General features: G+C 39.1%; 5 protein-coding genes and 4 pseudogenes across 11 annotated transcripts; 4 read left to right on the forward strand and 5 right to left on the reverse strand.

The window, feature by feature from the left end:
- On the forward strand, window positions 47,740-48,301 carry LOC102170556 (annotated as a pseudogene).
- On the reverse strand, window positions 98,518-102,361 carry NKX2-1 (NK2 homeobox 1). Of its 2 annotated transcripts, XM_018065907.1 has the most exons (4): window positions 102,162-102,237; window positions 101,570-101,714; window positions 101,077-101,462; window positions 98,825-100,144 (listed from the first exon to the last, which is right to left on the reverse strand). In XM_018065907.1, the coding sequence occupies exons 3-4, from the start codon at window positions 101,447-101,449 to the stop codon at window positions 99,405-99,407; spliced, it is 1,113 nt and encodes a 370-aa protein (XP_017921396.1). In that variant the 5' UTR covers window positions 101,450-101,462; window positions 101,570-101,714; window positions 102,162-102,237; the 3' UTR covers window positions 98,825-99,404. The 2 variants fall into 2 exon arrangements, with proteins under 2 accessions (XP_017921395.1, XP_017921396.1); XM_018065906.1 differs by lacking the exon at window positions 101,570-101,714 and having other exon boundaries at window positions 98,518-100,144; window positions 102,162-102,361.
- NKX2-8 (NK2 homeobox 8) lies at window positions 162,856-164,930 on the reverse strand. The gene is made up of 2 exons (XM_013973096.2): window positions 164,554-164,930; window positions 162,856-163,878 (listed from the first exon to the last, which is right to left on the reverse strand). The coding sequence occupies exons 1-2, from the start codon at window positions 164,708-164,710 to the stop codon at window positions 163,322-163,324; spliced, it is 714 nt and encodes a 237-aa protein (XP_013828550.2). The 5' UTR covers window positions 164,711-164,930; the 3' UTR covers window positions 162,856-163,321.
- LOC102184846 lies at window positions 210,007-210,561 on the forward strand (annotated as a pseudogene).
- Window positions 252,345-273,215, forward strand: PAX9 (paired box 9). 2 transcript variants are annotated; one of them, XM_018066320.1, is made up of 6 exons: window positions 252,345-252,668; window positions 253,635-253,849; window positions 256,788-257,181; window positions 257,924-258,550; window positions 261,459-261,601; window positions 269,996-273,215. In XM_018066320.1, the coding sequence occupies exons 3-6, from the start codon at window positions 257,178-257,180 to the stop codon at window positions 270,248-270,250; spliced, it is 1,029 nt and encodes a 342-aa protein (XP_017921809.1). In that variant the 5' UTR covers window positions 252,345-252,668; window positions 253,635-253,849; window positions 256,788-257,177; the 3' UTR covers window positions 270,251-273,215. The 2 variants fall into 2 exon arrangements, with proteins under 2 accessions (XP_017921809.1, XP_017921810.1); XM_018066321.1 differs by lacking the exon at window positions 253,635-253,849.
- On the reverse strand, window positions 273,220-801,675 carry SLC25A21 (solute carrier family 25 member 21). Its single transcript, XM_005695244.3, has 10 exons — window positions 800,354-801,675; window positions 490,113-490,161; window positions 424,727-424,810; window positions 335,031-335,097; window positions 326,931-326,990; window positions 322,848-322,955; window positions 304,309-304,473; window positions 278,468-278,649; window positions 277,517-277,569; window positions 273,220-274,505 (listed from the first exon to the last, which is right to left on the reverse strand). Exons 1-10 carry the CDS (start codon window positions 800,421-800,423, stop codon window positions 274,444-274,446), a joined length of 900 nt encoding a protein of 299 aa, XP_005695301.1. The 5' UTR covers window positions 800,424-801,675; the 3' UTR covers window positions 273,220-274,443.
- On the reverse strand, window positions 573,839-574,872 carry LOC108638516 (annotated as a pseudogene).
- On the reverse strand, window positions 810,218-821,973 carry LOC102171381 (annotated as a pseudogene).
- On the forward strand, window positions 821,746-1,121,546 carry MIPOL1 (mirror-image polydactyly 1). Of its 5 annotated transcripts, none has more exons than XM_018066479.1 (13): window positions 821,746-821,978; window positions 878,468-878,605; window positions 879,180-879,258; window positions 896,418-896,649; window positions 898,340-898,472; window positions 899,727-899,832; window positions 913,685-913,814; window positions 926,842-926,875; window positions 927,135-927,305; window positions 963,808-963,915; window positions 1,016,057-1,016,151; window positions 1,071,670-1,071,900; window positions 1,120,782-1,121,546. In XM_018066479.1, exons 3-13 carry the CDS (start codon window positions 879,240-879,242, stop codon window positions 1,120,846-1,120,848), a joined length of 1,326 nt encoding a protein of 441 aa, XP_017921968.1. In that variant the 5' UTR covers window positions 821,746-821,978; window positions 878,468-878,605; window positions 879,180-879,239; the 3' UTR covers window positions 1,120,849-1,121,546. The 5 variants fall into 5 exon arrangements, with proteins under 5 accessions (XP_017921968.1, XP_017921967.1, XP_017921969.1 ...); XM_018066478.1 differs by having other exon boundaries at window positions 898,325-898,472; window positions 1,120,782-1,121,538; XM_018066476.1 differs by lacking the exons at window positions 821,746-821,978; window positions 878,468-878,605 and adding an exon at window positions 874,438-874,519 and having other exon boundaries at window positions 898,325-898,472; window positions 1,120,782-1,121,538.

Raw genomic sequence — 1,153,433 nt, forward strand, 5'->3', positions numbered from 1 at the left:
AATCGAACTCAGGTCTCCCGCATTGCAGGCCGATGCTTTACCCTCTAAGCCACCAGGGAAGCCCAAAAGTCATCACAAAGAACATCAGTTATCATGGCTTATGATCACCACACCTAAGAGGGATACAGAAATAGCCGAAGGCAAAATGCTTGCTCTGTAAGAGTTAACAATCCAGCTAGTGATGAGGAATACAGCAGAGACCACAATCTAGGACCATGTAAAGTCAATGCAAGGGGGTTTCCCAGGGGGCACTAGTGGCAAAGAATCCACCTAGCAATGCAGGAGATGCAAGAGATGCAAGAGGTGTGGGTTCAATCCCTGGGTTGGGAAGATTCCCCTGGAGGAAGAAATGGCACCCCACTCTAGTATTCTCGCCTGGGAAATTTCATGGGCAGAGGAGCCTGGCGGGCTACAGTCCATGGGGCTGCAAACAACTGGGCACGACTGAGCAACTGAGCGCAAAGTCAGTGCCAACAGTGCAAGCAGGCTAGTCCATACATGCAAATACGAAATGAAGCAAATCACAGGAGAGTTCCCTCGAAGGTGTAAGTTCTGAGCCATGCTGTGGAGGAGGACTCAGATGGGGGCAGGGGACTTCTTGGGGCCAAAAGGGACATTGCCAGCATGAAATAGAGGAAAGCTGGGGGTGGGGGTTCACCCTGCCATGGCACAGAGCAACTGCTTCTGGGGAGGAATCAAAATGGACCCTAGAAATAAAGCTCCAGCCCTGCTGACCACAGATTCACAAGTTGAAGCCAGAAGCAGGAGGGGTCTAGGCAGAGTGAGTATCACCCAGCATTAAGCATAAATAAGAGTTCTGTAGCTCTTTTTGGCCTGGTGAAGAGGGAGAGAGGTCTATGTTAAGAAGCAATAAAAACGGAGGTCACTGTGCAGTTAGAAGGCAGATCTGGTTAGATGAATCTTGATTTTAAATGATTGACAGCAGGAAGCCCCTGGAAGTTCCTGAGAAAACAGTGATATGATGCAAAGGGGTTTAAAGAAGACCATTCTAGAGACTGTGTCCAGTGAGTCACAGAGGAGAGACTATGTGTGGGGCTGAGGTGAGGGGGCACCAGTTTACAGGCCATATCTGTAGCTCCAGAGTACTGCTGTCTGATTCTAAGGCAAGTTTGCTGATTTGGGACTAAAGTACAGTATTAAGCTTCCTGGTCTATTACATTAGGTGTCAACATTTCAAGTTAAAAAAAAAAAAGAGATAGATGCAGTCTATTAAGCTTTTGTCTCAAGATATAGTTCACAATAAAACAAACAATACCAACAACAAAAATCACTGAAATTGTGGCCTTTCGGTGTTATCTATCCCTTAGGTCAGATTAAATGTTATTATAGGGCTTGAGTTATCCAGAGGGGATAAATGACCTCACAAAGAGATTACAGGCTTGAATTAAGACAGAGTTCTACCTTTGCTGGTGTTAGCAGTATTTTGGTCAAAAGTAGTATTATTTCAGGAATAAACCCTGAGCAGAGAATTTACAGACCCAAGAAAGTGACAACTATATTCTGTATATGCAATCAACTAGTCAGATACCTTGTCCCCATGGCGTGGCACTCGGCTCATTGACACTTAGCAGGCCGCAAAAGCCAAGGATATTATGATGAGGGCATTCAGTGCCTGGTTTTGCTTAGACTAGTGATTCTCAGCCTGACTGGGCATCATAATCTCCTGGGAAGCTTTTCAAAGAGGAAGGATGCACAGCTTATACCAAAGGATGGAGCCAACATTTGTCTCTATCACTTTTTTCTTAGCTTCCCCAGATACTCCAGTTGTGAGCCACTGGTTTAGATTGTGAAGCTGAAATACGCTCACATAAAACACACGTGTGTGGGGGCACACACATAGACACACACACCTTCTGTGATAGCCTGTCAAGCTTACACATTTTATTTTTTTCCACAGACAGAAGTGGTCACAGATACTTTGGGATTATCAGGGTATCAGAATCTCTAAATCCGTCCATTAATAATAAGATCAGTCTCCAGGGTTTTCTTAAATCTAGTCCTAATCGATTATATAGTACTTTCCCAACTACCATGGTGTCTTAAAAAGCAGTTTTCCTAAGTGAAGATGCAGTCAGCTAAAAACAAGACCTGGAGCTGACTGTGGCTCCTTATTGCAAAATTCAGGCTGAAATTGAAGAAAGTAGGGGAAATCACTAGGCCATTCAGGGATGACCTATATCAAATCCCTTATAATTATACAGTAGAAATGACAAATAGATTCAAGGGATTAGATCTGATAGACAGAGTGTCTGAAGAACTATGGACAGAAGCTCGTGACATGGTACAGGAGGCAGTGATCAAGACCATCCCCAAGAAAAAGAAATGCAAAAAGGCAAAATGGTTGTCTGAGGAGGCCTTACAAATAGCCGAGAAAAGAAGAGAAGTGAAAGGCAAATGAGAAAAGGGAAGATATACCCATCTGAATGCAGAATTCCAAAGAACAGCAAGGAGAGAGGAAAAAGCCTTCTTAAGTGAACAATGCAAAGAAATAGAGGAAAACAATAGAATGGGAAAGACTGAAGATCTCTTCAAGAAAATTAGAGATACCAAGGGAACATTTCATGCAATGATGGGCACCATAAAGGACAAAAATGGTATGGACCTAACAGAAGCAGAAGATACTAAGACAATGGGCAGGAATACACAGAAAAACTATATTAAAAAGTTCCAATGACCTGGACAACGATGGTATGATCACTCACAGAGAGCTTGGCATCCTGGAGTATGAAGTCAAGTAGGCTTTAGGAAGTATTACTACAAACAAAGCTAGTGGAGGTGATGGAATTCTAGCTAAGCTATTTCAAATCCTAAAAGATGATGTGAAAGTGCTGCACTCGATATGTCAGCAATTGGAAAATTCAACAGTGGCCACAGGACTGGAAAAGGTCAGTTTTCATTCCAGTCCCAAAGAAGGGCAATGCCAAAGAATGTTCAAACTACTGCACAATTGTACTCATTTCACAGGCTAGTAAGGTAATGCTCAAAATCCTTCAAGCTAGGCTTCCACAGTATGTGAACTGAGAACTTTCAGATGTACAAGCTGGATTTAGAAAAGGCACAGGAACCAGAGGTCAAATTGCCAACATCCGTTGGATCATGGAAAAGGCAAGGAAATTCCAGAAAAACATCTACTTCTGCTTCATTGACTATGCTAAAGCCTTTGACTGTGTGGATCACAACAAACTGTGGAAAATTCTCAAAGAAGTGGGAATACCAGACCACCTTACCTGCTTCCTAAGAAACCTGTACACAGGTCAAGGAGCAACAGTTAGAACCAGACAAGGAACAAACTGGGAAAGGAGTACATCAAAGCTGTATATGCCACCCTGCTCATTTAACTTACATGCAGAGTGAAAAGTGAAAGTCAAAATCGCCCAGTCATGTCCAATTCTTTGCAACCCCATGGACTATACAGCTCATGGAATTCTCCAGGCCAGAATACTGGAGTGGGTAGCCTTTCCCTTCTCCAGGGGACCTCCTCAACCCAGGGATTGAACGCAGGTTCTCCCGGTAGATTCTTTACTGTCTGAGCCACTAGGGAAGCCCTGTATGCAGAGAACCTAATGTGAAACGCCAGGCTGGGCAACGCTCAAGCTGGAATCAAGATTGCCATAAGAAATACCAAGAACCTCAGATATGCAGATAGTTCAGTTCAGTTGCTCAGTCGTGTCCACTCTCTGCGACCTCATGAATCGCAGCACGCCAGGCCTCCCTGTCCATCACCATCTCCTGGAGTTCACTCAGACTCACGTTCACCGAGTCCATGACACCATCCAGCCATCTCATCCTCTGTCATCCCCTTCTCCTCCTGCCCCCAATCCCTCCCAGCATCAGAGTCTTTTCCAATGAGTCAGCTCTTCGCATGAGGTGGCCAAAGTACTGGAGCTTCAGCTTTAGCATCATTCCTTCCAAAGAAATCCCAGGGCTGATCTCCCTCAGAATGGACTGGTTGGATCGCCTTGCAGTCCAAGGGACTCTCAAGAGTCTTCTCCAACACCACAGTTCAAAAGCATCAATTCTTCGGCACTCAGCCTTCTTCACAGTCCAACTCTCACATCCATACATGACCACAGGAAAAACCATAGCCTTCACTAGACGGACCTTAGTCGGCAAAGTAATCTCTCTGCTTTTGAATATACTATCCAGGTTGGTCATAACTTTTCTTCCAAGGAGTAAGCGTCTTTTAATTTCATGGCTGCAGTCACCATCTGCAGTGATTTTGGAGCCCAGAAAAATAAAGTCTGACACTGTTTCCACTGTTTCCCCATCTATTTCCCATGAAGTGATGGGACCGGATGCCATGATCTTCGTCTTCTGAATGTTGAGCTTTAAGCCAACTTTTTCACTCTCCTCTTTCACTTTCATCAAGAGGCTTTTGAGTTCCTCTTCACGTTCTGCCAGAAGAGTGGTGTCATCTGCGTATCTGAGGTTATTGATATTTCTCCCGGCAGTCTTGATTCCAGCTTGCGTTTCTTTCAGTCCAGCGTTTCTCATGATGTACTCTGCATAGAACTTAAATAAGCAGGGTGACAATATACAGCCTTGATGTACTCCTTTTCCTATTTGGAACCAGTCTGTTGTTACATGTCCAGTTCTAACTGTTGCTTCCTGACCTGCATACAGATTTCTCAAGAGGCAGGTTAGGTGGTCTGGTAATCCCATCTCTTTCAGAATTTTCCACAGTTGCTTGTGATCCACACAGTCAAAGGCTTTGGCATAGTCAATAAAGCAGAAATAGATATTTTTCTGGAACTCTCCTGCTTTTTCTATGATCCAGCGGATGTTGGCAATTTGATCTCTGGTTTCAGCGAATTCACACTGGGGAGAAGCATTATAAATGTACAAAGTGTGGCAAAGCCTTTAATCAGAAGTCACATCTTACTGAACACCAGAGAATTCATACTGGAGAGAAGCCTTATAAATGTAAAGAATGCGGAAAAGCTAACACCACACTTATGGCAAAAAGTGAAGAGGAACTAAACAAGCCTCTTGATGAAAGTGAAAGAAGAGAGTGAAAAAGCTGGCTTAAAACTCAACATTCAAAAAACTAAGATCATGGCATCCGGTCCCATCACTTCATGGCAAATAGATGGGGAAACAATGGAAACAGGGACAGACTTTATTTTCTTGGGCTCCAAAATCACTGCAGATGGTGACTGCAGCTATGAAATTTAAAGATACTTACTCCTTGGAAGAAAAGCTATGACAAACAGCATATGAAGAAACATAGTCATCACTTTGCCAACAAAAGTCCAGATAGTCAAAGTTGTGGTTTTGCCAGAAGTCATGTATGGATGTGAGAGCTCGACCATAAAGAAGCCTGAACATCAAAGAACGGGTGCTTTCATACTGTGGTGTTGGAGAAGACTCTTGAGAGTCCCATGGACTGCAAGGAGATCAAACCAGTCAATCCTAAATGACACCAACTCTGAATATTCACTGGAAGGACTGATGCTGAAGCCCTAATACTTTGCTCCCTGATGCTGGGAAAGATTGAAGGCAGGAGGAGAAGGGGGTGACAGAGGATGAGATGGTTGGATGGCATCACTGACTCAACGGACAAGAGCTTGAGCCAACTCCGGGAGACCCTGAAGGACAGGGAAGCGTGGTGTGCTGCATTCCATGGGGTCGCAAAGAGTCGGACACGACTGAGCGACTGAACAACAACGAAGTGAAGAAGAGCCCTCCCTCACCACCCAGTGGAACACCTGGAAGCTCTTTTCCTTGCTGTCCTCATTTTAAAGCCAATACTTCATTTGCTTTCTGTCCTCCACTCAGCAGTATTTGCTAAGATTCACATTCCTCGTTGATTTCTTCCAAAACATAGAAAGGGGAGAAGGGAATTGTTTCTAGAGCCTGTGGGGAAGAAGTTGCCTCCTAGGAATGAAATCGCAGAAGAGCCCCGGAATTCCTTGAGTAATCGCCATTGAATAAAAACACAGAGGGAAGCTAATTTAATTAGCAAGTGATGCCTTGTCCTAGAATAAACTTCTTGGACAAGAAAAGGCACAAGACCCGTAAGGGCTGGTGCCCAGACTGCCAACAGGGAAAACATTGGCAAAGCTTGCAGTCTGCCACCCAAAGGGCAGTAGTTGCTCACTTGAGTATTTTTTTATTGAAAAAGAACCAAAGTGTTAGGCTCTTTTAGGACACAGAGTTGTGTTCACAAGATAAACTACACTGATACAACACGGAGAAAGAGAAGGGATAAAAATATGCTTCAAGGAAATGGAAGTCTAAAATCCAAAGGTGAAGAGCTTTAGAGAAACATTTCACATTCTGACTTTTAAGTGAATTGAAAACAATTCTTGAAAGAAATGCATCTTGAGAGAGCACTCAGTGTAGAGCAAAGAGTTCTTACAAGACAATTTTGGAGGGAAGGTGGGGTTGCTTCTTCAACTTCTAATGTGGTATCTTGCATGTGATCAGTTCAGTTCAGTTCAATTGCTCAGTCATGTCCGACTCTTTGCGACCCCATGAATCACAGCACGCCAGGCCTCCCTGTCCATCACCATCTCCCGGAGTTCACTCAGACTCACGTCCATTGAGTCCATGATGCCATCCAGCCATCTCATCCTTGGTCATCCCTTCTCCTCCTGCCCCCAATCCCTCCCAGCATCAGGGTCTTTTCCAATGAGTCAGCTCTTCGCATGAGGTGGCCAAAGTACTGGAGTTTCAGCTTTAGCATCATTCCTTCCAAAGAAATCCCAGGGCTGATCTGCTTCAGAATGGACTGGTTGGATCTCCTTGCAGTCCAAGGGACTCTCAAGAGTCTTCTCCAACATCACAGTTCAAAAGCATCAATTCTTCAGCACTCAGCCTTCTTCACAGTCCAACTCTCACATCCATACATGACCACAGGAAAAACCATAGCCTTGACTAGACGGACCTTAGTCAGCAAAGTAATGTCTCTGCTTTTGAATATACTATCCAGGTTGGTCATAACTTTTCTTCCAAGGAGTAAGCGTCTTTTAATTTCATGGCTGCAGTCACCATCTGCAGTGATTTTGGAGCCCAAAAAAATAAAGTCTGACACTGTTTCCACTGTTTCCCCATCTATTTCCCATGAAGTGATGGGACCGGATGCCATGATCTTCGTTTTCTGAATGTTGAGCTTTAAGCCAACTTTTTCACTCTCCTCTTTCACTTTCATCAAGAGGCTTTTGAGTTCCTCTTCACGTTCTGCCAGAAGGGTGGTGTCATCTGCGTATCTGAGGTTATTGATATTTCTCCCGGCAGTCTTGATTCCAGCTTGTGTTTCTTCCAGTCCAGTGTTCCTCATGATGTACTCTGCATAGAACTTAAATAAGCAGGGTGACAATATACAGCCTTGATGTACTCCTTTTCCTATTTGGAACCAGTCTGTTGTTCCATGTCCAGTTCTAACTGTTGCTTCCTGACCTGCATACAGATTTCTCAAGAGGCAGGTTAGGTGGTCTGGTATTCCCATCTCTTTCAGAATTTTCCACAGTTGATTGTGATCCACACAGTCAAAGGCTTTGGCATAGTCAATAAAGCAGAAATAGATGTTTTTCTGGAACTCTCTTGCTTTTTCCATGTACCAGCAGATGTTGGCAATTTGGTCTCTGGTTCCTCTGCCTTTTCTAAAACCAGCTTGAACAGCAGCGAGTTCATGGTTCACGTATTGCTGAAGCCTGGCTTGGAGAATTTTGAGCATTACTTTACTAGCATGTGAGATGAGTGCAATTGTGCGGTAGTTTGAGCACTCTTTGGCATTGCCTTTCTTTGGGATTGGAATGAACACACGTTTTCCAGTCCTGTGGCCACTGCTGAGTTTTCCAAATTTGCTGGCATATTGAGTGCATCACTTTCACAGCATCATCTTTCAGGATTTGAAACAGCTCCACTGCAATTCCATCACCTCCACTAGCTTTGTTCCTAGTGATGCTTTCTAAAGGCCCACTTGACTTCACATTCCAAGATGTCTGGCTCTAGATTAGTGATCACATCATCATGATTATCTGGGTCATGAAGATCTTTTTTGTACAGTTCTTCTGTGTATTCTTGCCACCTCTTCTTAATATCTTCTGCTTCTGTTAGGTCCATACCATTTCTGTCCTTTATCGAGCCCATCTTTGCATGAAATGTTCCCTTGGTATCTCTAATTTTCTTGAAGAGATCTCTAGTCTTTCCCGTTCTGTTGTTTTCCTCTAATTTGCATTGGTTGCTGAAGAATGCTTTCTTATCTCTTCTTGCTATTCTTTGGAACTCTGCATTCAGATGCTTATATCTTTTCTTTTCTCCTTTGCTTTTCGCCTCTCTTCTTTTCACAGCTATTTGTAAGGCCTCCCCAGACAGCCATTTTGCTTTTTTGCATTTCTTTTCCATGGGGATGGTCTTGATCCCTGTCTCCTGTACAATGTCACACACCTCATTCCATAGTTCATCAGGCACTCTATCTATCAGATCTAGGCCCTTAAATCTATTTCTCACTTCCACTGTATCCATAAGGGATTTGATTTAGGTCATACCTGAATGGTCCAGCGGTTTTCCCTACTTTCTTCAATTTTAGTCTGAATTTGGTAATAAGGAGTTCATGATCTGAGCCACAGTCAGCTCCTGGTCTTGTTTTTGTTGACTGTATAGAGCATCTCCATCTTTGGCTGCAAAGAATATAATCAATCTGATTTCAGTGTTGACCATCTGGTGATGTCCATGTGTACAGTCTTCTCTTATGTTGTTGGAAGAGGGTGTTTGCTATGACCAGTGCATTTTCTTGGCAAAACTCTATGAGTCTTTGCCCTGCTTCATTCCGCATTCCAAGGCCAAATTTGCCTGTTACTCCAGGTGTTTCTTGACTTCCTACTTTTGCATTCCAGTCCCCTATAATGAAAAGACATCTTTTTTGGGTGTTAGTTCTAAAAGGTCTTATAGGTCTTCATAAACCCATTCAACTTCAGTTTCTTCAGCGTTACTGGTTGGGGCATAGCCTTGGATAACTGTGATATTGAATGGTTGGCCTTGGAGATGAACAGAGATCATTCTGTTGTTTTTGAGACTGCATCCAAGTACTGCATTTCAGACTCTTTTGTCGACCATGATGGCTACTCCATTTCTTCTGAGGAATTCCTACCCACAGTAGTAGATATAATGGTCATCTGAGTTAAATTCACCCATTCCAGTCCATTTTAGTTCCCTGATTCCTAGAATGTCGACGTTCACTCTTACCATCTCTTGTTTGACCACTTCCAATTTGCCTTGATTCATGGACCTGACATTCCAGGTTCCTATGCAATATTGCTCTTCACAGCATCGGATCTTGCTTCTACCACCAGTCACATCCACAACTGGGTATTATTTTTGCTTTGGCTCCATCCCTTCATTCTTTCTGGAGTTATTTCTCCACTGATCTCCAGTAGCATATTGGGCACCTAATGACCTGGGGAGTTCCTCTTTTGGTATCCTATCATTTTGCCTTTTCATATTGTTCATGGGGTTTTCAAGGCAAGAATACTGAAGTGGCTTGCCATTCCCTTCTCCAGTGGACCACATTCTGTCAGACCTCTCCACCATGACCCGCCGTCTTGGGTTGCCCCGCAGGCATGGATTGGTTTCATTGAGTTAGACGAGGCTGTGGTCCTAGTGTGATTAGATTGACTAGTTTTCTGTGAGTATGGCTTCAGTGTGTCTGCCCTCTGATGCCCTCTTGCAACACCTACCATCTTACTTGGGTTTCTCTTACCTTGGGCGTGGGGTATCTCTTTACGGCTGCTCCAGCAAAGCACAGCTGCTGCTCCTTACCTTGTACAAGGGGTATGTCCTTACTGCCGCCATTCCTGACCTTCAACGTGGGATAGCTCCTCTAGGCCCAGAAAAATGTTTACTGAATAGAACATTATTTCAGTATGGATTGGGGTCATATTTTCACTCTCTTGAATTTGAAAAAGATACTCAGAATATTAGAGTTGATGCTTTGATCTTGATATTATAAACACCTCATCCAGAGTCCCAGTGTTACTCTATTTAGATGGGATGAGCAGCTCATGGTGGGGATGGGGAGGGTGACTCTGAGTTTTGCTGCTAAAGTTGTCCTCTGTAGTGGGCTCTGAACAATCTTGAACAAATCCAAGGGTTTGGGGGGCATGGTTTGGAAGCCTCCAATCTAGCACCTTTTTCTTTATAGGTGTTTCCAGTGTTAATCGCTCAGTTGTGTCTGATTCTTTGTGACCCCATGGACTGGAGCCCACCAGGCTCCTCTGTTCATGGGATTCTCCAAGCAAGAATACTGGAGTTGGTTGCCATTCCCTTCTCCAGGGGATCTCCCAACCCAAGGATCGAACCCATATCTCCTGCAGTGCAGGCAGATTCTTTACTGTTTGAGCCACCAGAAAGCCCATTTTTATAGGTAAGGAAACAAATTCAGAGTGTTGGAGCTGGAGCCAAGTGCTCTTTCCACCACACCAAGGTGAAGTCCTACTAGGAGGTCCATTTCTTTTCCATGCCTGTGAATGTTTTGTCCTGGGCCTGTGATGCACAGTGAAAGAGCACGAACTGGGGGTCAGACATACCTGGGTCTGAAGGTTGACTCTATACTTATTCGCCCTGTACTCTTGGCAGATTACTTAACTGCACTGAGCTTCCAGTTCACTTACCAAGTCGGGACAAAATGCACATTTTAGATCTTAGCCATGTACAGTAAGTGCCTGGTGTATGACCTGGGCTCAGTATATGTTAGTGCCCTCTTTCAGGCAAGCAATCGAATATTTGAATAAAGTGACAAGAGAGGTGGAAGGCACTGTCATAATCATAATACCTAGCACCAACTATTTGTCACATGCTATTCTTGGTACATCACTTATGTTAACTCATTCAATCTCAAGAACATCCCCATGCTGGAGGTACTATATTTTATCCCCTTTTTACAGGGAAGGAATCTGAGGCACAGATGGGTAAGATAAGTTGTTTAAGGTCTCACAAAACTAACACATAGGTAAGTTAGTATTAAATCCCAGCAACACGACTCAGAATCATGCTCTTAATCAACATAACATATCTGGGCAGGATAGGAGACAAGGGAAGACCAGAGTAGAGATATATGGGAGGGGTTTGGTCCATTTAGGTAATTGAACCATGAAGATCTGGCATTGAAGGGCGTGTTTACATGGAAAGAGATACCTAGGAACAGGTATCTCAAGGTTCTAGAGCGAGAAACTGAGCTCTCCCTCTTTATATATACATAAAATTTGGGCTATTTCATATAAATATATATATGTATATAAACACACATACCCACACACACACACACACACACATATATATATATATGTTACACTTTCATGCATTATCTAATCTCCACAACAGTATCCTATGAGACAGGGCTGATACCCAGAAGGTAAAATAACTTGCTCACAGCCATATGCTTTCTAAATCATGTTGCTATTAAGTGAAACAGCTGGTGGACCCTTACTGCTGCATGGGTTCCCAAGCATTTTTTTCCTACACCAGTTATGAAACTACTTTTTATAACCCTTCTCTACCTTCAAAGGATTTGTTACCCACCAGCATTGAAGTCAACTATAGTTATCAGTGGGCATGTAATTCTTCACTTGTGGCCTTTCAGGCTCTTTTCTAAGTTCACAAATGACATCTTGGTCTTTTCCTCTGCAAGAAGAGCCTCTCTCAGGGGCCCACAGCAACAACTCTTTAAACATCTGACCTCTGCCCTGTCGTCACTCTTTCATATAGCACCACAGTGGTGCAAATCAGCTCCCCTGTCCATAAACAACTGCACTTGTGAGGCAGAAATGACTACTAAAAAGAATGGTGGAGACCCCCTGTTGAGCGCTCTAATAGGCTCTGCCAGGGACCAGGGAGAATTTCTATCACATCCATATGTGTCCTCTTACGGGGTCAGCCTCATGGAAACAGGCACAATACCAGCTTCAGATAAAAGCCAGGGGTGATACTAAACTCTTTATCCCAGGAGAAGCCTTTCTCAAAAGGCCACCATATTCTTGATTAGGGCCAGCAAGCCAAAGGGGAGGGATGGATTTGAGATTTTTTTTTTCATTTTTAAAACTAGTGAAATTAATTTGCATACACTCCCCCAGGTTTTTTGTGGTTGTTGCTGGCTTTTTTTTTTTAACTGGGCATTTTAATTTGGAGACTCAAAGTGATGGGATCGTCTTTACTCACAAAGCCTCTTCCTTTCACCACATAGAGTATAGCAGGAAGTGTCCCTGCTGTATATTTTCTGAATGAGGCAGTCAAGCTAAAGCCCTGCATGTTTCTGACTCGAGTGATCAGAGGCCAGGTTTCCAAAAAAGTTTTTGAAAGATAAAGCAAATTTTTTTGCAGCCTGGTTAAAAAGAGTATTTTAAAAAGAGTATTTGTTTGCTACGTAGGGTGTTAATGGTGATGACAAATTGAAACCCGAGTGACATCTCCATTTCTATGGAACACATGAAGCAATTCCACAAGGGCATTTTCTATGTGGATTCAGTTTTCTTTTCTGTTGCCAATGAGTGTAATTTTAGTTGTCGTGTGTCAAAGTTTATACTCTTGCTTTAGAGCATCTCTTCAACTTGAACAGCATGAGTGAAATCACCCAAGTGTATGGCCTCACTCGTAATATGGCTTTTAAAATATAAGCCCTTCTCCTTTATACCCCTTGTCATTAACTGGTAAATTACTAATTTATTTCCTATTAGAATTTATATAGTTTTCAGCAATTAAGGAGAAAGGCATAATTGCTGACAAACCCAGGGCACTATTTAAATCACTTCCTTGTTGACAACATATGTCTCTTTCCTTAAACTGAATGTCACTGAAATCTGATTTGTGCAGAACCCTTGCGGACGAGCGCACTGCACCTGTCACCTGGGCGCTAGCATTCTGCTGAGGATCAATTTACATAACCTCATTTAATGGTTCATAAATCATACCCATTAAGCCCAGCTAACAGGAACCGAGGGTTCTAATTTATGCTGCCTTTCATAGCAGAAAATTGGGAGGCTGGAGCCTGTGGATAAAGAACCCAGGTCTTGCCTTTGATTGTTGATTGTGATGGTAAATGTATGGATGATGAGAACAGATTTTCACTTTATTGATTTCCTGCCAAAGCACAGCATGCTTTATTGTGAAAAGGCGCCTTTTGGCAGCAATGCTAAAAGTGGCAGTTGTTTAGGAGCCCTTTGCCAAGATGAGGTCTAAGACAATACAGAGTGGTAAATACTAAAATAACATCAAGCTGAAATGGTATTCTTTGGAAGGAAAAAAAAAGCATCTCTAACCTTTTGGAAATCAGTGACCTTTTCTCCTCAGGAGCACCTCCTCCCATCACTGACCCCCCAACCCCAAAGCACGTGAAGCCAAGAATTGGGACAAGATGCTTTTAAGAAAAGGAAAAAAACAATGCTTTTCCTCCCCGCTCTCTTAAGTCACTTGCGGATGGAGTCTCATGCAAAATAATGCAGATGTCTAGAATCCTTCAGATAATGACATTTCAGCCAGCATGCTCTACTGGGCCAAGTTTACAGCCTCTGCACTCTCTCCTCTGCCATGTACTGCTTTTTGGTTGAATACCCAGAAACACCATTTTTCTCTCTATTTCATTTTTCCCCTTTAGGTCAAGATATTGTATCCAACTATATATAGTTCTCTGCAAAATGCAATATATAAAAGGTCATCTCACAAGTGCTTGGGCTGGATTTCAAAATAGCAAAAGTGGTCCTAAGATCATTTCCCAGATGAAAAACATCTCTTAAGTATTGTTGAGGCATATTGATTCCTTTCTCTCATCTTAGTTCTGCCCTATAATGGACATTGTATACTCTTATTATACCTCGTTCTCAAAATCTTTGCTAAACATGGTGATTTTTTTTCCCTGTAAAATGTAGTCTCTTCTCCCCACCCCCTTCAACTCTCTCCTCAAGGCAGGGTTTTCTGAAACACTTGTATTTTAAGTTGTGGGTGTTGCTGTGGAGGTTTATTTAGCATGAATTAGTCCACACTATGGACTCCTCTCACTCTCATCTCTAAATTCTAAAGCTGCCATGTAGAAAACCAGTCAGAGCTAAGCGAGACAGTCAAAAAGCTTGGCAATCATTCTGTCTGCTTCTCCATCCAACATGAAATGTCTCCTGCTTTGTTACTGGTCCTTCTTCATAAGGGGAAGAAAAGAAATCAATAGCATCAATGTCTTTTCTACTACCTGGGAGGGTTTGTCCACAGTTAGATACACAGTGCTACTAATAGAATGTAAGTGGACATGGTTCTTTGCTCTCCTGGCTATAGAATTCTCCTTTCCCAGGGGAACCCATCCCATATGATGATGGGGTTGACCCTGCTCCCAACTCTATCCACAGGGAAAGACTCACAATGTGAGCCAGGCCAGAAGGAGGGTAACTGTGCCCCTTGGACAGCAATCAGTTCAGGAATGGTCACTGGACACAATGCCAGGAGTTGTCTGGAGCTGTTGTCAGTAGAGACTCTCTCTGTTCTCTAGAGGTATTAATCCATGGATAATATCTGGATAGAGTGTCCAAGAAACAGAGGGAGAGTGACCGAGTTTCACAGATGTCCTTTGGGCCCCTGGATCCAGCCATGTCTGAAGCCCTCCTCTAGGCTTGTACATCATGGTGCTGCCACAATATCGTTATGTACCACCATCTTGGCCATATTTTTAATCTATTATAGGTTGCCAGACAAGGCCCCACTGAAAAGATGATATTTATGTAAAGACCAGAGGGAATGAGCTGTGTGTGTCTGGGGGAAGAACATTCCAAACAGAGGAAATAAGTGCAAAAACCCTGAAGTGGCAGGAGGAGGAAACTCAGGAAGCAGGAGGAAGGGGGCCCACGTGGCTGAAGTGGGATGAGCAGGGTTGAAAGCACGGAGTAGGTGAGCTCAAAGTGATCATGGGGAGCAGGGCCTTGGAGAGAGCTTTGAAGGCCTCTGACTTTTACTCTGAGTCAAAGGATGGTCCACTGGGGTTGGGAACAGTTGAGCAGAGGAGTGACATCACTTTACTTACAGACTAGAACAGGCTCACTCTGACTGCTGAGTTTTGAATAGACTAAAGGGTCAGGAGGAGAAGGGAGAAGAGTGAAAAATAAGCCCAGAAGATAATTTGGAGCCAGTTTGTGAAAGATCTAGAATGCCCAACAGTAGGCTGGGATAGTAGTGAGTTCTTCCAAATTGGAACCCAGCATTTCTTACCATCCATAGCGGAAGTAAAAGAGGACAGGAAAGGAGGACTAGTTTCAGTCTGTGAACCATATTCACTGTTTCAGAAAGTTAAACAAAAACATTAAGTTTCTTTGCTTTTGCTTAGAATTACCCTATTTCTGAGGATAGATAATCTTGGCGGCTGCTGCCACTGCTGCTGCTGCTAAGTCGCTTCAGTCGTGCGACTCTGTGCAACCCCATAGATGGCAGCCCACCAGGCTCCCCCGTCCCTGGGATTCTCCAGGCAAGAACACTGGAGTGGGTTGCCATTTCCTTCTCCAATGCATGCAAGTGAAAAGTGAAAGTGAATTTGCTCAGTCGTGTCTGACCCTTAGCGATCCCATGGACTGCAGCCTACCAGGCTCCTCCGTCCATGGGATTTTCCAGGCAAGAGTACTGGAGTGGGGTGCCATTGCCTTCTCTGATAATCTTGGTTAGATCATACTAATAGGCAACTTGGCTTGATTGTCGCTGGCATCTTAGGCATTTCTAGTATGTGGTTGGGATACTTGGTTCTTTATCAAACCTAGAGGCCAGGCAGTCTCTGCAAAGAGACCATTTCACAAAGACAGGGATGGTGCGGCCACCACAATTACGAGATATATATGAACAAACAGGACTTAACTATACCTTCTTAACTTCATTGCTTTTTCACACTGCAAATTGTTAATCTTATAATATTACTGTGCAACCCTTATAACCACTGATTACTGATGAAACTTAATACTGAAGTGCAAATTATGCTAACACTTACAAAATGCTGTTTCGTACATAGGCAGGGTGAAGAAGAATTGCTTTTAGTTTAAAAGTAATAATGAAAGACATAGGTCTTGTATTGTAACTCTTTTTGGACTTGGATTTGGTACAAGTTATAAATAATAATGTTCTATATTCTGATTTTTTTAGTTGACATATGGTTCTGGCATCATAGGGCAAAAAATGAGGGAGAAGAAAATTTTCCCAATTTTGAATTTTGAGCTTTTCTATAACCTATTTCTTAGAGTCATTAATCTGGAATTATTTTTCAAGCAAATGAAATTTACAAGGGTCATAAACATTCAACAATCAGAGATTAGTTGATACATTATGGAACATCTGTAGATGGAATATTATGTAGCCATTAAAATGATATTGTAAACCATTTACCGAGTGAACAAATTTAAATTGTAAAACCACAGACATGACATGATTACATTTTTAAAATATATGTGTGTATGTAAATATACACATGTGCTTATCCAAAAATAGGAAGAACAAAGAAAAAAATCTATTAAATTATTTCAGTGTGGTGCAATATAGGGTCTATATTCTAAAAGTGCATCTACATTTTATATTTTATATAATTAGCATGTGTTGTTTGTATGACTTTTACTGCTTGACATAGAATCAAAGGATACATAAATACGGCAAAGTTACTTTTTAGACCTGACATCCTAATTTTGGCTCATCAGACAAGATGGGTTTTCACAAAAGGCAGCCTGAGATCCTTCCAAGAGTTTCCTTGAACTACTCTTTCTGTTTGGGGTTTGACAGATGTCTTTTGGTCATTTGGAACACCATTTAACATCATCAAGGACTGGGGTTCCAATAAATCTAATTTGTAACCTGATCTAAACATTTTCAAAATTATAAATCATGGCCGTCATTAAGAGCCTTCTAGAAAGTGTCTTTTTCAAAGCCACTGATTCAAAACATTAGAGTGGGTAAGGAAGGGCTGACAGTGATGAAGGAGAAAAAGAATTGTTAACGGAAATTATAAATGAGCAACTTGGGAAATAGAAATCTTTTCCTTCTGATCTTATATGTTATAAACCAGTGTAATAAAATGTCAGTAAAAATATTTGGCTGCATCTAGATTAGAACCCTTCAAAACTTTTATTTGGGAGGACTTTTAGTAACAAGAATTCACTTACATCCCATGCTTTTGAATTGGAAGAATTAAAGTTAAAATGGCCATACTACCCAAAGCAATCTACAGACTTAACGCAATCTCTATCAAATTATCCATAACTTTTTTCACAGAACTAGAACAAATAATCCTGAAAGTTATATGACCACAAATGATCTAAAATTGCCAAAGAAATCCTGAGGAAAAAGAACAAAGCTGGAGGTATAACCCTCTCAGGCTTCATACAATTTTACAAAACTACAGTAATTAAAACAGTGTAGTACCGACACAAAACCAGACATATAGATAAATGCAACAGAAATAAATCCACCCACATATGCTCAATTAATCTCTGACAAAGGAGGCAAGAATGTATAATGGAGAAAAGACAGTCACTTTAGCAAATGGTGTTGGGAAAGCTGGACAGCTGAATGTAAAGCGGTGAAATTAGAACACTCCTTCACACCATATACCAAAATAAACTGAAAATGGCTTAAAGACTTAAATATAAGACATGACACCATGAAACTCCTAGAAGAGATCATAGGTAAAATATTCTCTGACATAAACCATACCAATGTTTTCTTAGGTCAATCTCCCAAGGCAATAGAAATAAAAGCAAAAATAAAAAGTAGAACCTAATCAAACTTACAAGCTTTGCACAGCAAAGGAAACTACCAACAAAACAAAAAGATAACCTACAGACTGGGAGATGATATTTGCAAATGATGAAACAGACAAGGGATTAATTTCCAAAATATACAAACAGTTCATACAACTCAACAATAAAAAACCAAACAATCCAATCAAAAGGGCAGAAGATATAAACAGACATTTCCCCAAAGAAAACATCCAGATGTCCAGCAGGCACATGAAAATGGTCAACATTGCTAATTTGTGGTGTTGTTCAGTCACTAAGTCAGGTCTGACTCTTTGCAACCCCATGAAGTGCAGCACACTAATTACTAGGGAAATGCAAATCAAAACTACAATGCAGTACCATGTAACATGGGTCAGAGTAGCCATCATTTAAAAGTAGATGCTTGAGAGGGTGTGGAGAAAAGGAACTGTCTTACACTATTGGTAGGAATGTAAATTGGTATAGCCACTGTGGCAAACAGTATGATTTTAAAAACCTTAAAGAGAGTTATAATATGACCCAGCAGTCCCACTCTCAGGTATAAATCCAGAATAAAACATGGACCAAAAGGATACAGGCACTCCAATATTCACTGCAGCACCGTTTTACAATAGCCAAGACATGGAAGCAACCTAAGTGTCCATTGATAGAGGGATGGCTAAAGAAGACGCGGTACATATATACAATGGAATATTTGTCATTGTTTTTTAGTCGCTAAGTCATATCCAACTCTTTTGCAACCCCACAGACTGTATCCTGTCAGGCTCCTCTGACCATGAGATTTCCCTGGCAAGAATACTGGAGTGGCTTGCCATTTCCTTCTCCAGAGGATCTTCCTGACCCAGGGATCAAACCTGCATCTCCTGCTCTGGCAGCTGGATTCTTTACCATTGAGCCACCAGGGAAGCCCCTCAGTGGAATATTACCCAGCCATTAAAAAATAATGAAATAATGCTATTTGCAACATGGATGGACCCAGAGATTGCCTTACTGAGTGAAGTTAGCCAGAGAAAGAGAAGTATCATAGGATATCACTTACATTGCCAAATCTAAAAAGACATGATACAAATGAACTTATTTATGAAACAGATACAGACTCAAACTTAACAAATTTATGGTTACCAGGGGGAACGGATTGTTAAGGAGTATGGGATTGACATGTACACACTGCTATATTTAAAATGGATAATCAGACTTTGCTGGTGGTCCAGTGGTTAAGAATCTGCCTGCTAATACAGAGGACACTGGTTCGATCCCTGGTCCAAGAAGATTCCACATGCCGTGGGGCAACTAAACTCATGTGCCACACACTACTGAGCCGATGTTCCAGAGCCTGTGAGCTGCAACTACTGGGCCCACGTGCCTCAACTACTGAAGTCCATACACCCTAGAGCCCATGTGCTACCAGAGAAGCCACCACAATGAGAAAACTGCCCGCCCCAACTAAGTGTAGGCCCCGCTCCCTGCTTATCACAGCTACAGAAATCCCGCACACACCAACCAAGACCCAGCAGAGCCAAAAATTTATAAAATTTTTAACTTAAAAAACTAAAATAGATAACCAACAAAGACCTACTATATAACACAGGGAAGGTCAATACTGTGTATTAATAACAGCCCAAATGGGAAAAGAATTTGAAATAGAATGGATACATGGATATGCATAACTGAATCACTGTGTTGTACACCAGAAACTATCACACCATTGTTAATCAACTATACTCCAATACGAAATAAAAAGTTGAAGAAAAGGAAAGTTACATGCACACTAATGTTCATAGCGGCACTATTTACAGCAGCCAAGCCACGGAAGCAACCTAAGTGTCCATCAGCAGGTAATGGATAAAGATGCAGTATATATATACAATGGAATATCACTCAGCCATAAAAAATAATGAAGTAATGCCCATTTGCAGCAACATGGGTCAACCTAGAGATTATCATACTAAGTGAAGTAAATCAGACAAAGAAAGACAAATATTATATCACTTATGCATGGAATCTAAAAAATAGTACTTGTGCTTAGCCGCTTAGTCACGTCTGACTCTTTGAGCCCTTTGCACTGTAGCCTGCCAGCCTCCTCTGTCCACGAGATTTTTTTTAGGCAAGAATACTGAGTGGGTTGCCATTTTCCTCCTCCAGGGAATCTTTCCAACCGAAGGACTGAACCCACATCTCCTGTGTCTCCTGCACTGCAGGTGGGTTCTCTACCCGCTGAGCCAGATGAACTTATTTATAAAACAGAAACAAACTCACAGACTTGGGAAACAAATATACAGTTACCAAAGGGGAAGGTGGGGAGGGATGAATTGAAAGTATGGGATTAACAGATACATACTACCTTATACAAAATAGATAATCAGCAAGGATTTACTGTATAGCACTGAAAACTATAGTCAATATCTTGGAACAACCCATAATGTAAAAGAATATAATTACATATATATATATATGCATAACTGAATCACTTCACTGTATACCTGAAACTAACACAGTATTGTAAATCAATTGTACTTCAATAAAAATAAAGTAAAAATTTACTTCCCTTTCCCTTTGCAATAGAAGCACATTTTTAGATTTAGACTTACTGATGGCCTTCTTTATTCACAACCCTGTTCTCTTCCCATCTGCCAGATCTGGAGAGTATAGTCATGAGGTCCTCTGGGCAAGAGGCTAAAGAAGTACCTGTAGGCCTGAGGAGCTCAGCTGCATTTCAGGAACAATGCAGAAATGCTTCATATGCTTCATTCTCACTCGTGTGGCTTTTACTTGGAGCATTAGCAATATGTTTGATATTATCAAATAAATAAGATTCTATCAATATATCAATACGGATGTTATTTCATTAGTGTTGATTCCCCTTGATCATGGAAATGCATTCCTTCTCTTTAGGGAAGGATTTTGGTCAGCTGATCTCATCAGAATGTAGAAGTCTGACAACAGTGAGTTATCTGTATTTCTTTTTTTAAATCAAAGTAGCCCTGATATCATTTAGCAGTTGGATTATATGAAAAATCCCAACACAACATAGCTCTTCTATTGAAATTGGATTGATTTCTTTAGAGACCATCTGATCTCTAAAGCAGTCTGTAAAAAATCCTCTGGACCTTGAAAGAAACCAAAATTAATGGATTTTAAAAAAAATCTAAGCTTTCAGTTTTTTAGCATAAAGATTTCTACTCCCAGTAATTTGCATCTAAAAGCAAAAATCAAAGTGTACGTGTCTGTACATATAAAAAAACCTAGTACTCTGTTCTTATGCTGAACTTTTTGATTTCTCTATTTACTAAAGAGAATCACCATATTTTAAAACATGCTAAAATTTTCTTTGAAATATCTCATCAACCTATAAACCCAAAGTTCTCCCAACTGCATACACTATTTTTAAATGTGCATAGTTTTTGAAAAAGGAATTGCCATGTGCTTCCCATGTTTACATACAGAAACTCATTAACTATCTCTCCAAAACTGTGTCAGGGTTCTCAACTTGAATACATATGTCTTTATCTTAAAGCAACTTGAAACCAAAGCATGAAATTTTGAGATCTTTACAGTACAGAATGATTATATTATGGTGATGATTCAAGTTATGAAAAGACTTCTTTTAGGTTTTTTTTAAATTGGTGACTTTCTCTAAAAGTTTTAAAGCAATTTAATTTGCAAACACGTTGTACTTTTTAGAAATACGTATATTGTATGGAGCTGCTGCTGCTGCTGCTGCTGCTAAGTCGCTTCAGTCGTGTCCGACTCTGTGCAACCCCATAGACGGCAGCCGGCCAGGCTCCCCCGTCCCTGGGATTCTCCAGGCAAGAACACTGGAGTAGGTTGCCATTTCCTTCTCCAATGCATGCAAGTGAAAAGTGAAAGTGAAGTCACTGAGTCGTGTCCAACTCTCAGCAACCCCATGGACTGCAGCCTACCAGGCTCCTCCGTCCATGGGATTTTCCAGGCAAGAGTACTGGAGTGGGGTGCCATGAGCAACATTTCCCAAATCTTGAACTTTTGTATACCATATTTTGGGCTATATCTACACATCATTTGTTCATTATTTACTTTATGGTTCTCTTTAAAAGGACTTTAAACCAAATTAAAGTCCTAGTTTAATCTAGGACTAGTTTAATCTAGTTACTGCTTCTTATCTAAGACTTAGCCTAAGAAACAATATTCATGTTTAATATATTGATCATTAATTTTTCTGATACAAAATAAAGTTAGAGCCATTAAAATAAATATCTTTATGTATATGTCCTTGAAGACCGGTGGTAAATGCATCCCAGTTTGAGAATATAGGCATCAAAAAGTTACAGTATCTCTTTGATAGCAAATTGTATGTGCCAGCTTGCCTGGGCTAAGAAATGCCCAGATTATTGGTAAAACACTAGTTCTGAGTGTATCTGCGAAGGTGTTTAAGTAAAGAAGATGTCTCTTACCAATGCAGGTAGGCGTCATCCAATCCATTGGGAACCCAAGTAGAATGGAAAGACAAATTCTCTCTCCTTTAGTGAGCTGGCACAACTGTCTTTTCCTGCTCTCAGATGTTACACATCAGTGCTCCTGATTCTGAGGCTTGCAGACTAGCACTTGTAACAGCAGCACCCTGCTTCTCAGGTCATTAGCCTCCAACTGAGTTATACCACCAGCATTTTCGCTTCTCCAGCTTTCAGACGGTGGGTTGTGGGACTTCTTAGCCTTCATTTTGATTAAGAAAGGGAGGAAAAAAACAAAATTAGATATACATTTGCTTACACTTCTCTAAAGAAACTATAAGAAACTAATCAAAGAATTGATCAAAAAGGGAGATGGGGAACAGGGTGGACAGAGATGAAGCGACGATCAAGTCTTTTCAAGGAATACACTTTTATTTAATATTTATTTTTGAGCTATGTGACTATACTGTCTACTCAAAATGAACAAAATCCAGCCAGAGATGAAGGGAAAAATAAGACTGTGTCTTTAAGGGGGGTGGGAGACAGGAGGCAGCACAGTACTAGTCATTTCATCACAAGGTGAGGGAATTTTCAGACAGCCATTTTGATGGGCAAGTTGTGGCCACTTACGATCTCGAGGTTAACTTCAAAGTTTGATGAGAACCTATTTGGTACATTACCAGATGCTGATTCTTGTTCCCAGTCAGGCATTTGGGACACAAGATGGCATTTAACATCTGGGATACAGGTTACTGATCTGCAGCTCTGGGATGCATAGAACCTGGGCCCTTTTAGCACCTGTAGTTGGTCCCAAGTTACAGTTCTAGATTAAGGCATCATTACCTATGGTTCTCCCTGTTAACGCAACAGCCCTAGGGGGCCTACTACTACTGTGGCTTATGTACTAATACATCTATAGGCATAAAGGGGTTGGAAAACATGATTCATATCTGTAGGTGTATATGTTATAGATACATACAAGTCTTGATTATCCACAAGTAGAACTTCCAGGTGGCAAGGACAGGGTCAATCAGGAGTCTGGGGCTGGGTACAGAAAATTTGGATTCATGCACGTAAAAGACAAAAAAGTGAGCATACAGAGGACGGAGAGAGGAAGAGGGCCAAAACCAACCGGAAGTGTGCTGCCTCTCCTTTCACTAACCTGAATACAGAGAGATCAATCAGAGGCCAAGAAATTTTAGGGCTCAGAATGATATTAGAAATAAATTAGTGGGACTGCTTTAATTTACAAATAAGAAAACTGAATATAAAGCCTCTGGGTGGTAGGTGGGGGGCGGTGCATATATGTACACAGATGTAACATGTATGTGTTATCTACTTGCACAAAAATACACCTTGGGATGCTTTTCTGTTTCTCAGGCTTCATCTATACTCAGGTTTCTTTAAAATTGTATTATCAGCTCATTCTCTTTGCTAAAATGAGCCAAGAACAGCAAGCATCCATGTCCATTTATTATGTTGAAGCAATCACTGTGAAAATGGTTTTCTTTACCTCCAGAATTCACCCCCTCCCCTCCAAAAAATCTGATGATGACTGAAACCAGTAATGACTATTTTCTGTTTTCTTTTCCCTAAGTAATTGACCATTAATTATAATATCAATAGGCAGTGGGTAAGGAAAGCAGACCCATGTTAGGGCTATATTTCATTTGTAACTGTTTTGTATATATCATAAATCTCTAATATTGGGCTATTGTCACCCATGATGAATTATTGTAAGCATGTCAGCACATGGTGGAAGTCAAGTACATTCAAATACTACTCAGTCAGAATTGAATTTGGCATGATAGTCTCATAAAAGGGGGCTCAATTGAGAGTTTCCACTTGCCTGCTCTAAACTTGTCACTTGTAGGTGCTAAAGAGCTTGTTGTGTTGGTTTAATTAGTCAACAAATCGGTCCTTACTTGATTGCGTGGTCGTATCACATATGTTAACACTTCAGTGTTTGATGGAGATATTAACAAGTGACAAGAGTCTCTTGGTCTGTGGACTTTAAAGAAGAGAAGCTCTTCTATATTATTTCATTTGGCCCTGCCAATATTTATTAGATCATGCAGCCCGCAGGCTGCCAGTTAAAGAAAGACAACACAAACATTTTTCAGGGTTATGCTCATCAGTATCCCAAAGAAGGGTCACTGAACAATCGATGGGAGAAGAGCATGAGTAAGATAAGTGTTTTCTTCCACCGCTTACAAATTCATTATTTGATACAGTTTGCTGCAGACCTCCTTTGAGCTTTTTTCACTTAAAGATAATTTATGACAAGAACAGAGAGGTTCTTGAAAATGCTATAGCAACTGAAGCTGAATGATACCATGCTGGTGCAAGACGCCGAGTCACCAGAGGCGGGTAAAGAGGAGGGTTGCATTTATATAAAATAAAATTTTAAAAACTCTATTATTTAACATTCATTCATGGTGGATAAAATTATCCTATTAATGGTCAATAAGAGATTCAAGGAAAAAGATTCAATGAAATGATTATTCCCCAGAGTGGGAGAAGGAAATAAAAAGTTGGTACCCTGAAAGTTTGCAAAAGACCCGTCTATTCACTTTTTCTATAGCAGAACAAACAAAGAGCCGTACTTGCTTTGAAGGACGGGCTTCACTTGTTCTGTCACCATTCCGTTATGGCTTTTATCTGTGCCCTGGCAAGAATCAGTCTCCACGCCATGGGCAGGAATGATGTAAAGCCTATGAAACAGAGCCATCAGGTACTTCATTTTGGTTGGACGCTGGTTTGCAAAAAAGTATTTAAATAACTGTTATCAGTTCAAAAATTGCCAGCAGTGACTTAACCAGTGAATATGGCAGGATAAACAATTGTGAGTGAAAGGTTTTCTGTGAAGACTGTCTAGTGGGAACTTTCATAATCTATTTTTAGCTGTCTTAGGAAACTGAAAACCCAAAAGATCCTTGTCTCTTTGCCTCACAAAGGCTAAAAGTTGCCATTTCTCTCCTTAGAAGAGCTCATACTGATGTATGATACTGATATTGATGTGTTCAGTATCTAATTATGTGGTGGTCACCATCTTGGTTCGGCTTCCCAGGTGGCGCTAGTGGTAAAGAACCCACCTGCCAATGCAGGAGACTTAAGAGACTCAGGTTCGATCCCTGGGTCGGAAGATCCCCTGGAGGCGAGCATGGCAACCCACTCCAGTACTCTTGTCTGGAGAATCCCATGAATGGAGGAGCCTTGTGGGCTACAGTCCACAGGGTCACAAAGAGTTGGATGTGACTGAAGCAACTTAGCACGCACGCACAAACTTATTTGTCAGAGAGCAAGCCTATCTCTTCCTTAACTACCACCAACTGAAACCCCATGGGCCTGGCCTAAGTGTTCATCTACTAGTCAGCTGACAATTGTCTCGAAGCTTTGGCACAACTCAGGCAGGGGGTGGGACGGGTGGGAAGGTCGGGTGGGGTTGGGGGTTGCAGTTAGAGTGGTGGTGCTACACGTGAAAAGCTGCAAATTTGGAGAGCGTGAGCAGCCCTGGCTTAAGGAAAATTTAATCTAAATAATTAAAAATACTCTTCAGATAGTTATAGCATCTTCCTCCCTGAGGCTCTCCATTTTCAGCCAAGCCCTGGGGCTGGAGTAGCTGCAGTGTCCATGACAAAGCCTTTTCCACTCTAAGGTCTGTGCAAGAGAGTTGAAAAGAGGAAACGTCCTCTTTCTTGCTTACTTTCGCCTCAGCTTTTGCTTAGCCTGCGCGCCAAAGTCACCTTTAGACTGTGATTCAACTTCATAACTTCCTCAACCCATCCCCCACCATCACAAATGCTTTCTCAGGAGAGTTACAAATCCATCCTCTCCCAGAACCAGCCAATCGGGTTTTGCTGGGAAGCGGGCCTTCAATGAATGCTCGTTGATTAATTGATTGATTGACTAGGGTAAATTATGAGTGTTAGTCTACCCAATAGAAACAAAAAATAATCTGACAGAGTGACAGTGTTAATAGTGAAAGGTTAAAGGGGGCAAGATGGGGTGTGCTGTGGGTAGCACAAATTGACGTTCCGAATGTGAAGGCTTTGACAGACTATTTTCTTTTGAGGAGCTGGAGATGGGAAATGGGTTGGGTGGCTTGCAAAAGACATGGGTGCTCTCAGGGCAAGAATTTTCCTGCCTGAACTCTGAAGGAAAAAAAAATAAAAGAAGGCCAAGGATGCAGAGAATGAAAAGCCATTTGATGTGAGGTGAAGAGGAAGGGTTAGGAGGAGAGGAGGCGGTAGTGAAAGCTGTTACGAGGGAAGCAAAGGAAGCATGAAGGGAAGCAGGACCACGTGTGACTTAATTTAAGGCTCAAACTCCCGCAGCTTCCAAGTTTTGCTATTACCACAATGCTATAAAGAACAGCCTTTTGAAAATTATTAGGAAGAATGGAAACACAAGGACATTCCTTCTTACTTTTTGTAATTCGGTAAGATTGGGATGTCATATAATCAAAATGGATTGATTTTATAGCTGGGAAAAAAATTCAGAAACAGAAAATTAAAAGATAATCCTTGGAGCTGTGACTATTTTCAAAGAGGAGGAAGCATCAGCCTTTGAGGTCTAATGATTTAATAATGAGTTGGGACTATTAAGATTTTTTCAGTTCAATTAGGAATTTTCACCTTGGCTTCTGAAATGGTTTGATCTCCTTAAGGGTATCTACTTTCCCAAAAGTTGTCATCTTATTCTTCAGTTCTGAGAGATTGTTACTTGCTGTTCTGGTCATATAAAATCATTTCCCCCTGTAATGGCAGAAAAACCTTATTTCAATTATTTTTCTAGTCCCATACCTTCCACAGGATGGGAAACTGTTCCTAAAAGTGAAATGGGCTGATAGAAAGCAGACCTATGTTGCCTGGGGCCAGGGATGAAGGGCAGGAACCTTCTGCTAAAGGGGACATGGGAACTTATTGGGGAGATAGAAATGTTGTATATCTTGATTGCGGCGGTGGTTATATGACTGTACACGTGTCAGAATTCATCAAATGTACATTTTAAGTGGGCGAATTTTATTGTATGTAAATCATATTGCAATAAAGCTATTTTTTAAATAGCTTTATAAATGAAGTGAACCAGAACTTTTTTGAGTGATCCAAAGAGTATTCCAAATTCTGGAAGGTTTCAGGAGGCTTCTCTTTTCAAATGTCCTCAAACTGGTATCAAGAGATGTGTTAGGTTGAAAAGCTAAAAAGACTTTATCTACTTAAATGTCGTCTTTACATGAGGCTTAGTAGAAAAAGAAGAAAAACATTTTTAAATCACAGATTCTTGTTCAGTAATTCTTGTGGTTCTTTTCTCTTTTAATTTTCCTTGGAGGGAGGTATCGTCATTTGGGTACTGATATTTTGATTAAGACAAATATCCGCCCATTCATTAAAAGTTTCTCTCATATAAAGGAATTCAATTTTTTTTTTTTTTTGATTGGTGCTAGACAGACAGAAATAAGCTGCCATTCTTCCATTTGATAGCCAGACGCTGCCAGTTGTAGCCAGGGCAGTCATGCTGTTAAATTAGGTCTAATGAAGGAGTAATTGCTTTAGATATAGTGAACCATTTCAAAGAAAACAAGGATTCTAATTGATTTGCAATTTGTTTGGCACATTGCATTGTCTGCGGCTATTGATTAGTCTTCTGGATTTCACACTGCATGTGTTTCCCTTTATTAAGGGAATAACAGGTTACTGATTACTTACTTTCTGGGTTTAATGTAGCGGTTAATGTCTACTTTGTTCTTGTGTCATGTCACAGGCGAGAGAGGAATAATAGGCAAGTGGGTGGCCCTTTGCTAAGCGACTCCCCTGCTGCTCTGAGCTGTGTGCTCCGAGACAGGCTGAAAAGCAGATCAAGAGAAAGGGTTAGAATAGCAGGACTCACAAGTTAGGGCCTGAGTCAGGCTAGACCCGGCTGGCAACTTGGCTTTCCCCTCCCAGTCAAAGCGGAGCAGGGGACGCAGCAGCTGGTGGTAGATTTGTTCTTGCATCATTCGGTCATTTGGAGACAGGATATGAATCTATGCCCGTCGTTTTCTCTAATAGGTGGGCTCACTAAATGGGCGCAGGAGGAGAATATTTGAGGCTGAGGCCTTTGGGTTCATTTAACCCTTTGCAGAGTGACATTTTGTTGGCACCTGGAAAGCGCTTGCTGCCGAGGTGTCGATATGATCATCAAAATGGCTCTTATGTTTATACCAACTGCAGGGGAGGGAGAAAAAGTTCTCAGGGCTGCAGTCATTTCATTGCCCTTAAAGCACAGCGGGAATTATTAGCTTACCCTGGCGCGCCCCTTTGTTTTCCTAGGGCTTTGCTCCTCCAGCAGATACTCATTTAAGGCGAATCCACTGCTTTCTGAAATGTGTTTAGCAATGGTGCACAGAGCAGGCTCTCACTTAGCGGATCTAATCCTTTCACGGCTCAGCTTGTTAATGTAGCAAACTGCTGAAAATGGGAAATGGATTCTTTAATGAGACCGGTTCCTTCGTGGCTTTATTCTCCCAGTTCAACCCTCAGGCATTCATTCATTCGAGTCCCCCCTCTGCCCGGCCCCACCACCACAGCCCCTCCAAGCCAGGATCCCCACTTCCCACCCAGCAAGGCACCTGTTTTCCAGCATGCAATCCCCCATCTCGAGGCCCCTTGCCTCCTTACGACCTTCCCAGAGCCCTTGGAAGCTCACAAATAACAAAGGAGTGTGGGCAGTGAAAGGTTCCCTTTTCTCTGCAGTGGTTACCTCCTTCCTAAACCAGAGCCCATCTTTTCCTGAGCTCCCAAGCTCACCAACAAGGTGGGAGAGGGGAGCAGCATTCACAGGAGCAAATGCCCAGGGATTGCCTCTAACATACCAAATAAACACAGTTTTGTTATCTGACCCGACATATTTATACACTTAGTATTTTTTATGTTGAAGAAGGAAATGGCAACCCACTCCAGTATTCTTGCCTGGAGAATCCCATGGACAGAGGAGACTGGTGGGCTACAGTCCATGGGACATGACTTGGCGACTAAACAACAACACTTTTATGTAATATAGTTTTTGTGCCCTATTGGCTTTTACAGTGATCCTAATTACAAAGGGTTTGAAAATGGAGCCAAGAAGTGAAGGCAAACTTGGGCTCTGGTCTTAACTCTTTTTCTTTTACCATTTATACTCCCCTAGGTCTTCCTAAAGACTTCATACTTAGCAATCACACTTCCTTGAAACAATTCTAACCAACCAAAATTCAGGTTAAGAGGAATATTAAAAGCAACTTGGAATTCATAACAAGTCAGTCTTCAGTTGGAAGCAGGCATTGAGAAGACAAAGTGAGGAGAGTTCTGCCTATTTTGCTCTGGAGACCACTGATGTGGGAAAGTAAATTATATCTGCATGAGCTCAGATCTTCCTTTAGTCCAAATTCATAACTTTTTCTTTTGTGTGTGCCATAGAATCCTCTGGCAATCTGATGAAGCCTGCGGATCTCTTCTCAGAATGCTTTTACATGCATTAAATAAAACACTCAGGATTACAAAGAAAATCTATTATACTGAAATAAAGTTATCAAAAGATTTAAAAAGCAAATTTGTATACAAGCAATTCTATGATGATTTAATGTTAATGAACTTACTGCTTTAAATATTAATAATAAGGTCTATGCACAAAAGTAGCAACTCCTGTAATTTTTTAGTCATAATGAGTACTGAAGTTTTGAATATCGATAATAACTTAAGTGTGTTATTTTTAAAATCCTGTGATTTCCATTGGTGACACAATCGCAGGTGCTGATAGTCATTACTTTTGTTGCTTGTATCTATAATTGAAAAGGGTAACAAAAATAAAGGTTCATTTTTTCCCATCCAAATTAACAGACTCCTGTATTCTATCCACAAACCCACAGGAGCCCTGCCTCCTGCAGGAATGGCCTCTTTTAACGCTCCATTAGGTGCCCAGCAGCCTGCCCTTGTAGCTGTGGGGACAGGAAAAAGAGGAGAAATGGGCCCAGTTTGTGGTGCTAGGATCTGACCGCACCATATGTATGACTATATGGAATTTCATGGAATATAGACGCCCTCCATGTCTTCCTTGATTTTGGCTCCACCCCTGTACCCGCCTCCTACAGAACTCACGTCTAGGCCATACAGCAGAGACACATGGAAAGAGAAGAGCCGGCAAAAGCAAAGCAGAATAAGCACGCAAATGGTGCCTCTCTGCACTATACGAGTCTGATTATAGACATGCAAATTTATAAGATACAATTCAAGAAATACAATCTGGGGATTGGTAAGATGTGAAAGTAACAAAGTCAAGATATTATCATGGAGAACTTAGCGCACATTGAGTTAACTAGGGTTGACAGATTTAGCAAATAAAAATACCAATATTATGCAGAACATACTTAGACTGCAAATTTATTTCTTGCTTATCTGAAATTCAGATGTAGCTGATTGTTTTGTGTTTTAGCTGGGAATCCTGAATTAAGGTTTTGTCTAAGGCAAGTAAGGAAAAATGTAAACAGTGACAGATTTTATTTTCTTGGGCTCCAAAATCACTGTGGATGGTGACTGCAGCCATGAAATTAAAAGACGCTTGCTCCTTGGAAGAAAAAGCTATGACAAACCTAGACAGCATATTTAAAAGCAGAGACATCACTTTGCCAACAAAGTTTTGTATAGTCAAAGCTATGGTTTCTCCAGTAGTCATGTATGGATGTGAGAGTTGGACCATAAAGAAAACTGAGCACTGAAGAATTGATGCTTTTGAACTGTGGTGCTGGAGAAGACTCTTAAGAGTCCCTTGGACTGCAAGGAGATCAAACCAGTCAGTCATAAAGGAAATCAACCCTGAATATTCATTAGAAGGACTGATGCTGAAGCTCCAATACTTTCGCCATCGATGCTGGGAAAGATTGAGAGGGAAAGGAGAAGGGGATGACAGAGGATGAGATGACTAGATGGCATCATTGACTCAATGGACATGAGTTTGAGCAAACTCCAGGAGATAGTGAAGGACAGGGAAGCCTGCAGTGCTGTAATTCATGGGGTCACAAAGAGTCAGACACGAGTTAGTGACTGAGCAATAACAAGGCAAGTAAATCCAAGTGTAGATTATAATTGAGTGACGGGAGAGAACTTTCATTTTACTGGTCAAAAAAATCTTGAAATAAACAGTGGCAAGTTTTGGGTGATTTGTTTTCAAATCAAAGAAGATTTTCAGGATGGAGAGGGGAATAAAGAGAAGGAGGAAATTCTCTGGCAGTTCAGTGGTTAGGACTGGGCACTTTCAAGCCCTGGTCAGAGAATTAAGATCCTGTGAGTCGCATGGCATGGCCAAAAGATAACTGGGGGAAAAAAAAGTTAATAGAGGAAGTTAAGAAGTGAGGAGGAGGAGTGAGGATGAAACAGGAGGCAAGGCAGAGTTATCCTGGCTGAGAATCCAGGGCCAGGTGGCTTCTGGCAGGACCTTACTCAATGACATCTTCCTGTCTTATCTTTTGAAATCAACAAACAAAACCAACACGGCTTGGGCTTGGGCTTGGTCTTCATACTCATAAGACATAAAGGAACCAAGGCTCTTGGAGGTCAAGCAACTTGTAGGCAGCTGTAGATCTGGGATTCAAACTCAGGGCTGACACAGCGAAGACCTCATGCTTGCCACCAGACCCCACCACCTCTAGCAATTAATACCCTGGGATTTGGTACCTCACTGCTCCTTCCACTTCTGTTTCCTATAGAGGATTGACACAGTCAGGGCCAGGAGGCTTGTGTCATGTGTCAAATACCATGAAAGCCCCACTCTCTGGGGGTCCTTCCATTGTCCAATAGGGAGTAATTAAATGAACCAGCTAGAAATCACACTTCCTGAGAAGGAAAAGACAGGCTTAGTCTAGTTCCTTATTAACAACAGCAAATGGCAGCAACACCACACAGAGTCCCATCGCGACAGCATAACCCAGACTTCGCTTTACTCTCTGGTCATGGGAATTCTGGGGGCTTCCCCTGTGACTCAGTGGTCAAGGATCCGCCTGCAATACAGGAGACACAGGTTCTACTCCTGGGTTGGGAAGATGCCCTGGAGAAGGAAAGTCAGACCACCCGCTCCAGTATGCTTGCCTGGAGAATTCCATGGACAGAGGAGCCTGGCGGGCTACAGTCCATGGAGTTGTAAAAGACTTAGTGACTAAACAAGAACATGGAAATTTAGACTTTCTTTTTAATTGGTGGATCCATCTCCTTATGATTTTTTGGCTTTTATTGATTTATTTGGCTGCACTGCGTCCTAGTTGCCTAATGTAGCATGTGGAATCTAGTTCCCTCAACAGGGATCGAACTGGTTCCCCTGCCTTGGGAACCAGGAGTCTTAGCCACTGGACCACCAGGGAAGTCCCTGGACTTGGAGTTTTTAAATTGAGGAGGGTGCACATTCAGACTCCAAAAGCAGCCTGTGGACCTAGGTGCTCTGAAATGGTTCACCTTTCCTAGGCTGGTCCCATATCCCAGAGATGTCCGGCTGCCATGTTCTGCAGTCCTGAGATAAAGCCTCTATAAAAGAACGTGTTATTACATGAATTCCTTTTATGCTGCAGAACACAAGGGCAAAGGCAGTCACAGGCACGCCTCAGACACTCTCTGTGGAAGTCCACACTTGCTGTAAATCACCTGTGGTGGTGATGCTGGGTCAGCCCAACCAGGGCCCGCCGTCCTTGCCAGGCAGCACGCCTGTGTTTAAAGCTGCTCCAAGGAAGAGCTTCCCTGAGGGAAGTCTCAACCATCATCGCATGCTGATACTCAGATATTTCCCTGCTTTTAAAGGCATTTTCTTTCACTTTATCACAAGTGTCATCAATAGGTTATTTATATTTTGAACTCTATTGAAAAGGGGATTATATCAGGACATTTAATTTTAGTTAAGAAAATATAGAAATTACTCCCATGTATGAAAAGCAGTGCTTTAAAATGAAAGAAAATAGTTCACTTCTCACTGTCACAGCAGTAGCACTGGTAAGTACTTCTAAATTGCTCCACTTTGCTATTGTCTGAGGTCCTTGATAAGCATTCCGCATTTTAAGCTTTATCTATTTCCCATCATTAAAAAGCTCATTAGTTAGTCAGCATACTGGTACTTTCTTTACAGTTCACAAATTCAGATTATAACCTTATGGCCTATAAATGGTGCCACTCGTTAGATCATCCAAAACACTAGTGTAGAAACATTTAATGGGTAAGATTTAAAATCAGATTTCCACATTTAGAAGTCTCAATAAAATCCTGGACTGCTTAATGTTTTATTGAGAGACATAAAATCAATAGTATTTTATTGTATGACAGGACTCGGAGTCTCACTGAGCTATTGCAATGTTTAGCCTGCGATCAACACTGCCCAGATAGTACCTAAATTAGGATTAGGACATATGGACTTAGTGAACCCAAGCCTAAAGTTTTGATGCTAGGTTCTTTTTTCCCTGCTCTAATATAAGTGGTATTTCCTGTTTCCATAGTGGTCAAGTTTTGCAATGATGTCTCCCCTCGTATGGCTTTATTGTGAAGTCAACATATCTTCAGGATTTGGGCAGTCTATAAGAAGCAGCCCACTAGTCACTGACTGATAAGCCATGGATCAGGTAAGAACCCAGTGACCGCCATACCTAGGGAACCTCAAGATGTGCAGAACATTACTAAGCATATGACAGAATGCTGGCTATCTTGACCTGAGATCAGTAATTGAGAGGAAGGAAAGAGAGTGGCAAAGAGTGCCTTGGAAAAATGGAACCCATAGACAAAACATTGTTCTGTCACCCTGGCTTGAAACGAGGGGCAAATGCAAACTTACTAAACTACGTACTGAATGAAAGAGGATGCAGCTAAGTGCTGATGAACACTGGGAACACCACCAAATGACACAGAACCAAGAGCAAACATTTTCTGAGGGTCCCTAGAAAATACAGACACACACCACACCCCTACATCCCCTTCCATGCTATTCTTCTTTCTACTTGACATTTTGTCCTGAAGTGGATACCATCGATCTCAATGGACTCATCATACATTTCTACTGCCATCATTCCCTAAGGTGACCTACCCGACTTCCACTGCCACCCCATGTAATAGTGAACTACATCCCGGTGTACAGTGTGAGAGAATGAGGCTGAAGGATGATGGCAGAGCCGCGTGCAGGTGGTGGGCAAAGGTGGGGTGGTTCTGGTTACAATCTGTGAGGCATGGCATTCCCCGGTGAAGTGCTCTAGGCTGGGTCTAAAGCTTCTTATGCTGGAGAACTTGAGGAACTATGATTTCTGTTCTGTGCTGCACTTGACAGATAGGCGCATAAGTAATTTTACCAAAAATAAACTTGACTGCTTACCTCACTTACAAATCTAAATTGAGGTGAGTAGTCTCTTTCTTGGCTACTTAGCTCCCTGTTCTTCCATTTTCTTTAATCATCCCTGAATATTCATTGGAAGGACTGATGCTGAAGCTGAAACTCCAATACTTTGGTCACCTGATGTGAAAAGCCAACTTATTAGAGAAGACCCTGATGCTGGGAAAGATTGAAGGCAAAAAAAAAAAAAAAAAAAGGAAGCGGGTGGCAGAGGATGAGATGGTTAGACAGCACCACTGACTCAGTGGACATGAATTTGAGCAAACTCTGGGAGTTAGTGGAGGACAGAGGAGCCTGGCATGCTGCCGTCCATGGGGGTCACAAAGAGCTGGACACACATGACTTAGTGACTAAACAACATACTGACTCTTAACAGTTTCCCTTTCCTCAGCTATCCCTCACCACCAGGTAGCACTGGTTCAATAATTTTTATTCACTGAAGCCTGTCTTTAAGAATCTTCTGTGATGCCCAATCCCGGGGTTGCACGGGCCCTCACCCCTTGAGAAGCATATATGACTGTTTTCTAAATACCAGCCTCTCCCTTGCCATATCCCTCCCTGCCTACCCTACCACCTTCTGCACTCCACTCTCACCCCAATACTGTGCACACACAGCCCAAAGACACCAGCTTCAGAGTACAATTCTAGGAAGTCTAGGTACTATTCCCAAGTCTACGGGGCCTGCCTCTGGGAACTTAAAACTATGTTCTAACACAGTGTGGCTTGGCATCTGTAAATCAATAATAATAATAACCTAAATACTGTTAAGAAGCCAACAGTGAAAAACAGTGGGGGTCATGGAGAATGAAGGTGGTCCACCTGCTCTAAGCCAGTGTAGCTCCTCTATGGAAGCTACAATTGTTCTTGTGTGAAAAAAGGACAGTCCTCTGGGGAGATGCCTCCTTATTAGAACACATATTTCCTTGAACACATATTTCCTTATACACATAACTTTATTGCTATCATTCTTAGGACCTTGCTACACCACTGAAAACATCATCTCTACATCTTGGCCAGTCTCTCAAGCTGAGGCAAACCCCTTAAAATCTTTAGCAAAACATTCTTAAGCTCTGGCTCCAAATTTCCCTTGGTCTGCTATTTTTCAAGAATCTTAGCTTATGTGTGAGGCTCGCTTTATACAACAGCTATGTTTTTGGGAGTGGGCAGTACAATTTCTGTGGTTAGAATTCTGTTTCAGGTATACCAGAGGAGCTCACTATACCAACAACCAATTTGATGAATTATCTTGTAAAGCAAAAAATTCAACGCCTTTCTGTTTTGGAGAGGAGATTTTCTTAAGCCAAGGTACATCTCAGCACCCCCACCTCTTTTGCTGCCTGACCAGGAACATCTGGGACTGGGTGAGGTCTCACCTCAGTTCAACTCGGTAGCAGGTTGTTCTCTGGATGTTTGATTCCTGCCTGCTTCACTCTTCTGGGCAGACTCTGCTCATTCCAATTTCCTCCCATTTAAACAAACAACACGTTGCTATGTTTCATCACCACAAGTCTGGCCCCAGTCTCTGCCACTGCTCACCTCCCTGACCTCTCCGAAGCCTGGCCCTCCTCAGCCTCTGCAGCCCACAGCCAGCCCCAAGGTCCGATTCCCCAGGCTTATCCTCATGTCTGCAGAAGCCCTTCTGAGCCCCAACAACCAGCTCATACCCTACACAGATGGGGTCTCAGCACTTCCCAGAAATCTGCCTGTTGGGCTGCACCCTGCAGGTCTATCAGGCCTGTCCTTGCCCAGCTCCAAGACCAAAGAACAAGCTTGGCAACCAGTGACAGAGATATCAGTGGTTTAAAACTTAGGGGGAGCTTACATGTCAGAAGCAGGTCCTGAAGCAACACCTCACCACCCCCGTGTGCTACAGGTGGCCAGCCTGCGGGCAGAACATGGTGGCCGTCCTCGCTCCTCGCAGCATGGGGCGGTTACCAGTTGGGGAAATTGATATCAGATTGGCACATCGGTTACTGTGGAAACCAGCAAGCTGCATGCCCCTCACCAACCCTTTGATAAGCATTGGAGAGTTCTGAGCTAAAGCTAGGATAATCACCAGCTGAGGCAGGGGCAAGGGGCAAATAGGTAAGGGCAAATAGGTGAGCAAGGTGTAGGTGAAGCAGGTTCTGGGCAAAGCAGGGATGCACAGAGAGCAAGAGAACAGCCATCTTGGATGGCCTGAACTTCCACCAGAGTTTTGTCTCTCCCATCACTGCATTTTAGAAGTCAGGGCTACAGCAGGTGGTGTTTCTTCCTATTATTCAGAGTTTCTGTGGACAGCAATCCATGTCACTCATTCACACAGTAAAGCAGCATGTTACAGCTCAACACCATAATAAAGCACAGAACACATGATGATAGCTCTTAGCCTAGCCATGTCCGTGCTCTAAGAGGCAGCCCTCTTATCAAGAGGCTGAAAAGGCCCTCCAAACTCAGGAGCCTAGGAGGGAGGGACAGGACAAAGCCTGACCTATGCTGGCTCTGTGTTAGTTAAGACACCTGGCACAGAAGGGCCATACAGAGTTATTGTCTATGGAAGCTATAGAAATCCACTGCCCTCGGCCTCCAACACCCACCACTCCTCAATAATCTAGTTCCCTGACATTAAATGTGCAATGACTCACAGCTGTAGAGAAATAGAAACTTACCTACCGTATGTATATTTTGCATGGGTTTGCGTGACAGGCAGAATAATGCCCCCCTCCCCGCCCAAATATGTCCCCTGACCCTGTGGATGGGTTACCTTACACGGAAGAAGAAATGCTGCAGATATGACTGAGTTACGGATTTGTGATGAGGAGATGATCTTGGATCATCCAGGTGGGCCCAGTGTAATAACATAGATCCTTAAAACTAGAGACTCTTTCCCACTCGTGGTCAGAAGGAAACGTGACTACCGAAGAACAGTGAGAGAAAATGTGGCCCTGAAGAGACACAACCCAAGGAGTGTGGGTAGACTCTAGAAGTTGGAAAAGGCGAGGAAAGGAATGTAGCCCTGGTGACACCTTGATTCTAGCCCAGACCTCTGATGAGAAGAGCCAACTCACTGGAAAAGACCCTGATGCTGGGTAAGAGAAGGGAGCGACAGAGGATGAGATGGTTGGATGGCATCACTGACTCAATAGACAGGGGTTTGAGCAAACTCAGGGAGATCCTGCAGGACAGGGAAGGCTGGAGTGCTGCAGTTCATGGGGTTGCAAAGAGTTAGACATGACTTATCAACTGAACAACAATAGGAAACAAACACAGTCTGGAAGAGTAGTACGCTGAAGTCGTTGCCACAGTTTATCTTACTTAAATGCTACAAGAGCTTTCATCACATCTCACCTCCCAGAGGTTTTCTGGAAACAAATTACTCCCTTGCTGTTTAATTTTTCTTTTTCCCTTCACATGTAGGCTGAGGCTTCATCAGACTTATTCCACTGGAAGGCTCCAGCAATACTATCTCAGTGCATAGCCCCCCAAACAGGAGATCAAACCAGTCCATCCTAAAGGAAATCAGTCCTGAATATTCGCTGGAAGGACTGATGCTGAAGCTGAAACTCCACTACTTTGGCCACCTGATAAGAAGAACTGACTCATTGGAAAAGACTCTGATGCTGGGAAAGATTGAAGGCAGGAGGAAAAGGGGATGACAGAGGATGCGATGCTTGGATGGCATCACCAACTTGATGGACATGAGTTTGAGCAAGCTCCGGGAATTGGTGATGGACAGGGAGGCCTGGAGTGCATGGGGTCGCAAATAATCAGACACGACTGAGCGACTAAACTGATAGCCCCCAACAAGAACAATCCACACAGGATGCTACATTTTCTCCCTCAAAAAGGGGAGATGGAGGGTATCATGTGGGGGGCAGCGAATGTATTAACCAAAGACACGCTCCAGGGAAGAAGAATTAAAAGAAGATGTTTTGACTAGCTTGACTGTGGCACTTCATCCCCGGAGTCATTCCCTTAAGTCTAAATTGCCGCTGACTGGGTAGTTTTCCCTCTAAAAGCTCCGGGGATGCCGCGTGTGCTGCCCTGGAGGAAGGCCTGAGGGGAGAAGACAATAGCTGTGAAAGAATCAGAGCTCTCACCCCTAACCACTCCCCTCCCCAACCAGGAAAAGTTAAGAAAACCACCAAATGTGGCCTCAGAAAAATGCCTAGTCAAGCAGTTGTTTCGTCCCTGCCTGTTGAACATTTGGGTTGCCCAATGCAAATGTTAAAGCTGTGTTCAAACCAGAAAAAATAAAAATAATAAGCTGTCAGAATAATTACTAAGAACATGCAAGGATTATACAAAGTAAACTGCAGCCTGCAAAAAAGAGAATTGCATGTTAGCTAATTGTTAATTTTAGCAATCGCAGTGGCTAATTACCACGGCTCACATTGACTATTAGCTTGATGCCCCAGCACCTGCTTTCTCCAATGAACAGATTTCTTCATCTCTAGCACAGGAGCAAAATGTGTAATTATTGGCCATCATTGGGGCGATTTTTCAGTGATTCTTTTGTGCAATGTGAATAAAGCATAATGACATATTTTATTAGAGGGCAAATAGCTGTTTGTTAATGGAAATGATTTGAAATCCAAAAAAAAACTAGAAGCTAGGAGCATGTTTTCGGTATCAGCATGAATTCAAATGTATTTTCTTTTAACTCTTTATAAAAGGAGCATAGAAATCAAATCTAAACTGAGTATAATATATTTAATGATATGTACAAACACAGCATTGATTAATTACCTCAAATGCTTTCACTGGTACACCATTTATTTTGTTTCAGTCATGTGTTAAATTTTAGTATTTCATATTTAAATTCTTATTTCTTGGTCCGAGAGTCTTGGCGAAGCTGACCTGCGTCACACCTCATTTCCTGGAGAACTCTTTTCATTGGTATACATGGCACTTTGGGAGAGCTCTGAAAACCCAGGCTCGTTGCTTTGAGAGCTGACGTACCGGCATCTCCCTAAAAGATGGCCATGAATTAGGTTATCAACACCCAACTGTCAGCCACTGGGTGGATTGTATGATGTAAATAAGGTGCCCTGAGGATAAGACTGGAACGCTTTCAGACTTGGAAATGACCTTCTTTTCCCTTTCATGACAAAATTAATAGATCTACTACTGGAATCTATTAATAAAAGCAACGTCCATCTTCAGCTAAGGGATATAAATGACCATATAAGAGTACGCATGTATGTGTGTTTACTTATCTACTGGAAAACAGTACTTCCATTGGTCATAATGCAACATAGCAGGGTCTTTTCTTTCAACTCTGTCCCCGACAAGGTTCTCAAACCTCTGTCTAGCCTCTGTTTTCTTCTCCTACCCCTACTCCCAACCAATTTTTATGTTCTTATAATGGATAATAATTCTAATTATGGTGCTATGAAGTTTGAGTATAAAGTCCTCTGAAACTCTCAAATGCAAAAAAAAAAAAATTCATTTAAGAGTGGATTCATGAAGAATTAATACTAACATGATCAGCTTACCCTGTTGGTTTGATCAAGCTCAGGGGTAAAAAGCTGGTTTGGAGTGTTTAATTCCACCACATATTTATACCTTATTTGTGTGTCTAACTCTGAACACCCTGTGCTGAATTCTTCCTAAACCATGACACAAGAAAAGGCGCCTCTCGTTCTCCACAGCAAAGATTAAAGGGCTGTGCTTGAGATGTGTTTGCCGAGCTTTCGTCACTCCATTCCACTCAGGTTGGATTATGAAAGTTGTGTATTTTCAAAGGTCACTGGAAGGCAACCCACCTCTGTTTCCTGAGTGTGGAGAACTGGCTCCTAATTGCCAGGCTTATTGTTTTATTACCACTGTTTACAAACAGGGAGAAACTCCCTTGAATGGGCATGTCCCTTTCTTACCACAGGCCTCCCCACTAGTTTGAGATGTAGATAAGTTCAGTATTCAGGTTCACTGTTTGACCCATTAAACTGGTATTGAGGTATAATTTGTGTGTTTTCCCAGTACCGTTGCACATAGAATGGGGTTCATTTCCACACGTTTGAATAAATTTATCCAGTTCAGTGAACCTGTTGTGAGGCTCAGCAAAACTCAGTAGGTGGCTTTAAAGTCCTGTAATTAGCCCATTACAGAAAATCTGTACTTTGGATTTTTGCACATTGGTTAATAAGCATAACATGCTTCATATATAAATAACATTACATTAAATGATGCAATATAAAGGAATTAAAGGCCAATGGAGTTAAACAAAATACTTGAAAGAGACCTCAAATTAGCATGTTTAATTCCAACTCACTGCACAGGAAAAGCCTCTGGCTCTTACTGTACATCGCTCCCCACGAGCTCAGGATGACGCCGGCTGTGCGCGAGGGGCCGGGCTCTCTGTCTGCGTGGCCTAGAGTCATCTGTCGACTCTGTTAGGTTCGGGGTGGGTTTACCTTTACCTCATTTCCTTTCACTTCTAATTATGGACAAGGAGACGAGTTGAGGGGACAGAAGAAAAAATAAACATTAAAAAGGAAAAAAAAAGATCTTCACCTCTCTGTGGAATGAAATTCTATTTCCATTTAAACATCAAATAAAGTGTAACAGTAGGGTAAACCTGCTCCAATGAATCAAGAACAAGTACGACACAAAGATGAGGTCACCCTATAGTCATATAAAGAGTAACAGGAAAAGAGTTGAACTACCGCTCCACAGAGAAGGTAAGCTTCCTGAAACCAAGAACCCTGATGGTCTTTGCCTTTATATTCCCCCTCCCCTCAACCTCCACCAGCAGTTCCTTCATTCATTTATTCACCCCACTGTTTATTGAGCACCTTCTGCATATCAAGCACAGCAACAGGTTTTGGGAAATGGTAAATAAAAGAAACTGTAGAAAAGAAATTGACTAGCTAGCCAAAAATTGATCCTGCAAAATTAATTCATCAAATGATCAAATACTGAATCACTAATTTGTCAGATTTACCAAATGTAATGATCAAAACAAGTTTAACTATTTATACAATTTACACAATTTTTATAGGATAGTCTTAGTTGGTTAGTTTTTATTGGCTTTTTATAGCAGCATGTTGAAGAACCATAATGTATCAAAACCTATGGATACTTTAATCTTCTCATAAATTTTATATTCATAAAATGTCATATTTTACCCAAAATTTTAGTTATTTTTTAAAGCAATATTTAGCCTTACACAGATTTCTTTAACTCATCTACAGTTTTGTCAACTCTTTAGCATTCTAGGATTATTTTTGTCAGTTTCCTAAGACGAATATTGGCTTCAGTGTATGATGCTGTTTCTTCATTATTTCCAAGCTCATTTCTAGTTTTACCTACCATTTTAGTTAGAAATTTTAACCAAGGTTTAAATCCTTTCTTGTAAACTTCAGTTTTATGGTAACATGTAAATCAAATTTAAACTTCTGCCATTCATTTAATCTTGCCAATCCCTTATGAGCCTCTTGACCATTTATGCAACTTTGAACACATGTGCCCTCTTATTTTAGATTTTTTGATGCATTACAACCATGTAAAAGTACCCTAGTTTTCCCTTGCTAGAAAATAAAAATTGAATCTTCAGTTCAGTTGCTCAGTCGTGTTCAACTCTTTGTGACCCCATGGACTGCAGCACACCAGGCCTCCCTGTCCATCACCAACTCCCAAAGTTTACTCAAACTCATGTTCATTGAGTCGGTGATGCCATCCAACTATCTCATCCTCTGTTGTCCCCTTTGCTTCCTGTCTTCAATCTTTCCCAGCATCAGGGTCTTTTCCGGTGAGTCAGTTCTTCGCATCAGGTGGCCAAAGTATTGGAGGTTCAGCTTCAGCATCAGTCCTTCCAATGAATATTTAGGACTGATCTCCTTTAGGATGGACTAGTTGGATTTCCTTGCTGTCCAAGGGACCCTCAAGAGTCTTCTCTAACACTGCAGTTCAAAAGCATCAATTCTTCGGCAAGCAGCTTTCTTTATAGTCCAACTGTCACATCCATACATGACTGCTGGAAAAACCAAAGCTTTGACTAGATGGACCTTTGCTGGCAAAATATTGTCTCTGCTTTTTAATAAGCTGTCTAGGTTGGTCATAGCTTTTCTTCCAAGGTGCAAGCATCTTTTAATTTCATGGCTGCAGTCACTATCTGCAGTGATTTTGGAGCCCCAAAAAATCAAGTCCGCCACTGTTTCCACTGTTTCCCCATGTATTTGCCATGAAGTGATGGGACCAGATGCCATGATCTCAGTTTTCTGAATGTTGAGTTTTAAACCAACTTTTTCACTCTCCTGTTTCACTTTCCTCAAGAGGCTCTTTAGTTCTTCTTTGCTTTCTGCCATAAGGGTAGTGTCATCTGCATATATGAGGTTATTGATGGGGATCCCCGGCAATCTTGATTCCAGCTTGTGCTTCATCCAGTCCAGCATTTCTCAGGATGTACTCGGCATATAAGTTAAATAAGCAGGGTGACAATATACAATCCTGACATACTCCTTTCTTGTTTTGGAACCAGTCTATTGTGGCATATCCAGTTCTAACTGTTGCTTCTTGATCTGCATACTTCTAATTTCCATAACTGTTTAATTTTTTTCAAATATAACCATAATTAATAATCTTTTTACAATTGCTCAGGCTTCCCTGATAGCTCGGTTAGTAAAGAATCCACCTGCAATGCAGGAGACCCCGGCTGGTTGGGAAAATCCCCTGGAGAAGGGATAGGCTACCCACTCCAGTGTTCTTGGGCTTCCCTTTGGGCTCAGCTGGTAAAGAATCTGCCTGCAATTCGGGAGACCTGGGTTTGATCCCTAGGAGAAGATTCCCTGGAGAAGGGAAAGGCTACTCACTCCAGTATTCTGGCCTAGAGAATTCCATGGACTGTATAGTCCAAGGGGTCTCATAGACTGAGTGACTTTCGCTCTTACTATCACTTACAATTGCTTGGGGGCATGGTAGACTTTTGTTTCTAGCGATTAAATTTTTAAATTTCAGCATTACACATAGGATGAGATTGTTTCAGTTGACTTAGTTTCCCCATCTTTCTGAATATCATTTAGGATTCCTCTTTAAACATTTTTACATTCTTTCACCAATCCTTCAAATGGCGTATTACCTTAATTTTATATGACTAGCAATTAGTGTCTAAGATCCCTACATTTCATGTGAATTCAGTTACTCTGAATTCCTCTTCAGCAATTTCATACTTAAAGGAATGAATGTCAGATTTGGGGTACTAATCTCTAAGTTTTGGTTACTGGTTATTAATTATTCTTTCTTGAATATTTGATATATACTCTAAAAGGCTAAACCATTCTATAATCCTTAGCTTTTAACAATCCAATATTCCTTAAAATGCTTAAAATTCCTTAAAATTCCCTAGAAAATTAAAACCAATCAACTAAATCTTCATGAAAATCATCAAAAGCTTTTAAAATATTCTCTCCAATACAACTGGCTGTATAGTTTATAACAGAAAAATAACTTACTCTGTTGAACTGGTACATTGCTAAATGTAGCAATAACTCCAAAAACTGGACTTCAGCAAATTATTTTTATAAGTGACTCAGAACTAAAAATAATGAAAAAACAACAATAAAACAGCCTGGCCCTTGCCCTCATGGAGCTTACAACTGAGACAGGCATGAATCAAGAATCCTATTTCCCAGGTTAATGATATCAGGAAGGCATATCGTGGGGGACTGCCTCATTAGGGAGGCCAGGTCTGGAAGCAGAAAATTAACCAGGCAAAGCTGAGGGAAAGTGGCCTTCCAGGTAGACAGAAAAGTGTGTGCAAGGCCCACACCTACAGCATGGATCCAGAAGAGGCCCCTATGACTGTCGAATGAATGATCTGCTGTTTGAGACTTCAGATTTGATGAGCCCTCCCTCAGAGAATGATCCTCCTCGAAGCTAAGGGGTCCTTTGACCTGCCTCCAGCAGAGTGTCAGGGAGGCCTGCCCAGCTAAGATCAGCCAGGGCACAGGTGTGTGCCCTCTCACCCACACAGGGAGGGCTTCTGTGTCCCTCACCCCACCCTTGGTTCTGTCTCAGAGTTTCCCTAGAACAAGTTTTTCTTGTTGAAGAGCGAGAACCTTACTGGCAGTAGCTGAAGGCATTGTCAGCCGTCACCAATTCTCCAAAGACAAGCATTCCTAAAGACTGTTATTAATTAGCTTCATCCTAAATAACCTCACAGAACATCAGCTCCTGCAGCACTTGCCTGATTTTCAGGCTTATTTTCTTCTCTGATGAGGGACACGAGATTCCCTTCTGGGGGTGGTCTGAAATGCAGAGTGCAGGAACTCACCCCAAACCCACAGAATCAAAATTTTACAGGAAAAGGATCTGGGTCTTTTCATTTTAATAACCACACCCCCTCCAGGTGTTGGTTCAGCGGGTAAAAAATCTGCCTGTGATGCAGGAGACACAGAAGATGTGGGTTCAATCGCTGGCTCAGGAAGATACCCTGGAGAAGGAAATGGTACCCCACTCTAGTATTCTCGCCTGAAAAAAATCCCAGACAGAGGAGTCTGATGGGCTACAGCCCAAAGGGTCTCAAAGAGTCGGATACAACTGAGCAACTAAGCACACATACAGGTAATTTTACATCGTAAAATTTGAGAACCACTAGTATGAATTTCAATAAATAAAACTTGAAGAAAATATTGTGGCAGGGTTTACCAGATGGGTTTTTACCTGTTACTTTGAGTAATTGTTGGTTTTTCTCTTGCCTTCATGTTGGAAAATTTGGGTTGGGGAAAGGGCATTGCTGGTCTTTCTTAACACCAAGCCAAATGCTTCTCTGGGAGCTCTGTTCTGGGCTCCATGTATCAGCACCAATTTGCTTTGCACACACACTGGGGCTTAGGGCGTCTGGATCTCGGCATATCCCAGGCTGAGAGCCACAACTCCTAGGCGGGCCAGGGGAACATCTCTTTCACACCTGGGCCCACCTCCCTGCGTCAGCTATCTCCATGCTCAACTGTGGGACAGCACCTTCCCAGCAAGAGAAATGTCTGCGCCTTCACTCAGCATCCTTTCATTTCCTAACTGCCCCCTTGGACCACCCGCAGTGTATAGAAATTAGGTAGAAATGAGATTTCTAGGTAAGCTATTTTTGGTTGACATCCATAGCATTATTGCCCAGAGCCCCTAGAGTTTGGTTTGCTCTGGGTAAGCAGTTCCCATAAAGGTGTATAAACACCCACTGAGTTCAAGTGTTCCATGGGAAGTTCACTTAGGAGAGGAGTTTAAGAAAACTGTGAAGCTAGAGAAAAGGAAGAAGTATTAAGAGCTCAGATTATGGACTGAAACAGAACTTGGTTGTCCTCCTGCTCTTTCCCAGAACTGTAGTATATAACTGGGAAAGCCATCCAGCTGCTCAGCTTAGTTCCCTCTCAGTGACATGGGGGTAATAATAGCTTCTCCCTCATGTCATGTTGAGATGATCAAATGAGACAATGTTTATAAAGTCCTCAGGACATCTGGCACACAACCCTCAAACATTTTCAGTTAGCCTTCATAATTTTTAAAATAAACTGACTAGTCCTGCCTGATAACCTGAATGGCAAATAGACATTATAGAGTTTATCTTTAACCAAACAAGAGTACAAAGTGAGAAAGCCCATGATGTCACCTATATTACACACAACCTTCTTGCCTTAGAAAGAGGGGCACTTGTAGGAATCTGGTTATTTCTCAAGGAATGAGGCACAACAGAAGCACAAGGGACTTGCTGTGTGTGTACCTGAAAGTTTGGGGCTCTTTGTTTACAGCTTTTCGCCATCAAAATGGGCTTTCCTGGTGGCTCAGTTGATAAAGAATCCGCCTGCAATGCAGAGGACTACCTGCAATGGAGGGGACTGCCTGCAATGCAGGAGACCTGGGTTCTACCCCTGGGTCGGGAAGATCCCCTGGAGAAGGAAATGACAACCTACTCCAGTATTCATGCCTAGGAAATCCCATGAACAGAGGAGCCTGGCAGGTTACAGTCCATGGGGTTGCTCAAGAATCAGACACAACTTAGCAATTAAATCACCACCAATGATAGATCAATAACAAGGATCTTGCAGGTAAAATTTATTCACTCAAGAGGTATTTATTGTATACTCACAATGTGTAAGGCACTAAATTGGTTTAGACTGGATCCTCCCAAGATGTCTACAGTTACTCAGGGTGACGAAATATATAAAAACAACGGAGAGGCTGAAAGACAAGTTGCTTTCACAGTTCAGAAGAGGAACAGATTCCTTCTTAGTAGGACAACAGAAAGCTTCATGGAGGAGACAGCATTTAACCTAGGACTTGCACGAGGAAAAGGAATTAGACAACCGGATGTGGGAGTGAGGGGATCCCCAAAGAGAAGGCCCATTGAAGTCAGGAGGTATAGATAGAAGTCAGAACAGATACAGAAAACAGAGTCATCTATTAGTCTGAGTGAACTACAATGAGATACTTTTCACTGAAGTTTCCCAAGGAAACTCGAGGTGTTTACTTGGGAGTTCTCTAGGGAAACAAGAAAGCTTCTTTATTAAGGTAGACAGTTAAAACAGGAAGCATCCCCTACATATGTATTCTACTCAGTTTTTAAAAGAGGTTATCCCTTGGTAAGGACTTCCCTGGTGGCTCAGATGGTAAAGAATCTGCCTGCAATGCGGGAGACCTCGGCCCAATCCCTGGGTCAGGAAGATTCCCTGGAGCCCCGGAGAAGGGAGTGGCTGCCCACTCCAGCATTCTTGCCTGGAGAATCCCATGGACAGAGGAGCCAGGCAGACTATAGTCCATGGGGTCACAAAGAGTCAGACATAACTGAACGACTAAGCATGCACATGTCCCTTGGTAAATATTCCAGGTGAAAATATCGTCATTAGATTTTTACAGCGATGATATAAATCCTCCAATGATCCAGAGACTAACAGTTTAACATACAACAGATTTTCACCATTTGTGCCATCCTTTTTTTCTTTATTTGAATTAACTATAAAGCACCCCCCCCCCCCCCCGCCCCAGCATGTACCTCTCAGGATGTGGTGAAGATTTTGTTAGATGATCATGGCATGAACTATCTCATGAAAAGAATTATCCAGTAGCGCACTCATTTGTCCTGCAGCTCTGTCCTTTGTTTCAACAATATATGGACAGAACAGACCCCCGGGACACCCCTTGCTCCAGCCTCAGACCACCCTCCATCCTTTTCAACAGTTGCAACCTTCAGAATCAGCCAATCAACCATCTTTGGCCACTGGAACCAGCCAGTTCTCTGAGCTATGTTCCTTATTACCGATCACCATGAGCTTCCAGGTCGTCAGAATTATTCCACCGAGGTGGAGGCCACCGTCAATATACACGTACAGGCCTCCCATACCTACCTCTCTCCGGGCTTCTGTTTCCACCGGGAGGATGTGGTTCTGAGGGGCGTGGGACCACCTTTTCCGTGAACTGGGCGAGGAGAAGCGCCAGGGTGCCAAGCATCTCTTGAAAATGCGAAACCAGTACTGCTGCGAAGCAGTCTTCCAGGACGTGCAAAAGCCATCTCAAAATGACTGAGGTAAAACCCAGGACACTATGGAAGCCGCCATGCCCAGGCAGAAGGGCCTCGACCAGACCCTTTCAAATCTGCGTAGCCTAGGTTCAGCCCACCCGACCTCCACCTCCGATTTCCTGGAAAGCCGCTTCGTGGTAGAGCAGATGAAACGCATCAAGAAGATGGGAGACCACGTGACTAACCTCTATAGGCTGACTGGGCTGGTCAAGTATCTCTTTGAAAGTCTCAGCCTTAGCCAGGACTGGGAGCCTCCAAGCCCAGCTTCCTTCGGGGAGACCCTCTGATGTCAGGGCTTCTGCTTGAAGCCTCTCTGTGCAGCCAGGAGGCAGTCTTTTTAACCACCCTGGAGCTCTCTCCGAAGCCGTGGACCAAACTGAAACAAGCTTTTGCGGGGGGAGGGGGAAGAATTACCCAGGTGATCACCATGATTAGAACATTTGGAATTCCCAGGTGGCGCAGAGCTAAAGGATCTGCCTGCTGATGCGGGAGTCGCAGGAGATGCGAATTTGATCCCTGGGTCGGGAAAATCCCCTGGAGGAGGAAACGACAACCCACTCCAGTATTTTCGCCTGGAAAATCCCATGGACAGGGGAGCCCGGCAGGCTGCAGTTCACAGGGCTGGGAAGAGTCAGACATAATTTAGCGACTGATCACGCACACAGTATGAAAATGCAGTTGACATGTCTGTGTTCTAACATACTAATATATTACACTGTTATATTTATAACCCTTGCATATACCCCACAAAGACAGGAATGAAATTTTACCCTTAGTCCACTCCGCTACATTGTTCTTTAGGAAGTCCAGTAGAAACATTTCAGGAAGGAATAATACAAAAGAAAAATGTTAGAACTCAGTCTTTCATTTTATATATACAATTTTATTTTATTTTATTTTTATATATATATGCAATTTTAAAATAGATTAATTCTTGCAGTCAATTACCTGGGTCAACTATAAATCATCTTGAATGGTAAAGCTCTAATTGTGACTTGTTATTTGTTCCATTAGTTTAAAAAAAGAGTGAAAATAGAACAGAAATCAGGCACAATTCTTTCTGGGCAGCGGCTATGCAGTTTGTTAAAGTTCTTAAGCATGACCTTTGGGCAAAGGCAATAATACAATGACCCAGTACCCTCCCTGGGGCTTGTTGTGAGAGAGTGTATCAAACAAGCCTTGTTTGTAAAGTGATAGAGGCCTGGTATCTGCTGCTCTGTGAGAACATCATTTACCCAGATTAGATTAACAATAACTAATTGGGGCTATTTCTAATTTTGCAGTATCACAGGTTGGATTTAACAGATGAGCTAGGTCATTTGCTAATGAGTTGCCTTCATTATAGCATTCGGCAGAGGAATTTTTGGCATCACTTGATGGTCTGAGTAAAAAGTCGTGTGTGCTTAGGTCTTAGGTAAAATAAAAATTAGGAGAGACTGTTCTTTCCTTTAGCTAAAAAATAATCCCAAAACATAATTTTAAAGACCAAAAAAAGTTATTGAGCTAGAAAAGGTGCCTAGGAAAATAATAAAATTCTTGAAACTTATATTAATTATATTATATTAATTATTCAAACTTATATAGAATACTTAGAATATGCAAATAAAATGTGTGAAGGATGGAAATAAGAAGAAAGGACTCAGAAGTGTGAAAGAGAACATATAAGAGAGCTGCTAAAGTAGTTAAATCTGGTCAGAGATCTCAGGACACTGGTCAGTGGGTAAAAGAAACTTCTTTGTTTGAACAGCTAGGCTTTAAATGATTATATATTATCTTAAAAATTTATGGAATAACTTTTGACACATTGTTCAAGTGTTCTTGTAGGGTTTGCTTTATTATTATTTTTATTCATGATGAGCTTACTTCAAATCAATTTTTGCAAGCTGTTGGATTACAAATGATAAGTGAAAAAAATAAATACATAAAACCGCATAAGAAAGCAGTTGGAATGGGGTGGGCTAAGGGGGATTAAAACAAAATATTTCACTGCTCTGACTTTTACTCATTCCTTTTTTATAGTCTACATCCTAAACCTCTTAGAATCTCTCTGCAGATTTCATAATTTCAGTTTTACCAAACTCATCCACCTTGTAATTATGAATATATGGACGTAATTAACTGAATCACTTTGAGAGAAGGAAAAAAATACCCTATTTAAGGCTAATTAGATGAATCATGAATGCCTGGAAGAATGCATTTCAATAAGGTGAAAAACTTTGGATAAAAATTTAATGAAGTTTCCAATTGCATTTGACCACAGAGAATATTGATAAACATTCATTCCATGCAGATGATTAAATTGTATTGATTTAGAAACTCAAAAGTATCAACACCACCATTGCCTCCAGAGGAGACCTGATTGCACTTACATGTCACATTCATAAAAAACATGGTGCACTAATTGGGAGTCTCCCGCCATCTGCACACTTGCTTCCAGGCGCACATGAAATGATCAATGGGAAAGCAGGGTCAGTCCAGGCAGACTGTGAGTGAAATTAAAATAATAAAATGTCTAAACATTTAACTGCAAATAGGAAATCTTTATACCCACCCACACCCTATTCTGTAGCATAAAGCTAAGGCACAATTATTCATATACCTCAAGTAATTTGCAGGCTCCATACAAAATCTCATTTAAAATAAGAAATTGCTATTTCTGCACATTTATTCTACCAAATGCCAGCTAATTGCTGCAATGGCCATTATAAAGAATAATTTTCGCTTAGTGAAAAAAAAAAAAAAGGAATGAAGAGAACATTTTCTGGTTTTGTTCCACTGCGAAGGCTCTATTCAGTGAATGCTGAATGCACAGCGTTTCACTGCTACATTTATTATGCTAAGAGGTCAAGTATTACACAGCATCTTGTATTACGCTTTGCATGCTAAGTATTTCACTTCACAAATTGACCCTCCGGTGTACTTACTACATAATGCTTTAAAAACCCAGCTAAAACGCAGGACAATTAGCAATACTTTCACTCCCAGTGAACAATGGGAACACCAATGTAGGTGATTGCATTTACAGTGTAGCTTTCTTCACAAAACATTTTTGACACATTAAGGTACTTTGGAATTGTGCAGTACCAGTCCTCTCTTGTGAATGGCTTTCCAGCATTTGCAGAGAGAAACAGTTACTGTATGTTAGCGCTTAATTGAAAAGAATTCAGCCACGGCCTATGAAGCACCAATTAGGGTGATATTATATCATAAAAAGCTGTAATATCCATTTTCAGACTTGTGCATCAGCCAATACAAAGTAGAACACAATTAAAAAGGTATACAGTTTAAACTCTTGAAACTGTTAAATTTAATTAGGAGTTCAGTATGGGGGAAAAAAAAAGTGGGGGTGGGGTAGAGAGAAAAGGAAGTTCTCCGCAGAGCTGGAGGGCCCACAGGCACTAGTTGCCCAGGAGGACGGCAGAAGATGGTCCTTCCTGTTTAAAACACCTTTAGTTAATACAAGGTATTTGCTTTGCCCCGTGACTATTTCTTCAGGTCAGATGAATATTCATGATTGTCGTTGGGAAGTGCTGCTTTCCAGTAATTCTGGTATCTGCTGGTGCCTGCAAGGGAAAGAAGGCAGAACCTGCTCTGGCCAGGGAAGTGGGAACCCGGTATTGACGGGTCTCTTGCCCACACAGATCAAACACAATTAAAAGGGAGTTAAATGGATTGCTTTTCACGAAGAAATTCACAGATAATTGTGAAATAAAATGGACATGGCCAGATCGGTATAAGTATCTTTGCAGGCTTGGCTCCGAATATAATGTTTAAATATAGGAACCTGCATGAAATCCCACGTTGAGGTGACAGCCGGCAGGTAATTATCAGTAAAACAACATTATCAAAGTTCTTGTGCATAGCGTGTTTGATGGACTGGAGTGCTTCTCCTTACAAATCCCACTAATATCCATTTCAATCTGTTTTAATATGTTCACAAGTTGGGGCTTATTTTGAATTCCACTGGGTAAATGAGGACAGTACACTTTGAATTTGCATACTATACACTTTTCTTTCATTTATAGAGGGTTTCCCGGGTATTTTTTTTTTTAAAGGAAACTGCTAACATCCAAGATCCAAAAACATTCCTTCCTTATAACTAGATTGAAAATATAAAGTAGCTTGTTTATTCATTGTATTTATTCCATTTGAAGGTATATAACAGATCTAAGAAAAATGGTCTTTATTATGTTCAAAGAAGAAAAAAGTGATTTTAATGATTTATCAGTGATCATGCAATTTTCTAAGGTTTCAAAGTGTTGAAAGGTTAATTTATTATTTTTCAAGTCTGTGTTTGAAAACTGCTGGTAAAAAGTCCTCATCTCTGATTTGGGGAGGTTTCTCTTCAATCCACAGGTCACTCCAGGCCTTTTTAAAGTTCCACCTCTATCCTGTCCAACAAATAAGCAAACCTGAAGTGACATTTTATTGATGAGACAAGTTTGGGATGATCTAAAACCAGATAGTCTATGTTCCCTTCTTTCTCAATCAACTCTTCATGACCTTTAAAAAAATCAGCAAACAGAAAAGAGGTATCCATTAAAAATCCAAGGATGCTCCCCCTCTCAAACCCACTCTGAGTCCCAGATAATTCAGAAGACACAGTCACTACTTTGGAGCAATATCTGATATTCACTTTTGTTTCTAATGCTTTGAATTAAATTAAGACATTAATAAAATAGTGATAGTATTGTGGAAGTCTGCAGTAAGGTTACATTAAATTGTACACGCTGGTTTTGTTTTATTGGTTGTACATATAAAGAGAGATATTTTTACTGGAGATTCTGCCTTTGAAAGCTGGGTCAGTCAGCAGATTCTAAGGTAGTACTGGTATGAAGATGTCTTCTCCTTTAGTGAAAGTGGAACCAACACATTTGATGAATGTGAGTAACATGTAAGGAATTTTAAGGGATGTGATAATGCTTGAGCAACTACCTAGGAATTAAATACTGAACAGTCTAGATTCTAGACCTCTCTGCTGCTGTTAAGTCGCTTCAGTCGTGTCCGACTCTGTGCAACTCCATAGACCGCAGCCCACCAGGCTCCTCTGTCCACGGGATTCTCCAGGCAAGAACACTGGAGTGGGTTGCCATTTCTTTCTCCAATGCATGCATGCATGCTAAGTCACTTCAGTTGTGTCCGACTGTGTGTGACCCCATAGACAGCAGCCCACCAGGCTCCTCTGTCCACGGGATTCTCCAGGCAAGAACACTGGAGTGGTTTGCCATTTCCTTCTCCCTAGACCTCTCTACCCAACCCAATTTCTGTGTTAGATCTCCTTCCAAAATGAACAAGATGGGAGGTTCAGTTCATAGGTTTTAATGACAGTTCAGTAGCTTGTTGTATTAAGATTCTTCTGAGATGACAAGAGATTTTACAAATGTTTTCCTGAGTTCATTTTCTGACTAACGGTATTTCCGAAATTCTCACCCTCTGAGGGGGCTGATAGAATTAAGTATCCTATGTGGTCTGAAACTGACTTGATGATGAAAATTGCTATTGAGACACTGAAAATCTTTTTTTTTTTTTAATGGAAGATAAATGTCTCTTCTTCCACTAATCAACTGTATCTAAAAAGATACAAAATGGCTTAGGTGCCTGTACCTCACTTTTCCTTTCATTGTAGTGTTTTATCTTTATGTCCAGAGCTCATTCTACCCTACTACTCAAGAAATCATCAAATGTTCATTCACTATAAGTGCCCATCTATACTATAAAAGTAGTAGGAGAAATAGTATACCAGTTGACTTGGGAACATCTTCTGGAGGCATTGCCCAGTGAGAGGAGTATATAATATGATCCTATTTTTCAAAAAGGAAAAAAAAAAGGCCCCCAGAAGCCCATTCATGGGAATGTATATATATACATATTACTGTGTACCTATATATCCTTACACAGGATTACATGATCGTAGATTAAAAATATGTAAAGATGTAAGCTAGTTTGATAGCAAGGGTTGTGTCACAGGTAAGGGTAGCAGGAAAAGAGATGAGAAGGAAGGAGGTATGAAAAGGAAAAGGAAAAAATAGTCTGCACAAAACCCCAACATTTGTGCTGTAATCCCATTCATTTGTTAATGCAAAGATTTACATATAATGTATGCATGCATGCTAACTCACTTCAGTCATGTCCGACTCTTTTTCCAGGCTCCTTTGTCCATGGAGGGCTTCCCGGCTAGCTCAAATAGTAAAGATTCTGCCTGCAAAGTGGGAGAACCTGGGTTTGATTCCTGGGTCGGGAAGATCCCCTGGAAAAAGGCATGGCAACCCACTCTAGTATTCTTGCCTGGGTCGCAAAGCGTCAGACACAGCTGAGCAACTAACACTTCACTTTTGTCCATGGGATTCTCCAGGCAAGAATACTGGAATGGGCTGCTCCAGGGGATCTTCCCGACCCGGGGATCAAATGTAGATGTACATATAATTTCTAATTATAATAAAAATGCAAATTTGATGGTATAAGAACAAATAAAACATTCCAAACTAATGGCACTGACTATGATTTAGGCTTTTAGATTGAGGGAAGTCAATCAGAAAAGTCCTCACCTAGCTCAGTCTCCAAAGTTCATTACAGTTGCTATTAGCTAATCATTGCTTATTAATGGCTCATTTTTATTTAAGGGCTCTCTTTTTTTTTTCTTTCTGGCTGTGTCAGGTCTTAGCTGTATCAAGCAGGATCTCCTGAGTTGTGGTGTGCAGGTTTAGTAGTTGTGGCACATGGCATGTGGGATCTTAGTTCCCCAACCTGGGATCAAACCCTCACCCCCTGCATTGCAAGACAGATTCTTAACCACTGGACCACCAGGGAAGTCTGTTCGTAATTTTAATAATGATGCTTTCACTTGCGTTTTCTTCTAACTGATAAGCCAAGGCAAAGATTTGTAGCAGAAATTGACAGACATCTGGACTGGATCTTCCACAGAAACGTTAAAACCACTTGTTTTGCAGCAAAGCAGACTCAGCGAAGCTGGGAACCTGGTTGTGGCCTAGAAATTTTAATACAACTGTTTTTCTTTAATTGTGGACTTTGTTACCCCTGCAAACCATTTTCAGCCTCTAGTCAACCATACTGCAAGCAGAGATGCCCTAAAACAATTATTTTTAAAAATTGTTACAAAGCAATTTTCAAAAACTGGAAGCTCTTATTCTTAATAACAGGTATCTGATGTCTCTCAAGGTTGCCCAACATTTCAAAGTAGTGAAGATGCCAGTAAAGAAACTCATCGATTTCTGGTTCCCATCACTTGCCCCTGATTATTTGCCTAGGCTTCTACAACCAAACGGGTGAGACGGAGAGAATACGTGACAGACGAATGCCCTCTCCTCAGTGACTTGAGGCCAGTCACTTTCTCTCCCTCCAGCCTCGTGTCTCATGTGTTCGCTAACATAAGACCTCAGAGAAGCCTGTTCTTTTACTTAATAGCATTTATAATAACTTGTAGTTATATTCTTACAGGTTTATTTGTTTAACCAACAGTCTTCTCCACTAAGACATAATCTCTATACAGATAGGGACAATATCCTAATACCCCGATATCCAGCATAGTAGCTGACACATTTGGTTAAAAACTCACTGATTTAATTGGTGACTGAATATATGAGAAAAGTGATCTTAAAGTATCCCCTTGACTTTTATAGTTTATGATCCTCTAAATGCATGAAACTGATTTTTTAAATTGGACCATAATTTCATCATTCTCCCCAAACATCATCTAGTAGATTAAGCGCCTAAGTGAGCTTGGTTCTTTTCTGCACATTTGCTCTGAAAAACAAAAAAAGAAAACAAAAAAACCTAGACCTATTCACAGTAGTCCCATATCTCTGTAGGAGGTCAGGAAATACCATTTCTGCTGACTTTTGTTGTATCTTAACAGAACTACAATTAGTGCAAGATAGATATTTGTTGTATGTCCAAAAAAATGCTCCATCTTCTCTTGTTATTTTGTTTCTGGATCTTAAAATCCTAATAGTAATCAAAGCATTCCTAGAAGGAAAGGATTCCTAGAGGGAAGAAGACTTAGAATTATCTAGTTCAGTGATTGCAAGCCATATTTTAGAAGTGGAACCCTATTTTATGAAAAGAAATTGTCTGCATAAATTCAATATTTCTATGTGTTAAGAGAAGGGAGAGAAAAGGAAAGACAGAGAAGGGAGAAGGAAGAGAGGAAGGAAGGAAACAAAGAAAGAAATGCTCTGTCCTGGTTGCTGTGAGAAAGGGAACTCCTAGCCCTGCCCCTCAAACTGCTTCCTCCACCACCTTGGGCTCCTGCTGTACCACCCTCTCTGCCCTCTCCACCTGCCCTGCTGGTCCACAGTGTCCCTTAAGGTACCATTAAGACCAGTCATTACAAATAGCTTGAAAGCCACTAGTTAGAACAAATACCTCCTTTTGTAAAATTTATTTTTAATCGGAGGATAATTGGTTTACAATCTTGTGTTGGTTTCTCCTTTTAACAAATAAGGAAACTAAGACTTAATGGCTGTCACTTTCCTCTTTAGTATTCCAAATCCTCCCTTCCAAAAGTCAACCCCATTTTCTTTTTGTTTCTTGTTAGCAAATTACTCTGTACATTTATCCCCAAGATAATTTTAATGGACTCCAGATCATCATGGTTCAGCAGATTCTTCCTTTTAGGTAAACCACCATAATTTAATTTTACTCATATAATTTTATTTCAATGAAATTTTCAAAAATGAAAAATTTTTACATCTCACAGGCACTGCTTTCCTATTACAAAAATATAAAGTTTGTTTTCAAATAAAAACAACATTGACCTTTATAATCACAAGTCCAAATTTTAATCATGTTCATTATGAAGATACAGAGAGAATTAAAAGAAGATATCATTTAATATTGTCAAATGAAACAAAGATCTCCTTATCCAAATAAAGTAGATGTAGATATGGTTACTTAACAAAGCAAAAGCTACGTCTACCAAAGCACAGACATGAAGTTATTGATCTGGACTTGGCACAATGACAAGCTACTCTCAAATCTTCCTCTTCCCAATTAAGGTGTCTCTCTTGAACTGATTGAAAGCTGTTTGATAAGTATACTTTTTTCAAGATGGTGTGCTCGGTTGGGGGTCTTTTTATTAAACTGAAATTCCATCATTAGCTTTGACTACTACCAGCTGCTGTATAAATTCTGTGTTGATGTAGACCTCCACTGGTATTCCAAATATTGCAGGTGAATCTCTGACTCCAAAATCCTCAATCATGCAGTATGAATAATTAACAACTGATAAATGCAGAATAGAAAGAGCTCTCATTAGAAGAGACTGTGCTAAGTCGCTTCAGTCCTGTCTGACTCTTTGCAATGCTTGGGCTATAGCCTGCCAGGCTCCTTTGTCCTCTGTCCATGGGATTCTCCAGGAAAGAATACTGGAGTGGGTTGCCATGTCCTCTTCCAGGAGAAGACACTGTAGTAGGGTCTTAATCCCATCTCAGCTCCTCAGAACATTGAACTAAATAGGACTTTAGTTGTCGGCAGGGGAGGGGGTGGAAAAGGCATTTCTAAATCTCTCTACTTCCTAATTTTGCCCTATACCTGACCAGAAATGGAAACATTAGGACACAAGATGAAAGGTTTTAGTTTTGCAGCAAATTTAAAGACAGAATCCAAGATTTAGCACGGTCCAACTAATGCTTATGTGAGCATGCTAATTCCTGACCAATTCCAAAGAATTTAGGGCTCATACCAGCCATAATTGTTTACCCTTCTAAATAGTTTACAGTTTGTCATTATTTTAACACAAAAGTGAAACTTTCCCATTGATGAATCTAATAATATATTTATGAGATAAATGGTAATAATGCAGGACAGAAGAATTTTAGGAAAGTTCTTTGCAATGATGAAATTATAAAAAAACATCTACTTTATATATGAGGTGTGCCTAGTGAGACTTTTCCTAACTATAGTTGGTATGTTCAGGAGATAAGTTTTAAGTCATGATAAACTTGAATCTGTGAAATAATAAAATATATTAAAATGAACCATGCCATGACAGTACAGTGGTAGACAGCAGACTATTCTGGAGCTCAATTTCTGAGCCCCAGTTTCCTCATCAGTAAAATGGGAAAAATATCAGTATCAGTCTTATGGGGCTTCCCTGGTGGCTCAGATGGTAAAGAATCAGCCTGCAATGCAGGAGACCTGGGTTCAATCCCTTTGTTGGGAAGATCCTCTGGAGAAGGGAATGACAACCCACTCCAGTGTTCTTGCCTGGAGAATCCCATGAACAGAGGAGCCTGGTGGGCTACAGTCCATGGGGCTGCAACGAGTCGGACATGACTGAGTGACTAAGCATGCGCACGCGCACACACACACGCACACAGAGGCTCGTGAGCTTCCTTCAAGCACTGAGAGAGTACCTGTGTGGTAGTTAGCATAGCACAGTGTATTCATGATTATGTAATTCATGCACAGAAATATAACTAATAAAACAAAGTTGAAAAAAGTTTAAATCTAATATGGATGGACAAACAAAAAAATGTTAAGTACCAATCCATAAATTGTGTTTTACTAGCTAATCATTCTGAGATAGTAACCTGTAAGATAAACTGCATTAGTATTATTCACCAAACACCTGACACAACTTGTAACTCCCCCTCAGTGGATGAGTATTTGATGATAATTACCTCTTATTGGTCAGTGGTAACGATGACTGCATACCCAGATAATCAAAAAACTCCTTTTCAGACCATAGGTTCATATTAACATGAAGCCAATATAGAAGAGAAAAAAGTTCTTTCTAACTTACTTCTACTACACTCATAGCTGAAACACAGTAAAAACAGATATAGATTAGACTCAGGAAGAGCAAGAAGACTAGGTAAAAGGATTCACTGTTCCACGGGAAGAGAATCTGCCCAAAAATGAAGCCAGTGCGTTTCTTTCAGTGAATATTCTTATTGGCAACACCTCGGCTTCTGATGACTGCCTTATCTGTGACGGGCCGCTGGAAGCAGTAGGCAAGCACCATCTCTGGACTTGGCACAGACAGTGAGACAGGGAGGGGTCTTGCTTTTCCCTCTCCTTGGGCCTGTTCTGGGTAGATGGAATATCAGCTTTCATGCCTGTGATAATATGCTAATATGTTCATCCACACGTGTCATCAGATCTCTTCAGGAGTGAGTTATAGCCTGTCTCCTGTCACGGCCAAGAATGGAAGGGCCAAAACCATTAAATGAATAATAGTAAGCACTCACTGGAGCTTCCCAGGGGGCACTAGTGGTAAAGATCCACCTGCCAATGCAGGAAACGCCCTGGGTTTGGGAGATCCCCTGGAGGAGGAAATGGCAACCTACTCTAGTATTCCTGCCAGCAGAATCCCATGGACAGGGAAACCTGGCAGGCTTCAGTCCATGGCAGGCTTCTCTGTCCAGGGGATCACAAAGAGTCGGACAGGACTGAACGTCTAAGCACCATCGCTTCAAACACTCACTATATGTTTTTTGTTACTATCAGTGTTATCTTTATCTCTGGCAGGAATGAGGCAGACCAGCAAGAATTTGTTCCTAGAACCAAAAATGGGCTCTCTCATGTCAAAGAGGTGGACCATCATAGGATACCTGCAGCGGAGGGTGGTAGGCGAAGGTCTGGTCCCATGAACATAGTACCTGCAGTTGATGATGACAGACAGGCAGCAGATGGTGTCTGGGAGGGCGGATAGCCACAGGCAGAGCCTGTGCTTTCCAAACACGACTCCAGGGAGACAGGAGATCTGGTAGTGCCACTCATTACCCCTGATGATAAAGGGCAGGATTAGTCTGAGACCTGAGGCTGGGAGACAGGAAAGTGACATGGGAAAGGTGGGTCAAGAGGGAAATGGGGGAAGAAGTTAAGGAACCAAGAAGGGGGTTACAGTGCATTTCTGTGGGCAGTCGCTTGGTATTATGAACTGGAAGAGAGGAGGAAGTAGGTTATAATATAGAGTTTTAGAAGGAATGAGCAGGCTCCACGTTTGGTCCAGGTGAACACTGGATGTCCCAGCTGGTCCCCACTGATCTTTTCTCCCTTCAGTCTATGTAATAAATGTTAATTCGGTCCTGATCCTTTAAATGTGATTGCCCTAAACTCATTGGAGGTCCATCCATATTGTAGTTTTAACAGTTTGGGTAAATCTTAAGTATGCATGTCTCTCTTAGACCATAAACCTTAAGAATATAGGGATCAAATCTATATAGTTCTTTCTGAATGGTGACTATGTGAAAGCCCTTGACTGTGTGGATCACAACAAACTGTGGAAAATTCTTAAAGAGATGGGAATACCAGACCACCTTAATCTGTCTCCTGAGAAACCTGTATGTGGGTCAAGCAGCAACAGTTAGAACCAGACATGGAACAATTTGGACTGGTTCCAAATGGGAAAGGAGTACGTCAAGGCTGTATATTGTCTCCCTGTTTATTTAACTCACTTGCAGAGAACATCATGCACAATGCCAGACTGGCTCAATCACAAGCTGGAATCAAGATTTCTGAGAGAAATATCAACAACCTCAGATATGGAAGTGATACCACTCTAATGGCAGAAAGTGAAGTGGAACTAAAGAGCCTCTTGATAATGGTGAAAGAGAAGAGCGAAAAAGCTGGTTTGAAACTCAACACTAAAAAAAAAAACAAAACAAAAAAAAAAAAACACAACTAAGATCATGGCCTCTAGTCCCATCACTTCATAGCAGATAGAAAGGGAAAAAGTGGAAGCAGTGATAGGTTTTCTTTTCCTGGGCTCCAAAATCACTGTGGATCATGACTGCAGCCATAAAATTAAAAGATGCTTGCTCCTTAGAAGAAAAACTATGACAAACCTAGACAGAGTATTCAAAAGCAAAAACATCATTTTGCCAACAAAGATCCATCTAGTCAAAGCTATGGTTCTTCCAGTAGTCATGTACAGATGTGAGCTGGACCATAAAGAAGGCTGAGTGCCAAAGAATTGATGCTTTCAAACTATGATGCTAGAGAAGACTCTTGAGAGTCCCTTGGACAGCAAAGAGATTAAATCAATCAATCCTAAAGGAAATTAACCTTGAATATTCATTGGAAGGACTGATACTGAAGCTGAAGTTCCAATCCTTTGACTACCTGATGAGAAGAGCTGACTCATTGGAAAAGACCCTGATGCTAGGAAAGTTTGAAGGCAGACGGAGAAGAGGGTGGCAGAAGATGAGATGATTAGATAGGATCACTGAATCAATGGATATGAATTTGAGAAAACTCTGGGAGATAGCGAAGAACCAGGAAGACTGGCATGCCACAATCCATGAGGTTGCAGAGTCGAACATGCCGTAGCAACTGAACAACGACAGGAAACAACTGAACAGTGTGTAACATTACAAACAAATAGATGATTAGTATTTTAAATATAAGGAAGAGGATGCTACTCACAAAATATAAAGGATGAATGAGTCAAAAAGCCCCCCACTTTGGTGATAACATCAGTGGGACTTGAAAAGTTAGTACTGTGCTGGTGAGAAAACAGCTGTATCACGTTCAATCGTTAATATGAAACTAGCTTTCTTCTTCCTCTGAAAATGTTTAACATTGTAGTCTCACTTCTAGAAGCCTGATGTAGGGAAATGATCAGCAACAGGAACAAAGATTTGTTTGTAAACACAGGAGCACCTAGATGCCTAACAGTGGAAAAATGGCCAAGTGAAGTTTGGTATATCTGTAAGGTGGAACTGTCTAGCAGTTATCAAAAATCATAGTCAAAATAGTAACATTAAAATAGCAAGTGAAAAGAATATATACAGTATGTTTTCAACTATATTTTTCCAAAAGCATAGAAATATTGGAAAGAAATATACCAAAATGTCTTAAAAATCAAAAAAGTAGGAGACAGAGAGGAAGTGATAGCAGAGAAATGTTTTGAGGGTGAGCGGTGAGCGAACGGGCGCTAGGTAAAGGTAAACTCAGGCTTTAAACACCTACTGTGTGCTGATTCAGCTTTAGGGTCACATGTCTAGCTATTCAGTGGACACTCCCAGCTTCTTCTAACCTCAAATTCAGTATGTTCCAAAGTGAACTCATCTTCCCCCCAAAACTACCCTAGTTTCATGTCTGTGTTGGTAAATGGGACCACCACCAAATCCAGACACTTTTGAGCTTTTATGACTTTTTTTTTTTTTGGTCAGTACTGCGCAGCTTGTGGGATCCTCGTTCCCCAACCAGGAATGGAACCCAGGCCCGCTACACTGAAAACATGGAGTCCTAACAACTGGATGGCCAAGGAATTTTCCAAGCTTTAACCAGTCTTTCCTCTCTCCCTCACCCACGAGGCACTCTCCTTGCCCACTGTGGCAATACGTTCAATTGATAACCTACCATCACTCTCCTGTATGCTCATTCCCCCACGGCCCCACCACTGTCTCTAGTCTATCCTTTGAAATACAGTCCAAGGGATCTTTCTGATGTGCAAGTCTAATTATGTCAGTCTTTTCTTTAAGGCTTTTTCCATAGATTGCTACTTTCCCTAAAATAAAGTCTAAACTTCTTAATGCGGCTTGCAAGATCCTCTTCAAGTTCATTTTCAACACGCCCCTTCTGCACACCCCGGCCCAGTGATACTTCCTGCTCTTCCCCCCCATAGGTACCCTCTTCTCTCTCTGGCTGTTTGTGGGACTTGAAACACCATCTCTTAGCTTTCTGGTTAGACTATTTCAAACCTTTAGATCTCAGCTTATCACCATTTACCCAAGCTCAGGTTAATAACCTTCTTATGTTTAAGCTGTTCTCCATGGGTCTGCAGTGCCTGGCAAAATCTGGCACACAATGTGCTCTGTATTTGTGTGGCTAATTCACATCACCAAGAAGTTAATTAATTTATCCAAGGACATATAGCTAGTAAATGGTGAGTCACAATTTAAGCCTAAGTCTCTCTCTCGTAGCCCACTGAACAGAAAATGGGGCCTCTTGGGGAGGTGAATTTAGACAGCAACCACTCTAGAGTTGATACTGAGGAGGGCTCATCATGGGCCTGCCCAGTGCTATTCTAAACCCTTTCAAAGTATTACCTCATTTAATCCTCCAACAACCCTACAAGATAAATAGAACTATTAACCCAGAAATTCTGGAGGGGGAGACAGAGTTGCCTAAGCCCAATCAAAGAATCAGGGAGAACCAGAGGAAGGCTTTTAATCCAGGAGTACTTTAGTCAAAGGCCAGGAATTAACCATCATTTTATCACTTTAGTGTTAATAACAAGTTTTAGGACTGGTTTTAGAGAAAAGCAAGTTAGGTAAGATGACTGCAATAGAGCCTTCTCTAGAGCGTGCCATCCTATTACACATACACACACGTGCACACACACACACATGCACGCACATGTCTTGGGTTGTGTCTCACATGTGCTTGGTTATAATGCTTGTGGAAGATGCCACTGTTGTGCTTTTTGGTTCTGTTGAATACAGCAGCACCTTACAGGTACAACCACATCTACTGTACACTGGAGGGCAGAGTTAGGGATACTTGTCTTCTTTTTGCTTATCCATATTCTCTAGTTTCCTATAACACATATATATTGGTTCAGTTCAGTTCATGTCCGACTCTTTATGATCGCATGAATCACAGAACGCCAGGCCTCCCTGTCCATCACCAACTCCCGGAGTTTACCCAAACTCATGTCCATCGAGTCAGTGATACCATCCAGCCATCTCATCCTCTGTTGCCCCCAATCCCTCCCAGCATCAGAGTCTTTTCCAATGAGTCAACTCTTCGCATGAGGTGGCCAAACTGTTGGAGTTTCAGCTTCAGCATCAGTCCTTCAATGAACACCCAGGACTGATCTCCTTTAGGATGGACTGGTATTGGTTACAGAGTAATAAATGAAGCAAAATTAAACAAGGATAAATATCCCCCAGTCAGAGTTGGTACTCAGAGCTCTGAGGGCTCAGTCCTCCCAAAACCTTCACCTTCCTTGAGCATAGGATGGAAATGCTAAAAAAGAATCAGAGGAACTCTGGTACAATTTTCCTCTTTTGCATCCTCTGCTTTATCACTGAGCAAATGGATAGACTCAATACCTCATGAAAGCTTTCTCTGTGCATCAAAAACTCCAAGCTATAATGTTAAATAGTAACAACAATAATAATGTGTCTGAGGCTTATACAAAATAAATAGATTGGTTGTTGAGTGACTATTGACCCAAAATAAAAGGCTTTAAACAAAATGCTTCTCAGAATGTCACTCTATTTTCCATTTCTTCAGTGTAATCCTAAGTAAATTATACTGTAAAAATCATATTTTTACTACATACAAAAATAAATGAAAAATGGATATATAGACCTAAATATAAGACCTGAAACCATAAAACTCCTAGATGAGAACATAGGCAGAACACTCTTTGACATAAGTCATAGCAATATTTTTTGGCTATATCTCCTCGGTCAAAGGAAACAAGTAAAAATAAACAAATGGGACCTAATTAAACCTAAAAGCCTTTGCACAGCAAAAAGGGAACCATCAACAGAACAAAAAGACAACCTACAGAATAAGAGAAAACATTTGCAAATGATATGACTGACAAGAGGTTGACAACCAAATTATACAAGCAGCTCATACAGCTCAACATTTTTAAAAAAAATTAAAAATGGGCAGGGGACCTGAATAGACATTTTCCCAAAGACATACAGATGGCCAACAGGCACATGAAAAGATGCTCAACATTGCTAATTATTAGAGAAATGCAAATCAAAACAAAAAATAAGATATAATCTGACACCTGTGAGAATAGCTATCATCAAAAAAATCTACAAATAACAAATGTTAGAGAGGATGTGGAGAAAAGGGAACCCTCCTAACATTGTTGGTGGAGATGTAAATTCATACATCTACTATAGAAAAATAGTACAAAGGTTCCTCAACAAAGTAAAAATAAAACTACCATGAAAGTGAAGTCGCTCAGTCATGTCCGACTCTTTGCGACCCCATGGACTGTAGCCTATCAGGCTCCTCCGTCCATGGGATTTTCCAGGCAAGAATGCTGGAGTGGGTTGCCATTTCCTTCTCCAGGAGATCTTCCCAATGATCCAGCAAATCCACTTCTGGGTGTATATCTGGAAAAAATGAAAACTCTAGTTTGAAAACATACATGCATCCCAATATTCATAGCAGCACTATGTACAATAACCAAGACATGGAAGCAACCCCTCAACAAATGAATGGATAAAGATGTGGTGTGTATGGCTGTCATAGAATATTACTCAGCCATAAAAAAGAGTGAAATTCTGCCATTTGCAACAACATGGATGGACCTTAGCGAAATGAGTTAAAGACAAATACTGTATGATATCATTTACATGTGAAATCTAAAAAACACTACCAATGAATGTATAGTAAATGCAAAACAGAATCAGACTCACAGATATAGAAAACGAACGGTTACCACCGAGGAGAGGAAGCAGGGAGGGGCAAAATAGGGGTATGGGATTAAGAGATACAAACTATGCAAACTACTACGTACAAAATAGATGAGCAATGAGGATATACTGTATAGCACAGAAAATTGTAGCTATTAAATTTGAATGGAGTATAATCTGTTTTAAGACTGAATCACTATGCTATATACTGAAACTAATATAATATTGTAAAGCAACTATACTTTTTAAAAATTTTATTCTTATACACAAAAGCTTTTAGTAAGTTTTCTTTTAAAGGCATATAGAATTGGGCTTTTTTGGTTTTTTTCTTTCTTTCTTTACTCAACCCATATACGAACAATACTCATGTAGAATAATCTTGTGAACCAAGTAGGTATTAAAATTTTTAGGGTCTGAATTAAAATCTCTTTAGGACTTCCCTGGTGGTGCAGTGGATAGGAATCTGCCTGTCAATGCAAGGGACGCAGTTTCCATCCCCGGTCCGTGAAGATTTCACGTGCCGTGGAGCAACTAAACCAGTGCGCAACAACTACTGAGCCCGTGAGCCACAACTACGGAAGCCCACTCGCCCAGGGCCACAAGCCACAACTACTGAGCCCATGTGCTACGGCTACCGAAGCCCGCACGCCTAGAGCCCGTGCTTTACAGCAGAGAAGCCACCAATGAGAAGCCCATGCACCACAACAAAGAGCAGCTCCTCACTCGCCACAACAAGAGAAACCCCCCGCAAAAGCAACAAAGAGCCGCAGCAGCCAAAAATAAATACATAATAAATATTTTTAAGTCTAAAAAAATAAAGTATCTCTTTAACAAACGACCTCCTGTGCGTCTCTTTATGTCTTGGCCATCATCTTCATCTTCATCATCACTGCAAACGTCTAGATGGAACTTGAAGTTTACGCATCATTTCTATACAAGTATCTCTCTCCATACTTGCCCCACTAAGCCCTCCTTGTTACTTAGGAAGAAACTGAGGTTCATGGAGGCCGAAGGACTTGCTTAAAGTACACAGCTGCTTCAATTACAGAGCCAGACCTCAACCTCAAATCTGACAGCTCTACATTTGTTCTTTATTCTACCACACTGCTGTTCATTTCCTTACCATAACATGCTGTTCACCATAACATGCTGTTCATGCTACCGGTGGTGGCCTTGGGCTTGACCTGAAAATTTTAAATTAAACCTTTGAGAAACTGCCTTTACCACAATCCCTAGAAACCAACCCAGTCAGGAAAAAAAACCCTCCTATCTTATTTCATATCTGTCCACCCTTTTAAATCTAGCGCTAAACCTTAAGGACCTGCCTTTGAAAATTCAAAATTGGCAGAGAGAGAAAAAGAAGAAAGTAGGTTTTAGAGAGTTTTCTCTGTATTACAACTGATGGGAAGGCAATGTTTATCTCTTTCCAATCACTAACATTTAAAAAGTTCTTTGAAAACAAGCAGTATGAACAAAATGTTCTTTTGGGAAGAGGCTAATACAGTCTTGTCTGACTCTTTGTGACCGCATGGGCTGTAGCCTGCCAGGCTCCCCTATCCGTGGAATTCTCCAGGCAAGAATACTGAAGCAGGTTGACATTCCCTTCACCAGGGGATCTTCCCAACCCCGGGACTGAACCCAGGTCTCCTGCATTGGAGGCAGATTCTTTCGCTTTTGAGCCACCAGGGAAGCCCTTAGGAAGAGGCAAGCTTCGGCAATAGGGGGTAAGGCAATACACAATAAAAGAAGCAGACTATGCATGGTGCTAGAGGGAAAGTTTGGATTTCGGGGTTTCAAATGTGTGAGGCATCTTGCCTGAAGAGTCAGAACATAAGAGCTACAGCATATGTCTGCCTAAGCATGTTGCATGTAATGTTTGGGGCATATTTATACTAAAAATTACTCAGTGTTTACATGAAATTAAATGTAATTGGGCACCCTGTATTTATCTAGCCACCCTACCCAGGGGCTGGTCCCCAAGGCAGCCTTGAGCCAGGTACAGAACATGCTTGTTTGGAGACATTCCTGATAAGCCAAGAGCTAGAGCTCAGCTGACATGAGACATCTGAATTAAGTCCTTGGTTGTATATATACATCTATTTCATGTGTTTTATCATCCACTTGGACCTTTTATCTTTGACTGAAAGTCTCTATAAACTGTGCCTGAATACCATGGCGTTAATCACAGGCCTCCTGAAGTATTTTTATATTGTGTGAAATAAATGCCCATATACTTAGAAGTTGAAGTAAGAAATACTCACCACAATATTTAGCTAAAATTACAAAGGGAGTATAAATTAAGCCATCATTTTGTTAAAGTGTATATTGTAAGTCTTAATTCCCCCATGTTCTTAGATGTGTGTTTGTGTAACTGTTGTGTCAAGACTTTCACTGATAAAGTATTTCAATTAGCTGGTAAAAGAATACATTTAAGGAGTTACAACTGATGTACATTTGGGCTAAATACCTATAATCAGAGTTGTTTCTCACCTGAGTTGCTCTTACTGATGCTATGTTAACAAGTGGCCCTGATTGCCGGCAATAGCTCGCTTAACATGTTGATGTTTGCGTGGTAATCACATAAAAATAGTGACTCACTAGTACTTGGAAAAAGAACCTGATACTAGGTTTAGGCTGAATAAGTTATAAGGCCACTTTGTCATCTCCGGAAGCCTTATTCCCAAGTCACCGGGATTCTAACATGGGACTGATTTGAGGTCAATTGAGAGATTAAATGATTCGGGGTGGGCAGAGGGGCGTTGAAATAAACTGGTGAACTGAAGGTGCTGAGTCACCTGCTTTCACACTCACCCACCCCCCCATGTCTCCAGCCACTTGCCACTAGCTCCCGGGGTAGCCAGGGCTTATCACTTGGGTGTAATCTTACAGATGAAAATGGCTGAAATGAGCCAAAAAGGCAGGAAGAGGGGAAGCTGTAGTAGTCATCGTCATTGACATCGTAGTGAGGAAATTGTAGGGCAGACATGTACAAGGAAGTAAAATCTCCTTCATCCACCAGCAGTCTTTTCTGTCCCTGGGTGGTTTGTGTGATGATTATATCACTCTTCAACAATCTCCTACCACTGTCTTTTATAATCATGAAATTACCATCAACACTTTTTTCCTCACAAGCTATTTATTCTCTACCTCATTTTTTCATAACCTCATAATCTCAGTTCACAGAAATGACCAAAGAATTCTCAAGATCTAATTCTATCCTGCTGCTTTTCCCCAAATTACCTTAATGTGGTATTCTGGGAAATTTAGGGAGCACATGCTTGTCAAAGAAAAGTAGCATTTCTGTGGCAAGGCAAGTACTCTCTCTTCTTTGTAACTCAGCATAAGACCTGTATTTAAAAATTCAAGAAGGAAATGTTCACATGGCTCAGTTTCATGACTTCAGCAGGTCAACTCAAGGTATGGGCAAATTATGTCTTTCCTACAAAGCCATCACGGGAAACCTGAGATGGCCACTCTGAACAGCCTGGCCTCTAGAAAGTTTAAAGAATGAAATCTATTCCATGTCTTACATATGTTCCATGTTTACAAGAAATTTCATCACTGAGAACTTTGTAGAGAGTGAAGTTCTTCCTCCTAGCTCTGCTGAATATAATTTCCTTGAGGTAGTGGGTCTAACAATATGGTAAGAAAAAGTCAGTGGTCTCTAAAAAGGCTACTTTCTCTTGTTCAGGGTCTCCTTGTCCAGTCCCAGGTAACAATCTTTATCCCAAATCAATGTAGCTAAGCACTCCCATGTACCTCCAGAGAATGCAGAGCTTTGAGAGGGGGAATTTTATCTTATAATACAAATATACTTAATATAATTTTGAATAGACAATACATTCACATTGTACAAAAGTTGAAATGACAATAAAAAGGCATGCATTGAGAAGCTGTGCTTCACCCCTTTTTCCCATCCACCCTACTAAGCATGTGCATTAGTTTCTTTGGGGGTCTTTAAATATTTTTATGCATATTCAAGCAGACATTATTAATTCTCCTATATTTTCCTATATTTCCTATCTCATTTTCCTATATTTCATATACAAAAGGCAACACATGCTATACATATTCTGCAGCTTGCTTCTTCCATAGAGAAATACACCCTGGAGATCACTTCCTATTAATAGATAGTGAGCATTTATTAAAACCCCATAAAGTGTCCTTGTCAACAGACACTCAAAATGTTCCTTAACTCTTACCATCACAAACAATGCTTCAGTGAACAACGCATCTATGTGTCCCTTTCATACACATACAGATATATCTGTAGGATACATTTCCAGAGGTGGGACTTCATAGAACTTTTATTAAATACCTCCATCTTACTTACCAAAGAGTAGTCTGTACTTCAGTTTGTAATCTTTTCACTATTTTATGAGCTTTTGGAAGGCATGAGCTGTGTTTCATTCGTCTTTGTATCCACAGCCCCTCCATAGTACCTAGCATGTTAATGCAGAATACAAACTAAACTTCCTCATGTAACTATATCCTTAAGAACGTTAAAGTAACCCTCAACTTAAAAGGCTGAAATCTAGGGTGTAAATTAAGAGGCACTTCCAAGTTTCTATTTAAGGATAAAAATGGGACTTACAAGATGCCAGGCCAGATGAAAATACTGAATAAGGAGTAGAAGTTTCAAGCATGAGGATGTGTCTTCAAATCCAGTGACTGGGACATGTCATATAAGTGTTCTGGGCTATTTGAACACAGAGACGCTGAATAGTAAATGTGGAGGATTTCTGGAGGACCCCTGCCTGCTGAAGGCCAGTCACGAGTGACTGAGACCAGCCCTAACTTAAAAGCCCTGCCCAAGATGCAAAAAAAGAAAAAAATGTTAAGTACACAGCTGGCTAAGAACTGAGCAGATAAAGCAACTATACTCCAATGAAAATTAATTTAAAAAGAATCTGAACAAAAAGAGAAGTTGTGTTACGGGGTGTGTGTGTGTGTGTGTGTGTGTGTGTGTGTGTGTGTGTGTATTTGATGTGATTCTTATTCTCCTCCATCTCTTGATAGCCTGTGTGAATGACTCCTGATCCTACTCTGTGACCCCTCTACATTTGTCAGGAAGACTGCCAGCAAGTTTTGGTGAAAGCTCAGACCTGGTCCTAATGATGGCAGCTGTACCTGCCAGCTCATTCCCTCACCATCCCAGGGCTGCCCCCGCCCAGCCACCGCTGCCGCGCCAGCACACGGCCCACAGGAATGTTTTCCTTCTCCACTAGGCCTTCACGTACCATCACAGCTGCCATTGAACGATGTAGAAAAGCCATGCCTGAAGAGACAGGATGGCGGGCGAACGTGCCACACACAGAACTCCCCTCAGCCCTTGTCCAAGTACCTGCCTCTCAACAGTGAGTGAAAAGTAACTTGAAAGACCTCTCTGGTTGTATCAATAATGTAACAATATCATTCAAAAGTTGTAAATGTGTTTTTATCTAGCACTTTTACTTCAAACAAGTCTACCAACATTTATAAAAGTTCACAAAATACACGTTTGCTAAACTATTATTTGAAAAAGAAAAAAGCCTAAAAGAAAACATTTTAAATATGCACCAATATGTGTACATTAGATCCATAATATCATATTATCTGACACCCTGTGCAACTGCTAGGAGAATGGGGTAGACCCATGAATAGGGCAACATACAGCCAAAATACATTGCCAAATGAATAAAAGGAAGTTCAGAAGAGAAAATATATTGTATGATGTTACTTGAGATTTAAAAGAGGATACACTTGCTTGCAAATAAAATAATGTCTGTTAGAGGCCTCCCTGGTGGCTCGGTAGTAAACAGTCTGCCTGCCAATGCAGGAGACACAGGTTCGATCCCTGGTCAGGGAACTGAGATTCCCACATGCTGCAGAGCAACTAAGCCCATGAGCTGCAACAATTGAGCCTGTGCTCTAGAGCCCTGAACCCACATGGTGCAACTGCTGAACCCCACTTGCCCTGGAGCTGGAGGTCCGCAACAAGAGAAGCCACGGCAGTAAGAAGCCCAAACACCATAGCTGGACAGTAGTCCCCACTCTCCACAACAGAAAGAAGCCCGAGCAGCAACAAAGAGCCAGCACAGCCATAAATAAATATAAAAGCATTGTTTTAAAGTGTCTGTTAATATATATGAGAGGGAGTTTCCTGGAAGTCCAGTGGTTAGGACTCACTGCTTTCACTACGAGGGCTGAGTTCAATCCCCCGTCAAGGAACTAAGATCCTGCAAGGCATGCAGCAAAGCCAAAAAAGAAAAAAAAAGTATGTATACATATATAAAACTATTATTAACAGTTATTCACCAGGGAATGGGGCTTCCCAGGTGGCACTAGTGGTAAAGAATCCACCTGCTAATGCAGGAGACATAAGAGATACGCGTCCAATCCCTGGGTCAGGAAGACACACTGGATTAGGAAATGGCAACTCACTCCAGTATTCTTGCCTGGATAATCCCATGAGCAGAGGAGCCTGGTGGGCTACATTCCATGGGGTTGCAAAGAGTCGGACACGACTGAGCATACCAGGGAATGGGATTGAGGGGGCTAGGGGGAAAGAAAGGAATATTTTAAAACTTTATATCCTGTTTGTATTGTTTTCATAAGTAAAAAGTTTTCTCACAACCAATCTATTATTTCTTAGGTTGCTATGGTATATAGATTTGATGGGGTTTAGCGATCATTTTTGAAATTTTGGTTATAGTGAATAATGACCACTTAAAAAATCCTCCAAAAGAGTTCTGTGTGGCTGAGGGAAAAGCTATGGTTGATCTCAGTTGAGGCTCAGAGACACAACTACACGTTGTGGACGTACACTCAAATCCAAGTCACACAGAGAGGTGAGTGAAATTTCCTGCGGTTTCAAAAATCCAGGTGTTGAGCTTTCAGATTGTTGATGAGATTAGCAGTAATTTTAATACAACTCGATCACCCCCAAACTTAGAACTGACACTTACCTATACTCATCTTTCAAGGGATGCATTTTAGCTTTTACATTGTGTTTGCAAGGAGATTTCCCATGAAGCTAACTTTAAAACTTATTTTTTAAAAATTGATCACATTTTACAAAATCAGGGAGAAGTGAGGAAGAAAAGATGCTCCCATATTATGCAAGTGTCCTGTTGCTAAAGAAGAGACTGCTCAAGGCAGTCATACACCAAGCAGTAGTTTCTGCGGTTTGGTTTCTCAATTCCTGATCAGTGGAGCCATTCAATCAGCTTCTGTGTCTGATCCTGAAGAAAGAAAACCTGAGATGAAACAAGAAAAAGAGAAAACGTCAAAGCAAGAAAAAAATTGACAGTACAACTGGCAGTAGATCCAAATATAGGTTCCCTTGGGGCAAGGCTTTACTCAAGAAGCTTGAAAGTAGCAACATTCCATTTGGAATATCAATTTCCAGGTAACCTACCTTTTCCAAGATTTTCTGTTGCTGAGATGATGACATCTTTGGTTACTAATCTAACCAAGTTTTCCAGTGTCAAAAGTTTTATCAATTAGTCTTTCTCTCTGCAATATAGAAAAAGGAAGTTGTAAGGTATACATTAATTTAAATGCTTTATATGATTCTTCTTTTCTCTGGAATAGTATTTCGTGTTTGCAAATGTACCTACTTCTCTTGGTACTAACATGGTAGGTCTATATTAGAAGCTAAATAAGACAGACAAACCAAGCAAACAGACAATTCAGCTTGCTGTAATTATAACCACATCTAGTTTATGGAAGTAATGCAAGCCTGAAATTCACAAACAATTTTAATAGATCTTTAGAACCAAAGCATACTTTTGAGTTTAGCCCCAAAACTAGCCCAAAATCTTGCCTTGTTGCTCAGTCAGTAAAGTATCTGCCTGTGATGCAGGAAACCCAGCTTTGATTCCTGGGTTGGGAAAATCCCCTGGAGAAGGAAATGGCAACCCACTCTAGTATTCTTGCCTGGAGAATCCCATGAACAGAGGCGCCTGGCAAGTTACAGTCCATGGGATCACAAGGGTTGGAAACAGCAACTAAACCACCACTACCAAAACTTTTGAGAACTTTCATTTTACAACTGAATGCTAAAGCACAATAATAACCTTTGAGATTAAAAAAAAAAAAAAAGGCAAGAGACAGGTTGAAAGAACTCAGGAAGGAATAATAGAAATTAAGAGAAATAAATAAAACAGTAAATATATCAATAATTGTACCTTTGTTTGCCTAATTCACTTATTACCAAGCAATTGTGTATGCATCCTCAGTTACTCAGTCATGTCTGACTCTTTGCAACCCCATAGACTATAGCCTTCCAGACTCCTCTGTCCATGGGATTTGCCAGGCAAGAATACTAGAGTGGGTTACCATTTCCTACTCCAAGGGGCCTTCCCGACCCAACGAAGCAAATAATCTTCAATTATAAAAATGAGTGTAACTATTTGAGAAATGTTTACTTCCACAAAGTAGGTTCTAAGCATGTTTGGTAATTTAATTTTAAATATATGTTATTGTATTTTGGGGTTTTCAGGCACTGGCCGCCAAAATTTATTTATTTATTTATTTATTTTTATTTAGATCAAGAAATAAAGTATCTTGATAACTAATATTAAGTTGTCCAAAGGCACATTGCTCAAATTATTAGAAAGGTACGGCTAAAAGTATATTTTTGAACTCAATTATCCAGATAACTTGCGCATAAATATCCAACCCAAATCCACAGAGTTGGGATATCTGTATATTCCATATACACCTGTTTTGATATACAATGTTTTTTCCTTTGAACCACTAATCAAGTTTATTATGTGCAACTTCTACAATACAAGTCTATTTGCCCCAATGTCTTAGCATCATAGGACCCTCTCATCAGAATATTGGTTAGATTCCCTAGTGTGAATCACTTATCCAGTTGCTTGCCTGATTATTCATGTGTTTTTGAGATTTGTGAAATGCGGCAGATAAACAGGTTTATGCTGTGTGCAGCTTGGAGGGCAGCCAATGTCTGTCTGACTATCCAGTGTATTGACTCTCCTGCCTTAAATCTCTCTCATACAGAGAAGCTGTATTTTAAGTCTAAAATCAGTGTAGAATGTAATCCAGGAATGTCACTGCAGAAAACAGCAGGTGCTCATCCACTCATTTGCAGTGATTCTTGCAGAGAAGAAAGTGAATCAATGATTCACCCAATGGACAAAGAAACATCACAGTGAATATTTGGAATAGAAGTCAAATGTGGGAAAAGAACATTCTCATCTAAAAATGTGCTCTTATTTTAGAAGGGAAAACCTCCCACAAGAAAATCAGGAATTCTGCTGAAGTGCTCTGATTGTACCTGCAGTAAGCAATAGCTCCCTTCTCCCTGCTTCTCCTGTTTTATTGCTTTTGTGTTGTACTTCTAAAATAAATATCAATAAATCATTGCAGTTAGATACTCTAATATAGACAGAAATGTACTTGACTCCCTACAGTCATTACAATTGGAGGGGACTCTGATTAGGATGCTTTACTTAATTAAGTGATATCGTCTAAAGAGAGTTCTTCCCTCCATTTTCTGTTTAACAGTCTTATAAAACACCAACAGAGGAAATTCATTCTGTTGTTTGCTTTCCTTATTGTAAATGGTTTCTTCTCATTCATAGTTTACAGAAGATGTTGTGTTAATGAAACGGCTAATAAGCCAAAGGCTGTGGTTCAGCTACACACAGAGCCTTGTTCAAAGCAGCCCAAGCCACACTAGACTTGAGAACATTTTCTCTCTCAGCCCTAGAAATGTATTCTAAAATTTATTTTTACAGCATTTGTAACCTAAAATTAAGATGATTCAAAAGAACATTTTTTCCTGAGAAATCACACTTCATCTGGTCTATATAGGGTTCAGCAGAGATCTTCAAAATCTGTTTCTTTCGAAAAATAGAAAAAAGATGGGCAAACAATAAGCAGTCCTTATGTATAAGATGCTATTTGTGAGGCACTTTAATTTTACTGAAAGAAGTCATTAAATTTGGATTGCCAATACAAATATGATTATATATGTTTTCTAAATAAAATGTTATTATGTTGCAACTGAACTCATCCATTTATTGTTTGTTTACCTAGTGCTCAAACACATGTTTTATTCATAGATGTCTGGGAGGAAAAAATTTTGCTTGATAATCACACCAAGCATATTTAACAAAAGCGATTCTCCTTTTATTAGTGAACAAGTTTAAGCAGAATGATTTCATTTTTTTTTTTCCATTTGGTTAATTCAGACTTGCAGAATCCTCAGTATACAGCTTTTGTTTCTCCGCCTGCTGGCTTTTATGCCTTTAATGTATGCATGCCTATCCACTGATGGGAAAATATCATTTCCTCCAAGTCTTCCTTTTTCCTTCTTGACTATATTCTCAGTTGATTTCTGGTTTTGGTTAGATTTCACTAGCTACTTCTGTCAAATCATATACAAGACAATCAAACTGAATCCCAGTAAAAAGTTCACTATCCTGTTGGAGATTTTAAACTCTCTTTCACTGAAGCAAATGAGAATTCTAAATATATTTACTTATCCCTTTAAAAATAAATATCTGTATTCTAAAATAAATTTAAAATGTTAGAAAGTAGCCAAGGAAGTGAAGATTTATTAATATCTATGAAATTGTTTTCATTAACAAATAAAACATATTAACAAATGTTTTTACATTTAGCAACTTTTTATTAAAAAGCAACATAAATGTAAACACTCTCTTAAATGAAAAAGCTTATAATATATATTTTTTGCCATAACACAACATGTAGCTAAAATCACTTAATGATCTTAAATTTTTAAATTCATTTGAGTCTCAAAATATAAATATGAATATTAATGAATCACATACAAGGGGCTTTTAATTAATTTCTAATCTATTAAAGAAACTTTAAACCATTGCCAAGAACCTGAATTTATTCCTGGCTTGTATACAGTTTGGTCATTTCTCAGGCAAAATAATAGCAGTAATAATAATCCACAATTAATAAATGAGTTAAATGACTCTAAGGTTTTGGTTTGAAACTGCATAACACTAGCCCTGCATAAAACCACTACCTGAAAACATTCTCAAGATATATAGATTTTCTTAACTCCCAACTTTAATCAGCTTTACCATAGAAAACCAAAGAAAAACAGTAAAACAATGTGTCCCTGGACATGTTACCCAAAATGAATTCTAGAAGTTGCTTGTAACTGCTTTTATTTTTTTTAAGGAGGCTCTTTATTAAAGATTAACCTTACATTGTTCTAAAGTTCATTAGATATTATTTTCTAATTTTGTAATGTAGATAATTTTTATAACCAAAAGTTTAGTTAGCCTATTAAACAAACTTCTTTATAGATTTTCTTAAAGCTCGTCATTTGAAAAGGTGCCTTTGTGCTGAAACTAAACATATGACATTCCTGTCCCCTAGGAAAAGGTTTAAAGAACTGAATAACAGTAAGTAAATTCTGTTAGAAATTTTATTCCATCTTCCCTGCATTCGTTTACTTTTTAAAAAACAAGTTTTAAAAATAAAGAAGGTGGCTCTTTTCTTAGGACTTTAAGATGAATGAGGATTGCATCTAATGAAGTGCCACTGAAGAGTAGCTGCTGAGTCTGGCAAAAGAATGTGAGTCCCATTTTACATGAACCAATTATTTTTATCAAATGACATTTCTATCTAAATTGTTTGCTTTAAGAAATAACAATGTTAGAGATAAACAGAGTTATTTTAATATGCGTTTTACAGCATTATTATTCTAATTCCTATAAATCAAATTGACTGCAACGGAGCCCATTTCAGGCTGTTATTTATTGAAACTGCTTTTCATGGAGCAGTGAACATTTGCAGCAAATGCTCCAAAGCTGACAAGCAAATAGATCAGATTTTTAAAATGTAAACACAAATATTGCTATGCGTTTAATAGGCTCTATAGTCAGAAAAAAATTTACATCCTAACATAGTCTTTTCCTGTACTTGTAAGATGAGCATTCTAAAGTATTTCTCATCAAAGCTATCTGTCTCTGTAAAGCAGTAGAAAGAGTAAATTTCCTGGAGAGAACTCAGCTAAGAGACACCCTTGGTCGATCAAATCTGTACCAAGAAGTGTACAAAGAAAAACGAGAAGATAATTATTTGAAACTATTTTTTTTTTCTTTCTACAGAAATAGGTAATGAATGCCCAAGAAAGGAAATATTCAGCAAAAAGCTTTTTGGGGGGAACAGAGAGAAAAAAAAATCTTGTGTGATGTGATAGGAGAAAGTATAGAGATTGAAACAAAACAAACAAAAACAAAAAAACAGTCAAACTCGGACTGTATTCTTCTAAAGCATGTTTCCTTTCTGCAAGAGATGACTGCAGTCTGAGGAGTAAATTACTGCTGTCAGCGAGTTGTACTTTATAAACACAGGGGAAGGGATCATCCGCTCCTTTGGAAGACAATTCTCTTATTAATAGCACCAGTTTCAGAGCTATTTTTGCCTCTAAACGGGGCACCTGCTAGACATTTACAAATTACCTTTAATAAGGGAGAAAAACTTATAAACCGTTGTCAAGATGTATATATTTCTGACCCCAGTTAAACATTTTTAACAAGCCATCTTACCAATGTTTTGAAGCACCTCAGTGGCCTGGAGGGAGCTCTACCTTTAATGTAAAAAGACAACAAAGAGCCGGACACACACCCAAAAAACAAAATTATAAAATAAAATCAAACATAGGACGCACAGGGAAAACAAAAGGGAAACATGTTGTTTATAATGAACAAACCATGAACTTCATGAAAATATGGCAAAAGCAATATTTGTGCCTTCCTGATATATAATAAATGAAAGAAAAGTAAAACTTCTGAGTAGAACCAAGCATTGAATAAGCTGTAGAAATATAACAGTGTTAAGTACTGCATATTCTTTTAAGACATAGTATAATATAAATGTTAATGCAGTTAACTTATTTCAGCATTCTGTTAATATAAAAATAGCCATAATGTAGTACTTCATTATTTGTAATTAATCATAAAATAATGACTCAACAGTCCAGGAGAATCCCAGTCATGTTTCACAAGTACAGTAATCATACATAAATCATATAAAAACTCAAATTCATGTTTTAAATGTTACTTTCAAAATCTATATTTTTACTCTGTTTAAATGCATATACACTCAAACTCCCCCAGCTTAAAAAAAAAAAAAAAACAGTAACTAAGATTATCCTCCTAAAACACTTACAGCTCAACATTTGGGAATTTTCAAATCTTATTTTCATAGCAATAAAAAATAATCATTGAAAAGAGCAACTGAAATACATCATATACTTTAATGACTCAAATATTTATTTCTAGTCCTTTTTGCATCAAGGCTGTGGGAAATTTGTATTATGAAGATCAGATGGTGCAGTGATGTGAGAAATGTTGGAAAGCATTCTGTTGATTGGTTCTAATTAACTGCAGTGCTCTTGTGTTCTCAGTTTTAGCCGGCACACACTACACAATGCCTTTTATTTTGCTTTGAATGGATTTTTACTTAAAAACAGCTGATCTCAATATCCAAAGCATTTTGGCTTTTTTTTTAAAATCTCTTAAAATTTTCTTGCAATATTTTCTTTTCAATTTTAAAAGATAAATTTGAAAATATTTCTAAAGCAGAAAGTATACTCAGTTAAATTAACACCACTCGTGTGGTCTTTCACATGTATTTTGCATGTTCTATAGTACGTGATTACATTCTCAAACCACATTTCAATTCCTCTTTAAAAGTTATACATCTGAGTGATGGTTTAAGCAGGAAATTCTGAAAAGCAGTTCAGAGCATGCTGCTGATTTTTAATTTTTTTATTTTTGTAATCAGTCTACTAAATAGAACAGAACTAAAACATGGGAGCATGAGCAAGAAATGGGAAGGATTCCAGAACTAAAAGTATTAAACAAAATTCTTTACACTCACCTTTCTCTGATGATTTAAGCTCAAGCAGCCCTGACAGAGAGTGTCATGAATTTTCATCAACTTCACACATGTCATACATTTAAAAACATTTTGATTTGTCCTGGGCCCCCTGCATGTCTCTGGAGCACAGTAACAGTGCTGAGCTGTTTGGTAGGTACAAACCCTATGAACTCCCAGAGCCCTGGAAGATATATTACTAATGTAAACAGGCCCTGAAGTGGGGGAAGAAAAAGATCATTAAATAACTGGAAGCTTCCAAGGAAATGCAGAATTTAAAATAAGGAAAGTATTACTAGAAGCAGTGCATTTGCTATAATATTTAAGGGCCACAGGGTTATCCATATGTTAGTTTTCTGAGAATATACAGTTATCTGACCTGAGAATCATTTTGGAAAGGAAAATCCACAACCTAAAAATCAAGCTAAATTATTAACTTAACCTAGTAGACATTGAAAGTGATTAGCCATCTTTTTGTTCACATGAGGATAAGATGTGATTCATTTGAGCAGAAAGTCCACAGTTTCAAAATGGCTAGCAATATCCTGCTATTTCTAGGAGGAAAGCTGTGTTAAATGCAGTAAAATAAAAACAGAATTTTGCCCTAAACAACACATCCGGGATTATCTTCCAAATATTTATGTTCCCTTTAAAATTGTGAAAAATCATTCAGATGAAGGAAGAAATAAACAGCAGGAGAGGTTAATAAGCGTGAACAAAGTCACAAGTCATAGAACAATATAAATATAGTAGCATTACAAATAACTTACACTGTGCCCTCACTTTATGACTGAGAAAGCTGAGGCTCAAAGAGAGTAAAGTGACTCCCCCAAGGTCTTACAGAGACTAGGAAACACAACTAGAGACACAATGGGCAACACAATGTCTATAATACCATAGAGCCTTTCAGCACAGTAACAGGAACGGCAGCTCAGGCGGATGTCAATCATACAATCAAGTAAAACAATGAGCAAGGCATCCTTGACCCTAAAAGGAATATGCAATGCATACAAAATTAACCAACCATCTTTACCCAGTGTCAACAGTTATTTTTCTTTAAAAGGTGCCTCTTTGGAAGCTATCTTTATGCCTTTATTCTTTCCAGGGTTTGAAGGTTTCTATCTATTTAATGAAAGGTAGTTCTCGTTAGCACTCTTACACCAAGCAGGCAGGTAAAAACAATTATCATATGGTCTCATTGTCACTAATTTGTCCCCACTTCCAATCCATTGTCCAGTCTACTGACAAGATGGTCTTTCTAAAATGCACAGCTCATTATGTCAGAATTTTTTCTGTGGCTTTCCATGTGCTACAAGATAAATCTACATTACTTAGTCTAGCATTCAAGGGTCTTCAAAACGTTTAGCCGGAACCATCCCTTCAGTTTTACTCCTGACACTCTCCTTACACTTTCTGCTTCAGGAATACAAACTAGGTATGACTCCCTAAACACAACATGCTCTTCATTGCCCCCAAGCCTTTGCACATGCTGTATCCTCCACCTGGGATGCCTGATAAGAGTGAGCGCAAGTCTTACTTTTTCTCCTCCTGCTGAACATAGATGCGTCTTCCCATGGGATTCCACTGCAGTTTTGCACACACCTCACATTACTCCACTCATCTCATTGAACTCTGTCTAAATATATGACTGTTACCCCAAACACATTGTTTTTGAGGTCAGAGACATAGCTTTTTCTCCATGCCTAGTACTTTGCCTTTAGTGAATATTCATTGACTGAATGAAAAAAATCAATAAACAAACCATCTTATTTTTTTCTTGTCACAAATCACCTAGTTCTTCTATATAAGGTCTAAGCTGGATGTACAGTGACAACTGGATATTTGTGTCAACCTCTGTTTTTGGTTTCTATCCACTGTTTATTTTAAGCACAATTTTATAATCACCCTCTCACCATGCTGCTGCTGCTAAGTCACTTCAGTCGTGTCCGACTCTGTGCAACCCCATAGACGGCGGCCCACCAGGCTCCCCCGTCCCTGGGATTCTCCAGGCAAGAACGCTGGAGTGGGTTGCCATTTCCTTCTCCAATGCGTGAAAGTGAAAAGTGAAAGTAAAGTCGCTCAGTCATGTCCGACTGTTAGTGACCCCATGGACTGAAGCCTACCAGGCTCCTCCGTCCCTAGGATTTTCCAGTACTCTTTACTGGAGTGGGCCTCTCACCATAGAAAGCTACTTTTGGCATGAAGGTGGTGACAAAATATTAACTCCTATCTAACTGTGAACCAAGAGGAGAATTCTTGGGTAAACAGTGGGTCACCAATATTCAAGATATGGCATAGAAGAGTTGGTAAATGACAATTCCTTTCATGGCTCCTTTTCTTATTAGAAGCACAAGTTGAAGGACTATCTGTCACCCCCTAAAACTGAAAATGCTCATTTGGATAAAAACTGGAAGTGATATCAGTATCTTCATGCCAAGTGAGTGCTTTAAAAGAGGATTTTTAGTCTGAAACAAAGGGAATTTAAATCTGAGAGTCTGCTTATTCAGGGTTCTATTACTGTTTAACTCCTTCCAGTCTTCCTCATCTTGAGAGAAAATGCTGTCCAGATACTAATGTCCTCTCCAAGCCTACTCAGCTGAAGTGGGGGACGTCCTTGGTACATAAGCACATATTTTGCACTTGAAATAATACCCTCACACTCATTGATAAAAGGCTTCATATTCAAAATAGAGAAGAATTTGCCAGTATGGTCTTCCCTTAACATGTATAACATCTTGAGCAGACTCCAAATCAATGAAGACCGACTCCAGTAGAAGCTGTTTGGACCAATAAAAGGCACAGAGCATCCCAACCCTGAACCTACTTCCAATGTTTTCATTATTGCCCCCACTGACTTCACTACAGGGTTCCATTTTGCCCCAGAGCTACAGTCACTACTCAAACATGAGGGGTGCTCACTAAGGACTAGAAGTTGGGAACACAGTTAACAGCAGCCATTGTGCCTGCATAACAGATTCCTCCTGGCCTTTGACCACCTTCCTTAGAGCAGCCCTCTGTGGCATTAATATTAACAACCAAAGTGAGTTCTTGAATTATTTTCTGGTAGGTAAGACCACAATGGCCAGTTCCTACCCCCACCCTTTAACGAATGATAGGATTTGTGACCTTCTGGTCTCCTCACCACTTCAGAAGATGACTACTCTTTAGAATTGTAAAAGTCTTGAATGGCGGGTGTGCCACAGAAAGTTTAAGGCTGGAATGTAAAAAAGAGATTAACTCTGTGGATTTTCCAAGTCATTAATTTTTAGGGTTCATCTTGTGTTATATCTAAGCTTTGGGGGGTTGTTTGTTTTAAACATTACAGCATTACCTAAAACAGTTTTCCTGTGAATAGGCAGAGAACTGTGTGAGTCAGAGATTTCTCTCTTGCTAACTGGCATAGAATGGGGACACTTTTCTGTCATTCTGAGTCAAACCCACATAGAATTTTAACAATTTTCTGTTCACATTTATAAAAAGGAAAAAAAAATGTTAATAACACGCCTTTATTTTTATATTTACATATATCAGAAAAAATTACAACCAGGGATATAGTTTCATACATTTATTCATTTAGCAAACTTATTGAATAACTATTATTATTCAATAACTATTATGTGCCAGAATAACTATTATGTACACAGGTGTTGACTAACAGCAGATATACAAAACGAAAAAAAAGAATATGATTGTTTTGACTTTCCCGGTGGCTCAGCTGGTAGTCTGCCCGAAATGCAAGAGACCAAGGTTCGATCTCTGGGTTGGAAAGATACCCTGGAGAAGGAAATGGCAACCCTCTACAGTATTCTTGCCTGGAGAATCCAATGGATGGAAAAACCTGTTAGGTTACCATCCATGGGGTCACAAAGAGTCGGACACAACTGAATGACTTGACTTTTGCTTTCACTCTACAGCTCTAAATTCAAGAATGTGAATTGTGACTGTTATCACATCACATAAGCTTAAAATTTCCTTTTGTCCACTTGCTATCTTTTCTCTTGGAAGAAAAACTTCTCTGGCAAGAAGTGTTAGTCAATATGGAAAATACTCTTTGGCATAAATTCCAACTTTTAACTTAGAAAGCAAGAAAAAATATATCTATGTCTCCAACCTGGGTGGGACCAGTTGAAAGTTCCTCATAAACCCATAAACGGACATAGGCTTTGGTTTCCTTGAGGGTTTCTGAAATGAATCCATTACATTAAAATGGCTCTTAGTAGCAAAAGCAAGTAATGATTTGCATTATAAGCTAATAAAATGGGGGATTAGGCATATCTGTACAATCAGATCTTTTTTATTCACTTTTATAGAGATTCTCTCCCTATCCCTGCTTAAATGAACTTGGAAGATTATTCACCATTCAGTATTGTTTAAATTACAAGGCACCAAGCTGTCATCTGGTTTTTAAATATTTTTCCCCTTTGGTAATATAGGTGAGTAATGTCTACCTCCATTCTTTAAGAATACACTAATATAATGACAGTCTAATTTTGAAAAAAAATTAGTTTTTCTTAATATCTCACAGCTAAAGATTTCCTGACATATTAGAAACAGAATATTCTTCCAAAATACACTTTTCCAGCCATCTTGAACATTCATAGTTCAGTGAATTGTACTTTTCATTCCTGTTCAATAAGTGCTACAAGTCCTCTCACATAAGCAAATCTCCTGGAGAAGACTTCACTGATGAAGTCAGTGTACTTGTCCCGGTGTTAAGTCACTCAGTCATGTCCAACTCTGTGTGACCCCATTGACTGTAGCCCACCAGGCTCCTCTGTCCATGGAATTCTCTAGGCAAGACTACTGAAGTGGGTTGCCATTCCCTTCTCCAGGAGACCCACTAGCTCAGCCATGGTACTCACCAGTAAAAGTGATGCCTTTATCGTCAATCATGATACTTATAGATCCCAGAGTCATTTCCAATGTAAAAGTATGAAAAAAGGGCCTATCCTGCAGACAAAGGGAACCTAGAAAGTTTTATTTCACCCTTATGACTCTTTCACGCTGTACTCCTAGATTTTACATCATCAAGGAAAGAAGGAGAGAGATGTATTTTGCTTTTGCAATTTTCCTATATGCCAAATACCTGCTTGTTTCAATTTAAGAAAGCAAGAAAATATTTTTATATCTTTCAATTTCACTTTGCTCTGAAAGTTGAGTACTTAGATCTTATTAAATTAGCGACAATTTCTCTGGTAAAACAAACGTGAAAAGCCAGAGGTTTGTTCTACGGACAGCAAATTATAATCCTGCAAATTTCATTAAAAGATCTTGATTTATTTTCCCCTCTACCATCTGATAAGGGACACTTTTCCCAATTATTGCTCCCTGTTAGTAACGAAAATCCTATTTCTGTCTGTGGCAATTTTCAAACTGAAAGAATGCACTTACAACTTACTTTCCAAGGAAACTGCTCAAGAGTTCCTGTACCTAAGTCACTTCTTAATATTCCCCTCCCTGACCTTCCTACAAGTGAATTTTCCCAGAGGAATTTATCATATATATGAAGAATTTAGAAATGGACCTGCCTGCTGCCACTAAAGTTTTCCTGGTTCCTTCTAGCTACTAAGGGATTACATGACTGATTCACTCCTCTCCTTGTCTCCTGGCAGCTAAATGGGAATATTGGAGAGCTGCCAGAAGGGTAGGTAGCCAACCTGCTTGCCCTTGATTGAGCCTGCCAGCTTTTTAATAACAGAAGTAGGGTCAAGTAAGTGAAATCACAAACTGAGGAGAGTATTCTGAGAATGCAAAGGCAGTTAATGTCCTTCCAAACCTCAGATGGCTGGCAACCCTTGGCAGAATAATCTATGATTTGTGGCACCTGACCCTTCCACTGTGACTGTTAGCTGTGTATTCACTAGAAACATATTTACAGAATCTCTCCATTAGCAAAGATGCCTAGTGTGTGATTACCCAATTGTCATGGTCACACTAGGATTTTGATACAGTCCCTATTCACAAATGAAAAACTGCACTAAACTGCACACAGGTCTCATTTAAAGCAGGGATCCTCAATCAATAGATCAAGACTTCTGGTAGATCTCAAAGAGATTATCACAGTCTGGCTCCCCCTCCCTCCCTACCCCAAGACCACATTCCCACCTCCCCCAATCCAATGGCAAGAAAGAATCTCTTTTATTCCTTTGAACCCTGAAGAATTCTTAATAAAGTTAAGAATAATTAGCTATAAGAATTATCCAAAGAGATGAGACTGTTTAAAATAGACTCCACCTCAGAAAATACCAGAAGAGAAAACTACTTGTTTAAACTAGCTATCACTGCTCACATTTATGTAGTACTCTCAGCAAAGTACTTTTTCCTCATTTAAAATGTTTTATTTACAAAGGCAGAGCCAGGCTGTAGGCTGGCTTTCCTTCATTACTAGAATCAAATACAAAGAGCATTAAAAAAAATTTTTTTTTGGTCTGCGGCAAGTGACAATGACAGCACTTGCCATTAAAAAGTTTACTGGAAAGTTTCAAAAGTGGTATCTCCCTGCTCCCTTTGCAGATATATGCATTGAGGTCTAGGTACCAGAAAATTCCTCCTGTTTATATCCTACGTTGGCCGGCTCCAGGGTGCATGAGACAGGTGCAGCAGTCAGTTAGGGAACTGAATCAGAGTCACTGGGAGCAAATCTGTGGTCGTGAATCAAAACAGAAAATTCCCGATAAACAGAAGTCACTGGTATATGTCTCCCAGATGAGATAATCTGAGTGACAAAGTCGCAACGGATAAATAAATGAAGGCGGTAAACTCACCACAGATCAAGAACTACTACTAAGGTGACCTGATCTGACAGATAGTAACCGCAGGCGACCCTGGGGGACCGCAGCGGGGTGAAATGCCCTGAGAATCGCTGAGATCCTGCCGGCCCGGCAGGGGATGCCCGGAGCCCCGCGTTCTGGACCGAGCCGGCCGGAGAGAGGCTGGAGGCCGCCCGGGGCGCTCCGGGCCTGGACGCTGGCCGGAGCCAGGCAGCGAGGCCCCACGCCGGCCGGGCCGGTACGAGGGCGGAGGAAGCCGTGGCGCGTTAGAGACCACCATCCCTCTCCCACGTCCAGGCGCTGAGGGGCCCAGTGGATTCCGGGGAAGAGGGGGTGAAGGAGCGCTCTGCACCACGCGGCGGTTGCAGTAACCGCGCCGCCTGGCAGTCGCACCGGGCGCCGTAGAAGCATCGGCTCCACCTCGGGAAGCCGGACGCCGAACGCCGGACCCGACCCGCGCCTGCTGCCCGGAGCTCGCGCGGGGACCAGCAGGCCAACCGGCGCGGGTGGGAAAGCCCCGCGCTCCAGCGGAATGGAGGAGCCCAGTCGGGAACTTGGGGACGCCCCAAGAGTTTGGACGCCCCTGGAATCAGGGAGTCATCTCCACGCGGTTCTTCCCAGGCGACCTGAATTCAGCCCTGAGAAGCAGCTCCGGGCATTAGCATGGCCACAGGGGAAGAAACAAGAGTTATTTACATGGGGGGAGGGGCGGGTGGGAGGACTAGGAGGAAACCTTGCCGAAAAGAAATCTCCCATCACCACCAAAACCGATCCTAAGAAGTCCTGAGGTTCTTCGCCTGGAGATTTCACTTTAAAAGCTGAAGAACAAAAAAAAAAAAAAATTATTCCACTGCTTTTAATTGAAGTAAACAAAGTGCAACAAATCCTAACTCAAATATGATTGCAGTGAGATTAGGGTCTAATTGCTTAGGGTTCAGGTGGAATCTGCGGGCTAAATCCTACAGGGCCAATCTGAATTTCACAATCATTCTGTCAAAAGGAGAGCGATGAGAGCCCACACGCTTCCTAACAAGTCATTTTTAACAGTTACAAGCTTCGCACAAAGACCACACAGGGCGTCTAAGAGATGCAAATCTAATCCCTGGTCATTCTACAGGCCTTCAACAAAGATGTGCTAAACCCTAATAGAAAAGAAATCAGTTCTCTGTCACCAGCCCCTGGTAAAATCTATTAGAGAATGGACAGAGCCGCATCTACAGCAGTTGCTGCAAAGGTTAAGGACAAGTACAAATAAGAGGGACCCAGTTTTGTTTTCCGTGTGAAATATCGGTAGAAGCTAACCCCAAATGAGTGACGGGATTCGATTCGTGGCTTCGCATTCATTTGAATGCTAGAAAATAATAATAATAAACACATACGCTTTAAGACTTTTGAAGACTCCATTTCTGAATTTTAGGAGATGAAACAAATCCCTGCCCCCACCCAAAATTGGACGTTTTTGCCTCAGAAATTATCGAAGAATATTAACGGAGGAGAGAGGGAGAGCGCGCAGGTCCAGGAGCGAGGACCTGGGAGTCTGGAGCCGGCTGGCAGGCCTTTGCTCGCATGCGGTGCCTCTTCATTCGCAGAAAAAAATCCGACGGCGGAGCCGCAGTGGGGCCGGGGTCCGGGATGCGCCACGCCTCCGGCCGCTGGGGCCGAGCAGTGGCCGCTGACCGCGGGAAGACTGGGCGGCCGCGCTCGGCCTGGGTCCCTCTCCTCGGTCCCTCTCGAGGGCTGGGGGAGGGAAGGGACGGAGCGGCCTGGTGCCTCACAGGCCAGGAAGCATATCAAATGTGCCCTTCTGCGGTCACCGAACACATGAGGTCCTCACAAACAGTGTCATCACGCTGATGTATTAAAAGAGTTAATACATTTCAGCTCAAATGTATCACACTGTGCTCGAGACCCTTAAAAAAGGGAGGGCCCCGGGGAATCCAGGGCCCCGGGAGAAGCCCGCAAGCCGGCTGGGCGAGGGGAGGAGAGCATGCCGGGTCGGTCACTGAGGGTTGGGGGGATTCCCTTCTCTTCCCGGCGGGGCAGAGACCCCGGGGGACCCGGCCAGCCCTGGCCCCTTTCGCTGGCTGCGAGCGCCCCGTACAGCCGGGCGCGCCGGGGTAGAGCCTGGGGAGCGCTCTCCTGCACAGAAGTGGTTCTGCCCGCAGCGTGTCCTCCGGGGTCACGGGGAACCGGCCGTCCCCTGCGGCTCCGCCTTCCACCAGGGGAAGCGGCCCAGGACCCGATGGCAAGGGTTGCGGGGCGGCCTGGGATCCGAGTCCCAGCAGAATCGCCCTGCGGTCCTCCCAGGTGGCTGGGACTCCCTCCACGTGGCGCATCCTTCGAGGCTGCGACGAAAGGGGGCGCTGTCCAACAGTCAGGGTCGGCAAGCATCAATTTTTCGGAAGTCCCTTCTTCACTTGCAGGGAGGAGGGCTGGGGCACTTGTGCGAAAGAAAAGATTTTTGTATGTTTCCACGGAAGTTTCCAGAAGCCGCTATTTCTTCACCGGGTGGTTCCGCCCTCTGCCACCACCCTTCCCCACAACCTCCCCTCGCCCCCCATCAGATCTCTCGGAATTTGCTCCTCCCCGGGGTTCACAGCCCGGAGGAGCTGGCCAGGTTGAAGTTGGGAGGCGAACTCCAGTCCCTAGCCCCTCCGCTCCGTAGCCCTTTAATTGGCTTTGAAGAAAGTCTCCATTCGTAAGATATGCCTGCAAGGAAGGAAAGGGTTGGTTGCTAGATTCGCCCCTCAGCTCAAAGACGGAACACCATACACAGACCCGTTCCCTCCTCAGCCCATTCAATGCCTGCCCAGGCTAGGCGTACGTAGGGCTGTATTCCTTCCTTCCCATCTACTGACATTAATTGAATTTCTCGGCGCTTGCTGTTTCTCTTTGCTTTCCTCATTTTTCTCGCTAGTCCTCTGATAGGCTGACCTTGGCGGTTCTCTGATCTCCTTACCCCCCAACTGGCCTCCCATATGGGTCTTGCTGGCTTTCATTCTTCATGACTTAGCGCATCCACTTTATTTGCTTTTCCTTTTAGTACTGACATTAGGAAAATGATACCGGATTGCCTATGAAGTAAAACTGCATCTGTAAGGCTGGAATTGGGCAAGTAAGCAAGGAAACTGTAGGCACTGAAATGAAAAAACGGAAAACGAGGAGGATGAGGAAACATGGAAAAGCAGATACTGAAGTCACTTTGGGCTATAAATACAAGAATATGATGTTTCCACAGGTGATCTTTGGGTCCTAAGGAGAGTCTCCCACATCAGCTTTGCGAGTTAGGGACAGAACTTCCTGAGTAAGGCAAGCTGAAGTTTCTTCCCCTGACTAGGATTGCTGCTGAAGATGGGCCAGCAGTTCTAAATGTATGCTTGGTCCCCAGGGAGGTCCAGGAGGCTGGGAAGGAATTATCATTCATAGAACAGTGCTCCTAGAAATGGTCTGTAGTCAGCGTATCTCTATGGGGCTGTCAGGTGGCTGAAACTTCTGGCCAGGAGTCTGCTCTGGCTCTCTGATTCTTTGGAGGGCCATTCCTGTGCTTTCCTTCTGACCACCCAGCCAAGGCCCTCAGGTGGATGAGCTACTCCCCTGTGCTGTACTTAGTCACTCAAGTCATGTCAACTCTTCGTGACCCCATGGACTGTAACCTGCCAGGCTCCTCTGTCCATGGGGATTCTCCATGCAAGAATACCAGAGTGGGTTACCATACCCTCCTCCAGGGAGCTATTCCCCTACACCTAGCAGATTGAGTCCTACTAGTCCAGCCCCACCCTCCCCTCCTGTCAGTTGTATGAGTTCCATCCTTCTGTTTTGCAGAATAGGGAGTGTGGAGGCTCCCGGTTGTAGGAGGCCTGTCCTGCCCCCCACCCCTTGGCTCAGGGTGAACCTGTGCCTGAAGACCACTCTTGCTTATCCACAGAATGAGTCCTAGAGAGATGGCAGAGTAGGGAGGAACCTACAGAGTTTACAGCTGGTGTGTGTATGTGGGATGTCTTTAGATCTGTGTGGTCCCTATAATTTGACATCTGTTAAAGAGAACATTTCCCCTAGAGGAGGGCACGGCAACCCACTCCAGTATTCTTGCCTGGAGAACCCCCATGGACAGAGGAGCCTGGTGGGCTACAGTCCGTGGGGTAGCAAAGAGTCGGACACGACTGAGCAACTGAGCACAGCACAGCATAAAGAGAACACCCAGGCTTCTAGGATGAGTTTTGCAGAAAATTGAGCAAGCCAGCAGGAGCTGTACAGAATCTCCACCACACACACAGCACCCCCCCCCACCTCCTTCTATGGGTTCTCCTGAGATCTTCCCAGAGGCGAAAATGCTTTGCAAGGACATCTAAAAACACAAATCCTGCCTAAGAAGCACTATGTTGAGGAAGTTAATAAATTATCTCCTTGCAACATAAAAATGGAATCGACATTAAACATGCTATTATTAGACCGAGTTTCAGCCTAATAGAAAGTTCGTTAGATGTTGGTATCTGGGCAGAGACGACGGAATCTCTTTTCCTTAGGAACACTCATCAGGGAAAAAGCAGCAGTTCGCTGGCTTTGTTTGATTTCACTTGTTCAGAAAAAGGTTGTACGTAAGATCGTTTTAAAAATCCCTTCAGGTTAGGATTTGGATCATCGTCGTAACCCAGTGAAGCTAATACATTCACTATATAATCTGGGGTCAAAATACACGGAAAATTTCTTCTCAGCCGCACACCAGACTTCTTGGAGAGCTTTCCAGAAGGGGTTGGGGGCCGGGTGGGCAGGCGGCGCTCAGGTCCTCAGCTAGGAACCGGGTGGAGAGTCACACAGGCTTGGGGGTGGGGGCGAGGCTGGGTGGGAGGAGAAACTGGGGCTTTGGGGTGGGCCTTGGGGGTGGGGGAGGCCGCAGTGGGCGGGGTGCTGCTTTGCAACCGGGGTTGGAGGGGAGACCTGGGGGGTGGGGAGAGCTGAGGCCGCCGGCGGAAAGGGGCGGGGGGTGGGGGGGCGCGGTTTGCGGACTGCTGCTTCAATTGAGCCTGGAAACCAAAACTTTCTACAACGAAAGACCATAAAACAGCTTGAGATTTTAAGTGCCCACCCTTCTAGCTGAAACCGCTGACAACCAATACGAAACCGCGGGGTCGGGATGGGGGGGCTCGGATCTCTGGCGGTGAGGTTGGGAGGCCGCCGAGCCTGTCCCTGGGTTTTGGTGGCAGCTCACCGCCCCCGCCGCGCTCGGGAAAGACTTCGTGGCTCCAACCCGCGAATCTTAGCCCCAACCTCTTCAGGCAGCCCTTCCTTTAAAAACAAGGTTGAATTTTTCATCAAATCTTTTACCCGTGTACTCTTCACTAAATGGTTGTTAACCAGCACCTAGGAAAAGCACTAACATGGTTTTTCTCACCTTTCTTGCCGGCTCCCAGCCCCGCCCCCATCATGGAATCTCGATATTCTAAGCAATTAAGCTATATATTCAACAGGAATATTCGATTAAAATACATCGGGACTAAAGGCTGATGCATAAGGTCTGAGGCTAGAAGAAAATATTTAGTGCTTGCCTGCAGATTCTGTCACCCATCATCCGCTCAGAAAGCGCTCTGAATCTTTCAGCGTGTCCGGCTCTTATGATTGCAAATGGCCCTGTTTTCAAATGGAAATAAGACTTGCAAACTGATTATGTGTATTGAATCGGAATCACCCACTAGATCCTCTTGTTTAAAATGTATTGAAAAAAGGATGATGGCTGCAGACCTCTGTAACCGGCTCCCTCTCTTCTCAGGGAGGTCGATCTATTTTGCAACTTTTTGCCATTTGAGCATGTTTAAGCTGGATAATTATGTTGCCCTTGTGTCACTGGCCCAACGCAAAGACATGGTACACACACTATCTCCTATTCTGCTCCTTAGCCCTGCTTACTAAAAGCATCATCCCCTAAACACCAGATATGCCAAGACACACCACACACTCATCCACCCTGCCCCAACGCTTCCATCTAAAGACCAGCTCTAACCAGGGAGACTCAGCTGTCACAAACACCAACAGAACCTCACACACTTCCACTGGGCACGGTTGTTCCTTTCCTCTCCCCTCCAGTCTCCTCTCCTTCCTCTCTTGTCTTACCAGTGAACAAAACCACAAACACACAAAGCCCCAGCTTCCACAGACAGCCAAGCAACAGAATCTAAGTACTCAGCCATGCTGAGAATTTTCAACAACTAATTTTAGGTTGGCATGACATTAGAGTTGATAGAAAACAGTTCATACAGGAAGGTTCATGTCAACTGTTAGGGATGCATGATGGTCCTTGTATGGGACCATCGATGGCAATGATTTTCTCTTTACACCCCTTCCCTATCCTGTGCTAAATGATGGCTGTGGGTGAGTTGGCTTTTGTTAAGTATTTGCAAAGGTTCCCCTGTCTGATTTGCAGACAGATATCAGAGTTTTACCCACTGTATGAGTTGTAGGTATGATACACTACAGCTCTTCCAAAATTTACTACACCCTGGCCTCAGCCTCAACAGTCCTACCAGGGAGCAGTAATCAACATTTCAGTGACTATTATTGCAGCTCAGTGAGTAGTAAGGAACTGGCTACAGTTTCTATTTGCCCTGGCCAAAGGCACAGATGTATGCTCTGTGCACACCTGTGGTGCAAGAGTTGCAATTCTTTCTGAAGCACACTCTCACCGGAAGGAAGAAGCCAGTCACTGCCCAGAACCACCCACCCTTCTTTAGACTCCACCCAGAAAACAGTGCCTTGCAGACCTAAAGTCACCAGAGTGCCCCAGAGGGGGAGAGGTTTAACCCTCTAGGCTTCAGAGCCTCCTATGAAAAAAAAAAGTCTGTTTAGAAATCTGGTGCTTTGGGGGTATCTCAGGGGACCCTAACTTGGGAGTTCTCTCTATACACAGCCATAGCCAGATTTGTTAAACCATTGCCTTGGTCTCCTAGGGTAGAGGAATCAACTTACTGTTAGTCCTTTTCATATCATTACAGTAATTCCCAGTTTTACATCTGTGCTCGAACACACACACCTAGCCTTGTGTGTGCCCAGATCAGGTAAATCGGTAGCACACAGACCAAATAAACTCTGGTTTTCCTAGAGCTTTGGACACCTTCACACAACAACACTGGTGCTAGGTAAGGTGGAGGCTGGGCCATTCTGGGTGACTCTTCCACAGAATGGTTCCAGGATGTAGCACCCAGAAAAGGGTATCCAAGGACACTTTTCAGGTCCTGACACCTTTCATAGAAATGACATCATCAACAATCACCCCAAACCCTAGAAATGCAAAGTTTAACACTACACCGACAGCCAGGTGTTACTGACAATTCCATGTAGCAATCAAAGACTGGACTACTGGAAACGTACAAGATGTACAAAATGGGGGACAGGAGGAGGGAAAGTTTGTCTTTCTGTTGTCAGACTCAGACCTGCCCTCTCATTTCCAGTGCTCTGTGAAGGCCAGAAGAGGGGGAACTGCTAGGGGCAGCAAACTAAGGGCAGCAACATTTCCATCTGTTTTTGTTAGCTAGCAACAGTGTTCATACTAACGATTTCTACTAGTGGATAATGTCGGTGAAGCACATGACAACAATTTTTGTTGTAGATTGCTTCAGGAAGTCTCATTTACCGCTATGTGTCTCAGGCAACAAGTTCATTTTCTTTAAGGACAAATTTTAATATTTCCCCCCAAAATAATTAGTTCTGTGACATGAAAATAAATTAATATTCCAATTTAAAGTGGGAAAAAACTAACAAGGGTTTTTGTTTATTTGATTTTCTTAAGGAAAACTCAGTTTCATGTGACTTCTTCCTTGAGATAGTAAACACATTCAACTTTCTTACATCTAATGGGTCCTATAAGATCTCCTACTAAGAAAATCCTATGTTAATTTTTTTCTTTTTGAAGATCTTATTAAATAGATATATAAGATACATACACATGTACATATATATCTATAATACATACATAGACAGGTGTCTTCTTTTTTCAGACAGGTTGTCTTATGTAGCCTACATCCAAGTGGACAGTCAGATGTGAATATTGTATTGGATAAAAGAACCCTGTTTAACAAAGTCTGTTACTGCCTGTGACTTTTTTTTTTAATGTTTGTTTCCGTTTCAAGCAGAACACTAACAGTGTCCTGCAAATAACTAAAAGAGAAATAAAACAAGAAAGTCCATTTAAATCTCACCCTTTCCAAAACTTTGTTACGACTCAATTAATAACAAAGATGATACACTTTTAGGAAGCAGAGACCTAATGGCAAACATTATCAAATGAGAAACCTGGGGCTGTGCCTAGATGCCCTCTGAGTAGGGCATTAGGTCACTATCAGAAAGAAATGCATCCAGCCACTCCAAATGTGGCTTCAGAGGAGGCAGAAGCTGTGCGGTCAAGTTGCTGAGCCTGGCTCCTCCTCTGTTTCTTTGAAAATCATCGAGGAAAGTTTAGAAACACAACTACTTGGAGGGGCGATGACATTCGGACTCTGGACTCTGGTCCTCCCCTTCAGTAAACACATTCTGTCCTCTCCTCCCATCCACACCCGGGTCCTTCAGCGACTTGGACGGACAAGCTTGCCACAGAGGGTGATTGGTGAATAGGACGCTTTCCTGAAGCTACCTGCCAAAGAGACACCAGAAAACTTTCCGTGCTCCAAGTTGAGGTGGAAGCCCCAAACTGAGGCCCACAGAGGGTGGCCCCAAGTCACAAGAATACATTTGCACAACCACAGGCACATCAGTCAGAAGGACCAGAGGGAGGTGGTATCCAGGATTTTCTAACAAGGAACTGCTCAAGGAACACATTCAGTGTCATCCCTCCCAGTACTCGCGGCTGTCGCTTTCCATCCATTCTGAAAGACAGCAGCATTTGAAACAAACCAGCTGGCAAACCATGCCCAAGAGCCACATCATCTCAGATTCACATTTCTCAACAGGCTTTCTAGTTCTCAGCAAATAATATCCTCTATCACTTGGCTCCCCCTGCCACCCCCCAACACACACACCAATCACTGGGGGGAGGGACAGCAATGTTAGAGAGACCGGTGGCATCAGATCAGAATTCAAGGCAGCTTCTCACAACTCTCTTGTTTATAGAAAATGAATGTCTGCCTGGCTTGCTTTTAGTTCAGGAAAGGGGTCAGTCTTTATCAGCATGGTTCACACAGATCCTGGATTCTCCCCTCCTCCTTATCTTAAATTGACCCGCTTTTAAGATAAAGCCATAATAGAGAAAGCATTGACCTTACCTGGTCCCTAATGAGTTGAAAGTCAGAAAACCCCGCTCTCCTTTCCTCTTAGCTCGGGTCGCCTCAGAAGAGACTCGGCGCTACCTTTTGTACACTCGCGACTGGAGAAGGCCCCTCATCCGCGTCCAGACGCCCGCAAGCGCGCTCCGAGAGTGTGCGGCCTCTAACGTCTGAGACTTCTTCCACTGGCGTCTCAAAATCGGACACCTCAGTGCCAGCCCTGGGCCTGTCCCCGCCCCGGGAGGATTTCAAATCCCTTGGAAGGCCAAGCCCTTTAAGCAGTGGGAAGAAGAGCTGCCTCTGGCGAGGCCCTTGGAACTGGAGCACCCGGGGCCTCCCCCCAGCCTCCAGGAGTTAGGGAGCGTTTCTCGCGGAGTCGGCTCCGGCCTGGCTCTGATTTCGCTCCTGGGCCCTCGAGTTACTTCCCAGCGAGCCGGCCCCGGTCCCAGAGCCTGTGTCCGAGCTGCTGACGCATTCCCTGTCCCCTCCCGCCTTCTGGGCCTGGAGGACTCCAGCTGTACCCGCTTGTGTCCCTGTTGTGGGGTGGCGGCAGGCCGGGCTCCCCCTTCTTTCCTGCTCAGAGCATCTCTGTCCCAGTCTTCACGGCCGCCCCCGAGCCCAGCCAGGCCAGCTGAGAGGGTTGCTTTCCTGCCTCTCCGACCCACAACTCCGGGCTCCCAGGCTGGGGCAGGGGTGGGGGAGTCGCTTTGGGATGCTAAACATCAAACAAGCCAAGCCTGGGGTTTCAGACCCTGAAGCCACTAGAGCCGCTCTCCAAGACTCTCGAGAAAGTCCTCGTGTTTACATGGCGAGGTTGGGGGTGGGGAACAGGAGGAAGGGGGGGTGGGATGTCGTCTGCAAAATCTCCCCCATTTCCCGCAGCAGCAGTTGGGACCTCGGGATGGATAGGGTGCTTAGGTGGCGGCGCTCAGCTTCTCCCGGATCTGGGGGCAAACTGCGCGGCCCCCACGCGTGGGGAAGTTTCCCCATTAGGGACATCCCCAGAAAGCTGAGTTCTTCTTAGCGGAGACCAGAAGCTCCCCGGGCCAGAGATGCTGGAGACTTGGGGGAGGTCCAGGAATGAAGAGGACAAAAGATCGCAGAGGCTGACGGGGTGTGAGGGTAAAGTGTATCTCCAGTCTTGGGTGTTTTACTGCGCCCAGCGCTCACCCCTTTCCCTATCGAGACGCTTCAGATTGCCTTCCAGGGCCGCTTCCTGCAGCTACAGCAGTCTCGAGGCCAGGAAAGGAGTGAGTGGACCCCGCGTGACCGACGGAGAGAAGCGGCCAAGGCCCTGTTCGTCTCGGCCCCATCTGCAGACGCGGCTCCGTTCGCCTTTTTCCCGGGACCAGTAAACAGACTTCCAAATTAAGTCAGGTCTAGACGGCGAGGGGCGGGGAGGGGAAAGAACATATTTGGTAGTAACTCCATCCAGGGCAAGGGTGATCAGACCGAGGGTGCCATAGCTCATAGAATTGTGACTCTCAGTGACCCGCTCCGCAGCGAGTTGGGGTGGGGTGGGGCAGCCCCCTTTGGCAGCGCTCAGGCGATGTCTGCCCTTCCCCTTCCACGCTCGTGTGCTGGGCGTGGGGCCAGGTCGAGCGGAAGCTCCCACCCCACAGAATTCAGACCTTAGCTGTAACATCTCCCCTGCCCGGCGGGGCCTGAGCTGGGTGATTTAACCACCTTCACAAACTGCCCGGTGTTGGTGGGGGGGGCGGGGAACTGCTGCCCATTCCAGCACAAGTGTTCAACCTTTCCAGATTTTCCTTTGTTTTCCAAAATGTGAGGCCTACTGAGAATTCTCCCAACCAGCACACCCTCTAGATCCAACCAGTAACCCTCTTGAAATCTCTGAGTCTCTTCTAGATACTGAAAACAGTATCTCAGCAGCCAGACACTAGAGAGGAAGCTGGCCGTGTCCACAGTTAGGGCATCACGGGAAAAGAGTCCCCAGAAAGTCAACAGAGAGGACTGCTGGTGCCAGCAAGCACCTATATCCCCACCCCCCCCCCTCCATTTTCCTTACAAGTTCCTGGGGCTTGAGGGTGTTGATCCAGGAAGACAGAGATGGAGTCAGAATGAGCTGAAAAGAAGAGGAAGACAAGGTAGAGGCAGGCGAGACAGGAAAAAAGAAAGTTGACATTCTAGGCAATAAATGAGTACATGCCAAATACGAATCAATCCCCCCTGCTCAAACACTTTCAGGCCTAGAGAAAAGTGCTGGGAGAGGCTCTGTCCATAGTGTACTCAGCCAATTTTCCTGTAGGTTCATCAGAGATAACAGAAAGAGCAACAGATTACCTAGGGACTACGACTTCTGTCTACACCTCTCTTTCTTCCTCCCCTCCCCAGAGCAACTAAGAGTTCCCCAACAGCTATATCAGGGTACCAAAGAGACTGAGAAATTAGAGGTAGGAACAGAGGTCAAAGATTTTTTTTTTCCTCCCAGGGGTGGATGTTGAGGGGGGATGCGATGGGGGAGAGGCGGAGAGTTGGGGACAGGAGAAAGATTCCTTACTACAAAGATTTAGGAGGCCAGGAGCCCAGAGGTGAAAATCTTGGAACAAAGAGCAGAAAGTCCTGCCAGGGGTGTTCCCAAGGCCAGCAGCCCAGTCAGACACCTTCCCGGGCCCAGGAAGCCAGAAGAAGCCGCTGCGCAGCCTGTGCGGGGGAATAACTATTTCAGAGCAGAGACGAAACCCACGACTTCTCCACTTTCTCAAAAACAGTCTCCCACCACATCCTAGTCCCAAGGAGGCTCAGCCAAGGATTAGAAATAAAGAATTAACGTTGAAATCTACAGGGACAATCCATCTATAAAAATAATTGTTTATTCAGGGCTCTTTAAAAATGGAATGTCCAAGGCCGACTGTTTTAAAACGTTGGCTCAGCTGTGTAAGACCACAGTAGCTACTTCTGCGGTTTTAAGACACAGAAGTCTGGCTTTGAAAACTACTCCTTTGGTGTCTTTCTCTTTCTTTTTCCTCCTGGTAGAAGTAGTTAAGCTTTTCTACTCTCTATTGCCGAATCCCAAGACTGCTCAAGGTTTGGTTCTACTTAATTCAGAAGCAGAACAAAACTCTCTCTTCCTGTGGGGCAAAGACTCTGGTCTCAGCCTCCTTCGCTGGTTCAGGATCCTTTGAGCCCCCACACAATTCGAATCCTGTCAAGCCAATGCTGAGCCACTCCCCTACCACCAAAAAATGCCATTTAAAGCCAAATCAAAACCAAACAAAAGATGGGGTTTTTAATCAGAAAAAGAATCCTTTTAATTTGTATAATTTATTAGAAGCCTCTTAGGAACTATATTTAAGCCAGATATCTACATAAGTTACAACAGAAAAAGACTGACGCTGCAAATACCAAACTGCCAAATAATATACACAGATTTGTCTTGGCCCATAAAAAATATGATGGGCTGGGGAAGGGGAGGGGGACTGCTTTTTTTGTTTTTGCTTTTTACAACAAAATGTACAGATTACTAAAAACTAAGTGTTTAGTCCAACTTTTGACAGCGTTTTACAACTACAAGTTCACATCAAACATAAAACGATTTTAACCAGGGCCGATCTCAGCTGAGCCTGGGTGGCCAGGGGAGGCAGGAGGGGGCATTTCCTTTGTGTCAGTGGCAAGCGGGTTCTGTCTTTTCCTTTCCCCAGCCCCCTGTCGCCCCTTCAAAGAAATCCCCGTATTTACAAGCGAGTCCACTTTGCTGGCACGGTGTACCCAGAGTGACGATTTCGATCTTAAGCGTCCAGAGCCATGTCAGCGTAGAGCCCTCTCCAAACTACATCCCGCCCGAGCGTGGGAAACCCATTTGAATCACCCCCAAAGACACCCCCAAAGCGGTTCTTGTTATGTCCTTCTCTGCTTAAAGACTCCTTAGAAGAATTGGATTCGCTTGGTTGTTTTATTTTCTTTAAAAAAAAAATCCTGCACATTTTAGAAAAAAAAGAAAAGAAAGACGTCCAGCAGTTTGGTCTTTGTGGTTTTTTTTCCCTTGGTCTCAACGGGACAGGTTCTTAAGAAAAGTCGAAGCGCAGGGTGTAGCGGGTGGTTGGTGGTGTGTGACCGGGCAGGAGGGGGAAGCGATGAGGCAGAGCGCTGGGCTAGGCCCGGCCCGGCGTCCTCTCACCAGGTCCGACCGTATAGCAAGGTGGAGCAGGACATGGTGCCGTAGTCCGAGCCCGAGGAGTTCAGGTGGGGCAGGCTGGAAACCTGGCCCTGCAGCGCCGCGGGGCTGGCGGCGTGGTGCGCCAGGTCCGGAGACTGGCCCGCGCTGCCCGGCTGGTGGCCCGGGTGGGCACCCAGGCCGGGGCCACCGCTGCCCACCGAGATAGCTGCCGCGGCAGCCTGAGCGGCCTGCGCCTGCTGCTGCGCCTGCTGCTGCGCGTGGCCTTGCAAGCTGGCGGCGCCCGGAGCGGGGGCGCCCGCCTGGCAGGGTTTGCCGTCTTTCACCAGGACCGGCACGGCCACGCGGCGCGGGGACTGCTGCTGCGCTTGCTGCTGCTGCTGCTGGCACCCCGCGCCGCCGCCGCCGCCGCCGCTGTCCTGCTGCAGTTGCTGCTGAGCCGCCTTGTCCTTGGCTTGGCGCTTCATCTTGTAGCGGTGGTTCTGGAACCAGATCTTGACCTGCGTGGGTGTCAGGTGGATCATGCTGGCCAGGTGCTCGCGCTCCGGCGCGGACAGGTACTTCTGTTGCTTGAAGCGTCGCTCCAGCTCATACACCTGCGCCTGGGAGAAGAGCACCCGGCGCTTCCGGCGCGGTGCGCTTGGAAGCGGGGCCATATTCTTGCTCACGTCCCCCAGAGAGCCCAGGCCGCCCATGCCGCTCATGTTCATGCCGCTCGCCGGGCCCATGAAGCGGGAGACTGTAAGCGACAAACGCACAGGGTCGGCAGGGGCCGGGCCGGGCCAGACCACCTCTGCCGCCTGCGCCCTTGGGCCAGCCCGGCCCGCCCCGACGGCGCCCTTCTCACCTAGGTCGCCTCCACCCTGAGAGGCCCAGCCGCGGCAATCGAAGGCGCCTGCCTCGAGGCCGCGCCGTCGAGGGGGTGTACTGGAGAGCTCCCCGCCTCAACCCCGGCTACCTCCCTCTGTCTCAGTGCTTTACCCATAAAAGCAGAGTGGAGAAAACCTTCCCTGTTCCTTTCCTGCCCAGCCCTCCGGATTCGTGGGGTTAGCCGGCAGCAAACCGGGCTCACGTCAGGAGCCGGGGTCTAACGGTAGACACCCAGCCGTGGGAGCTTGGGAGAGGGAGGTGTTCACTTTCGAAAGCTTGAGACCCCAGACTCTTTGTGCCTTGGCCGCTGGCTCCTGTCAGCCCGCTGAGGGCACTGGCTTGGCCCATTTAGAACCCCGTCTGGAGCCGCGCGCCCTCCCACCTGCCTAGCCTGGAGAGTGGGCCAGGCCCGGGGCCTGAGCGCGTCCCAGCAGGGCACCCTCCCTCCCGGCCAGGCCGCGCCCCTCCGACCTCTGCTCATCCCGGTTCTCTTAGCTGGGGGGACGCCTGCCTCCGCGCTCTCCCGCGCCGGAGCAGAGCGGCCAATTGGCCGCATCTGGCAAACGCCAAATACTAGTTCCTGCCCTCAGGACTCCAGGGCTACCGAGTCCCTCTTCTTGGACTCCTCAGCTCAACCAGGGCAGACTCCCCAGCTCCTACACCCGACTCCTTGGCGCCACTGCCCGGCCGCCCACCTCTGATGCCCAGCGCGCAGCCGGCAGGCGCCGCGCCTTCCCGGCAGGTCTTCCCCGCGCCTCCTGTGCTCAACCCGCGGCCCCGCGGTGGGGCGGCCTCACTTACTGGCGGGGAAGCGCGGGTCTGGGTTGGCGCCGTACCATCCGGGGCCCGAGGCGCTGTTCCGCATGGTGTCCTGGTACGGCGGCAGCTCGCTCATGTTGCCCAGGTTGCCGTTGCAGTAGCCCCCCACGGCGGAGTGCGAGAGCTGGGGCACCCCCGCCGCCGTCATGTGGTAGGCGGCGGTGACTGCGCCGTGGTGCCCCACGGCGTGCTGCTGCATGGCCGCGGCCGGCGGTGCCGCCTGGCCCTGCCTGTAAGCCGCCAGCGGAGCCCCGAGGCCGCCGCCCTCCATGCCCACTTTCTTGTAGCTTTCCTCCAGGGGACTCAAGATGTCAGACACTGAGAACGGAGTCGTGTGCTTTGGACTCATCGACATGATTCGGCGGCGGCTGGAGGAGGAAGGAAGAGGAGGAAAAAAAAGGGAGAGGGGGAAGGCGAAGCCTCGCTGCTTTTTTTTTTTTTTTTTTTCTCCCTTTGCCAAATATTCTGGTGTTACCTTAACGCCGATCTTGTTGGATGTACACGTAACCGAGTGGACCGAGTCCGCCTTAATTGGCTTGAGTGGAGGCTCGGGGGCTGCCTCGCGTTTGTTTTAGCCCGGCGCCAGGTTTTAGGCAGCCACCAGAGGCGGGGCGTAAGCGCTAAAGCAACAAGACAATAGAAGCCTACATCTTGCCCGAGATAATTAGCTTACATGCTGATGACAAGGTAAACACCTTTAAGTTTCACTTGTCAGGATTTTTAGGTCTCAAAGAGGGAGAGAGAGAGACAGAGAGAGAGAGAGGCAGAGACGCGACCCAAAGCATTTCTCCCCCGGACCCCCTACCCTCATTTTTGTGGGGTACGCTGGCGCGCGGGAGGGGGGGGTGCGGAGTCGGGGGGAGGAAAAGGAGGAGGGAACCGAGAGAGGGGAGGGCAAGAGGTGGGATGGGGAGTAGCCGAGGAGGAGGAGGGCTGCTGGGGAGGAAGGAAGGTGAATGCTGCTTTGCAACCAACTTTCGGAGTTACAAAGTGAACCACTTTCCCATTCGGTCGGGGCTCCCGGGGCGGGGACAGGGAGTGGGCCGAGGACGGGGTGGGGGTTTCACCTGAGCCTGCCGGGGCCGCTCCTCCCTCCCGCCGCGGCCTCCCAGCCCCGCGCCTTCCCACTGCCTCCGGACCACATCTGGCTTCGCGGCGCCGAGCCCCAGTCGCCACCAAAGGAGCTCGGGAGTCAGGGGCCGCACCCCGGGGCCGCACTGTTGGTCTGCTTGTCTGTCAGTCTGTCTGCCTCTTCTGCCTCCGTCAGAAGGACACCTCTGCTCCCCGCCCCCTTTCCCCCCTACCCGAGAGAGAATCCCCGCGGGTGGAGGGGGCGCTGAGCAAGGGGGGATCGGCTGCCGCCGACAGGCTGTCCCAGATCCCCGCGCCCCCCCCTTCCCTCCAGCTCAGGGTCTTCTCAGAGGCCCAGGGCCTTCGGCCTCATGCCCACCCCGCCCCCCAACCCCCACACGGCTATGCTTCCCCACCCCCACCCCCAGCTAAGGCAAGGACCCACCACTGGCCGCCCGAGCTGAGAAGCTGCGGGAATTCATGCGAAGGGACATCGCTGAAGTCGCTCCACCTCGAACAAACCTGGTGTCCCCGACCCTCGCCCATCGTCCAGACACGGGGAGGTCTGGGACGGGAGGTGACTTTCCGAGGACATCACAGCCCAGCACCCCAGCCCGGGGTCACACTGTTTTTCCCCCTCAGTGCTTCAGGGAGGCCTTGGGCAGGGAGCGGCGTGAGAACCGGCTCGCCTGTTGCCGAGTGGGACTGAGCCTGAACCCCGGCTGGACTAGGAGGCTGAGCAGCCCCGCTGGCGGGAGGCTGGGCTGAGGCTTGCCTCCACCCGGAGCTCAGCCATGCAAAAGTGCACTTGCTTCCCGGGAATAACCAAATATCTTTGTTTAAAGTGGCGGCGTAAATGGCCAGTCGCTTTGTGGCCACGCTGGATATTAGTAGATGAGGATCATTCTGTTTCAATTGGGCGCCTCTCAGCCGGCTAGCAAGAAACTGCTTAGGAGGAAGTGGGTTTCCTGTCTGCGCGTTCCCAGGCTTCAAGTGTGAGCCCCGCGCCTTGAGGGTCCTTGGGCGCCTGGAGAGGAGGAGCTGTAGGCTGCGCTTTCCGAGCGGGCGTGCGGACCGGAGGAATCCGCCGCGCGGCTCCGGCCAGGCCCCGGCCTCCAGCAGAGTGGACCACGGAGCCGAGCCCTCCGCTGTGCAGATCCTGAGACCCCCTCCGACTTTTCCTCTTGGATTTTAAACGTTTTGTTTTTATTCTGTTTTCTTTTCTCCTTGGCTGTTTCAGCCTCCTTCTCCGCGCTAGGGGTTGGGAGGGCGGAGCGCTCCCTGGTCGGGCAGGGGCCGTCAAGACACTGTGGGGGCCGGTTAAGGAGGCTTCTCGATTTGGGTTTTTGTTTTCATATTTTCTTTTCCTTCCTTGTAGAGGAGCTCCTGATGATGAAAAGGCGCTTTTGAACGATTTAATTCAGCAGGTTAGATGCCTTTTCCATTAATAGCAATTGTACTAAGGAAACTTGTTTATTGGCTTTTTATTTCAAGATTTCAATCCTCCCCTTTAGAACTGCACTCCCTCAATACAAAGCCAACTTACATGCTAACATTCAGTTTCCTCGCCACCTTATTTAAGTGGGGAGAGAAAGCTCAGGGCACCCCATCTCCTGCCTACTGCACAGGGCCATATTTCCCAGCCCCCTTGGCCGCTTTGGGGCAGGCAAGCAGGAGTTTGAGGGTCGAGACAGCACTCTTCAGTTATGCTTCGAAAGACGGGTGCCAGATCGGCTCATTGCCTTTCCCACCAGGAGACTTCTCTGGGGGGCGCTCTCAAGAAGGACTCAGACTCCCATCGAGGGCGCCTTGGTCAAAGTGATGCCTAAGTCCAGGGAGCAAGGAGGGAAGAGGATGACGCTGGGTCCAAGTGAAAGGACAGAGGACAATACTGTAGAGAGCAGACAAAACTGAATATAGGTCTTGTGTGCAGGCCAGCCCCCAGCCCTGGGCCTGCGCCTCAACTAGGGTCTTTATGCCAAGGTGGGAAGGGTCTCCGAGTCTCGAGTCTTCTCCCTCTCCATTACTTTATATTATTACTAAATGTAAGAAACACTAGGTGTAGACGTTGTAGTCTCTCCTGGTTTCAATGCCATTTAGAAATGGAGGTCATTCTTCACCAGGTTTTTGTAAGGTCCAAGTAAGACAGGGCGCATGAAAGTACTAGCGGGGTGAATCTTCCGCAGTCCTTGAGCCATGCCTCCTCGGCCTTCGTCCCCTCGCAGCTTTCAGCTCCGGAGCAGGCACGTGGCTGACAGTTCCCCGCCCCCACCCCAAGCTTACTGTAGGGAAAGGACTTGGAGCCACTTAGGTAGCTGGCTAGCGTTGGGTTCAGGCACTGAGCGGAGCGGGAGCGGGAGCTCGAGGGAGGGAGTGGAGGGTAAGGGTCCCTGTTCCCCGCCCCCTCCCTGCCGCAGCCAGGATTGGGCTGCGCGCGCTAGCACCAGTTCTTGTCTCGACTTGGCGTGGGCCAAATAAGCCGTCTTGTGGGGAAAAGGCGGACATCCTGATCTCCGGGCTGGTCCAAGTGAAAGCCTTGAGAGTCCCTCACCTGGCCCCAATACCTCTTTCTGACCAGAGGGTTCTCTTTTAGTCGGCCTCCCCACTCCCCCGACTCATTTTAAACGGCGGGCCGCAGGTACGCCAGCAGTTTCTTTAGGGCATACTTGGGAACCCGAGTTCACCGTGTAGGGCCCCCTCATCTTCCCTTATCTTTCATCCAAGTTGGGGCGGTGGGGCAGGCTTAGAGCAAGCGGATCTCAGGCCTCTCAAGGAGTTTTTCCCTGGGGCGGCCGCCGGTGTCCGCCTCAATCTCGACCACGTTCTGCTTTGTTGCCTGCGGCTCAGACCGGGATCTAGGAGCCCTGGGGGTGCAGGCCCAGGCGGGGCCGGGGACTGGCGAAATTGCCATCGGTCTTTGCTCACCACCAGCCTGGCCGAAGAGAAACGCCCTTCTTTCCCTCTTGCACCACTTCTTTGAGAACTTAGGACAGAGGGCTCATACAGAAGGCTAACCCCGGCTCTATAGCTCTCACCAGGTTGGGGATGATGAAATAGGAAAGCCTATCTTCTCCCCTCCCCAAGTTTTCTAATTCCCTTCATGGTCCTTCCGGCTTCCCTAGGGCAGGGAGTGACCCTCTTTCCTGATTGGGCTTATTCCGGATTATTTTGCCCCGAGTTTCTACAATTTGTGATTCATTCAACAAATAAATTTATTGAGTGTGGGCTCTGTCCCAGGCTCCCTGCTACGTTGGAAAATTCAGCCTTAAATCAGCTAGATGAGGTTCCTACCTATAAGAGCTTACAAATTAACAAATCCCTCAAATAATATGTAGTTACTTTGTGCCAAACGTTACTTCCGGCTTCCACCGAGATAGACAGGGCTGTAAGGAAGGTTTGTGTGCGTGTGTCTGCACCATTTCCCTATCTTGAAGGGCTCAGGGGCGTGGGCAAAGCTCTGGAATATAAACTCAGAAGTCCTGGTTCCAGCCCGTTTTGCCACTTTCCAGCCATGTGGTATGGCTATTGTGGACGTCTGGAGCCTTTACCCTCAGGGCCAAAATAAATAGGGTGTTGTTTTCAGCTCCCCCCACCCTCCTCAAGGGCAAGTCCTTGCTTTATTTATCCTCCAGTCCTTCAGTGCCTCAAAAAATGTTGAATTAAGGAAATAAAGCATTTTCGCACCTGGTTCCTGAGCTGCAAAAATGGTCATAACCTGTCCGATGTAGCTCTCAGGTTGTGCTAGGCATGCCCGTGAGTCTGTAAACTGTAAAACTCGCTAGCACACGGAAGGAGTTATTACTTCTGGTTCTGAGTCCTGGGTTTCTAGAAACAGTCTCTTGGCATGAAGTTCTCGACCCCTTGTCTGCTCCCGAGCCCAAACCCGAGGCGAGCGAGTCTTCCTTAGCCAGGTGCAGACTCCCGAGCCAGGCTGGGCTGGGTTCCCATGTGCCGTCGAGGCAACCCCGCCCAGGGAGCAGAAAGTAGGAACGCAGCCGAGCGCTGGGGGCCGCTGGTCTCCAACTCGGAGGTGGTGCAAGGAACCGAGAAAGGATCGGGAGCCCCTTGGGGCGGGGGCGTCTTCCTTTCCCTGAAGGATCTCACAGGGCCCCTCTGCCCCGTTTCGCCAGGCACCACAATCGACTACCTCTGGAGAATCTGCGCAAAGCCCCAGGGCGCGGCAGTCTGGCGGCTTTCCGCAGGCGGATTTCGCAGACGCCGGGCGAAGAAGAAATCTGGAGATTTCTCTGTTGCTCTCCATCTCGCCTTGACCATCTAGGGTCTTTGAGGGTAGCCTTCTTTGGGGGAAGGCTCTCTTCAACCGTGGCCTTTGGGCAGGTCGTGAGGAGAGAGGAGGTGGATGACCCTAGGACGTCCCGGCGAGGTTCCTGTGCAGCCCTTCCCTGCATACCACTCGGCCTTCTGGGGTGGGAATGGGAGGCGAGTGTGCGCCTGTGAAGGCCTTGCACCTGCCAGGAGAAAAGGAGATTTCCACCCTCAGGTCTTTGGTGTGAGAGAAACCTCTCCTGTTAGGTCTGGCCCTCCTGAAGTCGACACCAGTGGTCTTGAAACCGTCTTACGTTCCCGTCACACAATTCAAGCCTAGATTCATGTCAGAGCCCCTGACCTCTCCACTAACTTCGGGGGCGCCCCCTGGCGGGAAGGAGTCTGGGGTAAGGAGAGAATTGGGGTCTGGTTTACAAAGCAGAGGCGGGGGGAACCCAGCGCTAGCAGCACCCTTTGAAAGGAGGAAAACCGAGATGCTGTGGGTGGGATGTGGGGCCGCGGGCCCGCAGCTGCTCGGAGACTCCGCAAAGCCGACGCAGGGCGCGCAGGTGTAAACTCAGGAGCGAGCCTGAGCTCCACATCGAAGCGGCTTCCGTTTCTTCCCATTTCTTCGTTACTCTTTAAAAGGCCTCTGAACAGGCAGAGAGAGGATGGTGGTGATCCCACCACACTCTGGACCGACACGGGAAGCCCCCTATTAAGCTTCCCTTAGTGGGGAGAGGGACACTCGCGGGCTCGCTCTGGGGCGCGGGCAGCTCGAAGGAAAGTTTTGCAGTTGCTGGTGAGACCAGAAAGATTCGGGAAGGGTCCTCATGGCGGCACCGCTGATTCGCCCCAGGCCCCCGTATGCAGCCGCAGTCAGCTTAGATGGCCGAAACCCGCAGCTTTTTCCACCTTCTGTCTCCCAACCAAACAGCAGCCCCAGCGGTGTGCTCCCTTCGGCTTTGAGCGTTCGCGTTTCCCGCGGAGTCACCAGCAGCGCCGGCGTTCCTCCCTCTGGTCCTTTCTCCTCTCCGACCTCCCACCATTTCCCCGCCCCCAACACTTGGCTCAGGCAGTTTCGGGGAGCCGAAGCACCAACCCCAGGCGCTCTCGGGGAGATGTCTGCAGCCCTGGGTTTTTCCAGGACCTGACCACGCGGGCTTCCCCTTCGCGTCCCAGGACTCTAGGTCTGTCTCTGACAGTAGCAGACCGAGACGATCCGCAGCGCCCTCTTCCGTCCATCGGGAGAACTGTATCCTCAGGGCTGTCCTGGGGACGCTTTGTTACTGTGGATGCTTTGTTACTGTGGATGGTTCTGCCCAAGACTGGTCGTGTCCAGAGACTGATAGTGGTTCGTCCGCCACGAATTTGTCTACCTAACTATTCACTGTATTATCTATCTGACCACATATCTGGTTGCCAAAGCCGTTGCAATATGGGTTAAAAACGACTCTTGGGATCACCCACTATTTGAAAGGACCACGGAAGGCACTTTGATACAACAAGCCCTCTTCTTATTAAGTTTTGCCTGGGAAGCTCATTATGAAAACTCCCCCTCCATGCACGACAGCAGTTGGACACATATTTGGTGGCATGTCTGAAACCTGTAGAAAGCAGTGGCCCTACTGGCTGTTGCAGCTTAGCGTGCAGCAACAGGTGCTTAGGCACCAGGCGCTTAGTGACTAAAAAATACTGGAGCAAGAATACTTCTGAGACAAGCTATGATAGGGTGGGCACTTCCCCTCCCCAGCCTTCTCATCTCTGACACAAACTCAGCCAGCCAGGCTTTCTCCCCTATTATTCTCTCCTTGGACACTTGTCAAGACTGGATCCTCTCCATCACTCCCTATGCACCTAAATTACTCTGCTTTCATTTTTTCCATTTATCCAGAGTATCATTATCCACACCGCTGTAACTTCTTTTTATCAACAAAAAGCCCAATTGCCTCATCCAACAGCTAAAGTCAGGTACACAGTAGGAGCTCAACATGTTTGTAGGATAAATGGATGAACATTTATTGCACTTCTCTGTTACACTAAGACAATTTACCCTAGTTGAATGATCCCCTAATTGTTTCATATGCATTTGTCTTCTCTTTTTCAGCTAGACTGTAGGGTCCTTGGTTTTAAAAGGGTCATGCCAGACACAACAGAAGCAGCAGTTAGAACTGGACATGGAACAACCGACTAGTTCCAAATAGGAAAAGGAGTACGTCAAGGCTGTATATTGTCACCCTGCTTATTTAACTTATATGCAGAGTACATCATGAGAAACACTGGACTGGAAGAAACACAAGTTGGAATCAAGATTGCCGGGAGAAATACCAATAACTTCAGATATGCAGATGACACCACCCTTATGGCAGAGAGTGAAGAGGAACTCAAAAGCCTCTTGATGAAAGTAAAAGAAGAGAGTGAAAAGGTTGGCTTAAAGCTCAACATTCAGAAAACGAAGATCATGGCATCCGGTCCCATCACTTCAGGGGAAATAGATGGAGAAACAGTGGAAACAGTGTCAGACTTTATTTTTCTGGGCTCCAAAATCACTGCAGATGGTGACTGCAGCCATGAAATTAAAAGACACTTACTCCTTGGAAGAAAAGTTATGACCAACCTAGACAGCATATTCAAAAGCAGAGACATTCTTTGCCAACTAAGGTCCGTCTAGTCAAGGCCATGGTTTTTCCAGTAGTCATGTATGGATGTGAGAGTTGGACTGTGAAGAAGGCTAAGCACCGAAGAACTGATGCTTTTGAACTGTGGTGTTGGAGAAGACTCTTGAGAGTCCCTTGGACTGCAAGGAGATCCAATCAGTCCATTCTGAAGGAGATCAGCCCTGGGATTTCTTTGGAAGGAATGATGCTAAAGCTGAAACTCCAGTACTTTGGCCACCTCATGGGAAGAGTTGACTCATTGGAAAAGACTCTGATGCTGGGAGGGATTGGGGGCAGGAGGAGAAGGAGACGACTGAGGATGAGATGGCTGGATGGCATCGCTGACTCGATGGACGCGAGTCTGAGTGAACTCCGGGAGATCGTGATGGACAGGGAGGCCTGGCATGCTGCGAATCATGGGGTCGCAAAGAGTCGGACACGACTGAGTGACTGAACTGAACTGATGCCAGACACTTAACATGTCCCCAGAAATATGTCAAAATTTTCTCGTTGGCTTTAGAGTCAAAATTATCTCATTGGCTTTAGAGTCACCACTCAGTCATTGTTATACTCCTCTGTCTCTGGCCATTTCCTCTCCCTTGTTGGCCTTTCTGCTTGCAACTGCCACCGATTGCTGATGGTTCCTAAATATGTGCGTGCTATGTGCTAAGTTGCTTCAGTCATGTCCGACACTTTGTAACCCTATGGACTGTAGCCCACCAGACTCTGTCCATGGGATTCTCCAGGCAATAATACTGGAGTGGGCTGCTGTACTCTCCTCCAAAGGATCTTCACAACCCAGGGACCAAGCCTATGTCTCTTATGTCTCCTGCATTGACAGGTGTATTCTTTACCACTAGCTCCACCTGAGAAGCCCGTCCTTAATATGTACCTCTAGCCGATCTCTCTCCAGAGCTTCAGGCCTATATCTTAAATGGTTTATGTCCTCATGTGAATACATATCCCAGTCTGAACTCATAACTGCACCAACTTGCTTCACCTTCTGTGTTCTTGATTTAGGTGAGCGGTATGAACATATCTACACTTCCCCCACAAGCTCACAACCCCCCAAAAGCTTGTGTTAGTCTTCTTGGGCTGCCATAACAAATACGATAGACTGACTGGCTTCAACAACAGAAATTAATTTCCTCAGTTCTAGAAGCTGGAAAGTTCAAGATCAAGGTTCTGCAGAGTTCAATTTCAGGGGAAGACTCTTCCTGGCTTGCATCCAGTTCCTTCTCACCAGGCTCTCACATGATGGAGAGAGATTTCTATTTATTCCTCATCTTAGAAGGCTATAGTTCTATGGGGTCAGGGCTCCACCTTAGTTAACATATTTAACATTAATTACCTCCTAAATACCCTATCTCTAGATGTAGTCACATCGAAGGTCAGTGTTTCAGTATGTGAATTTAGGGGAACAAAATTCAGTCTAAAGCAGCTTCCAAGCCAGATATCTGACTATGTACCTTTTCCTCTCCCTTATCCAATTGGTCATAAAGCTGTATCAATTCCATATCTGAAGTGCCTCTCAGATCAAGCCCCACGTCTTCATTACCAGTTCTCTCCTTTCATTGCCTTCATCAACAGGGTTCATCCTCTACTGCCAAATCACTTAGCTCTTGTCTCTACCATCAGGCTCTCTCTAGTCTGCTTAAGTTCTCTCTGGTCTACTCATGGGCTTCCCAGGTAGTGCTAGTGGTAACGAACCAACCTGCCAATGAAAGAGTCATGAGATATGGGTTCGATCCCTGGGTTGGGAAGATCCCCTGGAGGAGGGCACAGCAACCCACTCCAGTATTCTTGTTTGGAGAATCCCATGGACAGAAGAGCCTGGTGGGCTATAGCCTGCACGGTCACAAAGAGCTGGACACGACTGAAGTGACTTAGCACAGCGCTGCACCACAGTCTACTCCATAAACCTGTCCACAGGACAGAGGCCAGCCTTTCTCTCCAGACTAATTTCTCTCTGCCCCTTCACATTCTAGGCTCTCTAAACTTTTCACAGCCTTATTCATTTTATATAGTTTTATGAGGTATAACAATAAACTGCACATGTATACAGTGTAAAATTAGATGTTTTGATGTATGTATACACCTATGGAACCATGATGACAAGATAATAAACATGTATAACACCCCCAACATTTCTCATGATTCTTAGAGTAAGCCTTCTCTTTTATTCCTCCCTGTTTTCATACTGATGACTAGGCAAGCAGACCAGTGGCTTTCGGTCCCTATAGGTTAGTTATCATTCTCTAGAATTATGTATAAGTGGAACCAAACAGTATGCAGTCTCTTTTATCTGGCTTTTTTCACTTCGTGTAATTATTTTGAGATTCATCAATGTTGCTATATGCATCTATAGGTTGGTTTATTATTATTGCTATTGTTGTTATCATTGCTGAGTAATAATCATATGGATATACCAAATGTGCTTTATCTATTCACCTATGGATGGACGTTTGGATTATTTCCAGTTCAGGGCTAAGATATTATAAAGATATTATAAACATTTATGTTATACATGATGTTTTCATTTGTCTTAATAAATAGGTAGGAGTGGAATAGCTGGGTGAGATGTCAAAATGACATCTTTTGTCAGTGAGCATGATGTAGATGCCATTCAACAGTTTAAAGGAGTCCTTTTCTGTTCTTGTTTGCTGGAGAGTTTATGTCAGGAATGGATGCTGGATTTTGTCCAGTGCTTTTACTGTATCTCTCGAGATAAGACCATTTGACTTTTCACTTTTGGTCTGTTAATTTGTTGCATTACATTAATTGATCTTGTGATCTCGGAATGTTAAACCAATCTTGCCTTTTTGCCATAAATTCCACTTGGTCATCATTTGTTACCCATTTTATATGTTGCTGTATTTAATTTGCTAAATGTTACTTAACTTTAGTATCTATGTTCGTGAGCATGTTAATCTGTAGTTTTCTCGTAATGGTTTTGTCTATTTTTAGTTTCAGAGGCTGGCTATACAGAACAAGTTGAAAAATACTCCTTCATCTTCAGTTTTCTGGAAGAATTTGTGAAGAACTTGTATGTCATCCTCAAATGCTTGAATGTTTGGTAGACATCACCAGTGAAGTCATCTGGCCCTGAAACTTCCTTTGTGGGAAGATTATATATGTGTATTATGAAAACACATATTTGAATTACCTACTTCCTCCTGAATGATCTTTGTTTGGTAGTTTTGTCTTTCAGTGAACGTATCCATTTCATATAAGTTTCTTAAGTAAAATTGTTCATATAAGCTATTTCCTTATTATTCTTTTAATATCTGTAGGGTCTATAGTTATGTCATCTCCTCTTTTATCGTTACTGGTAACTTGCGTCTTCCCTCCATCTCTCTTTTTTGAGGAGTCTATCAATTTTACTGATTTCCTCAAAGACTCCACTCTTGGGTTCATTGATTTCCTTATACTGATTTTTGTGTTTCCCATTTCAATGATTCGTTCTCATCTTTTATTATTTATTTTATTCTGCTAACAGTGTGCTTCCAGTTTCTTAACATGGAAAATGAGGTCAGTAATTTGAGACTATATTAGTTTCCTCTTGTTGCTGTAAAAAATTTATGACAAACTTGGAGGCTTCGAAGAATAAAAAATTTTGCTGTTACAGTTCTGCAGGCCAGAAGTCTGAAATCAAGGGGTTCGCAGGTTTGTGTTCTTCCTAGGGTTTCTAGGGTAGATTCCGTTCCTTGCCTCTTCAAACTCCTGATGACTGCTGGCATTTCTTGGCTTCTGAATACATTACTTCAAACTTTGTTTCAGATGGACTTCTCCTCTGAATGTGCTTCTCTTTGCCTCTCTATTATAAAGATGCTTATAATGGCATTCAGAACCTACCCAAATAATCATATCCTCATCTCAAGATCCTTAATTATATCTGCAAAGATTCTTTTTCCAAATAAGGTAATGCTCACAAGTTCTTGGGACTAGGATGTGAACATTATCTTTTTGGAAGTCACAATTCAGAGAACTTCTTTTCTAAATAGGCGTTTAGTAGTACAAATTTCCCTTATAAGCACTGCTTTACCTGTATTCTATACATTTTGATAGTTTGTGTTTCTTCTTTCATTATTCAAATCAGTTAAAATATTTTCTAATTTCTGATTTGAACCCTTCTTTGACTCTTGGGTTACATAGATTAATGTTCTTTAATGTCCAAACATTTGAGGATTTCCCAGCAATCTTGCTCTTGCTGATTTCTCTCGTAATCTGCTGTGATTCTGTGTACTCTTGATTTGACTGTGATCAAAGTCGTATACTTCCTTTGTGTGACTTGAATTGTTTTTACTGAGATGTTTAATGGCTCAGAATATGGTTTCTCTTGGTAAATCTATGAGTACATTTGAAAAGAATGTTTATTCTCTTAAAGGTGAGTGCAGTGTTCTATAAAAGTCAATTAGGGCAATTTGCTTCATAGTTACTATTTAAATCTTCTGTGTTCTTATTATTATTCCAGCTACTTGTTCTATCAGTTATTAAGACAGCAGTATTGAACTCTTCAACTATAAGATTAGGGGGGTTTCTCCTTACAGGTCTATCAGCTCTTGCTTCATGTACTTTGAAGATGTGTTATTAGGTTCAAAAAATTTTGGATTTTGCATTGTATGTCCTCTTGAATTCAACCTTTTACCCTTATGAAATGAACGTTTTAAATCTCTGGTATTATTCCATGTTCTGATCTCTTCTTTTTCTGATATTACTATGGCTTTACTTTGATTAGTATTAGCATCATGTATCTATTTTCCTTCTTTTACTTTTAGCCTTTATAGTTATGTGGTTTCTTGTAAGCAGCATATAGTTGAGTCTTCCTTTTAGTCCAACTCCACAATTTTTGCCTTTAATTGCAGTATTTAGAGCAATTGCATTTAATGTGATTATCGCTATTGTTGGGGCTAAATTGACCATCTTACTGTTTGTATTTTATCTGAGACTGCTCCTTTATTCCCCTTTCCCTCTTTTGGTCTTTTGGACTAAATGAGTATTCTCTATGATTCCATTTTATCTCCTTCTTTTGGCTTTCTTAGCTATAATTTTTGTTGTGTTATTTCAGTAGCTGATTTAACAGTTAACTTACTGCAGTTTATTTTCCAATGGTATACCACTTTATGTGTAGTATAAGAACCTCACAAATGCATACTTCCAGCCCTTCGCCTTCTAGCCTTTATGCTATTGTCATCATATGTTTTACTTCTAAGCATATCATAATCTCCATAGTAAATGTTTATTGCCTTTGTTTTACACAGTCCATTATCTTTTAATGAGATTTAAATACTAAGGGAAAAAGACTTTGCTATTTCACACATAGTTACTATTTCGGGTACTCTTCAGTAGATCCATACTTCCACCTGGTATTATTTTCCTTCTTCTTGAATAATTTAAACATATTTTGTAGTGCAGGTCTGATGGTGATAAATTCTTTCAGCGTCTGCATACCTTAAAATGTCCTTATTTTAATCTCCATTTTCTGAAGATATTTTCATTGGGTGTAGAATTATAGGTGTGTAGTATTTTTTTCTTGCAATATTTTAAAGATGTTGCTCCACAATTTTCTGGCTGCCATTGTTTCCAAGGAAAGCACAAAGTGAGAAGCCTTGGCAGGGCCTCACCTATTTCCCAACAATCTCTAAAAACTCCTTCCAGCTTTTGATATGGCAAGTTGATTTTTATTACCACGTGTACGTGTACCATAGCCCTGCCTCCCATCTGCTTGAAGGCACACAGGATTGTCCTCTCTCACTGAATCCTATGTGGAAATTATAGACCTGCCCCTGATTGTTTCCAGAATAGCAGGTGGTATATATCAGAGCTAGACATTCTATAATCATTATTTTAAGCCTTTTCCAGAATGTAATTGTCAAGATCATGGTTATTCTTCTGTTGCCAAAGTCTCTTATAAATTATCCATCAAGTTGCATTCTTTTGGGAAAGTGAGCAAGAAACTCTATGTTTTCAAAAAGTTACTATGTGTTTAAGTTGCTCCCTTTAAAAACAAAGTATTGGGGCTTCCCTGGTGGTTCAGTGGTGAGGAGTCCACCTGCCAACGTAGGAGACACAGGTTTGATCCCTGATCTGGGAAGATCCCACATGCAGTGGAGCAACTAAGCCCACGTGCCACAGCTTTTGAGCCTGTGCTCTAGAGCCTGGGAGCCACAACTGCTGAACCCACATACTGCAGCTACTGAAGTTCTCATGCCCGAGAGCCTGTGCTCTAAAACAAGTGGCACCACTGCAACGAGAGGCCCAAGCACCACAATTGGAAAGCAGCCCCTGCTTGCTGCAACTAGAGAAAACCCGTGTGCAGCAAAGAAGACCCAGTGCAGCCAAAAAGAAATAAATAAATAAAAGTATTTTTAAGAAGTTTTGGGAGAATATAGATTGAATCTAAACCAATCAGAAATGAGTTTGCCTGGGTCTTTTGAGAACAAAGCTTGTGGAATACTCTTAGATAAACTGAAAGTCCTGGACCCTCTCTTCTGAAATATCCTGAGAAATGTTCTGGACAATTTGGCATTCATATTCCAAGAGAACGGTTCCCAACTTTTATAGATGAGGAAACCAAGGTTCAGAAAGTTTAAGTGAATTGCTGAAGATTATATAGCTAATAAGTAGCAGAGCTAAGTTTTGGTTGCCAGCATGTCACAGCCTAAAGGGATTCCCTGATAGCTCAGTTGGTAAAGAATACACCTGCAAGGTAGGAGACCCCAGTTTGATTCCTGGGTCGGGAAGATCCCGAGAAGGGAAAGGCTACCCACTCCAGTATTCTCGGGCTTCCCTTGTGGCTCAGCTGGTAAAAAATCCACCTGCAATGCAGGAGACCTGGGTTTGATCCCTGGGTTTGGAAGATCCCCTGGAGAAGGGAAAGACAACCCACTCCAGTATTCTTGCCTGGAGAATTCTAAAGGGTTGCAAAGATTGGGCACGGTGAGTGACTTTCACTTCACTTCACTTCACAGACTAAAACACAAGAGAAGTCACAGCCTAGACAAACAGGGAGTTTTAAGAATTCTCTACCTGCCCCTCCATTTATATCTCCTAATTTTGTAGTTATTTTGATAGCAGGATAATTTGAATGTCTACTCAATGCTTAGAGAATTTTTTCCAATTACCCTTTTTGTCTAGCTCAGTAGTTCTCAAACTTTAATGTGCATAAAAATTATTGTATCAAGTTACATACACAAATTTTTGTCACCATTTTATAAGATTTTCTAGGGCAATTTTGATATTAGACCTGTACCATAGGCATTACATGGGATCAATCCCTGGGTCAGGGAGATCCCCTGGAAGAAGTCACAGCAGCCCTCTCTAGTATTCTTGCCTAGAGAATCCCATAGACAGAGGAGCCTGGCTTGCTACAGTCCATAGCATCGCAAAGAACACAACTGAAATGACTTTGTGCACACACCATAGGCATTATCACATTTAAAACCTAACAACCAAGGACCATGGTATTCTTTGCACTCTCCTACCATGCTCTCTGATTTTTAACAAACAGATTCCAGTCCTTTTGGGAAAATGTAGTAACAAGGAACACGTTGTGGGGAAGAGCACAGTTATGTTTGTAGGACTTTACTTTCACCATTAAAGGAGTGTGACTAATGTACCTAAGGAGTTTAAATTCTTTTTGGCAGTGAAGATGACTTTTTAAAGGATAAGTTAAACAGAAGTTTATCTAAGACAGCAGCTCCCAAATGTTACCGTATAAAAGAATCATCTTAAAAGCTTGTTTAAGTGTATGTTCTCGAATAGGAGTTCTAATTCTGGTAATGGAAAGTAGCTTATATCAGACTAAGTCTCAGATAACAACAATAAACTCTTGACAGTGCACACACACATACACAAATACACACATGTAATTATATTTGAAGGCACTGGAAAGTGATCAAAAGCAGGCAGAAACTGAAGGGGGTTCTAGTCCTTAATGGAACCACTCACTGCATGAAATCAAGTTTACCAGTCTAGTTTACTGAGCACTACTCAGATCACACACAGGGCTGAAAAGCCTAGTGTTTTCAGATTGAGGTATTAGAGGATGAAGTTAGAGGCTGCAAAAACATCTGGAAAATTACATTAGAGAAATTCCAGGACAGAGGAACCTTGCAGAGGATTTGGGGTATGGAGAGGAAAGACCATAATTTGCATTTAAATGCTATTCAAATCACAACCCAATACTCAAAATGCTGATGCATGGGAAAGATTCCTAGGAGCTGAGCAGAAAACAGTACCTGGAAAGAATGTAAAAGCAGGAGAGTTTGGAGGTTTGTTCTCAACAAGTTCAATAGATTCAGTGGACACCGCTGGCTTTCTATCAAAGGAAAGTTTGCCTTGGAAAAAAAGGCAATGTCACAGGACTAAAAGATTGGCCTTCCCAGGTGGCGCTGCTGGTAAAGAACATGCCTGCCAATCCAGGACACATAAGAGATGTGGGTTTGATTTCTGGGTTGAGAAGATTCCTTGGAGAAGGAAATGGCAACCCACTCCAGAATTCTTGCCTAGGAAATCACATGGACAGAGGAGCCTAGCAGGCTACAGTCCATAGGGTTGCAAAGAGTCGGATACAACTGATGCAACTTAACACTCATGCACACACGAAGGTAACGTTCAGTCACTCAGTTGTATTCAACTCTTTGTGACCCCATGGACTGTAGCACACCAGGCTTCCCTGTCCTTCACCAACTCCCAGAGCTTACTCAAACTCTTGTCCATCAAGTCAATGATGCCATCCAACCATCTCATCCTCTGTTGTCCCCTTCTCCTCCCACCTTCAATATTTCCTAGCATCAGGGTCTTTTACAACGAGTCAGTTCTTCACATCAAGTGGCCAAATTATTGGAACTTCAGCATCAGTCTTTCCAGTGAATATTCAGGACTGATTTCCTTTAGGATAGAATGGTTGGATCTCCTTGCAGTCCAGGGGACTCTCAAGAGTCTTCTCCAACACCACAGCACTCAGCTTTCTTTACAGTCCAACTCTCACATCCATACATGACTAGTGGAAAGACCATAGCCTTGACTAGACGAACCTTTGTTGGCAAAGTAATGTCTCTGCTTTTTAATATGCAAGTGGTTCAGACGGTAAAATGTCTGCCTACAATGCAGGAGACCTGGGTTAGATCCCTGGGTGGAGAAGATCCCCTGGAGAAGGAAATGGCAACCTACTCCAGTACTCTTGCTTGGAAAATTCTATGGACGGAGGAGTCTGGTAGGCTACAGTCCACAGGATCACAGAGTTGGACATGAATGAGCAACTTCACTTCACTTCACTAGGTTGGTCATAGCTTTTCTTCCAAGGAGCAAGCGTCTTTTAATTTCACGGCTGCAGTCACCATCTGCAGTGATTTTGGAACCCCCCAAAATAAAGTCTGTCACTGTTTCCATTGTTTCCCCATCTATCTGCCATGAAGTGATGGGACTCGATGCCATGATCTTAGTTTTTTGAATGTTGAGTTTTAAGCCAACTTTTTCACTCTCCTCTTTCACTTTCATCAAGAGGCTTTTGAGTTCCTCTTCACTTTCTCCCATAAGTGTGGTGTCATCTGCATATCTGAGGTTATTGATATCTCTCTCAGTAATCTTGATTCCAGCTTGTGCTTCATCCAGTCCAGCGTTTCTCATGATGTACTCTGCATATAAGTTAAATAAGCAGGGTGGACAATATACAGCCTTGACGTACTCCTTTCCCAATTTGGAACCAGTCTGTTGTTCCATGTCTGATTCTAACTGTTGCTTCTTGACCTGCATACAGATTTCTCAGAAGGCAGGTCAGGTGGTCTGTTATTCCAATCTCTTTCAGAATTTTCCAGTTTGTTGTGATCTACACAGTCAAAGGCTTTGGCATAATCAATAAGCAGAAGTAGATGTTGTTCTGGAATTCTCTTGCTTTTTCTATGATCCAATGGATGTTGGCAATTTGATCTCTGGTTTCTCTGCCTTTTTAAATCCAGCTTGAACATCTGGAAGTTCACGGTTCATGTACTGTTGAAGCCTGGCTTGGAGAATTTTGAGCATCACTTTGCTAGCATGTGAGATGAGTGCAAATGTGCAGTAGTTTGAGCATTCTTTGGCATTGCCCTTCTTTGGGATTGGAATGAAAACTGACCTTTTCCAGTCCTATGACCACTGCTGAGTTTTCCTAATTTTCTAGCATATTGAGTGCAGCACTTTCATAGCATCATCTTCTAGGATTTGAAATAGCTCAACTGGAATTCTATCACCTCCACTAGCTTTGTTCATAGTGATGGTTCATAAGGCCAACTTGACGTTGCATTCCAGGATGTCTGGCTCTAGGTGACTGAGCACACCATCGTAGTTATCTGGGTCATTAAGATCTTTTTGTATAGTTCTTCTGTGTATTCTTGCCACATCTTCTTAACACCTTCTGCTTCTGTTTCTGTCTTTGATTGTGCCCACCTTTGCATGAAATGTTCCCTTGGTATCTCTAATTTTCTTGAAAATCTCTCTCGTCTTTCCCATTCTATTGTTTTCCTCTATTTCTTTGCATTGATCGCTGAGGAAGGCTTTCTTATCTCTCCCTGCTATTCTTTGGAACTCTGCATTCAGATGGATATATCTCTCCTTTTCTCCTTTGCCTTTTGCTTCTCTTCTTTTCTCAGCTATTTGTAAGGCCTCCTCAGACAACCATTTTGCCTTTTTGCATTTCTTTTTCTTGGGGATGGTCTTGATCACTGCCTCCTGTACAATGTCAAGAATCTCTGTCCATAGTTCTTCAGGTACTCCGTCTATCAGATCTAATCCCTTGAATCTATTTGTCACTTCCACTGTATTTGATTTAGGTCATACATGAATGGTCTAGTCGTTTCCCCTACTTTCTTCAATTTCAGTCTGAATTTGGCAATAAGGAGTTCATGATCTGAGCCACAGTCAGCTCCAGGTCTTGTTTTTGCTAACTGTATAGAGCTTCTCCATCTTTGGCTGCAAAGAAAAGAGCAAATAAATATGCCTATTAAGTGTAAATCAATACTTGACAAGTTCAAAGGGGATCAGCTAGTAACTTAACTTCCTGGGAGAACAAAAAACTAATACTCTTCAAGAAAGATTAGCAGAAAGACAAAGGAACTCTAAGATGTATTATTCATAATAGCCAGTTTGTAATAGAAAACTGCTAGGCATGTGAAGACATAGGAGATAGTTTCCAAGGTCAAAAGAGAAAGCAGTTGATAGAATTCTATATGACCAAGATGTTGGAATTTGCAGAAACGTACATTTAAAAAGGTAAATATATATAATAATACATATGTATATATTCAAAGACAAATTAAAGCATTTTAATAATAACTAAACCAAACAGGGAACTTTAGGGAAATGAAAGCTATTTTATAAGTCAAGTGAAAATCCTGAAACTAAAGAGCTACAATATATGTAATGAGAAAAATAGTCACTGGATGAGCTGAGGAGAAGATTGGAGACAGAAGAAGAAAGGGACAAAGAACTTGAAAACAGATCAATAGAAATTATACAATCTGAAAAGCAGAGAAAAAAAGATTTTTTCTTTTTTTTAAAGCAGACCCTCAGTGACCTGTGAGACCATAAGTGAGCAAATAACACAAAGATTTGTTTTCATGCTCTATTAGATCATGAAACAAGCAGAAGTGAACTTTCCATTTAAAATTTTTTTCTGTCATTCAGTGAAGATTATTATTGCTTCTGGCATGACCACCAAAATGTTTCCTCTTGAATAATGTTGTTTCTTACCATTAGATTGGTTATAGCATTCAAGAGGTCCAACCACTCTGACAACAGAGTGGCAAACACCTTACCAGCATAATCAGTCCATTAATTTACAGACGCCTTGATTAAGTTTCAACAAAATAACATACTTCTTGACAAACTGTCTCAACAGAGTTTCTTCTACCTGTCTCAATAGCTAACCAAACACAGTTCATTATTGCTTGGCTTGACTTCTCCCTCCAGCAGAACCTGGGAAGCCTGATTCAGACGGTAAAGAATCTGCCTGCAATGCAGGAGACCTGGGTTCGATCCCTGGATCGGGAAGGTGCCCTGGAGAAGGAAATGGCAACCCACTCTGGTATTCTTGTCTGGGAAATCCTGTGGACAGAGGAGCCTGGAGGGCTACAGTCCATGAGTTTGCAAAGAGTCGAACATGACCGAAAGATTTTCACTTTGTTAAATAGTTAATAATATGTTCCTCATTGTTCCAGGGGATTAGGGAGAGTGCTGTAAAAGGAAACCATATCATCTTTTTTTCTGATATCCTTTAGCTGAATCTCATAGTTTTGAAATCAGCAAAATGCTTCTTTTACTAGTTTGTCTAGATTTACCTTTTGTCTTGGAAATCAGGCTGAAGATTACTTTCCAACACAATGAGTACAGACATTAATAACTCCACGATGATCCCTCTGTTCTTTGGCTAGCTGCTATTTTCCAGCATGTCTTCAAGAAGGAGAAAGAAGTTCCTCTCATACATGATCACGTCTGACAGATTGGTTGCTATGGTAAACGCTTAGGTGCAATGATACCATTCAGTGTTTTTTGCAGGGCATGTAATGCTTGGTCAGAGAACCCAGGGAAAGTTCTATTCAAAGACGAAATCAATTTGATACCTATTTAGTCAGCATCTTCCATGCTGCTGAGGCTGCAAAATATCCAACAGAAGTTGCTTAACTTCACTAGGCATTGGGTTGGTCAACTATTGAACATTAAATTATCATTCTGGTGCCTGTAGCAGCAGAAAATAATCTCAGACATTTTATAGCCAAGTTCATAGATCCTTCTCTTGTCATAATCATAGATCCTTCTCTTGTCACAATCAGTGTGACTATAGGTAAGAGTTAAAGGCACAAGCCTTAGAAGCACAGTCCTGGTATTATAGTTATCATCACACCTTTTAGTGGAAAAGAGACCCACTGTTGGACCTTGAAACAGCAGCAACGTTACCTTGACATTTCTGTAATAATGACTCAATTTATCCCATCTTAGAATATTAATGTTTTTGAGAGGTTCATAAGCAGAGAGGAGTCTTAAGAAATTGGATGAAGAGGACAGGACTGCATCAGGTGAACCTGCAATTGCAAATTATTGATTCTTACAATAAGCATCACGAGCTAAACTTAACACTTAGCCTGGACTCCCTCTGCTTCGGGGCTTTCCAGCTCACTTTGTCCATAAGCCCCACAACCTTACCATGTGCTCAAGCTGCTGCTTTGCCATTTGGTTCTTATTTGAAGTTTCTACTTGTTCATTTGTTACAGGCATATTCATTTACTACAAGCATATTCATACATTATAAGCATACATCCCTGAGCATAGTTATAAAAGTTGCTTTAAAATCCTTGTCTGCTAATTTCAACATCTGGATCATCCTAGGGTTAGTATCCGTCTGAGTGAACTCCAGGAGTTGGTGATGGACAGGGAGGCCTGGCGTGCTGCGATTCATGGGGTCGCAAAGAGTTGGACATGACTGAGTGACTGAACCGAACTGAGGGTTAGTATCCACTGCTTATCTTTTGCGTATGAGTCTCATTTTCTTTTTTCTACATGGTAATGTTGGATTTCATTCACCATCAATGATTCCTTGTAGAGGCTCTGTGGGCTTCTGAGCTTTATTTTCCACTGTGGCCTCTCTTTAAGAAAAAAAACCCATAAAAGTCTGAAACTTTTCCAGTGATGTCCTCTTCTTCCAAATGTTGACTCCCTTCTAGGTTCTGCCTGCTTTTGTTACTCTCTGGGATGCTTAGGTAGATGTTTTTATATTTTGTCTAGAATTTATAGTTATCTGTGGAAGATTGATTACATAGAAACTACTTTGCCATGACAAGAAGCAGAGCCCCATTTTTATTTTTTTTTACTTTTGATCTATTTGTGACTATATAAATCTTTTTCTTATAGATAGCATGTAGTTAGATCTTGCTTTTTCATCTGGACTGATGACTTCCGCCTTCTTATGGGGATGTTGTCTTCTTGTTTAGTCTCTAAGTCATGTCTCACTCTTGCAACTTCAGGACTATAGCCTGCCAGATTCCTCTGTCCATGGGATTTTTCAGGCAAGAATACTGGAGTGGGTTGCTATTTCCTTCTCCAGGGCATCTTCCTGACCCAGGGATTGAACCCAAGTCTCCTGAATGGTAGGCAGATTCTTTACCAACTGAGCCACCAGGGATGTTTAGACCATATCTATTTGAAGTAAGTTTTTAACAAACTTGGTTTAATTTTACAAGACTGCTATTAATCTAATATTTGTTCTCTTTATTCTATGTTCTTTTCCCCCCCCTTTTTTCAGCCTTCTTTTGGTAGTTGAGCATTTTTAAGTATTTCATTTTAAAATCACATTGTTTCATCTACTTTAATTCTTTATAAATGGTTTCCCTAAAGTTCATAACTTATAAATAATATCATTTATAATGCATGTTTAACTTACCATAGTTTACTTTCAAATATTATAATATGTCATACACAATGTAAAGAACTAACAATAATATAATTCATTTTTTCTTTATGCTATTTCTGCTCTTGTCATACATTTTACTTCTATATATTATAAATAAATAGTCTATTATTTAAAAATAACATGTTAAACCAGGGAAATTATCTTTTATATATACTCCCATCATTACCATTTATAGCAGTCTCTACTCTTGTGTAGATCCTATTTTCCATCTGGCCTTCAGTGTGAAGAACTTGTTTTAACATTTCTTGGAGTGCAAGTCTGCTGGCAATGGAGTCTGTCATTTTTTTAAATTGGTTTGAAAATGTTTTATTTTGCTTTCTATTTTGAAGAATATTTTTTATATGGAATTACAGGTTGATAATCTCTTTCTAAACTACTTTATTGCACTATAATTATCATTACAAAAAACTGTACATATTTAATGTATACAATTTAATGAGACAATTTCTTTCCATTCAGCATTTAAAAGATGTTATTCTAGTGTCTTCTGCTTTGCATTAATTTTAATGGGAAGTCTCCTACTTGAGTGAATATATCTGATAGTCCTTTTTTCTTCTTTGTTTAGAAAAGGTGACCACAATTCCAACATCACATTTAATAAGATCAATACTACCTTAGTACATCTAATATCCAGACCATATTCATATTTCTTCAATTGTCTCAACAATTTCCCTCCCCCTTCAATCTGGGTGTGTCTTATAATGGCCATCAGAACATGATGGAAGTGATGCTTTGTGAGTTTTGGACCCTAGGCCTTAAGAGGAAACCCAGCCATGAAAAGAATTCAGTCTAATCTAATAGGGGAATAAGAGGCTGCATGGAGGAAAACTGAGACTCCGCAGCTGACAGCCAGGACTAACCGCCAGACACCCCAGTAAGGTCACTGTGCATCTTTCAGTCCAGATGACCATCCAGCTGATTGCAGTTGTACCACAATGCCACAAGAAACCAGCAAAGAGACTGTCTACCTGCCCCATGGATCATGACAAATAATAATTCATTGCATCTTTAAGCTACTATATTTTGGAGTGTTTTGCTAAATATTGGACTTCCCTGGTGGCACAGTGGATAAGAACCTGCCTGCCAATGCTAGGGACACAGTTTCGATCCCTGGTCCGGAAAGACTCCACACGTCATGGAACAACAGAGTCCATGCACCACAGCTATTGAACCCACGAACTTCAGGACCTGTGAGCCCCAACTAATGAGCCTTTGAGCCACAGCTACTGAAGCCTGCATGCGCTGGTGTGTGTGTTCTGCAACAGGAGAAGCCACCCCAATAAGAAGCCTGAATACTGCAACAAAGAGTAGCCCTCCTCATCACAACTAGACAAAGCCCAAGGACAGCAACAAAGACTCAGTGCAACCAAAAATAAATAATAATAAAAGAAGACAAAAATATTTGCTAAATATAAAACATAAAAATTCTAGAAGTATTTAGATAGAAGAATTAAGTTGCCTTTAAGGAAATAAAAATTATGTTAATCCAAGATATAAAATATTAAATATCAGAATGATAGTTCCACAATTTAGTGGAAAACAGTAAATGTTAAAATAAAAATTTTAAGAAGTATCTTAGAATCAATGAAATACAGCAAGTCTGTGAAAAGCAGGATCCACGCAGCTCTGAGAATATGAGTAAATGTTTAAGGACTTTCTCTGTGGGGTCTTTTAATTTGAATATCAGGATGTTCTTGTTGTCTAAGAGAAACATACATACTCCTGTTTACTTAAGGACATATCAGATAAAAAATAAAAATGTATTCTTTAAGGATGATGAACAGCTTCAAAGTAGTACTGTACATGTTGGCAAGATTTAAAGTTAAAGCAAATTAAAAAGAAGTCTCACTGTGAATATATTTTCCCTAAAAACCTAGTTTTATTTTTAAAAGATGGAAACAGAATCTCACAGCTCTAATTATTTTAATATTTTGCTTTTCTTTTGTACATTTAAGAATCTATCTGTGATGTCTAACAAACACATGGAAAGATGCTCAACATCACTCATTACCAGAGAAATGCAAATCAAAACCACAATGAGGTATCATCTCACACCGGTCAGAATGGCCATCGTCAAAGTGTTTACAAACAATAAATGCTGGAGGGGGCGTGGAGAAAAGGGAACCCTCTTACACTGTTGGTGGGAATGCAAACTGATACAACCACTATGGAAAACAGTGTGGAGATTCCTTAAAAAACTAGGAATAAAACCACCATACAACTCAGCAATCCCACGACCCTAAGGAAACCAGAATTGAAAAAGATACATGTATCCCAATGTTCACTGTAGTACTATTTACAATAGCTAGGATATGGAGGCAACCTAGATGTCCCCAGTAGATGAATGGATTAAGGAAGTTGTGATACATATACACAATGGAATATATTACTCATGTATAAAATAGAACACATTTGAGTCAGTTCTAATGAGGTGGATGAACCTAGAGCCTATTATACTGAGTGAAGTAAGTCAGAAAGAGAAAGATAAATACCATATATTAATGCACATACATGGACTCTAGAAAGATGGTACTGACAATCCTATGTGCAGGGCAGCAAAGGAAACACAGATGTAAAGAACAGACTTTTGGACTCAGTAGGGGAAGGAGAGGGTGGGATAATCTGAGAGAATAGCATTGAAATATTATCATATGTAAGTAAAACAGATAATCAGGGCGAGCTTGACGCATGAAGCAGGGCACCCAGAGTCAGTGCTCTGTGGCAACCTGGAGGGACAGGGAGAGGAGGGAGGTGGGAAGAGGGTTCAGGCTGGAGGGGACACATGTACACCCATGGCTGATTCACACTGATGTATGGCAAAACCCACCACAATATTGTAAAGTAGTTATCCTCCAATTAAAATAAATAAATAAAATTTTAATTTATTTATCTGTTTTAATTTTTAGAATGCCTCCAACACACCAAACGGAGAAGGCAATGGCAACCCACTCCAGTACTTTTGCCTGGAAAATCCTGTGGATGGAGGAGCCTGGTGGGCTGCAGTCCATGGGGTCACTGAGAGTTGGACACGACTCAGTGACTTCACTTTCACTTTTCACTTTTATGCATTGGAGGATGAAATGGCAGCCCACTCCAGTGTTCTTGCCTGGAGAATCCCAGGGATGGGGGAGCCTGGTGGGCTGCTGTCTATGGGGTCGCACAGAGTCGGACACAACTGAAGTGACTTAGCAGCAGCAACACACCAAACAGATTATAAGTGACAAAGTGATAGTTAATATCAAGATTAATAAAGTAAAGAAAACTTGTTTTAGTCAATATAAAAGGTTTATTTGTAGCCCCAAATTTCTTTTTCTTAAAGGAATATTTTTTTTTAAGGAACATAATTTTTTCCTAAAGGAACATTGTATTGGAGATATATAAAAGCTTAATTAATCTGATGGTTTCTTAATCTGATGGATAAACAATTAATTTTATTGTCTTCCTACTTTAATAGTATTTTATCAAGTTAATTTTTGACAGTTTATTTTTAGACAGTTTCAAACACGGTGCCATATTTTTGTTTTATGAAATTTTGTATCATAGTGGTATGTAACTCTGTGAGAACATTCCTTGTTAACCAGAATATGGGTCATCAATTATTCATTCTTAACTTGCAAAAGCATCAAAAACTGAAAATATTATACAAAACCATAAAAGAATTATATCACTCAAAATAGATTATGCAGTGGTTAACAAGCAAGCCCCATATCTCAGTGGCTTAAAACAGTTTGCCCCTCATGATCAGCAGGTGGCTCTGCTCAAGGTCGTCACTCAGGGATCCAGGCTGTAAGCAGGCTTGTCTCCGATACTGCCCATCTCCATGCCAGAGGACAATTCAATACTGGGTCAAGATGTGCCTCAATTAATTTCAGCTCACAATTCATAAGCCAGGACTAGACATGTGACCAGACCAAATCAAACCAGAAAGGGGAGGATGGACATTCCTAACACATTTCAAGAGGTGTGGAAATATTTGGTGAACAACATTAATGCCTATAGGCTTCCCAGGTGGCACAGGGTAAAGAACCCGCCTGCCAGTGCAGGAGACATAAGAACGTGGGTTCGACCCCTGGGTCAAGAAAATCCCCTGGAGAAGGGCATGGCAACCCACTCCAGTATTCTTGCCTGGAAAATTCCACCAACAGAGAAGCTTGGTGGGCGACAGTCCGTGGGGTCACAAAGAGTCACACACAACTGAGCTATTGCGCACAAACACACACACTACTACTACCACAGACATTCTTTCGTCCAGGCTCTGGGATAGAACCTCAACTTAAACACTGCTCTTATTTCATTCAGGTCCAGTTCTACTCCATGAGGGGCAGGTCAATAATAGAGACTGATGGAACCCCGGGAGAGTTGCCTGGAAGACTGCAGCTAAAAGCAACTCAGATCTTTACATGGCAGACAAAAACATTCAGTCACAAAGTTTATCATCAACTTGACCCCTACTTTTCTCCAGGAATAAAAATGGGGATAAAATAGGTTAGAGAGGATGACTCTGGCCTGGATGTTAATTCACCAAATTGATTAACCAGAAACTTAGCTTTTCTATGGGAAGCAAACTCTGAAATTCTAACACAGTGAATGCATGAGACGAACAATGAGAGTTTCCTGGTGGTTCACTGTTTTATTTCATTGCCCTTACCCTTATCATTTCCTCAAGTTTTTTATCCGTTGCTTCTTCCCTCCTGGCTTACTCATCCTGCCTCCCCAGACTCCAGAGAATCTGTCTCCCAGATATACCAGCTGAAATTCTCATCCATGAAGCCAGAAGGAAAGTAGGCTACAGGAGATGAGGGTGGTTTATAGAGACAGGCACCATGATCACTTACATGTGAGGGCAGTCAGCACCAAGAAAATACTCCAGATCCACTATTTGCCCATATAGCGGTAGGGGCCCGTGCACTTTAGTCATGTCTGACTCTTGCGACCCCATAAGCACTTTTGCGCAAATTAGAAAAAGACACTTACTTCCTCCTTCAAAATAGATGTAGCTTCGTATTCAGGGTATAGATAAATCTTGTGACTCTGCAACAGGAAAGAAAAGGTAATAATAAGTCTATGAGTCAACTGTGTTCAAATAAGTTGGGATCCAGTTAAGTACAGAGGGTTTTGAGTTTGTTCTCAGTGGATTACTTAATCACTTTGAGCCTCAGTTTTCTTGTGTATAAAATGGGAATAATAATATCTTGGCTTAGAAAACTGTTGTGATGAGAAAATGAGATAATATATGTAAAATTTCTTATTCTCATATTTCTTCAGGTACCATGGTTAGAATTCATTAAAAAGTTAGTTTTCCTTTTCTTCCTTAGAGGAGAAATCCGAATGCAGCAGCAGCTGGGGCCTATTGTCTTCCGTTAAGAGATCCTTAAGAGGGAGAAGACACCATTTAAACGACCTCCAAATCAATTCCTCCAGGCACTCTAAACCCACTAAACCATTGTTGTTCAGGGTCATTCTTTCCTCTAGTCATGTGGGAACCATGACTCAACAAAATGTATCTGAACTGAATTGAACTGGCTTGTTGGTGCCTGAAATATCTTTAGAGTCTAAGGTAGAAAGAGGGTAGAGATGGAACTACTCAATATTGGAAACAATGCAGACTAGTCTAATGACCTTGGGAAAGTCACTTAATCTTGTCACATGGAGTAAAACCTACTCTTTTTAGCACGCAGGTCTATAATTTTTGCCAAAGTTACATATAGTCTTGGAACCACCGCTAGAACTCCACCGCAGCGCAGTTCCATCATCTCAAAAATTCCCCCCTGCTGCTCTTTTCTTGTCAACCCTTGTCACTCCTAAGCCCCTGGCAACCAAGGACCTGTTTTCTGTCCCTATAACTTTCCTTTTTCCAGAATTCCATGTAAATGAAATCATGCAATATATAGCCTTTTGAACGTGGCTTCATTTATTTAGCATAGGGTGTCTGAAATTCATCAGTTTTGTTGCATGTATGAGTAGCTCCTTTTTATTGTTAAGGAGTAATCCATTTATATGGATGTATCATAATTTGTTTATCTTTCACTCAATGAAGAGCATGTGAGTTGTTTTCAGTTTGGGGGCTTTTGTCTTTGTAATTAGGATTAAAGCTACTAAATGCATGCAAGTAGATTTTTTTGTTTATGAACTCTGGTGTTCATTTCTCTTAGGTACATCTCTAGGCATGAGATTACAAGCTGGATCATACGATCAGTTCAGTTCATTTGCTAAGTTGTGTCCAACTCTTTGCTACCCCATGGACTGCAGCACACCAGGCCTCGTCCATCACCAACTCCCAGAGTTTACCCAAACTCATGTCCCTTGAGTCAGTGATGCCATCCAGCCATCTCATCCTCTGTCATCCCCTTCTCCTCCTGTCTTCACTTTTTCCCAGCATCAGGGTCCTTTCAAATGAGTCAGCTCTTCCCATCAGTTCGCCAAAGTATTAGAGTTTCAGCTTCAACATCAGTCCTTCCAATGAACACTCAGGACCGACCTCCTTTAGGATGGGCTGGTTGGATCTCCTTACAGTCCAAGGGACTCTCAAGAGTCTTCTCCAACACCACACTTCAAAAGCATCAAGTCTTTGGCACTCAGCCTTCTTCACAGTCCAACTCTCACATCCATACATGACCACAGGAAAAACCATAGCCTTGACTAGACGGACCTTAGCTGGCAAAGTAATGTCTCTGCTTTTGAATATGCTATCTAGGTTGGTCATAACTTTTCTTCCAAGGAGTAAGTGTCTTTTAATTTCATGGCTGCAGTCACCATCTGCAGTGATTTTGGAGCCCAAAAAAATAAAGTCTGACGCTGTTTCCATTGTTTCTCCATCTATTTCCCATGAAGTGATGGGACCAGATGCCATGATCTTCGTTTTCTGAATGTTGAGCTTTAAGCCAACTTTTTTGCTCTCCTCTTTCACTTTCATCAAGAGGCTTTTTAGCTCCTCTTCACTTTCTGCCATAAGGGTGGTGTCATCTGCATATCTGAGGTTATTGATATGTCTCCCGGCAATCTTGATTCCAGCTTGTGTTTCTTCCAGTCCAACGTTTCTCATGATGTACTCTGCATATAAGTTAAATAAGCAGGGTGACAGTATACAGCCTTGACGTACTCCGTTTCCTATTTGGAACCAGTCTGTTGTTCCATGTCCAGTTCTAACTGTTGCTTCCTGACCGGCATAAATTAAATATTATCAACTTTTCTTAGATAAAACTGTTAATTTTTTAAGAGTCTGACTGCAGAAGCTGCTTATCTTTGGTGGATTGTTCCCTCACCAAGTTGAAGAACTATTTCCTTATATTCTAAGTAAAACCTTGGAATAGACTGCCTAACTCATAATTCATATTATTGGAGGACTGGTTTTGGCCATAGAAGCCTGACTATACTGCATTTGACAGACCACAAAATTTGGTTCAAGTTCAAGGATGGGCAAGAACAGCAATTTAGACTTGGTTCAAAGTTGCTACTACTTTACTCCTAAAGCAATCAATAAGCACACGAAGTTTATGCATGTGATAGAGATGCAAGTAGATAGATGTTGTTTTTCCACTGTCTCCCTCGCATCTCTGGGAGGCACACCAAAACTTAATACCTCTTGTCAGCCTGCCCAGAGTCAGGTATTCCAGCCAACTAGAGAAGTGTGGACCTTTATATCTCTAGCCACTAGCACACTATGTTCTATTGCAAAGAGTGATAACTCAGCTACACCATCCACGCCTAATGTCTAGGTTCCAGGCCTGGAAGTTCTTTCTATGAGGACACCAGGGAAAATCCCCTTATCAACCTTTGTTCTAGTGTCCGTCACCTCTGTTGGGCTAATCTAGCCCTCAGTTCAGTTCAGTCGCTCAGTTGCGTCCGACTCTTTGCGACCCCATGAATTGCAGAACACCAGGCCTCCCTGTCCATCACCAACTCCCGGAGTTCACTCAGACTCATGTCCATCGAGTCCGTGATGCCATCCAGCCATCTCATCCTCGGTCGTCCCCTTCTCCTCCTGCCCCCAATCCCTCCCAGCATCAGAGTCTTTTCCAATGAGTCAACTCTTTGCATGAGGTAGCCAAAGTACTGGAGTTTCAGCTTCAGCATCATTCCCTCCAAAGAAATCCCAGGGTTGATCTCCTTCAGAATGGACTGGTTGGATCTCCTTGCAGTCCAAGGGACTCTCAAGAGTCTTCTCCAACACCTCACTTCAAAAGCATCAATTCTTTGGCGCTCAGCCTTCTTCACAGTCCAACTCTCACATCCATACATGACTACTGGAAAAACCATAGCCTTGACTAGACGGACCTTTGTTGGCAAAGTAATGTCTCTGCTTTTGAATATGCTATCTAGGTTGGTCATAACTTTTCTTCCAAGGAGTAAGCGTCTTTTAATTTCATGGCTGCAGTCACCATCTGCAGTGATTCTGGAGCCCAAAAAAATAAAGTCTGACACTGTTTCCACTGTTTCCCCATCTATTTCCCCTGAAGTGATGGGACCGGATGCCATGATCTTCGTTTTCTGAATGTTGAGCTTTAAGCCAACTTTTTTGCTCTCCTCTTTCACTTTCATCAAGAGGCTTTTGAGTTCCTCTTCACTTTCTGCCATAAGGGTGGTGTCATCTGCATATCTGAGGTGATTGATATTTCTCCCGGCAATCTTGATTCCAGCTTGTGTTTCTTCCAGCCCAGCGTATATTGTCACCCTGCTCATTTAATCTAGCCCTAGGCTAACCCATTTACCCTGTCCCACCCTGTCTGTCTCCCCTAGCAGATAGTGAGCAGCTTAAAGGGACCATAAACCAAGTCTTTTTCTGGACTCTCTCTTGGGATATATGTACCTATTTAATGTATATGAGAGTGCTTTCTAATAAAAAAAAATTCAGCAAGCATGTAGTGCTGTTATTGTTAGACATAGTTATTTTAATTTATCCTAGTTCTGATACTGATTTGGATAAATCTCTTTTTTTGTACCTCAGCCTCTTCTAAAGGACTGGGAAAAATCTCACTAGATTTTAATAAATATTATGTATAATTCTTAATCATTTGGAAAATAAACTGAAACCAGTTTATGAACATTACTTATTTTGAATTTCCTATACATGAGGGTTTATTGCAGTCGTCTCCTTTGTAACCCAGTCCAATGGCAGAGATTTTAATGGCCTCATCACATCCTAGATTCAGCATAGTTAAGTGTCACTGAGTTTATTTTTGCAGCCACAAACCCTGCTAGTTTAAATGACAGTCTTTCCTCAAATCATATCCCTAAGTTCAGAAGCTCATTTCATTCACTCATCTTTTTATTTTTTGTAACATTATTTAAATTTAACAAATTGCTGCATGTGATTTATTTTGAATTTAATTACAGAGCCAAACTGCCACATATAATTACGGATGTAAGTAGCAGTCAATTCTTTACCCTGATGGCTTGAGAAAGGCTGAAAAGTGTAGCACAGTCTTTCTACATAATCTATGAGCCTTCTCTGCCTGCCATTGAATCAGTGCTGACAAATAAAGTATCAGAATAGCAACTAATAAGAGGTCATGCTTTTGTGCCAAGCCCACCCCTCGCTCCTCATTCATGATGATGCTAATGGGATGCTATTTAACAGAGCTCAGTAAAATTCATAAAATCGGACTGCTTGGAAAGAACCTTTGATCCAACATGTACAAATCGCAGCACTCCAGGGGTTAGTTTAAACTAAGTTGTAATATGACATACTTCCCTTTGTTATGGGTTAAAGCTCTAATGTGCATTTTTATACTCTGGGGGAAGAGACTTAGCAATTTGGAACAGCACAGGCCACATATGAAGAAAACAAATACATCACTGATGATAATACTAGTTTCAATTGTATACAACTAGTGAATTCCAAAATGGGTAAGTAGTAATAATTTTCTGGAGTTCTTTACTCAATGAGGTTTTTGATATCTTCTGTTTTTATATTTGTTTATTTAAATTATTGACCATGCTGGGTCTTGGTTGCTACATGCAGACTTTCTCTAATTGGGGTAAACAGGGGTTACTCTCTTATTGTGGAGCACGGGCTCTAGGGTGCACAGACTTAGTTGCCCTGTGGCATGTGGGATCTTAGTTCCCAAACCAGGGATTGAATCTGTGTCCTGTGCATTGTCAGGTGGATTCTTAACCACTGGACCATCAGGGAAGTCCCAGGTCTGATATCTTTTTAACACTACATATACAGAGATTAGTTTACAGCTGTGAAACCTTGGGCAGGTTATTTAAGTTCTCTGAGCCTTAGTTTCTCTACTTCCAATTTGGAAATAGAATTGTGTGGATTAACTGAATGTGTGTAAAGCACTCAGCACAGTGCCTGGTGCACAGTGATGGCCAACAACGGCAGCTGTCATTATTCTTTATATTTGGCCTTCCTCTACTGCTTTTCTTTCAATTTCTGCAGCCAGACAAATAATATATGTTTAGGGACTGCTTATGTAGCCAAAATTTGGTATTGGCAGCAACTTTGTCTCAATGGCTGTGAACCCTGGGGTTCTTGGATCTGCTGACCCTAGGACTCCCACTAAGCAGCTGTCTTAGTTCAGGGTTCTATAACCAACACATCATAGACTGGATGGCTTAAATAACTGCTTCTCAGCCTCAGTTCTGGAGACTGCAGCATCCAACATCAAAGTGCTGACAGACCTGGTGTCTGGTGAGGTCTGCTTCCTGGCCTGCAGATGGCCATCTTCTTAGTAAAATCTCACATGGCAGAGAGACAGGAAGTAGGTTCTCTGGTTCCTCATAAGGGCACTAATCCTATTCATGAGGGCTCCACCCTCATGACCTACTTACCTCCCAAAGGCCCCACCTCTGAATACCATTAGGGATTAGGGTTCAACATATGAATTTGGTGAGGCCATATTTAGTCCATAGCAGCAGCCCTATTTTCAGATAGCTCCTTCTCTAACCTTGCCTGGATACTTTTTCACAAAACAAGTAGAACTTTCCTAAGAGCTTAAATAAACCTACCATACATATAGGCATATTTAAAATTTATTAGGCAAGTTTGCTAATTTAGGTGAACTAGGGAAGATTTCATAAAACAAATCAAAGTTTTATACTTTAGTAATTGTCTGCTCTGATTTTTTCTATATTTTTAATGTATTTCTTTTAAAAGAGAATTTGAGATGTTCCTGGTTCTAATAACAGGATGAATTTTAGAAGGCTACTCTAGAAGGAATAAAAATATTGGATTGGCCAAAAGCTCATTCAATGTTTTCCATAAGATCTTATGGAAAAAGTCCAAGTGAACTTTTTGACGAACCCAATAGAAAATGACAAAAGGAGATGTGAAAAACCGAGAAAACTGGAATTAGATGCATATGTTCAACAGAGGTTCATATCCACTGATTTTATTTTTAAACAACTTAATTGAGATATAATTTCCATACCATAAATTTCCCACTGTAAATTATAATTCAATAATTTTAATTTTAGAATATTTACAGAGCTGTGCAGCCATCACAGCAATGCACTTTAGAACATTTCATCAGCTCAAAAAGAAAGCTCCTATCCATCAGTATTAATAGTAACACCCAGCTCCTCCACTCATCCCAAGTCAATCATTAATCTACTTTCTATCTCTACAGATTTGTCTGTTCTGGACATTTTATATGAATTGAATCATATGATACGTTTATCATGTCATAAGATATGATATCTTTTGGGTCTAGTTTCTTTCAGTTACCATAATGTTTTTGAGCTTTGTCCATACTGGATCATGTATCACTGAATTTTAAAAAAGAACATTTTATAATTTTATTTCATTTTCAGGTGAAACTTCTCATTTTAGTCTCTGTTGAGAATCGTAAGACATGAGAAATAGTTACTTATAAAAGAATAACTTATTAAAATGGAATATTACTCAGTCATAAAAAGGAACGCATTTGAGTCAATGCTAATGAGGTGGATGAACCTAGAGCCTATTATACAGAGTGAATTAAGACAGAAAGAGAAAAACAAATACCATATTTTAACACATACATACGAAATCTAGTAAGATGATACTGATGAACCTATTTGCAGCACAGCAATGGAGATACAGACACGGAGATACAGACACAGAGAACAGACTTGAAGTGAAGTGAAATTGCTCAGTCATGTCTGACTCTTTGTGACCCCATGGACAGTAGCCTGCACCAGACTCCTCCATCCATGGGATTTTCTAGGCAGGAGTACTGGAGTGGGTTGCCATTAGGGACACAGATTAGCGGGGGAAGGAAGGAGAGGGTGGGACAAATGGAAAGAGCAGCATGAAAACATACATACTACCCTGGAGAAGGAAATGGCAACCCACTCCAGTATTCTTGCCTGGAGAATCCCATGGATGGAGGAGCCTGGCAGGCTACAGTCCACGGGGTTGCAAAGAGCCGGACACGACTGAGCAACTTCACTTACTCACTCACCATATGTAAAATAGACAGCCAGTGGAAATGTGCTGTATGACTCAGGAAACTCCAGGGCTCTGTGGCAACCTAGAGGAGGGAGACGGGGTAGGAAGTGGCAGGGAGGTTCAAGAGAGAGGGGACATACGTATATCTATGGCTGATTCATGTTGATGTATGGCAGAACCAACACAATATTTTAAAGCAATTATCCTTCAATTAAAAAATATACATTTTTAAAAGAATAACTTCTAAAACCTGCACACTAGTGCATTTCAAGCAAGCCCTAGTGACTTGTATAAAAAAGAGAAATAGTTTCAAACAGCAGAATTGACCATTAAAGGGTAAACAGGGTTGTTTGAGACTAACATTAGTTGAGAAAAAAATACCTTAGATAGAGGAATTAGAAAAGTTAAAAGACAGAGAATCTTTCGTTGGACAATGAAACACAGCTTTGGGAAACAAAGTCCTCCTTACAGGTGAAATCAGTGCTGAAAGTTTCTAAGGACTCTTGAAAGAAATGTGATAAATCAATAACTAATATAAGACACAGCTACAATCTACCCAAGGAAAAATGATGGGCAAATCTGTCAAGGGGACAACCTCATGTCCCTTTAGAAAAATATTGGACTTTATCTTTTAGAGCAGTTTTAGATTCACAGCAAAATTGAGGGGAAGATCTAAAGATTTCCCATACTTACTCTATCTCCACACTTAGTCCTCAGCCTTCCCCATTATCAACATCCCCCAAGTGAGGGGTACATTTATTACAGCTGATAAACCTACACTGACACATCATTGTCACCCAGAGTCCATAAATTATATTGGTGCACACTTGGTGCCTATACAATCTATATGTTTGAACAAATTTATGATGATATGTATCTACCATTATACTATCATACACAGCGGTTTCATTGCCCCAAAATTCATCTGTACTCTGCCTATTCATCCTTACCTCCCCTCCCCAACATCTGGCAACCTCGAACCTTTTTGCTATCTCCAAAGTTTCAGCTCTTCCAGAATGTCATATAGTTGGAATCATATAGTAGATAGCCTTTTCAGATTGGTTTCTTTCACTTTGTAATATGCATTTAAGTTTTCTCCATATCTTTTCATGGCTTGATAGCTCATTTCTTTTTAATGCTGAATAATATTCCATTGTCCAGATGTACCACAGTTTATTTATCCACTCACCTACCAAAAGACATCTTGATTGTCTTTGAGTTTTGACAATTATGAATAATGCTGCTATAAACCTCATAAAAACATGTAGGTGTTTGTGAACATAAGTTTTAAACTCCTTTGGGTATACACCAAAGAGCTCAAAAATGGCTGGATCAGATGGTAAAACTATTTAGTTTTGTAATGTTTTATATTTAGTACTTTCCTGCTTTTTTTCCAGCATTTTTGCCCTGGGCCTGCAAATGACACAGCTGCCCTGCCAAGAACTCATTTAAGAGGCAAGGAGCTGGGCTGGTGGCTGGGAGCCATATCTTGATTGGGAGGGAACAAAATAGCCAAGTAAAGGTCAAGCTTGGAGGTCATGATGCCTAAATGATGAATGTAGGAAGCACATCTTGTGAGATACGAGCTGATGTGTGGACACAAACTTATAGGAGGGATAATATTGCCGGGAACCTAGCATCACATGGGCGGAGAGTTCTTTCTTTACTTTGAGGGTGTATTTTACTTCATTTTCCTTTTTACAACTAAAAGATAAAGAAAAAAGTTAACAAAGGTATACAGGGATAAATTATCCCCAGTTTACAGATAAGGAAGTTGATAGCCAAGAGTTAAGTATGTATTTCATAGTCAGGGTTAGCCAGTGACAGATTTGGCCTCAATTCAAATATTGATGCCCGATTCAGGCACCATTCATTGTTTGCCACTGTTAATCATGGCATGTACCTTACTAGTTTCTGATAACCTTCCACTTGCCAGTGGTTTATATACAATGTCATTTGATTCTCACACAATTCTTTCAGATGGTAGGTATTACACACATTTTAAAAGGAAGAACCTAGAATAAAAAAGGCTAAGTAATTAACTCAAGTTCACAAAACCAATAAATCTGCCTCACTTCAAACTGAAAAATTTTTCTACTCCACCACAGGTACGCTTCAACACAGAGCTGGCTTAAGGTTTGATGATCCAAAGGGAAAAGGAATCTGTTTTAAAGTCTATGATAATGTATATGAATTTTTCATATTTTAAGAATTAAACCTCAACATTTTTAAATTATATGAATAATAACGACAAGCTGAACACTGAAGAATTGATGCTTTTGAACTGTGGTGTTGGAGAAGACTCTTGAGAGTCCCTTGGACTGCAAGGAGATCCAACCAGTCCATCCTAAAGGAGATCAGTCCTGGATGTTCTTTAGAAGGACTGATGCTGAAGCTGAAACTCCAATACTTTGGCCACCTCATGCGAAGAGTTGACTCACTGGAAAAGACTCTGATGCTGGGAGGAATTGGGGGCAGGAGGAGAAGGGGATGACAGAGGATGAGATGGCTGGATGGCATCACCAACTCGATGGACATGAGTTTGGGTGGACTCCGGGAGTTGGTGATGGACAGGGAGGCCCAGCATGCTGCAATTCATAGGGTCGCAAAGAGTCAGACATGACTGAGCGACTGAACTGAACTGAACTGATAGGCTATAAAAAATTAAGTAGATAAAAACAATAAAGAAAATAGAATTTTTCAAAAATTCAAGGTAAAGATTTGGCATAGACTGATATATCACTCAACTAGCTACTTAGGTTCTGGCAAGCTGGCAGCTAATGCACACCAAGACAGGAAAAGCAATCAACAAATTCATGAAACTTGATTATTTATAATTATCATTTGTTTTATATCGTCACTTGTCACATATCTCTGTCAGTTAAGATGGCAATTTCATGTGCGTACTTGACTGGTTTTCTCTACAGGGACCAAGATTCAATATTTCACATAGTGCTCTAATTCACATAGGAATTAGAAATTCCTGAAAATGATATTTCTTCACATTAAAAGTCTCTTCAAAGTTATGACTCAATAACTTCACTTTTTTTCCTATTACTACTATAGTTTGTCTTAGCTTTTAGCTTACAAAAGAGAAGATCTTTTGTAGGATGACCAACTGTCCAGTTGCCAAGGACTAAGGGTTTCCCTGAACACACAGGGCTTTCAGTGAAAAAAACAGAACAGGAGGAAATATTAAAACAACAAAGTTTTGCATAATTGAGTACTGGTTTTAAATATGGGACTCTAATCTCATTTTTGTCTACAATTATCTGCATTATTTAGAATAAGATAGTTTAACATTTAATCTAAAAATGAAGATATTAGTGTCCATCTTTTGTATCTTTTTTATAAGATATAAAAATATAGTTTTTAATGGAAAGGGAGATTTCAATTAGCAACTTTATACAGAGGATTCTCCTAGTCCTCTCCTGATATAATCTATACATTAAAAGGGGCTTCCCAAGTGGTGCTAGTGGTAAAGAACCTGCCTGCAGGAGACATAAGAGACTTGGGTTTGGTTCCTGGGTTGGGAGCATCCCCTGGAGTAGGAAATGCAACCCACGCCAGTATTCTTGTCCTGGGAAATCCCATGTACAAGGAGTCTGGAGGGCTACAGTCCATGGTGTCTCAAAGAGTTGGACTAAAGTGACTTAGCATGCGTGCAAGCATACACTAAAAAGGGAAACACTGAAACTGGGGATTTCTGGTGATCGATAATTAATAAAATAATCTTAGACAAATTTAAACAATTTTTTCAGGGTGTTTGATGGAGACCTAACTTCATTTTCTTCTGCATGGGAAATGATTTTTGCTGGTTCCATAAACTACTCTTTTCTCACTAAACTGAAATGACACATTTATCATATGAACTTGGACCCATGGTTAAGTTTCTAATGAGTTCTTTGCCTATTCTACCTATGCATCATTTTCATACTGTTTTCACTCAAGAAAGCAGGAGTGTTAGGACTGATGTCAAGCAAAGACGGAATGTGAGAAGAGGTAAGAATGGCCAGAGAAGGAAAAGGAAGCCCTCAACTCTCTGCAGGGTGAACAGATAAGTCTGTGGTCGGGGTAGTTACAGCTTTTGATGGATAGAGAAAAACAAGCAGTATAGAAGGCAGTGGGATCAGAAAGGAACCATATTTATCAGGAAACTCCATCTTAGGGAGCACGATTTAAGAGAGGTAAAAGAGGCCACAATCTCTCCTTTTGAGTCTAACATATGGATACCAGGTTCCCTAAATTTCAAGGAGGCAGCTGTATGCAGCTGTGTGAAAGCCAGTGGGTGGAGGTAGCATAAGCATTTCTCTTCTAGTCAAGTGATCAAACAGCCATTGTCCTGACTTTAGCACAGACTTCAGCCAAGCTGTATTACCTCTTAATTTATATCATAAGACTTGAGACCATCATCCTTTCTGAAGAATGCTTCTCGGCCTGGCTAGAGACCTAGGATATTTCATTACTCATGCCAGACAACCAGAGTGCAGTGTTTTAAACCATATCCACCATCCTACCAGTGTCCTGTCAACCTAATAACAGAGATATCTGTGAACTGTGCTCATCAACCAGTATAATAATTAGCCACTGAATTCTACATTATTCTATCCTGTAATACTTAGAGAATTTTCATGTTAATTTAAGTCGTAGTGTTAGCATCAAAATATGTGTAGAATCCCGAAATAGCTGAACCTTAGGGGGAAAAAAAAAGCCGCCCATTTACTAAGATGTGCTTTGTGTCCTGCAGAGAACAGTCCCTTCCACCAGGGGTCTCTAGCTCACTGACATTATCAGAATCTTAACTCCCATGGACAGAGGAGCCTGGCCAGCTACATGGGGTTGCAAAGAGCCAGACATGACTGACAGACTAAATAACAACAGCAAGGAACTATTCCATGGGATGTAATAAATCTGCGCTCTCCAATACCATAGCCACCAGCCACACGTGGCTATCTAAATTTAGTTAAGAATAAATAATGAATAAAAATAAAATTTAAAACTCAGTTCCTCAGCTGCACTAACTACATTTTAGTGATCAATATCTACACATGGCTAGTGATTTCCATATGGGACAGTGCAGCTAACTAATGGGTGCAGTATGAATTCCTGTATGTATAATTCATCAATGTAGGAATACAAGTTTAGGATTTCTCTGTTGAAGGAACAAAGAGGCAGTGCCTCTCCTGAGCGCCCCAGCTAAATCTTCAGGATGGTGTCTGAATCCTCCCTTTATCCCAGTATCCTGGGTGGACGATGAAAACATTCTTCAGGATCACATTCAACTTACTCTCCCCACACAGCCTGCATATTCTATCTCTTTAATAATGCATAGATTCTTTTTTTTATATATATGGAGAAAATCAGGGCCAGCAAATTATAAGAAATACATGTGGTTTAAAAAAAAAGAAGAGTCACTCACCTCTGTCCCTAGGAGCTAAGAGACAGAGTTGCTGAACTCTGGGCTTGCAAATGCTCCTGGATAAGATGAGTAAGGCAACTACATGCCCTCTTAAGACCTAAGACACCCAAGTGCAGCAAGACTAACATGTGTACTCCTTACAAGTAAAACTAACCTCTGGCCCATACAACAGGTTCCAAAATGCTTAGACTGTGTGTGCAGCTTCTGCCTCATGTCACAGGTGAGTTTTAAAGTCACAGAATGGTGTGGCTTCAGAGCAGTTTTGGTAAATAGCCTCAGCTAAATATTTAGACCATATGAGATGATAATTGCTATTTTTAGTATATATATATATATATATATATATATATATATATATAAGTTTTCCTTATATTTAAAATGAGATCTGACCTTAAGATAATTGTGATCTCAAGAGATAATGCTTATTCTTTATTGTGAATGTATCACAATGAGTATATCACTAGTCAGTGAGAATACAATATTTCAAAATAATGATGCACTTTATTCCCAGGAGCTCAATGACAGACTTAATCTAACATTGTGGTCATTAAAGAAAAAACCCTTCCTAGGTGGCCCCCTGAATTATACCTCTCTGTAAGATGCCATTCTTTTAATAGATAACAGAGATTGCTCTTTTAATAGAAATATAGGCATGGGCTCTATTCTTTGTTCTATACACTTACTTTTTGAACAAGTGGATGAATTTTTTTTTTTTATTTTAAAGAAAAACATGAGCTTCTTTTCAGGCTTAATGTTGTCACTTCTCTCAAACTTGAGATGAAAATATTAATATGTTTGTACCTGGGATTTCTCTTACAGGTAGCATTTATCCTCAGAGCATGGGCCAAACCCTTGCCTGTCTGCATATAGTTCACTGCTTATCATGGCTATAAGTCATAGAGTGTTGAATATGGGGGAAATGAGTGATAAAATGAAGTTTAAGGAGAGAAAATTGTGGGCAGGAGGAAGCAGTGATTAAAATAGGAATGTTGGTCAGGAGTGTCAACCTGAAGCGTTTTCTCCAGGGGCTTTGTTCCCAGAAATTGAAGGGAAAAAAAGCAACTTTTCTATTAAACTCCACCTGAATTCTTTCAACTACAATGATGCAAAGAAAATACACCATAATTATGAGCAGGAACATTATCTATTAATATGTTAATGAAGCAGGTTTGCTAATGGTGAAAGACCTGAATTTTAATAAAATTTTAAGAGCTTCTTGATTACGTGTTTGTTAGTCGATATGATCGTTTAAAATTATCTCTAGGTGGCTTTACATGGAATAAAACCTACATTAGAACTGTATTCTAAACAGGCCTTAATGAAGCAGGTGAGGATACCATCTGTGACATAAACACTGTCAGCCAGAAATTCACTTCAAAAGCAATGTAAACTAGTTAACAAGAAACGTGTTATCATATCTGCCAGTAACAGTTTTCAATGTAGGTAATTTATGCATTTACTTGCTAATTTTTTCAAACATATTTGCTTATGAAAATACTGTTCAATTGAATTAATAGATACTGCCTTTTAATACTAGAAGGGTTATTTTTCATTAAAAAAGAACCAACTCTAGTGTCCTGTTTTGACAACATCCCATACACAGAGGGAAAGTGTTTTATCCACCCAAACCCAGACGCTGTTTGAGAAAAAAACGTGGAGAGTCACCCCAAATCCAAGTCACACAAGAACCTGTATAGAGAGCTCACTGATGCGTCTTGATGAATAGGAGAAATTGCATTACCTGTTATCCAATATGATTTTGGCGTCAAAGTGACTGGTAACCCCCATCTGCCTCTCCAGGATGTGGGTGAAGGTGCTTGGCGTCATTCCCCTCTCTGCGCATTTGGGGCGAGAGGCCTGGGTTAGACGTTGAGCCTGGATTACAAGCCAGGGCTTCTGAAGAAGGCAGGCCGGAGGAGGCCGTGGGGAGCCCCAGCTGCAGGGGCCTAGCGCGACGATCCAGGGCGGAGCCCGCGAGAGTCAGAAGGGCCTGGGCCACGGGCCTGGTTGTATCGCTGGGGGGCTGTGGTGTGGGTGTGGGTGGGGCCCGCGTCTTCCCGCTATATGTGACGCAAAGATGACGGTGTTAGCAAGGAAAAGCACGAGTTAATCCTAGAATCCTAGGAATCGCGGCTAAGAACGCGCGTGTCTCAAGTGCTCTGCTGCTGCTACTGCTGCTAAGTCGCGTCAGTGTTCGACTCTGTGCGACTCCATAGACGGCAGCCCACCGGGCTCCGCCGTCCCTGGGATTCTCCAGGCAGGAGTACTGGAGTGGGTTGCCATTGCCTTCTCCAATGAAAAGTGAAAGTGAAGTCGCTCAGTCGTGTCCCACTCTTCGCGACCCCATGGACTGCAGCCTACCAGGCTCCTCTGTGCATGAGGTTTTCAAGGCAAGACTACTGGAGTGGGGTGCCATTGCTTTCTCCGCTCAAGCGCTCGAAACGCCCTAATTCTTAACCCAAGAAAGAAGGGAAGCGAAGCGGGTGGGTGGGCAGAGACCTCTTATTCCCTCCATGTCCCTCTGAGACACCCTGAAGAGAGGCTGCAGAGGAGAGCTTCTGATGGGAAGTCGCTGTCGAAGAAGCAAGCCCGTCTTAGAACCCGGAAGTGCTTCCTCCTGAGCAGCCTTCCTTCAGCCAAGGTGGTGGGGATTCAACCAGGTTTCTTAATTTCCCAGGGTTTGCAATGCTTTTTATTTGATGATGTCAATGGAACATATATCTGTGGCAGTTATCAGAAATCAATAAGTTCTCCTAAGTTCTTGGTAGGGTTTCTAATGAGATTTTAGAGGGTCTTTCGTAAGGTTCAGTTCAGTCGCTCAGTCGTGTCCGACTCTGCGACCCCAACGGTTGATGAGACAATTCAAGAAGATGATTGGCCCTTTCAGCGGCTTCCAATTGGGCCCTGGGTGAGTTTCTTTGAGGGCATGCTGCCCTCTAGGGGTTGAAGCACTTGCCATCAAGGAGGATGTCAGAGGTTTAAGAGCCTTGCTAGTTTGAAGGAATGAAGTGCTTTCCTAGGATTTTCATAAAAATGATTCACTCTTTTCATCCAATTGTATTTAAGCTGTAGAAATATTTTATTCAGAAAGTATCACCTATTCTAAAGGCTATTTAAATACAACAATATTAGATTCAATATAGCGCTTTCTCTCCTCTCTCCTCTTTTCAAAATTCAGTACATGCCATCATGTGAGGTAGGTGGGGACAGAGAGACAATGTGTAGGCATTAAAAACCCTAATACTCCAGTTCCTGATTATTCAGTGCAAAAGTCTCTCTTAGCTTTTATTGGTGGCTCCTCTCAGTAGGACCTTCCACACGCGGCCACATTAAATTCAGACTTCAGTTTTACTGAGCCAGATGTCAAGAAACAGCGGAATGTCTATTTGAACTCAAGTTTTCCTATTCCAAAATCAGTGCAGTCTCCATTTTACCACCAGAAAAAATACAACTGGCTATCCCTTAACTTTTAAATAATTTGTAATTTGATGCTTTTCTTTTTATGCTTCTCTGGTTTTGCACAATAATCACAGCTTTCATTGTAAATGAAAGGATTTACAGATAGATAAGTAAATATGTGACAACCATACATTTTATCATTTGGCAGTACATTCATCCAAAACCTCAATGTTGCTAACATAGCCTTGAAAGAAAACTGAATATGAAAATTATCATGGTATAGACCAAGAGCCAGAGAAAAAGGCATGTTCTAAAGACCTAGAGAGTGAGCCAGAAAAACATAAAATAGCAATAGAAAATGAAACTAGAGGCACAGAGTAAATGAAAAGAAAAATGGGATAGAATATTAATAAACAGTAGAATTCTGACCTCCTTTGGCCGGGGTGCTTCATACATCGCAAATGGACTGCTCAGAGAATCCAGCCCTTTCTAGGCAGGATGTGTGCTCCCTCCTTCTGAGGGGAGCTCCCAGCTGGACACTTCTGTTGCTTTCCCCTGTAGGCCCCGACTACTCCCACTCTAAACAACATCAGCAACAAAAAGGTCAAGGCAGGCTGTAAAACCGTTCTATAGTTACTGTGTTAGTGGAGAGGGAGTTTGTGGAGTGGAAACCACAGCACAGAGAGGGGTAATTCTCAGAGTTATAAACAGCTGCAGATGGTACTTTACACACTATGCCCTGTACACACACACACACACACACACATGAATAAATAATAGCGTCACAGCATAAATTTGAAAAGGACTTTACCCATTGGTTTTCTAACCCAATTACCTAAAATGCACAACTCACCTGAGCTCCTCCACGAATCCTCTTTCAGCAGGTTTTTGTCCAAATTACATTTATTTAAATCTGCCTTTATCTTGAAATCCACTAGTCCTAGCTCTGGTGGATTTGATAACAAATTTTTACAGTCGGGTACATCTTTCCAAAGTTCTGGCTCAATACATCGATACATAATAACAAGGAAGAACCCTGTCCTACTCCTAGTCTTGGTGACCACCCTGCCCCATTCTCACCGTCTACTCTATTCCTAATATACTGTACAGAGAGCATACATACCAGCGTGGTTGCTTTTCTAATGATGGTGTTGATGTTATCAGTGATTTTCACTCCTTTTTCCTAATTTCTGAAAATGACGGCTTGAAGTGGAGAAAAACAGTGCTCGGAATTCCCTAATGGTCCAGGGGTTAGGACTCGGCACTTTCACTGCCGAGGGCATGTGTTCAATCTCTGGTGGGGAAACTAAGAACTACCGCATGGCCAAAACAAACAAACAAAAAACAATGCTGACAGGGCTCTAAACAAAAGAAATCAAACAGTGTAGGGTCCTCTTCTTTCAGGAAAGGAACTACTATAGAATGGCGGGGGCATCTGTTATTTAATGCTTGAAGTTGCCTTAGAAAGCAGTCTGGCATACCCTCCTTTCTTTGAAAAAGAGCTGCTTTTAAACAAAGTTTAAATTGATCTGCTAGTGTGTGTGTGTATGGAGAGAGAGAAGCTCTGTTGCCCACTACCTCTGCTGTCTAACTGAATACATTTTGCTACAATGGCAGGCTAGTTTCTCTAGTTCAGCCCTCAAATGGACTACAGACCTCAAATGACTACTCAACTCCTCCTCTCCCTCCTCCTCATCCTTTTCCTTAGTAGGCATTTGAATAACTTCTTTTCCTTTAGAAAGTTTTCTTTAGCCTTTGAGGATTTCTTTCTCAAATCTTTTATGAGCTTAATTACCTTTCTCTGGATGGCTTAAGTTATAAGTTGACAAAAATGGAGATGTAATATTCACCACCTCTCTCTAATGCCGAAATTAAAGAGGACAAATCACAGAGGTAAATAAGGTGTAAAAAATTTTATTGTTTCTTAACAGCACTGGGTTTCTTATGACTCATCTTCTTCTGTCAAGTATAGTCATCCCTGTCCTCATTTTAAACCAGCTTAAGATCACAGTGCTTGCTATTACTGACGGATGGATGAACTTGTTCAGGCATAAACAACTAAATGACCCAGAATGAACTTAGAAGAAATTTCCCAAGAAAATGCTGTACTTCTTCTTCCCCTGGAGACCAATTTGGTTCTAATTTAGGGTCAGAAATGAAGGTTTCTGATCTTTCCAACCCAGGCCCAACCAGTAATCCCAGCAGAAGAAGTGTCAGAAGCCTGAGGCATTTCTCAAAACAATGTCTCAGCTTAGACCCCTCTGGGAATACTTAGATCTCCTCCCTGCCCAGCTCAGGCCTGGGCCTAGAGCTCTGCTGTTTCGCTCATCCATATACATTTTACACACATTTCCTGAAAGACTGTCAGATGCCAAGCACCATACAAGGTGCTGGCACTGCAGAGGCAAAGACAATTTATACGGTCCCTGTCCTCATGCCAAGTAAAGAAGTAAGTAGGCAGCTATAGAAGTGTGGTTAGGGCTGTAATGGGAAAGCAGAGAGTGCCATGTTTAGATGGAGTGAGTCCCTGAAGCTGGCCTACACTGGGCCACAGACAGGAAAAACAAAACCTCTCTGAGGAGGATATGCTTAAATCAAGGTTGGAAGGTTCCTTTGATGACAGAACAAGAAGAAATAAATGGGAAGAGCTTGACGTCTTCAAAGAACTGGACTAAATTAAGTATAATTGCCTGTACAGTGTGCAGGATTGGGTGAAGCGGGAGGCTTTGGTGAGTGAGTGTAGGGCATTAGGAGGCCGGAGTGGCTCACAGCAAGAAATGAGACTAAATAATAACCAGAGCCCATGTTTGGAAGTTTGGGCTTGACTCCACAAGTGGTAGGAGCCACTGCAGGGTTTTAAGCCTATGAGCAAACATAGGCTTGCATGCATCACAGAAATGTATTCACGCTGTGAATACAGTGTGGAGGAAAAAAAAACAAAGTAAAAGGAGATGCAAGGAGGAGACTGCAGGAATCCAGCTGAGACAAGACGGTGGTCCGGACACTGCGAGACCAGAGTCTCCGTGAATCACTGTATCTCCGTTTTCTCGTTCCCTGATGAAGAAAATCTGTGTGAGGTAGGTTGGCTTGCTATTATTGCGTGTTAAAAATGTCTTTTATGATTTGTACTTTTATGATGCTTTGGTATCTTGGGGCCTTGTGGACAGGGGAGGGATAGCCCCTCCCAGGGTTAGCTAATTCCTAGAGACAGCAAGCAACCTGCCTGTATGCCTTCCGTATGCAAACTAACCAATCCAGTGTCCATACTCCAAACCATCTCCCCCATCTGACTTTCACAGTCTAGGAGGCAATATCCCTCTGTTCTGTTCACCTCACAGCCAGGTGCTGGATAACTAGGGACCTCCCCTGTAACCCAGAGCCCACTGAAATTATTCAAACAAAGCAGCCCTATGATCAGCTGCCTACCCAGCCTTGCTCATTTCTTCCCATGAAACACCATAATAAAGTCCTTTGCCCATGCTTTCTCCTCATTTCTTCTGCCTCCTGACCGACCTTGGTGCTTCCCTAGGTGGTCCTGTGTGGTGTGGCATGCCGCCCATTCTTGGAAACAGTAATTCATAAACTGTCTTTCCAGTAGCAATCATCTCCTGATCTGTTGTCCTGACCATGTTGTTGTCTAGTCCCTAAGTCCTGTCTGACTCTTTTCTGACCCCATGGACTATAGCCCACCAGGCTCCTCTGTGCATGGGATTCTCCAGGCAAGAATAGTGGAGCGGGTTGCCATTTCTTTCTTCACGGGATCTTCACAACCCAGGGATCAAACCTGTGTCTCCTGCTTGGCAGGTGGATTCTTTACCACTGAGTCATCTGGGAAACCCTGTCCTCACCATACCTGAGTAAAACAAAATCCCAGGTACATTTTAAAACAAGTTGCATTTCACCTAGGTGAGCCCATGCTAAGAAAGACTTAAGAATCTATGACTAATTTTCTTTAGACCTAGAGTGCTATACAGTTTTACTTAATGCTCTTACATGTCACCCTACTCATATCTTCTACAGTAGTTTCAAAAGTTCTAGAGGAGAGTTAACAGTCTTCTGTGAATCCTAAATACAAATGGTATTGGATTTAGTAACCAGGAAGTCACTGGAGGGCTTGATGCAAGGAGTTTCAGCAGAATGGTGGAGCAAAAATTTATTAGATTAATTTTCTAGGAGACTGGGGGATTTCTTCTCTGACCATGAAGAATTAGCAGCAATAGGAATTATCTTTCAACTGTAAGCAACTGTAAACTTGATAAAATAGATGAAGTAATAGTTTTCAGACACTGGACAGTAGGCAGTATAAGTGTGATCATGAAAGAGGGAAAACAAATGAGATGAGCTTTAGGATTTGCTAGCTTGGTAGCAGCAGCAGCAGCTTACTGTTTAGAGCCAGTTTCAGGCTACACTGCAGGGCAGGGGAGCTCAAAGAGCCTAACACTCCTACTAAGTTAAAGAGAATAAAATAAAAGTTTGAGGATACCAAGATGGCTAGAATTTATAAGGCAAAGTATTGAAAAGAAGAGTGCTTCGCAGAGAAAAAGCTCTGAAGATCCTTAGAGGAGTCCTCTTGAATCTCTGGCTGAGTACTGATTTACATGCAAATGAAAGAAAACTCCCCAAGGCTGGGAAGAGTAGCCAGAACAATTCCCAGAGATCACGCAGTGCTAGACGGAGTTCACGCCCTGAACCAAAATGGAGAGATCCCATAATATATTGGTTAAAGTTCTCAGAAGGCTCATGCTTCCATGATGGAACTAAATTAAGTCTTACTTAAGAAGGCTGTTCTGAATTCAACCTAACAAAGCTTAAAATCAAGCTTCACAAGGATCAAAATGATTCATAAGTACTTCAACTGGATGTCAGGGGAAAAAAAAAATCAACAATCTTTAAAGGCATACAACAAAATCCAGTAGCAAGTAAAGCAAATTCACAATTCTGTATCCAGTTAATTTCCTGGACTGTGAGGGAAGGAGAGGGCGGGACAAATTGAGAGAGTAGCATGGAAACATACATTACCATATGTAAATAGATAGCCAGTGGGAATTTGCTGTGTGCTCAAACCAGTGCTCTGTGACAACCTAGAGGGGTGGGCTGAGGTAGGAGGTGCGAGGGAGGTTCAAGAGGGAAGGGACGTATGTGTGACTATGGTTGATTCATGTTGAAGTATGGCAGAAACCAACACAATATTGTAAAGCAATTATCCTCCAATTAAAAATAAATTAATTTTTTAAAATTACCAGGACTTTAAAGAAGCAGATAAATATGACCCATAACCAGAATAAAAAGTATTTTACAGAGATGGAAACAAAAATGAAAGAGATCATGGATTTCATAAACAAGGCCCTTAAAACAAGTATTATAAATCTTATGAATACATTCTAGGATTTCAAGAAAAATATAAACTTGATGAGGAAAGAAGATATAAAGACCCAAATAAAACGTGTAGAGATTAAAAAATAAAATAGCAGAAAAGATAAGTGAATTTGAAGACACTGAAAAAGAAACAAACCAACATGAAGCACGGAGAGAAAAACACACTAAAAAAAAGAGAAACAGAATCTTAATGAGTCGTGGGACTAATCAAAGGGTATGATATGCCTGTAATTTGAGTCCCAGGAGGAGAGGAGACTTAGGGAAGAGAAGGGACATAAAATATAACTGAAGAAATAAAAAAAAATTTTAATGCAAATTTATTCAAAATTATAAACCTATTTATCCAAAAAAGATCAAGGAACCCAAACAGAATAAACATAACTTAAATCACTTCAAGGCACATCACAATCAAATTGTTGCAATCCAGTGATAATGAGAAAAATATTTAAAGCAGCCAAGGGAAAGAGAGTCATTACCTAAAGAGGAATAAAAGTAAAGAATGACAGCAGACATAATATCAGAAACCACACAGGCTAGAAGATACAACATCTTTAAAGTGTTGAAAGAAAAAAACCTTCCACCCCAAACCCTGTACCAATGAAAATATCTTCTAAACATAAAGGTGATCTATAAGCTCAAAGTAATTCAACCAAAATTCAAGAAAGCTTTTTTAAAAAAAATACAAATTGATAAGCTGATTCTAAAACGTATTTGAAAATGTGAATTACCTAGAATAGCCAAAACAATTTTGAGAAAACAAAAGCAAAGTTTTAGGACTCACACTACCTGACCTCAAGACTTACTATAAAATTACAGTAATCGACCTCAAGACTTACTATAAAATTACAGTAATCAAAAGAGTGCAGTGGTACTTGTCTGACTTAGTATGAATAGAATCCTAGATTTCTAATTTATATTCACTAAAAACTTTGATATAGTTCCATGTATTTTGGCATCTAGTATCACTGCTAATGGGCTTCCCTGGTGGCTCAGATGGTAAAGAATTTGCCTGTAATGCAGGACACCTGGGTTTGATCCCTGGGTTGGGAGATCCCCTGGAGAAGGGAATGGCTACCCACTCTAGTATTTGCTTGGAGAATCCCATGGACAGGGGAGCCTGGCAGGTTATAGTTTATGAGGTCACAAAGAGTCAGACATGACTGAGTGACTAACACTTTCATTTTCATTACTGCTAAAAGTCTAGAAAACTTATTATCTTAGTGATTTTTTAAAATTTTTGAATAAAGCTTGAAACTTCTAATCCAATTCTGAGAATATAAAGAAACACCATGTTGTAAAAAAGATGACAAGTGATACAGGATTATTAACTAAAGTACAGCTTATGTTCAAATTTCACAAAATTTTATGCTAATGTCCATTATTTATTTTCATACATTATTTAAGACTCCACACTGCATTTAATTGCATTGATCAGCTTCAGCCATATGCAATAAATTCTGGTAAATTCTCTTTTCATTTTTATTCTATTGCATTGCAGATATTTTCTAATTTTCCTCATTATGACTTCTTAGATACACCCATCATTTAAAAGTGGACATTTAATTTCCAAATACATGGAATTTTGTTAAAGTACCTTTAATATTAATTTCTTATTTTCTATTCTTTAATTATTAAATTAAAGATTAATTTAATGTTAATCTTTGAGAGTTTGATATTGAAACTTGAAGTAAAAATCTTAATTTATCTACTTAAAAAATAATTGTAATATAGAGTGGAACTGCATCTACCATGTTCAATATTTTTCAAATCTTTCATAAATGTACTACCATACTTTCATAATTCAAAAAAATACAAATAAAAAAGTTAAAAGAGTGTGGTACTGATACACATCAATTGGTATTTCACAAAGGTATCAAGTTAATTCAAAAGAAAAGGATAGTCTTTAATAACGGTGCTGGCACCATTTATCTGTGGTAAGAGCTGGGAAAAGAGAGTATAATGAAACACTTATATTAACAAAACAACTGGACATCTAGATGGAAAAAAAAGAACCTTGACCCTTACCTCTCAACAAAAGTTAAATTTAAGTGAATCACAGACTTAAGAGCTAAAAGTACAAAGCTTCTAGAAGAAAATCTTCTAGGAAAAAATATCTTCATGACCTTGGCTTAATAAATATTACTTACAGCAGATAAGCTTGAATTGAAAAAGAAAAAAATCAATAGACTGGACTTCATCAAATATGAAACTTTCACTCTTCAAAAAATATCATTAAAAAACAAATGTGCAAGTCACTGACTGAGAGAAAATATTTACAAAACTCATGTCTGATTGAATAGAGACTTCTGTCCAGAATACGTAAAGAACTCTTATAACACAGTAACAAGAAGACAAACAGCCTGGTTTATTTTTTTCAAATGAGCAGAAGATTTGAAGAGGCACTTGGCCAAAGAAAATATTTATGATGTCAAATAAGTACATGAAAAGATATTCAACACCACAAGCCGGTGGTGGTGGTGGTTTAGTCCTCAGTCGTGTCCGACTCTTGTGACCCCATGGACTGTAGCCCACCAGGCTTCTCTGTCCATGGGATTCGCCAGGCAAGAATACTGGAGTGGGTTGCCATTCCCTTCTCTAGGGGATCTTCCTGACCCAGGCATCGAACCCCTAGTCTCCTGCATTGCAGGGAGATTCTTTACCAACTGAGCTATGAGGGAAGTCCCCGCAAGTCATTAAGTGAATGCAAATCAAAGCATCATGAGATACCTCTACAACTCACTAGGATAACTAAACTGTAAAAGTCTGAGTAACCCAGTGTTTTTGAACATGTGGAGGATTTAACACCCTCAGTCTGCTTGAATGCAAAGTGCTACAGCCCACTTGGAAAATATTAATAGTTTGGCAGTTTCTTTTACAGTTCAATGTATACTTTTACATGACTCATTGCATTTCTAAGTATTTACTCAAAGAAAATGAAGACATATGTAAACTCAAAGACTTTTTAATGAAACAATAAGGCCCTACTATGCAGCACAGGGAATTATATTCAATATCCTGTGATAAACCATAACGGAAAAGAATACAAAAGATAATATAAATGTACAACTGAACCACTATATAGTACAGCAGAAATTAACACAACGTTGTAAATAAACTGCACTCCAATAAATATATATGTATATTTTAAATCATTTAAAGAAATAGAGCCTTAGAAAGGACTTGTTCATGAAAGTTCATAGCAGGTTTATTCATAACAGTAAAATAATTGATAGCAAATCATATGCCCATCAACTGGTAAATTGGTAAACAAATAGTGTAGTATTATCAATATAGTGGAATAATACTCAGCAATTGAAAGAAACAAAAGATTACATAGATAAATCACAAAGTATTATGCTAAGTGAATGAAGTCTTACAAAAAGGCTACATACTTTAGATTACATTTATATAAAATAAAATTACAGAAAAGCAAAACAATCACTACAGAAAGCTGATCACTGGTTCCCAGAGTCTTAGGGTGAGGCAGGGAATTGACTACACAGAGGTGGTGGGAATACTTTCAGAGTGATGGAAATGTTCTTTATCTTAATTGTAGTAGTTGTTACATGACTGTTTACATTAGTCAAAACTTGACGTCAAACTGATGAATGCTGTTGTATGCAAATTCTAACTCAATGATTATAATGAGAGAAATTGAAGACTGTGAGTTTAGGCAAGTATTTTAAGAGTTTTGCTTAAAGGGATGATAGTTGTCAAGGGAAGGAGGGTCAAGGGAAAATACTTTCATTTTTAAAATGGGGGAGATAATGGCATATTTGTATGCTCAAAGGAATGGTGCAGGAGTAAGAAAAAAAATTGATAATGTAGATGCAAGAGAGCAAAATCACTGGAGTGATATCCCAGAGAAAATCAAAGCGAGGACCACTCATTTGTGGTAACAGCAGGGAAGACAAAGCAGAAGGAAACACTAGCTTTTAAGGCAATGATGTCATGGGAGACATCTATGGACGATCTCTCTTCTATTACTTCAGTTTTCACAGTGAAGTAGGAACCTGAGTGTAAGAATGAGGGAGCAAGGGGGAAGTTGAGGAGAAACAAAATGGTATGAAACAGTCAAGGAGGATAATGGGAAAATGAAGGGTCTAGAGACATTTAACCTGATGGCCTGGCAACATTAGGGGCTCATTTGAAGTTAACAGTCATAAATTTAAACTCAGATCAGTCAATGTGATCTGAGCCATACTTTGCAGCCTGGATGCAGGTGCAGAGTAGAAGGAGAGCTGGATTTAACAAGAGTTATATAGTCTTGCCTCGTGCGAGGAGGCTGAGGGCATGTTCAAAGGCATGATTATAATGACTGGTCATGGAATTTAAGCTGGGTAAGTAGGGAAATGAGGGTGCCAGCGGACAGTGAAGGGCGGGAGAACTAATGGGTTGAAATAAGCCTTCAAGATGTACATACCACCTCGGTCAATGATGCATTTTTAGGAATTTATCCTAGAGAAACATCGAGGCAGATGCACAATGCCTATAGGAACATTCATTTCAATCTTTTATATAACAGTAAAAATTACACTGTATATAATACAATTATAAATATTAATTGAAAATTGGTTAAATAAATTATGATTCTATGTTAAAAACAATTTTGTGTGATTGTGTGTTTATCTGTCAGGTAATATGTGAGGCTCTGCCATGGCTTTATCTGGACATTGGACTAAGAAACTTATATTCTGACATTTCAAATAACTGTTGTTTGTCCTTCCATTATTCTGATATCTATTTAAGTGAACTTCCTGGAATGACAAGTAACAATTGCAATTAATCCTTGCAGTGGTTTTTTATCACCTGTAATGAGTCATGGCAGAAGAGGCTCTATAGGAATAACCTCACACCAAGCAGTTAAAACTGTATTCTGATGATGGTTGCTCACAGTATCTTCAGATGTTCTCTTACCTGCCTGTTTACCTGAGTGTTGACCATTCTCCTAAATGTCACCAAGACATGTGGCACAGGTGCTATTCAAATAATGGAAAGAGACAGAATTCCTATTCTTATACTATCTGTAGTATAAAATGTACTTTACAGTGTGAAATAGCACACTGTGACATTTCTTCTTCTGAAAATTTAAAGGAGTAATTAACACTATAAGCATGCATAGTATGTGGTCATAAATTAAAAATTGAAGAACCCATATGTAGCAGATTGTATTATTATTCAAAATAACCACCTTCCCTTCTGCCCAGCTGGTATTAAGCTTGCTCAATTTGCTTTAGCCAATTAAATGCAAAAAATGATATAGATCATTTTCAATTGGAAGTTTTAACAGCCAATGGCATGTTCTCTTTCTCCTCCAAAACATCCTATATAACGGATTTTTCCTTCTGCTGAAGATTCAGGATGAAAATGAAATGATGCAGGCTGTTAGGGACATGTCATACAAATAAGAAATGACCCTTTGCAGCTAAGGCACTGAGATGTTGGGGTTGTTTATTTTCTAAAACGTAGTCCTAGCTAATTGTTATGATAAGCTAAACAAATTGAACATCATATTGGATGTATGTCCGTAATATGGAGTAGGGACTATGTTGATGCTAAGCTGACCAGTAGATGTTATTCAGGCATTCAATACTCTTATTAATCAAATGTAGTACGTGGTATTATCTCTAGATGATGGTCTAAGGCACGGAGGTGAAAAGTATTCTCACGCAATGAATGTGACAATTCAGTTCTCTCTTCCCAAATTAAGTCTCACTCAATTCTCAACTCCTGTTCTTGCCACTCTGTCTTGCTGTGCTTGGGATGAAGGGGTTCTAAGTTTGTTGCAGCTTTACACAGCACAGATCTATGTGACATATGCCGATCAGTTAGGGAAAGCTTTAGAGATAAGGTAGGAGTTCTGCAACTACAACCATGTGCAAAAAGAAGAAGAGGTAGGACATTGTAGACTAGGACATTTCTGAGCCAAACATTCTTCTCAAAAGAGTTCTAAGGCACGAGGATGATGGCTGGGTGATGAAGCACAGTGGACTTAGGAGATGATAAAAGATCTCCAAGCCTTACTGTGTAAAGGGATGCAGGAAGCACATCACCAAGACTTCACCAAGACCTCCTAGAAACAGGATGAAGGAAAGTCTTCAAAAAGAGTCAGGAGGTTATGGAAAAGAAAGATCTTGCTACAGCAGCCATAAATAGCTATGCTCATAGGAGTAAGGGTCAATTTAAAGAGAATTAATTTGGATTTTTTGGCACATATTTTGGCTTTCATCTTCCTTATATGCAATGATGTGCTGTTATCACAGTGGGCCCCTGTGTCCCCACGGAGTCCTTAGCTGGTAAGAAGTTGGAGTTTTCACCATCCTGGGAATCTCTGCACCGAGATACCTCCAGTTGGACAAGTTTCTCAGCCTCCCTCTGTTTTCTGAAAATTAGCTGGCTGACACATCATATAGTGGCAAAGATGGAAGAAAGTTAAACAAACTGCAAAAATACCTTTTCAGAGGGACTGGAGGTAACTAAAAATTCTAAAATCAATTCCGAATTCCTCTACCTTCTAAGGCTTCACAGACATGGGCTTTGGGTAATGGAGTTTTCATAATTTACCAGAAGCTGGTGAACAGCAGCTCCCCTGGAAACCATATCGCCCTGTTTGAACTCATACCAAGTAAGAAACTAACAGCCAGCTCCTCTGTCATGTCCTTCTGACACACTTCACAGTCTGTTTTTACCTTGTTAAAGGCAGAAATGATTGTGGTTCCCATTGCATGACTCTAGGTAGAGGGAACAATTTGAGGCTGAAGAAAAAAGGAAACTAAAGGATAGAGGAGAATTGTTCTTTCCAAACCAATATGATCTCAATCATTTCATTGTAACTTACAGTGATACAAATGAAATGTACCCTTGCACTTTCAACAGCTCACCTGAATCTCCTATTCATCACATCACAATTAGTGAGAAACCAAATGTCATATGAAAGTAACTATCCTTAAGACCATAAATTATTTATACATTTCAGTATTTTCCATATTATCTTACAAAGAAAATATTTTTAGAATGAGAATAACAAACTATCTATCCTCTATGGGTCTGAAAAGTGAGACTATAAATTAGAGGTTTTCTTTCTCATTAAAAGAACTGAACACTTCCAAAATCTGCTTCATACCTATTATATGTGTATTATATGCATATTTACAAACTTAAAAGAACTTTTCAGTGTTTTGTTTTAAGGTTGCTCAGCTGTTAGGCATACCTGAAGAATTTGAGCATGTGTTCACTTTTCTCTCAATGAGTGACGAGTTAGGTGAAGAAAGAGAAGATTCTTGTTTTCTGGATGACAAAATTCTGGAAGCTCCATTTCATTCTGTTAGTTGCCTACACTCCCACACACCCCCAAACTGATAAAATGATTAACCTTAAGATAATATTTTATCCAAAAATACGGAAAATAAGAAAATTCTACTCTATGTTTTAACTCAAGTAGGAAATGTTTCCCACAATGAATCAGGAACTCTGCTGAACACCTGGCTGGACAGATGATAGAGTCCATCCATGTGATTAGGCAGGAAAAATAGTTTCTCAGAAAAGTGGTTACTTCTTTACTCATGAGGTTTCTTTTGCCTTCTCCTGGTCTTCTGTGTGTCTCTTGCTCTGAATTTCAATTTTGTTGTTTAAAAAAATAAGCTTTCTTGTTATTTCACTTTTTGCTGAAGCTTGTGTCAGACCCTGATATGTTATGACAACTCAGGGTTGCCTCTGGTTGAGAATTTGCCTCCCAAGAAGTAATTTAAACCTAAACTGGTAAATTCTTTAGGAAGAAGCACAGCTTAAAACACTATCCTTGAGCAAAGCTGGAGAAGGAAGTTATACGGGACATCTCAGGTGAGAGAGTCAAGGGCCTTTTTAATGGGTTATTGGGCACTTTTGTCCCTGGTTTAATTTGCAAACAGCCTCCACTCCTCTTCCTAGTGAATTCTGCCAAGTATCCTATCCAGCCCCTAGGAAAAGAGAAGGGGTGGCGGGGGGGGGGGGGGGCGGGGGGGAGATGGTATTACAAGGAGAGAAAAGGGACAGTCCAATTCAGAGCTTTTAGCTGGGGGAATGCATTTGAAAACCCGTTGACTCATAAAGGACCACCCAGTCAGAACGCAGGAGATTAAGCATGACCAAGGTCCCCTCAGATGGTCTTTCCATAACTTACCCTCCTCATAGCAACTATACTGAAACTAGGGCAGCTTTTGTAACTACAGGACCTCGATTAAGAGCTAGAGACTTTTATTGGTCCACAGGGCAGGGTATTAAAGAGAGTATGATCTTCTGCTTCTAAAATCTGATGTTATTTTTCTGGATAAACAACAAGAACTCTACGCAGGGTATAGTTGGGAAAAAGAAGAACCCCCCATGCTTACAAATTTGGGGAGGACGTGAGACTGTTTAACAGCCTGATTCTTCCTGGTTGAAGAAAAATATTGCTCTATGGATCAGCACTGATGGGAATACTGTTCACATTTTTGGTGAGCTTACAGACTGAGTGACATGAATGGTGGGAACACAGGAGAAAGGGGACTGTCACATACCTTTGGCTATTAATCTGAGCAAGGGTATTGGAGGGGTGTTAACAGGTGCAGAATTGGACTTCTGAAAGTAATTAAGGTACCATTTAGCAAATCCACTCCCACATCACAGCTTGGAGAGATGATGAGTGACCTGGAGGGATACAATTCCTCATACAAATTTTGAATATCAAGTAATGCAATCATATCTATAGAAATGATCATGCCCTGGGGTAGAGACAGTACTTTCTTAGCATTCCAAAAGCTTTCTTGACTGTCTGTTATTCATTTTACAGATAACCTGCCTAGACCGGTTAACTGAAATAACTAGAACAGATAAACATGGTTAATAAACAATTAATCATGCAGTGTCCATAGTTATCCTGCCTGGACATTTTATCCCTAAGTCTAAATGTTTTAAAGGTAGTGAAGTGTGTGTGGGTTGAAGAGGCAACAATTAATTGTGTGAATGCAAGAGAATAATAAACAACTAAACATCACTGTTAGAAAGGGAGGTATACATTAACCTGAGCTCAAATAACTTCCTACTAAGCCATCAGTGACATGTTATCTACGATTCTAAAGTGCTAAATTGGTCAGATAACAGACATGTTAAGATGCGAGATCCTCTGAACAATGAGAGAGAAAACTGAAGTGAAAATTGCAATCTCCACCCAAAAGGGACTTAAGTGAGATGAAGTGAAAATGTTTACAATGGCAGGAGAGTAAATGTGAAGAGGATGACATTTAATCATAAAGATAACACTGGAGACCTAGGAAGGAAAAAGATGACAGGGGATAGGGCAAGGGAAGCCAAAGTCATAAAGTTCCCCAGGGATCTGGGCCTGGGGGTTGGGGAAGCTTAGAGGAGCTTATCAGAGTCAGCAGCAACCAAATGCTGAGTGGACAATTGGTGTCAAGGCAGCAGCAGCAGATGTTTTTCTGGAAGAAGAATGGTGGGACGATAGTCACAGGAAAATATTGTGACCTGCAGACAAGAGCTGTGTTTCATTGACAGCTGGGCAAGAACGCATACAAACAGACACAGGGCAAACACAGAGGCTGTGTCCAAAAGCTCGAGCTTTGGTAGATGGAGGGAGGGGTGCGGGGGTGGGGGGTGGTGGGGGGAGAGATTGAGAGATACAAAGATGCTAAAAACACGTCTCTTAAAGAAGTGTCTATAACGTAACCAAGACTGTTGACTGCTGCCCTAACTCACTTCAGTCGTGTCCGACTCTGTGCGACCCCATAGACGGCAGCCCACCAGGCTCCCCCGTCTCTGGGATTCTCCAGGCAAGAACACTGGAGTGGGTTGCCATTTCCTTCTCCAATGCATGAAAGTGAAAAGTGAAAGGGAAGTCGCTCAGTCGTATCCGACTCTTAGCGACCCCATGGACTGCAGCCTACCAGGCTCCTTCGTTCATAGGATTTTCCAGGCAAGAGTACTGGAGTGGGGTGCCATTGCCTTCTTCGAGACTGTTGACTAGGAAGAATAAAACATAAACAAAGAATGGAAATAATTGCCACCATGTAGTTAAAGGCGTGAGATCTAACGTTAGGCTGCTTGGGTTCAGATGTTCTCTGTCACTTACTAGCTGTGTGATCTGACCAAGTTACTGATAACCTCTCTGGCCTTCAGTTTCCTTACCACTTGTAAAGTAGGAACAGCAGCATCTTACGGGATTGTTATGAAGTTAATCTGACTTAAAAACTTAGAATATTGCCTCATACACAGGAACATCAATAAATGTTAGCAGCTACTGTGATATGCCATGGTCAATTTCTCTAAGTGGCCTTAAGCCATGCATGGTGCTTTTCGCATGCTCTTCCATCCTTCCGGATCATCCATAAAGACAATTTTATGGTGGCTGGGTAGCATCTATGTTGTCATCACATTAAGATTTCAACTGTCCACTTTAAGGGCAGTTTACAGGGTGGCTTAAGTAAGGGCTAAGCTAAGGACAATGGCAATATTCTGTGAAGTTAATGACTGCTTACTCCTACATATTAAGCCTCAGTTTCTTATCTGCAAAATGGGTGTATTATATATGCAGTGGTTTCTGTGAGACCAGCTGTGAAAGTGCCAGAAACAATGCCTAGAACAGAGCAAGTTTCAATGAAAGTTTGCTGGGTGTGATTCTGCCTTGCGATACTGGTGATGGGTGACATTCTCATCTGGGGAGAGAGATCCCAACAGTTCTCACAGCTGCTGGGAGAGGCCTTGGGTTTAGCTTCTCTTGTCAGAGCCTAGGGGAATTAATCTTTTAGGTCAGAAAGGAAATTGACATTCATCAGTTCCAGCTGATTGCAGGTGTGACCAGAAGAAAAATGACAGCCTGAGTTTCTAAAATGGGTGGGTGGTGATGGGAGTACATTAATAACTCTCCTCTATGGCTTTTCCTCTACAAAGGAAGGGACCTAAAGGAAAAGGAGCAAAAAGAAGTGGGTAACTGTAGACATGAGAGATCCTGATGCTAGAGCTGGAAGAAATGTCTGCTCTTCTCCACAGGACACGGGCTGGCCACCTATGGCTGTGACCACCTCTCTGGGTCCTTCACATGGGTGGGACCTCTGGGCGAATCTGGTGGAAGACGCTCTCCCATAGATCTTCCTAGGAAGAGAGTCTTTCCACAGTCAGATCCTTTGTCCTATGGGCCTCATAGCTAATAGACTCTCTGCTTTGCATACCTCAAGTCCTGCTTTTTCAGCTCCAGGAAAGAAAAGGCAAGAAACTAAACAGGTGGTGATTTTGCACTTTCACGAACGTTCAGGTCTTCGTCACCACCAAGAACAGAAAATGAGCTATGAGTCTTTACTTCCATTATTGGAGAAACAACCTTTCAGAAGAGCATGGAAGAGCCAGGCTCCCAACCAGCTGACTGCAGGGACAAGTTCTGAGCAGGGCCTTCCCTCCTCTTCCTTCCCATCCGCTCTGCCAGGGCTGATTCGGAAGCCCCAGGGCAGTTTCCAATATATGTCTTACAATATCCAGCTCCCACCCCAGCAATCATTTATTAGAAAGAGGTTTTCTGATACAAATTTGATAATCTCCCATGCACACTGACACTGTTCTAATTGAAGTTGTAAGCCCATGAAATTCAAGCCCTTTGTCTTCCCGAAGGCCACAAGGTTTAAAAAGATACTATTGTCCTCCCTAACACCCACTACATTGTCACCAGGGACTGATTAAACAGAGTCCTGAATCGAAACAGTGCGGATTTTGTCTAGGTCCTTTTCAGGCCTGACAATGCTCTTTTCAGTTCCCAAGACAAAAGGAGGTTTAAGGATAGAGATTCTTCTAAGATAACTGCATCCATATGGAAGGCAAGGTGGCCAGCAGCTGAGACCCAAACACCCCCTCTCTTCCCCCTCTGCGCTCCTGTCTCTCCCCACCCCCCAAATCCCAGGTGATAACAGAACCTCAGCTATCTACCCTCCGGAAACCTCCTCCTCCTTTTCCTCCTGGGACAAAAAAGCTAAATCCCAAAAGAGGGCCAATGCCTACTTCTCACAGGCCTCATCAAGCCCTTGCTCCCAGCTCTGGATCTGATGCCTCCAAACTGCTCTTTAAACTCGAATCTCCCTTCACTGGGCGCCAGAGAGAAAGGTCCTCACTTCTCCAGCAGAGTGAACACTGCACTGCATGGGAGGCCCTGTGACTACAGATACTGGGGGATGCCCAACGAAGAACAGTTACAAACCCGGCGGGGTAGAGCCCTAGATCCCGCCCCAGGCGGTACACTGGGGCCGTGGGTGAAACGGGGTGAACCAACGGGTCCCACCCCTGTGTCAGGCCCCCAGAGCTCTCCAGGACTGTCCTTCCCCAGCGGGCAGCCCTGAGCTGCGTCATTCCCCACCACACCACCCGCTCCCCATCCCACCCTGGCCAGGTGTCACGCCAAGAAGAGGCGGAAAATCACAGCTGCCCAGTGAGGCGCTCGCAGGCGTAACTGGGGGTTCCCCGCGTGGTCCTCGGGACCCCGAAACGAACCGCCAGCAGCGCGCTCAGCCCAGGTCCCGCTGGCATTCCCCGAGCCCTTAGGAGAAGCTCATTATGCCCTCTCTTTATGCCCTGCCGTGGCCGACTCGGTTGACTTTCGGAGTTAGAAGCTCCAGCGCCGCTAGGGCCTCCGTCTCACTTTGGGAGCAGAGCCATCACCCCACACTTACAGGACCCTCAGAGGTGCCTCTGCCCCCCCTTCTCTCCCTTCCCCTTGTTTCTTCCTAAAGGCGTGTGGGGACTGTGCTCTGCCCTTCTACCCAGCTCGGGTTGGGCCTTAACTTGGCCAGTGAGGAGTGGTCCGGCGCCCCAAACTCCGGATCGGGAAAGCACTGTTCCCATCTCCGTTTCCGGCAGACACGCAAAAAGGGGACCCAACCCTACACATTTTATTCTCGCACCACAAAGAGGAAAAATATTCTATTTCTTTTAAAATAAGTTGCTTCCCATACAAATAACTATTTCAAGATGTACAAATAAGGTTCAAGCAATAAAATCTAGCTCTGGGTCTGGCGGTCGAGGGAAGAGGAGACGGGGTGTTTTGGCGAAAGTTTCCGGAGTGCCGGCGGGTGGGGGCGCCGGAGAGGACCCCCGCGCCGAAGGAGGTGGGGCGGCGGGACGCGCTCCAGGTCTCCGGCTGTGGGCCGGCCCGGCCGCAGAGCTCACTCCGAGTCCGGCGCAGCCCCAGGTGCCCGCGCCCCTCGGCTGCCTCACCAGTTCCAGGAGACCAGGGCGGGGGGCGCTAAGTGCTGGTAGGCGGGGAAGAGGCCGAAAGCCGAGCCAGGCCCGAAGGCGGCGTAGCCTGGCACAGGGCAGGCGGCGGCCGGCGGCGCCGCGCTCTTGTCCCGGGCGGCGGCCGTGCCCGCCTCGGCGCTGCCGCCGCACGGCTGCCCGTCGCTCACCAGCACGGGCACCACCACGCGGCGCAGCAGGCCGGGCGCGGCGCGCACCTCGGCAGCCACTGCCAGGTCGGGCGCCTCGGCGACTCCCGGCGCGCGCGCGCGCTTCAGCTTGTAGCGGTGGTTCTGGAACCAGATTTTGACCTGTGTGGGCGTGAGGCGCAGCAGGCGCGCCAGCTGCTCGCGCTCGGGCGCCGACAGGTAGCGCTGCTGCCGGAAGCGCCGCTCCAACTCCAGCGTCTGCGCCTTGGAGAACAGCACCCGCCGCTTCTTCCTCTTCTCGGCGTCCGAGCCCGGAGACGCAGGCCGAGCGGACGGCCGCTGCGACGAGTTCCTCGGGCTGGCCTCTGGGCTGCTCTCGTCCGAGGCTAGGGACGCAAAGGAGACACGGCACCGTGAGACGCCGGCCGCCTCTGGAGCGCGGGCGCCTACCCACTCGGGCGCCCCCACTCGCCCGCGGCTTTCGGGATGAGGCCGTTTCCTTTCCTGGACCCATGTCTGGACAACCACCTCTCTGAATTCGACGACCTTTTAGACCATAGCCTGGGACTGCGCCTCCAAAGAAACCCACCCCGGGGGGTCTGTTAAAACCAATCCGTCCTGGTCGCTGCTCTGGCAGACGAATTCACTGCAAGCTGCCTCACCACAACGGGCCACTTTGAGGTCGACTGCACTATGGTTTGCCGACGTTTGCAAAGCCCTGAATCCAGGCTCGCCAATACTGCTCATCCCAAACCGAGGCCAGACGAACGTGGCCACTTTTTCAGGCATTTAAGGGTGGCGTCTTATATATTTAAATATTCTGAGCCCTAGAAACGGAAACCCAAATCCCGGGCGTTAGCGCCAGGCCCAGGGATCTGCTCTCAAGATGTGCCAACTGGCATAGGGATTTCAGGAGGACAGCGTCTGTGGGTCCAACACTGAGGAAATCCAGACCTTGGGCTGGGGTTTCCGCTTCCCATCCCCGCGCGAGCCGGGGACTTGATTCTGAGCCCGCTCACTTCCCCCGCCTCCACCCCCGCCGCAGTCCTCTGCTCACTCACAAGGGTAGTGGCCGCGTTCGGATTCCAGCCAGGTGGCGCAGGGGCCGGGCGCAGGGGCGCGTAGCTCCGGCTCCCTCTTCCGCAGGTGCTGCGCATCCTGCTCCGGTAAATCCAGGAGCCTGCGCACGGTGAAGCTGAGGCGTCCAGAGGTGGCCATGGCCGAGCAGGGGAAGGAGGCGGGGGCAGGGTAGACCTGGAACCGAGGGGCGGCGCGGGACGCCGCTCCTATAGGTGGGCGTGAGAGGCACACGCCATGCACTGGCTGCCGAGATATTAGCGCGTTTACTGTGGAATCCCAGTTTATATAAACAGCTCTTCCCACCCGGGACGCTTTCAAAGCCGAGGTCCGGGTCTCCCGGGTGTTAAGTACCTGAATGAGTGCTGCACCAAAGGCCCGGCGAGCCCGGAAGGTGCCACCTCCGCCCCTCCCGCCCCGCCCCGCCCCGTCCCCCGCCCCTCGGGCGCCCCGTTACCTCCCAGAGGCGGCAGGAAGCTGCCCTCCGCATTAGTGATTCTGTCTGATTAGCCCCAAGTGGGGACAGATAATGGGGATTGTTACCAAAGAATAACATCTTGGGTGGCGAGCGGTGGCCACCGCCCGCCGGTCCCAGCTTCCTCCTCCTCGGAGGCTGACATCGAGCCTGGCCCCGCGGGAGCGCCGGGAAAGGTGGGGGCGACCTGGGTGGGTTTATGAGCACCCAGGAATTTATTCCTTGTTTGCTTTATTCCTCGAGCTTGTTTGCTGGAGTGTTCGTTTCCCGCAATTATACGGAAAGTGATTTACAAGGCGGCGTTGAACACTGGCGCGCTCTCTCTTCTCTTTTTGGCTGGGCTCCTGTAAGGATTCATAGGGGAGAAGTTGCAGGCGGGCGCAGAGAAGAGGCCTGGCACCTGTGCAGAGGGTTTCGAAGACCGCTAGGAATCTCCCACACCCCAAGCGTTCTCAACTTCAGCGGTGCTCGGGAAGGGCTGGGAGCATCTGGGGAGCCCCAGCTCTGCGCGGGTTGCCCCAGGCCAGCAAAATGGAGGCGGAATCAGGCCAAACTGCTTTCCTATGAGGCAGTAGGCTCGTTTTCCCACTCTGCCCCGGTGGCTGGCCCAGGCCCACTCTAGGCCTCACGGACGGTGGCGTTTCCAAGGGCGCTCTAGGAGGCATTGCTGCCTCCTTGGCGTCTGGACACCGCCTGGGCTCCGTAGACTCAACGTCAGGCCGGGGGCTGGAGGTGCGTCCTCTGCCCCAGAACAGGCCTTGGGTGGCTCGGGCTCTCCGCTCCACCAAAGCTGCCGGGCCTGGTCTGGTAAGGGACCAATTGCGGGAGTTAGGAGTGCGCCTGCCCGGCTGAAAAGATGGTCTGTTCGGGGTTTCCCAACATCTTCTTGTTCCCTACCCGAGGAAATGGTCGTATAGAGGGTGCAAGGAGCCGGGCACATTTTCTTGGCCCATGGTTTCACGGTAGCCGCGCTTCAGGCAAGGGCCGAGCGAGCGCGCTCTCAGAAGCCTCTCCTTCTGTAGCCAGTGGATAGGGTAGTGGGTTGTTAAATTTCGGTGCGAGCCGGCGGTACTTAGGTGGCCGCACCTGAAATCCTGTCTCCACCTGATCGGAACTCGGACCCGGCTCCCGTGCAATTGGGGCCGCCCCACCCGGCCCGGCGCACCCTCCCCAGTAGCGTCCCTGTCATGCGTGCCCGAGGCGCCCGGGACTGTGCAGCGCGCTGGGTGGTCGGGCGGAGGCAACCCCAATACAGGCCAACTGGTAGGCCTCGGACAAAGGGGAAATGGAGCTCGACGCCCCGGACCTGTTGGAAGCATTTGTTCCAGTCAAGATTTTGCATTTGTTCAGTCCGAAATAATGCGTGATTGACGCCTGCTCACAATGCGCTTTAGCGCGCCGGGATAAATCGGAGCTTGTCCTGTGTTGTCATGGTTTTCAATGCAGTTCAATGGGATTGGGAGCACGATCCACTCTGCTGGCCGTCTCTCCGAGGTCTCGGCAATAGATTTATTAGTTATGTCTTTTTAAAGAAGATTAAATTGAAATGACTTGGCTGTCCCCTCCGAGCTAAGGCGGAGGAGGGAGCTGGGGGTAGAGAGCGGCAGAAGCCGGAAACCCTGCGCGCACAGTGCCCAGCACCTAAGTTCCGCACCCTAGAGGTTGGGCAGGTCATAGACTGACCCACGGCCGCGTGGCCTTCTCTCTGGCTGGCGCCCGATGCCTAGAAACCTCTGTCAGCCCCTCTCCTGGGAGAGGTGGAAGGAAGGTACCGACAAAGACTGTCCTAGGCCAGTATTAGGACGGACTCCCAAATTCGAGGCTGAACTTGGAGGCTGTGTCAGGTAGAAGAAGCTCTGACCTGGAAGCCAATTGGGATCCTAGCTCCGTCCCTAGCAAGCTTTAATCACCTCACCACTCTGAGGCTCTTTTTTCATCCGAAACAGAAGAGAGTAGATTTAGTAATTTCTAAGGACCCTACCAGTTTTATGATTACGTATCTCTTGAATTTTTCTAAAACTATCTTCATCGCATTAACTAGCGGACTTTGGTCTTCCTACCCTTCTAGACCTCTCATCCCTAGGATCCTGGCCCCACATTTTCCAGAATGTTCTAGAAGAGGATGTGCCATCTTTTGAGTTTCCCAAGGACCTCCCACAAGAGTGGGGAGGGGTAGGTAGATAACAATTTTGCCAAGAGAACCAAGTCAAGAGAAGCAAAAGAAGCGTCTTTCCTGGAGTGACTGACCTCTCTTAGCCTTTTAATCTATTTAACATCCTAAGCCCACACTGACGGGTAGAAATAAGCAAATGGCACTCTTCAGTTCTTAAGAGCTCTTCAGCATCAAATATTTGCTTTTACTCTTAGTATTTGGCTCCCAAAGAGGAGATACATCCCCCATCCAACAATTGTGCTCTAGGAAGGACCTCGCTCTGGGATTAGCTCCAAATGTTACTTCTAGCCTCACCTCCCCGATCTGGGAACAGCGTTCCTGGGCCCCAGTCTGTGTTTTGAATACCCCAAGGAAACTGTACCTCCTGGTTCTGGAAAGCACTGTAACTTCCCTACCTCATCGTGGATTCTGCACTAGTCCAGTCCTCCTTTCAGCTCTTCTCTGGGACTTTACCTAAATTATCTCCAAGAGCCAGAGCCGGAGGATTCTAGGAGATAGTTCCACTTAAACTGTGACTTCTGAAGAAATGCAGAAAAAGGGAGAGCCAAAATTATTAGATGCAGGTGCTTTTTAAAATTGCTTCTTCGCATCAGATAAGCTCAAAGACATGGGGGGAGAAAATAATTTTGATATTGGGTCATTAGAAAAAAGGTCGTCATGATATTAGGTTTTATACATATTAAAAATATCCTAGAAATCACTGGTAAACAAATGACTGGCTATTCTTTTCCAGTTTTAAAATATTCTTCGGGGCTCTGGACACTTGAACTTATTTTGAAACTCAACATAGCTTGTGAATATTATTATTTAATTAGATAAGTATTTGTTTCCCTGTAATTGGATGTAGTACATCTCAATCCCAGTAAGAGTTTTTAATCTTAAAGCATCTGTGCTATAGTGAGTATACTTAAGCAGTCTGCACTAATCACCCTTTCAAAAGTATTAGCCAAGATGGTCATCACTGCTGCGTGCTTGAGAATTTAAGACTAGAAAATTCTGAAATAAAACTAAAGTATCTTGATTTAAAAAAAATGATTGCATCTATATCTTGCATTCTGCTTTTAAATCCTTCCATTTTGGTTAAGTGTTTCACAAAATCCTGCAAATCTATACAGTCTTGAAAAGAGGCAACATTGCAAATTCCCCTTGATAGATGGAGGGCCCTCAACTGCCAGGACATTTTTCTTTGCCTCATAGCAACTGCTCTCCCCTTTTTATCAGTATTCTGGTTAAAATAGCAAAAGGAAAATAAAAATGGGCTTTTGACATTTCCAAGAAAAAGTGAATGATCTTCATCAGCCTTAGGATGGAAAGAAAAGGCAGCATTTAAAATCAGACCTCTTTGCCTTTCCTTCTAAAAACTACTTGCCATGAATAAGTAAACATTTCCCTTTTAATGACTAATAATCAATTGCTTGGCGGTGGTCCAGGCCTGGCTGCAATTCCTTCTTAGTTGTGCTGATGATATATACACATGGGACAAGGAACAGCAATTACTTTCAGATTGGGAATTTAGTACATCTTTGAAATGGGCTTTAGATTTTATTGTTTAATGTCAAATGACAAGATTTGAAAGATCCCACCTTAAATTCCTTAAAATATTGACTTTACATGGACTTTTTTATTGTTGTGCTTGATCACTAGAAGAAAAGTTTTTCTCTCCAAATATGTTTAAAGAGTTATCTTTGTTTAGTTATATACATGAAAAAAATGTAGGGAGTAAAATGGTTCAATGAATTAAAAAGCAAATGTATTTCATTATAGTCTCCATTTCCTAAAGAGCCAGCAAATAACTTTGTATTTTTAAACTAGTTTATTAAACATGTCTGGTCTTTCTCATGCCTTTCCATGGTATAAGAGTAGCTGTGATAGCATGGAGTGTAAATTGTCAGAATAAAAATAATACTACATTTGGTGGAGGGTGCTAAATCTTATTTGTCCAGAGCTAAACTGCTCAATTTTATCTAATCTTTTCTTTTTAAAAAGGTAACAACTTATAATCCTTTGTTTGACTGATATAGATGTAATTTATATCATACTCTTATTGTGTTTAAAGGTCTAGGTCCTAAGTCACACTTAATGTCACACCCAGACACTGACAGAGTAGACTGACCCCAGGGACATTTTGTAATACTTGCCCTGGTACATCACAGAGAGGCCTGCCTACAGGGTATGCATATAACCACCAGCACTTCAATTCAAGTCAGTGATTATTTTTCCGTAAGTCACCCAAGCAATTATGAGGTCTTTTTAAATATACCTTTACTTAGTCTCCTATTAGGGATTTTTAAAGGGTTGCATTATTAAGATGAGATACTATTTATTTGACAGCAATTCAAACTCTAAACCAGGTATTATTCTGGGAGAGTATTTGTTAATACTTGCTGAAAACAAGGACCACAGTCTCTCAGAATCATATATTCCATTTTCTTATCAGTGATGAGGATAGCGTTAGTAATATCACATCATATTTCATACATTTGAGAATGTTTGCAATGTGCCCTCACCCTTGTTATCACAGGGCAGACTGCCTAGAAGAAGCAAAGCTTAAGGAGAGACTTGAAGGCAGATAGACTGTGATATCCCTAGAACTGAAGAAATTAGGGAAGAGAATGAAGAGGACCTAAAGAGGAGAAAGAGAGTCTATTGTAATAGAAGGTATTAGAAAAGAATGATTCGAAGGTGAAAGAGAAAGAGAGCCTGTGCTAGCTTAGAGCTATAGGTTCAATTTGATCTCATCAACTCAAAGAGAAAAAAATGCCTGAGCCGAAAAGTTCCAGTCAATAGGGGCTTCTATCATATATTCTCCCCCAGAGTCTTTATATTTCTAAAAATTAATGACGATAGCTTCCAGTTGTGAGACAAATAAATCCTGAGGCTGTAATGTGTAACATGAAGACTATAGTTAATGGTACTGTTTTGTATATTTGAGAGTTGCTAAGAGAATAGCTCTTGAAAGTTCTTATCTCAAGAAAACCAAATCTGTAACTAAGTGTAGTGATGGTTGTTAACTAAGCTTATTCTGGTAGTCATTTTGCAATATATCAAATTATTACATTATACACCTAACACTAATACAATGTTATATGTCAGTTATATATATGTTTTAAATGACAATAGATAAATGTCAGCTTTTAAATCATTTCAAGTTTTTCCAGATTTGATTTAGCTTACTCTGAAATGTTCCTTGGGAAAAATCTTTTTCCCTCTTCTAAGAGGAGGCAACAGTGCACAACAGGAGCATGAAATGACAACCTCACAGGAATTTCCTCACAAAAAAAGGAAAAGAGCTATATATGTTTACTGCAGTCTCTGGAACTCCCTTAGCCAGCAAAGGTGGCAGTCTTTGTATTCTTGATTAAATGGGTATTTGCACTGAAGTCAGATACCACACAAAGGAAACAAAACAAAATAAAAATGTCCTTCGTGTTCTGGTTTTCAATCATTTGTGTGAAGGAGGTTCTTGGCCTTTATCACTGTCAGTGAAAAGTTCTTCATTGGCAGGAGACATTCCACTCACCCTGCTTCTTGTGCACAGGGAGCTTACCATGGAAACTACCTCTGGAGCCATCAGACAAATATACAAATGACAAAGCTCAACACTGGGCATTTTAGGTTTGGCTTTATTTCAACAACAGGATATGAGGAAGGGTGCTTGGAATTTCTTGAGAAATTTATTGTTCTAATTTAACTTGCTCTGAATCTTAAAACTCATGAATTGGACTTACTCAAGTTAGGAAATAACTAAGAAGTGACTTTAAGGGATTCTAATATTAAAATATGTATGCTGTGTATTTAATATAACTATGTACAATAAAGCTGAACTTTTTTAGGTGATTTTTTAATGACAGCTTGCGTATCTCCAAGATAGGAAATTTAATATATATATTTTAGTTGCTTATGACCTTTAATTAAGTGAAGGAAAGAAATGTATCCTGCTGAATGAGTTTTTTGTTGGTTTGTTTAACAAGATCTACACTAAACTGTTGTTGGCTTATCCTTAAAATATAACATTTTGCTTTACAACAGTAACCTGAAGAAATTTAAAAGAGTGCTTCACAAAACTTACATTGTATTTTTTCCCATTCCATCTGCTTGTCAAGTTCTCATTTAATTTAAAATTTCCACAAAATTTGTGTCCAGTTTCCCTCAGTCCATGGTCTCATGAACCAACTGTAAAGACCACCTGTGGCTGACGCTGTGTTTCTATTGCTTGTTTTCCTTACCAGCTCCTCACATCAAGGCAGTTCACAAAAACTAGACTGATATAAATTCTTGGATGGCTATGGCATCGGGACCTGCATACATAGATTTGGATACGTAACTGGAATTCATTTCCTTCCTTGGGCAATGGAGCATGGGTGTGTTTAGGTGGTTTGTGGTGGAAGAAAGCAATGGACGGCTACACACTGGATTTTAGTTGCTCTTTGGCTTTGTCTACTTCAAAATAAAAAAAAAAAGAAAAAAAACCTTTTCTTCCTTAAGGAAAAGGATTGGTCTGTAAAGCAAATTTAGAGGGGGGAAATCAAGGAAATAATAATATGTATGCCTACAAGCTGTACATTCTATTTCTTACATATTATTAAAAGGACTATTAAAAGTGATGAACTTTGTGAAAGCGCAGGTGCCAGAATGCAGGGGGGTTATGCAGTGCAATTGATAGGTTATCTCTGATCTCTGGTGAGTTTAGTCCTCTGGTTCTTTCTGTAATAAAAGATAAAGCCACTCAGGTTTCAGGAATTATCATCTTAATCATTTCTTTTATAGAACCATTAGGTAAAGTACATGAATATCTCTTTTTATCACGTACACTCATTTCTCTACTACTGAGATTTTCTATTATGCAAATCCTATAGAAGCCAAATCCTAGAGATTTTCTATTACTCAAGTCTTAGTAGGTTCCTGATTCCCCCAACAACGGATTGGTTGCAAGAACATTCCCAAAGGGCAGGCAGCAGAGAAGGGAAACTGCTAGTGTCTCAAAAGGGAATGGAGATGTTTGCCATGAATGGAGGTGGAAGCAACTGGGTGAAGGGAAGAGAAAGTGAGTGAGGAAAGAGAAAGGAAAGAGAACAAGAGAGTGTCTGGTCAGCTTGGTGATCACCCGTTTCCATCTAGCCCTGGCTTTTACCAACTGGAGGTGGGTAAAGGGCCAGCCAGTGGCAGGGAGTGGGTTTTACCACCTCTGGAGTAGCACATAGAGGAGAAAGGGTGGTTTTGTTCAGATGCCAATTAAGGGACCAGAAGGCCTGCAGCATTTCAAAAGTCCTTGTAGGGAACAGAGACTAATTTCCAGGAATCCTTTGTGATTTGTTTCAGCAGCATCTCTTAGTGACTAGCAGAGTGTTATTTCATCTTGTCTAAGTTGTATTTGTTTCCAAACTGCTTAACAATGCTAATTGGGGGTACAGACACTCTTTGCAAGTTGCATTTTTTGAAAAAGATAACTCACCCTAGCAATGAACATAGATTGAAAACCAGTTAAAAGCCTGTGAGAACAAACGGGTCTTAAATCGAGGATGGAACAAAGGGAAGGTGGGGGCACATCCCCTAATGTCAACAGGCAGAAAGCCGCACGTGCATAATGGCCATGGGAGCGACCACCCACGGGGATCCGAGTCACTTCCGGAGACAGAGACCTGGAGCCAACGGCCAGGCCAGCTACCCTGAGTCCTGCTCAGGAGGCAGCCGGGGTGGCCAGGATTGTCTTAGTCCTGTTTCATGCCCTGCGTGTATCCACAGCCCGTTTTCTTCCTCCAAATATATCCCAGAGGCAGGAGGGGGACGCTCTGGCAGCTGTGGGCAGGAGCCACACTGGTGGTGATCCAGACGTTGTTAATGAGAGTGACTGGGCACCAGTTAGAGTCCGCTGAATTACACTAATTGATAACCCTTTGCACTGCCCACTGAAAGGCTGCCCACCCAGTCAGCCTTATTATCATGCAAGGCCCTCATGAGGAAGAGATTTTGCTAAAGTTGTAATGCACAAATATACGGTTTCATTCCAATCCCAAAGAAGAACTGTGCCAAAGAATGTTCAATCTACCTGACAACTGTGCTCATTTCTCATGCTAATAAGGTTATGCTCAAAATCCTTCAAACCAGGCTTCGGCAGTAAGTGAACTGAGAACTTTCAGAAGTACAAGCTGGGTTTAGAAAAGGCAGGGGAACCAGAGATCAAATTGCCAACATTTGTTGAATCACAGAGAAAGCAAAGGAATTCCAGAAAAAACATCTACTGCTTCATTTACTACACTAAAGCCCTTGACTGGGTGGATCACAACAAGCTGTGGAAAATTCTTACAGAGATAAGAGTACCAGATTATCTTACCTGTCTTCTGAGAAACCTGTATCATGTCAAAAGCAATAGTTAGAACTGACATGGGACAACAGACTGGTTCAAAATTGGGAAAGGAATACCACAAGGTACTCCTTATATATTGTCACCCTGCTTATTTAACTTATATGCAGAGTACATCATGTGAAATGTTGGGCTGGATGAATCACAAACTGGAATCAAGATTGCCAGGAGAAATATCAACAACCTCAGTCGTGCAGATGATACCATTCTAATGGCAGAAGTTAAAGCGGAACTAAAGAGCCTCTTGCTGAAGGTGAAAGAGGAGAGTGAAAAAGCTGGCTTTAATCTCAACATTCAAAAAACTAATATCACAGCATCCGGTCCCATCATTTCATGGCAAATAGAAGGAGAAAAAGTGGAAGCAGTGACAGATTTTCTTTTCTCGGGCTTTCTTTCTTTTCATGACCGCAGCCATGAAATTAAAAGATGCTTGCTCCTTGGAAGGAAAGCTATGACAAACTTAACAAGCATTTAATATGGCAAGCATATTAAAAACCAATGTTATCACTTTGCCGACAAAGGTCCATATAGTCAAAACTATGGTTTGTCCAATAGTCATGGACATGGGTGAGTTGGACCATAAAGAGGGCTGAGTGCCCAAGAACTGATGCTTTCAAACTGTAGTGCTGGAGAAGACTATTGAGTCTTTTGAACTGTATGGAGATCAAACCAGTCAATCCTCAAGGAAATCAACGCTGAATATTCACTGGAGGTGTTAGGGGAGCACACTGATTGAAACCGCCCACCCTATGGCCAGGCACCATAGTAACCATTTGCATGAGTTGTTTTATGGCAGGAGATCCTGATAAGGAATACAGAACTAATAAGCCACCGCCAACCGGAAGAGTCTGGGAAAGGTCAAAAGGAGACACCGCGAGTCCGTCCACTTCCCAGAATCCCTCTCGTTAGCATCCATCTTGGCTGAGCCATGCGTGTGCCACCAGGAAAGAGTCTGAATTAGAATGATTGGCCAAAGACCACCGAGAAACTAATCCCATCACCACAAAACCCAAGACTGCGAGCCATGTGGCAGAGCTGTTCTCCTGGGTTCCCTTACCCTACTGCTCTCCACCCAGGTGCCCTTTCCCAATAAAATCTCTTGCCTTGTCAGCACATGTGTCTCCTCGGACAATTCATTTCCGAGTGTTAGACAAGAGCCCAGTTTCAGGCCCTGGAAGGGGTCCCCCTTCCTGTAACAGAGGGACTGATACTGAAGTTGAAGCTCCAACACTTTGGCCACCGGATGCGAAGAGCTGACTCATAGGAAAAGATGCTGATGCTGGGAAAGATTGAAGGAAAAAGAAGAGGGCGACAGAGGATGAGATGGTTAGATAGCATCACCAACTCAATGAACATGAATCTGAGCAAACTCCAGGTGATAGTGAAGGACAGAGGAGCCTGGCAAGATGCAGTCCATGGGGTCTCAAAGAGTCAGACATGACTGGGTGACTGATCAACAACAATAATTATGTCATAAGCACCATGCACTGAGCTGGTGCTGAGGCTGATATGGTCAAGCATAAGGCCTAGTGCAGAAGACACAACCTGATTTTTCTTTCCAAAATGCGCCAGATTTGGGATCAGAGAGACAGACCAAACCTGGGTTTGAAGTCTGGGTCTCCCAGTAATACCCGAGTGACCCAGGTCAAGCTGCATGATTTCTCAGAGCTTCACTTTCCTCACCTGTAAAATGGAAGTGACCATTTCTATAGGTATTGAGATGACTGAGATATTTTGTGTGAAGCGCCTGGAACAGTGCTTACCATAGTTAGTAGGTGCTCAGTTAATGGTGGTGTTGTTGCTGTGATAATAATGAATTGTTGGGAGGAGGGATTCCTGTGGGGAGGCTGCATTCTAGCCTCATATAGCCAGTGGGGAGCTTGGCTATACGTTTAGGATCATCAGTCACAGAGCTGATGTGAACTTTATCCAGTTCACAGAAGAAGAAACTAAGGCACGGAGAGAGAGAGGGTGACTTGCCCAGTGTCTCCCAGAGTCTGGCTTGGAGCCTGGACTTTCCTCATCTAGGGTTCTTTCTACTTCAGCACATCCTGCATTACTAGTCCCTGAAGTAGCGTTTCTTCTCCTAACAGAGTTAGGAAAAAGCCACATATAGAAGAGATTTCCTTAAACTCGGCAGCATTACCCAGATCCTCCAGTTTCAGATTTTCAGGCTCAGGTCTGCTTGCTGCTATGGCTCTCAGATATCCGCTCAAGATGCAAACGCTCTGATTGTACTTAATGGAAGGATAGAGGCTTGGCTTCTATCCTTAGAGTCCTAATGTTTTCATTTCTGGGTGCTTCTGTAGCTGCTTCAGGTGTATTTCCCCCAGTCTCTAGGCTTCATTCTTCCTGGTGTGTGAATCCCTGAAGTAGCATTTGAGTCCTCTCAATTCAGCCCAAGCATCTTGCAGTAAAAATTCTCTCTCTTCAGCACATATGAAACACCACATAAGAACAGAATCAGATGGATCAGAAACAAATGCATTTGCCAGGAGAGGAACCAGAAACAGGGCAAATGTTGACTGCCTTAAGAAACAAGGGGAAATGCATTAAGATTTTTTTAAAAGGGGGCAGTGCATAGAATTCTTCTACCCGGAAAAATGGAGGAGAAAAGGGTGCTTCGCAGCCTCTCTCACAAGGGTGCCTCTCTCACATCAGGACCTCTGATTTCCCTGCGGGGCTGTGAGTGAGTGTCCTGGAAGAAATATGTGCATTGGACTGCCCAGGTCCTACCTTCCACATCTCCGGCTGCCTTCCAGAGGCTGGACAGTCCTCATCCACTCTGCAGGGAGGAGGGGGCTAGCTCCAGAGTCCTGAAAATCCAGGCCACCCCACCCCAGGCTGTATGTCCTCTTGCCTTCTTTTCTTTTCTAGACTCCTTTAGCTCTTACAGTCTACACCACCTGCTTATCCTCTTAATTGCTTCCTGAACATTTCAAAGTGCTCATTTCATCTCCCTAATTTGACTGTCAGCTTCTTCAGGACAGGCACTGTGCTCTCTAGTTCTTCTGTATTTTCAGAAGAAATACTAAAGTTTTTAAATGGACACCAGAATACATTGCTAACTATTAGACAACTGGACTTTTAAGGTTTAGAAACATTTCATCAGAAGGAACAGCTTTCTTCTTTGCCACAGGTGTAGCTAATGGGACAAGAATCTGAGTCGGGATTAATTTCCCACCCAACCAAAGTGATGTAAAATAATTTCCTGCTTGAGGTATTGTGGGATGCCACAGGCTAGGGGTATGTGGAGAGAGGTCACGCTTAATTTAAGAGGACTGGTTCTGATCTCAGACCAATTAAAGGGGATTTCACTGTTTGTATGAAAAGTTCTCTTCCCTTGGTCTGTATATGACACAATAGAGGATAACAGCTGATTCAGAACAGTTATACTCTAGTGTATAAATATGTAAACATGGGTAAGTATGTATTTAGACAATTTAAAAGTGTGTCTCATTTACCCAATTATAAACAGCTGTCTGAGAGCAATTACGATTTATCATGTAAATGCTTATTTGCATAATTCAAAATATGAATATTATTTGCTCCATAAAGACTGTAAATAAAAGGCAACCTGAACTTTCTCATGCTTAGAGTTTTATGCTAAGTTTTTACATTATAGGAGAAAAAAGCATTTTGTTCAAAATGGTACTTAAGTTTGTTAGTTTTAGCAGGTCCAGATAATAGCTAGTTTAACAAGAAGAGAGCAAGAGTTTTAAAGTGAAGGTGAGTGGCTCAGAAATAATGAAGAAGTCACTCTACTCTGCTATTTTCACTCCTGGAAATTTACTATGTAGGGATGATGACTTGCCTTACAACTGTTTTCATTGAACATGGATGTTTAATGGTGAATTCTTTCAAGGTATTTAGCATATTATTTTATATACTATAATTTGATATAATATTTCAGTAAGATATCATTATTTTGTAAAGTGTAGAATTATTTAATGAGTATGTTTCCAAGTGGACTGAAATTCATATCTCCTTAAAATATAACTTCTATATTTATGAGAACAAGTAATAAAATGTGGACATCAAAACTTCCACTCAGGTATTGCCTAATGCATTAGCTATTTAGGCTTGCCATAACCAGTTACCACAAATTCAGTGGTTTATAACAACAGAAATTTATTCTTTCCTCACTACACTCAAAGAAAGCTAATATCCAAAGTAATGTACCAGCGTCCTTCAGTAAAAATGAAAGGATCTTAAAATATTATCTGAATTATCCTTGTTTTAAGAGTGATTTTTATGTTGCATGGTTTTGATATTACAGACAGGATATTATATTATTTGAAAAACTGAGAATTCATATGTGATATATGCCATATTATCATATAGTATATTTAAGGAATATTTATAGAGTTTCCATAATGTAAAGAATAATGTGATAAGAACTCTCTCTTAACCAAATTATTCAGTGAGTCAAACATTGCTTTCTTCCACTATTTTTGACAAGGAAAAACTCATGGTCTTTCTTTGATATTAAGACTCTCTCTAAGGACATTATTGCTCCTATTGTACCACTAAGTGTGGACAAGTCTCCTCAGATGAATTAAATCTCTCTCTGCAGCCTTCCTTTGAGTTGAGGGATCAATCACTGCCTTCTGTATGCAATTCTTTTCACGCTTCCAGAAAAGAAGTATGTCAAGCATAGTGCTAAACATTTTATAACATGCAGCTCATTCAGACCTCATAATCCTGGGAATTATATTTCATGACATGCCTGTGTTACAGATATAAATACTGATACTATGATGGGGTCCAAAATCAAGCAGCCATTAAGTGACAGAACTAGGAGACGAATCTGAACGATGCGTCTCTAATGCTATACCTTTGCCATGCATCTTTAGAGGTATCACAGTGCTCAGATGCATGCTGTCACTGTCTTGGCTGTCTCACGCTCCCAGACCTGTCCAGGAATATTTTCTGTGCTGCTTCAGCTTGGCTGGTTTTGCCGTGTTGCTGTGACCCTAGTTAGTGACTTCTGATTCTTAGGAGGATGCATTGCCCAAATGACTGAGTTAAGAACCTGGAAACCTGCCTGGATCAGGAAAGAGAAGACCAGATCATCTCTTAAAAGACCTTTATTGATTGGTCCCCTGAGAAAATCAAAGCAAGAGAAATCAGGGCATGACAGTGGTTCAGATGTGAGAAAACAAGCCCTGAAGTCCAAGTACATGCACAGGAGTAGGTTACAGACTTCCGTAAGCAAGACCAAAAATTTGAATTAGATAATCAGAACTAGTTAGATTATTTCCAATCAGAAAAAAAAGGTGAGTTCACATTAGTGGTGAAAAAGTCAGGTCATAAAAGTGCACCCAGCCAGAGGAATTTCCACACTGGCATAAGCTGTGAATTTCCCTTGGGTCCTAACTGCTCCTAAGTTAAGCAAGAACCAAGAAATCCACTTTGAATCACCAGCCTGGCTCAGTACTGTATAAAGGTTATCTCCTTTACCAGAAAGCCAGGTATAGTAGGTCCCACCCTTCTCTGCTGCTGCTAAGTCACTTCAGTCATGTCCGACTCTGTGCGACCCCATAGACGGCAACCCACTAGGCTCCTCTGTCCCTGGGATTCTCCAGGCAAGAATACTGGAGTTACTGGTGAATCCTGAAGTTACAGAGAGGGCCAGTTCGTAGGAACCTGACTCCTTCGGTCACCTTCAGTCATGCTTTGGTCTCATTTACCACCATCCCTAATATTTTTTAATGATTTATTTCCTTTCTAGTAAACAAAGGATGATATGGTTGGATGGCATCACCGACTCAATGGACATAAGTTTGAGCAAACTCCAAGAGATAGTGAAGGACAGGAAAGCCTGGCGTGCTGCAGTCCATGGGGTCACAAAGAACTGGACACGACTTAGCAACTGAACAATGAGTCCTCACAGTAAGCCTACGGGACACATTCATTTTGCTATTGTATCTATAGATCAGCTTCAGGGTAGGGTTGTAAATCAGTTTTGATTGCTATGTATAGCATTACAATTTAAGTAGAATTGATCCTCTCCCCACTGAGGGTTGCTAATTTATTACAAGTTATTCACTCTATTCATTCAACTAACAAGCACTTATGGAATGCTTACTATGATGTGACGAAAGCTGTGTTAAGTTCTAGAAAATGACATTGCATAATGTTTCAAAATTTCTAAGACATAAAATCACTGTTTCCTTTTACCTGTTTGCAGTTCTAGAAAGTAAGTAATATCATATCCATTGTACAGATCATTTAAAAACAGGTTCAGATCCCAGGGCCTTTCAGAGGGCAGGACAGTCATCTAAGGTTAAACTATAGAGAGTACAGAAGACTATCAGCTGCCTCTCCTTGGCTGTGTGCTGGAGATTTAATAATAATAATTGACCCAGTCCCTGACCTTGAGGGACTGAATGTCTGATATATATGTGACCATAGAATTTGCACATAATTTATTATCCAAACACGACACTTCTGAGAGAAAGAAAAGAGGCACTATGATAATTATGCTGGGACAACTGTGCAAATTGGGAGGCATGGTTATTCCCTTTCTCCCAGCTCCCAGCCTGTCTGTCCAAGGAGAAAACAATGTATTCTCTGGTGACACATTTGCCCTCATAGAAGCTGGCATAGCTAAGGAGCATGAACGGGCCTGGGAGTGGGGGGGAGGGCAGACAGGAATGAAGTGGGCAGGGAACAGTACCTGGGCTGACTTCATGAACCAACCAGGTAATCCGAGATGAACCCAACTGGGGAGGCAGGGCCACCAATGCGGCAGGCAGCCAGACCGTGGCTGTCATCCTGCTGCTTAAATTTAAGCTGCAAGAGAAAAGAGGGAAAGTGAGCAGAGAGGCTCTATTCTCCGGACAAAATTAGTCCATCTTGTTTCACATTTCATTCCAGTAAAACCAACCCACAAAGTGGGTGAAAGTCCCTAAGATCTTTTTCAGGGGGGAAAAAAAATTGGCTGGATCTTTTTTACACATTCTCCACTGCCAGGAATTTATTCTCTAACTAAATAGTTCGATATTAAAATAATTGTTCCCACTGGGTAGATGTTAATCATTAAAAGCCCCAGAAGGCAGGAAAGATACCTTCCTTTGGTTATTGATAAGCTAAGTGGAGGGGGCTGTGTTATTTGAGATGGTGTTCCCAGGACTGAGACTGAATTCATATGGTCTTGGGTGGGAATCACATCTCAGAGCTGGAAGGAACCCATGGAGATTATCCATTCAGCCTCCTGCTTTCAGATAGTCAACTCCAGACAGCTACGAGGGAATTACAGCTGTTGGGGTAAAAACGGTGCTATTCAAAACAGTAGAAAGGCCTTTGTGCACTGACCCTTCTTCTGCCAACCCCACATCTCCCACCATGCCCTCCTCATCCTGCCTCAGTGCTTCCCCCGGAATGATAACTGTGGTGATGGTATGACATCTCCGGAGGCTCTGACGATGCACCAAGAAGTTTTCTACCTATGTTATCTCAGTTGTCCTTCACAGCCCCATGAAATAGTTTATATTAGTGGTGTCTTTACAGATGAGGAATCTGAGGTATAAAGAAGTTAAGTAACTGTCCCAAGGTCACCAGTCTCTGAAGGTGACTCTACCGTGAGCAGTTTGCTTCAGGTATTTCCTACTGGGCAGATTGTCGACACCCCAGGTCTCCCATCTGGCACCTCTTTGCCCTTGAAGGTACAATCTAAGTTCTGTATCTTAAATGCTTCCTGTGCTTGCAAAGGCTGAGTTCTGTGCGCTTGGGCTGGGCTGTACACAGCTGGTACAGACATCCTTTACAGCAGCAGCATCTAAAACTCTGTTCTCCCTGCTGGCTTCCATGACTGTCTCCCCCTCCACATCTAGAACTACCCGAGGCCACAAACCCTGTCTTTCACCTCTGCTCTTGAGCACACACACATGGCCTACCATCTGTCACTCAGTAGGCTTTCCAATACATTTAACACAGTAACGTGTACATAGTCAGAAAGCAGCCAACTTCTCTTTGCAGGACAGGGTGGGGATGCTGCTGACCCAACAGTCAAAAGGAACACAGTCACAGAGAGGGCTGGGAGTCTGGTTGGCAATTTTAATTTACAGCTGATGTTTGGCAGCAACTACTTGAACCTGTGGACCTGTCAAGACTGAACTGATAATAAAATGAGATGCATTTTGGGAAAAATACCCTAAAAAGTACCACAAAGCCTGTTGGTAGGTGTGTCAGTTGGCATCACCTACCTGAAAAGTAATTGAGTAAAATGTATCATGGGCCTTAAAAATGTAAATAGGTTTTGACCCACTTTTAGCAATTTTTTCCAAGGAAAGATAAGAAATATATATAGAAACATGTATGCATACCAATATATTGCAACATTGCCTTAAATATAGAAAGTTGGGATGTGCCTAGATGTCCCATGTTTAAGAGCACTGTATTATCATCAAAGATAGACTACATGCAGATTTTATATCATCTACACAAAGAATTTTTCATGACACGTGAAAGTCTTATGATCTGTCAAACAAGTAAACAAACAAAACATCTTAGAATATGAAACTCTATATACAGCATGATTTCAACACTGTAAGAAGTATATGAAACTAGAAAGAAATATATTAAAATATTAGTAGTAATTTATCTCCAATTGGTAAAATTAGGTAATTTTTAAAAATTTGTTCCATGGGTATCCTTTCTTTATTTCCCAAGTTTTACACATTGAGCATGTATTACTTTAATGTTTAGGGGGTAAAATACTGTATGAGATATAACATGTTTTTGCTATCTGAAAGATGATACTTAATGTCTTAATTAAATGAAAAATAGGCCATTATCTCTAAAATTTAAAAAATGATTGGAATTAGACAAATATCATTAAAAAGGAGCTATAACAAGTAGAAGAAGGATGGTTTGGATGGTTTCATGGGAGGAAAAAGAAATTTGGATATCAGAAGATCTGGTTAATAGTATTTATGTCAGTAATTACATAACCTAGGAGAGTCATTTAACCTCTTTCTAAGTTTCTTTATCTGTAAAAATAAGTTTGTTAAATCAGATGACTTCTATATCCCCTCCTGGCTCTAAATCTCATATGCACAAAAACCCACATATAGGGGTGAGGTGACTGCACTAGATGAGGTGCTGAGTGCGAATCCATGGAAACCTCCCCTGGTCAGCAAAAAGCTGGTGACTAAATCCTGAGATTAGAGTCAGTGTGACTATAAGGACCAGGGAGTAAAAAAGGAGGAAAACACGAGAGAAGAATGGTGGGAAAATACCCTCATGGAGGTGCTGGGAGAGGCCAGATGGGTTGAAGAGGAAGATTCCCGTTTTGACAGAGTCAGCGAGCGCTGCAGTAGGCAGTCTGCCGTCGGGGTTGATTGATCAATGGTTGAGAGGCTGCCTGACAACTCGCCAAAGGAAGAACAGGGGCTGGAGAAGGGGATGACCTTTCACCCTCAGGTTCCCAGCACAAATTCCCCGGGAGACCCAGTGTCTTATCACCCCGTGCAGTTAGAAGTGAATGACTGAAAACAAAGTTCCACCCAGGAGATGGCCAAAGGGTAGGTTTTCTGACTTGTGGTTAAAAACTAGTGAAAGAGATGCTTTTAACCAGAAAGAAAGCAAGCATTTGGCCCAAAATGTAAAAGAGGGGTAAAGAGAAAGGGGAACTACTATGGAATTCAAAAGGCCTGTGTCCTAATCCTGGCTTTGCTGCGGTCTTGCTGGGTGGCCAGGGAGCCATTTACCCTTTCTTGCCTCACTTTCTCTCACTAAAAAGGAGCTGACAAGTCCTGTTTCCAACACCATGGAGGGTGTTAGAGAATCACAGAAGCCAAAAGTAATGGTGCTATATAAATCCTGAGCGTCTGAAGTCCTGGTTTTCTTTTTCCTTGGACCAGGTGAGTTTGTCAAGGGCTAGAGGGGAAGAGACAGAGATGGAATAACATAAAAGAGAGGACCAGTCTCCTGTCGGCCTAAAGAACCAAGGCTCTAATCACACTCCTGAAGACGGCAGATGTTAAATAATGGAAATCCTACAACCTAAATTGTGCCCCAAATTATCTAAGCTCTTCTGAGTCAAAGAAGATTGAAATTCTAGGAGAAACACTGAATACTTGGAATATTCACATGATCTGTACATTTGGCAAACAGTAATGCTATTCATTTCCTTCTAATGTTATTTTAATCTGCAATGCGGTTAGTCACTGTTGCATTTTGTTGAGCCTGTAAAGGCTTCTAGTTTAGTGCTTTTGATGTTGTTGTGGTTCAGTAATATTTGACTAACATGTCCTCAAGGGTAGAGGCTGTCTTCTGCTCCTCCTGTATTTTTCAAAGGGCAAAACAGATATTCAAGTTCAAGTTTCACTTAAAACCCAGTGCATCTTCTTATGATCATTACTCTCAGTATTTGCATGTAGGTCTGCCCCTTCCGGGGCAGCAAGCCTGTCTATAACTCCAGCCTGACACTGGAGTGGGCCAGGTGAAGATGTTGGGATATTATTCAGGGGATAATGATGGCGGTTCATTTCTATTTCTGGATTTAATTGATTCTAATCCAGAAGCTCTAAAATCACACGGATCCTGTGCCAAGTACCTCCCATGAAGGATAATGGTTTATAGACCTCTGTCAATCACCCAGCAGAGGAGATGAATGGGCCAAGTATTTCTGATTTTAAGGAGCCCTTTTAATCCAATCAATTTCAGAGAGTCTTACTTCCTCTGAGCCATGCATGGATTAATTCTATAAGAGAGCCTTTTCCATTAAATAAACTGATTGCAAGCTTCCCTTCTAATTGTGAAAATGCTCACCTGCTCAAAGTAAACAGTTCTGGAAAGATACCTTCATTTTGCTTCAGTTATTTGGCTGAGGAGAGTGGAGTTTCAACAGAAATTTAAGAAGTTAAAATTCAACATCCATCTTCACTCATAGAGCAATTCGTGAGTGCAGAAACCACAAAATGACCTTGATTCCATCAGCCCCTTTTTAAGGACCTCAATTATTCAGCTATGACAAAAAACCAATCCCTAAGTAAGGGAGCAGTGGGAACAATGAGTGTAGGGAGCCACTGAGATGATCTTTAAAAAGGAACAATTGATAAAAAAATTGAAAATGGGATTTCCCTGGGGTCCAGCAGTTAAGACTGCACTTTCAGCGCAGGGGGGATGGGTTCTATCTCTGCTTGGAGAACTAGATCCCACATGCGACATAGTGCAGCCCGAAAACAAAAAACAAAAAACTGAACACAACCTAAATATCCAATAATTGGAGAATTATTGATTTTAGTATGTTTAATGCCGGAATGCTATGAAATGATTAAAATCGTGTTTTCTGAAGAATGTATAATAAGGCGGAAAAATATTTACCACATATTTGAAATGGAAAAAGTAGTATGCAGAATTAAATGTACAGAGCTTCTCTGATGGCTCAGACAGTAAAGAATCTGCCTGCAATGTGGGGGACCCAGGTTCAATCCCTGGGTCAGGAAGATCCCCTGGAGCAGGAAATGGCAACCCACTCCAGTATTCTTGCCATGGAGAACTCCATGGACAGAGGAGCCTGACAGGTTCCAGTTCATGGGATCACAAAGAGTTGGACACAATTGAGTGACTAACACTTTACTATGAAATAATTAAAATCGTATTTTCTGAAGAACATATAATGAGACAGAAAAATATTTACCACATATGTGAAATGGAGAAAGTAGTATGCAAAATTATGTGTACAATTTTTTAAGACTCTCTAGTCCTAGAGAAAAGGCTGTGCCCTGCAGCAGTTCAAAAGGACTAAATGGATTTAAATGGGCTAACATGGAAAGACTCCTAAAATCTAACATCACTTCATGAAAGTATGTTTTGAAATGACACAGAGCACAATCCTACTCGGCTAGGCTTTTGGATTGGGAAGGTTAAAGGGGATTTTAATCACATCTGTATCATTTGAGTATCTTTAATAACAATATATTTATCATGAACTTTAAAATCATATTTTTAAAACTTAAAGTGAGGGAAAAAAATGCAAAAAAATACTGGAAGAAAATATTCCTTAAACCCTAACAGTTGGCTATATCCAAACGGTCGTGACTGTGTTAACTGATGAAACTGAAGCCTTGCAGGGGAAGTCATCTGACAATTGAGTCAAGATTCAATCCTGGTTGTCTGTGGCTCCAAAGTTCATGTTCTTTCCATCCCACATCACCTTTCTGGTTATGTGTCTTTAGGTGTTATGGAGTCAGGTTATGATAGGGGAAAAGAAGGGGTGAGCAGGTACTGGGAAATGGGGGTCTATCTTTATTCCTGAAATTTAAGCCTTCAGTTCAGCAGCGAAAATCTGGTACCAGGCCAGTAAACCAGAGGCAGCAAAAGAGATGGAAATGGTACCACCAGCTGTTCAGAAACCTCCCCCATCCCCAAACTGCAGCTTCTTTGCCACTGTGGCCCACTGTACAGTCTATTTAGGAGCTAACAGACAGGTTCCAGGAGCCATCCCCAGAGATTGTGGCACAGCAGGTCCGGAGTGTGGCCCAGCAATTCTGCATTTCTCCAACCATCCCATGTTGTTCTGAGACCATTTCTCAAGAAAACCTACTCTAGGGATGTTATAGATCCAGAAAACAAATATATGAAGTGCCACTCTCCCAACTCAGACCATTCTCTGAAACTTTGTTCTTTCAGGATGGTCCCTTATGCCCATTGAAAGCTGATTCCACTGAGTTAAATGGTTGGGTAGGGCACCAGGGTGAGAGCAGGAGGTAGCTATGACTGGGCCGAGGAACATGGGGAAGGGGCAGGGGCTGTTCGGTGAAGAGGGGCAGCAGTCACCTGAATGTTATGAAGTTTAAAAATCAATAAAAATGCTCTAATCTCTAGATATGACCCTGCCAAACAGATGACATAAGGGAGTCTGATCTATTAAATAAGTCACTGTCAGAGGATCATAGTGAAAATAATTTTAGCATCTAAGAAGTGAGCATCCGAGCCCTGATCGTCAGCTGAGCCAAGAGAAAATGCCATTAGTCTACTGGGGTCAAGAAGAGCCACTAATCAAGTTTCTTCCTCAACGGATTTATCTAGACTGCCGCTGCTCCTGGAAAGCAAACCAAAGGTCCTATGTTGCCACCTAGAGTCCAAAGCCTGGAAGTATGGGCAGGGGAAATTTGAATTGATCTGGCTCTTTGGAAAAATCTAAGTTGAGTTAATTACAGCACTTTAAAAGCACCAGCTTCAGACTTAGGAATGTCCATCAGTCCTTTTTTAATAGGACATGAATGTGTGTTTGAACTCAAGCCTCCAAATGAATGGAGAAATACTTTCTAGAATCTTGATTAAATGTGTGAGAGAACACATTTGTGAGTTTGTGGGGGGTGCGGGGGGCGGGGGACAGTCCTAACTGCTGCTATCACTAGATGACCTGGGGAAAATCACTTAACCCCTTGGGGGGGGGCCAAGGTCCCCTTATGTAAAATAAGAGGACTGAACTAACCTGGCAATACTGCAAGCCTTCTAAGGCCTAAATTTCCATGTTTCTATAATAGTCTAGACTCTATTTAAACCCAGACATCAGTCAAAAGGAGCTTCCCAGGTGGTACAGTGATAAAGAACCTGCCTGCCAATGCAGAAGACGCAAGAGATGTGGGTTCCATCCCTGGGCCGGGAAGGCCCCCTGGAGTATGAAATGGTGACCCAGTCCAGTATTCTTGCCTGGAAAATTCCATGGACAGAGGAACCTGGTGGGCTACAGTCCATGGGGTTGCAAAGAGTTGGATGTGACTTAGCACACACACACACATCAGGCAAAAACAAAAATTAGCATCATATGCAAAAAATGTTAGTACCTTGCAGTTTTGAGTGACCTTCCTCATTAAGGAAACCATATCTCTGCTGCCCTCTAGAGCTCTACCTGAAATCTGCATGAATTTAATGCGAAAGTCCCACCAAATGAAGGCCCAGCCTGCTTGAGATTTAGAGCCTGCCAGATCCCTGCAGTTTTTTGTCTTTTGGGACAACATATTTATTCATTCTTTCCATTCTTGTTTCATACATCTTCTGAAACGATTCAGTTCAATTCAACCATTTATTCCAGAATTCTTTCCTAACTCTTCCTGTTTACAGATTTTGGCTGTTGGAAGTTAAGCCCACATCATTTTTTTAAAAGAAGGGGCCAATCTTTCTAAAGGATTCTCCATTCCATAGATATGTCTCCTCTGAGTAAGTTGTGCAGTGGCACCAGGGAGGATTATTGGTTCTAATTTCTGCGAATCCCAGGCTCTTTTCTTGTGTCATTTCCAAGAAACCTGTGCAGCAAGACTGCTACTGAGCTGACAACACAAGAATTCTGCTATGCAAGTGCCAAGGAAACATGGGGCTGCTAAGTGGATATTCTCCAGCCCGGTCAGCAAAGGAGCCCCATTTTCAGTCTTGTTTTGGAATTATAGTTCAGTTCTGACTCTTTTCAGAACTGCAGCCAATCTTTGATCCACACAATCTGCTAGTTGGTGGACTGCAACTTAGAGAAAAGTGGAAAGAAGGCCTCTTACCAGTTGTATCTTAACGCTGGCAAAATCTCCATTAAAGGCAAGAACGTTCCAGTTCAGTTGATATTTTTTACCCTGAGTGGGACTGCCACTCTTGATAAAACAGGAGTGACGTATTTCAAAATTTATGCCAGAAATCCAACTGTTGATAGTGACTTATTATAAACTCAAAGACCCAGGAAGCCAGTTCTAGGATTCCTAGAGGTGATGCAATGTCCCTTTCAGGGTTACTGCTGCAGAGGAGACACAGGATCCCTCCTCACTTGATTTACAGCCTTTTTCAAAGTCTAATCCACTCCAGGGTCCAGACCTCTGCAGGGTGTGAAGTCAGGCACAGTAGGGACTCCACAAAACTTTTTGGGCACTACTGTATCAGGAAGTAGATGGTGCACTGGGGAGAGATTTGCAGAGCTGAAAAATGTTCTTCACTGTTCACAGTCATAAAGGATATCCCAGTGGTTAATCTTAAGAGATTATTAGTATTTATTAAAACCCTTAAAGTTTATTAAAACTCAAAGAGAGGGACCCTGTGACTTGCTACCGCCAAGGCAATGTGAGAGGAAGTGAAGACTGTCACCACTTCCATGCGGAGACATTTCAGAGAATCCCTGTGCCCCTCAATCTCCGTGTGGAAGCACAGGTCAAAGTCACAGTGCCACAGGACCAAAGTCACCTGTCATGTTGAGTCAACACACAGAGGACAGCTGCCTAGAAAACTGATTGAACCTGTAAAGGACTTTCCCTAAATGAGAATTTAACCTTTGTTGTCTTTTTGGCATTGTTTGTTATTGCAGTGTATCCAGGCTCTCCTGCTGATACATGCCTCTGTGCTACTGAAAATTCAGTCTTTTCAGTCTGAGCATCATTTTCCTTGATAAGGGAGATGGAAACAATCAGGAGTTCATATTTCTCTCTGATCTTCATAAATATGACAACAACAAGCTATATATTTAGTTGGTCAAAGGTTCACTCAGCTTTTTTGGTAACATCTTACAGAAAACCCTGAATGAACATTTTGGTCAACCCAATATTTAGCCTATCACCCTTGCTCTTTCTTGCTCTAAGACTAATTTCCTTACTCTCAACATTAATTTCCCTATTAGCTATCTTTAATATTTTTTGCAAGACTTGCTTTATTTGGGACATCAACTTTTCTAGCTCTGCCACTGCATATCTTAGAAGAAAATGTAATGGTAAATCCTCATGACCTTGGATTTAGCAATATTTGTTAGATATGACACCAAGTGAAAGTGAAAGTCAGAGTCACTCAGTCATGTCTGACTCTTTGTGACCCCATGGACTAAACAGTTCATGGAATTCTCCAGGCCAGAATACTAGAATACTGGAGTGGGTAGCCTTTCCATTCTCCAGAGGACCTTCCCAACCCAGGGAGTGAACGCAGGTCTCCCACATTGCTGGTAAAAATGGACCAGCTGAACCACAAGGGGAGATATGACACCAAAAGTACAAGTGAAAAAAAAAAAGAAAAGATAAGATGAACTTTGACAAAATTTTGTTCATTCAAGGACACTATCAAGAAAATGAAAAGACAACCCACAGAATCAGATAAAATATTTGCAAACCATATATCTGCTAAGGGTCTGGTATCCAGAGCATATAAAGAATTCTTACTGCTCCACGGCAAAAAGGCAAACATCCAATTTAAAAATGGGCTGATGACTTGATTAGACATTTTGTCCAAATCTACAGGTAGCCCACGAGCATATGAAAAGATGCTCGATATCATTAGTCATTCAGTTCAGTTCAGTTCAGTTGCTCAGTCGTGTCCGACTCTTTGCAACCCCATGAATCACAGCATGCCAGGCCTCCCTGTCCATCACCAACTCCCGGAGTTCACTCAGAGTCGCATCCATCGAGTCAGTGATGCCATCCAGCCATCTCATCCTCGGTCGTCCCCTTTTCCTCCTGCCCACAATCCCTCCCAGCATCAGAGTCTTCTCCAATGAGTCAACTCTTTGCATGAGGTGGCCAAAGTACTGGAGTTTCATTAAGAAAATTCAAATCAAAATCCAGTTAAATATCACTTCATACCCAGAGGTTGGCCATAGTGAAAAATAGAAAATAACACATCTTGGCAAAGATATGGAGGAATTGGAACTCTCACTCATTGGTGATAGGAATTTAAAATGGTGCAGCCATGGTGGAAAACAATTTAGCAGTTTCCCAATAAGTTAAACATAGAGTTACCAAGTAGTCCAACAATTCCATTTGTGTAATAGTCACAAAAACCATTAACAATGCCAATGTCCATCAACTGATGAATGGATAAACAAATGTGGAAAATCCATAGAGTGGAACAGTATTCAGACATAGAAAGGAATGAAGTACTGATACATGATACAATGTATATGAATCTTGAAAACATCAAGTTTATGTGAAAGAAGCCAGATCAAGATATGCGACCACAAGATCACATATTGTATGATTCTATTTATAGGAAATATCCGGAATAGCTATATCTATAAAGACTGAAAGCAGTCCAGTGGTTGCCAGGGGCTGAGGAAGAAGAACTAGGGAGGGACTGCTTAATGGATGCAGGACTTACTTTGAAGTAATAAAAGTTTCCTGTAACTAGATAGAGGTGATAGTTTCACAGTATCATGAATGTATTAAATGCCACAGAATTGCACATTCTGAAATGGCTTATGGCTAATTTTATGCTATGTGAATTTTATCTCTATTATACATACATTTATTAAAAAGCATGCTCATCTTCTCCCAAGATTTCTGTAACTTCTGTTCTACCAGCAATTCCCACTTGCTGGTAGAATTAGTTAGGGTCATTGTATCAGGGATCTTAGTTATCTTTCTACCTTGTAAGACAGGTTCTTAACCTTCAGTTCACCTTCAGGGAGTCAAAGTCCCCTTCAAAACTCTATATAAGGGAGCAGAGCAGCCAGGCACCCTGGTGGAGGTGGTGCAAGTGTCTTAGGAAGTGAGCTGTGCACACTCCCAACCCTAGAAACCAGGGGCACAGGGCTCTCACTCAGGGACCCCCAAGGAATGCTTTGCTTTTAGGTGTGTGTATCTAGCTCCCAGGGTCCATCACCACAGCCTCCTGCTGGCTCTTGGTGTCAGTCTGTGGGACAGTGGAATCCTTTAGCCTCTCCTGAAAGGGTCCTCAGTATGGCCTTGAAGGCCTGACCAGTGAATTAAAGAGTTTTTTTATCCCACTTTTCCTGGACTGTTAAGCTTGGGGTAGAAGGTGAGGGGCAGGCAGCAAGTGGGTCCCCAGGCATGGTACAGAGGCCAAAGCTGTGCCAGGAACATCCCACCTGTCTGCCCCGGCCTTCCTTTCATGAAGCCTCGGGTTTGCCTTTAGCCTGTGCTGTTGTAAGTTGTGGTGTGTTTCTTTGTGAGTTGTTTTTATTTAATTGTGTAACTTTGTTTTTCCTGTTACTGTGAATCTAAGTTGTTGTGTTTTTAATTTTTTCAAACAAATGTTACCATTTTTAAGACAATAAATTCCAAACAAACAAACAAACAAAAACTCTACATGAAATTTTGTGTCCATATGTAAAGGGAGAAGGTACACCAAAATGCGGTTGCACAGAGGTCTCAGCCAGTCTCACAGGGGGTTGTGAAGCTGGGATGGTCTTCAGGTATACCAGAGGGTCCAGCATTGCTTATAAAGGAAGAGAGCTCAGGCTGCTTCAAGGAGAGGACAAAACCTGCCAAGAGCAGTTTCGGGAAAAGGACTCAATGGTGAGCTGGTGAATGAGCACCTTGGTCCTTAAAGAGGGATCCAAGAGCACGCAACAGCATCCACAACTGATACAGTTGCAGTAGGACATTAGTACCATCTGGGTGCAGAGTTTCCAGAGGCGATTTGCTTCTCTTGCCTGGTGCTTCTTGATTCTGGATCGTCACTGGAAATCTTGACTTGGGTGATACCTCCTCCGATGAAGTCACCCAACAGCTTTCCTTCCAGCTCCTAGTTTCAGTGTGAGTCTCTGTTGGGGTCTCCTCACCCCTCCAGGTAGCCTTTTTGGGCTGAGCCCCTCTCGATTGACCCAGTCCAGCTCCCTTCCAGAGACTTTTCTAGCATGTACTAGAAGTAGTCTCAAAAAAAATTTTTTAACCCTGTTATCTAAATGTTACCAGAAAGAAAGATCAACTTCTCCAAACCAAATTCATTATCCTTGGCAGATGTGTTCTGTGTTTCGTGTGGCTTACATCCAACAATTCTCTACCACTGGTCAAATCATTTTACTATCTGAGAATCTGATTTGCAACTAATTCATCTTGAAGTGTGTGACCAGAACCTACACTGCTTAAAATTAGAAATGCTATGTGTATTTTACTGAGATTTTTTTCAGTGCCCATGGTGGGTGATTGCTAACATCTGCTTTGAAATTATTCCAGACTAAAATCATTATAGCCTCACACTATAGCTTAGAACTTTGGATCTCAATTGCCTGTTCCCCTGTGCGTCAGAGCAGGCTGTGGGACTGCTTCTTGGGAGTATTTTCTTCCCTGCCCGTAGTTTGTCCCTTACCCCACTGCTCTGCAGAGGTGGATTTCAGTTAGCCTCTGTAATTTTCAAAGGATCTTAACTCTACTCGCAGCCTGTGACTGTCTTTTCTTTTAATTAGCAAAATATTCACCTTTGAAATTCTTGCCAGAAATTACAATTTTGAACTCTCTGCTCTCCAACACTTACCAAAAGTTTCAAGAACTATTTAGAAGGGCTGGCTTGAAAAGCCACACAAACATTCCCTTAGATATTTAAAATTTTTACCTTAGGATTACTTCAAACCATGTGAGTCTCCTGCTTTTTACAGAGGTGTAGATCTGTGATTTGGCCAACACTGAGGGATTTTATAAGAAACTCACTTCTGAGGTTATGGGGGTTGTGGTTGGGAAACCATCCACTTCACGACTGTGCTTCCTCTGTTTGAGGTCTCTGGGGTGAAGGAAAATATGTATTTCTTCTCATGACCGAGCTTGTTGGTAGTTAGTGAAAGTCTGAACCTTGAAGCTAAGCATATCTTCCTTTTTACATTGAATTATTAAAAATTTCAAAGCCAAATTAGTGATTCATTTCTAGCAACATACCAAGATCATAGGATATGCGTTTTCCTCACCACCTAGCTTGTTTGTAGCTGGTGGAAAGAATGAATCTTGAAACTCAGTGTATCTCCCTCTTTATATTGAATTATCAAAGTCAAACTGTGTGACTCATCCATAGCAACTATCAAGATCTTCAGAATATGCATTTCTTGGTATTAATATTATAATTTTCTGCCCATTTCCTTGTCATAGGCTCCTTTGATTATTTTTATCCTTTTGTTTATATATAATTTGCCTTAAAGCCATCATAGAACAATGCTTAGTTATAAATGAAATAGCCATATCAACTTCAGGTTGACCTCTTCCTTGCCTAACCACACATTCTGATTTTTTAGAGCACGTCTAATCAAGTCTAATTAAATAATGAGGCTACACATGGACATCACCAGATGGTCAATACTGAAATCAGACTGATTATATTTGCAGCTGAAGATGGAGAAGCTCTATATAGTCAGCAAAAACAAGACCAGGAGCGGACTGTGGCTCAGATCATGAACTCCTTACTGCAAAATTCAAACTTAAATTGAAGAAAGTAAGGAAAACCACTAGGCCATTCAGGTATGACCTAAATCAAATCCCTTATGATTATACAGTGGAAGTGAGAAATAGATTCAAGGAATTAGATCTGATAGACAGAGTGCCTAAAGAACTATGAACAGAGGTTCATGACATTGTACAGGAGGCAGTGATCAAGGCCATCCCCAAGAAAAAGAAATGCAAAAAAGCAAAATGGTTGTCTGAGAAGGCCGTACAAATAGCTGAGAAAAGAAGAGAAGCTAAAGGCAAAAGAGGAAAGGAAAGATATACCCATATGAATGCAGAGTTCCAAAGAATAGCAAAGAGAGATAAGAAAGACTTCCTCAGTGATCAACGCAAAGAAATAGAGGAAAACAATAGAATGGGAGAGACTAGAGATCTCTTCAAGAAAATCAGAGATACCAAGGGAACATTTCACGCAATGATAGGTATAATAAAGGACAGAAATGGTATGGACCTAACAGAGCAGAAGATATTAACAAGAAGTGGCAAGAATACACAGAAGAACTATACAAAAAGATCTTCATTACTCAGATAACCATGATGGTGTGATCACTCACTTATAGCCAGACATCCTGGAGTGTGAAGTCAAATGGCCCTTAGGAAGCATCACTATGAACAATGCTAATAGAGGTGATGGAATTCCAGCTGAGTTATTTCAAATCCTAAAAAATGATGCTGTGAAAGTGCTGCACTCAATATGCCAGCAAATTTGGAAAACAACAGTGGTCACAGGAATGGAAAAGGTCAGTTTTCATCCCAATCCCAAAGAGAGGCAATGCCAAAGAATGTTCAAAAACACACAATTATGCTCATTTCACATGCTAGCATGCTCAAAATTTTCCAAGCTAGGCTTCACTGGTACGTGAACTGAGAACATCCAGACATACAAGCTGGATTTAGAAAAGGCAGAGGAACCAAAATCAAATTGCCAACATCCTTTGGATCACAGAAAAAGCAGGAGAATTCCAGAAAAACATCTACTTCTGCTTCCTTGACTATGCTAAAGCCTTTGACTGTGGATCACAACAAACTGTGGAAAATTCTTCAAGAGATGGCAATACCAGATCACCTTACCTACCTCCTGAGAAACCTGTATAAAGATCAAGAAGCAACAGTTAGAACCAAACATGGAACAATAGACTGGTTCAAAACTAGGAGAGGAGTGTGTCAAGGCTGTATATTGTCACCCTATTTAATTTACACACAGAGTACACCACGCTAAATGACAGGTTGAATGAATCACAAGCTGGAATTCAAGACTGATGGGAGAAATATCAATAACCTCAGAAATGTAGATGATACCACTCTTATGACAGAAACCAAAGAGGAACTAAAGACCTTCTTGATGAAAGTGAAAGAGGAGACTGAAAAAGCTGGCTTAAAACTTGATTCATTTCTAGTTTTTTAAGGAATCTCCACACTGTTCTCCATAGTGGCTGTACTAGTTTGCATTCCCACCAACAGTGTAAGAGGGTTCCCTTTTCTCCACACCCTCTCCAGCATTTATTGCTTATAGACTTTTGGATCACAGCCATTCTGACTGGCGTGAAATGGTACCTCATTGTGGTTTTCATTTGCATTTCTCTGATAATGAGTGATGTTGAGCATCTTTTCATGTGTTTGTTATCTATCTGTATGTCTTCTTTGAAGAAATGTCTATTTAGTTCTTTGGCCCATTTTTTGATTGGGTCGTTTATTTTTCTGTAATTGAGCTGCAGGAGTTGCTTGTATATTTTTGAAATTAGTTGTTTGTCAGTTGTTTCATTTGCTATTATTTTCTCCCATTCTGAAGGCTGTCTTTTCACCTTGCTTATAGTTTCCTTTGTTGTGCAGAACTTTTAAGTTTAATTAAGTCCCATTTGTTTATTTTTGCTTTTATTTCTAATATTCTGGGAGGTGGGTCATAGAGGATCCTGCTGTGATGTATGTCAGAGAGTGTTTTGCCTATGTTCTCCTCTAGGAGTTTTATAGTTTCTGGTCTTACATTTAGATCTTTAATCCATTTTTAGTTTATTTTTGTGTATGGTGTTAGAAAGTGTTCTAGATTCATTCTTTTACAAGTGGTTGACCAGTTTTCCAAACACCACTTGTTAAAGAGATTGTCTTTAATCCATTATATATTCTTGCCTCCTTTGTCAAAGATAAGGTGTCCGCAGGTGTGTGGATTTATCCCTGGGCTATTTTGTTCCATTGATCTATATTTCTGTCTTTGTGCCAGTACCACACTGTCTTGATGACTGTGGCTTTGTAGTAGAGCCTGAAGTCAAGCAGGTTGATTCCTCCAGTTCCATTCTTCTTTCTCAAGATTGCTTTGGCTATTCGAGGTTTTTTGTATTTCCATACAAATCTTGAAATTATTTGTTCTAGCTCTGTGAAAAATACCGTTGGTAGCTTGATAGGGATTGCATTGAATCTATACATTGCTTTGTGTCGTATACTCATTTTCACTATATTGATTCTTCCAATCCATGAACATGTATATATCTCCATCTGTTAGTGTCCTCTTTGATTTCTTTCACCAGTGTTTTATAGTTTTCTATATATAGGCCTTTAGTTTCTTTAGGTAGATATATTCCTAAGTATATTATTCTTTTTGTTGCAGTGGTGAATGGGATTGTTTCCTTAATTTCTCTTTCTATTTTTTCATTATTAGTGTATAGGAATGCAAGGGATTTCTGTGTGTTGATTTTATATCCTACAACTTTACTATATTCATTGATTAGCTCTAGTAATTTTCTGGTGGAGTCTTCGGGGTTTTCTATGTAGAGGATCATGTCATCTGCAAACAATGAGAGTTTTACTTCTTCTTTTTCAATTTGGATTCCTTTTATTTATTTTTCCGCTCTGATTGCTGTGGCCAAAACTTCCAAAACTATGTTGAATAGTAGTGGTGAAAGTGGGCACCCTTGTTTTATTCCTGACTTTAGGGGAAATGCTTTCAATTTTTCAAGTTGACTTTTATACATGATGCAAGGTAAGGGTTGAAATTTGTGGTTTTTACATGTGGTTGTCCAATTTTTTCAACTGTCCAGCACAATTTTCTAAAAAGTCCTTTTTTTTTCACCCAATTACCTTAGTATCTTTGTCAAAATTCAGTTGACTATACTATGGGCTTTCCAGGTGGTGCCAGTGGTAAAGAATCAACCTGCCAATGCAGGATATGTAAGAGACGTGGGTTCGATCCCTGGGTCAGGAAGATGCCCTGGAGGAGGGCATGGCAACTCACTCCAGTATTCTTGCCTGGAGAATCTCATGAACAGAGGAGCCTGGCAGGCTACAGTCCATGAGGTTGCAGAGAGTCGGACAAGACTGAGTGACTTAGCATGCATACATGTGTGCCTCTGTCAGTTAGCCAAAAAATTCATTCTGGCTTTCCCATAATATCTTACAGAAAATCCTGAATGAACTTTTGGCCAACCAAGTATTTCTAACTTTCTATTGATATTAGTTCAGTTCAGTTCAGTCGCTCAGTCATGTCCGACTCTTTGCGACCCCATGAATCACAGCATGCCAGGCCTCTCTGTCCATCACCAACTTCCGGAGTTCACTCAGACTCACGTCCATCGAGTCCGTGATGCCATCCAGCCATCTCATCCTTTGTCATCCCCTTCTCCTCCTGCCCCCAATCCCTCCTAACATCAAAGTCTTTTCCAATGAGTCCACTCTTCGCATGAGGCGGCCAAAGTACTGGAGTTTCAGCTTTAGCATCATTCCTTCCAAAGAAATCCCAGGGCTGATCTCCTTCAGAATGGACTGGTTGGATCTTCTTGCAGTCCAAGGGACTCTCAAGAATCTTCTCCAACGCCACAGTTCAAAAGCATCAATTCTTCAGCACTCAGCCTTCTTCACAGTCCAACTCTCACATCCATACATGACCACAGGAAAAACCATAGCCTTGACTAGACAGACCTCAGTCGGCAAAGTAATGTCTCTGCTTTTGAATATGCTATCTAGGTTGGTCATAACTTTTCTTCCAAGGAGTAAGTGTCTTTTAATTTCATGGCTGCAGTCACCATCTGTAGTGATTTTGGAGCCCCCAAAAATAAAGTCTGACACTGTTTCCACTGTTTCCCCATCTATTGGCCATGAAGTGATGTGACCAGATGCCATGATCTTCGTTTTCTGAATGTTGAGCTTTAAGCCAATTTTTTTGCTCTCCTTTCTCACTTTCATCAAGAGGCTTTTGAGTTCCTCTTCACTTTCTGCCATAAGGGTGGTGTCATCTGCATATCTGAGGTTATTGATATTTCTTGTCCCTTTTTATACCAATACCATACTGCCTTTATTACCATAATTTTATATTAATTCTTAAAATCAGATATTATGAACACCACATCTTTGTTCCTCTTTTTCAAAATTACTTTGGCTATTCTAGGTCTTTTGCATTTCCATAAAAATTTAAGAATCCGCTTTTCAATTTCTAAAAAGGAGCAGCTTCCTGGAATTTTCACTGGGACTTGTTCAGTCTGTTGATCAATTTGAGGAAGAACTGATATCTTAAATAATATTGAGAATTCCAATCCCAAAGCACAGTGTATAGATCTATTTCTACAGATCTTCTCTGATTTTTCTCAGCAATGTACAGGTATTATAAATAGTTTGTTAAATTTATCTTTGAGCATTTTATTTTCATGGTATCAGAAATTGTATTTTTTGCTTCAATTTCCAATTGCTCATTGATAATACGGAGAAATATGATTCACCTTTTATATTGACTTTGTGTTGTCTCAACTCACTAAATTCACATAGCAGTTCAGTAATTGTTATGATTTCTTGGGATTTTCTATGTAGATAATTATGTTACTTGCTAATAAAGACAGTTTTCCTTTTTCCTTTCCAAGATATATGACTCTTATTTATTTTTCTTCCCTTACTGCTGGCTAGAACCACCAGGACAACCTTAACTATAAGTGATGAGAGCAGACATCTCCACTTTGTTCCCAGCCTTTGAGGTAAAACATTCAGAATTTCACCACCAAGTATTGTGTTAACTAAAGCCTTTTGTTGATTCCCTATTTCTAGTTTGGATGTGCTCGGTCACTCAGTCGTGTCCGACCCTTTGCGACCCCATGGACTGTAACCCTCCAGGCTCCTCTTGTCCATGGGATTGTCCCAGCAAGAACACTGGAGTAGGTGGACATTTCCTTCTCCAGGGGAATCTTCTTGACCCAGGGATTGAACCTCTGTCTCCTGCATTGGCAGGTGGATTCTTTACCACTGTGCCACCTGTATATACATCTCCTTCCATTGCAAGCCTGTATAAAGTTTCCATTATGAATAGATTTCGGACTTCATAAAATGCCCCCCCCCGTATTGTTTCAAACAATAATATGATTTTTCTTTTTGAGCTTACTGATATGGTGAATTACATTGACTGATTTTCAGATGCTGAAGTAATCTTGTACTTCTTTGATGAATCTCCCTTAATTGACAGTCCTGATTTATTATTTTTATATATTACTGAACTTGTTAAGGATTTTACATAGATGTTTATGACGATTTTGGTTCAGTGATTTTCTTGTAATGTTCTTGTCTAGTTCAGGGATCAGGGTAATACTGACTTAATAAAATGGGTTGCAAAATATTTATTCCTCTTCTATTTTCTGGAAGAGCTTGTGAAACCAGTAATTTTAAATGCATCTGTTTCTGTTTATTTTACCCCTCACCCTCTAGCCTCACCTCAGGGCCTTTGTACATAATTCTTTGAAGTATTAGGTTGGCTGAAAAGTTCATTCCTATAACATCTTACTTTAAAGTTGTCTTTATTGAACTAAGAAGGCAAGGATTTAATACACACAGAATGGTTCAAAGGCCCTTAAAATGTCATGTATATATGTGTCCCTGTGCTTCTTTCCAATAATTATGGTGGCTCAGACGGTAAAGAATCTGCCTACAATGCAGGAGACCTGGGTTCAATACCTGGGTTGGGATGATTCCCTGGAGGAGGGAGGGCATGGCAACCCACTCCAGTATTCTTGCCTGGAGAATCCCCATGGACAGAGGAGCCTGATGGGCTACAGTCCATGGGGTTGCAAAGAGTTGGACATGACTAAGCAACTAAGCACAACACAGCACATGAGAGAGAAATAGGAAAGAGTGTTTTACATCTCAGAAGAAACTAACATAAGGCCCATGTGTGACAGCCTCACGTGACAATGGCTACTTATCAGAGGGAAAGGACACCAAAATCTACTCCTTCAAGCAAGCAAGGGTGTACAATGCCAAAGTAAAAACCTTCTCCTTGCTAAGTGTGGTTCCATCTACTCATGTTACCCTCCAGAGCCTTCTGCCTTGAAATCCAAAACCTTCTGGTGAGACCAAACCCTTCAGGCCTGGAATAAACCTACATTTGAACATGGTTTAAACACACAGGCCAGTTCTTTTGAGAATCCATATGTTTTTGCTATCATCTCCTAATTTGCCAGAAGCTAGACAAGTGATAGAGAGCCATCCAAGAAGATGGAAGAAGAAAAGGCCTTGTGCAGGCCTGTGATTTTGCCCTCCTTTCCCTTCAGCCTTTTTCTTGTGAGGCCCACGTCCTCCAGGGGCTCCTTCTGCATTACAAGAGAAAGGCTGAAGGGGAAGGAGGGCAAAATCACAGGCCTGCACAAGGCTTTGTCTGCACACAGCAGTTTAGGCCCGTCCTGGCTGACTCTCTCACTGCTCCCCAAGAAAGGCAATTCTGGAAGATCTGGTTATCAGTCCATGTTCTTGCAGGAAATAGAGGGCACACTCAAACAAGGTTAATGGAGGGTTGAGTAAGCAAACTCTTTGCCAAGGTGTGGGCAGCAATGGGCTGGCCGTGGTGGGGTTCCATTACTGCCCCTGCTCTGAATGGAAGAGGTGAACCTGGCTTCTGGAATCTGAACGGAGCAAGCTATGTGAAGAGGCTCTCCTGACGAGAGCTGTAGCCCCATGGCACGGGGCCAGGGAATGACGCATCCACCTCCATCTCCTGCTGGTGTTCCACACTGGCCAAACCCCAGGGAAGGCAGAAAACCAGGGAGCGGGGGAGCTGTGGTTGGTTCACACAGGTGAGCCTTGTCAGGTCCTGAGCTGCAAGAGGGGGGTAAGGAGTGAACCTGGATGGACAACAGCGAGACACCCAGGGATATCCCAATACCTCAGAGCCTTGCCTGACTTCTCAGCCCCTCGTCACTGGGCTGATGGACTTCTCCACGCCCTTCTTGGCATCTAAGCCAGGGAAGGGAAAGCTTACCATCTCCAGAGGGGAACTGAAGGGCCTACCACTCGGTTCTGGCTCTTGCCTCAGCAGCTGGGCCACCAGCTGGGGGCAGCCGGAGAGCAGCCAGAGCCATGCTCATTCCCTCCCCCAAATAGAAGAATCCTGGGAAAAGGCTCACTGGCCATGAACAAAGTTCAGCCCTACTTAGGCCTGTTAACATCTTCTGGCAGCCAAGGGCAATGGAAGGAGGCAGAAGTCAGGAAAATTCCAAGCAGCTTTTACTAAAAATAAATAGCCGCCTCTTACAAGATGCCCAGCCATTAATTAGCCATAGTACTTCTGTAAGAGGAGAGGCCCTTTGGCTACAGAATATGGATTTTTAAAACTAAGCTTCATCCAAAGTGGCAATTAAGGGCTTCACCCAATCATAATAAACCTTGGTCTTCCTTTCCTAAGTGAGCCCCGCATCTTGCTGCCAGAACAAACCCATCAGCTCATTCCTGGTTTCCTTCTTAAAACAGAGCAGAGCCACGACACTCCGCAGAGCGAAGGCTCACGGGCTGCCCTCGCCAGGTTCCCCGTGTCACTGGAGCAGTGCTGACACGGGTGCAGCAGACCCTGCGTGTCCTTCAGCCCAGGCCCACAGGACTCCTTCCACAGAGGCCGTGCCGCTTCAGGGGTTAAGGACACAGGCTTTGCAATCATCATCTTGGTGTTGGCAGGAACTGAACAAGAATCTATGCTCTTTTCCTTCACGGCATTTATCAGAGTTTGCAATTTTACATGTTAACAGGGACAAGCTGTTTTATCCTGTGTATATTCTCTGCCTCTTTTCCTTCCTGCATTCTGCCCCCTAAAGAAAATCCTAGCTTGTCCACTGGGCACACCCCTTTCTCTTCCATCTCGGAGTCAGCGTGGGGAGCTGGGTGTGAAGCTGGAGCAGGAGGCACAGAGCGAAATGCTGGCAGAGCAAGGCAGGGGTGCAGTGGGCGAGGCCGGTGGAGGAGAAGCGGCAGAGAGTTGGGGCCTGTGAAGCCAAAGCAGGTGAGATGCAGGACTCCACTCTGCCAGGCCAGAAGGGAGCCCCCTTGTGGTCAGATCTAACCCTTTATCAAATTAAACCAAATTTGGATTGTTGTAGAAGCCAAACGTTAAGAGTTGGACACGACTGAGCGACTTCACTTTCACTTTTCACTTTCATGCGTTGGAGAAGGAAATGGCAACCCACACCAGTGTTCATGCCTGGAGAATCCCAGGGACGGAGGAACCCTGTGGGCTGTCTATGGGGCCACACAGAGTCGGACACAATTGAAGTGACTTAGCAGCAGCACAATCCACAGGCAGTATGGCCCTACCCGCCTGCCGGCATGTGACTTGTGGACAAGAAGATGCCCATCAGAAAGAAACAAGAATGAAGGGGAGGGGCATGGGAAAAAGCTGGTTTTAAAAAGTCCTAAGGACCTCCCTCGGAGAAGGCAATGGCACCCCACTCCAGTACTCTTGCCTGGAAAATCCCATGGACGGAGGAGCCTGGAAGGCTGCAGTCCATGGGGTCGCTGAGGGTTGGACACAACTGAGCGACTTCACTTTCACTTTTCACTTTCATGCATTGGAGAAGGAAATGGCAACCCACTCCAGTGTTCTAGCCTGGAGAATCCCAGGGACCGGGGAGCCTGGTGGGCTGCTGTCTCTGGGGTCGCACAGAGTCGGACACGACTGAAGCGACTTAGCAGCAGCAGCAGCAAGGACCTCCCTTGGTGGTCCAGTGGTGAACCCACTGCCAATGCAAGGGACATGGGTTCAATCCCTGGCCCTGGAAGATCTCACATGCCATGAAGCAGGTGAGCCCCTGTGCCACAGCTACTCAGTCTGCGCTCTGGAGCCTGGGAGCTGCAGTACTGAGCCCACGCACTCTAGAGCCTGTGCTCTGCAACAAGAGAAGCCACGCAATAAGCCTGCATGCCACAGCTGGAGAGTAGCTCCCAAGGGCCGCCGCTAGAGAAAGTTTGGAAGCAGCAGTGAAGACCCAGTGCAGCCAAAAGTAAATAAATAAATTTTTTTTAAAAAAGAAAATATTTAAGTTTTTAAAAAACAAAAACAAGAAAAGTCCTAAATTGGGAGTTGAGAGGGAATGAGGAGGAGCAGCTGCCAGTAGTGAGGAGGAATTTGAGAGTGGCTGAAACTGAGAGAGGCGATTCTAAAGATGTTTTAGGGCATTAAGAATGGACTCCTGCAGCCACTATGCAAAACAGTATGGAGGTTCCTCAAAAAACTAAAACTTAAATTGACATATGATCTAGCAGTCCAACTCCTGGTGTATATATATATATATATATATATATATAAACAAAACTATAATTTGAAAAGATACATATGGCCCTATGTTCATAGCAGGACTATTTACAATAGTCAAAACATGAAAACAACATTAATGCCCATCAACAGGTGCCATTTGCAGCAACATGGACCTAGAGATTATCATACTAAGTGAAGTAAGTCAGACAGAGAAAGACAAATACAATGTAATATCACATACGTGGAATTTAAAATATGGTACAAATGAACTTATCTACACAACAGAAATAGACTCACAGGCATAGAGAACATACCCATAGTTGCCAACAGAGAGAGATGGATTGGGAATTTTGGATGAGCAGATGCAAACTATTATTTTAAATTATTTTTTTATTGAAAGATAATTGCTTTACAGAATTTTGTTGTTTTCTGTCAAACTTCAACATGAATCAGCCATAGGTATACATATATCCCCTCCCTTTTGAACCTCCTTTCCATCTCCCTCCCCATCCCACCCCTCTAGGTTGATACAGAGCCCCTGTTTGAGTTTCCTGAGACATGCAGCAAATTCCCATTGGCTATCCATTTTACATATGGTAATATAAGTTTCCATGTTACTCTTTCCATACATCTTACCCTCTCCTCCCCTTTCCCCATGTCCATAAGTCTACTCTTTATGTCTGTTTCTCTATTGCTGCCCTGTAAATAAATTCTTCAGTATCATTTTTCTAGATTCCATATATATGTGTTAGAATATGATATTTATCTTTCTCTTTCTGACTTACTTCACTCTGTATAATAAGTTCTAGGTTCATTCACCTCATTAGGACTGACTCAAATGTGTTCTTTTTTAATGGCTGAGTAATATTCCATTGTGTATATGTACCACAACTTCTTGATCCATTCATCTGTCAATGGACATCTAGGTTGCTTCCACGTTCTAGCTATTGTAAATAGTGCTGCAATGAACAATGGGATACATGTGTCTTTTTCCATTTTAGTTTTCTCAGAGTATATGACTAGGAGTGGGATTGCTGGGTCATATGGCAGTTTTATTCCTGTTTTTTTTTAAGGAATCTCCATACCATCTTCCATAGTGGCTGTGTCAGTTTATATTCCCACCAACGGTACAAGAGTGTTCCCTTTTCCTACACACCCTCTCCAGCATTTATTGTCTGTAGACTTTTTGATGATGGCCATTCTGACTGGTGTGAGGCAATATCTCATTGTAGTTTTGATTTGCATTTCTCTAATAATGAGTGATGTTGAGCATCTTTCATGTGTTTATTAGCCATCTGTATGTCTTCTTTGGAGAAATGTCTGTTTAGGTCTTTTTCCCACTTTTTGATTGGGTTGTTAGTTTTTCTGGTATTGAGTTGCATGTGCTGCTTGTATATTTTGGAAATTAATCCCTTGTCAGTTGTTTCATTTGCTATTATTTTCTCCCATTCTGAGGGTTGTCTTTTCACCTTGCTTACAGTTTCCTTTGCTGTGCAAAAGCTTTTAAGTTTAATCAAGTCCCACTTGTTTACTTTTGTTTTTATTTCCGTTACTCTAGGAGGTGGGTCATAGAAGTTCTTGCTTTGATTTATGTCATCAAGTGTTCTGCCTATGTTTTCCTCTAAGAGTTTTGTAGTTTCTGGTCTTACATTTCAGTCTTTAATCCATTTTGAGTTTATCTTTGTGTATGGTGTTAGGAAGTGTTCTAATTTCATTCTGGACATGTAGCTATCCAGTTTTCCCAGCACCATTTATTGAAGAGGCTGTCTTTGTCCCATTGTATATTCTTGCCTCCTTTGTCAAAAATAAGATACCCATAGGTGCATGGGTTTATTTCTGGGCTTTCTATCTTGTTCCACTGGTCTATGGTTCTGTTTTTGTGCCAGTACCATATTATATTGATGACTGTACCTTGGTAGTATAATCTGAAGTAAGGAAGGTTGATTCCTCCAGCTCCATTCTTCTTTCTCAAAACTGCTTTGGCTATTTGGGGTCTTTTGTGTTTCCATATGAATTGCAAAATTTTTTGTTCTAGTTCTGTGAAAAATGCCATTGGTTATTTGATAGGGGTAGCATTGAATTTTAGATTGTATTTGGTAGTACAGTCATTTTCACAATATTGATTCTTCCTACCCAGGAACATGGACTATCTCTCCATCTGTTTATGTCGTCTTTGATTTCTTGCATCAGTGTCTTATACTTTTCTGTCTACAGTTCTTTTGTCTCCTTAGGTAAGTTTATTCCTAGATATTTAATTCTTTTTGTTGCATTAAATTTGTTAAGTTCATTTGTTGCATTTAATTATTTTTGGTGAATGGGATTGATTTCTTAACTTCTCATTCTGAATTTTCATTGTTAGTATACAGAAATGCAAATGATTTCTATGTATTGATTTTGTATCCTACAACTTTGATATATTCACTGAATAGCTCTAGTAATTTTCTGATACTATTTTTAGGGTTTTCTATGTACAGTATCATGTCATCTGCAAACAGTGAGAGCTTTATTTCTTCTTTTCTGACCTGGATCCTTTTATTTCTTTTTCTTCTCTGATTGCTGTAGCTAGGACTTCCAGAACTATGTTGAATAATAGTGGTGAAAGTGGACACCTTTGTCTTGCTCCTGATCTTAGGAGCAATGCTTTCAGTTTTTCACCATTGAGAATAATGTTTGCTGTAGGCTTATTATATATGGCCTTTACTATGTTGAGGTAGGTTCCTTCTATGCCCATTTTTTGAAGAGTTTTAATCATAAATGGGTGTTGAATTTTATTGAAGGCTTTTTCTGCATCTATTGAGATGATCATATTGTTTTCATCTTTCAATTTATTAATATGATGTATCACATTGATTGATTTCTGTATATTGAAGAATCCCTGCATCCCTGGAATAAACCCAACTTGATCATGGTGTATGAGCTTTTTGATGTGTTGCTGAATTCTGTTTGCTAACATTTTGTTGAGGATTTTTGCATCTATGTTCATCAGTGATATTGGCCTGTAGTTTTCTTTTTTCGTGTTATCTTTGTCTGGCTTTGATATCAGGGTGATGGTGGCCTTGTAAAATGAGTTTGGAAGTGTTCCTTCCTCTGCAATTTTTTGAAAGAGTTTCAGAAGGATAGGCATTAGCTCTTCTCTAAATGTTTGATAGAATTCTCCTGTGAAGCCATCTGGTCCTGAGCTTTTGTTTTTTGGGAGATTTTTGATCACAACTTCAATTTCAGTGCTTGTAATTGAGTTGTTCATAATTTCTATTTCTTCCTGGTTCAGTCTTGGAAGAGTGAACTTTTCTAAGAATCTGTCCATTTCTTCCAGGTAATCCTTTTTATTGCCATATAGTTGTTCATAATAGTCTCTTATAATCCTTTATATTTATGCATTGTCTGTTGTAACTTCTCTTTTTTGCATTTCTAATTTTGTTGATTTGATTCTTCTCTTTTTTTCTTGATGAGTCTGGCTGAAGTTTTGTCAATTTTATCTTCTCAAAGAACAAACTTTTAGTTTTATTATCTTTACTATTGTTTCTTTCATTTCTTTTTCATTTATTTATGCTTGGATCTTTATGATTTCTTTCCTTCTACTAACTTTGCGGGTTTTTTGTTCTTCTTTTTCCAGTTGTTTTAGGTGGAAAGTTAGGTTATCTATTTGATGTTTTTCTTGTTTCTTGAGGTAGGATTGTATTGCTATAAACTTCCTTCTTAGAACTGCTTTTGCTGCATCCCATAGGTATTGAGTTGTCATGCTTTCATTGTCATTTATTTCTAGAAATTTTTTGATTTCCTTTTTGATTTCTTCAGCAACTTGTATTTAGAAACATGTTGTTTAATCTCCATGTGTTTGTGTTTCTTATAGTTTTTTTTTCTTCTTGTAACTGATATCTAGTCTTATAGTGTTGTGGTCGGAGAAGATGCTTGATACGATTTCAATTTTCTTAAATTTACTGAGGTTTGATTTGTGACCCAAGATGTAGTCTATCCTGGAGAGTGTTCCATGTGCACTTGAGAAGAAGGTGCACTCTTTTGCATTTGGATGGAATGTCCTGAAGATATAAATGTGATCCGTTTCATCTAATGTATCAGTGAAGACTTGTGTTTCCTTATTAGTTTTCTGATTTGATGATCTGTCCATTGGTGTGAGTGGGGTGTTCAAGTCTACTATTATTGTGTTACTGTCAATTTTTCCTTTTATGTCTGTTAGTGTTTGTCTTTGGAGAAGGCAATGGCAACCCACTCCAGTACTCTTGCCTGGAAAATCCCATGGATGGAGGAGCCTGGTAAGCTGTAGTCCATAGAGTCGCAAAGACACGACTGAGCGACTTCACTTTCACTTTTCATTTTCATGCATTGGAGAAGAAAACACCCATTCCAGTGTTCTTGCCTGGAGAATCCCAGGGACAGCAGAGCCTGGTGGGCTGCTGTCTGTGGGGTCACACAGAGTCAGACATGACTGAAGTGACTTAGCTGCGGCAGCTGCAGTGTTTGTCTTATGTATTGAAGTGCTCCTATGTTGGGTGCATAGATATTTACAATTATTATATCTTCCTCCTGGATTGATCCCTTGATCATTATATAGTGTCCTTCCTTATCTCTTGTAGTCATCTTTATTTTAAGGTCTATTTTGTCTGATATGAGGGTTGCCACTTCAACTTTCCTTTTCTTCCCGTTTGCATGGAATATATTATTCCATCCTCTCACTTTCAGTCTATATGTGTCTTTAGGTCTGAAGTGGGTTTTTTTGTAGACTGCGTATATATGGGTCTTGTTTTTGCGTCCATTCAGCCAGTCTGTGTCTTTTCCTTGCAGCATTTAGTCCATTTACATTTAAAGTAATTATTGATAATGTTCCTATTGCCATTTTCTTAATTATTTGGGGTTGATTTTGTAGATCTTTGTTCTTCTCTTGTATTTCTTGACTATATAAGTCCCTTTAACATTTGTTGTGAAGCTGGTTTGGTGATACTGAATTCTCTTAACTTTTGCTTGTCTGTGAAGCTTTTTATTTCTCCATCAATTTTGAATGCAATCCTTGCTGGGTACAGTACTCTTGGTTGTAGATTTTTCCCATTCAGTACTTTAAATATATCCTGTCATTCCCTCTGGCCTGCAGAGTTTCTGCTGAAAGATCAGTTGTTAAGCATATGGGGTTTCCCTTGTATGTTACTTGTTGCTTCTCCCTTGCTGCTTTTAATATTCTTTCTTTGTGTTTAGTCTTTTTTAGTTTGATTAGTATGTGTTTTGGCATGCTTCTCCTTGGGTTTTATCCTATACGGGACTCTTTGTACCTCTTGGACTTGATCGACCATTTCCTTTTCCATGTTGGGGAAATTTTCAACTATAATCTCTTCAAAATTTTTCTCATACCCTTTCCTTTTCTCTTCTTCTAGGACCCCTATAATTCAAATATTGGTGCATTTGATATTGTCCCAGAGGTCTCTGGGACTATCCTCAGTTCTTTTCATCTTTTTACTTTATTCTGCTCTTCAGAAGTTATTTCCACCATTTTATCTTCCTGCTTATTGATTTGTTCTTCTGCTTCTGGTATTGATTCCTTCTAGAGTATTTTTAATTTCAGTAATTGTGTTGTTTGCCTCTGCATGTTTATTCTTTAATTCTTCTAGGTCTTTGAATTGATTCTTGCATTTTCTCCATTTTGTTTTCAAGGTTTTTGATCATTTTTACTATCATTATTCTGAATTCTTTTTCAGGTAGCTTGCCTATTCCTCTTCATTTATTTGGACTTCTGTGTTTCTGGTTTGTTCCTTTATTTATGTAGTATTTCTCTGTATTATCTTTATTTTTTTTAACTTATTGTGTTTGATGTCTGCTTTTCCCAGCCTTCAGGGTTGAATTCTTTCTTCCTTTTGGTCTCTGCCCTCCTAAGGTTGGTCCAGTGGTTTCTTTAAGCTTCATATAGGGTGAGATTTCTGCTGAGTTTCTTTTTTGTTGTTGTTGTTGTTTGTTTATTTGTTTGTTTCTCCTCTGATGGGCAAGGCTGAGTGAGGTGGTAATCCTGTCTGCTGTTTATTGGGTTTGTATTTTTGTTTTGTTTTTTGTTTAGATGAGGCGAACTGCACAGGGTGCTACTGGTGGTTGGGTGATGCTGGGCCTTGTAGTCAAGTGGTTTCCTTTGTGTGAGTTCTCACTATTTGATACTCTCTAGGGTTAGTTCTCTGGGAGTCTAGGGTCTTGGAGCCAGTGCTCCCAATCCAAAGGCTCAGGCCTTGACCTCTGGTCAGGAAAGAAGATTCCACAAGTGGTTTGTTATGGCATTAAGTGAGATTAAAACAAATACCCCAAAACAATAAACCAAAGATGAACCTCAGACAAGTGGCAGTTACAAAATCAAGCAAATAATAATTAAAATAATGGAATATACACATATACATATATACCCATAAGTAAAGTCAAAACAGTTCAACAAAAATAAAGTAGAATAGATTGATCTGGTGAACAAAGGAAATAAAAAATTTTATTTACCAGTTAAGAGTAAAACTAACTAAGCACAAACTGGAAAACAAAACTAAAGCAAGGTGCCAAGTGGGGAATAAAGCAATGAAAATAAAGCTAACACATATGTTGAGAGAAATGGGAAGAAAGAATAGATATGCAAAGTTAAACAGAGGTAGATGAAGATTTATATGCATTAAAGATTAACTGCAAGGGGAAAAGAACAGTAGGAAAGGCAAAGGAATAAATGTAGAAAAAAATATAATAGGTTAAAAAAATTAAAATTAGGTCAGAGCACAAAGCGAATGGTGGGGAGTGGCAGTGGCAGCAGCAGGGCCAAGGTGATGTATGGGCGGTAGCGTCACCATGTCGCACTGCCACAGCCACGGTGGGCTGGAGGCCGCTGTCGCCAAATGGGAGGTGCCACCGAACGGGAGGAGCAGCCAGAGCAGCACAGCCTAGCCTACAGCCCTTACCTGCTTATCGACCTGGAGCAGCTGCAGTGCCTCAATGAGAGCTGCAAGGGCAGTGGCCTCCTTGCCCTCAAGCCGCGGGAGGAGCAGACAGACAGCTCCAAGTGTGTTGAAAAGGATGCAGATGAACAGCTTCTGTTTAATATTCCATTTACAGGCAATGTCAAGCTCAAAGGCATCATTATAATGGGAGAAGATGATGACTCACACCCCTCTGAGATGAGACTGTATAAGAACATTCCACAGATGTCCTTTGATGATACAGACAAGGAGCTAGATCAGACCTTTAGTCTGAACCCAGATCTTACAGGGGAATTACAGTATGCTACAAAAATGTCTCGTTTTCCAAATGTCTATCCTCTCTCAATTCATATTTCAAAAAACTTTGGAGCCGATACCACAAAGGTCTTTTATATTGGCCTGAGAGGAGAATGGACTGAGCTTCGCTGACATGAGGTGACCTTCTGCGATTATGAAGCATCAGCCAATCCAGCCGACCGCAGTGTCTATCAGGTTACCCCACAGACACAGTTTATTTCCTAAGGGCTGGCTGAGACTCTCACAGAGGCGTTGTGTCAGTGAAAAGTATGACATCCTGCTGGGAAGGACAAAGAGAGATGGGGCTGCAAAGAGAGTTGGCTGCCACAGCCTCTTTCAAGCTTTGTCTTTGGGGCTTGCTGCAGAAACCTGGCCTATGGAAGACACCACACCCCCAGGAAGGGTTGTGTGGGTGCCGAGGGACAATCATGGTTCTCTGGGGCCCTACAGAAATTGGGCCTTGGGCTGGTCGGTATCTGGAAGCCATGGATAATGCCTGCCTTCCCAGTTTATGTGGCCATGGGATCTCCAGTGTCTTGTCGCTTTGCGGCAGGATTACTGTGTGAATTGTTTTTTAAAATGGAAACTATTCCTGGGCTGCAGTAAACTTTTTGAAGCCTCAGCATTGTGTTTGTATTAACCATCAGGAGGGTCTCCAACTAGAAATACTTGTCCCTGCTTGCTTTTTCTCCCTGTCATCTTTCAACATTCTTGTCAAATTGCCCAGCTTGGAGTTGTCTGTCATGCACCAGTGTCCCATGTTATAGCTTAAAGAGCAGGAATCTCCTGATGTTGGTTTATAGCTTGGGAGGGTCTTTTTCCCCTATTGCCCAGGTAAGCAGTCTGAGAGCATGGGCATTGTTTCCGTGTTTGTGGGTATCCTGGTTGGGGTAAGATGGGACTTTGATATGCTTCTCTTTGGGGCATCCTTAATGTTTATCAGCTTCTAACTAGTGTTGTAAGCCCAACGGCAGAATTTGGAGATCTCAGTTCTTCTGTTCATGACTTTTTATTCACTGTGACTAATAAGCTTCCTATAAATCCTTGCCAGATTAAAAAAAATTAACATTATAAAAAAGAGAAAAGAAAAAGAAGGAAGAAGAAAGAAAAAAGGAAAACTGCACAGAACTGCAAAAGCCCAACATAGAGGCAGAGGTTTATAGCAAAATATAAAGTGTGACTTAATATACACATATACATTTATACCCATAAGCAAAATAAAAACAGTCCAACAAAAATAAAGTATAACAGATTGACCTGGCAAACAAAGGAAACCAAAAATCATATCTGCCAGTTAAGAACAAAACTAACTAAAGCACAAACTGGAAAACACAATTAAAGCAAGATGCCAATTGGGGAATAAAGCTATGAAAATAAAACTAACAAATATGTTGAGAGGCAAGGAAAGAAAGAAAAGAAAGAAAGAATAGATATGCAAAGTTAAACAGAGGTAGATAAAGAAGATTTATATACATTAAAGACTAACCTGAAGGGGGAAAGAACAGTAGGAAAAGCAAACAAAGGAATAAAGGTATAAAAAATAATAACAGGTTTAAAAAATTAAAAATTAAAATGAGAGAAATCTTTTTTAAAACAGGAAAACTCCAAAGAAATGCAAAAAGCTCAACGGAGAAGCAGAGATTTATAACAACAATAAAAGATGTGATTGAGGAGGAAAAAAAAAAGCTCAAAAGCTTAATTAGATTTCATAGTGCCAATAAAATCGACAACTACAACAGAGAGGGGAAAAAAAGGACAAAAAAAAAAAAAAAGAAAGAAAATTCAAAAGAATCTATGGAACAAATCAAACCATAAGAATAATAAATGTTTTTCTTGAGTACAGCTGTCAGAGTCCTTTCCCTTGCTGGGAGTTGCAGTCCATCTCACCTGCCTAGGATGCCCTCTAACACTGTGCTGATCTCTGGACCTGCTGTGGGGGCAACTCAGATTCTAATCTGGTCCTGCTCCTGTGTGTTCTTGCCTCCAATGTCCACAGCTATCAGAACTAGTGCATTTTCTTTTGTGGGAGCTCTCAATGTCCTTTTATATATTCCATAGACACAGAGTCTGCCTAGTTGATTGTGTGGATTTAATCTGCAGCTTGTACAGCTGGTGGGAAGGTTTTGGGTCTTCTTCCTTAGTCACACTGCCCCTGGGTTTCAATTGTGGTTTTATTCCTGCCTCTGCACATGGGTCGTCCACTAGGGTTTGCTCCTGAAGCTGCCCAGGAGGACTTGGGTTTGCCCCTGTGAGGGCTAGGTGTGGAGGTGGTGCAGCTACTTGGGTCGCAGGGGTTCTCGCAGCACCAGGTACTCAGGGGAGTTGGCAGCTAGGGCAGCAGGAAATATAGTGTTCTAGAAGGGTATGGCAACCAGTATTGGCCAATACGCTCCAGTATTCTAGCCTGGAGAGCCCCCTTTCCTGACAGAGAAGCCTGGAAGGCCACAGTCTACAGGGTCGCAAAGAGTCAAACACGACCAAAGTGACCCTGCGCACTTAGATGCAAGACTATTTTTGCCTGTGGCAGCTCTGCCCCAGTAAGAGTTGCGTGTGAAGGTGGCGCAGCTGCTTGGCTTGCAGGGACTCTGGCAGCACCAAGTGTGCAGGGACCTGGACTGCCTCACCGCAGGAGTTATGGCCCTATCAGAGTCTTTTCTTGAGCCTCTTGTAGCTGGTGCTAAGAAGGCCTCTTTGGCCAGTCTTTCTCCGTAGCTTCACCCGTTCAGGCACTTAGAGGGCTCCCTTGCTTGGGTCCTTCTCTGTTGTTCAGCATATCAGGCACATAGAAAGGTCCCCCTGGCTGGGGTCCTACACTGTAGATCAGCAAATCAGTCACTTAAAGGGGCACCCTGAGTGGGATATTACTGTATAGTTGGGCGCACCAGTCACTTAAAAGAGCACTCTGAGTGGGGTTCTACTCTGTAGTTCAGTGCATCAAACGTTTGATAAGCCAGTGTCTCTATTGTTCAGCTGCCGATGCTGGCATGTGGGGAGAGAGACAGGTTATGATGATGGTTCTACCCGCTACATGTAACTTAGCACTATCATCTTGCTTCCATGGCTGCCTGGCTTTCCTCCACCAGCATTTCCCACCATGATCTCCTCCCTCAGTTCAGTTCAGTTCAGTCGCTCAGTCGTGTGCAACTCTTTGTGACCCCATGAATCATAGCACGCCAGCCTCCCTGTCCATCACCAACTCCCGGAGTTTAATCAAACTCATGTCCATTGAGTCGGTGATGCCATCCAGCCATCTCATCCTCTGTTGTCCCCTTCTCCTCCTGCCCCCAATCCCTCCCAGCATCAGGGTCTTTTCCAGTGAATCAACTCTTCCCATCAGGTGGCCAAAGTATTGGAGTTTCAGCTTTAGCATCAGTCCTTCCAGAGAATACCCAGGACTGATCTCCTTTAGAATGGACTGGTTGGATCTCCTTGCAGTCCAAGGGACTCCCAAGAGTCTTCACCAACACCACAGTTCAAAAGCATCAATTCTTCAGCACTCAGCTTCTTCACAGCCCAACTCTCACATCCATACATGATCACTGGAAAAACCATAGCCTTGAATAGATCGACCTTTGTTGGCAAAGTAATGTCTCTGCTTTTCAATATGCTATCTAGGTTGGTCATAACTTTCCTTCCAAGGAGTAAGCATCTTTTAATTTCATGGCTGCAATCACCATCTGCAGTGATTTTGGAGCCCCCCAAAATAAGTCTGACACTGTTTCCACTGTTTCCCCATCTATTTGCCATGAAGTGATGGGACCAGATGCCATGATCTTTGTTTGCTGAATGTTGAGCTTTAAGCCAACTTTTTCACTCTCTTCTTTCAATAAGAGGCTTTTTAGTTCCTCTTCACTTTCTGCCATAAGGGTGGTGTCATCTGCATATCTGAGGTTATTGATATTTCTCCCGGCAATCTTGATTGCAGCTTGTGCTTCTTCCAGCCCAGCGTTTCTCATGATGTACTCTGCACAGAAGTTAAATAGCAGGGTGACAATATACAGCCTTGACGTACTCCTTTTCCTATTTGGAACCAGTCTGTTGTTCCATGTCCAGTTCTAACTGTTGCTTCCTGACTTGCATATAGGTTTCTCAAGAGGCAGGTCAGGTGGTCTGGTATTCTCAACTCTTTCAGAATTTTCCACAGTTTATTGTGATGCACACAGTCAAAGGCTTTGGCATAGTCAATAAAGCAGAAATAGATGTTTTTCTGGAACTCTCTTGCTTTTTTGATAATCTAGCAAATGTTGGCAATTTGATCTCTGGTTCCTCTGCCTTTTCTAAAACCAGCTTGAACACGTGGAAGTTCATTGTTCACGTATTGCTGAAGCCTGGCTTGGAGGATTTTGAGCATTACTTTACTAGCATGTGAGATGAGTGAAATTGTGCAGTAGTCTGAGCATTCTTTGGCATTGCTTTTTTGGGGATTGGAATGAAAACTGACCTTTTCCAGTCCTGTGGCCACTGCTGAGTTTTCCAAATTTGCTGGCATATTGAGTGCAGTACTATCAGCATCATCTTTCAGGATTTGAAATAGCTCAACTGAAATTCCATCACCTCCACTAGCTTTGTTCGTAGTGATGCTTTCTAAGGCCCACTTGGCTTCACATTCCAGGATGTCTGGCTCTAGGTGAGTGATCACACCATTGTGATTATCTGGGTCCTGAAGATCTTTTTTGTACAGTTCTTCTGTGTACTCTTGCCTCCTCTTCTTAACATCTTCTGCTTCTGTTAGGTCCATACCATTTCTGTCCTTTATCAAGCTCATCTTTGCATGAAATGTTCCCTTGGTATCTCTCATTTTCTTGAAGAGGTCTCTAGTCTTTCCCATTCTGTTGTTTTCCTCTATTTTTTTGCATTGATCGCTGAGGAAGGCTTTCTTATCTCTTCTTGCTATTCTTTGGAACTCTGCATTCAGATGCTTATATCTTTTCTTTTCTCCTTTGCTTTTCACTTCTCTTCTTTTCACAGCTATTTGTAAGGCCTCCTCAGACAGCCATTTTGCTTTTTTGCATTTCTTTTCCATGGGGATGGTCTTGATCCCTGTCTCCTGTACAATGTCATGAACCTCCATCCATAGTTCATCAGGCACTCTGTCTATCAGATACAGTCCCTTAAATCTATTTCTCACTTCCACTGCATAATCATAAGGGATTTGATTTAGGTCATACCTGAATGGTCTAGTGGTTTTCCCTACTTTCTTCAATTTAAGTCTGAATTTGGCAATAAGGAGTCATGATCTGAGCTACAGTCAGCTCCCAGTCTTGTTTTTGTTGACTGTATAGAGTTTCTCCATCTTTGGCTGCAAAGAATAGAATCAATCTGATTTTGGTGTTGACCATCTGGTGATGTCCATGTGTAGAGTCTTCTCTTGTGTTGTTGGAAGAGGGTGTTTGCTGTGACCAGTGCGTTCTCTTGGCAAAACTCTATTAGTCTTTGCCCTGCTTCATTCCGTACTCCAAGGCCAAATTTGCCTGTTACCTCCAGTGTTTCTTGACTTCCTACTTTTGCATTCCAGTCCCCTATAATGAACAGGACATCTTTTTTGGGTGTTAGTTCTAAAAGATCTTGTAGGTCTTCATAGAACCGTTCAACTTCAGCTTCTTCAGGGTTACTGGTCGGGGCATAGGCTTGGATTACTGTGATATTGAACGGTTTGCCTTGGAAATAAAGAGAGATCATTCTGTCGCTTTTGAGATTGCATCCAAGCACTGCATTTCAGACTCTTTTGTTGACCATGATGGCTACTCCATTTCTTCTAAAGGATTCCTGTCCACAGTAATAGATACAATGGTCATCTGAGTTAAATTCACCCATTCCAGTCCATTTTAGTTTGCTGATTCCTAGAATGCTGACATTCTCCTCCCTCACATCCCCTCAATCCATCTGTCTGCAGTCAACAGCAGCCCTCGCCCTGGGCTTGCTCCACAATCCCTAAACTCCAGCTCCCAGCTGCTGTGCCTTCTACGAGACCCGTATTCCTGTTCGGGGTATGTATGGCTGCAGCAAGGACTGTCTGATTCTCATTCCATTTAGGCTGCCACAGATTAGCTGTTTCACTCTCAGCCTTAGATCTTTCTCCTCTGACTCAGACAATTGCCCCAATGTGGGGATCAGACCCCTGCTTCCGTTCCCCCACCCGCCGAGGGCAGGTCCAGTTCTACTAACACTCCTGTTTTTCCCCTTAGTTCCTTCATCCTACCGAGTTTTGCGTGGTTCTACATATTGTTTCCCACTGGTCAAGAAAACCACCACAGGAAACCACCTGTTGTCCATGCTCAGCTGGTGTTTCGGTAGCAGTTCTGTGTCTGAAGGTGTATTCCTGATGTATCTGTGGAGAGAGATGTACCCCACGTCCACCTACTCCTGTGCCATCTTGTTCTCCAAACTATTTTATATATATATAAAATGTGTATTAGTTTCTGAATCACCAGGAACTAATACACATTATAAATCAACTCTACATCAGTAAAGTAAATTTTAAAAAGAGAGACCTGTGAAATCTTGGGCTAGTCATCTAGATAAGTATAGGTTGCCTATAAAATGGGACTCAATAATATATATTTTTTTAATGTCTTGGAGTTGTGAATTTCAAATATGATAAAATTATTTGAATCCTTTAAAAAGAAAAGAATGAACTCCCTACTTGCATGTTACCCCGAGAGACTGAATAAAGAATCTAATTCTTTGCGTTGTTCTTTGGTTGACAGACTTGTTTTGTGGTGCCTCCATATCATGAACGGTCACGTGGCTGCAGGCCTTCGCCAAGGATGACTCACACCTGTGTGTGAGGGCCTGGGAGCCACTTGAGGGCAGGATGAGGGCCTGTTAAGCTTCTATTTGCTGAGTGAGTTCCTCTGCCTTAGACCTGGTTCTTTTTTCAAAAGCTACAAATTTAGTTCAATTTCACTTTGCCCTGGGCTAATCAGCACAATCAGTCCTGATATAATAAGTAGGCTGGAAGAAAGCAGAGCCGTTCACCCGTCAACAAAGAGAGAGTAGGCTGCTCCTGAAGCTACATCCTGGCTCCAGCTGGGCTGGTGTTCCAGTGACAGGAAATGGCCTGAAGAAAACATTTTGTGCCCCGTTCCTTGGACCAAGGTTCTTGATTAGTTCGCCCAGAGGCTACTCACAAGAGGCAGGCTTACTGTCTTCCCTTCACCTGTAGTAAGCATACATGGTTATCCATGTAGAAAGCTACTCCAAAACTTAATGATCTAAAGCAACAGTTACTATCTGAGTTTCTAATTGTCGGGAATCTGGGAGCAGCTTAGCTGGGTGCCTCCGATTTCAGGTCTCACAAGGCTGCAGTCAAGATGTCAAGCTGGGGCTGGAGGCTTCTCAAAGCTTAACTGGGAGAGGATCTACTTCCTAGCTGAATTTCCTGGCTGTTGGCCAGAAACATCACTCGCTAGCCAAGTGGGTCTCTCCTTAGGGCCTCTCACAGCATGGTAGCGGGCTTCCTTTAGAGTCAACCAGCGAGAGAGCCAGTCTTTGTGACCCAATCTCAGCAGTGACGGCCCATCAATTGTGCTGTATCTTATGTATTAGAAACAGATCCATCTCACACACAAGGGGAAGGAAATCCACATGGCTTGAATGCCAGAAAGCAAGGATCCTTGGACGTTTTAATCCAGCCTTGTTATTTTGGGGCCCACGGGGGTACGGGCAGTGATGTAATGGTCATATACCTCTGGACAGAACTCTGGTATATCTCTTTTAATAAGTTGGAAAGTACACATAATTGTATCAACCATCTTCCTACAAAAGCAAGCACTGATGTAGTTACACACCTGCACCATGGACATAAACCAAGTACATATCCTGGGGAGAGTTGAGTTATACTGTAGTCTGTTGAGGAGAGTAAGCCTGAAACATACATGCAATGTATTTTCTCCACATTCTCCTGTGACCCCCTGGGTTTGAGTTCTGGTTCTATCTTATACCAGCTGTGTGACTCTGGGCAAGTAACTTCCTTGAAGCTCCATTTCCTCATCTAGGGACGGAGGGGTAATAATAGAATTCATGCCACTGGGTTTGGGGTGGGATTAAATGAAAATAATTGTACATATAAAGGGGCTTCCCAGGTGGCTCCGCTTGCCAAAGCAGGAGATGCAGCTTCGATCCCTGGGTCGGAGATCTCCTGGAGGAGGAAATGGCAACTTATTCCAATATTCTTGCCTGGAAAGTCTCATGGACAGAGGAGCTTGGCAGGCTACAGTCCATCGTTCTCAAAGAGCACAGCATACACACACATACACATAAAGACCCAGCACTGTGCCTGGCACATGAAATGTACTAAAGAAATCCTGGGGCTTATCATCGTTATTATTCCATTGCTATTCTTTAATCTAACGTATTTTGTTTCAGACTTTCTGCTCTTAAAGCCTGGCTTGGCTCCCTATAAAATTTAACAAAAGCTAGTCAATGCTAAGAACCCATGGAGTTTTTTATGATACCAATAGGTGTAAGTTATAATCAGTCTTTGGATATCTGATGCTGGTAGTTGGCATCAAAATACAGCATTTCAAAAAAAAAAGAAAATACAACATCTCAAGAATAGGTTACTGCAGAAATTTTAGGAGACCAAACAGTATAGATTGGGAGAAGAGGAGTTGAATTTTCACATTTCACCTCCTTAATCTTTGCCTACATTTTGAATGGGTGATTTCTGAGGGAATCCACACAGAAAGAAAATACGGTCTGATATCTTGTTGGTTGGGTTCAAGGCCCTGAGTGTCTCAGACAGAAGATGGCCCACAGACACTCTGCTTACCAAAGTTATAATCTGGACTTGAGCAGAGTAAGTGTCTTTTACTGCTTGCCCCAGGCAGTGTTCGTTGCATTCCAAAAGTTTAGAAATACATGGGTGGACACATGATCTATGAAATAACTGTTGACTTTTCCATGTGCTTTGGGAAGGGGCTAAGGAGGACAAAGGCACTTTTTTCCCCTTTCTCTCTCAACTTTTTTTTTTCTCTGAGAAGCCGCAGAATTTTGACCCACTTCACATCTGCCTCCTGCCTCTGGTTTTGAAATCTGCAGCCTGATGGCTTGTTTGCTTGTTAGCATGAAAGGCTTGCTCTGGGTCTGTGCTTGCTTGTTAGTAAAGAACCAACAAGCGTTGCCGTCCAAAGGTAATCACAGACTGAAATCACTTCCAGATGCCAAGCCCCACCGCTGATGGTGAGAGCAGACTTTACGATTGCAGCGGACCAGGTACTTGATGGCTCTCACCCAATCCTGTTAGGGTTTTGAACATGCACGTGTGTTCCCCTCCTTTCCTTTCTCTCCCCTTGCCCCCTCTTTTTCCCCTCTCTGCCATTCCTTGCTTTCCTCAGTCGTGAATCAATTTTAATCTGAAGAGCAAAATCAAAACTGGATACAGCCCAGACTCAATTCTGCCGCAAGCATCTGAACTGCTGTTACCCTGGGACCTGTTAGGTGATGAGAGCTCCCAGTTACAGCTGCAGCCGCCAGGGAGAGGAGTAGCTCTTTCTTCCAGCCCCATCCTCACAGACTTCTAGACAGCCTATCCCAGGCAAAGTGCAAACTTGGAGAATACTGTTCCTCGGGCAATTAGTGCAGCTGGGACCAGAGGGATTATCCTGCCTCCAGAAAAAGGTTCACTGCTCACATTCAACTCAGAAATAAGGCTGGTTGGCAGAGCTGGAACTCACACTGGTGGACTATGTGGGACTCAGCAGGGACCTGGGAGACTCTGGTTTCAGTCCCTACAAGCTGAGACATATGAGAGCTTTCCACAGAGAGTTTGAGAAAAGAAAAAGGTAGAGGAGGAGAGGGAGAAAGCAAAGGTAAAAAAGGAAAAAAGGACTCAGTACTGACAACATTCTCAGAGTTATGTAATTAAAGTACTGAAGTCTGAGAAAGAACAAGCCAGAAGATTTTCAGACGAGGAACTGATCATAGACATATTGATTTTCTTCCCTCAAAGAGTGAGTACCATGAAATTCAATTTCAAGTTCCATCCCAGTCTACCCACTGAAAGGACATAAATGGCAGAATCTTTCCTTCATTCACTAATTAGCCTCCTTCTCCAAAGCTCCAGGTAGACCTGGCATTTGTGAAGACAAGAATCTGTATGATTTGATTATATGCACACAGATAATACCCAAAGAAACATTTGTATATTAGCCAGTAGAAAATCTTAAAAAAAAAAAATCCCTCATTTTGGCTTATGTGTAGTTAGTATACTTAAGTTATTACTTCCCTTGTGAATAATTCATTAAAATTTAAATGTAACACAAATGTATTTCTTCCCAGGCACAACAGCATACAGCTTGCACTCAACCACTTATTCCCAGATGTTTATACCAACAGGGTCCAAGAACTCCATAAAACTAGGATAATAGCACATTGAAAATATCTGGCCACAACCCATAAAAGGACGTGCATAATAAAACTGCTCCCACCCACCCCCATCCACCCACCGATGCAAAATTTCCAAATGTTTCAAAGTAATTTTCTAAAGGTGTAGTGGGGGTAGGTGCCCCAAATCCTATATTCTCATATTACTGAGACCTGAGTTCAAGATCAAACTGAAGAAGTACATGTATCCAAACCCTTTAAACAGAATCTCTTAAAAATGAGCCCTGAAAAAAATAATCTTAAATGACTGGTGAGCAGTTTGTTTCACTGTAAGGAAAAATAAAAGGGAGGGGTGTGTGTGTGTGTAAGTAGATGCCCAAAGTGATTAATGTATTCTCCAAATGGCCAGGTTTTCACCACCTTATTAACATCTACGTGGTTAAAAGTTTAATTAAATAACAAAAGAAAACTGTTTGTTAATGCTACTTTTCCCCTTTATTTTGTTTTGGGAATATTAATTATTTTATGTCAGTCCCCCCAAGCAGCTACTCACCTTAAATGCATAATACTTTACACCAAACAAATAGCAAAACACTCTAGTTCATTCATTTCTGGATTCCTGTTAGAAATAAGGGGCATCTGAAAATTGACCAGTTCAGTGTCTGGGCAGTCAGCTGTTGGGCCTTATCTACTTAAGAGGATAGAATTAGGTACACAAAGGAGAAAACTCTGCTTCTGTATCAAGGGAGGTAAAAGGGCAATAATAGGAAACTGGTTAGAATGATAAATAGGAGGAAGACGTGATAAATGAACAAGTCCATAGCATATCTTGGCCACCCAGAAAGGTATGAATAGTAATGTACTCAGGGAGCTATAAAAGATGACGGACCTGTGTCTGACAGTGAAATAAGGCAGTGGACAGACAGAGGAGAGGTGTAATCTGCCATAAAGTAGAAACAAACTGAAGTTGATGTCAGAAAATCTGGGATCCAGTTAGGCTTTTCCTGTTAGTAGTCATGTGGCTTAGGCTTAGTTACCTCATCTACAATCTTGTGATAATTGCTTCTATTTTGGATGCTTGCTGAAGAGACCAAGGGGGCTAAGAGGCTTTGCAAGTTGCAAAGTATTCTATGTATCTGCCCTACCAGAGTGGGTGACATTGTATAAAGAGGCAGCTGACGAAAGAAAAGTTTTTATTTCGTCAAAATCTGGAACCCAGTTTCACTTTTATTTATACCTTACTGCTGCTGCTGCTAAGTCACTTCAGTCGTGTCTGACTCTGTGCGACCTCATAGACAGCACCCCAACAGGCTCCACTGTCCCTGGGATTCTCCAGACAAGAACACTGGAGTAGGTTGCCATTTCCTTCTCCAATGCATGAAAGTGAAAAGTGAAAGTGAAGTCACTGAGTCCAGCTCTCAGCAACCCCATGGAATGCAGCCCACCAGGCTCCTCCATCCATGGGATTTTCCAGGCAAGAGTACTGGAGTCGGGTGCCATTGCCTTCTCTGATTTATACGTTACATATACATAAAAAGATTCTGTCCATCTCTCTGTTAAATGAGGGTGGCAATATTTGTCTTATGTGGTTGTTGCATAAATAAATGAGAGCCACTAGAGATTTGTAGAGGATAAAGTGCTCCCCAAACTCAAGGTTTCATTACACTTTGGTGAAACACAACATATGCTCATTCACTTATTCAACAGACATCATTCTTGAGCATTAAACGACACCAGGTTCTGTCACACTCAACAAATATTATGGTGAATAAGACCTGACCTTATCCTCATAAGACTTTAGTCAAGTTTCTTAAGCAAATGACTTGCAAAGTAGAAGACCACATTTTTAAACCACAAATATTTACAATATCTCACCATACATATACTTTAACACAGAGTCAAGAATATTTAGTAGAAAAATAACTAGATAAGAAATTAGGAGATGAGGATTTGGTTTCAGATCTTTAAAGGTACATCAGTCAAAGTCTTTGTACCCCTGTTTTTCCATCAATAGGAAATCCGGGTCTATGTGCTTCAAAGGCATTCTCTTAAGTGGGTAGGTGCCTTTATTCCAAATCTAACAGATTAGACTGTTGGACAATGGATCTGATTTCTTTAACAAGTCAATGGCATGAAGAAAAAAAGAAAGAAGGGGGTATTAAAAGATACCTGAGAGATATAACAACCAAATCACATGTAGACTTTAAATAACCACCTGTAACACAGTTTCTGATATAACTGTGGAAATTTAAACATTGTCTGAGTTTTGGATGATACCACAGAAATACTGATGGTTTTTTGTTAGGTATGATAATAGCAATATGAGTTTAGAAGAAATGGCCCATAATTTTTAGCATATGTAAGAATGAAATGGCTTAACACCTGGACTTATAAAAAATAAAATACTAAATAATCAAAAGGTTAATTGTATAACAAAAGAAAAGAAACAAAAATCTTCCACAAACATGTGCATATACAGACTGATCTTATAGCCAGCATTACCCTCATTTTTTTCTCTCACCTGATACACAAAATATATTACCAAACTCACTGAGGTGGAAATACTTTCCTAACTACTTGAGTTAAATTTGGTGTGGGGAAAGAACATAGGAAAGAAAGTTTCCAAACTTACTTCTTTGTGATAAGATTTCATTAAAGTCATGGGTGCTAGACTCGAACTGGGTATCTGGCTTTGGTATGGTTGCAAAGTTGTGGGAGGGAGGGTAAAAGCAGTCAAATTCTTCCACAAATGCCTTTTGACTCAGTAGATCAAAATTAGTAATGCATTTTTTGAGTCTGTATATTTAAACTAGACATATGTATGTCTTTGCCTATCTAGGACCGACTGGCTGCTGAAATAGGGTAATTTGCATTGTCTTACACAGTCACGACTCCAAGTCTAGGCCTTTCACCAGCAGTGTTGGCATCACCTGGGAGCTTGTGAGAACTGCAGTAGGTCTGACTCCACCCCGGACTTACTGATTTAGAATCTACATTTTATCTAAAAGAAAACGATTTAAAAATGGGCAGAAGACCTGAATAAACTGTTCTCCAAAGAAGACATACAGATGGCCAACAAGCACATGAAAAGATGATCAATGCTGCTAATCATCAGAGAAATGCAAATCAAAAGGAGATCACTTCACACCTGTCAGAATGGCTACCATCCAAAAGTGTACCAATAACAAATATTGACAAGGATGTAGAGAAAAGGGAACCCTCACACACTGCTGGTGGGAATGTTAATTGGTTAACTATGGAAACCTATATGGAGATGACTCAAGAAACGAAATACAGTACTACCATATGACTCAACAATCCCTCAGCTGGGTATATATCTCAAGGAAGTGAAAATATTGATTCAAAAAGATACACGTACCCCACTGTTCATAGCAGCATCAGTGACAGTAGCCAAGAGATGGAAGTGAAGTGAAGTGAAGTGAAGTGAAGTCGCTCAGTCGTGTCCGACTCTTTGCAACCCCATAGACTAGGGCCTTCCAGGCTCCTCTGTCCATGGGATTTTCTAGGCAATAGTACTGGAGTGGAGGAAGCAACCTAAATGTCTGCCAGCAAATGAATGGAAAAAGAAGATGTGGTATATGTACAATGGAATACTACTCAGACAGACATTCAAAAAAGAATGAAATTTGCCATTTGCAACAACATGGATGGATCTAGAGGGTATTATGCTTAGTGGAATTACAGGAAGACAAATAGTGTATGCTATCACTTACATGTGGAATCTAAGAAAATAAAACAAAAGAATGAAAACAACAAAACAAACTCCCAGGGAACAAATAGTGGTTACGAGTGGGGAGAGGGGAAAAAGGAGGGGCAAGATAGGGTAGAAGATTAAAAGGTACAAACGACTATGTATAAAATAAGTAAGTTACAAGGATATATTATATAGCATAGAGAATATAGCCAATATTTTATAATAATTTTAAATGGAGTATAATCTTTAAAATTTGTGAATCACTACATTCTACACCTGAAACCAATACCAGTAAATCAATTATACCTCAATTTTTAAAAAGAAAGGTACATTTTAACAAGATCTCCAGTTATCTTATGGTCATTAAAGTTTGAGACCCTTTGTCTTAAAATCTAAGACTTGGATAATTATCAAAAAGAATACAAAGAATACATGTCATTATTGTTATTTGTGTGAAGCAGCTTCCAGGAGAATCATATCAAAATAGCATTCAGGTTTTGAGAGAGTGACGCAGTGGAAGAGTTTGCCTTACTTGCACAGCCTCCACAAATTATCCACCTATATTTATAGATGCAACTGCTGTCAGTAGTTTCCCTGCCTGATAAATATCAAACCACCTCAGCGTTCATTACTCCCATCCCAAGGGTCTCTCTTTTTAATGTCTGAAATCACTGACTACTCTCAGAATTTAAAGCAGAAGCACCAATAGTCTTGGGAAAAAACAGGACTTATCTTGAAGCCTTATCTCTTCGTAAACTTAGAAGTTCCCCAGAAGTGCTCTTAAAATATCCTGATCTTGATTTACTCAACCTTTTCAGTGTTCAAAATTGTGTTCCTTATGGATTTTTTCCTGCACTATCGCAGGCTGAGAGCAGAGTGAGAAGGGCCTGCTGTGGTCACACACTGGGCACACTCCCCCCACCATGAAAATGTCACCACTTTCTCCTTCACCCACCACCTCTGGGCATTTTGTACATTGCTCCCCCCAGCAGCACAGCTCCTCCCTGACCTTTTGTCAGAGAGTATGGCTGTGAGGATCCCCCAGACTTGATGTATAGAAGGGAGGGCCCTCTCTGCTCCACACCAGGTTATCCAATTTCATTTATCCTGCTAAGCTCCACTGTGAAAGTTCTACATGTTATTCTTTGTCTGGTGACATTTATGAAATGAATCAGTTAGTTACTAGATTGCTACTCCACTTAAGGCTGCTCAAAGGCCCTTTCTGATTTGGTCTCTCTGTATTAAACATGGGTGAAGCATCCTGAAAGTAGAATTAATGCCGAGTCCAAAATTAAATGACAACAGTGCAAACCCAATCATGTGTGTTATAGGGAAAAGCATATCCCATTTTAAAATGTCTCAAGTCTTTCATTTTCTGTGGTCCTGGAAACCTGGAGCTTCGAATAGTGAGTATAATAGGAACATCCTAGGCGCCATAACAGCCCCATAAATATCTCCTGAGCAGAGTAGTGCATCTCTCCCTGGACTCCAAGAGCCTTCTTTGAAGTCGCAGGGCAGAAGTTGTGCATGTGAAAGAGGTATGCAACTTATTATCATTACTCGCCAGTGCTTTAGAAGCTTTTAAGTAATACTAGATTTATCACATTTTTCTTACAGCAACTTTTAGTTTCATCTAGTGTTTCTTCTGAAGCCTGAACCAATAAACTGGTTTGTCTTTGTAGTTGATCCGCCACAGTAGTTCCCATATTTTTCTGCCAAGAAGCCCTTTTGGAATCCTATTAAATAGGTAACATGACATTTATAGTCTCAGAAATTAGAACACCTGGAAAGAGGCCCAGAACTCACCTGGTCTCATGGGGGACCCTCTAGTACAAAGCAGGCTGGACCTTGCTGCTTTGCTGCTCTTTCCTCCTGAGGCCCACCCTCATCTGGAGCAGCCCCTTTAGGCTGCATTGCCGAGCATTGTGCAGAGTAAATATTTCATATTCTTGATTTGATTCTGCTGAGGGACTGATGTAAAGTTAACATATTCAGCTAGAGAGGCCTTCTCTGATGGCTTAGCGATAAAATATTTGCCTGCAGAGCAGGAGACCCATCAGACGTACAAGACGCAAGAGACACAAGAGACGCAGGTTCCGGCTGTGGGTTGGGAAGATCCACGGGAAAGGAAATGGCTATCCATTCCAGTACTCTTGCCTGGAAAATCCCATGGATGGAAGAGCCTGGAAGGCTGCAGTCCATGGGGTCGCTAAGAGTCGGACACGGCTGAACGACTTCACTTTCACTTTTCATTTTCATGCATTGGAGAAGGAAATGGCGACCCACTCCAGTGTTCTTGCCTGGAGAATCCCAGGGACCGGGGAGTTGGTGGGCTGCCGTCTATGGGGTCACACAGAGTCGGACACGACGGAAGCGACTTAGCAGCAGCAGCAGCAGCTAGTGTTCTTGCCTGGAAAATTCAATGGACAGAGGAGCCTGGTGGGCTACAGTCCATAGGGTTGCAGAGTTGAACATGACTGAGCGATGGAGGACTCACGCAATCAGCTCGCACTGCACTGTAGGGGAGGAAAAGGAGAAGTCACACACCAGCTGAAAACCACCATTCCTGTGTAGGCTTATACCCTTGCTCTCTATCTGTATATGACAAAACAATCATTTCCTTCTTTAACACACACACACCTCACTTTCTTTCTCATTACAAAAGGAAATCATGCTCACTGTAAAAAAATTAATAAAAATAAATAAGCATTTATTTTTAAAATTTATTTAAATAAATAAGCATTTTCCTACTACTAAATACCCGCTGTTAAGTTTCAACTACAAAACTATTATTCCAATACTTCTCTGTATGTACACACTCTTCGATATGTTTCAGTTAACACATGTCTTGCATTTCTACACACATCGACCCTCTCTGTTCCCAGAGGTCCCACTGAAATGATAAAAAGATTCTTTTTAAAATTCAAACCATTACAGCAATGAAAAACAAGAAAATAAGACCAAGGGTCTTCAATAGTTTGCAGGGTTCTAATCAATAGAAAAGAAAAGGCAAATGGTAAGTGGAGGAGTTACCCTAGAGGCAACAAAAGCCCAAATTCAGACACAAAGGAGGAGTCCCTTAGATGATGCTAATTTGAAATTGACAAGTTAGTCTGGGATGTTAAAGAACTGCATTTGGGACAGCTAGGGTGGTGGGGCTCGCTCTCTTTCCTTCTCTAAATAGAATGGCTAATGAGGCCGCTTCTGTCTTTCAGAGAAGGAGGGAGTATGTCTGGAGGGGCTACTGGTGAACAAGATGGGGGCTAACAAATGCAACATCAAGTTGGAGATAGATCTGTACTTCCACAGCAGCTCAAAAAAGAGGGAGAGCCGCCCAGGAGTGGATAACTCTGAAGGCCTCCACCCTGCAGAAAAGCCCACCTGCCTGTGGCAATTGTCAAGGAACGGACTCAGCCCAATTGCAGACTCACACTAGCATCAGGGAGCTCCAGACAGCAATGGTGGAGTGTCTCCAAAGTCCTCAGGGAAACTACTTTGAACCTAGCTTTCTACACTCAGCCAAATTTCAAGCGTGAGGGCTAGAGAAAGGTGCTTGCTACTATGTAAGAATTCAGTATGTTTAGTAATCACACAGCCAGGAAGAAAAAGTTACTTCTGAGGTAACCCAGCAAAATCTAAAACTAAGCCAAGAAAGAAGAAAACATGAGATATAAGAAGCTGCAGCTACCTGATATGACCCAAGGAGGTTTACAGACATGAAAAAGAACATTAAAGGTGAGCCCTTAGACAAGGGTGTGTAGAAGGCTCTTGTTTGAGGGACAAAAGTATTCAAAATTGAGGATTACATTTGCATCTCTAGAGAGATTTGTGGTGGTGGTGGTGGTGTAGTCGCTAAGTCGTTTCTGACTCTTTTGCAACCCCACGGACTGTAGTTCGCCAGGCTGCTCTGTTGATGGGATTTCCCAGGCAAGAATACTGGAGTGCCATTTCCTTCTCTAGAGGATCTTTCTGTCCCAAGGATTGAACCTTCATCTCCTGCCTTGGCAGGTGGATATTTTACCGCTGAGCCACCAGGGATGCCCAGAGGGATTTGTACTCAGGTATTAATTTTATAAATGTTTCACACTGGTTTTAATAGTATAATCAACCTTCTGAAAAAGGACATAAGACTAAATTATGGTTTAAGAGCTTCACTTTGCTGACAAAGGTCCATATAGTCAAAGCTATGGTTTTTCCAGTAGTCGTGTATGGATGTGAGAGTTGGACCATAAAGTAGGCTGAATGCCAAAAAATTCACGCTTTTGAATTGCAGTGCTGGAGAAGACTCTTGAGAGTCATTTGGACTGCAAGGAGATCAAACCAATCAATCCTAAAGAAAATCAACCCTGAATATTCATTGAAAGGACTGATGATGAAGCTGAAGCTCCAGTATTCTGGCCACCTAATGCAAACAGCCGACTCATTGGAAAAGATCCTGATGCTGGGAAAGATTGAAGGCAGGAGGAGAAGTGGGTGGCAGAGGATGAGATGGTTAGATAGTATCACCAACTCAGTGGTCATGAATTTGAGTAAAGTCCAGGAGACAGTGAAAGACAGGGAAGTCTAGTGTGCTGCAGTCCGTGGGGTTAGAAAGTGTGGACACAACTTAGCAAGTGAACAACAACAACAAATTGCATAAATACTAATGCAATTTAAAAATAGGAGTTAAATAGAAGGAGAGCTGAGAAGACATTCAAACTACAAATTTCTCACATTTTTTACCTTGAAGCCAGTGTATATGCCTGAATTTGATAAAAAATAAGGAATGGAAGAATAATTATATATTTTTAAATTAAAGTGAAAACTGTTAGAAGCAGAAACAGACATTGTTAGTAGAATAGGAGGACACTGGGGATTAAGGAAAGGGAGATTTTACTTTTTATTTTAAATATGCCTATGTGGTGTGATAAAAAACAAAACAAAACATGAGCATGCACCAGCTTTATGCTTATATATCTTGAACATCTTTCCAGGTGTAACCCAAATGTTACCAGCCTGCTGATATAATTGAGATCACATTTATATTTACGTTTGAAATGTGTGTGTGCTCAGTTACTCAGCCGTGTCCAATTCTTTGCAGCCCCAAGGAGCCCCAACAGGCTCCCTCTCTCCATGGGATTTTTCAGGTAAGAATACTGGAGCGAGTTGCCATTTCCTCCTGCAGGGGATCTTCCAGATCTAGGAATCGAAGCCAGGTTTCCTGTGTCTCCTGTGTAGGCAGGCGGGTTCTTTACCACTGAGCCACCTAGAAAGCCCAGGAAGGCAGAGATTGTTGGCTAAAACAGCAAGTACAGTGTGATCTCATTTAGGAAACACATGCACATAGACATACAGAAAAGGATCTGGAAGAATATATACTGAACATTGATATCAACCACTGAAAATTGATTGTGGTTCTCTCTGGTAGGAATGTTTTAATTTTTGTTAATTGAAGTATAGTATTTTTGTTAATTGAAGTATAATAACATATTATATATATAATACATTATTAGATCATTATATATAATACATTGTTAAAACATTTTTATATAATGTTATTAAAACATATTATATATATATCATATATGTATAATAATATGTTTCAGGTTATTTTCATTATAGGTTATCACAAGATATTGAATATAGTTCCCAGTGTGATACAGTAAATTCTTGTTGCTTATCTACTTTATACATAGTGTTTTAATTTTTAAATCTATGTTTATTTTCATGTTCTAATTTGTTACCATATGTACTGCTTTTGTAATAATGAGACTTGATTTTAGAATTCCAGTCTCTGTTTCCTGAGCCTGGATCTTGGATTCCCTTTGTCCTCTATCAATATCTAACTCATAAACAACATAATGGCTCCTCCCCTCCATATCTTCCCTCCTCTCTATCAACAATTTTACTCTTGGAAATACAAAGGCTATATAGATAAGTAACATGGAGAATTAAGGTGGTGAGTCACACCACTGGGATTCTTCCAAATTCACACTGGTCTAGGTAGACTCGGACGTCATGTGCACACCTTGCGTTTTTAATTTCTCAACTTCACCATGGGAAATGAATGAATATCTGCAGGTCAAGACACAGCACATTCATGCCTCAGATTATAACAATGCACCCGAGTTAAGGTGGACTTTAACATCTCTGTGCTGTTGCTGACAAATAGCTGATGGAAACCTTAAGGCTTCCTCTGTCAGAGAAAACAGCACTAGTTCTGAATGGCACATGAGACTTAGTAAGAGGCCTTTCTCATCTCACAGTGTGAGCTGCACATGTGCACCCATGCTTGACTCTGACCCCTAAGCATTTCCAACACCAGAGATGTTAAGGGTGTACTTTTTTGAAACAGCTCTTTCCCAGATATTCACAAAAGACACAAAGAACAATGGTGTGTTTATAACTCTTTGAAACCAATAAGTGTTCCACATGGGGAGAAAAAGGGGGAAGATCACAAGAGTAATCGGCAACCTTTTATATTGTTCACAGAAGTGTTTGGTCTTCTGGGACAGTGTGTAAGTAAAGCCCCATAGCTGAAAGCAGCAACACATCATAAGTCCTGGGAGATGTGCGCTGGATGGCGGGAGGCTGGAAGGGACAGAAAGGATAGGAATGAATTTAAAGTTTTAAGAAAATTGAGGTCTAAGTGAAAATAGTCATTCTATATGAGAAAAGTGATAATAAGAGAAAATAACTTACAGGTTTTCCAAATCCTTGCATTTAGAGAAAAACTCATACTGTAGCCTTCCTGTATAAATGTAATGTACAGGTCCAAAGAATTAGGACCTAGTCGAAATATAGCTAGCCATTGGATTCTTTTATAGCATCTCTGTCTTAGCATGATTCAGGTGCATCCTGATCCAGGCTATTACAACTAGATCCAAAAAAAGATTTTTGATGGAACACTTAAGCAATAGCCTGGATAGTAACCCTGATCTCCAACATCTCCATATTTTCCTCCATTCTCGACATTAATAGTCAAATCTAGGGACCTTACAGGATAAAAATGTCTTTCAAAACATCTCCTTTCCCCCCATTTTTCTCCCAAGATAATCTCAAGGCATTGGAGCTTAGAGGGTCCTTATGAATCATTTATTTAAACCTCAGATTTTTACAGATGATCCAGAGAGAGAATGTGGTTTCCCAAAGCAATTGGTGACAAAATCCAGACCTGTATCTGGCTCTCTTAAATCCCAAGCTCAGACCTACTTACGATGAACCCCACATAATTCATGATCACTTACAGACTGGATATCTTACATTGTGCTTAATTTAGTTCTCTTCTCAGCAAAGCAATACAAAACAAAACAAAAATGAATGAAAATCCCAAGAAGTGCACACCCCTTCACACACACCCTTCTCTTAAGAACAGTCATAAGATTCTGCCACAGTGATATGTAACCAACAAATACTTAAATGTGAGAATATCCTTAATGTATAGACTCCTTTGATTTTAGCCTGTCAGAACTAATCATGTCTTTCTATAGCTTCTCATAGAAATGTTTAGCATATTGTTTGTCTCTTCAGGGTAAACTTGGCATTCTTTATCATCCTAAAGGTTTGCGCTCATTCCATTATTTGTAATTAGCTGCTTGCATGGCCGTTCCTTCCATGTGCTGTAAGACCTTGACTAACAGGCATTTGTCAAGTCCATCTCTTTGCCCTCTTACACCTGCACAGAGGAGAAAAAATGAATGAATTAGATCAATAAGTAAACCAACACAGTCACATGTTTGGATGGCTCTTTCTTCTTTTTCAAGAAGACAATCTATTGTAGTCATCAAGAAATTATGTTATACACAACTCTAATTTCAAACCTGGAGTTTTTGCCACTTAAATACTTCTAAAATAGGGAGGATTTAGTAGAGATTTTGCAACTACTGGCATTTAAAAAACTAGAGGGTGTAGTTAATTGTCAACTGTAAGTTTTTTCTATCTTGTGGACTGTAAAATGTTTTTTAAACTACCTTAATTTAACTTTTACCCTGCCTAGCTTCTAGCACAGAGTAGGACTTCAAGATGCTGAGGCCATGAATTGGCTTCTTTTTTTCTTTACAGCCAATAAGTGATCAAGCTATGATTCAAATCAGGGAGTCAGTCACTGGAAACCACACTTCTAAAATATTATTTTACTTCATCTCTTTCCACATCGATTTCTCAGGTTCTGTGCTTATAGCATTGGGGCTAGAGGTCTACTTAATAATATAGACCTGGCTCTCTAGGGGACGAAAAGCCTTGTTTGAACCAATTGCTGCTTTCTGTAGTGCAAATACCCCACCGTAGCGAATTTAAAGCTACTAACATGATGTCACTGAACACAGAGTTGGAAAGAGGTAAAAGGTAGCACACCATTATATTAACATAAAGTATTATATGATATTCCTACCGTATGTGCATAGAAGACACAAATAACCACCCAAACAGTGATAATAGTAAAATACAAAAATATAATTAGAAAGTAATAAATATTAAACATTTATTACCTGTTTTTAAACTATTTAATTTTAAATTTATATAATTTGGTTGTAAATAATGGCTGAGTTTAGCAATTGCCTCATTTAATTTCTAAAAATGTAATAACTCTCTCTCCTGAGCCCACCGCACACAATTGGGTCTATCCCTAAATTGCCAAAATGTATCTTGTGTGAACTTAAGCTTTTTGATCTTTATTACCTCTTTTTTCTCACCTGTAAAATGGGACTAAATAATGATAATACCTACTGTGTAGGTTTTTTTAGGATTAAATACATAAAGTGCTCAGAGTTGTGCCTGGCATAAGGTAAGTACTGCGTAAGTGTTATCTATTATTGCTCTTATTCCTGTTAGTAATAAACCAAAGGCACAGATTTTAGGATTCAGAAGAATAAGCGGTTTGGCTGTCTGAAGACTGCTGACACTCTGTGATGATCGCCGAGACAGAAAACAGATACAAAATGTGATCAGCCTGGATATTATTTCATCACATCCAACACTCTCTGGACAGAATTACATATTATAGAATGCGTCCTCTATTCTGAGTAATTGAAACCAGCTGAAAAAAATATGAACTCTGCAAAAATATTTTTTAACAACAATAAATTTTTAAATAAAAATAAAATGATGGCTAAAAAACAAGGTGCACTTCTTTTTTTTTTATTTTTTTAATTTTAAAATCTTTAATTCTTACATGCGTTCCCAAACATGAACCCCCCTCCCACCTCCCTCCCCATAACATTGCTTTCTCCATGATATCATAAAATCATCATCATTTTCTCCATGATACCAGCATCAGTAAAGGATGATAAACAAGGTAACTTCACCTGGTGATGAAGATGCTTTGAATTATTAGTCTACCGTGTAACACCTAAGTCACCTCAGATGAGTTACTTAGCTTTCCTGCATGTGAGTTTCCTCATCTATAGCAAGAAGTTCATCAGAGTCTGTCCCTCATGGCTTTGTTGTAAGGATTACATAAGAAATGTTATGTGCTTAGCACAATGCCTGGCACAGGGGACATCCTAATTATACTAGCTTTTATTACTATTTTACTAGCTTTTATTACTGTGTGCCTTCTCATTGCTGAGACAGTTAAACAGCATCTAAGCAATTATTTTGATAACTAATTCTGTGCATTGGGGAAGATGGGAGGGAGAGGACGATAACATACTTCATCCTCAGCAAAATGGAGCTACTGATGTCTTTTCTTTCTCTCCTTCAACTGTAATGTTAACCCACAAGCATTTTAAGATGCTCAATAAAAAGAAAATGGTACTGCTTTAGGAGACAGACAGTGGGGGAGCTGATGTCTGACACATTTCTTGACTTTGGTACGATGGAGAAATTAAGTAAGTCAGGGATTAGGCATTCCTTGGCACCTGAGGAACATTCCTCATCACCCCTCCTCCGACTTCATAAGCATAAGAACTAGCAAGCCCCCAAGATCTACTGGCCAACTACAACGTATTTGGTTAAGAGGGATATTATTTGCTAAAACTCTGAATAAAGACCAGTATAGAGAAAGTAGCAACATATGAGTATAAAATTGACAGTTGGGGGTTTAATAAGAGCTAGAAGTTCATTTCACCCAACCTGAATTTCATACTGTGGTTTGGTCAGGGCATATGGCCATAATATCTGGGGTAAACTAGGCCTGTGGTTTACAGACTGAATTCTCTAGAACGCTAGGGCCACTTATTCTTCTATGGTTCCACAACCAGCATTTCTTGCTATCTTTTTTATACAAGATGCAAGTTGTCCCTTTGAAAATGGTTTAATACACTGAATTAACAGATAACAAAGCCAAACCTAAACAACTCTTTTCCTAAAGGACCTATGTATGCTTGGGACCGCTACTTATGGGTTGAAATCACAGCTAAAATCAAACAAAAACTAACTGAGGCCTTCCCTATGTTCCTCCCATTCTCAGGAAGAACCTACATAGTGGTATGTCCTCCAGTATCAAGGAGCTAGAATGCCTAATAAGGGCCAGTAAGGCCATTTACCTATTCTTTAGTTAACATCTTTTATGGAGAAAAAGTTTAATGACAATAAAATTTCTTTTCCAAACAGGTGAGTGCTGGTTGAAATTAAAAATCTGAAGCATGCATCTTTACTTACATTGATGATCCTAACTAATAGTCAAATTAATTGACTTCATCTGTCACCCTATTGCACTCAATTCACATGCTAGCAAGGTAATGCTCAAAATCCTTCAAGCTAGGCTTCAGCAGTATGTGAACTGAGAATTTCCAGACGTACAAGCTGGATTTAGAAAAGACAGAGGAACCAGAGATCAAATTGCCAGCATTCATTGGATCATAGAGAAAGCAAGAGAATTTAAAAAAAGAAAAGACATCTGCTTCATTGACTACACTAAAGCCTTTGATGGTGCGGATCACAACAAACTGTGGAAAATTCTTAAAGAGATGGGAATACCAGACCACCTTACCTGTCTCCTGAGAAATCTGTATGCAGGATAAGAAGCAAGAGTTAGAACTGGACATGGAACAATGGACTGGTTCAAAATAGGGAACAGAGTATGTCAAGGCTGTATATTGTCACCCTGTTTATTTAACTTATATGAAGAGTACATCATACGAAATGCTGGGCTGGATGACTCACAAGTTGGAATCAAGATTGCTGGGAGAAATATCAACAACCTCAGATATGCAGATGATACACTTTAATGGCAGAAAGCAAAGAGGAACTAAAGAGCCTCTTGATGAGGGTGAAAGAGGAAAGTAAAAAAGCTGACTTAAAACTCAACATTCAAAAAACTAACATCATGGACCATGGCATCACTTCATGGCAAATCAATAGGAGAAAGTGGAAACAGTGACAGATTTTATTTTCTTGGACTCCAAAATCACTGTGGATGGTGACTGTAGCCATGAAATTAAAAGACACTTGCTCCTTGGAAGAAAAACTATGCCCACTCTAGATTGATTATTAAAAAGTAGAGATGTCTCTTTGCCAACAAAGGTCTGTGTAGTTAAAGCTACGGTTTTTCCAGTTGTCATGTATGGATGTGAGAGTTGGACCATAAAGAAGGTGGACTGTCAAAGTATGGATGCTTTCAAACTGTGGTTGCTAAAGAACACTCTTAAGGGTCCTTTGGACAGCAAGGAGATCAAACTAGTCAAACCTAAAGAAAATCAACCCTGAATATTCATTGGAAGGACTGATGCTGAAGCTCCAATACTTTGGCCACCTGATGCGAAGAGCCGACTTATTGGAAAAGACCCTGATGCTGGGAAAGATTGAGGGCAGGAGGAGAAAGGGGTGACAGAGGATAAGATGGTTGGATGGCACCATTGACTCAATGAACATGAGTTTGAGCAAACTCAGGGAGATGGTGAAGGACAAGGAAGTCTGGCGTGCTGCAGTTCATGGGGTTGCAGAGAGTCAGACATGACTTGGCCACTGAACAGTAACAGCAATTGACTTCGTTTGTCACACAACTTCACACTTTTGTCCTTGAATCTCAGCTCTGTCCTTCTGAGTCACATGGAATAATTCATTCATTTGTTCCTACAACAAAATTTCCTGGCTGCCCTCCAAAGAAAGAGACTGGAGTCACCAGGAGAGTAAGAAAGTCATGGTCCCCATTCATGGACTGTCAGGCTCATAGAGGATGGCTTGCTCCATCAGCCTCTGGATTACCAACTGAGAAAACCTTGACTGCATTCCTTTGATATAAGTTCAAAAGAATACATTCAACATCTTTTCTGTATGACAGCCTTGCAGGTATTTGAGGACAACTATGCTGTCTTTCCTCAGTCTTCTGGTCTCCATCAATAACCCCATTTCCGTCAACCATTACTAGACTTGGCTTAGGGCCTCTCACCATTCCAGGAGTCTCCTGTGCCCAGACACTGCCATGTCAACCTCCCTCTTAGCTGTGTGGAGACCAGAACTGAGATATGTTCCAGCCCCACTGGAGCAGAATAATCGACCTTATGCTGGATAATCTACGTCTTTAGCACAAGTCAAGAACATTAAATTCTGGGTTCATGTCAAGCTTGTAACTAACAGTTAATATGACCCTGAGTTTAACTATGCTGCCATCCTTGACAGTCCCTTCATACATCCATCCAATTATTTTGCATCTGAACATAGAATTTTATAGTTACATTTGTTAATCTTAGTCATAGTCAATTATTCCTGTCAATGTAAAGTATTTTTATATACAGATTATGTCTTCTTCCAAATTTCCTATTCTTTCTAAGTGTCGTGTTTTTAACAAATATGAAAGCATGCCAACAGGCCTGAAGATCAGCTCTGGTGACTTCTTGCATTCCCATAGCATTTTGTGTCTAACTCAACTACAGCATTATTATTGCCCATTATATTCTGACGTGTCTCTTTCCTCACTTAACTGTGAGCTCCCTAAGGACAGGGTCATCTCTGTCTTTGTGTTTTCAGTACTGAGTCCAGCTCCTGACATACAGATCCAGCTCCTCACATATAGAATATGCTTAAAAGAAAAACTCTTTTGTTTTGCAGAATGAATGAATGAAGAATGATACATTCAACCAATTATATTCCTCTATCTTAGCCTCCAGGGCTGCCATACAGAACTTGGTCAAATGCCTTATTGAATACGAATCTATATCTGTACTGACTCTGCTACCTTCCATTCTCAATAAAAACTGCAGTGTTTCTCTGAGCCTCAAATTCCCCATATGCAGATTATCAAAGCATATCACGATTAATAAATGAAATAAATCATGTAAAAGTGCTTTACAAAACTGCAAAATGTGCAAATGTCAGATGTAAGCATTCCCTCATTCTAGTAGCTTTATCAAAAAAGGATATTATGCTTACTGACCTTGCAAGGGCTTGTGGCTTGTGGCTTCCATTTAGGGGCAGGAAGTGAGGTCTCTTAAAAGATAGGCAGGGAAAGGTTCAAAGGATGAAGCCTGGAGTCAAACTCATCACAACCCTCCTGCTCCCTGGGGCTCTGCGGGAAAGCTGTGGCCTCTTGTCCGTAGCCTTCCCTCTTGGCTGGTCTTGGGGGCTTTTCCGAATTCCATGTTGAAGGGTTCAGGCAGGACTCCTGCAGATATTTGTTTGGGTGGGCCTGTGGAAAATCTCTAGTAAGCTACCAAAGTTTACACTGTGTGAATGGGGAAACTGTTCTCTGCCCGAGCAAAGAAGGAAGGGAGGACAGCAGGGAGAGGAGCAGGGAGGTGCTCCTGCCCTGCTGAGTGGGTGCCTGCATGTGCAGTGTCTGCTCTGTTACAAGGATATCATGAGCCACCAGCTATGGGCCACCACCTGGGGTATCTCTTTTTCTGTCTGGGCATTTCACTGCCTTTGATATTATTGTCTTCAGTTCAGTTCAGTTCAGTCGCTCAGTTGTGTCCGACTCTGCGACCCCATGAACCGCAGCATGCCAGGCCTCCCTGTCCATCACCAACTCCCAGAGTTTTCTCGAAATCATGTCCATTGAGTCGGTGATGCCATCCAACTATCTCATCCTCTGTTGTCCCCTTCTCCTCCTGCCCTCAATCTTTCCCAGCATCAGGGTCTTTTCCAATGAGTCAGCTCTTCACATCAGGTGGCCAAAGTATTGGAGTTTCAGCTTCAGCATCAGTCCTTCCAATGAACGCCCAGGACTGATCTCCTTTAGGATGGACTGGTTGGATCTCCTTGCAGTCCAAGGGACTCTCAAGAGTCTTCTCCAACACCACAGTTCAAAAGCATCAATTCTTCGGCACTCAGCTTTTTTTATAGTCCAACTCTCACATCCGTACATGACCACTGGAAAAACCATAGACGGACCTTTGTTGGCAAAGTAATGTCTTTGCTTTTTAATATGCTATCTAGGTTGGTCATAACTTTCCTTCCAAGGAGTAAGCATCTTTTAATTTCATGGCTGCAATCACCATCTGTAGTGATTTTGGAACCCAGAAAAATAAAGTCAGCCACTGTTTCCACTGTTTCCCCATCTATTTGCCATGAAGTGATGGGACCAGATGGCATGATCTTCCTTTTCTGAATGTTGAGCTTTAAGTCAACTTTTTCACTCTCCTCTTTCACTTTCATCAAGAGGCGCTTTAGTTCTTCACTTTCTACCATAAGGGTGGTGTCATCTGCATATCTGAGGTTATTGATATTTCTCCCGGCAATTTTGATCCAGCTTGTGCTTCCTCCAGCCCAGCGTTTCTCATGATGTACTCTGCATATAAATTAAATAAGCATGGTGACAATATACAGCCTTGACGTACTCCTTTTCCTATTTGGAACCAGTCTGTTGTTCCATGTCCAGTTCTAACTGTTGCTTCCTGACTTGCATACAGGTTTCTCAAGAGGCAGGTCAGGTGGTCTGATATTCCCATCTCTTGAAAAATTTTCCACAGTTTATTGTGATGCACATAGTCAAAGGCTTTGGCATAGCCAATAAAGCAGAAGTAGATGTTTTTCTGAAACTCTCTTGCTTTTTCGATGATCCAGTGGATGTGGCAATTTGATCTCTGGTTCCTCTGCCTTTTCTAAAACCAGCTTGAACATCAGGAAGTTCATGGTTCACGTACTACTGAAGCCTGGCTTGGAGAATTTTGAGCATTACTTTACTAGCGTGTGAGATGAGTGCAATTGTGTGGTAGTATGAGCATTCTTTGGGATTGCCTATCTTTGGGATTGGAATGAAAACTGACCTTTTCCAGTCCTGTGGCCACTGCTGAGTTTTCCAAATTGCTGGCATATTGAGTGCAGCACTTTCACAGTGTCATCTTTCAGGATTTGAAATAGCTCAACTGGAATTCCATCACTTCCACTAGCTTTGTTCATAGTGATGCTTCCTAAGGCCCACTTGTCTTACCTAAGTTACTAAAAAGAAGACCACATCATGTTGGCTGAATCATCCAAACAAGTGGTAGATGCCCAGCCACCTGGGTTTGGAAATTTGAAAGCTAGGTTTCAGCTTGGCTGGAGAATCCACTTGTCTTGCAGCCTCCCTCTTCTTGACTTACAAAGAGGAAAATTGTATTTGAGGACACTTGGACAAAAAAAAATTGTTTTTCCGGGAGAAAAGAGCCAGCCCTATAGAGAATCCCAAGCTGAGAGCAGTATTTTATCAGCCAAATGGTCCGGTTAGGAGGCCTTGCCTTTCTTTGTTATTGTACCCCTGAGAGCTAGCACAAGGCCTGACACAGAGCAGATGCTCAATAAATATGTGTTGAATACATGTGTGCCATTCTCGGGGCCCCTTGGCCAGAGCTTTGAAAGGGAAGCAACACCTCCCAAGGCCAGTGGTAAGATGGCAAGATCATTACACCAAGGACATGACCCAGAGCAGCTCACCAGAGAAAACCTGGACAGGAAGATTCAGCCTGGGATTCCACCTTGAGATTCTCCCTTCACAGCCATCCTTGGTTGATTTTAATCAATGGGTGTACAGTAGCTATTGCTCATGTGTAAAAAGAAATTGATGCTTTTGAACTGTGGTGTTGGAGAAGACTCTTGAGAGTCCCTTGAACAGCAAGAAGATCCAATCAGTCCATCTTAAAGAAAATCAGTTCTGAGTATTCATTGGAAGGGCTGATTCTGAAGCTGAAACTCCAATACTTCAGCCACCTGATTCGAAGACCTAATTCATTTGAAAAGACCCTAATTCATTTGATGCTGGAAAAAATTGAAGGCGAGAGGAGAAGGAGATGACAGAGAATGAGATGGTTGGATGGCATCACCGACTCAATGGACATGAGTTTGAGTAAACTCTGGGAGTTGGTGATGGACAGGGAGGCCTGGTATGCTGCAGTCCATGGGGTCGCAAAGAGTCGGACACGACTGAGCGACTGAACTGAACTAAAAGAGAACTTACCACTGCTCTGGTGTGGTCCTGTTCTAGTGACAAGGACTAACTAATAGAGAAGCCCACGTTTCTAAAATAAGTCAAGGATGAAGCTAGAAAAAGGAACTCAGGAGGAGTGTGCCTCTGGAAGGCGTGTGTGTGTGTGTGTGTGTGTGTACGTGTGTGTAACTGACGTCAGAAATCTAACTCTGAAAACTCTTCTTTCTCTATTTCTCAATGTTTTGTTCCCATCTTCTGACTTAATCTCTTTTAAAAAAATATTACTTTCAAAAATTCCTATCCAAGTTGGTGGAAGTGGAAAGGAAACGCTTTCTCTTTTTCCGCGGTGGTGCAGAGAGGCTGGGTAGTCTCGGGGAGGGTGCGGAAGTGACCGCAGACCGGCTGGCTCTGCGTGAGTCCCGTGAGCAGAGCTGGATCTCTTCCAGATGGCTGGACCCCACTGTAACCCGGTGTGAGCCTTGCGGTGGGGTCGGGGGCACAAACACCCCCACCTTGAGCCATCTCTTCCTATTACTTCTGGCTGGAGACTTGAGGACCCGGCTCTGGTGGACTTGCTACTCAGTCATATCCGACCCTTTGTGACCCCATGGACTTTAGTCTACCAGGCTCTTCTGTCCATGGGATGCTCCAGGCACGAATGCTGGAGTGGGTTGCCATTTCCTTCTCCCTGGTGAACGTGAGGAGGGTCCTATATCCCTTGGAAGCTGATAGAAGGTCGTCGCGCCCCCGGGAGGCTGCAGCCTTCTACGCCTTCCTCAGGCAGGGGCACAGGAACTGGGCGCCTGAGTGAGCCTATGTAGAGCATCCCGTGGAGCTAGGGCCTGCCTTTCGCCATTTGCGGAGGTCACTGACCAACGGCTTAGTAATTGTTACCGCAGGCGTTTCTGGAGGCATTTCGGCGAGTTATTAGGGGAAATCGCGCCGACTGGGAGGCGGAGGACCCTCGCTCTCCCTCCAGGAGCCGCACTTCCTGGGAGGTTTCCTCGGGAGGTGGCGCCACAGCCCGCCGCTGCGCCGCAGCTGCCCGCCTTTCCCCAGCGGAACCCGGGCAGCGCAAACACCAGGTGGAGCGAGTCGGTGGCCCGGGCCTGTGCTGCGGCCGGACCCCAGCAGCGCGCTTCTCCGGCGCCCTGAGCTTTGGCGCGTGGCGCTCGGAACCCCACCCTGCGGCTCTCCAGCGCACAGAGGGCGCGCAGGGGCCCGGGACCCGCGAGCCCTCGACTTGGGCCAGCTCCCGCCCTGATGACCCAGGATCCTTTTGTTAGGCCACGGCTGCTCTTTATGCCTTGGCGGGAGCACCTCGGTTGGTGACTGGGAACCAATTCCCCCACGACATCCACCTGCCGTGGGGAGCCCCAAATCTGCTCGCGAACACCATTAAAAAAAAAATCTTTAGAGATTCGGAGCAGTCAGTTCCTAAGTCCTAAAAGTCTACGGAGTTTCCCGCTTGCGGCGCAATTAGACATCGGTCCGGCAGCAGCAGCCTTGAGCGAAATGCCGAGCAGCTTTGGGGAACATTTCCCCGGGAGGAAAGACGCGTGTGGCCACCATCTCTCCGCGGCCAAGCTACAGGTTTCAGCGGGGGCTCGGGCCCTCAGCTCCGCAGATCCGGTTCAGGACCCGGTTCCGGGATCCGAGGCTCTGGCATCGGAGGCTCGCGGGAAGAGGACTCGAGGCCCGCGCGGTCGCTTTGGGCTGGAGGTCCCCCGCCGCTGCGCCTGCGGGACGCCGAGCCTGAGAAGGAGCCAATTCAGAGCGCTGGAGAGTTTCCAGAGATCCGGGAGAGGGCGATATTCGCCAATCCCTTCCCCCCAGAGCAACCTGGCGGACTGGGGGTGGCTGGGGTGGAGGACCTGCACGTGTCGGTAACGAAAGTATGGAACCGAGGGCCTTCCCACCCGCTGGCCTGCTAGACAAGGGACCCGGAATGGGACTAGAGCGTGCGGCCAATTGTCCAGGTTTCATCTTGCCTCTCCTCCCGACACTGTTCTGATCAAACTCCAGCCATTCTTTCCCAGGGTCACAACCCTCACCCTTCTATGAAGGAGAATAGCAGTCTGAAGAGCGCACTACAGCAGACGCCTCGTTTTCAACTTTTCGTTACAGCTCTCTTCATCCAAATGCCAGGCCATTTTTCTCGGTGTCGTGTCCACAGAATAGTTGATAGCAGACAAGGAAGCACTGTAGTGCCGGACTTGAACCTGAACCTGAGAGCTGACGCTGTGAATTTGATTGTAATTCTTGGTTCGACCTTCGGGAGCGTTTCTGGGAATGTGTTTGGGGACAGTCCAGCAAGCAAGAGTCCTGGTTCAACCTTTTTTCCCTCCTTTGGGACAGTTCAGAATAGGACGACATGTGAGGTCTCCTAAACCATTAAGATCCTCTGGTCGGCCAGAAGAGTCTCAAGTAACTAGTTACTTTGACTTTGAGAGCCACTATCCATTTGTAAGCACCTACTTAATGTCTGTTCTCTGGGGTATGCAGATATCCATGGCGTAGCATTCAAAGACAGCCCCCCTCCCCTCCCCCCCACCCAACACACACACACACACACACACACACACACACACATACACACAAACACACATCCCACTGCCATTTATCTTAAGTCCATTTAAAATCTAATTTTAGACGTTGTTTATTCTGTACATCATTTTCATCATGAATAAATAATTTCCATATAGTCCTTGAACTGCCAGCTGATGGGGGAGAGCAGACTTGAGGACTTTTCAACCTTCAATAAAAAGAGGAGGACTTTATGACTGGGGTGAAAAGGGGCTGCTGAGCTAAGCCAATGGGGCAGCCGGCCTTTACTGTGTGCAAAAGCATTCAGACACATGGAGACCCTTTCGCAATAAAACTTTATTGATGATCGTTTGAAAGTTATGGCAACTCCAAGGTTATAAAACCTGCCATAAAATACCAAGCAGTCATTAGTTTACCTGACCTCATTTCAATATAAACTTCCACAAAACATTTTATTTTGTTCCTTCCTATAAGTGGGGAAAAGAAATTGAGGAGGCAAGACACAGTGGCCCATTATTGAGGACCCAAGATCTGCAGTTTGACACTCTGACCTGCATCCCCACAAACAAAGCAGTGAAATTCACACTTTGTTATTTTCTATGACTATTATTGTAGAAAAGATGATAATAATAGCAATGTTTTTGTTCAATCATCTGTTTTTAGCACATATCCAGGTTCTAGTTAGGATGGAGAGTTGTTCCTCTTTGGAAGAACTTGCGAGATACCTTTAAAAGTTGTTAACGTGTATTTACTCCCTAACCTAGGTGTAAGAAGCCTAAGGGTAGCGACTGTGGGAAGCAACATGGAACTTCCTCAAACAAATTAAAAATAGAACAATTATACTACCCAGCTATTCTGTGTCAAGCTATTTCTCCCCCAAAAACACTAACCCAAAACACTATTCAAAAAGATATATATGCCTCTATGTTCATTGCAGCATTAGTCAGAATATCCAAGATATGGAAGCAACCTAAATGTCCACAGATATATATACATCTCATATCTTGTTTATGTAAAAATTCCATTATATATAGCAGAATATTAATTGACCATAAAAAGAAGGAAATCTTGCCATTTGCAGAACATGGACAGACCTAGAAACAGACTCTGTTGGAGAGAACAAATTTCTGGCTGCCAGAGGGTAGATGAGTAGGGGAATGGGCAAAACTGGTGAAGGAAGGAAATTATGACAAAATTTCAGTCATAAAATATATAAATTGCAGGGGGGAACAGAGTCAGTAACATGGTCATAACTCTTCATGGTGACAGAAAGTAACTATACTTATCATTGTGATGAACTGGTAATGTATAAAATATTGAATCACTGTGTTGTACACCTGAAACTAATACAACATTGTAAGTTAAGTAAATTTCAGTATAAAAAATTTTTTTGTCTTCCCCCCAATAGTGCCAAATCCACATTGAGGGCACAGATTAGGCTGTTTTTGCTGTTTTACAAATAACATTCTAGTGACACAAGGAGGAGTAGCTGAAAAAGAAGAGGGGAGACGAGGGGAGCTCTGGGTGGGAGGAGAAGAAGCAAATAGCCACACATTATTTGGCAGGTGACCTGAAGAAAGAATTGTGTAAAACAATCAATTTGTGTTTAGAGTTACTGAAAGGTCAAATGAATAATGAATTCCCCACCGCAAAATCATGAGCTTAAAAGAATGCATCTACTTTAACTGAGATCAGCAATTTGAATTATACTGCAGAAAAGAACTCGAAGTAGTGCTCCAGGAAAGCTCCAGGAGGTAACTAGCTCAAGCTCTGTCATCATTGTTTCCAATACAACTGTGTAAGTGTACCAGAAAGTATACTAACTGTACAAGTGTACCAGAATTACACTGCTGATCAGAGGAAGAATCAGCCACAAAACAGCGATAATTTTGAATAGTTTCTCTGTCCAGATTCCAATTTGGATTGACTGAGGCAGCTATTCTCCTAATGTTGTATAACTAAGGTCAGTCTACCTGCTTTTAGGGTAAAGAGATTTGTAAGCATGCACAGTTGGCAAAGGTTGACCTTGTATTAACTGTGTGCTAATTTTCCCCAAACATGTAACAGTCTGGATGTACTTTTCATGGATTGTTTAAAATATAAGCACCAAGATAGACCCAGGCATATATGCATTTATGGTGGTTTAGAAATCTAATATGAAGAACGCTAACTGCTTTATGACCTCACTGGAACTCATCTTGGTAATGTTATGCTTAGTTTCCTGGTGTGCCTTAAAATATTTCAGGGATTTCATGGAATTTTAACTAGAAAAGAACATTTTGAAAATAAAAATCTTATGTGAAATGCTGCTTTCTTCTAGAGAGTGTAAATGGTGTGTGTGTGTGTTTAAGAGAGAGAAGTCATATATCAGAGAAAGGGAAAGAGGTGGAGCTGGAGAGAGAAGTATAGGATACAGCACTAATTAAAGGGCAAATTTTCCTGGTATCCACAGCTTTCCCTTGTTGGTGGGTACAAGTTCCAGTAATTTGGGTTACCATTTCATACTCTCAGGCATAGTGATGCCAGGCATCAAAAGAAAGATTCTATTTTCCCAGTTTAGCAATGACTTCCAGGAAGAATAGAAGAAAGTGACCTTGTGGACCTATGAAGCAGTCCATAGGCTGAACATGATGTTTTTATTGGACTTGAGAAGCAAATAAGAGATCTAAATACAGATCTTTGAGCTTAGGACATTTTCAAAAGACTCTTGCATTTATAAGAGATAACTTACTCAGAGATAAGTTGACAAACTGTTCTTATAATTGAGTTCATTAAATTTATTTGTTGAGATACACACAAATGCAATACTGTATTATCAATGTGTTGTAACAATAATAGCAAAGAATTTAATTTATAATGTTTGTATTAATATCTCTCTGCTATTAATCCCATTATTCATTTGTTTTTCCTAGATGCCTTAAAAGACTGATATTAATATAAAGGAGAAAAGTATCTATGTTAATCTTTTATAGAAAATATTTCTCTCTTATTCTGTCTTCCTTTTCAAAACAACTATTCTTCATCCAAAAAGGTCATTTTGACTCTCTTGAGTAATGTCACCTAACTTCACATTCATATGAATGATCTCCATTCAGCTCTTGTTTAAGCATATTTACCAAAGAAGTACCCATTTGGACTCACTTTTCTGAACTCTCCCTTATACCATATTCTGGAAGAGGCATGGAAATTACCCAAGGATTTTAAAAATAGTTTTCATGTCAAAAAAATTGTAAAAGGACAACACATCATACACACAGTTCTTTTTCTTATATTCTCCTGTTTAGAGACACAGAGGTCAATAGAAAACGTTCCCAAGATGCTATGTACTCCTTCAAATTCCACCCACCCTTGTTTTCCTAGGTGATCTGGTTCATTAAGGCTTAACTACATAATGAGATGTATGTCTTCAACAGCGTGGCAAGGTGGGGGCTTATAAATATATTTGTTTGAAGTTTTGGGGACAGCTGGGTGGTAGGATTGTGAAATCCTCAATTATGCCTTGAGTCCTGTACAGATGACATGTACAGACTGCATAGCTCTGCCCTCATCATTTCTATTGACACAAGAAACTTTCCCTTATGAGGAAAAAGCACAGCTTTTATGTAGCATCATCCAAATAGCATTCATTCCTCTTATAGAATTTAATATATCTTACCCCAAGGGCATATTTTCCACAATGAAACTAATTTGCTCTAATAGGAATAATAATGCCTCCATGTACCTAATACCTTTATCCCCCCCAAAACCCTCATGTGACTTAGCAGTTCCATGATGAAACACACAAGTTGTGGTTCATCTTACATACAAATTTATGGAGTTAACTCTCTAATTTCTGTTCACTTTTCTCCCTCTCTCTTTTTTTTTCTTGGTCCTTTTTGACGAAGAGAACCCTTGAGAAACAGAAAATCTTTTTTTGGATTCACAGTTAAAATATAAAAAGTCTAATTTCAAAGTATATTTTTTGTTTACCTTCATTGAAAGAGGACAATTTAGAGAAGACTCTGGAAGTCATAATTCATATGTAACTTAGCAATGTCTGAACTTCTAGCACAGAATTTAAACAACACATCTTTCTACTGTGTATTCTCTTGGGGGAAAGAGTGGATGCATACACACTTTCAGTTCTAAAATAAAAATTGAAGAAATGATAGGTACTCACACAGGTTACCACTTGAGGACTTCATTTTATATCAGAGTTGAAGAAATGTATAGAGCTGGTTTTGAATGATAAAACTTTCTGGATTGAGTATCTGGGAGATCTGAGAGGTATGTAGATACTTGAAGCTTTTCTCTCTGTTGTTTTGAGTTGGCTTTTTGTTACCTACAAGTTGGTTTGCTTTCTTTAATCTTTAAATCCATTTATTAATACATGCAGTGCAGCACTTACACCTACCAAGTAAGCACTGAAACCTACTGGCATAAAACATTCAGACTGCAAATGGAAAATCTACCCAGTTAAGTACCACACTCCTTTAAACACAGCAGTGGCAGTGCTTGGTTGACCTTTCAGGGAAGGCTTGTAAAAGTACCCTGTATTGTAAAGCCTGCACAGCAAGGGTGATTTAATCCAGCTAAAAGAATTTTAACTTTTTTTATTTCCTGACTTTCGGGGGTTTAAATTTTTAGCCTTAAGCTGTCGTTTTTGAAGGCTTTTTTACGTTGAGTAATGGAATCACTATTTCTCCCCCCACTGAAAGGGGTATCTCCATGAAGCTAGGCAGAATGTACTCCCAAAAGGAACTATGCAAGAATTGTTCAACTAATAAAAACTCCCAAGGGAATTTATGCTGTCAGCTTACCAGAACATCCAGTTCACACCTCTGGTCCTGCAGGAAGGGGTTGGGGGCTTTTTAAAGGTCCCTTATTGCCGTGACCTTGGCTTTCTATCCTTCTAAGAAGTGGCTTCCAGCCCAGCCACTGTCATGGGTTCACTTCTTGATCCTACAGAAAACGGAACCCACCTGTTCTCCCAACCTTCTACACCCTAGAGTCCATCAAGAATGGCAGCTGCATTCCTGTAGTCTTCACATCACAGCATTTCTAGTGCTAATTCCTGGTTGGTGCAGTCCTCTCCCCTGCCCCAAAGACTCCTAGAGGCTGGATATGATTCAGCAACAGAACCAAAATTGTAATGCCTTTATAGGTCAGACAGAAATAACACAAAATCGTAGGGATTGGGATAAAATCCCTACCAAAAAAGTAATTTTTATTAAGTGCACTACCAAAATAGATCCACATAAGATAGGTGCTTAAACATCTTTGCACACATTTCAAAATGTGTGAGTCGCTTTCAAATGTGCAAATTCCTTAACAGCATTAAAAAAAAACCCTTCATTGTTTTTCACATTTGCACATAGGATACTTGTGTACAACAACACTTACTTGGGTTTTCTTGAAAAAAAATTGGACTAATTTATATGAATTTTAAAACGTATCATTTGAATGAAAAAGTCAGTCATATAAAGGCAGTAGTTCCCTATCCCCTTCTCTTCTCAGAAAAAAATTTTTTTCTTGAAGTTTGTTTACAAAGACGCAGGATGTGTTATCTCTTAGCTTAGAAAACAGGAGCTTTTGAGAGGTTACTTTCTTTTTTTAGCTTTCTCTTCCTTAGCCTCTAGGTACTCACCGAAAACCACGTTGTTAGATCGAGCCTCAAGTTCCCACGAACTACTCTGCAGTCCTGTCTGCAGAGAGGTGGTTACCCTCCCTGTTCCCACAAAACTGGTCTCAAATGCTACTGCCATAGGGGAGGAGGTGAGAGGCCGGGTCTTTTCGCTAGTCGTGGTGAAGGTCGAGTTTTTAGACTGACCAGACCGTGAACTGGCAAAGGGAGGAAGCGAGAGAGCGCCCTGGATGCTTCAAGTGGGCCTCTTGGGACCGACAGCCTTCGAGTCGAGGAGCCTACCTGAGCCTATCCAGTGGAGAGGACCCAGAACAGCCAGGAAGATTGCGGTGTAGGACCTTCGTGCCCCACGCTGAAGATTTGCTGAAATACCAGGTCTTGACGCAGGAAAAGGCTCCTGGCCTGTAGAGCTCTGGTGGTCCTAGCAAAGACAGATCCTACTGTGGATTGCAGGTTCTTTCCAAAACCTGAAAGCACCAGCTAGGGATTTCGCAGACCAGGTCTGCGGCTGGGAGGCGTCCTCCCTGTCCGCCGTTACCCGCCACCCCCCCCTCCCCCGCCCCTCACCCCTCACCCCTCACCCTCTTCGGCCCCGCGCGTCAAATCCGCACTCAAGGGACAAAGGCAGAGGCAATTATGTGAGGGCCACAGCTAGACAGCGTTTCCCCAAGCTAGTAAAAACTTGAGCCCTGCCCATAACAACGTGGGGGCTTTCTCTTCTGGTTATCACCTTTCCTAATGTGCGCTGAAGTCCTTTTATCATTATTATTTTTATGAAATGATTTATTTCTCCACTCTAAGATGACGAAAAGAGTTGAGCCGGACTCCAAGATGCACTCCAGAGCAAGGAAAACCTAATTATAACCCGAACTCCCGCGAGCGAGCGAGGCGAGCTGCCACGTCTATTTCCCACGCACTTGGGCCTAACTAGTTAATTACGAATTCTAATTTTATTGCATCTCAGCTCCTCCCGGTTTTCCCCACTATAGTGGTCCTAAAAAGAAACACCCACAGGGGCACGACAGAATGAATTCCCAGGAAAGCCGAGCGTGGATTTCTCTGCCTGTAGATAGATTTGAGAGCACACAGGGAACCAGATGGGCGCATCCTGGCAGCCGGGGAACGAATCCCAGGGAAGAGCAGCTCTTTCCCCATTCCTCTGGACCTCGCTGTGCGCGTCTCCCTGCGGTTCCGCCCGGGCGGTCCCCGGGGACGCTGCGGATTCCCGCGGTCGCTGCTGTTTCCGCCTCCAAATCCTGCTTTTTAGCCTGGGCCGGAGGTAGGGGTGGGGAACAGAGTACGCACCAAGCCTGGTCCCGGTCTCCCGCTCTCGCCCAGTCAGTCCCGACCTCCTCGGCCGGCGCGGGGTCCGTGCCCACAGTGAGGAGTCATCCATGCGGGTGCTCTTTCCCGCAGGCTCTCTGCGCGTGCGGCCTGGGGCAGGTTTGTCTCCTTGAGGTCGTGGAGGGGGCAGGCACCTACAGTAAACGGGCTTCTCTTGGGGCTTCGACGTGAACTGTCCCCGAAGAAGAGGGAAATTCGGAGAGCGACGACAGAGACACAGTGGGGTTTATACACCGTGGGATCTCATTTAAGTGTCTTGTATGCTCTTATATAACCCAAGTCTCTGATTTCCCTGAAAAAAAGGAAAAGAAAAGAAAAAAAGAAAGACGGTAATACTGCCTTTGTAAGTTTATCGTGAATGCTTGGACGTTGGGAGCCCTGAGCAAATAGTAAGATGGGTTGGGCAAGGGTGGTCCCAACACTCCCCTTCGAGGCGCGGAGTCGTTTGCAGTTTCAGGCTTTCCCGCCCAAGTGCACGGTTCACAGCCCAGGGCTCCGAGTACCTCCTCGGGACAGCAAAAGGATCCAGCCCGAAACGTGCAGATGGGCTCTCGGTGAATCATGACAAGAGTGATGCTCAGGATTGCCTTGGACCATGATGGGGAAAGGTACGGAGGTTTGGAACTCAGTGGAGAGTTGAGGGTGGAGGAGGAATTGGAAGGGAGAACTAGAATTTTCGGGCTATGACAGTTTCGTGGGTTTTCAACCTTGCCCAATCGTGGTAAAAATTTCGCGAGCGCAAGCAAATCTGCACCTGTAGGTGGCGCTATGATGAGGCGACTGTCTGCAGAAAGGTAGCTAGGGACTCAAAGAAAGCCGGAATTTTTTCGCGAATCCGACCCTAACTTTCTGCTCTTAAACCTGGATTCCTGTTTTCGGAGAGGGAATGCGAGGACAGTGTAGCGTGAGTCTCCGTTCTCGAGGTCAGCGCGGGGCTGATCAGTGGTAGGATTAGGTTGGAGAAGGCGACAGGTTGGAAATCCCGCATCTCGACCGCACGGCGCCAGGCGGTCCCATCACCCTGTCCATTGCCTGGGTGTGAGGACTCACGGGATCCGCTGCAGGGGATCCGAGGCAATTCGTGCGGACACTGTGGCAACTGCACCGCATCCCCCCCTCCCCCCGCCCCGCCGACGAGAGGACCGAGAAGTGAGCGAGTCCGGGTTCTCTGCATCCCTGAGAACGAGAAGAACGCAACTGCTTAGCGCCAAGACTGGCGAGCACATTGATTGCAGTCCTTTGAAGCCAGCAGGCAACCCCAACCACGCTGCGTTCAACAAAACCTGGACCCTGGTGGGGGACCCGAAGAGTTTGTATGTGCTTGAGATCCGAAACCTAGGCTTACAGGCACGGCCTGGTTCTCGTTTATCTTTCCTAGGAACCTTTAGGCCAATCGGGTCTTCAGTATAAGGCAGCCCCACTGCCTTCTTAAAGACCCCCAAGGCCTATTCTTCCCACAGGCAGCAGCAGTTCTCTTTAGCCAGCGCTGCTCAAGGCTGTAGAGTAACCTCGGACAGTGTCCTTGTCACCGAGCTCTGTGGCTTCTACAGATGCTTCGAACCAGGCAGGTCGAAGCGTCCCTTGGGCAGGACGCTCAGCCCGGCGTCTCTGCTGGACTCCGCCCTGCTCGTGCCCCTAGCGGGGATCCGATCCTCGATCGCACTTGCCACTATGCAGCCAAGAGTTTTGCCCCTTGCCCCCCAAATGTGTTCTCTTTCATTTGTGGATTTAATAAACAAATATAACCATATCACATGGGGGCAACGCGCCGTCCTTCTGAAAACAATTCCGCTGTTGAAAACTGAAAAATGGGTGTAATTTGCGTTCAGAAAGTGATGTTGGGGTCACAGCAATTTCCCGGGCCGTTATTTATTTTTACTTTAAAGTCTTTAGGGAAGGTTTGCTTATATACTCAGGAACCTTCCAATGCGAGGGCACCAGCAATCCCGCTTGCCTTCAAAGCGGGGGGAAGAGGGGTGGAGAACAATTACTGAGTGACGCTAATGTGGGGAAACTGAAAAGAAATGTCGATTGTTTTTATTGTAACAGAAGGAGTGTGCAAACAGAAAAACCAACCCCGGGTGATCGGAAACAGGCAGGCGGAGAATTAAAAGCGGGTTTCAGGCGGCAACAAGCCCCTCCCCTGCCCTCGGAAGGAGAAAGCGGGTGAGGAGCGCTCGCAGCCCCAAGGCGGATCCCACGGCCAGCGGCGGGATTTCCGCGCTCCCGCAGGACCCCGCGGGCTACTGCCCTCTGGGAAAAGGGTCTCGAACCGTGAGCACCAGCAGCCGGAAGGCAGCGAGAACGCGGGGAGGCCTTAGAGACTTTCGGAGAACTTTCCAGGTTCCTCTTGGGAGCCCCAGCGGCCTCTACTTGGGCGGGTGCGTCCGGATGCGTCCGCAGCCCGGCGAAGTACAGGCTGGCAGGTCAGTGCCTGGACACCCCCTCCCCTCATCACCACCAGCACCACCACCACCACCACTACCCTGGCCTGGCTGAGGCTGAGCGCCCGGGCAGGCGGTCTCTCCCACTCCCCCTGGCTCTTCCCTCTAGCCGCCGCCTCCGACCCCGCCCGCGGTCCCAGGCTCAGATAGGGTCCAGCCCGCGGCCCAGGGTGGACCCTCCCTCTCCTTAAGCACCCGGTGCGCTTCCGGCTGCCACGTGCGGCAGCAGACACTGGGAGGTCCAGTGGGCGGAGGGGCGGCCGCTGACCCTACCGGCCGGAACGTAGCATCGGGCCGATCCGGGTTGGAACCCGCGGCCCGGGCGTTGACAGCGCAGTTTGGTGAGGACCGAAGTCTGGCCTCTTTTTCTCTCTACGAGGCGTGCAATCCTTCACTTACCAGGAAGAGGAGCTCCCGTGGGGAAACAGGATCGGAGATCTTGCCTCTACCGTATTCTCCCTCAGACGACTGGAAGAAGTAACTGTGTTTTTAAAACCCATCCCCGAACTCAGACTCTGGCTGCTTTCGATCCCCGAAACTCCCCTGGGCAGGGCGAGAGGCGGCAGTAGTTGCCTGGGCCTCACTCTTGGTCCTGTCTTTTCCCGGCAGAGGGGCAGGTTGGAGGAATCTCTTCTTAACATTCTCGTCGGCAACTCTAGTCTCCCTGAAAGCGCCTGAGAATAGCAGGACCCCTCTCCCGCACATACACACGCCCCTCTCAACCCACCCTCGCGCTCCCGTCCCATCTGCGGTCGTCGCTGACCTGCAGGACCGGGAAGCGGGGGCGAGGCGGAGCCGCCCGGGACGTCGGTCCGGGTTGGAGAGCCGGGGGGTCCGCACTCCCCGCACAGCCTGTGGCGCCTGGGTCCGGGCGCGGTCTGCCAGGGCCACGCGGGGGCGGCCTCGGAAGGATCCAGATTCCAGTTCCTTCCCCGCATCTCTTCCCAGACCCCGCTGGTGCCAGGAGAGGCACGCCGCAGGTGATCGCCCGAAGCACTGGGACCGCTGACAGATTTATGAAGATTTTACGGCATCTGGCCGGGGCCTGCAAGGGCAGGGAAGGAGTCCAGCCAAAGGGGCGCGCTAAGTTCCCCAGCCGCGCGTCGGGACCCGGCCGTCTCTGAAGTTCCCGGGCCCCGACTCCCCTCGGGGCCCGTGCACAGGTCTGTCCCCGCCAGTGTCGAGCGTACGGAGTCTCTCCACCCCTCGAAGCCCCCTCCTTCATACGCTCCCGTCCAGCCAGCTTCTAGTCTCCCACTGAGTAAATATTTACCCGGAGGACGGTCGCTCCTCTGAGAACTAGACAGCGCCCTGGGAAGGGCTTTTGGCTTCTTCCCGGCCTGTGTCAGCTGCAGGACTTACTTGTGTTTTGGTCTTAAATTTCTTTAGCCGAAATTCCTCCGATCTCTGTGTGATCTCCTGGGTTCGGAGGGGGCAGTAACCAGAGGGCGCTGACCTCAACTGACCCTTCCTTTTTCTCTGCATCCCTACGCTCATCATCAGTCGAGGCTTATTGGCCCTTACTGTTTCTCTCTTTCTCCCCCTCGCCCCACACCACCAAACCCTCTTTTCCGTTTTAGGTCACTGTCTCTCGCCGGGTCTCAGGCTACCTGGCCACAGTGCTCTGAGTGCGTCCGGGCAGGGAGGTGGGGAGGGAGGAGTCTGCATCAGCTCCTTCATCTAGGGTTGGGCGCCTCTGTCTGTCCCCTGAAGCTTCGACTCCTCTTGCCCCCGAGCCCCGGCCTCAGGTTGCCGCTGAGAATTAGCGCTCCCGAACAAGATTCTTCTCTCGTTCTCGGGAATGCGCTGAGCTGAGAGTGTCGAAGATCCGCTCTCGCCAGCGTTAGAGGGCCTGTTGGGCCGAAAGAGACGCGGAGCAGGGGGCCGAGACCGCGCGCGACCACAGGTGGAAGTGGAGAGGCAGCAGCAAGTTGTTGGCGTGTGTGTCAGTCGCTCAGTCATGTCCGACTCTTTGAGACTCCGTGTAGCCCGCCAAGCTCCTCTGTCCCGAGAATTCTCCAGGCAAGAATACTGGAGTGGGTTGCCATTTTATTCTCCAGGGGTCTTCCTGACCCAGGGATCGAACCCAGGGCGCTCGCATTGTGGCAGATTCCTCATCGTCTGAGCCACCAGGGAAGCCCAAACCGGTTGGAGAGTCCGGGGAAATATGAGGAAACTGAGGGATTTGGGGGCGAACGAGAGGGTGTTGTGTGTTAGGTCCTCCTAGCCAGAGTGCCAAACAATACGAGTTTCTGGATCACGCCAGGCTGGTGCTGCAGAACTGTTAAAGCCCTGTAAAGAAGAACACTGCGGCACTGGATCTTGGCCAATTAGAAGGCGATCGGCCTTCTAATGTTTATCGACATTACAGCCCAGAAAAGTCCGAGAAGCCCTCACTGGACTGGGCATAGAGACTGCGCAGAGGTCGCTACTCGGTGTGGTGAGAGGGAAGAGGAGTCAGAGGAACTCTGGATCAAGATGACCAGCACGTTCATTCCTTCGCACAAGCTTAAGGCAAAATCGTATGCTCCCCTCAGATGTCGCAGACTCAAACTGCCCCACAGCGATCTGCTGCTTTTCAAATTTGGGATCCACAAAGGCCCTCCGAGTTGTAGAATACCTGTACTACATGTAGATGCCACGTAACAGGTATTGGGGGATCAGACCCTGGTGAAATGGCTGTCAAGTCAAACTTGGAGCTTTTAAACAATTGAAACAGAAACAACAACCGCAAAGGCAGACAGGTTCAAGTATGTCTAGTTGTGGGACTTTCCACAAGAAGCTGGTTGTAAAGAATTAAGGATGTTTGACTTCACTGTTCCTTTATCTTTCAAATCCTTCATACCTGTACATTTCAACTAAGAGTGCACCCCTGCTATGGAAGTGTGAGGATCTGGAGATTACTGCTCGTTTCAAAAAGCACAGCTGATGATGAGTTTTCCTGGGCTCTTGTCACTTACTGGCCTAGACTGGGGCCCAGTCAGCTTCCCTATGTGTAAACCAGAGCCCATCCCTCAGGACTGAAACTTTTGCGCACCAGAGGAGGTAACCTTATGGCTGTCAAGAGGCAGTGTCAATAGCCTCGACCCTGCAGCAGTGCAAACTCCCAGGTTCATTAAAAATGTTTCCCGCCTTGCTTTTAATTTTGATTCGCATTCTCCATAAACCCATACTCAAAATGTGAATAACTTTGACTGCTAAAAAGACTACTGTACACTTTACATTAGACTTAGCATGAATTAGGAAGGTAGGCTTAACTGCAGGGCCTCTGGCAGCTAGTGAGATGAGGGAATCACATACATGCACGTGCAGGTTCGGTGTTCACGTTCTTAGGAACGAGTATGTTTCATATTTAAACACAAGCCCTTTGCAGTGGTTCACTGGTGGGGGAAAACCGGCGAATGTCGTTGGCACCAAGGGCCAGCGAACCAGCAACATGGCTGAGCTCTCCAGCGCACTGGGTTCCGCAGAGAGTGCCCCGTGCCTGTCAGTGGTTGAAGTTGGCTATGCGCTCGCTGTAGTCTCGTGTAATTACGTTCCTGCTTGGAGCCTAGGCTAATGTTTGACCCCCTGTTCCTGGATGAACTCTCTAGAGACTGTTGTGGGGAGTTAGTCACCAGGCGAGGAGAGCGGTGTCTACCTGGAGTAACTGGCTCCTGCTCGTGTTTAGTCGCTCAGTTTCGTGTCCGACTCTTTGCGACCCTTTGGCTAGGTCTCCCCTATGCTCCTTGTCTCTCCGACGGCCTACATTCTCACACCTGCGCTCTGGTCTCCCGGCGTAGGATGTAGTACTGTAAGATCCGCTGGTAACAGCCATCCTCTCTTGACAACCTCTTGAAGCTTGCATGACAGGCTATTCTAAGAACCCTCACCATGGCCACCATGAAAGACGGTGGCGCTCACCTCCCACCTAGAGTTTTAACTTAAATTCTGAGATGTCTGCCTTCCCCCCAAAGAACTTTTCTCGGCCCCTTCTCCCTTCGAGTCTCTCGTATTCAGACCAAAAGCTTTCGATTGCTTATTCAGCATTTTTAAGAGCCCGATTTTGCTGTTTGCGCTGCCCCTGGGAAGGTGTCAAACACCTCTTTTCATTGTATTTAGTCACCCAGGTGCAGAGCGAGATTGAAAGAGACAGCGGAAGAACTTTCCCGGACTGTGCTGTCGCTCAACGGGCCAAACCAATCATCACGCAGGTTGCCTCCGGGCCCTCCTCTTTGGGGGCGTGCCCCTAGTGAGTGATAGACGGAGCCGCCCGGCCCCGCTCAGCCCAGCCCACGTTGCTGCTTAGATTGAAATGCAGAACTCAAGCCTCTTTCAGCGGGGCACAGACTTCCTTTTACTCCTTCCTTTTGCACTCTCGCCGCCTCCTCCCGGGGAGAAGCCGAGGCACCGGCGGCCCGGGGCAGCAGCACGACGGGCCTCTAAGGCCACACGAAGAGTTTCTTTCTGGGAGTGCGGAACTGGGGCCCGGTTGGTGTACTGCTCGGAGCAATGGGTGAGTGGCGGCGGGGTACGCTGTCAGAGCCGGGAAGGGAGGGAGGGAGCGAGCGGGCGAAGGAGGGAGGGAGGGAGCGCACCACTGAGCGCTCACACTCTCCTTATTGACTTTGCTCGTGTTCCTACAAGTTGTAGGAACACGCTAAGGGTCAGCGGCTCGCAGCAGTTCAGTCTGAACGCTGGCTACTGGGTTGCTGCTGTTGATGCCATTTTCTGATTTCAAGACTAGGGAGCGGTGGCATCAGCAAGCCCCGCGCCCCGGTGGCGGACCAAATTTTGTTTCGCGTACACAGGGTAAAAAAGCCAACCAGAAAAAAAAAAAAAAAAAGACCTAGACTTTGTCTAATTGCGCAGGTCCCTAGGCGGGGCGCTGGGGATCAAGGGGGAGCGGCCCAAGGACATTAGCGCCGAGTGGGCGAGAAGGAGCCGCTTTGCAGCGTCAAGACCGACTTCCTCGCCTGCTTCGGAGGCTTCTGAACACTCGGAGAGGCCCTGCGTCTCACCACTTTATTTGCTTGTATCGGCCGCAGGCACTGCCGTAATGAGGGAGGAGGGTCTGACTCAACCGCGGTGATTTGAGGCCGTTCCTCAAGGCTCGGAGACCTTATGGTTTTGGTGAAAGTCCTTAGTCCCAGGCGGGTGCCTCCGTCTTGCCCCCTGACGCGCGCGGAGGCCGAGTGGCAAGCGGTTGTCCCAAACTGTGGGTGCGCGTCCCCGCGCGCCGTGTGTTCGTTTTGCAGAGCCAGCCTTTGGGGAGGTAAACCAGTTGGGAGGAGTATTCGTGAACGGGAGGCCGCTGCCCAACGCCATCCGGCTTCGCATAGTGGAGCTGGCCCAACTGGGCATCCGACCGTGTGACATCAGCCGCCAGCTACGGGTCTCGCACGGCTGCGTCAGCAAGATCCTGGCTCGCTACAATGAGACAGGCTCGATCTTGCCAGGAGCCATTGGGGGCAGCAAGCCTCGGGTCACCACCCCCACCGTGGTGAAGCACATCCGGACCTACAAGCAGAGAGACCCCGGCATCTTCGCCTGGGAGATAAGGGACCGCCTACTGGCGGACGGCGTGTGTGACAAGTACAACGTGCCCTCGGTGAGCTCCATCAGCCGCATCCTGCGCAACAAGATCGGCAACTTGGCCCAACAGGGCCATTACGACTCCTACAAGCAGCACCAACCGGCGCCGCAGCCGGCGCTACCCTATAACCACATCTACTCATACCCCAGCCCTATCACGGCGGCCGCCGCTAAGGTGCCCACGCCGCCGGGGGTGCCAGCCATCCCCGGCTCAGTGGCCATGCCGCGCACCTGGCCCTCCTCGCACTCCGTCACCGACATCCTGGGCATTCGCTCCATCACCGACCAAGGTAAGGGCACGGGGCCCGGATATGGGATTGTGCAGAGCTTCGCTCCGCACCCTCTCAGGGGTTACCGCATCTGCGCCTCCAGGGGCCCGCGTCTGTCCCACCACCTGAGACGTTTCCCTTTGGAAACGTCAGGAGTCCTCCCAGGGGGTGTCCTGATCTCATTAACGTGAAATTCATGCCCTTCGTTTCCTTGCCACACACAGTCTACTGCCTCATCTCAAACTACCAGACCCATAACATCCCCCATCCCCAACACATGGTTCGCATTTTCCACCCTCCCCCGCCTCTCGCGCCGCGGCAGCCTCGGACCAGCCCGCTCACTTGGAGAGCGCGGCCGGGGCCGGACTTGGGGCGCAGCCTGAGACGCCCGAGCGGGCGTGGAACTGCCGCCTGCAGACACGGCTTCGGGCAGCTTGTTTGGGGAGTCGGGGACTCTGTAGAAATTGCAGTATTCTTGCATTCTGGCAATCAGACCAAATTTGCTCAGGCAGGAAGTTCAAATGTCACCTAATTGGTTTCATTCTTATGCTTCACTTCATTTTCCTCGGAAACGGAGGTCCCGAAGTTACTATTAGTAACTTGCATGTTAGAGCATTGCTCTTTCTGGGACTAATTTTCTGCTTTATTTCTCTCTTTCCCCCGCTCTCCTCCTCCCCGCCACCGGACACTTTTTACCTTAACAGATTTTAGCACATGTATATCCTAGGAAGTGACGCCAACCACCGCTATAATGAAGGGAAAATGCACGGCGATTCCACGCTGTCCTCTCTTCTATTCTTTTCCGTTTTCCCCGCGCCTGCCGCTTCTCTTTAGGGTCCGCCAGGCCCAGGGAATGCTAGTGGACATCCCGTCCCTGCACGTTTTCAGTGGTGCCACCCCACTGTTCCTTTCCTTTCTCACCCTTGACCTTGCGTGTTGTGTCTTATTCTGCTGCTAAGGATGATTCCCCGCGCCCTTATGCTCAGTCGGGCTTCCGCAGGAGACCCGAGTTTGTTTTCTTTTACTGCGTTGTTAAAACAGAATAAAACAAAACACAAAACAGCGTTAACTTCTTTCTCAGTAGGGAGAAAACAAAGTCAAAAATGCCCTAGACGCAGAATTTAAATAATGCAGAGATTAAGAGCCCATCTTCTTAATTTCTCAACCAAAACTTTAAAAAGAGCGGGGCGGGGGGGGGGGGGAATTAAATAGGAAAAGGGGAAATAGTTCATTTAATTATTTCCTGCCTTCCTCAGTTGCCACCACATTGGCACAATTATCTTTTTAAATAATTAACCATAGCCCTGATTTCTCATCTTCTTGTTTTCTGTGACTTTACAGGATCCTTCTAAGGGCCCAGTTTTTTGTTATTTGGAGCTGGCTGGAGCTTTAGTTGGAGAGAGTTTGCCCTTGATTTATAGGATAAACTGACCTCACTGACATTTAAAGGAAGCCCCTGTTCATGGGAAAGTGTGAGATCAGCAGAAATGGGGGCGCGCAGGGGGATCTCAATTTCTTAAGATAACTTCAGGCTTGTGCCCACCGATTGCCTTTTGTCTGGGAAGGCAAGGAAAGACTGGCAGTTCTGGGCCAAAATACTATTTCCTGGTGCAAATTGGAACACAATCTTAATTCTTTGGCGAGGGGGAGGCATAGTGAAAAAAGACTGACAGAGTTGAAAAGAAAACCTTTCTTCCCTAGGGAACCTACAATCAGACCAGATGTCAGTTGGAAAAGTATTAGATTATGGAGAGAAGCAACTCTTCATTCTACATATTGTTGATTCTGGGTGCCAGCTTTAAACAACCTGTTTTCTGACAAATCTGTGAATATAAAATGATTATTTCTACAAATGATCTTCCCTCAAAATGATTGCCCTGCTTTGAAGCTCAGTATCAGATGGAAGTGTTTAAGATCGTAGTAGTAGCTTTGTCAAACTTCCGACCTCCACCCATGGGTCCCAAAGACGAACTGCTCCTATTTTTCAAATATCTTCTCTTTAAAATTGTACTTGCTCACTTAAAGGTGCCGATGATTTAACATGCACACCTGTTGGTATTGTGGTGATCGGTTTACATCATATAATTTTCTTTGCGTCTCTATAAAGAGCATAAAGCATAGTTGACAGCTTTACCTCTTTTCCGAAACACTTAATTCCTCTTTAATTTTCCTAACCTTTTGTTTCATTGAAAAAGTAAACCTATGACCTTACCTCTGACACTGGTGGCACTTACAGTGGTTAATTGTGCTGTTTGTTTATTGAGTCATATGCACATAACCTCAGTATTTAATGTGTAGAGATAGAGCACGAAGGGTAGTCACACACAAGGTAGGCACACACCTATGCACTCATGCTTTGCATGTATATTGTGGGCATCCTTTAGTCATTTGTTTGCAGAAGACTTTACAGGTCTTTTGTTTCATCTGTTGACTTAAGTACTAGATCCGCACAGCACAGTGAACACTTTCTGGACGTTTCTGAGCGCCAGAACAGGCATAGTTAGGCCAGCACGACCCTTTCTCCCCCCAGTCGACCCTGGGTTAGTACTGGGGAGAACGGGGAGTCCAGTTTCACGCGTTCTTTCCCCGATTTAAGAAAATTCGGGGGAAACTTCAGATTCCTTCCACTCGTTTCCCCAGGGGAGCGAGGATGGGAGGACGTAATCAAAGGCCGGTTAAAAAAAGAAAAAAAAAATGTCTTCCCGCGGGCGTGGGGCAGAGAGCGGGGAGAGGCCTACTCCGAGGCGTCACCTGGGCCGGGCCCTGGGCTGCCGGCCGGAGAGGCGGGCCCCGCACCCCCTGGAGGCGGAGGGCAGGGGGCCGACCGAGGTCGCGGCCCCGGCGCTCGCGGGTCGCGGGTTCCGAGCAGGTCTCAGGAGGGGGCGCGTGGTCGGCCCTCCAGCCTGACGGCCTCTCCTCCTCCCCCCAGGAGTGAGCGACAGCTCCCCCTACCACAGCCCCAAGGTCGAGGAGTGGAGCAGCCTGGGCCGCAGCAACTTCCCCGCCGCCGCCCCGCACGCGGTCAACGGGCTGGAGAAGGGGGCCTTGGAGCAGGAAGCCAAATACGCGCAGGTGAGGAGGCGGGGGCCCCGCCGGGTGGGCCGCGGGGGTTTGGGCGACGGAGGCCCGGGCTCCTCTCGGAGCCTCGACCGAGGGGAAGCCCTGGCCGCCTCCCCGTGACGGCCACGAGCCCCGGGCCAGGGCGCCGGGGGCGGGACGACGCCCAGACGCGCGAGGGCGGGGTGAGGCCTCGACCCCGCGGCCGGGGCCCCGGAGCGGCGGCCCAGGAAGCGCCTCGGGGCCTGTTGGCCAAACTGCTTGCGCCCCGAGCCCTCTCCGCGGCTCGAGTCTGGGCCACATTCACCCGGGACGGGACCGCGTCTCCGAGGGGCCAGGCGAGCGGCCGTGGGTTCCCAGCTGCGCGCGGCGAGCGGCCTGCACGCCCGAGGGCGCGGCGCCGCGGCTCCTCCCGCACGGACGGTCCGCGGCTCCGCGGGCACAGGCGCGCGTGGCGGGCCCCGCGACCGCGAGTGGAGGGCAGCCAGAGAAACTTCAGACAGTTCCCGCGCCCCGATTAAAGGTCACGTCGTCATCTCTCCAGGGAGGTTAGTGAGAAAACCTCAAATTATACGGACTGGCTGTCGACCGTTTAATTTTTCTTTCCCTCTGTCCCTCCCTCGACTCTCCAAAAGAAAACTTGAAACACCCCGTGTTGTTGTTGTTGTTTTTTCTTTTCCTTGAGAAAAGCTAAACAACCATAACAACAAAAGCCCCAGAGTTTTGAGTCTAAATTCATCACCACGGTGGAGTCAGGAGTTCAAAGCTCTCAAAAAACCAAACAACAACAAAGCCGGACCTTCTCTCTGAACAGACCTATGTAGGTTTGCAAATTTATTCATGCCAAACTCCTATTCCAGAGTCTCAAAATACCCAGTTTTCGTTTTATTATTTTGAAATCTTAAAACTTTCAATGTTTTCATATAATCAGTTTTTTCCACTCAATGGAACTTGTAGCTCTTATTCACTCGGGAAAAAAAATCCTAGTCTTTATTTTCTCTAACAAACACCATTTCCACTTTCTCTTCCCTCCTTTATTTTGTTAAAACAGAATGCCGTAGATATTAGTACCTCTCCCATGACAAATATCACAGAAAATAGCAAGGAAGGAGGGTCCCTTTCCTGACTCTCTATTTGTAAAGCATTCGAAAGGAGAAATGATAAGAAAGTTTGTCATTACCACCTTCTGCAAAAGAGCAGGTAGTACAGAAGAGGCTTTATGTTCAATGGCACCACTGCCACCTAAGCAAGTTATTTAACCTTTTAGAGTCTCTGTTTTTTCATCTATAAAACAGGGAAATAATAGGCCCAACCTCAAGCAGTGTGAAATTTCAATGTGATAATACAACCAGGGGGCACATAAGTCTTCATTAAATATTGCCTATGGATAGAATAGGCATTAAATATTCATTAAATATTTAAGTATTCATTAAATATTGCCTATGGATAGAAATGGCGCTTAGATATTGATTTAAAAACAAGCAGTTTTTTATTTTGTCACAATATACTTTGATCAGGGAGTTCATAGAAAGTGTCAAGGTATTTTGTTACAAACAATAGCGTGTCTATAAAGCACCCAGCATATAGAGTAGTAAGCATTTAATAGGTGCTCAGTAATGTTTATTAGGTCATCATTTCCTGAAATAACATTGTGAAGTATAGAGCTGAAAAAAAAAATCTCCCACATAGAGTTGATGAACCTAGTTTATAAATAAAGCAGTGTCATAATCCAAGAATCTTTAGGGTTACTTTTATTTTTACTCCCTTGAATTAGAGACCTAGTGTTTAATCTTGTTTAGAAATGGTTAATACACACACTTCAAAATGAAACCAGTCAATTTAAAATAAAAATAGAACAGTGTTAAGTAGTCTACTTTGTATTTTCTGAACATTAAAAATCCATTACATTTTATGCAGTGACTATCAAATCACTAAATGATCAGGTTTATAAGAATGAGTAATTTAAACAAGTGGCCAATAAGCATTGTTCTAAATGCTTGAGAAAAAATAAAAAATTTTTGAACAAAAAGACATTTGTATCAAACTTTCATTTGGAAAGTTCTTAATGGCAATCTGCTAACCTTCTGCATTGCTATGTTGTAAGATACTATAAACGATGTAAAATTTCAAAACTTGAAAAATTTCCATGCATAATTAAGTCAGTTCAGTTCAGTTCAGTCAGCAGCTACTCTATTATAGCTGTCAAAATAGTGCTTAATGCTGAAGGTGTGCTAAGTAGACACATATACTTAGAATGTATCATTTTGTGAGCAGTTTTGGAGTTTAGACATTAATTTCCTTCAGGGTAAAGTTATACATTAAAATTTGCTCATCAACAAACTTGGAAATGTAAGGTGTGTTGTGTGTGTGTGTATTCCATATATATATATATATGCATTTCTCCTACAAATATTTGAAGGGTAATTTTATTAAGGTAATTTTTCAAAGTGTTATCAGCATATGTATGTTTCTACAATCCTAGTGTAAACCTGGGTAATACTTTTCTCTGTGTTATGAACAAAAATTGAAAGTCTTTGACAAAAAAAAATTCTCAAGATTTTTGCCCATAATACTTTTATGGTATTTATGGTTGTTATTAAATAGCACACTATTATATGATCTCGGTTTCATTTTAGTTAATAAAGGAGGAAATTGAGAGTTCAGGATCATAGGACTTAGAGCATAATCCTTTGTCAGAATATACCTGTAAAATTACCAACAATTGATCATAGATTCTATTGATTACTATAATCTAGAGTTTCTGTTTTCAGCTTAAACTGCAAAGAAAGTTGCCCAGTTGCTAGTAATTAGAACCTTATGCACACATCTATCTTGTTTTTAAAACATTAGAATATTCAAACTTGTTGTACACATTACTGTTATATTGCAATTGATATTTTATATTGCCATTCAGAAATCCTTATTGTCTATCTTTGAGGATAGAAGAAAAAGGATATTTATTTTTACTTTTTTCACCTACATTTAATGTTGGGCTTGAACTCTTTAATCTCATTTAACTCTCAATGACAATAATGTTTCTCTGGATCCTAATGGCTGGTTCTTTTCTGTTGGAAATATAAAACTCTCTTGAATGCAACTGCATGGCAAAAAAAAAAAAAAAAAAAAAATACAACCCAACAACAAACAAAACATATAGAGAAACATGAGGTTGGACTATATCTACCCTTTTATATAGTACTTAGTGAATTACTGCCTCATTCTTTTTAAAGAGTTCATAAGCAGTTGTATAGGTGTTGAAATTTTCTTTGTATTGTTAGGCATACTTTCTCAAGGGAAAAAAAAAAGAATATCTGGTACTCTGATTCAAGTAATCTGAATGGTGGATTTATAAGCTTTGAGTATCTTTATTTTGGAGTAGTGAAATCAACTCAGACAGTAAGTTTAATATAAAATTAGCTACAAATTGAGATATCAGGAATGGAGAATAGTCTATAAATACTTGAACTTAAGAAAAAGTTCAGAGTTAAATGAGATGTGAAAAGAGTTTAATTTGGAGACATAATCTGAAATTCTTATGAAACATTCATTTGTACATTATATTTAAAATATAGTATTGCCTGAGTATAATTTTCTAGTGCATTATTTGACAGACTGTCCTTGTAGACATACTGTTCTTAAATATAATGAAGTTGCCCTGGATTTTTCTTCATTTTAAATAAAGTTATTTTGTGCTAAATAGTTTATAAAGCCAGCGTAAGCTCATTTTATCATAAGAGAAGGACCAGGTAGGGCTGATGAGTGGATGAAAGATTGTGGATTGAAGACTTGGCACTACTATTTGCATTTTCTTCAAGAAAGAAAATGTTGAGTAGACAACTCCCAGAATTTGAGGAATTGTCTATAACCTCTAGTTGCCAGACAGTTGTCATACCAGTTTTTTTCATGGTTGTGAGTGTTTGGAAACTAATGCATTTCCCCTTTCTCTGGGGTCAGTGGTGGGGGGAGGGGAATAAATGCAATGACCATAAATTAAGTAATGAAATAGCTAGGTTACAACTTTTATGTACCTTTTCAACAGCTTTACTCATTTTGCTTATTCTGTGATAAAGGGTGCCCAGTTTTTTTGTTTATTTTTTCTTGTTTTTAAAAGCAAGAGCATCACATTGTTTGCTTTCAAAAGCCTGCACTAACTTAAGTATACAAGTGATTGTGAAACACCTATAATGTGTCCCATTTTGTAGGGATGTGAGATGATTAAAGGCAAGACCCTGTCCTCAGACTGTTTATAGTCTAACTCTTGGCCAATACAGCTTCTCAACATAGTCATTTGAAAATATTTTTTAAAACTGGCAAATCTGTGTAACATTTTAGAACACAATGAAAAGTCATACTTTCATTCACTCTTGTGATAACCGTAACTAGAATACATTGCATATTAACATATTTTTTTCCTGGACTCTTTTGTTTAATGTCAGTGGGATAAAATCTGTCTTTTTCTGGAAACATTCAACAAAACAAGGAACTTACTTTTTCCAGGGTATACAATTTGGTCTATTTTACTTTGTATTAGTAAATCTCATTCTCAAAATTAGGTTGAAGATAGTTTGCCTTAGGGAGGACCCTTGTACAGTTCTTTAGAGCAAAGGATTCTCGTGGCTTCCATGGAAGATCCACATGATCCACATGAAAAGGGGGTTGATGGATTGAGGTCTTATTTATGGAATCTTTAGGTAAAGTCATTTTCAGAAATGAGATTTCCATTACTTGCCCATTGCTGGGGTTTCATTTGGAAAATTTGTTTACTCTTCCCTGGGGATTCCATATGTTGGTCGATTTATAAATCATATTTACAATCCAATTAAATAGAGTAATTTAGCATGTTTGCTCCCATGATATTTATGGTGTACATTTGGTAGTCTCTACTCAGCCTAACTAGCTTTTCAGATTAATTACATGCCCTTCACTGAAAACATTAAACAGATTTGGGAAGTTTAAGTCATGTACTCTTTTACTGGAAAGAATAAACAAACATCAATGCTACCTGTAGTTGTTTTCCTTTATGGTGGAAAATTTTACTCTTTCAATTATTGCTTCATAAATAACAATTACTTTACCTGGTAGAGATTTATATCTTTTACTAATGTCATGTTTCAAAATAAATAGTGAGAAAATTGATGTGTTTATTGGGTCACTGGAATGAATGGTGACGGTGGCAGGTACATTTTATTTAAAGCATATTTGTTCTCTCATCTTGATTATGCCGTTTAAAAAAATTTTTTTAATATGAACTTTAAAAGTAAAAAGGGAAATTAAGACAAAACTTTTCCACCCCAAATCTAGGTCATAATTTAACCTGAGTGAAAGCTAAGAGCTATTTCTATACTGTTTAAAGATTTCTGGTTTTTTTTAAAGCAAAATCTTGAGCATTCCCTTGCCTCCTTCTAACGATGAGGAGGTCAAACCTCTCTGAGGTTTCCTTCCCAACCTTCCTTTCTGCAGTATAGCGGGGCCTGCATCACTAAAATGACTCTAAAAATATTGCAGGTTTTAGAGAACTTTGAAATATTTAACATAAAAAATAAATTTGGTGCCTTAATAGAAAATGGACAAATCTGGAAAGAATTATTTGTGGGTTTTTTTTTTTTTTACAGTTGATGAACAAATGTAGTTATGGAATAAATAAGGCACCTGATGGTAACGTGAGCTTAAATCCAATGTTTTGACTTCCCACGAATCCTAGGAGCATTATCTAAAATGAGAGTCCACTCCAGCCTGGCTTCTTAGGAGAACATCTCTGGGTAAAAAGAAGTGGACCCACGTCAGGGATTGTAGACATGACATTCGAGGAGCTGAAGCGCCCCCAATAAAGGGGTAACATCAGTGAGCAGTGGTTCTAGCAGCAAGGATGTACGGAAAGGAAAGGGGAAAGGGGAATATGATAAAGCAAGTATTTCACAGAGATCTATAAAGTTGAATGATAGAAAAAAATATATAAAGAAAAAAGAATGAGTAGGAAAAATTTAGCTGTGATGAAAAACAGAATTCACCAATACATTTTTTTTCTGCTGTGTTGCTAAATAATATGTTGTTTCTGTATAATACTACATATCTAACCCATGTATTGGTCAAATGTTGAGCAAAAGTATTGGTTAGTTTTAAAGTAATTTTAACCTTAACACTTTAGTCTTAACATTCTTATTTTATGATTCTTGGTGTATAAAATATTAATTAATGCTAGAAGAGAAGAGACCAGATACAGATGCAGACACCTTTCCATAATTGAGCTGGAGCAATTCCTTTCCAAACTAATTTCTTTTAGGTTATTGGGAAGATTCTAGATAATGATGATCAGAAATGTAATCTGTGTGCAATGCTAAATTTCTTCTGCAGGTTGCCAGTTCTTGATCTTCATACTCATTTGCTGAGAGAGCCTTAAAGTGTTTGTCCTTTGAGCCATTTTCTAATGAGCCATTCTCAGAAAGCAGGAAAAAGAGGGGTTTTTTTAGAAGTTACGAAACAGAATTAGGGCCTAAGACTGAGTGTCAGGTTCTAGAAGAGGAAAGAATCTTTTACCAGAAAAGATGCTCTGGTTTGAAATGAAATCGTATCTCTTAATTGTCCCGGATAAACAGTATGATTTGCTGCAGAGAATCCTGTATCAGAAGGGGTGATGACTTCTTTTAACACATGGCCATGGACTTGCTGATTGATTGACCTAGGGTAAATGGCTAAACTCCTTAATCTATATTCTCGTATAAAAAGAGGATAAGATTTCATTTATATTCAACAATGATGTGCAGTGGCTTCTTTCTTAAAAATCAGAACATCATCCTTTGTAACACATTTTAATTGCAATTAAACATAGAGTTTTACTCATTATAAATTATCTTGTAATTATTATAAACTCAGGTTAAAATGAGCTACAGTTTATCAGTTCTAATTATTTGATAAAATACGTTGGGTATTTCTTAGTGCCTGAGCCATAAGACAGATTCAGTAAACCTCAGTTTCCTTTCTTCTTCCCCATTTTTCAAAGAACAAGCACTCTGACAAAAAAAAAAAAAAAGAACACGAGGTGTGTGTTCTTATAGAACCAACTACATAAAGTTAACCCCTCTACTTTTATTCTTATTTTGACAGAAATTCACAAGCAGTGTTAAATCACATCCATGTATATATTTTACTCCATGCATTACTCTACATTGAGAAAATAATTTTTGAGACCCCCCCACTGTTGCATTCTCATAGACATGGAAGTAAAAATAATAACCAAATGAATTACAGTGGAAAACAATTTCTGTGTTGCTACTGAATTGGAAATAGTATCCAACATATGTCTGCTTTTCTTACCTCTAAGGATTGATTGGTTTTATGAATTATATTTCTATTATTTACATTATATTTTCATTAGGAAATATGGCGATATGTTTATTTATTCAGATCACCACCAGGAAATAGCATTTTCCTTATTTCTAAACAATGTAGAAATTGAAGGGGGAAAATTAAGTTACTTGAAGAAGGGTGCTGAGTATTCATGCCAGAATCAGGATTAGAAATCAGGGTGTTTTTGGTGTTGTTAATAGTAACGATACCAACAATAATTTATCGCATGCCAAGGTTTCTAGGCAGACTTGCCTGCCAGAGTTGCTGTGTTTTGTTTGCAAACTAAGATTTTACATTTAAATTCATTTCAAGAGATTTATCCACGTGGCTTCTAAAACTTCAGATCACAGAGCCGTAAAACTTTTGCAAGCAAATTTTCCAATTTCAAAACCATGCATATGTAATCCTTTCATATTCTGACATTTTCCTTTCTAATAAAATAACTCTGGAAAAAATACCTCCCTCATCTTCATTAAAAAACCCTTATAGACAAACTGCCTGATCTTTGCATGTCCTTTGTCCAATAGGCATTTTCAACGTGATGTTTTAAAATATGGCCGTGTTTTATTCAACAAAGGTCATGCTCATTTTGAGTTTCTAAAATGACAGCCCACACTCTGCCCTTCTTTACTGGAAATGAAAGTACACCAACCAGGCCCTTCACAAAGATCTCAACAAAAGAGCCAAACAAAACTGGAGTGTGGGGGAAAGCTGACAAAGGCAGACAGGGAGCTGAACGGATTCTAAGAGTACTTAATCACAATTAATTCTTTCCTCACCTTGTGTTTCCTTCCTATAATTCCAAGTAGCAAAAGCAAATACTGTGGATTTTCTGGTTTTAGCCTCCTCAAAATCTTTGTGGAAAAAATACATTTAAGTAGCAAGACTGAATGCATTTAGAATATAAACAGAGTCAAATCTTAGAAAAAAGAAATTAGAAGGTAGAGTCAGAATATTGTCGGTTACTACTCAGAACTTACATTCTGCATTTTTCTAAGAACTGGGGAAAAGTCAGCCACTCTAATGTGATTATTTTCACCTCTTGTCTTTTCCGACTCCTTTTAGGCACCAAACGGTCTCCCAGCTGTAAGCAGTTTTGTGTCAGCAGCCAGCATGGCTCCTTATCCTACCCCGGCCCAAGTGTCGCCCTACATGACCTACAGCGCTGCTCCTTCTGGTTATGTTGCTGGACATGGGTGGCAACATGCCAGTGGCACCCCACTTTCCCCCCACAACTGTGACATTCCTGCGTCGCTGGCATTCAAGGGAATGCAGGCAGCTCGAGAAGGTAGCCACTCTGTCACAGCTTCCGCGCTCTGATGGGAGATTCTGTCTGCAGCAGCTTCACCGTCTGCAGCAGCTTCCCCCAGGAGTCTCCCTCTCGGCACACCCTCCCCGCCTTCCCTGGTCTCGGATCCCACCCCTCTGCCCTCCAACCCTTTTGCCGGAAAGCTGGCTTTATGGACTCACCTCCTTTGTGCTGATGACACTTAAATATTTCTCGCCATAACTTCTCTCTCACAGAAAGCCTGACATGACTTTAGGATTTAAAAAACAGAAGCGATGTTCGGGATTGATGAGACGTTCGTGTTGCCCACGCACTGTTCTTAACGTAGAAACCTGCACCCCTCAAAGGGCTTAAGGAACTTTTCAAACTAGTCTTTGGTAAAACCACATGTGTATATTTATTCTAAATCAACCTGAACTTCTGAGACGTGCAATTGTTGAGATTCTGCAAAATCAATAAAAGAAAATACATATAGAAAAAGTTATGCTACACCCTCTAATCAAATAAGGTAATAAAATAAGCCTTAATTCATCATTAGGAAACCAATCAATAATTGACTTGAGTGATCCTTTATTTTTAACAGATGACCTATTTTGTTGGAAAATATATGTATAACTTAAGCAATATCTGAATTTAGCTCCTCCTGGTGTTTTGACTTGGTTCCAAATACAATAATGTTTATATTTTCTATTAGCTTGTAAATACGGACTCTGGATGGTGCATTTGTGTTTTCATTCCATGGGATAACCCCCTCCCCATTACTACCCACCCCCCCCACACCGCCTCTCTTTTTTTTCCCTTTCTTTTTGCAAAGGTGACTTCCCGGCAACGTCTTTGTCTCTGTTTGGTGGTGGGCTGCTCAGGCTCCTGGGCCTGGACTCGCCCCAGATTTTGTGTGTGCAGTGAAGGCTTCGACATCTCATGAAGGACATTTTCTTTCTACAACAGAGGACTCAAAAACACAGATAAAACAAGCCAGTCTCCCATTCTGTATCCCAGTCAAACAATACACATGCCAAGCATATAAAGACAAGAGGGTGGAAATATCTGAACGAGGCTCTAAAGGAAGTCACTTAGAAACTTAAGTTTAATGTGAAATGCTTTGCAAAGACACTTAAAATGAACTTTATGTTAAAGAAAACCACTGTGAAACTAAATTGTACTGTTATTGTTGGCTTACCTGTGTGTTCAGCAATCGCAGCCCAAAATTACATTGTAATTTAAAGAAAATGGAAAAATTCCGCTCTAATGAATGTAAAAACGGCTTGCTGTGAAGTTTACATTGTTGTACAGAAGCATGTGTCTCGTGTAGGTAAACTGGTGATGGTATTAGAAATACAGATGCTATTTAATTTTTAAAAATTCCCTTTATTCATTTCTGGAGCTACAGGACATGGTTTAACTGATGGATCTTTTGAAATCAATTTGCTTTTCACTTTAATGTTAATAATAGAACTGAGGGGTATATGTTTGTGTGTGTGTAAGAGAGAGCATGTGATTATGTTTCATATTTTAAAACAACTGATTTTCTTGGGAAAAAAGTCTACAGTTTTAATCTCTTCTGTTTTGAACGTTCTTCCTGCTTGGCAATATAGGCTTGAAAATATGTTTTTAAAACGTTGGTACAATTCATCTGTTGGGAAATTAATATATAGTGGGGCTCTTTTTTTGGTGTTGATTCTGTGCAATAACTAGCAGGGCCCATCGCTAGATATGGATGGTAGGTGGTTTTGCTCTCTTCCTGTCCGGGCTGTGCGCAGCCCACGGGGCAACCCACTTCTGTCACATTGGGTTCATGGCCTCATTTACAACTCAGATGGCTAGATGAGCCAGGTTTTCAAATCACTGTGATATAAACAGTAAGCAGATTTCTGACACACAAGTTATGTTCGAGGAACTGCTTTTTTCAAGCAGCAGATATCTTGTAGAGAGCTTTGAACTACATTTATTTCTAAAGCAACCGAAATTCAGTGCTACAAACAGAGGATTATAACTTCAGGAGAAGAATAAGCAGAAGGAGCAGATGAACTCTCAGGGCCCTAGTCTTCCTTTGATCTTGTAAAACTCCTATTGACATCTGGAGTTCCCAGTCTGGTGAGAAAATAGAACTATAAACCAAATGGAACAAAATACCAGTCCAATATTTGGTGGAAACTTTAAAACCACACGGTACAAGGACTCTCCTGCCATGCAGAAAAACTGACACAAGGTACAGAATTATTCCTTATCAGATGTTTTTAGGAGGCTATTAGGAGTCTTTAAAATATATCAATAATTTGTATGGAAATACAACTAAATGTTATTTTCCTCATCTAAATTAAGAAGTCTCTTGTTAATATGCTATTTATAATTTTTTCCTGATTTCTTGTATCTTTAAAAATCTAATATTAATACTATAAAAGGTTTCCTTTTCTTTTTCCCCCCGGAGGCCTTTTCTTAGCAATGGTGAATTCACATGGAGTAAATTTTTAAAAGATAAGAGAAAGCCCAAATACAATTTGCTATTCAAAGCACACTATGATTTAAAACTACTTTTAAAAATGAGAGAAGGAAAGTGGGAGGGGAGATGAGGTTGTTCGATTTTTAAAAACATTATTATTATTGGTTAACATTGACTTTTTTCCTCTGTTTCTTAGGGGATAAAAATGTTGTTTTTAACCTGGCAAATGCACTCTTCAGATACTTTTCCATCCTATCCACATGGAGAGGTTAAAGGTTCAATTTCATGGCCTCTGTGGAGGCAGTGCTCTCTCTCACAGGATGCAAGAGATAGAATCACCTGCAAGGATAGAATGCAGTTGGACAATAGACACACTCTTACTTCTCTTGTTTTGTCCTACTTTTAATGACCCTCTTATTAAGTACTGGGCTGAAATATAAATTAAAGAACACGTTGGAAAGGATGTACAAGTGAAGGCTGTGTATGTATATACAGTATGTCAAAAGCCTTTATTTTTATACTTCAAATGCTCTAAATTAATAAAAAGTAATAATTACCATGTTATCTTTCATTTTTTTTCAAAATGTTTTAGTGACACAGCTTCATGGTAGACAGATCTCCTGGTTATAGTTACGAACAGGTGTCATCCTAGAACAGGCAGATATTTTTGTTGACTCAAGCTACTGAAGGAGCATCACTTCAGGATGCAGATATAAAATTAAGCTTCGTTACATCAACGTCAAGGAGATATTTTTTTGAGTGCATGTTAGTACAGGCATCTTTGGAAATGCCAAGAATGTACTTCTCTTTTGAAACATTTTCTCCTTCATAATACATATTTTAACATTGAAGTTAGTAGACTTCACATCTGAAACCATCACTTAAAAATAGTAAACTAGAAATATAGTTTATTCTAAACATCCTTAAAAAAAAAATGGCATAGGTAAGAATTCTGAGAAAAGGTATCTGATGCAAATACAGCACAAACAGGCCTAAGGAGCAGTTCAGATTTGTGATTCAACATGAACATATTTCAGCATTAAAACTTGTTTTCAAAGGGAACTATGTGAAGAAAAGTAGTTTCGTATAGTTTCATGTTTTATCTTTGTCACAAAAGACTTCAAATATCAAAATTTTAAAATATGATCTGCTTTAACCAACAGTGCAAAATATAAAGTAGGTTTAGGAAAATACAGATGAGATGTATATTATTACTAAAGGAAACCAACAATTCACATTTTACATGAAATTTTAAAAAGGCCATTTTAGTACCCTTCAGAAACATTTTCCATGTATATGATTAAATACTATTTATGGAAGAATTTAATTCCTTATAAAAACTTTAAATTTTGGCATCTTTTTTCACTTATAAGCACTTCTTTACCTTTTGGGAAAAAATAATCATCAATACAATGAATTTTTATTGCAAAGCCATGTAAGAGGAACATAGGTCATAAAATTTGTATTGTTTTTATGGAATATATCTAATTTCCATGCTACTTTTCTATATTCAGTTTATATATTTCATTGCTTCACAGTATTAATTTTCTCCTCATAGTTTTAAGGATATGATTAAAACGACAGTTTCAAATTGTCTAGAGATAATTTTTGAAGTATCAAATAGGTTCTGTTCTTGAGCACACTGTTTTACCCTTTACAATTGTATCTAAGTGTATAATTATAATTTATCATTGTATGGGCTTAACTGATAGATATTCTCGCCTCCTGATGGTGCTGTGTAATGAAAATCCATTTTCACAAGGGGGGAAAATACACCGTAGGCAATCACCAGTTCTCCTGAAGCCATGAATAGGTGTATTCATAAACCAGCAGCATCACTGCACCACCTAGAAAAGAAAAGAGCAGTTTTAACCCTGTGAAATTGTGTTGTCTTTCCCACTGGGTTTCTGAATCCCCTTGAGTCTTATGCAGCCTATCAGGCAGAAGCCATTCAGAATCATCAGTTCTCAAGCTCCAATGCATAGACTTCAGAAAACTACTGTGGAAAATTCTCAGAGCAAAATCAAGACCATCTTGAGCCTCCAAATACATTTTTTCCCCATGAGTTTCTGTAACCTTCATCATTTCTCATCAGATTCTTTTTCAGGCACTTTTAATTTTTAAAAGTAAATAAATACACATTTAGTCATGTAAGGGCATGTGACTTTCCCGTGAACAGAAACCTTCGGATTTGTCATATGTAGGCAAAGGATTTATTTTTTCCAGTTTATAATGAGCATTGTTATAGCTGCATTCAACAAGGACATTTCTAAGATGGTGCTTGATAGATGAGCCTGGTTTTCTCTTATAGCTTTCAGATTGGATTGTAATGTGAAAAATAGCTTCTGAGTCCTTCTAAAATCTGTATTTCAAAATGTAGCCAGCTTTCAACCTCCTTTTGTTGCCGTCATTCCTTTCATCTATGGATTGCACTTGAAAATCTGGTAGTTGCATTGAGTGTCATAAGACCCCTCATTTATCTGGGAAGGGAAGAGTTATATAATTGGCTGCAAAAACGCTTGCTATATAATATGTCAACAGGAATACGATATAGGAAGACAAACACTGAGGCTGCTGGATACCTAGACGTTAGAAGCACGTGTATGTGAATGATTTTTGTGTTCTCTCTGATGCGGTAAACAGCACACATCCTGTGCCCTTTAAGATGTTCTCTGTCCTTACGTGTCTATGTGAACAGCATTACAAAATCAAAATGTGGACAAATATCCAGAGCACATCTTAGAGAAGACTTGGCTATGTGAACAGAAGACCGACTTCTGACAGAAAGAAACAGAACTTGATTTTCATCTTATTTTGTACGCATTGCCATATGCTTTTTTTTTTAATCTACAGGCTGCACATGTTTGTGTAACCTTATGCCAAAGATAATTATCTGCCTGTAATTTTCATTTTTAACCCATGAAGATACTCTATTAGCCCCATCTTGGCTGCTGTAGCCCTCCTGGAGCTCTGGCAAACAAAAAGGGATGCACTACAGAGGGTTGTCATACGTATGTAATTGCTGTATTTCCTCTTATTAACTGTTTGCAGTGTAAGACAAGAACACACAGAATTGAGTAAGTTTTCAGCCTAGTGATATTTGGAGTCTGAACCACAGACTTTAAGATTCTCCTATCCTGGGAGATCCTGATCATTAGCCACAGAGAGCTGCTAAGACTTATAAAACTAAGTTGTTTTACCCTTTACAATTGTATATAAGTTGGGATGTTTCTCCAGAATGAAGGATGAGAATTCCAGGTTCATCCAGCTTTTCTTTTTTACTGTCTCTCTCCTCTCAAAAACAAGACAAAACAAAACTCTTATCTTTAAGTCTTACCTTCCTCTCTACGACTTTCTTTGCTTTGAGGTTGGTAGGACTTGCATGTTTTGGATGACAGTGGAGACCAGTTATTCACAATTCTGTTTAGCCTGGACAGTATGTTCACAACAACCCTTTTCATTGGATTTAACACCATAGCAACGCAGGACACCTCATGCAAAAACATTTAAAAAGCCAACCGAACATTTGTAAGCCTCTAACAAAACTTGGGGTCAGATTATTTAAGAGTTTTGGATTGAGGTTCCAGTCAATTACCATTTTAGCTAAACTCTCCCTGATCACTCTCCCTTTTCAGGCCCATGGCCTCCTGAGAATGCTGGAGGAGGGTCAGTCCTATGATTTTCTCTAATACTAGGTCTAACTAGCAGGTTTTTACTGTGTGGTGAAGGAAAAACACCACATTCTTGCAGAGAGAGTTCCACAAAATCACCAATATTCTTTATGACTGAGTTCATTTTTATACATGGACCAATAAGACGTCTGAATCTCAAATGTGAAGCAAAAATCCATGCTTAAATGCCTAGGAAGTCTGGGATAGATGGACTGGGAATTGTAAAAGTGTTTTCTAAATATATGAAAGTATGAACTGCTCACCAGCTTTAATTTACAGACTGCTGTTCTCTATCTCAGGTTGGCAGAAAGGCTGAGATTTCAACGTAAATATGCACGTGTGCGAGTGTGGCAGGGAGGGGCACATCGGGTGTTCAAAGGGAAGGGGAAAGGGAGGGGGGGAGGAGCAGGCAAAGGTTTGGGGGAAGATTACCAGGATGTCTAAGTAGGTGAGTGTGGCCTGGTAAAAAAAATCTGTGTGGTCTAGTGCATACTTCTGTACTTATTCACAAGGTTGCTTATAATCCAAGACTATTTGCCCAGGTGGTAGAGTCTGCAGCAGTTGCTTTCTTATCTATTTACATAGAGGCAGCTGACTCTCCCTGTGGGAATGGCAGCCGGCTTTTTGTGGGCTGGCATCCTGAGGTAAGGCCCCGAGCCAATCCCCTCCACCATCACGCCGCCGACAGGAGCCAGGAAGGTGAGAGCCGGGCTGCAGTTTCCCCCGCTCCCCTCCCCAGAGGCGACTGCGAGGAGAGTGGCCCAGGCTGTTCATGGAGTAGTCCTCCTGCTTTTCTCTCTGTCAAGCGAAGTTGAGGCAGGAGCAAGAATGAACTAGAACCAGGGAAAGGTTTATTGGGCTGTTCCCTTACTCAGTGAAAATCCTCGCCTTTAGCCAGAAACCACTCAAACTCCAACTGACTGTGGATCCTTTCCTATTGACTTAAGCTGGGCTTTGGCTTCTATCAGCCTCCAGCAAGACCATAAATAATACCTTATAACAAAAGTCCAACACATCTAATGGACTCCCTTAGTGTCTTACTGCTACACAACTTTTTATTCTTAAGATTTCCATGTTTCACAGTGTGACAAACTTTTATTGTATTACAGATAGACACAAATAAGAAAATGAAAAGGGATACTAGAACAATAAAGAAGGAAGGATATAAGTAATGAAAACATCATTACCTGGTCCGAGCCTCATAATCTTGGGAAGCAGGCCTTTATACAAAGCTAAAATGCTAGAACCAGAAGAGAAAGAGCACAAACATTCTTATTCTGAACATGCAATGGATTTGCACCTCAACTTTATAGAGATATTGACCCAGCGTTTACCCAAACAAGTCATTTGAAAACAAATTTCAAATCTCCAAACAGATAGTATCTGCCCAAGTATTCCCTGCAGCAAATTGGATGAGAGGAAAGAGTTAATTCTTTATTACTCAAGGTATGCTGATCTCATCCCATCAGAAATAGGATTTTGATCAGCGAGATAGTTTTTGTGTTCAAGACAGGCCTTACTTTTAAGACAGCTGTGTATATGGACAAAATGACTCTTGTAATTGAGTTTAAAAGACTTAGTCTTCACAAAAAGAAATATGATGCAGTTTAGATCAAAATTGTAAAACATTACTTGCCTACTTGAGAATGAGACCTGGTGAGGAGGGGCAGAGAGACAAAAACAAGACTTGAAAAAAAGACCAGCAGTAAAAGGCGCATACTTTAAAAGAAAACTACTTTCACAAAACTCTCATGTTTAACTCTCCCAGGAGAATATAATTAGGTGACATTTTGATTAGGTTTATAGTCAGAGGACACTCACTCTCCTGCCCATGTGGGAACAAGGCATATTATATGCAGTAGCGTATTATGCAAACTGTCAAGCGGAAAGTTCACCTTGGCATTCTAGGACAAACACACTGCATACTGAATGATCGTGGCTCATGTTTCTTGGTGTAAGAAGGTTTTTGCCAACATCTCATTACTGTGTTATCTCACAAAGTTCCTCATCTATTCCCTAAAGCTTCCCAGACACAGACCCAATGCAGGAGGGCTTAATGGCCCTCATCAAAATGGAAGTACAATACGGTTTTAGCAATGCTTTAGTTTTGCTCATTTATTAAAATAAGAATGTGTTACCCTTCTTCCTGATAGACCGTGGCCATTGTTTTAAAACAGGTTCTGTACTTGATCTCTCCAGGAACTGGCTGAGGCCCTTGAATCCTACTTTTGGCAACATCAAAAGGGATGTTAATGACTGAGGCTATTGTGCCTGAGAGAAGACCAATCCCAAATTTTCTCAAAAACTCCAAAGTTGGATCCTAAAAGAAAAGAAGAAGAAAATAACAGAAAGGGAAGCGGAAGCCCCTAAATCGGTTAAACACGATAAAGCAATATGTATTTAAGCAGAGCATTGCGCTGCCTGGCACCCTCCTGTTATTCCAGCGGAACACATTAGGATTTCCTAGGCTGGAACTTGTTTTCTTGACAATCCCATTGGCTATGTTTTTACACATGGTCTAAATTGCTGAAGTACACATTTCCTCACACAGGATTTATAAACACAGTTCATAAAGAAAGACTGGTATGGCATATGGGGATGATTTGTATAATTGGGCTTCACAATGTACTTAGTATTACTGTATCAAAACAGGAGAAATCCAAGCACACTATTAGCTAATTGGCCAGAATATTTTACAAATGACAGCAACTTCCACCATGAAGCCTACTAAAATGCTCATTTGTGTGTGGACCCCCAAATGTTAAATTAAATCAAGGCTACTCTCGGTCTGCTGCTATTCCCCTCCAGGTTTTTTGCATTTATTTTCACGTGTAGCTGATCCACTGTACTGAGAAGTGCTAGCTTCCTGTTATTAACAAACCAACTTGGGGAGGCTGCAAAACAGCCTGTGACATTCTGTGCATTAGAAATAGTAGTAAGTCACTGGACTAATTGGCTGAAGAATTTATAGCCCATTGTTCCTCAATCGTATTCTTCCTTCATGGCAAAGGAAGAAAAGGAGAGAAAGAGAGAGAGAGGGAGAAATATTTCTTCTTTCCATTTGAATTTAGGTCCTTCACTTTGGTCTGATTTGATTTTCCACCCCTGCCTGCTCTGCTTTCTGACATCAAAGTATTTAATTAGGTCTGATGTTGAAGTTGCTTTCCTTCAGCCTATTTTTGTGCCCAGCGAGCTCACATAATGAATTTGCTGGGAAGTTCTCATTTTGCTCTCAGCCTCAGTCTTTACCCTAAAGAAAGGTCATCTCACACACCGTAAGTTGCTGACAGAGACTTCCCCCATCCTCCCCCTGCCCTCTCTTTTGGTTAGTACTTCAGAAAGGTCTTCAGAGAGGAACAACACCGGCTCATGCCATGATGCTATTTTATCTAGCAGGAGAACTTAAGGGGGGAACCATTCTCTGCTTAATTAAAAAAAAAATCAGGTCTGAGAATTGCATGCTTCTAGCTTTGATGAAAGAAGAAAACTTCTGGAAACCCTGAAATTTTCAATGAAACCAAGAGCCAGATACCATCACAGAAACTCCTACGTGTTTAAATATAAAAAGCGAGGGGTTCGATAATAATTCTTGGATCTGGGCCATACAGGTGCCGAGTAGGTTTAAAGGGATTTAAAAACCAACAGGGTGTTTCAACAGGAAAAACAATGCTGTGATTGCAGTATGAGTGAGGTGTGTTTAAATAATTCCCCCTCCCCCATTTTCTTCTCTTTTACAAGGAGAGAAAAATGCCTTTATGTTACCCTCCTCCATGCTGGCACAGGAGCAAAACGAGCTCAGGAGGGCGGTGGATTCAGGGCCAGTTCTGGCGTCTGACCATGCACTGGCCACTGCATCCCATGGAGCCCAGTGGACATAGGGGACACGTTTAACACGTACCCTTGTTTTACCCTACCCTTGTACTGTATGGTTTCTCTGAAAAATAAAAACAACAATGATAAAAGTGCTATGACGATTGTATGAGCCTGGCAGAAAACGGATAGTGTTTTTATGTAGCCTGTTTTCTAAAGTCTCCTAATGCCTGTAATGAGACCCTCATGGTGCCCCTGCGACATGGCCAAGGACAAAGGTGAAAGTGATGACTTGTATGCACACAGACCTTTTGGGACATCAGGGGATCCTGTCAAGCACACAGCTCTGCCCCTCTCCTGATGTGTTTGCTGAGGATTGGAGTTGAGGAGGGAGGGGTGTCTGAGACACTCAATGAGGGTCATTATGTTTGAGACAGTGTTGGAGACCAAATACTAAGGTCTTCAAGCCATCATAGTGTTCACTAGCACAAACTTACATTGAACCCATGGTTTCTACACATTTCCCAGCTCAGCAGTAAGGTCCCACTGCTACTGCCAAGTCTGCCAAGTCGCTTCAGTCGTGTCTGACCCTGTGCGACCCCAGAGACGGCAGCCCACCAGGCTCCCCCGTCCCTGGGATTCTCCAGGCAAGAACACTGGAGCGGGTTGCCATTTCCTTCTCCAGTGCATGAAAGTGAAAAGTGAAAGTGAAGTCGCTCAGTCATGTCCGACTCCTAGGGACCCCATGGACTACAGCCTACCAGGCTCCTCCATCCATGGGATTTCCCAGGCAAGAGTACTGGAGTGGGGTGCCATCGCCTTCTCTGGTAAGGTCCCACACTAGTTCCCAAATCCAGCTATGCATCAGAGTCACCTGGGAGCTTTACAAAATATGGATGCACAGCCCCACCTCACACCCACCTTAGATTCCCAGATCAGAATCACCTGGGAAAGTGCCAGAACGTTGATTTAAAAGAACTTCAGGACTTCTCACCTGGCCAGAAAGAGGGCCCATGTCTGAGAACCACTGGTTTTGATTGCTATTCCACACAGGCAAAGCAGATGGCCAATTGCTACCCCTCTGGGCATTCTAGGGAGGAGAGAAGTCTTTGCAGATAGCCAGGAGGTGCCCCTCACCAAAGGCCTCTGGGCCCCCCAGCCTCTTCCTCTGAACCTATGGTCTGCAAGAGGCACCAACCTGGCTGGGAATCAGGTGCGCCAAGGACAGCCCGGCCAGCTCACCTCTGCTTTATTTGCTGCATGTCGTAGCCAGCCTTGGATGAAGGCAGCCCCTCAAATGTCCCTCCCCTTCATCCCCTCTGGCTACTCTCACTTCTCTGGCTTTAGCTCATGCCTGTGACTTTCTAGGTCTTGCTTTCTTCTTGCCTCTGTCACCTGTTCTTTGCAGTGGCACCCAGGTTCTCTTTTTATAAAAACAGATCTGCCTCCCTACTCAAAGGCCCTCAACCCTTCCCCACTCCACGGAGAGAAAGGTCAAAACTCCTTGTTGGCCTTTGCTTTCTTTCCCATGAAATGCTTCCAACTTAACCTTTCGAGCCTCAAATTCTACAGCTGTATGCCCAACCCATAGTATAGTCAGGCTGGTTAAATCATAATCATGCAAATTTTCTACCAAATACTTTTCTAACTCCACATCTTTTTTCAAACAGTTCACACAACCTAGAATACCATTCACCATCATCTTCATGGACAGCAGCCCCACTCTTTACAGTCCAGCTTAAATCCCAGCCTGCCCAAGAGACTTCTGTGGATCACCACTGACACTGATTTCTCCCTCTCCTGTGCTCCTGAAGCACTGTCGCGATCATTGTTCTTGCTACGCTTCTCTTTGTGTCTGGCTTTTGTTTGTAGCCATCTTCCCTGTTGGACTGCGAGCTGACACTGCATAGGCGCATATATTACGCCTCTTTGTGTCACCTACTGCAAGTGTGCACAGCAAGTGCTAAATAAATGTCTGCTGATTAGCTTATCTCTGCACTTTTTTTTTTTTTGGTAGAAACAGTGAGGATCAGGCTTTACTGTTAATCACTATTTCTCAAAGCTCAGTATCTTCTACCCTGGAAATGAGCCCCTATTAGGACTTCACGTTTCTTTCTGCCAGGAAGCATTAACATGGGGACTTGACAAGGCATCGGACATTTGCAAAGTGGAGTATTTCCAGGCAAATGAATTGAGACTCTCAGGTCATGGAGCCAGGCCTGGGCTTGCCAGACCCCGTTACTCAATGACTCACAGAGAGAACCATGATATGGCAACCTGTGACCAGATTTTAGCAAAAGAATGCAGTGAGCATTGAGTAAAGTCTTGAAATATTACTCTTTGGGCTCTTTTTCTTATACTTCCTGATCTTTCCTCTACTGGGGAGAGGCATCCACTTGCCTCAAGAATGAGGATTGTTGTAGCAGGACTATAAAGAGAGGGCAAAAGGTAATATTTAGTGGTTTTGGTTTTCAAATTAGGCTCTTCAGTGTGCTATATCAATTAATCACTCTTTGAGGTAAGGACTATTATTTTTACTTTTATTTTACAAATGAGTGAACTGAAAGGTATAGAAGAAGTATAAGAAGAGCTTGAGTGAAAATCCAAGTATAAGAAGAAAATTTTTGTTACATCCAAGTGAACCCAAGACTTTTCCTTAAGGGGATAGTTTTTCTACTGATACTCTTATGGGTTGGTAGGTGGGCTGTGTGGGGAGGTACCTGAGAACCTCCTGAAATTACAAGCAATGCTTCTGTGTATGTGTATTTGGGTTTTTCTGGAGAAAATATCAATATATTTTATCAGGCTCATAAAAGTTAAAAACAACTTCATCAAATCATTTTTCCTACCAATAAATTTATAAAGTAAGAAAAGGACAATGCAGTGTTGAAAACACTGGGGTTGAAAACAGGAAGCCCTCATTTTCATGGGAGTTATCACGCAATTCACTGTAGTGAAAATATTTCTGCAAATATTCCCACTCTGCAGTCGGGTTACTCATACCTCAACCGTATTGGTGACCTCAATGGTTCTCAAAGTGTAGTCCTTTAACTGTCACCATCCGTATCATGTGGGAACTTACTAGAAATGAAAATTTGGGCTTTACCAGGACCACAGTACCCAAAACTCTAGGGATGGAGCACAACCTATTTAGACAAGGCTTCCAAATTATTCTGATGGATGCGTAAGTCTGAGAACCACTGCTTAACTGAAGCTTATGGTTCCTTTTTTTGGATCCTTGGCTAGATAAAGTTAAAGAAAATGAAAGTGAAAGTCACTCAGTTGTGTATGACTCTGTGACCCCATGGAAAATACAGTCCATGGTATTCTCCAGGCCAGAATATTGGAGTGGGTAGCCATTTCCTTCTCTAAGGGATCTTCCCAACCCAGGGATGGAACCCAGGTCTCCCTCACTGCAGGTGAATTCTTTACCAGCTGAGCCACCAGGGAAGCCCAAGAATACTGGAGTGGGTAGCCTATACCTTCTCCAGGGGATCTTCCAGACCCAGGAATTGAACTGGGCTCTCCTGCATTGCAGGCAGATTTTTCACCAGCCAAGCTACCAGGGAAGCTTGGCTAGATAAGCGATGCGCTAAAGGGATCTAGAGGTACTGTGGAGCATTTTAAAGCCTGCTTTGGTGGAAACAGGTCTTTGTTTCTTTAAGGCTGCATAACTGACTGCAACACTGTTAACTCTGTTCACCTTTTCCTACCCCAGCTCCATCCAAAGCAAGAATGCACATCTGTGAGGTCGTTCGGTTTGAGTGAAACCTATGACATAGTTTGAATGGGTCATTCTGTACTGGCAATCAGTAAACCATTCTTGTCAATAACCACAACAGGAAATAACAATAAAATGGTAAAATCGGTCTGAATGAAACCTGACATAGTTCGAATGGGTCATTCTGTACTGGCAATCAGTAAACCATTCTTGTCAATAACCACAACAGGAAATAACAATAAAATGGTAAAAATCAACAGAAGTAATAAAATAATATACCTTATGATATTTGTGCTATTTTTCATAATTTTCAGTAAGAGAATTAATGGTACTGTTAATAGTTACTTATTTCTAGACAATTTTATATGCAAAAAAAATGTATAAAGCATATATAAGAACTCTATGAATTAACCCCTTTTTATAGATAAGGACATGAAACTTAAAGAATTAAGCCAGTTGATCAAGACCGCATTGCTTATGAGGTTGAGCTTGCATTTGCACTCAAGTTCTTCAGACTTCCAACCATTACATTTTATTACAGTTCATTCACTATGTTATATTGCCTCTCATTCACCATTCATTTGTTGTATATTCATCCAACCTACATTTACTATACGTTACAAGTTGCTGTGCATTAGCTGAATGCCTAGCCTTCTGGCTTGATTATCGTATTACTTGAGATGTCATTTTGCCCTGTTAGTTTATTTTATTAAAAATTGGAAAAAGCTGCTGATGATAATGATAACACACAACCTGCTAGGCACTGTGTTAAGCACTTTCTGTATATTTAAGCCTCACAACATTGCTGAGTAGATGAGGCAACTGAAGCTTATAGAAACTGTCTATCTTACTAATGAATATAATTTTAAATTAACCAAAAAAGAGCCATGATTCTATTATTTGGAACTGAAGACATCAAAATACTGAGAAGCTCTGAGACTGTCAGATACCAACAGCAGAATTAGAGACATACACTTGCCTCTCAGGAATGTACTCCACTTCAACAGTCAAGGAGATCACCTCTCAGTCCAACAAAGATTTAAGTGGTAGAAAATAAAATCACAAGAGAATGTCCCCTAACCTAAACAGTGACATCAACAAGGTGGCAGAGCCGGAAGACTTGAATTCTCCTTTCTCACACAAACCCAACAATTCATGGATAGATTCTCTGTGCGAGAAATCTAGAAATTAGTTGAAAATTCCTGTACCCTGGGTCCACATGAACAGACTTATAGAATTCAGTAGGGAGATTCAGCACACCCTCTCACCAGAGTCCCTGCCCCTAATATATTGCCGTATAATCAGGAAGACTCCCTAACTTCCTGCTTCTCCTAAGGGAGGGAAGGGATTAATTTGCATGTCCACCTTCTCTGGGGCTGAATGAGAAGAACTGGTATAAAGAACTAGTATGTTCCTTGCCTATCTTGGAGTTCTGATGGCTCCAGTAGAGTCTAGCCACCTTGGGGCGAGCTGAGATGAAGGGTTGGACTGCTAGAGACCATATCTCTCCTCTTGCTCAGTACATAGTAAGAAGACGAAAAAGACAGCTGCCTGCTTCTCCTTGAGGAGGGAAAGAGTTAGTACAGGTCCCCAGAATCTCTAGCCACTCTGAACTGTGGGGGTCTTCTCCTGCATGAGGCTAGTCTATGAAGACTGCCTTGTCTAATGCACAGACACCAACAAAGAGAGTTAAGGAAAATGAACAATCAGGCAGAGATGTTCCAAATTAAGAAACATGATAGAGCTCCAGAAACCGACTATAAGGAAAAAGAATTACTTGATTTACCTGACACAGAATTCAAAAAAACTGTCATAAAGATGCTCACTGAGGTCAAAGGAACATGTGTGAATAAAGTGAGAATTTCAATGAAGAGATAGAAAATATAAAAAATTACCAGACAGAAATCATGGAGTTGAAAAACGCGACAACTGAATCAAAAATTCTCTAGAAGAATTCAGTAGTAGACTAGATCAAACAGAAGAAGGACTCAGCAAGCACAAAGACAGACTATTGGAAATAATTCAGCCAGAGGAGCAAAATGAAAAGGAAGGAAAAAGAGTGAAACTAGTCTAAGAGATTGTGGGAGACTATTGTACAAACCCCAAAACAGAAAATTAGAAAATGCCTCAAGCCAAATGAAAAAGAAAACACAACATACCCAAACTTATGAGATTCAGCAAAGGAGTACTAAGAGGGAGGTTTACAGTGATAAACACCCATAATTTCTTTAAAAAGGAAGATCCCAAACAATCTAATTTTATAGTTCAAGGAACTAAAGGGAACACTTATCCAAAGTTAGAAGGAGAAAGGAAATATTAAGATTAGAGCAGAAATAAACAGAAAAAATAAATGAAATTGAGTTGGGTTTTTTAAAAGATAAAACTGACAAACCCTTCAGTTCAGTTCAGTCGCTCAGTCGTGTCTGACTCTTTGCGACCCCATGAATCACAGCACACCAGGCCTCCCTGTTCATCAACATCTCCCAGAGTTCACTCAGACTCAGGTCCATCGAGTCCATGATGCCGTCCAGCCATCTCATCCTCGGTCATCCCCTTCTCCTCCTGCCCCCAATCCCTCCCAGCATCAGAGTCTTTTCCAATGAGTCAACCCTTCACATGAGGTGGCCAAAGTACTGGAGTTTCAGCTTCAGCATTATTCCCTCCAAAGAAATCCCAGGGTTGATCTCCTTCAGAATGGACTGGTTGGATCTCCTTGCAGTCCAAGGGACTCTCAAGAGTCTTCTCCAACACCACAGTTCAAAAGCATCAATTCTTCGGCACTCAGCCTTCTTCACAGTCCAACTCTCACATCCATACATGACCACAGGAAAAACCATAGCCTTCACTAGACGGACCTTAGTCGGCAAAGTAATGTCTCTGCTTTTGAATATACTACCTAGGTTGGTCATAACTTTTCTTCCAAGGAGTAAGCGTCTTTTAATTTCATGGCTGCAATCACCTTCTGCAGTGATCTTGGAGCGCAAAAAAATAAAGTCTGACACTGTTTCCACTGTTTCCCCATCTATTTCCCATGAAGTGATGGGACCGGATGCCATGATCTTCGTTTTCTGAATCTTGAGCTTTAAGCCAACTTTTTCACTCTCCTCTTTCACTTTCATCAAGAGGCTTTTTAGCTCCTCTTCACTTTCTGCCATAAGGGTGGTGTCATCTGCATATCTGAGGTTATTGATATTTCTCCCAGCAATCTTGATTCCAGCTTGTGTTTCTTCCAGTCCAGCATTTCTCATGATGTACTCTGCATATAAGTTAAATAAGCAGGGTGACAATATACAGCCTTGACGTACTCCTTTTCCTATTTGGAACCAGTCTGTTGTTCCATGTCCAGTTCTAACTGTTGCTTCCTGACCTGCATACAGATTTCTCAAGAGGCAGGTTAGGTGGTCTGGTATTCCCATCTCTTTCAGAATTTTCCACAGTTTATTGAGATCCACATAGTCAAAGGCTTTGGCATAATCAATAAAGCAGAAATAGATGTTTTTCTGGAACTCTCTTGCTTTTTCCATGATCCAGCGGATGTTGGCAATTGATCTCTGATTCCTCTGCCTTTTTTAAAATCAGCTTGAACACCAGGAAGTTCACGGTTCACGTATTGCTGAAGTCTGGCTTGGAGAATTTTGAGCATTACTTTACTAGCGTGTGAGATGAGTGCAATTGTGTGGTAGTTTGAGCATTCTTTGGCATTGCCTTTCTTTGGAATTGGAATGAAAACTGACCTTTTCCAGTCCTGTGGCCACTGGTGAGTTTTCCAAATTGGCTGGCATATTGAGTGCAGCACTTTCACAGCATCATCTTTCAGGATTTGAAATAGCTCAACTGGAATTCCATCACCTCCACTAGCTTTGTTCATAGTGATGCTTTCTAAGGCCCACTTGACTTCACTTTCCAAGATGTCTGGCTCTAGATTAGTGATCACATCATCATGATGATCTGGGTCGTGAAGATCTTTTTTGTACAGTTCTTCTGTGTATTCTTGCCACCTCTTCTTAATATCTTCTGCTTCTGTTAGGTCCATACCATTTCTGTTCTTTATTGAGCCCATCTTTGCATGAAATGTTCCCTTGGTATCTCTAATTTTCTTGAAGAGATCTCTAGTCTCTCCCATTCTGTTGTTTTCCTCTATTTCTTTGCATTGATCCTTAGCAAAACTAATTAAGAAAAAAGGAGAGAAGACTCAAAATCAGAAATGAAAGAAGAGAAATTATAACTATCGTTATAACGGATGCCACAGAACTAGAAAGGATCATAAGAGGTTATTGTGAACAATTATATATGAACACACTGGATAATCTAGAAGAAATGGACAAATTCTTAGAAATAAATAACCTATCAAGACTAAATCACCAAGAAGTAAAAAGTCTGAATAGACCTGTAACTAGTATGGAAATTACATTAACAATCAAAAATCTCCCAAGAAAGGAAAGCCCAGGACTAGATAGTTTCACTGGTGAATTCTACTAAGCATTAATTCTTCTGTTAATGCCAATGCTTGAACACATCCACCTCATTTTATGAAGCCAGCATTATCTTGATATCAAAGCTGAAGACACCACAAGACAAGAAAACTATAGGACACGATCCCTGATGAATATGATGTAAAATTTCTCAAAAAAAACTAGCAAATCAAATCTAACAGCATGTTAAAAGGATCATACATTATGACAAAGTGGGATTTATCCCTGGGATAAAAGGATGGTTCAACATATGACAATTGATTAATATGATAAAGCACATTAAAAGAATAAAGGATTTTAAAAAATCACATGATTCTCTCAATACATGTAGAAAATGCACTTGATAAAATTCAGCAAGTTTCCATGATAAACTCTCAAGAAAGTAGAAACAGAAAGAAAGTACCTCAATGTAATAAAGTCCCAACATAAGTAAAGCCCATAGCTAGTATCATACTCACTGGTAAAAAACTGAAAGCCTTTTCTCTAAGATCTAAGTAACAAGACAAAGATGCCTGCTCTAATCATAGTAACATAGTAATGGAAGTCCTAATCAGAGCAATTATGCAAGAAAAAATAATAAAAGGCATCAAAGTCAGAAGAAATAAAATTGTTGCTGTTACATATGACATGGTCTTATATGTAGAAAGGCTTCCCTGGTGTCTCAGACAGTAAAGAATCTGCCTACTATGTAAGAGACCCAGGTTCTATCCCTGGGTCGGGAAGATCCCCTTGAGAAGGGAATGGCTACCTACTTAAATGTTCTTACCTGGAGAATTTCATGTAGCCTGGCAGGCTACAGTCCATGGGGTGTCAAAGAATTGGACACAACTGAGTGACTAACATTTTCACTATATGTAGAAAAACCTAAAGACTATAATAAGCATTTAGAACTAATAAATTAGTAAAGCTGCAGGATACAAATCATCATATAAAAATCATTCATGTTTCTACACACTAACAGTGAACTATCTGAAAAGGAAATTAGAAAAGTAATCCCATTTACAATAGCACCAACAATAATAAAATACTTAGCAATAAACTTACCTAAGAAGGTGAAAGACCTGTATACTGAAAACTACAAAACATTGGTGACGAATTTTAAAAGACAAACACAAAGATAGTTCATGTTCAGGTATTGGAAGATTTAGTGTTGTTAAAATTTCCATACTACCCTAAATGATCTTCAGATTCAATGCAATTCCTGTTCAGTTCAGTTCACTTGCTCAGTCGTGTCCAACTCTTTGCAATCCCATGGACTGCAGCATTCCAGGCCTCCCTGTCCATCACCAACTCCTGTTGCTCAAACTCATGTCCATTGAGTCAGTGATGCCATCCAACCATCTCATTCTCTCGTCCCCTTCTCCTCCCACCTTCAATTGTTCCCAGCACCAGGGTCTTTTCAAATGAGCCAGTTCTTCGCATCAGGTGGCCAAAGTATTGGAGTTTCAGCTTCAGCATCAGTCCTTCCAATGAACATCCAGGACTGATCTCCTTTAGGATTGACTGTTTTGATCTCCTTGCTGTCCAGGGGACTCTCAAGAATTTTCTGCAGCACCACAGTTCGAAAGTATCAGTTCTTTGGCACTCAGCTTTCTTTATAGTCAACTCTCACATCCATACATGACTACTGGAAAAACCATAGCTTTGACTAGATGGACATTTGTTGGCAAAGTAATGTCTCTGCTTTTTAATATGCTGTCTAGGTTGGTCATAACTTTTCTTCCAAAGAGCAAATGTCTTTTAATTTCATGGCTGCAGTCACCATCTTCAGTGATTTTGGGGCCCCCCAAAATGAAGTCTGTCACTGTTTCCACTGTTTCCCCATCTATTTGCCATGAAGTGATGGGACGAGATGCCATGATCTTCGTTTTCTGAATGTTGAGTTTTAAGCCAACTTTTCCACTCTCCTCTTTCACTTTCATCAAGAGGCTCTTTAGTTTTTCGCTTTCTGCCATAAGTGTGGTGTCATCTGCATATCTGAGGTTATTGATATTTTTCCTTGTAAATATTTCAACAGCATTTTTCATAGAAATAAAAAAAATACAACTCATATGGAATCACAAAAGACCAAAAGTAGCCAAATCAACCTTGAAAAAGATGAATAAAAGAGGAACACATTTCCTAATTTCAAAATATATTGCAAAGCTACAGTTAATTAAGACAGCATGGTACTGACACAAAGACAACACAGAGACCAGTGGAACAGAACAGTAAGCCCAGAAACAAATCTAAGCATGTAGTAAGTATAAGTGCAAATGTTAATCGCTCAGTTGTGTCAACTGTTTGTGACCCTGCCAGGCTTCTGTGTCCATGGCATTCTCTAGGCAAGAACACTGGAGTGGGTAGCCATTCCTTTCTCCAGGGGATCTTACCAACCCAGGGATGGAACCTGGGTCTCCTGGACTGCAGGCAGATTCTTTACTGTCTGAGCCACCAGGGAAGCCCAAGCATAAATGGTCAATTAATCTTCACCAAAGGTGCCATTGGTCTTGGCAATGATTTCATCAATATGACACTGAAAGCACACAGACATGTGGGACTACGTCAGAAAACTTCTGAACAGCTAAGGAAACAAAAGAGTAAAATAAAAACTTATGGAGTGGGAGAAAATATTTGTAAACCATACATATGAAGAGATGGTACTATTAAAATATATAAGAATCTCCTATAATTCAATACCAAGAAAACTAATAACCTGATTTAAAGATGGGCAAAGGACTTGAATAAACATTTTCCAAAGAAGACTTACAAATGGCCAGCAAGCATATGAAGAAATGCTCAATGTCATTAATAATCTGGGAGATGTAGATAAACTGGGAAACGTAAATCAAAAGCACAGTGAAATCTCATTTCACATGTGTGACAATGGCTACTATTAAAAAACACAAAACACATGTGTTGGTGAGGACACCAACCTCACCAACCTCTCCAATGTGGAAACATTGGAACACTTGTACGTTGTTGATAGAAATGCAAAATGATGTAAGCTTTATAGAAATCAGTATAGAAGTTTCTCAAAAATTAAAAATAGAAGTATCATATAACCCAGCAACCCCACTTCTTAGTATTTCTCCAAACAAAATGAAATAAAAATCTCAGAGGTAATAGTAGCACGCCTATATTCATGATTGGAGCTTCCTGGGGGCTCAGTGGTAAAGAATTCGCCTGCAGTGCAGGAGATGTGGGCTTGATCCTGAATCAGGAAGATCCTCTGGAGAAGGAAATGGCAACCTACTCCAATCTTCTTGCCTGGGAAATCCCATGGACGGAGAAGCCTGGTGAGCTACAGTCCATGGGGTCGCAAAAGAATCAGCTATGACTTGTGACTAAACAACAAGAACAAACTCATCATAGCAGTATTCACAACAGCCAAGATATGTATACAGCCAAAATGTACATTGACAGATGAATGGATTAAAAATGCGGTATATATACACAGTGGAATACTATTCATCTTTACAAAGAAGGAAATTCTGCAATATATAACAATATGGACGAACCTTGAGGGTACCATGTAAAATGAAATAAGCTAGTCACAGAAAAATACTGCATGATTCCACTTATATGAGATACCTAAAACTGTCAAATTCATAGAATTGAAGAATGGAACAATGGTTGCTAGAGGTTGTGGGAGGTAGAAATGAGTTACAAATCAACAGGCATAAAGTTTCAGCTAGGCAAGATGAATAAGCTCTAGAGATCTGCTGTACAACACTACCTACAGACAACAATAATAAATAAAGCATTTAAAATTTGTTGTATGTAGATATCCTGTTAGGTGTTTTTACCATAATAAAGTAAATATTAAAAAATTTTGGTAAAAAAGGTTACCTGGCCTAAGTAAAATATTTTTGATGGATCACATCTTAATTATGTAAATAGATATTAATGTTGATAAAAAATCTATTCTGTTATTAAGCATTTTCAACTAACTTCCATAATTTGTTCCAACTGTCATCAGTCAGTAAAGTTCTTTTGTTCCTAACCCACATTCCTCATGCATATGCCTAAGTTATTTCACTCCAGTTTTTTGCTCCCTTGCAAGGGCAATCAACTGTCACCATTCTCAATGTAATTCCTCATGACTTAAAAGCCATTACTGCAATAACCTTTTATTCCACATGGTTAAAAATTATACTTCCTCTCAAATATTTGAGTAGTAGTAGTATTTCCCTATCTACAGATGAGTTTTATTCTTTTCCTCTAAATATTTTCTAATTTTCTCATAAAATATGAGACTGGAGCTGAGTACCCTGCCATGTTAGTGGCTATTATATGCATTGACTTCATTTTGTGACAGCAATGCAAAGTCCAACATTCATAATTTTCAAACATTATTTAATTCCCTTGCAAACCTTTTAAGGATAATGTTAACATTTCATTTCACAAATAAGAAAACAGACACAGAGACAGGTATAATTTGTCAAAGAGACATGGCTAACTAGTAAGTATCAGAATTGGGAATTATATTCAGGTCTCTTATTAGAACTCTCTGGCTGTTTTCATCACATTGCAATCTCGGAGTAAGTGCAGAGTTAAAGAAATGTGTTTACCAGCCTCTGGGAAGATCAATGAATTTTCCTGACAGGACATACTGTTTATAGACTCCACAGCTTGACAAGAGACACTAATTTAGTTGTTTAGTTGTTGCTCATATCCGATTCTTTACAACCTCTGGAATGCAGCACACCAGGCTCCTCTGTGCTCCACTATATCCCAGAGTTTGCTCAAATTCATGTCCATTGAGTCAGTGATACTATCTAACCTTCTCATCCTCTGCCATCCCTTTCTCTTTTTGCCTTCAGTCTTTCCCAGCATCAGGGTCTTTGCCAACGAATTGCATCTTTGCATGAGGTGGCCAAAGTATTGGCGCTTCAGCTTTAACATCAGTCCTTCCAGTGAACACTCAGGCCTGATCTCCTTTAGGATAGACTGGTTGGATCTCCTTGGAGTCCAAGGGACTCTTAAGAGTCTTTTCCAACACCACAGTTCAAAAGCATTAATTCTTTGGCACTCAGCCTTCTTTATGGTCCAACTCTCACATCCATAGATGACTACTGGAAAAACCATAGCTTTGACCACACAGACCTTTGTTGGCAAAATGATGTCTCTGCTTTTTAATACACTGTCTAGATTTGTGATAACTTTCCTTTCAAGGAGCAGTATCTTTTAGTTTCATGGCTGCAGTCACCATCTGCAGTGATCTTGGAGCCCAAGAAAATAAAATCTGTCACTGCTTCCACTTTTTCCCCTTATATTTGCCATGAAGTGATGGGACCAGATGCCATGATCTTAGTTTTTTGAATGCTGAGTTTCAAGCCAGCTTTTCCACTCTCCTCTTTCACTCTCATCAAAAGGCACTAATAAGTGATCCCTAAACATTGGTGGCAGTGATGTTCCACAACCAAGTGGGAACATAAGACTCAAAATAGTTAACAATCAGCACACTACCTATTTGTAACTAATTTAACCATCTAATCCAAACATACAGTAGTAAAGACTGTACCAATAAATTAAAGCAATGGCACTTAAGGAGTTAATATGCAGAGAGGCAGAAAATATCTTGATCAAGAGAAGCATGTGCCTTCTTTTTTACCTTCCCTGGCAGGGACTCTGCTGCCTTGGTTAGTGACTGGCCAACTGGCTGCTAGCTTGATAAACAGAGAACCTTCACCCATCTCACAGGCCTTTATGATTAGGGTCTGGCATCTTCAAGAAGACATTCCACACAGAGGTATGCCAGATGGAGGGGGTTAAGGAAGATGGGAAAAGCAGCATTTGTTAGCTAGTGAGAACTAGGGGTGGTGAGGGAGACTGGCCAGGAAGCCTGCTGCTTCCTACAAGGCAAGGCTGAGCAAACTGCAGTGATGGGCTTCTCATTTAAGGGAGTTCAGCATGAATATATACATTCAAGCCCACTCTCAGAATCCTCCTACCTCATGTCAACCCAAATCACATTTCCTTTGCTGCAATTCACTCACCCTTTAATTCCTCTTGGTGCCACACCAAATCTGAGTTCCTCTCTGATTTTAGTTTGAGTCATTTTTACAGAGTCCCTAACAACTCAGCTTAAAGTCACTATACCCTGCTTCCTCAGACAACCTTAGAAGGAGCATACTGACAGGACCGTTCTCTGTTCAGGACTGGCCTTGGATGATCCTAGAGTGGCTTTCATGTTGCTTGTCAAAAGTTGCTAAACTGAGTTTGCCATTTGAAGAACCAAAATTACTGTTTCGAAGTGACTAAAAGAGAATGCTATAAAATGCTTTGGATAAGAAAATTAAAGACAATATGCTAGTCCTACGAGGAGTCGCATGATTTTCAGGGTATTGCAAAGTATTTCTCTGAAGAACTCTTTCATTCACCTCCCTCCTCCTGCAGTTGGTAAGGAAACGTTTTGATGATGTGAATGTTATGATCATAACAAGAGCAATTCAAAACGAATTAAATATTTTGATAAATCAATTAGTAATTAGATTACATATAAACATGTGGTCAAAACCAATTTTAATAGAATCCATTTCACTATTTCTATAACTTTACAGATGGTCACATTAATTTTCTGCTTAATTCTATCCCTTTCATAGCACATCATCATCAATAATTGAAGGGTGATCATGATGGAGTCCTTCATTTGTCAAGGCCACAGGTAAGAGGTAATACAAACGTAAAGCTCATGATGTATCCTCATACGAAGAAACAGCAGAAAACCCAGTCTGGTAATAAATTTCGCTCCACAGCCCAGAGTCTCTTAAAGGAACAGGCTGTGCCATGTCACATTCATTCACGTTTATAGGTGTGCTGGACCTGACACATCATAGGTGTCTAATAAATGCTGTAGCTCTCCTCTATAAAGACATAAGACACAAAGAACCAGGGTCTCAGAAGCAAATTGCAAAGGAGGTACCTACACATGCTGGTTAAGCACCTGCACAACCACAAGGCAAATAATAGCAGCTTAGCACTGCCTTTCCCACAGCTGGCTGCAGTTGTCATGAAAATGATGTGGTATATTGAAATCATGGTTGCCTCCTGGTAACTGAGCAAGAAGGCAGATTGAGTGAGAGTGAACTGCCTTTTTTTTTTTTAAAGAAGAAATTTGCATGTTAGATATTGTTAGTTTCAGTGGATCCAAGTCAACTAGTTAAAGTCAGCTCTCAGTATGCACCTTTCATTTTCTCTAATCTTGGCTCTGTTTTGTTGTTTTGTAAACAACAAACTTTGACAAAAACATTTTCCCCCCAATGTTATGGTATCCTGCTGTCTTGTCCCCCAGTGAAAATACCTCTACTGGAGCTTAATTAAAAGTTACAGTTGTTTCCATTCACAGCTATCAGAAGAATCTATTACAATGTTTGTTTTTTCTCCATGTGAGATAATTTGGGGAAATGCTAGCTCCTCAGTCCACAGAAGGTCACTAAAATGAGATGGTTTAATTGATAAGCATTCTTTAAGGAATGTGGACTATTCCCAAGATCCTATCCTTGTAGGGCTCTGGGCTTTGGAATGAAATCAAAGTCTTGTTAACTCAGCATCTGAATGTAGCCATTCAGAAAATAGCCATGAAAATTCCTTTCCCCTCCTAAGATAACTGTTTTTTAAAGGGTTGTGATTTGCAAAATAATTGTAAAATAAAGGTCTTACACACGTAGCCATAATTATAAAATACATACAATGTCAAAATGGGTTTGGGTTTAAGAATAACAGTTATCACTTCATTATTTCATATATACATATATGTATATACAGACACACATATACATACCTCTAATATCTATTATTTATAAGTATCTCTCTATAAATAAATGTAGAGAGATAATACCTTCTGAGAGTCAATTATATCACTGAGTATTATCATACAAAATGCAGGAAAGTATTAATATGTTTCCTTGGGAACCCAGTAGGATTTTTCTGTTTTTGTGTATTCTATTCCTTGCCTTAATAAAAGCACTGACCCAAAGGAAAACCAAGGAAAACTAACAAACCAGGATCCCAAAACAAAATTCCAAATGTTGAGAAGTCAGGACAAGGACACAATGAGATGCTTTGAGGTGGAGTTGGGCACATGATCAAGAAGATGTCTTTGAACCAAGTTTATTTCATGAGGCTCTACTTCTGGACTTCGATACATGAGACTTTCCCATACCCGTTTAGTTGCACTAACGGGACATGCCCCCTCAGTTAAATCACTGAAGGGGGCTCAACTGCCTTACCACCATGACTCAAACGTTCTGGCCAGCTACCCTCTGCAGCTTCTACTGCCTCCCTCCCCCGGGTCCCCCGACACCAGCCACCCTCCTCCTACCCATGCCTCTTTCTGCTTCTGCGCACTCACACATTCTGTTCTCTCTGGTGTCTGCTCATCCTCTTCATCTTGGCCTGACTAAGCCTCATCCTTGAGCTCCAGCCTAAACATCTCTTTTGAAGGAAAGCCTTTCCTATATTCTCACCCTACCCTGCCATGGGTCTAATTGGGATCTTTGGTTAAAAATTCCCGCAGCTTCGCAGTTGTCTTTCATGGCACTTATGATAGTTGCCACAGTTCAGTTCCCTGTGTAATGACTTGTTTATCGTCTGTCTCCTCGACTAGAATGTAAACCCCATTAAGGCAGGAGCAGAGCTGACAGTGAGATGGTGCCCGGTCTCCAATGATAGATGTGCCATGAACACTTCTGGAATGAATGGATAGAAGGCACCCACTGAGAATCTAAAGCCACTTGCACCTCATTTCCATCCACTTGGGTGGTACCTGACGGGAAACTTTGGGGCCTGAGGTTTATTTAAGAAAGTGCCTGAACCCCTGCCCTGCTCCCCTCCCCCAGGCCCTACTCCCCCTACAACACATACACCGCCACCGAGCCCCCCCCAAGGGAGTCTGTGAAAACTGCCAATGAAAGATACCACTTTTTACCACAGAATCTTGTCACATGTGCTGGAATTTTCTAGATAATATATACTTGTAGTTTTACCCCAGTGGTTACCAGAAAGGAGAGTTGTTCTTAATGAAACTTTAATGCTCTTGGCCTTCCCATTACCGGATGATTGGTAAGACTAATGATCAAGTAAGAGAGAATCAGAAAAATAAATGGTCATAAATTAAATCCTACTATGATCTAATCCTACTGAGATTCTTCTTTTCAAAATATAAACAGCTCTGTCTAAGTTCTCCTCTGGAACCCAGAGGAGCATTTGTCATTCTGCTCAGTGCACACCTTGGGGAAGGGCAGAGCTCTAAATCATGAAACCAACACATTTCCCACATTTCTTCTGATAAACTGAAGTGTGTCTGGCACCACCCTCAGACTTCCTACAGAATTTACAAAACAAAGAAAATGGTAAAAATCAAAAGAGAAACATTTGTGTTGCTTAAAAGGCAATCTTTTATGAATATTACACCTTATGAGAAAATAAAATGTTTGACTTAATGCTGTCCGTAGTAAAACGACCACAGGGACAGGTCTAAATGGTTTATTAAGTAAGAAAGATTGAACTTATGAAAAATTGTTCTCTCCTAGAATATTTCTAACCCACACATGTAATTTATATCATGGCAGAATTCAACACAAAAGGTCTATTGTTTTTGGCAAAACAACCTGCAAACACGCTTAATTAGGATGCAAACCTAAAGCAGTTCATACTGTTGGCAGCCATGCGCTTTAGACAGCAGTTTGTACTCTTATCATTATTTTACTTATGGAAACATAGGAAAAGCAGTAAACATGGAACTAGAAGACAAAAGTTATCAAAGCAATGTAACATTTAAATCTGAGGATTCCCATTTGTGTGCCACCATCACAAATGCTCTGAATACCCTATCTAGGAATGAAAATGAAATAAATTGGTTTTGCAATGAAAGCTTACCTTCATCAATATTTTAAAAAGATGTCAGTGTTTAAGGTAATCAGTATGTATTTCTAGAAGGCTTTACTTTGAGACGTGATGGCCTCTTTCTGAGAAGGGATAATTCTTTATACTGACATTGCATTCCATTTAACTGAAAGATGAAAATGAATGTCGCCATTAAATGAATTCCATGGTCACTTCCTATTCGAAGCAAACTTTTCTATTGCAGCCATCTATTCACTATCTTATAGGAACGTCTAAGTTTTCAAACTGGTAATGCCCAGTTCTTCCAGGGTTATGTCTTGTAATTCTTTGTTTCTATGGATCAGAGACTAAGGAGTGAAAAGGGAGGACCAGTTTCCAGGTCTGAATGGGGTAAAAGTGGAATCTGGTTACACTGACTGGATAGTCTACCAAGTTCACTTATTTAAATTTTAGTAGCCATTTTATTGTGACCGTTTATGTGTACTGCAAGTCAAGGTGAGTTGCACATGTAGCGCTACAAGGCGGAGCAGGACGAGTTCTCCCTCTGGCTCTTTCCTTCCCCCTGCTGCTGCTGCTGCTGCTGCTGCTGCTGCTGCTGCTGCTGCTGCTGCTGCTGCTAAGTCGCTTCAGTCGTGTCCGACTCTGTGCGACCTCATAGACGGCAGGCCACCAGGCTCCTCTGTCCCTGGGATTCTCCAGGCAAGAACACTGGAGTGGGTTTCCATTGCCTTCTCTGCCCCCTGCTGTATACCTTCAGATAGATTATGTCAGTAACTTTCACCTCTGGGCCTTTACTTCCTGTTTCTATTTCCTCACCTGAAAATGGCAGTTATTGTGACAAGGATCAGGCAAAATCATGGAGTTTACAAAAATGATTTTAGTAGTACAGAATGGCATAGGAGGTCAGGATATCTCAGTGAAACATGAAAAAGGACTCTACCAGAGATCATCAATCTGAAGAACTAAAGTTAAAAACTTCAGGGTGGATATCTGACCCGAGTTATTTGAACTCACCGTTTCAAGTTCTTATTTTAACTCTGTAACAGACACAGAGTTGAATAAAATGTGAAAAAGTTAACTAGGTACTCTATAAGATTCTATTAAAATTTTCACCGATTTATTTCCTATTACAAAATTTATACAGGCTTCTTGTAGAAGCTTCCAACAGCTCAGAATGCTATAAAGAAAAAGTACTTTTTCTGCACTGCTCCCTGCTTTTTCTCGCTCTTCCCTCCTCCCCACTTAACACACACACACACACACACACACACACACACACACGGCTCTTGATTTCCACTCCTCAGATATGATCATATGGACAGTTTCTTATAAAATCAAATACTTTGAAAATGGAAAATATTGGCAGACAGTTTATAAAGTTTAGAAAATATTAAAGAAAAATCTAGAATTATCTCATGCCAGTCAGAGTTGGTGAAATCTCAAATCCCCTTAGGACAACAGAATGAACAATTTCTGGGTGAGGAAACTGGAATGACAATCCTGTAAACAAACTGTCCGGAGTGTATGGCTGGAGCTGGCCTAGAGCGCAGATGCAAAAAAGCCTTTGAGGAGCACCACCTCCTCCTCGTGGTTAACAACTTGATGACGTTCTTCAACATGTTTTAATGATTATCATACCTTCCCCTGCACAAAGCATTGATTTATTATGGTTTAAATTTAAAGAGTACTGGGTTCCCAGTTCTGAATCAGGCTTAGATTACAGGACACATAAAATCAGTGACTTTGTTCTGGGCGAAAAACCCCTAGAAAACAAAACCCTCAACGAACCCCACAGTGTTCATTTAGGTGCAAAAGGAACAGTTTTGGGGAAAAGCTCTTCACACTACCCTCCTCGCCACCTCTACTCCTCCCCGTCCCTGTCAGCAGCAGCCCCCACGCCTAACACTTCCATGGCACCTTAAAATTCACAAACGTCACTTGCCGTTTATTTTAATCCTCAAAACCATTTTGTCAGGTAGAAAGAACACTCGTAGGTTTTCAGTTTACAGATTTAAAATACTCAGATGCTCAAAGCGTTAAAGTGATTGGCCCCTAATCATTCCCCAGAAAATGAATGTTCAAGTGTCTGTGTCTCTGTTTCTGCTTTGCAAATAAGATCATCTATACCACCTTTCTAGATTCCACATATATGCATTAATATATGATACAGATGGATACCAAGGGGAAGGAGGGCAGGAGGGATTGGGAGACCAGGACTGGCACATACATGCTATTGATATAAAATAGCTAACTAATGAGAACTTGTATGGCACAGGAACTCTACCCAGTGGTCTATGATAACCTAAATGGGAAAGAAATCCAAAAAAGGGAAGATACATGTATTCATAGAGCTGATTCACTTTGCTGTACGTATAGTAGAAACTAACACGACACTGTAAAGCAACTACACCCCAATAGAAACTAAATTTTAAAAAAAGTACGCTCGCCTTGGGGATACCGATGATGTCTGGATGTCTGTCTCCATCTTAGGGCCCTCCTCTCAAGAGTCCACATGCAATCACTGCCTCAATGTCTGTCCTTTGGAGTTCAAATGTGGTTAAATCAGTTTTCCAGGCTCAGGAAATAATATTTCCCCCAAATTTGTTCTTTTTCAATGGTACTCTTTCCCAATCAATGGCACCATTATCCTTCCAGTTGTTCAAACGCCAAACCTAGGAATCATCCCTACCCACCACTCTTTTATCGGCTTGCACACAGACTCCATCACCACATCCTGCAGATTCTGCCTTCCAGACATTCCTCAAATCGATCCACTTCTTCTTGTCTTCACCGTGAACACTAGTTCATGACCCCTCCATTGCACATACCAATCATTTCGATGTTATACTCTGTCTTTTGCTCACTACCCTACTCTACCCATTTTCCACGCTGCAGCCAGAATTATCATGTAATTCCCCTGCTTAAAATCTTTTGTTGGCTTCCCAGTGTTCTTCAGATAAACAGAAAAATCCTTAGTGTGGCCTATAACGGCCAATACAATCTGAACCCTGTAAACTGGCAAGATAAATGAGCTCTTTCCATAATTTCAGAACACTATGATGTCTTTTAACTAATAAAAAAAAATTTAAGCTTCTGCTTTTTCACAACGTGTAAAATTTAATAACTTAAGTGTATTGATTAATTGTTAAATGAAGTTCGTATTTGTGGACTTTTTTTTAAAGCATTAGTAACATACAATCAGGCTTCCCAGATGGCTCAGTGGTAAAGAATGTGACCATCAATGCAGGAGACTTGGGTTTGATCCTTGGGTCAGGACGATATCCTAGAAAAGGAAATGGCAACCCACTCCGGTATTTTTGCCTGGGAAATCCCAGGGACAGAGAAGCCCGGCAGGCTACAGTCCACGGGGCATCAAAGAGTCAGACACAACTGAATGACTAAACAACACAACACATAATCATATGTAAATCTTACTGATCTTTCTGAAATTCTTCCTTAGATATAACCAAATTCATATTCTTGTGATAATATATGCATTAAAATAATGCACAAATAAATGTAATGAAATATATATTATTTATATAATATTTGTAAATTATATCATTCATTTCATTATGTGTAATTTCTATTTGCTTCAAGCCTTTGGATGGCTAGAGAAAGAGGTATGGACATTTCTCCCACATTGCATAAATCACTCAGCTCAGAGTTTAAAAAAACATCAGCTTCATGAGTGTGTGACTTGTGCAGTTGCCCAGAGCCTGCACTTAGAGGAGCCCCATGCTTGGTTTATTGCTCCACAATTTTTTGTATGCATGCTCAGTCGTGTTTGACTCTTTGCAATCCCATGGACTGTAGCCCACCAGGCTCCCCTCTCCATGAAATTTTTCAGGCAAGAATACTGGACTGGGTTGCTATTTTCCTCTTCCAGGGGATCTTCCCAACCCAGCGATCAAACCAGAGTCTCTTGCATCTCCTGCATTGGTAGGCAGATTCTTTACCACTAGCACCGCCTGGGACACTACGGTTGCTGTCTTGAAATTTTTTTTTTTTTTTTCTGTTTTTTGTCCTTACCATGCCAGTATGCAGGACCTTAGTTCCCTGACCAGGGATAGAACCCATGCCCCTTGCAGTGAAAGCATAGTGTTTTAACCACTGGACTGGCAGGGAAGTCTCTTGAAATTCTTAATTTTAAAAAATTAATTAATTAATTATAATTGGAGGCTAATTACTTTATAATATTGTACTGGTTTGGCCATACATTGATATGAATCAGCCATGGGTGTATATGTGTTCCCCATCCTGAACCCCCCTCCCACCCCCCTCCCCATCCCATCCCTCAGGGTCATCCCAGTGCACCCGCCCTGTGCACCCTCTCATGCATTGAACCTGGACTGGCGATTCATTGCACATATGATAATATACATGTTTCAATGCTATTCTCTCAAATCATCCCACCCTTGACTTCTCCAACAGAGTCCAAAAGGACTTAATTTTTGAATGTTTTCATTTTGCCCTGGGTTCCACAGATTATTTAGCCTGTTTCTGCTAAAAGCATTTTTTTAATGTATTGAGAGTTGAACTCTCTCATGTCATCAAGGACCAAAGTATTTATTGCACTTTATTCCTCTTCTCCTGAGCTCAATAGGAGAAGAACACTAAGGACCACCGGTGTCAGAACTGCCACTCAATGGGGAAATCTATATATTCTGTGGTTATCCATTGATTTCAGACGAACAAAACATGAGCTTATGCTAAATAAGTGAGATTTCTAAATACAGTGAAACCTGGTTAACAATTTTGGCTAATGAGTGAGACAACATCAATGGAAGGTTAATTGGGAACATGCCTTGGATTTAGCTGTTACTTGGAAGATCCCCTGAAGAAGGGACTGGCTATCCACTCCAGTATTCTGGCTTGGAGAATTCCCTGGACTGTATAGTCCTTGGGGTCACAAAGAGTTGGACACAACTGAGTGAATTTCACTTTCACTTTTTGAGAAAAGTACTGACCTAGATTAAAAGGGATAACTGGAAAAAAACAAATACAACTAACATTACTTTACCAGATCAGGTGACAGCCATATTAGGAATATTTTTATGCTTTATAAAAAGTTCTTCAATACTTTTGTACTAGGCAAAATGAAGAACTGAACTCCTGTGGGAAAATGCCTGCATGTGAAAAATGTTTCCCGAGTTGGTGCTTCCAGAATTACACTTTTGATTGCAGGCAAGCAATATGGTGGTGGGAGAAAAGTTTGTGATGCTCTAGTAAAAGAGGCTCATTTTAAATCACATGGTGTGCTACTTTTATCTTATCAAAGTGGAAAGGCTGCTGACATATGTGAGTTACTGTTAAAAATTATTGTTATTTCATGTCAAAAGTGAATGATCCTAGAAGAGTTAATTTATTGCTGCTGCTGCTGCTGCTGCTAAGTCGCTTCAGTCGTGTCCGACTCTGTGCAACCCCACAGATGGCAGCCCACCAGACTCCCCCGTCCCTGGGATTCTCCAGGCAAGAACACTGGAGTGGGTTGCCATTTCCTTCTCCAATGCATGAAAGTGAGAAGTGAAAGGGAAGTTGCTCAGTTGTGTCCGACTCTTCGCGACCCCATGGACTGCAGCCCACCAGGCTCCTCCGTCCATGGAATTTTCCAGGCAAGAGTACTGGAGTGGGGTGCCATCGCCTTCTCCGACCCTAATTAACTTAGGTAAATTTTAAAATTACTATCTATGTAAGATTTAAATTTTAGGATGATAACTTTCTTTTATAAACTCAAAATGTATTTAGACTATGAAAATTTCAACTTTAAGAAAGTTATACTTCTGAGATAAAAATTAAGTTAATAACAGTTTATAGAAATTCCTATTAGTGATAAATGTGAAACATTCAGGTATAATGGTGTATTCTTCAAGAAGAATAATTTTGGTGTCAGACTTGATTTCAGAGGTCTGCTTTGCTCTTTATTATGTGACTCTGGGCAATTTACTTGATTTTTCTAATTAAGTTTTAGTTTCTGAATTCAAAATAAAGATAACAATACTCAGTGAACAAGGCTGATGCGAGGATCAAACTAGGTAACAGATGTAAGAGTTCAGCACAGTGACTTGGAAGGATAAACACTCTACCTATGTAGCTACCATCATTGATAGGATTTTTCCTCCAGGATTTGAACCTATGAAATAGTTACCTTATTGACAGGAATAATGTTTTTGACATTGAAGTAGAAGCCAAAATAAACCATATTGAAAACTCCATGACGTCCCAAAGTTGCTGTAAATCCTTTGTTGAGGCCTTGGAGTCCCAAACCTTCCTTCTTAATGATGTGTCTTGCATAACTCATGGTGGATGGTTGCTGCAGGAGAGAGGAGCAAAGCCAGAAAGGTCATCTTTGGGACCATGAAACAGAGAAAATTACCATTTCAGCTTCCCTTCAAGCCCAGAATTTTTAGGGATCTCCTCCTCCAAACATGAATTATCATGCCTAGATTCATGCTTTTTAAAATTAGGAAACCCCAAATGTAAACAAAATTGCATGCATGACAACAGGACTTAAAAGGAAGATTGTTGGCGAAGAAAAAATACCTTTGGTGGAATTAGTGAAACTAATGTCAGATAATGACTAGCATCATTTTCAACATGTCAATAGTTGCATCCAATTCTGGATCATCCACACTAATGGAGGGGATTAACCATGAAGATAAACTAGAAATCCATAACTGTGCATAATCCAAAAGGAATGTATATTTGGCTCCTGAATCCAGTATATTTACCTTCTTAATTATGTTTTTCTAAAGCAAATGTTACAATTAGTCTTGATTCCATTGCCTCAATAGTTTAAACTGGCATTAGGTTAGAAATCTAACCTAACAGATAAACAGCAGTTGATTGTAGACTTCCTCAAGAAAGTGGGCAATCAGTGTGTGTAACACTTGCTGTGATAAATGATAAATCAGCGGTGTTGAGAGCACTGGGTTACTTTTAATTTACTTCTTTCTAGCCTTTGATTGATTACTCAAGGTTGAAATACCTTGACTGCTAGAATCCAGTCTATGCTCCTTTTGGAAATTGCTAAAGAAATCACTGCAGTTTGCCCTGAGGTTTATAATTCACTACATTACAATGACAACAATTCACATGAGTTTTTAAATAAGGTTGAATGACTGTTTCCTTTTTTGGAGGTACAGCACAAAGGATATCTCTCCCTCTTAAATTTTGAATACTGAATAGCAAATAAGGGGAAATGTTCAGCATTTAATTTTCTTCTTTTTTCCCTATAAGGCAAGCACTGACACGACATTTGTTTGAAATTTCACTGGAGCAGGTTGCTGGAGTGGTCATGGCAGTCTGATGTACTTACTGACTAAAAGTGTTTTCTTACCATGTGCAATTAAGGCTGTGTCAGCCAAACAGAACAGGACAAATTCAATCAAGGCTTTTCATCCAACTTGTATTTGTAGCTTAGGTAATTAACCTGATACATTTAAATGAGATTGTTTACAGAGTAAAATCCTATAGCTTTTACTGGTAAATGTTTTAGAAACTCTAGCTACAATTCTACACTCAACTTCTTCTTTTCATTTAAGAGGATTAATGACAATATGTTAATCCTAAGAAAGCCCTTTTTTTGTGACATGAAGGAAAAAAAAAAACATAGGAACACATCTTAAAGCAATAAAAGCATTTCATAGAGGAGGAAAACCAAAAATCTCAGGTTAAAATTCATTCTCTCTGCTACAAAATGAGATTTTGTTGTTGTTGTTGTTTGTGTTCTGGCACACTAACTATTAACTTAAATTATTTATTTTGGTTTTCAAAAGGGACTTGAGGACAAGTTGAACCACAGTTCGTTTCTGCTGGAAAGACTCTGAAGGTGCTGAGCAGGCTTCTGGGCACTGTGCTTGTGCTCTGAGAAAGGCAGCCTAGAGGGCTGAGGAAAGGAAAGAGGCAGTTCTCCTGGGGATGGGAGAAACAGGGCAGAAGTGAGGCTGCCTGGGTCCAGACTGGCCAACACCAGTTCTTCCTGCTTCTGGCCTAAGCTTTCTCTCCATCCTCACCCACTCTCAGCACCTGAGAGCAGGAGAGACGGGGAGCTTAGAGATCGTCTAGATTCTTCAGCAACAGAGGAACCAATGGCTTTAATTGAAAGTACAGATTAACATGTTTTCTAAGATCATGGCATCCAGTCCCATCACTTCATGGCAAATAGATGGGGAAAAATTGTAAGCAGTGACAGATTTTATTTTCTTGGGCTCCAGAATCACTGCAGGTGGTTACCAAAGCCATGAAATTAAAAGACGCTTGCTTGGAAGGAAAGCTACGACAAACCTAGATAGCATATTAAAAAGCAGAGACATCACTTTGCCAACAAAGGTCCATATAGTCAAAGCTATGATTTTTCCAGTAGTCATGTATGGATATGAGAATTGGACCATAAAGAAGGCTGAGGGCTGAAGAATTGATGCCTTCAAACTGTGGTGCTGGAGAAGACTCTTGAGAGTCCCTTGGACTGCAAGGAGATCAAACCAGTAAATCCTAAAGGAAATCAACCTTGAGTATTCATTGGAAGGACTGATGCTGAAGCTGAAGCTCTAATACTTTGGTTGCTGCTACTGCTGCTAAGTTGCTTCAGTCACGTCTGAGTCTGTGCGACCCCATAGACAGCAGCCCACCAGGCTCCCCCGTCCCTGGGACTACCTGATGGAAAGAGCCGACTCATCGGAAAAGACCCTGATGATGGAAAAGATTGAAGGCAAAAGGAGAAGACGGTGGCAGAGGATGAGATGGTTCGATAGCTTTACCACCTCAATGGACACCAATCTGGGCAAACTTCGGGAGACAGTGAAGGAAGGGAAGCCTGGTGTGCTGCAGCCCATGGGGTCAAAAAGAGTCAGACACAAGTTAGCGACTGAAAAACAACCAGGATGTTTCTAATCATTTTAAACTCTAGTGTGCTACACCATCAAAATTAAGAGAGGAATTCTATTAGGTCTTTTTAAAATGAATTTTTATTGGAGTATTGTTGATTTATAATATTGTGCTAGTTTCTGTTACACAGCAAAGTGAATCAATAATACATATATCCACTCTTTTTTAGATTCTTTTCCCATATAGGTCATTACAGAGTACTGAGTAGAGTTCCCAGTGCTATACAGTAGGTCCTTATTATCCATTTTAAAAATAGTAATGTTGATATGTCAATCCAAATAACACTTACTGATGGCTAACTGCCTGATTTCCACCAGTTTGGGTGTTAGGTGGACATGGGAAAATGTAACACATGGATTTTGACTCAAGTGCTTTGCTGAATTTGAACTCAGTTGTGAATAATTAAGCAAATCAGAGGGTGGTACTGTAGTTAGAAATATGGGTCAGGGCCAGACTGTCCCAGCTTTGAGTCCCAGCAATACCATTTGCCAGGTTAAGCAGGTATTTTATTCTCTGGTTTATTCTCACTTTACTCATCTGTAAAACATGGATAACAATAGAATCATCCTCATAGGATTGTTGGGATGATAAATAAGTCAATGAACTTTGCCTTGTGTAAGCATTTACTATACATTAGCTGTTAATAATAATGGCAATTATGATGATAATAATAAAACTAGTTATCATAGTAAAATAACAGGTAATTCCTTTTGGTGGCTGAAGACAGTGACAGTCAAAAGGCGGAGGCTGATGTGAGGGAGGGGAAGCTAGCTTCTTCCTGTTCATTCCTTCTGGCTGCTGTTTCCTTTGGCAGAGCCCTGAACCTTTGTGAGAAAGTCCTACAGAAATGTATCCAGAGTGCAAGATTATAGGACTGCTTCCTCTGAGACCCAACCATACCTACTCCTGGGGTAGAGATCTCTTTCAAGAGATAGTTCCTCAACCCAGGAAGCAGAAGATCCTGTAAACTGGTCTCTTCCCTACCACTTGGTAAACATCCTCAGTAAGAACTGTCCACTGGACAGGTCTATGGACAGTAGAAGCAAGGCCATCACACGGGAGCAGACTCTGAGAATGGAGAAGCGCACTGACTGGTCCCCCACCTCGCACAGTGTATTTACACCCTAGAGGGCACATACACGCAGGTTACCAGGCAGCTGCAACACAAGGATTGCTCATTAGTGTCAGCCATTAGCATAGATGCTTGATGCTTTATGTATATCGTCTTATTTAATCCTTTCAACAAGTGTATGGGGTGGGTATTATCATTACCTCCACTTAACAGATGAGGAAATTAAGCTACTTGCTCAAGATCACAGAGTAAGTGGAGGTTCCAGAGCTCAAACTGAAGCCCTGCAGACTCCAAGTTTACGTTTTAATACTCTGTGTGGTTTTGTCTTCTGAACATATCCGGGTGCCCCTCTTAACAACCTGTAAGATGGGCAGCAGGTATATTCTCTATATTTTACAGGTGAGAAACCACGGACTGAATAATATTTTAAGGGGAAAGGACTGAAAAATGGCTTAAGCAGAATTCTACATCTCAACCAATGGTGCTGTCATCCTTGCTGGCTCATTCTTGTTACACATATGCTGTAAGATTTTCAGAGTTTGCTAATCCAACTGATGCAGGTAATAGATAAAATACAAATATATATTTCTGGCAACTTGGGACCTTGAGATAAAGAAAAATTTAAACTCTAATTCTCATAAGAATTAGAAGTGCCCTTTTTGTTTCATTCAGAGACATTGTATCACACATGTAAGCAAATATTTAATTAGAAAGGCAAAACCTGACTTCCACTAGGATGCTTAAATAGGAAAATATAGAATCATTTTGACTAGATCTCTGTAAACACAAGGAATTTTACTAAACTTATTTGATTACTGGGCTTCCATTTCAAAACAAAATGGCGACTGATTAGCATCATCAGCCAAATGATTCCAATACTATCCAACCCAGCAGGTCACCCACCAATTCAGTTTCCTCCCAATATTTAGATTCAGTACGATTTTCATATTTAGTTACCAGCTGTGGGCCAAATTGCATTCTAAGTTTCCTAGATATACTTTTCATTGACTGCACCAGAGCTGCGACTGTGGAAGAATAAGTGAGTCAGAATGTAGCTAATATTACCATATCACACTGCTCTCCACATTGGTTTAGAAAAATCTTCAGTTCATTGGTACCTGCCAGAAGTATTCCCATTTGAAGGAACTCAGAGACTAACTCTGATGTCAGCTATTGCCAATTGCTAGTTCTGGGAACTCCCTGTTCTTTCATGCATTCATTTACTCAACAAGCACCTATACAGCCCTACAAGGTACCATGCACTGTGTTAACTATCTAGGATGGTACATTGCTCATATTCTGGAAACAAAAATATTTTTATCTTGCTTTTTATTTGGAGAGATATACTAAAAAATATTATATCTATCCATGAGAATATTCTATGATGATTATAAACTATGAAATAGAATTTCTGTAATTGGTGCAATACTATGGAAAACAGTATGGAGTTTCCTCAAAACACTAGACATAGAACTACCACATAACCCAGCAATTCTACTCCTGGGAATTTATCTGAAAAAATGAAAATAAAAAATTGAAAGATACATGCATGCCAATATTTATAGCAGTACTATTTATAACAGTCAAGATATGGAAGCAACCTGTATCCCTCAACAGACTAATAGTAGATAAACAAGACACGGTATACACTGAGAAATCACGTCATACCTGTCAGAATGGCTAACATCAAATAGAACACAAACAGCAAACGCTGGAGAGGATGTGGAGAAAAAGGAACCCTCATAAACTGTTGGTGGGAATGTAGATTGGTGCTGTCAGTATGGAAAACAGTATGGATGTTTCTCAGAAAAACTAAAAATTGAACTATCACATGACCCATAAATTCTACTCCTGGGTATATATCTGAGAAAAACAAAACACTAATTCGAATAGATACATGCACCCCTTGTACACAGCAGCATTGCTTACAATAGCTAAGGTATGGAAACGACCTAAGTGTCCATCAACAAATGAATGCATAAACAAGATATGGTGTGCACACACACACACACAAGCAAATGCAATGGAATACTACTCGGCCATGAGAAAGACTGAAAGTGCTATCACTTATATATGGAATCTAAAAAATAAAGTAAAAAAGTGAACACAGAAAAAAGAAACAGATTCAGGTACAGAGAACAATCTAGCGGTTACCAGTGGGGGAAGGGGAGGGGAGAGGGCAAGATAGAGGAAGGGGATTAAGAGGTATAAACTATTGTGTAAAAGGTAAATAAGCTACAAGGATATATTGTATAATACAAGGAATACAGTCAATATTTTATAATAACTATAAATGGAGTATAACCTTTACAAATTGTGAATCACTATGTTGTATACTTGCAATTTATATTGTATATCAATATACCTCAATTTAAAAAAAGATGTGCTATACATACACAATGGAATATCACTCAGCTGTAAAGCAGATTGAAATTCTGCTATTTGCAGCAATGTAGATGGATATAGAAATTACCATGCTTAGTGAAATAAGTCAGACAGAGAAAGACAAATAATGTATGATATTACTTAAATGTAGAATTAAAAAAATGGTACAAATGAATGTATGTAACAGAAACAGACTCACAGATATAGGAAACAATCCAATGGGAATCTATGGGGAGAAGGAAGGGGAAGGGGTAACATTAGGGGTATGGGATTAAGAGATACAAATTACTATGTATAAAATACATAAGCAAAAAGGATGTATTGTACAGCACAGGGAATTACAGCCATTATCTTGTAATGACTTTTCATAAAATATAAATTGTAAAAATACTAAATCACTATGCTGCCCACCCGAAGCACAAAGTAATATTTGAAATCAATATGCTTCAATAAAAAATTCTTTAAAAAATTAAAAGTCCTTGAAAGTATTAGTTGCTCAGTCACATCCAACTCTTTGCAACACCATGGATGGTAACACGGAGGCTGCAACACCAGGCTCCTATGTCCTTGGGGATTCTCCAGGCAAGAAAAGTGTGGAGTGGGTAGCCATTCCCTTCTCCAAGGGATCTTCCCAACCCAGGGATTGAACCTGGGTCTCCTGGATTGCAGGCAGATTCTTTACCATCTGAGCCACAAGGGAAGCCTAAAAGTTCTTAAAAGACTAAAGTAAAAGAGAAGATCTGGTGCTTAAACAATGCTCCCTGGCACCACCCTAGGGCACTGATTCCTTCCTGAGAGCCCAGAATCACCAACATATCACTGAGATGACTTATGGCAGCCCGAGATATTTTTCCTGGAGTTTTTCCATCAAAGACTGACCATAGTTGGCTCTGATTACCTTGTGAGATCACGGACAGAGGTTTCAGGCATTGTTCCTTTGGTAAATAGTTATCAGAGCATGGCCAGTAGGCACAGGCATGGGGTGTGTGTCACAGAGAGATTTCCTCTCCCTCTAAAGTGAGAGAAGAGTGCTAGGCACACCGTGTCCAAAGACAGCATACTCCACATGCGGCTCTTACCTGCTTCCCACGGCAAGGGGAACTCGGGTGCATTTTAGAGCCAATGGGATATGGATGTTGCACTGGACTTCATCACATGACTAGAAAGCAAACCGGATATCTTTATACAAAGAAGTGAGTGTCCATATCTGGCCTTAAGAAAAATATTGCTTTGTTAAAAAAGAGGAGATCCAGTTGCTACACTTAGGTAGGAAAAATACCTTCGCTCAATTAGGAGATAGAAGATCACATAAGCCCTTTGTTCCTCAAAGTCTTGAAGCATTTTCATAAATTAAAGAAAAAAATAAAAGCCCCTTCCTTTTATTTGAGAACAAAATGTAAAAGAAGAGGAATTGGGCTCAAAAACCCCACAGTTACACATCCCTTTTTGCTTAGGTATTACACTAATTCGTCACTGCAGTTTATTTTACTAGGGCATGATTATGGACAAAAAGACATCCAAAATATAATTACATTCTTTCTAGAATTTAGATTTGATGAGCAGGCCTATTTTTCAACAATCTGTGAGTGGAAAATAATTTGCTTTAAACAAACTCTTCCAGATGCTGAGCTACGTCAACACCATGCTGCTGCCCAATAACTGTCTGGAGGAACACAGGGCCTCCAGGTGATGAGATGTTGACCCTGTGTTTTGCCCCAGCATCTCTGGGAGAGCAGGATGGAAGGAGGCTGGACTGTGGGCACAGGCAGCATGGAAGGACCCGTTTGCTTTCTCATGGTTCCCCAAACATTTGTGATTTCCCCTTAAGCGTCTTCATTACTCAGATTTCTTTATCCCAAAGAAAACAGTGTTGTTTCTTGAAGGAGACCTCTACGTTAGTGCTTAGTTCATTGGAGCTAATAACTGATTAGGTTTTATTTCCACTCCCTATAGAGATAAAGTCACCAACCTTACAGGGTAATGGGAAGATTTGATATCAGGTGTGTATGAGCACTGGAAAAGGTGGAAGGACCCACAGAAGTTACCAGAGTGATTGGACTGAGGGTGGTAGTGACAGAAATCATCAATTATTTTTTCTCAATACAGCTCTGTATTGCATAATTTGTGAAAAAAGTTACTTTGTTAATTTATAAAAATTGTATAAATTTTAAAACTCAAATAAAGGAAGAAGCATGAGAGGCATCTAGCACAGTATCTGGCATCTAATGCATGCTCTGTAAATGGTAGCTATTATCATTACTTCAAAGTCTCAATCCTGAAAGCAAAAACCTAGGGTTTCTGGCATAGCCAAACCTAAGACTGAGATCTATTTTCTGTAAATGATAATAGAGAGGCAACTTGGCTGCTGCCTTAGGTATTGCTGAAAGATAACTATATGAAAGGATTCATATACATAATTCACTTTTCTGCCCACAAGAATCATAGACTGGAAAGAAATAATTTAGGTACTGAACAGCTTCCAGGCAGGATTTCACAGAGTAATGCAGGAAAAATTTGAACTTAACTCAATACATCATCACGAATGTTGACATGCCCTTGAAGCTGGCTTCTCACACTATCTGAAAACAGAGCCACACGTTTGCTCTCTATATAACTCAACTCCTCTCTTTCTTGAAAGCGAGGATGACAAAGTATCATCCTATTCACTTTGTGTTGTGTCTAAGCTTAAGCGTGTGTTCATTGCCTATGAAGAAAATAATCGCTAAGCTTTGTGACACTGTACCTGACCTAACTGGTCTCTAACAGATAACTAGGCTTCCCTGGTAGCTCAGTGGAAAAGACTCTGCCTGCCAATGCAAGAAACACGGGTTCAATCCCTGAATTGGGAAGACGCCCTGGAGAAGGAAATGGCAGCTCACTCCAGTATTGTTGCCTGGGAAATCCCAAGGACAGAGGAGCCTGGTTGGCTATATAGTCCATGGGGTTTCAACAAGTCAGATATGCTTAGAGACTAAACCACCACAGCAGATTATTAAGTTCCCAGGATACAGTGTATAGAGCTATATTTAATGGTGTTATCCCAAACCAGAATCAAAGCCTGAACTAATTAAAAAAAAAAATCCCTATCTTTGGAGTCTATCATTGATGACACATTTGCTATCAGTTCCTTGATCCTTAACTTTTATCACAGAGCTTAGGTGGAAGACTGTTCTCTTCTTGAGCTGAACATCTTCAAAGACTAAATAGAGGTGAAGCAGGCTTTTGCAATTTCCTAAAGGCTGAGATTCATACTTGGGGTGAGAATGATTATGCTCATATGAAACATAGATAAAAATGACAGAGTAGAAGGAAAACCTGTGCCCCATCCACACATCAGAGGCAAATCCTATAGACCTCAAGGGAAGGAAAACATAACCCGTTAGCCAAATAATAACTTTGAAGTAGATTTCAAAGTGGAGAGAAAGACTGGGAAACAATTCATACAAGATTTTGCTCCTGGGGAGAAATTCACATTTTCCAGGCTAGCAGAGAGCATGCCAGTCAAACACCACTTGGCTTAGCAAAAGTGATAGGGGACTTTTTATATGTGTACAGAAAAGAAAAAATGATACACTAGTTAGGAGGGAGCAGGGTCTTATAAGGACAATAAGCTATAAAGTCACACTTTTGGCAAGACTGGGTATACAAACCCTCTCCAATAGAAAGATCCTCTGGCAAGTATAATCCTCAGCCAAAAAGACTACAAACCAGAACAACACTTTGCTTGGGTTTAGTTTGAAGGACGGGGGGAAATTTGGGTCTATCCCGATTTTATCTGAACATGTTTTTACACCCACTGAACCAAACCAGAGCATGACAAAGCTGTGATTACTTTGCTCCCCACAGAAGGTCAAGCATATTTAAATTAGAGACCGGTTTTCTTTATTCACTGTGAATTTTAAGATGCTGGCCAAGATTCTGGTATTGGAATTGAAAGAAGTGTGGCAGGGATTATAGTCTTTGACTGATACGGTGGTAATTTTAAAAGTGGAGGCAAGACAAGCACACCTATTGAAATACTTTATACAGAAGCTGGAAGGATATGAGGGAAATATCAGGAACCGAATTAACCACAATTTCCTTGAAATTTCTAGAATAGTTTAGGGCTAACCGGGAGGGAAGGCATATTTTATGGATAACATACCTCTGGCTGGCTAGAAAATCAGCCCTAGACCACAGAGAGGGGGAAACAGGGAGCCGAAGCCATAAGGTACCTACAATTGCTCTAAGAACCCAGCGCTGGCAGTCTGCTCTCAGCCGATACTGTCCTTGGACCCCAGCAAGAGGGGCCCTTTTCCTGCACCCCATGCTTCAGGGGGCCCATTCTGGCCCTTTGCCAGCCATGTCCTCTCCACAAGGCCAAGTAGACATCTACCCACACCCCACGATCTCCTTCTAGACCGTGCTCTGCACACCTGGGACCGTGGCAGTCCTTTTGCTCTGTCTTTATCAGTCCACCATTGCCCACAATACTTTCAGTGTAATATTACGAGTAATATTGACTACTGTTACCCTGGCTGTCTTCCACTGCAGACAACTTCTGGGAAAATTTTTATGTTTAAAGGACCGTGCGGACTCGTGTTTCCTAGGCTGACAAATTAGGAAAATTCACGATTCCTGTGTCGGAATCCATGGTGGTTAAAATATAAGGCAAGGAGGTAGAAAGGCTGAGCCACAGAACCAAGGCCTGAGAAACTCGCACTATTGGTGGAACAGCAAGAGTTACCTTCCTGTGAAATAAGCCTCCTGGGAAACTGCTCTGCTCTTTGTAACGGCGTTGTCAAGCCCTCTGGCAGTTCCACGAGCAACTCATCCATTTAGTGTTTCCCCACAGCTGGTCAGTCAGTCAGTTCGGTAGCTCAGCCGTGTCCGACTCTGTGCAACCCTATGGACTGCAGCACACCAGGCTTCCCTGTCCATCACCAACTCCTGGAGTTTGCTCAAACTCACATCCATTGAGTTAGCGATACCATCCAACCATCTCATCCTCTGTCGTCCCCTTCTCCTCCTACCTTCAATCTTTCCCAGTGTCAGGGTCTTTCCAATGAGTCAGTTCTTCACAAGAAGTGGCCAAAGTATTGGAGTTTCAGCTTCATCGTCAGTCCTTCCAATGATTATTTAGGACTGATCTCCTTTAGGATGGACTGGTTGGATCTCCTCACAGTCCAAGGGACTCTCAAGAGTCTTCTCCAGCACCACAGTCCAAAAGCATCAATTCTTCGGCACTTAGCTTTCTTTATAGTCCAACTCTCACATCCATACATGACTACTGGAAAAACTATAGCTTTGACTAGATGGACCTTTGTTGGCAAAGTAATTTCTCTGATTTTTAATATGCTGTCTAGGTTCATCATAGCTTTTCACCCAAGAAGCAAGTGTCTTTAAATTTCATGGCTTCAGTCACCATCTGCAGTGATTTTGGAGCACCCAAAATTAGTCTCTCACTGTTTCCATTGCTTCCCCATCTATTTGCCATGAAGTGATGAGACTGGATGCCATGATCTTAGTTTTTGCAATGTTGAGTTTCAAGCCAACTTTTTCACTCTTCTCTTTCACTTTCATCAAGAAGCTCTTTAGTTCTTCTAAGCTTTCTGCCATAAGGGTGGTGTCATCTGCGTATCCGAGGTTGTTGATATTTCCTCTGGCAATCTTGATTCTAGCTTGTGAGTCATGCAGCCCCACATTTCACATGATGTACTCTGCATATGAGTTAAATAAGTAGGGTGACAATATAGAGCCTTGATGTACTCCTTTCCCAACTTGGAACCAATCCATTGTTCCATGTCCAGTTCTAACTGTTGCTTCTTGACCTGCATACAGATTTCTCAGGAGGCAGGTAAAGTGGTCTGGTTTTCCCATCTCTTTAAGAATTTCCCACAATTTGTTGTGATCCACATAGTCAAAGGCTTTGGGGTAGTCAATAAAGCAGAAGTAGATGTTTTTCTGGAACCCTCTTGCTTTTTCTATGATCCAACAGATGTTGTCAATTTGATCTCTGGTTTCTCTGCCTTTTCTAAATCCAGCTTGAACATCTAGAAGTTCTCAGTTCATGTACTGCTGAAGCTTGGCTTGGAGAATTTTGAGCATTACTTTACTAGCATGTGAGATGACTGCAATTGTGCAGTAGTTTGAGCATTCTTTGGCATTGCCTTTCTTTGGAATTGGAATGAAAACTGACCTGTTCCAGTCCTGTGGCCACTGGTGAGTTTTCCAAATTTGCTGGCATATTGAGTGCAGCACTTTCACAGCATCATCTTTTAGTATTTGAAATAGCTCAACTGGAATTCCATCACCTCCACTAGCTTTGTTCATAGTGATGCTTTCTAAGGCCCACTTGACTTCACATTCTAGGATGTCTGGCTCTTAGGTGAGTGATCACACCATCATGATTATCTGGGTCATGAAGATCTTTTTTGTACAGTTCTTTTGTGTATTCTTTCCACCTCTTCTTAATATCTTCTGCTTCTGTTAGGTCCATACCATTTCTGTCCTTTATTGTGCCTCTCTTTGCATGGAATATTTCCTTGGTATCTCTAATTTTCTTGAAGCGATCTCTAGTCTCTCCCATTCTATTGTTTTCCTCTATTTCTTTGCATTGATCACTGAGGAAGGGTTTCTTTTCTCTCCTTGCTATTCTTTGGAACTCTGCATTCAGATGGGTATATCTTTTCTTTTCTCCTTTGTCTTTAGCTTCTCTTCTTTCCTCAGCTATTTGTAAAGCCTCCTCAGACAACCATTTTTCCTTTCTGCATTTCTTTTTCTTGGGGATGGTCTTGATCACTGCCTCCTGTACAATGTCATGAAACGCTGTCCATAGTTCATCAGGCACTCTGTCTATCAGATCTAATCCCTCGAATCTATTTGTCACTTCCACTGTATAATCATAAGGGGTTTGATTTAGATCATACTTGAATGGTCTAGTGGTTTCCCCTACTTTCTTCAATTTAAGTCTGAATTTTGCAATAAGGAGCTCATGATCTGAGCCACAGTCAGCTCTAGGTCTTGTTTTTGTTGACTGCATAGAGCTTCTCCATTTTCAGCTGCAAAGAATATAATCAATCTGATTTCGGTATTGACCATATGGTGATGCCCATATGTAGAGTTATCTCTTGTGTTTTTGGAAGAGTGTGTTTGCTATGACCAGTGCATTCTCTTGGCCAAACTCTGTTAGCCTCTGCCCTGCTTCATTTTGTATGCCAAGGCCAAACTTCCCTGTTACTCCAGGTATCTCTTGACTTCCTACTTTTGCATTCCAGTCCCCTATGATGAAAAGGACATCTTTTTTGGGTGTTAGTTCTAGAAAGTCTTTAGGTCTTCATAGAACAGTTCAGCTTCAGCTTCTTTGGATTAGTGGTTGGGGCATAGACTTGGATTACTGTGCTATTGAATGGTTTGCCTTGGAAACAAACAGAGATCATTCTGTTGTTTTTGATGTTGCACCCAGGTACTGCATTTTGGACTCTTTTGTTTACTATGAGGGCTACTCCATTTCTTCTAAGGGATTCTTGCCCACAGTAGAAGATACAATGGTCATCTGACTTAAATTCACCCATTCCAGTCCATTTCAGTTCACTGATTCCTAAAATGTCAATGTTCACCCTTGCCATTTCCTGTTTGACCACATCCAATCTACCTTGATTCATGGACCTAACATTCCAGGTTCCTATGCAATATTGTTCTTTACAGCATCAGACTTTACTTCCATCACCAGTCACATCCACAACTGGGCATTTTTGCTTTGGCTCTGTCTCTTCATTCTTTCTGGAGTTATTTCTTCTCCAGTAGCATATTGGGCACCTACTGACCTGGTATTTCATCTTTCAGTGGCATATCTTTTTGTCTTTTCATACTGTTCATGAGGTTCTCAAGGGAAGAATAAGCGAAGTGGTTTGCCATTCCCTTCTCCAGTGGACCTGGTGGCTTAGATGGTAAAGCGTCTGCCTACAATGCGGGAGACCCAGGTTCGATCCCTGGTTTGGGAAGATCCTCTGGAGAAGGAAATGGCAACCCACTCCAGTACTGTTGCCTTGAAAATACCATGGACAGAGGAGCGTGGTAGGCTACACTCCATGGGGTCACAAAGAGTCCCACAAGACTGAGCAACTTCACTTTCTTTCTTTCTTTCTCTAGTGAACCACATTTTGTCAGAACTCTCCACCATGACCCGTTCATCTTGGGTGGCCCTACATGGCATGGCTCATAGTTTCACTGAGTTAGACAAGGCTGCGGTCCAAGTGATCAGTTTGATTAGTTTTCTGTGATTGTGGTTTTCATTCTGTCTGCCCTGGGATGGATGAGGAGGCTTATGGAAGCTTCTGATGGGAGAGACTGACTGTGGGGGAAACTGGATTTTGTTCTGATGGGCAGGGCCATGCTCAGTGAATCTTTAATCCAATTTTCTATTGCTGGGTGGGGCTGTGTTTCCTCCCTGTTGTTTGACCTGAGACCAAGCTGTGGCAGGGGTAGTAAGATAGTGGGGACCTCTTTCCAAAGGTCTTGTGCACGCACTGCTGTATTCAGTGCCCCTGACCCTGCAGCAGGCCACTGTCCACCTCTGTCTCTGCTGGAGACTCCTGGACACTCACAGGCAAGCCTGGGTCAGTCTCTTGCGGGGTCATTGCTCCTTTCTCCTGGGTCCTGCTTTGCAAAAGGTTTTGTTTCTGTCCTCCAAGAGTCTGTTTTCCCAATCCTGTGGAAGTACAGTAATCAAATCCCACTGGCCTCCAAAGTCAAATTCCCTGGGGATTCTCAGTCCCTTTGCCAGATCCCCAGGTTGGGAAATCTGTTGTGGGTCCTAGAACTTTCTTAACAGTGCCAGAATTTATTTGGTACAATTATTCTGCAGTGTGTGGGTCGTCTGCTTGCAGCTCTATGGTGGGGTTAATGGAGACCTCCTCCAAGAGGCCACATGCTGTGTCACCCAGATCTGCGGCACCCAGAGCCCCTGCCCATGTGGCCAGCCACCAATGACCCGTGCCTCCATGGGAGACACTCAAACACTTAAAGGACTGGTCTAGCTCAATCTCTGTGGGGTCTGGGTCCTGGCATGCACAAGGTTTTGTTTAACCCTCCGAACTTCTCTGGTGCATATGGGGTTTGATTCTAAATGTGATTTCGCCCCTCCTATTGCCTTGCTGGGGCTTCTCCTTTGCCTTTGGCATGGGGTATCTTCTTCTTCTTTTTTTTTTAAATCATAGCTAGTAATTGACTGAAAAGGCTGAAAATAAGCTTCGTTCACAACCTCCAGGTGAGGTGACCATGAAACATGATGAAGAATATATGCTTGCTTGATATGACTCTTCTGAAGGAAGAACATATCGATTGAGGTAGAACTCTTTCCAAAGTGGCTTCAAATGTTTTTAGTTTCCTCTCAAACTTCTGCTGCTACACGCAAGTTATTTACAGTAAACAGATAGCCAACTACTACTGTTTATGATAACAGACCTCCTTTGAGTTTAAAGACCTCAGTAGGTACTGCAACTGGGCTGCCTTCCCTTAAGAATTTAGCTAAATGGATTGTATTGTCAGTTGGGAATGACCTAAGGGAACCATTGCCCAGTAAGCTGTTTTTACACCCACAACTGGAGTGGGCTGTTACTATTAACTGGAACATATCTCAAGATAAATCTATTTCTTAAACCTTAAGGGTTTATAGGATCAATTTACATCTAAGAAATTGTTATTGGTTGAGTGCCTATAATGTACCAGACTCTGTTAAGACCTTTGTATATATTATCACATTTGCTGTTGTTCAGTTACTAAGTTGTGTCTGACTCTTTGTGACCTCATGGATTGTAGCACACCAGGCTACCCTGTCCTTCACTATCTCCTGGAGTTTGCTCAAACTCATGTCTATTGAGTCAGTGATGCCATCCAACCATCTCATTCCCTGTCATCCCCTTCTCCTCTTGCTCTCAATCTGCACTTGCCCAAAATGGCACTGCTAAGCTGCAAAGTCGCTTCAGCGGTGTCCAACTCTGTGCGACCCCATAGATGGCAGCCCACCAGGCTCCCCCGTCCCTGGGATTCTCCAGGCAAGAACACTGAGGTGGTTGCCATTTCCTTCTCCAATGCATGAAAGTGAAAAATGAAAGTGAAGTTGCTCAGTCATGTCCAACTCTTTGCGACCCCATGGACTGCAGCCTACCAGGCTCCTCTGCCCATGGGATTTTCCAGGCAAGAGTACTGGAGTGGGGTGCCATTGCCTTCTCTGAAAGGGTAGTTGGTTTTAAATGACTAGATCTGAAATATGCTGTTTTTATCATGTCACTTCTTTCTCTCAGTTTTTTTTGGTAATAGGCATAGCCCCAAAACTTTATGTTGGGTGACTATGCATTACTTTTCAATTTGATCAATATTGCCTACAAAGTGTCACCTCTGATCAGCTACTGAATCCTGATAACTGCTGGAAATAAATGCTGACACCTGTGACCTACGTGATCCCTCTGTTACTACGTTCTGACTAGTTGATGTAATACGACAAACATTTTATAAGGAACCCAATAGATTGTATTTTGTCTAAGTAAATGAATTCTGAATGCAGTTTAGTGAATTCTGCAAAAGAAACAACACCAAACAAGTTCTTCTCTCTCCCCAACTTAAAAAAAACAGTTGCATATACACCAACAATTTACACAGACCACACTCGGTCAATGAACCAGGAGCACGGGCACATGCAGCATTCTTGTGTCGGGCTGCAAGGGCATTTAATGTGTTCTAGCAAGGCCTTGGCACATGCACAACATAACCAGGGCTTACATGGCCTCAGTGCAGAACCTCCTTGAAGGCAGAGCAGAGAAAAAGAACATTAGGTGAGAGTAGGCGTGCTATGATAATTCATTATTTTCACTCCTGTGAATGCTTCTTGGTGCTCTGTCCCATTTTGTGTTTCTCTACTTACATGCTGTCTTGATGAAGGACTGCAGTTGGAAGACCTGTGTATTCTTTTGCTCACTCCTTCCTGCCCCAAGACATGCTTCCCAATAGGTAAAATAGGACACTGAATGGGAAGCTCCAATTCTCCTAGCTGGTAATTCTCCCCGTCTAACAAATCAAATTTTCCTTGAGCAGATTCCATGGGGGCTGTCTTAAATGCTCCATATTGATAGGACATTGGAGAAGTGTTTCTTTTTATTTCCTTCTGGTCCCTGCCATCTTTCCCATCATTCAAGGAAGAATAGAGAAAAAGCAGAACAGAAGCAGAGTAGGGCAATACAGGAATTCTCAGCCTTTTCTAAAGTGCTGCGTATCTCTGCGATTAGGACAACCTTTTGAAACTTAAAAAAAATATCTCCCTTAATTAGGACTGACCTCATCTGAGGAGCTGTAGTAGCCCAGCCCTGTCCTCCGTAGGCCTTGGCAGCTAAGGTGAGTAGGGCTCTCTCTCTTTCCCATAGCTCTGCTCAGGAAGCTGCCAGAGAGCTCTTAGGCAGTATCAGCAGACAGGAAGTGGGGTGGGAGTGAGTGGGGTCTCCACCCATTAGCAGCTGCTTAAGTGGTAGGCAGGGGAGCTTTTCTACAGAGAAATTCAGGTCAGCAGAACCTCTAGACCAATTTATACCACATGCTACCCAGTTGTGGAAGTAAATTCAAATGCTAAGAAAGGACTTCAACTGCCAATCTCCTTATTTTTTTCCTACCTTCGGTTTGGCACCCAAAAGAATAAAAGAAGAGCAATTGGACTTGGTGGTTTAAAGGGAATTATTAGGCAACTGGAAGGAAGTGAAGGCAGCACAGACCAAGGGAAGCTGTCTTCATGGAACATCATGTACCAGTGATTAAATGCCAAGACCCATCATTGTCCAAGTGGTGACGTCTACTCAGGTTTAGTAACCCGCTCATTCAGATTTAACCAAAAGACAAGCTTGACAGATTATCAGAATCTTTGGGGGAAGGCAGTGGGTGGAGTAGGGAATGAAGTAATTTTGAAAAAATGATTTCATAATTTTTATTTAAAAAAGCACAACAATATTATCACCTCAGTGGTTTTTTTGCTACAGTCTATTCTAGTAAAATGTGAAATAGAGGTTTTGCCAAAAGCAGAGAAAATATTTCCAAATAAGTCATTATACATTTCATTACAACTCTAAAATAAAAATGTCTAAACGTGTTTGTCCATCAGACTTTAGTGCTTTTTTGTTAGCACTTTCCTGTGGAAGAAGTTTGACTTTTTCTTATGCTACTTCCTTAACAATAAGCTAGTACAAAAAAAAAAAAACAAAAAAAACACAATAAGCTAGTATGGCTTTAACAAGTGGCTAGGAGAAGGGTTCATAATTTTATACTATATACTGAAAAATAATTTTTTACATTCCCTCAACAATAGGAAAACGTTAAATGATTACCTCTGTAAATTTGTTCCGATTGGCTTGCAAGCCAACTTTTACTACCTCAAAAGGGTTGACCACGATGGCTTCTGTTAGTCCAGATCCCAGTCCAGCAACGGCAAATGTCTAGAAAAATTAAGTCAATCAATACTTTAAAACAAGTTATCATGTGTATGAGGTTAAACATCTTACTCATTACACTATGCAGCTGAATGTTATAATGAGAATGGAGAAACTCACATAAATGCACCATATACCATTACTAAACAGCTTTAGATCTTGATTCGATCCTGACAATTCGTGAAGCAGAAATTACAGAAGCCACAAACCACATCCTAACAATTCAAAATAAAACGTCAAAGCCCCATCAACAATGACTTTGTCCTTTAATGAAAAGCAAGGTTGTTTTATGTATTTAAGGTGGATACTAAAACATCTGCGCATGCAACAATTAAGAGTTTGACTTAGTAAAAGGAGAGCTTCATTTTTAAACAACTGCTTAAACACATTCAGCGAGCATATAAAAAATTCAAGGAGCAGAACCAGCAATAAAATGTTTATAAAAAGTAAATTTCAGGTAACCAAAGAGTATGGTTGAAAATATTTAAATATATAGCCACATTCTTAGAGTCACTATTCTAGGAAGTTAAGAAACAAAAAATCATTTTAAAATTCTTCCTTTATCTGTTTTTTTAAATTGAGCCCTATTCTTCCAGACCTAGAAGCTGAGGGATAAAAGTTGAGGTCAGAAATTGCTAGGTTGTCTTGAAGGGCTCAAATGAAATCTAGAACATTCAGCAAAAGGTAACTGAGTCTCGAGTTATTTTCTACCTGTTAAGAATTTCTGCACTAGGAAAGAACAACTTTTAGAATTTTCTTCTGAATAGAATGCTGAAGGGTTTTTTTTCAGAAACTTAAATAACTACAACTATTAAAACACAACACTTGGCAGGAAAACAAAATAAAACAAAGTTTCAAGCCTTCAAACAGATGTTGGAAAAAATAATTCTTTAGTGCTGAAGCTCAAACTCCAGGAGAAGTTATACTATATACAACTAGGAGAAGAAAGAAGTCAATGAAGAGTAAAGAACAGAAGCTCTTATTAGGAGTCTGTAATAGGAGACTAAAAGAGAAAAGGGAGAAAACAATGTTCTATATCCTTAGAAGGGGAGGCAAGACGGAACCAGGGCAGGATCCAGGGCCAGGGGGTCTGGGTTTAGGTTGTGATTCTGCCATCTTATTGGCTGTGTGACCAAAGCTGCCATGTACAGTAGTTTACGCACATAGGTGCATGTGGAGGCTGAAATCACCCTGCACCCTATTTGCCAAGTGGGAGTTCTGGAAAGCCATTAGTCAGGAGAAAGGAGCACCTTTTCATAATTCACACAAAAACAACACGTGTGTCAGCGGCAACTCTGTATAAATGAATCTTTTAAAGGCAGTGTGGTACATACAATGGAATATGACTCAGCCGTTAAAAAGAATGAAATACTTCCATTTGCAAGAACATGGATGGACCTGGAAATTACCACTAAGCGAAATGTGTCAAACAAAGACAAATCTCAAAGGATATCACTTATATTTGGAATCTAAAAAAAAAAGTGATACAAATGAACTTATTTTCAAAACAGAAACAGATTCACATACTTAGAGAACAAACATTATTACCAGAGGGGAAGGGAGGAGGGGAGGGATAACTTGGAGGTTTGGGATTGATGTGTACACATTACTATATTTAAAATAAAATGCCTTTTCATGAAAAAAAAACAATGAATTTTTTATGCCACAGTTTTCTCATCTATAAAATGGAGACTATAATATCTAATCTTTGTATTTAATAAGATTATTATGAAGGTCAACATCATGTGTGAAAGCCTCTTGTAAATTGCTGTTACTGTTACTAAAAACCACTGTCACTGTTGCACAAAGAGGAAGAACAAGATTTTACACAGATTTCAGGAGAGAATAACTAGCAATTTTTCTTTTAATGCCCCTTCATCACAATTTTAAACATATCTGTATAGGGTAACAGACCAAATACTTTATTCATTTATCTCAGACTCCCATCATGGAAGCCAAAAGCAGAAGAAAAAGAAAAAATACTAGTCCCAAACTCCTCTGACTGAAAAAAGCTAAAATCCAGATGTTCAGGTTTTTATTACTACATGCAACCTTCCAAGTAATTCACTTTTTTGTTCTTCTATAAAACTCAGCTACATTTGCTGTCAGAACTAGTGTTCAGCGTCCCTTGTCAAAAGAATTGATCAGCTATCAGCATATCATGTTACTCTGGTTGTTCCAGAGACAGCGCTAACTGTCAGGTTCCCAGCCTCCCAGGCTTTTCACGGGAGAGCACCAAGGGACATTCAACGGCTGTTTAAGTGTCTAGCTGTATCAAAGAGAAACTGAAACAAATGAGGTCAAGAAAAGAGAAAAACCGTATACAGTTTGCATGAATCCAGTGAAAGGATCTGGAGTGGCCAAATGCTTTTCTTTTTGAGTTATCAAGAGAGAAGCATGGTCTCTCACATGCTACAGGTGCTCTACCCAGGAACACCCAGCTGACCGTCTGGAAACCATCCTCTTCTTAACAAGATGTTTCCAAAGTGAAGGGAGACATTCAGGGAAGACACTGAGGAATTAATTTTAGGACTCATGCTACCACTTCTCCTTCCATGAGAGGCCTCCTCACAGCCCCTTTGTTTAAGCAGGAGCCTGGACCAGAGGTTTCCTTGTCGTAACACAAAGCAACACTATTGGGTTTCTTAACTGGAGCCTTCCTAGAAAGGGAGCATGTATGATTTTTTTTTTTAATAGCAGCTAATTCTTAATCAATCTTTGGTGTTCTTTAGTTGCTCAGTCATGTCTATTTTGCAACCCCACAGACTGTAGCCTGCCAGGCTCCTCTGTCCATGGGATTTCCCAGGCAAGAATACTGGAGTGGGTTGCCATTTCCTTCTCCAGAGGATCTTCCAGACCCAGGGGTAGAACCACGTCTCCTGCATTGCAAGTGGATTCTTTACTGCTGAGCCACCGGGGAAGCCCAGTGAATTACCGCTTCCCCGGTGGCTCAACAGTAAAGAATCCCCCTGCAATGCAAAAGCCGTGGGAGGCACAGTTTTGAATTCCTGGATCCAGATGATCCCCTGGAGGGAGAACATGGCAACCCTCTCCAGTATTCTTGCTTGGAGGATCCCATGGACAGAGGAGCCCGGTGGGCTAGGATCCATAGGGTCGCCAAGAGTTGGACACTGAAGCATCTGAGCATGCAAAGTAACTAAAGAGCTGAAGCTCAGAATGCCGCCCCTTTGGCTGGTAAACTGCCAGGTAAACTGGAGGATGGAAGGTACGTTGTAAGGTACATTCGTAGAGGTTGGAAAGCATGTTGTCACTTGGAGGGCCAAGGTAGATTTAGTTTAGTTTAGTCTTGTTTTGCAGACTTTGAGGAGAAATTATTGCACTGGCTCTTTCTGGGGTTCTCACTGTACTCATACAACATACTTGGCCAATATAATTTAACTTGTTTTGTGAAAAGCAACAAAATCACTAAGAAAGAAAGGAGTGGTATCTACAAATGTTCAAATCACCAAGTGACTTTTATGTAATAGTTGATCTGACATTGTAAGATCACTCTTCTCCCCAACTATAAAAGGCCCCTCAAAGTGCATCTGACCACAGAGTGACCTGAAGTCCTAGACTTACTACAGCTTGAGCAAAAGCTGGAAAAGTGACCTGTTAGGAAATAATTTTAGGTACATTGACTTTCACATAAATAGATATGTGTAGTATGTATGTAAACACATGCATTTTTGGGGGTTTAAAGGAGTCTTTGACAAATGTACCCTTTATTTTATATTCTTGACCATATCTCATATGGACCTTTCCACACATATCATTATTATCATAAATTCATCACTGGGAGCTATAAAATAGCTAAATTGTGAGTTATTAGGAAGATGGCTTTCAACAAGTAGCTGAACATTGAATAACTCAAATCCATATTTTAGTAGCTGAGCTTGGGGAATCAAAAGGGTTTTTGTTTCCAGATTTTGCTTTATGAAATAACACACACACTTAAGTATAATAAATACTCTCACTTACCAATGCTGGTGACAGAGACACATATCCAAGCAATTTCTTGTACTGCTCAAAGGTGAAAAACTGTGAAACAAAACCAAACTCAGAGATTTATAACAATTTCCTGCAGCAAACCTTTAAATTGACTCAAATTTCTTTAGTAAATCTATTCACTAGTGACTTAAAAAATGATAAACCATCGAACACAGTTTTTAATCCAGTCTCGGGTAGTTGCTATTGAATCTTACTTGAACATTCACATTTTTAAATGCAGCTATAATAACCTACAGAAGAGCTGATGGAATCCTTTATAGAAGTAAATGAACCATACAGCTGCCATTTACCATGACCATTTTCAGTTTCCCTAGACATCAATAGACTTCTTTTTTATGGCAGTGATTCAAAATTATAGGCATAGAGACCCGAAGTCTTCAGTGTCCTATGTTTTCTCTATGACCTGCTTTCCCAGTGAATGCCAAATTTCCTAACCCCGTTATAAAAGACACCCACTTCTAGGCTGTAACTCGCATTTATATTGCTGTGTATCTCTACTGTTCCATTGGATTTCTAAACACTCAATAATGATGAAGATGCCACGATAAACTAGGAAAGGACCCAACAAGGACACATCTAATCTGTCCCCTGCCTGAAAGTAAAACTGTCCTCAATCTGAATGAAGAAAGACAGCTGTTTAATCTTCCCTTTAAAATCTGATGATGATAATGAAGATTTTGTTGGTTCTTTCAATAGTTGATGTTGAATATAATTTTCTCTGTGACGGGATTTCTATGGAGGCAAATCTAATCAGTCACTTTGTATAATATGCCCCAAATAAATTTTTCTCCTCTCTTTCTATGCTATGCATTTTGGACAACAATCTGGTTGAACATGATGCTTTGCTCCTGGATTCTCTGTTAGGTACCCTGCCAAAATCACCGATAAAACACACTCTTAGGTCCTGCTAGGGTCTGATTCTCAAGACTACAGAAATGGCATGTGCATTTTATGGTCTTAAATGTCTTCTACTTTATTACTTTATAACCCGGTACAATGGAGCAAGAAAAAAAATGTAGATTTGAAAGCCAGATAATATTCTGTTGTTAGAGAGAGGTAGTTACATGTAGACACGGCTCTCATGAATCTTTGGGCAGTTCAAGGGTCTTTACATCATCAGACAGATTGATTCTTTTAAAGACTCAGGAATGATTTTTGTGCTATGGTCCTTTAGATCACCTATGGATGTAGACGTCCATAGAGCAGGAATTCATTCTTTCACTGATTTGACAAATATTTCTTGGTTCACACACTGGGGATGCAGCATAAACAAGGAGAAACCCCTGCCTTCTTGGTAATAACCATCTAGTGGGTGGTAATAACCCAGGAACTATCCTGATGTTCAACTAGTAACACCAGGAGCCATCACAGTTTTGATGAAAGATGTACTAGAAATGATTAAAAGGACAAGGGTTATGGTCTTGGGTTCAAAAAATAATTTAGGTTTTTCTCTCTTCTCATGGTCATCATGATAACAATTCTTTGATAATCACTTTATATGGATTTTGACATGAGCAGTCCTAGGTTTGAATCCTGACTGAGCTCTGGAAGCATAGCTTGACCTTTCTGACCTCGAGGACACAAGACTTCACTTCTAGAGTAGTCTTTAAGTAAAAGAACTTGAGGAAGATTTCTTGACAGTGCCGGCACGCAGGAGACTTTCAGATAATCTTAGTTTCCATTTCCTTTCTTCACTTTGGGACTAAAGGAACCATAGATTCCTCACTGACATGGATCATTCACGAGAGCCTGCTGTGGTCCAGGAAACATGCTAAGACCTTTGCACAGGCTACTGCATTTAATCCATATGACAGGTTATATGGCAATCATGATTCCCATTTGTAGATATCTGTCCTGCAGCTAGGGAGTCAAAGGATTGAGGTTTCTCACTACGTCTGACTCCAAAGCCTGAATTTGCTCTCAACCACTATACTGCACTACTCACTGCTGAGCCATGATTTTTAGTGGTTTGGGAAGAGATTCTCTGTGCTAGAATTTTTTTCCTGCTGAAATCTTGCCTTCCCTGACCCTGGAAGCTGAGTTCCTTAAGGCAGAAGATTTCAAACTTTTTTAAAATTTAAATTTATTTATCTTAATTGGAGGCTAATTACTTTACAATATTGCATTGGTTTTGCCATACATCAGCATGAATCCGCCATGGGTGTACACGTGTTCCCCATCCTGAACCCCACTCCCACCTCCCTCCCTGTACCATCCCTCTGGGTCATCCCAGTGCACCAGCCCCGACCATCCTGTATCTTGCATCGAACCTGGACTGGCGATTCGTTTCTTATATGATATTATATATGTTTCAATGCCATTCTTCCAAATCATCCCACCCTCTCCCTCTCGCACAGAGTTGGACCACAATCTAAGTAAAAATTATTTACCCAACTCAGGTCCATACATGCATGCCGCACACACTCACATTTATAACTGGAACAAAACACTGCCGTAAAACAATGTTTACCCCTTCACTATGTGTAATGCATTCTGTTTCTACTCTATTTCATCAGAAATTTTTTTCTGGTGACCCACTAAATTGATTTCAGAGCTCACAGGTCATGGCCTATATTTTGGAAACATGCTCTAAGGGGTCCATGTGAGTTCAGGAAGTTCTGGGAGAGGATGGACCTCGTAGAATGCCTCATTACCTTGTTCCCTTCCAGGGTGAGTATGCGTTTTTCCTTTCTGACTTTTTGTCATGAAAAGAAATGATAGACCAAAGAGATCTCGAAGAAGTGTGGGAACATGGACTTGATGTGCTGGGCTGTGCTTAGCCGCTCAGTCATGTCCTACTCTTTGTGACCCCATGGACTGTAGCCCATCAAGCTCCTCTGTCCTTGGGGATTCTCCAGGTAAGAATGCTGGAGTGGGCTGCCATGCCCTCCTCCAGGGAATCTTCCCAACTCAGGGATAAAACCCAGGTCTCCTGCACTGCAGGCTAATTCTTCACTGTCTGAGCCACCAGGGAAGCCCAAGAATACTGGAATGGGTAGCTATCTCTTCTCCAGGGGATCTTCCCAACTCAGGAATTGAACCAGGGTCTCCTGCATTGCAGGTGAAATCTTTACCAGCTGAGCTACCAGGGAATCCTGGATTTGACCTATAACTCTAAGCAGTTTTCACAGGGAATTCCAAGTCTACACTTTGGAGCAATTCTAGGCTTTTCATGTTCCCATTTCTAAAACTGTTAAAAAAAAAGAGAAGCTACCACTATCTGGTTGGTACTCATCAGCAGTCTGCCTGGAAGATTCTGGTTATGGCTGGGATGAAGTAATTCAGGTTCCTGGCAGTAAAGAAGCCTCATAGATCAGTGATAAGTTGCTAATAGATTAAACCAAAAGTAATGAACAATATATATTACATATTCTATGAAAGAAATAGTGCTTTGAACTTAAAAAAAAACAAACTTGTTTTAATTTCTACCTTTGCGATCAAAGTCTAAATTACTGAATATAAATACAACAATATCTCAAGAAAGGAAAAGTTAAAATCTTTTAAAATGGATTTCCAACAATATTAAAATAATGTAATGTCATTACAATGTGAAACCCATTATTAGCTAAAAATATTCATTCATTCAACAGATATTCATTGAATGTCTCCCATGTGTAAAGTTTAAAAGATATTATACTAGACTATATTCTTAAGAACTAGATTAATTATTGTTTTAATTCCTTTCTATGCAGCACTAATCCTTTATTGCCTCCATAATATTTAGTCAGAGAAGTGATAAAGTTACCCTATCACATAAGATATGAGATTACACTCTTCAAGGATGAAACTAGGAGAGTCAACATGTTGAAGCCCCAATACTTCGGCCACCTAATGTCAAGAGCTACTCATTGGAAAAGACCCTGATGCTTGGAAAGATTGAGGGCAGGAGGAGAAGGGCCTGACAGAGGATGAGATGGTTGGATGGCATCACTGGAAATAGTGAAGGACAGAGGAGTCTGGAGTGCTACAGTCCATGGCATTGCAAAGAGCTGGACATGATTTAGCAACTGAACAATAACAACAACATGTAGTAATGTTACCTAGTCAAAGTCATGCAAATGTGTAGTAAAGAGTTTAGAAAACCTTTATAGTCAGTCAGGGTTTTGGGAATCTTGAATATAAAATCTGAAATCCAGATTACTATGGTATACATAATCTATCTACTGGAACCTTTAAATTGGTAGTCTGGTTGGGAGAGGGGTTGGACCTGGAGGACAGGCTGTGTGGTCCCTGGAGAAGTGTCAAGCTGTGGTTGGACAGGGGAGGTGAGCAAGGTTTACCTGGGTGACCCAGCCCTCTGAAGGGTACTTTCATTGCTCACTAAACATTCTGATGATTAAGCTGACCTCTCAGATCATCTGTTCTGAGAGGCAGTTACATTACAGGGAAACAGTCTGATCCATTTGGGTCATACTTTTAACAAGTAGGCCTTGAGAAGCACCCAGACTAGGACTGACTATTCCCCATCACAGAAGCAAACCCTTCTGGGTACCGCTCTCAATGTCCTATACATTTTGAAGCCTCCCAGTTTGGTTGGTGGTAACAGGCACTATTCCCAGTCCTGTGTGACTGCCCAGCACTGTTCCCGCGAATCCTTCTGACCAGTCTTTCCAGGCCTCGCTAGTTTCCTCACGTGTGCCCTGGTCAGCTGGATCCTGGAGGTGTCCCTCTGCAGAGCTTAGGTGTCTCTCTCTATGCAGATCTCTCTTTGTCTGGTGCTCTGTCCTGCGAACTCTAGATGCCTTTCCCTCCTAGCTTCTCAGCTCTTTCTCAAGCCAGGGAGTCCAATGGTTGAGGCAGTCAACTGGATTTCTCCTGTGTATTCGTGAGCTGAGAACTCAAGGCAGTGAGTTGGGGCAATTTGCAGGGCACATCTCATCTGTTTTGCATCTCAGGTATGACTCTCCCTCTTTGTTTCATGTCCAGTGTCTTAAAAATATTCTGGTTTCATATATTTTGTTCATTTTCTGTTTTTGCTGTTTCAGGCAGCAGAGTAAATCTGGTCCCTGTGACTTCATCTTGGCTGGAAATGGAAGTCTCGGCCTTTCGGAAACTCTGAATAGTAGATGTGGGAATTTGGGGGAACAGGACAGGAATTCTCCTGTTATAAAGTAATAAATTTTCTTTCTGTTTCTTGTTACATGAAAGTGAAAGTGCTATTCGCTCAGTTGTGTCTGACTCTTTGTGACCACATGGACTGTAGCCCTCCAGGCTCCTCTGTCCATGGGATTCTACAGGCATGGATAGCCATTTCCTTCTCCAGGGGATCTTCCCAACCCAGGATTGAACCTGGGTCTTCTGCATTGCAGGCAGATTCTTTACCACTGAGCCACCAGGGAAGTTCCTGTTACACATGTTTCATTTATTCATCTAATATCCATGGAACATCTACTCGTAGGCACTGTGATAAGTATAAAGGATACAGTGGTGAACAAAAAGACTTCACAATATATAATATTTTGTGAGTTTGGTTGGCATTAAGCAGTCCTTGAGAGTCTGACCATGAACTGATGGTGTTTCCAGACCTGTGATGCTCAAAACTAGATCCTGGAATCCAGCACGCAGTGCCTGCCATCTCTGAGCAACCAACTGGTCTCTTTCAGAGTCTTCATTTCCTTTTGCTAACGGCAATACTAATTCTGTCTCTATTTGTGAAGGGGAGTTTCATTTATTTAGCATCAATGAATATTATTATTTTAATGCTGAAATTCATTCAAAGAATAAAGTACAGACAAAAATTATCTGTTTCTAGACCTTATCTATTTCTCTCTCTATACATACACATATATATACATAATTTCAGAGACCATATATACATATGTATACATGTGTGTATATATCTATGCCCTGAATATTTTTTCAAAGTAAACTGTGATGGCATACAATAAAGCAGTTTATGATGTATGAAATCGTTGCAATCAGATGATCATTTTCCTCACAAATCCTAAGATAAATATCTATAAAAGGAATGTTTTCATAAATTGTGTTGAAAAACTGGTGCTATCCATCTGGCAAAGATACACTTAACTCGAAGTCATACTTAAAAAGCCAACATACGTACCATATGTCTCAATAATTTTAAGGTAAAATCTACTTGAAACAAGATGTCTGGGACACATACACCATATCCAGTTGCCCAAAAGTTCATCTGTTAACCATTGTTCTGGCAGGGAGCATTGTTTTTTTAAAGTTGAGACTAGCTCAGTTTTGTAAAGCTCAATTTTTTTTTTCTCCCATAAAAGACTGCTCAACATTGATAAACGTTAATCCTCTAAAAGCTTAAATTGTCTCCAACATATAGTATTAAGGAAAAGTATTCCAGGAAAAACTGTAATTACAGTTTACTTTATTTATACATGTAAAACTCTGAACACATGAATATATTATTCCGTGGAGACAAAGTGACTTTCCTTGAACAGGAAGTATGCTCTGTTTGTTTACTTGGGCAATCTTTTATCAAGTGAAGCCATTTCATAATTCAATTCAGCCCTCTTGCGTACTTTGGTGAACTTTTTCCAGATTCTCTATTGCGATTCAGATCCTTATAATGAAATTTGTATTGAAGTAATAATATAAAATCACAAAACTATAGCAATGAAGAGGTGAATTTATACAGGAAAAACATTTTAAAGCTTTGCTTTCTGCACTCTAGACAGGAATGAGATCCTATTAAATCTCCATTTTCACATGAGTAAAACTTTGATGTCTGTGTATATATGTTGGTTTTTTTTAAATCATAATTTTTAACCCAGTCATCTTGATTAACTGAGTATAAGCATATAAGCTGCTTTCTCTTACCTTTCAGGAATGCTGGGCATACAAATTGAGTAATGTGTGAGAAAAAAGCTTTATGTCATCAGTTGGAAAGGAAGTCTTTAAGTTTATGTTATCTTTATTATGGAAAGACAAAGCTGTATTTGGTGATGGCGGTGGTGTGGGGGAGGGGACAACGCCATCAGAGTCACTGTGATCAGGACTTCAGTCTGAAAGAACCTAGAAAAAAGCATGATCAGATTTATTTCTTTTTCCTTTGGAGGTCCTGCTAGATCAGGAGGCTTCCCCAGTGGCTCAGCTGGTAAAGAATCTGCCTGCATTGTGGGAGACCTGGGTTCGATCCCTGGGTTAGGAAGATCCCCTGGAGAAGGGAACAGTCCATGGGGTCACAAAGAGTTGGACACGACTGAGTGACTTTCACTTTCACTTTCCCCTGGAGGTCCTGCTAGATCTCCATGTTCATATCCAGATACTGAACCAGCAAGGAGTACATAAACCTCCATAGGAGGGACTTCCCTGGCTGTCCAGTGGTGGAGACTTCATGTTTCAATGCAGGGGTTGCGAGTTTGATTCCTGGTCAGGGAGTTAAGATCCCACATGCCTTGTGGCCAAAACACCAAAACAGGAAACAGAAGCAATATTGTAACAGATCCAGTACATTTAAAATGGTCTACATTAAAGAAAAAAATCTTAAAAAAACTCCATGGTTCTGTGATTAAAGAATGGAAATCAATGTAGTGGAAGGATTGCTAGTAATTTTGTAAAAACAAGTATAGAATAATTTAACAGAGGAGACCAGGGTAGAAAAATGAAGTTAGCACACCAAATAAATGGGTTATATAAGAACCACACACAAAGAAATATAATGTATTAGTTCACTCTGTATATAAAATGAGAATGATTTAGGGAAGGTTTTTCTACCTCTCCTCCCTCCTCTCCTCTCTCTCTTTACTAATTATTGCTCCAAAGGCAAGTTTATGAATTGCCTTGAGAAAAAGTCCAGGCTCTTTTGTGCCTGCTGTGGTTTGATTACATGAATTTCATTTACCACTGTGCTTTCTGTGTAACTTCACCATTAGAAGGGAATGCTTTTACCTGGAGAAAGAAATCCACAAACCAATATAGCAATATTTGAGAGAATGACCAAGTCTAATTATGATAAAAATATGATTTCTATATAAAAATCTCAGTATTTCACATTTAATTCCCATTAATGTCACATAACTCATTGTGGGATGTGCTAATGCTGAAGCACTAAGTCCATTCTCACTTGATGGGAAGGCATATGTTGCTTACCTTTACTGCTCTTTTCGGTGTTTCAGCCAAGATGGGTGGTAGAATCCCCTTGTAAAAACCGAACAACCTATTGGAGAAATGAAAAGATTTATGTAAGTAAGGAGGGCTTCCCAGGTGGCACGGTCTCCTGCCAACGCAGGAGATGCAAGAGACGCAGGTTCAATCCCTGGGTCAGGAGGACCCCCTGGAAGAGGAAATGGCAACTCCCTCCAGTGTTCTTGCCTGGAAAATTCCATGGACAGAGGAGCCTGGCAGGCTACAGTCCATGGGGTTGCAAACAGCTGGACATGACTGAGTGGCTATGCAAGCACACACATATAAGGAAGGGAATTAGGATGGATAAAGCAACTTATCTAAAGTATTCCCAACTATTCAGTATAGCTCATTAGTCATGAAATCTTCCTTTGTTTTAATGCTAAAGCGGAGAGACTATGAATTCTACATTTATATGTTCTATGACATTCAGAAGAGGAATAAATGATGCTGAGACTAGAACCCCTTGGGTAAGCTGCTAAAGATAATCATGAGTTGTACTTTAAAGATAAACTCAACCCTCCTTAATCTAAGGAATCTTTATTTCCTAAGTTGTGTGGTTGGTAGCCTTGAGCTCTCTACCATCTTGTATCTCTTCCATGTGGTCACCAAATGAAGTTAAGGCTACACCTGAGCCCACTAGACTAAAACTTCAGAGGCTAACCAGGTGATGAAACCCTCAATTTTAGCTTTACTAACATAGGGGAAACTAACAAACTATATGGCTGTGGAACTAGGGCTCTTAGCCCTGTCCCAAATCAGTCATAATTTCTTTAACTTCCTTGATGGAGATGAAAGAAGGTCAGGGAGGGCTAATTACAGAGACATGCTCCTGGCAGTAGAAGTACCAAACTTTCCTGGAGGTGGTGCATGCATGCTCAGTTGTGTCTGACTCTGTGACCCTATGGACTGGAGCTCACCAAACTCTCCTGCTGACATGCAATCTCACAGGGCATGGGACAGCTGTTGTTTTCAATATTGACATGTGGTCACATATTCAGACATTTTTAGGAAAAAAAAGAATGAGTGCCATATGCCTATAAGTTTTATAAAAAGTCACCATTTATTTCTCATTAAATTTTTTTTAATTTTTATTTTTACTTTATTTTGCATTACAATACAGTATTGGTTTTGCCATACACTGACATGAATCCACCACAGGTGTACATGAGTTCCCAGTCCCGAGCCCCCCTCCCACCTCCCACCCCATATCATCATATTTCTCATTAAAATTTAAGATTCAAAATCTTAAATTTGTCTGCCCTGGGATCTTTACACACTCATGTACACATATATATGCTACGAGGGTATGAAAGTAAAAGTCGCTCAGTCGTGTCTAACTCTTTGTGACCCCATGGACTATATAGTCCACAGCATTCTCCAGGCCAGAACACTGGAGTGGGTAGCCTTTCCTCGAGGGGATCTTCCAAACCCAGAGATCAAACCCAGGTCCCCACACTGCACATGGACTCTTTACCAGCTGAGCCACAAGGGAAGCCCAAGAATACTGGAATGAGTAGCCTATCCCTTCTCCAGCAGATCTTCCCAACCCAGGAATTGAACTGGGGTCTCCACCACTGCAGGCAGATTCTTCATAAACTGAATTATCATGAAGGTATAGTGTAAATACACATACAGTATGAAAATATTTCAATAGGAAAGAATATTCTGCATCGTTTTCTGAGATAATCAATTCCCCTGGTGAACCGGTAAGTGGATACAGATAAAGGTAGGACTCAACCAGTCCCTATTTTAGGACAGCCACTTAATATCCTAGAGAAGACTGGACTCTGATTAACTCATCAAACTTCACTCCAGCACCCTTAAGTTGGGTTCTGCTTCTAGCTGTACTCTGGCACAAAAAAGTTAAGAGTTTATTCAGACTAACCCACTGGGGCACTCAATCCAAGATGGCAACCTCTTACTCAACACACTGGCTTACACAGCGCCTTCCAATGAAGGGAGCCAAAGGCTCGTCTTACAGCTTCTAATTGTTAGTCCCTTGAGGGCTGGTGTTCCCTACAGTGCTTGTGTGTCTTCTGTGTGTGTGTGCGCATCTGCACGTGTGTATGTAAACAGGACACAAATATTTGTTAAGCTTACAGATTTTATGAAGAGAAAGAAAGGAGTCAAATGATCCCTTAACGCGGGCTTACTCTGCCTGCTGTTTTCGACTCAATGAATAGCACTAGCATTTGTGTTAATATAAAGGAAGTAAAGCAGACGTGCTTTGAAGAACTACAGGAATTCATGAATTCCCCCACTTCCTTCCCATTTCAACTATTGAGGCCTGAAATTTACTTGGAAAATTTTAATACTCTTTCTAATCTGAATTTCATTATAAATTATTATATAATTTTCAGCATGAGAATGACTCTGCCTAGATTGGATCTTCCTAAAAGATAAATGTGATTTTCTTGACTAGAAGTTCTATATTTATAATAAAAAACAGTATTAGTTCTGTTCTTTTTGTGCTGCTTTTTTCACACCTGGAAGATTATGCCTGGTTATGGGGGGTGGGCAGGAATGAAGAAGAACATTTAAGTAAAGAAAGCTTCTGGAACAGAGTGTCCCTGTTAATAGAGGTACTTGAAAGCCCATGCAACAGAGAACAGATATAGGACGAACAGTAGCTCAGCTGGAGAAGAAAGATCTTAGGGACAAACATCTGATGAATCTTTTGAAAAGTGAGAATATAGGAAACAGATTAGACTTTTCTGTTGGTTTCCAGGTGGTAGAACTAAGACCAACAGGTGGAAGAAACAGAGAAAGACACATTTTGGGCTCAGTAGAAGCTTGATACCAGGAAGTGCTTCTAACAGTCAGACCTATCTAAACACAGACTGGACTCTCCTGAGAAGTGGTGTGTTCCCTTTGGAATGTGACCAAGCAGTGTGGATGACCACTAATCATGGATGCCAGAGACGGATGTACACAACACTGCAAGGACTTGATGTGTCTCAAGGTTGGTTTACTCCAATCCTCAGATTTTGTTATTCTAAGAAAAAGAACAAAAAGACACAGAACAGCACATTTCTGAAAACAGACACTCTGCATTCCTTTAAACTTTTGCCTAAAGTGGAGCACTACTTTGCTGAAGGAGGACAGAAGTCCTATAAGCAACACAGAAGGTCTTCATTTTAAAAATGATGAAAGAAAATATTAAAAAGAGGGGTAAGGCAGAAGGGAAGAGAGGCAGTCGGGACAACCATAAGGGTTTAATCTGAAAAGAGCTGGGAGGCCCAGAGCCCTCTGCTTCATGTTGGGGATGCTTCCGTGTGCCCTCTCTCTGCTCTGCTCTATCGTATGCAGTCGTCCCCTGCTCCTCACCAGCTTCAGCAGCTCATCCTCCTGAACTCTCTAACAGTGAATGAGCAACTTTAATGGGAAATTCTCAAGGACCATAGGCAGCATTTGCTGACAAATGAGAAGTGAGGATCGTCTACTTCCTTGCATTATTTTTACAGTATATCCATGCAATAGTGGGTATCTATGGAATAGCCAGGCTGGCAACTCTTCTGTTGAGAACTGTCCCACCCAATTTTTTTAAACTACTAGAACCCATATATTAGTATAATATGATACTGCTTGTTAGGCAGTGGTTGATCAGGCAACTTGCTGAATGGATCCAAATGGTACTCCATTTCTTTGTTCCTGTTAATCCAAATAGAGTTTTCCTCCAGGATTTTGGAATTGGAACTGAAAAGGTCAGCCTTGCTCTGTGTGGTTGAAGTTCTAAGATATAAGGCCAGACTATTAACAGTAGTCATGTTTTCCGTCATTCAGGGAAAGTCAATCTGCAGTGCTACGGAAGAAGGAAGCCGTCATTCAGGAAGACAGAGGAGCAAGATGCAGAAGTTCTGGTACTCTAAGTGTGATTCTGTGGCCAGGATTTCTTTAAGCCTCGTTACATCTTGACCCTTCTTGAATACTGACATTTCCCTTTGCTTTTGATTCTTTGAGATACCCAGTAATATCCATAATAAATCCCTTTATTTACTTACAAACCAAAGTCCTGGATCCAGAAATTGGCCTCTACAGTCAAAGTGACTGTTGCTGTTCCTCCGTACTGTGGCCTCTCCTGTGAAGAGCCTTTGGTCAGGTAACAGTGGCACTTGGGCCAATTCAAAGAGTCACACCCAAAATGTGAGCAAGAATGCAAATCAAAACTACCATGAGCTACCACCTCACACCAGTCAGAATGGCCATCATTAACAAGTCTACAAATAACAAATGTTGGAAAGGATGTGGAGGAAAGGGAATTGGTGGGGATGTAAGTTGGTGCAGCCATTATGGAAAACAGTATGAAGGTTCCTCAAAAAAATAAAGATAGAGTTGCCATATGATCCAGCAGTATATCCAGACATAGCTATAATTTGAAAAGATACATGCACCCCCATGTTCATAGCAGCACTATTTATAATAGCCAAGGCATGGAGACAACCTAAATGTCCATCAACAGATGAATGGATAAGGAAGATGTGGTACATAGACAATGGAATATTATTTAGTAACAAAAAAGGATGAAATAATGCCATTTGCAGCTATAGGGATGGACCCAGAGATGATCACGCTAAGTGAGGTAAATCAGAAAGAGAAAGACAAATCCCATATGAGACTGTTTACATGTGGACTTGAAAATATGACACAAATGAACATATCTATGAAATGGAAACAGACTCATAGACAAAGAAAACAGACTTGTGGTTGCCAAAGGGGAAAGGGGGTAAGGAACGGAAGCCCTGGGAGCCTGGGATTAGCAGAGGCAAACTGTATATAAAGGATGGATAAACAACATCTCACTGTGTAGCACTGTATTCAATATCCTGTGATAAGCCAGAATGGAAAAGAATAAGAAAACAAATATATGTAACTGAGTCACTACGGTGTACAGTAGAAATGTAAAACCACTATACTTCAACAATTTTTTTTTTAAGTCTGAGCAAGAGAATGTGGGCAAGGCCTTAAGCTGATGACTTATTTTCTTGACTTGATTGATAATTACTGGAAGTTTTCCTAGTGTAAAAGTATGACATACAGATTCTAAAAAACAGAAAGGACTGGTAATGTCTTATGAAGAAGATACTCTTTTTGGCTAAAAAACTGATGTTTATACTCACATGCACTGTTCATTCTGCCAATTTTTTTTTTTTTTTCTGTGCTCACGTAGTCTTGGTTTGAAATACAGGGCACATAGCTTATCAGGACAATAAGCAAGGAAGTTAAGAGATTTGCAACACTCATATCAACGTGCTTCAACCTGCTTACTTCTCAAGAACCAGATTGACACATTTCGTCTACTCCCTGAATGAATGGGAAGTGAGATTCTAATGTCTGCTGAGAAGACAGTAAAGCCACTACTGTGGTTTTAAGTTTTGACCCATATTAAGCCAACTGGGGAACTCTTCAGAAGAGACACAAGAACCAGTTCAAGACCTCCTATAAAACTGCAGTATGAACTGTACGGAAGACCTCATATTTTGTTTCTCAAAGTTGTTACTTCTAAAAGTTATGAGTTTGATATTAACTACCCTGTGTAGGAAAATGTTAGCTTGGATGTGTATCAACTTTTATTAATACTGTTGTAAGTAAAAATAGTCAAATGCTTAATGTGGACTTGCCACTCTGTTAAGAAGAAATATATGAGGCATGTGGACATATTTTAATGTCATTCAACTGTCACAATAATCCTTCCTTTGAAGCAGCAATGATTATTTTCTTCATGTTGCAGATGAACCCTGTCCTCCCAGCCTCTTGTCCATGTCCACAGTCCTTCGTGCTTGTCCACTGAGATGTAGAGGTACCACAGTTTTTCTTAAAACTATTTTCACAAGCACATTTGAAAAGTCAAGTTATTTCTATTGCAAAAATGTCTTGTCATTTCTTATTTTAGGAGAAGCAGTTAAAAATCAGATTTCTATTCCACTTCCATTCTCTTTTAAAGTCAAATGGAACACTTCCTGCATAACTGATAGAGCTGGGCTGAGATGAACAAGATTATTTTCTGGAAAAACTTTTGGGTTGTTTATAAAATATTTTCTAGGTGAATCAGATGAGAAAAAAACTTAGGCTCTAGGATAAATTTTTTTCCCCATAGGATACAGTTTTGCCCTTAAGACAAATATCAGGATAATTCTGTGTGGGAAAAGACAACGCAAAGTTTAGCAATATGATAAAACAATGAAATATTCATACTAAATATTAATATAAAAATAGTGTTGTCCAAAAAGTCAGTGGGGAGCACTTTTAGCTGTTGATTTAACAGATACCCTCTTCAACCGTCTTTGTTCCTGGAGGTGCACGTATTCACCATTTCCTGCACTTTGGGAAGAGAGCCCTTTGCCAGCCCAGGGGGTGAAGCTGAGTTCTTCAAGCCAATCATGGTGGTCCCATTCCCTTCCTAGCCTCTTGGACCAGCAAAGAGGGAGGGATGCATGCTGGAAGTCTTGAATTTCTGGCCTAAGGAAAGGAGTACATGGGAAGAAAAGACCCTCTTTTTCACTAGATGTTGTCCGCACTGCATGATATCCCTGTGTACTGCGGTCAAGTGAAATATCACCGCCCACAAGCTGAGGATGTCCAGCAAAAAGAAAAGACCTTGATCTTGATGACATCATCGGGCTGCTCAATGAACCAATCCTGGCATCCTACCTCCAGATGTCTGGTTACATGAAATTAAAAATAAACCTTTACTATTTGAGCGCTTTCAGTTACATCTTCTGTTAACCTACAGCTAAAAGCATTCTGATACAAATAGCTTTAACATTCCTATTTTTGAAAAAGTCCCAAATTCTTAAATCATAATATAATGAAGATAGTTGTTAAATGTTAAGCAAAGCACTTAGAAGGAGACTGTGAAAAACAATTTTAAAGTGTTTTTAGATTCTTTCTTTCAGGAACCATATCATACACTAAAACTCTATCCCATTAGAATGATTACATATGACAGAGCCCCCACCCCAAAGACAGAATGTGGGGAAGTTCACAGGCAAAAATGAAGATGGGGTTCCAGTCCTTCGAAACCATTAGATCATGATGGTTCACATCCTGATTGAGAGTTGTTATTCAGGAATACAAGGAGACAGAGTATTACAACATTGGATCACATTTGTTTTTAATTGTATGATCAAAACAGGCCTTGTATTACTTATGTACATCTATAAAGTGAAGATCAAAACTGCACTGCACGTGTTCTTCTCAAAGACACAGCTCACACATAGTTTATTTGAAATATAGATTTATGCCAAGCCCCACAAAATAATTTTATCCCTCATTTCCCCCACCACTTTTTTAAAGTGTGAAGTTATTTAACATATTGGGTGGCTCCAAGGTCGTAGACAAGCCAATAAAAAGATGTTGATTGTACAAATCAAGGAAATGCAGAATTTTCTTTGAGTTCCAGTTGGTGGTTCATTTACAAACCCTGGAGGAAGCCTTCCTGCTGTCTCTCATTAGTAGGGACCAATCTTAGGTTACCTTCTTTGGGGCCCAAACTTTAGAATCCCTGCCCCCAAAGGAGACCAGATAGATCCTTAATGAAACATCTTGTACCTGACAACATCTTTAGTCCATTTGGATGGCTGAAAAAAGTTACCTGCTTTAAGTCAGCTACTGAAATTAGAACACTTTGTGGTTAATAGTGGGTAGACAGGAGAGGGCTTAACATTCTCAAAATTCAACCCAGATAAAGAAGCCAGAAAGGAGTGGAAAAATGACATGTCCCTTCTGCCCCTCCTTTTTCTCTCTGAGTCACCTCTTTGTTGATTTTGCTGTTATTTTTCTAATTTAGTATGTAGAAAATATTTGTTTGAAAGTAATTTGTACTGTAGAGCTGGACTACTCCTATAGGCAGGCTGGGAAATTTCTGAAGTTGCCAGCCTGGTAAGCAGGATTTGGGCCTTAGAAGCCACAACATGGAATCTTTTCTTCTTTGCAGTTCCCAAGGAGAAAGGGAAACAGCAGAGCTGCTTCACCAGTGACCTTTAGAGGGAGTTATACCACGTTGTCCATCAGAAAGGTTATCATAAAACTCAACTGGTAGATTACTGAGAAATGAGTGCAAGGAAATGGTGAATAAATTATCTTCCCTTCCTAAGAGAGGAAAAGATCACTGTACAAATCTGCTGCCTGGGGAAACCAGGCTTTCCCTGGTTGTTGGAGATGAAGGCTTTGGGGGCCCAAACTGCTGAGATTCATAACCTGGGCCCAGCAGCCAGGATAGCAGCGCACCTCTTCCAAGCCTGAAAAGGCCAATTAAAGAGATGACTTCAAAGTTGAAAAGCCATTTTCAAAGCCACCTGCAGCATACTCACATGCAGCAAGAGACGGACGTTTTCACCTGGATCCCACTTCTTTGCCAAAAACCTGGCATTCAGTAGAAGTCCAGAGCAGCAATAATACTCATTGGTGAAGCATGAAATAGGAGAGACAGGGAAAGTGACACCAGATCCCCAGTTGGGGAAATTGGAAAGCATTAACGTGTCTGTGTACCTAACAGAGCACAATTACTACATTTTACTTCGTTTCAACAGTCAGGACCTAACTGAACATCACCATTCAGTTCTGTTCTGGGCAATGATCCAAGCTCATCTTTGGTACAGTTGATTTTGAAGCCTTGCAGTCAATCATATCTTCACAATTTGTTCTTCTTTCAGGCTTCAGGCATCCTCTTGATTTCCATTTCTTGTTTGGAAGCCTTGAGTCATCTGTTCTGGCAACATGACCAACCCAAATCAGTCATTTTCTCCAAATTATATTGAAATAGGGATCTTGCTAGTTTGTTTTCTTCCTCCTCCTTTCTTTCACATAATTTCCCCTTTAAAGATCTTCTAATACAAAGCTGATTGAAGGCATACAATATCCTCTTTCTTCTGCTGTTGTCAAATCCAAGTTTCTTACCCACATGCTATAGCTCTGTAATTAAAACAATGAGGGTGGCACTCAGCCCTGGGTTACGAGGGCATGGCTTCCATTGCTCGATGGGTCCCATCTCTCAGGGCAGAATTTTGGCCTTGACACTACACCTTTAGGGCAGAATTCTGACATCATTTACGCTCTGCAGGTCTCAGCGGTTCACAGAATCCAAATGAAAGACTGCAGTTCCATGGCTCTGTTATTTGAATTATGTAGAGTCTGCAATCTGAAGTTCTCGAAATTGCACGCATATTGGGGCCATTTAGGCAAAGGAGAGAGGGAAAACTAGGTAGCCTTCAAAGGAGAAGGAAAACAGCTTACAAAGAGTAAGTGACACAGATTCCTCTTTCAAAAGCAGCAACTGAACTTTGAAGAAGGGCAAGAAGCATAAAGAAAGTTTTAGCTAAGATTCTAACAGAAAACTCAAGAAAGTTTTCCTTGCTTCAACTCCTATCAGGTCTTTGGGCACAAACAATATAGTTATTATTCTTCATTATAGAGAATTTAGTGAATTGAGTTTCTGCATATGGTCCTCAGATCTATTTGTTATCCCAAACCATACCACTTTCATTACATGCTATACGGAGGAATTCTTTAAAAGTTTTCCTTGACACACGTTTTTAACTGAACTTTCAGTATGATTTTACCACCACAATTAAACTTTCCTGATGGGTCTAAAATAAACTACAACCTTGATTTTCTAAGATATGAAAAATTAGTTTAGCTGTCAGTATCATTTAGGAGGTAGGTCCATGGCTCCATTCCCTGGAAAGTTGGCAGGATGCTCAATGCACCAAGCATGCAGCACAGGGAAGGCATTAGCGTGATATAAGAACCAGAACCCCGATGGAAAACCCTAAGGAAAGAAAAAGCAAAAAAGATATTTGAGAAGCAACTAATATGGTAAATAATATGGCTAGAATGTGGTATTAATTGCAGCATTAATCTATAAGTGAAGAGACTTATTTAGAACTGAATATGCAAAAAGTACAGTAATTTTCAGTGACAGCAGATTACCTTGCTTATAAAGATGAACACATTTCCATTAGAAAATAAGAATCATGTAAGGGCAGTCTTTCACTCATGCGGATGGTAACTCTGAGAGAAAAAACGCAAAAGAAAAAAAAAGAAACGAAAACCAAAACAACTCTATTTCTTGCACGGGGACTGAAAACCCGGAAAAAAGGACCTGACTGTGGAGTCAACAAGTCCTTTGCCAGCCGGCTCCCTGCTGCTGCTGCTGCTGCTGCTGCTAAGTCGCTTCAGTCGTGTCCGACTCTGTGTGACCCCATTGACGGCAGCCCACCAGGCTCCCCCGTCCCTGGGATTCTCCAGGCAAGAATGCTCTCTGCTAATCAAGTCCTGCTGAAGAAATTCCTTGCTCCATTCTAGTCCCCCCAGCCACTCACCCATCCCCCTTGTCTTATTTCCTCTGTTTCTAATTTCTGTTGTTCCCACTCATGAAGTCACGATTCATTTGCTCACTCACTTACTCTTTCAGTATATTTTGTACCAAGCACTAAGCTAAACACTTTTTCTGGGGTCAAATGTTAATAACAGAGTAGTTCCGTTGTCCCCAAATCAACTAAGACCTTAACTTTCTCCAGGAAGCCTTCTCTGAGATGATAGACAAAAAGCTTGATATTGCACCTGCTTGCAATATTTGACCAAGATGTTGTCTTCATATGTGCTTGGCACATAGCAACATGCAGATAACATTATATTGAATACACTGACATTCAAATAAATGTATATACTTAAGCATATATGTGTATACGTATCATGCACGTGCGCTGAGTTGCTAAGTCATGTCCAACTCTTCTGCAACCCCATGGACTGTAGCCCACCAGGTGCCTCTGTCCATGAGATTTCCCAGGCAAGAATACTAGAGAGGGTTGCCATTTCCTTCTCCAGGGGATCGTCACAACCCAAAGATAGAACCTGCATCTCCTGCATTGGCAGGTGGATTCTTTACCACTGAGCCACCTGGTAAAGTCATGTATATACATATACATACATACATACATACATACATATATATATATATCTATAGTCCATATTCGCAGACATGACTTGGTATCCATATAGACAGTCTGAATGACTCACTTATTTTTAACAAGAGTATGTATTATTCACATGATTACCATATTTAATCCAGGTTATAAATTGTTTGACAATGGTCACTCCTGTTCTTCATCACCAACCTCTAGCATTTAGCATTCATTTGATTCTACCTGTCAGGAAAGGCAAAGTGATGTAGTGGGCAGGAATGTGGGCTCTGGAGCCACACTCCTTGGGTTGGAATGCTAGGTCAATTGTGTGTTAGCTGTTTACGTAGCATGAAAAACTGTTGGCACAAAAGGTGAGTAAATTAATTCCAAAAGATAGCTGCCAGAATCAAGATTTTTTAAAATGCCAGCTCCCTCTGCAATTGCTTATGGAACTAAGTTAGTACATTGTTGTAAGTTGCCTGATTTTATAGTTTGGTCTAGCTGCAAGGCTGCATATGACCACAGCTGGGGCAAAAAGCCTCAGAATTCAGAGATGTCCTTTACAAATGGAACCTTATTTAAGTGTGTGACCTAGGGCCTCAGGAATTCACACCCCATTGTGGAATTCTGCCACCACCAATGCATATGCGTTTGAAACCAAAGATGCTGTGCACTAAGTAGGCTGCTCCCAAAGTAAAAGTCATATTTGGAAATGCATTAACTGTTTTTGAAAGCCGCTCAGTCGTGTCCAACTCTTTGTGACCCCAAGGACTATACAGTCCATGAAATTCTCCAGGCCAGAATACTGGAGTGGGTAGCCTTTCTCTTCTCCAGGGGATCTTCCCAACCCAGGGATCGAACTTAGGACTCTAGCATTGCAGGCGGATTCTTCACAAGCTGAGCCACAAGGGAAACATTAACTGTTTTTAGTCACTAGTTATTACAGTAGCAGCCAGATTAATTTTTGAGGTGCCCCCTAGTGGTACCAGAGTTAAATGCAACTCAACAGCTGTCCCAGCCCTAGCTGCTGCTGTTCAGTCCATACGTGGTGTCCCACTCTTTGTGACCCTATGGACTACAGCACGCCAGGCTCCTCTCCTCCACTATCTCCCAGCCTTTGCTCAAATTCATGTCCATTGAGTCAGTGGTGCTATCTAAGCATCTCATCCTCTGCTGCTGCTCTTCCTTTTGCCTTCAATCTTTCCCAGCATCAGGGTCTTTTCCAATAAGTTGGCTCTTCCCATCAAGTAGTCAAAGTACTGGAGCTTCAGCTTCAGCATCAGTCCTCCCAGTGAATATTAAGGACTGATTTCCTTGAGGACTGACTGGTTTGATCTCCTTGTAGTCGAAGGGAGTCTTCTCCAGCACCGCAGTTTGAAAGCATCAGTTCTTCGGCACTCAGCTTTCTTTATGGCCCAACTCTCACATCTGTAAATGACTACTGGGAAAACCATAGCTTTGACTATATGCACCTTTTTCAGAAAACTGATGTTTCTGTTTTTTAATACATTGTCTACATTTGTCATAGCTTTCCTTCCAAGGAGCAAGCGTCTTTTAATTTCATGGCTGCAGTCACCGTATGCAGTGATTTTGAAGCCCAAGAATATAAAATCTGTCACTGCTCCCTCTTTTCACCCTTCTATCTTCCATGAAGTGATGGGACCAGATGCCATGATCTTAGTTTTTCTTAATATTGAATTTTAAGCTGACTTTTTCACTCTCCTCCTTCACTCTCATCTAAAGGTCTTTAGTTCCTCTTCACTTTCTACCATTATAGTGGTATCATCTGCATATCTGAGGTTATTGATATTTCTCCTGGCAATCTTAATGCCAGCTTGTAATTCATCCAGCCCAGCATTTCACATGATGTACTCTGCATAGAAGTTAAATAAGCAGGGTGACAATATACAGCCTTGTTGTATTCCTTTCCCCATTTGGAAACAGTCAGTTGTTCTATGTCCAAACCCTACCAAAGAACAAAGCCTTGGACCAGAGCAATTTGTAGGTTACAAATTATAGTCTGACCTACCAGACTTTCAGTTCATCCAATGAGGTGCCAAAGGAATAGTATTTTAACAGCTTGGACTGCTCATGGAATTGAGATTACTGACAGAAACTTTAGACACAAAATCAGCAATTACTGTGCTGGATGCTTTACAAAATTATCCCATTCAACTTTACATGAAATAGATTCTACTCCTTTCATTTTATAGAGAAGGACACAGAGATTTAATGAACCTCAGCAATTTTCCTACTGGTCAAACAGCTTGTAATACTCTTGCCTGGAAAATCCCATGGACAGAGGAGCCTTATGGGCTATAGTCCATGGGGTCACAGAGTCGGAAACAACTTAGTGACTGAGACCACCAAGTGGGAGAGTTGTTGTAAGAATGAAAGTGTATTTGAATCTAAACAGCCCACCTCTGAATGCTGTGCTTGACTCCGGTGTCCTCAGAGTCAGAGCCAGGTCGGTGAGGAATGTCATTCCATCGCCTGACTCCTGTGCTTCTCTCTGCCGGTGTCTCCAGTACTTGGGCCCCAGGTGCTGCTTGGCTTCTGAGAGGGGCTAAAGTGCAGGCTTTTGAACAAAGGAACAGATGAGCCAGAGTTTACAGCCCCTTTTGTCATCCACAATCTTCTGCACCAGTTTTTTTAAAAAAGGGCCTGAGTTCTTACTTAACTGATTTAAACAGAAGATGAATGGGTAGTAACCGAACTTTCTGGATTTACTTTATGGATGTCCACAGTCTTCCAGGTCACTTTGAAAAACTGTTTCCTTCCTATCACATTATTATCAGTGAACAGTTAAGGGTTAACTATTTTCTTAACTAACTCTTTCAGTCAGTGTTCTAGAAAACTACAAGTTGGATAAACTACATAGAATTTAAGACATTTGAAAAACAGTGCAGAAGCCAACCCTGGGGCTTAGTTTCTGGACCTCATCTATCTCTCCCTGGTGATTTCATCCAGCCATATGACTTTAATTACCATCCTTACTCTGTTAACTGCCATCCATCTCCAGTTCATCCAGTCACCTAGTCAACACCTCCACTTGGATATCTAGGAGGCATCTCATAATTAGCATGTTCAAAAGAAACTCCTGATTCTTCCTCCACAGACTTGCTCCACCCACAATATTTTCCAAATCACTTCACGGTAAGTCCATCTTTTCAGTCACGCAGGGCCAGAAACTCCAAAAGCACATTTGAGATCTGTCTTTCTCTTACTCATCTCTATTACCCTGGCCCAAGCCCGAATCATATTGCACTTGAACCTTTGTGCTAGTCTCCTAACTAGTTTCTCTATACTCTATATCCTCAAAGCCATGATAGAACAGTCCCATTATGATAAAAGGTAGGTCATGTCACTCCTTCGCTCCCATCCTGCCAGTGTCCGCCCATCTCCCTCAGGACAAAACGAAAATCCCTTCAAAGGCCCCAGACAGTCTGCTCCTACACACTGAGTCACACTTTTCACCTCATCTGCTCTGCCTTCCTTGGTTCACGCCCCTCCAGCCCCACTGACCTTAATCCTCAGAGCAGGCATGATCCCACTCCAGGGTGTTTACTTTTGCAGCATCGCATCTGAGGTCCTCTCCCCCGCTTATCCCCATGTCTCACTCCTCACTTCCTTAAACTGCACAGATGTTACAGTCTCAGTGAGGCTTGACCTCACCTCTCTTCTCTTTACTGATGAAACTGCAACACCCTCACTGGCACACTACCTGTTCTTTCGGCCTGCTTTATTTTTCTTTATTGAATTTATCCTTTTCAAACATGTTTATAGTTTACCTGCTTGTTTGATTTACTGCCTGCCGCTCCTACCAAGATACCAGCTTCATGAGGACAGGGCAGGCATTTTTGTCTATTTACTGTTGTATCCCCCAGTTTAATATGGGAACTGACATATAACAGGTGCTCAGTAAATAACTGTTGAATGAAAGAATAAACGCATTATATTCCTCCTGACCAGTGTGGTGGAGTTGTGAATAGAAAACTGGACCTGGCATTTTTCACTATTTCAAGATCAATCTCTCTTTTTTTGGTCATTAATTTTTATTGGAGTATAGGTTCCTTACAATGTTGTCAGTTTCTACTGTACAGAAAAATGAAGCAGCCATACACATACATATATCCCCTCATTTTTGGATTTCCTTCCCATTCAGGTCACCACAGTGCATTAAGTAGAGTTTCCTGAGCTATACAGTATATTATCTTTATGTTATATAATTATCTTTATACACAATATCAGTAGTGTATATGTGTTAATCCGAATCTCCCACTTCCTCCCAACCCTATTATCCCTTGGTATCCATATATCTGTTATCTACACCTGTGTCTCCATTTCTGCTTTGCAAAAAAGGTCACCTATACCATTTTTCCAGATTCCACATATATGTGTTAATATATGATATTTGTTTTTCTCTTTCTGACTTACTTCACTCTTACTTCACTCTCTAGGTCCATCCACATCTCTACAAATGACCCAACTTCATTCCTTTTTATGGCTGAGTAATATTCCATTATATATATATGTATTTTCTTTATCCATTCCTCTGTTGATGGACATTTAGGTTGCTTCCATGTCCTGGCTATTGTAAACAGTGCTGCAATGAACATTGGGGTGCATGTATCTTTTCCAAGATCAATCTCTTTCACTCTCCTACCAAATGTCAATTTTTCCCTATTTCTTTGGAGTCACTTAGACTTCACCGAAGAGCTTCCCTGGTGGCTCACATGGTAAAGAATCTGCCTGCAGTGTGGGAGACATGGGTTCAGTCCCTGGGTTGGGAAGATCCCCTGGAGGAGGGTATGGCAATGCGCTCCAGTATTCTTGCCAGGTGAGCTGCAGTCCATGGGATCACAAAGAGTTGGACACAGCTGAGTGACTAAGCACAGCACAGACTTCACCAAAATGGCTACCAAAGAGGAATGTTTTGGGCATTTGATCCAGTGAACATGAGTAGAATTCAAGAAATAGTAACTGAGGAAGCCTAGATTTCATGTGAGTTGTTATCCCTCATCAGCTTGTAAGCCACGATAGCAAATGGTATTTTTACCCGCCAAACCCACTCCATCACTCTCCTTGCTGGCAGGACCTAATTCTAGGGTTCACACCTTTGAGGCCATGTGGAACTCTCTCCAGCCTTGCCATGATGGAGTAAATCACCTGGTCTTATTCTCCTGGCTCGTAATAGTATGAGAGATGAGCGTGCAACTTAATTTTAGCCAATAAAACTTTAGGGGGTTTTTGAGAGAGGATTTTTTTTCCTTTTCTAAAAAAAAAAAATAGGATTCTTGTGCCTCACCTCTAGAAATTTGGATTTGGTAGGTCTGAGCTGAGGTTCAGGTATTTGAATTTTTAGTACCACCCGCAATTCTGATGCAGAAGGTTCAGGAACTACATATTGAAAAATAGAAAGAAAGAAAGAAAAAAAACACTTCCCTATAAGATTAATGACCTGGGGCTGTTCTTACCCAGTTATCTCTTAGGAAGCCAGCCAAATACTCATTTCCATTATCAAGTTATTCCCCCAGGAAGGCCATGAAATCATCCTCACTTTCCTCTGCATTCAGATCTAGAATGCACTCATTTTTTGAGCCGAAGACTGTTAATTGCAGCTGTGCCCCATCTCTGGCCTCCAACACCAGGAAGCTACAGATATTCTTACCATCAGTGACTGCTAAATAGGGGACCAACTTGCGTTCCCTCCAAGATATGCTTAGTTGAGAGGAACTTTGTTCTTACCTCTTGGTTTCCTCTTTGGTTTATTTAGAAACAACACTGATGCAAAACGCAGATTATTATCTTACCCACATCTTTTCAGAAGAGATTAATATTTCATTCCACCTCCCACAAGACCTGCAGAAATCTTGGCTGGCAAAAAGCATGTTTCACTGATTAAATATGAAAACAAAATTCAAATGGGGGTACTTTTCTTTCACTCCCCAATAGTAATGCATTCTGTAGAACAGGTACAACAGGAAGTAGCCCCTGGTGTAAAGCAAGCAGGACCACACCTATGGCTGTCTGAGCTGAAGAATGTAGGAAAATGCTTTCCTTATGCTTTAGGGAATGAACCAACAAAGAATGCAGGCTTCTCTGGGTTCTGTGGGGAACTGATTTTCAGAGAAGCAACATTGCATGGAGAGTGGGGCTACAAATTTAGCTTCTAAGTTGATTACTTCCTTGAAGGAAAAACCTGTGAATTACTCAGCTGGTCATGAATTCACCTGCAAAGCAGGAGACCCTGGTTCGATTCCTGGATCAGAAAGATCCACTGGAGAAGGAATAGGCTACCGACTTCTATATTCTTGGGCTTCCCTTGTGGCTCAGCTGGTAAAGAATCTGCCTGCAATGGGGGAGACCTGGGTTCCATCCCTGGGCTGGGAAGCTCCCCCGGAAAAGGGAAAGACTACCTACTCCAGTACTCTGGCCTGGAGAATTCCATGGACTATATAGTCCATGGGGTTGAAAAGAGTCGGACATGACTGAGTGACTCACTTCACTTGATGTTTATATTTTCCATCAAAGCCTTGATGTTCATAATTACCACCAAAGCCACTAAGTGTCTGGGGCTCTTTTGTCCAAAAGGGTTACGTATCTCTTCAGTTCAGTTCAGTTCAGTCACTCAGTCCTGTCCGACTCTCTGCAACGCCATGGACTGCAGCACGCCAGGCCTCCCTGTCCGTCACCAGCTCCCAGAGTTTATTCAAACTCACGTCCATTGAGTTGGTGATGCCATCCAACCATCTCATCCTCTGTCATCCCGTTCTCCTCCTGCCCTCAATCTTTCGCAGCATCAGGGTCTTTTCCAATGAGTCAACTCTTCATATCAGGTGGCCAAAGTATTGGAGTTTCAGCTTCAACATCAGTCCTTCCAATGAATATTCAGGACTGATTTCCTTTACGATGGTCTGATTGGATCTCCTTGCTGTCCGAGGGACTCTCTAACACCATAGTTCAAAAGCATCAATTCTTCTATACTCAGCTTTCTTTATAGTCCAACTCTCACATCCATACATGACCATTGGAAAAACCATACCTTTGACTAGATGGACCTTTGTTGGCAAAATCATGTCTCTGCTTTTTAACTTGCTGTCTAGGTTGATCATAACTTTTTTCCCAAGGAGCAAGCGTCTTTTAATTTCATGGCTGCATTCACTATCTGCAGTGATTTTGGAGCCTCCCAAAATAAAGTCTGTCACTGTTTTCACTGTTTCCCCATCTATTTGCCATGAAGTGGCAGGACTGGATGCCATGATCTTAGTTTACTGAATGTTGAGTTTTAAGCCAACTTTTTCACTGTCCTCTTTCACTTTCAAAAAGAGGCTCTTTAGCTCCTTGCTTTCTGCCATAAGGGTGGTGTTATCTGCATATCTGAGGTTATTGATATTTCTCCTGGCAATCTTGATTTCACCTTGTGCTTCTTCCAGCCCAGCATTTCTCATGATGTACTCTGCATAGAAGTTAAATAAGCAAGATGACAATATACAGCCTTGACATACTCCTTTTCCTATTTGGAACCAGTCTGTTGTTCCATGTCCAGTTCTAACTGTTGCTTCCTGACCTTCATACAGATTTCTCAAGAAACAGGTCAGGTAGTCTGATATGCCCATCTCTTTAAGAATCTTCCAGAGTTTGTTGTGGTCCAAACAATCAAAGGCTTTGGCATAGTCAATAAAGCAGAAGTAGATGTTTTTCTGGAACTCTCTTACTTTTTTGATGATCCATCGGATGTTGGCAATTTGATCTCTGGTTCCTCTGTCTTTTCTAAATCCAGCTTGAACATCTGGAAGTTCACAGTTCACATACTGTCAAAGCCTGGCTTGGAGAATTTTGAGTATTAGCTTACTAGTGTGTGAGATGAGTGCAATCATACAGTAGTTTGAGCATTCTTTGGCATTGCCCTTCTTTGGGATTGGAATGAAAACTGACTTTTTCCAGTCCTGTGGCCACTGCTGAGTTTTCCCAGTTTGCTCGCACACTGAGTGCAGCACTTTCACAGCATCATCTTTTAGGATTTGAAATAGCTCAACTGGAATTCCATCACCTCCACTAGCTTTGTTCGTAGTGATACTTCCTAAGGCCCACTTGACTTTGCATTCCTGGCTCTAGGTGAGTGATCACACCATCATGATTATCTGGGTTGTGAAGATCTTTTTTGTACAGTTCTTCTGTGTATTTTTGTCACCTCTTAATATCTTCTGCTTCTGTTAGGTCCATATCATTTCTGTCCTTTATTGTGTCCATCTTTGCATGAAATGTTCCCTTGGTATCTTTAATTTTCTTGAAGAGATCTCTAGTCTTTCCCATTCTATTGCTTTCCTCTATTTCTTTCCATTGATCACTGAGGACTTTTAGTTACCATTTAGTTATCATTTTCAAGACCATTCACTTATTCCTCAGCAAGTATTTCTTGAACACCTACTATATGCCTAGTACTAATTACCAACAGTAGATGGAATTTGGTCATTGAAACAGGAAACATGCTATAATTTTGTTAAGTATCAAGTGCATGAGATAGCGAGATCCATTTTCCAAGGAACACTGAATAATGGAAAGGTGACATTGACTATTATCTCATGCAAAAAGTTGAGTTCTTAAAGATTAATCTGGGTTCTGTATACGGAGGATGTATTTTTCTCTCACATAAATCCATCTTTTCATTCCTTCAACAAATAACTGAGTGTCTGTTATGTTCTAGTCACGGCTCTCTGGGTTAGAGATGAGGAAGTGAACGTGTCAGATACAATTCTCAGCCTCACAGAGCCTATGTCCTACTGAGGATGCCAGACAATGAATAGGCGGGAAACGGATGAAGAAAATGACATCGGATGAACACCACTAATCATTAGAGAAATGCAGATCAAAACTGCAGTGAGATACCACTTCACACCCACTAGGATGGCTGTTATGAAAAAAGCCTGAAAATAGCAAGCCTTAGGGAGCATGTAGAGTAACTGGAACTTTGTGCATTATTAATGGGAGTGTAAAATGGTGGTGCAGCCACACCAGGAAACAGCATTAGCTTTTTCTTCATAAAAGCTAAATACAGATTTTTATATGACCAAGCAATTCTACTTCTGGATATACCAAATGAATTACTAGCAGAGACTCAAACAGCTGTTTGTATACCGATGTCCACAGCAGCATTATTTACAAGGGCCCAAATATTCATCAATATATGAATGGATAAACAAAACGTAGTATATTCATACAATGGAATATAATTCAGCCTTATAAAGGGAACAAATTCTGATACATGAGGCAACATGGATGAATCTTGAAGACATTATTATGCTAACTGAAGCCAGACACAAAAAAGGACAAGTACTGTTATGATTCCACTTATATGAGGTACCTAGGGTAGTCAAATTCATAGAGACAGAAAATAGACGGGTAGTTCCCAGGGACTAGGGGATGTGGAGAATGGGGAGTTAGTATTTAATGGGCAGAGTGTGACATCTGCAATATAAAAAGGGTTATAGAGATAGATGGTGGTAATGGCTGCACAACAATATGAATATACCTAATGTTGCTGAAATATACACTTAAATATGATTAAAACAGTAGACTTTATGTTATGGATATTGTACCACAATAAAAATATGATGCTAGAGAGTAGAAAGTTATAAAGAAAGTAAAACAGGAGGGTAACTGGTTGCTATATGGAATGAAAGGAGGCTACTGATTCTGGATGGGTCTCTAGGGAAGGCATCATTGAGAAGATACCTGCTAAGCTAACAGGGCTTATATTTAGAAGAGGTACAACCTACTGGGAGGGGAGAGAAATTTTTAGAAATAGCTTTAGGAAAAAAAATCACTAACTCCTGGGAAAGAATCTAAGGCGGTAGTTTATGAACTTTTCCTTTATTATTTTTTATTATAAAAAAAATTTATTTTTTAATTTATTAATTATCTGCGGCTGTGCTGGGTTTTGCTGCTGCGCAGGCTTTTCTCTAGTTGCCTAGTTGCAGCAACCAGGGGCTACTCTTCATTGCAGTGCACAGGCTTCTCGTTGCTGTGGCTTCTCCTGTGGCAGAGTACAGACTCTAGGGTGCACGGGCTTCAGTAGTTGTGGCCTGTGGGCTCTAGAGCGTAGGCTCAATAGTTGTGGTGCACAGGTTTAGCTGCTCCGTGGCATGTGGGATCTTCCCAAATCAGGGATCAAACTCGTGTCTCCTGCACTGACAGGTGGATTATTTACCACTGAGCCACCAGGGAAGCCCAAGCGTTTGCTTTACTCTTCATGTAATCATAAAAGAAGCCCTGATTTCCAAGGTAGTCTCTTGGGATGTTCTAAAAACTAATTTTAAAAATAGTTCCTGCTCTTTAGAGCCATTCTTATCCCTATAGGGAACTTCATGCATAGGAATTGTACACTGTGATGGCACTGAAGATTTAAAACCAAATAACTAGGGAAGACCCTCCAGAAGCAAAGCTATGTTGAGTATGGAATTACAGAACCACAGCATCTGGACTTAGGACCCTTCAGAGCCTTTAGCATTCTCTTCTGAAGTTGGAGTTCTCACTACAATGTCCCTGCTGTCATCATCCAGCTTTGGATTTAGTTCAGTGACATTACTTTGCCAACAAAGGTCCGTGTAGTCAAAGCTATGATTTTTCCAGTAGTCATGTATGAATGTGAGAGTTAGACTATTGAGAAAGCTGAGCACCAAAGAATTGATGCTTTTGAACTGCGGTGTTGGAGAAGACTCTTGAGAGTCCCTCAGACAGCAAGGAGATCCAACCAGTCCATCCTAAAGGAGATCAGTTCAGTTCAGTTCAGTTCAGTTCAGTTCAGTTGCTCAGTCGTGTCCGACTCTTTGCGACCCCATGAATCACAGCACGCCAGGCCTCCCTGTCCATCACCAACTCCCAGAGTTCACTCAGACTCATGTCCATCGAGTCCGTGATGCCATCCAGCCATCTCATCCTCGGTTGTCCCCTTCTCCTCCTGCCCTCAATCCATCCCAGCATCAGAGTCTTTTCCAATGAGTCAACTCTTTGCATGAGGTGGCCAAAGTACTGGAGCTTCAGCTTTAGCATCATTCCTTCCAAAGAAATCCCAGGGCTGATCTCCTTCAGAATGGACTGGTTGGATCTCCTTGCAGTCCAAGGGACTCTCAAGAGTCTTCTCCAACACCACAGTTCAAAAGCATCAATTCTTTGGCACTCAGCCTTCTTCACAGTCCAACTCTCACATCCATACATGACCACAGGAAAAACCATAGCCTTCACTAGAAGGACCTTAGTCGGCAAAGTAATGTTTCTGCTTTTGAATATACTATCTAGGTTGGTCACAACTTTTCTTCCAAGGAGTAAGCGTCTTTTAATTTCATGGCTGCAATCACCATCTGCAGTGATTTTGGAGCCCAAAAAGATAAAAGTCTGACACTGTTTCCACTGTTTCCCCATCTATTTCCCATGAAGTGATGGGACCAGACGCCATGATCTTTGTTTTCTGAATGTTGAGCTTTAAGCCAACTTTTTCACTCTCCTCTTTCACTTTCATCAAGAGGCTTTTTAGCTCCTCTTCACTTTCTGCCATAAGGGTGATGTCATCTGCATATCTGAGGTTATTGATATTTCTCCCAGCAATCTTGATTCCAGCTTGTGTTTCTTCCAGTCCAGCGTTTCTCATGATGTACTCTGCATATAAGTTAAATAAGCAGGGTGACAATATACAGCCTTGACGTACTCCTTTTCCTATTTGGAACCAGTCTGTTGTTCCATGTCCAGTTCTAACTGTTGCTTCCTGACCTGCATACAGATTTCTCAAGAGGCAGGTTAGGTGGTCTGGTATTCCCATCTCTTTCAGAATTTTCTACAGTTTATTGTGATCCACAGAGTCAAAGGCTTTGGCATAGTCAATAAAGCAGAAATAGATGTTTTTCTGGAACCCTCTTGCTTTTTCCATGATCCAGCGGATGTTGGCAATTTGATCTCTGGTTCCTCTGCCTTTTCGAAAACCAGCTTGAACATCAGGGAGTTCACGGTTCACGTATTGCTGAAGCCTGGCTTGGAGAATTTTGAGCATTACTTTACTAGCATGTGAGATGAGTGCAATTGTGCGGTAGTTTGAGCATTCTTTGGCATTTTCTTTCTTTGGGATTGGAATGAAAACCGACCTTTTCCAGTCCTGTGGCCACTGCTGAGTTTTCCAAATTTGCTGGCATATTGAGTGCAGCACTTTCAGAGCATCATCTTTCAGGATTTGAAACAGCTCCACTGGAATTCCATCACCTCCACTAGCTTTGTTCGTAGTGCTGCCTTCTAAGGCCCACTTGACTTCACATTCCAAGATGTCGGGCTCTAGATTAGTGATCACACCATCATGGTTATCTGGGTCATGAAGATCTTTTTTGTACAGTTCTTCTGTGCATTCTTGCCACCTCTTCTTAATACCTTCTGCTTCTGTCAGGTCCATACTCCAATACTTTGGCCATCTGATGCAAAGAACTGACTTATTTGAAAAGACCCTGATGCTGGGAAAGATTGAAGGCAGAAGAAGGGGATGACAGAGGATGAGACAGAGGATGAGGACTGGCTCAATGGACATGAGCTTGAGTAAACTCCAGGAGTTGGTGATGGACAGGGAGGCCTGGCGTGCTGCAATCCATGGGGTCACAAAGAATTGGACACGACTGAGCGACTGAACTAAATGAAATGCCAGGATCCTACATCCTTTCAGAGTGTCCCTCTGATCCTGGGATGACTTTGCTGTTGGAGAGCCCTGTTCCATTTTTTAGGTGACTTTCATCTGATTCTATTCAGCAGGTGAGATGGTTAATTTTATGTGTAACTTGACTGGGCCAGGAAGAGTGAAGCAGATTGCCATCCATAATGTGGGTAGGCATCATTCAATCAGTTGAAGGCATGAAGAGAACAAAAGAGTGAGCCTCTCCCCAAAAAAAGACAATTCTTCTGCCTGATGGCCTCTGAACTGAGAAACAGCTCTTCCTGTTTCCAGCCTTTGGACTCAAAGTGGGACATTGGCTCTGCAGTTTTGATACTTGCATATCCTAATCTTGTGACCCCATTCCTTATAATCTACCTATCTGTCCATCTATCCATTCATCCTACTGATTTTGTTTCTCTGGAGAATCCTAACACACCAGGTCACATAAAATAAGTTTAATGCCAGTCCTCTTGAGGAACTGCCAAATATCTGAACATGGTACTGAGCACCCGATGCCTCTCTTCAATAACTAAAATACCTCAGTTCTTTATACAGCAAGGCTCCTGACTTCTTATCAATCCACCCTGGATTCCTTGAACCAAAATCCAGATTTACTGTGGGCTGATCTGGGCACAAGAGAGCAAGATCATCATCTCCTTGTTTTACATGTTATATTCCTATGGCAGAAGTCCAACTGAGCTTTGTTTCATCCATGTCATTCTGTTGCTTATATGTGTAACACAAATGCACATACATGTATATACCATCTACTGCTGTAAACATCACTTTTCTACTTCCTTGAGATCATGATAGAAGGAAAAGGATGAATAAAGGATGAATAAAGACATAAATAAGTTCCAAGCACATTAAAGCGGAGTGAAGTAAGATTTGACAAGAGTTGTCTGACATAAACAATCTTATTTTATCTTTATTTACAGATGTAAGGGGGAACAATAGACACTTGGAGCCTAAGTAACTTATCCACATCCTCATAGTTAAGAAGTAATTAAAATGGGGTTGAAGCCCAGGATGCTCCATTCCTGAAACCAATGGGCTGTCCGCTGCCTCACACCATATAGCATGCACATTGTGGGCACTTAAAATAATTTCCAGAAAAAAGGAAGAAAACTATAATGCAAGGAAAAATTAAGTAGCAAAGGTATTACTAATTCATCTGTTCTTTATATACTTTCCTATCCAATTCAATAATTTTCCTAGAAAAATTCTCACCATCAATAGCAGAATGTGTAGCCAAGGAGGCATAACTATAGGTTTACTAGGTGAGCTGAGGGGTGAGGAAGATTGAATTAAAAAAAAATACACACTCAATATTGTGATTGTTAACTTTAAAATTGGTATTTATGATGAAAACTACCAGTGCTGGGGAAACAACAGTGTAGGAAAACAAAGGTTTTAAATATAAAACTATGAACTCCTATATACAATTCTGAAAAAACAGAAATAAAAGAGAAAGTCATTTAGTCTTGACCCTTGAAAAGCAGTCCAAAACATACCCATGTACAGTGACTAATAATGAATGGGAACAAATCTGCTATCTGACTACATTTTAGAAAAATCTGATACTGCACAGTTTTTATCCAGCCATAGGCATCAAAGTTTCTTGCTCACTAAAGGAAGCAATATATGATATCTGAGTAGAATTCAGTTACCATCCATCAGGAAAAACCAATACTGTATTCAGAAAGTGGGCATTTTGCACAGAGAGCAATACCATGAATAACTGTGCACACACATAGGCACACTCACACGCGTGGGAGTCTTTTCTCTCCATTTCTGTCAGTGCCGACTGGTGGTGATCACTGATCTCTGTGCATCCCACTCCCATGCAGCTTGCTTGGCAACATGCCTATTCTATAGAGCTACCAGCTGATGTTCTTGGTGACGGCCTCAGAGATGTCCCTCTCCTTTTGGAGACCAAGTGGATTCTGCATAGAGGCCTGGCATCTTTACTGGGACAGCAAATGAGAGCATGGAACTCGGGGCTGAAAGTGGATTTCCTGCACAGCTGAGCCAAGGGCTTCCAACTGTCCAGCCAGATGTTTCTCTATATGGTCCTGGCAACCATGTCTTGGGATAAGGCCAGAATCTGGCCTGATTTCTACACTGAAAAGCTTGATGGAATGCTGGGGTGGTGCCATCCCATAATAAAAGAAGTGGTCTTTCAGATTGGCATACCATTCCCATTTGCCTTGGGAGCCCCTCCAAAAGGAAGAGGGGCTTGAGGAAAAGCGGGTGTGTCCACCCAATTCATGCCAGGGCCTGGGCAGAGGAGGGGCGGGTGGGGGCTGGGGGAAAGCGGATGAAGAAAAGCTCTGAGTGACTGGAGGTCGGTGCCAGATGGAGCTGCAAGACAGCGCTTTGCCGCCTCCCTCTGCACATGTGTGGTCACCAGGGGATTGCCTGGCTACGAACACTGCTTCACATCTGTCAGCTAAATCAAAGATGCATAATTGAAGATGCAAAGCAAGAAACATTACGTGGTTCACAAGGCTCCCCAGAGGATTTCGGATCTATAATCCAGTGAGGAGATTTTAATGAGACATGAGGCTAGTGCTCTCATCTGTGAGAGAGGATCTCACTCCAGCTGTGCTCATGGATGTGGAAAACTTCTTTTGCAAAATACAGGCAGTCTTTCTTGATTGGTCACTGCTTGCCCATTTCTCCTAGAAGTCTTTGGCCTCTCTGCCAAAGAAATGCTTCTTTTGAAGCCTGGGCCATTTCTGAACAGGAGGAAGGTTCAAGAGTTGCTATGATTGAAGCTTTAGGATGAACATGTCATCCTAAAAAGGTGTGCTAGATAAGAACATGGACCTGGTATTATTTCTTAGACCCAAATTTAAGCATTTCCAAATGTTTAATCATAGAAGTAATTCAAGGTTTGACTTTTCACTCAAACAATACATAAATATGGCATGTGTGAAGTAAACGTGTAAATAGGATTTCTTGCTCACATTCCTAGAACAGTGCTTCCCAGATGTTCTGAGGTAAAGGAATAAATTTTCCTTATCTCCAATCCTCATGGACCAATACTTTTGAAAACACAATAAAAATGAATTACTAGAACAATTACCAAAAACCACCCAAAGGCATATAAAGTAAAAACCCATCCAAAAAAATAAGTTTAAGTTCAACAGATCACATACACTTGTATGTATTTGCTGTAACATTTTTAAGGCCTCTCAATTTCTGTACTCATTGTGGACCACACTTTGACAACTCATTTTCTACTGGAGATTTTCTAAAAATTTCCACACATATCAAACATATGTACATTCAGGTATATGTTTTTAAACATAAGAGGAATCATAGTATACATATTGATATATAACTTGCCTTTTATACTTAATATATTCTTATATCTTTCATATTAGTTCTTTAAAAATTCTACCTCATTCTTTTTTGCGGCTGCCAGGCATCCAATATTATGAATACACTACAGTTATTTTTAGCTAGTCTCAATATTTATGGACATGCATATGGTATCTAGATTTTGCTTATAGTCAAAATTTGATGGCATGACCCAGAAATGGAGTGGTGTTAATTCCATATGCCTTTTGATGCCAGTGTCACCATGAGCATTTGTTAGAACTTAGACTTTGTGAGCACAAGCAACATTTCTTGCAGTCCAAAGGTTCTTTTCCCTCAAACCAGCTTGCTGGGCTCCTTGAGAGTCACATTGGTGGTGAAATGACTCAAATAAGCATTTATCACCACAGGGTATTAAAAAGCAGAGAAATTACTTGGCCTACAAAGGTCTATATTGTCAAAGCTATGGTTTTTCCAGTAGTCATGTACAGATGTGAGAGCTGGACAATATGAAAGGTTGAGCACCAAAGAATCATGCCTTTGAACTGTGGTGCTGGAACAGACTCTTGAGAGTCCCTTTGACAGCCAGGAGATCAAACCAGTCAATCCTGAAGAAAATCAACCCTGATTATTCATTGGAAGTACTGATGCTAAAGCTGAAGCTCCAATACATTGGCCACCTGATGCAAAGATCTGACTCATTGGAAAAGACCCTGATGCTGGAAAAGATTGAAGGCAGGAGGAGAAGGGGACAGCAGAGGATGAGATGTTTGGATGGCATCACTGACTCAATGGACATGAGTTTGAGTAAACTCTGGGAGATGGCGAAAGACAGGGAAGCCTGGCATGCAGCAGTCCACGGGGTCGCAAAGAGTCAAACACGACTGAGCGACTGAACGACAACAATGGCATAAGGCATCTTCTTCAGAGGCTGCAAGACTAAAGGCGATGTGAATGAACACTTTAATGGAAAGGCTTTGTCTTTTCCATTGAGTGGCAGAAAAGTGAATATCCAACAAGAATGCAGGTTGCCTCGGGAGTCCTGCACACCACTGCCCCTCAGCTAATGCTCAGTTCTTAACTTGGTGTTTCAGAGTTCAGCAGAGAGCCCTCATGAAGGGGAGGTCTGCCTGGTGACTAACCCCAGCTTAGGGCCCAGTTCCTCTCTGGCAGTCTTTCCCCTGAATTTGGGGCTCCACATGATTACCTGCCTGAGTTTCTACATTGCTGCTCAGGCTTCAGGTGGCCCATTGTGGGAGCAGTCAGCTTTGAGTGTGTAAACCACACTCCCAGGCAGGCAGGTCTAGTCAAGATGAACCTGAGCATTTGGCTGCAGTACTCTCGCTCCAGGCATAGGGCACGACCCAGGGAGAGGCGGGGTGTTTTTGATGTTTATATTTCAGATATCTCCAACACAGCCAATTATGTCAGGTCCCCGGGCATGTATGGAGCTACTGGAAAGGGTTTTGTGTTGAAGGAAAAACTGCTCAAGTAGAAAGACAAGTTTTCCTTTCTCCTGGGTTAGCTAGGTCAAAAGGAAAAGGAGGTTCTAGACTTGTACCATGAAGTTCATCCACTTGGGTTTGGTTAACCCAGATGGGGGAAATCCAGCAATAACTTCCCTCTGTGATCTCTGTCAAGAAGAGAAATAATTTTGGATATCCCAAAGGCTCTCAAGACCTGACACTCTCTTGCATGAGAACTAAACGCATACTGTGAGGCAGTGAGGGGAACTAATTCTTTGGTCTTGCTAAAACCTCCAATGGTCCTGAGGAGAGCAGCCCTGAGCAGAAGCAGACTAACAACCAAGTGAATGGATGAGCTTCACCAAAGGCTGACCCACTTCCCTTCTGGAACGAGCATGCTACATGCCAAAGGAGGCAGAAGAGAGCTTTGGGTAACAACCGAGAGACAAGGGGACATTCTCATTATGAACCCCTGTTCAGTCTGGGCTCTGAGATGACACCCTGAGTCCCAGCATCGTCTGTACCCGCAGAGGACTCAGGACCTGGCATTCCCTCTGTGACCTGCCAGCCCCTAACGTGCAGCTCCTGTAGGATTTTTTTTTAAAACCCTGCAAAGATCCCTTTGAGCGGAAACCTGCCCCAGCAGGTCTGCCTTACACATCCCTTCAGAAATGTTTTCTTTTCCCTCTGAGCATGCACTTTGGCGAGGGCAGCCTTCCTACTCTCAGCCTCTTTTGTATGAAAGTAAGGTTGCCATCTAAATCCAGGGAAAGTATTTTAAAATGCATATCTAGTTTCCTTCTCAGAGAGGCAGGAGACCCTTTCCTTGTAAACATCACCCCCATTTCAAAGTTCTTAGAAGGACATTTTGTTGCGCTGACATGGAAATGCTTACTCCTGTCTTCAATCTCCCTGATTCCCTAAAACTCTCCACAGATAGGCTCTAAATGTTTCACGTTGCTGACATAACCCCTTGGCTCCAAGTGAGCCTCCATAGCCCTCATGATCTCTTTCTGCTGTTTGGTTTAAGATGACCTCATTTAAGTCTTATGGGGAGAAAATCACATCCCAGAGGGGGAAAGGCCAGGATCAAAGAGCAACTTGGTTAATACAGGTAGAAAAAGATCCCTCATTTCCCCCTCACAGCATATAACTCTCATCTCCCGGTGACAGTGACTGGCGGCTCAGCAGTAAAGAATCTTCCTGCAATGCAGGAGACCCAGGTTCGATTCCTGGTTGGGGAAGATCCCCTGGAGGAGGGCATGGCAACCCACTCCAGTATTCTTGCCTAGAGAATCCCACGGACAGAGGAGCCTGGCGGGGCTGCAGCCCATTGGGGTTGCAGAGTTGGACACAACTGAAGCGACTAAGCAGCAGCAGCAGAGCAGTTACAAAAGTAGATTGCTGAGCGCCTGGGAAATTGCTTCCTTATGTCATTTCGGTAAATAATGCAGTGGACATCTTTCCAGGCATGTGTTCAACCTGGATGAGTGAGGAGAGATCCTAGCTGTTCACTGGCCGCTTACTGAGGACTCGTGCACCAGTGATGTACCCGGGAGATGTGGACACTACATCCAGGGCAGCAAAGGCTGCCTCCCCAGTGATGGACCCTTCTCAATGCTTGTTCCACATAATCGCAAGCCATGGCAAAGTCAGCCCAATTCACGTTTTACTAGGCATGACTAACTACTTTGTTGTTATTGTTTAGTTGCTAAGTCACGTCTGACTCTTTGGTGACCCCGGGGACTGTAGCCCACCAGGCTCCTCTGCCCATGGGATTTCCCAGGCAAGAATACTGGAGTGGGTTGCCATTTCCTTCTCTAGGAGATCTTCCTGACCCAGGAATTGAACCCATGTCTTCTGCACTGGCAGGTGGATTCTTTACTGCTGAGCCAGTGGGGAAGTCTGACTAAATAATTACTGTGACATTATTACCATATTGGTTTATGAAGCTAGGGTCAAAGAAAAGGCCATGTAGATGGTAATATCTGAAGAAGAAACTCTACTTTTTTTTTTTCTTGCATTGTCTTATGAAGGCAAGGAGAAGCTTGGCCCCAATGAAATCATCTCAAATTTTCTGGGAGTGAAAAATTAAAATTAAACACAAAACTAAGCCCATTCCCTGCCTGTCACTAGGGAGGAGCTATCAACTCCACATCAGCACACCAGGGTTCATCTAAGCACCTACAGCTTTTCTGTCCTACAGGGAACAGCTTAGCTAGAGATGTCTCAGAGCAAACAGCTACCTCAATTTTTTTAACCATCTGACAAATTTATTGAAATCATAGATTAATTTTGGTAGAATTGACATCTTCCCAGCATTGAACATTTAGCTAAGTCATCTTTAATTTCTCTTAATGCAGTTTTCATTGCAGAAACCTTGCAATCTTTATTTAGTTAGATTTCTTCTAGATTTTTAATGTTTTTTTGAAGTCATTATAAATGCCATATTTTTAGAGCTTAATTTTCCGATTATTGCTGCTATATAGGAATGCAACTGAATTTTTTTACATATTGATTCTTTACCCAGCACTGTTTTATTCCATTAGTTTCATGATGTTGAAGCTGAAACTCCAATACTTTGGCCACCTGATGCAAAGATCTGACTCATTGGAAAACACCCTGATGCTGGGAAAGATTGAGGGCAGGAGGAGAAGGGGATGACAGAGGATGAGATGGTTGGATGGCATCATTGACTCGATGGACATGGGTTTGGGTGGACTCCAGGAGTTGGTGATGGACAGGGAGGCATGGTGTGCTGCGGTTCATGGGGTTGCAAAGAGTTGGACACGACTGAGTGACTGAACTGAACTGAGGTTCATGATATTTTATCTCGTTTATAAGCCACTGGTTCTTCTGGTGAATATTTCATTTAAACTTTCTGTGACTAATTATAGTAGTTATTCAGAAAAGTGTTTTAAAATGGTTTCTAATTCCCTGGTGGTCCAGTGGTTAGGAATCCACCTTCCAATGCATGGGACACGAGTTCAATCCCTAGGAGGCAGGGGGCAACTGAGACCCTTCATTCCTCAGGGCAACTAAGCCCATGCATCACTAGAGAAGCTCATGTGCCGCAACCAGAGCATGCTGAAACAAAGACCTGGCACAGCCAAAGGAAAAAAAAAAAGTTAAAATATCCATGATTGTGGATTTATCTATTTCTCCTTTAAGGTCTGTCAATTTATGCTTCATGTACTTTGAAGTTACATCACCAACCCATTTAAATCTCGTTAATTTTTGAAAATGTTTTCACCTCCCGTCTAACTCCGTCTCCCATTTCCATACCTACTAATGACATGGAATGCCAGCGTGTGTGTGTAGGAGAAAACACTTCTGGAGAATACTCAGCTCCTTCCCAAAGAAAGAGGGAAAGGGGAACGGAGGAAGGATGATCATAGAGATGAGAAGAGAAGGGGGAGAAAAAAAAAGAAAGCAAGAAGAGAGAAAAGAAAGGAAAGGAAAAAGGGTATCAAATGGCTTCTGCCTCATTATTTTTCATTGCTGCCAAGGTTGCTGGCACGTTCTTAGAGACTGCAGAGTCTGTTCCTTGAAAACCAACTAGATATCTAGACCAGGCTTAAAGGCATCTCTTTAATTACAGCCACAGAGCTGCTCCTCTTCCCTTTCATCTCGGGCTTTTCCGGGGCTCGGCTCTGGCCCTTGCCATCATCTTCTGAAAGGTTAGGTATACCATGTCACCATTCAGTTTGTGCATCCAAACAGAAGCCTTGAAGCATTTTTCTCTCGCTTAGGTTGGCACGGCAGCCCACAGGGTGTGACTTTGCTACTCTCTCTCATCCTTTTTTTGTTCTCCTACTGAGCACATATCACATTAGTGTCCTGCCTTGTGCCAGACCTGTCTTCAGGACAGCATTCACTTTAGATAGCTTCCTTGAAGGTGCAGCAACTCTGTGCCTCTCTCTCAAGAGAGGCAAACCAGGAAAATGTCTGCTGCTCTCTTTATAGAGCTGGCTCATTTTAAAGCTGACCCAATCAAGTCGCACAGCCTGCTAATGAGCATTTTTAAATGATTTGCAACCACTACTGAAAATCAGTTAATCTGCACAAATGTTCACGGAGATCATAAGCTACATTGTGTAAATAAAAGAACAAACCAATAATCTTAACTGACTTCTCAGAGGTCACACAGCTGGTTGGAAAGGAGCCAGTTTAAGAGCTTAGTTTGTGAATCACTCTTCTGATATACCAACATTAGGGTATGTTTTGCATAGAAGTGACTTAACAATTAAAATGGGGTTGATCTACAGAAATAGAAATGATACATGAAAATATGAACTATGACAGCATTTAGTAGTTTGATCAGATTATCAAGTCAGCTACAAAGATATACAGATCGATGCATAACAGATCAGGATTCAAGGATATAGTGAATTCTGGTTATTAGGTGCTAACTATTCATCTTGTATGGATACTTTTTAGGATTTTTGTTGTGTTGTTGTTTTTGTTCTTCCTATTGCCAGATGTCTGTTTATACTATCACTTAAAAATGGCATATGGGGACTTCTCTGGTGGTCCAGTGGTTAAGAATCTGCATCGCTATGCAAGGGACACAGGTTCAATCCCTGGTCAGGGAACTAGGATCCCACATGCTGTGGGGCAACTAAGCTCAAGTGCTACAACTACTGAGCCCACGCGCCACAACTAGACAGAAGCCCTCATGAAGAAACAAAGAGGCTGTATGTTGTCATGATTGATCCCACATGCAGCAACTAAGACCTCAAACAGGCCAAAATAAAATAAGTAAATAATAAACAAATATTTTTTAAAAGATGAAAAAAATTGACAGATAAGAGAGGAGAAAATATATAGCTCAAATATGCTCATTTTTATTGTCAAAATGTAGGTATCATAAGGGATTATAGGTAGATTTCAATAACATGCAAGCTATATTTGCATGTGCAAGAAGGTACCATGAGTGATAAACTTAGCAAAGGCAACAGCTAGTTAGACTTCTTACAGAACCAATGTGCTCTCTCTGCCAGTGACAGTACAGAACAGATTCAGAAAACTTTTATCTCAATAGTAAAAATGATACTATTAATACAAATTCATATTGGAGTGCTTATTACATATCAGGCACTGAGTTAGTAATTTTATACATATTATGTCATCTATTTTTCATGATAAGAGACTCGATTTTCTTAATTCCATTTTTACCAGCTGAAGAAATGGAGCCGAGTTAGCAGTACCAGTGGAGGAGAGAGAGGAGTCCTGGGTCAGAGTGCTGCCTTTCACTGAAGATTGCGTGCTTGGCCCAGCCCTTAATGGAAACTGGGTCTCTGCCCTGGGAAGGGCAGCTCTGAGGCTTGTTCTAAGTCACACACACAGCAAGAATGTGAAACTTACATGTGTAACACCACAATCAAGGGGGTATTTAGGAACCTCAGACTTCCCTGAATATTGCAGACTCATCTCAGCTTGAAAAGTCTAAACTCTAATCAATTCTAATCTAACATGTGGTTGTCAAGCCTTTAAAGTCTGTAACTGGGTCCTAGTTCAAATCCTAGCTCTGATACTTGGCAGCTGTGTAACCTTGACATGGATCTTTCTAAGCTTTAGCTTCTTCATCTGTAAAATGAGATGTTATGCTGGTCTTGCTGAGCTGGTATGGGGATTGAGATAATGTTTATAAAGAGCTTACACCTTTGCCTGGTTCATGGTAAGCCCTTAATAAATGTTAGTATTACTGCATCTCTGTAGCATAAAGTAGAGTTTAAGAATATGTCACTGAATTAATCCAACATACTTAGACAATGTAGCCAAAATAAACCCATTACCTAAATTACATAGACCCTCATAGTTATGTGAATGCAAACACATGAGTTTATAACTTACTATAAGGTGAACATCATGTGATAATTATCTCTGTTGTTTTAATGCAGGTTTTAAAAGCCTGCATTAAACCATGCAAAGCAAGGAGATTAAATCTGGGAATTTTAAAAAGTAACACTGTAGTTTTATAAAACAAAGGAGACATGCTAATTAAATTATATTCAATATAGGCTTCCAAACATAGAGTAAAAAATGGGCATACTGACTCTAGGTTGAGATTGAATTAGGACTGCAGAGGCCCAGACCTGGGTTTTTCTCTGCAAGTATTTAGGACAGAGAGAACATTCATTTGCTTTTTTGTTCATTCACTTGTCATTCTTTTGTTCATGTGACAAATATTTATTAGGTGTTGCTAAGCTGTGCTCGGGTGGTGCTGGAGATACTGAGGTGAATCACAGGAGCTTTTCCCCTGCCCTTGTAGGGTTTATAGTCCATTGGGAGGGAAAGGATATTCTGTTATTAACAAATAACTGATTTATTAGAAAGGTGATGAATGCTTTCAATGAGAACTATATGTCTCTTAGTCATTCCCCACTGGAGGTGAGACCAGGAAGAACTTTGAGCTATTCGTGCTGGATAAGAAATGCTTGCTAGACCGCCTCAGGTACTTGGGTAGGAGTGGCAAGCTTGAAATAGTCTATGCTCACTGCTGGGGTGTGGCCAAAGTGATTCAAAGTGGTGCTCACGTAGGAGCCAGACACAGTGGGGCATATTGAGATCAGAAAAAGAAGCCCCATCACATTCACTGCCATAGACACGGTGGAGCCTTTAAGGACTGAAGGCATCCCAAGGGAGCAGCCACCCAGGAACCTTTGCTTGGCCCAATAACAATGCCCCAGCCTGGGTCAGTGCTGTCTCTCACTGAGATTGCTTCCCAGGCCCAGCCCTGGGTAGGAACCAGGGGGTGAGTCCTGGGGACTCCTATTAAATGATGGGAAAAAAAGTTAGTCCAAGAAGAGTGGTTTTCATATACAATGTCCATGAGCTGCACTGCTTGGAGAACAAGGTAACAGTATTAATAACAAAAGTGATTCCAGATGCACACGCCAACACACACACACACACACATGCATGTGCGCGCTCCTCCGGCACAGGACCCAGCGTGGCTATGATATATCTGGAGCCCTAATAGTTGAGGTAGTGGCCTAATACAAAGCACTCCACCAGCAGGGGCAACCAAGACCAGAGCTTTCTCAGTAATGGGCGACAGCACTGCTGAACTGTTTTGATGGCAGGCCTCCTTGCAGGGTCCGTGACAAGCCATTGCACATGGTTTTGCACATTGCAGGGAACATGAAGAAGAAAGGAAGAAAGTGGCGGGCTACAAAGTAACTGGCCATCTTGCTCTTAAGCACATTTGAGACCCTTTGTACAGACTTTGGGAACTAGTTGAATAGGAGGGTCTGTATCCCTTCTCATTGGGCTCTGTGACTACTGTGGCCAATATAACACGGTAGAAGTGATGTTGCACCAGTTTGGGAGCACAGGAAGCGTCCTCTTCCTGTATTTTGAAATGGTTGCTCTTGGTACCTTGCACTGTCACGTCAGAAGTCTGATGACTTGAGGCCACCATGCTCTCAGGAGAGGTCCTGGAGGATGAGACCCCATGTGGAGAGACGTAAATGCTGAGGTACCGGACCTGCCAGTGAATAAACCATCTTGGAAAGAATCATCTAGCTCCCACCCTCAGATGACCAAACTCATGGCTCGCAAAAGGTTGAAGAAAATATCACGGTTGTTTTAAGCCCTGATGTTTAGGAACAATTTGTTGCACAGCAGAAGATGACTAGAACCTGAGGGCTTAAGGAAAAGTACAAGCACCAAAGATTTAGCTGTTAGATGCAAGAGAGTAGAAGCCAACTGTGTTCATCACCCTTTACTGTCTGGGTCCAGTCTGCTGTGGCCTGTCAGAGCTCAGACTGTACTAGAAAAGAGAAACAAAACGAAAACAGGAAGAAGTTACCGACTGCAATGTTCAAGTTTTCTTTCTGCGTCTCGACTTTTCTGGCTCCCCTTGTGTATCCTTCTCCGCTGCTACTCCCCAAACATATGTGCTCAGAAGGGTCTGTCCTTGGACTTCTCCCTTCTCTCACTCGGATATTATTTACTCTCTCTCTCTCTTTTTTAGGCGTTTGTTTTTATTTACGTATTTTTGGCTGTGCCGGGTCTTCGCTGCTTCGCGGATTTTCCTCTAGCTGCCGTTTCTCTAGTTGTTTCTCCAGTGGTGGTGCGGGAGCTTCTCATTGGAGTGGCTTCTCTAGTCGCAAAGCACAGGCTCTCGGGGCCCCGTGGCTCAGCAGCTGCCGGTCTTGGGCTCTAGAGCCCAGGCACAGAAGTTGTGCTGCACGGGTTTAGTTGCCCCTCGGCATGTGGAATCTTCCCGGATCAGGGATTGCACCCACGTCCCCTGCATTGGCAGAATGATTCTTTACCACTGAGTCACCAGGGAAGCCCTGTTTACTATCTTCAACTTAAACTGCTCCTCTGTACAGATGGCAATACACAATACTCAACACACAACATTCATACAGAATACTCATCATACAATGTTCAGTACAGAAGACTCAAAATACCACACTTGATACATCAAACTCAACATACAACATTCAATACAGGATACTCTAGCCTCAGAGTCTCTCCTGGCCTATAGGTTCTTACTCAATTGTCTGCTTGATACCTCCTGGAACCCGAAATTCAGCACATCCAAAATCAAACTCTCATCCCACCCAGAGCCAGTTTCTCCATCCATCTTTTCAACTTCTGTTCATGATCAGCAGCCTCAGAGCCTCTTGAATTGCCAAGTCATTCCCTTCTGAAATATCTTTTTTTAGGTGCCCCTCCCATTTCCCCGGGTCTAGCCTCCACTCCTGCCAGAATTTGTCATCGGTTTCCCCACCTTGTTCCATCCCTCCCAACTATGATCTAAACCCTTGTTTTTCTTACTGTGAGTTGTAACCCATCGCTGAGTTATGAAAATCAATTACAACTAGTACTATTTTTTAAAAAAAGAAACAAAGAATATAATATAACAGAATAGAAAGTATCAGTGTTTTGCATATGGTAAAGATATTTATTTTACATAGTTTTGCTTCAATTCAAAACATGTTTTAAATATACATGCACTAGGTTGCAATACTAAATGTATTTCTTACTATGGGTTGTGATCAAAGAAAAGTGAAAGATATTGGTCTGAACTGTACATTCCTTTCAGACTAATGTTCCTAAAGTACCGATCTGGTCCTGTGGCTCTCCTCCTCAAAAGCCTTTGATGGCTAAGTATTGCTGACCCTAGGAAGGGCCCACTCTCACTCTGGGTTCCACGACCTCTCTGATTTGGTCTAAGCCCTTTTCTAGTGTATCTCCTACTGCTTGTCTTCATAAGCTCTGACCAAGAGTGGGCTGTTATGTGTTCCTTGAATCTACTCCGGGCTTTCCATCCTCTGAATCTTTGCTCCCTCTGCCTGCCCCAGACTCTCTGAGATACCCATATGTTGACTTGACGTAGTGAATCTACGTTTCAGTGTCTGTTGTAAAGGATCAGGCCTTGGAGTCACACCAACCAGAGATTGACTCCGGGTTCTGTCACTTACTCCGTGGGCAGGTTATATAATCTTCAAAGTGAATTTCCTCATCTCTAATTGTGACCTTGGGGGAAGCCCCAGTGGCTCAGTGGTAAAGATTCCACCTGTAGGAGATGTGGGTTCAATCTCTGGATCAGGAAGATCCCCTGGAGAAGGAAATGACAACCCACTCCAATATTCTTGCCTAGAGAATCCCACGGACAGGGGAGCCTAGCGGGCTACAGTCCATGGGGTCGCAAAAGAGTTGGACACAACTGAGTGACTAAACAACAATGAGAGGGACCTTGTAGGATTGGCATGAGGATTATACGAAATTAAGCACACAATGCATTCAGCATAGTGTGTGGCAGCCAGTAGGTATCTATGAATGGGAGTCTATGCCTTCAACATGCCAATACTGGGTGATGATATTTATATTTCTAATGGTGTGTGTGCGTGTGTGTGTGTGTGTGTGTGCGCGCGCGCGCACGTGCACATGCGTGCTATGCTCAGTTGTGTCTGACTCTTTGCGACCCCATGGACTGTAGCCTGTCAGGCTCCTCTGTTCTTGGGATTCCTCAGGATGGAATATTGGGGTGGGTTACCATTTCCTACTCCAGGGGATCTTCCTGACCCAGGGATCGAACCTGCATCTCTTGTGTCTCCTGCACAGGCAGGGAGATCCTTTATCACTATGCCACTTGAAAAGCCCTTCTAATGATATAGCTACCACTTATATTGTTATAAGTATACACAAATATAATGAAACATCAGGCATATTGGAGAATCTCAAATATTGGAGACACTTAAATATTAGTTTCTTTTTTTTGCTCTCCAGGCTTTCTTTCTTATTGTTTTAAATTCAGTGATTCTTGTTCTTGTTAACCTTTCAGTGGACTTCATATTCCTAGATTAGGAATGAAAAAAAAATCTATCTGCTGTATCTCATAATGCTTTAGTAAAATGGATTTTATACAGGTAGTATTAAAAAAAAATGGAATGGACTTGGAAGCAGAAATGTTACCATGCTGTATTCTGGCCAGAAAAAAGTTCTACATCTGCATGTGGGACCTGCATAAACCAACTGAGAGGGATTATTCTGATTTTCTTCTGAACTCACAGGATGGTTGCATGTCTATAAAACTTAAAGTCTATGTCCAGGAGTACCTCTCCTTAGAGTAAGCAATAGATTGTGGGATTACAATTTGCCTTAGAGACTATGACGATCAAATCTATAAATTCTGTGTGGAACTTTGGGAAAATCAGTATAAAAGTAAAAAGTGTGAGAATCTGAAACTAGTTTTGTTTTGCTTTTAGGAGAAAAAGGAGCCATCAAATCTTGAAAAGTTGGAGTGAGTCAAATACACCCAAGATCAAATGTGTGAATCCCAGGGCTGCACTTACTCACTTCTTGCAGGGAATGCTCTTTTCCTCCTAATCCATTATGCTAATACATATGCCACATTTTATGAGGCCAAGGTGAAAACTAATCAGGCTCTATTGTAACTAAGCCTGTTTAGCTGACACATGACACCCACAAGGATTTCTAGCCCAGCAAATCAAGCCCGCTGGTATCTGCTGGGAGGTGATGAATAATGAGGTAATCACAAAGGATTGTCTCGCCAGGGCACTTTGTGAGGAGGTGGCAAAACAGGCTTGGGATCTGAAGTTTTAACCCTTTTTTACTGGACATCTGGTGCTGCAGATACCGCTGAAATGAAGTGGCTGTAATCCTGACACGCATCTGGGCCCGCTACCGTGGCACTGTTTCCCTGAAATCTGCAGTGTGGAAAAACATGTAGCTGCCTGCAGAGCTGCACTCTAAGAATTTTCAGGATTCCAACTGACTGTTCACCTTTCTGTGGCCCTGGAATCACCCACCAGTAACAGCCTTTGTTCAATGGCTTCAGTGCATTTGGGATGGGCTTTGTATTTTAAGCATCAGAGAAGGAAGGGCCCAATAAGCTGTTGACCTAGAGAAGGTGGTGAAAAGGAGCCAGTCTCAGGGTGAGAATGAGCAAAAGAGATGCACCTAACATCAGTGTTAGGGGCCAAATGAACCAGGAGAGAAGCAATCATGTCTTTTCCTGTTAGTGCTGATGGCTTTAAAAACACCAAGAGAAAATCCGAATCAGTAAACTGACTCGGGCTTAACTACCAATTAATTAATTTTAAGGAATTAATGAACTGTGGTGTTGGAGAAGACTCTTGAGAGTCCCTTGGACTGCAAGGAGATTCAACCAGTCCATTCTGAAGGAGATTAGCCCTGGGATTTCTTTGGAAGGAATGATAGTAAAGCTGAAACTCCAGTACTTTGGCCACCTCACGTGAAGAGCTGACTCATTGGAAAAGACTCTGATGCTGGGAGGGATTGGGGGTAGGAGGAAAAGGGGATGACCGAGGATAAGATGGCTGGATGGCATCACTGACTCGATGGACGCGAGTCTGAGTGAACTCTGGGAGTTGGTGATGGACAGGGAGGCCTGGCGTGCTGCAATTCACGGGGTCGCAAAGAGTTGGACACGACTGAGCAACTGAACTGAACTGAATTGAATTGAATGATTAAAATGATCTTAATGTCTACCCCCTCTTTTTTAGAGTAGCACTGCCTGACTCTGATTCTGTCTTCACAGGCACGGCTTCTGACTTTCCCAAGCATTCTAATTGCGGCTGTGGCATCTCTGTTAGTTGCTCAGTCGTGTCTGACTCTTTGTGACCCCATGGACTGTATGTAGACCGCCAGGCTCCTCTTTCCATGGAATTCTCCAGGCAAGAATACTGGAGTGGGTAGCCAGTCCCTTCTCCAGGGGATCTTCCTGACTCGGGGATTGCACCCAGGTCTCCCTCACTGCAGGCAGATTCGTTACCCTCTGAGCCACCAGGGAAGCCCAGCACCTCTAGTCCCTCTGGCTGTGGCAAGGAGACACAAATTGCTCTCAGTTGACCAAAAGCTGCTTTCAGACAGACCTGGGTTCAAATCTTTCCAGATTCTATGATAATGGGAAGGTGACTTAACTGCTGTAAATCTTAGCTTCCATGTCTGCAAAATGAGATAAATAGAAACCATATTTAAAAGATATGAAGACAATATCGTTTAGAAGACAAATAGATCATTAAAGGACAAGCCTAGTGCCATGCCTGGGGAAGTACCCAACAAATGGTAGCTAGTATTATAATTGGGCTTCCCAGATAGTTTAGTTGTAAAGAATCTGCCTGCTGATGGAGGAGATGTGAGTTCGATCCCTGAGTCAGGAAGATCTCCTGGAGAAGGAAATGGCAACCCACTCCTGTATTCTTGCCTGGAGAATTCAGTGGACAAAGGAATATGGTGGGCTACAGTCCATGGGGTTGCAAAGAGTTGGACTGGACTTAGTTGAACAGGACCTTAAAACAACAAGGTATTATGATTGCTCCAGGTGATAAAAACTTACATGCTTGATTTTCTTTATATTTCTTCACAAAGCAATGTGGTATCATGATGTGATATCCCCTGGCATTGTTGCAGCGGAGGATAAGGGGAACATGGTGATAGGGTGTTACTAAATGTCCGGATAAAACAGATTTACTTGGAAGTGTAACAGTGGGGTTCTTTAGATCATGTGACTCAAGATTCCTTTGTCTTCATTTGCTTTCTTGGTTCTAGTTAATGTTTCCATCATACTTCTAACAATTACAAATTCTTCCTCTCCCTGGCAATTGTTCAGTTCAGTTCAGTTCAGTTCGGTCACTCAGTCACATCCAACTCTTTGCGACCCCATGAATCGCAGCACACCAGGCCTCCCTGTCCATCACCAACTCCCAGAGTTCACTCAAAAACTCAGGTCCATCGAGTCAGTGATGCCATTCATCCATCTTATCCTCTGTCGTCCCCTTCTCCTCCTGCCCCCAATCCCTCCCAGCATCAGAGTCTTTTCCAATGAGTCAGCTCTTCGCATGAGGTGGCCAAAGTATTGGAATTTCACCTTTAGCATCAGTCCTTCCAAAGAATACCCAGGACTGATCTTTAGAATGGACTGGTTGGATCTCCTTGCAGTCCAAGGGACTCTCAAGAGTCTTCTCCAGCACCACAGCTCAAAAGCATCAATTCTTCGGCACTCAGCCTTCTTCACAGTCCAACTCTCACATCCATACATGATCACTGGAAAAACCATAGCCTTGACTAGATGGACCTTTGTTGGCAAAGTAATGTCTCTGCTTTTGAATATGCTATCTAGGTTGATCATAACTTTCCTTCCAAGCAGTAAGCGTCTTTTAATTTCATGGCTGCAATCACCATCTGCAGTGATTTTGGAGACCCCCCAAAATAAAGTCTGACACTGTTTCCACTGTTTCCCCATCTATTTCCCATGAAGTGATGGGACCGGATGCCATGATCTTCGTTTTCTGAATCTTGAGCTTTAAGCCAACTTTTTCACTCTCCTCTTTCACTTTCATCAAGAGGCTTTTTAGTTCCTCTTCACTTTCTGCCATAAGGGTGGTGTCATCTGCATATCTGAGGTTATTGATATTTCTCCCAGCAATCTTGATTCCAGCTTGTGCTTCTTCCAGCCCAGTGTTTCTCATGATGTACTCTGCATAGAAGTTAAATAAGCAGGGTGACAATATACAGCCTTGACGTACTCCTTTTCCTATTTGGAACCAGTCTGTTGTTCCATGTCCAGTTCTAACTGTTGCTTCCTGACCTGCATATAGGTTTCTAAAGAGGCAGGTCAGGTGGTCTGGTATTCCTATCTCTTTCAGAATTTTCCACAGTTGATTGTGATCCACACAGTCAAAGGCTTTGGCATAGTTAATAAAGCAGAAATAGATGTTTTTCTGGAACTCTCTTGCTTTTTCCATGATCCAGCAGATGTTGGCAATTTGATCCTTGGTTCCTCTGCCTTAGGCAGGCATATTTCTCCCTCTCTGTTCAGTATCGTCACAAAGGAAAGAGATTGTTTTTGAAGGAGTTTTATTTTCTCTTTTCTTTTTTTAAAACTACTTTGCTGTTAAGTCGCTTCAGTCGTGTCCGACTCTGTGCAACCCCATAGACGGCAGCCCATCAGGCTCCACCATCCCTGGGATTCTCCAGGCAAGAACACTGGAGTGGGTTGCCATTCAACATACAGAAAGCTGTACATGTTTGATGAGTCTGGAGACAGGTATACAGCCATGAAACCATCTCTACAATCTATGCCATAAACATATCCATTACCGCCAAAAAGTTTTCTTCTTGCCTTCTTTATTTATTTGTTATTATGATTCTTTAAAGGAGTTTTCCATTGCCCTTCAAGTATTACTGTTATTGAAACTGTATACGTTTTTGAAGGTCATTCATAATTTGGAAATTTTTTCATCTATCAACATTGGAAAAGTATTTTTAAATGAAATACCAGTGATAACAAAACAGAGCTAAATTTCTAAAAATCCTAAGGAGAACTGCTCTTATCACATTATTTCCATATTATCCAAATACTTATTAACAAGGATGGCAATTTATCTTTGGATGACCCATGTTTACATATTTCTCCTCCCAAGGGTATATGAAGATTTTTAAACTTTCCTTAGTAGTTTAAAATTCTTTTCAAAATATGTAGACCCATTTTCCCCCACAAAAACAGAATTCATGACAAAGAAACTGAACACATCTCTCAGCAGAAAACCTCAAGCACCACAGAAATACGTAAACTGCTATGTCCTTGTTGTGTTTACATCTCTTTAATGGAGACTTCTCTCTCTCAGACTTTTTCTGGGGCCACCATTGTCTTCTATCTTATTTAGTGTCACCTCCTCAAAGGGCCTGGCATGGTGCCTTGTTTAAAGAATGAAAAATCTACATTTCCTGTCAGGTCAGAGACTATCTCTGAACAGAGAAGCTACATGTGTTCAGAGAGTTGTCTAGAATTCATCCGCCCCCAAGTCAAGGGCCTCTGTTCTAGACAGAGCTTGTCTCTATGCCTGGGACCCGAAGGATTGCCCTGCTTGGTTTATATCTATTTCAGAAAGCATTACACCATGTATACACAGCATTTGTTGTTGATTATTTATGATTTGTGGTGATTTCTAGAAAACTTCAGGCCTCAGGCTCTTGGTGAGGCATATAATCCCCTATTATAACCGTTTCTATGAGGAAATCAGATTTGACTTATGTCTTTCCTACTTACCTTGCCTTTACTGGGAGGATAGGTAGATTTGGAAGCTGCCTGTGTTTCACTTTGCCATATGTAATTATATTATATATATAATCAGTCTTAAGAATTGGTTGGCTATCTTCTGTTTCTCCTGAAACTATCTTGACTTCCTGCTTATCTGTTTTATTTAGATGCTGTTTACCTTATGTTCTGCTGTCCACCTTATGCTCAAATTTAAACTGAAAGGCCCTTATTGGGGATCAGGTCTAAGGTGCCGGATTCTGACTTCACAGAGCAGTAACTGATATGTCAACATTCCACTGTGATAAACAACAGGTGAAGATGTAGGTCTTCAAGAATAATCTCTTGTTAGCTCAAGTTTTGCTATTTGACAGCCCATCTGGTTTTCAGTCTGCTGCTATATTTAAATCTTTAATAAACTTTAAAAAAAATTACCACCTAAAATTTTGCTTAATGTGTAAATCTCACCATTTCTTGAGTACTATACGAGTTCTACAAAAACAGAAACACTACAACCAAAACAACAAAAACAGAAAATATACAAAAATAAATCACTGATTCAATCTTATTTTTTGCAATTGTCATTTTTGGATGATAGCCAAGAATGAATTTTTTTTTTTTGATGCAGCTTATGAATTCGAAGTACAACTCCTTCCATTGTTATCAGAACAAAGATCATTCACTCTGAATGGCTCAAGATATGTAAACACAGCTGGTCTAATAGCTTGAGTAGCAATGAAACACTGCACAGAAGAGCTGGATTCAGGTGTGACCTAAAGACTCAGATGCTCTTGCACAGAAAGCCCAGAGGCTGTACATTCTATTCCTGATCTATACAATCTATTCCTGATTGAGAAGAAAAACTTGTGCTCTCTAGAGAAGTTTCCTCCTTGATAAACCTTAGAACAAGATAAGCAAGATTTCAAAAAATGTAGGGGACTCAGATAAAACTGCCAACTTTCAATCATGCTTAGTAAGAAACCTAAAAAAAATCTACCATCTCTATCAATTTATTAAAAAAGAACATTTTAACATAAAAGTATTAATAAAGAATACCCTTTTAAAATTGAATACATTTAAGCTTTACCAAAATCTCTGTCTTCTTATTTTGCAGGGTACCAGAGAACAGTTTATTACATACAGTGTGGTGTTTGGGCCCAGTGGCCTCGTCATCCTCTGGTAAGAGCTGTTGACGCGCTGATGTCTGAATCCACAAGCAGCATCAGGTGGGGCCCACTTTCCTCAGAGCCAGGCGAACGGAGAGCTTGTAAAACCCTAACATTTCACAGAACATGCCACTTCAAGGCCATACTTTGGCCACAAAGCAAGGCTCACATGCTGCCTGGGCTCCTTCAGGAGCAAGTCATGCCACTGAGAGCCTTTGTGAGCTGTGAAAAGAGAGAGAATTCTTGCAGCCTGGCACTCAGCACTCATATTTCAACTGTACCAGAAGCAAAGCAAGGGAATTATTTTTAGTATTTTAAAATCTCATCAGACCTTCCAAACTTCGTGTTTTGAAATCCTTGATATTTGCAAGGGATAAATCCTAAGACACACCCAAAACAAAAAAAAAATCCTCCAAATCTGTGAATATGAAGATTTTTGCACAGGTTCCTCATGTTTTAAAGAATTAATTTGGGTTTTTTGTTTGTTTGTTTTTTGAGACATATTTATTCCCAAAGCATATCATCTTCTGAAACCAGGCAACTTTTGAAAGATTTACTCACTTTACCCTTCATATGATGACTATTTCTCTTTTTCACTAAAACCAAGTTTTTAATCACCCCAAGAGTTACTACCTAGGTCAGGAGTAGAGAAGAAAAAAGTCTGATTGGAGAGGGTTGCAATGGCCAGCGAGGCTAGCTTACTAGCTCCTCAGTCACCCCCAACACTGGCTTCAAAGTACATGTGATTCGAATTTGAACCTCAGAAAAACTGCCAATTAACACATCACAAACCTTCATGGTCGATTGCAAATATTCAAAACCTAGAGTGTTAAATCTGTGAATTCCAAAGGTCCCCTGCATAGTTCTCTGGCAGTTCAGTGTTACATAATTTGGGGTGAGAAACCCAGGCTCCTGCTGGAATGGTAACGATCACTAACGACATCTTCTTTTGTTGCGATTCAAAGCACAGCAGAACACAAGTGAAATATATTTTTAAAAGCTAACATGCCAATTGCCAGCATGATCTTTGCTTGTTTTCACCATGCACCGGCATGGTGGTAAATGGGCATTATGAATTAAGAAACTGGGAGATGGCTGAACATTGTTCAGAAAGAAAAGCTGGGTAAAGGTCTTTTTAGTGCTGAGGTGCTGGGTTAGAGAAAAAATATCTCACATTTACCAGCATTCTTGAGGATTTCATGTTCTTTCAAAATAAACTTAAAATACTTTGCCTGGTTGCATGCATGATGACAGATTTTGAGAAGAAAAATAGTCACCTACCAGCCACTGGGTGGCTAAACAATGGTGTGGAATGTTTACGTCTTTCCAGCTGTGAGTGATGAGTTAGTCCTCCCAGACACTGCTGCAATACAAGGCTCACCCTCGAAGGCACCCATGGCACAAAGGCCATATCACTTCATGTTCCTCTGGAAAGACCCCTGATGGGCATATAAGTGCTAAATCAGAAATAGAATATGTGATGGAAAAAGACACCCTGCATGGCTCATCCTCAGATTGCATGGGTCTCAGAGGGAATATGTTGCAGAGTTTAAAAGCCCAAACAATGTACGTCTATTAAGTATTTACTCGAAAGCTATAGCTGTTTGGAATAAGTTATGAGAGAAGAAAAACAGTCTCTGTCCTAAAGGAGCTCAAAATCTCATTGTGTTGATAAGAAGCAACACGCTAACGGCAAATATAATAGTGCCATTTATTGAATGTTTACCAGATGGCTGCTGGTGTGCAATTTCATGTAATCGTCACGATAATCCTATGTGGAGGATTCTAAGGCTGTCAACAGTTCTAAGGTTGTCTCATCTAAGGTTATAGTCAAGAAAACTGAGGCTTAGAGAAGTTAAGTAATTTGCCCAGTCAGATGTCTCTGAATCGAAAGCACATGTTTCTAACATTTCATGATACATACATACATATTATATGTACATACATACACAGATTACAGTGGGAAAAATAGAATTGTGACAAGGTGAAGAGTCACTGTTACTTGCTGATACTTTATGTAATGAATGAACATGAACTTCACTAAATGTCTGTCTGATGGTACCGGTAGATGTCTTGGTTTAATATACCTACCTCTACTGAACAGGTGAGGGGAACGTCCAGATACCAGCTCAAATTTCTCCTTTCCTCTATGGCAGATCTTCTGAGTCTTCCTTTGTTCTCTTCTAATAATGCATGTCACCTTTTTGCCATCTATATTTCTGTACTAGCTCTTGAGCAAAAAGGATGTAGTTGCTCTCTTAATACTTCTCAAGTGTTTTATATATAGTAGCAACTTGACAGGAGAAGGCAATGGCACCCCACTCCAGTACTCTTGCCTGGAGAATCCCATGGACAGAGGAGCCTGGTAGGCTGCAGTCCACAGGGTCGCTAAGAGTCGGACACGACTGAGCGACTTCCCTTTCACTTTTCACTTTCATGCACTGGAGAAGGAAATGGCAACCCACTCCAGTGTTCTTGCCTGGAGAATCCCAGGGATGGGGGAGCCTGGTGGGCTTCCGTCTATGGGGTCACACAGGGTCGGACACGACTGAAGCAACTTAGCAGCAGCAGCAGCAACTTGACATCTGTAAATTCTAAAAGTTTCATCCATTACTCAGCAAGTACAGGAAGTAGTCGCCTCATGGATGCTCTTGATTTCTTTGCTTATATTGTTAGCTTCTATAAATTGCTTTGGTTTACATGTTATCAGACATTATTCCATGTGACATTGCTAAAAGACTCAGAAAGCAACAGAAAAGTTTTTTCAATATTTTTCTTGAGATTACTTCAGGTAAACCAGTAAAAGGAAAAGAACTGACAGCTTGCTAGATAGATTTTGATAACAATATGTTCTGGACTCCAAATTCTAAGATGAACAGACGACTATACACATCTTATTAACAAGGGTTGAGTTTTTTAAAAGACTTTTTAAAAAAAGTCTTCATTGAACTAATTACAATATTGCCTCTTTTTTTTTCCAAAAAAAATTTTTTTATGGTTACGAGGTATATGGGATCTTAGTTCCTCGACCAGGAATCACACCTGCACCCCCTGCGCAGGAAGGTGAAGTGTTAACTACTGGGCGGCCAGGGAAGTCCCAAAAGACTGGGTTTAAAGGAAATCTTTTTTAAAGGTACAGTAAGAACTCACATTATCTGTTTGTCTTTGAGGACACTAACTCTGGAAACCTTTCTCTCCTTAATAATATAACATTTCTCAATTATCCTCTTATTTAATATTGCATAGGAACCTGGAATGTCAGGTCCATGAATCAAGGCAAACTGGAAGTGGTCAAACAAGAGATGGCAAGGATGAACGTTGACATTCTAGGAATCAGCGAACTAAAATGGACTGGAATGGGTGAATTTAACTCAGATGACCATTATATCTACTACTGCGGGCAGGAATCCCTCAGAAGAAATGGAGTAGCCATCCTGGTCAACAAAAGAGTCTGAAATGCAGTACTTGGATGCAATCTCAAAAACGACAGAATGATCTCTGTTCGTCTCCAAGGCAAACCACTCAATATCACAGTTATCCAAGTCTATGCCCCAACCAGTAACGCTGAAGAAACTGAAGTTGAATGGTTTTATGAAGACCTATAAGACCTTTCAGAACTAACACCCAAAAAAGATCTCCTTTTCATTATAGGGGACTGGAATGCAAAAGTAGGGAGTCAAGAAACACCTGGAGTAACAGGCAAATTTGGCCTTGGAATGTGGAATGAAGCAGGGCAAAGACTAATAGAGTTTTGCCAAGAAAATGCACTGGTCATAGCAAACACCCTCTTCCAACAACACAAGAGAAGACTCTACACATGGACATCACCAGAGGGTCAACACCGAAATCAGATTGATTATATTCTTTGCAGCCAAAGATGGAGAAGCTCTATACAGTCAACAAAAACAAGACCAGGAGCTGACTGTGGCTCAGATCATGAACTCCTTATTACCAAATTCAGACTCAAATTGAAGAAAGTAGGGAAAACCGCTAGACCATTCAGGTATGACTTACACCAAATCGCTTATGATTATACAGTGGAAGTGAAAAATAGATTTAAGGGCCTAGATCTGATAGACAGAGTGCCTGATGAACTATGGAATGAGGTTGGTGACATCGTACAGAAGACAGGGATCAAGACCATCCCCATGGAAAAGAAATGCAAAAAAGCAAAATGGCTGTCTGGGGAGGCCTTACAAATAGTTGTGAAAAGAAGAGAGGTGAAAAGCAAAGGAGAAAAGGAAAGATATAAGCATCTGAATGCAGAGTTCCAAAGAATAGCAAGAAGAGATAAGAAAGCCTTCTTCAGCGATCAATGCAAACAAATAGAGGAAAACAACAGAATGGGAAAGACTAGAGATCCCTTCAAAAAACTAGAGACACCAAGGGAACATTTCATGCAAAGATGGGCTCGATAAAGGACAGAAATCGTATGGACCCAACAGAAGCAGAAGATATTAAGAAGAGGTGGCAAGAATACACGGAAAAACTGTACAAAAAAGATCTTCACGACCCAGATAATCATGATGATGTGATCACTAATCTAGAGCCAGACATCCTGGAATGTGAAGCCAAGTGGGCCTTAGAAAGCATCACTATGAACAAAGCTAGTGGAGGTGATGGAATTCCAGTTGAGCTGTTTCAAATCCTGAAAGATGATGCTGTGAAAGTGCTGCACTCAATATGCCAGCAAATTTGGAAAACTCAGCAGTGGCCACAGGACTGGAAAAGGTCCGTTTTCATTCCAATCCCAAACAAAGGCAATGCCAAAGAATGCTCAAACTACCGCACAATTGCACTCATCTCACATGCTAGTAAAGTAATGCTCAAAATTCTCCAAGCCAGGCTTCAGCAATAAGTGAACCGTGAACTTCCTGATGTTCAAGCTGGTTTTAGAAAAGGCAGAGGAACCAGAGATCAAATTGCCAACATCTGCTGGATCACGGAAAAAGCAAGAGAGGTCCAGAAAAACATCTATTTCTGCTTTATTGACTATGCCAAAGCCTTTGACTGTGTGGATCACAATCAACTGTGGAAAATTCTGAAAGAGATGGGAATACCAGACCACCTAATCTGCCACTTGAGAAATCTGTATGCAGGTCAGGAAGCAACAGTTAGAACTGGACATGGAACAACAGACTGGTTCCAAATAGGAAAAGGAGTACGTCAAGGCTGTATATTGTCACCCTGTTTATTTAACTTCTATGCAGAGTACATCATGAGAAACACTGGACTGGAAGAAACACAAGCTGGAATCAAGATTGCTGGGAGAAATATCAATAACCTCAGATATGCAGATGACACCACCCTTATGGCAGAAAGTGAAGAGGAACTAAAAAGCCTCTTGATGAAAGTGAAAGAGGAGAGTGAAAAGTTGGCTTAAAGCTCAACATTCAGAAAACTAAGATCATGGCATCCGGTCCCATCACTTCATGGGAAATAGATGGGGAAACAGTGGAAACAGTGTCAGACTTTATTTTGGGGGGCTCCAAAATCACTGCAGATGGTGATTGCAGCCATGAAATTAAAAGACGCTTACTCCTTGGAAGAAAAGTTATGACCAACCTAGATAGTATATTGAAAAGCAGTGACATTACTTTGCCGACTAAGGTCTGTCTAGTCAAGGCTATGGTTTTTCCTGTGATCATGTATGGATGTGAGAGTTGGACTGTGAAGAAGGCTGAGCACTGAAGAATTGATGCTTTTGGACTGTGGTATTGGAGAAGACTCTTGAGAGTCCCTTGGACTGCAAGGAGATCCAACCAGTTCATTCTGAAGGAGATCAACCCTGGGATTTCTTTGGAAGGAATGATGCTAAAGCTGAAGCTCCAGTGCTTTGGCCACCTCATGTGAAGAGCTGAGTCATTGGAAAAGACTCTGATGCTGGGAGGGATTGAGGGCAGGAGGAGAAGGGGACGACCGAGGATGGGATGGCTGGATGGCATCATGGACTCGATGGATATGAATCTGGGTGACTCCGGGAGATGGTGATGGACAGGGAGGCCAGGCGTGCTGTGATTCATGGGGTCACAAAGAGTCGGACACGACTGAGCAACTGAACTGAACTGAACTGAACTGAACTTAATTTAAAAAACAGTTGCAAATTAAAGGGAAAAACTGATGTTTTAATTTCAGAAATCACCACTTTAAAATATTTACATGAAAATTTAAAATAATTAAAAATTGATCCCAATGGTTCTCATGTGCAATAATTTTAATCACCTTTGCTACATTTTATAAATATAACAACAATAGTTCACATACTTTATTCTTATCACTCATAAGATTTTACTGTCCTCAGCCAAGAGTTGCCTATGAAACAGTCTACAGTTGCTCATTTCCAAATAACTGTTTGAAAAGAAATTCATTCCCATATGATTTATAAGAAGAAGTATGTCAGCTTTAGTGAAAGATGAACAATTGCCACTCAGGAAATCAACAGCAGAAAAGGGGAAGAGTAGACCCATGTATAAGTTTGGTTCCCAGAATACTTTGATAGATTTACCCCCAGAAACTCAACACAGGGATATGAAGTTTGTATAGAGCTCTGCAAAAGATCTATTCCCAGCTAACTTGTATAATTTTATAAATCGTCAAATATTTAAGGACTTTGAAAGTCAAAAACAGTTAACTCTGGATGTGGAAAAAGAAACATTGCTTTCCAGAGCTGGATTTCTAGGAGGGCAATATATTGAGCTAAGCTAGGGGTTCTGCACTGCAAAGTCGCCAGCATAGACATTGTAGGCAAGGTTTGGAAGACTGTATGTATATAAAACCCACTGAAAGAGAAAGAACCTTCTCTACTCCATAATAAAACAACCAATAAATATCTGTTTCTTGGCTGTCCCCAAGCAGAGGAGTACTCATCCTGCTTTCTCCCACTGTTTAGGGCTGGGAGTAACCTTTGCACCAGTGGCCCACATTTAGTGAGTACTGAAGTTCTTTCACATCACACTCATTAATACTAGTCATCACACTGAATAGTTCTCTCATCCCCCCCTGCACCCAAATGCCCTGGTCTAATATTTCTTTGACTTCCTCATTCCTAATTTTTTTTAAACACCACCTCATTTTAGCAACCTGTTCCCAAGGTCTAGGCTTAACATCACCTGGAATTGAGACATCTGGAGACACTAAGTGCCACCAGCCCATTTTTCCATCCTTGCCCCACCCCTCTCCCCACCTTGGTTCAGTAATACCTGCATTTCAACCTCATCTAGACCTGCTCCTTTCATCTCTCCCACTCATTCCAATCTAATGAAACTTCTAGTGGGTTCTCCTCTTTCCTTACTCTTGGTATGTTTTTTTTTTTACTTTTTGCAATCACACTCAATCCATTGTTTCTAAGAACTTCCACCAACTGCTTTCTTTGCTGCTGTCCTCAGATTCCAGCATCACTGGAGAATATCAAACGGTCTGAAAATCGGTGCCACTTCAAATGTATGTCCCATGTCAACTGGGAACTCAGTGACTCTTAATACTGCTATGAGTTCCTGGTCTTTTTCCTGTTCTCACAGGTGCTATTTCTAACCTTCACACCACTTTTCTCAAGTTCCCTCTTCACTATCAGCAGATAATCTTGCCTTCCATTTCACAGAGTCAATAATGGTTATCAGGGAGGATGTCTGTCAACATCCAGCTCCCCACCTTTAACTCTATTTACCTTCATACATCCTGTCTCAGAAAACTGGAGATAGCTCATCCTGTTAGACTGTATTCGTCTACCAGCATCATCAACTCTTGCCTCCCTAAAGGTTTAGATCTGGAAGTTACCTTTCTCACATAAAACCTAGAATAAATCCCTCTCATCTTAAAAAAAATGACATCTCTTGTGGATTGAGTAGTGGCCCAAAGATGTAGGTCCAAGTCTTAACTCCCAGCACCTATGACTGTGACCTGATTTGGAAATAGGGTCTTGGAAGATATAATTAACTTAAGAATCTTGCGATAAAATCCTCCTGGATTTGAGTGGGTCCTAAATCTAATGATGGATGTTCTTAGAAAAGACAGAAAATGAGAAGACACATAGAGGAGAAAGTCCTATGAAGACGGGGGCAGAGCCTGGGGTTCTGCTGCCCCAAGCCAAGGAATGCCATGGACTGCTGGCAGCCACCAAGAGCTAGGAGCCCGGAGCTAGGCACAGAGTGGGCTCTTTCTCAGAGTCTCCAGAAGGAACCGACTCTGCAGACACCTTAATCTTGGCCTTCTAGCTCCCAGACCGAGAGAGAACACGTTCCTGTTGTTAAAGCCACGCAGTCTGTGGTCGTTGTTACAGCAGACCGGGGAACAAATACATCCTCCCTTCCACAAGCCCTGCTGCCTATCAACGACCTCATGATTTTCCTTTCCTACTAAGAGTCTTGCTTTTACACTCTATAGCTTACTCTGCCTGTACAACTGGAAGTGTGCTCCCCAAAGACATTACCTTCCACCACCACATCTAATGGGAACTCCCAGTCCTCCCCTCACTAGGCCGTCTGCCGCATCCCTTGCTGTTTGTGGTTCCCTCCCTCACTCTTCACAGCTCTCCTCTCCCCAGGTTTCCAAGACACCGCCTGTCCCTGCAGTACTTCCCACTTTTTGGTTGCTCCTTCTAGGTCCCTTCAGTGGACTCACTTCCCTCCTTTCTGTCTTACATTTCAGCATACCTGGGCTTCTACCTTGGCCTCTTCTCACTCTCCAAGGCATTCTGGCTCCATCTACACAAGCGTCACGTCTAGACTTTCTAATGCAGTCAGAAAAGGATGCTGTGTAGAAAGACTAATTTGTACAAATGTCTCTGAGCTCCAGTTTTTTCCTTTATGTTATGATGAGGCCACCAACTTATAGGGTTGCCTCCAAGACATGAAAAGTATGTCGTACTAGTGACAACTCAACATAGATTAGCTTCTTCCCCTGCCCGTCTCCTTAGCTCAGGTTCATTTCCTCATTCACTCACTCTAGAAATACTTATTAAGCACTATCATGAACAGCAACACTCGACAGACAAGGTAGCTTGCACTCTAGTGGAAGAAAAAGAAAATGAACAAATAGATACAAGGGAACATTTCAGATAATAATGACTTCTATAAAAGATAAGGAAAATAGACTGATATATTAGTGAATGATCAGGAACAGGGGGCATTTCAACTAGCGAGCTCAGGGAGTATCTCTCTGAAAAGGCTATATAGGAGCTGAATACTGAGTGATGAGAAGACAGCCTTGCAAAGAGCTGGCAGAAGGAACATTTTGGGTAGAAGGAACTTTGAGTACAAAGGATAAAGGTAGGAGTGAGCTTGGTAGGGTGAGAACAGGAAGGAGGCCACAGTGTCTGGAGTGCAGTGAGCAGGGAAAGGTCACAATCTCTCATCTGCATGATTGCAATTGCTTCTGAAAGGACCTGTCCCTGTGGGTCTCTTCCCACTTTGAATCCTTATTGTTGCCATTATTTTAAATTATTATTAAAATAGTAATAAGAGAAAACAGTGTGGAGCAGATCAGATGTATCAGACATTGAGTGCTTTACACACACCAAACAATTTAATCACATCCCAGCAACCCTCTGAGGTAAGTATCATTACCTATTTTCTCCACTTAACAGGTGGGAAAATGAGACACAAAGAGATTAAGTAACTTTCATGAGTCCCAGAGAATGTCAGTGATGGAGCTGGGATCTGAATACAAGTAGTGGGGTTTGAACATATATCTGAATGTGTCACTCTCCTGACCTAAATCCCTCAGACGCTGCCCAGGACTTTCAGGATTAGAGTGTGAGCTATTTCATCATCTGCCCCTGCCTCCCTCCCCAGCTTTGGTTTCCCCTGAATACACCCAGATCACTTACTGGCCTGGGACATGCCACGTGTTCTCATATATCACCCCTTTGCATGTGGTCTTCCCTCTGCCTAGAACATTCTTTCTCCTCTTCTCATCTGGCTGTTTCAATGATTTGGTCAAGATTCAGCTCAGGTGTCATCTCCTCACTAACAGTTCACCCATCTTTCCTGTGACACAGTCACCATACATCATTAATAATGTATTGTATCTACCTCCAGATTACACTGGGAATGGCTTAGAGGTGAGCACTATCAGATTCACATTTTTAGCCCAGCACTTAGTATAGTATCACACACTATAGAGTATAGATGACTCTCATTAAAACACTGTTAAATAGATGAACAGGGACAGAGGGATGTACCATTATTTTGAGTGCTTACTTTGTGCCAGGAACTGAGTTAAGCTTTTTACATACTGTTATGGACTAAATGGTTGTGTTTCCCCCCAGATTCATATGTTGAAGCCCTATCCCCCAATATGATGATACTTGAAGCCAGGGTCTTTAGTGAAGTAATTAAGGTTAAACGATACCATAACTGTGGGACCCTAATCTGCTGGAATTCGTGTCTTTTTAAGAGGACAGAAGACCAGGGAGTTCTCTCTCTGTGTTGCACAGAGAAAAGGCCATGTGGGCACAGAGTGAGAAGGCTGCCATCTGCAAACCAGGAAGAAAGCTCTCACCGGAAATCAATTGTACTGGCACCTTAACCTTGGACTTCCAGACTCCAGAAAGGCAAAAAAACTAATTTCAGTTGTTTAAGCCATCGAATCTGTGTATTTTGTTACAACATCCCAAGTGGACAAATATATACCATTCGATTTGATGTCACAGTCACCTGATAACGTAGGTACCCCCTTATTTAGAAAGAGACAAATGGAGGCTTAGAGTGAATAACATGCTTTTGATCACACATAGTGGTGCAGCCATGATTTGGATTACTGAGCCCAACACTCAGGAACAAGAAAAGCAAAAGGGCCTGTTCATCAAGACCTAAAAGAAATTTAGGTCTTGATGATCCCGTCTCAGAAAACTGAGGCACCCAAGCATCCTCAGCTCCTGCCTCCAGGTGATGATGCTGATGACGCACCCAAGCAAGACGATGTGGGCAATGCCCAATCTCTCCCTTAGTTTCCTGTCTTGTGCTTCTGGTAACCCAGATGACATGTCCACTTCAGTGTCTCCTTTCCCCCAGCTCAATCCAACACTTTGCCCAAAGCTTTTTCTTTCCCCAAAGCTTTCTTTGCTCTTAGATGACACCGTGTTTCTCTTCGTCACCCCAACAGAAGCCCTTGGGATCACAAAGCTGATTCATTTCTGTCTTTTATCACTTCATCCGTGTTAACTGCCACCTCCTCGCCCAAGTCCCATAATTTCCTATTTCCTGATGTTCCTTCATAAGGCCCCTCTCCCACTCCCCCAGCACCTGCACCCACCACAGCCCACCTGATTTCTCCCCTAAGTTACTGCAAAAGCCTCTGAACTGTGGCTCAGCCTTTAGCTGCACCTGATCAAGCACTGAATTACAACTCTATCCAACTCTTCCACGTGGGGATAAGTGTGGCTCTCACTAAGACATCCACAGCTCTGAGGGCAGCGGCTGCGTACCATTTCCTTCACAACTTTGAACAACAGCAGTGCTTCTAACCTCATTTATTTCCCCCTCCTATCAAGGACTGGGTTTCCCTGATGGCTCAGTGGTAAAGAATCCACCTGCTAATGCAGGAGACACAGGTTCGATCCCCTGGGTTGGGAAGACATCCTGGAGAAGGAAATGGCAACCCACTCCAGTATTCTTGCCTGGGAAATCCCATGGACAGAGAAGCCTGGTGCGCTACAGTCCATGGATCACAAGAGTCAGACATGACTTGGCAACTAAACAACCATCAAGGAATATTTTGAGAATCTTCCCTGGGAAATGAAGACTATGGATTCTTCCCCCCCCCCAAAAAAAAAACACATGTACATACAAAAACTGGCTGATAGCTTCATACCTGCTGAGGTCTATGAACCCTAAGTTAAGATTCCTGCTTTCTGAACATTGATAACCAGGCTGGTTGGTTAGTACCTGTGCACTCCACTTCCTGCTCTCATCCCCTGTGAATGAAACTGAAAAGCTACATTGTATACGAAGGTTAGCGAGGGAAGAAGTCATTTGGTAAGGCTCAACTAAGTTGGGGCTTGATCTAGATTTTCAGGTACAGTTAGGATTGAGAAAGCAGGGGGAAAACGCTGTTCAAGGCAGGGAGAAAGGCATGAATAGTGTATGATGTGGAGACAGCAAAGTGACCCACTTAAGGAGCTCTAAGAGCATGCTTGAGCAGAGCAAGGGATGTAAGAGGGTAAGGCAGCATCAAATCTGACCTGGTATGGAGAAGGCAGTGAGGAGCCTGTGGAAGTTTCTGAGCAGAGAAAACATGATGAGAGTGATATTCAGACAAGTGGACACAGAAAAGAAGAGCGAGGGATATTGGAAATAGAAAGGCTGGCCAAAGCAGCTACAGTGAAGCAGTGGGAACTGGGGAGGCAGAGAAGAATCGTTCCAGAAACAGAACCAGGATTTGGTGAGGGGTGGATTCAAGGATGCCGAGCTGAGAAGAGCCTGGGAGTTGGGAGGACCAGTGGAGCAGGGGGAGAAACCACAGGATAGTGCAGTTGCACCAAATTAAACCAGCATCCTCGCTCTCTTTTCCAACTTACAGTCTAAACCAGACACCGACGTAGAGATCCAACATGCTTCCCAGAAAACTTGCAGTCAGTTCTACCAAGTTTTATTGAGTGAAATAAATACATGGGTAATGTTTCCAGGATGTACATCAAAATGCCCACATTGAAAACATCTCAGAGAATATGTCTCTTTTTAGCACATGGTGCCCTGCACGGTTCATTAGTCAAGCTCTCATTTCGGTGCCTACAGAGTTCTCAACAATAGCAGCATTAATAATGCCCACTGGCATTTCTATTGGTCGTGCAAAACTCCAAGGGTTTCTGATCTTGGTATCATCTAAAGATGCTCTCACAGGAGACAGTCACTTGTCACAAGCCTTTGCAAAGGCACAAAAGTGTGTTTAAGTAGCAGCAGCATTGCTCATCTAGTTTCCCCACATACATCAAAATTGCCTTCCAGGGCCAAGTTATGCGTGTGTGTGTGTGTGCACACCTGATAACAGTTACAAGTAGAAATTAAGTGATCAGGTAACTTTATTGACTCTTGGATGATGCAAACTATTTCAGTGTCTAAAACCTTCTCCATTGTACTCAATCATTTCAAGTGAAATTGAGCATGAACTTAAAATTGGGGGCAGGGGGTAGATGGGGAGATCAATTCACCATCACCGTGTTACTTAAAATCATGAGTTCTAATTGTTCAGAGAAGACCAGATTCAGTAAAGACACTTTCAAACCATGGTTGGAGGGGGGAAGTATGCAGCTTTACCATTAGAATGGAGGCCCAAGGGAGCCCAGAACTAATCCCAGACTGAAGAAGGAGTTGACACAATCAAGAACTAGCTCCTGGGTTCTGTTCTCCACCTCCCAACCTCAGAGTCTTCACCAGCCAGTGAGGCACACTGCCCAAACTTGTATCATGCTCCTGAGATGAGTAAATTTAAAAAATATTGAGAGTTAGCTCAAAATATGAAAGAATTTTTAAGGGATTAGACATTCTTTTCACCTTTTTTGGTTGAAAGTCTCCCTGCACCATCAAAGATTACTCAGATTGTCAGACACTTTGTTGATGAAAGTTATTATTAGTCCTTAGTGGAGGGGCCTAGGTACCATAGACGTGCTCTTAATGACAGATTTGAGGAATGTTTAAATTCAGCTGTGGGGCATTCTCCAGCACAGAATCCAGAAGACACATTTGATCTCCATGACTATTCAACTATTTGCTCAAGAGATAGTGTTAGGAGCTCTCAGTTCCTAACTGATAGTTTAGCTTTCAGTGCCAGGGTCCCTGGAACTGAAATTAGGCTTGTTGTGCAAGAAGGTCAGTAGTTCCCAACAGAAACATTTACATTCCCGATAGAAGCAACAGAAATATACTACAGTCATGCAGTTGGGATGACCCATGTGCTACCAGAACATTGGTCCTGGTTGTTCCTCTTTTCTGGGCTGTAGATCTTGAGAGCTAGGTCAGTGTGAGAGATGCCTGGGACCTCCCCTAAGCAGGACTGTCTTTTCTAGAACTACCCTCACCCTTCCCAGTCAGAACAAGCTAGACTGGGTTTGTAACCTCAGGTTTCCCCAGATGGGAGCACATCCCTTCCTTTCAGAAACAGATCTGTAAGCTAAGGCCAATTAGTTACCATCTGGAGAGGAGAACAAGAGTAGTAGAATAAGGGGCCGAATCAGCTCAGTGTTTCTTTCCTGCACAGGAGCAGGGAGAGGCGTGGATGCAAACGTGACTTACAGGTACTGCTTGCTATCTTATCCTGAGAGCCGGCTATCATGATTCCCACTTTACAGATAAGGAAACAGAGTTCCTGTACATAAAACATGCTTACTATACTATCTATATTTGGCAGTTTGTGTCTTAAAAAAAATGCTTTATATGGGAAACAGAAGGGTGTGACCCTGGAACTGAAAGCTAAAATGAACTTTTGGAAGCTTTGGGAATGATATCTCTCCTCACTATTCCTGACCTGAGGGGCTCTTAGAAAGGTTGGCAGCCAAGGAAAGATGTCCAATACAGTGTCTCTAAGATTCTCAACTCTCATGGGGTGCAAAGTTGACTCAGGAACATGTGACTCAGTCCTCCTACAGGAACGGATCAGGGAAACTCACTTTCTGGCTGGAAGCTGGGTGCTCCTGAACAGGGAGCAGAGCCAATCACAATGTTCTTTCCCATGGAACTGATTCCATTCGAATCTTAGATTTGATGGCCAAGTCAAATCAGCTTGCAAACAAGCAAGCAATAGTATGTGTGTGCTGGATTCACTGACATGCATTTAGTAGTCTGACACGTCCCTCTGCCTCTCATCTAGAGAGTAACCTTGCTGTGCCCGACTTCCTCCATGTGGGAAGTAAAGATGTACACATTTTCCCTCATCTGCCCCAGGGGGATGGTGAGAGGATTTCCGAGATAATAAACACAAAGCTATTTGAGCTTCTTATCAAAAGGTGCTTCTGGAATACAAATTATTATTAGCATTACCATTGTTCTGTGGTTTAAAACAGTAATGTGAAGAACAAGATCTGTAGATCAGTCAGCATCCAGCATAATTTAAGTTCAATCTGAAGCTAGCTGTCTTGGCAAGCTCAGGTCCCATACTAAAGCATTCTTTTGATGCAAGCACATGTAAGGGGCCAGATGTAGTCACCCTGCAAGAAGAATAATGAAGAAGCAAGAACAGACATGCACAGGTAACACCTGTGCAAAATGGATGTCTGAGCTCTCGTTTCTTTAACGCATGTTTATATTATAAAAGTCCCACCACGGTGAAGTTGGGAGACTCTTACAAGTCTTTATTAAGTGCTTAATATGCAGATTATGTGACCTAGGACCAGCTGGAAACAGATACTGAAATTTTGCTTTGAGAAGTGAAGCACTTTGATAGAAACTAAAGATGTGGAATCACAGGACATTCATCTTGGGGACAAATGTGAGATTTCTGGTCATTGAAGACCCTGCCCATGGGTTTGATGCTCAAGAGGCATCCTGGTGTACAGGCAAGAGCGTGGGCTCTGGGATCAGACATGCCTGGATTTATTTATTAGCTATGGGACCTCAGGCGCCTTGGTTTTCACTTATAAAATGGGACAATAAACTCTACCTCAGAGATCACCTATTGTACTGTGTACAAAGAACCCAGCACCGGAGCAGGCACTTGTTAAAGACTACTCCTGTTTCCTGCTGTTTGGCATGTTTCAAGCATCTATATTGTTCTTTAAATATAATCAATATACTGGCATATAAAAAATACCTAATTCTGAATACCTGAATATAAATGCTGAGCAATTCAGAGGTGCTTTCTTCTCTAAAGATAACTCACTAAAGGAGATGTTCTGCAATACTTCTGCAATTAGGACAAATCAGAACAGCCCCATTTGAAAAGTAATCAGGAGAATCGGCACTAAATGAATTCCAGGAGATTCCTAATTTGCGTCTAAATTCCCAGAGACATCATTCTGCTGGAAGAGCTTAAATTCTTCGACAGTTTAATCCCTCCAACTATGTCTGTGCAAAGTTCTTCCTCTGAGTCCTGAGATCACTCCAATTCTTTTTTCTTGGAGCACAGAGGTCTGATCTACACCTGCCCCCCTGCCCTGCATCCTATTAAATGGCCCTTGAAAAAAATGTGAAGATGGGGGTGGGGAAACTTTGAAGTAGCTTGGCATATCGCCCATACCCCAGGCTCCAGCCTTTGTACAGGAAATGCTCTGGGCCATGTTGTGGGCATTGGTAGAGGCTCATAGGCTCTCATAGCAATTAGAGCCGATGGAGGTGAGGCCCCTCACCTCTCTGACAACTATGAGCCTGTGGTAATAAATGCATGCAGCCCCTGTCCACTACAAGTTTTCTTGCTCAAGGGTTGCAGAGTCAACACTGAAAGCCTTAATAATGAAAGAGCGTCAGGGCAGGGGCTGGGGTGGTATTCTTTCACATTTACTCAGAGGCCTGGATGAGACAGAGTCACACGTAACTCCAGGGACCTGCTCTCAGTGATGTGAAGGAGTTTTGCATAAGTTGGCAAAAGCAGTAGAGAGGAGAGTGGCCAACAAGAGTCAAGGGAACAGCCCTCCCAATTGGTTTTCCTCAGAATAGCCTGAAAGTGAAAGTCGCTCAGTCGTGTCCAACTCTTTGTGACCCCACGGACTATACAGTCCATGGAATTCTCCAGGCCAGAATACTGGAGTGGGTGGCCTTTCCCTTCTCCAGGGGATCTTCCCAACCCAGGGATCAAACCCAGGTCTCCTGCATTGCAGGCAGATTCTTTACCAGCTGAGCCACAAGGGAAGCCCAAGAATACTGGAGTGGGCAGCCTATCCCTTCTCCAAGGGATCTTCCCGATCCAGGAATCGAACTAGGGTCTCCTGCATTGCAGGCGGATTCTTTACCAACTGAATTATCAGGGAAGCCCCAGAATAGCCTGAGATGCCATGAAAAGCATGGTGGCTAGGGTAAGCAGTCATGGCTTCTAATCCTGGCCAAATCCTCATTTATTACAGTATTACCTCAGGACTGTCACCATTGATTTTCCTTTTGTTTGCAAAGGGGCCAATGGCATTTTCCAAAAAATTCACGAAAGCAATAGATAGAAATTCGAAGGGTTTAAATATACTTAGTATGCCAATTCTGGAATTTGATTTCTGAATATTTTCTGAAAGGATAAACTTTCTTGAAGAACCTCAATAATTAATGGTGAAATTGACACTAATATAGAAAAGAGTGAAAATACAGCCCATTTCTACTGTGTTTAGCCCATACTAAACTGAAATCACATCATTCCAAATAACTGTATTCATATATTTACAAGACAGATGCAAATGTTGGGTATAAAATGTTGAAAACAATATTATTTTTGTACACATTTTCTTCTTGAAATACATCAAGATGTTTTAAAAAATTATTACTTCTTCCTGTGATGCAGAAACATGTCTGACTAATAATATAGGAATAACTAAGATGGAGAATTGCCTTGGCCTCATGCTATTTTAACACCTAAATTCCCTGTTTGGGTTTTTTCATGCAGGAACAAATGGTTTCTTTAAATAGTCCTCTGCAAGCATGCCTGTTTTAATCAGAATGCTTGCCCAACGCATAAACTTAGCTGTATCAAATCAAGGTGAAACACGGTGTAGACACTCTGAGAGTAATTTGATGTGGACCCTTAGCAAACTACAAACACGAACTTAAAGTACATTGCTCTCTGTACTTTGAAAGGAAAAGACTAGCAGCTCTGGGGGACTCAGCTTTTATTTCTCAAGAAACGGAAGAAATAGAGCAGCCATTTTTATAAGTTTGGATGTATTTACAGCATTGCTTTATTTTCTTAGAGCATAACAGCATCCATTCATCACTTGAGAGTAACAAAGCAGAAACCTGATATATGACAAATATTACGAGCTTAATGGCTGATGTCCATTACTGATGGGTCCCGCTCAGTCTTTGCGGGAGATTGGCACTGAAGGATTACTGAGCAAACAGAGCACCTGAAAAAACTTGCCCGCCACAGTCTGTCATCAGGGCCCCGATCGAGGGCACTACCTGAGAACGGCGGCTCTTATCTGAAGCTGCAAACTGCTGCCATTGCCAACAATTCTCAACAAAGAGCAGCGGTCATGGAAGGCTGAGCCACCGAGGCAGGCGCCCAGGGACACTGCCTCCCATAGCCCAGCCCCTTTATGGATCACTTGAGCCCGAGCACGATCCCATGCTTCAGTCGTGGATGACCACGGCGACTGAGAACAGGGCTCCCACATCTGTACGTGCTAAAAAACAAAAAGGCTCCAAACATTCTCTTGTGACACTATAAAATAGTTAGCATTTTAGCTGCATCTTTAATTTCACAACCAACTATGGAATGAGTCTGTGTTTATGTTTGAATTCTGATGGAAATCTTTGGATTTGATCAATATTTAAAGTATGCGTTTTGCTGTCATCTATCTTTCTTCTCCTTTTCCTAAGAGGACCTCATATTCCTGAGAACTAAACTTGTCTTACTGGTTTGGCCCTCAAGAAAAGTAAGTCACTGCTTTCTCTTTAGTTATTTTACTTACCTAGAAAAGATCAATTTTCCAACCACAAGGGTTTATGGCTTAATGAACTTGTCAAATTTAAAAATTCCAGGGGGAAACAGGATTTTTGAAGATTTGCTTTTACTCATTTTACTGTTTCAGCAACCAAACAAAATATCTAAAATATCTACAGATTTCCAAGAAAAAGATATTTACCTAATGTTTCTTTGTTGCTCCTGTAAGTGTATTTTATTTCAATCATGTATTAACATTTGATTTATTTGTTCATTTTCAATAAATTTCATTACAATGGGCTGATAAGTATAATACATGCAAATATTAACTTTATGATAGGAATAAAAAGTACTAACTTTGTGACAGAAATTTTAAAAACATTATAGGAAGTTGAATTATTGGGAGTTAATACTGACATTGTATTACTATGATAATCTCATAAATAATTAAATCCAGTGAAATGAACAGAAGTCATCTGAATTTCTGCTACTGGGAATCTGTTTTCCTTAAAGTATTTTATAGTATTTTTGAGGTGGTGGGGGCACGGAGGCGGAAGCAAATATCTTCAGAGAAGAAAGGACAAGTGTTGGAGTGAAAAAAGTACATGAAATTTTGTTTTGAGAAAACCATTGAGAGTTTCATATACCTATGTATTTACAGTGGTCACTATTCGTTCATTTTACTAACACCTTTCCTTCCTGAAAAAATTTAATTCTATCAATCCTCATTAAAGAAACTGAGCAGTACACGATATACCCTTTATCTGTCATTTGGCACAAACACACATGAGGCAGAGTCGGACAAAAATACAATGTTAGAAAATATATAGAAAACTAAAAGTTAAGCAGGAAAGAAAATGTTCATTGTGTTCATATAAAAATTCATCTTCTTACGACAGTTAGGTTTATATACATATTTTTTCTAGTAGAGAAAAGCACTCTATCTAAATTAATAACTGATAAAAAGATAAAGGTATATACAAAGCACTGTTTAGGAGCGTTCAGGGTGAGTTCTGCAGCTTCACGGGGTGGTATTTAACATCTGTTGGCCCCAGGAGCTAGAGGTGTTTTTGTTAAGGTTAAATTTTCTTTCTAAAGTATGGTGGCATCTTAGGATATAAATATATTTACAGTGATAATTCAAAGGTAATAGGTAGAATAACAATTATTAACTATCTCAAAGGAAATGTCCAAACCAAAATAAATAATCATCATCAGTGTTTCTGATCTATACAAAAATTGCAATTTTTTCTACGCTTAATTTTTGAGGGCTGGTGCCATATTCTGTTTAAACCTATAAACTGTCTATATCTCTCCTTCTGCCTTTGAAGTTGTACTACATCTGCTCTTGCCAGGTAAAATGCTGACCTTATTCTGCTGTAGCTAGTTAAAAAAAAAGAGAACCACAGATTGTGTGTTGTGAGTTCACAAAATCCTTTCCCTGAAGAACGTATATTATATATTCAAAATGGTCTCTGTTTGGCTCATATTTAAACAGAGAGTTCATTAAATTATGGATTATTGAGAAGTGTCCTCCAAAAAAGTCTACAACACTTTTGAGGGTGTAAAAATAAGTGCTCTGTTAGAAAAGCCACAAAATAATGGGATTTGGGAAATCTGATTTAAGATGAAAGGTTGGTCAGCACACACAACTGCACGATGATGACTGCCCCACTTTGAAAACTTAACTTTTCAAAGCAGGGATTTGGGAAAGTTGGACTATTATAAAATTACATATATAATGGCATCACAGTACTGGAAACCAGGGGAAGTATAACCAAAATCTATATCACATCTTCCAAAGATAGTATTTCAGCCATAAAAGGAACATGCTATATATCAATTTTCATTTAATAACAGAGTTCAAAGTTAAATGCAGCAAGAAATACCACCAAAAGATTTGTCCTTACTTTCTAAATTTTTCAAAATATATAGCAAGAAGTTAGTGAACATAAGTAAATGATTACAGACATTAAAACTATCATTTATATTAGAAGGGTTAATATAATTAAACTACAGAAAATTTCTAAAAGGATCCTCTCAGAATTATTGATACCTAAAAATTTTTAAAGAGAAAATTATGCTATAAGTTATTAATTAATAATTAAGCCCATTTTTTCAAACTGAAGTATTTCTATGAGGCAACATTTTATAAATGCACATATTATTTTGCATCTAACTTAAAACTACACCAGTAAATCACCTTTCACAGGGAAACATTAATATTCTTATTCATTACTTATTACTTCCTCCATCTAAACAGAAACACTTTATCTACCTGTTAAAGTCTAGAAATTTCTTTGATAAATCTCAGTGAAAACTTCTAGGTTTTAGCAACTAATATCTATGAAGAAAAACCTGGCTTAATTATAGTTAGCTCCACCAGCAGCCATTTTAAACAGAAACTGGTTTAGTTGTGTTGACAATCACATTTTAAACTGATTCTTTCCAGATGAAAAGATACTTTTTCAAACAATGTAATAAAAATGTAAACTCAGCTGTTTCACAGACATAAAAGTGATTTATATCACATGTACTGTGCTCATGGAGTTTTTCTCCTTACACAATGGAAGTTTTATTTTAAGGAAAAGTTAATAATTAACAGCTAGGAAAATCCCACAATGCAAAGAAGTCAGCTATAGGGGATTAACCACCCCCCTTTGCTTTCCCACAAAAATCAACCAATAAGCCTGGTGAGAAAACGATGTAATATTTGAAAATTAAAAAGAGTCAACATCAGGATGGTCCTTACTTATGGTGGGGGTGGGTGCAACAGTGAATAGAGAGAGACACCAGGAGGATTCTGGGAGTGGAAAGTAGGCTGCGTTTTGATCTGGATGCTTGAGTATCTAGTTTGTGAGAATTCAGTGAAGCTAGATCTGTGCTTTCTGTATTATGCTATACTTCAATGAAAAGTTTTAAGAAGAGATTGCATACTTTCTGTTTTAATGACAATATGAAAAAAATTTTAGTGTAATTAGATAAGTACTCTTCTTTTTATAAATACTCTGAGGTACAGTTGGACTATCAACTCTTCCCCCATGAAACTACTACTAGAACTAAAAATTATGTCAGTGGCTCATGTGATGAGTCCCATGCTAGTACTAAAGGAGCAGAAAATAGGATAATATTTTACATTTTAGGAGAGAAAAATACGTGTGAGAGATAAAGGGCATATTGTATCGGAGGTCTCATATAGGAAGTCTCCACAAAAACATGATTTTGGAAGACACTTTAACAGAGGCTTGTAAAATTCACATTCGTAGCAGAGTTTTTCTATGACTGTGAATCTGTATTCTGTACATCCAGTTTCCAATTATTCCTGTTAATGGGAGGCAAGCCACATGGGTAATTGAAAACCCACAGTCAAGAGTTGGAATATATCCTCTCCCATGAAAATAGGGACCCAAATATTACATAAATAGAAAAATTGTTCTGTGTTTGAGTTGCTAATAAACTGTGAAATGTCCAAAATTTAGGCCACTGCAGGGCAAGTAAAGAACACCATCCAGCTAATGATCCCCTGAAAACTCAAGCACTAGATACATTAACCTTTATGGAACAAAAGCTTAATTTTCATATTTGCTCTATGGTGAATTTTGGTATTTAAAACTCTAAGGTTTAGTCCACCAGCACAAAAATATTTATTACTTCCATTTTTTCAACATAGGATTGAGTTTTGGTATCGTGCATGCTGAAATGGTGCCAAGCTGCCCCACACCACCAAGACTTCCCTGAAGGAAAAATATCTTTGCCCTATCACACAACCTCCCCATCTTAGACTCCACATCTTAAAGGTAGTCCTCTCTGGTTCTCTCTTCCTAAAACTCCTCTTTCATGTTCTGATTTGCTAATCCTTGTCTTCCTGTAGTACCCTTACCCTCTGAAATGGAGTCTTATACTGGCTTGATTTTTGCAGTTCTGTTTTCCAAATTTCAGTAAAATAAAAATATCATCCTTAAGCATACAGACACGTGCACAAGATCTGGATGTAAACAGACAACATATAGGCAAAGACCTTGTGAGCTGATTATCCCCCTGGAATCTCCTATTAGTTATTTACTGAGAGAAAGCAGAGGTAAGGTGTGGAGGGAGGCACAAGGATAGAGGAGGTAGGCAGGCGAATTGCTTTGGGTTTTGGCAAAGTTACTCACAGGAAAATCTGAACAAACAGAATCAATGGGAGAACCTCAGGTACTTAATTCTAAGCAACAAGGAAGCTAATATGAATACATTATTCTGTATTAGCTCCCAGTCAGCCTGAAGGAGAAGAAGCCTTCCCACATTGCTCTACTGGCTGCTGTCTCCCCCCACCCCAAAGACACAAAAAAAATCCCCCAGCATGAATACCCTGATGGTCTCATCCACCTCCTGTTAAGAATTAAGGAGAAGGATAAGCATACATATATGACAAACTCAAAGTTAAGGGACCAACTGTTTTCAGAGTTGCTTGTGTACCCCAGGGTCAGATTCAACCCTCAGAAAGCCACGTGCAGTTTCCATAGAAATAACTGTAAACATCAAGCAGGGAAAAGAGAGCTGCAGTCAGTCTCTTTCTCTGTATTGACATATGGCCTTTATTCTTTCCTGGCTTTATCTTTTGAGTGGCAAGTTTTGGCTTGGTTTTATTTATACAATGGAACTTCATCAACTCACACACACCTAGAGTAAAATACTCATTGTGAAGTTCAGCAAAGAACTAGAAAAAAACTTGGCAAGAAGAAACAAATCAAAGAAGTTCATGAAACACATTTATTTTATTGGGCTATGAAAAAAATACAGACTTGGAAAGTGAATATGATGTAACTTCAAAGGCAAATAAATAGTTAATAGAGATGAAGGTGTCAATCAGCAAGCATCAAGGCAAACGTGAAAATAAAGGTCTATGGCCAAGTCTGGTAGAGATAAAATACCACACATATAATCAGGGCAGGTGTGCGGAGTGTCAACAGGGGTGTAGGATGGAAGAAGAAGTATTTCCTAGTTAGTGATGTTCACTTTTTCATTTCTCCCCAAGAATGGTTTTTATTTCCTCAAAAGAAGAAAGGAGACTTCTCCTTTAATAAGCTTCTCCTTTAATAAATGAAACTTCTCCTTTAATAAAATTTAATTAATCACAATGCATCTAGCAGACACACAATACCAATTTCCAACATGCTTGTTTCAGACTGAAACAGGCTTAGAAAATATGATTATGTAATGAATCAAAAATTTAATTGTAGACCTGCTTATTGGTGATGCATATAAACATACTAGTAAAATAAGACTCTTGATCAAGTAGTAAAAACTAAAGCTATGTTTATGTCAGTGGATCAGTGCATAGAACTGACCAAAAAATCAACAGTATAAAAATCTCATAAATTTCAAATAATCTAAGTTTTACTTTTAGCATGAATTTATGCATTCGCTACATTTGTTTTTATCATATACCACGCTTACATTGTTGGAGGCCACTGGACCATTCTGGTGAAAAGTTTATTTATTACAAAGGGAAAAGAGGAAATTCCCAGGTCACCTTATACGACTCCAGCTTATTATAATACCTTAAAGATACAATAACATAAATTAATCTATTTAAACTGTTCTTTCTGTTAGGGGGGCTTTCGGGGAAACTGCTTTTTAAAAAACAAAATTGGAACATGATTTTAAAATGCTGCTGAGTGGTATACAGCTTGGAAAATAGATTTTAACTTTGTTATTCGGTCCTAAGGATCATAAATAAAGTGGTCAGTTTGGTCAATTTGTTACCAGCAAACCAATCCAATCTGAGCACAATTTTGCTCCGGGCAGAGTTTTGTTGCGTTCCATGGCTCCATACCTGGCACCATAATTCTGTTTGCCCAGCAGATTCTAACGAAGGTCCAGACATCTTCAAGAAAGTGTAAAATAAAATGAAAATTGTTCAGACTTAGCAGGTTGCTAGAGGTTTTTGGTTTGGGTTTTAAAGGAAGAATGGATTTACAAGTGGTTACTGGTAACCTCTAGATTTCTAATCACAGAAGCCCAAGGCTGCATGTGGGTATGTGAAGCGTCTGTACAGTGTGACTCACACACCATGATGAAGCCCGTCAGCCCTTCCTGGGACAATACATGGTAGCCGACTGTTTGCCAAGCCAAGATTCCTGTCACCAACCCCAAAGAGGAACCAAACTCATAGAGTAAGTTAAAGAACCATGGCAGTGCCCAGAGCTGAGCCTGAAAAGTAATAGGCAGTTATTGCAGACCAGCCCAGAGGGTACTGGGAAGAGAAACAGAAATCAATACATGCCATACAGCATATGCATAACCTCCTCAGTACAAGCATATGCTAAATGCAAAGGACTTGCTCCAGGGCATCGGAGTCACGGGAAATGTAATAAATGTGATCAAGGGAGGAGATGCCCTCCCTCATTTATTAAGAAAGAGAAATACTACACAATGTAAATCAAAAGAAGGGCCCACAAGCCTCTCAGTCTTGTGTTGATGCTCTGGGAATGAAATGACAATTCCATAGACACTGTAACTAGCAACTCACTAGCAACTTCTGCAAGGCAAGACATTATGACGCTTTAAAATGTAGGCAATCATCATCATCACCATGGACATGATACAGAAAGGAATTAAGAATAAATTAAACCTATTGAGGAATAAATTATGTGTTCCACTTAGTAAATTTTAAATAATGTATTTTAGTTTCTTTTCTTTTTTAAAAAAGGGCCAAATCTATCTTCAAACAGAGTTAAAAATTATAATGTGGTTCAGTGGAGCTCAACAAGCCTTTGGCTGAATTCTGTCTCTGATTCAGGCACCATGTCAGGTTCCAGGGACACCAAGACGGTGTAATAGGATCCTGACCCTTGAACAGTGTACTACTTGCCTGGTGGTGATGTGCTCCTTAGCTTAGATGCATACTTGGTATAAGATTCCTTGAAAAAAACTACCTGGCAGCTGCTGAAAGATTGACAGTCTCATAATCTCTTTGGTCTATTTGTGTATATGATCTATAGCACACTTGCCCAAAGACCTACCCATATCTACGGAGACAGTTAGTTTTGTTGATAAAGTTGAAAACTGAGCTATTTGTATGTTCACATATTAGCCTTGTCAGGAGATAAGCAGATTTTTCAAAGGGAAAAAGCTGGCGCAATTTAATTGCCTTGGGGCTCTGGACTCAGTAAACCTGGTTTCCATTTCTAGCTCTGCAGCCACTCCTTAGCAAGCAACCTTTAACAAGCTGCCTAATTTTTCTCTCCCTTTTATTTTCCTCAATGCAAAATAGGACCAAGCGAGGGTGAGGGTTGGGGGAGCATAGTGAAGAGAGGAGTAGTAAGAGCCGATATGAACACATTACTAGGGTGAGTTAAATGAGTATAAAATTCTTCTTTATCTTTTGGTGGAAACATGTTAGGAAAAGAGATATTAGTGCAAATTATAATTAACGTCAAGCTAAAAAAAAAAACACCTGAAGTCAAGCATTGTTAATCTAATAATAGTTTGATGAACTACTTTCAATTAAATAGATTATTTCCAAAAGGGTAATATTTCCACTTACAGAAATAATAATTTATTTTTAAAACATTTCAAATGTCTCATTTAAAATAAAGATAACAATCTAATGATGTTGATACTCGGCTAAAGGAAAACTGAAAACAACTCCTTTACGGTTTAAAACCAGCTCTGAAACAGTTTAAAGTTATTTCTGTTCCCTTTGTCCAACAACAATGATTCAAAATAATAAAAACCACGAAAAAAAAGAGTTAGAGTTCTTACTATATGTAACTTATAGGAAATAGTAGAAAAAGTTTATATCATGAGCAATGTGGTTTAGATTTTGCTTTACTGTTAGCTTGCAAGTTTGCATGGCTCATGTAAATTCTACGGCACGGAACCTCTGCACGGTAGCATCCTCCCTTTCAAGGTTTTATTCACTTCAAAACCCCTGTTGTAAAACATCATTTGGGGTAGCCAAGTGGAGGAGTAGTGGGGCAAATTAAGGGAAGAGCGTCAAAGAGATCAACACAAAAAGTTTTTATGTAGTTGATCCCAAACCTTACTTAAAAAGTCTGAATAGGATGAAAAGGTTTTCTCTATTCGGTAGTTTCACGTAATCCTCCTTCCAAACATTTGCCCCAATAAACATTAGATTATTTTTATGTTAGCTATAAAGCTGTCAGTCCTCAATAAACAGATACACTCCTGGTGGTTTTACCTTTGCTGTCAAAGAATTGTCAATATGCATACTGGCTCTTAAAACAAACACACAGGAAGAGAAATGTAAAATAGAATCACGCAGCAGAGTTTAACGGGAGGCTGTTGAAATCCTAAATAGTTGGTGGTGATTAGAAGTTCAATATACTGTGATATAAAGTAGTCAATGCGTTGTTAGCACCTTGCTGTCTCCTTAATGGAATGCTGTGACCTCTCCTATTCAGGTAAGCCCGGTCTTACTTTACTGTGTCTTAATTAAATTTTATGTCTGATGTGTCCATTTGTTGTAGGAAAAGAAACAAATCCAATGAAAGGGACACTTTGAAGGTTTTTATTTCCTATGGGGACAGTTTACTTTTGTCTGGAAAGTCCCTTCACAGCTTTCGTGGGTCTTTTCCCTGTGACTGAGAATGGTTTTCTTAAGAGTGTTATGAGATACGGAGGTATTGAAAATGCAAACCGACTTTCCAACTGGTCAAATCTCTATCGTTTATTTATGCTTTCGGAAGAATTTTTTCACAAAGGCTAATAGAGTCATGTGACTGAGACAAGAATTTTTGTTCATTACAGTCACTGCATTGCAGAATTAAGCTTTTAGAAGGCCAAAGCTGTGTCTCTTTTTATGTACTCTGTGTGCTGTGTTAACAGAGGGCTGTGTATACATAGGCAGCCACTAAATACTATTTGCTTGGTGGGTTACAAGTGTTACTCTAAGGCTGGCAAAGAAACAACATAAGTCCCGGGTGGCAGAGTGGTAAAGAATCCGCCTGCAGTGCAGGAGACGCAAGAGATGTGGGTGCGATCCCTGGTTTGAGAGGATTCCCAGGAGTAGGAAATGGCAACCCACTCCAATAATTTTGCCTGGAAAATTCCATGGACTGAGGAGCCTGGTGGGGCTACAGTCCAGGGGGTTATAAAGAGTTGGACATGACTGAGTACACACACACACATAGAAAGATGTAGATATCTAAGAGGTAGGTTCTTAGCTTGCATAATGTTCATCACCTATATAAAAAAGCTTTGCAAACTTTAGGGAACTGGGCCTCACACCAGATAGAAATTAATATAAACTTATTAATATGATTATATACAATATCACAAAAAGGTGGTTCTTTTAATTCTATTTACTTTAATTCTGTCTGAAATGAGTAGTTCTTTTTTCTAGAAAGAAAGAAAAAAAAAGAGAAAGGGAAAGCAAGGGAGAGAGATAAAGAAAGATCTGTTATATTGGACAGTCTGAAATAAGGGATCAAAATAGGATGTGGGGCACTTAGAGGTGTAACCTGGGTGAACAAAGAGCTTGAGGAAAAGTAGAGCTGAAGGCAAATATATTGGGAATCTTAAGGTCCTGATGAATACTCCCTTTGTTCTATGTACAAAATGCATGATCTTCCCTGCCAAGGCTGAAAGAAAATGGATTTCCCCAAGGAATGTCCCATCACTGGGGAAGAGATCTGCCATCAAAAGCCAACATGCTCTTAGGTGCAGAAAAAAGATTAAACATTTAAGACAGATGATGGGGTAGAGGAAGGAGTGGAGACAGGGATGCAGGAAAGGTAAAATGTCAGCATCCTGCAAATGAGATCCCCAAACATGAAAGGAGGAAATTGAGAGTGTCAACTTTAAACCCACAGTTTGTGTCTTGTGGCCTTGAGCAATGCGGAGTTTCAAGAGAAAGAGGGACATTCTGTTCATTAGGGTGGTGTTTCTTATATGTCAAACATGCATGACGGAGCTCATGCCAAAATACATTAAGTAGTGCCCTGTCCTCCAGAAGGAACATCTGAAAAAACGTAAAGGTCACATTACAAAAAGAGTTTAGTGCCCTAGCAGATGTCACTATGCAATTTGGTTTCTCAATTTTCCAGTTATTTCTAAAATTTGCAACTAGCCTAGTCAGCCAAAGCTGAACAATCTGTTTCTTTTTTAAAAATTTCTTTTTAAATAATGTAGGTAAAGATCTGGATCCATGTCACCTGGGTTCAGATTTCTTTAACCTATGAAACCTTAGACAAGTTATACAAAGTTTTTGGCCTTGGTTGTCTTATCTATAAAATGGGAAGAATGATAGTTCCCCTCTATAGGTTGCTGTAAGAGTTAACCAATTTACTGCATGTAAAGCACTTAGCAAAGTACCTAGCTTCTGGTAAATTTAACTTTCTTTTTGGTTACATAAAGTGAGTTTTCAAAAAATTTTGTGATCTTCCTCATCAAAAGTATATGTATTATTATTATTTCTGTACTTATTCAATCAAGTAGCTGTAAAAATTGAGTACGTACCACTGCACACTGGTAGGATAAAACATACCCTTTAATATTTAAGAACTAATAAAACAGTTAACAAGTTACATGCTGACAGTGTAACATGCAGACTGAAAATCCCCCTCCTGAATTCTTATTTTCTGTTATAGTATTTTTCAAGATTTCCATGTGAGTCTTTTATTAAAAAAAACTAGATTTCAAATCGCTGGTGAAATTCTTCATCTTGTCTTTTACTTTCTTGAATATATTTATTACATCTTTTTAAATAGTCTTTTTAATATTTGAATAAATATTTGTACACTTTTATTTATAGCAGCATTGTTCACAATAGTCAGAATGTGAAAACAACCCAGTGTCCACTGACATACAAATAAACAAAATATGACCTGAACATGAGTGTGTGCGTGTGTGCTAAGTCACTTCAGTCGTGTCCGACTCTGTGTGACCCCATAGACGGCAGCCCATCATGCTCTGCCGTCCTTGGGATTCTCCAGGCAAGAACACTGGAGTGGGTTGCCATTTCCCTCTCCAATGCATGAAAGTGAAAAGTGAAAGGGAAAGTGAAGTCACTCAGTCGTGTCCGACTCTTCCCGACCCCATGGACTGCAGCCCACCAGGCTCCTCCGTCCACGGGATTTTCCAGGCAAGAGAGGGGGTTGCCATTGCCTTCTCCGATATGAAGTACCTAGAATAGTCAAATTCACAGACATAGAAAGCAGAATGTGTTTGCCAGGGGCTGCAAGGAAGGAAAAACGAAGAGCTATCATTTAATGGTTACAGAGTTCAGTTTGGGAAGATGAAACAATTTTAGAGATGGATAGTGGTATTGGTTTCACGACAATGTAAATGTAAATACTTTATGCCACTGAACTGTACACTTAAACATGGTTAAAACGGCAAAGTTTATCTTACATATGTTTTACTACAGTAAAAAATTTAATTTAATTTAAAAGTCCCTGTCTGATAATTCCAAAATTTGAGTCACTTTCTGTCTCTGTTTCTCTTGATATCTGGTCACTTAGTCTTTTCCCCCAAGACCCTGCAACTTTTTATTGAATACAGGACATTGTGCATTAAAAAAATCAAAGAGCCTCTGGATGGTGGTATCTCCCTGTAAAGAGGAATAAATCTTCTCTTAGCAAACAGATAGATGGAGTCTAGCAGGTCACCGTCATCTTTCTGAGGGCTGGATATAGGCTTTGTTAGGAACAATGTTTGTGTTTTACTCCTAAGGTAAACCCCTATCTTGAGAGTGGACATTTTGGGTTTCAATTAAAAACTCAGTGTTTACAAGAACTCTTCCACCTGGCTGGTCTCACCAGAATCATGGGGCTGCTGAAATCCCTGCTCATTTCTTGTCTGTTTTTGCTGGGTTTCTTGGAGTTTTTTCCTGCTCACAGGAAGCTTAGGAGTTGGTAAATCCCTCCAGGTGAAATTGCTTATAGATCTTTGGGTTCACTTCTCTGCAGTTCCCTCTTCTTTTCTCTTTCTTTGCTTCTCAGGGCTCAGCCATTTGCCAGCCCTGAATACCAACCTCCAACTCCTCTCCCTGCCTAAGATATGGTCTCATCTGCTTCCCCCAACCCTTCCCCTCATGACTCAGCAACACCTTTATGGAAAAAGCCAGAGTGAATGTAGTGGTCAATGACGTGGGCTTCCTTCTCTCAGGTCTTGTAGCTCCTCACAAGTTCTGCCTGGTTGGGAGACGCCCTATTGTCTTAAAAAAGTAGTCTGTGTGTTTTGTCCAAAGTCTACAGTCATTTTCAGCAGGAGAGCTGTTCCAATATAAACTACTGTGGTTGTTGGAATCGAAAGTCTGTTAATATTGCCTTTTAAAATTCTAACTCTTGATTTGCCTCTGATTCTGTTCTAAACATTCTTTTGCTTTCCTTTTAATTTCTCTTTTTATGGACCTGAGTATTTGGTTTTTATTTTTAATTTTCAATTTTTTTTGGAGTACAGTTGATTTTAAACGTTGTGTGTTCTGCTGTACAGCAAAGTGAATCAGTTACACACACGCATTTATCTACTCTTTTTTAGATCTTTTCCCACATAGGCCATTACAGAGTACTGAGGAGCGTTCTCTGTGCTATACAGTAGGTCCTTATTAGTTATCTATTGTATATTATATAGAGTAGTGTGTATATGTCAATCCCAATCTTCCAATGTATCCCTCCCCCACCCCCCGCTTCCCCCTTGTTTTTATATATACTGTTTTAGGTTCCCCACGCTTATTAACCTCAGTCAGGCAGTGTCATAAGTACAGTAGTAAAGACAGACACCTTCTAGGCAATGGGAGTAAATTATTTGTCCTTCACTTGGATCATCAGCCCTTCGAATTTTCCTAACTGCCGTGCCCCCTACCCAGTACCACCCAGCAGTGGGTCCCTTGAATCTAAAAACCCTCTACTTTCAGCCACCACATCACTACAAGGAGTTTAATGGTTATTTAAACCATTTTCTTTCTAACTGTACCTAAAATAATAGCACATCTTACATGGCAAATAGATGGGGGGAAAAGTGAAAACAGTGACAGACTTCATTTTCTTGGGCTCCAAAAATCACTGTAGTCAGTGACTGCAGCCATGAAATCAAAAGATGCTTGCTCCTTGGAAGAAAAGCTATGACAAACCTAGACAGAATATTTAAAAAGCAGAGACATCATTTTGCCAACAAAGGTTCATCGTGGTCAAAGCTATGGTTTTTCAAGTAGTCATGTACAAATGCGAGAGTGGCACCATAAGGAAGGCTGAGCACAGAAGAATTGAAGCTTTTGAACTGTGGTGTTGGAGAAGATTGTTGAGAGTCCCTTGGACTGTACGGAGATCCAACCAGTCCATCCTAAAGGAAGTCAACCTTGATTCCATTGGAAGGACTGATGCTGAAGCTTCAATACTTTGGCCACCTGATGTGAAGAGCCAACTCACTGGAGAAGATCTTGATGCTGGGAAAGATTGAGGGCAAGAGGAGAAGGGGTCAAGAGGATGAGATGGTTGGATGGCATCACCGACTCAATGGACACAAGTTTGAACAAGCTCCAGGAGTTGGTGATGGACAGGGAAGCCTGGTATGCTGCAGTCCATGGGGTCACAAAGAGTCAGATATGACTGAGTGATCGAACAACAATCCTGTGGCTTCTGAGAGAGCAGTTTGTAAACATGGATGCAGACAGAAGCCAGATCACGAGGATTAAGGAGCAAACAAGTGGTATGAAACGTTTTGTAATCTAATGTATATTCTATTTTAAATGTGAACTCAGATTTTTCATAATTGATATATCTTATTGCTTAGTGGATCACATTGCAATACTCTTCTAATTTTGTTTCTTTTGTAAATAGTGCCAATTTCCGGGAATTTAATTTTAATTTTGAAATGCGTGTTGAGCTATTAACTGAAAACTTAAAGGATGCAAAACGGTAATGACACCAGAGCACATCATTGTCTCTTATTGTGGTTCTTGATTCTTCTAATTTAGGAAAAACTTTACGTAAGGAAAGCAAAGAACTCATTCACTTAACATAAACTTACGAACTCTATCAGTTTCCAAAATTCATGTCACACTTTACCTCATTTTTTGTTACCACTGAGACTCTGTCTACATTAGAATTCCTGCTAACTAGGGCTTTGTTTTCCCATGAGTTCTCCATGGCCAGAGGAGAATTATGGACATAGTGTTTATCAGCAGGAGAACTAGGCTGCTGCATACGGCTGTCATCTGCTCTAGGTTTTGGTGACCGCATATTTCAACATATCTTGCAGTCATATGATGATTCCACCCCATCTAACAATTCATCCAAGGAACTCTGGTTAAATGCCTTATCTCATGTTTCATGAGGTTTTCCTGGTTATTATTCAATATTCAAGTTGAGTTAGGCAAAGTCACCAACAGGTCAAATAACAGAGTTAGTTTATGCAGTGAGGCTTAATTCTAAACTAATACTGTAACTTCCTTTTGGAGAGGACTCTGTTCTGAGTTGACAGCCTTTATCGTGGTTTCATGGGATGATGGTAACACTCTTCAGAATATATATTTTTCTAATTTCATTTGCCTAAGATGTCCTCAAAAATTCAAACCTTTGTATTCTTTGAGTACTGATCTTAGGATCCAATCTATTATTCTGGGAATCTCAATAAATTCCTTTCTGCCAAAATTTTCTGGTTTGTAGAATGTAACCAACCATACCATCTCTCCCAGATGCTCTTTAGCCAAGTGAGATATGTGGCAATGCTTGGAACTCATAATGGAAACACTGTAAATCTGAGATGTTGCTTCTATTATTACTAATACTATTAAGTCATCGACAGAAGAGGGAGCACACTATAGGATGCAGAAGGCCTTGGATGAATGCCTGCCCCAACAAACACCAGCTAGGAGATGCTGGGCAAGGTTTTTCACATCTCTTATCAGTTTCCCGACCAGAAAATGAAACAGCATACTCCCCACCTTTCTAGCTGCTGGGTTCTTGTGGAGCATCAAGATAAGTAAGATGTACGGACACATTTCACAAAAGGGTAAAAATGGCAACAGTGATTTTGAATATAATCAACTGTTATGACAACAGAGCCTGAGCCTTTTCCTTTCTTCCAGTTTTAAACAACCTGAAAGAGCTGGAGGAGACGTAAAGCTGGAGTCATGAGACTAGACAAAGAATTCACAGGCTGAGAACATTGTAACTGGGTAACGAAACAGATTCCTAAGCAGCAACTGAGTAAAAGCCTGTCATGATTCATACCGATGGATTCTCCAATGGAATTTGACCCATGGGATTTACACAGAAAATGTAACAATCTAAACTACAAGCAATTAAATTTAGTTTAAATGCATATATGTGTGCATAAGTCTGTAGGTATTTTGCCAATGCTTTTAACTTCTTAACAGAGTTCTAGACTATTAAAAATCCATGTCACTTTTTTTCTAAGAAAAATAAAATGAGCTTAAATATTCATGTTGCTAGGAATCGAAGACTTCCTACCAAAAAGATAGCGTATTGAAAGATGTAATTCTATAAAGTCAGAGACACTAGTTGAAATCAATGATGAAGATAAAATATTAACTCCTTTAACCTTGTCTATGTCAAATAACACCTAAGTTGTTTTCTACAGTAAGAGAATCAGACAAATGTAGAAGAGGTTTTGGAGATTTTCTTTCTCATTCTCCTGTGAAAATGTTCAGTTTAACAACCTAGAAAAAGGATTCTGGTTTTTGTAAAGATATTTTTCCTCCCAAGGTGACTATGTATCTAGCCCATCAGAAATCCAGAACAAGTTGAAATAAAGGCCTGGAAATATTTTCAAATGGACATCTCCCACTGACGATGAAATCCCCTCACTCCCCATTTACACTCTATAAAAACATGAAGAATATCTGCTAGGGCTCTGAACTTAGACACCGACCTTCCCAAAAGACAACTACTTCCACCCAAACAACTGGTCCTCCTTTCCTACTTGTCAGCACTGCTTGCTGAGAATGGCCGTGTTTGGTCTCTTAATCAGACCTTGATGACGGGCTGACATCACTGCAAACGTTTTCACTTACTCTTTGGCAACACTTAAATCCTTGCCAAAGGCCAGTCAGTAAGTCAGAAAGCATTGTTAGTGCGAGGCTGGTGGAGGGGGGTGTGTGACTGTCAGCTAGCAATCTATGGTGATGACAGGAGGGAAATTTAGGAGCTGAAACCATTTTAAAGGTCACTCAGTGTACAGAACAAAAGATCTCTAATTTAGAAAAGGAAACAGAATTCTGGGACATAGAAGCATCAGGATGCTGCTGTCTGAGTCCTCTGAAAATTCACTATCCACACCTTGATTGCAAAGACCACTTAACAACCTGATGCAGTTTAAACTAATAGCTATTGGCTTCAGCAGCAGTGTAAAATAATCTGGTAAAATAGGAATGCCAAATAATGTACCAGTGGTTCAACTGCCTGTTTTTTCAATTTATTTTTTTGGGATAACACTGATATATAACACTCTACGTGTCATATGTACATTATTTTTCTACTTCTGTATACACCACAGCATGCTCACCCCCCAAAATTTAGTTCCCATCCATCAACACAGAATCAATACCCTTTACCCATTTTGCCTTGCCCACCGTCCCTTCCCTTCTGGTAACCACTACTCTCTTCTCTGTGTCTGTATGTTTGTTTTTGTTTGGTTTGGTTTGTTCATTTATTTACTTTGCTTGTTTTTTATATTCCACATATAAGTGAAATCATACAGTATTTGTTTTTCTCTGTATGACTTATTTCACTTAGCACAGTACCCTCAAGGTCCATGTCGCAAATGGCAATCATTCATCTTTTTACATGACTGAGTAGTATTCTAATGAGTGTATATATATATATATATATATATATCTCACATCTTTATTTTTTAAAAAGATTTGCAGTATTCTTTCTCCTTACCCTTCCTTTGAAAAATAGTTTTATTGATTTATTTATTCTTGGCTGTGCTGGCTCTTCACTGCTGCATGGGTTTTCTCTAGGTACAGCAAGTGGGGGCTACTCCCTAGTGCTTGCAGGCTGTTCGTTGCAGTGGCTTCTCTTGTCGTGGAGCACGGGCATATGCAGGCGTCAGTAGTTGTGGCTCCTGGGCTCCCTAGCACAGGTTCAATAGTTGTGCCACAGGGGCTTAGGTGCTCTGCAGCATGTAGGATCTTCCCAGATCAGGGATCAAACCCATGTCTCCTGCATTGGTAGGTAAATTCTTTACCACTGAGCCACTAGGGAAGCTCCTCACTTTTTGAAAAATTTTCAAACTTGAATTGCTAAATAGAGTTTAAAATTCTTAGCAGAGGCTTTCAGGGAAAAGCTATTATATATACTGTTGTTGTTCAGTTGCTTAGTCATGTCTGACTCTTTGCGGCCTCATGGAGTGCAGCATGCCAGGTTTCCCTGTCCTTCACCATCTCCCAGAGCTTGCTCAAACTCATGTCCATTGAGTCAGTGATGCCATCCAATCATCCCCTCCTCTGTCATCCCCTTCTCCTCCTGCCTTCAGTCTTTCCCGATGAGTAGGCTCTTTGCATCAGGTAGCGAAAGTATTGGAGCTTCAGCTTCAGCATCAGTTCTTCCAATGAGTATTCAGGGTTGATTTCCTTTAGGATTGGCTGGTTGGATCTCCTTGCAAACCAAGGGACTCTCAAGAGTCTTCTTCAGAACAACAAAGGCATCAGTTCTTCAGTGCTCAGCCTTTTTTATTGTCCAGTTCTCACATCTGTACGTGACTACTAGAAAAACCATAGCTTTGACTATAAGGACCTTTGTAGGCAAAGTAATGTCTCTGCTTTTTAATATGCTGTCTAGATTCGTCATTACATATATACTTTCTGACTAAAATTTTGTGAGTATAATATACTAAATCTTTGACCAATTATATTTAAAAGGAACATGAATCACTAGAAGACAGTAATAGTAGGCCCATGCCTGAATTGAAATCATTACTTTTCTCTTTTTCTAAAACTGGAGAAAGCTTGGAAGAACACAGCAGCTTCAGTCTACTGAACACCACATTCTGGACCTGGGTTGATCACTTATAAGATTTGCCAGAGAGATCTGCTATAGTTTTACTCTCCAAACTCTCACTGGCTGTGTTTTTTTCTTGTTTTCCTTTTTTTCTGAGCTAAAGAGGACATTTGTTCTGCCATCATTAAGAAGCCCAGGCAGGCCAGGGCTGAACTCTGACAAGTGGGGGCAAGAGCAATGGGGACCATCTGCTTTCCCTCTCATCACCACTTAAAAACAAGGGAGAAGGGACGTAATATACAGCATGGTAACTATAATCAACAATATTGTATTGTACACTTGGAAGCTGCTAGGAGAGTAGGTCTTTAAAGTTCTCACCATACATAAAAATGGTAATTATGTGAGGTGATGGATGTTTTAACTAGCCTTATTGTGGTGATTAGTTTGCAATAAATGCATGTATCAAACCATCACGTTGTACACTTTAAACTTGTGACAGTTTATATACCAATTATATTTCTCAATAAAGCTAGCAACAAAAGAAAACAAAACAAGGGAGGTCCAGTAGGTACCAGAAAGGGCTGCTTTGGGAAAATAAAAAGGATAGAAAAGAAGGTACTCAAAGGCACCAGGAAACTCATCACAGCAGGCACACTGCACGCCTAGTACCCACCAAAGAGTGAATTCACTTGGGTAAATCAGGCTTGCAAACCCAGTCAACACCCAGTGACCTACACACAACTTATTTATACTATGGATTCTCTGCTTAGGACCCTGGGATATGGTCTGTAATTATTTATCTGAATGAAAATTCTGCATTTGTTAAGTGGCAGTGAGTCCACAGTGATGTGTGACCTCCACTGGATCTGTCGTCAGATAAGAGGGACCAGCCTGAGGATCCAGAGACCTGAGGCCAAGAATCACCTGCTCCATGCCAGGCTGGCCTCACTGGGTAGGTGAGCGGGTTTCTGCTGGATGAGAAGTGGGGTCAAAAGGAGAGAGAAAAAGCAGCAGCAACTACTGGGCCTTGTGACATTGGAACTTGACTGAGGTGGTGAGGACGCTGATTGCTCAGATAACTACAGTTTCTGGTAGTGGGAAGAGTTATCTCCTCCAGTCTCCTGAGAGCTAATGCTTCCCCTCACTTCTATGTGCGAGTGAGAGACAGTTTCCAGACACCATTTTACTTAGAGGGTTTCAATAGGAGCAGGTCTTTCTATTCACAGCGTTACTTTAAAAATCACCTCGCCCAATTACACTAGGTGAACCACCATATAAAAGGCAGACTCACCTTGACAACAAATTAAGCTAAAGACCTTGGAGTGAGCCCGCCTGTTAAAAGAAAATGTCCAAGTCTTACTCGGTTATTGTTGCTTTCGAGCTGTAGACATCCCGCTTCCTTTGTCTGTGTCACAAGCCACTCATTCCCCTTCTTAATGAAAACAAGAGGGAGTGATTATACCTCCTGGGGCTGTGCCATTTATGCCGTCTGAAAGGCACTTAAACGAGTGGCACATTGTCTCACACATCTGGAGTTTACCAAATTAGCCAATTACGCTGGAGCTCATAAAACGAGGCCTTAAATGTCATTTAACTAGAAAATATTATAATCACCAAGTGGTCTGATTGTAAGATGATACTTAGGGCAACATCAGTGGTTACCAGAAAACAAATCGTGAAACAAAACACAGTTCAAATGCCCCCCAAATGCAACCACATATCTTCTACAGTAATACTTTCTGAGGAATACCATATTTCTGAAGGCACCAGCAATCAACATGTTTCTCATTTGAAACTAAGCATAATCTGACCTCCTTGTTTCCTAGTGATTTGCCTTGGGCAAACCAATGCCCAAGAATTTTTCTCATAAGAAAACTAAGGAACAAGCAGAAGGAGAGCAGACTGATGGAAACCCATGAATTCATCAGAAACATGGCGCTCTCTGCAAGAGGTGGCACAGTGATTAGATTAAGAGCGGTGCTGTCTCAAAATCGACAGGATTTGGTTGACTGAACATTTACTGGTCTCTCATACTTCACTTGAAGGAAGAGATAAAAACTGCTTTAAATTGCTATGTGATTTGAGGGTAGGAATATCAAAGGTTTTAGAAAAGCTATTAAAAAATTAGAGGTTTACAGCCACTACTTCCACATTGTCTTCATTTAATAAACAACGGAATTTGGTGTTTAGTGAAAGGTGATACAGTGTAATGGAAAAACTATGCTATGTCACTAGTACCTGCTTGACTTTGGGCAAGTTAACTCCTCTGATCAGTTATCTCATACAAAATACAAAAATACATAATGATGCTGAATTGTGTTGAGACTAGTGCTGTGTTGAAATAAAGGTATAAAAAGAGTCCCTAGCACAGTGTCTGGTACACTGAAGAAAATCAACATCATTTTCACATCTTTCTTTACCTATGCCACAAGGCTATCTTAAGTTCCGTTTAACTCCCTTTTCTCTTCATGTCAGAAAGAACGGTCACTAGGTGCTTTTGTTAGGGGAACTGCTGACTGAAACTGACTTCCCTGACCAGTTACCATGGTAATATTTGCATGAGTTATCTTACAAAAGAAGGTTCTGGTAAGGAATGTGGAGCTAACAAACAAGCTACCACCAACTGGAAGAATTTGGGAAAGGTTAAAAGGAGAGGGTAGACTCCAGTCCCCATGTCCTACCAACCTCCCAGAATCCTTCTTGCTGGAATCCACCTTGGCTGAGCGATGCACATGCCACCAGGAGTGCCCCTGAGTCACAGTGATTGGCCAGAGACAAACCAAACACTAACCTGATTACCATAAAACCTGAGACCGTGAGCCACGTGGAAGAGCAGTTCCCTTAGGTTCCCTGACCCTGCTGCGCTCCACCCCAGTGCCCCTTCCCAATAAAGTCTCTTGCTTGGTCAGCAATGCATCTCTTCGACAATTCATTTCAGGGTGTTAGACAAGAGCCCACTCTCAGGCCTTGGAAGTAGTCCCCCTTTCCTGCAATACTTTCAGAGAAGAGTGAGGAGGTAGGTAGTCCTGTTTTTTTTGTTTGTTTGTTTTTAAGCAAAATTTAGAATCCCTTCACCTATCTGGAACCATCTCAATCACTCTCTTTAGAGGAATTACAAGTACAGCAAAGACTAGAAGAACTCTCATGAGATACTTTGAAACAAAAGGAAATTAGGTATGATGCCTCGACGCATGGTAAATAGAGATACCAGCTACTCTTTTCCAGGACAAAATGAAGATTATTGGTTTTGAAGGCACCTAATCAAGCAGGCTAAATCTTTGTGTCTTCTGGGCTCATGATTATAGTAGATGGACCTGTTAGTATATTTTGCCAAACCAGAGAAAGATGAAAAATCATGGTGAAGACGGAGGTGCTCTCAATAGTGACAAATTCCTTTCCTGTGAGTTTTCTATAATGATGGCCTTTTTGGTAAAATCTAAGTAAAAACCTAGACAGCATATTAAAAAGGAGAGACATTACTTTGCCAACAAAGTTCCGTCTAGTCAAAGCTATGGTTTTCCCAGTGGTCATGTATGGATGTGAGAGTCAGATCATAAAGAAGGCTGAGCGTTGAAGAACTGATGCTTTTGACTGTGGGGTTGGAGAAGACTCTTGAGAGTCCCTTGGACTGCAAGGAGATCCAACCAGTCAATCCTACAGTAAATCTACCATGAATATTCATTGGAAGGACTAATGCTGAAGCTGAAGCTCCAATACTTTGGCCACCTGATGGAAAGAACTGACTCATTGGAAAAGACCCTGATGCTGGGAAAGACTGAAGGCAAGGAGAAGGGGATGACAGAGCATGAGATGATTGGGTGGCATCATCGACTAGATGGATAAGAATTTGAGCAGACTCTAAGAGTTGGTGAAGGACAGGAAGCCTGGTGTGCTGCAATCCATGCGGTTGCAAAAGAGTCGGACTTGACTGAGTGATTGAACTGAAGTGAATATGATGCTTCCACATAACAGAAATTCTTACTTAGAATTTGGAAGGTTTTTCAAAAGAAAACAAATTAACTTCACCTCTGTAAAACTGGGTTGAAAAACTATGCCTTTAATAGTAGCAAAGTGTATTTATACTTTTAAAAAATCTTAGAAGCAGTAAAGGGATCCAGATCCATGTGATTTAGATTTAGTTATTGTCTCGTAGAAATGTGAATTTTTTGGTCTGAGAGGTGGGGAACTGCATCTCTAAGAATGGTGACAAGCACCAATTCACTTTCTCAGAGTGGAGAAATGGAAGACTGCAGATTCCAAGTGCATTAACAGACTTTAATGTTTTTAAACAACAGAAAAGGACTAGCTTTCAAAACTTCTAACTTGCAGGGGCTGGGGTGAGGGGTTAGATAAGAAGAATGAAGAGAGATGAACTCTCCTAATTATATAAACAGTCAAATTGACTAGCACTAGCCTCTCTGTAGGCCACAGACCAAACTGGCCTCTATGTACCTGAGTGAAAAAATCATCTTTGAAAGCAGAGTGTACTCTAAGAGCTAACTGAGAAAATAAAAAAGAACTGTTTTACTAGGGAAAAAAATCAACACAGCATGCGTTAAAAGGTTTTCTTTTTTCTTTCTTTTTTAAACTTAAAGCTATGACATGCTCTTGCTCTGTATCAAAAAGCAGCTTTTTCTTTTGTATTTTTACAAATATTTCCATCTTTAAGACAAGAGCTTTCTGACTTTTGCTAACAATGTGTCCAGATCTAAAGGATTACAGAAAGAATGTCAATTTGCTTTAGAAGCAATTAAACCTACAGTCGAGGGAAAAGGCCAATTTTACTATGCAAGGACCACACATACTGTATGTTTGTTATATTACTTGATATCAAAGCAGAAACATCCAATTCTTCCTAAAACACACTTGAAATGAAGAGTCTGGCTATGGAATTCCCACATCCAATTCAGAGATATCTGTTACAGTTTACAGAACTGGGTAATGCTGACATTATTGTTTTACAGGAAAAAGATACTTTTACTGACTATATAATACACTATGGTTTCTTTAAATTTATATATATTTATTGGGTAAAATGAACATGATGTTGATCCTAATCACCATAAATGCAGGCATATTATCAATAACAGGTACCACATCACCAGAGGAACAGCAAGAATTTGCTGATTCTCTGTCATTGCTGCTGCTGCTGCTGCTGCTGCTGCTGCTAAAGCGGGTCAGTCGTGTCCAAGACTGCGCGACCCTATAGACGGCAGCCCACCAGGCTCCCCCGTCCCTGGGATTCTCCAGGCAAGAACACTGGAGTGGGTTGCCATTTCCTTCTCCAATGCATGAAAGTGAAAAGTGAAAGTGAAGTTGCTCAGTCATGTCCAACCCTTAGCGACCCCATGGACTGCAGCCCACCAGGCTCCTCCATCCATGGGATTTTCCAGGCAAGAGTACTGGAGTGGGGTGCCATTGCCTTCGCCCTCTCTGTCATTAGATGACCTCAAAATATTTAACAAGCCTTCATCGCTTCGGAGAAAGTGGTCAGTAGCAAGAATTATCATCTTTCTTCTTCATTTTGCATCATCATGATGTTGGTGTGATGGCTTTCATTCATTTGTTCAACATACCTTTGCCGAATATCTCTACTTAGTGCCAAACACGGGCATAGGGAATACGAGGGAAGTGAGACATGGCCATTAGCGAAATGTGTTCTTAGGGTGGGAGAAAAGAGATAGAAAAAAACCTCAGTAAACTAGGGTGGTGCCTGCAATATAACAGACCTGTGCATGGGGAATGAGCCTGGAGAAGAAGGGAGGCCATCCTAGGAAGGGCTTTGTACACCTAATCAGAAGCTTAGACTTTACCCTGCAGGCTATGTTTTTACATATTCCTGAAATACTCTAAAAATAAAATAACTAAAATAGTATGGTATTTGCATAGAGATAGAGAAATTAATGAAACAGAACAGAAAATGGAGAAACCAAATAGAAAATTTAACTGATAAATATATGCAAGTTTAATTAGACAAACAAACTAGCATTTCTAATTAGTGAATAAGGAATAGAATTTTTAACCAGTGGCATTTGGACAGTTGACTAACCATTTGAAGATAAAATTTGATTCCTATATGCCACACTGCACATTAAAAACAAATCTCAGATAGATTAAAGATTCAAATGTAAATGTTTATGATCTTGGGGTTTGAGGATGTCCTTTTTTAATGTGCCATCAGATATCACAAAGGAAAACAGATCTAATGACAAAATCACAATCTTCAAAGATCACAAACTTCTGGAAGGTTTAAGATATTATAGTTGTAAGACAAAGAGCAAGTGAGGAGAAATATTTGTAATTTATATAATAGTTAAATAAATTAACAAAAATATCTAACCTAAGAGAAATGGGCAAAGGACACAATTATGCAATTCATGGGAAAAAATGACAATGATATAAAAGTATGCTTGACCCCAATTACCATCAATGGAATTTTATTATGACAGTTTTCTTTTTTATCTGTTAGATTATAAACAGGAGATGCACATGAGTAACAGATATATCAAATAATGATTGATATGGTCTAATGTTTGAAAGAGTGTGGAGAGGTGAAAACTCTCAAATCCTAAGTCAGTACATACATTTGGAAGGTAATTTGGCAACATATGTGATACATGGTGTGCATCTCATTTGATAAGTCCATACCTAGCAACTTTTAAAAACAGAAATTAAAAAAGTAAAAAAATAGTAAAAATCTGGAAACAACCTAGTGGGCCACCAAAGGGGATTAATTTAACAAGCTGCAGTATGTAGATAAATAAATTACTATGCTGTTGTTCAAAAGAACCTGCTGGCGTGGAACATCAACAACATATGTTTAACTGAAATGAACAATTAGCAAAACAGTATACCCAGTAAATTCTGCTAAGAAAGATAGTGAACTACAAAGGTTAGGAACATGGGCTTTGGGGAAAAGTTGACTTGATTTGAGTCCAAGATTCATAATTTACCAGATACGTGAAAATTAACTTTTCTGAATCTTGGTTTCTTCATCCATCTAACTTGAATGGATGCTCACAGAACCTACCTCAAAGAGCTATATGGAAAATTCCTAGTGCATAGTAAAGGCTAAATCTAGTTGTTATTATTACTGTTGGAGAAGGCAATGGCACCCCACTCCTGTATTCTTGCTTGGAAAATCCCATGGATGGAGGAGCCTGGTAGGCTGCAGTCCATGGGATCCCTAAGAGTCAGGCACGACTGAGTGACTTCACTTTCACTTTTCACTTTTTCATGCTTTGGAGAAGGAAGTGGCAACCCACTCCAGTGTTCTTGCCTGGAGAATCCCAGGGATGGGGGAGCCTGGTGGGCTGCCGTCTATGGGGTCGCACAGAGCTGGACACGACTGAAGCAACTTAGCAGCAGGCAGCATTATTACTGTTATCATTTTGGTATAATTATTATTGTCAACCAATTCTCTTATGAAAACAACTTCAAAACGCAAATCTAAAATCCTTTGTAAAATTATTTATGCTTGATAGAATCTTTAACTGAATCTATACATCAAAGACAATTTTAGTTTATGTAACAAAAATATTCTATTTATCTGATCATCTAATAGACAGGATGATGAACTTGACACATCAGTTTTTGACAACAGTACGTTTTGATAGAATATTCATAAACCAGAATGCAAATAAGGAGCACATTTGGGCACTATATTTAAAAAACAAAATAAACAACAATCACATTTAGACATCTCCAGTTATAAGAACTTTGAAAAGCTTTAACAGCACAAATTAAAAATTGTCCTATAGTCATCAAATTATTTTTAATAAAGGATATTATTAATATCCTTTTTGAGGTAGTTATCTGTGTGCATGAATGCTGAGTCACTTCAATCATGTTCGACTCTCTGTGACCCCATGACTGTAGCCCCTCAGGCTCCTCGGTCCACGGGATTCTCCAGGCAAGAATACTGGAGTGGGTTGCCATGCCCTCCTCCAGGGAGTTTCTATCATATGCATATTTAATTTTCAACTGTATTATCAGGAAAAATATGCACAAAAATAGAAAAACACCTTTTTCAATATTTTTCCCTACTAAGACTAGGAAAATAAATCATTCAAAATGAGAAAATAGGTTATGTAGTAATATATTAAAATGCCTACATCAACACACAGATTGTGTGAAGAACCATACATACCCTTCCGTGTGGAAAATCATTCGAAAGCTGTCTCCTAAGCTTTTATAACTGTTTGGATCAGTTGCACATCTCTGAATCTGGAACCTAGAAACAAAATCAAACAAACAAAAAAATCCAAGTTGAAGATTTCTTCAAATGGCTTTTCTCATTTTTCAAAGTCTTAGGAGACTCAGCCTTTTCAGATTAACCTAAAATATTCTGGCTTTTGCTATAGATTTTACTGATTTATTTGCCTAATATAATCTTTACCTTATTTTTGTAGCCTTTAAAATTATGATATTTCTCTGTGCTTTAATAGAACTGCAAAAAGTGTGTTTTTCCATCTGTTTCTTAGGCAGATGCACCCTGAGGCATTTATGCTTTTTTCCTTTGTAAAAACCACATGCATATGTCATAGATTGTTTTAATGTATAATTCAGAAATCTGAAGATGCATATGAAACAAATAAGTAGCTCTATTTCTTATCTTAATTAGTGCTCTTTGATGGTAATTTAATACAAAGGTTAAAAATACAGAGCAGCTAATATGGCCTAACTTTGATCCTGATGATGAATTTGGAATTCATTCTGGCAGACAGGAGCCCTTGTTTGGAGCAAGAGTTCAGGGCATACCGTGATACCATTTACTATCACGACTTCATAATGGAGCAGAGTTGATCATTAGGAGTAGTTCAGATTGCCTGGACTTGCACAGAACCACAGTGCTCCACATGTAGTGTGTGTGCTTAAACAAAATTCTTTTTTTTCTTCTTCTTTTTGGGTATGATCGTGCATCTCAGAATTCTAACCTTCAAAATGTGAAAGTTTCCAGTATGAAGGTCTTAACTTATTATTTTTTATCTTACCTGGGGGTTTGTTTTTAATGAGATTTATGACAAGTGCTCTCATTTCCCTACATCCTGGCTCTTTACTTTTGTTTTTTTTTTAGTCTGCCTACCCCTTGTGTTTAACTTCCTTGTCCCAACTCTAAGGTAAGGCCCTTCCCCCTTCTGTACATCCCTCCACAATCTTAGCAAGCCTTTAAAAATAGAAGTTCTCAGATATACCTCTAATAGTGTCTACTCTGAGATGCTTTCCTCAGATTGTTGGATTTATGACATGATCACAACTTCTACCTCTGAGAGTGATTTATTTTATAGTTCTAGGCCCCCAGGAATTAAGCTGAAAACTAACACATATATCACAGAAAAGAGAGACTATTTTGCTTTGTTTGAAGTGGTTGGAAAGAACACTATATGGTAAGACTGGCAAGTGAGGCTGGATTACATTTAACTTTGTAAAGTGGAGAGTTGCTGAACATGATTGTGCAGGACAGTTGCCATCCTAAGATGAGGGAATTGATTCTTCTAGTTCAGTTCAGTTCAGTTCAGTTGCTCAGTCGTGTCCGACTCTTTGCGACCCCATGAATCGCAGCACGCCAGGCCTCCCTGTCCATCACCAACTCCTGGAGTTCACTCAAACTCATGTCCATCGAGTTGGTGATGCCATCCAGCCATCTCATCCTCTGTCATACCCTTCTCCTCCTACCCCCAATCCCTCCCAGCATCAGAGTCTTTTCCAGTGAGTCAACTCTTCGCATGAGGTGGCCAAAGTATTGGAGTTTCAGCTTTAGCGTCAGTCCTTCCAATGAACACCCAGGACTGATCTCCTTCAGAATGGACTGGTTGGATCTCCTTGCAGTCCAAGGGACTCTCAAGAGTCTTCTCCAACACCACAGTTCAAAAACATCAATTCTTTGGCGCTCAGCTTTCTTCAGTAGATTACTTGAAACATACAAATTCCTAATAAAATATTTACTGTCTGATTGGGTGGATTAGAATGGGAGTATGGAGGGCAGAACAATGATGAAGGCAATTATGACAGTCTGGGTAAAGATAATGATGCCAGAATATGAATGGAGGTTAAGAGAAATGTCATAAAAAAGGTGAGCTTGTTGGGTGATCCTTTTTCTCTTTAAATCAAACTTTTTTTTTAAATGATACATTTAACATGATCCTCTCTTGATCCTCATCAACTCAGAAAGCAATAATAGTAAGTCCTAGATTTAGTATTGCTGAAGTTTGCACCCCTGTGTGCTCATTCACTCTGCTGCGCCCAACTCTTTCTGACCCCAGAGATTTGTGTGTGCTCACTCACTCAGTTGTGTCTGACTGTTTCTGACCCCACGGACTGTAGTCTGCCAGGCTCCTTCCTCTGTCCATGGAATTTCCCAGGCAACAATACTGGAGCAGGTTTCCAGTTTTCTTCTCCAGGGGATCTTCCTGACCCAGGGATCGAACCCGTGTCTCCTGCATTGGCAGGTGAATTCTTTATCACTGAGCCACCTGGGAAGCCCCGAAGTTCATTAACCTTTGTCAAATTCCCTTCTAGATGCTTTTCTCCCAAATTACTAAGTATTTTTTTTTTTAATATTTGCCATATGAAATAATATGGTATGGATTTTACAAAAACCCAGGGAATTATCCTCACTCTTGAGAAGCACAATAAATAAATGAGAAAAAACAACTGATAATATAAGGAAAACTATCCAAAATGTCAAGTAGCATCAGCATAAGTTGCCCAGGTGTTCATCAGAGGGAGCAATTACTGCTTTCTGCAGAGTCAGGAAGGATCTGAGGAAGCAGAAGGGATTGAAGCTGCTCCTGTAGGATTCAGAGAGACAAAAAGAGTAAGAAAGAGGAAGCATTCCAGTGAGGAAATAAGAGAGGAAAAGACGGCCTCTTAAGAGATGTGAAGGAAAAGATCTCCTACCACGACAACCTCATGCATATCCTCTAGGATGGATGTTTCAGCACCCTGCTGGTGGCATTCAGCTGCCCAGGGTGGGTGGAGACCTGAGCAGGTTAGAGGATGGTGTTTATGAGATCAAGTCAGCAACCAATATAGAGCATTTGGCTTTTTCCTGCTCCTCAGCATTTCAGCTAACTCTGTGGCCATCTCACAGTCACGTGACTGGTCCTAGAAGGAACTGTGAGGCAGCAGAAGGACCAAAGTAACTTTCTTACCAAAGTAATGGCAAGAAAATCGACCTTAGCTCCTCTCTTACTGATGAGGTTAGAGATATCAGCTTTGTCTATGATGTCTGCAGGTTCCAGTAATACCAGGGTGGGTCCTCTCTTAGCTCATGCAAAAATAAAACACAGGGTACATTTATTTCTTAATTATTTAGTTATCTAACTTGGCTATTGGAAGTTTAGTATTTCACTCACTGGTTGCAATTTCTTTCTTTTTTCAATATCCAAACAGATATTTCCAATACACTATTCTCAGTTAATGAATTCTTGAATACTTACTATTAGGTACTCCACTATTTGGGACATTTTGAAGAAAAGTAGACATAATCCTGCCCTTTAGAAGCTTATAGTTAAGTGAAGGAGATATACAAATAGATGATTACCGTATGCAAGGAATAATGTTTAGGAATATATTTCGGAGTATCACATGTCAGCCAATGAGTTTTGCTAGTCCTGAATAAACACTATTATTACTCTTAGGAGAGATGATCTCCCATCTGCGGCCAACTGAAAATATTATAGCACTACACAGAAACAGTGGAGGGAAAAGGGAAAATGAGGAGTATATATTTGGGCTGAATATATGTGATTAAACTTTGTGTGTTTGTGTGTCTTAAGTCACTCAGTCATGTCCGACTCTTTGCGACCCCACAGATTGTAGCCTGCCAGGCTTCTCTGTCCATGGGATTCTCCAGGCAAGAATACTGGAGTGAACTGCCATTCCCTTCTCCAGAGGATCTTCCTGACCTAGGGATTTAACCCTGGTCTCCTGCATTGCAGGCAGATTCTTTATCGGTTGAGCTACAGGGAAGTCCTGTGATTAAACTTTATCCTCCCACTTCAAAACTGGCAGCAAGGACAGTTGGTGGAATCTTTGAGGAGTGTTCCATTTAGAAGCTATCTGTCTGATGAGCGATGCTGTGATCATTACAAACAGGAGTGGCAACATCAAAACAGTATCGCATGAGGAAGAGAGTCCACAGGCTATGCTGTAGACCAGTGCAAAAGGATGGGCAGACATGGTAAACACTAATTCTTCCATCAAACCTCCTACCATTCCTTACTCTCCTGAAGCAGCTGGAGGTCCCATTAAGCAGGCTAGGGCAAGTACAGCTGTCTCTTCTACTGCACATCTCACATAGTGGCAAGTCTACTCTCTGCAGAGAAGGTCCATGCTGCATTTAGTTCCACTACACATGACTTATTCTGATCACAGAGTTATCAGTTCTTCTAAGGAATCTGTTTCAAGTCGATATAATTACAGTGCATTTTGGCCAATCATGTAAAATAGCAATTTCCTTCTTCCTCTCCATTACATTTCAGCAACTTAAAAGGTTTCTCTCTTGGATTGAGGCTTTACATCAGCATTTTCCAAGCTGCGTTCTGTGCTAACAAATTCTCTCTATGCTCGGGGAGACAATTTTCCAGTTACGTAATACAACTCTTTGTAAAATTACAAAGGCAAAGCCACACTACTCCTGATTGTGTTTAGAAGAAAAGATTGGACTTGCCCATTGTCCTAATAAAAGCAGCTTAGACACATCTGGAATCTCCATTTGAGTAACGTCTTTTTATTAGAATGAAAACTTGCTGCCAAATGGGCAAATTGGACAATGGAGTAATACTTAAGAAATATTCAGTGCCTAATATCAGATCAGAATGAAACACAGGGAAAGGAGTGTGGCTCAGACCTTATGCTCCATTGCCCAGAAGTCAGCAGTCTCATGTGGTGTGGGGCCAGTGAGCCTGGTATTGCACTTCTTAGAGTTGGGAGGAAACAGCCATACCATCTCCTGCACCATAGATGTTAGTATGAAGCAAGTTACTGTTGTAGTTTCCACAGGGCAAGGAAGAGATGCTCCATGTTCATAAGCAAGTGTATAAGCATATTTTTAAAAGCCAAGAATGTTCTCACTCACTAAAGTATTTTTCTTTCAACTGGACAAGAACTATTACTGCAGTATTTTCGCTAACTTACTGGTGGACTTAGTCAGTGATACCAAAGTCTGTTGCTGATTCTTAGCATGGTTAGAAATGCTGCTTTAGGCATTCAGTTTGTCTGAGCACTGTCTAAGACACCACAAGAAAGATATGTCTTGAGAAATACAACAATTTTGCTGCCTTAAAAGCTGTAGAATGAATTCTTTGAAAATTCCTAAATGTCAAACTTATACAATGCCTTTATTTCCAAAGTAAATTTTATATCTATCATCTTCATCTACTGTTGGCTGACAGTGTCTATACTGAAAAGTGGAGGCTTCAGGGCACACACACAGACAGAGGCACATAAATATATGTGTATATACATGTATCATGTATATGTGATCTATATGCTTATATGAATGGTGGCAATTGAGTTGCAAAAAGTCAGATTAGGGTAGGTGATAAGACTTGTTCTGAAGATATATTTGCATAGCACATACCTTGCATTTAGTTAGATTGCATGATTATTTGTGGTGCTTTAGGGCTGGGAAAAGGAAAGATACAAGCATCTGAATGCAGAGTTCCAAAGAATAGCAAGAAGAGATAAGAAAGCCTTCTTCAGCAATCAATGCAAAGAAATAGAGGAAAAGAATAGAATGGCAAAGACTAGAGATCTCTTCAAGCAAATTAGAGATACCAAGGGAACATTTCATGCAAAGATGGGCTCGATAAAGGACAGAAATCGTATGGACCTAACAGAAGCAGAAGATATTAAGAACAGGTGGCAAGAATACACAGAAAAACTGTACAAAAAAGATCTTCACGACCCAGATAATCACGATGGTGTGATCACTCATCTAGAGCCAGACATCCTGGAATGTGAAGTCAAGTGGGCCTTAGAAAGCATCACTATGAACAAAGCTAGTGGAAGTGATGGAATTCCTATTGAGCTATTTCAAATCCTGAAAGATGATGCTCTGAAAGTGCTGCACTCAATATGCCAGCAAATTTGGAAAACTCAGCAGTGGCCACAGGACTGGAAAAGGTCCGTTTTCATTCCAATCCCAAACAAAGGCAATGCCAAAGAATGCTCAACTACCGCACAATTGCACTCATCTCACATGCTAGTAAAGTAATGCTCAAAATTCTCCAAGCCAGGCTTCAGCAATACGTGAACTGTGAACTCCCTGATGTTCAAGCTGGTTTTAGAAAAGGCAGAGGAACCAGAGATCAAATTGCCAATATCTGCTGGATCATGGAAAAAGCAAGAGAGTTCCAGAAAAACATCTATTTCTGCTTTATTGACTATGCCAAAGCCTTTGACTGTGTGGATCACAATAAACGGTGGAAAATTCTGAAAGAGATGGGAATACTAGACCACCTGACCTGCCTCTTGAGAAATCTGTATGCAGGTCAGGAAGCAACAGTTAGAACTGGACATGGAACAACAGACTGGTTCCAAATAGGAAAAGGAGTACGTCAAGGCTGTATATTGTCACCCTGCTTATTTAACTTATATGCAGAGTACATCATGAGAAATGCTGGACTGGAAGAAACACAAGCTGGAATCAAGATTTCCGGGAGAAATATCAATAACCTCAGATATGCAGATGATACCACCCTTATGGCAGAAAGTGAAGAGGAACTAAAAAGCCTCTTGACAAAAGTGAAAGTGGAGAGTGAAAAAGTTGGCTTAAAGCTCAACATTCAGAAAACTAAGATCATGTCATACGGTGCCATCACTTCATGGGAAATAGATGGGGAAACAGTGGAAACAGTGTCAGACTTTATTTTGGGGGGCTCCAAAATCACTGCAGATGGTGATTGCAGCCACAAAATTAAAAGACGCTTACTCGTTGGAAGAAAAGTTATGACCAACCTAGATAGTATATTCAAAAGCAGAGACGTTACTTTGCTGACTAAGGTCCATCTAGTCAAGGCTATGGTTTTTCGTGTGGTCATGTATGGATGTGAGAGTTGGACTGTGAAGAAGGCTGAGCACCGAAGAATTGATGCTTTTGAACTGTGGTGTTGGAGAAGACTCTTGTGAGTCCCTTGGATTGCAAGGAGATCCAACCAGTCCATCCTAAAGGAGATCAGCCCTGGAATTTCTTTGGAAGGATGATGCTAAAGCTGAAACTCCAGTACTTTGGCCACCTCATGCAAAGAGTTGACTCATTGGAAAAGACTCTGATGCTGGGAGGGGTTGGGGGCAGGAGGAGAAGGGGACAACCGAGGATGAGATGGCTGGATGGCATCACGGACTCGATGGATGTGAGTCCAAGTGAACTCTGGGAGTTGGTGATGAACAGGGAGGCCTGGCATGCTGCAATTCATGGGGTCGCAAAGAGTCAGACATGACTGAGCAACTGAACTGAGGGCTGGGAAACAAAGAGGATTTGGAAATTGGGCAAAAGCCATCCTAACTCATCTCTTTTGCACTGCCACCAATCCTAAGCAAAGCAAAGAGAATGGTGGGTTTTATTTTTAGCATCATCTCCAGATCCTTTTCTGGTCCAGGAATATCCTAATGCTCTCTCCTACCTTGCTCTTAGAAGAGCATTCACACCATTTATTTATCCTTATTGTGTCTTTTTGGGTTTCCCAGGTGGCTCAGTGGGTAAAGACTCCACCTGCAATGTAGGAGACTCAAGAGATGCAGGCTCAATCCCTGGGTCAGGAAGATCTCATGGAGGAGGATATGGCAACCCACTCCAGTATTCTTGCCAAGAAAATCCCATGGACAGAGGAGCCTAGTGGGCTATAATCCATGGGGTCTTAAAGAGTCAGACACAACCAAAGTGACTGAGCAGGCATACATTGTGGTTTTTAATTTGATATGCTCTCTTCCAGAACTTGTCCCCTGTTACAGGGATTTTGGGTCTCAAGGAAGAGGCAGAAAGAATCGGTTTTTTTTAGGGTGAGGATGCTTGGGTACCTTCACCACCAGAGACAGCCCCCAGTGGTTCTTGTCTCCCTGAGTGGACTTTTATGCTATCATCATGCACTGCTCCGTAAAAACTACACCTTTGTGTTAAAGGAGGTGAGGTGCTTGGGAAACTGAGACACTGTCTAGGAAACACTAGTTTTGCTTCCAGTGCTGCCGCCAAAAAATAGTGTAAACTGGTGAGAACTATAATCGAATCCCTCCTTACCTTTCTCCTCGGTGGTAAAATGGCACCACAGACACTAGAGGACACTTGACTTTGAAGGGACAGTGACATACTGACTTAACATTGGACTTTGTTAGCCATAAGAGATAAGAAACATTTCATTTTGCTTCGTAAAACCCCAAATTGCATATTTTATAAGGGTGAGAGACTGCTAATAAAACTTGTACACTGACAATAAGTGGTGATGAGCCTAAGGAAACTCCCTGCAGAGATCTTTGTAAATGTGCTGTGAACAAAGATTATTAGTAATTACCAGAATGTTACACGTGCTCCTTAATAACACTTAAGAAACCCACTAATGAATCAGAGATTAACAGACTAAAGGTTTGCAATTACAGAACACATTAAAAGGATAACTGTAGGAAGATTAAATAAAGGTTCTAATTCACTGTAATTAGCCTATCTTACTGAAATAAGACGTTGTTCCTACAGAGTATGTTTGCTTGCTTACTGGTTGGTTGAGCATGGCCAAATTACTGAACAGGCCAAGACACGTCTGAGAATTTGAAATTCAGGTGTGCATGCCTACCTTACAAACTTTGGAGAAAGGCCCTATAAAGCACATCTGTAGAGAAATTCCCACCAAGTATGTTGTTTCCTGTACTCTGAAAAATTACCTTACACTGAAGCTGCCCCAAGAGAAGAAATACCCCTTCCCATGAAAGGCTAACCACTGAACTGAAGGGGGAAGGGGCCATGCAGTCATCCCTGCAAAGGGACCACGTCGGGTGGTGGAGAGTTGAGGCTGCTGACTTAGGAGATCAGTCTGTCAGTTTTCTTTAGCAAGTGCTGAGGAGAAAGGTTTTCTTCTAACATTTCTCTATTGTCCATAGCCTTCTTGTTCTAATTTTAAGTCCCTGGTGATGGTGAATGGTAATTAAAAAAAAATCTTAGCTATGGGTATTTTGTTTTACTTCAGACTAAATATAACAAAAATCCACATACTGTTGCCTTAGCCATGATGAACAAAAGAGCCCTTTAATCATGTTGGAAGGGTGTGGTTTACAGTTAGGACCCAGATTTTGGTCTCAACTTTTCCCAAGACCTCCATCAGCACAAGGGGCAAGGTTAAGAGTCTGGGAGACCCAACAATGGAAACCACAGGTCCTGCTTTCAGGAATGGAATAAATGTGGGCTGGGGGGCAGATACAGGGAGATGTAGTAATTAGTTATAAAATAAGAATAAGACAGGACACAATATTTAATAGAGATTCTAGGAATTTAGTCCATCTGCAGTTTAAGCATTGCCTTTGCTTGCTGGGTTCACAATCTAGTCACAATCTAGGCCTGGCATCAATTAACACCCTAAAATAAGGCTAACAAATCCACAAGGGTCATGCGTTTGGCTCTGCCTCAGCAGTGATCACAGACTGAAATTCAAAAGCCGTACTCACATATTTGGCTGCTCATCAAATTATCCTGACAGTTCAGGGGGGAAAAGGTACTTCTTCTGATGGTTGCTCGGTCATCTAAGAGGGAGTCTCTTTATATAGGAAGTAGGTGCCTTTACCTGGTAAAAATTAAGATGTCCTTTGTCTGTTTAAAGTCTGAATGTCTTTACTAGGAATACGTGGGTTGGGCTATGCTTTGGCTTAGTGTTTATGATATTGTAAAGAAGACCAATAAATTTCTCTCTGTTATTATAAAACAGTTTATAATTTTGAAGAAACACGTAACCTGGAGTGCTCAGTCAACCTAGATAATTACTACAGATAAGGTAATAACATCTTGGCAAGGCCACAAAAGTGAGGGAAATCTTCTGTGCCATGTAATTTTGAACAAGTTTTTGAACAAAGCCTCAAAAATATTATCTCTCTGAAATATCAGATCAACCCAGATAGCCTGATTATACTTTTGGTGATTTCCTGTGATCCGAGACACCTCTAATTGCAGTCTCCTTTCACAAGCCAGGGAGATTTACAACCTGATAGCCTGTGACTGTACATTGTACAATTCACACTTCGACAGTACACTTAAATATCCAGTAAATGGCTCATCATTTTGTTAACCACAAATTTTGTTACAATAAACATTTACCTATGTGTCCTGATTAATGTGATGAAATAGACCTAGTTTCATACATCTTACACAATTATAAGGTATTCTTAGTATTTTGGACCTGGTAAAATTTGACATTGTAAAATGAATCATGATAAGAGAGTTTATTCTACTGTCTGGCACAACTTCTTCCAGTTGTTTTTATTACTTAAGGGATAATAACTAAGTACACTGACAATATAATTCTACAATTTATTTTAATGAAAATATGCTAGTTAACAAGTCAGAGACAAATGATCATTAGAGATTACAACCTAAATCTAATAATGTTAAACCACAAGCAGTAAAACAGGCTAATTGACAGAGCTATATGATTAAAATGCTCCAAGCATAAACTGGTCTCAATTAAAACTTTGACTAGCGTGTCTTTCAGTCATTTTGCTTTGTAAACTACCAGTCACATTATAAACTATGCTTAATATTAGATGATAATGCTACCACTCTTTGAAAAGACATATATGTGTAGGTATCATATCTATATTGAATTAAAATTCACTCTTAACGCCAACAAATGACCTCACACCCGAACACACCTATCTATATTTCCCAAGTACATTAACAGAGGCTGGCCATTACAGTGGCCAACTAGCATGAAACCAAATTGTATTTGGGAAAAAAGCGGGATGGATCACAGATTGGAAATAAAACCCATTAGGTTCAGTTCAGTCGCTCAGTCCTGTCTGACTCTTTGCGATTCCATGAACCACAGCACGCCAGGCCTCCCTGTCCATCACCAACTCCCGGAGTTTACTCAAATTCATGTCCATCGAGTCGGTGATGCCATCCAGCCATCTCATCCTCTGTCGTCCCTTTTTCCTCCTGCTCCCAATCCCTCCCAGCATCAGAGTCTTTTCCAATGAGTCAACTCTGCATGAGGTAGCCAAAGTATTGGAGTTTCAGCTTTAGCATCATTCCTTCCAAAGGACACACAGGACTGATCTCCTTCAGAATGGACTGGTTGGATCTCCTTGCAGTCCAAGGGACTCTCAAGTCTTCTCCAACACCACAGTTCAAAAGCATCAATTCTTCGGTGCTCAGCTTTCTTCACAGTCCAACTCTCACATCCATACATGACTACTGGAAAAACCATAGCCTTGACTAGACGGACATTTGTTGGCAAAGTAATGTCTGCTTTTGAATATGCTGTCTAGGCTGGTCATAACTTTCCTTCCAAGGAGTAAGTGTCTTTTAATTTCATGGCCACAATCACCATCTGCAGTGATTTTGGAGCCCCAAAAATAAAGTCTGACACTGGCATCAGAGGGCAGACACACTGAAACCATAATCACAGAAAACTAGTCAATCTAATCACATGGACCACAGCCTTGTCTAACTCAATGAAAACCCATTACCAAGGTGATGAACACAGAGAGGGCTACATCAAATTCAGCAATCAAATATTAAAATAACCACAGTCATGATAAGTATCACAGTTTCCCCATAGTCCCCAAATAATTGTAGTTTCAAAAAATTTGAACCACCCCCCCCCCCAAAAGTTAGCTATGTTTTTTCTCTCTCTGGTCCTCCCCTTTCCACCCCTCCCAACTTGGGTTCACAACTTTCCGACATTCACCAATAGCACCTACTACCTCAGGACAGCAGACCACACGACATCATTCTTACCTCAGCATTCTTGAACCTCAGCTCTTGCTCCGGACGGTACTGAAATTCTTGGTTTCTAGCCTTCATAAAAGATTTCCGGAACAGGGAATTAAAAAACAGTCAAATCTACCAGAATCTTTTTGCCTGGCCCTGGGAACATAGCCACTTGACAGAAATTAATTAGGCATTAGAGACCATAAGCCTGGGTCCCAGTGAGGGGGAATGTCAGAGAAGATGTCCCTACAGACCTAACATATACAATCCATGTTATTTTAACTTATCAAATGTGCCTATTTTATAGTTTACTTAGTATTGATAAGAAAGGCTGCTTTTCAATAATGTCAAAGAAAGAAAGATGAAAAGTACGGGTGGTTTCTTTGTAGTCATAAGCATAAATGCTTATGCTAGAAAGAAATTTGAAGAATGGAGATAATAAACTTGGCTATTAATGAAGAAAACATGTATATGCTTATCAAAGTTGAGGAAAATTTCAAGGGAAGTTTATATTTTTATATCAAGATTGACCTCATATGTTACCAAGATATGGGTGAGTTATTGATTCCAAATGAGGACACAGTTTTCAAAAGGATTTCATAGGTAGATAGGACCTGAAAATGACCCCAAAATAGTAATAATCCTGCTTACTTGTAAACCACTTTTAACTCTGCATTTTTACATTCTTCCTCTCATCTCAGGGTTGAATTTCAGAGTTCCTTCTATTCAAGGGTTAAAATCACTTGAAAAATGAAAAAAAAAAGAAAAGAAAAGTATCAGCCTGGAGCTACAAAGGCATCAGACTGGAGGGAGTAGGTTTCCCTGGAGTCTGTCAGTTGTAATAGAAATTTGTCTCTCTAACTCAGTGAAAGATCAGTAAAAATCACTATTCTGAACTCAAGCTTTTTCATTTGTTAAAAAGGGAATAACGTTACGTGCACGTCACCAAATGAAAGGCAACTGTGTCCACTTAATTTGATCTCTCCTTGCCAGGGATACACACTATGGATGGAGAGAAATCTCTGCCTGGGGAAAGTGGGAAGGACATCTTTGGTAGAAGAATTTCAATTCTATTTGAAGAGCAAAGACATCAAGTGATTCCTTTCAGCCCTCTCATTGTAGACAGCTGGACTGATACATTCTGGATCAAAAAATACCCTTTCTATGTTTATCTAGCATCTATTCTGTGGGATTTATTTCCAAGTGTTTTAAGTGCCCAACGTGTGCCCGGAAAATATTGTCAAGGCCACTATCTACTAACTCTGTAAATTCTTTTGCTCACTTTCTCCTTCTCTCAACTAATAATTTTTAAGGATGAATACTCCATTATGTCAATGAACCCATGCTTGAGAGTGCCCTTGGTGAAGGATGTGGTTTAATTATTGTCATCAAATAACATGCTAAAAGAATTAATAATCACTTAGAATGCTAGAAACAGAAAAGATATGTGAATTATTTCCACCCAGAGAAGGCCTAACTTGTTCACAGAACTTGTACAGAAATCTGTGTTTCACTAATTAACCAAATGTTTAATAAAAGACAACTAATGCTTTTGGTTGAATTATAGATGGGTACTTTGGCAGGTAACAAAGCACTTCAAGACAGTGCAAGTCATTTAATTGTATAAAATGCTGATCTAATTCCAACTAAGCAGCTTCTTAATAAAGCTAACTTCACTTTTTAAAGCAATTAGTTTTTAAAATAATAATTCTCTGTTCTTTAATTTAAGATCCAGATAACCAGATATCTTGGTTAATCTAGACTCCCTAAAATCTTAAAGACTAAACATAAGACATTCACATAAAATGATACCCACGTGAGAAACCTATAGTAAATATGTGAATTTAAAATCCCTCCTTCAACCAACCAATACAATATTATAATTAACCACCAATTAAAATAAATTAATTAAAAATAAACCCTCCTTCAGAATTTTGCTAGGGGGCATTTTGGTTGTCTCCAGTGAAACTCCACTCACTCTCATTCATTTAATCATCATGAATTCTAAAGTGTGAAAAATCGACTTAAACATTGGAGTTTTAGTCCCTTCCATCACAAGTGATATCTTAAAACTGAATATAGAAAAACAAAAGTGTTCTTTTATACAGTGAAATTTACAGAGAATTCAAGCCAACCAGCACTTATAGAATGCCTATTCTACATGGGGCACTTGGGTGTGAGACTCTGCTTAACTTAGACACCCACCTTCTTACAGATGTTTGCATTCTAATAGGAGACAAACATGAAGCATTAAAACATTAACAGCAGGCAAGTATTCCCAGATTTGTTGTGTTCTTGCTTGCTCCCTTGAACAGTACACTGGGAACCCCTCCCCACACACATCATTTTTGTAGTGCCTGGGGTTGGAAGGGACCTTCTAAATAGAAACCACTCTCCCATCCTGTTGCACAGTGATCTCATCAAGCCTTGCAAGCTGTTGGCAGGCTAGTCCTTGCACTAATGGCCCCATAATGCTTTTCTAGTTCTTGGTTTTCCTGACATGGTTTTGTTCACTCCCTTCTTGCTAGGCAATGAGCTATCTTTTCTTGCCCATCAGTGTGTCTGCCCCTAAGCACTCTCCTTGCTTCCCTCTCCTTCTCCTACTTTTCTCTCCTGCATCCCTCCCATGACCTTTAATTCATCACTTATACCCAATAGTGAACCAAGGACCAGATAAACCAGCTGGGTCATACCCTTCAGTGAGGGCTGGAGGGGCCATACTATGAATCAGCCCCACAGACATCAGTACCTTCCCTGTAAAACATACAAGCTGGCTGTCAGTGACCATTTCTATATCTGTGTCTCAGTCCTGTGTCAAACTGAGGTTCTGAGATAAGTGGCCTCTGGCTGAGTTTGAACTTTCCTTGAGAATGAGCTCTGCTGAGAGGAAGAAGGGACAGCCAGTGTCTGGTTTCCTCTGGTATCTCCCCTGGTGCTGGGGTCAGGCTGAGGGAGAGCACCCCAGGCAGCTAGAGTCCCTCCTCCTGGTGGAAGGATGGCCCTGCTTCCATGTGCCTATTTCTTTGGGATCCCTCCACTTTAAGGACTTCATAAAGAGTTCTATTGCTCCTGGAAGCCAAACAAGAATGAATTTATAGCACAATGAGGACACATAGCACAGCTGACCTCAGCCATAATGATTCCTTCTGCATTCCACTTCCCTATTTGTTTGGTGGATTTCATTTGTTTGTTTCTTGAAATAAAATGCCCTTCTAGTTTTTTTGTATGTTTGTTTTCCATTTCTGCATTATGGACTAGCAGTGTCTGTTATTTAGATTCTCACAGATGCATGTTTAGCTTGAAAACTTCTTTTTAAAAAAATATATATTTTCAGAAATCTGGCCAAATCCCCATGGCTTTCTGTCGGCTCTACTGGTGCTGCACCAGAGGAGGTAGTTGAAAGAGGAAAGGAAGGAAGAAGGAAGGAAGGGGAGAGAAAGAAAGAGAGGGAGAAATAGAGGGAGGGAGGGAGGGAGGAAAAAAGAAAGAAAGGGAAAGAAACACTGTAAAATACTGTACCTCCCAGTACAAATACTTCTAATACTTCTGGAACTGCTAAGCCCACTCGTACTCATTTGTGTTAGGTCAGATTCTGGCAAAAATCACAGGACAGCTGCAATTCCATACTTTGAAATGTCTATTAAAAGAAATCTTGATACAATTTATAGAAGAGATGGAAAGTAGTCCCTATTTTTTTTTCATTCTCTTGAATGCAGACAACTTTTTTGAATAAAAGAAGTAGAGAAATGAGCATTTTCAATGATGAAGTCAGTATATTCACAACTTTAAATATACAATGCCAAGAGAACTTTCTGCAATGAAGATTGGTTCCCACATATATATATATATGAAAGTGGAGTGGAACTGTTAATTTCTCAGTGTCTACCTCTTTGCAATCTCATGGACTGTAGCCAGCCAGGCTCCTCTGTCCATGGAATTTTCCAGGCAAGAATACTGGAGTAGGTAGTCATTCTCTTCTCTAGGGGATCTTTCTAACCTGGGGACTGAACCTGGGTCTCCTGCATCGCAGGCAGTTTCTTTACCTTCTGAGCCATTACGGAAGCCCCCATGTACGGTATAGTATGTTATAATATGTATGTATATATTTTAATATTACTTGGGTCAGGTTGAATTTAAGCTAACTACATGAGAACTAAAAAGCTATACAATTTATGAAAGTTTACATGTGTACAGGTAAACAAGCATACAATCGAGATATCACACTTCTAGATATAAAGAAGAAAAACAAAATTTTCTTTAAAGTATCAGATTTAAACATTCTAGAAATCTGAAGACATAAACAGATGCCTTCTTTTTTTTTTTAACAGATGCCTTTTTTATATTGCAATACCTATGCTAAATGAATGTGGCTTCACCAAGGGCTTTAGTTGCCACGTGACACACGTCATATCAGGGGGAAGTGGTCACTACAGAGACCATCTGTGTCAAGGAGGTGCCATGACATCTCCTGGTCTCCTGGGAATTGGGACTGGGATGTGGGAATCCATCAGGGGCTGTTGTGGAAGTGATTCCTTGTATAAAGTTGATGCTGGGAGATACCTACACAACCAGAGAGTAAGTACATCTCCAGCCCTCTGTACATCCTGGTGTAGGTCATTTGACTTGTTCTTTTCAGTGAAAAAGTAATGTATGATACTTCCAGACTGAGGTTTTAAAGAAGTGAGTGAGGCTTCTGCAGTCTCTATCTTATTGCTTCTTTTGAGTGGTGCTTGCAAAATACCTTTACATCAAGACTACCTGTTGCTGCTGCTGTCACTTCAGTCGTGTCCGACTCTGTGTATCTTACATCAAATCTGTATCACCTGCAAGAAGGAAGCAGAGAGCTCCCAAGCTCTAATGAGTGCACAGCCACCAGATGGAAGAAGCCTGGATTATTAAATCACACACTGAGGAAACCTCCTAAATTGGACTACTGTATGAGTATACTTCGGAGAAGGCAATGGCACCCCACTCCAGTACTCTTGCCTGGAAAATCCCATGGACGGAGGAGCCTGGTAGGCTGCAGTCCATGGGGTCGCTGAGGGTTGGACATGACTGAGCAACTTCACTTTCACTTTTTACTTTCACGCATTGGAGAAGGAAATGGCAACCCACTCCAGTGTTCTTGCCTGGAGAATCCCAGGGACGGGGGAGCCTGGTGGGCTGCCGTCTATGGGATCACAGAATCGGACACGACTGAAGTGACTTAGCAGCAGCGTGAGTATACTTGGTGGGGGGTAAACCACTGAAATTTGGCTTATTGGTTACTGCAGCTAGATTTGCCTTAACTGATCCAGAGATCAGCACTGCACTGTCTCTGTCTCTCTCTGTGTCCTCTCTGCAGACAGCTCCTTCTGCTTACTCATACTTCCTTCTTCTCCATAGCACTGACCTTGACGAAGCAACCCCAGCCTTGGAATAATAGGACACAAACCCCAGGCCCACTGCTTACTGTTCTCTGCCACTACTTGTGCCAAATCCCTCTAGTCTGTTCCTTCAGACCCACCCTCCACTCTTCTCCACCCTGTTTACTGCCCTGAGAGGTGATCTGAATTGATAACATCAAAAGACTACTATGTTCTCTGCCTTCCAGTTGGATTTGGTCAATGAGAAGCCCTGGCAGGTGACAACAAGAAGGGAGGAAAATGAGTTGGGGACATTTATTTGTCTGGTTCCTTCCTGTGAGACTTCTTCAGGCTTGTCTCTGTCAACACAAGTTCACTGCTCCTCTCAAGGAGCTCTTTCTTTGTGACTTTCATCTTTCAAGTTTTGGTAACCTTTCCCTTCACACACACCTTTGAATTTAGGCATAGGGAACAGCTTTACTTCCTCCTGCTGGTAGCCCCAGAATCCTGAATTCTTCCTTGTAATTTCCTTATACCCTGCCCATACTCTTTATAATGAATCCATTTATAAACCCTCTTCAAATTGTCCCAATTTGAGAGTTCTGCTTCCTGTTGTTTTCTCACTGCAAAATCACATCACAGATAATATTCTCTAGGGAGTCAGCAATCTATCCCTGGTTCACCTGGCTGCATCCAAGGGATGGAGTTATTGTACAAACTTGGCCATCAAGCCCACCCCATGAGTAGAGCCATTGAGTGACGGCAAATTGTAAAGGAGGAACGTGCAGGCAACCCCAGAACATGTCTACCAAATCGTACATCTTCATGTCTTCTGGTTAAAGTTTCCCTTCCTCTTTCCACTCCCCTTCAGCTATGTGGTTGCCATCATCTGTTGCATCTTTTTCCCCTACTGGACTGCTTCACCACTGACAGAACATATTGCTCTTCACAGGATCGTGCACTGTCAATAGTGAATATTCCCAGTACCCCATTTAGGATTCAATTCTTTACATTTAAAAATAGAAATGTTCCTAAAAACACAAAGGGAGAAAAAAGTAGAAATCACCACAGAAGTACTGCTGTGTTACTTCTTATGGCAAAACAAACAAACAAAAAACCAACTTTGTAACCAACCTGGATACGCTATGAATACGTCATACAGAATTTGCATCCAAGATCTAACCACAGTTTTCTCTTTCAGATATTTCTGGTATCATGAACACTGTTTTACTGCCATTGTGCTCAGTCACTTCAGTTGCATCCAACTCTCGGCAACCCCGTGGACTGTAGTCCTCCACGCTCCTCTGTCCACGGGATTCTCCAGGCAAGAATACTGAGGCGGGTTGCCATTTCGTCCTCCGGCGGATCTTCCCGACCCAGGCATGGAACCTGCGTCTCTTATATCTCCTGCATTGGTAGGTGGGTTCTTTACCACTGGTGCCACATGGGAAGCCCCTCTACTGCCATTGGTTCCCAGCAAAAGATGCTACATAAGCATCCGATCGAATGGGAAAGTATTATTATTAAACCAAACATCTCACCACTTCCATTCAGTGTGAAAAGTGCCTCACATATGGGTGTGGGGGGACAGGCAGTCTCAGTAAAGCATGCAACCTGAGGGATTATGAAGATTGTGTGAATAGCCAGGTACAGAATCCAAACATTCCCTTCGAAGGGCTTATTTTTCTCTAAATATTTTATCCTGGTCTTTAGTTGCTCAGCCATGTCTGACTCTTTGTGACCTCTTGGACTGTAGCCAGCTGGTTCCTCTCTCCATGGGATTTTTCACACAGGAATACTGGAGTGGGTTGCCATTTCCTTCTCCAGGGGATCTTCCTGACCCAGGGATCAGACCTGTGTCTCTCGTGTCTCCTGCATCGCAGGCAGATTTTTTACCTTCTGAGCCATTTAGGAAGTCCCATTTTCTTCTAGGACGCTAGTTAAGACTTTGGTGTATCCTTTTTCTTATTTCAGGAAATGGGAATCTAGAAAGCACTTGCACTTCTCTGGGAAAACACAAAATGGGAGAAAATACAGATTTTCACTCTACTTAGTTTTAAAGTTGCACGTCTTATATAGGATGAAAAAAGGTCAATATTGTAAGATATGTGTTTTTCCAAATTAATATATTCTTAAGGAATGCTACCATTGCCCTTTACCATGCATGATAGAACCCACACCAACCCTTCCTCAGCATCCTACATCATCAATTTCATTACTTGAAATGTAAGGGAAAGCTTAGGTTTACTAGAAGTTCATGATGGGGTTCAGAGTGGTTTTAAAAGTCACAGATTGATAACATGGCCACAATTTCTATCCCTCCATCCTTGCAAGCCTTCCAACACAGAGAAGCAGAGGCCAGCTAAAATCATGGGAAATAAATGTGTGCTTAGAAATCAGTGCAGCACAAAAGAATTTTATTTACACTGATTTTCAGTGGATGTAGAGAAAGCAATTTATCTTTGTTTTATCATGTTTCTTCTAAACAGTAACTACATACAAAAAGATCATTAAAATAGCATTATAACTGAGTGAAATCCACAAGCTTGTGGATTTTAAAACTACCTTGTTCAATATAGCCACTAATCACATGTGGCTATTGAGCAGTTGAAGTGTGGGTAGTGCAACTGGGCAAATGGGTTTATTTTAATTAATCTAGATTTAAATTTAAGAGCTCAAAAAGTATTAAACATTTTCCCATTAAACACAACTGCATCATTTTGCTAGGACTCCATTTTAACTATTGGATCCCAAAAGATACACTGCAGTAAAAATCTAGTTTTTACTTTTAAAATGTGGCTAATAGCAAATTTTAAATTATAAGTATGGCTGTATTATATTTCCATCAGAAAGCTCTGGCTAAAAAGTGAACACTTTAGGCTAAAATGCTAGTTTATTTTTTGCATGCAGCTGTACCCTGGAGAAGAAAATGTTAACCCGCTCCAGTGTTCTTGCCTGGAAAATTCCATGGACAGAGGGACCTGGCAGGTTACAGTCCACGGGCTCAGAGTGTCGGACACGACTGAGTGCACACACACGCATGCACGTATCCTAATATATGTAGATTATCAAGTCATCGGGAGACCATCTAATATGTAGAGTAGGTATGATATTGGGAAGAAATCCTGAATTTCGAATTCAACTCTCCTGTTATAAGCTTAGTGTTACTTGTTGTATATAGTCCCCCCCACTTACTTCAGTTGTTTACCTAGGTTTAAAGTAAAATGAGTTTCCACCACAAGTTAATTTTATTATGCCAATTTTGAACTGATTAAAGATGAAAATGTCTCCTTGATATTTCTCCAACAATCTTTCATGAGATGCATCAACCCTTAGAATGAAGCCACATAAGGCTGGCAAAAATGTTTTCTGAGAAATCCAAATGGGAATCTACTGAATTAAATTCCAAATCAAATTAGAAACATTGAAAAGACTCTTAAATACACAATGTTCTTTTCCTTCAAGCTATATGAGTCCCAGCTGAAGATACCAGTACAGTCTTTTCCAAGTATAAATCTTGAGGAAGATCAATACAGAGATATGCTCAAGTCATTTCCATGCTGTGTCTTTGCTAGGTAATCAGAATCTTCTAAACTTGAGGAATTGTCAGTATAGACTTAAAAGAAAAGCAAATCCCTCATTGAAAAACAGAAAGAGCCAGTTTCTCAGGACAGTGCTGGAGAGAAGCTGGGGCTATTTTTGGAGAGATAGTGACTTGAAAATCACGAGAGTATAATGAAAATTAACAGTGCTTTTTTCTTCCAAATCAACCGACTGACTCTATAAAACAATACACTTATCTTCATTACAAGTCATAACAATGACTTGAGAACTTCCAATTTAAATGTAACGCCTCTTTGTTTTTCCTTAGGCAGGACGAGAGACGAAAACTGGAAAGTTTGGGTCATATGGATCATGGCAGTACTGCTATGTCTGGAATTTTCTTATAAATATCCTATTGCTTTGAGGCTCACAGGCCTGGCTAAAACAGCAGGGACAATCTCATTTGCACTTTTATAGTTGTAGAGGGATTTTCAAGAGTTAAAACAATTTTCCATAATATTCTGTATTAACTTAACAGACCTGAAGTGTGATTATTACACTTTTTCACGCTTTTCTTCAGGCTGACAGTTTGGAAGTAATTTTAGAAAAACAGACAAAATTATAAACAAATGCCAACAAGAAGGCATTTTTGGGTACTCAAAAGAATCTATCTGCAACAAATTTTTACTGCCTATTTTCAGCTTTATGCCTTTTTACTTTTTTTTTAATACTATAAATGACTGTTTCTACTCTTAGGAAAATCATCACTTCAAAGGAACACCTTGTGGCACTCCACAATGATGAAACAACTTTCAGAAAGCAAGGTGGATGCCACTCTCTATTTGTGTGATTAAACAATAAAGAACATTTTATCAGAATCTGTAAACCCTAATAAAGTAAATACTCATTTACTAGAATTTGAGTAACTTTACTTTGCTTAAAATTAGAAAAAAAATACTAATTTCACTAAAATGTAAAGCTTTCATATAAGTCTATCAAAGTTAAATTTTCAATCCATCTACAAAGTGCACAGCAAACTATACCAGCCATAAGAACACTAAAAATAGATGAAAAACAAGGAAGTTTGAAAATCAGTCAGCAGCACTATTAAAATAAATTTTATACAGAGAGAATATAAATGAATGCTTAAAGGAGATAGGATATACAAATTGAGTTGATGGGCTGGAGAAAATATGGGGTTAAATGAAGAAAAGTTATTTGAAGCAGTTAACTTGTTATGTAGGGAAGGATAGTTCTGGGCAATGAGCAAAGTGATATCATGGGTAAATGGGAAGTTAAACCAGCACAGAAAAGAGCCTGTCAGAGTTTTTAAAGGAGATCCAACCAGTCCATTCTAAAGGAGATCAATCCTGGGTGTTCTTTGGAAGGAATGATGCTAAAGCTGAAACTCCAATACTTAGGTCACCTCATGCGAAGAGTTGACTCATTGGAAAAGACCTTGATGCTGGGAGGGATTGGGGGCAGGAGGAGAAGGGGACAACAGAGGATGAGATGGTTGGATGGCATCACCGACTCGATGGACATGAGTTTGAGTGAACTCCGGGAGTTGGTGATGGATAGGGAGGCCTGGCGTGCTGCGATTTATGGGGTCGCAAAGAGTTGGACATGACTGAGTGACTGAACTGAATTGAATTGATGCATATACCGGTAAGGGCTAATAACTTTCTCCTAAGAACAAAGTTTATGATTTTGAAAGCTTAGGAGGAACGTTTGAGAAATTTACAAAAAGGTATACTTGTAGAGTCAGAAAGAAGTAAGTATCTAAACAATAAGCTGAAGTGAGAGTAAATTATCAAATAGTTGATTTGTGTCTACTTAGGAAAGGGCATTGGCATCCACTGAACTTGGCTCTGTGAAGGGAAAACTGTGCCAGACCAATTTCATTTCCTCCCTCAGCAGAGTGACAGGCAACGTCAACCAACAGGAAGCAATAGCAAAAAAAGGATGTTAAAATAGGCCAGGCATGAGAGAACCAATATCTGGAAAACAAATTTGATAAGGGATTTGGCAAAGTAAGGGCTTATCAGGGGGTTCAATGGTAAAGAATCTGCCTGCCAAGGCAGGAGGCGCAGGAGACGTGGGTTTGATCCTTGGGTCTGGAAGATCCCCTGGAGGAGGGCATGGCAACCCACTTCAGTGTTCTTGTCTGGAAAATCCCATGGACAGAGAAGCCTGGTGGGCTATAGTCCATAAGGGTCTCAGAGTTGGACATGACTAAGTACACACACATATATTGGCAAAGTAAGGAAACACACAAGGATAGCTGTAATTCTTTGAAAAGTCTACCTCCCCTGTAAAATCACTTAAAATTGTGGCAGTTGATAATGAAGCAAGAGTGGACTTCTAATAACTGTGCTCAAATTGGCAATATCCATTGGATCATCAAAAAAGCAAGAGAGTTCCAGAAAAACATCTACTTCTGCTTTATTGACTATGCCAAAGCCTTTGATTATGTGGATCACAACAAACTGTGGAAAATTCTGAAAGAGATGGGAATACCAGACCACCTAACCTGCCTCCTGAGAAATCTGTATGCAGGTCAAGAAGCAAGTTAGAACTGGACATGGAACAATAGACTGGTTCCAAATTGGGAAAGGAGTATGTCAAGGCTGTATACTGTCACCCTGCTTATTTAACTTATATGCAGAGTATATTGTGCGAAATGCCAGGCTGGATGAAGCACAAGTTGCAATCAAGATTGCCAGGAGAAATATCAATAACCTCAGATATGCAGATGATGCCACCCTTATGGCAGAAAGTGAAGAGGAACTAAAGAGCCTCTTGATGAAAGTGAAAGAGGAGAGTGGAAAGGCTGGCTTAAAACTCAGCATTCAGAAAACTAAGATCATGTCATCGGTCCCATCACTTCATGGGAAATAGATGGGGAAAGAGTGGAAACAGTGACAGACTTTATTTTGGGGGGCTCCAAAATCACTGCAGACGGTGACTGCAGCCATGAAATTAAAAGATGCTTGCTCCTCGGAGGAAAAGCTATGACCAACCTAGATAGCATATTAAAAAGCAGAGACATGACTTTGCCAACAAAGGTCCATCTAGTCAAAGCTATGGTTTTTCCAGTAGTCATGTATGGATGTGAGAGTTGGACTATAAAGAAAGCTGAGCACCAAAGAACAGATACTTTTGTACTGTGGTGTTGGAGAAGACTCTTGAGAGTCCCTTGGACTGCAAGGAGATCCAACCAGTCCATCCTACAGGAGATCAGTCCTGGGTGTTCATTGGAAGGACTGATGCTGAAGCCGAAACTCCAATACTTTGCCCACGTGATGCGAAGAGCTGACTCATCTGAAAAGAACCTGATCCTGGGAAAGATTGAGAGCAGGAGGAAAAGGGGGCGACAGAGGATGGGATGGTTGGATGGCATCACCAACTCAATGGACATGAGCTTGAGCAAGTTCTGGAGGTTGGTGAAGGACAGGGAAGCCTGGCATGCTGCAGTCCATGGGGTCACAAAGAGTCAGACATGAGTGAGTGATTGAACCTAACTGAATAATTGTGCATTTCCTGAATTAAAACAGCATGTAGTTCTTAACTTCAGGAGACCCTCGATTTCTTTGAAATATCTAAGAATAGAGAATTCTGTGAATTTTCATGTGCACCTATCCTCCAGTCTTGAGCCTTTTGGGCCTTCATCTCACAACCACCTTTTAAAGTGTTATGAGTGAAAGTATGAACTAATTTTGTAGTTATGCAGTATACGGAATTGTAGGCAACTTATAAATATGGTAAAAATAAGTCATCATGCTGCATTAAAAGAAATCACAAATTAGCAGAGAAGAGCATTAATATTCTAAACTGCAACTAGGTAAACTTCAAGGATCTCTTATATTTGGGGAGGGGATTGAATTTCAATCAGGGAAGGTTTCATTGATTTTCCAAATTTTTTATCATTTCTTAGAATCAGCTTCTGTGATACAGTGGAAATAGAAAATGTTCTGGAGTTATACAGACCTGTATTCAAATTTTGACCATGTTACCCACTACACAAACCTGGGCAGGAAATATAAACTTCTCTGTTTATCTGGAAAAATGATACCTACCTTTGCCATTTGCAGTGAGGATTAAGACAATGTGTGTAAAATGCTCAGTATGTATATTTTACATAGTACATATTGGCTCCCTTTCACCACTTCTCAATCCTGTTCTCTCTTCTCCCTCTCTCCCTAACTGACCATACACCTTGGAAAGAAAGATACACAAAAAGGCTAAGAAAGCCCTGTCTTGTGAAACAGGAAAAGGGACACAGCCTCACTTCCTTTCACTCTTAAACCCTTGTTAAAGGTTTCCTGACTCCACAAGGAACCTTTCACACTTCTTTGGCATCCTCCCAGTGTTTCCCAGTTTTCCCATGTCGAATGTCAATGAGCTGAAGGAAAGAGCCTCCTCATCAAGTGACACATTTCTTAAAAATTTTTGATTCCTGCATGTTAGATAAAACATAGAGCAAACATGAGTATGATCACCAACAAACTCTCTTAGGTAACTCTATTAGGGCTAAAAATACAGCCATCCAACTATGCCAGGTTTACAACCGCAACTTTGAACTGGGAAATCAATCTCTTTGTTATAGATTTGTCCAGTTTTCCCAAGTAAACAAAAATCAACTTCCTAGTGTGCTCTATAACATCTTGATAACAATTTAGCACCTATGCAATAAAGAAAGAATCAGGGATTATAAAATCACTTAGAATGTATTATTTTTAGACTGAGCAGACATAAGTCTTTGAGGATTAATTTCATGCTGAGGGTTAAATTTCACTTTCACGATAGGCTAGCCATTGCCCGGGGCTGCACAGATAATGAACCTGCCAAGGGATTAGCAAGGAAACACTTGTGTTATTATAAAACGGGTACACTTCCCTTTCTAACCAAGTTCATCCTACATGACATTAACAAATTACTCCCTCTCTCTGCCCACATTTCAATATAATGTGAGCCAGCAAGTGACCCTGAACCAATAGGACACGAGATAAGATCTTCTCAGGGCACAAATGGCTATTAAACTCGGCTGAGAGAGCTTGACCTCCCGCAGTGAAACATAAGGCATTTTTATCTCCATAGGGCCCCTGCCTCCCTGCAGAAACCTTGTTTTGGTCATAAAGCCTCTGAATAGACACAATGCCAAGAGGTAGGAACGTCTTAACACAAATATTTAGCCCACAAAAAAGGCACTCTCCAGAAAACACAAATGACACAATTCAATCTTGACAAACTCACAAGGACCTAGTATCTTCTAAACACAAATTTAATAGCTTATCACTTGTTAAAAATATGTGCTCAGAGAGATTTCTGATTTTCCAGATAAAAGTATCCTTTTCTCAACACAGCCTTTAAAAAATAACAGGTATGTGTATTCATAGGCATCAAATCTGTTGACTTTTCTCAGTCTTCATTCTCAGAGGATCATCTTTTCCTGCTAGGGGTTACAGTGGCCCCTCTCTTTTGGAGCGGTCCCTCCCTCCTCTGAATGGCACTTACCATTGCCTCCTTTCAATTGTGGTTTCCAAGCACTTGTCTTGTTTCTGCGACTTGACTATAAGCTCCCTCAGAGTAGGGAGTTCATCTCAATTTACCTCTGCATCCCCTCCCTCCAGAATCTGACCAAATACCTTCACAGTGTGGACACAGCTCCTACTGGCAAAATCGAATCTAGCCAGTATCAGCCATTTGACCATATCCTGATTCCACTGTACAACGTTTGGAGAAAGGAAAATATAATGGATCCACAGAACATGTGGTTCCTGTTACTTATGAAGTCAAAATTTAGGAGTGTTTAGTATAAGTTAAGAGTGCTTTTGTTAAGAAGCTGTTCTGTTGTTGAATGGACCAACTGCTGCCACAGTGAGACCTGCTACTTCTGCAACTTGCTAATAAGTAGCAGGAGGAGAAGTGGAATGCCTAGGACCCCCACTGGTATTTGCTACAATGCTACTTGGTTCAAACTATGAACCTTATGGGAAAGCACAATATAGTTTTCTTATGATGTATCAGCAAGAAACAGTTTGGTGCTGTGACCCAGTGCCCATTACTATCTCCCCCGCCCCATGCCTGGGCAGTGAGGCCTGCACATGGGCTCCAGGTTTGCACTAGCAACGAGCACGGGGAACCAGGTCATCATCAGGTCTATGAAGGGATTAGCGATCCAGGTGTGCCGCAGCTTTCCCCATGGAAGATTGACATGGGCAAGTGCTTTTATGATCACGGTTCTTAAACTAAGCTGGTACCACAGACATCAAGGTTACTCATGGAGGGAATTATGTCAGACTCAAGAGGCAGGACTGTGAAGGAATGGGAATGGCCAGAGGTAGGCAGAGTGCTCGCAGCTGCCAGAGCTCTCCCTCAGGTTTCTCCTCTGGGTGAGGATTTGGACCTGCTGATGTAGAGTTCAGATGGAAAACAGACAGGCCCAGAGGACTGTAAAGATGTCCTACTGGCTCCAGGAAGAATGAAATAGTGCCAATTATAAAAGAGCCACAGTTCAGCATATCGGTACCTTCTCCAACACCAGTCCTAGCAGCTGCACAGCCCCATTGGGGTCTGTGGGCAGCTTCACCAGGACACACTGCACCTGCTCTGGCTGTCCACCTCTCTTCTACCAGATTGTGTAGCTTTTGCTCCATAAATCAGAACTATAATACAGACTCACAGAGCATGACTTGAGGTAATGCAGACGGGGTGTAAAGAACAGGACATGACATCATAAGTTTGACATCCCAGAAAGATGGCCTGGTCTCCAGAAAATCAATTTTTGAGATGGGAAAAAGCAAATTTATGGGGGGCTAGAAGATGGGAAAGATCCTTGTCAGAAGCAATTTACATTCCTTTGACTGATATTCCAGGCTACAGTAATAGGGAGATATTCTTTGATACATTAGCTAGCCTGTCTGTTCCTGGTAGTGTAAAACAGTGATGTTCATCTCTAAAGTTGAGTGGGAAGCCTTATTCATTTGTTAGTAGGCAGTACCTGCCAGAAGAAACACATCTTTCCCTTTTAATAAGCATTTTAATTGTCTAAGTACATTATACCCAGCACATCTAGTAGTCTCAATGGAAACTTCAAGTTATTACAAGGTTAGTACCTTTTTCAGCATCTCACTTGCGTGGAGTGTGCATTCTATAATCTGCCAAAAAGCATGCAGCTGAATGAAGTTCTTTAATCTACATAATTGCTACATAAAATATATTTAGTATATTTTTATTTGATGTCTCCTTTAAAAGAGCCCCTGGAGGTTTTCCAAAATCACTTACTTAATTTTCTATTTTCTGAAGGTTATTAAACCTTAATTAAGGTGCATTTACAGTCAACCATGAGAGGCTCTCATTTAAATTATATTGACAAATTTTATTATAAATCCCTATGGTCTTAATATATGAATGCATCTCTCAAACCAAATTCTAGAAACATCATTTGCATCTGTACGTACTGTACTGTGCTGTGCTTAGTCACTCAGTTGTGTCCAGCTCTTTTCAACCCCATGAGCTGTAGCCCGCCAGGCTCCTCTGTGCATGGGGATTCTCCAGGCAAGAATACTGAAGCGGGTTGCCATGCCCTCCTCCAGGGGATCTTCCCAACCCTGGTCTCCCCCTTTGCAGGTAGATTCTTTACCGTCTGAGCGACCAGGGGAGCCCAATAATACTGGAGTGGGTAGGCTATCTCTTCTCTAGGGGATCTTCCCAACCCAGGAAACCAACCGGGGTCTCCTGCATTGCAGGTGGATTCTTTACCAGCTGAGCTGACCAGAGAATCCCTTACTGTACTAGGGGGATTTAATAAACATTCATTGGATATTTACTATGAGGTGGGTATTTTTTCCCAGGAACACAAAGCTGGAAATGAAAACAATCAGTTCTGTTTAAACAATAACTGGCAGGTAAATCATCTCCATTGCTTAAATGGAACTGATCAAAGGGAACTAAATTAACTTCCCTAGAGGTCAATTTAGTAAAAGGCCACACTCTTAATTCCAAATGACACCCTTTTGCTCTGAAACATTAACATGACATATCTGAAACAAATTTCCCTGTCTGCCCAAATCCAGTCAAATGTTGACAATTCTAACTAGGACACAAAGCTCCTAAGCAAAAGAAAAGACCCTCTAGAGATTCAGAGGATCTTGTTCGCTTCTGGGAGATGGTCAAAAGCTGGTGAGAAATGGACGTAACCTGATGACTCAGGCCCTAACCATCCCACAGTTGGCACCACAGGGGTGACCTTCCAGGAGGGAAATGGGTTCACCGAGCTAAGTCCAAAAGAACATGTTTTGATAGCCTTCACTGCCACATGTCAAAGGAAAACTGAATTCACCAAGTCAAAACAGGAGTTTTTAAAGAAATGTTATTTATCCAAGTAATCACCATGGAAAACTCAGGAGAGTCCATCCTCTGTGATTAGAGATAGGAAAGTTTTCTAATGGATAATGAGAGGAGGAGTTTATTTCAACCACAAATATATTTGTTTGCCTTTTGAATTTCTCAAGCAAAAGAACTGTTATGCTATCCCTAGTTGGAATGATCTTTTAACTACCAAATATTTCAGTGTTCTCAACAACATTAAAAAATAAGCTCTCCAAATGAGTAACTTGAGCAAATTCCTGACTAGCCTCACTAACAAGAACAGAAGAATCCATTTGTTTTGGACAGCCTTTACTCAGATAAACGGTCTTGAAATGTATCGCCTTTCAAATGGCGTGATAGCATCAATTTCCTTAGCTTAGGCTTTGAATGTCCAAATGTTGCTCTCCAAAAGTTCTTCCACAGAACATTATAAAATAAAACTGTGGAACCCACAAGGTTTACAAAATCTTTCTAAATTGTAATAAGCTGTGACTTTCAGAAATTGTAGATGAGTAATTTTTCAATAGATCTGAAGATCTGATGAGCCAGACAAAAGGGAGGAGGAACTGAGGAGCCAAGCAGGATAGTACGGAAAAGAATGAGTGGCAGCTTTGACCTTAGTGTTTTGGGGTTTGAGTGCCTCGACCACTTAGCTGTGTAACTAAGGACAGCACTTACTGCTCTGAGTCTAAATATAAGAGTATTGGAGGTTTAAATGAAGTTGTCTGGCAATGTGTTAGTGTTGATTCATATTTTAGTTTATTATTATTATTGTGGCACAAATTAAAAGTTAATTATTTTCCTTTTAGGAACATTAAGTAAATGAGATTTCCTTTTTATGAAGAATTAACATAGTAAGATTCCCCTGGAGAAGGAAATGGTAACCCACTCCAGTATTCTTGCCTGGGAAATCCCATGGACGCAGGAGCCTGGTGGCCTACAGTCCACAGGGTCGCAAAGAGTCGGACACGACTGAGTGACTTCACTTAACATAGTATGCCTTGTGTTTTTCAAAGTATATTCAAAGTATCAACATGATCTTTGTATACTCTCTCTCTCTGAAGACTTTACTCTTCGAAAGAACCCAAACTACTAGGTATGTTCTAACTAGAAATACACATAGCTAAACACAGGAGCATAGCTCAGGTCTCAGCTAACACTCAGAAATACATTTGGGGCTTTTAATTGTGTAAGAATTACTTAATGGCTTTTGCTATATCTCTTCCACCCACTCTTACAGTTAGTTTTTCCTCAAATGTACAATATCGTCCAGAATTTGCAACTATCCCCTCAGAGTCATCTTGTATTTTTTTCCTTTCTTCTATTTCATGATCATCATTCCAGCTCAATTTTTCTTTCAAATATCTGTCAGGTTTATTTGTTCCTCTCAATTTCCATTGATTTCTTAACACAGGGTCTACAGTAAAACAAGACGATACTTATTTACTAACTCAAGCCTCTTCACCTACTTTTATTTGCAACTAACAACTTCCTAAAAATGGCACTTTCATTTCAATAATATCCTGCTCAAGGACCTATTAATACAATGGCTCCCTAGTGCCTAGTGCATCAGGACCAAACACATGCCTTGGGTTCAATCTCCTTCATAATCCATACCCATTCCACCTGTCTCTTTAGTTTCTGCTTTTCTCCAAACCATGCCCTCTGTCCAGCAACAAGACCGAGGCACTGCACGCCAACTAGTCTGCTCATTCTTCCTCTGTGCTTTACTTGTGCTCTTGCTTTCCTTAGGAAAATTCTCTTACCAAGTCTCTTATCTAAATCAAATTCAGAAAACTTGCCTGAAGACTTTGGCTCTCTTTTCTTTGAGTTCCATTTAGATTAGCACCAAATTTTCTTCTAATTTTCCCCCATCTTTCGCCTCCTCTTCTAAGTTTCCAAGGGATTAAGAGGTATGGGAGATGTGTCCTATTTTTTATGCATTCCCCCCTCAGCCCAAAGTCTATACTCAAACGTCTGACTCAGTGAATGATGTTCAGACGCTGGAACAACAGGTTGCTAACTGCCTATCCAGTCGATGTTTCTTCTCTTCTTCCTGATACGTTTTCCAATTTTAGGGCAACAATGTGACCAGGGGAAAGACTACATTTCTCAACCATCCATGCTTCTTGGCAAGATGCTGGCAGTATTTATTAGCAAAGACTCCCCAGAAACTACTTTGAATGGGGCTGACTCAGCTGGGAAGCATGTCTTTTTGCCTGGAAGCTGAATGAATAGATAGAGTTCTGGCAGCTACTTTGCACTATGAGGTGACTTTGCAAAAATGATGGAAGGCGCAAAGGAGAGAGAAGTCATAGAGAGAAGGAGCTTGGGCCCCACATGACATTGTAAGGCTACACTCCTGATTGATTCAGCAAAGAGGGCTTCCTATTACTTAGAGCTATTAGCACCTAATTTGGTGTCCATAAAGGAGAAAGAGGCTTGGGTACAAGGTGGTATAAAGTGAGGAGAAAATCTCAATCCTTGCTCTAAGTAGGAAAACAAAGTTGAAAGGGTATAAAAACTGGGTAGAAAGACATATCAAAGGGTACATCCATATGGCACTCCATCCTGATGCTATCGAAGTGGAAACCTGGGTTGAGGGAGGCAGGAAGACCAGGAAGGACTACAGCTCTGATGCACCATGATCCATTATCCTGAGAGGGTTGACCCCTGGGTATTAAGAGGAAACAAATCACTTGGGGACATGATTGGTACTGTAAGTGTTGGAGCCTGGCTAATTTTATAAAGAACCTTGGTTTAAAAATGCATCTGTCAAGTAAGACATTCACAATAGCTGTCTGAGAATTCTAATCAGGTAGGATACTATATGACAGAAAGTCCATGGCTGAGCTAAAGAATGCCAGGCTATCAAGACTTTACTGTTAACACTGTTAGAAATAGCAGCATTTTGCTAATCAGTGTGCTAATCACTTTGCTTACATAATTTTCATTTAATTGTTAAAACAATGCTATGAGGTAAATATTATTTACCTCATTTGTAAAATTCATCCAAGGTTATGTGTTTTCAACACTTTGCCACACATGTTTCTTCTCCCTCTCTCTCACTCCATATGTGTGTGTGTATCAACAGATATAGTTTTGTAACCTGAACATTTTGCTGAATCACTTGATATTCAGTCGAAGACATCATGACACTTTACCCCTAAATACTACATAATGTATCTCCTAAGAACCAGGACATCTCCAACATAACCAAATGCTATCTCTTCATTCACAAAATTCAGCATTGATACAATAATATTGGCTAGGGCATTCAACTGTTCCCCAGTGGCGCAGCAGTAAAGAATCAGCCTGTTACGCAGGAGATGTGGGTTCTATCCCTGGGTCAGGAAGATCCCCTGGAGAAGGAAATGGCAACCCACTCTAGTATTCTTGTCTGGGAAATTTCATGAACAAAGGAGCCTGGCAGGCTATGGTCCAGGGGGTCGCAAAGAGTCAGACATGACTTAGCGACTAAATAACAACAACAACAATAATAATATTATCCAGTATTCAATCAATATTCAAATTTCCCAACTGTCTCAATAACATCATCTGTAGTTTGTTCACTTGTTGCAGTCAGTATCACATATCATATTCAATTGTCACGTCTCTTTAGTATCCCTTAACCTAAGAGAGTTCCCTGATCTTTTATTTGGTCTTTTAAGATATTGACCTTTCAGACTAGAGACCAGCTATCTGTAGAATGTCCCACAATTTGGAATTGACTGACTGGTTCCTTATAGCTCTTTAGGTTAAACATAATCATTTTTTGATAAAAACACAAACACAGGTGATGTTCTGTCCTTTTCATATGTCACAGCAGGAAGCACACACTGCCAATTTGTCCCATTATAAGCGGGCAAAGCTACAGCTTTTACTACTGTGCAATACTAAAGAAGTCAGCTATTTCAAAGGCATCGTAACTATTAGGATGCTAATCTAGCAATAACCAGGTTACTAACGATTTACTTAGCTTTTATTTTCTTGTCACATCTTAAGAACACGTCCTTCCAAATTTACAACTCCCCTTCATTAGAGACATGAATGTTTTCTTATTTCTGACAAGTCTTCTGTCACAGAGAACTGCTTCTGCTGCAGACAACATGTGAACACAGTATCACTGTTTCCCTTCCATGTGCCCTTGCTAGAAGCTGGCGACAGGCAGACACCAGCAACGCCAGCTGCAAACAAGGGGGCGAACCCAGCAAACCGCATGAAACTGTGCTGCCCAGAGAAGGTGTGAAGAAGAGATGAAGCCAAATCTGAACTATGGTCCCCCCGAGCACTCATTTTCATTTTCTTACACCTAATGAGGCAGGAGTTAAAACGCTGGCCTGATCAGAGTCAGATGGAAGCCTTAGAGGAGTGGGACCCCCCACTGCCCTCCTGTCCCGACACCCTTTGTTACCTCCAAGTGAGCTGAGACCAGGCTGTGAACCATGTAAATAGAAGGCTTCCAGGTTAATGAAAAGCTTCAGCACCATTCAAAAACCTGGACAGAGGGTCATGCCGTCTCCTAATCCAAAGCAACTTCATGCCGCTCGGTAATAAACTTTAATGAACGCTGGTCATTTTGAATCATGAGCGTGAGAGACTGGCCAAGGGCTAATAGTTTCCTTATAGAATCTCTTCTTTAGCTGGGACAGAAGTACTCAAGTCGTGCATGAAAGGTAATATTCCATATGCCCCAATCCAAGGGGAAGTTTCTGAAAAGGGCAGTAAACATTTCTCATAAGCTGATGTTTTTATTAGGTGATGGCATGCTTTGTGCTGCATTTCATTAATTATCTGCAAGAGAAACTTTCTTTCAACGCCATGTCAGATTTGACCTACTGCAATCATGTAACATTGTATAAAGCCAGCCCGCTAAACAGCTTCTGCATCTTTCTAGGGGCATAAGCCTGGAAGGTAAACTAACAATTTCACTGGGAAACTCACGTCTCCCAGAGAAGCAAACAAAGATATGTTTGACATTATTTTTAAAAATCTGTCTTAATTGGTTAGAAGAGTAATGCAGAAATGGATGGCTTTCTCAGGGGAAAAAGAAAAAAATACTCATCATTTTCAGAGTACAGAAAAAGCCATACAGAAAAATGTAAAGACCAAATGCTTCTTTGATGGGGGTAGATGCAAACCTTACATCCTTCGGATTCATTTTATTATTATTATTTTTTTACTTTACAATATTGTATTGGTTTTGCCACTCATCAACATGAATAAAATATAGTAGAAATTATATTCCAGTTACCTACTACATAGATATTCCATAAGTCAAATCATATTCTAAGAATGTTCTTGCTTACACACGACAGAAGTCTAAAATGTACCAAGCCACGTATGAGGCACTGGGATTTTCAGGAATGCACAGAACGTTTCCACATTTAAAAGAGCCTCAAATTGAACTATTTCAAATAAACTTCTGTAGAAGTGTATGATCCAACTGATGGCCAAATTATCCTATTTGCCTCAAATGCCTCTTTCAAGAAATAGGTCTTGCTATTGGTTTCCACCTATTCTTGCAAAACAATTAGCCAGAATTTTAGACCTTCTCTTGACAGGCAAGTCTGGGAATTCAATTTAAATACTGGATTTGAAGATTTATGGGGCGGGATATTGTGATCGCACACCGGCGCTTCTCCAGTTTTTCAGAGATCATAATTCCTGCCTCTGTTTATTATTCAGTTTATGGTTGGAGCATAACAGATGATTCATTTTTAATGTGATAAATGTTTGGGGGTTTGTTTGAGGGAAATAAAAGTTTATAGTTCAGCACTGGACATGGATAGTAAACTGGAGTGTAAGGCAATATATTTCTAAAACATGGTGATTAGGATATTTATTTGCTTCTTTATACCCAGAGCTCTAGTGAAGAGTGACTGATGGTGTTTACCTTTAAACCCCTAAACCACATCATTCTGTTTGCAACTAGTGAACTTTCTAAGAGGAATTTTCATTTTCTCAGAAAATTCAAACTACTAGTTGTGAAAGGAATTTATAATTCCTTACATGAAGGCAGCACTAACTAAATCTACACAAAGCATCTAAGAACAAGATATGAACAAAATAAAGTATCCTGACCAGTAAGAACTCACAGTCTATGAAACAGTGCTTAGAAACAATACTTTACATTATTTGCACCTATATTAAGTCAGGGTTTTGTCTAATTCATATATACAACTACTCATTCATTCATTTGACAAAAATTTATTGAGCACATACTAGACGTTAGAAACAGTCCTAGAACTAGTGATATAGGAGTGAACAAGACAAAGTCTGTGGCCCCAGTGAATTTATATTCCAGGGAAGGAGATGAACAATGATCAAATAGGCAAATTCATAAACAGGTCCTAGTCCCTTCCATAATTCCCAAACCCCAATGCTCCAAACATTCAAAACCCATAGTTTTCCTGTTTATGGAAAACTCACTTAGTGGCAAAACCTCACCTAAAAAGAAGTGAGGCTACCTGTAGTTTTTCTTCCATTCAGTGTGAATGGTTATATGTTGAGTTGCATAATTATTGTATTTGATTATGGGGTGCTGCCTGCACCCCACCCAGGTGTTTATAGTACATATGATAAGTAAATGCACCCTACAACTTTTATAAAATACAAAAATGCCTGAGTTCCAAAACTTATATGTACTTAAGAGTTCTCTAAAGACAGTTTTCCTGAGGAATAATTGATCTACAAAGAACTGCATATGTTTAATGTATACAACATGATGAATTTGGACATCTGTAAACCCGTGATGTCATCAGCACAATCAAGGTACTAGGTGTATCCAACACCTATAGAGTTTCCTTATGTCCCTTGGTTTTTGTGATAAGAACACAACATGAAATCTATCCTCTTAAATTTAAAATGTACAATACTATATTATTAACTGCAGGCACCATGTTGTACAGACCTCTAGAATTTATTCACCTAGCAAACTGAAGCTTCATACCTGTTGAAAAACTCCCCACTGCCTCCATCTTCTAGCCCCTGGCAACTACTACTGTAGTCTTTGATCCTGAGCTTGACTATTTTATATTCCTCATATAGATGGAATCATGCCTGATTTGTTCTTCTGTGACTGGCTTATTTCCCTTAGCATAATATCCTTCAGATCCATCCATGTTTTTGCAAATAGCAGGATTTCCTTCTTTTTTAATGCTGATAATAGTCTGCTGTATGTATCTACCATATTTTCTTTATCCACTTATCTGTTGGTGGACAGTTAGGTTGTTTATCCTAGCTATTGTGAATACTGCTGCAAAGAACACAGGAGGGCCAATATCTCTTCAAGATCTTGATTTCAACTCTTTTGGATATTTACTCAGAAATGGAATTGGTGGATCATATGGTAATTCTATAATATTTTTAATTTTTTGATGAGCCTCTATAGTGTTTTCCATTGTGGCTCTACCAACTTACATTTCCACAAACAGCGTACAAAAGTTCTGATTAAAGAATTTAGGTCTGTATATCATAACATCCAGAAGTGAATGAATAGATGCATGGACAAATGGGTGAACAAATAGATGTTTAGAATTATTTTTTTCAGGTGAATCTGATAACGCCATTAAAATACTTAGGCATTAGTAGATTTATACCTTTGCAATGTCTACAACCTAAACCCAGGTTATTTGATATTTAATGGTTCATTTATTATACCTCCTTGGTTTGCTGAGGAGACTAAAATGAATGAGGCACAGTCTTTGTCTTTGTGACGTATAACCCAGTAAGGGAAATGGATATAAAAACAGAAGAATGTCACGCACTGTGATAAATACCACAGTCAACCTTCTTCTGCCTGGGAGGATGGGCCGAGGGGGTGACATTTGAGGAGCGCTGAAAGATGAGTAGCTGTTTTCTAAGCAGAAGTAAGAGAGGACCCTCCAGGAGGTGGATTTCTATGTTCAAAGGCTCACAGGCTTGTTTGAGGCAAAGGTCAGAAGGTCACTGTGGTGTTAGCACAGGGTACAGCAGGTAGGCAGCTCTGAGGTGCAAAGACTGGGGCCATAGGACAGCCTGTCTGGGGCTTTGCAAAAGAGCATAGGTGTGTGTTTGCAGGACGTTTTCAGATCTGGAAGTGGGTGAAACTCTCAGCTTTTTGCTTTGTTTCATTTATCGTTTCACAGAGATCACACTGGGAGTAGTATGAAGTTAGGTTTGAATGTGGACCAGGAGTGGAAGGTAGGCCCCGGGGAGGAGGTGATAAAGGTTGAAACAAGGCAAAGGCCGTGAGGGCAGGAGGGTAGATTTCAGAGACATTTCCAAGGCAGATTCAGAAGGGTGTGGTGACCAATGGGTGTGTACAGTGAGGAAGAAGGAAGAGTCAGGGTGTCTAACCTGGAACACTAATGAGAAAAACACTATAACTGAAGACACTCATTAGGGCTTGCTAAATATTTTCCATCAACACCCAGATGTTCTCCTTTTTTATCACCTTACCTCAAAAGGTCAATTATATTCTGTTTTACATCACTGTGGATGCTATTCATAAGACAAAATAAGATGAAAACATTTTTTTTTTTTTTTTTGTACTTAGGGACTTTCTAGCAGGACAAGCAGAAGAAGGAGACATTCAGTATATTCTCCATACTGTCAAGGACCAGATTCGTTTCCAGTGTCATAAATCATCATAATTAACAACCTTTCAACCAAATGGATCCCAAAGCACTTTCCAAATTATGCAACTCTGGAGGTGAATTGCCTCAGCTGTCCAACAGCTGTCAGCAGCACTCTGCCACGGGGACAGAACAAGAGGGAGGAGGCAGGGTCTCCACGGAATCCCCGCAGCATTTAGGTTTGTGGAATGCAATTCCCCAAAACAGAACTTGGCCCAAACAGGGTCTCATCAACTCTTCGTAGAAATGCAGCAGAAATGCATTCTTACCCCCAAATGGTCAACAAATTTCTCTTTCTTACAAAAGATACCTGTGAATGGAATCAATACCAGTCCTTTGCCTAAGAAAATCAGCTTCTATTTCATATCATGTTTTCTAATTTTGGTAGTGGCTTCCTTAATAGTTGATCATGGCACAGTGGTTTCAGACAGAATCTCATTTCTTTTTCACATATTAAGATATCAATAAACAATTGTGGAGTTGAATTAAATTAAGCTGTTTGGAATCTCATGTGCTCAAATCTACTCTGTTTTTTCTTTTTTGCATCTAAGTTTGAGTTTTTGAGGGGGTCACTTTTGTAACCCGATCAAATCCTAACTTCTTCTCTCTCTCCTAGTTAGCTTAGGCCCAGCTGATCATTGTAAACCCATAGTAAATCCTTCAAAATATTCTTGTGATTCTGTGCTTTTCCAACTAAGGAAGGCAGGGAATTTGCAAAGTCATAAACTCAACTCTTAGCGGTTCTAATTTATTCTAAGAGTTATACCAAAATTGATATATTGTGAAGTGCAATGTAACATTAAAGTAAGTTTTAAAGATAAAATACAGGAATTTGAGTTTGCTGTGTACTACTCAGGTACATCCCTGGACAGTTCTCTCATTCCTCCTGTCCCCATATGTCCATTTGTATTTGTTCCCCTTTCATTTGATATGGAAAGGACTTTGGGGAATAATTTTATGAGATGTTCCCATACGTATTTTTAAAGTATGACTCTCCTGGATAGCAGGGGAATTAATTACACATTTTTGAAATGACACCCCAATTCAGCAAATCTCATGTTAAGGAAATGACAGCAATGAAAGGGTTTATCTGTTTCATAATAAGAACTAACATGACCAGTCTGAGAATAATTCAAAAAAATGTGAGTCCAGCTGACAAAAACTATTTTACCAATACCATTCTAAAGGGAAAGCAAGAACATGGTATTTTTCTTATCAATTCAATGAAGTAAAAGTTTCTTGATTGCCCGTCTAGTACGAATAACTGAGTGACACAAGGTGCAAAAAGATAGAAATGTCAAAGCTTTGGACTATGCTAATACTTGGGACAGTCTGTCTATATATCTCTGATGGATCTTGAAAAATCAGTTACCCAGAGCTTATTTCCTGCTAAAACTCATGCCAAAACTATAACGGACTCATTAGGATCTGTTATCATGCTCTATTAACTAGGCAGAATCAAGAGCTTAGAGTTTTGTAAACAGTTGCACTTCTTTTATTTTGAATTATTTGTTAAATCACCAGTTAATTAATTAATTCATCTATCCATTAGTTCAAACCTTTATTGTTCTCCAACCATGTGCCAATCTCTGGGCACATTTATTTTTATAATTGACATACAGCTCCCATAGCCACAGGACTTTCAGTCTCACATGAGTACAGGAAAGTGAACAGACAATTGGCAATACTTGGCAGATGAAGTGTGGTGATGAGGGTGGGGAGTAGCAGGTGGGTACCTGACCCTAACATCTCAGGGGGAGAAGGCCTTCCAGTGGAAGTGATGTGTAAACAAGGACCTAAAGGATGGGGCATTATCCATGGGAAGGGGAAGGAAAGAGGAAGAGGGAGAAGAGTTTTTGAGACAGAGGAACCAGCATGTGCAAAGGGAAAGCAAGAGAAGTGTTTGGAGCACAGAGTTCAGGATGGGAGAATGGCAGGAGAGGAGGAGGACAAAGTCACAGGGGTGAGATTTGACAGCCTTGTAAACAGAATTGAAAAAAGTGGGCTTCATCCAGAGGGTCAGGGGGATCTGAGCCACGAGGATCAGAGAGGAGCCTGAACTTTATTTAAATAGAGTTTTCCTGATGCCCTGCTTACAAAGCAAACAAGATATTCATGTAGGCTTCCTATCACACCAATCCATGTTTGCAGAGAAGTAACGACTGCTACCTGCAACAGACTCTTTGCCAGAAACGGAATGGCATTTTACATATTTCACAGCATTGAACACAACCATTTCATTAGGTAGGTAGGTATCACAACCTCTATTTTGCAGATTAGAAAACAGAGGATCAGTTAAGTAATTGGTGAAGTCATGCTCTAAGTTTCAGTCAGGATTTGAATCCAGGCCTGTCTTGCTCTGTAACTGAAATTCCTTTCGTACCTCAGCTTGCCAGCTACAGAAAGCAGTAGAAGATGCAAAGAAAGACCCCACCTACAGTCTCTGTTAAGAAAAAGGCTTACGATTACCGAAAGCTATTTAATCAGAAATCACATTTGACACTTTTTATTTTCAACCTCTCAAAAATGATATTCACCATAGTATCTTGTAACCAGCCTTGAAAAACTGGCTGATAGTTCATTGCTTTGTTATAATGTATTACTTTCTCCATATTACCTGAACTTTCCAGGCATCTAATAGAGCTGCAGCACAGGGCACAAAAGCCTACTAAAGATTCCGAATGGATTTTAGCACCATTCACTGAAAAAGAAGAGTGGGGATTTAGCATCTATTTAGGAAGCAATATTTTGGTCTTGATTATGCTCCATGGGACTCCTTTGAGAAATTCAGATTTAATGCATAATACAGAGTACACAGAGGGACCCATGGCAGGTGACAAAGATTCCTGCTTTCTACCTATTCTTTCCTTCTACTAGAAATGTTAGTGGTTAAAATGGTGATTAAAGGTTATGACAAGCAACAGTCCTCTTTAAATAAGATATACAATTTAAGTTTTAAAGTAGAGTTTATACTCTGTACAGGGGTTTGCTTGGTATCTCGAAAGGAAAATATTCTAATTCTGAACAAGCTCACAGGGGCTGGGTCACTAGCAGTTTTTAAAACTTACCCTTGACTAGGCACAAATTATGTAAGATAACCTGGGAACCATATGTGTCACATGATTTGTTAGGGCCCAATCACACCTAATTTCAGTGGCTGAAGAAAAAGAGGCAAGCAATTAAGGGAGAGTTCGGTCAGCTTCTGTTCAGCTACGGACGGAAACTTGCACAGCTGGAGACAATTCTCAGCAAATTGATCAGAATTCCTTTACCTTAACTAGGGCCTGGCTAACAAGTCAATACCCATGAGTTTCTACAATCAAGCAGCAACAATTTAAGAACCCAGAACGGCAAGTCACCTTGGAGTAGGGAATAGCTCTCAGCCATGTCACTTTAAGGAGTGGGGACACCTGTTAGCTTGGGATAAGCTCTAAGCAAATCCCTGTACAGAGTATACACTCTACTTTAAAACTTAAATTGTATATCTTATTTTTCATGAATAACAAAATTTTCTGGGTAACAAATGCTCACTCTGGGTGTCAGGAGAATTAATCAGTTGATCATTATCAGTTATAAAATAAACTGATAAATGACAAAAATGGGAACTAGTAAAACCTATGGAAATTATTACTCTCAATGGCATAATATCTGGGTATTCAGAAAGCTGTGTCTCCTATAAAAATAAAAAGAAAGACTTACATTTTAATGTATGTTCTCCACATGGGCAGCTAGGAGTCTTCTCTGAGTTGTTAATCCCCAGAACCCCACAAAGTGCTGTTTTATATATACTAATGTTTGCTTTTCTCTTGTTTGCCAATATGATGACCACATCTAAAAACAAAGTCTTTTCCTGGGACAGATCAGCTACTTTAAGGAGGTTTCCCTGATTCCTAAATAATGAACATGGTACTCTGGAAGGATACCAAGGACATTAAACATTTGGAAGAGTTAGAGAAAACACTGTTACATATTTTTTTAATAATAAAATAGATTTACCTCCCCTCAGCCGTATGATTATTTTTGCAGTTGCAGACTTTAACTCAAAGCCAAAAGTACTGGAAACACACTTGTTGCTATCCAAATGAGTGTGTTGTGGATCCTATCCTTTACTGCACAGAGCAGGAAGAACCTATCAAGCAAAACTGCCTACATCCAGAGCAGCAACAAACACAAAGATAAGGTCCAATCCGTTTCCACTAGCCAGCAAAAGCGAACCTGGTTAGTTTGCTTTAGTGCTGAAACACTCTTCTTGGATTTTAGTCTTTTCTTAAATATACAATTGCTATTTGGGAAAAAAAGAAACCAAACAATTAGACACAGCTGCTTACACCTGTCCTGCGCTCTGTTCACACTTCATGGTGTATCTTAAAGTGACAGCATAGTAAAATGTCAATGTAATTCTTGTGCATTATGTGGCTAAAATAGCTGAAAGTACAATTAGATTTCCTAGCATTATGTAACTAAACTTGAATCTTTTGGAGTGCCAAAAATTCATATATTTCTTACGTGAAATATGTACTTTTCATAAGATTATAAAAACTTGGAAAAACTGAAGTTGACTTTCACATAAATTTATAAATTCCTATTGGCTTTTTTTGTTTGTGCATTTAGAGCATGGTCCTAGAATTCTTTGGGAGTCTACCATAAGGCATTAGGCATAATACAGGAAATTTTGGATAAGAAAATTGTCACTCTAATATTTCCAAGACAAACACACAACTAACCATATTCAGCTCTAAATATATATATTAAAAAACCATACAGGAAACACGCCTAAAATCTTACGTGGAAACCAAATATACCGAACTTGACTATAATGAATATCAAAAACATGAAATGAGATCAAATTGCTTCCAAGCACCGAAAAAGGAAAATTGTAAATCTGTTAGAACATGTATTCCTGTTAGCAAATTGTGACATTCTTATTGTGAAAACCTGGAATGCAGCAAAATACTTATACTGTACAATTATTTCAGTAGCCAAAATAAAATAGAATATTACAAAGGAATTTGGCACAAAACAATTGTTCAGGGGAAAGCAGTTTAATTAAGTTGTTCTTTTGAAAACTAATGATAAGATATGAATCACATATTCCAGATAAATGTTTTGGTAGAGCTCTGCTTCCATTAAAATCTCCCAGGGACAAGCCTAAAATTGCAAAACCTGAGATCCAGTGAGTGAATACTGTACTCAAGTAAAGCATTTCATGGGCTTCACTCGTGGCTCAGATGGTAAAGAATCTGCCTGCAATGCAGGAGACTAGGGTTCAATCCCTGGGTCAGGAAGATCCCCTAGAGAAGGGAATGGCTACCCACCCCACTATTCTTGCCTGGAGAATCCCCACGGACAGAGGCGTCTGGTGAGTTTACAGTCCATGGGGTCATAAGGAGTCAGACATGAATGAGCGACTAACACTTTCAAAGCATTTTACAGCAGATTGTCTGAACACTTCTCAGCATAATACTCCATACTTCAACTTATTACTCTCTTATAAACAAACACTTAGCCCTCTCTGAAGTGCTGTGTGGCTAGGGCACACTGTTTTTTATATCTTAGCTCTCATTTCTAACTTCTAGAAATCATTTCCTAATATGCCAAGTAGTGCCAGGACCACCTTAATTTCTCATCTCTCAAGACTACTACCAAATCCTGAGCACCTAGTTCCTACGCAGGGCCTGCCTGCCTTTCTCTACCCATGTGGACAAGCAAACTAACACTTACTCCAATAAATAACTGGTTATACAGGGGGACGTGCTGTGACGGCTGCAGTTGCTCTGGCTTGGCTACTCTGGGTTCTGCTGGACCAGGGACAAACGCCACAGCTTTTTAATGGTCTGATCCCTGAGACTTTCATCAGCCAACACCCTATTTTTCAGAGGTCTTAGGTGTCCTCTGAGACCCTCCAACAAACACTGCTGCATTATACATCCAGTACTTTTGTTCCACTTGGATTAGAGAGCACAGTTAATATATTGTCTCATTTTTTTCCCTCTTTTATACAAGAGTAGGTAGGGTGAAAATCTTTTAAACTATAGAAATCAGAAGTATATGTTTCATTTCAACTCAGGTTTGACAATGGGTAGATTGGTGTGGACTGTGTACACTGAAAGCAGTATTTAAAGTTGGGATATACTATTCCTTTACTTATTCACGCCTTCAGTTAGTACATGTATCTATATGGCACCGGGCACAATGCTAGATGCTAGCAGTACAAATATAAATGTGACATGATCTCACATTTTAGAGAGGACTACAAAAACCTAGTAACACTATGATGTAAAATTTGTGTATTACATATATTGTAGACACACATGCACATGGCACACGTGCCCTCATGCATACAACATATACATATACAGAATTTTATTCAGTGTAAGAGAAAGGAACTGCTCATATCATTTGGAGATACAGAAGAGAATTCATGGAAGTAGCTACATTTGAGTTGAGTTTTGAAATACGACAGAATCTGCCCAAGGAGAAGTTGTGGGAGAGTAAATTAAAAGACGCTTACTCCTTAGAAGGAAAGTTATGACCAACCTAGACAGTATATTACAAAGCAGAGACATTACTCTGCCAACAAAGGTCCATCTAGTCAAGGCTATGGTTTTTCCAATAGTCATGTATGGATGTGAGAGTTGGACTGTGAAGAAGGCTGAGCACTGAAGAACTGATGCTTTTAAACTGTGGTGTTGGAGAAGACTCTTGAGAGTCCCTTGGACTACAAGGAGATCCAACCAGTCCATCCTAAAAGGAGATCAGTCCTGGGTGTTCATTAGAAGGATGATATTGAAGCTGAAACTCCAATACTTTGGCCACCTCATGTGAAGAGCTGACTCATTGGAAAAATCTTTCCTGATGCTGGGAAAGATTGAGGGCAGGAGGAGAAGGGGATGACAGAGGCTGAGATGGTTGGATGGCATCACCGACTCAATGGATATGGGTTTGGGTAGACTCCAGCAGTTGGTGATGGACAGGGAGGCCTGGCGTGCTGCGGTACATGGGGTTGCAAAGAGTCGGACATGACCGAGCGACTGAACTGAACTGAATCATTGCAAATATAAATAGTGCATACAGTACTTCACAAAGAAAATTAAAGATTAAAGAAAGAAGGCTTAAAGTGATTGCTGTCCTCATCTGTAGCTACTTCACAATTGGTGGTAAAGTACCAGTCCAGAAATGTCCAATGTATAGAGTCAGACTGCCTGGGTTTGAATCCTCACTCTCTCCTTTACCCATTTCTTGACCTAAGTTCCAGATTCCTATTGGTAAAAATGGGTATAATAATTCACAGGCTTGTTGGAAGGATTAAAATAGACAACACGGTAAAGAACAGTACATAGCACATGGTAAATGTTCAATAAATATTTGCTAGTTACTTTTATCACTATTATGACTATTATGTGTAGTTACCGGCCATTTTTAGAGAATAATAAATGATAGTTGGTCACAGATAGAACATATGTATGCATCAGAGTCAGTGAAAACAGTGGATTCTGAAAAAGGTAAGTTAGGGTTCTCCCCAAAAATCCTCATGTGTCATGCTAAGGAATCTGGATTTGATCTCCTCAACAAAGAGGGACCGTGACTGGTCACAGAGTTCAGTAAAGCACCTGCTAAGAAACCTGCAGTGTATAGACACCTGCAGTGCAAGAAGGGAATTGGTATCTTTTGTACTTTTCTAGGGCATGAGGCTGGGGGGGCCATCCTTGAAACTACCAAGGTAAAGGGATGACAGTAATTGCATTACATTGTCTGTGCAGAGTTTTTAAAAGATAATATCCTTTGGCTTGCTTTTGATTATCACCATGCTCTGGCCATTAGGAACAATGTCACTGATAAAATATGTTCTTCCTTGCTGGGTGGGCCATCTTCTCGGAATGCCACTGCTTGGTAGTTTGTTTTGTGAAATTTGAGGAGGATTATCAAGCACCAGAAGTATCTATTAGTATTTCCTGACACACGAGTATGGGTTAATTCAAGAGTAGGAAGTAAACCTGAGGAACAAACAGCCAAACTGAAAGCTTTCATGGGGCCAAGTCATTGAGAAAAATTAGGGGCATCTCCCAAGGAAAAAAGGTCAAAGGGGGAGGCATCGTGAAGCAGACCCTTGGAAAAAGAAGTCAAATGACACTGGATGGCGGCGATGATGAGGAAGATACAGACATAGAGAAGACATCAAATAATGTAGCTTACTCACCTGTAGCTACCTCACCACTGATAGATCAGGTGCCAATCCAGAAAGGTCCAGGCTTGTGGTTTTCAAGAACATCAACACCAGCATCCTTGTCAAGAATGCAAATTTCTGGACCCCACCCAGAATGGCTGAATTGGTAACTCTGGGGTTAGGCCAAGATATCTGCCAACTCTCCAGGTCTCTCCCGATCTGTGGAACAACCTGTTTATGCTTATTATGCATGAGACCAACAGATTTGTTCCTTTGTTTAACCCAGTGGTTCTCAAAGGAGGTGGAAGGTGATTTTGGGTTCCCTAAGGGACATGAGACAATGTCTGAAGACATTTTGGGCTGTCACACTGGGAGGAAGATGCTTCCGGCATCTAGTGAGTAGAAGCCACGGATCCTGATAAAACATTTTGCAATGCCCAGGGCAGACCCCATACAACAAAGAAACAACCAGCGCACAGCGTCAGTAGAGCTGAGATTGAGAAACCCTGGTTAACTTCACGAAGAAAGAGGTTTCTTGAGGATCCCTGTTACGTCGGGGGTGGGGGGTGGGGGTAGGGAAGGAAAAGCAAAGTGGGGAAGTCAGTATCTAATCTGGTGTCTTCGAACACAAATCCCCACTTGCCTGTGAGGAATGTTTACTGATTGATGACTGACTCTGTTTATTGTTGGTCTGTAAAGGAAGTAGGAGCTTTATGACCCTGACCAGGAACTGCTGGCTCTGTTTGCTCTCCCTCTCTTGAGCTTGTCCTTCTGTATATTGTTTCTACCCCAACTTCATTCTTTGATTTGAAAGCAGTCAGGCCAGTCCTGATCTGGATCTCAATATACCCCTTGTGTCCTGACTGCTTGGACATGGCTTTTATAAAGAGAGGGGGACTATTGGTGACTGCTAGTTTTGGTTGGTGGGCGCTGCAGGGACAACCTCCCTGAATTGCTGATGCCAAGATTCCCTCCTTTCTTAATTTGGGAAAAGTCAGTGAAAAGGGGGCCACTAGCACCACCATGGAAAGATACGAAGCTGACGAGAGCTGTGCCAGACACAGGAGGTGATCCATATGGGAAAGCAGCCCTGGGATCCCCACACCTTGGCACACAGTGACACAGCAGAGGCGGGCACACAAGCCACTTATTGAGTGAATTTGGCTAGAATTTGAATGAGGCAGGAATGGGGCTTAACTGTGGGACCGAGGGGCAAGAAGGAGACAGATCTATGCAGATGGAATGCTGGATGTTGGAAACATGTCCCACACACACACAAATGTGGAATCAGAACAAGTGAGAGTCACAAATATTTGGCTTGCTTTCTTTTCATGTAATGTGGGGGAGGCTTGTCTGCTGTGCTGTCCAAGAGAGCTTGCTGCTGGTGCAAAAGGCCATTACATTCCTGTGAACAACTCTTGGCATCTTTTTTTCACAATGATTTTTACAGCCCTCACATTTCCACAGGGTCTTTACACATTTACCACTGTTTGATGTATCTATCATGCACTCCAGCAGCCAAATGGAACACAGCTCTATTTTAATTTTAAAGGAAACTGTTTGCCTTTGGAGTCTAAAATGTGCTTTATCTTACACCTGGGGTCTGGAGATGCCTGGGTTTGGGTCTCCAGATTTCTTATTGTCAACTGCCATGGAGATGGGCAACAGACCAACACTGGAAGGCTCACTTCCTAAAAGACACCGAGCCAGGAAGCAAAAGGCTGGAGGATGGAAACACCTTTCAGGCAGTACCCTGGGAGTCTCTATTTAAACAGGTGACCTTGCGGGGAAAGGCTCCAGATCCCATTACCAACTGGCTGGCTGAGAGGCAGATTTGTTTTTATAGGCTCTCAAGGCACATGTGGGGGGCCAGGAGTAAATATAGAGAAAACTTGTTGAGGTCTCGCTCCTCTTACACACAATGTAAAGAAAAGAACATGATGCAAAGGCTTTTTTGAGAACAGCAACCTACGAGTAAATGGGCAGCAAACCAAGTGGTCATCATTCAATTAAAGCTTTAAATTGACTTTATGTAGTGCTGTGCTGTGCTTAGTAGTTCAGTTGTGTTAGACTCTTTGAAACCCCATGGACTGTAGCCCACCAGGCTCCTCCCTCCATGGGGATTCTCCAGGCAAGAATACTGGAGTGGGTAGCCATGCCCTCCTCCAGGGGGATCTTCCCAACCCAGGGATCGAACCCATGTCTCCGGCATTGTAAGCGGATTCTTTACCATCTAAGCCACCGGGGAAACCCATGAATATTGGAGTGGGTAGCCTATCCCTTCTCCAGGGTGCCTTCTTGACCTAGGAATTGAACCAGGGTCTCCTGCATTGCAGTTGGATTCTTTACCAGCTGAGCTACCAGGGAAGCCCCAACTTTATGTAGGGGAATTTGCAAAAGAAAAAAGAAAAGTATGAGATATTTCAGCTCTCCTGCTTCCTTCAAGGAATGGTGAAAAGAGGAAAACAGCTGCCTGTATATGAAGGAGTTTAAGGGTCAAATATTGCTCTGCCCCGCGGTGCTGACATCACTTGACTCTCCCCAGGAGAAGGGCACTGGCATCACTCGCCAAGTTGGCCAACCACAGGCCTGAAGATGGGCTGCCCCAGCCCCCACTTTGTTTCTCCCTGAGTACCTATGGGGTCAACAACTGCAAATGAATATTGCAATTCGATTCTAAAACTTTGTTTTTATTGGCTTTGGGGGGCAAGAATTTTTTTTTTCTTCACAGTTTATGAAAACACAGTGTAGCCAGTAAGTTATAATGTGAATGTGAGCTTCAAACTTTGCATAGTCATTAGGCTAATCATTAGTCATTTGCGGCTGACAAGGAGGGTTATAGTTTGACACCTGGCAAAAATCAAGCAGATTTCAGAGAATTTGGAGCTGGGAAATGAGATGGAAAAAACACCCTCTTTTTCCCTAGGAGGTCCCACGAAGTAACGTTTGCAAACCTCTTTTCTCCCCATAGAAGTGAACTGCCCATGATTCAGGGCTCTGATGTCTCTCCATCTCTGACTGTTGGACCCCCACCCCGCCAAGAGCCTTGTAAGCACTGGCCAAAGAATCCGCCTCCGAGGGTTCCCAGAAGTGAGCCTCTGGGAGCTACGAGAAAGAGATAAATAACTTCTCAACCTGATGCTTAAGCAACAAGAGACCATCAGAAAGTTTCAGTGTCAATTCTGAAAATATTTTTTGAAACATCACAGAGTCATGGGAGAAAGGAGTTTTAGAATGACAGAATCCTTAGTTCCTAACATCTCCATACAATTCCAGGTTTTCTTCTGTCCACTATCTAGGACCATTTTTTGTGTGTGTAATGTGATCAAAATAGCGAACCCTGAGTTTGTCTTTTCTGACCCCTGACCTCTCACAGGTGTTCTGGCTCATTTCCTGAGAGTTATGTTTGATTTGGGAATGCTTCCTTCTTTTCTCCTGTTCCCTTGTTACAGTTTGAAACCTGGAACACACGCATACAAGACCCCGACTATCTCCCTGTGCTCCCCAAAAACACTCTTAAATGTTCTCTCAGAACTTGGCAAGCATCTGGACAGGGACAGTTTTCTCACACTCTGGGAAATCAAAATGTAAAACAACAGTTCTTTTCTAATTTTTCAACCTGAGGATAAATTTCGAGGTCATTTCTTTTTCTTTTCCTATTTAACCTAAAAGTTTATCTGTTTTGTACTAAAAAGAAGTCAAATAAATAATCTACTCAAATTTTCAGTAGGTATTAATAACAAGGAAGCAGAAGTGCTAATGTGAGATCCTTAGGACCAAGCATAGCAAAAGGCCAAAACTTATTCCAAGATTATTACTTCAGAAGCAATGATTAACATTTTCTTAATAAATCTCTCTCTCTCCATCTCCCTCTTCCTCTACCCTCCCCTTCCCCTTCCCTGCCTCTCTCAGATTCCAGAAGAAGAGACTAGAAAATATTACTTTTGGAAGTCATGCATAATTTTTGTTTTGAAATGGAGCTAGAGCCCTGCTTGACACTACTGCTCTATTAATCCTGGTTGCTTTAAAAAATAAAAAGCTTAAGATTCCTAGCAAATCCTGATAGAAAAGAGATTTCTATATTTTTTTAATTCAAAAAGAGGTATGCCAATTTACTGAGCAATGCAATAATCTCTCCCTACTCCATCTGGCATTTTTCACTAGAAATAAGCAAAACAGACAAAAAAACTAGCCTCTTGAGCCGTGCAAGTAAAAACATGATATTGTCTGCACTGAAAACATTTCCTTAAGGAGTGTCCAGGCTGGCCTCTAGAAGCTCACCCATCACTAGCATCATTCTCACCAATCTTCTCATCACCTGTGAGAGTCCTCTTTCTACTCTAGTGGGTGGGGTCATCCCTGCATTGGAAAGGAAAAAAGACCCTTGGACCTTGGCAGAGAAGAATGGACAGGACTGAGGCAGACACAGCTATCCTGGGTCTAGATGAAACTTTCTTGGTGTTAGCAGTAGTAAAGGAGCAGCTGGTGCAGAGGTCCTGGAAAATTCACTGACACAGAGTAAATATATGAAAATCATTTTTAATTCTTTGTGATATAAAGCTATAAACCACAAGTTGAGCACTGAAGAAAATACAGCACATGCTGTATAAAATGCCCAGGTTATGTGGCCAAAAGAAATATGTGAATTCCATAAAGTATGTGAATTGCCCTTGTGTGAAGTTTGGCTGATGATTGCAGCAAAAGACAGGTTTAGTGTTTTTGTTTGTTTTATTTTTCCAAATACATAATTTTAAAATATACATGCATCAATTTTTAAACTACCTTCATTCAATAAGTACTTATCTAGCACCTACTTTGTGCCAACACTCTTCTAGACACTGCATACATACATCAGTAAGCAAAAGAAGGTCTCAGCCTACATTCCAAGGGAGCTGGACAGTTAACAAGTACACACAGAAATCAACATGATGAGATCAGAAGACTAGAGCAAAGATAAATGGGGTAATGAGAGCGAGAGAAACACAAGAGGCCACTTTAGATGAGGTGGCCAGGGAGGACTCTGAGTGGAGATGACAAGTGAGCAAAAGTCTGAAGGCTGAGATAGAGCCAGTCATTTCAGGAGAAGGGATAGCAGGCACACAGGTTCTGAGACAGGAGAAAGCTTGGCATGTTCAAGGAACAGAGAAATCCCACTGCTGGACATGTACCAAGATCACGTTACTTTTAGCAATGAAGACTTGACTTTGGAAACATAGAATATCAGACTAGAAGCCTCCAAGATCATCTAGGGGAATAGCATTAATTTCTAGGTGAGAAATCAAGTCCCAGAGCATTCCATTGACTCCAGCTGCTTGAGCCAACAGTGTTGAACTAAAATGCTGGGCGCCTGCATTCATCTTTCTGCTTGATTAGATGTCTCTCTGAGCTGTTAATCACATTCTTGCCTGACACTTAAAGCCTGTCTACAGAGGATCATTTCTGTTAATCTATCCTTTTAGGATGAAAATGGGTCAGAATTCTAACCAGTTCCCACTTTAGGACATCTGAAAAAAAAATTTTCTTTAGGTATATTGGTTATTTTTCAGAATTTAAAAGGACACAAATATAGAAGTTTAAATTCTAAAGACTCTTTTTCCTTGAGACTCCAGCAGTACTCAATTAGATCTGATAGACATTTGCCATATCGTATCTTTTTTATAAAAAAGAGAAATGCATTTCCCAGATAGAGTTTGATTACCAAAAATTGAGCATATTCAGCTTAATTTTGGATTATTTTTCCTATAAAAGTATGTAACTTATTCAGTACTCAAAACTGGAGAAAATATTATTCAATAACCCCCAAATGGGAAAATTTTATTCTGTAGGAACTTGGCCCAGACTATGTAGAGTTGTATCCAGAGAATATACAGCTCTATTTATCATCTTGCAAACTTCTTCATTATGTCAAAACTAAATCTCAGCTGTGCCCTGACTGCAAAGAAAAAGCAATACAGGCTATTTTAGCCATCTCAGTGAGAATATTTTGAGAATTAATCGATTTTCCAGGAATGTTTAAACAATTTTATCAATTTTTGGTCAAGGTTCACAGTTCTGATATTACATTATCAGCCTTGAATTTAAGTTTGTTTAAAGAAATTTTTTATTTTTTTTTTATTCTTGGAAAGGAAAACCAATCTTCCAGCATGTCCACAACAACCACAGTTTTCAACTGCGCTACAACCCCAGCAATTCTGATGTCATTCTTCATTCCCACTATACGCTCAGCTCAAAAGGAGCTTTCCCATGGGCAGGTCCCCAGGTTCCAAGGGTCAGCTCACAGTTGTGCTTTCTCTTCTCAAGCAGCTTCTTTCTCAATGCTTTCAGGGTTCTCTCGTGATATAGGAAGAGCTCGAGTAAGCAACTCAAATATTTTCTGCATGACACAAGACTTTTAAGGGATATTCCAGCCCTCTACGACAGACTATAGATGCAGGTGAGGAGCAAACACCCCTGGTAAGACAATTTTATTTTCACTGGTGATGTTGCTTAGGGTTTAACTAGAAATCATTTAAAATAAGTGCTATAGTCAAATAAACGGCAAACATTCTGAATTTTACTGTACTTCTTGCATTTAGAGTTAGAGCTTTTCTCAAACAGCCTTTGGATAGCTTCTGAAAATAGACATGGTTATTAGTTCCAAATTCTCTCCTTCCCCCAAAACCTGTACTTAAAACAAATGATAGAGAAAAGTTTATGAATGCATGTTTTAAAAATACTTTAAAAATCCCATTTGTTTTTAAAATCAAAATAATCCCAAATCAGTTTATTTTAATCCTATACTTTATACTCATATGATATTCTAATAATACAAGATGGGAATCTAAACCATGGTTAAGGCAATATCTCATTATAGGGGAACCTGTCATAGGTATTAGCTAAATAAGTAGATTAATGAAGTTGCTGAAAATTTTAAAGCAAGTGGGATAAAACCCTGGTTGGGGACTAAGGGATGGGATGGGGGAGGTGAACAGGGGAAGCAGTCGTCATGCTGACACTCACTTTAGAAGCAATTCACTTTCCCGTAACAAAGATAAGAAAGCCATTTAAGAATAATTTACCTTTCAGCTTAAAAAAAAAAAAAAAAGAATGTCTGACAGGCATGAAGAATCCATAGATGCTTTGCCTCATCCTCCTTGGGCTCCTCATGGGAGAAGCCTTTGCAGGTAAGCAGAAAGAAGAGAGAAGTGTCCTTACGTTTTAGCTAAGGGAGAATCTTCTAACTAAGCCCATGTCATTAGTGGAGGAATAATAGCTGCTGTACTTTAAACAAATACCAAATCTGTATTTTAAAATTTTTAGACAAAAACATAAATTAAGGGGAAATGAAACATTTAACAAAATTTCCACAATGTGAGTCATAAAAACAGCATGCTCCTCTGGGGAATGATTTAAAAAAGACCTCCATTTACAAAATAGATAAAAGAAAAGAAATTAGAAACAACATTTCAAGATTATGAAATGCATTACAGTTGATTTAACCTAGTAGAACTTTGTTATTTTATGTAGGAGCAACTGGCTGGATTTAAATATATATATATATATATTTATTATTTAAATATATTTATATTTATTATATATAGGGATATATATTTATATATTTATTTGGTTGCACCAGGTCTTTCTGGGGCATACAGGATCTAGATCCCTGACTAGGGATCAAACCTGGGCCCCCTACATTGGGAGTGTGGACTCTTATCCCCTAGGGAATTCCCGAGGATTTTTCTTTTTAAAGAAAGGATTTGTTTCCCTTATCAGTAAGTCTGAAAAATAATTTTAGCCTATGATAGCAAGATTATTCTACATAAGATCTTTGAGACAAATTTTTTGTTCAATGCCTCAGAGCAACAGGTCCTTAGATAGCCTCTCTTTCTATCTACTCTTCATTATTATTGGGCTGCTGGAGAAATGATTAAAACTGTCCAGCAGCAGCAAAGGCCCACATGCATGTAGCATTCACTATGGATTAGAAAACTCTTGCAACCAACCTAGCCAATGGCTTGGGTTTATGTTTAGTAGGAAGGACTGCTGAACATGAGGGAGGGGCAAAACTGTTTACTGTGGGCCCTCCTGAGTTTTCCACAGTGTAGATAAATGTGCTTATGGGGTTCCTTGTTTCCCAAAGAGAGGCAGAACATTGTCAAAGTAAAAATCCCAGGAGTAATATTAATGAAATTTCTTTCTGGGGTTACAGGCTCTCATCCTCCATCCTTCTGTCTTTCTCCAGAAATCCACACCTATCTAGAACGTCAGGTAGCATTCCTACCAGTGCACAAAATAGGACTATTTTCTCTTGTTTTAGGGTCAAGCTTAGGTTATATTAGTCTTTTTAATTAAGTCACTATACAAACATGGGACCTTTTAAAGTTTGTCTGAACTCACTGGCAGTGACAAATTTAATTTGTAATAAAGCAATTAGGTGAGGGGAAATGGCATTTTAAAGCATTTATTCCCTTAACACATATTCACTGCTGCCCTATGATATGCCAAGGAGAGCATAATTAATTGTCACTTCTACCCATTCCAAATATATTATCCATCCTGCGCACAGTTTTTATTTGATTATGTCAATAAATAAAATCTCAAATGATGACTGCATGGAAAAAATGACATACTGCATCAGTGTGAATCTGTGGTGTGCCCACCACCCAGGACTTTCTGGCTTTGGCTCAGTAAGTACAGAAAGACATTTCAATTAAATAAAACAAATCCCAGAGAAATCCTGATATGCTCATGCAACTTCAAAAGCAAAGTTGAAGTTACACTCACAACGCCTTTCAGGATTCTGTAACCATTCTGTGCTATTATAAGTTGCCATTGATTGATTTAGCTAAAGGACAACGACGAAACAAAAATACAGTTTATAAAAATGTGGTTCTACTCCTTGCTTGCTTTACTTCAGACACATTCTCTCCATGGTTAGAAACAAGCCATGACAGTGGTCTAGCCCCAGATTTCTATGCATGGTGAGAAATCAGGCATAACCATGGTCTAACCCTGAATGTGATCTTAATGTTTTATACCACGGACAAATCATTAACATATGGAAATAACCCTCTCAGCTGCTCCATAATTGTTTTTAGACCTATAGACTCTACAGCATCGACTTTAAACTCCATCTTGAATTTTTTCCACTGTTCTCTCCCAATTATAAAAGGATTTTCTTTTTTCTTTCTTTCTTTTTCTTTTTTTTAAGGATCTATTGGGGAGAAGAAAAATTTCATTCCTTGTTTCCACCCTGCTGTTCTGTTGGCCTCAGTGGCTGCTCAGCATCCCCTCTCCAACCTCTAAATTAAGTGTTCATTTTCGAGTTCACTGCTGCTCTCCCCCCACCCCCTGTAAAGGAAGGCTGTGGATGGTCCCCAGCCCCGTTCCTCGCTCCCAACTGGGCTCCCCACCAAGCAGCCTCTCACCAGAGCCTGTCCTCAGATTCTCTTTTTAATAAAGTTTATGGTGGGCTTACACCTCTAAATCATTTTTACTCATCAGGGCTGCTCACCTTCCCTCTGTAACAACCGACACTCACTCCCCTCCCATTGCCTGGCACTGATTTTTTGCCCCTGTAACCTCTCTCAGTAGGACAGAGTGTGTTTTCTCTGGCTGGAGATAATATATTCCCATATCACTCTCACAAACCACAGAATGAGCTCCGCAAGGAAACTGCTCTTCCACTTCCCGTCATTGCTAACAAAGCAGTTTACAGAAATAAAACCAATGAGAACCACAGGTTAAAGAGATTGTTAACATACACACACACGAAAAGAATTTTTTACATGAAGACTTTTTTTTACAGAACTGCCTGTAGGGTGTTCAGCCATGGTTCCCAAAGGCTGACCCAGCGACCAGTCAGGCTTAAGATTCACCCAGGAGGGTGTTAAACATAAATATCCATAGGCCCCACCCCCAGAGTTTCAGATTCAGCAGGTCTGAGGTTTGGGAGCCTCAGAGAGAGACAGAATGTAAATCAATCTCAGTAGCTCGAGTAAAAGCCCCATAAGCACATATATAACAACACATGGATGCCAAATTTTCAAGCCATGTGAGGCCTTAGAATTCACACAGTGATTAATAATGTTTGAGGAGAAGTATGATAAGACTTCTCAGTGCAAGATAAGTCCTGACGTGAAGAAGATGAAAGCCGAGGTGTGTATCGGCCTGTCCACTCACCAGCAGCCTGTACCTGTGCCTGTGCAATAAACTGTGAGGAAGCCACCTCACCCCTACATCTCCCTGCCTTCCCCAGCACCCCCCAAAAGATGTGCTGCACATCTCTTTGACAGGACATGTTTGCAAAGATCAGTCTTTATAGGATGGCCAATTCAGTTCATTTGTAACTGATTTATGTCCCATTCAAAAATGGAACAAAACAAAAATGATGAAAAATGACTCTGGGCAAAATAGAATGCACACCTCAGTAATTCTGTCTTCCTGAAGCACAATGAGCCATTTCCCTTCCTGGGAATAAAAGTGTGAAGGGGGTGTAAGCTAAAACCCCCGTGGAGTGTAACTTCGGTAAATCTGTGGGGTTTTGAATATCACTCTTTCCGCACCAGTACAGACCATCAAATGCACATGTGGTAAAATTCCCTCCCACCTAGCATCTTGCTTATTCGCAACTGTCAACCTATTTTAAGCAGGAATATTTTTCTTACTAAGGAACCACTGGACCATCCCTCTTTCCCCATAAAGAAGTCCTTTCCCCATAGCCCTCTAGGCTTGTGCTGTCTAATCCCATAACCACTAACCATACATGGCTATTGAGCATTTGAAATGTGACTGTCACTAAGTAGATGTATTCTAAGTGTAAAACAGATATCAGATTTCAAGGACTGAGTATTAAAAAAAGAATGCAAAACATTTCAATCGTTTTTCCAGAGACTAATATGATGGCTATGATAATGTTTTCTATATATGAGGTCAAATAAAATATTGTTAGATGAGATATATTGTTAAAATTAACTTTATAAAATGTTTTTTTACTTTAAAAAATATAGCTTTTAGAATGCATTTTATTTCAAGTAGCCAGTGCTGTCCTAGGTGAAGTCCAAGGCGTTACTTTTCTTCTCAGAGCTTGTCACCCGTCCTCCATCGGCGCCTTCAGTGCCGTGTGCGAGCTCACTCCACCCACCTCTCATCATGACATGCCTCCTGGAAACCCTCTCATCTCATTGTTACCCGGTCCCATCAAACCTCCACTACAAGCTTGAAATGTTTTGCCCACCATCCTTATCAAGTAATCGCTTCCTTTTTATTTCAACAGATCCTTATTTCCCATATCTCTTTCATGAAATCATCAGTTTTTCAATGAAGAAAATACAGTTGCGTATTATTCACTTCTAGACATTACAATTTGGCCACAGAACTCACAGGGCTCTTATTTCTGATTGTTTCCCAACACTCATTCATTTGTTTGTTCATCAGCATTTACTGGGCCCCTCCTGGAGGCCAGGCACTGTGCAACCCATGGGGGTTACCTAAAGATGTCAGTGCACAGACCCAAGGTGATGTGCAGAGTAACGTCAACAGGAACTCACAGATAAAACTGATGCTCTCCCGTCCTCAGACCCAGGAGGACTCTCTACTTATAAACACCCTTCTGGGGAAGGATTTAAATGCAGCGCTCACATAACACAAGTCTTCCAACTTGGAAACCTGAAACCTCCTGACTCCCTATTAAACATTTCCCCTCTCTCACATTTTGTATTCTCCATAGTGTTTCCCTGACTACCTTATAAACTCCCATTTCCTCTGCTGACACAGTATTAAACACCATGCTTTCATAGAAATGAATATACATATATGCACAAGTGTGTGCTAAGTCGCTTCAGTCGTGTCTGACTCTTTGCGACCCTATGGACTGTAGTCTGCCAGGCTCCTCTGTCCATGGGATTCTCCAGGCAAGAATACTGGGGTGGGTTGCCATGCCCTCCTCCAGGGGAACTTTCCAACCCAGGGACTGAACCCACATCTCTATGTCTCCTGCACCACTAGCCCCACCCGGGAAGCCCCATATACATAAACATGTATGTTATATATAAGACTATGCATATGTGTAGTCATTTATTTCCTACAGTAAGGTAGGTACTACTACTGTTTCTATTTGAAGATATGAAAAGCTGAGGCACAGGGAAGTAACTGATGTTACAGCAGAATTTAAACCCAGGCAGCCTAACTCTAGAGCCAGAGTTCTTAAATACTAGGTAATCCTGTCTCAGAGAGAATACAAACAAACACCAAGGAGCATGTAAGCTTGAAGCTAGTGAGGCCTCTGGTGCCAAGTGAGAAAAGCCATTCCAAAACTGAAGCTCATGTAGGGAAAGGAAAGCTCAAGGAAAAGAGGGAGAGACAGAGACTGAGAGAAAATATGAGAAATGTATGAGACATTACTGATTATTTTATTTTTACTTATTTTATTTTATTTATATAAATCTCAAGGATAAGAAGCCAGAAACTAAACTACCTTCAGTCTTCCTAGTTATACAAGTAAAGTCTTTCGTCATTTGTAGCTATGGGTTCTTAACTGGGAGTCGAACAACAATTGTACACAAAGTTCTTTGTATAAAAACAGAACTATGAAACAATGTACATGCATGTCTCTGGGGAGAATCTCAAAGGAGACCTTGATTCTACTTAACTGCTGTGCTTACAGCATCTTAGCCAAATCTCCTCTGCCAGATCAGGTGGGGACACTTAGAATGATAGCCTATGCTCACATTAGGTCTATCCCTAGAGCTACACTTATACAGAGGAAAATAAATGATTTCTCATACAGCCATGTGCTACAGTGCCTAAAATCTTTCCATAAAGGATTTATTAGTTACAATTTCTAATCATCTTTCAAAATGCAAAGTGTGTTTCTGTTCAACATAACAGAATTGAAAATGCATGATTGCAACCTAAGGGTCCATCAACGGATGACTGGACAGTGGATGGAGAAAATGTGATACATCACACACACACACACACACACACACACACACACACTGGAATGCTACATAGCCATAAGAAAGGAAACTGCCACTTGCAACAACACAGATGGAATTTGAGAACATCAGGCTAGGTGAAACAAATTAGGCAGGGAGAGACAAATGCTATATGATCTTGCTTATATGTGGAACTTAAAAAAGAAAAAATCAAACTCTTAGATGCTGAGTACAACATTGGTAGCTGCCAGAGGTGGGGGTTGAGGAAAATGGATGAAGACAGTGAAAAGGTATAAACTTCCAGGTATAAAATAAGTCCTGCAGATGTAATATATGGTTAGTAACAGAAGCAGAAGATATTAAGAAGAGGTGGCAAGAATACACAGAAGAACTACACAAAAAAGATCTTCACAACCCAGATAATCATGATGGTGTGATCACTCACCTAGAGCCAGACATCCTGGAATGTGAAGTCAAGTGGGCCTTAGGAAGCATCACTACGAACAAAGCTAGTGGAGGTGATGGAATTCCAGTTGAGCTATTTCAAATCCTAAAAGATGATGCTGTGAAGTGCTGCACTCAACATGCCAGCAAATTTGGAAAACTCAGCAGTCACCACAGGACTGGAAAAGGTCAGTTTTCATTCCAATCCCAAAGAAAGGCAATGCCAAAGAATGCTCAAACTACCGCACAATTGCACTCATCTTACACGCTAGTAAAGTAATGCTCAAAATTCTCTAAGCCAGGCTTCAGCAGTATGGGCACCGTGAACTTCCAGATATTCACGCTGGTTTTAGAAAGGCAGAGGAACCAGAAATCAAATTGTCAACATCTGCTGGATCATCGAAAAACGAAGAGAGTTCCAGAAAAACATCTATTTCTGCTTTATCGACTATGCCAAAGCCTTTGACTGTGTGGATCACAATAAACTGGAAAATTCTTTAAGAGATGGGAATACCAGACCACCTGACCTGCCTCTTGAGAAACCTATATGCAGGTCAGGAAGCAACAGTTAGAACTGGACATGGAAAAACAGGCTGGTTCCAAATAGGAAAAGGAGTATGTCAAGGCTGTATATTGTCATCCTGCTTAGAAACACTGGGCTGGAATAAGCACAAGCTGGAATCAAGATTGCCGGGAAAAATATCAATAATCTCAGATATGCAGATGACACCACCCTTATGGCAGAAAGTGAAGAGGAACTAAAAAGCTTCTTGATGAAAGTGAAAGAAGAGAGTGAAAAAGTTGGCTTAAAGCTCAACATTCAGAAAATGAAGATCATGGCATCTGGTCCCATCACTTAATGGGAAATAGATAGGGAAACAGTGGAAACAGTGTCAGACTTTATTTTTGGGGGCTCCAAAATCACTGGAGATGGTGACTGCAGCCATGAAATTAAAAGATGCTTACTCCTTGGAAGGAAAGTTGTGACCAACCTAGATAGCATATTCCAAAGCAGAGATATTACTTTGCCAACAAAGGTCCATCTAGTCAAGGCTATGGTTTTTCCAGCGGTCATGTATGGATGTGAGAGTTGGACTATAAAGAAAGCTGAGTGCCGAATAATTGATGCTTTTGAACTGTAGTGTTGAAGAACACTCTTGAGAGTCCCTTGGACTGCAAGGAGATCCAACCAGTCCATTCTGAAGGAGATCAGCCCTGGGATTTCTTTGGAAGGAATGATGCTAAAGCTGAAACTCCAGCACTTTGGCCACCTCATGTGAAGAGTTGACTCATTGGAAAAGATTCTGAGGCTGGGAGGGATTGAGGGCAGGAGGAGAAGGGGAGGACAGAGGATGAGATGGCTGGATGGCATCAGCACCTCGACGGACATGAGTTTGAGTGAACTCTGGGAGTTGGTGATGGACAGGGAGGCCTGGTGTGCTGTGATTCATGGGGTCGCAAAGAGTTGAACACGACTGAGTGACTGAACTGAACTGAACACTATATTGTATATTTGAAAGATGCTAACAGAGTAGATCTTAAAAGTTCTTATCACAATAAAAAGAAAATTGTGACTATGTGTCATAATGGATGTTATCTAGACTTATTGTGATTATTTTGCAAAATATACAAACATGGAATCATTATGTACACCTGAAACTAATATGTCAATTACATCTCAATTTAAAAAAAGAAAATGCACGTTTATGTCAGCTCTTTCTCCAAATCCCACTAAAACGACAGTGTATCAGTTCTGAATGTTTGTCTGCAGACCATTTCTCACTCTTCCCTTGTCCTCTGCTCTATTACTCAGAGGGACCACCTTCTGCTGGGCTGGGCCTCCCAGGCTTCCGTGGGTTTAGCATCTAGGAGCACGGACAGGAGACAGTAGAGAGAAGAAAGAAGCCAGAGGACCTTCCCTATCCCTGTCTGCCTCAGACAGGGAATCTGGCTGTGGTTGGGGCTCCGAGACCAGCTACCACTAGACAGATGTACTCCGGTTCTCCAGCTATTGCCAGGTAGTCCTGACCCTTGGGCTTAGGTCACACTACTACCTCCCCTGTTCCTCCAGCCAGGGGTAACGGAATCAATAATTTATAGAGTGAAAAAAAAAATAATGAAAAAAATTCCTGTGAAGAAAGAACTTGGAAATACATTTTTAGAATCTGTTATCTTTCATTTGACAAAGAAAAGGATTAGGTACAAACAGAACCCAAAAAGAAAGAACTAGGCTTATTGATTTTGCCACATCTCAGATGGTAAAGCATCTGCCTACAATACGGGAGACCCGGATTTGATCCCTGGGTCGGGAAGATCCCCTGGAGAAGGAAATGGAAATCTACTCCAGTACTCTTGCCTGAAAAATCCCATGGATGGAGGAGCCTGTTAGGCTACAGTCCATGGGGTTGCAAAGGGTCAGACACAACTGAGCGACTTCACTCATAACACATGAGATATTGGGGAAAATGAGGCCTTTCCATGCTCAGATTAATTCACTGTACCATTCTTCAAGCAATAACATCCTATGAGAGTCAAAAACAGCCCACAAAAAACTGAAGCCATGAGGTTTGGCCTGGTGTAACCCATGCCCACTTTGACAAGGCTTGCAACAACTTAGAACCCAATGCCCTTGACTATCATCAAGGAAAGTAACCTGGTGAAATCACTAATGCTCTGTGGTTTCATGTTTTATCCTTTATAGTTTACAGTCTGTCTTATTCAGAATCATAGTCACCTCCCATACAATATAACAGTGATGATTTCAGCAATAATTTAGTCTGTCCTGTGCCCTCCCTGTCACCTGGGTGTTAGTGCCCCACTGACGTATGCTCCCAATCTTGCATATTCCACTTTGATTCAGTCAACTGCAGGAGTGTGGGGCTTTCAGTCTGTTTTATGATTGTGAGTCTGTATTCAGTATAGTTTTTATTGTCATGTAGGTCAAATACCATCCACTATCCCACTGACTTCTCTGTCAGGGTCCCTGGAATTTAGGTAAGAGCACTTGACAAATTTAAATCAGTGAATTCCCTTTCCATAAAAATATCTATATAAGAAGAAGACAAAGTTCTAATAAATTGGCATATTTCAAGAAATATCCTATTAAAATCCAGTTCCATGAAATGACATTTTTTAATTCACTGTGATGAGATTCCTATTAACTCATCAAATTGTGAGCTCTTTTAGGGCAGAGCTAACCTAGAACCCACATGCACCAGATGTTCAATATACTTTGCTAAATGAATGAATGAAGGGTTGCAGGAATGAATGAGTAACCATAATGTCAATATCGTGTCTCATTTAAATCATTCTTACTTCTCCTTGCTCATTGGAACACAATGCTAATATACGAAATTAGCATTAAACGAAAAAGACTATATATTCCTAAGAGTTTAATAACAATACTCCGGCTTTTCAAAGAAGGTTAATATTAACATTAGGAAGGAAAGGACACTGAGTTTTGCTTCAGTTTCTGAACTCTATATAAAAGATAGTCCAGGGAGTGCACACACCTCATTGTTTAATTGCTCAGTCGTGTCTGATTCTTTGTGACTCCATGGACTATAGCCACCCAGGCCCCCTCGAGCTCCTCTGTCCATGGGATTTCCCAGGCAAACATACCGGAGAGGGTTGCCATTTCCTTCTCCAGTGGATCTTTCTGACCCAGGGATTGAACCTACATCTCCTGCATCGGCAGGTGGATTCTTTACCACGGAGTCACCAGGGAGCCTACACATACCTTACATTTGAATATAAGTTAGATTTCCTTCTTTCTGTGTTTGGGTTTGGTGACTTGAGGTTCTTATAGACTGAATGTTTGTGGCCCCTTGAAATTCATATATTGAAGCCCTAACCCCCAGTATGATTGTATTTGGAGGTAAGGTCTTTGGTGGGGGTGTGGAGGAAATAGGTTTAGATGAAGTCATGGGGGACCCCATGATGATGAAATTTGTGTTATGGGGAAACAGTGGAAACAGTGTCAGACTTTTTGGGGGGGGGCTCCAAAATCACTGTAGATGGTGATTGTAGCCATAAAATTAAAAAACGCTTACTCCTTAGAAGAAAAGTGATGACTAACCTAGATAGTATATTCAAAAGCAGAGACATTACTTTGCAGACTAAGGTCTGTCTAGTCAAGGCATGGTTTTTCCTGTGGTCATGTATGGATGTGAGAGTTGGACTGTGAAGAAGGCTGAGCACCAAATAATTGATGCTTTTGAACTGTGGTGCTGGAGAAGACTCTTGAAAGACCCTTGGACTGCAAGGAGATCCAACCAGTCCATCCTAAAGGAGATCAGTCCTGGGTGTTCATTAGAAGGAATGATGCTAAAGCTGAAACTCCAGTACTTTGGCCACCTCATGTGAAGAGTTGACTCATTGGAAAAGACTGATGCTGGGAGGGGTTGGGGGCAGGAGGAGAAGGGGAGGACAGAGGATGAGATGGCCGGATGACATCACTGACACGATGGACGTGAGTCTGAGTGAACTCCAGGAGTTGGTGATGGATAGGGAGGCCTGGCGTGCTGCAATTCATGGGGTTGCAAAGAGTTGGACACGACTGAGCGACTGAACTGAACTGACCCTATCTTTTCTACCATATTACATCTTTCTTATTAGAATTAGCTATTTATTTTTATTTTATTACATTTCAGGCTATGGTTTTTCCAGTGGTCATGTATGCATGTGAGAGTTGGACTGTGAAGAAAGCTGAGCACCAAAGAATTGATGCTTTTGAACTGTGGTGTTGGAGAAGACTCTTGAGAGTCCCATGGACTGCAAGGAGATCCAACCAGTCCATTCTAAAGGAGATCAGTCCTGGGTGTTCTTTAGAAGAAATGATGCTGAAACTCCAGCACTTTGGCCACCTCATGCGAAGAGTTGACTCATTGGAAAAGACCCTGATGTTGGGAAGGATTGGGGCCAGGAGTAAAAGGGGATGACAGAGAATGAGATAGCTGTATGGCATCACCAACTTGATGGATGTGGGTTTGGGTGAACTCCGGGAGTTGGTGATGGACAGGGAGGCCTGGCATGCTGCGATTCACGGGGTCGCAAAGAGTCGGACACAACTGAGCGACTGAACTGAACTGAACTGAAGAAGAAAGACATGAGAGTTTCCTCTCTCCATCACCTTATAGCAAGAAGGTGACTGTCTACAAATCAGGAAGAGGGTTCTCACCAAGAATCAAATTGACTGGCATCTTGATCTTGAGCTTTCCAACCTCCAAAACAGCCCCCAGTCTGTATGTAATTTTGTTATAGGTGCAAAAGCTGACTATGAAAGAGGCCACATTCTCATCTTCTCTATCTCTATCAGAAATGTAATATTATTTGCATGTCACAGACACCTTCCCTTGCTTTCAGCCACCAGCCTAGATTTGGTTGCCTCTTCAGGTAAATTAAACAACATGTCCGTTCAATGACCAGCCTGACTCATCAAGTATTCCCTAACTGTGGCTGTAAGGGTTTGCTTGACCATCATTGTTGGATGGCACTTCTGCTATTAAGCTCCATCCTAGGCATGTTGTTGGGATTGACACAATGCAAATAAATGGAAACTTTCACTACAGTTTCAGAGCTTTTAATTTGAAAAAATAGAGTTCAGTAATTTAGTCATAGATTTAACTTAAAAAAAAAATGCTCCAAATCATATTAAAACCCACAAGATTTTGTTTTCTCTTGGTAAACAGACTTAATACATTGCCCTGATTTGTATCTCCCTTTAAGAGCAAATGCATTTTCCAGGAAGTATGGCACTCTGCACTGACAAACAAATGTAGGAATAAATTCTTTAAGCACCATTAAAGAAGTTTACTTGAAATTCTGGAGTTTCACACCAAAATGCTAACTATTAAATAGCAATCTGCTATATGCTATGCCAAGTGGAAGTCTGCTGTCATAATTCACTAGACAGAGTTAAGTTTTTACATCATTTTGATAAATTTCCTTTGCTCACCAGTTAAGTCACAAATCATACCTTATGGTTGTCATGTGACGCCAGTAAAATATTACATACCTTCAGATGACCTCTATCGAGAAATGCTTTTCACTGCTCACATTTTATCTGTCAAATAGTATTTTCTTTAACAAGTAAATATAAATGCCATTATTGGGAGAAGCTACCAGCCTAGGACAAGTTCTAGCATTTAGTGTTCTGACAGATCTTAATTTGGATATCAGCCAAAGTCAATAAAACTTGTTCATGCAGAACCTTACCTGGTTTTCACCACATCGAGAGGGTGCATCAGGCAAATTTCTACAAGACCTGAAAGATGATAAAGAAAAGTTCAATAAACACTTATGCAAAGACTGGTTCCTATTTTCTTGACCCTATGGGTTTCTCAGGTATGAAGATTCAAATAAAACACTTGGAACTTTGGACATGACAGGTAACAGGGGCTAATAGCAAAAGGCTAAAGTACAACAAAATTTTATTTCAATGGGAGTAAGATATGTGACAGCTTTTTTAAAAAATGGAGTACAATTGCTTTACAATGTTGTCTTAGTTTCTACTGTACAACAGTGTAAGTCACTTACATGGATACATATATCCCTTCCTCTTGAGCCTCCCTCCAGGTCATCAGAGCATTGATCTACATTTTTATAAGTGCTCTGGCACAAGCAGGGATTTTAAATAGAGGAGTGATACTAACTTCTATTAATATGTTCTCCTATCAATCTGATAATCTGTCTAATAACCCTTCCACTGCTCCCAATCACATTTATTAACATGCCAACACATGAGTGGTGATGCTCCAATCCTCTCCCCTTGGTAAATACATCATCTCTCTCATCACAGCATGGAAGTTCTGGAGTCCCAAGCACCTCTAAGTCTGAAAAGCCAATGTCCAACTAGAAGAAGAGCACAAACACTATCATGCAAGGATTAACTGTGATTGGTGACAGAACAGTTTCTTCAGTGTTCAATTCCCTGAGCTTTTCCTTCTCTCTGGAATGTTGTCCTCCTGTCAGGATACACACACATACACTTCTGAGAATCCTACTTACCCCAGATCTCAATTTGGACAATTATTTTCCCAGAACTCCTGAGGCAGAGACTGTTAGTTGTCCCCTAGCACTCATCCTGTTTTTCTTCCTGGTTGCCCAGAATAAATATATCATTTCCCAGCCTCCCTTGCTGCTAGGGCACCACGTGACCAAGTTCTGGCCAACGGGAATGTAAGTGAAAGTGGTTTGAGCAATTTCTAGGAAGTCTTTAAAAGTTACAGAGACTGCTCCTCCCCTCTCTTTTCCTACTTCCTTCTGGTGGAATGTGGACCTAGGGCAGGAGAAGTCCCCTTGCACAATGAGGTGATTTGGGGCCTGGAGGTCAGCCACAGCCCAGCAACAAGACAGAAGTAGATCTGACATCATGGAGTTCTGGTCTACCTCGAGACTCTCATGTTAAAAATTTTCTATTTCTTTTACACTATTGTTATTTGGGTTCTGTGCCACTTGTCCTTGAACCTAATTCTAACAGATACAAGCGCCTTTTGATGAGCTCTGGCAATACCCTAGACTTGTGTTATTACATGGCACTGCAACTGTTTGCTTGTCAAAAACCTCCATAAGGACAGAGATTCCACCTGCCTTATTCACTTTACACCCCCGTCACTTTGCAGAGTAGCTGGCACTCAGTAAGCTCAACAAAAGTTTGTTGAATAAATTAAGGCTAATTAGGGTTCCTACACATGCCATTATGCCAGTTAATTCTCCCGATGAATTCTTTAATTGGTAGCTGCTTATTCTAGATTTATTTCTTTAGTTTGAACATCATAAAAATAAGTAAGGATAGAGAAATATGGTAAATATTGGTAAATATGACAGGAAGTACTTGAATGAAGAACTGCAGTACTGTTGATCATATACACGCATGTTCAGCTGCTATGTGAATGAGAGAAAGTGACTAATGATTCAGCACCTAATAGACTGACAAATGGTTCTTTAGAGAGGTGTGCATGCAGGGTACTGTGCTAGGTGCTGGGACATAGCCTAATGTATAGTTAAGGGTGCCTAAAAGAATGAAGACTTTCAAAGGTGGGTGCAGAAGTGATACACTGAGAACAATCTTACATGTAAAGGGAAAACAACAAGCAGAGAACAGCAGTATGCATAAAACTAAGTTTTAGGCCCAGTGATTTAGTGTTGCTATTTATAGTGTGAAATGTTGCTATTTATGTTCTGCACCAATTCCAGTTTTGCACAAAAGTTTACTTTTATTGTCAAATTGTCAATTGTCTTCAAGGAACTTTGTCGTGTTTTCATAAAATGAATGACAGAAAATACAAATGTTTACAATTTTTAAAATATATTTATTTGACTGTGCAGGGTCTTAGGTGCAGCATGTGGGATCTAGTTCCATGACCAGGGATTGAACCCAGGCCCTCTGCATTGGGAGTGCGGAGTCTGAGCCACCAGACCACCCCAATATTTACAATTTTTAAGTAAAATTTTAATTCAGTTGTGGCCTATATGTACTTTATAACTGAGATTATTCGTAGGATACAAGGCTGATGTCATGAGGTAAAGACCACTTTAAAATGTTAAAGATATACATGTGTGTGAATATGTATATATATATATGGGCTTCTCTTGTGGCTCAGCTGGTAAAGAGTCCGCCTGCAATGCAGGAGACCTGGGTTCGATCTCTGGGTTGGGAAGATCCCCTGGAGAATGTAAAGGCTACCCACTCCAGTATTCTGGGCAGAAGAAGTCCATGGACTTTATAGTCCATGGGGTCATAAAGAGTCAGACATGACTGAGCAACTTTCACTTCACTCACTTCACATATATGCGTGTGTGTGTGTGTGTGTGTGTGTGTGTATTTCACCTGGAAGCATTTTTTACAATTCTCACCTACTTGGCCAATAACCACTGGTGGATGACTCAATAGTATTCTTAGAGCTGGGAACAGAAAATCACATTAAAGGCATCACTTCACAGAAAAGATTTTTTTTGTTTGTTTGTTTTTGGAGATTATAATGCTTACAACAGAAAGTACAAAACCCACTTTTTAAAACCATTCCTTTCTAACCTAAGCCACAGAAAAGAGACAATGGAGAGCGCAAGACCACACTGATGGACTGATCATGGGACACACCACCCCTGCTAACTCCTAACAGAATCCTCAGCTACAGAAAGCTAGAATGCTGTGGTCCTGTTGTCATTCCTGCGCCTTCCTTCCTCGTCCACCTCTGCCTTCAACCATGAACAGTGCTGCAATGGGCTTCAGTAGCCTTTTTAGCAATAGGATGGGGGATCTTGGAAGACAAACTAGGTGCCCAAAGGTAGACCTGAACGTAGGTTATTAAAAGATAATGTCAAGTGATCCTTCAGCTCAGGTCTTAATTTTGATTTTAACTACACAAAATGTTACTATATATTAATCTGTTCTAAGATACATTGAAAACAGAGTCTTCTAAATTTAACTCCACCTTCTTATCATTGAGTCAAATCACATTTCCTTTCTCTACAATCCCATGACATATACAAATTCTATTACATTTTACATTATTAATATTATATTATATTACAACTCTACTACATATATCAAGAATAGCATTTATTGTATCATGTTATGGCCATTAACATGTCTAGCCAAGGCTATGGTTTTTCCAGTGGTCATGTATGAACGTGAGAGTTGGACTATAAAGAAAGCTGAGCACCAAAGAATTGATGCTTTTGAACTGTGGTGTTGGAGAAGACTCTTGAGAGTCCCTTGGACGCAAGGAGATCCAACCAGCCCATCCTAAAGGAGCTCAGTCCTGGGTGTTCATTGGAAGGATTGATGTTGAAGCTGAAACTCCTATACTTTGGCCACCTCATGCGAAGAGCTGACTCATTGGAAAAGACCCTGATGCTGGGAAAGATTGAGGGCAGGAAGAGACGGGGATGACAGAGGATGAGATGTTTGGATGGGCATCACTGACTCAATGGACATGAGTATGGGTAAACTCCAGGAGTTGGTGATGGACTGGGAGGCCTGGCGTGCTGTGGTTCATGCGGTCACAAAGAGTCGGACACAACTGAGTGACTGAACTGAACTGAACTGATGGCCATTAACATACAGAAATACATAACTGACTCTCCACACTGCTCCCTGCATCCCCATACTGGCCATTGCAATATTCATCTCCAGATACTACAGTCTATATGAATAGCATCTCCTGCATTTATGAAAATGTACAGTCAAATAGAGACCATGAGTTCTTTGAGAAGAGGGCATATTTAACTTTACAAGCCCACTGAGTAAATCATACCAAATACATGAAATTCACTCACAAGTTCTCTATCTACACTCACTCTCTTGGTGATTTCATTCTAATTCATGGTTTTAATTATCATCTATATGCTAACAACTTGCCCAATACATGTCCAGTACAGACTTCTCTTTCAAAGTCTAGACTTAAGTATCTGATTGTCTATTTGATGTCTCTGCTTAGATATCTAACAACTTTCTCAAAATTCACATGTGTAAAACTGAACTCCTTCCCCAACACCCCTATTCAATAAAACAAAATAAACAAAACAAAAACCAACCTGTTCAACCTTAGAATCACTGTGGACTCCTCTTTCTCTCAAAATTTTCTTCCAATCCATTGGCTCTACTTCGAAACACAGACTTCTACCATCTCTCACTTCCTCTCTTGCCTGTACTCTTGACTCTTTTCTAGTTAAGTTATGGTCATCATTTCTCAGCTGATTAACTGCAGCACTTCATTAACAGGTTTCCCTCCATCTACCTTTGACCCTTCCATCTGTTCTCACCCAACAGACCGAGTGATCCTTTTTAAAATGTAAGTCATTTCATGTCATCCCTCTGGTAAGCAACGACTCCCATCTCACTCACAGAAAGGCCATACATAACCCAGGCCTGCACTACTTCCCTCAGCAACTCTCCTACTATTCTCCCCGTCACTGATTCTATTCTGGCCACAATGGCCTCTGCTGTTTCCCAAACATGCCAACACTGTCTCAGCTTTCAGCCTTTGTGCTAGCCATTCCCTCTGCCTGGAATGCTCCTCCCTCAGATTCTACGTGGCCAACTTCCTTCACATGGCCACTGAGTAATCTGACCCCTCTAATACAGAGGTCTGCTCCTCCCTATCCCAGCATCAAAAAACAAACAAACAAAACAAACACTTCTTGCACTGCTGTTTTTTCCTCTTACCAAAGTACTTATCAACTTCTAACATACTACATTCTTTACTTCTTTTTTTATATTTATTGTTTCCTGTCTTTTCCAGTAGAATATAAGATTCACCAGGGCACAGATCTTTGTCTGCATTGTCCACCGATATGCACTAAGTACCTAGAATATACCTGAAACCTAGTAGTTGCTTGATAAATATTTGTTGAAAAAAGAAACGGATTATATAAAATAATAAACTGCCACAATGATGGATCTCCTTTGCAACAATATGTAGAAGATGAAGTTTTAAGAATTTAGTGTACATAAAGAGAACTTCATCCAGTTATTCAAGGAATCCATGATAATGTGTAATATAGGAAGTTAGTCTACTGAAACACTCTGAGTTTATATGTATCCTCTAAGTAGAATGGATTATTCCAAAGATAATTTTTTTAAGTAACTTTATGAATCAGAAAACATCTCAACATCTTCATGAAGATGAAAAGGAATAGTAACGCAGAGAGAGAACTGAAGCATTCAAGCATCCCAAGATGTCAGTTTGGATGGCATCACTATGTTTTCCTTTCACCAAAGCCAAAAAATTTTGTATTGTACTATAGCCCTTTCCTTGGCATTTTAAAATAAAACCTAAGTCTTCTATTTTGTCCTCTGAAATCATAGTACCCTAACCATTACCCTGATTTTGTGTGACATCTCTAACTCTTTAAAATATAAAATAATTTTTTAAAAATGTTAAAGAAAATCACGAGGAATAAAATGGTCTCAAACCGTGCAAATCTGAAATTCAAAAATAGAACAGCTACAGACAGAACTAATATTTTTTCATCTATTCTACTAGTCAAGCAAATCATTACAACATCCTATTTGATAGCCTGCCCAGAAAATGTGGTAGCCCTACTGAATTATAAGCAATGTGAGACTCATAAAGGGAAATCAAATAAATACTTTCCCCTAATAACAGTTAAAGCGTACTACCTTTGTGGCACAGCAAATTAATATTATGCACACTGAATTGGCTAAATAGGCAATGTAATTTCGCAGGTTTGAAAGATGTTGTTAAAAGTTAAGCTTTTGGGCAAGCCACAGACTTCCTTGGAAATTCTGAGCAAATATTATCATGGAAGTTTACTATTAGTTTGTATTTTTCTAAAGAAACTAACTCCAAGCAATGGTCATTAGCACAAATCTAAAGGGAGTGCAGTAACTTCCTTGGCACAAACTTCTTGCTCTCATAAAGTTGATTATTTCATTGACTTCAGAATATAGGAAAATATATTTCAGAGTTATAAACTTATGCAAACATTATGCATGAAATCATGATAGAGAATGTACAAGGAAGAAAGAAAAGTTGAGGCAGAGCTTAAAAACAAGTGGGTTTTTAAAAATCACACTTTGAATGAAAGGACAGAAAAGCTGAGAATTATTAAACTAATGAAAATCTCACTTGTAAGCAAAGTTTTTACTAACTCAATTTCAGCTCAATGTAATATATTTTAAAATTATTGTTTGGTATTTTAATTCAATGGAAGCTATCCTTTTATTTTCCTTTACTTGCTATTAAACTTTATACTAGACCCCAAGTAAGCTCCAAGTGCACTTAGGTAAGTGGTTCAATTTTCAGATATGTTGTTGGTCTTTTATGGAAAGTTGACTGCTATATACAGACCTTAATACAATGAATAATGCAATGAGAAACACCAGGGGAAAGTAAGCTGTAGATTAGGTAGGCAGATGGTAAAATACCCCGGTTGAGTTCAGTTAAGTTGCTTAGTCTTCTCCAACTCTGTGACCCCCATGGACTGCAGCATTCCAGACTTCCCTGTCCATCACCAACTTCCAGAGCTTACTCAAGCTCATGGCCATCGAGTCAGTGATGCTATCCCACCCTCTCATCCTCTGTCGTCTCCTCCTCCCACCTTCAATCTTTCCCAGCATCAGGGTCTTTTCTAGTGAGTCAGGTCCTTGAATCAGGTGGCCAAAGTATTGGAATTTCAGCTTCAGTATCAGTCCTTCCAATGAATATTCAGGACTGATTTCCTTTAGGATGGACTGGTTGGATCTCCTTGCTGTCCGAGGGACTCTCAAGAGTTTTCTCCAACATCACAGTTCAAAAGCATGAATTCTTCGGTGCTCAGCTTTCTTTATGGTCCAACTCGTTACATCCATACATGACTACTGGAAAAAACATAGCTTTGACTAGGTGGACCTTTGTTGGCAAAGTAATGTCTCTGCTTTTTAATATGCTGTCTAGGTTGGTCATAGCTTTTCTTCCAAGGAGCAAGCATCTTTTAATTTCATGGCTGCAGTCACCATCTGCACTTATTTTGGAGCCCCCCAAAATAAAATCTGCCACTGTTTCCACTAATTCCCATCTATTTGCCATGAAGTGATTGGAACAGATGCCATGATTTTAGTTTCCTGAATGTTGATTTTAAGCCAATTTTTTCACTCTTCTCTTTCACTTTCATCAAGAGGCTCTTTAGTTCCTCTTTGCTTTCGTCATAAGGGTGGTATCATCTGCATATCTGGGGTTATTAATATTTCTCCTGGCAATCTTAATTCCAGCTTGTGCTTCATCCAGCCTGGCATTTTGCATGATGTACTCTATATATAAGTTAAATGAGCAGGGTTACAAGCAGCCTCAACGTACGCCTTTCCTGATTTAGAACCAGTCTGTTTTTCTATGTCCACTTCTAACTGTTGCTTCTTGACCTATATACAGATTTCTCAGGAGGCAGGTCAGGTGGTCTGGTATTCCCATCTCTTAAAGAATTTTCCACAGTTTGCTGTGACCCACACAGTCAAAGGCTTTGGTGTAGTCAATAAAGCAGAAGTAGATGTTTTTCTAGAACTCTCTTCCTTTTTCGATGATCCAGCATATGTTGGCAATTTGATCTCTGGTTCCTCTGCCTTTTCTAAATCCAGCTTGAACATCTGGAAGCTCACAGTTCACATACTGTTGAAGCCTGGCTTGGAGAATTCTGAGCATTACTTTGTTAGCATGTGAGATGAGTGCAATTGTGCGGTAGTTTGAGCATTCTTTTGCATTGCCTTTCTTTGGGATTGGAATGAAAACTGACCTTTTCCAGTCTCGTGGACACTGCTGAGTTTTCCAAATTTGCTGGCATATTGAGTGCAGCACTTTCACAGCATCATCTTTTAGGATTTGAAATAGCTCAACTGGAATTCCATCACCTCCACTAGCTTTGTTTGTAGTGATGCTTCCTAAGGCCCACTTGACTTCACATTTCAGGATGTCTGGCTCTAGGTGAGTGATCACACCATTGTGGTTTCTGAGTCATGAAGATCTTTTTTTTGTATAGTTCTTCTGTGTATTCCTGCCACTTCTTCTTAATATCTTTGGCTTCTGTTAGGTCCATATCATTTCTGTCTTTTATTGTGCCCATCTTTCCATGAAATGTTCTCTTGGTATCTCTAATTTTCTTGAAAAGATCTCTCATCTTTCCCATTCTATTGTTTTCCTCTATTTCTTTGCACTGATCACTGAGGAAGGCTTTCCTTTCTCTCCTTGCTATGCTTTGGAACTTTGCATTCAAATAGGTATATCTTTCCATTTCTTCTTTGCCTTTAGCTTCTCTTCTTTTCACAGCTATTTGTAAGACCTACTCAGACAACCATTTTGCTTTTTTGCATTTCTTTTTCTTGAGGATGGTCTTGATCACTGCCTCCTGTACAATGTCATGAAACTCCATCCATAGTTCATCAGGCACTCTATCAGATTTAATCCCTTGAATCTATTTGTCACTTCCACTGTATAATCATAAGGGATTTGATTTAGGTCATACCTGAGAGGTCTAGTGGTTCCCCCTACTTTCTTCAATTTAAGTCTGAATTTGGCAACAAGGAGTTCATGATCTGAGCCACAGTCAGCTGCTGGTCTTGTTTTTGCTGACTGGATAGAGCTTCTCCATCTTTGGCTGCAAAGAATATAATCAATGTGACTTCAGTATTGACCATATGGTGATGTCCATGTGTGGAGTCTTCTCTTGTGTTGTTGGAAGAGGGTGTTTGCTATGACCAGTGCATTCTCTTGGCCAAACTCTGTTAGACTTTGCCCTGCTTGATTTTGTACTCCAAGGCCAAATTTGCCTATTACTCCAGATATCTCTTGATTTCCTTCTTTTGCATTCCAGTCCCCCATGATGAAAAGTACATCTTTTTTGGGTGTTAGTTCTAGAACGTCTTTTAGGTCTTCAGAGAATCGTTCAACTTCAGCTTCTTCAGCATTACTGAAGGGGCATAGACTTGGGTTACTGTGATTTGAATGGTTTACCTTGGAAATGAACAAAGATCATTCCGTCACTTTTGAAATTGCATCCAAGTACTTCATTTTGGACTCTTTTGTTGACTATGATGGCTACTCCATTTCTTCTAAGGGATTCTTGCCCACAGTAGTAGATATAATGGTCATCTGACTTAAATTCACCCATTCCAATCCAGTTTAGTTTGCTGATTCCTAAAATGTCGATGTTCACTCTTGCCATCTTCTGTTTGACCACTTCCAATTTGCCTTAATTCATGGATATAACCTTTGGGTTTCTATGCAATATTGCTCTTTATAGCATTGGACTTTACTTCTATCACCAGCCACATCCACAGGTGGCTGTTGTTATAATATATATAAAAAACAACACCACAGGGTGTTGTTTTTCCTTGGCTCTGTCTCTTCATTCTTTCTGGAGTTATTTCTCAGAAATACCTCAAGAAGTGTATTAAATGCCTTTAAGGGCTTCTCAGGTGGCGCCAGTTGTAAAGAACCCACCTGCCAATGCAGTAGATACAAGGGACGCAGGTTCAATCCCTGGGTTGGGACGATCCCTGGGAGGAGGGCATGGCAACCTGCTCCAGTATTTTTGCCTGGATAATCCCATGGACAAAGGACCAGGGTGGGCTACAGTCCATAGGGTTGCAAAGAGTCAGACACAACTAAAGTGACTGAGCACATACACACAGAATGTCTTTAAAGCGAAGGAAATATGAAGAGAAACAGACGTATCACTTGTTTCACGATTGCATGTGTATATAATATATATACACTTCGGAAAAAGTTGCATTGTATTTTGCTTATCCAGAGTGAAAAAATGTTCACAGTGACTAGCATTTCAACATTGGAAGTCTATCAACATGCAGGAGGGTAGTTGTAGAAATTAGGACTCCACTCTATCCGCTGAGTACCAGGACCTCTCTTTCCATTCAGAAGAGATTTGACCAATTCTGGGGACTTCTCTATCAGTCACAAAGAAGACATATTGCTTTGCCTCAGAATTTCTTTTTTTCTTTAAATTGAAATATATTTGACATACAACATTATGTAAATTCAAGGTGTACAGCATGCTGATTTAATACATTTATGTACTATAATTAATATGGCTGCCATTGTAGCAACAATTAGCACTTACTTCACATAATTATCCTTTCTTTTTAGTGGTTGAAATAATTAAATTCCAGCCTCTTCAAAAGTTTGATAACTTCCTCACAGTTGGTCTTCCTTCCTTCTATTATTGAACTGCCTGGAAAGAAGGATCTTTCTATTTGTCACAAGACTCAGCAACAGAGCTCAGGCCCTCCCTGCCCACTCCTCCAGTTCTGTAGTAAAGCTGGCCCTTACTGGCCAGATGCTAAACCTCTCTTCCCAACCACGCATTCAGTGGCATCATAGCGGTAGCGTGAAACTGGCCATGGTAGGAGTATACAGATCAGGGTTTTTGTTTGCTTTCTAGAGAGCCAGTTATTAAACACTGACCAGAACAACACTGCCCAAATCCAACTACAAAGTCTGTTACCTTTATTGCCTAGTTGGCCAGTCGTGTCCAGCTCCTCCTGACCCCAGGGACTGCAGCCCTCGAGGCTCCTCAGTCCATGGGATTCTCCAGGCAAGAACACTGGAGTGGGCTGCCATTTCCTTCTCCAATGTTATCTATATTAGGTTTAAATAATTTAAAAAGTATAGTATATGAAGAGTTTTTAATTACAAGTACTTCTTTAACTCAGGGGCTTCCCTGGTGGCTCAGCAGTAAAGAATCTGCCCGCCAGTGCAGGAGACTTGGGTTCGATCCCTGGTCGGGAAGATCCCCTGGAGGAAGAAACGGCAACCCACTCCAATATTCTTGCCTGGGAAACTCCATGGACAGAGAAGACTGGCGGGTTACACTCCATGGGGTTGCAAAGAATCGGACATAATTTAGCGACTAAATGACAGCAACAACTTCTTTAATTCTGCTTGTCACAAATTTCTAAGGGTTCCATAAATCAACCTTTAGCCCATATTCTCTGTTCATGATAATTTAACAATAAAATTACAATATTATGCCAGAATTTTTAAAGAATCCTTAGGAATTGATACCCAAGGAAACCATCCAACCCACCAAACTATCAACCACACATGTGATTCACAATGCTGTTTTCCCACTGCTTAGACCACATAGAGATTTGGTAATGAGAGCAACGGTCTTCCAGGAAAACAGCTTCCTTCCTCTCCCCTCCTCCAAGGGTATGAGCATCTTAAAAGAGAAGAGGGAAGATGTTACTTTAAAGACAGCTTCGCCTCAGTCACTAGGTAGAAGTCCAGAAACAGGAAGAATTAGTACTACTTCTTGCAATCTCATTGCTCATCTTGATAGAGTAAGAGACAGAACTGTTAAAATATGTGCCACTATTGCCTTAATTAACATATAGCCAAGTGTTTTGCACTTAATCACAGTTTTAATACTTGCCTTTATGTAATAGCTCTTAATTTTTTATTTGCCAAATGACCTAGAACCATAGCTATAGAAACTATTTATTTTGAACTTCTATTCCATACCAGCCTTGGTACCATGCTTTTATGAAATCCAGCTTACTGCGGTTTATTTTAGATAAACCCCCTATGGGCTGTGCTTAGTCACTCAGTCATGTCCAACTCTTTGTGACCTCATGGACTGCAGCCCACCACTCTCCTCTGTCCATGGGGATTCTCCAGGCAAGAATGCTGGAGTGGGTTGCCATGCCCTTCTCTAGGGAATCTTCCCAACCCAGGGATCAAACCCAAGTCTTCCACATGGCAGGCAGATTCTTTACCATCTGAGCCACAAGGGAAGCCCATGTGCTTTTTCAAGGTCTGGCTTATGGGGAACAAAGAAGAAAGCTGATTCGCTTTCAGTTATGTAGTCAGCCATATAGTTCAATCACACAGAATTTTTCACTAAGCATGGGTTAAGCTAATCTTTACTTCCACATGAAAAGCTTGCAAAAATGAAACTGCCCTTCAAGCAAAATAAGTATCAACTGAAAAACAGTATTTAGATACTGAAGTGTGAGACATTACACAAACATGATGGCAGATAGACTTTATGACACAAATATTTAATTGTAATAGCACTGAATATATTACTACTCATAGAAATATAATCTAAATAATAATCCATGTTTGATATAAGTTAATATGCTCAACTTACTCACTAGAAACAATATCTGCCTCCATGGCTTCCATCCAAACAAGCACCGTGGTATGTGTCTTTGCTACTGTATAACATTCAATGTGCTTAAACCCAGTTTTCTGGGAGCCAGACAAGTAAATGATCAGGAGGGTTTTCATTCATCAAATTTTTCGGACTGCATACTGTATTAGTTATTCTAGCATAGTTCTAGGTGTTGGTTCTCTTCTGCTTGCTTCCGTTTTCCATTTTCTCAGGAAGCAAGGTCATCAACTGAGAGTGAGGACAAGGAAGGGGATGTTGGAGAAAGCAGAGAGAAGGTATGAAATAGTTGTCAGTAGGAGTGAGGGAAGGGATGGATGGGGAAACATAGTAGCATGATCACGAGGCAGCACTAAGGGTACACTTGAGGCCAGAGGTCATGACTTTAGTGTCATTTTCTGTAGCCACATTTTGGCTGCGTGTGTGCAGGCAGAATAGGCAAACCAGAATGAGGTTTTGCCAAGCGAATATGAGGAAGTGACAGAGGGCAACGAAAAGAATGTGTGCCAGAAAGTGATTATAATGGTTGACTCTGGAACTTAAGCTGAGTAGAGGGAAGTGAGGATGAATGGGGATGAGGATATGGTGGAAAGAACATAGGCTTGCTAGTCCTGTTGGAGTCAGGATAATACAGGAAAGAGAAGGATAAGAGGTGGAGTTAACACTGAGATAACTACTAAGTTCCTGTTTTTATGAATAGTAACTAAATAGCTTGTTTTTCTTCCTCAGTGTCTCCAGTATCTAGCACAAGATATGGTATACCATCTATATACTGAATAAAAACGTTGAATGAACAAACTGTTGGTTATATTATTGAGTAATACCAAGTATGTAAAGAACAAATACACTGAAGGATGTTCACTATTCCCTGAACTAGATTCAGCAGATATTCTCTTTGTTTAGTTTTAATCTTCAAGGTTTCCTTGGGTTTATGGTTTGGCAAATATTTAACTAAGATCCAATAATGTACCAAAATGTGTACACCTTAAACAGTTAATATACTTAATGGCCAAATTATATCATATAGAAATGTAGAAAACTGGAAACATCGACTAAAATAATTATACAAATAAACATAGGCCTCTAAAGATGGGTCACGAACCCAATAAAACTACTTTAAGAAAATTTGAATCTATAGTACTAAGTCCTCAAGTAAAAAAGGACAAAAAGTAAAAAAAGAAAGTAAAAGGACACATTCATATTCTTATTCTTAAGCAAAGCTCAGTTCAGTTCAGTCACTAAGTCATGTCCGACTCTTTGCGACCCCATGGACTGCAGCGCTCCAGGCCTCCCTGTCCATCACCAACTCCCAGAGCTTACTCAAACTCATGTCCATCGAGTTAGCGATGCCATCCAACCATCTCATCCTATGTCGTCCCCTTCTCCTCCCGCTTTCAATCTTTCCCAGCATCATGATCTTTTCCAATGAGTCAGTTCCTTGCATCAGGTGCCCAAAGAATTGGAGTTTTCAGTATCAATCCTTCCAATGAGTATTTAGGACTGATTTCCTTTAGGATGGACTGGCTGGATCTCCTTGCAGTCCAAGGGACTCTCAAGAGTCTTCTCCAACACCACAGTTCAAAAGCAAAGTTACATAGCAATTAATGAAAGATTTTAAAAATGAATCATCTTTTTTAGGGAAGGCAGTCCTAACTTTTGGCCAAGCAATTTAAAATGCATCCTCACTAAAAGAATCTCTTGATGGATGAAAAGTAAAACCATGACAATCTACCCTGGAATTCTCAGGGTGTCTAAAAAGTCTGAAAACAGACAAATAAAATTTCTTCATGTGATACTTTGATGCTCCAAGGATCAATGTCTTCATTTTTTTCTTATGCACCAAAGTAAGGCATGTGATAAGTGGACATGTGAAACAGCGGCACAGTCTAAAAGGGTACAATATATCTGGAAACAATACCTGAGCTCCACCAAAATCCAATTTCTCTTTCTTCCATGATCTATGATATCTCAGAAATATGGCAGTTCCCAGCATCTTTTGTGTGTGACCATGTGACTAAATTCTCCATCCATGGCATGTGAGAAGCAGAGTGCATAAGACCATGAGTATGCCTCTCCTACCTCATTTCCTCTTCCCACTAATTGGAACTTCAGGGTGGTAGTAACTGAAGTTATACCTTACAGATGACCAGCCAGTGCCCTAGGGGATGGCAGAGCAACCACTGGAAGGGACCCGTGTCCCACAGTGACTATGAGGAGCAAAGACTCCCTGATGAACTGAACTATTACCATCAGGACTGTCACATGAAAGAGAAATAGTTCATTCTTTAAGCTGCTGAATGGTTGGGTCTCTCTGATACAGCAGTTAAGCTTTACCCTGACATATGGTTGTGGTGGTTTAAGTCACTCAGTCACATCTGAATCGTGACTCCATGAACTGCAGCCCAGCAGGCTCATCTGTCCATGGGATTTTCCAGGCAAGAATACTGGAGTGGGTTGCTATTTTCTGCTCCAGAGGATCTTTGCAACCCAAGGATCAAATCTGAGTCTCTGGCACCTTTTGCACTGCAGATGGATTTCTTATCACTCAGCCACTGGGGAAGCCCTGCCACATACAAATGCCAAATCAAATAGCATCAACACATAGCTGCTACCTATGTTATGAATTCATGAATGGCAACTTTTCTGAACTAAATTCAGCTTACAACCAATGAAGAGAGAGGATTCCCGTTTCCAAGGAAGAAGAAAAATGACATTATGAAGTGTGTCCAGACCAACACTGTGAAATTACAGAGTGTGTGTATGTGTGCACGCACATGCCCATGCTAAGTTGTGTCTGACTCTTTGCAATCCCATGGACTGTAGCCCATCAGGTTCCTCTGTCCATGGAATTTTCCAGTCAAGAATATTGGAATGGGTTGCCATTGCCTACACCAGGGGATCTTCCCAAAGCAGGAATTGAACCCTCATCTTCATTGTCAGGGAGATTCGTACCACTGTGCCACCCGGTTTACTCAAGCTACGCCTAAGGCTTTCTCTTGCCTTGGAATGGGTTTTGGAGCACTCATCATTGAAAATGAATATAAGAGCATGAGATTAAAAGTTAATATGGAAGATATGGGTCCAATTAGACCACAGTACAATTATTAAAATGAGCACAGAATCTAAAATGCCATTGTTCTATAGATGAAGCAATACTGTTTTCTCCATTGCGGTTTAATTTATTCAGTATTTGTTTCACGCAGTTTGAAAGATACTCCTACAAGGAGTCATTTGTGTTTTAAAGTGGTGTTTTCCAGGATGAACAAACACAGAGTTCACATTTTCCGTTTTACCTTACCAGTGAAAAGGCAGGAGAGTTGGTGTGAGAGAAACAATGCTTTTTATTCATGCAGGTAGTCAGTTCCAACCAAAATCATTTGTCAGGGCTCTTTTGGTTGTTTAAGTCAAAATTCAATATAAATCAGCTTAAACACAAAAAGGGAATTCATTGGCTCATAATTGAAATGACAGAAATGGCAGGGATGCTTGGCTCTGAGACTTTCTCTCCCCTTCCCTCATCTGCTTGCCTCTGCTTGTCTTTATTCACTCCTGCTACAGAGGTTTCCTAACACAGAGAGGTATACTGCCTCTGAGAGCCCCTGATTTCCATCCTGTCACCTTTCAGATGCAGGAAGCAAGCAGGACACTTCTCTGCTGGCTCCAACAGAAAGGTCCTGGGAGGGCTCTGACAGACCTCACTTCGGTCACATGTGAGTCCCTGGGCCAATCACTGTGGGAAGGAGGTTTGGACATCTGATTGGTGGGGATCTGGTCACATGCGAACCCCTGGATGGAGGGCTATAGAAAAGAGAATTTCAGAGTTTTAAAATCTCTTTGTAACATCTTTTTCTTTGTGCTTTGGAAAATACGAGTGGGTTTGGAATGTTTAAACAACACTCTAGCTGCTTCCTTATCTAAATAATTAAGTTTTAATCCTAATTAACTGACTTATTTTCCACACTGCTGACCATCCAGTAACAACAGTACTGGGACTAATTAATTGCACTTCATTTCAAAAAACACTTTTCTATTAGGAGCCCAGGTTTATGGTTTGGTTATTCTATATTCCTGTGAGATTAGCAAACTTGGAAAGAAAATGAAATGGCTCAAGTTTTAAATATACATATACTGCATAAGATGTTAACTTGTGGATAAGGCCCAGCTCACCTAAACCTGTCATTTAGAAAGTATTTATTGTATAGGAAAGTTGTGAAGAAATAGGGAAGACATAAGCCCTGCTTGAAAGGTTTACATAATAACTCTGGAAGTCATTGCAATAGGGCATCATGGTTATTAAAACTGCACACTGCTTCCTGGAGGGGCAAACAGAGGTAACTTTGGCTGCATGTTACAATCCACAATTCAGTTTGGCATAGCATCTTGCACAAAAGTGTATCCCAAACCACTTTACAGAAGTGAAATTTCCATTCTCAAGCCAATATATGCTATACATTACAGAGCAGCTGTGTGCAAACATTGCCTCATGGAAAAAAGAAAGCACCTAAGGCATTAGATCATGAGATGGAAATCCAAAGAAAAATTTAGGCAGCACTGACCACTAAGGCAGGAAACAGGGAGAAGAGAAAAGAATGACAAGAAAGGAAACAGGTTAATTTGCAAGTTTTAGAAATGGATCTGTGATAAGCTAAAGACACATCGCATGCCTTTTCTCTCAGAAAAAAATGAGACTGAGATAATCTTTTATATGATCCAAAGGAAGTTGGATAAACATAAAAGCAGCAAAAGTTAAATAAACATAAAAAGTAAGAAGTGAGGGCTAACAAACATTTATAGTGGTGTAATTACACAGGATCAGTAATCTTAACTAATATGGGACAAAGGCAATACAATGATGTATTTGAGCCAACTTGAATTATAGTAAACTATTATCTGGAAAGGTTAGGGGATGAGATGTACTGTTAAAACTAATTTCATAAACATATATATTGCACATAGTTGTGCATTTAAAAATAAATAGAATTTTATAAAATATTACTAATAATACTAAGATAAACTGCATACTTTTAGAATCTCACTAGGTTTTAAGAGGAGAAGGCAATGGCACCCCACTCCAGTACTCTTGCCTGGAAAATCCCATGGATGGAGGAGCCTGGTAGGCTGCAGTCCACGGGGCCGCGAAGAGTCGGACATGACTGAATGACTTCACTTTCACTTTTCACTTTCATGCATTGGAGAAGGAAATGGCAACTCACTCCAGTACTCTTGCCTGGAGAATCCCAGGGACGGGAGAGTGTGGTGGCCTGCCGTCTATGGGGTTGCACAGAGTCGGATATGACTGAAGCGACTTAGCAGGTTTTAAGAAACCATAAAATATCAATTTTTATTTTATTTTTGAGTATTAGTGTACCGGTTAGTGGGGAATTGTAATATTTAACAATTGTCAATAGAGAGTTAGCTGAACTTAAACTGGATTCCCAATATAAAATCTTGCTTTTAAGTCTAAATTTTTTAAGTGAAAATTACTCCCAAGTATATAAAGGTACAAAAAATTTGACTATGTTTCCCATCATTTAAATAAACAATAAAAGATTTTTTTTTTAAATTCAAATTCTCCATTTTGGATGTTTATTTGAAGCTTAAGTTGTTATTTCAAATATCATCCACATAGCAAATTAATCCATATACTCTGTGTGTAACAAATATCATTCTAGTTACATAAACTCCAAGATTATCCATTTAACAGGGGTTTATATAACTCAGTAAAAGCTATGCACTTCTTTTAAGGCGACGTATTCTTGAGTAATGACGTTTTCTACATAAAAATATGATTAATTCTGTGTCCTGTGTAAGTTATTCATGTTTGGCATCTCCTCACTTTAATTTGGCAAGTATCCCATTTTACATGACTCATATAACACTATATATGAAAATGGAATAAATTAAATCTAATATGCATTATTTCCCCAAATGGTTAGAAATACTGGATACTCAGTTCAGTTGTAAATGAATCTGGTATCACTGGCCTTTAAGGGACACTGAAGATAATACAGTTTATCACTGATTTTGGCAGCTGAACAGGGTTTAGCAATGACTGATTATATATATGTCAGGGGAACGACAGAGGATGAGATGGTTGGATGGCATCACTGACTCACTGGACATGAGTTTGAGCAAGCTCTGAGAAATGGTGAAGAACAGGGAAGCCTGGTGTGCTGCAGTCCGTGGGGTCACAAATAGCTGGACATGACTGAGTGACTGAACAGCAACGTGTGTGTGTGTGTGTGTGTGTGTGTATGAAAATTCCCACCAGACTGGGTATAATTAAAGTTTTTCCTTTATCTTCTTAAATGCACAATATTTTTCTTTAAGCCCATGCTATCTGGAAAAAAAAATCATTGTGTCTTAAATGGAAAAACAACCTTTCAGGAATTTCTGTACGTTCATATATCTCAAGAGGGGTTCCCTGATGACTCAGTAAAGAATCTGCCTGCAATGCAGGAGACAAAGGTTTGATCCCTGGGTTGGGAAGACCCTTTGGATGAGGAAATGGCAACCCACTCCAGTATTCTTGCCTAGAGAATTTTGGACAGAGGAGCCTGGTGGGCTATAGTCCATGGGGTTGCAAAGAGTCAGACACGACTGAGCAACTAACACACACACACATATCTAAAGAATGATGACAGAATAAAGCATCCTCCCCTGCACCTTCCACTCCCTCATATGCTCACTCTACAATGAAGAGCAGTACAACAGGGTGGTTAATGGTGTCAGAGCCAGAGTCAGGACGATCATCTTGGTTTAGCAGTTCCTTTAATCTGTGTGAGGGAGGTAAAAACTGTACTGACTTCATCACTCAGCACAGTGCCTGGCGAATCACAAGCATGGGGTGAGGAGTGGCCACTCTTGCTGTTGCTGTTACTATCTGTAACTCTGAGATGTCTTAGAGAACACTGAGAAATTTTCCAGAGACTATGCTGAGGAGGGTTCTAACTGCTGATGTCTTCCTCCCCAGTCCCAGCCTCATCTCAGAGTCCAAACACTCCAGCAGTGGTGGCTTGCAAATGATTCTTCAGCCTGGGCAGGCTCTACTCTGGTGGCTGCTCTCTCAATTACTTGCTTCTCTAAGGAGGGAAGCATCAGGTAATAGAAAAAGACACACACACACACACAGAGAGCACTCTGAAGACCTAGGTTTAAGTTGTGTATCAAGTTTCACAGAACACTTATTCCAGGGGTTCTGTGCTTGGACTTTGGAATGAGGAAGGTGTCCATGACCTCCCAGAAATTATGAGCTAAGTTTTTATTTTAATGTTCAATTTTATAGCAAGAGAAGTCTGTGACTTTCAACAATTTCTCCAAAGAGTCTTCATTCTTAAAATGATTAAGAACCTCTCACTGAGTTTCAATATCCTCCTCTGTAAAGTGGAAATAAAAATAATAGTCCTAATAGCCCAGCAGGGTTGTCCTGAGGACTCCTCTAAATGAGAGTATGAAAGCACACAGTAAGATATCACCATACAAGCATTTGTTCTTCCTAACTTTGCTGTCACTATTTTTTAAATAAGTTTGTGCTACCATTTCTGATGACACGGTGTCATCCACTCAAAATCTTCCATGTACTTTGTGAAAGCCATGTCATAGCTTGCCCAAGCAGTAGGCGCTGAAAAGAAGATTGAGGTACTACCTCTAGAAAATAGTCTACAGATGTGCCTTGTTCAGTTCACATAGTGTTCTTTTTAAAAATGAATTGGGTTGTCAACATTTACCTATCAGAAGTTTTCACATATAAGAAAATCAGACTTCCAGGTGATTTGAGAAACTGAAATATCTGGCAGCCCTGAATCATCTTTCTGCAAGGATGCAAGTGGCTGGAGCTGAGTACAGGGACACGTGCCACCACCCCATACTGCTCCCAGAGTTGAATCTGGCTCTCCTATTCCTCTCTTTGGATTGACTGGCCACATCATAAGTATCCCTAGGCTTTAGATGTTAACTCTAAATCTTAACCAAGCATAATCATTCTGCTTTGAAAATATATAAGGTGCCTCCTGCTCCCTTTTTTGTTCTTATAAAGTCCTTTCAAACTTCAAGTACAGAATAGTCGGGATAGACATTCAGGTAGTTGAGGACAAAATGTCTATAATTTCCAAACACACTGCCTTTTCTATTAGTGAATTCTTGTCCTTTGAAAGAATGGGCTTTAACAGGAATATTGAAGGGCAAGACCCATGACGTGACTAAAAGATCCAAAAAAAGAGACAAGTGATGCAACTGAGGAAAAGCCATTTTAGCCAAGGGGAAGTTTGGACCATGACTCATAATTTGGCCATACACAAGTCAATAGGTACAGAGAAATAGACTGTTGATATATCATTTGGGAAAACTCAAAGTGAATCAGCAACTCAGAGAGCCTGCTAGTTTTATTCTGAGTGAACATGTTACTTTTTAAAGTAAGAGAATTGTGAAAGATATGATAGTGTTTTTCTCAAACTTCATAGGTTACAAGAGATTGCATAAGGCTGACTTTTCCCTGAAACTGATAGGGAGGAAGAGCGCCTATAAAAATTGAACATGCATGGTGAAAAATGAAGGGTCGGGAAGTCCTTGATCTTCTTTTCTCAAATCAAATGTTCTCTCATGTTTTAAGGACCCCCAAATAATGATGCTACGGGTTATAATAAAGAAGAAAAAATGACAACAGGAAATCCACTTAGATATGGTTAGAATGGACTCCTTTCCAGAATAGTTCTTAAGCTCTTGTTCAACATTGTTGACTCTAAGGAACACTCTACTTTTTAAAAAACTGCTGATATTGGCATTTTCATTCAAATGAAGATTACATCAATCAGCTTGACTTGTGAAAGATTTCAAGATTTATACAGTCATTACCAAAGTAAAATTTATGTTGGATCATGTTCTACTTAACACATAGTAGATGCTTCAGCAAAAGTGATGATATGGTATAACAGAGGCCGTTCTTTCCATCCATATAGAGCATAGGAAGTTTTTCTAAACCTAATTGCAGGGGCCGTTTGGGTTAGAGCAAGAGTGCACTGTAAATCTTCCATTCTTAGAGGACCAACATTCTCAATGCATACTGACCCAATATTCCTGCTATGAAACTGTGTAAGCTAGATTCTGAGCCACTGTAGTAAAATGCCCCTCAATAAATCTGTTTTCACAAGAAGTTTGCCCACTCATGCATCCCAAAGCTGTTGTAATCTTCATTGTTGAGGCTGATCTAACAGCAGGAACATTATTCTATTTCTTGACATGTTTAAAGTTCTCTAATGAATAAAGCTAACAGCTTATGGCTGCTTCCACTGTCACTTGATTACCCCGGAGGGATTTTCTTTTTCTTTTTCTTTTTTTTTTTTTTGTCTTTAAAATGGCCTCCTAGTTTGTTTTTAACTACCTTGTGTGCAGAGGTCTGAAGGGAAAAGCAGATCAAAGATCAGCGGGCAACATAAAAAGCAGCTGTAGTTAATTAAAGGCAAATGAAGGACATCTGACCAGATTCTTTATGAGCCGCCTTGTCACACATTCAACAGTCTATAATTTCTGTGACCTTGTCCCTTGGTCCTGAACTGTCGCCAAACCTGAGAAATGGATACCTCTCAAATTATATACAAATGGAAAAATGAGAGGAATGTTCAGGGAGTGGCTTAAGAAAGAGGAAGTAGTATGGAAGAAGGATGCAAATGAAGTGAAGTTAACTGAAATACGCAGAAGTTACCTGAGTTTCCATCGGAAAGCAGAGAATCTTTCCCCCATTAAAAATAAAGTGGTTTGTTATAAAGAGGTAGTGGTAGATAAATCAGATCATAAAAGATAACATTTGACATGTGATAGCTATTCTGCTATGATTTGAAAGAAAATGAACTAATAACACTCTGATACTTAAATTTAAATAACCTTAAATAAGGTTTTAAATTTTAAAAAAAAATTACACTTGTTCTGAGTTTTTAAAATGTTATGAAATCTAAATTGGTCAAGTAGAACAATAATTTCTATATTATAGAACAAAATTAATTTCTATACTTTTGAAAGCAATGTATATTCACTCTACATACTCAGAAAATCCCAGACACATGGAAGAAAGAAAATGAAATTCTCCCCAAACACAGTCTCTGGGAGAATTTTATTATGATTTATATTTAAATCAAGAGAAAAAAAATTGAATACTACTAATAAAAAACTGCAGTAAAGTTGCACAGTACCTGTGTTTGTAGATGGCCAAGATGCCTACAAAGCATGGGTGATGGAGTGAAACTTTGGGTTCTGGCAAGTCATTAACCTCTAGCAACACTAGGAAAATGGCTGTGAGGGTCTGCATTGATTCCTTAAAAGTCCATCTCCAGCATGGATAAAAGAAAAGCCACTGTATCCTCTATAATCCCCAAAATGATTGGATAGCTTTTAGGTTTGCCTGTTGGCATACATGCGATAGGCCCAGAATGGCAAGCTTCATACCCTGACTCCCACTTTCTCTCGACTGAAGATTAAAGATCATAGAGAAAATGTCTACTTCACAGTATTACCTAAAGAAATGTGTTGTTGTTTAGTCATTAAGTTGTGTCTGACTCTGTGCGACCTCATGGACTGTAGCCTGCCAGGCTTCTCTGTCCATGGGATTTCCCAGGCAAGAATACTGGAGTGAGTTGTCATTTTCTTCTCCAGGGGATCTTCCCAACTCAGGGATCGAACCTGAGTCTCCTGAATTGGCAGGCGAATTCTTTACCTCTGAGCCACCAGGAAAGCTCATGTAAAGAAGAGATCATATCTCCAGGTATGCATTCAAAATTGCAAAGTACTATTTATTAACTATTATTAATAGTAATTGAAGTGTGGTGGAAAACACTAAAAATGAATAAGAATGTACCTTCTAGGAATTTTTATCACGTATCTAGAGGTGCAATATATAAACAAATAAAATATTAGTTAAAATTTGCACATAGGTTCAACTTACAATGTGCCAGGTTAAACTTACAGTGTGCCAGATAATCATCAAAGGAAGTGTAAAAATCTGAGGTGAGATAATCAAATATGGGTTTTGGATTTTTTTTCTAAAACAAACATCAGTACTAACCAACACAAATGAATTATTCTTTTTGAAGCCATCACCTTCACCATCCACAAGTATACTAAGAAAGTATTGCTACTGAAATATTTCTGAACTTTGTGAGATTCCCTTGAGCTTAGGGTATATAATCTTTAAAAACCTAAAATGATAATTTTGAAGATAGATCCAATTACTGGAAAGAACCAAGCATTATTCAGAACCAAGAGTGGTGAATGCAGAGGTGATCAATTATGAATCCACTAGGTCATACCACCTTAGATAGCAAAAACAGGTGGCCACAGAATAATAAAATTAATCACTATATATAAGATATAGTATTTCTGAAGAGTATTCCTAGAGTATCTGTCCCAAAAAGTATTTTGATTAAAGCAACGCTTTAAAATAAGCTACTAGTTACAAAGGCAGGATTAAATGAAATGAATGTGAACAGTGATTTCTTCTTCATTAAAAAAACCCAGAAACCTGGTTACTTTATAGTTATACTCTGCAGTTGCACAGGACTTTAGAAGAGAGAGACATAGAAAAGCTTTACAGTCTAATTCGGGTTTGATGTTACTGAAGGATAGACAAGATATTATTGGGAGAGCGGATGAAGTGTGATCTCAGGGAGGTGGAAAAGTGTATAAAAATTGGTGGTGGGTACAGAGGATTCTTGTGGCAGTGAAACTATTCCTTATAATACAGCAATGATGGATACACGTCCTTATACATATTTCAAAAACCACAGATGTACACTACCTAATATAAATATGGGCTTTGGATGATAATGATGTGTCAATGTAGGATCACCAAATTATAACAAATACACCACTCTGGTGAGGGGTGTTGATAAGTGGAGAGTGTTGCGTGTGTGTATGGGCAGAAGGCATATGGGAATCCTATATATTTTCTCCTCATTTATACTCTAAAACATAAAATCTATGTTAAAAATGATGGTGGGAAAGCACAAGGCATTAATGGGGAATGTGAAGAAAGATGAATTAGAAAGCATTCCAGGGAAAGGATAAAAGACTATTAAAGTGAAAGTGAAAGTGAAGTCATGTCCAACTCTTTGCGACCCCATGGACAGTAGCCTACCAGGCTCCACTGTCCATGGGGTTTTCTAGGCAAGATTACTGGAGTGGGCTGCCATTTCCTTCTCCAGGGGATCTTCCCAACAGAGGGATCAAACCCGGGTCTCCTGCATTGCAGACAGATGCTTTACCATCTGAGCCACCAGGGAAGCCCTTGCTGCTGCTAAGTTGCTTCAGTTGTGTCCGACTCTGTGCGACCCCATAGATGGCAGCCCACCAGGCTCCCCTGTCCCTGGGATTCTCCAGGCAAGAACACTGGAGTAGGTTGCCATTTCCTTCTCCAATGGATGAAAATGAAAAGTGAAAGTGAAGTCGCTCAGTCGTGTCTGACTCTTAGCGACCCCATGGACTGCAGCCCACCAGGCTCCTCCGTTCATGGGATTTTCCAGGCAAGAGTACTGCAGTGGGGTGCCATTGCCTTCTCCGGAAATGTGGCTAGTAAGACTGAAGAAATGACATTCTGTTTTTACTTACTTTTAATTAATTTAAATCTAAATAGCCATACGTTGGTCACAGATACACTGAATAGTGTGGGATAGAGTATGGAGTGATGGTCCTGTGAAACTCGGATGGACAATTATATGGAGGATAAAGAGGAGAGTTATATAGAAGCTATATAGCAATTATACAGGAAATTACTAGATATGAGAGGATCTTCCAGCTATGTTAAGAGTATTAAATTTATCCTAAGGAACATGAGAAGCCAGTGAAAAGATTTAAGAGGAGTGGCAACTAACATGATCAAATTATTTGCTTTCTGTTGGGAAAGAACAGATTAGGGTTGGGATGATGGTTTACCTAGGAGGCAATGTACCAGGGAAAAGGCTATTGGATAATCCAAACAAGAGATGTCATGACACGAAATGGTAGAATTAGAGGGACTTGAGGGACATTTGAGAGGTGGAGGGAAGGATGGATTAGTGGTAGAGGAATGGATATATGAGGCTTAAGAATGGAAGATGGAGGGACTTCCCTGGTAGTCCAGTGGTTAAGAATCTGCCTGCAAGGGACACAGGTTCAATCCTTAGTGCAGGAACTAAGATTCCACCTGCCTGTGGGGCAACTAAGCCTGTGTGCCACAAATACCGAAGCCCACGCACCCTAGAGCCTAGGCTCCGCAACAAGAGAAGCCACAGCAATGAGTAGCCCCCACTCACTGTAACTAGAGAAAGCCAGCACACACCAATGAAGACCTTGCCACAACAAAGACCCAGCACAGCCATAAATAAATGAACAAGTAAAATACCAACAACTATTATTTTTTTAAAAAAAGAATGGCAGATAGTGGTGCCATGATTTGGAGATGAATCCAGGTAGAGACACATTGGGTGAGGGGTCTGCTAGGCACCCAAATGGGACAATATACATTTGGGAGGCATGTAAATGCAGATAGAAGCCATGGGAGGGAATACGACCACCCGGAGTGAGTCTGAAAGTGAGAAGAGTGGCCTGGGACAAAACCCCAACAATACCAATACCCTGATGTGATTCTTCTCCTTTAAGTCAGTTGCCTATTCATTCCTATATACTGTAGTAAACCATATTATTCTGTACTTGTGAGTCTTTTAAATAAAAACCCTCACTCACTCTCAGCACTCCACAGCTCGCTCTCAACAGGTTGAGATTCTTTCTCCCCAAAACCCCCGTTTTAGGACACACTGACATATGAAAAGTATTATCCTAAATTCATGTTTGTTTGTTTTTTTTCATTCAGAATGCAATTTCAGATTGAAAAAAGTAAATCCCTGAAAGAAGAATGGAACTGGAGGAATCAACCTGCCTGACTTCAGGCTCTACTACAAAGCCACAGTCATCAAGACAGTATGGTACCGGCACAAAGAAAAGACAGAAATATAGATCAATGGAACAAAATAGAAAGCTGAGAAACAAATCCACACACCTATGGACACCTTATCTTTGACAAAGGAGGTAAGAATATACGATGGAGAAAAGACAATCTCTTTAACAAGTGGTGCTAGGAAAACTGGTCAACCACTTGTAAAAGAATGAAACTAGAACACTTTCTAACACCATACACAAAAATAAACTCAAAATGGATTAAAGATCTAAATGTAAGATCAGAAACTATAAAACTCCTAGAGGAGAATATAGGCAAAACATTCACATAAATGACATAAATCACAGCAGGATCCTCTAAGACCCACCTCTCAGAATATTGGAAATAAAAGCAAAAATAAACAAATGGGGCCTAATTAAAATTAAAAGCTTCTGCACAACAAAGGAAAATAAAAGCAAGGTGAAAAGACAGCCTTCAGAATGGGAGAAAATAATAGCAAATGAAGCAACTGACAAAGAATTAATCTCAAAAATATACAAGCAACTCCTACAGCTCAATTCCAGAAAAATAAATGACCCAATCAAAAAATGGGCGAAAGAACTAAACAGACATTTCTCCAAAGAAGACATACAGATGGCTAACAAACACGTGAAAAGATGGTCAACATCACTCATTATCAGAGAAATGCAAATCAAAACCACAATGAGGTACCTTTTCACGCCAGTCAGAATGGCTGCTATCCAAAAGTCTACAAGCAATAAATGCTGGAGAGGGTGTGGAGAAAAGGGAACCCTCTTACACTGTTGGTGGGAATGCAAACTAGTACAGCCACTATGGAGAACAGTGTGGAGATTCCTTAAAAAACTGCAAATAGAACTGCCTTATGACCCAGCAATCCCACTGCTGGGCATACACACCAAGGAAAACAGAATTAAAAGAGACCCATGTACCCCAATGTTCATCGCAACACTGTTTATAATAGCCAGGACATGGAAGCAACCTAGATATCCATCAGCAGACGAATGGATAAGAAAGCTGTGGTACATATACACAATGGAGTATTACTCATCCATTAAAAAGAATACATTTGAATCAGTTCTAATGAGGTGGATGAAACTGGAGAGTGAAGTAAGCCAGAAAGAAAAACACCAATACAGTATACTAACACATATATATGGAATTTAGAGAGATGGTAACGATAACCCTGTATGCGAGACAGCAAAAGAGACACAGATGTACTGAATGGTCTTTTGGAGAGGAGAGGGCGAGGGTGGGATGATTTGGGAGAATGGCATTGCAATGTGTATATTATCATATGTGAAATGAATCGCCAGTCCAGGTTCAATGCATGATACAGGGTGCTTGGGGCTGGTGCACTGGGACAACCCAGAGGGATGGGATGAGGAGGGAGGCGGGAGGGGGTTCAGGATGGGGAACATGTGTACACCCGTGGCGGATTCATGTTGATGTATGGCAAAACCAATACAGTATTGTAAAGTAATTAGCCTCCAATTAAAATTTTAAAATTGATATTTTAAAGAAAGTAAATCCCCCAAAAAGAAAAACAAGTGAACGCTGTGAAAAGAAAATAAATTACTAGTAAAAAAAAGACTATATTCTTTGTAGTTAAGCCACGTTTTAAAAGAAGCTAGTAATATATTCATCAAAAATAAAATCCACAAAAAAACTAGTGAAATATGAATAAAATCTGGAATTTAGTTAATAGTGATGCATTAGTGTTAATTCCTTAATTGTACTCTGGCAAGGTAATAACTTTAGGGATATATGGGTCTGTAGTATCTTTGAAGTTTTCTGTAAACCTTAAATTATTCTAAAATTAAATTTTTATTTAAAAAATAAAATCCACAAGTGTTTCCCTCTCCTGTAAATTTATTATTAAGCAAATGTGCAGTGCACTTCCCATATCTGGCGAGCCATCAAATTAAGCACAACAACTAATTGTGGGAATATACTGATTTTTAAAAGTGGAAGCACACCGAGCGGCAACCGGATGTACGCAGTGATGCTCGGCACGGGCAAATGGAGGGGTGGGGACCCGCCATAGCAGCATCGTTCCTGGTGTGTTCACAGTGGACAGGGCTCTGCTATACGAGCTCTGGGAGCCCACAGGCACTGACATGGTTGCCCACATGCTGAGATGGGGCTGAAATCTGAGCCGATGAGCCATCTCCCAGCAGCTGTGCTACTCCCAGAGTTACGTGCCTCCTAGGGCTCTGTGAGCTCAGTGCCTGCCTGTGGGACATCTGAGCAGATTACTGGTGCTCCTGTGGAAGGGGCAGGTCCTGGTTAGTAGCTGTGGGCTTTGTCACTCTTGGAGGCAGAGCCGGAGTCCGGGCTGTAGTTCCAACAGCGGGTCCAGGTGCTCAGCTATGGCTATCCCAGTGCCTGACTTCAGCAGATCTGTGCCAACGAATCCATGCTGGTGGCATTGCAAGCACAGCACCTGCGGGACATCCAGGCTGATCACCTGCATTCCCACAATTGAAGAGGGGGTGGGGGCAGTGCCAACAACAGTGTGTTCCTGAGCCCACACAAAAGGTGGCAGGCAACACCACAGAGCTCCTGTGGAGGAGTATGCAGTAGCTCCTCTCCCAGTGAGAGAATTCCAATCCTGCCTACCGCACACCACAACTTATAAACAGATATGGGGGCTTCTACTCCAACAACTAGAGAGCAGACCCTGCCCCCAACAGGACTGTGACAACCACAGAGGGAGCTGGACATTTAGTGTAGGCTCTGGTCTCCACACCAGTCACAGCCCCCATCAATGGGACAATGGCTAGCACACACCGAGAAAAGACATGGCTGGCATCCCTACTAAAAACTGCCCTCACACCAAAAGTATTAGATTCAGGCAGGCTACACACGGATGCTCCCACATAAAAACATCCCTTCAGGACCACAGTCCTGTTCCTCCCAAACGTATACTTAGTATAAGTCTTGGGACTATTATGAGTCATTCTTATTTCAAGAACCCAACTGACATTATAAATAAATAATGACAGATCCCATGTTGGGCTATTTCATCTAGCAACCTCTTATTAAGCATTTAGTAAGTATAGTGGTTTTGAGCATTATGTTGAACAGTTTGGACTTCACAGCTACGAGAAAAGAAGGCATCAGAGTGTTGGGAGAAGAGGCATTGTGTGGCAGTGATAGGATCTCAATCATGTTCTCAGAGAGCGAGCACTGAGAGCAGAATTAGGGCAGAGAGATTGGCCTCATGAGCCTCCAGACTGGAGGTTTTCACATTAACTTGGATAAGAAAAGACTGATACCTGAAACTGAGAAAAGGGTACGGCAGAGGGGATGGGGAGAAAGAAACTAATCAGAGAGATACTTAGAAGTTGATTTGGAAATTGAGAAATAATTCTGAGGTTATTATATGGGAGTATTGAGTAGGTGTTTTTGATCCCAGGAAGTATCTCTAAAGATATTAATTATTTCTGTCTCTATTTGTGGTACTCCCCTAGAGGTACCATGGAAGTGCTAAGCACTCATTAGTGACTTATTTTGGAATTATAGTTATTTCTTCACTAAACAGCCTGTTAAGAAGTTAATGAACTGTAAAACTCTTAACTGAACCAGGAAGAGTTCTTTAAATTAATTCTTTAAACCAAAGAGCCTTTCATTGTATTTTCTATATTCTGATTTGCTTCTCTAAATGAATTGTACCTGTCTCTCAGGGTGTAGTTTCTATTCCCTGTACTGTGAAGAAATTTCATTAGTCTTTAACATGATCCAGTGGAACTGAACTCAACCTGTTAGTTTTCTAAGTATCAACATATCAGATATTTTTTAAGCGCTAGTGTAAATAAGTCAGCACAACATATCAGATATTTTTAAAGCTCTAGTGAAACTAAATCAGCAGCTGTCAGGAAGATTCCTGAGATGATATTTCCTCTATACTCCTATTACTGCTACTACTACTACTAATGCTATTATTACTCCTTTTATAACTACTACTATCATCACCATCGCTACTAAAACTGGCTTACTTTAAGTGCTTTTATGTACCAGAAACTGCTGTTTGAATTTTACACGTATTAATTCATTAACTCATTGCTGACTTACTAATATAACATTACTCTGAAGACAGTAGGCCTATTTTCCCTATTTTATTAATGAGAAAATTGAGGCACAGGGAGGAGAAATAACTTGTCCAAAGTCACACAGCTGTTAAGGGGCAACCCAGTTGGAGACTGTTACTTTGATGGTCACCAATAACCACACCTCGAGGGATTCCTGCCCTGGTGGAATGCCCTCTAGCACTGACGCCAAGCTTAGTCACGTGACTTGCTTTGAACAATGAGGCATTACCATGTGTTATGCAACTGGGGTCTGATAAGCGGCCTGCACATTGGTGTGGTGTTTGCTCAGCTGGTATACTTTTTGCTGAAAAGCCCAGCCACTTGGAAGACGATAGAGGCTCTCCAGTCCCAGCCAACAGCTTGAACCAACTGCTGGCAGTGTGAGGAAGTCATCTAGCCACTGCAGCCCCAACCACCACCTGACTGTAACTGCACGAAATACTCCAATCAAGACCAGCAGCACCGCCCATGTGAGTTCACACAACCCACTGAATTGCCAGAGATGATAACAATGGTTGTTTTAAGCTACTAAATCTTAGGGTGACTTTTTATACAGTAATAGAAAGACAAAGCAAAATCCAATCAAGTTTGGCTCCAAATCTGTGCTCTTAACCACTTTGCTATCCTGAGCTGAAGTTCCTAAATAATCCTTTAAAATATATAAATATATATTTAAAGACATAAATATATTTAAAGACATAAATGGTTTTTCCTGTGGTCATGTATGGATGTGAGAGTTGGACTGTGAAGAAGGCTGAGTGCCAAAGAATTGATGCTTTTGAACTGTGGTGTTGGAGAAGACTCTTGAGGGTCCCTTGGACTGCAAGGAGATCCAACCAGTCCATTCTGAAGGAGATCAACCCTGGGATTTCTTTGGAAGGAATGATGCTAAAGCTGAAGCTCCAGTACTTTGGCCACCTCATGCAAAGAGTTGATTCATTGGAAAAGACTCTGATGCTGGGAGGGATTGGGGGCAGGAGGAGAAAGGGACGACCGAGGATGAGATGGCTGGATGGCATCACGGACTCGATGGACATGAGTCTGAGTGAACTCTGGGAGATGGTGATGGACAGGGAGGCCTGGCATGCTGCGATTCATGGGGTTGCAAAGAGTCAGACACGACTGAGCGACTGAACTGAAGACATAAATGTATATAATATATATTATATATGTAAATAACGAGTATTTACTGTATGCTTATCATAACTACTTATTTAAAATCCACATTTATAAAATTTGTCTTCTCTGTGTTCTACTATATTACTTATTATAAATTTCTATCTTAAATCCAAAATTTATCCTGGGAATTAAACCTAACAACCTACCTGTCCATTGACAAGAATGTTCAGTTTTACTACAAGAACTAATTTGCAGAAAGGATTAGATCTATTTCACTAACTCTTCTGAGAATTTATAACCATAATATTCATTTATATATTAAATCATTCAACAAATAGTTAGCATTTATTGCACAAATACTATGTGCTGGTAACCATGCTAAGCAGTCTACATAGATTCGCCCCTCACAACCATGAGGTTGTTCAAGAACTGGGAGGATACCAGGAACCATGTCTGAAGTCACAGCCAGTAGGGGGCAGAGCCTGGGTCAAGGCTCGAGTCCATCTAACTTTAGAGTCCAAGGTCTTCTCTCACATTTTGCTGTACTTTACACTGCCATACAGGCACTGTAAATTCTGACAACTAAGAATCTGACTGAAAGCATCACTGAATATCCAGTTTCATTAAAAATATCTAATTCCCTGCGCTCCTAATGCAGGGGGCCCAGGTTCGATCCTTGGTTGGGGAAGATCTTGCATGCCATACAGTGCAGCTAAAAAAAGAGAAAAGCATTCAGAAGTTCCTATTCTTAGCTTCCATTTAAATTATATAGTCTATAATTTAAGGCAAGTTCAACAGATTATCTTCAAATTAATATTTGTTGTTACTATTGTTGTTTAATTGCTAAGTCATATCCAACTCTTTGCAACCTCATGGATAGTAGCCCACTAGGCTCTTCTGTCCATGGGATTTCCCAGGCAAGCATACTGGAGTGGGTTGCCATTTCCTTCTCCATGGAACCTTCCCTATCCAGGGATCAAACCCACATCTCCTGCATTGGAAGGTGGATTCTTTATCGTTGAGTGTTTGATGCATGCATGGGTAACAGTTTACTCACATGTTAATTTGCAAAGATTTTAAGACTTTGCCTGCTGCTAAGTCACTTCAGTCGTGGCTGACTCTGTTCGACCCCATAGACAGCAGCCCACCAGGCTCCACTGTCCCTGGGATTCTCCAGGAAAGAACACTGGAGTGGGTTGCCATTTCCTTCTCCAATGCATTTAAGTGAAAAGTGAAAGTGAAGTCACTCTTAGTGAAGTGGGCCGACTCTTAGTGACCCCATGGACTGCAGCCTACCAGGCTCCTTTGTCCATGCAAGAGTACTGTAGTGGGTTGCCATTGCCTTCTCCGAAGACTTTACCTAGCTAACATCAATGCTTAAATTATTAGCTCAATCCTCTCCTACTTAGGCAACTAACCAATTTGGACTACCCCCGTCAAGTTAGATGCAATCTTATTTGTCATGTTAAGTATCATAGTGAATTCTAATGCTCTATTCACCAATCTACTTCCTAATTCTCTCCCACTCACACTGGACTGTGAGGACTTTGAGAATAAGAAATATATATCTTTTAATCTATGTTGTCATAGTATCTTTGGTGAAAGAATAAATCCCAGGGTGGAAAGAGGGCTTCCTCCATTTCCCATTCCTCTCCCCAGCAGCCACCCACTGGGGCTGCCCTTCTACTGGCCAGCAGTTGAGGAAATCTGTTCATTCAATTGAGAAATAACAGTAGTAACATAACTTCAAGTAATAATGAAACAAAGTTTTCATTATTTTAAATCACTTTTTTCCTTTTTATTTCAAAAGACATTTTAACTTATACAGTTTGAGATTCCGAAAATGATATATTAAAAAGAAAAAAGAAGGAAAATTCCTAACACAAAGGCTACTGTGTGAGCCTCTGTATTTAGATAATTAAAATCCAAAACATACCCTGTGAAGGAAAACAACTTAAGGCAAAGGTAGAAGCAGTAATGTTTGAACTGAATTTTAAACGACAATTCAATTCAGTGCTTAGTCATGTCCGACTGTTTGTGAACCCATGGACTGCAGCACGCCAGGCCTCCCTGTCTATCAACAACTCCCGGAGTTTACCCAAACTCATGGCCATTGAGTCAGTGATGCCATCCTACCATCTCATCCTCTGCCATCCCCTTCTCCTCCTGCTTTCAATCTTTCCCAGCATCAGGGTCTTTTCAAATGAGTCAGCTCTTCACATCAGGTGGCAAAGTATTGGAGTTTCAGCTTTAACATCAGTCCTCCCAATGAACACTTAGGACTGATCTCCTTTATGATGGACTAGTTGGATCTCCTTGCAGTCCAAGGGACTCTCAAGAGTCTTCTCCAACACCACAGTTCAAAAGCATCAATTCTTCAGTGCTCAGCTTTCTTTATAGTCCAACTCTCACATCTATACATGACCACTGGAAAAACCATAGCCTTGACCAGATGGACCTTTGTTGGCAAAGTAATGTCTCTGCTTTTTAATATGCTGTCTAGGTTGGTCATGACTTTCTTTCCAAGGAGTTCAGTTCAGTTCAGTTCAGTCACTCAGTCATGTTCGACTCTTTGTGACCCCATAAATCACAGCACGCCAGGCTTCTTTGTCCATAACCAACTCCCAGAGTCTACTCAAACTCAAGTCCATTAAGTCAGTGATGCCATCCAGCCATCTCAACCTCTGTCATCCCCTTCTCCTCCTTCCCCCAATTCCTCCCAGCACCAGGGTCTTTTCCAATGAGTCAATTCTTCACATGAGGTGGCCAAAGTATTGGAGTTTCAGCTTTACCATCAGTCCTTCCAATAAACACCCAGGACTGATCTTTAGAATGGACTGATTGGACCTCCTTGCAGTCCAGGGGACTCTCAAGAGTGTTCTCCAACACCACAGTTCAAAAGCATCAATTCTTCAGCACTCAGCTTTCTTCACAGTCCAACTCGAGTAAGCATCTTTTAATTTCATGGCTGCAATCACCATCTGCAGTGATTGTGGAGCCCAAAAAGATGAAGCCTGCCAATCTTACCACTGTTTCCCCATCTATTTGTCATGAAGTAATGGGACCAGATGCCATGATCTTAGTTTTCTGAATGTTTAGCTTTAAGCCAACTTTTTCACTCTCCTCTTTCACTGTCATCAAGAGGCTCTTTAGCTCTTGTTTGCTTTCTGCCATACAAGTGGTGTCACCTGCATATCTGAGGTTATTGATATTTCTCCTGGCATTCTTGATTCCAGCTTGTGCTTCATCCAGCCCGGCGTTTCTTGTGATGTACTCTGCATATAAGTTAAATAAGCAGGGTGACAATATACAGCCTTGACATACTTCTTTTCCTATTTGGAACCAATGTTTTGTTCATGTCCAGTTCTAGCTGTTGCTTCCTGACCTGCATACAGATTTCTCAAGAGGCAGGTCAGGTGGTCTGGTATTCCCATCTCGTGAAGAATTTTCCACAGTTTATTGTGATCCACACAGTCAAAGGCTTTGAAATAGTCAATAAAGCAGAAAGAGATGTTTTTCTGGAACTCTCTTGCTTTTTCCATGATCCAGCAGATGTTGGCAATTTGATCTCTGGTTCCTTTGCCTTTTCTAAATCCAGCTTGAACATCTGAAAGTTCATGGTTCACGTATCGTTGAAGCTTGGCTTGGAGAATTTTGAGCATTACTTTGCTAGCATGTGAGATGAGTGCAATTGTGCGGTAGTTTGAGCATTCTTTGGCATTGTTGCCTTTCTTTGGGATTGGAATGAAAACTGACCTTTTCCAGTCTTGTGGACACTGCTGAGTTTTTCAAATTTGCTGGTATATTGAGTGCAGCACTTTCACAGCGTCATCTTTCAGGATTTGAAATAGCTCAACTGGAATGCCATCACTTCTACTAGCTTTGTTCGTAGTGATGCTTCCTAAGGCCCACTTGACTTCACATTTCAGGATGTCTGGCTCTAGGTTAGTGATTACACCATCGTGGTTATCTGGGTTGTGAAGATCTTTTTTGTACAATTCTTATGTGTATTCTTGCCACCTCTTCTTAATATCTTTGTTTCTGTTAGGTCCATACCATTTCTGTCCTTTACTGAGACTCTCTTTGCATGAAATGTTCCCTTGATATCTCTAATTTTCTTGAAGAGATCTCTAGTATTTCCCATTCTGTTGCTTTCCTCTATTTCTTTGCACTGATCACTGAGGAAGGCTTTCTTATCTCTCCTTGCTATTCTTTGGAACTCTGCATTCAAATGGGTATTTCTTTCCTTTTCTCCTTTGCTTTTTGCCTCTCTTCTTTTCACAGCTATTTTAAGGCCTCCTCAGATAGCCATTTTGCTTTTTTGCATTTTTTTTTCTTGGGGATGGTCTTGTTCCTTGTCCCTGCATAATGTCATGAACCTCTGTCCATAGTTCATCAGGCACTTTATCAGATCTAGTCCCTTAAAGCTATTTCTCACTTCCACTATACAATCATAAAGGATTTGATTTAGGTCATACCTGAGAGGTCTAGTGGTTTTCCCTACTTTCTTCAATTTAAGTCTGAATTTGGCAATAAGGAGTTCATGATCTGAGCCACAGTCAGCTGCTGGTCTTGTTTTTGCTGACTGGATAGAGCTTCTCCATCTTTGGCTGCAAAGAATATAATAAATGTGACTTCAGTATTGACCATCTGGTGATGTCCATGTGTAGCATCTTCTCTTGTGTTGTTGGAAGAGGGTGTTTGCTATGACCAGTGTGTTCTCTTGACCAAACTCTGTTAGACTTTGCCCTGCTTGATTTTGTACTCCAAGGCCAAATTTGCCTATTACTCCAGATATCTCTTGACTTTCTACTTTTTCATTCCAGTTCCCTATGATGAAAAGGACATCTTTTGGGGTGTTAGTTCTAGAAGGTCTTTTAGGTCTTCATAGAACCGTTCAACTTCAGCTTCTTCAGCATTACTGAAGGGGCATAGGCTTGAATTACTGTGATAGTGAATGGTTTGCTTTGGAAACGAACAGAGATCATTCTGTTGCTTTTGAGACTGCATCCAAGTATTGCATTTTGGACTCTTTTGTTGACTATGATGGCTACTCCAGTTCTTCTAAGGGATTCTTGCCCACAGCAGTAGATATAATGGTCATCTGAGTTAAGTTCACCTATTCCAGTCCATTTTAGTCACTGATTCCTAAAATGTCGATGTTCACTCTTGCCATCTCCTGTTTGACCACTACCAATTTGCCTTTATTCATGGACCTAACATTCCGGGTTCCTATGCAATATTGCTCTTTACAGCATCAGGCTTTGCTTTTGTCACTGGTCACATCCACAACTGGGTGTTGTTTTTGCTTTGGCTCCATCTCTTCATTCTTTCTGGAATTATTTCTCCACTGATCTCCAGTAGCATATTGGGCACCTACCCACCCAGGGAGTTCATCTTTCAGTGTCCTATCTTTTTGCCTTTTCATACTGTTCAAAGGACAAGAGTGTTTAAAGGACAAAATTGAGTTAATTGTATGAGTCGATGTTTACAATCCCTTCCACCATTAACAGTAGAAGAACCAGCGTTTGAAAGTGTAAGAGAAGAGATTTCTTTTGTTGTTGTTCAGTTGCTAAGTTGTGTCTGACTCTTTGCAACCTCATGGACTGCGGCATGCCAGGCTTCCCTGTCCTTCTCTATCTCCTGGAGTTTGCTCAAATTCATGTCCATTGAGACAATGATGCCATCCAAACATCTCATCCTCTGTTGCCCCCTTTCTCCTTTCTCTAGTCTACAGTAAATCATATGTTGTCCGAAGAACCTTTTATGGATCATTTAATTGTCATCAGAGTAAATTAATCATAGCAAATGTTAAACATTAATTATCTTATATACCAAGTTAGATATTTAAAGGTGAATGAAAAGTGGCGCATGAGTATGTCTTTGATAGACATGGGAATTTGGAATCAGATAAATCAGAATATTCTGAATTATCACAGCAAAGCAAAGTTTGAGGAATCTTCTACAAAGGATCAAAAGACCCCAAGAAATATTAGGCTTTTACAACATGTGATTGTTGCTAAGTCATGTAACAACAAGTCATAATAATATGGTACAGTTGCAATTCTATAAGGATTCCCCCTTAACAAGCAACTTCTCCAAGGCAGATCTTTGACCTATAAGCTAAATACATTAACATCAGTTGGTGGAAGATGAATAGGAGCAAATGAACATAAACTTTCTAAAACTCAGGAAGACTTTAAGGAAATCTTCCAACTTAGAGTAAATATATTTAATTTGCTTCCAGATCCCTTATACTTGACTGGTTTTAATCACCATAATGATAATTAATAAATGATTTGTCAGTGCTCTAGGAGACAGTATAGTCTCCATCTGGTATACGCAAGGTTTGTGAAAACATTTTCCAGTACTACCCAGTGACAGAAAACATTGGTAAGGTAAGCTCTTACAGATGAAATGCAGCAGTTGATTACCAATGGAAGCTACAGGAAAGGATGATTAATATAAACAGACTTTTGCCTGTGCTTCACAGCAACATTACATAAAACAGTGCTATTTCAGGAGACTTTTATATTTTAATTTCCAAGAGTCCATAGGGTAATGGATTTTTTTTCTTCATCTTGTTTGATCTTTGATATTTAAGACCAACTTCTGTGTTTTGTTTATTTTTTCTTTGCATTGGAAAAAGAACATAAAGTGAGTGACAACACATAATCAGGGCTAATTGGTATTTTTCAGAGAGGAAAAAAAAAAAAGAAAACACCTTTTATGATGAGCCAAATGCAAACATTTTACAAATAGGGTATCTTGCACCAAATAATCATGTCAGTAAAAAAAGTGGTTATGTTGCACGCATGAAAGTATTTGTTAGTTTCAGATTTAATCATAGCAAGTGGTTTTAATTTATATTTCCCTAAAATTTGGCTATTACACAAAGCAAGAACTTTAAAGGACTAAATGATTGTCTTTTCCCTGAAGGAAAGAAACTGAAAGTTGATTTCAGACTGCAAGGAGTAATAGAGACAAAGCATTTTAAATAAAAATAAATAAAGGGGGTAGGTAAACCATCCGGTGGCCAGCTTGTTTAATATAAGATGATTTCATTTTCTTTAAAAATAATTACTATTTTTTTCACTCAAAAAATGATCAGGATGATGCAAGCTAACTATTCCTTCTTAAAATACTATCAGATATGCTGGGATCTTCTTGTTGCACTTTTGCTAAGATCTGTGTTGTCGAAACAGGTGATGACAGGAGTACTATTTTGTGTTATTTTAGCCGTCACTAGCCTTCCTAGTATTTTTCACCACTCCCACTTGCTGGCAGTATATCATGGCACAGTTTCAACAGAATTCTACTATGAGCTGTGAGCTAACTGGGAAATGTCAACATGTAAAGCCATGTCTAGAATTAACCTGTCTTTAGCTGGGGCAAACTCCCACACTCTTTCTTCTCTCTCAAAACTTAATTACAACAGAAGTGCAGCAGAAAGGTGTGGAGAGGGTTGGATGAGGAGAGGCTAGCCACTTCTATAACCAAAAGGTAAGATAATCATGCAAAATCCACCATGAACATTTAACTATGAAACTAGAAAACAATACTGTTTGTTTTGTCAGGGAACAAACTCTTCTAATTAAGAACCACATGGCCATCTGAGTAAGAGTCTTGATCTCTCCAAAGTGAAAGGATCATGCCCTTCAGCTTACTGTGATGCATGCCACATCCTTTCCTCTGTGGAACATCTGACTCTAATTGAATAGCTATTGAGGTTCCTGCTGTGACATCCTAGAGGCATCATCACACTTTTAAGCATCAGCCTTGGCTGTGATCTGCCCCATGTCCCCTTTAATAACAAGAGGTCAACATTCTATCCCCTAGCCAAGTTACACACTATATGATGGCTCCTCTTAGTACTGCCCCATGCTTGTTGACCTTGAAAAATGACCAGCAGCCACAGGACAAATCGGCCAAGCTCCTGAAGGTCACGGCCCCCATGTAACCTAATCAGCATCTCTAAATAATCTGTCAAGTTGAGAGTCATATCCTAGGGGGACTTTGCTGCCCACATATCTGAAACTTTTCTCAGATAAGCGGATCCATAAAGATTTCTGTGGAAAGATTATAGAAACAAAAAAGAAATGTTCAAAACCTTTAAACATTTGAGAAAACAAAGAAGTAAAAGGTCATTTTCAGACTTTAAAAAAATCTATTAAAGTGTTTCCTGGATTGTAAACAACAGAAAATTTCACCAAGAAAAGAACAGAGATCTAAAGATCTGGATTGTCTTCAATACCAGTGTCTCTGACAATGCTAACAGCATCCCAGGAATCATAAAATGACATGAAAAAGATATCAGATGCTGTATCTTGAGGAGTTCACTTCTTATTTTGGCTATTTATCTTGTGTCCTCTCAAAAACTAATTTAACACCTTACTGTCAAGGAGAATAAATATAAATATTTCTCATTCTCTCTTTTGCCTATATAGTTCAGAGCTACTGATGCTGTTTTAGCACAAAACAAAACAATGTATTTCCAACCTAGTTTTGGTTGAGGTTTCATTTAAATTCACTTTTTAACTATGGATAATGTAAATATGGGCTTCCCAGGTGGCATGAGTGGTAAAGAACCAACCTGCCAATGCAAGAGACAGACATAACAGATGCAGTTTTGATCCTTGGATAGGGAATATCCCCTGGAGGAGGGCATGGCAACCCACCCCAGTATTCTTGCCTGGAGAATCCCATGGACAGAGGAGCCTGGTGGGCTACAGTCCATAGAGTCACACAGAGTGAAGTGACTTAGCATGCATGCACGGAATGTGAATATGCTGGTAAGTCGACCAAAACATTGAAAAAGATGCTATTCACTTGCAGGCCATATGATGTACATCATTGATTTTGTTTAACTAGTATAGACTTAAAGTTAAATTAGGTTTGATAAAATGGACACAGACTCTGATAGAATTATAGGAATTATTAAAATAATTAGCTTATAACTACTGCCTTTCAACTGTTGACTTCCAGATCTGTATTATAATATTTATTGACAGACTGGATCTCTCTAAGGCCCAGACCCAGCTTTTAAATTGCCTCCTGAGCCAGCTCCACCTAGATATCTCTGGAGCCCCCAAATCTCCACCTGACCAGAACACATTCTTCAGCTCTCTTCCCAGTCCAACATCAATCTGCTCTTCCTTTGACTTTCCCATATGTTCTACAGGCAGTAATTCAAATCAGAAACTGGACTTCATACTAGATACCTTTACCTCTCATTTCCAAGCAGGCTTTAAGTCCTGGGACTTCTTTGACTTCTCTCAAATCTCTTCCTTTCTCTCCATCTCTACTGTCTTTACCAAATGCCAGGCCTTCGTTATTTCTTGACTGGACTTTAACAACATCCTCTTTAAGTGGTTACCCACCACTCACAGGACAAAGACTCATCCAAATGCTATTTCTTTGTCTTGGACTTGGCCTATAACCTTCAACTCTCCCACCTCAGTGGGCTTCCTGGTTTTTGCCCTAGAAAGTAACTGCAGGTCCTGTTTGACCCTGGTCCTCTGAACATCAAGCGTTCGAATGCCGAGTTACTTGTCTGCCTTCTGAATGCCACTGAGGCACCGTGAAAGAGAGTGAATCCTGTTCCCACAGTTCCTTGTTTATGCCTTGCTTCTTATAATAATTTTGTACATATCTATTCCTTTCCCCACCAAACTGTGAGCTCCTCAGAAAACCGAATCCACGTACTGCCCATATTTCTGTCTTAGCATCTATCACAATATATGGTGCATAGGAGGAAAATTAATAATGTTGATTAGATAAATAAATGAACCAATCAAGCACTGAAAGATGCTTCAATTCTTGGATTCAAAGCTAAATAAATAAGGTAGAAAATATAGAAGCAAACTGATGGCATTTGATAGTTCCCAATCAAACATTAGTGAAATATTATTTGTAAGGAAGAAAATAAAGTTTCCTTAATTAAGAAACATAATGCTAATTACATAAAAATCCAGGAGGTACCTTACATTTGTATTGTAACATGAGTAGAAAAGAGTAAAAACATTTATAAATAAAGGTGAAGTTTTAGGAAATCTGAATTTCATTTTCAGTCAACTACAACCTAAGGGCAAATTAAAAACTGAAAAACTAAAAATTGGCATCATAATCCTATTACTTTTTTTTTTTTTAACCATTTCATGATTAGGTGTTATCATCAAAGTCTGTGGCTTACTTTTTATGTATGAATACCTAAAGCGATCAAGGCATTAGGCCTCAGGAAAGGGACAAAGACTTCTTCAGTGACTATGATGCAGAAGTACACTCCCTAAAAAGGAATATAAAATGGAAACCCCATAAGTTCCTTAGCTCAGGCCAGCTTTCTTATTGCATAAGACTTACTACAAAGATTGAGCTGTAAGAAGTTGCAGAAAATCGTAACATCAGTATAGCAGATGTTAGACAATGCTTTGAGCTCCAGATGTCCACAAACAGCCTTGTTACACTGAGTCAGACCCATGGGTCACCCATCCCAGAATCACATGTCTTTACAGAGATCAAGGAACGATGGGATGCCATGATTTTCCTCTAAAATGCCACACTCAGCAAGATAAGCAAGTATTTCTCAAATATCCCCAGTTTCCTAAATAACTTATTGAAAAGCTGTCATCCTCAAGCTGATTTAAATCCTTCCTGAAAAACAAAATTTACCACAGACTCCTGATTTGGACCTAGGGAATTGGCTGGACTTGAATCAGAATTGTTTTCAGAATTGCAGGATGAGAAAGTCCAACACAGAGGGCTTTAAAGGGATTTCATCAAGGGCATGGAAATACTGTACACAATACTGTGTAAATCTAGAGCCGTTTTTAGAAATTATCTTCAATTTAATATAAATTTCATACTTTCTCATTATAAATGATCAGAAACCAATACAATATTGAATGTAGAAAAAATGCAAAAGCTATAACTTTGTCACACATCTTTATTACCTTTAAAAATAACTAATGAATGAAAAAAAAAAACTAATGAAAAACAGTAACACACACACACACAAATCAGATGGGGTAAAATAGAGAGAAGCTGTAAAAGGAAAAGCCCACAAGATCCTTTTAAGTGTAAAACACATAAATTTTTCTTTTCCTCTTTTTTTTTAAACAGCCCTCTTCTGTGGGAGGGGGTGAGGGGGGAGGTTTTATGTGATCGGTCAGAACTTCTAGATAGTAACTAAAACAGAGAGAAACAGACAGTAAAAAGAGTTAGTGTCCAACCATGGAAACCAAAACAGAGTTCATGTTCTTCCCATCGCTCCTAGAAATATTCACCCTCGAAAGATAAGATACATTTATTCTTATAACTTTAGATGCTATAGTTCTCTCTAAATCTTTTGAAGCCAAAATTCTTTACCAAATCCACTTTGGCATCAGATAAAATACTTTAAACTGCTTCCCAATGAGATTTAAACCTAATTCCATGCTAGGAATTAGGAAATTGCTTATTAGGTTGTATCTTCATTAGGTTTGTTTATCCATGTTTGAATATGATTTGTTTACGGAGTCATCTTTTTAGGTTAAAAACCTCTAATCCATCTTTAGAAGCACCAAATTATTTCTGAGTACAATTTAATCTTTGTATGAATACTTGTTGAGAGGTATAGCAAATTGACATTGGGACAACATATTACCCCAAAGTTAGAACTTCATAATGGCCCTTTCTATGTCCAAAGCAATTTCTCTACCTCCTGAAATGAAGATGTTTCTCCTTGACATTCCTTTCACAGAATGGGAGAAATATATGTATGTGTACATATATACACATACATACATACATACACATATATATTAATACATATACACACACACATGTGTGTATATATATATATATATGCCCAAAGACTGGAAATATCATAGGGCCAAATTTTTTGTAATAATTCAGGAGAACAGATAGTAGGAATTTTGATTGAATCAGAGATATACACTCACTTGATTTGCAATCAAAATGTTTCCTTAATAAAGACCACAGACCACATTATTATATCACATATTTAAACACAAAGACAAATAATGTGATGAATGAAAGTAAAGGTCTTGCCAAATGAATTTCATTCTCTAAATGAAATTACACCAGCATGAAAAGTTCTTATTCTGTATAGATGTCCTGAAGATATTTTGTTTTGTCAGTTCTCTAACTCCTTTTCTGATTACTAATTTTAACTCTGGAAATCAGTCAAATAAATAGAAACAAATACATAAAATGCAGCTGAAGAAGCAAGTTTAGAAGTTTTTGTGTATTTGGCAAGTAAACCAGATAACCTTTCTTCTAGATACTGTGTTAATTTTAAGAAATTTTTTTTCTAGTTACATTTATGGCAGGAAGTGTTCTTTAACAATATATCTATCCTCTTACAGAGATACATGTGGGAAAAATCAGGCAAACTAATTCTTGGTATCAATTACAGCTTTATTTTCACAGAAAATTTAGAATTATAAAATAGGCTCCCTGTAAAATTTTATGTTCACATACATTATAGGAATGTGATATAATATTTTAATATTGTAATTTAAGTCAGTTTAACTATGTTTATATTTACATAGTTTTAAAATCATGGCAGGTTAAATATTCTTTATAATCAGGAAAGCTACCCTAACAGAATCTCTAAACAAACTAATGTAAATATTATTTGAGAGGCTCCACATGCTGAGAAGGTATCATATATCTTAAAAAGATTTGGGCCATTCTCAAGGAGTGACTTCATCACACCTCCTTTAAGTGTCCCTGGAAGAAGTGCCCCAAGAGAGAAAAGACCAACATGTTTTGTGTAGTAATGCTACACCAAATGAAAAATTTAGTATTTCACCTCCATTTTTCAGTCTGGGTTTCAATTATAGTAGTTAAAAGGTACAAAATTGGAAAAGGAGAAGCACTAGCAATTCCATAGCTCTAATCTGAAATATTATGGCACTTAACCCAAAAGGAATTCTAAAATTAACCAAAGTTATTTGCTCATTTTTGTTCAATAAATATGGTTACATACTACCTATGTATTAGGAAAACAAATTACATTGATAATTATTGACTCATGATTTAGGGTCAGTCATATGGCAAAGTAGATCTGTTTGCTTTCAACTGTTCTACAAAACAACTTATAGACTTTTAGGTCTAATGCATTCTTAAAAATGGAGTTCTCCTTTGAGGTTGTTTAGATAGTAACATACAAGCTAGAAACTGTAACCCAATGAATTTTGCCCTAGACTAACAGAGAATTGCCCTTGTTCTGTGTGAAATTCACCTAGCCATAGTCTGGACCATACTCAAAGGAGACAATAGTGGTACTAACGATTTTTCCATTAAGGAAGGTGATATTTTATTTGTTCATCCAATGAACATACACTGAGCACTTTCTACATGCAAGGCACATACTGGGTTCTGAAGTTACAAAAGTAAATAGAATCCTTTACCCTCAATGAAATGACAATATAGTAGAAAAAATTACAGTATGTTTATGGAAATTGACACACTAATTCTTGTCCCAAAGATGCAAAATTTACATGAAAATGCAAAAGCTTAGAATAGCTAAGTCTACTGTGATAAGACACAAAGTTAGAGGACTTCAGTTCAGTTCAGTTCAGTCGCTCAGTCGTGTCCAACACTTTGCGACCCCATGAATCGCAGCACGCCAGGCCTCCCTGTCCATCACCAACTCCCAGAGTTCGCTCAGACTCACGTCCATCGAGTCCGTGATGCCATCCAGCCATCTCATCCTCTGTCGTCCCTTTTTCCTCCTGCCCCCAATCCCTCCCAGCATCAGAGTCTTTTCCAATGAGTCAACTCTTCACATCAGGTGGCCAGAGTACTGGAGTTTCAGCTTTAGCATCATGCCTTCCAAAGAACACCCAGGGCTGATCTCCTTCAGAATGGACTGGTTGGATCTCCTTGCAGTCCAAGGGACTCTCAAGAGTCTTCTCCAACACCACAGTTCAAAAGCATCAATTCTTCGGCACTCAGCCTTCTTCACAGTCCAACTCTCACATCCATACATGACCACAGGAAAAACCATAGGCTTGACTAGACAGACCTTAGTCGGCAAAGTACTGTCTTTGCTTTTGAATATACTATCTAGGTTGGTCATCACTTTTCTTCCAAGGAGTAAGCGTCTTTTAATTTCATGGCTGCAGTCACCATCTGCAGTGATTTTGGAGTCCAAAAAAATAAAGTCTGACACTGTTTCCCCATCTATTTCCCATGACTTATACTACCACATATCAAGATGTATGATAAAGCTATAGTAAGATAATGTGACACTGGCAAAAGAATAAACAAATAGACCAATGGAATAGAATTTTTAAATCCACAAGTCCATCTATGCATAAAGGATCACAGGATTTACAATTAGTGTATCAGTGAAGAACTGTAAGGAAAAGAAGGTCTTTTCCATAAATGGTACTGGGAAGATTGGATATCCATATAGGAATAAAAAGGAATCTTGATTCTTATAACACATTAAATACAAAAATCAACTCCAGATGGATTGGACATCTAAGCATCAAAAGTAAAACAATAAAACTTTAAAGGAAAACCATAGGAGATCATTTTCAGATATTTGGGATGGACATAAGATTTAAAAAGTTACTGAAAGTGTTATATAAGAAAGAATAAGTTAGGCTACGTTAATTGTTACATAATTTTTACCAAAAGATTAATCATAAAAGTGAAAAGGAAAGTCAAAAGGTGGGGAAAGATATTTACATAACATATATCAACAAAAACCGAGGGGACAAAAAGGGTACAAGACTTACAAGTTATTTCATATAAACAAATATATGAAAAAGTTATCCACTGTAATTATTCATCATGAAAATGCAAATCAGACCCATAATACACCCATTGGAATGGCTAAAATGAATAAACACACATACAAACATTACCAAGTGTCATTGAGGATGTGGGACTGAAGTTCCCATATATTGCTGGACTGTTAACTGGTGAAACTAGTTTGGAAACTGACAAGCTCTGCTATGGCCAAATATGGACATGCTTTAAGACACAGCAGTTCCATTCTAGGATGTTTCCAATAGGAAGATAAATATTCACCAAAGACTCTTGAGAGTCCCTTGGACTGCAAGGAGATCCAACCAGTTCATTCTGAAGGAGATCAGCCCTGGGTGTTCTTTGGAAGGAGTGATGCTAAAGCTGAAACTCCAGTACTCTGGCCACCTCATGCGAAGAATTGACTCATTGGAAAAGATTCTGATGCTGGGAGGGATTGGGGGCAGGAGGAGAAGGGGGTGACAGAGGATGAGATGGCTGGATGGCATCACTGACTCGACGGACGGGAGTCTGAGTGAACTCCGGGAGCTGGTGATGGACAGGGAGGCCCGGCGTGCTGTGATTCATGGGGTCGCAGAGAGTCGGACACGACTGATTGACTGAACTGAACTGAACTGAGCATAAGAACGTTCATAAATGTAACATCTTTAAATTAGACCATTAGGTGTAAAGCAAATTATTTTATACTATAATAGTACACTGCAATTAAAATGAATGAATGATAGCTATGTAAAACAAAATGGATAAATCTTCTAAATAGATTGAATTAAAGAATACAGACCCATACATATTGTATGAGTCCACTTCAGTAAAGTTCAAAAGAAGGCAAAACTAACCTAGAGTAGTATTAATAGCTTCTGGAATAGTGGATACCCTTTCTTGGGAGAAAGTAATATCTTGAAGGGGGAAAAAGGGGGACTAGTTGGGTGTTGATTATGTTTTGTGATATATAGGTGTGTTCATTTTGTGAAAGTTTTATTAGGCTAAATATTTATGATTTGTGCACTTCTTGTATGCATACTATACTTTAAAAGTCACTTTAAAAAATTACAGTATGAAAACTTTCAATTCTAGCTGTGATTTTGGTCTCCCACTATAAATAAATGAACTTGCCCTCCTACGAAAACAACAAGAAAACTGGACAAAATACAGGGCAGCTGTTTTCAGAAAATAGATGAGTATCAGTGCAGGGCTGTTTTCCCTAAAAGAAGGGAAACAAATTATCTCTATGATTGCCTCTGCATTCCTCTTGGAAATAATTTCTAGACAGCAGTGTAGGAAGGGGCAATCCAACCAAAGTACAGTAGTTTATTCAATTGAGGAGACAGAGATTAGAGCTCAGGAAGACCAAGGCAGCTCTAATTTGGAAGACAAAGCCAGAGAGGAATCAGCTATGCAGCGAAGGAGCTCCGAAAATCATCATGAGGGTCCGTCCTGTTGCCTTTTTTTTTTTTTTTTTGGACAAATGTAGGATGAATATGGGCTTCTCTGGTAGCTCAGCTGGTAAAGAATCCACCTACAACATGGGAGACCTGGGTTCAAACCCTGGGTTTGGAAGGCCCCCCTGGAGGAGTGCATGGGTTCTGTCCCTGGGCTGGGAAGATTCCCTGGAGGAGGGCATGGCAACCCACTCCAGTATTCTTGCCTGGAGAATCCCCATGGACACAGGAGCCTGGAAAGCTCCAGGTCATGGGGTCATAAAAAGTCAGACATGACTGAGAGACTAACACTCAGCACAGCATGCATATATGCATAATAAAATTCTACAAGACCAAGCAAATTCCAATGAGGGAACTGGAGCTAAAATATTCTTAGAGCTCACATAGGGCTGGAAAATATTCACATGTTTTAAACAGCCAGAATGGAGAGATATCACTGAAAGCAGGGAACACTGAGTACAGACTCCAGAAGGATCACAACTTTGTAGCAGGGCTAAAAGAGTGGTAAGATAAAAGATACTCTAGATCCATTCTAAGTAATTTAAAAGCAAGCTTTGAAAGAATCAAGATGATCCACAAGTAACTTAACTACTTGAAAAACAAACTAAAAACACTTTAATGGAGAACAGTGAAATCCAGACATGCAACAATGTAACATTTACAATGTTCACTGTCCCATCAAAAATAACAATGAGGCTGGGAAAAGAAGACCCATATCCAGGAGAAAAATTAGTCCACAGAAACAGACCTAGAAATGACAGAGATGATGAAATAAGCAAAAATTTAAAGCAGTTATAATAAACACATCAGGGGTCTAAAGGAAAACTATAAATTGTGTATTTAAGAAGCACAAAAAAATCTCAGGTAGGCTAAAGAAAAAAAATCATTCAAAGCTAAATTATATTCAAATTCCTGTAAAGCAATGACAGAGAAAATCTTAGTGTCCCAAAAAAGACATTATATAAAGAAGAACAAAGATTAAAAAATGATAGAAAAAAATGACAACCCAGCTTTCTACATCCAGAGAAAAACATCTTTAAAAAGCAAAAGTAAAGTAAATATTTTTTCCAAACAAAATTTTAGAGCATTCATTGCCTGTACCTCTTTGTACTATAAGAAATATTAATGAAGTCCTATAGGCAGGAAGAAAATGATACCAGATGGAAATTTGGAACTCCACAAGGAAATGAAGAACATCAGAAATGATAAATGTGTGAGTAAATGTAAAATAATTTTTCTTATTTTTAAACTTTTTAAAAATAAAATTTAAAAACTTCCTTATTCATTTAAACAACAGTAGACTGTTTAAATGTATTGTGGGGTTTATGCGTGCGTGCTAAGTCACTTCAGTCATGTTGGACTCTTTTCAACCCTATAGGCTGTAGCCCGCCAGGCTCCTGTGTCCATGGGGAGAATACTGGAGTGGGCTGCCACGCCTGCCTCCAGAGGATCTTCCCGACCAAGAGACTGAACCCTCATCTCTGGCAGCTCCTGCATATCAGGTGTATTCTTTACCACTGAGTCACTGGGGAGGCTCCTTGGGGTTTATAACATATGCAGAATTAAGGTGCATGACAACAATAGCACAAAGAACAGAACACAAAAGGAGGAAACATTCTGTAGTGAGGTTCTTATGGAGTGTGGTACAATATTAGTTGAAGGTGGACTAAATTAAGATAAAAAATACATATTGTAAACCCTTAACCAAGCACTTAAAAAATAAATTCATAACCATAGGATGCCTTTTTATTTATCCGTGTCTTGTTAATTTCTTTCGTCAATGTATTATAGTTTTCAGTGTGCAAGTCTTTCACCTTTTTTGTTGTTTATTCATATGTAAAAAAGATTATTCATATGTATTTTATTCTTTTAATGCTAAATGGGATTTTGTTTCTCAATGTCCTTTTCCAATTGTTCATTGTTAGTGTATAGAAATGCAACTTATTTTTATATGTTGATTTTGTCTCCTGAAACTTTGCTGAATTTATTTATTAGTTCTAACAGTTTGGGGTAGAGTCTTTAGAGTTTGCTTATAAAAGATCATGTCAACTGAAAACAGAGATAATTTACTTCTATCTTTCAGATCGGGATGCCTTTTATTTCTTTTCCTTACTCTGGCTAGTACTTCCAGTATTACATGTAATAGAACTGGCAACAGTGAGTATCCTTGTTTTGTTTATGATTTAGAGAAAAATCCTTCAGCTTTTCACAAGCTGTAGCCTTATCATGTACTATGTTATGTTGAAGGACATTCCTTCAACAGCTAATTTGTTCATCATTTTTATCAAGAAAGGTATAATATCTTGTCAAATGCATTTTCAGCATCTATTGAGGTGACTATATGATTTTTATCCTTCATTCTGTTAATGTGATATATCATATTTCCTGATTTGTGTATGTTATGCCATTCTAGCATCCCAGGGATAAACTTCTTAATCGTGATGTTTGATGCTTTCATTGTACTGTTGAATTTGGTTTGCTAGTATTTTGGTGAGGATTTTTGTATCTATATTCATCAGGAATATTGCTTGTAGTCTTTTTTGTAACTGTCCTTATTTGACTTTGGATTGATTACAGAAATTAAGGAAGACACAAATAAATGGGATGACATCCCAAGTTCATGAATTGGAAGACTTAATATTGTTAAAATGTTCATACTACTTGAAGCGATCAAAAAAAAAAAAAGAAGCAATCTACAATTTCAATGTTATTCCCAAACTCCTGAAGACATTTTTTACAGAAATAGAAAAAAATCCTGAAATTTATGTGAAACAACAAAAGATCCAGTGGTCTTTAGAAAGTGATCAAAACTGGAAGCACCACATATTCTGATTTCAAACTATTACAAAGTTATAGTAATGAAAAATTATGGTGTTGGCATAAAGACAGACATATAGACTAATGGAATAGAACAGAGAATCAAGAAAGAAATCCATTCATATAACTTCAACAAAGGTGCCAAGAATATATGATTAGGAAAAGATAAGTTTCTTCAACAAATGGTATTGGAAAAATTGGATATCCAAATGCAAAAGGATGAAATGGAACACTTATCTTACACCATACACAAAAAATCAACTCAAAATAGATTACAGACTTAAATGAAAGACTTAAAATTATAAAACTCCTAGAAGAAAACATAGTGGGAAAGCTTTATGACATTGATCTTGGCAATGACTTCAGAAATATGACACCAAAAGTTCAGCAACAGAGGGCAAAAATAGTCAAATGGGACTAAAACAAACTGAGAAGTTTCTGCACAGCCAAGGACCAGCAGCAGAGTGCGAGACAACCTACAAAATGAGAGAAAACATTTATAAACCATGTATCTGATAAGAGGTTAATTTCCAAAATATATAAGGAACTCATACAATTCAAGAACCAAAAAAAAAAAAAAAAAAAAAACAAACCCCAATTTAAAAATTAGCAAAGGACTTTCTTTGAATAGGTATTTCTCCAAAGAAAATATGCAAATGGCCAGTAGGTATATGAAAAGGTGCTCAAAGTCACTCATCGTGATGGGAATGCAAACCAAAACCATAGTGAGATATCACTTGCTACCTGTTAGAATGGCTATTATTAAAAAAAAAAAAGGTAAGTGTTGGCAAGATGGTAGAGGAACTAGATCCCTTATATACTGTTGGTGGGAATATAAAATGGTGTAGCAGCTATGGAAAACAGTACGGAGGTTCATCGGAATATTAAAAATAGAACTACCACATGATCCAGCAACCCCACTTCTGAGTATATATCCACAAGAATGGGAATCAGGATCTCAAAGAGATTATCTGCACTCACATACTCATTCTACCATTATTCTCAATAGCCAAGAATATGCAAACAACCCAACAGCCCACCAAGAGACAAATGAATAAAGAAATGCAGTACATATGTACAATAGAGTATTATTCTGCCTTCAAAAAGAAGACAATCTACCATTTGTGAGAGCATGCATGGAACTGAAAGACATTATGATCAGTGAAACAAGTCAATCACCTAAGGACAAACAGTGCATGATCCACTTATATGAAGCATCTAAGAGTCAAAGTATCTAAAATATCTAAAAAAGTATCTTTTCCTTATAGAAACAGAAAGTAGATTGGTGGTTGTCAGGGAATGGGGGGTGAGGGAAGCCGGGAGTTGCTGTTCAGTGGGAATAAAGTTTCAGTTTGGCTAGAAGAAAAAGTTCTAGATATGTGCCAAATAACCTAGTGCCTATAGTTAACAGTGTGGTATTGTACACTCAGAAATTTGTTAATAGTGTAGATCTCATGTTAAGTGTTCTTACTACACACACATAAGGAAACTTTTGGAGGTTATGGATATATTTAATACCATGGTGACGATAGCATGGGTATGTGTATATGTCCAAACTCATCAAATTGTATGCATTAAATGTGTGGTTTATATCAATTAAAACCAAATAAAGCTACAAAAATAAGAATGAAAAGCTAATGAGGTGATAAAGATGATACAGTACAATAGCAAAAAATAATCCTAATGAAAGCAAGGATAGAGAGATAAAGGAACAAATGAAACTGAAACAAAAAGGAAACAAGTAGAATAGTAATCTTCAATCCAACTACATCAATAATTACATTAAATGCAGAAGGTTTAAACTATTACATGGTAGATTTTATCCATTTAGAGTAAATTAAAATGTAAGCCCCAATTATATGCTGTCTGGTAGATAAAATATAATAATACTGATAGGTTAAAGAAACCAAAAAAGATATATTATGCAAACACTAATTATTACAAAAAAACAGAAATGACTGTTAATAATATTAGACAATATAGACTTAAGAATTTTACCAGAATAAAGAAAGACATTCTATAATGATAGAAGAGTCAACAAAAGACCCCCACAGTAATCCTAAATGTGCATTCACCTAATAACAGAGCTTCAAAATGCATGAAGCAATGACAGACAAAACTGAAAAAAGAAACAGACAAATTCACAAATGTACTTGTTAGCTGAAGATAGGAAATCAATAAGTACATTGGTGAGGTGAATATCATCAACCAACTTGGCTGTACCAACATTTATAAACCCCTCCATTTCAACAACTGCAGGATATATAGTCTTTTAAGTGTACGAGAAACATTACTAAATGGCCTATTTGCTGGGCCATAAAAACTAGTTTCAATAATTTCGATGAAATTGAAATAAAAAAGAGTACATTCTCTGACCAGGACTGAATTAAAATAAAAATGAGTGATTGACAATATCTAGAAAATTCCTAATTATTTAGAATTAAAGAATACCATTCAAAATATGTCACAAAGAAGAAACCATAACAGAAATTAGAAATATTTTTAACTGAATGAAAACAAAAACACAATGTATCAAAACTTGACCTTGGATAGGCAACAATTTCTTAGCTAGGACACACACACACACAAAAGGTAACACATTTAAACAAGACATTTGAGGGAGAGCAAAAGAAAACTCTTGGAAGAGGGAGAAGAAAGATTAAGCCAGTGGTGGTAAGTGGAACAGTAGGAGGGAACTTCTCAGAACTACCTAAGGATACAGATGGAGCAACATTTATCTTGAGATGCCAAATAATAAAACCAAAAAGTCAGGTAAAAGAAAAAGCAGAGAGGGCAACATAGTGATGAAATGCATAAAGATTAGCACATGAAAGCGCAGGAGCACCCGGCTGAGAACCAAGAGTGTGGACTTGGAAGAGATCACGGCTTAGAATACTGGCTCCTACAGTAGCGCAGATACTTTACTACACTGGTACTCATATATTAAATATTTCGGAATACAGTCATGTTTGTGTAGTGCCCCCATCTACCAAAAAAAAAAAAAAAAGGTGAACTATAAAGACTATCTGCTGCTTTCAACTAAATCTAAAGAGGATACTTGTGTAGTAATTCCATATAACTGAAAAGTTATAATAACCAATCCCTTGTGGAATGTCTCAGTTCTCCAGTTTGATACATTAGAGAAATCTCTAGGTTGTATTGATGCCACTAACAACTTTTTTTAAAAAGCATTGTAAAATTATTGAATTAATAAGATATTTTAGATATTTGAATAAATTAGAAGATTTTCAATAGCTCTTTAGCCATATCAATCCAGAAACAGCCTGAATCTTTTTTTTTTTTTAATCACATATTCTCCTCTTCCAAGGGTCATCTTTATGTCTGGAGGTCTAAAGATGGGTAGGTGAAAACAGAGGGGTTTCTTTCTATTTTACTTTCCTGGACAACAGGAAGGAAATTGACAATTCTGCAGCAAGGCTAGGAATATCCCATTGTAGTCTGCAGCAACAGCATTCACTTGAAATGTTTGACTGTGTCTCTGTTTATATATAGATTCTGATGCTAGATGATCAGGAAACAGGCAACTCTAGCAGCATGGAGAACCACCCCAGGAGACAGTTTGTGTGGAGAAAAACTTTACCTTTTAAAACAAATTCTCTATATCCAGTCATTGTTCAGTCACTAAGTTGTATCTGACTCTGGGACCCCAGGGACCGTAACTTGCCAGGCTCCTCTGCCCAGAGGGTTTTCCAGGCAAGGATACTGGAGTGGGTTGCCATTTCCTTCTCCAGTATCCACAGTATCCTTGCCTAATCATGGAAATAGAAACCAAAACTGACTTGAATCCAGCTTTGTGCCTGTCCCCAAAAATATTAATAATGAACTTTCTGGTGTCTGAAATCACAGATTCAACAGCTAATAGCCTTAGGAGTGGTGTATGAGCAAATAATTGGGGCGGGGCAAGTCTTCCTATTTTCTTTATTGTGTAGAAACCAGCCTTCATTAGGAATTATTGGGACCCAGCACACAACTTGAGGCAATGGAAGCTAAGGTCCTACAACACTGACTTCTTAATGGCACCTCAGAGACCCAGAAGCATTAATGCTGACTTCCTAAAGCATCTAATCTTTCCCAGGGAGCAGTTTTCCCTCCTGATATAGTTTGCCTCATTATGACAACATTGAGCTGATACCCTTATCTTTAAAACAACTCAGAGTAATTCCTAAGTCCTGGAAACAGTCACAGCATAAGAATTTATAATAGTCACATGTGAAAAATAAACAGGTACTCCAAAGAGGACTAATTTACTTACGGAATAATGCCAGAAACATTAAACGTGATGGCTTTGCTTTTAAATAAAATGCAGTTAATTTGATTACTATTCATTTTATTTTTTGCCAGATTTCAATCAACTTTTATGGTAGGATTAAGCTTGTAAGTAAGAGTGTTGTGTTTTTAAAAAAATAATGGAAGCACTTTTCCAAACTTCACCATGGTTAACTAATGGGAGGATAATGTTGTACATTATGGATCCGTGTTTATCCTCCAACGTATTTATCCACAATGCATGCGTGTTTAGGGTCTGGGTTAGAATGAGTAGGTATGTGTATTGCAGACTCTCATTAATTCATAACAGCTTAAATTGTGATTTTTATTTGGCATCCTACTGTGGAACCCAGTCGAGAATGCCGAACTACTCAGCTAAACATTTTCAAATCCGTGACTCTCCATCTGGTTATTCAATCAGAACAAAATCCCTGCAAAGAAAATCCTCTTCTTAAAATGTACCCCATTTTCCTGGCTAAGAATCATTCTGGAGAAATGTGAACAGTTTGCCCAGTTGTTCAAGGAGTTTATTTGCAGGAAAAACTAACACTATAAATATCAACAGCACTTAAATGGAAGTGAAGAAAGAATTCCCTCATCCTGCATAATGGCAGGTTTGTTAGAAATAATTATACAGAGAAAATGGAAATGGAATTTATTATTTTGGAGCATTTTTTCAAAACGCGAAGTCACCATAAAACAGTCTCATATGACTCCATTGACATATCAGGAGTAGCTATATTAGCATCATTATGTTTTACAAAAACTTCAAAGTAATGGTAATTTAGTACCTAACACCATGTAAGGTCTTCATAAAAGATAAAAACTGCTCTAAACAAGCAAGAATATTCTTGTGCTGCTGCTGTTGCTGCTAAGTCACTTCAGTCATGTCCGACTCTGTGCAAACCCGTAGATGGCAGCCCACCAGGCTCCCCCATCCCTGGGATTCTCCAGGCAAGAACACTGGAGTGGGTTGCTATTTCCTTCTCCAATGGATGAAAGTGAAAAGTGAAAGTGAAGTCTCTCAGTCTGACTCTTCATGACCCCATGGACTGCAGCCTACTAGGCTCCTCCATCCATGGGATTTCCCAGGCAAGAGTACTGGAGAGGGGTGCCATCGCCTTCTCTGAATATTCTTGTAAGAGTAAGCAATTCTACCAAGCAAGATGCCTGGACACAGTGGCCTATAATAAATGTTTGTCAAATGAATATAAAAATATTCCACTCACAGTTCATAGGACTTCTGTTCCTATTAAAATGGTAGAGAAAAATGCAAATCAAAACCACAATGAGGTACCACTTCACACCAGTCAGAATGGCTGCGATTCAAAAATCTGCAAGCAATAAATGCTGGAGAGGGTGTGGAGAAAAGGGAACCCTCCTACACTGTTGGTGGGAATGCAAACTAGTACAGCCACTATGGAGAACAGTGTGGAGATTCCTTAAAAAATTGCAAATAGAACTACCTTATGACCCAGCAATCCCACTGCTGGGCATACACACCGAGGAAACCAGAATTGAAAGAGACACATGTACCCCAATGTTCATCGCAGCACTGTTTATAATAGCCAGGACATGGAAACAACCTAGATGTCCATCAGCAGATGAATGGATAAGAAAGCTTTGGTACATATACACAATGGAGTATTACTCAGCCGTTAAAAAGAATTCATTTGAATCAGTTCTGATGAGATGGATGAAACTGGAGCCGATTATACAGAGTGAAGTAAGCCAGAAAGAAAAACACCAATACAGTATACTAACACATATATATGGAATTTAGGAAGATGGCAATGACGACCCTGTATGCAAGACAGGGAAAGAGACACAGATATGTATAATGGACTTTTGGACTCAGAGGGAGAGGGAGAGGGGTGGGGTGATTTGGGAGAATGACATTCTAACATGTATACTATCATGTAAGAATTGAATCGCCAGTCTATGTCTGATGCAGGATGCAGCATGCTTGGAGCTGGTGCATGGGGATGACCCAGAGAGATGTTATGGGGAGGGAGGTGGGAGGGGGGTTCATGTTTGGGAACGCATGTAAGAATTAAAGATTTTAAAATTTTTTAAAAAATAAAAATAAAAATAAAAATAAATAAAATAAATAAAATAAAATGGTAGAGAATTAGATTCCCACCTTAAGTAGCTAAAACAGAGCCTTTTATAGAGATATTCTGTTTTCAATGTGTTTTTCATTGCTCTAGTTCATTGACTATCCCTATCTTGGAGAAAAATGGGAAAAGTAAACATTGCAATTATTTTTTTTCTTCTTAAAAGGTAAGTCTGTTTCTAATTAGAGAATATTAGATAAAAGAAGATTTGGGGGTGTGCGGCTATGGAAAAGTGATAGGAATTGTATAGGTTAGAATTAGCAGGCTTGGCTATCATGTTGAACAGAATAAACAGCATGTAAACACTGGATGCTGGAAAACATTTTGTGTTTCTAAATAAAAAATGGTTCTGTTATTCCTCTACCATTAGGACAGAGAAAAAAAATATTTAAGGGGAAATGGTGAAAGTGAATCAAGGGAAAACCTTGATTCACTTAAAAAGAACTATGACAAGAGGTTATAACATAGCTTTTCTCCAAGATGGCTAACCATGTATGTGTAACCATTACTTCTTTCAAAGTTGGAGTCACTTCTATGCTCTTGAATCTTAGCTGGTCTATAACTACCATGATCAATAGAATATAACACTATATACCTTCTCAGATTAGATTCTAAGAAGACTTGCAGCTCTCACTTGGCTTCTTGGAACAATCACTTCTGGAGGAAGCAACCACTCTGTAGGAAGTTCAGAGTACCATGCTGTGTAGAAACCCAACACAGCCACACACAGAGGCCTCTTGAGAGAGAAATGTCCAACCAGTCCTTACAGCCTGGAATCAGATACGTGAGTTAAGAAGCCTTCAGATGACTCCTGCCCTAGCTGCATCTAGCTGCACCCCAAGTGAGAAACACCTTGCTGAGTTTATCAAACCATTGCCAACAGAAGAAATATTAAGAAATTGTTGTCTTAAGCCATTCAGTTCTGGCAAGCTAAAAAACACAGCATAAAACCACCAATAATCAGGTTTTCAGAAAAACATTTAACATTATTCTACTGTTGAACATTTAAAGAAACAGTGAGATTTTAGAATAAAGTAGGAACCACTTTTCCACAAGTTGCTAAAATCAGAAAACTGAGTCATGTTAAACCCTCCCCATTCTTTCAGGCCCCTCATCCAACACCAAATTCTCCAGTTTACCTTCCTAATATCACTTGATTCTATGTACTTCTCCTCATCCACATTGTCATTGCCTTATATGACATTTGAACTTCTCGCCTAAATGACACAATATCACTTCCCTCAGACCCTCTAAACCCACTTCATAGCTAGCTGTCTTTCACATTATTATCCTAATAATCTTTTTACAGCAAAGTCCTCTCATCTTTCTATCTAAAATCCTTCAATATCTCTCAGTAACAGTTACATGAATTTTAAATTCTTCAATCTAACACATGAGGGTCTTTATGTTCAGGCATCCTCCTGCCTCTCAAGTCTCATCCCCTACCATCTCCTCATATGTCCCTCCTATCAAATTAAACCTCTTGTAGCCATCAGAGGGAGTTAGGTACCTCTGCACTGATTTATCCAAATCCTTTGCATTCTGCTTATAACTCTGCTGTCTAACTCCTTCTTGTTCTTTGAAATTCAGCTCAAAAATCACCTCTTTTTAGAAAGGTTTCCCTGAACTGGCCTATCTAATTTTTCTTATCATTTTGAATTTTTGTTGTTGTTTTTTATTAAACTTTTTATTTTGTGTTGGAATATAGCTGATGAACAATGTTGTGATAGTTTCAGGTGAACAGCAAAGGGACTCAGCCATTTTGTCTATCTAATTTTGACATCTCTCCTTCAGACTCCCACGGACTCATTTGCTTTTCCACTTGTGAGTTCAGTGCACCTTGAGTTAATTTCCTGAGTCCCTTATTTAAAGCAAGGGAGACTGTGATGACACCTGACACATATCAGGCCTCAATTACACATTCCTAGAGGGAAATAAATGGGTTATTGAAAGCCATGATATTTTCATTTATGCAGTGAAAATCATAAATATTACTTCCAACTGTGAGTATAAAGCTGTTTCTCTGAGGAGGGGCACACAGTTCAAACTAGAGGCAAATAAGAAGCTTGTCAGAGGTCACCATAACACATATGAGGATAATCCAGCAGATAGAGTGGAGAGAAAAGTATCTTAGCAGATGGATAAGCTTTCGCAAAAATATAGAAGTCGAGAGTTCGGGAAGCATGCATAAATCAATGTGGTGAATGCTTCATACTCTGAACAGCAGAAGGTGAGGCTGGTATGATGGTCAGAAGCCAGAAGATGGGAGGCTCTGAGAAGGACATTATACTGAATTGTGTAGGCCATGGGGAGTCATCACAAGATATAAGGCAGAAAAGAAACACTGGGGTTATATGTTAGAAACCTTAGTTGTGGGAAATTGTTTAAAGAAGGGATATAGAAAGGAGAGAGGTGTGGTTAAGAGTCTAATGCAGTAATTCAGATAAATTTACAAGACTTGGAATTAGAATTCACAAGGTTTGCTAACTGTATATAATGCAACTAGAATGCTCTCAGAATTTTGCTCTGTGTCATTCTGTGGTGGTGGCAAAATAAAATCAAACTAATTTTCAAGGATTTTTGAGAACTTTACCATGTATTTTGAGCTAATTAGAGACGTTTTGTAATATGAGACGTGATATTTTGAAAGAGATGTTTCTGACAATAGTCTCTATTTGCTATAAAATAGCCAAAAAATAGAATTCCTTTGGATTATGCCAGAGTCTCCATGTAATCCCAAAGAGTCATTAAACTTTCTGCACCTCAATCTGGCAAAATTTTCCATATAAGTAAGAAAAAATATATGAATATTTTAAAATATATTAATATTAATATTAATATATCTTAAAATATATTATAAGAAAAAATATATGCCTCCCAGATAACTCAAGGGCTTCCCTGGTGGCTCAGAGGTTAAAGCGTCTGCCTGGAATGCAGGAGACCTGGGTTCGATCCCTGGGTTGGGAAGATCCCCTGGAGAAGGAAATGGCAACCCACTCCAGTACTCTTGCCTGGACAATCCCATGGAGGGAGGAGCCTGGTAGGCTACAGTCCATGGGGTCGCAAAGAGTCGGACACGACTGAGCGACTTCACTTTCCCTTTCCCAGATAACTCAATGAAACAATTTAAAAGTAAATTTGTCTGTTTGGTAATTTCTGTTTCTAAAAGGCAAAATGAAATACAACCTCAATTTCCTCCTCTATTAAAAATGTTTTTTGAAGAGAAGGCTTAAATGATTTCAAATGGCCCTTTCAGCTCTAGGATCAGTAACTCCATAAGTCAACACACTTGGTTGGAGCTACATTCTACCCAGATCAGCCGCTGATCCTCAACAAGAACCAAAGGATTTATGGTGGAGATAGGTTGTCCTATTTAAGCACTTCCTGCTGAGTAAAGTAGTACTTCCTTTTATTTGTCTTAATAGTCTGGTTCTTCATCGTGCTACTTTTTTAATGAGGTGTTTTCGTTTAACAAATATTTGTTGAGTGCCTACTATGTGCCAGGCACCACATTAGGTGCTAGAGAAACAAAACAAAATGGCACTTGTTCCCTTTTGTTACGTTTGTTAACTGTAAAGCATGTTCAAGCCAAAATCCATCAACTTCTAAAGTAATATTTATCATGTACATGATCCTGCTCTAGGAACCATGCCAGGCTACCCCATTAAACTTGATGGGCCTGAGAATAGTAAAACTATACACTGTATAATGTATTTATAGTATATTGCAAGGCAACAAGGTCCCCTGAGAAGGGAAGGCAGGGAAACTGAAAAATCATCATAAGTGCACTTGGAACTCAGAACATTCACAAACTCCCTGACTACTTCATGACTCTTTCTTTACCTATAAAATGGAGATAATAAGGCCTACTTCTAATATTCTTCACAGGATAAGGATTAAATAAGTAAAAGCACATTAAATACTTCAAGCCTTAAGAAAAAGCACTAAATAAATATTAGGTATTGTTACTTGGTAGCATTACATAAAATTACATTAAAGTTAAAAGCCTACTGTAGTTATTCTAATGGAAGTTTAAATCCCAAAATTAAAGCAAGGTGAACTGAATAACTAAAATCAGGACACACCCCAATCAGATATAGTTAAAAACTAAAATTAAAACTGGAATTAAAAGTGCATGACTAATAAAAGATGGTTTCTTGCACAGGACAGAGCTTACAAGATGTTTACTTTGTGTCTATAAAGCTGGGGAGGAAAACATGAGCCCTACCTGGGTTGACCACTCTTGCGTTTTAAAAATGAATCTTCAACTGGTGGCAGCTTTCAGAGAAACTCCTCATTGTTGGGGATCATGCATCCACTGAAGATTATGCTACCAGTTCTCCAATGACAAAACAGGGACACCTGCACACCAGGGTATTTGATGCTTGTCAACTTCAACAGCAGAACCAGTTGTTAATCTTGAGAGGTTGATTGTAATGGAAATCAGTTGTCTCTGCTCAAAAGCTTTACTTAGGTTTTGTTCAAAAGTTCTATTATAAAATATCCAGGTCCTAGGAGGTGTGTTAGTCGCTCAGCTGTGTCCTACTCTTTTGCGACCCAATGGACTGTAGGCTCTTCCGTTCATGGAATTCTCCAGGTAGAAATACTGGAGTGGGTTGCCATTCCCATCTCCAGGGGATCTTCCCAACCCAGGGATCAAACCTGGGTGTCCTGCATTGCAGGCAGATTCTTTACCATCTGAGTCACCAGGCCCTAGGAGAAGACAATTTCTCATGAACATTTTTTGGCTAATATACCCAAAGCTAAGAACTTCCCATGTGGCACTAGTGGTAAAGAACCCACTTGCCAGTGCAGGAGATGTAAGAGACGCAGGTTTGCTCCAAGGGTTGAGAAGATCCCCTGCAGAAAGGAATGGCAACCCACTCCAGTATTTTTGCCTTGAGAATCCCATGGACAGAGAAGCCTGACAGGCTACGATCCATTGGGTTGCATAGAGTCGGACATGATTGAAGCAACTTAGCACGCACCCAAAGCTAAGGTAGGCACTAATACCAAACAGAGAAGCTAAACTAATAAAACCTTCATCCACCTCCACATTAGAACTATCTTCAAACTCAATAAGAGCAATCAGAATGCAATTCAGTACCCTTCTCAAGTCCCAGGATGGAAAGCTTCATGAATAGGGAAATAACGGACTTAGCAATACCATAGTATTTATTTCTCTTTCTGCTTCTGTGCTGTAGTAAAAGAATAAAAGGGAGCAAAGTGGAGTTTCTTTTAACCTTACTCACAACAATTCTTCTTTTAGTTTCCTAAAGAGGAAATGAATAGAAGAGATGGGTGAGGAGACATTTGGATCCTAAGATTTTAGCATCATTAGGTTCTCTGATGCTAAGAATGGCTGAACGCTTAAAGCTATCTTTAGAAATGGCTTTTGACTACAAGCTAGCTTTCCAGGAAAATAAATAAAAGGGAAAATATTAGTTAGAAAAATACCAAAGTTTAATTAGATTTTTTTTAAGCACCGAAAGGGTATTTTTCAAATTCATATTTGTTTAAACCCAAACTGTTTTAAAAATAAGCTTATTTGGGTAAAAAGTGGAAATTACACTGCAATTAATCTTCAAGGAAATAAGTAGAGAACCACTGACTAAATGTCAGGCAAAACTACACCTTTCTATTAAATATAATCCAGGGAACCTCACATACTTTATTTCAAAGATGACCAAATCTCTTAAGAAAGGTGACTCTCTAATAATTAAAGTATCTAAGCAAAAGCAAGTCCACAAATTCTAGTGAGTTACACAACTTTCTGAGTAACAAATTCTAGAGTCTTAAAATTCTTAGATTCAAATTCTTCCTTACAACAAATCTGTATCTGTTTTATCTTGGGAGATAAAAAATATTAAAAGTATAAAATCCCTTGGGAATTAACTCTACATCTATATTAAAGCTATAAATCATCAGCTACCAACCATTGACTGAAATTAATGATACTAGTCCCTATGCCATTTCCACTTAACTTCTAATTCTCCAAGACTTACAAGGTGAAAAGAAGATAGCACAATTTGGCTTTTAGTTTACAAAATACAATTGTTAAAATTCTCTTGCACTCTAATTAGATTTTACACAAACACACACACACAATAGAAGAACTAAGATTTTGAAACTTTTTGTATGCTTAGTGTCTTTTATCCCCAAAACTTTAAGATTTACTTAACATTTATTATGTGGCTCAGTGGTAAAGAATCTGCCTGCAATCGAGGAGACACAGGTTTTATCCCTGGGTCAGGAAGATTCCCTGGAGAGGGAAATGGCAACCCATTCCAGTATTCTTGCCTGGGAAATCCCATGGACGGAGGAGCCTGGTGGGCTACAGTCCATTTGATCACAAAAGAGTTGGACACAACTTAGTGACTAAACAACAACAAAAGCACCTCCTACATTTTCTTGGCACTATTTCCATCTTAGTAGCCTTGCTTTTTCACTTTTATGAGCTTCATTCCACAAGATACTTCAAACAACATACCATACCTAGCACTACCGCTGACGAATCAATGAAATCCAGGTGGGCAGATTCTTCACCATCTGAGCCACAGGGAGGCCCGAATAAATAAATATCAGCAGCTAAAACCTCATGGTTCTCCCCAAGACTCTATCACCAAGACTCTAATCTATCAGCATATTTTAAATAGGAAGATAATCAAGAGATCCCAGAAGGCTCTCAACTCAGTCTAAAATCCATATTCTGCCACTGACACCTCCAAACAACTTTTTAGGATCCTAAAATCTTGAACTAGTGTAGACTTTCTAGCTGCCTACATAGTATTTCAAATACTGTTCTTGCTAAGCACCTTAATGTTTCACAGATATCTCCTAACAGGATAATTTTGAATCATAATTAAATTTCAGTTCCTCACATCTTTCCATTTCAACTCATCCAGACACGGAGCAAACTGTTGCCAAATGGTGGGGGGGTGGGACCTAATGGAGAGCCTGACTTGAGAGGGCCCTCTGTTCCCCAACCCTGACTCTAATATGGTAACTGTTTTCAAAGGATTCTCTCACCTGGACTATGTGAAAGATGATGCCACTGTGCACACTATGATTTTCTTTCTCAGTTAGTCCTGAGAACTAAATTATTTTGTAGACACAAACAGGCTCATATGGGAGGCATCTAATATCTACATTCATCACAACGTCTTAGTGAAATAAATCCACATTATTTCATTATTGTCATTCTTTAACGTCTGATTGGTTAGAGGATTTAACTCCAAATTTTCTCACTGTGGGCTTCCCTCATAACTCAGTAAAGAATCTGCCTGCAACGCAGGAGACCCTAGTTCGATTCCTGGGCTGGGGTATCTGCTGGAGAAGGGATAGGCTACCCACTCCAGTATTCTTGCGCTTCCCTTGTGGCTCAGCTGGTAAAGAATCTGCCTACAAAGCAGAGACCTGGGTTGGATCCCTGGGTTGGGAAGATCCCCTGGAGAAAAGAAAGGCTATTATATTCTCCAGTATTCTGGTCTGTATAGTCCATGGCGTTGCAAAGAGTCAGACATGACTAAGCGACCTTCACTTTCTTTCCTCACTGCCATCCCCTGCAATATATCAGACCATAGTATATTTGAAACAGAATAAAGCACTGTTTGCAAACCTAGCAAAGAAACCTCGAAGTAGCGGGAGGACACCCTTCAAGTACTATCAGAATAAACGCGGTTTATATCTAATTCTGAGATTCTGCTCCCAACCACACCTCTCCAAAAATAGTAAGGTCATAGGTTTTTTCATCTGTCTCATTTTTAAATTTCCGACTGTCTGTAAAATAACATTTTTAAGCTTTCCTTTTAAAAGACAAATACATTTAGATCTTCTGTTTTTAAAAGGGCCACCTTAGAGTTTAAAGAGTAGAATTCTGCCTGGTTTGGATACCAAGAAAGAGACAATTTGTCTCTAAATGGTAGAATAGTAACTCTAGGGTAAATTATTCCACATTTCCTTCAGCTACTGGTACTGGGTTTTTATCTATGGGTACCATCAGTTTTGCAAACCTCAGGCCAACAATCACAGAAGTTGAGAGAAGCCCATCAGGGGAAATCAATCCTAGTCAGGCTTAAAGAAATCTTTAGCATCTACATTTCTGCCAAGCTGAATCACAAACAGTCCACACCCATCATGATCCCTCTTCAAATAATTTCTTCATTTACCTGTGCGGCATTTCCTGAAAGTAAGGAATGGGCTTGACTGGATGAGCTATTATCTCATTAGGATTTGTGAAGGACCAAGCAGACTGGAATGCTTTTCATGGCCCCCCCTCCCACGTCCCGTCTCCATTTCCCATACCCTGGCCACCGTTTGTGCTGTTTGCCTTTTGTCAGCTTCTGTGTTGCTCCAGGTAGGTAGATAAGCCCTTTAAATGATTACTACCACTCTGCACTAGCTTCCAAAGCCTCTGACAATTTTTTCCATGTTTGGGAACTGCTTTGTGATAGAAGTGTTGACAATGTAAGGCGATAACTCAATCACAGACAAGAACTTCTCAGAATAAATGGAAATCACCCAAAGACTCTGGGAATCTTTTCCTAAGGATTTTTAGCCATAGGTCTGTCCAAAGCACATGTGGAAGGCAAGATCTATTTTTCTTGTTCTTTAATCAGCAGAAATACCAGGACTAGTAATAAAGGTATACATACGAGGCTTTTTTTTTGGGGGGGGGTGTCAATATGATAGTTTTCATATCACTTTTATTTTTTCCACTTTCTCCTTTTAGATTATCCAAAAGGAAAATCATACAATTTCTCAGTCTGGTATCCTAGAAGAATTACAAACTGATTTTCATGTAGAAACAAAATAAATGCTTAAAGGTGGGGGAGATCAAAGCATAATGCTTCCCCTCCACCCTGCTGCATGCATTTTCATGCTGCCTGAGGTTCATTTATATCAGTGTAACTAGAGGTACAAGGACACAGTCAGAACTCTTTCTCTGGTACAACAAGGACAGATAGGTATTACATTTCAGCTTGAGAGACAAAAAAAAAAAGGCAAGGAGAATTTGCTAAATATTTGCTTCCTTCTCAGAACACTGCTAAGTTTTCTTTTGCTAGTTGATTGAATGCCTGTTGCTGAACAAAATCCTGCAGTTGCACTGTAAAAACTGCTGTGTCTGAGCAAACTGGATGGATGCTGAAGGCACACAGTCCCACCTCACCCCACATCATCCCACAGTGTAGGAGGCCCCTAGGAAGAATAGGACCACCAAAGAGCCTCCCTCTCAAGAAGCGGTATACCCACTTGAGCTAATTGGGAGTGGACAGGTGTGGAGAGTAGGAAAAAATAAAGGAAACCATGTCAACTTCATTTTGAATCATGAAGAAAACAAACAAAAAACAATGACAGAGAGAGGACAGACTATCATTGATAAAAACACTCTATTAAATGGAAAAAGAGCTGGTCATGCAAGGCGCCAGAGGAGCAATCCGGGCAGAGAGCGAAGCAAATGCAATGGCCATGAGGTCAGAAAGAAGAGAAAACTCATGGCACAGAGGAAAAAGACTTTTTCTTTTTTAATGTTTTAATGGTTGAGTTTCTAATGCATGGCCAAGAAATAAAACTATATACTAACCAAGCATGGGTTAACTAACATGTTTACGTTTAAAATTAACCTATTATTTCAGACATTTTCTGGAGAGAACACTTTATTATTATTATTATTTGAATTTATTTCTTTCCCCAGGGACCAATTATGTCTGGCTTGTTGTTTCCTTTGAGAGCCCAGGAAACTGCTGTGAGTAGGCCTGAGCAGTCTTCTACTCCTGGTTTATTTTCTCAAACACCCCTGAAAACATGTTGTTAAACTGTATATATAGGTCTGACTGTTAAATTGTGTTTTTTTTTTAAACTTTATCTTTCTTACAGAAGCCTTCTCCTGGCAACACCTAGAATCTGATTTAAAGATGGATGGCAACAAATCAAATCTTCATGCACAGGGTGGATGGTGCCCTGGGCTTTGACCAAGACAGGAGTCTATTGATGTAGGTCTCTAATTAGCCAGGTTTGCTTGATACCAGATGACACATCTCTTCACAAGGGCAAGACCACCTTGTTTGTGCATTGGGGCAAAGTACTTATTGGAGACTATCACACTCTGGATAGTGTTAGAGGAGCAGAGGGTTGGATCCCTGGCACCTCTGTGTCAGCCCTTTCTATTCTGCATCCTACTCAACATTTGTCTAAATTTGGGATCACATTGGCTTTCTTCTGCTTGATTGATTTTTATTTTTCAATACATAATAATAAATGATTGCCAACAATCAATGGGATCATTGCACAGCCAATCCACTTTAATCACAAAGATCACATCTGGTTATTTTACTCATTTTAATGATCAAACAGGATCAACCATGAAGACATTTTTGGCTCTTTAAGCAATCAGTTAATCTCATAAACTTCTAAACAAGAACCTGATGAAAAACAGTCAAGTTGGGTTGTGTGTATATGTATATACAGACACATATATATATGTATATATATACATATATAGATGGCTTATATGATGAGTAAAACAAATTTATTTAAACATAAATTTATTTCTTTCACTGCATCATGGAAATAGATCAACCTATATTGTATTCAGATTTAATGTTCTTATGCTTACATAATAATAGATTTGTTCACTACTTTTAGCTTTCTAAAGTTTTATGTAAACCAAATTTTTGCAAGTCTAATCATGTTTTAAATACATTAACAGAATTTACTTAACTTTACTTAAATTTACTTAAATTATGAATCTGTGTATAATCAATGAAATTCCCTCAAACACATCTCTTATGTAGAGGTGGAATTTCATATAACAGTTTGCTTAATAGTGAGTTTGGTTGCAAAATTCTGTTTCCCAGATAACTTGTAACAATTTTTATTATATCTATATTTGTCAGATTCATTTATGGAAAAACATAAGAAAACTATGTTTCTGTGTTTCACGGAAGCAAAGGAGGGTGGCTTGTTTCTTCCTAAACCAGTAAGCTGGATCCAGAGGAGGGAAATGTAAATATGAATTCTCTATCAAGCACGTTTCCTTCTGTGAGGGGTTTCATGGCAATATGATTGAAAAGAATATATTCACGTACATTGATTGTTAGGACAGCATTTTTGTTAAGTGGTTCTGCTGAGTAAACATGACTTATGCCCCTCTTTCTCATCTCTATAATCTTCTTGTTGTCCACCTAAATCTTCCTGACATACTATCGCCAGGTTACCTGAGCTTTGTCAGGTCTTTCAAAACCAATCCAGTCTCTCTCCTTTCTCTCACTTTCACAATAATCTGCCTCCCACTGTTGTATGTGAAGAAGAAGCTGTTTTAAGAAAATGTATTTTATAGCAAATAGATTAATAGGTTCCTCAAGAGGGAAATATTCAGTATTTACATACACACATAAGTAAGTTGTATACGTACAGCTCTGCTTATGGATTTAGCAAAAGGGAAAAAACAGATTTAGAAGACACAGGGAAATTTAAAGGATGAGCCACTGTTAGCAACACTTACCTAGAATTGTAAATGAATAAATTTGAAAACATGGACACTTTTAGTGACTGAGAACGTGAACTGTAAGTAATAAGGAAATCTCATTTCTGCTTATTGTGTTTTCTTTTCTTATGCTTAGTATCATTTTGTACTTCAGACTTTCCTAAAGAAATCTGGGTCATCTACAGTAGCTCTCCACAGGGTACAGAAGCAGACTTTAAAAATCACCTTAGCTCTGTAGATACCTACCTTCCCACACAGTTTTATAAAAAGAGAATCTAACAGGAAATTTTTAAATGTATACACAAAAATATTTATTGTAAAAGTTTCATAATTATACTTAAATTCAGTATTTAAAAAAACTTTTAAAATTTAAAATCAATGTACGTGAATATATTCTTTTCAATCATATTGCCATGAAACCCCTCGCAGAAGGAAATGTGCTTGATAGAGAATTCATATTTACAACTTTAAAAAACTAACCCTGGCAGTCTCTTTGAATGAATATATTAAAACGTATTTTCCCATATAACTAATGAAAAAGAACAAAAAAAAAGTGCATTCAAAACCACTGACATTTTTTTCATTTGGTTTCTTCCAAATTTGAAATGATGAAACTGCCATGATTCTAAGTTTTTAGTAAAATTTTCTCTCAGATTAAAAGAAGAAATACACGAATCTGAATGTAGGTTTTTTTTAACGGTTGAGTTATAAACCAAAACTCCTAAAAATAGGAGTTTATTGTGGAAATGACAGCATTTTAACTATAAAGGCATGAGTGGTGTCCTTTTACAGACGCCTAAATCAAACACAGAAAAAAGTACTGGGTTGCCAGGACATTCAGTGCACTTTCCTTTAATTGCCATATATAGTTAATAGCCTGACCTTTTTTTTTTTTTAAAGAAAATAAATTGCAAAGATGGAAGCAACTCAATTACATAATATCTCCCCATGCAAAAAAACATATCAAAAACAATGAATTTAATCATTCTGTGGTCTGGGTTGAATTCAACACTGAAATCTTTTATTGAACTTCACAGGAAAAAAGAACTTCAAACTTACAGATGACCATGTTTGAAGTTGGATAGGACGCTGACCATACTATGATAGTCTGATACTAAAAAAGGACACAATACAGTATTCCAACCAGGATTTGGGCTGATCTGAGAAACTCAAGAAAAGTACTGTGAAAGAATTACAGATATAGAATGACTGGATAGGACATTTATCTTGCTTCTGAGACTGAACTTAAGAACCTCTGTTTCAGATTAAACAGTATTTCATTGCTTTTCTTTTCCTTTTTTTCTTGTCACAAAAGTACTTCTACAGATTAAAAGAAACAATCAAAATGGAGAAACAGAATTATGCAGGATGTATTATACCTACATAGGTCCGGAAGCTTCCTGATATTTGAATAATTCAAGCTTTACTCAAAATATTGATACTAAGCAGTATCAAACCAAACTCTGGGATCACACAGTGGTCTTTTCTACAATGTGTGTGATCAGTAACAACAGTGATCCTATTCTATAATATACCATAAAACAGGGGGAAAAAATATCACCTCACATTTTAGAAATGCAACTGCCCCGTTAGCCTAAATACACAGTGTAGGCAGTCAACATTTTATGGTTTTCATTATTTTCAAACATTATATTGCAAAAAATTATACAGAGAATGTTTTGACTATATATTTGACATTTAGGAAAAAGTAAGAATGATGGCAACAATAGTATTGACTATAGTGTAAACTTACATTATCAAGATAACTATATCAAATAAATTTGAAATATAATTTTGATATAAATATTGAATCATATAGTTTCCAACATTTAAATAAATATTTTCACCACATTAATTTGTATTTTATAGATAACCAGTGAGGACCTATTATACAGTACAGGGAATTATACTCAATATTTCATAATAACCTATAACAGAAAAACACCTGAAAAGGAAGTGTATGTACATACATATATACATACACACACACATACATAGTACTGAATCATTTTGTTATACACCTGGAACTAATACAACACTATAAATCAACTATATTTTAATAAAAAATAAAATTTTTAAAAATGTGCACTTTTGATGATATTTTCTAGATAGAAGATCTGTGGTATATATTTAGTTATGGCCTGGAATTTTTTATTGTGCTTCCTTCCATAGATTAGGATATATAAAATTAAATATAACTGCTTTTGTTCATAGAATAATTTTTACTTTCTATTATTACAGTTGCTAATTATTGAAAAATTCAAGGTTTTTATTTTTTTTAATTAATTAAAAATAATGAAATCTGTGATAGTAGGTGAACAATAATGTGCTTAAATACGTAATTTTGAAGCTTGTTACATACATCAGTTCAGTTCAGTTCAGTTCAGTCACTCAGTCGTGTCCGACTCTTTGTGACCCCATGAATCGCAGCATGCCAGGCCTCCCTGTCCATCACCAATAGACTACTTTAAAAGAATGAGTGTAAATATGGTGTTATCTTCATTCTGAATGTTTAAGAATTACTTCAAATAAATTTTAAACATGTAACTGGATGAAAGAAAACAAATGACACATTAAATTACATACACAACATTGAGAGAGGAATAACTGTAGCAAATTAAAAACTACTTCTTGAATAACAAAACCAGTAACCATCCAAAATTTTATTTTTATTACTTTAGATATATACCACCCAGCTTTAAAATTATTTATATGATTGCTTAGTCTTTAATTATTTTGACTATTATTTATTCTCCCACGATTAATACTGAGCTTGTAAGCAAGAGCTTAGACTAAAAATAAAAGATCTTGCTGCTGGTATCAACTTAAATTCATCATACCTTGAATAATTTTTGAAAGTGAAATTCTTAGGGCTTAGAAAACCAATCTAATGAGACTCTTTTTGATTCAATTTAGTCAAAATAACCTAAACCAAACCAACCAAACAAGAGTACACCGTACATGCAAAATCCACGTTATTCAGGATTCTGGAGGATTAGCTGAAATAACCAGAAATGAAGACAAGCAGGGAGCAGTGCTGTGCTGGCACCTAGTGGAGAAGGCAGTAGCAGAGTCATTTACCAGGCTGAGAAAAGAACACATGTTAATTATTTCAATCTATGCCTTCTATCACACACCTCTGAAAAGAAGATAAATGAAAAGCATCTGGGGTAATTCAACTTGAGTATACGGCCAGAAGTCACAATTTTAATTTTATGCAAGGACTAAAAAAATTCTGGAGAGGCGGGATGGAAGCGAGGAATATGACTAGCTGTGGTGAAAAATATAACATAGTAAAAACAAGGATTGTGCAATTTTCTTCTCCCTTGATAAATTCTGCCAAGCCTGGTCACACTAGTCTATTCTCTGTCAAGCAAAGAACTTTTATGAACTCAAGTGACAGGCTGTTTGTGAAGTTCTGTCTGTATTTGGGACATAAGTCACCAAACACTACTTAACATTAAATGTGGAATTTCCAAATGTCAGTATTACATGCGGAGTTATAATTATTTTTCCTTCTCAGCATGTTTAGGGGAAGGACATATTTAAAGTTGAGCCCTACCTTCTCTTATTTTTTGGAACTAGGGTATGGTATGTTTCTGGTGGAGAACTTCTGCCTTAGAAGGCAATGTGCTCCCCAATCCAATGCAAGCAAGTAAAGGCAGAATTCCTACAACTTACCGGGGAGTGTCATACATCAATTAAGTTCCCCAAGTGAATCAATGATCTCTTCCAGTTGGGAGATTCTATGATTTCCAAAAGGAGAAGTTTTCTTATACTTTTCTACACTAGGAAATTTATTTTACTTCACTGTCCCTATCAGTATTCCAAGGACTGCATTGATCTCCTCATTTTTTGTTATTCTTGGAATGGTTGGTAATTATTTTATGATGAAGACCAAGAAGGATCAAATCTTACTAAAGTCAAATCAAGACTGATCTTATGGTAGATGAGGAGTCAACTTTTTCATAATTGCATAACATAGGTTACTAAAGTGCAAGTACTCCATGATTTACTCCAGGTCGGCTTTGCTTTATCAAGCAGCTACACTGTTTCGTGGAAGTCACTCAGTCAAGTCCGACTCTTCACAAGCCCATGGATTATACAGTCCATGGAATTCTCCAGGCCAGAATACTGGAGTGGGTGGCCTTTCCCATCTTCAGGGGATCTTCCCAACCCAGGGATCAAACCCAGGTCTCTTACATTGCAGGTGGATTCTTTACCAGCTGAGCCACAAGGGAAGCCCTTGTTTTATACTGTTTAGGAAGCTAGTTTAATTTTTAACTAATACACGATGAGAGAGATTTACATATACAATCTTTCTTATTAATAACCTTTTCCCCTCATTTTTAATCATGGAGAGCAACCCATTTTCATCCTGTTGTATTAACCTGATGACACCTTGCACCTAATGAGGTGCTAAGGCTTATCCTATATTACAGTACTGATGCTCAACTTTAAAAACTGATACTTTGGCTAACATAATTGGTTTGTCTTATGTCTTAGACATCTAGAAGTTTATTTCAGAGCATACGGATGGACTATTCTGTGTATCACTCTATTGGAGGGTTGGTACTGCCCTGGCGTTCTCTGCCCTGCTGCAATACTAGAGAGAACAAGATCAGTGACCCCTTGTGACTCTGGTTCTCCTGAAACTGCAGGGAACTGCCGAACAATCCACATTCAGAGCAGCATTACTCCCCTGGCTCCGTATGACGGATACAGTACTAACCTCAGAGCTCTGCCACAGCAGGTCAGGGTGGTTTCTCAAAACATAGAGCCGGACTCATGTCCTGGACCATACGACTTGGCCTTCCAGTGAGCAAGTGTCCTTTGGCTGACTAGGAAACCTCTTCGCAACAAATGTGATTAATTGACTGAGAAAATAAATAGTCATTGACTTTTTATATGAAGTTTGATATGATCACTACTAAATTTATGAGAAAAATAAGAAATTCATTGGAAATTTTTTGCAGGCAGACACCAAGTTTATTGGTGGAGCTACAGTAGAGTCCTCCTTCTCTCTGGGATAGCCAAGGGCACAGCACCAACAGGGGAATGGACAGACAGACCCCAAACGGACACATGGATGGTCAAGTTCACTGGCAAGGGAAAGTTTCCTGTGAAGGACACCCCAAATCCCTTTGAAATTCTAAATTCAACCTCTTTCCTAACCCTGCTCCAGTCACATCACAGAACCATGGTCTTGTGGCCATCTCTGCACTTTTCAGGTAACTTTGCCAAGGAGTGACCAGAGGTAAAGGTTTCTGTCCCCAGAGATCAGTTACAAGGATCGTGTCCTGAAGCCTGTCCACATTTGGGATCTTGGCCCAGCTGTGCGACAAGGACAAGGATGAAAAGATCAAGAGCCTGCCATGAATGCGAGGGAAGGATATGGGGACAAGTAGTAGGAAAAAAACAATAGCCACAGTGGGCGCAGATAGTCTGTCATAGAAATTCAGAGGAAGGGACCTATGTCCAGTTCAAGGAGGGGATTTGGGGAAGATGGTATCAAGGAAGACTTCCTGAAGGAGGTGGCTGAGATGTGAGATATGGTTAGGACTTGGGAAACCATTATGGTGGAGAAGAGCACTCTTTGTATGAAGCTACATGGCAGATGGTGACAGGATTTTCTTTCTCTCTCAGACAGACAGCCTGAGGAGAAAGCCATCTGTTCCAACATCAGAAGGGTGGGGCTCCCAGCAGCCTGCCCAGACACAGGAATGGACAAATGACTATGACCATCCTAGTTAATCCACAAGAAAACCACTGTATATTGGTAACATATTTCTAAGCTCACTGAGTTGACCAGTGGCCTCAACAACAATGATAAATTCCATCTTTCTCTCTTTCTCCCACCCCATTCCATCTCCTATCATTTTCAGGTATAATGAACATTACTTCAGAAGCCAAAACAGAGAACCAAAATTGAGTGCCCTAAAATGAGGTTCATTGGCTGCAGCTGATTATCCCATCGTTGTTCATTTTTGCTATGTGAACCAATTCTAATTTTCAAACTGAAATATCTCATGCTTTGTCATGAACATGCCAAATCATGTTTGTTTCTCCAGATTCCTTTCTCCAGGAGTGCCCTTCCCAGCCAACCTTCTTAGGACAACCAAAATCAAACCAAATAATAAAACATCTCCCTTCTGATCCAGATTGCTATTTTTAGTTTTTAGGGACTACATGTGAGTGTAAGAGGAGGTGGTTATTCATTCTGCCTCTAAAATGTTCCCATAATCATCTCAAAACTACTGGGTAATGAGGACAGTTATCTTTATTTAAAGAAGAAAGTGAAATTTTGAAGTTAAGAATATTGCTACAAAAGGAAGTAGAAATGTGAATTGGTGCCATGTACTCAAGTGATAATATCTCATTTATAGCCTATTCAAAATAAACTTCAACCATATGACCCAGTGAATCCGCTTCTGGGCACAGGCCCCAAAGAACTGAAAGCATGGAGTAGAAGAAATATTTCTATACCCGTGTTCACAGTAGCCGAAAGGTGGAAACAACCCAACTGTTCATCAACAGATGAATGGATGAACAAAATGTAGTATATACATACAACGGAATCTTATTCAGCCTTAAAATGGAGAAGGAAATGGCAACCCACTCCAATATTCTTGTCTGGAGAATCCTGTGGATAGAGGAGCCTGGTGGGCTGCTGTTCATAGGGTCGCACAGAGTCAGACACGACTGAAGTGACTTAGCATGCATGCAGGCATTGGAGAAGGAAATGGCAACACACTCCAGTATTCTTGCCTGGAAAATCCCAGGGACAGAGGAGCCTGGTGGGCTGCCGTCTATGGGGTCGCACAGAGTGGGACGCAACTGAAGTGACTTAGCAGCAGCAGCAGCAGCCTTAAAAAGGAAGGGAATTCTGACACATGCTACAACATGGATAAATTTTGAGGACACTGCACTAAATGAAACAAGCCAGGCACAAAAGGACAAATGATGCATGATTACACTTATGAGCTACCTGCTGCTGCTGGTGCTGCTAAGTCGCTTCAGTCGTGTCTGACTCTGTGCAACCCCATAGATGGCAGCCCACCAGGCTCCTCCGTCCCTGGGATTCTCAAGGCAAGAACACTGGAGTGGGTTGCCATGTCCTTCTCCAATGTATGAAAGTGAAGAGTGAAAGTGAACTCGCTCAGTCATGTCTGACTCCTAGCGACCCCATGCACTGCAGCCTATCAGGCTCCTCCGTCCATGGGATTTTCCAGGCAAGAGTACTGGAGTGGGTTGCCATTGCCTTCTCATGAGCTACCTAGAGTAGTTCAATTCCTAGAGACAGAAAGTAGAATGATGGTTGCCCAGAGCTGGGAGGAGGGGAATGGATGATGAATAATTATTTAACGCACACAGAGTTTCAGTTTTATAAGACAAGAAGAATTTTAGAGATGAATGGTAGTGATTATTGCAAAACAATGTGAATATATTAATACTTAATGTTACTTAACTGTACATGTAAACATGGCTGAGATGAAAAATTTTATGTTATGTATTTTATCATAGTGAAGAACATAACTAAATTTTAAAAGCTGGCAAAAAAAGTTTCACCATTCAAACTCGGAGAGTTTGAACATATGTATGTAAGCAAGCTAGCCATACACTCTCTACTCCTGTGATGTATGTGCACTGAGAGTGATGATACTCAAACTTCTGTGAGTACAAGATAAAGGCATCAGACAAATGATCGAATACCTCAAGAATGTTGGGAATAAACAATACTAGATTCAGAACAAGAAATAAAGAGAATGATGTTATTATTATAAATATATATTTATTTATTATAAATAATTATGAATAACACAATGAAACACATTTGCAAATGCCAATTTACTCCTGTGTTTCACATTGTATTAATATAGTAAAAGTTTATTATTAAAGTACAGTGTTAAAATCTTTGGCAACTCTCAAACTATAGTGCATTCAAGAATTAAGTCCTCTCCCTTCTAAATTCTGTATTTACTAAAGCCATCAAATAAGTATTAGTCACTTAGTCATGTCCGACTCTTTGCAACCCCATGGACTGTAACCCACCAGGATCCTCTGTCCATGGAATTCTCTAGGCAAGAATACTGTATTTGGTAGCCATTCCCTCCTCCAGGGGATCTTCCAGACCCAGGGATTGAACCCGGGTATCCTGCATTGCAGGCAGATTTTTTTACTGTCCAAGCCACCAGGGAAGCCCTTTACTAGCCATCAGCCCTTAACAAAGCAAAAGAAAGAAGCATGTGTGGTTACTTTAAATGTAATTCATTGAATTTAACTATGTATACCATAAATAAACTCATATTTTATCAGTTATTAATGCCAATAAATATATAGGGAAGGGAAGTCATTCAGTTGTGTCCGACCCTCAGCGACCCCATGGACCGCAGCCCACCAGGCTCCTCCATCCATGGGATTCTCCAGGCAAGAGTACTGGAATGGGCTGCCATTGCCTTCTCCAAAATATATAGGGTCATAGGTAAATAACAGCAATGGTAATTCTAACAAAATCTAAGTGTGTACATTTTAAAATCTTTCTATAACATTAACATGTGCCTCCTTAAATTATACACGCATCTGCCTGTCTGATACAATCAACATTAAGAAAAAGACCTTCTAAATACCGAGTAAGTGAAATTTTTCTTCCATAAATCATGACTTCAAATGTATTGTCACAATTCTCAGAAGTCCAATTAATTAAAATCCAAGTAACAGTTGGTTTTGCTCAACAACTGCCCGGCCTAGCAGTCCTATGAAAGATGGCCACCCCTATAATTTTACTAATACCTCGAGGCTGTCAGTGTGTCATGGCCCAAGCATGAAATCTAACTTGACAGATAATGGAAATGAGCTATTAACACAAACCAACCTATGCTCAGACTATGTTTTAGTATTTTATATGTGTTTATTTGGCATAACATTACAACTTTTCTCCAGACTGTCTTGGAGCAAACCCATTCTGGAAACTATTTCTCTTTTGTAAAAAATCTGTTAATAGTGAGAAGTTTCTTAATTCTATATCCTCCAACCCTCCTCACTCCACCCCACATGCTCAGCAAAAGTTTCTAAAAGTTATTTAGCTCTCTAATCTTTAGGCTGTTTCAACTCTGGCTTTTCAAACAGCCCATAAGTGATAATGAAATGCATAAAGGAACGAGAAAGAGAATCCAATTACATCTATCTGCATAGCTCAGCTGCACACCAAGTAACAATAAACAGGCATTCTTAAGTCACAGCATTTCATTGGAAATGGGGCAGAACTTGTGTATTTTAACAACTTTTTACAACTAGCAACCACTATAGCATTTATTTTACTTTCTCAAAGTAAACCAGAGAAGGTTCATAATTTAAACTAAAGGGTCTTTCAGCCTTGAAGACAAAAAGCACTTCTGCTTAGCACCTGAGTAATAATGTGAGATGTGTACAGGTGAATTAAGAAGACTAGACTCAAAGATAGTTTGTCTTTGGTCAGTCTGAAGCACATGACTCCTTTCCAGCCCTGCGATCATTTATTATCCAGCAAAGAAAAGCTGGGTTTTTGCTCCATAAACACAGTGGTGGTCCTCAGCTTATGATGATTTACCATGTCTGCTCTGAAATGCATGACACAGACTGTTCCAGAAAGGCCTCTCTCATATACAGACACACACATCTGATGGTATTTCAGGTCTGATTTACTTTTGTGCCACTAAAGCCAGAGTCCTGGTCACCTGCATACATTTTCCCTGTCAAATGTGACACTCAAAACACATTTTAGGGTGTACTTTATTTTAAGCGATATATATGTGAACATACATAGCAAAAGCATCTCAGGTTTTATTGGGTTAGTAACCTGAGATTCATTTTTCCTTTTAGAAGGGACTATTTTTAGGACTTAGAAGTACTGCATCCAAAACACATTTTAGGCATTACTCCATTTTAAATGATGTCTATGTGGAAATAAATAGCAAATGCTTCTCAGGGAATGCTGGATTAGTAACTAGATATTTATTTCTCCTCTAAGAAGGGACCATCATTACTCTAAAGTATGAATATTCTATAAGAGCACAGAAAAATATATAGTATTAATAAGAAGGAGCTTTAACTCTGATGGAAGTTTGGACACATCAATTTAGAAATGCCGTTCCTAAGTGTGCAATTATGACTTTAAAACTACATCATACATACGTTCAACTATATACACAGTTATAAGCACTGCCTTATGTATGACATATGTAGGTGTGTATAATACCTAAGTCATAGGCTCCAGTTTGTTAAAATTGCCACCCTAATTAGTTAGTATAATAATGCAAGTCAGAAAACAATAATTTTTTTAAGTTAGCTATAGACATATAGATTTATATACTTTCCTAAGATATTTACAGAAGCAAGAGTTCTGACGCTAAATTAGAATATGAATGGATTCAGTAAAGCTTTTCATCCTCAGCAGCAGTGAGCTACAAACCCAACACAGAGGCTAGCATAAATGACAAGTCTGCACTTAAAGAAAACTGTTCCATAGTGAAAAACAGAAAAGAGGCAGGAGAAAAACCTAGTAAGCAATAATTTAATGAAAACCTCCTTGAAGATAATGGTAGTAACTAGACACCTAGAAGTATATAATAAAACAACAAACATTGAGAAGCAGAAAATTTACTCTCTGGTACCAAATAATGATGAAAAGTTTGTCTTTCTAATGCTCTGGGTCTACAGCTGTGCAGCCAAATATGAGAGCCACTAGGCCTAAGCAGCAACTGAGCGTGTGAGATACAGCTAGTCTGAGCTGAGACGTGCTGTGAGTGTAGAATATACATAGGTTTCAAAGATTCAGTATTAAAAACACAATGTAAAATCTCAGTAATGTTTTTAATGGATTCCATGTTGATAGGTTAATGTTTTGAATTAATTATATTAAATAATATAACCAATCTCATAAGTTTCTTTCAACTTTTTAAAAATGTGGCTACTCAGGACTTCCCTGCTGGTCCAGCGGTTACAGATTCACCTTCCAGTGCAGGGGACAGAGGTTCGGTCTCTGGTTGGAGAGCTAAGATCCCACACGTTGCAGGGCAAAACAGACCCAGTGCGGCCAGAATAAAAGTAAACAAATAAATTTCTTTTTAGAATGTGGCTACTCAAAAATTTGAACTTACATATGTGGTTTGCAACAACTATCTACAGGATAAAGTTACAAAATGTGAATATTGGCTGAGAAATTACAAATCACCTAGTTCAAATGCCCATATTTTACAAACAAGAAAACCAAGGCTTAGATAGAGGGATGGGTTCTGGTTAAGTCCAAATCTAACTCTAGATTCTTTCATAGGCCAGTATTCTCTTCATGAGAGTATCATGAAGGAGAGATAACGACTTGTCTCTCAATCAAAAGTGCTTTCACACAGGTTCGAAACCCTTTTCTCATTGTTTGAGCTATGATATAAGAACTTTAAATTATACTTACGCCAAGACATGCCTTTTACGTATCATTATTAGTATGCATTTCACTGAAGATTTTTAATTCATGTCATAAACTAACATAAATTAATTAGAAGTTTGTAAGCCAAACCAATTAAAAATATGCTTTAAACTTGTCTTTAAAGCACAATAAAAGTTATGCCAGGGGATTCCCAGATGACTCAGAGGTAAAAAATCTACCTGCCAATGCAGGAGACACAGGAAACATAAGAGACACAGGTTCGATCCCTGGGTCAGGAAGATCCCCTGGAGGAGGGCATGGCAACCCACTCCAGTATCCTTGTCTGGAGAATTCCATGGACAGAGGAGGCTGGCGGGCTACAGTCCATGGGGCTGCAAGGAGTCAGACATGACTGAAGTGACTGAACATGCACACACGTACCCTCGCCCCCCTCTACCATCCCTCTAGGCCACACACCCACACAAAGGGCCTTCTCTTTTCCACAGTCACTCCCATATTTAGGAGATAATTTTTTTATCTTAATAAAACAATTTGTATTTTTATTACCATGATATAAAGTTTAAGTTTATACACTAATATCTATTTCTAGATTCCAATGTCCTGAGAGTCTGAAGTTGAGTTGAAATGGTAAATGGAAAACAGGATAGACTAGAAATCTCCATTTTCCCCTCCCCTTCCAATTCTGAGCCTACAGATATTACCCTTAAGCAGTGTTTGAGGCATTTTCAAAATGGGCAATAAATAGCACTAGTTTAAAAAAAAAATTGGAGGGAAGGTTCTATATCCAATATGTAGAAGGAAAGTCTGGGCTAAATACAGTTAACAGTTTTCTTTTCTGACATAGCAGAGGTTTTACTATGCTAAAGTATAATCTGACTCTCCAAGAGAGGGATATAGTATACAGAGTTCTCCAAATGTGTTTAAACCATTTAAATCCTATTCTCAGAGAGCATCTTGGGAGACTAGCATCCCAAGAATGCATTTGAGAAAATCCTGGACCATGGAATTTGCTGCAAGATACTTTACAAAATCACTTATCACCCTTAACTTTGTATTATTGCTGAATAACTACCGTTTATTTTATCAATTCATTTATCCAATAAACTTTTATTACCTTGTTATGGATTGAATTACATCCCCCTCCAAATTCATATATTGAAGCCTAATCCCCAATGCAATCATATTTGGAGACAAGGACATTAAGAAGTTGTTGCTGTTGTTCAGTCACTCAGTCGTGTCTGACTCTTTTATGACCCTGTGGACTATAGACCACCAGGCTCCTCTGACCATGGGATTTCCCAGGCAAGAATACAGGAGTGGGTTACCATTTCCTTCTCCAGAGGATCTTCCCGACCCGGGGACTGAACCCGCATCTCCTGCATTGCAGGAAGATTCTTTAAGGTTAAATGAATTCATAAAGAGGGCTCCTCATCTGATGGGATTAATGTCCTTATAAAAAGGAGAAGAGATACCAGAGATCCCTTTCTCTTTCCAAAGGCCATGTGAGGACACAGCCAGGGCACAGCTGTCTACAAGCTGGGAAGTGATGTCCCACCAGAAACCCACTCAGCTGCACCTTGTTGATGAACTTCTGGTCTCTAGAACTGTAGGAAATAAATTTCTCTTGTTCAAGTCACCCAGTCTGTGGTTATTTTATTACTGCCACCTTAGCAGACTAATCATAGCTCCTACCATGTTTTAGAAAGTACACATGGTGAATAAATAGGCATAGTCCCTGGCCACTGGAAGTCTGTATTCTAGTTAAGGGCAGTGTGGGAAACACTGAGGATCTTTCTGGTGTTAGACTAGTCAATTACTTGACTTGGCATCAGCAAAAACTTACTCCACAGCCCAACCTCGAACTTACATTCTCATTTCAAGGGATAATCAAATGATTTGTTTTATAAATTCTTACTTGAAGAAATGGGCTAACTGGACCTCTTATTCCCTCTCATTTTCTGGAAAAACCTGGAATCCCAAGAATCAAACCTAAGTCCCTGCACCCTTGTCTTGGAGTACGGAAGGCTATTTCAACCAGGCAGCCAGGAATATACAATCCATGCTCCCCACCCCACCCTTCAACAGCTCTCCAAGAGACCAAACACCAGGCTCCATATCCTAACACCAAGATTTCCTCCACCATGGGTGCTGAAATCACATTGTTGATATACTCTGCCTCGACTCTACAAAATAAAAAAAGGAGGCAATCTGAAGCCAACCACATCTACCCAACCCTACAAATGCAGCCTTCTCTGTTTCAGGGGCAAAGTTTTGGTAACCAAGTCACACACTATGAACTATGTCTTTCTTTAAAATTACACAAAGAGAGAAATAATTTGACTTCTCTCTTGTCATCACAAAACAAAGAAACAAAGCAAAGAAACTCCTAGTAGTTACCAAGACAAATAGCCTGTTTTTGAGGAATCAATAATGGTGTTCCAAAACATGGTGTAAAACAACACAGTAACTTAAAATAGTGATAACATTAAAAAATATATAACTTGGGAAATTTGGGGACTACTGATTAGTTACACTATTTCCACCACTTTTTCCACTGCACTGCTCTGAATCCTTGCAACTGTCTGCATCTCAAATGCCAAGCTCCTTACTAACCAATGCACAGACCTTGTCAATTCCTCTAGTTATCAGACTGGAGCAAATAAAAGAAATAGGACTTTCCTTTATCTACAGACCTATCCATCAGACAGAGTTAATTATTTTGTCTAAATATTTGTGCAGGAAGTAGATTTTTTTGCAAAGAATTGTTTTTCAAAAATATAAACAAACAATTAAAATGTACTGTTGTTCAGTTGCTAAGTCGTGTCTGACTGTTTGCAATCCATGGACTGCAACAGTAAATGTATTCAGTTCAGTTCAGTTCAGTCACTCAGTCGTGTCCGACTCTTTGCAACCCCATGAATCGCAGCACGCCAGGCCTCCCTGTCTATCACCAACTTGCAGAGTTCACTCAGATTCACGTCCATCGAGTCAGTGATGCCATCTAGCCATCTCATCCTCGGTCGTCCCCTTCTCCTCCTGCCCCCAATCCCTCCCCAGCATCAGAGTCTTTTCCAATGAGTCAACTCTTCGCATGAGGTGGCCAAAGTACTGGAGCTTCAGCTTTAGCATCATTACCTCCAAAGAAATCCCAGGGCAGATCTCCTTCAGACTGAATTGGTTGGATCTCCTTGCAGTTCAAGGGACTCTCAAGAGTCTTCTCCAACACCACAGTTCAAAAGCATCAATTCTTCGGCACTCAGCCTTCTTCACAGTCCAACTCTCACATCCATACTTGACCACAGGAAAAACCATAGCCTTGACTAGACGGACCTTAGTCAGCAAAGTAATGTCTCTGCTTTTGAATATACTGTCTAGGTTGGTCATAACTTTTCTTCCAAGGAGTGTCTTTTAATTTCATGGCTGCAATAATCATCTGCAGTGATTTTGGAGCCCAAAAAAATAAAGTCTGACACTGTTTCCCCATCTATTTCCCATGAAGTGATGGGACTGGATGCCATGATCTTCGTTTTCTGAATGTTGAGCTTTAAACCAACTTTTTCACTCTCCTCTTTCACTTTCATCTAGAGGATTTTCAGTTCCTGTTCACTTTCTGCCATAAGGGTGGTGTCATCTGCATATCTGAGGTTATTGATATTTCTTCCGGCAATCTTGATTCCAGCTTATGTTTCTTCCAGTCCAGCATTTCTCATGATGTACTCTGCATATAAGTTAAATAAGCAGGGTGTTAGGTTGGTCCAAAAGTAATTCCAGTATCAAACTGTGAATCTTAAGTTATTATAAATAGACTAAAACCATCTTTATTAATCAAAATAGGAACCATTAAAATCAACACATTTTTGCCAACAAGAAATAAGTTGCTTTATTCCTGTAGCATAAAAACCCATGCTTTAGGATTCAACGAACTCTTGGAACGTTTTTCCTTCTGGTTGTGAAAGCATTTTCCACATACTGCTGGTTGTGGAAGGACTTTCCGTGCAAAAAGTTGTCGAGATGCTTGAAGAAGTGGTGGACGGTTGGCGAAAGCTCAGGTGAATATGACAGATGAGGCAAGACTTTGTAGCCCAGTTGGTTCAACTTTTGCAGTGTTGGTTGTGCAACACGCAGTCTGACGTTGTCCTGGGGAAGAACTGGGCCCTTTCTGTTGACCAATGCTAGCTGCAGCCATCGCAGTTTTTGGTGCATCTCATCGATTTGCTGATCATACTTCTCAGAGGTAATGGTTTTGCCAGGATTCAGAAAGCTGTAGTGGATCAGACACCACCAAAGAGTGACCATGCCCTTTTTTTGGTGCAAGTTTGGCTTTGGGAAGTGTTTTGGAGCTTCTTCTTGGTCCAACCACTGAGTTGGTCATCACTGGTTGTCATATAAAATCTACTTTCTTGTTCATGATACAATCCGATCAAGAAATGGTTTGTTGTTGCTGCACAGAATAAGAGAAGATGACAATTCAAAGTGACGAGTCTTTTGATTTGTGGTCAGCTCATGAGGCACCCACTTATCGAGCTTTTTCACCTTTTCAGTTTGCTTCAAATGCTGAACAACCATAGAGTGGTTGACGGTGAGTTCTTCTCGTGTAGTCGTAAGAGGATCAGCTACGATGATGGCTCTCAAATTGGTCATTATCAGCTTCTGATGGCCAGCCACTCTGCTCCTCATCTTCAAGGCTCTCTTCTTTGCAAAACTTCTTGAACCGCTGCTGCACTGTATATTTGTTAGCAGTTCCTGGGCCAAATGTGTTGTTGATGTTGTGAGCTGTCTCCACTGCTTTACAACCCATTTTGAACTCGGATAAGAAAATTGTTTGAATTTGCTTTTTGTCTAACATCATTTCCATAGTCCAAAATAAATATGATAAACAGTAAGTAGTAAGTCATTAGCAAAAAAACAATAAAACAAGAAATGCATATTAAAATATGATGTATAACATAACCACATTTATTAAGAATGTATTCCAATATTAAACAGCAAATTTCAAGATGCAAAAACTGCAATTGTACTTACACCAACCTAATAGTAAAATTCAAACAAGTCAATTGGTATTAGCTTAGATCTGACTATCCTTCTTGAAAAAGTCACTTATCCTCTCTGAGCCTGCTCCCTCAAACTCAAAATGAAAGGAAAAGTTTATTTGATCTCTAAAATATTCCCAAATGCCATTACTGAATAAAAAATGATTTCTTGAAAAAATTAACTGTAAGAGCTATCTTTAGGACTCCATTCCTTTTATATTTTGCAGTGCTAAATTTTAGCCAACTCATGATTCTCTAAGAAAATAGGCTAGCTCTACTTAACTTTTGGCCATTGCAAAACTATCCAATTGAGCTGGTTTTTATTTAAATAGCAAGAAAAAGCAAAACAATGCTAACTGTATGCTTATATACTTTCTGTCTAGGCATAAAGACAAGGCTAATCACTTGGGAGGAATGAGTATGAGATTTGTGCAAGCTAATTATGTGTGTGCTTGTATAATAAAGGGCTAATATATTTTTGTATATTATTGTACATACTCACATTGTTTTAAAATACTCTGCCTTGTGATTGCATAAGAATTGGCAATTTGGTATCAATGCAGACCAAGTAAAATTATTCCATTCTGGACACATTAACTGCTCTTAACCCCTGTTCTGTCCAGTGTTCTGTACTGGACATGGCCAGGACTCAGAGAAGTAGGGCTATGGGGCCTGGCCCTTCTGTTTGGGCATTTACTATCTGCACGAACCAAGGCTGTGGATGTAAGACTCATAACCATTTGGTTGCGTCTCCAGAGTTCTGCCACGGGTGCAGATCACAGTGAGGAAAACTCAGCTTTTCAGATAAGTGGTAGGTGTTAGGAAATCTCATCCAATTCAGCGGTTCTTTATCAGTGAAGCAGATAAATCTGGAGTGGTTATAATTATAGTGGAAGCACAAACATATCCAGTTATTATAAGACTGTATCTCACTGAAACAGACATTGGTCCATGCTACAGAATTGTCTGTCTCTGACATGGAACCAGGGTCAATTTTGTGGTAAAGTACAGTTGACAACCATGAGTTCACAAAATGACAAGAAAAGGAACACTGGACAAAGCTTATTTAATTATGACTCTGTGTCTTTTGAACTGCCCATGAGGATACTTTACACTCTTTGAAACTAATTATCTTTTCAGATTCTCTTGCCACTAGAAATATAATATTTCTGGATTTACTACCTTCTAACTATTGTCAGGATTTGGACAATAGGTAAACGTAAGCAAAAGCTAACCTCGAATATTGTCCACATGGTTCTTAAATGACCAGACTTCACAAACCAGTAACTTAAAAAAAAAAAATTTAAGGAATAACTGAGTTGCCAAGTTTTCGCTTTACCAAGTAAGAAAAAATTTTAGATTACCATCACCAACTCTTACCATTATTTCACAAAACAGAAAGGACATTTTAATAGCACAAAAGTAGAAAGGGCAGAATCTTAAAAGTGACAGTTCCTTAAACTGATTAAAATTAATTATGAAGATGTATTCTTTACTTTTCTTATTTCACACAAACCAATAAAGACTCCATTATGGATTGGCATGCTTTTAGGAAAAAATTATTTGGGAATCGCTGATTTATACTGTAAAGCCTTTCCTTATTTCTACTCTACCAGGGTATTTTCTTTCTCCATTTCCCTTAAGAATGTGCTCATATTAGTTCTATTATATTAGAAGAAGTAATCATACCATAGTATATGGTAATAGTTGTTGCATTGTAATATATAGTTGTTCATTTCTGTGTGTCCCACTAGACAAGGTGAAGAATCATTTTATTCATCATCTGACTTCAATGCCTAAGAGAACAGAATCTGGATGTCTTTTTATAAATGAACAAATGATTGAGTGAATGAAAAAGAGAACAAACCAGTAAAGGAATAAACAAATGAATGGGCGAAAGTGAGGCAAACCAAAGACACTTTCTCAATTTCATGGGTTAGCCTGTTTTTCCCTACTAGGGAAATAAATGGCTGAGAGATCCTGGTATTTCCTACATCACTAAGAGAGCAATCTTGATCTGCCATTGTGGATGTACAGCACAGTTTCACTCAAATACACTGAATCAATTCAGAGATTTGATTACAATCTTTGGGGTTTTCCAGAGATTTCACCAGTTAAGAATTTGTATTCTGGAACCCCACAGAATGATTCACTGATTACATACACCTTAAGCAGAGGAATCCTGCAAAGGTTTGTTTTGCTCATGCTTCAGATAGTCTTGCTTCAGGTACAATGAATGCAGGGTTAACTTGAACCAAAAAAAAAAGAATCACAGTAGAATGAACAATTATGTTCTTCTTTTCAGTTCCTGGCAGTACAGCTATTGAAGCAGGAAACAATATATCAATTCTGGGGGGGGGGAGGGTGTCTATTATTTTATGTTTTTAAAGATGCCTATATTTATATGTGTCCATGACTATTATTATCTCTGTGGATAAATTTCTTAACAGGTGGAATTATTTTCTCAGTTTTACTACTATATGTCACATACCACTGTTCCCTAAATAAATAGTGAAATTTTTATGTGGTGGTTTAGTCACTAAGTCGTGTCTGACACTTGCAACCCCAAGGACTGTAGCCTGTCAAGCTCCTCTGTCCATGGGATTCTCCAGTGTTCTCCAAGAACACTGGAGTGGGTTGCCATTTCCTTCTCCAGGGGATCTTCTCAACCCAGGGATCGAACCCAGGTCTCCTCCATTGCAGGCAGATTCTTTACCAACTGAGCCACAAGGGAAGACCCAGTAACAAGTGACATCAGGATTAAAAGCAACTCATAAACCAACAAAGTCTAGATCTCATAAAGTCTCACCAATTTCCAGATATTTAGAGTTCATACAGACAATTCTTGGGAAGTCTACGCTTTTTCTGTGTTTTACACAATAAAGCGTAAAAACAAAACAAAAACAGCGATGCCTTAACATCATAACAATAAATCCTAAAAAGACAAATGCCCAAAGCATGATACAAACAAACCCCATTTTTATCCAGTATACAGGACTTGGGTCTTGGGAAAAAAGACTACACCTTCTAGAGTTTGGGCTTAGTCTACAAGTTGTCATGTTTCAGGTATGAAGAATGGGATATTCAAGAAGACTTCTCTCAAATGGCTGGGTATTTACAGAACATTTAGATCTGGTTACTCATCTATCATCAAGCTGTGGCCACCCAGTCTTCACTGAACCCTTCAGCAGTGTTTTGGAATTTGATTTTTATCATTTTGCTATTCTATCTCCACTTCTACTTATTTACTTTTGAAGTATCAATTGCCTGCATTATGGTCCATGTCTAAACACTGCTTTTGGTTATCAGGGGTTGAATGTCAGAAAATATTTGGTTAATGATAACATGACATACTACATGTAAGCTATTGCTAATCAGCAATGTGCTTGAACTTTTAAGAGGTTTCTTAATCATCAGCTCTTGAATTTAATATAAATACAGTGGGATACTTTTGGGCTACTTTGTGTAAATGGAAAGCTGGGCTAAATAACAAAGATTGCATTAATATTTCTATTTTGTAACATGAAAACAGCATAAACGGTGTACAAAATCAAGTTGGAAATCTTAAAGTATATATAAAGTTAGGGATATGGAACACCAAGGAAAAATCAAGACGGAACAAAATAGGATATAAAAGTTTATAAGTGGTTAGCTCCAAACTGAAAAATATAAATCCATGCCTGCTAAATATAATATTCAATAGATGGCAAAACAAACAGAGGTGAACACTTTTGAATAATTTTCTTTATTTGTTTTGCAAGCAAACGGCTAGAAGTGTCCTTTACTGCCTGAGTAGAGGACACCTCTCTATTGGCACCAAGTTTTTTGGCATAAAATTTTTCTCATCATAACACCACATATTTCAAATATTGTGATTTGTATTAACTGGGAAAAGGGTATACATATCACTTTTGAAATTGACACAATAAGAAAGAAACATTCAAAAATGTTTATTTACTGTTTATGTATTTTAGCCACTCTCCTGCTTAAGAAATAAAACCTACTAGATATTTAACTGTATCCTACAACCAGGCACTGTGAAGAGAGAAAATAAATTATGACTTGCCTGATTTTCCAACTGTCTACTGGACATCTTCACATGAGATAATCTGTGTGTCAAATAACATTTCAACTTCATTCAGCATCCACATTTTGTTAGAAATTGGGGATTCAAAGATATGTTTACTATGATTCTGTAGATCCAGATTATCATACTGGTGTCCAGAAATGAACTTGGCATTTTACCGCTTCTAAACCTGCCCCCATCTTTACTAACTTTCCTAGTCCTCAGGTGAAATCTGAAAGTTGATCTTGATGCATCAGTCCCCTAAACATGTCTCTGACCCTCTGATGTGACCTCTGCCTCATATTTCCACTCCACTGCCCCCCTCTTTCTCTCCATGTTCTTTCACAAAAATTCTTTCCCATTCATCAAACTAGTGTCCTCACTTTTCTTCTCTTTATCTTCCACCCCATTCTGGAGGCTCAGCAATAAAGAAGCTGCCTGCCAATGTATTAGATGCAGGAGACGTGGGTTCGATCCCTCGGTCAGGAAGATCCCCTGGGGAAAGAAATGGCAACCCAATCCAGTATTCTTGCCTGGGAAATCCCATGGACAAAGGAGCCTGGTGGGCTACAGTCCATGGCATCGGAAAGAGTAGGTCAAGACTTAGTGACTAAAACATAGCCACCACCATTCTGGAGAGTGCTTTTCTAAGCACAGTGCTAATCAAGTTTGTTTCTGCTAAAGACTTCGAATTCCTCCCCACTGACTAAGGAATAAGGCCTGAACCCTTTAGTTGGCCTCTCAAGGTCCTTGGTGATCTGGTCCCATCTTCTGTTCCCATCATTCTTTGGTTTCTTCACTTTTCCTTTCCTTCCTTTCCTCTGCACCTTTCTTCATTTTCCTTGTGTCTGTTGCGGCTTTCCTGTTCTCGGGGGGTGCAAATTCTAGGCAACATTTAAAGTCCACCTCAAATACTGCCATTTCTAGGAAGTTTTTCCAGAGCTCTCCAGAAAGAACTAATGGTCATTCCTGCATCTTCACCTCCAAGTGCTGCCAGCAACAATCTAAGGACGTGTATCACATCCTGCCTTATATTTGGAGCATTTTCACACCTGTTGTATTTACTCTACTGCTTTTTAAACCACTGGAAGTCCCTTGTCTGATGCATTTTTGCCTCCTCCTAAAAACCTGGCACAGGATAGGCATGGCTCCTTGGAAGAAAAGTTATGACTTTTCTGGTTATGACCAGAAATATTTACTGAATAAAGTGAATAAATGAAAGAATGAACAAATGAGCCAACAAACTAAAAGTGACTAAAGATGGTCGTGGTAAAATTAACTTGAAAGGTGCAACCGTCACAAAAAAAAAGAATGTACAGCATTGCTCAAGAGGTTATAATAACTAGTATAATGGCTGACATCATGAAAGAAATAATTTATGCTAAGTACTTGGAAAATTTTCCCAAAGGGATTACTTTTGTATAGTGATAATTTCCTACTTGGTGGTGAAAGGAAATTATCACTTGGATAGATACTAAAAGTTTTTCCTATTTTTTATTCTAATTCTGTTTTCATCCATATGGGAAAGGGCACCATGGGGACAAGTCTATGCTGTCATTCAAATGGCCTGGTTGACTTGTTGGTCTCGTGATTTTATCTACAGGCACTCTCAGTAGCAACTCACTATTTATCATAGGAATTTTAACTGTGGACACATTAGAGATGACAAACAGATTAAAGATGTATGATAAATGTGTTAAAAATCTTCTCTGCCTAATTTTTCATATTTACTCAGCAAAAATTTCACCTTTGGTAATGAATACTTAGGCTTAAGATATTTTTTAAAAAGAGAGTAATTCATCTTGTGGAATGATATCTGTGAAACAACTTAAGAACTATTGCCTGTGAGGGGGTGGGACATAGAAAACAGTTTCCACAAAAAAAAAGGTGGGGGGAACTGTTCAAATCCCAGCCTGGTCCTACCCTTTGGTACTAGTCAATAAACTCGGTACCAGATATAAACAAAACATTCCATTCAACATTATGTCAACCTTCAGCAAAAAGATCATCCATCACTGTACATTAATGTTCTGAGCACCTGTAAAATCCGATGTGCATTCTTTCAGGCCATTTTTTTTCAACTGTGTGTCTGTCAGAGATACCCCCCACCATATACATATTATTTATGTTGGGAGTAGCTTTCTAAATGTCACCCAAATGAATTAGTATCATGCTGAGCCTCGGAGTTAAGAGAGTCGCCATGTGCATTTATGTGTTTTCTCTCCCCGAATACTGACACATTTATATCCCTGCCCCGTCTGCTCTGGCTTTGGCAGGGATGCATAGTACAAGCAGTTTATTTTACTATGACATGGTGACAAAATAGAACTTTATTTATGTGAAGCTGGTTAAAAATGCCCTGGCCAAAAAAATATGACACCAGTTAAGGAAATCTAATAAAACCTCTTGTAGAAATGGTGTAAAGGATAGAGTTTTATTTGGAACTTAATGAGGTTAGCAATGCATACTGTACCTTACTGTGTCTACCAAATAACATTAGGCTAATGTTGCCAAAAATTTTTTTAAGCAGTCCAATCTCTGTTAATTTAGCCAGCCACTTTTAGTTCCCTAGCATCACCTCATTCATTCATTCTTTCAACAAAGAAAATATTTATCACATACCTATTTTATGTGGCTGGAGAGGAATTATGTTAGTTTTTAAGTATATGGAAACTCAAACCATTTTTATCAATATTTACGTGTTCTCTAAGGGTCTCAGCTGAAGTAAGTCACTAATCATAGGGATATCCACTGAAGCTGAAAGCAAAAAAGCCCTGACACTTATAAAATTTTTGTGCTAAATGCCCATCATCTAACAACTATTTTTCGAGTGGCCAAAAATAGACACCTTTATTTATAGATCATGTCACATGGTTTAGTCATGGATATAGCAACACGTACAAATAATGCAAAAAAAAATTATTAGGTACCCCTAAGTTCATGACTCTGTATGCAAACAAATAGAAATGAAATAAAAGTTTTTCATCCAAATTTCTGTTGTTTTTGAAAGGCACTACACTGAAAGGCTGGATGCATAGTCAAATGATGCTATCAACTGCTTAAAGCATTTCTGGCTCTTGTCTTGGATTTGGCCATCAGACACCCTTTTCAGTCACTAGAGAAAGTCCATCCTATTATTTTAGAAACAGGGACACTCTTCTATGTGTGTCTTCCCCCTCCCTCTTTTCTCCTCTTATTTCTTGCTTCCTCCTCAGTCCCAGGCCTGCTGCTGATGCTGGCAGAGATCCAGAAACTCAAAGAAAGGCAGCAACCTGCAGAGGCCCTTGGGAATAAGAGAGGCCTTCTTCAGTGTTCACTGGGATGCCTAAGGGAAGTGTTCAAAACTGATGCAGGGGTGAACCAGGCTAACTGTGGCTGGATCCTGAGTTCCTACCCTAGTTCAGTCACTACTATGATACTTTAATAAGGGAACACCTCAATGGATTTTAATTTCCTCACAAGATAAGGTGGTTGGGTATGGCAATGGGGAGGTACCACATGGGTAAATCCTTTTACCCGATCCTTCCCAGGCTTCCACCAGCTTCTAAGGGCCCCCACCAACTCCCCATGGAGACAAACCAACCCAGCCCAGTCCAGGAAAAAAGGCATCCCTGCATCCAGCCCCAACTAAAAATGACATAAATAAAACTTTCCAAAATCTTTTTAAAACCAAATCACCATTTGCCTAAAACAAAAATTTAACCTTTGATTGGGGATTTATCAAAATCGGTCCATGTCTGACGTAGGGCCTGCCAGGTCATATGAAGAGAGATAATACCTTACCTGTAAGAAACCAGCATATTTCTGCTGAGAAAAATGTGCCTGCTAATTGATTTCTCTTTCAACATCAATGCATTAATTTCACTCTAACAATTAGCATTATAGACTTCTGACCAGGTCAGGAAAAATGGATTAAATATACAGAACTTGTTCTTTAACGATATTCATTTCTATTCTCATTGTTTGTATATATATATATATATTTTTTTTTTTTCTGGGTAACTCTAGGTAAGAGTCTCTTCTTTCCATTGGAAGTGATAAAATACAGTATTGACTAACTTGAACATACATAATAGCATAGGCCATGACTATCAGAGAATAAAGAAGGTCTTCAGAAATTACTCTTTAAGGCTCATTTCAGCCAGCCATTAGGCTACTGTCATACACATATATAACTCCTGAGGATAATGCAACTAGGCTATTTCCAGGTGCATGTGCTCAGAACAGCCAACTGCCAAAACTCGCCCACTGTCCCACTCTGCCTAACTACCTGCGTGCCTCAGGCACAAGTGAGTAACCATGCCCTCCTTCCTCAGCTCTCCTGCCTAAGACAGAAAACATTCAGAAGCACAGACGACTACAGCTCCGCAACATTCAGTTTTACATTCTGTCTTATGTAATCACCACACACATTTATTTCACACAGTGAAATTTAAAATAAGTCTGAACAAAGTTTCATAATTAGGAAACCATTCAAGAACTTTTCCTCTTAGGAATTTCCAAGATTCAACTCCTTTGAAGTCTTCCTGCAGGTATGTTTCATTATGATCCTTTATGCAATGAACACCCAGCACTAGTTCAGAGACAATCTTCCTGACACTGGAGATATTAAGAGTCATTAAGTATGCCCTGTGGAAACTAGCCTTGTTACTAGGTGTTGAGGCCTTACCCAGATATGGGAGACTGACAATCTCCACCCACATAACACTGTCAGACTCACGCACGCATGTGCATAGGCACGTACGCACGCGTGCGTGTACAAAGGAGCCAGAGGGAGGACACAGGGTTGCCACTTGGTTTTCAAGAGTTTACACAGGGCTGCCACACAAGCGAATCAGAGTGGAGTGGAAAGAGCCAAGCCCACCTGAAGGACGCTGCCAAAGACAAGACCACACTCCAAAACGGTCTTCTGCAACCAGCTTCTTGGTAGATTTGACAACACGCTGCTTCAGGCTTCTTTATTTAAACTTTCTTGCTAGACAGTGCATATTGACCCCACAGACTCTTAGGTTACCTATAAATAAATGAATCTGCCATACACAAACATGGAGTGGGGTAAACACTGTCATGTACTTGTGGTTGCTTTGACTATAAGTTGAAAATGTCTTACGAGGGTGTTCAGAGTATGTGGCACGAACTTAAGGCTTAGTTTGCTATTAGTCAGTATTGCTGCTGCAACAGATGTGCCCCACGCTGCCGGGGCACACAGCATGAGGGCAGTGGACTTGTAGGAGCAAGCAGTATAGGAGCTTGTACCCCTCCCTTCCTTCCTCCATCAAGAATTCTATGATGAAGTTAGGGCAAGTGGAGTCAACTGATTTAATTGCTAGATCCCAAGCCCTTTGTATCTGGTCCTACTCACTGAAACCAGGACATTCTTCTCTTTACTGTCTCTAAAAACAAATCCTGAGAAATGTCTTTAAGTGTTCTAATTCCCTGTAATTCCCCACTGACTGCAAGTGAAGGAGGTGGTGTTTCACCTGCTTTTACAACCTGAGAAAAAGGTATCTGAACACGAGCATGGCCAGTTTTGCCTATGTTTCTAAGGGCCTTTAGAAAGGAAAGCTCTCCACAAAGCCAAAGAGATGGAGAAGAAAGGGCACAGGCCACCAGCTGACCTGAAACACAGATAGAAAACAATGAAATGAAAGGGCAACCCAATTTTTGGCTCATTTCCACCTTCACCTCTTTGTTTGAATTTCCTAAATCTGGATTGCACAATTTAGATCTCAATTCCTCAGTCTGATCCTAATAAACGGATCAACTCATGATGGATGTTCCAGTACCTATTTAGTAATAATTTAATCAGTGATCAAGAAGCAGTCTTAACATCTATCTTCCCTTAGAATATTAAAAGAGAAGGCAGCACATTGGAAAGATCATTGAACTCAGAGCCAGAAGAAATGGATTTGAGTCCTCCTTGGCCACGCGCTGATCATAAAATGTCCAGCAGGTCACGTAAGCTCTCTAGCTGTTAGGTTCTCCATCTCTCCAATTTGGACAAGAATTCACTTCCTGCTTCTCTGCAGACTGTTCAGAGCATTAATGAGATGAGATGGTATGAAACCCACAAAAGCCTAATATGAAGAGATTCATGGGTAGTCTTTTTTTTTTCTTTCTTAATTTAAATGGGAAAATGGGAATCTAATCATTTAATCCAAAATACACACAACTGTTTATACAACCAAGATCCATTTTCACTGGCCATTTAATGTCATCCCTATTTCTACTCTTGTGAATCTTATTTCTAATTCCACCTTTTTTGTTTCAGTAGTTTGACCACTTATCCACACATAGACATGTGACTGAGAAAGCCATATGGAGGACTTCCCTGGTGGTCCAATGGCAAAGACTCTGAGCTCCTGATGCAGGGGGCCAGGATTCAATTCTGGTTAGGGAACTAGATCCCATATACTGAAACTAAAAAAGATCCTGCATGCCTCAACAAAGATCAAAGATCCCATGTGCAGCAACTAAGACCCAGCACAGCTAAATAGATATTAAAAAAAAAAAATAGGCAAAGCAAAAATAAAATAAATTTATGTGGAATTTCTAGTATAACAATGGTGAATAAACCAGGATTGAGAAAATCTGTTTTAATAAAACAGAACTAGATTTTCATGTTCAGGGCTTCATGTGATAAAGAGTAGAGAGAGAAGAGGATAGAGATATTAGATAAACTACTATGTTTTTTTAAAGCATAAAATATCAATATTTCTTTTATTGAGAATGAAAAAAAAAAGTGAAAGTTAGTTGCACAGTCATGTCTGACTCTGCAATCCCATGGGCTGTAGCCTGCCCAGCTCCATGGAATTCTCCAGGCAAGAGTGAGAATGCCTTTTTCATATAAATTTCCTCTCTTAAAATGCAGATTCTGTGATGTCATGCTCTCGCCGTCTCTTTCCTTTTGTCCTTTTTCCTTCTTGCCCAAACCTGCCACCTCAGTCCTTTCCTTCCCTCGCTCTCTGGCCCACTCTCCCTGAATATGGCCTCACCATTATTTGGTTTCTTTGCTGGCCTGTACCTTTCCAACAAATCTCTCTTGAGTGAGAAATGTAGAGCGACGGGCTGCAGTTCTATGCACAGCCCTGCTCAGCAGCACCAAACACAGTCACAGCCAAAACAAGCAAGAAAGTCCGTGGGAACACCTATCTAAACAGCAGCGGTGATTCCACTCTCCAAGCCACCGCAAGCATGGAGCCACTCTCATTATATGTAACTCTTGCTTTTTGCCAATAATCAGAAAAAGGAAGGTTCACACAGTATAGAACACGATGGCCTAATTGCTCAAATGGAATTCTGACAGCAACAGTGCTACTCTCCTCCCTGTACTAATCACAATCTGTTAAGGTGAGCAAATTTTAGACAATGGTTCTCAAACTTTCAGGTAAGAACTATCCAAGTGAGCTTGAAAAAATCCACCCCCAGAAAGTCTGATGCTGAAGGTTTGAGATAAGGCCTGGAAATTACAGCTTTAGCATGCCTTTCCTAGTTGTTCTGATAAAGGCAGAACAACTAGGCCACACTTTGAAAAACACTGCTCTAAGGCTTTGCTGAGAAAGTGGCCACTATTATATGAGGCCCGGAAATTTTTTAAGAGGGTCACTTTGGCTCCAGGCCTGGTGCTGATCCCTTACTGTCCTTCGTCTCAGTCTGGACCCACAAGCTCAGGGCCATTCCTCTTCCTGCCATCCCCACTCCAATGCTGATGAGGAACAGAGAGGCAGGTGGCCTCTCCAGTGGACTCCCAAGCTATAGCTGTGCAGGGGAAGAGCAAAGGAAATGCAGGTCTTACCAAATGATGGAAAAAAAATTTACAAATGCCTTAGCACACAAATGCTGCATAAGAAGTGAAGAGGTGCATCCTCTCCCTGGAGCTTGGCAGGTAAGAGGTATTCCCTAAATCTCTACCCTAAATGCTGACCCAACTGTGAGAGCTCCCTCCAGGACAGACACGTTCCTTCCTTCCTGTATGTCTTAAAATATAATTTCCCATACAAACAATGAAAGAAGGAGAATTAGAGCCCCCAGTCAGCCTATAAACGACGCCACATCTTGGAAGTATTTCAACTCCAGTTCCGCAGTCCGGATGTGAGATCTCCTCATCTTTGGACAATTGCAGCCACTTTCAAGGTGGCTCACTGCCTCCCCTGTCTCTACCACTCGTCCTTTCTCTATTTTTCTATCCAAGTTATTGGTGTCACATAAAAATCGTTACTAGTGTTACTATTTTGCTTCTGGCTATTAGGCTCCATGCTATTCCTTGGTGTAATGTTTTTAAAACACAATCAAATGGTGTCAAATTTAAATAAGTAGCAGAAATAGAAAATAACCACAAAAGGTAGTGATAGCATATGTTTTATGCAGAAAGGAATCAAGAAATTATTTGAAAGTTGAATTAAAGATCATAGAATACCATGTAACTATCCAACCTTTTTAAAATTAATTTATTTATTTTAATTGAAGGAAGTGATGGAATTCCAGTTGACCTATTTCAAATCGTAAAAGATGATCCTGTGAAAGTGCTGCACTCAACATGCCAGCAAATTTGGAAAACAGCAGTGGCCACAGGACTGGAAAAGGTCAGTTTTCATTCCAAGCTCAAAGAAAGGCAATGCCAAAGAATGCTCAAACTACTGCACAATTGAACTCATCTCACACACTAGCAAAGTAATGCTCAAAATTCTCCAAGCCAGACTTCAGCAATATGTGAACCATGAACTTCCAGATGGTCAAGCTGGTTTTAGAAAAGGCAGAGAAACCAGAGATCAAATTGCCAACATCCGCTGGATCATCGAAAAAGCAAGAGAGTTCCAGAAAAACATGTATTTCTCCTTTATTGACTATGCCAAAGCCTTTGACTGTGTGGATCACAATCAACTGTGGAAAATTCTGAAAGAGATGGGAATACCAGACCACCTGACCTGCCTCTTGAGAAACCTATATGCAGGTCAGGAAGCAACAGTTAGAATTGGACATGGAACAATAGACTGGTTCCAAATAGGAAAAGGAGTACGTCAAGGCTGTATATTGTCACCCTGCTTACTTAACTTATATGCAGAGTACATCATGAGAAATGCTGGGCTGGATGAAGCATAAGCTGGAATCAAGATTGCCGGGAGAAATATCAATAACCTCAGATATGCAGGTGACACCACCCTTATGGCAGAAAGTGAAGAAGAACTAAAGAGCCTCTTGATGAAAGTGAAAGAGGAGAGTGAAAAACTTGGCTTAAAGCTCAACATTCAGAAAACAAAGATCATGGCATCCAGTCCCATCACTTGATGGCAAATAGATGGGGAAACAGTAGAAACAGTGTCAGACTTTATTTTGGGGGGCTCCAAAATCACTGCAGATGGTGACTGCAGCCATGAAAGTAAAAGATGTTTACTCCTTGGAAGGAAACTTATGACCAACCTAGATAGCACATTCAAAAGCAACGATATTATTTTGTCAACAAAGGTCCATCTAGTCAAAGCTATGGTTTCTCCAGTGGTCATGTATGGATGTGAGAGTTGGACTATAAAGAAAACTGAGCACCAAAGAATTGATGCTTTTGAACTGTGGTGTTGGAGAAGACTCTTGAGAGTCCCTTGGACTGCAAGGAGATCCAACCAGTCCATCCTAAAGGAAATCAATCCTGAATATTTATTGGAAGGACTGGTGCTGAAGCTGAAGCTCCAATACTTTGGCCACCTGATGCGAAGAGCTGACTCATTTGAAAAGACCCTAATGTTGGGAAAGATTGAAGGCAGGAGAAGAAGGGGATGATGGAGGACGAGATGGTTAGATGGCATCACGAACTCAATGGACATGAGTCTGGGTAAACTCCAGGAGTTGGTGATGGACAGGCAGGCCTGGCGTGCTACAGTTCATGGGGTCGCAAAGAGTCGGACATGACTGAGTGACTGAACCGAACTGAACTGAACTGAATTACTTTACATTATTGTGATGGTTTTGCCACACATCAACATGAATTGGCCATAGGTACACTTGTGCCTCTAAGGGTGAGTCTCATTTAGGGGTCAGACATAAACACAATGAAACTCATTTCTAAAAATTTATAATTTTATTGCTTCCCTTGATTCTAGGATTTGAGTTGGAGGTAGTAGATATGCAGTTTTGACTGAGCCAGAAATTTTCTTTCTGTATTGGGGTACAACTATTAATATGAATAGCAGTAATTTTAGTTTTTGGCAAAAAAGTTATTGTGAGACCTGAGTTGGCAGCCTTCAAGTTTTTATTTTATTATTCCATATTTCTTTTGAGTCATTTAAGAGGTTGAAAGAAAGTCCAAATGTTCCAGAAATATTTTCCACTTTCTTTTGGTTACAAAATAGGCCCCCTCTCAACCAAAGGTTAGTGCATATCCCCCCATAGTATATTAAACTGGTTAAAGAAACGATAAGTGAAAAAGCCATTAAGCTTATTCTATTTTTAAAATTTCCCCCTTTTCCTGTTTTATTCCCCTAAGTCACGCAAATATGCTGCTTGGATCATGTGAACAGAGGTTATAAAATGGCCCTCCCCAGATTACAGTGATTCTGTAGAGCATGTTAGCAAAGAAGGTATTTATGGCTGACAGAGTAATGGGAAAACTTATATTTGAAAATAATAGATTATTCATGCAGGGCCCATAATAACTCTATCTGCCTTCGGCACAAAGATATAATAAGACCACGTATGGGTCTGTGATCAAAATAAAGAGTTGAATTAATGTGAATGATCAAGCAGGCCATTCTCCCTGGTATTCTGCACCCTCTTGGTTAGAAGGCATGTTTTGACTCTTCACCAGTGGAAAACTGAGCTGCTACAAACTTTAACCCTGCCTGCAAAATGAGCTGCCAAAGGTATATGCACAGAAGTGCATCTACACCCATTTCAAGCCAGGCCAATCTTGCTCCAACTCTGCAAGCCTGCTCTAAGTGCCAGGAGCACCTGGTGACCTCTCATTATACGGCACAACCCTAAAGAATCATAGATAGAACATCACCATTTTTTTGTTTGGGAAGAAAGCTGCTAGCTAAAGTGGAGGGACACTCAAAACACTCGGTGAAAAATGGCTTTTCTTGTCTATCAGGATCGCTTGCATTCACAATTCCACAATACTCTTCCACATCTCTCCCTTGAAACCACTTTTAGAAATTGTACTTTCGCTGTATTTGTAAACACTATTTAGTGCCTTTGTTTTCTAAGATTTCTTATGTAAATATATAATTTCCTAGTCTAAATAAATCCATGAAAAACCAACATGAGTAAATATATTTTTAAATTAATATAGCTTTCCCACCTTCTCATAAATACTAATTATGATAGACTCAAACCAAATGCCAATAAAATGTTTCTAAGAATATGCATCTTAATTTATGAATCAATAGCTTGTTTATAATCAGCATATTGAGTATAAGCCAGTGCAGATGAAGTGCTTGGCAATCTCTCAGTGCAGCAAGTTAACCATTTTTTCTCTACATTTCTACTACTTTGTTTGCTCAGCAAACCCCTTCTGTATGGACTCTACAAAATAGATCACTCGTGTGTGTTCACAAATGCTGATTAATTTAATGGAGTCCACATGACCATTCTCTGGGTGAGAGCCATCACAGAACGCCTCCTTCAAGTGTTAATCTCGAGGGTGGAACAGTCAAGCCCTGGAATCAGGAGTGGCTTTGTAGCTACATTAGAGACTTCTTTTGCAGACTTTGAACAAGTTACTTATATCCATGGGAAGCAGTTTCCTCGGTTATAAACCAGGAAGAATAATCCTGGGAATAACACACTAATGTGAGTAAAGCTCTTAAAGATCCTCTCTTGAGAGGTGCAGTAAAAGGACAAAGTAACATTATTGGTACCTTGTCAACACTCAAACAATACACTCAGGTATTAAGTAAAAGTGAATATAAATATAAGTAGAATCAGCGCCTGCAGTATAATGACATAATCCCAGCCAGTATGCTTACCCAGAACTATAATTTAGCAGTGCATTTCAAGAAGATAAACTATTTATATGGACATATCTATTCTAATATCAGAATTACAGACTTGCTTGTGATCGGGAGGGTAACAATTTGCTTATATCTGTTTTATCAATTTAGTTCTGATTTGTATGATTAGGTGAGTTTTTTCTATCCATGTGGATAGTTCTATAGATTGAGAAAAGGCTTTTCTAAGTTACCTAAAGGAATGGTTCAGGTTGGATCTGACTTTGTCTTCCAATTACCTACTCCATGTTCAGTCAGTTTTAAATGTTCGTGGTTGCTTTCAAAGGATAGGGATCAACTGGCTAGTAGATGTGCTCACTTGACTTTTTTTTATTTTTGCAAATATTTGTTAGCCTTACTTCTCTTTTGGAATCCGAATTTTTGTGACCCCATAGACTACAGGCCTTCAAGTCTCCTCTGTTCATGGAATTCTCCAGGTAAGAATACTGGAGGGGGTAGCCATTCCCTTCTCCAAAGGATCTTCCCAACCCAGGGGTCGAACGTGGGTCTCTCACATTGCAGGCAGATTCTTTACCATCTGAGCCACCAGGGAAGGTCCTTTGGAGTCCTCAGAATTTATTAATTTGAAGGTGAAAATGCTCCCTTTTGATCCTGACCTATGGAATAGAGCTATGCTTTAATCAAAGGACATCATTATTTCATATCATAATCACCATGACTTTCCATGTAAACATAATAAATTCATAATTCCACAGTTATCCATCTTTTCCACTCCACTAAATTTAAAAGCTTAGGCTTCATTCTTTTTAAAATAATCTCTCCTCAACCAGATTGCTGAATCTTGGTTATGATTTTTGATATGTTTAAGACTCAAACATTTGTTATTTTTAAAGACTGCAATAGAACATTAAATTTCTCAATTTTTAACAAAGAACAAAGACCCACATGAGATACAGAAATTTACAGAGAATTTTATAATCTCTAACATTCCAATGTTTGAATAATCTCACTTGGTTTTGGTATATAAATACACATGAACTATATATAGACATACTTTCCAAGTAAGAACTATAGCATTCCTATTTATTCCTATCAAAAATAAAAGCAAAATATTCTGGAGCAAGTCCAATATTTTTTGGAGTACACTAGACCAGAAATATTTTCCTTCTGAATTTATTTCTCACTCTAATAGATTCTCATGAATTATGACAAATTTCATATTCTTATGAAAATATATTAACACTTTATTAAAATATATTTTCATTTAATTTTTAGTTAATATATTTAACCATAAAAATAAATCAGACTATCTAAGACAGCCCTAATCATCAGAACAATTTGTAAATATGCCTTTGGTTTGGGATAGGAACCACATAGAACAAGAAAGTGGATGGCATGGAGGTGTCACAGTCATGAGAAAGAGCTGAGTCTCCATTTTCAAAGTGACCTCTCTCTTTCCTCTGCTCTCTGCCTCACTTGCTATCTCTAAAGAAACATTTCAAGAAAGTGTCCAAAAAAGGGAAGAGGGGAGTTTCCCATCAGCACAGCGATCTATGACTTCACAGACATTCCAACAACTTCCCACTATTTCCACCACAGAGAATGAACCTCTAAGCAACATGAAGGCATGCTAGAGGAAATTCCTGAGTTGATCAAAGGAATTGCTCAAGAGTCTCTTTCTAGTCAACTCAGATACCTCAAAGAAGAGCCCTTGTGTGTCCTGGAGCAGATTCAGCAGAGCCTGACCTAATGTCCTCACTGATCAGTGGATAAGTGTTACGATCTTATCAATTCCTTGCTTTTCTTACAGGATATGTGACTATGGCTCTCTTTGTTGACACATTATACTCACACTTCCCTGCTTACTAACACTGTTCTCCTCCATCATTTAAATTCACTGACTTTTGTCATCCACCCTGAGCAAGAATTCTTGAATTCTGCAGTTTAAACAAAAGTCTGCAAATCATGGCAGAACTCTTTCTTCTAATGATATTTTAAAATTCTAAAAAGAAGGTTTCAACACAGAGCCCTTCTGGTTGAAGGACTGTTGGTGGGAGGAGGCAGGGGGACCAGACCTTTATGCCTTGAGTTCCTCCCTTCCTGACCTCTCCTTCAGAAGTCTCTGCAAGGACTTCTCAGGGAATGAAAAGCCTCTAAATTAGACAGCAAAAGGAAACCTCCAAGTGCAATTTTATTTCCCTAAATACTTAATGCCTTTGCTCTGTGGAAACACAACTGTCAACAAAATACACCTGCTGCCACCCCGAAAATCTTGTAAGGAATCTTGATTTTATTTTCCTTTAGAATATCAGGTTAATTTTAGAATGAAATCACAAGATTTATGGGTTGTACATCTGAACAAATCACCACTAACCTAGGGTCAGTTACATTTTTATCTTTCTTGAGTCCACAGATCTGACCATGTAGGAGACAGAATTCAACTTTCTTCATATTTGTGATTCTCTCACATTTCCACCAGGGCTTCCCTGGTGGCTCAGAGGATAAAGCATCTGTCAGCAATGCAGGAGACCTGGGTTCGATCCCTGGGTTGGGAAGATCCCCTGGAGAAGGAAATGGGAACCGACTCCAGTATTCTTGCCTTGAGAATCCCTGGAGGGCTACAGTCCATGGGGTCACAAAGAGCTGGACACAACTGAGCAACTTCACTTTCACTTTCACATTTCCCCAAGTGAACTTTTTCTCCCCTGGTATTTATCTGCTGTTTCTTATTTAGATGATAAGTCTCAGAAGAGCAGGTATTTTGTCTATATCAGTCAAAAGAGCAAAGGACTGTCCTAAATAATAACCAGAACTTGATGACGATTGTTTGATAGGGTCAGTAAGAGAGAACTTTATTTGAAAATATATATATTCATTTGATTTGAAAATACTGGACTCTTCATTCACAAAAAAGAGAGATTGCTACACTTGTTACTAAGTGAACAACTCAGCTTTGCCCTTAAAAGGTACCTCATACCATGAATGTTGTGTATCTGTTTATGCCTATAAAAAGGATATAATGACAAGTTTCTGCTTTCCTAATGATAGAGAAATTAAACATCACTATATCCAGCAGTAACAAATATGCATTCAGTAGTGGGCAATGGAAGTACAATGATGGAGACTGACAGCCACCATTCCTGTCCTTGAGAAACCTGAAGCTGGAGCAAGGAGAACAGGCATTCATTGTGCAATCGTGGGTGCGTGTGTGTGTGTGTGTGTGAGAGAGAGAGAGAGAGAGAAATACACAGAAAGACGGAGTACTTAATAATGTAGAATGTGAGAAAGACATCCATTGAATGCTCACTGAAACTGTGCTGCCAAAGAAGGGACACTGTCCTATGGACACAGCAAGCAGGAAGCTCTGATTTAAGCAAGAAGGGCAGGGGTTCTGGAAGTAAGGAGGATGTTTCTCTCATAATCTGAGAATAGAAAGATGAGCAGCAGTTAAGAAAGAAGTAAAGTGAGGAGGGAAAAGCCTGCACAGTCAAGGGAACAGCACATATAGAAGCTCTGAGGTAGGAGTGAGCTAGACAAGTCCCAGGGCCTGAGAGAAAGTCAGGGAGGAATAATGTCTTAACACGCTGCTAACTGCTGCTAAGTCGCTTCAGTCGTGTCCGACTCTGTGCGACCCCATAGAAGGCAGCCCACCAGGCTCCCCCGTCCCTGGGATTCTCCAGGCAAGAACACTGGAGTGGGTTGCCATTTCCTTCTCCATAGTCTTAACATAAGGTAAAGTGAAAATGCTTCTGAAGGCAAAAAAGGTCAAGCAAACTCTGAAGTCACTTCTGTTATTCGACCATTGGCAACCTGATTCTTTTCCCTCACAGAGCTTCTCCCCTACACCAACAGCACAGCTAAGTCCCTTGTCTGAGAGTGGGAGGTCCTGCTGATGGACAAGCAGTCACTGGTGAGTCACAGTCAGTCATTCCTGACAAACCCAGGTTATTATTAAACGTAGTGGAGCAGTGAATTCAAGGTTAGAAATGGAACGGAGAGAGCCTGAGAAACGTGGTGAGGCAGCCTCGAGGAAAGCCGCCTCCATGGAACAGGAAGTCTTTTCTCTTTTCAGAGCATCATCCATCATGCTGGGGGAAACGGCAGGAACGTAACCTACTACTTCTTAATAGGCTTCTGCACAGAGAGTGGCTTTGAAGCAGCAGCTGCCCACAGTAAATTTCACTGACCCTTAGAGCCTTTCCCCAAGTTTTCCAACTGTTTTGTCTCCTGAGCTGTAGCTCAGTGTTGGGTCCAAGTTACAGCACCTGACAAAACTAAGGAGCCTCTGCTGAATGAGAATGGATAGCGTTCAGTGATGTTGTCTTTTCTGTGCTACCCCAGCAGTGAGACATGATGCCATTCCATCTGGCCATAAAGTGTATTCTTTCCCAGGGAGAAGAAGCCCAGCAAGGGATTTTATTTTAGGATCTGGTATTTTACTGTACATATATCAAAGAAAATACAGTGAAATACAGCCTGATCCCAAGATAAAGCAGCCAAGGGGTCAAGTCTTCTCAATAAAGCAGAAATAATAAGTCTAATAAGAACACATGCTTTTAGAGTTCATTTGGCCTTGATTTTTTTAAATTATGAAGTGGCAGAGACATAAAAATCAAAGGATGGCATCAGAAAAAAATATGAAAAATAAGAAAGCATATCAGAAAAAAATTTAGCTTTTTCCTCTTCTGAAGAGGGCTTCCCTGGTGGCTCAGTGGTAAAGAATCTGCCTGCAATGTAGGAGACCTGGGTTCAATCCCTGGGTAGGAAAGATCCCCTGGAGAAGGAAATTGCCACTCCAGTATTCTTGCCTGGAGAATCCCCATGGGCAGAGGAACCTAGCAGGCTATAGTCCATGGGTCGCAAAAAGTCGGACATGACTGAGTGACTAACACTTTCATTTTTCTTCTGAATAACCTCAGAACAATTACAATTAAATTTTGGGAAGCATGACTTACGTACAAAGCAGAAACTAATTAATGAAATAAAAAATATGTGGCCTCTGAGCCCCAAGGTTGAAGTTCCAGGGTCCTGTTCTAGGGCTTGTGGGCTGAGCTGCTTTTCCAGGAGTGGGAATAGGTTTGTTTAGATCCTGCTTTCCTGTCTCGCAGTCTGGTTTCCTCTGTGGGCTATGGAAGATCGTTGTGCAAAGAAGGGCTGAATCACACTGAAACTACTTTACACTTGAGGGCCTGAAATCACACTCTAGTTTTTATTACCACCAACCAAGCTGAGTAGTAGAGTCCAAAGAAGCCCTACACACTCACTTTTGTACTTCTGACTGCCTATCCCAGGAAGGCGATAGAGACATATGCAAGCAGGACTGTTTTGGTGGTACAGGTTTTGAGCCATGCTCTCACAGGGGAAATGCTTCTCAGTGCTTTAGCTCCCAACAGGGGAAAAGCAGAAAGAGGAGTGAGGCTTCAGACCCCACTGTCTCTGCCGATGTTGAGCAAAGATTCAAATAAACTTCTATAAGATTGTCACAATAGAACATTTACTTAATGATGACACCTCTAGATTCTTCTCACTCTCCTTAGTCACAAAAATGTCAGAAGGAAAAAAAATGTATGACAGTAATTTTTTATTATTATGAAGAACAATTCTTAAAGTATAGCTTGCTATCACTTGGGATTATGACCATCGTCATAATAATGATTATCACAGCAACTGTTCAGTGAGCAAAGATTATAGGTCGGGCACTGTTCATACCATCTCTCCTTGAGGCCAGGAACCCTATGTTATTTGAAGTGGTATGCCCAGAGTAGATGCTCAAGAAACACTTGCTGATGGAATAGTCAGTGAATGGAGGATGAGCCTAAGAGCATAATTCACCAACATGCATGAAAGTTACTGAGTCAGAGTCATGACATGGCATGTATATACCTTCAGGCCAACATGAAAAAATGAAAATACTCAATTAATTTTATATTTTAATTACTAGTATAATAAAACCAACTAATTATGAATATGAACATGTAACTAGAGAATTAAGCCAATAATTACCAGTAATGACTAACAACTAGCATTACTAATTAGCACTTTATCTCCATAGGCTGAGTCAAAAGTAAAGTAACAAACCAATTTAGGGTGAAGAAAGAACCAGATATATACAGACCCAAGGTACTAACATTAAGTTCTACAGATTCCAAGACTTGTCCCAATCCACACCTACATAGGTTGAGCCATGTGAAATTGCTGTTTTTGTTAAAATGCTCGAACATCTCTAGTTTCATACAGTTCAAACTAATATTTTCATGCAGCTATCCTGTGCTGGACTAAAAATAAAGGTAACTAATAACTACAGATTAGTCATTACTAATCTTTTACTCTTTGAAGCACTCTTAAAAGAAGTGATGTGAGAACATCCAGCTTCTTTTATATTTATACATTCATCTGTATATTCAACATTTACACATTGAATATATTCAATCAGTCCCTGCCTGCAGGGATTCAACGGCTTCTTAGCAGAGGAGATAAATTTATAAGCAAATAAAGCTCTTCAAGATTTTTAAAGTTCAGGTAAATATGTAAGCTCGCCAGGCAAGGCAAACCGAAATGAACTTTCTGAGTTCCTTCAGCATTAATCCAAATGTGATAATAACTGGTTTTTTATTCTCTCCCACTTTCTTCTGTAAAGTACAGGTCCTGGTTGGGAAGGGGAAGTCTTGAATCTTGGAGTATCACAACAGTAAAGACACACTAGTTGTGAAGATTATGTTAAAAAAAAAAAAGGGAAACAAGTAAATGAAGATATTGGAGATTATATTTAATTATACACACACACGCATACATATATATTTTTTTCAACATATATTTATCAAGTACCAAGCATGTATTATGCTGGGCGCCATGAAGAATACAAAACTAATTAAGGCAATGCTTGTCACTTTTGTGGGTATTAAATTCTAGTCAAAAAGAAATGAATACAGTAGGCCATAACAGGAAACAGAAGATGACAGATGAGGAAAGAGGAATAAGTAAAGTGAGACTGACCAGCAGGCTTGGGAAGCAATATAGCAGAACCAAGGATGGCTTCCTGGAGCAAGCCTTAAAGAAATGACCAGTGTCCTTGCAGTAGGGATTGGGAAGGGAGGTAGTAGGCAGCGGAGAGGCATGGAAAGGTCTGAGGCAGAAATAAACTACTAGAGCCACATATTAGGAAGCCTGGTAGCTGTGTGTTTGATGGATTGGAAGTGGCAGGAAGCAGGAAAGCTGAGGGTGAGACACGTGGTCGGGGTGGTGGCAATGGCAGGGGCACGAGTTATAAGTTGGGAGCAACGCGGGAGGAGAAAAGCAGTGAAGGTCGAGGGAACTCAGTGAGGTAAGCATTGAACTGAGCGTGTCGCTGGGAGAAACACACCGGAAGCTGACTTATAGGATGTGGTACCCAGGTGAATGCGAAACAAGAAAAGGAAGCCTAAGATAAAGAAAACACCAAATCTGTGGGTCAGGCTAACTGAGTGGCTCCATTACCAAACACAGGAACATCACGAGCTTACAGCACTGGAGGGACACCAATACAACTGAGGTTAGGTGGCCAAGGAGGAAGACAGATTCGAGTTCGGGGGGAGAGGCCAGGGTCAGTTTGGGAGTCAACCTCCTTGAGTGGAAAACTGACAATTTATAGATTCAGGAAATGTTCAGTTCAGTTCAGTCGCTCAGTCATGTCCGACTCTTTGCAACCCCATGAATCACAGCACGCCAGGCCTCCCTGTCCATCACCAACTCCCGGAGTTCACTCAGACTCACGTCCATTGAGTCTGTGATGCCATCCAGCCACCTCATCCTCTGTCATCCCCTTCTCCTCCTGCCCCCAATCCCTCCCAGCATCAGAGTCTTTTCCAATGAGTCAACTCTTCCCATGAGGTGGCCAAAGTACTGGAGCTTCAGCTTTAGCATCATTCCTCCCAAAGAAATCCCAGGGCTGATCTCCTTCAGAATGGACTGGTTGGATCTCCTTGCAGTCCAAGGGACTCTCAAGAGTCTTCTCCAACACCACAGTTCAAAAGCATCAATTCTTCTGCGCTCAGCTTTCTTCACAGTCCAACTCTCACATCCATACGTGACTACAGGAAAACCATAGCCTTGACTAGACGGACCTTAGTCGGCAAAGTAATATCTCTGCTTTTGAATATGCTATCTAGGTTGGTCATAACTTTTCTTCCAACGAGTAAGCGTCTTTTAATTTCATGGCTGCAATCACCATCTGTAGTGATTTTGGAGCCCAAATAAATAAAGTCTGACACTGTTTCCACTGTTTCCCCATCTATTTCCCATGAAGTGATGGGACCGTATGACATGATTTTTGTTTTCTGAATGTTGAGCTTTAAGCCAATTTCTTCACTCTCCTCTTTCACTTTCATCAAGAGACTTTTGAGTTCCTCTTCACTTTCTGCCATAAGGGTGGTGTCATCTGCATATCTGAGGTTATTGATTTTTCTCCCGGCAATCTTGATTCCAGCTTATGTTTCTTCCAGTCCAGCGTTTCTCATGATGTACTCTGCATAGAAGTTAAATAAGCAGGGTGACGATATACAGCCTTGACATACTCCTTTTCCTGTTTGGAACCAGTCTGTTGTTCCATGTCCAGTTCTAACTGTTGCTTCCTGACCTGCATACAGATTTCTCAAGAGGCAGGTCAGGTGGTCTGGTATTCCCAGTAAATGTTACATAACTAATAAGAGGAAAAGCTTTTTTACCATGAAAATTAAACTAAAAGTACAATAAATTGTAACAGGTAGTTAAATTGATCCAATTGGACTGTACAATAACTTGTAAAGCTGGAAGGAAACAAAGTAAACAAAGAAAGGAACTGAAAGAGCTCAGGGGAAAGGGCAAAGGAAACAGCACAAGAGAATTCCTTTAAAGGAATAAGATCAGGCCTAACTCGGGCACGAGAAGGAAGTGTGGCAAATTGAATTTTCAAATCAGAATTAGCAAGGACAAAGTTGAATGTGGTACTAAATTAAGAAAGAAGTTACCTGAGGATAGGTAAACCTCTTTGGGGGACAGCCTGATTCCTAAGGCTACACATGAGGGGAAAAAAGAGCAACATTTGAATAAGAAGATTTAACAAATTTCAAAAGAGTTGAGTGGAAGTGAAATAAAAGGACACTGGGATGGGCTCACCAGAAATATTTGTTTGAAAGATAGAAAGAGATTTGTTTTTCCAGTGTTACGTAAACTAATCACTGGTATTTAAACTTTACTGACTCTTGGTAATCCCAACTTCTAGAATGACTTAGACGTTAACAGACGTGCTTTTGGACTGTCTCCACACAAAGTTGGTGACTGCCTTTTCTTGTTAGGAACATGACTCATACTTTCTCTTAAATATCCCCTCTACTCCTCCCTTTTTATTTGCTAATATAATTCTGAAAGAGTAGCATGTACCAAGACCTTCATTTTTGACACTCTTCTACTTTTGAGAACTTGTCTTAGAAAAACAGTAGGCGTATGTATTATTTCTTTTTTCTAATCACTTCAGGTGCCTGCCAAGTATTCTAAAAGTTTTTACTTCCTGAGCCTCCAAATACTTTGCTGTGAAAAAGTACATATCCTAAAAGCCTGGGCCATTCTAAAGTCTGATCTGCAAGAATACAATAGACATTGCTGCTGCTGTTTAGTTGTTTGACTGACTCTGTGCAACCCTATGGACTGCAGCCCGCCAGGCTCCTCTGTCCATGGGATTCTCCAGGCAGGAATACTGGAGTGGGTTGCCATGCCCTCCTCCAGGGGATCTTCCCGACTCAGGGATCAAACCTGGGTCTCCTGCATTGCAGGCAGATTCTTTACCACAGAGCCACCATGGAAGCCCATAACAGACATTGGTAGCTGCATAGGTGCATAAAATTTAAACTGAATGGAGCTACTACAACCTGGCCATCTGATACACGAGAAGCAAGGAAGCATGCGTGCACGCCTGCCATTTTGAATCATCACAGGCTGTGCAGATCAGAGAGGGTGGAACTCTGAGGAGAAAGTAGCAAACTGGAAATAGATGGAAAGGCATGGGATCTCTCTTCAGCATGTTTCAATATATTTCACTCTTTCTGTGAGGGTTTAACCTTGTGACTGTAGTTTTTTCTTTAGTGAACAACCAAAGGCAAAGATCAAAATAAATCTTTAAATGTGGTAATTACTATACCATGTTAAAATTATAAAATAAACCTGGGGATGCTTAACTCAAAAAGCTATAAATATTTATATCAAGTAAAACCAAAAACAGTTCAAGAACTGTATCTGAATATAGTTCTCCAGAGATATAAACCAATTAATGCAGAGCTGGAATACAAAAGATATCAAGTAGTAAAAGGCAATCAAATGGGCTCCTACGTTGAGAAAAAAGAGATAATAATGGTGCCCAACATTTCAGCAAGGAAAACAATCAAGCTGAGTCTTCTGACACCTTGACCTACTAATGATGTAATGATGATGAAGATGATGACAAGCGCCACTTTGAAAGCACTCTCTAGGCATACATTATCTCATTTAATCCTCATAATTCTATAAGGAAAATACTTTAATTATCCCCATTTTACAGATGAGGAAATTGAAGCTTCCTGAAACTCTTGGCAGGATATAAAAGATTAGGAAGAAGAAGTAAAGACATACATAAAGAACTTGACTGATGACATCAAAAAAGAAACACCCCTACCAAAGAAAGATGCTAGAGAATGAGGAAGCAGATGACTTAAGGTTATATTACAATGAAATATATACTGAAAATCCAATTTAATAAGGAAAAAGTGTAAGGTTTTTTCCTTCCAACACATTAGCATTCAATCTAGAAAATAAAGTTGAAGAAGAAATTTCTTTTGTATCTTTGCACTGTAAAGATAACAGGTGTTCAATGGATTACAAACTTAAAGGAACATATACATTAAAGTTTTACAAGTCCAGTTGTTAAAAATGTAATTTTAAGATGGTCTGTTTGGCTTAACAAACACCTAGAAAAAGCTTAGGTGTTTCAGGTTCAGCTATTTCCCAGATACTTTGGCCAATACTTTGGCCACCTGATGCGAAGAACTGACTCGATAGAAAAGACCCTGATGCTGGGAAAGATTGAAGGCAGGAGGAGAAGGGAATGACAGAGGATGAGATGGTTGGATGGCATCAGAGACTTGATCAACGATTTTGAGCAAGCTCCGGGAGTTGGTGGTAAACAGGAAAGCCTGGCGTGCTGCAGTTCACGGGGTTGCAAAGAATCAGACACGACTAAGCGACTGAACTGATTTCCCAGATAACCTTGTTTGGTCAATGGCACACACATATCCAGTGTCCAAATCCTGAGGGGATCCAGACTGACAGTTCTGTCTCCTCACTGGCAACAGGAGTAGAACCCCAACAGGTGACAAGCGGGAAGAAACCTGGGGACCGTGGCTGATACCAGTGAGGTGATCAGGCAACAATCAGAGGAGGAAGAATCAAAGTTTAAGACACCCTGCTGAAGTAGAGTCTCAGGAAGAAATAAACTAAATAGAAGTGTTGCAGAGAAGACAGCTGAAGGCAGTGGTACTGTTGGGGGAGGCAGACCCTTGGGCAGTCCCTTACCAGGCAGTGTCAGTGTAAACCAGCACCTTAGCCTTGGGAATTTTCACTCCAGATCAAAAGGACAGCAGCAATGCCATCTGCTGTTTGCTTAGAAAAATGGTAAGAGCAGATGTTTTCATGTGCTGACCTGCCATCTCTTTGACTAAGAGGCCACTTGAAAAATAATCATGAAATAGCCCAGGAGAACATCTGCGCAGTTACAGCAGACCACCAGTCGTGCAGCACAGGAGAGAAGGAACATGCATGGAGCCCATGCAACGATAGTAGGCAGGTCCCCAACAAGTGGTGGGGGCCCACTTGCGTAAATGTCATATGAGAACATCTAAAAGTGAGATCAGTATTGGGCAAGGAGTGGCTGCAATGTCCCCCAGGGCCCTGAGGAACTTCAGTGGCAACCCTAACCTATTTAGAGTATCTTCACAAGGCTCATAGCTACACAGCTACCCCCCAAACTTCTCTCTGCTGTTGCCTACAATATCATTTGATTTTGTTTGGCCCACATTTTAGGCATCACTGAAATTAAATGACTAGCGGCTCCTTAAGAACAAGCCATGGCCTGTAGACGAAAAAAAAAAAAAAAATCAAATGCAAAGTGCCCGTGAAAAGTGGGGTCAGGATATGGTGAGAGGATTTGCATCTTACCTCTCCTGCTAGCCCAAGCTCCAGAGGGACCCCACCCTCAGGGTGAGGCTGATTCAAACCGGGACTCTTGGAAATTGCTGAGTCACTTGCCAGGCACCAGGTGGGACAGAGGAGGCTCAGCTTCAGGAGGAAGCAAGTTTCATTGAGGATTTGCACCTCAGGTGTGCTCCTCTTGCTTTGTGGCCACACCTGCTACCTAGCCAAGTTCATCCTCTTGCTTTGAAAGCCTTGCGTGAAAAGCACTAGTCATCTCTTCCTGCCTCCCTGCTGGATGCAAGGCCCTGCGCACCATTTCCCCAGCAGCTAATCATCATGCAGCCGCTCAAACTGTTTACCAGATCACATGTACTAGGGACTCAATGTTGTTCACAGTTTTTCAAAATCGTACATTTTCTCTTTGTGCACATGGAGGACAAAATGTTTACATGACTTGTATTTCATCTTAAACATGTAACACTTTTGTATTTAGGACTTTGCTTTCAAGGCACCAATTTTTTCTACTTTCATTTAAGTATTCGTTCCATCCTCTTTCCTTAGTTTATTTTTCTGACCTAGTGATTGATTGCCTAATCTCTCCTCAACAGTTTAGGTTTGGGTTTTGTCATCTGGGGAAGATTTGGCTCATTTTTAAATGAACACTTTCTCTTCTTTTTCTTGATATAAATAAGGCATTTTGACTGATCAGAGTAGGAAGATTCAGTCTTATTTTCTTTCTTCTGCAGACCTACTGGCACACGGTAAACGCTAACTGCTTCAGTAAATTAAAACTAAAAAGATTTTCAGGACAGGGCTTACTGAAAATGTCTGCTATATAATAAAACCACTGGAAATAATATATTCTCCCTAAAAATGAAAGATAAACACCTTAAAGTCTAGACCCTGGTGGGGACCTTAAAGTCTAGAATAGCTATCACTGCTGCTGCTGCTGCTAAGCCGCTTCAGTCGTGTCCGACTCTGTGCGACCCCATAGATGGCTACCCACCAGGCCCCCTCGTCCCTGGGATTCTCCAGGCAAGAACACTGGAGTGGGTTGCCATTTCCTTCCCCAATGCATGAAAGTGAAAAGTGAAAGTGAAGTCGCTCAGTCGTGTCCGACTCTTCGCGACCCCATGGACTGCAGCCCACCAGGCTCCTCTGCCCATGGGATTTTCCAGGCAAGAGTACTGGCGTGGGGTGCCACTGCCTTCTCCACCTCCTCCCAAATTCTTGAGAAAAGAGAATATTTATTGATACCTCTCCTCTCTTAGAGCAAGACAGCTTTTGGAGGAAAATGTTAAAACAAAATGATTTTCTGTATGTTCTAATGCAAGTGGGTTCTTTTAATAAAGTTTGTTTTCTTAGATACCATCAATTATACAGTGTACTATACAGCAGCAGCAGCATACAAAAGTATTACTTATATTACACATCATTCTCAAAGAGGAAAAGAAGACATTACTTAAAAGATAAAGATAATTTTTAATTTTCAAAACTTAAAATAGGTTTTGTCTCCTTCAAAGATGTATCATGAACATTCCCTTTGCACAGGGCACTTTAAGAATTCTCTTGGAAATGTCCTCAAAGCTTTTTCTTTCCTTCTCCTTTTTAAATTTTCCTATTCACCTCAGTGGTCATCAAGTTTTTCTTCTGGGAATTAATTTGAATTTTGTAAATATTCAAATTTGGAGGCAACGATGGGCAATAACATGGTCAAGCTGGGTACCATTTGGTTAAAATCAAGGTGTGCTTGTAAAGTATTATATGAGTGATTAGTTGTCTTCTTCTGTGACTCAACACAAATCCAAGAGTATAACAAAACTTTTTGAGCAGTGGCAGAACTGCAGCAACAATTCTAATATGACAATTTAGATGGATAATATTTAATCTGTATGTAAATAATCAATGTACATACATGTAAAATACCTGTATGTGAAAAAATACCTGTATGTCAACTGAAAAAAAAATGCACAACCTAAAAGTTGAGAATTATGTTTTATTTGACAGACAAAACTAAGAACTTAAATCTGGAAGACAGCTTCTCAGATAGCTCCGAGGGATTGCTCTGAAGAGATAAGGGAGGAGCCTAGGATACAGAAGAGTTTTGCAATAAAAAACCAGGTAGTCAGAATATCAAAAGATTACTATTAATTAAAGAAAATGAGACATCTCAAGTTCATGAATTTAGTGCTTTTGTAAGTTTGGGAGGATGAAAGAGTCTGAGCTGATTGAAATCATTCCTTTGACATGCACCGTAACTATCTACCGCCCTGTATCTTATCTTGAATCCCCTAAGGGTACACAGCTGTGGGTGGCGGCAATGGCTGACGGCTTGAAGGCTACAACATCCTGTGTTTACTGATACGTGTGTCAGTCGCTCAGTTGTGTCTGATTCTTTACTGGTGGAGCAGGCAGCATTTTTCATCCATATACATAAATGGATAAATTATATTTCATGATGATGCTCATGCCCCAAAAGAGTATAAAATCTAATGTAATGTAAAATTATAAAATATAATACCCCCTCTTACAGTACACTCTCAGTTCAGTTCAGTTCAGTCATCAGTTGTGTCCGACTCTTTGCGACCCCATGGACGGCAACACACCAGGCCTCCCTGTCTGTCACCAACTCCTGGAGATCACCCAAATTCATGTCCATTGAGTCAGTGATGCCATCCAACCATCTAATCCTCTGTTTTCCCCGTCTCTTCCCACCTTCGATCTTTCCCAGCATCTGGGTCTTTTCAAATGAGTCAGTTCTTCACATCAGGTAGCCAAAGTATTGGAGTTTCAGCTTCAGCATCAGTCCTTCCAAAGAATATCAGGACTGATTTCCTTTACGGTGGACTGGTTGGATCTCCTGGCAGTCCAAGGGACTCTCAAGAGTCTTCTCCAACACCACAGTTCAAAAGTATCAATTCTTTGGTGCTCAGCTTTCTGTATAGTCCAACTCTCACAGCCATACATGACTACTGGAAAAACCATAGCTTTGACTAGATGGATCTCTGTTGGCAAAGTCATGTCTCTGCTTTTTAATATGCTATCTAGGTTGGTCATAACTTTTCTTCCAAAGAGCAAAGGTCTTTTAATTTCATGGCTGCAGTCACCATCTGCAGTGGTTTTGGAGCCCCACAAAATAAAGTCTGTCACTGTTTCTACTGTTTCCTCATCTATTTCCCATGAAGTGATGGGGCCGTATGACCTGATTTTAGTTTTCTGACTGTTGAGTTTTAAGCCAAAGTTTTTACTCTCCTCTTTCACTTTCATGAAGAGGCTCTTTAGTTCCTCTTCACTTTCTGCCATAAGGGTGGTATCATCTGCATATCTGAGATTATTTATATTTCTCCCGGTAATCTTGATTCCAGTTTGTGTTTCTTCCAGCCCGGCATTTCTCATGATGTACTCTGCATATAAGTTAAATAAGCAGGGTGACAATATACAGCCTTGACGTACTCCTTTTCCTATTTGGAACCAGTCTATTGTTCCATGTCCAGTTCTAACTGTTGCTTCCTGCCCTGCATACAGATTTCTCAAGAGGCAGGTTAGGTGGTCTGGTATTCCCATCTCTTTCAGAATTTTCCACAGTTTATTGTGATCCACACAGTAAAAGGCTTTGGGGTAGTCAATAAAGCAGAAGTAGATATTTTTCTGGAACTCTGTTGCTTTTTCAATGATCCAACAAATGTTGGCAATTTGATCTCTGGAGCCTCTGTCTTTTCTAAATCAAGCTTGAACATCTGGAAGTTCATGGTTCACGTACTGTTGAAGTCTGGCTTGGAGAATTTTGAGCATTACTTTGCTAGCGTGTGAGATGAGTGCAATTGTGTGATAGTTTGAGCATTCTTTGGCATTGCCTTTCTTTGGGATTGGAATGAAAACTGATCTTTTCCGGTCCTGTGGCCATTGCTGAGTTTTCCAAATTTGCTGGCATATTGAGTGCAGCATTTTCACAGCATCATCTTTTAGGATTTGAAATAGCTCATCTGGAATTTCATCACTTCTACTAGCTTTGTTTGTAGTGATGCTTCCTGAGGCCCACTTGACTTTCCATTCCAGGATGTCTGGGTCTAGATGAGTGATCACACCGTCATGATTATCTGGGTCATGAAGATCTTTTTGCATAGTTATTCTATGCATTCTTGCCATCTCTTCTTAATATCTTCTGCTTCTGTTAGGTCCATACCATTTCTGTCCTTTATTGAACCCATCTTTGCATGAAAAGTTCCCTTGGAATATCTAATTTTCTTGAACAGATCTCTAGTCTTCTCCATTCTATTGTTCCTCTATTCCTTTGCAGTATGCTCTAGAATATTACAATTATTTGGCTTGAAAAATTGAGTTTGGTGTATTGTACATCATTTCCTTAATTATTCTCCACTAGATTGGAAGTGAATGTCCCTTCCCCAGAGAGTTAGATGATGTCAGTGCCTAAGCCATTCATCAGCATTGCTAGGATCCTCACTTTTTTAGCTAACTTACTGGTCACTGCTATTAAGCAGCTATTCTTAGTCTTTAAAAGACTATTTCCCATAAGACGGCACTATGCCATTACCAGGTTAGACATCATGATTCTGGTACTCTCAAAACCCAAGAATTTGCCAAGCACCTGGTCCTCTGAAGTATTCAAACTAAGTAGAATACGGAGTCTTTTACCTTAGAGCTTATATTACTATTTTGGAAAACAATCAACTAAAAATTTCAGTAAAAATTAATATATGAGATTGTGAGATAATCTGAAAACCTGCTGAGGTAGTATTTTTAAAAACTTGCTTATGCAAACCTATAATCCAGCAAGCTCTAAGGCCACAAACATAAGTTTGAGTAAACTCTGGGAGTTGGTGATAGACAGGGAGGCCTGGCATGCTGCAGTTCATGGGGTCGCAGAGAGTCCGACACAACTAAGTGACTGCACTGACTGAACTGAAGGCTACAGAAATTCAATAAAGAAAGCAAAAATTCCTAACCTGTGGCCTGGAAACTATTTCTCCATTAAACAATGAGATTTCCTTTTCAAAAATAGCCTCTATCCTCGTCAGCAGAGAGAGTGTATGCTCTGATTATATTCCTTCCAGGCCTATCCTATGGGCTTCCCAGGTGGTTCAGTGGTTAAGAATCCACCTGCCAATGCAGGAGCCGCAGGAGACACAGATTGGATCCCTGGGCCAGGAAGAAACCCTGGAGAAGGAAATGGCACTCCACTCCAGTATTTTTGCTGGGATAATCCCATGGACAGGAGGAGCCTGTATGGCGATCTAGTCAAGTGCTTAACTACATGCTTAACAGTAGTTATCCATGGAGCAATTGGAAGGTCACTGACATTTTTTTCTGGCTTGAAGGATGAGACCGTCACAGAAGAAGGGGTTATTCTTTACCTTTTATTTATTTACTAAAGTGTATGCAGGGCATATCAGAAATGGCAATGGCACCCCACTCCAGTACTCTTGCCTGGAAAATCCCATGGACGGAGGAGCCTGGTAGGCTGCAGTCCATGGGGTTGCTAAGAGTCGGACACAGCTGACCAACTTCACTTTCACTTTTCACTTTCATGCACTGGAGAAGGAAATGGCAACCCACTCCAGTGTTCTTGCCTGGAGAATCCCAGGGACAGGGGAGCCTGGTGGGCTGCCGTCTATGGGGCCGCACAGAGTCAGACACGACTGAAGCGACTTAGCAGCAGCAGCAGCAGCATGCTGGGTATATAGAGTGAAAAACAACTACTTATAAAGAAAATAATACTGAGCTAAGTATTTACTTCACTTAATACCCAACAGGCTTCTTTATAATTGAATTTACTCTTTGCATTTTTCATGAACTGAATGATTGTTTTGGTGTCAGCTAAACACCCTGGGGCTTCCCTGGTAGTGGCTCAGAGATAAAGAATCTGCCTGCTAAGGCAGGAGATGCAAGTTCCATCCCTGGGTCGGGAAGATACCCCAGAGAAGGAAATGGCAAATCCCCCCCAACCCCCGCCCAAGTATTCTTGTCTGGGAAATCCCATGAACAGAGGAGCCTGGCAGGCTACAGTCCATGGGGTCACAAGAGTCAGACACAACTTAGTGACTAAATAACAAAATCAACAAAACAACACTCTGTGTTTTCTACTGACCATCTTTATGATTTTGTGCTTTTTAGAGTACAGTCAAATATTCTGAAAAGTGCTTGTAAAACATGGAGAATGTCTTACTGTCAACATTACGTAATCTTAGTGCTTATAGAAAACGGTAAAAGTTCAACACCAATTGAACCTAGAACTGATTTTGGAATCTTTTAAACTCATTTTTAAAGACTGTATGTCATATAGGAAGATCTCTTAAAATACACCATCACAGGGACTTCCTCGGGAGTCCAGTGGTTAAGAGCCCCGCTTCGACTACAGGAGGCATGTGTTCCATCCCTGATCACGGAACTAAGATCCCACATGCTCTGAGATAGGGCCAAAAGGAAAAAACAAAAAAAGAAAATATACATCACACAAATATATAGTTACACATCACAGAAAGCGTGACTCATTTAAGAATTTAAATTATTCCTTGTGTATTATTCATAGCATCATTCTTAGTGTGAATACTCCTGAGTGAATAAACTTCCAGTGTCCCCAAATAGGAAAATGTTACTCAAATATCACAACACAGTAACTCTATTTTCATCTTGTTGGGCTTGCACACATGAAACGAAAAGTAAAATTTTAAAAAGAAGCATGGAGGGGGGGAAGCTAACACACACACAAAGAAGCACAGGAATCCATGAATAATGGCATTAGAGTCTAGCACATTTTAAAGTAGATTGATATTTTAAATTGACTAATATAGATATAGTTTACTAAATAACATTCCACTTATTTAAGAATGTCCCAGGTGGCACAGTGGTAAATAATCCGCCTGCCAATGTAGGAGACACAAGTGACACAGGTTCAATCCCTAGGTCAAGAAGATCCCCTGGAAAACTAAATGGCACCCACTCCAGTACTCTTGCCTGGAAAATCCCATGGATGGAGGAGCCTGGTAGGCTGCAGTCCATGGGGTCACGAAGAGTCAGACACGACTGAGTGACTTCACTTTCACTTTTCACTTTCATGCACTGGAGAAGGAAATGGCAACCCACACCAGTGTTCTTGCCTGGAGAATCCCAGGGATGGGGGAGGCTGGTGGTCTGCCGTATATGGGGTCGCAGAGAGTCGGACATGACTGAAGCAACTTAGCAGCACCAGCAGCAAGTATTCTTGCCTGGAAAACTCCATGGACAGAGAGAGGAGCCTGGCAGGGTACAGTCCATGGGTCCCAAAGAGTCAGACAAAACTGAGCACACACACACATGTTTAAAGAAACATATTTTGTTTACTTTTCCAAGCTTACATTAAAGACATTAATTCCTTTTGAATTTTCTTCAAAATAGGCCAAAGGAAAGGCTAATAACCATCAAAAAGTATGGCTGAATAGGCTCCAAAATAAATATCTGATATTAAATATCCTTAGACTTTAATATCTATAAAGTTTTAAAAAGAAAGATATTTTGCTCTTCAGTTGATATTTAAAAGTCTTGAGTATAAGACTCTGAAACATGTATAAAAGTCTTCTAGATGGCTTATACTTATTGAGTGATCAGTGAATAGTCTGTATTGCCGGTTTCACTTTCATAATTTTGCATCTTTCCCTTATTTTTAATCTAAAATTAGACATTGGGGGAAAAAAACATAGTCTGCTTGGTATGGCTCTGATTTATTTATTTCACAAATATTCTGGGGTGCCTACTATATTACAGGCATTAGCATAGGTGCTAATAAAAAGCAGTAAACAAAACAAACAAAAAACCCTATCCTCATAGGTTTATATTACCTCTGCCTTTCTAATCCCATATACTTAAGGGTAATACATTCCAAGTAATCTCAGAATAGTGGCAAAATTAATTGGATTCTGTAATATTATCTCTTTTTTTATTTGCCTCATGAAGGCTATTTAAGGGACCATGGTGTAAACAAGAAACTACAGTGACTGGTATTATGTGAAATTGCTTACAATATTGTTTGAAAGATAGAAACTAAACAGTACGTCAACTAAAAAGTATGACATAATGTGCCCCCAAAGGAAGGTGCTGTCACATTTTAAAATTCCCTTTTATCTCTGGGTCTTACCCAGGCATTTTAACTGGGTAAGAATTAAAATGCTACCCAAGCAATTTAACTCCTACACAAACAAGTGATGAATATGGAGTTAAAACATGCATGAGGATGACTATCCTTATATATTCCAAGAAACTATGCTCGCCTATGCCCAGTTGCAACTTGTCCTGTGGAAATGATCCCATTTACCTATAGTTCAAGCTCAAAGAGAGGTGAGAGAAAGAGTAAAGCCTAACATTGCTTTTGATAAATGGGAAGACTAACTATTAATTTACTAGAGTTACCATAACAAAATGCCCAAGAACAGGTTGCTTAAGCAACACAAATGTATCAATATTATCTCACAGTTCTAGAGGCTTGCAGTCCAAAGTCAAGGTACTGGCAATGTCTCCATCTCCTGAAGTTTCTCTCCTTGTCTGATAGATGGCTACTTTCTGGCTGTTTTGCTCTCACATGGTTGTCCCTATGTGTGTATATATATGCACCCCTGGTGTCTTTTTGTATGCTTCAGTGCCCTCTTCATATGAGGACACCAGACAGTTTGGATTAGGGTCCATTCTAAAGGCATAATTTTAACTTAATTACCTCTTTAAAGGCCTTATCTCCAAACACAACAACACTATAAAAATGTTATTCTACTATTTCTTGGCTTCCATTGTTGCTATTGAGAAATCTACTGTTATCTAACTTTCATTTCGTTTCAGATGATTTGTCTTCTCTCTATGGTTGTAAGTTCTTCTCTTTGTCTTTGGGGTTTAGTAGTTTTATGATGATATATCCACGCATAGACTTTAAATTTTTTCTGCTTGGTATACAGTAGTGCCAACCTTTATTTGTAATGTATTTCATGTTTTAAATATTGTTGTTGTTCAGTCACTAAGCTGTGTCCAATTCTTTGCAACTTCATGGATTGTAGCACTCCAGGCTCCTCTGTCCTCCACTACCTCCTAGAGTTTGCTCAAATTCATATCCATTGGGTCAGTGATCCTATCTAAATATTATTTTAAACATTACTTTTTTAAAAAAAGTATTGCTGCTCCTCTGTCCTCCTTATTCTTTCATCTGGAGATTCTATTAAATGCATAGTGGACCTTGGCATTGCATTCTCCAAATCTCTTAACTTCTCAATTCTACTCTCAATCCTCTTTGAGTTACATCCGGATCATTTCTTCAGCTCTTTCTTCCAGCTAACTAATATCCTTTTAAACACTTTCATCTTCTGTTTGGCCTGTACATTGAACACTTTTTTTTCTTTCATTTTTACAAGTTAAATTTAGTTCTCCTCTAAAACTTCTTCTGCCTAATGGTTCTTTGAAAGACTTTTTTTTCCTTATGTGCTTATTAAATTTCACTTTTTAGTTCTTTAAGTATTTTATAACAGCACTTTATATTTTTATCTTTATAATTGAAATGCCTAAATACTTTGTAGATTTGTCTCTTTTTTTTTGTTACTACTGACTCTTAGTCCTCATTTGATTATTTTTTTAATGTGATTTTTTTTAAGTGTTTTACTTTGAAATAAGTTCAAACTTAGGAAGGGACAGCAAGAATAATACAAAGAATTTCCTTACACACTTCACCCAGAGATACCAGTAGTTTCTCCAAGTGCCCCAGTTACGCACTCTACAGCAAAGAAGACAATCAAGGATCACAATGCACTTAATTCCTCTCTCTCTCTCCAGTCTCCTTCAATCTCAAACAGCTCTTCAGTCCTTCCTTGACCTTTATGATATATCATTTTTTTAAGGTTAAAGGTGAGTTTGTAGACTGTATTTCAATTGTGATTTTTATGATGCTTACTCATGATAAGACTCAGATTCTAAATATATCATTACTTCAAGGAAACAGATCAAGAGGCACATGATGTCAAATTTTAACATATATTGATATTTCTTGACTGAATTAATTATTACTATAATGGTTGCTATAATTTTCTAATTGTATTACTTCTTCTACACTTAATAGCATTCTACTATGAAAAAGAACTTTCTCTTGTCTCTATGTATTTATTCATTCATTTATTTATATCAGTGAGGACTTGGGCTTCCTATTCTATCCAATGTGATAAAATTCATTAGCATTATTAACACTCAAATTGTCCCAGATTTGGCCAGTGAGAGCCCCTTCAAACTGTTTTATATATGTCCTTTTCACATGTCCCCATCATTCTTTGAGTGTGTCCTTACTTTCTGATATAAGACATTCTAATCTTTTCTTATACTATGCCTGCCCCATGCCCTGAAAATGCACCATTTCTCCAGAGAACCCTAGTTCCTTTTAGTGGAGAGCAGTACTTAGAAACCAAGATTTAGGTATTAGGTGTGCTCTTTACTTGGTGGCTCAGATGGTAAAGAATCTGCCTGCAATGTGGGAGGCCTGGGTTCGATCCCTGTGTTGGGAAGATCCCCTGGGGAAGGGCATGGGAACCCACTCTAGCATTCTTACCTGGAGCATCCCCATGGACAGAGGAGCCTGGTGGGCTACAGTCCATGGGGTCACAAAGAGTCGGACACGACAGCAACTAAGCACACAGCACAATGCTCTTTACTACTGAGATCTCTCAGGCACTCTCAAGTGGACAGAGCAACAACATATATGCATGTGTATATACACACTCTTATCTATATACATACATTTTTAGATTTATGTTTATTCCTATATCTATATAAATATGGAAAGTCATAAGTTCACATCAATATTTGCAGTTCCAACTCAACACTATGAGGTTTACTTTGTATTCTCCTTTTCTATATTAATAACAACCATCTCCAAAAGTAAGACATTTTATTCCCATTATCCTCAATCCATCCACTTATGTGCTCATTCCCCCCTGTATGTAGCCAATGTCCTGACCCTCCTGGGCCTCTACCCCCATTTATCTGCTTGGTTGATCCTTATAATCTCACATCTAATTGGACTTAATCTGTGGGAATCCTAAAGGCAACAGTGAGGTTGCTTTCCTAAACGGAAGATTTGCACTTATTTCTCCCAGGAGCGTAGGGCACAACCAGTGTGAGATCATGTAAACTCCCCCACTGAGAATCCTGGCTAATTCAGAAACTATAGGTTAGCAGTCTCATACTGCAGCAAGCCTCAGGCTAAGTCTCCTTATCCCACCATTTACTGCTCTCCTTTCCAACTTCAGTTCTCTGAGTATTTGGTGGAAGACTTTTTTGGAAGGTATGGGAATCTTTGCTGTTTTGATTTTATTTTGGGTTCTGTTTTTGTGTTATTTGTCTTTTTGTTTGTTCAGGTGATCTTTGTTTCTTATCTTTTGTTTTTGCCCTTAAAGACTTCCATTGGCTTCTTGCAATCTCAGGAATGCTTTCAAAGTTAGCCTTCTATTTTATCCAGATTCAGGTGTACTAAGTAGTGGAGCTGTTCAGAGTTTACATTTAGCTATAATTTGTCTTTATGTGTCCGTATGCTTATCTGGATTGATCGTTTCTTGTGTTTCAAAACTATTAATGTCCTCAAAACACTTTGGAAATCTCTGCTATAGCCTAATTATTATTTCAGTGCAGAAAAAAAAGTGAGACAGGAGAAATTATTGGGTAACACTTCTATTTTTGTTCATATTAGAAAACAGAGATTCTTTACAGCAAGATTGTGATAAGAATGTCTTTTATTAAATCTTAAAGATAAAAAAGTTATTAACATTACTTTGATCTATTCCCCTAATTTGACACAAAAGGAAAATGTAGCCCAAATAGACAGGAAGAATTTCTACCAAAGTATATTGTCGCCCTGCTTATTTAACTTATATGCAGAGTACATCATGCAAAATGCCAGTCTGGATGAAGCACAAGCTGGAATCAAGACTGCCAAGAGAAATATCAATAACCTCAGACATGCAAATGACACCACCGTTATGGCAGAAAGTGAAAAAACTAAAGAGCCTCTTGATGAAAGTAAAAGAGGAAAGTGAAAAAGTTGGCTTAACACTCAACATTCAAAAAACTAAGATCATAGCATCTGGTCCCATTACTTCATGGCAACTAGATGGAGAAACCATGGAAACAGTGAGAAACTTTATTTTGGGGGGCTCCAAAATCATGGCAGATGGTGACTGCAGCCATGAAATTAAAAGACGCTTGCTCCTTGGATTGTGACCAACCTAGACAGCATATTAAAAAGCAGAGACATTACTTTGCCAACAAAGGTCCATCTAGTCAAGGCTATGGTTTTTCCAGTAGTCATGTATGGATGTGAGAGTTGGACATAAAGAAAGCTGGGCACCAAAGAATTAATCCTTTGGAACTGCAGTGTTGGAGAAGACTCTTGAGAGTCCCTTGGACTGCAAGGAGACAAAACCAGTCCATCCTAAAGGAAATAAGTCCTGATATTCACTGGAAGGACTGATGCTGAAGCTGAAACTCCAATACTTGGCCACCTGATGCAAAGAACTTACTCACTGGAAAAGACCCTGATGCTGGGAAAAATTGAAAACAGGAGAAGGGGACAACAGAGAATGAGATGGTTGGATGGCATCAGAGACTTGATGGACATGAGTTTGAGTAAGCTCCAGGAGCTGGTGATGGACAGGGAAGCCTGGCATGCTGCAGTCCATGGGGTCGCAAAGAGTCAGACACGACTGAGCAACTGAACTGAAATGGCATTTTGGTGAGTTTGCTTAGACTTATTTGGAACTCAGGACTCTGGTCTACTATCCTTAATCTATTTCTACCCAATCTTTTTTTAACGAAACTCTATGATTATTTTTGAAAGTATATTTTAATGTGCTTCCCACTTACTAAAATAATATATAATCATTTTAGAAAAAAATTAAATGCGTAAAAAGTATTTCAAACCTTATTTATAATCCTACTGCCTGGAGATAAATACTGTTAACATTTAGGGGTTTTTAATGCTTACATCCTTTATTTTCATAGCTGAGATCATACCATATAGTTTTGCATCTTTTTTTCACATATCATTAAAATTTCCTCACCTCATTAAAATCTCTTCATAAGCATTATTTTTGATGCTACATAATATTTCATCATATGGATGTACTTAAGTATAGTGAACTATTCACCTTCACTAAATATTTAGATTGTCCCCCTTTTTCCTATTATATATAATGTTCTAAAGAACATTATTTTTATTCAATATTAGTTCACACCAATAATTATTCCCTAAAAACAGATTCCTAGAAGCAGATGTTCTAGGTCAAAGGATGTGAATGTAACTAAGATTCCTGATATATACTGCCAAATTACTTTCTAAAAAGACAATAACAATTTGTGCTACAAATTATAGGTTTAAGAAAGCTGGTCTCATCATGCCCTTACCATGGTTCTTCCATATAGGTTTGACCATTCTCAAGCATTCTTTTCCATTACTCTCCTAAAGTTCCAAGTTAAAGGGTTCTTGAATTATGGAGGTGGAGCCTGGGGATAGCATGGATAACCCTCCAACTAGATATTCCTTGCAAGAATGACCTTGGAGCACCTGAAAAGCCCTTGCTTATGCAGAATGGCCTTCTTCCCTTCTTAGCAGCACAAGATCTTATGGGGAGACCACAGGCTCTGGAGGTAGACATACCTGTCCCATTTCTACTACCTGTGTAATCTTAAGAGAGATAAAACCTGAATGAGACTTATTTTCCTTATCTGTAGAATGGACTATTGATGCCTTTCTGATTACAAGGATTAAAGGTAAATTTGCCTGATACTTCTTTATCCCCTAATTATGCCTTCCCATCAAGTTTGAATATCTACCCTTAAGACGATTTCATGAGCTAGATAAAATAGAACAAGCTTCTTATACAGGTCACAGTCTCCACACATCAGTTAGTATACACAGCGTTCTACCACATATATGACAGGTGAGTTTATATATGGGATGCTTACATTTTGTAATGTAACAGCATGAAAGCATGGAACTTTGAAAGGACTGGCCTAGGAGAGAAGGCAGCCAGGATACAGAAGCCAAAATAGAAAGGTTTCACAAGATACTTGATCATGTTTTAAATGATCAGATCAGGTTGCTCTACCCAGGAATACAGAAGTACCTGGCAAGCAGTTAACTATTTTTTGCAATCTCACCCATGGTTGTACATCTACTATTTTTAAGCTTTAACAGCTTCACCCAGACCTACTAAAGTGGAACTTTGTGGGATGGAGCCCAGGTATCTGCATTTTTTTAAAGCTCCTAAGCTGATTCTGATTCACTGCCAAGCTTGAGGTTTAATGGATAACGTGGTTCATAGATTCTGGAAGGAAAGAACTGGAAATAGTCATCTAAACCTTTAATTAAACACCCTTGATTTATAGATTAGGAACTAAGGCCTACAGAGGTTCAATTACTTGCTAAATATCACATAGTTTGGTAATAACAGGACGAAAATGTAGAATTCTAGCACATTGCCAGAATGTCTTAAAGAAGCTTATTAGATAGAAGACAAACATCTCATAAAATGCAAAAATCAATTTTTGAAAGCAATTACTGCCATTTGGCAAGGGGTCGTTACTGCTCTCATTTTTAAATTATCATATTTCATACTGTACGTATGTGCAGGATGAAGAAATTGGATCTCAGTTCTCACCTGGATGGAGGGCCAAAAAACACTTGCCTTGCCATTTGCTCTCCCCCAGGAAGTGAGCAACGGTTGCTGCAATGCAGAATCTTTGTCAGTTCCCCTCAGTACACTAAGTTCTCTTAACTGTTCATTTTTAAAGCTGAAACTGTAATGGTTGAGGTGTAACTGTTGTCAGAAAGGTTCTCCTTGAGCTGCCATTTCAAAAACTCATTTTAATTTCTAAAATGTAATTGCTATTATTGCCATGATCATTGTGAAGACTTTCTCCCTTAACATACACTGTTTCTTCTTTAGATATTGGGAAAAGGATGAATGTTTACTGTTGCTTAGGTCAGCAATAGTTGAGGTATGATGATCTTAAAGAACTTGGGTGGTAAAAGGCCTTAAACAAACCAGTTTTTACAGTTTAATTTTGACTATGGACAGCCTACTAATGAACTTTTAATCACGTCATTAATGAAGTCTTAACTATGGCTTTGTTTTAACTTTTAACAGTTTCCAGAAAAAAACATCTAAACAAATACAAAAATGCCTTGCTAATTTTTATTCCTCTGGGGCCATGTGGGGAAGAGCTGGGTCCTAAAATATTGCTTAAAGTCCCTGAGTTCACAGCTGACATGTTCTTAACGTTTAGAGTGATTCTAGAGACCCCTGGTATCTAGTGCTACAGTTCCTTCTTGCAGTGTTTTTCTTGGATTGGATTTACAGCCAACTGGTTGTAATTGACCCTCTACTGGGACAAGTTAGGATATGAGCATATGACTCTCCTTTAAAAAAAAAAAAAAGAGCAAGAGAGAGTGACCAAGAAAAAAAAATCACCGTTGATATTTATCTTAAACTTCCTTCATTTCCAGCTTCTTTGGCAGCAAGTCAAACTGCTGTCATAAAATAGACCTCTCAGTGAAAGGGGTTCTTAGAGAAAGGGCATAGTACTGCATGCAGAACCACACAGGAGAAAGTATAATAGAAAAGACAAGCCGTTTCTGTCTGGCAGGGCACACAGCACCTGAGTCTTGTCACAAAACTGGGATTTGTTACCTGAGATTCCAGGCTGGCACTTCCCCATAGGAAAACTGTTCATAAACAGTCTAAGAACAATGGGGACACTGAAAATCACTATCAATTCTTTAAGAAAAGCAAAGGCCTGTCCAACTACACAAGCCCTCCTAGCCCCAACTGCACTGTCTTTAGCACTCTATGGAACTGTCCCCGGTTCTCTCCATGGAACCGATTGGTGGATCCTTTTCTATTTACTCATTTAGCAGGCCGATTTCATAAAGAAAGAAAAACTAATTAAGGCTTTACACGCTAAATGAGAGCCTGAAATTCTTTTCTGTTTAACCGATCATGGTTGGTTTTGGGGAAAGAGAAAAATGAAACAGAAAGAATTCTGTATTTGACACACCACACGCTCACAGACTCATCCCCCAAGAAGTCTTCCCTACCATGGCCACTCTACAAACTGAAAAGTACTGATTTGTAAGACTCTAGAGTCAGCCATGTCCCAAGCTTTTTAACTTTATGGTCAGTAGGATGGGAGTTCCCATCCCCTTGTGCTGGAAAACAAATCAGTGCAAATCACTCTATCCAACAGCATGCAGTTTTCCCTTCAAATGGACTCTTTTAAAAAGCTAACTCCATCTGAAGCCTGTTTTATGTAAAAGTCCTAATAATGTCAATGAGCATTTTTAGACATTAGCACTGAAAAAATATCACACACCTGCCAGCTTTACCTGGGAATGAGCAGGGAGGGTTACTTTCTATACAGAGAGGTTGACCACAATTGGAGTTGGGCCATCTATCAGATGGCTGAACAACACTGACCAGAAGTGGGAAGACTGTTAATGGGGACTGCTTGATGCAATGCTGCAGCTCATCTCAGTTTGGGCTCCTCATCTTCACAACCAGCTTTGTAGTGTATGAGACTGAAGCAGGCAAGAGGTGGCCTTGACCCAAGGCATTATGACCTTGGCTGCTGGTTTGGAGAAGGGTACATGGAAGCAATGCCATGCCACCACTGACTTCAGAAAGCATTTCTTAAGCACTTTGCTCTATTATGACAATCTTCACCCTCTAGTAACAAAAAGAACCAAGAATTTTTGAGTGCTTCATTGTGCTAAGGCCTTATCAGCATTACTTCATTAATTCCTCATCACAGCACCCTGGAATAGAAGTAATACTATTATTCCCTAATAGTAATTCCCTAATAGTAATACTATTACAGAGGAAGAAACTAAGGTTTGAAAAAGTTAAGTAGCATACCCCAAGATCACACAGCCAGAGGGCTCAAATTTAAAACTGGGCATACCTTATTTTAGAGTCCAGGCTCTTAACCACCTGGAAGTACAAGAAAGTTAATGGTCTCTTCAAGGTGCTGTCTCCTACCCTGGGCTCTTGCCTCATACAGCAGAAACACTGAGGCAGAAGGATGCCACTCAGAAAAGACAAAGAATCAACTGCTTTGGGGGGTTGTTTCAGTAACATCAGTGCCCAGGACTCAGTGGGGCCGATGTTTGACTTGACAAGATCCTTATAAGATCTGGGCAACATATCCCATTTCTACAGAAGTGGTATAGTAGTTGGGTGTTCTGTCAGTGGTTTCTCCATTTCTCATGTAGCAAGAGATCAAGTGATTCTTTTTCATATAAAGCAATATGAAAACATTGACAATTTATTAACCATATATATGCGTGAAGCCTTAGGCTGGGGGAATGAAATGGCATCAATAATTACACGATCCTCACAAACCTAACCACCTGTGGGTGGAACCATCTACCTCCCCACGGATAAAACCCTTATGTTGATGGGCCAGAGAAGTCATATCCTCTATTCCCAGGGTGTTAAGAATAGCTCTGTTCCTTGGTCACTTACTCTGAGAAAGGAACCCTTTTTTTTTTTACATCTGGTTCAAGCCCTGAGTCAGCAACTGGCTATATAAGCTCAAGGTATGCTAAGGAGAAACCATTAACCATGCAAACTAGCCCCAAATGGCTTTTCTGATTACTTGCTAGCATGCAGGTGGCTTGGAGAAGAGGACTGCAATTCTAGAATGTTAGTTTTTGTAGTATGAGAAAATCATAACTTTTTTTTTCCAGGAACTTATTTTGCCACAGATTTAAGGCAGTAATTTGTTACAGGCAAGACATTTCTAGGGGCTGCGTTATCGAAGCTAGAATCATCAAGAAATTCTATCAGAAGACACAATGTTTAAGTATAGGTCTAATTACCGCAATCATTTCTTTTTTGTTTCCTTTGCAGAGATCCACTTAATCCCATCTCTTAGTGTGGGCACAAGCTGACAGTTGCATGACAAGGAATGTTTCCCTTTGTAAAAAACCCACTTCCTTTCTATGTAGTTTTAGCCTAATTGAAATGTTTCCTATTAAGCTCAATCAAGGCAGCAATTATCTAATTACTCACTTATGCTTTTCCAGCCAAAAATTTGCCTATGCTGGTATATCAGAATGAGGGAGAACATACTTATTATTGCTCTTACATTTTCCTGTTTGGCTTCAGACAACAATCAGAAACATTTACTTCTAGCTCACCAGAATATATCTAATTAATACTGCTATTTTCTATAAAATTGTGTCACTGCAAGCTACAGCCCAGTGCCAAATGTGGCCCTGGCTACGAAATATACTTTAAAAGGCTTGTGGTTATGCTACATGAATGGTGTCATTGGAGAAGGGTAATAAGGAAAGAGGGTAGTGAAAACAAATCACAAACATACATTCAATCATTTCAAAGCCATGAGTTTTATGGCTTTACAAAATAAAAAGTGAATCACAGATTTAATTGAGAAAATAATTTTTATAGCATCACTTTAAAGAAACATGTATCCTGCATGTCTGGATTTTCTCCTGATACAAATCCCTTAGGTCTCAAGATGATCACAACCAGTCAACAACACAGGTGGTCCACACTTTTTAGGTATAAATTAGAGACATATATCATTAAAACCAGAATTAATTTTAGAGTTAGTGACCCTATGAGGTCACTCCTGATTAACTCCATTTTGATTGAGGTTGTACCAAAGCACAACGGACAAATTGGGTATGAAAGATTGATATTTTCATTTCCAGACAATAAATTTTATCATTTTCATCAAAAATACTAATTAATGTGGGACTAATACAACTTTCTATATGAAAAAAACATTCCCTGGAAAACTTGTGTCCCTCTGGGTGAATTTGTCAGGAAGAACAGGAACACTTCATCAATCCCCCAAATGTGACCACTTGACAATCTTTCACCTAAGTTTACCATAAGCCCAGAAAATGACTAAACTCCATGAGAATTGCAGCAACAAAATAAGTCTACAAGGAAAACATTTCATTTACTGGAAGGAGGTGAGTTTTTGCACTGAATTGGTAAACAGAAGAGCTTTTCACTTACACATAATGATGAATGAGACATACACAATATTAGTAACCTCAGAGATAACGAGCTCTGTTCAAAGAGGACATTTCAGTTTCTAGTAACTGATTTCTCTTAGTTATACCCTGAGTGATGACTGACTAATAAATTAAACCTGAGTGGTCAGATATTTCTGGGTGGGGGAGATGTTGTTCTCCAAACCCAGTTAGGCTACCTGCTTCTCAGGTTGGAAAGAAGTTCAAAAAAAGAAAATGCATTATATCTTAAAGGTGGTCCCAAAGATTCCACATCTTGTTCTGTTTATTTCCTTCAAGAAAGAAAGGAAGCACAAAAGGCACAGAGAAAGGGAGGAATCAATTTCTTTGTGAGACATCTCCTTAACCAGACATTTCCCTTTCACTGGTCCTTACTAAGGAACTTGGAAATTTGTGAATAATTCAATAAAAATGGTTGGAGAATGAATTTCGTTTCTTCATGTGCATGTTCATTGAAGAGGACAAGATAAGTATCCACACTCTGTCTTTAGTTGACTCATCCCCACTGTTCTCTGACCAAGCAGCTTTACACACTGGAAACAAGGTGTAAATCCACTTTACAAGAGGCAGAATGTGAGCCTGGGGCATAAGGTGAATCATCTGAGAACAGACACAGAGACCAGCACTCTCCTACCTGTCTGGATCTGCTTGCAGCTGACCCTGAGCAGCACCAGGTCCGTGAAGGCAGGTACACTGAACCTACCAGTACCTCTTACATACATGGGCCCATGGACCTCCTGCTTAGTGTTCAGCAATAAATAAAAGGAAACAAGCCATTAAACCAAGTGGTCCTTGTGTTGAGGATTATGTAGCTCTTGAAATTTTCAAATTTAGTCACTATCGCCTTTATTCTCCCTCTTACTTTGTACCAGTTCTCATATTTCTATCCTTCCTCCACCACAATAATTCAATAGAACTAATTAGGTCTTTAAAAATAGTTACATAAGCAAATGACTGAAGTTCTCCTTCCGTTTTCCCTAATGCTGGGTAAATGGCTTCTCAAGTTTGTCTGAAATGATACTCTCGAAGGTCTGTCCTGGGCCTTCTGTTCGGATCTCTTTTTTTGATGTCTCATTATACTTCCCAAAGTGTGTTAAGTGTGCTATTTAATTCAACTTAAAGTAATAGTGGTGGGCAAATCTTAAGATCATAGAAATTTAACACTAACTTTTACTAAAGAGTAAATATCTCACAGTTTCTTAATTGTAATTATGGATTATATATATGCTTATTCTAAATTTTCCATTTGTGAATTATTTTCCTACTTGGTGCAATTTTAATATCTGATTGGTCTGTTAGTTATTTTGTTCCTAAGGCCTTTAGGTATTCTGTAATAGTAAAGACTTTGGAAGAGAGAATATGGACAAAAGCATTATTTACCTTCCAGTTTTCTAAAAATGCAAATCAATCATTGGAGCCTTCTGGAACCCGCCTTCCCCAGCACGGCTGCTGGCCCTGTCGTGAGCCATGCACAGCTGTAGGGTGGTGGGGAGCATGGCCTCTGCACAATACCACACCGGAGTGCAGAGCAGCAGCAGAGGTCGTTCAGGCTTCAAGGAGTTGAAGGTCTGTGAGATGCACAACAGGGCCGGCAGCCATGCTGAGGAAGGTGGCTTCCGGAAGACCCTGAGCTCCTCTGACTGCCTATTGCGAGGCTCCATTTTGTGACGGTTTTACCAACCATTCCTTTTAGACTGCACTGCAAGCTGAACGCTTCCAACCACCTTCCCTTCCTTCCACCTGCGTCAAAGGCCAGCTCTGCAGAGAGGTCAGACAGAGCTGCTCTGTCTCTCCCGGCTTTCTTCCCATTTAATTTCACACCAGTTTCCTCCAGGACCAATCACATCATTTTGAGTACAAAATCAAAATGTGGAGCGCTCTGTTAAAAAATCATGAATTTTAAGACTGGCAGAGCAGAGCATTGAATTAATTGTTCTAAAACGGAAGGTCTTGTGCAGCTGCTAGGTAGCTCCCCTCTGAGGCTGGCCCTAGTATCTTCTGGTAAAATCCTTGCATATATAATATAATCCCAGTTTGGTGTCTATTCAGAGAATGCTTACTAAGAGGACATTCTAGCACAATTCCCCTATAGTTGCTTTGGGCATCAAATCTGGCTGTGATCAAGTAAGTGGAAGTCATATAGTTTCACCCTGCCTTTCCAAGCCTCTGATACAATTTTAAAATTAATTTTATTGGTTCAAGCTAGTTATTTTTGTTCAGTGTTGAGGTTTCCCTTTTCTCCAATAAATAACATATAATGTGTAAGAAGTAGTATAGGTTTTTGAGCCAAGCTCATTGGGGAAAAAATGTAGCGAGAATTACAGTTGTGATTGCAACATTTCACTTGAAATAAACACCAAGGCAAAATTCGGGCAGTAAAACTCAGAAACACATGCCTTCAGTTCATATTTAAAGAAAAGGAGCTGGAAACAACTAAAGGGCTACTTTAGGCGAAAGGAATAAAACTTTCTCCTTCTGCTCCCATTTGCTATTTCACAAGCAATTTTCTTTTCTGAGAGGTGGTTTCCAAACATTCAGCAATTTTAAATATCAAGGCAAAGCTCCGTGGCCTTTAGCAACTTCTCTAGGCCTCAGTGTAGTAAGCACATTGGACTGAGCGATTCTTTTGGGCAATAAAATTCTTCAAATTTTCAAAAAAAAAAAAAAACTGCTTTAGTTAAGTCTGTGAGTTTTTGTTGCATTATATTCTTCTTCAGTATATATTCTACCTGGAAGTATGTGTCTTTTCAGGGTGTTCCAAAGAAACTGATTTGCTTAATACTCCTGACATTAAGATTTGTTAAGGAAGGCATTATTATAAGTGAGATAAAGAAACCAAAATGAAAAAATGCAGTTGATGAAATGTTCAGATCATGAGCCCAATGCTCAGTGTTGGTTAGAGACAGACTCTAGAGTGGAACCTGAATCTCTTGACTATTCATCATATTTTCTTGTCTGTGTGATGCTACCTTTTCATAATTTGTCATAATAAAGAGCCAAGCTGTTCAGTTTTACATTTTTGCAACACCAAGTTAATACATGAACATTTTCATTTAATGTATTCCCTTAAATAGTGCACAGCTCTGACCAAGACACTAGATTCCCAAGGCAGGCTAATAATTTGGCCCGTTCAAGCTGATGCTATTTATTCACCTAACACTGTTGTAAACTAAATGTGGGGGATGCAAGAAGAGGAAGACAGGGAGGCAGTGGGGCAGGGTGGGGAAGAGGACCACCAGATCCCCATTTGTACACCAAAGGCCTGCAGAGAACAGGACCACTGGCCCTGGAAGCTGTATGGCAACCATCTGCTGCTACTGTTGCACACCTTTTGTGGTCACCCCCTAAGCAACTCATTCATAGAGGTGACCACACTACTACAGAGAGTCATGTGTTGGTGCCCTGAATAGCTATCTGACTGCTCCTGCTCTCAATCCAGCTTTTGATATTTTAAATGATTTTTCCTTCAAGTCCACTTCACTTTTATAATTTGAGACGAGTGGGAGTGAAATGGTTCCTACATCATATGCCCCTTGTGAAATCTGAAAACCTGTTTCAGATTTTTCTCTTCATTCATGTAATCTGTTATCTCAGAGATTTAGATATGCAGAGAATTTATACATCTCTTTGTGTAAGGAAAAAAAAAAAAACCTCAAGCCAAAGGCAAACTAGAGCCATACACAGCATTAAAAGACTTGTATTTACTGAGCTGAAACCTACAGAAAGAATATGTCTTAAATGTCAGATTTTGAGACTATTTGCCTGGAGTAGGACTATGAACAGGAACACAGGATACTTACTTTTGTGTAGGTTCCATGCCAGCTACTACAAACCATGCCAAACCTCTTTCCTCCTCATCAGGAACTGAGATGCTTTATTAGCTTATGATCCTGTCCTAAATACACTGATATACTTGCCAAGTATATCAGAAAATTGCATAGAGACTCTAAACACTTGGAAAAATCTCTAAAAAAGCAATATATGATATAGAGGCAACATGTTGTTCAGATCTTGCTCAACATATAGGTTCAATATGTTGTTCAACCACTGCATTTTGAGCATTACTGTAGGTAGGCCACCTACAAAGTCAACTAAAACTGGCAAAGCCTGGTTTCCAACCTATGCCTCCAAAAGTTCTTTACCATTCTATGGTACTACCTTGCCAACCACTCTCTGTTTCTGTTATTGCTATAGCTGCTTCCACTCTCACTGCCCTCACAGTCGATCACATCCCTTGTGTCGTCTCTTGGTTAATATCTTCATTAATATCAGAAATCTCTGTACTTAGTATTCTTGTTCAGCTAACCTGCATCTCCTAGTCTACTATATTTCATTGTCTTAGTTATCTGCTTCACTTGATCATAGTATTGAAGCCATGCTGCTGCTGCTGCTGCTGCTGCTAAGTCGCTTCAGTCGTGTCTAACTCTGCGCGAACCCATAGACGGCAGCCCACCAGGCTCTGCTGTGCTACCCAGCCTCAATTAGGTCCTCACAGATGCTCAGCATCAGATATTAATGACATACTGTGTATGATAACAGTGAATAACACAGTGCTTAAAAGACAGGCCTCTGGAGCCAGATGCCCAGGTTTCAAAGCCTGGATTCTTTATATTCTGGCTTGGGCAAGTTACTTAACTATTTTGTGACTCCATTTCCTCATCTGCTAAATGTGGATAATAATACATTGTTGTGAGCAATGAATAGAAGTCGATTAATCACACTGGCTGTGTACATCCTACTCCTCCTTTATACTGTTAGGATGTTTGCTCTCTTCTCAAGTTCTCACAGACTGCTGCCTGTATGAGGAAATGGCATTGTGGAGAACTTACAAGCAATGAAACCAAAACAATCATGTGAAGAAATAAAGGGGAAAACAGTGGGATTAAAAAGAGAGACCAAGGTCAGAAATTAGCCAAGAAGTCAGCATTTTCTTAAGACTCAGGTGAAATGACAAAGCCACGGGCTCTGTCTCCTAAGTGTCTTCAAACAGAAATGTGGTGACAAATACAAAGTACATGAAAAGCGGATAAAGAGGTTCAAAATGAAGAGCTGTTCATTCAAATGAAAGAAGAAAGAGGAAGCTTTGGAGTTGTTCCTACTTCTACTGATGAGCGACTGACTTCACTAAGCAGAAGTTAGGGATGAGAGAGAAAGAACATCCCAAATCACGGTGGGGAAGCAGGCAATGCTCTGAACCACAGGACAATTTGTTCTCAGAACTAGAACCAAAGCAAAGTCAGTGAAGGATTATGTTGTGGGAATCCTGATGATAAACACACTCAAGATGAAGGAAAGAGTGCACCCCTCCCCCAACTTTGTGGGTACCATAATTGAAAACAGGATGATGTAATTCTTAAAAATGGAACAATCTAGGATTCAGCTCAATAAATGGAACCCCTACTATGGGCCAGGTACTGAAGATGTAGTCTGTGCCCTTGCAGAGCTACAAACCAGAGGAGAGGCAGACTTTCTCAATGAATGACCAAAGGAGTAAAGGGGGACAAATGAGAGAAGGCCAAATTGAGGATGACTTCCTATAGGAGGAGACAGTTTACACTTAGCTTGGATCAAAGCACATACAAATTAGACTGTTGGTAAGAGAAACTTGGAAATAAAATTACTATATAAGTTAAAAATAAGTATTACTACAGACTATGCATGAAATGGAAATTAAACGTTTGAAGAGACACAAAAATAAGATTTAAGACTACATTATTTAAACTTGTTCTTTCATTTAAACTTGTGCAAAGTGCTTTCATTCATGTTTTATACACTTAGAGGTAATGAGTAAAACCTGAAGCAAGCCTAGGAGGGCCTGTTGTTATCACCATTTTACAAATGGGAAACCTAGGGAACAGAGAGGTTAACTGCCTTGTCTAAGGTTACACAAACAAAGCCAGCCTCAACACTGGAACACATTTCTCTGGATTTCTTGCCTATGATGCTGTCAACCCACTCAGCATTTTCCCAAGGTTCGAGGCCTGACACACAAGTTCTACAGAATGTTAGCAAGTTTCTGTTTCATAGTAAAGGACAGAGTTAAACAATTTCATACTGTGAGACTTCTCAGAGCCTTAAAAATGATCATGTACAATGTGAATTTCTGAGTGGTCGTGATTAAACTTGTTTTATCATGGAACACATTTCTTTTGGTCTATCTCTTGGACTTAGAGTAATATGGAACACACTGGAAAATGCTGCACCAGAGTGGACTGACTGTGAGCAAGAAGCTAGACAGGTTTTTAGTGTAAGCAGAGAAATATAAATTTGATGTAGAATAACTATGACAAGATGATTCTGGAATAAATTACTTACTTGGAACAACTTACGATTAAGCAGAAAGGAGCTGGCGCCCCTAAACTAGACCACCACACACCCATAAATATCTATGCAATGCTCAGTTTAGATAAGCGTGCATGTGCGTATTTCATTATGGAGAATTCAGATATAAATTAACACTAGTGATAGTAATTGGTATGAATTGTGTGACCAAAAAAAGCCTATTTATTGCATCTGAACAGGGATGAGGAGAAAAATGCAAACTGGAAGAAAGTATCATCAGACACAATGGAAAAGGTTGTGTCTTTTCCACTTATACTCAAGTCAACACCTTTAGAAGCAGACAGAGCTGACCAGGGCAGTGAATTGGTAATGGCAAATTCACTTATTATTTATAATACTTATGATTTTATTATTATCTTCCCATAGTTGAATGAAAACTTCTAAAGAGGAGAGTTTTGATCTTTTCTTTTCTGTTTCATTTTTTTCCCAGTGATCTACCCCAGGAGTCTAGTACAGTGTCTAGCACTGGTACCCAGTCAGAGATTGATAAAACAGTGAATGAATAAATGAATAAAAGCTTATACTCAAATCAGACTCTATGATCACTCCCAGCACCCAGAAGAAATCGTCCTCATCTTTTCCATCTTAGTTAATGACATCTCCAATTGCCCTTGTTCCTTGGACCCCCAAATTCTGGGGTTTACCTTCACTTCTCTTTCTCGCTCATCCTCTTCCAATCAAATAGCAAATCAAGTCAAGTCTAAATTTATCTGTATCTCAATTCTAATCTCTTCTTCCCATCTCCACTGCTACCACCCTAGTCTAAGCCATCATCAACTCTTGTCTGGCCTATTTTAATAGCCTCCTAATTGTTATCCTTGTTTCCTCTGACATCTTGCTACTATCTCATCTCACATAGCAGCCAGGATTATCCTTTACAATTATAAATCAGCTTCCATTGCTCCCATGCCCCAAACCATACAAGTCTTTACAAGCCTCCTACCCCTTCCATCTCACTTATTGCTCATTGCTGTTCCAGGCTCACTGGACCCCTTGTTGTTCCTGGTTACATCCAGCACACTCCACACTACAAGGCCTACACTCACTGCTTCTCCACCTAGGTTTCTTCCCTCGGACATCCACACTTATTTTCTCCTAGAGGCCACCTCACCACCATGATTCCTTCTGTGCCTTTATCCTTTTTCATTTCATTGCTCTCACCAGGCTCTGATTTTGTATGGCTATTTGTTCTCTGTCTCCATACCCTACTTGAATATAAGCTCCATAAAACCTGTTTTGCTAAATTCTATAGCATTTGCACACAGAATAGTGCCTGGAACAGTATAGCCCTGATAAAAATATGCCAAACGAATTAATTGCTGATGTTTGTCAAGCGCTTATACACCAAGACCTTTAAAAGCACTATTTCATGATTCTTCAGTTCAGTTCAGTCGCTCAGTTGTGTCCAACTCTTTGTGACCCCATGAACCGCAGCATGCCAGGCCTCCCTGTCCATCACCAACTCCCAGAGTTCACTCAAACTTACAATCATCAAGTGCGTGACGACATCCAGCCATCTCATCCTCTGTCATCCCCTTTTCCTCCTGCCCCCAATCCCTCCCAGCATCAGAGTCTTTTCCAATGAGTCAACTCTTCCCATGAGGTGGCCAAAGTACTGGAGTTTCATCTTTAGCATCATTCCTTCCAAAGAAATCCCAGGGCTGATCTCCTTCAGAATGGACTGGTTGGATCTCCTTGCAGTCCAAGGGACTCTCAAGTCTTCTCCAACACCACAGTTCGAAAGCATCAATTCTTTGGCACTCAGCTTTCTTCACAGTCCAACTCTCACATCCATATGTGACCACTGGAAAAACCATAGCCTTGACTAGATGGACCTTTGTTGGCAAAGTAATATCTCTGCTTTTCAGTATGCTATCTAGGTTGGTCATAACTTTCCTTCCAAGGAGTAAGCGTCTTTTAATTTCATGGCTGCAGTCACCATCTGCAGTGATTTTGGAGCCCCCCAAAATAAAGTCTGACACTGTTTCCACTGTTTCCCCATCTATTTCCCATGAAGTGATGGGACTAGATGCCATGATCTTTGTTTTCTGAAGAGTCAGTTATTAATATTATTAACCTTTATAGATGAAGCAATTGATGTCCAGAGAAGTTAAGTAACTTGCTCCAAGAAAAAAGTCAAGATTTATACCCAAGCAGACCAGCTCTGGCTCTGAACCTCTGTGCTCTACATTGTCTTACACTGCTATGGCGAACATGTATCAGTTATTCCAATATTCTTATGAAAATTCCCAGAAATGTCTTTTCTCTCTTCCTTTTTTTCCCTCTTTTCTTTTGTTTGTTTGTTTTTTTCTTTTTAATTCATTCATTCATCTGCCCACATGTTAAACACTGTGACTGACTGGCTCTGGGGATACAAATTTAAATAAGACACATTCCCCATTCACAACAAGCTGCCCTATCTAGAAAGAAGGAAGACATATAAATAAATAATTCCAAGATACGTATTTATTTTCTCCTAGAAAATAGGAACCATTTTACTCAACATATGTTCCACTTTGCATTAAACTACAAGAAATTTAAGTCAGTCATTGCCTAAATGGTGTACTCGGCTTATCTCAATTGCCATGAAACATGTAAATACCATATTTTGCATTTTTTTCCTCGCAAGTTGTTTCTGGTTCTTCAGAAAGTAGATGCAATTTAAATAGTAAATGTCATAAAATGCTAAGTATCTCACTGCTCCTGCAACAATTACTTATTGATGTTTATCATTAAGATATGCACTAGGCACTCTGAGGGATTAAAAATAACTATGATGTAGCACCTGTTCCTTAGTGAGCTTGTGGTCAGGTAGAGAGACACAGGAAAAAAATAATAATAACTGCAGTACAAGACCTCAGCAGAAAGCATCACAAGGGAAGTGCAAGGTCTCATGCATTTTCTGCAGAGAACTAGTTTCTCTGGATGGGCTATTGGGATTTAAATGCAGACAGTCCAGTTCCAGGGCCTGTATTCTTAGCCATGGCTCTCAACTATGCTCACTGAGGTTGGTATAGATTTAGCATTGGTAAATATTATATGGTAGAAATTTTTCATCTGATATTTTAAAATGTTTTTCCAGTTTTACTGAGAAATAACTGGCATATATCATTGTATAAATTTAAGGCATACAGCATGACAGTATGGTTTACATGCTGTAAAATGATTACCACAATATGTTCATCTAACATTCATCTTTTTTCAGCATTCAATAGGTTATTCTTTTTTACTGGAATATAACTGCTTTACAGTGTTTCATCTCAGATGTTTTAATGTAAATTATCCAAATGCTTTGTCTTCTACAGAATTATTAATGGCTCTGCTGAGCTTATAAGCTTTCTCTGCATATAGGTCTGGTCTTCAGGATTATATCTGGTCAGACTTTTAAGATCTTGTTTTAAAGATGTTTCATGTAAAGAAAGAGTGCATATTCTTCCCTACTTCCTACTATAGAAGTTTGGAAAAGTTGTTTCTCTGTACCTTGTCTGTAAAAATGAGCTTAATAGGAGTATCTATAATATAGTGATGGTGCTGAGGGTACAAACATGGTAAAAAGTAAGAAGAAAACTGAAGGCAGCTAGATAAAAAGCAATATTCAGGTAAAACTATTACAAACTATATATAACAATACTAGTAAATATAGTGCATATAGTGAATATAGTTGGAGAAGGCAATGGCACCCTACTCCAGTACTCTCGTCTGGAAAATCCCATGCACGGAGGAGCCTGGTAGGCTGCAGTCCATGGGGTTGCTAAGAGTTGGACACGACTGAGTGACTTCACTTTCACTTTTCACTTTCATGCATTGGAGAAGGAAATGGCAACACACTCCAGTGTTCTTGCCTGGAGAATCCCAGGGACGGGGGAGCCTGGTGGGCTGCCATCTATGGGGTCACACAGAGTCAGATATGACTGAAGCAACTTAGCAGCAGCAGCAGCAGTGAATGTAGTATATGTCTATGTACAAACGAGTTTGCATTAAAGACTAGTCCATAATCTTTTGGTACAATCTTTCCATTTAAGTCTATAATTCAGAAACCATGGTGCAGCAAGAGAGCTGCAGTGATTATTTGCATTTTTAAATGGTAATACATATGACGAAAAATTGGTAGTACCTACTAAAGCTGAACATTTCTATGATTCTTAGTTAATTCCCTCTCATCATTATATACCCTACAGAAATGTTCACATATTCACCAAAAGACATTTATAATAATATTCATAACACCACTATTTATAATCAGTAGAAACTGGACACTACCCGTATATTCATCAATGTAAACTGTAGTTTATTCATTCAACACTAGACAGTTATAATGAACAGATCACAACTGAATGTAACATGAATGACTTTAACAGATACAATGTTGAACAAACAAGCCAGATACAAAAGTAAGCATGCTCTTTGCATCAAAATCAAGTTCAAAAGCAGCAATACTAGGAAGTTAAAAGTTAGGACAATGGTTTCTTCGGGATATGTTAATACTAATTGGGAGGAGTTACAAGGGGAGATTTTAATGGTCTAGTAACATCTGTTTCTTGCTCCTAGTCAGCTGGTCATAGGCAATTGGTAAATATTCATCAAACTGTACAGTTAAGAAATGTACTTTTCTTAATGTATGTTATTTTCTAAGAAAACACCCCCACAAAACATTATCTTCCCTTCACTGTCCCAACACCCAGGACACATGTTCTTTAGCTTTGTGTGTCACTCTACCCAAGGCCAGGCATTCTGAGAACCCACCCAACATAGGTGTTAATAATCTTTCCCTCTGTAAGCATAATGCAAGTAGAGAGTATTGCTGCAAACCACTCTTAGAATCAATGTTTTCTTTGACTATGATTAGCTCATTGGTGCCACATGTTCCATGGGGCATTAAGACATTTTTTAAATGGCAAAATAATGAAAGAGTCATTTGATGGTAAAACAAGTAAATAGCTTGTCTTTATTTTCCAAAAACAACCTGCAGCCACCCACCAAATTCTATTTTGAAATGTCATCGATGCTTGGAAGAAAAAACTATCAGCTGACAACTATTATTTATACAAGACCCTATAAAGGGTATTAAAGATGTCAAGAGTGTTTTATCTACTAACCTGAAACCTGACCACAGAGCCAACACATGCATTTCATGTTAGTGATGCATTTAAGGGCACCTGGGCCAAAGTTACGTGTTAAGTCAGTGAAAATGTATAATTCATGGGGTAACTGAAAAAGCCACTAGACAGGAAGATGGATGGATTGAACATTTTCTGTGCCACCAAATGGCTAATGATCAGGTAAACACCTCTGAGAAAAACAAGATCCAGAATTGTTCCACCCGTTCTCTGACCACCTCTTGCCTCTGGCATGAGCAGCCATTAGCCTGCTGAGGGTTCCTCCAGAAGACGGACCAGCTGCTGAGCCCCTGGGAGGCCACATGCTCCCTCCCTCCCTTCTGAGCCCAGTAAATAGCTCATTAGTCAGAGGCACCTGCTGTGGAAACCTGGCATGGGCAGAGCCAGGGCTCAACCCAAATCTGCTGATTCTGTAGCTGAGTCTCATAACTATTACACTATAGTGCTTCCTGATTTTAAAACACCTTTTCATGCCCTCATTTCACAAAGAGGAATAAGGACAGAGGCCAGACCAAGGAATTAATTATGATCTATACCCATCCTTTCCAATCCCTGCTTTGGGTTCACCCAGCCGTATGATCAGAGGCAGCACTCCATGAGACACATGTGTGTGCAACTTCCAAATCCCCTAAGGATACTGCCCTCTGGAATATTACCTCCCCAGTTATTTCATGTAAGTAGCCATCGCTCATACACCTATCTGCACCTCACTGCATGCACACACGCACATGCATGCACACACAGACGCACACACACACCACAATAAAAAGAATTCTGGAGACAGCAAAGGTCAGAGAAGCAAGTCTTCAGGTTCAATCCCACTTTAACTGACTTCCACAAGAAGCTCAGAGACAGCTCTTCAAAATTAATCTCTTGTTTTTGGTTCTTAGTTTCCGTCTATAGCCAACATGGTATCTTGTTTAGTTTCCCTTATTTATACCCTAAGAATTATGTCGATATCCATCCATTATATTTTATTAAATAGCCATGATTGGGTAGTAGAATGATACAGAAAAGTTTTTTTAAAAAAGGTTACAAACTATGAAACATAATGCAGCATCTGTTAAGAATTGAATTCATTTACCTAGTTATCATACATTTTCATTTTTAAATACTGCACTTATGGATTAGATTTGCTTTATGTATATTTTGAAATTTACTTTCCCCTATAAGTCAATATACTGTATACCTTTCATGCATATATATATGATGTGATTCAAAGTTAAAATTTTTCAAAGCTACACATACCAGTACATGTGAAATTAAAGCACATTACACACAAAATGAAAAGAACTATAGCATAAAACACAGACAGTGTGTTCCTTGCCTAAATAAAATATACAGTCATTGTATCCCTAGAATATTTTGTCTTTTTTTTCCTTAAAAAATAAAGCCCATTATCCACTTATTGAGTAAATAACGATGTAATTTTCTTAAAAAACAAAAACAAAAACTGATAGGTAATGGAAATCGTACTGTGTTCTGGGCTTTAGCCCACCAATTATTCCAAAGATATTTAAGTATTAAAAAAAATACCAGTATATGAAAAACAATGTAAACTGTTCAGATAAACATGTTTACATTTAAATAACTGAATAATATACAGAGTATCACATTTTCAAAGTGTAGCTTTCCCACTTGTCTCACTAATGATAGAGAACAGTCATTGGCCTACTTTTCTAAGCTTTTTGCAGTATTTTCAAATGTTCATGAAAATTTTCCTATATTAGTTTTAGTATTTTGTTTTGAAGTACAGGACGACCAAAAAGTTCATTTGAAGATGCCACCAGAAAACGCGAACAAACTTTTTGGCCAACCCAATATAATATCTCAATTTTCTCCCCTTAGCTCAAATCATACCCCATTCTTAAAATATTATATGTATGTAAAACAGCATGCATATTCGTGTATTTATTAAACAACTTGCTAAAAGGAGGTCCCTGTGAAAATATTTACCAACACAGTACAAAATCAAGAAGGAAACCTCTAGCAAAATCTTTCAACAATTTGTTTTACTGAGTGGCAAGAGCAGAGAGCCTGCAAAATTACATACTGTCCAAGATTATCAACAATTAGTTTCCTAAAATACTGTGCCATAATCACAGACAAGCCTTACCCAACATTATTTCCTTAATTTCCTTAATTCCTATTTTCCCCATATTTTAATGCTTCTACAATTGGAATTATCTTACAACGAACATATATATTTTATGTTAGTTCTCCTTTTAAAAAGGAAATAGCTATACTAACTTGATGTCAGATGCAACAAGAGATAGAGGTTTGGAATCACAGAAATATAATAAATATAGTATTACTCACCAAGGGTAACTCTAAGGTAAGTATTTTTAAATTTGCCATTTCTTCCAGTAATATGTGCTAAATTTACAACTCACCCTACCCAAAATGGAGCTCTCACAATCTCCCAAAATAAAGAAACGGCATAATCCTGCAACCAATCAACTTTTTTAAACATATTTTTTCTATAGCGGCAACTAATGCCAAGTCATTTTATCACTTACCAAAGTGAAGACACCAGAGAGTGATTTACAGATTAGAAAGATAGATGATACAGACCAAAACTTACTGAAAAGTAATGAGGTTAGTTGTCAAATCACCAGTATGAATTATCTGTTGTAGCAGGACTCTCTTATGAGATGACACGTTGTTATTTATTCCAAGAACTGGCCATTACACTAGCTTGGCCAGATTACATGCAGCACTTCCAAGAACTACTCATGCAAAAACCTTGGCTAAAAATTACCTCTAATAGTCTGGAACTTATTTTTTGGCATTAAAAAGCCAGAATTTTCAGACCACTCACCATAACTTGCCTAAGAAATCTATTTCTCTTGGTGAAAACACAGTGCTCATTCATCTACCTTGATTTTACTGGCACACTTTAAGGGAAGAGTTAATTCATTTAACATTCATTCATCTTTTCAACCACAGTATGACAATTACATTAAAAAAAGATACTGATCCATTTAAAACCTCTGCCATCTCAAAGTTTCTGCATTTACTTCTAATTATTTTAAAGAATGTGTCTATATGATTGCTACTCAAACTCCCAACATCACTTCTCACTCACCACACACAAGTAAACCATCAGGCTGAAAGGACTGTACAATTTTCAGATTGCTCAAAGCCGATCGCTGGAAGAGACAATCAAACCAGTTGCCAGGCTAGTCAATGCTCCAGAAATCATTGCATGTATTCTTTGCTCCAAAACAAGAGTTTATTCTGCCGAATTACTGAACAGAATTTTAGACACTTGCATTAACTCGCTTTATCCACATTTGCGGGAAAGTGCTATAGGTTAAATATATAATCTTAATGCTGCCCTGTCCCTATAGAACCCAACAAAGGAGGCTGGGATCAGGACGGGGGTAGGGGTAGAGGGGATCGAGTTTCAGCTATTGTAATAGATGTGGTACCCAAAGCTCATATAGTCTTCTGCAGCAACTGGAACCATGTCAATATAAAGGCACCACCTCTGCCATTATTTTTGTTTTTTTTTTCCATTTTATATAATCCAAATTTTACTCTAAAGAGATATTTGTACAGAAAGGTAACATTTGAAAAGGAAAAATCTGATACAGTTTTACCCAAATTGGTGTTTCTAGTTTGCATAAATTAAAAATAGAAACATTGAAAGCAAAGTGATGGAAATCAAGCTTGAAACTTTTACATATAAATCTGATTTTTCTGTTCTACCATTGAGTTTTAAACTATATCTTATGATTACTCACCATATCTACCCAGTTCACCTGCTAAAGCAGCATCCTGTGATTTTAACCACCTGGTGTAACGCAGAGAGAGCCTTACAAAGAGGTACAGGAGATGATACTGGAGAAAGAGCTGCTTTGATTAAGTGCTAATGTTCTGTTCCTTCTTCAAAGTTTTTTCCTCAAAGATTTATGTCCCAGTTATTTTATGGGCAAGTTAAAGAACTGTTTACAAAAACAATTTTATATCAAGAGGCAGCACATATATTTTCCTATTTCTAGTACAACATCTGTGTAACCAAAGGAATCCAGCAAACAACAAGTGAAAATGGAAGACAATCTTAGTCCAGGAGAATAATTCTTTACAAACAGAAGTGCATGGAGATAAAACCTGCCAGAGGAACCCAGGGCCCAGATGTAGGCAAGTGCACAGCGAGGCAAATATAAGCCTTTTCTGTTTGTCTCTCCAACGCCTGTTCTCATTTCTCTCTTTCCTTTTTCTTAATCTCACTCCATCAGCGCCCATATGTATTCATTTACCTCAGTGACAGGCTTGGTGCTTTTCCTTGGAAGTAAAGAATAAAGGATTTAGTTTAGAAAAATCTGGATAAGAGAAGGAAAAAAAAAAAAAGGTTTCCACTTGTCCCTTAATGTTATTTTAGCATCATTGGTGACATCTCTGAATTAGTGTTGGTGTCTAAACATAATGAAAACCCTGACTCATTTGTGGCCCTCTAAGAAAATTCCCCCCCAGTAAAAGCAACAACCTAGCCAGAGAATGCTCAGTGAAAGTTACAGACACACTGACGTCTTGACATGGTCCTCTCAGTGGTCCTACTAGTCCAGATGTTAATGCTGAGAACACAGGATTGGACAGGCAAAATCAACCATAAATCCATGGCGCAGATAGCGGGAGAGGCAGGGCTCGGGAAATATATCACACCTTTGTACGTCTTAACAACTTAAGACATCTTGACATAATGTGAAAAATATCTCCAGTGCTCAGATAATCGTCTAGGTGAGTAAGAATTAAAATTTGAATAGAATGGTGGGTAGAAAACTTCAATTGAATCAGAATATCTGGTTCAAATTTTAGTCTGCCACTTATTATCTGTGACTTTGGATGTACTCCTTCTCTTAGCCTTAATTTCCCTATCTGAAAACTGGGAAAATACAATGACATTCAGAATAGGATTGCTGTGAGGGTTGAGTAAGATGAAACATTGAGAAACAATAGCATAGTACTTGAAATGCAGTAGATACTCAATTGTTTTTACAAAAACTGACCACATTAATTCAATGATGTCACCAATGAAGCTAAGATAACATTTAAGGACTGATGAAAGCCTCTTTATATTTCTTCTCTAGATTTCTCTGAATGAAGATTTCTCTTATAAAAGTTGTTTCCTCTACTATTGCTGTGTGCTATCAACTCATAATTTAAAATCTTTTTCCAGGGGACAGGGAGAAACTTACAATTTTTCTGATATGGTCACTGCCCGGCATCTGCATTGCTTGAAATATTGCTGTTGTTGTGTAGTTGCTAAGTCATGTCCAACTCTTTTACGACCCCATGAACTGTAGCCCACCAGGTCCTTTGCTTGAAATATTAGGTCTCTCTTATCTCCTTTTGTCACATGTGAAATGATTTGAGGTTCATTCATACATTTAGTAAGGACCCACTTTCTTTGTCAACAGGCTTGCTGTCTAGCGTGAGAAATGCAAATTTATGACAATTCAGGATGTAACACAGCAAGACAGAGAGTGGTACACTGGCAGCATGAAGTCCATGAGCCTGGAGGAGCCTGGGAGGCTTCAGCAGGAAGCAGGACTTGGACTCAGGCTTAAGGATCAGAAAAGGGATCTGCCAGGCATCCAAGAGCAAGGGGAAGTCTTTCAGACAGAACCTAGAGAAATATCTAAACTCGATTTTTAAAATGTTTAAAATGCTTTTAAAGGTTTTTAAATTCTAAATTGAAAGTGAAAAAAAAGGTGTTAAAAAGCATAGAGATCACTTTGCCAACAAAGGTCTCTATAGTCAAAGCTATGGTTTTTCCAGTAGTCATGTATGTGACATGTGAGATCATGGATGTGAGAGTTGGATCATAAAGAAGGCCAAGCACTGAAGAATTGATGCTTTTGAATTATGGTGCCAGAGAAGACTCTTGAGAGTCATTTGGACTGCAGGGAGATCAAACCAGTCAATCCTAAAAGAAATCAGTCCTGAATATTCATTGGAAGGACTAATGCTGAAGCTCCAATTCTTTGGCCACTTGATGCAACAAGCCAGCTCATTGGAAAAGACCCTGGTGCTAGGAAAGACTGAAGGGACAACAGAGGATGAGATGGTTAGATAGCACCACTGACTCAATGGACATGAATCTGAGCAAATTCCAGGAAACGGTGAAGGACAGGGGAGCCTAGTGTCCTACACTCCATGGTGTGTCATATAGTTGGACACAACTTAGCAACTGAAAACAACAAATTTTCAATTATTATGTGTTCATATTAAACCACTCACAGATGTACACATTTTCCCCCAGAAACTCTAATTGAGATAATTTAAAAAGTAATGGAGATATTTACGCTTTTGAGATTCATGAGAACTTCTAAAGAAATAAGCAGTGATGAGAATAAATTGATCAAGCCATATCAAGCATTTTACTTTTGAATACTTATTATTAACTGGGAGACACCACAGCAGACCCTTGATAACTTATGTATGCAAATACCTATAGAGGTCTTTGGTTTTCTCTCACAGTCTCATCCAGAATTACACCATCATTAAAATCACCATGATCACAGCAGATAATATTTGCATGGCTTTTATGTGCTAAATACTGTCTCAAGTACTTGATAGATAAGAACCCAATTATTCCCCCAAATGGTGAATATTTATCATGCCAAAAGTCAATGGCCTTTCCCACTTTGCTAAAAATGCTTATTTGATGAGCAATTCTTATATTGGCTACAGCATTCCCAGAATAGATTTATAAATTATTTCTCTTTCTTCGTGGAGTATATAATAAGCTCACTTCATACACCTAAATCATGGTGAAATAAATAAACATCACTTTTCACAGGCTTTTACATTCTCACTTTTATCATACTCACCACTTGGCTCTTGGGTTTTTTCCCTCTGGACTACTTTTCACAAATAGAGCAAATCTTTACTGTTCGCAAGAATTACCATATAGCGATGATCAAATTGCCCTGAGAAGTTCTTGCACTGTAATTGGCTGGGCTTACTCTCTAACCACAGTGATTTGCTCCTACCCACCTTAAGAAATGCAAAGCCATGCTTCCGCCAAGTGACAAATTGGTACCCATCACGACTTTGGGACTATGCATGAAGAGTGAAGTCAAGGATATTAAATCCAAAGGTCTATTATTGTATATGACCACTGAAGTTAGGAGATAGCATGATATACAGACTGCATAATGAGAGCACAGCTGTAATATTTAGGAATAAAGTTTAAAAGCTGCTGCTATCAAATGTCTTTTTATGTTATCTTGCTGTATACTTTTTACATGTAATTCACATATTTCATCACACTTGCAATTAACCTAATATAAGAAAACTTCAGTACTACAACTTCTTCCTCTTCCACCCTTAAAATAAGATGACTAGGAAATTAGAAGCTAAATTATATGGTTGAGTAATATCATGCCCACAAGTAATATAAGCTGTACATGAAGAAAGTAGTAAATAACTTCAAATTATCACTGAAAAGTTAACCTCAGTTTCAAGGCATTAACAGACATTTCATATTGTCTTTAGTACTGGTAAATATTAGTCAACTTCTGACTCTTATTTAGTTCATGATTCCATCATTTAGTACATAAAACATTTTTAGAACAGAGTCTGCACGTGTGTGGTAGCCAAATTTCCCAATTTTAACAATAGTTATTTGGGACTTCCCTGGTAGTACAGTGGATAAGAATCCACCTGCCAATAGAGGGGACAGGCTTGATCCCTGGTCCAGGAAGATTCCATATGCTACGGAACAACTAAGCCCGTGCCACAACTACTGAGCCTGTGTACGGCAGCTATTGAAGCCCATGCACCCTAGAGCCTGCGTTCCACAAGCCAGGCAGAGAAGAGAAACCAGTACAAAGAGAAGCCTGCACACCACAACAAAGAGTAGCCCCTAGAGAAAGCCTATGCATGGCAACAAAGACCCAACACAGCCAAAGGAGTAAATAAAACAAAATAAAATCTGAAAAAAAAAGTAATAAAAACAGTTATTTGGCTTAAAGGATTCAATTTTTCTAGTAGGCCCACCACTTAGGACATTTAGTGTAAAACAACTGCTCTTGAAGTTAGGGATCACCACAAAGAATCCACAGTGCTGGGCTATGTTTAACTCATCATTCCTACTGTTGAAATGACAAAACTGATTTGATCATAAATAGTCTCCAAAGACAGAGAAGGCAATGGCAACCCACTCCAGTACTCTTGCCTGGAAAATCCCATGGATGGAGGAGCCTGGTAGGCTGCAGTCCATGGGATCGCGAAGAGTTGGACACGACTGAGCGACTTCACTTTCACTTTTATGCTTTGGAGAAAGAAATGGCAACCCACTCCAGTGTTCTTGCCTGGAGAATCCCAGGGACGGGGGAGCCTGGTGGGCTGCCGTCTATGGGGTCGCACAGAGTCAGACACGACTGAAGTGACTTAGCAGCAGTCTCCAAAGAAGGCCAGTGTACTCTGGGGACATGCCAACTTGGTCCAACCACCATGAACCTGGAACTCTGACAGCACAGTATCAGACTCCTTGGGGGGATATGTGTAGAATATAGTGCTCAGAGTCTAGTTAAACAAAAGTTAAATTGCTTTGTAATTAAAAATGTATACTCCAAGAACCCTAATAATTGGAGTAGTATTTGAAAATAAAAGCTTTAACAAATAGGATTTAAAAGACTTCTTGCCATTCGGAACCACTATTCCATGGGTGTGAAATGAAACCCCAGGCTTTATCCTACTAAAATCTGAGAGGCAAGGAGCTCATTTTAAATATTCGTATGTCTGTGTTGGCTTTGCAGATAAAGATCAATTCAATGACATTTTAGAAAAGTAGTTGTGTCTAATCCCCAGTGTCGTAGTCAACATTTCCTTTATTAATAGGACAGGATACACATGGCTGTGGGTGACCTCTTACTGGGTTTGCTCTGACTATGGTAGTAGCCTGCAAAGAACAGATGCTCTATGAAGTACACTGGGCTACTCCAAGGGAAAAAAGTACCTCATGGGGCTCCTCATTATCATTCTCTATTTTAGCCATCAAAGCTTCTTGAGCATTTACAGATTTGTTTTCAAGTCTCTTAATATATAGATAAAATATATATTTTATGATATGTATATGTGTATATATATGTATATATATATATAACATAGGTAACTAAAAGAGACATTAAAACATTGATTTCCAGGGACTTCCCTGATGGTTTAGCGGCTAAGACTCCACGCTCCCAATGCAGGGGGCCAAGGTTTGTTCCCTGGTCAGGAAACTAGATCCCACATACTGCAACTAAGACCTGCTATAGCTAGATAAATAAATATTAAAAATCAATAATAACAACACTGATTTCTAAAATGCCTTCCAAAACCTACCTTTAGTATTTTATTAACATATTTTTATACACAAAAGCATAATGCGATTTTCATAAAAATTTAACCCTCCCCCAACCAGTCACGCTTCAAAATTCTCATAAGTCACCTTATGAGACTATAACAAAAAAGCAAATAGTAATTAGGCTTCTACTTCTTTACTTTATGCTTTTCTGTTACCTTTCTTCCCTCTTTTCTTCCTTCATTTTTTAAATTCTCATTTTATTTCTCTTAAATATCTGAATTTTATTTTGCTTTTTCATTTCTAGAATGATTTCATATTTTTTACAGAAAACCAAAAAATGGAATGGCTAATAAACATGAAAAAGTGCTCAACATCATGGATAACAAGAAAGTAAAGTAAAATAACACTGAGAGTACAATTTCCCCTTTCAGAATGTAGAGCATAACATAAACTGATAAGAGCCCAATGTTAGGGAAATTGGCACTCTAATACCTGGTTAAATGGTACAGTTCTTTTCAAGGGCAGCAGTTTCTATCTGAACTCAAAATGTGTATACATTTTGATCGATAAATTCTACTTCTTGAAATCCTATAGAAATACTTGAAAAATTATGTAATAATATATATAATAATTACCACATATGTAAATTTTGATTAAATTATAGTACAGCTATACTATCATGCAACTTTAAAAAAATAATGAAGTAATTCTATATTATAGATATGGAAGAATTCTTGTAATTTGGTTTTAATGAAAAAAAAAGAATTATATTCATAATATGATATTTCTTTAATTTATAAATACTTACATGTACATTACTTTCAAATCCATATATTTAGCTGTCTACTTAAAAAAATCTTATTTCGGCACAGATGTCTAAAATTTAATATCTCTAAAACTGAACTACTGATCTTGCCCCCAACACTGTCTCCTATTTACTTGACACCTCTATCTACTTGTTCATTCAAGAAACCAGGGACATCTTTCTGTTTCATATTCCCCACATCCAGTCTAGTCCTAAACACTGAGAATCTGTCTACCCTCTGCTATCTCACATTGCCATTACTCTATACCTCCATCATATTTCCTCTGATTTTTACAACAGCCTCCTATCATATTTGTTATCTTCTGCTTTTGCAATTTTATAATTTACTTTTTACACACTTTTAGAAATTCTGAAGCATGTCACTCCATGCCTAAAACCCTCCATGGTGTCACTGTGCACTTGGAGAAAATCTACTTTCTTTCCCTGGGCCTGTGCCACCTGCATCACCTCAACACTGACTACTTCTCCAGTCACTGGCATTATTACTGCAAGAGGAATAATAATATTGCCAAATAATTCTTCACTTGGGTTTCAAAAGAACTTTTAAGAGACATATAGTTGGCCCCTGAATAGGTGAAAAATGAAAAATCCACCTATCTTTACACTCAGCCCCCCTTATTTGTGGTTTTGCATCCCTGAATTCAACTGATGGCAGATGATATAGTACTGTAGTATTAATACATAATAGCTGAAAATAATCCAAATGTAAGGGGACCTGCATAGCAGAAACCCAAGTTGATCAAGGGTCAACTGTAACTATTAGTAACTATTCTGAAGATAGTGGGATCTTAAGATCAACTGTTTGAAAGTTATCCCTAGCCCAAACGTGTGCAATCGCCTCCTTGCTGGTTCCCCTGAGATGCTTGCTCACCTACAATCTCTTATATAACAGCATTAAGAAAGGTAATATATCCGTGATATTCCTTTGCTTAAAAGCCTCCAGTGGTGTCTCACATATAGGGTCATTGTTAGCAACTTTCTAAATTCCATATATATGCATTAATATACTATATTGGTGTTTTTCTTTCTGACTTACTTCACTCTGTATAATAGGCTCCAGTTTCATCCACCTCATTAGAACTGATTCAAATGCATTCTTTTCATTAGCTTAGTAATATGCGAGACAGCAAAAGAGACACAGATATATAAAGAACAGACTTTTGGACTCTGTGGGAGAAGGCGAGGGTGGGATGATTTGAAAGAATAGCATTGAAACATGTATATCATCATATGTGAAATATATCTCCAGTCCAAGTTCGATGCATGAAACAGGGCACTCAAAGTCGGTGTACTGGAACAACCCTGAGAGATGGGACGAGGAGGGAGGTAAAAGGGGGATTCAGGATGGGGGACACATGTACACCCATGGCTGATTCATGTCAATGTATGGCAAAAACCACTACAGTACTGTAAAGTAATTAGCCTCCAATTAAAATTATTAAAAAAATTTTAAAAAATCAACTCAAGCAGCCCTTTGGAGATGCCCACATGAAAAGAAAGTGAGGTCTCCCTTAGCAAGAACTTGAGAATTCTACAAGGAAAACACCCTGAAAGTGTATCCTCCCATCCCAGTCAAACCTTCAGATGACTGTATTCTCATGAGATATCTCAAGCCAGAACCAGACATTCCTAAATTCCAGACTCAAAGAAACTATGAAAGGTAATAAGTGGTCATTCACTTTGGGGTAATTTGTTATCGGCAATGGACAATAAAATGTGTGTCTACTGACATTAAAAAAAAAAAAAAAAAGAAAGCCTCCAGTGGTATAGACTGACCTGGTCTGGCCTCCATTTAGCTCTCCAACCTTATCTCATGCCATCATACCCTTGATCACTTGAGGCAAGTGGCCTCTTCTCTGGTTGCTCAGATACACCAGTCTTTTCACTTTGGAGCTTTGTATGTGACTCTCTGCCTAAAACATTGTATTTTCAGTCTCAGTTTAAATGTCACTTTTTAAGACTCTTTCTTGACCATTAAGTAGCCTAATCCTACTTTTCTTTCTCACAGCACCATACTAATTTCTTTTACATCACTTGACACAGTTGAAATTGTTTACTTGTCTGTCATCTGTCTTTCCAATACTCTGGACATTCTGTGCAACACAGTCCATGATAGAGGCATTGGTAGCGGGAGCTGTGAATCATGGAAGACTTCTTAGAATATGACATTAAGTCCTGAACTTAAGGGAATGTGGTAAGAAAGGAAATGAAGAAGGTCATTCTAGGTCAAGAGGACAACTGATGAAGCTGGGCAAAAGCACTTAAATTCCAGAAAACTATATTTGGGACCTAAAGGGAAAAGTGAAGAATAAGGCAATGAGGCTGAAAAGATAGGTACAACCATATGCTAAAGAACTAAGGAGGCCTTTCTTGTCGTATAAATGCTGGGGAGCCACAGGAAGCTTAAAAGAAGAGTAAAATATCAGATTTATGATTTAGATGGAGAACAGACTACAGAGTGTCTTCTAAAAACCAAATCTGTAGCCCCAGATCTTATTAACAAAATTAAGATATGTAATATGTCTAATATATGAAAGGTGAAATAAGTATAGCTTTTAATTAGAGTTGAATAAAAAAAAATGCATGTATATTTTTGGTATAAATTCAAATATATTGTTAAAAGTTAATTCTTTTTAAAGTAATGCAGTTTTGGGAATGTCAGCTAATTTTCCAGAGGAGCCAGTGGCAAAACTGTGCTGGATAAAAGTCAGTCAATATAGCTAGTTTATAAGAACAGGAGCAGAGTAATTTGCCCTAATTTAAAAAGAAAAAAATTTTTTGAGGATTATAGTCCAATCCATGTATCATTTCTGTAAACCTTATATGGTAAGGTTGCTGGACTTATAGAAAAATGACGTCAAATATTTGTACATAAGCAAAAGTTATTAAATTAAATATAAATTAATTGGAAAATACACGAAACTCAGCGTTTTCCATTTAGAGATTCATCCAGTAATCTAGGGGGGGAAATTTAGTAAATATGAAAAAAGTCAAAACACAGAGTTTAGATATGACCTGATTTGACCCCAAATTCCACTGGACATTCTGCTACAAAGTAATTAGAAATACACAATGTACTTGTTCAATTTGTTTGTACTATGTAAAATTGATTTTTTTCTTTAATACTAAAATTTGGTCCATCTGTTGGGAAAACAGAAAATGTTCTAAATATATACAAAGAGTGGAAATGCTTCATTCCACTGGCTGTATCCTGTGGTATATGCATTTTCATCAGTATGTTTGTCTTGCAGACAAAATGAATATCAGATGGTGGGTTTGAAAAAGGGCAGACCTAACATGAGGTGATTAGTTTCAAAAACAGATTTTTATTCTTGATAAATTATTACCAAATACAATCATCTGTTGATTGAGGATATAAAACAGATTGGTCATACTACAACCCACAGGTTAAATGAAAAACGGAAATAATAAGTTTATTTAACATGGTCTTGCATTAGGTTCCCAGCAGTGCAAATCTAAGGCAAATAATTAGATTTCCAATTTAAGGATATACATTTGTTAAGCCAGACATTTCCTGAGGTCATCTATTTCTCTGTTGGCTAGTCTCACTGCATTGGCAATGTGTTTAGGACATTTCCACTTAGAACTTTATATCACTACACCTTGTACATTACCCTGATCAAACCTGTATTATAGTTTGATTCAGAGACAATGCAGTGAGGGCAAAGGGTTGATTGTAAAATCTTCTGGCTATAAATAAGATTCAAATAAATCAGATTCAAATACACAGTCACACAGATTTTTAAAAAGTAAATTCCCAAAAATAAATCCCGGGAGGCAAAAAAAGAGACAACTGGTAAACCAAACAAATCAAAACATCTAGGACAACAAATACAGTACACTCAATTTCTTAAATATCCACTCTTCCTTTCCTTGGGACAAAAATAAAAAGTTAAAGACAACTACTTTAATCAATAGTACATCCTATTTTTACTGAGCATACTCCTCCTCCCACCCCTTCTTCCTTCTCTATTTCTTCAGTGATTTACAGCTCTGCTATGTAATGTCTCTCCTGGGAGCAAAGAATCCCATTACAGATGATTCCTCTGTGCAGACTTCAGCTCTGTAAATCAACAGCTGAGCTCTCTAACAGATTTTAAATCCCTGCTTCAGTTAGGCTGGGACAACTTGCAAATTCGTAGGGCCAGAAGTAGGGGGAGGAAGGAAAGTTTGGTACCAGAATAAGTCCCAGAAAAAGCACTTATAACACAACTTGTACTTTTGTTAACTTTCTCCAGTAACTATTGTGCCTTGATACAGAACACAGGAGGTCCAGAAATACTAGGGGTTGAAAAAGAACATGCAAAGGAGAGTCTCTCCCCAGAGCATTCTCAGGGGAGTCTAACAAGCCCCAAAAGAAAGTATCAGAAGCATAAAGTAAGCTGGACTAATGCCTCCTTAGAGATAAAGATTTCTGAATGGAATAGAGCACCTAAAAGATAGAGTGAAGTTGTATGACAAAGATGGTAGTGAGGATTATTTTTAAAATAAATCTCTGAGAATTAGATGGCTCATAGGGAATTTATTTTCCTATAGGGCTTTTGATGCCTTTATTACTTAGAAAGTAAAAAATTCTCTAGAAATCCACTGATGTGGTGGAAGACATTTGAGAGACTGCCATTATTTTTTGTATAGTGTAAGTCTAACTTAAAATAATGGTTAATAACTGTAACAAGTATGTAAAGCATAGGTAATTATATAAAAACATATTTTATAATAAGAGAATCTTAGATATATTATACCAACATTGGGGCTTCCCAGGTGACACAAGGGTAAAGAAGCCACCTGCCAATGCAGGAAACTCCAGAGATGTGCGTTTGATATCTATGTCAGGAAGAGCCCCTGAAATAGGAAATGGCAACCCACTCCAGAATTCTTGCCTAGAGAATCCCATGGAGAGGAGCCTAGTGGGCTACAGTCCGTGGGGTTGCAAAGAGTCGGACATGACTGAGGGACTGAGCACGTAGCATACCAACACTGATCACATTAGGAAACAGACTCTTGGATATTTTCATTAAAAATCCAACATGCTGGGTTTTAAATGCTTCTGTTAAGAAAATAATACTATGTTAAAGATGAACCAAGTGTTTACTGAAATAGAAGAAGAAGAAGAATAGGGACAGGGAAGCCATTTCAATATTCCAAACCAAACTGTTTCTGAAGATCGGTGCCATATAAGACCCCATTATTTGAGTTTAACAAAATACTCTTTTATTGTTGTCAATAACATAAGATAGAGCTCTCTTTCTCTGCCCCACTTCTCTCTCTCTATCTGACTCTCATAATCTCAGCAAATCTTTCCCCAATTGGCCCTAACCAACACTTTCTCTCTTTTCTCCTCAAATTATTTTCACTTTTTAAAACAAAAACATTTATTTATTTGGCTGCACTGGGTCTTAGTTGCCACAGGCAGGGTCTTAGTTGCAGTGCACAGACTCTCTAGATGAGGCTTGTGGCATGTGAACTTAGTTGCTCCTCAGAATGTGGAATCTTAGTTTCCTGAACAGGGATCAAATCCACATCCCCTGCATTGCAAGGTAGATTCTCTGGGCCACCAGCAAAGTCCCTATTTTCACTTTTTACCTTTTCCATTTGGCCATTTCTGTGACCAGCATTCCAACCCCTCTATCATTTATTCTATCCACATGCCATTGTTACTTAAACTTGTCCATCCTTCCGTTTGTATTTCCCTTATTTTGTTTTTCACTGTTTTTCTACCACCATTATACTAGTACCAGGTCTCAACACCTCTATCCTGGATTACTACTATTTCATTCTGTGCAAACTCCTTTGCTTTGACATTTTACCAGATCTTCAGCTTCTGCACACGTCTCCAATTAATGTTCCTAAAACATTACTCCAATTATGAGTTAATAAAACCTGGAATCTGAAATATTTTCCTTTACTTAGTTCTGTGGTGGCAGACAATAACTTTGACTATGCCCAATTATGCTGAAATCTAATGTCATAGGTAAAGGGATAAGAAAATAAATGGATTGGGACAAGTCTCTTCTAGACAAACTACTCCAAGCACATGCTTCTGTTAGTCAACATTTCCCCACTTTGTATATTAAAAAAAATAGCATGTAATCATTAAGAAGAGGTATAATGGAACCCTGATTATCAATTTAACTTCCTAAAGGATCCTTTCTGTTTTCCAGTATCACTTCTCCAGGTCACCATCCCAACTCTCAAACACTGCCTCTGATTGCTATGATTACCAACGGACTGAGAATACCTCCAGCACTGTTTTGCTCCTCTGGTGAAAACCCAAATGATAGTTTGTAACAATCTTTGATTCTGCTGGTTTTCTGGAAGGCATCTCACAGTCAATATTTACTCCAACAGTGTCCCAAAAGTCAACATTTCCCTTAACATGGATTAGTATGTAGAGACTTGTCTGTGCTGCCAGGAAACTTCAGACTGAATTTTTAAATGGAAGAAAAAGCCTAGGTACAATTGGGCACCCATGTACTGCTTTAAAAATCATGTTTGTTTTAAATTGGTGCTCCATCACTAAAGTTCAAGAGGAATCTTTTAAAAAAATATCAGTGTTTAAAACAACCCAATTTCTCTGCACCTTTGATCAAGAGTTCATAGTTACTTCCCCTGTTAGGAGAACTAACTTATCTTAGCAAGAGCAAAGAAAGTAAAAACCAATGAAGTCCCTGTTCTCCATCTATTGATTGATCAATAAATTAACTACTTTTTTTTCCTTTTTTAAAAAACTTTATTTTACTTTATTTTACTTTACAATACTGTATTGGTTTTGCCATACATCAACATGAGTCTGCCATGGGTGTACACGTGTTTCCAATCCTGAACCCCCCACCTACCTCCCTCCCCACACCATCTCTCTGGGTCATCCCAGTGTACCAGCCCCAAGCATCCTGTATCCTGCATCGAACCTAGACTGGCAATTCATTTCTTATACGATATTATACATGTTTCAATGCCATTCTCCCAAATCATCCCACCTTCTCCCTCTCCCACAGAGTCCAAAAGACTGTTTGATACATCTGTGTCTCCTTTGCTGTCTCGCATACAGGGTTATCATTAACATCTTTCTAAATTCCATATATATGTGTTAGTTTACTGTATTGGTGTTTTTCCTTCTGGCTTACTTCACTCTGTATAATCGGCTCCAGTTTCATCCACCTCATTAGAACTGATTCAAATGTATTCTTTTTAATGGTTGAGTAATACTCCATTGTGTATATGTACCCCCAGCTTTCTTATCCATTCATCTGCTGATGGACATCTAGGTTGCTTCCATGTCCTGGCTATTATAAACAGTGCTGCGATGAACATTGGGGTACACGTGTCTCTTTCAATTCTGTTTTCCTCGGCGTGTATGCCCAGCAGTGGGATTGCTGGGTCATAAGGCAGTTCTATTTGCAGTTTTTAAGGAATCTCCACACTGTTCTCCATAGTGGCTGTACTAGTTTGCATTCCCACCAACAGTGTAAGAGGGTTCCCTTTTCTCCACACCCTCTCCAGCATTTATTGCTTGTAGACTTTTGGATTGCAGCCATTCTGACTGGTGTGAAATGGTACCTCATTGTGGTTTTGATTTGCATTTCTCTGATAATGAGTGATGTTGAGCATCTTTTCATGTGTTTGTTACCATCTGTATGTCTTCTTTGGAGAAATGTCTGTTTAGTTCTTTGGCCCATTTTTTGATTGGGTCATTTATTTTTCTGGAATTGAGCTGCAGGAGTTGCTTGTATATGTAATAAATTAACTTCTAAAACTATCTTTGCCTTTGTGTGCAAGAACTTTAATTCTCTACTTATTTGGCATTTACAATCTCAAATGTAAATAATGAGAATGTTCTTTCGCCCTCTACTCCTTCTTACACTTACTTCAAACAGTACTTCCTTGACTTCTGATTAACATTTCTCCTATGCATTCTTTCAGAGAACAGGCTCCCTGACCATCATCACTAACACAGCACTTAACACACTGTATTACAGTGGCGATACTACAATTTGCTTCCTTCCTACCAGCATAGTCTGTGAACTCCTGAGAGACAAGACCACATTTTAGTCACCTCTGAATTTCAAAACACAGCATAGTAATTAACATGTACTAGGTGCTCCATAAATTTATTTGCTGAATTGAACTGGACTGACAAATTGTAATTCAGGCCATGTTAATTACTGGTTAAGGCCAGGCTTCCACAAACAGAGGATAGCAGTGAAATGAAGTAATTATCCAGATCACTGAGGACAAAAAAAAAAAAAAAACTGCTAATTTGGGCAAAGTGAGTAAGCAAGATTTTGCCTAACTGAACTAATCCATCATTTCATTCCAATGCTTAGCTTTGCTAATGGAAATCTGACCTCTGTGGGGGCAGTCCTATTCTCTCCTGTGCTTTGTGTTATAATTCAGCCACCTGTTTTATATCGATGCTGAATATATCCTACACTTCTTGGGCACACAACAAAAATCACACCCTAATCCCAGCCAGTGTCTCATGGGAGCATCATTGGTTCCAAAGAGGACCAGTTGAGGTCAGAGTATAGGTAGTTCTGAGAAACCCACAACTGAACCCACAATTCAAAGACCACACCCCACTGATATACAGTGAGTCACTGGTATCTATATATTAAAGTTAGCAAGTTACATAACTGATTCAACTTTTAGCACATGGATTCTCCAAACAAATTCTGCATAATCCTCTAGACAAAAAGTTAGGTGGGTCTCTCAATACATTTAACTTTGGGATGAAGATAAACATCACTGGATTTGAAGGATTATTAGAGGAAGAAAATAATGTGGCTTTTTAAACAGACCAACAGCTTTGCTATTTATACTATATGTATTTGTTGGCATCTTTCCTTTCCCAGATAATTTGTATTTGATCTAAGCAGGAAAAGCAAAGTTACTCAAACAACTAAGCAACAGATTAAAATTCAAATACTTTTAATTTGTCATTCTGTGCCTGTAATTAATTTCCTTATGTACATGTGTCTAGCTTCAGAAATGGTGGAAAAGTTTTTGTGTGTTTCATGAGGATGCATAATTTTTAGAAAATACTTTGCACTTGTAAATTTAAATCTTTCAATGTGCAAGCAGTTATTTACTTTGCAAATAGCTGGGGCAAAAAAACAACACTGAAAATATAACTATATTTCACATCAGTACTGTCAAACTTACAGGACTGTGCTTTTTTATATACCCTTAAGGTTTAAAAGCAGGATGAGTACTCTTTTAACTTAGTGGCAGACAAAATATTTAATGAAAATTACGGTAAGACAGGGCTTCCCACGTGGCACTACTGGTAAAGAACCCACCTGCCAATGCAAGAGACGCAAGAGTCACAGGTTTGATCCTTCGGTTGGTAAGATCCCCTGGAGGAGGGCATGGCAACCCACTCCAGTATTCTTGCCTGGAGAATCTGATGTACAGAAGATCCTAGTGGGCTACAGTCCATAAGGTCACAAAGAGTCGGACACAACTGGAGCAACTTAGCGTGTAAGCACTCACAATAAGGCAATACTTCAGGCAGTATAGAGAAGTGGAAAGAACTGATGTCAGAAAAACCTTAGTTTGAACCTCAATTTTCCTGTTCTAACTTCATAACAGAGGGCAAGTCACTAAAACTTTCTGAACCTGACTTTGCTCATTTCTAAAACAGAAATAATAGTTCCACTATTATCTAATTCTTGAGGCTGCTTGAAGAACATAAGATAACATAAATGGAAGTAATTTTAAGACTATGGAAAGCTATACAATATAAAGACATTATTTTTATTATTTTGGCATATGGCTATTGATGGTGGTGATGGTAGTAATGGCCTGACATTTGCCATCAGATGTATCACTAATGCTCTGGTGTTAATTAATCCAATTGTCATAATAGCAAATTAATTTTGTTCAGATTCTACCAGCTGCAAGGCCAAAGTATTTGTTTGAACATCAAGTGAAAACAACTTATAAGAGTCTAAGCTGAGAATAATAAACAAAGACTATAGTTCATATTTCTTCCAATTGAAGAGTCTTTTTCTCACCTGGCTTCCTCTTCACTCTTGTAGAATATACTTGTTAGTAAATGTCAATCATATTTTATTAAATTGACTGTGAAAAGAGTAAACTTCAGATAGAGACTTGCAGTCTTCTGCTTCCTTGATTTGCTTGTTGCAGATGCAGTTTTAGCAACTCCTGCTCAAGTTTCCTTAAAAATCAAAAAGAAACAAAAGAAAAAGGAGAAAGAAAGAAAAACAGGGGGTGGGGGACAAAAAGGAATGAGATAAGGGGACTAGTGCATAAATTCAAACTGGAGTGGACAAAACTAGGTGGTAGATATCAGAACTTACAGTGAAGGAAGAAGCCCTAGATGGAATATGCAGTCATTTACACTTCACCAAGGGAGTCAGGAACTATCTCAGACACAATCTTCTATGTCTTAGATAACAGAAAAGCACCACAGGACACCAGCCATCTTCCTAAAGACTAGACTTCCTGGATTCCCCTGGTGGTCCAGTGGTTAAGAATCCGCCTGCCAATTCAGGGGACACGGGTTTGATCCCTGGTGTGGGAAGATACCATGTGCTGCAGGGCAACTAAGCTCTTGTGCCACAGCTACTGAGCACACTTCCTGCAACTACCGAAACCCCACGCAACAAGAGAAGCCACCACAATGAGAAAGCTGTGTACCACCACTGGAGAGGAGCCCCCGCTCGCCACAACTAGAGAAAGCCTGTGAACAGCAACAAAGACCCAGAGCAGCCATAAATCAATAAACACAGACTTGGAAAAGGACTAGACTTCTTAAACAAAGACACAATCTTCAACTAACTTTTCCTCTTTGTGAGGTACTAACATCTGCGATACAATCTACAGTTCTTTGTAAAGACTCTGTTGCACCGCAGGAAATAATCTTTGTTTTTCAACACATCAGCAGTTCTCAATTAGTTTCAATAAGACTCTTCTCCAACACTAACTATTATGAGTTGGCTAGAAGGTAGAGGCATCACTGTAGTTCTCTGGGTTTTGTCAAGATGATTACCCTTTAATAAAGGTTCTTATGAAGAGCCTTGACCAAGCTAGTAATCTTCCAAGTGTCTTTCTTAGCTAGCAGCAGCAAGACCTCCAAATTATTTTGTTATTAAAAAAATAACACACCAAAAAAGAGCTCCTTGTTTCCACCAACTTTAAATTCCACATATTATGCATTTGAATAAATAATTAGATAATATCTATTTGGCCACCTCATGCGAAGAGTTGACTCATTGGAAAAGACTCTGACGCTGGGAGGGATTGGGGTCAGGAGGAGAAGGGGACAACAGAGGATGAGATAGCTGGATGATAACACCAACTCGATGGATGTGAGTTTAAGTGAACTCCGGGAGTTGGTGATGTACAGGGAGGCCTGGCGTGTTGCAATTAATGGGGTCACAAAGAGTCGGACATGACTGAGCAACTGAACTGAACTGAACTGAAAGGGCATATGCTCCAGTGTAAACTAGTGTCCAAAGCAAAACTGTTTTATGGAATATTGTGGTGTCACATGAAAAAAAAAACAGTGTTTCACACTCAAATAAGTTTGGGAAACACTAAATTAAACTAGGTTTAAAAGATTTTTTTCTCTGCTGGATTTCTCAGAACTACAATATACTATCATGTATTGTGATATTCTAAGGAAGTGTTTGAGCTTCCCTGGTGGCTCAAATGGTAAAGACTGCCTGAAATGCAGGAGACCCAGGTTTGATCCCTGGGTCAGGAAGATTCCCTGGAGAAGGGAATGGCTACCACTCCAGTATTCTTGCCTGGAGAATTTCATGGACAGAGGAGCCTTGCAGGCTACAGTCCATGGGGTCCCAAAGAGTTGGACATGACTGAGCTACTAACACATATGCATGGAAGTGTTCACAAAATTTATTTGACCATGAAAGTCTCTTTCAGGGAACTCTAAGACTCCAGTGCTCTTTCAAATCCTAAAGGATGATGCTGTGAAAGTGCTACACTCAATATAACAGCAAACTGGGAAAACTCAGCGGTGGCCACAGGATTGGAAAAGGTCAGTTTTCATTCCAATCCCAAAGAAAGGCAATGCCAAAGAATGTTCAAACTACTGCACAATTGTACTCATCTCACACACTAGCAAAGTAATGCTCGAAAGTCTCCATTCCAGGCTTCAACAGTACATGAACCATGAAATTCCAGATATTCAAGCTGGATTTAGAAAAGGCAGAGGAAGCAGAGATCAAATTGCCAACATCCACTGGATCATTGAAAAAGAAACAGAGTTCCAGAAAAATATCTACTTCTGCTTTATTGACTACACCAATACCTTTGACTGTGTGGATCACAATGAACTGTGGAAGATTCTTCAAGAGATGGGAATACCAGACCACCTGACCTGCCTCCTGAGAAATCTGTATGCAGGTCAAGAAGCAATAGTTACAACTGGACATGGAAAATCAGACTGGTTCCCAATTGGGAAAGGAGTATGTCAAAGCTGTATATTGTCACCTTGTTTGTTTACCTTATATGCAGAGTACATCAGGAGAAATGCAGGACTGGATAAAGCACAAGCTGGAATCAGATTGCTGGCAGAAATATCAATAACCTCCGATATGCAGATGACACCACACTTAAACAGAAAGCAAAGAAGAACTAAAGAGCCTCTTGATAAAAGTGAAAGGAGAGAGTGAGAAAGTTGGCTTAAAACTCAACATTCAGAAAACTAAGATCATGGCATCTGGTCCCATCACTTCATGGCAAATAGATTGGGAAACAATGGAAACAGGGACAGACTTTATTTTGGGGGGCTCCAAAATCACTGCAGATGGTGACTGCAGCCATGAAATTAAAAGCTGCTTGCTCCTTGGAAGAAAAGCTGTGACCAACCTAGACAGCATATTAAAAAGCAGAGACATTACTTTGCCAACAAAGGTCCATCTAGTCAAAGCTTTGGTTTTTCCAGTAGTTATGTATGGATGTGAGAACTGGACTATAAAGAAAGCTGAGCGCCCAAGAATTGATGCTTTTGAACTGTGGTGTTGGAGAAGACTCTTGAGAGTCCCTGGGACTGCAAGGAAATCCAACCAGTCCATCCTAAAGGAAGTCAATCCTGAATATTCATTGGAAGGACTGATGCTGAAACTGAAATTCCAATACTTTGGCCACCTGATGTGAAGAGCTGACTCATTTGAAAAGACCCTGATGCTGGGAATTATTGAAGGCAGGAGGAAAAGGGGATGACAGAGAATGAGATGGTTGGATACTATCATCAATTTGATGGACATGAGTTTGAGCAAGCTCTGGGAGTTGGTGATGAACAGGGAAGCTTGAAGTACTGCAGTCCATGGGGTTGCAAAGAGTCGGACACAATTGAGCGACTGAATTGAACTGAACTGAACTGAAGAATCTAGGATAAAAGTGGTTAAGAAATGAAGGTCTGTAATATGGCATAAATATGTCAAAGAATTCATCATGACCATCTAAGAGTTGTCTCTGTGTAGCTGATTCTATTTACACCAATCTGTGTAGCCACAGGGAACCCACTGTTTTGACAGGTTCTGTTTATTTAAGGAGTAGATACAGACTGCTTTGAGGGAAGAGAAAAACAGATTTAATCAGCACCAATAGTTCGAAGTAATCTTTTTTCTTTCCCAAGTGACAGTAATCTCAAGAAATGGCTTAAGCTACTTTTTCCATGATGTCACAAGGTCCCAATACAGTAATCCCCCATAATAGGAACCTTCAAGCTGCAAACTTTCAAAGATGTAAATGTGTGTTCATATGTCCAATCATGTAAGTTAGTTTATGCGTCTGGTGTACACTGTCATGTGCATCCTCTACAAATGGTTGTGCTTTTGTGTATTTTAATGTACAGTTCTGTATAGAGTATAGTAGTACAGTATCTCTATTTCAAGTCTAGGATGTCTGGAAGCAAGGCTAAAAGCAGCAGTGATGTAACTGGTATTGTACTTAATATACCTTTCAAGGTACTGTACTATAAGATTTAAAATGTTTTATCTTTTGTGTTTGTTTTTGTGTATTATTTGTGTGAAAAACATTATAAACCTATTACAGTATAGTACTAATAGCTGATTGTGTTAGTTGGGTACCTAGGCTAACTTTGGTAGACTTAAGAACAAACTAGACTTATGAACAGGCTCTTGGCATGAATCTCTTTGTATGTAGGGGACTTACTGTATTTTTCACATTTTCACTGGGGATTGTGGGAACAAAATAGTTATGGAATTACAAATGGCATGATATAAACCACAAAATACTGCATCCACATTTTTAGAAATTATAGGAAAACTGGTTTCACAATTTAAAACAGGACATACTACAGCAAATAATAGATCAATTTTAGGAGTAATGACTTAATATCTAATACATCTGAATCTAGCTATAAGAAACTCATTTGAATTCAAATGTCTTATCTCTGTGTCTCTGGAACATTCCTTTCTCTAGTTTCTAAGACAGTTACTATAGGAACTCAAATCAGTTCATTGATTTGAACTCATATCAATTCATTCCTAAAGGCTTCTTTTATAGTCAGCCTAATGATAATGAGTTTTGTTTTGTTTGTTTACAGGGCAGTGAGGAGGACCTAGATTTTATCTGTTTTCGTGAAGCTCCTCTTTTCCCAGCTGAAGTGCAGCCTCCCTACAACACTACAGTAGCTCCGGAGCGTGTTCAGCGGCTGTGGCAGCTCAACCATGCAATTTTACAGCAGGCAGCAAACAAGGCAGAGAATTCAGGGTTAAAAACTCAAGTGAAGTTTTGTCTTCTACAGTAATGAAAGCTGACTAAAAAAGTAAATCAAATGGATCTCCTAACAAAATGAAAACAGCTGTTTGGCCTGGCTTGGTCTCTGATTTAGGTTAAGTAATTATTGCTCTAGTGTGGTTCAAGGTTGTTCTGTATTAGTGAAATAGGATATCACATGAAAATCATCCAACTTTTTAATTTACTGTAGCATCAGAAATTCCACTGTATAAAAAATTCCAGAAACGTAATCTTCTAAAAACTTTACCTATAAACCTTTTCAAATACCAATTGATTAAATCTTCCAAGACATAATTACACAATACATAATTACATTATAGTAATAACTTTCAGTATCTATGCTGAGAAAATATTTTAATATTTTAAATTAAAAATGCTAAGTTTTTCAAGTTTTACTGAAGTGATATATTATATCCCCATTCTCAAAAAACTGTAAAGATCATTTCTGAATAGATATTTTTCAATAAGTAACTAATGAACAACTACTTCTTAAGCCCCCAAACAAGTCTATTTTAATAGTGTAAATTAAAAAAATTTTTTAATTCAACCTTTGCATACCAATAGTGGTTGAAAAGAAAAACAACTACAATAAAGAACCACAACAAAGGAAGATTCTTGAGGAAGAGGCTTTTGTGTTTAGTACTACTCAGAGTAAGATAGATTACTCCAGTCACTTCAAATACCATTTCCTGTTTGTGGACTTTTGCTTTTCATTCATCTATCATCATCATCATCATCAATGCTATTCCTCTCTTAAGGACTTCCCTGATGGCTCAGACGGTAAAGCGTCTGTCTACAATGCAGAGACCTGGGTTCGAGCCCCGGGTTGGGAAGATCCCTTGGTGAAGGAAATGGCAATCCACTCCAGTACTATTGCCTAGAAAATCCCATGGAGAGAGGAGCCTGGTAGGCCCCAGTCTATGGGGTCGCAAAGAGTCAGACACAACTGAGCGACTTCACTTCACTTCACTTCTCTTAAACACTTTATTTCTACTTCAGCTTGTCTATGATAACAAAGGACAAATCAATGGTTGTTTGTTGGTAGTTTTTTTAAAATGATGCTTCAGTAATTTTTTTTTAATGACTTAGAGAAGCTTTAAATGGTGTCTAATGCAGATGTTAAGATCTTGAAGAAAACAAAGACGTAAGTCTTGGCCACTATTAATTTTTAAGTCAATCTCCATTATATCACTAAATGGATACTTAAATGTATGAAAAAAAAGCCATAATATTAAAATATTTTCTGATACAACTATTTAAATTATAGGATAACATTTCTTCAATAACGTGACATCTTTAGAGCACTGTAATTCATTTAGATACATTCAACCTGATTCCCAACAAAAAACACAGAGAGAGGGAGAGAGAAAATATTTTGAAGAAAATTAATTAGGTGGTGTAAAGCCCAGGGAAATGTCTCAGATGTTCTTGTTGCAATTATTATTGCTGGACACAAAACATGACATATTTACCTTTCCAGTGGGATAGTTTTGTAGCTTTCCTAAGTCTAAATAGTATTTCTTCCTAGCCCTTGCCAATTATTCTAACTAGTGCTTGCCAGCACATCAGAATAACAGAAACAACAGGGTTACATATGTTACTTCTCTAAAATGTTTCTACATTATAATCCTTCTTCAGGGTCAATATTGCTTAAATAAGAGAATATATCATGTTTGGGGTTTCCATTCAGAAAATGTGCTGTAGAACTAGAGCAACAGGGTACAGTTTACTGAAGGATTAGAGAGGAACTCAGGGAAAAGCAGTATTTAGCAGGAAGGTTTAATTTTTCCTTTTCAGACAGTTAACACAAATTCCACTGAGATCTTCAGAAATGATAAGGCACAAGAAGCCAGTCTACATTCTTAGCTGTCTGCAATCCAAGGAGGGTAATATGGATGGACACACGGTCCCACAAATTTTGCATAGTTGGTGTTTCCTTTTCAAGAAGCACAAAGCCTGATGTTGTTATTGTGTAAGCCTGAAGTGATAGGCAAATGTCATTAACTCAAATTTATACAGAAAATGGAGCTACTTAAACAGTACATCTTTAACTGCTAAGTATAGGGTCAAACTCTGTTTAGTTCCCAGACATGTTTCCATAAGCAGTGTCAGAGCAGTACCTCCAGATAGAATCTTTATGCTGGAAAGAGAATCTTCCTCTGTGAAAAATTTACTCTCAAATCTGTACATATTTGAGAGGAGTCCTGATCTTCCTCTAGCTCTCAGTTACTCCAGATACTCTTTTCTACTTCCTTTGCTTCTTTGATGATTCACATTTACTCTGAGGGTGAGCAGGACACCACTGTTCAAGAGAAATGGATTTTCCAAAGACTGACATTCTCTAAGCCCCTCCCTTTGCCTTCTTCCTCCTTTCCCTCAGGACTCCAGCAAAAGCTGTTCACCACAATCCACAGCCTTCCAAGGCAGCAAGACTTTCTGCCTATTTGCACTTGAATAGTGAACATTACTTTTTACAGTCACAGGGCTTACACGCTTACAGCCAACCATTTCAAAGCAGCTTTCCCACACATTTTTCCTTTTCCTCTTAAATTCTCTAATGAAAAAATTCCTCTTTTAAAAAATTCTTTGGTTCAAAGTAACTACGTAAGCCATTACGTAGTTAGGCTTCAAATTATTTCATTATAGATTATTTTCATTTGAAGTTTTAATAATTTAGAAACAAAATGAATATAGAATATAAAATAATGTTTATCACATCAACTTCAATAAAACTTTCATAGATCTTACAAAAAATGTTTTGGCAACTATTCTCCACTAATTTACAGATTACCTTGAATCATAGGTATTTTTTCACTTGATTTTGGCTAAGGTATGAGACTATATCTCAACTTACATAACCTGTGAATAGTGGCAACCACATCAAAAGGTAGGGCCTTTACTGGAGTAAATTCAGGCATGAATTTAATCTACTGAAGCACTCCATAGCAAATATTCACTACTACTCTCATATCATAGGATTCTTAAATTAGAAAAGCCCTTAGCAACTATTCTTTCCAAAGCCATCTTTTTACATGAAAATGAAAGTGTTAGTCAGATCCAGCTCTTTGTGTCCCCTTGGGTTGTAGCCAGGCTCCTCTATCCACTGATTCTCCAGGCAAGAATACTGGACAGGGTAGCCATTCCCTTCTCCAGGGGAATCTTCCTGACCCAGAGATGGAACCTGGGTCTCCTGCATTGCAGACGGATTCCTTACTGTCTTAACCACCAAGGAAGCCATCATTTTACATACGAAGGGATTAAGGCCCCAGAAAGATGAAGCAAATCACCCAAGGTCACAGGACTGATGGGTGGATGACCCAGACTAGCTCCTTCTTCTGCTCTGGGTACGAGTGGTAAAACAAACACATATTTTTTAAAAAGATTTTACCTCACATTATATTCAAAAAATATATAGATATTCTTCTTAAAGAATTCCCATTAAGAATTAATATTTTAGACCTCTTTCATACTTCCAAAGCAGGGCCAAATTAAAGTCATGAAGGTTTGATCATTCCCATTCAACATTCCTAATCCTGTAATCACAGACCTTCCCCCACAGTCTTTCCTGCACAGCTATCTGAGTTTTATATTTGAAGAAATTAAGGTACAAATTTGGAAAACTCAGTAATGGCCACAGGACTGGAAAAGGTCAGTTTTCATTCCAATCCCAAAGAAAGGCAATGCAAAAGAATGCTCAAACTACCACACAATTGCACTCATCTCACATGCTAGTAACGTAATGCTCAAAATTCTGCAAGCCAGGCTTCAGCAGTATGTGAATCGTGAATTTCCAAATATTCAAGCTGGTTTTAGAAAAGGCAGAGGAACCAGAGATCAAATTGCCAACATCCGCTAGATCATCGAAAAACAAGAGAGTTCCAGAAAAACATCTATTTCTGCTATACTGACTATGCCAAGGCCTTTGACTATGTGGATCACAATAAACTGGAAAATTCTAAAAGAGATGGGAATACCAGACCACCTGACCTGCCTCTTGAGAAACCTATATGCAGGTCGGGAAGCAACAGTTAGAACTGGACATGGAACAACAAGCTGGTTCCAAATAGGAAAAGGAGTACGTCAAGGCTGTATATTGTCACCCTGCTTATTTAACTTCTGTGCAGAGTACATCATGAGAAACACTAGGCTGGAAGAAGCAAAAGCTGGAATCAAGATTGTTGGGAGAAATATCAATAACCTCAGATATGCAGATGACACCACCCTTATGGCAGAAAGTGAACAGGAACTAAAACGCCTCTTGATGAAAGTGAAAGAGGAGAGTGAAAAAGTTGGCTTAAAGCTCAAGATTCAGAAAACTCAGATCATGGCATCTGGTCCCATCACTTCATCGCAGATAGATGGGGAAACAGTGGAAACAGTGTCAGACTTTATTTTGGGGGGCTCCAAAATCACTGCAGATGGTGATTGCAGCCATGAAATTAAAAGACACTTACTCCTTGGAAGGAAACTTATGACCAACCAAGATAACATACTGAAAAGCAGAGATATTACTTTGCCAACAAAGGTCCATCTAGTCAAGGCTATGGTTTTTCCACTGGTCATATATGGATGTGAGAGTTGGACTGTAAAGAAAACTGAGTGCCAAAGAATTGATGCTTTTGAACTGTGGTGTTGGAGAAGACTCTTGAGAGTCCCTTGGATTGCAAGGAGATCCAACCAGTCCATTCTGGGGGTTCATTGGAAGGACTGATGCTGAAGATGAAACTCCAATACTTTGGCTACATCATGCAGAGAGTTGACTTATTGGAAAAGACCCTGAGGCTGGGAGGGATTGGGGGCAGGAGGAGAAGGGGACAACAGAGGATGAGATGGTTGGATGGCATCACCGCCTCGATGGACATGAGTTTGAGTGAACTTGGCGGGAGTTGGTGATGGACAGGGAGGCCTGGGGTGCTGCAATTCATGGGGTCGCAAAGAGTTGGACATGACTGAGTGACTGAACTGAACTGAACTGAAGGTACAATAGAAAATATTACATTTAAATAACAAATATTTTTATATGTCATGATCTTTAAACAACACCCTCTGAGTTTCTGAAATAAGTGCCAAGCCTATAAGCAAAACCTAATCTAGTCATTGTTTCAAAATATTCAAAATATTCCAGGAGGAAAAAAGGGTGGAAAAATAGATGAAACTAGATTGGAAAAACTACAACTGTAATTATAATTTAATTATAATTATAACATAAATTATCATTGGTAATGGATGTCTCAGTGGTAAAGAATCTGCCTGCCAATGCAGGGGACACAGGTTTGATCCCTGGGTCAGCAAGATCCCCTGGAGAATAAAATGGCAACCCACTCCAGTATTGTTGCCTGGTAAATTCCACGGACAGAGAAGCCTGGGAGGCTACAGTCCATGGGGTCACAAAAGAGTCAGGCATGACTTAGTGATTAAACAAAAAAATTTTTTAAGTGGAATATATATGGTTGCTTATATTATCCCTAACAGAAGTAGAAGACATTAAGAAGAGGTGGCAAGAATACACAGAAGAAACTATACAAAAAATACCTTCATGACCCAGATAATCACGATAGTGTGATCACTCCCCTAGAGCCAGACATCCTGGAATGCGAAGTCAAGGGGGCCTTAGGAAGCATCACTATGAATAAAGCTAGAGGAGGTGATGGAATTCCAGTTGAGCTATTTCAAATCCTAAAAGGTGATGCTGTGAAAGTGCCACACTCAATATACCAGCAAATTTGGAAAACTCAGCAGTAGCCACAGGACTGGAAAAGATCAGTTTTCATTCCAATTCCAAAGAAAGGCAATGCCAAAGAATGTTCAAACAACTGCACAATTGCACTCATTTCACACACTAGTAAAGTAATGCTCAAAATTCTCCATACCAGGCTTCAACAGTATGTGAAATGTGAAATTCCAGATGTTCAAGCTGGAGTAAGAAAAGGCAGAGGAAGCAGAGATCAAATTGCCAACATCCGCTGCATCATCAAAAAAGCAAGAGAGTTCCAGAAAAATATCTACTTCTGCTTTATTGACTACACTAATACCTTTGACTGTGTGGATCACAACAAACTGTGGAAAATTCTGAAAGAGATGGGAATACCAGACCACCTGAACTGCCTCCTGAGAAATCTGTATGCAGGTCAAGAAGCAATAGTTACAACTGGACATGGAAAAACAGACTGGTTCCAAATCGGGAAAGGAGTACATCAAGTCTGTATATTGTCACCCTGGTTATTTAACTTACATGCAGACTACATCATGCGAAATGCCAGGCTGGATGAAGCACAAGCTGGAATCAAGATTGCCAGGAGAAATATCAATAACCTCAGATACGCAGATGATACCACACTTACAGCAGAAAGCAAAGAAGAACTAAAGAGCCTCTTGATAAAAGTGAAAGGGGAGAGTGAGAAAGTTGGCTTAAAACTCAACATTCAGAAAACTAAGATCATGGCATCTGGTCCCATCACTTCCATAGATGGGGAAACAATGGAAACAGTGACAGACTTTATTTTGGGGGCCTCCAAAATCACTGCTCCCCTCATGGCTCAGTTGGTAAATCATCTGCCTGCAATGCAGGAGACCCGGGTTCAATTCCTGTGTTGGGAAGATCCCCTGGAGAAGGAAATGGCAACCCACTCCAGTATTCTTGCCTGGAGAATCCCACGGACAGAGAGGCCTGACAGGCTACAGTCCACGGGATCGCAAGAGTCGGACACGACTTAGTGGCTAAACCACCACCACAACCAAAATCATTGCAGATGTTGACTGCAGCCATGAAATTGAAAGCCGCTTGCTCCTTGAAAGAGAAATTATGACCAACCTAGATGGCATATTAAAAAGCAGTGACATTACTTTGCCAACAAAGGTCCATCTAGTCAAAGCTTTGGTTTTTCCAGTAGTGATTTATGGATGTGAGAGTTGGACTATAAAGAAAGCTGAGTGCTGAAGAAGTGATGCTTTTAAACTGTGGTGTTGGAGAAGACTCTTAAGAGTCCCTTGGACTGCAAGGAGATCCAACCAGTCCATCTTAAAGGAAATCAATCCTGAATATTCATTGGAAGGACTGATGCTGAAGCTGAACTCCAATACTTTGGCCACTGGATGGGAAAAACTGACTTATTTGAAAGGACCCTGATGTGAGAAAGATTTAAGGCAGGAGGAGAAGGGGACAACAGAGGATGAGATGGTTGGATGGCATCAACGACTCAGTAGACATGAGTTTGAGTAGCCTCTGGGAGTTTGTAGTGGATAGGGAAGCCTGGCATGCTGCAGTCCATGGGGTCGCAAAGAGTCGTACACGACTGAGTGACTGAACTGAACTGACCTGAACTATTCTATTCAGTGAATGATTACAATTTTTGATAATATAAAGTGTTTATTTAAAAAAATTAATCCACATACTTCCTTTTTAGAGAACTTAACAAAGTACCAAGTCACAATGTATACCAGTGGACTGTTGGACTGTTGGACTGTATACCAGTGGACCAGTGGACTGTTGTAATCAACAATAAAAAAGGTAAAGGAGAATGCAGCCAATGTCTTCATCTTTTCTTTTAATTGTGTTTAAAAACACACACACATTACCTGAAGTTAAACAGCTTACCCATTTTAAGACACCTTTAATAGTGTTAGGTATATTGACACTGTTGTACAATGGATCTCCAGAACTTTTTCATCTCACAGAACTGGAACTCTATACCCCTGAACATTGTTGTACAATGGATCTCCAGAACTTATTCATCTCACAGAACTGGAACTCTATACCCCTGAACATTGTTGTACAATGGATCTCTAGAACTCCAGAACTTTTTCATCTCACAGAACTGGAACGCTATACCCCTGAACAACAGCTCCCCATTTCCCCTTCCCTCAGCCCTTTGAAACCACTACTTCCTGTTTCTGTGAATTTGACTGTCTTAGAAATCTCAAGCAATGGAATCATACAGAATTTGTCTCTTTGTGACAGGCTTATTTCAGTTATCATAATATCCTCAAGGCTCATCCATGCCATCCATGTGACAAGCTTTTCTTCCTCTTTAAAGCTGAATAATATTCCACTTTAGATATGTGCTATATTTTATCTTTTGTCCATTCACCTGTCAGTGGACATTTGAGTTACTTCCACCTCAAAGTCTTCATGTTAATATATTTTCTGAGGAAACTGAAATAAAATTGTTGTTAGAAAAACTCAAGTAAGCAGCAAGAAGAAAGAATACATATTCAACTACTGGAATAAAATCTAGCTGCTTGATTTTCATCGCTCCAGGGACTATAAGAAACGGGGCACATCTAATGGACAGTATTCAGTGGGTCTAAAAGAAACTAAATTTGTTATTTATTGACTTCTGTTTTCTACCCCCTTCTTTATTTTGGCACCATTTCTTGATGGAACTATTCAGAGGATGTTGATGTGTAGAAATATGTTTTTAGTCCCTTAATAAGGGATAAAGCTGTAAGAGATGTAGCAAAACTGAGAAAAAAAATTATCACAAATGGATAGATGAAGACTGGGAGAGTGCCAAATATTTCAGATTAAAACTTTTCTGATTAATAAAAATTACATGTAAATCGCAAATTTTTAAAGAAAATTTGTAGTATAGGTACTCCAGGGTTTATTTTGATGATGAATGTGCTACACCATTTGATGTCTAAAAGGTTCCATTTAACCACTTAGAAAACTTTTCTGAATGACAACGTGATATCGGTGGGCAGGGGTGGGGGGGGGGCGGGTGCTAATTATTTTATTATTTATTAGAGATAATGAACCTACCATAGAGGACATAGTTCTTCAGACGATTGTATGCCATCTGATTCTACAAAGGTAAAGTCCGTCCAAAATCACTTGAGTTTCTTGGGCACTGTAAAGTCACTGCCATCTTATCTGGAGCCATTTTTGTATTTTGTATTTTGCCTCTAGTTCACTTTCTCAGCTCCTACTCCAAGGGGTCATGGATCCCCTGGGTTCATTAAATTTCTGGCTTGGATTATGTGGAATGATTAATGGTGGTGGGCCTGATACATGTTGAGGTCAGCATGCTGAGCATCCTGTATGTCAGCGACAAATACAGCAGTGTGCATCCACTAAGTCACTTTGCCCCTTTGCAACTGTAATTTATTCATCCCAGAGTACACTCGACCATCTGCTATTTATTTTGTTTTCTTTAAGCATTATTTCCTTCGATTGGCTAAGCCAGGGCACAGGTGAAAAGTGGTAAGAAGCAAAGGGAAGTTGCTGTTGTTGGACACAGGAGGGGTGAGTTGAGCTCCCCTGGAGGAAGAGCATTCAGCTCCACAGAAAAGGCCTAACTGTACTGTTGAATACTTAAATCCCTGTCTAATAGGAGCATTTGGGCCAGGCCCAATCATAACTAGCTAAAGCTAGACCCCTGGGGTAAGCAGTGTAAAGCTGGGGAATTTTAAGCATCCTTAATAGTAGCCTTGTAATAAACTGATGCTCTGAATCTTTGCTAGAGTATATACAAGACTGAACTATAAATCTTACATTTGGCTAAGTGACTCATACAGAAACACCCACCTGATTTCAGACATGCATTTTTGGCAGTGAGGGTGCTAGCTAAATTAGCTACAGTTCTATTTTTAGCTGCTTTCTTTCTCTGCCTAAAACACAATGATTCTATCTGTACAGTTTTACATCTGTGTCCTCCTCCACTACTTATTAGACTGTCTCCTGGATTGGGAGATTGCTTCTTTTTTTTAATGCCCAAAACATGGGAATAAAATTTATCTTTTATTTTATCTATAAGCATCTGACCCAGGAAGCTGTTTTTTTTAATGGGAGTAACAATAATAAATATTTATTGAAATGCATTTCAGCTTAATTGAACTCAAACAATCTCTGCTATTTAGAGTGATAAAAATACAAAAACACTTTTTCTTCAGGAAGAGTTGAAGTGTCTCTTGTCTGGGGAGGTCCAGTGTTGACTTGAGGAACTTTGGTCAAGCTGGTATTTGACCTTTGGCAGGAGGCTGCCCTGGGTCTTATATTCTCAACAAACTGGACCCAAGACAATAGTGTGCTTTATAGCCCAGAGCCTGATCAGTGTGTTTCTCCAAGGAAGACCTCAAGCTGAAAAGCCAACATGCCTGACAAGCACCGTCAAGGTACCAAGGGCATAAGCACTAGACATTGGAAAACAAATGGAAAAGCACACACAGCTACATCTGGAATCCTAATGGGCCGCCAATGGTTCCCAGCTAAAGGAAGAATTACCCGTGTTATTTTATCATCCCTTGCGCTAACTTTGCTGTTTATGTACAGCAATAAATGATTTTTTAAAAACATATTTGGGTCATTATGTCATATACCACCAGCAAGTAAGGTTGTTTTATTGTGCTTGGAGTCAAAATACACTGCTGTACCCAGATGTACGGGAAGTTTAAAATCTCCTGTCCTTCTGTATTCATTCCTCCTGGACAAATGAGTTAAGTTTTTAAAAGGGAAATTGAGAATTTTTATGGCTTCTATTCCCACCTCGCCAGTAAAATTTGCACCAGTATTTTTCTACCCAGCAAAGGTGCTTGGCCAATGATAACACTAAATAGTAATGCAGAAAGCCAAACAGCTTCCAACCAACAGGAAATGCCAGAGATTTTTTTTTCTGGAACACTTTGAGCAAGTAGAAATTTTACGCCAAGGCTGTGCTGCAATCCAAAAGCAACTGCACATCAGGAACACAGAGTGAAATCCAGAGGTTTAGGCAGACTCTTCCCATGTACTATGTGGGTTTCTAGCTGCCTTTCGCATTGCTGCCAGCAGTTTTAAAATACACCTGCTCTGTTATCATACATACCCAACACTTAGCAACAAAATGAAATCTCTTCTTAGTTAATAAAAAAAAAAAAAATCCAACGTGCCTATCTCTCTATAATGTATCCTTCTGCATGCTCTTTAATCAGTGAATCTGACTGGTTTCTTTTTCTACCCCTTCCCCATACTTTCCAAAAAAATATTTTATTGGAATGTAATCGCTTTACAATATTGTGTTAGTTTCTGCTATACAACACAGTGAATTGGCTATATGTATACATATATACCCTTCCTCTTCAGGCTCCTTCCCACCCCCTCCCCCATTTAAAGCTCAAGTCACCTAAACCTGCTTCCATTTTATAAAGGGAATTTTTTTCACATGAATAAAGTTAAAGACATTCTACATCAAGGGAGGGAAAAGCAGAGGAAGGCTAAGAAAAGCAGATGTTCAGACCTGACTGACCCACCTATCCAGAGAATCAGACCTTGTGTGAATGTTTGGTTTCTGAAGCAGAGGATGGTGGCCTTCCTGTTTACTTAGCTAGCCCTGTCTCTGGTTTACAGGTGGCCTGGAAAGAAGATTTAGGAAATGTTTTCTCTTTCCATAAATGAACATCAAATTATTTTACAATGTGCCCTGGTACATGCATCATGACAGGTTAGAAGGCAGAGACAATCTCAAAAGGGGAGAAAGATGTGGAGAAGTGGGGCAGGCAGTTGAATGTTGTGGGATGAGGGGGGATGGTGAGAAACTTGGCTCAGTTTTTGGTGAAACAAAATTATTTAAAGCTTTTCAAATGTTTTGCTAACAGATAAATCATTTTGCCCATTAATCTGGCACACCTTCCCTTCCCAGTCTCCTTCTTTGGCAAGACTTCTAAGTTCTGTTTCCTCCAGCAAAGTAACAGATTTTTTGAGAGATCTTCTTTAGTATTCAGCACTGAGTTCCCCAGAACAGTCTTATCATGATCTCACTTTTGCTAAATAATAATCATTATTTTATTATTTTTTTAAAAAAGCAGTTAACTTGATTTTGAGTTAGTATTACTGAATCTTCTCAAAAGGGAAGACTAGAATCGCCAGCATTGCTTCCATATGAAAGAAGTCATTACTTGACAATTTATCAACTAAGGCTAGAATGCCATCTCTTTTTTCCTCCCTTTTCATGATATTCCATCTTTTCTTTTCTTTTGTCTTATTACTTAGCAATTTTTTCCAACAAACTTCAGAGGTGATTTTGGTGACTTCTTCCCTTCTTTCTTGCTTATTCTTGACCTTGTCCCCCTGACACGTTTCTAGCCTACATTTTACCAGTATCTGATTCTTGTCATTTTTCATGTTTCAAGAGAATTTTAGTCTCCTGCTTCTAACTCTTCATTCCCTCAGCCCAGCAGTCTTCACAGATCATCTCTGTCAATTCACGTCCCTCCTTCTTCAGAATGCTGCCAGGAATCATCTCTTAAACTAACCCCACAGGGCTCTGCTCAACTAAATCCCTTCAACAATCCTGTTTGCACAATATCAGGAGAAGTTGCCTAGAAAGAAGTTTCTATATTCTGCAGATGTTTATATTTTTTATATGACTCTTCTTTCATTTGCATATAACTTCTCGTCCTTACTGAAACTCAAGGCTCCTTGTAAGCATGGAATGATGTTATAACCAAGTACTTTTTGTGTGTTTCTAGAATTCTTAGTTCAGTGCTCACTGTATTATAATGGAGGAAAATCCAGAACTGTGGTTACCTGACTGAAGTCTGAAATTACTTTTCTAGCTATCATGCTATTTGGCTTGTGAAAGCAAAGCATCTCTTAAATAATATTCACTCATGGTCCTTTGTTATCAGGTAGGCTTATTAGTAACATCCACTGGACTCAAGATTTCTGAAGTGACATGGGGTATACTCACCTTCTATTTGTTGGTACAAAAATGAAGAATAAATAGAGCTGGCAAAATAATAACATTTTAAAAATGTTTCTTTTGCTTCCAACCTTCCTTTCAACATTTGTGAGAGTCCTCTCTCCTTTCTCAATTTCAGATATTAAGTGCCTCCTTAAATTCTAACTTCTCCAAATAAAAGCAGCAAGATATAGTATTTTTTAACTTTACCTAAAATTAATTATCACAATCTTAATATATTCACTCTTTTAAGAATTTTCCATTTTAAGCCTCATTTCCTGTTACAAAAGTATCTCCTGAGAGAGGAGTTTAGAGAATATTTAGGAAGTGAGAGGGCTTCCCTTGTGGCTCAGCTGATAAAGAATCCTCATGCAATGCAGGAGATCTGGGTTCAATCTCTGGGTTGGGAAGATCCTCTGGAGAAGGGAAAAGCTACCTACTCCAGTATTCTGGCCTAGAGTATTCCATGGATTGTATAGTCCATGGGATCTCAGAGTCAGACATGACTGAGTGACTTTCACTCACTCACTCACTCAGAAAGTGAGAAGAATGTTATAGGGGGAGGAGGATGTAGAACAGAGTCTTCTTGACCCTAAAATCAGTGCTGCATTTAATTCCGGTCTTAGTAAGAGACTAGCATAGTCTCTACCTTTCCACTTTCCTTAAAACAAAGATTCCTGTGCCAGAAGACTCATAAATGCCAGGGGGCTTGAGACCTCTACCTGCCTGGGTCTTCCAGTATCAGTGCCATTGACACAACTCCTCTCCCCCACCATGACAGGGACATGGGACATGCCTTTCCCCAGCCCCCTCTTTGCTTCTTCTAGAATATTATCTATAATCCCAAGACCCGAAGTTCTAGTTACTTCCAATACCCCCCAAAAAACGGAGTCTGACAGTGCCTTAGAAGCAGAGAACAGTTGCTAAGTAGTCATCAGATGAGGCAGAATGACAGTAAGGTACGGAGTGGGATATTAGCAGACACGATCCTGCCTCTCTGTCAAGTCCCTGACTGCATATCCCAATAAAGTTTAAAAGTATTTATTGACTCTGTCTTATTTGTAGTGTTTTTAACTAAGGTATAATTGGCATGCAATCAACCGTATATATTTTAAAAGTACAACTTGATCATTTTTGACATTTGTATATACCTGTGAAACCATTGCCACAATTCAAGATATTAATGAATATATTTATCACCCTCAGAAGTGTCCTCATCCTCCTTTGTTATCCCTCCCTTCCATTCCCAAGGGATTCCCTTGGTAAATCCATGAGATTCTCTGGGAGTTCAGCTGGTAAAAGAATCTGCCTGCAATGCAGGAGACACTGGTTTGATTCCTGGGTTGGGAAGATCCACTGGAGAAGGGATAGGCTACCCACTCCAATATTCTTGGGCTTACCTAGTGGCTCAGCTTATAAAGAATCCACCTGCAGTGTGGGAGACCTGGGTTTGATTCCTGGGTTGGGAAGATCCCCTGGAGATAGGAACAGCTACCCACTTCAGTATTCTGGCCTGGAGAATTCCATGGACTGCATAGTCCATGGGGTCGCAAAGAGTTGGACACGACTGAGCAACTTTTACTTGTACTTTCCTCACATTCCTATCTCTTCAGCCACTACAGATTAATTTGTATTTTTTAGATTTACATAAATGGAACCATGTGGTATGTACTCCTTTTCCTCTGGCTTCTTTCACTTGGCATGATTGTATGGAGATTCATCCATGTTATATGTATCATTAGTATATTTATTTGTATTGCTGAGTAGTCTTTCATTGCAAGGATACACCTATCTGAAAGGTGTTAACTGGGCCTCTTCTTTGTGGTAGACACTGGAAGATAGAGTCACTCAAGTCTAGGTATCAGTTCTTAAGGATCTAATGTGGTGTCTAGTATCTGTGTGTGTGCTCAGTTGCTCAGGCATGTTCAACTCTTTGAGACCCCATGGATTGTAGGCCACCAGGCTCCTCTGTCCACGGGATTTCCCAAGTAAGAATGCTAGATTGGGTTGCTATTTCCTACTCCAGGGGATTTTTCTGACCCAAGGATTGAACCCCCACCTTTACGTTTCCCGCACTGGCAGACAGGTTCTTTACCACCTCACCATCTGGGAAGCCCATGGTGTCTAAGATAGAGACTGAGAAAAAAGTTGATAGTTATAGTAATGTGTGATTTTTGGTGTATGGGAGATAAGCATAGGGCTTCTGAGGCCTCAGCAAAGACCATGAAAATTAGACTTCAGGAAGAGAGGTTCAGCAAAGACTGTTGGAGGAACTAGTGCTTGAGGTGGATTTTGGTGGATATGCAGAAATTTGTTACAGAGTGAGGGCAAAGAGTTACAAGTAGTTCTATATGCCTGGCCTGGCTGGGGCAGAGGAAGCTACTTAGAAGGACTTTTATGTGCTGGGTAAGAAGCTTAAATTATATCGATATGTATTAAAGTCATTTAAATAGCAATTGAATTCATAAGTAAATTTACTTTTTACTGTGTAGAATGAGCTAGAAGAAAACAAGACCAAAGATAGGAAGACTAATTAAGAGGGGTATCAAAGTAACCCCAGATTAGAGGGGATGGAGGTATAGACTAAGGTGGTGGATGCAGAGACTGGGGGAAGTGGACAGACCACAAAGAAAGTAAAAAAGACAAAGGAAATAGAATTCTAAGTAATTGTTTTATTTTTACTTTATTTTTGTAATTTTTTTAATACCAAAAACATTTTGTGTTGGGGTATAGCCAATTAACAATGTTCTGATAGTATTGTAAGTACCTGTTGATTCATTAACTGCATAGGGAAAAGTTAAGTAGATTCCCATATTTAAGGCTTGAGTACCTACATAAATAGACAATGGATTAAGAAGTGACAGTAGGGTTTGGGAGGATGATAAAGTTCAAAAGGAGTACAGAATTTAGATGGATATAAACATGGGTTTAGACTGTGCAGGAGTTTGGAGATGGAGATACACTTCCTCATATTTACAGACTTGAAGGATGAAAAAGTTAAAGAATGAAAAAGAGCCAACAGGCTTAAAATGAAGTTCTTGGAAACACTGCCTTTATTAGCAGTGTTAAATGGAAAATTAGCTCATGTATCTCATACATTTATTTCTGCTCCTTAATTAGTTTAGAAATTCCTGAAGGAACAGGCTTTGCCTTAAACTTTTTAGTAACTCAGGCGCCTGTGACAAAGGAGTTCAGAACTCATTATTTGCATACTTACAAACTGGAAACATAGTCAGTCTGACTCTATAACCAGCTGTCTCTGAGAAATCAATCCATTTGGCATACTAAACGCTAAAATAATTATTTAATGATGCCCGGGCATGAGCTATCACCACCACCTAGATGTGGTCTATTTCTGTTGAGAAGAAACAAAAATTGCTAGTTACAGAATTTTCTGATATTTAACCACATATGTAAAAGGGAAAAAGTGCTGCCAGTTTCAAATATAGTAATGTGACTTAAGCCAAACCATGATGGTTAGGTCTAGCAGTGGGCTTACATATACAGCTAAATGAAAAATCAGACGACACATTGAACATTCCTTTTGCCATTTTTTGCACATCATGCAGAATTTAGCAGGTGACAACCTGGGATACATTTTTGCATAAATGACTAAGAATCCCAATTTTCTCAACAGCACCCCCACCAAAACTGGGAAAGTCTTCCTAATACAAATTAAATCTAAAGACTACAAATATTATTGTATCTTTAAACTGGATTAAATCAAGGTAAATGAGTGTAAGGTGGTCAGGAAAACCTCAGTGAATCAGTCCGCATTTTTCCTACCACATCAAGTAGAGAAGCTATGATTTAGGCAATTTCTGCTAGGGAAAGTGCTTCCCCTGAAGCATTTTTCCTCCATGATCTCTCCCCCGTAATACATGAAGGGGAACCTTTACTTGCCATAGAAAAACAGAGTTGTGAATTTGATACTCTGAGTTTGTTGATATGTTTTTAAAGCTGGCAAACAAATAGAGTGCAGAATGTGAAATTTTTTTGCTTCAGCTGCCACATGGCTAGCTGGAAGCTGTGTTCAGGACATAGCAAAGTGTCTATTCTGATTTCCAAGAACAGCAAAAATATTAAGTTATGTTTAGGGAGAAAAATTCTTATTCTTGATATCATCAAACTTGTTTCTGAAATACCCTCCAATTTCTTCTAGGTGGAGAACCTCACAAGTGAAATTAAAAACAACAAACTTAATTTGACCATCTCCAAAAGATGTCTAACAATTCTCAAAGGAATTTCTCAGACCCTCATTTTTCCAAAGTTTCTTTTTTGTAAGTAGAAAACAACAATGTAGTTTGAGTTGTAAGTACATTTCCTAACTCTTAAAGAAATATTCCTTGGATACAACTTGATTTAAGAAAATTTCTATGCAAAATCTTTCTAAAGAAGATAAATTAGGAAGATATTAATTGTATTAAGAAGCTTTTTCACATTATAAGATCCATTAATATACTAATCTCCCTGGAGAACTTAATTTTTAAAGTTTTGTTCACTCAGTCTTTGGGAAAACACATTTATTGTGTAATCCACGGCATGTGTGAATTTTTTTAATAACAGTGGGTCTATGATACTCAATCTATCATTCTCTTCTATTTCTCTTTATATATTCAATTTCCTCCTAATGTGCCAGAACAAGAGACTTCCAGAAAAACATCTACCTCTGCTTTATTGACTATGCTAAAGCCTTTGACTGCGTGGATCACAACAAACTGTGGAAAATTCTTCAAGAGATGGGAATACCAGACCACCTTACCTGCCTCCCGAGAAATCTGTATGCAGGTACATATGTATGAGAAAACAGTATGCAACAGTTAGAACTGGACATGGAACAACAGTCCTGAATATTCATTGGAAGGACTGACGCTGAAGCCGAAGCTCTCATACTTCAGCCACCTGATGCAAAGAACTCATTCATTGGAAAAGACTCTGATGCTGAGAAAGAGTAAAGGCAGGAGGAAAAGGGGATGACAGAGGATAAGATAGTTAGATGGCATCACCGACTTGATGGACATGAGTTTGAGCAAGCTCCAGGAGTTGGTGATGGACAGGGAAGCCTGGCATGTTGCAGTCCATGGGGTCACAAAGAGTCGGACATGACTGAGAGACTGAACTGAACTAAACACTCACGTATTCAACAGAAATTTCACTGCAAGTATATTTTCATATATTACATAAAAGAGATCCTGAAAGATTAAGCAAGTTTTAGAAATACTACCAGCTTTCAATGTAGCATTGGAATGTTGACTTTATTATTTATAGGAACACAGGCTTTGTCTAATGCAATGAATCTTTCTCTTGAGTTTTAGAAACTTGAATTTCTATATACAATATTGGGTTTTCTTAAGGTAAGGTCTAGGGCTTTCCTGGTGGCTCAGTGGTCAAGAATCCACCCGCCAATGCAGGAGACATTGGCTTGATCCCTAGAGTGGGATGAGCCCACACGCTGTGGAGAGCATCTAAGCCTGTGTGCTACAGTTGCTGAAGCCCATGCGCTATAGAACCTGTGCACTATAGAGCCCATGCTCCAAAACAAAAGAAGCCACTGCAGTGAGAAACCTGTGCACCACCACAGGAGCACAGCCTCCTCTCCAGAACTAGGGGAAAACACTTGAGCAGCAACGAAGACCCAACACAGCCAAAAATAAATTTTTAAAAATTGCTTTAAAATAAGGTAAGGTACAGTCACAATGCACTAAAATCCAAGGAAGACATCAAGCTTCTGAAAAAAGGAAAAGTAAATCTTGAAATTACATACTGAATAAAGTTCTCCCAAATTTGTCTTGACTTAAATTAATAACTGACCTGCAATTTTTGGTTGACACTGTTTTTAAATTTTTGGCAAAATCCCCAAATCTGAAAATTAAGGTATTTACTTGCCATTTGTTTCCTCCTGGGCAAATGGGGAAACTGGGCTGGATCAATGTTCCCCAAACATGATTCCAACTGAGAAGTCTTTTCTTTCTTTAAAATAAATATTACAGAGATGACCAATATACAAAAACATTTATAAAATTCAGTTGGGGAAATGAAAAAGGAAGATACTTTTGTTCCCTAGCCCCTTTGCTCCATAGCACGTTGCTTCTGAAGTGCCGAGAGTTAGATGGAATACAGTTTTAAAACCACTTGTCTGTGAGAGCTGCAAAGACTCCTTTCAAATCTGAAGCTACACAATTCTAAAATTTACAAACATTTCTATGTGTGCAGTTATCTAAAGAAGAAGGACTAAATAATCAAATCTCTATGCTGGGACTTTCTAGGGACTATGAAAGTGTTTGGTATAATATAGGTGTGATGTAAACTACTACAATTATGAAGGAAAGCTCTCTGGAAACCATCATCATAGAATTAATGGATTCTATAATGTTTCTGTAATTACTTTTTTAATCTAATACTTTCCATCATTTAAAGGAGTCCATGATGGCACGTATAGTTGAACGAGAAAGGCAAACTGCTGGAGGAAAAAAAGTCATTAATATTTCAGAATTGGAAAGTGAAAAGAGTGAGTTTCAATGAGAACTACAAAATAATGACAGGAACTCAGTTTGAAGAAACCCCCAAACATCCAGAAACTCAAAGTAATGAGTTTAATTCCCCAAAGTCGAAAGCAGTTTCCACCCCAGGGTAACAAAAACAAGACCTCATGTTTGTTTGTTTTGGAGTCTCCATTCGGACCTGGAAGGTCAGGCTCTGAACAGCAGAGCCATTGTTCAACATCATTCATCCTGATCATGGTCCAGCACCTGACCAGGAATTAGGAAACCTGGGTTCTCTATCTGATTCTGTGATTGACTCGCCCCTAGGGTTTTTGAAGAGTGATAGTTTCTTCCCTCTAGAGTATCTGTGAAATGATCTTTTCCCTCTGGATGATGGAGGAATTACAGAGATTATGCTGTCTCCTAGTAATACCTGGAAATATGCTTAACAAGGTTAGGCTGACACTTTATTACCAATGTTTTTCACTTCAGTACCTAAAACAACATCAGTGAGGGATTATTCTGTGCCAGGACCTTTTCTAAATTCCTTACATGAATTAACTCAATTCTCACAACAGCCCTATTATTTAGGTGTACTATAATCCTTGGCTTCCTGGTGGCTCAATGGTAAAGAATCTTCCTGCCAATGCAGGGGACACAGGCTCAATCCCTGGGTCAGGAAGATTCCCCTGGAGAAGGAAATGGCAACCCACTTCAGTATTCTTGCCTGGGAAATCCCAAGAACCGAGGAGCCTGGATGGCTACAATCTACAGGGTCACAAGAGTAGGACATAACTTAGCGACTAAAGGAATAAAAACAAACAAACTACAATCTTCATTTTGCAAATGAGGCAGCAAAATTATAAAGAAGTTGAGTAGCTTGCTTAAAGTCACACAGTTAGTAAGTGGTGGTGCCAGAGCTCTAGAGCAGGCATTGCTCTTCACGCTGCACTACCTCGTCCCTGAAGAAGCTGTCTGGTTTCCCCAGATTTGCTGCAATGAACAGGAAGGCTAGAGCATATCTCTTCTCTTAATTGCCTGTCAAATCAGATTAGCTAGGTTTTCTCTCACACAGTCAGAGACTATGACTTATATTGGCCTTACATTTTTTCCCACTATGGATGCAGGTAGTTGCAGGAGGGTTAAATAACTTCAAAATGGCATTGTAACTGAACTGGACTATCTTTCAATATGTTTGTATTTAGAACAAAAAAGGCTTGGAAAATTTTGTTAAAGTCATTTTAATAATAATGGCAAATCCTGAACTTTCTGTTAGAGATAGTTTGCAATTAATATCAAAATACCAACAAGATAAAGTGAAACTAGCAGATCAAGTTTCCACGAAGCAGATGTTGAATTGATTTTGTAAAGTCCGTGTGCATTCATGATACTGTTCTGCCTTTATTGCTCTCCGCCCCACCCCACCCCCAATTAAAAGTTCTATCATCAGATTGTACAGGATAGGGAATTTTTAGGTCCCAGCACACATGAGAAAACAACTGATAGTGTAAAAAACTGACAGTGAAAAAAACAACTGATAGTGTATTGCCTGTTGATCACAGTTAGCTGCAACACTGAACTACTCCTGCCCCACACGACACCCCTGGTTCCTACTCACTCAAGATTCCCTGGGTCTGTCTTCAATAGGAGCGAAACCAGACAATGATATCCGGAACATTCAGCCTTACTGCAGTTTGTTTTAAGACATTACAGTTCAAAAGCCTCTAAGCAACTACTGTGCTGCACTAATCACAAAGAGATCTCTCCTACAGGAACTATGAAGTAATTTAACTAGAGTCTTCCTTCCAAGACTTCAATAATTCTAAAAGTCACAGTGAGTCAAAGGACTTGGAAAGGCATTGAGGCTAAGGAAATGCATACTGGTGGGGTTGTATTAACCCTAAACCAATCTGGAAATCGATTCATGTGAGATTAAGAAGAGCACACTGCAGGCTAGAGGAAATGAAGTCTGGGTGTCAAGTTCAGACCCTTGGAACATGTAAATAAGACACTTGGTCCAGGCAATTGAGACATATTTTGAAGTGTACATTTTGTTCACTAACACAAGGATAACCATACAAATCAACTGCCATGAAACCAGAGCAAAGTCAGAAGTATGGGAGCAAAAAGAAAAACATGACCTTAAGTGGCAATGTAGCAAAGAGCAGACCATGGTCCATTGCTGGAACTTTGCTAAGAGGCAAAAGTAGGAGGCTCTGGGTCTCACCAAACCCAGATGGCAATGTAAAAATAAAATGAATGAATGCTGAGTAATTATTTATCAAGCAGCACGATCATTCCAGAAACAAAGAAAATATGTAACATAACAAGAAGTATTAAATCAGTCCCAGCAGAGTTTTGAAATGGGGCAGTAAAGAAGTTCACATTGATTAAAAACCAAAATGCAATCTTGTGCTTTTGATTTGCTTTGCTCTTACAAAATAAAAGTGTTTTATTGATATCCATATGTGGAGACAGAAAGCAAAACCTTTCTTGAATTTCACGCAAAGTAAATGTGGTTTTCAATGTTTCACCCATTCCATGTCAGGCTTCCAATTAACTTTATCAGGCTTATCAGGAAAAACAATAAGAATATATTAATAGCACAGACTTGTAGGTGCTGGATTTCATGCCACTCCTAAAAGAAATATAAATATATATGGGCTTGTCCCTTTTTCAGTGAAAAAAATAAACAAACTTTAAAATTAACTTACCACAATCACCCAAAGAATGAATACCTTTTTAGAAAGAAAATTATTCTTTAAAAACTTCTTTTCAGGTTCACTCACAAAGTTCTTTCATTGTTTACAATGTTTGTGAGCCTATTTAGGCTGTTTTGAAAAACAACCACTACTTTCATTCCTTTCTCAACATAATATCTGAAAGGAAGACAAGGTAAACCTCCAGGAAAAAAAAAAATGCTGTCTTCTAAAGCCTTTGACTATCCGGATCACAAGAAACTGTGGAAAATTCTTATAGAGATGAGAATACCGGCCACCTTACTTGCCTCTTGAAAAACCCGTATTCAGGTCAAGAAGCATCAGTTAGAATTGGACACAGAACAACAGACTGGTTCAAAATTGGGAAAGGAGTACGTCAAAGCTATATATTGTCACCTTGCTTATTTAACTTAAATGCAGAGTACTTCATGCGAAATGACGGGCTGGATGAAGCACAAGCTGAAATCAAGATTGCTGGGAGAAATACAAATAACCTCAGATATACAGATGACACCACCCTTATGGCAGAAAGTGAAGAGGAACTAGAGAAACTATTGATGAAGGTGAAAGGGGAGAGTGAAAAAGCTAGCTTAAAACTCAACATTCAAAAATCTAAGATCATGGTATCTGGTCCCATTACTTCATGGCAAATAGATGGGCAAAAAATGGAAACCGTGACAGACTTTATTTTCTTGGGCTCCACAATCACTGCAGTTGGTAACTGCAGCCACAAAATTAAATGACACTAGCTCCTTGGAAGAAAAGCTATGACAAACCTAGACAGTGTATCAAAAAGCAGACATATCATTTTGTTGACAAACGTCCAATAGTCAAAGCTATGGTTTTTCCAGTAGTCATGTTAAGATGTGAGATTTGGACCACAAAGAAGGCTGAGCACCAAAGAATTGATGTGTTCAAACTGTGGTGCTGAAGAAGACTCTCGAGAATCCGCTGGACAGCAAAGAGATCAAGCCAGTCAATCCTAAAGGAAATCAACCCTACATATTCATTGGAAGGACTATTGCTGAAGCTGAAGCTCCAATACTTTAGCCACCTGATTCAAAGAGCTGACTCATTGCAAAAGGCCCTGATGCTGAGAAAGAGCAGGGGCAGGAAGCGAAGAAGGTGACAGAGGATGAGATAATCAGATGGCATCACTGACTCAACGGACATGAGTTTGAGCAAACTCCGGGAGATAATGAAGGACAGAGAAGGCTGGCAGGCTGCAGTCCATGGGGTCACAAAGAGTTGGACAGGACTGAGTGAACAACAACAAAGAACTCATGAGAACAGTAACATCTTTTGATTTTGCAGGATTAAGGTAGGCCATACAAATTCTCCCAGAGGCTGTGTCAATTTTAATATGCTAAACTACCACTTTCTAATAACATACAGGTAGGAAAACAACTGTCAACATAACCTGAGTCGTGTGTCTCAACCAACTATTACCAAAGGAAAGTTACATGACTCGGGGAGGGGAAGAGGCAGAACTAAATTTCTATAGCTTCCTGGTCTTGCAGTAAAAAGTGTACCTCTGCCCTTAAAAGAGAAGGTGCCAGTGCCTGAACAGATCTACACTATTCAGTAGACTCAATGCTGTAACCACGGAGATGTCACTGGCTACTTGCCTCTGACTTCTGACATGTGAGATGCAGTAAAAAATCTCCATAGAAAGGTCCAAAACTTTGCTATGGTATTTAATTGAGAAAGTACGTGACCTGATTCTCAGCTCACATTTGTGAAAAACAGGTTTGGCATGGGTGCCTCATGCTCAGAGTTCTTCAGAGGACCATGGGATCTAATATATAGTGAGCACCCAAACTTTTATAGGCTTGAATCCCAGTGAGAACTGAGAGTTCAGCCACTTAGATCCATAACTACAGCAGCTACACCTTCTAGTTTTACCCTGGCAGCCTTGACTTCAATATACTGTGTCCGGCCTCATTAATTAGCTATTCCCAACTGATACTCACCTCTAGAGGGGTTGCTTTAATTTTTGTTTTTTAAAATATATGCTGGACCACTCCTCTTCCTCTTCCCCCAAAACTTTCTGAAACTGCAGGGGTAGGGTTAAGGTAATCTTTATTTGTTTTTAATCTCCATACAGGTTATAAAACAAGCAGAGTTAAAAATCACTAACAACTGCCATTGTTGAATTTCCAATATTTCAGCTATAGTAACTGAATAAATCAATCAGAAAGTCTTGCCAAAAAAAAAAAAAAATTCATGAATGGAAAAAGATTGAGCTCCATCACAGATTTCAAAGGATCCAAGAATTACTAAAATAACAATTAAAAGGTACATACTTTAGACTCTAACATTTAGATCAATGCTGTGGAAAGGATATGCAGTGAGACACAATTGTGTGTCATATGTGCAAATTGTAATTTTCTAGTAGCCACATTGAAAAGAAAAAAAAAGAAAACCAGATGCAATTAATGCTAATATCATGTCTTATTTAGTACAATGTGTGCGTGCATGCTAAGTTGCTTCAGTCGTGTGCAACGCTGTGCAACTCTGTGCAACTCTATGGACTGTAGCCTGCCAGGCTCCTCTGTCCATTAGATTCTCCAGGCAAGAAGACTGGAGTGGATTGCCATGCCCTCCTCCAGAGGAGTTTCCCAACCCAGAGATTGAACCCAGGTCTCCCACATTGCAGGTAGATTCTTTACTGACTGAGCCACCAGGGAAGCCCAAGAAATAAGCAGTTTTATGAGAATTAATTCATTTAGGGTAGAAGTAGATGACAAATCTGGCTCAACTTCTACACCTTCCAAGCCAAAATCATCTCCTCCTTGCTAAAGTCAGTACTACAGAGCTGAAGCGGCAACCAAGTAGTTTTAAGATCCAAGGTAACTTCCTATGTAAATATTAACCCAAAGCCTCTACCAGTAGAAAGTTTGAATGGTTCACTCTCTGGGCATAAGGCAAATCAGAATTTTAGATTCTTAACCAAAAAAGCTGGTTAGCCACCTATATGCCTAGTTTTCAAGTATTTTGACCTTATTTCAGACAACACAGAGGTATCTACTCTTCAGGCTTCTCCATCTAAAATAACAGTTCTACTTACCAATTTAGGCTATTCCATCTTTTTCACTGACTTTAGTACTATCTTAGTTACTTTGTTCATCTAATTGTTTACCTCTTTACTATCAGAGACCTCCAGTAGTACATCTGGGATAAGTGAAGTCATTTCCACCCAAGAACCTAAAAGGACAAGGAGGGCCAGATCCTGAGAGGACAGCTGCATGGGAAGGGCTATCAACAGCTGATAGTAGCTGTGGTCCTTTTCCCGGGGTCAGAGCCCAGCCACTGTGACGAGGTAGCGAGGGAGATAGTCAATAAACACTCTAACTTCATCCTTGCTTTCTCCTCCCTGGTCTCCCATTGGGACCTCCCATTAGATTAGACTCTGCTCTCACTGCCAAGAACCGGTTCTAATCCTTCGTTGGGGAACAGGTTCAACAAGGCATATGGTATAGTAAAAAAAAAAAAAAAAAAAATCACCTGAAGAGTGTTTTAAAACTAAAGATTCTGGGATCTACCCACTTGACTCCCCAGAACTCTAACTCTTCAGAAGAGGAGAGGGATTATGACACACAGATTTTAGAACAAATGTTTTAAATGTCCCTTTCAAATGTTAAATATCTTGGTTCTTTTAAAGTGTTTTTATTTTTCCATGCTTGTTTTTGTGCTGTTTTAAATTAAGTATTCATCAAAGATAATTTGTTATTCAAATTTCTGAACTCAATCAGTAAAATCATTAATAAACATAAACATTTAATAAAAGACTTTTGGGGGTTCCAATCCAAGATGGTGACATGGGAGACTCCTGAATTCACCTCCTCCCATGGCATTAAATATAAAGTGATTTTCAGAACTAAGATCAAAGAAGGATGAAAAGGGAAGGTTAAAAAACATATGTAATGGCTACATGATCTGACAATGTACATACAGTATTTTTTGCAAATTAAGGAAATGGGGAAAGCAAGTGTAAAAATCATTTTATTAACTGTTTTCATAATCCTTTTGGTGGGACCATCCAATTTGTGGTCTTACAATATTATTTCCTACTATAACATACCAAAATGTCTTAGATAAATGGCTGACTCTAGGTTTAGGGAAGAAATCTAAAGCCTGAAACATTTTGTCATCTAACAGATAACACGGAAGTTATCACGTGGTATTAAGCATCAGGTCAAAAGAATCCAGAAGTCAACTTGAGGAGGCTCATATTAGTCAAAAATAAGACAATTTGAACATCAATTAAAAATAATAGCTTTGATGGATTGAAGTACATGGAATATATTTACACCTGAATTGATAATGATCCATTTTTTTAAAGTTCATCTTAGAATAATAAGTATGGTAGATTAAGATGACTACAAAATCTTTGTTATTCTTTCCATTGAGAAGAGTAACAAGGAACCTATGAGTTACTCTTCCCTTGATATGGGCTGGTGTTAGCAATTTGCCTATGCAATAAAATACAATAGAAGTTACATTCTGAGATTTCAAAGCCTAGATCAACATAAGATTTGCAACTTCCATCTTGTCCTAACATTCTTTGGGAACCCTGAGTTGTCATTAGTTAGACAATTCTACTTGACAGTCCCAGTTAAGGCTAGCCTCCCAGCCATCCTGACCATCATCAGACATGAACTCACATACATAGCACCTTAGATCTCTCAAACCAGCTCATCTACAGCTAAATATCACCAAATGATCTTAGTTGATGCCACATGGAAAAAAAGAATCACATGGCCACGAGCTGCCAAAAATTCCTGTCCTACGAAATGCTATAATAGAATAGTTTTTATTTTAAGCCACTAAATTTTGGAGTAGCTTGTTATGCATTAATAGGTAAATGGAACATATTTTTATATCTGCAGTAACAAAAACCTAAAATGTGTTTTAAAAAAATTGATTTGGGGACCAGAGAAACTGGAAGAGCTTCAGGGAGATTAGCAATGACAGCTAAAAGGTTCAGAGAGACTTTCGTGCGGATTTAAAGGAGAGTGAGAAAAAATGCTAAGGAGTTTGCAAAAGGAGGGCACCCTGATACAGTGGAAGTTTGACAATATTACAGCCTTTAGTAATGTGGAATACAAAAGAGATTAAAAGAAGAATTGTTTGGTTTTTAAGAAGTGTTTTGAGGGGGAAAAGAAGATCTAGAACTTTCTATGGTTAAATAAAACTGTTTCTCATCTCTATTTTCTCTGAGCAAAATATTCTTAAGTTAGAAATGACTTCAGGGCAAAAATCAAATCCAGAGTCCAATAAATAAAACTTGGTCTCAGATTAAAGCTGTCAAGTATGACTCCAAAACTCTCTCCAAAACATTTAAGGGTATGCCTAGTAGAGTGTCTAGGAATCACATAGGTATGCTTCTTAGACCTTCTCTGCTAGATGATCTGGTGTCCAGGAATCTGAAAGGTGTGCCTCACAGCCCTTTCCAACTAGATGATAGGCTTCTATTTTAAAGCCATTGTTCCACAGTACCCAGACATTCAGCTCAACACTGAGAAGGGCAAGTTTCTGGAATAAAATGTAGATGTTTCTTTTGACTAATTAAGCAAATTGTAATTTGATACACAGGAAGCCCACAGATTGCTTTAACAAAGTGTGTCAGCTTCAACCAAAAGGCACAAAGACAATCCAAGAGAGAGGGAAAAAAAAAAGGAATTTGATTCCCAAACTTCTACTGGCAGGAATCAAGACTGGGAAAGGTTGTTCTTTTGCAAACAGAAAGGAAAAGAAAAAATGACTCAGTGTGAAAACAAAGTCCCAAAAGTCCATGCCAAGAGCTACAGAGAATCATTTCCAGGGAAAAGGACTGAGTTCTGATCAATGAACTGGTGACATCTGCCTAGCTGGAATTCAGAATTGCCATAGACCTTATTGGCTATGCACCTCCTGTTTTATCCCTCTGTGAATGGAAATGTATACTGTAGACATCTTGCGCCTGTGCCAATACTGTATGTTAGCTATATGAGAAGGGGGTGAGGGTTCGGGAAGATTTGATAAATTTGTCTCTAATTCACAGATGTTCAGATCAAAGGGAATGACATTATACCTGAGAAAATCACATACAAGTAACTTCATTAGCATCTGGATCTGATTTAGATAATGTCTTAGTTCAGACTGTTACAACAAATTACCATAGACCGGGTAGCTTAAACAACAAACATTTGTTTCCCACAGTTTTAGAGGTTAGAAAGTCTAAGGTCAACATGCTTGCAGATTTGGTGCTGATAAAAACTCACTTTCTGGTTTGTAGATGGCCATCTTCTAGCTGTTTTGTCACACAGAAAAGCAGAGAGGGAAAAAGCAAGCTTTCTAGTGTCTCTTCTTATAAGGGCACAAATACCATTCATGAGGGCTCTACCTTCATGACCCAATTAACCCCCAAAGGCCCTATAACCTGATATCATCACACTGGGAGTCAGGATTTCAACATAAGAATTTTGGAATGGACGTATTCAGTCTATAACAGATAATGAGTATTAGGCTTCAAAGAGGACGCCACAATGAGATGAGAATCTGGAGGAACTGGGAAGAAGATAACTCTCTTTTGCACTTGGTAGGAATGTAGAAGTGTGCTGCCGCTGCTGCTAAGTCGCTTCAGTCGTGTCCGACTCTGTGCGACCCCATAGACGGCAGACCACCAGCCTCCCCCGTCCCTGGGATTTTCCAGGCAAGAACACTGGAGTGGGTTGCCATTTCCTTCTCCAAAGCATGAAAGTGAAGAGTGAAAGTGAAGTCCCTCAGTCGCGTCCGACTCTTAGCGACCCCATGGACTGCAGCCTACCAGGCTCCTCCGTCCATGGGATTTTCCGGGCAAGAGCACTGCATGGGGTGCCATCGCCTTCTCCATGTAGGAGTGCAGCCTGGAGTAGACTCTGTGTGTGCATGTGCTCAGTCACCCAGTCTTGTCCAGCTCTTTGTGACCCCGTGGACTGTAGCCCACCAGGCTCCTCTGCCCGTGGGATTTTCCAGGCCATAATACTAGAGTGGGTTGCCATTTCCTAGTCCAGGGGATCTTCCCAACCCAGGGATTGAACCCCTCATCTCTTGTACCTCCTGCATTGGCAGGTGGATTCTTTACCACTGCACCACCTGGGAAGCCCCAGCCCCACCTGGGAAGTAGCCACAAATTCTTCAATGCCTCTCTCATTGAAAGGTGGCATTTCACGTCTTCCTCCTTGAATCTGGACTCACTTTAGTGGCTTGCTTGGTCAAAGAATGCAGTAAAAGTGACACCTTAGAATTTCTATGACTTAGAAGCCTCAAGGCTTCCACCTGGCCCTTTTGAAACACTTGTTGGTAGACCTAACCTGTCATACATAAAAATCCAACTACTCCGAGATCTTTCTGCTAGAGGGGCAAGGAGTAAGCTATCCAAATGACAGTCCTAGCTAAGCCTAGCCTTTCAACCATCCTCAATGCACCAAATACATGAATGACTGTCCAGAGCTACAGACAAGACACAAAGATTCCTATCTCACTATGTTCTTTAAAAGATTAGGTAACAGCCTAAGTGAAGACACTATGAAACTTCAGTAAGTACTACATAAATTCCTTAAAACAGAATACCCAATCTGTACATTCATAAAGTGACACACATTCACCTCTGTGATTTATGAATTCTCCAAATCTATGACATGACTTACACTCTTTCCCACCATGTCCACGCACAATGGACCTGCACAGTTTTCCTCCTTCCATTCTGGCCACCCTGCTGTGCACTGACCTCCAACTACAGACTCAGAGTCTGTAGCCAAGTCAACACTGAAAGATAATTTATTTTTACATACGAGGGGCAAGCGTTCATCCATATCCATCACACCTTTGCAAACTATCAGGCTTTTCTCTCTCCCGTACAAACTTCCGAAAATCTTTATCTAGACATGGTATTGATTTTTAACCCTCAATCCATAAAGACTAGAAACACTTCAAATTTCTCATTCCCCTCCCTGGAAGCACTTAAATAAATTTCCACACACTGAGAGCTGGGTTTTTTAACCATATCTCAAGAGAAAGTAAAAGACCATGTAAGATATATTTCACAAATGGACTTTTTATTTGAGATTTAATCTAGATCCTCCTCTAAACTGTTACCACTATATCTAAAGCAACACAGTACCATTTTCTTCCCTTTCGATTTAACTTTCAAATATGTATACAAGCCTACAATAACCTCCCTTTAGTCACAGGCTCCCTAACTATATTTAACTTTTGCAGTCTTGACATTCCTCACCCCAGCTCTTTTTTTGAAGCAATTTTGTTTTGCTTTCATCTGTGATACAATGACAGTTGGAACCTAAAGCTGTATTCCAGGTGGGTCTTGAGTTACTTGCCCTTTGCAAAGTATTTTTTTTTCTGGCCAATCAATTTTATGATAAATTCAAGTTAGGAAAGTTTTAGCAAGTTCAGCTAGAAAAAGGACAAATTGTTATAAATGGAGGATATTCATATAAACTGTGCAATTTCCTTTGATTTTTCTAGCTCCCTTTTCATATCCTCAGCCAAAAAGTTACTGGATTTTAAAATCTTCTGAAATTCTCCCAGCTAACTCAATAGACATTAGTAACAATAAAATAAAATATAATAATCCTTAAACAATAAAAAGCTTATATCATTAACTGAGTCTAGTGAATACCCATGTACAATTGGAAGTAGACCCAATCTTATTCTCCTTTTTTCTTTATAATGATGAACTACATTGTTGTCACTTTTTATGTTAACTTGAGTTTTCATACAAGTACAAGCTTTCCTTTGGTAAACATCTTATTCCAAGAGTTTTAATTCTATCTTGTCAGTGGATGCTTCCTTCAGAATGTTGAGTGCATTTTCCATTTTAACAGCATATTCATATTAAGATCTAGAACATTGATATCTTAACAAATTAACATCAAAGACTGAGATACCCACAGATTGCACAGATGAACCTTCAGCCTAAATCTCATAGTGCTTGGAATGGTTTGCTTTTTTATGTTTCCCATATGAACAGTTTTCTACCCACACAGCAATGATCATACCAATGCAATTTTGAATTTGGAATATGTTCATGGGATCCTATAGCCAGAACTTTCCCACATTCAAATAACAGCAGAACTATAGTATATTCATCCAAAACTTTCAAAATTCTATAAATAATTTTAAAAATGATTAAAGCATACAAATGGCAAATTATTCTCCATATGTGCTATTTGTGTGTGCTAAGTCTCTTCAGTCATATCCGACTCTTTGCGACCCCATGGACTGTAGCCCACCAGGCTCCTCTGTCCATGGGATTCTTCAGGCAAGAATACTGGAATAGGTTGCCATGCCCTTCTCCAGGGAATCTTCCCAACCCAGGGAGTGAATCATCTGAGCCACTCAATTCAATGAAATTTGTTGAAATCAAGTCAGCAAATATTTATTAAATGCCAGAAATTTGGGGCCTCCCAGGTGGTGCTAGTGGTAAAGAACCCACCTGCCAGTGCAGGCAACATAAGAGCCATGGGTTTGATCCCTGGGTCGGGAAGATCCCCTGGAGGAGGGCATGGCTACCCACTGCAGTATCTTGCCTGGAGAATCCCACGGACAGAGGAGCCTGGTGGGCTACAGTCCATAGGGTCACACAGAGTCAGACAAGACTGAAGCAACAGTGCACAGCACAGTAAGAAATTTAATAATGAAAAAAACAATCTTTACTACATAACAAAGCCCTTATATCTCTACTACCATTAATGTGACCCTTGCTTTTCTGGTAGACTTTACATTGGTAGAGATGCAACTCATTTGACCAACTTGTGTACGCAACTGTTAAAGCAGACCTTCAGTGGCTATCTTTGTTTTATATCACTTCTGTGAAATAATCAAGGCATCTCAATATTTATTTTGGGTTCGGGGCTGCCAGGTATGGTAATCAATCATTTTATAAAAGTTACTTTTCTTCTGTGGGTTTTGATATTCTTGGCTGTAACGTGAAGGGATTAGACCAGATGATGTCTGAGACCTTGCCCAGTTTTAGGGTACTTGGATTTTGGTCTATCTGGTTAGAAGGAGCATGACTTGGACTAGATAGATGCTACTCTGTTATGCACTGTAACAACAGCTGAAATACTGACTGAATTTTGGGGACATTAGAGTTTGAAGACCATAGCAAGATCTGTTGAGGGCCTGTCACATTTGTGGTCAAGTTTTGCTAAAATTGACAGATCCTTTTCCATGCAGGAGTGTACAGACTAGCACCAGTCGTCAGTCTGCCCCTAAGAGCCTTGCTTGGCCTTGCACTCTTCGATCACATGAATGTACGTGGTGTCTCAACTAATGGTGACTCCTTCCCTCTCCCTCAAATACTTCTCTTAAGAAAGGTTAAATATCTCCATGAAACCTTCCATGATCTCTCCAGATAAGGGTCCCTTCCTCCCTGGTCACTATTCTAACCTGCATGTATTTGTGGTATTACATTTACATAATGGTAAATAATGAATTACCATTATTTAAGTATCTTCTCATTTATTAAGCCATCAGCCTCTTCAGGGTAAGGATCATGTCTTATTTATCTTTGTATCTGACACAAGAGCCTACCACATAAGAGATATTCAAATAATAGTAACAGCTTACATTTATAGAGTACTTATTAAGTGGCAAACACTGTATAAACATCAGCTTTTAACCATTACAACAACCTATGAAGTATATATTGTTATCATCATCACTAAGTCAGAAGGTTAATAACTTGTCCACAGCTACACACAGCTAGACAGTGACAAAGTACGAATATGAATCCAGAGGGTCTGGCTCCAAAGTCAGTGCTACTAACTACTATGCAGTGATTAATTATTACATGATACTATCTTTCAGTATGTTATCGTGATATATATTATTTAGCAACTTATTCTTCCCCTTCTTCTGAGACAAAGCTTATTGTTTCTAAGCTGGACCTCTATATGATATATAGAAGTTTATATAGAATTATATGAAGTAGAATATTTTAAGTTTTGGACCATGCCACCCAGCTTGTAGGATCTTAGTTCCCTGACCAGGGATTAAACCTGGGTCACTGGCAGTGAGAGCACAGAGTCCAAAGCACTGGGCCACCAGGGAATTCCCAGAATCACACTTTTAAAAACAGCCCTAACTCCATTTGGGATAGGTTTATTGAAACAAACAAAAAAGCTTGAGAAATAGATTTTTGGTATTTGCCACTGGGAGAAACTGGAGGAGGAAATGAAAACCTACTTCAGTATTCTTGCCTGGATAATCCCATGGACAGAGGAGCCTGGCAGGCTACAGGGGTCGCAGAGAGAGTCAGACTGAGTGACTGAGTACACAGCGGGAGAGAATGACCACAAAGGCAAACCTGCAAGCATCAGCTTCTGTAACAGAAGTCTTCACAGAGCTGACAAACATAAACAGGGTCCTGTGTGGATGGAACCTGGCATCGTCAAATACTGCCGCCCCAAGGTAACTAGTCTGGGATTTCCAAGGGAGGGCACTGGAAGAGGGCCAGTCAAAACTAAAGTAGCATCAAGCAACACTGTCTGGATCCAAACTTGGGCCTGACACCTCATAAGTTCCACTCCAGCAAGGCCTAAGGAGTGGTCACAAGTCAATGCTTTTAAGGGATCAGGAAGCGAACAAGATTGAAGGTTATCTTGCTAGAAAAACATTTACAAACACTGAGATAAAAGAAAATATACCATTTCTCTCTTTACTATATTAAAAAATAATAATACCCATAAGAAAAGCAGGAATGGTGGGAACTACAGGGAACTAAAGAGAGAAACATACACCGTTCCAGGCATCAGCTGCCAAATCTTTCAATTTTTCATGGGACACCAGATTTTAAGGTGAAAGTTTTCAGCTCTGAAAACATTATTAGCAACCAATCCAATTAAAACACACACACGATGCAAATAAACTCTAGATGTGGCAATCAAAACTGTGGGTCAGATTTGGCCCACGGCACACAGCTGCAACCTTGGAATTAGAGGCTCTGAGTTTCCCGGCATTTAGAAAAGAAGAAACGACATGGACAAATATGGCTACTTGTAGTCAGAAATAAAACAGAGAATAGAATTCAGCAAGTTAGACCAGGTGAGTAGAAGCAGAGAGATCTGAATGTAAAGGAGGAGAGAGCCCAGAAATTAAGAAGATCAGTGGGTTAAGACAATAGTACCAGAAATCCAAACCACAGAGAACAACCTGAGCCAGGGCATGTTTTGCCCAGTAGAGCCTCTCTTCTCCCTGTAAGCTGAAGCTGGGAGAGGGTGGTGGTCATCTCTGAAACCAGGGTATGCACAAGGAAGTCAATGTGGGTGGTTGCAAGGAAAAGCCCTCTTCCTACAGGTGTGCTCTGATCCTGCTGGAACAGAGACAGTCCAGCTGGGATTCCAGGGAGATTCTTAGGTTAGGGCCCCTGAACTTTCTATTCTAAATAGGAAGCACACCTCAGAGACAAGAAGGTTAAGCCCTCCTATATTTCAGAGCCTGCCTTGTCTGCCAGGGTTCCTCACGTGTTCTACAAATTAAGCACATTTTGCTATGACATCAATGAACAGCACTGGTCCCAAGCAACAACATTCAGGTCGATTCCTCAAATGTCAGTTTGCACAATCTGCCCTCTTTCTTGTAGACCACCCAGTCTTCCTATAATGATTCTACATTGTCTCATTTATTTTCTTCATGGCAGTAGAGATCCCAATTTCCTTAGTTAAATTTCATTACCTCCCTTATGCAACTGCTGATTTATTTGTAATTCCCTGACTCTCTATTAGTCAGTTCAGGATGATTTTTTTCTCTCTAATCAGCTGAAAAATATAGCAGAATTGATAAGCTTTTACTTTTACTTTCCTACTCAGAGAAAAATGAGTAGCAAAAAAAAGGGGGGGCGAGGATGTAGGAGAGAAAAATTAAGTACAAAGCAATTAGAAGGGAAAAGAAACAAAGAAAGCAGATGCTACATGTAGGTAGTTCATAGTGTTTTTTGCTGAGTGTTTTGAAAGAAATGGACAAGAAAACAGTCTTAATGAATTTACCCTATCATTTGGTGCAGCTCATGTTATTACATTATTGTAATGAAAAACACATCAGAATATGTCTAGACACATGACATACTCCTGGTAGAGAGTTCCCTGAACTTCAAAAAAATTGTGGTTCAATTTCCTTCTGGGAAACGCTCCAATGGCAACATTTCAGGTTCTTGAAAGACTCTTCAGAATGACCGCCTAAGGGGAGGCCACCTCCACAAGAAGACTTAAAGCACCAGGGCACTGTACGGGCTGGCAGAGCTTTCCATGGGAAAATGGTCGGAACAGCATGGCCCCCCTGGAGAAACTCCATGTACAATAATTCACTGATAGCTTTGCTATGTACAGAGTAGCTGTGACAGTCTAAATAAAACACTAAAAAGAACCTGTAAACAGAACAGAAGTAATGAAATACTTTGTTTTGGTGATTCTTTAATTTTAACTACATATGGATTAAACAAATCCAATTGGTATAACTTTCACCAATGTGTTGATTTAAATCAAATTCTATAGACACTGGAAGTCAGGAAAGGAAAACAACACCACATCTCCATGGTACACTACCCATTACAGGGTAAAAGATGCTACGCCTGTGCTCTCACAGAAAAGTCAGGAGAAGAGTAAGTCCTAAACTGCAGTAATCAATGCTTAGACTGTAATTCTGGCTATGCCACTCCTAGGCTTAAATCTCTAAATGCCTGAAGCTGGGAAAATCACATAATCCCCTCTTATACATCTGTAAAACAAAGAGTATAAAACAAAACAAACAGGATCCTCTATTCAATCCAACTCCTAGAATTTTCTAGGATGCTATCACACAGGACAGGATGATTTGAGAGGTATGGGGATGCTCTCTGTCTATACTCAACAAGTCAAAAAGCGTTTCTTGAGTGTATAACCAGTACTATAATTAGAGCAATGAATGGTCCACCAGGTGAATACAATAGTCTCTAAGGAGTCAACAATCAAGACTGGGAAAGAGGATTAACCCTAGTTAAATAATTAAGAAGCATGACAAAATTGAATATAATTAAATGCAGAATATTGAGAGTTTAGATAAGTTTATAGGAGTTTGGTCGATGGGCTAGTAATAGAGAGGATATCTTATGAGAGGAAGAATTTTAGTTGGGCCTTGAACCATGAGCAGATACAAAGAAAGGTACTCTAGAATGGGAAAATAATACAGCAAAGGCAAAAATTGAGGAATTTGTTGTGGAGGGAGGGCCAGGAGCAGCAATTATCATGGATTTGGGGATACTTCAGCTTGACTGGTACTTATTGGAAAGGTGCCAGGTAAATCAGGCTAGAAGGAGCCAAACTTTGAAGTTTTAAAAGCAGGCCTGGTGGAAGTAAAATCTCTCTCCAGAGAATTTAGCCCTCAGTGCAATAGCTAACCCAAAAGAAGTTTGCCTTACCCTAAGGAGCAGCTCATGTGTTGGCTCAATACACACCACAGTCCCACACAACAGTCAAGTCTCAAGGCCAGAATGCAAGCCAAAGGCCTTTGCTGAAACCACCTCCACTTGTGCCACTGAGAGTCCTCATCTAACTTTCAGGTTCAGGAATTGTTTGAACTATGATTTCTACTGATCCTCTTCCCTAGCCTGTATCTCTGAACAACTGTGAATTATAAACCCCTAAACATTCCAAATTTGCTTCTGTTCAGTTAGATAAACCAGACTGTATCCCTTCCAGACTCTACCACCACTGCTACTACCATCACGAACACCTCATCCTATGAACTAACCTGTTTAGGTCACCTGTCCTATATTCTGTCCTAGTCATTCTGTCCCATGCTGCTGCTGCTGCTAAGTCGCTTCAGTCGTGTCTGACTGTACAACCCCATAGACGGCAGCCCACCAGGCTCCCCCGTCCCTGGGATTCTCCAGGCAAGAACACTGGAGTGGGTTGCCATTTCCTTCTCCAATGCATGAAAGTGAAAAGTGAAAGTGAAGTCACTCAGTCGTGTCCGACTCTTCGCGATCCCATGGACTGCAGCCTACCAGGCTCCTCCGTCCATGGGATTTTCCAGGCAAGAGTACTGGAGTGGGGTGCCATTGCCTTCTCCAGTTCTGTCCCATAGTCTTTCTCAATTCCAAGGTGACAAAAAAGTTCTGTCAACAAATAATTTTATTAGATACCTACTATGTATCTGGGAACATTAGATACCTACTAATCACTGGGAACAAAAAAATCTTTCAGCCACAATACTAGGTCCTAGGGATACAAAAATGAACAAGATATGATACCTGCTCTCAAAGAAATCATAGTCTCTTTGGGAAAGACAGACAAGAAGGCAAACTGGATCAAGAGAATAATCTATTGTACCTCGGGAGAGGGATTTGTTCAGAGGTATTGTTATGGAGGAGATGACACTTCAACTGATACGCGAAAACTAAGGAGGTGTTTGAGGGACAGAACAGATGAAGAAGAACACTCAGTACAGAGAATATAGTAAGAGGGAACACCACAACTTGGGTTATTCAAACCTGTCTTCCCACTGAAAACAATGTTAGTCAATGTAGAAAACATCTTAAACCCATTAAAAAGCTAACAAGTATAGAATAACCAGGCTAAAATCTAAGGGAAACAGAAACTCAGAGAGGTGAGCAGAGCTCTGGAATTCATTTTGCTCCAGGACATTTGTCAGCTAGGTAACTTTGAGTTTTTATTTGTAGACCTCTTGGGATGAGAAGAAATCAAAGCTCAGGTCCTTTAAGGTAGGGAGACAAATCAAAGAGATTCCCTACATTCAGCACTTTCCCCAAAGGACTATATTCTCGAGGAAAGGGTGAACTAGAAGTAAACTCACCCTATCCCATACCCAACTCCCGGGGACTGTAAAGAAACATGTCTTTACTGAGCAGATTAGAAGGGAAGTCCTTAAGAAGCTGCAACCATAAAATGAGCCTTGAGTAAATGTGAAGATCTAACTCACATCACTTTAAAAAAGTACCATGAGAAAGAGTAAAATGCAGAAACAGATCTTCAACAGACTTCAGATAGTGAATCACTGTATATATATTATAAAACAGTTAATCTTACCATATTAAAAGAAATTAGAGAAAAGTGGAATAAAATTTAAAAGGAAAATATCAATATGTGCCCTAAGCAAAAAGAATAGATTTTATCTGAAAAGAATAGATTTTATACATAAAACTAATTTAAAGGTTTTTGCAACAGTTGTAGTAAAGATTAGATCAGGCAAGAATCATCAGTGAAGGCCAAATCTAGGGGGAAATTTTTATAAGGTGAAGTCTATTTAGTTTTGTTGTTTTTGTTGTTTGTTTTTACATGCACAGCTAACTTATTTACTTGATTTTATTACCTTCTACAGACAAAGGGTTCATTTTTTAATTGATGTAAGAACTCTTAACATGAGACTTACCCTCTTAATTTTCAAGTCTACAAGAGAATATTGTTAACTATAAGACAATGTTGTAAAGTAGATCTCTTGAACAGTAGCCCTGCATAACTTAAATCTTATACTCACTGAACAGAAACTCTTCCCCATTTCCCCTTCACAGAGTGAGAATATTCGTATCATCTTAAAGTGTTACCCTGTAAACTGTTTATTTGTTGCAAGAGAGGGGGAAAAAGAATTATATAGTGGAGAAATCAGATAAATTGACTGATTGATCAAAATTACTATCACTACCTACAGATACAATACCCTGAGAAACAACTGGCATCACTGATGTAGTATTCTTGCCAAGCATGCATAACCTCTGACTCTAACCATGAAGGAACATAGACAAACCCCTTTTCCTTAAAGGTGGGTATAGGGGCTATAGTCTTTCAAAAAGTAACTATCATAAAAGAAAAAGAAAGACTAAGGAAATGTTTCAGATGAAAGAAGGTTTAACAGACATGACAAGTGAATACGATACCTGACTCCAGACTGAACACTGGAATGGAGGAGAAAAAAGGCTATCAAAGACATACTTGAGTCAACTGAGAAATGGAATACAGCAGTAGATTAGATAAAAAGCACTGTGTGTGTTAGTCACTTAGTCATGTCTGACTCTTCACAACCCCATGGACTGTGGCCCACCAGGCTACTCTGTCCATGGAATTCACCAGGCAAGAATACTGGAGTGGGTTGCCATTCCCTTCACCAGGGGATCTTCTTGATCCAAGAATCAAACCCAGGTCTCCTGCATTGCGGGCAGATTCTTTACCATCTGAGTCAACAGGGAATCACCGTACCAATACTCTAATTGTGGAACTTAAATTTACCATGTCAAAATTTACTGAAGTTGATAACTTTACTGTAGTTACTTGAAAATACCCTTATTCTTCAGAAACAAATAGTGAAGTAATCAGGGGTAAAGGACCATGATGTATACAAGTGCTACAAGTGCTTCTATTCCTGCAGCATCTCAGGAAAGAAAAGCTGTAGCAGGAGATTGATACTGATGTCACATATGAAAGGAAAGCATCTAACAACACGCACTACCCAAATGATTGTGCACATTTTTTTATTTACTTGGACTCCATCTTGTCAAAGAAAATTAAAGAGGCTTACAAAAATGCATATAGTATGTAAAAACCCAACAAAAGAAAGTAAAGATGAAGCAATATCTAGCAACCTAGAATTTGTCATTCTGAGTAAAATAAGTCAGAAAAGCAGAAACATTGTATGACACCCCTTATATGTGAAATCTAAAAAGATATAATACAAATGAACTTATTTACAAACAGAGAGACTTGTAGACTTAGAGAACAAACTTATGGTTGTTGGTGGGGGGAGGGAATAAAAAAATGCTTCATAAAAATATTTACATATATATACATATATGCACATATGTATATCTATATAAAAATGATTACTTATCATATATATATATACCTTTAATTTATATAATATACACAATTAAACATAGAAGGAGCAACAGAGCACAAATAATTAAGCAAATGGAGTACAATCATAATAGGCCTATCTGGGCAAAGAGTTTACAGATGTTCTTTGTACTGTTTTTATTTTTTCTTCAAGTTATCCATGTGTTTTAAATGTTTGAAGTTATTTCCAATAAAAAGGTAAAAAATGAATCTCAATGAATAGATTCAACTGCAATCTAAATAAGAGGAAACTTAGTACACTAGAAAGCAGGAAAGAAGAAATTATTCAGAATCACACCACAGTGGGAAAAAACAAATATAAAAGAGAGGTTAGGATACACAGGCTAAGGAGAGAGGGCAAATATATGTTTAACTGGAGTTTAATTGAAAGAGAAGATAAAAATACTGAGGCAGGAACAGGGACAAAATTGAAGAAGTAATAACTAATATTTGTAAAGTGATAAAAGCCACCAACCCTAATTCATGAATCATAATGAATCTTGAGCAGGTAAATAAAATGCACCTAAAGGAACATCAGAGTAGAACTTCATTACACCAAAAAAATGAAAGCAGCCAGAGGAAAAAATAACAGATCACTTCCAAATAGCAGCAGTTTGGCAGGTGACTTCACAAAAACAAAGCTGAAGTCCGAAAGTCAATGGAATTACAATACAACTTTAACGTGCTGAGAGAAAATTGCCAACCTAGAGTTCTACACACAGCAAAATTATCTTTATTATAAAGATGTTTTCAGGCACATGAAGAAATTTTCCTTCTGGTAAACCACAGATAAAGGAATTTTAAAAGAATATACTTCAGGGGAGAGAGGAGGGAGGCTCAAGAGAGTGGGGATATGTATAATAATGGCTGATTATGTATAATTATGTTGTATGGCAGAAATTAACATAACACTGTAAAGCAATTTTCCTCCGATTAAAAAACAACTAAAAAAAGAATATACGTCAATGAATGTGATCCTGGAGGGGAAGGTCTGAGAAGGAATAACAAGTAAAAAGAATGCTAAATACATGAGAGGATACCATGAACAAAAGCACAGAGGCAGAGAACAGTCTACTATGTCCTGAAAATTGCCAGAAGCCTTGGAGTAGGTTGGTAGAGCAGACAGTTAACCTCTCACATTTACCAAGTACAAATCCTACAGTAATAAATAATATTAACCATGTGAATGGAGAAGGAAATGGCAACCCACTCCAGTATTTTTGCCGGGAGAATCCCGTGGATGGAGGAGCCTGGCAAGCTGCAGTCCATGGGGTCACAAAAGTCTGACATGACTTCCTGACTAAACAACAACAACCATGTGCTATGAATAGCCTAAATTTTAAAAGTCAGTATATTACAGTTGGGGAACTAGGATCTTGTATGCCAGCCAAAAAATAAATTAATAAATAAAAATTAACAAGCAATACATAATTTAAATATACATATATATACTGTGTATAATATAAATTATACACACAAAAAAATTAAAGGATAGAATTAAAAACAAATATAAATAGACTTTCTGATGATTTCTTCCTATAGTCTGAGGCATTTTTATTCTAAAATCAGGGTTGGCAAACTAGCCTGCAGGCCAAATTCTGGGATATCACCTTTTTTGGTAAATAAAGTTGCATCAGAACACAGTAATACTCATTTGTTTGCATATAATCCATGAGCATTTTCATGCTGCAACAACTGTGGTATAGACCATGAAGTCGAAAATATTTGCTATCTGGTGCCTTACAGAAAAAGTTTCCAAATCCTGGGCTTGAATACGGACAGGCACAAGGGAGGCCTAGGCTAGTAAGTCACTACAATATGGACAGAAACACACAGGCAATGCTAAGTATTCAAAGGAATTTAAGCAGGAGAAAGGTCATTCTAGCAACACGAAGTAAAAAGAACAAAGATCAGAAAAGGGAGACATTAGGAGATTTTTTTTTTCTATGATGTTGATTAAAGTACTTTCTCTGGGACCAGTTTCCCTGTCAATAAAGTGGGAGTGACAATTTACACAGAGTTATTTTGTGGGGCAAATAAAATAACATGTAATAAAGCGTGTCTTAAATGTAAAAGCACTATAACAAATTAAGGTATGATGTTTTTACTTGCAGTAGATTCTCATTAAATGAAAGCTTCACAAAGAGTTATATATGTTTTGTTCTCTCAGTTTGGGCTGCATTCTTTGATACTAATACATGTTGTATTGGTATCACATAGCTATATTGAAATCATTTAGTACCATCTAATTTTAGATGCAATTTAATTGTATTAATTGACTTAAACTCACTAGTTACTTGCCTGGAAAAATACTTCCAGATGCTAATATCCAGTGTAATTTATTTGCCTGTTCAGTTACAAATGATGCTCCTCGGTTGAAAAATATATTGTATAGGCATTGACTTCTTATTAACACCTAGCGTGCATATTCTGTGTAAAAGACATACAAAGGCCATAAAGAAATCATACAGCAGAAAAAGATCTGTAAACATAATTTTCTTATAATTTTTGAGACTACCAAAACATTAGGAGCTAAATCAAGCATTTCAAGTCTTAAAAAAAAAAAACTTAAGTGCTTCTCTTATTAATACTTAACTCTATGATCATATTAGTTGATCAATTTTCAGACTCAAGGATATGGTTTTCAATAGCATCTATCTGCATCCACCATCTCATAACACAAAGTTCTGAGAGCATTATCTGTGGCAATAATAGATTATACCCTCCTAATTTTTAAATGCCTCTGTCCTTCATGCATGTACAAATATGTGCTTATGAACGCATGTGGAGATGTTTTTTTAAAACATGACAGCAAATTGGTGAAAGAAAAAATACATTATTATCATCAGTGAAGATAGAAGGTGAGAAACAGTACCACATGCATCCTAATAGAACTGCAGGCTGTTTTAATTTAAATTAGTTTCAGCCTTCTTTGTTGAAAACAGAAGTAAATCATGTAAGGAACTAATTCATACTGGGAGAGACAACAAAGAATGCCAATAAAATTTATTTGCAAAAAAAAAAAATACTACAAAAATATTTCTACCGCATTTCCCGTTTTGTTTTAAATAAAAGAATAGAGGCCCCCTTCCAGGAACATTTTAAAAGGATATAGCTTAAAGGAAACTTTCATTTCTTTTTTTTATATATATTTGGCTGGGTCTCATTTATTATGCATTAATTGCAGGCAAAATCTTAGTTCTCTGCAAAACGAGGCTTGACACAAGCAACGTGGTGGTCTATGAAACAGAAGGTTACATGATCCCTAATTCTGCCTGTGTCCAACATATGCACATTATTGTTCACTCCTCTGATAACAAAGATCAGATGCTCCTAGCATACAAAGTACACTCTTTCACAGAGGTTTTCCACCACCAAATGCTCTAGAAGTCACGGGCAGCTCTTTTATTTACATGTCTTTGTAACCTGGATAATTTAATGGGCCCAATTTCATCCACATTTTTGCAGTTGTCTTACCTTCCTAAACCAACTGTTATATATACATTCCCCGTGGTCCATTTCATCATGATATTCCTTCTCTGATGGGCACACCAAGGGACATAGAATAGAAGAGTATGTCTGATCCCCTTTAAGAGTTGTGGACATACCCCCAAAGTGTCATTGTTTCCCCAATCTGTTATTCATGAGCTTATCTAACTTTTAATAAATCTATTTATATTTTCAATCTGCACCACATCCTGGGATAATGCATTCCACAAGTCTCTATTCATTGTAGACCTCTTTTAAGTTTCTGAGAGTGCTCTGAGTCCTAGTATACCAGAATTCTATAAATAAGAAAGCAGAGCTTTCATAATTTTATAGATTTTAATCACATCCTCTATCTCAACCTTCTTCTTTTGTAAATAGAGTCCTCCTCTTTTTACGCTACATGTGGAAAAATATTTAGTGAATGAATTCACCAATTTAAGCTAATTAATCAATATAGAGGCCTATTCTTCTGCCAGTGTTAGTTAACTTTCTCTGGACCCGCTTGCTTTAATCACATCTTCGTTGAGCTCACCAGAACTGCACACCATGTTCCTGGTACAGTGCATAATGAGGCACAAAGAGAGATTGTTTATTCTAAAACAATTTATAAGCAAGCCTGGAAATGATTAAGACACTTGTGGAATCACCACATACCACCACACTGGAATCAAGAAGGGCTTTGGGTGAAATGGTGCTTGTCAATGAAGATAGGGCACAGAGGGGAAAGCAAGCTGCCCTTGTCAGGCTCACCGCCTCTTAATCCTGGGCTGCCTTCCTCACTGGACAAGCATCATACCAGTGTCTCCAGGATAAGGCCTCTTCACACAAGGCTCTGAAACATCAAGAGTTTCCTTGAAAGCACAATTTTCAAATAATTTTATAAGACAAGATGAAGTGCTGTGACCATACATGTAGGAAGATACTAGGATATTTGTCCGTTTGTGCTCATATTAAGCCACATTCCAAAGTGATTACCTATTTATAAAACGTCCAACAGATCTTCAAGGGCATAAATCCCCCGGAAAGCTAATTCAGGTTTCTTGGCAAGTAGAGAATAAAAGCAAAGATGTTTACATGGTATTGATGAAAATGGAAAAGCATGTTACAGTGATCCTACCACAGAATACATCACTATCATGACAGTGATACAGACAACTTGTGCCCATCAGATACTATTTTTCAGAGACCTGGACAATGCCAGGTAAATAGTTATAAGCTAGCAATTTCCAATTTCCTTTTAAATATAAGCCCCAGGTAGACAATTCCTTTCCAATTACTTTATAGGAAAGAAGAAAAATGCCTGGCTCATATGTAGCCATCTTTCTAACCCCCACCCTTATAAATGGCATAGGCTCTGAGTCAGAATGCAGTCTCAGAATGTCTCAATTCAGTATTTCTGGTAATCATTACAAAATTATTACTAGGTTACTGTTTTGGGGGGTTACATTTAGGTGCCAGAGATACATTCCAGTTATTGAAGATAGAAAAATACCCAAATTATATTTACAAACATCCTTCCAAGGTTCAGTTTTTCAAGGACTCTAAGAGGCCATCCCTCATCAAATGCACCATTGTTTTTCTGTAGCAAAAGGAAAATGCTGCTAATTATTTGTAAGGCTTGTTGTTGTTGTTGTTGTTGGTTAGCTGCTAAGTCGAGTCTGACTCTTTTGAGACCGCATGGACTATAGCCCACCAGGCTCCTCTGTCCATGTAATTTTCCAGGCAAGAATACTGGAGTGGGCTGCCATTCCCTTCTCCAGGGATCTCCTCGACCTAGGGACCAAACCTGCCTCTCTTATGTCTCCTGCACTGGCAGGCAGATTCTTTACAGCTGAGGCACCGGGGAAGCCCTTTGTAAGGCTACAGCAATTATACAATATACCCTAGTTTCAGAGCTGTTACCGTGTGGGGGAAATGTCTCTTGAAATCTATTTAATACAGTATTTTCATCTTCATATTTTTCGTAAACCAGTCCCAAATTTTCAGAGCACTCTTCATCCAGGCCCCATGCTCTGATTTCCAAAGCTGTCCTAAAGGCCGCTTCAAATTAGTGAATTCTGGGAAATTGCAGCACTGTCAGTAGCCTCCCACACTCAGTCATAAGTAGGGGACAAGCAAGGGTTTTATTTGAGGTAAGGATTCTGGTTGACTGCAAACCAAAGAGCAAGAGTCATAAGGAGAACAGTTTCTGGAAATATTGTTTAAAATGAGAAGTCAGGAAATGGTCTAGCAGCCTTAAAAGAACCACTGCTTATGAAGTAGACCTTCCAGTCACACATGCTTATGTAGAAAACACAGTTACCATCAGATGTATAACCTTTAAATACCAACAATAATAATACAAACCATACACACTTAGGTGACAACTTAGTCCTGGGACAAGGCATCACTCTTGAGCTTGGTTCCCAGGTTCATTCAGTACAGCCCATCCCTGTTTCCCAAGCTCTCTCCTGGCATCATTCCTGAAGCCAACAGGCTTTCTTAGTGTCCAGGTTAAATGCTCTGCTACTGTGCGCTCTGGCATGGGTTCAGAATAAAGTGCAAACCTGTCTTAGTTGAGCAAAACCTAGGGTGGCCTCCTGGGAACACATTACTTGTTGGTTGACCAAGGAACTTAATCATTTCTCTAGACTTTAGGGCTTTCTGGTGGCTCAGTGGTAAAGAATCCACCTGCCAATACAGCAGATGTGGGTTCAATCCCTGGGTAGGGAAGATCCCCTGGAGAAGGGAACGGCAACTCACTCCAGTATTCTTACCTGAAAATCCCATGGACAGAGGAGCCTGGTAGGCTATAGCTCATGTGGTCACAAGAGTTGGACACAACTTAGCAACTAAACAACAATATAGTCTTGAAGCATACCTATAGTGTTCAAATCAACTCCTGGCTTTCTTCTACATTAAAAAAAAAAAACAAAAAACACCTCTTTGTGCAGCTGAGATATAAAATTCCTAGAAAGTTCTAGAAAGAGGCTCAGAAATCTGGCTCTTCAACCCTCTCTAGAACCAATCTCCTTATCTCCCCAGTTGACCTCTGTCTAAATCAATCAAGTAGCATCTTCCTTTAGAAAATGGAAAGAAGAAAGAGCAATTATTCCAAAGACAACTTAATACTTTATTCATTTAATAAATCTTTAATTTTTTTTCTGTAGTATTGCCAACAACAAAACATCTCACATGTTGCAAAAAAAAAAAAAAGAAAAACTGTGTTTTCTACAACAAAGAACATTGTTTATACTGACTTGGTATTCTTTTCTAAGGTTGAAACCAATGTTTTCTATATTTCATAACTTATATCCATTATTGAATGAAATTGGACAGCACTCCATTGTTGAATTAGAAATAAAGATCCTTAATTATGCTACATATTCTTCATTTGCCCCTTTGCTCCCTCTCTTTTCCACCTTTTTCCCAAGAGGCTAATTTCTAAGAACTACATCAACTGTACTCCTTTTTTGCCTACTGACATCCAGTTAGGTTCAACCAAAGGGAGATACTGATAAGAATTCAAAGGCAGGAGGGGAGAGAGAGTTGAATATTTCTTTCCCAGCTTCCTCCTCTCCAAGCCTAGCTTAGAGCTGTTTCTGCTGGTTAAGGCCAGAAAGCCTGTAAGGCAGGCTTCTGCTTCAGCTATGGCCATGGTTGGTAGTGGTTTCCGATGGTTGCCAAACCCTGGTGCTTCACTCTCCCTTCCTTAAATGTACCCAATCTTTTCAATAGTTCTTCCATTCATCTCTCTTCAATTATGCCTTTTCCATGAGCCATTTCCTGCTGGGATTTAACAGATACATCAGAGTTTACAATAATCCATGCTACCTAACATTTAGTGTACCTCTGTCCTTCAGTCTAAAGCTAAGGATATCTCTTCCTCAGACACTTGCTAATAATCTCAATTTTAAAAAATTAAAAGAATTTTAACTATTCTTTTTTTTTCAATATATGATGGCTTTTTTTTTTTTAACTTTATTTTACTTTCAATACTGTATTGGTTTTGCCATACATTGACATGAGTCAAATCTTGCCTGAAACATCTGACAGTCAAGAGGATAGCCTATATTAACCACTCTCTCTTCAAGAGCCCAAGTGTTACCCCTGTTTTAGGCCAGATCAAAAGGCAGCTACATACCTCAACCATGTTTCTCTGTACACACCCTACAGCCCTGTTCTGGTCTCAAAGGATTTCATCTTTCCCATTTCTTTGGTCTGCAATAGCTATTCTTCTGTGGGCTCTCACAGCATCCTGAACTTATCTATCTGATTCTCTGTATTGCAACTGTTTTTTTTTTTTTCTTCTAAATTTTATTTCTCTATCTGCCCATTTGATTATAAGCTCTGTGAAAGCACAAACTGTCTTACTTACTTTAATATTTACAGCTTCTCAAACTATGCCACTAGGCACTTGCTAATACTTGTTTTTAAAAAAAAAGAATGAACTGAACATTATGATTTTGAATTTAATGGGTGATGACATAATAACACAAAACAATCATAGGTGGAACACAAATGCATTATAAATAAACTGCTAACAAGTACTGTGGTCACTCTCTCATTGCTTGATTCACTGTTTCATTCATTTGCTGTTCTATTAAATGTGTTTGCTGCTGCTGCTGCTGCTAAGTTGCTTCCGTCGTGTCCGACTCTGTGCGACCCCATAGACGGCAGCCCACCAGGCTCCCCCATCCCTGGGATTCTCCAGGCAAGAACACTGGACTGGGTTGCCATTTCCTTCTCCAGTTAAATGTGTTTAGGGTCTGCTATTAGACAGCATAGGGACTTCCCTGGTGGCTCAGTGGTAAAGAATCCACCTACCAATGCATAAGACTTGGGTTCAGTCCCTGGGTTGGGACGATTCCCTGGAGAAGGAAACGGCAACCCACTCCAGGGGTTGCCTAGAAAGTCCATGAGCAAGAGGAATCTGGCAGTGCCGAAGTTCATGAGGTCACAAGAGTTGGACACTACTTGCCACTAAATAACAATTGGATAGCATGGTGCTAGGTCCTGCTGCTGCTGCTGCTGCTGCTGCTAAGTCGCTTCAGTCGTGTCCAACTCTGTGCGACCCCATAGACGGCAGACCACCAGGCTCCCCCGTCTCTGGGATCCTCCAGGCAAGAACACTGGAGTGAGTTGCCATTTTCTTCTCCAATGCATGAAAGTGAAAAGTGAAAGTGAAGTCATTTAGCCCTGTCTGACTCTTAGCAACCCCATGGACTGCAGCCCACCAGGCTCCTCTGTCCATGGGATTTTCCAGGCAAGAGTACTGGAGTGGGGTGCCATTGCCTTCTTCGGGTGCTAGGTCCTAGAAACACAAATTTATATGAGGCATCGTCCCTACCTGAAAGTGACATTGTTAATTACAAAGACCCTGTGAGGGTCATATTTTGATCATAGATGGATTCCTATGCAAATTCATCTTGAAAGAACTGGTTTCCTATTGCAACCCAGTAAGAACTAGGAAGATCACTTTGAAATGTTGGGCAATGTTTTTTTGTTTTGTTTTTATCATGCAGCACAGCTTTCTACCACTCCAACTTCTTGGCTTACCATTTCCCTCTTCTCTATTTCCCCTTTCTTTCTCTTATTTACACTTTATGAGTAGCTCTTGCTTGTATTTTCCTTTGCCCTGGTTTTTATTGTAAGCTGTTTCAAATGCTTCTTGAAAAAATTTGAAGCATGAATAACAAAACAAAACAAACTGCTTTATTTTTTCCCACTTAAATTTTACCTACTTTTGAAGTTCTTTATTGATTGATCCAGCTAATTTTTCACTTAAATTAATTTTAAAAGGCCAAAATTGCATTAGTAAAATATCAACAATAGAAAATTCCATGAATGATTAAGAAGTAGTTGAAACACACCAAAATGTTAACATGTCAAGTGACAGGGAGGAGGGGAGGCCCCCACTGGAGATTTTAGCTATTTATATTATATAATTTTCAAAATTTTACAGGCATTTTACTTGTATGCAGAAAAACACATTTAAAAGAAAAAAAATACAGAGAAGACAGCCTAAATTATTTTTGCTTTTCCATGTCCATATGGTGGTCAAATGAACATACAGATTTAAGATATATAGGGTGGTAATTTGATTATTGAGTCATATGTGACCCAGCTGAATGGATGTAATAACAGACAGATGATGGTTTATGTTGTTGATAGAAACTGATTTCCCTCGTTCCATATTTTCGCAGCCAGTCATTTCCAGAATTGGCTTAGACCCTGAAAATAACCTCAGCAGGGATGCTGTTTTGAGCCCAGGACATTCTCTAACAGCTGGAAGACATTCAGTGACTCTGAATGATGAGGGCCAGTGGGAGCATGTGAGGATGGGCACCTGTCCTGGAGCTTCCCTGAGCTGGCAAACACCTTGCTCTGGCAATGAACTCTCCCTCAGGCTCTTTTAGGTATTAAGTTTCAGAACCAAATCGAAGGATGATAGTTCATTTGAAATAACCTTCATATCTAGAGACCACACTGTAAGACTTTTTAAAGTTTAATAAGCGTCTGCATTAGAGAAGAGTAGAAGGGAAGAGGAGAGCAACACAAATAGCCTTATTTTCAAATTCCGAGGCCACCTTCTTCAGAATAATTCCAAAGATTCACAAAGCAGGTTATCTCTATTACGCAGTAAAACAAAGTCTCCATAAAATATAAAATTAAATGCAAAGTGTATGAATAATGAAATATTGAGGATCCATGTTTGTGCTTTCATAGCAAAATAACTGAACTGTTTAACATTAAACTCCAAAGATCTAATCATCTATATATCTGAGTGACTCAGACATTGTAAGTAATTTCAGCATTGCAGTATTGTATTTGCCAGGAGATACACTCAGTTCTTTCACCAACTGAGATATCATTTAGTCTACAACTTAAACAAGCATTGATAAAGTTTTTTACAAAAGATGCTATCAGCAAAACAAACAGAGGACTTTGTATTACTTCAAAGCTTACTTATAATGTGTTTAGAAAAAATTCAATGGAAACAGGAAAATAATGTCTTGATTTTCTAAACTTTACAACATCTGCTTTTACTTACTTTTCAGCATTGTAAAGGTCTGTGGATTTCAAGTGAATTACTTTGCTTTCCCTTTGTCTATTCCTTTACTTGACTATTTCCACACTATGTTATACATCCAGGCACAGTATATGAACCCATGGAAATTTCTGTGGCATGAATAACAAAGGAATTTTAGAATATGTAATACACTACATGGAAGTATACCTCAGAAGAAAGACCAGGTGTGCAGGAGCAGATCCCTCTATAAAAATATTCAAAACTCTGTATTATTCTCTCTCATACCATCCAACACTGGTTATTTACATGTCATTCATAATTTTTGCTGCTGCTGCTGCTAAGTCGCTTCAGTCGTGTCCGAGTCTGTGCGATCCCAGAGATGGCAGCCCACCAGGTTCCCCCGTCCCTGGGATTCTCCAGGCAAGAACACTGGAGTGGGTTGCCATTTCCTTCTCCAATGCATGAAAGTGAAAAGTGAAAGTGAAGTCCCTCAGTCGTGTCCGACTCCTAGCGACCCCATGGACTCCAGCCTACCAGGCTCCTTTGTCTATGGGATTTTCCAGGCAAGAGTACTGGAGTGGGTTGCCATTGCCTTCTCCGCTGGATAATATTAAAAATGTTTCCTAAAGGAAAAGAAAGGACTTTTACATATATGTGTATACTTGAGTATGTGTGTGTGTTTTCCCCAAATCTAAATGAAAGTATTAATGTAATATTTAGTAAATCCACAGGTTTTTTGGAGAAAAAAAAAAAGCCACTATAATTTGCCAGGAAAATAACCTCAATGTTAATCTACTCCATTGGGTTTTTGCTTTCCTTCTTCCCAAATTAAAAGAACTTAAATCCAAAGACATTTTAGAAATGTCTTCTAATTTATTTTTAAAGAAAGGTATTTCTCTATACTGACTGAGAATTGCCCATAAAAAACACTAGCATCCAACTATTTTGGAGGGCATGTAGGTCTCTCACTCCTTGGACTTTCCCTGTCTAACTACACATTCATTTATTTCATTTAAAAGTAGTTACCTTAGAGAAATATAACGATTTCTTCTGTTACATTCCTGATTTCTTAAAATTTGAGATTTCAGTAAATTTTGCATCAATAGGAGACAGTGGGTAAAAAAAGAAAGTTGATATGTTGCTTATCATACAAACACAATTTAAGACTTTCTTGGAAACCTTGTTGAGATGCCTTAAACATTTGTTGGTGGCTTTTTGTGAATCTGATTTAAAGGCTATGGGTTATTTGTGGTTAATATACAAAAGGAAAAAAGAACAACAAGGAGAAATGGCCTTTATGGAGCACACTCCTGAGGTTTCAGGGCTGGGTTAACTGACATTTTTTTCCTTCACTTCCCCAGTTAGGCTGACCTCAACATTCTTGGTGTCCAAGACTTCTAAAAGAATGTAAACCACATTATCTTCCCCAGAGGGGAAAACAGAAACAAAGTTGGATGATATGTCAGGATAAGGAATAGGTCCACCATGTGTTTAAGGAGGAAGAGTTCTACTACAATCTTACCAAAAATCAAAGTTTTGTGGACATGGGTTTGTCCACATAAAACAGAAGAGTGGCTCTGCCAATTACTCAAAGGTCCTTTACAAGCAGTTAAAGAGCAAGTTGGGAGCCATTATTCTTGGTTTTTGCCACACACCTGTGAGATCAAGATAGGAGAGAGAATACAAAAAGATCCATATCTCTAAAGGATTTTAAAAATGGCAAGATACTGTAAGTCAGTGGTGAAAAGAGGGAAAGGAAGCAAGGTTCTTCTTTAGCCGTCACTGAATGTTGGCAACACTGCATTTTATGGTTGCTTTCATTATGCGCTAAATTCAAAAGTTTTAGCCATGGATAATTTGATGCTTTGATTTTACTTTATTCTTTTTTTTTTCATTGCATGTTTTAAAATGGTTTGTGTTCAAGAATCAATTTAACCACAACAGAAGAGACTCTGATTGGAATTTGTATGACTTCACTTGAGGTGCAAGTAAACCGGGAAATCAGTTCTGAAAAAGAAAACTCTCAGGCTTGCAAGCTTTCCTTTTTTCTTTAAAAACATTTTTAAGATGTTTTCATCCAATGTTATCTTTAAACCATCACATTTTGAAAAAATCAATGTCAGTGTTTCTCTGAGGCTCCATCATAGGTCCTCCATTGTTCCCATTCCGGGTCTGCATAACTAATAGCATTAACTTACAGAGCCTCAGTTGGCATCCATGTACTGCTCACCCCTATATTTCATCTCAGTTCATATCTGCTGCTCTTTGGACTCACTTACCTAACTGCCTGATGAACAACAGCCTACTTGGTATCTCATAAACCCTCCAGTGCATCACGTTCAGAAGTGAAGTCATTGCTCTTCTTTGCTCACTATCTAAGCTTTTCCTCTGTGGCTTTAGAGTCTACCCAGGGAGCCCATATAATCAATCCAAGGATCTCTCCAACTCTTCTGTCTCATCCAACTAAAGACATAGTCCTGTCAAAATGCCTCCCCAGAATCATGTTAATTTCCTTTATCTCCATCACTACCACCACCCTAAGTCATTGTTATCTCTGACAAATTTTGCTTAAACAGTATCCTAACCAGTCTCCTTACCACTATTTACTCCTATGCCATTCATTTTCCCTCCACACAGCCCTCAGAGTAATCCTTCTTGAAGTGATCCCCATAAGACACAAATATGATCATACATACCAGATTAAAATCCACAAATAATTCTCATCATTCCTATAATCAAGTCTAAACACCTTAACTTAAAAGACTCTTACTATCTAATCTATTTCTACTTCTCCACTGAAGAGTTAGACAAGAGCCCAGTTTTAGGCCCTGGAAGAATCCGCCTTCCTGCAACAAATGGTGACTCTGGCGGGGACTCTTCTTCGCTGAGACTGACATCCTGACCACTCGGGGCACTCAGGGGCCAGCTTGCCTGCCAATGGACCAGACCCAGCAGCCACAACTGGGACCCTTTTGTCCCTGGTGTCCTCCTGACATGGACAACTGGGCAGAGTGCCCCGGCCGGGTAAGGAACAAGAGACTTTATTGACCTCTCTCCCCTTCCCTCTCTCTTTCCTCTCCTTAACCCTTCCTATCCTTCCCCGTTTTTCTAGTCCCCCGGTCCTGGACGCAGGAATCTGGTCAAAGGGCCCTCAGCCTGAGCTGAGGATTGGAGACTGATCACCTCCTCTTAACAGAGAACTCGAATTCTGGTTCTGGTCTGGTCTGATTTCTGGTAGGGTCGAGTTCCAGTCCTCCTTTCTCTGGAGGCCCAGGGTAAAGTCCCATAATGCCTGGGTATCTGTAGGTGGCAGGAAACTTCTGTAAGGCCACCCTTTTTGCCCCCCTCTCCCACCTCCTTCCCTTCTTCTTTCAACCTGGCTTCCTTTCCTGCCTTTGAAATCTTTGAAGACCTGAGATATTTTCCTTTATCTGAAGTTCTGTGTCTCTATAGGAGGTTTTCTGAGAGACAGTATTCTTGTATTTAAGGGAGTGTCTGATGAGGACTGCCAGGTTTATATGTGTGTGTTTTAACTGTGTTCTGTGCTGTGATTTTTGATGGCCATTTTGCTTTGTCTGGCCACCAATTGGTTAGACCTGCCGCCATTTTGTTAGAACTTGATTTTCTTTCCCTGTGCCTTGAGACCAGGGCTCTCAGGAACACTTATCTAGACCATCTCTAACTCCTGACACTGAGGAAAAAGGGAAAAAAGACTTGAAGCTAGATCTTGCACTGTGTATGTCTAAACATGTCTTGGTATGTCTTTGTCTCTGGGTAATATTTTTGAGGTTAATTTGTAAATGAGCTCTATTTGTTTGGCTTAAAAAAAGGTAAGAGCTTACAAATCAAATAATTCTAAATTAAACCATAAATTTCAGGTTCATGTGAACTGAGAAATATTCAGTATTAAATACCTGATATTAATGTTTGTTTGTTGACCTATCTAATATAGACATGTCTTAGAGTAATTAACATTAAGTAGAATATTTTCATTGTACCTAGGTTTAATAGAAATATTATATCTGTTACAAGTTTGTCAACAAGGAAATTACCTCGAGTGAAGAAACTTATAAAAAATGTAAATGAGATATGAGCTTTTATATAAACTCTATTAAGAATAATTATTCTTTAAAAATATCTGTCTAAAATAGTCTCTCCAAATTGGCATAACTTAAATTTCTAAGGGTTGTGCCAAGTGTGCTAAGTGTTGGAAGTCTATTGAATAGTTGGGTCCAAGATGACAGAGCTGACTTTCACTAGACCTTAAGCCTTGGTATTTACGCCCATTGTGACATATCAACAAGCTAAATGATACACCCATCAACTAAATCTGACCAAAGTTCTAAACCCTTTTGATTGATCTTTTCAATAAAACTTCCGAAATCAAATTCTTTTGAAGTTCTTTTGACCTCTAGTTAACTTTGGGGTACTTCAGAGGGCCCCTGAAACATCCCAAAGAGATATATTAAACTGTGTTTATTTGGTTGGTTAAATTACATGAAAAAGATTATTAAATGAGTAATAAATCCGCTCACATTATAATGTATGATAAAATTACTAATACAGATATTCTAGAAATTATACAGAGTTCTTAACATTCTGATATGTCCTAGTATTCTAATGGAAAAGCTGATGACTTCACAAAAGTTAACAAAAGGACTGAATGAACCAGTGAATATGCTTACAAATTTTATGGTTTCTATCTGAAAAATTACGGGTTTGAATCATGTTTTCAGGGAGTAGGGAAAACCTTCCTATCAAACTAATTATAACAATACTTTGGTAAAATTAAATGTTACAAACAAAAAACAATAATATTTTCTATCTGACTCCTCCAAAAATTGGAAATTCTTAGGTGTCCAGTAAGTTTATCAAATGAGTTAGGAAGGTTATGTCACGGGTTCAAAAATCTCAAGAAATTTTTGAGACCTTAAAAAGGGAAGAATTCACTTAGATTTGTTAGGCAAAAATCTGTGATAAGCCTTTGGTGTGAGTTTCCCAGCCTTGTTTTATTTTTAAAGTTCAGTCTGAGACTCTACAAATGTTTCAGCAAAATAAAAAGTCTATAATCAATTATGGTTATATAAATCATCAGACCAAAATTAGTGAGAACAGACCTATTTTGCAAACAAAGTAGTCTTAATTTGGTTATATTTGATAAAAATGAGGGTAACTTTAGGGAGAAAAAGATATTTCAAAAAATGTTAAATCCCAGTTTGTTAATGGAGGTCTGCATCTAGTAAGACTCATCTCTTAGACAGTTCTTTGCTGTCATGTGATATTAATGTAAAATTTAATTGAATTCTTAAAGAACACCCTAAGTTTGTTTCTGAAGCTGATCTCAGTAATCTATCTTTGGATGAAGATCAGATGCCTCATGACCTGCAACCAGGACTAGAAAAAGATATAATTTAAGAGACTGTCTCCAACCTGGATGGAAGGACTTTTTTATCAGGAGAAACTACACTACACCAGGATGAGAAGATGACGACATCAGAGGTAAACAGCTTCCCCAAGATCCTGGACCTGATTCGTATGATCATTTATGTTTTCTTGACTTCTTAGACCTTTGCATATAAATCAAGTGCTTTTCTATCATAGGCCTGATTCTATGCTAGTTTTAGAAATCAATTCAATTGTTGGGTTTGTGGCCAATTACCTGTGTCTAGTTCTGGGTTACCTTGGTAAATTTCTGTACTACGAGACTCTTACTGGTTGGCCCTGAGAAAATTTACTTTAAAAAAAAATTATAGTCATATTCAGGTCACTGTGATATTACTAGATGGGATCCCCACACCGGGCCAATTAATAATGCCTGTTCTGACTCTGATCATAAATTTGAGCTTTTTTCTATTACTCAAACTCAATCAGAGTAACAAGAAAAATTTCAGCAAAGGAGGAAAAAAAATCTCCAACAATTATGGGATGGATTTACATAGATAACACCAGGCTATGGTAATTTAGGTTTAAAATCTCCTCTGTGTTGGAAACAATTAAATCATAGAGCCAGACATCTTGGAATGTGAAGTCAAGTGGGCCTTAGAAAGCATCACTATGAACAAAGCTAGTGGAAGTGATGGGATTCCAGTTGAGCTGTTTCAAATCCTGAAAGATGATGCTGTGAAAGTGCTACACTCAATATTGCCAGCAAATTTGGAAAACCCAGCAGTGGCCACAGGACTGGAAAAGGTCAGTTTTCATTCCAATTCCAAAGAAAGGCAATGCAAAAGAATGCTCAAACTACCACACAATTGCACTCATCTCACATGCTAGTAAAGTAATATTCAAAATTCTCCAAGCCAGGCTTCAGCAATACGTGAACCGTGAACTTCCTGATGTTCAAACTGGTTTTCGAAAAGGCAGAGGAACCAGAGATCAAATTGCCAATATCTGCTGGATCATGGAAAGCAAGAGAGTTCCAGAAAAAAACATCTATTTCTGCTTTATTGACTATGCCAAAGCCTTTGACTGTGTGGATCAAAATCAAACTGTGGAAAATTCTGAAAGAGATGGGAATACCAGACCACCTGACCTGCCTCTTGAGAAATCTGTATGCAGGTCAGGAAGCAACAGTTAGAACTGGACATGGAACAACAGAATGGTTCCAAATAGGAAAAGGAGTACGTCAAGGCTGTATATTGTCACCCTGCTTATTTAACTTCTATGCAGAGTACATCATGAGAAACGCTGGACTGGAAGAAACACAAGCTGGAATCAAGATTGCTGGGAGAAATATCAATAACCTCAGATATGCAGATGACACCACCCTTATAGCAGAAAGTGAAGAGGAACTAAAAAGCCTCTTGATGAAAGAGGAGAGTTAAAAAATTGGCTTAAAGCTCAACATTCAGAAAACGAAGATCATGGCATCTGGTCCCATCACTTCATGGGAAATAGATGGGGAAACAGTGGAAACAGTGTCAGACTTTATTTTGGGGGGGCTCCAAAATCACTGCAGATGGTGACTGCAGCCATGAAATTAAAAGATGCTTACTCCTTGGAAGAAAAGTGATGACCAACCTAGATAGTATATTCAAAAGCAGAGACATTACTTTGCCGACTAAGGTCTGTCTAGTCAAGGCTATGGTTTTTCCGGTAGTCATGTATGGATGTGAGAGTTGGACCGTGACGAAAGCTGAGCGCCAAAGAATTGATGCTTTTGAACTGTGGTGTTGGAGAAGACTCTTGAGAGTCCCTTGGACTGCAAGGAGATCCAACCAGTCCATTCTGAAGGAGATCAACCCTGGGATTTCTTTGGAAGGAATGATGCTAAAGCTGAAGCTCCAGTACTTTGGCCACCTCATGCGAAGAGTTGACTCATTGGAAAAGACTCTGATGCTGGGAGGGGTTGGGGGCAGGAGGAGAAGGGGATGACAGAGGATGAGATGGCTGGATGGCATCACAGACTAGATGGATGTGAGTCTGAGTGAACTCCAGGAGATGGTGATGAACAGGGAGGCCTGGTGTGCTGTGGTTCATGGGGTTGAAAAGACTCGAACACGACTGAGCAACTGAACTGAACTGAAGGATAATCAGTCTAGTAACACTAGAAAACTGGGCTATGTGCCTTATAGACAGTGGTGCCAATATACAATTTCCCTGGAAGATAAAGATTCTACAGAGCAGACTAAGTCAGATGACATGAGATATACTGTGCTACATCTAATGGAAGCTCTTAACTTAAGTCTTACTTGTGACTTTACTAATACTGCTGGCTATGTTATTTGTATTTCACCTATTTTACAAAATTGCTGTTTCTTAAACTGTCAAATGTGTGTCTGAGGCCTCTAATAGAATACCATATAGTCCCATATGAGATCGATGTTGGTAACAGTGTAACTCTAGATATGGGAAGAAGCAACAAGAGGGAATATTTTCCTAGACCAAGAGGCCAGTAAGACAGGTGGTCCAGAGAATTTTGGATACTGTTTAATGGCCTAGTCCAGTAACAGCACATTGAGTGGCCTGTCAACAAAATCTTTGCCAACTGAGAATGGACATTCTCAGCACCATGGGATAAAATGGTCATGAAATGCCACCCTCAACATCATGGTCAAGTTTATGAGCAAAAATGGGCTCTGCCAACTGAAGACTGACACTTGCCATCTACATTTACAGATTAAATCATGGCCGCTGCAACTGCTGACTTTTAACGCCCCTGAAAGGAGTTCAGGGTGAAAACCAGGAATGAGGCACTCTGTGTTCTGGGAAAAACTGGCAGAACAGGCCTTCAGATAGTTAGATCTTTTCAGGAGAAAAGATTTTATGGATTTTATGAGTCCCAATTCTTGCATCTTCTCACAGCTAGAGAAACACTGACATCATTAATGGTGAAATCTGCTTTGGCTATTAAGGAAAAGTTTACAATTATAAGTCAAAGAGTAAAACCATAGAGTAGCTATGGTTCAGATATCCTGGGAAATAACTAGGTGATGCTATGGGTGTACTTTCAGATTAGACCTTGTATTGCTAAACACTTGAGTTTTCTGAGTTGTGTCAGGCTCGGATTCTACCATTTCAAAACAATGTCTGCTGGACATTGTAACCTTACTAGTAACCTTACTTTTTATAAAACTAGGCAACTGGCCACCTGGCTACAAGTCTCCCTGAAGTGCCAGGTCCAGACTGGGTTTCAGGCCTATTCTTCTAAAAAGAAATGAGATTTATTTTGTCTACTAAATTCCATTTATCACTCCTCCAACTACTTCTAATTGGGTCTGTTACACCAAAATGGCAGACCAAGGGATTGAGATTTTAATCATACAAGACTCAGATCTAGAACTTGGAACTCAGAAATACTTCCAATTCAGTGTCTATACTCCAAGCTGAGGCAGTCCTATGCTCCATTTTGACAGGAAGTTATCACAGTCATAGTTGCCTAGTTCCCTAAATTAAAACTGAGCAGAACTCAGTAGGGCTCTGGAGTAGAGATCAATTCTGTGTTCTCCATTTCTTGTCTGTAGGATATAGGCTTCATTCAGCCTCCTTGACCTTCCCTGAGTTCCAAAGGGTGGATTCAAACAATGCTAATCAGGGAAGGGAGGGGATACAGAAACAGGAGAAACAATCTAAGGTTGGTACAGCCTCCAGACAGAGTCCTGGTTCCTACTCAAGGAAATATGCATAACAATGTCTTTGAGCCCCCACCCAGGTGGAGGATGGTAACTTCAGACTGAATGCAAGATTCCTGGAGCACAGCTCTGTTGCCTCACCACCAACCAATCAAAAAGGGTCACAAACCCTGCAACCCTCACCCCAAATGTTCCCTTCTGTTTCCGGGGACCAGAGATAACTATCCTGTTAGGTCTCCTGTTTGGCCCTTGTCTATTTCATCTCTGAGAGGGGCCAACAGTTTCAAACTAAATTGCTGTTACTACAAGGGTAGAAGCTGGTTTCTGATATGGAACACCCCAACTTAGATCAGGTAGAAAGAGACTTCTGCTCTGCTAGGCAGGCCTACACCCATCCACAGCAGGAAGAAGTTACAGAAGAAAGAGACCTCCACCCCAACTCCCAAGAAGTATCTTGAGTATGAAGTCTCTCAGGGGGAGTTGTTAGGGGAAGCACACTGATTGAAACCGCCCATCTGGCCAGGCACCATAGTAACCATTTGCATGAGTTGTTTTATGACAGGAGATCCTGATAAGGAATACGAAACTAATAAGCCACCACCAACAGGAAGAGCTCAGGAAAGGTCTAAAGGAGACATTGCGTGTCCATGCACTTCCCGGAATCCCTCTCGCTAGCATCCATCTTGGCTGAGCGATGGGTGCTCCGCCAGGAAAGACTCTGAATTAGAATGATTGGCCAAAGACCACCCAGAAACTAATCCCATCACCATAAAACCTGAGACTGAGAGCCACCCCACTGAGCCACTGAGAGCAGTTCTCCTGGGTTCCCTTACCCTATTGCTCTCCACCTGGGTGCCCTTTCCCAATAAAATCTCTTGCTTTGTCAGCACACGTGTCTCCTCGGACAATTCATTTCTGAGTGTTAGACAAGAGCCCAGTTTCGGGCCCTGGAAGGGGTCCACCTTCCTGCAACAGTTTCACGTCTCCTTCCAGTCACACTGAGCATCTTTTCGTCCCTAGAACATATGATGCTTTCAGTTGGAACACGTAGTTTGCACTGCCCATTTCTAATCCAAATGTCAGTTTCCTAGGGACATATTCTTAACCTAAAATAGATCAAGGACCCACTTATGTTTGTAAAACACCCTAACTTCTAGTGCAACACTCATCATATACTATTTAATATTAAGCAATGTCTCCTTCATGCTACTATTTGCTCTCTGAGGGCAGAGACCACATTTGTCTTAATTACTACTAAGTACCAGGTACTTGGAAGCTATTTAATAAATACTCATTGAATGTATATACATTTCTTTCTTCATTGGTACATCAGGCCACATTACCTGCTATAAACTTATCAGTGACTGGCTCATTCATCACAAAGAAAGTATGAACCATCGTATATCCAGGATGCTCCATAATCAAGACATCACATAGAATTTATAGGTATCACTTGCCCCAAATTCTGCCTAGTTACTAGGACAATAGCACTGTCATCTAAGCTTAGCCACACCCGAATACTTGCTTCAGTTCAATTCGGTTCAGTTGCTCAGTCCTGTCTGACTCTTTGCGACCCCATGAATCACAGCACGCCAGGCCTCCCTGTCCATCACCAACTCCCGGAGTTCACTCAGACTCACGTCCATTGAGTCCGTGATGTCATCCAGCCATCTCATCCTCGGTCGTCCCCTTCTCCTCCTGCCCCCAATCCCTCCCAGTATCAGTCTTTTCCAATGAGTCAACTCTTTACATGAAGTGGCCAAAGTACTGGAGTTTCAGCTTCAGCATCATTCCTTTCAAAGAACACCCAAGGCTGATCTCCTTTAAAATGGACTGGTTGGATCTCCTTGCAGTCCAAGGGACTCTCAAGAGTCTTCTCCAACACCACAGTTCAAAAGCATCAATTCTTTGGCGCTCAGCTTTCTTCACAGTCCTACTCTCACATCCATACCTGACCACAGGAAAAACCATAGCCTTGACTAGACAGACCTTAGTTGGCAAAGTAATGTCTCTGCTTTTGAATATGCTATCTAGGTTGGTCATAACTTTCCTTCCAAGGAGTAAGTGTCTTAATTTCATGGCTGCAGTCACCATCTGCAGTGATTTTGGAGCCCCCAAAAATAAAGTCTGACACTGTTTCCACTGTTTCCTCATCTATTTCCCATGAAGTGATGGGACCAGATGCCAGGATCTTTGTTTTCTGAATGTTGAGCTTTAAGCCAAATTTTTCACTCTCCTCTTTCACTTTCATCAAGAGGCTTTTTAGTTCCTCTTCACTTTCTGCCATAAGGGTGGTGTCATCTGCATATCTGAGGTTATTGGTATTTCTCCCGGCAATCTTGATTCCCGCTTGTACTTTATCCAGCCCAGCGTTTCTCATGATGTACTCTGCATATAAGTTAAATTACCTTTGGCTAATTCGAAAGTCAAGTGAAATAAATAACTAAGGTTGTTAAATGGTTATTTACTACCTTTATTTATTCTCCTTGATCCTAGTTTAGAGAAGAGTAGGCAGTTATTCACAGAGAAGGAAATGGCAACCCAAGATGTTATTAAGCTGGAGGAATATTTTACCTATCCCCTGAGTACAGCTGATAGTTACTACCAATGACCACTTAGTTCCAAGTACCACTTAGACCCTGAGCATGTTGCCAGAAAGGCGCTCTTGTGAACTTCTTCAACCTTGAGAATATGAGAAAAATCATGAGTTTATACAGGTATTACAGTGATACCTCAATCAGAAGAAGGTTTTTTAAGGACCATTTTAACTCTTTCTAACCCTTGGGTATGTTTCTCCCTGATATCAGATAAAATATCAGGTACGACCTCTTGAGATAGTTTAACTGACAGAAGATGCAATGTTAGTGATATATTGTGTAAAATGACACAGTTGTGCCAAAGCTGGTACAGAAGACATGATCCAAGAAGAGGTATGCCACCTGCAGTGTCTCACCTCACGACAAGGGCTCAGTTCACTGATGTTCTGCTCCTTGCTGCTGTCTTCTCCAAAGAAATGATCCCTGTCTCTCAAGTGTTACACCAAACAGGAATTTCTTACTGTCTTATTTATTCTCAAGGTTTACTGATGGAATGCTACATTATTATGCCAAAATCATTATTGGCTTGACAGTTTTATTGCTCTATAATTGCTTAGGATGATGAAATACAATCATAATTAGAAATTAAAATATCTTCAGTGGTCTCTATAATTCTGCAAGTCAGCAAGACATGCTTCAAACCCCAGCACTGGATATTGCATAAAGTAAACATCGCTTCATGGGAAATAGATGGGGAAACAGTGGAAACAGTGTCAGACTTTATTTTGGGGGGCTCCAAAATCACTGCAGATGGTGACTGCAGCCATGAAATTAAAAGATGCTTACTCCTTGGAAGAAAAGTGATGACCAACCTAGATAGTATATTCAAAAGCAGAGACATTACTTTGCCGACTAAGGTCTGTCTAGTCAAGGCTATGGTTTTTCTGGTAGTCATGTATGGATGTGAGAGTTGGACTGTGACGAAAGCTGAGCGCCAAAGAATTGATGCTTTTGAACTGTGGTGTTGGAGAAGACTCTTGAGCGACCCTTGGACTGCAAGGAGATCCAACCAGTCCATTCTGAAGGAGATCAATCCTGGGATTTCTTTGGAAGGAATGCTAAAGCTGAAGCTCCAGTACTTTGGCCACCTCATGCGAAGGGTTGACTCATTGGAAAAGACTCTGATGCTGGGAGGGATTGGGGGCAGGAGGAGAAGGGGACGACCGAGGATGAGATGGCTGGATGGCATCACTGACTCAATGGACATGAGTCTGAGTGAACTCCGAGAGATGGTGATGGACAGGGAGGCCTGGCATGCTGCGATTCATGGGGTTGCAAAGAGTCGGACATGACTGAGCGACTGAACTGAAGATGCCATATAGAAAACTATGGAATAGAATGAATTAGATCAACTCTAGATAAACATAAAGGCTTAGCAAAAATGCTGTGCTGTGCTTTTCTTAGCCGCTCAGTAGTGCCTGACTCTTTGCAACCCCATGGACTGCAGCCTGTCAGGTTTCTCTGTCCATGGGGATTCTCTAAGTAAGAATACTGGAGTGGATAGCCCATTTCTTCTCCAGGGGAACTTCCCAACCCAGGAATCAAACTGGGGTCTCCTGCATTGCATGTGGATTCTTAACCATCTGAGCCACCAGGGAAGCCCCTCAGCTCATGCTTCAAATCCCATCACTGGGTATTGCATAAAGTAAGATGCTGCATAGAAGAGAAAACTAATGAAATGGAATGAATTAGATCAACTCTGGATAAACCGTAAAGGTTTAGCAAGAATAATGCTATTCAATTACTGTAATAGAATCTCTGAGGTACTTCAGTTGTTGTTAGAAACAAGCCAGGAAACTATGACAATGCAGCAACTTTGCTGGGAAACCATATGGTGACTTTCTATAGAAGTGCCCTTTCCGAAGATAGTAGTAAAAACAGAGATTGGTGTTTATAGACACACCTGGAGAAGAAATTTGGCTCCACCTATTTCTCCTTTTGTCTCTTTAAAAGCTTCAGGTCTCAGAAATGAAAAAGGAGTGATGATACCTATTTCACACAATAGCTCTAAGCAATTAATTAGTACATGTAAATTTCCTAGCACATGGTGAAGTACTTGGCTCATAACAAGTATTCAAAAAATTTAGCTCCCTTCCTTCTTCCTTTCTCCACCCACACTCAAGTACCTACTTTGTGCTGTGGGAATCACACAGTCACTGAGCAAAACAGAAACCATTCCAACCTGATATTAGCAGGTCCTATTATCTAGGTATCTTTTCATAGTAATTTGATCTATCATTTGTCCTCTAGAAATAGGATCGTGGAGGTGCATTTTTTACTTTTGTGTTTAACTCAGCTGTAATTTAGCACAAAAATCTAAATAAAACTAATTTTAAACTATATAATTCTACAACTACCTCTAATTTGAAGATAGTATAATAAGTCTAAAATTTATTGTATACTGAAATACCAAGAAACTCCCAACATATCTCATCAATTTCAAGTTTAAATCTAGCCTAACTAGATTAATACATCAAACTGTTTGCAGCTACGAGGCAGAATTTTCTTATGTTTTCTTATTTTCTTATGCTTATGTTTCTTATTCTTACACTTAGCAGCAGGTAAAGACTCTAAGAGAGGGGTGATAGGATGGAAATAATTATTTCAGTCCACACAGTACTATTAAATGGATTCACAGTTTGTTTATTCAGCCAACTACTGCAAAGAGCCTGTAATATGCCACTGTTCTAGGGTATACATACATTTGCAGGTATATACTACTAGTGCTGATTCACAATGTGGCACTAATTCACGTTTTTAGTTTTATCTCATGAGTATTATCTTCTTTCTAAATACAGTAATAACATATGAGTGAGTGAGTGAATGAAGTCACTCAGTCATGTCTGAGTCTTTGTGACCCCATGGACTGTAGCCTACCAGGCTCCTCTGTCCATGGGATTCTCCAGGCAATAGTCCTGGAGTAGATTGCCATTTCCTTCTCCAGGGGATCTTCCCAACCCAGGGATCAAACCCTGGTCTCCCACATTGTAGACAGATGCTTTACCATCTGAGCCACTAGGGAAGCCATATGCTAAGTGCTTGTGATAATGTTAGACACAGTACAAGTGCTTTATCCCATTTACTCTTCACAACACTCATATAAAACAAGGATTATTATAATCCTTATTTTACCAGATGAAGAAAAGAGCTATGGATATAATGTTTAACTTACCAAGCCCACCCAGTTGGTAACCAAAAAATCTGAAATTCAAACCAAGTCTGTCTGATTCTAGAATCCATTCCCTAAAGTCTAAACCAATGCTACTCAAAGTATGGTCCTCCATGGACTGGCAGTATCAGCAGCACCAGGGAGCTTCTTAGAAACACAGAAACTACTCAGCCATAATTTTGTGGAGCAGGGCATAAGCCGTTGATGCTAAAGTTTGGTAAACATTTACTCTAAACCACTACATAATACACTATCAGTCTTCCTAATTCACAGTACACTAATGGTATCAGGTCAGATTACTACTCACTTGTATTTAAGAATTTTTAACCCTCATCATAGGTGTCCTTTTGGGTACTTGAAAAACAACTCTGTGCCATATCCTTTAAGCAAAGTGGCGATTCATCCTAATTCTCCTAGGAAAATCCCATTAATTAACAGTGGTCATGATATAGTTGTGTTTCTTAGTGGCTCAGAGGTTAAAGCGTCTGCCTCCAACGTGGGAGACCTGGGTTCGATCCCTGGGTCGGGAAGATCCCCTGGAGAAGGAAATGGCAACCCACTCCAGTATTCTTGCCTGGAGAATCCCCTGGACGGAGGAGCCTGGTGGGCTACAGTCCACGGGGTCGCAAAGAATCAGACATGACTGAGCGACTTCACCTTCACCTTCACAATATAATTAACAGTAGCCTCTTTCACTCTCAGAAGTGCCATGGTCAGACCACAAGTCACAAGGCAGTCCCAGCTATAAAACACTATTTACCCTGGCTGCCAGTGTCTCTAACCTCACCCCCAACTTCTATTCTTCAGCTACAGTAATGGCCTTCTTTCAGTTCCTTAGAGATCTCAGACTCATGCAAGGCCTTAACATTTCTGCTTCCCCTTCCTGGAAGATTCTTCCTCTAGATTTCAGAATAATTTGTTCCTCCTCAGTAGCATCCCGAGGGTGGGCTGGTAAAGTAGTCTGCACAGCATACAGGCAATTTTGAGAATTTTAAAACAATAGTAAAGCCAACTAAAAGTCAGCCTACTTTTTATTTATCATCATGTACCAGCAATTGTAAACAATGTTAACGATAAAACACTGCTCCCCCCCCAAAATACTTTGTGATTTGTCTTTTAATAAACATTGTATTCTACAACGAAGTTAATAGAGAGAACTCTCAGATATATAGGTGGCCCCCAATAGACATAAACACAAATATTTATCTTGAATTCATTTCAACAATAAATTCCTAATAGTTTCAGGACAGCCATAGTTTATTGGGGGTAGTTTGTGTCTCCAACTCCTGTGTTACTACATATTTCTTAATTTAAACAGTAGACTTGAAGTAAATTGCGGTAATGATTATAAAGATGAAGAAATAGAACTTGACTCATTTCAACTGTCATCTTATTTGGTTTCCTGGAATTTTGATTTGTATTTAAGACTTTAAGCACAGGGAAATTCAGTGGGCCAGAGTAGCCAAAGCAGTCTTCAAAAAGAATAAAGATGAAGGATTCACACATCTCAGCTTAAATACTCACTGCAAAGATAACAGTAATCAAGACAGTCTGGTACTGGCATAAGGACAATCACATATATCAGTGAAATACACTCTAGAGTCCAGAAATAAATGTTCACCTCTAAATCAATTAGCTTTCAACAAAAGTGCCAAAACAAGTCAGTAGGGGAAAAAGCCTTTTTAATACATGGTGTTAGGACAACTAGATATTCATATGCAAAACAATAAAGTTAAGCCCTTATCTGATATTAACTCAAAATGTACCAAAGACCTAAGTTCAAGAGTTGAAATGAGTAAGACTTGTAGGAAAAATATAAGTGTAAGTCTTTGTAAACTTGCATCGTGCCATTAAAAAAAAAAAGTCATTCAGTCATGTCTGACTCTTTGCGACCCCATGGACCATACAGTCCATGGAATTCTCCAGGCCAGAATACTGGAGTGGGTAGCCTTTCCCATTGCAGGCAGATTCTTTACCAGCTGAGCCACAGGGAAGCCCAAAACTACTGGAGTTGGTAGCCTATTTCTTCTCCAGTGGATCTTTCTGACCCAGGAATCGAACCAGAGTCTTCTGGATTGCAGGTAGATTCTTTACCAACTGAGCTATGAGGGAAGCCCACACCAGGCCATAGTTTTTTAGATAATGCCAACAACACAAACAACAAAAGAAAACTAGGAATTGGACTTCATCAAAATTAAAAACTTTTGTGCTTAAAAGGAAACCATCAAGAAAATGAAAAGATAACCCATAGCATGTGAAAAAATATTTGCAAATCATAAGTCTGATAAAGGACATATCTAGAATATATAAAGAATTCTTACAACTCAATAATAAAAAGACAAAGCAATTGCAGATGGGACAGGCGTTTGGCGGAGACTGGATACATGTATATGTATGGCTGAGTCCTTTTGCTGTTCACCTGAAACTACCACAACATTGTTATTCAGCTATACTCCAGTGCAAAATAAAAAGTTTGAAGTTTGTGGAAAAAAGACAAAGCAATTAAAATGGGCAAAGAACTGTGAAAACAGTATGGAGGACTTTCAAACAACTAAAAACAGAACTACCATATGGAGGTTTCTCAAACAACTGAAAACTAAAAACAGACCTGGCAATTCCACTCCTGGGTATATATCCAAACAAAACACCTAGACAAAACGATACATGTGCCCCAATGTTCACAGCAGTATTATTTATAATTTCCAAGGTATGGAAACAATCTAAGTGTCCATCAGTAGATGAATGGATAAAGAAGATGTATACATATATAATAAAATATACATATGTATACATATGTATACATATATAATAAAATACTATTCGGCCATTTAAAAAAAAGAAAAAAATTTTGCCATTTGTAGCAACATAGATGGACTTGGAGGGCATTATGCCAAGTGAAATACATCAGAGAGAGAAAGACAAATATGATATTATATTACCTATCTGTAGAATCTAAAAAATACAACAAACTACTGAATATCATTAAAAAAAAAAAAAGAAGCAGATGGCCACCAAACACACGAAATGATGTGCAACATCACTAATTATTAGAGCAATGCAAATCAAAACTACAAGGAGGTATCAGCTCACACTGGTCAGAATGGCCAACATCAAAAAATCTACAAACAATAAATGCTGCAGAGAGTGTGGGGGAAAAAGAACCCTCTTATGCTGTTGGTGGGAATGTAAACTGGTACAGCCACTATGGAGGACAATGTGGAGGTCCTGAAAAAGAAAACTAAAAATAGAGCTGCCATACGACCCAGCAATCCTACTCCTGGGCATTTGAACCACAATTCAAAAAGATACATGTACCCAGTGTTCATTGCAGCACTATCTACAATAGCCAGGACATGGAAGCAACTAAATGTCCTTCAACAGAGGAATGGATAAGGAAGACATGGTACATATATACAATGGAATATTACTCAGCCATAAAAAGAAACAAAATTGGGTCATTTGTAGTGACAGGGATGAACCTAAAGCCTGTCATACAGAGTGAATGTAAGTCAGAAAGGAAAAGCAAATACTGTATATTAACACACATATATGGAATTTATAAAAATGGTACTGACGAACCTATTTGAAGGGCAGGAATAGAGACACAGATGTAGAGAAAGGACTTGTGGACATAATGAGGGAAGGAGAGAGGGATGAATTGAGAGATTAGAATTGACATATATACACTACCATGTGGAAAATAGATATCTAGTGAGAAGCTGATATATAGCCTGAGGAGCTCAGCTGAGCGCTCTGTGGTGACTGAGATGTGTGGGATGGTGGGTGGGATGGGGGATGTGTGAGAGAGAGGCTCAAAAGGGAGGGGACATATGTATATGTCTGGGTATACATCTGTATATGTCATAGCTGATTCATGCTGTCGCAGAGCAGAAACTAACACAACACTGTATAGCAATTATACTCCAAATAAAAATTAAATTTAAAGAATTTAATGGGCAAAGAAAACATACAAATAGCCAATAAAAAAATGAAAAGATGTTCAGCATCATTAGCCATTCAGTTCAGTTCAGTTCAGTCGTTCAGTCGTGTCCGACTCTTTGCGACCCCATGAATTGCAGCACACCAGGCCTCCCTGTCCATCACCAACTCCCGGAGTTCATTCAGACTCACATCCATCAAGTCAGTGATGCCATCCAGCCATCTCATCCTCTGTCGTCCTCTTCTCCTCCTGCCCCCAATCCCTCCCAGCATCAGAGTCTATTCCAATGAGTCAGAAATACAAATCAAAATCGCAAAATAACTACCACCTCACACTCACAAAGATGGACAGAATAAAAATTTTAGATAATAACGTGTTGGCAAGGAGTGCTGGAGAAGTTAGATCCCTCATTTGTTGCTAATGGGTATGCAAACTGATGCAGCCACTTTGGAAAACAGTATGATAGCTCCTCAAAAGACTTAACACAAGAGTTGCCATGCTGTTGTTTTTGTTGTTGTCGAGTCACTAAGTCGAGTCTGACTCTTTTGAGATCCCATGGACTGTAGCCCACCAGGCTCCTCTGTCCATGGGATTTTCCAGGCAAGAATACTGGAGTGAGTTGCCATGTCCTTCTCCAGGGAACTTCCTGACCCATGGGTTGAATCTGTGTCTCCTGCATTGCAGGTGGATTCTTTACCAGTAAGCCACCAGATACTACTGCACTCCTAGGAATATGTGTGAGTATGAAAGTCGCTCAGTCATGTCCGACTCTTTGTGATTCACTGGACTGTAGCCTGCCACGCTCCTCTGTCCACGGAATTCTCCAGGCAAGAATACTGGAGTGGGTAGCCTTTCCCTTCTCCAGGGGATCTTCCCAACCCAGGGATCAAACCCAAGTCTCCCGCATTGCAGGTGGATTCTTTACCATCTGAGCCACCAGGGAAGCCCAAGAATACTAGAGTGGGTAGCCTATCTCTTCTCCAGTGGATCTTCCCAAACCAGGAATTGAACCAGGGTCTCCTGCATTGCAGGCAGATTTTTTTACCAGTTGAGTTATCAGGGAAGCCCTTGGAATATACTCCACAAAATATAAACATATGTTCAAATAAAATCTTGCACATGAATATTCATATCAACATTATTTGTAATATAAACACAGTAGAAACAAACCAAATGTCCATCAACTGATAAATAGATAAATGAAATGTGGTATATCTATACAATGATATATTATTCAGCAATTTAAAAAATGAAGTATTAATAAATGCCATAACATATATGAACATTAAAAACAAGATGCAAAACAAAAGAAGCTTGTCACAAAAGAACATACTTATGATTTCATTTATATGAAAAGTCCAAAACAAGCAAATCTATAGACCCCAAAAGTGCATTAGTGGCTTCCTAGCACTGGGCAGGAGAAGTGGTGATATAGGGAAACAAGAGGTGATTTTAAAGAGAATGGGATTTTTCTTTTGGGGTGATGAAAATATCCTAACATTGACTGTGAAGATAACTGTACAACTCTAAAACCCACTGAATTATACATTTTAAATAGGTGAATTTTATGGCACGTGTATCTCACTAAAGCTGTTCAAAAAAGGATTTATAATGTGAAAAAGTGCAAACTGCATATGATATAGTTATGTTATTTTTATCATTTTACAGAAAAAATGCAATGATGTAATTTAAAAGTACTAATCCATTATTCCCTCCCTCTTTTGTACAGTATGTTTATTTTATTTTTTAAATTAATTTGTTACTGGCATGATACTACCATAAAGCTTGATAACATTTTTTCATTGTCTGCTGTTTTCTCTAGCCATTATCATCATTCTTTTCATTACATTAATATTACTAAAAATAGTTTTATCTAAAGAGGATAGAAATGTTAAAAATTACTTATCCTAGGTGACAAACACCACTAATGTACTATTTATTTAGATCACTAAAGAGTTTTGCTCAAATTGTATTTCAGGGAAGCCTTCTCATAACCACTTTGTTTAAAAGAGTCTACTGCATGTCCCCAAGACATCACTATCTCTCCCCTTACTCAACTTTACACTTTTTATAACTTAAAATTATCTGACATCATATTATTTGTTTATTCCTGTCTCCTTCACTAGAATGTTACTTCCCCTCTGTCTTGCTCACTCTTGCATACTCAAACCACAGAACACATTCAGTTTTGGTGAATAAAAAAACACACAAAATTTTATCTACTGCTTACATTTCTTCACATACATTTTATCCTTGTACACACTTTCTGTTTTTTACTTTGAGATGAAAGCATTGGTTCTCACCAGTCTCCTCATCAGAGTATTTCCTATATGGACACTGTATTCTGCTAGATAATTCAGAGATGTCTGGCAATCAAAATCTCCCCAAAATTACACATAGCATTTTATACCTCTGAATTATCTTCAACAAGGTTTATGAGCTGTAGTTCACCCAAATTTCCAACATTCTTTCTTAAAGTTATCAAAAAAGTATAATTTTTTAAGTTTAATCAGCTTAGATTATCCCAGAATTCATTACTCCACTTTAGTGATAAAAACCAGTCTCCTTTATTGAACCTAAATGTTGCTGGACTTTGTTAAACAGACTTCAAAACACTCACTTCTGAAAACTTGGCAAATTTTTATAGCAACTACTTCTTAGAGCCTAGATTTTTTTTGTTACTATTGTTTCTATCTCCTTCTCAAAATAATAGTTGTGTTTTTAAAACAAAGCAGAACCCTCTTATAATATGGCTCAATATTACAACTGCTTGGGTAGGCCATAAGTCAGATTCTGTCCCTCCCAAAATGCAACAACCACACATGGTAAAAACCTAACCACACTGTTAAGCCTATAACCCTTTTGTTAGTCATGTTCTGGGATATGAAAGCTAAGAAAAAAGGATATTACTATGTATATAGGTATATTAACATAATATTCTTTCTGGAAAAGTTTCTCCAAACATAGTGAAATAATCTTTGGAATACCATTCCTGAAGTCTTTTGAATAATAAATTTGGTGGATTTAGATACTTGTGTATAGATCTTCAACAACCTAAACTAATGGCTGCACTGCAGAATGGTTGAAAGCCTTGACTCTGGAGTCAGAACGCCTATATTCAAATCCCTAACCTACTATTTCTTAGCTGTGTGACATTGCTCAAGTTACTTATCCTCTCAATACCTCAGTTTTATAAACTTTAAAGTGAAGGTAATAATAGCACCCACCTCAAGGGCTATGATGATTAAATGTTAATCATGTATAGTACTTAGAACTGTGCTTATGACACAGGACACCATCATTTTTAGGTTGAAAGGGAAAAGCATTTAAAATCTTCGTTACCACTAAAGTATCAATTTAAAGTTTAAAATATAATTTCACACATTTTAATATAAAATTAGCAGGAACTTTATCTTAGCTTCAGGTTTTCCATGTAAAATTGTATTTTATCTGTTCAGCTAAAGTAATAACTTTCTGAAGTGAACACTTATACAGAAGTCTAAAAGATGCAAGATTATTTTCTTATACTGTTGCAGCCTAGTAGGAAAAGGAGCCATGGCCCTCCTGCTAAGTTTAGACTAGACGGTTTTCTTAAACAGTCACATATTTCTTCATTAAACTGTTTTTAATGGCCTTTTTGATGACTGCCAGTTTCCTCCACAATAAAGGAAGTTTTGACCTGTGAATTCATTTTTTTAATCTAGTAATAACTTTGAATACATTAACTGAACATTGTGGACCAAATAAGGAGTCAATTACTTGTATTTTCCATCCTCTAAATAAAATACAAATGAACCAACTTCATCACAAAACTTAAAACGTTGTCTTCATTGGCAAAGAAGTCTAACTATTTTCTGCTAACTCAAGTTCTTTTAAGAGAATAAAGAAAGTTGAATTATCTGTGACCTAAAAACAACCAAGTTTCATTTTCCCTTGCCTTCTGTGAACATCAGTCAAGTGACCTAGTAGTGTTTCACAGTAGCGCTGCACATAAAATTACTCTAAGAACTCATTACTTAGAGAGCTGCCTATAAATTATGATCCAGCACAGTCTTCATTTTCATAAATAGATGCTATTTATTTTTCCTTCCTCATTCATGCTTTATTTTCCTTTTTGACTCATCTAGATATCAGGACGGCAGGATGAATGCATACTCCTCAAGTCACTATCTTTGGTAAAGAGACCTCAAAGATAATCACCTCATCAACTAGTTATAACAAGTCAGAAGACAGACAACCATGAATGAGTCTGAAATCTTAGTGCAAACATTCTCCAACCATGTTTGCTTTTTGTAAAAGCACATCCTTTCTCCTCAAGTGTTTAGTTTTTATAGATGTCAACTGAAAGGATTTCAAACTACACACACACAAACACCACATCACCATTTTGTGCCTCTCCAGATAGTGTATGTGTAGGACATCAAGCATACAGGAAATACGGTTCATCTCACCAACACACATTGGAAAAGATCCTCATTTTCAGCATTTTCATGTGTACTTTCTTTGGAGTTTCAAAAGAGAAAGTGAAATATCAGTTTTAAGTTTAAACATGTCATCACAACTTTGGGGATTTTTCACAATTATAAAAGTAAAAAAACACTACTGGGATATACTAATTATTCACAATAAAATGTTTAAATGCATCTATGATGCATTTTTTCTCTTGAAAATATATCTTTAAATTCTGATGACCTTTTGTTTTCCTGATTATTTCTTAATTACTTGCTTACACTGTTGCTAAAATATCACAATACATACAAGCTGCAATTTTTAATACCCTGGTTTGAAAATATTTCTACAGCTGTTGCTTTTGTAGGAATCTCTTTTTTTAAAGTTGAGGAATAACGCCATTAATGAAATATAGATACTTAATAAACCATTTTTATGTTTAAAAGCAATTCATTAACTGGGCAGCTAACTAAAGAGAATATAAAAACCTCACTTTTAATACTCACAGGTTCTTATTGTGAATATTTGTTCTGTTGAATACTTTTCTGTCAGGCAAAGTCTCCAAGTTGGGAGTGGGCCCCTGCCAAGTCTCTGAAAATCGATTGCTCAAAAATCTTAATTATAAGAAAGTAAACAAAGAGCCGGTTGAAGCAGTGCAGAGTTCTAATGAGTTAATGTAACAAAACTCGGCAGAGTCAACTCTCTTCAAAGCGGCAGGCTCGGCTCTGACAGTCATCCATCAAACTGAAGGTCTCCTTAATAAATGCCAATTATAGGGCACATATGCACAAACGTGGCTAGCCTAAGCTTGAGGATCATTTCCTTCCGAGAACACTAGTGACCAGGAAAACACCCAGGCAGTATAAGCAACCAGCCCACCGAAAGTAAGGTTTGCTCCTGATAGGAATAATAACCGGCATTATTTCTCCCTCTTTTTTTCAACTTTGGAAAAGTTCAGAACCACACAGAATTTTGTTTGGGGTTATACAAATTCCTTCACAATTTGTATAGAAGTCTAACATAACTTTTTAAAAGCCATGACATGCCCATAATGTATACAGAGTCTCCGACTTCCGCCGTAAGCGAGGCTTTTTCCTAACTTAATCATACTCAAATTTCACCCCTTTTAAAGATCCTGATTCAAAAATGTTCACTCATTCTCCACAGTCCACAAATTTATACCATCTCTTCCTGTGGTATTTTATGTGCATAAATTAAAAAAGAATGGCCTCCAATGAGGATTAAAAGGTTGAAAAAAATCATAGACTTTCCAAATTTAGTTTCATTTTTTATTTTAACTCTCAAAATGTGTGTTAACAAAATATATATATTTTCCTATACTCTTACAAAATAATCCATTTATGTTAACCTTATTACCTAGAGGAAATGCTGAATTGACTCAGATAGGAAGTTACATTGTAGGCTTAGGCTTAGCATCATATCACTATATAACTCAGCATACATGAGAAATACATGTTTAAGGACTCCTGAGAAATAATGAAAATATTTCCCCACAAGTATATTAACTCTTACTGTGGAACTCAAACCACTATATAAATCCTAAGTTTCAAAAATATTTCTCTCCTGCCTTTTTCATTATCTACCTGGCCAGGCATGAAGTCCATCCTCAAACAGGTTTCTGAGAGGCGTATGATGACATCAGGGGAGGAGAGGGAACTTTCTTAGCAAGATGGCCACAGATCTTTTGTTCAGAAGCCATGAGCCCCAATTTTATACTACAGCACAATTTCTTCAGTGGAGATAGATGGATTTTTCAAAAAGAAAGTCTGTATCCGCCTATGATGACAGAGATAATTAATGGAATAAATGAAAACGTTCATGTTTGATATTTTTATGCAAATGGATTAGAATAGTCTGCATTAGCCCCAAGTTGATGTCTTATCTAATTGCCGTTTAAAGTGATATCTTCCATTACACATGCAGACCCGTGCTAAATTCATTTATTTCCATCTTGCCTGAAATTATGATGAATGGTCTGAGCTCCATTCAATTATTTAAAATGTGCAAAGAAACAGAAACAATGAAACTGGCAAAGCCCTCTACATTCTTAGGAACAATTTAGGCTAATTAGCATCAACTTCTCCCCCATTCATCATACCCCTTTAGAAATATAAACAAACTGTCAGCTCTAACCTAACAAACAGATCACTGAGCTACTTAACACAAATTATTCTTACATGAAAAGCTCCTTCTCAGGCAATATTCTCCTTTAGGGCATCTGGGAAGCTGAGCTATTAAAATTGAAGACATATGTTCCAGTCAAACTTAACTCCCGGATTGTAATGATCGCTGTTGTGACAGTTTTCAGTCAGCATACTTGCTGCTGGCAACACAGCCCAAGCTTGAGTGAAACAAAAGTCAACTTGAATGATGTACACAGAATCCTAGATACAGAGGACACCTCCTCATCCGACCCATCATAACTGACTTAGTGGGCCTCAACTCATGATCTCCAGTGGCAGCTCAAAAGTTTTGCAAAGTTTGGTTTGGAAGCATTGGGGAAAGGAAGGTAACAAAGGTGGTCTTCGACAAGACAGTGGATTTCATCATGTGTTACTGTTCATTACATCCAGTGACTGAGGCTGAAGCTATGGTCAGTGGAAGCCTGTAAATCATGACCTTTCATTTCAGGTAGAGAGAACACAGATAGAAGAGTCCAGGTGGAGAGAAACATAAATTGCAGATAGATTGCATATGTCTCCTCAAGTGGACTACTTAGAAACTCTGAACTCTCCTTTTTTAACTAACAGGAATTAACAATAAAGTGTTTACATTCTAGAATTCTGTGACTGAATCCTTGCCTGGATATTGGTTGTTTAAATGAAATCACATATATACAGTCAATTCCCATTGCTTGCGGTAGTTATATTCCACAAAGTCACTGTGAGCACTGAATTAGTGAATACTGAACCCATTACTCCTAGGGGAAATATTAAGGCTAAGTTCCTGAGACCCTCTGGATCACAACTTTTTCATCAACCAATCAGTACATTACTTTATGTGTGCCTCAGTTTAAACACACTTTACTTAATATACAGTTGATTTATTAATATTGATGTCACAACCAACAGCATTATAAATCATGCCTGAACACAGCTTACCTAACAGATGTATTTTCTCATAAGGCACATCACAGCCTTCTTGCATTTAGAAACACTAGACAGCACTTCAGCACTATGCTTGGAGGCCACTTTAAATGGTGAAATCACCAACAAAAGGCACAAAAAATGCGAGGAACGTGGCACTAAATAGACTGTGAAAGGGACATGTGTTTACAGCATGAGAGCTGAAACAGGAAGGCAGAGCATCTTCTCACTTGACCTCAGCTGGGAACGTGGGCTTCAGATGGCTCAGATTGTTCACCATGCTGCACATGTCTACAAATGACCGTGAAAGCACAAGCACTGATTCTGAGGTTCCAAACAAATTTTAGCAAGTAGACAAATTCACAAATACTAAATCTGCAAATAATGAGGATCAAATGTGTATACATTCATACACTTTTTTTTTTTCTTCAGATTTCTCATGGAAGGTCTCTGAGTTTTTTTCCTCTTAGTAAGCAAGAGTCATAGCCTAAAGTCAAGCAAAGGATTTCATGAATTAATTGATAAAGCAGGTGGCCACATTCCTAATAACATGATAAGCAACAAAGGCTTTCAAATATGTTTCTGTTCTTTAGCATCCTAGGAACATGAATATTGATGGCACCTATACTTCTACAGTATAGAAGTATAGAACCCAATATGGAACAATGGACTGGTTCCAAATTGGGAAAGGAGTACAACAAGACTGTATACTGCTACCTTGCTTATTTAATTTACATGCAGAGTACATCATGTGAAATGCCAGGCTGGATGAAGCACAAGCTGAAATTAAGACTGCAGGAGAAATATCAATAACCTCAGATATGCAGATGATACCACCCTTATGGCAGAAAGCAAACAGAAATTAAAGAGCCTCTTGATGAAAGTGAAAGAGGAGAGTGAAAAAGCTGGCTTAAAACTCAACATTCAAAAAATGAAGATCATGGCATCTGGTCCCATCACTTCATGGCAAATAGATAGGGAAACAATGACAGATTTTCTTTCCTTGGACTCCAAAATCACTGCAGATGATGACTGCAGTCATGAAATTAAAAGACGCTTGCTCCTTGGAAAAAAAGCTATGACCAACCTAGATAGCATATTAAAAAACAGAGACATGACTTTGCCAACAAAGGTTCATCTAGTCAAAGGTATGGTTTTTCCAGTAGTCACATATAGATGTGAGAGTTGGACCATAAAGAAAGCTGAGCGCCGAAGAATTGATGCTTTTGAACTGTGGTGTTGGAGAAGACTCTTGAGAGTCCCTTGGACTGCAAGGAGATCCAACCAGTCCATCCTAAAGGAAATCAGTCCTGAATATCCATTGGAAGGCCTGATGCTAAAGGTGAAACTCCAATACTTTGGCCACCTGATGTGAAGAACTGACTCACTGGAAAAGATCCTGATGTTAGGAAAGATTGAAGGCAGGAGGAGAAGGGGACAACAGAGGATAAGATGGTTGGATGGCATCACCGACTCAATGGATATGAGTTTGAGCAAGCTCCAGTAGTTGGTAATGGACAGGGAAGCCTGCGTGCTGCAGTCCATGGGGTCACAAAGAGTCAGACACGACTGAGCAACTGAACTGAATACTCCTACAGTACAGTGTTAACGCACACCCAGCCTGCCCTACACAGTACAGTGTACTATATCTCTACCTTACTGCAGCAATTGAATTATTGTTGTCTGCAGTGGATAGCTGTTGTTACCAGCATCCCTCTCTCTCCTCCCCCTATCTACCTAGGTTCAGACTACTCACTCACTATATTTGCTGGGAAAGATTGAGGGCAGGAGGAGAAGGGGATGACAGAGGATGAGATGGCTGGATGACATCACCAACTCAATGGACATCGGTTTGGGTGGACGCTGGGAGTTGGTGATGGACAGGGAGGCCTGGCGTGCTGCGGTTCATGGGGTCGCAAAGAGTCAGACACAACTGAGTGACTGAACTGAACTGAACTGAACTGATATTTGAGTGGAGTTGTCCCTAGGACTAGAATACTGGCCTTTAAGCCAGTTAGTGCATCCATCCCCTTGGTCACAGTAATTTCTTTAGGAATAAGTACATGATTCAGTCTGGGCTAACGACACACAAGGAGATATTTGCTGAGTTCATCTGGGAAAAACAGTTCCTGTTATAGCCATGGTGGGAACCAGCCTCAGGATGAAGCAGGCACTGTGAAAAGCAGAGGAGAGAAATGCAGAGAATCTGGGTACTTGGTGACAGTGTTGTGCTCCTGGAAAAAAAGTCTCACATTTATCCCACTCTATTATAAACATTTCAATTCAATAACTAATAAATACTAAAAATATCCTTTCTTGTTAAGACAACTTGGGTGAGATTCTGTTTTCCTTGTACCCAGGAGAATCCTGATATTTTTACATGCTATTTTTTATTTCCCCTGCTTCTAACACACACACACACACAGAGAGAGAGAGAGAGAGAGAGAGAGAGAGAGAGAGAGAGAGAGAGAGAGAGAAACATTAGTTACCTGAATTATTTTTTGCTCATCTTTTTATATACTCTTTACTTCCTGGCACCATAACTGATAATAGTAGCCATTGATAAATATTGGGTTGGCCAAAAAATTCATTGGGATTTTTCCATAAGGTGTTATGGAACACATAAGGTACTTTTTATGATAATCCAATATATATAATTCAATTATTAGAATGGAGAATTCCTCCCATGGATATAATATACTATAATATAATATCATAACAGTTCAGTTCAGTCGCTCAGTCCGACTCTCTCCGACCCCATGGACTGCAGCACGCCAGGCCTCCCTGTCCATCACCAACTCCCAGAGTTTACTCAAACTCATGTCCATTGAGTTGGTGATGCCATCCAACCATCTCATCCTCTTTCATCTCCTTCTTCTCCCACCAGTAAACCACGTTATCTGCACAACCAAGATGGCTAACCAAGATGGCTGCCATCACATTGCTGCTCATCCATGAGAACAAAGCTCTTGCTATGATCACCTTAAACATAAAGTTATTCATTTTACATTATACATATCTGTACCAGAGAAGGCTAAGATCTTAAAACAACCAACAAGGATCATCTTTTAACTTTATCAAGGAAAATTACCAAAAAAACACAAGCATATTTCCTGTCCACCCCTCCCAATAGGACAACTTTGGAATACATTTTCTTCAGTATCCCTAACTCCAGTTTCTGAGGATTGGGATAAAATGAATAGGACTGAATGTTACCCAAGCTTCATTCATAAATGCTAAGCAAAATGCCAACTTTAAAAAAAATTTCTGTCCACCCTTTTTTTTCTCTATGGGTGGTTTTAACAGCCATGGTTATTTGTGGATGCAAAACTGCATATAATAAATTGCAACTGCAATTGACTAACCTCAGAAGGACTGACAAGTGACTAATTACTCCCACAGGTGGCCAACTGCTTTGGCAATTAGCCCATTGTGGGCAAAATTCATGGCATGGAAAAAAGAGGCTTCCTTTTCAAAATATCCACACCTCTTTTCTGGAGGAGGAAAGGAGGGAAGAGGACTTATGCGTGGGGGGTGGGGTGCGGTATGAGGAAGCAGGGATAAGGGATAAGTGGAAAAATTAATGGTTTCTTCAACAATGACAAAAAAAAAAAAAAACTTAATCTGACGTTCTCTCCCAAGATGGTGGAATTCTACCTAACCACCTTCTTCCAAAATAACTTGAGTAATAATTTTAAAGAGAAATCAAGCCATCTAGCTAAATATTTAAAATAATTATAAGGCCATCTGCCATGAACAAATATTTCCTCTTGAGTTTATTATATGTCTCAGAAATGTTTCAGTGATACTGTAGCAGTTTTGGAGACTCTGTTATAGCCCATTCTTCACAGAATATAGCAAATACATAGCAATAGCACAAAAGATTTATATCTAAATGTACATTTTTTATTAATCTATGTTTATACTATATCATTAGCTTTCTACTAAAACGTTTCAAGATCCTAGATAACATTCCCATACCACAACAACATAGTCAAGAGGGGAATTTAGCTTTTTAAAAATTTATTTACTTGTTTTTACTTTTGGCTGTGCTGGGTCTTTGTTGGTACACAGGCTTTTCTCCAGTGACAGTGTGGAGGCTTCTCACTGCAGTAGTTTCTCCTGTTGCAGAGCACAGGCTCTTGAATATTTCGGCTTCAGTAGCTGCAGCACATGGACTCAGTAGTTGTGGATCACAGGCTCTACAGCACAGGGTCAATAGTTGTGGTGCGTAGGCTTAATTGCTTCGTGGCATGCGGAATCCTCCAGGATTGGAGATCGATCTCATGTCTCCTGCATTGGCAGGCAGATTCTTTATCACTGAGCCATCAGAGAAGTCCTGGAATTTAGACTTTAAAGATTTCTCTCCTAACGGACTTCAATCAAGAACTACATGTTTAAAATATTCATACTACCCAAAGCAATCTACATATTCAATGCAATTCCTAACAAAATTCTAAAGCCATTCTTTTACAAAACTAGAAAAATCAATCCTAAAATTCACATGGTAGCAGAAAGGACCCAGACTAGACAAAGCAATCTTGAGTAAGAACAAAGCTGCTGCTGCTGCTGCTGCTGCTGCTGCGTCGCTTCAGTTGTGTCCAACTCTGTGCGACCCATAGACGGCAGCCCACTAGGCTCCTCTGTCCCTGGGATTCTCCAGGCAAGAATACTGGAATGGGTTGCCATTTCCTTCTCCAATGCATGAAACTGAAAAGTGAAAGTAAAGTCTAGAGACGTTATTCTTCTGCCTGATTTCAATGTATACTACAAAGTCATAGTAATCAAAACAGTATGGTACAAGCCTAAACATAGATTATGTACATCAATGGAACAGAACAGAGAGCTTAAAAACAAATCTACACATCTACAGTCACTTGATCTTTGACAAAGGTGCCAAGAACACACAAAAAGTTAAGGACAGTCTCTTCAATAAATGATGTTGAGAAAACTGGATATTCATATGCAAAAGAATGAAATGGGACTCATTTCATACCATGCACAAAAATCAATTCAAAATGGATTAAAGACTTAAATGCAAGCACTGAAACTGTAAAACCACTAGAAAATGTAGAGAATAAGTTTCTTGACATTGGTCTGGGAAATTATTTTTTGAATATGAACCCCTGAGCACAGGCAACAAAAGCAAAAATAAAAAATGGAACTGAATCTAACTAAAAAGCTTTGCACAGCAAAGGAAACAACAAAGTAAAAAGACAATCTACGGAATAAGAGAAAATATTTGCAAACCATCTGATAGGAGAACAATCTCTAAAATATTGAGTTGGCCATAAAGTTCATTTGCAGTTTCTCCTATAAAATCTTTTGGAAAAACCCAAATGAACTTTTTGACCAACCCAGTACATAAGGAACTCAAAGAACTCAATAACAAGAAAACAAATAATCCAATTAAAATATGGGCAAATGATCTGAATAGGTATTTCTCAAAGTAAGATATATAAGTATATGAAAAGATGCTCAATATTAGTACTCATTAGAGAAGTGCAAATCAAAACCACAATGAGATATCACCTTACATCTATCAGAATGGCTATTATTTAAAAAATTAAAAGATAACAAGTGTTGGCGAGGTTGCAGAGAAACTAGAACCCCTGTACACTGTTGGTGGGAATGCAAAATGATGCTGCTATGAAAACAGTAGGGTAGTTCCTAAAAACTTGAAAATAGAACTACCACATGATCCAGCCATCCCACTACTGGGTATATATCCAAAGGAAATGAAATCAGTGTCTTGAAGAGATATCTGAACACCCATGTTCACTGCAGTATTATTCATATAGCTAAGAAAAGGAAACAACCTAAGCATCCATCAATAGATGAATGGATAAATAAAATGTGACCTATTATGTATTATTCCATTGTGAAATGGAATGGAATAATATTCAGCCTTTTAAAAGAATGGAATAATATTCAATGGAATAATATCCAGCCTTTAAGAAGAGAAAATCTTGTCACTTGTGACAACATGGATGAACATGAAGGACATTATACTAAGTGAAATAAGCCAGATACAGAAAGACAAATACTGCATGTTCTCACTTATAAGTGGAATCTAAAAAAGTATAGCACTTGGAAGCAGAGTAGAGAGGTGGTTTCCAGAGACTACAGGGTGGGGGAAATGGGAAAATGTCCAAAGGGTACAAAGCTTCAGATATGCAACATAAACAAGTTTTGGAGTTCTAATGTACAACATGATGAACACAGTTAACAATATTGTATTGAATACTTGATATTTGCTAAGAGAGTAGATCTCAGTTACTCTCACACACAAAAAAAGTTAACTCTGTGAGGTGGCAGATGTGTTCATTAGCATGATTGTGGTAACCATTCACATATATCAGAACATTACATCATACATCTTAAATATGTACAATTTCTATTTGTCAATTATATCTCAATAAAGGTAGGAGAAAATGATTAGGTATTTTTTCCCTAAAGATATAAGTAACCACCTTGTGATCAGTCTCTCCATTCACCAGAGGCAGGTCTCATGAAGGACAATACTAGTAGCACTGCAACAATCAAACAAAACAGACACTTTACATGCCAGACTTGGAAAGAGCTGGATACACCTCATTGCCATCCAGCTGAGATGATCCCTACATGCTGCATGCTCAGCTGCATCAGACTCTGCGACCTCATGGACTATAGCCCACCAGGTTCCTCTGCCCAGGAAATCTTCCAGGCAGAAACACTGGAATGGGTTGCCATTTCCTACTCCAGGGGATCTTCCCAGTGCAGACATGGAACCTGCATCTCTTGCATCACCTGCATCAGCAGGCAGATTCTTTACCACTGACCATCAGGGAAGCCCTAAGATGATCCCTACTAGTATGGAAAAGATGAAAGCCTATGACTGTGTCCAGTTGGAGAGGACTGGGAGAAGTAAGCACTATACTGAAGACAAAATACACTGCACTGAAAACAAAAACTAGAGGGAAATCGTAACATCTGTAAGAACATATAAAACAAATTTGACTCATAAATTCTCTTTTAAGGAATTATTCCACAGATAAACAAGTTTATACACAGATATACATGCTTGTTGAAACATTCACACATAACCATAGATATTTATATATATAAATATATATAAGATATATGGTTATATATATTCATATATATGCACAGATGTACATACATACACACATGCAACTAGATAAATATACTACATTTCAGGGTGCTATAGCAGCATGGTGCATGCATGTGTGCTAAGTCATGTTCAGTTTTGCAACCCCATGAGCTGTAGCCCACTAGACTTCTCTGTCCACGGTATTCTCCAGGCAAGAATACAGAAGTGCGTTGCCATGCCCTCCTCCAAGGGATCTTCCCAACCCAGAGATTGAACTTGCATCTCTGCATTGGTGGCCTTTGGGAAGAGGTCATGAGGATGGAAATCATGAGGACAGAGCTCTCATGAGTGGGATCAGTTCTCTTACAAAAGAGATCCAGAGGACTCCCTCATCCCTTTCTGCTTTGTGAGGACAGAGTAAGAAGACAGAAAATCATCTATGAACCAGGAAGCAGGCCCTCACGAGACGCTGAATCAGCAGACCACTTGATTTTGGACTTTTCAGCTCCAGAACTGTGAGAAATAAATTTCTGTTATTTATAAGCCGCCCAGTCTATGGTATTCTGTTACAAAAACCCATCAGACTAAGACAGAAAGTAAAGGGCCAGGGTGTTAACTATTTACTGTCAATTGGTTCAGACAAAAATAGTATCAGTTGATGGATGGATGGACAGATAGACAGATAAATAGGTAGACAGATAGACAGAGAGGTAGACATAGAGAATAAATGATAAAGAAACTTAGCCAAAATGTCAATCGCATTGAATCTGGATAAAATTTCTATCATTCTTGTAACATTTTTTGCAAGTTTGAGCTTTTTTTCAAATAAAAACATTTTTAAAAAAACATACTTATAGTTTCTGAAAGTAAATACTAAAAAATGTTTATAGCATTTACCTCTAGGAAATGTACATAGAGGGCTTTGTGGGAACAGACAGCATAAGGTCATTGAAAAGGAGGAGGACTCTGCTTTCATTTAGTATGTATCTCTACTGTCATAATTTAACATGAACATATGGTACCTTTGTCATCAACTCAGTTCAGTTGCTCAGTCGTGTCCGATTCTTTGTGACCCCGTGAATCGCAGCACGCCAGGCCTCCCTGTCCATCACCAACTCCCGGAGTTCACCCAAACTCATGTCCATCGAGTCGGTGATGCCATCCAGCCATCTCATCCTCTGTCGTCCCTTTCTCCTCCTGCCCCCAATTCCTCCCAGCATCAGAGTCTTTTCCAATGAGTCAACTCTTCGCATGAGGTGGCCAAAGTATTGGAGTTTCAGCTTTAGCATCTAATTAATCTAAAGCAGCAGTGTGGAGTTGTAGAAAGTGTGTAGTCTCTGGAGCCAGATAGATGTTGGCTGAAATCCCCTCAGTGCCCACTTTACCTTGGGTGTGGCCTTGATGAAGTCGAGTAATTTTCTTGAGTGTGAAATTCCTTAGATGACCTGGTTTCTTGTCACAGCTCTGTCACGAACCAACTGGGGAATATTAAGCATGCCATCGCACCTACTTGAGTCTCAAATCTCTTGTCTATAAAAGGACAGAACACAACCATATTTCTTTTCAAGTTCATTTTTGCTGCAAAGAGGTTTGGGTTTTCAGGACATTGCCATTAACCACTGATTTTCAAACTTCCTCGATACTAGTCTTCGCTATTAGCAAAGACCTACGTCAGTACCTGTTTTCGCTAACTGAAAGAAATCCAAAGACTTTTGCTTTTATTCAAAAAGATGAAAAGCAAAAATAGCGTTCATCGCTTGTTTTGCAGGAAGTGTAACAGCACCCCAAGTGAGGAGAATGTCACTGCCAAGCTCCTTCCCAGGGAACTAGACTCAGCCTTGAACTGTTGTGTCTGTGAGTATCTGAGCCTTATCTCAATTATTTGTGTGCAACTTTTAGCAAGGTGTGTCCTAAGGTAATTGCTTCTTTCACTTTACAACACTTAGAAAAGGTTTCATAGGAACTCTTTGCTTTTGGATATCTGGGGAATCCTCTAGCTTCTTTAACAGGAAGTGTTTTTAATTTTACCACTCACATGAAGAAAAGATGATCAACCATCTTCTGGGTCAATGGCTATTACCTAAACTCCTCTTGCTGCTGCTGCTGCTAAGTCGCTTCAGTCGTGTCCGACTCTGTGCAACCCCATAGATGGCAGCCCACAAGGCTCCTCTGTCCCTGGGATTCTCCAGGCAAGAATACTGGAGTGGGTTGCCATTTCCTTCTCCCAAACTCCTCCTAATGGAACTTAAAATTTTTTTCATATGCTGGAGTTGAAGCCACACTGACATGTAATCTTTGGACTTCACCAAAGTTGGGGCTGAAGGTACAACGTCCATCCCTGATTCTTCTATTCCTGACCTTCCCCAGGGCACACTTCTCAGTCTTTGCTTTGTGAGTCCACCTAAAACCCTGCTGGGGCAAACATCAGAGACTGCTTAACTGGGGAGGGCCCTGTCCTCATTTCTCTTTCCCGTTAATGTTGAAACCAGTGCATTGCTGAAAGGAAATTTAATCCATATGCTTCTCAGTAATTTACACTTAACACATCACAATATTCCGTTGTAACAGTCATTTGTTGTCCCAAGAATTCTCTCGAGTCTTTTTAAGGCCTTTTATTCTTAGCAGTCTCGGTTCAGCAGTCATAAATGGAATCTGAACTCCAAGGACAGTGCTTTATCCTTATTATTCCACTTATTTTGGTAGACCTTGCAGGCGTCTTTTCCTCCCCTTAGGTAAGAAAGTTTTGTTCTAAGATGCTTTTTACATTCTTTTAGTTATATAATCAGGGTGTTAATAATTACTATTTGCTGGGCATCAATAATGACAGGCTCTATACTAGGAACTTCTCTGTATCTTCTTTAACCTTCATGTTGAAGTAAGCATATTTTTTTTCCTATTTTTCCAGATTCAGAATTCAAAGCTCTGAGAGATTAATTTGCAAAAACCATATAGTTGATAAGAACCTAAGTGTGACCAACTCCAAATATTGCACTGTATATCTTCTTTTTTTAATCATTATAATTATTTATTTATATTCTTGATCAAAATAGTGTAAGTATTGTATATATTGTAATTTTGATGAAAAAGTGGAAGTAGTGGCAGATTTTATTTTCTTGGGCTCCAAAATCACTGCAGACAGTGACTACAGCCACAACATTATTATGAGATGCTTTCCATCTATTTGGAAGGAAAGCTATGACCAATCTAGACAGTGTATTAAAAAACAGAGACATCACTTGCCAACAAAGGTCTGTACAGTCAAATCTATGGTTTTTCTAGTAGTTATGTACAGATGTGAGAACTGGACTATAAAAAGGCTGAGTGCCAAAGAATTGATGCTTTTAAACTGTGGTGTTGGAGAAGACACTTGAGAGTCCACTGGACTGCAAGGAGATCAAACCAGTCAATACTAAAGGAAATCAACTCTGAATATTCACTGAAAGGACTGATACTGAAGCTGAAGCTCCAATACTTTGGCCACCTGATGTAAACAGCTGACTCATTTGAAAAGACCCTGATGCTGGGAAAGATTAAAGGCAAAAGCAGAAGAGAATGGCAGAGGATAAGTTGGTTATATAACATCACCAACTCGATGGACATGAATTTGAGCAAACTCTGTGGCTCAGAGGATAAAGCGTCTGCCCATAATGCGGGAAACCCAGGTTTGATCCCTGGGTAGGGAAGATCCCCTGGAGAAGGCAATGGCACCCCAATCCAGTACTCTTGCCTGGAAAATCCCATGGATGGAGGAGCCTGATAGGCTATAGTCCATGGGGTCGCAAAGAGTCGGACATGACTGAGCAACTTCACTTCACTTCACTAGGAGATAGTAGAGAACAGGGGAGCCTGGTACAGTCCATCGGGTCACAGAGTCAGAAACAATTTAGCAACTGAACAACAACATGGTACTTACTAAGTACTAGATACTATTCCAAGAATTTTACTCATTCAATCCATATAATGTCCCTAAAATGTGAGTATTATTATTATCATCCCCATTTCACTGAGGAAGAAACTGAAGCAGAGAAAAGTTAAGATGCTCGAGGTACACCCAGAGCCCAAGTTATTAAATGAAGTTCAAACTCTGCCATATCCTCTCATAATGTAACTATTATATTTATTTGCACATACTTAGAAAAGAGGGGAAGTCTGAGAAACACTGAGAAATGGACATACGTGAGAATCAGTGTTGGATCCTAGTAAAAGTTACAATAGGTCTCAGTTTCCCTCAGGACAGTCCAAGCTCAAAACTATTGTCTCAGTAATTAATAGTAATCCTTTCATTATCAACAGTATCCAAGTTTGGGCAATAAACTATAGGGTCAAACTCTTAGAAAAGCCCTATTCTGCTTCCATAAGCAAGGCTCTTAAGCTTTGTTATCCATAATTCTATCTGTAAAATGGGAATGCTCTCTTTTTGCCTCCCAAGATGACATTATTAAGGCATTATAAAGAAGAGTATAAATGTAAGATATTTTGCAGTGTTGCAGACATCAGAGAGCTGCCTAGGGAGCTTCTATAACTGTGGAACTCCCATCATGAACAGAGCATGAAGGTAGATGCTTTAGATTTGTTAGAGGACTCATTGTCCTTGAGTACATAATGCCTTTTTTATTCTTATAAAACAAACATTTGTGATAGAAACCTTGGTGTCAGGATAGAGTACAAACAAACCATTGTCACTTTTAACCATCATTACTGAACTAGAAACTGTGACAAGAAACTTGAAAAGGAAGCTTTGCTAATTTCATTATATAATATCCACTTTATGGCTGACTCATTATTCCCATATAAGCAAGAAAAATGAGCAGAAGAAAAGAATAAACTGTTTTGTTATTTAAAATTCAGTTTAAAAAGCTAGTACTACTCAGTAATTCACCAGAAAGAAAAGCTATGGTTTTTTTATTCAGAAAAAGTATACTGTGACCTTGCTGCTATAGAAATAAGTTGAAATTCAGGAAAATAACGCACATAGTAGGAATTAAAGGTATGAGTTCTATCGTGTGTGTGAAAGGGGAGAGAGACAGCATATTCCTTTGCGTTCTGGGTTTTTGGTATGGAAATTCACAAAAACAAGAGAAAGATCATCTAAAATGGATAAAGGTATTAAATCCTTTTTATCTTTTTGTATTTCTCCCTGGTTTTCAAGTTTTCGTTCCCTGATTTCTATCCATTCACTTTGCCACATGCTACTTTCTGACTTATTGGTCATTTTATCAGTCTATCACTTTCCTTTGCTCCTCTTTAATTTATTATCTCACTAAATGTACTCAGTTCTTTGTAAATAAGGGAAGAAAATAAGTATATTCATTGTATTTTTTTTCTTACATTTTGTCCCACTTTGTAAAAGCAGAGTTTGGGTTATAGTTTCCTTAACTATAAATTGAAATGTTTCATTTAGTTGATCCCCATGAAATTTACAGCTTTGCAGTTCACAATATATTGCATGAGTGGGGGGAGTTTAATAAATGCTTCAAACTGAGACAAGGATAGAAATTACAATGGTGTGAATTATTCTATCTTTCTTTGGGAAGAAAAATTGCCATAACAACTAACTCTGCTTCAATTAAGCAATAAATCTCTGGTTAAACAGAAAAAAAGAAAGGACTAAGGAAAAGAAGGAAAGGAGAACAGGAAAGAAGGAGGGGAGGAAAAAACCTCTCAGTACATAAGAACATGGGTCAGATTTGTGGCATTCCCTTAATTTTTTGCTCCAGTGAAATATGATCTGTTAGTCATTAGAATGTGGAATATGAAGCCAAGATACATAAATGCAACTTTGGCTTTTTGAAAAATCGTTTTATCTTTACCTGTCATAAAGAGTGGTTGTGAGAGTAAACAATGCCCTGTAGTTAGGAAACTCATATGCTAGCCTTAGCTCTATTTCTAACCAACTTTCCAAGTCACTTGGTTCTTTTCAGCCTGGACTTTGTCATGGTTCCTGAGGCATTTCTCTCAGAGTGGGAAATAACGATAAGGATTATACCTTCGGTGCATCACAATTTTTTTTCACATTGCAAAAGAATTGACTCTTTTTATAATCTGAGGTCTTTATAAAAGAAAATAAAAACAGAAATTTGATAAATAATATTTTTCTAGTTCGATTTCTCACAGATATGTAAAAATTAACACTGCATGTCTAAAACCAAAACAGCTTAAATGTATATAATGAAAGTAAACTATTACAATTTTATTAAATATCTTATGAGGTTTCTTTATAACATCATATTACAAGATCATATTACGAGAACTTCTGACTTTAAGTTGACCTGTGCTTTCCATGAAGAACATTTTCACACTTGTGAAAAAAAATATAAAATTGCTGTAAAACAATAGTTTGTGAACACTACTTCAGACTTTCTAATCATGCTCCAGGGAATCCAAGAGCTCATTTCCTCTGAAGTTCTATTACTTATGTTTTATGTTAAGAGGTTATATTGGTTTGCAAAGGCATTAGTTAGCCAGAAAACTAGTCCCTAGAGAACTTGCTTTATTATTAAATGCAAAATAAAATAGTAAATAGTAGGATGGAGGTAACTTTCACATTTATTTAATGCCCAAATTACCTAATAAGCTCATAGAGAACAGGTGAGTATCATTCAATTCTGAAGTATTACATTCATCCATTCAAAATACGGCACTTCCAGGGCCTTCAAGGGGCTTCCCAGGTGGATCAGTGGTAAAGAATCCACCTGTAATGCAGCAGACATGAGTTTGATCCCAGGGTGAGGAAGATTCACTGGAGAAGGAAATGGCAACCCACTCCAGTATTTTTGCCTGGAAAATCCCATGGACAAAGGACCCTGCTAGGTCACAGTCCATTGGGTCACAGAGGAGTCAGACGTGACTTGGCAACTAAACAACAGGGCCTTTAAAGCATGAAGGAGTCTTCATCTTTTATTTCTCAGAACCCAAATCACAGGATATGGAGATCATTTTCTATGATAAAGACACAAGGAAGGTATCTGCTGCTTGGGTTGAAGAGTTCAGAACAGAAAGCGATGGGGTCACTCATTTCTCTGGAGGTCAGTCCCTATGCTGGGCCTGGGTCATCTCCACCCACACAACCTCTACAGAACCATGATTCAGTGATATAAGGGACCATACCATACCACAGTCAATAACTGCCAGGCAATGCCACAACCAAATGACCCCTCATGCTGCAGTGAAGATGGGAGATTCTGCTTGCCACAGCTAAGACCTGGTGCAGCCAAATGAAATAAACAAAGAAATATCTTTTTTTAATTGTCAGTTAAAGCCATGACAATGAAAATAGTTCATTCTCAAACAACCATTCATCAATAATAATAATTGATAATATAATACAATGGAGGAATAACATGTTTGAACCAGTATTTATCATACATGTTATCCAGTTTTTACGAGACAATAACTATTGGAAGAACTTGGTTTCCTATTTTATGCCAAACTTCATCATATAATTCCAAAAAAGATAACTACTCACTTTTTGAACAAAGTCGCTAAATCACTGATATAAAGATACTTTGGAACCAGTACATGCACAGTGGAAAGATATCCAGCCAAGGAGTAAGGAGACTTGAATTCTGGACCAGGCTCTGCTTTAGAAATCTCTGAAAAATTAATTCTCTCTAGGCCTCTATGTTTTCAGCTATAAATTAAGGAAGTAGGGTTCAATGGAAGGACTCCAAACTTTTATTAGAATAAGACCACTTTTTTCAAGAAAATTTATTAATGAACCTAATCTGCTAAAATGATAAGAGTTGAATCTGCTCTGCTTGAAAAGAGGGCAGAAAACCCAAGTTTTACCAACCACCTTCCCGTCAAAGAAAAGTCAAATTATGTTTAAGGTACAGGTTGCCTCCTGTACCTTTTCTCTTTTACAAAATAATTCTATGTCAACTATCCCTTAGAGAAACAACTAATTATAATCTTATTCAAAGAGGAAATCCAAACGAAAACAAAGTTAAGTCTGACTATTATGTGGCAGTTTAAGACAATACTAAGTTAAATTTGCAGACAGCAAATTCCTACTACATGGCCCTCAGGAAAGATTTTTCAAATGGAAAACTAGTGCATGTGTTGGATAAGCTGGAAGTCTGAAGACAAATCCTGAGATGGAAAAATAAACCCATTCATTTGTTCATTTAACAAACTTTTTTGAGCACTAACAATGAGCTGAGCAATATTCCATATTGTAGAGCTATAGCTGTGAACAAAACAGACAGAAATTCCAGCTTTCCTAAGGCTTACATTCTCATTTCATTTCCTTCATTTTCTTTTCATTTCTTTTTCTCTTTTTCTCTCTCTTTCCTTCCTTCCTTCTTTCTTATTTCCACCTTTCTTCCTCTCTCTCCTGCCCTTTTTCTCTCTTTCTCTTTCAATTCTTTTCTTTTCTACTAACTTCCTACAGAGCACAGGCTACTCATGAACACTAGCTATTTACATTGAATATTAGCATTGTCATTACTGTAGATTAAAATAAGGGAAAGGAAGCAATAAGCAAAGAAGAAAAAGAATAAAGAGGGAGAGAGAAGAGTAAAGAGGAGAAGAAATAAAGAAAATCAGAAATCTGAATTAGAGAAGATCAAAACTGTCAGAGACCATTCTAACAGAGACCACTCCAATACTCATTCTATATACTCTTCTTTCCTTTTGGTAATAGAAAACCCCACCATTACCACTTACTTTTAGCTGGACACATAATTGCCTATTTCCAGCTACACTTCCCAGAGTCCTTTGGAGCTAAGAATGGCCATATGACTAAGTTCCAGTCAATGGGATGTGAAAGAAAGTAATGTAACGAATTCAAGCCATATCTTTATTAAGGCAGTTGCTTCTTCCCCTTACTTATGACCACCCCATCACCAGTTCAGGCTGGGATGAAGACAGTGCTGGTAATCATGCTTTTACTATACAGATAGGGATCATATTCTAAGGAAACCAGGGAAAAATGAAGTAACCTATATTCCTTACCTTACGGAACAGAAACTCCTGTATGCCTTCCTTTTTGAGTCTCTGTATTTTAAAATCTCTTTGTTATAGCATCTTAGATTATACTCTAATTAATGTAAGTTCCTTCTCCTTTGTTATGATTAAAAAACAGAAACAAAAATACAGGGATAGATGCAAAGAGATAACACCCAACAAGTAGCTCTGCCTTGATGTTATGAGGGCTAAAATTACCAAGGAGTCTTAGTTTGTAGAGTGTCAAGTCACCCTAAGAAAGCTTCATAAAGTGACTCTGAGGGTTTCCATGGACACTTCAGCTAGGTCAAATTTCAACAGACCAAAAGATATTTCAGCAGGAGGCTGAAATCATTCACCATGCTCCTATGTTCACTAGGGCTGTCTACTAGCTTCCTATTACATGGTGCTTAAAAACACACCTTATTTTCCCTATCATACAAACATCTCTACCTTTTGGAGGGATGGATTTGGGGTGGAACTGACTAAATATTTCTAGTCTCTTTTTACTCTTTAATTCCATTCCTTGTGACAATAAAACAGAGAGTGATAGAGAGTGTATACAAACTAGGTAAATACAGACACAGCACCCAGAATATATGCAGGCACAAATCAATTACATGCTATTTTATCATTGTCATTGCCTTCTTTCCTCAGAGCCTTTTCTCTAGTTACTTGGAGAATACCATATATAATCATTGAAACTTTTGTTTTTAAATAATAATGCTAAATTTTGCTCTTCCATTCAGTATATTTTATACCTGCTTGAATATCTGCTACTAAGATACATGAAAACTATTTTTGAATCCAACATGAAAAGGTATTTATATATATTTTACTAATCCAGGGACTTAAGCATTAAAAGTGGTAGAGAAAAATAGGTTGAACATGGTGATGTAATAAAAATATTTAGCATGTCTTGACATTACATTTTTCCTCAGACTCTTTACTATTTCCTCCTATGTATGATAATAGAACATAGTTACAATTCGTGTGTGATGACAAATGGTCTCCGGGTTGAGTTTGCATTCTTCCAAATATATTGGCATTTATAAGTGGGAAAAGATAGATGTAATCAACCACCCTCAGACAAAAGCAGGATGACTATTCTGGCAAAATGTTCAAACCACATTAAGCCCTAATTTGAAATGATGTTTGAAAGAAAGCAATGCAACTAGGACCACTTTATTTGTACAGCAACTAAAAAGTGAACTCACCAGACATATTTAAGAGATGGAAACAATTAAACACATTTGTTTTCTAAATAGACCGAGTATATTAGAAGGTTTTAAAAAAAACAACAATTTTACTAGACACTATTATTTGTTGCTGCATAATACTTAAATCATTTTCTTTAATGGCCCTCTGAGGTTGTTCTAATAAAACATGCTATTTTTAAGAGTGAGTAAACAATCTGTTTAATTTTACATTATCAATATATCACAGAATTTCATTCTAATTAGCCGCATAGGAAAGGAAGTGGCTGTAATGAAGTGTGGGACAACTTAAACAGAATGTCTTTTTATTGTGGGGGGTATTGTCGATTTTCTCTTTTGTTTTTAGAAAAACTGAATTTTGATGCTTTCTCCTTTGTATCCAAATCAAGTTTCTACAGTATTCTGGTAAAATTACGTCAAGTGAGTTCTTTTGGGTACATATCTAAACACAATACGCACTTCATCTGAAGATAACAATTGTTTCGGCTCCAAAAAGATTGAAATAATGATGTTTCTATCCAGAATAATATTCTGCTCCAAATGCGGGATGGCCAGATACCAGCATATCATCAAGTCTTTGGCTAATATATGGACCCTGACCACTCAATCAAGGAGAGTTTCTTTAAGACCAAGTGTCCTAGACTCTCTGGCGTCTTCTCCCTTGGGCTATATCCTGACAAGCCTGGCTAAGAGAGGTGGCTCTTCACACACCATAATGAAGTACATGTCCGGGAGGGCAGCACTGCCAAGGCCCCACTGAAGTCTGCCAGGAACTGTACAGAGCATTGAAAACAGGACAGGACCACTTTTAGTTCTCCTCTCTGCATCACTAGTTTATAGACGAGTCTGATGAACATTTGAATAAATAAAGATCAAGAGGATTATTTTAAATAAGGATCACACATCACAAGCAAAGGATATAAGGCCTGCCCTAGCGTGGAAGATACCAGAAGGACTGGTGGGAAAAGTAGAACATGCATCAATTTCTTAATTGCATGACTACATAACTTCAAAGTACTGAAAGGCTCTCCTCAGGGCTTCTTCATCTTATGTAGAAACACTAACAATTCAGTGCACAGCACTTTCCTAACGCTACGCGTTCCTCGTAGAGATCCATCTAGAGTTGCTGCTGCTGCTGCTGCTAAGTTGCTTTAGTTGTGTCCGACTCTGTGCGACCCCACAGACGGCAGCCCACCAGGCTCCCCCGTCCCTGGGATTCTCAGGCAAGAACACTGGAGTGGGTTGCCATTTCCTTCTCCAATGCGTGAAAGTGAAGTCGCTCAGTCCTGTCCGACTCCTAGTGACCTCATGGACTGCAGCCTACCAGGCTCCTCCGTGCATGGGATTTTCCAGGCAAGAGTACTGGAGTGGGGTGTCATTGCCTTCTCCACCATCTAGGATTAGGAGAGTGTATTTGACTGTGATATTGTACCTATTTGGGCTTCCCTGACAGCTCAGCTGGTAAAGAATCCACCTGCCATGCCAGAGACCCTGGTTTGATTCCTGGGTCGGGAAGATCTGCTGGAGAAGGGATAGGCTACCCACTCCAGTATTCTTGGGTCTCTGGTGGCTCAGTTGGTAAAGAATTCTCCTGCAATGCGGGAGACCTGGGTTCAACCCCTGGGTTGGGAAGATTCCCCTGGAGAAGGGAAAGGCTACCCACTCCAGTATTCTGGCCTGGAGAATTTCATGGATGTAAAAGACATTTAGGGCTTCCCTGATAGCTCAGTAAGGAATCCGCCTGCAATGCAGGAGATGCAGGTTCGATTCCTGGGCTGGGAAGATTCCCCAAAGAAGGAAATGGCAACCCACACCAGTATTCTTGCCTGGGAAATCCCATGGACAGAGGAGCCTGGTGAACTACAGTCCACTGGGTTTCAAAAGAATTGGACACAACTTAATGACTAAACAACAACAATAACAACATTGTACCTATTCAGTTTGCTAGGAAAAGTAAAGGAGATTCTGCTGATAACAGCATTTAGTCTCAAAGATATTTAAAAGATTTAAAATATTATAATACTGGTGAGACACCTAAAGTGAAAGAAAGTGAAGGTGAAGTCGCTCAGTCGTGTCCGACTCTTTGCGACCCCATGGACATCAATTCCAGTGAACTGCTTCATCAGCCCTGGGATTTCTTTGGAAGGAATGATGCTAAAGCTGAAACTCCAGTACTTTGGCCACGCTATGCGAAGAGTTGACTCATTGGAAAAGACTCTGATGCTGGGAGGGAGTGGGGGCAGGAGGAGAAGGGGACGACAGAGAATGAGACGGCTGGATGGCATCACTGACTCGATGGACGTAAATCTGAGTGAACTCCGGGAGTTGCTGATGGGCAGGGAGGCCTGGCGTGCTGTGATTCATGGGGTCACAAAGAGTCGGGCATGACTGAGCGACTGAACTGAACTGAACTGATACCATATCATATCTAGCAAGTATAAAGCACATTCTAATTGAACTAAAAACCAATGAACGCTTCAGATATTGTAATTGTAGCTATTCAGCACTTCAACTAAAATATTTAAAGATTTCAGGTGTTTCTTCTACTTAATAAGTACATGAGGAATTAAAATATAAAGGAATTCCCTCATGGTCCAGTAGTGAGGACTCCTCACTCTTATTACAGAGGGTATGGGTTCAATCCCTGGTGGGAAAACTAAGATCCAACCAGGCAGTACAGACAAAAAAAAAAAAAAAAAAAATTAAAACATAAAAATACATGTAGTAGAAATACATTTTAATGAAACTCATATCATAGATTTATTTATCTAAAATAGAACTTGTCTAGAAAAAGGATCCTACTCTAACACAAAAGATAAGAAAGTTCAAAAAGATTTTTTTTTTAAGGATGAGCTGCTTTAAAAAAAAAAAGTTGAAATTTTTGAGCGAGAATAGTCATAAAATTTAAAGCAGCCAGGAAATATCAAGTGACCACATGTTATGCTTAAGACACTGTGTTTTGAGTATCATGGCACACAAGATACAATATCTCACTTCTACCCACCTCACAGGATAGGCTTGGTACTGAATGTATAGACCTTAGCCCATCCAAGTAGCAAATCTTTAAGTAGGTTACTCTTAATTGGACTTCTGAGGGTAGTATTAATATAAACTCCCTTACTAGGCTTATGCATTCACTGGATTGTACATGTTACAAAACACAAGACACATTGGTACTAAAGATATATGTTACATCCTCTAACTTTAGCATTACATTTTAAGTCCTTAGACATGTTATTGGAAGCCTTTACTCAGCAGACCTTTCCAAACTAACCAGAACATATCCTTTTAATAAAAAATAATAGCTATGTTCTCATTTTCAAAGTTTGCGATTAAAACCTACAGTGAAAGAATCCAGCTGAGAAGAAATTTCCTTTTGGTTCAAAAAAATAATAATGTCATTAAATTTATCGGAACAATATGAAATGAAGATGTTGTTGTTGGGTCCTTCACTTATAATGGAAACCAAATAGGCTTGTTGGCTTAGTTATATCCATAAATTATTCATCACGTAACATTTCAACAATAATTTTAAGCACATAAAAATTAAGGCCCAAAAGAAAATCCCACTATCAATGATAATCAAACAACAATTACACATCTTTTTGCATGTGGCTTAATTGCCCAGATTTCAAAGAAAACCACATAATCTCTTGTGTTAAAACATTGCTTTTACATATTTTAAGCATGGCAGGACAGCTTTTCAAAACATAACTGGTAGTATTGGGTGCCATTTCCAACTGCTGTTTCAGATCTGTTGACATGGCAGCTTAGCTTGCTAATCTTGGCTTATACTTTTAAAAACAACTTATTCCAGTTTTATGTGGTAGCATTCTATCTTTCTCATAGTTTATAACCTGAAAATATACTGTTAAATTGCTTTTGATATTGACAAAAGGCACTGTTACTCATTTTATTTTTCAACATAGAGCTAAAAGGTATATGAATCATCCTTTTGAAACCTGGAATGCAGGCAAAACAGTGGACGTGAATGGAGACTAAGCAAATAATTCCTCTCATCATCTAAACCTTTTTTTTTTAGGGCATCAGCCCTGAAAAAAGGAGTCATTTTCTTAGCAGTTAGCCTACTGCCCTAAAGAAAGAAATGGTGAAAAATTTGTTCACAGAGAGCAGTTTATTTACCATAAGATGTGTCTCAGCAAAGATTTTGTGTTCTAGAAATGTAAAGTTAATTCTTCCTGTCAAAGCCTTAGGAAAACAGGCACATTGTAAACATATTTGCACTTAAGAGCTGGCCCTCATTTTATTTCGGAAGAGGGTTGTTTCTATGTGTCCCATAAATCTGTGTTCTTAGATGTGCAGAAATGAGAATAAGTAATTTAATAGTATCTTTGTATGGCAGACTTAATATAACATATATTAAAGCACTCTTTCATTCTCCATATGGAATTGCAAAGGGGAGTGTGGGTAGAAAATGAAATCCCAAGAGATGAAACTGAATTTAGCTAAAGTGATACTTCTTAGGAAGAATTTTAAACTCTTTCAAATAGTGTTAAGAGAGAGCTAAGGCTCAATACTGCCATCTCCTTCTTAAATGTTGAAATACAAGGAGCAATCTCAAGATAAAAATACAGGATAACAAAGCAAAAGGAAATAGCGATGAACACATAAAACACACCAAATACACACTTTTTATGCTTGGCATCTTGGAGGGAAGATTCAGTGACTAAAGATAGTATATATGTTTTACTAAATTAACAAACATTTTTAACCACAAAATGACTAATGTTTTGTGGATTTCCCCCTCCCCAAAAGGCCATATATACAATTAATTTATCCATCCTATTATTGATGACAGTCCAACTTATTTTTCTTATTTTGAGGATAAGGACTGAGACAACTACCAAGGAGTTAACAAAGCCAGCCTTGAATGTAGGCAGAGTAATTTCTTACTGCCCTAGTAGCTTCCTCGTAGCTCAGAGAGTAAAGCATCCGCCTGCAATGCAGAAGACCTGGGTTTGATCCCTGAGTCGGGAAGATCCCCTAGAGAAAGAAATGGCAAACCCACTCCAGTATTCTTGCCTGGAGAATTCCATGGACAGAGGAGTCTGGTGGGCTACAATCCATGGGGTCACAAAGAGTTGGACATGACTGAACGACTAACACATAAACAATTTCCTACTTTTTCTTTAACTACTTATTCTTTGACTCTAATAGTCTCCTTACCTAGAAATAGATATCTGAAAATCCACCATTAGGATGCTCTTTTAACTTAAAGATTTGAGCTCTACTAACATGCACAGAGCTCACTGAGAGGTACACTTGTAAGGCATTATCAAGTGTGTAGAAATTATTGTGCATTGTTCTCACACAGGGTAAGAGTTAAGTTCCTAGACAGTGCCAATTGACACCTCTTGTCCTACAGTAATGATTTAAAACTCTGCCTTATCAATCTTGATAAAGTATATGGTTATCCTAGTCTTAGGTCCTTCTTGAGGGTAGGGTTAGGCAGAAGAGAGGAGGCCTCTGTGGCAAGTGGAGGGCCACTATCAAAGCAAGTGGGTGAAGAGTAAGTAGAATGAGGGGTTGAGGGTAAGAGTGCTTCTCAGGGAGTTACTTAGGTATTACATTTACGGGACATAAGAGGCAAAATCCATGCAGTATGAAATGCAACACAGCCTTAATTAACAATGGTAAAGAATGTATTTAGCTAAAATAAATGTTAAAGCACCATGCTGGTTTTATCACTAACTTCTTGAGCAATTTATCTTTTTCAAAAGAATAACAATGATAATTTAGAATCTCTCCCTTCCAAGTTGAATAGATTACTGAATATATTCAGAACCAGCCTGAGAGATTCAGAGGCTTGGAGAAGGCACTGCTCCACCATATGTACTCTTATCCTGTCTAGAAAAACATCTTTTCTCCCTCTGGAATATTGAGATCTGCAGGAGACGTCTAGAAAGGACAAGGTAAGTTACCATCTTGTTAGCTGTTAGACAGGCTACTCACTGACAGAACAGCTCTGTTGCCGTGGCTGACACACCAAAGGCCCACATCCTCAAAGATGGGGTTCAAGCTCAAATAGGGCCATTGAGCCAAGGGGGGAAAAAGGATGAGCTTACTCCTACTGAAGTATTCATAACACACTAATACTCTAAGTCACAGAAGGAGTATTACTATTACTGAAGAATATATTACTTCTAATACATAACTAATAGAAGGAGATTTAGTGTTGAGACTTTAGAAGTAGATAGTACAAAATAAGTGGAATTCCCTGGTGGTCCAGTCATTAAAAGGACCTTGCACTTTCACTGCTGAGGGTGTGGGTTCAATCCCTGGTTGAGGAACTAAGATCCACCAAGACTCTTGGCGCAGCCAAAAGTAAAAATACAAAATTGAGAAAGTAGAAAACAAGATAGAAACATCTCCATGACTCTATCCAATGAAGAACACACTTCTATAAGCTATAAGAATTATATTAAAATTTAAGCACAAAAATATTGTAATAGATGTTTTTACACCTTGTAAATTTAACTACTCAAAATTTCAAGAAAGTTTTTCTATAAACAAACTGGCTATGAAATGAATCAGAATAAAGAGACATTTTCCCTTCTTCTAATAACTTAGAATTTTTACATAAAAGTTAGTGGAGCAAATTATTACCTCATCTACCACCTCCAAGTTCAATCAATCTGTGTTTTAAACATCTGGGCTTTAGACCTTTGGATAAGAAGCATGGACTTCCCAGGTGGCTCAGTGGTAAAGAAACTGCCTACCAATGCAGGAGATATGGGTTGAATCCCTGGGTCAGGAAGATCCCCTGGAGAAGGAAATGGCAACCCTTCAGTATTCTTGCCTGGGAAATCCCAAGGAGAAAGGAGCCTGGTGGGCTATAGTCCATAGAGTCACAAAAGAATCAGACATGACTTAGTGACTAAACAACAACAACAACAACAACATATATTTTACATGCATTTAATGTCCTTGGGCAACCCACTCCAGTACTCTTGCCTGGAGAATCCCAGGGACGGAGGAGCCTGTTGGGTGCTGTCTATGGGGTCACACAGAGTCAGACACAATTGACACGACTTAGCATAAAAAGTTATTATAAAATGTGTTATATGCATGCTCAGTCACTTCAGTCATGCCAGACTCTGCAATTCTATGGACTGTAGCCCGCCAAGCTACTCTGTCCATGGAGTTCTCCAGGCAAGAATACTGGAGTGGGTTGCCAGGCCCTCCTCCAGGGGAATCTTCCCAACCCAGAGATTGGACCAGCGTCTCTTGCGACTCCTGCATTGCAGGAAGATTCTTTACCCATAAGCCACCTAGGAAGCCTTTGTGTTACAGAAAGTGTGTGTGTGTGTACATAATAAATATAAATTTATTTATATAAATAAATAAAATTATATATGTATATTATTTATTTTTGGATGTGTTGGGTCTTCACTGGTGTGTGAGGTTTGCTCTACTTTCAGTGAGCTGGGGCTACTCTTCGTTCCAGCATACAGGCTTCTCATTGCAGTGGCTTCTTGTTGCAGAACGCAGGCTCTAGGGCGCGCGAGCTTCAGTAGTTGTGTCATGCGGGCTCATTAGTTGCAGTTCTCAAGCTCTAGAAGGAGAAGGCAATGGCACCCCACTCCAGTACTCTTGCTTGGAGAATCCCAGGGACAGAGGAGCCTGGTGGGCTTCCGTCTATGGGGTCGCACAGAGTTGGACACGACTGACGCGACTTAGCAGCAGCAGCAGCAGCAGCAGCTCTAGAAGACAGGCTTATTAGTTGTGGCACACAGGCTTAGCTGCTTCTCACCATGTGGGATCTTCCCGGACCCGGGGTCAAACCCGTGTCTCCTGCATTCTTTACCACTGAGCCACCAGGGAAGCCTAACGACAAATGTTTTTAAATGATCAAAAAGGACTTCACCAATACTGCCTTTAGTTCTCTGAGAAAGCAATGCCAGTTTTAAGTCCTCTCTCTTTTCATCCAGAGTTAGAAACAAAGGACAGCAAGCATAACCGCCATCTCCGTATGTAGTGCAAGGAGCACCATCACTGACCACCTTCCCTGACCTCTTGAACAAAAAGATGCTGCTCACTAAGGTAGATCTGCCATCCCTTAAGTTTCGTTACCGGGTATGTAGGCACAATTTGGGGGATTAAAAAAAAATTGTCAAGGAAAAACATTCAGAGCTGTGATGTTTTTTTCTAAGGTCTTCTTGGTGTTACTACATGGCAGCATCAGGCCCACCAACACTACACGGAAGCTTTCCAGATATAAATTAGTAGAAAAAATATGTTCCACACCTCAGAGAGAGAAAACGTCCTCATTAGTATAAGCACTAACAGCCTCATCCTTTTATTAGTTCCTCTCATAAAGGGAAAATTGAGAGAACTGTTGTGGTGTTACAGAACTGAAGTCCCTTGTCACATGAGGACAGGACAGTCTGAAGCTTATAAAAGGGCCAAATAAACATTTCTCTGCAAAAAGTATCCTGGCCAAGGTCTTTTAACCTTAGTGACTTCAGTAAACACCCAAAGGGCATAACAGGTGGCCACATACCCTTTAAAAGTGATTTTCAAACTTTTTCAGTACCCCAGACTCCTTGTGCTGGGCAAAAAAGTTTAATAACCTCACTTGTTCTCAGATACAGCTCAACAAAATTATTGAAGATTAGTTTTGATGTTCATGATATCCTTATTGGAGAGATTGATCATGTCTTCAGTTATTTGGTCCTTTCTTTTGGCTGATTACATAATGGGGTACGATTTTTACCTTGGGGTAAGTCGTGTGAATGTGAGCTCAATTAATTCATTGTTCTTAATCTTACTGACATTTTCCCCCTAATCCAGGAGGATCCCACATGCCATGGCGCAGCTAAGCCTCAGAGTCACAACTATTGAGCCCGTGCTCCACAACAAGAGAGACCCACTGTAATGAGAAGCCCATGTACCACAACGAGAGAGTAGCCCCCACTTGCCACAGTTGGAGGAAAGCCCACACAGCAACAAAGAGCCAGAACTGCCAAATATAAATAAACGAATCACACTTTAAAAAACAAAAGAGTAAGAGAGGCACATAACGATTAAGCAATACATGGATACCAGCATGCAATCTGTTTTAACTAAAAAAGTACTGACTTCATTAAACACCATGAGAAGAGAATTCATGCCAGAGAAGCTGACACCCTTCCGTATGCCCCATCTCCTCTCATGCTCCAATTTTTTCCTTTTCAAAAATTAGCTCAAAAGTCATGCCCTCATCATGTCCCCGAAAGCCCAGAAACAAAGGTAAACTCTTCTGATCTCTACTGAAAATGGTCTTTCTATTCCCCTTATCATGTTCTATATCTTACATTTTTCTTTCTTTTTCTCTCCCATTGAGATACAGTTGACAGGTAACATTGCATTAGTTTAATGTACACAACATAATGATTTGATATATGTATATATCATGGAATGATTACCACAGTAAGTTTAGTTAATACCCACCATCTCATAGTAAGCATTTTTTTTTCTTATGATGAGAACGGTTTTCTTTCTTGAGGAACTTAACCATGTTGGCTATCCCCAGGACAACTAGGATAATGACTTACCCTAATAGGTCTTCAAACTCCTTCCTAACATTTCTGAGAATGTCTCTTGTGATAAGAAATAATTTTTTATTTCTTATTGAATTCCTTTAATTGTTTACAAGTCCTTCCTTATGTTAAATCACTTTGTAACTCTTACCTATAAATCCAAATTATACATTCTAGAGTTATACAAAAGCCTAATCTAACTTTCATGGTATAATCCTTCAGTATGTATTATTTCTCAACGAAACACTGTCCCAAAAGAAATGGCTTCTAGATCCTTCATCATCTTTGTCATTCATTTGAATTTGTTTTCCATTTCATTGATACCCTTCAAAATCTTTCCATAAGAAATAAGAAAAGAAGACATATAAGAGAAAATAAAAGGACAAGTATATAAAATAACACAATACTATAAAGGTACAGTGGAAGAAACAATCATCTGAGAAGACACCAATAAAAATAATCAGTAAAACAATTTAGTAACACTAGACCAAGGTCAGAGAATCCTATAGCACTCCCTCAAACACCTATCTGTGAATCACTGTTTTCCAGGGTGTACAGCAAATAGTAAACAAATAACAACTTATGTTAATTGAGCATATAGCCTGTACCAGGCATCGTCCATGCACTTTTTATGTTTTAGGTCATTTAATCCTCACAAGAATCCTTTAAAGTAGATAAACAGAGCCAGGCTTGGTGAGCCAGCTTTGGACCATCCTCCCAATTTCTCACTTTCAATCATCAACAACTAAATGAAAACAAGCACACATAACAAATAAGAATGTTCAGGTGTATACCAAGTAAAGAATATGATTTTCCTTGTTATGAAGCAATTTTTTAAAACTAAAAAAAAACAAACAAAAACACACCAAACTCTGCATATCAACATGCCACTTAATTCTATTGCTCCATGAGACACTCCCTCTGACTAGGCTCTGAAATTTTCCTGTTTAATACAATGATGTGCTTTGTAAACAGTAAAAAGGCTAGAAAGAACATATAGCCAACAATGGGAGACTGATTAAATAAATTGTGAAATGCCCACATTAAAAAGTTGTATTTACATTCAGAAAATGACAGAAATGTCCTTATAATTAAAATATAAAACTTTATAAAATATATCATGAGAATATTATATATATCATAATAAACACACAAACTAAAGAAAAGACCATTAAGAAATAAATCAAGATAACTATGATTATCAGAGGGTTGGAAAGTTACTAGTGATTTTCATTTCTTCATTATATTTTTCAAATTTTTTAAATTCTCCAAATTAAGTTAGATTGTATTTAAAGGAGAGGAAAATAATGATATTCTCTTAAAGATACTTCCTTCTAATTTTATTTCTCTACTGGGGCACTGACTTAGGACTTTGAATATTAACAGAATTTTCCATTTATAACCTTTGCCCAAGGACATCTGTCAACAATCCTGTAAATAGAGTATTCAGCTTAAAGACTGCAGATCTGAGAAGAACACCTAGGGTTATATAACAGGGCATATATGACACTATATGCAGGCTTTCCCAGTATATTATTGTTACCTGCAGCAAAGATAAAAATCAATTCCTGAACATATGACCATGTTATACTGATTCTTTTCTTAAGCTGAAGGGTTTGATTTAGAAGACTGAAATTATCAGTTAGACCCCTCTTGGTTATAGATAGATGTTACTTATATGTATATATGGGCTTGCCTGGTGGCTCAGCTGGTAAAGAATCCACCTGCAATGTGGGAGACCTGGATTTGATCCCTGGGTTGGAAAGATCCCCTGGAAAAGGGAATGGCTACCCACTCTAGTATTCTGGCCTGGAGAATTCCACGGACTGCATAGTCCATGAAGTCTCAAAGAGTCAGATGCAACTGAGGTTTCACTTTCACTTTCATATGCAAATATAGGGTAAACTCTGAATGGGATCTGGATGGATGGCCACCCAACAGAAAGAGCTGTGCACTAAGTGAGGACATGAAGATTCCTATCCTGGTTATGCTACTAAAAAGTTATGTGACCCTTGGACAAATCACAACTTCTTAAAGTGTCAGTTTCCATGTGTGTAAAATTGGGGAATTACACAATTTACGTGTTCAAGGAAGGACTCTGCTGAAAAGAGGGCTGCAAATGCATAAACACTAGACAGTCACATACAGAACAGGGTGACACTTAGGTCAATACAAACAGGTATGAAAAGATTCTCTAGGGGTCCAGAATCTGTCATTCCTGGTCTGCCATTAGCTAGCTGTATGATTTTCTGAAATTCATATGATCTCTTTGAAAGTGAAAGTGTTAGTCACATCTGATTCCTTGCGACCCCACGGACTATATCCCACCAGGCTCCTTAGTCTATAGAGTTCTCCAGGCAAGAATACCGGAGTGGGTAGCCATTCCCTTCTCAGGGGATCTTGCTGACTCAAGGATCAAACCTGAGTCTCCCGCACTGCAAGCAGATTCTTTATCATCTGAACCACCAGGAAATCTCTTTAGGCCATTACAAAACACAGGTGAGGGGACTAGATGATCTTTAAGTTCCATTCGACCTCTAAAACCTATCATTTGAAATTCAAATATGCGTCTAGAGAAGACAAACAGGTTAAAAAAAAAAGGACTGAAATTCTCTAACTTTCTTGTTTCTAAACCTGGTTAGATTTTCTTTAATTCTGTTATTTGGTGGAGGGATCAGTGAGAGTAACATACATTCTAGTTGATGGTAAGATAGCAATTATTTTAAAAAATAAAACATAACAATTATGATTAGATTAAGAGGCAGAAAATAAGTTCTATATTCACATATAACAATATGTGAATATATTGATATATATTAATAATTTGCTTCAGGAGGCAGAACCATCTTACACTTCTTGGCAACCAGAAAGTACTTCATATTTACTATATAAGTCACAATTACTATTGTTCTACTTGAGTGAAGACAGACTAGAAATAGGCAGCCTTAAGTGGAGGATTCTAGTGTTTAGAAATCCCTTTCCTTTCTGTTTCAAAAGACTCCAAGTCTTTGGACCCATTAAACATCCATTATGTGTACATGGTCTATCACAGCGAGGAGTCAACTGGGACATACAGTATTTCTGTTACTTCGAAGGCTATCCAAATCCTGTGGCAAGATCTCATTGTATTGAGTGAGGGTCAAAAGGAACTCAGGGTACCTAACAATTCAAAAGAAATATTCTTTGCTCATATAAATTAGGAGCAATTATATTTCTCAACCTAGAGTCTGACAAATGACTTTAACAAAAAAAAAGGATAATATATAAAGATGTGGTCCTATAGTCTTTCACCAATCTCTTATTAACCTACACACCACTTAGGTTAAATATACTGTCTATATTTTCATTTTAATCATAAGTCAGGGCATTTTTCCACCATGGCCTGGCCAATGGCTTTCTTCCCTACACATGTGCTATGTGCTACCACAATCAGGAGTTGAACAACTTTGTAGTAATAAGTACTGAAGTGAGCATTGCTTGTTCTGACTGCCACAGAAGGGGCAGTTTACAAACACTGGCTCAACAAGACATCATTACAAAATCATCAGCCACAGTTTGGAAGCATGAGTACTTTACTAGAACCACTGAAAGAGAATTACTAGTATCAATGCCCTTATCATTATACACCTAAATTAGAGGAGGAAAAGGAAACTCATTTGTATAATTTATTTAATACTATTGAGTTGGCCAGGAAGTTCATTGGGTTTTTCTATATAATGGAAAAATCTAGAAAAAAACTTTCTGGCCAACCCAAATATGTATTAGTATTCATCATTTCATATTTGTAATACCAGATTACATTTCACATACAAGTTATTGAGACTATAAAAAAAAATGTTCACCAAGGAAGATTGTGCATGTGTATAATTTTATGTTTTGGGCAAAATTATATGACACATACAATGAAATGTAAAAAATAAGAGGGTATTTGTCACCATGTTGATTTGCATAATCTCAACATGATAGTTCAATTACAACAAAAAGTTCACACGAACATGTCAGTCTGGCCCAATTTAACAAGCATTTTCAAAGGTTGTTACATGGCTTTAACAACCATCTTCATGGCTGCTAGATTCAGGGCACAAAGTGACATTCAAGATGTGTTCATCACCTCCCTACCTTCAAGGAGTTTATAAGGACATTTTAGTCTCCCTTATAAAGACAGACCTAGAAAAGTAATGTTTCTTTTTATTCTTTAACATAGTTGCCAGGAAGAGGTTTTGCTGGAAGTTAATGAATTATATAGTTTTGCTACAGGCCTGTTCTTCTGAAGATGCAACTGATGACCTGAAAGAAAATAGCAAGATCTACTGGAAATTCCTGAAACACATGTTTCCACAACACTAAATATTAAAGGGATATTGTTTGCCCACTCTTGTTCTGAAAACACCAAATTCCATTAAGGTAAAACTAAAAAGAAAAACAAGAGAATAATAAGTGTAGCACTTTTATAAAAAGACAGCCCTAGGTTGCTGCTGCTGCTGCTGCTAAGTCGCTTCAGTCATGTCCAACTCTGTGCACAAGCCACCAGGCTCCCACCCACCAGGCTCCTCTGTCCACAGGATTCTCCAGGCAAGAATACTGGAGTGGGATGCCACTTCCTTCTCCAAGATAAAGACTGCTGTTGCTGTTGCTGCTGCTGCTGCTAAGTTGCTTCAGTCGTGTCCGATTCTGTGTGACCCCATAGACGGCAGCCCACCAGGCTCCCCGGTCCCTGGGATTCTCCAAGCAAGAACACTGGAGTGGGTTGCTTTTTCCTTCTCTAATGCATGAAAGTGAAAAGTGAAAGTGAAGTTGCTCAGTCATGTCTGACTCTTAGTGACCCCATGGACTGCAGCCCTAGGTTAGGCAGGACTAATAATAAATATCATTTTAAAAGTGCCAATCAAGTCCCAAGCACATTGCAAACATTACCCTACTAACCTTGCAAAGTGAGCATTTTTACCCTTGTTTTGCAGATGGAGAAACTAAGGCTCAAAGGCCTTAGGGATTCTGTATGAGGTCACACAATGAAGAGTGGCATAACCAGGATTCTAAGCCAGGAATGTCTAACTTCAAACACCAGGAATTTCATCAGCTGCCTCCAGAGAGATGCTTCAATTAATACCTACTGGATATCTACCATTTGGCCAAAACAAATTGCTTTGACTTGAACTTGACCTAAGTGCTGCCCAGTGCATTTCCGGCACCCTCTCAGTTTTTCCCTCCTCTGTAGCCAGATCTTGTCTTTGACTTCTAGTGCTTTTCTACCTTTTTTCTCTCAATGAAGAAAGCCTGAAAGAGGGTGTGGCAATTACCAACTGTCGGCACAGAATCAGAGTGGGTCTCAAATTGTTCTTTTTGACTTGTACAAACCTAAAATCCAGTATCTTCATTGAGCAAATGCAAAGTAAAGCTTCAAAAGCAAAAAGACCAGTTCTCTAGCTGCTACATTCAATTGTTCTTCTCAAATAATACACACATATGGAAAACTAAAAACCTGGTGACGAAGCTGGAAGTAGCCTACAACCAACATAATTTCTTACTTCAAATGATGGTAGAATTATTTTGGTAAAGATGGGATAGATTGACACTCGGTAAAGGCCATGTCCAACTGTCAAAGAAGAAGAGGTTACTAAAAATTTTAAGAACTAAGAAAAGCCAACTATTTTGCTATTAGTCAAAATGCTATGAGAATGGGACTCAAAGGGACCTATGAATTCAAAACACAAACTTTCCAAGAAAAAAGTGATGTTACAACCTATATTTAACAGTTAGGTGCTAGTTTTCTTGTCTGTTGTGTGCTAAACACAGCCATTCCTATAAAAACAGAAATGCCCATTTACCATCTCCATATTCTCATGTCAACAAACATTCATCTTTAAGAAATGCTCACACTACAATGATTTTAAAATATTGTGTTGTTTAAGCCAAGGAAAGCCTAGCACTCTCAGCAACTACCAGAAGCTAGGAGAGAGAGGCTAGATTCTCCCTCAGAACCCCCACAAAAAACTAACCCTGCTGACACCTTGATTTTGAACTTCTAGCCTCCAGAACTAAGAGACAATACATATCTGTTATTTTAAGCCCAACAACATTATATTGTTTAGGAAGAATTTTATCTCTTAAAGTGAACCATAAGTTAGACTGAACTATTAACATTTTGATGTGCTAACACAAAAGAATCTTCCCACTCCAAAGTAAATACACAGATCAATATGGTCCATTCTTTTACATTTTAAACATTATTTTTTGGTTTACACAAACCCATAACCTAAATGGTGCTGTCCAGTACAGTAGCTGCAAACCACATATAACCATTTAAATATAAACTAATTATAGTTAAATAAAATTAAAAATTAATTTCTTCAATCCCATGGCCACATTTCAAATATTCAACAGTCACCTGTGGCTAGCAGCTACTTTAATGGATGGCACATTATAGAACATTTCCATCAATGCAGAAAGATCCACCAGAAGGTGCTGGTAGAGAAGAGTGCGACAGAGAATAGAGAACCATTGTGACAGCCACTGCTTCTGTTTCAAGAAATTTCTGGCTTCGCATCCAACACTGACTTCATAACACTCACACAAACAACAGCTATACTCCACAATCCCATAAACATCACTTTCCTGGATTTACATCCTAGAGAAACCCAACAACTGGCACTTTGTTATACACAGTGGCAGGTCAACACCTAGTTTGGAGATGCTATTGTCCTGACCTTTCTGTTGGCAAGAGTTATCTGTGCAGTTCCACTTGTCTGGATTAGAATACAGCTGGGTGAGAAAATGGAAAACATGACGCTCGCCCTTCAGCAATAACCCAGACGCACCCAGTGTTCTTTGCAGGACTGTTCCTAAGTGACTATGAAGTACATTTACACAAGCAACAGTCCTGCACTTTTCAAAAACCACAGTAAGCTCTCAAGACAACAAAAGACTGATCTTGAATACAGGAAAGCTGTGCATTTCCCCAGGTCCCATATTCTACCACTGAGATAGAAACACTGTGTTAAATACATTATACATAGTAAGAGTGCTCAGAACAGTCCACCCAGAAAGTAGACAATCAATATTCCATAATGTGCCTGCATGTAGCTCTTGAAATAAGTATAGTCTTTTTAAATTACATTATATAGTTTCAAAGTTCTCATAAATATAATTAAGGAATCTATATTTATTTCTTGCCTAAATTAAAGTCTCCAAATACACTTGAGAATTATTCCAATAATTTTCCCAAGACCAGTTGCTTTGACAGTATCAAAAACTTTTAAAAGTCTTAAAAAAAAAAAAAAGACTAAGCATCCATAGTGTCCTACTAGAATGACAAAGAATAAAAACAAAGCTGATTCCTACTATTAAGGCAGTCTATACCCATTTTATGGGCTTCCTATGTGGTGCAGTGGTATAGAATCCACCTCCCATGCTGGAGATGCAGGTTCAATCTCAGGTTAGGGAAGATCCCCTGAAGAAGGATATAGCAACCCACTCCAGTATTCTTGCCCAGGAAATCCCATGGACAGAGAAGCCTGGCAGGCTACAGTCCAAGGGGATAAAAGAGTTGGACACAACTTAGCAACTCAACAACAAGAAGTCCATTTTTATAACAGGTTGTCCCCAGTAAGAGTCCACAGAGATTCATGATATAAATCCTGAAACAGCGGCAAGACATCTGCATTAACATGTAAACTGGATCTATCCTCCAATTATTTTTAACTTTTCTACTTATAACAAGCATATGCACTACAAGATGTTATGTTGCTTAACGCAAAAACTGAAGGAAAATAATAAAGTATATCCCTAAAACTAGAAATATGATGGGAACTCTGACCTAAGCAAAAATTAAAGGAAAAAAAAAAATGTTAACTCACAGCAGTTCATGTGCATGGCACGGTTCTTTTGAAAAACAAGGGTCCTGAGAGAAACTTACAGCCAAAGAAGATTTGGTGGTTTCTCATTAAGCCCCTGGCAGTGAGTATTTCAGAAAATTAAGTAGTTTATGGAGCACATACTCTTGAGACATTCTCTTGCTTGATTAGATGAGGCAACAATACAATGTGGATGTGAATTCTAAACAGATGGGGAAAATAATCATAGGAAAAAAAGCTGCTGGCTTTGGTCAGATTGTAAAAGGGTTCTCCTAATGGGCAAGCAAAACACACCTCATTGAAAAAGAAGTTTGAGGGGATCTGGCCACTATAAAGGAAAAGCCAAAGTTAAATGCCTTACTGTTGTAGGGGAGGAAGAAGGTAATAATTGGAGCGAAGAGTAAGGGGGGCTTCTAGGTTGCTGGTGATAGTCTATTTATCAACTAGGGTGTTGGCTACACAAGTTTGTTTACTTTGAATGATTTGCCAAGCTCTATACTTAAAATTTGTATATTTTTATGGGTGTCTGTTACACAAAAAATTTTTAAATATCAAGAAGTTAAAACATCTCCTACTCCTCAACAGAGAGTCAAACAAACTAACCTCAGAATCTTCGTGGGTTTCTATGAAAGAAGCAACAAAAGGAAGTTGTTTAATGTAACACTAGGGCATGTCATTGAGTTAGACACACGTTGTGGTGACATTTCATCTTATGAGGTCCCTTTGTGAACCTTTTGGTGCGGCATCAGTCCAAGTTCATTGGTGTATACTCAACAAGAATTTTATGTTTGACTGTTTGGTACTAACTGATGCGGTTGTCAGCCAGCAGACATATGTAGAAGACTTCAGAGGTGCATAGCACCGCCTATACTGGTAAGAGATATATTATGCCCACAGTGAAATAAAAATGACTCATCTTTTTTCCCCATAAGTAATACATCAGCAAGTTGCTGATTCACACAGATTTTAAGTGCTAATGGGAGAATGATTAATCATTTAGACTACTTAAATCAAAGAAGATCTCTAAGAATAGTTAACTAGTTTAGGGCAATGATCTTAAGCTTGGCTGCTCAGTGGAATCACCTGGGGAATTTTTAAAAACACTGACGCTTCAGTTCCACCTCCAGGGATTCTGATTTAATTAGTCTTGGATGTGATTCAGCCACAGGTTTGGTTTGAACTCTCCAGACAATTCTAATGCGAAGCCAAGCATGATAACTACAGCTCAGGCTGGGATGTAAGTTGATAGCCTACTGCAAAGCCATTTCATGTAAGAGTAACATCATGTAGAGAAACATGAGAATGAGTAGAAAGGTCCTGTAATTCAGAAGAGCCAGCATACTTGACCAGAGACAAAGGTTCATATCGAAGGATCAGGTTAAGTCAGTGGTTCACAAAGTCTCAGGCAGTTTCTGCCCTCAGTAACAAAAAAACGAGAACTCCTTTTTGTTTCTTTTGGAGTCGCCATTTAGGCTTAGGAAGACCAGCATCATTCATCTTGGTTGTAGCTATCTGCATCTATGATCTGTGATTTCTGAGAGGGAAAAATCACAATGTTAGTCCAGAATAGTGCTTTTATTTTCTTTCCCACCTTAAATGATGGAGATATTAAGGATACTATGTTGCTAGTGAAGTGTTTTGGTACATGCTAAAAAATTTGGAAAACTCAGCAGTGGCCACAGGACTGGAAAAGGTCAGTTGTCATTCCAATCCCAAAGAAAGGCAATGCCAAAGAATGCTCAAACTACCACACAATTGCACTCATCTCACACACTAGTAAAGGAATGCTCAAAACTCTCCAAGCCAGGCTTCAGCCATACGTGAACCTTGAACTTCCAGATGTTCAAGCTGGTTTTAGAAAAGGCAGAGGAACCAGAGATCAAATTGCCAACATCCGCTGAATCATCAAAAAAGCAAGAAAGTTCCAGAAAAACATCTATTTCTGCTTTATTGACTATGCCAAAGCCTTTGACTGTGGATCACAACACACTGTGGAAAATTCTGAAAGAGATGGGACTACCAGACCACATGACCTGCCTCTTGAGAAACCTATATGCTGGTGAGGAAGCAACAGTTAGAACTGAACATGGAACAACAGAGTGGTTCCAAACAGAAAAAGGAGTCCGTCAAGGCTGTGTATTGTCACCCTGCTTATTTAACTTCTATGCAGAGTACATCATGAGAAACGCTGGGCTGGAGGAAGCACAAGCTGGAATCAAGATTGCCGGGAGAAATATCAATAACCTCAGATATGCAGATGACACCACCCTTATGGCAGAAAGTGAACAGGAACTAAAAAGCCTCTTGATGAAAGTGAAAGAGGAGGGTGAAAAAGTTGGCTTAAAGCTCTCAACATTCAGAAAACGAAGATCATGGCATCTGGTCCCATCACTTCATGGGAAATAGATGGGGAAACAGTGGAAACAGTGTCAGACTTTATTTTTGGGGGGCTCCAAAATCACTGCAGATGGTGACTGTAGCCATAAAATTAAAAGATGTTTGCTCCTTGGAAGAAAAGTTATGACCAACCTAGATAGCATATTGAAAAGCAGAGATGTTACTTTGCCAACAAAGGTCCGTCTAGTCAAGGCTATGGTTTTTCCAGTGGTCATGTATGGATGTGAGAGTTGGACTGTGAAGAAAGCTGAGCACCGAAGAACTGATGCTTTTGAACTGTGGTGTTGGAGAAGACTCTTGAGAGTCCCTTGGACTGCAAGGAGATCCAACCAGTCCAATCTGAAGGAGATCAACCTTGGGATTTCTTTGGAAGGAATGATGTTAAAGCTGAAATTCCAATACTTTGGCCACCTCATGCAAAGAGTTGACTCATTGGAAAAGACTCTGATGCTGGGAGGGACTGGGGGCAGGAGGAAAAGGGGACTGAATGGCATCACTGACTCGATGGACATGAGTTTGAATGAATTCTGTGAGATGGTGATGGACAGGGAGGCTTGGCATGCTGTGATTCATGGGGTCGAAAAGAGTTGGACATGACTGAGCGATTGAACTGAACTGAACTGAAGGATATTTAGGACAATATCATTCTACCAATGTTTTTAGTTTTGACACATAGAAATAATTGACTCAGGCACATTAACTGCATTAACTCATGTAACCTTCACAGCAACCCTATGAGACTGATAGGTATCCTAATCCCAAAATGCAAAAACTGAACCCTGGTGAAGTAGAACTTGGCAAGGTCACCCGTCAATAATTGGAGAAGCTGGGATTCAAAGCCAGACACTGATTGTCTTTCATTCCACTGTACCCACAGGTGAGCTGGTAGAGTATGGGTTATAGGAGGTACAAAATTAAAGGCGAAAATTTTAAACAGGACACAGAATTTTATCTTACTGGTGACATATGCACACGTAGTGAAATGTAAAAAAAAATGTTCAGGCAATTATTTTTGGATGGATTGGAAGAGCATTTGACACTATTGACTTCCCTGAAAAGTTCTTCAGCTTTCACGGCACTCTTCTGGTTCTCTTTCCATCTCTCTGATAATTCATTTCTTTAGACTCGTTTAATACAGCTGCTGCCCTTTCCTCTTCCTCTCTTTGTTCACTTACTCTGATTTCTGAATGTACTGCTCTTCTGATCTTCTGGCTTCTCTAATAGTTGTGGCCGCAGAGGTTTGGAATTTTTAAGTATCTCAAATGGAGATGTAGTTTTTAATCCCCTCAAGTGATCCTGATACACATACCCTACCCCAACATACAACACAGCTTCCCTGAGAGCTCAGTTGGTAAAGAATCCACCTGCAATGCAGGAGACCCCAGTTCGATTTCTGGGTCAGGAAGATCCCCTGGAGAAGGAATAGGCTACCCACTCCAGTATTCTTGGACTTCTCTTGTGGCTCAGCTGGTAAAGAATCCATCCTGCAATGCAGGAGACCTGGGTTTAATCCCTGGGTTGGGAAGATGCCCTGGAGAAGGGAAATGCTACCCACTCCAGTATTCTGGCTGGAGAATTCCATGGACTGTACAGTCTATGGGGTCGCAAAGAGTTGGACATGACTGAGTGACTTTCACTTTCACTTTTCTTCACCCCAACATACACACAATGTAAGAATAACTAACAAATATGCTGATAACTCTCAAAACTTCATAGACAGCCCATCTATTTTCCAACAACCGCATGAATAATTCAAACCTCACATACATAAAACATATCTCACTACTGCTGAGTTCTTCTGATATTGCCTATCATCCTTAATGGCATCAGACATCACCTTTCCCCAGTCCACAACCATAAGGCCTTTTCTCATTCGTCTTCCCATTTCAATCCCCTACTAAATCCAACTGATTCTTCAAGCTTCCATGCCACTGCAACTACTACTTCCTCTGCCTAGAATGTCCTTGCTCTCGCAGAAAACTCCTACTCATCTTTCAATACCCAACATAATCATTTACTTCCCCAGTAAAATTGTTCCTGGCTCCTTCTTTGAGGTCTCACAGAACTGCTTGTACTCCTCCAGGCCCAGGACTCGTGTCCAAGCATAGCACCTGGCACCAGGCAGACACTCAGTACACTCAATGTTTATTAAACTATGACCTGAGAAATTTGACCCAGGAAGCTAAATAATTATTGAGGTCATCTAGCCAAGAAACTATAAGAAACCAAAACAATAGTGGTCAAAATAGAGAGGAGGTAAGCCAGAGAGATTAGCAACAGTTTTGATGAGGGGGGCACAGAGCAGCAATAGTAGAAAAATTAAAGGATGAAATACACTTCGTTCCCTATGATGGGTTTCACACCAAATCCAATTTTAATTTATGTGAAAAATATATGAAAAAATGATAAAGGTTTTGAGCTTCCTTGGTGGCTCAGCAGTAAAGAATCCACCTGCCAATGCAGGAGTCACAGGTTCATTCCCTAATCTGGGTAGGTCCCACATGATAGCAGAGCAACGAAGTCCATGCGCTGGCAGCTACTGAGCCTGTGCTCTAGAACCCCGGGGCCACAGCTACTGAAGCCCATGCACCCAAGAGCCTGTGCTCTGAAACTAGAGACCCCATGGCAATGAGAACCCTGTGCACCACAACTGGAGAGTAGCCCTTGCTTGTTGCAACTAGAGAAAAACCCACGTAGCAACGAAGACCCAGGCCAACCAAAACGAATAACTAAAGTTTTTTAATGCTCAAGTTTTAAATTTTTCAAATTTCAATCCCAGAGTTAAGAGAATCCTTAGGTAAAATAATTTTCCTGAGGTCCTCAATGGCAGAATGTTACTAAAAACCAAGCATCCTGACATGGAAAATTTCTTCCAGCTGTAGTACACTGACTCTTTAGATCGGCTTAACGTTCTGGGCTTGAAAACTGAATAGCCCAGAAAAAAGATATCTAAGCACAAGGAGTTATCAGACAGTTCCCTTGAAAGGGAGATTCATAATCAAATTTAATAATTCCTACCCTTTTGTCCCTTCGCAAATTTACTCAACATCATTTTTCTGGATCTCCTCCCTCCCAATTGAAAGCCTTCTCCAAGCTTGAATCTTATAGCGCCCTCTTTGCTGATTCAAAAAATATATATACTTAACTCTTTCTGCACATAATTTAATAATTTAGTTTCACAGGCAAAATAGTAATGTTCTGTGCTTTTGAGTGAGAGCTCTGGAACCAAACCATCTGAGTTTGCTTTCCAGTGCTGCCACTAACAACATGAGCAAGAGTTACTTAACTTTCTCTCTTCCTCAGTTTCCTTATTTGTAAAATGAAGTTGTTGAAGTTTGTTGACAGGTCCTGGCAAAATCTGTTCAGCTCTCATCTCAGAATAGTACCTGGCACATAGTAGTGCAGTGTGCACTCAGTCATGTTTGACTCTTTGCAGCCCCATGGACTGTAGCCCGCCACGCTCCTCTATCCATAGGATTTCCCAGGCAAGAATACTGGAGTGGGTTGCCATTTCCTACTCCAGGGGAATCTTCCTGACCTAGGGATCGAACCCACATCTCTTTCGTTCTCCTTCACTGGTAGGCTGACTCTTCACCACAAGTGCCACCTGGTGCTAGGCACTATGATAATAACTATTGTTATATCATTTATATAGTTGTGATACTCCTTGAATATTTGTATTTATATTACCTACCATAGCTTAAAAAGTCCTTGGTTGGTTGAAGTAGAAGGATGTACATACAAGGCTTTGAATGATACCTAGCATGGAATCAAATTCTATAACTAACTTAGAAGCAGACCGTCAGTAACCGAGGGGGACACTCCAATCTCCTGACTATATTCTAGTTGTCATTTTTTATGGGCTATGTTTTCCACTGTCTTTGAGATGACCCACCCTCAAGGATTAACTGTAATGGTCTTATCAAATTACGAGTTTATCTCACCTTGAAATCTTATCAAAAATCAACAAACATGGATTTGAATAGCTTTCCATGCCTATTGCATACTATGCAGGAAGAAGAAAGTGAAGATTTATTTATCCTGAATTCAATAGTAAGAATCATTTTTATCTTTCCTAATATATTAGCTTAAAATATATATATATTCTTCCTCAATGTTCATACCAGCACTATTTACAATAACCAAGACATGGAAGCAACTCAAGTGCCCATCATCAAACAAAAGGATAAAGACGCAGTTTATATATACAGTGGAATATTACTCAGCCATAAAAAGGAAGAAAAGTGTTTCATTTTCGACAACATGGATGGACCTACAGATTATCATACTAAGTGAAGTAAGTCAGAGAAAGACAAATATCATATGATATCACTTATATGTGGAGTCTAAAAAAATGATACAAATGAACTTATTTACAAAACAGAAATATACTCATAGACATAGAAAACAAATTTATGATTACCAAGATGGGGATAAATTGGGAATTTGGGATTAACAGATATATACTCCTATACATAAAATAAAGAAACAACAAGGGCCCACTGTATAGCACAAGAGACTATATTCAGTATCTTGCAATAACCTAACAGGAAAAAAATTTTTTTAAGTATATATATATATATATATAACTGGATTATTTTGATGTACACCTGAAATATTGTAAATCAATTCTATTTCAATTTAAAATATTTTTAATTAATTAATTTTTAAAATAAAAAGATATGGATATTCTTATATATTGAGATATTGCTACAGGTAAATTCATTGAAAAATATTTCAATTATTCAGAAATCACACTCCTACACAAATGAGTTGAAAACGTCTATTCACACAAAAATCTGCACGTAAAAATTTACAGTAGCTTTATTCATAATTGTCAAACTTGAAAACAACGAAGATGCCCTTCAATAGGAAACTGTGGTGCACTCCATACAATGAAGGGTATCCAGCCATGAAAAGACATGGGGAAACTTAATTGTATATAGCTTATTGAAAGAAGCCAGTCTGCAAAGGCTATATACTGTATGATTCCAACTACATGACATTCTTGAAAAGGGAAAACTATAGAGATAATAAAAAGGTCATGGTTGTCTGGGGTTGTAGAAGGAGGGATAAATAGGTGGAACATAAGGGATTCTTAGGGCAGTGAAATTATCTGCAGTTCAGTATGTAGATATATATGACATTATTGGCAAAATCAATATGGCATGAATTTTTAAACACCAGTTTTAAAAGGTTACATTTATGTTTAAGTATTACTGTTTACTTGCCTGTATCATTTACATTTCTTTCCAAAATTTAATTTTGCCTATAGGCAAAAATCCCAATTTTAGTTCCCTGTTACAAGAATAGACACCAGCTGATTTTCTTTAAAATGTCAACTGTGTGGATATATATAAGCTGAAATATAAGTAAATAAGAAAATTTCCTTTCAGTTCAGTTCAGCTCAGTTGCTCAGTCGTGTCCGACTCTTTGTGACCCTATGAATTGCAGCACGCCAGGCCTCACTGTCCATCACCAACTCCTGGAGTTCACTCAAACTCATATCCATCGAGTCAGTGATGCCATCCAGCCATCTCATCCTCTGCCGTCCCCTTCTCCTCCTGCCCCCAGTCCCTCCCAGCATCAGTCTTTTCCAATGAGTCAACTCTTCACATAAGGTGGCCAAAGTACTGCAGTTTCAGCTTCAGCATCAGTCCTTCCAATGAACACCTAGGACTGATCTCCTTTAGGATGGACTGGTTGGATCTCCTTGCAGTCCAAGGGACTCTCAAGAGTCTTCTCCAACACCACAGTCCAAAAGCATCAATTCTTCAGCGCTCAGCTTTCTTCACAGTCCAACTCTCACATCCATACATGACTACTGGAAAAACCATAGCCTTGACTAGACGGACCGTTGTTGGCAAAGTAATGTCTCTGCTTTTGAATATAAGTGGCTCTCAAATGCATCTTCATTCAAGATGTCAGCTGCCTGGTTTTTATACATCACTACATTACAGAATCACAAGTAAAGCCAAAAGGAATGGTATGATGTAGTATAAGCTATCACTACCACGTAGTCTGCCTTATCCAGGAAGTGGCAATTACAAGTGCTATTCTCAAAAGCTAAAACAAAGGCTACATCATTAAAGGGTCCACAGGCATTGACCCTTCTTTAAACTTATAGGCTACTATAGTTTAACATGTCTCTATGTCAATGAACTCATTTTACAGATATTCATTAACTACTGACACTCAACAAAATATGTAGAAAACAATTCAAGGATGATAAAGATGGATCCTCCACTATTTTTTCATTGACATTATTCATCAATGGCAATAGTCTTTATTTTTAAGTGCTTTTTACTTATGATGCTTGCATTCCTAGATTCTTCTTGTCTTCATTTTGTCCCAAAACTTTTTTATTAAAATAGTTTGCACATATTCCACTTGCTTTTCTCTCAAGTGAATATAAACCACTTAGGGAAATAAGCCACACTGTTACACTGACAACAAAAGCAGATATAAGATCCCATCCCCAAAATGGCATTTACTGCCCATGTGATTTTTAAAAAGCAATAGAAGAAGCATGGTCTCAATTTCAGAAAACTGAGACAAGCAGAAAGACAATAGAAAAGATAAAAGAAACAAATAATAGTTCTTCTAGAATTTTTAACTCATGAACTACCTCAAGTAAACTATGTACTTTGGCATTTAAAAGAGTCATATTCAAAATTCACATGATAAGGCCTTTAAATCTAACTTATTTATAAAATAATTTCTAAAATAAATAATCCTTAATAACTGTTTAAAATTTGAGGGGAAATGTAAAGGTTTTCATTGCAGACCATGTTTTTTAAATTATAATGTCCACAGCAATGTGGTTTTCAGGATAACATTCTAGCTGATGATAAAAATGAAAATACGTTTATCCCTACATAGCTCTGCCTTAAAAATATTTGTCACATACATTAATTTATTATTTTCAGACAATATATCTTATCTTTTATCTATTTTATTCTACTCAATTGCCTATACATTTCTAGTAGCTCCCTCTGCTAATTTCTCTTCATTGAAATGTTAAACATTATGAGCTCTCTAAAAATCTTCCCCAAAACTAGCTATATATTATAGTTACATTGATTCTCATAATTATTCAATATAATTTTGATTTTGTAAAAGGAAAAACTGTTTTAAATGTTTATATAATACTCTACAAAACAGTCTTCAACGAATTTTTTTTGGTAAACTATGGTACATTGTTTGGTTCAGTATAAATGATATGGTAAATTTGCATTCAAATTCATGGAACTTTTCAAATCTGTTTCCCATTTAGCAGACCAGCCAAAAACAATATTTTCATTTGTAAACAGCTGTTTCATAATCAGCTCTTTTGTACTATGTGGAATTCCATAAAAGATAGAAAATTTTATTTAAAATACAGGAATTGCATTAATCCACTGCAAATCATTGATTAGTTTTTGTATACTACCACACAGTTTAACTTATAAGGAAAGATTTTAAGGAAAATTTAATCTTGTGTCCAAATATAACATTACTTTAAACATGAGGTCATCTAAACATCTGTCTCCAATATATCACTGGGGATTTAAATCAAAAGTCTGCTAAACATGTACAATCATTTTGAAAATAAATAACAGGACAAATTTTGTCTTGATTATGATTATCATGCATTTTAAAAGGAAACATTTATTCTAATAAGAAAAGTCTGAACTAATTTAAACTTTATTGACATTACATTAAAATAGTTTCATACAAAAGAGGTATATTTCATTTATTTTCTGTTTAACAATACTTATATTTTAACTTTTCAACATTATACACTGTTCCTTTATCTCTTCATGTATTTTTAACTGCAAAATATTCAAGGAAAATTTTCAAGACATAAAATGTTTCCACTCAGTAACTGAAAAGCTAATAATATTCTTTCTTAACTTTTCTTCCTTTAGGGCAACTATGAATCCTCAAAAAGGACTAAAATAGGTCTATCCATTTAACTGACTCATGCTTTATCCATTAAAATAAAACGAATATGTCTAATTACAAAAGACAAGGCAAAAAGTTCCCTTCAAAACTTTACAACTAGCAGGAAAAAAAGGATTATTTTAAAGAGTTTAATTAAAACAAAGTCTATACCTTATTTTGTGTCTAGTAAGCATGATTATGTACTTTAATTCAGCAACAGGATTACTTTAAAAACCAGCTATTCAATAAATACTTCAGATGAATTAGCATTATAAATAAACCAAATGTTTAATCTTCAAAACAGTTTCTGCCAAAACTAAAATGAATGTTAGTACTTGAAAAGCTGGAGAAAGGCAAATTGTAGCATCACTGAATAATACATTCTTAGAAAAGCACTATAGCATTTCCTTAATGTAGCAGAAATCACTAGAAAAAATTCAGCCACAAGGGATGTAAAGGATATTAATGTCAGGGCTGATCATGCATCTAATAGGTTGTGACAAAATATAACTGTAGAAGGTGGTAGGTATGGATTTTGGAACTCCCACAATTCTTTTCTTCTTCCTGCCTATGTCTCAGAAAAGTTGACAGCTTTCATCATGGTAATTTCAGGTAGTGTATTCTACTTTGGTGGACATGGGCTAAAAACTTTAAAATGCATTTGTGACACTGTGTGTGGAACTCCTTAAAGGCAAGAACTGTGTCTTACTCATCTTGGATGCCCATTGCCTACAGCTGCATCAGACACATACTTACAGCTTGACAATGCTTTGTAAATGCATGAATTAGCTAATGAAAGGAACACCTGACTAAAAACCAGGAATTTTGCCCTGGGTCAGCTGGAACCACCTACTATTAACAATAAACTGCCTTAGCTTTCCTACCTATAAAACAATGCTAATTTTTGACCTGGACCCTCACTGAGGTATTATGAGAACTGAATGAGAACATATATACAAAACTATTCCCAGAACTAACAGTAGTAAACAAGTATAATTATTATGATGATTCTCAACAATCTATGTAGGTTAAAACTGTACACACAGAGAAACAGATACTGAATGTGATATAGAGTATTTATTAAAAACAAAGATTTTTTGAAGGCTAAAATTAAAATAATTTGTTTACCAAAATAATGTGATATGTCAAAATATAAACAAATTCACTTTAGAAATGCAGTTTAAAAACTGGGAGCTAAGAAATCCCTTGGGAAAATTTGTCTTGTATCATTTTGTTTAACTTTATAGGATGTTGAAAACTTTATAATTAATGTCTTCTGGATTACCCAGAAATTCAGGTTTTCTTATATAGTTAATACAAATGAGTTTATCCTGCATATTAGCCTTCTCATTCAAAAGGTTTAATACTGTAATAGATGCCTAAAGATGTTGATTCAGCATAAGCAATATAAAGTTATAATTCTTCTGTTGCCAGTGGGTTTCTTCAAAATTTAAACAAACACAGATGTGGCCTAACTGGGAAGTATTTGAATTTATATTTATCTTTGTATTAAAATAGCACAGACTTATCTTTACAATCATTGCTGTTATTTACATTAAAAAACACTAAAGTATAAAAATAATTTTGCCTCACTATAGTTTCTATTTGTATAATTTTCTAACATTTGAACTTTAGGTCCCTACATATAAGTTTCCATTTCTTTCTTAGTAGATTTGCTCTAGAATGATGTTGCTAGTAAGTGGCTCCTTGAAAAATCACTTTATTTGGCTTTTCTGCATTCAGTTACTCAATTCATGCAATGTACTATGTGTCATTTTTTTCTAAATCATACTGACTTTTATTTTTCTAAATATCCATATTAGCAAGATTTTCAAACATTCATCTAAGTTCTTTAATATGACACAGTCCTGAATTTCAGGGACCATATTTCTCAATTTTAACTGCACACTGAAATCAGCTGAAAGCAATTTTTAAAATGCTAATAAGTCCTAGTCCCAACCCCCAAAGATGCTGATTTAGTCTATCTGGGTGTGTGGCCCTGGCATCAGGAGCTTTTAAGGTTACCCAGGTGATTCTAATGTGTAATCAAGGGCTGAGAATCACTGCTTTGGACGTTTACAGTCTTGTAGGGGAGATTACTAATAACAGCAACAAACACATGTATGGGGTGCTTCCTTGTGACAAGCAACAGGCTAAGCTCTTATATGCAATATCTCATTTAACTCACAACAAACTAATAAGAAAGATTCTGTTACTAATTCCTACTTTATGAATAAGGACATGTAGATTAAAAAGATTAAGAAGCTCTCCCAAGGTTCCACCACTGTTAATTGACTGAGAGAGAACTCAAAGACATCTCTCCTCAACTCCAAATCCAGAGAGGGAAGTACTATCATGGTAGAAACTAAGTCATAAACCCGATCTTTTAAAGGAGCAAGTCAGAGTACTAGTGAAAAGAAGTGACAGAAGAATTACTTTTGAGGATATAAAAATAGTAAAATTACCAAGATATTGGAAATGTCCATTTTTCTCCTTAGCCTGATTGTCATAATAAACTGCAAATGTTCTCAAAATTGTTGTATTGAAGGGAAAAATGAGGGGGGGGGAGAACCACTCCCAGGCAGTGTCTTGATCTAGCTGCATACCTCTCAGTTGTCATGGACACAAAAAGGAACAATGAAATCATTATTTGACTATTATTTTTCAGTTGCTAGTCAGCATATGATTCCGTCTGTAAACTGCATCTCTGTACTCCCTACGGATCGGGGAGCTGTCCCTCCTGGTTGTGACAGAATAACCACAAACAAAACAATCCTTCTCAGGGGAAAGCCATCTTTATCTGTCAGTATTAGTCAGTTGAGAAACAGAGCTGCAGGCAGCTGAAAAAACAGTTTGACTGTTTTAAGTTTACAGGTGGCCTTATAATGGAAAGTTTTACAAACTGAAATTCCTTTTTCAAGTTAAAAAAGTTTGGATATAAAGGGACAAAATTTGGCAGTATTTTAATGCAAAGCTTCTAACCAGCTTGCAAAAGCAGAATATCAAATTTTAGTGAAGCTTGGTGAACTAAGCCCTGGCCTTCTGGTAAATGGATCCAGTTAACGGTTAGTGTTATGGTGTTAGTCGCTCAGTCATGTCTGACTCTGCAACTCCATGGACTGTGGCCCACCAGGCTCTGCCGTCCATGGAATTCATCAGGCCAAATACAGGAGTGGGTTGCCATTCCCTTCTCCAGGGGATCTTCCTAACCCAGGAATTGAACCTGGGTCTCCTGTATCGCAGGCAGATTCTTTACCATCTGAGCCACCAGAGAAGTCCTCAGTTAATTAACTGTTACCACCCTTTCTATGCCACACACTCCTCATGGTTGAAGTTAGATCAGACACATGTACCTGTCATAACAGGGCCTGGTATATATAAGACACTTGAGAGATGTTTTCTGAATGAATTCATGGACACTGGGGAGAACTAATTCAAAAAATATTCTTAAACAGCAGATTATATACACAGTGAATAACAATAATATTAGTGTGCAAATAAATGAACAGCTGCTTAAAGTCCGGCTAGAAAATATTCTGATGTGTATGTTTATTTGCCTGTGTGTGTGTGTGTGTGTGTGTGTGTGTTTATGTGTTGTTTTTTGGGAGAGACAAAGTTGAAAAGAGAAGGTATTTGACTAAATAATTCCATAACCATTAGTATTAAGGATCAGAAACTAGGGGTTTTATGAAAGGCACCATCTATGCTTTCTCCATCATGTGTAGAAGCAAATGGGGTGGGTTTATTTTACAGGTGGCTCAAAACACTTTCCCTGCTTGGCTTATCATAAGTTAAATGTTTTCTGGGGCAAAGGAACAGTATGGAGACTATCTTAAGGTACAAAGCAAGGTTAATTAAACTTAGCCAGTAGAATAAAATTTTCCTAGAATAAAACCAGGGTTCTAAAAGTCAGATAAGGCCACTATTGATGAGAGTTAGAAAATACAGGGGGATTTGATGGGAAGCCCTGGACAGGCCCTGAGTGAGTACACTGAACGTTGAAGTTGAGGGACTGGGAAAAAAAACACAGAAACTAATGAGAAAAGAACCATTAATTACAAACTTGGACAATAATGTTTCCTGGGAAAATGACTAACAGAACCTAATTAACCCATAAATCAGAAGTTGGAAGTTGTCGATCTGGTGGTCTCTTTATCACTGGTGGGATATGGAAATAACTACATTAAAGACAAGGTCTTTATTACTTGTCTTGATTAGTAATGCTTGACAAAATTTATTCCAAACATTACTATACAATTTTAAGATGCCAAAGTTTTTATGAATGATAAATATAATAACTACAAAAATACAAATGCCCTTCTCTTACAAAAAAGTAAGTCTTGGGATAAGGGAATAACCCAAGCTATTTGATAAAGAGACCACTGGATTATGAATTGAGAATAATCACTACTCTACGCCCGTGGGGCAAAGAGTCAGATATGACTGAGCAACTGAACTGAAATGAACTGAAGGCCCACTATGGCATACTAGAAAAAAGACTTCCAGAAGCAACCTAATGACTCCATCTGGGGAATAAAAAGACCACTTCATTTGATGAAAAATAGGATTATGTTAATGATATCCAGGTTTGAGAACAAAATTCTATCCCCCCCAAATCAGTAGAGTTAAGCAAAATAAGATTAGGTTTCTAAAAGGTATACAGAAAAATAGAGTTTACATTATAAATTGTAGAACAGAATTATAGTTAGCATATATTCATATAATGTGTCACTCACCTATGAAGATTTTCTAAAATGTTTAGAATACACCTAAATACTTCCATGTATTCCCTCTCCATTAATAATAAGTACACTTACAGAGTGCTTACTTAGTGCTAGGTACATTTATAAGCACTTGACAGGGATCAGCTCATCTGACCCTTTCATCAGCCTTATGAAGTAATGCAATGGCTCCATATTTAATGGATGAAGCACAGACATGTTAAACTGCCTGCCCACAGTAACACATCCAGTGAGTATGCGAATTGGGATCTAATGCCAGGTGTAAAGCATCAGAATCCCCACAGGACACCACCTTCCAGTACCACTTCTACTCTCTTCATAAGGTAAAGTCCACTATACCTTACAACAGATGCCTCTTGATGGGGTGTCCTATTTTCCTCTTTTTGTTGACCTCTATTTGTACCTTCCATAGTGTACCCAAAAGTTTGCCATCTATGTAATCAATTTTGGAAAATGATGTAAATTCAAAACAAAGACCCAACAAAAGTGAAGCAGATTAATGTTTCCATATATATATATTTTCCAAATATATATTTCATAAACACACACACACACACAAATGTGTTAAATAACTCTTTGGGACACCAGAGTATAAACTTAATAGACCAGAAGAGAAAACTAAGATTAGTTTGCTCTGACCCCACTGAACAAATCCCCTGTCATGTGACTCCATGCACCTCCCTGTGTCTACAAATCATGTGGGAGTAACTCACCAGTTCCTGAGGGAGTGTGGGACAAGTAGGCAGACGACTGACTGGAAAAAGCACAACCAACACAGTGGCCCTTGAGCTTAGAAAATAAACTAACTTCCAAAAAGTAAATAACTTGACAGTCAGACAATCTACACTTGTTATAGTCACTCCTGGGAAACCAGGTATTGAGAAGAAACCGGTCTACATCTATGCACAGTCAAGATCCAGGAAGACACATAACCCACAATCAATGGATTCACAGTTTCTAGGATTAAAGTCTCTCCAAGATTGACTCCTACTTACAGCAATCAGGGCAGGAAAACTAAGCCTCCTTGGATTGCCTTTTTCTTCCTTTGCAGCTGTTAGGGATAAAATGGAACAGTGCGTCTTAGGTAGTGCATGCTTCCTGGGGTAATGTCTCACTGTGGCGGCAACAGAGCAGCAGTGATTTTTCTCACCATCCATGACGTGTATTGGGCCTGGCAGGAACTCAACCAACTCCTTCAGGTAGTTAAGTAGCAATATAAACTCTAGCATCTTGATGACACGTTTAGAATTTTTCAAATTAACATTCAAAATTGAAAACCAAAATAAATGTGACATTCATTCGTTCGGTCATCTATTCATTCAACAAATGTTCACTGAGTATCTATCCCGCACCAGATTTTATTTTAGGCCCTGGGGATACAGCAGGATACCAAACAGTCAAGATTCTTATCTTCAGGGAACTTATTGTTTCCTGAGAGAAATAAGAGCATGTTTTAATATGTCATTGTTCTACATCGTTTATCTAATGATTAATATTATAAATTCTTACACTTAAATAAAAAATAAATATGTCAATGTTACTTAGAGATCAACAAAATATAAAGGATATTTTCTTTTAATTTAATTTATGGCTATCTTCCCAGCTATGTAATGTTAATAAAATATATATTAAAAGTGTGATTTCCTCATGTTTATTCAAATGCAAGCATACATAAATTCATATAGACTGCACAAATCATAAGAAAAAATGTAGACATTTTCCAATGCAGAAAAAGCCAGTTTCCTAACAACCTATACATACTAATGACCACAACAACACTTATTTTACTCCAACCTTGAAGCTTCCTGTACTACAGTTCTTTGGTTTGCACTTTCCCTTTGGTCCTCCCCTGCTATCCAACTACTCAAAATCCATTTATCCATCCATTTATTTATTTATTGCACAAATATGTCCAGAAACAACTGAAGTGAGAACCTCTAGAATCCACTTGCCCTTGTCCTTTAGGACCAGAGTTTCTCAAAAGATGAAAAAGACCTAAGGTCTTCTTTTTTTTTTTTGAGACTCTCAGTTTACTTTATTAAAAAGTAAAGAAATGGCAACTAACAGAGTTATTAAAATAGCTGATCTTAAATGCTTAAATTTCACAGAGTAAAGCTTTTAAAAAACATAATCGCAATGACAAAAGCAATGACTTCATGTCTAGCTTTATTTGAAAGGAATGCCAAAGGTTTACATTTACAAGGTCCTCTGTGAACTTGAAAACTGCCTTCTCTTGCTGGCACATTTCTGTCTCATTGTTAAGAAGAGGCCACCTGGCTGTCTCCACTTATGACTGTCTCATTCTCACTCCCTACTGCGTATAGCCCTTGGACCTCAGAAGGGCACAGGATCCTGTATTTGGGCTCAAAAGTCCTAACTATCCTAGGGTTCAGGGCTCCTGACAGTGATATCTCACACCTATTACAGGTTTAAAAGAAGGACTTTTGTGGCTCACCTACAAATGTCATACCATTGTTCTAGAAGGAAATGTACCTTATTGCAAAAAATTAACTTAAAACTATAAATTTTTGGAATATGACCTACACATTTAGGGTATTACATGAAATTCTATATTTTCTCAAACATGGTAACTACATTTCTTCTTTTCTTCCCTATTTATATATTCTTCCCATACATGATAACTGTCTTTTTTTATTTTAACTTGCCCACAAAAAAACTTGCCATTCAAAAAAAAGAAAAAAAACTTGCCATCCTTTTATAACTTATGTAAATAATGGAAAATAACAGACCTCATTTTGAGTTTACAATATAAAATATTTCTGTATATAGCTACACACAAGCAGCAAGTATGCAACTTATAATGATTAAATGTCAAATATGCCATTATAGAAAGCAAATCATACTGTTCACATAGGACTATTATCATTTAGACACTTTTGAGAAAAAACATAAAAGCTTATTTTCAGTGCTGTCCTGACAAACTATCACTCCTACAAGGAACATTCCCTCCACCACTGGGAAAACAAAAGATACTAAACGAAAAAATTCAAATCACTTGACTTCTAAACTAAAAGGTCTTTTTTTGTTGTTTTTTTGGCTGTGCTGAACATGCCATGCGGGGATCTTAATTCCCTGACCAGGGGTCAAACCCACACCCCCTGTGGTGGAAGGGCAGTGTCTTAACCACTGGACCACCAAGGAAGTCCCTAAAAGGTCTTTTCTTTACCTCTGCCACACTGAGGGCTACTTAGGCCACAAGAGGCACAAAACCAAAATAGATCTCAGCAGAATTGTACTGCTTTGCGGCAAATGCAATTTAAAGAAAAACAGATTTACTGAGTGGCTACGACATTCTAACCACTGTGCTGGGGCCAGAGATATAAAATCAGTAAGACTTGAGTGTGTGTGTCCCTGTGTGACATATACAGGGACCCATATATAGACCCCAGTGTCTCTGTGCGACCCTTTGCACTGTAGCCCATCAGGCTCCTCTGTCCATGAGATTTTTCAGGCAAGAATCATGGAGTGTGTTGCCATTTCCACCTCCAGGGGATCTTCCCTACCCAGGGATCGAACTTGCATCTCTAGTGTCTCCTGAATTGCAGACAGATTGTTTATATGCAAGTGAGACTTGGTCTCTACCTAAAAGGTGATTTGTAAGACTTCAAAAACAAGACATAGATCCAGTGTAATCTTTTAAATTAATCACACAAAAAACCTAAAGTAATTGTGAAAAGCATCTAGTAGTAGTGAAGTCGCTCAGTCGTGTCTGACTCTTTGCGACCCCATGGACTGGAGCCTACCAAACTTCTCCGTCCATGGGATTTTCCAGGCAATAGTACTGGAGTGGATTGCCATTTCCTTCTCCAGGGGATCTTCCTGACCCAGGGATCGAACCCAGGTATCCTGCATTGTAGACAGACGCTTTACCGTCTGAGCCAGTAGGGTGAAACACAATCGTATATAATATATAAACATACCAATGAAAACATTAAAAATACAGATACTCCTGGATAATGACTATTTAAAAACCCAATGTTGAATGGAAAGATGATACATTTTAGACTACAGAATATATAAATCCAGCAAGGGTCCCTAAATAGCATTACCACTGCCCCTTCCCCCGCCCTTTTTATACTTAGGTGCCAGTATCTCTACTCTTCACTCCTTTCTCTCCCTTTGCTTCTCTCTTGGCCTTCTAATCTCCAGTATACGTGTGCTTGAAAGACTAGAAGGTATAGGCCAATGCAGATCTTCAGAAAACCATGAAGGAAACAAAAGTCTTATTTCTTGATGCAGCATCAGGCAAACATGAGACTATGTTTCCCTGTAAAAGAAAGTTGCTAATCTGACCCTACAATTTTTATATCATCACATTCCTACTTTCAACTTAAAAGAATATAAAATAAATGTAATGAAAACTTGCTCAATCAAAAACAAAACAAAACAAAACTAGTCTTTAGTACTTCTTATATTAATTTACTTTAAATATTCACCTTCTTCATTATTTTCCTAAAATTTCATAGCTGTATACATTTCTCATTAAAAAATAATTTGAGTCATCATTTTAAAATAGCTTATAGGACATGGGAAAGTGATACTGCCATCTTGTGGTTAAAGATTCATTTACAGCAACAAGGACTTAACTGGTATTTCCCATTAACTCCACAACACATGTACTAATTTAAAGAAAAATAATTTACTGTTTGGAAGTTATCTTTAAGAAAAATATACTTTCCATACATCTTTCTCACTTTCTTATGTTAAATCCCACTAGGTTAAAGCATGAAGTGGCATTTTGAGTGGCAGCCTCAGATAAATAAAAAGAACTGTGCATTTGGCCCCCTAGATCCTACTCACAGTAGCTGATCACTTACTTTCAGCGTAACACACATTCTAACCCTGAGAATTTAGAGAGACAAAAACATGGAATCTAGGAGCACTGTTTTCACAAAGTAATCTCCAAGACCTACAAGCAACTAATATGACATTTATGCTAAGCTTATAAATAATTTTTTTTATTTGACCTAGGACCCTAAATTCAAAAGCACTACAGATAAACTCGGAGAAGGAAATGGCAACCCACTCCAGTACTCTTGCCCGGAAACTCCCATGGATGGAGGAGCCTGGTAGGCTGTAGTCCATTTGGTCGCTAAGGGTTGGACACGACTGAGCAAATTCACTTTCACTTTTCACTTTCATGCATCGGAGAAGGAAATGGCAACCCACTCCAGTGTTCTTGCCTGGAGAATCCCAGCGATGGGGGAGCCTGGTGGGCTGCCGTCTATGGGGTCGCAAAGAGTTGGACACGACTAAAGCGACTTAGCAGCAGCAGCACAGATAAAATAAACAATATAGCAATAGAAATACTTTCTTCCATCCCTCTTAATATATGGTAGTGGTGATTTAGTTGCTAAATTGTATCCAACTCTTGCAGTCTCATGGACTGTAGCCCACCAGGCTCTTCGGTCTATGGGGTCCCCCAGGCAAGGATATAGGAATCTACTTATATGTATAGCAACCTATTTTTCCATATATAGCTAGGAATTATACCTAAATGGAAAAATTAATTCTAAAAGTACAGTCCTCTATATTTTTCAAGTATGTAGCCTTCTGTAATCTATGCAAGACACCTGTTGCAAGTGTTTTACAATGGTGGAATCTAATTAAAAGTCAGGACACTTCTACATCTAACTCTTGTCATCAGAAAGTTTTCCTTTTTTTTTTTTCTTTTTGAGCAAATCACCAAAATTATAGGAAGACAGCACCATCTATAGGTCTGCCCAGGTACAGAATGAAGTTATTAGATGTTACTGCCCACTGTGATACAGTAGCCAACCAAATGTACTACCCCAGAAGGAAGTTCCAAAATAACCCTGTTTATTCTTGACATTCTCCCAAGCATTTTACTCTATCTCTACAACCATCCTCCAGGATAATAACTGTAATAATTGCAACAACAGTCACAACAGTTATTATTATTAATAAGAACTAAAACCAAAGTTTCCCATAATTGCATTATTTTGATTTTGATAATTTGATGATTCATAAATAGGTAAGTTTTCAAGAAATATTAGGGCATTGGCACTTTCCCTCTCTCTTTCTCTCTCTCTCACACACACGCAAATACACATACACACACACTCACACACACACAAAATGTAAAACTTTGTGGTAACAATTCTATTTTAGGTGTCACTGAATTCTATTGAAACACATATTTCATTATTCTTTTTCCAAAGTTACATCTTCTCCTTACAACAGTCCATTCTAGTTTCTACAGACATTTAACTAAATTTACCAGCGTGTCTAACCTAAAGCTACCAGACTCATACAAAGGAAAAGGCTCAAGACAAATCAATGTTTTATGCAACTTAAATATCCTCCTTCACAGATAAGCTTGTCCAGTCAGCTCTGGGGTCGCTCTCACTCCAGTGAGTCATTCTAGAGCCTAAGGTGATTGTATAAGGGTTGAATAAATGATAACCTGAGCACCGAGGCTCAGATCATTCCTAATCATTGCTGGTAGGGACTGGCAGAAATGATGTAGCCCCAAAGATACTGAGCCCCCTGTGGGTAATATGGAAAATTTCAAACAAGTGCTGGGGCTGGCACTTAAAGATCTAGCAAAAACAAGAAATGGCCGGTTGCACCAAAGGTAGCCTGTTTGTTCATGAATACTCAACCTACAGTTTTTAACCCAACTGGAAAAAAAGAGGCCTGATGAAGGTAGTACTCTGTATGGGGCCGATAACCTGATATCTTATTCTGTATATTACAAGGCAGGGTGGGATAGTGGGTAGGAGTATAAGCTCTGAAAGCAAAGAGAACAGAACTTGAGCCTATACTCTGTCACTGGTCTTGAGCAAGTTACTTAATTCTCTAAGCTTTATTTTCCTCGTCCTCAAGAAGTTACAGATTAATACTGATAATTTAAGCAAAGTAAGGATTTTAATTAAAGCACTGATATATTGAATACTATATACATAGTAGGCATTCAAGAGCATTGAAGATGTATCTTAGCATTTCTTGTTTGTCTTATTATAATTATTGACTAGATAATTATGTAGGATCCACCCAACCCAGAAAGTACCCAGAGAAGTTCATTTGCAACTTCTTAACAAACAGAACTAATGAGAAAAACTAGACTCAAAATAAGGATGGACACAACTATATAACAAAGGAAAAATGGTATTTGAGAATCTAATATCAATTTCAAATTTTAGCCCTAAAATATTTTTTAAATCATTAGAATCCACATGACTCTTGATTTCCACATTATTTTTACTGTATAATTTAGAAATTTAAGTCTTCAGGGCACAGAGAAGTTAGAAATACAGATCAGAGAGTTACCTGCACCTGGATAGTACAGAAGACAGAGAGCAAAGACACAGCAGAGTGGGAATGGGTAGAGAACTCAGAACTCTGCAGAATATAAATTTTTATTTTTATTTTTATTCTTAGCTGCTGCTGCTAAGTCACTTCAGTCGTGTCCGACTCTGTGTGACCCCATAGACGGCAGCCCACCAGACTCCCCCGTCCCCAGGATTCTCCAGGCAAGAACACCGGAGTGGGTTGCCATTTCCTTTTCCAGTGCATGAAAGTGAAAAGTGAAAGTGAAGTCGCTCAGTCCTGTCCGACTCTTAGCGACCCCATGGACTGTAGCCCACCAGGCTCCTCCGTCCATGGGATTTTCCAGAGGAACCAGCAATTCTTTGTTGCTGGTACACAAGTCATCACAGTACACAAGTGATCATGTAGGGAGAAGAGGGTGAAAATCAATACCAGAGACAACTTTAAAGAGAAAAATTGGTTACAGATGTGAAATTCCACTAAGATTGGGTAAAATTAGGAATGAAAGCCAGTAGTTAACAGTTCCAGCAAAAAGGTAAATGCAGATATGCCAGTTACAGTGGGTAGTCAAACCTGAGTGAGGAACTTTTCACAAAAGTTGACAATGAAAGGAACAAAAATACAGGACCATAGCTTGAATTTGAGAAACACAATATGAAGAGAAAAATACAATCGATTGTTTGTTGTGACTTGAACTGTGTCCCCCACCTTCCCCGCCCCCTGCAAAAGGATACGTTCAAATCCTAACCCCTAGTACCTGAGAATGTGACCTTATTTGGAAATAGCATCTTTGCAAACATAATCAAGTTAAAATGACGTCATAATGGAATGTAGTGGGCCACAATCCAATGAGTGATGTTCTTATAACAAGAGAGAAATTTGGATACAGACACTGAGGCAAATAGGGAGAAAGCGATGTGACAACAAAGAGCACAAGGATTGTGGGCAACTGCCAGAAGCTAGGTGAGAGGCAGATATCAGAGTCTCTCTCAGACTCCCTGCCCACACTTTAATTTCAGACTTCTAACCTCCAGAACCATGAGAACATGAATTGCTGGTGTTTTGTGCCACCCAGTTTGTGGTACATTGTTCAAACCGCTAGCAAACAAATAAACAAAAACTATTGATAATAATCAAAAGATACAGACCTACTAGAGTATCTGCTGTTGCTGTTGTTTAGTCTCTAAGTTCTGTCCAACTCTCGGCAACCCCATGGACTGTAGCACACCAGGCTCCTCTGTCCAAGGAATCTCCCAGGCAAGAATATTTATAAGGTGTATAAATCATGATCACATCAAAATAGGGAAATAACTGACACAAACATGATAGTTTAAAAGCAAAAGAAAACTGGTAAGAAAAAAAATAGTTAAAATCTGGAACGATTAGAAAGCATCCTGTAGAAGTCCCTTAACCTGGTTTCACTCACTGCCATTTTAAGATACTGCACACTTAAGTCATAAAGATGTTTGAAAATGATTGGTGCATCTCAGTTTGGGGTCCTGAAATGAAAGATGATGCATAAATTTTTAAAAGTGATCACGGGGACTTCCCTGGTGGTGCAGAGGATAAGAATCTGGCACAGGGGTTCCATGACTGGTCTGGGAAGATTCCACAAGCTGTGGAGCAACTAAGACCCTATGCTGCAACTACTGAGCCTGTGCTCCAGAGCCCTCGAGCCATGACCATTGAGCCCTCGAGCCACAACTAGAAGCCCTCCCACCTAGAGCCTGTGCTCAACAACGAGAAGCCATCACAGTAAGAAGCCCTAGAGAGTGCCCCTAGCGAGCAGCCAACTATAGAGAGTTGCAAACTAGAGAGTAGCCCCCTTGCCATAGCTAGATAAAGCCCATCCAAAGCAATGAAGACCCAACACAGACAAAAATAAAATAAACACAAATTAAAAGTGATCATGGACCTCTCAGCCAAAAAAAAAGGTGGCAGAGAGTGCAGACCTGAATGTTTTCACGTCATTTATCAAACGACTACTACAAAATAAAATATTGTTGAAAGAAAATATTGTCACAATATCAGTTGTCTATTAGAATCCCAGAATACTTTTCTTTCCTCAGAGTAGGATCCTAAGAATAATATTCTATGGCTTGGGCTTCTGATATCTATTCATTAATACAGTCAACAAACATTTCTGAGCACCTACTGTACTATACCTAAAACCCAGCTTCTCAATGGTCTGAGACGCTGTAGTCAAGAGAGTGGTGGGACGCAGGCCCAGGGGGTAGGGAGGTGAGGAAGGCCTGGTTTAACAAGGCGTATCTAAAATGTGTAAAGTTGTTTTATGTTCTTATATCACTTGTGCCCACATATAATACTTACAGTTTTAAAACATGTTTCAGTGAAGGACAGTAAAATAAACCTTCTGAAATGTCCCATGTAATTCATATTTTATTAGCTCTTAAATTCATATTTTTGAGAACTAGATTTTCTTTGAGACAGACTATATTTCAATTAAAACATATCCTTTAAAGGTATTTCATAATTAATTTGAGCAATAGAGTTGCTTCCTCCTATGTGGTTGAAATAAGGGGAATTTTTCTCCCTAATTACCCAGATAATGGGTTCCAGCCTCCCTTTGATGTGTCATGAAGGTTCACCTGTTTCTCTACAACCTGCTATTTATTATCAAGCAAATGCAGTTTGCCAAATCCTGCATTTCCAAAGGTGCCATTTATCCAAATCACATGTGTATCCCCTTTGCACCCATGCTGAAAAAGAATTCTCCTTGATCAAAATTTTAACCTTGATTACCCCCCCAGTGCACCAGCCCTTTTATTACCAAGTCCAAATTAAAATCCGGAGAACTACTAGTATACACACTGCCTATTAAGGCATTTCTTTTAACTGTATTTTAACTGTTTGGGGTTAGGGTAAGAAAAAGTAGAAATCTTGTGAAAATGGAGATATGTAAGGTATATAAGATTAGGAGTTTTGAAAATAAGATTTGAAATTATTGTACCTTTTTAGTGACCTTTTTGGGTTGAAAGCCTTGAACTCTCTCCCACCAATATAAAGTACATTTTACATATACTCTCAATAGTTTATCTCCCAGGAGCCTAAATATGAATGCCAGGTTTCTCTCCTCCAGAAAAATCTCTCATTTCATTTTCTCATTTGATCCCTTGAAAATGATTAATGAGATAAACTATACAAAGTAGTTGAACTGTGTTTAGTGCAAAACTGGAAAACTTATTTCCAAGATACTTTGACTAAACAATTTGAATCAAACATCTCCAGCACGATGAACAAAATAAAAACAGTGATTGAAGCCGTGGTAAGATGTTTGCTTACAAGATACGGGGGACTAGGATGATGCTGGAGAGGAAGAAACAACAGCCCGGAAATTTGGGGAAATAAATCAGGGTTCTGCTGGCATGGTGATCATGTAAAAGATAGATGGAGGAGACTTAAGAATTCTTAAGAATTCTTCTTAAGAAGAATTCTGAGTGAGACCTGCAGAGGTCAAGGAATATGAGTGTCAGATTTGGGGAGGCAGGAGGAGAAGGGTCCTAGTGATGCCACCATGAAGAAAATTCAATGTGGACAGGATCTAGGTGTGCCCTTTGCGGGGAGCCTGACAGGTCTAGGCAAGAGCAGAGTTTCTCAGGGGCCAGGGGACTTCATTAGAGACCTGAGAGAATTGTAAAGTTGAATGCCAGAGCCCTATCAGAACTTGGGTAGAATACCCATTTGAGGGGGCCTAAAAGGTACCCACATGACATGGGAAATAAAAACCCCATAAGCTTTGGAAACACATGGAAGTGCCCACATGGGTTACTAGGGAAAATGGGAAGGTCTGAGATGGAACCATGCTCCTGGCTTCAAAGAAGAGATAAAAGGGAAACCTCCCAGAGCCACACTGGGAGCAAACCATGGAATGATGTGGGCCCCAGGGGACTGGGCTCATCTCTGCTCTAGGATACACAGATTATGACTCAGACCACAGGCTAGATTTCAGCTCCCACTTGCTCAAGTGGACAGAGCCCTTTTTCAGTCCACAATCTGCCCTACTGCCCATAGAGGCCCTAAATGTAATGAGAATTTTCTTTTCACTAAATGATAATCTTGTGCCTGTACACATGGAATTATTTGGAGAGAGCAAGATATTATGAAGCAGCAGAAAGACTATAAGAGTTGTATTTGTAGATAAAAGTTGTTTCAAGGGATGTAAACTAATAAAAGATAGATAATAAAGGATAGCAGACTTGATCTCTCCAACTTCTAAAAATATCTGCCAGTGAGAATAGCATTTTCCTAGTTCCTCTCTTATCCTATTCCTTTAGAAATGACTGCATGCTTGTGCAACCACAGGCAAGTGAATTATGCCCTCTGGGTATCAGTTTCTTCATTCTGAAGGTGTGGTGAGGATTTAAAATGTTGATACATGTAAAGCTTCGCATTGGGCATGGCCCTTGTATTTATTCCAGAAATGTTAGCTATTTTTATTACTTGCATCATTCAGTGCTAATGAGAATGTTAAAACTGGATGTGGCTTCAAGGCCATCTGGGAGCATTTATGCAGAAAATGATTCTCAAGTCAGGCCTTGAAAATGGGCAGTTTCAGTCAGTTCAGTTCAGTTCAGTTGCTCAGTCGTGTCCGACTCTTTGCGACCCCATGAATTGCAGCACGCCAGGCTTCCCTGTCCTTCACCAACTCCCGGAGTTCACCCAAACTCTCATCCATCGAGTTGGTGATGCCATCCAGCCATCTCATCTTCTGTCGTCCCCTTCTCCTCCTGCCCCCAATCCCTCCCAGCATCAGAGTCTTTTCCAATGAGTCAACTCTTCCATGAGGTGGCCAAAGTATTGGAGTTTCAGCTTTAGGATTCCTAGGATTTTTAGGATTCCTGCCCGCAGTAGTAGATATAATGGTCATCTGACTTAAATTCACCCATTCCAGTCCATTTTAGTTCGCTGATTCCTAGAAGGTCGATGTTCACTCTTGCCATCTCCTGTCTGACCACTTCCAATTTGCCTTGATTCATGGACCTGACATTCCAGGTTCCTGTGTAATATTGCTCTTTACAGCATCGGACCTTGGTTCTATCACCAGTCACATCCACAACTGGGTATTATTTTTGCTTTGGCTCCATCCCTTCATTCTTTCTGGAGTTATTTCTTCACTGATCTCCAGTAGCATATTGGGCACCTACCAACCTGGGGAGTTCCTCTTTCAGTATCCTATCGTTTTGCCTTTTCATACCATTCATGGGGTTCTCAAGGCAAGAACACTGAAGTGGTTTGCCATCCCCTTCTCCAGTGGACCACATTGTGTCAGAGAGTTTCACAGAATTTCAATAGGTAGATAAAATTAGGGAAAGACATTCCAGACATTGGGAATAAAGGTGCAAAGGTATAGGCAGCATTCAAGTATGGTGAACAGATCTCCTGAGCAGAAACCAAATGGAACGTATGGCACAGGACAGGAAAATAAGACTGAAAGCTAAACTGGCAGCACACAAGTAAGGAGTACAGAACTTGTTCTTCTCTCTATGGTCAGCAATGAAAGCCAAGAAAGATTTAATTTGCAACCTACTTCAAACTGGCTCCAACTCTATGGAATTTCTTTTCTCAAGTCTTCTAAAGCAGTGCTTCTAAAACCTGAAAGAATAAACTAGTGACTTGAGGACTTTCCTAAAACTCGGCTTCTGATATGGTATGTCTGCAATAAGCTTAGCCCGAGGTCCTACATTTTTAACATGCTTCCAAGTACTACCAGGCACCTCCGTCCTGCTCATCCATAGATTACACTTTGAATACTAATCCAATGGCCTCTTCTCCATCTCATCCTTAACCTCTCAAGTGTTAGCCTTGCTGATCTTCCTGAAGCTATCATCACTGGCTTATATCCACTCACCTCAATTTTAGGCTATTACTTGAAGCTGAGAAGGCAAGCTAGAAGCCTACTCTGTGTATACTGTCTTGAGCAGAGCTTTCATTGTGTAAAACAAAGTTGTCATTGGTAACAATATAATAGCTATAGCTACAAACTCAAGACAAGTCTTTAGATATGTATTATCCAAGCAACTACCAGTGCATCATTTGGTCTTTTAAATGCAAATATTATAAATATCTTTCAACAAAAGACACACATATATCATTACAAAAGACACCAATTGCCCATCTCAAGATGTGTTTCAACTTCTTTGGAAAATAATTTGCCCTGAGATTCTCACTCCTCCCAGTGGGGACTGGCTACAACTGATTGGTACAGAAGTGGGCCCTTGACCAATACTGGATTATTTTGCGTCTCACCCCAGCATCATACACTGGAATTGAAAAAAAGCAAGTCAGTCTCCTGTTTCCCTGGTGGCTGAGTAGTAAAGAAACCGCCTGCAATGCAGAAGACCCAGGAGACCCAGATTCAATCCCTGGGTAGGGAAGATCCCCTGGAGGAGAGCATGGCAACCCACTTCTGTATCCTTGCCTGGAGAATCCCATGGACAGAGGAGCCTGGCAGGCTACAGTCCATGGGGTTGCAAAGAAGTTGGACACAACTGAAGCGACTGAGCATGCACAAATGCACGTATGAATCACTAGTCACAGGTTAGGATGTTCACCAATTAACTATATTTCCCTCCTGGGCCAGCTGAGTTTTATTTAATAAGGGTTGTGGACTCTGAATCAAGGAAATCAAGGACAGCTGGCAGTCATGGGCATTGTGGAATTTGACCAAAATAGTGAGTAAATTGGTGCAAATTCATTATCACTACCGGGAACAACTAAAAAGTAGAAAGTAGGAGCACTAACAATATAATGAATAGACATAGCATAATCACATATAAGAAATGAATGCCTTGATTGCCATATTAATGAAATGTCATCGTTAGAAAAGTGTAGAGTGTAAGTGATACATCTGCTGGTGGTCCTCCTAGATGCAAGGAACTTGTGACAGGATGATAAATAGTCATAATTTGTAACAGTCCTTTATGCAAAGTTCAAGTTTGTTTGAAAATAAAATTTGCTTGTCAAAGGTAGACATTAGACATTCAGTCATCTTAATATGATTTACTAGCATTACCATAATTTATTGAGGGATATTTACATTTATAAAAATGTTTGGGACTGCCCTGGTGGTCCAGTGGCTAAGAATTGGTGCTCCCAACGCAAGGGTGCAAGTCCCGTGCCTGGTGGTCCTGTGCCTGGTTAGGGAATTAGGTTTCTCTTGCTGCAACTAATGAACTCCCTTGCTACAAGAAAGATGAAAGATTCGCATGCAGCACCTAAGACCCAGAGCAGCTAAATAAATAAATAAGTACATTTTAAAAAATGTTTTATGGTGATGAGTGAATTACAGTAATTATTTTATACATTCATAATAATATGTATCACAATTTGTAAGATTAAATTTTCAATCAATTCATAATTTATATTTTAAAATATCTTTAAAATACATTCACATAATGTAACTCGTGTGTAACTTTCTCTTAGCCACACTTAGTAATTACTTCCATGATTAGCTATAAGAGATTTCTTCCTAAAAGATTCTTCCCTACAGCATAACTCTCCATAAATTACTGTGAGCCTATTATATCAAAGGTGTTTATATGCGTCAACATTTTCATTTAATTTTAATATGCTTATTAAGGCAGGAATAGCTGCAAGCAAGAAACAGGATGCAATAAGAAAACCTGTGGAGTCCCGAGGCACATACTTTAACGAGGGAGGTAGAAATATTTAAGATCTGAGTTAGCTGGGGTTAAAAAGAGGCTATAATGGATAGCACAACTAAGTCTAACGCAAACTGGATCATTTCAAATACAATAGCCAGCCAGGCTAAAAGACCTCTTCAAAGTGGCAGGCCTCGGGACTGCTGCCTACCTTGCTTTCCAGGCTAGGAACACAGAAAGCGGGGAACTCGAGAGCGGCCGGCGCGGGCGCCGCGGCTACTTGACCTGGGACACCCGGGGTCCGCCGCCTGATCCCGGCTTTCTTTACTCCCGCGCTCCGCGGGCTCGGGCTACTCAGGCTCTGAACCCGGAGGGCGGAAGGCAGAGGAAGAAGGCAAAACCTATGGTGGGGGAGACTTGTCGGAGAAAGGTTTTCGGAACACGCGAAAGGAAAGGCGACTAGCCCCCGGCCGGGCGGGGCGGCCTTACCAGCAGAACCACCGGCCAGGATCTGCCGAGAAGCCTCGTTCACGAAGCCGACAGAGGGCTTGGCCGACATCTTCGCAAGACAGTGGACCACGGCGTGGGCTGAGATGCCGGGACGAGCTCGCCTGCCTCGATGCCGGCCTGCAGAGCCTCTCTGGAGCAAGAGAGCCGGGGCTGAGTTGCTTCTTGGGCTGAGTGGCTCCCTGGGGGGCGGCAGTCCGACTACTGCTCGGAGGCGGCGGGCGGTTTGGACCACAGATTAGCAGCGTGATCTCCGGCGTGTTGAGACCTGCCTGTGGCTCTCCTTCAGGGGCTTCCTCTCCCCACTCTTGTCTCCCTGGGCTCCGAGGAGGACCCAAGGACCCCGGGGTTGGGTTGGTCGACCTCAGCGTGTCGGTTTGGTCTCCTAGATTGGCGCTCACGGGTTTCCCTATCGGGAGCCTTCTGCAGAGTTTGTCAAGCTGGACGCTCTACCTCTGATAAGGCAAGTAAAAAAAAGTGACTCTGGCCTAGAACTTCATCGGCAGGGCCCCGGCGACCCTTGCCCTCTGGAAAGCCAGAGCACAGTGCAGTTCTAAAGAAGGAACAGGTGACTGAATTCCTTGGAGTTAGTTGTCCTGAAACCGTAGACTGAAATTGACAGCAACTAAGTCAAAATAAATCCAATTTATGGTTATCTTACAATTGAGTTAATGTAGTACTTTTCTAAGAAGCGGTTTCGGCTTAAGGGAATTTATCTTGTACCTCATCAGCTCGAGTTTTATTTACTGAAAGACCAAAGGGGGGAAAAAAGGCCTTATTACAGATAAGTCGCTTCTATACCTAATATCCGTGAGCATCCATGTAATGTGTGTGTAAGAAAAGCAGATTCGTGTTCCAGTCCTGACCTACTGAATCACAGTCTGTGGTACCGGGCTCAGAAAACTGTGTTTGAATAAGTTCTCCAATGATTATTATATATGCTAAAGTTGGTGAACCACTGACCTAAATAATCAAGGAACATTAAGGAACTCCCAGTACATTCTCTCTATAAAGCGATTAATTATTCATACTAGCCTTTTAGGACAGTTAGCAAAACATAAATACTAGGATATATACACTTTTTTTACACCACAAGTTGATGCTATGTAGGAGAGACAGGATTCTCAAATTTTAGTAAGATACCTGCCACACCCTTAACAGGCAGGAAATGATAGGCCTAAAAGGGAGGAGAAACTTTGGAACCCTTATTGTCGTATTATTTATTAAACACGGTATTCAGTACTAAATATATTCAGTTTGAACCATATAAAATTACTATTTTTGGAGGCCATTGAATATCAGTATATGTAACAAGGTTCAACTTAATATATATGATTTCCAATTAAATGTACAAAATACAGTAATTGGTTTTATATTTTGTGTTTAATTCTTAGGTTGAGCTATTAAAAGCTGATAATAATGACTGAGCAATTGGAGAGACTTATTACTTCTGTGGTCAGATGTGCAAAAACAAATTTTCTCATATTTGATTAAAATTATCAAGTTTGAATATGCTCACCAAGAAATAGTTTTCAGAAATATTTGCTATTTAGATATGGTAAAAGCTTTTAAGCAATGTTTCAATTTCTTACTAATTAAATATGAGGCCTTAAGTATAACATAGAATCACTTACTCATTCAGTAAATACTTTAGAACCTATTATATACTAAGCACTAAAATCAGAATTTCAGAGCTCAGAGAAAATATTTACCTCATTTTCCAGTGAGGAAACTAAGTTTCCCAAGATCACACCAGAAGTTATTGGTATAGCTGGATTCAGTTCCAGGATTCGTTCTTCTAAGAGCCATGGGATTATAGATTTAAATGTTAATCACAGGCCAAATTACCTTTGGTCACACTGAAACCTAAAATAATTAAATGTTACCAAAATTAATTTTGTATATAAGTAGATAATTTTTTTCAATTAAAGAAATTTTTTGGATTATTACATACTATTAAACCCCAAAGCACACAGGGAAGCAAATCCTACCTTCATTCATTGAGAATTTTCTATGTGTCAGCATTATGCTCTGGCAATATTACAGTTAAAATCCCCCCTAGAGTATATAATCTAATGAAAGAGATCACACCATGTTGCAATGTAAGTAAATTTTTCCCTTCCCTAGATTATTTCAGGAAATACAGCAGTACTCCCAGGTCAAGATTATAGACAGCCTTTGACATCATTCATCATTTCCATGAATATCTTTTTTCTTTTCATAAATATCTTAATCTATGAATATTTTACCTTGAGGAGGTAGATGCACGTTTGAGGTCTCACTCAGATCTCAATCTTTCAGGATCCCAAGGGTTCAGTCATAAGACTCCCAGATTCTCTCTTTCCAAATACCCTTTTAGAAAATTGCTATCTCTTTTTAACCTCTCTGTATTAGAATAGATTTCTTTGAGTAAAAAAAGACCTGATATCACAGGTGGTCTAATCCTATACCTCTAGATGAGCTGAGAAGATAGGACCTGGGTATAAGAACATTCTGGAGTTTAGGAGTCAGCCAGTGCTAATCCACAGTCAATAAGTACCCACTATGCTCAGAGCTCTGATTATGGGGCATAGCTCTTACCTGCAGCCAAATTTGCCCATGGCCAGTATTGGAACCCTGGGAGGTTACCACTGGGAAAAGCAAAGTTTACTTGACCTACTATTTCAGATTCCCTAGACACAATCCATCACATTACTCTTTCTATTATTATTTTAAATAATGGTGTAATGTCCTGATATTAGAGCAAAACTGCTAAAGTATCAAGCTTCTATTTTTTAATTATTGATTTACTTGATCTTGGTTGAGAACTACATAGCTAAATTATGAATTTATCAGTTTGCCAAGTGACTAGAAACTAAACTTTTAGGAACCTTAAAATACTTACTGAAGGGACTTCCCTGATGGTCCAGTGATTAAGACTTTCAGTGGAGGGGGTAAGCGTTCCATCCCTGATGGGGGAGCCAGGATCCCGTACGCCTTGGGGCCAAAACATAAACAATATTGTGACAAATTCAATAAAGATTAAAAAAATAGATACTGAACTTAAGTATCTGACAATTTCTTCAATGTCTTTTGGAATAAAGTTTTTGTATTGCGCCATAGGATCAGCTACTGTTCAAGGCCAAAATAAGAGTGACTTAAATGAGACAAATTTATTTCGCCCTCAGATAATGACACAATTGTAAGCCAAAATAAAGCTCAGGCCTGCAGAGAGGAAGAAAAGTAAAAAGGGTAAAGAAAACCCTCCAAATTACATAAATCTCGTTGGTTAGAACTTGGCCACAAGGCCTATGCCTAAGTATGAGGGAGGTCGCGAAAGGTAGTATTTTGCTGGGTGACAATGTGTCTAGGGGGAAAAAAAAAAAAAAAATATATATATATATATATATATATATATATATACATATACCATTATGGGAGAAAGGCAAAAACATATTAAACAACTGGCAGTGTCAACCACAGTATGGGAAAAAGTTTAGGAACCAAGAGCTATACTTTAAAATTACAGTATTTCTCAGTTTGAAAAATTCTGTTTTCCTCAAGTCTAAAGTTTATCTTCATCAGTTTCTGACTAGAAAATGCAATATAATCCCATGGTATTCAATGTACTGTGACTGGAGCCACATTTACAAATACCATTCCCTAAAGACACATAGACATTGTAGGCTAGAGACTCTTCTTTAGATGCCAAAACACACTGTATATACACATAGACATACAAATGCAGAATTTGGCATGCATAGAGCCCATCCATGGAATAGGGTGGGAAGTTGGGAAGAATGTTCTGTGGATACCAGATTAAGAAATCTTGACTAGTAGGAGAGATTTCAACTCTTGAATGATTCAAAAGACCTATATTATTCTCAAGTATTCTTTTGCAGAAATATTAAAGAAATGCTGTGTGCAAATCGGGTCTGAGTATCACTGCTCTAAGTCCTCAGTGATTTATAGTTTACAGATATCAAAGCAACATGTTATTTAGGACAGATCCTAGGTTCTGATGCATTAGATTATTCTATCGCCTAACAGAGCAGTTCTAAGTTCCAAGGGACTTTAACTGGGCTGTATGAACAAAATAATTACTTGGGAAACTTTTTTTCAATATATTGTTGTGATATGATAAGAACAACACTTAGAGGCCATTTATTTACAGAGTTCTGTTACTTAAGAGGTAACTGTGAATGTATAGTTAAGACCTATGAGCCATCAACATGCAGAAATCCTTTTACTTGCTCCTGGAAGCTTCCCAGGCCTTCACTTAGAACTAATTTTAGACCCAATTCTAGAAACATTGATAGGATGGACATCTAATATTTTGGTTCACAGCAAATTAGGAAAAAAATAAGAGAACAGACCAGAGGGAAATCAAGATTCTAGAAAAGTGAAGAGCAATCTGCAACCTTCAGGCCATAGTCAGCCTGCGTAGCAAATTGTAATAACTACAATATTCATGTAATACTTACTTATGCAAGGCACTAGGCTAAGATTTTTACAAACCATTATCTCATTCACACTATCCCTGTGCTTGGGCTTCTCATGGCAGTGACTTATCTTGTGGTGGAACATAAGCTCTAGGCACATGGGCTTGGTTGTTCTGCAGCATGTGGGGTCTTATGGGACTAAGGATGAAATCTGAGTCCCCTGCATTGGCAGGCAGGTTCTTAAGCATTTGATCAGATGGGAAGTCCTGAAATATTCTCATCTTACAAATGAGGAGGATCACCAAGTGTCAGATATGACTGAGCGCAGCACACACACAGGGCTGTGTATAATGAATATAAATTTTAAAATAATTCCTAGAAAAGCTGTTGCTTACTCTCAGATACATTTTGGGCTTCCCTGGTAACTCAGATGGTAAAGAATCTGCCTGCAATGAAAGAGAACTGGGTTCGATCCCTGGGTCTGGAAGATACTCTGGTGAAGGAAATGGCAACCCATTTCAATATTCTTGCCTGGGAAATCCCATGGACAGAGGAGCCTGGCAGGGTTGCAAGGAGTCAGACATGACTGAGCGACTAACACTTTCACTTTCACAAATGAGGAAATTCTGGCACAGAATTTAAGTAACTTTTGCCTGAATTCATTCTGAATACCTTAGATATTATTGGAACCTAAGTATACATATATATGCCTCTATATTCCTCCCCAAACTTGTTATTTTCCATTTGAAAAAAAATTACAGCCATCCTAGTCCCAGAGGATGTGAAGTGGTATCACATATTGTATTTGATTTGCTTTTCTTCAATGACTGATGAAGTTGACCATCTTTTCATGTGATTATTGGCCATTTCTATGTCTTAAAAAAAAAAGTCTATTAAAGCCCATTGCTCATTTTTTGGTTGGACTGTCTGTATTTTTCTTATTAAATTGTAAGAGTTCTTTGTACATTCTGAATATTAAGCTCTATTAGATATATGATTTGCAAATGTTTCTTCCATTTTTTACTTTCTTGATAATATCCTTTGATGCACAAGTTTTTAATCTTGACGAAGTCCAAGAGTTGAAGATAATCATTAAATGGTCTGGAATGCTTGTTGAAAATCAATTGGCCATAGATACTTGGGTTTCTTTCTGGATTCTCTATTCTTTCTACTGGTCAGTATGTCTCTCTCCTTATGCCCCAACCTCACTATTTAATTAATATTTTGAAAGCTTTGAAATCAGAACACATAAGTTCTCCCACTTTCTTTTTCTTTTCCTAAATTGCCTTGACTATTTGAGGCCCCTTGCAATTCCATATGAACCTGAGGATCAGCTTACTGATTTATGCAAGAAAGGCCACTGGAATTTTGATAGGGATTGCTTTGAATCTGCAGATGACTTTGGACAGAAGTGCTATTTTAACAATATTAAAATCTTATGATCTATGAATATGGGATGCCTTTCCATTTAACTATGTCTTTAGTTTCAACATTGCATTGTAGTCTTTAGTATGCACACTTTTCACCTCCTTGGTTAAATTTATTACTAGGTATTTTATTATTTTGGATGCTGTAGTAAGAGGACTTTTCAAAATTTCCTATTTGGATAATTCACTGCTGGTATATGGAAGCACCACTGATTTTTGTGTTTTGATCCTGTACCCTGAAACTCTGCTGAATTCATATATTAATTTTCTGGCGGATTTTTCTCCTACATAGAATCATGTCATTTGCAAACAGAAATAGTTTTATTTCTCTTCTAATTTGGAGAACTTTTATTTCTTTCTTACGTAATTGTTCTCTCTAGGAATTCCAGTACAATGTTGAATAGCAGTGATGAAATTAGGTGTCCTTGTCTTGTTCCTGACATGAATATGTTACCTGTGAAATTTTCATAAGTGCTTTTTATCATGTTAAGGAAGTGTTCCTTCTATTCCTATTTTGCTGAGTGTTTTAACCTGAAATGAGGTGGAATTTTGTCAGGTGCTTTTTCTACATCTATTAAGATAATCATGTAGGTATTTTTCCTTTGTCATATTAATATGAAATGTACTATATGGATTGATTCTATCATGTCTTAATACCTTTTTATTCCTGGGATAAATTCTGTTTGTTCATGGTGCTTACTCCTTTAAATATGCTTTTGAATTTAGTTTGCTAGTATATTTGCATCATAAAGGATATTGGTCTGTACTTTTCTTGTGATATCTTTTTCTGGCTTTAGTATCAAGGAAATGTTGGTCTCATAGAATGTATTAGGAAGTATTTTCTCCTCTCTATTTTTGGAAAAAGTTTGAGTAGAATCATTGTTAATTCTTTAAATATTTGGTAGAATTCACCTGTGAAGCCATCTGGTCTTGAACTTGTTTTATTGGATTGATTTTAATTACTGATTCAATTTATTTACTTATTATAGGTCTGTTGATATTTTCTATTCTAGAGTAAGTTTTGGAAATGTGTATATTTTGAGGAATGTGTTCACTTCATCTAAATTATTTAATTTGTTGGCATACAATTGTACGCCAATTATATTCTCTTAAAATTCTTTCAGTTTCTGTAAGGCCAATAGTAACGTCCCCACTTTCATTTCTGATTTTATTACATGTTTTTTCCTAGTCAATGTAACTAAGTTTTGATGTTTTCACTTTCATTTCTGATTTTAATAACATCTATCTTTTTCTTAGTCAATATAGCTAAGGTTTTGACAATTTTAAAACATTTTCGAAGAACCAAACTTTTGGTTTAGGCAGTTCTATTATTTTCCCTATTCCCTGTTTCATTCACCTCTGCTATAATATTTCTTTCCTTCTGCTGGTTTTGTTTTCTCTCCTTTTTCTAATTTCCTAAGGTGTAAAATTAAGCTATTGATTTGCAGTGTTTTCTTTTTTAATATGGTCATCTACAGCTGTGAATGTCCTGAGCACTGCTTTTGTTGCATCCCATAACCATAGCCTGTTGTGTTTTCATTTTTATGTTTCTCAAGTTGTTGTTATGGGCTGAATTGTCTCCTCTAGAAAAGATGAATTGAAGCCCTAACTCCAAGTACCTCAGAATATGACCTCATTTGGAAATAGGGTATTTATAGAATAATCGAATTAAAACAAGCTCTTTAGGATGACCCTAGTATAATGTGTATTCTTATAAAAAGGGGAAATTTAGACACAGGAAGACATGCATAGAAGGAAGACTGTGTGAAGAGACAGACAATGCCACTTAATTACAGTTGTCTATAGTATGCTTTGAGTTCAGGAAGTGTGAGGCTTCTACCTTGTTCTTCTTTCTCAAGATTGCTTCAGAGGTTTCTGTGGTTTCATATGAATTTTAGATTTTTCCTATTTCTGTAAAAAATGCCATAGGATTTTAATAGGGATTGAACTGAATCTGTATATCACTTTGGGTAGTATGGACATTTAAACAATACTGTCTTCTAGTTCACAAGCATGAATGTCTTTCCATTTATTTGCATCTTCTTAATTTCTTTAGAAATGTCTTACAGTTTTCAGTATACAAGTTTTTCACCTCTTCAGCTAAGTTTATTGCTAATTATTTTATCCTTTTTCATGCTATACTAAGTGCAGTCATTTTCTTAATTTCCTTCTCACATTGGTCATTGTTAGTGTACAGAAATATAACTGATGTCTGTGCATTGATTTTTATATCCTGAAACTTTGCTGAAATTGTTTATTACCTGTAGTAATTTCATTGTGGAACCTTTAGGATTTTCATCTAAAATAATATCATCTGCAGAAAGAGTTAATTTTACCTCTTTATTTCCAATTCCTATATTAATTTTTTCTGCCTAATTGAACTGACTAGGAATCCCATATTATGTTGAATAGTAATGGTGACAGTGGGCTTCCTTGCTGTGTTCCTGATCTTAAGGGAAAAGCTTTTAGGTATTCACCATTGAAGATGATGTTTGCTGTAGGTTTTTATACCTGGTTTTTATTATGTTGAGATGTGTGCATGCAAGTTCAGTCACATATGACTCCTTGCGACCCCATGGACTATATAGTTCTACAGGCAGAATTTTCTGTTCATGACATTTTCAAGGCAAGAATAGTGGAATGGTTGCCATTTCCTTCTCCAGGGGATCTCCCGACCAGGATCGAACCTATGTCTCCTGAGCCTCCTGCATTGGCAGACTGATTCTTTACCCCTGAGTCATTTGGGAAGCCCATTATGTTGAAATTACTTTTTCTATTCTTAGTTTGTTGTCTTTTTTAAATAATGAAAGAGTGTCAAGTTTTGTCAAATGCTTTCTCTGATTTCAGTTGAGATACTCATGTGATTTTTGTCTTTTGTTAATGTTGATTGATTTTGATATGTTGAATAGAGCCTTTGTTCCAGATAAAAATCCCACGTGGTCATGGTACATAATCATTTTAATGTGCTTTTGGATTCAATTTGGGAGAATTCTGCTGAGGAGTTTTTCATCATTGTTCATCAGGGATGTTAGTCTGTTGTTTCCTCTTTTTATCTAGTTTTAGTATCAAAGTACTGCTGGCCTCATAGGATGAGTTTCCAAGTGTTCCTTCCTCTTTTATTCTTTGGAATTTTTAAGGAGGATTGGTGCTAATTCTTAAATGTTTAGTAGAATTCTCCAGTGAAGCCTTCTGGTCCAGAAATTTTCTTTGTCGAGGTTTGATTACTGCTTCAACCTCCTTACTTTAGATCTGTTCAGATTTTTTTATCTGCATAATTCAATCTTGGTAGGTTGTGTTTTTCTAGGAATTTATCAACTTCTTTTAGGTTATCCATTTTGTTGGCATATAACTGTTCATATTTGTCTCTTATGGTCATTTTTTAGAAAATAATGGCTTTAACTGTCATTTTAAGTATACCACAGGGGAAAGTGTGCTTTAATTAAATATACATACCAGTGATGCTGGCAAGGTTGAAAGTTACTGCTAACGTTGATAGCGATAAAAAGTAGTTTTACATGATAAGACAATGAGAAGGGGGAAAAAAAACAAAAACAAAAACAGTCCCTTTGAAACAAAAAAGTTCACAGTGGTTTGTATCCAACAGTATGCATTTTATGACAATAACATGTACAGACTGAGCACCCTAGAGCTCTTTATATCTTAAAGAAAATGAGCATTTACATTATTCAGGGGCTGTACTGAATTAAAAAACAAATCAGTTGTACACTCACCCCTTAGACAGGGTACACTGTTCTAAATGTACATCTTTTACCCCCTCATTAAAGTTGTTTACAAAAGGAACAGAAACAAAACAAAACATTTTTCCTTGGGAGTGGAGAGTCTTTCATTTGCTGTTATAACCAGCAAATACCATTCCTTAAGTAAAAAATGGAAAAGGGGGGGCCCCAAAACACTGTTTGAGCAAGCTGAACAATACACATTACAGTTTTAAAAAATGAAGCTTATATACTGTATGTTAAAGTCCCAACTAAGCAGTGTCAACATGACATCAATTTCTTTGTTTGCTTTGTGATCATACCCCTTGGAAGTGTTATGGGTCTCGTGGCATTTGGCTTCTTTTTCTCTGCTGCTGCTGCTGCTAAGTCGCTTCAGTCGTGTCTGACTCTGTGCGACCCCATAGACGGCAGCCCACCAGGCTCCACCGTCCCTGGGATTATCCAGGCAAGAACACTGGAATGGGTTGCCATTTCCTTCCCCAATGCATGAAAGTGAAAAGTGAAAGTGAAGACACTCAGTCCTGTCCAACTCTTAGTGACCCCATGGACCACAACCTACCAAGCTCCTCCGTCCATGGGATTGTCCAGGCAAGAGTACTGGAGTGGGTTGCCATCTCTGCAGGCTTTAAAATCTGAAAAGAACACATCAGATGTGTTTCGTCCACACTCATCATGGTACCTGCATTGTCAAACTCTCTACCATAACTGAACATGGAAAACAGAGTGACCAACTGCCTCTTTGCAAAAACTTCATATCCATCTTCAACCACTTAATGGGCTTTACATATAAGATCCAAATTGTGCCTATGGAGGAATTTTACAACCACTTCTGCATCAAATGTGGACACTTCTCTGTCATTTTCACCTCAGCTTAAGACATCTTCATCAGGGTCAGACTACAAAAGATCACAAAGAAGACCTTGATCTGGTACATCAGTTGGTCACATAATTTGCCAGATCTGTTCCATGGATTGAAGATTTGGTGATAAACCTCCATGACAGCAGAATATTTTCTCATCCACGATGGCTGCTATCAATAAACAGTTAAAGCAGGCTGTGAAAGTTTTCCATAGTTTAATGTTATATCTTCTTTTACACTCATCATAAAATCCATAAATCCTATTGATGCTGGCACATTCATGGTTTCCTCTGAGAAGAAAAAATTCCTCAGGATATTTGATTTTGTAAGCCAACAAGAGGCTGATAGTCTCCAATGACTGCTTTCCCCTATGCGCATAGTCCCCAATAAACAGATAATTTGTTTTCTGGCAGGATTGCACCACTCTACTCAAAAAGTCGAAGCAAATCGTAGTATTGCCCATGGATATCACCACGTATCTTGAGTGGTGCTTCAAGTTCTAGCAGGATAAGACTGATTGAGAAAGCTCTCTTGGGACTTTAAGCACAGTCCTCTGATTTCATTCTCCTGTAGCTAGACATTCTTACTAGGCTTCGACTCTCTCACTTACAGCAGCAGTTAGATGCTACCGCCAATACTGAGTTTATTTATATCCACCTTCACCTTCCTGCCACTAACCTTCTCGCAGAGGCTCCACCGCAGCCACAGGTCAGGATTTACACCTCCTTTCCCACATCACAGGACTTCCCTGGTGGCTCAGATAGTAAAGCGTCTGTCTACAGTGTGAGAGACCTGGGTTCAATACCTGGGTTGGGAGATTCCCTGGAGAAGGAAATGGCAACTCACTCCAGTACTCTTGCCTTGAAAATCCCATGGACAGAGGAGCTTGGGGCAGGCTACTATCCATAGGGTCGCAAAGAGTCGGGCACGACTGAGCGACTTCACTTTCACTTTTCCACATCACAAGCATAGAGATGGTAGTGGCAATGGTTGCAGAAGCTGCGGCGGGTCCTCCCTCAACCAGCCCTCTCCCTGCTTCCTCCTTTTCTCCCCACTGGAACCATGAGCTCTTGTGGTCATTTTTAATTCTGTCACATCAGTGGCAATGTCTTCTATTTCATTTCTAATTTTAGTTATGAGTCCTCTTTTTTTTCTGAGTTTAGGCAAAGGCTTATCAATTTTGTTGATCTTTTTAAGAATATCAACTTTGGATTCATTGATTTTTTAAAAGCTGTCTTTCTAGTCTATTTCATTTATCTTTGTTCTAATCTTTATTATTTCTTCTCTTTTTTAAACTTTGGACTTAGTTTGGCTCCATTTTCCTAGTTCCCTGAGGTCTAAAGTTAGGTTGTCAACTTGAGGTTTTTTGTTTTTTTCTTTTAATGCAAGCATTCTATCCCTGGGTCAGGGAGATCCCCTGGAGAAGGAAATGGTAACCGATCCCAGTATTCTTGTCTGGAGAATCCCATGGACGGAGAAGCCCTGTAGGCTCCAGTCCATGAGGTCGCAAAGAGTCGGACACGACTGAGCGACTTCACTTTCACTTTCACTACTATAAACTTCCCAGTTAGTACTCCATTTGCAGCATCCCATATGGAAAAAGCAAGAGAGTTCCAGAAAAACATCTATTTCGGCTTTATTGACTATGCCAAAGCCTTTGACTGTGTGGATCGCAATAAACTGTGGAAAATTCTGAAAGAGATGGGAATACCAGACCACCTAACTTGCCTCTTGAGAAATCTGTATGCAGGTCAGGAAGCAACAGTTAGAACTGGACATGGAACAACAGACTGGTTCCAAACAGGAAAAGGAGTATGTCAAGGCTGTATATTGTCACCCTGCTTATTCAACTTATATGCAGAGTATATCGTGAGAAACGCTGGACTGGAAGAAACACAAGCTGGAATCAAGATTGCTGGAAGAAATATCAATAACCTCAGATATGCAGATGACACCACCCTTATGGCAAAAAGTGAAGAGGACCTAAAAAGCCTCTTGATGAAAGTGAAAGAGGAGAATGAAACAGTTGGCTTAAAGCTCAACATTCAGAAAACTAAGATCATGGCATCCGGTCCCATCACTTCATCGGAAATAGATGGAGAAACAGTGGAAACAGTGTCAGTGTTTATTTTTGGGGGCTCCAAAATCACTGCAGATGGTGACTGCAGCCATGAAATTAAAAGACGCTTACTCCTTGGAAGAAAAGTGATGACCAACCTAGATAGTATATTCAAAAGCAGAGACATTACTTTGCCAACTAAGGTCCGTCTAGTCAAAGCTATGGTTTTTCCTGTGGTCATGTATGGATCTGAGAGTTGGACTGTGAAGAAGGCTGAGCACCGAAGAACTGATGCTTTTGAACTGTGGTGTTGTAGAAGACTCTTGAGAGTCCCTTGGACTGCAAGGAGATCCAACCAGTCCATTCTGAAGGAGATCAGCCCTGGGTGTTCTTTGGAAGGAATGATGCTATAGCTGAAACTCCAGTACTTTGGCCACCTCATGAGAAGAATTGACTCATTGGAAAAGACTCTGATGCTGGGAGGGATCGGGGGCAGGAGGAAAAGGGGACGACTGAGGATGAGATGGCTGGATGGCATCACGGACTCGATGGATATGAGTCTGAATGAACTCTGGGAGATGATGATGAACAGGGAGGCCTGGCGTGCTGCGATTCATGGGGTTGCAAAGAGTCGAACACGACTGAGCAACTGAACTGAACTCAATCCTTTCAGTCAAGTCTGACTCCAGAACTGTAGCCTGCCAGGCTACTCTGTCCATGGGATTTTTTTACTTAATAGTGGTTAATAATTCGCAGATTTTCCTATTTTCTTTGTTGTTGATTTCTAGCTTCATTTGTTTTTGGAGAAGGTACTTTATTTCAAACTTCTTAAATTTATTAAGACTTGTTTTCTGGCCTAACATATCTTGAAAATGGAACATTTCCGAGTCTTTGTGACTCCATTGACTATAGCCTGCCAGGTTCCCTTGTCCATGATATTTTCCAGGCAGGAAGATGGAGTAGGTTGCCATTTCCTTCTCCAGGAGATCTTACTGGACCAGGGATCAAATCATCTGCATTAACAGGCAAATTCTTTACCACTGAGCCACCAGGGAAGCCCCATTGTTGGGTATATGTTGTTCACACGTCTGCTGCTGCTAAGTTGCTTCAGTCGTGTCCACCTCTGTGAGACCCCATAAATGGCAGCCCACCAGGCTCCCCTGTTTCCGGGATTCTCCAGGCAAGAACATTGGAGTGAGTTGCCATTTCCTTCTCCAATGCATGAAGGTGAAAAGTGAAAGTGAAGTCGCTCAGTCGTGTCTGACTCTTAGCAACTCTATGGACTGCAGCCCACCAGGCTCCTCCTTCCATGGGATTTTCCAGGCAAGAGTACTGGAGTGGGATGCCATTGCCTTCTCTGTCATATGTCTGCTAGGTTGGTCTATAGTGTTGTTCAAGTTTTCTGTTTCCTTATTTGATTTGCTGTTTTGCTGTCCTACCTGTAGTTGAAAGTTGGGCATTAAAGTCTCCTATTACTATACTGCAATCTATTTCTCCCTTCAGTTCTGTCAATGTTTGCTGCATATATTAAGGCATTCTAATGTTAGGTAATGCCAAAGAATGTTAAAACTACTGCACAGTTGCACTCATCTCACACACTAGCAAAGTAATGCTCAAAATTCTTCAAGCCAGGCTTCTGCAGTATGTGAACTGTGAAATTCCAGTTGTTCAAGCTGGATTTAGAAAGGGCAGAGGAACCGGAGATCAAATTGCCAACATCCGCAGGAACTCTCTTGCTTTTTCGATGATCTTGTTGGTGAATTGACACTTTTATTATTATTTATTATTATATAATGTCCATCTTTGTCTCTTGTGACAGTTTCTGTCTTAAAGCTATTTTATTGGACAGAAGTTGGCCATTGCTGCTTTCTGCAAGTTCCGATTGTATGCAGTATCTTTTCTCTTCCTTTCACTTTTAATGTTTCCTTAGCTCTAAAGGGAGTCTCTTGTAGGCCACATATAGTTGACCTTGTTTCCTCATCCATTTACCCAATCTACATATTTGAATATACATTCACATTTAAAGTAATTGTTAAATAATTACTGACAGGATAAGATTTACTATTGCCATTTCCTTGGCTGCTTTTTGTATGCTGTGTCGTTTTTCTTCCTATTCTTTTCTTTATTGTTGTCATTTTAAAATTTTAAATCAATGGATTTTTTATAGTAAACTGTTTTGATTCCTTTCTCCTTTCCCATTATGCATATGCATATACAGAATATATTTTCCTTTGGTTACATCTGTCCTACCCTTTATGTTGATCCAGATTTGTAGTTTTCACGCTTTTGTGTTTTAAATTTTATACATTTAAAAGCGATGCATGCATATGATTACAAATACTGTAGAATTCTATATTTGTCTATAAATTTACCTTTACCAGTTCAGTTCAGTTCAGTCGCTCAGTCGTGTCCGACTCTTTGTGACCCCATGAACTGCAGCACGCCAGGCCTCCCTGTTCATCACCATCTCCCGGAGTTCACTCAGACTCACGTCCATCAAGTCCATGATGCCATCCAGCCATCTCATCCTCAGTCGTCCCCTTCTCCTCCTGCCCCCAATCCCTCCCAGCATCAGAGTCTTTTCCAATGAGTCAACTCTTCCCATGAGGTGGCCAAAGTACTGGAGCTTCAGCTTTAGCATCATTCCTTCCAAAGAAATCACAGGGTTGATCTCCTTCAGAATGGACTGGTTGGATCTCCTTGCAGTCCAAGGGACTCTCAAGAGTCTTCTCCAACACCACAGTTCAAAAGCATCAATTCTTCGGTGCTCAGCCTTCTTCACAGTCCAACTCTCAGATCCATACATGACCACAGGAAAAACCATAGCTTTGACTAGACGGACCTTAGTTGGCAAAGTAATGTCTCTGCTTTTGAATATACTATCTAGGTTGGTCATCACTTTTCTTCCAAGGAGTAAGCATCTTTTAATTTCATGGCTGCAGTCACCATCTGCAGTGATTTTGGAGCCCCCAAAAATAAACACTGACACTGTTTCCACTGTTTCTCCATCTATTTCCGATGAAGTGATGGGACCGGATGCCATGATCTTAGTTTTCTGAATGTTGAGAGCTTTAAGCCAACTTTTTCGCTCTCCTCTTTCACTTTCATCAAGAGGCTTTTTAGGTCCTCTTCACTTTCTGCCATAAGGGTGGTGTCATCTGCATATCTGAGGTTATTGATATTTCTCCCAGCAATCTTGACTCCAGCTCGTGTTTCTTCCAGTCCAGCGTTTCTCACGATGTACTCTGCATATAAGTTGAATAAGCAGGGTGACAATATACAGCCTTGACGTACTCCTTTTCCTATTTGGAACCAGTCTGTTGTTCCATGTCCAGTTCTAACTGTTGCTTCCTGACCTGCATACAGATTTCTCAAGAGGCAAGTTAGGTGGTCTGGTATTCCCATCTCTTTCAGAATTTTCCACTGTTTATTACCTTTACCAGGGAGCTTTTTTTTTTTTTTTTTTATGGCTTTGTATTGCTGTTTACCATTCTTTCATTTAAACTTAAAGAGCTCCCTTCAGCATTTTTTTGTAGGGCAGGAGTAATGGTGATGAAAGCCTATAGATTTACTTTATCTGGAAAAACTTTTTTTCTTCTTTGTTATTGAAACAGATTTTTGCAGAGTATAGTATTCTTGATTGGCTATTTTTTTCTTTTGGCACTGTGAATACATCATCCCACTCCCTTCTAACCTGAAAAGTTTCAGCTGAGACATGTGCTTATAAGCTCATAAAAAGCTCCTTTGTACATGACAAATTGTTTTTTCTCATTTTCAAGGTTCACTTTTTGTCTCAGATTTTTGATAATTTGTGTGTCTCAGTACAGGTCATCAGAGTTTTTATCTCATCAGAGTTTTTGAGCCTCCTGAATTTTATGTCAGTTTCTCTCCTCAGATTTGGTGAGTTTACAGCCATTATTTCTTCAAATAGGCTTTCTGCCTTCTTTTTCTTTTCCTTCTGGGACTCTCATTATGCTTATGTTGTTTCACATGATGGTGTTCCATAAGTCCCTTAGCCTCTCATAATTTTTCCTCATTCTTTTTTCTTCTTGCTCCTCTGCCTGAGTGATTTTGAAAGTTCTGTGTTCAATTTCAGTGATTCTTTCTTCTTTCTGGTCAAGAATTCAATTTCAGAATATCTGTTTAGATCTTCTTCATGGTTTATTTTTGTTAATGTTGTTTGTTAACAATTATGTTTTCCTGACTACATTAGTTATCTATCTGTGCTGTCTTAATTCACTGAGCATCCATATGATGGTTATTTTGAATTTTTTGGTAATTTGTATATCTCTATTTCATTAGGGTAGGTATCAAATTTAATTTGCTCCTTTCAATGGCTAATGTTTCCCTATTCTTTGTATGTCCTGTCGTCTTCTGTTGGGACTTTAGCATTTGAAAAATCAGCCACCTCTCCCAGTTTTTGTGGACTGGCTTCATACAGGGAGAACTTTCTATAATCAATCCAGCTACAGATCCTAGAGACATCTTAAGCCTTACACACACTTTGGGCTTGTGTGTGTAATCTAATAATTGAAGGGGTTTGCCAATTTCTATTGAGACTCTACTTTTGGATCTTTCTGCCTTACTGTGGCCTCTGTGATGCAGTAGTAAGTGTGGTACTTGTCTCCCATCTAACTTCTGCCTATAGTATAGTGGACTCTGGGGCACACTGATTGCTTTTGTTCGTAGCAGCCCTAAACTGGCTGCCCGTTCCTGTCAGTTTTTAGATTCAAGGAAGATAGAAACCAGTCCCCCAGGCACCTTCTTGAAAATTCAGATCACTGAATATATGTTCTCCTTTTCCTTCTCAGTGAGAAGATGGGAGTTGAGAGTTTCCTCCCAATCATGTTTTATTGGGGGTGAATCACTTGCAAGTGAGTGCCTTAAGATTTCTTACTGGGTACTGATGCAGTTGGTTTCACATTAACCTGGGGTGCAGGACCCACTTAACTGGTTTCTGGATTTCTCACAAAGGCAATTGGCCCATGTATTATTGTTAAATTTGTGTCTCTGAGGGATTGCCTATTCTGACATCTTCTTAATGTCACTCCTGATTTGAATCTTTTTCAATGAATTTGTATTTATGATATAAATTATGACCTGTCTTGGAATATCTTATGCATACCTGAAAACAATGTGTATCCTGTTGTTAACAGCTATTCTATAAAAGTCAGTTAGGTAAGTTGGTTAATACTGTTGTGGTTGATTGTGTTGTTCAAGCCTTATATACCCTTCCTGATTTACTTTCTGCTTGCTCTATCAATTTTTGAGATGAGTGTGAAATCTCTGATTATAATTTTATATTAATTATGGATTTCTCTCTGAAGTGCTAACACATTTTATGTATTCTGAAGTTCTTTTATTAGGTACATAAGAAAGTGAATGTTGTTTACTCACTAAGTTGTGTCTGAATCTTTGCAACCCCATGGACTGTAACCCACCAAGCTCCTCTGTCCATGGGATTTTCCAGGCAAGGATACTGGAATGGGTTGCCATTTCCTTCTCCAGGGGATCTTCCCCACCCCAGGACTGAACCCAAGTCTCCTGTATTGGCAGGCAGATTCTTAACCCCTGAGCCACCAACAAAACCCTAAGAAAGGCAATGGTAGAAGATAAAGACACTGAGATCAGGAGAGGATTAAGCTCAAAATGCAAATTAAAACAAGATACCCTTTACAATAAAAACCTATCTATCTAACCTTGTAGTTTCTATATCTCTGGAGAACACTAATAAAAAAGATATTCTAAGTTACATGTATGCATGGATTTTATTCACTATTTTATTTCTAGAACTGATTGGTGTGGCTAGCACATTGTGGGAAATATATTTGTGAACTTAAAAGTATTCATGATCTGACATTCTTCTGCTCTCTGTAATGAAAATGAGGTTCATTTTCTTTACTTCTCTCATACTTATCCAACTTATAAGAGGGATAAGGACATATTAGCTTTGATAATTAGCTTGAGAAAAAAAGCTCTAATTGGGGCCTTTCATTTCTTGTAGACTGGCAACCGTTAGCAGGATTGAGAATGAAGAAATGTACATGTAAGTGATGATGGTGGTGAAAGGGGTTAGGAGAAAATTAGTTATTGTGGCATGTAAAGTTCAAGAAAAGAACATTACTTACTCCTGGTAAGTGGGAAAAAGGACAAAGGAGAAAAGGCATAATGTTTGAACTCACTGAGTAAAAACAACGGAAGAAAAAACAAGTTACTAAAAGGAAAGAAAACATGGATTTTCTTCTTACCAAAGAGGTTTTTAACATGAAGTTAATGAACTTTAAAAAACCAGGGTTAATGCCAGCAAATTTGGAAAACTCAGCAGTGGCCACAGGACTGGAAAAGGTCAGTTGTCATTCCAATCCCAAAGAAAGGCAATGCCAAAGAATGCTCAAACTACCACACAATTGCACTCATCTCACATCAAGTAAAATAATGCTCGAAATTCTCCAAGCCAGGCTTTAGCAATATGTGAACCGTGAACTTCCAGATGTTCAAGCTGGTTTTAGAAAAGGCAGAGGAACCAGAGATCAAATTGCCAACATCCGCTGAATCATCGAAAAAGCAAGAGAGTTCCAGAAAAACATATATTTCAGCTTTATTGACTATGCCAAAGCCTTTGACTGTGTGGATGTGGATCACAATAAACTGTGGAAAATTCTGAAAGAGATGAGAATTCCAGACCACCTAACCTGCCTCTTGAGAAACCTATATGCAGGTCAGGAAACAAGTTAGAACTGGACATGGAACAACAACAAATAGGAAAAGGAGTACGTCAAGGCTGTATATCGTCACCCTGCTTATTTAACTTATATGCAGAGTACGTCATGAGAAACGCTGGGCTGGAAGAAGCACAAGCTGGAATCAAGATTGCCAGGAAAAATATCAACCTCAGATATGCAGGTGACACCACCCTTATGGCAGAAAGTGAAGAGGAACCAAAAAGCCTCCTGATGAAAGTGAAAGAGGAGAGTGGAAAAGTTGGCTTAAAGCTCAACATTCAGAAAACTCAGATCATGACATCTGGTCCCATCACTTCATGGGACATAGACGGGGAAACAGTGTCAGACTTTATTTTTGGGGGCTCCAAAATCACTGCAGATGTTAACTGCAGCCATGAAATTAAAAGACGCTTACTTCTTGGAAGGAAAGTTATGACCAACCTAGATAGTATATTCAAAAGCAGAGACATTACTTTGCCAACAAAGGTCCGTCTAGTCAAGGCTATGGTTTTTCCAGTGGTCATGTATGGATGTGAGAGTAGGACTGTGAAGAAGGCTGAGTGCCAAAGAATTGATGCTTTTGAACTGTGGTGTTGGAGAAGACTCTTGAGAGTCCCTTGGACTGCAAGAAGATTCAACCAGTCCATTCTAAAGGAGATCAGTCCTGGGTGTTCTTTGGAAGGAATGACGCTAACGTTGAAACTCCAGTACTTTGGCCACGTCATGTGAAGAGTTGACTCATTGGAAAAGACTCTGATGCTGGGAGGGATTGGGGGCAGGAGAAGGGGACGACCGAGGATGAGATGGCTGGATGGCATCACGAACTCGATGGACGTGAGTTTGAGTGAACTCCAAGTGTTGGTGATGGACAGGGAGGCCTGGCGTGCTGCAATTCATGGGGCTGCAAAGAGTCGGACACGACTGAGCGACTGAACTGAACTGAACTGAATGTACCCTTAGCCAAAGAAAAATAGTATAATCACATTGTTTCAATTTAACTTATAAATTCATTATTTGGTTTGACTTTTCTCAGTGTTGTGATAACTATCCTGTCTTATTTCTTGCTACTCTAGCTAGGAAAAGCAACTCTTCCTCCTTTTTTTTTTTTAATAACATAAATTTGAGTTGCCCTTAAAGCTGTTCACAAGTCAAACCTTTTTTCCTGATTAGGGTGCTCTTCCCATCTGCTCTGACCCGTTCTCCTTTTTGCCTCCTATATCTTTATGGTACTTTTTGTCCATAAATATCTGATTCAGACCTTGACTGAAGTAAAGAAAACTGGATTTCAAAGCTGAATCTATAAAAAAAAGAAAATTTCTTCAGAGCCCTGTGCATTCATTACAATATAATAACCAAGAGCTTGTGTTACAACTGTGCTCCAACTAATTTACATTGGTTTTTTCATTCCCCCCCCCTCTTTTTTACTAAAGTGTAAGTTCCTTTCATTAACTTTAACGCCTAACTTAAGAGACCATCAAGACTTTACATTATACATATTCTTCGGGGATATTTAAGAAACCATCACTATTGCTTATTATCCAAACCCAGAAGAGTACCTGGCACATGGTATGTCCTCAATAACTATGTGGCGTCTGAAGGAATTAACGTGACATTTATAAAAGCAACACTTATGTGTGGTACAAGAAAACCACATTTGAATTACTATCAGCTATAATTCTTTCTTGTTTCAACACAGAGGTACACGAATTGAGGACTTAATTTTTTAATTCTGGAAAGTTCAACCTTTTGTCTTAAAGAGTCCATATATTGAACGTTACGCATCCGTATCTTTTTCTTAAGTACCTCCTAGTTTTACTCTGAAGCGTTCTTTGTCTGAGAGGTGGGTACTGCTTTTTGCTAGATCAACTGGAGTCCGACTGCGGCCTTTTTCATTCAACCATTCCTTCCCAACACGTCCCTCTTCTCTCCCTGGGGTCCCATCCCCACTCTCCCTCTCACCTCAAGACAAAAACAGAACCGGAAACCCCACTTCCGCCAGTTTCTGTGGAAACTCCACAACGCTCAAGTTGAGGCCACACTCCAGCGAAGACTTCCTAAGCTCGTTCTGGTGCCCAGGGGCCCCGCCCCACGGCCCTAGTGGCGCGAAATGCGCATGCCCGGTGCGCGCCGCCTGCCCCCGCCCGGCGTCTGCCCCGCCCCTGCTCGCGGTGGATCCTCGCGCGCCGCGCGCGTCTGGCCCCCCTCCTCCGTCGCGCCCCGCGGGGGCATTCACGAGCGCGCGCACCCCCTCGCGCAGAGGAACCCGGGGCAGGGAGGCTCCGAGCGAGCTGCGATTGGCTGACGTGGAGGCTGCGCGTCTGGCCTGAGAAACTCTGGGCGAGAGCGCCGTCTGCTCCCGGGGCTGTGCTGGGCGCATCTCAGGTAAACGGGTAGGGTGGGAGGTTTGGGCTATCCGAGAAAAGGAGGGGTGGGTTGAGACCAGCCCTGGAATTTCCGGCCGCAGCCTCCTTGGAGAAGGGGAAGGGGCCGCGCAGGAGCTGCACCGGGTGAATGCTGGCCCCGTGCGGCCGGGAATGATGGGGCTCCCTCGAAGGTCAGCGTTGTGTGGTCCTCCGGTCTACTTTCTCGGCAGGATTTCGGCATCTTCCCCTGTTTCTTATTACAAGAGTGCTGCAGCTGAGTTTTTATTCGAGGTTTTTTGTTGGTGGTGGTGGTGGTGGTTTGCTTTTCCCTTAAGAGGCAGTGAGTTGGAGGTCTTGGCTCAACCTAGGATTGACTCCGTGCCCTTGAGAGTCACTCACTGGTTTGTATTTCAGTTCTCACACTTTAAGTTTCGGCAAAGAATACAGTGATTCCTCAGGTAGGCGGAGTCATGCTGTAGAAAGATAGTTAGAATTTTTTGAGTTCATAGTGTCTCTGGGCCCACATTTCTCGTCCTGGCTGGAAGGTGGCACCACCCGATAGTATTTGTGAAGTATTTACTTTAAGCACCGTGGGTGGAAGGTACTGGATGAAACAAGATAACAGCATTATTAGGATGTCGTGGGAAGAAAAAACTTTTCCACCAGAAGAGGCTTTTTGAAAGGCTCCTTTGAACATTTTATGCAGATTTAAATCACGGTGGTAGTAGATAAAGGTGAGCCAAAACAAAGGGCCAAACAAAAGTACGTTTTAAGGAGGTTGTCCCCCTCCCCTTCTTTCCCAGATAACTTTCACAATGTCAAGTTATTGGCTTTTCGAAGCTTCTCCTTGGGATCTCTTGTGGAACTAACCTAAAATGACGGTTACATAAACATGTGGGTATCCTGTGCAGTAGTATACCAAGAGAATTAATTAAAACAAAACTACCTTCTATGTAAGGTAACAGGAATTAAGATATCTCATTGGTGGTAAGGATGGTAAATCAGAAAAGTGAACAGAAGATGTACACAATTTTCCTTCAAAGGCATAGAGTTTGTAAATATGAATTGTTTTTACTGTGTTAATTATTAAAGGTTAATAGACACAGAAAAGTGCATGAATCATAAGTGTACAGTTCACTGAATTTTCACCAACTGTGTATATCCAAGAGAGAGCGTTACTCACATCCTAGAAGCCCCACTTTTCAGTTTCTGATATCATCAATAAATTTACTGATTATTGACTTTATATAAATGGAAACATACACTGTATAGTCTTTTGTGTCTCACTTCTGCTTAATATTGCGGGATTTATACAAGTTATGTAGCAGTTGTTTGTTCTTAATGCTGTGCAGTGTTTTATCCAGCTTTTGGCTATTACTAATAGGTCTGGCATGAACTTTTTTTTTAAGTATTTTGGTGAACGTATGTATACATTTCTGTTGGATATATACCCACTGGTGAAATGACTATATTATAGGCTATGCATATATGTATTTCTAATATTATTGTTGTGGTTCAGTAGCTAAGCAGCATCCAACTCTTTTGCCACCCCATGGACTGTAGCCTGCCAGGTTCCTCTGTCCATGGGATTTCCCAGGCAAGAATACTAGAGTGGGTTGCCATTCCATTCTCCATGGGATCTTCCCAACACAAGGATTAAACCTACATCTCTTGCGTTGGCAGGCTGGTTCTTTACCACTAAGCCACCAGGGAAGCCCATTTCTGGTATGTTGTTCAGTTGCTCAGTCATGTCCGACTCTTTGTGACCCTACGATCTGCAGCATGCCTTGCTTTCCTGTCGTCTATCACCAACTCCCGGAGCTTGCTCAAACTCATGTCCATTGAGTCAGTGATGCCATCCAACCATTTTGTCCTCTGTCATCCCCTTCACCTCCTGCCTTCAATCTTTCCTATCATCAGGGTCTTTTCTAATGAGGCAGTTCTTCGCATCAGGTGGCCAAAGTGTTGGAGCTTCAGCTTCAGCATCAGTCCTTCCAATGAATGTTCAGGACTGATTTCCTTTTGACTGGTTGGATCTTCTTGCAGTCCAAGGGACTCTCAAGAGTCTTCTCCAACACCACAGTTCAAAAGCATCAATTTTTCAGTGCTCAGTTGGATCAATTATTGTTCAACTCCCACATCCATACATGACAACTGGAAAACCCATAGCTTTGACTAGACCGACCTTCATTGGCAAAGTGATGGCTCTACTTTTTAATATGCTGTCTAGGTTGGTCATTACTTTTCTTCCAAAGAGCAAGCATCTTTTAATTTCATGCCTTCAGTCACTGTCTGCAGTGGCTTTGGAGCCCAAGAAAATAAAATCTGTTACTGTTTCCACTTTTCCCAATATATTTGTCCTGAAGTGATGATACAGGGATACCATGATCTTAGAGTTTTGCATGTTGAGTTTTAAGCCACGTTTTTCACTCTCCTCTTTCTCCTTCATCAGGAGGCTCTTTAGTTCTTTGCTTTCTGCCATTTCTGGTATACATTACTAAAAAATTGTTCAAATCAGTTTCCACATGCTTGAAACATTAAGCATCATTCGTTTCATTTTACCCATTCTGTTGGGTAGTGATATCACATTGTGGTTTTTCTCTAATTTCTCTACTTATGAATATTTACACCTCTCTGTATGTCTATTGGCCATTTGGGTATCTCCAGTGGCAGGGATCATCAAATTTTCTGTAAAGGGCTGGATAGTTAATGTAGGCATCTTGCTTTGTAGAGTTTCAGTTAAAGCAATACTGTGTGAAGCTAGGACTGCTTGTATTTTAGGTTTTGCAGGCCACATAGTGTCTATTACAGATAGTTTGTATTTTCTTTCCTTTTTTTTTGCCTGCCTGTTTGCTTGCTTCCCTGTCTACCTTACCTCCTTTCTCCCCCCCTTTTCTTCCTTCATCCCTCCCTCTCATTTTTCTCTTTAATTTTCTTTTCTTCTTCCTTCGTTCCTTCATTTTGTACTTCGATAACCATTACTGTGTTGAAAATGACTATTTTTAAATAACCATTTGATCTTCTGCTCATTGTTGGCAGTGACATTATTCAGTTCAATTCAGCCACTCAGTCCTGTCCGACTCTTTACGACCCCATGGACTGCAGCATGCCAGGCCTCCCTGTCCATCACCAGCTCCTGGAGCTTGCTCAAGCTCATGTCCGTTGAGTTGGTGATGCCATCAAACCATCTTATCCTGTGTCGTCCCCTTCTCCTCCTGACTTCAATCTTTCCCAGCATCAGGGTATTTTCCAATGAGTCAGTTCTTCGCATCAGGTGACCGTAGTAGTATTGGAGTTTCAGCTTTAGCATCAGTCCTACCAATGACTATTCAAGACTGATTTCCTTTAGGATTGACTGGTTGGATCTCCTTGCAGTCCAAGGGACTCTCAAGAGTCTTCTCCAACACCACAGTTCAAAACCATCAATTCTTGGGAGCTCAGCTTTCTTCATAGTCCAACTCTCACATCCATACATGACTACTGGAAAAACCATAGCCTTGACTAGATGGACCTTTGTTGGCAAAGTAATGTCTCTACTTTTTAATATTTGCTGTCTAAGTTTCTTTTTAGAGGCAGATAAGCTTTCATTCGTGGAGAAGGCAATGGCACCCCACTCCAGTACTCTTGCCTGGAAAATCCCATGGATGGAGGAGCCTGGTGGGCTGCAGTCCATGGAGCTGCTAAGAGTCAGACACGACTGAAGCAACTTAGCAGCAGCAGCAAGTTTCCATTTGGAGAAGACGATGGCACCCCACTCCAGTACTCTTGCCTGGAAAATCCCATGGACGGAGGAGCCTGGTAGGCTGCAGTCCATGGGGTCGCAAAGAGTCAGACACGACTGAGCGACTTCACTTTCACTTTTCACTTTCATGTATTGGAGAAGGCAATGGCAACCCACTCCAATGTTCTTGCCTGGAGAATCCCAGGGACAAGGGAGCCTTGTGGGCTGCTGTCTATGGGGTCGCACAGAGTCAGACACCACTGAAGCGACTTAGCAGCAGCAGCAGCAAGTTGGTTATAACTTTTCTCCAAAGGAGTAAGCGTCTTTTAATTTCATGGCTGCAATCATCATCTGCAGTGATTTTGGAGCCCCCAAAAATAAAGCTGGACATTGTTTCCACTGTTTCCCCATCTATTTCCCACGAAGTGATGGGACCAGATGCCATGATCTTCGTTTTCTGAATGTTGAGTTTCAAGCCAACTTTTTCACTCTCTTTCACTTTCATCACGAGGTTCTTTAGTTCTTCTTTGCTTTTTGCCATAAGAGTGGTGTCATCTGCATATCTGAGGTTATTGATATTTCTCCCGGCAATTTTGATTCCAGCTTGTGTTTCTTCCAGTCCAGCGTTTCTCATGATGTACTCTGCATAGAAGTTAAATAAGCAGGGTGACAATATACAGCCTTGATGTACTCCTTTCCTGGTTTGGAACCAGTCTGTTGTTCCATGTCCAGTTCTAACTGTTGCTTTCTGACCTACATACAGATTTCTTAGGAGGCAGGTCAGGTGGTCTGGAATTCCCATCTCTTTCAGAATTTTCCACAGTTTATTGTGATCCACATAGTCAAAGGCTTTGGCATAGTCAATAAAGCAGAAATAGATGTTTTTCTGGAACTCTCTTGCTTTTTTGATGATCCAGTGGATGTTGGCAATTTGATCTCTGGTTCCTCTGCCTTTTCTAAATCCATCTTGAACATCTGGAAGTTCACAGCTCACGTACTGTTGGAGCCTGGCTTGGAGAATTTTGAGCATTACTTTGCTAGCGTGTGAGATGGGTGCAATTGTGCGGCAGTTTGAGCATTCTTTGGCATTGCCTTTCTTTGGGATTGGAATGAAAACTGATCTTTTCCGGTCCTGTGGCCACTGCTGAGTTAGTATTATATATTCAAGTAAATAGCTAAATAACTTCTATATACCACCTAAAAAAAGAGTTGTTAGCTAAATTTGTTAACATACTTTCAAAAGTTGGTTTTTTTATACTTTTAGTACTAAGTGAAAAGCAAGGGGCCAAAAATAAGAGATGAACTGGACAGCCCAATGAAGCATTTAAGGAAGACAGGACCTTGAACTCAGGGATGGGTGCCACAGTTGAGTTTCATGGGCCAAGTCATCGGTAATTGAAAGTGAAAGTCGCTCAGTTGTGTCCGAGTCTTTGCAACCCTATGGGACTCTACAGTCCATGGAATTCTCCAGGCCAGAATACTGGAGTAGGTAGCCTTTCCCTTCTCCAGGAGATCTTCCCAACCCAGGAATCGAACCTATGTCTCCTGCATAGCAGGCAGATTCATTACCAGCAGAGCCACAAGGGAAGCCCTTGTGGAAGTAATTGTTAATTACCTCCTATATTAAGAGTGTACTCAGTCATGTAGATCTAAATTTCAACCAAGCCATCCCAAGATGGAACAGCTCAAAAGACAATATCCATCTCAAAGTGTGGCAAAAAGTTTTTGCTTTTTGATACTTTTTTTATTCAGTGTCGACAACTGCCTGGATACCCATCTCTTTCATAGCCTTTTATGTCAATCAACAAAGGTTGTATTTCCTTTTCTCACTTCTTACCTCTCTTTTATTCCTCAGGTTTAAAGGGAATAAGAGATATTTAACACCAAAACATTACAGTCACACATTGCTATTGTTCAGTTGCTCAGTTGTGTCCAACTCTTTGTGACCACATGGACTGCAGCATGCCAGGCTTCCCTGTCCTTCATTATCTCCCAGAATTTCCTCAAACTCATGTCCATTGAATCAACGATGCCATCTAACCATCTCATTCTCTGCTGCCCCCTTTTCCTTCTGCCCTCAATCTTTCCCATCATCAAGGTCTTTTCCAGTGAGTCGACTCTTTGCACCAGATTGCCAAAGTATCAGAGCTTCTCTTCAGCATCAGTAAGTATACTTTTACAAATAGCCCCATCGAATGATGTCTAACTCAGTGAACCTATGAGCCATGCCATGTAGGGCCACCCAAGACGGACAGGTCATGGTGGAGAGTTCTAACAAAATGTGGTCCACTGGAGAAGGGAATGGCAAACCACTTCAGTATTCTTGCCTTGAGAATGCCATGAACAGTATGAAAAGGCAAAAAGATAGGACACTGAAAGATGAACTCCCCAGGTCGGTAGGTGCCCAATATGCTACCGGAGATCATTGGAGAAATAACTCCAGAAAGAATGAAGAGACGGAGCCAAAGCAAAAACAACACCCAGTTATGGATGGGACTGGTGATATAAGCAAAGTCCAGTGCTATAAAGAGTAATATTTCATAGGAACCTGGAATGTTAGGACTATCAATCAAGGCAAATTGGAGGTGGTCAAACAGGAGATAGCAAGAATGAACATTGACATTTTAGGAATCAGTGAACTAAAATGGACTAGAATGAATGAGTTTAACTCAGATGACTATTATATCTACCACTGTGGGCAAGATCCCCTTGGAAGAAATGCAGTAGCCATCAAAGCCAACAAAAGAGTCCAAAATGCGGTACTTGGATGCAATCTCAAAAATAACAGAATGATCTCTATTCGTTCCAAGGCGAACAATTCAATATCACAGTAACCCAAGTCTATGCCCCAAATAGTAACGCTGAAGAAGCTGAAGTTGAATGGTTCTATGAAGACCTACAAGACCTTCTAAAACTAACCTGCAAAAAAGATGTCCTTTTCATTATAGGGGACTGGAATGCAAAAGTAGGAAGTCAAGAAACACCTGGACTATCAGGAAAATTTGGCCTTGGAATACAGAATGAAGCAGGGCAAAGGCTAATAGAGTTTTGCCAAGAGAATGCACTGGTCATAACAAACACCCTCTTCCAACAACACATGAGAAGACTCTACACATGGATATCACCAGATGGTCAATACTGAATTAGACTGATTATAATCTTTGCATCCAAAGATGGAGAAGCTCTATACAGTCAGCAAAAACAAGACCAGGAGCTGACTGTGGCTCAGATCATGAACTCCTTATTCCCAAATTCAGACTTAAATTGAAGAGTGTAGGGAAAACCACTAGACCATTCAGGTACGACCTAAATAAAATCCCTTATGATTATACAGTGGAAGAGATAAATAGATTCAAGGGATTAGATCTGATACACAGAGTGCCTGAAAAACTATGGATGGAGGATCGGGACATTTTGCAGGATACAGAGAACAAGACCATCCCAAGAAAAAGAAATGCAAAAAAGGAAAATGGTTGTCTGAGAAGGCCTTACAAATAGCTGTGAAAAGAAGAGAAGCTAAAGGCAAAGGAGAAAGGGATCAATATAAACATCTGAATACAGAGTTCCAAAGAATAGCAAGGAGAGATAAGAAAGCCTTCCTCAGTGATCAATGGAAACAAATAGAGGAAAACAGTAGAATGGGAAACACTAGAGATCTCTTCAAGAACATTAGAGACAATAAGAGAACATTTCATGCAAAGATGGGCGCAATAAAGACAGAAATGGTATGGATGTAACAGAAGCAGAAGATATTAAGATGAGGTGGCAAGAATACACGGAAGAACCATACAAAAAAGATCATCACATCCCAGATAATCACGGTAGTGTGATCACTTACCTATAGCCAGACATCCTAGAATGTGAAGTCAAGTGAGCCTTAGGAAGCATCACTACAAAGAAAGCTAGCGGAGGTGATGCAATTCCAGTTGAGCTGTTTCATGTCCTAAAAGATGATGCCGTGAAAGTGCTGCACTCAGTATGCCAGCAAATTTGGAAAACTGAGCAGTGGCCACAGGACCTGAAAAGGTCAGTTTTCATTCCAATCCCAAAGAAAGGCAATGCCAAAGAATGCTCAAACTGCCGCATAATTGCACCCATCTCACACGCTAGCAAAGTAATGCTCAAAATTCTCCAAGCCAGGCTCTAACAGTACGTGAGCCGTGAACTTCCAGATGTTCAAGCTGGATTTAGAAAAGGCAGAGGAACCAGAGATCAAATTGCCAACATCCACTGGATCATCGAAAAAGCAAGAGAGTTCCAGAAAAACATCTATTTCTGCTTTATTGACTATGCCAAAGCCTTTGACTATGTGGATCACAATAAACTGTGGAAAATTCTGAAAGAGATGGGAATTCCAGACCACCTGACCTGCCTCGTAAGAAATCTGTATGTAGGTCAGAAAGCAACAGTTAGAACTGGACATGGAACAACAGACTGGTTCCAAACCGGGAAAGGAGTACATCAAGGCTGTATATTGTCACCCTGCTTATTTAACTTCTATGCAGAGTACATCATGAGAAACGCTGGCTGGATGAAGCACAAGCTGGAATCAAAATTGCCGGGAGAAATATCAATAACCTCAGATATGCAGATGACACCACTCTTATGGCAAAAAGCAAAGAAGAACTAAAGAGCCTCTTGATGAAAGTGAAAGAGTGAAAAAGTTGGCTTGAAACTCAACATTCAGAAAACGAAGATCATGGCATCTGGTCCCATCACTTCGTGGGAAATAGATGGGGAAACAGAGGAAACAATGTCAGACTTTATTTTGGGGGGGCTCCAAAATCACTGCAGATGGTAATTGCAGCCATGAAATTAAAAGATGATTACTCCTTGGAAGGAAACTACCCTCAGATATCTGAATTGAAGAATCATTGAAATGTCCTTTTTAAAGTGTTATATGACTGTGTTGCTGCTGCTGTTGCTGCTGCTGCTGCATAGTCGTGTCCAACTCTGTGTAACCCCATGGACGGCAGCGCACCAGGCTCCCCCTGTTCCTGGGATTCTTCAGGCAAGAACACTGGAGTGGGTTGCCATTTCCTTCTCCAGTGCATGAAGTGAAAAGTGAAAGTGAAGTCTCTCAGTCGTGTCCGACCCTTAGCGACCCCATGGACTGCAGCCTACCCGGCTCCTCCGTCCATGGGATTTTCCAGGCAAGAGTACTGGAGTGGGGTGCCATTGCCTTCTCTGATGACTGTGTTAGTGATGTCTTAATACTTCTGCAGTTAACAGATACGGTGCTTTGTGTCTATTACATGAAATTTGTTAATGCTTTTGTTAAAATCTTCTCTTTCCTTACTGATTTGTGTATGTGTGTGCACTCACATGTGCTTGCCTGTTACTGATAATTTCCTGTGTGTTAAATCTCCCTGTGTAATGTTGGATTTTATTTTCTCCTTGTAGTTTTCTGCCAATTTTTGGTTTATTTATTTTGAAGTCATGTTATTAGGAGCATATTCAGGTTTCTAATTCTTCTGTCTCCCTATGAACTGAACTTTTGTTCCATGAAAAAATGTCCCTATTTATCCCTGGTAATGCGCTTCGTGTTAATGTCTAATCTGACTTTTTAAAAACTTTTTGAAATAATTTTAGATTTCCTTAAAAGTTGCAAAAATAGCACAGAGAGTTTCTGTGAACTCTTCAACCTGCTTCTAATGTTAACACAATGCATAATCAGTATAATTCTCAAAGCCAAGAAATTAATATTGTTACAATGCTAGTCACTAAATTATATACTTTATCACTAGTTTTCTCATAATAATACTATTCTTTTTTGTTCCAGGACTCAATCCAGATCCCACACTGTATTTAGTTGTCATGTTTCCTGTGTCTTATCCAATCTGTAACCTCTTTATGATTTCGGTTTAACTATATCAGCCCTTTTTTTGGTTAATGTTTACTTAGAATTGGTTTTAAAAAATCCAGTGGGACATCTTTGTCTTAAAATTGGAGCATTTGGTGGTTGGATCATTTAATCCATTCATAATTTGTGGGGGGTTTTTTACCCAGTTATTTTGGAAATTATACATACCTTATAATTCTTTTAGTACCTCTTGTAAAAACTGTAGAATCCTGGAATGCATCCTTTCAGACTTTAATGCATTTCCTTATGTCTATGTATGTATCCAACCACATAGTTTTGCTTTGTTTTCTTTTTTTCTTTAATGTAACAATGGTCCTACTGTATTATTTTATGACTTCTTTTCATTTATTAAAAAAATAAATGCATAATTGTTATAAACTCTTTCAAGCAACATAAATCTATAAAACGTTCACAGCAAAACATTAACATTATCCCAGATTCTATCCCAGCAAAAATAACCTTTATTAAAAACCAGGTGTACAGCATTTTATGTGCCTGTTCCTTTGGTTCAGTTCAGTCGTGTCCGACTCTTTGCAGCCCCATGAATTGCAGCACGCCAGGCCTCCCTGTCCATCACCAACTCCCGGAGTTCACTCAGACTCACGTCCATTGAGTTGGTGATGCTATCCAGCCATCTCATCCTCTTATCGTCCCCTTCTCCTCCTGCCCCCAATCCCTCCCAGCATCAGAGTCTTTTCCAGTGAGTCAGCTCTTCACATAAGGTAGCCAAAGTATTGGAGTTTCAGTGTAAGCATCATTCCTTCCAAAGAACACCCAGGACTGATCTCCTTTAGAATGGACTGGTTGAATCTCTTTGCAGTCCAAGGGACTCTCAAGAGTCTTCTCCAGCACCACAGTTCAAAAGCATCGATTCTTCGGCACTCAGCTTTCTTCACAGTCCAACTCTCACATCCATACATGACCGCTGGAAAAACTATAGCCTTGACTAGATGGACCTTTGTTGGCAAAGTAATGTCTCTGCTTTTTAATATGCTATCTAGGTTGGTCATAACTTTCCTTCCAAGGAGTAAGTGTCTTTTAATTTCATGGCTGCAGTCACCATCTGCAGTGATTTTGGAGCCCCCAAAAATAAAGTCTGACACTGTTTCCACTGTTTCCCCATCTATTTCCCATGAAGTGATGGGACCGGATGCCATGATCTTAGTTTTCTGAATGTTGAGCTTTAAGCCAACTTTTTCACTCTCCTCTTTCGCTTTCATCAAGAGGCTTAGGAGTGCTCAATTAAAAAAAGATTTAAAGCGCCTAGCCATAGGCATGTGTTTGTGAAATTTCACAGCACCAGGAATTTAAAAAAAATTTCTGAAGATTCCCAGAGAAAACCTAATGAGAAAAAGAATTGAATATATCAGCATCAGTCTTCTTGATCAGCAGAATGGCTAGTTAATTAACAATATGTCAGGTATGGAAGAAGTGAAAAAAAGACCTGGGGTGTAGGAAATAGTAATTCAACCCAGGAGAACAGTGAAATGATATCCCAGGTGGGAGGGCTATATAGCAGGCCTAGAGTACAGATGGTCCAATTTGAGAGAATCCTCAGATAGGAAGTTTCCAGGAAAGAAATGGGGATTTAAGAGATCTATATCCTCTGGGCTGGAGTTTTCTCTGTTGGAAGGTTTTTTAATCTATGAATTCAATTTCTTTAATAGATATGGGCCTATTTTGATTAGCTATTCTTACTGAGTTAGCTTTGGTAGATTTTATCTTTCAAGGAATTTGTTGAATTTATAGGTATTAAATTGTAATATTCCTTTAGTCTTTTTAATGTATATGGAATTGTTTTAATAGCCTTCTCTTCTTTCTGATACTGGCAATGTATGGTGTCTTTATTTTTATCTTGATCAGTCTGGCCAAAAGGGTTATCAATTTCATTGCTCTCAGAACCAGCCTTTGGTTTCATTGATTTTTCTATGTTGATTGTACATTTTCAGTTTTGTTAATTTTTGCTCTTTACCATTTTCATCTTTCTGTTTAATTTTCTCTTAATTTTGCATCTTTTTTAAGGGTGCAAGATCAAGTATTAATGAGAGGCTCTCATACATATACATATATCCACTCCTTTTTTTTTTAGATTCTTTTCCCATGTAGGCCATTACAGAGTAGTGACTCGAGTTTCTTATGCTAATAGTTTGTATATGTCAATTTATCCCAGTTTATCCCTCCCTCTCCTTATCCCCTGGTAACTATAAGTTTGTTTTCTACACCTGTAATTCTTCTTCTGTTTTGTAAATAAATTCATTTGTACCCTTGTTTTCTTAGAGTCTGCATATAAGCAATATTATATGATATTTGTCTTTCTGTGTCTAACTTGCTTCACTCACTTTGATGATCTCTGCTGCTGCTGCTAAGTCGCTTCAGTCGTATCCGACTCTGTGCGACCCCATAGACAGCAGCCCACCAGGCTCCTCCGTCCCTGGGATTCTCAAGATAAGAACACTGGACTGGGTTGCCATTTCCTTCGCCAATGATGATCTCTAGGTCCATCCATTTTGCTGTAAATGGCATTATTTTTTTTTTCTTTTTTGATAGCTGAGTAATATTACATTGGGGCTTCCCTGGTGGCTCAGTGGTAAAGAATTTGCCTGCCAATGCAGGAGATGTGGGTTTGATCTCTGGGTTGGGAAAATTTCCCTGGAGAAGCAAATGGCAACCCACTCCAGTATCCTTCCTGGGAAATCCTGTGGACAGAAGAACTTGCAGGTTGCAGTCCATGGGGTCACAAAAGAGTCAGACACAATTTAGCAACTTAATAACAGCAACAAACAACATTATTGTGTATATGTACCGCATCTTCCTTATCCATTCCTCTGTTGATGGACATTTAGGTTGCTTCCATGTCCTGGGTATTGTAAGTAGTGCTGCAGTGGACATTGAAGTACATGTGTCTTTTCATGTTATGGTTTTCTTCAGCTGTATGCCTAGGAATAGGATTGCTGGGTCATATGGTAGTTCTGTTTTTAGTTTTTTTTAATCCCTGAAAAAGCTCCTAAGTTTTTTTTTTTTTTTTTAAGAATTATGGGAATAAAGTTCTTTTATCCCTAAAGAACGTCTATATTGTTCTCCATAGTGGCTGCACCAATTTACATTTCCACCAGTATTTGCAAGTGAAGCAACCAACAAGGATTTAATCTCCAAAATATACAAACAATTTGTGCAGCTCAGTATCCAAAAAAAAAAAAACCCAATCAAAAAATGGGCAGAGGATCAAAATAGACTTTTCTCCAAAGAAGACATACAGATGGCCAAAAGGCACATGAAAAGATGGTCAACATCACTAAGTATTTGAGAAGTGCACATCAAGACTACAATGAAGTATTATATCACACTAGTCAGAATGGCCAACATCAAAAAATCTATAAATGCTGGAGAGGGTGTGGTGAGAAGGGAATCCACCTCTCTTTTTTTAATGTATGTGTTTAATACTATAAATTCCCTCTAAACACTGATCTTGGTCTTCCCCTTGTGGCTCAGAAGTAAAAACTCTGCCTGCCAATGCAGGAGACGTAGGTTCGACCCCTGAGTCAGGAAGATCCCTTGGAGAAGAAAATGGCAACCCACTCTGGTATCCTTGCCTGGGATATCCCATGGACAGAGGACCCTGGTGGGCTATAGTTCATGGGGTCGCAAAAGAGTTGGACATGACTGAGCAACTAAACAACAGCCACGCTGATCTAGCCACATCCCACCAATTTTGGTATGTTGTGTTTCCATTTTTATATCAGTTCAGTTCAGTTTAGTCGCTCAGTCGTGTCCGACTCTCTGCGACCCCATGAACCTTAGTATGCCAGGCCGCCCTGTCCATCACCAACTACCGGAGTTTACCCAAACTCATGTCCATTGAGTCGGTGATGCCATCCAACCATCTCATCCTCTATTGTCCCCTTGTCCTCCTGCCTTAAATCTTTCTCAACATCAGGGTCTTTTCAAATGAATCAGCTCTTCACATCAGGTGGCCAAAATGTTGGAGTTTCAGCTTCAACATCAGTCCTTCCGATGAACACCCAGGACTGATTTCCTTTAGGATGGACTGGTTGGATCTCCTTGCAGTCCAAAGGACCCTCAAGAGTCTTCTCCAATACCACAGTTCAAAAGCATATAGTTTGAAATATTTAAAATTTTCCCTTTACTCTTGTTTTTTGTATCATGTACTATTTAGAAGTGTTTAGGCATTTTCGAGATACCTTTCTGTTAATGATTTCTGGTTTATTTTGTTGTGATAGCATTGTATGATTTCGGTTCTCATCAATGTGTTGAGGTCTTTTTTTTTTTTTATGGATCAGAATAGGGTCTTTTATGGTAAATGTGCGGTGTGCACTTGAAAAGATTGTGTATTTTCCTCTGCTGGGTAGAGTTGTCTATGAATGTCAAATAGGTCAAGTTGGTTGATAACACTGAGTCCTCTGTATCTTTGCTGATTTTCTGAGTATTGATTGTCCAGATTACTCAGTTTTCAGGTATAACCATGGATTTGTCTGTTATTCCTTTCATCAGTTCTCACCTCCTCTATTTTGACATTTTGTTGTGAAGTGCTTACATATTTAAAATTATTTGTGTCTTATTAGTGATCTAAACCCTGCAATGTCCTTAGTCTTGGTAATGTTTCTTGTTTCACTCTGCTTTCCTTTGATTAGTGTTTGCTTGTTTTTTCCCACTGTGACCTTTATCCTAAATAACATGGTTTGCTATGTGCTGTGCTTAGTTGCTCAGTCGTGTCCTACTTTTTGTGACCCCATGGACTGTAGCGTGCTGGGCTCCTCTGTCATGAGGATTCTCCAGGCAAGAATACTGCAGTGGGTTGCCATGCCCTCCTCCGGGGGATCTTCCTAACCCAGGAATTGAACCCAGGTCTCCCACATTGCAGGCAGATTCTTTACCATCTGAGCCACCAGGGAAACCCAAGAATACTGGAGTGGGTAACCTATCCCTTCTCCAGGGGATCTTCCCGACCCAGAAATTGAACCGGGGTCTCCTGCGTTGTAGGCAGATTCTTTACCAGCGGAACTACCAGGGAAGCCTAAATATATAGTTTATGAAAGGGTGATTTGCAGGATATTTCATTTGGCATTGTCAGGGTTCAGAACGCACTACCCCCCAAATATGATACCTTGGCATATTGAATATTTTAAAGCTGAAGGATTTTGAGAAACGGCAGGTGCAGGAAGGACTCTCAGACCTCCCCTTTCTTCACTAAAGCAGATCATAAGACCCTCATGTGAGAGGGTCCCTCCTCCCTAAATCTGGAGGAAAGGGACATCCTTATCTTCAGAGCTGGAGGATACCAAGAGGAATCTGAATGAACAGGCCTTGCCAAGTTTTTCCCAGTTTACTACCCGTTGGCTCATACTCTTTTGTCCTATGACATTTTTTCCATTACTCTCAATTGTTCATCATACCTCTTATAAAAATGCTTAGACCTGTTTCTTCACATCTTCATTTCTTTGTAAAGGCTCCCCTGTCATGTAAAACTTAGATTAATTAAATTTGTCTGCTTTTCTTTGTTAATCTGTCTTTGTCAGTTTAATATTCAGACTCCTGCCAAGTATCCTAAGAGGATCAAGAAAGTTTTTCACCCCAAGAGTGCATTTGGTTATTTATGTATTTATTTTAAGTAACGTTTTGGTTTTAGCAAGTAAATGTTTTACTAAGTATGACCTAAGATCATGTATTGATAATTTATATTAAGGTATAAGGATATAAGTGTTCATAACACGATTAGAAAAAAATTTTGCATTATGATTTTAATTCTCGGATGGAATTTGAATGGTAATTTCTTACAGATACTATTTGTGTTTGGGTGTTGAAATGCTGTTTTGCATTGTCTCAGTCATAAACATACAACCGAAAATTTTAAAAAAATAACTCATTTTTTTAATGATATGTTTTCTGAAGTATGGCAGACTTCTTTAAGCAGCATGTCTTGAAACTAATTAGTAGTTTAATACTTTATTATCTTTGAAATTTAATGTAAATTGAAGCTATTTCCTTAATTTATGTCAAACAGCTTGTTACCAGCATGGGAGCTGCAGATATTGTGTGATGTAGCTTAAGATAACCCAAAGTAGAACATTTTATTCAGTGGCATGAGCTGGCGCAGTGGGCAAGATTATTCTAATTCATTTGGGTAGGTGAACTGAACCTAGGAAGTTCGTATACAAAAACTCATTGTCTGAGTTTCTTTGTGATTCTTTACTGGTTCAGAAACTCTGTTTAGGATTTCAGTGGCTTAATTTATATTGCCTTTATTTCTGGCAGATGATTAATTTTCATTTTAGTTTAAAATCTTCATCCACATCTTTAAAATGCCTGTATTTTTGTTTGTTAGTCATCTTAGAATTAAAATCACTTTTAAAATATTTTGTTACATGATTATTAACTGGTTGGTTTTGGTAGCTTTGGAAGCTTTTGACCTGCATGTTAAGTATATCTTTAAATTAGAGAAATTAATTATTTTCTCCATTGAAGTTTTTGGAATCATTTTTCTTCTAAAACATGCTTTAAAATATTAGAGATTACTTTATGAGAAACAAAAGACTGTATTATTTGCCTGTTAGTGAAGAGAAATTTAGACTGCTCTTTAACATTGCCACATTTCATTTTCATGAGACTTTTTAAGTTGCCAAAACATGTTCCTTCTAGAAATATCCCTAACAGGAGATTATGATACTGCCGTCCAATGGAATTAAACAACCATTGAAGTGGTTTAAAGAAAAATACTTATGAGATAATTTGTGAAAAACAAGTATTTGTAGACTTTGGTTGCACATATATAAATATGTAAAACAAAAGTGACAAAACACAGTTTTAATTTTATATTTTGTTGTTGAATGTAAGGGATTATCTCTTTTTTCCATCTTCCTATTTTTGTGTATTCTGGATTTTTTTTTTTATAGAAAGTGATCATTTGGGCAGTGCTAGAATTTCAATCTCTATTTTTTTTTTCTATCAGTGATTTCTACCAAATCAAGAATCCAGCATCTTTTAACATTAGTATTGGATTCACCCTGACTTCTCAAGATTATTGTTGATTGTAACCAGTGTATTTGTTTTAAGAATATAATGATTTTTAAGCCCTTTGAAATCTTCCAAATGAGCTGTCACATTTTTTTAAAGTAAGTGATTATTTGGAAAACAGTTTCCTGTTTTTGAGAAATAATTTTCTAGGATCATCTGTGTATATCACCTTCCCTTCTCTAGCTTTTGTCTATACTTTTTTTAAAAAACTAATTTTTGTATGTTGTCCATGTTGCTTTACTTTTTAGTGTTTTTGGCCCTGCCACATGACCTGTGGGATTTTAGTTCCCCTACTGGGAATTGAACCCAGGCCCTGGACAGTGAGAGTGCAGAGTCCTAACCACTGTGCCGCCAGGCAATTTCCTGGACTTGTGTTTTTATTTTGTCCATGTTGTATCTTCCCTATTGATTTAGACTGTTTTCAGTTTCTCCATGTGCAAGAAACTGTGAGATGTTTTGAGAGTTGACAAGGCTTTGACTGCTCTAGACCCCTACTTGAGACCTTGTTGAGGCCCTTTGCTTGCTGAGAATGTAACTGCTGTGCAGAGAGATGCTCGTGGCTCTCAGGTACCACTTTGCTTCATGTCGTTCCCCTCTCTTCCTGCGCAGATGTTGAGTATCATGCAGGTCTTATAGTCATTCGTGTTGTATTTTTGTGTTTACCTAGTTTTGAGGTTGATATTTTGTCTCTCGCTCTTTTTTTCTTTTCTTTTCTGGGTTTGTTTTTGCTCTCCTGGTATCTCTGTTTTTATGGAAATATTTGAAGAGATTCAAAAATTATGCAGCTTCTACCATGGCCTTCCCAGAATGTTCTTGGTTTTCTCACAAAGTTAAATTTATTCAGTTTAAAAGTTTGTCTGTTTTGAAGATATATTCCGTTAAGATGTTCTTTATTTTATAAAATACATGTCTAGAAACAGTTTTTGTTTTGGAAACTTGACTGGCTTGTGAAATCGAATGTTTTAGTGACCACTTAATTTCTCGATTCCCTGGAACGGAAAAAATAAGTGACTTGTCAAAGGCTGCAGCATTAATGAGTGACAGCATCAGAGTCTAAACATTCATTTTATGATTCCATAATAATCAGCCCTAAATTAGTTGCAGGAAGTGACTGCATGAAAGTGAACACTGTTTAGAAAGTGTTCTATCCTTTAGCCAGTATGTGGTTGTACTGAGTTAGGACTCTCTTCTGAATGGTATGAGAAACAACCTATCTAGGAAGAGTGGAGATATGCTTTTTGGCAGGCTCCTGATAATTAAGAACTAAGTTTCTAGTTGACTCATGACTGTGATTCCTCTTTTATTTTAAATTTGTTCTGTAAGAGAAGCTGAAAATGTCTCTAAACATAGGTGGTATGAGCGCTAGAAGACTAATAAGACGTGTATTTAGTTTCTATTGCTGCTGCAACAGCTGTAACAAATCAGCACAAATCTAGTGGCTTAAAACAACACACATTTGTTATCTCACAGTTCTGGAGGTTAGAAATCTGACATGACCCCCACTGCCCTAAAAAGATGTTACTAGGACTGCATTCCTTTGTAGACTCTCCAAGGGAGGTTCTCTTTTCCTCTTTTCCTACTTTAGAGGGAGTCCCGCTTTTTAACAACTGAAATAGTACATTTCCCCAAGGAGGTGATCAGGGTTAACATTTTATAGTCTATTCATGAACTTATTTAGTGCAATTTATTCCATTTTATCTCTACTCATATCTGGGGGTTGAAAATGGTGATAGAGCTGAACAAGTATATCCATGATCTAAAAATATGAAATGTGTGTGAGAGGGAGAGAGTGAGTGTATATGTGCGTGTATTTTCAGAAGAGGGTACTGGATGAGCTTGCAGTGAAAGAGTTTTGGATATATTCACTGTTGACATTTGTTGGTACTGCACCAATAAATTCCTTGGTGAGAACTGAAGGAGGGAGGGTGGCAATCTTTAAGTTGTTTATTAGGATAAGAGAGCTCTGTTGCATTTTGTTGTTGTTTAGTTATGTCTGACTCTTTGACTCCATGAACTTCAGCACGCCAGGCTCAGTTGTCCTGCACTGTCTCCCAGAGTTTGCTCAAATTCGTATCCATTGAGTCAGTGATGCTATCTAGTCACCTCATCCTCGGCCTCCCCCTTCTCCATTTGCTTTCAGTCTTTCCTAGCATCAGGGTCTTTTCCAGTGAATTGGCTCTTCGCATCAGGTGACCAAAGTATTGGAGCGTCAGCTTTAGCATCAGTCCTTCCAGTGAATAATCAGGGTTGATTTCCTTTAGGATTGGTTGGTTTGATCTCCTTGCAGTCGAAGGGACTAACAATTGTCAAATTGTGACTTAATACAACACGTTTATTTCTTGCCCATACAGAGTTTGGCTTAGAGATTGAGGTTCCTTCTCTGTTGTGATGCTACCATCTCAAATGTGGTTTTTAAGGTTTTTGCAGGAGGGTCAGAGAAGGCTAGAGTATCTCTTCTGCCTACACTGCTTTGGCTACAACTCAGTTATGTGACCCAAATGTAAAGAAGTTTAGGAAATGCAGTTATCTTATATATTCAGGAGTAGGAAGTGCTGTGGTTTATAATCCACCCAGTCTGGCGTTTAGAAGAGAAGATAGAAAAGTAAATAATGTTTAGATCTTGTTATGAACTGAATGTATATGTGTCCCCCAAATTCATATGTTGAAACTTTATTCTGAAATGTGATGGTGTGCCAGGTGAGTACTTTGGGAGGTAATTAGGATTTCATAAGGTCACAGGGGCAGTGTCCTTGTGAATGGGATTAGTTTTCTTATAAGAATCACTTGACAATTGCTTCCCCACTCTGCTCTCTATCTTGTGAGTACAGTGAGAAGTTGGTAATCTGCAGCCCAGAAGAGGACTTTCACCAGAATTCAACCACGCTGGCTGACACCCTTATCTCAGACTTCTAGCCTCTGGAACTGTGGGAAATAAATTTCTGTTGTTTGTGAGCCATACAGTCTGTAGTACTTTCGGTGGAACAGCCCAAATGGACTAAGATAAATCTCTTTTCCTGACCCAGTGGAATTTCTGTGCTACCTTATTATCCCATGGCACTTGCAACTTGGGTTATTGCTGCTGGTTTCTGTGTTGGTGAAACAGACAAGAATTGTTCTAATGCAGCATGGGGTGGTTGTCTTTCTTCAGTTTCCAAGTCATATCCGACTCTTTTGCAACCCCATGGACTGTAACCTGCCAGACTCCTCTGTCCATGGATTTCCCAGGCAAGAATTCTAGAGTGGGTTGCCATTTCCTTCTCCAGGGGATCTTCCTGACCAAGGGATCGAATCTGCTTCTCCTGCATTGCAGGCAGATTGTTTACTGCTCAGCCACCAGGAAAGGCCATGGGGAGGTTCAGTTCAGTCACTCAGTCGTGTCCGACTCTTTGCGACCCCATGAATCACAGTACACCAGGCCTCCCTGTCCATCACGAACTCCGGAGTTCACTCAGTCCATCGAGTCAATGATGCCATCCAGCCATCTCATCCTCTGTCATCCCCTTCTCCTCCTGCCCTCCCAGCATCAGAGTCTTTTCCAATGTGTCAACTCTTTGCATGAGGTGGCCAAAGTACTGGAGTTTCAGCTTCAGCATCATTCCCTCCAAAGTAATCCCAGGGCTGATCTCCTTCAGAATGGACTGGTTAGATCTCCTTGCAGTTCAAGGGACTCTCAACAATCTTCTCCAACACCACAGTTCAAAAGCATCAATTCCTCGGCGCTCAGCTTTCTTCACAGTCCAACTCTCACATCCATGCATGACCACTGAAAAAACCATAGCCTTGACTAGACGGACCTGGATGGCATCACCGACTCGATGGACCTGAGTTTGAGTGAACTCTGGGAGTTGGTGATGGACAGGGAGGCCTGGCATGCTGTGATTCATGGGGTCGCAGAGAGTCAGACACAACTGAGTGACTGAACTGAACTTTTCCTATGGAAAAGTTTATCATATGATAATGACCTGACCAAGGATAGCAGGAAACTTTGTGTTAGGTTATTTGTGGATATGATTCCTGTTTTTGCAAGTGGATTCTTTCTTTCAACTGTTGATGCTATCTTTACCCACCCACTAAGGTCAGGTTGGAGGTCCGAATTAGTAATTTTAAAGCAAGTTTATCAAAGCAATTACATTGCTTCAAATTTTTAGCCTCTCATGGCATCCTAAAGGAAGAAAAAATTAAAGCAATTTGATTTGATAAGATATCACCCTGACCAATAAAGAAAAGTTACAATGTTGATAGTGTTAAGGTTCCCCAAAATAAGTCAACATTCTCATAAAAAGTCTTTATATTGGATTGTTCATTTAAAATATGAATAATTTTACTCTTCTGCTAGGTTCTGTGCTCAACAGGCACTGGAGATATGAATTAGGACAGTGTTAAATCCTTCAGTTCAGTTCAGTCACTCAGTCGTGTCCGACTCTTTGCGACCCCATGAATCGCGGCACGCCAGGTCTCCCGGTTCATCACCATCTCCTGGAGTTAACTCAGACTCAACGTCCATCGAGTCCATGATGCCATCCAGCCATCTCATCCTCGGTTGTCCCCTTCTCCTCCTGCCCCCAATCCCTCCAGCATCAGAGTCTTTTCCAGTGAGTCAACTCTTCTCATGAGGTGGCCAAAGTACTGGAGTTTCAGCTTCAGCATCATTCCTTCCAAAGAAATCCCAGGGCTGATCTCCTTCAGAATGGACTGGTTGGATCTCCTTGCAGTCTGAGGGACTCTCAAGAGTCTTCTCCAGCACCACAGTTCAAAAGCGTCAATTCTTCGGCACTCAGCTTTCTTCACAGTCCAACTCTCACATCCATACGTGACCACAGGAAAAACCATAGCCTTGACTAGACAGACCTTAGTCGGCAAAGTAATGTCTCTGCTTTTGAATATGCTATCTAGGTTGGTCATAACTTTTCTTCCAAGGAGTAAGCGTCTTTTAATTTCATGGCTGCAGTCACCATCTGCAGTGATTTTGGAGCCCCCCAAAATAAAGTCTGACACTGTTTCCACTGTTTCCCCATCTATTTCCGATGAAGTGATGGACCGGATGCCATGATCTTCGTTTTCTGAATGTCGAGCTTTAAGCCAACTTTTTCGCTCTCCTCTTTCACTTTCGTCAAGAGGCTTTTTAGTTCCTCTTCACTTTCTGCCATAAGGGTGGTGTCATCTGCATATCTGAGGTTATTGGTATTTCTCAGTCTTGATTCCAGCTTGTGTTTCTTCCAGCCCAGCATTTCTCATGATGTACTCTGCATATAAGTTAAATAAGCCGGGTGACGATATACAGCCTTGACGTACTCCTTTTCCTATTTGGAACCAGTCTGTTGTTCCATGTCCAGTTCTAACTGTTAGACATTATTAAAAGATTAATGTTTGCTAGCCATATTATTCTTATGAATTAACATCACAGATTAGTCGACTAAACAGTTCTAATTAAATCAACAACATAAAGAGAAATACAGTTAAATTCTGTATTGAGTTTATGTGGAGGTGTGGAAATTAGTATTAGACCTGTTAGTACTGCATTTGTGTACCTCTTCATGTTTGGTACCTGATTTTAGTTGGCTTTTATATTAAGTTAAATACATTGCATCACGATTCAGAAATAACAGTTTGATTTGAGTTTAGTTGCATTAATGATTAGAATGTTTTTATAGTTTGAAAATATATGTATTTAAAGTAGTTTAATAACTTTAATAAGGAGGAATTTTCATAGTTCTTTAACATTGCTAAAACATTAAACTTTTGCATCAAACTTTTAAAACATTTGAAATTTTTTTTATTATGTTATTTAATAGTGTGAAGTGAAACTTGTTCAGTTGTGTCTGACTTTTTGAGACCCCGTGGTCTATACAGTCCATGGAGTTCTCCAGACCAGGATACTGGAGTGGGTAGCCTTTCCCTTCTCCAGGGGATCTTCCCAACCCAGGGATCGAACCCAGGTCTCCTGCATTGCAGGTGGATTCTTTACTAGCTGAGCCAGAAGGGAGGGCCTTTTAATAGTGGGGAAAGGTGAAAAAAGTATTTAGAAACCTTACTGGTGTTTTGTCCATATCTCTCTAGCTGTTATTATCACCATAGGAACTTGGAAGAGCATTTTACATTAGTATTTGCTTGCAGAATATTACTCCATAATTGTATGTTTTGGTTATGACTTTTGTGTGTTTTATTCTTTTTAAAGGAACAGGGATTTCTGAGTTTTTCCTTTGCAAAATCAGTTGTCACTGCTTTTTTCCTATAGAAAACTTCATTAGAAGATATTGAGGAAATCTCAAATATTCATAAATATCACTGATCAAATGGAAAAATGTTGGTTAGAATATTGATTAGGAAAAAGTTTGTAATTACTTGTTATGAGTGAAGAAGTGGTCACTCAGTTGTGTCCGACTCTTTGCGATCCCATGGACTGTCGCCCACCAGGCTCCTCCGTCCATGGGATTCTCCAGGCAAGAGTACTGGAGTGGGTTGCCATTTCCTTCTCCATGGGATCTTCCCGACCCAGGGATCGAACCCTGGTCTCCTGCATTGCAGGCCTACGCTTTACTGTCTGAGCCACTGGGGAAGCCTATGAGTAAAAAGTTGGCCTTTTTAAAAGCTAATTTTGGTAGACTTGTGAAATCAGGACTGAAATATAGGCTCTGGAAACATTTGTCTATTTTCCCACTAGATGGTGCTGTTTACTTCTTATTTTTCCATAGCAAACAAGGCCAGTTATCCCGTCAGGTAAATACTAAGGTTAAACTTTAGTAGCCTGTATATTAATAGAAATAAATAATTGATCTATTTGTTGTATAGCTAAGGGAAAATATAACTTTATTTGTTATATATAAAATGTTATTTACCAGTCATCTGAGGGGAATGTGCAATTTTGATTTTTTTGGATAGGATTGCTAATTTTTTTGTTAGTCTATCCTTATGTTTTGTCAGCATCTTAATGGCCAAAAATATTTTAAAAATTCAGTATGCAGTTGAAATGATCTTAAATGTTTTCCACTTGATGATTTTCCAGAATAAATAAAGTTCTTCATTTCCTTTGGTATAAACATACCAACTGATGCCTGTGGTATGCTTAATGCACGAACTAGTATTGATCTCTTGTTGATGTTTTTGCTCCTACTAGTTTAGTTGATTTATTTACATACCAAGAATGACTTGTATTTGTCCCCAAACCTGTTTATACCAGTTGTATCTCTGTCATATTATTTAAATGAAATCTAGGTAAGCTAATGGAAATATCTTTATAAAAAGTGTTCTTCCTGAGAAAACCAAGTTAATATTTAGCACCATTCAAGTTAGGTGAGTTGCTAAAAAAAAGTACTATCAAAATAGGTGTGAGGAAGCTATGGGAGAAACTTAGATTATGCACTTATTTATGAGAGAGAAGAATGCTTAGAATTCTGTCAACTGTATACTAAAGGTGCTTTTATTTAACAGAGTGATTTCAAATGTAGAAGTTTCACATTTTGATCCTACAACTAAGAGACAACTCTTCACAAAGTTTTTACTTGAAGATGTTGAATGTCCTGGATAAAAATTATTTAAAGCCTTTACTTACGTGCTTAGTAATTTTAAAGTTTGTTTATTTCTTAATATTACTCTCTTTCTATAGTTTATATGGTTGATTTAAGTGATTGTTATTTAAGTACATCTATATAGAAGGTATTAGAAAACAAAATGTGTTTAGATAGGAGAAAATTAATACTTATCAAAGGCTTCAGAAAGATAGTTTTGCAAATAACATAGTCTTTGCAGTCTTGCTGTTGAGTAGATGTATAGATCCTTGTCTTTTTATAATTCTAGATTTTATGATTTGTTGCCGAATTGTTTTTCAGTCAAAAGATTGAATTGTGGTCCCTTAGTTCTCTGGCCTCTTCATGTTTAACTAAGAAGGGATTGTTTTCTTCCAGGTATATAAGAGAGGCAGTTTTAGATCAGTGGTGAGTCAGTTTGCCTATAATATGGTTTTTCTTCCTCACTATAATCCTCTGAGAGCAATTTCATTACTGAGAAATGGTAGATTTTTTTTTCTACTTTTTTTGAAAAGAACACTGTTCTAGGAGTCAGAAGATCTAGGTTTTAGTCCTAGAATTTAGGACCTAGAACAATAAATATTTGCTCAATACAGAAAAATAAATGAGTAGCGTGTTCCATATGCTGCTGCTGCTAAGTCGCTTCAGTCGTGTCCGACCCTGTGCGACCCCATAGATGGCAGCCCACCAGGCTCCCCCATCCCTGGGATTCTCCAGGCAAGAACACTGCAATGGGTTGCCATTTCCTTCTCCAATGCATGAAAGTGAAAAGTGAAAGTGAAGTTGCTCAGTCGTGTCCGACTCTTCGCGACCCCATGGACTGTAGTCCACCAGGCTCCTCCGTCCATGGGATTTTCCAGGCAAGAGTACTGGAGTGGGGTGCCATTGCCTTCTCCGGTGTTCCATATGAATTGTGAAATTATAACCTAGTCAGTTAGCCTTTCTTAGAACCTTACCTATCAAATGTAATTTTATTAATTCAGCACTCATTTCTTCAGTGTTATGAATCAGGCAAAAATAAGCCTCCTTTTGATCAAATTGCTTAATTGGTAGGATCACATAAGTAAATAATATGTACTTTGACAAGTTGACAAGTGCTCTGGTGAAGTTATGTATGGATAAAACTGGGAAGAGACAAGGAAATAGCCCCTTTAAACCCATAGGTACTGTTTGAACATTTATTTTGTGGGTGTAGGGAAAACTGATTTTTTTTTTTTGAAGCTATTATATGGAAAGAATGAAAGCAGTAACTTTTACTTGTTGAAAACATTTCTGAAAAAGATTTTGTAAAATATTTTTTAGTTTTCTGTAGCTCTTTTCACTTCTGAATCAACAGTTTGCTTCTTGGGAAGCATAATTAAGTTTCAAAATTGGGTAACGTAAGTCACCAGAAAAGTGCTATTTGAATTTTTAACTCAGTTTAACTACATGTGTAGGAGGTATTGTTGAGGGATGTTATAAAACTTCCAGTTAAGAGTAACATACAGAAACCCCAGTTTACTGACATCATACTTCTAATTCATTCCAGTGAGGTTTTAGTGGCCCTCATAGCCATTCACTCTGCCCTTGTATCCTAACTGGCTTTCTTGCATTTAGTTTGAACAGATTGACATTTTATAATTTTAAGTTTTCCAATCCGTGACCACAGGTCTGTATCTCTCAATAAACTCGTATTATTTTCTCCTTTGGGGTTTTGCATTGTTGTAATGGCAAGAACCTTAAGCATAGATGTTGAAAGAAGCGTGAATAGCCAAGATTCTTGATTTGTTCCAGTAGCAAGGGGACAATTTTTAATGTTTCACCATTCTTAGAGGATTTTTTCTTGTTTGTTGTTTGTTTTAAGATACCTGTTATCAGGTTATTGTATTTTTAGAATTCAAAGAGTTATTTTAAGAAATGCTTGTTGAATATTACCAGATGCTTCATCTCTATCTATAGATGTTTGTCTGTCCTTTGATGTTAGTAATGAATGCATTAATTTCTTTTCAAATATTGAATAAATCTATATTGAGATAAACACAACTTAGTCACAGTACATTATTGCTTTTCCTATGTTGTTGGTTTCTACTTGTTAATATTTTGTTTATAATTTTTACATCTGTATTCATTAATGAGATTTGCCTTTTTTAGGGCTTCCCTGGTAGCTCAATTGGTAAAGAATCTGCCTGCAGTGCAGGAGACCCTGGTTGTATCCCTGAGTTGGGAAGATCCCCTGGAGAAGGAAATGGCAATCCACTCCAGTATTCTGCCTTCAGAATCCTATGGACGGAGAAGCCTGGCTGGCTACAGTCCATGGGGTCCCAAGAGTCTTCTTATACCTTCCTATGTGGGTTGGTTATCAAGATTCTGCTGCCCTTGTAAGATTTTGCTATCGTTTTCCTCACTGAAAATTTTAAAGTAAGATTGGAATAATTCCAAATAAGATTGGAATAATAATTTCTGAAATATGTTACTTCCCAGGCATATTTTCCACTCCTGATTAATTTCTTTGAAATTATAAGATTAGTCAAGGTTTTTATTCTACTAAATCAGCTTTGGAATTTATGTTTTTCTGGGAATTTGCTGTATCTCAATGTTCAAATGTATTGCCATAGAAATGTCAATAATACTCTATTTTTTTGAAGTATAGTTGATTTATAGTGTTGTATTATACACATATACAATATAAATTATTTCTGAATTGTTTATTTGTATCTTTTGTCTTTTCTTCTTGATCAGTTTTACCAGATTTGTCAGTTTTTAATTCTCTTCAAAGAGCCAACTTTTGGCTTTGTTAATTCTTAGTTGGTTTTATTTCCTATTTAATTTCTTCTCAATTTTTTTCCTTCTAATATCTTTGAGCTTATTTTGCTTTAGTCCTAATTGTTTTTTCTAGATTCTTAGCTCAAACACATTAACTTTCAGTCTCCTTTCCTGTTATGTGGATTTTATGATATGAAGTTGCCTCCAAGTGGTACTTAAGTAGTATCTCACAGTTTTGCTTTGTGAAATTTGTTACTGTAGAGTTCAAAATATTTTCTAAATGTAATCATGATATTTTCACCGACTTATTTCTTACTTTCTAAACATAGGAACTATATTAATTTCTGAATATATAAGAATTTAACATTTTAAACATAATGAAAAATTTCTTTTTGTTACCTGTTTCTAACCTTATTTTGTGATTAGCGAAGATGCTCTATTGAGTTTTAATTCTTTGAAATTTGATTCTGCTTGCTCCAAGAATATGGTTGATATTGTATGTACTTAGCAAGAGTATATATTCTGGATGTTGTAGAACATTAATTTATTAATTTATTCAGATTTGTTGGGTCAGGTTTGTTAATTTCATCGTGTAAGTCTGTATTCTTACTGAGTTTTTGGTGTTGTTCCATCATTGTGGATTTATCTTTTTCTTTTCAAAGTTCTGTTGGTTTCTACATTGCATATGTGTAGAGGATGTTGTTAGGCTTGTATGCACTTAGAATTTTTGTATTTTCCTTACAAATTGAAACTTAATATGAAGGGACATTCTTTCTGCTTAAAATCTGTTTTGCCTCATATTATAGTAACTTAAGATCATTTGCTTAATATTTAAATTTACATCATTTTGTTGTTCTGATCCCTTTCATTTTGGGTGAGTCAGCATATAGACAGATTACAAAAATTCAAGTTTGACAATTTCTTTTTAACTTTACATTTAAAAGTATTATATAAAAGACTTCTTTTTCATTTGGTGTATGTTCCTATGAATTACTTTTATTGTGGTTACGTGTAGGGAATTCCCTGGCAGTTTAGTGGTTAAGACTCAGCTCTTTCACAGCCAAGGGCCCAGGTTTAATCCCTACTAAGGTAACTAAGGGGGACCAAAAGAAAAATGTCGGGACCAAAAAAAAAAGTGTGCTTAATGTAAAAGTGTGTTTAACGTAAGATTTTAACCCCTTTTATGTGGCCAGCATAGTAGCATAAGCTGCATTCACAGTATGCACCATTACTAGTCAAGGCAAGAATACTGAAGTGGTTTGCCAGTCCCTTCTCCAATGGACCATGACCCTGATGCTGGGAAAGATTGAGGGCAGGAGGAGAATGGGTCAACAGAGGATGAGATGGGTGGATGGCATCATCGATTCAGTGGATATGAGTTTGAGCAAACTCTAGAAGATAGCGAAGGACAGGGAAGCCTGAGGTGTTGTCGTCCACGGGGTTGCAGCAGACACGACTTAGCGACTAAACTGCAACAGCAACCGTTACCACTATCTGTCTCTGTAACTTTTCGCTGTTCCAAACAGAACCTTTATACTCATTAAGCAATAACTCTTACTCTTCCCTCTCCCAGCCACTGGTTATTACTGTACTTTCTCTACGAAGCTGAATATTCTAGGTATCTTGTATAAGTAGACCATGTGGTATTTATCCTTTTGTATTTGGCTTGTTTTAGTAGTATAACATTTTCAAGATTCAAGCATCTGTGGCATGTATCAGTATTTCATTCCTTTTTAAGACAATAATATTCTCTTATATCTGTGTTATAGTATAGGAGTTTTTTTTTTAATCACATTGTGTATTACATTTAAATCTATGATCTGTTTAGAGTTAACTTTAGTGAAAGATATGCAGTCTTGATTCATTTTTTACATGTGGATGTCCAATTGGTCAGGTTCCAGTTGTTGAAAAGATTATTCTTTCTCCATTGAATTGCCTTTACTCCTTTGTCAAAGGTCAGTTGACTCTGCTTGTGTGGGTCCAAGTCTATTTCTATTGACCTGTTTGTCTATTCTTTCACTAATACCACACTGTCTTGATTGCAACAGCTTTATATTGAGCCTTGAAATTGTATAGTGTTAATATTCTAACTTTGTTCTTCTTCAATATTGAGTTGCTCTTCTGTATCTTTTGTCTCTTTCAATTTTAGAATTAGTTTATTTATCAGCAACAAAACTTGCTTGGGTTTTGATTGAAATCACACTGAATCTATAGATCAAGTTTAAAGGAGCCAATATCTTGAAAATATTGAGTCTTCTTTCCCATGTGCATGTAATATCTCTCCATTTATTTAGTTCTTTGATTTTTTTTTTAACCACACTTCTGTAGTTTTCCTCTTGTGTATCTTGTCTATATTTTATTTGATGTATGCCTAATTTCAAATATAATTGTTCATTGCTGGTATATTTTTATGTTGCTTCTAAACGTTTTATTTATTATTTATTTATTTATTACTTATTTATTTATTACTGCCCTTTTTTTGGAGGAGGGGTTGTGTCATGTGGCACATAGGATCTTAGTTCCCTAACCAGGAGTACCCGTGCCCCTGCATTGGAAGCATGGAGTCTTAAGCACTGGACCACCAAAGAAATCCCTACTGCTTTCATTTACGTTTATGACCCAATTTTTGCATATGATGTAAGATTTAGTTTTTAAGATAAAAAAAAGTTTTTTTAAATGTCTGGGCATTCCAACAGTTTTTGTTGAAAAATTAATTTTTCTTGAATTGCTTGTACACCTTTGGTAGGTAGAGATCAAGTGGTCATATTTGTTTGGGTTTATCTCTGGGCTCCCTAGTTATTTCTTTTGATTTAGAGTTTAATACCATGCTATTGTGGTTACTTTAGCTTCATAGTAAATCTTAATGTTCGGTAGTGTGTTTTCCAGTTTTGTTCTTTCTTTTCAAAATTGTTTTAGCAATTCTCATTCCTTTGAGTTTTCCTTTAATTTTTAGAATCATGTTTTATCTGTAAAATATCTTGCTGTGATTTTGATTGGTATTGCATTAAATATATTCGTTACTTTAGGGGAGAATTGACATCTTTACTATGTTGAGTCATCTTTCATGAGTTGAATATGCCGTTCCATTTATGTAGACCTTGCTTTCTTTCACCAGTGTTTGTTTTCAACACATAGATCCTGTATTACCTAATTTCTTTCTAGCTATTATATATGGTATTATTTCTTTAATTTCCTGTTTTTGTTACAAAATGTATCATGTATCCAGAAGAGCATAGAAAATAATAGGTGGTGTATTGAGCTACAGAAATTTGTCACCTTTTAAAAGTGTTTTGCATTTTACCTTATTACCAATCTCATTTCTCTTTTTTATGTTAATCCCTGTTAAAAGTAGCTGGGTATTTTATCAGACTGACTGCTATGTATTCACTTATTCAGACACACATAAAATATCAGTATGTGTGTTTAGTTTTTAGTTTAAAAAATAAACACAGTCATGTTATAAACCTTTTCTGATGTTTCATTTTTCACTATATCATAGATATATTTTTGTGTCAATACATATTGATCTATATAATTTAATGAATAGCTTTTAAAATCTGTTTTACGTGAGTATGTTGCCTTTTATATAACAGGTACTCAGAAAATACTGGCCATGATTTGCTGTTATTATTCTGATGATATGCTCTGGATGTACCAAACTTTATTTAGCCACTTACTTACAGAGAGGCTTTCAGATGCCTTCTAGCATTCTGATCTAATCGTTGTCTTTTCTCTTAAGATATTTCTTATGGGCTAACTTTTTTCTCTCATGAGTCTCTTGGTTTTTAGATAAATTATTAGCAAATGAAGGACCTTTTGAAATCATAATAATAATTTGGTAAATATAATCATTTAATTAATACTCTAGAGTCAACAGATTTATTCTTTCTGAGATCTTTAAACTTTTCTAGAAGGATTACAGTAGGGACAGCCTTCCTTATTTCCATATTTACTGTGAGGCATATTTTTCTTTGTATCTGAGTCAGGTCTTTAAACAGGAGTTGGTAAATTATGGCTGATGGGAAGAAACTGGCCTGCTGTCTGTTTTTGTAAATAAAATTTTACTGAAACATAGAATGTGCATTTATGTGTGTTTGTGACTACTTTATTGCTATCATGGCAGAGTTGTATAGTTGCAGCAGAGACCAGTGGCATGTAATAAGGCCTAAAATGTTCATTCTCTCATTCATTACAGAAAACGTTTGCTGACTGCTGCTTTAGAAGAGTATTAGATATTGGCTAGTAGTTGATAGAGTACTCACATACTGAAACTAGTCAGAAATTCTAATGTACCTTTGACTTTGTTTCTTTGACTTTGGAGGAAATTGCTTTCTCTTCTTAAACCCTAAGTTTCTTTCTCTGTAAGAGGGAACATAACTGAATGATTTTTGAGGTCCTTTCTAACTCTGAGCTTCCCTGGTGGCTCAGAGGATAAAGTGTCTGCCTGCAATGCAGGAGACCCGAGTTTGATCCCTGACTTGGGAAGATCCCCTGGAGAAGGAAATGGCAACCCACTCCAGTATTCTTGTCTGGAGAATCCCATGGACAGAGGAGCCTGGTGGGCTACAGTCCATGGGGTCGCGAAGAGTCGGACACAACTGAGCGACTTCACTTTCACTTTTTAACTCTGAGGTTCTGAGAAACTGTGTAACACAAAGATTTTGAAAGGAATTTGGAATAAATACAGGTATATATTTGTATATAATAAACACAGATATATATAGATATATATTTGGAATAAATACAGATATAAATGCAGCTCAAGAAGCAATAGAACTGGACATGGAACAATGGACTGGTTCAAAATTGGGAAGGGAGTATGTCAAGGCTGCATACTGTCACCCTGCTTATTTAACTTATATGCAGAGTACATCATGCGAAATGCCAGGCTGGATGAAGTGCAAGCTGGAATCAAGATTTCCAGGAGAAATATCAGCAACCTCAGATATGCAGGTAATACCACCTTTATGGCAGAATATAAAGAGGAACCGAAGAGCCTCTTGATGAAGGTGAAAGAGGAGAGTGAAAAAATTAGTTTAAAATTCAATATTCAAAAAACTAAGATCATGGCATCCAATCCCATCACTTCTTGGCAAATAGATGGGGACACAATGGAAACAGTGACAGACGTTCTTTTCTTGGGCTCCAAAATCACTGCAGATGGTGACTGCAGCCATGAAATTAAAAGATGCTTGCTCCTTGGAAGAAAAGCTATGACCAACTTAGACAGCATATTAAAAAGCAGAGACATTGCTTTGCTAACAAAGGTCCGTCTAGTCAAAGCTATGATTTTTCCAATAGTCATGTATGGATGTGAGAGTTGGACCATAAAGAAAGCTGAGTGCCGAAGAATTGATGTTTTTGAATTGTGGTGTTGGAGAAGACTCTTGAGAGTCCCTTGGACTGCAAGGAGATCCAGCCAGTCCATTCTAAAGGCAATCAGTCCTGAATATTCACTGGAAGGACTGATACTGAAGCTGAAACTCCATTACTTTGGCCACCTGATGTGAAGAGCCAACTCACTGAAAAAGACCCTGATCCTGGGAAGAATTGAAGACAGGAGTAGAAGGGGGGACAGAGGATGAGATGGTTGGATGGCATCACTGACTCAATGGACGTGAGTTTGAGCAATCTCCGGGGGATGGAGATGGACAGGGAAGCTTGGTGTGCTTCAGTCCATAGGATACCAAAGAGTTGGACATGACTGAGTGACTGAACAATACCAGATATATACAGACATAATCAGTCTATCTCTATATAATATAGATATAAAATAGGTATAAAATAAGTGGGCTTACCAGGTGGCTCAGTGGTAAAGAATCCACTTGCCAAGCATTAGACGTGGGTTCTATCCTTGGGTCAGGAAGATCCCCTGGAGAAAGAAATGGGAAACCCACTCCAGTATTCTTGCCTGGGAAATCCCATGGACGGAAGAGCCTGGTGGGCTATAGTGCATGGGGTCATAACGAATCAGACACAACTTAGTGACTAAACAATAACAACAATAAAATGAATATATAATATGGACCAGAAAATGAAGGTGATACTGAGGTTTTTTCCCTACGGTTTAATAAATACAGGAGTCTTTATTGTGCCAGTGTAATCCATCGTGAAAATGTATTAAATAGGGATTTTTTTTTGATACTGTGAAGACCTATATTCCATTGTGTTAAATAGAAGAGTAATGAAGTGTTATGAGCTTATCCCCAAAGCCTAACCAGTTGTCTTCTAAGTATCACTGAAATACTCTTCCACATCTGTATAATCATATATAGTTGTTATCATAGTATGACATTTAAAATACTGATGTGAAATGAAATGAAAGTTGCTCAGTCATATCCAACGTTTTGCAACCTTGTGGGCTGTGACCCACCAGACTCCTCTGTCCATAGAATTCTCCAGTCAAGAATACTGAAGTGAGTAGCCATTCCGTTCTCCAGGGAAATCTTCTTGACTCAGAGATTGAACTTGGGATCGAACTCCTACATTGCAAGCAGATTCTTTACCATCTGAGTCACCAGGGAAGCCCAAAATACTGATGCCTAATTATGTAATTCTTAATGAACTCATTAGTGTATATGTATTAGTTTGGTATGTAATATGTATTTATGTACATATACATATGTAATATATAATATTCTACCTTGTACAGTGTACCTAATATGTACTGCTTTGTAATACACTATGAATACAGGTAGTACTTAGAAACTTTTGAACTGTGGTGTTGGAGAAGACTCTTGAGAGTCCCTTGGACTGCAAGGAAATCCAACCAGTCAATCCAAAAGGAAATCAACCCTGAATATTCATTGGAAGGACTGATGCTGAAGCTGAAACTCCAATACTTTGGCCACCTGATGTGAAGAACTGACTCATTTGAAAAGACCCTGATGCTGGGAAAGATTGAAGGTGGGAGGAGAAGGGGACGACAGAGGATGAGGTGGTTGGATGGCATCCCTGACTCAATGGACATGAGTTTGAGTAAACTCCAGGAGTTTGTCAGAGACAGGGAAGCCTGGCGTGCTGCAGTCCATAGGGTCGCAAAGAGTCGTACAGGACTGAGTGACTGAACTGAATTCTTAGAAAATAAATAGAAATAAATAAAAGAAAAAGTCACTTACTGACTAGAGATTTCTTTTAGCTAATAAATTCTGTCCACCATAATTTTATAGGAGTTTTGGTTTAAGTCATAACTGCCTCAGGCATTTCTTAGGAGGGAGGAGTCCTGTGGAAAGGACTCAGCCATACATATACAAATATCCACATTCCCCTCCCATCCAGACTTGCATATAGCATTGAGCATAGTTCCATATGTTATATAGTAGGTCCTTGTCGGTTATCCATTTTAAATACAGCAGTGTGTACATGTCCATACCAAACTACCTAACTATCCCTTCCTCTCATCTACCTGCCATTGACCGTAAGTTCACTCTTTATAAAAGGGGAAGCGCACTAATATCCTGATATCACCAGGAGGAGCCACCCAGTGGGAAATGAAATTTGCTCTGCGAGATATAGTAATTGCAGCTATATCCCTTCACAGGTTTTTAAAAATATACTCTTGTCTTTTTGATTGTTCTTTTTCCTCTTCCATCAACAGATACTTGTACCTTTTTATATGTGTTGATGGAAGCATTTACTTGCATGTGTGTGTGTATGCTTGCTTCAGTCATGTCCAACTCTTTGCAGCCCTATGGATTGTAGCTAGTCAGGCTCCCCTGTCCATGGGATTGTCCAGGCAAGAATATTGGAGTGGGTTATCATGCCCTTCTCCAGGGGATCTTCCCAACCCAAGGACCAAACCCATATCTCTTACATCTTCTGCATTGTCAGGCAGGTTCTTTACCACTAGAGCTACCTGGGAAGCCCATGTGTAATTTTTCCAAAGCCAGATTCTCTTATTTGGGGGGTCCATTTTCTGTAAATAACATATCAAATGAGGACCTTAAATCTTGTCTCCCCCCTTTTTTTTAATACTGGAAATTCAAATGTCTGCTTTTATTTAATTCTGTTAATGAACCTATAATCTCACTGTTGCATCATACTATGGCAGAAAGATGAAAATCTCATGACCAATTTAGGACTGCCAGATTCCATAATGATTAAAATATTCAATAGTCCTTCCTAGGTAAGTGTATAAGCCTTCTCTAGTGTAACTGAGATGTATACTGTTTTACTGGCTTAGTGAGGTGTCTGATTCACTCACGTATAGCTTTGTCTTTCTAATCTAACTGCTGCTGCTGCTAAGTCGCTTCAGTCATGCCCGACTCTGCGACCCCATGGGTGGCAGCCCACCTGGCTCCCCCGTCCCTGGGATGCTAGTCTTGACCAAACTTCTGAAATAAAGCACCCTCTAGTGTCCCTTTTTGAGATAACAAGTGTTGTTTTACCTGATGAAGTGCTTCTCAGAGCCCCTTTTGGGCTTGGTTCAGTAATCCAAGTTTGTCCCTGAGGCTCCGCACTTGCCTCCTGGTTGTTGGGGCCAGTGTTGATAGAGCCACCATAAAACCTTAAATATAATGTGCACACCCAAATATATTTTTTGTGTCCCAAGAAATAGTCAATAAAGCGTATTCATTTCACTTTCAGGTTAAATTTAGTCTTTGTCAGCCACAAGGTTTAATGCAGTAGCCCTTTTCTGAATTCCAGAGGTGAATCTGTGAGTGATAAGTAGCCATCATGTTTCAGACCCATTCTTTTAGAAACCACTTTAATCCTATGAATGCTATTTCATTTGTTTTCATGCCTTTTATAACCGAAGGAGCAGCAGTACTTTGCCCTCATACCCCAGTCATTTTCTCAGAGTGATTTTGATGGGGACAATACAATACACCAGTCATCTGCTACCTCTTATGATTCATCCCGCTTGATTGAAAGGTAGAATTTTTGTTAAGCACTGCAACGGAACCAATGTGTTAAAAATACTACCAACAAGAATGTGACTTCAATTATGATTCTAATGTCCTCCCATTTAGGTGAGTCATTAAAAGGATTATCTTTGGTATCCTTTCTCTAAATCACTTGAGGTAGTTGTTATCAGTCAGTATTAGTTGAGTTTTCATACTCTAGAGATAATAAGTTAACTGCTTTTTCCCAGCCCCAGTCATTCTTATTACTCTGCTCTGAAAAATTCTTGTGGAAAAAGAATAATAGCATTTTTCCTTGTGTCATATCCCATTTCTCTGTTCCTTTACTATTGGCCAATATTTATTTTGGCTTCCATTTATTATTCATTTTAACCTAACTTTTCCCCCTCTAGTGCAGTGCTCTGATTTGGCCCCATGCCTGTCCACGTAGCAGGCAATTACAGCAGCCTTGCCAGAACCTCTGCTTTTATTTATTCCTGGGAAAATTTTGTACAGTTTGACAAAGAAGTAAAGGACTGTCTTCTTCTTAGTAATGAAGCAGCACTTAGAGTTAATCTTAATTTAACTGCGTGGGGTGAAGTCAAAAGTTCCCTTTGGGGACTTTGCTGGTGGTACAGTGGACAAGAATCTGCCTGCCAAGCACGGAATGTGGGTCTGATCCCTGGTCTGGGAAGATTCCACATGCCATGGGCAACTAAAGCCCCTGTGCCCCAACTGCTAGGCTGAGTGCTGCAACTACTGAAGAACCTGTGCCTAGAATCTGTACCCCGCAAGAAGAGAAGCTACTGCAGTGAGAAGCCTGTGCATCACAAGGAGGAGTAGCCTCAGCTCACCACAACTAGAGAAAGTCTGCACAAAAACAAAGACTCAGCACAACCAAAAATTAATAAATAAAATATATATATATTTCCTTAGGAATGTTCTTAGTCCCTCAGCCCTCTCTGACTCTTTGCGACCCCATGCACTGTAGCCCACCAGCCTCCTCTTTCTATGGGGATTCTCCAGGCTAAAATACTGGAGTGGGTTGCCATTTCCTCCTCCATTCCTTAGGAATATGTCCGATCAGATTGTATGTTATGGACAATGTGTCCTGTGCAGCAATATCTCTGTTGACACCGCTCTTCTGGTCTTGGCACAGCTGGGTCTCGCAGGATGAAAGAAAATTTTGTGAGGTGAGAAAGACAGAAAATTGTGAATTGCATCACCACTATCCCTTTATCTGCCACTCCAGTTGCTAGTGAGAAGTGGAATATTTCCTTGCTGCTGCTACTGCTAAGTCGCTTCAGTCGTGTCCGACTCTGTGCAACCCCATAGACGGCAGCCCACCAGGCTCCCCCGTCCCTGGGATTCTCCTGGCAAGAACACTGGAGTGGGTTGCCATTTCCTTCTCCAATGCACAAAGTGAAAGGTGAAAGTGAAGTCATTCAGTCGTGTCCGACTCTTCATGACCCCATGGACTGCAGCCTACCAGGCTCCTCTGTCCGCGGGATTTTCCAGGCAAGAGTACTGGAGTGGGGTGCCATTGCCTTCTCCAATTTCCTTGTCATGTTGGTAAACAAAGATGTTACAGTCATCATGGATTGCAGCCTTCAGTGTGAGCCAATCAGCCCTAGGGGAACTCAAGAAAGAGAAGCGTGCCTGCTAATCCAGCAGCCATCAGACTACGGCCACTCCCTGTAGTGAGCCCTGAGGAAAGGAAGCTCAGGATGTGAAAATAGGTCACTGGCTCCAGATAGGTGAGGTGCCTTTGAAAGGAATGATTTCAGTGAGCCCAGACACTTGCATTTCCAATCTTAAAGGAAATCAACTCTGAATATTCATTGGAAGGACTGATGCTGAAGCTCCAAAATTTTGGCCACCTGATGCAAAGAGCCAACACTTTGGAAAAGACCCTGATGCTGGGAATGGTTGAGGGCAGGAGGAGAAGGGGGCAACAGAGGAAGAGATGGTTGAATGGTATCACTGACTGAATGGACATGAGTTTGAGCAAACTCCAGGAGACAGTGAAGGACACAGAAGCCTGACGTGCTGCAGTCCATAGGGTCACAAAGAGTTGGACACAACTGAACAATGGAACAACAACAACAACTCAACTTTTAGATTGTGAATATTTTTTAAGTCGACACTAGAAGTGTTTCTGGTGGGGTCCCCTCTTACTTCCTCTCATATTTAACCTTTTAACTCAGTGGCCAACTTGAGTTAGCCAGCCCTCAATGCCTTATCTCCCATCATTTTAAATAACATGTTTTAATTGCTCACTCCAATTTTTAATGAGATCATTACTTTGAGAGTGGTAAGGAATGTGTTCTGTCCATGTAGTATTTTATTTATTTGCCTATTTTTGTACGTAGGCGTAGGTAACTAGTAAAGTAATGCTCAAAATTCTCCAAGCCAGGCTTCAGCAATACGTGAACCGTGAAATTCCAGATGTTCAAGCTGGTTTTAGAAAAGGCAGAGGAACCAGAGATCGAATTGCCAACATCCACTGGATCATCAAAAAAGCAAGAGAGTTCCAGAAAAACATCTATTTCTGCTTTATTGACTATGCCAAAGCCTTTGACTATGTGGATCACAATAAACTGTGGAAAATTCTGAAAGAGATGGGAATACCAGACTACCTGACCTGCCTCTTGAGAAACCTATATACAGGTCAGGAAGCAACAGTTAGAACTGGACATGGAACAACAGACTGGTTCCAAATAGGAAAAGGATTACATCAAGGCTGTATATTGTCACCCTGCTTATTTAACGTCTATGCAGAGTGCATCATGAGAAAGGCTGGGCTGGAAGAAGCACAAGCTGGAATCAAGATTGCCAGGAGAAATATCAATAACCTCAGATACGTAGATGATGCCACCCTTATGGCAGAAAGTGAAGAGGAACTAAAAAGCCTCTTGATGAAAGTGAAAGAGGAGAGTGAAAAAGTTGGCTTAAAGGTCTCAACATTCAGAAAACGAAGATCATGGCATCTGGTCCCATCACTTCATCGGAAATAGATGGGGAAACAGTGTCAGACTTTATTTTTGGGGGCTCCAAAATCACTGTAGATGGTGATTGCAGCCATGAAATTAAAAGACACTTACTCCTTGGAAGGAAAGTTATGACCAACCTAGATATCATATTCAAAAGCAGAGACATTACTTTGCCAACAAAGGTCCGTCTAGTCAAGGCTGTGGTTTTTCCAGTAGTCATGTATGGATGTGAGAGTTGACTGTGAAGAAGGCTGAGCGCCGAAGAATTGATGCTTTTGAACTGTGGTGGTGAAGACTCTTGAGAGTCCATGGACTGCAAGGAGATCCAACCAATCCATTCTAAAGGTTATCAACTCCTGGATGTTCTTTGGAAGGAATGATATTAAAGCTGAAACTCCAGTACTTTGGCCATGTCATGTGAAGAGTTGACTCATTGGAAAAGACTCTGATGCTGGGAGGAATTGGGGGCAGGAGGAAAAGAGGACGGCAGAGGATGAGATGGCTGGATGGCATCACCAACTCGATGGACGTGAGTTTGAGTGAACTCTGGGAGATGGTGATGGACAGGGAGGCCTGGCACGCTGCGATTCACGGGGTCGCAAAGAATCGGATACAACTGAGCGACTGAACTGAACTGAACTGAACAATCAGTGGAAACATATTGAGGCAGTTCAAATTAATAAGTGATTCTCTGTTCCAAACTTTTAATTCAATCTTTGACTGTTAAATACTTTTTGTTAAAGTGTGCTGCTGTCCATGGGGTTGGGAAGAGTCAGACACAACTTGGTGACTGAACAGCAATAACAAAGTAAATTCTAGAAAAAAATAAGTGTGAATTCCAGTCACAACTCGTTTGTAGGTCTCTGCAATACTGGTAGAGCTCTGGTATGGTCCACTTATCACCGCATTCTAAAAGTGGAAGTTCCCCAGCCTTCCCTTTTATGCCGTTACAGTGACATTTTTGTTACAGGGCGGGGGACCCCTTCCAGGGCCCCTGAGTAGGCTCTTGTCTAACACTCAGAAATGCATTGTCCAAGGAGACACACATGCTGACAAAGCAAGAGCCTTTATTGGGAAGGGCATGCAGGCGGAGAGGAGAATGGTAAAGAAACCCAGGAAGACAACCCTGCCAGGTGGCTCATTAACCATTTTTAAGTAGACCTTTCAATGTCATTAAGTACATTCACAGTATTGTGTAATCATCACCATTACCCATTTCCAGAACTTTCATCATCCCAAATAGAAACAAACTCTGTACGTATTAAATAGTAGTTCCTGAATCTCTCCTCCTCCAACTCCTGGTAACCTCTATTCTGCTTTCTGTCTCTGAATTTGCCTACTTCCGATAACTTATGTAAGTGGAATCATACAGTTATTGTCCTTTGTGTTTGGCTTTTTACTTAGCATGCCTTCCAGGTTCATCCACATTGTAGCATGTGTTAGCGCTTTCTTCTTGTTAAGATGGAAAGTTATCCCACTGTATATGTGTGCTGCATTTTGTTTATTCATTCATCTGTCAGTGGGCACTTGGGTTGTTTCCACCTTTTAGCTTTGTAAATTATGCTGCTGTGAATGTGGCTTAAAAGTATTTGTTTGAGTCTGATGTCAATTCTTTGGGATATATACCTAGTAGTGGGGTTGCTGAGCCTTGGGTAATTCTGTTTAACTCTGAGAAGCTGCCAAACTGTTTTCTATAGCAGTTGCATCATTTTACATTTCTACCTACAATATGCAAGGGTTCCAATTCCTCTTCGTCTTTGCTCTTGGTATTTTTAGTTTTTTGATACCAGCCATTCTGTTATATGCAAAGTAGTTTTGATTTGGATTTTCCTAATGGTTAGTGATGCCAAGCATCTTTTCATGTATTTTTTGGCTCTTTGTGTATCTTCTTTGATAAAATGTCTATTCAAAGTCTTTGTCCTTTTTTTATATATATACTTTTGAAGGCTGTAGTAGTTTGAGACTTTTCCAAATTGTTTTTGCAGAATGTTTCTCTTTGTGTGTGGTCCCTGAAGTCTCTGTTCCTTTAATTCACACTCAGCTAATATGTTGACAGAGACTTCCTTGACTGCTAGCTCTTCCAGTCTTTGCAGATTACCTCTGTGCTTTGGTACTCCTTCAACCCTTAGCTAAGCTTCTTTGAGTATAGTGTTCAGCCTAAGGTAAAAGCTTAAGATCTTCCTTTCTGAGCATACAGGTAACTTTCTGTGGAGGTGGTGGTTTACTTGCCAAGTTGTGTGGACTCTTGGCTACCTCATGGGGTATAGCCCGCCAGGTTCCTCTGTCCATGGGATTTCCCAGGCAAGAGTATTGGAGTGGGTTGCCATTTCCTCCAGGGGATCTTCTTGACCCAGGGATCAAACCCATGCTTCTTGCAGAGCAGGTAGATTCTTTACCTGAGCCACCAGGAACGCCTAGGTCACTCTAAATTCCCCCATATTTTTGACTGCTTTTACTTGTGTTAATTTCCCAGAGTCTCCCTGGCTTCTCTTCCAGGCCTTAGATGGTTTAGTGTATGTCTCCATCTTTCTTGCCCTGGGTGTAGTTTGCCTGGGTGTGGCTCTGTAGTTTTCTTGTAGCTTTTCCAAGTAATGAAGTTCCAAACTAGGTAATAAAAAGGCAAGTGCCTTATGTCAATCCTTCAGATACCCTCCAGACAGGTTAGAATAGAATTGTATAATAATTTCCATATCAAGTCTTCCCTGTTCCTTGGAAACTGGGAACCAGGCTGCTGTTAATGCTTCAGGATCTGACATTGGAGAAGGGGTGGGAACAGTGAGGGGAAATACCGCAGAACTCTTCTGCCATTTTAAAGATGACTTTTTATTGATTTGATGTTTGCTTGGCTGCTGTTAAGTTTTGACGGTTTTCCAGAGCTTCAACAAAGTTGGCTTAGGCTGTTCCTGTTTCTTTTTCTTTTTAAAATTGTTCTGCAGTAATGAGAGCTTGTCACTTTCTAGCCTGCCATTTTGCTGACATTCCTCCTATTGAGTGTTTCTTTTTGTTTGTTTTTGGCTGTGTGGTGAGTCATGCAGATCCTAGTTCTCTGACCTGGGATCAGACCTGCACCACTCATGTTGGGAGCATAGTCTTAACCACTGGACTGTCAGGGAAGTCTGAGGGTGAGGTGAATCAGCACAAATGTAGGGGTCATCTCACTATTTGGGGAAACCCTAACAAAAAGTCACTGCATTATTTTGGGCCTAGTTTGGGGGTTAGAGGGTATTGCAGGGAGGACAGAGAGAGTAAAGGGCTAGGAATGGAAAAGTACTGTTTACTGACTCAGAGTTTAGAAAACTTCTCCTCCCACCACCTCCAAGGAGGTCTGCTTCTGAGGGAGGCTCTAGATAAAGGGACCTCTTAATGGCTTGGAATGAAGATACACAGAAGAGCTTGGCTAGACAGGGGGACTTGAGTCTTTGACTGCAACTCGCTGTAGAAACTGTGGTACATCGGTTGTGCAAAGTCTGGTATAGGGAAGGCAGTGTTGTCCTGTGACATTAGCCAGATAAAGCTTTTGTAATTGCTTATGGTTGACAGCATAATATGATTGTAATTGCTTATGTGAAAAATCATACACAGGACCTGGGTTCCTCAAGTATACATTGTTTGATCCCATTCATACAGATTCTAGAAGTACCATTGAATTTGTGTAGTAAAGGAACATATATTAGTATTTGCCTAGGATTGAGCAAGATTGGGTTAGATTTATTGCAAAGGAACAACTTTTTAATGTGTGTGTTTTTTTTTTTTTTTTTAAGATTTTTGGGAGGGGGATATGGACCATTTTTTTAAAAGTCTTTATTGAATTTGTTACAATGTTGCTTGTTTTATGTATTGTTTTCTTGGCTGCAAGGCATGTGGGACCTTAGCTCCCCAACCAGGGATTGAACCCTCACCCCTTACATTGGAAGGTGAAGTCTTAACCACTGGACCACCAGGGAAATCCCTTAATGCATTTAAAGAAATTATACCATTGTAGACAATCGTTAAAACTTAACTTACCAAGTGTACAGTTGAAATGGATGCCTCAAAACTGATTTTTAAAGTGAAGAAAATAAAGTTTTAGTTGAATTCTAAGTGTAGTGGTAAAAATACTAGTGTGCTTACTGCAACTCAAAATTTTCAACTATATATTATGAGTAAGACTGTAGTGTAAAGATAAAATGTGAACCTATATGGGCTGGTAAAGTCAGGTGAATTTTGTGTATGGCTTTATCCAAGCAACTGAAAAGAAAGTGATTGTAGAATCATGATTACTATTTAAATTACTATTGAACAGAATAGCTGGGTTATAAGGTAGTTCTGTTTGTAATTTTTTGAGGAATCTCCATACTGTTTTCCATAGTGGCTGTACCAGTCCTGCCAGCAGTCTATATTGTTGTTGTTCAGTCACTAAATCAAGTCCAATTCTTTGGTGACCCCATGGACTGCAGCACACCAGGTTCCCCTGTCCTTCTCTGTCTCCCAGAGTTTGCTCAAATTTATGTCCATTGAGTCAGTGATTCTATCCAACCATCTCATCCTCTTCCTCTTTCTCCTTTTGCCTTGAATCTTACCCAGCATCAGGGTCTTTGCAAAGAATTGACTGTTCGTATCAGGTGGCCATTTGGAACCTCAGCTTCAGCATCAGTCCTTCCAATGAATATTCAGGGGTGATTTCCTTTAGGATTGACTGGTTGGATCTCTTTGCTGTCCAAGGGACTTTCAAGAGTCTTCTCCAGCGCCACAATTCAAAGGCATCAGTTCTTTGGCCCTCAGCCTTCTTTATGATCCAACTTTCACATCGGTACATGAATACTGAAAAGACCTTAGCTTTGATTATACAGACTTTTGTGGGCAAGGTGATGTCTCTGCTTTTTTAATACACTGTCTAGGTTTGTCATAGTTTTCCTGCCAAGGAGCAAGCGTCTTTTAATTTCATGGCTGCAGTCACTGTCCACAGTGATTTTGGAACCCAAGAAAATAAAATCTGCACTGCTTCCACTTTTTCCCTTTTTCTTCATATCTTCTCCAACATGTTATTATGTCTTGTCTTTTCAATAATAACCATTCCAACAGGTGTGAGATAATATCTCATTTTGGTTTTAATTTGCATTTCCCCAATTAATAGTGATCTCTAACATTTCTTTCTGTTTATTTTACCATCTGTGTGTCTTCTTTGGAAAAATATCGACTCATATCCTCTATCCACTTTTTAAATCAGGTTGTTTGTATTTTGTTGTTGTTGTTGTTTTTATATATTTTGGATAGTAACCCTTTATTAGATATATAGTTTGCAAATAGATTCTTCCATTCAGTAGGTTGCCTTTTCATTTTGATTATGGTTTCCTTTGCTGTATAAATGCTTTTTAGTTTGATGTAGTCCTGTTTATTTATTTTTGCTTATGTTTCTCTTGCCTTTTGGTTTCATCCACAAAACATTGCCTAAGGCCAATGTCAGTAAGTTTAGTTCCTTTGTTTTCTATTAGGGATTTTATGATTTCAGGTCTTACATTCAATTCTAATTCCTTTTGAGTTAATGTTTGTATATGGTGTGATGTAGTGCTCTAATGTCATTCTTTTGTATGTGGCTGTCTAGTTTTCCCATGCTCCTGATTTAGAAGACTGTCCTTTCTCCATTGTATGTTCTTCATTCCTTTGTTATAGATTAATTTTCCATGTATGTATGGCTTAATTTTGGGCTCTCAGTTCTGTTCCATTCATCTGTATATCTGGTTTTGTACCCAAACCATACTGTTTTGACTACTTTGTAGTATACAAATGATCCTTGAACAACATGGATGTGATCTAAGTATGTCCATTACAGCAGAGTTTTTTTCAGTAAAAATACACTACAGTACTACAGTATCCACAGTTGGTTGAATCTAAAGATTCAAACCCTTGTATATGGAGGACTGACTGTAAACTTATATGTGTGTTTTCAACTACGTGAGAGGTCAGTACTCCTAAACCCTGAGTTGTTTAAAAGGTTAACTGTAGTTTGAAGTCAGAGGGTGTGATACCTCCGGCTTTGTTTTTCTTTCTCAAGATTGCTTTTGTGACTCAGGATCTTTTGTGCTTCCATACAAATTTTAGAATTATATGTCCAAGTTCTGTTAAATATGCCACTGGGATTTTGATACAGATTGCACTGAATCTGTAGATTGCTTTGGGAAGTATGGACATTTGAACAGTTTTAATTCTTCCAGTCCACCAGTACAGACTATCTTTCAATTTTTTTTGGTGTCTTGTTCAATTTCTTTTATTGATGTCTTATAGTTTTTAGTGTACAGGTTTTCACCTCATTAGTTAAATTTATTTCTAGGTATTTTAAACTTTTTGATGCAACTGTAAATGAGATTTTTTTTTTATTTGCCTTCTCTAATAGTTTGTTATTAGTATATAGAAATGCCACAGATTCTGTATATTGATTTGTATCCTACACTTTATTCATTTATTCTAACCAATTTTTTGGTGAAATCTTTATAAATTTCTATATATAGTATCAGGTCATCGGCAAGTAGTGACAGTTTTACACTTCTTTCTTTCTGATTTGGATGCCTTTTATTTCTTTTTCTTGTGTAATTGCAGTGGATAGTACGTCCAGTACTCTACTGAATAAAAGTGGTGAGAATGAGCATACTTGTCTTGTTCTGGTCTTGGAGGAAAAGTTTTTATTTTTTAACTACTGAATATGATGTCAGCTGTGGATTTGTCATATATGACCTTCGTTTTGTTAAGGTTTGTTCCCTCTGTGCCTACTTTGTTGAGAGTTTGTATCATAACTGGATGTTGGGTTTTGTCAGAGGCATTTTCTACATCCATTGAGATAATCATGGTTTTTATTTTTCATTTTTTAGAATGTGCTGTATCATGTAGATTGATTTGCAGATGTTGAATCATCATTGATTCCCTGAAATAAATGCCACTTGATTTTAGTGTTTGATCATTTTAATATATCATTGGATTCAGTTGGATTCAGTATTTTGTTGAGGATTTTTGGACCTATAATCATCAAGGATGTTAGCCTCTTATATTTTCTTTTTGTGGTGTCTGGTTTGGGTTGCTGGTTTTATAAAATGTCTTTGGAAGATTTTCCCTTTCAGATGGAAGAGCTTGAAAAGGATGGGTATTAAATCCTCTTTGAATGTTTTATAGAATTTTCTTGTGAAATGTCTGGTTCTGGGCTTTTGCTTGTTTGGGAGATTGTTGATTATGGTTTCCATCTACTTGCTAGTAATTGATCTATTCACATTTTCTATTTCTTCGTGATTCAGTCCTGGAAGATTACTGCTTCTAGGAATTTACCCATTTCTTCTAAGTTGTCCAATTTGTTGGTATATAATTGTTCATAGTAGTCTCTTACAGTTCTTTGTATTTTTGCATTCTTTCATGTTGGGTGGGGCTATGGCTGTTGCTATGGAGTGTTGGTGGGTGGAGCTGGCCCTCTGGCTTCAGGGCCTGATGGTGGCTGCTGCAGTGAGCTGGCAGGTGCAGTAGTCATACTTCTGGCTGTGAACCCCAGTGGAAACCGAGATAGGCAAGACTCCCAACAAGGTGTATCCTCTGGAGCTAACAGACTAGAGGGAGAATTTCACAATGGCATCTGCAAGGTAGCCTGAGATTGCAAAAGTTGTTCTCACCAGTTTCTCAGGCCCCAGAGAGTGACCCAAGTGTTCCTGTCTCTCCAGCAGACTCTTCAAGATTAGTGGGTGGTTCCCTTCACACTTCATCCCATGCGCTTTTCAACCTGGTGTTTTTGTGTGGAATGAGACTGTACTCAAGCCCTTTAAGAGCAGGTTTTCCATTTTCTGTGGTTCTGTAGGTTTCCTGGGCATATTCCTCATTGGTTTTCAAAGCCAGCTGTTGGGGGCTTATCTCTCTCATGTAGGATCTAGGGCTTTGGGTGCCTGATGTGGAGCTTGAATCCTCTGCTCCTAGGGGAAATACGTATACCTTTGCAATCTCTCCTGTCTATGGATTGCTGAAGTTGGGGTGTGGTTTTTTTCACTTGCAGAGACCATCTCTACGTCTCCTACCTGGCTTGTTGTTGTCCTTTTTTACCTTTTGTTGTGGAGACTCTGTCCATCTAGTTTTTAGGTCCCTGTTAGGGAGAGTTTTACCATCTGAGCCACCAGGGAAGTCAATTCTCTAAGCCAGGCTTCAGCAATACGTGAACCGTGAACTTCCAGATGTTCAAGCTGGTTTTGAAATGGCAGAGGAACCACAGTCAAATTGCCAACATCGGTTGGATCATCGAAAAAGCAAGAGAGTTCCAGAAAAACATTTATTTCTGCTTTATTGACTATGCCAAAGCCTTTGACTGTGTGGATCACAATCAACTGTGGAAAATTCTGAAAGAGATGGGAATACCAGACCACCTGACCTGCCTCTTGAGAAACCTATATGCAGGTCAGGAAGCAACAGTTAGAACTGGACATGGAACAACAGACTGGTTCCAAATAGGAAAAGGAGTACGTCAAGGCTGTATATCGTCACCCTGCTTATTTAACTTCTGTGCAGAGTATATAATGAGAAACGCTGGGCTGGAAGAAGCACAATCTGGAATCAAGATTGCCGGGAGAAATATCAATAACCTCAGATACGCAGATGACACCACCCTTATGGCAGAAAGTGAAGAGAAACTAAAAGCCTCTTGATGAAAGTGAAAGAGGAGAGTAAAAAAGTTGGCTTAAAGCTCAACATGCAGAAAACGAAGATCATGACATCTGGTCCCATCACTTCATGGGAAATAGATGGGGAAACAGTGTCAGACTTTATTTTGGGGGCTCCAAAATCATTGCAGATGGTGATTGCAGCCATGAAATTAAAAGACACTTACTCCTTGGAAGGAAAGTTATGACCAACCTAGATATCATATTGAAAAGCAGAGACATTACTTTGCTAACAAAGGTCCATCTAGTCAAGGCTATGGTTTTTCCAGTGGTCATGTACGGATGTGAGAGTTGGATTGTGAAGAAAGCTGAGCACTGAAGAATTGATGCTTTTGAGCTGTGGTGCTGGAGAAGACTCTTGAGAGTCCCTGGGACTGCAAGGAGATCCAACCAGTCCATCCTAAAGGAGATCAGTCCTGGGTGTTCATTGGAAGGACTAATGGTAAAGCTGAAACTCCAGTACTCTGGCCTCTTCATGCGAAGAGCTGACTCATTGAAAAAGACCCTGATGCTGGGAGGGATTGGGGGCAGGAGGAAAAGGGGACGACAGAAGATGAGATGGCTGGATGGCATCACCGAGTCGATGACGTGAGTTTGAGTGAACTCCGGGAGTTGGTGATGGACAGGGAGGCCTGGCGTGCCGTGATTCATGGGGTCGCAAAGAGTCGGACACGACTGAGCAACTGAACAATTTGAAAATTATACCTGTTGTGAAGATTGATTTCAGGTTGCCTAGTTTTCTCTAGTTCAAGTCTGAATCTCCACTTCTCTTTCATATGCCTGTACTGCTTTTCCTTATGTTAAATTCTTTCATATATGTTACAGTTTTTTCTTGTGGCTGTGAGCTTATTTTCAAAAGAAATTATCTTATAAAGAAATGTAGTTCGTGACCTAATTTTTTTTTTTTTCTTTAAAATTTCTGGCTGGACTGTATAGTCTCAGATTGCTAACCAGTTTACATTAATTGATTGGCTTAAGTACAAGTTTGTATTCCTTGCCCCACCATGGCAAAGACTTTGCGTTTTCATCTTAGGTAGTTCACTTTTCTACCTAATTTGGTGGGTGCTTTGTGTCTGGCTCAGATATTGAGCAGGTGGTTGGAAAAAGAGGAAAGGGTGTGTTACTCACCCGGAGCAGACATCTTGGAGTGCAGTCAAATGGGCCTTGGGAAGCTTTGCTATGAACAAAGATAGTGGAGGTGATGGAATTCCAGTTGAGCTATTTAAAATCCTAAAAAGATGATGCTGTTAAAGTGCTGCACTCAGTATACCAGCAAATTTGGAAAACTTAGCGGTGTCTGCAGGATTGGAAAAGGTCAGTTTTCATTCCAGTCTCAAAGAAAGGCAATGCCAAAGAATGTTCATAGTACTGTACAATTGCACTCATTTCACATGCTAGCAAGGTTAGGCTCAAAATCCTTCAAGCTAGGCTTCAGCAGTATATGAGCCAAGAAATTCCAGATATGCAAGCTGAATTTAGAAAAGGTGAAGGAGCCAGAGTTCAGATTGGCAGCATCTGCTGGATTATAGAAAAAGCAAGGGAATTAAAAAAAAAACACTACTTTTGCTTCCCTTGTGGCTCAGCTTATGAAGAAGCTGCCTGGCAATGCGGGAGACCTGGGTTGGGAAGATCCCCTGGAGAAGGAAATGGAAACCCACTCTGGTATTCTTGTCTGGGAAATCCCATGGACAGAGGAGCCTGGTGGGCTAAAGTACATGGGGTTGCAAAAGAGTCAGATACAACTTAGCAACTAAACAATAGTCATTGTCACTATTTCTGCTTATGATTCTTCTAAATCACCATCTTTGTTAATTAAGGAATAATTACTGTGCATATGCAAAGATCTATCACTGTTCTACAAATGAGAAATATCTCCAGCAGTGAAAATACATATCTTTTCAGATAAAATTAGGAAATATTTCAGATTCATGTAGCTTTGACTCCAACAAATGATAAATTTGGTTACTTACTCACATGTCTGTAGCAGTAACTAACTAGGATATTGCTTCAGGGTGCAGCAGATGGCCTCTGGTGAGGAGAATGTTTGCTAAAGGTGACAGAGTGTACCTTTCCAGCATATGCACTAGGTCATTGGTAATGTAAGGTCTTAGCTTCAGGAAGTTATTAAGTATAAGGTCAGGGAAAAATTCCAAAGCATTTTAATACAGTACATATTTCTCAGCAGATTATATTTTCTGTTCAGTTCCTATATGATAAGATGAAACTTTTAGGCTTTTCTCTAAATGACGTGCAATATAGAATCCATGTGAGGTGTGTATGTATGATACATTCATGAACCGTGTGCAATATTTGTTACATGTTTGTGGATACATATATCAGGCATGAAACTGATAAAAGTTTGATAATGTTCCATTATAAGATGAAGTACTCATTGCTAGTTCTGTGAAAGTAAATGATAGTGTATATACTGTTTTATATTATAATATGTATTTTAAGCTATTATGGAAAACTACAAACATACAAGAGTATAGAAATGGAATAATGAGCCCCGATGTACTCATAACCCAGCTTCAACATGATTATAGTATAAATCAACACATCCTAGAGATGAAGTTTCTTAAAAGAAAGAAAATTCTTTTAAAATGAAAGAGCATTTTCTTGTAGAAAATGTCTTAAAATTTATAGCACATATTGTTTAATTTAGTACTGTAAAACACTGTACATTTGTTTCACTAAATATTAATTTTCTAAGTATTAATAATATTTTAAACTCAGTCATTTTGCCATCTTGATATGTTTTAAAAAATAACTTTCCTGAAACAGATTTTTAGTGAACATATACTTCTGAATCTTAAGAAACTCTTTATGGTATGGTGAACAAAAGAGCTAGTATCATGCTTACATGTAATTTGTAGTTGACATCTTATTTTAGGTGCAGGAAGAAAAAAATCATTGAAGGAAATTTCTCTATATAATTGGCTTCTTATATTTTTCCATTTCATATTGTATTTTATTCTACATCAGTTATCGATTATCTACTTTAAGATCATAGTCTTATTACATATTTTTTATTAACAGATACATTTATTAAGAATGACTCTTAAGAAGTTAAATGAGTTTTGGTAGGTCCTCAGATTAATGAAACTGATGGCTGTGACTTTCTTGATATTGGATAAGGAGTTAGAACTGTAAGCCTAACGTTGGCTTTACTTTCTTCAAAGTTTTCGTTTCTAGTAATTGTATTTTACACCCTAGTTACCTTTAACATTACTGTTTAAAAAGTGAAATACATAGTTTGCATGGTGCATACTGTCCACTGGGAATGAGTAAGTGCTATAATTTTAGCAAATCGCATAGATAAACTTTATACTAATTATATGCATGAATTGTTATTTAGTATTTTAAATATAAACTAATACAACATTGTAAATCAGCTATATGTCAACAAAAAAAGGAAAAAATTTAATACTAAAAGTGTTCAAAAGCATAACTGCTATCATCAGAGTATATTGATGTTATTTGTTAATGTCCCTATTACTGCTTATTATTTAATTGTATAAACGATAGAGAATTATTAAGCAATTTTGGGGGGATAAAATCTGTTAGAAAAGTATTATGATATGTGATGAATTAAGAACTTATAGTTTTTACTTTATTTTAGAAGGATGTTTTCTAACAGCTGTTCTTTTATTTGTCATACCAGTTGTCATTACAGATCGATTTAACTTGCTCTAATACTTTTTTACCTTTGATTTGCCAGGAACTTCAGTTGGTTGTATGGAAATGTAAGCCTTTGTGTGAAGGAGTGTCTCATTGCATCAGAACTTGGCAATCACATGAATCTTAAGAAAACATTCTGTTTGTTCCCTGGAGAAGCTATTCTATAAGATGACTTTGTTTTTATATTCTGTGCTAGATTAAATGATTTAGTTTGGTTTGGCCTAGGGCAAAACATTTCAGGTTATTTTAGAAAATCCTGTATCTGATTAACCTTCTGAAAATAATAACCAGTTTTAAAGTTTTTCTTTTTAAAATGTTATCAGTAGGCTGTGCAATACAGGATTCATTCTCAAAATGTTATTTGTAACTGACAGTGAAAGCTGTTGCAGTGTTCCATCTGGTATATGCAGTGTTCAGGTATATTTATTTGTTTGGCTATGTTGGGTCTTACTTGCATGAAAACCGTATATTTGAAACATTAAATATTTATCTCCCTTTAATTTGACACCCTCCATGATATTAAATGATATAAGTAATTAGTCTTTTTTTGAAACTAATTTCTATTATAAACTCTTAAATATTAGAATCCTGAACACTATGACTGTAATAAATAGTCCCTAATTGAACAAAGAAATGTGATTGTTTAGAAAAAAAAAGCTTAATTCTCAGGAAATTCATCCATTTGAAAATTTTTCTATACTAAAATATTTCTACCATATATTAGTTAAATTAGAATTTTTCACTCTACATAAACCAGCAAACAGCCATGACAAAGTATAATTATAAAAGTTAATTAGTCTTAATTATTTGTTCAGAGTTTCAAGGGAGTCATAAAGCTTTCTTTCAGTTCATTTTGAATCTCTCTGATGTAATGTGGCTTCTTTCAGAGTTTCTTATAAAATGCCAAGGTTATTAATAAATATTTTGTTATTAAGTTAAAAAGTAATACATGCACATAGTAAAAAAAAATCAGATTATACAGGTAGATAGATATGAAACAGAAATACTTCTCTCCCTCATTTTCTCAGTCTCTCTACCTCAACTCTTAGGCCCTTTCTTCAGTTTAACTGCTGATAATAGATTGCTGTGTGTATCCTATTCAAGCATGTATGCAAATATGAGTGTAATTTTACAGTTTTTTCTGTCTTTAAACTATCCATGTTCTGTACCTATATTTTAGCTAAAGATTTATTTTGGGTAGGAAATTTATTTGCCTTATCTATTTATTTTATATTTAATCCCTAGAACGGTTGGCTGACAAATAATATATAGGTGCATAACAGATGCTTGTTGAGAAAATCTTCACATCTTCTGCCCACCTGCCTGATCATCAAGTACATACTGAAATACTTACTTACTGTATGCCAGACACCCTTCTAAGGATACAGATGAAAGACAAAAACAAGGGCTATGCCTGAATGTAACTTCCATATACACCCTTGGCAGATATATATCATAAACACTGAAGTAAAACCCAAACAGATGGCTTCATGAAAGTAGTAACACAGGTAATGTGATGAGAGAGGAGTGTCTACTTTAGATAGGATGGCCAGACGAAACCTTTTGAAGAGATGAGTTTTGAGCAAGGCCTAAATGATGGAAGAAAATGGTTTAGCAATCTAGGGAAGTATGAAAGTTCTGAGGCAAGAATAAGCTTGGTGAGTTCAAGGAATAGAAAGAAGTTCAGAATGACTAGAGCATAAGTATTGTCTCATACCAAATAAATACTGCTTCAATGTATATCTTTATATGTAAAAATATGTCCTACATATTTTTAAAAGACTTGTAGATGACCTGAGGGATCCAATAGTGTATGCATTTACAATCTTGATAGCGATGGCAGCTGACTACTTTTATCCTTTCTCCCTTTCCCTAAACCTTTTCTTGATTACCCAGGCTCTGGGAAATTTGGATTATCTGGAGCTGGTAGGGAGTGGGCTGTGATGTGAGATAGTCAGTGAAAGGAATTCTTTTTTGTGAGAGAATGTGAATATTTGAGAGACTTTTGTCTAGTAAGATGGAAATCCATCAGTAGAACTTATGCATATATTGTGTATGTTGAGTTACCTGATATAATATTTGGCTCTCAGAAATACACTGCTCTTCTTTAGCCATTTAATGAAACCATCCCAGTGCAGAAATTATCAACATTTCTCAATCCAGAAAATCCAAAATTTGTCATTGTTATAGTTGCATATAATTTAAGTTATAGTTAGAAATGATTCTTAGCTTTATACTCTGGATTCAAATTACACAAATTTGTGATTAAACTACCGAGACATTATGAAAAAGGAAAGCCGTTAAACAGAGTCAGCTGAACACCTTTGCCATGTGTGGTTTTTGTGGAGGAAAGTAGACGGGAATCTCCTATTTAAAATACGTTTTAAAAAATCCTGGGTATTGTTACTTTGGGGTGTGAAGTCCCATCTTTAAATGCCTTTCTATCCAAAAAGCATTGTTTCATTTTGAAGGATAAATGTCAGAATTACTCATTCTTTTTTAGGCAGATTAGAAATTTTAGACTGGTCAAAGAACAAATTTTGTTTCATCAAGTGTTTTACTGCTGAGTAAACAAGGAGAGTCAAGTCCCATTTCAGAGCATGGAGATGTTTGTTTAATTTTTTTCAGTCTCCATTTTTTGATAGCATGAAAGTAGGAAATATAGGCAGATACATTCAAATTCCAGTGTAGTTAGAGGTGGTATGTGGTTTCCTTAACTGTAATTTGTTTTTTCTTATTTCACTTATTCCAAGACTTAAAAATAACTTGGAGGAATGAGGTTAGGCCTCTGATGGAGAAGATTTCATTTTAACACATGCTGATATGATATGTTCTGTTATAGTAAAGATTTTATTTTTCTTTTTTATATGGGTAATTTTTTCCCACATTACTTAAAGATGAACTTGTTAGATTTTATTTTGCTGCTTGAACCTGGTAACATTAGTAATGTTAAAGCATTTAACATACTTTGTCTGTGATATAATGATTTAGCACTTTGATTAAGTAGCCTAGTTTATGTATCTACTCTGAAATCATCCCACTAATTTTAACATGAAGATATAATTTCTGATTTAAACAAGTTCTTGGTATCAATCTTTAAGGTGAGTGTGAGGAAAAGAATCAGAATCTTATTAGTCTTATCCTTTGTCCTAAAATGAATAGATGTGTAAAATATGTTGCATGTTTACAAAAATCTTCTATTCTATTACAATATGTAGATCTGTAAGTTGTAATTGTTTGAATCATTAGAACATCTAATTTTTGCTTGACAATATGCAAATGTGCCATTAAATCTGTTTTTTAAGATTTTTCCAGTTTAATGTCTGAATCCAAATTCATAAAGAGTTGGAAAAATGAGATGTCTGAGCTATAGGATTCACAGGGATTTCATATGAAGCCTATTTAATCAGGATAACACGGTTATTAATATTCATAATGTCAGCTGGAACACAAATGACAGACTATGGGGCCTAAAAATTTTACTTGGTGAATTTATTAAAAGTAGCTTAAAAAATTAATGAAATTGAAGTAAAGTTGGTGAATATGAAAATCTTGTGTTAGCAGAAAAAAAATCTCTATTAGAACTTTCTTTAAGACCATTTTGCATTGATGTCTTTTGACAGATTTCATTGGTACTTAAAGAAGAAAGATGCATGAATGGTCATTTAAGAGGATTTAAACACATTGGCACATTAATTTTTACATGAATAATAAGTACTTTCCAAAAGCAATTAACTTACAGTGTACAAGATATGAATTGAAAAATAAGACTGTGACATCAAGGGCAAAGCAAATGTGCTGTACATTTTAAACTTAGTGGCAGGACTTTTTAATATTTTGGTTTATTTTTATAGTTTGCATAGGCTGTGACTTAGAATATAGTTATTTTACTGCATTTGAAAGCATAGTAGAAAGGAATATTGTTCCCTCCTGGACTAAAAAATTGATACTGATAAGCATTATCCCCTGCAAGTATCTATTGCATTTATTGGAGAATTAAACACTTGTTATACCATTGTTTATATTTCAGCATATGTTCAATTTTGTACAAAGTTTAAGGGATGATTCTGAATAGGCTTAGTGATACAAATACATATGTGTTAACACAGTCTTACTGATTATATCATAACTTAAATGTGTAATAAATACATTTCTAAAAGTATAGTCAAAGAAATTTAGTTGATACACATCAGGTAGTATTCAAGTAAATTTGTTCTGAATGTTAGCCTAAAAAAGTAAAAAGTTGGGAATGGCTTAAGTAAAACTGGGGTGTTTTATTTTGTGTACTGCCTGCTATTCTTTATGTTTTAAAATGAGCTTGTAATGATATTATACAGGTGCTGTAGGTCTTTTTTGTTGTTGTTGTTTTTGGAGTTCATTAAAAACAATTAGTTTAGACCATTTTGTATAGTCACAGTAATACTGAGTGTTTTGTTTTATATCCATCAGAGATTAATTTTCTTATCCATTTTTAGTACTTATAAAATCATAGCTTAAATCTCTAGCAGTCTAGTTAGGGTTTACCAGTGAGAGAATATAGGTGTTGGTCTGACAGTCCGAGAGGGAACTAGAAGTTTCACTTGCAGCCAGTGTCCTATATGAATGATTTAGTTTCATTAGATTATAGGAATTGCCTGGTATGTTTTGGGACTCATATTCAGAACTTGAATGGAAAAATCACTAATTACTAGAGTCTGAAAAAATTATCACAATAAGCCATAAATGAAAATCTTTTGCTTAAGGAATGAAGTCAAATTTATATATAAATATATATATGTGTATATATATATTTTTTTTTCCTTTTTAGTGTCCTTTTAAAACTTAGATTTTGGGTAGGGGGAAATATTTTGTTTTTGGCTCTGAAGTATTCACTTATATGCCCAGGAGAGGGCAGCATTTTACTATATCAGTCTCATAAAAGAATTAGCCCTACTTAGACTGTCAATGTTTCTTGTAATTACTCCCAGTATATTTGTTGCTTGCTTATGAATTAACTTGCATTTATGGAACTAAATCATTCCAATCATTTAATTACACCTGAGGAGCTGAACTATAATTGCTTGCTTCCAACTAGGATCTGATATGGCTTGAGCAGTATTAATTTGGTGTTTACTTTTCTGAGTGCTAAAAGCATTAAAATGATTGTGCAATGGGATTACATTTTACTAATTGCTGGCATTCATTAGCTGGGTAAATGATGAGGAAGAGTGACTGTATATCGCAAAGGGATAAAATTATGGTTTTAAATAGTATATTACTAAGCACATTAAGGCCTGTAAGGCATGTTTTAAAATACTCCAGAGGTTATTAAAGACTGTATTTTCTACATGTCTTGCTATATGAATCTCTTATTAAAAGACTGCAATTATTATTAACCTTTTTGGGCAATATGGAAGGAAATGGCTTCATTGACTGGAACATATTTCTTTGATATTAATAACTTCCTATATTTTCAGTTAATCCAAAAGTAAATGAGGAACTTAGAAAAAGATTGCCAACTCCAGATCAACATATTTAGAGAAAATTGGAATAGGAGAAGCTTGCTACAGCTTTATTTGAGGACTTTTTAAAGAACGCAGAGTTCTAGCTGTGAGGTGAATCTAATTTTATTATTCTCTTTAAAAGCATGCAAAAAAGTGAACTTGCATAGCTTTGATCATATTTATTATGAAAACAAATGCAAGAGAGAAATACCAATAATTCCACAAGCTGAAAATAACCTTTAAAAAAATTAGAGTAACATTTTAAAATTACACACTATGAAATATTTATGTGAAAATAAATTTCAAATAAATAAGTTTGAAATTTTTGCTATAAACTTACGACAAAGAGAGTAAAATTTTTATTTTTCTTCAATTGTTGAAGTTGTGCTAATAGTTGCAGAAGACTGAAGTTAAATAAATTGAATAGTTCCCTAACCAAAGGAGCAAGAATGTCTAGACACTTACCCTTGAACTGTATTTACTAAAATGTAAGTGTGAATGAAAGAACTTTTTTTCTGAGAAAAAAGATTTAATTTCACGTGTTGAAATATACAGTTAATTGTCCTATTATAAGTGTTTTAGAAAACCAGTTATCCTGTAAATTATCTCTTAAACAAAGGTAAGATTTAGGTGTGTTCTGCTATATTGTTTTAAGTTTATTTATCTAGAGTTGGCTTTATTTTAGCCTCAAATCTTGGCGCAAAAACCAGAGACATTGCCAGAGCAAACAAGGACAGAAGTGCAAATGGAGGACTGGTCAAAAGGTAAGGACTTTTAAGGTATTAATACCAAACCCCAGGTGATGTGCTACTTTAAGGCACTGAATGAAGTGTGTTTGTTCTAACCAGTGTATTAGACAGGAGCAGATAAGCACAAGCACACATGCACGCACACACGCAAGGAAGGAAGTATACACAGAAAGACCCACATTCTGCAAAAGAGACACAAGGAGAAAGAGAAAAGGCACAGAGCAAGAGACACTGAAAGAGAAAAAGGAAAGCAGACACACAAAGAGAAAGACACACAGCCACAAAGTGCTAGAGGAGATTGAGAGAATGACTAGTAGAGAAATGCATGCAGAGAGGCAAACTCAGAGAAAGAAACCCAAACAGAGAAAGGAGATACAGACACAGGGGGGAGATGGTAAACTCAATGAAAAAGACACAGATACACATATAGAGGTACGCAGAGAGAGAGGCATGCATAGATACACACAAGAAGACACACATCCCGAGACTCATGGAGAAGTACCGGAGTAAGAGAAACAGACATCCTGTGACAGAGAGAGAGGAGTTGGGCGGAGACGGGAAAGGGACACACTGAGAGAGGGGGGCACCTGGGTACACGCAGACACTCTCAGAAAGAGACAGAGGTGAGCACAAAGAGACATGGAAGATACACACACACGCAGAGACAGACAGACATGTATGGAGAGGAGACACACATACACAGAAAAACAGAGACACATACAGAGACACTTGTACACTAAAAGGCACACTCAGAGACAACCACAGAAAAACAGTCAAAGGGGGATTCTCCCTAAAGAGTCAGAGCCACAGACACTCGCAGAGATGTGCAGAGGAAAGCGGATGTGCACAGGCAGAGGAGAGAGCAGTCAGAGAGAAACACAGTCTGAAAGACAGACAGACAAAGAGATGTCCTGCCAAAGGGAGAAATAGTGGAAGGATGGATGGATGGATGGATGGATGGATGGATGGATGGATGGATGGATGGGTAGGTAACAAACGTAGGTAGATAAGTAGAGGACACCCATCTGTGTGTAGAGCAAGGTAGAATAAGTGCTACACAGACAGGTTTTAAAAATGTTTGGTGTTTATTTGAGGTCTTTTACACTAAATCTGGATACAGTTGCAAATCTGAAATCCTTGGATAACAAATCATTCTGAATATAGTATGACGTGTAGTTGAAGACTTGAAATTTTATGTTCGTCATTTTTATGTCCTCTAAATTTTTCCAAATAGAATTATTGTCGAAACATTGCACACATCTCTCTTTCCCCTCTCCTTCAACAGGGCTTTCTTTACCGTTTATCAACCACACTGTTACCTTTTTTGGAAGGTTAAAGGCCATTTAAGGGAACTCTTCTGTCATCCTTGAGCTAAATCAGTTAATAGCTACACATTCTTTTGAGATACAGAAGGATGCTGCACTGAGTATATCTTTTTTGATTTCTCCATTTGTTTTTGATTTCATACTATTATCGATTTTCTTGTCATTTATGCGTACCGTTAGCAACCTTTCTCTTATGATTCTAGGTTACTGTTCTGAGTTTAGTATCCACGTAACCGATTGCATTGTGTGTAAAGGAATAGCAAGTAGTACCTGAGTAATGTATATAGTTAAAGATTTTAATGAAAAGTTAATAGCTTTAGTGGAAGGATTTTGTGGCACTTGATTTTAGTCTACTCTCTTTGTATTCAACTTGTGATAATGATGTGTTGGGGTGAAGCAGGAAACTATTTGTTGTAGCTGTTTTTATTCATTTATGCAGATAAGCAGGCAAACACTCTTGAAAAACTCAAAGCAGTTCTTACTCAATGTATGTGCAAAATAAGAAAAGAGGAAGTAAACAACAATGCCCTTCTTGCTTTGTTCCCTGTTCAGAGGTCACGTTGCTATGAAAGCCATGTGGTTCACATTATAGACCAAAGGATCTTTAAGGAGCCAAAGGAATTATTTTTAATATCTCTAAAGTGTAGGGACTGTAGAGGAAATACTTCTCATAAATGTGAAACAACCATGAGAAATGTTAAGGAAGGGAACTGCTGAAGCTCTAGGACACTTGTGGAGAGGAAGGTTTTAGGGCTGAAGACAGATGCATAAATAGTTTGCAGGAGGCAGACTGCAGGAGACGTGACTGAAACATCATTAAGAAAATTTGCATTTTTACAGACATTTTTTGGACATTGGAAATAGCACTAAGACATTCCTTAAGGACCTATTAATGAAACGTTATTAACAAATAAAGTTGAACAGGTAAATGGAGTATCTTTTGAGTTTTGTGATAACCGATACATTTACTTTTTTGTTATCAAGGTTCATGGGATTTTTCATAAAGCACAGATTGCTTCAAAGCTCTGCTAACACAAATGTTCATAGGCTATTCTTATTTTATTTAAAGTTATCTTAATTTTTAAGGAAACGGAGCTAATTAATAACTTTTATTATATTTTGCATCATCTTACAAGTTTCATTATAAGGAATGCTGAAGTGGTCATTCTTTTCCTAACTTTGTTTTAGAAACATTGCTGAAATATTTGACATCAAAGATTTGATGAGGTAAACAACGTTCACTGGTGAAATGATTTACATTTTTCTTGGTTTTTATCATTATTCTCAGTTTAGAAAATGTAAAGCTGAGATTGATAGGATAAGTGAAAGACATCTATAAACTGTACAAGTTTCTTTGGGTAGTTAAAAAAAAAAAAAAACAAACCCAGCCCTGAATGAACAAAATTTTAGATTGTGGAAGCAATAGGTGACAACATTTGTGTGTTGTCTAGTTAACATTGATAACATCTTCTGGCTTACTTAAGAAGTAAATGATGTTTTGTCCTTTCATGAAAGCCTTCTCTTTTTCAATATTCCTTTTTCCTCCCTGCTTTTGAAGAAAAAAAGTGAAATGGCGCAGTCAAAGGGCGTATGTAAAGTTAACCCTCAGAAAGAACCAGTTACTATATGATTGATTGTTTAGCCTGTCTTAAGCATATACTTATTATTTACTTAACAATGTTAGAAAAAAGTCTTGGGCATCAGAAATCTCTTATGAGTAATTATTGGGAATAGTATGATAAATTACTGGGTAGTTCTTAAATTTTGGTGATTTTTATTAAATTAGCAAAAATACGGTTGTTTTGTAGTACACAACAGTCTGTTGGAAATAATTTTAAGTGTGGTTTATGAATAAACATGTGTGCCATAAGAATATACACCTATGATAATGGTAAAAATGAGGTCTGGATACCAGTTAAATTTAGAATATTGTTAAACTTGTTTAAATTTAGAACCTTTAGGGGTCAGTGTTCCCTAAGAAAGGTTAAAGAAGGTTATTGTGCCTACCCAAATTAAACACTGTCTGCTGTGTTTTAAATATTTCTTACCAATTGAGGGTAAGAAATGGTAGGAGTTATACAGCTTGAAGAATCTTTAAACAAAAACCTTTCAAATTTATGAGTTTCTTAAATATTTTTAGGTTTAGTATTTTAGGAGTTAATATTTAATATTTGTTTTATACACAGAGTAGTTTTCACTTATGTATTATCTCAATTTAAATGTGAAACACATTTTAAAAACTATTTTAAGCATAGTTTTAAAAAGGTGAGCATAATTCTAAATCATTGTCTCAATTGAAACTTGAGTTGAAAGCCTTCTAGACTGCTTATGTCAATAGATTTCTTACATGTTGCAGTTTTTTGGAGGTTAGCAAATATTTTAAAAAATCTTATCTTGCTGCTCTAAGTAAAAAGCAACTTCTTTATATGTAAAGAGGACATGATTTTGTTACCATGATTTTTGTGGTTTTTCTCTCAAATAACAAGGACTAAAACCTAGCAAAGGTAACTTATAAGTAGTTTGTTAGTTTCTTCTTGAGTCAGAATACTGTTTGATTTTGCTTGGCATTTGGAACCTGTGTGCCACCTTCAACCTCTTTTATTATTGGTTGTTTTATCTTTCTCTCTTTTCACAAATTATGTGTTCTTTTACTTTTTGCCCATATAGTGTTCTGTAACTGAATTACGTCTAAAACTATTGTATGATTTGCAAACATTTTATAAGAGTGACATCTATAGAAAAACAACCTGGATGCTTTTAAATGTCTTTGATCATTATGATAATAGTAGAATTTCATGTCATCTTCATAAACTGTCTTAAAGCAGAGAGGAAGGAAACAGCAACTTATGTAAAATGGACATCCATTTCTAGCAGCAAGATAGCTGGTAGGAAAAAATGAATCCCTTAGACATTATGATTAGCCACTCCTTGAAATTCAAGGTGTTGGAACTGTCCACATAATTATTTATTCTGTGTTGAATTACGGGATTTGAATTGTACTTAATAATTGTCATTCTAGTTAGTAATGGTTTATTTTCCCTGAATGAGTAAGACAATTTGTTTTCATTAATTTTCTTTTTGTTTAAATTTAAAGGAAAATTATCACTGGAGAACCAATGCATTTATTAATTTCAATAACATGTTATAGTAGAAAGAATGTAGCTTTTGGAACTAGATAGACCTGTGTTTTAATTTTTCAATCTTCTACTAACTACCTACCTGGACTTAGGTGCAAATTTTCAAACCAGAGTTTTCTTGTTTATGGAACAGGGAGATACTTCCTTTTGGAGAGTTTGGAAGATGAGAGATTGTGTATGTAAAAGCCCTGCTACAATACCTGAAATAGGAAACAAGTTTAATATGAATTTCATATACCAGAATAATTATTTTCAATAATGTAGTGGTAGTAATGGTCTTTACAGATGCTTAAAAAAATAAGATTGTTGACATATTTTATATTGCCTAGATAAGTGGTGGTGATTGCATCATTGTTCTTCTACCCAGCTGTGAAAGATAGTCTATAAAAAAGTTTCAGAAGTATTAAGAACACAAATAATAGTATTTGAAATGGTTATTATTAGTTTTATAGGAAGTTATTCTCTTTAGATAATCATGTTCACAATATCAAAAACTTGATATTTTTCAAAGTAGTATAGTTTATATTTAGTATATTTATATTTTTTAGAATAGAATATACAATCAATAATAATCATTTAGGGTCAAATCTAATTGTGTCTGTATTGAAATCCCAATTGCAGTAATAATCTTCATACTAGTGACATCATACAATTTGCCTTTTCCTTTTGGCAAGGGTGAATATAAGAACGCATTTCTAATTTTTGTTTTGCCATAGAAGGGTTAAAAAAAGAGCATGTCAAGGTCTGCCTAAATTTACTATTTATCTCCATAGGTTCTAACTTAATAGAGTTCTGGTGGTTTCTTACACATGACCATTGAGAATATTTGAGAGTGGTTTTAGGACTGCTGGCAGTGAGCCAACAAGGATTGATTCATTTCCAGAGGAAATGCTAAGATACCCTTAAAAGCATGATTGAGGTTTGCTCTTTTAGAAAAAAAATAATTTCTTTTAAAAAATAAGTTTATAAAAATAAATGAGATTCTGAGTGTCTTTATCTTTTAGAGTTGATATGAATGATTCTGTCACGATTCCTGGCCTCATTAGAAAAATGTAATGGAAAACCAAAAAATTTTTATAAGGACAACTTAGTCTTCTAGCTGGTTATAAAGTTTATTATAAACTGTGTTTTGGGATTTATAATTTCTGCTGTTAGTAATTCACATTTATGAATTTATGTCATATATATTTTTTATATTTTTTTATATAGTTTTTTAAAAAGACTTTATTTTGTAGAACAGCTTTAAGTTCTCAGCAAAACTGAGCAAAAAGTACAGAGTTCCCATTGCACACCTACTACCTAACCCCACACAAGAACAGCTGAGTATAGTGGTGCATTTGCTACAGTTGATAAACCTGCCCATAAATTCTTAATGAGGGAAAATTTGGGGAGATAATAGGACTCTTTATTTCTTTTCTTTCTTTTTTTTGAAACTAAATTTAGAGTCTTTTATGTCAGTTCAGTGTATACTCTTCACATGGAATTCTTACTACCCTTTCAGTCCTTCATTTTGTAAAAATGATAATTACTAAGACTAAGCATGAAAAATGGTAAATTTTTTTTTTAATAGGACTACTTCTCCATTTTTATGCTATTAGTATGATCCTCTCTTTTTACAACTTGGGACTATTTCTTTGATTTAAGGAAATGCAATTCTGCTTTTAAAGAGGTGTTTTAAATATATTTGTGACCATGAAAATACATTTTTTTGAAATAGAAAAAAACTACTTGAATTTTTCAAAAGCTTTTGGCTTTGTTTTTCAAGTTCTCCATTCTTAAGAATATGAGCTCTTTGATAAAAGTCCCCATTCATTTCTGATTAGGGCCCTTTCATGCCAGACCAGTTCCTGGAACACATATTTATGACGCAAATCTCAATATAATATTATTGAATCTTAAACTTTTTAGAAATTGGAATTTCAGTGGATCATACTTAAGGTGGTTATTATGGTCTCCACAGTGGCTGCATTTGTCAGCTTAGCATGATTGTCCTGAGTGTGCTTTGGCATTTTGTTGATTTTGTTGATCTGAATCAATATACTGTGGTGTATAGACTGAATTTATGACCATTTACACAGTTGGTTCAGGTTGACTGACTGTTTGTAGAGTAGGACTGATGTGACTACATCTACTCACTGTTTTTGGTTGTAAATACATGTGGAAGTTGAATATAAAATTTGGGGTTTAGTATGTGTAGATATTTGTGTTTTAATCTAAACTACCTGTCATGTAAGACATCATTATCTTCTGGGAGGAAGCTTCAGATACAGATTTTCTTCATGTTTTGTCTTTTGTGATTTTGTTTTTTCTTGGGGAATAAAAAACAAATTTAGAAAATCAAGCTATAAAATTTTGAAATTGGTTGCATAGATTATTTCATAGTCTAGAAGCTTTGTGGTAAAAATTGATAATCTTTGCCAAATGGTAAAATTGTGCTGACAAGATGTAAGGTAAAAGTAATTATTTCAGAAAATTATATTTTGACATCATTTTAAATTTATTTTGTCTTCACGTATTGAAACTTTTCTGTGCTTTAAAATCAGGATGCTAGTGAATGAAAAGCTAAAAGTAATCAGTTCACATTGGTAAAATTATACTTGTATAGACACTGAATATGTTAGTTTTTGAGAATTAAATATGTTTGAAGTTAAAAACCAAATACTCTTTTTTAATAGTTTCACTGGCTGTACTTAAAATAATGTGATGTACTCTAAAACATGGTAGACATTCTTTGATTTTGAGTTTAGAAATATATTCACAATTAAGCAAAAAATACTCTTATTTCCTTCCTTAATTACTATCCTGTTTAAGTTTTATCCTCTCTGTTTCAGATTAATTTTCAGATTAATGTTGATCCCTAACAGATTAGGATAGGTAAGGTTTATTTAGCCTTAGTTTCCTTGAATCCACAACACGTATTGGAGGAAATCTAATAGGAAGAACTGGAGAAATAGTTCTGAAAGAATCAGGATTGTGTATAAATTCTAGCATTTTGAGTATGGAATACAGAATATTTTGTATCCTTTCCATGGATTAAATTAAGTGTAAAGAATTTACAAATTTCAAGGAATTCTTATTTTAAGTAGATTAAATGATTTTTGAATCTTCATCAGGAAACCAAATGTTGCCGAATTTGGAGTCACTGAAGGCTTTTATTCAGTTGCTTATAAGAGTTTAAAATTTAAAAGATTTTGGTTCAGCAAATCTGATTTTTTTCCTTCAGAAACCTTCATTGCTTATATTTTTAAATCAGTTGATATATTTCAGCATCAGGACAATGCTGCATTAGTCCAGGTAAGAAGAGCAAAGACAAAACAAAAATTTTCATTAAAAAAGAAGTCCTTGATCTCCTGAGAATGCAGTGAAGACTAGCATCGGAGACTTCCTCTGCATTTTTAATAGACCATTGGTCTCTAATAGGTTCTATATTGGTCCTTCTTTACCTTTTTCTTTTTTAAAAGTCTCTGCTTCTCACCACAGTCATTTGAAATAAATAGATTATATACATAGATAATTTTTACTTTTCTCAGGCTTTTTTTTGTCTCAGGTATTTAATGCTTTTTTAAAAAGTTAAAAAGTACTAACAAGATGGTGATGATGATGTACATTAGTATAGTAGTCACAGTTGATTAATAAAATGAGAGTCCTTACCTTTTCCTTTTGTTCCCTCCCCTACCAAATAAATGGGGAATTTGAATAAAACATATATCATTTGCATAGAAAGTTATGTAATGATGCCATATAGAGTGTAATGATTTCCTAAAACCTTGTATTTAAAGTAACCTGAATTACAATGAGAGATAAACAGAATATTTACCCATCCCTTATGAGCTGCTGCTGATATGTAAATTTATTCTTCTACTTTGCACAAATATACTTTTGAGCTACTGCTTAAACACTTTGAGGTCCTTAGTCAAACAGTTTTAATGATGCCTCCAATATTATGAAAGTGTGACATTTGATGAATGTCTCATATAGTTTTGATATCTAGGCACATGTCAACAAAAAAATGAACATTGGTTTGTCATGCAACACCTAGATAATTTATAATTTTACTGTTTATATCCATCTTGACATTTTTTATCTGCCAAAGGCAGGTTTCATTTGGAATCTTAATCTGAGATTTATTTGGTGGATCTGGAAATCATAGCTAGGGTTCCCACAGGAAATGGTCCATCTACCAACAGATTAAATGGCAGTCCTGCAGTTGTTAGGGGAGCTCTGCATTTAACACACATGCATACTCATTCAGTCAGCACTGGGGAGAAAAATTAAAGTAGTAACCCAGGTTTAGGAACAATGTAGCTAAAAAGTCCCATATTTGCTGAATGACAAAGGGTTATATAGCAGCATTTCATTTTATTATTCGTGCTTGAATTTCTTGTTTGCTCTGTTGAGTCTGCTGACGAATACTAATAAATGCCTGCAACAATCCAGACGAGAGATGCCTGGCAACAAAGCTATGCGGTGGACCTCCCTGATCTTCTCCAGTTCACAACCTGACCTTTTGAAAAATTGGCTGGGCTAAGCTGCAGAATTTGGGTGTAATGGTTATTGTTAACTCCAGCTTTAGGATTTATTAATTTGTGTGATCAAGACTTACCTATACTTCAAAGTTTCAAAAGACCAAATACAATCATCCATCCATTAGAACTAACATTGTGTTTCAGTGATTTCCACTTAGTATCTGACTGGTGATTCTCCTGTTTTATTTTCCAAATCTAAAGATGATCTTAAATAAAATGAAAGGCATATGTAATGAAATCATTTTTTCTCCTTTTTACAATTGCTATTAAAAAGGTTACCTTCCATAAATGCTTTATGGAATTGTTGAATTCATAGACAATTAGTATGTGTTCATACTTAGCAAACAAAAAATATATAAATAAAAAAACCCATTTTACTTGCAGTGGTAGAAATGTAAGACTTACCTAGTTGATTCATATATTTAATTACTTTACATAAATTATTCTTAGGAAAAGTTGAAAAGGTTGAAAAGATTAGAAATAAAGTAAGTAGCCAAATAGTTCATGTCACTGGGGAAGAAAGAGAATATAGAGTACTATTCTGCTAGTTAATCTAATTTTATGATAGTTTTAACAATCATTTTAGCTTAAATAATATTTGCAATGGTTTAAGTAGGATGATATAATTTTTACAAAGCTTTAATTTATGTGATAGTTTCATAAGTTAGGTAGTATAAGCTTTAGGTAATTATACTGTACTGTGTTCATGGTCTTCATATGGTGAAAAATGTTAAAATTTGAAAGCTGAAATACTTTAATAGAACAGTTTTTGCAGAAATATGTTGAATGAATATCGATGTGTTCATGACTGTTTCAGGCTTGAAACAAAAACTTTAAAAAATTTGTTTAGTACCACGACTTCAATAGCTTTTTTAAATAATAAAAAGCAAAATTCCAGGAAGGTGATTTATATGTCTAGTCATTGGATAATTTGAAATGTGGTATACTAAGCCATTGAATTGTCTTAATCAAAGAAGAAATAACCTCACTAGTTCTTTTTGACATGTTTATTTAGAGATACAACCATGTAATGGAATGAAAGGACATAGTTTATTTTGAATTCATGTCCAAATGAATAAATTATATGACATTCCTAGGTTTCATGATTTTTCAGGTTAATAAACTTTTATGAAGCCTTATTTTAAAATCTTAGACCTATGTCCAGCCTCTCCCCCATCACATGTTTTTGACCTCCCATCAGTATATATGATACACCTTATTAGAATTACACAAAACTGTGTATCTGTGCTTTTCAACATAATAGCCAATGGCTCCGTGTGCTTTAAATGCTTGAAATATGAGCAATTAGAATACAGAACAATGAAAATTAAAGTTATAGTATCTTCTTCTTATTCATAAGGCTGGTTAAGCCAAACAATAAATTGAAAACACCCCGAGAGAGTAAACAATACGTAGGTAACAAGTTTGCAGTTTTTTAGCCAAAGATCCAGAAGCTACCTAATTTCTTGTGACTCCTAAATTAGAATCTCTGAAGAATAAGTACCTGTGATATATTACCTATGGTCCTGATCATATCTAATTACATGTGCCAGTATAGTAGTGTTCGAATTATGTTACAGAAACATGCTATTTAAATTCCTTATTTTCCTGCTGTGGGAGTGAATTTACAGAAATATCCCCTTAATTTTCTTGCTATGAGATGGATTTTTCTTTCAGGATCTTTTCCCTAATGTCAGGATTTCTGAGTTTCTGACAGAAGTTCTGTTATTTTTGTAATTTTTCAGCTTTATAATTTTATACATACTTTATTAAACCATTATGTATTAACTACAAGTTGTAATTAAGCTTAAGTATTTTCTTTTTTTTTGTATGTATCTCATTGAACAAAGTAGCATTTTATTTATTTTCCACGTTCATGTCTTTTGATTTAAATAGAAAATTTTTTCTCAATTATATTTTTATGTATTCTTACTGCAGTTTAATAAAATATTTTGCTTTTAGCCAAGTAGATACTTGCAAATAATAATAGCTAAAATTTATTGAGTGTGTTTTCTATGCTGATACTTTTCCAAGAGCTTGTATAATTTAACTAATTTAATTCTCATAATAACCTTTTGAGGTAGGTGCTTTTTTGTGTGTGCTTTTTACTGATATGGAAATTGATGAGAGGTTTATTAATTTGGTAAAGGTCATACAGCTATGTTGTAGAGCTGGAATTCAAACTCTGAGGTCTGTCTTCAGAGCCCATGCACTTTGGTTTCGCTTGGAAACTCTAAATACACCAATATTCTACTTGGAAGGTCTGAACTTTGCTCTTGTACTCACTCATGTTAAGTAGAGCTACTATAATATGGCAGAAGTTTCTGATGTCTTTTATGTTCAGGGAGAGAAAAGCTCATATATGCATCTATGTGGAAAACTAATCACCCCACACAAATTAAAGGAAGCAAATAGTCCGAAGTATTTAGTAAAGGGAGTAAAGAGTATTTGTATACATATAGAGATAGGTGATCTACATGTAACTTAGTTAAGGAATTGGTAGAAGTTATTAGGGGCTAATGTTTGTTTAGAAAAATTCTTAACCTTTGGAAAAAAGACATATTCTGTTTAAAATGTGGGACTATAGTAAATCCATCATGAAATCACATTTATACTTATTCAACAGTAAAAAAAAAAATCTTATCATTTTGATGTTTTTACATAATGTAGTGACAGTATACAAAAGAAAGAAGCGATAAACATGAGATTTTCATTCTTTTTATATTTATAAAATCTAATGCTACTATCAACGTAACAACCTTTTCAAAAAAAAGAAAGATGGATTATAAAGAAGTGATGACCAATTGTGTTAGCAGGTGTCAGACAACACAATTACAAATTGCTTCTTTTATGGTTCATTTTAGATAGTCAGTGCCCCTGAGTAGCGCCTGCATGTGAAGGAGCAAGACATACATTTATTTGAATGCACTTGCCTGTTACACCTCCATCCTTCTTTCTCTTTTCTGCCACTGAGCTCTCAGGTACCTGTGATGTTGCTATTCTGAGTAACCCCTGTAAGATCCCTAGAGACAATTCTAGCTCAACCACTCTGAAGAAACAGCTCTGTAAACAGTATTGACCCCCCAGGGGACCATCAAATCCATTTACACAGATACCAGTTGTCACAAACTATTTACAAAGCCAGACAGGACAGAATTTCCCAGCCTCTAAGAATCCCTATTTGATTTCTAACTGCCTCCTCACTTCTGTATAGTAGTTGTGAAGTAACAGTTATTTTGGGCCCTGAGTTATGATTTCTTGGATGGCATCAGTGTAGCTGAGTATATTATACATTAATGTATAATTGTCTGGAGAACTGATGTCAAAGGGGATCCCAAAGCATTCTTTTCTAGGTTAGGAAATAGTATGATGCTGTTAATTTTCTAGACTAAGGAGTTGAGAATGTGATAGCAACACTGACATTGAAATGGTTGACAATACCGATACCTCCAGCGGTAAGGGGAGAATTTGTTAGATCATGAAAAGGATCCACTGAAACAATATGAAAGCCACTAGGAAGACACAGGGACTTCACACCATATAATACAGCCAGCCAAGGCACATGCATTAAGAGTTTTAAAAAGTTGTTACTAAATTCACCCAGTTTGCCCAGATGAATAAACTGGCTCTAATAATAGCAGTAGGTGGCATTTGAAGCATACTGAGTAATAATCTTCTATAACATTATTTTCACTGGTGACAGGATAGGTTTACATGGCAGTGATTACATTAGATAGCATGTAAAAATATTGTATTATAAAAATTTTGGAGAATACATTTGTTTTAAGTAGTTAAAATTCATATGTCCAATTAATACAGCATGCCCACAGAAGAGCAAATAAATAAAGGGATTTATTAGTCATCACAAAAAATCTCATGTTATTTGAGGAAAGTTAGATTTCATAGACACGAATTATGAAGAAAAGATTGGTAACATTCTTAAGTTCATATGAAGAAATGAATTTAAATAGTTTAAATTCTGTTAGTCCTAATGATGGAACGATTGACAATGACGTTGATTCAACACTGAAGCAAATTATTAAAGAAAGTTACAGAGTTTCCATTTCAAACCATGAGAGAGAGAGAGAGGCATCAACACAATAGAGTGTTTTCATCTGCCTAGAGGTAAATTTGAATCGGAAGTGAGTTGTTCTTTTAAACATTTGTCTCATATTTGTACTTGAATAGTGTATGAAACAGACCCATAACTTCACTGTTGCTACACTTTATTGATATATTGCTAATTCAATATTTTTTTCAAGTGATGGGGGTAAGACAGCATCTCAACTAAAGTTTTTGGTAGCATCAACCTGTTATTACTTGGTAAAAATTTTTCTGTTGGGCCTGCAGAGTTTAGGAAAAGTAACTGAAGACTGAATTAGAGTAACTAAATGCAATTTTCTCTTGGTTGGTAAAGATATTAACTCAGAAATTGAATTTAAGTTGAGCTTTGAATAAGGTAAAGAAAACTTGGTAAAATGAAGTATGGTACAGCCCCATCTTAATATTTGACCTGAAATGTCAGTGAATCATGCCTACAACTTACTTTGAAATGTTTCAGAAAAAAAATATATATGTGCAGGTAGACTGACATAGAATAAATAATAAAGCAAGTGTAAAATGTTAACATTTGAGGAATCTGCCTGAAGGTTATATAGGAACCCTTTGTACTATATTTGCAACATTTTTATAAGACTGGAATTATTTCAAAGTAAAACGGTAGAAAGAGATGACTGTTATCTACCATCAGTCAGCTTTCTCATCAGGTTCTGTCTTCTTTAGCATGTTTATGCAGCCAGTGAGGTCTTCTGCATTTGTCTTTCATCTCTGGTCTCCATTGCTTGCCTTTTTCTCCGAATGACTTCAGTGTCTTGAAAGGTAGCATTCCCTGTACCCTGATACCTTCATTTATTCCTCTCCAAGTACTTCATCATCAGTCTATTTAATCAACACATTCCCAGACCTACCACATCTTGTCTTTACAGTGTTAAGCATTTTACAGGTTTTTATTCCTCAAGTATAGCATCTTGTCCTTTCAAAACACCAGATGTCTTTGTTTTTCCTAAGGCTATTCCTTCTCTTTTGTACTCATTCTTCCTGTTCTCTTATTCTTACCGTCTGTCAGCTTTTTCTTTACTGAACTCAAACCCTTTGACAGCCCATTACTTTGCATATTTCTATTTGTCATGTTTTAGAATAAATGCCTTTGTGAAATCATCCCACAGTCTTCCAGATGAGCATCAGGATGTCTAGTATGTTTTGTTTGTGGTCTTGGTAGCCCTAGCATGCTGCTTAGTACATTGTCTTCAAATTATTAGATCAGTTCGATTACATCTTTTTCACTGTACTGTAGAGTCTTTGAGGGGAGAATCTGTTTCTCACCCATCTTTGTTTTCCCAGCACTTATCACAGGACATATCACACTGTGGCATTTCCATGGATTATTATTAAGTGAAAGTGAAAAGTGAAAGTGAAGTCGCTCAGTCACGTCCGACTCTTTGCAACCCCATGGACTGTAGTCTACCAGGCTCCTCCATCCATGGGATTTTCCAGGCAAGAATACTGGAGTGGGTTGCCATTTCCTTCTCCAGAAGATCTTCCCAACCCAGGGATTGAACCCAGGTCTCCCGCATTATAGGCAGATGCTTTACCATCTGAGCCACCAGGGAAGTCGTTAAATTAATGAATAAATAAATTATGGGGTCAAACTTTCTATACAAATGATCAAATTTTGATATAAGGTAACGCAGTATGGCAGAGTAGAGGACTGTTGAGAGCATTCAGAGGATTTAAGGAAGATTTGCTAAAATGGTTGGTCCAAAAAAAAAAAAAAGTAAAAGGCAGACAGGAAGGAAAATTTTATAAGTCAGCTTGTTTACTTTAAAGTAAAATTAAACTCTCAGTAGAATAATATGGATAGTTTCAGATCAGTCTCCAAATATCTGATGAACAGTTTCAGTTAGGAATCTAAAACCTTTTATTACAGAACAAGATTAGAAACATCCAGAAATAGAGCCAAATCACATAGTATGAATTCTTCAAAAGTATTAAACATTTAGAATTAAAATCCAGAAGTGCGTTAGAACTTTATGAGTTTATTTTGATAATACTTCAAGAGTTAATGATTACTCGGATCTGGGAGGGATCAGTAAAGAACCCTCTTACTGGCAAGGTTCCATGTCTGCTCTCAGTTTGAAGAAGATAACACATTCACAGGTGAAAAGACCATGATTTACCAAGAGTTCAGGGATCACAAAATTTGACATTAGGTAAGCTGAAGTGGGGGCTTCCCAGGTGGCTCAGTGGTAAAGAATCCACCTGCCAGTGCAGGAGACGTGGGTTCAATCCCTGGAGTAGGAAATGGCAACCTGCTCCAGTATTCTTGCCTGGAAAATTCTATGGACAGAGGATGCTGGTGGGCTATAGTGAATGGGGTTGCAAAGAGTGAGTGCCTGTGTACTCAGTGCATGACTGAGCCCAGGAGAGAGAAGCTGAAGTAAGAAAGAGAGCTATAAATGTGGTGATGAGAAGCAGTATAGATACCAGGGATGAGGTGAAGTCAGCACTCAGAGTCAGAAATAAAAAACTAAATGAAGAGAGATGTTGCATTACATCCAGAAACACAGAGGTGAAAACATGAGACAAGTTGCAGATAACGGTATATTTTTCTCAAAAACAAGGTCAGAGAGTCAAGACTTAAGATTTTGAAGCAATTGATAAGGCGTTGCCATGGGGCATGCAGAAACCTCGTGTGCTGCAATCCATGGGGTCGCAAAGAGTTGGACTCAACTGAGTGACTGAATGTCCAGGACTTGGAGTGTATGACTGGCTATACCTAATTTCAGCATATGTATGCTTATATATATATATAAGCAAAGAATTTCTTCTGGAAGAATGAGTGCTTTGTGAGGGGTACCTTATTTATGTTTCTCTATTTTGTTTTTATTGTAAAACTACTCTTCTGCCTCAAAAGGATTTTAAGTGTGACAAGTTAAAGAAGGTATCATAAACAAGCAGGTGCGATTCACCTGCTTTTTAAAATTAAAGAATTGTTTCTATTGGAAATAATAAAGTACTAGTTTCAATCGGTATTTGTGGTCATTGATCTGATTTATTGGTTAAGAGAGTTTGTTTTGTTCACTTGTGTGTGTGTCATTTTCTCCCCGAAATTTCACTATAAATCAGATAAACACTGTTCCTTTGAATAGCTATTTAATAGTTACCGCTTGAGGTAACTAATTTTTATGAGATAGCCAAGCTTTTCAAAATATTCTCTAATGTATTATACATATCTGATAGAAGGTAAGTTAAAAATAATTCTTCTTGTATTATTTCCCTTTTAATATTGATGTGCCAGACAGTAGGCCAAGTACTTTGTCTTCAAAGGATTAATTCAGTTAATCCTTGGAGCAACTCAAGTAAGCAGTATTATGTTTCCACTTAACAAAGTCTGCGGCATGGATGGGTAAAGTAACTTGCCCAAAGTTATGTGTTTGATAAAGACAGGATTCTAACTCGGTCTGATACCAGAATCCCACACACATTATCACTTCACTGTAATCAGTTAGCTTACCATATCCTGTTTTTCAAATTCTAGAAAAAAAAGTAATGTATAAAATAATAACCTAAATCAGTGGTTCCCAGCCTTGATTTTATACTAGAATCCTGTGATCACACCCAGGGATCTTGATTTAATTAGTATAAGGTGAACCTGAGCTTTAGGAGTTTTAGAAACTCCTCAGCTGATGTAGACTTCCCTGCTGGCTAAGCGGGTAAAGAACTTGCCTGCTAATGCAGGAGACACAGGTTCAATCCTTGCGTCAGGAAGATCCCCTGGAGAAGGGAATGGCAACCCACTCCAGTATTTCTTGCCTGGGAAATCCCATGGACAGAGGCTACAGTTCATAGGGCTGCGAAGAGCTGGACACGACTGAGTGGCTAAACACACACACAGCTGATGTGCACTTAAAGTTGTAAACCACCGTCCTACTCTGCTGTCTGACTGGAAATGGAAGCATTAATAGCAAGATCACCCTGTACATGTTTGTCTGATTATAATAGAAGTAAGGTTAGTAAGTGCATGTTTAAAGCTACAAGACCACTTATTTACAGAAAAATACTCTTTTGATCTATTTAATATGTAATGATGTTTTAAATATCATGTTTTTATTTTGTTTTAAATGCAGACATAACCCATAGTTACCTTGAACAAGAGACTACAGGCAGAAATAAAAATACCCAGCCAGATGAGCAACTGCCTGTGAATTCTAAGGGAAGCATGCATCAAAAATCCAATGAATTAGTTAATGAAGCTACATATGAGAGCACGGAACTGCCAGAGCAGAGATCAAGGAATCTTCAACTCGTCAGCCCTCATCCAGATGACGAGACAGCTTACTGCACTGCAGGAAAATCCAAGTGAGTGCTAGCAGCCTTAGATTTAGAAAGTAAGAATTGGGAGAACTTTTCCTTCCTGTCTTCTTCCCTCTGTCCCTCCCTTTCTTTTTGATGTGGCCTAAATTTGATGTATGGTTAACTTATTAGAATTTGGGGAGTTTTCTGCTATTTTCATTATGTTAATATAATGTGTCTAAATCACTGAGTGAAAAAGCACAGGATGAGCCTGAATGAAGGTCACGAGGATTTTTTTTTTCATTATTTTGTTTTTGTTTGTTTGGTCCTGAGGTTTTATATTTTGTTGAGTATTGTTTTAAGTGACCTTTCATTAAGGATCTGGAAATAACTATTACATTGATGAAAATGGTATATTTTTCATCAGAACCATGACCTGGCAGCTCCACGAAAAGACAAGCCCAAAGATATGTTTTGCTTTTGGTCAACACTGTTCTTCATTTAAATGAGTTTGACTTCTTTTAGAAGGGTCATCTGCTCTTCCATTTACATTCCTTGATATTTTACATTTTGTAGTTTCTACCCATTCACTTTACCTACCTATTTTATGAAGAGATTGGAATTTGTGACACCTGTGACTTTTGCCTATAAGAGTAAAATACTTTGATAATTAGTCATGTACTATGAAAATATTGCTACATTTAAAGATTCTCAATGACTATAATTATATTGAAATATAAATATTGTGTTTTCAGGCTAGACAAAATCATATCTATAGAATACTTTGCAGCAGAGTTTTATGTAGGAATACCTGTTTGTACTTACTTAAAAATTATGAAATAGGTATGCTAATGAATATTGGTATATAATGAAGTAGATACGTTAATATGTTCCACCCTCTTGGCAGTCAGTTACAGTCTGATGAAAGTGCAGATTGGAGTATATTTTGGGGGAGTAGGGATGAATGAAGAGATGATAAACTTTATAACCACATAGGAAAGATAAATAGTAGAGACTGGGCTAAAGTCATCTACTTTTTCCTTCCCGTCCTTTATAGTTCTTGCTAACAAGTTAATTATTGTTCTCAAATAGTATGCACATTGTCAAAAATTTATTTTGCTTATCACTAAGTATTACAGGAATAGGTTTTCATTTTTAATATGCTGTGGTTTTAATAATGAAAATATGTTATTCTGTCATTTATAATGAAAAATTATTTGTTGTTCCCAGTTTCAGAAAAGTAAGAATGTATCTGCAGTCCTAACCAAAAGTACAAATTGAATTAATATTCATAACCCCTTAAAAACTGAATTCTTTAATTGTACTGAGCCATGTGTCTCTATGGTGGTGGTGGTTTAGTCGCTAAGTTTTGTCCAACTCTTGCAACCCCACACACTAGTCCTCCAGGCTGTGGGATTTCCCAGGCAAGGGTACTGCAGTGGTTTGGCATTTCCTTCTCCCCGGGATCTTCCTGACCCAGGGATCAAACCTGGGTCTCCTGCATGAATCTTTATAGTTATTACCAAATGTTTTTCATAGATTTAACTCTTCCTTGTGAAATTGGTATATTAGTACCTCTGTGAATTTGTGATGTTTATGCTTTTTCATCCATAGTATTTTCTTAAGATAAATTTTAAATTAAGTAATTTTACATATTTATTATTAAACTTGTTTCCCCTGTTTGAAGTATAAAATGTATAGATCCTGTAGAGTGGAAATTATATGTATATTGTTTTAATAGTTTTCTTCATTACAGCATCATGGACCACAGAAATGATTTGCATTGCGAATGTACGAATCCTTGTCAGGTTACTTCAGATTTAAGTAAAGAGGAGACAATAGCATTGCTTCTAAAAGAATTGAACATTCTCAAAGCAAGCAATAAAAAGGTACAGTATAGAAAGTCTGATAATTGTAGAGCATATTTTTAGTTATTGACCTTCCAAGTTTGCTTTGTCACTCATCATAATTCAGTTTTATTGTGTACTTTAATCCTGTAACAGTAGCTTTATGCCGTTGCCATACCATGCCATTCAGGGTATGATTGAATTGAGACATGGGCTATGAAAAGCAATTTCTTTTGTTTCCTGCCTTGGTGGCTTGCAATATCACTCGCTTTTTCATAATCTGTAGTACTTTGCATAGGTGCCTATAAAATTCAAGTTTTACTTCATTGGTTTCATGTTACTTTCTTAACTTTTTTTCTTTGTAGTATCTGTGTCCTGTATTTCACCTCAGTACTATATGTAAACTTTAAAGTAGCAAGGCTTGGAAATATTGTCATGTACCTTGTGTTATCTTATATTGCTGTATTTTGTCCAATCTAATTTGTCATGTCACTTCTGACTCTTTTTCTAGTTACATTCCTTTGAGCTTTAAGTAATGTTATTAAATAATGTTCATTTTCTCTGCTTGCTGTTTTTTTTTAACCTCTATATACTTTTCTGATTCTAATATTCTATTTGTTTGACCTAATCAAACTGAAACATGATGTTAGGAGTGTCGATCATGTCTGATGGAAAACAACACAAACGACAAAAGCTGAGGGAGAAATTAAAAATAAAACATTTGGAAGGACTCCATATGAAAGCATGAGCTATTTTCTGTACTTTCATCTAGCAGTTATTTATTGCATACCAATTATGAATCAGGTGCCAGTGCCAATTTAAATGGAAGTTGATGGCATAGCATTCTCAAAGGGAGACTTGTATCAAATATTAAGATTATTATCTTAATTAATTTTGTTTCAAAATCTTAGCCTTACTAAGAGAAGCTGTAATTTGTGCTATCCTTTATTTTATTACAATGGTCCCTTCCAAGCCTTTTGCTTTAAGACAAAAGAATTTATCAGATTGCTTTTTGTTGCAGTATATTTAATAATAATAATGTTCCTTCTTTAATTTCATTTGCCTATTAACTATATATTAAAATGTTTTTATAATTTTTATGTCATTTCAGGTAATTATTATTTTGTAAATTACCTTAAAACCATAAAGATTGTTTTTTCCCAAGAGTTACATATTTGTCAAGTTAATATGTTATTCCATAAGGGTTTAGAGAAAGTAAAAATTAACACTGGGATTAATTATATTTGTGCAAGAGATACATTCGTAAGAATCCATGTTTTTTTCAATGTTTTTTAGCTTCAAGAAAAACTGAGTAAAGAAGATAAAGAACACAGAAAACTGAAGCTTAAACTGGAACTCCAAGAAAAAGCAACAGAAGCTCAAATTGCTGAAAAGACAGCAGGTATCGCATATGAGTATTAACATATAGCATTAAAAATCATACGCAAAGCTGTTATCTGATGTGGCTTGGTGAATACTAGCATGCTAACTTATTTGCCAAAGGAGGGAAAGCTCTGGCTCTTTTTTTTTTTTTTTGGCTGCTTAGAAAATAGGTGGCTTTAACATCCTGGTACTGGTATTAGTGAGAGCTTTACCTGTATTCATACTGATTTGGGCATTAAATGCATTGTTAACACCATGTCAATCCAATCACAAAAAGGTTGTTTGTTTTGTTGGAAGGGCCTGAACAAACAAGGGGAAATAATGATTACCAGTGCCTCTACCTTTCATCCCAGCAGTTCAGATACCACTTATTGTTTTAGCTTGTTGAGAGGAAATACTTCTTTGTATGAAGATAGTCATATATTCATTGCCAGTGGAAACATACATTTGATTCAGAAATCTGTTTTGTGAAGTTAATTTTCATCTGATGACATGGATGATGATGAAGATAATGTCTTCCCTGAAAAGATTAAAGTAAAGGATTGCCTGAGTTTAAAATTATAAATGACTGCCTAAAATATGTTTTGGAGTCTATGTTCATTCACAAGTCTTTGTAAGGAGAAAATTTTTAAAATGTATCTGTGATGTGTTACAGATATGGTCAAGTATCTCTGATGGATTCTTTCTCTTGCTTTCTCTCCTTCCCTAAATCACTTTATAAATCACTTAACCTGGTTGCCTTATATGAAAGAATTCTGGTGTTTTAGGTCAGATACAAATTAATAGGTATAATATGTCTTTAAAACATTACTGTGCAAAGTAGAACATCACTAAGAAAATATAACAAAGATGATGAGAAATAAGTATTCCAGCCAAATACCAGATATTTGTTTTTCGATTAATGTTAAACTATGAATTTTTTGTTTCTTTTTTAGTGGGAAAATATGAAAGTAATGTATTTTAAGGAAAATTAACAGTATGTTAAAATGGGTAGTTCAAATATAAATTTAGAACACTTAAGTTTTTGGCTTTTTATAATCAAATATGTGTACTAATTGCTGGAATGGTATTATAAGAAGTACATCTGTTTTTAGTGTTTGCATTATAATTTAAGTTTGTATATGTCTTTCAGATATAATTTATTAAGGTTTAGGCCATTGTGATTTATTGAAAATCATGAATTAATATGTCTACATAGCTCATTTATCTCTTGGAGGGGAAAACTGATTAAGCATTAATATTCACTCTTTAAACTTTTGTATAGTATAGCTAATCGTATACTTTAAATATTTATTTATTGGTATATATTTAAGGGTTCCCTATGACTAAACAGTATGAATCATGCCTGCATAAGATGGAAAGAATTTGATTGCTTTATCATTCTTGTTAATCAAATTTTCTCATTAATGACAAAATACTTTAATGTTGAATGTTTGAAAGATGTTTAGTATATTTCTATAACATCCTAAGTTGATGAAAATGAAAGTGCTATATAGTTTCTCTGGAGCTAACTAATACTGTTTTAAATAAAAATATTCTATATTAAAAGAATGCTAAAACATCTGGACATTGAAAATTGAAAATAGGATACAAAAATGTACATCTATAGTTTTTTTCAAATAAAATAATTAAAATATGTGATATTCTCAGGGAATAACCATTTTCTTTAAGTATATGATTTGTAAATATTTGTATAAATAAGAATATTTGTATCAGTATTAGTTATGATAGCAATAAATTCAGGTATGAGACATCATGCAATAATTTAAAACCATTTATGAAGAATATTTAATGATACGAGAAAAACTGTGACTCAGAGTTAAATGAAAATTAGGGGGAAGCTGTATTCTTGATATAATTTTTGTTAAAAAACTGTATGTGCATATATGTAATATAACATTAGAGTCAAATTTTGGTTTGGTGAATGGATGTGTAAGTGCTTCAGTTACCAGTTTTCTGCCTTTTGGGGTTTTTTGCAGTGAGTGTGGATTAGATTTAGTGTTAGAAATAGTAAATGTTACTTTTAAAAGATGTGATTTTTTTTTTGTTACTTGCTCTCTAATCTTAAAATCATTCCTGCGATAGGTTTGACACATAAAGATTATATAAACCAAAATTCTATGAAGTCCATGTAATGGCTTTGATCAAATCTTGCCATTTTACCTATGTTGTTTTTCTTGTCTTTCTGAATTTCCCCTTATTTATTTTTTTGTTTCTATTATGTAACTTATATGTATTAGTTCATCTTATCTCCCCCCAGTTGATTGTATGATTCATAAGAATAAGAATCTTGTATAATCAAAACCATATAAAAACAAACGTTCCCAGTACTCTGAGACAGATTGAAGCAATGGGAAGACTATAAGCTTTGAAATCAGATGGACTAAGGTTCAAATCACAGCTTTGACCCTTAATACCAACCATGTGCCTTTGGGCAAGTTACTTATTAGCCTCTCCCGGTTTACTTTCTCCCATGTCAGATGTAAATATTAACTAATTTACCAGATTATTTTAAGGATTAGAGATAATGTATAGAAGCACCTAGGGTATAACTGGTACTCAGTAAATTGTAGCTAATATTAATATTTGGTTACTATTATCTTTATGAAATTCTTAAACCTTTGATAATGTCAGAAGTCATGATAATATTTTTATTCTGTTTAGCTTTCAGTTAGAATTTATAGTTTACTGTTAATAGATTTTAAGAGGTAAATAAAGAGAAAAGTGAAAGAAGAAGGTTTGGAAACCAGGATTAGATGATGAGAAAAATTCCCAAAAAATATATTATCACTAATACATTTTACTTAAATATGGATCTGATGAAATAGGATGCACAAGGTTTGGGTTTTAATCTGATATGTACTTATAGTAAACCTTCGTGTAGACTGTTACTGTTTCCTTTGCTTTGTTAGTTTTTAATGTGAATAATGTACTATCATTGTAAAGTGATTTCATGAGTTTGAAATGCAGTTGTATCCTGTATCTTGATAAAATCTCAAATGGTTGACTTTTACCTTCCCCTTCTTTTTTGACATCGGCAGCAGCAGCATCACCACCATTGAAACTTTTCGGAGGCATTTAATTGGAACTATGCTGACTTCTTTAAAAGTTAAACAAGAAATATTTATTGAAGGGTTTGTGTATACTAGACACTGTGCTAGGCACTAAATATGCATCAGCAAATAAGACAGGTTTGGTATTTCAGACATGTCTTTTTGTTTGCAGTCACTTCTTATTCATAATACGTCATTGTAGTCGATGGTGGTAAATGCTTACTTAGACTTTGGATTCAGACCTTTGTTCTAATCTTTTTACTACTTATCATGTGTAAGTGACAGCCTCACTAAGATTTGGTTAAAACCTACTTAATAGGTTGCTGTGACATTTAAGTGAAATAATGTTTATGAAGTAGTTAACCCATTAGAAAGCACTCAATAAGTGGTAATTATGATGATAAGGAGATGATATTAGCATCTTGTTTCCTTAAGACTTCTTGATCTAATAGGGGGCATATCAAGTGTAGCTAATATAAATATTTCATAGTTACTTATATACAGTTTTGTTTTTTATATTCCTTGTTAAAAATATATATTTTATTTACTTCATCTTATCCACATAGATTTTTGTTTGCCCTGACTTTTCAGAATTAACTTTGTCTGGAAAGTTTGAAAATATGAAAATTTTTAAAATCTCTACCAAAAAGAAAATAAAGGAAAATATATGCTACGTAGGTCTTACTGTGTTTTAATTCATTAAATTATACATGTGAATAATATGATGTAAATTATTGGCATGTATGACCTTCAGATACTAGGAGATATTTCAGAGAAGCACAACTGAAACATTGTCCTTTAAGTATCTTTTCTTATCTAAATAAAAGTGATTAAATCACAAACACTTCAAAATTTCATTTACTTAAATTGAGTTTGACAGAGAGTACTGTATTACCTTATTTGCATCCACTTAATTTAATTTCTCTTAGGTGAGTGATGTTATAACTTTAAAAAATAATTTGTTAATAAACCTTTCATTTTTCTGAAACAATCTCAGTGGACATTTTTTAGTGTTTAATGTCTTAATTTTTACTAATCTATTGTATTTATAGTATACAATGATGTGTGAATTTTTGCACAAAGAATATTGATTTAGTTTTTTTAAGTTCTTTTTGTGATATTTAGAACATTTATATTTCTTTAAAAGCCTTATTTTTCTATTTCTTAAACCCTGTCTTTAGAGTCTCTCCTCTATATGTTATTTTTCTTTCTTGCATGTCATCCATTAAAGATTAGCTGTGGAAGGTTGGAGCATGGAGAGATTATGAATGACAGAACAACTGCTGTAGAATAATAATCAGTTTTTGGTATTTAATGCTGTTTGACTTTTGCAGACACATTTCTTATTAACCTTTGGTACAAAGAGAAATCCAGGTTCCTGATATCTCATGGAGAAGATGAATTTGAGATCCTCTTCCAATTAAACTGAAATAAGGCCAATATTGGGTTTTAGCCAAAAGAACTCCTTAGTTCCTTATATAAATCTATCTATTTCTTAGTTACATTTTATATATAATTCGGTGGTTACGAAGTTTGCTTAGTTAGCATACCATACTGATTCTGCAAGCATTTAATCCACCTTTTCTCGGTAAACAAATTCTTCTCTGTGCATCCAGATTTAGACAGCTAGTAAAAACAATTAAGTCTTTCTTATTACAGAGAATTTTCAATTATTTTTGGTAGAGACAAAATAAGCTTATTGTCCAAAGCATCAGAACATAGAATCCCTAAAATATGTAACTTATGTTTTTCTAGTCAGATTAATAGGTAAATGTTAAAAGTATAGAATATCATCTACTGTTGTAGCAAATATATCAAGATACCCAACTAATTAACACATAAAAGTAAAAGTTGTTATAAGAAAATATGTATATTGTTCTCTTGTAAAAAAATTATTTGTTACTATATACCGTATCTCTGATGATGCTGATTCATATAATGATTAAGAAGAACAAGAGTCATTTAGTTTGGTATATCAGAAGAACAGAAAATAACAAACTGTTACTTTTAAGAAATAATACACATTGGGATTCCATTTCTCTGTATATTTAATGGGCATTGGACTTCCCAGGTGGCACTAGCGGTAAAGAACCCACTTGCCAATGCAGGAGACGAAAGAGGTGCAGGTTCAATCCCTGGGTCAGGAAGATCCCTGGAGGAAGTCATGACAACCCACTCGAGTATTTTTGCCTGGAGAATCTCATGAACAGAGGAGCCTGGCAGTCTCCACGCCATAGGTTCACAAAGAGTTGGACACGACTAAAGCGACTTAGCATGCACGTGTGCATAATGGGCATTAGTAAAATGTGCTAGCCTTTAATCTAAAACCTAAATGCTGTAACAGTATTAATATAATGATACACCACATATATCTCTGTTGCGTGTTTATTAATTTGGAAAAAAAAAGGGTTTCAAGAATATGGCTAGTTATTTCAGATTAAAACAAAAAGGTCCATATCTGTGAAATGCAGCAAGTAGAAATATTGATAGAATGCAAATTATATTACTATCTTTGGCTGTAGAATCCTTTGAGTATTAAAATTGTAATGAGTGCTAGGTCAAATAATGCTTACAGGTAGAGTATGGCCAATTTTATAACCTCCCTCCCTAGAGAAGTTTGTATTTTTCTGGAAACAACAAAATGAACATGAGAAAACAAACCGTTATACATAACAATAACCAACAATTGGGAATATTTTACTAGGTATGGCATGCTATGGACTTTAGCATGATATCAAGCATTTGAGAGCTTATCATGCAATTTGGGTATTTAAAATAAAAATAACAAAAGACTTCTCAAAAAATGATTCCTGACTTTTTCCATATGTTTAATTAATTCTAAAGAGGAAAATGTTTAGGTAACAATTATATTTCACAGAATTTTCCCATTGTTATCTATTAAAATTTAAAGTGTATATTCTGTGCAGAAAATAGGTTAAATACCCCTTAAAATTATATTTCAAAAGTGCATAAAATAATTTTAATACTTCAGAGATAAGCTTATCTCTTTCACAGTAAAAATTGTAGCTAATATCAGATATATTGAAGGTTTGAATGTAAAGATCACATTTTTAGGAAGTGTTTTATATAGTCTTTGCATTATTTTTACTAAATACATGTATGAAATGATGGCAGGTTTTGCCAGAAAGTTGCTGTTTTATAGTTTTGCTCCTTAGTATTTTGTATAATTTTCTAATTAATCTTTGGCAGTTTCTATACTCTTGGAAAGTATAAATTTATAGCAAGTTTACAGAGGAAAATTTTAAAACATAGTAAAAAGCTTAAAAAGCTGATTTTTAATGTAGTAATCATACTTCTAGGAATCTTCCTAACTCATTGTCTATGTACATACATAAAGATTTGTGTAGAAAGATGTTCATTACAGTGTTGTTCATATAGTGAATAATTGGAAATGCTGTAAAATCTTATTTTAGGAGCATCCTGGTTCAGTCAAATATGTGATGTCCCTATGATAAAAGTCTGTTCAATTCTATTTTATACCTTTGATGAATACTAAATAATTTGAAAACATGTTCTTAAACATCTTAAATATTCACAGAAAGTTACAAAACTATGCAAAATATTTCTGTCTCCACATTTTTACAGTGAGTGGGATTATTTTTCAATCAAAAAAGGTTATTTACAGAACAATCATGTAAAATGTTGAACATTTATTCCAGTTTTAGAAAAGTAATATTCTGGTTTACTAAAGAAGTTCTGAAGAAATGAGTTGAATTCAGCAATGTAATGCCAAGAACAGAACCACCAAACTACTTGAAGTATATTGTTAGTTCCCTACTGGCGTGTGGTATTTACAACCTGTGTTTAATTTACAATAAACAACTTATGCCAAGAAAGAGAAATTATAGATTTTAAGGAAATTAAGACATAGTGTAATATTTGTGGTTCTGGAATGTATACATATTGTGATTTCATAAAACATTAAATATTATTTGTGAGGAATTCATTTAACCACATGTAAAGCAATAATAAAAAATATTCATATAATATGAAATTTTGTGGTCTTTAACCAAACTATTACCTATATTTATTGCTTAGAATTTTGGAATTTGAATTATAATCAGTGATTATTTTATATGTTTCAGATTCAAATCCTAATGATTTCTTCTTCCCTCTTGGCAGTTCAGCCTTTTCTATTTAAATAACTACCTTGAGGATGTTAAATGGATTCTTTTTCTTGGGAAATGTCTGTCTTCCAAATTATGTTATTTAGAGAATTATGATTTCATGTTTAAACTAGAATGTTTTCCAATAAACCATCTTACTTCTACTGTATTTTAAAAGTAGTTTGGGAAGTGTAGAATATGGGTTTGTCAATAGACTTGGGTTCTACTAAGAAAATATGTACTCTGTCTTGACTCAATAAACTCATACTTAGTATGGTTCAGCTTCTTCATATTTACTTTTGCTCATATTAGAAAACAATTAGCTTACTAAACAAATTTGAGTATTTGGGGGTGGGGAGTGGGGTGATCCTCTCTGAATCTTTCTCATTTGACTAAGAATTATAGGATATTTGATAACCATGTTTAAAAATGGAGATATCCAAATATTATTGTAAACACCCAATGATTTGTTTTACCTACAATACAAGTATTTTACTTGGTTGGCTTACATAGTAGCTAATAATATTTGTTAATGTAATTTAACTGCTGTGAACCTTTACTGAACAAATATTGAAATTTATTCAAGTCAAAGAAAGAGAATCTCTAATGACTTTTGTTAAAGCTTCTATTTAATAGTTAAGGAGAAAAGTTTGTATGACATACGAGATGCAATTAACAGTAGATTTTACATTTAATAAAAAGAAAGAAGCATACGTATTTGCTTTATTCATTCCATCATAATTTGCATTAGAGCTGTGGGTGTTTAATGAGCAAATTCCAACTAAAATGCTATATTGATTTTCTAGTGAACTTTGTAATAGTCATCTACCTTGGAAAAGCTCTGTGTTTACAATTAAGTTTTCTTTACTAAAAATGTTTGAGAGTTGCATATTGATTCTTTAAAAGTATGAATTCTAGAAAAAGAATCAGGTTTTTCATAATCAACAAATTTCACATATAATCTAGTATAGTTGTTGAAATTATCATTTTGTAATACTTTAGGAAAACTTTTCATAACATTTATAAAATGCATATTCAGATTGTGTGTGTGTGTGTTTTATGGTATTTTTAAATTTTAACCTTACAATATTCCTTTAAATGCACATATTATTCATATATTTAGAACTGATACGGCATTATAGAGGAAAAAAAAAAGTTTTCTCTTTATCATATAGGACCAAATAAACTCTTGATGTAAAGCATTTATCCTTAAGCATAGAGATAGTGAAAGTCACTCAGTTGTGTCCGACTCTTTGCGACCTCATGGACTGTACAGTCCATGGAATTCTCCAGGCCAGAATACTGGAGTGGGTAGCCTTTCCCTTCTCTAGAGAATCTTCCCAACCCAGGGATCGAACCCAGGTCTCCTGCATTGCAGGCAGATTCTGTACCAGCTGAGCCACAAGGGAAGCCCAATAATATATTAAGTAAGTGTGCTATTTACATAAAGTAGAACTAAGCCACTGAAATAATTTTCTAATGTCACAGTAAGTTGGCAATTGCTGAGGCAAGCCATAAACATCAGGAAGTAAACTAAAGACAGGTGGGCATGAAAGAATTCTCCTCTGTCCATGGGATTTCCTAAGCAAGCCTACTGAAGTGGGTTGCCATTTCCTTCTCCAAACTAGACATTAAAAGCCCTTAACAGTCACAGCCTTACCTTTTCAATCAAGTGTTATTGTATATAAAGTAGAACACAGCTTACACTAAATGTCACTTTATAAAGATCTCATCACACTATACAGAAGTGATAGAAGCCTGTGGCATTAAAAATTTAGTAAATAGTGCTTTGAGACTTTCCAGGTAGAGCTAAGTAGTAAAGAACCCGCTTGCCACTGCAGGAGACATAAGAGGTTCAGTCCTTGCAACAGGAAGATCCCCTGGAGGAGGGCATGGCAGCCTGCTCCAATATTCTTGCTGGAGAATCCCATGGACTGAGGAGCCTGGAGGGCTACAGTCCATAGCGTGGCAAAGAGTTGGACACAACTGAAGTGACTTCACACACACACAAATTGTGTTTTGACCTTTTGATATGCCAGAATATTACAGGGCAATAAAACATACATGTTAATCGGTACCTAGGTCACTGTTTAGCATCATTTTATTCATCTTATCTGACCCACAAATTAGAAGTATTTTATGATGTAAAAATTTAAAAATATCTTAAGAGTACCATATTTTGTACAAATGTTTCTTTATAGTATACTGTATAATATAGAATGTGTTCTGAATAAAATCTTACTCAATTCCCATTTGTACTTTTTCCATATTAATGAAAAAGCCTGAAAAGTAAGAAATTTTGAAATGATTATAGATAGCAATGATCCAAATTAATCAAAATCACATTTTTAATGTGTCTAGAAATGAAGCTAAATTGTGAGACTGTGGGTTGAAGGTGATGATGGTAATGATGGCATGGAAATAATGTTTGTTGAGAATCCACTTTATATGACCAAGAGCTTTTATATGTCATCTCATTTAATTTTCCCTAATAACCATAAATGATGGTATTCATTTTATACACCTGAACTGTGACTAAAATAATTTAAGAAATAAAAAAAAAACCAAATTGCCTAACTTTATGGTGATACCACCTTGGATCTGAATCAAAGCCCATATTCTTCATAATATCTCATAGTTTTCTCTAATCCTTTTCTAGGGTTGTATACAACTAACCGGAGATTGTATACAACTAACAGGAAAATAAAACTCACTATTGTGTACTACATTATAGGCAAAAGTTTCTTTCAAAATAGTGTGATGAATTGATGCATACACACAGAATAGTGTGGCCACAAGCAAGCACTTAACAGTAATGATATAGACAAAAAATAGATGAAGATTGTACTCAGAAGTAGTAGATCTTCCAAAAGCTATGTTTATAGCAAGAATTTCTTAACTTTATCTAAACTGTTGTTTAAAAGCATTTGATTTTATGCATGTGGATATCCAGTTCTAGCACAATTTGTTATGTAGTTTGCTTACCCATTCATCTGTTACTAGAAGTCTGGGGTGTTTCTGAGTTTTTACTATTATAAATAAAAATGCTGTGAATATTTGTGTTTAAGTCTTCACATGCACATAATCTTTAATTTTTTTTGGATAAATACTTTTGAATGGAGTAGCTGAATCTTATGGTGGGTATATGTTTACTTTTTTAAGAAACTACAAAATGTGGTTATACTATCTTACATTCTACCAGAAGTGTATAAGTGGTCCAGGTGCTTTTTTGTTTTTTACATCCTTGCCACTTGCCAACATCTTTTATCAGTCTTTCCTATAAGTCATCGTAATAAGTTTGTAAGTTGACCCTTGAACAAAACCGATTTAAACTCCACAGGCCACCTATACGTGTAATTTTTTTCCAATAAATGCACACTGCAGTACTGCGTGATCTGTGGTTCTGCATGGATACAGAGGACCAGCTGTAAAGTTACACACAGATTTTTGTCTAAAGTAGTTAGGGGGAGGGTACCTCTAACTTCCATGTTGTTCAATGGTCAACTGTCTATGATGGCTATCTCATAGTTTTAATTTACATTTCTCTAATGACTGAACATGTTGAACACCTTTTCTTGTGCCTATTACCATCAGTATATCTGATAAAAAGTCTTCGAGTTTTTTTTGTCCCAATTTTAATTGTTTCTTTTCCTTGTTATTGAACTTTGACAGTTTTTAAAATTACATTCTAGATGCAAGTCTTTTATCAGATACATACTTTGCAGTTATTTTCTTCCAGTCTGTGGCTTCTCTTTTTTCCCCCTTATCAGCATCTTTGAAGATTGGAAATTCTTAATTGAATTAAATCGCATCATTTCTTTTTAGATTTCACATATAAAGGATAAGGTATAGGTTTAATGTGCTAGTTATATTTTTATACATTAAAATGACACATAACTATATTTTGTGAACTACTGACGTAGAAGGAATATAATGGTAGAGGATGCAGGAAGGTAGGCTAGAACTAGACTCCAGTTTTCCTTAAATGTTGGACTAAGACTCCCCTTCCCCCTTGGAATCGATGTGGCAGCAGGAAAGAGAAGAGTAACTTGTTTTCCTCAGAGTTTTATGAAGATTATCTTTTGATAGATGGGGGGGTACCTTAGTGAAGTCACCTGTCCTATTTTTCTCTCCTTGAAAATTTGATATGTGCTTAACTTTTTGTTATTAATTGAATCAGTTTTCTTTCTCTTTAATGTTGCCCTTGCCTTAATTCAGGATTTCATTATTTCTCACCTGGACTTATAAAATCTAGTGTTGGATTAAGGGGCATGTACAATCTAACAGCTTTTCTCTGATCGCTGTTTCAGACACTCTGAATGCTAATCTCTGGGTGTTTCCTCTAAAACACAGATCTGATCAATTTGTGCCTATTTTTCTAAAAGTCATTTATCTAGGGTCACATATTTATTTCTGGGTAGCTTTAAGTTTCAGGGAAAGGGTTATTCTTGTGGGTTATTGATGTGAATTCTTGCATAGATCACTCCTATGTCTCTCTACTGGAATCTGCTTCCATGTTTGCCCCACCTATGAACAATTTCTCACGCAGAAGCCAGAATTCCTTTTTAAGCATATATGTGAGTCTGTCATTGCTACCGTCATATTTTGTTGTTTAGTCTCTAAGTCATGTCCGATGCTTTGTAACAGATCTGAATTCCCTGCTATGACTTATAGTGTGATCCCCAAGAACTCTCACCCTCTCTCGCTGTGCTCCAGTCATGTTAATGTTGTTTTAGCAATATTCTAGGGCCTTAGTCACAGTTTTTCTTCAACTTCATCTACTTTCAAATATAAATATGGTTTTCTTCCTTTATTTGGATGTACTGAAATGTCACTTACTTAAAAAGATCTTTTCTGACCACTCTTTATAAAATAGTCTGCTCTAATCCACATGTACCAAATCACTCTATTTTCTATGTATTTTCCTTTAAAGCAATATGTCTCCATACCTCCCTATCTAATTTTTGGTCTGTTTTTCTCACTATTGTCTATTTTCCTGTAATGGAATGTATACTGCCGGGTGATACGGACTTCTAGGACCACTATATTCATATTCCTTAAAACTGGATTGATGACTGCCACAGGAACTATATAAATATTTGATGAATTAATTAATTTATTGAATATTTATCTTGCCTCAGGCTCAGCTTCTTAGAAATGATTGTGCCTTTTGTTTTACCATTGCATGTTCCATTTTACACTCTTATGGAAAAGATATAGTTGATTTTTTTCTCAGGGTTTCTTTTTTACTGCTTATATTTTAAGTAATATAAAAGTAACTATCTTGATTAAAAGTATATTAATCTATGACGAATCTTGGTACAAAACTCAGTATTCTGTGACCTAAAGGAATGTTTCAAATGTCTTTCCTAAGTTTATTTTGTGGTTTGACGGTAAAAATAAATGTGCTTCAGTGATGTAAGTATTTGAGCCCCTTTCTAAAATTTCAGTGATATTTTAAGTTATGTAAGATTTCAAGTAGAAATTCAGTTTGAGAAATGACAATTTCAGATAACGTATAAGCTCCTTCGATAGTGCTGCAGAAATTTAAATGAAGTCATTTGCATTGTAATCAATATAAATGGTGTCTCTGGAGATGTGCCATGCTAAACTAGTGTGCACCCATGTCCTCGCCTCTTTCCTCTTCTTTGATCATCTTACTGAGGTAACTACTGTCCTGAAGTTGGTGTTTACCATTTTCATGTTCATTTTAATATTTTTACTAATTCTGTCTATCCACAGTAGATAGATTTGCTTTATTTTGCAATTTCTGTATTTTTCAGATTTTCATTTTTGAGATTTGTCCATTTGTCTATAGATAATTCATTTTAAATGCTGCCTTGTATTCCACTTTTAATGTATAGAAATTTATTGCTGCTCCAATTATTCTACATTAGGTTATTTGTGAGTTTTTGTTATTATATAATGTTGAGATAAACATTTTTATACATGCTTCCTAAACATTTTTATACTTCTTTCCTTGTGCTCATGTGCAAGTATTTCTCATGTGCTTCATACCAAAGAGGAGATTCAGTTCAGTTCAGTTCAGTTCAGTCGCTCAGTCATGTCTGACTCTTTGCGACCCCATGAGGAGATTAGCCAGGTTATAAATGAGGCACAGCTTAAGCATTGCCAAATTGCTCTTCAGATGGTTGTAGAAATATATATGCCTATCTGCAATATATTTGAGTGTTTCTGTTATTCACAAGCTCAATATTTTTTATTATTTAATGTTTTAATTTTTTATTTTATGGGTATGAAGTGGTATCTCACTTTTGCAGTAGCTTTAAAAGAATGTTTTCTCAAGTGGTTGCTGCTGCTAAGTCGCTTCAGTCATGTCCGACTCTGTGCGACCCCATAGATGGCAGCCCACCAGGCTCCCCCGTCCCTGGGATTCTCCAGGCAAGAACACTGGAGTGGGTTGCCATTTCCTCCTCCAATGGATGAAAGTGAAAAGTGAAAGTGAAGTCGCTCAATCCTGTCGACTCTTCATGACCCCATGGACTGCAGCCTACCAGGCTCCTCTGTCCATGGGATTTTCCAGGCAAGAATACTGGAGTGGGTTGCCATTGCCTTCTCAAGTGGTTAATTGATGCTAATTCAGTTGAATAAAAGAATTCTTTTATTTTTGCTAAAAGTATGCATTTTCTTCTGTATTCTCTAATTAATTTTGAATTATGTATTTTGGTAGCTCTGGTTGAAGAGGTGTATCTTGCACAGAAAGAACGTGATGAAGCTATTCTGTCTCGACTGCAGTTAGCCAATGAGGAGAGAGATGAAGCAATTGCACGAGCCAAGCATATGGAAATGTCTCTAAAATTGTACGTATGCTTGTAAAACCACATATGACATCAGGAGCATTTATAAAGTGCATGAATTATGTGATGGTTACATGTTCAAAAATGTTATAATTTCAGTGGTAAATTCCGTATCCCCAGTCTTTCTCTAGAACTTTTGTCATGCTAGTAGTTTTCAGTCACTAAACAGAGAGGCAGAGAGGGAGGAAGGAAGGGAAACATTCAGGAAAGTGACTTTCTTTCTTCACAGTGCTGTTGTTGATGTCCTTACTCTGCTTTCTTTTGTGACTCCTCTTTTCTTCCTCTCCTTCTTGATTTATTTCAGCTCTCTGGCTTCTTTTACTGCTTTCTGCTTGCTGTGCTCATTTATCGTCTCCAGTACTTTTTACTTCTTTTAGTTGTGAGACTTAAAACTTAACGACACCTGAAATAGGGTAGAGCCTGAGAATCTACATTTTTAGCAGGCAATCCAGGTGATTCTGATATAGATAAATACTGGACCACACTTAGAGAAACTTGGGTCAGGAAGATCCCCTGGAGAAGGGAATGGCTACCCACTCCAGTATCCTTGCCTGGAGAATCCCATGGACAGAGGAGCCTATCAGGCCATAGTCCATAGGGTCACAAAGAGTCAGACATAACCTAGCAACTAAACTTTCACTTTTTTAAAGAAACAATGCACTGGAAAGAAGTACTTCAATGTTAATGTGCACTCCAATCATGGGGGAATATTGTTAAAATGCAGATTCTTGATAGGTAGGTCTGGAGCAGGGCCTGAGATTCTGCCTTTTACCAAGCTCCCAGATCATGCAAATGATGCTAATCTAAGAAGTCCACTTTGGGTAGAAAGGCCCTAGAGCATCTATAGACTATAATAATCTAGTATTTTATGTTGATCCCTATGTATATTTATTGAATGTTTCTTTTGCCCAGCGTTGTTCTAGACTCTCTGAGGGATCACAGTCAAATACTAATTAAAACATGGTGGGAAGTTCCCTAGCAGTTCGGTGGTTAGGACTGTATGCTTCCACTGCAGGAGGCATATGTTTGATCCCTGGTTGGGGATCTCAGATCCCACAAGCCACATCGTGTGAACAAAAAAGCCAAAAAGGTACAAAAAAAGTGGTGGTTTATTTGACAGCAAGGTTAGTATTGCAGTGCTCAGGTTGTGGCTAGATAGCATGATTTGGTTTTTGTTTATATTAAAGGCTTTTTTTGAAGGCTTATTCAAAAAGTAGATAGACTCATTATAAACATTAAATTCACTGACAAATAAAAATAAAGGAAAAACTATCAGCTAAATTCTACACTGCCTACTCCCAAAAAACTATCATTTTATCAATAGGGAAACATTATTCCAAACATTTTTCTTTGCATATATAAACTACTGTCTGGAAGGATAGATGGTTGATGATTGAATAGATGCTTGCAACATGCTAAGTTGCTAGAGTTGTATCCAACTCTTTGCAGCCCTATGGACTTTAGCCCGTCTGGCTTGCTGTCCGTGTAATTCTCCAGGCAAGAATACTGGAGTAGATTACCATTTCCTTCTTCAGAGGATCTTCCTGACCCAGGGATTGAACCTGAGTCTCCTGTGTCTCCTGCATCACAGGCAGATTCTTTACCACTGAGCCACCAGGGAAGCCCAATAGAATTGATTTGATAAAAATTAGTTCATTTTCTACATTCTGTTTTATATGAGAGGCATTAGATTATTGAGGTGAAGATAATAGATTCCACACCCAGCGACCTGTCTTTGAATGTTGACTCTTTGCTTCCTAGCTGTACAACCATGGACAAACTATTCAGTTTCTGAAACTACAAAATGTGGAAGTAGTGGCTATTTTTATATTGGTTGTTATGAGGACTAAAGGATTTAATAAGTATTGAAAAGTACTTGTAGCAGTTCTGTATAAATATTACTTGAATTTAAGAGTAATAATCAGTTGTGAGACTGAAGAAAATTTTGAACATGAGGCACTGTTTTCTCCCAGAGATTGAACCCAAGTCTCCTGCATTGCAGGCAGATTCTTAACCATCTGAGATACCACGGAAGCCCCATTTTCTCTCAGTAAGATACATTAGTTCCCTAAGGATCCTTTTAAATTTAAGAAAAGAGACTGAAAAACGTTAAGGTGTTAGAATCTCATCAATATTTTTTATGTAGTGTTTTTCAGTTCAGTTCAGTTCAGTCGCTCAGTATGTCCAACTCTTTGCGACCCCATGAATCGCAGCATGCCAGGCCTCCCTGTCCATCACCAACTCCCAGAGTTCACTAAGACTCAGGTCCATCGAGTCAGTGATGCCATCCAGCCATCTCATCCTCTGTCGTCCCCTTCTCCTCCTGCCCCCAATCCCTCCCAGCATCAGAGTCTTTTCCAATGAGTCACCTCTTCGCATGAGGTGGCCAAAGTACTGGAGTTTCAGCTTTAGCGTCATTCCCTCCAAAGAAATCCCAGGGCTGATCTCCTTCAGAATGGACTGGTTGGATCTCCTTGCAGTCCAAGGGGCTCTCAAGAGTCTTGTCCAACACCACAGTTCAAAAGCATCAATTCTTCAGCGCTGAGCCTTCTTCACAGTCCAACTCTCACATCCGTACATGACCACTGGAAAAACCATAGCCTTGACTAGACAGACCTTAGTCGGCAAAGTAACGTCTCTGCTTTTGAATATGCTATCTAGGTTGGTCATAACTTTTCTTCCAAGGAGTAAACGTCTTTTAATTTCATGGCTGCAATCACCATCTGCAGTGATTTTGGAGCCAAAAAAACACCAAAGTCTGACACTGTTTCCACTGTTTCCCCATCTATTTCCCATGAAGTGATGGGACCAGATGCCATGATCTTCGTTTTCTGAATGTTGAGCTTTAAGCCAACTTTTTTGCTCTCCACTTTCACTTTCATCAAGAGGCTTTTTAGTTCCTCTTCACTTTCTGCTCTATAGGTGGTGTCATCTGCATATCTGAGGTTATTGATATTTCTCCCGGCAATTTTGATTCCAAGTGCTTCTTCCAGCCCAGCGTTTCTATGCATATAAGTTGAATAAGCAGGGTGACAATATACAGCCTTGACGTACTCCTTTTCCTATTTGGAACCAGTCTGTTATTCCATGTCCAGTTCTAACTGTTGCTTCCTGACCTGCATACAGATTTCTCAAGAGGCAGGTCAGGTGGTCTGGTATTCCCATCTCTTTCAGAATTTTCCACAGTTTATTGTGATCCACACAGTTTTAGTTTTTTAGTTAAACAATATTATTTGACTCAGCTATGAAATAATAATTTTGAACTCCTTTTTTTCTTTTTCTTTATGAATGCTACTTTCCAAAATTGTGTAAAGTTACATTGGATACAATAGCCAAAGTACTTCTCTGGGTTTAACCTTAAATTTATAGTTTAAAGAATTAAGAATCATTGCTGAAACTTTTATCATACTTGGCAGTTTTACACCTGAGTTCTTTATTGTGGGAAATTCCTGGGTGACCAGATTTCATTTTCAAATAGTCTTTTAAGGAAAGGTTTATAAATACTTTATTCTAAACTTTGCTCCAGACTGGCTGTTTATTATCCTTATATTCAAAGTGGTTATGAATAAAATTCTTGGCTCATGTATTTTTCATTCTAAACATTGTAAAAAATGTTACTGACTTTTCTGACATCAAGTTTGTCTGAAAAGAAGTCTAGCGTCCATCAGATTCCTTTTTCCCTCACTTAAAGGTAGTTTATTTTTTTCTGCCTGGATACCAGAAGGATTTTCCTTTATTCTTGAAGTAGAACAGCTTAATCAGGATGCTTGTGTTGATTATTATGTAATAATATTTTTAGAATCACAGCATGTCTTTCTAAAGACTATTTGATTCTTCCTTTATTTCAGGGAAATTTTAGATTTTTAAATTTTATTTTATTTTTGGTTTTCTATTTTATTTTTAAAAATTTTTTAATTTAAATTTATTTTAATTGGAGGCTAATTACTTTACAATATTGTGTTGGTTTTGTGGTTTTCTATTTTAGAGACTTTGGTTATTATTATAGGCACTTTGGTCCTCATCTGTTATCAATTCAATAATTATTTTAATTCCTGTTTTTTTCTGTGCATTCATTGTGACAGTCTCAAGCCTTTACTGTACGTTAATACTTCCAGTTTTACAATCCCATCGCCTGTTCTTTCTACTTCATTTATTAAATATATGTCTGTTTATTTATTCTCAATGTTTCCTCAGGCTTTCTTTTCTTTCTTTTTAAAATTATATCAGTTTCAGGTCTGTCCTTTAGTTTTCAGTTTTCCTCTTCATCTGCTCTTTTGTTTTGGCATCTTCTCTTTGAAATTTGTTTTATTGACTTCATGTTCTTATGCTTTTCTGGAATGCCAGCCATTAATAGATCAACTTCTTCTTTCTCTTGGTCGGTGTTATCTTTTATATTGTGATCTTTATCTCATCTGCGTGATACTTTGTCATGTGATTGTGGTGAATTCATAGTTGACTTGTCATTTCTCTTTTATCTTGCTCATACTTAGAATTGTCAAAAAATTTTATCTGTTCTGATATGGTGCAAATGAATTTTCCTTGATAAATATTTCACATTATTTGACACCTGTTTGCCTTCTCCTCTGACTCTTGGCTTGGTATTGCTTCTGGGCCACCTTTCTACATTGCCCTAGGGCAGTAGGGTAGGAGCAGAGGCTGGGAAGACCTCTTTGGGGTTGGGTACCCATTTTGCTTGAGATCCTGTCCTCTGCTTGTGGAGTTTTGTTTGGTGTCTTGCACTGCACTGAGGGGCCACTCTGTCCCTTCTTGTGAATATCCTGATTCCATGGAGTAGTACTTTGGGGCTTTTATTCATTACACCAGTGTAGTAAAAAGAAACAGGCAAACACAATGGCCAGCCCTGATGATTTTTGCTTCATCTGTAAAGATTCTTAGTAATACAGAAAGATTTCCTTAACTTTTCTTTAGGCTATCTACTCAACTCATTGGTCTCTTAAGGTTATTTATAAGCTGTGTGGTATTAGTGAAAAATTCCTAAGATTTGGTGAGGTCACTGTCTTTTCTCAATACCTACTTTCATGTGTAAAAAGATAAGTTAGTTGAACCAGTTCAAAATTGTTTTTCCACCCTCCACCTTGTCCTTACTTTAAAAAATTACTACATGATGTCCTGCTTCCTCTACAGTTTGATTAATTTTTATCTTTGTTCAAGTGGTATGTGATGGGGTAGATGGATTGTGTTCAGATTTCACTCCACTGTCTTTACTTGGACGTTTTTTAGAGTAAACTTTTCATTTTAGAATACTTTCAGATTTACAGAAAAGTTGTGAGGATAATACAGAGTTTATATAATGCTCACCCAGTTTCTTTTATTGCTACCAGTTTGTATTACTATGATATATATATCACAGGAGAGAAATCAACATTGTTATACAACTGTTTACTCTAGGCCATATGGGCTTCCCTGGTGGCTCAGAGGGTAAAGCGTTTGCCTGCAATGCAAGTTCGATTCCTGGGTCAGGAAGAGCCCCTGGAGAAGGAAATGGCAACCCACTCCAGTACCCTTGCCTGGAAAATCCCATAGACAGAGAAGCCTGGTAGGCTACAGTCTGTGGGGTCACAAAGAGTCGGACACGACTGAGCGACTTCACTCCACTTCATACTTTATTCAGATTTCACTGCTTTTCTCTAATGTCCTTTTTATTTTCCATGATCCTTGCCAGGATTCCATAGGCATGTAGTTACTGTGTCTCCATTGCCCACTCTGGTCTGTGACATTTTCTCAGACTTTCCTTGTTTTTGATGATGTGACAGTTCTTTGGAGTACTGGTCAGGTATTTTATAGAACGTTCCTCAATTTCAGTTTTTCTCATGATTAGACTGACGTATTGGTTTTATGGGACAAATAGTACAGAAGTGAAATGCCATTTTTATCACATCATTTCAAGATTATATTCTGTCAACTTTCAGCTGGGGATGTTAATTTTGGTCTCCCAGTCAAGGTAGTGCTTGCCGTGTTTCTTCACTGTAAAGTTACCCACATTCCTCTTTTATACTCTACTCTTTGAAGCAGATCACAAAAGTGCAGCCTATACTCAATGGTGGGGCTGGAGAGTGTGGGCTAGGAGGTTGTGTTTTTTTGGTTGTGCTGGGTCTTTGTTGTGGCATGCAGGCGTCTCTGGTTGTGGTGCATGGGCTGAGTTGCCCCGCAGTATGTGGGGTCTTAGTTCCTTGACCAGGGATCCAGCCCTGCATTGGAAGGCAGATTCTTAACCGCTGAACCACCAGGGAAGTCCTGGTTAATTGAGTTCTACCTTTCTTAGTGGACAATATCTATATAAATTATTTGTGATTCTTCAATATAGGAGATTTTATCCCTAATTTATGTGTTTAGTTATGTCAGTATGGACTCATTGATATTCATTTAGTACTTTGAGTTACAATTAAATTCTGTGTTAATTTGTTTCTTGGGGTGTTCCAGTTTTGACCATTGGAAACTCTTTCAGGTGATTCCTGTATGTCTTTGGCTTGTTCTCATCCTTTTGGTTTTTGAGCATTTTCTTACTTTCTGGCACTATAAAACATATAAAATGTTTTATGAAAGGGGTGTGCCCACCCAGCAATGAATCAGAATTCTCATTGCTTACCATCCTTGCCAGCATTTGTAATTATCCTTTTTGTTTGGTTAGGTTTCCATTGGACATTTAGCCATTCTCCAGTAATAGCCATTCTCCAGCTGTGTATCTTCTTTGGTAAAGTGTCTGTTTAGATATTTGACCTGTTTTTGAAGTTGTATTGTTTTCTTCTGTTAATTTTAAGTGTTCTTTATGCATTCCGTATGTGAGTCCTTTTTCAGATAGGTGGTTTTCAAATATTTTCTTGCAGTCCATATTTTTGGTCTCTCAACAATGTGTTTAGCAGAATATAAGTTTAAATTTTGATAAAATCCAGCTTATTGGTTTTTCTTGTATGTTTTGTACTTTTGGTATTGAATCTAAAACTCAGTGCCACATGTTAGGTCACACCAAATTTTCTCCTGTGTTTTCTTCTAGAATTTATAAATTTCATGTTTTACATGTAGGTCTATAATTCATTTTTAATTGATTTTTGTGTAAGGTGGTACGGTACATGATACATATAGTTTTACTTTTACATCTGGACATTTATTTATTCCAGCACCATTTGTGAAAAGGGTATCATTTCTCCACCAATTTCCTTTGCACCTTTGCCAAAAATCAATTGACTGTATTCATGTGGGTTAATTTCAGGACTTTCTTTTCTGTTCCATTGATCGGTGAGTCTGTCACTGGCATTGCCAGTACCACACACTCTTGATTGCTAAATCTTGAAATCAGATGTCATCCTTCTAAACTTTGCTCTTTTATTATAGAATTATTTTAACTATTCTGGTACATTGGCCTTTCCATATACCTTGCAGAATCAGTTTGATTTTATCTACAAAAACAGTTGTTGGGGCCAAATATGTTTAAACATACTCTTCAAATAGATACCTTTTTTCTTATTTCAATAATGCAGCTATTAGTAACTTTAGAACTCTTCTTTAGGGATTTGTAAGTATTATTAGCTTCAACTTATCAACCATTCACAGTACTACACTTCACATATAATTTATGACCATAAATCTTTTATGTAGATTGATCATCAGTTTTTATACATCATTTTTATTTGTGCGTTGTTGATTTACAATGTTGTGTTAGTTTCAGGTGTACAGCAGAATGAATGTTATGCATACACATATGTGTTCTGCTGTGTGTGCTTGATCATGTCCAGCTGTGCGACCCCAGGGACTGTAGCTCACCAGACTCCTTTGTTCATGGAATTTTCCAGGCAAGAATACTGGAGTGGGTTGCCATTTCCTCCTCCAGGAGATCACCAATTTTAATCATGAATTTTGCTTATAAATAGATTTGAGTGGTTTTTGAAATGAAATTTGCCTGAAAAAGATTACAAATCAATTTTTTATGTAGTGTCACAACTCCTTGAGTTAGGTGATAATCAAGCTTTATAGGTGAGCAAACTTAAGAGTGATCGACTACCTGCCTAAGGAGTCATAGTAAGTCACACGCTATAGCTACCTCAGATCTATTCAGGCAGCTCAAACTTATCATATCCAAAAATGAATTATTAATTTATTTTTAAAGCCTGATTCTCCTTAATTCCCTGTACCAATCAGTGGCATAACCACTCTCCCACATATCCAAACCAAAACTTCTTCCTCAGAATTCCTCTCAGATTGGTCTCTTAGTTTTGTTCATTCTATCTCTTTTTTCCCCTTGGAAATATGACTTGCTTTATGGACTAGGAGATGGTCAGTTCATTCTGTCTCTTTAAAAGATGGATCTAAATTGAACCTTCTTTAGATTTTTTAGCCTCCATTGTCTACTTTCATTGGTATATATGTTTTGTTATAGTTTTTATTACAGTACATGAAAATTAGGCTTCTTTGAGGTTTTCATTTTGTTCTAGGTAGAGTTCATATTGAGGGAAGAATGGGGAAGGGAGTTCAGGAAAACAGTCCTATCCTAAGCCTTCTCTTTTAGTTACTTAGTCCATTCAATAAATACTTACTGAATATGTGCTAAGTGTCAGGTACACTGCTAGTTGCTGGGAACACAGCATTATGGTCTCAGTTAAGATCAGCATCAAGTATATAATTACATAAATTTTTAAAATAATTTCAAGTGATAATGAAGAATTTTTAGTCCCTAGGAAAAGTTTATAGACAGCTCCTACTTTATTACAGTCTAGGGTTTCAGGTAAGGGGATCAGGACAAACACATAAGAAGCAAGAACAACAGCAGCAACAAATAGCATGTCAGTACAGTTTTATATGGTGCTGTGGAGGTTCCTTTCTAGTTAGCTGAGGTCTGTGAACTCTGAACATCAATAGTGCATTTTAGACTAAATCTTTGTTAAGATAGAACCAATTTGTAACTGAGCTTTGCTTGACTGAAAGGCATATTTAGAAGCATTGTGTATAAGAAGAAAATATATGAATTATTTTACATCTCTTTTTTAAAAAGGGTTTTGCATCTTTTATTTCTCTAAACAAAGACCTTTTTCCTTGGTTTGAGAGATAGTGCCCTACTTTGTGTAGCAAAGTATCCCATATCATTTATCCCATATCAATGGGATATGATAGTTATTCTCAAATTGAACTTTGTCTTTCCTTTGTCTCATAATAGCATATATGCTCGGTTGCTCAGTTGTGTCTGACTCTTTGTGACCCCATAAACTGTAGCATGGCAGGCTCCTCTGTCCATGGAATTTCCTAGGCAAGAATACTGGAGTGGGTTGCCATTTCCTTCTCCAACATTTTTTTTTTAATTCCTCATTTCTTGCTTCCTGTAATCTGGAAATTCCTTCCTTCTCTTTTCTGTTATCGTTTTTTCACTTCTGATCTACTTTGCATCTTTCTGTATAATGTTTGTCTTGTCGTCTTATTCTGTCACTTCTCTGCTTTCCCTTACTCCCTGAATTTTTAATGCTTTTTTGTCTCTTTTGCTTCTGTTCAAAACTAGGAAAAAATAAAAAAGCTTCAAGGTAAAATGACTTTTGTAGCATGCCAGTATAGACATCTGTACATATGAACATTCCAGCTTTTGAATTCATGATATCTTTTTTACATCTTTTATTATTGGTGTATTTTTTTATACCATATTAAAGGTGGCACTGTGTAAAAAATGAGCCTTAGAGAAAAAAGCAAATACTTTAGGATTTTCTGATAAGCTGATCATTAATTAGTTTTATCATTTGGGGTCAAAGTTTTGCTTCTTCCCATTGAACAAGGTAAATGACTCTAGGTTCAGAAGGAAAAGATGTTATATTGACTGATTTAGGAATAAATCAAGAAATGTGACATTTCGTGCATGAGTCTTTTCACTTAGAGTGCAAGGTTGTCAGTCAGAATTTGCATGGTATAGGAAATCAATTGAAACTTGAGCCCATGGACATTTACTTCAGCAATATTCTTACTGATTATCATGACTGTCTAATTAGATTGTTATAGGAATAATTTAGAGTTTATGAAAGGTTAAGGTTCTTTTGTTTAATTGTAAACTTCCTATTAAAATATAGTGTATAATTTGTCAGCTATATTTCATATGGCAACTATTATTTTGTCTTTATTAAGCAAATAAAACTTTTATGTTGTACACGCTGCTAGTAAACCTTAAGCCTAAAAAGTCATTTTACATAGAAAGTTGAATGTCTTATGTAACTATTTCAAATTGCTTCAATTTTTAAAGGTAAGTTGTTTGTCTAATTTTTGTTTTAATTTGTGATACAGTATATTATGTACTTACCATAGAACTATATTTAATCTTCTGGAAGCCGCTTTTGTTGATTTTTAATCTTTAAGTAGATATTGAATGATCCACCTCAGAAAAATGTGTCAAATATACTGTTTTGTCCTTTTGATAACAGCCATTCTGACAGGTATTAGGTTATACCTCATTGTTGTTTTGTACGAGAGTTTTTAAGTTTTTTTTCTCAGGTTTTATTTTTCTCTTAGTGACCATTTATCTTTATACTTATATCAATTTTAAAGGGTCATAATAAAGCAAAATTGAGGTTCACATGCTAAGTGGCTGACTTGGCTCACTCACTTATGCCCTGCATTTCAGACCTGACATACTCACTCACTAAAACATGATTCAGATTCATTTATCAGAAAGTGATAAATCATTGTATATCATGTTCTTTTAAAGACAACCACACAATTTATTTATAAACAGAATGCTGCATTCATATACTGAGGATCTAGTATATAACGTCTGCTAAGAAAATTTGATTTTAATATTTTTTCTTAAATTTTGTTAGCAGGGAATTTAATAATAGATTAAATACAGTTATCTTAGCCTTTTCCTGTTGAAGACTGTTAATTTAAATCATTTAAAGTCTTAATTTGACTTTCCTTAAAGTAATAATTGTTCACTTTGCAGTGCTTGAAAAAAATGTACAGATATTATACAGGAATTCCATGCACTTTTTATTGTGTTGATTATTTGGAACATAGGAATTCGTTAACCTGTCTCTACTGCCATTTTCTTTTCGTCCATATGTAATTCTTTGAAACAAAAAAAAAGGGAGATGCGTAATACTGAGAAATAAAACTTTTTGTTTCCAGTAATCTGTAAATCTAAACGCTTAATTTCCACATGTCCTTTCTCATTTTAAATGATCAAGTTTAATAAATTGTTAAATTTATAAAAATTTAAGCTTCTTCGGAAACTGTCGTTAATCAGCTCTTTTAGTTTGATTTCATCTATAAAGAACAACATTAAGGTAAATATTTCTCACCACCTATGGCTTTCTAAAAATCATATTTAGCCAACCAGTAACTGATGGTTAAAGCTGCTCATGTTTTTCAAATGTTTTTACATGATCTTAAACAAGTGTAAAAATTTTATCTTATACTTTTCCACTGTATTTTTTAATTGAGTAAAAGAAGTGATTATCTTCATAGTTCTTATAAACTAAGCTTCTATGAAGCAGAATATTTGAAAACTTTGGATTGATTTTGGGAGAAAAAGATAAAAGAGTATATATTTACCCTTATTGGAATGTGAATCCAAGGGGACATTAGCAGTTTGAGATATAATACATTAAATATATATAATTCAAAATTGCTTCACCTGCTTGTTAAATACTATTTAAATATGGGTAGAAATAGGTTTTTTTACATATGTTCATCTTTACTTCCTCTCTATGAATGTAGTAGTTTCAGCTGTGGAGTTTGGAACAATTTTGTAATAAATTTATTAAGTATTTTTTATTTTTTCATAGTATCTTTTTTTTTTGCAGTAAATGTTAAATCATAGTAGCAAAGAAATAGAGGGGGAAAAATCAAAACAGAAATTTGGATATCTAAAATTTTTAGTCCAATTTTTATTTTACCTTTTTGTTTTTGGTTGCATTGCACATCATGTCTGATCTTAGTTCCCCAACCAAGGATTGAACCCACGCCCCCTTCAGTGGAAGCACAAAGCCCTAACCACTAGACCACCAGGGAATTCCCTAGTACAGTTTTTAAATAATTGAAATCATTTCTAAAATCTAGGTAATTTCGCTGGTATCCATGATAAAGTTTCATTAAATCTACCAAATTTAATATTGCCTAAGTTACATTACTGATAATTTTCCAAATATGTGATTTAGAACTTCTTTCTTTACTTTTACTGCATTTCTTCAGTTTACCAACATCAGCAAGCTTCTCAGTGAGCACTAAGACTGTTTTCTTTTTTCATTTTTTTAAATTTATTTTTAATTGGAGGGTAATTGCTTTTACAATACTGTGTTACTTTCTGCCACACATCAACATAGTATACATAGGTGTACTTATGTCCCCTCCCTCTTGAGCTTCCCTCCTACCTCCCTTCCCATCCTCCCCCAGCACTATGACTCTTGTAAGACAAAAATGCATTTATGACGGGAACCAGTTTACCTTTTTTGCCCTTAATTTGAATAATTCTATCTATGTTATGCAGAAAATAATATTAGATATCTAAAAATGTGGCGCAGTTTTGGTCAGCATTTCTATACAGTGTATTTGTTTTACCAAATAGGTAGCAGCAGGAGATTGTCAGGTCAAATTTAGTGGTAATTTTTTGTTGTTGCTTTTTGAGGGAACATTGTTAAACTTGTAGTAAAAATACTTGCCTTGTTTTATTTGTGATGATGTCCAAAAAAGAGAGGAAATACAGTTTCTGGTAAGAATTGAAAGTCCAGAAATAAATATAATGATGAGAATGAGTGCTTCTATCACTGGGGAACTTTCTTCATCTAAGCACATATGAACAATTGATCCTTGTAGTCATATATAGCAGTAAACATTAATAACTTAACAGTCTGAAGTCAGTGCAGAAGAGATGGAGCATTATTGAAAGATGGAGTCGAGCAGGTGGCACTTTAATATGTTCAGTGTCATGGTTGACTCTAAAGACTAGTCGAATGAAATTACTTGAGGTTCTAAAGATTTAAAAAGCGAACTCATTTTGCTGCACTAAGGAAATGCTACTGATCAGGCTTTCTGTGTCCCTTTTTTCTAGGCTAGAAAATATTAACCCTGAAGAAAATGACATGGTAAGCCATTCTCCGAGGAGATTTCTTGATGTCAGTCTTATATCTTAGAGGCTTAAGTTCAATTGAGTGGGTTTCAAGAACTAAGATGTGGGAAAAAGAAGAATTGACACACTAATAATGTACATCTTTGCTGCAATATGAAAATTCAATAACTTCACTCAGTCAATTTACAATTCACATGTGCCTATTAATTAAAACCCTATATTAAATAAAATATATTAAAACTTCATGTCTGACTAACGTATAATGGTGTTGGTAGACATTACAGGAATTACTGAACAGAATAAACAATGCAGACACAGGGGTAGCTATTCAGAAGAATGGAGCTATAATTGTGGATAGAATCTACAAGACCAAGGAATGTAAAAAGAGAATAACTGCAGAAGAAATGGACGCAGTGATTGAAGAACGAGATGCTGCTTTGTCTCAGGTACCTGCATGTATCTGTAAAAAGCTGTCTACCATTTTTCCCTCTTTCTTTACATTAAAAAATGACTTCCCCCCATTTATTCTTAATTCAAATTAGTTTTTAGCTTATAATTAATACCACAATGATTAGCTATATTAAGATAATCACATATTTTGTTATATCATTCTTCAAATATATGTATCCTCATTTCTTAATAAAACTGCTAGCTTTTTATAAAAATTTAGTTCAATTCTTTAAAGTAATCGCTTTTATATGAGACTTCTTACTTGAGTCACAGTTTTGGGAGGGCTGAGATTATGTCTTTATTACTGTTTTATTCCCAGTGCCTAATTCAGTGCCTTTTAGTAAACATGGATAAATGAATCAAATTATTAGGGTATTCTTTTCTGAACATTACTTGCACCTTCCTGCTCCAGCTGAAACCTGATCACCACCCTGAGGATGCAGCTTCCACTGCAGTCCTCTCAAGTGTGAATGTATTCCCTCCCCCAGCAGTTGGGCCACTGGCCTTGGAGGCTTGTTCGATTAGTGCTTTTAGATCATTGTTCCTTTTTTCTGTCTAAACACCTCCAGCTTTGAGACCCATGCATCAGATTGTACCACCCATTACACACCCCTGTTGCAGTCATGTATACACTCCCATATAGCTTCCTTCATCTCTTTAAGATTTTAGGATCTATTTTACTGTCTCTTTCTTTAGCTTAGTCTTGTCACAATTCTTGGTGATTTAAATATCTCTGTGGATGATTCTTTCAGTAGCCATCTCATCTCTCTGAATCGCTCTCCTCCAGTCTTCCAGATGCTTTTTACCCGTTCTGCTATTCACCCTATGATCATACCTTATTCTTGGTCATTATCAGTCTCAATTTCAAGCATCCACTTACTATCTTTCCAGCCTACTCTAAAACTCTAGCAAATTTTCAACTCTACTGGTGCCTGATAATATTGATCTTATCACCTCTTTGCCTTTCCTTTAACCCCTTCATGTCCTCTCTTCTCTCTTTATCTAGCTTCGATTCCTTGGGTCACCATAATTATCTCCTACTTGCATGTAAGATAACCTCAGTTGTCCTGACCCTCTTCCTTTGTCCTGCTCACCTAACAAAACCTAAGTTTTATAAATTTAACTTTCTGCCTGTTCTATACCTTCAAAGCTTTATATGGCAAGAGTCTATCACACATATTTGATGACTCAACTGTTCATGACAGTTGTCTTCAAGTAGACCCCTGGTGTTGCCTGATAACCTTCTTGCCTTTTGCTAGTCCACTCACTCTCCCCCTCTGGAGGACTCCTTTATCTTCTTCCTTTCTCTTCAACTATCCAACCTCTTCTCTCCAATAGAAAGAGAAATTTCTGCTTGTCTCCATCATATCATTGACTGCCCTACCTGCATGTGGCACCCATATACTCCACCTTTTCTACTTTATATCTTTCTTACATATTTCTGTTAGCGGACAGCTTCTCTATTTCACACTAATGGACCTCTTTTCTTGCTTGTTTAAGGTTATCACATAACCAACTGTCCCTTTTATACTTCATAGAATATTTCCTATTAGCTCATTTCTATCAGTATCTGACATTCTTTAGTATATCCTTGAAGGCTGGGTGAGTTTTGGCACATCTTGGTCTACCTGTGGTTTACCCCTGTGCTTTTGGTGAGGCTTCCTAAACTGAGAGCTGAGTATTCACTAGGGACCTACTCCTGGAGAATCCTCTAGTCTGTTGTTTGTCTCCTCAGCATTATAAGACTGTTGGAAATGCCAATATTCTTTTCATAGGGCTTAGGGCTTAGCTCTTTAACTTCGAGCCCTGTACAAGTTTGGGAGTTAGCAAATGATCTGAGATGGAAACAAGTCTCAAATCTCTAATTTTGCCACTTCAGCCCTGCATAAATGCCAGAGGCTTAGATGACTTCTCTGTTCTCCAACCAGAGTCTTCTATGTAGTCACAGCCTGATTTCTCAGCCTCTTGCCCATTCCTTGAGCCTTTAAAACTTAGGAGGGAAAAAACAACTTCCGATCTTCCAATCACCTGTCTCCAGCTAAACCCTCTTCAGAATTCTAGCTGCTCAAGTCATTGTTGCAGCAGCAGTCTTCTGCTGTCTTAAACATGATTTTAAAATTTTAATCTAGCTTTCTTTTTTCTTGGCTGGAGCACTGTTCTGCCGCAAATAATTCTATCTCAATGTGGAAATCTGACATTTATCATTTATCTTCAGATTAGAATTGGGAAAATTTCAATTTAAACTTTTTAAATGAGCAACCTTTTTTTTTTTTTTTTTTTTATAGCATTTTGTACCCTACCAAATGTATTCAATCTTGGATCATTCAGTATATTGTTTTAAAAAAAGTGAAGTGTTAGTTGCTCAGTTGTGTCTGACTCTTTGTGACCCCATGGATTGTAGCCTGCCAGGCTCTGTCCATGGAATTCTGCAGGCAAGAATACTGGGTAGCCATTCCCTTCTCCAGGGGATCTTCCTAGTGCAGGGATCAAACTCAGGTCTTCTACTTTGCAGGCAGATTCTTTACTGTCTGAACCACCAGGGAAGCCCTATATTGTTAAAGAGAGTCAAAACTTTTTTTTTGAGCTTACAACAATTTTAGGTATAAACTCCAGCTTAGGATGTTTTCGAAATCATTTATTTTGTTAACTAAAACATCCATGTACATAGAGAACTGACCACTTTCTTCCTTTATTCCTGCTATATTCCAAGTCTTTATTACAAAGTTTTTGCTTTTGTGTTTTGGTATATTTTATATACCAACCCCCTAACCCTTTTGGCAAAAGTCCATACCCCAACCTTCATTCCCATGCCTTACTTATTTAGTGCTCAGAAGCTAGGCCGTTCACCTACTACACTGGGTACCAGCTGAGTTCCAGTCAACGAAAATATAATATTATTCTATGGACTACAACTATCAGTGAGGCCTGAAGCCTTCTCCTGCCAGGCTCTAACCATCTATGCATATCCTGGGAAGTCACAACTAGTCTAGAACCAGTCTAATTTAGCCAGAACTCCAGGAATAGTATGCTAATTATGTGAAAACTTGACTGGACCATGGGGTGTCCAGCTTTTTGGTTAGACATTATTTCTGATTGTGTCTGTGAGGGTGTTTCTGGATGACATTAACATCTGAATCTTACATCATTGACTTTCCTGGTTTTCATGCCTTCGAACTAAAGCTGAAACTGTACCTTTTTCTTATGGTTAGAATGAGACTTGGAGTCTTTGGAAAGAATACCACAGAAATATCATTTTAATTAGCACTATTTTCTCTTTCCCCAGGTCAAGTGTCTCAGTGTCCTTTCCCTGAGTTTCCTTTTCCTTTGTTGTCTTCTAGTTGTTAATTTTCCATCTTGGCCTATCAAGGCTGAATGAGTGATCATAAATTTCTATTACCTGAACACCATGCAGAGAATCTTAACTCATCACTTATTTTCTAGAAAAGAGTCATTCCAAATCCCTAAATTCAGTAGTAACTCTTTTTCATCTGTGTACTTTCCTTTATTGTGTTTGTTGTTGAAAATATTTTTAAAACATTTATGTGCCTCTTTTTAACCAAAATATAATTTAACACATTTTTTTGATAGTTACTTACTTCTGTCAAATGCTATAATGAAAACTATAGATCCTGAGATCTTTTAGGTCCACAGTTGACAAATGTAAAAAGCAGGGAGGACCATGGAGTATCAGGGTAATTAAAGAAATTCAGCTAAACATTTCACTAGTCAGGTTCCTCCTTCTCTATGGCTTGCAAGCTGTTGATATACCATGCAGTAAGCTCTAGCAAAATGAAAAATAAACTAGTTAAGTGGAAGATGTCAATCCAGTACAGGATTACAATGAATAAATTCTAAGAAGGCTGCTGAACAGTTTACCACAAGTACAGGTGATCTGTTGCTTTGTAACTCTTTGTACCTTTAAGTGTATTTCCCCTTCTCACTGACACATGCTTCTATTCACTTGCTACTGTCTCATCTCCTACTGCTTTATAGCCAACTTAAATATTATCTCTTCCATAAAGGTCTCTTTCATGGCACAGTATTGATAAATATCTGCTTTGTGCCCACATTTTACTTTATATCCTATTATACTACTTGTCACACTGCAGTACAGTTAATTGACTTTATGCCTATCTTCCCACCTAACTTGAAGGTAGGAACTGTCCTTTATCTGTGTCTATTAGTCTTTAGGACAGTGTAGGCACAAAACAGATGAATTAATGAATTGAATGAGCTTAGCTATTTTATATTTTAGATCTATTTCAAGATTAGTTCAGTTCTTAAAGGAGTTATGGCTTCAGGTCTTACAACTAAGTGTTTAATTTGTCTCAAGTTAATTTTTGTGAATGGTGTAAGATAGGGATCCAATTTCATTTTATTGCATGTTCAGTTCAGTTCGGTCACTTAGTCATGTCTGACTCTTTGTGACCCCATGGACTGCAGCATGCCAGGCTTCCCTGTTCATCACCAACTCTTGGAGTTTACTCAACCTCATGTCCGTTGAGTCGGTGATGCCATCCAACCATCTGATCCTTTGTCGTCCCCTTCTCCTCCTGCCTTCATTCTTTCCCAGCATCAGAGTCTTTTCCAATGAGTCAACTCTTCGCATGAGGTGGCCAAAGTATTGGAGTTTCAGCTTCAGCATTAGTCCTTCCAATGAATATTCAGGATTGATTTTCTTTAGGATGGACTGGATGGATCTCCTTGCAGTCCAAGGGACTCTCAAGAGTCTTCTCTCCAACACCACAGTTTAAAAGCATCAATTATTCTGTGCTTAGCTTTCTTGATAGTCCAACTCTCACGTCCATACATGACTACTGGAAAAATCATAGTCTTGACTAGACGGACCTTTGTTAGCAAAGTAATGTCTCTGCTTTTTAATATGCTGTCTAGGTTGGTCATAATTTTCCTTACAAGGAGTAAGCGTCTTTTAATTTCATGGCTGCAGTCACCATCTGCAGTGATTTTGGAGCCCAAAAAATAAAGTCTGACACTGTCTCCACTGTTTCCTCATGTATTTCAAGATAAACTGAACTAAAAGGAGTTATTGAAATATTTATTCATCCACATTTTACTGAGGACCTGTTATATCTTTGTGTTGGGGGACTCAGTGAAAGTGAAAGTCACTCAGTCATGTCCAACTCTTTGTGTCCCCATGGACTATATAGTCCATGGAATTCTCCAGGCCAGAATACTGGAGTGGGTAGCCTTTCCCTCCTCCAGAGGGTCGTCCCAATCCAGGGATAGAAGGTGCTTACTCTTATGGAACCTATGTTTTATTATGGTAATAAAGATTGTGAACAAACGAATGAAGTATTTTCAGTTAGTGATGTTATTAAAATAAAAAGGTAATGGAGAGTGACCACAATTGGTCATAGGATTGTCACTTTAAATTGGGTGATCAAGGCAGTCCTTTTGTTGAATTGTTGAAGTCTGGTGAGTAGTTGAATTGAGACTTGAAAGAGAAGAGTCCAGCCATGCTAATCTATAAAGAGAACATTCCATCAGGAAAGAATACATCAATAATGTGCTGTGGAAGGGAACATGCTTTGTGTGTTTAAGGTATTGATGTAAATGTTCCAAGCTTAAATACAGTTGAAGAGCACTGAGCAAGGAAGATACCAGCAACTGATGAGGTAGAAGAGGTAGGCAGCAGACAAATTTGTAAGGTTTTATGTGGCATGGTAAGCACTAAAATTTGTGTCTTATATTGAAGGAGAAGGCTGTTGCAATAGTCCAAGCCAGAGATGAAACTGATGCTAGTTCATAGGGGCAAGTGTAGATTTGGAGAAGTAGATACATTTGAAAAATATTTCAAGAGTATAGCGAGTAGATCTTTAAGACAGATTGGTTTGGAGCATAAGGGAGCTGGAAGAATTAGGCTGAGTCTGTTTTGGACTTGAATGCTGTGTAGATTATTTGCTTTCATTTTTGTGATGAGCAAGTTTAGGTGGTGGGTGGGGGGAGGTGATCAGTGTATTTCCAGAGGGAATTTATATTTTTGATGGATATGGTATATTTGAGATGATTCTTAGAAATCCAGATGGAAGTATTGAGTATTCACTTAGCTATTGCAGTCATCAGCGTACAGATAATTAAAGATGTGACTCTAGATGAAACCAGAGAAAGATAATTGAGAAAGAGTGGGCCTAGGATCAAACCCTGTGGTCTGTTAACAATTTAGCAGTTGGCCAAAGTGGAAGGGGCTCATGAAGAGACTAGAAATGATGGAAAATGAAGAAGGAAACTGAAGAAGTGTTTGCAAAAGATGAGAATGATCAGTTCCCTTGAATGGTGTTGAGGGGTCATGCACATTGAAGGTGGGATTATTACTTTTAAATTTGATCAGATGGGAGGTGTTGAGAGCCTTGACAAGAGTTTTGTCCAGGACAGAGGCCACATTGAAGTGGTTTGAGGAAGAATGAAAGGTGAGAAATAAACGGAGTGAATGTATACAACTTTTATCTCGCTATAATGGCAATAGAGAAATTGCCAATAGATGGAGAATGGGCTTATGTTTAGGGTAAGGGTGAATGGTTGGTGGGCTTTTCTTTCTTTTTTAATGGGAGATTCTAAGGCATGTTGTTGGTCTGTTGATGGAAATGAACCAGAAAAGAAGGAAAGGTGAATTTAAGGGAGAGACTAGAGTATTACTTTAGCAAAGTCTTGAAGTAGATAAGTAGATTGAGAGTGGATCTAGAACTTAAGTAGAAGAGTTGTCTTTTGATAGAAACAGTAAAACTACTTTCATCGTAGCAGATGACTGTCAAGAACTTGGATAGATACATGAGCTGGCAAGTTGATGAATTTAGGAGATTAGGTGACCATCCTTTTCTTTTTGAAAATGTTAGGTTTTTTGAGTTTTCAGTGTTATAGGTCAGTGGATGGTGGTGGAGATATATAAAGAGGTGATAATTTTAAATACAGTCAGCCTTCCCTGTCTATAGGTTTGGCAGATATAGTGGATTCAACCAAACACTGATGGAAATTTCTATCTGTGGTTTGTTGAATCCACGGATGTGGAAACCCTGAATAAGGAGGGCCAACTGTATATTTATTGAAAAAAAATCCACGTGGGCCTGTGTAGTTCATACTGGTGTTTTTCAAGTATCAACTGTATTTATTGTACTACAGCACTTTATAGAAGGGCCTTGAGCTTCAGTGGGTCTTGATATATATGCAGGAACTCCTGGAACCAGTCCCCCATAAATACCCTCAGGATGACTGGAGTTTTCCCAGTTTGTGTGTAAATAAACTTTAACAAATCTCCTTGAAGAGCAAACCCAGATTCCTGGCCAGTGATGTAACCATCAGTGGTAATGTTCCACGTTAGCAGAGGAAAGCATAACCAAGTTTCCAGATCTCTCCATTGTTAAGTGTTGCTTTCACTCTGTAGCCCTTGTAATTCACATAATAACTAGCTCCTAATAAATGCAAAATAATAATCTGTTAAATTATTAGAAGTTTGACAAAAAACTCATACTTGAAAATAAATCATAACATTTAGAGTTTGATTTTTTCAAGAAAAGTAGGAGACATGTTTAACATTATTATTGTGACTAAAAATTTTTATTAATTTTTTCCCCTGTCAGGTTGTTAATTTGCTTTCCTGTCTGTCATACAATTATTTGCCTGTGCATTTTTTCCAGTCCATCTTGCTGAAACGTATTGTTGATATTTGATCTATTCTAATAACTTTCTTTCTTCTTATTACAACATTTTTACAACTTTTTGAAACTATAGATAACGTTGGACGAGTACAGAGAAGCAAGAACGGAAACAGTCATACACAGATCCTTTGCCTTTTTTTCAATGCACGTCATATATACTACTTGATAACCTGACTTTTCACTTTGATTTTATATTTTGTGAGATATTCGTATATTTTTCTAAATGTTTATATTAAGATTTATTGAACTCATATGATGTTTGGGGAGGTAGTTATGTTTTTTCTCTTCTTTTCATAGCAGGAGCATTTTTGTAGGTAAATTTTTATGTACATCCATGTTTATTTCCTTAGGGAAAATTCTTAGAAGTAGAAATACTAAATCAAAGAGTATAAACATTTTAAATAAATATAGATTTTTGTATTGCCTTCATAGAAAAATTCTACACAGAAATGTTGAGATTTCATCCAAGGGGAATTTGGATAAGTAAAATGCTCAGGAATTTAGACTTTATTTTCTAGGCAGTTGGGTCTCCTGAAATGTTTTTTAGTTTTCTGGTAATATGGAAAGTACGTCCTTGAACAAGATTTCTGGACAGCACTGCATAAAGTGAATTGTATAGTATAAGTCCAAGGCTGAGGAAATAGTTGAGATCCTATTGTAATAATTCAGGCAAGAGATAATGAGGGTCTAAACAAGAAAAATGATAGAGGAATAGATATGAAAACTAAACTTGCATTAAAAAAAAAACCACTTTAAATCATGTATGACTTATAGGAAGGAACACAAATCTTAAGTAAAAATTTGCTGGATATTGACCCCATTTCATAGTACAGAAGCAGCACTCCAGAGGGTTCCTCCATGCCTCTTCCTAGTCAGAATTCCTTCCCAAGAGTAGTCACTACTCTCACTTCTAACACCTTCTAACTTCTAACACCTAGGTCATTTTGCATGTTTTAAACTTGATGTAAAAGGAATCATGCTACATACACTTCTGTGTCTGACTTCCTTCATCCAGTGTTATTTATGCCAGTATGGTGATGTGTGTTGTTACAGTTATCAGTGGTTTATCTTTTTCATTATAGTGTTACGTTCTATTGTATGAAAATAACAGGTGTTAGAAGTGATGTTGTTTCTCTTTTTGATTTATTATGAATGAAGTTCTGTGGTGGTTCTTTACATTCACTACTTTTGGAACATATTCAGGGATATACACAGGAGAATAGCTGTCAGAGATTTAGCTTTCATAGGTAATGCTAAATATTTTCCTGAAGTTGTTTTACCAGTTTACACCAGCAATGTAAGAGCTTCTCTAGCTGCCAGGGTTAACACTTGCTATCACTCAGTTCAGTTGCTCAGTCGTGTCCGACTCATTGCAACCACATGAATTGCAGCACGCGAGGCCTCCCTGTCCATCACCAACTCCCGGAATTCACCCAAACTCATGTCCATTGAGTCAGTGATGCCATCCAGCCATCTCATCATCTGTTGTCCCCTTCTCCATCTGCCACCATTCCTTCCCAGCATCAGAGTCTTTTCCAATGAGTCAACTCTTCAAAGAATTGCAGTTTCAGCTTTAGCATCATTCCTTCCAAAGAACACCCAGGACTGATCTCCTTTAGAATGAACTGGTTGGATCTCCTTGCAGTCCAAGGGACTCTCAAGAGTCTTCTCCAACACCACAGTTCAAAAGCATCAATTCTTTGGCGCTCAGCTTTCTTCACAGTCCAACTCTCACATCCATACGTGACTTCTGGAAAAACCACAGCCTTGACTAGACGGACCTTTGTTGGCAAAGTAATGTCTCTGCTTTTGAATATGCTATCTAGGTTAGTCATAACTTTCCTTCCAAGGAGTAAGCGTCTTTTAATTTCATGGCTACAATCACCATCTGCAGTGATTCTGGAGCCACCCAAAAATAAAGTCTGACACTTTTTCCACTGTTTCCCCATCTATTTCCCATGAAGTGATGGGACCAGATGCCATGATCTTAGTTTTCTGAATGTTGAGCTTAAGTCAACATTTTCACTCTCCTCTTTAACTTTCATCAAGAGGCTTTTTAGTTCTTCACTTTCTGCCATAAGGGTGGTATCATCTGCATATCTGAGGTTATTGATATTTCTCCTGGCAATCTTGATTCCAGCTTGTGCTTCTTCCATTCCAGCGTTTTTCATGATGTACTCTGCATAGAAGTTAAATAAGCAGGGTGACAATATACAGCCTTGACGTACTCCTTTTCCTATTTGGAACCAGTCTGTTGTTCCATGTCCAGTTCTAACTGTTGCTTCCTTACCTTCATATATGTTTCTCAAGAGGCAGGTCAGGTGGTCTGGTATTCCCATCTCTTTCAGAATTTTCCGCAGTTGATTATGATCCACACAAATGCTTTGGCATAGTCAATAAAGCCGAAATAGATGTTTTTCTGGAACTCTCTTGCTTTTTCGATGAGCCAGTGGATGTTGGCAATTTGATCTCTGGTTCCTCTGCCTTTTCTAAAACCAGCTTGAACATCTGAAAGTTCACGGTTCATGTATAGCTGAAGCCTGGCTTGGAGAATTTTGAGCATTACTTTACTAGCGTGTGAGATGAGTGCAATTGTGCGGTAGTTTGAGCATTCTTTGGCATTGCCTTTCTTTGGGATTGGAATGAAAACTAACCTTTTCCAGTCCTGTGGCCACTGCTGACTTTTCCAAATTTGCTGGCATATTGAGTGCAGCACTTTCACAGCATCATCTTCCAGATTTGAAATAGCTCAACTGGAATTTCATCACCTCTGCTAGCTTTGTTCGTAGTGATGCTTTCTAAGGCCCACTTGATTGGACATTCCAGGATGTCTGGCTCTAGGTGAGTGATCACACCATCATGATTATCTTGGTCGTGAAGCTCTTTTTTGTACAGTTCTTCTGTGTATTCTTGCCACCTCTTCTTAATATCTTCTGCTTCTGTTAAGTCCATACCATTTCTGTCCTTTATCAAGCCCATCTTTGCATGAAATGTTCCCTTGGTATCTCTAATTTTCTTGAAGAGATCTCTAGTCTTTCCCATTCTGTTGTTTTCCTCTATTTTTTTGCTTTGATTGCTGAGGAAGGCTTTCTTATCTCTCCTTGCTATACTTTGGAACTCTGCATTCAGATGCTTGTATCTTTCCTTTTCTCCCTTGCTTTTCGCTTCTGTTCTTTTCACAGCTATTTGTAAGTCCTCCCCAGACAGCCATTTTGCTTTTTTGCATTTCTTTTCCACGAGGATGGTCTTGATCCCTGTCTCCTGTACAATGTCATGAACCTCTGTCTATAGTTCATCAGGCACTGTGTCTGTCAGATCTAGTCCCTTAAATCTATTTCTCACTTCCACTGTATAATCATAAGGTATTTAATTTAGGTCATACCTGAATGATCTATTGGTTTTCCTTACTTTCTTCAATTTAAGTCTGAATTTGGCAATTGAGAGTTCATGATCTGAGCCACAGTCAGCTTCCCGTCTTGTTTTTGCTGACTGTATAGAGCTTCTCCATCTTTGGCTGCAAAGAGTATAATCAGCCTGATTTCGGTGTTGACCATCTGGTGATGTCCATGTGTAGAGTCTTCTCTTGTGTTGTTGGAAGAGGGTGTTTGCTAGACCAGTGCGTTCTCTTGGCAAAACTCTATTAGCCTTTGCCATGCTTCATTCCGTATTCCAAGGCCAAATTTGCCTGTTACCCCTGGTGTTTCTTGAGTTCCTACTTTTGCATTCCGGTCCCCTATAATGAAAAGGACATCATTTTTGTGTGTTAGTTCTAAAAGGTCTTGGAGGTCTTTGTAGAACTGTTCAACTTCAGCTTCTTCAGCGTTGCTGGTTGGGACATAGACTTGGATTATTGTGATATTGAATGGTTTGCCTTGGAAACAAATAGAGATCATTCTGTTGTTTTTGAGATTGCATCCAAGTACTGCCTTTTAGACTCTTGTTGACCATGATGGCTACTCCATTTCTTCTAAGGGATTCCTGCCCACAGTAGTAAATATAATGGTCATCTGACTTAAATTCACCCATTCCAGTCCATTTTAGTTGCTGATTCCTAGAATGTCGACGTTCACTCTTGCCATCTCCTGTTTGACTACTTCCAATTTGCCTTGATTCATGGACCTAACATTCCATGTTCCCATGCAATATTGCTCTTTACAGCATCGGACCTTGCTTCTATCACCAGTCACATCCACAACTGGATATTGTTTTTGATTTGGCTCCATCCCTTCATTCTTTCTGGAGTCATTTCTCCACTGATCTCCAGTAGCATATTGGGCACCTTTATTTTAATTTCCATCATTTTGATCGAGATGTAGTTGCATTTCATTAGGCGTTAATTTGTGTTTCCTTAATCACTAATGACCTTGATCTTCTCTTCATGTATTTATTGGCCATTTTGATATCCTCTTTTGTGAAGTGTCTGTTAGGCTTTTGCCCAATATTAAACTTGTTTGTTTTTTCTTATTGAGTTATGTAATTTGGATACAAATGCTTGCACACTTTGGGACTTGCATTTTTAATCTCTGAATGCTATCTTTTGTCATTCTTAATTTTAATGAAGTAGATTTTCTCATTTTTTTTCCTAGTAGTTAATGTATTTTGTCACCTCTTTAAGAACCCCTTGCTTTCTCAGAGTGATGAACACGTTCTGCTGTGCTCTCTTCTAGAAGCTCGATTATTTTAACTTTCACAGTTGGTCTTCATTGGTTTCCAGTTAATTTTTATGTATTCCATGTACATCATTTTCTTCAAATGAATATCTACTTGTCTGGACCCAGTATCGTGTATTTAAAAGATCAACTCCTTTCCTCTTGCCTCCAGTGAATTCTAATGTATCGGGTGGCTGTATATATGTGGGTTTGTTTCTGGATTCTTGGTCCTTTGTTCAGATTGTCATTTTTCAGGAGAAAAAAAATCGTCTAGTATTCTGATGAGAATTACACAGACTATAAAGATCAATTAGAGAAAGATTGGCCTCTTAGAATCTTCCAAACCATTGATCTTTTCATAAAAATTATTGATTTTTCTTTGTATACCAGTTTGGTCGCATCCCACAAGTTTTTGATATGTTTGTTATTTCATTATTATATACCTTAAAATGTTTGTTATTTTCTATATGTGTTTTTTTTTTCTAGAATCCATGAGTCATTTAGAAGTATGTTGCTAACACTTAAACATTAGATTTGATATTTTGTCATTAAATTAGAATTTAAGTCCATGGAGACAAGAAAACAAGCTAGGTTATTTCCGTCCTTAGAAATTTGTTGATACTTTGCTCTGACCCCAAAACAAGTTGTATTTGTTACATGCGCTGTGTATTCTAAAACATTGTGTATTCTGCAGTTGCCAAATGTAGTCTTTTTCTCTGTGTGTCATTTAGGTCCAGTAGATTAATCATGTCTTTCAGTTCTGTATTCATAGATTTATTCTTGCTTGTTGTATATATTCCTGAGGGAGGTGTTTAAAGTATCAAATGATCATGATGAATTTTTCTTCTTTTAATTCGGTTAACTTTTGTCTTACTTATTTTGAAACCATGTAGTTATGTTCTCAAGTCTTTAGGATTACTATAGCAACCTTTTTTCCCTAACATTTTCTTATGACATATTTTCAATGTATGGCACTCATCACCTGAAATCCTTAATCCAAAAATCGGTAGTATTTTGCTAAGCTTGATTTGTTATATTATCTCTGCGTTATCCATCCTTTCCTCTATCCATCAGTTCACCTCACTCACTTTATGAATTTCAGGTGAAGGCAGGAATCGGTACTTTGTCCTCTGAATTCTTCAGCACAGCATATCATTAGTTATCACTCCAGAAATTTTCCCCATTATCTTTGCAGTTAACCTATGCCCTTTCTGTTCCCCAGTAGCAATCACCAGTCTGGTATTTTTACATCATTAATTAGTTATACTTTCTCTAGAAAGTTATATGCTCGAGATCACAATATATCTTAGATGATCACATTTGTTTTGGTCTCATATGCTTGTTGGGTAGAAAATACATATTTTTCTAAGCTTGCCTCTTGCTGTTGAGGACTGATTTTTTTTTCTTAAGATTTTCTTCATATTTTTTTGAAACTGATCTAGAATTTCTATTATTCTTTTTCTGTTCCTGTGGGTCATTCTGTTAAAACTGCATTTCAGCATATCATTCCTAAACATCTGCATGTAATTTTACCATCTTAAAATATCAAAAACTGAAGTTATTTCCTTAAAAATTAGTCTTCACCAGCTTTGCAACTAATACTTTTAAAAATATAATAGACCATGTTAAGTATGCAATACCATTTTCTCTGATACATTGTTCTTCAGTGTAATAGTAAACCTACACTTATTTTCCAGAAAAAGCAATGTTAGGCATGATTGAAGGGAGTGTGAGTTTAAACCATGAACACATTTGATAATTAGCAGAAGTCTCTAAGTTTTGAGAAGCCTGTATTATAAAGTTTTGGCATGAAAGCATCTTTTTTCTAAAGACTTTGTGACATTTTTTGTGTAAGTTATAAATTTATGATTTAAAAAAATCCCATATTTTGTAGTAATCTTGAAAAACTACTTTATAGTTTCATAAACTGCCATTTGGGCACAAAAATTCAAATTGCTGTGATTTTGTTTCTTCATTACATCTCTGATTTCATAAGGAAAATTTTCAGTTAGCATTTTGGTTAATTATATTTCTGCTAAATTTTCTTTTCAGAAATACAGGAACATGCAACCAAATGTAGTAAAATTATTTGACTTGTTTACACAAGTAGTTCAGGAGTAACATAAAGATATCTGAATGTATCATTCACTATAAAATGTATGTCTTTGGTCCAAAGTATTCGGACACTTTTTAAAATAAAACTTTATTTCTCAACATCAAGGCCCTCATTGTTGAAAATGACTCTGTGGCTGTGCCTGTACATTTACCTACAGGTTTGTTTGATTAATTGCTACTTGACTCATCTATCATAATACTAAGCTCTGGGATCACAAAAGATCAGATTCTCAAATCACCTCCTAGAATTAATTTAAATATCTAATGTTGATACTTGCAGTGATTCAGGGGATAATGGTTTTTACTGTTACTAGTAGCCTATTTCAGTATTATAAACCCTTGGAAAAAATTCTAAATTTATATATTAACTCCTTGTTAACATTATTTAACCTGTTGCAGTAAAAAATTATCATAGTCTTTATTTGTAGGTTAGAATATATAATGAAATATATTTCTAAGTTATAATTTATCTGGAAACTTTTTCAATAAATATGTCTGTAAGTCATAAATATATTACTAGATCTTCATGAGTGTTATTTTGATTTAGTGATCCTTGAAAATGGAATCTTTTTTGCTATTAATATATTTACTTTTTATTTACAATTTTTATTTCAAATGCAATTTACACACAAATGAAATACGTTAAGTATTAAATCAGCAATTTGACAAGTTGTGACAAATGTCTTCACCCACATGACCACATCCCTTTGAAGATAGAGAACATTTCCATATCCCAGGAAAGTCCCCTCACTTATTTCCCTTCCCTACCAATCACATCTGCCCCACCCAAATGACTTTTCTGTTTTGTTTTTTCAAAATTAATTAATTATATTTTAAAAAGATGACTGAGGGCTGGTTCTTTCTGAATAATGCCAGCTGATGTGTCTAAGCAAAGATAGAATTGGAAAATGTAATAGTTGATTCAGGTACAGACCATCCATGGACCCCAAAGCCATTGAGGGAAATCACTTTGGGGAACATAAGATCCTGAAGTATCACCCTGCAGACTTTTCTGTTTTTAACCACGGATTTATTTTGCATATTTTAGAACTTTGTGCAAGTAGGTTAAACAATTACACAGTTGGCAGCACAATATTTGTATTCATCCCTATTGCTGTTTCTATCATTTTCTTGTTGATGGAACAGGAAAGTTGGATTTGTCCCGTTTTTGTTCATTATCATTAAGGCTACTATGAGAATTCTTGTAGAAGCCTTTTTGTGGATGTAAGTTTTCATTCTCTTGGTTACAAATCTAAAAATGAAATTGTGGGATCATAAATTGCTCACTGAAGTTGCTCTATCACTTTAGAGTCTCAGCAGCAATTTATGGATGTTCTGATTGCTCCATATACTCACCCACAATTGTCAGTATTTTAATTATATCTGTTTTATTAGTTGTGCAATAATATATATATATCATTGTGGTTCTATTTCGTATCTCTTAGTGACTAATAGCAGTTTTTCATGTGCTTATTGCTCATTTATATACTTACCTTTTTGAACATCTGTTCAAGTCTTTTACCTATCTTTTGATAGAGTGATTTGACTTTTATTGATTTGTATATTCTATATAAAGTCAGTTATTTGATATATGTAGTAAAAATATTTATTCCTAGTCTTCTCTTGATTGCTTGTTTTCTTAATTCTGTATTTTGATGGACCAAGTTTTAAATTTTGATGAAATCTGAGATACCATATTTTTTCATTAGAATAGAATTGCTTTACATTGTTGTGTTAGTCCCTGCTGTACAACATCGTGAATCAGCCATATGTATACATATGTCACCTCCCTCTCGATGCTCCCCTCAACCCACCCCCCTTACTACACCCTTTAGGTCATCGCAGAGTGCCTGGCTGAGTCCCCTGTGTTATACAGCAGCTTGCCACTAGCTGTTTTACACAGAGTAGTGTATATATGTCAGTGCTACTTCCTCCGTCCATCCCCCCCTCTCCTTCCTACCCTGCAAATAGGTTCATCTCTACAGTTTTTCGAGATTCCATATATATTGTCGTTCTGTTGCTTAGTCATGTCTCTTTGTAACCCCATGGGCTATATTCCATATATATGCATTCATATATGATGGTATAGCAATATTTTAATGTACCTTGTCTAAGAAATGTGTCCTCACCCCAAGATTACAAAGATATTGTCCTGTTTTCCTCTACAAGCTTTATTATTTTAGTTTTTACTTCTTATCTGTGATTTAACTATTGTGTATGATATTAGCTTCAGGATCGTTTTCTAAACAGGTTAATATTCAGTTGTTCCAGCACTGTTTGTTGAAAAGGTGTTTTTTACCCCGTTGAATGGCTTTGGTGACATGTTTTGAACTTTAATTGGCCATCCATGCATGCTCCATTACTAAGACGTGTCCAGCTCTTTGTGACCCCATGAACTGTAGCCCGCCAGACTCCTCTCTTTGTGGGATTTCCCAGGCAAGAATACTGGAGTGGGTTGTCATTTCCACCTCTATCAGATCTTCCCGACCAGGAATTGAGCCTGTGTCTCTTGCATCTCCTGCATTGGCAGGCAGATTCTTTGCCTTGTACCTGTTTATGAACATACTCTTCTGTTATAATGATGTTTTCAAATGCTTATGTCAGTGGCACACTACACTGATTGCTGTAAATCAGTGATGTCAGGCATTGCTTGTCCTCCAACTTTGTTCTTTTTTAAGATTGTCTTTGTTGTTATAGATTCTTTGTGGTTTTCTATAAATATTAAAACCAGGTTTTCAGCTTCTATAAAAAGCCTGGTGGGATTATGATTAGATTGTGTTGAATTAGTAGATCATTGAAATGGAGGGATATTGACATCTTAATTTTTAGTTAGTTTTTTTTTTTTGATCCATGGTATTTCTCACAATCTTCTTGATATTAATAGTATATTACATGGTTTAAATTGAAGAACCTTAAAACAGTAAAATTTCATTTGCTATCACCCTTCTTAATGTATTGACATTTTTATTTATTTTGATTGAAATAGTTTTTTAAAGAAATTATAAGAATTAAAAATAATCTCTATGTTTATCCATTATTGATTTTCAGTATTCCCTATTTGTTCATGTTGGAATGAATTTTCCTTATTGGTTATTTTTCTTTCCCCAAATGACATCTTTTAGCCCTTCTTTCTTTCCTCCCATTTAGTTCCATTCGTATTTATCTCCGTATATTTTTATTTTACCCTCATTTTTAAGGGTATTGGTGGATGTGATAAATAAGATTTCTATGAGAGATGTTGTGAGTGTTCTCCTGTATTCTAGATATATTCCTCCTTAGCCTCAATGTATAATAATAGCAACTGTGCTCCCCCTAGGTAGTCAGAATTAGTTTCCGTAGCCTGTACATTTACCTCCTTCCTTACATATTGATTGAGAGGCATAAGGAGCTCTATGTGGCCAGGTAACAGTTCCAACTACAAGCATAATGGGATTTTTGTTAGGTCACTAAGTAGAATTTTTCTCTCCCTTTGGAACTACCACCTGTGGATTAGCAGAATCTCAGTTTGCAGAGATGGGAAGCAAAAATCTTGCTATTGGATCACTCTGGTAATAATAAAGCCATTCCCATATCAACCCCTTGATTCCTAGACCCATGAATATTGACTGTGAATGAAAAAGTACCATGTGTTGTGACTATGACGTGGAACATAAACATTGTCACGGAGAACCTTATCCTAGTGCAAAAGATATTGCCATGTACCTGGCACTATATTTAAGTCTTCAAAATTCTGTTTTCACTCTTGTATCAAGTCAGCTGCTTCACGATTCTGTGGGACTTGGTAAGATCAGTTTTCAGGAGCATGAGCCCAGTACCACGCTTCATGTGCTATGAAGTGAATTCCTTTCATAAGAACAGTGCTGTGTGGAATCTCATGTGAGGCCTTCTTATAAGTTCATGGGTTGCTGTTTTTGCAGAAGCGTTGCATTCAGAGAAGGCAAATCCACATCCAGATAAAGTGTGTATTCTGGTAAGAAGAGTAAAGAGCAGTTTTAGTAAGAACGTAGGAAAATGAAAGGTTGTGATCCAAGAGTAGAATTTCAGAGTTAAGGATTAAGGAGGACTAAAAACAAGATGCTGGCTGAGGATATTGTTTGGAGGTAAATTTTATTGGAATAAATGAGTCAAGAAATTGTAAAGCTAGGGTGTTGTGTGGGTGATTCTTGCTTCTGTCTAGAATATTGGCAAGCAAAAAAAATTTTTTTAATGTGGGAAAATAACCTTGGTTGTCATATCGCAGTGTTATAGATATGAAGCAAGTCATCCAAATCATTGCTTCTCAAACTGTGGTGAAAACTAGTTTTTAAAAAAATATTTTCCAATGTGTTATGGACCACTAATTTTTAACATACAATAAAAATTACTTATCAAAAGATGAAATGAAAAAATATATAGACATGTAGAATTCAAACAAACATTCTTTTAATGAGTTCAAAGCCATGAAATTTGCTCTGTGAAATTCCTGTAAGATGTTTGATTGCTGCTTCTGAATTTTAGTACCAGCTTCAAGGCAATATCAGTTTTGGACCACTACTAGCCCATGGACCACACACTTTGAATGGGTAACAGAAACTTCAAAAGTTAAAGGGCTGTTTAATGAAGGATTAGTGGACTGGAAATGACAGTTGGGAACTAGGAAAGTTACATGGTCTTTTTTCCTGTCTCTGACATTACAGTATTTGAACGTAGAGGAGGCTCTGCTAGAGAGGGTGCAGATGCAGATGTCACTGGAAGTGACTTTTTTTTTTAAATCAAGCTGAGGAAATAAAGGGATTAAGCTTAAGAATGTATGGAAGTATTTTGGCAATGAAAAAGTACTTCCAAAGTCCCCAGCACCAAAAGTGCAGGAAGGGTAGGTAAGAGAAAGAATTAAGGCAGGAGAGAATGCAAGTTTTAGTTGACTTGAGGGAGCTAAATACAGTGTTGACTTACTTTTCTACTGAGATTGCTCTTGATTCCTATCCAATGGTTTGGATGATGTTCATGGGTTTGCATATATGTATATATATTATTTTTAATTAATTGAATTTTGGCTGCACTGGGTTTTCCTTGCTTTGCATGGGCTTACTCTAGTTGTGGTGAGCAGGGACTACCCTTTAATGTGGTGCGTGGGCTTCTCATTGCAGTGTCTTCTCTTGTGAAGAATGGGCTCTAGGACACACAGGCTTCAGTAGTCAGCTCATGGGCTCTAGAGTGCAGACCAAGAGGTTGTGGTCTATGGACTTAGTTGCCCCACGGCATGTGAAATCTTTCCAGGCCAGGGGTCTAACCCATGTCTACTGCATTGGCAGGTGGATTCCTATCCACTGTGCCACCAGGAAAGTTCTGAATATGTGTAAAATGAAAACAGTTTCAAAAATGTACAAATATATATTTATTTTAATAGGTGAAATAGAGAATTCCCTGGTCCAGTGTTTGAGACATTGTGCTTCAATGCATGGGGCATGGGTTTGATCCCTAGCCAGGGAACTAAGATCTGGCAAGCCATGTGGTACAGCCAAATAAATAAATAAAAATAGGTGAAATGATTGACTCCATTGAAAAACTAGGAAATGACTAAACTTACAAGGAAAGTGAAGTCGCTCAGTCGTGTCTGACTCTTTGCGACCCCATGGACTGTAGCCTACTAGGCTCCTCTGTCCATGGGATTTTCCAGGCAATAGTACTGGAGTGGATTGCCATTTCCTTCTCCAGCAGATCTTCCCGACCCAGGGATGGAACCCAGGTCTCTCGCATTGTAGACAGAGGCTTTACCGTCTGAGCCACCAGTGTTTGCTAAATAGCAGTCACTAAATCAGACCACAAGTAATTTACTGCTTTCCTTTGGAGAATGCTAGTTATAGTTACATATTCAAAAGTATTAGAGTCTTATCTCTCCAAGAGAATGACTCTTTAAATTTTCAACTTGTTGATACTTTGATTTATCACACAATTTTTTAGTTTTTCTCTTGTAATCTTAGAAGTTGAAGTGGCTTCTGTTAGGATATCACAATGTTTGGGCAACGGACATTATACAATAAGAAAATTAAGAATGAGTACTTAAGTAATTGACAGCTGTATTGAGATTACATTTATAACAGCAAACAAACAAAGTTTGCAAACCAAGAGGAGGAGGCATCTGTGATTCCAGGAATACAATAACTGAAAAAGAGCTTAATAAACTATTAAACTATGGCTGTCATCCAGTCAGTACTAATACTATTTCCTGAACTCTGCTTTGTGTCTTACAATAGTATAAGAAGCATCTCTATCCTTTTGTGCAATAACTGTCAACCTAACATTTAGGTTATACTATTGTTTGTTTATGGATTTTGAGAAAATCCACTGAAGTTTACTTAAGCACCAATTCATTACAATGGTATTATTTACTGAATTTTGTTTTCCTGACCATTAGCTAAGTACAAGGTTCAGCATTACAAGGTTATGACTATACAGAAAGGATCAGAGTACCACAGCCTAGTAGTGGAATTAACCAGAGAAGTAAAGTCATCATCTTAGAAATAAATGGTTTTGCAGCACTGAAGAGATTACAGAAAGTGAATAAGCTAGATTAGACCTGTTTTATGTAGTAATTTTATAGTTTATTTTAATTATTTCAGTTGTAAAATATTGTTATACTGTTAATTAGTTCTGATTGTTCATATTAAACTATTGAAATGCAATACTTTTCTGATATAATTCATAACAAAACAAAAACTCAAAGCAGTTCTATAGTTTTTATTAATGAAATTGAAGAGGAAGTGTTATTAAGTTTGAATTATACCTTTTAATTTAACTGCTATAATTATAATTTCAAATCTATTTAATATTTTAGGTGATCATCCTAAAATCTGGAAATTGCAAACTAAGTTTTCTTAAACTTTATATAAACATATTTATAATTCAACATTAGTATAGTAAGTATAATTATAAGCATTGACATAATAAATGATTCATACATTAGATGTGAAATATAATAGCCTCAGTGTTAAACTGTCATTTTCTTCTTGTTAGACCTGAAGGCTGGACCAACAGATTGAGATCCTTAGAAGCTATGGCATAGTGGAAGTGGTGCCTCTTCCCAGGATACAACAGATACTACTGAAATCAAGGGGTTCTGTGGCTTTTGTTTTTCTCTCTTCTGTTTTTGGGCAACCTGTTCAGATTACTCCTTTTGATTTTATCATCCTGCCCTTCTCGTCTTTTACTCCTGGAACAGTGTGTGTCATGTCCATACACAGCCAGTTAGAATACACTGAGAATTAGGATGGTAGGGAAGAGAGAGCAAAGAGGGGTGGATGGAATGGACATATGATAAGTTAGTTTTGGCTTACTTTTCTATTCAGGGAAGTATTACTTGCATTTTTAATCTTTTTTAGTTTCTTATTTTATTGACAACTCAATGTTAGCAATCATTTCTAGATGTGTTCTATTAGAATCCAGAAAAGGTGATTTCAAAACTCTCCAGTTAGTTAGACTCTTCAGTCCTCATCCAAGAGTTTTGTAATTCATGCACAGGGCTTGCATGCAAGTGGCTTAAAAGCACTGCCAGAGTACTGTGAGTTAGATGGAGAAGTTGGAGATCTGGTCTGTCTGAAGTAGAGAAAGCTTGGTGAGAACCTTGGACATTCACTTGATTCTTCCTTAGATTAAGGACCAAGCCTGAATGCAGTGCTATTTAATAGAATATTCTATAATAATGGAAATATTTCTACATTGTTCAGTTTGGTAGCCATGAACTACATCTGGTCCCTGAGCACTTTAAATGTGGCTAGTACAAAAGAATATTTTAAATTTTATGTAATTTTAATTAATGTACAGTTAAATCTGAATAGCCACATATGCCTTCTGTGTATATATCAGTCAGAACAGCTCTAGGTAAAGATTCAGGACCTCAGATTAAGTTCAGAACTGGAATAGACCTGTTCAAATAAATTATAAAAATAAATTTGATAGGTGCAAAGGAATTAAGCAATAACTTCACTCTTTCCTGGAGGAAAAATCCACACTCTTCAAAGAAAGACAGCATAATATAGATACCTTTCAGTGAACCACCCACATTGACCACCATATAATTTAAAATACTAGAAGCAGATAAATATGAGCCACAGTCCAGAGAACATATAGTTAGCAGAAACAAATCTTGACATACTCAAAATATTGCAGATTCAGAACAGTGCTTTGAAGAAGTTATTCTAAGTTTTTTCCAAGACTTAAAGGAAAAGTGTTCCCAGTGTGTGAACTGCTGGGCAATATCAGCAAGGAAATGAAACTCTAGAAAGAACTTAATTGTAAAACTAAAATTGTAACATCTGATATGAAAACTTCAGTGGACATACTTAATAGTAGTTTAGAGACTGTACAGTAAAAGATTGGTGAGCTTGAAGACAGATCAGTAGAATTTATCTAACCTGGAGAAAAGAAGAGAATGATTAGAAAAGAATATAATCTCAGTGATCTGTGGAACAGTATCAAGTATTCTAACAATGTTTAATTTCCAGATATTTAGGGTTATTCTAGATATCTTATTCTTATGAATTTCTCATTTAGTTGTGAGCAGAAATATGCTCTATGATTTCAGTCTTTTCACATTTATTGTGATATATTTTAAGGTCGAGCATATAGTTTTTTCTTTCCATTGAGAAGAATGTGTACTAGGTCAAACTAAATGAAAAGTAAAAGTCAAGCCTTCTACAATGTTAAATAGTGTAAAAGAATGAAATTTGACCACTCATGCTATCTGAGTTCAAGACTTGCTCTAAAACTACAATAATCAAGACCATGCTTTGCACATGCACAAATCAGTAGAAGAGTATAGCAAGCCCAGAAACAGGTATCTATTGTGTGAAGTGTTAGTTGCTCAGTCATGTCCAACTCTTTGCAGCCCCATGGACTGTATAACCCACCAGGCTCCTCTGTCCATGGAATTCTCCAGGCAAGAATATTGGAGTTGGTAGCCATTTCCTTCTCCAGGGGATCTTCTCGGCCCAGGGATAGAACCTGGGTCTCCCTGTGTGGCAGGCAGATTCTTTACCAGGGAAGCCCCAGATCTTGTGTATAGTTCCTTAATTTTTTTTTTTACATTTTTAATAGATTTATTGAGATTTACATGCCATAGTAGTAGTAGTCTCAGTAGACACGCTCAGTCGTGTCTGACTCTTTGCAACCCCATGGACTTTAGCCTGCCAGGCTCCTGTGTCCATGAAATTTTCCAGGCCAGAATACTGGAGTAGGTTGCCATTTCCTTCTCCAGAGGATCTTCCCAACCCAAGAATTGAACCTGGGTCTCCTGCACTGCAGGCAGATTCTTTTCCATCTGAGCCACCAGGGAAGCCCTAAATACATTTAAAGTTATAATTCAGCATTTTTATTATTTTCATAGAGTTGTACGTTCTCAAAAATTTGGAACATTTTTATCAGCCCAGAAGAAACTTTATACCCATTATTAGTCATTCCCATTCGGTCCCACAAAGCACCCCTCCACCAGCCCTAGGCAACCTCTAATGTACTGTCTATCTCCATAGAGTTACCTGTTCTGGACATTTTATGTAGTGGAATCACACAAAATGTGATCTTTAGTGACTAATTTCTTTGACTTTATATAATGCATTTACAGTTAACCCATGTGTTAGCATGTATCAGTACTTTTATAGCTAAATTAATTCTTTTTAAATTGCCAAATAATAATATGGATATACTACATTTTGTTTGTCAGTTGATAGATAGTTTATTTCTACTTTGTGGTTTTTGCAAATAATTCTTCTCTGACTGTTAATTTACAACTTTTTGTGTGAACTTACTTTTTTTCACTTTCTTGAGAATATACCTGAAAATGGAATTTCTGTGTCATATGGCAACTATAACTGAAAATTGGGTCGTCTCTTCCCAACTGACATCATTGTAATGAGTCATGGAGATAGTCCAGGAAGGTCAACTAAATATGCCACTAATTTTCCTGCCAATTGAGAGTGTCAGATTGGTTGGGGGTTCATTTGGTTGCTGTAGATCCTTAATTGTTTTCTAGAATTTCCACAAAGCTTTAGTCCATATGTTGTTTACTTTTTGTTTCCATTGAGGAGCTTATTTTCCACCATCTTGCAGGTGTCATTCTGCTCATTGTCATTTCGATTTACATTTCCTAATGGCTACTGATACGGACTATCTTTTCTTGTGCTTATTGGCCATTTATATATGTTTTTTGAGAAATATCTATTTTGGTCCTTTGCCCATTGTTTAGTTATGTTTTTATTCTTCCTTTTGTTATTGAGTAGTAAGAATTCTTTTTGTATTGTAGATACAAGATTTTTCTTTTAAATCAGACACATCATTTATAAAATATTTTTTCCTTTCTGTGGGTTGTCTTTTCACCTCTCAATTATATGAGCAACCATGTGCAGCACACAAGTTGTTCAGTGTAGTCAAGTCCCATTTATTTTTTTTCTTTTGTTGTTTGAAGGCTTAGAAGGTTATGCTGAACCCAATATCACTAAATTTACTCCTGTTCTTCCCTAAGATTTTTATACTTTTATTTCTTACATTTAGATCTGTGATCAAATTTAATTTTTCTGTATGTACTAAGAAAGTTGTCTAACTTTATTCTTTTGCTTGTGACACATTTGACATCTGACCAAGGCATCAGGTCAGTCCACTGTGGAAGAATATATTTACAGCAAATAATGATGGAACAACAGCTCAGGATCAGTATAGAATTAAAAGGAACCTTAACTTTCTCCTCACACCATACTCAAAAATAAAGTCAAGGTGGATTATAAACTTGCACAAGAAAACTTAAACCTTAAAGATGTTGTAAGACACCAGGAGTAAATATCTTTATTACCTCAAGGGAGGTGAAGTTGTCAGAAAGGACAGAAAGAGCTCCAACCTTAGCAAAAACAAAAAAAAGTGACAAATTTAACATTGACAAAATTAAAAGCTAATGCTTATCAAAAGCCAACTTTAAGAATATGAAAGGTGGGACTTCCCTGGTGGTCCAGTGGCTGAGATTTCTGTGCTTCCAGTGCAGGGACCTGGTTCTGTCCCTGGTCAGGGGACTAGATCCCACATGCTGCAACTAAGAGCTCACCTGCCAAAGCCAAGTAAACAAACAACAAAAGGTAAGCCATAGCCTAGGAGAAAATATTTGCAATTCGTGTGTCTGACAAGGACTTGCATTAAGTATATTTAAATAATTCCCACAATTTGTGAATGAAAAGAACCCAAGAAAAAAATCGGTCAAATACTGGAAGAGAAGCTTCACAGATGTTCAGTGAACACACGAAAAGATTATTATAATTTGTGAATAGGGAAACACAAAGTTAAATGTGATACCACCTCACATACACAATGTCATCTGAAATTGAAAAGACCAACAACAGTAAATGTTGCTGAGAATGTATAGCAACTGAAACAAGGACCCATTGCTAATAGGAATGTAAAATGGAACAATCAGTTTTGAAAACTACTAGACACTTGAACAAGATATACTTTGTGACCTAGCAAGTCCATTTCTATGTATTTATCCAAGGAAAATGAAAAAAAAAATATATATATATATATAATGCTGTAAGAATTTTAGAGAAACATTTATAGGAGCTCATTTGTAATATTCAAATACTAAAGACAACTCAAGTGTCATTTCCTTAGTAAGAATATGGACAAATACATACAATTCCATACAATGGAATATTATTAATATTTTACACAAAAAGAATGACATTCTGATGCACACAAAAGCTTAGGTGACTCTCAAATACATAAGTTGATTGAAAGAAGTCAAAGGATTACAACTAAAGATTTTATTGTATTTTTACAAAGTTAAAAAACAAATGAAATTACTCATGGTATTAGAGAAAATTCCAAATATTCTTTTCCAGTGCTCAAGGACTTCTGCCAGTATTTAACTGGTGTTCTGTGAGAACTGCTGCGTTTATAGATGTATTCTTGATGTACCATGGAGAGAGTTTTACTCCACGTCCACCTACTCCTCCATCATCTTGTCAGCCTCCTCATGACACTATAAATCGGAACAATGGTAGCCTGTGGCTATGAATGGACTTCCCTGGTGGCTCAAATGGTTAAGAACCCACCTGCAATGCAAGAGACCTGGGTTCAATTCCTGGGTTGGGAAGATCCCCTGGAGAAGGAAACAACAGATTGGAAGCACCAAGACCTCTCTGGTGTGATGTAAATATTATATATATCATCATCCAAAGATTTTGCATATTCCTGTATTTTAAGTATAATTTTTTTTCAATTTTTATATTATGCTGCATTCATGCTTGTATGCTTATATGTATACAATAGCCTAAATATTGATTACTGGTATATACTTTTAATTTTAGATTGAAATTAATATGGAAAAATAAGAATTCTTTTAAAAAATTCACATCATTTATTCTTAAGCATGTATTATATAGCTTCAGTGAAGCAGGTGCTGGATTTGTCCCTGGGATTGTAGGTGGATGTGAGGGAGAATGACAAGCAGATGGTTGTAGATGAGACCAGAAAGGGCAGTGAATTCAGAGAGGGAAGGCGGGGATGGTATTCCTCAGGAGGGCTTCCCAGTGGGTCTGGTGTTGTGTGGATAAATCATATATGTACAAAAACTTGTGCAAAGGCATGAAAGTTGAAAGGAATATTCATATCTTGGGGACTGTGGATAATTTATCATGTCTAAACTAGAGCAGGTGTACAATTGAGGAGGAATGAGATACGATGCTTAATTTTAATTCTTCAAGCAATGGGAAAACCAATATGCAATATCAAGATAGGGCAAGTAGGAGTTAGTGTGATTATAGCTGTATTTTAGAAGGACCTTTCTGGAGTATTTGTTAGCTATGAGATGCAGCGTGAAAACACATGCATGCACACATATCCATTCTTTTTTTATTATTATTATTGGAGTATAGTTGATTAACCATGTTGTGTTTCAAGTGTATAGCAAAATGATTCAGTTAGGTATGTGTATACACATGTGTCTATTCTTTTTCAAATTCTTCTCCTATTTAGGATATTGCAGAATATTGATGCAGAGTCCCCTCTGCCGTAGAGTAGGTTCTTATGGGTTATCTATTTTAAATATACCAGTGCGTACATGTTAATCCCAAACTCCTAATCTATTCTTCCCTGCAACCTTCCCCACTGGTAACTATAAGTTTGTTCTGTAAGTCTGTGAGTCTTTTTCTGTTTTGTAAAGAAATTCATATGTATTTACTTTTTTACATACCACATATAAGTAGTATCATATGATATTTGTCTTTGTCTGACTTACTTCACTTAGGATGATAGTCTCCAGATTTATCCATGTTGCTGCAAATGGCATTATTTCATTCTTTTTGATGGCTAAGTAATATTCCATTGTATTTATGTACCGTGTCTTCTTTATCCATTCATCTGTTGATGGGCATATAGGTTGCCTCCATTTAGGTTGCATGTATGCTTTCAAACCATGGTTTTCTCCAGCTATATTCCCAGGAGTGGGATTGTTCGATCATATGGTAGGTCTGTTTTTAGTTTCTTAAGGGCCGTCCACACTGTTATTCATAGTGGCTCTATCAATTTATATTCCCACCAATGATGTAGAAGAATTCTCTTTTTTCCACACCCTCATTGCTATTTATTGTTTGTAGATATTTCTGTAGTGGCCGTTCTGACTGATGTGAGGTGGGATCTCATTGTAGTTTTGATTTGCATTTCTTGAATAATTAGCAGTGTTGAGCATCTTTTGATATGCCTCAGCCATCTATATGACTTCTTTGGAGAAATGTCTATTTATACCTTCTGCCCATTTTTTTTATTGTTGTATTTATGGTATATGTGTTGTATTTATGGTATTGAGCCACATGTGCTATTTGTAAATTTTAGAGACTAATTCACTGTTGACCTCATTGTTTGCAAATATTTTCTCCCATTCTTTGGATTGTCCTTTTGTTTTATTTATGGTTTCTTTTGCTTTCCAAAAACTTTTGAATTTAATTAGGTCCTATTTGTTTATTTTTTGTTTTTATTACTCTAGGAGATGGATTGAAAAATATACTGCTACAATTTATGTCAGAGAATATTCTCCGTGTTTTCCTCTAAGAGTTTTATAGTATGCAGTCACATTTAGGTCATTAATCCATTTTGAATTAATTTTTGTGTATGGTGTTAAAGAGTGTTCTGACTTCATTTTTTTCATGTGACTGTCCAGTTTTCCCAGAACCATTTATTGAAGAGACTCTTCTATTATGTGGTCTTGCCTCCTTTGTCATAGATTAATTGACTGTAGGTTATGGGTTTATTTCTGGGCTTTGTATCCTGTTCCAGTGATCTATGTTTCTGTTCTTGGGACTTCAGACTATACTGCAAAGATATACTCATCAAAGCAGTGTGACTAGCACATTCTTTTTTAAACTCTCTTGATGATAATTGATTTGTAGTCTGCTTTGAGAACTACCAGATTAGAGGATAATTTGAAAGGACTTGAGACTGAAGACATGACACTTGCTCTTACAGTTAATGAAAAAGTCAGAGGCTGAATGAAAGGCATGACATGGGGATAAAAAATAAAGCATGTTGAAGGAATAAGACTTCCTCCAACTTTAGAATGAAGATAGGAGGAAGCTTAAGATTACTTTCAGGTTTAGTAAGGATGATTGGTTAAATGCCATTTATAAGCAGGGAATATAGTAAAATAGGAAATACACATTTAATATCACCTATTTTTTAGGTACTCTGCTATGTAGCAATGAACAGAGACTTTGGGCTCTACTTTCTTGGAGTTTGCCGTTTATACAAAGTAGAAATAGATATTTTCATGTGAAGGCCTGATGATTTCAGATTTTTTGTATATTCATACATAAATATATTTGTTATATAACAGGTATAAAAATATGTGTATGTATGTGTGTGTATATATATATATGTGTGTGTATATTTGTGTATCCATATATATGTGTATATAGCTTTTATAGGGCCTTCATTTAAAACACTTCCAGTGTTAATAAAAGAATAGCAATTTTTCTGTTTCGTATTCCTAAAGAGAACATTATGATTTTAGATATAATGTTAGTCTTAGAATATGCTATTAAAAGTTGAAAAATAATTGCCTAGGTTTTTATCAATTTTGCTTAGGTTGAATGAACTGAGTTAAATGTAGTAATCCTGAATGGTAGCTAGTTCACCTTCCATTCTGATCTATGTTATGTATTTCCTTAAAGTTCATATTCTAAAACATCATTATCATTAACTTTTTCTGTAATTCTAGCTATTACATTGCTTTTACTATTTTCCTATGTGTATATATTATAAATTTTGTTGATAAACGGTTATTCTGCCTGCAATTGAATCCTCCTTATTAGTTGCATGAGTTTAAAGGAGGTATTTTTTACTCTCTGTTCTGTTTCCTTCTCTGCCAAATGGTAAAATATATAATCTATAGGGTCCACATGAAGATTGACTGATTTAATACATGTAAAGTTCTTAGAGCCTGGCACATACTGATTTCTCACTGAGGGTTGGTTGACTATCATTAATAACATGTGTTAACCTTTATCTTGAAATGGAGATGCAAATCATGATTTTTCAAATGAATATATTTTATGAATACGGCTAACAAAATAATCTTAAACAGTATTACAAAAATGATATTTTGATAGCATAGCTTACTAAATACCTATATACATGTTGACATCTTTTTAAGTAATTATGTTTACTAATAATCTTTTTACATTGTGATTTTAATCTTTTTGAGCCATTTAGTTGTTTAAAATGAGTATAAATTACTGTATTTGCTATTAAATCCTTATTTACTTTCACATGATGTTTTTGAAATGTTATATGTAAATATAATTAAGATATATGTGTATAAATATGTACAAACATGTCATTGTCTGGCATGTTGCCTGGTAATTGCTGGTATATTGCTTGATGAGTGTTTACTGAGTAATTTATGATTCGTCTGTATGTGTATGTGCGTGTGCACGCACACGGGTGTGTATGAGCTGTAACATAAGTGTTTTCAGAGACTCACATAATTATTGTTTTTCTTTTTTTATCTTTGTTTTTTTTTAAACTCTGAATATTGTATAAATTATTCATTTAACCAAACTGCTGATATTTTGCCAGGGCTTTGAAGAAGAAACAAGTTACCTTTTTGAATTGGAAAACTCTATTCCAAGTTATTTTGCTGTGAGAAAAGCATTCTAGTTATTATTTTTAAATCTAAAATGAAGTGTTGTTTTAAAATTCTCCTAAATGAAAAGGAATAAAGTTATTTATATAATCCTAAGTGCTTCCAAACATCTCAGCTCAAAGTTCATAATTCACATTGACACCAAAGTGTAGTTTCTGTTTTGACTGGAAGAGTCTGGTATTATTTTTTTGTCTGCAAGGGAAAGAGTTGTATAACATCCAAGTGGGAAGATGTTTGATTGTAATGCAATCAACATGATTTGTGAGTGAAAGCAGATTTTACAGGAAGAGAAATAGCAGCTGTTAAAATCCTAGACAGTATTAGAGAATTCTTTAAAAAAAAAACACTCTTTCAGGAAATAAACATAAGGTGAGACAGAATCATAGCAATATATTTTCTGTTTGATACAGTTCTTCACAATTCGGGGTAATGAGTAAAAGGAAATTACTGGTGAATATAATATCTTACAGTAAATATGGGTCAAATCCTTTAATCAAAATTTTTCATTAATTTTTTATATATTTTATGTGTTTAGTTCACTCATGTTACAGAATTAGTTTTGTTTGCGGGGGCAGATTTAATTCTTTTCTTTTTATTAGTAATACTATAGTGCGTAGAATCATGAGCCTCTGAGATCATTTCACCCTATTAAAACAGCTGTCCATCTTTTTTTATCTATATCCCCCACTTATTTACTACTCCTCGTTTTATCTTGCAGGGAATCCCAGACACAATGTCCTTTTTATCTGTAACTTTTATTGTGTGTCTCTTAAAGTTGTGGCATGTATATACCCAAGCACATGAGTGCATGCTCAGTCACTCAAGCGTGTCCAACTCTGCAACCCAGTGGACTGTAGTCCCCCAGACTCCACTGTCCATGGAATTTTCTGTGGCAAGAATACTGGAGTGGGTTGCCATTTCCTACTCCAGGGAATCTTCCTGACCTAGTGATTGAACCTGCATCTTGTGCTTTGGCAGGCGGTTTCTTTATCAGTGCCCCACCTGGAAAGCCCTAAAGATGTGGACTTTTATGTAAAACATACTTACAGCACAATTATCATACCAAAAATATTAACAGTTCTTTAATATTGTGAAACATTCAATTAGTTTTCAAATTCCAGTAGTCTCATAAATATCCTTTTCCTCTTTGTTTTGAATCTGTATCTAAAATAAGAATCACATCTTACGAATGATTGAATTGACTCTTAAGACTTAAAAAAATTTTCTTTTGAAATACAGTTGTTTTACAATGTTGTGTTAGTTTCTGCCATATAGCAAAGTAAATCAGCTATATGTATACTTATATCCCTTCTTTTTTGGATTTCCTTCCCAGTTAGGCCATCACAGAGCATTAAGTAGAGTTCCCTGTGCTATACAATAGGTTCCCATTAGTTACCTGTTTTATATATAGTAGTGTATATATGTCAGTCCCAATCTCCCAGTTCAGCGGCCCCCGCTTCCCACCAGGTGTCCATGTTTGTTCTCTACTTCTGTGTCTACTTCTGTTTGACAGATCAATTCATCTGCACCATTTTTCTAGATTCTACATATATGTGTTAATATATAATAGTTGTTTTTCTCTTTCTGACTGACTTCACTCTTTATGATAATCTCTAGGTCTATCCATGTCTTTGCAAATGGCACAATTTCATTGCTCTTTATGGCTGAGTAATATTCTTTTGTGTATACATACCACTTCCTTATCCATTCCTCTGTTGATGGACATTTAGGTTGTTTCCATGTTTTGGCTATTATATATAGTGCTGCAGTGAAACTGTGACAATATACAGATAGCATTTCATTAAGTTCCATGTAAGTATTAAAAAATTTTAAGTATAAAAAAATGTTTAAAAACCCTCCTAGGTCTTAATTTATGCATTAGAACTTTTAAGAACATTAATGTTTGGCATGATATGAACAGAGAAGATATTGTGTTATTTATTATTAATTGTGTCAGTTCAAAATGAAACTGTCTAAAACCGTAGAAGAAATTACATATTACTTAATTTAGGGACATTCTTCTTCCCTAGCACTTGTTTTGTTTCTTTTCATTCATTAAATTAGGGAAAATTATTAAACGCCTGAAAGTGTAGCACTTTGGGACACTTGCCACATTGAATGGTCCCTGGGCCTTATCTTCTGTCCCTCTTACACTGTGTGGCAGTGAATACTGAGCCCAAGTACAAAATGTGAATAAATGTCCTCAGCACAAAAATAGCTTTATTAAGCTATATTTATCTCTTTGGTTACAGTTTTTCATATAAACTTTGGTCTACAAGTACCCTTCCTCTCCCCTCCCAGTCTTTTCAGAAAGTGAGAAAACCTGTGAAGAAGAAAAATTTAGAGGAAACCAAAAAAGAAAGAAAGGAAACCTAAATAGTTACAAACATACCAGTTAATTAGGGATCGAAGACCAGGTATAGAACTCCAAGGCTAAAAACTTGAATTTTATTGCTCTTACAAGGGTTAATGATTGGACTACTTGTGATGGGACCAGACCCTTGCATGTATTTCCAGAATCATAGAAAGACCCCCTTTTTAGTATAAGAGAATCTAGGGGGAAAAAACCACTTGCTGGTTTAGGAAAGGACAAGGAGGTTTGTCTTTGGTCTTGACTGAGCAAAGGACTCAAGCATCCTGAGCAGTTAAAGGGTTGGACAGTCAGTGTACTAACCATCATGATGAGAATTCACAAACTAAGACATTTGCATAAACATCTGTGCTAGATGAGTAAAAACTTTGGGTCACCTTGCAAGAAACAAATGCAAAACCAGTCTGGACAATTCTTCCACACACAGGTGGACAAAACTTCTACAAAAAAGAATTCTCCATGTAAGGAAACAGTCTACTATGAAACACAATTAAAAGAGTTAGACCATTTAGAATTTGAGATAGTAGGAGAAAATGAAAGAGTTATGAAACTTGCGTGTTTAAACAAAGACATCATTAAGTAATACATACAAAAGAAGAGCACTATGAAAAGTAGACGGACAGAACTGAAAAAGAATACAAGGAAATATTTAGAACTGAAAACTAGTCATTGACATTAAAAGATAAGTGAACAGACAAAGGTATAGACAGAATTGAAGATAGAATCAGGAGTCTCAATTCACTAATGAATGATAGATGCTCAGAATTCACACAGAGAGAAATGGATATTAAAAGATATGAAAGGAAAATTAATAAATCCAATATATGACCTATAAGAGTTTCAAAATGGGAACTGGGTAACAATTCAAGATATAACAGCTGTGAGTTTTTTAGGTTTGAGAAGCATACAGAATATCTAAAAGATTTAAATAAATCTATCTCTTCGAATATAAAATGGAAGAACTCCAAAGTTAAACTACAAATTTTAAAGCAACCATTGAGTGAAGACAAACCTATACAAGAATGATTATTAGACTAATATTGACCTCACATTAGCAACAATAGATGCCAGATTGATACAGAACAGCATCTTCACAGTACTGAAGATAGAACTTCTGTTGTAACAGTTCTATCCAGTAAAGAGTGTCATGAAAACAAAATAATCACCTTTTCAGGCAGAATGTCTCACTAAGAGATTTTTAAAAGCTATGCCTCTGGAAAGAGGGACCTGAACCCAGAAGGAAAGCTCAAAGGGTTTGATAGGGGACTTACATCTATTCTTGTATTAATAGATAATTTTGTATAAGCTATTTCCAAAAATAAAATAAGTAAACTTTGTGAGGGTGATCCAACCTTGATAACAAAACTGGAAAGGATAGCTCAGAGAAGGAAAGATACAGGTCAGTTTCATTTCAGAATATGTACCCCACAATCTGATACATTAATATAAAATACTTGGAAACCCAATTAACATATTTTTCATATGCATATACACATTCAAATGGATATAAATGGATATGTAACAAAATGCATCTAAGTGGTTATATGATAGAAGCATTCCTTTTAAGGTCATGAGCAAGAGCGGAAGAATAACCACCAGTTTTTTTATTTTTGGCTACATCTAAAATACATCCAAAGTCCAACTGCTGCGCACTACCTCCACTGCTCCCTACCACCCTGGTCTGAGACACATCATCTCTCTCCTGCACTGCTCAGTAAACTCTCAGCTAGACTTCCTGCCTCTTGTCCTTGCCTTCCTTAGAATCTATTCTTTACACTGCAGGAGGAATGAGCCTATATTAATATGAGGCAGATCGTGGTACTTCTTTGTTCTAAACCCTCCAGCAACTTTCCCACACACTCAGAGTAAAAACCATGGTCTATAATATCTCAAGGCTCTTCTGATCTCATCTCCCAGTGTTCTGTCCCTTGCTTATTTCATTCCTGCTGTATTCTTCCCCTTGTTAACACTCGAAAATGCTGACAAGCTTCTACTTCGGAGCCTTTGCACTCAATTGTCCTTTTGCTTGAACCACTGCTTCCAAAGTTCTGAAGACTTACTTCTTTGTCTTCTTGGTATCTTTATTCAAGTATCTTTTTCTCAATTTAAATTTTCTCCTATTTAAAGTCATAAAAGATTTCCTTCCTACTCTTTTGGTATTCCCTATATTTCTTATCTATTTTTCTCCATAACATTTTCACCTTCTATCATACTATGTATTTCATTTATTTTATTGTCTCTTTTCCCATATGGAATATGAGTTCCATACGGTCGGGGATTTTTATCTGTTAAATGCCATTCCCCCACCATTTATAATTAAATCTAGCACAGGATAAGTGCTTAATAAATATCAATAAATAAGTGAATATCAAGAGTTTGGTAAGACTTTTTCTTTTAAAAGAATTTGTATGTTACTCAAAGTTGGGAGATACCGATACAGATTGCTGAATAATATTGAGATCAGGGGCAGAAAATATTAGAGTAGTAAGAAATGCTCATTTGGATTATGACTGCATCTTGATTTTGTATCATAATGATTTTTAATTCATTATGACAGCTAACACTTGCTGGTTAATGCAGAAGTAACTGTCTAATTCTCAAACTAATAGGTGTACTTACTTATTGGTTATTAAATATCCTCCTTTAAAAATAAACTAAGGAGTGATTTTTTAAAATATTTTACTGAACAATAGATTTAGTAATTTATTTCTTTACAAATCACCCTTGTATCATCATATGGTTTTAATATGCAGCATATCAGTTTTATATCCCATACAGTCATTGTGAAAATGTTTGACATATTCATATTAAGATCTCATTTTCAAATGATAAAACATTTTAACGATTTTTTGAATGTAGATGCTTCTGTTAGTTCACTTATGCTTTTGTTTATCATTTCCTTTTTACTTACATTTTTATGTATTCCCAATAGGTCTGTGTCATTTCACATCTATTTTATCACTTGTTTTACATACAAGTAAGGTTTAGTCAAAATAGGATTAGAAACAGTTGTTTCCAAGTCACGTAGCATTCTGTGGCTATTGTTTTTTCTGAACTGTTTCTTTAGATAGTTCTAAAAATATGAAAATCTCATATATATTTTTATGATAATTTTTATTTTAAAAATTAATAAAAGTTCCTCACAGAATATTATATTGCAGTTTATTTAGAACCTACTATCATTTTTAGAAGTATACTTTTAATTCAGCCAGCAGATACACAGTGAAAATCATTTGGTCAGTGAAGAAAATAATATTAAATGTACTTTAATCTTAATTTTACAAGAAATAGGTATTTTTCTAATTTATATGATAGCATTTAGATTAATAAAAGTAGAAACTGAAAATTGCAATTGGATGTGCCAGAGCACTGTACGCAGTATTATTTTGTTCATTTTCAACAGTGCTTTTAACTTACTATTCTTATTGCAAAGGATACTTTGTCTTTTAGAGAGTAAGATGGTATTATTTACATCAATTCATGTGGGTTTGTGAAAAAAATGCCGTGACTCCTTTACTTAATGGGATTCTTTCCCTGTGGCAGTGCAAACGGCTAGAGCAGGAGCTTCATCATCTGAAAGAGCAGAAGCAGACTTCAGCAAACAACATGAGACATCTGACTGCTGAAAACAATCAGGAACGTGCATTGAAGGTAAATCTCCATTCCTTCTTGCAGGCAAATTAAGGTTGTAAGCCCTTGGTGCCAGCTTTCTGTGCTGCATATATCAGTTGTGTACATTTCAGCAGCAGTGAGCTGTGGTGTTTGCCAACAGCCCCTTCTTTAAACACAGATACAGCACCCTTCTGTCACGGTATTATTTTATTTCGTGTATGTGTACATGAAAACAACATATTTTCTGAATTTCAAGTGGTGGTATATTAATAACTTTAGGTTCATGCTCATTGTGTTTGTGATTTCAAAGTACGTTGTTACCTTTAGTAGTTAAGAAAAAGTGGCCACTCTGAAAGAAAAAAATATATAATGGGCTTTTTCTTTGCATCAATAATTATTATAGTAATTTTCTAAATGACTTATAATATTAGTGTCCCACAGAATTGACACTCCTTGAAAGGTACATGAATATGTTTGGGAATTGAAAGAATGCTTAAAATGTTACCTACAGCAAAAAGTGAAAGAAAGAAAATATATTCTATTAGAACTTGAGACAAGTAGAGTATATATCATGACAAAAGTTCTGTTTGATTTTAGTATAGATCCTATAGTTATGCAAAAGGACATTATTTCAATTTAACTAATTATCTTGTTTTCTTTTTTTTTCTTGTTTTCCTAAGATATTTTTCATTCTCTCTTTTGTCTTTGCCCTGGTTCCTAGCATAATGCCTGTGACATAATAGAGGCCCCTTCCCTCAGGGTGCTTACGTTCTCATTAATGGGTTAAAAATAAAAACACAGCATAGCCACAGGAAACAAAACGTTCATCGTTGTTGTTAATGGCACAGTTAAAGAAAGACGTGCTGTCAAGAAGATTGTATTGTACTTTGTTGTCTTAAATTCGTTTCTTGCTGCAGATGACAAAAGAACATCATGTCATTAGAAGGGTAAGTCAGTAAACCAGAATCATCAATCAGCATTGAGGAAAATGGTGACATTTGATGTGGAAATATTTTTAATCTGTTTATGAAGTATGAGGTTTGGTTGAAGACGGATTTTTCTACAAAGTAAATTTAGCTTCATTCTCAGCAGTGTGTGTGTGTAATAACTTTGCTATTACTATTTAATGTACTTTTCTTTTTTCTCTCAAATTTATAGATAGACCAGAACAATAAATGGGAAAGAAAAGAATTGTAGATTGCTATGATTATTTTTCAATTACCCCAAGGAATTTTCTATTGTATGAGTAAAATTAAGCATATAATTACTTAGATGTATATTTGCAAATCAAAGGTAACATTCTTTTAGAGAGAGCCTCCATCATGAGTGTTAGTTTATCAGCCTTAAGGGACAGGTATTATGTGCTCTGTTTGATATGGCTATCAGTATTTAAAATAGGACCTAAAATAAGAATTCTAGTTTGTTAAGTTAATAATAATTGCATGATCTTTATTCTGGCATTTTTGTTTGTGTATTTATGTTAAATTGAACTAAATGATAGCTACTATGTGTGGAGAGAAAAAGATGCATAGTTCCAAGAGATTATTAAAATTAGAAGGCAAATTGTAGATCAAAAGAAACCCGTAAATTCAACACAAAATAAAAATAAACTCCCATAAAATCATTCTTTAGTTATCTTGTGCCATAATTCCTCATAGAAAACCTTTAAGTTTATTACAAAAATTAGGTCATTTATAATATATCTTGGAGAAGGCAATGGCACCCCACTCCAGTACTCTTGCCTGGAAAATCCCATGGATGGAGGAGCCTGGTAGGCTGTAGTCCATGGGGTCACTAAGAGTCAGACACGACTGAGCGACTTCCCTTTCACTTTTCACTTTCATACACTGGAGAAGGAAATGACAACCCACTCCAGTGTTCTTGCCTGGAGAATCCCAGGGATCGGGGAGCCTGGTAGGCTGCCATCTATGGGGTCTCACAGAGTCGAACACAGCTGAAGCGACTTAGCAGATAATATATCTGCTTTATTCTGAATCATGTTTTAAAAATTTTTCTTACCTTTCTGGGTCTTTATTCTTCATTTGGTTCTTTTATTATTACACTTCATATCTTTAAATTGCCGTATAAGATATGGATAATAATAAGTTTATTACCAAGCTGTTTGGTGAACAAACTTTCTCCTTTCTAAGCAATATGCTTATCTCTTAAAATACATTTACAGGTGTCATTTTAAAAAAATGTTAACTGGCAATATTTGGCTAGTATCTAATGATGTTGAGGAAGAATTTTTAAACAGAATCTCTGTCTCTAGTAGATTTCAGTCTGCCAATAATATTTCTAGTATTTTAACATAAGTGGTACTATTATTAATATCACTGATAAAGGTAATATAAATTTGAATCAGATGATAGCTGAATTTTTTGTGCTTTATTACATTGCATTATGCTGTAATTCTTAAAGGAAGCAGTCCTCCAGATATGTTGGAAAAAAATCAAAGTTGATGGTTCTACATTACATAGAACTTTCCAAAGTGATGACTGTGGGAAATAACATGATTCTTATACATGGATATATTATATGTGGATACTTTTTAGTAATCTAGTACCATTTGAATGATATCTTTGTTTATCCTAATAACCAGGAAATACTTAGTAAATTATTTTTTGTGATAAAGCATAAAATAAGAATTTTCTTGATCCTTAAATGCATTGTTTTTGAAGTAGTATAGAATGGTGGTGATTCAGTCACTAAGTCGTGTCTGACTCTTGCGACCCCAAGGACTATAAGCCTGCCAGACTCCTCTGTCCATGGGATTCTCCAGGCAAGAATACTGGAGTGGGTTGCCTTTTCCTTCTCTGGGGAATCTTCCCAACCCAGGGATCGAACCCTGGTCTCCTGCATTGCAGGCCGATTGCTTACTGACTAAGCTACAAGGGAAGTCCAATCATGGAATATATACTAGCTAAATTTGGTAGCTTGACACTGTTTCCCTACTTTTACAATATTTAAAATTTTCCCTAATAATAAGTAGAACACAGTGATACATATAGGATGAAAGGCTAAATTTATACTGATACTAATCTATACCCTGAAAGTTACATAAATTAAAAAGATAGTTTATTCCTTCATTTAAAATAAATTTTATCCACTATTAAATTTATTTCTTGATGAACACAGTTTTGAATATCTAATGATTTTAAAGTAAATTTAGATTAGCCATAAATATTCAGGCATTAGATTTAATAAGAAATGTCATATAAACTGCCTTTCTTTCCTGTTTGATTTCATTCGCTTCCCTTGTCACATATCTTTAACCTCCTACAGTTGGACTTCACCACTGTAATTCCATTGAAACACACTCTTTCTTAAATTATATGTAACCTCTGATGGTTAAACCCATGAAACTTATCATTTCATATCCTGCTTAATATCCCAGTAAGCCTAACTGGAACACATTTTCATCTCACTGGCCCCTGCCCTCATGAATTACCTTCCTGTAGTTCTTTGCTTTCATATCCTTATCATTTTTCTTTTCTTTGATTGTTATTCTTTAGCTTGTACCTTTTTTCTACCAGTTCCTAAAGTATAAACACTTCCCTAAGTTATGTGATTAGTCTCCTACTTTTTGTTTCTTAAAAAAAAAAAAAAAACACAGATTTTTTTTATTTTAGAGAAGTTTTAGCTACACAGCAAAATCAAACAAACTAGAACTCCTTCACACTCACTGTTCCATACGTTCAGATGCCCTCAGCATCCAGTATAGGAAAGGTACATTTGTTGCAGTCCATGAACCTACATCAGTGTAATCCACAGTCTGTAGTTTCCGTTAGGGTTCACTTAGACTTTGATGCTGGGAGGGATTGGGGGCAGGAGGAGAAGGGGACGACCGAGGATGAGATGGCTGGATGGCATCACTGACTTGATGGACGCCAACTCTGAGTGAACTCCGGCAGCTGGTGATGGACAGGGAGGCCTGGCGTGCTGCGATTCATGGGGTCGCAAAGACTCGGACACGACTGAGTGACTGAACTGAACTGAACTGAGAGTTGTACATTCTGTTGATTTTGAGAAATGTAAATAAATATTTACTAATATCATTGTAGTATTACAGAAGAGTTTCACTGTGAAAAAGTATACAGAAGAGTTTCACTCTAAAAGTCCTCTGCATTCCACCTATTTATCCCTCCTTCACCTCAGCACCTACCAGCCATTAATCATTTTACTGTGTCCATAATTTTGTTTTTTCTAGAATGTCATGTAGTAGTTCTGTGCACATTGGTTTCTTTCACTTAATAATAATCATTTAAAGTTTATCCATATCTTTTGATGGCTTTATACTTCATTCCTTTTTAGAACTGAATAAATTTCCATTATTTGAATATACCACAATTTATTTATTCACCCACCTATTGAGGCACCTTTTGGTTGCTTCCAAATTTGGGCATTTATTTCTAAATAAATCTGCTGTAAGCATCCACATGCACGTTTTTCTGTGGATGTAAGTTTTCAACTCATTTTGGTAAATGCAAAGAACTACGATTGCTGAATTGTATGCTAAAAGTATTTAGTTTTTGAGGAGATGCCAAACTGTTTTCCCAAATGGCTATACCATTTTGGATTTGCTAGTTATGAATGACAGTTTTTGTTACTCCATCTTCTTGCCAGCAATTGCTGTTTTGTTTATTGTAGGCTTGTCTTTTCTAATTTCATTCCTGCAACATCATCTGTCGTTTGTGTCCTAACGACTGCTTTGTCTGCCCTTCCACTTGGATATCTTAGTGTCTCCTTTACTTCAGTAAACTTGAAACGAAATCCTGAATTTGACTTCCTAAGTCCTCTCTTCAACCTGGGAGGAAGTCAGGACCTGAGCCAAACACTATTGACTCTATAACTTAACATTTATTCTCAGTTATATTCTCCTTTGTTTGCCTTTACAGCTTTATAGAAGCTGGAAAAGTTAAACACTTTGTAAGCTTTTCTTTCTGCCAGTGAGACATAAAAGGAATTCTACAGCAGGGATGAGAGAAGAAGGAAGAATCTCAATTTTATAGGTGTGAAGTTGGGGCCTCCTAGGTGGTGCAGTGGTAAAGAATCTGCCTGCTGATACAGGAGACAGAGATGTGGGTTCAGTCCTTGGGTCAGGAAGAGCCCTGGAGTACAGAATGGCAACCCGCTCTAGTATTCTTGCCTGAAAAATTCCATGGACAGAGGAGCCTGGCGGGCTACTGTCCATGGAGTCGCAAGGAGTCGGACATGTACAACTGAGCACTCTTACACACAAACACACAAATGCCAAGAGAAAAGTATGTTTTTATCAGTTAGTCATGTCTGACCTTTTGCGCCACCATGAATGACAGCCCACCAGGCTCCTCTGTCCGTGGAATTCTCCAGACAAGAACACTGGATTATTCTTGGAAATACTTCTCCAGGGGAACTTTCCAATCCTGGGAGTGAAACTGGGTCTCCTGCCTTGCAGGCAGATTCTTTACTATCTGCCTGACCAGGGAAGCTGGCCTTTAACATCATTGAGCCTTTTAGCAAGTGAGCCACTTGGAGAACTTTTAAGTCCCTATGTGGTCATCTATACCCTGACTTATTTTTCTAGTGACATAATGCTATATATTTTAAATCATTCTTAACAATTTTCTATTTACTTACAGATTGATTAGTTTGTTTTTATTTAGTTGTTCAGTCATGTGTGACTCTTTGCAACCCCAAGGACTGCAGCACACCAGGCTTCCCTGTCTTTCACCATCTCTGTGAGTTTGCTCAAACTCATGTCCATTGAGTTGATGATGCTATGCAACCATCTCATCCTCTATCACCTTCTTATCCTCCTTTTGCCCTCAGTCTTTCCCAGCATCAGGGTCTTTTCCGATGAGTTGGCTGTTTACTTCAGGTGGCCAAAGTATTCGAGCTTCAGTGTCAGCATCAGTCCTTTCAATGAATACCAGGGTTGATTTCCTTTAGAATTGACTGGTTTGATCTCCTTGCTGTTCAAGGGACTCTCAAGCGTCTTCTCCAGTACAACAGTTCAAAAACATCAATTCTGTGGTGCTCAGCCTTCTTTATGGTCCAACTGTCACATCCATATATGACTACTGGAAAAACCATAGCTTTGACTATACGGACTTTTTCAGCAAAGTGATGTCTCTGCTTTTTCATATGCTGTCTAAGTTTATCACAGTTTCTTCCAAGGAGCAAGCATCTTTTAACTTCCTGAGGGCAGTCACCATCTGCAGTGATTTTGGAGCCCACGAAAATGAAGTCTGTCACTGTTTCCAATTTTTCCTATTTGCCATAAAGTGATGGGACCTGATGCTATCTTAGTTTTTTGAAAGTTGAGTTTTAAGCTAGCTTTTTCACTCTTCTCTTTCACCTTCATCAAGAAGTTCTTTAGTTCCTCTTAACTTTATTGATCAGTTAACATCTATTAATTAATGGTATTGCCATACTCCTAGCCTAATATGTAATTGACATACTCTTCATATCCTTTCAAGCTCTCACCTACTACACAGTGACAGAACATCCAGTCCTGTCAATTCTGCAACAGTGATTTCTTTTCTATTTTACTCTCCTTTGTATTATCATGCCTTGACTTTATTTCAAGTTCATGATCCAGAAGGTAATAGTACCTTCCAATCTAACTTTTTTCCCCTCAGTTTCTCACCTTTGTAATCATTGTCACACTTCCATTAGCTGTCATTCTAAAACATGTGACACTTTTCTACCCCAAAACCTTTAGTAAGTCTAACATTTTCAGCAATGAAAGAAGACATATATTCTGAATAACCTTCTTGATAAAAACAGTAAAAAGGATGCCTATTACTTTAAGAATATTTTACAAAATTACTGAGAAGACAAGGAATCTGAAAAGGCTTAAAGCAACATGGAAATAGAAAAACAAATGAACAAACATGGGAAATAAGTGATTGCCTGAAGTCATCTTGCACCCTCAGTGCATTTGTCAAATGGTGGTGAATTTGAACTTTGAATTTTAAGGGCTAAAAGGACAAGACAAACAGAAAACAGAGCCCAGGGCCTATTTAAACCAGAATGTAATGAAGATCTTTTCCTGAAGCTGGTATCTTAGATGGTCACACCATCACTGTTTAGGTGAACAAGAGTCAAGCCCTTCATGCAAAATATGAAAGTAAGAAAACTTGATTTTCTTACTTTGGAGAAGCTTACTGTGGAGAAGCTCACAAAAAGTCTCAAGAATTCATCTTCTACAGCTAGCTTCACGGCTGGTTTAGAATCACACCTGTTGCCTGAATTCTTGCTCTCTGACTTCCTGACAGTAATAATGGTATAATATCTTAAATATGCTAAAAGCAAAAGGGGGACTAATTCCTTAAATGTACAGAGAGAAAGCAGCTATTAACGATTGGATAAATAAAAGAACTGCAGTTGCTTTTCATTGTTTGGTTTCTGCTATACAACAACATGAATCAGCCATGGATATACCTATATCCCCTCTCTCTATAACTTCCCTCCCACCTCCCACCCCTCTAGGTTGTTAGAGAGCCCTGGTTTGAATTCCCTGAGTCATATAGCAAATTCCCATTGGCTATCTATTTTACATATGGTCATGTATATGTTTCCATGCTACTCTCTCCATTTATCCCACTGTCTCCTTCCTCCCTACTCTGCAAGAATTTGTGGTCTTGAATTATTTCAAAATAATACATTGTTAAACATTTTTATATGTTCATTGCAGCCAGTGAAAAAGTGCTAAGATACGTAAAGGAAATGTTAATAATATTTCCTGTCCTCTCTCACAGTTTCTAGACCTGCCAAATTAATCTTGACTAGGAATTGCAATAGATACCCTGCTTGACTTTTACCTAATTTTAATGAGAATGGATTCTACGTTACACCAACTAGTTGTCACACTTACCATGGGATTTTATATTTCCTTTCATAATTTAGAGTCTCACCTGAATAGTTCCAGTATATGGATCATCTCTGAGTCTGGTTTTGTGGTTGCTTTGTCTTTTGACGTGTTTGTTGTTTTGCTTTTACTTTTCGTGTATCTCATAATTTTTTCTTTTTTAAACGCTAGACATTGCGGGTAGAATGGTGCTGCTTCTATCAGGCCAGTAGTGTGGGTGTTGAGTTGATCTACTCAGGAGTTGATCTGGATTTGGGTTTTGTTGTTATGATTACTGTTAGTGCATCCTAAGTTTCAGGTTGTTCTCAGAATGGATTGCTGTTGGCCTTTTTCTAAGGGTAGAAGTGCACTGGAGGACTTTCTCAGTGTTTATCTTCCACCCTTCATTTTCAGCTGATCCTGTGTACTTACACCTCGAGGGTATCTCACTGTACACTCCTGCGCTTATCTAGCATTTGTATGCTGATTTTTACCATCTGGTGCTGAAGAACTGAAGAGTTTTTCTGCTTCTATCTTACACAGTCCCTTTGTGATTGGACTTTGGGGTCAGGCTTTCTCAGGATTCCTCTCCATGGGAGCCAAACTCTGACTTGTATCTGTGACAGGTATTGTAAAAGAGAGACATTCATGCCCCTCTCTCAATGTAGAATCTACTTATCTAATGATATTGATTTAGGGTCCTGGGCCTGGATCTATTTCTTGCTGCTCACCCAGGAATAGAAAGAATTCTTTCTTCTACCACTCCCAAGCAGAGTGTGTGTGTATGTGTGTGTGTTTTTTTCCTGTGTCCTGAAGTTTACTGTCCTTTTAGCTGTGTATGGCTTTTGATCTGTTTACAGAAAGGGCTGGTGTTGGGATAGAGGGGTGGGGTGGTTTGTTCCTTTCCATAGCAGCAGTTCCCTCCCCAACATCCCCTGCATGCCTGCATCACTGAGGGAAGCTCTCTCTGGTTTTCTACCCTGTCCTTAATATTTCTCATGAGCACCTGGTGGAGATCTATGGGGAAATATCTACCCGTAGGTGCAAGTCCCCTTTTGTCAGGAATTTCCGAAGATTCTTTGTGATAGCTAACCCTTCTTCCCGTGCTCTACTCTGAGTCAACTAGACTGTTGTATCCCATTTGCTTTGCATGCTTCTCCCTCCTTGAAGTTAAAACTGGTGTTCTGCTGAGCTTAGTTGTCTCATGAGCTCAAGAAAAGGTATGGCTTTGTGCCTTATTCAGCTTTTCTTACTGTAAAAGTGGAGTGACAGCTTGTTCCAGCTTTCTGCAACCTAGGCATAAGCATTACATCTACTGTTGGACTTTGATATTGTTTTGTCATATTTAAGTAGCTTCTTTCTAGAAGTTTTTAAAAGTTCTTATTAGTAGATGTATTTTATTGAGTTCTTGGATGTTGAACAACTCCTTGAATAAACTGTTGGATTTGTTTTGTCATTGTTTTCGGGAATTTTAAAAATTATAATTGTCTGCCCTCATATAGTGGAGAAGGCAGTGGCACCCCACTCCAGTACTCTTGCCTGGAAAATCCCATGGACGGAGGAGCCTGGTAGGCTGCAGTCCATGGGGTCGCTGCGGGTCGGACACGACTGAGCAACTTCACTTTCACTTTTCACTTTCATGCATTGGGGAAGGAAATGGCAACCCACTCCAGTGTTCTTGCCTGGAGAAACCCAGGGATGGGGGAGCCTGGTGGGCTGCCGTCTATGGGGTCGCACAGAGTCGGACACGACTGAAGTGACTTAGCAGTAGCAGCAGCAGCCCTCATATAGTACGTAACTGAGTGTCAAGTACTCTTACTCCATATAGTAGTAAGGAATTTACTTAGAGTGGTAAAGTATTTAGACCTTTGAGATAGCAGGTACAGCTGTTTCTAATTTTATAGGGTAATAAACTAAGCAACACGTGTTAATTAATGTGACCCATGTTAGGAGTAGTAGTTAGAGTTGTACCTTAGGTCTGAACCAAGGCTATTGATCTCCAAAGTTCATGTTCTCGAATATAAATGAAAATTACCTGTTTTGTTTGTTAGTGAGTGTGGATTTTTTCCCATATATTCAGGGATTATATGTGAGAATATAAATAGTCAGGTGTATTTGTTCATGTTTTTTGTCATTTTTTTCTGTTGGTTTTTCTTTGCTTTCTTTTGGTCCTTTGTCCATCAGTCTTGTGGTTTTGTTTTGCGCCGTTTTGTTTCGTTTTGCATCTTACAGCTTTATTGATAAGTATTTCATATACAATAAAATTCACTTGTTTACAGTTTACAATTCAGTGTTTTTTGGTGTATTTGTATATTTGAGCAGCTATAACATAACCACAATAGTAATTTTAGAACATTTTCAACATTCACCTAAAACATCCTGTACATTTTTAACTATCATTCCTCATTCCTGCTAACATCCTCTCCTCAGTCCCAAGCAACCACTATGCTACTTTCTATTTCTATAGATTTGCCATTCTGGAGATTTTTTATAAGTGAAATTATAGGAAATGTGATTCTTTGTGACTGGCTTCTTTCACTTTACATAATATTTTCAAAGTTTATTCATATTATAGCATGTATCATCCTTCCTTTTTCTTTGATGTATAATCGTTTTACAGATATACTATAATCTGATGATCAGATTATTAGCTGATGGACATTTAGGTTAAACATTTAGACCTTTGACCAATTTTTAATGAATTTTTAGGTATTGTATAAGGTAGGAGTCCAAATACTTTCTTTACATGTGTGTATCCAGTTTTCTCTGCACTATTTGAAAGACTGTTTTCCTCCCTACAGAATTATCTTGACGCCTTCTCAAAAGTCAGTGATCATAAATACAAGAGTTTAGCTCAGGACTCTTAGTTCTGTTCTGTTGATCTAACATATCTGTCTCTATGATGGTACCACTCTGTTGATCACTAGCTTTGTAGTAGGCATGTCATCTAGACCTGAGTTCTTCAGTTTGTTTTGGCTTATTTGGCTGCACCTGTTTTGATGTTAATGTTACTAGCTTAGTGAATGACCAAAATTTCTGCCTTCAGCTGTCATCTTGGCAAGTTTAAAATTGCATGAGAATGATCTTAAGTATTAAATAGAATCAAATTTAAAAACCATGTACTCTTGGTAACTTTTTATTACAGTGAATTTGTAAATTGCTTTTTCAATAGTTTCACTATATTTATCTAGTTTTTGTTTTTCTTAAGTCAGTTTTGTTGGTCTGTATTTTTTTCTAGGAAATACCCTTTACACGTCTCAGATTTGATATTATAGAATTGTAGATAATTTTCTCAGTTTTTGAATTTCTTCTGTTTCTCTGTGTTTACTCTTTCATCTGTATTGTGTCATATATCTGCTTTCTCTCTCCCTTTCTCTTTTTTCTTATAAAGTCTTTCCTGGGCTTTATGCATTTTATTTTCTTTTAATAAATTCTTGGTTTTACTTCTCCTTTCAACTTGATAAAGTTTCCATTTCTGTTTCCCTTTTCACGCTTTATTCCATTTTATTCTGATTTTTATAAGTTAATTAGCTTATCTCAGTCTTTTTTTAAAAAATAAAATTGTAAGGCTATACACTTTACTCGACTATAAGTCTAGCTATGTCTATAGTTTTGGGAGGGATCAAATGTTCATTTTTTTCACGAGTTGGTTCTGATTTTTTTTTGTTTGACCCAGGATAATTTAGAGAATATAATTTAAACTCTTATTTTTAAAATGTATTAATGTTTTATTTCTTACTGTGTAAATAATCCACTTTGAAAGATATCATTGACTAAATAAATAAATTACAGTCTCTGTTCAGTGTATGAGGTCAGTATATATTCAGTTGAACTCAATTTATGCTTCCACTATAATTGCATTCTTACAATTTTCTCATATTGCTAGGAATTTCTTGCTTTATACATTTGTCTGCTCTATTCTTTGTTATATAGATATTTATAACTCTCTTAGGCTATGCATATACATCATTATATTCTGTTCCTTTTCATACTGCTTACAGCTTCATACCTTTAAGTATACGTTTCTGATATATGTATTAGTGCCATTATCTTGGTTCATTCCGACTGCTATAACCAAAATATCACAGACCAAGTACCTTATAAATAGCAGATATTTATTTCTCACAATTTTGGAGGCTGGAAAGCCCAAGATCAAGATACCAGTATGGTAAGGATCTGGTAAGGGCCTTCTCTTTTTTTCATAGCTGGCACCTCTCACTGTGTCTTCTGGTGGCGGAAGGGCAAGGGATTACTGTGGGGTCTACATCAATACCAAGAACTCTCTATACTCATGACCTAATCGCCTCCCATTTTAAAGGTCACCTTTCTAATACCATCATCTTTAAGGGTTAAGATTTCAGCATTGAAATTTTGGAGTGACAAAAATTCAGAGCATAGGAACTAGTTTTTCTTTCTTTTGTTTTTACATTTGCCTAGTATAAAGGTACTGTTCAACAGTAATTTTGCTACTCAGAATTTTTTCACCCTTCACCTGATTTTTATAACCTTTGTTCTCTTGTAAGAAACAGACTTTCCTTATTCCTCGCATGTGGTTTGGCTGGTGATAATACCTCTGTGGCCTCAGGTCTGACAGATCAGAATGTCAGATTCTCCTGGCCACGGCAGTTGCTTCAGAATCAGGCACGTGTACCATGTGAAGCCAATGATTCCAGACCTTTTTTCTCTGTGTTGTTATGGATTTAATACAAACAAAAATGAAGTAACTCACCAAATATAAAGATCTTTCTGCATCTGTAAGTACAGATCTGCATCACCAGTTTGTTGACTCTGTAAATCCCTGTGCTTGATACATACCTTGTAATTCTCTGTCTTCTGTTTAGAACATTTTCATTCCAGCTACTCAATATCAAAAACTTTGAAAAATACTCTTACATGTACATCTTTCTCTTAGAGCATGTCACCATACAGTGGGAAGTATAGTGGCAGGAAATTACTGGAGAAGGGGGAGAATGATACCAGATTTCGTACAGGTTGCAGTTCAGATCTCTAATGAGAGTATTCAGAGGTCAGATTTAGAAGAAAAGATATATGAAACAAGAGTGTATTCCAGAATCTCACTACTGATGCACAGAAATAAATGGTTCACAAAAGAGACTGAGAAGCGAGTCAGAAAGATTACCAAGAGGTTGTGTTATCATAGATTCAGAATAGAATAAAGTTCTGTGCATGGAGTAGTTCACAGGGTCAAATTCTACAAAGTCAAATATAATCACAAGTGTCTGTTTGATCTGGCAATTAGGAAGGCAATGGTACCTTTGTTGTTGCAGTTGCAGTTCAATGGTTCTGATGGTAGCCTTCGATCTAGTAAATTGCAGAGTTAATGCATTTAAAAGTGGGGAAAAGGTAGATTATTTTTTGAGGAGCTTTTCTGTGAAGTGTAAGTGTAAGGGTTATATGAATATAACTTGGAGGAAGAGTTAAAGAATGGAGAGAAGAACAGTTAACATATCCTCAAGCATTCTCCTTTTATAAGATCTCTGATGTATGCCTGTCTAGCCCAAAGCTAGCTAGTAATGATCTGTATTTGTTGTTGTTCAGTTGCTAAGTTGTGTCCTACTCTGTGACCCCAGGCTCCTCTGTTCTCAGCTATCTCCCAGAGTTTGCTGTTGATTGAGTTACTCATGCTATCTGACCATCTCATCCAGTTCAAAAAGATTGTTAGGTTCAGTTTAGTTCAGTCACTCAGTTGTGTCTGACTCTTCGTGACCCCATGCACTGCAGCCCACCAGGCTTCCCTGCCTTTCACCACTCCTGGAGCTTACTCAAACTCATGTCCATTGAGTTGGTGATGCCATCCAACCATCTCATCCTCTGTTGTCCCCTTCTGTTTTCAATCTTTCCCAGCATCAGAGTCTTTTCAAATGAGTCAGCTCTTCCCATCAGGTGGCCAAAGTAGTGGAGTTTCAGCTTCAGCATCAGTCCTTCCAATGAATATTCAGGACTGCCCTTTATGATGAACTGGTTGGATCTCCTTGGTCTCCTAAGGGACTCTTAAGGGTGTTCTCCAACACCACAGTTTAATAGCATCATCTTCAGAGCTCAGCTTTCTTTCTAGTCCAACTCTCACATCCATACATGACTACTGGGAAAACCATAGCTTTGACTAGACGGACCTTTGTTGACAAGGTCTCTACTTTTTAATATGCTTTCTAGGTTGGTCATAACTTTTCTTCCAAGGAGCAAGTGTCTTTAATTTCATGGCTGCAGTCACCATCTGCAGTGATTTTGGAGCCCCAAAATATAAAGTCTGTCACTGTTTCCTTTGTTTCCCCATCTATTTGCCATGAAGTGATGTGACCAGATGCCATGATCTTAGTTTTCTGAATGTTGAGTTTTAAGCCAACTTTTTCACTCTCCTCTTTCACTTTCATCAAGAGACTCTTTAATTCTTCTTCACTTTTTGTCATAAGTTTAATGTCATCTGCATATCTGAGGTTATGGATATTTCTCCTAGCAATCTTGATTCCAGCTTGTGCTTCATCCAGCCCAGCATTTCTCATGATGTACTCTGCATATAAGTTAAATAAGCATGGTGACAATATACAGCCTTGACATACTCCTTTCCTGATTTGGAACCAGTCTGTTGTTCCATGCCCAGTTCTAACTGTTGCTTCTTGACCTGCATACAGATTTCTCAGGATACAGGTCAGGTGGTCTGGAATTCCCATCTCTTGAAGAATTTTCCACAGTTTGTTGTGGTCCACACAGTGAAAGGTGTTGGCATAGTCAATAAAGCAGATGTAGATGTTTTTCTGGAACTCTCTTGCTTTTTTGATGATCCAGCGGATGTTGGCAATTTGATCTCTGGTTCCTCTGCCTTTTCTAAATCTAGCTTGAACATCTGGAAGTTCATGGTTCACATTCTATTGAAGCCTGGCTTGGAGGATTTTGAGTGTTACTTTGCTAGTGGTTAGATGATAATTTAATCATTTGGAATCAGGAAACAGAGAGGACACAACAGTGAGCTTTGAAATGTAAGCCAAAAGATCCCAAGGTAGGTTTAGGGCCAGGCAGACTGCTGTGCACTTCCCTGGTGGCTCAGCGGTAAGGAGTCTGCCTGCAATGCAGGAGACCCGGGTAGGGAAGATCCCCTGGAGGTGGGCATGGCTACTCACTGTAGTATTCTTGCCTAGAGAATCCCATGGACAGAGGAGGTCCATAGGGTTGCACAGAGCCAGATACTACTGAAGTGACTAAGCAGCAACAGCAGCAAACTGCTGTAGGTCATGGGTACTCTGAAGTTATGAAATAGCTGGTTGGAAAAGTTGGAGCCAGTATATCAATTTATTAAAGTATGAAATTCTGAAGAAGAGAGGTGGTTCCTAATAGTATTCTGTTACCCTGTAGGCTTGCTTTTCCACACAATAAATGTTTTCTTTCTTTATAATGGGCAAGACTCTCAGCTAGACCGGGTTTAAAGTCTGCACACCAAATGGAGAATTGCTATGACACATTCATTATAGGCTCTCTGAAAGGAATGATTGCATTAAAGGGTGACTCTGGATTACTGCACCAGGTATAGCCAAATCATCAAAGCCTGTGTAAGTTCATCAAGTACACCAAGACACAATAAAACTGATGCGATTCAGATGAAACAACTGTGAACTGTTCGCTCTTCCATAAAAGGAATACTGAATTACTGTGGGAAACTTCTATGGAGATTGTCAGAGGCAAACCCCAAATATAATACTTGTAAATATTTACATTTAATTGCTCCTAGTATTGGTTACTAATGTTTTTGTAATTTTGGTGTTCGTCGTACTATTTTAACAATTTGAAGATATTATTTTGACAAAAAATGATAGAAATATAAAATTACCTTGCATGCTTCCCTATTGTTTTATATATTTTATAATATAAAAAAACTAACCAAAATGAGCATCTGAATGAAGACATACCCTTTCAGTAGGAGACTGAACTTTAGGCACACAGGCAGACTCATCATTATGGGAGCTGGCTTTAGATAGATCCTGGAGTCTTTCTCCAGCCTTTGGACCTAGTATTTCCCTAACTGAAAAATGCTCTGCATCACCTGTTGCCCTATTTCCTTTGCCCAGATAATACCTACTCATACCAACTTCAGTTTGGCCACAGTCCTCTTGTCTCTAGCCAAACTGGAGAAGGATTTGGGTAATAGAATCAGTTCAGTTCAGTCTCTCAGTCATGTCTGACTCTTTGCGACCCCATGGACTGCAGCCCGCCAGGCTTCCCAGTCTTTCACAAACTCCTGGAGTTGGTGATGTCCATCGAATTGGTGATGCCATCCAACCATCTCATCCTCCGTTGTCCCCTTCTCCCACCTTCATCTTTCCCAGCATCAGGGTCTTTTCCATTGAGTCAGTTCTTCACATCAGGTGGCCAAAGTATTGGAGTTTCAGCTTCAGCATCAGTCCTTCCAATGAATATTTAGGACTGATTTCCTTTAGGATGGACTGGTTGGATCTCCTTACTGTCTAAGGGACTCTCAAGAATCTTCTCCAACACCACAGTTCAAAAGCATCAATTCTTCAGTGCTCAGCTTTCTTTATAGTCCAACTCTCACATCCATATATGACTACTGGAAAAACCATAGCTTTGACTAGATGGACCTTTGTTGGCAAAGTCATGTCTCTGCTTTTTAGTATGCTATGTTGGTGATAGCCTTTCTTCCAAGGAGCAAGTGTCTTTAATTTCATGGCTGCAGTCACCATCTGCAGTGATTTTGGCGCCCAAGAAAATAAAGTCTCTCACTGTTTCCATTGTTTCCCCATCTATTTGCCATCAAGTGATGGGACTGGATGGGTAGTAGAATGAAATTGTTTTAATAGCAAAATAAGTACTGACCTGAAAAGAAACATAATATGTGAGAAACTCTTCAGTGCTCCCAGGACTTCCTTTCCAGTCTTTCCTAAGGCTGCCCACATCAGCAGTCCTCCTTTCCCCTTGTCCCAACCTCTCCCTCATCATCTCCTCTCTTTTTCTCCTGACCTATTGGCCTTTGGTATTACGGTGACCAAGAAGGTATAAAAGAGCAGATGTCCGCCGTACTTTCTTGGAAACAGTACCCTGGGTACCTTTAAAGGCAATGAAGGTCCAATTGATTGACTGTTAGGTACTGAGTATAGGTTCATAACAGAGGCATATATCAGAATCGTAAGAAGAATGGTTGCTATTTAAATCTGGGCCTGACATAAATCATGCTGAATTGGAATATCTTACGTGGTGTTTGAGAACTTACTGTCATAGACTTGGTGTTTGGACATAAAATAGGGACAGAATAATGTCCCCAACCTTCTCTTATGCCTGTGGATTTCTTTATTTCTGAAGATAATGTTTGTTTTCTACCAGTTGTGTTTTTTAATGTTGTTCATTGTTGGTCAGACGCTAAGTCATGTCTGACTCTTTGCAACCCCATAAACTGCAGCATGCCAGGCTTCCATTCCTTCATCTTCTCCCTGAATTTGCTCAAACTCATGTCCATTGAGTCAGTGATGCCATCCAACCATCTCATACTCCTTTACCCCCTTCTCTTCTTGTTTAATGTTAGTTCTGTTTGATTTCCTAATTGATTGCAGGATTGGGCTGGTATCAGTGTTTTTGTGGCATTATCAGTTTTATATCTTTTATAAATGTGTTTTTTGGTATTTTAGGGATAAGCTAGATGAGACTACAGAGAGACTGCTGGCCAAATAAAATTTTTCTGTTTCAGTTTTTGCATTTCCAGCAATCAAATTCTATACAAGATTATATCTAATAGTGATTTGAAATGAATGACATATTAGATTCTCTTGTGAATTGCAGTGTAGTAATACTGTGAAAAGTGTAGTGAAAAATCCAGATGGTTTTTAAAATACTGTGAAATTTAATTTGATGGATTTTTAGTATTACATGTTCTTTCTAAACTAGAACATATACACATATTAAAACATTAGATTATCAAATACAATTAATGCACTCTGGCTACTGAGGAAGTTGTTTCTGATTTCAGACGTGATGCTGGAAAGCAGTTAAGTCCTTCATGAGAGATTACATACAATTCTCAATAAAAGTATTTTTAACAGTGTAGTTTTCTGTACCAAGCAAATCATTATTGTAGTAGCATTTTTGGCTTGAGTGGTTTTTAAACACATAGTTTGTAGTGTAATGCATCTATAGAATGTTGGCATATTTAACTTATTACTAATATTTTAAAAACTAACATTTTATATAAATTGACATAGCTACAGTATGTCTTCTATATCAAAATAACTTTATTGTGTTGTTCAGTGTTGGCTAGTTTTTCTGTTATGTTGATGCATTAAAACAGATATTAAATTTTATCATTAATTCAGCGCCTGGTCTCTCATCAAATCCCCTTAATTACAAATTGACTCCAAGGATTAGACAGCATGGATTTTAATTTTAACTGAAACAAAAAAAAGCATCTTGAAGAATCACTCTTGCCTAGTGCCTCATAGACACATTTAAAAGATCCATAATTTATTGCTTAGTGTTTAAAGTTGAATACAATACAAAATATACCACCAACATTTTTTTCTCTTATATTCATATTAAATATGTGTTTTAATATATATTTCATAGTCCTGAAAAAACTCTTGAGTATTTTTAGATAAATAGCAGCTTCAGAAGTTTTGATAACTTGTAACCCTTTCTTTAGAAAATATTAACTTTGAATATTGTACAACCATAACTATATCTGAATGATGTATATTTTCTTTTATTTCTGTTTCCTTAATAATTTCACAAAATCATGCAGTGTGATTTTATTTATTTTATATATTCCATAGAAGTCTTTCCAATGTAATCCAGTGTCCTATTTCCAGTATTTGTAGTTTATAACTACTTTGTTAAATCTTTATTTCTTTTGATACTCGCTGTATTAAGTCCAGAATCATTTTTGTGCATTTTACTCTGAAGATATATGAGCTTTCCTGTCCTTCTTTGTAAAAGTGCTAGTTCTTTTTGATATATAATTATTCATTTAAAGATAGAACATCAATTCATTTTTATTAGAATAAGAGGATAATGAGATGGAATCATGATTACAGTGATCAAAAAGTACATTTGTCCCCTATATTTTTTGTTTCATTATGTGGTGATCAGCTTTTAACTCTGTGTTCCCTCTAAAAAAATTTACTTATTATTCTTCAAAGATTCTGGAACCTATCTTGTGATAGTTGTCACTTATGTTGAATGTATCTAGATCTATAAGTTTTCAAGTAGTCAATTTACTTTATAAAGACGAAGAGATAATTATTAATAAATCCAAAGTATTCTAAGGTATATCATTTTTTAATAAATTCTGTTGTGTCAATTACCTTTACCTTTTGAAAGTTTGTAAAATATAAATAATTGTATTCTTTCCAATTAGTGGATATTGTTTATCTTACATTTTTGTAAATTGATTTTTAAATAGTATTCCATTGTGGGCTTTTGTGCTGTTGCTATAAAACTGGATTTTTATATGCTGGAAGATAGCGTCCAAATGAGCTCAGCTCATCATGGAAAAAAATAAATTGCCTAGAAACAGATTGTTTACGTAATATTAGATGGTAATATAAACCAACAAAAGCAAGGAAATTAACTTCTAAGGCTGACACAGTGCCCTTTCCTTGCTCCTTTGTGCCTGTAGGTATCATGAATGTGTTGTAATACCAAAGTACCGTGGACTCAGTTCAGAACTGTCAAACGTAATTCTAAATTTCTTTACTTTGTTGGTTTATGTCACAACTTAATATTATTTTGTCCCTTAATACTATATAATGTCCTTCACATGTGAGATGAAGCAATGCATGGGTGCATCTGAACAAAATGGAAAAGTTTGTTTGCTTTTCTCTCATTTACAGTTGATTGCCTCTGATTAACCATTATCATGCTGCTCTAATATAGTTCTTTAAATTGTGAAAAAAGGTAATGAAAAATTATAAAATATCAGGAAATTTTTGAAAAATGTAGTTACTGATTTTAAAAGTGTTATTTATTCTTAATTTTTTTTCCCATTGATTACTTTTTGTTTTATCATTTTCTTGTCATCTTGAAAGGCAGCTATCTCTCTGTTGGGGCAATGAGAAACTACTAGTGTTTTATTATAAATACCCAAGTATTCAAGTATGATTTCACAGAGAGTTCTAATATGAGTTGCAGAAAAGAATTATATGTGGAATATCTACTTCTAGAGTAGAACTAAACCCCTCAAAGTAACCTCCAGGATTTATTTGGAAACTGTTAGAAACTTGGCCACTCTTTTAAGAGCACCTATTTCTTGATGATTATGGTAAAATGTAAAAATGAATTCACTTAATTTTTATATTCAGTAGTTAGTCGCTAATCAATTTTTAATGTGTTATCTTTGCTTTGGGATCTCTTTTATACAATTAGGGAGGGACTTTTAACACTAAATATTTCAGTGTTAGAAAATTTATTTCTTTTATGAATATGAGTTCCAATCTACAGCAATTTGGAAATTATTTTCCTTTCTGTTTTTCTCTGTAAACAATATCTACCCTTTTTAGATATCCATTAAGATAATTTTCTAAAAGAGAATTACAGATTTTCAAGCTTTGAATATTTCTTAAGAACAATCTTTCCTTGTACCAAAGATACTTGACTATTTTTTTTTAAAGATTCTTATTTATTTCTGATTTGTCTGTTAAACCTTACAGAAGGTCACATACTTTCTGTAAAATTATACAACAGAACAAACTCTCTAATGTGGTCAAACAAAAGATCTTGCTCTCAGAAACTAAAGTACTGTGAAATATGATGGTAGCGAAGCAGTTTAAAGTGAGGAAGGGTGATCATTCTTTATGAAATTTTATTTTTATTTTATGCAAGTAATGTTTAATTGGCTACATTTAAAAGCAGTGAAAAAATGCTCTATTTGCTAGAGATTTGCAAAACAATACTTTAAGCTCTAACTTATTTTGAGGTGTTGAAAGGTGAAACATTTGACATTTTCTTTTCGGGCATTGCTTTAAAAAACAGAGGGCGGGAAAGAGGCGTTGCCACATCAGAGTTAAGGGTGTTTGTGGTTGTCCGTGACAGCAGCTCTAGTTTTAAAACACCTGTGTTTACTTTAGAGCTTTTCAGAGTCTGCCTGAAAGTGGCCTAAGAATGGCACAGGCCTTCATGATGGCTAGGGTTTTTTATAATGCAGAGAGAGAACTAAACGTTATACTTCGATGCTCTGTTGCCGGCATTTACTTCTCTTATTTTATATATTTTATATCTTCATATACTTACAGGTGTGCATCAGATAATGCATGATTTATAATCTATATAATGTATAGATTATACTATATGAAAGCCATTTGTTTTTATAGATATGTTTTGCTCTTTGTTCACTGATTGATAAGGGTTGGCGAAAAAGTCTTCAGTGTATTATACAGTTGTATTTTCATTCACAATTTAAAGAAGTTCATGAAAATACTTTTTTAGAGAGAAATGAATGTGGCCTAATGTGTGTTACATTATTTTGTTATTATCTTTAGTGGTTTGAATATAGGTTGATGTTTCAGTTTGCCCATCATTTCCTAGCTGGTCACTGTTTCCAGTTTAGGAACATGTGCTTTTTAAATGATTTTGTACATTTCTTATAATTTTGTAGTATTTCAGATGACATCTACATATTGTATAATCTTTATTATTCTCCAATTGAGATATTCTTAACTATGATAATTTAATTTAACAGAGTTTAGTTTTTACTGAATTGTTTGTTTCAGTATTTTTTTGTTTTCAAACTTAATTATCAGATATCATATACTCTGTGATGCATTCCTATAATATTCAACTTCTTAACTGTAGTATCAAGACATTTCCATGATATTACAGTTAATATCAAGCCTCAGTAGTGTATAAAGGAAATAATTTTGTCTTTTGGTAAGAGATAGGTGTTCTTTGTTTCTCCATATAACTGGTTTTTAACATTTTATGTACTTAATCCCTTTTGAGAAGCCAATGCCAGTTTTGAATCTCTTTCCTTGAAAAATACACATGCACAGAAATTTGCATATAGGTTCAAGTTTATTTCTCACCCAAACCCATCCATGTGCCCCAGGATAAGAACCTTATTCTAGGTCTTATTTTCTCTAGATAGTGGTATAGACAGTTGTTAACCTAGAATATCGGAGAATCAGAGTCAAATAAAGTATTAAGTGCTTAGTACAAATCACTATGTTAGAAATTGAAAAACATAAAGCAGACATTGATTTTACCAGCTTTAAATATAAATAGTATTTTAATGATATACTCCAAATCCTATGATGGCTACACATTATGTTAATGTCCTAATCCCAGTACCTCAGGAAAATGATAAAATAAAAATGATAATTGCCTCATTTTTCTAGATATAAGCAGTTGACAATATACCTATTACTTTATTGAAAGATAAGTCAACTAATATCATCACATAAAAGCTGCAAAAAAAACTGATATTGTACTTCAAAAGTGTAGGCATCCTCTAGGTGGCTAATGCTTAGCTATGGACAGTATACTAAAGGAATTACATGTAATAGTGTGTATCACCTGAAAGATAATGAAAACTTGAGGGAAATAACTAATAATTGAGTTGTTAAATATGAAAGAATTCAGAAAAGGTAATTTAAAATGTTTGAAACAGGAAAAGCAGCAAAGTTATTTTAAGTGGCGTTAAGTTATGTATTCAGTCGCTAACTTGTGTCTGACTCTTTGTGACCCAGCACAGGCAGGGTTGATTGCAGCATGCCAGGCTGCTCTGTCCTACACTATCTCCCAGAGTTTGCTCTAATTCATGTTCATTCAGTTGGTAAGTTATATGACAAATAACTAAAATATTTTAATAATGATTTATAATAATACTATATTGTGTATGATTTTACCTAGATCAGGAAAACTGTTTTGGTCAGATAAAACTGCTGAGAGAAAGGATAATTTTATTTAAAATCTTTTATTTTTATTCTTTTCTGTGACTACTGATAAGGAAGTAAAAGGGAAAAAAGATTCTCTTAGTGCTGTAAGTACATTTGTTTCCAGAAACTCTCAAATTGCTTAACTTAACTCCTGAAACTTGATACAGGATTTCCATGGGGTGTGTCAGTTTTGTCTTGGTGGCAGTTCTTGTTAGATAGTAGTTACCTGTCTCTGACGTAAGTTTCAGCGTAATTCATGTGTAGCCACTCTGTGTTATATAAGGTTCATAATTCTTTAATAAAAACTTTATGTGTGTATCTGTCTCAAGCACACTTCCAATGTTCCTAGTTGTTAAGACCGCAATTCTCTCTCTCTCTCTCTCTCTCTCTATATATATATATATATATATATATGCACACACACACAGCATTTTTCCTGAATCTTAAGTTATCAGTCCTGTGTTTGGAATGTTTTTATTATAAAGCATTGGTTGTTTTAAAATTCATATTTCTCTAAAACTAATATTTTCCAATATAATTTTAAAGGGGAAATGGGAAAACTTTAAGATCCAAAAGATTTCTAAAAATTAAATGAGACTTAATATAGAAATTAAGACAACTGGAATGAGAGAAAGCCAGAGATGTGGCTTAGGACTATGCAAATATATAATATAACTTGGAGAATTACATATTATCTTATGTTCAATTTTGAAGTAAACATGAAGAGAAAAAATACTGAATGAATGATCAGGAAAATCACTAAGTAACAACTATGCACTCATCTCACATGCTAGTAAAGTAATGCTCAAAATTCTCCAAGCCAGGCTTCAGCAATACGTGAACCGTGAACTTCCTGATGTTCAAGCTGCTTTTAGAAAAGGCAGAGGAACCAGATATCAAATTACCAAAATCCGATGGATCATCAAAAAAGCAAAAGAGTTCCAGAAAAACATCTATTACAGCTTTATTGACTATGCCAAAGCCTTTGACTGTGGGATCATAATAAACTGTGGAAAATTCTTCAAGAGATGGGAATACCAGACCACCTGACCTGCCTCTTGAGAAACCTATATGCAGGTCAGGGAGCAACAGTTAGAACTGGACATGGAACAACAGACTGGTTCCAAATAGGAAAAGGAGTCTGTCAAGGCTCTATATTGTCACCCTGCTTATTTAACTTCTATGCAGAGTACATCATGAGAAACACTGGGCTGGAAGAAGCACAAGTTGGAATCAAGATTGCCTGGAGAAATATCAATAACCTCAGATACGCAGATGACACCACCCTTATGGCAGAAAGTGAAGAGGAACTAAAAAGCCTCTTGATGAAAGTGAAAGAGGAGTAAAAAAGTTGGCTTAAAGCTCAACATTCAGAAAACTAAGATCATGGCATCTGGTCCCATCACTTCATGGCAAATAGATGGGGAAACAGTGAAAACAGTGTCAGACTTTATTTCTTGGGGCTCCAAAATCACTGCAGATGGTGATTGCAGCCATGAAATTAAAAGACGCTTACTCCTTGGAAGGAAAGTTATGACCAACCTAGATAGCATATTCAAAAGCAGAGACATTACTTTGCCAACAAAGGCCTGTGTAGTCAAGGCTATGGTTTTTCCAGTGGTCATGTATGGATATGAGAGTTGGACTGTGAAGAAAAGTGAGCACCAAAGAATTGATGCTTTTGAACTGTGGTGCTGGAGAAGACTCTTGAGAGTCCCTTGGACTGCAAGGAGATCCAACCAGTCCATCCTAAAGGAGACCAGTCCTGGGTGTTCATTGGAAGGACTGATGCTGAGGCTGAAACTCCAATACTTTGGCCACCTGATGTGAAGAGCTGACTAACTGGAAAAGACCCTGATGCTGGGAGGGACTGGGGGAGCAGGAGGAGAAGGGGATGACAGAGGATGTAATGGCTGGATGGCATCGCCGACTCGATGGACGTGAGTTTGAGTGAACTCCGGGAGTTGGTGATGGACAGGGAGGCCTGGCATGCTGCAATTCATGGGGTCGCAAAGAATTGGACACAACTGAGTGACTGAACTGAACCCAAGACATCTGAGACTGTACACATTAAGAGATTAAAAACATAAATAAAAAGTCTCTGAAAATCAAAATGGGCTTCACAGTTGTTTTATAAGACCAGAGGCTACAAACTGACCTTTACTTAGAACAGTTCTTGTTTGAATTAGTGTGATCACCTCCTACTCCATCTGTGAATCTCCAGAAAAATGTCTGGAATCTCTACCATTATATTATACATGATGGCAGGTACTTCTGTGATAATTACTAGGCACACAAAAAGATGAGACTACATGACCAAAATCAAAAGAAATGTATTATTATATAAACCAACTCAAAATTGATCTGATCAGTTTGATCAGATCAAAGATATTGCCATTCATGTTGATCTAGATATTGGAGTTAGATGTACAAGGGCTTTATAATAATAGCAGTGCAACCGCTATAAAATTACCAGTGACATCTTTCACAGAATTAGAGCAAAACATTTTACAATTTGGATGGAAACACAAGACCCCAAATAGCTAAAGCAATCTTGAAAAAGAAAAATGGAGCTGGAAGACTCAGGCTCCCTGATTTCAGACTATACTACAAATCTACAGTAATCAAAACAGTATTATACCAGTACCAAAAAAAAAAAAAAATGAATATGGGTCAGTGGAACAGGATAGAAAAATCCAGAGATAAACCTACATACCTGTGGTCACCTAATCTGTGACAAAGGAGTCAAGAATATACAGTGGAGAAAAGACAATCTCTTCAATAAATGATGCTTTCTAAACTGAACAGCTCCATTTAAAAGAATGAAATTAGAAGAAATAAACTCCAAATAGATTAAAGATCTGAGTGTAATGCTGGATACTCTTAAAGGAAAACAGGCAGAACACTCTTTGATATAAATCAAAGCAAGATCTTTTTCAACCCATCTCCTAGAGTAGTGAAAATAAAAACAAACAAATAAAAATAAAATAAAAATAAACAAATGGGACCTAATTTAACTTAAAAGCTTTTGCACAGCAAAGGAAACCATAAACAAAAAGGCAAACCTCAGAATGGGAGAAAATATTTGCAAACAAAGCAACTGACAAGGGATTAATCTCCAAGATATATATACAGAGCCCATGCAGCTCAATACCAAAAAAACAAACAACCCAATCAAAAAATGAGCAGAAGATCCAAATGGAGCTCCAGATGTAGAAAACAAACTTAAGATTACAAGGGGTTAAGGGGGAAGGAAAGAGATAAGTTGGAAAAATTATAATAGCCATGATTAAAGTATTCCAAAAAAATGAAGGAGAATTTAGATAAACAGATTATTCTGTATTATATTAGAAATAAATAATACCTAACACTGATAAAACATGGTCTCCTGGAGAATGGAATGGTAAACCACTTCACTATTCTTGCCTTGAGAATCCCATGAACAGTATGAAAAGGCAAAAAGATGGGACACTGAAAGATGACCTCCCCAGGTCAGTAGGTGCCCAGTATGCTGCTGGAGATCAGTGGTGAAATAACTGGAGAAAGAATGAAGAGACAGAGCCAAAACAAAAACAACACCCAGTTGTGGATGTGACTGGTGATGGAAGTAAAGTCCAATTCGATAAAGAGCAATATTACATAGGAACCTGGAATGTTAGGTCCATGAATCAAGGCAAAGTGGAAGTAGTCAAATAGGAGATGGCAAGAGTAAACATCGACATGTTAGGAATCAGCTAACTAAAATGGATTGAAATGGGTGACTTTAACTCAGATGACCATTTTATCTACTACTGTGGGCAAGAATCCCTTAGACAAAATGGAGTAGCCATCATAGTCAACAAAAGAGTCTGAAATGCAATACTAGGATGCTGGCTCAAAAATGAAAGAATGATCTCCGTTTGCTTCCAAGGCAAAACATTCCGTATCACAACAATCACTTTTTGGGGTTTTAGTTCTAGAAGATCTTGTAGGTCTTCATAGAACCATTCAACTCAGCTTCAGCAGTATTGGTTGGGGCATAGGCTTGAAGAAGCTGAATTTGAACGGTTCTATGAAGACCTACAAGACCTTCTAGAACTAACACCCAAAAAAGATGTCCTTTTCATTACAGGGGACTGGAATACAAATGTAGGAAGTCAAGAGATACCTGGAATAACAGGCAAATTTGGCCTTGAGTGCAGAATGAACCAGGGCAAAGACTAGTAGAGTTTTGCCAAGAGAACACACTGGTCATAGCAAACACCCTCTTCCAACAACACAAGAGAAGATTCTACACATGGACGTTACCAGATAGTCAATAACGAAGTCAGATTGATTATATTCTTTGCAGGCTAAGATGGAGAAGCTCTGTATAGTCAGCAAAAACAAGACCAGGAGCTGACTGTGGCTCAGATCATGAACTCCTTATCACCAAATTCAGACTTAAATTGAAAAAAGTAGGGAAAACCACTAGACCATACAGTTCTGCTCTATATCAAATCCCTTTCAATTATACAGTGGAAGTGACAAATAGATTCAAGGGATTAGATCTGATAGAGTGCTTGAAGAACTATGGACAGAGGTTCATGACATTATACAGGAGGCACTGATCAAGACCATCCCCAGGAAAAAGAAATGCAGAAAGGCAAAATGGTTTTCTGAGGAGGCCTTACAAATAGCTGTGGAAAAGAAGAGAAGTGAAAGGAAAAGGAGAGAAGGAAAGATATACCCATTTGCATGCAGAGTTTCAAGGAACAGCAAGGAGAGAAAAGAAAGCCTTCCTCAGTGATCAATGCAAGGAAATAGAGACAAACAATAAAATGCGAAAGACTAGAGATCTCTTCAAGAAAATTGGAGATACTAAGGGAACATTTCATGCAAAGGTGGGCACAATGAAGGACAAAAATGGTATGGATCTAACTGAAGCAGAAGATATTAAGAAGAGGTGGCAAGAATATACAGAAAAACTATACAAAAAAGACCTCCATGACTCAGATAATCATGATGGTGTGATCATTCACCTAGAGCCAGACATCCTAGAATGCGAAGTCAAGTGGGCCTTAGGAAGCATCACTACAAACAAAGCTAGTGGAGGTGATGGAATTCCAGTTGAGCTGTTTCAAATCCTAAGAGATGATGCTGTGAAAGTGCTGCACTCAATATACCAGCAAATCTGGAAAACTCAGCAGTGGCCACAGGACTGGAAATGGTCAGTTTACACTCAGATCCCAAAGAAAAGCAATGCCAAAGAATGCTCAAACTACCGCACAATTGTACTCATCTCACATGCTAGCAAAGTGATGCTCAAAATTCTCCAATCCAGGCTTCAACAGTACGTGAACTGTGAATTTCCAGATGTTCAAGTTGGATTTAGAAAAGGCAGAGGAACCAGAGATCAAATTGCCAGCATCCGCTGGATCGTGGAAAAAGCAAGAGAGTTCCAGAAAAACATCTATTTCTGCTTTATGGACTATGCCAAAACCTTTGACTGTGTGGATCACAACAGACTGTGGAAAGTTTTGAAAGAGATGGGAATACCAGACCCCCTAACCTGCCTCCTAAGAAATCTGTATGCAGGTCAGGAAGCAACAGTTAGAACTGGACATGAAACAACAGACCGTTTCCAAATCGGGAAAGAAGTACGTCAAGGCTGTATATTGTCACCATGCTTATTTAACTTACATGCAGAGTACATCATGAGAAACTCTGGGCTGGATGAAGCATAAGCTGGAAGCAAGATTGCGCGGAGAAATATCAATAACCTCAGATATGCAGATGACTCCACCCTTATGGCAGAAAGTGAAGAACTAAAGATCCTCTTGATGAAATTGAAAGAGAATGAAAAAGTTGGCTTAAAACTCAATATTCAGAAAACTAAGATCATGCCATTAGGTCTCATCACTTCATAGCAAATAGATGGGTGAACAGTGGAAACAGTAAGAGATTTATTTTTCTGTGCTCCATAATCACTGCAGATGGTGACTGTAGCCGTGAAATTTAAAGATGCTTACTCCTTGAAAGAAAAGTTATTACCAACCTAGACAGAATATTAAAAAGTAGAGACATGACTTTGCCTACAAAGGTCCATCTAGTCAAAGCTATCGTTTTTACAGTAGTCATGTACGGATGTGAGAGTTGGACTATAAAGAAAGCTGAGTGCCGAAGAACTGATGCTTTTGAACTGTGGTGTTGGAGAAGACTCTTGAGAGTCCATTGGATGGCAAGGAGGCCCAACTTGTCCATCCTAAAGGACATCAGTCCTGAATATTCAGTGGAAGGACTGATGCTGAAGCTGAAACTCCAATACTTTGACCACGTGATGGGAAGAACTGACTCATTTGAAAAGAGCCTGATGCTGGGAAGGATTGAAGGCAGGAAGAAAAGGGAACAACAGAGGATAAGATGGTTGGATGGCATCACCAACTCAATGGACATGAATTTGAGTAAACTCTGTGAGTTGCCAATGGACAGGGAGGCCTGGCGTGCTGCAGTCCATGGGGTAGCAAAGAGTCTAACACGACTGAGTGACTGAACTGAACTGAACTGAACACTGATAAATATAAAGAAGATATGGCAATTCTAAACCTATATGCTGTAGTACCAGTTTAAGAATATATACGGCATAAATTGATGAAACAGAAAGAACTACATAAACTTATATCACACGGTAGGTTTTAGCACATCTTTCTCTGTAATTAATAGAACAAACGAATGAGAAATGATATAGAAGATTTGAACCATATAGTTAACAATATAATATACACACAGTGGGAGGTCAGAAGGGCATGATAGAGACCACTGCAACTCAGTCCATAGAAGGGAAAGTGGTACACTTAAAATGTTTATTAGAATAGCTAAAAGGCCAGAAGCAAATATTCTTAAGATTTTACCTTAGGAAGAAAAAGTAATTACCCAGTTGAGTCAATTGCTGTGACTGTGGCTTTATTTATCTTCAGCCTTCCTTTTCAGTGCCTCCTAGCAATTCTTTCAGCATGATCTCTTACAGCAACCATTTTTAACTTCTACTGTTCTTTTGGAGATCTTACTCTGATGCTCTTCCCCTGTCTCTCTAAGAAGATAAGCTTGCAGAGAGATAAGCTTCACAGCGACAATGGATCTAGTAAGTATGATCTGTCTACTTAATCCTTATTTGGTTTCCCAGTGTCTCAGAGGAAGTGACCTCCCTCCTTCTGTATTCAGAACTATTCCGTCTGCTATGCTCACATGCCTTTATTTCCTATATTGTCTTGTTATAACAGCTGTTTCTAAATGATAGTCTTTGGATCAGCTGTGTACCAAAATTACCTATAGAGTTTTTTAATTTGCCAGTCTATGTTCGATACAGGATACAGGATGCTTGGAGCTGGTGCACGGGGATGATCCAGAGAGATGATATGGGGTGGGAGGTGGGAGTGGGGTTCAGGATTGGGAACTCATGTACACCCGTGGCGGATTTATGTCAATGTATGGCAAAACCAATAGAGTATTGTAAAGTAAAATAAAGTAAAAAAAAAAAAAAAAAGTACAGATTCTAAAGCCCTTCGTCCGAAGATCTGATTCAGTGGGTGTGTGATAGGACCTGAAAATTTATGTTTTTAGAAACTTCTCCAGGTGATTCTCATATGTAATCAGTTGTGGGAACCATTTGATGGATGGGATTTTGATCTATTAAGTATTTTTTAGTGTTTATGGGGCAAATATTTTTAATTTTTTTGAATTCAATTATTAGTGAATTAATTATTGAGTTAATTGTTTTATCAGTGTATTGTATTTTTAGCATCGTCCTAAGAACTCTGTGACCCTAGGTCATGAAGATATTCTGCATTCTTCTAAAAGTTATGTAGTTTTACATTTAGACGTTCATTTTGATTTATTTGTGCAACAAGGATACTCAGGTGGAAGTCTTTTTTTTTTTGCATATGGATGTTCAGTTGTTCCAAAACCACTTGTTAAAGGACTCTGCTATCTCTGTTGAATTGCTTTGCACCTTTATCAAGAAAAAAATTAACCACGTTAATGTGACTCCACTTATGGACTAAACCAGTCTGTTCTGTTGATCTATCTATTCCTTCACCAATACCAGGCTATCTTGATTTCTGTGGCTTTATAGGAAGTCTTATAGTTAAATAGTTTGATTACTCCAACTTTATTTATTTTCATTATTATTTTATTCTACTTTCATTCCCTTGTATAAATGTTTAAATCAGCTTATCTACTTCTACAAGAGATCCTGCTGAGATTTTGATAGGAATTGATTTATAGATCAATTCAAGGATAATTGACTTCTTTACTATGGTGAATCTTACAGTCCATGAATAGGATATGTGTCTCCATTTATTTATGTTTCTTTGATTTCTTTTATAGCAGTTGGAGTTTTGAGCATACAGATCCTGTACAAGCTTTATTAGATTTACACTTAAGTATTAATGATCAATATTGTAAGTAATATTGTTTTAAATTTTGTTTTTCCAGTTATATGTTACCAGTGTACAGAAATACAGTTTATTTCTATTTGTTCGGCTTGTTTCCTGCAGCCTTCATGAATTCACTTATTAGTCCAAGTGTTATTGTTGTTTTAAAGTTCCTTGGGATTTTCAACATAGACAATCATTTGTCTCTAAGTAGGGACATTACTAGGTCTTCCTTTCACCATGTATGCTTTTTCTTTCCTCTTCCTTCTTTATTGCGCTGATTGGAACTCCAAGCACTGTGCTGAGTAAGAGTAGTGAGGAAGGGCATCATTGCCTTATTCCCAATCTTGGGGAAAAGCATTCGGTCTTTCATCTTTAAGTATGTTGTTAGCTATGATTTTTTGTGGATACTCTTTATCACAACAAAGACCTTCCATGGAGTTTTTATTATGAATGGATGTTGAATTTTCTCAAAGGCTTTTTCAGCATCAATTGGACACAGAGGTAGTTGGAACTTATGGATTCAAACTTGGATCCAAATAATTTTCAGTTACTACAGAAGTTGAGGAAGTTCTGTGTAACTTATCTGTCTAATGTGGGTAGAACTGCGTCTTCCTAATAAGATCTTTAAGTTTTAATCCCTGGTACCTATAAATGTGACCTTATTTGGAAATCTTCACAAATGTGATCAAGTTAAAATGAGATTATACTGCATAAAGTGAAAGTGAAGTTGCTCAGTCATGTCCGACTCTTTGGGACCCCATGGACTGTAGCCCACCAGGCTCCTCTGTCCATGGGATTCTCCAGGCAAGAATACTGGAATGGGTTGCCATTTCCTTCTTCAGGGGATCTTCCCAACCCAGGGATCGAACCCAGGTCTCCCGCATTGCAGGTAGATGCTTTAACCTCTGAGCGACCTGGGAAGCCCATAAAGGTGGACCCTAATCTAATGCCTGGTGTCCTTATAAGAGGAAAATTTGGACACAAACCCAGGGGACACTTCCAAGAAGACCATGTGATCACAGAGGCAGAGATTGGAGTGACGTGTACACAAGCTAAGGGATGGTAAGGATTGCTAGCAACCACCAGAAGCCTGGAGAGATGCAGGAAACAGAGTTTCTGGAAGGAAACAACCCTATCCACACCTCGATTTTGAACTTCTGGCCTCAGAACTGTGAGAGAATAAATTCCTGCGGTTTTAACTCACCCAATCTCTGGTAATTCATTCTAGTAGTCCTAGGAAACTACTATCAAAAAATTCATTCAGGTTTTTCCATAGCATCTTACAGAAAAACCCAAATGAATTTTTTGGCCAGCTCAATAACATACTGCCACTTTCTGGTGACTTTTTTTGAGTTTCAAAACGGTTTTATTCCAAAAAATAAGTCTTTGTTTGTTTTGGGGTTGTATACATATTTTTCACAACCTACACATATCATCAAACAACTCAGGTAGGCTACTTGTCCTTCTTTGGTTTCTTAATAGTTTACTCAGTGATCTTCAAACAGTTTTAGAGAAAAGCATATAATATGCTCATTATGTTTCCAAATCACAGAAGGATATTCTTTTTGTTCTGTACTTTGAAAATATGATTTTATTGTAGGCCAGCCTTTTAATATCTTTTCTATGACCAGCAACAATGATAGCCATCATAGGGTCATATCTGAGGAGGCTGTCTACCTCCATTTTTTAAAGTAAAAAAAAATCTCATTAAATAATTTTGCATGTTTTGAGAGGATCAAAAGTAGAACAAAAACTTTCATTATTAAAGCCTCAGTATCACAGGTAAACAGATCATACCCCTTTCTTAGAAGTATTGCATACAAGCTGTGCAAGACATTTCATTCTGTTGGTAAGAAATTTATAGAAAAGAAACTGCCTAAGTTTTATTTGCATTGTCAGCCTAATATCCAGATAAATGAGAAAAGTCTAATGTATATTTGGACACAATATCAACATTCTTTTGTTTTATGTGTTTTACAGTTTAAAACCCTTATAGAATCAAGAAAACAATTTGAAACCTCATTTTTCAAATGAAAATACCTAATAGGTAGAGGGTAATGATTTTTGTTGCTCAGATTTGGCACATTGCTTGATATGTTTTAAAAAATGTTGTTACTCTTAAGTTCTGACAGAGTCAGCTGTATACTATAAAGGGCCAGCATATCTCTTATCAAAATCCTTTTTTGTTTATCCATAGTTATAACCTCTGAGCCAAAATAGGTAATTTTTCTCAGTTTCATAGAATAGTCAAGGAAACAAAACTAATTTTTGTCTGTTCTGTGTAGTATGCCCACTCTAATGCAGCCTACTGTAATTTATTATCATTGGTGTGATGTGAAGAAACAAAAACACCCCGTTAGATTGGTTTAGAAACACATGCCTATTTCACCCCAGACTTGGGAGAGTCACTTTCCATATGTACTTACACATCTCCCTCTCCAGCATGCCCAACCACACATCCTCTGTGTATTTTGCTGTATATTGTTTTGATTAATTATCTACATAATCCACCTGTATATGTGTCCTGTCATTTAACCTTCATTTTTTGTAATACCTGGGTCATGCTGACATTGGTCTTGTCGGCATTCCCATTTTCATTATCTGAAACTCTTAGAAAACGTGTTCATAATATCCACAGCTTTAAACATTAAACTAGCGCTGTCTTGATACAAAACACAACATTTAGTGTACAGAGAAAGTCAGAGGTGAACTGTTAACTCTTAACATTGACAGTGTATATTTGTTGAACTTAAGTTGTATCACTCGGAGGGGTGTAGTGATGAACGATCCATGATTGTGAACCACTTATAAGTTGCCAGAGGAAAAAAGAACAATTGCAGCAGGCAGATAATTTTGCTGTATCCATCAGATACTAAAACCAGTATTGCTTTTAGCCCTATTTTTTGGACTACCATATGAGTTTGTACTCCCCCTGCCAAACTTCTACACCCATTACCAAAGACCAGAACATTTTACAGTACAGGGAAGGGTTTCCCAAAATGGTTGGTCACTCTGTGGACAACTCTGATGTCAGAGAGTGAGCTCTTGAAAGTGACACAAAGGAGATTGTACTTGGTCTGTTAAAAATTTGGCAAACTCTGAAGTCCATTTTCTGGAGGAGTGATAAAATGTATGACTTGATAATATCAGAGTTGGAGGAAAGTAATCTCACTGGTTTTAATTGAATTAACTAGGACAGGTATCAGAGAAGGCAATGGCACCCCACTCCAGTACTCTTGCCTGGCAAATCCCATGGATGGAGGAGCCTGGTAGGCTGCAGTCCATGGCGTCGCTAAGAGTCGGACACGACTGAGCGACTTCACTTTGACTTTTCACTTTCCTGCATTGGAGAAGGAAATGGCAACACACTCCAATATTCTTGCCTAGAGAATCCCAGGGACAGGGGAGCCTGGTGGGCTGCCATCTATGGGGTCGCACAGAGTCGGACACGACTGAAGCGACTTAGCAGCAGCAGCAGCAGAGCAGGTATGGGAAGGTAGGAAAGACTGACTTGGAGGCTATTGGAGTATTTCATGAATGACGTTGTTCAGTTGCCATGTCATGTCCGACTCTGTGATCCCATGGACTGTGGCATGCCAGGCCTCTCTGTCCCTCACCATCTCCTGAAGTCTGCCCAAGTTCATGTCCACTGAACTGGTGATACCATCCAACCATCTCATCCTCTGTCGTCCCCTTCTCCTGCCTTCAATCTCCCAGTATCAGGGTCTTTTCCAGTGAGTTGGCTGATCACATCAATGAATGAAGTGCATAAGTTCAAATTACTGAAACTGGAGGTCATTGATAAGTACAGGACAAAGTTTAGTGAACATGCAGGATCAATACTGACTCCCTATGGAGTAAATATTATGATTTTAAAAGATTATTTGCCATTTGTACAAAAGGAAAACATATAACTTTTAAAAGTTTGAATGGATGATAAGAAAAGAAGTAGTAGAAAAAAAGTTGTTTCTGCCCTGAATAACCGAGCTCCAGTATGTCCTCTTATCTTGGAAAGAAGCTGTCTCTGTCCAGTTCATGATCATGCAGTATGAGAAACTTGCCAATCTACCTAATGATGAAACTACTTACTACTCAATCTTGCTCATCACTACTCTTCTAAATACATTAGTTTTCAAATGTCCTAAAGGGAACCCATATGAGCTAATAGGAATAGGCTTGAGAGTCAAATTTAGAGAATTTGATTGCTTCATGGAGAAAGGCCATATTCCATTTACCCTATTGGCTCCAACTGAAACTGTTTTAGTACAAGAAGAAAATTTTAAAATTAAAATAAGACTTATTATGGCTCAGTTCAGTTCAGTTCAGTCTCTCAGTCGTGTCCAACTCTTTGCAACCCCATGAGTCACAGCACACCAGGCCTCCCTGTCCATCACCAACTCCTGGAGTTCACTCAAATTCACGTCCATCGAGTCAGTGATGCCATCCAGCCATCTCATCCTCTGTCGCCCACTTCTCTTCCTGCCCCCAATCCCTCCCAGCATCAGAGTCTTTTCCAATGAGTCAACTCTTCGTATGAGATGGCTAAAGTACTGGAGTTTCAGCTTTGGCGTCATTCCTTCCGAAGAAATCCCAGGGCTGATCTCCTTCAGAATGGACTGGTTGGATCTCCTTGCAGTCCAAGGGCTCTCAAGAGTCTTCTCCAACACCATAGTTCAAAAGCATCAATTCTTTGGTGCTCAGCTTTCTTCACAGTCCAACTCAAAGTCAGGCATATTTTGAGGGAGTGATCAAAATAGACCTTCATTTTGAGAAAGATATCATAGGAGATTTGAGCAGAATGATCAAGGACAAAATTCTAGTGATCTGGAAGAACAAAAGGAGAAAATAAAGAATTGGAGTGAAATGCTAGGCAAAACCTAGTGTGTGAAAACAGGAGTAACTTTTAGAAATGAAAGGAGTAGATGTAAGGGAAACAGGCAAAAACTCACCTGAACCAAGGGTCAACAGAGGATGAGATGGTTGGATGGCATCACTGGCTCAATGGACATGAGTTTGAGTAAACTCTGGGAGTTGGTGATGGACAGGGAGGCCTGGAGTGCTGTAGTCCATGGGGTCGCAGAGTTGGACATGACCGAGCAACTGAACTGAATACTTAAACCAAGGAAAAACTCAAGTTATCAAAATGAAAGTACATTACAAGGATGGGGCAGAATAAATGTTTTATTACTTATATAAATTTATATACATATGTTGAATGTATAGATATATCTGGCTAAAATATCTGTACTCAGTTGGGGAAGAGAAAATGTTAACACCTTTCCAGTATAGAGGTGATGGTTTGCAAAGGAAAGAGCATCATGATATCACTTGTGTACTTTTCCAGTTTTCCAGCTTAGTGCAAAGGAAAAGGGTCCTGACACTCCTGGGAATTTGGTTTCCTAGAAATGGACCATCTTTCTTTTTTTTTGTAATGTATTTATCTCTCATGTTTGTTATTATATAAATACTGAAGTTACTGTGATTATGGAATGTGGTAAGCTTCCAATCTTTCATATCGGAAAGCCAGGGTGCCCAAGTGGAAACCTAAATATTTCTGTAGGAAGTTTGCCTTTATTCATAATTTTTTTATTACAGCCTTTTTTGGTGAAGTGATTTATTTACATGTTTTTTTTTTTTTTAAAGTTTCTGTCCTATTAACTGTCTTGATGCCTAACTGAGGGCATTCAGAACTGATAATCAGTAGGCTTTTCTATTTAACGCTGGAGGAACAAGCTGCTTATGATGACCCAACAGAGACATGAGGAAGGTTTGTGAAAGGGATGTATTCATCCCGCTCTAATCCTTGTTTTCAGAAAGACAGTGTCTTTAAGTGTTCTCTAATTAGTGAATAGATATGGTTGTAAATTCTTGTAGACACCTCTTTTGTAGGACAGAGATGGATGCCTGGCTTGTTTAAATCTTTGTTTTACATTTCTTTTAAGTGAAATTTTGATATTGAACATTTGACAATGGAGAATAGGAAAAGTAACTTTATACATATAATTATTCCTCTTTTATTAGTATGCTCCATTGTGATCTTTCTTTTTTAACATCGTCACAATTAGAAACTTGAATATCATATGAGATGATCACGGCAAAATAAAAGTAGGTTTTCTGTTTTGTCTTCCTGCTTGGTTGTTTGCTTTGCTGATCTCTTTGTGTACATAAAATAATGTTTACTGCTATGAAGTAAATTCTTTTTGGGTTTGGTAAAATTGCTTCTACTCATCACCTAGGAAATGTAAGCGAGGGAACAAGACACTGATATTTAGGCATACCAAGAGGAAATAGATTTCTTCAGTGAACTGAATATAAAACACGATCAGTGAAAACACCTGGAAATCAAAAAGAACAGATTTTAGTTATGCTTCTCCTTTTCAAAGAACTTAAGTACTTAGCTGTTATTGTTAGTACTGGAGAAGTAAGCTGGCAGTGTCATTTGAAATATGATAAATAAAAGCCTGTCGAATGTCTGCTTCTACTTTTAGCACTTGTCTGATTCCTTCTCCAGGAATTGCATCATGGAAACTACCAAAGAATTAATGGGAGTCAAATATACAGCCTTATTTGTTGTAATAAACGTATTCTCTATCACTGTGTAATGATAAAGCCATAGTTATTGAAACTACCAAAGTTATTGAAACAGAGGGGTAGGAGCTTTTTGCCTTTATCACCTGTATTATTAATTGGAGATAATTACTGCAGAGCAGCTGGCTGTTGGTTTTAGGGAGCATCAATTGTTCTTCTCACCCAGCTGTTGGCTAATAAGGATAGTCAACACATCTGTTTCAACAGCTGGTAATTAACAAAAGCCTAATTGCTGCAACTCTTTTAACATCCAATCTGTGAAAAAGAAGGGATGTAGAAGAATATTATTTACTTTGTGCTTTGCGCTCTCTGAGACCAGTTTCTCTTTTCTCTCTCCCTCCACTTTTTTTCCCTTACTTTGAACACCACTGCCTTTGTATGAAGCATTGAATGGCAGGAGAACACAATATGGTAATCCAGAGCTTAACTTTTTCAGATCTTTGTTGGTGTTTCTTATTGCAACATTTCTTTGCTAACTTGCAAGATAAAATGGATCAAAAGCATTTTGAGTAGTTCCATACAACAGTTAAAATCCGCAGCAGCGTGCCCTAGGCTGTGTTGCTGTTGTCTGCAGCATCCAAAAGGAAACAGGGAATTCTCTTTTCTTATGCTTTTCACATGCTTAAACACAACTCCCAAATAATTCCACATTCATTTACAAAATTTTTGTTTAAATTCATGTTTTTATTGAGTAACACAAGTGAAGTCCAGTTTAATGATTTCCTTTGTTTTGTCATTTCTTAACAACTTTAGTTGCTGTGTTTAATGCCTGTATGTTAACTTAAAGTATAAATGTTTAATTTATATATGAAATCTTACTTCATCTGTTTTTCTTTAAAATGTGTTTGGTCTTTTAAAAACTTTGCCTTTAATTCAGATAACTTCAGTTATTTCTCGTTGATTTTTAAGATGAACTGGAAATTTACTGGCTTAGTGATAGAGATCTGAGTAAAATGGTTTCACAAATGAAAGACTTACAAATTTAGCATTTCTTTTATTTGAAAAATTTTAGTACTCTTAATTATGAACTGTTTCAGTAAAAATATATTTCATATAACCTGTTATAAAGCTTTATATTTGTATTATTATAATTTTTGCTAGTTATAGATTAGTGCTTACATATTTTTAAATTTGCTTTTCTCATATCTTAAAATTTTCCATGTAAAATGTAGCTTATTAACTTGTTTTCCTTTGTAAGAATATATTTTTCAGTTATTATGGCTGATTTTTTCAATAGGCTTTTCCATAGTCTTATATTTTCTTTATAGTCTATATATGTGTAAACTTTGTAATGAGTAAAGTTTTTATTTTTAATAATTAGAGATTACATAATCATACTGATTTGCCTTTTAACTTAACGTTAACATTAATCTGATAGACAGTGATCGTGGTATTTATTTGAGTATCAGAAAATTCCTTAGCTAAAATGTTACTCAAGTTCCCTTGGTTAAACTCACTTCACTAACTTTTCAGTTGGCAGTATTTCTATTCAGGCAGTTCTTTAATTGTCATTAGGTATGTTGGTATAGAAGAAATTCTATCTAAGTGCTTGCCATGGACTGAATTGCAGATTGCATAATTTCAAAATTTTTTGCTGGCAAGATAAGTTTAAGTTTAGTTCAACAGGTGTTCAGGTGGTAAAGTGTATTGTAGACGTAGTGAAAAAACATACATGATCCTGAACAAATAAACAAAATACTGCTGACTAAAATTCTAACTAAGTAGAACAGCGGCATGTAGAAAAGTGCTTACAACTCATCTGTAAAGGAGGAGAACACTGTCATTTTGGGAAATGTTTGCTTCTTGAGTTTAAATAAGAATTTAATTTTCTCTGTGTGCTCATGTTCTTAGGTAGTACCAGAGAGCGCAAGCTTAGTGAAAGGAATGTATCATGCCATGAAAAAGGAGAATGGACGTTTTGGAGGGAACGCACATTCCAGCTGATGCTTTAAGTGTTTTCTTGCATATAGATTTTTTTCCAGAGAAAATAACTTCAAGAACAAGTGGTGTGATAGACAGGAAATCAATAATTTAATGGATATTCTCTGAAGACTGTGACTACTACTTGATTAACCTGTTTTCTAAAACAGCAAATCTCATTTAATGATGAATAGATTTCTTAGTGAAGCCAGTGAGGTGGTCAGTGGTTTTGTATGCATCAGTATAAGTGACTTTCAGAGGTATGGTCAAGAAGTCCTGGGAGCTAGATATCTAATGGCATCTAACTAGCAATAAATTTAAGGTCAAGGTAGTATCTTCCGAGATAAGAGTTCATTCAGTGGAAAAGAGAGCCTCCACAGTCTGAATTAATGGACAGATGCTTCAAAATAAATATGTTGAATTACTTATGGCTTTAAAATTGAATAATATCATACACTAAAATTAAAAATTAAAAAAAAAAAAACTTTAAATGACAGTGAACAGAAAAAGAGAGAAATTGGAGTAAACTGTGTTCTTTATTATCATCCCAATAGGATATAATGGCTTCTTTAAAGTTGGAGAAGAAGTTGGCAAAGTAGTTAATGCATAAACTCAGAATTGTTTATTGAATAGGTAGTTAAGAATTCTGTACTCAAATTCTGGTTCTGACACTAACCTTTATTTATTAACCTTAAAAACTGAGAAAATTTAAGTGAATAATTTCCCAACAAGCAGTTCTTCCACCCCAAGGAATTTTTTTTCCAGAAGGATTCACATTGTTAAGTGTAGTTAGGGGGAATGTTTCAATTTCTGCTTTTCAACATTTTATCAATTAAATAATTATTTATATATACTTTTCCCTCTAAAATAAGTGAGACTGTGATAACTTCTATTTGTTTAATTAGAATATGTGGCAGTTACTAGAGATCAGACGTGACAAGTTTATGACACAATTTATCACTCAACTGAACCATGCTAGCTGCTATAGTGATTCTGACCATTAATCTGTTTTAAATAGCTTTCATTCTTATAGTGTTTATTGTAGAACAGAGAAGCTGTTGTTTTTAAACAGAAAGCAAAGAAAAAGATACTAATGATGATACAGCAGTTAATACACAGCTTAAAAGTGATGATATTAGAAATACTGTTAGGATGACTATGTTCAAAATTTTACTTTATGTTTCAGGTATTTGGATTTTAGACTAGACCTCCACACAGTGGGCTATTCACAGAGATGGGCTTGCACGTGGTGATCTCAAACCTTCTCTTGTATCTTTTCTAATCAAAAACAATTCAAAAAATTATTAAATTATTAAAATAATTAAATCTAGCTAATGTACCAAATCTTAGAATTCCAAATATTAAATTATAAAAATAGTTTGGTCTATTTTTTATGGCATGATACATGTTAAATTTCAGTATAGGCTTTTTCTTCTTGACGTGTAACAAAAACATACTATGGGGACCCTTCTGTTTCCAACCTGCTAGGTCCTGGACAAAATCTAATTCATGCATTGTTAGAATCACAAAAAAACAGAGGAAATTTTCCAAAGATTTTACTTTACCAAAAAACTGAGAGTTGAACCAGAAACATTCCCTTCTCCAAAAGTAGGCAAATCAATGGTCCCAGGGGCAGACATGTATAGAAGCACTTTGATCTTCACTTGGGGTCCCCATCTGAGCCAGAAACGATATTAATCTAGACTTCTTGAACTTTATCTAGGAATTGTCTCCTGACTCCCTAATGAAACAGACACAAGTTCTCCTCAGAGAAAGATATTGCCAATTTAGTTCAACATAATTCCCATAAATTACTATCTGGAAAATATGAATTCACAACTAATTTGATTTAGTCATTTTCAGCCTTGTATTAAAGAAACTTCCAAGAGCTGTGTTTAAGTAGAAGGAATGTGATTCTATAAGGAACTTCCCAAGGAGGAAGGAATGAAACACAAAAAAGTGACAAATATACATATACACTTAATCAAGAAAATAATATTAATAATGTTTTGGGGGAATTAAACCTAACTAAGGTGAATTATAATACATTTTAAAAACAGTAATAAATAAATTGGAATGAAAGTAAAAAGGGTTAAAGGGTTGTAGGTCCTCTCATTGTCCAGGAGGATTAATGTTATATTTATGCTAAATCAAATTGAATCTTGTAATTTCTGGGATAATCATTAAAAGAATGTGAAGGAATTATCACATTAAATGAAGAAAGGGAAATGGGATAATAAAAGAACCCAAAATATAACAAGAAAAGATGATTTTAAAAGAAAAATGTAGCAGGCCAGATAGAAATCACAAGATAATATATGGAAGTATTAATCACTCAGTTGTGTCCGAATCTTTGCAATCCCATGAACTGTAGCCCGCCAAGCTCCTCTGTCCATGGGATTCTCCAGACAAGAATACTGAAATGAGATGCCATTCCCTTTTCCAGGAGCTCTTCCCAACCCAGGGATCAAACCTTGGTCTCCTTGTTTGCAGACAGATTCTTTACGATCTGAGCCACCAGGAAATAAGAATATATACTTAAGCCCAAATCTAGTGGTAATTACATTAACTGTAAAGAGATCAAATGTCCTAGTTAAAAGGCAAAGATTTTTAGACCGAAAAAAATATAGGCAAACCTCATTTTATCATATTTTGCTTTATTGTGCTTCTCAGTGAGTTTTTTACAAGAGGTTTGTGGCAACCCTTTGTCAAGCAAGTCTTCAGTACAATTTTTCCAACAACATTTGTTCACTGTGTGTCTCTGTCACATTTTAATAATTCTTACTATTTCAAACTTTTTCATTTTATTTATTATGGTTATCTGTGATCAGGGATCTCTGATATTACTATTACAAAAGGATTATGACTCACCAAAGGTTCATATGATGATTAATAATTTTTTAGCAATAAAGCATTTTTAATTAAGATAAGCACATTGATTTTTATAGACTTAATGCTCTTGTACACTTAATAGACTACACTATAGTATAAACATAACACATACATTCTGGGAAGCTAGAAGATTCATGTCACTCAGTTCATTGCAGTCTTTGTTTTATTCCAGTGCTCTGGAACTGAACTTGCAATATCTGAGTTCTGCCTTTATGCTGTTTACAGTAGTCACATCTAAACCTAGGCATGTAAAAAAGATTGACATAACAGGATATAAAAACGATATACCATGCAAACACTAATAAAAAGAATGCTATGAAAACTCTATTGAGAATTTGAAGCTGCAAGGTTTTCCATTTGTTTTGCTTTGTATATAATAGGTGACATCATAGCTCACTGACAAGGTGGTTCCTGTCACAGCGAGTGTTCCTATGCCAACACAAGGTCACCATACAACCATTAACTCCTTTCTTCCTTTCCATCATTATGTGTCCTGGCAAATCTGTTCTAGAACAGTGTGAATTTCAGGTATTTGTTTCATTGCACCCAGAAACATGTTCATCTAGACAAGGCAACATTTTCTTTCTTCATTTCCCCAGGTATCTGACAGCATTAGCCAAAAGCTTATAAAGACCAAGAAATATTTTAGGTTCTATGTATCTGGCTCTCCAGATGCATAGTTGGCAAACAATGGCCTTTAGACAGGCTCCTTATTTTTGTAAAGAAAGATGTTTTTAATACAGCCATGCTCATTGAAACATGTAAATTATGATATGTGAAACGAATCGCCAGTCCAGGTTAGATGCATGATACCAGGTCCTCGGGGCTGGTGCACTGGGATGACCCAGAGGGATGGGATGGGGAGGGAGGTGGGAGGGGGGTTCAGGATGGGGACTACATGTACACCCGTGGCGGATTCATGTTAATGTATGGCAAAACCAATACAATATTGTAAAGTAAAAAATAAAATACAGCCATGCTTGTTTATTTATATATTGTCTATGGTGGCTTTCACTCTCCAACAATAATTAAGTAGCTGTAACACAGTCTTTACAGTTCACATTTTTAAAATGTTTAAGAACTGTAGTTCTTAACAACCATTCTCTTGATGGCCACATGGTTTGAACTTGTACTTTAAGCCCAATTCCTTCTCACCTTATTGACCTGTTACTTTATACAATGCTATTCCTTTACTGACATAGTTCTCTCCACAGTAACTTCACATCAAAAGTTCACCAGTTGTTATTGTGCAGTTTATATATTTATTCACTTTGATATGGGTATATTGTATGGGAATTTATTTTATCATTGTATCGTAATCCTGTGAGATGTGATATTATGCTTATTTTACCAAAAAGAAAATAGAGGTTCACAGGCTGTAACTTACTCATTCATAGAACTAATTGCTGGAAGTTAATCCCAAGTTTATTCTTACTCAATGTTCTGTGCTATCTTTCTGGTGTACTTCTCTCTACCCTTCCTTTCTCGGCTTCATGGTTTCTTCTCACTGCTCATAGATCACTCTCTGCCTGCGTATATTTTTATTTCTGCTTCCATTTCAAACCATAGATCACTAGACAGTGCATTACGACTGCTTTTGAGTCTAGATGCTGGTAATGCTTGGTCTAAGAAATTTGACATGAGGACAAAAGATAACCTCTGAGGAATAACCTTTGAAAGAGCAATGCACACCAGTAATATACTGCTGTAATCGCAGTCTTCTTATCAAGGGGAGATGTAATTAAAATCAGTCATTTGTATCTTTCTAATATAGTAGCTTCTAATTTTTTAGATATCCTTTTGCAGTGTCTCTTTACGAGCTTCTTAATAAGCTTCTGAGATTAAAGAGTCAAATACTGGAATGGTCATACTTATATTGTTTGAGCAATTGTGCAATCAGACATACTGTTTGAAAATCTCTAATTAGGTACCTTACAGATGTGTTTAATAACATAGCACAGTTCATATATTTGTACTTACTCTGTAAAATACTTATATTAAAACAGTTAACATATATATAAATTGCTTGTTAAAAATAAGCAATATTTTTTGGATAGTTTTATGCTAATTCAAACTTCTAACCAGCCATGAAACCTTAAACAGTTCCCAAATGTTTCTCTAAACATATTGTATAATGTTAGCAACAATTTCCTCACCTATAAAAGTAGAGGACTATATTACCTCTGAAATCCTTTTCAGGATTTGGTTCTATGATTTGATTTGTACTGTATGTTTCTGTCTTTACTAGATATCATACATAAGGTCAGATGCCGCTGTTCTCCGTTTATGGAGATTTCCATTTTATGATCTTGGAGCTACCAAAGAAAGGTGTAACTGTATCAGACTATTACTATTAAAAACACATTGAAAACCAAACATAAAAAGATTTTAAAGTAAGATAAAAGTGGTTTCTCCACAATATCCATACAAATATTGTTCACTAATGTGAATAGTGTAGTTTTTTCTTTGTGATTCTACATTACTAGATAAAACTAAGGAAATAATGTAGTTAATTTCTGAAGAGTAGCAGTAATAGTACATACAAATGGTTGTCCTGTTTAGATGGTATTGTTCAAAATAGATACAGTTTAAGAATAATGAGATAATTATAAGATTAACCTAACATTAATTAACCAACATATTTTCAGTCACTTAAATAAGTTAAGAACAAGGTGAATAAGTTCTGGAGAAATGCTAATGTACAGAATAGTAACAATACCATATTATATATTTGAAAGTTGCTAGGAGAGTAAATCTTAAAACTTCTCATCACAGGGAAAAAAAATGTGATCATGTGAGGTGATGGATGTTAACTTACTGTGTTATTTATTTTGCAGTATGTATATATAGGACTTCCCTCAGCTCAATTGGTAAAAAAAAAAAAAAAAATCTGCCTGCAGTACAGGAGTCCAGGGTTTGATTGCTGGGTTGGAAAGATTCCCTGGAGAAGGAAATGGCAACCCATTCCAATATTCTTGCCTGGAGAATCCCATGGGCAGAGGAGCCTGGCGAGCTATAGTTCACGGGGTTGCAAGAGTTGGACACAACTTAGCAACTAAACCACCATCGTGTGTGTATATGTGTGTGTGTGTGTGTGTGTGTGTATATATAAAATCATGATGTTGTACACCTAAAATTAATATAATGTTATATGTCAGTTATAGCTTTAAAACAAAGAGAAAAGCTATCCCACACACAGCCCAGAATGCTAGAAGGGAGAAATATGTATTTTGTTCCAAATAGGCTTGAATATGTGCTTGAGTTCTGTCAGTCACTAGCTCTGTTATACTTACAAGTTGATTAATGTTCATGGACCTCAGTTTAAACATCTGTAAAATAGGGGTACTGGGAATTATCTCACTGATTTGTGAATATAGTTGTTGTTCAGTCGCTAAGTCATGTGTGACGCTTTGCAACCCCATGAACTGCAGCACACCAGGTTTCCCTGTCCTTCACTCACTCCTGGAGCTTGCTCAAACTCATGTCCATTGAGTCAGTGATGTCATCCAAACATCTCATCTTTTACCCCCTTCTCCTCTTGCCTTCAATCTTTCCCACCATCAGGGTCTTTTCCAATGAGTTGGCTCTTCATGTCAGGTGACCATAGTATTGCAGCTTCAGCTTCAGCATCAGTCCTTACAATGAATATTCAGGGTCGATGTCCTTTAGAATTGACTGGTTTGATCTCCATGCAGTCCAGGGACTCTCAAGAGAATCTTCTCAAGAACCACAATTCAGAAGCCTCAGTTTGGCACTCAGTCTTCTTTATGGTCCCCCTCTCACATCTGTACCTGACTACTGGAAAAACCATAGCTTTGAATATACTGGCCTTTGTCAGCAAAGTGATGTCTCTGCTTTTTAATATGCTGTCTAGGTTTGTAATAGTTTTTCTTCCAAGGAGCAAGCATCTTTTAATTTAATGGCCATAGTCACTGTCCACAGTGATTTTCGAGCCCAAGAAAATGAAATCTGTCACTGTTTCCACTTTTTCCCCGTCTATTTGCCATGAAGTAATGGGACCAGATATCATGGTCTTAATTTTTTGAATGTTGAATTTTAAGCCAGCTTTTTCACTCTCTTTCACTTTCATCAAGAGGCTCTTTAGTTCCTCTTTGCTTTCTTCCATTAGAGTGGTATCGTCTGCATATCTGAGGTTGTTGATATTTCTCCTGGTAATCTTGATTCCAGCTTGTGCTTCATCCAGCCTGGCATTTCAAATACTCAGCACAATGTCCAACCCATAGAAGGCATTCAACAAATGGCATTGCTATTGTGGTTAACCACAGATGGTTTTTGTTTTTGTTTTTTATTGAAATCTAGTTGATTTACAATGTTCTGGTAAATTCTGCTGTGTAGCAAAATGATTCATATATATATACACACACACACACACATGCTCACAAACACATTCTTTTTTATATTCAGTACATTGAATATAATTCTCTGTGCTATACAGTAGGACCTTGTTGTTTATTGATGCTCTATATTTAACAGTTTGCATCTGCTAACCCCAAACTCCCACTCGGTCCCTCCCCTACACGCCCCTCTCTTGGCAACCACAAGTCTGTTTTCTGTGTCTGTGATTCTGTTTCTGTTTCATAGATAAGTTTGTGTATGTCATATTACAGGTTCCACATATAAGTGATGTGGTATTATGGTATTTGTCTTTCTCTTTCTGATTTACTTTACTTAGTGCGATAATCTCTAGTTCCATCCATGTTGCTACAAATGGCATTATTTTGTTCTGTTTTATGACTGAGTAGTATTGCATTGTATTATACATGTGTCCCATCATTGTCTTTTATTCATCTGTTGATGGACATTTAGGTTTCCATGTTTTGGCTGTGGTGAATAGTGCTGCTTTAAACATGTGTCTTTTTGAATTATAGTTTTATCTGGGTATATGCCCAAGAGTAGAATTGCTGGGTCATATGTCAACTCTCTTTTTAGTTTTTAGAGGAATCTCCATATTGTTGTCCATAATGGTTAGACCAGTTTACATTCCCACCAACAGTGTAAGAGGATTCCCTTTTGTCCACACCCTCTCCAGTATTTGTTATTTGTAGACTCTTTAATGGTGGTCCATCTGATCAATGTGAGGTGATACCTCATTGTGGTTTTGATTTGCATTTCTCTGATAATTAGCAGTGTTGAGCATCTTTTCATATGCCTGTTGGTCATCTGTATGTCTTCTTTGGAGAAATGCCTATTTTTTTCTGCCCATTTTTTGATTGAACTGTTTGGTATTTTTTTGTTGTTGAGTTGTATAAGTTGTTTGTGTATTTTGAAAATGAATCCTTTGTCAGCTACATTGTTTGCAAATATTTTCTCCCATTCTATCGGTTGTATTTTCATTTTGCATATGGTTTCCTTTGCTGAAGCACAGATGTTTTTAAGTTTTATCAATTTAAGCAGCATGTTTGGCAGTTTCTTTATAATGTATATAACTTAATAGAGTACATAAGTTTTAAACTATATAAATACACACACTTATCATGGGACCCAGCAATTCCACTCCATGGTGTTTACCTAAGTAAGAGAAATGAAAGCATATTTCCACAAAATTATCTATAAACAAATGTTTATAGCAGCTTTATTAAAACTACCAAAAACTGGAAACAATCCAACTGTCCATCAACTGGTGAATGAATATACAGATTATAGTACATCCATGCAGTGGAGTACTGCTCAGTGATACAGAGGAATGAACTACTAATCCGTGTAATAATATGAATGAATCTTTAAAAGCATTAAGTAAAAGAAGCCAAATTCAAAAGGCTGTCGACTATATAATATTTATATGATGTTCTAGAAATGGGAAGACTATAGCAGTAAAAATAAAAAATCACATCACTGGTTGCCAGGAATTACATGTAAAGAAAGGACATTGATTGCAGTATTGCACAAGGGAACATTTTGGGATAATGAAAATATTCTGTGTCTTGATTGTCATTGTTATAACAGAACTTAATAAACTTGTGAAAATTTATACAACTGTACACCAAAAAATGGGTGAATTTTTACTTTGCCTCAGTTATAGCTCAAATAGCCTACCTAAAAAATTCATGTATGTATATATTTATGTATGTTATGAATGTTTTACTTTGATAAAATTTTTACCTGAAAATGTAAGTTTAAAAAAAAGTTATACTTTTGTACAATGTTTGCCTAAATCTATGACCATATAATCGTCCCTTGTTATCCAGAGGAGATTGGTTCTAGGAGCCCCACAGATACCAAAATCTGCAGTGTTCAAGTTCCTTAATTGGCCCTCCAGTATCTGCATATATGGAACCTGTGGATAGGGAAGGCCAGCAATACTTAGAAATTTTGACTCACTGTAGGCTTTGCTCAAAAAATATATTTAAAGTGTATGTTCAAGTTTAGAAATGTATAAACAATCAGATATATTATCTGTAAATACATAACTATATTGTAAAAGTATAAAATACTCTTGAAAATGATGAACCCAAATTCATGGAAATGTTTCACTTTGAGGTTGAAGGGAAGGAAGGAAATGTGATTAGTGAGTGCAACACATGGGTTGGGATAAAAGATTTCCTTTTTAATAAAAAGCAAAATAGCAAACCTTCTTTTAAATCTAAAACAAAGTTTTTAATAGTATGTAAAGATACCATCAATATTGTAAATAGATTTATTTGGTTGTCGATATATATATATGCTTGTATATATATTTCTAGAAGGATATACAACAAACAGGTAACTTGAAATCTCAGAATATTTGTAGTTTGAAGATTAGGGGTGGGAGATTGACAAGTAATTACCAAAAATACGGGAAATATGATGCCAAAGAAATAAGCAAAAATATCTTGTTTGCTAATTTTTATTGTTTTGGGGATTACATATATTTTTGACTTGCGATGTGATGGAAAGAATCAACACGACTGAGTAACTAACACTTTCACTTTTCTTTCAATAATGAAACTAGGAAATGCAATAGGTATAAACAGTGCATGTAAATTAATTAAATTTTCTTACATTGTTTATACTCTTTGTGACTCCATGGACAGTAGCCCACCAAGCTCCTCTGTCCTTGGAATTCTCCAGACAAGAATACTGGAGTGGATAGTCCAGTATCCCCTTCTCCAGGGGATCTTCCCAACCCAGGGATCGAACCCAGGTCTCCTGCTTGCAGGCAAATTCTTTACCTTCTGAGCCACCAGGGACATTACACTGCATATACCATAAATCCAACTGAAAGTAGCCTATGCAAAAAAAGAAAAAACTCGTGTTCAAGAAATGAATCTGGATCTGTCTGGTGTACAGGGATCCAGGACGCAAATGATGTCATCAAGGTTCAATGTTCTTCTAGGGCTATCAGGATGGACTACTCTGTTTGAACAATCTAGACCCTATAGGGATGCCCCCAGTGGTCCAGTGGCTGGGACTCCACATGCCCAATGCAGGGGACCTGGGTTCAATCCCTGGTCAGGAACTGGATCCCACATGCTGCAACTAGGAGCTTGCATGCCATAGCTAAAACATCCTGTGTGCCAAAGCTTAAAAAAAAAGATCCCACATGTCGCAATGAAGGTCAAAGATCTCGTGTGCTGCAACTAAGACCGGCACAACTAAATAAATACATAAATATTTTTTAAAAAATTCTAGATCATATATACTTGAGTACCTGAGGTAGTGGGGAAGGAAGTTCACCCTAGCTGCCAAACAGGATCACTGTGCCATAAGGTAATGGTATTTACTCACCCCTAAAAAAGTTGACCAGATAAATGTGTATCTGATAAAGTAGCGGAAGGAGCTTATAAGGCCAGAGGTTTATAATAGCTTTGAACATAGTCTCCAGTGCCTAGATATAAGATCAGGCATTTGGAAGTAATAAATCAAATGGGTTGCTATGAAGCAACACCAAATCTTCATGGTGAACTGGGTGTAGGAAGAGGAATAAAATGTTCATTTTTACCCAAAGCAAGGAAATTTATGTACAGTTCTCACAACCCATTTTCACTGCAGAAATTTCTTAGGCATAATCTTTGTTATGCCTTTTTCCTGCTACAACATTGCTGGTTTTGCTTTTTGCTTTGTGTTTGGGTTTGTTTTTTGGTTTTCTGCAGAAGTACCGGGTACAAAAGCTTAAAAATAATCATCTCAGGTTCTTAACACTGTCCCATTGTTACTTATCAAATTCTCAATTACCTGTCAAATAGTTGATATTTCTTAAATTACATGCAACAGGATGTCTGATGTTTTGTAAGTTTAATGTGAAATATTTGGGGGGTGATTCTTTTTGGTTTCTTATTAATCATAGTAGGTATTCAGTCATGCAAGTTACCCTTTCAGTTACATTTTATAGTATACTGAAAATTAGCAAAGCTGTTAATTATTGGCATCAAGAACCAGCTTTAAATGCTCTTTTAAAAATAATTTTTGAGACTATTTCATCCATAATTCTAGAATGTGGCATGTTAAAGCAAGCACTTGAACATCTTAAATCTAATTAAAAGTAACTCTTTGTTAGGATTTGCTAGTGCAGATAGCTAATTAATTTGGTGCTTAATTTTTTATATAAAATTTTCAACTGCTATTTTTTATAATTCTGCATTATTAAAATAGAAAAGTGGCACTGTTTAATGTTTATTTATATTACACTCATTAATTTTCCTATGATCAGATTTCACAATTTATCTTATGACTTCATTCTTATGCAAGAAAATAATTTCAGTAAAATCATATGAGTTAAACAAAATTAATGAATTTCGTTCAACCTCCAACTTTTGATTACTTTTTAATTATTACCTTTAGTGTAGTTTGTGACATGTATGATAACAATTTGCTTCATGTTATCTATCAAACACATTTAAAGTAAAAGACAGCCTTTTTCATGCAAATTAAACTTTAAATAAGCAAAATTAAAGTCTGACTTACCAGTACCATACTTTAAAAGGCAGGTTGATAACTTTTTTTGACTATGCTGGAAATTTTGGGAATGATGTTTGGACGGTACAATTCTTTTAAAATTACTATTGAACTCTATTGAAAAACTGGTTAAGACTCTTTAAAATTTGACTATTTTAAGCCAAGATGAACAATAGCAACCCTTGAGTAAAATATCTCCAACATTCAAAATTACTGCCATTCTCCCTTTAGAGATTTTTTTTTCCTGCAGAAAAGGAATTGAAGAGGTTAAGTCATATCTGTAAAAATCAGGTTGTAGTCTTGTGCAATATTTTCATGTTAAATATCAAAGATGGCTTAACATATTTAGAATTTTCTGAGTTTCTATTAATAAAGTTAAAAGAAAATCTAGCGATCAGGCAGTGGAGCCACATAAAATTTATATGTGAAACAGCCATTGTGCTTATCTCTATTCTAGATAATGCTCTGAACCCATGTTCCACATTCTGAATTCTGTGTGTAAAGTTAAACATTGCAGAAAGGCATATATCTGATGATACAGATGAATAAGATTGAAGTTTAGTAATGAGCAAAGTTGGTAAATTAAATATGTTCATGTCTTTAATATTTCTGTTATTAATATAATCGAATTATTTTGTGGGAAATTATGAACCATTACTAAAAATACAGATGGGTTTTTATACTCCTAGAAATTAAAGACTTCTATTCATACTATAGTAGTGTATTTAAAGGTACTAAACTGCTAGCAAATTTCTTAAAATGTTAATTACTTGCAGGCAAAGTTGTTAGCTATGCAACAAGCCAGAGAAACCGCAGTTCAGCAGTACAAAAAACTGGAAGAAGAAATCCAGACACTTCGAGTTTACTACAGGTAAAATTCTTTCTATCCTGGGCATAAAAAAATGTTAGTTTAGAAAATGTTTCTACCCAGTTTTATAGTACCTCAGTGAAATTTAACATTATGCACTTAAGACATTTTTGTAATTTTAAAATGATTCAGGCATGAAATATTTATTATTCTACCTTGTTTCCTTCTGGTATTGGGTAAAGTTTAAATTGAGACTCCCATTATAAAATGGGAATTATAAAGTTTACGTAACTCTTAACCAGTTGTCTAAATGGAGCCTGCTTACCTCTTGAATTATTTGCTCATCTAAATGGCACCTCTGAAATGAAGGCATATATTTTAAAAATAGTACATGAATACCAGTAATAACAGCCTTTCAACTATCACAGTATGAGAAGTTTCTAAAGAAATTCCACTAAAGGATTTTTATGACTAATTTAATTTATGCTCCAAGATTAGTTGTAAAATTAATTCAGTAGGTCACACTGGCATTTTTTAATGAATAGAGATAGAATAGAAAATGTCAAGAGTGAGGTAAGGGTAAATATTGTTTTGTGACATTTTTGTTTCAGTTTTGTGTTGTGTGTGAGACAGAAGATTGTGTCTGAGCTACATGTAAAATATATTTTTTCGTGGTGAATCATAGGTTTTTTTTAATAAAAGGTTTGAAAATGATGTACAAGGCACTGCATATTTTTAAATACTTATGAAGTTTAAAAATACTCAAGTATGAAATGGAAGAATTCACTAACTAGAGCTGTAGGTTATTAAAAGGTTTTTTAAAAATTTTGATCTCAAAATAATGTTCAGTGCATAAAATTCAATTAAATCAAAATCAGTTTTATTGAAATAAAATTATGAAGGTATTACATCATGATATATTAATGCACTAATACATTAAATAACTATCTAACAGCAAGTCTATTAAAAACTGTAATTTTGAAGTAGTGATAACTATAGATAATATTTTGAAGATGACTGAAATGTGACCTGAAAATACCAGTGGTTTCTATGGGCTCAAAGTCTCAAGAACCACTAATAATACTACTGAAGATGTTGCCTGTGTTCATAATCGTAAGAAATACTGTATTTACATGAAGAGTGAAAAAGATTAAAAATTAAATTAAATTAAATTAAATTAAAAAAAGATAAAAAAAAAGATTAAAAAATTTTTCCCATCCTCATGTTAAGAATCCATGCTTTGAAACAGTGTTATTTGATGTAAATACTAATTGGTTATTGTTATAGGTTGAATTGTGTCCCTCACAAAAATATATTGACGTCTTAACCCCTAGTGCCTTGGAATGTGCTCTTATTTGGGTCTAAATAAGGTGTTTAACTGGAGAAGGCAATGGCACCCCACACCAGTACTCTTGCCTGGAAAATCCCATGGACGGAGGAGCCTGGTAGGCTGCAGTCCATGGGGTCGCTAAGGGTTGGACATGACTGAGCGACTTCACTTTTCACTTTCATGCATTGGAGAAGGAAATGGCAACCCACTCCAGTGTTCTTGTCTGGAGAATCCCAGGGACGGGGGAGCCTGGTGGGCTGCCGTCTATGGGGTTGCACAGAGTCGGACACGACTGAAGTGACTTAGCAGCAGCAAGGTGTTTAACAGAGCTAATCAAGTTAAAATGAGATCATTAGCATGGGCTCTAACCCAATATGACTGAAGTTTTTATAAAAAGTAGAAAATTAGCCACAGAGACACGGGCATAAAGGGAAGACTATGTGAAGACCCGGGGCAAACACGGCCTTGTGCCTGGGAAGACATGAAATATCTACAAGCAAATGAATACCAAGGATTGGAAGCAAATGCCCAAAGCCCGAATAGGCACCAGGAGCATTCTCCCTTACAGCCTTCATGGAAGACACAATCCAGCTGAAACCATGATTTTGGACTTGTAGCCTCCAGAACTGTGAGACAGTAAATTTCTGTTGTTTTAAGCCCCCTAGTTTGGGTACTTTTTTACAGCAGCTCAGGAAACTAATACAGTTACCAAATTCCAAGTATGTTTGGTTGATGACTGACCATGGGGAATCATTTGCTTGCAATTAGAATCAGTAGGTATGTGGGCAAGCAGAACCCTGGTAATAGTTGAAGATGGCAAATCCTATTTTTTTTTTAAGAGCATGAATATAACAGTCTTTCCTCCCAGGTGGTGCTTCTGGTAAAGAACCTGCCTGCCAAGGCAAAAGACATAAGAGATGCCGGTTTGATCCCTGGTTAGGAAGATCCCCTGGAGAGTCCCCATGGACAGAGGAGCCTGGCGGGCTGCAGTCCATAGGGTCGCAAAGAGTCGGGCACAACTGAAGCAACTTAGTACACACTTGTATATTTTACAGTAGTGGATTCTCAGCTGTAATTATGCAATAGCATCACTTGAGGAGCCTCTAAAAATCCTGATCCCCATCCCATCCAAAACTGATTACTTCAGAGTCTCTTGGAGTAAGACTCTGCTTTGGTGTGTTTAAAGCTCCTTAGAAATTCCCATGTGCAGCCAAGTTTGAAGGCTGCCAGTTTAGATGCACACTTCAGTTGGCTGCATTGTTAGGGTTACTTCTTGGGAGAATAACAGAAGCCTTTATTAAGACTTATGAATACTGTGTGGTTTGTGCTTAGACCTTGGCTGTTGCGGTATGGTATTAAGTCTTTTCACCCCATTGATAGGGAGAGTTTTTATGGCACCTTCTCCTGCCATGAGATAGGTCAGCAGGTGTTCTGTCGTTAAAGTGACAGTGTCCGAGAATGCTGAGGGTGATGTGCTAATCTTGCATAAGTTGACCTTACTTACTGAAAAACAAACCTTGATACTCCTTCTCTTTGTTGAATTGCAGAGGATTACTGAAAGATTTTTGAAAATTATGTGGATTAAACATTTATCTTTCAAAGAATTTTTAAAATCTACATGGATCTAACGGCTACATCACCTCTTTTAAATAGTTAACAATTATTGGCTCAAAGATAAGCTTCACAAAGACCCCTCTCACTGCTACTTTTTTTTTAATTGCTGATAATGTAGTAAAGCTACAGAGATTTGCAGTTAGACAGCCCTGCCTTTTATAACCTTATATAAATGAACCTCTCCAAGGCCATTTTCATTTTATAAAATGAGAATTATAGTACCTACCACATAGAGGTTTTGTGTTGTTTTGTTTTTTTATGGCCAGGCCACACAGCTTGCAGGATCTTAGTTCCCTGACCAGGGATCAAACCCATGCCCTCATCAGTGAAAGCACAGAGTTCTAACCACGGGACCACCAGGGAATTTTCTGGAATTGTTATAAGTACTTGCAACCCTTCACACAGTGTTTGGCTGATTATTAGTGTTCAACCAATGTTAAATTCAGAAAACTAACATCATGGCATCTGGTCCCATCACTTCATGGGAAATAGATGGGGAAACAGTAGAAACAGTGTCAGACTTTATTTTGGGGGGCTCCAAAATCATTGTAGATGGTGATTACAGCCATGAAATTAAAAGACGCTTACTCCTTGGAAGGAAAGTTATGACCAACCTAGATAGCATATTGAAAAGCAGAGACATTACTTTGCCAACAAAGGTCCGTCTAGTCAAGGTTATGGTTTTTCCAGTAGTCATGTGTGGATGTGAGAGTTGGACTGTGAAGAAAGCTGAGCGTCGAAGAATTGATGCTTTTGAACTGTGGTGCTGGAGAAGACTCTTGAGAGTCCTTTGGAGTGCAAGGAGATCCAACCAGTCCATTCTAAAGGAGATCAGTCCTGGGTGTTCTTTGGAATGAATGATGCTAAAGCTGAAACTCCAGTACTTTGGCCACCTCATGCGAAGAGTTGACTCATTGTAAAAGACTCTGATGCTGGGAGGGATTGGGAGCAGGAGGAGAAGGGGATGACCGAGGATGAGATGGCTGGATGGCATCACCGACTCGATGGATGTGAGTTTAAGTAAACTCTGGGAGTTGGTGATGGACAGGGAGGCCTGGCATGCTGCAGTTCATGGGGTCACAAAGAGTCGGACATGATTGAGTGACTAAACTGAACTGAATGTTAAATTTCTTTTTACAACAAGTCAGTGAGGTAAGAGTAGAATTAAAAACAATATCACTGAAGCCAAGGAAGGAGATTTTAATTTAAAAAAATTTTTAAAGTCAAATGTTTCTAAATGGTTAAGATATGAGCAAAAAGTATCCCCTTTGTTTGAAATGAGGTGGCCATTATGGACATCTATAAGAGTAGTTTTAATAGAGTATTAGGTATAGAAGCCAATTTTTTTGGAAGTTCAAGAGTGATTTGAGGGAGAGAAGAATAGCAGTTTGAACTATCAGTTTGAGTGGTCCCTGAAGAAACCTGAATAAGAAAGATGTCATAGCTAAGAAGAAAGGAAAGTGGGTTAAGGATTATGTCTCTTGTTTTTGAAAAATGGCAGACATTTGAGCATGTTTATGAGTCGTTGGAAAGAGCCAAGAGAGAATTGTTCTAGAACAGAATCCCCCCAAATATAAAAAGAGATGGAATTAAGAATCTGTAGACGAGTTTGCCTTGAGCAGGAAGATGGTCACCTTGTGCTTATAGACAGGAGTAAAGGAGATAAGAATAGCTATGAATATAAATAAATTTAAGCTCACAGTTAAGTTTCCTTTTTAGGTATAGAAAATATTCCGTGAGGATAGTCAGGAATTTATTTTAAATAGAATAGGAATAAGATCTCTGGGATATAAAACTCTAGGAAGAAAGAGGCAATTTCCAGAAACAATTAAATTTCCTGGAATCCCAGATTCTAATTTAAGTGAAAGTAAACAATATTTCTTACACACCCGCATAGATGGTAGTTACAGATCCATACATGAAACACAACTAACTCATAGAGATAGTACTCTTTTTTTTTTTTCTTCAAAGTTTCCTCTGCTATAGAAGACAGGGGGAAGAGTTTCATATTTATTGTGAAGAAAGCCAAGACTGACTCTCTAATTTTCATGTGTGTTTGCATGTGTATGTGTATGTCATAATAGGTAATGTATTTTTCAAAAAAGTTTAAGAAAAAATGCACTTTGTTATTCAGATCAATTTTACACATAAATATATATGCATATATATATATATACACATACATGTATATGGTCATGTCAAAGAAAGTTGCTTATCAATAACTAAGAAAAAATACACTAAGAAAAATACAGGAATAGGACAAGAAGCTAGAGCCAGGAGTAAGTCAGCTTGCATATTTACCATGAAACAGCAAAAGAATGAACGTCAAGAATAATTCTGTCTTAAACGTTCCAACAGCCAAAGCAAAAGAGGATATGTGATCAGTCATTAGTGTTAGGGGCATATTAAAATATGCTAATGACTTATTCTTCTTGATATTGATCTTCTTCTAATTTTTTTTCTAAAAAGTTGTTTTTTTAAGCTGGGTTATACCAAGAGCTACTGTTTATTCTAAGCGTTTCATTTCCCCGAATGGGAATAGGAGTATGGACGTATGTATTACGAGATTTTTCTGTTCTGTTTGTTTCCTTTGAGTCCTAGAAGACTTTGAATACTGAGGAAAGGAAATGTTGGCCATTGTGTCCTTTGGCACAGTTAAGGACGGGGCAGGTGAGGTGAATGGGTAGCGATGGTAAACTTACCAGTATAAGTGATGACTCCTTCACATTAAAGCAGAGGATAGCAGGAGAGGAATCAATGTGAGGTTTTAAAATAAATTTTATTATTACAAAAGTGCTATTAGTAAAGTATTAGTGCCTTCCTTTCTGCCAAATACTGAGTTCATCTACAACAGCTTCATTAGTGTAAATCTAAACTGTTTCATCAGGGAAGAATCTTAAACTTGTAGGAGTTAGATTTGTATTTAGTAATGATTTTTTCCTGTTCTTTAAACCTGTAGTGCTGCATTCCTAAGCTCAGGAGGCATAATAATAACAAACTCTTTTCTAATCGAGAGAAAGCCTAAGTTTCAATGTTTGCTGATTTTATAGTAGTTCTGTATTTACTTCTGCTTTAAAAAAGTGTAAATTCAAGTGTGTAGATAGGAATTAGATCCTGTTGTTCAGTGCCAGTAGACTAGGATTTAATATACTCATAATAGCAGCAGATTATATTTTAAATTTTTGTTGTTTTGTTCAATTCCAACTGAGAAGTTGTGATGCCTTTCAGAACATGGCAGATTTGACATTCTAGAACATCACAAATATTGAATAGTCTGTTTCATATTTGAAGGTGGTATGTTTCCTCTGATTGTAATAGTATTTTTTAAAAAAAATTAAATAGAATGCTTGAAGTTTTGGCATAGTGAATACTGGATTAAAAATAAATCCTACTTACTGGGTTCGTGATATACTACATTTCTAAGTCATAAAAGCCACAAAGACAGAAACCATGTCAAATATGCTCAAAAAGAGGGTGGGATGATTTTTTTTTTCCTACATTCTTTTTATAAATTTTATTTAGTATGGGTCCTAAAATTTTACTTCTTTTATATATATAGTGTTTATATATCCTATTCTTCATAATCAGAAATATTACTGACTGTCGCTAGGCTCTGGGTGGGCTTGGGGGGTGTGTGTGTGTAATGGTGATGGTGATAGTTTCTCATTCAGTAGTCAGAACTATGCATCAATAAGAGTCAATGGCATGCAAACTCTAGCCATGAAGCAACATTTTTCTCAATGTAAATCCCTCCTCAAGAGGGGTTGAACACTCAATCCTGAACTCTTAGTTCTGTGTTCTAATTGGACTACCCAGTGACACAAACATTTTGTTATATCTGTATTTTTGTTGGAATTAATTATCATGGAACTGTATTATGGAACCATACTGCCAAAACAGTAATAAAAAATCGAAAGAGCATCTTTGCCATTAACCAAACTTTTTTTCTGATGTAGACAAGCTCCAGGCTTTCTAGGCTTCAAGATCTTTAACTTGGACTTGAGGATTTCTCTAGTTCTAATATTCTGTGACATCTCTAACCATTTTGTATGAAGTAGATTAGATTTTTTTGTTTAGTGATATTTGGAATTAAGAACTAGTTTCTTATACCAGTGAGTTGCACCTGTTTGTGAATGATCTAAGCCGCTTACTATGACAATTAGGGAGATGATTTTTTTTTAATGTTTTTTAAAACTATAAAGTACTGTGCCAAGGAAATGTATTAATAGTATCATTTATCAAAATACTTTAAATGTTTTTGCTTTATTGACATATAAGACAACAATTAAATAACTACAGAGGCTACCAAAATATTTTATGTCTTCTATGACTTTGAATTTAGAAGGACATTTTTTTTTTTTGCACTGACTTTCACTGTTTTCTGTGCCTTATTTTAACATAAAAGTTCAACATGTATAGCTCTCAACTGCTCCTTTTTATTCTGTAAAATGGTTCAGCTTCCTCTTTGAAGAACATTTAACAAAATATTTTGCCATTTAATTATCATGGTTAGCAAAAGGTCCAGACTTAGAATGGGCCTGCTAATTATAGATCCTGGAGTTTGCCATCTATTAACATCATTTTCATCAGCTTGAGAAAAAATTAATTTTTTATTTTGGTAAATAAAAAAGTAAAGTGTTTCCCTTGGTCTTGGCACTATTATTAGAGTTCTACAGTTGCTTGTTCCCTTCTGCATAGGTAATCTTTGATTTGTCCCTTTATAAAATTTAATTAGTAACCAAATTTTGCTAGATTTTTCCTTGCAATGTCTCCTTCCTCTGCAAAATTCCTACCTTAGACTAGTCTTGTATAATTTCATGCCCAGCCTTTTCTAGCTACATCATCCACTTGTCTCCATTTCTTACTTCTCTTAAGACTACTTAAACATTATTTTCAACCTCTCAATCAGATATCAACAGTATTTAGTAATATCACATTGTGTGTGTGTGTGCGTGCATGCGCGTGCACTCAGTCATGTCCAACTCTTTGCAACCCCATGGACTGTAGCCCACCAGGCTCTTCTGGAATGGAATTTTCCAGATAAGAATATTGGAGTGGGTTCCCATGCCCTCCTCCAGGAGATCTTCCCAACCCAGGGATCAAACCCTTGTCTCTTATGCCTCCTATATGAGCAGGCAGATTCTTTACCGCTGCACCACCTGGGAAATACCACATTACCTGTACAATAAATTCCAGACCCTTTAACCTAACACTTGTGAACCTTTGATATTGCTTCCACCTCTATCTCTGGTTTAGTGTTCCACCAATCATCTTTTTATCTTCTGGTTTCATTCATATTTGTGTCAGTGGTGCTAGTACACTACCTCACACACAATAAGCACCCAACAAATATTTGTTATACTAAATTGACTATTATTTGTACTCTCAAAATGAATTATTCACTGTTTCCTGGCCATACCCCAAATTTCCCACTTCACTGCTTTCTTTTTACTTCATCTTACTCCTGGAATTCTCCCAATATCTGCCTATCAGATTCTTACTGAGCCTTCAAAACACAATTTAAGAACTATTCTGGTAATCTTTTTCTGATCTTCTCAACCAGAAGTGATCTCATTCTATCTAACATTAACTATAATTATATATAGTGCTCTCTCATCATACATACCTCTTGCTCACCTGTATAACACCTTTATGAATATTTCTCTTAATTTCCCTTCTAAGGATTGTATTTTTTGTATATTACAAGCCTTCAGTAATATTTGCCAAGCAAATGAATAGACAGTCAAATTTAACAGTAGATTGAAAGTCTCTTCAGATTAAAACTTTCTTCTGTAGAGTGATAGTGTGTGCAATGCACATAATAAGAATTCAGTGATGAGTAAATTGATTGAAAATAACATGGACCTAGTTCAGCTTTTCAGTTAGTCGTTTGTAGGGCTGTGGGGCTAAACAAGGTCTTTATATGATAAAGTATCTTATCTGGCAACAAAGTTTCTTTTCTTTTAGACCAACAGTGTTCATATTTGAAAACCATTATCAGTAACATTTGTTTGGATTTTACCTTTCTTAAAATTTAGAATTAAAAAGTGTTGGGTGGGGGGGCTAAGGCAGACTAAATAGAGAAGACCCTGCATGCATTGAAATAAGCGTGTAAACTTCTAAAGCCATTCTAGAGAGCATTATCCATTACCTAGAAATTTGGCACCTGTGTATATTCCTTGAATAAATTCTCACAGGTCCAATTAAAAAAATGTGTAGGAAACAGTAGCATTATTCCATATTCATTTGCAACATTGTTTCCCAAGGTGAAAAAGAAAAGCTGGAAGATCTGCCCATGTGGGATCCTTAGCATGGCAAGTGTGTTAGGGTTCTCCAAAGAAACAGAACCAATAGACTGTTTATATACAGGGAGGGAGATTTATTTTAAAGAATTGTGTGCTGTACTCAGTCACTTCAGTTATGTCCAACTCTTTACAACCCTATGGACTGTAGCCCACCAGGCTCCTCTGTCCATGGGATTCTCCAGGCAAGACTACTGGAGTGGGTTGCCATGCCCTCCTCTGGGGGATTTTCCCAACCCAAGGATTAAACCCCCATCTCTTACGTCTCCTGCATTGGCAGGCGAATTCTTTACCACTAATGCCAACTGGAAGCTCAAGCAGTTGTGGGTACTGGTAAGTCTAAAATCTGCAGGGCAAGTCAGCTGGCTAGAGAACCAGGAATGAGTTGTTGTGGTTGTAAGTCCCAAGATGCAGAATTCCTTCTTCCTTGGGAGATCTCAGTCTTTCTCTTAAAGCCTTCAACTGATTGGCTGAGGCCCATCCATATTATGGAGACTAATCTGCTTTCCTCAAAGCCTACTGATCTAAATATTAATCATATTTAAAATATACCTTTATAGCAATATCTAGACCAGTGGATGAACAAACAGCGGAGCACCATAGTCTAGCTGCATTGACACATAAAATTAACCATTATACCTATGCTTTTCAACAATTAGCTGAGGCTAAGTAGAGGCTACCTTCCCTAAAAGGGGCCAGTATTTACCATATTTCCACATTTTCCATCCTGCTTTTGTTGTTTTCAGTTGCTCAGTCATGTCCAACTCTTTGTGACCCCATGAACAGCACGCCAGGCTTCCTTGTCCTTCAGTATCTCCCGGAGTTTGCTCAAACTCATGTCCATTGAGTCGGTGATGCCAGCCAACCATCTCATCCTCTGTTGCCCCCTTCTCTTCCTGCCCTCAGTCTTTCCCAACATCAGGTTTTTGTGTTTTTTTAATGAGTTGTCCCTTCCCATCAGGTGACCAAAGTCTTGAGCTTCAGCTTTGGCATTGTCTTTCCAATGAATATTCAGGGTTGATTTCCTTTAAGATTGACTGGTTTGATCTCCTTGCTGCCCAAGGGACACTCAAGAGTCAGCAGTATCCTGCTTACTTCATGCATTTAACAACAGCTGCCCAAATCATATAGTGACTCAGATATTTGTCCTTTCTTACTTAATTAGAAAAGGAGTGTTTGTACACATATGCACTGGTCCCTGCTACCTTTCTAACTTCATTTCTTAACAGGTGTCTACTCTTGCTTTGGTCCAGCCACACCAGGTTTCTTAATATCTCCAACATTCTAAGAATGCTCCCATCACAAAACCTCAGCTTTCTTTTTTCTCTGCCTAATCTACAAGCCCACCACCACCACTATAGTGTCACGAGTCAACTTTTCACTTTGCTCAACTTTCTGCTTAAATGTTTCTGGCCACATTATCTAAAAGAGTCTACCTCCTCGCTGGATCACACTATTTGTTACTCTCCTATATTTTTCTTAATTATGGACAAGCCTGCATGATACTATAATGTATTTGTGCATTGTCCTCTAGAAATTAAGATCAGCAAGGACAAGGATTCCGTTTATTTACCACTGCACCTTGTACCTGAATCAGTGCTTGGAGCATCTGTAAGGGTCGATAAAAATTTTTCTGATACCCCAGAAACTCAACAGCATGTTTTCTGGAAAGTGGGACTATGTTTAACAGTTAGGTTTATTATATGTATGTGACGAATGAGAGGAAAGGAAATTTTAACTTGCATTCATAACCTAATTAAGTGTTTGAATTTTTTATGTATATATGTTACTTTTATATAAAAGTGAGTTTGCAAATTTTGATAAAGTTTTGCAACTTTATTCATAGTAACTTGCACAAATTAAATTTGATGCCTAAAAGTAAATAAGCTTCTATGAAAAGTAGATCTATAATTTATACATATGTGTGTGTATAATTTATTTATTATATCAATGAAGTTCATCTCTTTAATTTAGTTTATTAGTGTTGTGCTTTAGAAAACAATGAGATATATAAGGGAATGACACCCCAAAGTGGATTCACTTACCTTATGAAATAGATATGTATATACATGATAACCTCACTTATGTTTTAAGTTTTCCAAATATTTTAAACTATTTTTAAAGTACTTTACACTGCAGAAATTCAATCACTTTTATAAAAAAAAAAAAGAAAAAAGAAAATTATTATCAATTTTAAAAGAAGCATTAGCCTGTTATAACATTCTTCTGCCATTTGGTAGAGGTGGGGGTCCAGGACAGTTAGTGAGGGAAAGGATACTTTTTCAAAGAATTCAGTCCTGTGAACATTGGGTTCTGGCCAGAAATGACAATGAAAGAAAAGAATTCCTTCATATTTCCAGAGACTTTGCTCAGTGTAATTAGATTAATTTAGCATAGTTGTATTATAAACATTTTCTCTCACTACGTGTGACATATATATTATTGAATGTATTAAAGTTTTACTGAATCTAGTTTGAAATATTGAAAATAAATGGAAATAATAGCTAATAATAAAGGCCTTTGTTCAGAAACAATTTGATTCATTAATTGCAAAAAAAAAAACCCCAAATATCAAGGTTAACTTACATAACTAGTTACAATAAACTGAGATCTTTGAGCTACTCTTGATTTTTATAAACTTTCTAATGCCACTGCTGTCATAAAGAGCTTAGTAAATATTGACTGAGGATGATAATGATGATATGGCAATACTTTCAAGACTGGGTGGCACTGGCAGTACAGTCAGATATCCGGGACTTACATTGTCATTTTGCCATGGGGCCCTTCCACCTGGGCCTCTCCCAAAAGGACAAATGTTTACTTGCAGTTAAGCATTTAAATGTGTAAATATTCCAGTCTTAAATATATATGAAGTAGTTAGAGTCTTCACTCTCTATAACATGAAGTAGTTGTTCTCTGAAGTTTCAGGTGATGTTCCAAAAGTTTGCAAAGGTCAAAAAAGGCCTAATTGAATGTTTTCTCTGTAATTCCAAGCCAAAATGTGTTTTATGAACTCAGGTCAATATTAAAATATTTTGTTCCCCTTACTATTTTAGACTTCAGATATTTATGAAACTTCCAAATTTATTAAGATCTAATTTACTATTTGCTAAATTTAAAATGTTGTTATACTCTGTATCTTGTTCCCTTTGGGCTTTTAATAGTTTTGTGATTGTCAGTATTCTATCATAGTTCCAATTTTTTCCCCAAATAACTGGTTCAGATTAGATCAGAAATAAACAATATTCTGTTATTTCATGAAACAAGGGAGAAATCAGAATCATAGGTATTAATATTTTTAAATTTAGTATATTAGACATCATTGATCTGATAAGTATTTAAATTTGTTTAATCCATAGAAAGTTTAGCTGTCCTGTCAGGCTTGGTTAGGGCTTCCCTGGTGGCTCAGTGGTAAAGAATCTGCCTGCTCATGCAGGAGACAAGAGTTCTTCCCTGGGTCAGGAAGATCCCCTAGAGAAGGAAATGGTAAAACCCACTCCAGGATTCTTGCCTGGGAAATCCCATGGAGAGAGGAGCTTGGCATGCTACAGTCTGTGGGGTCACAAAAGAGTCAGACAGGACTTAGCAGCTAAACAGCTATAAACAATCTTGGTTAACAAATCTGAACTGTAAAACATAAAATTTTTTTAAAACATCAGTTATATGGAAAAATGTCAGAATTGAGATTTTAATCTGGAAAGTCACACTGTTGGCTGATAATTGAGGAGTATACATTTCTGATTGGTTTCATTTGTTCTTTGTTTTGTTTTGTTGTATATGATTCGAAACTGAAATAATCCCTCAGTCACTTATTCTACTCTGTTACTTGAAAACTAAGTGAAACCAGGGAGTCAAGTATTAACTTCTGACTTTATAGTTATTTGTTTTTTGGTTTTTATTAATAATTAGTAACATGATAAAAAGGTGATATAAATAGACTTCAATTATAATTTATATAAAGAAACCATTTATTTCTAAATCTGAGTTAATTGGACCTGTGTTTCCCTTTTTTATTTGTAAAGTTTGTGTTTTGCAGTTATTCTTTTAGTACAACAGTGTTTTAATTCCTAGCTAACACTGTAATATCTGAGGTTATTGATATTTCTTCTGGCAATCTTGATTCCAGCTTATGCTTCTTCCAGCCCAGCTTTTCTCATGATGTACTCTGCATATAAGTTAAATAAGCAAGGTGACAATATACAGCCTTGACGGACTCCTTTTCCTATTTGGAACCAGTCTGTTGTTCCATGTCCAGTTCTAACTGTTGCTTCCTGACCTGCATACAGGTTTCTCAAGAGGCAGGTCAGGTGGTCTGGTATTCCCATCTCTTTCAGAATTTTCCACAGTTTATATCACTTCATGGGAAATAGATGGGGAAACAGTAGAAACAGTGTCAGACTTTATTTTGGGGGGGGCTCCAAAATCACTGCAGTTGGTGACTGCAGCCATGAAATTAAAAGATGCTTACTCCCTGGAAGGAAAGTTGTGACCAACCTAGATAGTATACTCAAAAGCAGAGACATTACTTTGCCAACAAAGGTCCGTCTAGCCAAGGCTATGGTTTTTCTAGTGGTCATGTATGGATGTGAGAGTTGGACTGTGAAGAAAGCTGAGCACCGAAGAATTGATGCTTTTGAACTATGGTGTTGGAGAAGACTCTTGAGAGTCCCTTGGACTGCAAGGAGATCCAACAAGTCCATTCTGAAGGACATCAGCCCTGGGATTTCTTTGGAAGGAATGATGCTAAAGCTGAAACTCCAGTACTTTGGCCACCTCATGTGAAGAGTTGACTCATTGGAAAAGACTCTGATGCTGGGAGGGATTGGGAGCAGGAGGAGAAGGGGACGACAGAGGATGAGATGGCTGGATGGCATCACAGACTCGATGGACGTGAGTCTGAGTGAACTCAAGGAGTTGGTGACGGACAGGGAGGCCTGGCGTGCTGTGATTCATGGGGTCGCAAAGAGTCGGACACGACTGAGTGACTGAACTGAATTGAACTGAACACTGTAATAAGACAGATGGTGTAGATTCTGACTTCCTAGCCAAGATGACCTTTGATAGGTAATAACCTCTGTAAGCCTCAATTTCCTGACCTATTAAATTGAAATTATACTAATAGCTGCTTATATTGTTTTTGAGAAAAATCAAAATGAAATAATAGTTGTCAAATGCTTTGTATCATACCTGAGTACAGATTTTAAGTAATAAGTGTGAACCACTTTGTCAACAAAGGTCCATCTAGTCAAAGCTTTGGTTTTTCCAGTGGTCATGTATGAATGTGAGAGTTGGAGTATAAAGAAAACTGAGTGCCAAAGAACTGATGCTTTTGAACTGTGGTGTTGGAGAAGACTCTTGAGAGTCCCTTGGACTGCAAGGAGACCCAACCAGTCCATCCTAAAGGAGATCAGTCCTGGGTGTTCATTGGAAGGACTGATGTTGAAGCTGAAATTCCAATATTGGCCACCTAATACGAAGAGCTGACTCATTTGAAAAGACCCTGATGCTGGGAAAGGTTGAGGGCAGGAGGAGTAGGGGACGACAGAGGATGAGATGGTTGGATGGCATCACTGACTCAATGGACATGGGTTTGGGTGGACTCTGGGGGTTGGTGATGGACAGGGAGGCCTGGCGTGCTGTGGTTCATGGGGTCCAAAAGAGTCAGACACGACTAAGCTACTGAACTGAATTGATTGTTGTTATGATGCCTATGCTGGGTTTATAGTGATCCAGCGTTCACTTTTCTTTGAGAATCTATTAATGGATATTAAATATTTTTAGTGTTTTGGCTCAAAATGTACTACTGTGACTGCAATATGGAATCATTTGTTTTTTCTTTGGGAACAAGTTTTCACTGGAATTAAAAGGTTAATTTTTTTTCTCGTTACACAACATTTTAAAAATATTTAGTCAAAGTGTTATGTTTCAATTTAGGTTTGGCCCTTTTTGATTAACAGTTTATTTTCAGGTGTTGTTCTTCACACAGGAGAATTTTAAAGCTCACAAATCTATTGAGAATTTAATAATTTTTTCATTTTTTCTACTCTATTAGAAACATATGTTTCATGTAATACACATTCAAAATATACCATGTTTTCTGTTTTAGAATCTACTCCAGAAAATAATCAGGATGTACTTTTAAAGCTATATTCCTAATTCTATCTTGTATCATAGAGTTCAATACAAACATTATATTCTTGAATCCCTTGAATCCCTTCAACATCCTTGTGAGGTATTATTGCTTTTTACAGATGAGGAAACTGAAATACAAAGCTATAAACTAACATGCCCTAGGTCACATCAGGGCCAGTAACAGAAGTATAAATATTACATAACCCATCCTGCACTATCTGCCAGACAGCTTCCGCCACCCTTGCCTCTCAGAAATAATGCTAAGGTAGAACTGGTACTTCAGCATTATTTTTCTGATTTGGATATGCTTGGTATGTTTATCACATAAACCATGCCTCCAAGCCCACGTTAAAGACATGTTAAAATGGTAAAAGAACCTGACCTGCTGTGGAGTTCAACAGTCTTTGTCTGTGTTCAGCCAAACTCTGCAAATTACAACCGCAGTCAGTGTCTGGATTTATAAATAGACTACCTCTGAATTTTTTTTTTGAGAACCTTTAAGCTCTAGCATTATATCATATGTCAGACAACAAAGGTAATACTGTGCCTGAAAGTAATTTTATCCAAACATTTATTTTTATTTATATGTTGTGGTATTGTTATTTTATCAGTGCCCTAGCACAATCACTGACATTAACCAAATAGTCATTTTCAGTTTCAGGAACCTACTATATGCAAAGTCTCCTACTATATTATGTAGTCTCCTATAATAAATAGAGTAACAAAGAGTAAGATACAGTTATCATCCACAAATAAATATAATTAGATGGAAAAAAGAAAATGAGCATATAAGATTACAAACTTTTAAATAAAGTGATTGGACATTGCCATAGAAAGCAAAGTGAGAAATTTTTACAGACTAAAATGAAGCCTTATAAAATGCCTGGAAATTGAGATATGAACAAATGAGATTCTGAAAGAAAGAGAGGAGAAAGAAAAAGGGCATTATAGTATAGAACAGTATAAGCAAAACTGAACAAGGTGTAATGAGCATTCAGTTCAGTTCCATCACTCTGTCGTGTCCGACTGTTTGCAACCCCATGGACTGCAGCACATGGGCCTCCCTGTCCATCACCAATTTCCAGAGTTCACTCAAACTCAGGTCCATAAAGTCGGTGAATCCATCCAACCATCTCATCCTCTGTCATCCCCTTCTCCTCCTGCCTTCAATCTTTCCCAGCATCAGGGTCTTTTCCAATGAGTCAGTTCTTCACATCAGGTGGCCAAAGTATTGGAGCTTCAGCATCAATCCTTCCAATAAATATTCAGGACTAATTTCCTTTAGGATTGACTGATTTGATTCCTTGCAGTTCAAGGGACTCTCAAGAATCTTCTGCAACACCACAATTCAAAAGTATCAGTTCTCAAAATAGAAAGCCCAGAGATAAATCCACACACATATGGACACCTTATCTTTGACAAAGGAGGCAAGAATATACAATGGAGTAAAGACAATCTCTTTAACAAGTGGTGCTGGGAAAACTGGTCAACCACTTGTAAAAGAATGAAACTAGATCACTTTCTAACACCGCACACAAAAATAAACTCAAAATGGATTAAAGATCTAAATGTAAGATCAGAAACTATAAAACTCCTAGAGGAGAACATAGGCAAAACACTCTCAGACATAAATCACAGCAGGATCCTCTATGATCCACCTCCCAGAATTCTGGAAATAAAAGCAAAAATAAACAAATGGGATCTAATTAAAATTAAAAGCTTCTGCACAACAAAGGAAAATATAAGCAAGGGGAAAAGACAGCCTTCTGAATGGGAGAAAATAATAGCAAATGAAGCAACTGACAAACAACTAATCTCAAAAATATACAAGCAACTTATGCAACTCAATTCCAGAAAAATAAACGACCCCATCAAAAAATGGGCCAAAGAACTAAATAGACATTTCTCCAAAGAAGACATACGGATGGCTAACAAACACATGAAAAGATGCTCAACATCACTCATTATTAGAGAAATGCAAATCAAAACCACAATGAGGTACCACTTCACACCAGTCAGAATGGCTGCGATCCAACAATCTGCAAGCAATAAATGCTGGAAAGGGTGTGGAGAAAAGGGAACCCTCCTACACTGTTGGTGGGAATGCAAACTAGTACAACCACTATGGAGAACAGTGTGGAGTTCCTTAAAAAATTGCAAATAGAACTACCTTATGACCCAGCAATCCCACTGCTGGGCATGCACACCGAGGAAACCAGAATTGAAAGAGACACATGTACCCCAATGTTCATCGCAGCACTGTTTATAATAGCCAGGACATGGAAACAACCTAGATGTCCATCAGCAGATGAATGGATAAGAAAGCTGTGGTACATATACACAATGGAGTATTACTCAGCCGTTAAAAAGAATTCATTTGAATCAGTTCTGATGAGATGGATGAAACTGGAGCCGATTATACAGAGTGAAGTAAGCCAGAAAGAAAAACACCAATACAGTATACTAACACATATATATGGAATTTAGGAAGATGGCAATGACGACCCTGTATGCAAGACAGGAAAAAAGACACAGATGTGTATAACGGACTTTTGGACTCAGAGGGAGAGGGAGAAGGTGGGATGATTTGGGAGAATGGCATTCTAACATGTATACTATCATGTAAGAATTGAATCGCCAGTCTATGTCTGACGCAGGATACAGCATGCTTGGGGCTGGTGCATGGGGATGACCCAGAGAGATGTTATGGGGAGGGAGGTGGGAGGGGGGTTCATGGTTGGGAACGCATGTAAGAATTAAAGATTTTAAAATTAAAAAAAATATATTAGTTCAACAAATTAAAAAAATAAATTAAAAAAAAGAAATATATTCACTAAAAAAAAATAAATAAAATAAAATAAAATAAAAAAACAAAAGTATCAGTTCTTTGGCACTCAGCTTTCTTTATAGCCCAACTCTCACATCCATACATGACTATTGGAAAAACCATAGCTTTGACTAGACAGACCTTTTTCAGTAAAATAATGTCTCTGCTTTTTAATATGCTGTGTAGTTGTGTCATGGCTTTTCTTCCAAGGAGCAAGTGTCTTTTAATTTCATGGCTGCAGTCAGCATCTGCAGTGATTTTGGAGCCCAAGAAAATAAAGCCTCTCACTTTTTCCATTGTTTTCCCATCTATTTGCCATGAAATGATGGGACCAGATACCATGATTTTAGTGTTTTGAATGTTGAGTTTTCAGCCAACTTTTTCACTCTCCTCTTTCACTTTCATTAAGAGGCCCTTTAGTTCCTCTTCACTTTTACCATAAGGGTGGTATCATCTGCAGATCTGAGGTTATTGATACTTCTCCCTCAATCTTTATTTCAGCTGTGCTTCATCCAGCCTGGCATTTTGCATGATGTACTCTGCTTATAAGAAAAATAAGCAGGGTGACAATATATAGCCTTGACATACTCCTTTACCAGTTTTGAACCAATCTCTTGTTCCATGTCTGGTTCTAACTGTTGCTTCTTGTCCTGCGTACAGGTAAGGTGTTTCCACCTCTTTCAAAATTTTCCACAGTTCGTTGTGATCCACATAGTCAAAGGCTTTAACATGGTCAATAAAGCAGAAGTAGGTAGATGGTTTTTTGGAATGCCCTTGCTTTTTATATGATCCACTGGATGTTGGCAATTTGATTTCTGGTTCATCTGCTTTTTCTAAATCCTGCTTCTACATCTGGAAGTTCTGGGTTCATATGCTGTTGAAGCCTAGTTTGAAGGAGTTGGGGCATTAATCTTGCTAGCACATGAAATGAGTGCAATGTACCGAAGTTTTAACATTATTTGGCATTGCTTTTCTTTGGAATTGGAATGAAAACTGACCTTTTCCAGTCCTGTGGCCACTGCTGAGTTTTCCAAACTTGCTGACGTATTGAGTGCAACACATTAACAGCATCATCTCTTAGGATTTGAAATAGCTCAGTTGGAATTTCATCACCTCTGCTAGCTTTGTTTGTAGTGATGCTTCCTAAGGCCCACTTGACTTTGCACTCCAGGCTGTCTGGCTTTAGGTGAGTGACCACACCATCATGGTTATCCAGGTCATTAAGACATTTTTTGTATAGTTCTTCTGTGTATTCTTGCCACCTCTTCTTAATCTCGTCTGCTCTGTTAAGTCCTTGCCATTTCTGTCCTTTATTGTGCTCATATGTGCATGAAATGTTCTCTTGGTATCTCCAATTTTCTTGAAGTTACCATTTGTTATACTTCTAATATGTATGTATGTATAATGTCTGTTTTTTTAGAACATGAATCATTCACTTCAGTTTTCACATGCTCCTTTTTATTGGTTATAAATATTTATAGTAGAAAACCCAAAACTATAAAAATAGAAGTGAGCTTCAGTTCCACTACTCTGTTCATATTTTGGAATGTATAATTCTAAACATTTCTCCTGTCACTAGCTATACAGTACTTTTTTACAAAATGTTTTAGTTAATGTTTCTATGCCAATTTCTTCCAATATATATTATACTATAATTCTTACATTATCTGTTACTTCTGTCATACATCTTGATCTGTATATAATAACACTAATTCTTAGCTTCTTTCATATTCCTCACAGTTGATAAAAAGTAAAAATTAAATATACTATGCCTATTTAAAATTTGATCCGCTATGAACTGAAACTAGAGTTTAGAATCACATAAGAGAGATATCTTAGCTCCCATTCACAAGACTGTCATACAAGTTTCCTTATAATATGGAATCATAGAATGGTTTCATATAATCATCTCTGAGATGCACCGTAAAGATAAATATAATGAATTCATTTCATGCATGGGAATATACAGATAGAACATAGACCCTCCAAGTTTATAGAGTCACAGAGCTATTAATCATAATAAACTAACTCAAAATACAGCAAAGTTTTAATTATCCTTAAAGTTAACATTTATAGCCACCAGGATCGCTATACTTTTTTTAATGAAAAATAACAAATATTAAAAAGGATACAGAAAAAAATACCTTTTATGCTTTCTTAGTAGGAATATAAAATGGTGCAACAACTGGAAAATAGTTGGGTGGTTGCTTAATAAGTTGATTATAGAATTAGCATATTGCCCAGTATTCCTGACTGTATACCCAAAATAATTGAGAACAGATAGTCAAACAAAAGCTAGTACGTGAATATTCATAGCAGAATTGTTCACAATAGCCAAAGAGTAGAAACATCTGAAATATCCATCACTTAATAGATAGACAGTATGTGGCATGTCCATACAATATTCTTCAGCCATAAAAAGGAATGGGATGCAGGTACATGCTACAATATGAAGGAACATGCTACATGACGAATGCCACATACAAAGGTACACCTTGAATAAATTTTTGGACAAAAATTATCCAAATTTATGGAACCAGACGCAGATTAGTGGGACTGGAAATAGTGAGGAATGGAAAGTAACTGCTTAATGAGTACAAGATTTCCTTGGGGATGATAAAGGTGTTCCGGAACTAAATAGTGAGATGGTTATACAACGTTGTGACTATACTAAATATCACTAATAGTGTATTTCATGTTATGTTTGTTCTAAGAAAAACCCAAACACTCGCAGACTGAAACCAGCAATCTATAAAAAGAATTCTTTATCATGAATTCCCAGGTGGTGCTAGTGGTAAAGAATTCACCTGCCAATGCAGGAGACATAAGAAACAGGTTCTCTCCCTGGGTCGGGAAGATCCCTGGTGCAAGGCACTGTAGTATCCTTATCGGGAGAATCCCATAGACAGAGGAACATGGTGGGCCATAGGGTCATAAAGAGTTGGACACAACTAAAGCAGCTTAACACACACACACACACAAGCAAAGTTGGTTTAACACCTGAAAATTGATACATGGAATATGCTTTATTATTTTGCTAGGACTGCCATAACAAAATACCTTAGGCTGCTGCTGCTGCTGCTAAGTCACTTCAGTCATGTCCGACTCTGTGCAACCCCATAGACAGCAGCCCACTAGGCTTCTCTGTCCCTGGGATTCTCCAGGCGAGAATACTGGGGTATGTTGCCATTTCCTTCTCCAATCCATGCATGCATGCTAAGTCACGTTAGTCGTGTCTGACTCTGTGCTACCCTATGGACAGCAGCCCACCAGGCTCCTCTGTCCACAGGATTCTCTAGGCAAGAATACTGGAGTGGGTTGCCATTTCCTTCTCCTATACCTTAGGTTAGGTAGCTTAAACAATGAAAATTTATTTTATGTCAGTTTTGGAGACCAGAAGTTTAGGATAAAGGTGTCAGAGGTCTGATTTCTTCTGAGCTCTATCTCCTTAACTTGCAGATGTCCACCGTGCTGAGTTCTCACGTAGGCTTTCTCTTTGTGCTCACATCCCTGATGTCTATCTCCTTTGTCCTGATCTCTTTTTATAAGGTCACCAGTCAGGTCATATTAGAGGCTACCATAACATCCTCAACTTAATTATCTTATGAAAAATTCTGTCGCCCATACAGTCACATTCTGAGGCATTGGAAGTTTGGTGGGAGTTAGGACTTCAACATGTGAATTTGGCGGGTATAGATTTCAGTCATCACACTCCAAAATGTGTTCTTCTCCCATTCAAAACTCATTCATCCCCATCCCAACAGCCCCAGAGTCTTAACTCATTACATCATAATTCTAAGTTCCAAATCTCTTATAAATCAGTGGTGAACAAAACTTGAGGTATGATTCAGCCCAAGGCAAACTTCCTCTCCAGCTATGAAACTGTGAAACCACACAGGATATCTGCTTCCAAAATAAAGTGGTGGGACAAGCATAGGGTAGACATTTCCGTTCCAGAAAGAAGAAAGGGGATCACAGGTCCCAGTTAAGTCCAAAACAGGCTTTAAGGCTCCAGAGTAATCTTCTTTGACTCAGTGCTCTATCCTTCAGGCCCAGTGCGGTAACAGCCCAACCTGCAGGCCCTCTAGGATGGCATGGTCACCACTTCCCCCGGGTGGGAACCTGGTCCCCCTAAGCTAAAGAGGAGACAGTGGTGCGCCCTGGACCTGTGATGCAAGTGGCAGCCGTTCTGATACCTGAACCACCTCCAGGGTCCCTCTTCTCTTTCATGAAGGATGGCACATGTGCAGCAAGATGGATATATCTACTATCCCATCCTACAGAGTTCCAGAAGTCCGACCACGTCACTTCATTTTGTCCTATCTCTGTTCCCTTTAGTCCAGACGGACAGTGTTTCTCCTGATGTAACCCCATGTTTATTCCTAGCTTCTGCAGAGGTGGCTGATTAGACCATGAGTCACACCTGTAATCACTTTATGGCATTTCTGTCCCATCTCATTGTTCTCTCCAGAAGACACATACTCAGTTTTAGCAGTATGGATAGGCTGTGAATTTTCTAAATCTTCAAGTTCTGGTGCCTTTTACTTAACAATTTCTTCAACTGATTCCGCTTATATTTTACTCCAAGTAGCGAGGAGAAACCAGGCCACACCATCAGTATCAGAAATCTCTTGAATTAAATAGCCAAGTTCACCACTTAAAATTTTTACCTTCCACGTTATTAGAACACAATTCAGCCAAGTTGCTTGCCAGTTTAAAACAAGGATCAACTCTCTTCCAGTTTCTAAAGACACATTCTTCGAATCCATCTGAGACCTCACCAAACTCATCTTGAATTGCAATATCAGAAAAAACATCCATGTTTTTTTCCAGCTATCTCTTCAGAGCAATGTAGGTTTTTCTAATATGCATCTCAAAACTCTTTTAGCCTCTACCATTTTTCCAGTTCCAAAGCGACATCTACATTTTTAGGTACCAAAATCTGTATTAGTTATAGATTCTGGTACCAAAATCTATATTAGTTATAAAGAAACAGAACCAATACGATATGTACAGAACCAATACGATATGTACGATACTGAAAGATTTAATTTAAGGAAACAGCTCATTGGATTATGTGATTATGGAGACAGACAAATCCAGAATCTTCAGGTGACCCAGTAGTTTGGAGATCTAGGGAAGAGCTGATATTGCAATTCAAGTACAAAGGCCATTAGGCTAAAGAATGAGGGAAAGCTCGAGGTTGCAGTTTAGAAGGCAATCTACGGCTAGGATTCCTTTTTGCTTTGTCCTAGTAAGACCTTCACCTGACTGGGTGAGTCCCATCCACATTATTGAAGGTGGTCTGCTTTTACTCAAAGCTAACATTTAAATGTTAGTCCCATTCAGAAACCACTGTTACATAAAGTCTAGGAGGTCTGATCAACTATTTGAGCACTGTTGACATGTAAAGTTAACCACCATATCCACATACTTATGCATTAATATAAAAGTAAATATAAACAAAATAATGTAAAATGAATAAAAAACAAACCCATGTGATTACTTCAGTAGATGCAGAAAAAGCATTTGACAATATCCAACAGTCTTTCATGATTAAAAAAAAAGACTCCAACAGAATAGGTATAGAAAGGAATATTCTCAATCTGAAAAATGGCATCTATGAAAAACCCACAGATAACATCACACTTAATAATGAAAGACTAGCTGCCTTCTCCCTCAGATCACAAACGAGACAAAGATGTCCATTCTCACCACTTCTGCTTAAAATTGTACTGTGTGTTGTAGCAAGGGCATTTAGACAAGAAAATATAATAAAAAGGCTTCCGGATTGGAAAAGAAGTGGTAAAAGCATCTCTGTTTACACATTACATGGTCATAATTTTGGAAATTATATGAAATTCATTAAAAAAATGTTAGAACTAAGTTTAGTGAGGTTACAGAACACAAACTCAATATGTAAAAATTAATTGTATTTCTCATTTACAATGAACAATCCAAGAATGAAATCAAGTAAATAACATTTGTAATAACATCAAACAGAGAAACATACTTAGGAATGTATTTCATATACTTTGAAAACTATAAAACATTCTTAAAAGAAATTAAAGAAGATAAATGCAAAACATCCATTTGCCGGGATAAGAAGTTGGTAATCTGTTACCATGTTACCATGCAGTTGGTAACACTCCCCAGACTGGATACAGACTCAACATAATTCCTGTCAGAATTTTGACTTTTGTATGGGAATTGCATGTCAAATGGCAAGGGACAAGAATAGTAAAAACAGTCTTGAAAAAAAATAGGCAAACTCACACTTCCTGATTTTAAAACTTACTACAAAGCTACGTTAGTTAAAACACTGTGGTACTAGCATTAGAATAGATATCTAGATATTCAACAGAATTGAGACTCTAGAAGGAAACCCATACTTAACATGGTAAGAAATGAAAACGGAATGGCCCAATGTCTTTTAAAGACATTGAATTTGCAGTTTAAAACATTTATAGCTTAAACAGTGCTAGGCCCAAGTGTTTTAATGGTTAATTTTGTCAGCCATTTAAGGAAAACAGTAAGCAATCTTAAACTCTCAGAAAGTGGAAGAGATGGGAATACATTTTAATTTAGTTGATGATGCCAGTTTTACATTATTATAAAAACCAGATGAAGGCATTACAAAAAACCAAACCACAGGCCAAATCTTTAACAAAAATCAGGAACTCAAACCCAACAGTATATAAAAATGACACCACATTGTGACCAGGTGGCAATGCAAGTTGATTTAACATTTAAAAATCAATGTAATTCACCATGTTAACAATGTAAAAAGTTTTATTCCAGCATCTTATGTACTGTTTGTCTCATGTACTCAGTCACTCAGTCGTCTCCGACTCTTTGTGATCCCATGGACTGTAGCCTACCAGGCTCCTCTGTCCATGGGGGTTCTCGAGGCACGAATACTGGAGTGGTTTGCCATGCCCTCCTCCAGGGGATCTTCCCAGCCCAGGGATCAAACCCAGATCTCCCGCATTGCAGGCGGATTCTTTACCATCTGAGCCACCAGGGAAGCCCAAGAATACTGAAATGGGTAGCCTATCCCTTCTCCAGGGGATCTTCCCGACCCAGGAGTAGAACCGGGGCCTCCTGCATTGCAGGCAGACTCGTTTACCAGCTAAGCTACCAGGAAAGCCCATCTGTCTGGTAGTAGGTGCTAAATAATTACCTGTGTAATGAATAAATGATTAGAATAGTTGTCTTGGTTTCTGACCCTAAGTGAGAGATGATTACCACACTTTTGGAAGGCTATACAAACTTTGTTTTAGCTTCAATAAGCTATAACTCAGTTTCAATAAGATATAACCCAGATTCTAGTTCCCTTATTTCACTGAGTCAGTCTGGGTAACTTTCCTTCATAACTTCCAGGTACACTCACCTGACTCTGAAATGTTTAATAGTTTTATAGATATTTCTTTGTGTCATTGCATTTGTATTTATTGGAAGTGGCAAGCATAAGAACATGTTAAACTTAGAGTAACAAGAAACAGAGCAATGATATGTGCCTATGGATAATTCAGTACTGTTTGTTGATGCTACTGATGTGAATTTTACTCCCACTGGCAGCTAGAGTCAACATGATATATTCATTTATGCTAACATTTAATTCCAGTGAGCTTTAAAAAAATTAATATAGATCCAGTATGACTTAATTTTTTGCTCAAAGAAATTAAAGGATTTTGGTAGCCATACTTTCAATATATGGGTAGATAATCAGTGACTAATGTTGGTAGATGAACTAGAGAAGTAAGATAACTTGACCATTGACATGAAAGAGAAAGATCTCAGGTAAAGTTCAGAACTCCTGATGGCTTTTATAAAATGATTCTTAAAGGAGTAGGCTGTATTATAAACTACCTCATCACTTGGTTGCAAACTGGGAATGCTCTTAAATTAAAAGCAAAACCAAAAAATAGTCTGAGCCACAGAAAAATAAATACTTCTCTTCAAAGCTGTTTCAGGATACTACTTCGATTACTCACCAGAGAGAAACCCATTAGGTTCTAATGAAAGTGAAAATTGTTCAGTCATGTCCAGCGCTTTGTGACCTCACGGACTATACAGTCCATGGAATTCTCTATGCCAGAATACTGGAGTGTGTAGCCTTTCCCTCCTCCAGGGGATCTTCCCAACCCAGGATTCAAACCCAGGTCTCCCACACTGCAAGCAGATTCCTTACCAGCTGAGCCACAGGGGAAGCCCTAACAGTCCCTCATAACTTCAAGACTGCCAGATCTTCCTTTTAAAGGGGACAGACTCTGTTCTACAGCAATAGCAGCAATAAGCAGTGTGGGCTGATGCATGACAGAGGTATCATCGCAAAAGGCAGCTTATGTTCTGAAACAGGAAGTTGATTCATGGTGTCCTATACATGCTGCTTTTCTAAAACTGGTCTTATAGTATTATATACTACTAGTATATACTACTACTATATACTACTAGTATTATAGTAGTTTGTTTAAACTAAACTGCCCATAGTATCATTGGCAGGAAGTTATTTTTATGTTATTGATGTTGATGACATTATGAATTAAGTTCTGATACATCACAAAATTCTTTTTGACTAAACTATATTGATCATTTTTTCCTAAAAGATTGTTTGATTTGCCAATAAATACTTGTTATTAACAGCCAGCAAAATCATTCACAGTTTCCAGAGTCGTCTTAGTTCATTTTATCCCTTACATATTAAATAGTCTTAAAATCTTTCCAAGGAAGTTAATATTGTTTGCTATGCTGTGGCCTTTTAAAATCAGTGGGATGGGGTTAATCAGGAGTGCAAGGGGCAGAAAGCTTCCTAAAGGGATCTTAGAGAACTGATAGTCTTACTTTACACTGTTTATTATACTAAAAGAGCCAAAGGATCTCAGATGTCAGAATCGATATCCTGCTGACTCTTTCTTGTTATGTGAAGATCACTTGTAGTTTTGACATTTATCCATATTTATCAATATATGCTACATTCACATTTCATGACAGACGTGTTCCTTTAGTTATTCCTCAAAGTATTTATTCTTACGTATTTATTTTCTCAAAGACCAGAGACATTCTCAAAGACCACCTTAAAAGAAATCGGTTTATGCCAGCAAAGAAGGGAAAAGCAGCAAGATCACATTCTTCTTTTGTCACCTGAGGAGAATTTGTCTTATTTCATACATCGATACTTGATCAAACAGGTTGCTGAAATTTTTGCCATGTCAAAGTCATCTCTGATAATTAAGAGCTCTACTTCATTTTCTTTTAATCTCCCTGTTAATAGGCTCTTCTATTAATGTTATCAGTTTTAAAAATGAAAGGAATCTTTGGCAGAGGTAATCTACAATTGTTAAGATATTAAAACAAACATACACTCAGATTATGTTTTGAATAATTATGTTTATCAGTATGCACGCTCAGCCACTTCAGTTGTATCTGACTCTTTGCTACCATATGGACCTTAGCCTTGCCAGGCACCTCTGTCCATGGGATTCTCCAGGCAGTAATACTGGAGTGGGTTACCATGCCCTCCTCCAGAGGATCTTCCCGACGCAGGGATCGAGCCTGTGTCTCTTATGTCTCCTGCATTGGGAGGCAGGTTCTTTACCACTAGCGCCACCTGGGAAGCCTGTTTATCAGTATAAAAATTGACAAAATGTAGAAATTCCACTAAAGGATTTTTAAGACTAATTTAATTTATGCTCCAAGATTAGTTGTAAAATTAATTCAGTAGGTCACACTGGCACTTTTTAATGAATAGAGATAGAATAGAAAATGTCAAGAGTGCTGTAAGGATGAATATTGTTTTGTGACATTTTTGTTTCAGTTTTGTGTTGTGTGTGAGAAAGAAGATTGTGTCTTGAGCTACATGTAAAATATATTTTTTCATGGTGGATCATAGTTTTTTTTTTATAAAAGGTTTGAAAATTATGTACAAGGCACTGCATATTTTTAAATACTTATGAAGATTTTAAAAACTCAAGTATGAAATGGAAGAATTCACTAACTAGAGCTGTAGGTTATTGAAAGGTTTTTTAAAATTTTTGATCCCCTCTCAAAATAATGTTCAGTGCATAAAATTCAATTAAATCAAAATCAGTTTTATTGAAATAAAATTATGAAGGTATTACATCGTGATATATTAATGCACTAATACATTAAATAACTATCTAACAGCAAGTCTATTAAAAACTGTAATTTTGAAGTAGTGATAACTATAAATAATATTTTGAAGATGACTGCAAACACTGAAATGTGACCTAAAAATACCAGTGGTTTCTATGGGCTCAAAATCTCAAGAACCACTAATAATACTACTGAAGATGTTGCCTGTGTTCATAATCATAAGAAATACTGTATTTACATGAAGAGTGAAAATTAAAGATAAAAAATTTTTCCTATCCTCATGTTAAGAATCTATGCTTTGAAACAGTGTTATTTGATGTAAATACTAATTGGTTATTGTTATAGGTTGAATTGTGTCCCTCACAAAAATATATTGACGTCTTAACCCCTAGTGCCTTGGAATGTGCTCTTATTTGGGTCTAAATAAGGTGTTTAACCAGAGAAGGCAATGGCACCCCACTCCAGTACTCTTACCTGGAAAATCCCATGGACGGAGGAGCCTGGTAGGCTGCAGTCCATGGGGTTGCTAAGGGTCGGACACGACTGAGCGACTTCGCTTTCACTTTTCACTTTCATGCATTGGAGAAGGAAATGGCAACCCACTCCAGTGTTCTTGCCTGGAGAATCTGAGGGACAGGGGAGCCTGGTGGGCTGCTGTCTATGCAGTCGCAGAGAGTCGGACACGACTAAACTGACTTAGCAGCAGCAGCAGACTTCTAGAAGACATTGAAATAGCAAATATATAGATTTGTATAGAACTCTTATTGTCACTTGCCCTAAAAATTGTTCAACAAATTGAATGAAGGTGAAGAATCTGAATTTGACTTTCTCCTCTTTTCTGCACCTGTCCTTCAGTGGAATTAGTAATGAAATTCTTTATTGCTTTATACACAGATTGATGTTGAAATTTAAAATTTTTCCTGTTTGAAAAACAGAAAGCAATGTAATTGACTGTATTGGCCATGTATGTTCAAGAACTATAGTCCCTTTTGTTGGGTTGAATTTTTCAGTCCCTGTGCCAAAGGAGAATGTTCTTTGGATCAAGACAAAAGGATTAAAAAAAAAAAAACTCCATCAAGTACTTCAAATCATACCATATTTTGTGTCTTTTTCTTACTTAAGCCCTGCCTTTCTTGTACAGTTGTTTCATCTTGTCTGAAATTTCTAATTACCTTTCTTTTTCTTGGATCTTGTGCTTTATTATTTCAGCTTTGTCCGTCTTGACACTCTTTCTGTTTTCTGTAGTTTCCTTTTTCACCAGAGCCCCCCATCCTCCTGCTATAATTAGACCTGTTGGTTGCTCTCTAGGCTTCCTCACAGCTGTCTTCCTAAGATTTCTCTTCATCTCTGGGTTGGTTTCATTGTTTCTAGGATTCCATGTCTTCTTTCTTGCTGTCTTGCCTGTTCAAGTCACTTCCAAACAAAGGGTAGATGATAGAGAAGTTCTTTGAATATGGAACTGAAGTTTGAAGTTTATCTGCCTTTGAAACTTTTAAGATATTTCTCTTCTCTCTTTCTGTTTCTAGTTACTGATTCCAGGATGATTCAAATCAGTCTTCCTTTGCAGACTTTTTTCTCATGAAAAATATTAATTTTTTTTCACCTTAGTGTTCTGAAATCTCATAAGGAGGTTCTGAGAGTGGATCTTCTTTCTTTTATTGTGTTCTGTACTTATAGATGCTTTTAATTTGAAGATTCTTATCTTTCATCTCTGAGAAATGCTCCTTAAGATTATCTGAGAGTTTCCTCTCTTTTTTGTTTCTTTATGATGTCTCTTTCTATTTTCCTAATTCCCAGATGTTGTACTTTCTGGACTGATTCATGTTTTTCTTTATATATTTTTTCTGATACATAGTTGTAGAAATTTCCCCAACTTTACTTCAGGTTATCCTTTTTGTCAGTGGATTTAAAACATTTATTTGTATAAATAATGCAGTCTACTTCCTCATTGTTGCTTTAAGTAACTTTCCATTTCCAAGAATAAAAATAAGTTGTTTGTAGTACAAAATTTCCACCACAGCTATTGGCTACGAGGAGTTTTTCTGTAAAATATTCTCCCATTTACCAAACTACATAAAAGTTCACACATTCTTTTTTTTTTTTTTTGTCATAAAACATATATAACAAAACTTACCATTTTAACCATTTTTTAACTGGGCGATTCAGTGGCATCATATAGTCGCATTATACTGTTCCATCTTTCTACTTACTTTTAATTTAGTCAGTGAATTCTTTATTCTCTAAAATTGCCTTCTTAGATTTTATTCCTTTTCCATAGCATCCCAATCTTATATTGTAAGATAACATATTGTCTTGTCTTCTCATGTCTCTCTGTGTATATTTTTTTATCTCTTTTTGTTTTTGCATTAAACTTTTTTTTTTTTTTAGGGATCAGATTTTCTGTTTATTTACCTTGTTTTATTCTTTTTCATACTGTGGCTCTCGTCATATGTCTTTTCATAGTTAAAAAACAAAAGGCTTAGTATCAGATGTGGACTTTATTAACTATTGTACAAGTAGAAATTTTTAAATAATTTCAATTCCTAAATTAAAGATAGATTAAATATGATGAGGCTTCTTTGGTTTAGAAAAGATTGTGTGTCATAAGCTTTCCATATCTTCATCAGGGACATCACCTGCCTTTTGGTACAAATCTGTCATTCTTGTACATTGAACTTCATTGTGTAGACTCTGACTTTTGTATATGGAAATGGAGTTAATTATCTCCCTGCGTGCTGCAAGCTAAGTCCCTTCGGTCTTTTCCAACTCTGTGCAACCCTAGGGACCATAGCCCACCAGGCACCTCTGTCCATGGGATTTTCCAGGCAAGAATACTGGAATGGGTTGCCATGCCCTCCTCCAGGGGATCTTCCTGAATTATCTCCCTGATAGTCATAAATTTTTCTAATGAAAGATGTATACATGTACACATATACATATGTGTGTGAGTGTGTTAGAAAAAAGCATTAACATTTAACAGATTTTAAGCGCAAAGCATGACTTAGTTAAAACAAAGGATTATTTTTAGGGGGAAAACTAAGAAATAAATGTCCTGCTGAGTTGTATTTGTGAAAGCATATCAAACAAATCATTATGAATCTTAAAGTTTTTTGTCTGTTCTCTTTGCCTAGCACTTGACCACTAAGGGCTTGAGATGAAAAGAAAGAGATATGGCTACTCAATAGTCTGTCAGTGCAGTTGGAATAGCAAAGTATGAAATCTGGAATTCAGCCAAGTGTTAGTTATTAATATCTTTAGATGATTTTTAAATGTAGGTTTGCATTTATTATAATTTAATATAGTAGAAAAGCATTAATTAGAGAAATAGTCTCATGAATATGAACAGCAAATGAAAACTTGATTAAAGGTGGCCATATCAAACATTCTTCTCTTGAATTATCTTGCCAGCTTCTGAGTAATGCTTTGATTTGATTTGAACCTTTTGTATGTAACAATTTTTAGAGCAAGTTACTACAGTTCTTTCTGAATAATATAGGTCACGAGAAGTTCATTTGTAGGTGGGGCAGCTGTGCTAGTTTGGGGGACTGTCTTAATAGATCCATTTCATTAATTGTCATGAATTTTTTATTAACAAAACCAGTACATCAGGTTTAGCCAGCTGAAAACTGTTCTCGTAGTTGTTATCTTTATTGTCAGAAAGAATATTGTGAAAATAGGGAATTACTGCACATGCTTTAACTCTTGATTAAACAGAGGAATGGCACTATCCATGAACAATAACTTAGGGGCATATTTTGAAGTTGACATGCAGTGTTTTCAGTTGTGCAACTCCCATTAACTGTAAAGCCCTGTGCTTTAATTTCAGTGTCTTCCAGTTAGGAGTAATGCTATAGCTGTCTGTTAGGTTCTCTGAGTTAATGTGATTAATGTCAAGTAGCAGGATGTTCATTCTTTATTCCTTAAGCTTTATTCCTTAGGTATTTTTGGTGAAATGGCCTTCTAATGAATTCCATTTCAGAAACCAGGCAGTGGTATTAAGAAGTTGCAGTAATGGGTTGGAAAATGAATGTTGTTAGCATGTACATTTTTGCTTACCAATAGAAGAAATTTCCTTCAATCTTGAACTGATAACTTTTAAGTCATACACAGAGTATTAAAACTGACTTTATTTTTATTTAAAAAAATTTTTGAAAGGCTTCTTAGATACATGATAGGCAATTATAATGTTATTATCCATAGGCTTTGTATCTTCCAAGGTCATAAGCACTTTTTATTTCCCACCTCTTGTGAGATAATTGATATCATAAATTATTATCTCTATAAAAATGGTTTCAAAAGTGAAACAAGGAGAGGCTTGGTAGTTTTCTTTGGATCCCAGAACTAATCTTTGATATACTACCTTTGATAAACTATTCTAGGACTTAGAATGTATACTTATACTCATTTTATTTGATTAAACATTGGTCTCATAAAATAGTAAGCCTGGAAGAGTCCTGCTGCTGCTGCTGCTGCTGCTAAATCGCTTTAGTCATGTCCAACTCTGTGCGACCCCATAGATGGCAGCCCACCAGGCTCCCCCATCCCTGGGATTCTCCAGGCAAGAACACTGGAGTGGGTTGCCATTTCCTTCTCCAATGCAAGAAAGTGAAAAGTGAAAGTGAAGTCGCTCAGCCGTGTCTGACTTCACGATCACATGAACTGCAGCCTACTAGGCTCCTCCGTCCATGGGATTTTCCAGGCAAGAGTACTGGAGTGGGGTGCCATTGCCTTCTCCAGAAGGAGTCCTGAGAAAATCACATTTTAGAAAACAAATATGACATAATTTTTGGAGGAACATATATTGTGACTGGAACCCTTACTCAGCCATTTACTAGCCTGGGTAGATTACTCAGCCTCTTTACCCTCCATTTTCTCATTTTAAATGGAAATGGTAACTACCTTTCAGCTTTTTTGTGCAAATTAGATATAGTGTATGTAAAATGCCCAAATAAGTATTGAAAGCACTCAAAACAATAGGCATCATGTTCATTTCTATCTGAAGATTTGAACTCAGTCCTAGAAAAGTTAAAATAGAATTTACCAAGGTATCATGGCCTGTTAGTGGCAAGGATGGAGTTTAGAAATAAGATGTTCTAACCAAATCCAGTGTTCTTTGCATATGCAATGTTATCTCTTAATTATTGAAATTGTCTAGTGTTTGTAGTCAGGATTATTCACTGGTGGATACCCCTGTTACTGAATGAGTCTTCCCCAGTGGCTCAATGATAAAGAAGCCACCTGCAATGCAGGAGACGTGCGGGAGACACAGGTTCAATTCCTGGGTTGGGCAGATCCTCTGGAGAAGGAAATGGCAGCCTACTCCAGTATTCTTGCCTGGGAAATCCCATGGGCAGAGGAGCCTGGTGGGGCTACAGTCCATGGAGTCGCAAAGAGTCAGTCATGACTGACACAATGATAACAGCAGCAGCATGTTACTCAATAGTGTCATCACTTTCTTTCCTTTCCCTACAATTCAAGATTTGAATATCTGTCATTAAGGCCCAAAACCCAGATTTTTTTTTTTTCATGTATGTGTGATTTAAAGAATCCTATTATTTTTAAACAAATACTTTCAAATTCTGTTAGAAACAAGAGAGTTTTTTCAACGGCCAATTTTTAGAATCTGGAAAATGAGTCTAGTTAGCCATGACCTAGAATAAATAACATAAGACATTTCTACTCTAAGTCATACAATTTCTACTCTAGGTCATACAGTTGCCAATATACCTGCTGATACGTGGCACCTTGTATTCTGTCTGCTGGCTTTTCATGGACTTCATGCTCTCGGACCAGAACGGTGTTCAGAGCTCTAGATCTCTTACTCCTCCTGGATTATAGGTTTCAGGGTGCTCCCCAGGTTTGCCCTTCTCCTGAGCCAGTTTTCTTTGCCATCTGTGATGTGGACCTTCCACTCCTCACTTCCCATGCTGTCTAACTGGTCTACCACAGAGGTGTAGTGATGGTGTTGGCTAATACTTACATAGAGCTTTACTTTTGGCAGAGTTTCTTTCACAGCCATAATCTAAGTTGATCCTCATAACAACTGTGTGAAGCACGTAAATTGTCTGTCTTACAATTGAGGAATCTGAAATTCAGTTAAGTAATTTGCCCAAAGTCATGTAAATCATGAACAGAAGGGCCTAGGGCCTTTGACCACAAACCCCATGCTCTTTTCACCTCTCAATCACTGCTTGTGATCCTTTGCTGGCAAATGGTACCGCAAATGGTACCCCAGGTGCCCTGAGATAACTAAAAGTGCCCCAATATAATAACAGAATGAAAACGTACAGTTAAAGTATTATGTTGGGATATGAAGGCTACTGGAAGAAGCATCTTATGTACAAATCTATATGAGAAATAAAGTATTGGCAGTGTTAACTAGGGAGTAAGTCTTACATTTCTTTTATTTCTCTCAAAACTCTCTTGGGAGGTAGCCGCTAAATTTTTTTAATTATTATTTTACTTAGAATATCATTTAAAAAGACACTGTCTCTTCTAGGGGAAAAAAGTCTTTCTATGATTTTTATTACAACTATCTCTCAGCAATCTTTTCATTGTTTGTGATAGCAATTCTATAAATCATTTTCCTGGACTGTGTCCACTTATTCCTCTGATTTTAACACCTACGTATATGCTGATGACTCCTAAATGCAGATACACAGCCCAGACTTCTCAGCTTCAGTCACTGTATGCAAACTATCTGCTGGACATTTCCAGATGATATTTCTGGGGCACTCCAATTCAGAATGGGTATCCCAACTTCTGAAACTGAAGACAACAACTTTCTTTAAAATAAAAACTGCTCTTCCTTCTAAGTGCCTGAGTCAACATAGTCATCTCTTTCCCTTCAAATACTTCTGGAATCTGTTTCCTCTCTTCTATCTTGATTGCTGCTAAGTCACTTCAGTCGTATCCGACTCTGTGCGACCCCAGAGACCCCACCAGGCTCCCCCGTCCCTGGGATTCTCCAGGCAAGAACACTGGAGTGAGGTGCCATTGCTTTCTCCAATGCATGAAAGTGAAAAGTGAAAGTGAAGTCGCTCAGTCGTGTCTGACCCACAGCGACCCCATGGACTGTAGCCTTCCAGGCTCCTCCGTCCATGGGATTTTCCAGGCAAGAGTACTGGAGTGGGGTGCCATTGCCTTCTCCCTTTATCTTGATTACCAGTACCCTATTCTGTCTCTCATTATATCTCACTTGAACTACTGGGAAAGTGTTGGTCACTCAGTCATGTCCAACTCTTTGCAACCCCACAGACTGTAGCCTGTCAGGTTCCTCTGTCCATGGGATTCTCCAGGCAAGAATGCTGGAGTAAGTTGCTATTCCCTCCTCCAGAGGATCTTCCGGGCCCAGGGATTGAATCCGGGTCTCCCACGTTGCAGGTAAATTCTTTACTGTCTAAGCCACCAGGGAAGCCCTGAACTACTAGGATGGCCTCCTAAATAATTTCTCTGTAGCCAGTTTTGTTATCTTCAGATTCATTCCCCACTCCTGACTGCCATTTCCCTTCGTAAAGCCTTTAAATAATAGTCCTCCCTTCCCACAGGATAACATAGTTCTTAAGGCTTCTGTCATCATCTCCCCCATGACTTCCTCTTCCACTTCATCTTTGCCCTTTCCCTGCTGTTTAGCTGAGGCCACCTACACACCCTTTTTTCCCCCAAAAAAGCTTTTGCTTATGCTTTTTTTTTTGTAAGGAACTGTTCTCTTCTTAAAAATCTGTTACCGTTCTCACCTCCCATTCACCAGCCAAATTAGGTGTGCTTCCACTCTGTTTGTATTGTAATTATCTGTCTCATCAGTTGTACTCTGCAGTTTGTAACACTTGGGCTAATAGTATATTTGGTATATTATAGACACTCAGATTTGGGCTTCCCTGATAGCCCACTTGGTAAAGAATCGCCTACAATGTGGGAAACCTGGGTTCGATCCCTGGGTTGGGAAGATCCCCTGGAGAAGGGAAAGGCTACCCGCTCCAGTGTTCTGGCCTAGAGAATTCCATGGACTGTATAGTCCGCAGGGTAGCAGAGAGTCGGACATGACTGAGCGACTTTCACTTTTTATTTTCAGACACTCAGATAGTTTTGAAATGGGTGTGCTTTTAAAAATGTTGTGTTCTTGAAAACTACATGTTTTTAGGTTTTTAAATTTATTTCATTTTGTTGTGAATGATCTCTTTAGTAGGTCAAATTTGGTAAATTCATGTTGCCAAGTTAGATTTAATCCATATGCATGTCATTTTTTCATTAAAATAATAATTTGTTATTCTCTTTTGTAACATGTTTCAATAAGTTATAAAAAAGTAACATATGCTGATAATATTGCAGAAGCCCTGTCTCATGTAGACGAAAATATAGGTTTCTTCTCTATTATGTTAATATTGGTAGCTTTTCATTTATGAATTTATCATACCCATAGCAGGAAACAAACTAAATAAAATAAATAAGCTGAAGACCAGCTTTCAGTCCTTTGCCCATCCACATCAGTCTTTTTTATATTTTTTTTCTAGTTGAATCTGCCTTCCAGTTAGCAGATATTTTCTTGAGTAGTGAACAAGATCAGATAGTTATTCCCCAAGTAAAGAACAAATTATAGTTAGGCCCATGTTTATATTTGTATTACAGGTAAGTTCTATACATACCTACAATGAAAACTTATTAAATGAAAAACAAGCATGTTGCAGCTATGAATTTTTCAGATAAAGGAAATACAATCTTGCTTATTGAAAGGAGCCTAACATTCTTTGTTATAGTATACTCAGCAGCAGTACATCTTATCCTAATCCACTATTTCAATCCAAAGCTAGCTAAATATTGGATTGTAAGGACAATAAAAATTTCCCTGCTATATCATTTAACTGTCAGTTTGTTGGATTGGTTGGTTTGTTTGTTTTGATGATTTACTTGCTTCAAAGAGATCTGGAAGTTATATTTGTCACTCTCCAAAGTAAACCTCTTATAGGCAGTGATTATCAGAATATAGATGGATGTTGAAGTACTATAAAACCTAGTACTTACGATTTCAAACCTTTTCTTATTATCTGAAAATATTTCAGTTTATCCTAATGTCTTATAAGAATATAAAATCTTTTTGAAAATAAGCGTGAGTATATGAAAACTCACTTCATAGGCTACCTTCAAGGAATTGTCTTTACAGTCGAATCATTCTTCAAAATTGTGACTAATGGGACTTCCCTGGTGGTCCAGTGACTAAGATCTTGCTCTCCCAGTGTAGGGGGCCTGGGTTCGATCCCTGGTCAGCTCACTAGATCCCACATCTGCAACTTGACACAGCCAAATAAATAAATAAAAATATTTTTTTTAAAAATTGTAACTAATGCTCTTTTGTGTATTTGCATAATATTTACATATACCTTTACCATTAAAAAGAAATACTACAATAAGGTGTACTTTGTTGACTGAAAATTTATTCTGGAGATACATATAATACAAAAAGTGGACTCATCATGAGAATATAAAATTTGACATAAAACATTAGTTTTAAAAACTGAAGAATTGTTATCTGGGGAGTCTTTAACATAGAGGATAGAGTGAAAAATAGGTGAGACATAAGAGCCTCTCAGACCAATGCTGTAGGTTAGTTCTCCAGAAAGGGACCTCAGCTGTCAGGTATGTCTTTGCTAAATAAAGCTGAGTAAACTTCATTCTCAAACTTTCCAGAAGAGTAGGAATCTTAGTCTGTTTTATTCCTTGCTCTCCCCATAGTGCCTAGAACTGTGTCTAGCACAAAGTAGATATTGTATAAATATTTGTTGAATGAATGAGTGATGACAGTGAAAATGAGCCTGTCCTCAACCAGACCAGAGTTTCCACACATTGGCCTTTCAGCAGTCAGATCATCAGTTATTCCCTTTCTTAGATTCAGAAAACACTTGTCAGTAAGAGAACACTAAATAGTCTCTCCCTCACCTACTTTACAAAGATCTGACGGTTTCTTTTTAGCACTAGCCAACTATGCAAGCCTGTAATGAGTTAAATATTTTCCACAAAGTTTTTCTCATACCACCTTGATACACATATAGTGTGTGCTGATACACACAACCTTCATTAGCTACAACATCCACTATAGATCAAATCCTGTTCCTTTTCAAGACTCAAATTAGACATAATGTCTTCTAAGAAGCTCCTATACTCCCTACCCTTCAGTCTGTCTGAGCTGGGTGCCCCTACTAGGTACTGCCACAGCTTCTTTTACTTGTCTTTTTTAATTTCCCAACCAGACACTTTTGAAGAAACATATTAGAATTGAATCCCTTAATGGCATCACATCATATGTTTTGGTTTCAGAAGTTAGTTGTCTGGTAAAGTGTAATTGATGCTATTTATCATATGTTATAATATGCAATTATGTATCAGAGCTGGCAAAAAAAAATATTCTAAATTTCTAGGTAAGGTACTCATCTATTTAGGGAAGTAACCCAATTTACTTTTTTGCATTTACATGAGTCATTGGTCACCTGTGCAAATTTTAAATTTATTCCAGTGAGTTTTTTGTGACCATTTAAAAGTGAGGCCCATGACGTGCGCCTGCTGGCCTGCCCCTAATTCTTGTCTGATCTGCATCCCTGGCCAAATTCTGAGAAGTAGGGCAATACCATTATATCACGTAATATATATCAAAATGAATATAGACATATTTTCAAGAGACATAAACAGAAATACTAATTTTAAAGCATACATATTCTATGCCATCTTTCCAAACTTTAGTATGTAGAGCTTAGCAATGTAAAAATGAACTCCTTTTAAAGTTGGAAATAGTGCCTTACAGTTGGAGTATAAGTCCATCTAGTCAAGGCTGTGCTTTTTCCAGTGGATATGTATGGATGTGAGAGTTGGACTATAAAGAAAGCTGAGCACCGAAGAATTGATGCTTTTGAACTGTGGTGTTGGAGAAGACTCTTGAGAGTCCCTTGGACTGCAAGGAGGTCCAACCAGTCCATCCTAAAGGAGATCAGTCCTGGGTGTTCATTGGAAGGACTGATGTTGAAGCTGAAACTCCAATACTTTGGCCACCTGATGTGAAGAGCTGACTCATTTGAAGACCATGATGCTGGGAAAGATTGAGGGCAGAAGGAGAAGGGGACAACAGAGGATAAGATGGTTGGATGGCATCACCGACTCAATGGGCATGGATTTGGGTGGACTCCAGGAGGTGGTGATGGACAGGGAGGCCTGGCGTGCTGCACCTCCTGGGGTCGCAAAGAGTCGGACACAACTGAGCGACTGAACTGAACTGAATAGTGCCTTACTCTCTCAAAGCACCATGTTATTAAAGACCTCCTAGAAAGGGTTTTAGGAAAGATTCAGAAACCTTTCTTTCATATAATTGGTTCATCTAATAATATCTTAAAAAATTAACTTCATATGTCACTGATAGTAGGTGGCTATTTCTGTTCTATGCACTAGCCATGTCAGGCCAAAAAAAATGTATGAACATTCCTTTCAGACCACCACAAAGTAAAGTAAACAGGTCATCCAGATATTGTTAAACCCAGTGTTTCCACCTCAAATCTGGCACATTCGTAAAATTTTTTCATTCTGAAAGCTTAACTTTAAACTTTTTTGCTTTCACACTTTTTTTTAAATTTTCAATTTTAATCCTTTTGATGTAGGATGCCTCTTAAAAGGCCATTAATTTAATACAATGCTTTGAGTCACAGGTTCTTATTTGATACTTAGGAGAATAATTTGTGGCTTTCTGTAGTTACACTATTAAAATTCATACTTTGTAAAACAGTATTTGGTAGTAAATTTAGTGTTAAATTTTTAGATAAAATGAGCCTCATTTCTAGAAAGAGTCTAAACAGTTATCAATATTCCAATGAAATTTAAACCTGAAAAGATTTCTTCCAAATTTAAAAAAGTTGTCAGGTTTGTTTGTTTGTTTTTGCCCAACCACAAGTTAGAGTAAGTGAAACAGGAGGGCCTAAGAATTCAGAAATTAAAAAGGTAAAGGTGTAAAACTCAACCTTTATTGTGTTGAATAGAAAGCAAAAATCCAAATGCCTTCTGATTTTTACAGGGCATGTAGCAACTCTGTAGCAACAGAAACTTTATAACATTTCCTGATGACAGAAGCCTACAATGAGTTTTGAAAAAGTCTGGTGCCGTGTTTAGTAAAATACAGAGGCTAGGTTGTTTTATGCTTTGAGTTGGCATTTTGCCAAGAAGAGAAGAGAAGTTGGTGATTTGTTTTCCCCTCTTATGTTTAAGTAACAGAGTACTGATTAAAATGAGCATTTTTTCATATTCTCATTTGGTCTTTTTCTGAGCAGGATACCCAGTAAAATGAAATCCAGATGCTTTTACACCTACATACTGTATTGCTGAGCAAATCATTTATGGAAGAGAAGGCAAGATAAAGTTGCTTTTAAGAGTCCTTTAGCATATCAGTTTGATAACTAGCAAAACACCTCTACTGCCATTAAATATTTACCAAGACTCAGCTTTGGGCAGGGAGGCAGTTTGGTGCAACAAATTTGACTCTGTGCAATGCCATTGATTAGCTATCAGAAGGACATAGTTAATAAATAACTTTAGGTATTACAGAGCACTCTACATTCTTGTCAAATATTTTCTCTGAAGATGACCTAAAAAAAAGTCGGTTACAACCAGCATTCACCCCAGCGATGATTGCACAAGCACAACTGTGAAAGAAAGAAAGGCCAGGCAAATCAGTTGAGCAGTAAGTACTTAGGCAATCTTTCCTAGTGACTGTTGTCATTGCCGCTGGACTTTAGAACTGAACATGTTTACATTTAATTAGAAAGGACACACAGTTTACAGCACAGTAGCTATCAATATCGGATCAGAATTGATTTCCGCTTTCTCCCCAGTGATTGCTTCCTTCAAGCTAATTAAAAAAGGCATATAACCAAAATGACTCACATAAATTTTAAAGCAAAGTAAACAATATTTCCTGGAGACCAAAACAAAAGTAAATGACATTCAACCTGATTATTAGCTACATTTTTTTTAAAGAATTCTGATGCCTATAAATGTGATATAAGCACGTTTAGTGTTTATCAGACTGCTGATAAATCACATATTCCCTTCTGAAGAAACCTGAATGAGTGCTTTACTGAGTTCTTTAGCTCTCAAAGAACAATAACCTTACTTTTATCTTTATAATCCCTAAGACATATAGATAAGGCAGTCGGACAGAAGCTTGCACTGATTTTATTCATGTCTTCAATTTTCACATATTATACAGAGAAACTGCTAAAAATATAACAATAACTATCAAATTGATTTCCTTTTAAATAAGTTACATAGAGCACATGTGTAATTTGCTAAAATTAAGGGAATCATTCTGGTGTATGTGAGTGTATGTAGTATGTACACACCTAGTCATGTCCGACTCTTTATGACCATGCCCACCAGGCTCCTCTGTCCATGGAATTTCCTAGGCAAAAATACTGGAGTGGGTTGCCACTTCCTACTCCAGGGAATCTTCCCAACCCAGGGATAGAACCCACATCTTTTGTGTCTCCTGCATTACCCGGCATATTCTTTACCACTGCACCACCTGGGAAGCCCTGTATGTATGTGAATAACATTTCTCTACAATTGCCATAGCCAAAATTATCAGCAAAATTATGAAAAAAGATATTTTCTTATAACTCTATTCATTATAAAGGGAACTCTCTTAAATTTCACAAGCTAGCATTTGTTGATTATGCTATATTATGGTAAAATTGATTTCAAACTTAAAGATATAAAAGAAAGTAAGGGAGACAGAACGATTACCCACTGGAAGAACTGTGTTACAGCCCTCTTTCTTTTTCTATGCATCTGCCTTATAATCCCTCATCTAGAATGCAAGGCCGTCAAGATGTAAGGAAACGCAGAATGATTCAGATTAGAAGCAGGCCGTAAGCAACATTCATTAGTCAGTTTGCAAATATTAAGCAGTTCTTCCAGGCACTAAAGATAAAGGTAGTGAGCGAAATCTCTGTATGATCAGACATTTTTATCTGCTTTGGTTACTATTATATCCCTAAGCTTTTAATGTATACTCAGTACTCTATATGTTTAGTTGCTCAATAAGTATTTATTAAATGAACGATTCCTTTCAGACATTATTTCATTATGAGCAAATATTCACTCATCCACCAGAGGGGAGTCCAGTAGCACTTGTATCTAGTATTCCAGGAAAACTGCTGAAATCCACAGCAGTACCATGGTAGATGAGAGTCAAGGTGAAATCCCCCTCCAGAGGAGAATAATTCGTGGGAGCTATTTTTGCTTGCTTTTCTTTCTTTCATTTTCTTTTTAAATCTTAGGCTTTTTCTTATTGTTAGTGTTCACAAAGCAATCAACCTGGAAGCCACATTGCTTAACTATAGACCAGTACGTATCCATAACTTAGATTCTGCAGGGCACACACCAATCACAGAGATTCGAGTCAGCCATTAAAACATTAAAAAAAAAAAATTAAGAACCACATGAAGCAGACCGTCAGTTCCACAAATATTTATTAAATCCTTTTCTGGGCACTAGAGATCAAATGGTAGGCTGCAGTCCATGGGGTCGCCAAGAATCAGAGACGACTGAGTGACTTCACTTTCACTTTTCACTTGAATGCATTGGAGAAGGAAATGGCAACCCACTCTGCTGTTCTTGCCTGGAGAATCCCAGGGACGGGGGAGCCTGGTGGGCTGCTGTCTATGGGGTCACACAGAGTCGGACACGACTGAAGTGACTTAGTAGCAGCAGCAGCAGAGATCAAATGGTGGGGGAAAAAAATTGCTTCACAGCTATCCAGTTGAAAGGTCAGAGTCCTATAGGAACACGTGAGAGGATCAGCTAATCTGGACAACAGGTCAGATTTCTTAGAGAAACTCATATCCATGCTGAGATCTAAAGGATGAGTAGGGGCTAGATAAGTAACAGAGAATAAGGTCAGTGTTCTGGGAGATATGAAAGCTGTTCATTCTGGCCTGGAGTATAGAGATTAAATAGGTGAATAATGAGAAATGAGCTAGAAAGAGAGGCATGAGGAGCTTTGTAAATGATGCTTAAGGAATTTGGACTTTACCCTCGGAGCAGTGAGAAGTCATTGAAGAGTTTTAATCCATGTAGTCATACATTCACATTTGTGCTTTAGAAAACTCACTCAAGGCAAAGAACAAGTGAAGACTACTGCAGTAATCCACTTAAGAAAATAATGGCAGACACTCTAAATTATGATAATGGTAATGGGGCTAGAAAGAAATACTGGAAAGATACAAGGGAGATTTAAGTTTAAATCAAAAGGATTGATTAGATTGTGTGTGAGAAATAGATGTCAAGGATGATGCATAGGTTTTGAGCATGAACACTAGCAGTACCCAGTGAGAAGACAGGGAAAGGGCTGATTTGTAGAGGAATATAAAATGAGATCATGAGTTTAGTTTTTAGATATACTGAGTTGTAGATATTTGTAGGATGGCCAAGTGAAGATGTCTACTAGGTGGTTGTGTAGATCTGCTGCTGAGGGTAGAAATCTGGGTTGGAGAGAAAGACTTCTGAGTTGGGAGTCATTAGCGAAATAAATGATTGAGTGAAACCATGGGACTGAGTTAAAATCAAGGGAGAGGGACTAGAAATGAGAAGACAACAACAGTTAAAAGTTGGGTAGAGAAAAAGAAGCTCCCAGAGGAGATTAAGAAGTGTCAAGAAATACTTTTGATGAAGCAGAAAAGCCAAAGTGTATTTTTATAGAAAGCATTTTCAGAAAGAATTGGCTTCTAATAGATAATAAAACATAGAGATTGAAAAATGAGCAACATCATCGTTGGAGCAGCTGTGGATAGAGCAGATAGCAGAGCCTTGAATAGAATTTGAGGTGAAGATAGCAAGCACAGACAGTTTGATTCTAAATGAGATGATCCCAAAGTAAGTCCAAGAAAAATCTCATCTTTTAGACCAGACTAGCATACCTTTGAACTTAGTCAGAATCTCTGGTAGAAAACAGAACAAAGCAAAAAACTTCATAAATGGAATATCTGAGCCAAGGAAAATAAAGAAAATGTGAGTTCTAGAACGTTATTTCCCAGATTTGAAAAGAAATGAAGTCACACAGTCGTGTCTGACTCTTTGCTACCACATGGACTGTAGCCTACGAGGCTCCTCCATCCATGGGATTTTCCAGGCAAGAACACAGGAGTGGATTGCCATTCTTTCTCCAGAGGATCTTCCCAACTCAGAGACTGAACCCGCGTTTCCCACATTGCAGGCAGACGCTTTACCGTCTGAGCCACCAGGGAAGCCTCAATATAATTCCATGCCCTTGAAATTCCACTCAGAGAAGAAGCAAGGTGCATCTTAGCAGTTAGAGGCTGTTTGTCATATAAGGTAATGAAGAGACACAAAACACACCCTACCCAGACTAGAGCAATTGTTTTAAAAGGTAAATCTTGTTCCCCTCTCCTTAAAATCCTTCAGGAGTTTCTCGTTTGCCTTAGGAAAAGAAGCAAAATCCTCCTTATGTTCTGAAAAGGCCCTCTGATCTAGTCCCAACCACTTGTTCAGTGATACAAACACTGGTTGTAGCTGGGCTTCATTGAGCTCATCAGCCATCCTTATTATATATATAAAGTACAGATAAATAGATAATATATCCTTATATAATAAGCGGAGGAAATGGCAACCCACTCCAGTATTCTTGCCTGGAGAATTTCATGGTCAGAGGAACCTGGTGGGCTACAGTCCATGAGATTGCAAAGAGTCAGACATGACTGAGTGACTAATACTTACTAACTTACTATGTAATAAGATCATCATGTTGTTATGAAGCCTTGGTATATGCTCTTTCCTGTGCCTGAAATGTTTCCATCACCTCTCTTCTAGTTAGTGCTACTCTTACCTTTAAATTTCAACTCAAATATCACATCCCTTCCTTGATAGCACTTGCAGTCATTTGAAATGTGTGTTTAGTCACTACTATAGCTCTAGCAAAGTGCCCCAGCACACACTAGTCATTCATTTACGTGAGGAGGGGAAGCAGGGCCTGACATGTCACCATGCAGCCGCCCGATTCCAAGTAAAGCAAAGCACATGCTTCCAGTCTGTGTGTACTGACTGAACCCTACTCAACAACTCAATTAAACAAACAACGGTACAGCAACAGCTGTGTATCAAGCACTGTGCCTTTGTAATGGTCTCATAAAATGAATTTATTTAAACTTCATAGCTGAGAGCAGCGTCAGTGCTTATCCTAGGCTTTCTATAATGTGAAATAAAACTATATATATAGGACTTAATTTACTTTTCCTAAGGGAGTCATTTAGGATCATTAATAAAATTGAAAAATATTTACCCTATGTAAGAACAGTTGGTCTGCTGTTTTTACGTTTTTAGTAGAATGATTTATTCATGCAGATGGTATGGAACATAGCTTTTCAATAGTTGAACATACTTCTCAGCCATTTGCTAAGAAATAGGCTAGTAAGAGCGTGGCCAGGCTCCTCAAAACCTTTTGTCTAGAACTGACCCTTATGTGGGTGATACTCTTCCTTTGTGACTGTTTGTAGATGGAGTGCCCCATCTCAGTAGAAAGAGGATGACAAATTATGATAGTTGACATTTAACTAGGCCTCCGCACTGTGAGATCACTTATGTCTGGAGCTGACTGACACCACTCTCCTACATTGTGCAGGGATTTCTTCTACACCATTTCTAATAGCTTAGTTATCTAGTGTCTACATAAATATGGTATCTGATCACAGGTAGGGCTTATCTTACCTGATAAGGTGCTTCAATTTATAACTTAGACATGGCTGAATTCAGGTGTGATTAGGTCTGATTTGGATATTATGCCATGGCTGGCCATGCTTGCCTTTTTTTTTATTCCTTTCTCGTGTCACTTTGGATTCCTACTAAAATATGGTTAATATGATAATCTCTAGTCTGTCTATGTTGCTGTGAAGATTTTCTCTCAGTCTGTGGATTGTGTTTTCATTCTCTTAACGGTGTTTCTGGCAGCATACAAGTTTTTAGTTTTAATAAGGTTTTATATCTATTTTGTTTTCATGGATTATGTCTTTAGTGTTATATCTAAAAGCTCATTGTTAAACCCAAGATCTCATATGTTTTCTCTTATGTTATCTTCTAGATGTATATTGTTTTGCATTTTACTCTTCAGGCCTATAAAACATTTTTAGTTACTGTTTGTGAAAGGTGTCAATTCTCTGTCTAGATTCTTTTCTTGTGTGAATGTTCATTTGTTCCAGCACTTTGAGAAAAGGCTATTCCTTGTCCATGGAAGTGCCTTTCCTGTTTTGTCAAGATTAGTTGGCAACATTTGTATGTCGGTTTCAAGACTTTCTGTTCTCTTCCACTGATCTGTTTGCCTCTTCTTTTGCCAGCAAAATGCTGTCTTGATTGCTGTAGCTTTAAGTCCTAAAGTTGGGTGATGTCATTCTTCTAACTATTCTCCTTCAATATTGAGTTGGCGGTCCTAAATCTTTTGCCTCGCCATATAAACTTTAGAATCAGTTTGTCAATATATAAAATAATGTTCTGGTCCTTTGATTGGAATTTCATTGAATCTATAGAACAAGTTAGGAAGAATTGACATGTAATGGTTTTGAGTCTTTTTAATCATGTACATGGAATATCTCTCCGTTTATTTAGGTCTTTGATTTGTTTTATTCCAGTTTTCTTCCTGTTGGATTTATATCTAAATATTTCATTTGAGGGAGTGGTAATATAAGTGGTATTATGTTTTCATTTTAAATTGGAACTGTTCACTGCTGCAAGATAGGCAAGCAGTCAACTTTCTATTAACCTTTGATCCTGCAGCCTTATTATAGTCACTTGCTAGTTCCAAGAATTTTGTTGTTTTGTTTCTGTTGAGTCTTTGAGATTTTCTACATAGACAATCATGTCATCTGTGAACAAAGAGAGTTTTATTTCTTCCTTCTTAATCTGTATACATTTTATTTTCTTATCTTATTGCATTAGCTACAACTTCCAGTACTGTGTTGAACAGAAGAGATAAGAGGAAATGTGTTTGCTTTTGCTGTGATCTTTGGGAGAAAGTATCTAATTTCTTACCATTAAGTATGATGTTAGCTTTAGGGGTTTTTTGGCAGATGTTCTGTATCAAGTTAAGAAATTTCTTCTCCCTCTAGTTAGCTGAAACTTTTTATTATGAATGGATCTTAGATTTTGCCATTGCTTCTTCTGAATTTATTGATATAATCAAATGATTTTTTTCTTAGATTGTTTTATGATAAATGACAATAATCGACTTTTCGATGTTTTATACCTAGAATAAATCTTATGTGTTGGAGTGCATAATTCTTTGTGTACTATGTTGGGGTTGATTTACTAATATTTTGCTGAGGATTTTTGCATCTATATACATGGGAGATAATATTCTGTAGGGTTTTTTTTCTCATAATGTCTTAATCTGATTTTGATTTTGGGATAATGGCAGGACTCATAGATTGAGTTTGGAAATATTTCTTCTGTTTCTACTTTCTGGAAGAGATTATGAAGAGTTAATTGTTATCAAAAGAAAAAGAATTGGTATCATTTCTTCCTTAAATGTTTAATTAATTCATCTGGGCCTTGTGCTTTCTTTTTTGGGATATCATTGCCTGTTGATTAATTTAATAGATAAAAACTTATTCATACTGTCTATTTCTCCTTGTATGAGTTTTGTTAGTTTGTATCTTATAAGGAATTTGGTCCATTTTATCTAAGTTATTAAATTTGTGGACATAGAGTTGTTCATAATGTTACTTTTAATGTCCCTGGGATCAGTGAGGACTTCTCTTTCATTTTGCTATTAGTAAATTTTATCTTCTCTTTCTTGGTTAGCCTGGCTAGAGGTTTATTGATTTTATTAATTGTGATAGGCTAAAAATGCCTCTTCTCAAAGATATCCACATTATTTTTTTTTCTTTTTGAATTAAAGTTTCTGCTTTCTTTTTTTTTTTTTTTCACTTTACAATATTTATTGGTTTTGCCATACATCAACATGAATCCACCATGGGTATACACATGTTCCCCATCCTGAACCCCCTCCCACCTCCCAGATATCCACATTAAATCACTGGAACCTTTAAGTGTTACCTATTGTGGCAAGGAGATACAAGAAAGTTCCAAACACTTGGGAACTAAACAACAGATTTCTAAATAATCAATAAGTCAAAGGAGAATTGTCAAGGGAAATTAGAATATATATATGTATGTATATATATATGTATACACATACATGTGGAAGTGAATGAAAATCAAACTGCCACATAGCAAAATTTCTGAGACACAGCTAAGGCAATGCTGAGAGGGAAATTTTTAGCACTAAATTCATACCTTAGGGAAATTTGAAATGTATCAAATTAGCAATCTAAGGTCCTACCTCAAGAATATGGAAAAAGAACATTAAAATAAATACAAACCAAAAAGAAGGAGGAAAATATTAAAAATAAGAACAGAAAGAAGCACATAAGAGCAGAGAGGACACATGACGAATATCAGGAATGATAGGATATCACAATGGACTTTCCAGAGATAAAAAGAATAAGAGATTACTATGAACAGCTCTACATGCTTAGAAATGGAAACTTCAAGGGACAGACCATTTCCTCAGAAAAAACTACTATTTCATTTTTGATACATGCAACAACCTGGATGAATTCCTGGGGAACTATGCTGTGTGAAAAGAGAAAATCCCCAAACCTTTCTATTTGTATAACACTCTTGAAATGACATTATACAAATGGGAAACAGGTTAGTAGTTATTAGATTTAAGGAGAGGGTGGAGTGGTAAGTAAGTAGGGAAAAAGGAGGTTTTTGTGGTGAAATACTGTTTTGTATTTTGTCTGTATCCATGTCAATATCTTGGTGGTGCTATTATGCTATAATTTTACAAAATGTTACTGTTGAGGGGAAGGTGGTTAAAAATACCAGGCATCTTCTGTAGTATTTCATGCAACTCCATATGAATTTACAATTATCTGAAAACAAAAAGGTAAATCATTAAATATTCCTCAAAAATGGAATGGAATGGAGTCGGGATGAGGGAACACAGTAGAGAATGAGGCTTCGCACAAACATAAGGACAAAAAGAAGGAAAGTAAAACTGATATGACTCTTCTAGAACACTAGAGTCCACTTGTTCAAATGGAGCATTTAAGCAACAATGTTCAATAGATAATTTTTGCAAGCCTCTTATAGAAAAGCCACTGTGCTTGGCCATAGAGGGAAATAAAGAAGAGTAAAAGTATTAAAGTAGAAAAGATAAGACAGGCATGAAGTAGGTATGAAGGATAGTGGAAAATGATGAAGTTGTGTCTCCTGGCAGGGTATGGGAGAATGACTTCCTGATGGTTGTGACAATTCATCTGGGTCTTAAAATGTAGTGATCAGGCATTCATAGTGGAGGCAACAGTGTGAGCAGTAATCCATAGTGAAAAGTGTGAGGGTGTTTTTAAAGAATAGTTTATGTTACCATTTGACTAGAATAAAAATTTTTGATAGCATAGGTAGGATGAAGCCTGAAAAGAAAAGCAGAACAGAGTTCTGGAGCACCTTGAATTGTCAGACTAAACCTTGGGACATCAGCCTAGAATTCTACATCCAGGGAACTTACCCTCCAAAAGTGAAGGAGAAATAAAGACTTTCTTAGATAGACAAAAACTGAGGGAGCTTGTCACCAAAACACCTGCCTTGCAGGAAATGTTAAAAGAATTTCTTCAGAGAAAAGATACAGTAAGTCAGCAACTCAGTCAGCAACTGACTTACTGTGAGTAAGTCAGTTAATTAATTGAAGCAATAAACCGGGAAGTAAAAAAGAGGCTCTGTCTTCTCAGAAAATGTAGTTAGGACAGCATAGCTCATACTTCTGCTTTCCATAGTGGCTTTGTCTTTATTTATTTTTATTCAGTAAAACAAGCCAAACCTGCCTGTTTTTTTTTTTTAGTGATTTAATAATGTTATCAGTGAGTGATAAGGTTAGGAAAACTAGGTTACTTCTCCCAGTTCATGAAAAATCTGTAGCAACAGGCAGGTTTTTTTAATCATAGTATTTATAAAATATCTAAGTATTATATGATATCTCATACAAAATAATTAGATATAAATTATTTCTTTTAAATTATATAATATAAAAAATTATATAGTGTATAAATAGCTGGTTTCTGCCAGGTGTTGTGCTAGATATTTTCATATAGATAGATCACCTCATTTTTTTCTCATTTAAACTTAATGAGGTTTTTCTCATTATTTTAGAGTTGAGGATAACAGTCAAAGGAGTACTGTATTTTTCAGACAGAGTGAACAGCAGGACTGAAATTTGAATCTCCTTCTTCAAAATCCAAATCCAATCTCTTTCTGTTCACCAGATTTGACATTCTTGACGTGTTAGATTGGATAATTCTTTGTCATGGGGATCTGTCCTCTGCAATGTAAGATGTTTAGCAACATCTCTGGCCTCTGCTCACTAAATGCTGGTAAAAGTGCTCTTAAAGGCTCACTTCCTAAAGAAACATTCACTAAGAATTACATAATTTCAAAACTGGAAAAGTTAATTTAATTTTTTATGTTACTTCGTTATCTTCATAATAAATAGGGTTGGTTACCATCCTGTGTTAATGCCCTGTAAGCCACGCTCTTTCTGGGGGTGACTAACAGCTTTTCTGTTGTTGTTTTATCATTTATTCTTACTGCAACTTAAAATATTTTCCTGTACAATGTCATTTAAGTGCCATTAAATTGCAGTGCTGCTGCATGGGAAAAGATGCATCTGAAAAGCAATGCATCTCAATCAACTTGGAACAGAGGTTAAATGTGATATGACTCTGAAGAAAACTAAACAGTGTGACCCTCTTGTCAATTTAGGGAAGAACTTTCTGAAGAAAAGTGTTAATGCAGGCTTTCCTCGTGACTCAGATGGTAAAGAATCTACCTGCAATGCAGGAGACCCGGGTTCCATCCCTGGGTCTGGAAGATCCCCTGGAGAAGCGAATGGCTATCCAATCCAGTATTCTTGCCTGGAAAACTCCATGGACAGAGGAGCCTGGTGGGATACAGTCCATGGGGCCACGGAAAAAATCACCAAAACAAAAATTTACTTCGGTGGTTATAGATTTATACACACTAGGAATATATCCACTCTACTTCACCTTTATTCCTCCAAGAAAATTTCCCTAAATTATAAGCATTCTGATTTATTGAAGTTTATGAATGTATTCTTCCCATAAAATAAAACTTCCCTATGTAAGTTAATATGTTGGAATTAGAAAGTAAATCACATGATGATACTGAAAAAAACTGCAAAGTATTGTAAGTTCTAAGGAAAAGAGGTTCTATGAGGGAGCATATAAATTTAAATTAAGAGACATAAAAGTTTTATCTGAGAAAGCAGTACTTAGGCTGAGACCTAGGAGTTTAGTCACATAGAAGCGTGGAGAGAAAGGCATTCCAAACAAATGCTTCAAGCAGGAAAAGCTTGCTGTACCTGAGAAATGGAATGTCTGCTAAAAGGTGGCACGTAGAGAGACCAGATGACAGAAGGCTTGTAGCCCATGGCAAGTAGGGGAGGATTCCAGCCCAAGTAAAAGGCTGTGGTGGGTGTTCAGATCCTGGCTCTGCTAGGGGTGAGATTAATTAAATTACTTATGTCTTTGCTTCAGTTTTTTATTAGTAAAAAAGTAATATTAATAGGACTTTCGAAGTTGTTGTGAGGTTATTTAAAATATGTAGTTCGTTATTATTGTCAGAGATTTATTCTGAATTCAGTGAGGAACTATTATAGGATTTTGAGTGACATTATCTAATTCATCTTTTTATGAGATCACTTCAGCTACTACTTCAGTCTGAGAAAGACTTGATGGGGATTTAAAGGTTTCCAAAACACACGGAATGATGAGTAGCTTTTTGAGCTTGAGAATAAAGGGTCCCAGTCACAGGTCCATCTGAGAGGAAAATTAAAATCAGGTAGTATAAACTTACTCCCCAAAAGGAAAATATTAAATGATAGAAGACTAATAAATGATGAATGATTAGGGAGTTAAATTAGGATAACATTGATTTTAATAATGGTATAATTTTTAAAACTGAGTCATTGATTCTTAATAGTTAATTGCTTATAATATACTAGATAGTGTTTTAGGTATTATAAACAAGTGCAGAATTCCCAAGAAAAGCTGACCGACTTTAAATTTTAAATGATGAGCATATATGTAAGGTTAAAATACAAAGGAACAGGATAGGCTAAGATTTTTTTAAAATAGGACACAAGAAAGCACTGCCATAAATGGAATAATAATAAACTGGATTTCATTAGCATTAAGAACTTGTATTCATCAAAAGACAACATTAAGAGAAAGAAATATCACTGTACCCCTATTAAAATGGCCACAGTTTAAAGGACTGGCAATCCCACTCTAAGGTTGCACATAGAGCAACTGGAACTCCCTTGTGATGGGAGTGTACATTGGTGTGACCACTTTGGGAAACTTTGCAGTATCTGCTAAATCTGGACATACATATACCCTAAGGAGAAATTCTGTTTCAGGTATGAGTGCTTATGTCACTTATATCTCAGTAAACCTGGAAACAAAAACCAAACAAAAAAGAAGCAAGTGCGTAGGTCCATCGAAAGATACATATGAGAATTTATTCATGGCAGCAACCGTGGAATGGTGAAATAAGTTACTGTGTATTTATGTAACAGAATACTTAATAGAAAAAAAAGAGGGGGAGAACTACATGCAACAGCAGGATGAATCTCATAAGCTTTATGTTAGGTAAAATACGTCAAACAAAGAGTTCAAAAACAAGCAATATTAATCTTGATAGAGGTTGAATTAGTGATTACCTTTGGGAAAGGGATCAACTGTAAGGACTGGAGTCTTCTGTATTTGTTCTGTATTTTGTTCCTTCAGGTCAGTTCAGTTCAGTTGCTCAGTCGTGTCCGACTCTTTGCAACCCCATGAACGGCAGCACGCCAGGCCTCCCTGTCCATCACCAACTCCCGGAGTTCACTCAGACTCGCGTCCATCGGAGTCAGTGATGCCATCCAGCCGTCTCATCCTCTGTTGTCCCCTTCTCCTCCTGCCCCCAACCCCTCCCAGCATCAGAGTCTTTTCCAGTGAGTCAACTCTTCGCATGAGGTGGCCAAAGTACTGGAGTTTCAGCTTTAGCATCATTCCTTCCAGAGAAATCCTAGGGTTGATCTCCTTCAGAATAGACTGGTTGGATCTCCTTGCAGTCCAAGGGACTCTCAAGAGTCTTCTCCAACACTGCACTTCAAAAGCATTAATCCTTCGGCGCTCAGCCTTCTTCACAGTCCAACTCTCACATCCATACATGACTACTGGAAAAACCATAGCCTTGACTAGACGGACCTTAGTTGGCAAAGTAATGTCTCTGCTTTTGAATATACTATCTAGGTTGCTCATAACTTTTCCTCCAAGGAGTAAGTGTCTTTTAATTTCATGGCTGCAGTAACATCTGCAGTGATTTTGGAGCCCCCAAAAATAAAGTCTGACACTTGCCCTGTCTATTTCCCATGAAGTGATGGGACCAGATGCCATGATGTTCGTTTTCTGAATGTTGAGCTTTAAGCCAAGTTCTTCACTCTCCTCTTTTACTTTCATCAAGAGGCTTTTTAGTTCCTCTTCACTTTACATTTTGTCAAAGCTGAATATTTTAGATTTGTGCACATTATATAATTTAAAATGTAATTGACATTTAAAAGTAAAGAACATAGACTTTTTAGAGGTTTGTTTTGTTTTTAGTTTCTTTCTTGGGTCTTTCAAGTAAACAAAAAGAGTGGATTGAAAGAAATTGGAAGTTGAAAGAATGCAGAAGGTATGAGAGGACAGAGAAAGAATAGGAAAATGAGCAAGAGACAGAAGTCTTTAAGTATATAGATTGGTAGAAAGAAGAATGAAATAAGTTAGATACATAAATAAGGAGGTGAAAAAGCACAAAGGAAGATACTTTCTTTGCACTCCACCAATCTGGCACCATACACCATTTTTATTTCATACATAGTAATCAGTCACTTGACCACAGTGTAGCAGCATTCTCTCTTCCAGATTAAGTTGAATTCTGGAATGATTTCTTTTGGTGTGTTAACGGTCCCTGCCTCAGGTCCATCTTATTTCCTTGTGACACCTTCTCCAAAGTGAACACCTTGGAGAGGTATATAGGTTGCTAAAGCAAGAAGAAATTTATAATTACTTTAGTTTGAAAAGTTTTAGATAAAGTACTAGGCTAGATATTCGGCCAGAGTTAAAGTTCCCTGACAAGCTTTCTGCAGCTTTAAGGATTAGATTACTTTCTTTCAACATTATCAATCTGTATTATATAGTTGGGTTGTTTTACTTCGAGTCTCCCATCGACATTTCTTTTGTATGCATATACTGAAATGATTTTATTTAATAAAAAAAGAACATCTCCTGTGTGGATTTTAAATTTCCCCTTATTAAATATTTATATTTTCAAAATGTCTTTATTTAATTGAGTGAGGTGCTTGGTGCCATTTCAAAATAACCTCAGGTGGTAGGTGTAATGACATATCAAAGATTTGACCTTTAGCATTTTAGGATTCTATTTGTCTGCATTTTCTTCTGCATTCATTTGGTCTTAATTTATATGCTGTTTCTCTGTATGACTTAATGAGTGGGTGTATTTGGAGTAAGATTCATTAACAAAAAGAAAATATATCTGAATACATATTATTTCTATGCGGTCTGACTAGTAATTTTAACCTCATTCATATCTCAACTGTGACAAGTAGAAAATGCTGTGTATAAGGCTTCTCAGTATTTGTACAAACCTCATTCATTCTCATTAAGTGTTCAGCTGAATTAGACCCTGGATCTACTAAACTGATGCCCATTCTCTTACTTCTCACTTCTTTGCAGTCAGCTTATTACATTCTTTTATTTACCTAGAGATACTTTATTTTCCAATTCTTTGCTATTCCTTTTAAAGAAAATTGAATGTAATATTTACACTGATATAATTAAATTAACATCTTACAGCATCTTTTTGTATGCTTTGGTAGCAAAGATAATCATTTGTCTGGGTAGCTTTCAGCTTAGAAGCAGAGAAATGGATAATTATCAAGTATAATATTGTGATATAAAAATTACTTTCATTTATCCATTTAAGTATGCCTTTATTGATTTTTAGAAATGGATCTTTCTAACTGGAGATTTTTGTTTAATAGATTACTGGTTTGTAAGCCTACATATTTATGTTTAAATTTTTTTATTTTTATATTTTCTCAGTTTACACAAATCTTTATCCCAAGAAGAAAGTTTGAAGGATCAGTTTAATCTTACACTTAGTACCTATGAAGAAGCTTTAAAAAATAGAGAGAACATTGTTTCCATCACTCAACAACAAAATGAGGAACTGGCTACCCAACTGCAGCAAGCTCTGACAGATCGAGCAAACATGGAATTAGAGCTTCAGCGTGCTGTAGAGGCCTCCCGAACGGCCAATGATAAAATTCAGAAGTAAGTAAAATGATCTTGTATTATTTCAAAAGTATGAAACAAAACAAGGCAAAAGCACTTTGTTTTGGCTACTAAGGAATATGTTATTCATGTTATTTATAGTTTCAGACAAAAGTAGATTGAGCCAAATGAACTTTTTTAGACTACCTGTCATATTTAAATTTGGGGTCAAAAAAGTCATTTACTTGGGAATCGTGGTTACTGTTTAGGGCAAACATCTTTTATTTTTGTTTGTTTTTAACTTTCTTTAACTTAGTAATTGATCTTCATGAGTTCATGGGGGCCATACGATAAAAATCATTTCATAGGTAATACATGAAGTTATTAGCAAAGGGAAGAGATGGGCAAGTTACCAACTTTATTCATTTAGCATCAAAGTAATCCTGCCTGAGCTGAAATCTATGATCTTACAGTTTGAGACCTCTAGGTACACAGAATCCAGTACAGTGAAATTCATTTTCTTGTGTTGTTCCTCTGAAGAATTCAATACAGCTTTCACAGTGCATGATATTTATTTTAAATAATCTTTGCATTTTTATTCAGATTTAAATAAAGCTGCATAATCAGTCAGTCCTTAATGATAGCTAGCAAAATGATAACAAATAACTTATCAGATAATGAAGTCGCTTGTTAATTGATGAGACTTGAACACTGTAGCAGAATTTTCTAAGGCAGCTTTAATGTAATAGAACTTTGTTGTTTTAACAGAGCCTTTTTTTATGTATTGCTAACAGCATTGCCTCATTTACACACCTAATCGCATTCAATTCTCAGACACTAAATTGTAAGACAAAGAGTTCTAAAACATACCCTTTTCCTTAGAAATTTTTTTCATTTTTACAGTATGAAGTGTAAATGCTAACTTCAAGATTTCTTACTTCTTACTACTTCTTATTTGAAAATAGGTCTCAAACATTTCCCTCACACTCCTGAAATTATATCTTATATCTTGATTCATAGCCTAAGGTCAAGTATATATGTAGTCAAGACTTTTTTAAAACAGATTAGGAATTTTGCATATTAATCTTTAAATCAATGTCTTCTACCTTGAAACTTATGATTTATGATATTATATTTTTATAGGTTTAAAGATTAAGTTTATATTTGACCAGCAACTGTCTATAATTATTCACAATGAAATATTAACGTTCTAAGAACACCAAGATAAGATATTTAGGTCTATCTCATTTCATTGTCAATTACAAATCAGTAGCTTTTGACAGTCAAGATCTATTTTGGATCAACTTGCTTAAAAGCTACAAGTACTTTAAAATTTCACAGTTTTCTTTACATGTAATCCTTTAATTTCTTTATATAACTAAAATTCCCTAAAATTGTGTTTCCCAAAGAGCATTAGATTTCTAAAATATTTGGAAATGTTGTCAGCTTTCATTTTTAAATCTCATCAGCTATCTTATTATTTTGTAAAAGAAATAACTTTGTACCCCAAGAAGTAGAAACAACATTTTCTCTTGTAATGCTTAACCTTTTGAAAAACTAGTGATACTGCCCTTATTTTTCACATTTTACAACAGTCAAATCAAGACTTGGAAATGGCACCAACCATGGACAGGATTTAAGTGCAATAATTATGTCAGTTACCAGAGTTAAATGTTAAATTTTAATTTAAATGTTAAATCTTTTATTCTGATTTCTAGCAGTCAGACCTAGAGGAAGTATTATCAGGCTTTCCTTTTCATATTTTATACACTATCTTTCATCTCTAGTTGCTCTCAAGTGTGCAGTGTATCTTCATTACAGTTATGGTGGGCATCAGCCTATTTTATTGGATATAAGATGATAACCTTCCAGGAAGCCAACTTGTAAGATTTTATTAGATGGTATTAGTATCCTCTATATAATCCGAATTACTATTACTAGCGATTATTACTAGCAATTATTTTTGAAGGTCCTTTGTAAATATATCAGTATTCCAGGCAATAATTAAAATTTAAACTAAAAATGTTCACATTTTCCCTTCATAACTAAATTTCTTAAATGGCTGATCTGTATACACTCTAATTTTTCAATTCCCATTAGCTCGTCTACTACTCAATGCACTATGGTTAGCTCTTATACTAAAATTGTTCTTCTTAAGATCACCAGTAATTTCCTAAATATTAAATTCAGCGGCCCATTCCTAACTATACTTTATTATAAAACTAGGATATGATCATGGCAAAATAAGTAAAAATGCTCATACATCTTCAACATGTTAATTTAAAATCTCAGGCTCTGGATTCAGAATGTATGGTATATGAACTAGGACATTTCATTTTAAAACATTGTGCTGATGTGTACAATAAAATGTGGACAGTAATACTCCTGCCTCGTCATGTAAGAATTAGATGAGATAATACACGTAATGCTTTTAGAAGAATGTGCATCGCATAGTTCCTCTTGCCATTTCACTCGCACTGCACTGCCTCATTCTTCAGAAGGGCACTACCTTTTCAAGGCTAAATGCCTTTATATATGTTGGCCTCTCCTTGGAGCCTTTGGCCCTTTTCCTTCATGAGAATTGTATTCATCCTGTGAGATTCACTGCAGTGTAGAAGACAGTCAAGATGTGTAGTCAAATCAGACAGACCGGTGTTTGAGTCCCTGTTATCCTACCTATTTCCTGTCAGATTTGGGGCAGATTGCATAACCCTTGAAGCAAAATTTTTTCAGTGAAAGAATTTGGACAGTTACACTGACTTCACAGGGAGACTTTATGTGAAGAATAAACCGGTGTACTGTAGCATTCTGCAAATTATATCATTAGTATCACATTTATCAAACCCATAGGAGTAGTTCAACTGCCTTTTCTCTACCAAGTCTTCTCCAACATCCTAGAAAGTTAAATCACAGTCTTCTGTGTCATAGATTTTTTTGGTGAAAAATTACTCCTCTGAAAATAAACCCTTTTCATTCTATATTTCCTATCTCTATCATAGTCCTCAAAAGTTTCAGCCCTTTCCTTCTTCCTTCACTCTTATCATTCACGTTCACTTTGCCATCAGTCTCTGTTGTCTGCTGGCTAAGTATCTCCTGATTCCCACCACTCTTCCCTTGTTAATTTCATTAATGCATGCCTTCATCATCCCTCATGGCTGTTGAAATAATTATTCCTCTAGACTATTGAAATAATCTTAGAACTAGTTTACCTGCCTGTAGCTCTCTCAAAATTTGTCTTCCTTACCGCCACCAGAGTTAATTTTTCTAAAACACAGATCAGGTTGTATTATTTCCCTATTTTAAATCTTTCAGGGACTCTTCAACCCCTGCAAGTTAAAGTTTAAACAACTTAGCGTGTTGTTTAGCTTAGCTTAGCTTAGCATGCTGCTGCTGCTGCTAAGTTGCTCCAGTCGTGTCCGACTCTGTGTGACATAGACGGCAGCCCACCAGGTTCCGCCAATGCTGGGATTCTCCAGACAAGAACACTGGAGTGTGTTACCATTTCCTTCTCCAATGCATGACAGTGAAAAGTGAAAGTGAAGTCACTCAGTCGTGTTGTGACATAGACGGCAGCCCACCAGGTTCCGCCAATGCTGGGATTCTCCAGACAAGAACACTGGAGTGTGTTGCCATTTCCTTCTCCAATGCATGACAGTGAAAAGTGAAAGTGAAGTCACTCAGTCGTGTCCAACTCTTCGCAACCCCATGGACTGCAGCCTACCAGGCTCCTCCATCCATGGGATTTTCCAGGCAAGAGTACTGGAGTGGGGTGCCGGAGGCCTATTAATGGGCTTCTCCCATTGTTTTAGTATCATCTTCCCCCATGATGCCCTACCACAGTGTCTCTGCTCATGCCGTTTCACCTTCTTAGAAAATATTCCTCCCTTTTAGTGCCTTGCCAGATTTTTGTTATTCCTTAAATTCTTATCTAAATGTTATCCCTATGATGGTTCTTTATATTTCCATTCTTTAATGCTTTCGTAATACTCAGTCTGTACCCTTATTAGAAGTCTTAATCAACTAGGTGTTAAAATTGCTTTGTATATCTGTATCCTATCTACTCTGATCCCTGCAAAATTAGTCATCATGGAGCTTTTCCAAGCCATAGATGGTGTTCTGTTCATCTTTGTGTCCCCATTGCCTCCAAATACTTGGCACAGATGCCAGCTGATAAGTGGGTACTCTATAAATGCTTATGAACATATAGACTAGAACAATTTAATAGTTTGATATAATGACAGAAAGGGGTTTCCCTGGTGGCAAAGTGGTAAAGAATTCACCTGCCAATGCAGGAGACACAGAGACAGGGATTTGATCCCTGGATCAGGAAGATCTCCTGGAGGAAGAAATGGAAACCACTCTAGTATTCTTATCTGGAGAATCCCATAGACAGAGGCACCTGGCAGGCTACAGTCCATGGGTTGCAAAAGAGTCAGACACAACTGAGTGATTGAGCACACACACTTGCTAGTGATCAGCTTGTTCTAACCACAAACTTCCATCAAGTTTAATTACATTTAAAAGACCTGAAATCTTCAGTAAATAGGGCAGAGAGACCATAAACTGTTTCTAATAATTGTATTTTAAATTTATATTTTATTTCTTTGAGTAAATATTTTTCTTAAATTTTTTAACCTATAGGAGTATATTTGGAAAGGAAAGTTGTACGAATTACTGTCCATAAAGTAGCCAATATTTATAGGCAGATAGTCACTTATAGGGTAAAATGTGATGAATGCCAGACTTCACAAACCAAAAATAACTTCTTGGCCTAGGTATCTGGGTGATACCTAAAATTTCACCAATGGAAATCCATTCCTTTGCCTTCAACATTACTCTCTTTAGGTAGGTCTCTTTTAAAAATGTATGTGTTTGTGGAAGAAGAGCACATAGTGATTTGCCTTTTAGGGTTTTGTTTTGTTTTGTTTTTGCCAATCCTGGATGGAGAGATTTACGTGGAAGCTGAAAAACAGGTTAAGAACATGAGAACTTTGTTATAACAAACTTCTCTTGATAGTTTTGCCTAGACCATCCATAGTCCTCATTTATTAAAAAGAAAACTGATGCACTAGTCCACTAAATGATGTTTTTATCACATGAGATTATAAAATCTGATTATTTGTGCTGTATTTTTCTATCTGTCTTTCCATGTACAGATATGCTTCTTCTGGCCTAGAGCAAAAGTTCCCAAAGGGATTTTTAAATATATTTTACTGTAATTAACGTATTTAAGCTACACAGTTACCTACAAGTATTTACAGCCAGACTGATGTGGTTAGAAGACCTCTCAAAGATCTAGGTTTTAAAATGAAATAATTTTCATCACATACCATCTTTACTGTGGGCCGAATTTTCACTGATGTTATTTATTTCCTCATAAACTATAACTATATAGGTTGGACTAAAATTGTAAACTTTTAATATATCTTCAAGAAGAAAAATATTTAGAATTTTCTTTCTGTACTTTGAAAAAAATCAGTTACTTATTTGTAGGCATTCTGATTTTTAATTGCATAATTAAAATTTCAAAGATCAGCATAAAACATTTCCTTCTGAAATATAAGGCATCCTGTGGCTTTTGAGTGCTATTTAAAAAAAAAAAGAAAAGAGCATGTAAAGCTAATAAAAGTCTTTCCTGCCGTTGGCCAAATACTGATTTCTATGAAGAAGTTGAGGTTACAAAGGAGTTGTGAATTCTCAGCCTGGTTTCCCTGCTGATGAGTGAGAGCAGTCTGTAGTTCACGTCGAGGTATCGGGGGAGTCTCCACAGTGTCACACAACGGTTCTTAGCGGAGAGCAAACATACTTTTCACAAACTTAGCTGCTTAATCTGTTTGCAGGTTGAATTATAAAACAGGGTAGATGACTCTGGGTGCTGGGAAGGGGAACAGAGCATTTCCAGTTTCTTGACTTTTTTTTTTCTGTTATTAAAAAAAAAAAAAAACTACAGTTTTCATCAAAAGACTTCACTAAACTTTGTAGTTTTGTTGCTAGTTCCAGAATCTGATATTAACTATAATGATAAATGATTCTGCTCAAATAGTCTTACATAGTTTAATGTGAAAAGCATCAATGAATTTTTTTACATAGTTGCATTAATATTGTGTTTTCATTAAAATTATTCTACTTCTTGCCCACTTTATCTTGCTATTTTCCCTGTAAATTCTTGTTTGGACTACAAGTTGCAAAGCAATACTAGATGTACTGTGAATGCTTTGTAAATATGATACTTGTTAATTGAATCAAAGAGTACATTTCATAAATTCTCAACTCAGCATAAGGTTTAAATCAAGATTTAATAAAATGTTGAAAGTTTACTTGGATTTATTAGTATTATTAGTAAATGAGGATTTAAAACTTTTCTGGAGGGGGGATTAAAAAAATAAATAAATAAAATAAAACTTTTCTGGAAATGTCTTCACAATCTTTTTTGTATTTGAGATTTTAAAAGCTCTGTGAAGTATGATATATACCTCAGCAAATAATCAGTCAAATAGTTAATTTATTTGTGATAGTTTATGTACAACAGAACACCCCCGTCAGCTTTGGACAGCACCTTCTGAATCTAGAAGTAATTAGATATAGCTTTTATATGTCATTTATATATGGAAAATGGATTCAGATGCCTCCTAAACAATCATCTCAAAATATACACAATCTAACATGCTTAATTTTTATTCTTGAACACATGATATGCTTTTTAAGAATTTAATGTTCTGGGTTTTTTAATCATAACACATGTTTTTAAATTAAATACCTATTTAACTTATGAAATACATCTTGTACTCTATCAAACAAGTATGTATTTTATAAAAATTTTAATTCCATTGTATATTTTTATAGTGGATCACCTCTCTTACACACTGAGTACATAAAGTAGCTCTCCTTAGAGCTACTTTTATTATATACAGAGATACCTACCATGTTTGATAGGTGATATAATTATATTCATTTCTTTATAAAAACTAGAGGATTGAGGTTTATACCTTGATCTTCAAGGACTGTCTCACTTTGACATGAAAAAGAAACATAGTTTTAATTGTCTAGCTCATTTCTTTCTACCAGGGAAGGATTAATCTGTGATTATTAAAATTGAGAAATTCCAATGAAGTATAAAGTAAAAGATCCAGGCTAAAGAGGAAGAGGGATTCTCTAAACCTAAGTATCTGCCCTGTCCCTGTTGAGTTCCCTTTTATGGTTAATTTTATGGCATGAATCATAAACAGCCTGAAAGTAGGGCCTAAAAAGTTAAATCACAACATGAGTTCTTACATTTGATTGGCTTCTTCATTTCAGAGTCTGTCTTCTCTAGGTGATCTAGAGTTGGACTAGTATTCATCTCAGCCTACTAAGGTAGATAAAACACGCTTCAGATGATCATGAGAGGAATGAGAGAAAAAGAATAGAAGTGTTGAATAAGAGACTCATATAGTTTCTGTTTAAAACTAAATAAAATGGAGCAATTTTTATTGTTTTTTATTAATCCCAGTGTTACAGTAATTGAAATCAAAGATAAGAGTTCCTATTATTTTAGGGAAATTATTTATTGGTGTTCAGTCACTAAGTCATGTCTGACTCTTTATGACCCCATGCACTGCAGGACGCCAGGCTCCTCTCTCTTCCACTATCCCCCAGAGTTTGCTCAAATTCATGTCCATTGAGTCAGTGATGCATCTAACCATCTCATCCTCTGCTGCCCTCTTCTTTTGCCTTCAGGGTCTTTTCTTCAGGTCTTTTCTTCAGCATCAGGGTCTTTTCCAGTCAGTTGGCTCTGCATCAGATGGCCAAAGTATTGGAGCTTCAGCTCCAGCATTAGTCCTTCCAGTGAATATTCACGGTTGATTTCCTTTAGGATTGACTGGTTAAATCTCCTTGCTGTCCAAGGGCCTCCCAAAAGTCTTCTCCAGCTCCACAATTCGAAAGCATCATTTCTTTGGTGCTCAGCCTTCTTTTTGGTCCAACTCATGTCTTTACATGACTACTGGAAAAACCATAGCTTTGACTATATGGACCTTTATTAGGGAAATTATAGGAAGCACTTAATGATGATCAAGTACACTTTAACTGAAACTTGACAAGCTGAAAAAAGTACAAGAGTTCTTACACTGCTGTGATGTCCTATTGTGATTTTCATGCTTATACATGAAATGTAAATTCCTTAAGAGTGGTCTTACACTCTAATCAGTACCATTTTCCTAGGTTCTATTCTTAGCTCCAGTTAAAAGCCTTCTTAATTGTTTAACCCTTGACCCCAGGGTACTTCATAAAGATAGGAGAACTCATCTATCTTACCTGAGAATAGTTTTAGAATTGATAAAAATAGATACATAAAGTGATTTGAACTTCCTAGGAAAGGTACTTAATATCACCAACCACTGAATATTTTAGCATACTTCTTATGTAGTCAAGGAAAAAAAGGAAGCTGTTGTAGAAATTAGATTTTTTAAAGTTTTCATCGTTCCTGCCTGGATGTTGCTCAACCTCATTATACTTGATAACTCATTCGGAAATTCCTCTTTTGCTTTCTCTATTCTTAAAAGCACAGATGAATGGATATAATATATCTGTCTATTGATGCAGAGAATGTTAACATGCTTGCATAAATCAAGGTCTGATTTTTTTTTAATATATTGTCAGTGTATTCATCTAAAGTCTGATGTATACTTCTTTACTAGGTATAGGTTTTATTCCCAAAATATAATTGAAAAATTCTAAATTGAACCCAAGAACAACTAGAAATACAAATTTTACTTGGATTGTAAGATTCCATGTTTGATTCTTTCTTCTCATTATTCCATGTTTGTCTATATCCCCCACTAAAGGATTTTTCCCAAGTGCACATTTGGCCCTCTATAAATGAAAGAATATTGTTTCTTTCAGGGTAACTCTGTCTGATAGTGAAATCATAAACACAGTCCTCACATAAACTTCATTCTTCATCATTTACATTTACGGAGAAAAGAATGCATTCTGTAGCAATATAGTATATAATAGCAGCTGAAATCCTCCGTCTTTCTTTCTTATATTGTTTTGTTAATATATTCCTGAGCAACTCAACAAATATCATTTTTTTCTTCAGCTCTTAACCTAAGTATAAAGAAAAGAATAATTTTGCTACTATAGATTACTTCATTAGGTGTTCCTATGGAAAGACTAACTGGAAGTGAAAATTTTATATAGTAAATAGTATTTTGGAACCTATTAGTGAACTTAACTATTTTAATTTTTTAAATTACTTTGACACGTATAGCATTCAAACTAATAGTTCTTGAAACAGCATCATCATTTGACTTTTTCCTTCACATACAATAGTATCCAAAAGCATAATGAAAGTGTGTCTTCTTTCGTGTTATACCATTTGACAAGCCACATAATGGTAAAAATAACATAAACATGCTCAAAATCTTGAAATGTCACCTTCTTTAGTTTAAACTAATCTGCCTTCTGAGCTATGTATATTTCACATCAGTGTTCCAAGAAGTTCTCCACTACTGACTGGAGGGCCTAATCTTTCTCAAATGATGGGAGTAGCTCAGTTCAAGAACAAGAATGAATCTCTGTATAATCACGCCACAATGTGAGGTGACCCTAAGACTGAGAACTGCCCAGATACACATATGGGTTTTAAGAAGACTTTCTGATGCTCTTTTTGACACAGCTGTGAGAAGAATGTGGCTAAGGCCCAGTAGTCATTCTTGAGTAGAGCTGGCAAAGGAAACCATGAGGAGAAGAGAATTTAACACATGGGTGTAAGAGAGTACGGCTTCATTGATGTGATCTGAGGGGAATGCCTAATGACTGGAAGAATCAAACTTGGCAATGAAAACACAAAGCTCTTTTCATCAATTCAAACACAGACTCTAAAGCTGCAGATGGTCACCTCCAGCCTTGTCTATTCAGTGTGAGGTTTTATAAAATGGCACTTTGGTGAATACTAATAGATCAAAACAAAGATTTAATAACGTAAAGATGTGGTGTTCATTTTTAAATGAATATACAGGTCAGCGTCTCAGAAAAGGATAAAAAGAATACCTTTTATATGTGGGTCTAAAGTCTTTTTGTTATTTTTCAACTTCAAAAATAAATGACATTTATCTTCAAAACTAAATGACAAATGTACAGATTGTGCTTTATGGAAAACAGTTTACATTATGAAACAGACCAAAATCCGAGTTTATATTTGCACATTGATTTTACTGCTTTCGTTTGAGGACTCTCAATTCATAACATTTGTTAATGACATCCTTTCATATTTTCTTGAAACTCACTTGATAGGGCAAATCTGTGTTGCCATTCTCAAGGATTAATCAGTCTAATTAATTTAGGCCAAAATATTTTACAGTCGGAATAGAACTTTTTGATTACCTTTTTAGAAAATGCAAAGAGGCATTGTTAAGTACAAAGGAGCCTTTGAACTTTAATGCATTCTTGAAAGGTACTTTGCATTTGATTTTGTAAGATTTTAGAAGTTCATAATTGTATATGTAGTCAAGATGTAGTCCACTATACTCACCTGTTACTAATGCTTACAACTGAATCTTACTTTAAATTAAAATATGGTGTATTTTTCCAGAACAAATTTAATTATTAGACTTGTCTAGCACTTTACAGTTTATAAAAGTCTTGAGCTAAACCCAAACAAGTAAGCTTTATTTTCTAAAATATGCTTAAAAGATGAACATGACTAATTAATAGCCTTCATATTTCTATTATATGTGAAGTAAATATAATGAATAAGTCTGTGTTCTTAATACTTTTATCTAATAAGTGACACTAACATATAATAAAATAATAGAATTGAAAGTTAAGAGGAAGGCAACCAAGTATTTAGTAGAAATACCAGTAAACTAAAGGCCCTTGACTGTCATTAACTGGGTGCATACAAGTTAATTAGATTGTGTTTCTTCTCGGCTTCCTCATCTGGAAGATGGAGCTGATAGACTTGCTGTAACTACTTCCAAACATGATTGTGAGAATCAAATAATATACATGTATATAAAAGTACTTTGAAAAATATACACTTTATAAATGCAAGCCATAGACTGAAGAATATCTTCTGCTTATAATATACATTTTAGATTAAAAAGTATTAATCTAAACCGGAAAGGAGTGAGTTAGAAAACTAATATTTTAGCCTCAGAGATGATATAGATGTCATGTAACTGGGAAAAATGATTCTACACATAGATCTTGGAAACCAAAAATAAAGAGCATTCTGTGCTTTCTCATACATTACTGGTGAGATTGAAAAATAGTGGGAGAAAAAAAAAAAAGCCCTATGGTGGAGAATTTGATGGGATCTAACAAAATCATGGGATTCCCAGGTGGCGCTAGTGGTAAAGAAATAGCAAAGAAATAGCCTACCAATGCAGGAGAAATATGAGATGCCAGTTTTATTCCAAGGTCAGGAAGAGCCCCTGGATGAGGGCATGGCAACCCACTCCAATATTCTTGCCTGGAGAATCCCATGGACAGGGAAACCTGGCGGGCTGCAGTCTATAGGGTCACAAAGAGTTGGACACTACTAAGCAACTTAGCACGCACACACAACAAAATTACATTTACCCTTTGACTAAGAAAAACCACTTTTAGGAATTCCTCCTAAGAATTGTAGTATTATTATCATCATTACTATTATTTAGTGAATGCACTGTGTGGCATGTGGGATCCTAGTTCGCTGATCAGGGATCAAACCTGTGCCCCCTGCAGTGGAAGCACAGAGTCTTAACCACTGGACGTCAGAGAACCCCCTACAGTATTATTTTTAATAGCAAACAGAAACAACCCCAATAGGAGAGCAGATGAATAAATCATGCATATATTTTCATAGTGTAATACATGTACTTAACTCAGTCATGTCTGACTCTTTGCAACCCCATGACTGTTGCCTGCCAGGCAACTCTGTCCATGGAATTTTACAGGTGAGCACACTGGAGTGGGTTGCCATTTCCTACTCCAGGGGATCTTCCTGATCCAAGAATCAAACCTGCATCTCCTGAGTCTCCTGCATTGCAGGCAGATTCTTTACCACTGCACCTCCTGTGGTAGTGCTTAGTGTGATACAGTGCAACTTTAAAAAATAAAATAGTAAGTGAAAGTGAAAGTTTAGTCGCTCAGTCATGTCCAACTCTTTGCGACCCCATGGACTGTAGCCTACCAGGCTCCTCCATCCACGGGATTTTCCAGGCAAGAATACTGGAGTGAGTTGCCATTTCCTTCTCCAGAGGATCTTCCTGACCCAGGGATCGAACAGGGATCTCCCACATCATAGGCAGACGCTTTACTGTCTGAGCCACCAGGGAAAATAGTAAGGAAGATGTCTATAAACGAACAGTGATTGGCATGTTGCTAATTGGAAAAAAAATAATTTATAATATAAGAAATAAGGATAAAAAGAACAGGAAGGATGTTTATCCTTTGGAGGTAGGTAGGAAAGAGATACAGGCATAGGATGGTAATGCAACTTTTTGAACTATGTCTTTTTGTATAGTTTGACTTTTGAACCACATATATGTTTTAAATATTTAGAAATTAAAATCAAATGAAAAAATTAAAAAGCACCCATGAAAATGAATACAAATAGAAGTAAATGTACCTGACTATATATCAGATTGGTTAGATTCTTATAGAGAGAAAATAATTAACTCCAGTGTCTTTTAACTATTAGACTGACTATGCATCATTAAAGGCATATGTTTTAAGGACAAGAAGAAATGCAAAATAATCTTAAACTTTGCTCAGTATATTCATATTTAGTTGTACTTCTGGTTATTAAAATCTTAAAACTTTTCTCTATATTGTTGGACTAAGGAGCTATGTAAATATTATTAGGAGCCAAAATTTACACTGTAAAATAAATGCCATTAAGAAAAAGAAACTGTAATACTCAATTTGAGTTGAAACTATCAGTATGAATTTTGATTTTTAAAAAAATGTATATTTTTCCTTAGCTTTATTTATTGAAAAGGCCTTAGAAGCAAGGGACACACCTAAACACCCAAATTTTGGTTTCTGACTACATTTCTTATTAAAGGGTATCAAAGCTTCTGGGTCTGGATCATGGAAAGTACCATGAGTCTAGATTATCATTTAGTACCAGAAAGCAAGAACTTTCTGGGTTTTGCTCAGAGACTAATAGAGTCATGTAGAAAGAGCGTGGGAACAGCTTGACAATGTTCCCATAGACCAAAATTGACATAATGGATGCATCAAAAGAAGAAGTGTGTTTGATTATAGAATCCTTAATTGTTTCACTTAAGATCTATAAAGATGCTTTTTTAAAAAAAGACGGAAGTTGGAAAGGAAGAAAGCCTTTTGTAAAGAAGAACGTGCTGTCCTGTTGTGCTCAGTCGCGTCCAACTCTGTGACTGCATGGACTGTGGCCTGCCAGGCTCCTCCATCCATGGAATTTTCCAGGCAAGAATACTGGAGTGGGTTGCCATTTCCTACTCCAGGGGATCTTCCCAACCCAAGGCTTGAACCTGCGTCTCTTGTGTCTCCTGTTTTGGCAGGTACCACCTGGGAAGCCCCATGGAAGGAGAATGGCAGCTAACATAGAGTAATAGAATCAGAAAACTATCATCTTGTAACCCCTACTGTAATTAATTCAAGCGAAGACCTTTCCATCAGCCATGTAATGAGTTAAAAGAAGCTACTTTGGCACTAGAGTCAGTCAGTCTAGTTTGGGGAAACTTACTTAGCATATACCAAAAAGTTTAGAGCTTAAAAATCAGAGAGGGCTTAGACATGGGGATTTAAGATGTCAAGTGCCTTCAAACAATATTTAGGGATTTATTATTAAAATTTACTCTAGAAATTTTTCTTACTCAAATATTCTGTGCTTATGTAAATCATAGAAGATAGACCTAAACCATTCAACCTTTTATCAAAATTGATCTTTTAAAGAAACTCACTATAAAGAAGTTTTGCCTTAGAGATTTTATCAATCTTAGACTAGGTACTGATCCTTTATTTAAATTTTGGGGTTTTTTTAATCATGGGGTTTTTGTGTTAATTTTTATTTTTTGAAATATTGCATTAAAATATTATTTATCTTGATAATGAGCGTTTTTACACCTCTTTAAATTGTTCACCTGAATTGAGTATCCCATTCACCTCTCCCTAGATTTAGCCCTGAGTACTCTGTAGATGAAATAGACACTCTCAGAGTGCACTTCTCGTTTACCCTCATTCAAAAATAAGAACCGCTTACGTAGTTTTCCTAGTTTGTATGATTTCTATTGAATGGTGTTTCATGTTCAGAAATAATAGTCATACAGTGGAGCTGAGAAACTATGGTTCTACAAGCCTAGCACTCTCTGAATTTTTTTTCAACTGTTGCTTTGTCTTTATTTCAATCACCTGGGTAGATGGGTTATTATATCTATCAACAGTAAGGCTGTGGTTGTATTCTAGACCCTAAGTGTTTATTTCAATTTGAGAATATTTGGTTTTTATGAATCAAAGATAAGTCGGATAGAGAAAATGACTGTGCTGATTCTGCTTAATAAGTTGAATATTACTTTTACTTTGTAGGCCCCTGGCTTAGTCTGAAGTTTGAAGGTACATTGATGTATTATCTCTTCTAGTCTCCCAAAGGATGTTGCCAGTCTTTTGAATTAAACTTGAATAAGGTTGATTTGTATTCCCTCTTAATCAAAATTTGAAATGTTGACATTAGAAAATTTCATTCAGTGCTAATTATATATGACTTTTATGAAAGTTAGGAAGGAAAGAATCCTACATTTTAAAGTTTAGTATCAGCATAAAGCCCTGTGAAAACAATAGTGAGTAGCTTAATAAGCCATCTTAATAAGATACCTTAATAAAACTAACCAGTTTTCTAGCTTGCTGCATTTCACTTGGCAGTATAAAAATCAATGACTTTACTTCCTCCATCATTAATTGAAACTTTTCTGGGTTTAAAATGATCAAAAACCTCCGCAATGTTATAGCAATGTTTCCTAACCTTTCTTGACTCTTAATTCCCTTTAGTAGTAATGCATATTCACTAGGCAAAGTTTAAGTATCCTTCTTGCATTAGTATAAGATAAAGAAGTTAATATGCATGATTTTTTTTTAAGTTTTATGTTAAGTACACTCTTTAGTATTCATGTGTAACATCACATGGTATTTGATATACATATAAGTAAGTATTAATAGATTAAAATTTCATAATGTCTTATGGCATTAAATAACTGCTTGTGAGATAATATTTGAAATTCTTAGCATTTTACTTTTAAAATGAAATAACAGTGGTTTTTCAACCTTTGTTTGCTAAAATATTTCCACAGGTAGCACATTATGATTGTTTTGGGTCTGTACTCCAATGTAATGTAAAGCTAAATTAAATATTATTATTATATATTATGGGCTTGCCTGGTGGCTCAGTGGTAGAGAATCCGCCTACAGTGCAGGAGACCTGGGTTCGATCCCTGAGTTGGGAAGATCCTCAAGATCCCCTGAAGAATGGAATGGCTACCTACTCCAGTATTCTGGCCTGGAGAATTCCATGGACTGTAATCCACGGGGTCGCAGAGAGTGGGACTCAACTGAGCAACTTTCACTTTCTTTTTTTCATTATTTTATATAATATTCCTTTCATCATGCGCAAAGTGTACAACTCCAAGACCTGATTTCTTAGTGAACTTACTAAATATTATCTTTACTAGTCCAGTTTATGCATTTAGCTTTTATGCCAACACTAATTTTCCTCTAAAATATTCTGCAATTTGCTGTTACATGATACTAGCCCCATAGCTAGCTTTTTCAGTCTACTGAGTATGCTAAGTATATTCTATAATAAATCAATAAAATCTTATAATGTACATATTCCTATCTCTATGAAGCAATTGTAAGCAAACTATCAGTGAATGCATGAATCAGAAAGGTATGTTTTGATGAGACTGACTCTGAGAACATTTGATTTTAACAATATACATCATTTGTTGTATGGTATAAATTGGTTGTAGCACTGATTATAAGTTTTTGAATAATAATTCCAGTTAATAGTAAAACAAAATGTTTATATCATGGGAATACATTTTAAGTAATTATTCTGAAAAGCTACATGTTAGTGATCTTTAACCAGGTTAATGAATCATATTTCTTATTTAGGGAATGAAACTGGCACCTGTTAATAAAATTTTTATCTTTAGTCATTGAATTTTATATTGGTTTCATACATATTCTATTATCATATTATAATAGATGGCAACAATGCATTGAAAGTGTGTTAGTCACTCAGTTGTGTCTGATTCTTTGCGACCCCACAGTCTTAGCCCACTAGGCTCCTCTGTCCATGGGATTTCCAAGAATGGAATGGAGTGGGTTTCCATTTCCTCCTCCAGGGGATCTTCCCAACCCAGGGATCAAACCCAGGTCTCATGCATTGCAGGTGAATTCTTGGCCACAGGGAAGACCCAAAAATGCATTTTTTTTAATGCATTAAAAATTTTAAATACATTTAAATACAATTTAACACAGTAAATTCTATATTGATTAAATAACTGTGTTATAAAACTGGGAATAAAATGAATGCATCAAAAAAGTTCCTTTATAGTCATGTTGTCTTGCTCTTGGGGCTTCCCTTGTGGCCCAGTGGCTAAGACTTCACACTCCAAAAGCAGGGGGTATAAGTTCAATTCCTGGTCAGGGAACTAGACCCTGCATGCTGCAACTGAGAGCCAGTGCAGCCAAATTAAAAAATAATAGTAATAATAGTTCCTATAATGCTTCATTACTTGTTAAAATTTTGTTGTCTTAAATAACTAACCCATTCAGTTGTCCAGTTCTTTAAAGAAACTGTACTTTCATGATAAAACATGGCTTTGACACTCTTTTCCTGACAGATTTTGTCACTTTCAGAAGTAGCCCTTTTGACTACTAGACAGTGATTATTTATATTCATAATTAGTTGATATAGATGTCCTAATTACTGTAAAGTGAAAAAGTAAGTATAAATCATTACAGTTGAACTGATTGAGGAAGTCAATAGTCATGTCAATATAAATATTAGAATTTTTTCGCTTCCCAGAAATCAGTGTATTTTATTATAAATAAAAAGATAAAAGAGAAAGTTCCTTAATGGATGAAAGGCCATAATTAAATATTTCACCAATAATAATAAGCACGATCTTGAACAATTTTATTCATGTTTTTATTCTACAAATATTTTAAAAACACATAGTGTCAGGCATGGGTGAATGAAGACAAACTGTACATTGAGTTCATAAAGCAAACCTTCTTTCAGAAGAGATAAATAGTAAATATGCATACAAATAAGTGTATTACTATAATTTGTACTTAATATGATGAGGGAAAATTCTCTACAAACTGTAAGAGAATAAAACAGATCTAATTCAGATTTGTGTTAAAGGGAGGATGGTTTTACTAAGCTGAGGCCGAAAGTATAAATAAGCATTAGCCGGGGGAAACCCTTCTGTGTGTAAGCCAAAGCAAAGAAATTGGTGCATGGGAGAAACTGAAGAAAGATCTTTGTGGCCAGAGGGCAGCTTGAAACAAAAAAAGAAGGATGGAGTAGTCTTGTACAGTCAGATCTTGAGGAACCTTGTAACCCTCATCAAGGTTTTTGTCTGTTAGTTTCCATTTTTTGACTTAAACGGTAGAATTTGTTGATCAATTTTAATAAGAGTACATGTTCTTATTTGCATATTTAAAAGATTAACCCTGAATGCTCTGTGGAGGATGAATTTGAATAAGAAAAGACGTAGAGAGACTCACTAGAAAGAAACAGCAGTCATGAGACACTGTGATGACTTGGACCAGGGGAGTCTCATTGGAGACGGAGACGGTGGGAACTTGAGATGTACATGAAATCTGAGCAATAAACTTCCTGTATAATGATGTGGAGTGTTTTGGAGAATGCCCAAACTTTTGTCTTGAGCAACCTGATAGACAGAAATACCTTTCGTTGAGATTGAGAAAACCAGAGGAAGAACAGAGATGAAAGAGAAGGACGTTTCTAAGAGTTTGAGTAGTATGCAGTATATCCTAATAGCTGTCCTTCTTGGGATCTTAATTTCTCAAGGAAGGGGCTTTCATTTATTAACAGATAATCCTTCAGAATTGTTAGTCCATTTAAGAAGGGCTTCCCAGGTGGTCCAGTTGGTAAAGAATCTGCCTGTCAGTGCAGGAGACACAGAGATGCAGGTTCAAGCCCTGGGTTGGGAAGATCCCCTGGAGTAGGAAATGGCAACCTGCCCCAGTATTCTTGCCTGGAAAATTCCAGGGACAGAGGAGCCTGGTGGACTACAGTCCATGGGTTGCAAGGAATTGGACACAACTGAGCATGCGTGCACACTCCATTTAAGAAAATATATGACATTTATGTCCCTTAAATATTAAGTGGTCACTTATATTTAGAGTTTAAAATTCTAATGAAAAGAGGATAACCTGTAGTTTTCTTGCATGATAATCTTACCATTAGGCTATATGAGGAGACCAGATAACATTCTGTGACATGATTGATGTCTACAATAAAAGATATAACCTAAGAACATTATTTAGTTGGTATATTTTTCCTTCCCATAGAATATATCATTTTTATCCAAAAATTTTCATTGAACCATCTTGCCAAGAATCACTTTAGGTCTTAAAATTACATCATTTATACATATGTGTCACTATTTTGTTCCAGAACTCTTCCTTACTATATATATTTATTTCCTGCTAATAATGTACTTGCATCATATTAAAAGATATAATGAATACACGTTAACCAAGGAATGTCTTGGGTGTCCAGTGGTTAGGACTACACAATTCCACTGCACAGGTTCCATCCGTGGATGAGGAACTAGGATCCTGCAAGCCATGTGGTGGGGCCAAAAAATAAAAATAAATAAATAAAAGATCTTACACACTCTGTGCCTTTTTAAAAAGATACATATTAACAAGCTAGGTACATTATTTGAAACCATAATTTTGTTATATTTTATAAGACAAAACTATTTTGCTTGTGAGGTTTTATATTAGCCTAGTTATCTTCTTCTAACAAATTACTCCAAAACTTAATAGCTTAAAATTATTATTATTTCCCTGGGCTTCCCTGTGGCTCAGATGGTAAAGAATCTAACTGAAATGTGGGAGGCCTGGTTTGATCCTTGGATTGGGAAGATCCCCTGGAGAAGGGAATGGCAATCCATTCCAGTATTCTTACCTGGAAAATTCCATGGACAGAGAAGCCTGGCAGGCTACATACAGTCCATAGGGTCTCAAAGAGTCAGACATGATTGAGCAACTAGCACTTTCTTTTCACTTTCATTATTATTTTCATTTCTTTGAATAAAGGATCTCAGTAAAGCTTAGCTGAGTCCTGTGGTTCCAGGTGTGTCGCAAGCTACAGTAATCTCACAGCCTGACTGGGAAGGATCTACTTTCAAGGTGACCCACATGGTTGTTGTCAGCATTCAGATCTCACAAGCTGTTAAACTAAAGCTACTCAGTTCTTCTCACACTCAAGGCCTCAGGCTTTCTTTAGTTCCTTGCTATGTGGGTCTCTCCGTGTAGCATCTCAGAACTTGGCAGCTGGCTTCACTGGAATGGCCACAGAAGACAGAGAGTACCCTAGCAGAACGGAAGTCACAGCCTTTTCTAGCAGTCTTAGAGGTGGCATTCCATCACTTTTGCCATGTTCTGTTCATTAGAACCAAATCCTTGGGTCCAGTCCCCACCAATGGGGAGGGCATTACACAATGGTGTAAATACCAGAAGGCAAGCCTCATTGGAAGCCATGTCAGAAGCCACCTTCCTCAAAGTTTTCAGAAGGTTAAGTTATTTTTATTGGGCCTTAGGGAGCTAAGATAATCATGATGGTGTGATCACTCACCTAGAGCCAGACATCCTGGAATGTGAAGTCAAGTGGACCTTAGAAAGCATCACTACAAACAAAGCTAGTGGAGGTGTTGGAATTCCAGTTGAGCTATTTCAAATCCTGAAAGATGGTGCTGTGAAAGTGCTGCACTCAATATGCCAGCAAATTTGGAAAACTCAGCAGTGGCCACAGGACTGGAAAAGGTTAGTTTTCATTCCAATCCCAAAGAAAGGCAATGCCAAAGAATGCTCAAACTACCGCACAATTGCACTCATCTCACACGCTAGTAAAGTAATGCTCAAAATTCTCAAAGCCAGGCTTCAGCAGTACGTGAACCGTGAACTTCCAGATGTTCAAGCTGGTTTTGAAACGGCAGAGGAACCAGAGATCAAATTACCAACATCCTCTGGATCATCAAAAAAGCAAGAGAGTTCCAGAGAAACATCTATTTCTGCTTTATTGACTATGCCAAAGCCTTTGACTGTGTGGATCACAATCAACTGTGGAAGATTCTTCAAGAGAGGGGAATACCAGACCACCTGACCTGCCTCTTGAGAAACCTATATGCAGGTCAGGAAGCAGCAGTTAGAACTGGACATGAAAAACAACAGACTGGTTCCAAATAGGAAAAGGAGTACGTCAAGGCTGTATGTTGTCACCCTGCTTATTTAACTTATATGCAGAGTACATCATGAGAAACGCTGGACTGGAAGAAGCACAAACTGGAATCAAGATTACCGGGAGAAATATCAATAACTTCAGATATGCAGATGACACCACCCTTATGGCAGAAAGTGAAGAGAAACTAAAAAGTCTCTTGATGAAAGTGAAAGAGGAGAGTGAAAAAGTTGGCTTAAAGATCAATATTCAGAAAACGAAGATCATGGCATCCGGTCTCATCACTTCATGGGAAATAGACGGGGAAACAGTGGAAACAGTATCAGACTTTATTTTGGGGGGCTCCAAAATCACTGCAGATGGCGACTGCAGCCATGAAATTAAAAGATGCTTACTCCTTGGAAGGAAAGTTATGACCAACCTAGATAGCATATTGAAAAGCAGAGACATTACTTTGCCAACAAAGGTCCGTCTAGTCAAGGCTATGGGTTTTCCAGTGGTCATGTATGGATGTGAGAGTTGTACTATGAAGAAAGCTGAGCACCAAAGAATTGATGCTTTTGAACTGTGGTGTTGGAGAAGATGTTTGAGAGTCCCTTGGACTGCAAGGAGATCCAGCCAGTCCATCCTAGAGGAGATCAGTCCTGGGTGTTTATTGGAAGGACTAATGCTGAAGCTTCGATACTTTGGCCACCTCATGCGGAGAGTTGACTCATTGGAAAACTGATGCTGGACAGTGGATGATATGGCTGGATGGCATCACCGACTTGATGGACATGAGTTTGAATGAACTCCAGGAGCTGGTGATGGACTGGGAGGCCTGGTGTGCTGCAATTCATGGGGTCGCAAAGAGTCGGAAACAACTGAGCGACTAAACTGAACTGAGGATGCTAAGAATTGGTGGTGTCTATTACATTCAGTTGCTCATATTGCTTCATGAGCAGTGGTAAAATGCCCAACCACACTCTGACCTTAGGAAATCATCTCAATCCTCTGAAAATGTACAGAATCCTATTTAAAGAAACCGAAGGTCATGGCAAGGTCAAAACTTCTAAAGAAACCAAAGCCTGAGCCAAAATTAAGTACCAGGAATCATGCATATTCAGAAACATAAAAGATCACGAACTGGGCAGTTAGCTCGATCTGTCTGTGGTGCTCCCAGTTCCTACTTATTTAGAAATCGGAATTTTAAACTTCAGAGTGCCACTAGGTAGTATAAGAAACAAGGGAGGAAGAGTTAGATTTGTATCTCTTTGAAATATAAGTGAATACAGAGAATCTGAGTCAAGATTTAAGCCAGTCCTACCGATAAAAATGAGAAAAATAAAATAATGGGAAAGGGAAATGCTCTGCTGTGGTGAATATAGAAAACCAGTTATTGTTATTTGACAATATACTGAAGTGTAACAATATTATTAGGACTTCAGATCTGTTCATTGTTGATATTGATGCTATTAATAATTGTACACAGTTTAAAAACAAATGTCAATAGCAGTGAAGATTCAGCAAAAATTTAAGTTACCAAATATAAGTATTTAAAATATTTAACTTAAAAAGACAAATAGTTGTAATCATTAACATGAAAGATTACCGAAAAATAAATTGAAATAATAATAAACATGATTGTCCTACAATAGAAATGTCAGTGAATGGATAGCTGTTAAAATATTTTGGTAAAATAAGATAAAAAAGAGCTATTAAATAATGATAAGATAAAAGTTGGGCTTCCCAGGTGGCGCAATGGCAAGGGATCTGCCTGCCAATGCAGGAGGCTCAAGTTCATTCTCTGGGTCAGGAAGATCTCCTAGGGTAGGAACTGGCAACCCACTCCAGTGTTCTTGCCTGGAGAATTCCTTGGACAGAGAAGCATGGCTGGCTACAGTTCATGGGGTCACAAAGAGTTGGACATGACCGAGCGACTAAACACACACACAAGCTAGAAGTTGAATGAGAGGAGTGCCTGCCCGTTTCTAAGTACCTTGAACTATGTGGGGGCTTCCCTGATAGCTCAGTTGGTAAAGAATCCTCCTGCAGTGCAGGAGACCTGGGTTCAATCCCTGGGTTGGAAAGATCTCCTGGAAAAGGGAAAGGCTACCCACTCTGGTATTCTGGCCTAGAGAATTCCATGGACTGTATATAGTCCATGAGGTCACAAAGAGTTGGACACGACTGAGAGACTTCCAGTGAACCATGTGGAGGTCCTTAGAAAATTCTCTGAAACTTTCCTCTTCTCTTCAATTCAATTATTATTTTAATCAAGTATGTATTATTCACCAAGCACTGAGGTAGACACTGAGCATCACTGGTAGATAAAATTAAAGACAGCAATACTAGCCATCACTGAGCTTACAGTCTAGCAAAGGATATTGACAGGTAAACAGCTCTAAAGAGGAAGTTTGAGGTACTCAGGGAAACTTAAGGAGAATACTCTATCAGACTTGGATCAATTAGGGGAGGTTTCATGGTTGTGAAAGCATATATGTTTCATTAATTTTGTGGGTTATGTTGCTAGTGGTCTTGGTTACCTGTTACAGAGTGCCACAAAAAGGTCTAAAATTTAGGCCTTCTCGAATTTTTATTTTTAAATATTGAATATGCTATAGCATATGTACTATAATTCACCTACTAAAGAAATAACAAAACAGAATCTAATCAGATCCTCACCCTTCATTTAACCCCACTTGGGGGCTATTAGTGTTTCAGAATTTAGAATTTTTCAAATTTCATAAAGGTAATATGATGTATATTCTCTTTATTAGTTAATATCTTCAATTGTTGTAGAGAAACATACTGTAATTGAGCATGAATATTTCTGCAGTGAAATATATGAATTACCACCCTCGTTCAGGTTTTGCTGTTACAAGAGTTAAACATAAAAATACTTTTGGTTTTTCGGAGCTTTCTCAGTTTTCAAATTGCACATTAAAGAATTATAAATAAAGCATCCTTTTGTATAAGAAAAAATTTGAAATTGATAAATTAACAAAAGGTTACCCAGTGAAGACTTTGCATCATGTTTGTGCCCATAATATCAGTTATTGAAATTTAAAGGAAAGATTACACTCCTTCCTCTATGATGGTATATTGACTATCCCTCGGTGATTGGAAGGATCAGTGGGAAAAAGTGACTGTTCCTACTGACTTCTTTAATAGTAGTATTTCTAAGAGATTATGGCATCATAGACAAAGTTGTTTAAATTTTAGGGATATAAGAATCACAAAAATGTGATAAATATTTTTAAATAAAAGTTTTATAACTTCATTAAATGTTAGCTTCTCCAAGCTAAATTTATGTCAGGCCTCTGGTCAGGATAGTTGTATATATACTACTTTATAATATCAGATGATGTGGTAACCTAGTGGACTAGGCTAGGTTTATAAAGAAGGATTTGTCACAAGTGGGAGCTTTCCTTGTTTCAACATTTTCCTAAAACTTTATTCCATTGTTGTTCATTTTTTTTCTGCAGTCTTACAAGTCAGTGAAGTTTTTGTTTACTGAGATGCATAACCACCTATTAGTTGAGTTAAGTAAAAAGAAAAAGTCAAATGCCACACCTAAGGGATTTTTTTGAAACAGGGTTCTGTGGTTTTCCCTGGAAACGATGTCATTTTATTACAGGCTCCAGCTAGTTTTTGAGGGTTGAGCTACTAAAAGAGAAGCTAGAAACAATTCAGATTATTTTAGAGCATCAAGTTCTCACTGGAGCCCATATTTAAGTTGTTTTGATCTTCTCCACTGCAATTCTGTGAACATGATCCCTGTTTTAAGCAAAGCATTTTGCCTACCCATGAAGAAAGATGTATACTGATGTGTCCAAGAAAAAGGCAAATGTGTGTATCTTAATAGTACTAAAAAAAAATTAACTTTGAATTTTCAGTCTCCAGAGTATTATCAGCTTCCTTACAGATTTTCCAAAATTAGAAACATTAACTGCTAATTCCCAGCCAATACAGAACATTGTGAAATAATACTTTGAGGCTTAAAAAAAAATTACTGTATACATATGTCTTTTGTAGACTAGGGTGCAATTTCTGTAAGAAAATAATTTGAATTTGCGTACTTGAGTTTTTAAAATATGCTGTTACAAACTATGCTACAAGTGAACAGCCTTCCTCAAGCATATTTCTGTATAGTCCTTTAGCTAGATTTATAGGATAAATTTATAGAAATCCAAATTTTAAGGTTAAAAAAATGTGTCTTTTTAACTCAGTCAGTCAGTTCAGTCGCTCAGTCATGTCCAGCTCTTTACGACCCCATGGACTGAAGCACGCCAGGCTTCCCTGTTCATCACCAGCTCCCAGAGCTTGCTCAAACTCATGTCCATCAAGTTGGTGATGCCATCCAACCATCTCATCCTCTTTCGCCCCTTTGTCCCCTTTTAATTCTAAATATTGCCAAATTGTTCTGTTAAAAAGTTACGTCAGCAACTAATAATCTGTGAGAATGATTATTCCCTAAGCTATTTAGTATTGAAATAGTGTATTTAATACAGTATTTAGTATTATCAAAGTTTTTAGCCTTCCACTCTGAAAGATGAAAAATACCTCATTTTAATGTCTTCTATTAATTATGAATAAAGTTAAACAATTTTTAATATTTATTGCAGTTTATTTTTCTTTTTATGTTAACTGTTGTTCATGACCTTTTCCTATTTTTATACTGAACTGTTAATCACTTTTTATTGATTTGTAAGAACTGTTTGGGTAGTAAATAAGCTTTTTATTATATGTACCATGAAACCATTTTTCTGTTTAAAACTTTGTTTTTATTTTTTTTTAACAAAGACTTTTTTTTCTTTTATGATTCAGGTTTATTATGTTGTTTATTGGAGGATTTTTTTAAATTATTACTTGTGATTATCTGTCTAGAAAAAGCATTAGAATTATTTATAAACTAGATCTCTGTGTACTTCTTTTTTCCTTTTAAAGAAAGGGTTGTTTTTATTAATTAGCAGTCCAGTAGGTAATAGTTTTTTTTTTTAACCTTAATACTAATGCAGGTTGGTTTATCTTAGCAAATAAGCTGTTTAAGTCATAGTTCTTCAGCTATAAATCTCCTCTTCCAAAGCAAATATCCTGCAAGGATAGAACAAACAGGATCAAAACACAATGAGAGGTTTGAGCTCTTAGTTGCTGGATTGGCCTCATTTGGGTGTGAGAGATTAAAGGAAAGTACCTGAAGAAGCCTTGACTATGTAAAAAAGTCTCCTTCAGTTCAAATAATATTTTTAAATATTGTAAAAACTTAATTGGCAAAATTGTATGACCTTGATTTATGACATTAAAAAACAGTGAAATAATAGTTATTCCATCTTTGTGTACCTTATGTCCCCTTCATTTATTTTTCTGGGAAGTGTCAAGCTAATAAGAAGTAAAACTTTTAAACCTGCAAAATACACATACTGAATAAAACTAGTTTATAGCCACAGGTAACTTTTAAGCCTCATAAGCTGTCTGTCAGCCTTATTGGAGCCTCAAACCTGTGGACAGCTCAACAAAAAATAAGACTGGAAATAGAGACAGGTTGCATTTTTTTTCTTTTTAATGACCCCTTGTTCACTAGTAGTTAAGTACATGTGTCATTTTTATCAAGAGAAATGTTACATGATATTGTTTTAGGTCAAATATTTTTAAATGCTTTATAACCATGAGATATATATATATATGGAAATTACTAAACTAATATACACTAATGGCAACCCACTCCAGTATACTTGCCTGGAAAATTCCATGGACAGAGAAGCCTGGTAGTCTACAGTCCATGCAGTCGCAAAGAGTCGGACACGACTGAGCGACTTCGCTTCGCTTCACTTCACTTAAAATATTACTAAACAACTTGACATTTTTAAAAAATGTTTTTATATAGTACATACAGATGTCCTGATTCACTTGATATGTCATGATTAACTTTCTATATCATTATACATAATGTTTTACTAAGTAATTCAAATGACTTTAAATCTATTGTTACTAGTTTTAAAGTACTGCTGCAGTGAACCTACTTGCATCTAAATGTTTGCACATATCTGTAGTTATTGTTGGAGACACAAATTCCTAGAAGTCAAATTGTTGAATTTAAAAGTATTTAGAATTGTTAGAAAAGGTTTCTGTTAATTAAGAATATAGTTAGGTCATTTGTAGAGATGCCATTGAGGAATAGCAGCAGATTTTAAATTTCTTCAGTTGTATCAAAAAGAGAAATATGGTACCAGGGTTTTTTTTATGGTATACAGGTAATACTTCATCTTGCCCTCTAATTATAAAACACATGTTAATACCTTCTATTATAATAATAACCTAAATTGTTTAAAAGCTATATATAAGAGTATACAAGGCTTTCCAGGTGACACTGTGGTAAAGAATCCACCTGCAAATGCAAGAGACACAAGAGATGCAGGTTCGATCCCTGGGTTGGGAAGATTCCCTAGAGTAGAAAATGGCACCCCTTCTTGTATCATTGCCTGGAAACTTCCATGGACAGAGGACCCTGGCAGGCTGCAGACCAGGTGCCTGCAGACCTGGCAGGTTGCAGAGTTAGAACTGAGTAACCAGGCACAAGCGTAAGTATATGTGGTGGTGGAGGTTTAGTCACTAAGTCGTGTCTAACTCATGCAACCCATAGACTGCAGCCTGCCAGCCTCCTCTGTCCATGGGATTCTCCACGCAAGAATACTGGGGTGGGTTGCCATTTCCTTCTCCAGGGGATCTTCCCCAACCTAAGAATCAAACCCAGGTCTCCTGCATTGCAGGCGGATTTTTTACTGACCGAGCTATGAGGGAAGCCCAGCATATGCAGTGATAGCTAGATTTTCAGATAAAGGACTGAGAATCTTTTTATTCAAAATATCTATACTTTGTGAATATGGCTCTTTTTATAGCCTTCAGAGACACTGGCATGTAATAGAGCAGAATGATGTTGGATAAGGCAGAGAATGCTTTCCATCAAGGAGCCATCCTACAGTAGTTCAGACTGAGAGAGAAAGTTTAGACAGGAGTTAGCTTGCTTTGAGGATAGTAAGTTATCCTCTGTTCTCAGTAAGCATGTCAAAATAGTGCACTTTTGACAGGTACATATGAAGGATTTAAGTCTTTGAGTGTATGTACATATCAGTAGAGGCTTCCCTAGTGACTCAGTGGTAAAGAATCTGCCTGCTAATTCAGGAGACGTGGGTTCAGTCCCTGGGTTGGGAACATTCCCCTGGAGAAGGAAATGGCAGCCCACTCTAGTGTTCTTGCCTGGGAAATCCCATGGACAGAGGAGCCTGGCAGCCTAGCGTCCATGGGGTCACAAAGAGTCAGACAGGACTTAGCTCCTGAGCTGAGCTTGCACTCAGGCACATAGCATTAGAAGCACACTGCCTATGGGGACTTTCAGAGAAGATAACAATTATGAGTAAGATTAATTCTTCCAACTTGTTTCTTTATATCTGGTAATGCTTTTTCTTCTAGCCATTTCCTTGTAGGCATTAATGCAAATAGTTTCCTGTGTTTCTTGTTAGTCAGACTACCATATGAAATTTAAATTATTTTATCTTTTCTTGGAAAGTAAAGATATGGGATTTGAGAGAGAAATACAGAAATACAGTAATTGGGAGGAATAAATGAGTTTGAATTTTATTTTCATCTCTGTTACTGGCATGATATGGGCTTCCCAGGTGGCACAGTGGTAAAGAATCAGCCTGCCAGGGGAGAAGATACAAAAGACATGGTTCAGTCCCTGGGTGGGGAAGAGCCCCTGGAGTAGGAAATGGCAACCCACACCAGTATTCTTGTCTGGAAAATTCCATGAACACAGCTGAGCAACTGAGCACACGTTATTATAAGATACAGAGAAAGACACCTCACAAAGAATTTGTTTTCTGTATTTAGCACTCAGATTTGGTGGAATAAACGAACAGTATGCTATACAGCTCTTGCCCACAAGACATTTAGAGCATTGGTATTAAGTTGTTTCCAAATGCTGCTGCAATGAATATGTTGTTGTTGTTGTTCAGTTGCTAAGTTGCGTCTGACTCTTTTGCCACCCCACAGACTATAGCCCACCAGGCTCATCTGTCCTTGGGATTTCACAGGCAAGAATACTAGAATGGGTTGCCATTTCCTTCTCCAGTGGATCTTCCTGACCCAGGGATTGAACCAGCGTCTCCTGCTTGGCAGCTGGATTCTTTGCCACTGAGCCATGATGGAAGCCCTTACAGCTAAACGCCTTAGAGAGGGCACAGATTCCAAAGTGAAATTGTGAGGGTATCTGCCATCTTTCATCTGTATATAAAGCTAATAACATATTTATATATTTATTTCCCGTTTTTATTATTTCATTGACTGATATCGAAGAGCTTGGAAGAGCTTGTTAATTGTTCAGTGCAGATAATACAGAGAAAAGGAAGACCTGTAGAATGAGTGGGAGACACATAAGCAGAGAGGAAGGAAGAAAGGATAAAAGAGGAGAGAAAGAGCGTAAATGAAGCAAAAGTACAAGTGTGAGTGGAGTACTGGAGAGGAGCCAGTCCAAAGGTCAGCCCCGCAGGAGCGGAGGTTCCAGTGGGATGACGTCACATGGGCGAGGCAGGGCTGAACTACTGAGAGCCTTCAAAAGTATGCAAAGGCATTTAGATTTCAGGTGATAGGGAATAAGAAACCACTGAAGAGTTTTGAAAGTAGCAAAGGTTACGTGATGGAAATAGCATTTTAGAACATCAGTCCCGCTTAGTATTGTGGAAGATTAATTGCAGCAGGTTGGTTTTAGAGATAGGAGTACCAGCCAAGAAGCACTATATTTTAATAGTATAGAGAACTGATATGCTGATGTGGGCTGGTAGCAGTGAGAACAGGAGGAAGGAATTCATACCAGGAACACCATAGAGGAAAACAGTGTAATTTGGTGACTGACGAGGGTAAAGAAGTGCAGGGTAAAGAAGTAGTCAATATTTTAAGATTTTCTTCCCAAGAGATAGGAACAACACAGTGCCATTAATAGAATGTCTTTAGTTCAGCACTGAAAATGAATTTCATTTTCTTTTTGTGTAACCCTAACTTATAAACTTAGGAGAAAAACTAGTGTTTGAGAACAGTGCTGTCAGATGGCAGATATAAAACTCATCAAAACTGGCTTCCAGTAACTGAAGAGCAAAAGAAGGAAAAGGCTTCTAAGGAATCTTCTCTGGGAAGAGCAGAAATACCCTTGAGAATGTCTTTAGAATGATAGCAGTTTAAATTATATAACTTTCCCACCTAATTAAACTCTTTCTGTGGAGTTTAGTGCTAAAAGTCAGAATGCCCAAAGTCATTCCGGATGATATAGATTATTCTTAAGAGCTAAATCTGAAGCCATTCAAAAATAGGCCAGATGTCAAGGCTGTGGTCTGAGGTGTCATTCTTCAAAAGGCAATATGTAACTCCTCTACTGGGCAAACAGCAGATCAGTTCCTGAGCTGATAGTTTTGGGAAGAACTGTCTGAACCGAGCTGGTGGGTGAATATTTAAAAGTCCAGATATATGGGGCAGAGAGCAGATGTAGAAGAAATTTTTATAATTATTTTGTTTTACAAGGCACATGATGATGCCAGGCTACTAGCAAAGATTTACAGCAATTATTCATTAATACCAGCCGGATTATTTACTCAAAGAAGTAATTCCACTAAATTTAAGTAACAAAACACACACAAGAAGCTATAAACATTACTGTATTACCCAAACCTAGTTTAAGGAAAAATAACAAATGATACTTTTCATGTATGATACCTTATAGACTGTTAGAAAAACCTTTAGGATTTTATCAGAAGGCAGGTTTAAGGCTCAGCTCTTCACAACCAGATGGGAATTGCTCTACCAATTAAGAGAATAGTTTTTACTGACCATACAAATTTCCCTCTGCATGCATGTATGCTAAGTCAAGTCAGTCCTTCTGACTCTGCGATCCTATGGAATGTAACCTGTCAGACTCCTCTTTTGGTGGGATTCTCCAGGCAAGAATACTGAAGTGGGTTGCCATGCCTTCTTCCAGGGGATCTTCCTGATCCAGGGATCAAACCCACGTCTCTTTATGTCCCCTGCATTGGTAGGTGGGTTCTTTACCACTAGCACCACCTGGGAAGCCCACATTTCCCTCTAATACTCTGTAAATCATAATCATTATAAATATATGAGGCCTTATTTGTTGTTATTTGTGACAAATTCAAGGTAGTTTCTAGAATATAAAATCCTGTATGTATTGTTAACACTACAAATATGGTAAGTCTAAAGAAAATTATGTAAAAAAAAAATCCACCTCAGTGAATGAGTTACTCACTGTAAGCAAATTTGAACATAAGAGTAATTCACATTTCAGATCTTTGTAACTCAGTCCCTGTTACAATTTAATAGCATTCTGTCAGCTTGCTTCCTCCACCAGGGATCTTCCCAACCCAGGGATCAAACCCACTTCTCTTCTGGTCTCCTGCACTGGCAGCCAGATGCTTTAACCACTAGCACCACCTGGAATCCACCTGCCAATGCAGCAGATACAAGAGACGTAGGTTAGATCTATGGGTGGGGAAGATCCCCTGGAGTGGCAACTGGCAACCTACTCCGGTATTCTTACCTGGAGAATTATATGGGCAGAGGAGCCTTGCGGGCTACAGTCCATGGGATAGCAAAGAGTTAGACATGACTGAGCAACTAAGCACACACAGTCACAGACACACAGACACAGCTTGAAAGAGTGGATGTGTGTCTGTGTAACTAACTTATTGATATTGTTCAGTCAAAAGTGGTGTCCAACTTTTTGAGACCCCCTAGATTATGTAGCATACCAGGCTCCTCTGTTCTCCACTACCTTCCAGAGTTTGCTCAAATTAACGTCCATTGAGTCAATGATGCTATCTAACCATCTCATTCCCTGCCGCCCTCTTCCTCTTCCTTCAGTCTTTTCCAGCATCAGAGTCTTTTCCAGTGAGTCAGCTCTCCCTATCAGGTGACTGAAGTATTGAAGCATCAGCTTCAGCAACAGGTCTTCCAGTGAATATTCAGGGTTGATCTCCTTTAGGATGGACTGGTTGGATCTCCTTGCAGTCCAAGGGACTCTCAAGAGTCTTCTCCAGCACCACAATTCAAAAGCATCAATTCTTTAGCCTTCAGCTTTCTTTATGGTTCAACTCTCACATCCATACATGACTACTGGAAAAACCGTAGTTTTGACTATACAGACCTTTGTCAGCAAAGTGATGTCTCTGCTTTTTAGTATGCTGTTTAGGTTTGCCATAGCTTTCGTTCCAAGGAGCAAGTGTCTTTTAATTTCATGGCCACGGTCTGCAGCCCAAAAAAATACTTCTACTTTTTCCCCTTCTGTTTGCCTTGATGTGATGGGACCAGATGACATGGTCTTTGTTTTTTGAATGTTGAATTTCAAGCCAGCTTTTTCATTCTCCTCTTTCACCCTCATCAAAAGGCTCTTTAGTTCCTTTACACTTTTTACCATTAGAGTGGTATCATCTGCATATCTGAGGTTGTTGATATTTCTTCCAGCAATCTTGATTCTAACTTGTGATTCATCCAGTCTGGCATTTCACATGGTGTACTCTGCATATAAGTCACTAACTTGCCACCAGTGACTAATCTAGATACTGAGAATAAAGTTCATTCATCCTTAATGTTAACACTTTAACACATAAAAGAAAGATACATGCAATTTAATTTTGTCTTCTCTGGTGCTTGAAAGTATTAGCTGTGAAGTGAATGGATATTAAAGAATAGTAATTATATTTACAAATGGCATATAAAAATCAAAAATCAGGAAGAAATGAAACTTATAAATGCTCTCTTTGAAGGCGTTCAGAATTCCTTATCCATAAATTACCCAAAAAATGTGTATATGGTTGGGATAGACACTCTTTTGAGATAGATGAAAATATAAACCTCTTTTATTCTTTTATATATGTATTAGTATAAATCTTTATAAACATTTTCCTTTAATATGTTCTCATGGCAACTATAAGTAAATAGTGTATGTTTTATGACCAGTATGCATCATAAACTTTTCAGAGAAATCTTCTTTTTCGTGATTATATTGCTTAGCTCAATTTTGATATTTTAGAAAGATTGATTTTTCTCATTCATTTTAAAATTAGACTGTATATAAAATATCTAAGTATTGTAACATACGATTTTAAACTGACAGAAGCAGTGACTGTCTAGCTATCTAATGATATCATGAATTAGATTTACTTCAAACTTTTATTTACTGTATCCTTATCTTGAAACCAAGGATCAATTTCTTCATGGGGGGAAAAAAACTTTTAGGGGAATATAATTGAAGTTTTTAAAACAGTACTGAAAAGAAAATGACTTATCCTTAATTTTTAACAAAAGATACTCTAAAAATAGTGAAACTATTATATTTTAAATAGAAGAGTGATGTAATCAGTAGTCTTTCATCTAAAAGAAATAAAGGTCTTCTGTGTCCTTCCCCTTCATGGATCATGGCCTTGTCATGGTGAAGACCCTTATGTAACAATGAATCTGTGAGCCATGCTGTGCAAGGACACCCAAGACAGATGGATCATAGTAAAGAGCTCTGACTAAATGTGGTCCGCTGGAGAAGAAAATGGCAACCCACTTCAATATTCTTGCCTGGAAAACCCCATGAACAGTATATAAAGGCAAAAAGATATTACATCAGAAGATGAGCCCCCCAGGATGGAAGGTGTCCAATATGCTTCTGGGGAAGAGTGGGGAGGGTAGTTACTAATAACTCCAGAAAGAATGTAGCATTTGGACCAAAGCAGGAACGACGCTCAGATGTGAATGTGTCTGGTGGTGAAAGTAAAGTCCGATGCTGTAAAAAAAATATTGCATAGGAACCTGGAATGTTCAGTCCATGAATCAAGGTAAATTGGACATAGTCAAGCAGGAGATGGCAATAGTTTCATTTTAGGGATCAGTGAACTAAAGTGGATAGGCATGGGTGAATTTAATTCAGATGACCACAATACCTATTATTTCAGGCAAGAATCCCTTGGAAGAAATGGAGACACCCTCATAGTCAACCAAAACTGTCCAAAATACAGTACCTGCATGCAGTCTCAAAAACAACAGCATGATCTTGGTTTCGTTTCCAAGACAAACCATTCAACATCATAGTAATCCAAGTCTGTGCCCCAACCACTGATGCCAGAGAAGCTTAAGTTCACCAATTCTAGGAAGACCTACAACACCTAGACCTAACACCAAAAAAAGACGTCCTTTGCATCATAGGGAATTGGAATGCAAAAGTAGGAAGTCAAGAGATACCCGGAATAACAGGCAATTTGGCCTTGGAGTGCAAAATAAAGTAGGGCAAAGGCTAACAGAACACATTTAATAGAACACGCTTGTCATAGCAAACACCCTCTTCCAACAACACAAGAGATGACTGTACACATGGACATCACCAGATGGTGAGTACCGAAACCAGATTGATATGTACTTTGCAGCTGAAATGGAGAAACTCTACATAGTCAAACAATACCAGGAGTTGACTGTGGCTAAGATCAGGAGCTCCTTAATGCAAAATTCAAGCTTAAATTGAAGAAAATAGGGAAAACCACTATTCAGGTATGACCTAAATCACACCCCTATTACTATACAGTGGAAGTGACAAGTGGCTTCAAGGGATTAGATCTGGTAGACAAAGTGCCTGAAGAACTGTGAACGAAGGTTTGTAATATTGTACAGGAGGCAGTGACCAAAATCATCCCAAAGAAAAAGAAATACACAAAGGCAAAGTGGTTGTGTGAGGAGGCTTTACACATACCTGAGGAAAGAAGAAAAGCAAAAAGCAGGGGAGAAAGGGAAAGACATACCCAACCAAATGCAGAGTTCCAGAGAATAGCACAGATATAAGAAGGCTATCTTAAATGAACAATGCAAAGAAATAGAGGAAAACAATAGAATGGAGAAGACTAGAGATCTCTTCAGGAGAATTAGAGATATCAACGGAGCATTTCATGCGAGATGGGCATGATAAAGGACAGAAATGATAAGGACGTAACAGAAGAGACTAGGAAGAGGTGGCAAGAATTCACAGAAGAGCTATACAAAAAAGGTCCTAATGACCCAGATAATCACAATAGTGTAATCACTCACCTATAGCTGGATGTCCTGGAGTGTGAAGTCAAGTGGGGCTTAGAAAGCATTACTATGAACAAAGCTAATAGAGGTGCTCAAAATCCAACTGAACTATTTCAAATCCTAAAAGATGATGCTGTTAAAGCTCTGCACTCAATGTGTCAGAAAATTTGGAAAATGCAGCAATAGCCACAGGACTGGAAAAGGTCAGTTTTCATTCCAGTCCCAAAGAAAGGCAATGCCAAAGAATGTCCAAACTACCATACAGTTGCGCTCATTTCACATGCTAGCAAGATTATGCTCAAAATTCTTCAAGCTGGTATTCAGAAGTATGTAAACCAAACACTTCTAGATATACAAGCTGAGTTTCGAAAAGGCAAAGGGACCAGAGATCCAAATTGCCAACATTCGCTGCATCTTGGAGAAAGCAGAGGAGTTCCAGAAAAAAACATCTGCTTCATGTGAAATGCTGGACTGGTTGACGCACAAGCTGGAGTCAAGACTGCTGGGAGAAATATCAGTAACCTCATATATGCAGATGACACCACCCTAATGGCAGAAAGTGAAGAGGAACTAAAGTACCTCTTGATGAAGGTGAAAGAAGAGAGTGAAAAAGCTGGCTTAAAATTCAACATGCAAAAAACTAAGATCATGGCATCTGGTTCCATCACTAGGACTATCCTAGAAGCTGCCAAGCAGGGACAAAACACAAGAATCGGGAAAGGAACTGGCCAAAGTTTGTTTTCTTTTTAAAAATATCACTAACGTATCCCTTTTCAATTCTTCTAAATCAAGAGTTTTTAATGGAATAGTTAAAAATGTTTTACCTTATTTTCAGTTTGTTTTCCCTACATTGTCATGTACCTGCTTGTTTTTGACTCTGATGCTTCTCCCATAGAAGGTGCATAGAAGTGCATCTATAGCAATTTTATCCCTTTGTATGCTTCATTTTTTTTCTCCTTATAAGTTATGAAGTCAAAAAGAAGAGCTTAAATTGCTGGGTTTTGGAATTAATAATTTATTCTTATCACATTGACAAAATTCCTCCTGATACAAAAAGCATAATCTTGGTTCTAAGAGTGAAATTTCATTTAACATCTTTCCCACCAAGTCCCCAAATTCCCTACATTCTTTTCAAATAACTATTTTACCATTCAGTATGCTTCTGCAGAGACCCTTAACATATGCATGTGTGTATAATATTTATTCACAAATAAATAATGTCCTGTTGATTTTTGAGAGCCTATTCTGCTAGTTACAAGAATACATTTATGAACAAAACACATAATGTCCCAGCCTTCATGGAGCTTCATGAGGTTGTTACTGGCGTTGAGTTTTCTAGGGGATCTTACATATGGTTTAAATATCCTTTGATAGACAGTTAAAGAGCCCAATAAAATTGTCACTTGATCTTAATTCATTCTATTATCTCAATCACTTTATTATGTTAAGTTAGAGGCTTAAGCAAAATAACTCCATTATCTTCAGTAAGTACTTTCCTAATAGTATCATCCACTGCACTAGCACTGCCTTGGACAGTTGGAATCCAGCAGACTATCTAGACATCTAACTTACCAACAAAGACTTAATTAAGCCCTGAATAAAATTATACCAAAATTATCCATTTAAAATCTAAAACTTAAAGCAGAATTACCTTAGAGATCCTGTAAAGAAGGAAATATAGCTTTAATTCTTCTCCGTTTTAATTTTTAAGTGGGATGAAATAAAAATAAGGCCAAGCTTTATGTATTTTGGTTGTTGTTTTTCCAACTTTTTTAGTCATCTAAATTGATGCTAATTGATATAATGATTGTTTAGTGAAACTAATTTTTCAAGGTTACATAGAAAATAGCAAATGTTAGTCTGTGTTTAAAATATAGGTAACTTTTCATTGCCCTGTCTACCCTGAGAGCTCGGTTGGTAAAAAATTTGCAATGCAGGAGACCCCAGTTCGATTTCTGGGTCGGGAAGATCCGCTGGAGAAGGGATAGGCTACCCACTCCAATATTCTTGGGCTTCCCTTGTGGCTCAGCTGGTTAAGAATCTGCCTGCAATGCGAGAGACCTGGGTTCAATCCCTGGGTTGGGAAGATCCCCTTGAGAAGGGAAAGGCTACCCACTCCAGTATTCTGGCCTGGAGAATTCCTTGGACTGTATAGTCTATGGGGTCACAGAGTCAGACACAACTGAACGACTTTCACTTTCACTTCACTTTTCACTTCACCTTATATATTAATGACATTGAATAAGAAATGTCATATATCTAATCTAAGCACTATTGAATATACATGTACTAAGTTTTTTCTATGCTCTGTTTTATCTCAAAGATAAATCCAAGTTTATTATTTAATTTCAAGGTAAAAAACAGTTTCTTACTGTTAATGTACATCTAAAAGTGGAGCTAAACGAAGTACTGAAAATTAAATGACCCAAAATTGTGGTGTCTAAGAACATCTTATTCCTACTTTCTCATTATCTTCTTGTTAATACACGTCTTGTTCACAATGCTTATAATCTTAGAACTATTTGCAAAAGGTATAGCCCGAACTCATTGTATCATGACATAGCTGGAAATTCCTTATATGGAACATCTTTACAGAGGATTTTGTATTTAAAAAAAAAAAACTTGATACAACACACACCTATGGTAGACACATTAAAAACTCTTTTGAACACAACTGTTTAGAAGGTGCCATTCACAAAATAAATACTCAAGTATTTATGAATAAATGAATGATCAGTTCAGTTCAGTTCAGTCGCTCAGTCATGTCCAACTCTTTGCGACCCCATGAATTGCAGCACGCCAGGCCTCCCTGTCCATCACCAACTCCTGGAGTTCACTCAGACTCACGTCCATCGAGTCAGTGATGCCATCCAGCCATCTCATCCTCTGTCGTCCCCTTCTCCTCCCGCCCCCAATCCCTCCCAGCAATCAAAGTCTTTTCCAATGAGTCAACTCTTCACATGAGGTGGCCAAAGTACTGGAGTTTCAGCTTTAGCATCATTCCTTCCAAAGAAATCCCAGGGCTGATCTCCTTCAGAATGGACTGGTTGGATCTCCTTGCAGTCCAAGGGACTCTCAAGAGTCTTCTCCAACACCACAGTTCAAAAGCATCAATTCTTCGGTGCTCAGCCTTCTTCACAGTCCAACTCTCACATCCATACATGACCACTGGGAAAACCATAGCCTTAACTAGACGGACCTTAGTCGGCAAAGTAATGTCTCTGCCTTTGAATATGCTATCTAGGTTGGTCATAACTTTTCTTCCAAGGAGTAAGCGTCTGTTAATTTCATGGCTACAGTCACCATCTGCAGTGATTTTGGAGCCCAAAAAATAAATGAATAAATAAAAATGAATGATAGTACTTGATATAATGACATATCTGAAGAGCTAAATTAATCTATCCATATTATTTCCTTGTATTATTTATTCTAAAAGCATAATATTTTTACACAGCAAATAGATTTGGAGGAAAGAATTGAATTAGATTTGATTAAATTGAAAGTTATGGTAGAAATCAGCAAATTAATAAATGGTTAGTAACATCTTTTGAAACTAAATATTGATTGCATGTACCAAAATTTTTATTTTGCTTTTCTTTTTTAAATAAATGTAGATCCAGCAAAATATACCCAGTTGACAACAGATAGAAACAACCTTATCTGACAGAGATGATAGTCACACCCTTGGTGTTGTTTAAGAGATACTGCAAGTTCCAAAATGTATCTTTTGTAACACCTGTCAAGTGATACCTGAAATTCCTCCATTGGCGATTCAGATTGAGGTTAAAGCTTTGTTTTATTGTAAAATGTAGTTACACTTGGTAGCCTTTTTTTTTGTTTTCAATCACATAACATTTAAGATCAACACGGCCACAATTTTTTTGCAGTTGCTCTGGTCGAAGGTAAAATCTATTCCCCCACCCTTTGAATCTAGGGTGGCCTGTGACTCCCTTTGACCCAATAAAATAAACCAAATGATGTTGTACAAGTTCTGAACAAGGCCTCAGTCACCCTTGTTCCCAGCTCTTGGTAACTCGTGCTCACCATGTAAATAAGCCTGGGTTGGTCTACTTGGGCGTGAGATCCTTAAGAGGCAAGTCCTAGCCAGAAGTCAACACCAATTGTCAGGCAAGTGAACATCCAGCTGCAGCAAGCCCACGTTAGCATGATTAAGTAAAATAGCTGTTGTTTTAAGCCACCAAGTTTTGGGTGGTTTAGTAGAAGTAGTAGTGTTAGTCACTTAGTCGTGTCTGACTCTTTGCAACCCCGTTAACTGTAGCACGCCAGGCTCCTCTGTCCGTGGCATTCTCCAGGCAAGAATACTGGAGTGTGTAGCCTTTCCCTTCTCCAGGGGATCTTCCCAACCCAGGGATCGAACCCAGGTCTCCTCCCCTGCAGGCAGATTATTTATCATCTGAGCTATAGGAAAGCCCTGGGTGGTTTATTACATAGCAATAAATAACTGATACAAAAATATTAGTTGTCCATGTCCAGAATAGAATACACTTGACTTGGCTTGGATTGGTGGGCAAAACAGGTCAGTGTAGAGTCATTTGCACTAAAACTCTGTGTAAGCCAGTAGTGAAATATGGCAGCATTCAAATAGAAGTAAATTCCAGATCGAGAGAAATATCAATCCCACTTTCCTTTCTAATTGATTAACCTGAATTATTAGATCAGACTCAATATTTTTAAAAACCTAGACATGCTGAACAACCTGCACAAAGAATAATCAATATGGTGATAGTCTATTAACTCTAATATGCAAAACCATTTACAGCTGAAAATATTAACCTTGAAAAAAATAACCTAGTAAGGACATGGCGGTTCTGTTAACATTTTGACACCACTTCATATAGGAAATCAGATAGGGTAATGATGTGAAGGATAGATCTAGGCAGATGTGTGGAAGATCCAAGGAGACTTATTTCCTAGTAATATAAGAAATAATTTAAACCATGTTACTTTTATTCAGTTTCCCATTCTCACCATTTTCTGCTAGTTGTTTCCACTTTCTTCACCATGAGTTTTTTCCCCCTTTCTTCCTGTATTTATCTTTTATTTTTATTTTTTAACTTATTTATTTTAATTGGAGACTAATTATTTTACAATATTGTGTTTGTTTTTGCCATACACTGACATGAATCAGTCATGGGTGTACATGTGTTCCCCATCCTGAACCTCCTTCCCACCTCCCTCCCCATCCCATCCCTCAGGGTCATCCCAGGGCACCAGTCCTGAGCACCCTGTCTCATGCATCAAACCTGGACTGGCAGTCTATTTCACATATGATAATATACATGTTTCAATGCTGTTCTCTCAGATCATCCCACCCTCGCCTTCTCCCACAGAATCCAAAAGTCTGTTCTATACATCTGTGTCTCTTTTGCTGTCTCACATATAGGGTCATTGTTACCATCTTTCTAAATTCCATATATGTGTGTTAATATACTATATTGGTGTTTTTCTTTCTGACTTACTTGCATCTGTATAATAGGCTCCAGTTTCATCCACCTCATTAGAACTGATTCAAATGCATTCTTTTTAATAGCTGAGTAATATTCCACTGTGTTTTTGTACCACAGCTTTCTTATCCATTCGTCTGCTGATGGACATCCAGGTTGCATCCATGTCCTAGCTATCATAAACAGTGCTGCGATGAACACTGGGGTACACATGTCTTTCAGTTCTGGTTTTCTCGGGGTGTATGTCCAGCAGTGGGATTGCTGGGACATATGGCAGTTCTAGTTCCAGTTTTTTAAGGAATCTCCACACTGTTCTCCATAGTGGCTGTACTAGCTTGCATTCCCACCAACAGTATAAGAGTGTTCCCTTTTCTCCACACCCTCTCTAGCATTTAATGTTTGTAGACTTTTGGATCGCAGCCATTCTGACTGGTGTGAGATGGTACCTCATTGTGGTTTTGATTTGCATTTCTCTGATAATGAGTGATGTTGAGCATCTTTTCATGTGTTTGTTGGTCTTCTGTATGTCTTCTTTGGAGAAATGTCTGTTTAGTTATTTGGCCCATTTTTTGATTGGGTCATTTATTTTTTGAATTGAGCAGCATGAGCTGCTTGTTTATTTCTGAGATTAATTCTTTGTCAGTTGCTTTGTTTGCGATTATTTTCTCCCATTCTGAAGGCTGTCTTTTCACCTTACTTATAGTTTCCTTCATTGTGCAAAAGCTTTTAAGCTTAATTAGGTCCCGTTTGTTTATTTTTGCTTTTATTTTCGTTACTCTGGGAGGTGGGTCATAGAGGATCCTGCTGTGATTTTTATGTCAGAGAGTGTTTTGTCTATGTTTTCCTCTAGGAGTTTTATAGTTTCTGGTCTTACATTTAGATCTTTAATACATTTTGAGTTTATTTTTGTGTATGGTGTTAGAAAGTGTTCTAGTTTCATTCTTTTACAAGTGGTTGTCCAGTTTTCCCAGCACCACTTGTTAAAGAGATTGTCTTTTCTCTATTGTATATTCTTGTCTCCTTTGTCAAAGATAAGGTGTCCATAGGTGCATGAATTTATCTCTGGGCTTTCTATTTTGTTCCATTGATCTATTTTTCTGTTTTTGTGCCAGTACTGTACTGTCTTGATGACTGTGGCTTTGTAGTATAGTCTGAAGTCAGGCAGGTTGATTCCTCCAGTTCCATTCTTCTTCCTCAAGATTGCTTTGGCTATTCGAGGTTTTTTGTATTTCCATACAAATTGTGAAATTATTTTTTTCTAGTTCTCTGAAAAATACCTTTGGTAGCTTGATAGGGATTGCATTGAATCTATAGATTGCTTTGAATAGTATACTCATTTTCACTATATTGATTCTTCCAATCCATGAACATGGTATATTTCTCCATCTATTTTTGTCATCTTTGATTTCTTTCATCAGTGTTTAATAGTTTTCTATATATAGGTCTTTTGTTTCTTTAGGTAGATTTATTCCTAAGTATTTTATTCTTTTTGTTGCAAAAGTGAATGGAATTGTTTCCTTAATTTCTCTTTCTGTTTTCTCATTATTAGTGTATAGGAATGCAACTTTACTATATTCATTGATTAGCTCTAGTAATTTTCTGGTGTTGTCTTTAGGGTTTTTATGTAGAGGATCATGTCATCTGCAAACAGTGAGAGTTTTACTTCTTTTCCAGTCTGGATTCCTTTTATTTCTTTTTCTTCTCTGATTGCTGTGGCTAAAACTTCCAAAACTATGTTGAATAGTAGTGGTAAGAGTGGGCACCCTTGTCTTGTTCCTGACTTTAGGGGAGGTGCTTTCAGTTTTTCACCACTGAGGTTAATATTTGCTGTAGGTTTATCATATATGGCTTTTATTATGTTGAGGTATGTTCCTTCTATGCCTGCTTTCTGGAGGGTTTTTATTATGGATGGGTTTTTAAATGGATGTTGAATTTTGTCAAAGGTTTTCTCTGCATCTGTTGAGATAATCATATGGTTTTTATCTTTCAGTTTATTAATGTGCTCACCATGACTTTTCACCCCACTCTCCCATCTACTTCTGCATTCACCTTTTCATTTAGAATTTCTTTTTCCATTCTGTTTCATATGTGAATAACCTTTCTTTTCTCTTCTCCATTTTATTCTCTCTTTTATTGATCTTCCTTTATTTCTTACACATACTTTTATGCACATATGTGTGTTCATATTTATATGTTGTATCTTTACAGATTTATAAATGTGTGTATATATAAATATATATATACATGTATTTTTTATGCATCTGTGTGTATTTTAATCTGTATCTTTCAGTTACATAGTGTGCCTGAGACTGAGAAAGAACTTTTTGTTTCATTGTTTACAATTTATGCCTGGGAGGGTGGGTTTTGTTGTTCAGTCATCGAGTCGTGTCCAACTCTTTGCAACCCCACAGACTATAGCCCACCAGGCTCCTCTGTCCTCAGGATTTCCCAGGCTAGAATACTGGAGTGGGTTGCCATTTCCTACTCCAGGGATCTTCCTGACCCAGGGATCAAACCCACATGTCTTGTGCCTCCTGTCATTGGCAGGAGGATTCTTTATCACTGCACCACCTCAGAAGCCCTACTACACTGCATCTTTCCATAACTTCTGTACTGAATGTTTCACACATACTTTCTACCTGAAACTTGAATTTACCAAAGACACTTCTTTCCTTGTAGCCCACTAGACACCAGTCTTTTCCCCATACCCTGTAGACTAGAAAGAAGAGTTCTCTGGTTCCCTGTTGCTATTTGCATACCTTCTGCATCCACATGAAAACCCTCCCTTCTTTGAGATTTATATCATCCAACTTTATTATCACTATGTCTCTCTCCTCTCCAGTGATATCTACTGATCTCCATAAATGTGAGATCAGTGAGATTCCTTTAATGTGCATTTCAAGTACCTGGTTCAGTGTCTTCCTCTCTACCCTAACCTCTGCATTCATGCTAAGAAACTTCAATATCAGTGGCCCATCAGTCCCACTAGCATTGCTTTTACATGTCTAATATCACCTCCCTTTCTTGTCCTATTAAGCCTTTACTATTTCCTGCCCCCTTCCCAGCCTTCTTTACCCTGTGCTCTCAGTAGAGAACTCTGCCTCTTACTCAATGGGGAAAATTGAGTCTAGCAATGATGAGTTATGTCAGTTAAGTGCCTCCACCTGTACAGAGTTATCCACAGTTCTATTCCCCCAACCTCTATACCCTCTAATCTCCAAGGAAAAGTTTTCCAGTCATATTTTTAGTGATAATGCTGCAAGTTGTGCTTAAATGATTCCATTCTCTGAGACCCTCCTTAAAATATATTGTCTTCCTCCCTTTACTTTAGCTTCTTCCCGTAGTCTTCTCTTCTATCGTCTATAAACATATTCACATACCATCTATTTCTTTAAGGACTTCCTCAGCCATACATTTTCCTGCAACTATAATCCTGTGTAGTTTCTACCCAAGATCTTATATTTTCTAACCAAGCCTATACTTCATCTTCACTTTTTCACATTATCCTACTTCTATCATGCTATTAAAGCTGCACAGAGAAGGTTGTAATTTCCTAATGTTCATTTGTCACTTTCATCTTATTTAAGTATTTAACCCTGTTGATCACTCTCTTCTTGAAATTCTCTTCTCTGCTTTCTGTGACAGCACCAACTCTTGGTTTGTCTTTTGCTTCCCTAACTGTTTTCTCAGATTCTTTTGTCAGTCCTTTTCCTTTAAGTGTTTGTTTTCACTTTGGTTCTATCTTCTTCCCACCACCCACCACCTCCTCCTCCTTTCTTATGTTTCTCTTAGCGTTTCCATCCATTCCTGTGCCTTCAGTTACCACCTAGGGCAAGACGTAGTCATGACCAACCTCTCCAGTCTCATTTCCCAACATCCTCCATGATCCCGGGAAGCCTGTGAAACCATCCGACTGGTGGGCTTGACACACATCATGCTTTTCATACCTCAGTGCCTGTGCACACATTATTTCCTTTGTCTGAAATTCCCATCCTACCCCCTCTCCATGCCCACCCTTCTTATCCTTCAAAACTTAATTCAGGCATCATCAGAAAGCCTTGACAGGCCCTTCTTTTTCCCTGCCCAAGCTAGGTTCTATGTAATACCCATGCTTACCCTTTTATTACAGCATTTACCAATAACTGATTGAAGTTACCATATAAAGATGTTTCTCCACCTTACTGCTCCTATGATCAAGCCATGTCCTAGTCTTTGAATAATAAATGCCTCAAATAGTAACTAGTTCATAGGAATTACTAAATAAATGTTGGTTGATTGAACTTAAATCTGTGTCATAAGCTTTTTAGGTATGCAGTTTTGTGACCATAAGTACATTCACATTGCTGTGCTCCTAAGAAGTTATCTGGGCTCCCTACCTGTAGGCCAACTTACCTGCATCTCATCTCTATATTCTTGCCAGGGGGAATCTTCCTAAAATGTAAATGATGTTACTAGATGAGGTAAACCCTTTTATTGCTTCCCACTGTCTACAGTAGTGGTTTTATCACAATCTTTTCATAGATCCAAGCTGCAGTGAGAAAAAAAAAAAATCAATGAACCAAGGTTTTCTAAATTTTTTGAACTTAAAAGTTGGTTGAGTTAATGAATGGCAACAGTAATCAGAATAAGAAATACTGAAATATGCATGGGAGGTAAAATAAGCTTTATTTTAGATATGCTCACTGTCATATACCCGTGAAATAAGCAAGAGGAGCTATCTTGAAGGCAGTTGGATATATGAGGGTGAAACTCAAAGAGTTTTGGGATGATAATCTGTACCATAAGCATTTAAGTGAAATCAGGGGAACAAATAACATCTTTTAGGGAAACATAAAAAGTGTTTAAAGGTGATAAAACAACATTTAAGAACTAGCATAGAAAGAACAGCCATAATAGTAAAAGAAAAAACTACATTTAAATCTCTTTCTTGTCCCGCTGCCATGGTTTAAAGAGGGCAAGACCTTTGATACTAATGGACAACCCAAAACATTTTTAGTGGCTTTGCTGTCTTCTCTACTGGAAGGATGATTTTTATCCATCTCTCTTGAATTTCCCTGGTTCTTTCTCCTTGGGAAAAAGAGATAATAATTAAGAAGCCAGATATGTTGGATGAGATAATTTCATTGCCTAAATAGTAGAAATGGAATTTTTTTCTAAAAAGAAAATTCTCCTGCTAATAAGAATTCTACTCTCACCTTGATAGATAAAACAAAAATTTCTCTCAAAAATGAAATCTAAAAAAAATTTTTTATGGAATCTATAGCTTGTTTATCTATAGTGAGATTTTTGCTTCACTACAATTCAAGTGAAGATGAGGAATTTGTTCTATTTTCAGTCCTTTCTCTCACTTTGCAAAAAAATTATCTAGTCAGTAAGAGTAGTCCAAGGCCATAAAAAATCAAAACTAAACCTTAAAAGTTACAGTATTTTTGGAAGCAGTGGAGCACATCATCAGAGAGATCAGGGATGCGGTAATTACACCTTGCAGCGTACGCCAGCTTCAGAACTCAATAGCAGTGCAACTCTGGTCAGATTACCTTCTATATGCTTTGGTTTGTCATCTAATGATAGTATCTACTCCATGGAGTTGTAATGAAAATTAAATATGTGCATAAAGTACTTCTCAGAATACTGACACATAGTCAGTATTCATTAAGTATTACTTGCCTTTTAAAATGTATCAAGAGATTCGTTAAGAGTGAAAAATGAGAGTAAACCAACTCAGAAAATTGGTAAATAACTTATGATCATCTACTTGATGGAAAGCTATGTATTTCATTGTAGTATGTACATATTATATAGACATAAAGAAAATATAAAAGTGGTGTTATTTGAAAAAGCTAGAATTTCTGTCTAAAATATAGCTGTAAATGTATTTTTCAAGTTCACAAAACATTTGTGTTATTGCATATAGACTGTCTTATTTCCTAATTATATACAGCGTTATCAGTTTACTTTCCTATAATTGTTACTAAACTAGCAGATAAAATATACCAGTAAATGCTTACCAATTTGACTTAAGTAATAACTTGAGGAAACAGTTTAATGTACTTATTAAGACAAACAATACATTAACCTATAATCTAAAATCTGTAGCTTTCTATTAGCCCAAGCTCTAGTGGAAGTAACTTTGAAATAAGAACAAGGAAACCAGGCCCACATTTGTTACTGTCTTATCTTAGGACCTTGTACAAGGGTTTCCTTGTCTGGGCTTCTGTTTCTTCATTTAGAAGAGAGAAATTCTAATCCTAGAATTCTAATCTGACTCTTTTCCTATTTCATGAATTTTGTGAGAAGCTATCATTGAGCAACATGTAAAGCAATTGGAGCCTATTTTATTAAACTATGTAATTTTTTAAGGATTTTATTGATTAGGACAGTAAAGAATAACCTGCAGGCAGATCCTGCAAGGTGGTTCAACAGACAAACACACCTACCTTCCTGTCAGCACAGTTCATGTTTGACAAGGTATAGTCCATTCCTTAGAGGAAGGAATAGATGCTTCATTGTGTTTCAAAAGTCAGTAAGCTTTTACAAAACGATGTAATTGACATATTTCTCGTTTCTGAGATCAAATTTTCATAAATCATTCAACCTGGATAAACTGAGAATGTGGTTGATCTAGTAGTTGTTGAAATATAGTAAAGACATTGCAAAACATGATATTTAAGTATTTCCTCCTAACCTCTTACCATCACAAGATGTAAGAATTCTAAGTGGAAAGATATCCTAATGTATGAAGAAACTAAAGTAAGATGAGTCCATCTGTAAAGAAAAAAACAAAGCACAACACAGACTCATCTCAGTAATTTAGCATTCCATTGATTCAGAATTCATACTGACAATAACTATGCAAAGTAGAGCTTACTTTTACATTATGAGGAAGTTTTTTTAATAATAGAGCAAATGATATTGTGGGAGAGAGATATGGTTAACTAACCTGAAAGTACTATTTTCTAACTTTCGGGACTTCCTTGGTGGTCCACTGGTTGAGAATCTGCCTTCCAATGCAGGGGATGTGGGTTCAATCCCTAGTCAGGGAACCAAGATCCCACGTGCCACAGAGAAACTAACCCTGCATGCCACAACTAAAGAGCTTGCACGCTGCAGCCGCTGAGACCATACTCTCTAGAGCCCATGCTTCACAGCAGGAGAATCCCCTGCATGACAACTGGAGGAACCTGCACGCAGCAATAAAGACCCAGTGCAGCCAAAAATATGTGCATTGCGCTAACTTTTTACAGTCTGTGCTGAGAAATTCTATTAATGGCATATCAAGATTTCTGCTGGCTTCTACAAGGTCTTTAGTTGTTAACTGTTAATTCAGGTTATTAGCATATTTTACAATGCAGTTAAAATTTCACAGTGACATTTTTCTTCCCTTTCCTCCACAGTTAACCTTAGTAAAACTTTGTCTTAAAGAATCTATGCGATCCTAGGAATCATACTCTTCAGAGAGTTATAACAGAGCACTGGTTCTTATCACTAGGGAAAGTCCAACTAATACAGAGTCATCTGTAAATACAGTGAATTGTCTAGTAAATCTTCTAGTTCAAGTATTTGCATCACTAGCTTAAAGCTGTTTTAATGGATGTATAATACTTGTGTAAAATTTACATTAGAGAAATTTGTGGTAATAAATTTAAGCAAGATTTTCCTTTTTCACTATGAGATCATAACTACATTTCTCAAAGCCAAGATTTTTTTATGCCCCGGGTTGTTTCCATGTCGCTACTTTCTATTAACAAAACTCTTGATATATGCAGAGTCATCCATTTAACTTGAGCTGTTTTCAATGTGGCATGCAGCTGATGAGTCCATCTAAACCAGTGTGTATGACTCTAAGGATACCCTCATTCCTTTAGTGTCTGGCTCGGTGCTGTGTTTATTTGCAAAGGACCCTCATGCATGGATCCATATAAATGAGGCAAGCTAGAGCAGACGAGACTGTGTCGCTCACCAGTCTTTGAGGAGGGAGAATTGTGTATATGAAAGCTGCTGGGTATGAGCTTCCCTTACAGAGAAGATTTCTGTGTGTGTGACATCAAGCAAGATTTTTGGTTGAGGTTTTATGCTTACCATAAAGGAAATAGTAAGAAAAAGGCAATTGATGATCTAATTCCATCATCTTTTGAGAAGCAAAACCCTTGCTGATTCAATGAATGTCATCTCTCTCCCATAGAGTAGTCTAAGAACCCTACAGAATGACTTCTGAACTTTTGACTCCCATTTTCAGTTTAGTTGGTGAATTTTTAATCAACTGAAAAATCACTTATATTTGACTCAGAAGTATATAGAGTCAGTGCTAACCTATTTATATTACTCAGGAATAGAAACTTTTAAAATGTAGGACAGAAAATCTGATTTTATTAGCATCAGACCATTTTTATATATTTAAATTGTTTTGATGCCACTGAGACATCATTTTTCCAACCTAGCCACCTAATACCTGGCTTTAAAGAGAAGAAATGTAATGCATAACAATTATACACTGTACCAGCATATCACTTATTAAGCTCAGTGACAGGTCTAAGAGTGATAGTATTTCTGTATTGAGAAATGTACTTCTTGGGTAAAAAATCGGTTTGAAACTGCTCAACATTTAATATGCCATCTTGTCATGACATAATAATTCATGACTTTGATGCAAGTAGGTAGATGTATTAAAACTAGTAGCTTGTGTTTTTCATGTAGCCTCTAAAACTGACGTAATCTGAAGACTGGGTTTAAGTGTGTGTTTTTGCTGTTTTTTTAACCTCAAATACTTGGCACTCTGCACCCGTGTCTCTCACTTACAGTCATGCCTTGTTTCTTCTCATGACGACCAGAAGTGCTCGGTCACAGGTAAATACTGTCCTTTTTCAGTCAAAACATCCCTGACAATAATTGCACTTTCTATGTTCTTTATTTTTTCCCCTCCCACCCCGCTGCCCTCAACTTAGGTTGGAAAGGCTGGTGGACGTCCTGAGGAAGAAGGTTGGAACAGGGACCATGAGGACAGTGATCTGAACTGAAAAAAAACCCGACAGTCTGGGGAAGCAATCACATCTGGTGACCAGGCTGCTTCATTCAACACTGTGTAAACACTAAAGCCTTAACTTAGCAAACAGTTGTTAGAAGTGGGACACTCCAACCACATTCCAAGCTGAGATAAAATCAAATCACAAATGTTTAACCACTTTGCTGCTGACTTGAGTTATTTATCCAAATGTATTAACTACAGACTTTTACCAATGAATAGCTGTAAAGTTGCAGCTTATTTGTAATTATTTTATATCTCACTGTATTTAATATAAATATTTTTGCTGGAAGACCATTATAGAAACATAGTAAAGTTGGTCAGGATCATATCTTCACATATGGCCCTTTCTGAGTCAAATGCAGAAAAGTAAATATTGTCTAAACCTTAATCCACTGTGTTAGGTCAAAACTTCAAATACATGCTTTTTTCAATATAGAGTTTATTTCTTAACCAATGAGAGAAACACATACATAAGAAGCATGTATAGTCTTCATTCGATGCATGTATGTAATCTTTTTTAGTATTAAAGAATATTAAGTATAGATACCAAGAATCAAATGTATAATTTGCTTTATTAAGAGCTTGGCATATTAAAATTAAGTTAATCAAAGCATGATTTTTTTCACTACAAATAATGCACGCTGTTTTCAATAAAAAGAAAGTATTGTTAATGTGTACTTATAAATTCTTTAATGTTGGGTCTGAATAATGATCTAAACTCTATTTAAGCCATAGTAATTGCCAAGTCTGTCTACACAGGTGGGATACTTTTGGCTTGAAAATTAGCATGTGTCACCATGACACGAAAAGGCAAGCGCCCATGAAACATATGAAGTATTCTTTTTTTTAATGCCTTTATTTAGACTGTCACTTGAATTTTTGTTATGGAAGATGGGAATCTAATTATAATATACAATAAAATTATAATGTAAAAATATAAAGACTTGGGGGAGAAAGTAAATCTGTGATTTGGTTCAGGAAACCTACTTTTTTTAATTTTATGGATAAAACTAAAATTCATGTATTTAGCTACAGGAAAAAATCTTTTTTTTTAAGATTGAATAGATGAGAAGGAAATAGAAAATAAATATGACCAGAATAGGATGAAATAGATAAGTAGAGATGGAATTAGTGAAAATTAAGTAGGCAAGTGAAAATTTTTCTAAGTCCATATAATCTTTTAATTTAAGACTGAGCTAAATTATCTACCATTGCCTATTTTCAGGACAAGCAAGAATCATTTATTGCATACACCACTGGAAATTATGCTTTTGAACTTTTTTTACTCTGCAGAAAAATATAAGGTGCTTTATCACAGGGTGACAAAAGAATTGTGATGCAAACAAACTCTATTTGTTTCTTAGTAAACCCGTTGAATTAACTGACAGAATCATCCCATTGATTCAAATTTAGAATTTACTCATGTTGCCTGCTTTTAATTTTGCTTAAACTATGTGAAAAATAAGGAAGAATAGGGGTTCAAAATTAACTGGATTTATTCTACAGTCCTAAAGAGAATTATAGCCTCTCTAAACCACGATGATCTAACTATAGAAATTTAGAATAGTTTCGTCATGCATGTAGTTTTCTCTACTAGCTCTAACTGAAACATGTAACAGCTCCCTATGTGAAGGAACAGCCCCTTTCAAGTCATGCAGGTAAGTGAAGAAAAACAATTCTCATCACAAAATAGTCCATTCCTGAATCCTCTTCAAATAAATCGCAAGTAACTTGAATTTTCAATTTATTCCTGAATAACAGACAAAACTTTATTGAGTTATTTTTCTTGAGGTTTTGTAAAACACAAAGTGTAGAAAAAAGGCGTTTTACAATTTCCAAGCATCTCTTTCTATCACTAACCAATCAGATTAGCACAACTAATTCCTACAATCAATATACAGAACCTTTAAAGAATTTGATACCTTGACATTAAATTTACAAAATAGTTCTAGCATCTCCTATTGCTCAGTGTAGGTAATCTCCCCCAGATTACCACATCCTCTTGAAAATGAATTGTCTACAAAATTACAGATACGTCAAGTAGTACTCTTTTTTTGGACAGGGCAAGGGGATATGAAGGAATAATCTTGCCTGCTGAAGATCAGTTCTCTATATATTCAATAATAATGCAACTTCTGAAGTGTTCCACACTTCAGAAAAGGGGTTGCTTTGAGTTTACTTTAAACATCAAGTCTAATTCCTACAGTGAAATGATAATTTACTTTTCCTTGTTAAAAATGAGTAGTTCAGAGGAAAAGCAGAAAAGATGACACAAACGTAACACTTGATTTGCAAAGCCCTTTCTCATTTGCATTTTTACGTGATTCTATAGACAGTAATATATTACCAATATGTATGTCAACCATGTAATAATGATAATGATGCTAGTAGTTTTAGTATTACCATTAGTAGTAGTATTAGTAATACATCTTGTGAATGAGGAAACACACTCGATGGAGCTAGGAATTTGGCAAGAACTGGCTGGGACTTATAGCTGAGGTCTTATGACTCAACTCCATGCAACCACAGGTCTCCAAAACTTTCATTTACAAATATTAAAAATCAAAGATTCTAACTGTTGCAATTTCTTTTATTATTGTGCCATTTCTTTTATGCATCTATGTATGAATTTTCTGCACATATCTTTCAATTAAGTACGGTAATGTGAGCTACATATGTGAACAGCATCATGTTATTACTACCTCTCTATAGTGTTTCAGTAGCAACCTTAGCCTTACTTTCACTAATTAGGAATGTTGTGACAATTCGTTGTTGATTAAAAATAACCAGAGTTCTTCTGTATTCTTTAATTTGGCTTGATGTTAGAACCTGACAGTATATTTCTAGCAAATGACAGTCTAAACTTAAAGGCTCACTGTACCTCCTGGAGCATCTGTTAAAGATACAACCAGTTATAGGCAAGTTATAAGCAAAGTATAAAGCAAAGTTATTAGTTAATAATATGGGAGAAACTTTCATTCTACTTCTATATTATGTTTAACCATTGTGTTAAAATTATTTAAAATATCTTTCTTTTTCAGTGAGAAACTTGATTCTTTGTAGATGTCCTTATTCAAATAAATGGATAAATCTTCTCATCAGATCACTTACCAATAGAATTAGTTTATTGGACAAAAATGTAGTTTTAATATTGATTAACATTGCATAGAAAGCCATTTTTATAGATAGTATATTTTTAAAGATAATTAGTGAAGTTTCTGTCTTTAAATACTCTTGACAAGTGAGGTATTATAATGATAAAATAGCCATGTCCTATACATTTGTCTTCTCACATATGGTTTGTATGGAACCCAAATTTTTCACAAGACAGTTATTGTGTTGATAACTACTCTCTACAGCTATGCTATCTATCTAGTGATATCGAGAGAGATATATAGATATATAAATACAGAGACACATACGCACATAAATACATTTGCCTTTCTAAAAAATTGATTTATAAGTCAATTGTTAGGCTCCAGTGACTTCAGCATTTTGTTCGTTTTATTTCAAATGCACGTGGTTTCTGAGGCTTTTAAACAAATACATGAAATGGCTGAAAGATTTATATTGCTTGAGCTCAGCTAAATATGTCATCTCTAGAAAAGATGTGGTTTATTTTGGCACTGTTTTAAAAACTCAGATATTTTAAACATTTGTTAAGTTGGAGCTTGCACATTTGAACTAGTAGCATACGTTCCAGAATAGCATCTCAGGTTACTAGATTTTTTGTAATCCTTTTACTAGAATAACCTTCTTTGAAAAGGTTTTCTTTTCTTTTTTATTATATACTTTAAGTTAAATTGATAAAGGTTGAAGTTATTTTTAATGTATGATTTCATAAATAGAATTGGACAGTGATAAATGTGTATTTTTAAGACTCATTAAATTATTGTGTACTATTGATAACTTTTTTGGAGAAATCTTAATATACTTATTTTTAATGTTACTGTTTTCTCAACATAGTTTTGGAGAATGCTGGTACTTTGGATGTGACCAGTTTCCTGACGGTCAGATTATTAAGAAAGGTGTATTTTAACGCACAAACTCCAAAATCTGAAATATATATTTACTTTTCAGTCATTTAAGCTCTCTACTGCAAATTTTATACATTTCAATACAGTTATTTATACATTTAATCAAGCTTTTATAAGTGTTCAGTCCTGAAGGCACTGTACTGAATATGCCTATAAAATACACTACAGTAAGAAAACAGATTAAGTTCACTGTCAAACTGTATCTGCCTGTCTTACAAGTTTAATAAAGATAAAAGTCATTAAGGACAAATTTATTAGGTACTTTACTACTAGCACTAGTAAAATATTAAAGAGAAATTGTATTTTGGTTAGAAAGAACTTAAGACAGGCAATCAAATTCTCTTAATAAAAAAATGATTCGAAGCTATTACAAAGCACCTCTACTAATTTTGAAATTTGTATGTGGAATTTTGCTGTAACCAAGAGCTAAAATCTAAGAACATTGCTTCTGTTGTGTTTGGTTATTCAATCAAGATAAGGTAAACATAAACAGATTATGTAACACACTATCACCTGTAGTGTGTTACATTCTAAACTTTAGAATTTAAAGTTTAAGGTACATGGCTACAAGAGGACTAGGGTGGGTTAGGCAGTAGGAATTGTTGGGGTAAAGTTTCTATAAACTGATAATATCTAAATACTCAGGTTGCTGTTTAAAAAAATTGTCTCACCATGTATGACCTTTGTGATATTGTTGTCATGCACTTTACTTTTACATAGGTATACAATAATAATTTAATTATTGTTTTTGCTTTGAATAATTAACTGCTTTTAAAGTGATTCAAAAAGTAAGAACAACATTATTTTATATTTACCCACATATTTACATTTCTAGTACTCTTCTTTATGTAGATCCAAGTTTCCACCTGCTACCATTTTCTTCCTTCCTGACATATGTATCTTTTATACAATGCTGGGCTGTAAATAATGAGTTCTTTCAGCTTTTTGTATGTTTGAAAATGTCTGTGTCTTTTTTTTGCCTTCATTTTGTTGGGGGAAGAAAGGTTTTTTTCTGGCTATAGAATTCTAGATTAACCTTTTGGAAAAATATTTTCAAGATGTTATTCTACTGTCTGGCTACTGTCATTTTAATTTTTGTTCTCTGTACATATGTCCTCTGGCTGCTTTAAGGATTTTACCTTCATTACTCGTTCTAGCCAATTTGATTGTGATGTGTTACACATTTTTGCATGTTCCTGTGCTTATTTGTTGAACTTCTTAGACTATAAGTTTATAATCTTCATCAATTTTTTTAAATTTTGGCTTTTTTCCCCAATACCATTTGTCCTCAAACTCTTTCCTCCCTCTCTAGAACTACTACTTAATATATTAGGCCACTTGAGGTTGTCCTAGGTATGGCTTATTCATTCATTGTTCATTTTGCCAGTGGCAGAGGAGTGTTTCTTTTTCCTCTGGGTGTTTTATTTTGAATACTTTCTATTATTTTATCTTTAAAGTTAGCGACCTTTTCTTTTGCAGTATCTAATATACTCTTCTTAATTCCACCTAGAGCCTTTTACTTCACAAATATACTTCTCATCTCTAAAATTTTAAATTGGGGTCTTTTTAATGTCTTTCCAATCTCCTTAATTTTTTCATGCTTCACACTATTTTCTGGAATACTGTGCTTATCTGTTAATTCTATTATCCTATTTCCAAGTCTGTTTCTATTGATTTCCTTATCATAAGTTGTTTTTTTTTAATTGAAGTATAGTTGAAGTATATTTGATACTTTATAGTTGAAGCCTGATACAAGCCAGGCTCCAACAGTATGTGAACCATGAACTTCCAGATGTTCAAGCTGGATTTAGAAAAGGCGAGGAACCAGAGATCATCCATTGGATCATCAAAAAAGCAAGAGAGTTCCAATAAAACATGCATTTCTGTTTTCTTGACTACACCAAAGCCTTTGACCGTGTGGATCACAGCACACTGTGGAAAATTCTGAAAGAGATGGGAATACCAGACCAGCTTACCTACCTCCTGAGAAGTCTGTATGCAGGTCAAGAAGCAACAGTTAGAACTGGACATGGAACAATGGATTGGTTCCAAATCAGGAAAGGTGTACATCAAGGCTATATATTGTCACCATGCTTACTTAACTTACATGCAGAGTACATTATGCGAAATGCCAGGCTGGATGAAGCACAAGCTGCAATGAAGATTGGCAGAAGAAATATCAATACCTTCAGATATGCAGATGACACCACCCTCATGGCAGAAAGTGAAGAAAAACAAAGAGCCTCTTGATGAAAGTGAAAGAGGAAAGTGAAAAAGTTGACTTAAAACTTAACATTCAGAAAACTAAGATCATGGCATCTGGTCCCATCACTTCATGGCAAATAGACAGGGAAACAATGGAAACAGTGAGAGACTATTTTCTTGGGTTCCAATATCACTGCAGATGGTAACTGTAGCCATGAAATTAAAGGATGCTTGCTCCTTGGAAGAAAATATATGACAAACCTAAACAGCATATTAAAAAGCAGAGACATTACTTTGCCAAAAAAGGATGGACTAGTCAAAGCTATGGTTTTTCTAGTAGTCATGTATGGATGTGAGAGTTGAACCATACATAAGGCTGAGAGCCAAAGAATTAATGTTTTTGAACTGTGGGGTTGGAGAAGACTCTTGAGAGTCCCTTGGACTGCAAGGAGATCCAACCAGTCCATCCTAAAGGAAATCAGTCCTGAATAGTCATTGGAAGGACTGATGCTAGAGCTGAAACTCCAATACTTTGGCCACCTGATATGAAGAACTGACTCATTTGAAAAGACCCTGATGCTGGGAAAGATTGAAGGCAGGAGGAGAAGGGGACGACAGAGGATGAAATGGTTGGATGGCATCACTGACGCAATGGACATGGAGTTTGAGCAAATTCTGGAAGTTGGTGATAGACAGGGAAGCCTGGTGTGCTGCAGTCCCTGGGGTCACAAAGAGTCGGACACGACTGAGCAACTAAACTGAACTGATAGTTGATTTACAATATTATATTAGTTTCAGATGCACATCATCGTGGTTCAATATTTTATAGATTATATTTCATTTAAAGTTAACACAAAATAATAGCTATTTCCCTGTGCTGTACAATCATGAGTTGTATTTTTCTGCTTTGTATGCTTGATAACTTGTTTTGGACGCAAGTCATTGTAAATTTTATCTTGTTGGGTGTTAGATATTTTTGTTTTTCATTAAAAATTTTGAAGCGTGTTCAGGGATGCAGTTACATTGTTTGGAAACAGTTTTGATCCTTGCTAGTAGGTTTTAAGCTTCAGTAGGTAGGACCAGAGAACCTTAAGTCTAGGGCTCATTCTCCCCCTCAGCTTAGGCAATCCCCTTCTGAATACCTGATACCCTGTGCAGTATGAGTTGGCTCTGCTCTGACTAGTCACACCTATGTGTGAGTTTTGGTCATTGTTCTTCCTGCACCTCTCTAAAGCTCTAACCTTAGCCTTGGTAGTTTACTTACACAGGTCTGCTGGTCCATACTCAGAGTAAGACTCAAGGAATGTTCTGTAGCTCTTCTGAGCCCACTTGCTCTCACTCTCTTTCTGTACAGCAATTTTTGTTCCAGAATCTACGCTCTCTAGTACCCTGACTGCAAATCCTAACCACCTTGACCTCCCCCAGTTCTCAACTCTGTGCTCTCAATTCAGGGAAGCTCCCAGACTCTGCACTCTGCTCTGTAAACTCACCATGTGATGCGCTGGAATCATCTTAGCGCTCCATTTCTTCCCCTTTTCTCTGGGATCACTGTCCTGTTTGCCTGTTGTCCCAAGTACAAAGACATTGATTCATGCATTTCCACCTGTTTTTGTTGCTGTTTTCCTTTTGGTGGGTCTTTTTGTTTTGTTTGGAGGTTTTGGTTTGTTTGGGGGATTTTTCTTTTGTTTTTTGTTTGGTTGGGTGGTTGGTTGGTTAGTTGGTCGTTTGGTCGTTTGCTTTTTTTTTAAGGTGGAGAAGGTAAACATGATCCCTGTTATTCCATCATGACCAGAAGTATAAGTCCTCCTATAACTCTTTCTGAAATGTCATCCTCTTAATGTCTAGCTTCCCTCACCCCTGTTGAGAAATCAACCATCCAGTCTTAATGTTCTTCTGAAAGTAAAATGTCTATTTTCTCTGATTGTTTTTTAGATCTTTCTCGTTGTTGGGTTTTGTGGGGAGGGTGTTTTATTTTGTTTGGCAGGGTTTTTTTGTTTTTTTGTTTTTTTATTTTCTTTGCTTGAGTTTGTAGACCTATTAAATCTCTGACTTCATGTCTGTTGTCAATTTTAGGAAATCTTTGCTTAGTATCTTTTTCTCCTTCCTTTTGTGACTCCAACTAGATACATATTTTCAATTTCCCACATATCTCTTCTGTGTTTTCCTTTTTTTTTATGTGCATTAGTTTTAAATTTTCAAAATTACCTGTCTTTTATTTCACTAATCCTGTTTCCTGCTGTTAAAGCCATCTATTCAGTTCTTAATTTCAGATTTTGTGTTTTTTAATTTACAGTCTTCCTCTTGGTCTGTCTGGTGAATTTCAATTCTCTGGTGAAATACTCATCTTTCTAAATATATTGTCTCCCCTTTGCTTATAACTATAAGAAACTATAGTAACTTAGTTTCTATAAATTAGTAATTAAAAGTCCATACCTATTAACTCCAATATCTGAAACACCCGTGGGTCCTTAATATCTGTTTTGTTTCTGGGTGTCTAGATGCATGGTCCTCTCTTGGCATGCCTATTAATTGTTGATTTAATAGAAGACATCCTGAGCCTGCCGGGTACTTTTGCTTTCCACTAGAGAGAGCTTCATCTTTCCTCTTTTGGAAAGATTGAGTGGACGTCCACCTTAATCCAGTCAGGTATGCTGAGTTGAAGCTGAGTTGCAGTTTGAATAAGGCTCAGTTTTCTCTGGTTTGCCTCTTTTCCTATGGGGTAGCTTACTAGGCTTTTAGTGGTGAAAGTAATATCTTCACTTGAGTCTTTTAGATATTCTTATATGAGCTTTCTTAATCTTCCACCTAGGAGAGCCCAGAATTTACCAAATACTTTGAAGGGGAAACTAGGCATAACACTCCAATACTTTGGCCACCTAATGCAAAGAGCAAACTTATTAGAAAAGTCCCTGATGCTGGGAAAGATTGAGGGCAGGAGGAGAATGGGGCAACAGAAAATGAGATAGTTGGATAGCATCACCAACTCAAGGGACATAAGTCTGAGCAAGCTCCAGCAGACAGGGAAGAACAGGGAAGCCTGGCATGCTGTTGTCCATGGGGCTGCAGAGAGTCAGGCCCGACTTCACAACTTAACAACAACAAGGCATGTGTCTCAGGCCCCTTTGGTTTTCTAGGTCTCTTGCTCCAACCCTGAAAGGTTGCCCAAAGTTCTGCTGGTTTCTTGTCTCTAACAGCAGCCTCCTGCCAGGACAAACCCAGCGCCAGCAAATGCTTCCAGGGGAAGAGCGGCTGCAGGCTGTTAGTTTGCCTCTCAGCTCCCACCTCTGGAGTCTTGGTTCCTCTAGCTGTCTTTGTTTCAGCCCTTCTGATACTTTTAAACAAATATGTTTTCCATTTCATCCAGCTTTACTAGTTGTTCCTGCAAAACACTGATCTGCCACAAATGACTCTGTTCTGTCTGGAAGCAGAATTCCAGTGCGTTTTTAATTTTTATTTTTCATTTCAGGAAGTTATATTTTGTTCATCCCCAAATCTGTTTGACCATTCTTGTGGTCTCTTGTTTCTATCTCATATTTTTAACCCCTTTTTAATTTTCTTGTACATTTTAAACATGCTTATTCTATACTTAGGGCTTCCCTGGTGGGTCAGTGGTAAAGAATCCACCTGCCAATGTAGGAGACATGGGTTCAGTCCCTGGGTTGGGAGAATCCTCTGAAGAAGGAAATGGCAACCCACTCCAGGATTCTTGCCTGGAGAACTGCATGGACAAAGGAGCCTGGACAGCTGCAGTCCATGTGATCACAAAAGGCTCAGACACAACTTAGCAACTAAACAAGAACAACAATTCTATACTTCTGACTATTTTACAATCTCAAATATTTATTGCTCCAATTTTGATATTTCTGCTAGCTACATTTAACTTGCCTCTTTTCTTTTGATGTTTACTGATTTGTGAATATGAGCTTATATGTCTTAGAATTAGTTCCTATGGGAGTTTTCAGGCCTTAATTGAAGATAGATTCCTTCATAGAGGCTTTGCATTTGCTTCTGCCTGGGAATAAGTATAGGCCTTAGCATACTTTAAGACCTTAATTTGAATTTTATTGGGCTGCTTAAATAACAATTTGGGATGATAATTCATATGAAGGCTAGCTTGTGTTTATAAAATTTATAAGGGATATTTTTTTCTATCTTCCATTCATAGTCTGAGCTTAAGATTTCTCTTCGTGTGTGGGCCCTGGACTTTGTCCCCTGCTCCATTAGGAGGCCATGGAAAACCAGAGCTCAACCTCACCTCTATCATAAGTCAAATGCTCTCAAGGTAAAAACCTTGCCCTTCATGCTTCACATACCATTAAGGGTTCCCAGTTGTACTTAGATTTACTCTCTGTATTCCTCACCTACTTGCCAATGTAACGATGCATTTAAGATGTTTCTCATTTTCTGTACAATATTTTTAGTTGTTCACTATGGGAGGTTCCAGGTCCTTTGTAGTAGGAAACAGTAGCCAGGGCTGAATGTTATTAAATTTACACACACACGCACACACACACAGGTATAATTATACTACTAATAAAATGTTCTGAATTTAGTATCACTTGTATACATGATTAAAATGAGTAGGTAATAAATTTACCTTCCAAGATCCATAATTGCATCTCTTTGTCCCCACCAGTAACTACAAGCAGTTTTTCATTAAAGAAAAGAAAATGATTGAATAATCCAAATTAGCCTGGGCAAGAAAACTAACAGCTGCCTAAAATGAAATGTTTGAGTTATGAGCCATGTGCCACTTTGGTTTATCTGCAGCCAAAAGGTTCAGAATCCTTATTCAATTAACCATGTTGCTTGGGAGGGCTTGGTTGCCCTGAATAAGAGCTGCCTGGTGATGAGTAAGAGGTATCCGTGACACACAAGTTCAGACCTTGCAGCTCTGTTTTTGTTGTTTGAACTTTCTTCTCTGTTGTAGCTAGGGATCCAGCATGGAATTTAAACACTTGTGTGGTAACTCCATTCCTTCAGCCATTGTGTTGTTAAGCTCTAGCTAACGAACTTTTAACACTGGTTCCATGTAAGGTAAGACTTAGAAAACAGCAGCAGTCAACATTTCTGGCATTATAAATAAAACCATAGGCTATGTCTTTAGGAAAGTAAGATGCTGCTGCCTGTCTATTCCAACTGAACCCCACCGAAAAGTAGCCTTTATGATATATATGAAAAAATAAAAATAAACCAAGGTAGCACCTAAGAAAGCTTAAATTAAGAAGTGGCTTTTTATTTAAAAGAAAAAAATGGAAGTTTCAAAATGTATGCTTATTTTTTTTTAATTTTTATTTTTACTTTATTTTACTTTACAATACTGTATTGGTTTTGCCATACATTGACATGAATCCACCATGTGTGTACATGCATTCCCAAACATGTTTATTTTAAAACTTAGAAACTTTGCATAAAATTGAGAAACCAAAATTACATAATATTTGCAAAGGTAAGAGCTGCCAAATGCAGCAGTCAAATAGACTTTGTCTCATGTGGACTTTTCTTCCATGCCAACAGTTTTTGTTGCTTAGGGATATCCTCCTGTAATGTCACAAAGAATGTTTCTCAAACTATATAGATTATGTACACATTGGCTTCTTAAAGACAGGTTTGATCTTAAATCTCTAAGCTTCATTTTGCTTCTAAACATACTTTTTTGAAACAAAAGCCAGGTGACTGAATTTTTTTTGCAACTTAAAAACAAGTTCTGAAGATAATTCTGGAGAAGAAAATTCAAATAGAGTTTGAACAGCAATATAATAATTTTACAAAAATGTCTCAGTGTTATTGCTTTGAAGAATTACTCTACTTGAATGTGTATGCACACTAATTAGTAATGTCTTACATCATAGTCTTCCCACTTTACAAAATTAGATTTGCTTTTTGCATCTTATTTTCTTAAGTTGTGGTCACACTACAAAGAGTAATTACATGCTTTTATTTAATGACAGATGAACATGAATATGTTGTTTGTGAAATAGAAGTGAAGACAATCTTTTGAAATCAGAAGTTTCCTTTCAATGAAGACCTCAAGCATATCATATAATTACTTATTTCTTCTTTTATAAAAATTGTAACAACTTTTTCAAGAATTATAGCTACCCTGTGTACTGTAAGTCTAAATATTACAGATATTATTGTCTTTAAGTTACAATAAGACAAACAGTGGTTTTATCATTTCTAGAATCAAAGAATGAAGTGTGCATGTGTTTGCTTTTTATTTTTTATTTTTTTAGGTTTTAGGAAAGTTTTCTGGACTCATTTTTGGATTTTCTAAAAGAAGTAATTGCCCAAATCATACTTTGGAGTTTTGATATGTTATTTTGTTTTTCTTTGGATAGCAAGAAAACTAATGAAAGTGACTCATTCATACTAATACCTTAGACCCTGTGCTCCTCTCCATTCTAGTTCCTACTCTGTATTTTTATTATTTAATTCATTTGCCATTTTTAGTCCTCTACTCAGTCAAAATCACCTTCACAAGTTTAACCTAATTTATCTTTCAAGAACACTTTTATACCAACCCCTAACATGAAGCTTTCCCTAATTCCCCGCTTCTACCCCACCACCAAGTAGAAGTCAATCTCTTTTCTGTATGATTTATAGGTTTTCCTTCATCTCTATTAGGGCAGTTAATAAGTTTCCTCTTGTTTCATTATCCCTATACTATCTCCCATTAGCATATAGCTTCTGGAGGTCAAAAATTCAGTCTTATATTTCTTTGCAGAGGTAAATACTTAATCATTTTTGTTGATAATGAAGGCTAAATTTTCAAACTATGTTTTTGTTTTTATAAACATCTATGTAATCTGTCTTTCTAAAAAATACATGCAATGGAAGATTAAGATTTGAGCACCTTTTTTAAAAATAGTGCTGATAAAATATACTGTTATGTCAAATTAGCACCTAGCCCATTACCAGGTGAGACATCGGGTTTACCTGAAGATTTTAACTTTTAATCATAATCAATTTAAAGTGAAGAGTTTTCAGGGTGGAAGGGGTATTTGTTTGTTTATTTGGTTAGATTTGTTTTTTATTCAGAATTTCTTGTATTATCCTTCAATTTTGGTCCCATACAATCCAAAATTTGAAACTTCACTCCATGAGAAATTGAAGATGGGGTTTTGTTGTCTTGCGATGTTTACACAAAATTTCCAGACCACAAGTGAGGTCATTTAAATCTTTTTTGAACAGTAATAACTAAGTTGTTTTCTGGAACCAAGTATGTTAGAATGCAAAAAGAAGGAGAAGGCAAACAGTGTATAAACCAGGGCATTCTTAGATGCTTCCTGATACTGCTTCAAGCTACTTAAATCATGATTTCAAATTCAATAATTCCTTATTTCCTAAAAGTAACTGAAGTCTTCTGAATTCCAAGTATTTTGTTAAGTTTTCCTGAGATTTTATTTTCTGGCTCTTTATTATTCTTTGAATATCTAAGCCCTATTCTAAGATACAGTTTTGAGAGCAAAACTAAATTGTGTATGAACATTACCCACCAAGCTAGAGCTTCAGAAATTTATATTTAGTTACTAATTTTATTTTATCTCTAGTCTCCACCAATTTTGATCATGAACCTTGTTGAGTGAAGATCCTAAAGCTAAAAAATACCTACCTTTCTTCAATAAATAAGTTAATTATATCAAAGGCTTTTGGAAATGCTTAAGCATAGAATATTCACTGCATACTACTTGTATGACCATGACGTTAACACTAGGAAAACCTTTGAGTTCCCTAAAGAAGACTTTCATAAATCTTTGCTAGCTGTGTGTAATCAAGTTGCATTTTTCAAGACAGTATGCCCTTCTCTAAAATTGTTTTTGTATATACCTCACACGCAAAGTTAACTGTCTTGGTTATAATTGGCTGTCAGCAGAGAGGCTCACTTTTGATAACAGTATTTTGTTCATCGTTTTCTAGGAAATACAGTTTCTTTCCTCACCAAGGAATAGTAAACCCGAACTACCAACATTGTCTACCATGTTGAAAACTAAAAATTTATAGTGTTCAAATGCTGGTACATAGCCAAATGAATCATCTTTATCTTAAAATAGCAAAAAGGGTAAGACACTACTTATGTTAAGACTTAATTTTCATGAAACTCATCAGACAAGAAGTGAAAATGCTATAGAATCTTGGCTTTTGTCTTGAACATCTGAAGTCCTGTTAGCTAGTAATTTTTTACTTAGATTTATATCTTTAATCCTAGGATCTCCCATCTCTTTGAAACCAGTTAATTAAAACAGATAATCACCTTATAGAACTTTCACATTAGAAATGAGAAAAAAGGAATTGAATAAGTTTCATAATGTGACACAAGCAGGCATTTTCAGAGCTAGATGTACAACCGTGTGTCCATTCCTAAACTTCTGCTTCCCTGTTTCTGGTAAGAGCTGAAGCTTGTGCCATCATGGTTAATGTTTTGACAAATTTTATCATAAACCTTGCTGTTGTACGTTTGCCTTGAGCCAAAATTAACGTTGTAAGCTCAGAAACAGTTTTTGCTGTTAGTGACAAGAAAAGGAAATCAATTATGCTCTTTTGAAGGATAGGAGTAGAGAGTTTAACTCTTTAAAAGTTACTTGAAATTTGAGAAATATTCTCATTTTTTATTCTACAACCTCTCAGTGGTCAATAAAACATGCATAAACACTTTTGTGATTCTCACAAAGGAGAATATACCAAAGAAAATATTACACAGCTTTAATATGCTTTAATTTTCATCACCAAAATACTATCCCTAATTATTTTTAATGGAAAGGTCCTTTGCTTTATTGTATGGAGTCAAAAATTTAAACCCTCAACATGTGATTGATTCAAAAATGATGAGGTAGCTACTTTGTTTTCAAATAATTTGTCAGAATGTAGTTCAGTTAGAACCTATGTTATGGTGTCTATCATCTATTCTATAACTACTTGGAGTATTTTATGAAACATACTCCCATCATTGCTATTCCTAACTCCTGGAGATCTAGAATTTTTTCCCTCTAAAACATCTTCAATGACCATGACCATTAATGTTTACTCATAAACTCATTTGTACACAGGGTAAATCATAGCATATCAGTGAAGAAAAAAAAGAGTTGTAACCCAGTCTTTACCCTAGAATAAATCAAATCAACAAATATTTATTGAATGTCTACTATGTGCAAATAGCCCTGACTGGTCAGCTTTTAAAAGCCACCCAACTTCTTACATTGACACATCAAAGCATTATTATTTTTAAGTATTGCAGAAGCTGCTTCCATGTCCTTCAGGTGACAAAACCTCTGAGGACCCTGCAATTACTTAGGATGAAGACAGGCAAGGAAGAGGAAGCTAATTGACAGACTGAAAAGAGAAGAAAGGATAACCTAAAATATCACCAACAGATTGCATCATGTATGTACGTGTGTTTATGCGTTTATGTGTATGAGCATGTATTATGTATATGTGTATATACACATATACACACAAAGAGAAGAATGACTGAATTTGAGAAAAAATAGACTTTGTTAAGGTGACATAAAAATTTATATTTGAATCTAGAGCTTTGCTTTAAAAATAAGCTTAATAATATTTTGGCCAGTGTTAAGTTCTATGGTAGGACAAAACCAAATAAATCATAACAGAAAGATTACTCAACTTGGCCCCCCAGGTTCTAACACCTAGATTACCCTAAAGTCTATTAGGAGATGACTTCATCAGTCAATAGATTTGTAATAGAAGAAGTGACTTCTACCATGTTACTATAAAAAATTACTGTAAAGGCCTAAATATAAAGTTAATTTTATCATAAATAAGAGAAGCTACTTAAAAGCTCACTTCAAAGATTCTAATTGCTATCGGAAACTAAATAAATCTACCAGTTACGAAACAAATCTTATATGCTTTATACTGTGTTAGATATTACAGTCTTTTATGCTATATATTATATTTTATGCTACAGTGATCTATGCATTTCATTTTACTAATCTGTAAAAAAATAATCCACTATCTACCCCCAGCAAATAACTAAATGTGATGTATAAAAGGGAGACTATCAGTAAAAGTTTCCAGTTTTATCAAGTAGAATTAATCCTGGCTACTTTGCATATAAGGTACATATATATATGTATATATGTTGGTGACTGATGATATTGTCATTGACATTCTCATGGGAGATGTCTAGTGTCAATTTAAAAATATTTGTTTAGGAGAACTAGTTTTCTGTTAATTTTGCTTCCTGTTGGTAGACTAAGTTTAGTTTCTCATGAAAAAGCAAATTCTTTTAAGCAGCAGCTTTTATTTTTCCTAAAATGTCTGAAATTAATATCTCAATTTTTCTATGGGGAAAAGAAACTCTATTATTCAAAGTTTATGCCTCTGTTATGAAATTGTTGATCATTCAGATCACCTTGAGGCAAAAGTTTCTTTTCATATCTTTTTAATAATTTGATAGATTTTCTCTGGTTGTAATTTATTTTCAAAGAATACCCTAATTGCTCTATAGTAAATTTTGGATTTCTTCTCAGTTTGTGTATAACTTTTCTCTTCTTGATAAAAGCATGCTATTGGCCTTTGTATATACAGCAGGCACTTGCAATGTGTGACTACATTGGTTTGGTTTCTTTTTTCATTTTTTGGTATATGATAAGAAAATGTATCTGGATGTATTTTAAATAAAATTTTACTTGGGCGACACAGACACAATGCTGAAGTTCCTGGAGAAATATTCTCTTTCGAGTTGTTTCTGGTTTTCATTTCATCCTTCCCCTCCTTGGACCAGAATTCCTAAAACTAAGACCCTCTCACCTAGGACCTAGCTTGGATTCACCTGCCCCCTTGTGGTATTCCTCTCTGAATAGTTAATTGATTTCTGAAATTTGGATTTGGTGTTACTTAGCCTGAGAAGATAAATCTCTTTACTCGTGTCCAACAGTCTAAAACGAGACATCTTTTCTTGTGTTAGTCACTGGCTAACATACAAAGATTAAAGGAGTTTATTTTTTAAATTTAATGTAGAGGACAAAAAAGAAATTGAGCACTATAAAGAAACTATGATAAGAGATGATGATAAGAACTTTGTCTGGAATCTATATTAGTGACCTGCAGATTGATAAACTAAAGAGATGTTTCTAAGATTCTCATAAAGCAACTTAAAGTGAAATTTTTTCTATGTGAATGTCTCCTTTTTTGATTAGTGTTAGAGGAAAATGTTACTCCATTTTATTTAAATTTTATATAGATTTCCTAAACCTCTCATCAAGGATGAATTCATAAATATAAAAAACAAATGTATACAATATGATATTTGACACATCTCTCTCTGAAAAATGGAATTTTTTTATATGCCATAGAACTAATTTTTACATCCTCAATTGAAGTCAATATTGAAATCACATGGGAAAGGGATGATATGTCAATGAGGGAATTATCTAGACACAAATTCAGAGATATTTTCAAGAATAAGGATGTAAGAATTAGGCATCTAGTCAGTAAAGAATAATGTGCAGATGAAAGAAAGTGGGAGATGAAAGAAAAGCACTATTTACAAAAATAGTTAGTCTTTCTTAGAAGGAAGAAATAGATTACTAAATTATTGTCAGTAAGACCCCAATTAATGTTTGAAAAATCTCTTTCTATCTGCTAAGTATAAATATTTCTAACAGAAAGAGTTGTTTCTTTGTTGTTCCACCTCTTCCCCAGGTCTTCACCAAAGGCTGGTTTGATTGAATGATAGTGGTCCTCTGAGGCATTTTAAACATTATGTCACCTAACTGCAGATCTAGAAGGAAAAGTATGCAGGGTTTAATAAAGTTGTAGTCCAACTTCCAAATATCTAGGACCCACCGCTCCTTTGCAGCTTCTCTTACATTTATAACAGCTGACCTACTAACAGGTTCCCAGAAATCCAGGTTCAAATTTTGGCAGGCTTACCTCACCTCTTTGTCCTTCCAAAGTACATAAATGCTAAACTGTGTTCACAGTGAGGAAGGAAGAGTCATTCCAATGAGACTTTTAAAATCAAGACCCTTTCTGCTCCCTACCAAGTTACTGCCATTCTCTCCAAAGGAATAGAGTTTTCTCAGTGTGCCCTTGGCGTAATTTCTTCAGCCTGGATTAAACACAGGTGACTGAGAGTCTACCTTATCTCCACAGGGCATTAGTCACTCTATAAAAGTTAAATTTATTATGAAACGCTTTGTTTGTGTTAACATATATCTTCTCTGGGAAGTTGGAAACAAAGGCACGTCCTTTAAGACTCCGTATGGGGAAAACACATCCTCCTGTGGAATTTAACCTTAATTTGAACCAAGATCTGTGAAAGAAAAGCACTTTAGTGTATTGTTCCTTTGCTCCACCCCTCTATTCCCTTATCTAAATGGGGTTACTGTTGCTCTGCGTTTTTTAACTCTTCACATTCCAAACCTTGCTTTCCTGAACTTAAAATAATCTTAGAAGTATATCCAAATGATTGTGGCAAACAATTATGCCTTTTTAAGTATGAGTGGCTTTATGTAATATATTAATTCTGATATCTTTAAAATTAAGTACATTAAATATATAGCCAGTTATGCTTACATGTCTTATTGTTCATTATGTTGTTTTAACAAGTGGTACATTGTAAAGGATATTTGAGTTCCTGAAAATCTTCTCTGAGGTTAACTTGTTAGGAAACTTTGTCATGTATGCATTGTTCATACTTTATTCGAAGTAAAGAATAATTAGAAGAAAAGTTTACATTAGGAATGATGAGAAGATGTATTTGAAAGGCTAATTTCGACCTAGCTTTTCCTTCAGTCTGTTTGCCTGGTCTTGTATTGCTTTCAATGTATTTAAATCCATAGATGCACCAGTGCTTTTTAAAAGTAAAAGCAAAGCTTCTATAGCTGCTATCCACCCTCATACAGATGAGTTTATAAGCAGCAAAGGGAGTATCTTTTAAATATTAAGTTTACATTTTTAAAAATTCTGCTTATATGAATATATAAACTTTCTTTGATAGTATCTACCAACAAAGTTGTAATTATTCAAATGACTTTTCTTCTTTTTTTATTTATCCTTTGGCCATGCCACACTGCCTATGGGAACAGAATTCCCGGACCAGAAATCAAACCTGTGCCCCCTGCATTAGCAGCACGGAGTTTTAACCACTGGACCACCAGGGAAATCCCCTTTCATTATCTTTCATTAAGTTAAGAAAAAAAATAACAAGCTAAATTTGAATATAAACTTAGCTACTCATTTAAAATATACACATATAAGATTTTTAAATTAACGTGCTCAATTCTACTCAAAATAACTATCTTCAGCATTATTAAATTGAAATTTTCTTATCAAAATAAAAAATAACATTTACAGATTCCTGCAGTCACATATTCCTTATCATATAGTATGTTTCATGTAAACAATAACATTGAAATTAGTTTGCTAAATATGTTTTTTTAATGGGAAATATGAATGATACATTTAGGGTGTTGGGACATCTATCACAAGTAACATCAAATCAAGGCATCATTGTTCTCCTCCTCAGCCCTGCCTACATTTACTGGTTCCAACCAACCCTCATATGACATTTATTGAAGCTTAGTTTCTACCACTTGTTAGCACTTGATTATATACTATGACTGCTATTTGAATTCGTAATTTTTATTGCTTTTTCATGGAAATTATAAACTCAGAATAATAGTGAGTGGACAACTGGAATACTTTAATTTACCTCTTAGACTCAAATCCTTGTTTATCTTGGACTTTACACTATATTAGATACTGCTGCTGCTGCTGCTGCTGCTGCTAAGTCACTTCAGTCGTGTTTGACTCTGTGCGACCCCATAGATGGCAGCCCACCAGGCTCCCCTGTCCCTGGGATTCTCCAGGCAAGAACACTGGAGTGGGTTGCCATTTCCTTCTCCAATGCATGCAAGTGAAAAGTGAAAGGGAAGTCGCTCAGTCGTGTCAACTCTTAGCGACCCCATGGACTGCAGCCCACCAGGCTCCTCCGTCCATGGGATTTTCCAGGCAAGAGTACTGGAGTGGGTTGCCATTGCTTTCTCTGATATTAGATACTAGTTTGATATAAATTTTCTTAAAAGATAATAGCGCTACACCTCTTCATGGCATATATAGATACCTGTATAGTATATTATTTATTCATGGTCGTACCATAAGATGCAGGCTTCCCTGGTGGTAAAGAATCCACCTGCTAAGCAGGAGACATGGGTTCAGTCCCTGGGTTGGGAAGATCCCCTGGAGAAGGAAGTGCCAACCCAGTAGTCCATGGGGTCTCATATAGTCAGACATGACTTAGTGATGAAACAACAAAAAACTACTACCATAAGACAGCCAAAAGAAGATCTTCTACAGGAGTAAAATGGTCAAAATGATAGACAAGCAAGATAATGGGAGAAGTGATAATAGTTAAGTATAAGACTGAAAAGGCAGGTGTTAACCAGAAACAAACAAAAAACAATGAAAAGTGTGGACTTTGTAACTGATGAGGAGAAACACTTTGGCAAAAATAAAGGAGCAAAAGGAAGAGAAAGAACCAAAGATAAATCCAAACTGCCACATGTGTCGATTCTGATGAATCCCAAAGTATTTGCAAAATTGGTTTTAAAAAGGTGGTGTGCATGTCTGTATTTATAAAAATGTAGACAAGAATGGTCTTCACATATTATGTTTTATTGGTTTAAGGGTGTGGTAAAACAAAATAATAAAATACTGAGCATCTTTACTGACCATGAACTCCATTTTTAGAAAAAAAGCCGTGTCTGATGAAATTAGAAATAATAATGAGTTTATTCATGCAATGTACAATTTTTATTAATTCTTATTTTATCTTCTTATATCCAGCACCAATTAGAACATACTGACCATAGGAGACACTTTAAAATATTTAGCTAAAATTAAAATGTCCTTACCCAATGAAATCATGATAGAGTCAGAAGAATTATGGATAATGTACTGTGGCAATGGGTAAGGGATAGATGACGAGGGACTCAACTGTAAAATGTAAACATCTAAGCCCTGTTAATAAATTAATTATTTAATATCATACACATAATTTATAGTACAAGTGAAGGTATCAGTAGTATTCTCAGAGGATATTTATGCTGATTATATTGGAAGGTTTCAGTATTTCTCTAAAAGTATATCTTCATGAAAGAATTGAAATGGGTAACAGAGAGGGTATTATTATTTATTTTTATCATTAATTCAAACAACACCATCCTAGGTACTGAGGATACAGAATAAGATACAGTTTCTATCATGGAAATCACATCCAGAAAGAATGACAAAACTGTAAATAATTACAACATAGTATCATAGGTGCCATAAGAGAGGTAGGCTCAGAATGCTTTGGCAGAACAGGTGAAAGGGTACCTTGCCCTGTCTATGAGATTAGGGAAGGCTTCCCAGAGGAGATGGTTTGGAGCTAAGTGCCATTGGAATTGGCAATTAAAGAATCCATGATGACTTTAATGAGAGCAGTTTCTACTGTAATGAGAGAAAAATCCAAATGGCAGTGAATTAAAATGTGAATGAAAAATGTAGAAATGGACAGTGAATATAGACTACTTTTGCCAGGATTACCTCCTAACTCTTCTTACTTACTACCTCTGAAAAGATTCAATAAGGAATTTCACATTGCATAGCACAATTAAGTGCTAATGATATAATGGATTTTTTCTGTGTTAGTAAATAAATTCCATTCCACATGTACAAGCTCAAGCATCAATCCTTCTGGCAAGAGTCTTAGCACTGAAGGAGGGTCATATCTATACCTTTGTATTATGAATGCCTTTGATCCCTAATTCTATTCCTGTTTTCTTTTCAGGAACTTCACAGTCTTATTTGCAAAGTGTTCCCGGATGAAACTTTTTCTTTCTTTCCTCTCTTCCATCTTTCATATAATTTCTCTGTATACCTCTAACCATATATCCTCAAGCAGTTCAAATATTTTACTGTCTATACAGTATCTTTCTAACACCAAATATTACCTACTGAATAAACTCCAAATTCTTTAGAGCATTCAAGGCCCTCCAGACTTTTTTTGCCAGTCTACTTTCTCAACTTTTTATTCTCGTAGCTTCCTCTCTCAAGCTTCGACTTCACCCTGCTCTCTATGCACTCTGAACTTTCTGTCTTCCATTTCCTGACACTGTTACTTCCACCCGGAACTACCCTCTCCCTGAAATCTATCTAAATACTGTCTGACACTTATGGTCTGGGTTGTCATATTCCATGTAAAAGCCTTTCTTAAAATTTTCCCAAATATAGATTTTCTTCTCAACTCTTATATTTATATGTGCCTCTCTATGCCTTTCATTCATTCAACAAACCTTTATTCAGCATCCATCTACTGTGTGCTAGGAACTGAAGTTGTCATTTTCTACCATTTTTTCCCATGGTGGAGAAACTGTTTTATCTCATCACTCCTATCAGACTATACATTCTTTGAGACCAAAAACCATCTGAAATAGCTCTATAACTATTACAATGTTTTACATGTAGCAGTTATTCAACAAAAATTAATTATTAACCTCAGAGACTCACCCCCTGAAATTCAATTAGACAAAGACAGCACCCAAATATTTTATCCTCCCTGTCATGAAATTCCATCCTACCATTATCTGCAAGAACACTTTGTCACTTCCTCAGTTTAACCACCTTAAATAGCATTTTTTAAAAATGGTATTTGATTTCCTTGTATTTATTCTCTTAAACTCTTCCCTATCTTCAGCTCCATCCATTCCACTGAAAGAGTCCACAAGTAATAGTATTAATTAAATCCTTCCACTTTATCTACATCACTACCTCATTTAGGTGGTGACCATACTACAACTTCCTTAAAAGGATCATTCAACACCAGTCATTTCCTCCTTTCAGTCCATCCTACATGACTTAGCTTATATAAACTCAGATTATATGCCTTTTCATATCTTTCCTGTTTCTGTAGACATTATAAAACTGCTTAATACTAATACACTTCCAATTCTTCCGTAATGTTTCATCTTCTGGCTATTTGCCAACCGTCTTTAGCTTAAAATGTCCTTCACTTCTGGAATATTCTACCTCTTCACTTTCACCACCAACACGATTTACTATCACTCCAGCTATCTGCAATCAAGCTTAAAATTCATTTTCAAGGGAATTTTTTGGATTAACCTAGATTCGTGTATTACTGTACTTATTTTCTATATATTGTTCAACTACTGTATTGCTTTAAATCAGTTATGTATTTATCTAACTTTCCTCTCCATGAGTGTCCTCTGTTAAGGACATTATCTTATTCAAAGTGTAAATTAAACTCCAGTACGAATCCTGTACACTGATCTGAATTTTAAGTGTGAAGGCTTGCTCTTCATGATGATGTTAATCTGTAGCTCTCTGCCCTTTAGGTAAAACAAACATACTAGATTAAATAATATCAAGATATTCAATTCTTCTAGAATTACCATAGATGATCTTTTTTGTCTAAACAACCAAAATTTACAGAACAATAATGCTACCATAATGTGACCTCAAATATACGTCAATCCACAAATTATGAGAGGATGCATGAGCCTTGAACACAAGATAATTAAGAGGGTCTCCTAAGACTCACCAAGACTTGATCGTTAGGGACCAAGGTTTAGAATATAATTAGGAAACGTGTCTCACTTCTGGCTGTAACAGAGTTGATAGAATGAGATCAATTCACTCACAGAGAATAACTACAAAACTTGGACAAAATGCAAAGTCAAACAAAACAAAATCTGAAGGCACTGAAGCGCAACCAGTGCAGCGGTACCCGAGGGGCCAGGGTCCTGGAGAGAAGGAAAATACGCCGAGGTGAGCCCTGCCTTCGCAGCTGTGTTTTTCCCTCAGGGTGTTTGCCTAGTCAAGGTTTGGGACATAGAAGTATAACAAAAGCAGCTTCTCCAGTTTGTGGCCGTTTGAGCTGGAGAAACAAAAATGGAGTTTAGAACTAATTAAACAGCTATGCTATGAGGAGCCAAGATTAGGAGAAGAGAGCTACAGACTGGAGACCAACGTGCTGGGTACAATTTTTCCCTAAAGGCATTTTCTGATTTCTAAGAGGCTTAAATTCAGGACAAAACACAGAGAAACCAAGTTTTAAAAAATTGCTAAGAAGATTAAAAAAATAACTAAGGAGAATTGGTCCTGTGATGCGAAGGAGACAAAAATTGGGGTGAAGTCTCACCAAAGAGGAGGAAAGACTCAGCTTTTAACTTAGACTCTGGGAAAGTTCTACCATAGAAGTAAGGGTAAAGGGTAAATAGACCAGCTTCAACTGTTTATCAGGTTGATCTACCCAAACTCACTCACACCTAAGATGGTCCTGCCAACACTGAAGTAGAATTTGGGAACTTCCCTGTGCTCTAGACCCTGCACTGAATAGGAGGCAGAGACTGTCCACCACTGGAGCAGGTGCATACAGCCTGCCTAAGCTGAGACAGGAGCTGGAGAGCTGAGCAACCTTCCCTGCCCCAGCGAAACTTGCATCTAGTAACAGGTAATAGCCATGTGAAAGTCTCTCAGTCGTGTCCGACTCTTTGCAATCCCTTGGACTATACAGCCCATGGAATTCTCCAGGCCAGAATATTGGAGTGGGTAGCCTTTCTCTTCTCCAGGGGATCTTCCCAACCCAAGGCTTGAACCCAGGTCTCCTGCATTACAGGCGGATTCTTTACCAGCTGAGCCACAAGGGAAGCCCTGTACTGCTTCATATAATAGCCATGTACTGGTGGGGGGAACAAAAACGTGGAAAGAGACAGTCTCAATGTTGCAGGCCTAGAGAACCTGCTGAAATCTGAGGGTGGAGCAGGGAAACAGAAAACAACCCTCCAGTTCTCCAGGCCTTACACTAAACCCAGAATAGTGGAAATCCAGCTCACTATTGGGGGAAATTCAAATCTGTGGTATGTTAAAGGAAACTATAGCAACCACAAAACCAAACTCATTTCAAATGTTAACAGATGTCCTTTAGTGAATGAAGTATTCTCGTCTTGGGCATTTACCTCAGTTCTATGTTATTTTATACACCATGGGTAGCGTGTGCACGCTCAGTCATGTCTGACTCATTGCGACCCCATGGATTATAGCCCGCCAGGCTCCTCTGTCCTTGGGATTTTCCAGGCAAAAATACTGGAGCAGGTTGCCATTTCCTCCTCCAGGGGATCTTCCCAATTCAGGGGTGGAACCTGCATCTCCTGTTTCCCACATTGACAGGTGGATTCTTTACCACTGAGCCACCTGGGAAGACTTTACACACAATATCTGGCACTTAATTTTCTAAAAATACAAGACACACTAAAAAGAAAGAAGAGCCATGTGAAAATATAAAATAGCTGATAGAACCAGACCTAGCGATGACCCAGATGTTGAAAGTATCAGAAACTTTTAGAAAGAGGGAAAAAAAAGAATAAAAGCACATATTAATTTCAAAATGGTAACAATAAGAGAGAACTTCTCCAGGAAACAGAATCCAAAATAAAATGAAGTAGTATCTTTAAAGAGCTGAAAGTCAAAAAACCAACAAAAAACACCTACAATTAATTGCTCCTCAAAAAATCAGAGAATGTTACAAGCAGAACACTAATTTAAAAAAAATCTTTAAGGGAGTTGATTAGGCAAGTGAAAAGTGATCACAGATGGAATCACAGTAACACTGGGAAGAATGCAAGCACCTGGAAGGGCAAACGTGTGCGATAAGATAAATGGGTGCTAGCTATTTAGGAAGTAAGAGCATGCATGTAATATAAAGTTTATTTTGTTTAAAAGAAACAAATCTACTGTAATTGACAGTCTAATGATCACAGCTAAATAAATAAAGCACAAATTTGAGGGACATGTTTACCCAAATGTTCATCTAGTCCACCCCTGAATGTTCAACGTTGAGAAGCTCACTATTTCCTGAGGTAGCCTATTCTATCTGTCACCATGCTACACATGTTTTTATATTGAGCTATAATCTGTAATTCTCCCAGATTTCCACCTTCTGTCTCTAATTTTGCCTTCTAGAATCATATGCAATACATATTCTAATTTCTTTCACACATGCTTGAAATAACTAAATTATCCTCCAATGTAACAGAAAAGCTTTATTCTGTGGTCAAACAGCCCCAATCCAACATTCCTTCACAAGGCATGGTCCAGTATCCATCTAACCCAGAATCTTTTAACTGCATCTCACTTTTAAAATATTTCTCTAAGAACAGATCTGGAATGATTCTGTGGAGACTAGAGCATTCTCGCCATCCCTATTCCCTGTGTACACCAATGGCATTTATCTTTCATAAGGGGCAGGGGGGAGGGGAATCATGCTACTTATTCATATGTAATTCCTGATTTAACCTCTGAAAACTCTGGCCTCAAGAGGCAGAGTTCACTGAAAGGTGTTCACCGAAAGGTATTGCTCAGGAATATTAGGCTAGAAACGGTATACAGGCAAAGAGACTCAGAGGCTATTTCAACAGGTAGTAGACACTGGTATGAAAGTTGTGACCTTTAGAATGTTAAGAAATAAACGATTGGAGGATGGGGGTTATTGAAATAGCATATTAATTAAGTAATGTATAGGCCAAAAGAGGGATGAGTCAAAGACTATGAATTTTCAAGCCTGTGACAAAGAGAATGAGAGAAATGTGGATATCAAGAGGCATGCCTTGGTACTGAACCAATTGTCTTGCTGTCATTTAAATGTATTAAATATTCATGGAAATACCTCGTAACTGGTGTTGATATAAGATGGGAGATTTTGTTGGGGACAGAGATGGAGTTTTAGCTTGGTACAGGGATATACCTATAGTTGAACAAGTTCAGTTTCTTGCTTGTTGCCAGCAAGAGAGACCACACATCCTAAGGGCTATGTGATATTTCAGTAAGAGAGTTGTTAGAAAGGACTTAGAGTACTGGGGCTTCTGCTAGGTGGTTTAAGGGAGAGTTCAAGAAAGTGGGACGTCAGGCTGTGAAGTGGGATGCTGTCAGGCTCTGAAGATAATTCTATGGTTAAGTAAGTTAAGAAATCTTGGGACTTCCCTGGTGGTCCAATGGTTAAGACTTCACTTTCCAATGCAGGGTATATAGGTTGGATCCCCACTCAGGGAGTTAAGGTCCCACATGCCTTGGGGCCATCAATCAAAACATAAAAGAGAAGCAGTATTGTAACAAATTCAATAAAGACTTAAAAAAAGAAAAAAATCTTACCTAGAAGGAGGAAAGACTAAAAGTCAAGCTGTACTTTATAAAGAGGCAGCAGTTACCAATCCTAACTCACGTGGAAGGAATGTTTGCCATTTTTGTGATTTGCAGTGACTTTGTTTATATCTGTGCTTAGAAAAAGTTATAAAGTTGTCTTTTTTTTGCCTCACTTTTTCTATAGTTATAAGGTGGCCTTGTCTCCTGTTGATGTTCAGTAAAGTGGTTGATGTTTGACAGGAGAGCACCTAGGTCTATCTGTGAGTGCCAGACCAACTCCTAAGAACATCCTAGGCTACTTGGAAGTGTCAAGCCAGTTTCCAAACATGAGGGGCTGTTTTGCTGTCTCAGGCTAACATACTCAGCCTCGGGGAACTATGGTGAAGGTTTGAGTAGACAGGGAAGACAGCTGGAGAAACAGAAGGGCAGCTGAGAAGAAATAGGCATTAAGGATAGGTTGGTGCCAGGGGATCTCTGGAAGGAGAGCGTTCAACGCTGCTAAGAATATTCAGAACTCTTGAGGCTTTTGAGACTTAGCAAAAGAAATAGAGTAAAAACAGAATTGAGCAAGCCACCACTGATGGTCTTCAAGAAGGAAGTTTAAGGGACAACAGGTCGCACTGCAAGGCTATGGATAAGTAGAGACTGTGGGTGATGGCCACTCACTTGAAAAGTTTGGCAGTGAGAAAGAAAGGAAGGGAATGTTCACTAGAGGATTTTGAAAAACCAACTGGAGTCCCCCCTCCCCCCAAAAAATAGAAATACATGTTCAAGGCTGAGAAGAAGACTCCCTGGACATAGAAACGGGAAAAAAAATCCAGTGCCAGTAAAAACAGAAAAGACAGTCTAGGACTAAGAACTTCAAGGAAAGTGTTTGCTCTGGAGGGGAGGCAGGACTCCTCCTCCGGGACCCAGCAGAGACTGTGTTGGTAGAGAAACAGAAAGGCTGAGCTAGAATATAGGGTAGATGAAGGAATGGATGACAGGCAAAATTATCTTCGTTGTTTTTTTTTTTTTTTCCTTTTCAGTGAAATTAGAAATAAGATCATCTGCCAGGGGTTTGGAGAAAAGGAGATGAAAAATTTGGAGATTTGAGTCATCTGCTAAGAAGTTGTTTAGTGACTCAACAAAAGATGCTGTTTTCTATTGTCATCCATTTTACTACAGAAAATGCAACTGTTGCTGTGTATTGTGAAGTGATAGAGGATTTAGAAGTAAAAGCCCTTTTATTCCCTAAAAAAAAAAAAAAAAAAATGAATGGGTTAGCATCTTTTTATAAAAGATGTACAAGGTACAACAAACCTCTTTCACAGGAGACCCATATCAGATTAAATATTATTTGACACAAATAATTTGTTACTTTTAATTTTGGTTTTTGGACTGTAGCTCCCAAGGGGGGGATAATCTTGCTGTTTTCAAAAGCTAAATAGAACATCAACCAGAGATGACCATCATCCAGAAGGATGAATTCTATAGTATCTAGAGCAAAGAAAATCAACATTTGCACTTACAAATGGTCCCTCTACTCCCTCTTGAATTCTCTGATTATGTGTGTCTAAATAGCTAGATGTTTTGCTCACTCCCAGTATTGGGTGCGACTGAGAGATGACTTACTCAGAGGCAGTGGCAGCAGCATCAGTTTCTATGCTTGAAGGAGCCCATGCTCTTGTGAGCATCAAAAGGAGATGAAGCCTGATTAACCATTTTGAAATCTATCGGATGAGAAGAAGTCCTTACAAAACAACTTTTATACGCTTTAATTAAAAACGTGTTCCGGCAGCTCAGAGCTGAATGGGCTTCAGGGGGAGCAGGGCTGAGCCCGTTGCTATGACGACACAAAATCTTTTCAGGCCTGGCCCTTCCTCAGCACACACTCTCTGGCTCTCTCCAGCCATTAATTTGCCTCCATATCATCTCTTATTCCTTTGGTCTCTTGGTCTGTGAGTCTATAGCAGCCCCAATACTTTGCTTTTTCAGCTGTGGACCCTCTCCCTTCCTCCCTTTCCCTTATCTTTTCTTCCTCACACATTTCTGACACTATTTTCTTGTTTCTCTTGAGAACATGTTTAACTCCTGAACTGCAAACATTAAGAAAAAAAAATGTGTTTCTTTGATCCCAGCATGGTAGTCATGTTTATTACTCTTCATGAGGAATCCATTCTGGGGGGTTTTGAGTATAGTCAAGAAGGATTTCACTATGTTCTACTTTTTTTTTTTTTTTTAATTTTTCAGGTTGGACATTGGCTACTATATCATGCTTTCTGTTGCTTAAGATAAGGCTAAAAGAAAAAGGTCTATGTTACTCTGTTAATTTCTGCTTATTATTACAATCTAAGGTTGTTTCACAAACCACATCATCTGATAACAATTCTAAGTGAATGTGAGATTTTAAATATATCCTGAAAAAAAGGCAGATCCCACTTCATTTAAGAAGGCTATTTAAATATTTTTAAGATTATACCAAATACAGAGATTTAAATAAAACCCAACACTGTAACTCGTTATACCATATGAAACAAGAATTGGGTAGAACTTGTCCATCTCAAAACAGAACAGACAACATGGGAGAAGCTGATATCATTGGAATTTTGCATTCAATACATTTATAAGGTAATATTATTATACAACTTCTTACTGTTACTCTTTGAGTCATCACAGGCCTTACAACCTTTCACTTTTATTACAATTCAAATTTTCCCTTTCACCTATTTTATTTTATACGATGATGGAGGTGAGTGGAATGTAGTAGAAATCATTTTTCCTTTCTCATTTTTTTCCTCCCTACTTAACCCTCAACCTATTCTTACTATGATTATACTTCCAAAGTGAATTATCGGTCAAATTCCAAAAAGCATCTCCTTTCTAATTGCCTGACTCAGTAGAGATGTTGTAACTTGACAGACAGGTGTAGTCTGGAGTGTTAATTCTTGGCAAAGCATGGTACAGTGGTCACTGTAGAGAAAGTGGTGAATCCTTCAGAGCCTTGGGAACCTAAAATCCGGATTCTCTGAAAGTGAAATTTAAAAGTTTAACTTCTCTTTAGAAGTTTAATAATGAACTTCCTCAGTGTCTTTATTAAAGAAAACTCTGACATAATATATCCCTGGTAGGTCACATATAAATCTGTGTAGCACAGATAAACAAATACTCTAAACTCTCTCTAGTCTGAGGAACAGTATTTCTTTTAAATGAACCAAACTCCAGATTGGTTTCTTGATTTTGTTCTTATAAATTAAGAACTCAACACGTTTTGAGAAACTGAAGTTCTTTGACCTCTTACAATTTGTTGTTGTTTAGTTGCTAAGTCGTGTCCAACTCTTTTGCGACCCCATGGACTGTAGCCCGCCAGGCTCCTCTGTCCATGCGATTTCCCAGGCAAGAACACTGGAGTGGGCTGCTGTTTCCTTCTCCAGCGATACTGCTGACCCAGGGACTGAATCCATGCCTCCTGCATTGGCAGATTCTCTACCACTGAGCCACCAGGAAGCCTACTTCTTACAATAGTCACACATAAAGATGAAGAAGCTGCGTGATTTGGGTGGCATTCACAAATGGACCAAGTTTCCTGTTTATAATGCCAGTATAATTAAAAGGAATTGCTGAGGTTTAACTTTATTTTTCCCCTTTCAGTATTAAGAATAGAAAGTCAAATGCTTATACTTGTTAAAGGTGCTTTCCCACCTGGGACACTTCATTTGGACCAATCTTAGGCGAGAATTAGAGAAAGTAAATGTATATAGATTGGTTACATAAACAGAGACATAAACATCCAAGTATCTGAAACAGGTTTAAGGCTGAATGAAAATGGATCTTCCAAGAAGCTCGTTTAAAATGTAAGTCGAAAATATCGGAGAAAATATTCTGTTGGCAAGATGTCTCGTGTTGAAATATAGTGCTTCTCCAATACACTGATAAACTCAAGAAGTGGGAGTTCTTCAGTTCTTGACATTTAAATCTATTCTGGACTTGATTTGGGAAAACTCTGAGGGGAGTAAACTCACAGGTGTGTAGAATAGAAAGCATAGTAAATCCATCTTTCCTATTACCATAGACTAGAGTCCCAGGCAGTGAATCTCTGGGCTTAAAATATGCTCTGGGGTTGCACTTTAGGTAACATTGAATTCTCAGTTCTACTGAAATGCTTTACATTTCCTTCCCTCCTAATTTTGCTTCATGATCGAAGATATTTACATGAAAATCATGATATTTTTTATTAGTAATTCATCCATCCTATGGCACCCTGCTCACCTGAAGTCATATAATTGTTTATATGTTGGAATTAAAGCTTTTTTGGTGGTTATTTTGAATACATTGTTACTCACAGAATAGTTCTTACATTGAGTCCAGAATGTGGTTACTCTGAAGTCCTCAAAATGTTGTAAAAATTAATTCCCAGATAGCTATACCTACATATAACTTATTCTGGTCATGCATGCTATGTTAAACTCTTACTCAAATTATTAATCTGTAAAATCTAAGTCACTGCCATCTTTACCCAGTATAAATGCCTTTCTCTCCCCAGTATTTCTAAACACGTGATAATGAACAAAGGGAGCACAGCAGTCTGCCAGGTGTGGAATAGTATGTCACATTGAGGACGAAGATGAAACTGCTACTTGATGTTACAAAAGAGATTTTATAAAAGGTGACTTAACACCACACTGTAAATGTCTAGGTCACCAAGATTCAGATCCATTCTGTAATAAGTTAATAAAATGTGGAGTAGGGTGCAGGGGAGAAGTCATTCATTCCCTGACAATTTGTAATACAGATTTGGAGTTTGATAACTCATCTAAAGATTAGTGTTACCCATAGACTTCTTTATTAGAGATTCAGAATATCTGCAAGTCAATGTTTTACATCCTTTTTGATGTAAATGAAAACCATAAAGTCTTCATAAAAGTAAGTACATGTTTTAATGTAAGCTGTATTCAGGATGTTACTGTGTAAGACAAAAAGAGGAGAGGAAAAAAAACAGAAGAAAATGAAGGAAGAAAGAACTGAGGTCTTCTCCTTAACATTACCTATCACAATAGGTTTTTCTCCTCCACCTCCCCTAGATTCCTAGGCCTAAAAACTGGGGGAAGTGGTCCAAGTTTCTTGGGATAAATGTGTAGTGTTCACCACTTAATGCTGAAGGGAATAAATAACAAAATTCCTGTATC

Source organism: Capra hircus, chromosome 21 (genome assembly GCF_001704415.2).
Source record: "Capra hircus breed San Clemente chromosome 21, ASM170441v1, whole genome shotgun sequence".
Taxonomy (NCBI): Eukaryota; Metazoa; Chordata; class Mammalia; order Artiodactyla; family Bovidae; genus Capra; species Capra hircus.

Bases quoted from the DNA above. Each gene is read 5' to 3' on its own strand.
- NKX2-1 (XM_018065906.1), bottom strand. From the start codon at position 102,238: ATGTGGTCCGGAGGCAGTGGGAAGGCGCGGGGCTGGGAGGCCGCGGCG. The intron at 101,463-102,161 runs GTGAAACCCCCA...TTCCTCCTCCAG, and splicing joins AGCGGCCCCGGCAGGCTCAG to CCGCCGCCGAATCATGTCGA. The intron at 100,145-101,076 runs GTAAGTGAGGCC...TGTCGCTTACAG, and splicing joins AGACCCGCGCTTCCCCGCCA to TCTCCCGCTTCATGGGCCCG.
- NKX2-8 (XM_013973096.2), bottom strand. From the start codon at position 164,710: ATGGCCACCTCTGGACGCCTCAGCTTCACCGTGCGCAGGCTCCTGGAT. The intron at 163,879-164,553 runs GTGAGTGAGCAG...TTGCGTCCCTAG, and splicing joins CGAACGCGGCCACTACCCTT to CCTCGGACGAGAGCAGCCCA.
- PAX9 (XM_018066320.1), top strand. The intron at 258,551-261,458 runs GTAAGGGCACGG...TCCTCCCCCCAG, and splicing joins TCGCTCCATCACCGACCAAG to GAGTGAGCGACAGCTCCCCC. The intron at 261,602-269,995 runs GTGAGGAGGCGG...GACTCCTTTTAG, and splicing joins AGGAAGCCAAATACGCGCAG to GCACCAAACGGTCTCCCAGC.
- SLC25A21 (XM_005695244.3), bottom strand. From the start codon at position 800,423: ATGTCGGCCAAGCCCTCTGTCGGCTTCGTGAACGAGGCTTCTCGGCAG. The intron at 424,811-490,112 runs GTAAGGTTCTGC...TTTTGTTTCTAG, and splicing joins CTCGATGTGGTGAAAACCAG to GTTCCAGATTCAGAGATGTG. The intron at 326,991-335,030 runs GTAAGCAACATA...TTTGTTTCACAG, and splicing joins CACCGAAAAGAGCAGTAAAG to TTTTTCACCTTTGAGCAGTA.
- MIPOL1 (XM_018066476.1), top strand. The intron at 896,650-898,324 runs GTGAGTGCTAGC...TTGTTTTAATAG, and splicing joins TGCACTGCAGGAAAATCCAA to TTTTCTTCATTACAGCATCA. The intron at 1,071,901-1,120,781 runs GTAAGTAAAATG...CCCTCAACTTAG, and splicing joins GCCAATGATAAAATTCAGAA to GTTGGAAAGGCTGGTGGACG.